Raw genomic sequence first — 1,069,754 nt, 5'->3', positions numbered from 1 at the left:
AAATAATCAAAAAACTTTTGCTTAACTTCCCTGGTGACTTAAAGTCGAAATTGCCTGGGAGGTCAGAGTAGTTCCAAGGTCAGAGTAACGTCTGCTTCTCCATGAGTAGAGGGGGGGGAGCTTTTCCATCGCCTCTGGAGTCTTGTGTCTACACAAGAGGCAAAGTGGAGAGACGGGTGGTCTTGCTGCAGGATTTCCTGGGCTGGGAATCCAGATAAATTGTCATTTTCCTGAAGTAGCTTCCTTCAGGATATAATTGAATAAAAGAGATTAACGGTTTTGATCTTTTCCAGCCTGGTCAGAGATTAGGGAGTGATCAAACCCTCTCCTCAAGAAGAGAACAGAGCCTGTTACCAGATTATCCTGATTTGGTGGGTTTCGTGCAGATTGCTTTTTGGGAATGTGTGTGTGCTGCGCTGCTTACTGACTCTTCAGAACACACGTTAAGGTTTGATGGATAAAACTCAGAAAGTAGAACTTGAGTGAAAACACATCACCGTCGATAATTGGTTCAATTTAAGAAGAATTTCTGCTTGTTCTAATTCCAGAGTTGTGTAATTACTGATCAAAGAGTTCACAAACGGGGGTGTGGGTGACTTCTGCGTAGCTGTACAACCCAGTCTTATTTTAGGGATGAAAATGCCAGGACGTTACTCTTCACACGACTATAAAGTGCAGTAAAATCAGCACAGAAATGGCTTTAAAACGCTCTTTCCGATTCTAATATTCCATATAAGAGCAAAAAGCAGATACAGCTTCTTACGGAAGAAAAATTAATAGTAACTGTCTAACTGTGCCTTGTAGTTTTTTTGCTTTTTATGACACCAATATTAACACTTCATGCCCTTGGGGCTGGGGGGTTGTCCAGGTCCTGGATACAAAACCCCTGGTAGCGCGTGTCCGGACTGTACTGTGACACTATTTAACGTGTTGTTGATTTATTTCTCAATGATGCCTCATCACTTTTTTTTTTTTTTTTTAGTGAGTAGCTACTATTACTGAAGGCAGCTGAAAAGCCTCGGGGGAAGAAAATGCCTCTCATTTTTTAATGAAGAGATGTTCTCTGTCAAAACTAAAAAGCTTTGTGTTACAACCCAAGAAGTTTCCAAAGTTTGGACTCAAATTTGGCAAAAGACTTTCTACTAATGCTTTCATCCCCTTTCTGTCAAAATTGTGGTTCTGATGGAAGCCTTTCTGTTGGCAGTAAGTGTATTTTGGTACTAAAAAGCTGGATATTTACTCCACTGTAGTGCTGGCTCAGTGGTCCTCAGAGCAGCTTCGAATGGAATGATTTTCTGGTTTTAATAGTATTTTTCAATCTGGAATACAGCAAGACCATAGCGAGGGAAGGACATTGCTGGCCTTTAACTCCAAACCCTGGTCCGGGGCAACTACTGCTCTTATTTTGTGAACAGAGGCTTAACTGGTTAACTGGTGATGGGGATGGTGGTGGTTACAGGTTAGCCAAGATTTAGGATTCCACATTTCAACACCTCCCCACCCCTCGGTATGTGCTAGCCCTCATACCCTGCATCGCACAGGGATATTCCTTAGGCTCCTAACGAAGGCCATTCCACTTTTGAGGAAATAATTGCAAATTTGGGGGCGGGAGAGGACGCGTGATGTGCTGTAGCTTAGTGTTGGGGTCATTACCTGCGATGGGAGGGGCTCAGGCTTGAGGGGCTGCCTGAAAACTGCTGCTGTGTTTGGGGAAGGAAGGAGAGACTTACGGTTTGCTCCTCTACGGGTTGCAAAAAGTCATGAAACAACAAATTTTTGGGGGTCATCTTTTTTCCTGAGAGGGAGAAATAATCCTAGACAAAACTGGGTTAAAGGTATTTGCCTCTGGGCTTGAAAATTAGTGATCTGTTCTGCTCGCCATGCTAACTGGAGCAGTCTGACGTCGCAGGAGAGGGGATGGGAAAAGACTTTTCGGGTCCCTCGTTCTGCCTCACGGCTGCTGCGGGCAAACTTGTGCCCCCCAGACCTCAGCCGGGCAGGGTGGGGGCGGGCACACTCACCCCTACACTGCCTCGCCGTTGCCAGCTGAATTTGAGTTCCTCATTAACAACTTTCATCATTCCCATTAAAAAAGTAGATTATTAATAATTTTGGCTAATGTTTTGGTCGTCTTAGTGTAGTTTAGCTTGGTACTCTTAAGAGTAAATTTGACGAACAATAGAAGCTTCAGTTGTGTAAAATCCTAAATGCACTTTTTCATCTAGAAGCAGGTGTCAAAATAAACTCTAAATGATTCGGTTCCTTTAGGAAGGAGCCATTCGTGTCTGAGGCACTGAAATCTCAGGGCTCGGACCTCCAGCCTGCACATTAACAACCAAACTCACAACCAGTTCAAAACCACTATTTGAGCACCCAAAGCACTGCTTGGATCTAAAGATTTGCTCTTCTCATCTGCAGAGCAGCTGCCTGAGCCCCGGGCTCAGCAGCTCCTTGATTTGTGGCGGGGTGGGAAAAGGAAATTATTGTTTCCGTCGCTGTCACCTACTGCTTGGCCACGCTCTCTGGTGAAGCTGCCACAACCCCCTGGTATTAAGAGGGACAAAATGTCATCTTGGAGCATTAAGGCAGCTCCAGGAGCATGTTGTACCAGGCAGAGCACGTCTCTTGGGTGCCACCAGCAATTTGGAAATCCTGTTGCACAAGTTGCAATTCCCTTCGCATCTTGTAAGAATTAAAGATTTATCTTGTTCTTCGTCTTTCGTCAAGTTCTTCGTCTTGTTCTTCGTCTTTCGTCAAGTTCTTCGTGTTAACATTTAGTCAATTTCTCCTTTGTCTTTCATCTTGTTCATCTTGCTCTTCGTCTTTTGTCAAGTTCTTCATGTTAATAATATTCAATTTCTTCTTAATCTTTCATCAAGTTCTTCATCTTGTTCTTTGTCTTTCATCAAGTTCTTCATGTTAATATTATTTAGTCAATTTCTCCTTCATCTCTCGTCAAGTTCTTCGTCTTGTTCTTTGTCCTTCATCAAGTTCTTCGTCTTGTTCTTTGTCCTTCATCAAGTTCTTCGTCTTGTTCTTCGTCTTTCGTCAAGTTCTTTGTGTTAATATTATTTAGTCCATTTCTCCATTGTCTTTTGTTAATGTCATTGTCTTTCATTAATGTCGTGGAATTTGCTTCGTGGAAGTTTTCTGTCCCTACTCTGAGGTCTCAGTGCAGAGCTCTCTACCCCTCCGCCACCAAATACACCCAGAAAAAAGGGTGTGATTAGGGTGCCCCCAACCTTCTGCCACCGATCGGCACAGGAGTGAGGGCATCTCCCCCTGCAAGCAGAGTTTTCCTCCCAGAGCATTAAACCTGCCTGCTGTATGCACGCTACAACGCTCAGTTCTGATTTTCTCCCATTCATGTGCTGGTTTAGGTTGAACTTTTTTGGTAATAAATACAATTTGCAACTCGTGCATGTTATTTAGTTGCTACAGGTCCTTAAAAGGTGAGTCGGTTCCCTTCATCATTCACAGGGATTCCTCCTCCTCTCTCTTCCCCAGTCCTCATCGAGGATTGCTTTGTGAAGTAAGCCCTTATGAAATACTTATATTTAATGTGAGATCAGCAGTTTAGGTCAGGAGCCTTAAATGAAGGAGGATCTAAACAGTTTCCTCCATCTTCTGTTCGTAATTCCTCCCTGGAGACACTGGCAGTTGCTGACCGGGGAACTGTTTGCAACCACGACTCGCCCAGATCTCCCCTCTGTGGTTATCTGGATTTTATTTACATCACATTTAGTCCTTGGAGGAACTCAAATATGGTCTAAATGGGGCAATCACTGTCATCTTGTACGTGTTAAGTACAATATTTAGAGTGTATTTTGTGCTTGGAAGTGGTGTGGGTTTCATATATAGCTGCAGACTCCCTGCGGGTGCACACACTCTGTTTGCAGGAGCAGACCACAGAGATCCACCGGGGACATTTAAAGAGAAATTAAGATAATCTTTAAATCTGAAGCAGCTTCTGTAATACAAACTGAAGCAAAATCAGAGACTCTATATATGGAATTATTTCTCAAAATGCTCAACTCTCCCTTCTTCTTCCTTCGTGATCTGGCTGGAGCTGGAGTCTGAAGGCCAGCTCGAGGAAGGCTGCAGTGCAGAACACATCAGCACCTTCTAGGAAAAAGCATACGCTGGGCAGTGGAGCAGATGCCACCGGGGCTGCATGTCCCTCCGGGGACCCCTCAGGACAGAGCAGGGATCCCTCCAAAGAGATGAGTGTCAGGGATGGGTGTCAGGGCTGCAGGAGACCTTTTGGTGCGTGAGTAGGCATCGTCTTTCACATCGCGTATCTTTTGAGGCAGATGCGACTTCGTCACCACCTGGACTGGGAGCCCAGAGAGTCACAAGGGTTCTGTGATCCCCTCGGGTTAAATGAAGGTGAAATGACACCAAACAACTCGTTAAAATGTTTTAGTTGCAGTAGAAAACAATTTAAACTTGGAAAAGGATAATAAGCAATAGGGCCTCTTATGAATCGGTAAGAAAGAAAAAAAAGGAAGGGAAAGAAAAAGAAAGGAGAGAAAGAGTCAAAGCAATCTGGCTCACCACCCCTGGATCCAGCGTTGTCTCAGGTCCAGAAATCCTGGGTGGTGGGTGCACACCCAGCAAAGTTTCTGTCACCTTTTAAGTTCGTTTTATCAGCTGATTTGCATATTAGATGAGGAGGGGCAGGTATTCCACCCACTCATTTCCATGAGAGACAAGGAAAAAGGTGGAGCAGGGGTTCTGTGTGTGCATTGAGGGCGAAATGGGGTGCTCCACCCCTTGTCCAATTGAGTCAGTGGTTATGCTCACCCTGCCCACCTTTGGTTTTTCTTCATTTCCAACAGATTTTTGCTGCCTTCCTGCTTCTTGAGCAATCATCTGGCTTCTGGGGCAGAAATGCTCACCTCTTATCAGTTCTTGTCATGGAAGTCATTAGCAAGGCCTGCATGGTGTCTGGCTTACACAATAGAGCCACGAAGTATCAGGCTGACACAGCAGAGCCTGAGATTAAGGCTCCTTGTGCTTGATGGCAAGCTTTGGTTTCACTCAGTCCAGTGTAACCCCTTTGAGGTTTATCTCAGGAGTTTGATGATACAACCGCAAGGGAGTGGGGGGTGCATCCTTCCATACACTCCCACTTCCTTGGGTGCCATTCCTTAGACTCATCACAAAGGTCACAGCTTGTCCTTGAGGTTTTCTGTGTCAATGAATGTTTGAGGCATCAATTCCTTCAGTTCCTTACTTAAAAAGTAACGCAGCAGTCTTTTGGGGGTGCTAAATTTCTCTGCTAAAATGCACCTCCGTGAAATGAGCAGCTGCTTTTTCATTGACTTTAGAAGAACCTAGGTACGCGCTTTCGGTTTTAGATCTACGCCGGAAAGATTGGCTTTTGCCCTAGCTTTTATATCAAAAGTTTAACGACTTCGTTAAAGCCGAGCTCGCTTCACTGATGCATCCCTGGTTGAACTTCCAGCGTTAGCAGCTTTGTTCAGGTACTTCATGCAGCGTTGGGTGAGAGATCCAGCTTCACTGTTCCGATCCGCAGCCATTCATTGCCCCTGAAATCGATTAAACGCTAACGACCGAGTCCTCTAAACTGGAGATCTACTTAAAAAAGAGATGTGTAGCAGCACGTTCTCGGGGCTGGGTGGGGATGGTACCTATTTTTTCAACAGAATACCAATAATTTGGCCAGACAAGGCGTCCTGGCGTTTGAAGCATCACGGGCACATGACGGTCCCTGGGTTTCCCTTGGGGAATCTTCCACTTTTCCCGATTTTTGCACCAAAACTCGCTGACTGCCGTCCCTGCTCCCGAAGCCTCTGCGGGGGGAGGGGCCGGACAGCGAAAGCAGACGATGGAATTGGGAATTTTCCCCCCCTCCAGCTCTAATGAATTTCCTTTTCCTTCACCAGGGGAAAATGGAGGCAATTGGGGCCAAAGCCTCTAGAGGTCGGTGCAGCTCAACCAATGTGCCCGGCTGCTGCCCACACCCCAGGCAGCGCAGGCAGCGCTGAGCTGCCCGCACCCCTGCTGCAGGCAGAGCTGGCAGCAATCCCCCCCCGCTCTCACCCCCGGCCTGGGACCATCTCGGGACTGGCCCAGGCATCGGAAAGAAGAAAATGGGAAGAAAAAGGAGTTTCTCCTGCTCAGAGAGCACCTGGAGAACCGTGGCGGGGATAACTGCTCCCAGGGGTGGCCCGTGGAGAAGGACCGGGTGCACCAACTGAAGGCAAAAGTCCTGAACACTTCTCTTTTCCAGTATTTTTCAGAATTATGACTGTCTGATTTTTGTGACCTGCATATCGACTCCTCCAGGACACGCCGTGTAAATCCAGCTCTGGAAATGAAGCTGTAATCCCCCTTTAGCATCGCTCTGTGGTACTTGAGGACGAGGTGGGAAAAGCCATCAACCAGTTCCCTACGGAGGAGGGAGGATGGTAGGTAGGTGGTCAGACATGCCAAAGGCTTCAGCTCTGGGTTTAAATGTCCCCATTCTGCTGAAATTCCACGAAGAACCCTTGGCTCTTTGGTGAATTTGATGCAAAATATGTTGAGAAATGTTTGGAGAAATAGAAGGCTTTATTGTTTCACAGAATCACAGACTGGTTTGGGTTGGAAGGGGCCTTAAAGACCATTCAAGTCCCAACCCCCCTGCCATGGGCAGGGACACCTTCCACTAGCCCAGGTTGCCCAAAGCCCCGTCCAACCTGGCCTTGAACCCTTCCAGGTTTCAATTATATTCACATTGACAGACAGAGAATCTGATTTACAGCCCTTTGAAACCGAGGGAAATAAAATCTGTTAACTCTAACAGGCTTTAGCATAGATTATTTTTAAAGTCATTAGAAAACGAGGCAGTTCTTGATTTAAATCGAGCCACAGCAGGGCTCTGAAGAGCCACGTCCTGCACCCTCCTGCCTCCCCTTTCCCTGCCACCCCTCTCCCTGCTGGCAAAGGGCACAGGCAGAACCACATTTGCACATGAAATCCTAACGATAATACTAATAAAATGTAACAATTAACATTCAAAACCTGCTCGTGCAACTGCCCGGTGACTTACACCATGAATATGGAACAGATTGGCCAGGTTTGAGGCAGATTTTGATCGTTTTGTTGGCATGTCCAGTTGGAAGGAGCCCCTACCACACATCTGTGCTTCTGCGGGAGTTATTTGCCGTTTGGCTTTTTAGTTAACGAGGAGCCACAGAAATCGGAGTGTCCTGACAATCAGGATTGAGTTATCTACTGAGTTTTTCAGGAATTTAGCTGCACCTGAGCCAACACCACAAAAGTAACCGATGCAGTCAGTGTCTTACACTCGTGCTTCATCTTTTCCGATGCCCAAAGTCTTCGCTGAGCTTCTGCAGATTTAACTGCTCAGTGAGTAAACTGAAGTGTTAAGGGAAAATCATATGAAATGAAAGCGTATTTTTCTCGCTTGAAAAATAGACGTTCTACTTGAAAACGTTTTGGTTCCGGGTGGCTTTGCTCTTTACAAAGTTTAACCAAGCTAAATGAAAAGATGAAATCTCTTCTGCATGAAGATTTTGAATATTCAGTTAAAAACAGCAACATGAATCGTGCAGTATCTCCAAATTTCTCCTCTCTTTTACCCAGCGATATTTAGCCAATTCTAACCAAATTCACAGACTCAGTGACTTTAAACCTCTACATGAAAGACTTTTTGGGTTTGTTTGGGGGTTTTTTTCTGTACACATATGGCTTTCTGTGCTTCTGCTTCTAGATTGTCATAAACAAAATACTTGTAAAGATTTTTTTATAGATGCTGGGGGCTTTTTTTCCTGTTTAAAAGTACTTTTTTTTTTTTTTTTTCAATTATTCTGTAATTTTACCCTACTCTTACCTTACCTAAGACTTTCAGCAATTTCTTCCCAGAAATGTTATGAGCTAAAGACTTACCTGTAGGTGTTTCGCTCCGCTCAGCCTGCTGCGAGTTCCCCGCCGGTCGGCGCGCATCGTATCTGTCTGTCCTGCCTCTGCCTGCACGTGTTCCACTCCCCTCCAGCCCGGCGCCGCAAACGCTGCCCAACAAAGGGCTTTGCCAGCCCCCTGATTTTCTTTCTGCTCTAGTAAAATGCTCTTTTTAAAAAATATGACCCCACCAAGCAGAGATAACACCAGCAAACTCTTCAAGTGTAGACAAGGCAGTTGGAAAAAGGCAAACTCAGAATCACAGAATCATCTGGGTTGGAAAAGACCTTGAAGATCATCCAGTCCAACCATGAACCTCACCCTGACTGTTAAACTCAATCAGTTTGGGATTAGGCAGCAATACGTATTTGCTTGGATGACTGATTATTAGATTATTTGAGGTAGAAAACCTCTCTTAGTTCCAAGGCAATATCCACCTGCGTTAAACGGCGAGATCCTGACCTAAACTCAGAGGTTTCGGTGCCTCTGAGAAGGTAGGAGTACTGAAAAGAATTTAAAAGGGCATTTGCCAAGCCCAACTTAGCCAGAAATGCTGTGCACCTTCTTACAACGACCTGAGGACTGAGGAATTGTGATTTACAAATAGTAGTGGAAATAAGCCATTGGGAAAGCAAGCCCACCCAAGAGCCACACCTCTGGGCTGCCGTGAGTCTGAACTCCGGGGTTTTCAGCCTTTTTCAGGACTTGGAGGGTGGGCTCGTACCCATGGAGCTAAAAAGTTTCTCTCCACCTGCCCCCACCAGCCATCCCTGTTTTCAACTTCAGCTGGAGCCCTTTGGCTTTCTTCTAAGGCACTGAGCAGTGAAATGGATAAGCCGCCCCTTAAATGCTTTTTTTGATACTTTTGACTCGTTAATATTTGCTCATGCAGCTGAATTTGAACTTGGGAAGTAACCAAAAAGGGAATTGCATTAGCATGGGGCCGAACACGGCGTGATTCCCATGTGTTCATGCAAATCTTTGTATCCAAGCAGTGCTTTGGGTGCTCTTGTGCCAGCGAAGCCTGAGAAAATAAGAGAAAAATAGTGGTTTTGAACTGGTTGTGAGTTTGGTTGTTAATGTGCAGGCTGGGGGTCCGAGCCCTGAGATTTCAGTCCCTCAGACACAAACGGCTCCTTCCAAAAGGAACCGAATCATTTATAGTTTATTTTGACATCTGCTTCTAGATGAAAAAGTGCATTTAGGATTTTACTGCCCTGCCAGTGTACCAAAACGCACGGAAAAATTTCACATCGAGGACTGAAGGACAAATTCAATTCAACGCACGCTGTATCCTACAGATGGAATAACGTTTACTGCAGTGTAAAATGATATAAACCAAATTTCTGAGTGCATGTGCAGCTCAGCAAATAACCTTTATCATTCCTCAGGTTTTCTTCATCTGTTTTGTAAATTAAAAAAAAAAAAAAGAAGTCTTCTTATACCTATAGAATGAACAACGATCTTATATTCATCTTTGTATGGGGTGTGAGAGAAATATTTCTGACATGTTTTGCTGACAGATGATAAACTGCCAACGCCCAATCCGTTATGGACTATTTTAGCATGTACTCATTTGCTGTGAGCGAGGCTTAAACCACAAGTATTGATTCCTGTCTCAGGACAGATTTTAGTCTCTGAATGATTATATTGACATTTGTCTCAGGGGAAAATTTGTAGTAAAAAAAAAGCACTTGCCTCCCCCTGTCAGCGATGTCATCTTCTCAGAGGTTTCCAGAGAAGGCAGTGGGCAGGAAAGCTCCTCAGATTTGCATCCTTGAATCCAGAGATCAGCAGTTTGGGGGATAATTTAGCATCACTCTGTTTTCACAGAATCATTCCGGTTGGAAAAGCCCTTGAAGATCCTCCAGTCCAACCATGAACCTCACACTGACTGTTCTCAACTCCACCAGATCCCTCAGCGCGGGGTCAACCCGACTCTTCAACCCCTCCAGGGATGGGGACTCCCCCCCTGCCCTGGGCAGCCCATTCCAACGCCCAACAACCCCTTCTGCAAAGAAATCCTTCCTAAGAGCCAGTCTGACCCTGCCCTGGCGCAGCTTGAGGCCATTCCCTCTTGTCCTGGCGCTGGTTCCTTGGCTCAAGAGACTCATCCCCCCTCTCTGCACCCTCCTTTCAGGGAGTTGGAGAGGGCCATGAGGTCTCCCCTCAGCCTCCTCTTCTCCACACTAAACCCCCCCAGTTCCCTCAGCCGCTCCCCATCACACCTGTGCTCCAGACCCTGCACCAGCTCCGTTGCCCTTCTCTGGACACGCTCGAGTCATTCAATGGCCTTTTTGGAGTGAGGGGCCCAAAACTGAACCCACTCATTGAGGGGCGGCCTCACCAGTGCCAAGTCCAGGGGTAAGATCCCTTCCGTGTCCCTGCTGGCCACGATATTGCTGATACAAGCCAGGATACAATCCTTCATGAAGGATTCCAAATCTCTGGCACTTTTATGGCCCCCAGTCCCACGTCTTTCAACCCAGAGACTCCAGCAGCTTCTGCTAAATGCTTAGCAAGAACTAGTCTTAGGGTGCCTTCTTGCTTCTGAGCTTCTCGTAACCAGTCTCACATCACCACAGTGGCCTGTAACTGTCTTTACTGGTAATTTAATTGCTTTGTAGAGAGAAGCCAGGCCACCTTGTTGGCCTTGAGCAGGACCACCTTGCCAGAGGCTGCAGAAGGTGAGTGTGGCGGGCTGGTGCGTGCCTGGGGAGTTCGGGGTTACCTGCCCCCCTGGTACCAGGTGAGTGATGAGGTGAAGTGCCACATTATATCCCTCTGTACCACCAGCTCTGAGCAACCAGCATGAGTGAAGAGGTGCCTCTTATTTTTCAAAATTCTCTCATAAGAAGTGGCCTTCCTTTCCCTGTCTGACCTGCTGAGGTGTTGTACAGCTGCGCTGGTTTTTATTTCAGTGAAATACATATAAGATATTCTTTAAGTACTAAATAGAGGCATTATGATGGTGGAAGTCTTAAAGTAGCAGCATGTGGCTTTTAGGATTAAAATCCCTGGTGACACTTTGCATTCTTAAAGCATCTCCCAAAGGACGATTGGGAGTCCAGCAATCCGAGAGGACACGATGCTGCCATCACCGGTGCTGGGCTCATCCCAGTGGTGATTTCCCTCCAGCTCCCTCTGCAGCCACTGCAGAAAATCAAGCACTTATGGGTGATGCATAAGGGCAGGAACCAAATAAAAACACTCTGACTATCTTCTAACGGGGGCTGTTGCTTTGCAGGGACTTTAGGGGTGCCCCCGGGCAGGCTCTGCCGTGCCATCTGGGCAAACCTAACAGCCCCTTCGGGTGTCACCAGCCTGCGGTCGTGTTGTGCCCCTGGCTGGCATGGTGCTTGATAAATAAATTAAATAACACTCTATAAAGGCTTGTCTGCGCTTGGAAGTTTGCCAGCAGACCAGTGATGGACTAATTATTCCTGAAAAGTTATTCCAACGGAGGCCCGCTGTGGAAATTTATTCCAGATTGTAATGATTATTTTTTCATATTTAGCTCTATCCACCTCCAGATGGGGAAAAATTAATGATTTCAGATTGTGAGAGTTCATGCCGGGGTATACCGAAATAACTCTTAGGGAACAATTATTCCAGCAATTATTCCAGCACATCTATTTTGGGAAATTTCCCAGTGCATGAGCACACTCAAACCTTGCTGCCTTCACAGGGATCGTTAAAGAAACCAGCTCTGCTTTTCCAAGGGTTGGGTCATAAGGGACAAAACAAATGCAACTGAAATTTTTTTGCTTTAAATAGAAGAATGGCATTAAAATTAAAATATTAAAATCAGAAGGTGAAAAAGATAAGGGGAAAGAAAATGAGAAGGAAGCAGGACAGGTTTCTGGGGACAGAATAATTTTTATCACCACACTTAAAATGAATCAATATTGTCAATGTTTCACAACTCCAAGGAAAAGAACTTTTTCCAATATCTCTCATTCTGTGAGTTTCAAGCAAGATGTAATTAATATAATAAATTATCTTTGGTATGAACCTGATGTTTGTTCAGACAGTGCTCACAGTTCTGCTCATGCCATTAGAAACTCTTTGTTCCCAGCACAGAGTAATGTGAAACATTTATTTGCATGGGAGAATCCTATGGAGTTTTTATAATCTATTGTTGGTTTTATAGTTGGTTAATCAATAAGCGTAACTGCAATTTTTGTAATACCATGATGTAAAATATAAATTTTAAAATGACACTTTTATGCGTGTGCAAAAACATTTTTTCAGTTGACCCCCTGGGAAGCTTTCAGAGATGTCTTTCACGGGCACTTGTTTAAAAGTGAAAGTCAAAATTTAGTAGAGGACTTAAACCTTTCTGCTTTATTCTAGGCTGTGGCTTATGGAATTTCAAAAGTAGGTCTTGGATGTTACAGAGCATCTGTTCTGGAGCCTCGTTTTATTAATGAGAATAGAATGGAATTAGAATGGAATTAGAATGGAATTAGAAAGGAATAGAATAGAATGGAAATAGAATGGAAATAGAATGGAATAGAATAGAATAGAATAGAATAGAATAGAATAGAATAGAATAGAATAGAATAGAATAGAATAGAATAGAATAGAATAGAATAGAATAGAATAGAATAGAATAGAATGGAATGGAATGGAATGGAATGGAATGGAATGGAACAGAACGGAACAGAATAGAATAGAATAGGTCAGACCAGAGGTGCGGATGCAGGTGCCGTTGCACTGCAGATGCCTCACCACGGACCGTGCCTGGGGTGGGTGTAAGGAACTGAAGGAATTGATGCCTCAAACATTTATCAACACAGAAGACCTCAAGGACAAGCTGAGACGTTTGTGATGAGTCTAAGGAATGGCCCCCAAGGAAGCGGGAGTGTATGGAAGGATGCACCCCCCACTCCCTTGCGGTTGTATCGTCAGACTCCTGAGATAAACCTCAAAGGGGTTACACTGGACTGAGTGAAACCAAATGTTTCTCAGCAAGCACAAGGATCGTGAATCACTGGCTCCATCGTGTAAGCCCAAAGAGGTGACAAGAACTGACAAGAGGTGAGCATTTCTGCCCCAGAAGCCAGATGATTGCTCAAGAAGCAGGAAGTCAGCAAAAATCTGTGGGAACAGAAGAAAAACCAAAGGTGGGCAGAGTGAGAATAACCATTGACTCAGTTGGACGAGGGGTGGAGCACCCCATTTCGCCCTCAATGCACACACAGAACCCCTGCTCCACCTTTTTCCTTGTCTCTCATGGAAATGGGTGGGTGGAATACCTGCCCCTCCTCATCTAATATGCAAATCAGCTGATAAAACGAACTTAAAAGGTGACAGAAACTTTGCTGGGTGTGCACCCACCACCCGGGATTACTGGACCTGAGACAACGCTGGATCCAGGCGTGGTGAGCCAGATTGCTTTGACTCTTTCTCTCCTTTCTTTTTCTTTCCCTTCCTTTCTTTTCTTTCTTACCGATTCATAAGAGACCCTATTGCTTATTATCCTTTTCCAAGTTTAAATTGTTTTCTACCGCAACTAAAACATTTTAACGGGTCGTTTGGTGTCGTTTCACCTTAATTTACCCAAGGGGATCACAGAACCGTTGCAACTCTCTGGGCTCCCAGTCCAGGTCATGACAGTGAGCAAGAAGAGAGGAGCTGTTCCGTGCCCACTCACACAACCAGTGCCCGAGTCCCACTCAGGACACGATGCCAGTGGGGTGGCTTTGCATCCCCTGGGATGTCTCTGTCCTGGGATATAAACCCGTCAGATGGTGAAAGGCCCTACCGTAGCCCTTGCTACTGGTCGCACTGCGAGGTTTGGCAAAGGCTGCTCTTCTGCCAAGCTCTTTGAACACCAGCACTGAATCACAAACTTCTCTCTGTATTTAACCTACACAAAGCGCTCTTTTTTTTTTTTTTTTCTTTCCCTGACCATGGCAATATCTTATTCCTCCAGCATTCACAGCCTGATTTTACCCTTTGATGCATTTTCACGAGCGGACCTGTGTGCGCATGTGATGCGTCTGCAATCCTACATCCTCTGAAAAGTCACAGTAGAGAGAGATCGCTTCCCCGCAGCGATGTTTCTCCTTGAGATTTCTGAGGTCAAATCCAGCGGTGAGGTCCCCAGTGCCATTCACTGACAGGATCTGTTCACATCCATCCAAAGGGTGAATCTGTCTCTAAGTTAGGGAGTGTGAAGAAATTGTGTGAGAGTATTTTATTAACGAGTCTTCAGATTTCTTGTTCTTTTCAATTTTATGCCTGGAGTTCATGACCAGGAAAGTTATGGGGCAATAACTACAGAATTATTAAAAATGAAACGAGCTTGTGCAGTGGACTTATTTTACAGGGTAGCTTAGGGACAGGAGAACCTTATAACATATAAGGTTATGGGCTTTAAAGTGCTTTAGAACTTTTCTGAAAGTTTTACTGATTCATAAAGGAGAGAAGGGAATGGAAAAAGTTTCTTCACAGAAGCACGAATATCTGACTGAAGAGCTGGGCATGTCCCAACTGTTTAAAGAGAAAAGAAAGAAAAGAAGAAAAACAAAGAATGAAGGTGCTGTCTGGGAGGGGAACACAATTAGTCCCTTTCTCATCTCATTTGACTATGGAGGTTCTGCTGCTCCGACAGCGGGATCTTGGACATTATCCAGCTGGATTTTAAACTCTTTTGTAATGAAAAGCCCTTAGAGATGGCAGGTTGTCAGGTCATCCGTTGCATATTATAGGGCTGAGTCCTCTGTTACGTTTTAGAGCTACATCCAGCCTTGTTAGAAGACCCCACCCCACCACTCCGTTAGCTCTACTACTATTCAAAACCATGTAGATCCATGAGAAACTTCACTCTCTAATTATAGCCCAAATGTCTGTTTTCTTACCTCCCCCTCATTTATAACATCTAAATCACAGAATCACAGAATCATTCAGGTTGGAAAAGACCCTTGGGATCATCGAGTCCAACCCTCAGCCCGACTCTACAAAGTTCTCCCCTACACCACATCCCCCAACAGCTCATCCAAACGACCCTTAAACACATCCAGGGATGGGGACTCCACCAATGCTTTAGACTTTATCATCATGACCTTCACTCCCAATTCCTGTATCCCCCTTGAGTCCCCTCTTTCGTGTACCATCAGACCACGTTACCTAATTTGTCGTGTTTCATTTCCATACTAGTATTTGCCAACTTTCTTGGTTTTGCTGGCAGCCTTTCCTCTTGATTCATCTCTGGAACAGATCCCCCTTCACCATGGGGGAAGGACTCATTCCGTTTCTATTGGTGCTAAAAGAGACTTTGGGCAACGTGTTTTGGTGCCCAACGCTGCTCCAATTTTGGCTTCAAAGGGGATAATGCTGGTGTTGGTGGGAATGGGGTTTCCCTCTGCTCACTGGTGGCACTCAAATTCTACAGTGAAAATATAAAGGCTTGAATTATGGAGTTCTTTGAAAAAATATCAATGTTTTGTGTTTTTTTTCTTATTGCTTGGGTTTGTTCTTTCAGCACCCACCACTAGGAGGGAGATCAGGGCTGTTCATTCCTCAGTGGAAAGGGAACAGGGATCCAGAGGTTTAACAACTACTTTTTTTTTTTTTTTTCCCAAGTACAAGCTTTAATTTTTGCTGCTAAAATTCTGCATACCTTTTTCTAAGATGCCGAGTAATTTGTTGAGAGTGGGCATGCATGAGGCTCAACGAGTCTGAACGCGGTGGCTGAAATATCATTCATTACACGCTCAAAATTGCCAGTTGTTCTGGAAAATTGTGACCCAGTTTAGCTGCCCCAGCTCACCTCAGAAGGCTGCAGATCTGGAAATGCTGATTTCTTGCACATCTGTTCTTCTTTTCAGTAGCTAAAATCTATTCCTTTCTCTATCTGTTAACATTCAGTACTATCAGCAATGGAAGAAAGCCTTGCTTTGAATGATTTATTTATATACATTTGTTCTTGTTATTTGTGTGACTGGCTTTGAAATATTCCTCCTACCAGCAAGAGCAGTTTATGCTGCAGCTTCCAGACTTAGATGATATTTTGATGGACAGCCAAGCAGTTATTGTTCAAAAGACAGTCTGAATCAGGAGTTATAAAATGATGAGCATCACAATTTGCAGTTAGAGGAAGAGAGATGCTTTTTCTTCCCCAGAAAACAAGCTTTTGGAAAAGGAAGATTTGAGTGAAACTAGGATAAGGGATTTTTTTTTTTTTCCCCCAAATGAGAAGCCTTGTCCAAAAAAAAAAAAAAAAAAAAGAAAAAAATGCCCAGAAAAATACAGAAGTTCAGGAAAAAAAAAAAGCAGAGGTGTATAAGTAAGGATTAGAGGAAATACCTGGAAGCACAAAGCAATTTTCATGTAGAAAAGGAGGAGTTATAGGCAGAGTCGTGCAAAGATCCCTGATGGTGACTGGCTGGCTTTAAAGTGACAATGATCAGTTTGGGCAAAGGCTCTTGAAAAGAGGCTGTAAAATTGAAAAAAAAGAGACGCAGACAGTTACTCGAGGCAGGTCTCAGAGCTCCTGGTCTTCTGCAAATGTGTTCCCATCAGGAGCGGTTCAGCAGGCACGTTTGCTGTATAAGTAGGTGGTATTGCCTGATAAGATAGCAGGCAAGAAGCTATTTTCTGATTTAAAGATTGTTTATCTCCCCTGACAGTTTTTGTGGCCGTTTTAAAAGTTTTAACAAGGTGTTTGGCATAACCAGTAGAATTTGGATTGTCAAGGGACAGATAAAGGATGTCGAACACTACAAATCTGAAATAACTGCTTGTGTTTGTGCGCTTTTGGCTAGTACCCATTGTCAGGTATCTATTCTGAATAAATGAATTTATTCTGGAAAAGCTGTGAGAATGAGTGAGGAATGTATGGTGAGGGGCAGACCTACCCAAACAACATCAATGTGTCCTCCTCCGGATTGCTGTGTTGCTTTGTGCTGGTTTGGAAATGACAACGGGGATTTGACTCTGTGTTGGTTCAAAAGTGGCGATGGTCAAGGTATGGAGCGCACAAGAAATTAAAAAAAGTCAATAATGTCAGTGGTGGAGCACTGGGGGCTCAGTGGGGGAACAGGTTAATACTCCACAGGTCTGCTCTGGAAGAGCAAGTTCACTTTGGGAATTAGCAACCGTCGCTTTTGTAGTAAATCAAATTGTTTGCAAACAGAGTTGGGATAAATCCTGCAGAAAATAATAAAGACTCTGCACCAGCACTCGCCAGGGCAAGAATCCTGCTCTGGTGTGTATGTGGGGTTGTAGCAGCAGGACTCTGTCTCGCCCCTATTTTCTATCCAGATCCCTTAAACCATGGTGGCCCTTTCCATTATTTTCTATATTGGGAAGGACATTGGTTATCTCCTTTGGCAGAAACGCCTCTTTCTCTGTCACGCACTTTATTATGCTGAAAATCCCATCTCAGGGGTGATTTTTATTGGAGTGATGGTTGGGGGATGCCGTGTATCCCAGTCGTGGAACAGGAGCGCGTGGTGGGAAGCCGGCCTGGGGACCTCAGGCTGCTGCATTAACTTATTATGGATGCTTTGTGCCAAGAGCTATTAGTAGCACTTTCCTATTTATGTAATACGTTTGCATTTTCATAATTAGGATGCTGTCTACCCAAACTAATCAATCCATTAGCAGTGTTTATAGGACAGCCAGTATCACGGTGTGACTGCTGTGTCTCACCTCTCGTATCTTTGCGATGCTGTTGAACATCTCACCGCTCCGTGACTGATACAGGTTCAGCCCCGCCAGAGCATCCACTCCTTACCTGAGGTTATTTTTCAGGGTTTTTCATCCTTCCTCATTGCTCATTCATTCTGATTATAACATGTTTTTTAAAATAAAAATTGGTTTTCTCTCAGCTTTCAAGTTGGAAAGGATAACGACTGGCTTCTTACCTCGCCTTTGCATTTACGCACGCAACCGCCCTCAATGGTGTTACATGAGTGTGAGGGGAGAAATTCTGCTCTCAAATCAAGGGCCAGACCATAATTTAGCTCTCACTGACACAAACTCCTGCTGGGGGAAGCTAACGTGGTTTTGATTTGTTGGTTGTTACTCTACTGAGACAGAAGGAGGTGTTCCTTGGGAATTTCCTTCTCCTGTGCTTAGCTGTGGTGTTTAGGTACAGCAGAAATGGGAATGCAAGGGAATGATTAATTGCATGGCTTTCCTCTTCAGCTGAATGATATATATATATATATATTTAAAATATCTGTAATTTGCTTCCATTGCAGTAGGACCAGGATTCACCCAGACACAAATTCTTGATATCGTTATTTCACTTTAATTCACCAGAGATAAGGACATCTTGACTGAAAGATGTAGATAGGCAGAAGATAGTACACCTGAAGGCAAAATGAATTTGTTTTTGTGTTAATGTTCCACAGAACGACTTGGAAACCCCTTAACAGCAGCCTTGAATTGGCTTCATATATGGTGCATCTGATTTTATCCTTCCTAAGCGAACACAGTTTTTCTGAGAAGGATTATGTACAGGCCTGGTGAAAGAAGATTCAATAACGATCACAGGGGAGCATCTGAGGGGCAAGGGGCGTGATATGGAATATTCAGTTTAATTACACTTGTTCAATCCCACAAAGGCAGTGGCAGCTACGTACATCTGTTAAACACTTCAGAAACTTTCCTTCATTAAGGCTTGGAAGTTTGTGAGGATGCTCTGGGATTACAGAACTACAGTGCAAGTAAGAACTGGGGCTAGGATCATTAGTAGAAGATATTTCAGTAAGTTTTACTTAAAGACAACCCTAAACAATAAATGAAAGGCATGAAACATAGTCACAGTAATTCACTTCATATCCCATGTGTTTTGTGGCTTCCTCAAGGTTTCTTAATTGTTCTGGTATTGAATAGCAATGATTAGCCTCCTCAGCACAGAGGAGTGTAGTATTTCACAATGAGCGAGCTCTGCAAATTAGTGCTTTTAGTCCATGTCAGGAGTCTAACCACCACGGTCTGACTGCAGGAGGGAATGAGCAAAGAGCAGCAGTAAAATTGGCATAAAGACTTTCACTATAATCAAGTTGACGTGAATTATTGATGGGGAATAATAATGTCAGCATTAGCTGTGTTACAGCAAGAGATTTTGCTGTGGAGAGGAATGAAGATGTGGATTTTCTTTAATGCACCAGAAAGTATACATTATTAAGAAATGTACAAATGTATAAAAATCTGTTGCTAATGACAGTAACAGAGTTCTGTCGTGGTCCAGTAAATATCTGCGAATTTACTGATAATACACTCTGTCCTTAATCAAGATCATCAATAAAGATGTTGAGTAAAGATCATCCTGAAACACCATCCCGGGCCGGTGGGGCGAACCGCTCACCGACCCTGCAGGTGACACGAGCATCGTGTTGCTGTCTCAGGATTATTGTCTGTGGCCTAACAACAGGGCTGGATCATTTAGTCATGGATACACATCAGGAAGATGGATAAATTTCTGTTTGGGTGCATCAACGTTGTTTAATATAGGAGAATAGGAAGGAAAGCATGAGGCAGAGCTGGTTCTTCTCGGTGTGACTGCAGAGCCGTTCACGGACCGGGGTGGGATGAGAGCAGGATGCACAAGTCAGACAACCAAAAAATGTACACAGGGTGGCTCCGGGGTTCTTTGTTATTTGCTAACGAGTTTCTTCTGTTTCTAGCTTTTACAGGACAAGCTGCTCACTGGTTGGGTAGGTAGCATTTGCGAAACCCTCTCATCTGAGGTGAGAAGTCACCGAGCTCCTCTTCTCCATGGCTGCCACCGAGCCTCAGGATCCTCCAGTGGCACCTCGTTAGCGAGGGGTTTGCTCTGTGTTTCATGCTCACTGGACTTTAGCTCCACTCTGTTTTAGTCACCCACTCGCTGAATTTATATTACTGCATTGCACTTTAAATCCTTGCTTGGCACATCATGAGTTATTTGTGGTCCTCTCCCGGTGGATTTCCCCACACACTGCCATGGTCTGACATTTTCAGTCAGGATTAGAAATAGTGGAACTTGGGATGGTTAAACTACTGTTTCTGAAATAAGCATCAATCTATTCTTATTCTACCCCTTACAGGACACTTTCCATAACTGGAAACTCTGAGGTAATGCTGTTTAAAATTGCATGCCCACATCACCTGCCAGGGCCTGCCGATCGCAGAATGATTGAGGCTGGAAGGAACCTCTGGAGATCATCTGGTCCAACCCCTCTGCTCAAGCAGGGCCCCCTAGAGCCAGTTGCCCAGGACCACATCCAGGCTTTTGAATATCTCCAAGGATGGAGACTCCACAACATCCCTGAGCAACCTGTGCCAGTGCTCGATCACCCTCACGACCTAACGTGTTCCAGTTTGTGCCTGCTGCCTCTGGTCCTGTCACTGGGCACCACTGAGAAGACCCTGGCTCCATCTTCTTTGCACCCTCCCTTCACGTATTTATCTACATTGATAAGGTCCCCCCAAACCTTCTCTTCTCCAGGCTGAGCACTCCGAGCTCACTCAGCCTCTCCTCCTAGGAGAGATGCTCCAGCCCCATCATCACCTTTGTGGCCCTTCTTGGGCTCTCTCCAGTATGTCCATGTCTCTCTTGTACTGGGGAGCCCAGAACTGGGTCAAAGCAGGGCCTTGTGGCTTGTATCTTAATTGTCCTAATCAGAGCTAATAACAGGTTTTCTAATCTGTGACCTCCTTGGGTGAACCTTGCTTTAATTACAAGCAAAATGAGCTGAGCCAGATAAAAAACCCAGTAATTTTATAGTCTTAATTTCCTGTATTTTGGGGGATTAGGTGAAATCTATAATTTTGCTTGAGTGTAGATTTTATGGCTTAATTTCTTGTTGCTTTTGTACTAGGAAGGGAAACAAAAAGCTTGCGTATATGAAAATCAACATAATAAACCGTTATTGCTGGCACAAGAGACATTATGGTCTCCCTTGGAATAGCAGAAATACATTAAAAATGTATTTAGATGCATTTAAACATGCATATTATTTCACAGATGAGTGTAATGGTTTCTTAGGAGCTATTAGGTTTTTAGTATGCAAGAAACATGTTTATTTGTATGACTTTGAAGAAAATTATTTAACAAAAATGACAGTAACAGGCCCCTTAACGTTTCATTATATAAATCTTAATTCAGGCATTTGGATTATTAATCCAAGAAAGTTCCATGGACCTAAATGACTCATTACACATGCACTTTGCATCAGTTTATTAATAAACTCATAAATAGCCCATTATTCTTAATTGGATTTTTCCAAAGTGCCCAGATTTGCAACATAAACAATGCAAGGTGTGTGCCTCCAAGGGCTTTTATCTTCACGTCCACGTTGCAGTGAAATTCAGGAGAGCAGGGAAAAAGATGCAGAAATAATCGGTCAGCAAGGTCTCTGTTAGTACCACCTGCTTTTCCAAGGCATTTTTAGTTATGGTTAGCATAATTTTAAGTTCAGATGTGAAAAAGATCTTTCAAAACGATGTTTTGTAAAATGAAGATGCTTGAATTAATGTTTGTAAGACATCGAGGTGTGACTGGCTTCTAAACAACTGGCTTGTGGGCGAGGCAAAGGAGGGATTGGGTGACCTCTGTTATCCTGGGGGAGGAGGGAGAGGTGGGAGGCTGTTGGAAGGGACACTGGGGATACCAGAGAAGCTTCCTCATCTGGAGTTTATCTCTCGTGGTAGCAAAACTGTGGCTAAACTCAAAATGCAAAGGGAGCCAATGGGTTGAATGTTTGGACAAAGAAAAGGAGGTAGGAAAAATCCCAGAGAAAGAAAATGCCACCTTCTTCATGGTTGAGGCATGGAATTGGGAGGTAAGATGGAGCAGAACCTCAGAGATAAGTGACCAGCAGAAAATTTTATAGTGCCCGATACTCTACTGCTTTTGTTTAAGATCTGTACTTGGTGACATCTTTGCTTATGTTTCTTTTCTCTTTGCACTGTAACTGTTGAGGCACCTAAATAAAATTTAATAAAAAAGAAATGGGAACAAAATCCTGCCTGGAATTTTTATGACTGAGTATAAACTTTTCAAAACAGAAGTGTATCATGCAGCGTTCTTCCCATAAAACCAACCGGCCTGGCTCTTCTGCCAAGGGCAGAAGAAAAAGGGAAGGTTTGAGGATTGACTATCGGAACAAGGCACAGAGCAAAAAGATGTGTCTTGTTTATCTGCATCCTCACACCAACGGAGGAAGGAGAGATCATGAGCCTTTTTGCTAGTCGGAAGGAACAAAAGTGGCTGCTTTTATCGGAAAAGAAAGAGGAAATTAAAATGAAAGTTTCACAACTTGGGAAAACTGGATTTCTCTTTAAATTGCTGCCTGTTGACAGCTCTCACCTCACTGTCCGCAGACACAGAAAATGCCAGTGGTAGGAGTTTGTCACATAACAACAGTGTTTAAATAAACAGTGAGGCTGAGGCTGCCTGTGGCGTGCCCAGAGATGGTTTGGGATTTGGCTACTTATTCTCCAAAAAACCTGCCCTGTCAGGGTTATCCTTAACATGTATGATGGGAAAGAACTGTTAATGAAGGTCATTTATTTGCAGTTTTACTCAGTCAGACCTTTCTCTGCAGGAACATAAGTGAAAATGAAGGAACAGGGACCCCAGCTGTGCTGTGTGGTGGAAGGGGCAGTAATCAGTAGCAATAATGACAGCTTATCGCCCCATTTTAGACTGCCTGGGAACTCTGAAAATTCAGGTGGTCTACATTAAATTAAAAAAAATAATTATGAGTCCTTTGGCCAGGAAATGTGATAACTAGAGGGTTAAAATTATACTTAATTTTATTACTTGCGCATGAATCAAAGCATCTAAAACCTACAGAAGCCAAATCTCAAGGGCAAAAACATTTCTATTTTGCTTAATTTTAGCCATTTGCCTCAGGTGGCAAACACTTCCTTTGGTGTTTGTTTGGGGTTTTTTTGTTTTTTTTTTTTTTTTTTGTTTTGTTTTGTTTTGATGGGGCTAAGAGTAGAGCTTTAGAGGGGTATAGGTGTGAGGTCAACACCAGAAGTGCTGTAGACACGTTACCATGGCACTGCATAACTAATTAACCATCCTGATAAAGGTTTCCCAGGGTGTTTCCTTGTAAGCTGCGTTTTGAGTTGCTTGAGAGCAGCAGCTTCAGCCCAGATTAGATTTTATTTCAGCTGCGTGAGGGGCTCGGTGAGGTGGGGAAGTGCTGCTCGTGGTGGCTGGACCAAAGAGACAGCAGTTCTGCCACATCGACATCCTCACGTGATGTTAGCTTGGGTGGTGAAAGGCTTGTGCTTTTGCTGCTGCAATTTTCTTATTTAAAATTGCCTAAAAATTGTGTCTTCAAGCTCGTAAGTACTTTTGAGCCCTCTTGTGTTGTTCCAATCCCAATGCTGGGTAGACAGCATGAAAACAGAGAATTATAAAATAATTTAGGTTGGAAAGGACCTCTGGAAGTCATCTTGTCCACTCATGTTCTAAGAGGGTTCCAAGTAGATCAAGTTGCTCAAGCCCTTGCTCAGCCAGTTTTTAAATCTCTCCAAAGAAGGAGAATCTACAGCCATGTTTCAATATTTGGCCATCTTCACGATGAAAATTTTTCTCATTACACGTAATTGGAATTTTCTGTTCTGTAGCTTGGGTCCATTGCCTCATCTCAGAGAAGAACTTGGTTCTGCATCCTCTGCCAGCTCCCATAAGGTAACTGAAGACCACAAGGTCTCCCCATAACCTCCATTTCTAGGGCTGAATAAACAACCTCTCTCAGCTTCTTCTTGTTTTCTAGACTGTAGATTCTCCCAGCCCTGGATAATTGAGGAGTTCAGTTTTTAGGCCTATTGGGTTAGCATCCTTCACCAGCACTAAAAAATAATTCACTTTTCACTTTTCTTCCATAAAGCCTTTATTGCTCAGCTCTCAAAAGGGAAAGTTTTTAAAAAAAATTTTATTCCCCTGACGTGCCACCTTTTCAGTGTCAATTAAATAGCATCCAGCATCCAGGCAATAGTATATTGTCTGCAGTAAAAACCAGTAGCAATGAAAAACTAAATACAGAACTGCTAGCAGAATAGTGAATTAGCCTGGAGTGAGCTGCATTTGAGTGCAGTCACTGATATTTATGTGCCAACAGTAGGTGCTCTCAGACTCATTCCTTACAGCCCGACAGAGCGCATTAATTGCAATTCTTTAAAACAAAAGCAACTTATTTGAGTAGAAGAAAATGCCGCCTACAGGACCTTGTATAGATGGAGGCATTGAGAGATTTCTTTTCCCAGCTCAGTTGTTTTCTGGCTTAATCAAGTCAAAGTTGCTGAGCACCTCTATCCTCTGTCTTTTGTCAGGTTTTGGGGTTAGGTGTAAGCAATGTGCTCAGACACGTTGAAACTGAAACTCTGTGATTCTCGTCCCCACTTTCTCCCCAGTGCCTACATCATAATTCATACTGGGGCTCTTTTCAGGGCTGAACCAAGCAATTCCTTTTTTTTTTTTTTTATTTTTTTGCAGAAGGGGAGGATAATATGCGCCAGGGTTCAGCCTTGCATGGATACAAGGTTTGACTTAGGTTGCCTCCACGGGGATCTGCGCTGACCTTGCGTCTCCCGGAAGACTTAGGAATGGAGCCAACGGAGCAGATATCCTGCCTGGATGCAACGGGCTTATGGGAGTGCTGCACTGGACACGATCCACATGCAATTTTGTTATTTCAGAGGATCCTAGGACTTGGACAACATAGATATGAGGTAATCCAGCCTGGTTAGTCTGGGGGCCCTAAGTCTCTCTGCTATCTGGGGTTTAGCACAGGCAGAATAGATGAAGCCAGCTGCCGACGCTGGGTGATGGTGTCTTACAGAGCTGGAAATTTTGGATCCCATCCGGAGACACCTAACTCTCCTCACGTGGAGAGAGCCCTAGTCCTATTTGTCTTTAGCCTTTTTAAGACTTTATCATAAATCCTGTTCAAAAACAACCACCCCAAAAGTAATTCCCCTACCCCCACTAACCCATGAAATAAAAGTACTTCAAGGTGCTTCTTTCATGAAAGGGGTTGACTGCAGTGTTGCCCTCATATTGCATATTCTATTCCTGCCACACTTTAATCCTCGTGCTTTGAAAACAAAACATGTTGCTCACTCAAAATACTCATCCGGTTTGCATGGTTTATTACACAATATATTGTTCCGATCGTTTATATTTTGACTCCAATATTTACTTTAGATTAATAACCCCAGAGCAGTCTATTGTTTTAAAAAATGATACAGTTCCAAGCTTCTCTGGAGCAGAAAAGCTTACAATTGTCTAGTCTAAATTCAGCGCTAAGGCTAGCGTTGTAAAAAAAGCACCTTATCCATTTCAGTTTGGGTTTCCTAAGCCAGACGTGACTTTACAAATCATGTTCAGACCCGACCAAAAAGCATTACTTGTAAACTTGTCAGTACATCATGTTCTTCACTTGCACTTCTTTTTTTATCTTTCTCTGTGCTACGCTGGATACTGTGCTCTGATCTGTAAAAATTGATGCCCCAGTCAACAAATCAATATGTTGATTTCCATGTTTCCTCGTGCACCTTCAGCAATGTCTTCTGCAAATTAAAGCTCTCCCCAGCCTTTCGTTTGGGTGCCTGGTGGTTTCTGCCTGACTGACACCTGTCCTTGTGACGCCTGCTCGTGCTTGTGCAATTTTCAATTCCTTTTCTCCACAGCGTGTGCAGCAACAGGCGAGGAAGATGTTACAAAGGGCACGGCTGCCAAAGGGAGAACAAAAATTCCAAAGCTTTTTATCTTGTTTAGTTTTTTTAGAGCTCTCTTCAATACTCTCTTTGCTGTGTATCAATGTAGTTCAATTCTTCCTATCATTTTCTGTTGCAGGGGAAATGAAAATTACTGCTCTCACTCCTAAATCGAATGCTCTTTTCCACACATTTCCTTTAATTCAGAATTTCCATCACCTGAGTTTACTCTAGCCCATTTTCCCTTGTGAGGCTGGGTCGTGCTGCGTCTCACTGGGGCTTAGTTTATTTGTTTCATAGTGAATTTTGAGAGCTCTGGTGCTAGCTGGGTGAATGCTTTCAAGGAGCTATTCCAAATCCCATTGCTTTTTTGTCCTAAGAAAGTCCACTATTGCAAAATCTTTGCCTCTGTGCCTCTTCTTTTCCCATATGCCTCGTTCTGCGTTTCTCTGAGATATGTTTTCCATCCCAGTCTGCTGCACTCCATAAAAAGGGAAGCTATGAAATCACCCACCATGCCTAATGCTCCTTTTCCCTAATGCATTGTCTCCCATGGCTCGTTTTGACCTTCTCTATCGAGTTTAACTTTCTTCCATTTTAATAAGGGTTGGGAAAAGGAACTCTTCCCCCTTCCATTTCTCCCCCGTGGCAGGAACTTCTTTGCTACAATTCAAATCTGCCTGTCAGACATATCCATCCATGTGGCAAAGCCACGGGTAAAAAGAAAAAGGGGAGAGTTTGGGAAGAATTTACCAGAATTTTCTGGCACATCTACCTTGAAGGCCAAATAGAAATGGCTAAAGAGGAGCCGGGAGGGCACATGTTGCTGCACAAAGTTCTTTTCCATGCTGGTTTCCATCATCTCTACAAATCAAGGTCACACGCTTGATGTGGGTCATCCTGTACCGCAGCTGAGTGTCTTGCCTGCCCACTTCTTGGATATTTGTTGAAAGAGGGGTTTTTTCATGTTGTAAAAGCAGTGGCCTCTACGCTGGCACTTAGGGAAAGGGTTTGCTACACCAATTTCTCTTGTGGATCAGGGGAAGTTTTGAAAAAATAGTTCAGATGAAGGTGGCTGCTGTTACGGTCTAATTTTATTTTATGTTATATTTTTATTATTACCTGTTGCTAGTTTTGGTTTGGGAACAGCTGTGGAACATCGAAATGGAGCAAAGCAGCCATTTGCAGATACCTGAACCATCTCTGAGTGATTTCATCCAGAGCCACAAACGGTAAAGCTGCAGTAAGGATTTGTGACTCAGTTTATTAGGCTGGATTAAATGCTGCACTAACGTCACTATATTGTTCCTTGTTCCAAGCCAGTGGCTTTGCATGGCACCGAACAGCGATGCGTGGATGTGCCAGCACAGCCAGATCAGGACTATTTGGGCTTCTCTACCAAGAGCCAGATACCACTTTAGAGATGAAAATTGTATTTTTAAATCCTATTTTACCATCTGAAACAAAGGCCCTTTAATTTGCTCTGTAGACATGGTGATTTCGGAGGGAAATGGGAAGAGCATCTATGTTGCTGCCCTTGTGTTATTACTTGCTTTCACCTGTGGGCCAGCCCAGACTTGTTTCTCTAGACAGGTTTTTCCAGTTGTCTAAAGTGTTTGATATATTTGCTCCTCCGTTTTCAAAGAGTATTTCTTTCCATCTGTGGATGCAAAAAGTGGCTTCTTAATTTTAGATAGAGATGCCACTGCTCATATTCAAATAGATAAGGGTGAACCAAGGGAAGGAGGTATATTAAAGTGCATTTCTCTTTTGACACCTGTAAAACATACAGGCTAAAATCCCGACCCACTGAATTAAATGGGGAATTTTCCCTTTCGTTTCAGCTGAGGTGAGGTTTTGACTCTGGAATTCAGAGTGTAGGTGTTTGGCAGCTGAATGGCACATTAATCCACGAGCTTTGACATCCTGAAATGGGAGTGAACACCACGGCAGGCACTGGAGCCAGTACCTCGCCCACGGTACCTCTCGTCTCCTCCTAAGCCCGAGTGGGCAACTCAAACCGTAGCGTTGTGTCGCACCTTTATTTATGTGTTCTTGGTTTAAAGAAGCTTGGCAAGGAACTTGCATTTTGATATCTATATAATTGGAGACATTTTAAATGTAATAACCATTTATTATTTTGTAAGAAGGACTGAGCAAATAATTCTAAATGAGCATGCAGTTGATAAATACAGTTCCCTTTGCCATATATGGAGAATTTGCCAAATGGAGAATTTCCTGAGTTATTTGTTAACACTTTTTTTTTTTTTTTTTACCTTGCACATTTTTAAATATTCCTTTTCCTTCCCTTTCCCAGGGATTTGTTGCAAGCAGGCCACCACATCTATTCAATGTTTATATTTGAGCTGGATCCGTTGGTTGTCTTCACAGTAATTTTTCAGCAACAAAAGGGAAAAGTGCCAAAGGAGCACATGAGATTAAAATTCTTTATTGTGGGTGTTTATGAGAGTAAAATTTAATTGGTTGTGTGTCATGAAGCACACACAGCACCAGCCCAGCTGAACTCCACTTTCAGGTGCAAGAAAAAGGAAAAATTTCTACGTCTTTTTTAATCCATCTGTAAATTTAAGTATGTAAATACATCAAATAAAACCTGAGTCAGAAGTAACAATCAACCCTAAATTTTACTTGTAAACCAGTGAGAGATTTGATGTCGTGTCTTTAGCTATCAGTGGGCTGGTAACTGGACTTCAGCAAATCAAACGGAGTAAATGAAATTGTTCACATTCTCTAAATGTCTGTTTTCATTTTCCTTATTTTTATTCATGGATCTCACATAGGCAAAAAATGAAATGCAAAAAGCAATGCAAAATTCAGCAAAGACACTTCTAGCCCATAAGCTTTCCTTAGGGCATATGAACTATATGATTTATAAATAGCTCATGTAGACACAAGATAAAAATAACTCAGGAAAAAATAAAACAGGGGGAAAAAAAAAAAAGTGCCCACCAAACTCCTGTTAGATGAAGTTATGATTTGAGCACATTCCATCCCTAGAAACTCCCAACTCTTATGTCCAGAATTGTTTTAAAACTTCCCTTTTTGTGAGATAGGGGCTCAATAACTTTCTCATTCTCCCAGCTCCCTTTTACCTGCATAAAATTTTTAATTTTCTGACTACTGTTATCTTCAGTTGACATCCCTCCTCTGATAACTTACTTGGGGTGCATTCATGGGTTGTTGTCCCAGCCCTGGAGGGTGGCTTTCCTCTGTGTATATATTTCAATCTCTGATTTGAGAGCCCTTCCCCATCCCCACACTTCCCATAGTGATGGAGGGGACAACCCGCCCTGGCAGCTCCCCCATCCCGGCACGGGGCAAGGCTCAGCCAGGTTACACGTTGGCATTTAAAATTGTCCTTGGTCCTAAAAAACCTGAACTGTGAAAGCTTGAGGAAGATGGTTTCCATCGAGCAAGGCCATATGAAGACTTTTCTGTTTTCACCAAAACATTAATGTCAGACTGAGACCCTGGAAGAAGAGTATAAAACTCTCCCTGTTAATGTTTTATACTGTCCTCATTCCCATTGATCTGTCAGAAGTCACTGTTATTCACCATTTACATATAAAACCTTATTTCTAATTTGAAATAATGTAACTTTCAAGTCCATTTATTTTGTATGATTTATTAAGAAAGTACATCAGTATCACCAAACTAATTATCATAGGCAAATGACTTGTCATAAAATTAATGTACCTAGTGAAAAAGTTAATAGTTATTATTTAAATTCTTGATTCCTCTTCTTTGCATGTAATTAATTCCAGATATGTGAATGACTACGATTAATATGGAAAAGTGAAAATGAAATGAATTTGTTTCAGACTTTTTCCTCCACAACAACCCTTTATCCTGCAACCTTTATTCCAAGAGAAAGGACTGCAGGAGATCCAATTTTTGTAATTAAATATTTCTTTTTCTTGTTTAGCTCGACATTTAGAAACCTAATCTAAAACCCCACCAAAAATTTGCATCTTTTAATAACTAATAAATTTCCTTGGAAAGAAGTCCTCCAAAGAAAGAATTTTATTGGGGGGGATATTTAAAATATTGCAGTGAGTAAGTATGTTGAAAATTTTGGGTTCTATTTGTTCTCTGACAAGTTATTTTTGTAACCATAGTTAAAGAAAATTATTGTTCTTGCCACGTTCATAAAATAAACTAGATAAATAGCTAACAATATATTTTTCCACCTAAGTTATTATCATTTTTGCTTTACTCTGCATTTCCTCTTAGCCCATCTTTCTCTCCTTTATAACCCAGATTCATTATTCCTCTTTCATCAACTTTAAGTCTCCATCTCCTTTTTTCCTGATCATTTACCAGCTCCATTTTTGGAGCCACTTGATTCAGGCTTTTCCTTGTGAAGCGAGATAACGGAACAAAGCTTTGTGACCTGCAGTGTCCCATCAAAGCAGCTTTGGCCATTTTTTTTACAGACCCCTTATAAACTGATATTATGGCACCTTGACCTCAAGAATCATTCCCACAAGGCTGAATGTAACTTATTCCCAACACGCATGATACTTAATTTTCCATCAAATCGTGCATGTGAATAATCCTCCACAGCAAGTACTTTAGAGAAAATTGCCACATCCTTGCATACAATGTGTAAACAGAAAAAAAACCCCACCCTGTTCTCCTTAAAAGAACTTCTTTGTTACAAATGATTTACTCAGCTGCACGGTGCAGAAGCCAGACTGTCAGTAGGATGACAAACTAGTTTCTACCAGGTAAAGACATGAACCATGATGGTATATTTGGACCCTCAATGTACATAAAATATTAATACTCTGGCAGTTCTGAATGCGTAGGTGGTACTTCTGAAGAATTGTCCAAACACAGGTCAAATACCAGATACCTTCCTAAATAAATCTCACTGGGGGAATCCGACTCCATCCATTAACTCATATACAACAAACCTGGAAATATGCTTCAGCATCTGGGCACAAAATTCTCAGCAAAGACAGTAATAAACTATGTCTTGTTTATATAGATGACTGGATCGTCCTGAGTTACTGTCCTCTACACATTACAATATTTACAGCATTATCGTTATCTGTATCCTGTAACTAGGAAATAAATCACTTTAAAATATTGTTCCATTAAAAAAAAAAAACCACCACCCAACAGCCCAGCACAACATTACTGCAAGGTTGTGCTCAGGAATTGAAGTGCACAAAAGCCAGGGTGTTTACTCAAGTGGACAGGGTGAAATATGTGATCTATAGTGTTAGACCTACTCATGAAATAAATGTATTATCGCTAAAATGGATTGGTGGCCAGTTATGTCATCTGGTGAATTTGAGTTTGATGTGAATAATCATTGGCATAAGCTGAATTCTGACATTCCCAAGCATTGGGAACAAGGCCTTTGAGCTGTCAGTTTATCATACCCTGCAGATACTACAAGAGATTTTTTTTACGAAGAGTCAAAGTTTTCAAATTCTCAGCATCGGGGACCAAAGACACAGCATAGGGAGTGTCCTGATATGCTCCGTACTAATCTCAAATGCATTATAATGCCAGAGAGGTGGCTATAGAAGGGTTTTATTCTCTATAATCATTTATCTTTGTAAGTGACTCATAAATTGGCACTCAACAGAATCAGTAACATTTTCTTCTGGTTTTGTCAAGCAAGGAATTCTGGTTCCAGCACATAATGACAACAAATGAACAAAGCTGTTAATGGTTTCCATGTGTTAGAGATGAAGACATTGATTATTAAAATGAATGACTAAGAGAGGTAGAATGGCTTAATTAGCTATCATGCTGCTTTGCTTTGAAAACCCGTGTTGTCTTTGATTAAACTCAGGAGTTCTGTCAGTAAGAATCACTTCCACTAGCAAATAAAAAGCAAGCAAGAGGGAAAAGTGGCTGTTATCTCTGTCCAGTTATGGTGCTGTTGGGGTGGGCTGCAGTGATACACAATAGCTGGTGTAGTCTTCACCAGCAACATCTGCTGTGTCTTTTGACCAGCTTGAATGTTCACACAGCTGATTCCGGTGGGCTCTGTGGGCTCTTCCTCCGTGTAAGTATGGTTCAAAGTTTAAGGGCTAGGAGCTTTTCCTACGATCTCCCTTTGCCTGGGGAAAGCCAGGTGGAATCAACAGTGCTGAAGTTAATGGTACAGTTAATAGCAGGCTATCCCAAAGGATGCAGCCAGAATCTTTCCAGCATTAACAGTTCATCATAGCTGGAAAAAGAAACATGTTTTTTTGTGCAGATGGAGAATATGCTTAACTGTAGGTATGTAAGATGCCTAATTAGCATGCTGCTAGCAATGCTGTGGTTTGCTGTTTGTTTTCTGTTCTTGGATGGGTAAATGTGTTATAGGAAAGCTGATAATAATCAGGCACTGCCAAGGTACATCGTGGAGAGTGATGGGATTGTTCTTGTCAATAATCATCCTGATATGCCTTTTATCCAGGTTTCTGGCTTTACCTGGAACCCGGGGATTTCTTCTCTCAGTTACCCAGAAGGTGGGCAGGACTCCTCTCCTTGTTTGCATAGCTACATGAGTGGAGCAGGTAAGGAGGAATTCCTCTCTAAATCTGAAATTATAGACATGAAGGTCTTGTAAACCCTTGTTTGTATTCATTTGCTTGGTGTAATATGTTGTGAAGGTTACTTCTCACCTGTATTTCTTGCTAACATCACTACAAGTAAATCTCCAATAATAATCCAGAGCTGATTTCAGGTTGTGCATGGTGATACCTATACATATGTGTACATACGTGGCAGTTAAGTATCTAAACTTCAGTCCTCCTTGGTGGAGATGTAATTGATGGACGCAGTGGAGCTTGGGGAGCTACTTCAGCTCTGGTTAGTGCAAGTTCCTGTCTGCTGGAGAGCTCTCAACCTCCTGCTGATGGACTTTGCTCGATTCAGCTGCTCCTAAGCAGGTAACTGGTGCTGGTTGGCATGTGGTGGGGTAGTGGAGACCTCCACAGCAGTGGTATGTACGAGACAAGGCCTGTGTGAGAACTGTAGCTCTCTGGGGTAGCAGTCAGAAGGCAGACAAGATGCTCAGAAATATCTGAGAAGGCACTGAGTGGTCTTATCTGCATTCCCCACATATCCAGATTACTTTGGGCTAGAAGATGTGCCTGCTTGAAGTCAACAGAAGGACACATGCTGAGGAGGCAGGACTTGGGCAACTATTATATTGGTTAAAATATATTAATGAAGAATAGGTCTGAAAAACTCCTGTGTGGATGGCAGCTGATTCTGTGTGGTGTATTTGAACTCATAACGAATATGTGTATCTGCTGTAAGGCTATTGGTGTATTATTTTGCTGCAGATTGAACTCTGAGGTTGTCTTTGCTGTCTGAAAGGACCTGACATTTTTATTTTGCAGGCTGAGTTCCTTTTTCCCCTTGCATTTGTGCTTCTTCACTTTCTATTAGATTATTCCATATAATTGAGATGAAAAAAAGTGGTGACATGGAATAATAAGGTGTTCACCATAAAGAAATTGTATCGATTCAGATGGGTTCTCCTGTCCCAAGTTCTTGTGAAGTGGTGTCTACGGCTCTTCCTATTATAATATTTAGCTTTCAACCATTACATCTGTGTAATGCACTGGATATTCTTCTGAATACCTCTTCTTTTAAACTTTTTCAGCATTTTTTTGACCGCTGAACTCAATCACAACAATAAATGTAATATCTACCTTAAAGGCCTCTTTATCTGAACAAGGTTGTGTAGAAGGAGGGGGCCCTATAGAGAGTCTGGGCTCTGAATTCATTGTTCCACTTCTTGGGTTAAGTGCTTGAAGCTCCTTGTGCTTCCTTACCTAATACTAGACTAGAAGATGAAAAAACCTACTGAAAATAGTGTGTTTAAAAATAAATATAGCGCATAGCATTTTCTGGGTTTGGTGTAACAATTGAGAATCTAATCTGCATAATATATCAATTAGTTTTCTCAAACTACCAAATGTCTGTTATTTCAGAGGCTTTTAGCTGTAAACATTATGTTCAAATACAGATGGTGTTATTCAGGTTTTTTTTGCACAATTTGATCAGATGAAATACACTGCATTTTGGGTTTAGCATCAGTATTTGAAGGCTGTTAGTAGGAACTAATGAATATAGATGGTATTGCTGGATGTGCATAACGTGTTCCTACAGCATGGAGCGAGGAGCTCAGGTGTCATTTCAGAATTCATTGGCTATCAAAGGAAGCTGGCTGTCTCCTCCACTTTAGCCTGTGTGAAGAAATATTATGGTTCATCATTAAAAAATAATAAGGCTTTGAAAGTGACCATAAATGAGGCTACCTTTACAAGGAACTCATGACTAACCAAGCAGAAAGACAAAGTCAAATCGTTTACTAATGGCAAACCTGCTTCTGCTTCCTCTGGAAGTCAAAGGCAATACTGTTGCTGTTGTCAGAGAAAGTGGGGCTGGGCCAATCAATTAACAATGTGCCGTCAGTAATGATGAAGAATTAATGTTGAAATGGAGAAGTCGGCATATAAGGGGCTAAATCACTGTGGGCTAAGTGAGTAATGAGACTTTTAGATTGAAAATGTACTTCTGATGCTCTGTACAGGTATTTTTGGGATGGCAGCAGCTGGATGCACCATCGATAGGTCTTGGGCACTGCCTTTGGGATGTGCAGAAGGTGGGTCCTGTAGATAAAGGATCTGTGCAGCTCCAGCTCAGACTGGTACAGGTGAGGCTCATGTCACATATAAAAGTGCTGATGGGGGTTCAGATGGAGTAGATGGAGATAATGCTTATCTAAAGTTGCATTTACAAAAAAATCAACCCCTAAACTTCTGACCGTGACTCCCAACCCATGCCAGATGGGTTAGGGTCCTGTATGGCTTGTGGAGCCGTTGCTATGATGGCTCTGGGGTATGGCTTCTTTAGAGATATTCCCTGCTGATGACTTTTCCCACTGGAAAATCTCTGCCTTACAGACCCTCAAGGTGAAATTAGTTGTGTTGTTCTTGCTGACTGTACAGGCATTAGGTTTGGGAATTAGATGAGTAGGGTTCTTTACCTTTGTTTTGCTTTCATTAGTTTCTAAAAATCCTCTTTCCTCCTGTACTGTGGCTTGAAAAACATGTTTTATCCAGTGCTGTACCTGGTATCAGATGGTCTTTCTTCATCAAAAGGCAATCAAAGCTGGGAAGAGGCATTTCATGTTTGGAAAAAAAATCCCTGTGATCTATGTACACAAACAACATTGCAAGACGTTGTACCAGCCTATTCAGGCTTTGACTTCCCCCTCAGGCTCCCTCAGCTTTTCCAAAAACACACACTTCAGATCATAGCTTCGTGTTCCAGTTCCTTGCTTTTCTCATTGTGTTCTCCAGGCTCTAAAACTTTACCTCGTTTTCTCTGTACTTTCCTTCACGTCTCTCTCACACACATGGGAGTGTTGTGTGTGAGTTAAAGGACCTGGACCGGTGATGAAATTGATGTTTAAGCTCCATAATTTCTGAAAATATTAGTGCACCTTCCTTGTGTGTGGTTAGATATACAATGAATTAAAAAGCCAAGTTCTATGTATTTCTTGAGAAATCCTAGCATAGCATCCTTTCTACCTCTGGCATTGAATCTGTGTATTTTTGTCCAACCAAATGCATTTGCACTTTAAGTGGATATTTCTGTAGAAGCTTGGTTCTTTTTGCTGGTCCATCACACGCACTCCCCGTGTCTATTCACTGTGAGCATCCTCAGAAGCTTTTTGTTGACGCGGTTGTGCTTACAAGATGACTACAGATTTTAAAAAAAGATTTTGGAGCAACGTATCAAGTCAGAAAAAAAGACATTGGAAAAAAGACACAGGATAAAATACCTTGAAAACAGGAATATTTCCCTACACTCTATACCTGCATGTGGTGCAAAGCAGCCCCAAGGTTGGGGAATGAGGGAAGTCGAGGTTCAAATATATTTTCTCTGCACTGAACCCAGATCTCCTACTTCACAGGGCATCCTGTGAATAAAAACCTGATATTCAGGCATGGGTCGTCCAGCTGGCGTTGCTCATCTTGGCATGATTTAACAGCCCAAAGAGAGGAGTTAACACCCTGGCAGTCAGGGCTCCCTCACCCTACAGCTGGAGATCTGCTGGGCCTGGACCTGGAGGAACTCAACAGCCAAGTTACTGATCACAAAATGGGTGGGTTGGTGCAGGAAAGCTTGGAGGGGGTAAGACACTGTCAGGCTTAACTGTGACCATATTCTGGATATTCAGTTATTTTCTATCATTGCCGCTAATTAGTGAACCTGACCACAGCTATTCATGTGTAAAATAGCTGTTGATACTTTTTTATTTACTTTCTCTCTTCCCTTTTGTAAGGAGCTGCAGAAGAACACAGTGATTACACATACTAAATATGGAGTAGCATATGCCATATGCTGGGATTTAGCTTCTTGAATAAATCTCAGTTAAATATAACCAAACTAACTATTCTTTTATTCTGAAATTGGTAGCAAATTGAATGTGACTGATGTACAGTCCTCCATGCTAACAGGAATAAAGAGCTCTTTAGCAACATGCTTATAATTGCTTCTATTATTAGCAAGGTGCTTTAATCCAGTGATAATGAAGGTAATGATTTTCTTGGTTGCAGTGTAATTCTTCTCAGTATCTCTCCCCGTGTCTCACGGCAGAACACATACTTGGAAGGAGTTCAACACCGCAGATAGTTTCTGCTGCAGAGAAACCACTTCTGTCCTTTCCAAAGGCAGAAGCAGGGGCTGCTGGAGCAGTGACACGGTCACAGTTTTACTTCCAGTTACTCAGCATCCATCTGTCTAGGCCTGTATCTGCTGTTGTTCCCTCTATGCTGGAATAATGAAGTTAAAAACCCAAAAAGCATAAACAACAAAGACAGAAACGTGGCTGGGAGAAAAGCCCTGGCAAGAGTTTAAGGCTGTGTCACTGTAGGCAACAACAGTGTGTGTAACTCCTTCATAAACCAACCAAATGCCACTTTGCTGGTGGCTGAGGTTTCCTGATCAATTCTGCTTGTGCTTTTACCCCAGTTAAATTGGCTGTGGCTTCTATATTTAATACTTAAGCAATAATAGCAATATACTCCTGTTTTAGCCATACTTAAAGCATTTTAGGGTGATCGAAAGGCTGTTAGTGAGATGGTGAGAAACAAACACCAGGTTGTGACTTATGATTTTGTACTCTGCCAAAATTCCCTTGAGATTTTTAGAAGTGCACATCTGGAAAACCACTTCTGGGGTGCAGTGGTGGAGCAGGGCAGCAGAGTGACTGTGTCTGTTTAAAGTTTCCAGTCTTCATCCACAGCCTCTCTGGCTGCGCAGTTACTAACGAAACCCAGCAAACGCTATAGTCTGTGTGATCAGGACTTGATAAGAAATGGAATTATTTTTTTTTTCTGTGGAAAGAAATAACTCAAGAACAGAGTCTGGCTGAGTTCCTGCCCTTTTGTTCCGAAGTGGAATGAGGAAATATCAAATGTGATACTCTGCTCAAAGAAAAATGCTAGTACGCAGGAAAGCTAAAGAACCTGGGGAAGGATAAGGCAGGGAAGGACATGCTTATACCAGTACTTCATACTCCTCAAACACTAAATAAAATATGAATGGCTATATAAGCAAAACATGGGCCTTGAGATGCTCAGCGTTTGCATTTAAAAGAACAAGCATGTGTTTTGATGAAAATAATAAAGGAGGTATGTGGCAGAGGAGATGGCTGCACCACTCTCCAAGTCCTGGGATAGTGGCTGAGCAGCTAAACCAACTTTCCCATCAGCGCAAGGCAGACAATGTTGGGTTCTCACGATGCTGGGGATGTTATTAGTGTATGTTTCTGGTGCCATTGAAGGCAAATATAATTTGCTCATTAGTATAAATATGGTTATGGCAGAATAGATTAGTGGATAATGCATTTGTTTAAAATACAGGAAGCACTTAGAACATTTTTCTGGTGAAAATGATACCATTTTCAGGCTTGAAGTGAAATGCAAATGAGTGAGATGTTTTACTTCCAAAGAGGGTGCGACAGCCTAAGAATCATTTGGGTTTTATTTGAATTAGAAGTTCCAATAAATCTAAAGCTGAAAGGGGAAAAAATAACTGATATTGCCACCTAGCTTAGAGCAGAGGCATGAAATACTTTTGATGTAGGACATCTGAGTCCAGTACCTTACCAGAAGGTGATTAGATTCCCCGTGACAGCCAAGGCAGTGTAAGGTAATAAGTCAATGCTTTGGTCTAAGACCCTTCAAAGCTTTCTAATTCTGGCCTGGACTGATTCTTGGTTTTGAGCTGATTTCTGTTAAAAGTTGCATGGCAGTTGGTCACTTCTTTGCTTTGTTCATTTTAACTTCTTTAGATATATTCACTATGAACATAGTCGTGTACTCACACCCATACATATAGTAAGCATACCAAACTAATCCTGTTTCCAAACCTCCCTCCTTCTGCTAGCTCTTAACATACCCTTAGACTGTCTTCCGTGTCAGAAAGTGCTGTGGAGATGAGAGAGGTATGAAGAAAGGCATTTATTGGAAGCAATGTGGCTATTCATCTGTGAAGTCTATAGCAACAAAACAATAAAACTCGAACTCTGAATCTAAGGGAGGCAATGGCATGGAACCAAGGGTGTTTTTGCTAAAGCTTCCCAGTGTTTTGTTAGGTGACATGTCAGACTCATTATATTTGATTCATTGGTTTCAGTGCCTAGAGCCGAGCACCAGCTTTAGCAACCAATTGTAAAAGAAAAATAGACAGTTCAGGAGCTGGGATAAGCATTAGTGATTCTTGCTGCTTTAAATTTGGTCTTATGATGAATGTTATTAGCAGAAATGTCCAGAATTCCTAACACCTGAGCACACCTGTTAAGGATTTGGACTACATTAGCTGCACTATTTAAGAGTCCATTGCATGCCAAGCGTAGATCCACTCTTCCTTTTGGATAAGGACAGGCCACGCCCAGTGTTGCATCGTGTAACCATATGGTAAAACCTGCTGGTTCATTGCCTTGGAAGAGTGAAGATCAGTCCAGTTGCGTTTACTCAATCTGTCCCTTTGCTGTTCTTGTGTAGCTAGAGCCTGTGTTTTCAGGCAGAATTATTGCACGCACCCACTGGTGATGCAGAAAGACCGTTGGCTGACTTCTGCCAGTGCTTTACCCCACCAGCTCCCCCTCAGGAATCCCTTAGGGAAGTCGCTTACTCTTGTCATGTATCTCCTCCCACAGATGGGAAGGATGATGCTGACTTCCCAGGGAGACCCAGAGATACTTCACTGATGACCATGCTAAATATCAAGGAACTCGAGTGGTCCTTGGGTCACTCCCTTTAACCTTACACCTCGCTTCTCACTCCTGTTAGGGGGGCATGTGACTTGTTACTGCTTCAACTGGTGATTGCAAGTATTTGACAAATTCACTTCCCTCAGAAATATTTTAAATATGCATTTTAAGTGAAGAAGGGGAACGTGCAATGTAACTTTGCATAGGTTTGCCAGCAATTGGGTACAAGCTGCTCAAAAAAAAATGTTCCCCCTCTTACCGTTTTCAGCCACAGTAGACTGTGCTTTCTAGGAAGTTCAGAGTATGTTCAAACGAAGATTTCTAAGAAAACAAGGACTTTGAAGGGTCACACTAAGGCTAGGCTGCCATGTACAAGCTTTTCTGCCACACTGTCTAACAACAACTCCAGGAGACAATTCCTTCTCTTTTAATGTAAATAAGTTCCCTGGGCCTATTTCTACCCTCCTCTCCGCAACCTTCATTCCCGTGGAAGGAATATATCCTGAATGTCTCATCTGAGGGGTGTGGAGATGCAGTTTTTTAAAGCTACTCCAAATAATTTGCCCTAAACCGGGGTTGTCACATGATGTTATTGTGGTAGCCCCAATGAAACTTTTTAGTACTCTGATGACAATATTGGTCTGAGATAGCTGCTTGTGCTTTCTGGTTAGTTAATCATCTAGAATGTGTCTGGTCAGGTCTAAGATATATTTGTTTTTATGTTTGGGGATGTTCATGTGCATTTATGACTTTATGGAAATATTTATTAGTAAATATGTTACAAATGTGGCTAAAGCGGCTGCTTTAGCTCCTTAGAAAACCAGTCCCTGAGGTCCCAGGTCAGAGGAGTGATGTGCATCTCAGAGGAATGGATCCAAATGCCAACTTCCTAGGTTGATTCTCACAACATCAGTCCAGGTGCAGGTCCACCACTGTTTGAGCCACTTCAAACAAAGCTGAAAGGGTTAATTAGTGTCTTAAGTGGTTGCCCTCCCAGCAGAGATGATCAGATTCTGCATCCATTTTTAAGAGATGTATTGATTTCTCTGGGCATTCCAACTAGATCTCTACATGAAGTTGAGCACTTTATATCTCTCCCACGTCAATCAACTTTGAATTTCATTCTAAAACAGAACTCGAGAGCCCATAATTAGATTGTTATTAGGATTAATTTTCAAGTACTCCATGATTTCTCTTCTCGTGATTAAAATTGAAAAAACCCCGTCTCCTCTGGCTCCCCAATCACACAGAAGGAAAAATGGTTGGAAGAGATAGAAAGGAGAGATGGGCAGATGTTATATTTAGATTGAAGAAAGGAGATTTCTCATTCCAGACAGGTAGTGGGTTATTAATTCCCTCAAGTGGTTCTGCATATGTCATAAACCATGAGAGCAGCTGAGCTCAAGAGGTTCACAAATGTCAGCTGAACCCCAAGAATTACTGCTGTCTCTGGGTATCTTCCATATTGGTTGTTAAATCTTGTATATTATCCCTCCCCAAGAAGGAAAGCCAGCAACGCGATGTTAAAAATACCCGAATACATTTTTCAACATTAAACATAAAATATGTTGAGATATCCATGAAACACACACGATATATCTTCTTGTAGCAAAAATATATGCAGGGAGAAAGCTGGCACTTAAACTCAACGTTTCTGTAAGTCCTTATGCTAATGTTGTCACTTCTAGTGGTGCCAGCAGCCTCTGAAGTTATATGGGCTCAACTTTGTCAAGTACTTCTGCTTTAAGGTTTTGCTCAGCTGATGCTTACAGATGTGTCTCTCTGATGTCCTAAGGTTGGAAATAAAAATGAGGAAAAGTGGCTCTTCTGTGTCTAAGGAATAAGCTGTATGCTCTGGGTTTCATTTTGAGCTCATGGGGAAATGTTCAGTAGAGGAAGTCATGCAGACTTTCAGTGTGGAAGTCGCCAAGTGATCTCTGATGTGCTGAAGATACTCAGAAATCTATCTATTCCCTGAAGTCTCTCCCTGATTTCAGTCATCCTATAAACCCTTCTAGTTACACTCCCTGACCCACCCATACATGCTCCAGCTGCAGGGCTCTGCTGATTCTCTAAAGTGGAAAGTTCCACAGTTGGACTTAAAATGTCTCTGCAGTTGTGTTTCCACCTTTTGAGATGGGACAAATAAAGAAAAACTGCTTGATACATTGCATCTCAGGAGCAGGGATAGGCTGTGTTTTATATCCTAACTGCTGTAATTCTTCTTATGGTTGTAAACATAAGGCATCTATCAAAAGTAGGAATGAAAGTCTTGGGTAGATTTGGTCCTTAAATCCTGCTTATGTTCTTAAATGGTAGCCAAAATGCATAGTCTCAGTGGCCAGAAGAGTTTTTGTTGGTTTTTTAATTAAATACAGCTCCTAATTAGTAGAAAACGCTTTCTTTGCAGAATACAAAAACTTTGTAACAAATTAATTTTCAAGGTCTTTGAGATACTGATTAATTTGTCTGCATAGTAAATAGGTCAAGCTCAAGTCTGGGCAACTTCCTTCCATTCAAGGGAATTCTTGAACGCAGTAGTGACAGGTTAATTTTATGTCAGGAGCAACGATGTGGTGGTTTGTTAGTGCTCTGTTAAGCCAGCCAAACCATATTCTTGTGCATAACAAAGGAGTCTCCTCAGTGTCAGAAAATATACTTATAAAAATCATATTGTTGCTGTATATTTCTCAAACTACTGAAGAGAAAGTTCTAGTAGAAAATGAAGCATTAGTGTAAATAATTGGAGCTTTGGATTCAGGGCCAATATGAATCAATTCATCAGGTATAGCTGGTTTTCCTTATTCCCACTTCATTTGAATATCCAATTATGTTCATATTCTTTTTGATAAAGAGGGTTGGTAACGAACCCTATATTATTTATCCTTACACCTCGTGATTTCCTTTGCACGCGCCGAACTGTGTTTTCACGTAGACTGGATTGGAGTTGGGGGAAGATAAGTAATGGGGTAGAACAATAGACTAAAAATGGACGAGAATATGGTTTTTTTTCCCCAAGAAAACCTCTCCTTACAAGCTTAACTCCATGCCTTACTCCGTTGCTTTCCTAGGTGTACTCGTGTTATTGTAATATAATAAATTAGAGGCAATTTATTTTATTGTTATTAATTATTCAGTAGCTGAATACTGAGCAGATGGCACATTGGCTGTTGCTGTGCAATATTTGTGGAATAGGGACTAGAGCCTTACAAGAAAAGAGACAAAAAAAAGGAGGCTATTGAGAAGACTCACGTAGAAAGAATCATACCCTCGTTAATTATAATTTTTAATGGCATACCAAAGCAGGTCACAGCATGTCATATACAATGAGGAACGCTTCATCAGAAAGACATCCGGGGGCATAGGTAGAGCAAAAACATCACAGAAATGACCAAGGGGAAAAATACTACCCACAGCAGCATAGCTGTGATGGCTCGGGTTGGGTTAAAAATAGGACAGCTACGATCTTTAACGGTTGCGCTTGATCTTTTGGGCTGCACAAATTAAGGTCAGGGTTGGCTGTGCAGAGTGCTTAGGATTTCCATCTCGAGAGCTGGTGCTTGGAGTCTGGCTAGCAGCGTTCAGCTGCCAAACCAATGTATTTGTTCACTGTGATACTATGGGATGACTTTTTTCCTTCTCCTTTAATTTGGTTTGTCTATAGAAGGGTATTCTCTCTTCTGTATGCCTCTAGTAAGATTGTTTGTTCTGTGTGATTTTTTTTTTTAATGGAAGAATAGATTTCAGTAAAAGTACATCATGAGGGACTTGCTTTCTCAGTTTTTAATCAGAGAATGAAAGTCCTGATATTCCTATACATAAATATTTTACTGTTCTTTGTTATAATATTTAATGGTCTGAATTTTCAAACACCTGTTATTAATAGAAAATAAGTGTTATCCCTCATAACTGCAGGCTCCTGATTTTTTTTTTTTAATTATACCAGCTTGAACTTCTTCCTGAAATTTAGGAAACTTAATTTATACAGCACTGGGATGTCAGCAAGCTCTGTCCAGGGAGGAGGTTCCTCAAGGAACCTTTCCCAGTTCAACCTTGGCCTCTAACTGCCAGTGCCTGCAGCGAGTGCTTTCCTCTGTGGGGATCCTGATTACAGTGCTTACGAAGGGGGGAAAAAAAAATTTCAAAATTCCCCTCTCAGTGGAAAAAGCTTCTTGGTTTCCATTCTGTGTTCTTGACTGTGCATTTTTGAAGTGGTTCGCTATAGAGTAGGTCTCTGCATCGCACTGAGTACTCTTCCCTTTTGGCTGCAAACGTACACTCCAGTAAAGAAATTCTTCTATGCCATTTATAATTTCACAGCTTCAGCCTGCTGCTATGCACTCTGCAGCAAGTAAACAATGCTATTTTGATAAAGAAAATAATTAGCTACCATTGCTAATTATGCTAATCCTCTTCTGGTGTTGTCACATTATAATAAAGGGTTTTGACAGATCTGTGCTTTGCATTTGGTTTGTGCAAAGCTATTATAATTTACCTTTCTGCACTAAAGACAAAGTTCTTAAATATAAGGAGGAGTATACAAAAACACTGCATTATTGAGAAGAGTTTGGGGTTTTTGTGGCTATATGGCCTTATTCTGCTGCATCGCTGTGGTGCTAGATGGAAATACAGAATCAAAACCCATCTCCAACGTAATAAAAACTTCAAGACTGATGTGTTGCAACCAGGGAACGCAGACACGGACAGAGAGGTGTACAGAACATTTCCTCCACCTCTTTTTTCTTATTTGTCTTTCTGAACAGGGTCGCCATTACAAGACACTGCTGCAATATCCACGTAGGAGCCAGGCACGTACATCACGAATGCTGGTGCTGCAGGTCTGTCTAACAAATTGCCAGCAATCTATACGCTCAGTTGTAAATATCAATACTATAGGCAGGCTTGAACCTTTGTGTTTTAGCTGCTATCCCTATTAGTGCACAGGGAAGCACCCTGCTAATTATTTTATTTATTGTATTGTATCTCATTTTATTTTTATTAATTTTTTGTGGAGACTTTGCAGGCAGTTAGAGATATCCTGGGTGTCACAGGATAAACAGGAATACATTGTCCACCTTACTGCATTTTTTTCTTATTTCACAAAGGTCTTCTAAAGCTCATATTCTTTGCTTTTTAGGTTTTTTATTTGGTTTACAGAAGACTGAGAAATTAACCCTTTGTCTATGGCTTTTAAAATGGCTTAGTTGAAATAACCCAGGAAGAGAAATATGTTCGTATCTGAGATAGAAGTAGATCAGCACTTTGGAGAGTCCAAACTCCAAGATGTTCTTTTCTCTCCTGGCTCTAACAAGAATTGATATGATGTTCCTGGAATAGTGGAAGGACTAATTGATATGACAACATATGAGACTATAGACACAAGGAAAGATTGGCCCAAAGGAATCCAGTGGTGTCTACTCATCTGAACTGGAAGATTCACGGTTTCATTGAATCACAGAAGGGTTTTGGGTTGGAAGGGACCTTTGAAGATCATCTAGTCCGACCCTCCTGCCATGGGCACGGGCATCTTTCACTAGGTCAGGTTGCTCAAGAATATCTAAAAACTTTCTGTGTTAGCACTGTTTGAGAGTCTGCTTTCTATTTTGAGTTTCATGAGTTAAGTCAAGTCAGAACCAACTGAATTTGGCATGGTGCTCATCCTCCACAGCACAAAATGCTACTGTTTTCTATGCTCACTTTGACATCAGAACTATTGCTATTAGTAATGGATTTTATGTAGGTTTCAAGCAGTGAGGGCATTTTTGTACTCACTTGCCTTCTAAATGACCGTACGAAGAGCCTTGCTCTTTGGCTCTATTCTCGGATGTAAATCTCTACATCATACTTGGAGATATTACCTGTGTCTTTTATACACTCAAGTTAGAAAAGTAATACAGTAAATGAGATGCATCTTATTCTAACGGATGCTTCATTTTGGGGCAGATGGGAATGAACAGTAAAGCATCATGATCAATTATAGTCACAGAGCTGAATAACTAAGACAATTTGAAGACATGTCTACCTAATTTATAAGAGTAAACTTACTACTGAAATTCTTTTTCTCCCTATGTGGATTGATTTGTCTAGGTAGAGAGCTCCATTTGCCAACATAATGGACATGGGCTCTGCTGGAGTGATGAAGCAGAATATGAGATTCTGTTCACATTTAGTTGATGGCAATAAGCTTTAGTGGTTGTTTTTCTCTAAGCATCTGTGAATTGGACTATATTCACGCAGAGGAGACAGTCTGTCATTTTCTTATACCAACTCCGTGCTAAGACTTACTCCTTTTTTTTTATAATTTGTGCATTATACTTTCCCTACGGCATTTCTTGCTCCCACTGAGTCTGTGTTGTACATGCTGGATGTTTACAGCTCAGAGAGCATCACCATGCAAAAATAATCGTCTTTTTAAGACAACTGTGGTTTATAGGATGCTGGAAGAAACATCAAAGTATGAATATATCTAATAAATAATCATTTAGCTCTTGTACTTTTTAACCATAGAGCTCAATGTACTTTCCAGCAGAGAGTGATTGTCTTTATTCCCGCTATACAGAGACAACACCTGGACAAAAAGTTATTTGAGTGTCATCTGGCAGCTGAGAACAGAATCTGGGGCTATCTATTGGCCTACAGGAACTAGTTATGAGATGGACTCTGTGTATGTGTTTTTCCAGTTGGAAAACCAGTTACAATTGAAATTATGGACTCTGGGAAGAAATGCGTATTCAGATTGGTTTCTCTGATTGCACGTGGTCTGAGCTAGCTACATGCATACCTAGCAAGAAGCACCCAGCAGCTCTGGGGAAAAGCCTGGATTAAGAGGGAAATGCCTGGGGTGGAATGAAGCACCATAGTGCTGTGGTTGGCAGCAGTGCAGCTGTGCCTTAGAGCTGGTGGGAGCAGGGGGCTGGGGGAGTTATTTTGAAGCCATGTGAACTAAGATGACATAAATCTGAGCCTTCATTTTGGCAACAACAACATGTCAGGCTCCCACCCTTGCAGAGCCACCACTGGGACTTTTCTCTGCTCAGCCCAATCTGCTACATTTGCAGAATGAAAAATGTTTGATTTGAAAACGAGCACTCACATACCACTAGGAGTTCATTTTAAATCTCAGCCTCCTCACTGCTGGGAGAAAAGAACCAACTGGCAGGCCTTTCTGCAAATATCACAAAATCTTCTTCCACATTTGCTTTGCAGATGTGTGCATCCCCTGTTAACTTCAGAGCTGGGTGTAACATAGACATAAGGGTCTGATTATCTGGGAATAACAAGGGGAATTGTAAGATAGTTACTTTGGAAATGCTGTTAATTACTAAGAGTGACAATCGCCCTTTCTAAAATGTTTCCAATTTATTTAATGCAATCCACAGATGTAGAGGAAATGCACTGATTCCTAATTGCTTAAATTCAGAGACAAGTTTTAAGTAATTTAGATGTAGAAACAAAAGCTACACAATTTTCCATTTGTTAGAAGGGATAAAAGTGCTTCTAAATAATTACTTAGCTCTGTAACTGCTGTTTTTCCTCAGAGAAATAGAGGTACTTATGTTTTCAAAAATAGATACCCTTTTCCAAATAGTTATGGTAAACTGAGATTTTTTTTTTTAGAAAAGGATATCTTTAAATCAGAACATTTGCATGTTTGGAGGAAGGTTAATGAACCATCTGACAGAAAGCTAGTGACAATTAGACTGCTGAAATCCCTTCCTCTTACTGGAGGTGGCTTAATAGGAGTAGCAGTGCCTTGGGAAAGCACTTGGCACTGGGATTTTGCCATTTCTGGGCATCTGCTGCTGAGGGATGCCGTGTACTTTCTCAGAAGCTCCACTGAAGCTCCCTATGAGTCCAAACTTCAAGTTGGACTTCAGTTCACTTTGGGAGATACTCATCGTGTAGCTCATAACCACTCATGACATTGCGATAACAACTCATAACGTTGCTACTCTGGGATACAAGAGCGGTTGAGAAGAGCTGTCAGTGCATTTCAGGGCGTGAATGGACCCGAGCTGTGCTATATCAGCATATATAGCTGGGCTATATTCCACCCTGCTACTCAAAAGGCTGGTGGGGTTTTTAAGATCTCGTTTGTGTTTGGTTTTTTAAGATATCTCTGCCAAAGTGATGCTCATCTCCCAATACATTTTCTTTTATGACTGAATTTCAACCCTTGAATAATATTGACAAAGCAGCAGTGTAAAATAGTTCTCCAAAACTGAACAGATTTTTGTAAATAGTTGTAAGAGTCTAGTGGGAATCTGAGCAGGGTTCACCTTGGCTTCTAGATGTGGAAAGTTCAAATGCTGGCTGAGATGACTTGGGCTGGATTGCCTGGTTGACTACGACGAGTGACTCCTGAAATACTGGTGTGTTTTGAGGAATATGACCCAACTTGGACAATGTCTGAGTGCTCAGCAGATCTCAGTCACACACTGGGAGTAGACAGGAGGGCCTGAGCAGAGGCAGCGGGGCTCAGCCAGTGATTCAAAGGACTTGCCAGAGACCACGCTCATGGCCTGCCCTGCAATCCTTTCTCTGGGGTGCTTGACTGATGCAGTTAGTCTGTGTGGACTCTGGGTTATGAACCTTAACGTGGCCAAGTAGTGACCTTCTGGATGGTTTTCTGTAGTCATCCAGAATCCTTGTCTCCTACAGCACCTCCTGAGAGAGGATTTGGAAGAACACTGGTGAACAGTTTTGGAAGAACACTGACTCATCTGTCTTCCATGTTGATCCCTGTCCTGTCCAGCTGCGGAAGCAGCACTTGAGTTCTTGCCATCTGGATCCTACCCACTTGCCAAAGAATGTCCTGCATCTTGTTTCGAGTCCCACGAGTACTCTAGCAGACCTATGCAGAGCTCATGGTTTATTTTCAAGTATACTTACCCTCTGTGGCAGGAAGAGGACAGACAGAACATGTGTGTTATTTAAATGGTCTGATCCTTTGAATTACATTGTATAAAGAGAAGAGAGAACATTATTCTGCCTCTCCTGATTGCATCTTGGTTTCTCAGGTGTATTGCATTGTCCCTAAATGGTATTTATTATCTGGGAAGAATTAAATTTTGAGTTATAATGATTCATCTGCTTTGCAATTCTAGTGTTTTAACTAGATGGAGAGAGAGAAATGACAGAAACACTCAGCAGTCTGAGTTCAAAACGCAAGGTGACTCAGAATCTAAGCTTAGAACTGGTCTAGACATACCCTAGATTAAAAACCAGGATCAGCAAACCCCTGAGCTTTAAAGAGTAAGTTCAAGCTCATATTCCTAAGGCTATACCTGCACTGCATAGAATCAAGGCAAGAAATATAATGGGGCATAAACTCTCTTTGAATGGAGGCCCTTCCACTAACCTGACTTTCTTTGGGGACTATTTGTGGATTAAAATACTTTTTTCAAGCCTTCAGAAAATAAAGCAGTTACCTATGTTTAGCATTTTTATATGGACAAATGCAATCCACCTCACATGGGTGAGTTACCAAAATTTTCAGAAATCCCTGGCGAGGAGGGGTTTGGGGTTTGGCTGCCTCCCTGATTAAGCTTTGCAATTTCAGTTGAAGGTGACTTTACTGTTTTTTCCAAAATGTGAAGTAAAAGTTCCTTCCTGTTTGCTAGTTTTCATGGTAAACAGAGAAAAATGGAGGACCTTCTTATTACAGGTAATTTTTGAAAATATGGGTACTGACTTGTATTTGTACCGGTTTCTCTGTAATAGAGGAGTGTAATCAATAGTTTTTTCACCATGTTTTGAAAAGATAATTTTAGGTCATTTAAAGAGCCTTGATTTTCAGCTAAGGATAAATGCAAATTGATTGTTGGAGATATTGAAGGGAATAAACTAAAACTGGAGACTTTTAGTGTATCTTTTTACAAGACTAGAATAAAAATAGAAGTCCTAGTAGAACATATCTATGAGCACAACATCTGCAAAGTGTCAGTTCCAAAACATTACCCACATTATTTTCAGAGGGATTCCTCCTTCCCATCGGCAGAGGAACATTATCATTACAATGAAGATAGCCATTTAGTTCAAGGAACATAGTTTAAATTAATAATATGAATTTGAGTTCACTTTTTGGAGAGGTCAAAGATTTGTCAACATTTTTTCGGGGGAAAAATAGACAAGAGGTTGTTCCAGGTAAGCAAGTCATCAGTTAGTCTATGTGTTATGCTAGTAAGGACTATATCTTTGACACTTTAATGAATTTTGGACCACCCTGACTTTATTGCTTCAGAAACAACACTATTTTACTCTGACCTCAATTAGATTCTGCTGTCTTCATTCTTTCCTTGGTCTGCTGCTTCTCCATGGGTCTGCCTCCTTTCCCTGCAGACCAAGGAGATGTTTATGCCACAAACCTAAACTGCCAGTCCAAATTTCTGTAGGGGATCCACTTTTAATAGCCTCGGACAACTAACAAAGCCTGGAGGAGCCATCTCGCCCCAACCTGCACAACTGGATTATAGAGCTAATTTGTCAGAAGTCCATGTTATGTCTACACCAGCAAACTAAAAGTGCTTGAAACCGCTCTGTGGTCTTTGGCCAAGCGGTGTGGAACAGCGTGCAGCCATGCTGTGAAACTCTCTGGCCTGCAAAATGAGACAGCTTCATGCAAGCTGTGCATCGGGAATGGTCCTTGGTCCTTGGCTGGTGCAAACTCCCTGATTATGTCTGGAAATTTTTTGGAAAAGTGGTAGTTGGCCTGGGATGGAGCTGAGCCAGGGACTGTGCCAACGGCTAACCATATGGGCAATTAAGTTCCCATGCCTGGAGACATTTAATTTCCTGGAATAGACACAGACACAGGGAGTTCAACAGTTCCAGATTCCAGTAACCCTCTGTTAGCATGCACCGTAGTGAGAAGATCTGGGAAATATTGATTATCCAGAAGTGCAGATGCTTGTTTGTACAGGTCTTTTTTTGCAGAGACACTGTGATAATAGAAATCAAATTTTATTTTATTGTATGAGTTATTATGGGTTCCTGCTCGGTGTGTGCATGTGTGTATATATGAAGCTACTAAGAAAGATGGTAACATGAGTTGTGTGTGGAATACGGCACACTTCTCTACTTAATTCACTTTCTAGTAAAATATCATTTTTTTTTTCCTGGATGGCTTATGGGCTGAGCTAGAATCAGGGTGTCCCAGTCTAGATGAGACTGCCCAATTTGCTTAAAATGGTCCATCATCCATTGCTTGCTGGTAGTGGTGGAGCATTCCTATGACTTTTGTCTATTTCTGAAATGGAAGAAGATCAGGTTTTTACCCAAATGTGCTTTCTGGGGAATCATTGCATTTTCCCTTGTGGGATAAACATATGAGGTGCAGTTCATGGCCAGTTTCTCTTCTGTAGCTCATGCTCTAGTAACGAGTACATGCTACGTTATGACTTGTTCTTCTGTGATTCTTACTCAAGTCACTGGAAAACTGCAAGCAATGCAACTTCTGGTGGATGATGCTTAGTAAAGTCTACATCAGAGGCCTGAAAGCTTTCTTGATTTGTGAACACCTAGAAATTTTCCAGGCGTAAACACCTCCATAAATAGCATAAATCTAGACTGGAGTCTGGCAACTGTGATTTTGCCCCTCCAAGATGGTTAAGAAAAGCAATAATTAAATGATTCACAAGTTCTTGGTATCGACAAGCCTTAGGATGAAAGGCTAGGAAGCCCTGAGCAACCTGCTGTGGTTGACCCTGCTTTGAACTGGGGATCCAAGGAGGTTGAACCAGATGATTTCCACAGGTCTCTTCCAACCTCAGCAATTCTGTGATTCTGTTTTTACCTGTAGTATTTAATGTTTTCTTTGTACAGAAGGGTTCAACCACAGTAAGAAGTTTTCTCGGGTAACATATGTTTAGGCAAAAATGTAAAAAGATTGGGATGGTTTTGGATTTTCCTTTAATGAGAACAAAAAGGTATTTTAAAGCGGGGACTGCGTTCACTGCTTGTCACTGCTGAGCCTCTCGATGGGGGAGTGGAGGGTAGAAGATGTCTATGTGCAGATGGAAATTTAGAAAAGCTGCTGAATTTGATATGTATCCACCTACCTTATGCAGAAAAAATTAATATACTTATTGGAAGTAACCAGAAGGTACTACGTTTTAGTTTTGTGTACATATGGCTTTGGACTAGCCATAACTCTCTCTTGCAACAGAATTACATACATTTAGACATGGAGTGCCTGGAAAATATTGTAAAAACCTTCTTCAGTGAGAATTTATACATGTTAGTGAGCCTTTGTAATTGTTATGTCCATCTGCTGTTATCTATACTGAATTGCAAGGGAATGCCCACAGAATTATAAGCAGTCTGTGACTCTCTTTATCGTTGCTCTCCTTTTTACACTGTTTTGAGCTCCAGATAATTAGGGGGAAGGTGTAAATAGTGAGGGAACAGAACTTTTTATTTCTGATCCTGACTTGCCAAAGTCCTAAACTTGGCTTTCTAGACTGTATTACAATCACAACCTACATTGCATGCTGTTAACAGGTTAGCTTTGCTGGAGAGACAGCATAAAAAAATGGACATTTCTCTGCAGTCTTGGCACGCTGATTATTAAGAAATTTTAGTATTGTCAGGTTAAGTGCCAACAGTAATGTTTTAAAAGCAAGACACTCTGTACTGCAGAATAATGGGATAACATGCTGAATAACTTTTTAAGATTTCAGATGGATCTCACTTAATGTGACTCTGGGCATATTAGGTGTTTGTCTTATCACACGGCTCATCTCCTGGTCAGTGTGTGAGGAGGGTGAGTCATCTACAGATGTCCACCCCACTTGCCCTCTGGCAGTACCAATTTCTTCCCATTGATTGTAAAAGAAGCATAACTTACACTTAGTTCTGACTTCTAGCCTGATGTTCAATCAGTGCTGACCTCTTTTTTTCTTTTCCTTTTTCCACTAGAGACATAAAAATATACAATTCTGTAAGGAGGAAGAAAAAATATTTTCAGTGAGAAGTAATTAAATGTTTGCTTTTTGACTTTTATGCTTTTTTAAGGGCAGAAATGAGGTGTTCAGATTCATCACTGATTTTTAAATTCCCTTTTTATTTGTGTATGGGATAGTGACCATTTAAATTCTTAAAGATGGCTTGGAAATCCTGCCAGCCCCTGACAACTAAACGTATAGGTAGGGATGCTTCCTGCTAAAGGGGGGAAAAAATGCCACAATCCTTCAATACAATTGCAACTGGTCTGCAGAAAATCTACATGGAACTTCTTTGTAAATAATGGCAAACCATCCAGACGTGCCTGCTAAGAAAACTCCTGGGTTCTTAGTTGGGTGTAAATATGCTTTGCACAGATTTTTTCTCCTTTTGTACCAAACGGGCATTTTCAGCCCTTGGAGGCAGCAATAGTCCAGGTAATGCCCATAACCAAGTAACTGGGATCTTGGAATCGCATGCCCCAGCTCAGGAAGCTTATTTTGAGTTTTATTCCACTTTCTTCAAGGGTTGTGGTTGGTTTTGGGGACTTTTTTTTTGGTTGGTTTGTTTATTAGAAATTCCCCTTTAAGAAATTAAATCAGGTTTTAAGTAGGAGTGACCTAACGGCCTTTTAAGCTTCTAACATCTCTGGTTGTGTCACTCCCATGCAGCTATTGCAGTTGAAATCTCCACAGATGAAAAATAGTGACTAGGAACAGGTTGTGCTGACCTATTTAAAAGCAAATGGTTTCATTACCCCATCGCTCTTTTACAGGGGCTCTCAGGAATGTCTACCTTTGTTCTGGGTTTTTAACATTACTCAAAGAGCTTTAAAATCATGTTGCACTATAAATCTCTACCAACTAAATCTTTATTAACCTATAACGACCATTCAAAAAGGAGAATATTTGAGAAATTTTTGTAGTTGAAGAGCTCCAGGAAACTCTTTTGACCCATTTCCTGGTTTTCAATATGATACTTGGCTGTAATTCCAGATTACCCAAAAAACCCAACCACCCCTCAGTGTGTGGGGGGAAACCCCCCCCAACCCAGACTGAAAAGCCCAGTTAGTGCCTTATTTATTAGAAATGTTTTTTTTTAATTTAACTTCATCTTACTTGTCTTATTTAATTTCATTCAGTGAAATCTATTTTCTTGATGAGGAGCAGAAACAGTATTAAAACTTTGATTTTGAAAGATATAGTCCAGACTAATATGCCCCTTAAAGCTGCCCATCATACATGAACCTGTCAGTGGCAACGTATCCTCAGCTCTGATGCTGCCCAACACGGAGTCTGGGTAGCACCAATCTGGTTTGTACCTCATTAATCTCTTCAGCAAAGTTAAAACCTGCACATGTAAGGAATGGATCAAGAATTTGGGTCCGCTTTCACTATTTTAAATATCTTTAAATTTTTTTTTGTGAATAAATTGTGGCCACTTGAAAATTTATTTCTAACACAAGTTAGAAGTATTATCTATTTTTAATGAAAATTATTTCTAACCCAAGTGGAAGCTGTGAATACGAGGGAAGCCTTCCTTTTGTGATGTGTGGCTTTAACGGGGCGGGGGTGGGCCTAAGAAAAATTATTTGCTGTAAAACCTGCTCATGGATTTTGCCCCTCTGCAAAGCATTTAAGAAGAATCCATACCAGTCTTCAGTTGAGTGTGTGTTACAGACCTTCTAACGCTGCATTTTCTGCCTGGGGAGGTTTGCAGAGCTATTCATTAGTTATGTTTTATGAGGTGTCGCCACTTCAGTTTTTTTCTTTCTCTCTGAATAAATAAGGAAAACATTTTTAAACAAGAAGATAAATGATGGATAGCGATTGATGAATAGTAATGAAAACTCTTTGAACACCTAGGCTCGCTTGGGAATTAGTGCTGATGTGTTCCAGTGGAGAGCAGCCATTTTCAAAGATCTCTGCAAAACAACTTCCATTCATATGCACATATTCACAAAATAGCAAAAAAAAAAGAGAACAGAATATGATTTAAAAGAATAGCCAATAGAAATATGAAACAGTAGGCCTGAATCCCATGTTTTTCAGTATACATTTCAGTTGGCTCTAATGTTTAAGTCTCTTAAACACGTGTTCACAATTCTGCTCCACCTTCAAAACCTTTCAAAACCTGTCAACAACATGGTTCCTGCTGCTTCTCCTGGGAAGCCAAGGAAGTGCCCGAGGAAATGTTTTGGTATCAGACAATTCCTTACGGACCCACCTTCCCAGAGCTGATGGAAAGAGCTGCAGAAAAGAAGCTCTTGTCATACATGACAACACTATTGGGCCTGTAGAATTCAGCAGCTGCCCTATGTATTTTTAAGCGCTGTTTATGCCTTTCCCTTAACCATTTGCACATAAATTGCAACATTTCTGATTTGTATGCCACTCTTCTACCATTTTCTATAAGCTCTCAATGAACCAGGTCACTGAGCAAGATATGTAAGGAAAAAAATACTTGTATTCTTTTATGGCTCAACCCAGTCAGAAATTTTGTTCATTTTGTACTTTTTTAAAGTCAGAAATTCGGAGTATTTAATTTGAAGGAGAAATAGATGATGGCATGAGGGGTCCGATGGAGTTCCAATTACAAAAATATACCAAGTCTCATCATGCATACACAGTTTCAGTTCATGCTTCCCTGCACAGTAGCTAGCAACCACACTACAAAACTCATTTCCCTGGTTTTCTCTTTGGAAAAGATAAAATGTCTTATTTGAGTTGTGTTTTATAATTCCCCATTTCTGTCTACTGTCCTGTTTCTTTTCTCCTTTGTGTGCACTGCTGATAGAAAGACCCAAGTTTGATGGCAAAATCCAGTCTCCTAAGGTACCTTTGATAATCCTGATCTGGAAATCCAGTCCAGCTGAACTTCAAAAGGCAACGGCCCAGTCTACTGATCTTGAGTCTCCTCTTAATGTAAACTCAAGCCTGAGTCGTACAGTTTTAGAGGTGCTGCCAAAAAGAGAAGGGTTCCTTTTATCCTTCCTGTAGTTCTTGATTTTTAGTTTGCTAAGATTAAACCCAGAAAGGATTTAGTCTGGATTTAGAAAAGACAGGGTAAGGAAAACTGACTTTTGACCCTCGGGAGACCTGCTCTTGTCAGTCACGTTACTAGTCACTTCATTTTACTCTTCTAAACACCAAGATACTTCTTTTCTGTGTCTTTCAAGAAGCTTCCACCTCTTATTTTGTGGTTTTTTTTTTTTCCATTTAGTAATGATTCTTGATTTTTTTTTTTTTTTGGTCTGTTACTTTTGCTTTTATTTTAACTCTTTTGACCTCTTGATCTCTGTAAAGAGCTTCATCACTGCTTCTACCTCCTTTCATCAATGATCCAAATTAAGTTTCCCTCTCTGGATTCCAGTCCCTGTTAAATAACACTTTCAATAGTGTTGTTTTTTTTCTTTACATGAATGATTAGCCAAAATCCAAAAAATCAAACGAAGATATCCAACTTCTTTGATTTCTGTTTATTTAAATGTGTGAAGACCTACTCTGCTGAGAACATTGCAAGCAAGTTAACCAGCCTCAACTTCTGAGGTGGAGGTGTTGGGCAAGAGATCTTGACTTTCTTTCCAAATTTTTGTGTATTTCCTAGTCATTCACATAAAAACGTACCTCCTGCATTATTTTCGTTTTATCCAGGCTTTTAAGAAAAACAAAAATAATTGCTGGCCAAATTATTTTATGCATTGAGAAGTGTCTGAAGGCTTGTCTGCTCTTCAAATGTAATTAATGCACTAGCAGCCCCTGTGTCCCTTTGTCTCCCTGTGAACCAGCTTTTCACGTCGTGTTGCTGCAAAGAAGGTTGTGTTATTCCAACAAAGGGTCAAGTGCCAAAGTGTGCTTACAGATCACCCCTTGCCAATTCTACAAATCTTGACAATCAGCAGTTTGCATTTGCTTTTTTTATTTTTTGGTAGTTAGTATTTGAATCCTTATTTTTATAGATTTAGTGACAAAAGAAATTAATAATTCTGATGTATTTTTTTATCTTCCAGCAAGACAATACAAGAACTGTTTTTCTTTTGCACAGCCAGCTATGTTTTATGAACGACTTGACTATTGCTCCTTACATGTCTGCAGGAGTTCCGTGTATAACTGTGATGGTTTTCATAGGCTTGGAAAGCTCTTACTGTCCAAGGTCACATGTTGCACTGATCACTCATGGCTTGTTGTTCTATAATCTGGTGCATTTTACAATCCCAACTTACTTCTGCCTTGGCTGGAATCTGGCCAGTGCAGGCAACGCTAACGGTGCTGATACAGGAGTCTGATAATAGCATGATGCTGGCTTTATACTGATACCTAACTGTGAAAACCAATAGGCTGAAACGTCTGCTGAAAAATCAGTGGTTTATCAGTCCTCTGTCTCGTCCCCAGTTGCAGGGCAGATCGTCATCAGCAAAATCCTGTACTCAGCAACATCCATTCACATGGGTCTGCAAAAGCTCGCTGGCTGCTGTTCCTTGACAGTTCTGCTTTTGAGTGATGAAAAACCATTGCCCAATTCATGAACTCTAAACCCCCCTGCATTTATATGATGTATATTTATTGTGACTGTTGCAGTCACACTTGATATTAATAAATTCCAAGGCAAATGATCCTTAGGATCATTGATCTCTTTTTTCTTTTTTTTTTTGTTGAGCACCACATTTGCATGAGGTACAATACATGATGAAGCTTTTGTGTTCTAAGGCTGTGGCAGTGGCTTGTTTTCCTGATTATTGTTCAGATAAGAGCATGGACATGAATAATTGTCTTTCATCATTCGCTTGCTGTCATAAAAATGTACCTGGGTCAGGGGAGATTAGTATCTAAAGATGTATGGCCTTCAAAATAATACCGGTGGGGATATGGGTTAGCTAAGTGGTTCTCACTAGTGTTGGTGTGAGCTGTGAGAACCCTCGGCTGTTTTCTGTAATTGTGGGAAATGGAGAAACACAGAAGTAAATGAATGAGTTTTCCATCGGTAAAGAGGTAAGAAGAGATTTTGGCTAACCTCAAATGAGTGCAGAAAGCATCTTCTTGAACAGTTTGCCTTAGTAAGCTGAACCATGTGGCTTTTGGTCCTGATCTGGTGCCCATCAAAATCAAGGGGGGGGCCATTCAGATCTTCATAATAGGACAAAATACTCAGATCCTCTCTCAGTCTATAGAAGTGTATGTGCATGAATTTGACTTAACTAATGCAGAAAGATACAAAACCAATCAGATGTCCTACCCATCCCCCTTGTGAGCAGTTTTCACTCCTGAGAGCTGCAGCAGCTCCTGTTGGCATGCTGGGTCTCTGTGCCCACTAGGAAGTTGTTAGCTCATTACACAGCACTGAAATTTAATTAAGGCCAGAATTAAGTGTGTAAAGATATTTTACTTTTTTGTACAGCAAAAGTCAAATAAATTAACACAACAATAAGCGAGCAGAATGGCCTTAAACAATTCATATAATTGTATAAACTATTTTATAGCATTTTTTTCAGAGTGTAATATTAAGATGCAGATTCTGTGTGTTGCAAAGGAACTTGATAGCGTGTGAAATTAAAACTACAGGCAGTTAAATTATTGATAGAAAATCAAATAATACATTTTTTTGTAGTTGTAAACCACTTCATTTAGATGTCTTTTTTTTTCTAGAAGAAATTCATTATGAGAAGCCTGAATACATTTAGTGGAAACAACTGAGACAACTTAGATTTCCCATCTAAGGAAAATGGATCCTGCATATCTGTAAAATAATCTGAGAAAACCCCACCGGTATTTTTCATCAAAAGTACAACTGGATGGAAAAAAAGTGAGTGGACTATCACCCTGTGACATCTGTGTTCAGTGTTGTAGCTCCCTTTCATTGGATGCTGCACGGGCTCTAAATCCAGGTGGCTCCTCCACTTATTGCAAGTGAAAGAATGAAATCTTGTCCAGCTGTTGACAGGCAAAACATTTCTTCCTGGATCTTTGGGAGGTCAAGAGCTGATGCTGTTTATAGCACAATTTCCAATATAATAAAGTTTTCAGCCCCCAGATAACTGACATTCTATGTAGGCAAAGTAGAGCAAGCCCGGAAGAAATGGGGAACTTCTGTCTTGTTTTAGAGAGTGGTCTACTGCAGGATTTGCAAAAATAACCCACAACCGTGTCAAAAAGGTTGAGATGGAATTTCAATCTTTGTCTTTTAAAAGACTTCGTAGCAGTGGTGGTGTAATACCAATAACAAGTAGGCAAAGATAAAGACATTTTGAAGGGATTTAGTTATAATTTCTCTGATGTATGAATAAGATTGAACACGTATAAAATCAAGGAGTTCTGAAAATAACTCTATTAGCTCTCATTGAAACTAAAACAAGAAGCTGAGATTTTTTTTTTTTCCCCGGAATTCCCTGCCCTTCCCAGATACAAATCCTCTCTTTCCTCCTTCGGTACAAAGTCAGAATCCTGATGTGGAAGGTGCTGCACGCACGCGCCGTGCAGGAACCGGGGTGGGCTGGCACGGCTGGCTGCGCCGCGAGTACAACAGCGATACTCGCTCGTGCAAACCAGCTGCACGGTTGTGTACATATGGTCTGGGAAATGTAGCTTCAAAAGTTTTAGAAGACAGAATACTAAATATGCTGGGGGCTTAACAAGAAAAGCTAAATAATTAGTGTAGCTCATGTGCTGATGTAAATTTACATGAGGGAGATGGAGATAAGTCTGCGAGCTACTCTCCCATTCCTCAGAAGCAGCCTAACACTGATACATTTTAAAAGGTTTGGCTGAATTCCTGCATCCTTGTGCCAGCATAGCTTCTTCCAATAAAACCAGAAATTTCATGTTTTTTTAAAAGGTCAGTGAGCCTTCCGAACGCTGTTATGTCCCGTAGTCGCATCTAAATACATGTGTTATTTCTAAATGATTCCTTATTTTTAATTATGATTTAGTTATGACTTTCCCTGGTGCAGAAGAATATTGAGCAAACTTAAGATAGTGCGTGGTGCAATATATCACAGAAAAGATGTGCTCTGATGGTGTGTATTTCCAAGTACTGTCACTCCAGTGATGCATTTTAGTGTAAGAATATAAGAATCGAGTTGAAAAATGGAGGTTATATATTATGTATTTGCGCAGGATCCTGATGAAATTCTAGGTGGAATCATTAGTTAAACTCAGCATCTGTCACATTCGCAGGAGGCGTGAGCTGCTTCTGTGGATGCTCCTGCAGCTATTTCTGAAAGTCAAGGAGGTTGCAAAGGGGATTGTTTTTCCTGGTCATGCTCAGCTCTAAGGGTCAGAGAGCCTTGTGTTCTCAGATAGTTTACAAATGTCATTTTGAAAACAGTTCTAGGCAAATCTGTATAACCTTTAGAACACATGAATTGTCACCATGTCAAATGAGAAGTCTATATAACCACTAAATAAGAGTATCAACATCCCACAGTAAACACACTAAAAAGATCCAAAGCCTTCTTAAAAATCAGCACAAAACAATTCAGTAAGTCTTCCACTGGGATACCTGCACATTGCCACTTTAAAATATCCCCGATGTGTCAGAAATAAGGTAGTTCTGTCAATCTGTGTTGAAGCTGGAAGCCAAAACCACGCTGCAAGTATCCCAATGTTTTTACTTGTGCCCAGTATTTTGGAAACAAATAGAATTTTTTAGGGGAGTCTTTCTGAGTCTGTGTTTAAAAGCTACAACAATCTTATCACAACAGGAGCGTGCGGAGTAGGAAAACTTGTATCAGTAATAGCGTGGCCAGCAGGGACAGGGAAGGGATCTTACCCCTGGACTTGGCACTGGTGAGGCCGCCCCTCGATGAGTGGGTTCAGTTTTGGGCCCCTCACTCCAAAAAGGCCATTGAATGACTCGAGCGTGTCCAGAGAAGGGCAACGGAGCTGGTGCAGGGTCTGGAGCACAGGTGTGATGGGGAGCGGCTGAGGGAACTGGGGGGGTTTAGTGTGGAGAAGAGGAGGCTGAGGGGAGACCTCATGGCCCTCTCCAACTCCCTGAAAGGAGGGTGCAGAGAGGGGGGATGAGTCTCTTGAGCCAAGGAACCAGCGCCAGGACAAGAGGGAATGGCCTCAAGCTGCGCCAGGGCAGGGTCAGACTGGCTCTTAGGAAGGATTTCTTTGCAGAAGGGATTGTTGGGCGTTGGAATGGGCTGCCCAGGGCAGGGGGGGAGTCCCCATCCCTGGAGGGGTTGAAGAGTCGGGTTGACCCAGCGCTGAGGGATGTGGTGGAGTTGAGAACAGTCAGCGTGAGGTTCATGGTTGGACTGGAAGATCTTCAAGGTCTTTTCCAACCCAGATGATTCTGTGAACTAGCTAGATATTTAGTTAGGTCTTAGATTCAAGGACTTGAGAGAGGGGGGGAAAAAAAAGGAAAACCCCTTGCTTCAGCAAGCTGGTTTTGGAAAACTCATGTTTCTGGAAAGGGGAACATCATCAGCTACAAAACCACCAAAAGCCCAAGGCGACGGGTGTATTTAACCAGTCCTGAAAACTGAGCCCTGTGTGTGGTTTCTTAGTTTGGAAACTGTGCCCATGTAAAGCTCAGCCCTCCTTTTCTCCCATTAAATTTATCTTGTCAGAACCTGAAGCTTGAATGGTGGTATAAGACGTTGTGTTACTAGGATGACAAATGAGGAGGTACTGATTTAAGAAATATATGTACTGATTCTGCATCATGGTATATCTCATATAGGATTTGGTATTAGCCTCTTGCTGTTATTATTCTTTAAACACTTTCTAGAGGTGAGATAATAACTTTTCTTTTATGTATGCCTGAGGAATCTGAAGCGCTGAGATAGTGATAGCCAGTATAACTTAATTTCAAAAGTAATTAATGAGGCTGCATTTTAATGAGCCTTTTTATACAGTGTTGTGAACTGGGCTGTTTCATGATGCTGTTGTTCTGAGACTGCTGGAGGGGAAAAAAAGCAAGCAGAACCTGGGAAAATTAATTTTAAAATAGCAGCAGCCCAAATAAGAAACAATCTATACATCACTTTGCATTTATTTTATCCTCACAGGTATTTTTGAAGCAAAAAGACAATTCCTTCAAAGTTCTAGTACAGAAAGGATTCACACGGTTGTAAATTCCTGCCATAGTCTTGTAAGTCATCAGCCTCCTTTCATTCTTTTGTGCTTTAGTATTCTGTTTCTCACTTTCTTGCAGGAATGCAAAACAGGGTCTATAATAAGTAAGCAAGGTTTTATTTATTTATTTATTTTGGTGGGATAATTTGGTTTCTACATCCTATCATTTCAGAATATTAATGGCCTTTTGTACCTCTCAGATAATATCAGAATAGGGAAGAATGCGTGGGAGAATATTTTATGCGTCCTAAGGTTGAAATTTAATGAATACCGCTATGAGCTTTGTCTGTTTAATGACTTACAAGTAGGTGTAAAAATAGCATAAATATATATGCAATATTTTTATCACAGTGAAAATCCAGGCATTGTATTCCTAACATAGATGATGGTATTGGCCAAAATGTAGAAAAATCTAGATTTTGTCCCCTAAATGAGTATGGGTTTTAAGAGATCTTATGTAAATCCTTTTCTGACTTTTCATGACTTGTAACTGATAAAACTTAATGCAGAAGGCACTCATGTTCTGGTTTGTGTTTGGATGAAGTCAGAGTCTCTTGGTAAAGACTAACCTTTTGTTATCCAGACTGGTCAACATGTCATGACAGCACCGACTCGTCGTTTGTGAGACTGAAAATGTGGAAGAACAGACAACCCAAGCGGCTGAGACAGCGTTGAACCTTACTCACAGCTCAAACGCTAGAACTGAACCACTTCTGTCACTGAAGAATTATGTATTTCCAACTTAAAACTTCCAGGTTTGGGAAGAAATCAAAACTCATAGATTTGATCACAGGAGTCCTGTGGAGTTTGAGGAGCCATAGCAACAATCTGGATCCCTGTTTATAATTTAATTTAACTTCTAATGACCGTAGACGTGTGTTCATTTGTAAAGCTTCAATCATTTGACCAGGGTCCTGAGATGTAAGCTCACCTAATTCTGAAATGGCTGAACGGCTTTCTCTTTATTGTAGTAACTAATTGATGATATTTTGTTACATGGAGAAGGTTTAATTAAGTGGAATCTAACAGCTGTTGATTTAACAGGGAGAAAGAGTAGCTGTACTTTCTCCTCCTCTTCCTCCTCCTCCCTAGAGGGGATGCCCACTGCAACACATGCTCTTGTAGTCATAATTTTACATATCACTGGACAGGCAAAATCTCCAGCAGCTCAGTGCATTCTAGCAAAAAGCTTTGTACAGTTAACACTTAGTTTAAAACTATATTGATTAGAGCTTCGCAGTACTGTTAATTTTGCAGTTTGCCGTCTATGCTGTGATTTCCACAGACAGAGCTAAATGGTGTGCTGTCAAATTTGCCATTTTAGCAACATGTTATTGTGTTTTAATGGCTGGAAAGGTGTCTAAACAGAGTCCTGAATAGAAAACACAGCTTTGCAAGAGAAGATATTTCAATGAAATGGCTTGAAAAGCAGCTTTTGCGGAGTAATCCAAAATGTTTTACAAATCAGACCATGCAGAAGAGCCACTTATTATCAGTTACAATTTGCTGAACCGCTGGCACTGTCTAAGGAGTAACCTCTAACCTTGCAACTCCCACTTGCACATCTCTCCTGCAAATCTGACATTTGAGAGCTGGGCACCTTTCACTTCTGCAAATGCAGCCTTTGTGCATGTTTTGGACCTTTTTCTTCTAACTGTGTGTTTCTTACAGCTCTCAGACTATGGAGGATTAACTCAGAAAGACCTTTCAGTCAAAATGAGTTTCTGAAGGAAACTGCTCCATGTAATAGCCTCCAGCAGCCTGTGAGAAAGGAACAAACAATCACCACCACAACAAATTGTATTTATTTAGCACCCATCACAACAAAGCTATCCCTGGGCACTCGACAAAACTTTCTTGTTTATAGTACAGAGAAGCCGAGGGATCTGAATATGAATTTATGTAAATCGCCATCTACGTTTTGAAACAGCTGTTTGCAACAACTGTTCTGTTAAATTGGTCCCTCTTTTGAATTTTTTGAGTTTAAAAGAGGAAGCAGATCAGAGTTCTCTTTACCAGCTTTCCAACATGTTTGGAGTTTGGTGATATAAAGAGAATGATTTTGAAGGATCTAGCCTTGGGAAAGTATAACACAAGCTATTCTTCCTCCCTTGCTTTTAGCTATAATTCTTAAAAATATGAGCATCATATTGCTCACAAAGTGCATGTTTTTCCCATCTGTGAGCCAGCCAGCCAAAATCTGTCAACATGATATTTGGAAACGCTCAGAAAAGCAACAATGACATTAAAAGCAGTTGAAGCAAGGAGTAAGGGAAAGAGTGGGTGTAGCTGGATGGCAAACATCCTTTCCTGCTAAAGCACAGAGGGGTTGTTATTGTGTGAATGAGAATGGGTAGGGACTGTTTGTGAGGAGTCTGTTGTGATTAAGCCATGTGTGTATTGTCATGAACAAAAGGCATTAACCTGCCTCTTTTACATCCCTACTGCAGCCATGCATTTCCCTTGAGCAATCTTTCTCCTTACTGTGCAAAAATCTTACATCATCCTCGCTCCGGACTTTGAACTGATGATGGACTTTGGGCTCCTTCTGGTCAGAGGAACCAGGAGTCCTCTGTTTCCTTCTCTGCTACATGCCCTTCAGTTACATGATGGGACCGTTTGGTCCACTGCTTCTCATCTGGACCTACCCTTCCTCCTCCAGCCTGTTTTCCTGTAGGAGAAGCTTGCTGGTGCTGCATTACTTCATCTTCACACAATCACAGAATCATCTTGGTTGGAAAAGCCCTTGAAGCTCCTCCAGTCCAACCATGAACCTCACACTGACCGTTCCCAACTCCACCAGATCCCTCAGCGCTGGGTCAACCCGACTCTTCAACCCCTCCAGGAATGGGGACTCCCCCCCTGCCCTGGGCAGCCCATTCCAACGCCCAACAACCCCTTCTGCAAAGAAATCCTTCCTAAGAGCCAGTCTGACCCTGCCCTGGTGCAGCTTGAGGCCATTCCCTCTTGTCCTGGCGCTGGTTCCTTGGCTCAAGAGACTCATCCCCCCTCTCTGCACCCTCCTTTCAGGGAGTTGGAGAGGGCCATGAGGTCTCCCCTCAGCCTCCTCTTCTCCACACTAAACCCCCTCAGTTCCCTCAGCCGCTCCCCATCACACCTGTGCTCCAGACCCTGCACCAGCTCCGTTGCCCTTCTCTGGACACGCTCAAGTCATTCAATGGCCTTTTTGGAGTGAGGGGCCCAAAACTGAACACAGTCATCGAGGTCTTATCAGACCTGGAAGCACGAGACATTGGAGAATCCTCCTTCTCGATTACGTGCACGTATCCGTGCTCTGCTTATCTACTCAATTTAGGGCTGTTTCATGAAGGCAGGGGAGGCAGACTTTGCAGCAGGGTGCTTCTGAAATGTCTCTGGTGCCTTTCCATTTCCTGAGTGAAACGATTTGTCAGTGTTGTCATTAAGCATGAAATATAATTGGTGAGTTCATCACAACCTGAATCTTGTGATAGAGAGGAGCCACTCTGGTAAGGTCCTTCAGGGTAAGATGGGGAGGAGGAGGGACGCGTGTCCCTGAGGCAACGTCAGGGAAGGGTGACAGAGAGCTCTGCCATCACAGGAAGACGGTGTTTCAAGTGAGATGGATTTATAACGCTTTTGTTATACATATTTAATAGATTCCTCATGCCTAAGGAATTGAGACAAACGAAGACATGCAGACGTGTGCTTACGGATGTGGATATCAGCTTAGATTTTCTTCTATAGGCGTGCAGTTTGACTGTTATGGCAGCACACGATGTGCAATACATCAGGTAAAGGGAAGAATAGCGAAAAGACATTTCACAAGCAATTTTTCCTTTGTTCTGTAGTTTAGTCTAACCTTATCTATCAGGAGTGGTTTCTGGTGAGGGCTGCACGTTGTTCTGCAATGCCTGTGAAGCTCGAAGGACTGCACAGATAGATTTTTTTTTTCACAGACCAGGCTCAGACACGTGTATATCAATAAGCAAATAGGAGTCAATTAACGCACTTCAAAGATGAAAATAGATAAATGTTTGAATACCCCAGTAAAGTTGCTACTCCTGTGAGTATCAACAGTAGATGAACCAAGTAAGTAGAAGTTGCTCTATTTAAGTGCCTTCTACGCTGGAAAAATAAGGAAAAAATCAAGGGCTAAAAAAAAAATCACCAGAATACCGTTCTTTTTGTCATTCATATAAATGGCAAGGAATGCCATTCTGCATATGGGGACAAATTACAAGGTTATTGAATCGAAGTATAATATTATTTGTAAACAGTGCCATTCTGAGCTCTGGAGAATTATAGGGAGGAATTTTTTTCAATATTCAATGGCTTAAAAAATATGTGATTACTAGCTCAGGCTACTGGACAGGATAAATAAGAGAATAGCCTTTCTGCTAAATGACAGTGATGTTAAGATACTACGTGCTCAGCATTGATTAGCTTCTAATATCAACCGCATTTAAAGCGCTGGAGAGGAAATACAAATAAAATTGCGTTTTTCTTCTGTTTTGGAAAGATTTTAGCTTTGTGTTGTTACAACAGATGGCTATTTTAATTCACCAGAGACCGCTCAGACATGTAAAAATTGTTTACGCTTTGATTTGCTATAACGCACTTGCTATTAATATTACAACAGTATCTCAGAGTATTGGTCATGGATCAGGACTAAAAGATCCAAGCACTCTAAACATCCAAACAAATGTTTACAATCTAAATATAGGAGTTAGCAGATGGATAGATGCAGTTAGCAAATCATAGAAAAGCACGAGACAACACAAACACTAATGATCTCAATACACCAGTAGCAGAACCGCCACCATATTTTTAGTCTAGTGTTTCGAAAAAGTGAGTTTTCTTTTAATTTAAATATTTGTTTTTCAGCCTAACTGTAAATCTTTTGTATTCTGAACTCGATTTGTCTTTCTGGTGCTGCAGCAAGAGGGGTAAACAGATGCACGCATCTGTGCGGGTACAGTGTTATTCTATAAAAAGCTTCATAAACAAAGCAGACTGAATACTACATCGGCTTATTCTGTAACGGTGACTGCACCAAAAATTGATAAATTTTGTTGTTATGCAGTCATAAATCTCAACGAATCAGGCCCAGAAACATTCCGAGCACAGTGCTGTGTGTTCCCTCTTTCTCTCACCTCTTCTAGTGTCCTCAGGTAGCAATGGGAAACCCAAGAGAGCTCTGGCTAAACCATCTCTTCCACTTTTCATGAGGCTTGAGGTCTTCCCCTTATTCTTTTTTTAAATCCTGTTGTCTGGCAAACTCCCCTGAAGCAACAGTTTAGTGAGGACTTTACCAAACCATCCCTGAAGCCCTTTTGGGCTGGAGAAATAGTGTGCAGGCACTGCAGTGAGGGCTGAGGTCCCTGACCCTTCTACCTATCAAGAAAACAAGAGTAAAATGTCTTTGTTAATAAGAGAAATGGGGTTGACAGTGTTAACATTGGGTGACTAAAGGGTAAAATCCTGCTCTTGTGCTGTGTCCAAGGTGGGAAGCATCAGGTGAAGGACTTTGGGGCTGGGGGTCCTTCTGCCCAGGGTGAAAGTCTTCCCTCCCAAATCCTGACGGAGACGTGGGAGAAGGGCACAGTCCGGTGGAAATGCCAACGGCAGTCAGCTAATATCTAATCATCCTCTTTTCCCCCCTTTTTTTCCCCTTCTGGGTGGTTCTTTCTGATTTTAGATTTTCATTGTGATTATTGACCTGTTTATATATAGCCATAATTCCTTTGTGGTGGGACTTACTATTTTGAGTTTAATAAGCTTTTTATTAAAATTTCATAAAAGAGGGATTTTCTGTATGTCTGTCTGGCACAGATTCAGAGTCAATTTTAGTGTCCTTCCCCTTTGCTAACTTCATATTCTGAATTTAAAGTAGCCATGCGTGTCATTTCTTGGATTTATTCAGTTAACCTCTAGCTTAATAAATCTTTATTATTACTCTTGTTGTCCTGTTTTTCAGTATTAAATGGGTTTATATGTCCCCCTGAGATTTTCTGAGAAAAGCTGTATATCTTTATAACTTCATGTTGCATATTAAGTCTGTAAAAATCCGAGTCCTTTAATTTCCAGTTTTTGCCAAATGCTGTTATTTACTTAACTAAACCACTCTAGTGTTTTATGATGGTGAATCCTCTTGAACTTTTTATTTACGCATAGGAATAAACACAATCCTCTTTCTGTAATGATAGTAGTGACTTCGTAGCTTAATTTTTGTGGTTTTTTCTTTCCCTTCTAGAACAGACCTAGGTAGGATGGAAAAACCACCAACCAAACATTACCCATAGGAACTTTGTGCCACCCAGCATTATTTAACACAAACAATATCCCCTGTAATAAGGTTCTATAGATCTGCTCAGAAAAATTGCTCCTTAGCAAGCAGGGGGTTGTGTTTAATGCTATGGGCTGGATTCTCGGTGGACGTACACGGGGTAGTCACTGATGTTGGTGGACGTAGACTGGAGAACAGCGGCTAGGGATTTATTCTATAGACCTGAAGGTTTGAAGAAGCATTCTTGAGCATCCCATTGTATTATTTCCTACTAACCTGTCTATTTTTTCAGCTTCCAAAACATACACAACCTCATCGGGAAGTGTTTCGTGTTTTCGCTTCCTAAAGCTGCTCTGTAAGTGCTGCCCTGTAAAGCCAAGGGAGGACAGTGGCTGGAGGCAATTAGCTGTGGTTCGTCACCTCGCCAAAGAGATCAAATCCTGCTTTCTGGCAAGCTGACTCACTCTTTGTTATGAGACTGCATCTGAGAAGTAGTAGTCTTCCAGGGTACAAAGGGGGAGGATATAAATAGAGCGTTTAAGGTAAAAATCGAAACTGCCTGGCTACAGCTACAATTTTCTGTTCTTTTAAGAAATAGAAAAAAGCCTGAAAACACATTGTATTCTGCCTCAGATTGTTCCCTTTTTTAGAAGTCTGGCTTTAGCCATATTTTACTTTCAACAGTTCATTTTATGAAGATGTCTGTGCTGTTCTCTGGATCTTAGTTATTTTTCCCAACTGATTCTTAGACCTCCCTTTCTCCCCACCTATCTACCAGCTGACATTTAGATGCACACAGATTTTATTCATATGTTTCCTTATCACTCATTAATCAGCAGTTTAGACTGAACAGCTTGTTTCTCTTGCGCTGAGCCCTCCTGTAAGTGCCATTAGCAGTGATTCATATCTTCAGTGGAGGAACTATTTCCATAGGAATAAACAAGAATTTTGCCACAGCTGGGATCACAGAGATGGTCTTTCAGTTTCTAAACTTATGGCAGAGGTATTTATTTAAATATCATGAATGATTTAGCTTTCTCTGTTTGTGGCACTGTATTTCTTGAAAAGCCTGTTTCTCCTAGTACAGAATTACATTTTCCTCTCTCATTTTACCCTAAGCAATTATTCATAATATGCACATTACCATTGCTTTCTTGGTTCTTCTTTTGCTTTTATGAAACTCTCCCTAAGGAATTTTGCTGTAACATAAAACTTCTTACTTTTTTTTTTTTAAATTAACAAAGTATTATTTAAACGTGGCTTGCAGTGAGACACTTGATGTAGAGATCAATGTAGTAGATTTTAAAGGCTGCCATTGAATTTTAATTCAATGATATAATAAATCCATCATCGCATACACAAAGAGTTGCAATATAAGTGCAGTAGAATTTGATTAATCTGGTCAGATGAATCTCAGAGGCTTTCAAACTTTGTGAATTCTCTTGACTTAATTCAGTAAAACTGCTGAAGTGCTTGGGGCTGAGTAAGTTTGTACCAAATGAGATCTTACCCTTTTTTATTTTCCAAAAAACCTATTGTTTTAAATGAAACTGGGTATGAATTTTTTTTCTGTAGCAAAGGACAGAACCATGCTCTGTAAGTCTGTTATTACTTATTACATGTCTGTGGCATCACTGGTGTGTTCAGTGCCCTTAACAGCTTTCAATCTAAGGCCCTAAGACAGGAGATCACCAAACCATCAGGGAACTTTCCCCATGGATTTGATTGCAAGTTCAGAAAAGAAATAGAGATCACGATAGCAGGAGAAACGCAAGATATGAAAGGATTGTAAAAGCAGGAGGCGGCTCAAGGGATCCATCAAGGTAAAATGGAAATGGGGCATGGAAGAACCTTTTCCACCCACAGATGCAATTTGCAGGCTAGCCAACAAGCTCGTTACAAAATTGACTAGTAATTTCAGGCTGCATTCTCTTCTCGGCCCTCAATGACTGAAAGTCAAGAGAAAAATTCCACACAGCCTTTGAAAAACAAGTCTCAGGTAAGCTATTTCAAGCCAAAAGCACTAACATCTCGTGGCAAATTCGTGTTTCCTGTTTAGCTTTTCATTATCCTTTACCCCTTTTCTCATCTCTCTTTTTCCGCTTTGTTTTATTCCTCATTTTCTACTCCAATATCTTTGCTCAGCGTTCAGCCTTTCCCTAGCAGAATGGGCACCTAGCTGATTGCAGTGGGGACTTAATTCTTCAAACTCTTTTGTGCTTCTAAGAATTTGAAATTAGGCCTCAAACATTTTTTTTTTCCTACCCTTGCTGGTATGTATCACTGCTAGTAGATATTTGATGTTACCCTGATGCACAGTAGTCACCGTTAAAAAATCATTTACACTGGCATCTAAAACTTCTCAGCACTTCTTCGATCAAGAGGAAGAAATAATTGCAGCATCTTGCATTCTATGGTGGTGTAACTCGTGGTGGATGTTGACGTTTTAATGGCAGGCATCATAATTTCAGACAGAACAAAAACGAATATAGGAAAGGTCTGTGGCTCTCAGTTAATGAGGTCATGAATTTTCTTTCTCCAGAATGTTTGGGTAGTAATTTCACTAAAGAAAAATAAAGGAGCTTTGGACTTTGACTAATACCTAACAACAAGAGGGGAAAAAACCCAGAATTCATTAGTGGGAAGCACTAATTACTACTTATTAATAATTTGTGCCTCCCCAAACAAATATATAATGTTTCCTGCCTGAAGATCTTGTACACTCAAAGTCTGATCTAATTTATACTTTCAGTTTAAAGCTAGCCACAAGGAAGGAAAGAATAGACATGATGTGAAAACAATAGTTACACAAAGTAACCCAGATGGTGCTGCAGTCAGTTTGTATACATTCCCTGGGCCATAATGTAATCAAATAACCCCTCTTTTCAGTAAAAAAAAAAGATAAAACCCTTCCCACTTTAATCAGTTCAAGCTGTGTTTAAAAAAAAAAACCCACCACATTATTTTTTTGAGGGATCTGAAATATAAAAATTTGGTTGTTGGTTTTTTTTTTTTCCATGGATGGTCTAACTGTAAGAGAGATAACACCAGAATGAAGGAAATGGAGACTGGGAGAGGGACCAGACAGACAGTGGGCTGTTTGTCTTTGGAGACCATTAAAATTCTCCTGGATGACACCCTGAGCAATCAGAACTAATTGGCCTTGCTTTGAATATGACTCTGATTCTAATCTTAGAATAACTTCGGTTGGAAGAGACCCCGGATGTCATCTGGTCCAACACCCGGCTCAGAGCAGAGCCAGCTTCAAAATTAATCATATTGCTCTGGAGTTTGTCCAGCTGAGTTTTCAACGTTTCCGAGGATGGAAATCCCATCCTCGCAAACAGATAGTGATTAACAGAAACTCCATCCAAGGGGGCCATATGAGGTATCTGCTTCCACCCGGTAGACAGAAATCATGCCTACGGGCACACAAAGGCAATCAGTCATCACCAGCTACTCTTTGTTTCCTTCAAAGGCTCCCATCACACGCTGTACCCTCTTGCAACCAGCATTACATAAGTTCACTTATTATTTGCCAAGAAATAGCAACAACCGAGGTACTTAGCTAATTAGACATTTCTGTCTTTTGCTTTTGACATTTACATCAACTTGAAATTTTGCAGACTAGATTACTGAAAGAATTTTAAATGAATACTGTAGTGATTAAGCATTGAAGATGAATACTAATGCATTTCAAACTGGGTTAGTGCTGTAATGAATTTAACATATCTAGTTTTAAAGTGGACTAATTAACAATTAAGATTCTCAAGTGAAACTTATTTATATCTATGTAAAAAAAAAAAAATATATATATATATATACCCCACCCCTCTGCCTCCCCGGTTTTGGACAGGCAAAGTGCTCAGCCGTGTCCTTGACAGGGTGTAGCTTCTGCAGTTTTCCACCTTCCCTACAGTCAGACATTTTCTCCTTCTCAAGTATCCACTGGGATGTCCAGATCCTTCCACACTCCCTTTTCCCAATAGATGGGTATCCTAAATCATGGGTAGTAAGAACATTTAACCAGTTTCTTGCAGTGTGTGGATTCTGGCCACATGCAGAAAATCACCTGGGTACCAGATGAATATTCATCCCCCAAATTTGGATCCTCCTGGCTGTCACGTAACCACGTAAACACCTATGGTCACCTTCCCTGGGTCCTTTAGAGGCAAGCTTACAGTGTTCCTTTGCATTTTCAGGATAATGATAACTTTTCTTTTTCTTCCCCCCGCCACCTCCTTCAGTTCAAATAGAGCAGAAAGGGATAAGAGTGTTATTCCCTTTGGACTACAACATCTCTGACAGGTGAAAATTGCTGTCTCCCAAAGGGGATTAGCACAGCATTAACTTCCTTGTCAAATATAAATGTCAGGTTAATTTTGTCCCCACCTTGATATTCAGAAAATACAAGCTTTTATTCTAAGATGACTAAAAAAGTTCCCGTGTGCGTATTTTAATTACAGTGGAAATGGATTTATCTATCTGTAGATCCTGGAGTGCATGCGTGTGTATGAGAGACTTTCAAATAAATATCTTCTATTCATCATTTTTGTTTACAGGCTTTAAGGCTTGAAAGGACCACGGGGATCAGTTCCTAGACTAACTGCTTGGAAAACATAGGCCAAAAAAACTTCACCAAATAATTTTCTCATCAAGCCTGTAAGTAGATAGAATGATCCAAACGTTGCAGCATTTTGTTAGCACATGAAGTACAGCTGCCTGGAAGCTAATGATAAGGGACAAGGTAACATATCTCTGTTGTCCAAGTGAAGGAAAATACTAATGGATAAGAAACCAGCATAAATGCTGAGTTAAAAGTAAGCAGAGTAAACACGTTGTAAAGTTTTTTTCAGTACGAAGAGGTTAACATATGATTTGTGACATGGGTAAAGAAATTTAGCTCAAATAAAAAGCATTATGTTTTCTAAACCTATTGTTGCTGCCTATGGTAGGAAAGAGCTGAAAGTGTGTATATCACAAAAAAAACCCAACTTAGTTCCACTTGGGCTCTAGTTCTCTGATTCACCCTCATCCCCTTTAACTTACCTGAGATCTCTACGACTTGTCTTTGACTCACCTACCAAGAATTAGGTTGCAATTTGATTTTGACTTGTAAAGTTACAATTAAATTAGATATCTACTGGTGCAGCTCCAAAAAGGTCTTTAGAAAGGTTGAAAATAGTAACAGCAAGAAATTTCAGGAAGTTTTATACCTCAGTAGTGGATTAGTCTACTGAATTATTTACTCTCAAAGAAGAGTGTTGTTCAGCAAAATTTGCTGAGGGACATTCATTTCAATTAATCATTTATAATCAAAACAGTTTGTCTTCAAGGGGAAGGAATCGATATTGTCGATATTGTTAGCCACCACTGTTTGGTGTTCAGGCTTGATGCTTTCTGGTATGGTCTAGCGTCCCAACAGAATGTGCTCAGCAATTCCTGGGAGCACTGAGCATCGTATAGGATTGGACCCACCTTCCCCCTGACAGCACAGATTGCTTCTTGATAAATGGGGTCAGAAGCAAAATAATCTGAAAGGGTTTTGAAAATTGAATGTATTTTTTCCCCTTGTTTCCTGAATAGTCTTAAAAAACTGCTCCTTAAGGTTGGCAAGGATGATGCTCACAAGGATAAATTCCCCAGGTCGGACTTCAGAGGGTGTAAATCAGTTGTGAAGGAGCTGCACTCTGGTGTGAGGCTCTTGTACGCACTTAGCCAAACACACACGAGATTGATATTATTTGTTGGAGTCAACCAAACCCAAAAGAGACACAATGAAAACTAGAACAGGGGCAACAAATTTCCTATGACCTGGACAGGCCCCAGCTCTACTCATGTTTTTCTTCTTGGTGTTATCATCCTCTCCGGCATCCCAGGATGTCAATGCGGGGCTCAGCGATCGTTTAGGGTAGAGTCTTTTGGACTGACAAGGTTTGGGCACATGTTGAGGGGTATTCAAGGGCACGTCAACACACAGCAGTGTGAGAGCTGCTGCTTCTCTTGAGCTGGTGGCAGGATGGAGCAGGGCTGGTGGCTCCCTCAGGTGGGTGGAGGTCAGGATCAGGCCCGAGGGGAAGCAGCAACAAACCCAGCCTGTGGTAGTCAGGAAGGGCCATGAGTTCCTCAGTGAGTGACAGGTCATGAAATGCATGAATGACAGTATCCAGGGGAGAAATGCTGCAGAGATACACGCTCAGGGCATTGGAGAGGATGTGAAACAGCAGAATAGAGGCTTGAGCTTCCTGGGAAAGGAAAGCACAGCCCTGCACAGCTGTAATGCCCCATCCTCCACCACACTCTTTATTTACATGAATACCACCAAAGTCTGAAAACATTTACTAGTGCGAGTCCACATCATATTATATTTTCTCAAAATTCACTTACGAATGGCTTTTGTATAATTTAGTTTTCTGTAACTGATTTTTGTTATAATTTTTTATACTGAAATATTTTTTCCAAATCGTAGCTTTTAATGTTTTGATTATTTATGTGCATGCATATAAACCCCTTACAAATACTATATATGTATAATATATATAAAAAAATCTCTATATAATGTTTATAATCTAAAACATTAATGGTGGTAAACAACATTTATTTTACTACCTTAATAGACAGTTATTTTGGGAACGAAAACCAAAGTTTTCAAAATACCAGGAGAAAAGAAAGGTAAATGGGGAGAAAATGTGATCTTGGATAAACTCTGAATATTTTCTCCTGTATCCTGTGTTTCGTTCCAAGTAAAGCAAAGGGCTTGTGAGCCTTCTGCAGATGGAGGGGCTGCTGCTGGCTGGCGTACGTGCAGCTGGGGATGTGCAACAAGCAGGTGCAGCGTTTGTAGTTGTTAATAAGCAGAGAAGTGCCAGAAGTTCTGCATATGCACTCGTTGGCTTTGTAAAGCAGTGCTCGGAGGGCAGGAGGGGAAGGGGAAGAACTCCCCAAGAGCCTGCTGGAAGTGCCTTGGTTTTACTAGATCATGTAGAGGGAACGGGTTGGACATGGTCATCAACGGAGGGTTGATGGTTCAGGTTCAGGAGGCAACTTGCGGCATTTACAGTTGGTAAATCATTTCTGTTTCACAGAAGTTGTCCTGGTTTTGGCTGAGATAGAGTGAATTTTCCTTCTTAGTAGCTCGAACAGTGCTGTGTTTCGGGTTCAGTGTGGGATCTGGGATGAGCAGAATGCTGATAACACGCTGATGTTTACGGTTGTTGTGGAGAGATCAAGGTCTCCAACTCCCCCCGTCCTGCCCGTGCGCGGGTGCACAAGAAGCTGGGAGGGGGCACGGCCAGAGCCCCGGACCCAAATTAACCCGTGAAATATTCCCTATCGTGTAAGGTCATGCTCAGGGTAGAGAGGAGGGGCGGCCGGGAAGGGGGGGTTCTCTCTCGCTTCCGGGATTGCGATGGCGGGATCTTGGTGTTTGGGGATCGCTGGCGGGGAGCGGGCTGGGTGTCAGTCAGCGGGTGGTGAGCGATCGCGTTGTGCGTTACCCATTTGTACTTCCTATTACTGTCAGTGTTTTGTTTTATTACAATTACTAAACTTGTTTTTATCTCAACCTACAAGTCTCCCTTTACCTGTCCAACTTACATCGCCCCCCAGCATCCCCCGGGTAGGGGGAGGGTGAGCGAGCAGCCGTGTGCCAGATTCAAACCACGACAGAGGTCAAGAAGAGAGCAGGGTCCTAGGATAAATTTTGACTTCTTTATAAAAATTCCTCCAAAATCTTTACAAAGAATTGAACGTTTCTCTTGGGGAAAATAGAAATGAAAATGTCTAGTCATCGGCTGATGTGAAAGGCGGAATTTTCCACAGTCATTCTAAAGTCGTTTGATGCCGATTTGGGTTGGATTTATATAACATTCACCTTCTGTCCTTCATGGACTTTATCTCTCAGTGTCCCCTTCAGGTCTCTTCTGCAGCTGGATTTCCATGTCCGGTCTCTTGGCAGCAGAGCCTTTTCTGTGCTCGACCCCCTCTAGCACATCAGGATTGATCTGCAGCTCACACATTTGCTCAGAGACAGGCTGAGACCCAGTGGGAATATCACGCTCCTGAGCTCTCCCGAGGGACCAGAGCAAGGCAGGAGGCCGTGCCATAATGTTCAGAGTGAAAAAATGATGATTATTCAGGACTGTAATAGCATTTTTATCAGTTGAGAACACTTAAAGAAAATGTCTAGAGGTTTCCAAATTTACAGTTTTGGGGTTTCAGCCTAAAACAACAATAACAAGGCAGTGTTTGAGTTTCTTGAAAAAAATATACATTCCCTATCAAAAGGAAAGGCTTTTCCTGACAAATTAATTTAGTTACTAAATCAGTCCAGTTTCAAGAAAGTGATTCTACCAATCCAAGCAATTGCTTTAATTATACAAACACACAGCTTACTATGAGAATCGTGCTTTCCTCCCTTATCTAGCAACATCTGTCTTTGGGGATGGTCAAGAGATTTGTCAGTTACTTTTTCCATTAAATTAATTCTATATGTCAATTAATGTATTTTAGCTTTGTTCTATCTTTTTTGTATCTAAGAACAGGAGCTATATCAAGTTAGAAAGTAAATAAAGCAGAGAATGCTTCCTCTTGCACTCTGCAGATCTACATTATTTGTCGAAGTTAAATATATCTGGGACATTCAAAATGGATTAATTGTGTCTCACAAGGTAACCAGAATAGCTTTTCCCCCCCAAATGAGGTCACATTCTAATAAAATAATTTACAGTTTTTAGTCATACGTTGTAATAAGTCATTTGAAATCAACTGTAGGCCACTCAACTTGTCAGATCCTTGTAAATGAAGATAAATGATGAGAAGAAAAACTGAAAAAATGTCCTGACTGTTATCTGAAACATTATTAAAATATTACAGAATTACTTAATGGAGGTACATCAATTAATGAAATCAATCTGGTTATCCAACTGCTCCAATAAGCAAAATAGAATGAATCTATCTGGAGCTCTGACTGACCAGTATGTGCATAGTTGTCTAAGGTGGAAGGAATGAAGAAACATGAGGCTAGGCTATGGAGAACATCCTCAGAAGGTTGGGAATGTCCCACCAAAGTGCCACTTGACCTAAGCCCCAAAGCTTGGGTCATTGTCTTGGGAAGGGGAGTGGACACCGTGTGGGACTCCACTCCTTCCAGCATGGCTCCAGCTCCTGGGGAAGGTGCTCGGGTGGCTCAGGACACCAGACGTGTTTGCACTGCTAGGGAAAGAGAGTACTTTGTATCTATTTAATTTTAGTTCTCCTAGCACCTTTTGGCTCAAGATAGTTTTATCTTTCGGTTTGCTTTAGCAACACAAGTTAAAAACAATCATTTTCATGATATTGCTTGTTTTTTGAATCCCTGACTAAAGAATGCATCAGAGTTTAACGTTTGTCAGAGCGCATAAATAGTCTTAAATGGTGACTGCAGGTGTGGACTTTTAGAATAATAATCAGTTCATTATGCATTGTTACCAAAGCTGGTACTATTACCATTATTAATACCATTATCCTTTTTCAATCATTGTGTGCAGCCCAATATTATTGCCTGTCACTCAGGCCGGTAACCTGGCACCATCTTTGTGATCTGCAGCTCCTCACATCCAGGATGTGTCGAAACCCTGCCAATTCTTTCTGCATAACAGCTCGCAGATCCTTGTTCAAGCGATCTTCATCCTGTATCTTGATTACTGAAGCACCCTGCCTTTATTCAGACCCATTCTGAACAATGTTGCAGAGAATATTTTTCCTCTCCATCATCTGAACTGTGTCATAACTCTTGTTTTATCCCTCTGGAGCACAGGGGAGGGGGGACTACACATGTATTTCCATGTCCATTGGTGGCCAGCCCAAACTTATCAATCACTGAGGATATAAATATCAAAGGAGGAGGAAATGATTTAAACTGGAAGCTAATTCTGGCATAAAATCAAATGGATGTAAATTAGTTATGAAAGACTGGAAATGAGATGGTTTCTAACTACACGAGGTGTAAAGTTCTGGAACAAGCTTTCAAACACATTAGTGGGGAAAAAATATTTTGTGCTGGAGGTTATTATGTTTATCAAGGCAATTCTGTGAGAGCTTTCCTAGCGCCAGAAAATTAAGCTTGTGATCTGCATCATTTGGCAGCAGATTCGCTGGCATCTTTATTTAAAGATCCAGTTGTTGTTTGTTTGTACATCATTTCAGTTCTATTAATCATATGCTGCAGGGGTTGGTCTGGTCTCCTGCAGAAGCTGGATGGGATGTTTTTCCGTATTCATACTTTCTTTGACCTGTGTAATGGGGAGAATGAAGAGGGAAGGGAGTTGTCTGTGAGTTTTAGTGGAGAGTAGTCATAGCTAGAGAGAGAAGTCAGGGTGCACCACAGCTCCTCATGGTATTAATATCCCTGGTATTAGTACAGTTGGGGTGATTTACTTCCTTGCTTAAGGGTGATACCGATTGCTTGATTTGAGACCAGGAAGGGACAGTTTGGAGATCATAGTGTAGGTTTTTCTGTCATCCGCTGAAGCATGGGGTGCATGATCCATACTCAAGTCTCATTCTGAGTGTTTTATTTCATAAGTTTCCTGCTATGCAAGGAAATAATTTCCATTGATTTACCAATCATTTCCATTAATCTTTCTTCCTGTGGCAAGTTGCAACTGTGCCTGTTTGTGGAGTTTGGTTTTTTGTTTGTTTTGGGTTTTGTTGTTGTTTTCGTTTTCTTTCATGGTTCATTTGTTATATATTATTGAGAAAAATATTAGGGAAAAAGTTTTCACAGTGAGGGTTGTCAAACAGTGGAATAGGGGCCCAGAGAGGTTATGAAATCTCCATCCTTGGACATATTCAAAACTGTTTTTCCTAAGCAACGTGATTTAACTTTCAAGTTGGCCCTGCTTGGAGCAGAGAATCCAATACCAGATGATCCTCAGAGGTCTTTCCAACCTAAAACACTCTGTGACTCTGTAGAACTGCAGAATATGTAAACAGTGGTGGATGGGAATGTGTGACACGGACATCTGTTTAATACCCATGAACTACTTGACTTTTGCTGGTAGCTGTGAAGTCCAGAACTTGCAAACCCAGTGTTCCCTTCATCCTATATTCCTGTATGCCTCTCATTCATCGATGAGATCTCACTTTCTCTGTGTCATGGCCACCACCCTACAGAGTATCCTTTCTGTTCGTTAAATGCATGAGTAAAACTTTTCAGATGAGAGCTTTAAAAGGAGAGCAACAAGTATCAGATGGTAAATAACATGCTTAGAATATGCATTTGACCTAAGATTCTCAACAAGAAGAAAATTGTTCATGAATAACAAATAAGGGTATACTATTCATCAAAGAGATAGAGTTCCACACTTCTGTTTAGTAAAATATTTGGACATCAAATTTAAACTGTAATGCCTCAGGGTATATTTTTTTTTGAAATTTTTTATCAGTTTTACCCCTTAACAGACAATATTTTATAGGTCTTGACCAGGCACTGGGGCTTGTCAGTGGATTTCTGCACGATGAAAAGTGGTGCATGTGATCAAAAACAGAATACATTTTTCTGTTTCATTCTGTACATTCAAATTCAGGTTTTCCCCTAAGGCTCCTGGATGCATTTCTTGGTTGCTATGACTGAAGTGAGGGAATTAAGTTGCACTCTTATAACTGAACAAGATTGATGCTGACAATGTAATGTGGGTTTGATTTCAACTTCATTCCAGCTTTGCCATTTTAGACAAAGATTTTCAAGAGATCGAAAAATTAGGATCCTAAAACCCTCCAGAATTTCATCAGAATTTATATCTGTAATATTTTGAAAATCTCAGCTTAAAACATTTTTTTATAAACCTGCCTTAAAACAGAGCCTATGAAGTTCTTTAAATAATTAAAGAGCAAAAATGTTCCTAGTTTCAGAACCATGGATTTAATTTGGATTTATAAAAGAGGGGACTTGGCAAAATTGCTTTTCCAACTTTCTGCCTCTGTCTTTAGCACATGAGAATATTGTGCTTCTTAATGATGCATGTTATCTGTTTTACTGTCCTAGACTTTAATTCTGGGGCAGTGTTCGTATTTTCAACCTATTCAGCAGAAAAATCGTCTTACTGTAGAATCTTCTCAACCAAGTTGCCTGAAGGTCACTTTGAATAATAATAAAGCAGCTCTCTCCTCTTCTTGATAAGGTCTTTGCTGAAACAACCACAGTCCCAGTTGTCCCTTCCTTGAAAAAACAACCCTAGGGAAGATTCATTGAGACAACATTGGTGTGAGCAGTTTTTATTGTCATTCTGATGAGAGAACACTGGACTTCTAAGAAAAAGGTCATAATGTCTTATTAATAGTTATTATAAATTAAACTACACTAGTGAAACTTGGAGACATTCATATTTGGACCCTACTTCTGAAGGCTTTGAAAGAAACACAGGCAAAGGAGCTCAAACATAACTTTGCTATAGCTGGAAGTCGCTCTTGAAATATTCTTTAGGGTCCAAAAGTAAGGGTGTCAATAAAAGAGTATTAAGAATATCTGCCTTAAATTTGTTTGTTTCTTCTTAAATGCATCAGGTTGGCAAAGTGCATTTCTTCCCCTCTAGGTTCTTACATGATGGACACCAACCAGAACCTTCTCTGACTCCCACCAGGAACCGTACGGTGTGTCTTCATAAAATATTTTCAGGGAAACAAGATACACTTCTCTATTCCTTCACTCACCAAAGCCAAAGCTCAGTCTATATTCAGAAAGTGTGATGAACAGGTACCTAGTCAGGTGGAAGAGCTTCCTCCAGCCAGCTTGGAATTCCTGACTTGTACACGTACAGCTATTTATATGAAAATTTTTTCCTTGCTGTCAACAGCCATAAATATGAATGAGGTCAGTTAGACCAGGACACTCTAAATAACACTGAATTCCCTTATTGGTGGCAGCAGTGTCTTGCTGATTCACAGATCTCTTTATGGTTCTTCACTTTGGGTGTCCTATTTGTGCTAAATATCAAGTGGAATATCAAGTGGAAACAGGTTCTTGCAGGATCTGGGGGAGGTGTGAAGGATACAGATCTGTTAAGGTGCAAAGCATATAAGCATCATTTATTTTTGAATGTGTCTGGTAGGAAAAAGCTGCAATATCACCGTTAGGAAACGACGTCTGATTCTTCTGATCTCACACCTGTATGGAACATGGTAGTAGAAAACCATATCCAGCAAGGACGCTGCAGGACGCAGCAGTATGGGGCAAGCTCAAACATTAGTATATGAGGTGACAGAAAATCTCGTATATAACGAAATTTTTCTTAATGTATAGCAAAAAATGTTTGGGAGAAAGATTGAAATATTTTTCAACATTCTTATGTAGTAAACAATTAGAGGCAGATTAACCAACTACTGTCTTGCAGTGTTGTTCCTTGCCACTGAATGAAGGATCCAAGATGAAATTGCCCGTATGGGTTCCACACGTGCATTTTCCATTGTGTCTGTGCTCAGGAACGGCAGAGAGGAAACACAGATGACAGACCATCCTTTCACAATCAGGTAATGGACATGAGTAATGTATACACATCAAAAACCTGTCTTGTATATGCCTGGGATACCATGGAGATAAGTTTAGGGAGGCAGAACTTCTGGGGTCTCAGTTCAGCAAGCACTGTGAAGAGCTTCTTAGCCAAATCACCATTTCTGGAAATTCTGTAGGGACAGAATTTGCTGTGAATCTTTAAGCCTTCCCCAAATTTCTGTATTTAGATTAAGTATTTTATTATTTTTCTATCATTATTTTGCTTTTTTAAAGAAAAGTGTGCAGATGGAAGTGGATGCAAGCTGAAAATCAAGGACTTTAATTGAGAAGACAGTCTCTAACTCAACAGAATTTTTTCGTGCACGGCTAATTACACGCACAGTTATGCACATAGCAATCAATATTTAAGAACTTCATTGCCAGGACAATCAGACCACTGGAAGGTTTTGCTGCGTAAACATGGAGAGGTGAAGCAGATTGGCTAAATTTGTGAAATTTATGCACATAAATTAAGGATATGTAGGAAAAGGGATCCCTTTCATGAGGCCAACTCGTGTCGTATGTTAGTCAAACACAAACCATACACGCACACTATGCACAGACACTCTATGAATGTAATATGCCTGAACCATATACAGCAAACATCAGTTATGGGTATGAGCCTCAGGCTTTACTGCCAAGATCTGCCCTCAAGCCTCCCAAATCCCTTAGAGACAGTCCAGGAAAGCGATGCATTTTGTACAGAAAAGGGAGATTGAGTTAGAGACCACCTAAGCAAGTTGTATGGAGTCCATTGGACCAGCTGGGATGCACTTGAAGGTGCCAAAGGAGTTGGCTGATATGGCTGTTAAGGTCTGTCTATCATTTTTGAAACCACGTTGTGGCTGGGAGACATTTCTGGCTGGAAAAGAGCAAAAATCAAACCCATCTTCAAGAAGGGCAGACAAGAAGAGGATCTGGGGAGACACAGGTCTTGCCAGCTTATCCTCAGTCCCTGGGGAGGCTGTGGAGAAAATCCTCCTGGGTGCTTTTCAAGACATCTGAAGGACAGGAAGAGGGTTGGGAAGAGGTTTTTTTTCTCACCAAGCTGACTGCTTTTTGCGATGAGCTGACTGCCCCTGCGGATAAGGGAAGAGCAGCTTATTATGTATAGCTTGACGTCAGCAAAGTGTTCAGCACAGCTTGCCACCGTAGCCTTCTAGCCAAGTTGTTGAGATATGGACAGAAATATTTATGGACAGTGGATTAACTGAATTAAGTCATCAATCCTTAGTTGATTTCCCTTAGCTTTACTGTGAGTTCCTTTGTGACTTCATTTATATTAGCAAATACCAGCTGTCACCAACCTCTGTTGGGATGCAAATCCTGGGTGCTAAGGCAAAGTTTTGCTTTTTAAATTGACCAAACATTAACTTTTCTCTTTCTGTATCAATGATGGTTTCACAGCAGAATGTGCGTAGAGATTCATATTTCATTCTTACTTTGTCCAAGTCAATTTAGAGTCTCTAGACCTGACTGGCATGCCAAGCAATCCTGCTGCCCCTCCACAGCAATCCCTGGCAAAAGAATTCCCCAAAGTGAGGCTACTGCCTTTTTTCTTGACCTATATTCGTTCAGTCCTCCTCAATATGTCACCCAAGAAGGTCATGGCTTGTATTGTCATAGGACATATTGTATATATTCAAAAGAAGGCTGGGGTCACAGAAAAACAGCAGAGATTACAGAGTCTTTCATGGCTCCTGAATAAAAATTAAGCAGTGGAGTTGCAGGTTAGTACCTCTGCAGTCATGGGACTGTAGCAGAATGCAGAACCGCTGTTTTTAAATATTACTACTGGAATGGAACCAAATCAGATGTTTGACTTTCAACAAGAAAAAAAAAAATAGCCTAGTTTAACGTCTCTTCAATATTTAATTTATGTTCCTGCCACCTTTTCCTGTATGGCTTGCTAGTTTCAGTCCTTACATTTTTATTTAAAATATCTTTATTTGTTTTATTGTTGTTTTTTTGTTTTTCTGGGACAAATTCTCTTCATCTTGTATCACCGTGACTTCAGAGTAAGTCAGGAAGACTCATTCTAGACTTACGCTAATTTAAAACTAACTGTTAGCCTAAGGGAGATACCAGATTCAGACGAGTGCCACTGCATGCTTTCCCCTACTCCAGTCAGCTGTAGAAATTATGTGATCTCCATTTCTCAGTGGTGAATACAGCTGATTTTAGATATAAAGCTGACTTGTACAGTAACCACACATGGAGGCTGGAAGCACATGAGTGGGCTCAGCAACTCTTCGTCTGACAGTAGTTGCCCAAAGCCGTCACCGTGGAGGTGGCCAGGGAGGACATGTCCCTGTGGATAACGTGAATGGAGATGCTGTTACATCCATCTGCATGTAGTTTATTCCCTGTAACACGTAAGTTAACTTTGATCTCAGGATATTTATAGAATGTTTTTCACTTGCATGCTGTGCTAATATCTTTTTTCATTCTTGGCTGCTCTTGGGTTTTGTGGCTGATTCAGCTGTTGTATGTGTTCTCATCTTTTCAGTCTATAAGAGACTCTCAGTCTTCACCTTTTTCTGTGATTTTAGTCTGCATTTTACTGTGCAGATTCTCAAATCGCTTTCTCTCTATTATAGTGCCTAAACAATATAATATAAACTAATAAATATACTCGGAGATGTTTAAGGCTTTTTCAGGTAAGCCATGACAGTTAGTTTAGTTACATTAAGAAGGAAAAGAAAAATATACAATATACTGTGAAAACACAGCACAATTACTTTTATTTTTTTCTTACAGTTCTACCCACCACCACTACCAGAGCTCTGATACACATGTCTGGTAGTTACAGCATCCCAGGTAACTCCAGTTCATAGAGAGAAGAGGATGGAGAGGGAAGACAAACAAGCGCAGGAGGGAAATTAAATCATTCATCACAGCGTCTTGAAACTAATCCAAGAAGTGAGGATGCACACAAGTGGTTGAAGGGCATGTCTTCCTGTTAACCAGGCTCCGACTCATCAAAAATTCCTACAGGTTAAAAAAAAAAAGAATTAATTAGCTATATTAAAATAAGATGTGGATGCATTGATTCACTGTAGTGGGTACTTGGGCATCCACTCACAGGAATTCTGCTGAAGCCTGCAGAGGAACTAATCCACCTTCCAGCTCAACATCTGTTTTTAGAGGAGGGCAATAAGTAATACATGAGATACCTCTGAAGATAAACTAACAAATCAGTATAGACAGCAAAATGTTCTTTGAGATGAAGATAATATTTAGTAGCCTCAAGGCAAGGAATGTATTTCAGCGCTGAGAGAAATAAAGACTACTTACAGAAAGCAATTCATGCAACTACAAAGGCCATAAAGAGAATTGTGGCAGCAAGGAAGAATGTGTACTTCAAAGGTGAGCACCAAAATATACAAACTGAATTCAGGGACATAATTAGATGAAAGACAGGAGCTGCCAATGTGATAAGTGTCTTTAAATACAGCAAGCAATGAACTGTTATTCTGGAAAAATATGAAAAAAACCATCTGAAGCAAGTAGATGAACATGTCAGACTGTTCCCTCACTCGAGGTGAATGGAGTAAAACAGCTGAGCTGACAGAGAGGAGCACTGGGCTGAAGGGACTAGTAAGTTTGCCATTGACAAATTTACTCTGAATCTTCCTCATCAATAATTAACCAGTTGTCGGATAATTACAGTGTTCATACCAGGCTGGTTTCACACAACACGGATGGGACAACACTTGGGTGCAATCGACTGCCAAAGGACCTGTCTGTATCGCTTCGGTAAGTGTTTGTATGAACAGTGCCAATGAGCATGGGATTTTACTCAAGGAGAAGATCAGGACGTTTAGAAATCAATATACTCGAGTGGTGTATGTCAAAAACATACTGATAAAATGCAGTGTTGAATTCCTAGAATTAGTCACTTATTTTTATAGACTCACTTTGGCAATTGAGGGGAACCTGAAACAAACCAATCAAAACTGGTTTCACTCTTTCTGCCTCTGAAAGATCCTTCCAAGGGTGAGATGAGCACACGGGTATCCTGCCCCGGCAGTCAGGCACTGACCGTGTCCAGAGCAGTTTATTGGGATTTACCAAGGGAAAGGTCTCGCCATGATGCTGCAATGGAATAGAAACCTTGGTAACAAGGAAATGTCAAAAAAAATATTGAGGTTTCTCCACATGCAAACTTATTTGATCTAGAAAAGTTTAGATATTTTTATTGTGATATTATCCTAACTGACTCTTCCATCCCTAAGTATTAAACTTAAATGTATTTATATAGCTGTTACTCAAGAAAGAGTATTTCATCTGAAACTCTTTAGCAGTAGAGAGAGCAATTCTTTGCTGTGCTCTATCTTTGTGCTTAATCAACTCCTTTCAACACAGAATCTTATTAGCAAATCCCTTGAGGAGCAATTCTTGTTTGTGTCGGAAAGCAGAATAAAGTTCTTGTACATTCAGTGATAATGGGTTGGTTACATGCCACGTTTTATGAAAGGCATTATCTCTAATATGTGTAATTTCAAAAAGACTGGAATATACATTTATTTTGATAGTGAAAAATGAGTTTTAGAAAGTGACAAAGATTTGTGATTACTCTGTTGGTTGGACCCTATTCCAAATTCTCTGAGCTAAGGAGAAGAAAAAAAATAAAATCTGTGTAGTTTGATGAAGAAATGAAAAGGTCATAACCTGATGAATACCTGAATGAGCTAAAATGAACCTAGCTGAACCAAACCAGCTCAAAATTCATGTAGTTTAGACAAGAAGCCATATAGAATGGACAATATTTTGGTTTTGATCTTTGTTAAAATACAAGATTCAGAGACTAAATAGGATAAAATGTGGTTTTGTTACACCTATGTAGTTCCTGACTAATATTTGATCTGTTCTTAAAGCTTCTTTTAGTGCTGGATAATCTACCATTTCTCTAGGAAATCTCTCAGAGTGCTTAACAGGTACGTACGCATCATCTCATGCTCTATCCATTTTGCAGACCTCTGAAAATTTGGAGGAAAATGAATTGTCTCACTCTCAGTCAAGAAGCAACCACACAGTTTTCTCAGCGCCTCCCATCACTCAACCAGAATTGATGGGGGCACAGTCTACTAACTGTGGGTGAAGGGGAAATCCATGGAATTTGCATTTCACCCCTTAGTACAAAGGGAAAAACCTAGTACACAAACTACTTTGCCTCCCTACCCTACCCCACGTTTATCAGAGAGCTATGAATTACTGTTCTGCTTTGGGCTTTTTATTACAGTAATGCAATTACTTTTGTCAAGAAATATACCACTTAACCTGATTCTTAAAAAGAATGGTTAAGGATTCTTAATAATTAATAAAATGACATTTCTTTAAAAAATGTCACCAACTTTATTATACTGAAGTTGGCATTCACAATCACTTAAGTACCTACAGAATGAGAATTTCTTTAGCTGTTACTGGAATCTGCAGAGAGGCAGGACATGAGCTGATTGGATGACAAATGCTAAAAGTCTGGTGAAAGACTAAGCAGGGTCTTTGCAAAAGCTGAGGTTTTATCCATCCAATTAGAGTGAGATAGCAGAAGCTAAGTCCACCTAATGAAAGCTTTGGGTTCTTGTGTATTTAGGAACTCGGTTGCCAACGATTTATGCTAAATTCAGGAGCCTAAACCCCCTTGTGTTCCTGACTACAGTGTGTGTCTAAACCAAGGTCTGTATTCCTTGCACACATGCAGGTAAAATTCTTGTTGGTATTGACTAAAATTTTGTAGATGAATATAAAGTTTGATGGGCATATAGCAGATAAACATTAGCTACAGGGGGTGCTCTGTCACATCTTGCATCGATTTTTTTTTTTTTTTTTCCGCCTGATCTCTTCAGGCAATCCACCCGTGAATGAAGATTTGAGAGTTGAAAAACATGTTCAGCTGTCAGCTTTGAGTTTGGCTCGGTGTACATGTTGCTCCAACTCTCAATTATTCCCTAATCTACCAGACCTATGAAGCAGGTAGATATGACCTTTGAAAATAATCCTTTTAGAGAGGCTTGTGAAGATGGAATATGGACTTGAGTAGCTTGACCTGATTTAATCAGCAAATCCCAATTCATTGAAACGAAATCATTTTGCAGAAAATACAACAGTTCTGATGGAACTTTCATTAATTCACAGGCAGGAGCCTGTGGGAACTGGCTGCTTGTAGACCAGCTCACCTGACTGCTTGGAGGTAATCCACTCTCTTACTCCAAGGCATCCCTACCCATGGCTTGCAGGCAAATTCTTCCTCCTAGTTGCAACCAAGGCTCCCAGATCCCTCCCTGCGTTGAATGGGTCTTTGCCGTGGAGGTAAGAACTCCAATTACAGCCAGAAAAACTACTCACTTGTGCAAACTTTCTGCAGCGTTGAGGTCTAGCTCCACCTCACCTAGCTTCCACCATGTCGGTGAAGATCAGAGCTAGGACTGCGGCCGTCTTCATCTGTATGCAGGAATTTGTTAGGGGCAGGCACTTTCAAGGAGCGATCCAAGCCATCTAAGGTCCGAATCTGATTATTTTAACACTTTCTATGTAGACTCTCATCCTAAATTCTTGTAATAAATGACTTGTAACTTGTGTGACCTTTCATACCAATATATTACCAGTGACAATATTAATGATACTTTACAGGCAAGGAAAGATTTACCATATCAGGCTGTCTGTAGAATTAAGTGCAATGTGCTTCAGTCCAAGTAAATGGCAAGACTGGACCCAAATTATACCCACATACATATATAATATATGAGAAATCCTGAATTCATTTGGATACCTTCAAGGAAGCTGAACCCTACAGTGATTAAATTGCAATAAACCAGCAATTACTGTGCATGCCACTCCTTGGAGAGGGGAAAAAGTCTTGGCTGTAAGACCCATTTAAAAGCAAAATAGATCAGTCGCTAAGTAGTTGCCAAGATGTGAGCCTGAAATCAAACCCTTTTAAATGCTAAGTATGAGAAATAAAGCATTGTAATTATTTACACAATACTTCTTGTGTTGGGCTTGCCCTTGCCACTTTGTTACTGAAAATGGGGATGGAATGAAAATCTGTGTCCTGACTGGAATGCTTTGTAGCAGCATGAAGTCCTTGAAAACTGGGCTGTCACTGCGTACCCCACAGGTGAATCGTTGGCTGGGGAGCTCCACAAAGCTTGTAACGGTTGTGTCTACCAGGCAGGCATCTTAAACCCAGTGGTGTGACTCTCCCTGACTTTTCCATGCGTGTTTAATGAGCTGCCCGGGCTGCGATTTCCTCCCTCTCCCCTTCTTCTCTCCAAGAGGATATCAAGGTTGTGAAAGAGCAGAACATGAATAGTCAGCTAATCAAATCAGCGAACGCTGAAAAGGTCAAAGCCGTTGACTTTCACAAGCTGTCACGAAAGGGAACCGCGGCGTTTGAGCACTGTGCAGAGAATTCAACCCAAATTTGAAAGGGAAATACAAATTGCCTCTCTACCCTGGGTGCTGAACTAGCAGGAGCAGCAAGAGAGAGCCTCACCGATCACACCTTCACCGCTCTTTATTCCATCTTTCGAAAGCCCAGGGCCTGGATCCCCTGTTGCCGACAGATTGCTGCACACCAGCAGACTTCCAGTAACTTACTGGGGCGATCGTTGCTGGCACCAGCCAAGGCACAGCCTGCTGTTCTGCCTCTAGACCCCAGTCCCATTACCCAGCTACTCACTGAAATAATTCAGGGAGTGCCATCTGGAATTTACTTATTGATGCCATTTAGTTTCCCCAACACAGACATAACTCTCAGAAACTACTTCGTGAGGAGCTGGGGAGTAAGTGCCACAGCAGACAGAAGATGAGAGTGAGGGCTTGTGTATTTTTAGCTAACACATTATTCCTGGCATTCCTTTGGAGTAGACGCAGTTGTTAGAGCCTCTGTTCATCTGTCCAGCTTCCCTGTTTAAATACACTCTGCCACTTCTCATCTGCTCCTATTGGGTCTGGTGGTTAGTCACTTAATCACTTGATTATCAAGGAATAAATGGGAAAAAGAAACAGACTGACAAAAATCAACTTCTCCAGTAGCTGGAGATCAAAGGCTGGAAAAGTTGACGTATCTTGAAATCCCCTGGCAAGAGTGTTAAATGAAAGCCACCAGGAAGCCATCACTGGGTACTTGCTGTTTTAATAAAAGACTAGATGATTGACTTCTCTGTGTAAATGAAGCAATATCTTACACTGGAAGGTTCTACCACCACGCAGCTAATTGCACCTAACGCAAGTTAGCCTAAACTAAGCTGGAATGAAATAATTTAGTCTGAGCAGCTTCGGAATTAGGTTGCTCATGACATTGTGTGTCTTGTTGGAAAGCAAGGGAAAGCTTTATTTCTACTGGGCAAAATGAGTGAGCTCCTCTTTGTCTGAACAGTTACTGGATAATGACTAATAGATGTGTGTTTCTCTTAATAAATCTCCCTTAATAACCAGTTGTTGTGGTTTAACCCCAAACAGCAACTGAGCACCACGCAGCCGCTCGCTCACTCCTCCACTCTCCCAGTGGCATGGGGAGGAGAATCAAAAGAAAAAGGAAAACTCGTAGGTTGAGATAAGAACAGTTTAATAAATAAAACCTAATAATAGTAATGAAAAGGAATATATCATCCTTCCCTCCAGCGTGTCAGCCACACCACACAGCTCGGTATCGGTGGGAAATTTTCTGAGGAGGTCTCGATCCCGCTGTCCATGTCCCCAACAAAGATGTTCAACAGTGCCAGTCCCAACCTTGATCCCTCAGGAACGTCACTCGTCACCGCTCTCCACTTGGACATCGAGCCGTTGACCACAACTCTTGGAGACACACCCGTTTGAGACATACCAGCCTCCTCGCAGCCAGCCCAGCTCAACAATGTTCCCTCACGAGTCCACCTGCGTGCTGCTGGGGAAAAAGAGAGAAGCACTGGCCATGGTGCAGAACGGATAAATTCTGCAACGTTAAAACCTGTTGCCCTGTAGCTGTGAGCTGGAAAATTCTCAACATTTTAACATGCACAATGCTCAATTATTAAAAAAATCTTGAGCTTTTTCTCTCAGCAAAGATAACCATATTAAAACACATTTCATACCGTGAGATACTCCGGTCCTCAGGCTAGTTTCATTTATACTGCTGTAAAGCGGTAGTGATGCTATTGAAATCAGTGTATCAGCTTCAGGCCTAAGTAGTGAGGCAGAGGAAAAGTAATGCATTATTCTAAGATAAACAGCAAATTAGGAGTAAGCAATATCCTTGGCAACCCGCTAAATTCTGAGTCTTGGTTTAGATTCATCACACTTCTAGCAGGATCCCTTCCGATGTCATCCAAGTTCATTATTGTCTCTGTCCAGACGATAAAATCGTGTAAATCTGAGTGTAAAATGCTTTGCTTTCCCATTTATTGTTTTTTTTCCCCCTGATTATTATTTTGTGCACTCGGGGAGAAAACAGCTGCTTTTCCTTTGCTTTCTATGCTTAAAGGGATGCAGTTAAACAGAGAACGGAATAAATATATAAATATTTGATGAATTTTATCAGACAAACAATTCCCTTCAAGGGCATAAAAGATTTCCTCCTGTAGATGGCACGATCTCCTCCACACCTTCAGGAGGTGTGGAAGAAGGGATGACAAACTTGCTAAACCCTCCTCACCCCTGATAAGTTAGTGCTTGCAAACACGGGAGCTCCTTAGGGGAAACTGGTGGTGGGAGCTGTAGGCACCTGAGTTTACTTTAAATAAATGGGCTGGGGCAGAGCTGCTGTGGTTGGGCACTCAGGCTATTTATCTTGGAGAAAACACCACCACGGGTAGTTTTTGAGCCTGGAAGAGCTTTCTAGGGCTCCTCTGCTGCAAGCTAGAGCTCAGGGGTTGAGGTAATCCCAAAGCCCTGAGGTTTCCCACTGGGTCCCCCCAAATCCAGCTGCGCTGCTCCAGTCCCTGCTGTAGACCAGGAGCGTGTTCCCGAGGAGGGCTGGCAGCAGGTTGGAGACTCCATGCTTGCTTTCCAACAAAAGATGTGTGTGTGCCTTCTGTAAGAACACATGAATTTTGTTAAATTGGTACCTTTGAAGAGAGAAAACACTCTGCTGAAAGGCTGTGGGCTTCTGGAGCAGGCTATTGCTCTTCTTGATCACTCCCACAGCCTTCTCCTTGTGCTGCTATAATATGTACTTTGCTGCAGGTGATAAAGCTCTCCAGTTAAAAGGGAAGAAAATAAAAAAATTGTGTAGCATATTCTGTTCTGTAAGGCAGAAGATGTGTAATATGTGAGTGTGAGAAAATAGCAGGGTTTGCTCTTTAATTTGCATATGCTAAAACGGTGGAAGATTTTTGTTGGTTTTTGTGTTTTTTTTTTTTTTTTTTTAATTACTATATTTCAGCCTTATTAAAAAAACTAGTTGTAAATAAAGCCTGCATGCCATTTTCCCCAAGCTGGTGTGATCACAAAATGTCTGTCCCAGGCTACCCTGTCTTCCACTTTTTTGAAGTGGGAGTTGTGATCCGACAGCATGTGAATAATGCTGAGGAATGGAGTGGCTCATCACAGCCCGTTAGCTCGCACTAAAATTTTTCTCCATCAACAGCTTTTTGACTAAGCTGTGGCTTGAATTTAAAACAGTCCAGTGACTGTGCTGTTTGCTTTGCTGAGATGGTTTTATTAGTGCTGCAGGATAAGGGGTAGGATCTTTACAGGAGTTTTTGCCATCGATTCAGTGTGAGCAGAGTTGGTGGAGGGAAAAGCACTTCTGAAATCCCTCGTCTGCTATTCAGGCTCTGAAGGTTCAGGTGCATCACTCACAGGCAGCAAGCTCAGATTACTAAAGCTTTTGGTTTCTATCTTTTCTGAGATGTAAGTTCCATCAAAATGGACAATGTTTCATCGTAATGAAGGATGCTTGCAAAGAGTCTCAGACCTCTGCGTTTTGGCATCATTTATTTCAAAAAAGAAAAACAAACACTGATATCCTTCTGACTGCTAAAAAAACCAAAACCCAAATAACACTGAACCAGAAAATTCCCCACCAAAACCCAAGGAAAACAACAATGCAGTCATTCCACCAACGTGACCTAGAAGTAGAATTTTTTACACACACACACACACAAGAATCTACTGATTGATTTGGCTAATTAGCAAAAATATCTTGTCTACTCATCTTGTGCTGTAGCAGTTCCGAGCAGCTCCATCTTTCCTGGGCCTTTTCTTACCCTGAAGAGCCCTCGGAGGCCAGATGCCATCGCTCAGCCCCTCATCTGGGGTGTCTCCTGGATCACCAGCCCAGCTCTTGACATCAGTCTCCATTATCCTTTTGCCTCTGTGATAATGGTCAATGGTTGGACTGGATGATCTTCAAGGTCTTTTCCAACCTAGATGATTCTGTGATTCTGTGATAAGATGACTAGTGGGACTGGAAAGCAATCTAGCCAGTAGCAGGACACAGTTGAGCTTTTTTTTTTCTCAGAAGAAGGCTTGATCACTGATGGTCCCACAAACCCTCCCTTTTTCCAAGGCTTTATTATCCCAGCAGGCTGGGCAGATGTGTTCCTTCCTGTGAAATCCTTCCAGCACAAAGCATTTTGTGACATGAAAAGCAAAAACGCTTGAACCAAAGTATTATAGTCGTGTTTGCAATATTTTCTTGTTACAAAAACCTTCTCTGGAACATTATTGGGAAGGAAGGGACATGGCTCTAGACATAACGGAGGGGATGAAGGGTTTCTACTGCAAGATGAGTGGAGCCGTGCCTTTCTCTTTGAGCTCAGCCCAGGGGTGAGGCTCTTCTCAAGACCCTTCTTTGCAAAGGGGGTTGAAGATGATTCCTGCCTCCATTTAATAATAATAATTTTAAAAAAGCTTTAAACTAGGTGTGTAAATTGCCCAAGTTAGCATTCTAGTGCCTCACTCTGCGCTAGGGTACCAGTATCGCAGGCTTAAGTACCCACAGTAGTAGAAAATGATGTGTATAAAAGCCATGCATCTAACTGTAGTAATTCCTACTCCATGGTAGCCAGAGAGATGAGATTTGTGGAGAAAGCTTACAAAGTCAAAATGATATTGCTATGCTAATTAATTTTAATTGAGCCCAAATAAATCTCTCCCTTCTTTTTCCAACAAAAAGAGATTTTATGTTTCTCTTCCCTCAATATCTCCTCCAGAACCTCAATGGAAATATTCCTTTGTGTGCAGAGGATTTATGAAAGGAGGAAGGTTCCTCAAAGTGTCATGCAGAGGAAAATTTCTTCACCCTTTCCTGGGCACCATCCTGTTCTCCTGAGAGCTGCAATAATTCAAATGCTAAAGTGTCAGCTTGCATTTCTGAAGCGACATGCCTTTTCCTCCTGCTAAATTAGCATTTTCTCCCATTACTGCATCCCTCAAGAAGAACATTTATAATTGGCTCTTCCAGGTCTGCTCATCCAACAGCAATAGAGGAAGTTGTACAACAGCTGGTGCTGGATGATTATTCATGTGTCTGGAAAGGTGACTGTCACACAGGCATCCTCGCCAGCATTTTTAAAGAACTCCTTTCTGTTCTGCAGAGGTTTGAACTCAGACAGGACGCTCTGTCATGGAGGAGAACGAGCATGCACGTTTTTCCCATTCGGAAAATCACACCAGTGCCTAATGCCACCACGCAGGGAGAGGCCTGGTCTCTTTTTATTTCTGCTTTGCATAATGTAATCAATTGGGTCAAACTAGAGCTTTTTGAAGTCAGTGGGGTTATTACTTCTGTGTTTTTAATGGGATCACAATTAAATAAACTCCAGCTCAAACTTTCCAGGATCCCCTTTTTAATTTTGCCCTGTTACACTTGTATAGAATTACAAAAATGACCAGATGCTGGAGAATTAAGGAAAAATAACTTTATTTTTTAGATGTGGACCTGTGTAAAGTGTTGTCTTGATAAGGACTGTCAAAGCAGAGCCATCTCAGTAACCTGCAGATTTATGTCCTTCCACCACTTAGTACTCTGTAACTCTTTCTTGCTAATTAACCTACGTAAGAGGCTACAGGATACAGTTTCACAAACACTTATTTAGGTAATAAAACTGGTTTGAGGAGATGAAGACCACCTGCTCTCTGTTGTTCCCTCTCTTGCAGTGCTCAGTAGCAACATTATCATCAGATAAATAAGACCGGGGAACTATCAACACAAGATCAGTTTGACGTAAGAAAAGTGGTTATTGGTATTCCAGAGCCGATTAGTAGTCCAGGTCAGCCCATGACTGCACAAATATTTGAGCTCCCAAATGGTTAGCCCTCTGCTAGTCAGTACCCTCTTCTGATAACTCTCTTTCACTTGGTTGCTCATTCAGCCACCAGATTTCCCAAGCAGCGCTGTCCTGGCCGTAGCCATGTCCAGAGAGCTCCTGCAGAGCTGGGACTGCACCCAGCGTCTGGCAGTAAGGGAGAGCAACGGGTTTCCCTGTAGAGATCATAGAATCACAGACTGGTTTGGGTTGGAAGAGACCTTAAAGATCATCCAGTCCCACCCCCTGCCCCGGGCAGGGACACCTTCCACTAGCCCAGGTTGCCCAAAGCCCCGTCCAACCTGGCCTTGAACCCTTCCAGGGAGGGGGCAGCCACAGCTTCTCTGGGCAACCTGTGCCAGGGCCTCACCACCCTCACAGGGAACAATTTCTTCCTTACATCTCATCTAAATCTCCCCTCTTTCTGTTTAAACCCATTCCCCCTCGTCCTATCCCTACCCCCCTGATCAAGAGTCCCTCCCCCCTTTCCTGTAGCCCCTTTCAGTCCTGGGAGGCTGCTCTAAGGTCTCCCCGGAGCCTTCTCTTCTCCAGCTGAACCCCCCCAACTCTCTCAGCCTGTCCTCACAGGGGGGTGCTCCAGCCCCCCGAGCATCTTCGTGGCCTCCTCTGGCCCCGCTCGAGCAGGTCTGTGTCCTTCTGCTGTTGGGGGTCCCAGAGCTGAACACAGTACTCATGATGGACGTGAAAATGCCACTACATCTTCAGGTAATTTTAAAAGTGTTATTCAGTGAAGAGGAACATCAAAGCTGTATAATACAGCCATGATTTGGGTTAGCAAATGATCATCTTTGTTTAGGAGGGATGATATGCGGAAATAAGCACTTTATCTGTTGTATTTCAGGATGCAATCAGTCTGGTTCACAGAGATCCTTATTGCAACCTGGGACTGCCACAGACCACTGCAGTCCAAATAATAATCACCAGTAGTAGGGGCCTGGGGAATCAGTCTGTTCATGGAAAAACAAGCTCCTCTGAGATTGAAGATGGAGAAAAAGCAATGCACCGTTTAGCTGGAAAAAGCAAAGCACAGTTTATTGGAAGAACTGTAAAACAGGGGTGTTTTGATTTAGGAGGAAAGCATTAAGGTACGTGTAGGCAAGAGCCCAGAGCGAGGACCAGCTGAGCTCTGTGCTCCAAGTCCAGGCACAGACACTTTGCATCGCATGAAAATCCATGTGTGGTGCCTCTGCACCTCTCACCCTTCTGTCTGCAGACACAGGACTGCACCCCCAGTCGCTGGGTTCCTGACCATCTGGTACTGGTCAGAATATTGGGGACCTCTAATGTCAGATAGTCCTTGTTCTCAGGGGGTGGGAGGAATGGCAGCCTCACTCCCCAGGGGTATAGGGCATAAGAGGTGTCTTTGATCTATTGTTGTGTCTGTGCAGGATACAGAAAGAAAGGGGGGGGAAAAGCAATTTGATACACATGCCCAGGCTTTGAAAAAAACCCCACCAAACACCATTGCATTTTGGATTTATTCAAATAAACCAAAACATCTGAAATAAATGTAAGGTTCCAAAATTCACTTTGCATGATTAATGCTTTGGAATATTTACATTTAACTTTCCAAGAAATGAGAATCTTTAGTTTCCTGTTAGATAGCTGTTGCTCGATAAAAGATTCAGAAATTGGATGTTACAGGTCATGGAATTGTATTTATATACCCATTTCATGCTTCAGAAAATCGTCTTCTTAAAATGTAATACTTGATTACAGAAAAATGCTGCCTATCAAAATAAATAAATAAAATGGCTGCTGTTCCTTCTCCTGTCAGAGGGAGGACGTGGTGGCTGAGGTGAGCTATGAGAAGTATCATCAAAATGCCAGCTGCTCTAATGAAGTTGTTATGCTTACCCTTTTTAAAAACAAGTAGCAAGTTCTGTTTATCAGAAAATGAGTTCCCTGGTGTATAATAAAACAGGCGCCCAGGAATGGCTGTGAACCAGCGAGAGGATTTCAAAGTGTGTCTTTGCTGGATGGGATGATGCTAATGGGTGATTTTGAGTTTGCTCTCGCTTCCACAGCTGCAATAAACTTTTACGGCGGTTCCTCTCGGGATGGTGCTACGGATCATGCAGTGCTTGTGAAACCGCTGTGCCAAAGGGATGGTGAGAAACTCTCGTTAAAGAAAATAGCCTGGGCTCAGCTCTTCTCCCCCCACAGTCCTTCCTTGCCTCTTTCTTTGGGAAAATCCCCCGAAGAGGTCCCTGCCTGGCCATGGTGAGGCGGTGGGGTCTTGTCCACCCAGCAGACATGAAGAATTACAGTTCAGAAGATACATTATGTGTTACGTTATTTTAGAAGATAACATTACATATTGCTAATTTAACCTGAGCTAGAAAAAAGCTTTCTTAGTTGTTTCTTTTTTTTGTTTTGTTTTGTTTTGTTTTTTAACTAAACATCTACTAATTACAGTCATCTAGCTTGGTAGTCAGCTTTCTTAGGGCTTGAGGTACAGAGATGATTATAGATTAGTGTAATATTTCTCCACTTAATCAGGCTTTATATGGATTCTTTCCCAATTTTGTGATTTCATAATCCTGAAACTTCATTTTAAGCAAAAAATATCAGGCTATATGGCTATTTCTAGATGAAAAGACATTTAGGGCCAAAGTATGCTTCTTTAAAGAAAAAAGTATTTTCTTTCCTTTAGGAATTATCTTTGCCTTAGTAGACACCTTTGGAAATGATACAGAGGGTGGTAAAATTGGTAAATTTTAGGTTGATTTTGTATTTTAACACAAATATTTAATCATTTACTCCTCAGCATACGGATGAGGAAGAATGATGTGTGAAGGACATGGCTCATCTGCTTTTAAGGAGAGGATGAACCCAGAAAGGTGCTTCTTCACCGTACACAATTACTAGTGCAATTAGTGTCTCACCTTTCAGCCCAGTTCTGGAGGTGCAATAAACTCAGAAAGTAAGATTTTTGTCTTTTTTTTTTTTTTTTTTTCCCTCTGGCAGAAGTTTGAAATTATTCTTCAGAGGGATCCCAGCACTATTTAGCATTGGTAAATTAAGTTTTCCTGGCCGGCGTGTCCCTGCGCTCTGCTGTGTTGGGATTTTGCTTGGCCAGGAGGTGCCGGTGCTGCCTTTTACCAAAGGCAATCTTGCTCCGTTGTCAAGTCCCTGTGTTTGGAGCATAATTCTGAACGTGGCCATGGAGGATGATGCTACTTTTTGTAGCAAAACAGGTAGAAATAGTGGAGGCTACCACCCAAAGCCCTTGTAAAGTCTTGCACGGAGGTGAACTGCTCAATTTCCAGGTATTTCTCTCCTGAACAAAAAGCCTGGTGCTACAAGCACAACAAAAATGACCAGGAGGCAAAAGCTACCAACGGCTATGTGTAGGCAATTATTTATAAAGTTCCAGTAGCAATGTGAGACCTCAGCTTTTACATCAAAAAGGGGATGTGATTTCAGGCTGCCCATACTGTCAGCTTATTCAGCTTTTGATTTGCAGAACTTGCATGATGGCTGAATTTTTAATACGAGAAGTTTCTTTTAATGTTCTTTTCTCTTCTGAAAATGTTAAAGGCTCCAAAGAAAAATGGTGCCATGCAGTGTTGGAACAGGAAAAATAAATGACTTCCATATCAACTTGGATTATATATACAATCATATTTTTCTATCTCGTCATGTAACTTCATCATCATCTCATTTTTCCTAAAAATGGTGATCTACCACCTCCATGTAATTAATTTCCCTCTCTCATACTGATGAATTGAAAATTGGTTAAAATAAAAAAAAAAAAAAGGAAAAAACAGAAAGGGATATACCAAGAGCATTCAGAATATGAAACTAAGTGCTGTAATGCTTTGCAAGAATCTCTCCTGTAAGGTTAGGATCTTGAACTTATGAGAATATCTCTCCATTTATGTAACAGGAACGGTTTGGTTAATTTTCCTTCCCTGAACCTTTTTCCCAGTGTAGGTTAAGGCTGTAACCTAAATTTGACGGGGAGAGTTATTTAAGTTATGGCAGCAAAGCCCTTCCAATCCATAATGGATGTTTCTGTGCATATGGCTCAAGTTCCCACCTGCTGTGCAAATTGCTGTAGTGAGAGAAAGCACCCAGAAAGTGGAAGGAGGTCAGGGATTAAAGATATTTTTCTGAAAATAGAATTAGTGCCATTACAGAGCTTAGAGCACGTGAACAACAACAAAAAATAATCTTAGTTTTAAATTGCGGGTCAATATTTCGGAGCTGCAGCAGCGTCCCGTCGCTGCTGTGGCAATGGACGTGGTTTGAAACCTCGAGGAACTGCAAAATTTGAAGTCTCCAGGAAAGAGACTTAGTTTTGTTTAAGGATCTTTGTCTAACACTTATATTTGAGGGGCAAAGATGTGATGAGTAAAAGAGGAAAGGACACCTCTTGTCTCTTACTGTGCCGGTCCTCGTGACTCAGCAGGACACTGTGATGGCTGGAGATGAAGTCCTCAACTGCAGTCTTTGGCTTCTCTTCCCCACCTGACAGTGGTCACTTATACCAAATTCTAGGCAGAAAACAGAAATCCCAACTAAGTCCATTTTATCTCTGTTTTGTGTGGACTAGTCCCCTGGTAGTTTCATTCTCCAAGACTTTTCAAAGCACTTGGCAGAGGCACTTAACCATTGGCTTAGCATGGATTAACAGTTTAGGTCACTGAATTATATATCTGTCCTTGGTTTTTCTTTGGTCTGCTCAAGAACTGTTGAAGACCACAAGCATCTCCCTTCCAAACTATTAGAAAAAGTTATTACAGGAGATGGGATTGTTTGCTATGCTTGAGCCGTGTGGATATCGACTATATTAGTGGGAACTGCTTGAATAATCAAAGTTTTTACTAAGTCACTCTTTTAAGGGTTTGCCCTGCTTTGCCTTAATTCCTTTTCAGTGCTAAAATAAAACAAAGGAGAAAACTGGTTTAAAAAAATATAAGGAAAACTTTGTGGGGGAATTTTGAAGGGGAAGAAAAAGGGAAGGGAGAAGGTAAGGAACAAGCCCCTCCATCCCTGAAGTGACAAAGTTTGGGTGTTTTTATGAACTGAAAGCATTTTTTTTTAGGATATTTTTCCCCAGAAAGCTTCAGTTGGGAAAATGACAATATCTGGACAGGATTAATTCAGTGAAGATGTCTGATATTAAATTTATTAATGAACACGGGGTTCTCAATTCAGCTATATCTGCATAGACATCAAAGAAAGCTTTGGGGTTTCCTGTGTTGAAAGATTTATCTGCTGTTCTTTTCTGCCTTGCTGTATTAAAATTAACTGTAACTAATTTCTTTTTTGTTATCCCAGTCTTTGTCAGACTCCAATCTCTTAAAAGGAAGAAAAAAAAAAGCGATTACCAGCATCATTATTGCTGCTACATGAGATGTCTATTTTTAAGCTAGTTCTATGAAGGCTTTATAATTAAGTTTTATCAAGAAATGCAAACAAATATGTAAGTTGTTATTAAAGTTAAACTTCCCTTCCAGGAGATTTTTTTTTTTTTTTTTAATCTTCAATCTTTTTTCTTTGGTAGTTCTACAGGAAAAAGAAAACAAAAGTTAATACCCTGAAAAGACTATGGTCATTCATTTAAAAACAAAGAATGACAAACATTACTGCAGTGAAAGAGGTAATAGTCTTGTGTCCCAGCCTGGACAATAATTCTATCCCTTATCTTTAACAAATAATGTAAGAATAATACATTTGCCAGTATAAATAGTTCCAAAGAGGGAAAATTATGAGTACACGAGGACATAGAAATAGGACCGTGTTGGTGAGGGATGGGGTGAAATGAAGTAGGAAGCACCACAGAAATCCCAGGGGTTGGCACTCAAGTCAAATCTGCACATTTCTGGTCTGAGGTTGAACCCAGTTTTAGGTGTCCCTGAGTATTTCTGGGCTCCATCACATCCGTGGAGATGCTTCATAGCTGAAGTGAGAGTGCTGGGAGGAGGACAGACACTGATGATGCTCTCTGTAACGAGATAAGAGCAGTCAAGTCACGGAAATCCTTCCCAGTATGCAATGTCTGCCTCTGTAATGGGAGCTCTGGCTCTCACCGAGCAGGGCTGGGCAGAATACACCGAGTACTCTTATACCTGACTTTGCATCTCATGCACGTTTGCAAAGACAGTCTGGTCTGCAAAGATCGTGGACATGGGACCTGTGGGTGGATTTGGAGGGGAAACAGGTTGTACTTCTTAAGAGAAAGGAATGAGATGGCCAGTTAAAGAAGAGTTAATTTTCTAACACAAGATGGGAGCTGAGGTGGGGTTGTTCAAAGCCTTGAGACTGAAGAAGTTTAGAGGTGATAATAGGAGAGTTTAGAGGGAAGTTGAAACACGGAGATAATGGAAGACTCCCAAGATGCCCTGCATTTGTTCTGCATGTGAGCGGGTTATCAGGTGTTACGGTGCAGAAATGTAGAATTGCTCAACCTTTACAGTCCACCTGAAAATTACCTTTAATATCTCTTTCTGTATAATAGAGGAATTTTTCCTTTTTTTTTTTTTTTTTTCCAGTTGCAGTATCCTTGCAGAAAGGATCACTAATCCTTAGGGTCACTTTCTTAGCATTTTTTTAATGGCTGCAAGTTCGTTATGATAAATGCAAAAAATCTGAGCAAAAGATAATAGTGGAATTTAGCAAAAACTAGAGGTGAAATTTATGCTCACACGGACAACAATAAAATATCTCACACATGCACTGTTGAAACCCTTTTTAGGTGATACCATACACCTTTTGCACTGAAAGACAAGGGCATTGTACAGAGTCTGGTTAATGGGGCCCTGAGCTGCTCCTGTAACACAACCAGGAGATAACCATGTTGTTGAAGTTCTGTGCAAACCCTCCTCTGCAATGAATTTCCCCTTAGATGCATTTGCAGGAGCAACACGAACAAGAGCTATATTGATCAAGAGTCTGAAGCAAAGCCAGAGCTGTAGCTCTACAACTGTTACTCCTAGATTAAAACCCTGGCAAGAGTTCAACGTGCTGATGGGGGTAAAGCACGTCCCAGGAAAAGAGACTGAATATGGGACTGACATCTCCATCTCCTTGCTGCCAATCCTGGCCTGGAAGCAGAGTCCTGCAGGAAAGGCAGGACAGGGTGACTCTTGGGAGAGGCATCTGAGTGTTGTAACCTTTAATGTCACGCTTTAGTCATACCCTCTTGTCACCCCCGATAGCGAAGGGAAGCTGTGTGATCTACAGCATGCTGCTACAAGCAAGATGGCACATAAATAAATTGTCTATCTGATAATACAGTCCACTGCTGGGGATAAGTGGAAGGGTGATGTGTCTGTAACAAGGAACATCCCATCAAAAGCAGCTAGATTTCTCACAAGCTGTGCCTATCAATAAGTCACTTTTTCTACAGTTTTGAAAAATATCAGGCTGTAGTAAAGAAGATGGAAAAGGAGTGAATGTCATGGAAAACCTGCAGGGTGACATTGCCAAGTGCTCCTAGTGAGCAATGTTTGTCAGGATGACTGAGAGCCTTCACAAATAACAAAGACTCCAAGGGGTGAAGTGGGCTTTTAGCAGCTTCCTAGGGAGAAAATCACTTTCAAAGAGAAGAAAAGAAGCTACTTTGGGCAGTAGCAGAAGATGGTCTTGTGTTTAAACTTTCTAATTCTGTATTGTAGAAGATTAGGAAGAAATGATTAAGATTTTTTTCACTGTTAATTAGCAACAAAAAGATGAAAAGGAGAAATATGTTGATGGTTCCATTACTTTCTTCACAGACCTCGTCAGACCCAGGGCATTGGACTTTTTTTGGAGGGACTATAGGGAGCATGATTTTCAAGGATTCAAATAGGAGGTTAGGAGTGTTGGAGCACTGATTTCCCCTGGCTTTGGCAAGTCCCTTTGACCCCAGCCCAGAAATGCAGAATATGTGGACTATTTACTAATTGGACATTGGACATTGGGATCCAACCCTCCTACCCTCAGTTTTACACTGGGGATGTCTTTGGACGCCTGCAGAGCATCTGAACTTCTCTACTGGTTTGACAGGTAATTTAGGCGCTTACATTAGTAGAACATTTACATGAAGCACCTTAATTTATACTTATGAATGATTAGGCAGGGAAAAGGTAGGGACTTTTCTTGGAAGGAAATCTTTCTGTTCTTCTGTACTTCCTATCTTTGTTTTGCAGCAGCCTACAGAAGTGACATTAACTCCAATTTAAGTACTCGGTTAATGACAAACCCTGTACTTTGGCTGTCTTGCATCTCAGACACTGTTTTTTCATCCTAATATGCTTTCAGTGACCTTTGACTAGTACAAGTGGCCAGAGGACGGGTTCATTGCTGAGAGTCACACTTCTGTAAGAGCAAATGAACACCGTTTGCCTCTGTGAGAAAGTGTGGGCAGCATATTGAAGAGACAAATGAAAATGTTTATGACACTGGAAGAAGCACAAGAATGTTGTAAGAAAAAGGAGAGCTTCTCCTGAGAGTGTAAAGGTGGTAGGATTCAGAAGTCACCATAATAGCCTTAAATTTTGACTTGAGTTAAGCAAAGCCTGATTTGCTTTTTGTGCATGAGCGCTTGTCACCGAGAGGTAGATGTGCATGATTTTACTGCTTTTGTGTGCTGAGTGTACTCTGAAAAGCCATCAGCATTTTTCAAAATAAGGGCATTGCACAGGTGGTGATCCCCTTGAAAAAACATACTGCCCTGAGTGGCTGCATGTAGATTATCACACACTGTTCCCACCAGAGCTCTGGGGCTTACTGATTTCCTCTGAATAATTAGTTTCCCAAGATATCCTGCTTGAATTCTTGCATAGGAATCAATTTCCCACAGAGCAGTGTAAGTTGTGTTTTATTCGGGAATGGTCTAATCTTCCGCATCATTGACTATTCTTTGTTTTACCCATCACCTTGATCTATTGATATTTCTAGTTCCTACCCAAAAGTGGCAAAAGTAGCAACATCATTACTTGGAAAATTAATTAACCGCTTATTCTTATTGCATTCGTAAGACTAGGAGCTTGGAGGAGTAATGGAATAATTCTCCATCACATTAAAAAAAGACATAGGAAAAAGATGGTGCTGTCATGAATTGTTTATAGTTTTGATAATCCAAGTATGTGTTGTACCATATACCAATTTTTCATTTTCTTTCTTCATTACTGGTCAATAAGAGGCATTTAAGAGCCATAACACTCCATAGCCAACACTGAAGTCAATAGGATCAGTGAATGATCTTATAATTTCCTCTTCTGATTTCTGAATTTATGATGTAAAAGCAAATCTTCAGCGAAGAATGTCAATAAAAATGACATGTTTTTCTTCCCAAATATGACCTATGGCTATTCCTTACCTTTCAGAGCTGTAGACATCTAAACATGCAGCTGGGTAAGACCACTTGGCTACTGTGTGTAATTGTAGAGCTGCCCTTCTTGGGGAAGTCCGTTATAGTAAATTCATAGGATAGCAACAAAAATGATGAATGGATGAGGTAGTTATTTATGATTCAAGCGTACAAGAAGATAAATATCTGCGTAGCACCTTGATTAAATGGTGTCTAAAGAGTGTAGGTGCAGGATGATATATTTCTAAAAGGAGGAGTTGCATGAAAATGAATAGGTGATATTGCCTCCTGTGTAGCATTTGTAAAGACAATAAATAGGTCCAGTTCTGGGCTCTGTGTTATAAGGGAAGTGATGAAGAAGTGAAAGGAGTACAGAGACAAACCCCTGGAATTATCTGAGGCCAAAAATTGTGCCCTATGTGAAAAACTCTCCATTTTACCAGAAGCGATCGTAAAGTATGAGAATTCTATTCAGCAAAAAGTGTAAAATCTCTAAAATGCACAGCTAGATAAATTCTAGTCAGAAATGAGGTGCCAGTTTTTAACTGTGAAATTGAGTAACCATTGAACCAAACTTCCAACAATTCCAACAGCATGATCGTCTCTTCAGCTCAAGCCTAGGTACTTGCGTTGACATTTTATCTTAGTGTTGACTTGGTGAAGGGTGAACTAGATGAAATTACAGAGCCTGGGTGATTCAGAAAGCCCAGATGAACTGATCTGAGTCTTATTGTGAAGTAGTTGGTTTGCGATTTGTACTATTTGTTATGGTCCAAGAGGTGCTGGAGTAGTAGGGTGAAATGTTAGGTTTCCAGGCTCCCTCTGGAAGTGGTGAGGACACAAGGTCTTCCAAAGGGCACGTTACTCCATCCCAGGACAGAATAAGTGGTTGGCATTGCTGCCTGGGGCTTGTCACTCTACAGTGATTACGGAAGAAGATGTGAAGACAGTTAACTTTAAAAGGCTAAGAATAAATTAAAGCTTTGACTAAACAAAAAAATATTTTGTAGCATTGTCTCTCCAGAATAAGCCACGGATAATTTGTCTTTCTAAATAGTGAAAAAAGGGCTGACCAAAGAACTGTGGTTTATACCATATAAAATACATACTTTGAATAACCAGTCACGGTGTCATTCTTCTGGTATATAAGATCAGATATAGAGATAAAGAAGTTAAAATGTGATTGGTATGATGAAGAGGATGAAGGACATGACTTATGGAAGTGGGGGGAAGAATAAAAAAAGGGACTCCTCAGTTTGGAGAGGAGCAAGATTGGTGTATGAGCAGTTAAAGAACTACTTTACACAGAGGATCCCCCAGGCAGGAGAAGCAGAACAGTGCCTGCTTCCTCGATCCAGGCTGCTCAGCCTTGAGATAGGTACAAAGGCCCTTCCAGGGTTCATACATTAATGTGAAAGATTGTGAAAGATGTGAACGCTTCTATAGAGTTCAGGTGCATCCATTAGCTGTCAAAAAAGTGTATTTGGGGTGGTATTCTGGAGTTGTTAAGGTATCTAGTTTCTTTCAGAGACTTGGAGCCAAGGCCAGTAAAGGAGCCCTTCCATTTCTCCATTTTGAGAGGGTGACCAGAACCCGATGTGTTCTGAGAGAAGCTGTGAGTAGCAGCAATGGGGACATTACGTGTCAAAATATCATTTCCTCCTGGGCTGCAATCTGAAAGGGCAGAAACCTCCATCTTTTGTGTAGCTGTTTTCTTATTGCAAAGGCAAGCTCTTTTTTCCATCTAGTGTCACCCATCACTGTGAAACCAACAAAGCTCCAACATTATTATCTATTTCTCGTAAGACAATGCCTACAGAATAAGAAAATTAATTTCTGAATTTGTTCTCTTTTTTTTTTTTTTTTTTTTTTTTTTTTTATTATCATTGCCTTCTATGAATACCTGCTGGGTTTGACTTAAAAACACTTTTCCTGAGCCTTCAGGTTTTCACAGAATCAGAGAATCATCTCAGTTGGAAAAGAGCTTGAAGCTCCTCCAGTCCAACCATGAACCTCACACTGACCGTTCTCAACTCCACCAGATCCCTCAGCGCTGGGTCAACCCGACTCTTCAACACCTCCAGGTGTTTTCTACAGTGCTGTAAAAATAATGTGCAAAATTTGCACCTTCTGCTAAACTCTCCCTTAGTCCCAGCTGTACTCAGTGCTGCAGGGCACTGAATACATCAGTTCACCTCCCAGGACTGTCCCTGCCCCAGTCCTGCAGCTCTGCTGCTGCCGTACACATCTCGGACTCACGTAAGGAAAGGTGGAGATGATGTTTTTCCAGCCCAATCTGGAAAAACAAGGAAGGAGGTATCAGAAACACTCCGACAGCCTTCACTTTGTCTGCACTCCTGTCAATGTTTTGGTGGAATTTTAAAATAAAGAAAATGTCAGCTTGCTCTTCATATCTCCTTGTCATATCTGTCGTCAACAGAGATGTTTAAGTCAGGTTCTAGTTGTTAGGTCTCTGGGATTGTCTTCCCATCTCTGGTTCAAAATAGCCTGAAATTTATGACTTCTGGACACTTTGCAGAAGACAATTTTTGATAGATTTTTGCAGGTAAGTAGGAGGAATGGAAAAGATTTGAGTCGGAGGTTGTTTGGCAGTGTGCACTTGTGTTTCACTGGTCCCAGCATATGTTGTGATACAAAATTCTGGTCCCACTAAAGATTATAGCAATTTTGTCATTGAATTCTAAGGAGGACTGGTTTTAAATCAATTTTAAATCAAAATTTAAACAGCTACATTTATTTTTCTCAACATACTGTGTGAGTAATTCCACTTTATTCTCTTTAGTTTAAGTTCAGCTACCCGAGCGGTGTGTTGATTACATGTGGGAGTATTAACTTCACTGGGAGGAGGAATTATGAACAACAAAAACTTCTTGAACTGTAGAGATATTTAAGCTGGAGGGCAATTTAGAGAAACACGCAGCGACAACATTAGTCGTGAGCAAATCTAGTGTGGAAATTAGGAGAAGATTGCTAGCTGTCGATGGGGTAAACTTTGGAAATGGCTTTCTGGAAGCAGAATAAAGGCAGGAAACACAAGCTGGACTTTGATGTTTTATTAATGTTGTTTTATGATGTGGATCCTCATGACAGTGCGGAGCCGGGCTCTACTGCCCGACAGTCCCTTGGAGCCAGGCAGATGGACAGAGGTTTGCTTCATTCAGGAGCAGTTTGGCATTTGGCATGGAGCAGGGTGAGCCGTTGCCTGAGAGGGTGACACGATCCAGCTGGTTTCTGAAGGTCCCTGAAAGACACAGTGAAAATCTCCATATGGCCTATTCAGGCTGGATGACAAGGATGGTTCCTTCTGGTTTGTGTTATTCGACTGACCTTGTCTCCTAGGTAAACATTTCTTTTCTCCTTTCCCTGAGCTAATATTTTCCCCTTCCTAAACTGCCGTTCTTGTCTCTAGAGACTTGTCTTCCTGTGCGATGTTAGTGACAGTGAAAGGATCTGATCTCATTGGAGGATTTTGCGGTAACTCAGAAGGCAATTAATAAATTGTGATTAAATGATAGCTGTAAATTGAGTTACAAAATACATGTCATTTCAGGTCTGTCTTGTTACACTTGCTGGACCATCCTCAGTTAAATGATTTAGAATAAGAGTTGGGTCCCTATTAGTTTAAGTCCAGTATTTACAAACACTAGTCTCTGTCATGACATAAATTCTTAAGAAAACATTTTTGTCATGTTTTCCTCATTTGTATCTACTACAAAAAAACCCCACCAAGCAAACTTGGAACAAAATGACAGGAATGTGTTTATTGTCAGGAGGAACGTAATTCAACAGAGGCTTTTGCAAAAGATGCTGGCACAAACTTTAGCGGTGAATAGGATGGTCCTGATCATGAGATTGATAATGAAAAAACCGTGGCGGCTTGAAACTTCATTTAGTGAACAATGCGCTCTCAGATGACAGCGAGCTAGCTCACAGGTCGGGGGATTGAAAATGAGTGTGAAAGCTTTGAAAGAAAACCTTGAATTCTTCTGACTTGGGTTTGTTGGAGTTGTTACAGCCTATTTCCTACACAATAGCCCAATGGCCTGTTTACGCCATCTGCCAAGGTGCTGGGAGGTGAAGAGGAAAACGGAAACTTTGGTTTCCTTTCTGTCTTCCGAAACAAAACTCGCACTTGTCAGACAACAGCCAACGTTATTGAACAAGGGCTCGACAGCTATGGGAGAAAGCAGATTGCTTCTCCATTACCCTGCTTTACACACGTTTGCTTGTCGTGGGGAAACTTAAAGCATTTTCAATCCAGGCCAAATACTCTAATTCACCTTTCTTGTTGCATAACTTTGACTATTAACCACCTTTTATTAACTTGGGAAACTCACACACTAGTTATTTAATGCCCTTTTCTGACTCCAGAGCCATCTAGACCCTTGAGACATGTGTCCCTTGCCAGGAAAGCAGCTCTTGCAGCAGGAAATTGTCCTCTTCGAGATGGGACACTGGAGTTTACACCTGAATTTGGGGTAAAAAAAGCTGAGGACCAAGACATACTTATTCTCACTCCCAAAGGAATAAAAATATAAAATAAAAAAGCACTAAAATATAGTACAGCCCATCCATTGATGAGAGTGTGCCCTGGTTTCATAATAGCTGTTCTGCTGGCAGAGGAGGGGAAGATACTGCTCGGCCATATCCAACCTGTCAAAACCAATGAGGGATGTCTTTGTCCCTTTTAATCACAGATTCCAATACACTTTTCACTTAAGAAACTAATAGACAGATAACACATTTATATGGGCATATTTTATGGCTGGAGAGAAGCACACATTAATTTTTTTTTAAAAGCAAAGCAGTATAAAGTCTACCAAAAAAACCCACGTGAAGTTCTGCTGAAAAACTCTCCAATTCTGATCAAATGAAGCTTGCACAGCTGTTCAGCTGGGTGCTCGGGAATTAACTTTGTCTCTGTTCTTTGAATTATTCCACGCAGCTATGATGCCTCATAACAGATAGACCATCGAGGGGAGCAACTGGTTTTAATATTTTTTCCCCCCAAAAGTCTATGATAAAAGAGTACAGAGCTTGGGCCATGCGTAGTGGGGAGATTCATATGCAGAGAGATGAAGGTGGTGACGCTATGTGTGATGACAGCTCTTCACCGAAGGCTCTTGAATGTTCTAGGTAGAGTTATGTATACCTGGGTTGGGTTTTTTTTCTTTCTTTCTTCTTTTCTTTTTAGAGAGTCTTTATTCACATTTGCACAGAGCTGAGCACTATTCTCACTCCAGGCCCTCTTGAAGAAAGCACAATAAGTAGAACTGCTGTAAGGTGGATGCCTTCTGTGCAGCTCCATTGGGCTCAAGCTGTGCAGCTACACTGCACGTGGCTTAGTAAAAGGATGTAAAATAGTGTACCTGATTGGGAATTTTCCCAGGGCATCGCCAGCATAATCACAAAATAGGACCATGTAAATGCTGATGAGCGTGAAATAGCTGGGACTGTTCTCCTGCTCAAGTATCCTAAAATATCGAAATCAGGTTTAGAGACATGAGGAATTGTGGCCTGAAGAATACTTCGCAGAAAGTTGTAACTGCCAGACAAAAGGTGCTTAGAAGGAAATTGCCTGTCTCAGCCCGTGCTTGATGGCAACAACTTAGTGACAGGGAAGGGATGTTACATACGAGGCTGCTCCATAGGAACGACATATTGTTTTTGGAAGAAGAACAGCAGAATGTGTTATTCTGAAATCTCACCTTGTTAGAATGGAGTTCTTTTTAGAGATGATTTATAGGGGAAAAAAACCCAACCAATTTTATTGCAAGAGGTGATTTAGGAAAAAGTAATAAAATTTGTGTGGTAAATGTCACATTTCTTACAGCCAACATGAACTTTTAGCAAACAGACGGATTATTGACACAATATAGAGCTTGAGTGATTGATATTCTCTTTCCATCACAGATGCATTTTCTGTCTAAAATTAAATTTTGATTCACCTGCAATTGATTTGATTTTTAAACCAGCTTAGGAAAAATAAACTTTTACTTTGTAAATGGAAGACAAAAGAAAAAAAATCACAGTCCAGTTGGCTTAGGCTTATCTGCTGCTGCCGCCTTGGTAACAATATAACCAGTGCCAAGATGTTTTTAGCCATTTCTTACTGTCTGTTCCCAAATCTTTGCGCTCAGGTGCGGTACTATTGACCGCCATAATGAGGATAAAATCACCCACTGGCTTCTCTGGGTCTCTGGAAGCCAGTGGGAGGTCAGTATTTTTGGATGAGGCCAGAGAGTGAAGGATGGAGCAACTGTGAGTCCGTGCAGTAAGGAAGGGCAAACTGGGTTGTCTTAGCCAGCCCCTCGAGGCAAGAAATGCTTCCTCTCTGGTGGATACTTAAGAAACTGCATCTGGAGGGATGTCTCTTCCCATCAAAAGAAAGGCATTGACATCCAGGAGTGAGCCCAGTGGAGGCCATCAAGATGGTTGTGGGGCTGGAGAACGTGACCTAAGAGAAGAGGCTGAGATGACTATGTTCTCTCAGCTTGGAGGACAGAAAGCTTGGGGAGATGTTACGGCTGTCTATAACCACCTGATCAGAGGACACAGCGACGACGGAGCCGAATTCCTCTCAGAGGTGAGTGGCTATAGGGAGAGATGCAATGGACACAAGCTGGCACATGGTGAATTCTAATTAGATGTTTGGAATAAATGTTTTACCATGAGGGTGGCCATATGCTGGAAAGGATGGTCCAGGGACACCCTGGAATCTCCACCTTTGGAGGTGTTTAAGACTGGATGGGGCAGCCCTGAGCAGGACTGCATGACCTCCAGGTGTTCTTTCCAGCCCAAAGTGCTCTGTGATTCTGTTTTAGAAACCCTCATGATGAAAGTTCTCCTCTACTGGAAGATGAAGTAAAGGAAGATGTTTGGAACTTCATTCTTCAGAAGGAAGATGAGTTTTATTTGACCTCAAGGCTGGAAATTATCCATATTCTTGGATTTAAAAAGAAATAATATCAGCTGGAGAGTGAAGCTGTCAGGTATTAAGCACAGTGGGGTATGGAAAGGAGCTTTCATTTTGGAAATAAAATGTTTCTACATTTCCCATCTTGAATTTCTTGTTGGAAGGATTGTAGATAAACTTTGTTTGATAGGCAGACTTGGACTTGGTCTGAAATTTGGACTGGTACCTTGCTGAAAAACAAAAAAGACATTTCTTGTGAAGAGAAAATTTGGACTTTCAGTCAGTTAACCCAGCATCTGACAACTGGTTCAGAATTTTGTGTTATTGTGATGGGAGAAGACACAGCCTGTGACCCCAAACCATTGCACTCGATGTGAACTGGGCTGCTTACAGGCAGCATGGCAGCCGTCCAAAAAATGAATCGTTACTCACAACATCTGCTTAACTGTTCATGCCACAGTTCTCTTTTTAATTCAGAATCGGTGAACCAGTCCACCGCCTTTTATACTCCGACTAGTCTGATGCTGCAGAACAACGGCTGCACCGCCGCTGCTTTCTACCACTTCTGGCTTCATTGATGTTAAATATAACAAAACAGATTGGCATATAATTCATCATTGCCTTGGCCAGCGTACACCTGACTGGATGCTGCTTTGACTGATGCTCAAGCTTCCATCTACAAGGAAGCCTGCTAGCAGTGCATCCTTCATCACAGACAAGTTGCTGAGCAACAAAAAAAAAAGGCTTTAAATAATAGTTGCTGTGTTTAAAAACAGTGGTTTAGAGTTCAATGAAGAGCAAAACTTCGTGTTGTTGTGGGCTCTGGCAGCGCCTTAGCTTTCAAAGGCCCTGCCAGATGAAAGAACGGCCTCAAGGCAGATCTCCATACAAAATGAAAGTCAGGATAAATCTGATAAAGGACTCAGGCAGCATTTTAGGCGTACGCTATCCTAAACAATGCTAGAAAATTTACTTCCACTCCCTGTAAGTGATAAACACCAGCACCGCCTTACCTTTTTCTCTTCTGGTTTTCTTCCTGTTTCTGTGCGTTCCCAAAGCTGCAAACACGTTCAGCTTGCACCTACACACTGAAAAATAACTGGGCTTTATCCTACGTCCCCAAGGAGGGTGCAGTATGTTCAGCTTCTCAGATTCTTCCCAGGAAGAGCCAAAAGGTTGTAACCCCCACTAAAAGGATGTAGACCCTCTTTTCATAAAGACTTAGACTACCACCACAGGAGGTGTGGGAAGACAGATGTTCAAATCCCAATTCACCTTTTTTTACAGATAGCCATAAGCCACTCCTGGGAGGAGTTCAGAACATCAAAGCTATTGAGGAAGGTGTGTGGTGGGTGGGAGTGTGCCTTGAGACCCTTCTCTCATGCTGAAGCAAAGCATTACATAGCAGGAGGCCACTCCAGCAAGGGGTAATGAAGGAACTACAACTTGTTGCCTGAAAGTTAAAACACCTCGAAAAAGGATCCCTGGCATCTGGCCTCTTCCTTCAGGCTTATGTTTGCCAAGAGTCAGTCCCTGGAGAGAGGTGTAGACTCACCTCAGCCAAATCTGAGCTGCAAACCAGGTGTATTTTCCTTTGTGCTCTCTGCCAGGCTCAGGACTCTTTAATTTTTTCCTGTATAAGGCGCTGGCTTTTGAGATGAGATAAAGGCGATGGGCCCCTGGAGCAGCCTAGTCCTGGTTAATATTTCTGTTTGGGGGCTCCCAGCTTTCCTTGCATATTGTGTAAGAAGCTTAGTTGCCTACCACAGGATTTGGTTTCTACTCGAGGGGCCAAGCATTTCCAAATTATTAAAAAGATCTTTTATTGTTTCTGGCCCTAATGGTTTTGCAGCTGAAGGTCTGTGGGGATACAAGGTGAAGGAATGTTCTCTGAGTAAACCTCTCGCTTCCCTTCACATCCCGCTGCGCACACATATAGTAAACAACTGTGACAACAAGGACAGTTAACAGGGGAAGTTATCCTTGCAGGGCATTTAATATTGCATGAAAACTCTCACTTCTCCGCTGTATTTTGCAGTAGGGGATATTATGGACTGTTATGCATTAACTTGTATTACTCTGATTATTATTCTTGACTATTATGCCTAGTTTAAGTTTAAGATTTAGCTGAGAAGCCTTAATATTATTTAGGCAGATTACACAATTTCATCTTTACAAAAAAAAAAAAAACCAACCAAATGCAGAGCAAAAATCCCAGAACTGAGACTAAATTCATAGAATTGCAAAGAAGCAGCTAAAAATCCATTTTTTTGGTGTTTGTACTCATGTATGACTTTGGGACAAAAGAAGACTTCCTTAAAAAGTAAGGAGACTTTTTAAAAAAGCTTACGCAGTACTAAATTTTCAATATTTAACCTTGACATTAACTAGAATTCCAGTGGCCATGAATCCACATATTCTTCAAGTCAAGGAATCAATGCTCTTTTACACTATCTAAGGAGAGAAGCCAATATGCTTAACGGGAATTAACTCAAGTGTTAAAACACTTTCCTTGCTCATGACTGAACGCAGTGACGGTGGAGTCGGAATTTTTGATTCTGTGCAGACTTCAGACTCTCTCCCAGATCAGACAAGCACCATTGCCAGGTGGGCAAGGCCCTGTAAAAATGAATGCAGCAAGTCTACGTCTAACTCCATGTTCTTTCCTGCAGCTACGTCCTCCTGGCAGGCCTGGAGAAAGTGGTAGAGGTAGAATTTGCCTTCACACAGGAAGAAATGTAAGGGAATGAGGGTTTTATGGGAGCAGGGTTTTATCGTGCACATGTAACACTTGATCCAAAGCCAGATAAATGCAAAGAAAAGCCACTGAACTTTGAATTACAACCCTGTGAAGGCAGTTCTTATGAAGAACTACATTTTTCCTGATTTCTTAATGAAATTAAGTGTACACAACAGTGTGGTTTGGTAGACCCTCTGCCTGCCCAACACTCTTGATGCCCTGACCAGTGTCAACCAAACATGCCAGAAAGATGGAAGCTTCAAAAAAAAGTTTTGTGAAAACTCATGTTTTAGCAGAAAAGAGTTAGTACTTCTGCTTAAGAAAAAAGTGCGTTGGTTGAGAAACTCTCTCCCCCCTGGTCTGCAAACCAGGCAAGGGAGCATCGCCCAGGTATGGCTCAATGCCAGCCCAGGGGGACTGATCCTTCCCCCCAGGGCTGAGGGTACCTGGAGTCAAAAGAACCCATCGCAGGAACCTTCAGCTTGAGTTTTCAGTTGGGTGAGGAACAAGATACGGATTAAAACCAGTGCTGCACCTCCGTGAACGCCGGAGCTGAGCACCTTGGCTTACTAGTCTATTCTGAAATGTAAAAGAAAAACATCTCTGTGTCATTTACAGCGAGTTTAAGCATAAATTGGTAAAGAAGCAAATAAAAAATTAATGACATTTCTTGCAGAAGGTGTAAACATTATGAGCTAAAAACTTTTACTAAACTGACTAGAACTTATCCAGTATAATTACCAGATTAACGTCACAAGTGATTCAATAATTTAAGGAATTTGCAGCAAAATCAGGTTGCCAGTTAACTGGGTAATCACATTCTTAAAGACACAGATCAACCGATGAGATTGCTACAGGAAAAGTGTGACTAGCTCCTAACAGCTGACCGTAGTAAACTCAGAAATTAGTAGTTTTATCAGCGACCTCGTAATCAATATATAAACTCTTCTGGGTTCCTGTGGTTAGCAGGTATAGGGTTGGCTTCCTTCCCAGGTGAAGCAGTGCTTTCAGGACACCTGGGTTTGATTTCTGATCCTATCGCTGGTTTGCCAAGAGTTATCGGCTAAGTAATTCCACCTCTCTGACCCTCATTTTTCCATGTGAAAACTGGAATAACAATAATACAATACTGATCTCTGTTATTAAGCGTTTGGATCCCAACATAAAAAAAAGTTATAAAAAGATCTATCATTACCCCATAAATAACATAAACTACTTTAGCTAATTAACAGAAAAACATTGTTGTCTAAGACGTGCTACAATTGACACATACGGGTGTGGAATACACCCGTGGTCCCTACAATCACTACTGTAAATTTGGTGCTAATAATCCCAGACAGAGAGCTGCAGTTTTATACTGAGTTTATACTTTATACTGAGTTTATAAGTTTATACTTTATAAGTTTCGCTGGAGGATGCTCCTTTTCAGCAAGTTGTGTGCTGCAGGTTTGGGGTTATGAATGGAAGAAACGAGCAGGTATGAATTTAGTAAAGGTTAAAACAAAAAAAATCTCAAAAAACACACCGTTCTCACAAAACACGGACAAAAAAATTCTCAAAAAGCACATGATGTGCTTTTGCAATACTTCTTGCTACCCATACTTGGTGTTCTGTCCTTGGCAAATTTTCCGACACTTGCTGGAAGCTCAATATTGGTCTTTCGGAAACTGTCTCCCTCTGATTTAAATAGAGCCGCACCTCATTGTTCATCACTGTTGCAAATTCACTTGTTCAAGTTCACAAGATAGCTGCCATTTGTCAGGCGCTTTGCTCTTCATCATGATCCTGATTGTGCCCATTAGGCTTATGATAGAAAGAAAAAAACTTAAATTACCTAAATTACAGGACCCAGGGCCAGGAAATTATTAAGCAAGCTGTTCTGTTGATTAATGGGAAACAAAAGGGTACTTGTCACAATCGGATAGGTCAGCTGATGGGCAGAAAAGATATGGGGATGGTTCAGCAATCTGTGTTATCAAAGACTCGATATACACTTTATCAGGGTTAATTGGACAGTCGGCAGGTAAATGAGAGATGTCCTTTGTGAGATTCTTACTACACTGAAACTAAAAAAAAAGCCTTTTTAGTATTTCTTAACATAGTTTCTATGTACAACAGTGATCACAAGAGATGTTTGGAAGCTACTATAGTAGGTTTAAAATCCTGAAGTGTTTCCGGTGTAGGTGTGGGCTGCCAAGCTAAGAGAAATGGTCTACGCTGAAGCAATTCAAGGCAGGTTTGTAATTTCCCAGCATCTGCAAATTTGTCTCTCCAAAACCAATGTCAACTGATATGACTTGCTTATATTCACCTTTCTAACAGCTACATATATTGCACCAACCATGCATGTTTTCTTATTTATTTAATGCCACATCTAGTTTTGAAAACATCATCAATGTTTGTTGAAGAGAATTATGCTTTTATTTTTCACACTAAGTGTGCTTCTGTGGATTTTCCACATCTGCAGAGAAGTAGTGGAAGACAGGTGAAGGTGAGAAGAGCAAAAGTAAGTTAGAGCATCACCTTCTTTGAGCTCTGGCTTTCCCATTTTTCTATTTTTTTCCACCAGAGTGGAGAAATCGGAGGTGGAATTTTCAAATCTATTAACTGTAGCCCTGCTTCTTCCAGTGAAATGAAATACTTTCGAGGCAGTAAAAACAAACTGCCAAACATGGCCAGTTAAAAGAAGAATTAAATTGACCATTAAGACTTCAATTAGAGTTTTTACAACAGCATACACTTTCAGTAGCGTAACTTGGGCTGCACCCTTGGTTGGAGGAAAGCTGCTGTAGATTAATGCTGAGCAAGGCACTCTCTACATTACCACCTCCTGGAGGAAAAAGAAATTAAAATCTCCACAAATTTTGCTAAGCTGGAAGCCAAGACAGTAAGGGAAAATGATGAAAAAGTTCACAGTTTAGGCAGCAAAATCTAATTAACTGAAAAACTCATCTATCAAGTACTCATGCAGCTTCAAGATGATTCAAGGGCACTACTGCTGTTGAGTGTCAACGGGAACACTTGTGACAAAAAAAATAGATCCAAGAGGTGGCAATACCAAGTGTCTCTCCCAGGGTAAGAGGATTTAGGCTGGTGTTCTGCTAAGGAAGTACGTATGCCACAAGTTCTCTGTAGGGATAAAACAGATGAGCTTGTGAAAAGCCTCCAGTAAGGAAATCTCCAGTTCTGAAGAATATGTAGCTATCATAGCTTTGATCAGAGCAATCAGGGCAGACGTTTGCTTCTTGAATGCTCTTGAACAAAATGGTGGTTTGGTCCTTTTGATTTTATTTTTCGGAGGGGCTGCAGCAGTACCTCAGGCTTTGAGATAACTTGAGAGGAAAAGACAACTTTGTAGCTAATGAAAAAGAAAGTTCTTTATCTTAGAAAAGCTCAATTTCTTTCACTTGGAAATGATGCACATTCAGAGATCCAACATACCCTACAGCACCCAAGGCTCTGAATTTCCACCCCACAATAATGCTGTGAAAGGCAAGAGATCTTGGTGATGAGAGAGTGTACCAAACCTCTACACAGACCAGAATCCTACCAGCTTTAGAATACAGCAGAAAATCCCACTTTTTTTTTTTTTGTAATCTCAACCTTCCTCTGACTGGAGAATGGGGGATCAATGTCAGAGGAGGCAGAATTCTGCAGGAAGAGAAGACTCCTTGCCATCGTAAGGAAAATGAGCCCAGATTTTGAACTTAAGGCTGGAGAATGTACTGTAGAGAGGGCATTGCAGAGCCTGTAAGAGCTGGAAGTGCTTTGTAAGTACATGGAGTAAGTACATACTAAGTACATGGAGTTTTAGGAAAGACTGGGAAATAAGGGCTCTGTCAGGCAATTAGGATTCTTGTCACACTCCCATCAGCATGAGGTTCTGCTAAAAAAGCTGTTGGAAAAGTCCTTGGTTTGGAACAAATCTTGGATAAATCCTGGTTTCTTGTAGCATCTAAGAGTAAAGAATAGATTCTTAGTATAGAATACTTTACCCAGGAGTGTAATCCCCATTAAACAGAAGATAACTAACCACAGCTGAAACATGACATTGTGAATAAAACTTCTCACCTCATATGGCTGATCTATATTCTCATTTTTTTCCTTACTCCAGAGGACTTGGTCTAGGCATTAACAAAGCACTCTGTCATGCTATTTATCTTTGCTAGGTATATTTCTTATTGATCTGCATATTAGTTCTACGTCTACCTTGACCTAAGAGGCCACAGAAGACACTTCTGAAAAAGTAGGTATATAATGATTTATTAGTTGTTAAAAATACTGGTTGTTTTAAATGTTATACAATAATTTACTTATTTTATCATGCTGAACTCTTGGAATTTCACACGAAATGAGCAATCAAGCTGTTGTGACTAAGGAGAAGAAAATGAATATTCCTACAAGAATGACCCCACGAAAGCACTTCTGATTCCTACTTGGTCACACCCTCCCCACTCTCTGCTTGATATTGGGAAGCATAAAAAGATAAGGATATAATGGGGTTTAATTTCTGCATATAACTTTCATATTTCTATACCTTGATGCTATAGGCTTTTCCGTTATTGAATTTCTCATCAATAAGAACAGAAGCTGAGGACAGTGTTGATGTGTATGTACCAGTACTCTGGGGCCACTGTGAGATTCATTAGTTTCCTGTAAAACAACCTGCAAATCTTTGGAATCAAAGGTGGGGTTGTTAAATCAAAGCTTTATTTCCAGGTATCTACTGGGATGGGGATGGTTTGCTGTGAGTTCTATCAACAATTTGAGCACATCTTCTACCAACAATTTGAGCACATCTTCTGGGAGTAGTTCTGAAATGGCCGATTTGATTCTCAAATATCCAGCACAATCTAGACCAGCACATGAGAGTATCTGAGCAATTTCTGGCTCTGCTTTTTGGAGATTAGGTTTGCTCGTATATTCAGCTCTTCTGCGGCAAGTCTCGGTCGTCTTGTGGCACTGGTGCTAAAGGGTGATTCTGGGCAGCAGCACAAGCACTGAACAGAACAATTTCTGTAACTGCAGTGGTGGTGGTTCTCAATACACTGAAGAATGACAGTAACACAGTAGTCTGAAAAGGTGACTTACTGAAGATGGAATAATACGAGATTTTTGGCTCAAACACACACACAACTCTTTCACTTGAGCTGCTGTTTGTTCTACCTCCTGGTGAGAAAATATCACCAAGAGGTAATAATTCTCTGGAAAGAAGGCAGGTAGAGAGTCAATAGAATTGAAATAAAATCTATACTGTTGTATCTGCACATACTAATGCTGCTGACTTTGATCAGATGACGAGTAAAATTGAAAAATAGATGCTTAATAAAAGATACGTTTTTTAGATTACCCTTTGCAAATACAGAAATTCTCCTGGACTGAAGAGGTGGGTATATTTACATAGATAGGTCTTCCCTAAGGAAACAATGATACAGGAAAAGCTTATTGAGTAATTAAGAAAAAGCAAATCAGAATTTAAATCCTCTAAGTCAGTCAAGTTCACTGCTGCGGTTAAAAAAAGAAGGAATAGGAATCTAAGTGCTTCTCATCAGTGAGAAGTGCTCGAGAAAAATATGTGAAGAGGTGGTAAAGAGATCATGTTGGGTTGGAATGGAGTAAACAAATAAGTGTCACAAGTAAGAATGATGACTTAACTTCTGGGACTTCTGGGACTTTTAAATGTCACAAAGAGGTGATTTAAGCATTACAACTCACTGAACAAAATTCTGGTCTTTGGTAGGAAGGTGGCACAGCATCAAACAGCAGGTAAACTCTTACATAAAATTAAAAGGTCTTTTTTAAAAATTATTTTATTTGAAGGTCTGCACCCATTACTGAATGTGCCTATATGCTTCCTGACTGGTGACATCAGTCCCTTGCTGCTCTGAAGTTAAATAGGTGTCAGCTAATGAGTTATCGATCAGTTGATTGAAAGTGAGGGGTTGAATAGACTGATATCATGGAAGGATAATCCTCTAACTGCCAAATTCACATTGATAATCTATGAGTGATGACTAAGTTAGACATTCAAAAAATCCTACTAGGTTGCCTAATCTGCCTGCCAATATTTCCTGTAAGTAGGGCTGGTCAAGAAAAAGGATAAAAACCACTGTTCATTAAATTGAAATATTCCATATGGATACACATATTTGGAGGGGGAAAAAAAAAAAAAAAAAGAAGTTTGTTTTGAAAATATGCAAAACCAAAATGGTTTTATTAGACTTTATCATTCTGTTTTTCATTCTGACTTTTGTTACTAAACTGACCTTGTAAAAATGAATGTGTTGATTTTGCAGAGGAATCTAATTTTCATTCTTTGGTTGCCAGTGCTCTGTATCCTGATATTTTGCAATTTACATGATGACAATCCTATTTCAATTTTGGAAAAAAATCAAATGTAGAAATACAGGACATTTCTGCGGAAACCGAAGTACTATTTTCTAGTCAGCTCCATTTAAAAACAGTTTGACTAATCTCTTTTTAAACACCCTTTAAGTGTGCAAGACTAGGCTTTTAACCATCGAAAATTCCTCTCCAGCCTTGAGCAAGAAGCTCGTGTCTGTTAGAAGCTACCAATTTAGACATTTCTTATTGAATAGTTTATGTGATTCTCTATTCATTTTGCTGTTTAGTATGTAGCTCCTAAGCTGATCTGTAATTCATATAGAAAGCCTGAGTACCTAGTTCTATGTTTTTGATTCTTTTCTGTGTCTAGCTGTCTAAAGACTGGGTGAAAAATGCAGTGTTGCAAATCTAGAGGTTCTTGTAGAGCGAGGTGTAAGTTTTTGTGTCCTACATGCAGTTGATGAGTTACTAAGCATTGGGATGGGGGGATTATTTCTAAAACTTCCATTTCCTAGAGTCTTGTCTGCGCTGTGGACACCAGGCAGAGCTGGAAACGGGTCTTACTGTTTCCTTCAAGACTTGAAAATTTTTGGGATGATTTAGGCTTGGACTGATTTGGGAGGGAGGAAGGTGGAGAATCGCAAAAGTAGGGTATGTCCTGATATGAACTAGCTGGCTAGACTCCTCTTCCAGTGAAGAAGAATAGGCACTTCTAGCACAGGATTTCTACTGCCATTGCAGAACATCAGAAAACCAATGCAGATACCAACATGGTAGACAATTAAAATTAATATTCAGGAGGGCTGAGTATAAACAACATAATTCATTAAATCTCCTTTGTTTTGGTTGAAAAGCACAGTGGAAAAAATACACAAATAAATCCTCAACGTTGTATTAGTATTGGATAATGAGTAAAGGAGGGTGCAGGAAGGAAAATAAATCAATATATTTACAGCTTGATATAGGATATGTTGCGTTTCACTCTGTGAAGCTGGATGAAGAGCGTGGTGGGGAAAGCAGCAGTAGCAGAAGGATGCACCGGGGCTTTGAGACTTGCAGATTTGATTGTCATGTCCAATTATTCTCTTGCCCAAAGCAGAGCGTTATCCCACAACACAGTTACCAGCCCTTGTCCCAGCACCAAGGGAACTTACACTTCACTTGATTTTCTGGGGCTTTGTTGTTTTCCCTGACTGGAAACAACCTGACTTTTGATTTATGATATTACTCCAGAGGGACCTTTATGCCCACTCACCCTATTAGACACAGCCCCTTTTGTTTGCTGTTTTTCTGACAGCAAGTCAGATGCCATCCCTTTTAAAACAATTCCCCGGTGGTTGCAGCTATCAGTTGTAAAAAACGATCTGGAGAGAAAGTCCTTCTGCTCTGGATCAGAGCCCAGAGAAGCACATCGGTGCAGAGAGGTTCTGGAAGAGGGATTTGAGAGGAGCGGCAAACACGGGGAACCCTCCACCCCAACCGTCTCATGAGATGGACATCAATAAGTTTTCAATGCTGTAGTTGCCTATGACAACTGGCTCCGGCCTCAGCGATGCAGAAAGTCTCTTCCCCTGTTTTTTGTTACGCTAACTGCAGCAGTCTCTGCAAACCCAAGTCAGCTGCTGTGTGTCTCCATGTATTTGATTTGTTTCCTTTGCCCAGCAAATGTCTTTTTGTAGTGGTTAGTCCAGGAACCTGTGGTGCAGGTAAAAATTGATAGTATTCCTTGATTCAACTGAAGAGGCTAGAGATTGCCATTATATATAATGCAAGCTTTTTAACATCATGGGTCTCCAGCAACAGAAAAGGGACTGAATTTTTCCCTCAACAAATAAAACATGTTCTATCCATTCCCTTCTGCAAAATTATGTATACTCCATTTCAGATAACAGACAATTTACATGAATCTGCTTTGCCTAATTCATGCATGTAACGTGCCGGCTCTGTCTAGGAGTGGAGCAGGGTTTAAAAATCTTTGAGGAAGAAGAAACCCAATGTGTTTGTTCAGCTGCTTGGAACAAAATATGAGCTGCTCTAGGCTGATGAAAATGTTGTTTTTAAGCTTTTTAAAAGGATTTATCTACAATGTCCAATTAAAGTATACAGTCATAAAATGGCAGTTTAAGGGAACTGATGCCTAATTCTCATGCACATTTAATTTTCATTTTGTTTGAAAGGGGCGACTGATAGAAAACAGTTCTGTGAACTTGTTTCAAACCAGAATTACCTCTAGGTATTTTTTTAATCAAGCTTTGAAATATAAGCCCCTTACATAATGACTATGTGCACAGATTTTTAAGAAGAGTGGAGAGTTTGGGAAAGGAGGAAGAATGGTCTCAAATTAGCCTACTGAACAACTAAGTCAAAAGATAAAAAATAAATAAGTTAAAAATCAGTTCATTTGAGCTTGCCTGCAGGCAGCTTTCTCTGGCGTGTGTTATTCCCAGAGCCAATTCAGAAAGAAACATGAGCTGCTCTTGAACAGTTTCTCTGATATAGGATATGAGATAAACATGTATTTGCCTGGGACTATCAGCATGAATTTTCTTTTTTTTTTCCCTTAGAAAAATTGTTTTACTCTAGCAAGCCTACAACCCCCCTTTTACTCACAAAGCAGCCCCTTGTTGTCTGTGAACTCACCCCCGTTGATTATGAAACGTTGCTGAGTTCCAGCAGTACCTCATTCAGGACCAGGGAGACAGCGCGTCAAGCAAGTACTGTGGGGCAAGATTGACCAGTGGAGAAGAGATATAAGAAATATAAATAACTGAAATGATTCTCAGCCAATATAAATATTTTTTAGTCTGTATAGACAATGCCACTAGGCTATATTGAACAAAAGCTTTGGCTTGACCCATCTAACTTCCACTGCAGCCAATGAAGTGACCTTCATGGGGTTACTTAGTCACTGCTGATTCTGACTTATGGCCAGGAGAGAAAAATATCTGTCTCAGTTAACTGAACGGGCAAAATTGTAGAACAATTAGACTTCTAGCTCTGTTATATGCCTATTTAGCTCGCTAGAGGAAATAAATCTAGATTTAGGTTTCACTGTGATGCACAGTTGAAGAATTATTTTTGTTCATGCTAAGTGGTGAAGCCACATGTCTACTGTTACTCAGAATAAGACGTTTTTGTTAGGGACAAGAGCATAAATAAAGCAATTTTTTTTCTGCACTTAGGATACCCTGTTTAAACAAAAGGAAGGTGTTTAGTTATTAAATCCAGTTAGGAAAGATCAAAAAGCTTTTTCTACCTTGTTTATTAAGCCAAGTGGGAAATAATAATCTTTGAGCATTCATTTTTGAGCCAGAGCTTGGAAGTGTACTTACTGTTATTTGTATTGTTTTTATCAGGTTAATAACCTGATTGCATTTGCCTAGCTGAAGCTTTGAGTACTATCAATATTGAAGCCTACAAAGGCTTGTTGTGCCAAGGGTATCTCAGAATGGCTGACAAATATTTCATCAAGAAAGAGTGTTTCTTTATGCTGTACACACTTCATTTGCAAGAAGGGTAGTTGTTTATATCTGTGGCGGGTGGGTTAATTTGTATATCTGAGGCTAGATTTAATATTAGTGTTACAAGAAGAGTCTGCAGTAGCTGTTTGAAATCAATGGCACTAGGCTAGATTTACATCTATGCAATTTAGCTCAAAACCTGTGTCTAAATCCCGACTGTTCTTTCATTGTCCGGAGTCAGTCTGGTAGTAGATGAGGAATAGTCCTGGTGCACAGGAGCTGGGCTCTCTCTAGGTAGAACCAATGCCCCGGAGGACAGCTCATGCTCTCCCACTGCGAGTAGCAACCAGCCTGTGGGACTGGAGCAACGTGACGCTGAACCAAAACCCCTTGGAAATGCATCGGGGTGTCAGGTCCTCAGCACCAGTCCTTGTGCTCTGCGGATCTTCTCCAACTGGACAGCACAACTGGCCAGTGTAGATGCATCCACAGGTGATTTCTAAGAGTTTGACAAGAAAGATTGCCCATGATAAGAGAACTAGCCAATGTCTTGGGAGATTTGGTTGTCTAGCCATCGATTGTTTAAGAAAAAGTATCCACCCAAATTTAAGACATTCTGTAAGTGCGTTATGGTTTGACTGTATCTTATCCTTGTGCATTTAAGACAACTAAAAGGTTCTGGAAGAAGAGACTACAATCCAAAGTTATGCACCTTCAGGTAGGCTACAAAGTCTTTCCATTGTCTTCCTTTTTCCTTCCAATTTTACTTCTTTTCTATTTCTCTCTCTCTCGTCAAAAATTTACGATGGTCAAAAGCTGCAGTAACAAAAGCCACATAGATAAATACATTGCTATGAGGTTCTCTAAGCTAATTGAATTTAAATCTAAGTCAAATATTTTAAAGGAAATTCAAGCATGTTTTTTTCTGGTTCTTCAGTACTGAAAGCATACACTGATTTATCTAATCTGTTTATTCAAGTGTAACCTTGGACCTGAACATGAAAAAATCCAAGCACTTTTTAAAGGTGGATTGAGAAAATTACATTCACCTTGCTGAAGGCCTATGTCTGGCTAGTAAACAACTCCATTAAATATTTGAAACTTTGGTAAAAAAAGTCGTCATTACATAGGAAGATCATCTTTCCATATCATTAACTTTTTCTGTCTTTTTTTTTTTTTTTTTTGTAAAAGAGGGACAAAAATATAATGCATTAGCTGGTTCAGAGCACAAAACATTTTATAAAAGAATACATAAAACCCCATGAACTGTATATGTCACCATCCCAGGAAATAAAACAAACTTTATAGCCACAGAAAAAATAATGTCATTTCCAAGTAGGTAACCACTTGGAAAAAACATTGAGGAGCTGTGTCCTCACAGTCATGGAGAAAATTTCACTATTTAACAGAGGACTCGCTGCTTGGAATATTAGATGTCATGTTTTGACCAAATCCTGGAGGGTGCAAGTGATACATATATCACGTCAAGATCAGGATGGGAACTCTTCATGACGGGGCGTTTCATGGTGAGAGCAGGAGCCGGAATTGGGGAGCCCAGAAGACCAGCTCTAACCTGATTTGCATTACCTTGAGTGAGTCGTTTTAACTTCCCGATGCCTCTGTGCCATCTGTAAAAAGGCAGGATGATTATAATACCTGGTATTTTACTCAAGTATTAACTATGCAGAAGAGTACAATTAAGGACAGGAGTGCCCTACTCAAGGTTAAGCTTCACTGTCTTGAGAGCACACTAGAAGAGGAACCATTTCTGCTACTATAACACGGTAGAGCCAGGACTACAAGTGTAGCCTCTGAGGCCCAGCTTACACTAAGCTTTTCCTTGTTACAAGAAAGCTTCTTTACTCTACAGCACACCTGGAGCCGCGGCAGCACGGATGGCAAAACTGTGCTTGCTACCAGTGTCATAATCTTTTCCAGCTGAAATGGCAAACGCTGCAATGTAAGTGTAAACCAGGGAATAGCTGTGCTACGCACCAGAAAGGCAACACCTGCAGTCTGAGTTCTCTCAAGCATATGTATTTTAGATAAAAGTGCACAGAAATAAAATATTTTCACTCTTTTTCCCGAATTCCTCTCAGGCTCAAGCAGACACAAAGCAGAGCCCAGCAAGACTGTTCTTCTTCTAAGGATGGCAGGTGATACAGTGCTAAAAGCCTTTCTAAGTGTTTTTGTAGTCATCTCCTGCTTCTTCCTCATCTCCAAGGCCATGACCCTGTCATGGAAGGAAATTAGATTTGTTTGACATGATTTGTTCCTAAAAACCCCCAGTGATGGCTGTTTCCTTGTTTTTCTCCTAAGTGTTTGGCAAAATGCTATAACCCTGATCGTGCCCGCAGCATCTTATCAAACAGCCAGGGTTTCTGAGGTCAGAAAGCATCAAAAAAGCCCTGGACAACCCAGAGGATTCTTGACCCAATACATGTGATTAATACCCAGCTTTTCCCAGATGATGTAAAGAGTCACAAGCAGCTGCTGTCATTCCTGACTAGAAAATGCAACGGCTTATTTTAAAAAATGAACTTTTCCTTCCTCTTCATTCAAATGGCAGCATGGCCAGTACTGATGGAATTAACTTGGGTACGACAGCTCTTCCCTACGGTTGCTCCAGACCCACTCCTGACATTCTTGTGTAAAATCTGTGCAGAATCTGTCAAAAGATTAAATACAAATTCATCTCACTGAACCTAATATCTAGTACTTGGCACATTCTGGATTCCAGCTGGAATTCGGACTTGAACAGCTCTAGTGGCAATGATGGATGATTTCCTCTTGTTAGTAAACATTTTCATTATTTTAGACCTCCCTGCAGCCCTTCACATTGTCAGCCGTGAGATATTACCTCCCACTTGAGAGAGTGCCAGAAAAGCTGTAGGAATAGCTGCTGTTCCTCCACAAGGGACACCCTCAAATAACAAGGATAGAAAAATACATCTTCAGCATTACGTCTCACATCTCTGAAGCCCGTGAAGGTCATTTTCTCTCTGAACAGGGGTTCAACACTTATCTGCATGAAGAGAGCTTGGATCAAAAGAGCCGATTAAAAGTGAAACTCTTTAATGAGGCAAACACTCAGAACGGATGATGTTTTGATGTTGTGTAGCTTGGGTGAAGGTACAGACTGACAGCTGGTCAGTTCAGTCCAAAAACCATCCTTTGCTTTCTATCTGGTTACAAGCTCTCATCTAAAAATCTGAAATGACTTCTGTCCCCTCCATTCGCCAAGGAAATACCACCTCATGTCTTACATACCTTTTTCACCTCTTCCCTGAACTTCAGCAATGGGATGTTCAAGCTATGAGTCATTCAGAAACTTGCTTCCATGCAAGACATCAGTAAATAAAATATGTCAGCCTGCCCTCCGCTGGGTACTTCAACACATACCTGGAGTGAACTGAATCAAGTGCAAGATCTCAGTTTTTATCTTCAACTTCCATAATGGTCTGGGTCCAAGGTACTAAAATGTCTACTGAAGTTCCTGCATGAAGGCTGAGAATGATTATTGATTTCTCAGATCAGTACAGCTTTCTGCAACAAGGGTAAAGGTCCTCTCTGCAGGAGACCTTCCTTTCTGAGGGCTGATGCTCAGGATGATACTCAGCAGGAATGAATGACCACAGCAAACCTTCACTGATTGGTGCTCCAAGCATAAAGTGCACTTCTTCGACCTGCCTGTTGTAATACCAATATCAGCTAGAGCTTACAGTTTAGAATCAAACCTCACCAGCACTTCATATTCCATTAAATAAAGTTTCTTACCCTTTATTCCCTCTTGAGGAGAAGATGAGGCAATGACACAGGCATCAGCGGCAAGAGATGATCAGGTGCTCCCATGAGGATGAAAGTGTATAATTGCTACTTCCTTGACAGAAAATTCATTTTAAAAGTGTATTGAAAATTGGACTCAGCGTTTGACTGCAGCTGGCTTTTACATCACTCAGCTGCCTCTTTGCAAAACCATCCCCTCATCTACCAAATGTCAGATATTGCAGCAGATGGTGAGACCAAAAGTTGGGCCATGGAATTGCTCATGAAACCTTTTACTGCTTGTTTCCACCAATGGGTCTTCAGTGAACCCCACAGGAGATAAGGACATTGCCAGGTCATGAAACTTCAAGAGATTCTTACTCAAAATGACCCTCACTTCGAAAGCGTGTGCTCGTGAGGATCCACAATGGAAGGGAAATATATTGTAAAATAAAAGTTTCACAAGTTTCAAGAAAAATAAAATATTTGACAATATAATAAATTGCCACAGTTTAGTTACCATGGTATACTGGAACCTTTATCTAGTCATTATAATTTCAGTGCAATAGCTCTTGCCTTATCAAAATGTTTCAGTGAATCAGGTGTTCTGGCTGCTTCTGATACGGGATAAGAGCCCTGGCCTCTTGGTCAATACATTTGTTTCAGCTAATCATTTCCAAGTTGCCAAAGGGATAAATATTTAAAACAATCATGCATTCAAAACAATCTCAATTTAAAGGCTTAAACCACATCATCGGTTTTCCGGCAACACAAATTTGAAGTTTCTGAGCAAATATTATAGAGCCAAGCTGAGAAGCAAGACGAAGCCTCTACATTTGTTCCAGATTGCCTCTGATCTGTTATTGGAATGGAAAAGAGAGGGGAGATTCAGGGATCCACATCCAGTGACAGATTTGGCCTCCAAAGTACGGTGCCAAAGTCTGTGAAGAACACAAAAATCTAACGCTGCTCAGCCAGATCCCTCCACAGGGGACCCCGTAGGGTTCAACAGCTCAGGACAGAGGTCCTTCAAGATTGGGCAGTAGCTGTGTTTGGGGTGGGGAATGCTGGATTGATTTGCTATTAGCTGTATGGACCTGCGTTGAGCCAAAGGGGGCCATGAGTTCCCAGCTGCTATGTGAAGTTGAGATGTGGGGAGGGATGAGATGTCCGTAGCAGCTTCATATGACACGTTTCCAAGGAAAAAAGGAAGCCAAGAGTCCTGAATATGCCCAGGGTGCTGAGCAGTGAAGAAATACAACTGTATCTCTGGGTATTTTGACACTGGGAAGTGTTGCAGCAACCTGCCTGGAGCATCTACTGGAAGGGACCAAGACTTCCAGAGGCCACCCAGTACCAGAGCTCTGGGCACAGCGTGGTGGGCGTACATCTGCTGCTGCCTCTGCAGTGCCACAGTCTGTCCTCGCAGTGTCACAGGGGGCATGGAGTGGGCAGTGTGGGGCTGAAGTAAATTAGTGATATAGAGGTGACAGCAGGTGGCAGCTTCTTACATGCTACAGGCCTTCACGGGTCAATCTCACAATTTCCTCAGCAACTTTTTTAAAGACTATTGCCATCTTCCAGATGGGTAAGATGAGGCATAGACAGGGAGAGTGAGGATAAGTGGCTTGCCCAAGGTCACAGATGAAGTGACTGACAGAGCTGCAAACAGTACCCAGGAGTCCTAATTACCAGCTCTCTTTTCCAACGACTAAATAGCAATCAAGAATGATTATGCAGCAAAGGCTCTTGCACAAGGGAACTGTCTTACCAGAGGGTTAATTCCACTGTCGCTTCTTACTGTGAGCTGACACATGGTGGTGCAATGAGAACATTAGCCTTTCACCCTTCAGGATGTTGTTTGATGAGGTGCTAGTCTGGAAAACAAAAGCAAGAAGGAGAGAGGAAGCCGCCAGCAGCTGTAATCGGCACCTCAAGAGGAAAGAGTCAGGTGCAGGGCGACCACTTTTGGTGGGCACAGCCTGGTAGGGCTGGGGGATGAGGTTCCTGGACTGTCTGCTCCACAGCACTGCATAGGGTCTTCTCTAGCTTAAGGGATGGGACCCTTTACTAAACTTTTATTTCTGGAATCCCCTCGCTCAATCATATTTTTAGCAAAAGGCCTCAAGGGCAGGTTATTCCACTGCAGTCAGATCTTCTCTGACACAAGTGTCAAAATGAGGATGCAGCATCACATTTGGCTCTGCTCTGATTCTGCATGACGATTCCTTTGCTCTCATTTTCCTAAATGCAAACAGTTGAGTGATTTCCTCTGCACATGCCTTGAACATCTGCATTTAAATGTGAGGTCTGTGTGCTGGCCTCTCAGCACTGCCCCCCCCCATTTCGATATTTTTTGCAACAGCCATTAGAAAAGTATATTAGCTGATTCCCAATTCTCATTTTTAGACAGGATTTCTAGAATTATAAGCTATTTCTTACGCTATAATTCCAACTCTCAATTCAACAGATAGTATTAGTTAGTGAATTATTTCAAGTCATACGAGCAATACAATCAATACTCGTGAAGTAATGGGTTGGGTAACCATGCCAACACAACTTTCATGCAAGACTGGAGGGCAGGTTAGTTTTTAAAACATTGAAAGGAAAGGTAATTAAGTCTGATCCTGACAAGACATACAGACAAATGAGAAAGCACTGCAAGTCATGTGGAAATCTTCCCAATGAAGAAATAAAGCTAATGCTGCAAATAAAATTAATTCAATGGATAATGCTGTAAAAAATGTTCCCTTGCTCAAGCAGCCATTAGGAAAGTTTTCTTCATCTTCTTGCATATTTGGGTGAACACTGATCTTCCTTTTGTTGCCTGGACATCTAGATTTTCTAAGGATTTTTTTTCCTACCAAATGGATTTTATGTGTGGATATGCAACCAAAGCCTCTGTCAGAACATGAATAGCCAGGTCAAAGACTGGGTGATGTGCCTGGTTTTAAAATCTCTTGGAAAGAAGGTGTTCCAAAGCCTGATCTAGTGTGTAGAAGACCTATAATTTCTTAACAGAACTTCTCTATTTTGTCCTTAGAGACTTTTGGTGATGGTGATTCCCCTAGCAATCTATTCCTGAGCTAAACTCTACTGTTGTAAAGATTTCTACCTTTGTCTATGATGTGGACCCTAAAGTCCCTTTGCTATAATTGATGGTGATACTGCAGAGGCTGGCTGGCAGTAAGGAAAGGATCTGTTGGAAGGAGATGTTCAGATGAATAAGGGTAAGTTCCTACATGGGGCAGGAGAAGCAGGCAGTAGTTTCACATCAAGGTGGAGCATGTGGGAGAAGGTACAAAGGTAGGGGTGGAAGAAGAACACAGAATGCCAACAGAAAGGCCTTGTGGTACTCAGACACCAGACTGTGATGGAATAACAAAATACTAACAATTAGTGATGCTTTCTGCTCTACTCCACAATGCTGCATCTTCCTGTGCTTCTCCCCAGACTTTTCAACACATTCCTCCTGTGCGTTGCTCTGTGCTGACCCTCTGACCTGCTCCAGACTCTCTGAAGACGTCGATGTCATTTCCCCCTCCAGACTCTGGTTTGCCATTCTGCTTGTGGGGAAATCCGTGTGTTGACTTTATCTGCGTCTAGTTAATAGATATTAGAGCATCGTGAAATAGAGACCATCTGCTTTTGAATGCCTTGGCAACACCTAGCGTAATATCAGAACTGCAATAAAGCCGTGAGAGACGATCTGCAAATAGCAATGTAGCTCTTGAATATGAAGATAAAAGTGTCTGGGGAACAGAGAGGTGCAGGCAGACCATGAGCGATGGGAAAGGCCAGTGTGAGCTGATAAATAGTTGGAGACTGGGTCTCATTTCTTGCCCAAGGCCTGGACCAGCTGCACCATGAGCTCTGGCAATGTAGGATCAAACCTGGCTTCTGTGGACAAGCATCAGGACTCTGACCTTTCTTTCCAAAGTCCCCTCCTCATGCTTTGGACGAAAGAAGAACTCCAGTGGTTGATACCTGCAGAAGTGTCCTCAACCTCTCCATGGATGGTCATGCCAGGGATTACTACATAGGCATTAAAAGCAATGCCAGCCAAGGAGTGACAGACATATAGGGATGAAAAGGAGGGATGTTGTCTTGGTGGAAAAAACATTAAACACCTACTTTTCAGTTACATTTATAAATTATGTTGTGCAATGCTTTTGGCCCCATATTCACACTATGAACATGATAATAACAGCTGGCAAACCCGTTGTGCCTCGCTTCTGCATTGCAGCTTTTAATTTTATTTAAGAATAACATCAGCTGGAAGCTGGCAGAGTGAGCGAGAGTTATCATGTTATGTCTAGTAGGTCCATAAAACCACAACCTGGATTTGATAGCTGGAGCTGTGAGTGTTGGCTAATGAACTCGTGTTCTTTACAAGGGCCATATGGGCGTAGTTAAAAATACAGTTCCGTGTTAAGGAGGCAGAGAGGTAAAATATTAAATAGAGTACAGACCCAAGAAGAGGATCCATCTTCCACAAGTTATAGTTCAAACAAATTGCAATGAAAATCAGCCAATTTTTCCCCAAATAAAGACATTATAGTCAAGTTTGAAGGCTTCTTACCTACGTTATAGTATCTTTTCTCGTCTATGAAACCTGTGCTTCATTTCACAGTAAATATCCTGTGAATATCAAAGATATACCACTTGGGGATGTACCAATTAAAAAGCGCTCTCTTTTTTCTGCCGACTAAGCACCAGCTAATACATTGCATTAGTTTGCACAGCTCTGGCAGCTAATTGTTTCTAATGCTGGGGATGCTCCGCCACTGGCCTGGGACGTACCACGGGCCACGCAGGGCACTGCGCATGCATTAGAGATGGGCTTTTTGTGTAATACCAGTGCCTGATCCTGCCTTTAGTTGTATAAGAGCAAACACCTGGACTTACTTAAAACCTCAGTGATAGTTTTGACAGACCAGATTTTTGTTCCTTTTTTATTTTGTAATCACATCACAGATCTCCTGAGGAAGGACAATTTAGCTGCATATACCACATTGCAGGATTGGGGCCTGACACCCCTCTGCTCAACTTCCAGTGTTTCTTGTTCTTTCTATGTTATCTTTACCCTTCTCTATGGCCTTCTTTATCAATTATAATTAATTCACTGAACTCATTTTCCTGGGATTTATTTTCTTCCCTCTGGGTTTCAGGAGGCTGTTGTCCTCCAAGCCCTTTGTTCTACACGCCTCACGTGCCTTCTTCTAATTTATATCATTTCTCATGCTTGGTGTTGTAATTGCCTGGTCATGTACACTATCTTCTCTGAGCAAGCTCACAGGAAAATTTAAATAGGTGTTTTTAAAATCTAATTTAATTTACTAAATGAACACAGATACACATAACACTGCTCTTCTAACTCTTAGTTGTTCCAAGAACAGTTTTGATTTTGTCTTTCTCTTGGCTGGTAGCCTTTCCACCTACTCACACGTACCAATCACCTCTCAGATGGTTTAACTGATTAAGATACAGAGTTGAGTTCAGAGCTATTGTTCTTCGCTTTGAAGCTTACTGCTCCAATTTCAGACCAGCATGCTTGTCTGTTCCTTACAAATACATCGGTTGGTCTAATGGAGAGATATTATCCCTCCTCGCTACCTGGCATCATTCACCTCCTTAGACCATGACAGCTGTAAGAGCATTGCTGCTACCAGCCACAGCGAATGCGGTTCAGGTCTAAGCCGAGGCTGCAGCTGGCAAAGGTATATCCATCCATTCTTTTATTTATTGATTCAGATTAGGACTCAGGCAGTTTGGTATTTGCTTTCGTCTGTGGTCAGTGCAAGGGAAGCCGTGGAAGGTGGGAGAACCCACATAAAGGCAGTATCTGTATCACTGAGAAGCTTTGTCCTGAAATGTGAGAGTTTGTGTCCGTTCTAAAAAGCCACCCGGCCTTGAATAAATATAGACTGAAATTAAACTTTTTTTACTTTTGTAAGCAATGAAATCTTCAAACAGCTTTCCCATAAAGGTAACAGAAAGGAGAAAGCTCAGCTTCTTTCAAGATGAAGCTTGAGTAACACATGAAAGATGATCTGATTCAGTTTCCTGAAATAAGAAGAAGCTGAGGGGTGAGATTACTATTACAACTTTGCAATTCTCTGTTCTCATCTATCTATATGACTTTCTAGTTTAACAGTTTAGCTGGATTAGTGCATGAAAAGAGGGGAGGTTTTCGAATTGCTCGTAGATGTATACTCAAACGGCACTTAGAGTTGTCATTTCCACTTGTTAAAGCATAATAAAGTTCCCAGGTGGTTGGGGAAAGTGGGACAAGAAACTGGTGTAGAGCTGTGCCAGCTGGCTGTTTCAATGGGGGTTCTATTTTGTTAGCACCACTTACGAGAGCTGATTTTCATCTCCTCTCCCCTTTTTTCTAGTCAGTGTTAAGGCAGCTGCTGTGTGGGACGATCGCTGGATCGATAGTTTATGGTTCCTCTCTCCCTGTCTCCCAAAGCTCGGCGGGATCCTGATGGTATTTATTTTCATTTTGATTTGTTTTTTAATCGCATTTCCTTTGCCGGTGTTCGCTGCAATTAATCACCAGGATTTTGCTGCTGTGGTGCCCCTATTGAGTTTTGAAGTCCTTCGTGTTGCTGCTCTCCCCCGTGAGATACTTAACGGAGGCTTTAAATGTCTCTTGCTGACCTCTGGCTTGAGCATCTTTGTTTTCCATACCTTTGGCTCACTTACTGGGTCAAATGATGCTTCTTGCGAGATTTATTGCCATCAAAATGCAAAAAGTACAAAGGACACTGAAGGATAAATCTCTAACTAAATTTGGTGGGAGGCAAGCCAGCTTGTACACTGGGGATTGCTTTCTATTCTGAGGCAGTGAAAGCTAATAGTTCTGGACTGTTAATATTAATGGTTACGTCTTTATCTGCTTCCCTGATTGACTTTCTTCCTGCGTTTTAGCACTGGAAATTAGTCTGTATTAAACTTACTTTCAGGAACAATAGAAAATGGAAGAGGCTAAAAGAAATCATATCGTCCATGGTTTTTTATCATATTTTATAGTCCCCGATTTATTACTTCCCATTTATAACCAAACCCCCTATTTCTTCGCAAAACAATTTATATTAGCAACACTGGCTGTAGGCTGCCTTGTCTTTTTAAGTCTGAGTTGATATTTCAAGATGAAAGAAGGGAGGGAAAGAAGGTGAGAAGAAGAAGTTGAGAAGTTGTGTAGCCACAGAAACAGGCTGTGTGGGAAAGGCTGGGAAAGAGGTTTTCATTGCTGCAGCCAGGGTTTCAGGAGGGATTTGAGGTTTTCCCTCCCAGTCCACAAAAAACGATCGTCAATAGATCAAAAAAAAGAGGTGGTGGGATTTTTCCATATGTTTTGGTCTTTCTACCTCCTATTCAAATTGGAGTCACTGGTGACATCCTGACCTATCCAGCCAGGACACTCTGCCCACGCAACAAGTCCTGGGCAGGGTAAAGGTTTCTTCTTGAGTAGGTGAATTTAACCCTAATTAGCTGTTTGGTTTTTGGTTTTATTTTTTTCTTTTGTAAACAATGGATGAGAGAGGTGGGATTAAAATAAGTCCTATTTCCTCTTGCAGGAAATGCAAGGATATACATTTCACGCTGCTAGGAGAAATCATTGCTCATTACCTGCTCTCTGAGCAGAACTGGCTGTCACTATATTGAAAACAGTGAGCGGACTTGGGAAAGCTTCAGTATAAAGTGAATTCAAAGCTGTCAGAGGAGACACAGTTAAACAGAGCAAAGACTAGAAAGAAGTGCACCAGGACACGTGCCTGGGGACCCAGGCTCTGTTCACGGATCCAGAGATGACCCAGCAGGTCATCCCATCGACATGTTTTACTGTTGTTTTTTTTTTCCTGTCGTTGCACTGTTGGTCTAGGTTGGAATCCGAGTACAGATGCTCTCTTATTAAGTGCTTCTTTATGTGTCCATCCCACAGGACCCATTGTGACATCAGAGACTTCTAGGTGCTACTGTAAATGCTAATGCTGGGAGATAATGGAAAAATAAGCCACCATGTAGTGCAAGAGTGGAATGATTTCTGACACGGTTAACACGTGTCTGCTGAGAATCAGCTGAAGTAGGCTCTTAAGCAAGTTGTCTGAAAACATTCACTTTGCAGGAATTCACAGCCAGAGTCCCATGAAATATTCAAGCCAAAGTTACTAGTTAATTAAATCGCTGACGTTTTTTTTTTTTCCACAAGGCAGCAATAAATAGATTCCTTTTTATGAAACTGAAATATCCAAGTAATAATGTCATTGAAAATAAATGTTGTAACTGGTAATGACCTCCTACTGCAAGATAAGTTTCAAGTCATTTATGGAAAATAAACACAGAGAGGAGGCAGAGAAATGGGTTACTAAGCTTTGGAAGTAACCTTCATCTGGTTCTAAACTCCAGTCCAGGAATGTTATTGCCAATCTACCAAATGAACAAGTAAGGAAAATACAGAAGAATAAATGTAAAATGGGAAAAGGAAAAAGGAGGCACTAACAGGGACGATATAGTACGTTGAAGATGTGGTCTGAAATCTCTCAACTCATTCAAGAGAATAATGTTGACTTCTACAGATGTTTTCTTATAAGAAAACTTTATTCCGATAGGCTCAGGAGAATCTGCACTGGGACAAATAGGCAGTGATGCCCAAGCATATTTATTTTTTCATAAAATCTAACGTGCGGACCATGCCATCATTATCTCTTAGCCTCACATGAACTGTGTAACTGGGGCTGCCCTCCTTGTCCTGTCAGTTGGCACCACTCTATATTTGAGGAAATAAAGAGAACAGCTTGTCATGAAAGTGCCCATTACCGTGCCGCTGTCTGGCTGTGCTCGCCTGCTCGCACAGTCCTGGCAGCCTTTCCAAAACCATTCCTGTGGCGAGACAGTTGCAAAGGCTGAAGCCCTTTGGACTGTTACTGCCAGCAAAAATTGCTCTGGGAGTTGCAAAGAGGAAAGCTGAGCCAGTACCGCCTGGTGCTTATGAACACCGTAGAGGAGACTTATTTTATATTGTCTCATGATCTTTGCGACTACAAAGACAAGGAAGTAGATAAAGCTGCTCCTCGGTCATCCTGTGTAACCCCTTGAAGTCAACTTGAAGGGCTTAAGTTTTGTTTTGTCTTTTTTTTTCACTTGGGAACTGCAAGTCCTGCAGACCTTCCACAACTTAACTTACTACAACCTCAAGAAAGAAGCGTGTCAAACTGCTGTGAGATCCTGATTTAACTGGTATTTTCAATCCTAAGGTATCACCCCTCCAGTGCTAATATATACTAAGAACCATGCCAAAGATTAATCATGATGGACGATTCTTAAAAAGCTTTCAAATTTGGTTTATTAATATTTACAAAGCTGGCCAGAAAACACTCCTATAATTTGTCTTAATCACCTCTTTGGGCTAGAAGCAAAATTTGTTCAATCTAAGTCCCTTCAGAGACCTGACCTACAGTTCCACCCTGGTTTAACATCAAAGCAAATAAGAGCTGTAAAACAGCAGGAACAAAAAAATAAATTCCATGGGAAAGGAATGAACAATTAATTTATTTAACAATAAATATTTTTTATGAGTTCTTAACAGTAGAAACACAACCCTTCTCTCTCCTGCTGATTTTTTTTTTTTCTTCTTTTTTTTCCATTTGCAACAACAGCAAGTAAAGGCATGAGGTTTATAAACCTCTCCACTGGCTTTCACGCTTCCTTAACTGAAGCTACCACCTGGTAGAACAAACTACTGATGGAAGAAGTGGGTTGCACATCTCTGGAAGTCCATGAGCTGCAAACCCGGGCAGCCGGGTCTGTGTTTCGAGGAGGTGCCAGCACACCCCTGCTCACCCACAAAGCTCTGCTCCTGAGACAGGACCCCACTGACCACGTAGAACACCGATTGTTCTAGTTCTGATGGTCAAAGATTTCACACCAAGATTTGAATTTCTACCAAAAGGTAGAATTCAACCACATACCATCAAGTATGAAGGTATTTGGATGAAATTACATTGTCTCTGCTAGGAAGGTCAAACCCAATATTCCAGCATGCAGGAACCTAAGAAGAGCTAAACTAGCCCAGTGCCTCATTTTGCTCTGGCTTTAAAATATATGTTCTATATATGACATGATTTCATGCAAATTTGAAATATTTCACATAATTCTTTCTCACCACCAGCCCCTTGTTCCATCCCTAAACACAGCTGCTGTGGATTTTCATGATGAATTATGGGGTCGTTGCGAAGATGCTGGTTTTACCCCCCAAATGACGTAGTTAAATGTCAAACCTTGGCCTTGCAGACCTGCAGTGCACCTAGCAGATCCCGAGACCCCAAGGAAGAGGAGCCGAAGCAGAACCTCCTTCTTGCCAACGTGTTTGTTCTGGCTAGAACTGCCAGCAAAGGTAGTTCCTAGTGCCAAAAATATAACTGTATTCCCTTGGGAGCTGCATGTTTCATACACATAGCCCTCAGGAATGAATGGTTTTGAAGCCTTGCCATTGGGGGTTTTTTGCTTCTGGGGTGAACAACCAGTTTTAATGGCTCTTAGGCATTTACGCAACTGGCTGTGGGTTTCAATCCTCATCTTCAATCCTGAAACTCGAGTTTAATTCACTAGAAGCTCATTCCTGTCAGCATAGCCTTGCTGAATTCAGGTTATCTGCCTGTGCCAGGAATACTCTGGTGACTGTTTTCCAAAGGTATAATTGTATCTCTCTACCCTTGGTAAAACAGGATATTGATATTAGTTTGTGGATGATGATGATGACAATGGTGCACCATCAGCACCCTGATTGTCTCCACCAGGAGTGGTGGATCGCATGCAGGTTCTGTGGAACACCCCAGAACCAAGCAAGGAAGTGGAAGACACAGTTATGAGGAAGCTTTAACTAAAGCCATCACTGATCAGTCTTGAATATAACTCTTGGAAGCGTTTTATGCAAATCTGGGTCCTGTCATCTTTAAAATAAAGCTTCTGCTTCTTGCCCAAATTGTTTGGTCAGAGGACCAGGACAGCAGGTGAGGCTCTTGCACCGTTGAGCTCTGCAGCGTGTTTCTGATGGGAGAGATGGGCAAAGCTCTGCAAGCAGAAAGCAGAGCCAGCCACAGCTCCTTCCATCCTCATCTCTCTTTGCTTTTGCAAGCTGGCAGTAGCTGCAGGCTGGAACAATATAAATGAAGGCTGTTAGGATTATGAGAAAAAGAAACAGACACCTAAAGCTATTATTATCATTATTATTAACCTTTTTAATAGAACAGACAGCTACTTTCTGTGTTTTTTAAAGCACATCTTCAGTTTCTGGTCAAACTGTTTCTTTTTTGTCCAGATCAGATGCCTGCTCATGGAACCTTTGCTGTGCGTGCTGCACTCTGCTACCTGGAGAGCTGGAAATCATCTGGCTACCATGTACCGTACAGGAATGCACGGCTCTGTGTTTTCCAGAGAACTGGAAACTGAAAGTTACCAACAGAATACCTCATTTGAGATGCACATTTAATGGAATAATCATTTTTTAGTAATTCCTGTGAATGACATGGATAGTTTTTTCTGCCTGACACTGATCAAGCCACTCACTGGCTCCCCCTCATCTTTGCAGGGGAATGAAGATGCTCGTATGGGACTTCCAACCTCAGGCCCATCCTTTTCCCTGCTGTTGCCTCCCCAGGCCCTTGCCCTGCTGCTTTTACATCCCCAGAGGTGCTCTCTGCAGCACTAAACAGCTTTGTGGGTGCTTCGACACCCAAGTGCTGGGGCTGAAGGCAGGGGCTAAGGCAGGGTGCAGGATGCTCCACCAGTGCTCAACTTCCAGGGGTGGAGACCCCGGTAGTGCTGAAGCTATTGACTGGATGAGCAATGGAAATGTGAGCGCAGCACCAGGGAAAAGGGATAGACATTAAGAAGCATGTAGATTACAAATAAAATTGTATTATTACTCTCACTGAGACTTCCTCTGTGCAAAAATACTCTAGCTATACTAGTTTTCCTTTTTTTATAAGAATTAGAACTAAACTAACAACAATCCTTGAGTTAGAGTGTTAATATTGCAAATTATACTGACAGGAAATTATTTTCTTTATTTACAGTGCTTCCTTTTTGCCTATAAACAAGACTTCAGGTGTAACATTGTGCTAGAGCAGTGGTAGTGCTATCAGAGTGCATTCAGAGCAGGAGGACATTAGTGTGCTCAAATGCTCAAACACTAGTGACAAATTCCATGCAACTGCATTAGCAATAATAATTAAAAAAATAACGCATACAATACAGATGACTCTGGTAACTACGCATTTGGAAAAAGAATTCAGCATTTGGAACTTAGTTATGTCCAAATCCATGGTAATATATTTAGTTAACATCTCTTCCTTCTCCTCCTCGGAGAGGTTTGCTGAAAGCAACGTTTGCTGCCACCACTCTTCACTCTGCTTCTGTATCATCTCCTCACCCCACTTTTATTTGTCTTCTCTAGTTAGATTATTATTTAAAATTGTGCAAAACAGTGCAACATGCTCTTTTCTCTTAGCAGACCGTTGGTCAGTACTGTAATAACTATAATTCCGTAACTGAGAGTGCTCTGAAGAAATTGCTTGATTATTTGGAGTGCTATGCAACCACAGTTTCTGTCAGCACTAATAAAAGCTAAAGATTCACTTCTACTCAGTTTCTTAAATATCTTCGTATCGCAAAGAGATGGGTTGTCCAGGGAGAATTGTGGTGGCAGATACCCTAGCTTGCTTTGGAGCTTACCATGGAGCATAATAAATATATAAAAATCTATATATAAGCATTGCATCACTTTTTCCACCCAAATTATTCCCTCATACATTAGATTTAGTGGCCAATTAAGTATTAACTGTTAGAGAAGGAAGGTTGGAGTTGTCTCTCTTTTGCAATAAGCAGCTACTTGTGCTGTTCCCTTCTGCCAGGTCTTTCTGTAGCTCTGCCTTCATCCTACATTATACCAATTTCATTTTTCACCCTTGTGATACTTCCAGGCTTTTTTTTCTCTCCAAATTAGAATTTCAGCAACTTTTACTTGACCTTCACAAAAGCTAAACTTTTTTTGGACGCTGTGTGTCTTTGTGTTTCTCTGGCTCCGTTGCAGCTCAGTGTTGGTTGCCCTCCTCCCCTTGCTGTCTCAGCCTCTTTCTCTTGGCTAATTTAAAATATTCATTTTCTGGTGCTTGAGGGCCAGGTTCTCACACAGCTTTGATCCTAGGAGGTGACTTATGCATATATTTAATTTTACACGCTTTAGAAGCCTGTTCACTTCAAAGTTAAACACATCAACAGGCTGTTCGCTGGATCAAGGTCTAAGACAAGTTTACTTTGTCTTATTCTGTTTGGTCATTTCCACAACTGCTGCCGTTCCTCACTTACCTCTGGAAAGCATTCATAAAAGATTTTTGAACTACTGTCTCTCCCAACCAAAGTTAATGGGAAAGCTGGTCCTAACTTCAGTAGAAGCAGGGTCAAGACTTTTCACCCAAGACTTGAAACAGGAACGTCTGTTTTGGATCAATTTTATTTCCTCGTTGAACTGTGTACTTAAGCCATTAGCCAGCTAGAGTGGGAATTCATCAGGAGATGGTGTTTAGCTCACTTAAAAATTACCATTTCATTGTGTCTTTTTAGTCTAAAGTTTCTCCTTTCTTTGCTTCTACAAAACACCTGCACCCAGATCATTATTTTGGGGCTTCTCAAGCTATGAATGTTTTTTTCCTTTTTCCCAGTTCTCACCATGCACTTCCCATCAAACATGCAGTTCCTAAACTTAGGGAACATTTCAAAATGATGATTTGTTGTTAGGAGCACAGAGCTGGTTGTTAAAATTTAGAGCAAGAGTATGTGAGTTATTTCAGCTGTGGACTTCATGGGGGACCTTGACAATGAGCTGCCCCTCTCAGCTTTCTGCCATCTTCACCCCTTTGCAGTTCCAAAGTTTCTCACTGCAAAAAAACCCCACATTTTGCTGCTATTTCTGTTGGAAGGGCCTCAAAAGCTGCAGTCACATCACCTCTATGACACATGACCTTGGAGGAGATGGGCGACACATGGGATGCCCTGAGTGGGGACCTTTGTGGTGGGATGTGTGGTGGGTGTGGTGCTTCTAAACAGAGGGGCCACCTGTCAGACAGACACAAGGGCATGAAAACCTGGCTTTACACTGCCCGCAGGGAAAAGCTACAGGCTGAGTGTCTTGACCCTGGAACACAGACAAAGAAGACAGTCTCAAATCTTAAGCTTTGCAGGTGAAAAAAAAATCCAAGACAAAGTGCTGTGGTACCAGACAAGGAATAAAAGCAAGAAGCGTGGAGCTTCTCATATGCCTGACCTAAGGGGTTCTTTCTGCCCATCTTTCCCCCTGTTTTCCCAGAAAAATTAACCAAAAAAACCCGCTTAGAGAAGGTATGTTCGGTGACACCCCACCTCTACTATTTCTCTACTCACAGAAAAAAGTTTCCCCCTCAAAAAACATTTGCTTGACACTTAACTGCTCCAAAATTCTGCAGTCACCTTAATGGTGTTCTTTAAAGGTAGGTCTGTTTGCTGTGGAAGATCACAGACGGCTCCGTTGGTGCAGGCTGCGTCCCTCGAGCATCTCTGGACAATCTGTCCATGCTCAGCCCTCAGCAAGAGCCCTTCGGCACCGGCAGTTTTCCGCATCACCAGGACATACCTGGGGCTGGCCACAGCACCTTCTGCACTCCAGTTTCTCCAGGGAAAGAACCCGCAAGGGAATAGATGGAAAAGTCAGCAATTGTGTTCTTTGTAACCCAAACCACGTGCCTGCCCCATGCCTGAAATTCTGTTAAGCCCCCCAAAACAAATTGTGTTTGAAAAAGTTGATACTGGAGGAGAGAGGCTGTGTGAGTGACAGCGAGAGCTGCTACCAAGCTGCAGACGAGAGGAAGGGGATTGACAGCATGTGAAATTAGGAGAAACAAGAAGATCACTGAGGACTCAGATACAGCTTTGCAATGTAGGCTAAGAGATGCATCTACTATCCCAGAAGCAGAGCTGAGAGCTAATCACTTTTTTTTTTTCCAGTTCAGCCACTGAAAGTATTGAAAAATATTTTAGGTTTGGATCAGCATTCATGCAGATCTCACCAGAACAAAAAAAAAAGGAAATAAATTCTTTCACCTGCATCAAGTGTTAATAAGTCTGGAAAACCATCTCTTTTATATTTGAGGCAGTCCTTAAAATACCAAGAGAAATAAAGGACTCGATGCATCCGCCTGCAGGTGTTGGAGGTTCATCCCTCGTGCGCTCACGCATCTACAGAGGAGAAATTGTGGGAACCCCTCAGCTTCTGCACTGGGACATCCCTGGGGTCACAGTGTGACTGAATCAGGATTGACACGGGCGATGAGGCGACCCTGTGGGAAGGCTGGGCACCCACAGGAGGGCAATGTTAGTCTTGTTTTCCCATGATATGAAAAAAACAGGCTCGAAACTATGGCTGGGTCCCCATCGCTGTAGAGTATTCAGCAGGTGAATGTGGTTGGGGTTTTGAAGACAAGACTGGGTCTGCCTTGGCCTCTGGTCAAGAACAACTGATGTTCTACATCTTTCAAATCTGTTATTAAAGGTCTAAAAAGGAAGAAAAATAGTTAAAACATTTGAAAAATAAAGAACTAACAAAGGCATTCATATTAACAATATCTTTTTTTTTTTTTTTTTGTCTTTAAATGCTGAGGATTTAAGAAAAAAAAAAAAATCCTGTTTGACAATCTCTTGGATGGCACTACAGATGGGAAATAAAAAAGTTTCCTGAAACAAGCTGGAGTGCTTGTTACTGCAGTTGTTTTCAAAGTCCTGGCCTGCTTCCCTGCATACCAACCAAGACAAATGAATGCAAAAAAGGGGAAGAGAATAAACAGCAACATTAAGAAAATGTTCTTCTCTATTTGTGGACCAGACCCTTCAGGCACCTTCACCACTGGAGAACAAAGCCACAGGCCATGCTTCTCAGCCATCCCAAGCCCTGCAAACTTGCAGCAGCTTTGGGGTCCTTTGTGCCTGGCTGCCTTGTTTGGTTGCAGGCTTGCAGCAACTTTACGAAGGTCCTTTGTTTTACAAAAATGACCTTGGCTGGCCAAGCCAGATCCTCATTGCATGGAAAGCAAGAAGGGAGAGGTACAAAGAAAAGAAATAAAACCAGGAGGGAAAGCTCACAGCAGCAAGGATATGTTTTGTATTACAGGAGTTATATGGGACAGAGAAAGAAGAGAAAGGTCACATTGCCCCCAGTCTCTGGTTTGGTGCCATTAAAAACCAAGTAAAATCCAGATGACAAAGGCTCATTGAGGTTGTTGTCTCAGGATGTGGTTTGGCTTTCATTTCAAGGTGGTGTTGACTCCAAGGGTTGCCCTGCCCTGCCCTCCTATCTCTTCATCTCCATGATCTCCAAACCTACGTCAGTACTTCTTATCTCCTGCTGACCAGTTTCTGATTCATTGATTTTGGCTCACTGGTTTTGGGTGCTGCAATCACTCCTATTTAGAAGACCTCAATGGATTTACTGGACAGAGGGTCCTGTTGGTAACCTATTTGCTTGCAACAATCATTCTTTCTGCCTTTAGCTTTTGCTGTTCCCACCATACAAGCTCTTCTAGGCGAGGCTGAGCAGGGTGTCTGTAATCCCTGCAGCTCCAAGTGTCCCCCATGCAAGAGCAGTGAGGGAAGCCCATCCCCTTCATGTCACCAACGCATGGGCTGTGGTACCACAACAAGCCTTCCCTGAACATCGTGATGCCTATGGAGGGGGTCAAGCAGTCAGAGGGGACGCTACCCAGATTTATGCTTTTGTGGGATTGCCAAATAAGTCGTGAAGATTTCCCTGCCAGATTGTAACTTCTGTTCTTCCCCATAAATCAACTTGCCTACAGGAAAGATGTCTGCAAACAAAATTGTCTCTGATGAGTTTATTCCTGCACGTGTTTTGGTCGTGCATCCTTCCCCTTCAGCAGCACTTCCTACTCCTCATGAACAACGTTTTTATGCAGTTCGGTTTGCAGGGCTTGAGGGGCACAAAAATAAGGAGAACTTTTGCTTAGGCAATCTGTGCCTGAGCGGTGTGTTGGGATGAAGTGGAGCCAGGCACTAGTGGAAACAAAAGGACCTTCCACCACCTGAGTCCCCTCCAGCCCTAAGAGGGACACCTTTACACAAGCAAAACGACTCTTTGCACAGTGACTATAACGGGTACCGAAAACCAAGCCCAGCACGGAACTCCTGTGCTAGCTGGAAGGGTACATCCTGGGGCAAAAACTAACCCTGCGGGGTAGGTATTGAATTTTATTTGGATATATTGTGATGCACAGAGGCAGGCTCATTCTGCACTTCAATAATTATTTTCGTTTGTGCCTGAACATAAATGTTTGGGCTGGGAAACAAATGCACCAAGCCACTGACCCGTGTGTCAGGAGGGAGAGGCTGTCCAGTGCTACTCCCCTGGGGGAACACAGCAGGTCCCTTTTCTCGCTGACTCCCATCACTTCCAATTTCCACCCAACAGAAGCTTTATTAATAGGAAATTTTCTGAGCATGTGTACCATGTTATTTTCCACTCAGCTTCTCAGAAAAGAATGAAGTTGCTTAAATCCTTTAAGATTCAGTTACTACACTCAGGTGCCTTTGAAAATCCCACTTTTATTTAACAGTATTGTGAGTTTTCTAATTTTCTCAGTCTGACTCACACGTTAGCACACGTGAATCCCCGGCAGAGAGGGGGGCTCTCTGTTTATTTAGCAACCATTAGCTTTTGCCTGAAGACAAGAAGCTGTTTTACAGGGCTTATGAAATTGCTACATGCTTTGTCACGCTTGAATTTATGAAAAGTTGTGAAAACAAAACCCAAAAGACCACAAACAGTCCCATCCTTTGTTTGTGACCAAAGCTGAGCAGTGCCCTGAGTGACTTAGTCTTCAAACATGTTCCTGGACATTTGGGCTACCTGAAGTGGGGCGGCAGCTCCGAGTCCTGCTCCCCTGGTGCAATGCAAAAGCATTTGATGTGCACCAAAGCGCTGATGTTTTCGTTGGAGCTGTACCTAAAACCAGCTCTGTTTTCTGTTGCCTGTGGCTTGTAGGTGGCCACGGTTTGTAGTGAGCTTCAAACCCTGGCTGCTCTCCCGGCGGGAGGGAGCAAATGCACTTTTATCCCTCACATGCCTTTAGTCTCGCTACTTCAAAACGCATCAGCACCCCCATCCAGGTAATAAAATTGATGCATGAACCGCTGCGTAAGTCACTGATCAGTGCAATATAGAAAGTCAAACTACACGTATAAAATAATCCCTTCAGTCCTTAAAGCTGTGTGAAATCCCTCCTTGGCTAGACAGTCCTTTCTAGAACTGTGAAAGATTTTCTGGCTACTTTGCTTTAAATGGAGATGTCTTCAGAAAAGATTCCCTAAGGTTGATGGGGAAAAAAATAAGTTAGTAAAGACAGAGAATCAAAGACCCAGCAGATAATACTGCAAAGACCTGTTATCCATATGGCTCTGAGTTGCAGTCAATTTTCTTCTTTAATAGGATTATTTCTTTGTCAGATATTTATATTCCCCTGCATGGAAAGTTTATAGAACATGCAGCATTGATATATTAGTGCCAAGCAGATTTATTCATTTAGCTGCTCAAATACTCATTGTAGCCCTGCTGGGAAGGGAAGATTTTTCTCAACTTAATAGTCTTTTTCCTTATCAGATATTCATTTAAATGGTTTGCCTATAAATACAGGACATGTTGAGACATGTACGCTATAAATATTTCAGAAGATTTATGCTTGCATTAGGCATTCCTTTAGCTGGACATTAAGGTATTGCAGCTACTACAGCCAATTTAAAACAAAAACAATAACTCTCGTTATTGATGATAAAAAATTCACGTGGTTTCAGAGCAGCAAAGCACAGCCCCTCTCCCATCTGTCAAAGGAGGGTTGTTTGTGCCTCGGCACGTGCCCACCGTTCTGTTGTAGCCCATTTTGCCCTGTGAGACTTGAAGATAGCAAAGGTGTGGACACGTTCTCAGCTGATGGCAGATGTTTGCCTTGTGTCGTGCCCGTCGTGCAGTTCTTGCAACCAAAACACGAGGAGACTTGGCGAGGTCACGCCATAAAAGTGCAGGTTATCATCAAGTTTTAGCTCCTGGGCTGCAGGGCCTGGCATGTACATGAAGGGAAACTCTTGTCCTCTCTGTGATCAGCGACTGGCTGCTTCATTTTCTTGTTGGTTGATGTTTTCATCAGAGCTGCTCTGCTTACGACAGAAAGAACCATTCGAGGAGCCACAGCTCCTCTCAATCACTAAGAGAAGCAAAATGGTGTGAAGACCTCAGGCTGTGGGTCTGAAAGTTGACCTGCAAAGCTGGCAGAGCCCAGAGCTACAGGAGACGCCTCCACCTTCTTGTCTGAAGGACTGCAGGCCGCAGCGGGACCGAGAGGCAAAATGTCGGTGTGAAAATGTTGAGCCACCTCGTGACAGGGCTGGCTTGATTTTGAGGGCTCTCCAGGTACAGCCTCATCTTTGGTTTTGCTGGAACAATTGGCAGCTGCAAAAGACGTGTCCGCTGAATGACTCCGGGCTTAATCTCTAGGCACTGGCCCCTGAACGTGTCTAACTTCATCCCTCCTCTTGACAGAGCTCTGGTAACTACTGACAGTTCAAACAAGGTCTGCCTGGAACAGAGATAGCTGTTCCCTTCTTCCTTTCCTCCGTCCTTCTCCCCAGAAATGATTGCCTTCGCAAACACATGGTAGAGTGGGCTTCTCATCAAATTTAGACAATAAAATTATTGACTGGTATTACCATTATTATTTGTCTGCAGAACCTCGGGGACGGGTATGGAGTTAGGTTAGATTATGAGTTTAGGTTAGGTTATGGAGTTAGGTTAGGTGTATGGAGTTGGGTGCATTCCCCCCATCAGCAGAGACACAGGTTCCTTCAGAGGGCAATTAAAATGGGATTTTTTTCCCCCTTGAAGATGCCTACCTATATATTTACTAGAACCTGCATGACCTATTACATGAGGTGTGATAAATTTAATTCTCCGTTATCGGAATGAATAAAACAGAAAAAGAAATACAACAGAATAGACTAGACTAGACTAGACTAGACTAGACTAGACTAGAATAACTAGAGCAAGACCACAAAACAATATAATAGAATAGACTGCCCGGTATTTAAGAGCTCTGAAAATGCTCACATGTCACTCAGCACTTTTTCAATCTACATGTTTTTTTAGATTGGCCATGGAATGTACAGCTTCTTCCTAACACTGCAGAAACTGAACCGATAGAGCAGAAGCAAACATAACAAAAGACCAAAGGAAACCATTTCAAGAAGAGCTCAAGGTTAAATCTTCACTGGGGGAAGTTGACTGATAGGAACTTGAAAATGCAAGGTGAGAAGTGGCACGTTTTTGAGTAAATCAAAATCATTACCAACACCTTGCTTTAATTTTAAAGCAGTGACACATCTGATCATTTTGAATGTGGGTTTCAAAGTGGGTGTGACCACCCGTTTCTTTGGTTCAAGTTGTGCAGGTAAACGTTAGTCAGTCCTCTCAGGGGCACAGCAAAAAGGCTTTTCATCCTGACAGCCTACAGGTGTTTCATAATTTTTTTTTTAACTTCCTCATTTCACAGACACTAACCCCACATACTAGACTGGGGAAGAGGTACTAAGGCTCAGTTTGGTTGCTTAGACCAGCAAATACTGACCAGTACTCATTCTCAGTCCTGCCCCTGTGTCTACAGGACCACGCAAATCAGTGTCCAAGAGGTGCCCAGTGGTACCCCAGTGCCAAGCTGATCACTAAACCCGGGCCTAAAGTAGTACATAGAAACTGAGTTGTGTTTCCAGCATTATGGCTGAATTTAGGCATTTTATTTCACACTGTTGCTGCCCTTGGTACTTCCACTGTGACTAAAAGGAGTCACTCAGTCTTCAGGGAGCCATTCTGTTACCTTTAATTAGGAATACATTCACTTAACTCCCCCTAAGCTCTTCCCCATGGTAATGGTGTAAAATTGTACCTGACTTCCACTAAGCCTGAGTGTGCCTGCACCTGATCCCAGGCTCCGGGAAGCTATTTAGCGTGGGTTTAGCTGGACAGCTTTAGTCTTGGATCTGGTGATTTAGAGAGGTATCGACAAATGCATGCCCCCACCCCTCCAGGGGTGAATTTTCTAGGCTGAAAAACAAAATAAAAAGACATGCGCATCCCACCGTGGGCTAAACTCTCTCCATCTGTCCTGCCAACACACTCTCCTCAGAGCCAACCAGTCTTAACTGGAGGCTGTTTTGTTTGGAGGGTGCTGGGAGACTCCACCTTCTCATGAGCTTTTTGTTCTAAAAGCATAGGGATCAATTCTAATTCCTTGGGGTTTTTTTTGGCTTCATCTTCCAGCCACCCTCCCAGTACATTCTGGTTGCACACCTTGATTTGTGTAGCCTTTGTGTTGATTATGCTGAATATTAGCCCGGTCTTTGAGAATTGATTTTTTTTTTTTTTTCCCCAACTGTCAGAAAGTTTCCAATTAGATGCAATTAATTAAATCTAACTTTTAAAAGATTTTAATTATTTTTTAAACTACATTTGATTAAATTAAACTAAAATTTAATTGGGTGCAGGGAATGTCATCTAAACTATAATAATATTTGTTCTGATGGCAAAGCGGTTTAGTGTCTGAGGAAATGGGAGCAGCCGACAGGAACAACAATAACAGCCCTAGGAGCAGGGATCGAATCCTTGATTCTCCTGTGTGCAAATTAATTAATTTAGACTCTGGACCCTTCTGTGGAACACTTTTCTTTTTAACTACTGTTTCTGGAGCACCAGGAGACCGCCTGTGCTGCCAGGTAGCTAATTCGAGCGGTCTCATGTGCCTGTGGGGTTCCACTGGTGTCTGTTTTAGATGGTAAGAGAGAAGAAAGAGTTGTTTCTAGAACCAATAAATCCATTTTTCCAACTGTATCTCGTGGTTCTCAAGTACAAAGGAAAACAATTCTTACAATGCAAAAATAGTTCTCTTCACAACAAGCTTTATTTTCTTTTCAGTACTGAGGTTATGTCTCTTGCCCTCTTTTTTTAATGAATATGGCAAATATGCGGAGTTTTGAATAATGAAATTGTGAAAAAAATTGTAGATTAAATGTGTAATGATTCAACAAGACCCTATTATCTCAATCCAATTTCATTAGCAGCAATATAAAATTGTTTCTACTTACTCAGGCTTTCTTTTTTAATGAAACTTGGTGATCTGGAAAGTTAAATGCTTGTGTTTACAAACACTGATCAAAGGCATCTAATTTTGTAGATCATCTCATGACCCGATCCTGCAATCTGTTGACTTCTCGGGCTTCAGTTGAGCACGTGCTTCACTTGGAGCACCTGAGCCACGGGAAGAACTGTCCCACCAGGTCCTGGGTGCCCACCTTGATCTCACCCTTACCTGGAGGGGACATGCTCTCGGTGGCTTTGCAGTGACACTGGAGCAGGGGACAACTGCGGTGGTGACAGGAGACAACTGCAGTGGAACAGGTGTCCAGGAACAGGGATAACAACCCTAGGAGCTGGGAAGGGCAGTGGCAGAAGCCTCCTGGTTGGTGGCCAAGAGTTGGTGGCTGTAGCACATCACACCATGCTCAGAGTGTCTTATTGTACCTAACACCGATGGACACAACCATGTCCAGGCAGGAGGGAAGGCAAACACTTCTTGTTTACTTGGGAAAATCCCAGCTCCGTGCAAGCTCTGGAAAGAGATCTGGAGTTTGGGGCGGGAGGGCCACCATTGCTGTTGCATCGTCTGTAAGTTTGCAGATGACACCAAGTTAAGCGGGAGTGTCAATCTGCATGAGGATAGGGAGGCTCTACAGAGAGACTTGGATAGATTGGATCAGTGGGCCAACGTCAGCGGGATGAGCTTCAACAAGGCCAAGTGCCAGGTCCTGCACTTGGGCCACAACAACCCCCTGCATGGCTACAGGCTCGGGGAGGTGTGGCTGGAGCTGTCTGGAAGAGAAGGATCTGGGGGTTCTAATTAATTGACAGGCAGCTGAACACGAGCCAGCAGTGTGCCCAGGTGGCCAAGAAAGCCAACGGCATCCTGGCTTGGATTAGAAATAGTGTGACCAGCAGAAGCAGGGAGGTGATAGTCCCCCTGTGCTCTGCACTGGTGAGGCCACACCTGGAGGGTTGTGTCCAGTTTTGGGCACCTCAATACGAGAGAGATCTCGAGGGGCTGGAGCGAGTGCAGAGGAGGGCAACGAGGCTGGGGAAGGGCCTGGAGAATAAATCCTGTGAGGAGAGATTGAAGGAGCTGGGACTGTTTAGTGTGAGGAGGAGAAGGCTGAGGGGAGACCTCATCACTCTCTACAGCTCCCTGAAAGGACATTGTAGAGAGGTTGGTGCTGGTCTCTTCTCACAGGTGATTAGTGACAGAACAAGAGGGAACGGCTTTAAATTGCAACAGGGGAGATTCAGACTGGACATGAGGAGAAAATGTTTCCCAGAAAGAGTGGTCAGAGAGTGGAATAGGCTGCCCAGGGAGGGGGTGGAGTCCCCATCCCTGGATGTGTTTAAGGGTCGTTTGGATGAGCTGTTGGGGGATGTGGTGTAGGGGAGAACTTTGTAGAGTCGGGCTGAGGGTTGGACTCGATGATCCCAAGGGTCTTTTCCAACTTGAATGATTCTGTGATTCTGTGATCATCTCTCCATCCCTGGTCCCAGGGCAGGGTGTCCCCATGGCCCTGGAGACACCATCTTCTGGGAAGGGGCTCCAGCTGCATCCACCATCGCACCCTCCCAAGGGTCCCCTCTGTTTTTAAGTAAATCAAAACCTCGAGCCGACACTGAAAGATGTGCTTAGGCTACACCGATTATTATGCTTCCAGCTCATGCTGCTCCTTCTTGGTTACTAAAATATTCACGTCTGGCACTGGGTGCTGGGAGGCCAGGTAGCACATTGTCATAATAAAGTGATACTGAATTTTACATGCCTACTTCTTTTTTTTTTTTTTTTTGTTTTTTTTTTTTTGCATGGTCCAAACATTGTAAATTAAATTGGTATTGCCCAAATAAAGAACCAGCATTTCATTCCATATTTGAGAAAGGGTGTAATTTGTTAAATCAGATAAACCATCCCTTCTTTCAAATTATGCCCAGACACTTAAAATTAACATATACATTAACCCGCACTGTCATTACATTCAAGAAATGACTTTCTTTTTCTTACAAACATTTTCATGATTTTATAGTTGTTCCCACACTGCTTCAGAAGTTTTTCATGGAAAAGGAGGTGATGAGAGGGATAAAGCTGGCTGGAGGTAGCCGTGGGGTGATGGGCAGAGCCTGGGGGGGGCTATGGGGGCAACTCAGAGCCTTGCACACCCCATGGGGAGCCTGTAGAACTATCCACAGCCCAAGGAAGCTCAAAACAAGGCGTGAAGTCCATGTCCAACAGCAACAGTAAATGTCTGCAAAAGCAGCTCAGAACTGTTGTCTTTTTTCTCTGACTGGTTTTGTCTGAAACTCCATGTGTATGAATCCCCATTTCTCAGCAAGAAGCAGTTTTATTGGGAAGTTCCTCTGAGTCAAAAGTGAGAAGCAAATCAACCAGGGATTTAATACAACCCTGAGAACAGCACTCAGGGTCTCCACCTTCCCATGCCACCGCGTGTCTGCTGATGCGTTCGGGCCTTAAAGTAGATATTTGCCATGTGTTTCGCTGGAATACTGTGTTCAGTTTTGGTCCCCATTCTACAAAAAAGATGTGGCCAGACTGAAGAGGGTCCAGAGAAGGGCCACAAAGGTGATCAAGGGACACACAGCCATGTGAGGAAAGGCTGAGAGAACTGGGTTTGTTCAGCCCTGAGAAGGCTGAGGGAAGAGCTTATCACCATGTTCTGGTATTTAAAGGGTGGCTACAAAGAAGATGGAGACTCCCTTTGTACAAGGAGTCACGTGGAAAAGATGAGGGGAAATGGGTACAAGTTACTCCTGGAGAGATTCTAATTGGACAGTAGAGGAAAATTTTTCACAATGAGGACAATCAGCCACTGGAATAATCTCCCCAGGGAATAGGTGGATTCCCCAACATCGGACACTTTTAAGCTTCAGCTGGACAGGTGGCTGGGCCAGTTTGGCTAGACCAGGCTTTTGCCAAGAAAGGTTGAACCAGGTGATCCTTGAGGTCCTTTCCCACCTGGGATTCTATGATTCTGTGACTCAATGATTTGCACCGCGCACATCAGCAAATCCTTTCACTCATGGCACTGCCCAAGGCCACGTGACGCTGTCCCACTCCTGACCCCATCAACATCCTCCAAGCAATCATTTACAGACAATGCATCAACACTACTCAATCTGCTTGCTCTGACTGCACTTTTTGCTCAGTTTTTTGGTGAGAAAGGCACTTGCATTAATTCCCACATCACGAGAAATGTGCAATTAACTGCTGCACTGTCCTACGGCCTCAAACAAGAGGGAGCACAACAGCTGGTGGGCTCCCAGAGATGATATCCTTGCCTGCTGAAAGCATGGGCATGCAGATCTCAAGAAATGGATAAATATCGCAAGTACAGCAAAAAGATTGTTCCCACCTGGCCCACAGTAGGTTTACAGCTCGTGAGAGAAAAGCTCCAATATCTCATTGTGTTCTGAGGGACGTGAACAAATCAACCAGGTCAGCTGGATTTCCATGGAAGGGAGAGTGCAGGAGTTGTCCAAGAGTAAGGAAACTCAATCTGCTGCTCTGTTTGGAGCTTCACCCCCCGCCAGGGCACAACATCTCCTGTCCAGGTGGTGGTTAGGGTCTCGGGATGAAGCCCAGTATCTGCAGGTGTTGGTTGAACAGCAGAACGTGCCACCAAACCAAGGGTACCATGATACGCTGGGAAGGTTGTTTGCTTTTCACTTGGGTGCTGCAGATGGACTGTCTTGCCTGGGGCGGCAGCGACAGCAGACGTAGCAGAGCATATTTGCTTAAGACTGCTAGCAAATGGAATTGCAATTCCAATGGAGCCAAAACCTGGTTTCATCCCAAACCAGGGTGAAAAATGAAAAATGCATAGATGGCTTTAAAAGGAAATATTGTGAAGGTATTTGATTTACTCACATTATATTTCAGCAAAGTCAGAACGTTTTCTTCTGACTTTTACATCTGGACTTTTGCATTATGATATCAGCCAGAACATATGCAGCTTTAAAGCATGGTACATGAAAAAAAGTCAAAATATTTATGGCACAGTCAAATACTTTGCCACATTGAAACAAGACTGTAATAAAACATTGCGATAATTTCCTGAGCATATTCCGTAAAATACAACATGTTTCAGTGAAATACTTGGATAGACTCAAATCAACAGTTTCTGATGTTTGAAAGGGAAAAAAAAAAAAAAAAAACCACAACAAACTAAACAAGAAAAAAGACCCCATTTTTGTAATGCACTTTGTAAACAGCATTGTGGCTCGGGACTTCAGCAGAAAGGCAACCGGAGCCTGGCACGACCGTGAAGCTCTGCCTTCTCGGTGTGGGGAAATGAATTGCTTTTAAGATAGAGTAACTTCCTTAGAGAGGTGTAGTTATGCACCACAGCCCTGCCTGTACCTAAAGAGGCCTTTTGTAAGGCAGTGCAGAAGATCACAGAATCCTCTAGGTTGGAAAAGACCTTGAAGATCATCTAGTCCAACCATGAACCTGACACTGACCGTTCAAAATGTCTAAGTCCATTTCTTTTCTTTCTTTGTGAGATGAGACACTGCAGATCCCAGCCTCAGGAGCGCCTCCCAGAGAATCCTGCTCCTTATGTGTATGGGTTGACATACCACTTAGGGATATGGTGTAGTAGGGATCTGTCAGTGCTAGGTTAACAGTTGGACTAGATGATCTTCAAGGTCCCTTCCAACCTAGATGATTCTGTGATTCTATGGAGGCCTGCCCTCAAAGCCACCCCCAAGGAACAGAATTATATTTATTAAAAAGATTTTGCTACTCCAGTGCGCTTGAACTGGCAAAGCCAGGAGAAACCTACGGAGACATATCTCTCTTCAGTCCCAGCCCAAAATGCAGCTCAGCCACCCCCAGCTATGACCCCCAGGTGCCTGGGTTGGAAGTTGCTTATATATTCCAGGAAGGACATGGTCTACTCCTGCAAATACCTCAGCTCCCGGCGTGTCAGCCTGCTTGAAATCAGCTGGAAATAAAAGCAGAGGAAATGCTCCATGCTCAGGCATTACTCCAGTGATGGTACTGGGTTGGAGCCCAACCTTTTCCTATTTTACTGCAGTCTCTCTGGCGTGCTCCTGTGCAACTGCCGTAATAAAAAAAAAAATCACTGCAAGGTGCTTTTGCACACAGCGGATTTGCTTCCTTGCATTTCCCAGGTTTGCTTCTTTTATGGGCTGGGCTAAGGGGAAGTTTTTACACACACACAAAATGTAGAAGTGCTCTCCCGAGCTGCTTCCCATGCTGCTGCTTGTCCAAGGAGAGATTTTTGCCCACAGGCTCTGCACCTCCTTTCAAACCACCAGCTCTTTTTACTATGTTTGACTTCATTTTGTAGCCACGCACGCCAGCATCCTCCTGTGGAGTGATCATGAGATCATAGCTGGAGAAATTGTAAGGGAAAAGCCATCGGTGAGTTGCCGAGCCTCTCAGGAGATTGTTTGCAAATTACTTAATAAAGAAAACACACTGTCAGCCTGCTCAGATTTATTATTATTTTTTTGGCCTGTGGCTAACTGCCTTGCTCACAGCCGGCAAGCGGCACCCGACTCCTCCATGGTGCATCTGTCGCGAGCAGATTGCTAAAGCAACGGAGTCACCAGCCCCCAAACGCAGGGCTCAAACCCCGCCACGCACGGCTGAGGGTCATTCACGCTTGGAAAACAATGTCTCAGCCACGGCCGCTCATTCATTTATTATGATGGTTTCATATTTACAGGCTGGCTGCAGCCTCTTCTTCTAGACACCGGAAAAAGCAAGGTGACGGACACGCAAAACTTCCCCCAAAAAATCCACACTGTGACCACAAATAATGAGGGCAAAGGTCTTCAGCCCAAAACACACTGATCCGGCAGTCAGTTTGACTTAAAGTAAAACAACATTTTCTTCTAAACCATCCACTGATTCATTTCCTACGCTACCATTATTTTGTTACATGAAAAGCTCAAATAGAGTTAATTTATTGGCCCCAAGAGAGGTCAACGACTTTTTGTGCATGAAACAAAATATTCCCACCTGACCAATAAAATCCTGAACCGTGATAAATTTATTAGAATGCCACCATTTTAAATTCAAACTGAAGCCTTAACGCGTGCAGTTCATCACGGGTTGGTTTACCCTACAGTCATATTTCTCTGTGCTTAAATGTGGTGTAATAGAAAGGGTTTCCATTAATCCCCACTGACAACACCAACTAGAGTTTTTTAAGGACTCCAGCACAAAACCAAAAGCAGTGGTTTAGGGCAGCCCCCACCCCCCCCCAATTTTTTGTCCTGGATCTTCCTTTGGGACAACAACCCACGTTTGCTTTCAGCAGAATGCAGCAGCCCTGCCTTCAGCCCAAGAAACCAAACTGCAGGCAGCTCATGCCCTTCTTCTTTGGAGGAAAGTCCCGCTGTTGTGTCAACTTGAGGTCTTTTATTAAAGTATTTGAGGGGGCTTTCCCTTTGTACAGAGGAGAACCCAACATTTGCAAAGTGCCATGAAGGCAAAAGCCCCCATAGCCTGCATCTGGGGTCCTTGGAAAGTTTTCTGAGCTTTCAGTTTGACTTTGACTTTTATTTTGCATGATCTTCTAAAGTGCAGTAGTTCTTGAAAGAAAAATGAAATTAATGTCACCCTTTCCCTTGAAATATTTGGAAATATTAAAAGGCTAACCTCATAAGAATGCCCCTTCCCACCACCCGCTCCCACGCTTGGCCCCGTCACCATCCTCGTTAGCATCAAAACTGATATTTGGAAGAAAAGCTCAAGTTGCTCGTGTGAAATGCTTACATGGGCAATATGTCCCTGGCCGTTTTCTGCCGCAGTGCTGAACTGAGCACAGCCCTGGGACACGCGGCAAGAGTCCCCACCAAGCACGAAGGTCCCCATGCTCAGTTCCTGCCGGGATGGGGCTGTGCTCGGAGCACGTGGGACAAGCAGCCCACAGTCTTGCTCAGCCCCTGCCTCTGTCACTCTCGACATTGCAGATGTCCAAAACTGTCAGGTTTTGACTTGCTTCAAAAGCAGGATTAAAACCCTTATCTAACTACAGAGAGAGCTTCTTATTTCTCAGTCTTCAAACACAAAAATCCTCCCACTTGCTTGATTGCTTGATTTGGTACCTGCCACCGCCTGGCGTTTAGAAATAAAAGGAGTTTTGATATTGAAAAGAGTTGTGCCAAGAACATAAAAAGGGCTTCGGCATCCATAAAGTGACATTAATTTTTAGGGATAAACATGAAAGCTCTGGCCCCATAAACCACACTGCTTTCTTTGGACAAGACCTTGAAAGAGCAAACAGCAAGAGAAGAAAAGCAATTCCTTTCAGAGAGTCATAGTTTGTTATGCAGCCCTAAAAGTTGAGAATAATAGGGAAAAAAAGAAGACACGCCCTTCCTCAAATGTTCACTTTACCCAGGCTCCTCCACATTAGATGAGAAAGAAAATCTTCATGTGAAAGAACAAATATGGGCACATCAGGGAGTTGGCCGTGATGGTGAACATGAAGAGTGATTCTGCTGGGAAGCTGAGACACCGACTGAGGAGGACACGACACCAGGCATGGGGGCTGCAGCGGTGGGCACCAGGTCCCCAGAACTCACACGGCTCAAAAAGTTGCTCTAATTGTGTTTTATTCAGAATATGGACTTGGCCCTGTCTCTTCTGATCAGATGAGAAGCCCTCCATTCCCAGCACCCATATGGGAGAGATGGGAGGGTTTTGGGCATAACATACATAAAATGTGCCCTTCCTACCTAGTCCACAATGTAAATTGTTTGTAGTGCAGCCTCAGGAGACCTAGAAAGCATTTTGGGTCAGTCGGCTGCACCCATCGCCAGGGTGGCTTTGCAATGAAAACACCCACGACTTCAGTAGCAAAACACGAGGGAACTCTGGTAAAGGAGAAACAATTGCAACAACAGAAATGGGAGATAAGAGGAAAGAAAGTTGTACATTGTTATGAGAGACCGAAATGGCTGCCTTAGTTACCCATCAGGGTCTGGAGAAGATTTGCTGTCCTTGGGCTGTGGGGTCAATCACAGAATCAGAGAATCCCAGAATCATCTCGGTTGGAAAAGCCCCTGAAGCTCCTCCAGTCCAACCATGAACCTCACACTGACCGTTCCCAACTCCACCAGATCGCTCAGCGCTGGGTCAACCCGACTCTTCAACCCCTCCAGGGATGGGGACTCCCCCCCTGCCCTGGGCAGCCCATTCCCACGCCCAACAACCCCTTCTGCAAAGAAATACTTCCTCAGAGCCAGTCTGACCCTGCCCTGGCGCAGCTTGAGGCCATTCCCTCTTGTCCTGGTGCTTGTTCTTCTTCTTCTTCCCTTCCAAAGCCTTCCCCAAACGGACACCGCTCCCGCAGCATCCATAGCATACCCTGATATTCACCTTAAATTGACCCCCAAATTGCAAAGTGCATTTACGTGGGTCTTGGGAGGTGAGAAATGCAGCAGGGATGGAACCAGCAGATGCTGCAGGACTGGGGGGGGATGTGCCGGGGTGGGATGCAGGGACCGATACCCAGCACTTGTCGTACAATGCACCAGACAAAGAGAGAGAATTTGTATCAAAACTTTATTTATTAAACAAAAAAATGCACCATTGGAATAACATTTCTATAAAAAATGAATATGAGACTGTTCTACAGTGCATTACAAAACCCCCTTTTTCTTCATGTAGTAGTATACAAGATTGTGTGTAGAAACAGTCATTTATTTTTAAACTGTAAGCAAGTTTCCTTTGTCATAGAACAAGATTTACACTTAAATATTGCAGTCACTATTCTAATTTGGTTAACAATGCTAGAGTCTGACAATTTAAAGAAACTGTTTATAGGCTCAAAATGCCATCTTTAGGCCTTTTGTAACAACAAGATTTTTTTTTTTTTTTTTTAAACTAAGGCTAGTTAAAGCTGTAGTATAACCCATTTCTATCAGATAAACATATCACTAGTATGCTAAGAATTTTTGAATTACCTTGCAAAGCCCTTTAAATGGCATTCACCAGTGCCAGGACATTGAATTAGCAGGCTGGAGCCGGCGCTTCACAGCAGCCGTGGGGTGTGTGTGACAGTGGCGGTGACCGGTGACTCGGTGGCACGGTCCCGCTGCCCAAACTCCTCCCCCCGAATCCTCACGCTTGGGGTGCGTAACGCAGGGCTGGAGCCCAGCACAAGGGGACATGGGCACACTGCAGCTTTAACAGCCTGCTCTAGGTTTCCAGCCAGGTATCCCTTGTATCATAAATTATCCAAAAGAAAACACTCTAAATAATAAATTAAATATTACTTATAAAAAGTACACCCTCCCCCCCCGACCGCCCCATCCCAAACGTGGTGGCAATTCGCAGACGTAGGAATTGCCAGGTCTATTTTACAAGAATAAAAACAGCATTGTTCCTTCTCCTACCGCCGTTGCTTCCTCGCCCTTGGACGTCCATGTACAGCATACAGTGAAGCACGCTGGCTCGTGCCGCCTCGCGACAGCGGGGGCTGCATCGTGTTCTCCAGCCAAGCCAGATCAGAATGAGGATGCGTTCAATGCCTTTCGCTGAGAACGTTAAAAAAAAGGTCATGGAGCCTCCGAGAACCCAGTTCGACACCAGACGGGACACGGAGCAGCTAACGGGGATGCGGGGAAACAAAGCCGACAGGAAAAACAATCTCTGATCACCTATGAAGCCATGATTTTTTTTTTAAAAAGAAAACCCTTCTTCCATCCAGCTTCCAGGTATCCAGCTCAGAAATGAGGCTGAGGGGGTTGCAAATTCGGTGCCTTCTGCTTCCCGCTGGTGCTGCCCGCGGACCGCTTCCCTCACCTGCATCTACTTTGGGATTTAACGAGCGACTTGGACTCTCCCCCTGCAAAAATGTTGGCGCCTGGTTTTACAGCTAAAGGTGGTTCGTGCCTGGTCACGGCAGCATGTGCCATCACCTGAGTATGCATTTGCAGCACTCAGCGTCCCAAAAAAGGACCCTCGGTGAGCTACAGCAGGAATTATACCATCAGCTCTGACTGCAGAAGAAAACATCTGATGCTTCCCAAGGGCTGGAAGGACCCAGAGGTGGCCTCACTGTTAACTCACTCCCATCCTTCCACGTGTGAACAAGCCCTGCCATCGTTTTGCCTGGTGTTTTCTGGGTTGCACCGTGTGTTTTGGCAGAAGATGTCAGAGCCGGTGATCGTGCACTGCAAACATGCCCAGAAGCTCTGGAGAAATGTTTTCAAAAATCTTCTAGTCTTTAAAAATGTCAAGGAGGGAATCAAACTAGACATGCAGCGGTCCTACCTAAGCCAGTTTTTAAAGGAGCTGGTGCTGGGAAGGGGTTGGTGACAAAATGCTCCTGTAAAAAACTAAAGGCAAAGCTGCTAAAAGAAGAGGCTCAAGGATTGCCGACGCAAAGAGCAGCCACTTTGCAGCAGAATCTTACCACAGCATCTCACACACCACATCCCAAGCTGCACAGGAGCTTCATAGTTAAGATTTCCTTCACTACCAGTACAAATTTGCCAGAGCGTATTGGGACATGCATTGATGCTGGTGGTGGGCTGGGTGCCGTGGGAAGAGCAAGGACCAACCTTTGAAGCATTTGCAGACCTGTTGGGAGACTCTGGGGTGGGCAATTCTGCTTGGAGCTACATGACTATCTCCGTGTTGCTCCAATTTCTGGCTGCCTGTTAGTTGGAAATTACCAGTTCCTAAATTTGAGGGTGCAGAGCCAGACCAGTATAGGGGATATGATGGTCCTCACTCCCTGAGAAGTGACACCACAAACCCTACAGCAAAATTTTGGCAGTATTGATGTCCAGCCCCAACTCGTGACATAATCCAGAGCATATGTAAGAACAACAAAAATCATAAGCAAGGTCATATGCAAGAACTTCAAAAAATTCCCCTTCCAAAAATTAAATAGCTTCTCAAAGTGACAAAACCTTTTCCACAAGAGTGGACGTCTAAGCAGCCTACAAAGACGCTGAGCTAGGGAGTGCTCAGCCTTTAGAATCATCAATATTGCTCCATTTAGGTGTTGGAGCAAAGAAAAAAAAGAGGAAAAAAAAAGGAAAGAAATTGAAAATATCACTTTTTGGTCGCTTCCCCCCCCCCCCCCCCCCCCCCCGTTTATGGCAGCCCTGTTGTATTGATTAGCTAATGATCTTCCAAGGTAACATCAAGCTTCACAAGCCTGTCATGCATTGACAGATTTCTCATTACATTTTTTCTGGGAGTGTCCATGGCTGAGATAGTCACAGGCTATAAATATTCTGGCAGTTGAGGAATTTGTCAAAATCCAAAGAAATTCTCAGCCAAGCTCACTGCAAATAAATAGAGCACCAGCAAGATAGAATATGGAAGTTTTGTGCTAAAACATCTGAGTTTTACAAGTTATGTAGTTCACACATAAGGTGAAATTTTAAAAGAAATGCCAGCTTGCTAATTAGTTAGATATTGTACTAAAATCGTCCTCAAATGAAGGTTGGGAATGTCTCCAAGGCTACAGCGACACCCAAATTGAGTGACGCGTGGCTCAGGGGAGGTGAAGGGTACAGCCCTTTTATGGCTGTAGGTCTGAAGGAAAATTTAAAAAGAATAACCTGGCCCTAGACTCAGTATTTATATGGAATAATTTAATGCTGAACTTCAACTGAAGCAGAAATTTCTTGCTAATTTATTTAGAAAGGGGGTGGGAAGTGGCTGTGTCTTGCTTGGGCTGAGCCAATGGTTGTTCCTTCCCGTGGACAGAGTTACACGAGGACTTGTTTTGGTGTTGACCTTGGCCTTGGTCTGCGAGCGGTATCGATCGAAAGGGGCTGAGCCTGGAAACAGATACGCTTCAAACGGCAGAAGAAAGGCCTCGCTCACGGGAGCGCCAGATCAATCTTTCGGGGGCTTAGTGTTCAAGTCGAAGAGAGATGCCTGAACCAAACGAAGAGGCTGATCAATACCAAAGCGGTTGGACGCTACAACGCTTGTGTCCGAACCAAACAAAATCCAACTTGCAAACCCTCTTCGTGACTCCTCTTAGTTTAGGCAATTTGGGATTGTTATACATTTGGTCCTGGACTAGTTTTCTGTGATTAAAAAGGTGAAGTGCTGCTCTTTAAAGTCTTGGGGGCAGTTTCTGCTCCCAGCTGCAAATCCAGGGTAAGAGATATTTCATAAATGATAAGTGAGAGACAGATTTGACCTTATGTTCCTATTTCAACAATGTCAATCTCTGCAAATATGGACAGGGAGCTATTCAAAAGCTGCATTAAGCCTTCATTTTTTGAGTTAAAATGGAGGTAGTTGATTTTATACGGTCTAACAGCTGAGCTGGGTTTTCATCAGGAAAGATTTGTTCATTTTATTTTTAGTAGAGGTTTTTGGTTACAAATCTTTCAGAACTGGAAAGCTCAGCCTCCCATGCAAACAAGATTTCCTCACTCTTGAGAAATATTTCATTAAAATCTTAGTAAATTGAATAACAAGGCATTTTTAAAGGAGCATTTTCACAAACATGCTAGAGATCCCAATGAAGCACTTGAATTCCTCCTTGACATCTGATTTCCTTTCCAGCACAAGGCCGTAGAAAATAATCTGAATTATTACTTCTGTTGCAGTGCCATTTTACTCAAAATATTTTATTCGGAGATTCACATATAATTACCCACCTAATAAAAGGAGCTATTAGGTTGTAAAGATCCTATCCTTTCCATGCTCTTTTAAAATTATGACCCACTCAAGCTTGAAATCAAAGGCAGAGCTGAATGGAATAATTCATCTGAAACTCTCTTATTGGGTTTTGCAGCCTCCTAACTGATAAATATGCAAATTAGTTCCCTTTTGGTGATTCAGCTGCATAAACAGGGATTAACGCTGAATGCAGCTGAAAATTTAGCAATAAAATGTATGCACACAAAATTTAGTCAATTCAACCCGTTATCGTTGTCAATAAACACTGTAATGCGCAGCTAAAGCACTAGGACAAGGAGAGGGAATCCCTAAAGATGGTGCCCGCTGCCCGGCTGCTCTCCACTCTTTGCTTGCTCTTCTCATGGAGTACTGCCAACCTCAACCAGGAAGTACTACGCTTGCAGAAAAACCCTCCTCATTAATTTATCCGTTATTTATCAGCCTCTACGGTTCCTCCCCCAGGCTCGTGTCCTGCCCGCGGGAAGCACCCGCCGTCAGCCACCTCTTTGCCCTCCTCATCCTCTGCCCATCGTCATCCCGGGTGGACGGGTCCTCGGATCGGGGCCATCCCAGGGGATGCGGGGTGGATGGGAAAGGCTCGGGGAAACTTCAGCTCCGTTCTTCTCTCTGTTCCAGCTCGTGGCGGCCCCAGAAGTGCTTCCCAGTGTCACCACGGGGCGGTCCGGCGCAAAGGCCACCCATACGCAGACGTGTTTTATGACAAGCTTAAGCACGTAATGACTGCGTGCCAGAGAAGATTGCATATTATGTCCTCTTTTTGCAAGTGTACACTGGCTGGCTGGCAGCAGGCCACCAATGCAGACTTTTTTTCTTCTTCTTTTCTTTTTTTTTTTTTTTTTACATTCCTGGTTCTCTGTTTGCCATACATAAAACATTAACTACGGGAGGATTTACAAACGCTTGCTTAAAATGGCTGAATTTTACAGCAACTCCCTAATCCCCACCACTCGTGCGAGATGAGTGACGGAGACGACAAAAGAAATTTGCAATTTGTCTTTTCGTTTTGTTGTGCTGTTGGGAAAACTTCCAAATTTTTGGTGTGGTGGTGTGATTATTTGCTATGGGTGTTTTTGTAGTCAGTAATTACATATTTAAAAAAAAAAACAGAACAAACGAGTGACCTACAACACTGTCTCATTAATGGCATGGTCTATGTTTAAAAACATACTTGCATGAGGTAAGACTAGATCTATACAAAGAGCTACAAACCTCTACGGAGTAAAACATGAGTTAGTCATGACAACTTGAGCTCTACGAAGACTAGTAGATCAAAATGAGCAATCTGGTGGCATCAGCTACGACTCCACAGCAATGACATCATTCGCTTTGCCACGCTTTCATCACTTTAGATGCCAGATCTACAGTTTGGTAACATTTCCATTATTATTCTTTCCTTTTTCTTCTTTCTATCACTCCTTTTAGGACTTTGCAGGAATCTTCCTTGCACTGAATGAGTGGTACCGGGAACAAGATGACTTTATGGGGTGGTGTACGTGGGTGGTATGTGTGAAATCCTGGTATGCTGCAATGCTCCGGGATAATTATCGCTTCATCACGAGCTGTTAGAAGGCTGAGCCTGTGATAGCATTGAGTTGCTTCATTAGCCCCTCCAAACTGGCCATCTGTTCACTCAGATCATCCTGCTCATAAACCTGTGAGTGAACAAACACACACAGATAAGTGGGCAGCAGGATGGGAACCAAAACCCCTTGCACAGAGCCCAGGATGTGGCTCGTGGCAGGGACCTCCCAGGGGTCCACCCCACCGGCACATCTTCCCCACGCGATCCTTGGGGACCTGAAATGCCCAAGGATGGGCTGAGGCTTACAGGTTGGATAGCAAAGCCTCTCTGGGCTTAACACGGGAGCTGAAAACCAGGGGTGACCATGCTAAAACAATGCTAAATGTTAACAATCCCTCCAAAAAAATGAAACCTCTCCAAAAAATGAACCCCTTTCAAAAAATGAAAACTTTTTTAGTACCCAACAGAGACATCAAACGCTCATCCAAACGTGTCCTCTTAGGGCAGGCTGCAACAGCTCGTCCAGCAATTAGCTGAACTTCTAAGCCCTTGCTGGTGGGTGGGAATTCCTACCCGATGGCCTTTAGTGGGAGCAGAGGACTGGGAATAGTTTTCAGAAGCGCTTAACTGGGCTGGAGGAAAGTAGACCTTTGGGGTATGGTCAACTGAGAATCTGCAGCAAAACCTAAAATTACCAGCTTGGCATCTGTTCTTGGGAACCACTGACCTCCAAAATTACCAAGAAAAGAGTAAGAGGAGTGACTCTTCTTCCAGATGCTGAGCGGGAGCTCAAACATTAGTTATTTATGTGGGTTTTACCCAGTAAAAGATCTGTCAGTGTTGTATGAGCCCTGCAGGCCATGAGGCGTGATGGAGCCGGCAGCTTAAAAGAGCACCCGCAGAGTCAAGCTTAAAAAAAACCCCTAATCCCCAAATTTTAGCTTTTCTCCCCAAATTTTGATGACCTGATGAGCTTGTTGCTTGCACTGTCATTGCCTGTAACTGCCCTCACACTTGTGTAGCTTGAGCAGTGTCTCTCCCCTGGGCTAAATCATGTTGCTGTGATGAAATAAGGTGTTGAGAGCTGAAATTGCACTTTTTGTTACCAAACGTCTTGTGCTAAATTACTCCTTACACCCACAATTTTACCACAGAGGGCATTTTCCTTCCCATTCCCATTCCAGTAGGACGTTCTATTGTCCGGCGTCCTCCTTTCCCAGCAAAACATGAGAATCCTTCTGCGACTATATGCAGAAGTAGATTTTTATGCCGTTGAAAATGACAAGCAGGAATCAAACACTGTTGTCCTGCATTAATCAGGCAGGCCCAAACCCTCCATACCTACGTCTAAAGCAAATCTTTTGTCTTTCCCTTTAGCCAGGATGAAAATGTAAAAGGATTCACTAACAAAATGTTGGACAAATCACTGCTATAGTGCCTCGCAAAAAATTCTCCTGTGCAAGTAGATGAAAAGAGGTGATATACAACATGTATTTAATACATTTCTTTTTTTCCTTAGTCCTTTTCTTTTTCACTGTTTCATCTCCTGGGTCACGTGAGACCTTTCTCTAACGGAGCCTTAATAGGAGCGGAAAGATTATTCTAATTTCACCATCTTTTCGGTTTCACTTATCTACTTCTTCAATGCTATTTTTCTCACCATTATCTGGTATTACTACATACTCATTTTTCCTACCAAAATTATTTTCTTCCCTTATCGCACTTCTCACTCCCTCCTTCTCTTCTCCCAATATCTCAGGGCGCTCAGGAGAGGCTGTGTGAGTTGTCCCATGGATAATATTAACACAGATTTTAAGTACTCGCTTCTCCCCTGTATCACACACGCCAAAGTCCATAAAGCCAACAGCAAAGTTTTACCAGCTGCCAGAACTTTTTAGTAGCTTTCTAATAGCGATCAGCTGCAGCGTAATACCTTAGGTAAGGAGGGACAGATCGTTATCTAAAAATTAACGTGCAGATTGGGGATTAGAGACTGTAAGTCGATGGTGATGAGCCCTGCAAGAAGGTTGGCTCTGAAAGATGGTTCTTACGTTGGCGGAGTCCTCCGTCTGCTTGTGGCCTTCTTCTGCGACCTCCGGGGCCGTGGGCACCGAGACGGGCAGCAGAGGTGACCTGGCTTTTCCTGCCAAGCCAAGAGATGCTGTTTTAACCTGAGCCTTGGGGAGGTTAGGCCCTGGAAGAAGAAACAAAAGTCACATTGAGAAGCTGTAGGTAAGGAAAAGGGGGTTGGAGTGAAATTTGGAGTTTATAGGCAAAACGCAGCTGGTTTTACCATTACGGCTTGTGTTTTCAGTTGTAAACATACAGTCCCCTTCCCACTATTTCTTCCTGGAGGAGCACCAGAGCCAACACAAACACTTTCTAAAAACTCTTCAGTTCTATTTCACGGGCTCTGCTCCCCCAAGAGGACTCGTAGTCACAGCGGGTTTGCAATCTTCTGTTGACATTACTTTTTGATGAAGAATGCTCTTCTGCAGAAACAAAAGTTTTCACAAGGAAATTTACATTTTCTTGGGGAAAAACACCTACAAACCTGGCACTCCGGGAAGATAATGAAAACCTGGTCTCCGTGGCCCCTGCCTGGCAGGGAACTGTCAGCTCGATGTTGTGTTTGAGGGAGAAAGTGAGACTGAAGAGCAGCGAGCAGTGGCCAGGCTGGGGGAGTGGCAGTTATTTCCATGGTTCTCACCTATTTTTGTTCCTAACTCCCTCAAGCTGATAGCAGCCCTCCAGATGGGTCACTGCACAAGCTAAACTAAAAATTGTATTTCAACTTTCTCCAAAAAAAAAAAAAAAGTTCTTTCTGGCTTTTTATCCCAGTTTGGAAGGAGGACAAAACAAAAATCAAAATAGATTTCTTTTTTTTTGGCAGAAAGGGATTCCCCTTTTTAAGCAGCTCTGCTGAAACTCCTGCTGCTGCTCCGAGCCGCAGTGCAGCTGCTTGGCAAAAGAGTGTCAGCCTCAGCACTGTGTGAAGTTCTGCCCTTTAAAGATGCACCCACTGAGATGTCTCAGTTCTCTTCTAGAGGAAATTAAAAACTCTTTTCCTCTTTTAATGATTTAAAACATCAAACAATAAAACTTTTGTCCTGAATGATCTGCCTCCACTCAACACAAGGCTCTCTGCAAGACACTGCTGGAAACACAAGGGCTGTCAGTTGAAATAGAGGCACACAAGACATTGATTTTAAGTACACGGGGATAGTTTTCAAATCAAAATCACCATACAAAGCCAAACTGAGATCATGTCTCTGTGCATCGTAAATTCAAGGCCAAAAATGGGGACGGCAATTTCAAGCTTTCTTGCTGCCAGAGTAATCCTGCTTAACCATCCCTACGACCTGCGTAAGGCCAAACTCATTCCAGTGAGTGCCTTTGGCATTTCTTTCAGCTCCCTCGGTCGCCAAAACTTCTTCTTCCCACTTTCTTGCTATCAACATCACACCACTTTGATGTCTACTGGTGCCCTAAGGCAAGTTTCGTGTTCATATCTTTAAATATGGAATCTCCAGGCTGACACTTGCTTGACAGGCTGCATCACGTACCAGGGATGGTCAGGTTGCCCCAGCCATCCCCAGCAGGTAACAGCAGATCCCCTCTGGCACCGGGGCTCACTTTGGAGTCTTGCAGGACACCTTTCCTTCTCCCATGGGACATGGGCACAATTTTTATTCTGCTCATTTGACTCCCATTGAAATCAAGAAGACAAATAATAAATAAAGAGCTTTTTTCTATATATTTTCTCCACTACCACCTTCAGCAAGCCCTCTGCCTTTTTTCTGTTATGGACATGTGTACCATAATGATGATAATAACAACAGCCATTGCTTTAGTAGCTGATAGTGCTTATTAGAGATATTAAAAGGCATCAGCCTCAGTAAGTCAAGTAGGCTATTAGCCATTGCATCAGAATTGGACACAGAAAGAGAAAAAAAATAAGTCTTGAGACACTCCAGCCATAAAATGTGTGTTGAGGAAAGGGTGTCCCAAGGACGAGCCATGGGACAAGTTTCTACGAGGACGCCCGTGGCTCTGGAGCTGAGACACAGGGACCAGGAGCATGGGAGATGTCTCCATCCACATGGGACGCACACGGGCTCCCTCCAAAATCCACGTCTCGGATCAGAAACCCACCCAGTTTCCAGGCAAACCCAAACCATCTCTTAATGAATCTGAAATTGAACCACCCATTTTGTTTTCTTCACCGCTGGATTCCCACCTGATTACCTCTCTTTTCTTAGACACCATTACCATATCATGAAATCAATGCTCCTGGAGAGTAACTCCAGCGTAGGAAGGTGGGGAGCTGCTGCAGCCAGAGTAGCCGTGGCTCTCGCTCCCCAAATCCCACCAAATCAGTGTAGTCATGACAGCTCTCTGTATCCTTACAGCTCCAGCCAGTAGCCAGGAGACAAGAACTGCAGATCAACTTTCCTGTATTTCAAGGAACTGTGTTTACATTTTTAATTAGTTTAAGGCAGAGAAAACACAATGGAGCAGAAGAGAGGACAAAATCCCTCCCGAAACCGAGCTGCCAACAGCGTGTTCATTAAAAGTAAGTTCCAGGAAAGAGCTGCAAGAGCAGGGCAGAGAGGTAGAGACTCACCAACACCCCCTCTGTAAGGCTGAGAATCGCAGATAACTCCTGCTTAGTTGAAGCTGTGAATGTGTGAAAGCTCAATACAAGCTAAAAGAGATCACCACAAAGATACCCTCGCTCTTCCAGCTCCAGTTTAATAGCTAAAAGTCTTCTTTAATAACTGGGCCTTCAGACTTCCCTGTATCTCAGCCTAAGAGTAGAAGATACAGCTATCCCCAAAGATTCAATCTTCTAAACGCTGCACATTCAAATCAGGTTGTAAAAAAAGGAAATGTTTTTCCCTTCCATTTCTTAATAAAAACCCACTTTTTTCCAAAGAAGTGTGGGGAGGAATATTCACACACTGACACTCAAAACATGCACCCAGCACTGAGAAATGCAAGAGCCCGAATCTAAAAAATAAAGTGAAGAAGGTAGCACCACGGGCAAATTAACTCTAAGCTGCCTGGTGCACAGACTCTAGTTTCTCAACATTTTTGTTCCCTGGTGCTTTGAAAACACCTGCAGCACTCAACAAAGAAGCCAACTGCAGTTATGGCCCCTGCAGCTGGCAGCTGGGGTGGTATTTCGACTCAAGTAGTGCTCGCGTGCCCTTCAAAAGAGAGATTGATCCGATTCCTGTTACAGGGAATCCGGATTGCGTCCTGGGATATCACCATGACGTGAAGAATAACTAATAAGATACAGCCACCACAAAAAAAAAAAAAAATGCATCCATGCTGTTTATCGGTTAGATAATGGACCCAAAGTGGCTTTTTTTATACAAGTGACTTCGCATTGTGACTTGTTTGATTTTCATGGGCTGGTGGAGAAGTAAATATTTGATGTGGTGGCGAGAAGCTCATGTGAAATGCAGAGTGTGTTGCTATTGTAATCCTCTAAATCCCGTGGTAAAAATCATGTTTCTCATATGTAACTCATTAATTGTAGTAATTGGACTTAAAGACCTACTTTTCTGCACAAAGACAGATGTTCCCTCCTGGATATTGTTAATAAGAAGCCATAATGATGATTAGTAAGTTCAGTTTGTGCATCTTTTTGCCCTTTAGCTCGCAAAAGCAACAGGCAAATTGTAATGCTCACAACTAAAATGAAGCCGAGAACATTTTCCTTACGCGTAGCTGCGTATTTCAAAGTTCTTCGGCAGAGGTTTTACAGCAGCGACCGTTTTCCGAGGTAACGCCTGTAACACGGAATTAGTACAATAGTTGAGCCCTCTTCCCCCAAAGGATGTTAAAAAGACCAAGCAGGCCTCTCTCAAAGAGAATTCTGGACGCAGAAGGTTGACATGCTAAGTAAACTAATTTATGCAAATGAGTAGCTAATTAAATTAAAATCGCTTTGGTTTCTAATGTTCTCCAACTCAGCGGGAGTCCCGCAAGCAAAAAAGAGGAAACCTTGGATCTGAGGCCACAAGAGGCAGAAGGTGACAATACTGATCAGGTGTAACTCTGAGCAGCCCCAGCATGGATTTACTGTTTAAAAGTTTCATTTTCTCAGTAGGGTTATTAAACACTTCACCGGCTCATTAGTTAGATGATATATGGCTACCAGGTGCAAATCCCAGCTACTGCCGCCTCGCCGAGGCCCACGCTGAACTCGCTGCAATACCACCCCTGGTATTTCAGGAGCACTGAGCATCAGCACAATCCTGTGTCAAGCCAAAAAGAAGCAGTTTTCTAACTCTATACCCATTTGTGCCATATGTTATCACAATGGACACCAAGTAAGACTGATATAGCATCCATCCTCTTGAGAGCAATGCTTTGGGAGAGCTACTTGGCATTATTTGATTTCAAGATATGTTAAATGGGACGTGAGATAACGGACCCTGCCAGGTGAGAACAACTTATTTCGGTGAGAGGGCTCAGGGTTCCTGCTGTTGGCATTGCAGGGCTTCCAAAGGCCAGATGAGGCCAGATGTTCTCCAGGGAGGACAGTGAGCTGCAAACTCAGTGTCAAAAAATGCTGTGCTCACACTCAATGGATCTGGGGTCTGTATCCAACCTGAAGACCAAAAGCTCTCGTGCGGTTCACGTGTCACAAGCATTCTGGGTAATGATGCAAAACAGCAACATGGAAAAAAAGAGTTAAAGTGGAGAAAATGAATGCAAAAATTGAAAGGAACTAGTTTAAGGAGAGACAAGAAATCATGTTCAGTGGAGACTACTGGAGTAGAAGGCGGCTACCAGTGAAGTTCCTCAAGATCTGGATCTAGGACCAATTCTTAATATTTTGATACATACAATAGGTATATGATTATGAAATCTATTACCAGCAAGAGCTTGGAAATACAGCTGGGGCTGAAGTAACACAAAGAGAACTGCAGGGACCTTTCTGCCTTTCTGCTGCTTATGCAAACTTTCAGTCTTTCACAGCAAGGAGGCTAGGCCGTGTATCACACCCCTTCAGCTGAATTTCACATCGCTTCGGCTGTTTAAAAGTGAGGGACGAGTCTCTGCGGTTCTTTCATCTCCCTCTATCATCTATGGAAAGAAGCGTCTTCCAAAGTCAGCAGAGAGGTTGGATGAATTGTCTTTCACAGAATCACAGAATCATCTTGGTTGGAAAGGACCTTGAAGATCATCTGGTCCAACCGTTAACCTAGCACTGACAGTTGCCAACTACATCATATCCGTAAGTGCTATGTCAACCCATCTCTTGAACACCTCCAAGGATGGGGACTCCACCACCTCCCTGGGCAGCCCATTCCAACACCTAACAACCCGTTCTGTAAAGAAATACTTCCTAATATCTAGTCTAAACCTTCCCTGGCGCAACTTGAGGCCATTCCCTCTTGTCCTATCGCTTATTACTCGGTTAAAGAGACTCATCCCCAGCTCTCTGATCTCTCTCTGCTTTGGCTGCACAGTGAGCTTATGTGACTGGGACAGAGCAGAAACCTATTCATCAGAAGTCTAAAATTAACTAGGAATGAGTCATATCTCTGAGAAGAAGGAACAGGAAGTTTTACCATAAATTCTCCTGGGTCTAACAGCAGGAAATGAGGGAAGAGAAAAGCCTGCACGCTTCTGATTTCAAGCCTACAAGTGGGTATGTGCCTCAGAGAAGTCAACTACGAACTTTGGATGTATGAGGGAAGCAATTTTTGGCAGGAGCAAGGCAAATAGCAATGGTGTTTTAGAAAGCATTGGGAAGATCCTATCTGGAAAGCCTGAGGCCTTGCACAAAGGAAAAAATGAGCTGTACAAAATGTTGAGAGGGATTTCCCCCAGTGACAAAGAGGAGGAGTCTATATGATAATCTGTATAAAAGGAAGAGAAAATGTGATAGAATCTGCTTTGCCTGTGAATCCTGCACTTGTCAGAAAGATTGTGGCAATTTGTTTTCACTAGGTGGTAATGCCAGACTCAAAGGCAAGGCGAGTCTTTCCATTCACCTCAGCGAGATGTGGATCAAGCTCACAAGGCCAACAAGATCACTAACAGCTGGGCTCAGGAAGGACATATCTAGGCTAAAAGAGCAGATAGCGACCGCAGTTATAGGAAGAAAATCTAGCATTTTAGAAATGCTTATCTTCCTAATACTCTGCTCTCGGTCAACACGTACAACCATCATCAAACACGATGTGTGACAGCAGGCAGGACACTGGAGAAGCTCTGAAAAGAGGATTTTGCAGTAAGATGCATTGTGTTGTATATGGGCTACTGGTTCCAGTTTTAAACATGCAGCCATTTTAGTCTATTGATTCCAGAGTTGGACAAAATGTTTTGTTCAATATTTGATTAATCTAAAGCTAATTTTTGTGTTGTCGGTTTAGGATTTTCAAGAAAGCAAAAAAATATTTTGGATCAGGCAAACTATTTACAGAATCACAGAATCCTTCAGGTTGGAAAAGACCCTTGGGATCATCGAGTCCAACCCTCAGCCCGACTCTACAAAGTTCTCCCCTACACCATATCCCCCAACGTATCATCTAAATGACCCTTAAAGACATCCAGGGATGGGGACTCCACCCCCTCCCTGGGCAGCCTATTCCACTGTCTGACCACTCTTTCTGGGAAAAATTTTTTCCTAATGTCCAGTCTGAACCTCCCCTGTTGCAGTTTAAAGCCGTTCCCTCTTGTTCTGTCACAAATTACCTGTGAAAATAGGCATGTCTCATAAAACCGATTTGGAAACTTAAATAGAAAATTTCCAAACAGGGGATACAGATATATTTTTCTATCCAATAGCCCAACAGACAGGGCATACATCAAAGACGTGAAGGGGATCTGCAGTTGAAGATCATCTGAAGAGGCAGATGAAAATTGATCTATCTACTGGGGTGCAAACAAGCCTTTGTTTTCATAAGAACTGAGAGGATTCTTGGAGGATGAAGTGTACCGAGATGAATCCTGTATAATGAGCCCATAAAAGTCAAAATAAACTGGAGAAATTAGAAGGTAATGTCAGACTTGTAACTAAATGAGGCTAATCTTTTCTGGCCCTGCATCTCACACTTTTTCCACAGCTTTTTCTAACCAACAATAGACAAAAACTTTCTGTGTCATTAACTAGAGCTGCTTCTAGCAATGAAGATCTGTGGGCACGGAGGAATCTGCCAGGATGCTCCCACAGAGAGATGTCACAGCTCGCAAAACTGAAAGCGATCAGTCTGGAAAATTAAAATTCTTCAACAATTTTGTCTGTCCCAGATGCTTCTGACAGTAAGGAGATTGGCAGGATGAATTTCAAGGGTGGGGAAGGAAGGCTGAATAGCAATGCAAAGCCAGATGTTTTCCTTGTTAAGTGAGGTATATCGTAGTATGAAGACGTAATTCTCTCACAAAAGCACAACAGAAAATCACAAAAGGATCAAATGCCACTTACAGGTTATGTGATATTTCCACCAGTAAAACCAGCATCAATTTAAGTGACTTAAAAGTTGAAACATGAAGTAGAAGTGAGCTCACTTGTAGCTCCATGGCAGGATGTTCCTGTTCAAGACGGTGCTTCTCAGGGGAACAGAATATGTAACTGTATGAAAAATATTATTTGAAGACTCAGCTGTTTTAAATTACAGGTGGGAAAAAATATTTTCCATCAAGAAATTGAGTTTCTAAAAATGATTTCTGAGGTGATAATCAGTGGAGGCTTGGCTCATTCTGCGAGGGAAATTGTTTTAGAAAGAGGCAAAGTTTAATTCAGAAATATTTGATAGTAGGAGAAATAAAGTAAAAAGAAAAATAAAACACAAAAGAGAAAGAGGTCATTTAATCACTCTCCTGAATATGGTACCAAGCAAGTACTGGCACTGCCTATTGGGGAGGATTTTGAAATAGCACTGATGAACTTCACACATTTTTACGTGCTACAACTTCAAAATAAGTATAGAAACAGGGAGTTTGGAAAGGACACTTGCAGACAAAAACACAGACTGCTCAAATATGTGGAAATATCAGAGAGATTTAGTCTCTGTCTTCTCAGCTGCTCTTCATGTTTTTAATCTATTTGCTGGAAATACTACGTGGAATAAATAAGTGTTGGGGCAAAAGTGACTCGTTGGCTGCAACTGCTCAGTGATAACACACACAGTCCCAAATTAATATGGAGAAATTGTACATGCAATGGAAAAAGTTTTATTTCTCTGCTTATAAACCACAGGAAGATGGAATGGCCCATCATTAAATCTTTCTATGGATTTACAGTATAATTATCCAGATAAATATTTTTTTAATGCTTTGACTGCTGCCTTGTATTGAAAGAGATCATTTATATCAAAGGGGAATCAGTTCATGTATCCAGACAAGCACCTAAATCCACACTTCACTTTACACCTTCCAGTAGTCCCGTTGATTTTAATGAGAAAACTCAGGTGCCTCAAGTTATCTGCATGCTAATTAAACTTCACTGGACTGGGGATGGATTTCTCTAATAGACAGGACTGACCCTTTCATGACACTTCTGTGTCACTGTATCGCCCGACTGAATGGAGAAAGCTTATTTTCATAAAAAGAAACGTTGAAGAAAAAAACACTTCAAAATTAAGGGAGGAGACAGGTAAAGGCTTATGAAATAAAAGAATAATTTTCCTTTGAATCTGGGAGTTACTAGTGCAGAAAACTAGGATTTCAGAATAAAAGCTTCAAGAATGAATCATTCCCATATTTTCAGTGAATTTATAGACTTTGCTTACTGTAGACTATGATAAAGAGAAGTCCATAATCTCATTTACACTCATCATTAAAATCAGAAAAAAACCAAACCACCCTATGCCAGATTTTTATGGTGTAGATTTTTATACCCTATTAACAAAAGAGTTCTCAGTTGCCTTTAAATTCAATGACTGAATTCAAATTAGAAGCAACAGTTTTAGGTTTTCATTTGTATTTTATATTGGCACTGGGATTTTTTTATTGTGAACAGTAAACTTCCCCCCCCCCCCCCCCCCCAAAAAAAAAAAAAAAAGAAGGAGCCAGAATTTGGTTGTATAGCTAATTAATTAGTGAACTGATTTTTCAGAATAAATGCACTCACACCACTCACAAATTAACCCCCCACGTTGCATGAGAAGGGAATAAACACTCTATAAAATGGATAGCAATTAAATCCCTAAGTCTGGCACCAGAGAGTTCTAAGTTCATGTCTCCAAAATTTGCCTAATTTGCACCCAGAAGTTTTATTCTTGGAATTTCCATCTCTAAACACTCCACCTGAGATCTGCACTTCAAACCCTTGTGTAACAGGGATTTTACCAACACTCCTTTGAGGAGCAGTCTACGATCAGCACGCCTGAAAATTCTTTCTATATTCTTTCTATATTCATTCTTCAGGATCACTGTAATTTCAGCATCTACTGAGGCCTCAAACTGTTGTTATTTGAGATAATTATGGCCCAGGAGTCACTGCTTAATACCAATATACCCTTTTTTCCTCTTGATTTCATCCCTTATTTATTTGACTGTTAACTCATGGTTTTAACACTGGCTTTGCAAACCTTCAGTCTTATCTTGTTTTTCTGGTTCTTTTCTTACAATAGCTATAGGGAAAAAAAAAAAAAAAAGCCACACAAAAAACACCTCACAGAGCTCATTTTCTTATCAGGCTTTCTTATCCCCTTTGGTAATGAAAACAGTGTGGGGGTCAGCCTGGATATGGGAGGATTTGTATTAATGTCCAGGCAATATCCAGCTTGCTGCTTTTTACACAGGGATGTTGGCTGCCAGATTTCTTCACCTCACTCTCTGCTTTTACTCCCCAAACCTTGAAAATACAAGATTTTTTTCCAAAAAAGAGGTAAAGAAATCAATCCGGAGCAGTTCATCTGCAGTGCAACCCTTCCCCTGCGCTCCCAGCCCAGCCACTTTGGGGCATGACAGCTTGGCAGGAGGAAGGAAAATCAAGCTCAATTTTGCTGTATAATAAAGCGTTTTTTAGCTCTGGGGTGTCACTTGGTGGAATACCAAGAAGACGACAATTTGGGGTTTTTTTGAGGAGCAGCGACAGAAAAAATGCAGCGTTTTTACAGCCTCACAAAAGATACAGGAGCCTGAAAAGGCTGAAGTTTTAGAACTGTGTCACAATATAAAAACCACCGCTTCACAGGCGATGTTTTCTATCACCTCACACTTGCTTCTGCAGAAGAAAAATGACCTCCTAATTCAGGTTCATTTAAAGTGCAGCTGATCATCAAGACCTAAAAGGAATTTTCATTTGTGAGGGTAAAAAAAAAGATCTTTCCTGTCCATTTGTGGAATTTATGTCAGATCTATAATGCAATAACCTCAATACTCCATCAAACATTTTCTATTTAACCTGAAAGGGGACTAAGTCAAATCACTTATATGCCTATGTGTATGATTTGCAAAGAGGAGCCTCAGTGGGGATTGGAAATACCATGGAGTGATTTTCATGCCTTCAGAATAAGTATTAGGAACCTCGAGTGCTCGATCACAAAGCAGTGATGAAAAGGTGAGATCTCCTATAAAATATCAACGGGAAGGGCTTAATGTAAAGAGTCCAGATTTACTGGGCTCAGGCAAAAAAACGAAAGGGAAAAAAAGAAGAAAAATGGCAGATTTAGCTCTGGATTAGGCTGATGTCATGACCCAAAACCAGGAGCACAGCCTTTTAAATATTTATTCATATCCTCATGGCACAATCCCCCACAACTGAATAATGGTCTCTGTATGTCTTTTTTATGAACCATATGATAGAGTTTAACAGCTAATTATAATGCCACTACAGAGATATACTGAATAGATAAAATATTAGAGGAGATACCTCCTTTTAGCATCAGGTCAATCAAAGCCAAGAAAAAGCCCTGTGCTCATCTATTCTCTGGGCAAGAGCCAAAAATTAATTTTGAAACTAATACTGCATGAGGGCCAGTGTTAGACACCAACTCCAGGACTATCATCTAAATATACAAATATACAAATACATCTGGAGCTTCAGCATGAGGTTGGTGGTGGAGCTGGTTGAGGACCGGAGGACAGCGCTGCAGGGCATTTCCATAGGGGCTAGTCTTTAAAAGGAGATATAATGGCATCCTGGCTTGTACCAGCACTAGCGTGGCCAGCAGGGACAAGGAAGGGATCTTACCCCTGGACTCAGCACTGGTGAGGCCGCCCCTCGATGAGTGGGTTCAGTTTTGGGCCCCTCACTCCAAAAAGGCCATTGAATGACTCGAGCGTGTCCAGAGAAGGGCAACGGAGCTGGTGCAGGGTCTGGAGCACAGGTGTGATGGGGAGCGGCTGAGGGAACTGGGGGGGTTTAGTGTGGAGAAGAGGAGGCTGAGGGGAGACCTCATGGCCCTCTCCAACTCCCTGAAAGGAGGGTGCAGAGAGGGGGGATGAGTCTCTTGAGTCAAGGAACAAGCGCCAGGACAAGAGGGAATGGCCTCAAGCTGCACCAGGGCAGGGTCAGACTGGCTCTTAGGAAGGATTTCTTTGCAAAAGGGGTTGTCGGGCATTGGAATGGGCTGCCCAGGGCAGGGGGGGAGTCCCCATCCCTGGAGGGGTTGAAGAGTCAGGTTGACCCAGCGCTGAGGGATCTGGTGGAGTTGAGAACGGTCAGTGTGAGGTTCATGGTTGGACTGGATGATCTTCAAGGGCTTTTCCAACCGAGATGATTCTGTGATTCTGTGATAAAACTCATAGGGCTGAAGGGAGGGGAGTCTGCAAACCAGAAATGAAGAGATTCCAAGGGAAATCGCCAGTGAACTTCAGGTTTCTGCTTTTTAAAGTCTTTGCTGGAAACCTCTGGATCAACCTCTACAGTTCTCTGCTGCTTTCTCCCCTTCTGAGTTCTGCAGGATTGGTCCGTTAGTTATGTATGGTGTGAAGGGGTGAGACACCTGATTGGCATGGATTTAAAAAACAGGACAGCAAAGCAAATAGTATTTAATTGGTTTAAATTGGTTTTAATTGGTTAAGTGACGATGAGTCCATTACTTATTGCCCTATTACTCTACAGCTACCTGAAAGGAGGGTTCAGAGAGCTGGCGATGAGACTCTTTAACCAAGTAACAAGTCATAGGACAAGAGGTAATGGCCTCAAATTGCGCCAGGGAAGGTTTAGACTGGATATTAGGAAGCATTTCTTTCCAGAAGGGGTTGTTGGGCGTTGGAATCGGCTGCCCAGGGAGGTGGTGGAGTCCCCATCCCTGGAGGTGTTTAAGAGTAAGGTTGACTTAGCGCTTGGGAATATGGTGTAGTTAGGAACTGTCAGTGTTAGGTCAATGGTTGGACTGGATGATCTTCAAGGTCTTTTCCAACCTAGATGATTCTGTGATTCTGTGAAATACTGGTGAAATGAAACGCTCTTCCTTGACATCTCTTTTTCAACGTTTTCTCTCTCCACCCCCATTTTAAGCGAAAAGAAGCAAGATCTGGCTTCCAGAGGAGAGGGATTCAGGAGTGGGTACTGAAAGAGCAACCTCGTTTTGAGGGATCATGTGCAGGACCAGGATCAGTTCTGCACAGCCCACTGCCCGGAGGCACAAAGAGAAGTTCACATTTACAAAGGAAACCTTTCTACGAGAAATTGGTAAAGGAGACAACATCAGTCTGGCTAATGACTCTTGAGGACAAGTACATTGAGAAATGCAAGAGAAACTATACGTAGAGACAAATAAATAGCCCCCAACACCACAAAATAGCCAGAGGCAGATCAGCAATGAAGTTATACACAATTCTAAAAAGTAAAAATCATGGTTTCAGTATAACAGTGAATATAATATTTTGAATGCCATACATAACCCAGCAACACGCTTTCATCTGTGTGACAGTCTGGAAAAACAGATTTTTTCATCGCTTTAGCATTTGTTTTATTTATTCCCATTGCTTTATGGTAGATTATCGCCATAAACTTTCAGTTCTTAATTTTACCTAATAACAGAGTTCTACACATCATTTGTAGGAAACATTGCATCTGCTTACGTGAGATTACTTACTCTAAAAAAAGGCAATTTTATTTTTCAGGAGGACGGGATTCTTTATGAAGATAAGTAACATGCCCCGACTTCATCTCTCTTTACCGCGCCTCCCAATTATAACGGTTAAAATGCAAATTCTGATTGACTTGGAGAACAAATAGTCCTTTTGAGGTAACCAGGCTTACTCACTGCAGTAAGACAAGTGGAATTGGATCTTCATAAAGTAAAATACAGTCCTACATAAAGATGAATGGACTCTGTTATATATAAAAAATAATTCAGCAGCACTATTTGGCAAAAGCAGTTCTCCAATAAATAAGGATTTATCTACTTCTGTCTGCTGTCAGAAACTGGATTACTTGCTGATGGATAGCAGGTGCTTCCAGTAAAAATGCAGAGATGTTTTGGTAGCTTGTTTGTTGCAAACATCGACCTAACATATGCTGTATGGTAAGAAAGCTACGCTCGGAAAGCGGTATTAGAATGGAAAAGAGTAAAGCTGAAATCTCAAAGGTTGTCTGAGCCAAACTGGAGATTATCCAAGCTAAAGGAGTAGAGCAAACAGTTAAAATGAGATACCAGTCTGCAACCACCCCCTTTTTTTTTTTTTAATTCTCTTTAATAGCACTAGTATTTAGGGTTACCAAGGCAAATAGTGTTACTCAAATTACACCACCTCACGTGAAGAACAATTCTAGCGCCGGGCCCACTTTATGAACAGAGCAGATATCAGATATATCACACATATGTTCTCATTTAATCCAAGGGTGGATTTTTAAACCAGCTCTCTAGAAATGGTGCTGCTCTGGAAACAAACCCAGAAATGAGCCGGAAAGGCAGCGTTCCCTCTTGCTCTGCCGTGCCCCCCACCCGTGACCGAATGTTTCGCTACAGCCATCCGCAGCCGTTTAACCTTGAAACCAGCCCACAGCTTCATTCAACAGTAGCACTGTTCTAAAGCCTTTTTTTTTTTAGAAAAAAAATATAATAATTTTCTTTCTCTTGCTTGCACGCTCGCTATTTAATTTTTAAGTAGTTTGCACACTGGAGTGGATTGCAGTCAGTCCTTTTCCAGCATACATAAATAGTCCTTTCATTATCAAAAAGCCAAGCCTTGAAAGAAGAGTCAAGCATTTGGCACTGGTTCAAGTTACTGTAGCATAACAGGAGACTGGAAACAAGACCAAGTGATTAATTTGGCATCTCATTTAATTCATTTTTATCACTTACTTGTTAACTCTGATTTTAAGATATTGCCTTGTCCTGAATTTTTATTCCAGATTGTCAGAATGAAATACTGGATTATTATCATAAAAGTGTATATACCCAGTTTCCATTCTGTGTGCACTTACAGATATTTCTTCAAGGTATGGGACAGCCTTGTGCTCTCTATTTTCTCACGAATTGCAAGTCAGTGCTTCGGATGGGTTTTACTGGAGACGGTTCCCCCGTCACTCTTACCTGTTTGAGACAGAAGTGGTGTATAAGGGACTTTCGGTTCTATTGCACTCATGGGCGGAGGTAGCAAGGGGTTGGCAAAGCTGCGGAGAGGGTGAGTAGGGCGGACGCAGGCGGTGGGGATGGTTCTGCTCGGGGCATCCTCGCTGTTGGAGTGCTCAGGCTGCGTCTGCGGCAGCAAGGACGGCTGCTGTGGTGCTGGTCCTTCGTTAACAGCTGCAGGAGAACAGTCCAAAAAAAAAAAAGAAAAAAAGGAAACCAACGGACTATTATTGATGTATTTTTTATGTTCCATTTCCTACTTTTATGGTCATTTTCAACAGAAGGGACAGCGTTAGACTCCACCCTCCAAGAAGGTGCAGGAAATGTGTGAACAGTTCCATCACAAGTTATTGGCAGATGAATTAAAAAGCAGATGTTGCTCAGAGTGGCCGTGTGCCATTTGAAGCTCAAAACATCTTCCTTTAAAAAAAAAAAAACCAAACCAACAAACCCCAAGCATGATATTTTTATCTCCTTCTCTCTATCTTTCCTCTCTATGTGCTTTTAAATATTAAAAATCAATAAATACATTAATACATCATACGGAGATTGAAACAAGGTATGACTATGGAAACTCGTTATGTTCAGCATGACGGTACTCTTCCAGTCATAGTGGAGAAAAGCTGGAGACAAAGAAAGAAATTAATTTCCCCATAACCAATCACCAATATTGTTTTTCTTGAGACAGCTGTAACATTTAGTGTGCCAAAGCAGTAGGCTGCTGCTTTATTAGCCTATATACAAAGTCAATTCTTCAGAGATTTAAATGTTCCATGGCAACCTTCTAATATAAAAGACAGCTTCCCTACGTTTGGCTGTGTTTCTTAAAAGAAGTTTTCAGTATCAACCTCTGTCATGGACTTTCCATGCTAGAAAACAGATGCAAAGAGCTGAAGTATTAATGAAAACAAAGGCTGAGACAAACAGAAAAACCCTTTATTTCCACAGCCCTCTAGAAACTCATGTTGTACGCAAGCTATAAATTAAAGCATGATTTATGGTTGTATAGGAGTTCTCAGGATGTATACGGTCTCCAGTTTTGTCTAACATCACCGTGAATGCAGAAAAAGGTGATTTGTGAACTGAGTTCTCTTAAAACAGATTACATGCAAAATTTTCTACTGGCGTAGTCTAAAATCAGAGTATCTTCTACGGAGCGTGTACAGTGAAGATGTTGCGTAGGAGGAGGGATGGAAGAAGACAGCAAGAGAGCTGGGGATGAGTCTCTTTAACCAAGTAGTAAGCAATAGGACAAGAGGTAATGGCCTCAAATTGCGCCAGGGAAGGTTTAGACTAGATATTAGGAAGTATTTCTTTACAGAACGGGTTGTTAGGTGTTGGAATGGGCTGCCCAGGGCAGGGGGGGAGTCCCCATCCCTGGAGGGGTTGAAGAGTCGGGTTGACCCAGCGCTGAGGGATCTGGTGGAGTTGGGAACTGTCAATGTTAGGTTAATGGTTGGACTGGATGATCTTCAAGGTCTTCTCCAATCTAGACGATTCTGTGATGCACGCTCGCACATCCCAATGGCGTTGCCCAGATTTACGGCGCTGCTCTTCACCTAACACGGACTCTTGAAGAGAAACTCACTGCTGCTGTTTACACCGGGAAACGCTACTGTACCACATTATTCAGGCTTTAAGAAGTTTAAGAAAATAAACAAAGAGAGAAAAAAGAACTGCAAAGAAACCAGATTATTTTGTTCTTGTAAGGGAGCTGTATTTGGAATAAACTAAAATCTCTTCCTGACCACTATGCTTACCACAACAAGCCGAACTAATTAAGAATTAATTACAAGGAGGACTCAGAAGTGTAAGTCCGCTGCGGTGCTTTATGGACGGCAGCAAGAAGTTCATTTCCCCACGCCACCGGAAAGAGCCCGCCGCTGCTGTTTTGTTCCTACCGCAGGAGAAGAATAAGTGAATTGAACTGGCAACACCATCTTTTATCTTCTTTTCCAAATCCTGCATTGCGAGCGCTGTTGAGCTTCCTCAGAGCTCAGGTCCGTGGCCTCTCCCCGCTCCTGCCCCATCGCTCCAAGGAGCAGCCCTGGAGCAAGTTCTCCTCTTGGGGAGAGTGCCCGCAAAGCCTGACATTATTTGCAAGCAGAACAGTGGAAGGAAGGAAACTGGTTAGTGAAGAGCCTGATCACAACAGGAACTTACTTAATTTGAGCACGTTAGTGTTGTCCAGTGTCTCCACGGTATCTATGCCAGCCAAGATGGCTCACAGCACAACACTTAATCAAGCAGGAAACAGAAATCTAGGAAAAGCTCAACCTTTTACTGAAGAAAACAACCTTTCTGACACATAGATATCAGACTTAGTTATTATACTGGGACCCAAAACGCTCCAGAGGATCTGGTTTCTTTCAAAGCCTGCTGCAACAACCAGAACTCATTGTGCAAATAACATGCAATTACACAGCCAAGTCAAATCTCAAGGCATTTTATAATAATTAATGTCAAAGTATATAAGTAATTACAACCTACTAAGTGGCAAAACAATTTTGAAAAATGGAAATGAGGATTTCTCCTCATTTCCACAGCCCCATTGCTTGTTCCTATGGCAATACCGCAGACATCCCTGGCAAAATTGCACACTGCGGATAGGAAACCAACTACAGGATCAGACCAAGGTCATAATCATCTACGGTTTGTAAAGTTTGCTCTTCTGTGGCTCATTTTCCTTGTTTTCACCTTCAAGGCTCTTTGCGTTATCATGCCATTGCCCTAGCTCTGCTTTTCCATTTCCTTCCTTGCCCAGCAGACCCCTCTCTTTTCTTCTCCAAGGACTAAAATTCTCCTTAAGGAGGCCAGAGATACTGAGGTTATTTGTAACAGGGTAGAGCAGGAATGATAATTTATAGCTTTTCCCACTCTTACTCACTGCCTACACATTCAATAAAGTGTCACAGCATGTTGCTGCTCTAGGCTACCATGGGCATTGGACTCTTCTCTCCCTTCACCCTGTCCTAGTCATAGTATGTGAGTCTCACAGAGGTATGCAACTGAGGTTACAATGGAGCAAATCCTTGGTGGGGTCTGGCTTAAAGTAAAAATAAAGCCTTTTGTCTATGCTCTCAGCCTCAAAACATCTTTCAACATGTTGGTCAAAGTCTTAACTTCCTATGGAGCCCACACTTTTCATTGTGGCCTTAAGGACAGTTCTTTTGAGAGGCTCTTGACCTCTTTGGAGAAATAAGGAAACCGGACACTTACTGCTCCTCGCCATCAAATACCTTCTTGGTATTTTCTGCAGCAGGGCTCTCAGATAACAAAGCTTTATCAGCTTTATCAGCTAGCATCAGCATAACGGTCTTTGCATTAAAAGTCTATTAAATTACTGCTTTACTGTATGGGTACGTTTTATCTTAAAGATTTAGTTGTAAAATCCGGAGACCTACATAGCCATTATTCCATAAAAGAGTTCGGGTTATCCTCTAGCTATTACTGAAGAGAAAGGTGTGATGACTCTATTAAAATTAGAAGCTAGAGTTGAGATTCAAATACTGAAGGTAGGTAGTCTAATGAAGGTGCTCCATGCTTGAGAAGACTTTTTTTCTAAAATAAGATGTGCATGCTTGCAAACATAATGAGAACCATCAATTTGCAATTCATGCAAGTCCCTGCAGGAGGAGAGGATGGATTGTTTATTTGAAGGATGGATGAAGATGAGCATATCACTACTGCTGCCTCCATCACCTACATCAATCCCCTGCCTAGCAGCCAGATATTTGCCTTCATACGCCTCAACAGAAGTGCCCAAGAATTCTGATTATTTCCACCGATCCAATTATCACCTTATTTTTTTTTACAGAAAGTAGACTCCCAACTGACCTTTAAGATGAAGCAGATAATACCAAGCTGCATTCCAGTTGTGATCTTTTGCTCTTGAATTTAGGAAAATATTTTGCTATACATGAAGATCTGTTCTAAAGCCCAGTAAAACCAATTAGGGTCTCATTGCTTTGGAGAAACCTTGGATAAAGCCCTCCTTGCATTCATTTCACATGTGAGGAACACTGAGAATAAGCTTGCTTTGAATTCCAGTGGCCATGGACACCGAGCAGAAGAATAAATATCGTGTACAGAGTCCTTTGGTCTTCCCTTTGTTTTTGCATAGTTGTTGGTTGGTACAATGCTGTTAAGCAGTTTAATGAATTTAGGTCTCTGAACATATTTTTACATTGTGTATCTTCTACCTAAGAAGTAACACTGGAAATGTTCCCACTTGGGTTTGTAGCTATTGGCTCTGCCACAGTCTGAGGTACTGAAAAAGTCAATGCGGATTGAAAACAAAAGGTCATAACAATTCAAAGTACGTGGTGGTGGATGGGGACTTAAAATGACTGAACTTTATTCCTTATCTACTAATGACTTTATAGTTTGGAACTTATACAGGTTGTAAATATCATGTGACCAAGACTATATACCCATATGATGCTGACAAGGCCTCTATTGCTGTTGGGATCTTTGGATGATATTATAGCACAACCACTAATAATTTTTTAGCATTTTATTGTCAGGTTACTACTCTCACGCAATTTTACGTACATCCCAAAGAATATTTTTGAGGAATACTTTAAAAAAATTACTAATCTAAAGCTGAATCATGGGAAAGTGGCAGAACCATTTTTAAACCATATGGGGTTAAATCCAAAGAATTACGTACTGAAAAAAACAAAACAAATTGCTTTGCTGATGATTCCATTTCTAGAGGAGAACAGAGGAAGTGAGGGGCTAAGCAGGACCCTACCCACAAGTCCAGTACAGCTCTCATCCCACTTCTGTGAGATGTTGCAACCCCTGCTGAACCCAAACCGGACTGTTGAATAAAAATTAGAATTTACACGAAGTCCAGAACGCAGCTTCTATGGTAGAAGGGATTTAAGGTTCCCAGCTGGATGAGCTCACTGCAGAGCCAGCTCCAAGAGGAAATGTGCTCAGGAAATATTTCCTTTAGTGCCTCTCACTTTAACAGATTAGTGTACGTAAAGTTATCTCCATTCCATAATACTTTTCTATGATAATCTCAAGCTATCAATATAATTGTTGTTTGATTGTTCTGGTTTACACAATTTTCCATCTTTCTTTTTAATACTAGAAAATAATATCTCTTTATTTTTAAAAATACATACTTTCTAAACGTGCCCAAGTTTTCATCGTGTGGAGTGTTGGGGCAATACACCGATGCCTCTAAAAACGGTGCTGTTAGATCAGCCGTAGTGTTTAGGGTGAGCCTGATGAAAAGTGCTCTGCCTCCTGTAAAAGTGTGATCAGGATGGGACCACAACCTAGATCTGTTCATGCTGACCTGTGTGTGGATGGGGATGGGGCAGGATGGGGCTGGGACCACCTCAGTACCTTCCAAGTGGGAGATGGTTTCCTCCAGCTCTCGTCTTTCCCTACTGGAGTCTCTGATAGCTCGGCATCTCCAGTAGTTGTGGTAGAGGAAAAAACAAGAGCATCTTCTCTCTTCATAGAAATACAGACTGGTTTGGGTTGGAAGGGACCTTAAAGCCCACCCAGTGCCACCCCACTCCCCCGGGCAGGGACACCTTCCACTAGCCCAGGTTGCCCAAAGCCCCGTCCAACCTGGCCTTGAACCCTTCTAGGGAGGGGGCAGCCACAGCTTCTCTGGGCAACCTGTGCCAGGGCCTCACCACCCTCACAGGGAAGAATTTCTTCCTTAGGTCTCATCTAAATCTCCCCTCTTTCCGTTTAAAGCCATTGCCCCTCGTGTTATCCCTACATGCCCTTCCTTCTGTAACACACGGCAAACTAGGCACGTCACCATCTTCTCCTAGCTGCCTTGATAAAATTCTAAGCAGCGGGTGCGACAGAGCTCTGGAGAAGCCTGGAGGAGAAGGCAAGCCACGGGAAGGATTGCTGACCAGACAACAGGCATTTTATTATAGCTCAGAGAAGTTTTTTGTCTGGAAAAAAATTATATTTAACCATCGGATTTTATGGCTGGTAGTCAAACAGGCAAGATGGCTTATTATTCAAGCTCTAGCTGGGGCCTGACTCTCCTTTCCATTTTTTTCCATTTCCTCTTCAGCAGAACATTTGTCCTAAAGACAAGTTGCAGCACTCCAATTTTTGGGTCAATGAAAAAGGCCTTCAGAACCAGAAGAAAGTGTTCAAGCACTGCCTGTATGACAGGATGCCAAGCAACACCCTCGCTAATGGCACGGTGTATGATTTATTCAGGGATTGCTACATCTTGATCAATAGGGTGCTCGGTCATGCAGTACTGCAGGTAGGCTCTGTCTCAGAGGAATTATTGCTGGGTATTTTTTTTTTTCAGACACAGCTGCAATTGGTCAAGTATCAAGTGAATTTTTCATCACTGAGGGGTAAAACACACACAAAAAAGCTTTACGTATTGTCTCTGCAGTCTCTTTAACTGCGAGTTGCTCTCAACCGCATGATCATGGAAACAGCCCCCAAAACAAACAAACAAACTCAAAGCGTTAAGAGTAATTTCGTTGATCTATCCCCATTCTCTGCTGCAGCGGGGTGGTCGGTGAGGCAGTGGGGGGTGAGCCACGAATGAAGCAGCTGCTTTTCGGTCGGATGCGCTGGAGATTGACCGCTCTTCCAGATGGGCTGACATCGCCAGCGCTGGCATCAACAGCACCGGTGCTGAGAAAAGCTTCAGGCATCATATTAGAAATGTACTTTTATATCCCTTCATCCCTCCTCGGACTGAAAAGTAATGAACACTGCCATTATATAAACCCAGTGAACTGCTTGGCTGGTTCTGACAGTGTCAAGTGCCACTAGAAAACAAACACTATTTCCACGTCCTTGTCTGTGCCTTCGCTTCGTTGCCGTGGTGGTGAAAATGTAAGGCACAGCGAAGGAAGAGAATATTTCATTTGGAGGCATTTTCTATGATCTGGGAGCTTTGGGAGTCAATAGCCTTCACCAGAGAGCACAAGGTTGCAACAGGTTGTCATTGCACGTTGTAACGGGCTTAGATAATTTTCAAAATACCATGCAGCCTTGATTACCCAGACCTCAATAATCTGAAATAGCCGTTAGGCAAACAAGGCTACATCCACTGCTTTTGAATTATTTAATGGGAAATTTCCCAAATTATCTGAAATCTTCACTGCTTGAGCTTTTTCAAGGCCCATCAGGTCTTCTGAATAATTAAAGCTGGTTCATACTCAAGCTTCTTGCAGAAAACTTTTGTGTATTAGCAATCTTCTGTGCAAGTCTCAAGCGTGCCACACTTGAAAGGCTTGGGCAAACCCGTACCTTTCTATACAGACCTACCCCCAGAACTGCCTTTGGATCCAACAGGATTTCAAAGACATTCCTCTGTTTGAAAATCTCATCTCCAGACTACTACAGGTGTAAAGTGAGTGGCTGCTTCAGGCAGAAGCTGAATGCACCAGGGATGTGTGATTTTGGGGGGGGTCCCAGCCACTGCTCTGTACAGTATTTACCAGCTGAGCTGCCTGCACCCTCGAGGCATCAGCAGAACTTGGGAAACCTCCCCCACTTTCACAGCTGGACTTTGGATCTGAGGACTGAAGATGCTCAGGTCCTTTATCAGCAGGTCAGGATGATGACGACTGAGCAAAAAATTCAATCTTGTTTTTTTGCTTCTATCTCCGTGATGAGGCACACGATAGATAATTTTATTTTTATTCCCCAACATCTAACGTATGGCAGGCAAGAAACTGAATCTACTTTGTTTCCGTGCGTTGCATCTGTGGTGGGTTTGGTATTAATTTAAGCAGCAGATCAAAACCTGATTATGCAAGCGAGGCCCTCCGGAGAAAATTGCCATCTAGCTTTGAAAAGAACTCAGCAACCACACTGAAGAGAGGGGAAATGGCATTAGGGGGATGACTAGAACACCTGAACCCACCTTTTACCTACAATCCCACCACTGGATTTCAATCACCGGTCCCCGAGGACCTGTCTGAACTGACTGAAAGCAACAATCAAATAGGAGGAAAAATCAGTCATTTCAAGATGAGCTCCCCGTGGACCAGCAGCACAGACTCTCCGCGATGTGAAAAAAATAGGTGTACCAGATTGACATTAATCTGTCAATAATTCAGACTTGATATGCAGTAGAGTTAAGGGAGAATGATAGGAAAATATGAGCCCTCCAACTATAATTAATATGCCAGAGCACGCTCGTTAGGCTCAAACAAAGAACAGATGGCTGCCGGTGCGGCTGAGGCTTACAAGGAAGTCGTGAAGGTGAGGCTGGGGGCTCGCGCTGCGTGCGTGTGCTTCCCCCCGATCGTGGTGAGGTGAGGAATAGTTATGGGAGCACACAAAACACCAATCTATTACTGCAGAGGAGCAAATGGGAATTAGAGAGCTCGCTCCAGAGAACAGACGAGGGGTGCGAGACGGGATAATGCTATTCACATGTGTAAAAGGATCTCGGAGAGGAACAAAAATCTCTTTTTCTACGTTCTCTATGCCCGCTACAATCGAATCAAGAAACAATTGGCTTAAATTTTAGCAAGTTAGATATTGAAGAAAATGTTTCTAGCAGCGAGGGCAGCTAAGCCTGGGAAGACACTGTGTGGAGAGGTCGTGTAAGTGCTATCACGGATGATTTTCGTGAGTGATGATACTAGATTCTGCCTGAAGAAGAGCCCTTGAAGCCTGCATTTTTCTGGGAAGATCCTTATGAATAAAGCAAAGGAAATTAAAGTACAGTGAAATGCTTGACTAGACCTGCAGAAAAGACAGGATTGGATTAGAGATGCGGTGACTTTTAACTTTTAAGGCGTTCAGTACAGATTGGAAATTGCAACTGGAGCTGCTGTTGGAGAAGAGGCAGCCCACAGCCAGTTGCTGTTACCAGACCAAACTTCCCCTGGCGCCCAAAAACCATGGCAGCATCGTTTTTGTTGGGTAGAATTTATACGTCCCAGTGCCAGAAAGCAACTAATTTCCAAGCACTTTAACAGCAAAGAGGAGAAGAAAAGCACTGTACTGACTTCTTCCTGCTCCAAAGGTCCTGTCCACGGAGAGGGTCGGGAACGGCACCGGCCGAAGGGTGAACTGCGGGTGTGGGTATCCGCAGGTCGGGGACGGCAGGATCCCGGGGTACTGGGCGCTTTCTAGTGTTGGCACTGGAATGGCACTGACCACAGCTGAAAGGAAAGAAGAAGAGAGAGATTAAATGAGTGGTTTTGGAAAATTAAAAAAAAAAAAAAAGTCCTTAGAAGGTCATTAGGGAACCAGAAACGACGACATTTCCACAGCAAAGTACCCGAACGCTCGGTGTAAATCATGCTTCTGCCCGCAGAATCCACATCTGTATACAGAAATATGCCTCTTTGGATAATTGCAGGTGCACTCTGCAATTACTTATCTGTAAAATTAAACAGCTTTTTGTCTGTGTTCCAGCTACTCAGCCACATTTTGAGCGGTGCCTTATATCCCCTGGCAAATAAATGAGAAGGAATGGCTCGGGCAATTTCAGGGCTTGTTTCAGTTGTCTAAACCCAGGTCCCTGGTGCCATTTCTGATGCCTTAGGAGAGCCTGATGCCCTCAGGTGCTGTGCTGGGGGCATGTGGGCTCTTAAAACTCTTCCATCACCTCTGCCAGCTTCACCCCAACGTCCCTGACACCCTCGGATGTCCTCAACGTCACAGGACCCCCGTGTTTACCCATCAGCTGAGGCTGGCTGGGTGTCATTCCTCGCTCAGGAATGCCCAAGCCTGTAAGGAACGGGGGTGAGATGTGCCGGCAAAGCACTAGTCTGAAGTTGAAGTTGAGTTCTTAAGTTGAATTTAAGCTTTGATTTGAAAACCAGGATCACAGCGTGATGAATTCGGGCTTTCCTGTGAGTTATTGCCTTTATTTTCAACAATCAGTGCTTAAAGAGTGGGTGGTAATAACACTATACAAATCATAAATGTCTTTGTAGCTTTCAGGAAAAATTTAGAAACTCTCATTAAAGTTTTGCCCAGCTAAACAGTAAGCATTGAGGATAAGGTTTGGCTTACCGAGCACCTTTCACACATGAATTATAAACAACGTTGTAAACTTTAAGACAGTCATTACCACTACTTCTAGCTCCTACTACATCCATTACACAGTGGTGAAATGGGCTACCTGCCCAAGGTCACACAAGAAGTCACGGCAGTGCCAAGGCTTTACGAGGGTATTTTCAAGCGCGCGGCTTTCCGCGAGCCAACGCTGCGCTTCCAGAGGTAACGGGCAAGTGTGGAGGTGAAGAAAACTCATGAAGAAATGCTAACCTGGGTGATTTGAGCTTCAGAGTTGTCTGGGTTCAATTCACCCACTCTTAGAAGAGAATTTCTACTATTCAGGCATTTCATTTTGTCTGTGTAAGACATTTTTATTGACAATATTTATAACATTGCTGTTACAGTGAAAAATATCACTCTTTATTGAATCCTGTTAAAAACAACTTGTTTTTCAAAGTCCATTTCTCCATTTCTTTTTTTGGGTGTAGATACCAAGCGCTCTCATTTTTAAAATAAGACAGGATTACTATTCATTGCAGTACTCTATTGTAGAGAAGCCAGAGAAAAGGTAACATCAAACATTTTCAGCAAATCTTTGCAATTTCAAGCAGATATGACAACAAATCTGGTCTGTCATAGCCTGTCAGCAATTGAATTTGCACTTAATATTGATATACTAAGACACTGAACGCAGAAATTCCCTGACCAAATCATGGAGCTCCCTAAACACTGGTCTACATTTAAAATGTACTGTATCATGGAAAAAAAAAAAAAAAGCAGCACCCAAGAACAGCTTACAGAAATGACAAAGTAGGACAGTTTGAATTGTATTCAAGCACTCCAGAGGCTGCCAAAGCAACTGAGTTGATATGTTCATATTTCCCTGAAAAAAAGAAAGAATTGTGATTTTCTGCCATTTTAGGGAGGGGGATAAAGAGAAAAAATCTCCCCACAAAACGTAGCAGAAATCGGATTTATTCTGTGAGCATTTTATTTTTGTCTTCCATAAGTAAAGATTACAAAACAGAAAACAGGGGAAATACAGCTACAATACCTGAATGTGATACCCTGCAAAGACTTTCTCAATCATTTCTCTCTGTAAATACTCCTCTCCATACAACAGCCTTGGTGTTTGTGACTGCCTGTATTCCAGTAGCATTAGAGCCATCAAAGATATCACTAAAATCTTATCAAATTTCTCTGGTTTATGCTCCTTCCACTTCAGTAAGCAAAGGCGCATTATGGAGTATATTTGTTCTCAAAGACTGCAAATACTGATTGTTGAGAAGAGCGTGAATCCTTCCAGATTTGGTATTTTACAATTAATTGTATGTGTTTTTCACTTCAGAATTACAATGTTCCTTCTTCAATCTATTTAATCGCTCACTGCTGATGATTTCTTTCAGTATCAGGCAAACGGAGAGAAATTAATTAAAGTATCTAATCTGACAAAGCCTCAATTTTATCTTCCAGGGGAAAAAAAACATAGTCAACATAACTCAGCCTGCACAAATAAGGCTTCTATAAAGCTGAGTTTAATTATTTGCAAACAATCATAATATGCTGTTGTTGTAGATTAGATTGATACTGTTGAAAATACAAATAGAAAAGAGGACATCATTCCTCAAAGTGCAGCATATGGCTGAAAAAAATGGATAGGTTTAAGAGCGCTTTTATCTATAAGGTGTAGAACAATGTTGACTTGACTTTTACTTAACTAACGCTGCTACTGACCCATCCTAATTACAATTGATTTGGGTCTGATTTTGCTTACACCACTCCAAGTCTATTTATTTTCTTGGACTGTTGCTCTCCTTTGACCCAGGCCAAGCTAGGAGGAATCCCACTGAAAAAAAGGGCAAATTGCCCAATTGTGAGATTACTGTGGTTACAAGATGGGAATATTTCCCAGGACACGGCCAGCTGGTGTAAGAGCTTCCTCTGCCTCAACCCAGAGTCCTTTCTTCCAGGTCAAAAAGAGGGTGGAGACTGAAATGTGGTGCTATGTCCAGCCTAACATGTGAAGAACTGGAATTCAGTCTCTCCCGGGGCACCCTTGCAAGGGCTGGGTGCTGAGGCTGAGCAGCATGACCTGAATTGCACCCATAACGAACACAAATTACAGGAACCAATACTGCTCCTCCTAAGTAATTTACTGAACAAAGCCATGGTAGGTTATTCCCTCTCCTCTCCTTCATTCTGTTCCTTCTATTTTTTTTTTTTTTTTTAATATATCATTTGTGACGTGCCCTTCCACAAACCTACAAATAGGCACTTATATTTAACCCATCAGAGCTAAACAGAAATTTTGTGATGAAATGGATTTCTGTCAGTATATGCTCAATTTTCTTACCTCAGACTATTTACACAGCTATACCAATTCCTACAGATTTTTGATCAGATCTATTCTATGAGGTCAAAGGTAGAACTTCTAGCTAAAAGCTGAGAGCCACCAAAAGACTGATCAGAGGAAAGGTGGAGACCCAAAGCCTCATCCTCCACCGGGAACTTGATCAGTGCCAAACCCTCTCTCCGGTGCCTGCAGGCTCTCAATTATCCCTTTCTTTTGCTCAGATGTGAAACAAGGTCACTTCAGAAATTCTGAGAAGTTCTGCAGGATGGGAGAACCTATCTAATGCTCTCCAGCCTTTCTGTGTACTTTGTTGCTTTGAAAAAGATGCACTTCATCTATGAAATTTGTTCAATGATAAATGCACTGTGGTCACTAAAATGTAACACCTATTAAAAATATCTTTTCTCCTCATTTATGTGGCTTTATAAGAGAGCTGCACCATATGAAAAAAACATAGGTTTTTAATGTGTGTGGCCAACTACACTAGACAAAAGAAAATATAGCATAAAACTGCAATAACGTCCAGCTGATTGTAATTATTAATAATAGTAATAACATCACAATTTACATCTGTGTATTGCAAAGCCTTGTGCTCTGGCAGCTTGAACCCTTACCCCTGTTTTTAAAGTTTTATAGCAGGGAGAGAGAGGAAATTATCCATCACTATCCACCTGGTAAAAATAGAAACGATGGCTCTTAGGCTTAGCCTGGGCTGAGTCTAGCAGAAGTATGATTACTGAACTCTCTCCGTGGTTTTTCCACTGATGCGTTGTGAAGCCCTGGCAAGTTTCCAGGCCTTATTTTTTTTTTTTTTTTTTAGACAACGAAAACATTGCTGATGTTATTTAACTTCATGAGGCATAACTAGATCATATTTGAAAGATCGTGTGAGATCTTCAGCTGAGTGAGTATGGCTTGGGGGGTGCAGAAAGGGGCTGGGAGAAGGTCCCAGTACTCACGAGGGTTGTTTGGTTGTGAATCCATGGGGATCATGAGCTTGGCACGGGTGGCTCTGCGGGCAGCAAGTGAGCGCTCTAACGTGGACATGCTGCTTCCAACATCTTCTGTCTCAGGACCTAGAGAAAAACAACGCAGTGGCTTAGTTGAAAATGCTGTAAATGAATCATAGAATCACAGAATGGTTGGGGTTGGAAGGGACCTTAAAGATCATCTAGTTCCAACCCCCCTGCCACGGGCAGACACACCTTCCACTAGCCCAGGTTGCCCAAAGCCCCGTCCAACCTGGCCTTGAACCCTTCCAGGGAGGGGGCAGCCACAGCTTCTCTGGGCAACCTGTGCCAGGGCCTCACCACCCTCACAGGGAAGAATTTCTTCCTTACATCTCATCTAAATCTCCCCTCTTTCTGTTTAAACCCATTCCCCCTCATCCTATCCCTACACCCCCCAATCAAGAGTCCCTCCCCCCTTTCCTGTAGCCCCTTTCAGTCCTGGGAGGCCGCTCTAAGGTCTCCCCAGAACCTTCTCTTCTCCAGCTGAACCCCCCCAAATCTCTCAGCCTGTCCTCACAGGGGAGCTGCTCCAGCCCCCTGATCTCTTCACCTTATATCTCACAAAAAGATCAATAGGCTTTTTAGGATTCAGTTATTTTAACCGATCATTAAATGTCACCCCTGCAAAGAGCTGCACAGACTTTTGGCTGCCTTTTCTGAATAAAATTATTGTTTGCATTTTTCTGTAAGAGAATTAAGATATCATGTCCCCTTTTTCTTTGTCTCTGAAATTATCCTGAAAACACCACTCACTTCATAAAAATATGACATTTTCCTTGTAACTACCCTGTTATAAACTTATTTTAAGAATCAAGCATCAAGACCAGAAAAATGCTGCATAAGTGCAGGTATCTACAACTCCTGTCAGCCAAAAACTGGCCTTTGAAATACATCTGAAGGGTGAAAACGACCGTCCTTGTCAGATGCCACCAAGTTCTAAGTCTTGATTGTCCAGACTATAGACCCAGTAATTCACAGTGGCTCCTCCAGCCTGTGCATCTTGGTTTTTTTTCTACAGAAACCATGGCAAGTTAAAGATTTGCCTGGATCTTCCCCTTATTTGGTCCACACCTTGCACATCTGCCTCGATCAGAGAGCTGAGATACGCTGCCTAATGTCCAGTCCAATTTAAAACTGTCCCAGCAGCTACATATATTAGACTCTCTGTTTAGGTATTGAAATATGGATGCTTGAATTTAGTCACGTTAGTATAGAATATTTGAAGTATTTAAAGATTCTAGAGGTTACACTGGTCAGAAGAAAAGTGTGCTTGGAAGTGGATGTTTGGTGGCATGAATTGCAATGGAAAAAAAGCTGTATTTCTCTCTTCATACTTTGTCTCACATGAACCTTATATTTATGTTAGTTTTGCTATTTTAATAAACCATGGATGAAATCAGTTTGATACTGTCATACAGGTAAGCTTAAGACCCACTCAGACTATTCATCTCTGATGTATCCAAGTAAACGCATATTCCTTAAAAAAAAAAAAGATTTGCATGAAAAGACTATTTTTTTTTTTTTTCCCCCAAATCACTCTTCTCTGAATTGCAGGACTGAAATGCCAAGTCTTCTATCGATGGCCATTCAAAGAGCTAATTGCTAGTGAAAAGCCACGGGCAGTATTACTGAACTGTGGATTACAGAATGGAGAGAACATAAAGGCATTTATTTACGGTCCAAGATGTTTACACATAAAACATCCAGCCCAGCCTTTGTCATTAACTTGCTCATATGCTGTGATGACTTCCTACCACGCACTCGATTGCAAGCCTACTGCAATCAATGGAGCTCTCACATTGATCTTTCTAGGCCCTGGATCAGCTCTCCTGATCACCAGCAATATCTGTTTAGGCAGAGGGAATCTTCTGGTAGTGTTTTCCCAATGTCTGATATAACGAGGACCTTTGCGTTAAAACCAACAGAAATCATTGTCGTAATTTTCTTCTACATAGTAAACTCTCAGCCCAAACCACAATGTCAGAAAAAGAAAATTAGATTCATTTAGAAATTTGAAAACTGCTCCTTTTAAACTTTTCTTCCCCTGCAAAAACAGGAGCTACAGAACAGGGATAAAACCAGCAGTGGCATCTGAAAAAGTCACCTTCATTACTTACAGCCCCAACCGATATTCTGGAGTTATTTCACTCCGTCACCCACAAGCAATGTGTTCCTGATGAACTCAAGACAAATTCATCCCCCTCTGTACACGCCACCTGCCTCTCCCAAGACTTTCTATCATTATGGTGGAAAAAATGTTATCAGCTCAAGTGAAACCTGTGATGTGCTGTGTGCACTAAGGTTAAAAAAAGGAGGAGGAAACTTCACCGAAACCATATTTTTCTTACAGAATGTCTACCTTCATATCTGTAAGTTTTCTCAGTCTCCCTGGCCCAAATTCTGCTCCTGGTGATGCTGCTGACCTTCTTCCTAATCACGTTTTCCCTCGGCTCCATTTTTCATTTCTTTTTTTCCCCCCTTACTTCTCCATGCCTCCTCTCTTTCCTCTCCTTTTCTCTTTGCATGGTATGCAAATTCGATAACATTTGACTTCCAGTTGAATTCCTGAACTTCAAAAATTAGAATGGTGTAAAAATCAAAACTGATGGGGTTTCCCCTACTTTGAAACCACTGCAAAAATCATCTAGGAACATCTCTCCCAGCACCCATAGCAGAGCTACAAATTCTTCCAGTTTCCTCCTGGATCTTGCCAGGTTTTGCCCTCTGTTAGAGACTCCCCATGCTGGACTGAAGTCACTAACCACCAATATTGAATTAATTTAAGTAAAATTTACATGTTGGTGATGGAGAAAAAAAAAAATGAGTATATGGAATGGGGTTGGACTAGATGACCTTTAAAGGTCCCTTCCAACCCAAACCATTCTATGATGCTGATTTCCCCACATCTAGAAGGGAAACCCAGCCAATTTCTGTCTCCTGCCCTCAGAGCCCCTCACCAGGTTGCGGGGTGCTCTTGCTCCCCAGCTGCGTTTCCGACTGGCTGTGGCTGACAGGGGTGATGTCCTGGCAGCTCTGCATCGGTGAGTCCCTTCCTGCAGGGTCCGAGCCCGTTGGCTTCTCGATGTTCTTCATCTCCATCTCCTCGTGATGTATCCACAAATCAGGGGGTCTCAGGTCCTTCTGGCTGCCCTTTCTTTTACCAGCGCTGTGGGTTGCACGTTTCCTGCAGCAAAGAAAGATCAAAAGTGACACGTAAGAATGTTTTTCCCCTTCACAAGACTACAAGAGTGATGTCTCCTCATTGGAGTCTTTCTAAGGAACCCCTCTGGTTGTGTCCTTCAAAGACACCAATTATCTTGGTGTGGTCCTATGTTTCTTGGAGTTTTCTCCAGGGGATGGGCCTAGGGCTCGGCAAGGTGGGTCTTTTTTTGCACCAACTGGTGTAGAAACTGGGGAAAACCACTCTTCCTGGAACAGAAGGGAAGTGTCCAGTTTCATCTCAGGAAGAGCAGCACTCGTGGAGGGTCTGCATCTAAAAACAGCGACTGAAAACTGCTGAGCGCGCTTCTACTGAGTTATGTGCATCTTAAACCTTCCATAACTGTGTGCAGCATATGTCGTATTTATTTAAATATACACTAAAGTAGTTTTTTTATTACAGAAAAGCTCAGAAATCCAGAGTAACATTTCCCAGAGCAACATTAAGTCTCTTCTCTTTATGCACAGGTATTACACGTTGGTGGGCCACCTCCCCTGGGGACGACACCGTGCCACGAGGGGATGGCCCTGCTCTGCTGCTCTCAGACTTTCACCTCCCCTCGACTACACAGGCTATTTATAACAAAATACACGTTTTTCTATTCTGAAGAAAAAATACGCTCCTTAAATATGGAGTAAAATGTCTAATTTACAGCTGTAGAGAAAGTCTTTCCAGAAATCTATCAATTTAAATTACTCTGAAAGAACAGTTTTCTGGCTTATTGTTAGTGTTTTTGCTCAATAATCCAAAAGAATTCTTACCCCTGGTTTTTAACTTTGTACATCTCAATGTACTTTGTGAAAGGAAAGTAATAATACTGTCCGCCAAGGAAAAGTAGAAATACTTGTGTATACAAAAAGCTGCTGGCAAATATTTTCAAATTCACGTGCACTTTCAGGTAACAAAAAAAGTAAACCTTGATTTCCAGGGGCACTGAGTGCCCTCAGCTACTTGTTACACCCGTCATATGCTCACCCCAAAAGACAGCTGTGCATCTCCTGAAGGGAAGGCTTTTTCCCAAATCCATGGAAAGCAATGCAAAACCTCTCCTAGTGTCCTGAGGACTTGTGCTTTACACATAATTTCACAGAATCACAGAATCATCTCGGTTGGAAAAGCCCTTGAAGATCATCCAGTCCAACCAGGAACCTCACACTGACCGTTCTCAACTCCACCAGATCCCTCAGCGCTGGGTCAACCCGACTCTTCAACCCCTCCAGGGATGGGGACTCCCCCCCTGCCCTGGGCAGCCCATTCCAACGCCCGACAACCCCTTCTGCAAAGAAATCCTTCCTAAGAGCCAGTCTGACCCTGCCCTGGCGCAGCTTGAGGCCATTCCCTCTTGTCCTGGCGCTGGTTCCTTGGCTCAAGAGACTCATCCCTCCTCTCTGCACCCTCCTGTCAGGGAGTTGTAGAGGGCCATGAGGTCTCCCCTCAGCCTCCTCTTCTCCACACTAAACCCCCCCAGTTCCCTCAGCCGCTCCCCATCACACCTGTGCTCCAGACCCTGCACCAGCTCCGTTGCCCTTCTCTGGACACGCTCGAGTCATTCAATGGCCTTTTTGGAGTGAGGGGCCCAAAACTGAACCCAGACATCGAGGGGTGGCCTCACCAGTGCCGAGCACAGGGGTAAGATCCCTTCCCTGTATTTGTGTAGGTGTGCTCACATAACTGCCCTTCCTATCACACGCCGCACGCAGGATTGTGGAAGGTGGCATGGGATTATTTTACCAAAAAAAGAGCTCGAGGAAATTTTAAACTTTAAGAAATTCCAATTGGTAGAATCAATTTCTGGTCTTTGCTAAATTTTCTCAGCCTGATCTAGAAAGCAGGAGATGCGTGTTACAACTACGTGCACCACCAAACATTTTGCTTTCGAGAGAAGGAACAAACACACCCAATAACTTAAAATGTCACCGAGGGAACAGCCCTGCCTCATCCCCAGAAGCTGATGGCAATGAGAGTTTAATTTAGCAGAACTATCGCAGTCCTCAAACTGCGAAAAACCCTTAAAGGCAGAAATTGTTTTAGGTCCTTTGAGTGGTTGGTACCCCAAAAGCTCTAAAGATTAATTTTCAAATGTGATCTGGAAAATTAGCGGTGGAGGCGAGGCTGGGGTTGTTCAGAGATTTTGGTTTACAGCCCACAAGAAATAAGCGTGTTGGCTTCTGGTCATAATTATTTCCTATGTTTAGTCTGTTACTTGCTAATTGCCAAAACTTAATAATTTAAAATGATAGTATTTCAAAGAACAGGAAAAAAAAACCAACCATGGAATAAAGTCAGTTCTTTAATGCCTTCTTGCACAGACCCAGTACCATCCTGATTAGCACCTACAAGAATAATTATGAGCACTTTCATTCAGACCTTAAGGTATAACCTGCCTGAAGTTAAAAATTCTTTCTGTCTCATTCAAAAAAAAAGACCATAATTTTGGTTCTAAACAAGGAATTACTTTCTTCACTTTGGGATACAGCAGCTTTTTTGTCACTTTCAATTGAAAATAATTCACTTCTCCAGGCTTGAGCTAGGCAAGAGAAATTTCAGCCCCAAAGTAATTTTATACACAACTCAAAACAGGGGGTTATAACGAATGTGTCATTCCAACCATAACTACAAACCCGCTACAGGAATGATATCATTTAAAAATATATGCAATGATCTAGCCCAGTTTGCATTGTTTTTTCTCACAAATTATTGATGTTCTGACAGCCCGTGAGTAGCAAATTGAATCAGAGCCAGGAATGCATACGAAAAGGTCATCAATAACAAATGAAAATAAATCCTCCCCTGGAACGTGTTGTTTAGAAAATACAGAAGTTGAGGCTCGGCCTCTGAAAACGCATCCACCCTCAATTTCAGAGGGAGGCAAGCTCTTTGCTGCACCAGACAAGCACATGACATCTATAGAAGACAAGTCATAAACGCTTCACCATCGGCTTCAAACCTCCGCTGCAGCGATGGAAAGCGATGCTTTGGAAGTTCATGTGGAGATTTACAGTGGGATTCAAATTTAGTCCATTACCCGTTTTATAACTGGAGCAGGGATGGGGAAGACAATGAGTTTGGAATTGAAAAACTGATCTCAGATGGCAGCGTTTTGTTGTTCAATTATTTTACAACATCCAACGCATCCAGCTTGCATACCACAATGATTTTTTTTTTTTTTTCTAAGGATGGATATAAAACCAGAGTTCAGCTCTGCCCTTAAAATATATATTATGGTCATGCAGTCTTGAAAAATGATAGAACTTACGCTGTACTTTCAAAATATATAAACTCTCTGGAGACAAAACTCTTTCTTGTTGTCTATAGTTTCCAGCACAACGCTCCCTGGGTCTTCAGCCATTATACAACACACCCATATAACTCCCAACAATATACACATGCTACACAGGATAATTTTTCAAATACTCCAGAGTGAGATTACTCTTCATTGCCTTCATTTTACAGTTACATTACCCCAGAGAAAACACTTAAGGTCGGTTTATTTTAGCCTAGTTTAGTTTTTTAACAACAGTTGAAGATGTCTCTATCTGAAGATCTCAGAAATAAACTGTTCTGGGCAAAACAAGTTTTTGCTTATAAAAAAACCAGGGGTAACCATCCAGTCCTGGCCTGATTGGATGGTCTTTACTGATGGAGCAGGGATGTTTTGGAGGCAGGACGCAGAAACAACGGTCCCATAAGCCGTAACCACGTCCTGCACGAACCCTGAGCCTCCTGCACTGCTGTTTGAAAAGCACTTTGAAGATACTCAACAATAAATGTGAACTTTACTTCACCTTAATTATCCTTCCGATACCTGAGTTAATATTTTATATTTTCCACTCTTTACTCTTAACCTGGCAAAAATGTGCACTTTGCCTTTTGGGCTGCATTAAAGGAAATTTAACTGGTATAGAGATCCTGTACAAAAAAAAAAATAACCACCCAACCAACCAAAACCCAAAAGATTCTTTCTCTTGAAAATCTCCCCCAGTGTTTACAGATGAAAAATGATTTCATTTTGGCCTCTCTACTTCCTGCCAGCCATTCTGAAAAGCTGAAACTAGTACCTGTCTCTCCTATCATCTGGCTTCAAGGGCCTCTCCCCCGTGGTATGATCCAGCCCCACGCCACGGTGCGGGAGATGGGGCAGTGGCCACAGCTAATGAGCCACCCCAGCTAATGAGCCACCCCAGCACAGAGGACATGCCAGAACCCAGGAGCATCTCCAGCGAACTCAGCAGTGAAATATGGAGGCTCTTTAGTAGCTGCCAACTCATTCCCCGCTAGTTTGAGTTTGATTACGCTTTGGCTAATGCCTCCCCAAGCCTTCCCAAATGTATAGACACATCCCTATTAAGTAAATTAGTCTTAGTTTATTTTTTGCAGCCTCTTGTTACGCCACTCCCCCACTCAACATACTCATTGCTTGGGCACTTGTTCAAGACACTTCATTTTTTAATGGCTTAAATATGCACTATTTACCTACCAGGCTCAGACTAGATGTCCACCTTCACCTTTTCTCCTGTGGTGGCCATAACCTCATGTTACTGGTCCATAGGCTAAATCTTCTGTAATTTTTGTTATACCTTGAAGCCTGGAAAAAATTCCTGGAAGAGCGAGTCCTGCAGTTCGGGTGTATCCTACACAAAGTGCTATTTTCCCTTATTTTAAGATTCAACGGGGATTCATCTTCTCTAAACTTAAGCTCTGAACTGACCTGCCTGGACCAGGACCTGAAGGACGGAGCTGATGGGTGGCCCCATCGTCCATCCTCCCTGGCACCACATCAGCAGATGCTGCCAGCGCAGGGCAGCGAGCACCTCGTGCTGCGGAAGATGTAATTACGGTGAGGGCATGAATCTCAATTACTGCAGGAGCCATACACTCCTCTTATGCCCAACTGGGTGAGTTATTGCACCTGAATCTTTACTCACATTTTTGTCCCCTATTTTTTACTGGTGTCAAGTTGTCACAGGGTTTGTATGGCTGATATTTCATTCTTCCCTAGATGGCAGAGACAGAAAATACCTACTAAGCCACCTAGGTCAGTATCAGGTTGTTCTGTGTAATATGCTTTATTGTGCTTTGTTCAGCCAAGTTTTAATTAACTTAAGAAATATGACTTTCCTCCACTGAAGGCTTACAGGAGATTATTCCATCACCTGCGAGTTTTTGTTCTGGGGAAGGACACATGCATTATCCAACAAGGCTTGGCCTTTGCCCTTACTGCAGTCCTTTTGTTCAGTAGTTCATCAGTGATTTTAAACTACGAACCAGCTGCCAATAAAAGCCTGAATCTAAACTCTTTATGGCACAGTGTGCATCTCTCCAGGCAGGTCAGAAACAAAGTCATTTCCACCAACAACCTCTGTTTTGAGGAAATTCAGGATTTTTCCCCTTGTGCTAAATTTAAGATCCATTGTTTAATTTTTATCACCCTATTTTTTCCCCACTTTCAGTGCAGAAACTGTCTGGGGCAACTTGGGTGCCATAGTATAGACATTTAGAACTTAAAAAGCAAATCCAGATCTACCAGCTTCACATTTTTTAATCAACGGACAGCAATAAGCACCTTCAAATGGCAAGTCTTCCGATGTCTTAGAATAAGATGAATGATTCTTTGAACGTTCCTGTTTCTCCCCAGGGGCTACAGAGGAGGTCAAGGTTGATTAACTCAAACTTGAATAGTTAATTTTTGACACCCAATTCTGGATAGATGAATCTCTGTTTCTTTCTTTCTCTTGTAATTCCCTTTTCGCTGTTAGAAACTCAAGAGAGCTTTAGCCTTGATTCACCAAACTCTACTCAACACCAAACTCAGCTCAAAAGAACTTCCATGGCCTTCAGGTGATGGCCTGATTTTCTCACTATGAAGCAGATTTTCAAACCAGTTCATCATTCAACTACCCCAGCACTCGGCCCTTACTTTTTTTCCTAAATGAGAGCATTCTCATTTAAAAAATCTACCTTCAAATATCCATCTTTAGCCAAAGCACTTGGCCTGGTGACTGTAGAACACTACAAGCTGCCGTCTGCTCATGCTTCACCAGCCCCAAGCTGATTTCAGCAAATGTGGGAGCTCTGGTTCCCTGACCATCCCTTCTGTCATGGTGCCACTCTTTTCTAAGCATCAGTGTAGACTAATGTAATAATGTCTGGCCTGTGCAAATATTTACCATTCTGGTGGGCAAACTATGATTAAACTTCACCTTCTTATGTCCAGTCTCTCCTAATAGTGTAATAATACAATGCATTAATCATAAAAAAATAGTATAATAATTTTCAATGCATTAAATGCATCAAACCCAGCTCTGTTTCAAACTCATTGACTCCACTTCTAATTTCTCACAAAAACTGAAAAAAGCTTTGTGCTTTACACTGCTGCCCTTCTATAGCCTTTCAGAGGAATCCTAAAGATTTTTTCCCCGTAATTTTCTATAGACTGTTTTCTTTTTTTTTTTTCAAATATGTGAGAATTATCTGAAGAAACAGTTCTGGATGCTTTCTACGGGAAGACTTTTGGAGACAGACTGTCTGGAGAGGATGACATCCTCCCAAAGGTAAGCAAGTGAGCAGGACTCTCCGTGTTTCTCAGCTGTGCGGGTGCAGGGCTGCAGAGTCAGAAAGTCTGACAGCATCACCAGGCACAGACAAATACTTTTTTTTTTTCCCTTTAAATCAATGGAATTGATTCTTTCCTGTGTCTGAATGATACTTGGCAATATAAACAACAGAGAGCTGTGCATGGCAGAGTTATTTTTCAAGCCTCGCCATGTCAGGGGTACTTATTCTCCATGGTTTACTCTGCAGCCTGGAGGACAGGGGATATTCTCCACTCACCAGCAATGAGTGACACCTCCAAAATCAAAAGATCGAGCCCCAAAATGCAGCTCAGTCCCAGAACTCACGTCTCCACAGTATGAATCACAGAATCACAGAATCCTTCAGGTTGGAAAAGACCCTTGGGATCATCGAGTCCAACCCTCAGCCCTACTCTACAAAGTTCTCCCCTACACCACATCCCCCAACAGCTCATCCAAACGACCCTTAAACACATCCAGGGGTGGGGACTCCACCCCCTCCCTGGGCAGCCTATTCCAATGTTATCGCCCAGATCTATTTTGAAGCTGAGCCTTTTCCTTTCATCCCGTGATTCGAGAACCTACTTCCTCTGCTGCGCTGAGGAGCGCCTGGTGCAGATGACGGCCACCACCGCCACCACCACCACGGTGATGACGCCGACGGTGACGACGATGATGACGAGGAGGTTGCTGTTCTTCTGGGGCGTGACGCTGCCGTGGGGAGGGTGCATCTGCCCAATGGGGGGCTCTGGAAGAAGACAAGACAACGAGGGGATGGTTAGTGCTGGGTTTGCTCCTCTCCTTCTTTAGTAGACACCCATAAAATAAAACACATAAAGCCTGTCAGGTGGAATGAATTCCTCTGAAAAAGCAGATGGAGGGTGCAGAAGGGTGCCATAAAGAGCTGAAATTTATGTCTCGCTGCATTTCAGTGGTATAGCAAACAGGAAAATATTTAAGCAGTAACGACTTTGCATCTTCTGGGTGTTAATAACCTGATGTTGGGAGTCAATAACTCTCAGCTCATTTTTGCTTTTATCAGCTGAAAATGGAAACACGGGGACTATGGATTTTTTCTTTATAGCCCATAGAGTCTTTCTCGGTATTTACAGGCAGATACACATCTTGTGTATCAGCCAACCTGGATGCCCGATTCATTTGTCAGGACTGCATTCACCCCACAGTCAGTCTCACATCACAATAATATTTTGTTTATTGCTGTGCTGACCAGATCCCCGTGCAACACTTGAGCAGGTTAAGGGCTCAATCTCCTGAAGCGATGAGCTGCTTCGTTTCAATGCAGCAGCAAGACCGGGACTGAAAATACCATCATTTCTGGTGTCAAGTCCCAGTCAACCTGACTTCAAGTACTGGTCCCTTGCTTTCAGCAATATTTCCCCCATTGCACTGGGAATAGCACGGTTTATATTTTTCTAATCTTGTTGGATAACACCTCTATTTGCATGGCGTTGGGCCGTATGTTATGGACACCTGCACAAAAGAGCGACTAATCCTTTTGCTCTGTCTGCTAAGGCAATATTACAAGCATCCTATAAGATTACAAACTCACAAACCCCAAAATATCTTTCCACTTGAGCTTGCAGAAAAACTAAATATTTGGTGCAAGGGGATACAAAAGGAAGAGCTGTGCTATAGCACGTCGAAGATTTCACAAGAAACGTTACGCAAGAGTTTTCATACGGCATCATCCCCCCAACCTCCCACGGACAAACAAAACAATACTTGACTGGGATTTCATTTTGCCTTTAGTACAACTGGATGTGAAAGGCAAAAAAAAGGACAAATCTTTCCAAATAACTGTTTTAGTTGGTGATGTAATTTAATTGTAATATTCTGCCTTGATTTTCTGACCTAGTATCCTTTCTTTATTTAACTAATTATACTATTCAAATAATTTGCCCTTTTCTCATAGCTTTTTTAGGCAACTGAAGAAGACAAGAGGCTGGCAGTGCCATCCTTTCAGCATTACACGGTCCAGTACAGAAATCCCAAAGATTTGGAGGTTTGATTTCTTTTTCATTTCCATGCTGAGTAAAAGGCATTGAAGGAATATACCATATAAAATACAGCGACTAGCAAGAAAAACAAAATTTTTTCTCTCCCTACCCTTTATTGCAGGCCCTGGAAGCTCTCTTTACTTCTCAAAAGTCAGTTTTCCTATATTTATGATGAATTACTACGAAGAGCAGGACAAAAGCGTTAAACAGCGATGTGTTGGCTGTAGCAAAGTAAGACAAAAAGGTAACAAAATTTTGCATTCCCTCCTTGTCTTGGCTGAGGAAAATAATCAGTGCGAGTTAATCAGCTATGTGCCTTGTAATTATTTTGTACTTTCAAACCTCTCTTGATACTACGTTTGAGGGAATCTTGTCTATTGTTTCATTCAACAACGTGAGATGACAATGGTTCATTAGGTAACGGAGATGGGGTCAGGAATAAGAAGTTATTGATAGCTTATCTACACCCCAGCTGGCACTGATTAGGTTCCGTTATTTTCGGAAAATCCACGGGGTTTCCTCTCATTTCTTCCTATTTTAGGGCAGGATGAATTAATTAAAAAAAAATGGTATCTTCTGCAGAAAGCTTAAATTGAAATAGAATAACATCAAACGTGTTTTACAATTCTTTTTAAGCTGTTATTTTTTTAGAGGCATTCCTATGGCCTGAGATATATCTAAAGAATCTCTTGCGATGGGATGGTCATACCTTTGGGAGTATTGAATCAGCTGGAAATCTGATGGGTGATTTGGGGATCAGTTTTAAGAAAGCCAAGGCAGAAAACATGGTGACCTGACCCTACTTTTTGTCAACATTTCTGTTTGTTTTGCAGCAGATATTTTGCACAACGGAGAGGATTTTCAATGGCCGATAGAACTCTTCCGTACAAACCAACAATTGTGCAACCCATGGGCACATTGAGTGGTCTCCAAACCATGAGAGAGAGGAAAGAGAGAGCAATAAAGAGACAAAAAGTAGGGGGTTATCACTAAAACTGCAATTAATTGTTGGACGGAGCCTGTATTTACCGTTCAGACTGCTCCTGTCAATGAGGTTGGTGTCCACTGGCCAGTAAGAGCCATCCCCGTGACGACCTGTTGGCAGAAATATGCATCAGATATGGCGTGACAGGTAAACCAGCAAAGTCAAGTTTGTTGCTCGAGACGGCGCCTGTCTGACAATGTCTAAACCATTAAACAGTGCAGGAAAAGTCATCCCGTATGTGCTGGGGAAAATCTGCCATCAAAGGAGGTTTTTGAAAGCAAGTTGAATTTCAGCCCTTTGAGCAGCTTGCCTTGTTCTGTTGGGTTTTTTTTTTCCCCACCTCCAGATGTGCTCGTTAGAGTGACAAACTAAGGTGTGATGGCAGCATCCGTCTGTGCCCCCTCCACGGGTGACGGGAATAATTCAGACAGCTGCTTTTGTACACAAGCGGCTGGAACGGCGGCAGAGGGACGGGGTGCTGCAGAGAAAATCATGGGCACGTTCTCCACCTGCCAGGTGGCTTTCCACCACTATTAAGCAAGCTTTCTTTAATTTAGTTTCCTGCCTGTGGAAACACTGTTGTGGAAATACAACTCCACAACTGCTTGGTTTTTAGAAAAATATTGCTTCTTTCCTAACCCTGATGTAAAAAAAAAAAAAAAAAAAAGGAAAGAAAAACAGAAAGGATATAATTATTATTCCAAAAACATTTTGGCTGTTGAGGCACATTTGTACTCCAAATTAATATAATAAAATTTGAGGTGTTCATCTCTTCCCCTGCTTTATTTTCTCCTATTTATCAGCTGTGGGCTAAACAGCCATGATGGTATGTCCACATTTCTGCCAAGACCAGCGTATCTGCTTCCTCATGTCTGACAGAGGAGAGTTGCAAAGGTTGGTAAAGGCCTACCAAGCTCTTCGTCATCTCTACTGGTATGGGATTGGGCAGTCAAAGTCCATGGCAGAAGAGGTTTGGGGTAAAAGCTGCTCTTCTGGCCAAGACCAAGCTTATGCCAACAGCCTGTTCTTGGTACGGGTGTACTGCACCATAGCAAAGCCCAAAATGTGGCCATTTCATTCCTCCAAAGCTAATTCTTTTTTCATTTATGTCAAACGAACCTTCCCAGGGGGCACAAGCTCAGCTGATGCCAGTAGTGCTCTGCTGGGACAGTGGTTCAGGGAGAAGACATTTTTCGCCAAGACAGACATCAACACCAACTCTGTAAGACACTGTCTTTTTGGCTCTACCATGCCTTAGGTCAGACAAATAGTACCTGAGGGTGGGGTTTGGTTGGTGAAGGAGTTACGTAAAAATTCTGAAAATTTAGCGCAGGGCAGGGAATTATCAGGGATTATTTCAGGTGACTTCTACATCAAACAACAGCTATGTCTTGGCAGATTAACAAAAACCCCCAGTTTCTCACTCTCCTGAAGTTATTTGTTGCTGCTGTGCACTGTTAAACAACTGCCACATTCCTCTCCAGAGGTACTTGTATCTCTGTGGATTGTGAAGAAATTCACGTGCATAACTTTGTCTACCAATTTGGAAAGTATTTTGTGATGAATGGCCCTAAATAAATGGAAGATGATTATCATCAGAAGAGACTTCAATGTAATCATCTTTTCAATCAGCGTAATTGCACAGCTATGACAACTTGATCCCAAGAAAGCAAGGTTGCAAAATGTTTAGCTGTAAAAGCAGACAAAATAGAGATAAATGTAAGGTATATAGTAATTCTGTTTACCAAGATGACACTCTAAAGCAGCCCTATTCATAGTATTACACCGCAGCGTGCGAGTATGTTGTGACCCTGGGGTTATACTGTGCTTAGGAAACCAGCTATCTCCATGGGAGATTGCTAAATGTTACTATTTTTTTTTATGTTTAGCCCACACTGAAACATGTTAGCGGGAGCCTAACACATCGGAAAATTTAGTCAGGATGTTGGAGACTTCAAAAAAAAAAACAACCCTGCATGCCTGACTCTGAAGCTGAGTATTTCTTTAATTAACATAAGTGCACTTTTCAAGGCATTATACATGACATTTTCATTGTACAAGTATTTGTGTAAACAGCTGCCCATTTCATTTCTGGCTCTAGTACGGTGACTGGCACCTGGAGATGCCATTTATTTGGGATGGCTGCAACACGGAGGCAACCAGGGAAAGGTTTGGCCTACGCCATCCATCTCGGGGGGTTCTTGGCCTGGAAATGTTTCTGAAACACTTTAAGTTTTAAAACCATCCCAAGGCAGCAGAGTCTTCCAGTTTTACCCACCGAGGGCAACTCTTTCAAAAGGCCCAACTGCTAATCAGAGGCAATTTCACTGATAAGAGACAGGAAGGCAAATAACTCTTAACAAACAGTATTTCAACAACACTTTGTCAGGGATCACCAAGACCGAATTTATGGTAATTCAGCTCTGTTCTGCTATTAAGACATCCAAATATTATTCAATATTTGGAAAAACACAGAAATCTAAGCACTTAGGAGATGGGAGGTAGATCTCTGATGCGTTCTACTGTTTCTATGCTAAAGGGTAGGTAGGGCTTAAACCCCTAAGGATTACCCATGCTCTGTTCCAAGCCAACACACCTCCACGAATCATTTCTATCTCTAGCTTTCACTCAGCAACAGCTTAGGTTGTATTTCCCTTTAAAAAACCTCAAACGATGTGCGAGAACGTTGCTGCTTCAAGGTCATTGCTTCACTTGGTTTTAAGGTGTCAGGTTTTGACTACCTTTAAAATAAATTTAATTTTAAAAGTTAAGCTAACCTGTGTGCTTCCACTCAATCTTCATCTTCGATATCTTTACTGCACTCTGTTCGCACTGGACTCGCTATTGCTGTCACTCTCCAGCTCCTTCCCAAATCCACCGGTGGGTTTTTTGTCTTACAGAAGCCAAATACAAAACTGTGCCACCGAGTTTAGCTGGAAACCCTCAGTGTCAGCCAGAAAGTCATGTACAAGGCGGGCATAACTCAACAGCTACGTCCAGATCTCATTTGGGGTTTTTTTGGGGGGCCAGACAATGGACTCTCTCTTCAACTTCCACCAGTTTCCAGTGAAGCTGGGGTTTTTTTTTGGTATTATTCCATCTTTTGCAACAAACCATTACGAAATCTTGACTCAGCAGCTGTTTCTTTGAGAACTGCCTTTCTAAATGGAGGTTAAACACTCTTTAACCTTGATTTTCCTACTTTTTTAATGAGTTGGATTAAAGGCATCTGTATCAGAGGTACCAAAACCTGCATCCATACGAACCTACATATGATTTCTCACCTCTCACTTCTCTGTTTAACTTCTATTTTCCCCCAGATCTGTCCTTCAAATGTTTTAGCAACTCAAGCCTTTATCTGAAAAAACATATCCTTTTCCCACAACTGTATCTCAGGTGCCATTATATAAAATAAACATTTCAGCTTGGTCCTGTCAAGGCAAAAAAAAATCAAGTTGTCAGTGACAACAGTTCTTCATCCTCTCAGGTCTCCAGCACCTGGAAATTGGCCAAAAATTCTGTTGTCGTTTTGCTGTAAATCTCTTTCCTTTTTGTAAACTTCAGATATCCCTGCACGGCCCGGGCAGATTTGTAGACGTTGAGGGAACGCTCTCTCCTTGTAAAACGCTCACTGCAAGCCAACTACCTGAGCTGGAGGGGGAATGATGCTGCTGTTACATCGTCTGGCTCCTCTGAACCAGACACGGTCCCGCACTACCACTGTTGCTGTATTTTGCCCCAAACAGTCCAAAATACGGAGAAAATAAGTCGAGCAATATTGTCATATGAGACAGCGCAGACTGTAAGTGATATTTCCTGCCCCATGAGTGTCCCCAGGGAGGTTCAAGCATGCAAACTAAGTCACTGGGAGGTTCCAGCACACAAACTAAGTCATTGGCTCTCACAGCCAATGCAACTGTCAGGTGTATGGTGCCATCGGAAAAGCTGCTGTTGTTTCCACTCCTTAAATTAGTTACGGTGCTGAGCACTTGGAAGCCTGCTCCAGGATAGAGCAGAAGATAGCAAGTTGCCTTCGGGGGGTCAGCTCCAGCTCGCTGCTGAGCTGCAGCCCTCCTAGAAACCTGGTGGAATAAGGATGCTCCAACACAGCAGAGTAAGAGCAGAGGAAGGAGAATGGCTGAAAAGAAAGGGGCAATGGGAGCTTCTGCCCAGAGCAGACACACAGACATCTGAGAGAAATGAAAGCATCCCCCTAGAACCTTGTTCAAATTCATCTGGGAAGGTAGAAATACAAGTCAGAAGAGAGAAAGGTTGAATAAAACACGTTACACAGTTCAGTATTGCTCCAGAGGCTGCTCTTCAGCCTGAGATGGGCAATGCTGTGCAGCCTCATCGCGTACTCGCACGCCCAGATGGGAGCACAGCGGTGGGTCACACGTTGACTTCAAAGAACACCGAGGTGAGGATCCATCTCCCTGTGCATGGCCATGCACAAGTTTCCTCTTTGGTCAGCAATGAGAGGAGGAAACCTCACAACCATGACCGAACCTGCTCATCTGGGATGGGAAAAGCTGCTTTTTGAAGGTACCCACCTCTGTCCGACACCGAGATGTACAATATTAGCTCTCATCGCTGAGGTTCTGCATCCGTCAGCATTTAAACAAGTCAGAGCATGAGGACTTGTGTCTTCTTCCCAACTATGGTCAGCACCTGATAACGAAGCAGACGCCCGCGTTGGCCTGGTGACAGCTGAAGAGCTCAGCGAAGGCAGAGGTGTTTGCAAATTTGCTTAGGAGCAAGTATAAACTGGCAGACTTCTTGGAAAGGTGCTGGGGCTTGGGGCAGAAATACAAGATTAGGTGAACAGATACCCCAATACCTGTTGCCTTTCTAGTCCTTCCGTTTCAAGTACATCCAGAGACAGCTGTCTCAACCATGGCTCAGCGTAGCAGGAAACACAACCAATATGCAGGAATAACCCTTCTTTAAATTTCAAGCATGCCTTGCCTTCTGAGATGCTTTCCATTTTTTGGACCTTAGGAAAGAGTTCCTACACCTGCTTGGTAAACACAGCCAGATGACAGAGTTTGAAAGTTTTTTTTTTTTTTCCCCCAGAAGGAGTTATTCTGATAAATGGGCTACTTCTTATTTCTTTTCTCTAGCAAAGAGCGTTACAGACCACTGCATTATTTGTTTAGGAGGCAGGTCTTTGAAAAAGATCTGAACTGCTCATCCTTTCACTGCTGCTACGCTCAGAGTTTGCAAAATAGCTTCAGAACTGAAAGCCTGGAGCCATCAAAAGCTTTAGCAGAAAAATAAAAGAGACAAACTTGATGCCTTCTGCAGTCACAGTATGAGACGATGCGACTGTTTTGGGCCTGATATCAGGCTGGAGATGTACTGGCAGCTGCTTTCATGCAGGAAGGCATATGCAGAAAAATGAGCACAGGAAGGTTTCAAATGGGCAAAGAGCAACACGCCTGCAATAATCCAACACGGAAAATATTGAACTGCAGAAAGTCAAATTCCAGGCGTGACCAGACTGTGCTTCAAACCTTCTTACCCCGAAAGCTGAAGCAAGTGGTGCGCTGTTAACTCACGAGATGCAGAGAGCTGCGGTGCAAAATAGTAGGTGCGCCTCAAGTACCCAGTGTTCATCCCCTGTTCAGGAGAGGCAAAGTCCCCCAAGTGTCACGTGGAAACCCTTCCACGTGTCTCCAGACTGGATGCAAAACTATGCAGACCACCGTTTTCCTCAGGATTTGGAAAGAAAAGCTGTGGATGTCTGTCATGGATGGTCTTCTCCATGGGCCTTTTGTTGTCCTGGGTATGGTCACTGGTCTTGCTCCAGGCATGGGAACAGGAGACTTCCCACTGGCCTCACCATGGCAGTAAACATTAAATCTCAACTTGTAAATATCCAGTTTACGGTTTGAGAAGAGTAATGTCATATATATAAAAAAGAAAATCATACCTGTATTCCATATGTAACAGTATTCCATAGCAATATATGAATTTATCTAGGTAGATTTATATGACCCATTTCACGGGAGGTATGTTTTCAGAAAACAATTGAACAATCAAAATGTGTTGAAATTCCCTAAGATAAGGAGAAGCATTTGTTCAAAATTGTGTACGCTTCCTTTTATCAAAGTTTACAGGGGATGTTATAAAACATTTGTAGTCCAAGGGCAGAAATTGGCTTTTTTGCTCTCGCAGAGATCTAATTCCGATGGCAACACAAAACTGTTGACAAATATTGACAAAATACGGACTAAAGAATTTAATATCGTTTTATCATATGGAAACAGGGGTAAGACAAAACACAAGGAATTAATCTCTTCTTTGCCCAGTTTGCCTCTATATTAAAATCATAAATAGGGTTTTTTAGACTCCATGAAGCCTCTACAACAGCTCATCCGAAAGCATCTGGCCTTGTCCCACACACATAAAGTTTGTGACAAAAATTCTCTCTTGAGCATCTGAAAATGTAATTTTAGTCTTACTTTTATATTACCATTTTTACTACCTTTGCATATGTCCTGCTCTACCGGTTGCACACATGCAAAATAAAAATCTGCGGAGAAGCTGACACATTTACGGGCTTGGCACCCACATCAGATTTAAGGGCTCTCTTGGGAAGTGTGTGATTTGATTCTCTAGATGCCGATGCTCCTCTCTTTGCCCTTTGGATAACGGTGTTTGCACCTTGGGAGCATTATTTGCATTTCATCAGCAGGATTTCTCATTCTCTGTCAGACAGCTGCGGACCAAAGATTCCACAGGACGGGACACGACGGGCTCAACGCTGTTGTGGGCAAAACTCATGGGCAAAATGAAGTAGCGGAGGTGGGGTATCTCTTGCCTCCTTCCTCTTCCCGGTGGTAGCCCCTTCTTGCAGCGGCTGGTATCTTCTCTCTCAGCGAGTTGCAGCAACAGGGAGCATATTTGCCCTGACCAAGAAACCTCTGAAATTCTCCCTAAACTCTACTCTCCTCCTTCCTAAACTCTACTCTCCGCCTTACCTCCTTTTTTGCACCTAAGGATGGCAGCAGATGTACTATCCCTTCTTAGCAGATCCCACACCTGGGGTCATCAAAGCTCCACCTCCTCATGCCCTGAAACCTCGGTGTCTCTGCCCAAACCCCTCGCATGTCGCACACCCTCCACCAGTGCTTTGCTGCCACGGAAGTTAATTTTGCTTCCTGAACTCGGGAGCCACGAGCTGTCCATTAGAGACAGATGACCTACCAGAGTTAATTCATGTCACTCAATAAGAATTGCATTCGTGGCAGAGATGGCCCTCAGGGCCTTGTCCAAAGCACAGAGTAATTTAAAAGGCTCCCACTGACTTCAGTTGGCATTGGTTCAGGCTGATTAAAGAATTAGATTTGATGACTTCTAAGGCAAATGAGCTTTTAGAAACTTTGTTTGTCTTAATGCTTGTGTTTAGAGTACAGTTACAGTGAGACCTGGCACCAGCCACTTATTTTTAATAGAGATGCCTAAAGATCAAGTAAATGCAAGTGAAAAACTCAGATATTCTCTTATTGGAATCCATCACTGAGATCATGTAAAAATGGAAACTGAATTCAAGATATCAACAAGACTATGGAAGATACAACAAAAGGCTGAGAATTTCTCCTTATATACTACACTCCTAAAAAATGAAAATGCAGTGTATTTCAACTACCCAGGCAAAAAACAGTATTTACGTACTGGTGACTGGCTGTGTTTTAACTCATGCCGTGCATACCTGCTGTCTGCTAAAGACACGCTAACCTCATTTCAGTTTTGTAAGTTATTTGACTCAAATCAAATGAAAAAAAGCCCTCACCATACCTGAAGCAAACGGGAATTCACAGGCTACAGCTGTAAGCCCGACACAGTCACCAGCCTGGGGACCTGCTTTAGCCAGACATCACGCTGCAAGGACTTACAAGAGACTGGTTGAAATCTTCCCTGTTTTAAACTCTATATGGAGTATCATTCACTAAATAGGTTGCAAACACTGTTCAGGCTCTTCAAGGATAATTAATTATTCTGGTGACGGTTCTTCTGTAGCAAGGAAAACCTTAGCGAGGGGCACAGCCCAGGAGAACACGATGCACAAAAGGAAAACGACCCAGAACTCTTTTTTTCTGTGGTACTTTGAGGAATATGTATTCACCTACCATATACAGAGCAGCTGCACTTAACCTGTCATGCTTATTTATATCTCCTCGTTAACGAACTACAGCACAAGGTGGGATAGGCAGGTCTTTGCAGAGGATCTGGTTCTTTATACCTTGTGATGGGCCTAAGCTCCCCACTCAATGGAACTTAAATGAATGTGAAGACCTAAAAATGCTTTTCTACATTTCCTTTTTTTTTTTTTTCTTCTCCCATAAAGTGTTGCAAAAATTGTATGTAGAGCAGCCAACAAAATTTTCTGCGGCGTTACATGAAAAGAAGCAAGTAGAAACTGCTTTCACAGACAACCTGCTTCATGGGCAGAAGATGTGGAACAAATATTGAGAAAGAAGGGACCAGGTCTATAGGAGGGGTTGCCCTCCAGCGGGTTATGCCTCAGGGAGGGCTTTGCCACTGGAAAACCACGAGCAGCAAAGAAGGCAGATGCTCCACGTGCTGTGCCATGAGATCCATTAAACAGCAACACGCTCAGTGAAGAACTAAAACACAAACTACTTTCCATCTAGCTTTACTTTTTTCCTTATTTTTCAAAAATCCTGAACTTGACACTTTTTCAGTCCTGCTTACCAGGGGATACCTTGTGCTGAAACCTCTCCTAGGTTTCCCAAACCTGCCTGAAAACATCTTAAATGTAAATTTAAAAAAAAAAATATACTGACTATTTACTTGCAGGATTCTTTGTAACCTAACCCCTTCACCCTTTAAAAGTAGTTTTTGACTATTCAAACCTGACATTTTCAATTTGAGTGTGCTGTGGTGCAAAAAAATCGTACTGAGCAAACTAGCTTTTAATTTTATGATTTGTATACTTCTACTTCTTTCAGCAAATCACAGGCTGAAATCAGAGGGTGAATTTCCAAAATTGGCTGAGAGCAGGTCTCTCCAACATGCTACCTTGCTGTGAGACTGTACGTGGTACCTGGTACAATCCTAGGGAAGAAATACGCTCTGGGTTACCTCCAGGGATGCTCCAGGCTGAAGTAAAACCTATGAAAAGGCCTAGAGTTGACTTTGATCTTCTAAATAACACTTCCTTGTCTTCCCTAGGAATTATCTATTGCAAGTTAACTCCCTAAATTGGGGTATGACGGTACCTGTTAAGTCAAGCTGAGGATTTGAGGTTTACACCTCAATTTGCCTTTTAAACTAGTGGTAAGTCAGAGCTCAAATCCAAATAAACCTTGCAAGCTCAGGCCTGAGTTTTCCAAACGTCACCGTGACTGTTTCCTCGGGCAGATGTCACATAAATGAACAATGCTCTCGCCGCAATTGAAAGAAATACTTAGGAATAAATAGGTCTAAAGTCAAAAAAGGAAAAAAAAATATCCTAGCAACAGACTTCACGAGTATTCGAAAGGAGATAGGAGCGGAGGAACTGTAACGAATCAGACATATATTCATATTTGGAAAATGTAATGATAATGCCTTGAAAAGTTGACTAAACTTTGCTATTATTAAACAGAAGCTGCTGGTTTGAGAGAAAAGACGATTTATGACTTCTCGCTGCGAGGCTTTTGAACTTTAATCTATAACCCACGAAAGGGTGCAAGAGGAGCCTGGAAATTATGCTGAGCTTAATTATACTTAATGTGAATTATTCAGAAGTGCAGCAGAGAGACTAAAAATTTATTTCATACAAAGAAGCTTGACATATTAATTGGTCCTTCAGAAAAGAGACAAAACAATTTCCTCTCCCGAAAATTTACATCTTCCCCATCAAAGCAGCAGCCTCAGCCGAGCAGAACTTCATTAACAAGATTAATTATCCCGCCAGCGTCTGCCTCATCAGGTGTGCAGCCCAGGTGAAAAGCACGGCCCCCTCCCCGAGGCTCCGGCAGAAAAGGCGACAGATTGAGGGCACCGTACCTTGGTCATTAGCCATTTTGTCAGGGTGCTCGACTGCAAGAAAGAGACAATGTCATTAGAGGCTGACAGCTCCGCGCAGGCAAGCCGACGCATCCTGGAGAACTGCGAGGACAAACACAGAATCATAGAAACACAGAATATCTCCGGGTGGAAGGGACCCAGAATGATCATGGAGGCCAGCTCCTTGCTCCTCGCAGACCTACCTAAAACTCAACCATACGGCTAAGACCAGACGCTCCCTGAATTCTGAACGCAGGTTGAACCATTCCTTAGAGCAGATATTTCCACCAAGTTCTTCCAAGTGTGATACCTTTACCGCAGCATTTTTTCATTCTCTTGTTCTTTTTGGATATAATCGGGGAAGTTTAATTAAGCCAGAAAGGAAAGAGACACACTACTTCTTTAAATAATTACAGTCAAATCACCTACAAGTTGAAAGCTCAGTCTGACTTATATTATCATTGTTTCACATTTTTACAAAGGATTTAAAACTATTTACATCTTTTTGCATAATAACCATAAAAGAGTGATCTGAAGTGCACCAGATAAGACTTCAAAATTCAATAGATATATTAAAAGCCTTCCTGCACAGTTACAACTTCTGACTATTTATGATATGGCTGAGGGAATTAAACTTTCCTCGGATTCATAACCATCATAGAGCATTAACCAGTCCTCTGCTTAATAAATTATGCAAGAATCTTAAGTACAGGAAATTGGGGGAAAGAGAAGTGATTTGGCACATGAATCTGGAAGTCAAATAACCACTGCCTCTGGGCGCAGAGCGTGCTGCTCCCCTCGCTGCTAAAATCCCTACAAAACCTCCCCTAGATCATGGCATCATGCTAGGAACAGAGGTACTGAACTAGCAGAAATTTCCATTTACATCGATGAGTTCCAAGCCTGTGGCAGAGGGGGAATAGCTCCTTCGATGACCCCCAAACCCTCAGCTCATTTTTTTTTCCCCCCCCTTTCAGAGTTTTTCACACAGATGCAAAGAAGAGGGGTATATGGAGCACATTGCCTCCAACTTTCTAGAAATCTGTCAGCCTGTGCCTCCCCACCGAGCCCTACCTTGGCCGTCGCCTTTCCCTTAGGACAAATATATTCATGAAAACGTGAAAACTTGCTCGTGACTGCAGTTACCTCCATCGATTAGATGCTGCCCTAGCACCGCTCGGCGTTGGCTGCCTTCTCCGGGCAACGGAGCCGCGCAACGTTGAAGCCCGGGTGGGCAATGTCGGGCAAGGTCATGGAGAGGGGTTCACGTTTGGCGCCGGTTATGGACCGGGATGTGTTTTTGAACCACAACGATGAGGCAGCATTAGAGGGCACTGCAGGGCTAGAAATGCTGCCCCACACCATCCTTGCCAAGAGGAGGGGTCAAGGGGGGACTGGGGGACTGTGATTTCAGGGCTCTTTTAGAAACGGCACAGCGGCAACTTTTAATCTGGGGTCCTATCGAAAGCCCGTGAATAGTTTTCCTTGCTGATCTTAACACGATGGGAATATCTGAGAGTGCTATGAAGCAGCCCATGACGTCTTCCTCCCTCTCTCCTTTTCCACTCTTCCCTTTAAAACCACATCTGATCCGGGGTTTTATTCATTATGTCTGTAGGTGCATTAACAGGCAACTTTTTCCAGTTTATACATATTGATGTAATGTTTTGTGTGATTCTGATAAGCAGAATACTACTCTTTCATTTTCTTTAATTAAAGGAGCTCAGCACTCAGGGAAGGGCTTTGTAAATGCTGGCTAAAATCCAAAATAAGTATGGCTGAGCAGAAGGAAGCATAAGCACATTTAGTAGGTGCAGTCGTGAGATTTGCTCCTTTCTGTAACAGCTGAAAAAAACAAATCACCGACCAATTATTTCAAAGACTGAGGAAATCCCCCTTCTTGTCTCTCTGTCATCGGTTCATTCATTCCCTCTTTAGCTGTCACATCTCATTGGGCAACTTCAAATTTCAGACTATTTATTTAATTCTGCAACTTCCCGAATTTCTGAAAAGGATTCATTTATATGCCATAAAAGTCATATAACATCGAGACTTGGACTTTCACTTCAGGGGCAATCTGTGATAATACACTGTGAAAGGCTGCAAAATGCACATACTATTTGGGCACTCTCTGCTTCTCTTCCAGAAACACATATACATGTGTATGTATATATAATATTACTGAAGTAGTCAGTAAGGAGTAAGAAAAATCCTAGTAACAACCTCAAATTTTGGTGTAAATTATATACCAAAAATAAAAAGCGGGATGATCGATCCCATTTTATCCTTCTACTCCACGTCCTTAAGAATGTGTGTATCAGATTCTTCACGCTTTAAGTGATAAATTTAACCAGTCAGAGCATAAAAAAAGCAGATCCTCAACTGATGGAAACTGTCGCAGATTGATTGAAGTTCACAGTGTAACGACAATTTACATAAGCTAAGGATTTCCCCATTTGCCTGTTTATTATCATCAGTGGAGCTGAGGTGGAAGAATATAAACTCACTGCTCCGTGGTAGTGTTATTTACTACTAAACATATCTCTTTCTCACAGATCACTACATTTTCATTAGGAAAGGAAAGTCACTACAAATACTCACATTGCAATTACAACACAAGTAATGGCTCGGTTTCCTTGGAGTAGCTTTATGTGCTATAATATATGAAACGAGACAGTGGGTGACTTAGTGGATCTTTGATGCTTGTTTCGTTCCTCGTGATTTAAAACTCCCTCTGATCAGGACATAGATTTGCCATCCGAGCGCGCATTACCATATGGCATATACGCATCTTCTGTTAATAATCATTAAGGGCAGGAAACCAACATTTTTGCATAATTCAGAACGCGCTCAAGACTTCAGAAAGTCTTTTCACCTCAAGTGCGGGGATAGATTTGTCAAAAAAACAGTTGAATAGTATTGAACATGACATATTTAGGGTGGATATCATTAAGTATTCATGGCAGGGTATTAGACATACTCCTCGTAGGCTATTACAAGATGTAACAAATGTATAAATTCATCTTTTTGGTATCTGTTGATGCTGTCTGATCTACAATTCATTTCCCAAATGAGTTTTATGGTACTTTGTGTAAACATTACAAAGTAGCTGATATCAAGTGCATTCATCTTTTGGTTTGGTTAGATATCTGGGTCTCTATATCTTTTCATATCTCATTAGTCTGCCGTTATTATATTTTGATGCCTTGACTCATTTTAAACTCAGCCTAATAGAGTACTTCTGCTTGGCACAAATTGTGAGCATGAAATTAAGTTGGCACCATCCGCTTGATAGAGATGAAGCACCCGCAAAGTGCTATCTCTTCACATTTCATGGCGGTGGAGAATGAATAATCAGGATCTTACCAATAATTCATTCAAAGTGAAACATGACTTGGACAAGTAAGTCCTGCAAACCTGGGCAGGTGGTGATAAGCTCAGAACAAATTGATACAATTTTTCATCTTTTTTTCCTTGCGAATTCACAAAAAACTGTTGTATGAGGCTTTTCACTCCCCGCTTGAACGGTCGATAGCGTGCTTTAGGGACACCGGTATCGGGGAAGGAAAAAGGACAAGCTCTCCGCCAGCGCCGCTGAGGACACGGGCTCATTCATCGACAGCTTTCCTTAATGGCTGAAAATGGAGTTTCCCCTCCTGCCCTCAGAGGCAGCCAAAAAATCTCCTATTTGCATGAAGGTTTGCTAAAAGACGAACTCAAATACGAGCTCTCGCCAAACAAACAAACAAATCCCCCAACGGGAATGATGGTGTGTCACCCCTTCCCTGCAGTCGTTGCGCTTGGCTTTCGTGCAGCTCCCGTTAAATGAAGTCACTTATAACTGATTAAAAAGAGGCTTGAGCGTGAACGCTAATTCCAAGCCTCTCAGGCGCAGGTTTGAGGCTGAATTTCCCTCCAGTCGTGACTTCTCAGGCCCAGCCTGCATCCAGTTTCAATTACCTTCTGCCAAGATGTTATTTTTATATACAAATCCCTGGATTTTCTCTAGAGAAGACAGCGATAACGTGCCCTCTCATATGCCATGCTTCTTCCCTGGAATAGGTTCGCTGTTTATGTCATTTGAGTTTTTCATTAATTACACGTCTTTTTTAAAAGTAATTTCATATCTTTGTGCAAATGAATGAGTGACAGTTAAAATATAAGGAGCAGAGGTGCAGCAAGCACCCTGCTTCCCACTCACGGTCGTATTGCTTATAACTTCATAACTAATAATTTCTGGGTAGATTGTGTCAGGGCTTCACACAGACAGGCAGCAGGGAAGAGAGAAGAGGAATATCTCTCCACATTAATTTGGAATTGAGTCTGATACAAGGGCAATCCTTCGCTCACGTAAACACATCGGTGCTGAAATACCAGCCAAAAAATAATGGGTGCCCCTGTTTTGCCTGCTCCTTCTCCCTTGGTCACTGAGGGAGAGGGATCAGGTATTAATGAGTCTGTTAATAAGAGGTACTGAAAAATACCTGGAACAACTTTCCCCACGCAAAGTCAAGTTGCATCTCAGCCTGCTGAGGTTTTTAATTGTAATTTTGCATGCCTACTCTGTTGATAGGAGTGAGTCACTACAGGTTCCTATAGTCACCAGAGGATCCAAAATGAAAAGGGACCTCCCTAGAGAAATCCAGTCAGATCCAATTAGCTTTATTATTGATAGCAGAAAGTTAGGTGGTGTCAGAGCGCTTTCCCCCAGCTGATTGAATTTTAAAATACGGTTACTGCCTCATTATGTGCTTTACTTTTGTCAACTACTCTACGTAGCATTTTGCTTTTATCTCTCAATAATAGTTTCAAGTAGTAGGATCTCTTCTGGCTGACACGGAATTAATTGCAAAGCTCCCACAGAGGCATAAGAAAATTCTATGTATCATCAGTATCCAGAGCACACAAATCCAAACCTTTCAGTGTCCGGAAGAAAATAGGATCGGAGAGGGGCCCCACTCCCTTGGCGTTGCGAGCTTGGATTCTGAAGTAGTAGACGGTGTCCAGGTTGAGGTCCATGATCTGGTGGGTGAGCCGGTCACCGCTGATGGACTCCATGACCCAGTCATCAATGGGAGCGTTCTTGTCCAAAGTATAGAAGAGGATGTAAGCTGAATAAACACAGTCTCTCAGTTAGTACTTCAACCAAATTTTAACATGCTTCTGTTACGAAATACAGGTAAAATTCTGGTGTCTTAAAAATTAGGATTTTCTTTTTAAAAGCAGGGACGGCGGGTCTCCAATCAAAATCGTGTTGAGGAATGTTATGACAAACATTTTTGTCTATTTTCAGGACGAACCCACAATTACAGTCTTCACTGTAAGAAATACAGATTTAACAAATATAAAAATAGGTAGCAGGCATTAAAAGGCTGCTACAAGTGTGTTTCTCAAATTCAGGTGTGCGCCATTCAGTCTGATAGCTGCCATAAACCATACGATGTAAGTCCTTAGTGTTTCAGGGCTGAAATAAAACTAAATGGTATTAATGACACACATCTGGCTGCTTATGGGAAGCCATGCAATATTGCTTGGCATCTACAGGGGAAAGTATTTTGGGGAAAAGAATGAAGAATTAAAAATTTTGGTAACGCAGAGTACTACGGTAACTACTTACCACTGAATAAAACTTAAAAGTTTTAGAACTTAGAGACTAGAGGTACCTGTGTTAGGAAGCGATAACAGTTTGTAGGAAGTATTTTGCCAGCAAATGAAATTTTGGGAAGAAGGAAAAAAGTCTGTGAGCAAGGCTGAGAGGTATAGCACACCCTGCAACAGGAGTCTCTGCCTAACCTTGAAAATATCTAATTTTTTCCCTGAAAACCTGACTCTAAGTCTGGTCTTCAGTGTTGTGCTGTAGGAGGGAGCTAGTGGCACAGGGAGAGCCCGAGTGGGTCTTCTGGGTTTCATCTTTGTGCCTGGATCCAAAATTACTCCAAAGCTGGTGTAAGGCTTATTATTGCTCTTTCTCTATTCTTTTCTGCAATAAAGATGCTTTTCAAAACTCATTCTGCACGTGAATGCTCACACTGGTCATAGATAGGCAGTGTTAGGATGGAAGCGATACATTTTTGTGGGGATTATTTTTTTTTTTTGCTTGTTTTATATTACAGAATTTTATTTAGAGGCTTGTAGTTTGGTGTTATTAAAACAGTTTCTCTGACCTTGACATTTGAATTAATATATATAAAGTAATGAAAATATATATAGTTTCTCAAATGAACAGAAATACACCCGCTCAAGCATTTGTAGGGATGAAGATTCGGTTGTTAGGGACATTTCTACTCCCCACAATCCTCTGCTTGATACCTCTAAGAAACATTTGACCACATATGCAGTAAAAAAATCCCTATGAGAGTATTTCTTCAACCAAGTGCTACGAGAAAGAAGTTTGTGCATGGATGGCAGGGGACCTAGTCTGCTCTCAGGTCTGAATGCTGCTGTCGATGGAAAAACTCCATAAAAGTTGCTACCACGGAGTCATTTCGTGTCTTGGAAGTCAGGAAAACTTTTATTTTATTTTCTCTTTTAGTCGCTGGGGCATCAGGACCATTAGCACTCATTTCAGTGTGCTGTCCATCAGAATGATCGTTTCTTCTCTTTAATGGCTAAATTAGGTTAGTGTAAACAGAGCCATTTCATCAAAACATCCTCCTTTCGGCCACGGTCACGGATTGTAAAGTCCTGATGATAATGTAGAGGGAAATTATACACAGTTACGCAAGTCTAGCCTAGGAATCGTTATTGCTGGGTGATGTCCACACGGAAATATATCCTTATTTTATTGGTAACATAAAGCGGGATACTTGCCTGGTGTAACTCACACCAGCTCATCCGATGCCAGTGAAGCCCTGCTGAGTTACAACTGCTAAAATCTGACCTGGTGCTCTTCAGTGCTAACGGCTCACACGGGACGTCATTCTGAAGCGTTCTTCCTCTTACATTGATATTTTGCAGTGCTTCAGCAGCGTGGTGCTGGGATTACCAGCAGTAATAGTGACGTACGCACACTTTCTCCCACCCAAAAATATGTTGTAGAACTGGTCTAACCCAACTGTTTGTAGCAATGTGACCGTAATGAGCACGTTTTTGAAGATAAGGAATACTTCTCCTAATAATTATATGCCTCTGAGATGTCTGTTAGCAGCCTAAGATGATAATTTAAATGCAAAATCTCAGATAGAACTCTACTATATTTTTCAAACTCAATTAACATTGAAGGTTTGTAACAGAATTCTTAACTAGGCACTAAGGTTATATACAGTATTTTGGAAAAAAAAAAAATCTGGTATTGTGAAGCATTCATTAAGATCAGTTCTTGTCAGTCAATATTAGGGGTTTGCCCTGATCATCGCCTTAAATTGTTATTGTAAAATTAACCATCTACCAATAAATTCTCCCATGATGTGCTCCACTGAGCAACGTATCATTATGTATATTATGTATTGCATTATTGCCAAACAAAGTACTTATTATAGTCATTTCTAATTATCACTGAGCAGCACGTACTACAAAACATTCACTTCAAGTGCGGCATTTTTTAAGTTATATTACTGCTCTTAGCGTTTAAAAGTAAAGGATTTACACCCCCTGTAAGAGTTCTAGCTCTTGCAGGATTCCTAACATTGCCTTGAATCCTAGACCAAGTTGGCTGGTGAAAGTAAGCGAAAGTAAAGTAACGTTAGATCAAATAGCACCCAAGAAAAAAAAAAAAACAAACAAGAGATAGAGGGTGAAAGCAGCAAATGATCAGTAAATAAATGGAGAATGCAGGATAATGTCAATGTTTACCAGTAATTTTTCCATTGGCTTCCAACGGCGGCTGCCAGCTGACAATGACGGCCCGGGGCTTCCCTTCCCGTGTAATGACCGTCAAATCCTTGGGAGCAGAGGTTGGAGCTGAAAATAATGAAAATAATGGAAAACAGAAGTTATCCACCTTCTTTTAAATTCCTTATACTCCGTAGCAGGCATAAACTACTCTGTAGGCGTTCACCGCTTTCTTACACCCCTTCGAACGCGAGCGTCCTTAGCTGTATTTCAAACACGTAACAGATGATTTGTCTAGAAGTGATATTTTAACAGTGAAATTGTAGAACACACTGCGTGTGGATACGTTAGGATTTGGTAGACAGTTCTTATCCTCCTACTGTACAGCTGAACAACCGCCGAGGCATCCAAGAACATCCAATATATTCCGGGCGCCCTATACATTTCATAACAGCAATAATACTGGGGCTTCTCTATTAGGAACGTTTGTAGGCATGTACCAGTATAAAAGAAATATAATTGTGTATATTCATTAAATATATGCTCAGCTTGGGATGTATTATGATAGAAAATTCTCAGCTTTTCTACTCCCACTGCCTTAAGGATGGAAGGTTGGATCTCTGAGCCTGCTTTGCGCCCTGCTTTACTAATGCTGGCCACGAGGCCTTGCACAGTGTCTCAGCTATTTTTAAATCGTACCATAAGACTCCAGAGGAGGAGGGAAAAACAGGCAATTATTAAAAAATAGTTAAGAGAGAGGAGTAATACATTGGCGCTGAGCTCATTGTTCATTTACTTCGTTTTGGTACAGGCTGTAGATGACTTGGAGCGTATCGATAGCATAACAGCATGGAGAACAGAGCGTACGGGCATCCCATCATCCATGTCCTACCCATATGGCCACTAAATAACTTTCTTGAAGGTTCAAAGAAGTGCTCCAAAGTCTCACTTTACGAGGTAAAGCTTTAAAAATCTGTTGGATTGTGCTGAGCTAAACCAGCCCGATCTAAAGCACAGACACAAATCTTCAGGGTGAGGAACATTCAACATGATCTTAAACAACAAGAAGAAAGGGAAGAGCCAGCTGCCATACAGGTTCTGCTCACAAGGAATTGATCCCTTTGTGTGGGGATTCGGAAGGAGTCCCTGCACCTTTGAAATAACACCGAGCAGATGGTCTCATGGTATTCGCATCAGTTGAACTTTTCAAAAGCGGGATCCAGAAAGCAACCACGAAATCTGCACACAGACAACAAAAGTTTCTGTTACCGTTGTTACATTCCTAAGTAGGTGACCACTCGCCAGCTCGTGCTCTTTGTGGTAGATTTATGGTGGATTATTTCTTTGCTACATTTGCAGGAACAACACGTTCAGTCTGATATGTCCAGAGCCAGCACCACCAGGACTCACAGTGTTTCACTTCAGTCTTCTTTAGTCTTTAGTTCACATTAGCTGCTCCTGCTGGAAGCATCTTTCTTAGCCTAGAGTAGGCAAGCCACCACACAAGCTCCCAGATCTTTGAGAAGTCTCTTAATCTTCAGCAATGCCCAGCACGACGTGAGCCCCCACGTTGACGTTGTTATTGTCATTATTGCTTATTCTTATTATTTCTCAAGAGTCTTGTGTGGCATTTAGAAGCTACTCAGCTTGTAGCCAACTTGGGACACTGGCCCATCAGTTTAAAAAACAGTCTACTAGAACAAACATCTTGGGCTGCCTTGCTGTTTCAGGGAACTGCAAGTGATAACCCTTTTTGTAAACGAATCACACTTGATTTTAAAAGTAGAATTTCCCCTCTCTTTACTTTGGCTGAGCCTATCTTGTAATTATTCTCCAACTTCACATAAACGACTGTATTTCCACCAAAGTGCGCCCACCTCTCTGTCTGCAAACAGCATCTTTATCTTCAACGCTATTTTCTGTTCTCTGATATTAACCCTTTTGCCATGTTTTCATGACCTAACCCTTTCCCTTCTGAGACTTTCTATCTTTTGTGAGGTTAAACTAGTAAGGCTGGTAAGCCCCCTCATGTAACATAGGCTTTCCACGCTGGTGACTGCCACATGAGTCCCGCTGAGCGGCTGAAGTTGAGCTCCGCTTTCAGCAGATTGTGAACAGAAGATACCATGCGAAAAAGCAAAGCTTTAGATGTTTCCCTTAGCGCTCATTAACACCCCTCATATCAGCAAGACTTGTGTAGGCAGATCTGGGGATGGAACTTGGCTCTGAAAGTTGCTTTTGAATTATGGGCATAACAACTCTCCCTAGCCATGGTAGTAATCTCCAGTGAATTCTGTATCGATGCTGATATGTACGTTCTTTAATATCATTACGGGAAATTCAACATGCGGAATGGGTACAAAATAGGCAATAAAGATCAGCAGTGCACGATGCCCTTAATTAACAGAGCTGCTCCATCAAGCTCAGATAATTGCATTGCAATCACATGGGAAAATCTAAGGACACATATATTCCCTCTTATTTTCCCTTTGTTAATTAACTGGCATGTACTGTGGTTTTCATTTAAAAAAACACAACAAATCAATATTTACCAGCAGACTACATGTGGTATCTGCTGGTAGAAACCAATTTGGAATGGCACCTAGAGTGTTTTCAAGGCCACCAGTCACCCTTGGGAAAATATAGCGCCTGCACTACATTGGTGTCCAAATGTACATATTGCTGTCGACAACAGACGAAGAAGAAAAATATCTTAAGCAAAACCACAGACGTTCTTATCTACGGACAAGGGACTGTAGCAAGAAATATAGGCAATTGTAAAGAAGGGGGAAAATCTAGTGGTTCTGCAGTATACAGCCTCATGCAGTTCAGTGGAGCTATTTAAAAGGAAATCTCCTTGGGAGTTTCAAGAGAGGGACTCAATACTTTATTCTAAAAGAAATACAGATTTAGTGGAAGACCCTGCCCTTGTTTAAAGACAGCCTAGGGATCAGGATTCGTGCTGCCATTAACGCCTACCTGATAACTAGAAGTAAAGCCTGGGCGTACTATTTCCCTACTGTGGTTAACGGAAGGCACACAAAAGAGAACTAAACAATTACATTTTAGAGAGGACGTTCTTATCTATAGAGATCGCTACGTCTCCATCCCTTCTCCAATGTTTTTATCCCACTGAACTAGGGTTGTATCTGGTGTCTGTTATCAAAACTGCATTTAGTCTCCTTCAGAATCTGAAGTATCTTTCAGGTCATAGCTTCCTGCTTGGAAAAGACCGCTCAAATTCTTGAGAAGAGCAGCTAAATTAAGTCTTCAGAGTGTATCTCAGAATCCTAGAATCACAGACTGGTTTGGGTTGGAAGGGATCTTAAAGGTCATCTAGTTCCAACCCCCCTCCCACGGGCAGGGACACCTTCCACTAGCCCAGGTTGCTCCAAGCCCTGGCCAACCTGGCCTTGAACCCTTCCAGGGAGGGGGCAGACACAACAATTTATTATAAGCATATTGTTAATATTAATGGCTGCTTGCTGGAAATGAAATACAGGTGTATAAGAACACTGAGCATAGAAGAGCTGCCTTACCAAACTGTCAGCAGGGAATTTATATAAGTCAACATTTCACACAGGGTAGATAATTGTGTCTTTACAATAAATAATGCACAAGCTGAAAAGACTGCTCACTTGACTATTACTTTTTTTCCCTGTCTCTAATTTTGCACGCACGGTTTCAGTCGCTGTAACTGTGACTGTAGGTCTTGGCTTGGACTGAGGCATTGGTCACTAGCACAGTGCACAGCAAACAGCTAAAATACGTCCACAGAATATTATGAAGAGACCTGTGAGTCAAGCCCTTGAGTTAAGAAGGACGTGCATTAGTTAGAAGCATCACTGAGTCCTTTTTACTAAGTGGATAAGATGGGAAGTCATGAACTTGAGACAAAACCACATGGAACTTTGTAAGCCAAAATTTTAGAGAAGCAAAATCGTTATCTACTAATGAGAGAATAATTGTTCTCACCTGATCTTGGGTTTCTTTGAAAAGTGAAAACTATTTTAAATCAGCATTAAAAGTCACAGATATTATATTATGGGGCAAAGGATTACACACACGTACTATCATCACCTAACTTCTTGCAGCGACACCAGAGGTCAGTAGAACGGCTGCTTCGCTTTGCTACCCGTGAAAAAAAGTGAAGAAATAGTTAATTTTGTACATAAACTGACGGTTTATGCAGTTAGGATGAGCCTGAACAAGGCTTTTGATGACAAAAACCCAAAGAAAGCCTTTCCAGCAGCTCTTGCCGTACCTGCTTCGTAGGTGGTGGCGTGCGCGGTCATGCTCCAGGTGCTGGACCGCCGACCTTTGGTGACCATGACGGAGAACTCGTACATGGTGTTGGGCTTCAGACCGATCACGGTGTGACTCAGAGCGGTCGTATCTGCCGACTGCAAAGAGACCGAGGGGAGGATGTCTTTAAAGCCACTCTTTGCTGGTAGCCAAGCAAAACACAGTCACAATAGATTCCTTTTTCAAGCAAAATAGCTCTACTGCTACTGAGCACCTTAACAGGAGTATTTTTAGTACCGTAGGCAGTTAGATAAATTATTGCGATGCTTTCTCTTTCTCTTTTCCCAGACAAAGCAATTTGCCATGCATTTTTTTTTTTCAAATGTAAATTGGAAGCTAACCCTATGGCCTTCATCAATGCCCATAGAAGGACAAAAAAAAAAAAATAGAAACATTTCCATAATTTAAACACTCATTTCCAGCCTCTTTGATGGGTTCCTTCAAATAAAAAAGTTTTTAATATCTACTGATTTTTAGTGGAGTCTCAGAAAGCTTTTCTACCCCTAGAATGGTCCTGACTAAGACTTCCCAGTTCCTGGGGTTAACATGTATTTATGATAGAGATTGAAATATGAGCCAGAACACCTGCATAAAGATGCATTTTTGTGTCCATAAAACACACTTTTGCTTGGTTAAATACAATATGTTATAACATATTATCGATCTGCCTCACTGTGATATGTTTAAACAACTAAACATATTGATATTGATGTGAATATTAAATTGTTCATTTATTTTTAGCTGATTTAGCTTTTTACCCTGGCCTGCAGTAAGGAACAATTCGAGCTAAACGGCGCTTGTATCAACGGAGACAAGTGAGAAGAAAATTATCGGACAAATTGGTGACAAGTGAATAAAATCAATTCCCACGCTTTTCAAACTACAGAGCCTGGTGTGCAATCCTCCGGCGTCAACAACTTACAGGCCAGTGCGTAAACCTGGTGCACACGTTTATGTGTTTATACACCTACGGACTAAAGTTTACTGAGTAAAGACAACGGGTATGACTTTGCATCAGAAGACTCCCCTGAGGTTCACATTTGGGAAGTGGTTCACCCAAGACATCTTGCTGGCATCCATCAGTAACGCCACTGAGATGCTAACGGTCAGATGATTCAAAAATAAATCAACCTTTACTAAAAATGGGACATCAGGTTTCCAGCATGTCGCAGAATAAAGCAGTAATATTCAAGGGGGAGTGGGAGAAATTTACTTCGCAGAGACATTAATGAATGGGCTACGTATGCCTACATGGTACGCTGCTTTATCACAAGTGCTCTGACAGATGTTTTGCATGCTACTTAATAGGAAGACTTAAGGCAATACCACATTTTATCATTTTCATACTCAATTAAAACTCCTAGTTCTTGGAAATTAGCACTTTCGCAACTTCTCTGTACTAGGGGTTTACTCCAGCAGAGACTCCCCCTCTATAAAAAATCTTCTTGAAGCAAAGACATCACTTATAACCTATGTGTTCATAAACTACCTGGCCACTTGCCAGAGAGGGCAAAATCTACCTGCTAGAGTTTATACAAATTATTCTTTGACTGAAGGCTGGATTTCAATATAGGGAATAATAATTTTCTCCCTCAGAAAAGATTTTGGAAGAAATGAAATTATTTACGGCACAAAATACTCCTCAGCATGACTGAGGGTAACTAAATCTGATAAATATCACTATGGAAGTCCTCGGATATTAGACATGATCAGGAAAAATTCACATGGAAAAACCAATAGGCTTTGAACCTATTCCTGGACAAAATAGTTTTTAGCAGAACATAAAGACATGGGGTTCTTTTTTGTAAAAAGAAAGTTATTTGTCTCCAGACGAGTGGTTTTCTCTCACTGTTTTTCTCAGTGCTAAATATTAGCATTTTAAAAGTTGAAACACCCTTGAGGTCAGTATCGCATTGGGATGAAGGGGGTGTAACTGCAGCAAGTACCTTTAGTAACATCATGCCATGTCTGTTTGGGACAGTTTGTACAAAGTCAAGTTGGCAGGGCAAAGTTAAATTTATAAACTCCCAACATCAACGGGAAAGGTTAAACCCTTCATTATATTAGATATGATACACTGTTTTGAAGCAATGGGAGACTTCAATGGGAAAATCTCAAAAGACTTGGAAATTCAACGCCAATGCACAGGCAAGTGCTTTGGGAACTTATTTGTGAGCCTGATCCAACACCTTCTGTAGAAAAAGGAAGTTTTCCCCACTGTTTTCAAAGAGTAACATAATAGGTTTTATCTTGCTTCCTTGAAAAAATATGGTTATTTCAAGAAAACAGACCCCCTTGAAAGCATTTTGGATTGTTTCTGCTTCTGGGTGATTGAACTGGAATAAATGAATCAGACCGGCTCCTCACATTACCCACAGACTGGCCAAACTAGAGATGGTGGCAAAAAAAAGGAATTTCACTCTTGCTCCTTTCCTTTTCAGTCTCCCGCTCCTCCACGGCTCCCGGAGCCCTGCGTGGTGGCTCTCGGAGAGACATCCACCAGCAGAAAGCCAGTGAGCTCAACATCTCCGAGCAGGACGTGCTTCTCCCGCACGGCGCATTAATAAGGCTATTTTGGATGATTTTTGCTTGTCACCCACCGTTTTCCACCACATGCAGCTCAGTACATGCATTGGGAAACTAGAGAAAATATTATGATTGATTGCGAGCGGAGAAACAAACACTGTGTTTTCTGGAGCTTTGCTCTCATCACTAAGGCTGCAGACTGGGACTTCCCTCTCCTATACTCATTTTGTTGGGCATGGAAATCCATCTCTAAACAGAAATCAGATCAAGGCAGGGCATTCAAACGTTACAACGCATCGTTTTGACACCCTTAATTACCTAAGAGCTTGGTACAACTGCATGAGCATAAAAAAATTGTGTCTAATTTTGCAGATCATCATGTCAGCATCCGAGGTTGCCAGAAGTACGGCAGTAGATGTAAAAACAAGGTATGGCCTTTTATACCTTGTAAAGTTGTGTTATTATTTAAAAGCTTTACAGTGGGTCAGCACCTGCAGCAAAAAGGCAGCTGACCCGAGCCTCCTCTCAGCTGGTGTGAACATAAATCAGGAGTAATGCAACTGAAACGGATAGTTTGCAGCGGCACGTGGACTCAGCCGAGAGCCAGCGGGCCAAATTCTGATGGACTTGTGTCAGGGGGAGAGCTGAAAAATCCCACTCAGCAAAGGGACCGAAGGCAAGAGCTTCTCCACCGTCATTCCCACCTCTTCCAAAAATTACCTGGGAAAGATCTCGAGATTAAGAGTCTGTAGGATATGTGTACCCCAACCCTGAAAGAGGTGGAGAGACATTGTCTGGGGTTTAGAAAGGCCAACTTGTATTTAGACACATCACTCAGGCTCTAATCAGAGGAGCCTCGGTGGTGGATAGAGCACGGCCTGCTCCACAGTCCTTGTAAAAATGACTTGTACGAGGCTGCTTTTGTTAGGACAGAGAACAGTAAAAAAATGAGGCATCCACTCGCAGTATAAAAATACATCCATAGCAAACAATTCACTATGGATCAATATGATCCTTTAGGCAAGCGAAAACAACTATTATGGTAGGGCACGGGAGGAAGGACATGCTCGTCATGGGGAAGGTGGATGTTATATGAGATGCAATATATAAGCTGACAATAGTGGGGAAAGAGAGCTTATTGTTCAAAAACAAGCAAACAAAAAAGCCTAAAGGCTGTGCTTGTTCCTTCCCATTCCCTGTCCCACCGTATCTCTTTGCTGTACCACACGGATTTTGGTACTGCTTTCGTTAGGGCTTGAAAAAGAAGTTCTCAGACAGAAAGTAGAATGCTGCTGTCATATCCATTCAAGTTGAGTTTTCTCATAAACTAACCTTCAGTTTTTGCTATTTGAGAATACGTAATATGGATGGGTGGAATTGCCATACGGTGTGGGTGGGTTTGCAATTGGTATTTCTTCCTATTCACGCTACACTACCGTGCTACCAAATCTGTGACTCATTTATATCTGATCGGTAACGATTAAAGATCAAAACTGTCAACAGTTGGCACGTGGAATTAAAATATGGCATTGTCATCCAACTAAACACACAGGTTTCTAAGAAGCAGTAGTTACCGAGGCAAGTTTCCTTTTGATTGAAATGGGAATTTTGGTTGAGGGAAGTTGATAAAAGCCAATTCGGAGTCTTTGCAAATGAAATATGAACAGATGGAATAGCTCATAAATTCATAACGTGTTAAAATTTCACCTTGTACTTAGCACTTGTTGAATAGCTCGTTCTCCATCGGACCGTGTAGAAGCGAACCTCCGTAGTCTTTTGGTTCTTTGGGACAGAGTTGTCTGCCCAGATGACCCTCACTGCATCATGCGTAAGTGCAACAGCCTGGACACCTACTGGTGGGAGCATGGGGGTGGAGATATCTGGGACTGAGGTAGGGAAATCATCAAGCAAAGGATAAAAATCAACTTCTAATGGATCAATGGGGTCTGGGTCCATACATCACCAAATGAGCATTCCAAAATAAAGGAGTAGGTAAGTTAAACAGAAAAACAAAACAAAACAAACCAAAACACAAACAGCCACCAAGGGGCACACAGCACAATGGGTTAAATGCATGGCATTAATGAGGAGGAGGAACATGAGGAGAACAGAAAGAAAGGCATTAATGCAAAATGAGAACGCATCGGCAACATTTCAGTTACATCACTACAACAAAACTAACCAGCACTAAGCGCGACTTTTCACGACTTAAGTACTTCCAGGTATGCTGTGTTTTCTTCACGCGAGATGAAGTCAACGCACAGTGCCTCTCCTTAAAATGACTTACATTTTCTTAAAAAATTGAAGCACTTCAACGACACATTATTGGAAACACCTACAAAGTGGAGAGTGTGTCATCCTCCAACCTGATTTATAGACACGACATACTCTCACGTGTAGGAGCTACCTATGCTTTTCTCTCTTGGCAGCCTCTTTGAGGCCCTTTTGTTGTTTTAGGCTCTTGAAAGGAGCTGCTTAAACATTTATTAGGCAAAACAGAATATAACAATTTCACCGTTGAAGTGAAGATCTTGCAATTGTTGGTTTAATACTGTCAGCGTGTTAAACGTGCATATCCAGGCATGGAGATGTGGATTATCTTCAAGTGGGCTTCTTCCTCCAGGAACAAGTTCCTCTCCCGTGTGTCTGTGATCGGGTGGTCTTTGGGGAGCAAGACGCTGAGCACCATGCACACGCCAGAGGAAAATTCTGGAAAATTCTGGAATTTCTCTCCTGACCAGCATTCAGTTTGGCACCAATGACATTCACCCTCTCTTGGCTTCTCTGGGGGTGCAGGGTGATGGCACCCACGTGGGAACCAGAGACCGTTCACACTCGGTTTAAATACCTCTGCCCTTGTTGAAGTACCCAGTCAACTTCTGGCCTATCTTTTAAAGCTCTACTTACTGACTCGTTATTTACCAGTTGCGATTTTTCTAAGCACAATTTCAAAATGCAGTGGGTAAAGTGCAGCAAAAGCACACCAAGAGCTGCTGTTTGTTTTTTTTTTTTTTTTCCCCTAAAAGAATGTGCTAATTAATTAATCAAAGCATAAATGACTGTAATATTTCATCACTGACAGTTGCTACAGTTTGTCTGCTCCATGTGCAATTCCAGCTCCTGACATTCTTTGATCACTCCCGTTTTATGGTTTTGTAATTCTTATTCAGAACCTCGGGAAGTCGCAGCCTTCCGAAGGAAAAACAGAGGAGACAAGGATGTTCAAAATGGATGATAAGCCATTAGGTTCAACCTGCTTCTTGTGTCGCTTCTTTCATCAAAAGGTGCTTTCTAAGAAGCTTGAATATGAGTGTTGAAGGAAATGAAACAACCTGGTTGTTTTTTTAGTGACCCAAAACTCAAGCACACAATCCACACGGGGAGGAACAGGCAGCTGAATCTCTTTTTCGCCCCAACCTGGTGAATAAAACTTCTGCAAATTGAAAGTCAACAGTTTCTTTTCCTGAAGTTTTCCAAAAGAATTGGCTGTAAACTTTGGAAGGTGAGCAATATGTGTTTCTGCTGGGTTTTTTTACAAATTTATGATGGATGTTGACGTGACTGGAGATGAGTTGATATTTTAGCAAACACTGCACTTCCTTTCTCTTTTTCTTTCCCATACTGAAAACTGAAGTCCTGCTGTAGAGGAGATTATGAAGAGAGGCTGGGTTTAGCAAAATAAACGGTCAGAGTTGATCAATCAAGAAAATTCAGTTTCTGAAACACGTCCCCACTGACCTGAGGAAGAGGGAAATGTCTATAATCCACCGGTGGCTGAAAGTAGGTGCCTAAATACTGCACCATTTCCCACCAAAGTTTCAGTTGCTATTATTTATGTGTGGACATCTGTCATTTGGAAATTGTAATCTCTTGCCAGAAAATAGTTTCTTGCTCTCTTTGGAGTTGTTTTGCATGTTCTATAACTTTAGTTTCCACACCATATGCACACCAAAGTATGTCTACGTATATGCTAAATGTGTACACAAAGACACAGTTTTCTTTGGTGTCCAGGGTGCGTCAGCTCATCCGTTGCTTGGGGAACACAGCTCCTGTGCTTTCCTGCTTTGCTAAAAGCTTTTTTTTTGAGATGTTCCTCCAGGAACGATCCAGGCCACAGGCTCCTTTCAGCGGCTGCATCCCATGGGTGGGAGGTGGTGGGAAGCTCCGGGTACGGACGTCTCTCAGCAATAAGAGAGAAGCTCCGAGGTGGACTCGCAGATGATCATTGGGTCAGAGCCCAAGCCTGAATTACCTTTTTTTATACCTGGATATAGTTTCGTTTATGAGAGGTTATATACAGACATAAAATCAAATCCCACAGGCCAGCCGGGTGATTTTTAAATAGAATCAACAGGGAACAAAAAACTTGAAAATAAAAGTATATATGGATCCTGAGGCAAACTCACTGAAAAAGATTTTACAAGACACACACTCAGCAAGAATGACCTCTGTAGACTCCAGACAAGAAGAAAGATTAATAATTTTGAGCCAGAAGTTCCCTGACACTTAGTATACCTAATGTAGCTTGTTACGGTTGCCCTTGATTGTGTAATTAATCTCTTTTTTTTTTTTTCTCCTTCCGACTTTCCAAGATTTCTTATGGGAATACTTCACAAAACCATATGGATAAAAGCTGTTTTTCCTTGTAGAGCCACAGAAGTGCCATTTGGTTGGTTTATTCCTCGTGGTCCACCCAGGCCAGCGTCAGTGATCGGGTTTGCTCTCAGTGACGCAGCTCCCCTTCCAGGCAGCTCTCAATACCATGGGTGAAACGCGAGTGAAAACTTCACCAAATGATGGTGTCGCTCCAGAGGAAAAACATTTTTCTTTTTGTCTTTTTTCTCCATTCTGCTCTTTTAACCCCTCAGCAGTCCCACCCACACACCAGTGATTGCAGAAAAACCACGAGGCAGTCTGGACGGCAGTGCTACACAAGAATAATTCTGAGCTTATAACTTTGCCAGCATCCCAACAACGCATCGGTGAAAAATAGCTGCCTAAAAGCACCCTGCTCCATTACCACTGGGTAATCCCTTTTGTGAGCCTTATCCTGCCAGGAAAATCTCATCAGTACGTTCCTTCACCTTTCACAACCCCTCTACACGCTTTTGTAGAAGGGCATGATGACAGTGTGTTTTTAACTAATTCATTTTAATTTAAACTGCTTTAAAAATGAAGGAAACAAAAATAATTTCATCTGGGCTTAATTCAGCTAAGCTATTCACCACTATTCTGCCCTGATCTTTAAATATTTAAATTGTTTGGGAGTCATGCTTCTCCCAAGCCAACCCGCACCGAAGAGCAAGCACTTGTGAACATCCCATTGAATTTATACAGCCAATTTCTGGAAAAGCGTAAATAAATCATTCTATCTGTGTAGTTAAAATAAAGCGGAAAATGAAGCTGATTTATTCTAGCAGGGACCTGGAGGTTGAAGAGCTCTTTTCTTCCATTGCCTTGACCAAACCATTTTGCCTAGTGTGCACCTTTGTAAGGCGAATGTTCACTGATGGGAAGCACGTTACGAGCTGGGATTTGCAACTCACCTGTCATCGACCTGGTGGTCGCGCTTTCGTACAGAGGCACCCCCTCGCCTGCGTTGTTAAAGGCCTTTAAGGAAATCACGTAATGGGAACTTGGCTCTGCAGGAGGAAACAAAGAAGGCAAAACAAAGCACAGACTGTTAAAGTCAGATCTGGGATGCAGAACGGACAAGCGCTTTCCTGAAATATAAAGAAAAAAGAAAATAGTTAAGCAAGTAAGCGATGAGCACAATGTCTGCCCATCATTTTTGTTTCTCTTCCAAAGGCTTTATTTATCTCAATCTCCTGGTCCTACCTCCATCAAGTTCTCCTTTAAATCACCTGCAGCTTTGCCTGCAAAAGAAAGCTGGAACCAACTTTATGCATCACCCAAGCAGAGGGAGCCTCGGACGCGGTGCGACGTGCGGTGCTACCTGGAGGCGAGGGATGCCGTGGGGGGCCGGTTCCCGGGAGGGGAGGATGCGTTGCCATCCCGGGGATGAGATGGTTGAGGGTCACCAGCAACGTGTTGCCTTGGGATCCTGAGATTCCTACCAGCGAACCGACGGCGTCCAGCTCTCCCAGCGCTGCTGGGGGGCAACTGGTGCTCCTGGACCCAGCCCAGAGCAGTTCATGCCACCCTGTGACCTGCTTTCTGGATGCTGAGCAAAAAGCCTCCCTCCCTAATTTCTTGATGTCAGAATTATCTCGGTAACCGCCATTTTACCACTTTTTATCTCGCTGAGAACACCTCACGCTATGATGTAAATACGAAGGAGGTGGCAGACCACAAATAACACATGGGAATTAACTTCGGGGTGCACGGATGTGCTGCCCTGGTTTGTGTATTCTAGTTTACCACAGGGTTACTCTAAATATATCCCTAAATGAAAACAAAGTGAAATGACCCTGTCAAGTTCCATGTCGTTTTTTTGCGACTGTTTTCCGAGAAAAACAAGACAATGCATTTTCCTGATTTTTCCATGTGAATTGCTTCATCCCCCACCTCCCCTTATTATTTTTTTTTCAGCTGTTAATTCTATTTGTACAGAAAAAAATTGCAGCTGAATACACTGGGTGCTCATACACCTGCTAAAGATGGGAACTGCCTCCTCAAAGATCTTTACCAAAAAATAACAAATGTTTCTATGTGAGGAGACATTTATTAATGAGACATTGCAAAAGACCGGCTGCAGAATTACATATTTCATCTACATTAACACCAAATCAGCTCAGCATGATTAATACTATTACAGTGAATCTGAAATGAGTAAATAATCTTTAAGTACTTATTGCATATTGTTACTAATATCTTTTCCACACACATATTTCGTACTTAATTTTATGTCCAGAAGAAACAGTGACACATTTGTTTAATATTCAGGTGACTTCTGTGCTTCTATTGCAAAAGAACTAAACTTTAAAAATTGCCAAATGAATGACTGGTGCATTAATAACTCCCTGCACTAAGTATCGTACGGTTATTAATTCAGTTGGTACTCACCGTAATATCATTAGTCACAAGGAAATTATTTTGTGTTCACAGAGATATAGTATATATTTTCATATGATTTCCACTCTATATTAGCATACTACGTTTAATTTCTAATTTAACTAAGTGTTGTAACTCTCCAGATTCCACACAAAGATTTATTTATTGAGACACGAAGTCATTATTTAGCTGAGAGTTGAATAATGTCACATTCAGTATTTTCTGCAGAAGAAAGAAATTCAGATGCAGAGTCTAGTCCGACTCCACCTCTTCTTTTTACCCATGTCCCAGCTGTTGTGCCTTTTTAAGAGTTTTGAAAGATGCCTGGCAGAGTGCTGCAAGGGGTTAATACAGACCATTCACTAGCGCAGACTTTGGGAAACACTGGGAAGAATAACAAAAATTGAAGTTTTAGGACTTTGAGACGTACCAGGTATTTGTTATTCCCAGCTCGGTGGCTATATTGAAGTGGACATATAGAGACAAATAGTGCATTAATCTCATTTCTTTCTGTAAATTAGTCACGTGGTTTGGTTTTAAGGGCTGTCCCTATAGTGACTGAAGAGTCAAGCACCTCTGTCGAATAATTCATCCCATGCTGAGACAGGTATTTAAGAAAGATAAGATGAATCAGCCTCTAAGGTTCAGTACGTATCTCCACTGATTATGTCCAGAGCACAGATGTCCGGACTTCACTTGGCTTAATTTTAAATAACGAGACATTAATGAGAAAAAAATGTCACCCCGAACACTGATTTTTGAAATGTGAAACATTACTTGAGAAACCTGATTCTAGAAATTACTGTCAAACCCCCCCAAACCCCATAGAGCTGTCACGTCTAATCAAAATAAATTGTGAATTCCCAATGATGAATAAGCAAAATGAGTGATTTATTATTAATTTGATCATGAAAAATATACTCACAGAAATTGATAAAGTAGGTAGAAAAATGTGATAAGCTCATGGAAAATTTAAAAATGGAGACTCTATAGCGCATACTTCATTACAACTGCCCATATAGCACAATATATAGTCCATCAAATTTTATAAATTGAACAGACTGACATATGATTTATGTTTATAACTAGGCTGAGTAAAGTTACATTTGCAAAAATGAGCTAAGATTGCGATGAGGATGCGATCTGTAGCTTTCTGTTAAAAACATGAAAAATTCAGGTGGTTAATTTGAGCTGCTGCTAACTGGAGCAATAAATAATTGCTTGAGTCTCCTCTTAGATAAGAGGGAGGAAGGTAATTTGCCACGGTACAGTGTTTGAACACAGTATCAGAGTTCAGTTTAGTCCAACACAATGAAAAAGTGAAAAAGTATTAATATTGCCATGTGGCAGGCAGTTGCTTTTTGAACTGCATTGTATATTAATAATACTTACAGGGTCGTTCTGGTGCTCTTTTTGGTAAAATGCCATCGACGAGTGGGGAGTTCAAATGAGGAAAGCTGTTTAGTGTAAACCTACTAATATGTGCAGCAGCTAATGGAACAGAAGGGTCGTTAGTGCTCCTGGCAGAAACAACGCAAAGAAAGAGAGAAACGGGGGCTTTAGAGATGACAATTGCAGTGTAGTTGCAAGAATTCAGAGGTAAATTCTAATTTTTTTCTCTACCAACTCCCATTCATCACTCTGTAACAATGAAGTTACCATTTGGATTTGGTATTCTGGAGCAGGAAAGAATTATATGCTTTTTTTTTTTTTTTTTTTTTTTTTTTCACCCTGGCAAAAGAAATCTCTTCTTGCCTTTGAAGAAGCTGAGCAAAGAATTCAGCTTTAATTAGAGCATCAACCAAGAATCCCCATGTCAGTGTTGGTGTGGAACACGCTCTGGAAATAAAGTTGTGCTCTGCAGTTCAACTTAAAACAACAACAACAACAACAAAAAGACAAGAAGCTCAAACTAAGCATGGACAAAATCAATTCCTTCTACTGACAGATGACGGTACTGAAAAGAAAATAATCAACAAATACCAACTCATTCAAGATACCACAGTTATTTTCTTCTTTAAGAGGGTAAAATTGTGACATCTCTACAGCCATTACACGGGGTCTTTTGACAAATGCGGCGTTTTCATGTATAATTTAATTTTCTCTTTAAACTATGAATGTAAAATAAACACTTGACAACTAGATGTGAACTCCAATCCAAGGAAAGCTCCTTGCCTTAAACTACAGTGTTGGAAAGAGGATAGTGCACTCACAGATTTTCCAGATCAGCACCTTTCTCTCCTGAATAAAAATTCATTCGCAAGTCCTCTTCTCGCTTCCCATTTTAACAATTACCTGACATGAGGGACCTGCAGATCGCTACCCTGGGAGAGCCGAAGCGAAGATGGGGTCTGCTGATCACCATGAAAACGTTGCTCAATCCCATCATACTACTCAGAGCCTCTGTCTCGCACTTAAAAACATCTGAATTTCTTCTAATGCAATGCAACCAATAAAATAGCAATTAAGTTCTATGTTCAATAATCTCCCAACATCTTTGTCGATGCCTTTCCTGATCCTAACCAAAGCATCTTTTGTGCCCTTTTTTTTTTTTTTTTCCCCCCCATTACTAAGCTGTTTTTAACTGTAGGCTACAGAAGTCTACCCTTGGGATGGCAGAGACAGTAGTAAGGTATCCATCATGAGGAGCTACGGCCTCCCTGTAGATGAAGTGGAAACAAAGACATCTTGTCAAAGCAGATGGCGTCTGGCGATATCCTGCAGTAAAAAGACAGGGTGGTAATTGCAGCTGGAGAAATTCCTTTTAGTTATTAGGAAAAAAATAAATATGAGGATTGTCAAGCACCAAGGCAGAGGCTGGTGGAACACCCACCCTTGAAGGTGCTCAGAAGTCAGCTGGAGATGATGCTGGTGTGACCCAGAGCTACCTTCAAAGCTGGCCCTGCTTGAACCAAGACCTGGACCATATGACTTGAAGGATCCCTTCCAACCTAAGTCATTCTGCGATAATTAATACCTGCTCACGCAAACATGGTGAGAGCAGGAACTTGACTTTGATGCCGAGCTGAGGAGGAGGTTCTAAGCCAGCTGGTGACGTAGGACCCTTCTGTCTTCTCTGTTACTCTCACAATTTGCTACACCAAAAGCACAGTGCCTCCCCTTTATTAGCAATGGAAGGGGTGGAAACACAAATACTAGATTTTGGTGTAAGCAGAGTAACTCCTGTAGGAAATGCCCTCCAAAGAGAAAAGGTCTTCAAGAAAACGATGTCTATGGTGTGTGCTGCCATTGTCACCGATGCTGAAAGACCCTCTAAAGGGCAGAGAAACCATCATTCACAATTATCTCAAAAAAGCAACCAGAGAATGGCCTCGTTTACTCCTGTCTGCATGTGTGAAAACATTACACTGTTGCACCAGTATCAGTTCCTAGACCTAGTAACATTACTTTATTGCCAGGAAAAGGTAATCTATCTATAGGCCAAATGTCAAATTGAAGTATAAAATCTGCAGATGAAGGTTATTGAATTCTGAGAAATCAAGAAAGCAAAGCACTTCCAATATCACGGTCAGTTGTAGTGTACTGGACTTGAAAAGGAGGGTTGCAGCCAGGGCTGTGGTTTTCCAGACTGTCAGGGCTGGGCAATGTTCCCAGAAAGATGGAAGCCACCCTATGTGCCTTAAGAAGCCCAAAAACCAGTTTACAATCAAGTTTTCATCTCGTGGCGCCACACCAAAGAAGCCCAAAGCAGGTGGAGTTGCTGCTGGAGATCCTGCTGTGTGACACAGCTCAAGAGGGAATCTGAGGGGTTTTGCTGCCGATTCACAGGAATCTCTTCACGAGGGAGGGTGCCTGGAGAAAACATTCTGCATTTAGCAGACTACTAAATAAATTTGTGCTTTGAGAGCTGCACGTTAGAGCATCAGCTGATGTTAGAGCATCAGCAATGTCTTGCCTGAGGGTCGGAAGCCCAGGGGGGGATTTGGCCTCCTCTGTGTAGAAACTACCCTCAAGGAACAGACTGTACCCCAGCACCCAAAAAGAAAGGTGCCTGGGCGTTGATTTTACAAATATCCACGAGCACCTAATGGCTAGCAGATTAAATTCCATTAAAAGAAACAGTAAGTGATGCATTCCACCTCTTGGACAACATACACTTGCCCTGGAGAGCAAAGCTTAGAAGCAGATTTTAGCACAATCTAGGGAAATTATATCCACATTTAAAAAAAAAAAAATCTTTTAATCAAATTAGTAAATTTAACCATAAATATTCCACTAGCATAGGCTATCATGGTGAAATTCTCCAAACAAGTTTCTCCTATGCTGTCAGCTGGAGAAAACCAGTTTTATTTTATTCCTTCTAGGCACTTGGTACACCAGCAATAGCTGCATTTCAGTGGTGGATGAGGGGATGATTTCTGTGATGTCATTTCATCGAATGCATCAGGCAATTTGGAAACGAGTCACTATCAGAAAGGCTACAGTGGGTGATAGAGAGCTTTCAGTAAAATAAGAGACCTACCAGCGAATTATCTTTGCTCTAACACAACAGAATTAGCATATATTGACATCTTCTGGTAAACTAACAATCCATAATAACAAAGAGCTTCATTCAGTTAAGTTAAATTCACCAAAAGCTGTAAAATCCAAGAAAGCATCTTCTAAGGTTACAAAGGACGGGCCTAGTATCATCTTTGTGAATGAAGAGCACAAAATGTAAGTTTTTAAAATTTGGCACATTTTTTTTTCCATGTCAAAAGGTTTTATCCAAAGTTTTAACAAAGACAGCAAACAAACATGGTTTTGGAGCATCAGGAGTACGAGAATCTCCTGAAAATCAATTGCTCCTGTTTAGGATCCGAAAAAGCAACGTACGTGGCTGATCGAGGCATCAAAATCTGAAAATTTTGGCTCAGGAAAAATCCCTCTTGTTAAAGCTCTCTTTAAAGAAAAACATCTGTTTTGAGAGCAAATCTAGAGAAGAGCAGAAACTTGAATTTACATCTGCAGTATGTCACAAACTTCTCAAGAAATGATGGACAAGTCACTGGGTTTTTTTGTGTCTTCAGCCCTAAGGTATTAACTTTTTTTTTTTTTTTCCTATTTCCTTTATTTTTTTGTCTATAAGCTCTTTCAAGTAGAGTCTTACAATATGTTTCTACGTTAAGCAGACAATGAAACCCCAATCTCATCTCAAACCTCCGGGCACTCCTGTAGCACAAATAATAAAGGTATGTTAATACATAGACACACTTAAAATATTTCCTATATTTAATTGAAAATTGTCCCTCAGGAGCACAGCTCTGCCCAGCTGCTTCACAGAGATGTGAGGGACGAGGGACAGAGTGGGGTCCTACACATCTACATTTCAAATAAATACAACCTAACCTGTAATTTTTAATCCAGTCTCACCATTGAATCCATTACAAGTGGTGAGGGCATGTCCCAACTCTTCAGATGAGAAACTAGGACTCCAAAAAGTTCGGTTAGGTAGCAACACCGGGGGCTTTGCCTTACTCCATTGCCGTGTGAGCTCCAGCACCATCCTTCAGCAACTGGACCTCCTTGTCTTCTCACAGTCTATGTCCTCGGCAAGAACATCTCTCAGCGAATCATCCCCAGAAGTCAACTCAGACCTACCCTGGAGCCACGGTGCCTTTGGGTGATGGGACCGTGAAGCGGTGAAGGTCACGGCATCAAAACATGGTGCTGCATCTGGGTGACAACGATGTGCCTCACTATTCTGGGGGTGCCTGTATATTTATAGGTACTCAGGCTGATTCTGGAAACATTTAACTTCTAAACCACTAGGGTTTAACGGAGCAAAGAGAATTTATAATGAGAAACTGTTAAGTGCTTTTATTTTAATGTAGTTCAGGAGACGAACAGCAAATCCATATTTACAGTTGTTTTTAAGATGTCATCTCATCATATATTATGCCTGCTTGCTGATTTCTCTTGTGAGCTATGTCCTGTGTGCATTAATACAGAGTGTGCAGGGCTTTTTTTTTAAGCAAAGACTGCAATTTAAACATGCTTAGAAATAGGTCTTGTCTCCTGTGGAGATGTGAACCTTTACAACTCCCGTGGTGCATTGCAAGCTCAGTGCACTCCATGTCGGTAGGGATGCAAAACAACAAAAAAAATCCCTATGTGTATCACATACATTTGTTATTGATGTTACAAATGCAGCCAAACTCAGGAAAAGTAAAGTAGTGTAGCAGAAGATGAAGTGTAAGACATATGGACAAATGAATAAAAAATGAACAGCCGTGACTCGAGATGCTTCCCGACATCAGAGGAAACGCCATTAATGCACCGGGAGGGTTAACTGGTGTGTGGGGGCAAGGGTTCTTCAGGCACTCATGCACAAAAAATAACATTGAAAGTTGCACCGTGAGGAGAGGTTGTGTTTCCCTCTGCAAAAAAATAAGTCTTTCATCCAAGGAAACGTGCATTTGTAAGGCTGGGTCACTTAGTTGTTTTGATCTCCTTGGCGTCCGCGACTGAGAGATCAGTGACACCCCAGAAGGCAAAGCATAGTGTTGTATCCATCCCTTTTCCCTGAAAACTAAGCTTTGCAACAAAGCTTCCTTTTTTTTTTTTTTGAGTCGATGAATGTATATAAAGAAAAAAATATTCTTGGCTATCTGTATTATTTATATTATAATTTGGGATTAAGAGTTATTCTTAGGCATTCTGCTCTTCACTAACAAAGAAGGGAAACAGTCAGCTTTTCTGTTCCATCTGTTGTCAATAGATCCTAAACATTTTGTCAAGGAAGCCTGTTTAGCTATTTTTTACAGCTGGGGAACTGACGTGTAAACAAACTAAAATGCCTTACAGAAAGTCAGCCGGAGTGAAGTGTATGAGTGGATTCTTCCGCGTAGGTATACGGGCAGGCTAAAATTCACTTTAACACGAGGACACTCTTAAAATCCACACAATATCTGATTTGGGGGAGTTATGCAAGATCTGTTCGTGATGTAAATAATGTGTGGATCACAAACTGACCCTTCGTTTGAGAGCAATTTGTCCATACTCTGTAAGAAAGCAAAGTCAGGGAGAAATGAAAGCAAATTGCTGCGTGAAGTATTTGCAGAAATGGCAGCATTCTTTAAATGACAGTCAGTTTTCAAAGGCAAGAAAGAAAATGAACAGTCCCTGGAGTCTCGAAGTGCCTTTACTTGTTAGTGTTGTGCTTTAATGTGATCTATGAGGGAAACAGTGAGATGCATAAAATTTAACATATTTTTGTTTGATTTTCACTGCTCCATTTTGTATTAAAAATGCAAAGGGAAGAAAACAACCCAAAACTACATTAAAAAGCTTTTTGTTCCCTTTCATGTCTTTGTTATAATCCACAACTGTCATCTGTAAAGATTAGAGAAAATGAAGAACCTTCTTTCTCTCCTGATCCGCAGTTAAGATGAAGGTGAATTTGATGGAACCCTTTGTATTCCTACTGGTATGTTTGTTAAAATATAAATTCAGATCTAAAAGCTTTATCTTTGTTTCTTGTCACTTGTAATTGTCGATTTCTTTCAAAATTTTATTCCTTGAATAACGCAGGGATCTGTAAAAGTTTAACTTCTGTGCCACCCGGAACGCTGGTGCAGCTCCTGAATGGTCACACTTGCATCAAGGCACGCAAAGACGAGACCACCCCGGCTGCCAATCTCTCCCCGTGCCGTATAGAGCCTCTCACACCGGTCCGTATAGACCAGGGGAGACCGTGCAGCCCCCTCCAGCAGTATAAAACACCTTACCGGTGTGAGTTGTTAACTCGTTCTTATTATTCATGTGGTAGCTCTAATTCTCCAAACTACTAATTAAGCAGAAATGGCTCACATCCATTAGATTTTCTCTTCGGAGCTTAAAATTTTCAGATGTGTGTAGCTCCAGGCTTTATGGGAGGAGAGGGAGTAACTTTGAAAAGTCTTTGCTAGGTTTTGCTGCATATTATGCACTTTGCTTTCATTGCTGGGCCAGCATGATCAAAGGTTGAAGTTAAAAAGAGACATGAAAATAATATTTCAAGATGTGCACTCCAGCTTCCCAATCAAACTCTTTCAAGAGGGTGCATACGAATTCGTGCACGCTCGGGGAGATGAATGCAGCTTTTTCTTAGGTCGCATAAAGGCAACTGTACTTAAAAACTCTTTCTAAAATTACGCCTTGTTCTTCTGTTCTCACATACGTAAGGGGGGGGGAGGAAGGGAGGTGCTCTGAAGAAGAAAGTCCACGTTTCTGTAAGACTCTGGAATTTGGTACAGCTTTCCCATCATATTTAGCTTTTTAATGCTTTGAATATCTGTACAATAATCATTTTTATACACATTTTCTCATGGAAAGACTTAGGGCACTCTACAAATGGAAGTATTATTATGGATGCCAGAGGAATGGCCTTTTCTGACCAGCTTAAAACCGAGTCTCAACTTTTCACATCTGCATCTCTCTGCTTCCTCTCACACGGTGCAAACACCCTGTCATCAGCTGCAGAATTACTCTGTTGTTGCTCTTCAAATGCTTTTTTAAGGCAGTTTTGCTCTTGGGATGGCACTTACATAGAGCAAAGGCAGAGGCCACCCCGTCAGCGTTGGGAGGCTAACGGTCATCCTCTGGGTCTCCTCACGCCCAGCCTACCACCCTTCTCATGTCAGCCTCCTACCTATTTCCCTTATTCCAGTAACTTATTAAAATATCCCAGAATGAGTTATCAAAATATCCCAGAATGACATAACAACGTCGTTAACGTATCGGAATACGCTCGGATAAAGTTAACGGTTAATGGTTGGACTAGATGATCTCCAAGGTCCCTTCCAACCTAGATCATTCTGTGATTCTGTGAAAGTTACTGTGTTCCACTTCTCCAATACACGAATTTAAACCACAGCTTTATGATCTACTGGAAGTTTTATGCAAATTATTACAGCTAGTGTGGTGGTTCAGATATTTGGGGGTTTACATTTGCACAATTGGTAAATGGAAATCTCCTTGGCATACTTCTTCCCCTTTCTTTTAAACATTTATTTCATGAGTAAGCTTTAATCCAAAGCTCCACAGACATGAGCCCAGTCAGTTCATTACTATGCTTAATGCCTTCTGAGTTGGATCAGTTCAGAAATCGTTACTTCCTAGGCGTAAAAGATCAGAATTAGCATCTGTGAATTTTCCAATATTGTTAAAACCACCATTTATCAGCCAATAACCTTGCCATTTATAACCACAAGCAAAGAATTTAAACATAGTTTTTTTTTTAAAAAAAAAAAAAAGGAAATGAAGTGGCTCACTACAAGTGGGTCTCCTTGTTAGAATTATTAATTTGAGAGTCAGTCAAGCACTGATTTCTCTGTCACAGAAAAGGCTGAATGAGAGCAGGGGATGCTTGCTCCTGAAATTTATGAGACTGACATCAAGTATCTTTCATACACTGCGGAGAGAAAATACAACAAATCCTTCACTGACAAAACTTAAGTCTCTGGATATTCTTATACTCTTCTGTACCTGTGGAGAGTGTCTCCAAGGCAATATGACCACTCAGTCATGAGAAAATCACTCTATTTAATTCAGTCTAGAGTACAAGTGTTACCTCTATATAGTTGTATTCAAGACGATCATCACACAGAATAAAGTTCTCAATCACTATTATGAAAGACTGAGTACTTTTCTTCATGTTTTTGAAGTGATTTATTCAGTAGCTGAAGTGTACTACTCAGACAAGTGCTGTAACAGCTCGGGTACAGGCTGATTCAGGCATTAAAAAAGTTTTGCTTGAAGGAAGTAATTAATTAAGTACCTGAAAAGTGATGTAAAGCTGCCAGATGACTTGTGCATATTGGTGTTACACTTGTATGATCAGGGGGGAAGGAATTAAAAAGCAGGCCACTCCGTGAACGTGTAGGTCTCCACCCTTCCCTATGGGTGATCTACTTAAGGAGATCGCCCATCGCTTCCAAGCCTCATAGTTTCAAGCAGTTTTAATAGTATTTTTTTTAAAAGGATTACAAAGGTGAAGTGTCTAGTAGGATTTCTAAAGAGACTTGGATACCTGATTCCGCTCCAAAACCAGCAAGTACTAAACAGAAAGCATTTTTAGTCCATCATTAGCAGCAGATCGAAGGTGCAAAGATCTTTGGACTTTCATCATCAGCTCTAAACCACCGAATCCTGATGTGTAACTGCACACCGTGGCTAAGTTACCGTTACAAACACCCACCGTGGTCAACAGGGAGGAAAGGTCAGATGATGGAGCTGTTGGATGGCCTGAACGACCCTTGCTGTTGTCTTTTCCTCCTTGATGGACTACAGAAGTAACAAGGGCTGATGGGGTTCAAACTCAGGTGACTCAGTTAAACATCTGAAGTTGGGTAAAATAAAGAGTCTAGAGAGCAGGTCAGAGAGTTTATCATGAGTTCAGTCTTATCACAAAGGTTTCACCACCGAACACTGACCGCAAGCGAAGCTACCATCTTCTCTACAACCTGGCCACAGAGAAGATAAGCGGTCCCGAGCTTAAAGCTAAAAGCTACATGTTTTGTTTCTGACTCTGCCTCAACTCCAGTTTATGATAGTAGGAAGCAAACTAGGATTAGATTTTGGAATTGTAGAATTTTGCATAAAAATACAAATGACAACAAATCACTGTATTTCCAGCCATTTCTACCAATGGTACCCAACCATCCGTATTCATAGGGCCTGCGTGCAGGTGGCCAACGACGACCCGTGACCGCACAAGTTAGGGAAGGAGGAACAAAATCCCCACAAATATCAGCAGGAGGTCCTGCAGCCTTACATATCCAACAAGCAGGAATTACCACAGCAACCCTATCGCACATCTACGGCAGGAACCGTCAGACAAAGGGAGATCACGAAGGCAGGAATTTCCAGGGCAACCGATGCTGGGAAGGGAATAAAGCCAATGAACCAGCCTGGGGGCTGTTAGCTCCAACTTTCAATACCTACGTGCATCCCTCTTCTCCATGTCTCAACTGTAAGGTCTTTGGAAAGACGTCCGGGAGGTGCTTTTGTGCAGGTCTGAAGACGGAGAGAAGAAAATTGCTTCCAGGAAGAAGACCAGGCACACGTTAGGGTGTTTTGCATCCCTGTTGAACCCGGCACGGCACTAGTTTTAACAGAGTTTTTCACCATCATTTCTCTCAGGACTACAGCACAAGCTTGTAGAGGTAAAATAATGGCACACGTGGACCTGGATTATTGGGTTTGGGCATCGGTGTGCAAAAACAGCCACTGTACATGAGAGTCAGGCAGGATTTCTGAAAGGCAGCTGATGTCAAACAAATCTGATTGCTCTCTAATGAAAGTATCTACCGCTCCAGAATCTAAATCATACACAGGCTTGCAGTGTGCTTCAAAATAGCCTACAAAGGAACAATAAAAAGTAGAACTGCAGTGAACCTCGGGAAGCTGCAAAAACTCAATTTTTCAGCTAGATACATCACAGACAGGATTGAGGCGAAGTGGGGTGACCTCTCCACAGGCTCTGTCTAACGAGACAAAGGAGAGCTGGGGAGCCAAGAGGAAGCAATCGCTGAAAGCCACGAGGATCAAAAGGGAAGAGATCTTTGGAGGCGAGAGAAAAACTCACTGAAGTTCATCATTTATTTAGGTATCAGACTTCACTGTCGCTTTTCCATATTACGTTTAAGATAATGTATACCCCTCGTGCACAGGTGTCATAGGAAATTTTACAACAGGTAGGATGAGTCCACATAATATCTATTTTTTCCCCTTATTCCTGCCAGCAGCACATTCTGATTCATAACCTTATTGAAAACAGTATTTTTATTAGGAAAAGAATTCTGTCTCATCATTTTGTGTAATTTTCTTGTAATGGTTTCTAATATAGTGGGTGAATAATGTAGGAAGTATTGGCAACTGTTCTAATTTTTTAAAAGCTTTCTCTGCGCCCTTGGTCACATCCCTCTGGGGTTCATTTTCTGTGGATATTTAAATGATGGAATTTAATAAGTGCAATTATTCATGGAATTGATTTTCAAAATTGTACACGTGAATGCTCAGAGAAGTCGAATTTAAAATGTGCACGTCAGGATTTCTGACCAAAGTGCTTGTATCCTTATCCAGTTAGAGACCAAATGCAGGCGGCTTATCTGGACAATGACAATTAAGTTACACCGCTCACTTTTTGAATATTTGCAATCAAAGCAAAAAATGTGCAATTAAAAGATACTTTCCATTTGAAAAATTAAGAACTTTCAGGAAACCTCGTTCTGTTGGAGGATGTGCAGCAAAAAAATGCCAACCCTGATTTCAGTGACTGAATTATTTGTAATTAAATATTTAATATGCTCAAAACAGTTTCTTGAAATTTTCTAGATGCCTGAGTGCTACTTCTGTGATTAAAGTATATTAGTGAAACATCCTCCCTGACTTGCTGGACTTCACATGCACTTCTGCCTGCACACAGAGCCAAGAATATAGAAGGACCCTTTTAATCCACAGAAACAGTTCTAATAGCTGAAGCACACCATCAGCTTTCCACAAATACCAAGTGTAGTTACCCTGTGAGAAGGCTTTTGTAGCTGCAAGTTGTTCCTAGCATATCTTCCACCCGATGGTAGTGGCTATCAGAGGTCCTATGAGCAAATATATCCACTGGTCATTTAATACAGGAAGGAAAACAAACACTAAAGCTTCACCAAATCCAGGTTATTTCTCCACTTTTAGTGAGAGCTGACCATTTGGAACTTTATAAAATTGAGCTGTGTAGGCATCTCCTCCTTAGCTCTTGCCAAAGCCAAAGCACAGTGGCCTAGATAGTCCCTGTCCATATAAATTTTCTTTTCTACTACTTCTGGGTTAACAGTGGTGAAGGACTCAACTGAAAACTCATTAAAGATACGAAAAAACTTAAAATAGGCTTGGGAGAAACTGAATCCCTTTTGGAATTAAAAAAAATACTTTGCATTTAGTCCCGACCATTCGTTATTAGACACAAACATTCCCCAGTAATAGCTTTTATCTTTATATTCCACAAAATTTCTTCAATAGTCCAGTCAGATATCTTTCCATTTTGCATAATAACTTTGCACTTGCCCAAAACGTTATCAAATCTGCCTTTTTCTGCAGAACCCACCGAATATTTGGGAGCGTTTAGGCTTTTTGCAAATACCTCCATCATGACGTACACATCTGGACAGAGAGAAGCTGTTTGATAAAGCACCAGTAGAAACAGTTTATTCCACTCTCCAGGTTTCCCCAAGGCAACAGCAAAAAGGTTGGACAATGCGGTTTCATAGTGCTGTAAAACACCGATTCCAAAGAAAAATGTCCCCAGATATCACAGTTTTGGTTGGTTCTATAGAATTGAGATAACTAGTTTAGCTGTGCACCCCCAATGCACCAAGTTAATGAATCTCCCTGTAGTATCTGATCGTTCCCAGGTTGTCAAGCAGAACTTACCATTTTTACGTGGAATAAAAGTGCTAAAGAAGAAATGATGAGGAAACCATTAAACTTTTTGACTTCCTTTAAACTTTGAACTGTTTTCCCAGTGCTAGGAGAACGGTCCGTCACCACTGGAAGGATCCAGGTCCCTGCATACCATGCTGAGAATTTAGATGAACTGTCACAGAGGCTGTGCCATGAATAATGAATAACCACCACTCTCTCGGCACCATTTTGACAGACACGAAATTGGAGTTTTGCGATTGCCATTAAATTCAAACATGGGAGGCCAGCCCAGGGAATAAGATTTTTAGGTCCAGTTTTCTGCACAAGTGGGAGTCAGTATTAGAAGCGCATGATTTAATAAGATCTACTGAATAAAATGAGCATTTGAGCAATGAAATTTGACATATTTGAGAGCGTCCAGAGTTTTGAAGGCAAGACCAAACATAAAATGGAATGCAGAAACAGCTTAAGCAAGCAGCGTATAAACGAAGCACCGGCGAAAGCCTAAAAATAAAGCCGCAAAAATAGCATAACCTCAGAGGAACCTCTTTTTGTGAAATGAAATGAATGAAAACAATTACTTACCCAAATTTTCAATGGAATAATAACGCTGTTTACTGTCCACTCGCACGGTCTCAGCATACGGACTGCCTACGCCGTAGCCGATGATGTACCCGCGGACGACAATGTTTGGGTTCAGTGGCGGAGTCCAACTCATGACGATACTTGTTGTCAAGGGCCTGACATGAAGAGAGCTTGGCTGGTCAGGAACCTGAGATTCTGGGATTCAAAGAAAAAAAAAAAAAAAAAAGAAAGATAAAAGTATAAATTAATGTTCTACTCAAGGTTTGAGTTTAGATTAAAAATATGTGCACAAAAAAACCCAACCAGGTGCCCCAGAGTTACATGCAGAGCTTACATGCAATTTCATTTCTGAGCTACATCCTTCCCTTCCAAGCGCACCGATATGCCTCATCCTGGTTTTAAATCAAATATCTCCTAGTGCTTTCCACCTTTAGCATAAGGCTACAGGAGAGCTTTAAAATGATGCAGGAAAATGAAAGATGACCCGCAAAGGAATTTCCAGGAGGACAACTTTTCTCTTCCCTGGTCTATTTGCAAGTTCAGCAGGGTCCTGACAGCTGATTGCATGAGTTGTGTGCACTCACAGATTATTTAGCAAAAAGGTTTCCTTTGTTAGTGATATACTTGTACATTCTGACAATAATCTGTCTCTTTCCCATGAAAACAAGACGTGAATTTCACTCTTGGACATATATCTCTTGCTTTGAAGCTGCTTTAAATAACACACCAACGTTTCAAAAATGAAATAATAGAATGAGAGATTTTCTGTACAGGTATTCCCAGGTAAAATTCATTAAGTAGTAATTAATCACTTGGAGTCTGTTTGCCTTCTACAAGCCTAATTTTACTGTAAAGGTTAGAGGAGTAAATGCCTTTTGTTTGAGTTTACCAGGTAACTACCATATCACAAGTCTCTTCAGAGGAGCTGCACAGTAGCTTGTCTTTTTGAGAGCAGAAAGAGACAAGTTACTATTTTTCCCCAATAAAAAGGCTTGCAATATAATAGACGAAAGCCTATACGGAAGGCAACAAGGACAGGGTAGAAAAACCAATAATAATATAAAATGATGTAAACTCCAACAAAAGACACTTCACAGTTGTGAAGCATTCCCACTGTAAACCTTGGAAAAGGTGATAAAAAGCAGAATTAACTCTTTTCAGTAACCAGCGTGACACGTGTCCTCAGCATTTTACGTGCTTTCCGATGAATTCTTATGACCACATTAGAGCACTCTGAAAACCGGTTGCACCTTCAGGGAAGGCTGATCAGTACGTTACCAGTCTGAACCACCCAGCAACTTTAGAAGTCCTTTGCATTCAACTCCTTAAAATTGCAAAGCACGAGGTCTTGTTTAAAGGTTGAAGAAAATTCACCGAAAAGTCGCTACTCACAAAAAGAAGAAACAGATTGCACCAGTAGTGCCACTGTAAGTCAGGTTAACTTGGCATTTACCCCCAACTCCACTCCCAAACTCTGTTTTAATGCAGAAGCAAAAGTTACTGGAGCAGCTGTTCCTCAACAGTGCTGTTTGAAAAACAAATGACAGAAGCATTTCTCACAAGCCCCAGCGATAAAATAACAATTTAATGCCTTGAAATGAGAAGCTGGATAACGTAGCAAGACTGCAATTCCTCGAACTTCCTAAAGTAGCAATTCTCAGGCAGCAAAGGAGATCAGAGCATTCAAAGAACCGATTGCCTTCAAATGATAATTTTTACATCTGACACAACACAGGGATTTCAATTGCACCACAGATACCTCTAGGCAGCCGTTTAGGTGAAAACTACTTTATTCAAACATTTCATATTCTTTATTTCAAACAATTCAAATATGCGACTCATGCATTTCAGAGCTAAATCATGACTTGTTGTTTCAAAAAGCAAAAGGCAGTTTAACTTCTTGTACCCTTCTTGTGAATTAAGTGTCGAAAATGAAGCTGGGGTGAACGATATTTTTGAATTATTGTTTGAACATTAAAGTTGCATAAACACAGAGTTGGTTTTTGAAATTTTCTTTTTTTTTTTGGTTTTAGCTTTCTGTATAAAGCAATTTTAATTACATTTTGATCAGCTTTACTTTCAAACATTTTCTGGAAAAAACATTTTTCTTATTCTGAAACAGCTCCAGATTTTATAATTTGTGTTATGTGGTTCACAACCCAAAGTACAAAGTTAAATGTCAGAATCAACTATTTTTTTCCCCTCAAACAAAATCTTTTTTGCTTCTCTTTACAACGAAGCACATTTTCCACAGTAAGGGCTTCTGCCAAACATAACACAGAGCCAAACATCTAAACCCATCAGTTCTTCAGGCAACTGGACCATCCAGCCTTTGCATGGCTCTGCTGATTCTCAGTGTCCCAGCACTCAGATATCCAGGAGTAAAATTCTTATTGACACATATATCTCATATTTCTGCTTTTTTTTTTTTTTTGTCAGGCCATTTCCTTGCATGTCTTCTAGATCAACACATTTACTTTTGTATCTCCTGGGCTTGAACATGATGTCAGCAGTACATCTGAGAAGCAACCTTGAGATCCCGTTCTCCTACATGAAGTGTCAACTGAGTTCTTCATCCTAAACCCCAGATGAACCAAATTTACAATCCTGCTTCTGACTGCACCAAGAGTTTATCGCTTTCCTCTCGGGTGTTGAAATTTTTGGGTAGTTGTAAGCAGACACACGAGCTGTGGATGTCAGCCAAGCTCCCAAGACAGCATCTGGCAGGCAGGAGGAGAGTTCCTCAGGAGATGTCCCCATGAAATCAGATTTCTGGGTGCTGCATTTCTTGCTCTCTTCCCTTACGGGCAATTAGGCTCCCAGGAAATGGAAGCTGAAGTTCTGTGTCACTGCCTGGTGTGACATCTCCTCCTCGGATGTCACATTTGCTCACACGTGCCTCCGAGTCCTTCGCTGGGTTTCTACGTGATGGCTTGAGTACCCACGTCTTCCATCCAGGAACTACTGCACTTAGCGCTACTTAAAGGTCCCTAATTCCACTGTCAAGCTTGAAAAATGCTTTACATTTCGGTCACTTTAGCAATTTTCTTAGAGGTTCAAAGATGTATGGTTTACGAAGTCAGGGTACTTTTTATTCATCCTATTTTGTTCACATATTTCCCCAATCACTTTTCAGTATAAATTACAATATGATAGCAGTCTAGCTTGTCATGCTCTTAAAGCACTAATTTAGAGCTGAAGCTAAACTATATCGCTGTCTAATATGTATAACAGCTTCCATCTGTTCAATGCAGTAATCAGAAACCAAGCATCCTAAACCCATTTTCCTGGAGGATACCTTTGCTAAGTTGATCAGAGATTCTCTTGCATCTTCACTCAAGCTATTTAAAACAGACCCTTTGGGGAAAACACTGCTTTCCATTTCTTTTTTTTTTTTTCTTTTTAAAGCACAAAATTTGAGGCTGAAAATAAATATTTAAAACCTTCCCAGCTGTCAGTAAAGGCATGCGAGCTTTCTAGGGAACCTTGAAGAAGCAGCTATGTTTGGATTTCTAATCGCTTTAAAAAAAACGTCACTAATTAAAATGAATTTCCATTGGGAGTCGATGCCGTTCTCCGGGATACTGTTTGTCTTCGCGTTGCTGATGCCAACCAGGCTTCCAGTGAAAGCAGGAGAAACCGCATTAGCCATGGGAGCAGAGGGAACTGCAGTTACCAGCCTTGCTCCAGCCCACCCCTGGTTAGTCAACACTTGCAGGACTTTGCATAACTACAGTAATAAGATTTCTCCCCAGGTTTTCTCAGAGCATTTCTATCTCGCGTGCCACAGAGCGCATTCCCCGCATCAGGCTGCTCCAGCTTCGTGAGGAGAACCCATCACTTCTGCAAATGCAAATGCATGGAAATACAATACATGAACAAAACGACTTGGCTTGAATTTATTTGCACGCACCCACTTCCATCGCGCGTCTCCTGTGATGACTCGATTCATGCCTTTGCGTGCACGCGTGTATTTGGGCATAAAGACTTCAAAGGAACGTAGCGTCTACTAAATACAAATCAAACTGAATGTGCTCAGATGTGTTACTTTCTTTTTGCACACTGTGGTGCGTTCAGAATTTCTTTTTCCCTCTCGCCAGCGAGAAGTCAGCCGCTTACGCCTTAACAACATCACTTCTAGCTGAAGCATAATTAGAAAGATATCATCACGCACGGCGGCGTGGCGTGATCCGTTGGTATGGTTACACCACGTCTAGAAGCATCACCTCTTCTTTAAAACCCTGATGAGACACCCCAGGTTCCCCCATTTTGCGTGCCGAGCACTGCGGTCACTTCCAGTCCACCGGAAAATTGCATTTGGACATAGGAAAAGGCAGAAATTCTTCAATTTCCAAGGGTTGATTTTTGAGCTCGTAAGGAAATCCGGCCAGTCAAAAGAAAGGCAACATCAAGTACTACAGTGTATTTAATCTGATTATTTATTTATTCTTTCATCCAGTTGGCTTTTGATCCTTTTTAGGTGACTTATTTTGTTTTAGCAATTTTCATCAGTTTCCTTGTATTTTCTATTCATCTCCTTTCTGCTGCGTATTTGCTTCTTACGGATTGTCTGTAGTTTTACTGTGACTTCCATCTGTCAGATTCTTTGTTCCATTCGATTTGCACTCTGTTTAATTTTTTTAGGTAGACTTTTTCATTACTCTCCTTTCATTCCTGTACTACTTCAAATATTCCAGTCATTTTATCTAACCCTTTCATTTCAGTGTTTTTATCCCCTTTTGTGTCAGCATCTGCACTGATTTATATAGCCCACATTTTTCAGGTATCCGCATCCCATCATCTTTCACTAATTATTCAGCTTTGTTGCCAACCTGCATTTCTAACATCCGCAAATAAAGGCTGGGAAACAGGATTTGACCTATTTGAATATTTGCTTAGTGAATTGTTAGGATTGTTGGCATCGTTTTCATCGTTTCTTTGATTGATTATGTTTATCATTTATGAAGTTACAGATTCGCTTTGCCGTATTATTGCAAACAGCCCTGATGCCCAGGAGCTAAATTCTGGCACAAAATTATTTTAACAATGGGTTCTGACTCCTTGGTCCTGGGTGACAACAGAGAAACACAACCCAAAGCATGTGGGACCCAGGAATATACGAAAACATCTGCTGGTGGGTGTTTAGACCCCGGGTGTGTCACCCTAATCTCAGCCTGGGTGACAACTGCTGTGACACCCCTCAGCTAGAAGCCTTTAGGAGCCAACAGCTTTTAAAAAAAGATGCATTTACCATCGAGATCGTTCTCGGGTGTTTCTGCTGTGTACCAGTCCGAGGGGGGCCCTGTCCCGTTCACTGTCATGGCAGCCACCTGGAAACTGTATTGGCTTCCCTTCTCAAGTCCTGTTAAAAAAAAAAAAAAAAAAAGAAGCAAATAAAATTTGTACAGAAAGAAGAAGATGAAGAAAACAAATTAATGACAATACCAGAATTTGCAACAGACTTGGTGTAAAATGAAATCTCTAGTAATAGCCCGTTGGATTTGCCATATGTAAGGAAATAGATAGAAATGCAAATATATAAAAATATATATGCAAATATATAGAAAGGGGTTCCCCCAGCACACCACAGCCCACACAGTGTCTCAGAATCACAGAATCATTCAGGTTGGAAAAGACCCTTGGGATCATCGAGTCCAACCCTCAGCTCTACTCTACAAAGTTCTCCCCTACACCACATCCCCCAACAGCTCATCCAAACGACCCTTAAACACACCCAGGGATGGGGACTCCACCCCCTCCCTGGGCAGCCTATTCCACTCTCTGACCACTCTTTCTGGGAAAATTTTTTTCCTCATGTCCAGTCTGAACCTCCCCTGTTGCAGTTTAAAGCCGTTCCCTCTTGTTCTGTCACTAATCACCTGTGAGAAGAGACCAGCACCAACCTCTCTACAATGTCCTTTCAGGGAGCTGTAGAGAGTGATGAGGTCTCCCCTCATCCTTCTCCTCCTCACACTAAACAGTCCCAGCTCCTTCCATCGCTCCTCACAGGATTTATTCTCCAGGCCCTTCCCCAGCCTCGTTGCCCTCCTCTGCACTCGCTCCAGCACCTCGAGATCTCTCTCGTATCGAGGTGCCCAAAACTGGACACAACACTCCAGGTGTGGCCTCACCAGTGCAGAGCACAGGGGGACTATCACCTCCCTGCTTCTGCTGGTCACACTATTTCTAATCCAAGCCAGGATGTCTCGCTGCCCGGTTTGCACGAGCGATGCCTGGGCAGGGCTGTAGCACAACGGTGCTGGGGGGAGGTCGTTATTCATGTAGGAAAAGACATTTTTGACCAAAAGAAAAGGCTTTAAAAACTGAATGAGGGCTGCACCGGCCCAGGATTAGTTTAGGTCGTAATTTCCATCGGTTGTGCTCGTACATATAAAATTAATGGAAGTCCAATTAGTAGAAAAATGAAGAATTGTTTTACATAACTAAGCCATTAATTGCACACTTAACAAAACCAGCTCACTGCTTTTAACACGCAGGGAACTGCAGGAACACTCTCCTTATGCATAAAATTTGCAGGCTAGGAACTGGATTAGCAACTGAAGAGCGTTTTGCTTTCTGGTGCTCCTGATTAACTTCAGAGCACTCAGTTCAGACAAAAACCGTAAAGTCTTACCAATATTATGAAATAAGCACGAATTCGGAAATAGACATTTTCCTCTGTGGCTAAAGCCATCAGAAAACAATTACTGCCGCGTTCCTGAATGTGCCACAAGACTTCCAAGTCCCTGAGGTGGGGATACAGGTTTATCTTTTTGCTCAGTCTATACTGACCACAAAGCACAGGGAAAAATGTTTCATTTAATTGCAAACATTCTCTGGAGAACAAGGCTCATAATTAAAAAGAGCAGTTAACATTTAGCTGACATGGAAGCCTACTCTAAAATTGATAGTGGCTATTTAAAAACCTGCACTGTAACTCTGAACTCCTTTGCTATTGCAGATGTTCTTATTATCCCATAAAGCACCTGCCTACCAAATAGGATTGCAGCAAAGATGCGAAGTGCCGAGACGTTAATATTTAAAATGTCCATTTAGAAGAGCCACATGGCTCGGTCTCCAGCAATCACAATATATGCATGCAGAAAGTAATAACAAGACCTGGATATTTTTCCTAATTGCTTTGTAAAACACGTATTCCCAAGCTTTGTGAAACAAAGCCCTTCACTTCGGGCTGTACGGAGGCACCAGGACTCCCGCAGCTCTTCAAGCCCAGAATAATTCATGTGAAAGAAAAGAGTTTGCTCAAGACGTGGGGATGTACAGCCATAGAGATTAATCTGCTCTGCTCCCAGGTGGCACACAGCGGCTTTCACTTCCCACAGCCTTTCCCCCTCACCGAGGGTGCGATCCACAGGGATGGGATCGGCAGGGATGGTGGGAGCGGAGCTCCGGAGGTCCGTGCCTTCGCTCTGGGACTTAACGGCATCGCTACGTTTTCTTGTCTAAGCCATCAGAGCAGCAGCAACTCAAACATCTGAGCAGTTTTCATCGTTATTTCTACTTCGTCTGCCAGCAAATAGATCCTTTCCAACTCGTTCAACAAGCTTAACACGCTCTCTTTCCCCCAAGAAAGAAGTGGTTGTGCAGCCGTTAGTTATGTTGCCTTCACAAGGGGTGCCGTTGGGAATTTGGTCAAGAGCAAGGTTAGATGACCAAGTTGAGATTTCATTATTTAAGGTCTTCCTCATAGAAACGTTCTACTTTTGCTTTTATTTATTTTTGAAACAAAATACTGCTTTTCCTTCCAAACCAGAAAATGATACGGTTTATTCTGAAATATGCAATTCAGAATTCTAATTCTCACAGATTACACTTCACACGTGAAAGTAAACATAATGCAGGTCTTCTGAGGTGAAATCATGGCTATACTGGATTCAGGGGCAAAACTTTGACAAAGTCTAATTTTTGCCCTTGACACTTTGCTGCTTTCTCGGTTATGTCTTGGGCATAATACAAGAACCCCGGTGAAATTCATTTTCCCCCCCCAGAATTCGCTGTTACCCTTACGATACTCATCTGGCTACTTTCTTTCATCACAATTATAGTTTTGCTATGATCTACTGTTGCACTTTTTATTCTGTGAGGAGATATTTTCCATCGAAATTCTTGGCAAAGAAACCAGCGAAATCGATACTTTTGCACCCATGAGAAAAATATGAGATGTTGATTGAATGCTCTAAAAAAAAAAACCAGCTGAGGCTTAAGATATCGGACACAAGAAATTCAGCTTCAAATTCATTAATGATAAAATCCAGGAGACAAACATATGATAAAAGCATTAAGGAAAAAATTGGTTTAGAAAAAGCACCATAAAGACTGTCTTTGTACAACACAATAAATGCTACCTGCCAGCAAAGAAATCAATGTTCCCTTGAAGTGAAAGTATATTTTATTCCCAAAGCATTTAATTCATCAAAACCTTGCAAGGCTGTACCATGTGAACACTGACCTGTGAACAAGTACCAGAGGTTGTTTGGCTCCAGTGTTTCAATCTCACCCCTGCGGGTAGTCTTTCTATGTCGGATTTTATAGCCCGTAATAAATCCATTTTGAGTACCTGGTGGTGGAGGCAACCAGCTAACTTTGATGCTCTGTAAAAGAAGAGATATTATTGCTGATTTTTTTTTTTTTTCCCCGGCAAGGAAATGACAGAAATAAAGCACATAAAATGAATTAAAAAAAAAAAAAAAAAAGGAAAAAGAAAAAGGCTATGTTTTCTAGTAACAACATGTATTCAACTAAGTTATCGTTTTGAGAAGAAAACCAAATCAAATCTAAAAAGTTTCACACTGGCATAAAGAAAACTGTACATTCTCTAGCTATATAAACAATGGATTTAGATAGCAAATTTTCTCCATTTTCAGGAATTTTTAACTTCAGCAGGCCACTAGAATACCTAAGATACCAGAAATGTCAGCTCTGGGGTTGAGTAGACACTGCAACTCATTCTTGCTTTGCAGCCCAAAGTGCCAAAGTCGCCTCTTTTTGACCGTAAGATACAAGTATCAACCTGAGCAGTTCTAACCATTTTGTGCCATTTTAACTCCACAGACGTTCACAGAGATGTTACTGCACCCTCGTTATATCAATGTAAGTGAAACCTCTTGGGAATAAAGTTACTGCCGATCCGAACACGTAAGATAATTTTTGCTGAGTTATTTGACAGAGTCAGCAGCAACGGAATTAACCAAGACCAATCGCTTCTTTTTGTCTAAATATTGGTGTCTAGCTTCAATTGTACGAGGGATCTTATCTCAGTCTAACAGCCCAAACTGAAACCGTCCCTTCCTGACGGCTCCTGAGACAGCCCTACATGGCCAGACACCCGTCTCTGCCACCTCTCTCCTTGGAGAAAGGTCTGATGGAATTTTGTCGCTGTGATACAGACACCAGCCCATCGATTTGGCCCTTCCTGTCCCCTTGTCTTGCAACTTTTCGTCCTTCCCATGCTTAGCGGAGGTTTGTGCGGCACTGCAGGGCTCATTTTCTTTTCAACCCCATTCATTTCCCAATAAACCCCAACACTCAGCGGTGCTTTTACCGCCGCAGTCACAGAATCATCTGGGTTGGAAAAGCCCTTGAAGCTCCTCCAGTCCAACCATGAACCTCACACTGACCGTTCTCAACTCCACCAGATCCCTCAGCGCTGGGTCAACCCGACTCTTCAACCCCTCCAGGGATGGGGACTCCCCTCCTGCCCTGGGCAGCCCATTCCAACGCCCAACAACCCCTTCTGCAAAGAAATACTTCCTAAGAGCCAGTCTGACCCTGACCTGGCGCAGCTTGAGGCCATTCCCTCTTGTCCTGGCGCTGGTTCCTTGGCTCAAGAGACTCATCCCCCCTCTCTGCACCCTCCTTTCAGGGAGTTGGAGAGGGCCAGGAGGTCTCCCCTCAGCCTCCTCTTCTCCAGACTAAACCCCCCCAGTTCCCTCAGCCGCTCCCCATCACACCTGTGCTCCAGACCCTGCACCAGCTCCGTTGCCCTTCTCTGGACACGCTCGAGTCATTCAATGGCCTTTTTGGAGGGAGGGGCCCAAAACTGAACCCAGCCATCAAGGGGCGGCCTCACCAGTGCCGAGTCCAGGGGTAAGATCCCTTCCCTGTCCCTGCTGGCCATGCTATTTTTGATGCAAGTCCACTGTGCTTCCAGACTTTGAACAGCAAGACCTCCTTCCTGAGCAGCAGCAGCCAGTTGGTCGCACAGCTGCGGGGACGTGTGTTTTCCCTGCATCGCTTTAATCACACAGAATTTCATTTACTCTGTTATCTCCCAGGCACTCAGCATTGTAAGGGTTTTTAGCAATCAGCTTTCGCGTTTGCTACACTAAATTGCTAACCTGTGTTTCCTCGCTCTCCATCCCGTGCACTAGCCACTGTGGATGCATCGCTGGGCGACTCCGCTGCCGGTGCTCCTCGGCCGAGAGAAGCCAACACCTCTCTCCATCTTTTGTTCTAAATCGCATCGGTTGCTTATCACAAAGGGATCTTTTTCCTTACACTGCAGCAGCTGCTTTCCTTCAGGAGCCTTTTGTGAGGGATCTTATCAAAAAGCTGGAGGAAACCCAAGCCAACGATATCAACTGGATCTCCTCGCCCATGTGCTCAAGGATTCCTTCAAAGGACTTTAATAGGCGTGTGAAGCAGGACTTTCCTCCACAAAAGCTGTATTGATCCCTCCTCATCATATCATGTTCATCCATATGTCTATTCATTGTGTTCTTTATTATAGCTTCTATCAGTTTGTCCAGAAAAAACCACCAGATTTATTGGGCTGGACTGATAAGAGAGCTGATATTGTACATCAACAGTTCTCTGCTAAAACAATCTGGGTACCAGCTGTTCCTTGCAAGTCTCCAATCCCTCAAATGTTTTTACTCAGCACGATATAAGGTATTCAGGGCATTAAGGGTTTCTTGTGGAACAAGACCTCACAATTGTACAGTTGCATCTATATGATCTTTTACAGCACTGCATTACAAATTTTTAGACAAAGAGGAAGGTCAACCACATCACAGTGGATAGTTTTTGACCAAATACATTTTATTACCATTATTGAGTTGCTTAGTCCCTGCATAAATACGTTACAGCACATATCAAATTAATTATTGCAATAGAAAAATCAATTTTGCACATATACTGCCCAGTGATTTATTGTTACAATCAATTATACATTTCAAAATCAATACTTCAGGTTTTCATTGCTGAGTGAAATAATGCAGAGTTGTTTTGCATTAGGGCAGAACAAACTCCATTTTTCAAAAACAGAGTGATTGTTTTAAAAACAGATTTGGTCACTTTGCATATTGAAATTGCCTACATATAAAATGTTTATGGGAGAATGCAAACACCCAGAGAGTGGCTTTAAAACACATTTCCCAGGTAGAGAAGAAAGCAGAGCATTTGGATATTTTCTCAGAGGAGGGGAAGAAAGAACAACTCCATCTTTCTCCTGTCCTTTCCAAGAGCAACAAAGCTCTTCTGAAATCCCAGCTGCCACCATACGGGGAAAAAAAAAAAAAATATATGGAGAAGAAACAATAAAGAAGTGGAGGGACAGGAATGCTTTCAGGGACCTGTTGCACAGCTCATGCAGGTAGATGGTTACAGGAACGATTTGTGCATTGAAAAATCCCACCACATGGGGCGAAACACATTGGTCTCTCAGTTTGGAAAGTGCAGCAACACCAACTTTTCCCCAAAGGTGCCACTTACAGGATATTTAGAACTGAACCAGCTGATAGAAACCACAAGTGCATTTTGAAAAACATCCCATCATTTGGAAGACCTTCCAATGACCCAGACTTTTGAGTGGATCTTTGGGTGGTCCACCATCATTTCCAAACCACAGGCTCCATTTTGTCAATTTATTTAAAACAGAAAAGATTGCTGAGCTGAGTGTGAGCTAACACAGCTGGGAGGCCCCAAGACAATTTGTTGCCCTCTAGGAGAGGTGTTGGTTATGGGTGTGGAGAGGAAGGGGTCTTCAGGCCAATGTCCACCCAAAGAAAAAGAGTTTCTTGCAAATGGAACAATACTCAAGCAACAGATCTGCCATTGGGGTGGTTTAACCCCTCGATGGGGCCACTCAGTAAACATTTCACAGATCTATAGATGGTACAATCATTTTGGAACTGGAGCAGGAGTGGCTCCAGTCTTACTCAAGCCATTTCATTGTAAGGTTGCAGAGGAGGCTGGGGTGCTCATGCAAGACCGTGACCAGGCAGCATTGATCCTATCTTTCTGTGCAGAAAAAGCTCTGAAGGCTCCCAAAGGAAGGGCACACCAGCATAAGGGTCACTATGTCCAAGCACGTTCTCCAAGCACGTCCAAGAATGTGCCCAAACACTGCAGAGGACAAAACCTGTTGCACACAGGCCTAGTACTACATGCGTACAATTACTCGTGAGATTTAGACACGCGTAGTTTTTAGGGATATAAGGAACTATTACAACCATGCTATTTCTAGCCTGAACTTGACACTAATTCGGTTTAAAAAAGACAACAAGAGTTCCAGCAGAAGCATCCAAGCACTTGGAGCTGCGACACCTGCAAGCACTGAGCCGTTTTTACCAGACCCCAAATATCTCCTCCTCTGCCTTGAAGTCAACAGTGACTTCACATCTCCCTGCACAGCAGGTCTCACAGAAGCAATGGGTTTGATCTAACACTCAAGGTAGAATAAATAAGATATTCCTTATGATTAGAGGAAAAAGCAGGTTCTTTACAGATCCACCTAAAGCTGTCACTGTAACGGTAACAGTTCACTTTCACCTCAACCTGGTCTCCATGGACACTGCAACGATGCTTTTTATCAATAGTACTTAACATGTGACCCTTTGCTCCAGGAAAATCAATGACTAAGGTTCTGACGGGCTTCTTGTCCTTTCTTCTGCTTAAGAGAGAGCAGTAATGACTAGTGCTCTAATCCTTCACACTTTATCCGCGAGGTAACCAACAAAAAGAAAATATTTCCTTTCTGTTATACCAGGTCTGGTGAAGTTCCCGCTGACTGAAAAAGGGGAAACATAACCCCCATTTTTAAAAAGGGAAATAAAGAAGACCCGGGGAACTACAGGCCAGTCACTCTCACCTCTGTGCCCGGCAAGATCTTGGAATGGATCCTCCTGGAAACTCTGCTGGGGCACATGGAAAATAAGGAGGTGATTGGTGACATCCAACATGGCTTCACTAAGGGCAAATCATGACTGACAAATTTGGTGGCCTTCTATGATGGGATTACAGCGTTGGTGGACAAGGGACGAACAACTGATGTCACCTACCTGGTCTTGTGCAAAGCTTTTGACACTGTCCAACCTGACATCCGTGTCTCTAAATTGGAAAGATGTTGATTTGATGGATGGACCCCTCGGGGGATAAGGAATTGACTGGACGGTCGCACTCCAAGAGTTGTGGTCAATGGCTCGATGTGCAAGGGGAAAGCGGTGACAAGTGGTGTCCTCAGGGGTCGGGGTTGGAACCAGCACTATTGAATGTCTTTGCTGGGGTCATGGACAGCGGGATCGAGGCCCCCTCAGCAAGTTCCCGCCGACACCGAGCTGTGTGGTGTGGCCGACACGCTGGACGGAATGTCCTGGACATTGCAAAATGGCCCTTTACAGATTGCAAACGATATGGCGTGATCTCTTCTAGTTCAACTGTATTTGATAAACCTTTTCAGGGAGAACAGACATTGGCCCAACAGTTCTAATTAAACCTGAGCTGAACCTTTAAACATCCTTCCTGTAGTTTCCAGAACCATAGGATATTTTCATTTTTCCATTTTCATGATTATTTAGCAGAATAAGAAAAAGCTGAGATACTATCTCTACATTGATTAGAAATGTGGAGCATCAGAAATCTCATGAATCTTATCAAATCAAAGTTTCTGGATGTGCAAAGACCATGTGTCAGTTTATTTTAGTCAATAGTCCTCTGGACATAAATATTTATTAACAGATATTTGCAAACATTTGTTCAGTTATGGTAACAGAGGACTAGTACTTGCGTTATGAAATCTCTCTGTTGCACTTTGTCTCTACACATATGCTTTTCTTCTGATTTTTTCTTTACTAAATCCATTCTGTAGATATTATTTTCCAATGGAAATCAAATTTTCTACAATCAAACAGCCAGATACACAAATCAAGTCTTTGATACAACAGAGCCTTGAAGTGATATGCTGGAGGAAGACTCCAAAAACTCACTAAGATTTAAAGTAGAGGCAATCATGTGCCTTAAAGGTGTGGGCTATTCTGCCTGAAAAGCGGAGCCAAACTAAACCAAAGTGGGAATAACACCTGTGGAAAAACAGCCAGGACACACTCTGAGCTGTCAAAGAGGGATGGGATGGGATGGGATGGGATGGGATGGGATGGGATGGCATGGCATGGCATGGCATGGCATGGCATGGCATGGCATGGCATGGCATGGCATGGCATGGCATGGGAGGGGAGGGGGCTCACAGACCTCCTAGGACCTTTAAAGGGTATGACAGGTGCTACCCAGGATCAAAGTCCATTAGAGATTTCACATTTTTGGAAGAAATTTTGTGGGTTAAAATTTCCCATCTACCAGCTGATGGTGAACTATATACTGGATGGTTGAGTTAATGTAAGTTAACTCAGGTTAAAAGGCAAAGCCTGAACAATTGCAAGGGAAGGGAAGGGAAATAAATCGAGAATAAGAGAGTCTGTTGCAAATTTATGTAGATTAAACATCTGGACCACACCTCGTTTGGAAAAAGCTGGAAAAAGTTCAAAAAACGAATAACTTGATGATTGCATGCCACAGCAAAATGGGCTATTGCTCTCCAGTACGGCCAGCAGCAAGAAACGGCACATTTCTCGTTCCAAATATGACCCATCCGTGAGCCGGGATTTGAAACTCATATCCTGAGTCAGCATATTTGGGAGTCAGGTGAGGGCCTCGGGCAATGATCTCACAGAAACACTGAACACTCCTTCTATATGGAAAGTAGGAATAACCTTTAGGTACTTTCATAAAGCGTTCTGAGATTTTGCAGAGCTATTTTAAATCTTACGTACTCCTACTGCCTTTGCTTAGCTTTTATTAGCAATAGCAACAGGCACTGAAGATACCCAAGGCGTGTCAAATGTTGCAGTGACACACATTAAATATTCTTAAGAACAGCACTTAAAACAAACAAACAAACAAAAATACCCCACAGCCCTTCCAAAGTATTAGTGGTTTCAATAGACTCAGAGGGCAAGTTCCCCTCCTAAAGCTGCGAGCTGGAATAGGACTATAGGCTTGAAGAGATTTAATTTAAATACTAGCATAAATAAGCCGGACTTGGCAGAAGTAAGGCTTACAGCCAAAACCACAATACACTGCCCGAGACGCAGTTGCAAATAATTACAAGCCCCCAGGATACTGAACAGAAAGTTTCACAACCAGTTTGACTCATCTTTCATCCTGAAAAGAACCTTTGGGAGCTGGGTACGTACGTCAGACTGGTCACCACCGAACGCAGAGATGCATCCCACAGAAAGGCTCCTAATGACCTGCGAAGAGCATTCAGAAGTTGTCCTGGGCCTCTGAGAACGAGCTTTTCTCTGCTTGCCAAAATTCATGGAAATGTCTAACTGTGGCTTTTTTAACCGCTATTAATCTTGGCCTCAATAATCTCCTCCGGGTGAAACGCGCAGAGGCGTTCAGGCTCCGTTTCTTCTGATAATTAAATCAAAACTACCTGAACAGCTCACAGAAAACATGCATTATCTCCCAAATCAGGTCTGTTTTGAAAAACAGGCAGGACTCAAGAAGGGACTCTAAAAAAGACAGTATTTAAAAAATGTGTCTAATCCTCAGGTGTACTTTAAAGCAGACTAGTGCTTGAGAAAAAGTGGAGATCAACGTGTCACTTGTGCAATACGATGTGCTAAGCCTGGCATAACTACAAAATAATAGATTTTACCATGAAATTAAGCACCCTGAGGTAAAGTAAAGGGTGCTTAATGTACTGGCTTTTTGCTACGTGTCAGTTCTGAAAGAGAAGACAAATTCCCAGGAAACACTTGCTCTCTACTATGCATGTGGCACAGAAGCTCGGTACCGTAATCACAGAATCACAGAATCGTCTAGGTTGGAAAAGACCTTGAAGATCATCCAGTCCAACCATTGACCTAACACTGACAGTTCCCAACTACACCATATCCCTAAGCGCTGTCAACTTTACTCTTAAACACCTCCAGGGATGGGGACTCCACCACCTCCCTGGGCAGCCCATTTCCCTACAGTAATGTAGGGAAAGTCAAAACGATTCAAAAATGAGACCTAGGGAGCCTACAGAGATCCAGGATGGTGGGTTTTGGGTTTTTTTTATGAAAGGAGGGTGTCTTATTTTGAAAGGCTCTTAGTCAACATTTTCAATGCTCTGGGAGAACAAACTAACGGCACCTTTATCATCATCAGTTTAACACGCACTTGGGCGCAACGTGGTTCAGGCTGCCGGCTGTGGACGTGTTCGTTTAGACCCGTGTGGGACACAGAAGTGCCTTGCAAAAATACAGGAGGGCAAGGAAAGAAAAAGGAGAGCATTTCTTCTCACAGTATGTGCTGTCAATGCTCAAAGTCCTGCTAGAAACCTCTGGAAGCATCGCTGGTCAAAGACAACAGGAGTTTTCACGTGCTGATTTGCAAGTTAATTGCAAAATTAATGGTTGGACTAGATGATCTTCAAGGTCCCTTCCAACCTAGATGATTCTGTGATTCCGTGAAGTTGAGGAGCAGAAGGGATGAGGTTTGGACTCGTTTTTTTTCCAACCATTTCTGCTCTTTTATGACCCTTCCTGAATTACTTTCCAGCAACGTGATTCCTGGGCTTGGATCCAACGCCTCTGGGCACAGCCCTGGACTCCACCCGGGCTCGGAAATGTGGCTGCTGTAATATGCTGCTTTATTTGCTGGGCTTGCAGTAAGACTACAGCCGTACTCGCCAGAAAGTCTGTTTTCTCCAGCATCCAAACCTGTTACAGTACATGCACGAGTGATGAAGGAAGGTGCTTAATGCAAAAGCTCTATTTCCCCCGCCGCCCTCGGACCCGCTCCCCTCCACTCCCACCGCCCCGCGGGCAAGGGGCTCTCCTTCTACAACCAATGTGTAAGCTGCAAATTAATTTACAAATACATGTTGAGGCTGTTGGCAGTTGCCTTGGATACGAGCAATTTTAAAGTCCCCAACCATGGTGTGTTTCATAAAACCACTTCTTTTCACCCCAAGAGGTGATAAGAAGAAGAAAAAAAATTGGGAGGATTGTTAAGGTATGAAGACCTTTTCAGCCAGTATTATCTCCTTGGGGTATTTCTCTTCTGAACTACATCTCCAAACAGCTCTTATATTAAAACTGCATGATCAAATACTTAAACCATTTGATCGCCACAGTCTTAAAACCAAAAAAAAAAAAAAAAAAAGTGATAGCAATGGGGAAAAAAACTTAAGGATAAAAACGCCTCTAGGTATCTTCATTAACTTGAAAAGAAGAACGGATGAAACATAACCAAATACAAGGCTTAGAAGAGTCAGGAACCTCCGACAAATACTTGGTTATGGTGGCAAAGGAACAAAACAAACAGAAAATGGTGAGGTTGGAAAACAAATAATGGAAAAAGCAGTGATTCTCTCTCTCTCTGCAAATGTAGCAACTTCTAAGACACAACTGCTTCCAAAATTTTGTTCTATATATTTAAAAAAGACTTGGGAATTAATCACGTACAGTGCAACTGAGTGCTTTTTAGCTGGGTGATGCATGGACCTTTCAAAATAGTATGCTCAGACCAACACTTAAAACCATTTTCATGTTTCAAAATTGGTGAGATTCCCCTGAGCTAAGTTTAGACACTTAAAATTAACACGTCAGGCTCTTCGTATAGTTGATGGTGAGAAAAAGGCATGTCCAAAGAAATTCACCTCTGGTGCCCGCCCCTGCAATTGCCCATTTTCCCCCGACTCCACGGGTCAGCTGGCCCAGCCACAGATATTTGACTTTTAGAAGTCAAAGTTAGGGCAGGTGAATCTTGCTATCAGTTTCCCGTTCTATTAAGCAGAAAAGAGTCATTTCTTACTGGGGTTTTTTGGCACTTCTAGATATTTTAGGGCATTTTTAAACATTTCATTATATAATTACAGAATCACAGAATCATCTAGGTTGGAAAGGACCTTGAAAATCATCTAGTCCAACCCTTAACCTAGCACTGACAGATCTCAACTACACCATATCCCTAAGTGCTAGGTCGACCCTACTCAATTAAGACAAACTTGGATTAATTTTCTAAGTATATTTGAAAAGAAAACCTTGTGAAGTAACTAAGAGATACTGTTACCATGAAATGCTTCTTATTTTTAAAGAACATCATATTCAGGAAAATTTTCAGAGCTTTGACTTCTCAAAGCTGGGCTAGAAAGTTTTCATTAAGAAAAAAACTCCTTGTAATAGGAAAGCCCATCTATAATATATTTCCGTAGTTGAAGTCTATTTTTTTTTTCATTTTGTTCCTTTTTCATTTTATTCATCCATTTTCATTTTAACTCATTTTTGTGTCAAAGACACAATTACTCACAATGAACATTTGCTCTGAGCCGTTCTGCCCTCCACTGTGGATGCTCTTGTTTTGAGTGACCTGGGCTCATGGTCAAGAATCCTGGAATAACGACCAGAAAATGGACACGGATGCTGCCAGCATCGATGTGCCGGCCCCGCTCACCGGCTGCTGCCTTGCCTTGGCCACCAGCAACGTTGCCTGTACGGCATTTGCCAACGTCAGATGTATCAAGGCAGCAGAACCACCCACAGAGAGCTGCCTGTCAACGTGCAAACAAACTCCTCAAAGTCACTCAACAGCGGGCAAAACCACTTCTGATCCACAGGAGAAGTTTTATTCATATCAGGCGGGCAAGGAAAGGTTGAATTTCACCTTCTTGCTTCGCAACACCTGCTAAATGCTGCAAACTTGTAAAGGGCTTCAGTCAACCATAAGAAAACGAACTGGAACTTTACAGGTCCAGGGATCAAAGCAACTATCAATACTTCAATCAAGTTTTCAATTACAAATGCATTTAATTGATTAGCACTTAGCAGCACCTGTAGTTGGCTATCACTTTAATTACTGATTATACTGATACTGATTACTCAAATGATATCTGCCTGAGAGCCTCGTGATTAAGAGTTTATAAAGCAAAGGGCACAATAATTTCAAAATAATGAGGCTATTAAGATTCAGATTAGAATCAAAATCTCAAGAATATTTTAAAAAAAAATAATTCTAGTTTAAATAATGTTAACGCATGAGCCTTTCTTATGCTGTGCTGGGACCAGAAGCTGCCCCAGAGATCCCTCAAAGGCCTCCAACTCCCTCTTTCTCTGGAGGAAGGTGTTAGTTGCCCATCAGCACAAACGGCTGAATGTCATCATCCGCAAGCAACGAAACGAGGAAATCAAAAAAATGTAAGGAAATAATGCACCCCTAAACCTGTTTATTGAATATTTCTGCTCCTGCAGCAGTAAAGGAGGTTCCTCCTGTTATACCACATGCCATAGCGCGGTGCGTTTTGCTGCATTTGCTTCTCACGATAACCTGTTAACCCAGAGAACGTCTCTTTGGGCCTCTTACGTAAAAAGCATCAAGGTAGCTCGCCAGCAGAAACGCTCAGATTTAAAGGCCTAATTTGGTAGTAGAAAAGATGCTATTTTGGGTATAGAGGTTACTCAGTGAGCTTCTGAAGAGAAAGGAACCATCTGGTGCTATTCAGCGGGTATCGTGCGCTGGAACGGCTCCCTGAGCCCAATCGTGGGCATTGAGGGCTGGGAAAGGATTTGGACAGGATCGTGAGCTAAAAAGAGGTAAAGTATACATAAAGCTTTTGTTGAATTGCTCCAAGATGGAAGACAATGATGAATAATCCCATTAAAAAGGCCACAGGACAAAAGGTATTGAAACATCTGCGGAAGGGAAAAACTGCCAGAAGTTGCCAGGGTTGGCAATTTTTATGCCCAAAGAGGAATATTCTGGATTGCACATTTTACAGTCAGGGTCCAAACTGATTTATTCCTAACTAGGGTTGCTTTAAGACTTCCCAAGTGGCTTGAACACAGCGTACACACACAGGTCATGCATGCTGCAGCCTCATGAATGTCTGAGAGCTACAGTTTGGAGCTACTGCCGCATGCCTGGACATCCAAGTGAACCTACAACGTCTGTGCAGAGGAAGAGGAGATGTGAGATTTGGGGAAATCCTCCTTATAGAAAGCAAACCAACCAACCCGCCATCCACCAAACTTTGCTCACTTTCACGGCCATCATCTTCCTTCTCATACCACAGTGTTTCTAGGAAACATAAGAGATCTTCTCAGTGTTCTGGATCCCTGAGTAGGGTCTGCCAAGCCCCGGCCATGCCCTGACGTGCCATAAACCCTGAGCAACTCCACTTCAGCATCACCTACCTGGCTCCCACCTACTGCCAGCTGACCTTGGCTAGGATTTAAGGGCAAAAATCTCCCGTGCTCCGCATGCCCTGGCCCTCCGGCAAATCAGAAACAATACCCTGTGTCGGTACAAACGTCCCTCTAGAGATAGAGCACGTGCCCATCAGTGCCAGAACCAGTTCTCCTTCCCCGTTAGAGCTTTTTGGGTGCACTGGCCCCATTCTTTAGGGAGCAAGTGACGATGCTGCTTGGGTGCTCGCTGGGTGCTGGAGGAGACCTCTCCCTCACCCTCCCGTGCTTTGCCGGTGAGCACCACGCGTGCTTTCCGCGGTCACTTCCAAAACCAGGCAAGCAAAGCTGCGGAGACATCTGTGAGAGACAGAGCTTACAAGGCTGGGGGGCAGTTCTGGTGTTTTGCAATCTAAACCAGCTACTGCCTTCAGCTTGATAAATCCTCCTCAGTCCCTCCAAGTTACTCATTCTCCATGACCAGCTCCTTGGCTTAATTAAATCATAAACAGTTTCACATTTTCCATTTCTTGAGAAACAAGATGAAAAGCAGAAGAATGAAAGATGCTGAAATGGAAAGATCTGAAAGGATGAGCTTGTTTTGCTGGTACCGAGCACGGGGAGAGCTCTGCTCCTTGTTTCAAACGTGCTGCAGGATTACAAACACCTCTTCCTTCTTGGTAACTTGCTCCGTGCCACTCACCAACACTCTCCTTGAAAAACATTACTACTTCCAATTCATTTTCAGAATTACGGTTGTACTATGGGGGAACAGGTCAGGGAAGACAGGATTCAAGTAGTATGCTGCTTCTACTTAATATTACTCAAAACCAATATTCACTTTATTTTAAAGTTTGAGTATGCTACTTCTATGCAATTTTAGTCAAAACCAATATCTATTTTATTTTAAAACTTGAGATCTGGAATGTGAGATGATGCCTTTCCCTGACGCCGATGCTGCAGGGGATTTTTAACCTCCCAGTGCAGAATTTCAAGTGCATTTATAGTGCTTTCTCTGCTTGGGAGACAGAGGGAAGAGCCAGTGCACCCAGCAGCCCTCCCAACACACACAAGCCATCAGAAGATGCAGGGACAGTTAACCAGGCTGTGGATTTTAAATTCACAGAATCACAGAACCATTTAGGTTGGAAAGGACCTTGAAGATCATCTAGTCCAACCTTTAACCTAGCACTGGCAGTTTCCAACTACACCATACCCCTCAGCGCTATGTCGACCCTACTCTTAAAACACCTCCAGGGATGGGGACTCCCCCCCTGCCCTGGGCAGCCCATTCCAACGCCCAACAACCCGTTCTGTAAAGAAATACTTCCTAGTACCCAGTCTAAACCTTCCCTGGCGCAACTTGAGGCCATTACCTCTTGTCCTATCACTCATTACTTGGTTAAAGAGGCTCATCCCCAGCTCTCTGCATTAAATTAAAACACTTCTGCCTCTGTATATTTTCGGGTTAGGCTAGGACCTGTCCCATCCTGCTTCCCAGGATGGCAGAGTGGTATCCAGGGGGAAGGGAAGCCCCCTCTCAAGAAATGCAGATACCAGATATGGGGAGGGACATCACTACACACCTAACGTTGAGTTATTTCTGTTTCTTTTCTTTCTGTAACAAAAAGCATACCCTGTGAAATACCTTCTTCAGTTTTGCTGACAAAACTAACTTTATTAAATTTCTTTGACAACATCCCTGAATTGCATGCATTTTCTGTGCCCTATTGAAAATCGGCACTTTGAAGTACTTCTAAGCTTTGTCACAACCATTTATACACAGGAGCGTGTTACTTTTCCTTTTGATTAGACAAATAGATCTCCTATCACTAAGTTTGGGGCTGAATGCTAATAAAATGCAGTTTTGTAAAACTGTGTTTTAATGATCACGTAGCGGTGAAGTTTATGACTATGAGAAGACCTGAAATATGAATGTATACTGACCTTGTCTCCAATTAAGTCCCTGGGAGAAGTTTAAATGAAACAAGAAGGGAAGGTTGTGGCCCTGTTCTTAAGTTAGTTATCAAACAAGTGGCTGGGTCCTGATGATTGTGAAACTTAATTGAAAACAAAAATGGAGCGTGAAGACCCACAGGTAGACTTTCAAATTCAAATAAATACTCATCAAAACTCATTTGTGATTCTCTACTCTCACCTCTTGCGTGCCACGACTACATTCTGCCGTCGGACTGTGTACACATACTCCTGTGGCATCTACAAAACAACTTTATTTCCTTGTTTATTCAGTATAATGCATCCAGAACTTGTGTTTTACAGGATGGCGACTCCTCCGGTGTCCCAGGCAGGTACTGGTGGAAGGCTCAAATGCAGCCTCAAAATAAGGGGCTTCTCACACATACGACTCGTTTATCTAAACAGACACAGAGCATCATGGCTCACATTTCCAAGGAAAAATTAAGATTTGGCATGTCATGAGAAATGAAGGCGCTTTGCCGTTTTCCCTGAGGTAAATCAGAATACTTAATCCGTCCCAGAAACCAAGGACAAGCCCACTCCAGGGCCCCATTCCTCAGCCTACGTTTATTATCTTAGCATTTTAAAAACCTGTCCACTGCTTAATTCCTCCCCGTTTCATACCCCAGGGCTGATCTTACTCGTTAATTCTCACTGAATATTATCTGCGCTTCTGCTTTCGGCTTTCCAAGTCTCTAAAACACTGGCTGAAATACAAGGGTAGTCCAGGTATTGTGCATTGCCTTAACTCTAGCTCCAGTCAGCTGTGAAAATACATAATTTTCAGTAATTATGCTTGGTTTTACCTCTACGGGTTTTTTTTGTTAAATTATGTTTTTCTTTAAAATTTGAAGCGCAGGAGGTCCCTGTAATTATCATGGGACCCAGATGCCAAATTCATCTGGGAAAGGTAAATGACTGGAAGTCACCAGACGACTAAACACATTATATTGATTTTGAGGATTAATCACAAGGGTCATTCAGGATAGACCTTTAAATTTTGCACCCATTGGCATCTGTTTGATTAAAGACTTTTCATTCCCTATGGACATTCAGTAACATTAAGCAGGGCTCCAGAGAATGTCAACTCAGACATACAAAAGCATTGTTGATTTTCTAGTTCCTCAAATAGGCTTTAGGAACCTGCAGCTAGACATTTTGAATCAGCATCAGAGCTGACGTTGGGACACTTTGGTACAATTTTTCTCCCCCCAAAAATCAGCCTGAATTTGTAGAACTCAATGGGATTTGCCTAATTCTCTTCACACCCAGAAACAATACCAGTCAATGATAAGCTTAAGGCAAATCTCTGAGGCTTGGAAGTTTTGTCCTGAAGACCTCCTGTTAGATGTATTTATAATTGGTACCTCAGTTGATATACACACCTGCAGAAGGATATTCTTCTACAGTGAAGGACACTGGATCTAGTTCAGCCTAAAGTGGTGTTTACCACTAGAGCTGAAAAGTTCATCTTTGTTATAAATCTGCTGCTGGATATTCAAGGTTGGGTGTATCCCAATTAATTTATGTACATAGCCAAAGCATCCCAGTACCTGGTCGGAGAAGGACATATCTTCTATCCAAACCACCTTTCAGGAGCTGCCTGCAGATTAGCACTAAAACAAGCAGCACTTAGGGTGCTGCATTTCAGATGACCACATAAAGTGCCTAAGTTTTGGGTGGAATGCTCAGAGTCAGGCACTCCACGAATCTGGATCGCAGCTGAGCCATGCTGGAAGAGAAGTTAGTATCAAAATGACAATGGAAAGCAACAGAAACATAACTGAAGTACAGAATGGTGTAGGTTGGAAGGAACCTCTGGGGATCACCTACTCCAACCCCCAAGTGTTTAACACTTGGCCAGAGACGACCCATCATGGTCAACACTTCCAAAGGCAACCTGCACCACTGACGTTTCCCCCGTGTTCGGTGGGGACCTGGCTGACTTGGTGTCCCACCACGGATGGCTAGGGTATGCTTCCTAAAATGAGAGACCACACAGCCCACACCGTGCTTTAGAGAGTGTCAGTGCTCATTAGCAGCCTCGTTACCTTCAATTAAGAGCATAAACACAATTATTTAGTTCAGTTTTTCTGGGGGCATCGCAGCCCTCCCATCCAGCAGCTCCTGTCCTTAGGCTCAGCGCTGTGCGTGCCGGACATCGCTGCACCCTCTAGCCCTTCCAATAGGAGAGACCGAGCCTTTTAGCCATTATTGTAGCCATTATTTCAGCCATTATTTCCTTGCAAGCAGGGCCCAGATTCATAGCTTCACAGGCCAGATAGGATCTCTGCGACCGTCCCCTCCGCCGTGTAAGAGAGTCTGTAAGACTCCTCTGGATTAATTCTTGTCTGAACGGCATAAAGGAGAAATCTGGTTTTGCCTGACCTTGGGAAAGGGGACAGTTCTGTTCAGTTAAACACACAAAAATGGCTTATTTTGGAAGTTTTATGGTATTTTCAAGGAAGAGATAGACTTGCACAACGTCACCAGAATGAGTGACTGGCCAAACTTTGATTACAGTCCTGCTGCCCAGTGCCACTACATTAAAAAAGTTATTTTCCTTTCAGAAGATTTAATGTCGTAATGTTACCAATAAAGGAAGGCACAATAGACTTGTCAAGAAAAATGAGAAATAATCCCAGCTACAGCCCTGAACAAAGCCCTCCGAAGTACAGCGTGCAGTGACCTAAATAGCCTAGCACCCGGTTGTTATTCTTTGACTGCGTAGCAAATACAGCAACCTTTAAAAATAGATTTTAGAAAATAACCTGTTACATTAACAGCGGGGTGGATTCCCACCTCATGATCACAATTAACCACCCCTGTCGTGAAGATAAAAAGAAATGTCTCAGAATAGCAGAGGCAGCATTTCTGGCAGTTTTGACCCTTAGGGCTATATCCCTTTCAAAGAAAAAGTTGCAGTGTAAGAATTATAGACAGTGATGTGTTTGAGTTCCGCCTGCTCTCATTATCATGAGCACAATATTTAAGCCCTCGAGGGAGAAGAACTGTCAAAATCCTAAAAAAATTCAAAGTTTTCAGAAGTCACCGAGTAACTTTATGGTGCTGTGCACAACGTACTTGTTCAATAAGTAAATTAAGTAGCTGGTTTCAAAGCAAGTACGTTTTATTACATCAGACTGCCGTAACGTCCTCTCTTCACAGAAGAAGCTGCTCCATATCTTTACTCGTGCCATTTAAGAGCTGGGATTTGTCTAAATGGAGCGAAAGATCAAGCAGATTCCAGCAAAATATCTATAAATACAGAGAAATGCTGCGAGTGATATTCAGCTGCTTTCGTTTCTACTCAGCAAAGCGTTGCTCCATCATATATCATCCTACACAATTTTCCTCTTAGGACAGACACAGGACCAGTGCCTACATATTTTAAACTCTGATAATTTTACTAAAAGGCAAAACAAAGAAGCAGATATTGCAGTCAGGATAAATAAAGATCGCATTTGATGTTCTTTACCATATCATTTTATTTGCAAGCGGCACACGGTTACTTGGGTACCATCCAGTAGATAAAGAGGAGAATCTTCACTTTGCAATACCCTGTCATGTTGCTAATTTGTCTTAACTTTACAGGAAGAAGAAAGCAACCATTAAAAAATTAGAAACCTTTGTCGCACGCTGCTTGTGGAAAAATAATTTCAGACGTTTTCCAGTTTAAGTAAATTACACCAGATGTCAACTCTTAGAAATTCCAAGCTGTCGTCACTATGTCATAAATAAGTATTTTGGGCCTGTTTTTATCTGATGGCAAAAACAAGCTATACAGCGAAGATAATCAGTCAAAATAAAATATTATTCCAAAAATCCTGCAAATTTCACTCAAGAGCACAGCTCAGTCTCGCCGTGCAGGTGAAGCCATTCATACCCTACAGATGAACCAACTGAGACGCAACAAGAGCAGTCGAGCTTAATATAGGACTTTACAAACACAAATTTCAACAGACTTAGTAGCCTCATCAACCGGCAAAACCATCTCAAGTGCAGAGAGGCCCAAATTGTAAAATCTGTAGCTGTATTTCATCTCCTGGGTGTTCATAAATGCCTGGGCCAGGAGCAAACCTTAACTTCACGCACGTGAAGGCACAGCGTAACGCCGAGTATGCACTGGAACGATAAAGCTTTGCCAAAGGTTGGCAATTCTGGTTAAATGGCTTTATCTCGTATTCATAGCTACTGGACAGCACAGAGAGCAAATATTACTAATCCAACTATATATTACACCAGCAAGCATTTATTTCCTGATGAAAAAAGAGTTGTGAAAATAGCAGGTATTGAATATAATTAATACACATGCACCCGGAAAAACACTGCTGAAAACTAAAGCAAGTAAATACCAAGGCCCTAATAAAATCTACCAAGGAGTAATCTTTGTGCAGAGTGAACACTTTTCCTGATATGGCATGAATTTTTATTTTAAAATACTCATGTGACTTCATCCAAAACCCACACGCCTTATCTTGGTGCCTCTGGCATGCCCAAAATGCCAACGCTTATTGTGGAAACAAAAAATTGGATTTACATGAGGATATGCACTACATGCCCTGCTCCCCAAAAAACGTTATTTCTCTCAGTGAATGCTCTGTGAACTCTTATTTCAATAAATAATTTAAGACAAAAGGAGCAAGGTGAAGAGTATTGCTGCGTGTAAATGAAATCCTTATTGAGGAGAAAATATAAAAAGGCAGCAGAGAAAGAACACAGGAGACTAAGCATTCGCAGAAAAGATCAGAAGTAAATATATTAGAGTGTACACAGAAATATAGGAAACAGTTTAATAAATCAATACAAAGGATGTGAGCAGATTTGGAGATATTTAGTTAGCCAAACAGCATTTAATACACAGTTCAGAAGGGACTTACTCAATCGAAGCGCTTCAACAGTTGCTGCAGATGATGATGGAGTCTCCTTCCTCCGGGTGAGGTAGGAGATTCCCAGCATCATTTGCTTTCACTACTCAAACAATAACATCGTATTGATCTCTGTATTTACCACATTTTATGATTCCTGTAGACTACTACAGCTTCAAAAAAGTGATTCTATAAAAAAAAAAAAATATCAGGTTTTACATACCACATTTGTCTTCACCATCTAAAGAAAAACCACGGTTAAGAAACACTACACAGCACTCTGCTTCGCATCTCCTGAACCAAAGTTCCCTAAAGCCAAGATTTTTCCCTCTTTTAGTTTCAACGGATGCTGGATTGGGCCCACAAACAGTATAATTAGGCACGCAATCAGCATGGTTTATCCTTCTATCAAATCCTGTATTACGCATAAAGCAATCGTCAGCATCTCAAAGATCACTTGGAAGGCAAGTGATAAATCTGTTCCTTACGAGTTTTCGTAGATAATCTACTCAGTGAAGACTACTCAGAGGAATGCTCTCAAATAATTCAGATACTGTCACGACAACTTCAGCCCCAATGAATGGAAAAAAAAAATTTCTCTCCTATTCCCACCTAGTTTAAAAAAAACCCCAAAACACCCCACCAAAATAATCTGAAGAGCACTGAAGAACACTACCAGAGCATAAATCCAGATTTTCATCACACACCTTTTGAATTCTCTGTGAAAGATAACATTAAGCTCATGAAAAGAGTTAATTCTGCATTAACAGGGCGCTCTGGGAGTTAAGGCTACTTCAGCAATTCTGAAGCAAAGCTAATTCTGGCATGAATCATTCCATAAATATCATGTAATTTAAGCCCAGAAACAGGCTGTTTTATAATTGTTTTATTCTCTAGTGACTGTTCTGTGGATTTTAAAGATGGGAGCACATATCCTTTTGGCTTTAGCAGAGCTACGGGATCCAAACTTGGGTTTTCAGGAGCCAATTTTGGTCTTAGGTTTTTGTTTCCAACTCCCCCCTCCCACCCCTCACACACCAACCCCATTAGGCAAGGCTATTTTTGGAACATACAAAAATCTTTTATGGCTTCCCTTTTCATTGGTTCTGCAACATAAATTAACAAGAAACATTACTCCCACTGCTATATACACATTATCAACAAGGAATAAGAAAAACACCAACAGAAAAGCAAAAAAAAAAAAACCCTTCGGTTATATATAATTAAGCCAAAAAGTCGTAAAAGTCATTAAATGGAAAAAGAAAGAAACCTCAGGTCCTGATTTTCATTTAGACTGAGAAATCTTCCAAGCATTCTGGCTGTGCAAAAAGACCTCAAGGAGGCAAGAGTAAATTTACAACTCTTTGCAGGTACCTTCATCCTCCCAGAATGACATAAGCAGCAGTTGCATAAATAGAAATCGGATAATAAATCTACCGGAAACTGTTTTATTTTATTTTCCAAATTTTTGACAGTCTTATAGGACCCTCCAGCAAGCCAGGCAGAGTCAACGCTGTGAGGGAAGGCTCCATGATAGAGGAGGTGCTGGGATGCCTTCGCTCCCACCCTGTGGGTGCCGGGTGCGGGACCCCCACACTGCTGGGCACCCCGCAGCAGGGACAGGGACCCTCTCCCACCCTTGTGCCAACAGCGAGGGGCTTTTTTTTATTAGCACTTTGTAAGGTTTAGAACTTTACGAGACACCCGCGCTGGTTTTGGGGGCCGCAAGAAGGAAATTCGGTGTATTCAGATTTACAGACCCACTGAAAAAAACAACCAACCCAAAAACCATATTCTGTGTTTGTCAAGATGGCCAAAAACATCAACAAATCTGCCCTGGGGCTCTTGACTATGCTCAAGATCCAGGCCAAATTTTGGAAGAATTCAGTAAAAGTGGGATGCCTTTCCTTCAATTCATTAAATGTCATTCCTCTGCTGAACCAAACGAAGCATGATGACCCCAGAAGCTCCCACCGCTGGCTGCACGGGGCAAGGGGACAACCCAGGGCCCTGGTCTGCACCCCACATGGGCACCCACACGAGCAGATCAGAGAGAAGGGGGTTGCTGGAGGGATGGAGCTGTGAAAGAATGAGAAGATGGGTCTCATCTCGCTTTGACTGGTCATCACAGACAGTGAAACTCCAACGCTTGAGTCAAAACATGTGAAGGGAAGGTTAAGGTGGTATCAACAGTCACACTAGCACCGAATACTTTCTCCATCTGGGAGATAATTATCACAGAATCCCAGAATCATCTGGGTTGGAAAAGACCTTGAAGATCATCCAGTCCAACCATGAACCTCACGCTGACCGTTGTCAACTCCACCATATCTTAACATTGCGACCACAGAGACAAAGCCATAAATCTTTTAGGTGCCTAAAATGGAATTTCAGACAAACTAAGTGAAAATGTCAGTGGACTCCGAGGTTGGGCTTGGGAACCCCAGCACCAGTCACATCCCATCACCTCCTCGCCAACGTCCAGCTGAACCCCAAAGTTCCACAGCAACCTCTCCTCTGCTCACGTCCCAGTCCCCTGGGCTGTGGGTACTGGTGTACGAGGAGGCATCGCTGCACCCCAGGAACTGGCCGAGGGGGATGGATCCCAGCTCCATCTCGTGTGTGTCCAACGAAATGTTCTGGTTCTGCTTCACCGACTGTTTTCATCCCATTTCTGGAGCTCGCTCTGCTTCCTACTGGATCTGACCTCAAAATATCAATAAAAGAAGCAGTAATATTTTTTTCTGTCCAACTTCCCATCCTGGCTGAAGCCTGTCCTGCAGATGACATTTCTGCTGAGACCAACTCTTCATTAATGGAGTCTATTCTTTTATATTTTGTCTCAAAAAAAAAAAAAAATGCATTTCTAGTGGAAATTACTTGAAGAACAGTCCATAAAGGGTAATTGCCCTTTTTTTTTTTTTTTTTTCCAAAGGTGATCCACACAGCCAGCTCATTCATCCTCATTTCACTGGGATCCTAAGACCAGAGAAATATTTGGCTTTATTTTCGCTGCTACACGATGTCAGCTAATGCTGCTCTTCGCAGTCCTGCGAATGTCATTTTAAAGTCTCGGCGATAACGCAGGAAAAACGGCGCATCTTAAATTAAAGTGACTGCCCAGGTTTCCTTGGCAGCGACGCTTCTTTCTGCTATTCAGGTGACAGAAGCAATGCCCAGACATGAACGTTGCTGCATTTTACAGCAAACAAAGAGGAAGTTTTGTAAGGGAAAATCCTGAAGGACAGATGAAGAGGATGAATGTGATCAAGTTTGAATAGAAGCAAAAAAAATAAACAGCTGATCCCCATAACTGGAGGCACGTAGGGTATTATTATGCCCACGATTATATTTCTATTTATACAGAAGAGATGTAAGCTGATTTTTTTTTTATTAAAAAATCAAAGAAATGCTGCTAGTGAAACATTAAATCTACACAGATAAGATCTCGTAGAATAAGGAAAGGCAAAAATTAAGTTTCTGAGAGTAATCACAAAGCCTTTCTACTCTGCATCGCAAAGGCTTCTTTCCCGGCTAATTTATTTATGCCTCCAATGCCTCTTTTAAAGCATACATTATATGCAGTTTAACCAAGCTAACACTTTATTGAAGTCTTAAACACACTTCTCTTCCCCCTCTGTGACTCTGACTGCACATGTTTAACAATGCAATCACACAGGTTTTGGCACCTAACGTTTTTACTTTTAATAAAAAAGTTTTGTGTTGGTTTTGTTCTTGTTTTAAGGACTGCTTTAGAATGTGTGTATAATGAGATAGTGACAAATACGGGGAAAACTTAAATAATTACTAGTATTTACCCTGGCTCCTTTAAAAACTTTATGTTCTGTAACATATGGGGAAACAGATACCTCATCCTTATGATCCAACTGGCTGCTAGAAGGGATGTGATGGGGAAGAAGGAAAAGATCTCAGTGTTTACAGCTGCAGAGCAACCATACCCAACTATGCCATAATTACTGAATATGGCTCGATCTCTCTCCAAATCATCCTTGAACAGAAGGAGGAAACTGAAAGAAATCAGGGACAAGCCCTATTCTTCCTGAGACGTGCAGGGACTTGATAAAAAAATTTTAAAAATTAAAATATTTGGAGTGGAGTGTTGTCCAAACTACATGTGGACGGGCCTCCAGACTACATGACATCTTTGACAGGACAGCAAAACTAACAGTCCCTAACATCATGGGATAATAGATTTTTTTCCCCACACCTGCAATTTGATTTCTCTTCCTGGCACTCTGGAGCTTCTTCAGAAGACACCAGGGCCAGTTGCACTACCCTGTAAAATCTAAAAGCTAAGCGTTTTCACTGGTTAACTCTTTCAACAAATTCCATTATATTACTTTTTCTAGAGATGAGCTTTCTCCATCCCTTACAACCCTCCATACCCAGCATTTAGTCTCTTAAATATTAGGCTGAATGAAAAACTAAAAGGTTTTAGAAATTTCACCCCATGCAGAAAATGAGAGTCCCAAGGAAGAATTTGAGACTATCCCACAAGCTCTCAAACAAAACCAGCTTCCTACTAATAAAAAAAAATAATAAATTCAGGTGTCAATAAATAAGTGCATAAAATTCAGTTGGTGGCAGTGTGGTGTTGACTGTTCTCTGTACCATTTTATATTGTGTCTAAGTGAAATTAAGGCCTGACCGTGGTGAACATAGAGCCGGGGCCACAGGTGCTGCCCCAGAGGGCTTTCTGTCTCAACAGACAGCACAAACATCTTGGGGCCAGAAGGCCCCAGGAGACACGAAGTGCAATATTAGAGGGGAGCAGGGTGCTCCGGCAGCCTCACAGCTCCCAATTTTAGTATCATGCTCTGCCCCGCATAGACAAGTCCCACCATGGCTCCATCCATCCATCCATCCATCCATCCATCCATCCATCCATCCATCCATCCATCCCTCATCTGTAGTATAAACCTCATTTTCCTTTTCAAAATGAACTCTGGGAATCTGGCCCATATGTTCCAAAACTTAAACGAGTAGGAAATAAAGTTTCATTTTTCATTTTCCCCCAATAATCATCTTGAAGACAGCTACAGACAGTTCTTAATATAAATCTTGTTCCTGGGTAAATTCACCTTAGAGACCTTTCAGGTACTTATTTTAGTTGCTTGTGTTCGAGAAGAAATCAGTTTTTATGATACAGCAGGATCTCTCAGCCGTGTCAAAACAACGAGCCTGCTGTAGCACTTCTCACAGGGGAACCTGAGCTCCAGCTACTTAATTTTCGTAACTTCGAAACAATTATTTCTGTGGCTGAAACACAGAGTTTTCTCCAAATGAAACAAATCTCCTCAAGGTTCAAGTACCTCTATCAGAGGCGCCTTTAGAGCATCGTCTGCTGAAATATTGCCAAGTAACTATGGAAATATCTCAATTTGCATGTCATTGGAGTTGACAAGCCAAGAGACATACGACTATGTCACCTCCATATGTGTTTTCAGGGGTTCCCTCCCCATAACTGGAGGATTTGGTCTAAGCCAGAAGTCAAGGTTAAAATCAGATTTTGGAGACTAGAAATTCAAATGATGATACTTATTTTAGACCAGATGGGTAGTATCTCGAGATGGGTCACAGAATCACAGAATCATCTAGGTTGGAAAAGACCTTGAAGATCCCCTAGTCCAACCAGTCATGTAGCACAAACAGCGACAGCACATGCCAGTGACCTTTGCAGCCCATCTCCTCATCGCAGCAGCGGTGGGTTGTCCTGCTTTGAGTGGAGAGCAGAGAAGCTCTTCAATGCCTCATCCGAGGCACACGCCGTCAGCGTCGATACAGAGAAAGCCGCGGTCCCCCCTCAGAATGCCGTGCAAGCGCATCAGCTGCAGGATCATTAATCACGGCTTCTGCACTCAGCTCCACGTTCGAGCTGTTGGCTCACAGACCCCACCGGCATCATCAGAAAACCACGGTGGGTTTTGTTGTGTCTAAAACCTTGGGCAGAACCTCTGACGAGTGCTCCAGAGGGCACTTAGGAGGAGGTTTGGCTTCGACAACTTGGCCTCAATTCCGGGTCCCTGGGAGGCACAGCTGCCCCTCTGATCCACCTCCTCTGGCACCAAAATCGTAGTTTCTTTCACCAGAATTCTGCACAGGCCCCACTGTGTTTCCTCTTCCCTGCTCCCTTCCACCAACCTGTTGAACCCGAGCTGGACTTTCCTGCCCGTGTCACTCAGACAGCGCGACACGCTCCGCGAGATCATGAGTAAAATCACCTCCCCGGCCAACTTGCTGGAGACTCTATGTAAAGTTCTAGCACTGGTGATGCAATTTACTGAGCTATGCAACAGAAGAAAGCGTATAATATTGTGTATTATTCAAGATATGGAAAGGCTGGGAAATAGTAAATTTGACAGAGGACGGAGAATGACTATGGCAGGAATTATTAGTGAACTAAAATGTGTGCTTATTTGCAAATATCTTAATAGCAGCCATGCAGAAAGGTATTCTGAACTACCAGAAATCTCTCTGACTCTAATTTTGGGGCAAAGGCTGTTATTTTACTGTTTTGGCACGTCGTCTAGCACAGCGAGGTCTTGAGCCTGTATTAGTACATGCCTAGAGTGCATATATACCACATTAATACCGGTAATAATAACAGCAACTATAGTAATTGCGTGCAGTAATGTAACCTTTTTTTTTTTTTTCCTTGCCCATTTAATGAAAATCTGTCCCTCAGGGAACTCAGCACACGAGTACTGGGGGGAAGAGAAGAGCATAAAGTGTATACAAACTATAAATGTCAACGGCGAGGCATTGCTCACAACGGTACCCAGGGGCATAACTGGAAGCAGCAGAATAACATTAAGAAAGGGAAAATTTAGGGTGTTTCAGGAAAGACAAATAGCAATATCCAGTGAAACGTCTGACAGTGACACTTGAACAAGCCCCCTGCAAACGTGGTGGGAAAACACCAGCACTTAAATGCTTTACCAGTACATGGGGCAGGTGGGGGAAGAGAGGGAGAGGAGAGGAAAATAATAAACTCAAACCCATAAAACTGACTGCTGGGACTAGCCGTGCATTAGCAGCGGTACCAGAGGATACAACAACTCCTTCCAACTCTCATTTCAGTCATTTTGCAGGGGAAACCTTGACCCAGAAATTATCTGCTGATTCACTACGACCAAGAAAACAACCCTACTGCATGCAGGCAGTTAACCCCAGATACAAGTTCCCTTACCCTCTGTTACAGCCAGGTTCAGATGAGCATATAACTTCATCCCTAAAATGACAAATAAAAATCTCCCCGCCAAGCTTATTCCTAATTTTTTTTTGTATCACTGCAGATTACTATTTTCTTCTTTTAAAGGGCAATATAAATGGAAAAAAATATCGTTAATACTAGCAATTAAAATGCTACACTGAAAATACATGAGGACAATAAACCAATAAGGCCATATTTTTACTGACACTGCCCAATCTTTCGCCATCGTTTGAGTATGAGAAATGTTCCTATTTCGTTAACTGTCCTGGGCATGCATTGCACTGCAAGATGCGGTCGTTTCATTTCTGGCCTTCTGCTCCGTGCTGAAAAACTAATAAAATTATTGAACTTATAGGCAGAGCCACACGACAATTAGTTTATTACCAAGGGGGCGGCAGAGGGGATTGCGATTCCTTCACCCCAGCCCAAGACAGTGGCTATCACCGTCTCTCTTAAATTAATAACAGCAGCTGAGTCAGGTCACCACTGACCCCAGCTACGAGCTGGGAACACGCACCATTCGTTACAGTTACACGTGCAGCCAAGGGTGAATGAGAGAATATTTTTACTCGGTGTTTTCTACTGTACCAGCAGAACAAAGCTATAACTTTTAATCACGGGCACAAAACCTGACAGAGGAACTGGGCTGGAATAGAGACATAAAACATGCAAAATGCAGCTTATGCCAGTGGACAGAAGAACCTGTATAGTATCTCGCCGTAATTACAGCTCTCTTCTTAAATGCAAAATCAATATGGAGTTAATGGTGTTGCGATACTACTCGCAGAGGAGAGGGCAGGCAGAGCCGCAGCCGTGCCTGGAGAAGTGCTGGAGGTACCTCCCTGTGACACCGAGGAGCCCCGGCCACCCCATTCTCCCATTTTGCCCACCCAAGACAAAGCCAAGGCAGGCGGGACACAAAGTGGGCAACCGAGGCCATCGCTTGAGTCGCCCCTGCTGCAGGACCAGCCCTCTTCTGGGTATAGAAGATTGTCTTGCACTAATCTACGATTTTTCCATCTTTGCACCAATTTCTGCCTCACTTCTTGCTTTTTTACTTTAACTTATCAGATATCTGGAAGTCTTCGTACAGACCCTACTGACCTCTCTCATTAAAGATAAGACACATAATCATCACAGGCTGATTGTGTCTGACTGAAGGTACAAATACACCTAGAAGACAAACAATATTTAAACTACCAAGCCCAATATTACCCAAAAAATTCTATAGGAATATCCCAAAATTAGTCTGGATGGCAGCATCAGCAAATAGAAGAGCTAGGAAGGAACTCAGCTCACCTCGCAACACGCTGCATTTAGGCATCTCTTCATTCTTTGTGTGTGACATATCAAAATTGTGCCAAATATTAAGCACTCCTAAACTTGTTTAGCTTATAAATTAAAGAAAAACAACGCATAAACCAGCAAAGAACACGTCTCTGCAAACACAGATCTATTTTTCACTGGTGGTAAAACCACCCAGTAAGATGGTTGTGCATGTGGAACCATGTGCTGTGGCTACACTGCAACCCCCCGCCCAGGCTCAGAGCTCAGCTGAAAATGTGATGGAAAGCGTTCAAATTTAATTGTAAAAAAAGGAGCATAGTTAAAACAGGGTATTTATAAGCGTCAGAGTTCTAATTTCAATTTCACCACAGCCTGTCAGCTTGTACGTTGCTATAAGCTAAGAGCCAGTTATTTAATGCAACGCTCGTTACTGCGTCAATATTTCAACCATCTTTATAACATCTTTAGAAATGCTCTCCCGAGGAGCTCAGGCAGAGAGCTGGAGCTATGGGAGAAGTCAACGCAACCAGCAAATTGGAAGTTCTCCTGTTTTTTCTTTTTTATTCAAGTATTGCATTTTTTAGTTTTATTTTGTATCCGTCATTTCTATTGCCGAGCGCTGAGAAAGCACTGGGGTGCGCAGAAGGCCGCCTCCAACCTTGGAGTAGCAATCTGTCTCCTAGGACTGGACCTTTTTTTATTCCCTTAATTAAGTTTCTAGAAAACAACGGCAATTTTAACGGGCTTTTTGCAACATGACTTCCAGGGCTCTTTCCTTTAAGATGGAAGGAACATCTGAAAAAGCAAAACTAACAACTAAAGGGGACAACTCCCACTTGTAGCTCATTTCTCTGAGGAAATCAGAGCACCCAGGCAGTTCGCACCAGCCTGGATGCTGCAGCCCAACGAAGTTTCCTCCTGGTTGCCTAATGATTCGTTGCACGTCTTGCCCTGCCTTTCAGTCCCTGCTTCCTTGTCTGCGATTAACTTGAATCCGTGAACTTTCTGAACCCAACGTGAGCCTTCTGAACCCAGCGTGAGCTTTCTGAACCCAACATGAGCTTTCTGAACCCAACATAATTTTGCTCGTTCTGCAACTCAAGCAGATACAACCACTACTCTACAGTCACGTAACTAGGTACGAGACGCCTGCCAAAACCCACAGCTTCCCGGATCATTCTCTTTCCCGAGATGTGCCAAATATTTTGGATAAAGGGGACACTAACAACTTCCATTAAATGTTATGAAGTACACAGCCGTCTTCTATCATTTAGGGACACTGATAAATTCACCTGCGACCAGTGAAAAGGCAGCGAGAGCCCTGCCTGCAGCAGTGGGTGCTTCTGGTGGTACTTGGATTTCAACGGCGGAGATTTGCTGTGTACATCCACTATCTTTAGGGAAAACAAGTAGTAAGAGACACATTTCAACTGTCTTACCCATTCAGAGTTGTCGACATTAATGACACACCACATCTCTGCATCCACCCGTCCCTCCCCAACTGCTTTTATCACTAAAATAATTTTGTCTGCTTCTACGAGCACCCCAAGACTTTGAGAAATGGAAACTCAGAGCAACAAATAGGCCTGTCCATCCCTGGAAAGGTGCATGTTCAATGTCCCGCTTAACCCCCGTTCAACAGCCTGGTGCCTTCTGTTCAACAGTTTGTTGTCTGGGGCATCTCAAGAGTGTTCAGCATTCACCAGAGATGAGGACTGACAGCATTCAAGGCATTTCAAAAATAAGTTTCTCTTATATTACCATACCATTTGCTTTTAATTGCTGATGATACGGGCAAAAAAAACCCCTGTTTGGCATTATCTCATGACCTTGTACCATATGTACTTTTTAGCAAATAAATTACACATAAGGAATGGGGGACAAAAGAGAACACGGAGGGTAAACGGTATCAAACGCTCTTAAAGGTCTCTACCATGATATTCCCATCCTGAAGGACATTCACCGCTATGGATCAGCTTTTAGGTATTTTTAAATTTTGCATGCATGCTTCTTTACAGTAATAAAAAAAATAATTACGGAAAATGTCAAAAATCATATAAATCTGTACGCTCTACTGTCAAACTGCAGACGAGAAATTTTCTTTTATAAATGGCACCAGGCCAATATATTTGAGGATGATAAAAGAACATATTGCCAGTGTGTATCTCTGCATAAAAGGCAATTAAAATATGATGTTAAGAAATGCTAAAGAAAATGAGGGAAGCACAGGCACTTGCTGTCTCTTTTTTTTTTATATATACTAAATAATACAATAAAAATAAAATCCAATTTAAAAAGTCTGCCAATGCTGCAGAAATCTTATGACTCATTACAAGCCATCAGAAATCAAAGGAAGATAGACACCCAAATTATCTCCCATCTTGAACCACGAGTGCTCAGACTGAGCCCCAGAATGAATTACTTCTGTGTTTATTCGATCATACAGCAGGATCCTGACTCGGTAAACTTTTATGACAAGCCATTCCCAATTTTCTGATGGCTCATTTTATTGTGTTTCAGTGGAACAAAAGATCCTTGTCCTAACGAGCGAAGAAATAGCTGCTCACAATAAACACTCAGGCGGCAGGACGCGGCCAGTTCTTTGAAAGGACGCATCATTTAGGCTGAGCTTGTTCCATATGTTTCATCCTCTGATACAAATGGGAAAAAAAGCAGGAATTTGTAAGTGCTATCACACAAGAGATAGTGCCAGGGGATACGTATTTGTGCTGAGCCACCCTCTCCCTGCCGCATGCCGGCTCTTCGCAGATCCTCCCGCCTAACCCTTGCAAACTGGGAACATTTGCCCCAAGATCTCAAGAGGTTCAGGGAGAATGGAGATATGCAAAATTCAGTTTTGAATGGAACTTCCCCCAGCTGAAAAACAATTATCTGCTTCTATTTCTGCACCATTTTTATTCCTTATCTCAAATAGTTTTTAACTGGAAGTCAATCAAACCATCCCAACTTCCACAGTTTGGATACAAAAATCATAAAATATTGAGCTCAGTCAAAAGAAATTAATGAACATTTCTTCAAAGGTATTCTCCCCTGAATAACAGCAGCTAACCAACCCTGCACTGGGCAAATTGCTTGCTGGCATGATTAAATCACAGTTCCTCAGAAGCAACACGCCTGTCAGTCTTCATTGAACTTGGCTGTATTAATAGAGTTTTACTTTTTAAACATAATTAGCAATAAATTCAATAAGAAGCTTAGATAACATCTTTCAAAATAAATAGGAAATGAGAAAACGCTGGCAGGAATAATGCAGCATTGCTTTCCCAAACCCTGCTGGGTGCTCCCCGTGCGCCGGGGTGGCGTTGCAGAGCATCCGCAGAGCCAAACACCACGAGTTACAGATCTGGGGGTGAAGTGCAGGAGGAGATCGCGACCATCCAACAGCCTGCGTTAGGCTTTTCTTTTGTAAAAAAAATAATAATTATGATGATGTTTATAATTCCAAGGAAGAGCCTTCTAAAAAGTCCTTTCTTTTACCCCTTTCAGGCCCAGCAGTGCACGAGCTCTGGTTGTCTTGCGGGTGTATAAATCCAGGCTGTCACCAGTCACTCCAAGCTGCTGGAGACAGCCTTCCCCCCTCAGCCCTTGCAAACACAAACCTATAAATAAAACCTGTAACTGCCCTTTTGCTTGGAGGCATCCTGGTTTAAACCAACAGCTGGCTACCTTTAAGCATGCAAAAGTAAGGGATTTCCATTAAAGTACGCTTCACCAAAGTGATATTTCTGGAAGACACCTTTCTAGAAACAATAGTCTTTCCATCAGCAAGACCGACATCCTTCAACAGCGAAAATGTTACAATTCCTAAAACTTCCCAAATTTTTAAGTCCGCGTGAGCATCGTTCTACCTTGGTGGCCACCAAAGAGCACTTCCAAACAGTGAAATAATGCTGAAACCAGCAGCACTGTGATCTACGGCGGGTGAGCGGTGCTTGCTGAAGCCAAGGAAGCTCTCCCCATGTCCTGGGAGGACTCTGGAGAAGACCTTCAGGAAGGAAATACCAAACTTCTTCATCAGCTTCTAAGCAGTCTTGGGGTTACAGGTCCCCAAGAAGCTGACTGAATCAACTTGTAGAGAGTTGGGGATGAGTCTCTTTAACCAAGGAACAAGCAATAGGACAAGAGATAATGGCCTCAAGTTGCGCTAAGGAAGGGTTTGACTGGCTCTTAGGAAGGATTTCTTTGCAGAAGGGGTTGTTGGGCGTTGGAATGGGCTGCCCAGGGCAGGGGGGGAGTCCCCATCCCTGGAGGAGTTGAAGAGTCGGGTTGACCCAGCGCTGAGGGATCTGGTGGAGTTGAGAACGGTCAGCGTGAGGTTCATGGTTGGACTGGAGGATCTTCAAGGGCTTTTCCAACTGAGATGATTCTGTGATTCTGTGAACTTAATTCTCTCGTGCCGGAAAGAAAATATTCCCCCGGCAAAAGAGATTTGTTTCCTACAATTAATCCTGATTCTCAATTAATTCTAAAAACTTCCTAAGCTCAAAAGATGAGTAGGGTGAAAGCTGCCTGGCACCATCAGCTGCTGTGATGGGTCCCTCCATGCCCGTGAGGTATTCCTAGCTGCTGCCTTAGCACAGCGCAGAGCGGCATGGGGTGGAACACAAAGTATCCCTTTACTATCCCTGTACTGCCTCCAGCAAACCCATCTCAAAAAATAAACGGGAACAAAAGACGTAGCATGCCTATTCATTTTCAGACAGCGTTAATCTTTACCTGGGAAGTACAGATAGCCCCGACCAATAACTTAGAAAATAACATTTTTCTAATATATTTTTCAGCACAGCAGCTGCTCTGGCAAACTCCTTTTTTTTGCTGTGCTCTCACTCCAGTTTGGGTTCTGTTCCTCGTTATGGCAAATAACAAACAGGAAACGTTATGTTGGTACTTCAGCCCAATGATGTTTTGACTCTTTTTTACAACACTTTTTTACAACACTGAAAGCATATTTAGGCTCGGCATTCAACTGTGGCACACAGTGGCTCTGACAAGGTTTTTAAACAGCTGGAAACTTCTGAGAACTTCTAGTGAGATGCTGAATATAATTAACACGTAAGAGGAGCTGCAGAACATCCGTGCTGAAAATAAACTTATGAATATGCATGAGACTTACTGAAGTTTGTTCCAGGATATTGGAGGGGAGCAGTAATGTTCAAATGGAAGGTAAAGAAACAGACAGCAAGCAGAAAAATGGGACTTTTTAGATTAAAAGAAATCTGTTTGAGGATGGAATAATTGGAGGAGCAGTGACTCCCTTAGACAAGGCAGCGAAACCTCTGCAACAGCAAATTTTGAAGTGGGTGAAACCTGTAGGACTGAATTACCTTCATTACCGGTGAAGATAACTGCCTCAGGCTGAACTGCTCCAGAAAATTACAATTAAAAATTTCAACTGCTTCTAAGACCCAAGCATGGAAAATGTTACTTTGTTCTAGTTAAAAATATACATATATTCTGGTATGAGGGTTTTTTCTCCCCACCCACCTGTGAGCAGCACCTAGAAACACTGCAGGAGGTTGTGTTTATACTGGGGATGTGCCTTTGCTGTTCTCACTCAACTTCATCCACGCTGGATGGAAAGCCATCCAGCATTTTTGCCAACCTAGAAATCTTCAAAAACAACCCAACCCATTTATAAGTCTGGTGGCAATTACAACCACATATATATATATATATTTTTTTTTTTCCCCCATGAGATTTCAGCCACACTGAATGTGCTCATGTCTGATCTCTGCTCTGGACCACCGTGAGAAAGGACTCCAGGCACTCACCACTGAGCAGGTTGGATGCGGACTGTACCACAGTCAACTTCTGCTCTAAGCAACGTGGTTATTATTAATTGAAATGGCAGAGATCTGCAGAATGGGGCTGAAAACTTCCATTCTGTTTACAGAATTTTGTCAGATTTTGTCATGCGATACCCACATGGAGTTATTTTTCCCCCCATTTATTTTCTCAATAAGCAAGGAAACCTTTGTAAAAACCATACTGAAATGTCATCATCCTGTGAAGTCGAGATGCAGCAGTTAGGAAATGCTGAGCAGTCTTTCCCATGCCCGACTCATTGCACAGAATCCAGTTTCTTTAACTAAAAGATACTCATTAGTTTGCTTTCACTCTGCTCGCTCAACTTACTTTTCAGTCCTGGTCAGGACATAGAGTTACTAAGTTCCTCTTGGGATTTCTATAGTATAAGTACTTTGCAAACACTAATGAATTTAACCTATATATTCATTTATGAGTTTATTATTACAGCACTCCTGTGGAAAGGATGACATTATCCCCTTCTTCCATTTGTCTGGGAAAGATTAAGTTCCGCTACTTTAGGGTGCTTTATGATGCTTACTACGCAATTCTTCTAACAATTTTGCTCCAGTTTTAGCTGTATTGGAGTCCCTTATTTACTCAACCCCCCACTTCTACTGACTTTGCAATTGTGTCTGCTCAGTACTTCAAAAATGAGAGCTCCCAGCCCAAGCTGGTCACCAGAAAATGAAGAAGGCAACTACTGTGGTCACATCTGAAAGACTGACCAGCCCAGTACAAAACCAAGGGCAGGAATAAAACCAGCTCGTAACCACAGGGTCAAACTCTGCAACGGTCCCTGCTGTTCACGTACAGGGAAACTCTAAGTGATCAACCACCTCCACTCAAGTTGACTTGCCTTGCAACATGGGGAGGCAACTAGTAACCCACCCTTATATTAATATATCTCAAAGAGAGGGGGCAGCAAGTCTAAGCCATAGCTTCAGGGATGGAGGATTTGACTTTTTAAGGTATTATCACATTGTTCTGGCTCCATTTATTTATGCATGTTTGTGCATGACTGAGCAAAGGATGATATTTGATGACCACTGGCAAAGATGAGTACGGAGGTTTCCGAACCCCGATGGCACGCTCTGCACCAAGCACGGGGCAGGTGTCCATGGGGAAACGTGTGAAGGGGCATAGGCTGAACCTCTGTGCCCTAAGACATGTGCAGAGGGAATCAATTAAGGTTTCTCTGTGGAGTCATGTCCCACACTTTGATTATTCAAACTCACGTTGACTTCCCCTGCAGCAGAGCTGTATGTACATCTAATTTTATATAGGTTGCTATACAGACAGCGTATACAGTGCCTTGAAGGGGTGTTCAGTAGCGCAGACAGCTCAGGTTAGGGAAGTAAATCAAAAAGTTTTTCAAGCTCTCCCTTAAAATTAGCCCTCTGAGAGCGGCAGCGCAACAGCAGCCATCAGCCGCTGCCTCGTTAGGCCTCAATTGGTGTCTGCAGAAGCAGATAGCATCGTCTTCCTAAAAGGTTTCAATGTTGAGGCAGCATTTTTCCAAAGCTAATTGTTACCCATGCATGAAACCATGCTAACATCCCATGAGGGAACTGGGGGGGGATTAATTAGTTCATATTTGTTAAGCGCTTTGAAGATGAAAACCACTTTATGAAAGTTAATTGTTACTACTCGGTTATTTTTCCCCACCAAGCCAGTGTGTTCTTCTGGCAGAACTCTCTCTCCTTTGCACTTCAACCACCACGCTGCTGCAATATATACGTAGATACGTCCAAAGAGGAAACTTGCTTTATACTGTGAAAAATCTCAACTGTTGTTCACATTTTTGCAGATAGTCATCCGCCAGAAAGTCATACTGTAGCCTCCAGAAACTGCTTTGACAGCATCTCTACCCTCGCTTCCCATAGAGGATCACCATTCTGGTTTTTCTCTTTTTATATTCCAGTCATCCCTTCAGAAATAAAGTGGCAAATTGTGCCAATTTGTTTCACCGCCTTTGCTATCTGCTTAGAGAAACCGTGCGCGCGCCCGTGACGGCGGCAGACAGCTGAAACGGTACCCGCAGCACAGGGCTGGAAAACTGCCTTCGTTCCAGATTTTCCACAGTTATCAGCCCAATGTCGCGTGGCCCGTCAGCACGCTGCTTGGCCCAATTTTCTTCAGGCTGGTCTCCTGGTTGTGGCACGTTGCATCGTGAAAGGCAAGCGCAGTCCTTGCCCTTCAAAGAATCACAAAATCACAGAATGGTTTGGCTTGGGAGGGACCTTAAAGTCCATCCAGTCCCACCCCCCTGCCCCGGGCAGGGACACCTTCCACTAGCCCAGGTTGCCCAAAGCCCCGTCCAACCTGGCCTTGAACCCTTCCAGGGAGGGGGCATCTACCACCTCTCTCGGCAACCTGTTCCAGTGCCTCACCACCATCATCATAAACAATTTCTTCCTTATACCTTTCTAAATTTACCCTCTTTTAGCTTAAAACCATTACCCCTCATCCTACCACTACTAAAATGTCTGTCCCCATCTTTTTTCTAAGCCCCCTTTAAGTATTGAAAGGTCGTAGTAAGACCCAGTGCGTCTCCTGAGGTCCCGAACGCCGCCAAACCTGACCCTCCCAATCATAAACTCTCCTGCCCTGGCCATACAGCATTCCTTCACAGGCTAAAAAGCAGGCTAAATAGGTAAAAAAAAGAAAATATTACTTATCCATTATATTTATTAAATCTTTAAAACCGGCGTTGCTGTCAAGGCAGAAATCTTGCGGACTGCAAGATTTCTTGCATTCTAATTGCATTGTAAATGAAGATTTCCTTTTTTCCCCTCATCGCTTCTCTTTCTCCACTAAACCCCGCACTCGCAGCTCAAAGAGCATCTCCTCACCCCGACCCACCTGCCCTCACCGCCGCAGAAGAGGGAACAGGGTCTCTGCAGGGACCAGCCCGACCCCGAGCTGCCCCTCGGCAGCGACGTCCCACCTTCTGCGCATCTCCTCGAAGGGAGGTGCCGAGCTTCAGATGGGAAACCTGGCCCTTTGATGGGAGTTCATCAAAGGTCAGCTGCTAGATTACATAATCAAATTGAAATAATTCAACGGTCCTTCCTACAAATAACAATTTTAAAAGATGATAGTAATTTCTCCCCCAAACCAGTCACGTTGAATAAGAAACCGAATTATTTTTTTTTTTATATAAGGTCATTCAAGGCTGCCGATTTTACTCACTGGACTTTAGCCAAAGTAATCTACATAAATATATGTGATTATAAAAAAATTACATTAGTTTGCATGTTATGTGTTCCCCCTTTTAAAAAAACCCAGAGGGCCAAATATAAAAGTGGCATGTGAAGGGAGGGCAAGTTAGCCCTGGCTGGCTGCTAAAAGGAAATGTGTAGAAGAAGGATTTAAGAACATGGGGATGAAAGGGAAGCCTTGCACTCTAAGCCAGCTTAAGAAGATCTAGATTACATCTGAAATATGATCAGTAAGTTCTTGCTATGTTTGTTTGTTCATAGCAATTGACTGAACTAGCGTATGACCGAGCAGAGAATAATATCCGCGGTGCTTGGAAAGCATCAGGCTCTCAAGCTCTGCTGATGTTCAACTCTAAAAAGCTGCGTGGAGGCTGCCTTCGGGGTGGTGGTGGCTGTGGGGTGAGATGCTGAGGACAAACAGGAGCGCTCAGGGACCCTCTGACGTGGAAATAATAATAAAAACGACAACGGACAGAGACGTCTGCAAATTGTTATTGCCGTTGGCTGGTTGGGCATGGGAAGAGTGTGGAGCTGAGGGGGCGACTTCGGTCCTGCTTGTAAAAATGTCATTCCCCCATTCTAGTGTCTGGAAAAGGAAAACCTTTCCAAGAAAGGGGAGACTGCTTCAGCAACCACAAGCTGCTTTTTTATGGTTAGACAACAGAAGAAAGGAAAAGGAATTATTTTAAAGAGTGAAGTTAACACTCATAAATTAAAGAGCATCGAACTCTGGGGTGGATGCCCTCCTTCAGAAATAAATTTGCCTTCGTTTGCTGCTGTTTCAAGGAGGCTCACGCTTCACTGAAACCACAACTTTACATCCGACTGAGCATCACTATGGGGTTTTAATGCCCTCTAATTTATGCCCATTAACCTTACAGCTTTCCTTAATGTCTCTTTGTTCCCTAAGTGGGCAATACCCTTGATTCATTTAAAAAAGGAGCCCATCAAGTTGCAACACTGACAAGCAGGACCAGCCCCAGGTCAGTGAGCATGTTGCTGGCCCCAGGTACCTCGTGGGGCTACCAGGGCTCTGGGATTAGGCTGATTTGCTCCTAATTTTATATCTCAAAGTCTCCAGCACAGCCCACTGGACCTTCAAATCCACACCCCCACAATGCCCTTTGTTTGCTCTCAGCAAGTTGGAGCAGCACTGGATGCTAAAAGCAAGTCTGACCCCCATCGTGACTGTGTTCTGGTATGTTGTTTCCATTTGGCCTTGCCTGGGTTAGGATGTTTGCTCTTATTTGTCTCTTCCACTGTAATAGTAGCATTACTGTCTTTTACAACCCTGTTCTTTTTTTGCTTTTAATAGCAAGATGTTCCCTAGTCAAAACAATTACAGAAAAGGCATTAGAGCACAAAGGACTAAATAACAAAGAAAACCAAAGAAAGCAATGTGGAATAAAATCTGGCAGCATTGCAAAATTAAAACAGAGCAAACCAGAATTAGAGATGAGTGAATTATTTACAGTGAGTAGAACCACAGAATCCTCTTGGTTGGAAAAGCCCTTGAAGATCATCCAGTCCAACCAGGAACCTCACACTGACCGTTCCCAACTCCACCAGATCCCTCGGCGCTGGGTCAACCCGACTCTTCAACCCCTCCAGGGATGAGGACTCCCCCCCTGCCCTGGGCAGCCCATTCCAACGCCCAACAACCCCTTCTGCAAAGAAATCCTTCCTAAGAGCCAGTCTGACCCTGCCCTGGTGCAGCTTGAGGCCATTCCCTCTTGTCCCGGCGCTGGTTCCTTGGCTCAAGAGACTCATCCCCCCTCTCTGCACCCTCCTTTCAGGGAGTTGGAGAGGGCCATGAGGTCTCCCCTCAGCCTCCTCTTCTCCACACTAAACCCCCCCAGTTCCCTCAGCCGCTCCCCATCACACCTGTGCTCCAGACCCTGCATCAGCTCCGTTGCCCTTCTCTGGACACGCTCGAGTCATTCAATGGCCTTTTTGGAGTGAGGGGCCCAAAACTGAACCCAGTCATCGAGGGACGCCCTCATCATCTTCATGTCTGCTTGCAAACAAGGAAAAGTTTGTTGTTTCCTCCAACTCATTCAAGAAATGTGAACAAAACACGATTCCTCGTGATGCCCTTAAATGCAATACATAGGCTGATGGACTTTCTCTCTGTAATTCACCGGCATTATATCTGCTTCTTACAGAGCAAGCGTGGAAGCATTTCGATGATGACAACTTGGATGACTACATTTAGAGTCTGATTTGTACCAGATAACGTCTGTGCTCAAATGCTGCGGCCGTGAATTGGCGTGAAAGCACGATGCGCACCGTATGGCTGTACCGGACAGAGCAAACCACTCCCGAGATCACGGTGAATAATAGAAATAACGTCGTGCTCCGAGACAGAACGAGTATTTTAAAAGACCGATGCAATTCTGGAATGTGCTTAAATCCCCAATTCAAGGCCAAAATGTAAGGGGGGGGTCAGAAAGCTAACACCGACAAAAATATTTTGAAGATGCTTACATAAGTTCTAAATGCAAGAGGACTTTATCAAGCTCCAAATTTTGGAAAGAGAAAGTAGGGCACTGCCATAGACAGATGGAACCAACCCACTGAATTAAACCTTTTCTCCTAAACCAGCTGGGATTAAAACACAAACCTACCAGCATCACTTCATTTATATACAAACAGATAAATAGGTAGGTAGATAAATAGATATAAATATATAAATTTTGCTGGGAAGAGAAACAACTCTGCTAAGTTCAGTCGCTTTGTCTGATATTAAAAACAATGTTGTGCTTATCGGGACTAACGTTATGCTGGTAATTTTCATGAAACATATTTATAAATGAATAAGCTGTTTACCACAACACATTAAATTAAGGAGAAATATATTTAGGAACAGATTCGCACTGCTTTGGTTGTTATGATTATAAATTATTTTGTCAGTCTAACTGCCTAATTGCAAAAGGATAAGGATCTCTTAAGGGAGTAAATGTAAATATTAGAACAACTGAACGATGTGCAGCATCCAAACGCGTCTCCTGGCAGGGACGGAGGTATTTGTGCCAACCTCCTTATGGGTTTTGAGGATCTTCTGACCACATAAAGACCTTCTAGAAGTCAAGGTCATGAAGACTGGGAGGATCTGAATCCTTCTACGTCTGTGTGAAGCAGAGAGCAGAGCCGGAGCTGACAAAAGCACGCTCTTGGAAGAGCGCGAGATAGACAGATCACCATGGGACACACTGAAAGGTGGCCGGGACACCGGAAAAAAACTCTTTCTTGCCTCAGTATTTCTCTAAGGCATCGTTTTTTCTGCTCCTTCTTTCCGGTCCAAGCAGTAACCGGCCGAGTGAACTTGGAGCTTTTCACAATGACAAGGAATGGGAGAGCCCTGCTCAAGGCTGGAGTTCCGCTGACCGTGTAAATATTAGATTTTAAAGAAAAAACATCATTTGGTTGCTCAGAGGAAATATTGTAGGTCAAAAATATTTTTTCTGGGTAGAAACACAAAGTAGACAGCTTTCCCAGTTCAATAAGCATTAAACACCCTCTCTCTTTTCACTTTGGATGGAGCCCATGATGGCCAAGCACATGGTCATGGTACTTCAGTGCCCGCGGGTGAAAATGACTGTTTGGCATCATCCTAAACCAAAGATAAATTTTTAACGTCTCATTCGTATTAGAAGTCTCATAATCCACATACGCTGCTGTACACATCTCAAGCGAAAACCCAAATCTCCTCTGACTGAAACCATTGCCCTGTGTACGTCATGTGCCAAAGGGAGAGTTTTCAACCAGAAAAGCTGCGCTAACATTAGGTACAACGGCACGGAGCACTGGAAATATGTCTTCAGTCCCTTACCGTGCCGTGCAAAATTAAAAAAAAAAAAATCAAATTAATTTAGAAAAATCATGGAATTTTTTTTTTTTTTAATACCCTGAAACTTATTTTTTACTCACAATCTAGAAGTGATGACTATTCTTTGGCGTTTATTTGTTTGTTGGGGTTTTTTTTTCTAATATTTAGCGCCTTCTTGATACCATGACACTTAGCTACATCTAATCCATAGATATAAAATTAAAATATAAAAACATAAAATACAATATAAAGATAGTGTGCTCTTTTAGTATACGTGGACTGTTTCAAAACAGTCTCCACTCAGATTACAGGAAAAAATTCAAAAGTCGCACTTGAGAAGTGCAAAGAATTACCAAAATCATACTGGAATACTCAAAATGCTGGTTCAGCATCACCCAGCTGCCTCCGGCTGCCCGTGGTACAGCCCACCACTGCGGCCAGGGACAAGCACCTAGAGCCATCCTAGATGAAAATTTTAGCTTTTTTCTTTCTTTTTTTTTTTTTTTTCCCTGATATCAAGTTCTAGGTTGAGCAGTTACAATCATTTCCCAGTGGGCTGAATATTTTTGCTACCATGAAAATCCCGTCGCGATCAGTGAAGTTTGACTCGGAAGCTTTCCGTGTTGCTCACATTGGAAGGGATATTGGTACTTTAACCTGGTATATTTGTTGATTTCCAAAGACACGCAAAAATCACGTTGTCTTGAGCGCGGAAAATAAAATCCCAGCGTTTAACCCAGCATCTCCTTCCTGTTGGCTTTGGGTCAGAGGCACCAGGGAGAGGGGCAGAGCAGCACGCGCTATCTGCTCCCCTGCCCACTTCTCCTGACCTTGTCTTTCTCCTTCCCTGGTCTTTTTATTGTTTCTCTCAGAGACACCCAGGAACATATAAGCTCTACTAATCAGTGTCATAGCTCATTAATTTGCTTTATTGGTCTCTGGGTAAACGTCTCGTGCTACACTGTTCAGAAGCTACCGAGTCTTTATCATTAAGAAATAACTGCCCAGAGCTCCTACTCTGTGTGTTGCCTGGGTGCATGAAGTGGCTTAATAGTATCTCTAAATTTATCTTAAATGGAAAGGTGGCCAGAACATTCATCACCTTGAACAAGGTTTAATCAAATCCCATAACATAATGAATCTGTCCAGTTTTGACACCATAACCTTTGAGACTTTATACGTACTCAGCAGCGAGGTGTCGGACGTGGACGATACGCTTAAAGCGTAACAAAAAATTATGGTGCTATTCAAGATAATATGCAACATAAATAGCTTTTCGCACTTGTGTGATGCACTTCGAAGCGCACAATGATGCTGCTTTCTTCATTACAACACATCTTCCAGCAGGACTAATTCAAGGGATATTCTCTAAGTGAATGACCCACAAGTTTGCTCTCAGAAATGTATATAATTAAAAGTGAGAATCAGAAGGTATTGATCTCCAAGTTTCAGCAAATTTTCTCCTTTTAAAGGTTAAGCTCAATGCTTGTTACTATCCTCTCCTATACGTAATAGATTTAAAGGTTAAAGAGCTCTTTCTCTATGGTCTTCTCCATAAGTAATATATTTAAAGGTTATGTACACTGTTTCTAGAGGACACATCTCTAAATAGCGGTGACAGTCATTTTGATTTTACTTTTCGGTTCTTCTAAACTACTTATTTGATATCGATTCCTTTATGAGGAATCCAATCTCAATTTCCAGCTCACAGCTCATCTTTTCCTACAGCCACGACATTTATGTATCTCTGAGAGCTTCAGCTTCCACGCTGCTTCAGAAACATTAGCTACTCAAATAAATTACTACCTTTTTCACACGTTGCAAATACCACGTTAAAATCCAGCTTAACTAGCCTGTTTTTCCCTCATCTTCGCTATGAAATGCAGACAGAAATATCACAGGGCAGCCTTGTACGCAGGGTTAGCCTGAGGAAGCACTTAAACTTATTACTCAGCTGTCGTTACTGCTGAGCTCTCGCGGCTTTTTCGTACTTACTGATTCACCCTCCCTGCTGGAAGGTGATTTTTGGTGAATGGTACTTGGTTTGTTTGATAGTATAACTCGCTAGCTATATTACCTCAGTTTTGCCCAAAATAAACCGCACCGCCAGAAGAACTGTTATATTACATGTAAGTGTCTCATCACTTAGTAAATTTGTTAGTATTTCACGCTTTGAAAAAGGGGTTTGGGTCTCAGTCTTTCTGTCTGTGAAATGGGACAACTGCTACATTTCGCGTCCAGAGCAGGCTCTGCCCCCAGCCCATCTGGAGCTGCGGAACTCAGCACCCGTCACGACCGGAGCTGCAGGACGGATCGGTGCTTCGTGAACCCTCACCCATGGGGCCTGGGGGAGAGCACGGAGGAGTTCCCATCGGCCTGATGGGAGACAGCTCCTCTATCCCGGGCCAGATCATTGCTGCTTTCTCAGGCAGTTTTAAACTTCATGGCAAGAAAAAGGGATAATTATAGAATAGAATTAGAGTGGAATAAGAATTAGAATAGACTAAGAATTAGAATAGACTAAGAATTAGAGTAAAATTAGAATTAGAGTAAAATTAGAATTAGAGTAAAATTAGAATTAGATCAAAATTAGATTAAAATTAGAATTAGAATACAATTAGAACTAGAATTAAAATAGAAATAAAATTAGAGTAGGAATAGAATTAGAGTAGAAATAGAATATTTTCAGCTGGAAGGGACCTACAATGATCATCAAGTCCAACTCCTGACCCCTCCAGGGCTGCCCAAAAGTTAAAGCCTGTTGTTAAGGGCGTTGCCCAAACGCCTCTTAAGCACTGACAGGCCCCGGAGCAGTGGCCACCTCTCCAGGAAGCCTGTTCCAGGGTTTGACCACCCTCTCAGTAAAGAAATGCTTCCTGCAGTCAAGTCTGAGCATTATAAATAATGCTCATTCGGGGGAAAAATACTTCTCACGCCAACCAAATATTTCACAAGTGATAAAAGACACTAAACAGAATATATTGCCCCTATTTTAAGCAGTCTGTCCAGCCTTAAAAGGAACATTCTCTCTTGATATTGCTTTATCATAAAGGGCCCAATCCATCCTCATCCTCCAGTGAGCCAGTGGCACTACACGGGGATGATGTACAGCTCAGCAACAATTCCTCTGAAGGTTTTGGATGCATTTATAGCACATTTTAATGTACATTTAGTAGCAGAGCAATTTTAAGCAGCTGAGCTAAATGCAAGCTGACAGAATGGTTGATCTCGTTGGCTGCGCTGGAGTGTATCGCTCACCGTCAGTGCAAAGCAGCCTCCAGACCCAGCTGCCAAGCAATGAAAAATAAAATATTTTTTGCAGTGGCAACATCTGGCTCCTGTGTGCCTCACGTCTGTCACGGAGCATCCCAGGGCCCATCTCCTCGTGCCTGCATCCTTCCCAACAGCAGAAATCAATCCGGGGTGGGGGGGGGGGGGACACATCAAAATCAGAGGGGAAGGAAGAGAAACTTCATCACGTTTTATTTTGACAGCCTAAAAATCATGAAGGCTTTGTTCCACAGACTGTCAAAGAGCTGATAGCTTGGTGATGACTTTAATTTGGAGACCGCTAAATGTTTTCCAGCTGAGTGGCAGACCTATGTGTAGATGATGTAAAACTCCTGTTTCCTTCAGGTCCCATCAGCAGATCCTCAAACTGGCCACAAACTGGCAAATATGGGTTAATGTAAAATGTCCCGTTGGTGAGCGCCTACGAGAGCAGGCAGCCAGATGCCTACAAGTGCCTAAACGCTTCGGATAAAATAATTTAGAAAAAGGACAGATAAACAACATTAAAAAAAAAAAAAAATCAACGCGATTTAAAAAAGTATAGCTAGCTCCAAAGTACCTGTGTACCCTAAGATATTCTGCAGCACTCATCACCTTAGGCACTGTTCTCCATTAAAAAAACGTTAAGATGTTTGGACATAATTAAAACTGGAGTTAGCTGACACGCCGCTGACCACAATCTGCCCTTATCTGGGCTGATCCCAAAGTCAAGCTCAGCCTTACGCCAGCCAGCTGCGATTAAACCTCCAGGCTTGATTAGCTGCTCTGCCACTGGCAGCCAGCCTTGCTTTAACCCCCCCCCCCCACACCTCAAAGTCACAGCCTCATGTTTAACTCAGTCAACTCGCCAACATTTTTGGTCCGACGGCAGGAACACCTCGCAGCCCTGAGCGGGTTGAAGTTGCCATGAATATGGAGCTTCTCCAGATGGCACATATCTGTGTGTTTAATTAGTGTGAAATTAAGTGATTCGTTAGGGGTGGAGGTCCTGCTACCCACTAACCTACCTCTTTTGCCAGTAAAATACGCTCTCCATCGCCGCAGAGTTTTTGCTTGGAATAATTGACCACACGAGGCAAAAAGAAGGGGAGAGTTTTGCTCAGCGAATGTTAAACAATATAATTATTCCCACTGGAAAGAGCTACGGATCGTCCTCAGCAAAGTGTTGCAAAGGTGGAATTTCAAGTCCACGATCCACAGCTATTGCTAGCTTAAGCCACCTTTCTCCTTCGTTAAAATTGATACAACCCCCCGTATTTTATTAATGTGAACTAATAATTAAGATAACTCTTCCTGTAGTTTATTTATAGGTCTTTTTAAAACCGCATAAACAGCACAAATTTTGATTTGCGGGATGATTCCGCAAACCTTATGGGGCAATAACGAGCGAGAAGTTTTTTTTTTTTAGGTATAGATACAAAACACACACACACACACAAAAGAAATGACAAAAAAGCCCAGATTCATGACATATCTTTTAACTTTCCCCAGGAGAGCATCACCGATCACGTTCTCAGAGCCCTAACTACTCTATGAAAAATCTCACCCCAGAAGCAATCCCTATTCATCTAAGTGGAACGACATCCCGGGATTAAATCGCTACTAAATATGACTAAAGGAAATCTGCTTCTACAGTTAGCTCCAATTATTTCTTCACTTCGCTCCCTATTTGAAAATGGAAAGAAGAAATAAAGTTACATGCAATTTTAATTGGATAAAACGATAGCTATTTATGCACTTCAGATTTGCTAATTAACAACTATTTTATATATAAGATAATATATATTGATAAATATTAGTATATATTAATATACACATATGAATATACTACATATATTCATATACATATATTAATATATATTAATAACTATTAGTAAAATCCTGTAATATAAAAAAATTACAGAAAGTAAAACCACCCCAAAATTTAAACAAGAAAGAAAAGAAGCAAACAAATACATAAATAGCCACAACCAGTTGCCTTCACGCTGCCTCTTGAAAAGGGTGGAAGAAACAAGCTCAAAGGAAGAAGAAAACCTCAAAGAAAAGACAAAAGGAGCAAACTCTCGGCTTTCCAGCTCGCAGCCCCCAGCTAAAGCAACAGCTGGGCTGTCGCAGAAATTGTACGTCAGCTCCAAAGAGTTCAGCTCTCCCCCAAAATACCTGGTTTTGTTGTGTTCCCGCCGCTACAGCAAAGTGCAGACCTTGCTCCACAGCTTAAAGTTTAAAATTAATCTTCTCTTTTAAAAAGACAAAACTCCCGATAATTAGCTTAGCTTAGAATTGCACGTCGTAGACTTTTTTTGTTTTCTAGAAGCCTGCTATAACAATATTTCCCCTTTTTCAACCACCTCTGCTGATGAAAATTTGGCAATTGCCACGTTGTTTCTGCCAGAAGGAGAAGCTGTTGATGCAGATATTCCTTGGACAAAACTCTAGTCGCCTCTTAAGCCTCGTACACATCCTTTTCCTTTAGCAAAGCGGGGTATTTGCAAACAAAAGAAGTCAGAAATACATCTCTTCTTTCTTATTAGATCCCTATCTCTAATTAAAAGTCCGTGCAGGCACCCTATGCACTTTGCCAGCTTCTGATATTGGATTCGCCCTTACTTGTCTCAGCCACTTCTCTGTTGCGTTTTACAGTGAAATCTCTTTTCGGCAGGGAACTGTATTTCTGTCACAGTCCTCACCATTATCAATTCCGATCTGACCGAGGTCCCCAGTCACAGAACACCATCAATATTAAGCAATAATCATGATAATAGTAATTCATATCAAGCATCTTCCATTTGCTTGGCCATCTCCGTTATGTTATTAAATTAATAGATCTGCCACCGCCAAAGAAAAATAGCATAAAGAGAGAAATCTTATTAAACTAGAGATAAAATTTTAAACAATTCTGGGAACTGCCAAGGCCAGCCTTTGGGCTCTTCCGTGCACCACTCAAATCCAGTTAGCAAACTATGAGCGTTATTTAGTTATTTGTTTTGATGTAATCAGCTTGTGAATTATAAGTGTTTAATCAAATTAATTCTGCCTGCTGCCAAGAGAGAAGAAAAGCAAGAACATGATAAAAAACAGGCTGCAGAAATACAATATTCTGGGTTATTGCAGCCTTTTACAAAAGCAGGAGACTGCATACAGCTCTCTACAACATCAACGGTTTAGTTGTGCCGCAACCACAAACGCCGCAGGAGTTGCACCGCGGAAGATTGGGCAAAGGGTGTTTGGGGCGTGGTCTTCGAAGCTGATTCTTCTACTTGCAAAAACCTTTTTATTCCTTAAGATTCAGCAAGTTTAGTTCATTTCTGTATTTCTTTCCAGATGATCTAGGTGTAAATATTTAAATTCTATTCAAGCTTTATCAAGCTTTGCTGGAATACTGTTCTTTCCTATGGCCACATTACCTGTAGGGTACAGCCCAAAAGAGTCCCGACAGGTTCCACGTATCTTTTTCTCTTCGATAAAGATCCCTGTTCATACGTACAACCTTAAAATACCTTTTTACACAGTTATTACGCCACACACGGCACCAGCTTGAGAGTTTAGAAACCGACACCCCGCATGGCAAGGGGGATGCTTGGGAAGGTCTCTCCCATCTGCGTGGGAGATGCGTTTTGGAGTGGAGGTCAAGGCAGACTTGGCTGCTCACGGCCACCCTCGCCGCAATCTACGGGGGATGGAGAAGTCCTCTCACCACCACTGGCACCGTTTGCCACTACTTGGTCACAAAGAGAAGGACTGAGACCTGTTTCTTTTGCTTATCGTGGAACAGCAGCCCTGAACGATACTGTTCAAACACTCAGATTAACATTTAAATCTGTCTCCATACAGCACTTACATCTGCAAATTAATCAAGACTTCCATTGGGAACGTAGTGACGACCTCTAAAATGGTGGGTAGGCTCAAGATTTAGGCCCTTTTCTTCCCCATCTGCACAAACCATCTCCATCTGTAAGCACCAATACTGCAATAGCACATCTTAGGGTAGGAGCATCCACACACCATCCCGTGCAGCACCGTACCCTGCAGCTTGTTTTCTATTTTTGTTCTAAGTACTTTAAATGGAAATGATCACCACAAAAGGTCACAAAATGTGATCAATTGCTCTGTGGCATTTTACCTTGAGAACAAGCAAGAAAAAGTAAACACAAAGGTTTGGAACAAGATGAGCCAAGACATCGATGCCCTTTGGGCACTATGTGTAAAGGGAATTTAAAAGTAACTGGAGCTGGGTGCATTAAAAAAAAAAAAAAAAAAGAAATAAATCAGAATATACATTTGATGTCGTGAAAATAAGCAGGAGAAGAGAAAGATCAAACTGACAGGTACTGAGTGTTCCCAGCAAAACAGAGATTATATAAAATCTCCCTCAACTGCAGTATATCCTTGTCTGTGAGCTTGGGGCTCCCACTCCTTGGTAGCTGGGCAAACAGAAATCTCCAAAGATCACGTCCAAGGGGACATCCTGACAAGACACGAGGGGTGGGGTTTTCGTTCCTGCCTTTCACGCTCTGAAGTGGGAGCTTTTCCATGTCCAAATAGGCCTCTCATTGAAATCAGCTACAGAATAAAAGCTCAGGTAGTTCCCATAAATGGAAGGAATAAATAAAAAGGGAATAATCTCAAACATTTTTCAAAATACATCCAGAAATAGCACTCAACAAGGAGAAAACATAATTAACACCTATTATGTACAATATCATATTATAGAACAATATCAACCCACTTCATCAGTGATATGGAAATATTAGACTTTTTTATGGAGGAAAGTATTGGATTTAAGAGAAAAAAAACGCACCTTTCAGAAGACAAATATATTTGTTGGAACAAGCAAGCTGACAACAGACCTACCTGCGCGTGGTGCGTATAACCTCCCAATAAAATAATTCTGTCCCACACCACCTCTTCCCCAGGCGCAGCTCTGCTGCTCGTTATTCCCTGAGATTGTTCCGTTTAATCAACGCGCAGTTACGTTTATTGCAGATGTTAATCTGCAATCAGGGAACAGGTTCTGCTTGTTCACCTAAGTTGAAGTGCTGTAAAAACGGAAAAATCACTGCTTCCCTCAAACATTTTTTGGGTGTTTCGGTTCTTATTTTAACACAATCTCCTGGACAAGCAAAGGGAACCTTCTGCAAGGGGTAGATTGGGTCCCTTTGTGTATGAAAAAGCTACACAAAGTAGGAATAGCTACGTAAAATAAGAATAGCTACACAAAGTAGGAACAGCTACACAAATACCCGGCACTGGCGGCCGTGAGGTGCTGAGCACGTGGCAGACTTACCCTGGAGTTAACCACTTCCAAGGAGACGTTCTGAGGCATCGCACTGGGCACTGAAAAGGGAAAAAAAGCACAAAGAAATGGGAAATATTGCCATTAGTGTCTAAGACAGAATAGCTTACATCGACTATTTCTCTTGTCGGAAAGAAAAGAGCGCAGCTTTTACACCTAGTTTATAATCTGATCACAACCGTGCAGCTAAACCAGGTGGCACTTCAGAAGTCCCCTAGGGAGAGGAAAAACAAATGCATCTGTTCATTTCTTCCCATTTTTGATAGACCTATTAGTAAGCCCTTTAAGCAGCCAGTCAGCAGGCTCCCTGCAGTGAGACCGACGACTTGAATTCAGTTATTTGTTATAAACTTGGTCAGGAATAAACAAGAACATGCCACAATGTCTCTGTATTACTTTTTTCTGTATTAAAGTGCATTTCAGAATATATATTATATACAGGCAGAGCAGGGTATTCCTCTCTCGGTGATACCAGTGACCCTCTTCTAGAAAGATGCTTAAGGAGAAAAGAGACAAAACCCTTTGTCTTTAGATATTATTTTTTAAAAAGTGTTTCACATTAAGGCTCTGCTTGTCATACATAACATAATCCATACCTGGTTTTATACAGCTAAACATTCTTATATTTATTCTGAGAAATCTACTATAATTCTTAAATGGGTTAAACATCTTACAACGATGCCTCATGACGCATTCGTGAGAGGGTCCAGCGCCCATAGCTTGAAATCAAACAAATGGTTCTATCACAGGGGATTTTTTCCATCTTAAAAGTTTCTTTAATCTTTAATTTTCTCTACTTATAGTCATAGAAAAAACCCGTTCGGTGCAGATTTATTATCCCACCCATGCTGCCAGCTCCCTGCCCGTGAAGGATCGGGCTCACACCACCGAGACACGGTGTGGATCCCCGTGAACACTCAGCACCCGCACGGTTGGACAGGCCATTACCAACTATTTACTGACCGATTTCTGCCCATTTTCCACTCCATATCTGTATATTTATTTCCAATACGCTTGTCCAACAACGGTTCAAATGTATATTCTTCCAGCCGATGGCAAATATTAATTCAACCCCTGAGGAGCCAAAGCTTTAAAAACAAGTTCGTGGTTGGTGATGCAGCAACTGCCTGATGAGAACCTGAAGCTTTGTTTTCCTTTCAGAAAAATGTTGCCTGTCTGCTAACCTGGGTTACTGAAGAGTTGAAAAGCAGAGGTGTAGTTTATGTTTAGAGGAAGGTGGCCCTGAATTTGGGAAAATAAGAGCGAAAAAGGATCACAGTGAATGCCCAATTTAAGAAGAGTTTGCAATGCGATGTATTAGGGACAATGAGAGAAAATGGGTTTTCAGTGTACACCTATGAATATATCAAGTCAAAGAAGAGTTAACCCATTTTTATACTATATTAACAACACCACTAGGACAAAAATCATTCTTGTTGCAGTCGTCCACACATTTGAACTGATTCAGCAAAGACCTACAAGAATAAGCCGAGACCTGAAGCATCTTAAGAGATCAAATAAATTAATTTTCTTTAAACAAGCGCGGTGTTAAGAAGTGTGTGGATTATTATCTATTGTTGTCTGAAGGGGCAAGGCTGCAGAGAATAATTTAATAGGCAAAGAGCTACGAGCTGGAATCCATCTCCACTGGAAATCAGGCATACTTTTCCCTTCAACTGCTCAAATCTTCACTGAAAATTGCTGTCTAGGAGCATGGGACATCCATCGCCAAGCAAAACGTGTACATAAATATTTCTGTAAATCACTTTTTCCGGCCAAAACTTCCACCAGAAGGAAGTGGTGAAATTCTATGTGCTGTCTAGAGGTGGACGTAACGGGGGCTGTGTCTATATTGTCCCTGCGATTGTCTCTATGTATTATTTTTATATATATTCTATATATAGTCCCTCTAAGGTGCCAGCTGTGGCAGATGCAAACGATCAGTGCAGCCTGGCTCAACGTCAGCGCTCTGGAAGCATCAAGCTGCATCTAGAGCGAGGAGTCACCTCTGACCTGAACATCTACGAATCTCTACAGCATGTTATAGGAACTAATATGACAAGATACACCCCCACGCAGTCATTAAGGGCAAGGATGGCAGCAAGTCGTATAAACGCTGGTTTTCCTGGGTTATTTTAAGCAGTGCTGGTCAGACAGCTCCTCCGCTGGACTCTGTCTAGTCACGTCTACGTTCAATAAACAATTCCCCAAGTGCAGCACTTTGTAGCATCCTCAGTGCTTGCTGCTATTTAAGGATTTAAGTCAGTCAAAGCGAAGTCATTTGTCAGTGCTAATAAGAAAATAATGTTTTAAACACAGGCTACAAAAGAGCAAAAGTAACAACAGTTAACCAGGAGGGACCTGCTGGCAGCAAAGTCCCACATTAACACCATTGTCCTTCATGAAGGCGGATCATAAAAAAGAAAAAATAAAAAGGGAAGAAAAGTTGGATTTGAAGCACAATTATCTGAAAACTCAGATTGCTTGGTGATAGCTGTACAGCAAAGCGAGCGGCAAGGAATACAGAAACTCTTCCTCAGGTTGGGGATCCCAAATTGCAGAGATTCACTGTTGGAAACGGGCCGGGGAAGCGACAGCCTGAGTCAGCTGGGAGCTCCTGAAGCTCCCCAGAGTAGCAGCTTTAGAAACGAGTTGGTTTCTCCAGCCTAGGGACTCCTCTTTATTTGTTTCTGTACTGCCCATGACAGCGTCAAGTTGATCCAAGGCATTGCTGCTGCAACAGTACCGGTACGTGACACATTTCATCTCCCTTAATGCAGAGATGTCGCCGCTCACACTCCCCTTGTTTTGAAAAATATCAGAGAGAGAACTGTCTTGGTACTGCAAAGAATAAGAAAAGGGAGATATTTTTGGACATCTCTGAAGGAGCCGGATCTGGCGAGCACCGCTATCTCCTGGAAAAGCCTGTTCTCCCTGGAGAATATTTGCCCTTGTTCATGAGCAAGGCAGGACTGCTCAGAGCCCCAGTTTCTCCAAGACAATTCCTCTTCTCCCACCCTTCTCTCATGGGCAGTGAAGGCTCCTCACAACGTTTAGTCATCACCACCTTAAACCCCTCCTTCTCATTACTGACTTATTTTATTGCTACTACATATTATTCCCCTACCAAACAAACTTCTCTTCATCCTTTTTGGTTTTTTTCACTATTTGCTTGTCTTTCCATTATTTTGATTATTCCTCTTCAGTGGATGCTTGTCGTATTTCCCAATTTTGTTGCATGCATGAACATAACCGATGCCCTCCTCTTTTATTCCAGAACTTCAATCAAAACAAGAAATAAATCTAGACCTGACCCAGCATCGAACTCAATCATTTCCACAGTGATACTGGGCGTCTTTATTCCTTGCTCACTGTTCAGCCAAGGAGATGCTTTGCATTACCAAATCAGAGACCCTGATTTAATATCTCGGGTTGCATAACAATCAGAGAACTCCTCTGGCAAACCCAGCGCCTGTGAGATTACAATTACTTCCTCCGGTTTTATATCTTGATCAAATAAAGAAATTGGATGCACCTGGTAAAATTTGTTTTTTGTTTATTATTCACAGCTTAATTACACCATTAGAAATTAGAGTAGAACTCATTTTACCTAGCGTTAGCCTCGCAATAAGCAATGAACAGAGACAGATGAATCCAGGCGTAACTCGGCCCCTTTGTCTTGGCACGGGGTGACTCAGCGCTGGAAGAAGACTCAAATAATCTGGAGGAGCCCTGCTGCCTGCCTTGAGCCAGGTGTCTAAAGGTAGGTGAGATGAGCCTCACTGCTGGAAGTGAGGAAGAAAGAATGGAAAGAAGAATGATGGGAAAAAGGTTCATACGGCAAGGCACTCAGAATTGTTGGTATTTTTTTTCTTTTCATAGAATCACAGACTGGTTTGGGCTGGAAGGGAGCTTAAAGCCCATCCAGTCCCACCCCCCTGCCATGGGCAGGGACACCTTCCACTAGCCCAGGTTGCCCAAAGCCCTGTCCAACCTGGCCTTGAACCCTTCCAGGGAGGGGGCAGACACAGCTTCTCTGGGCAACCTGTGCCAGGGCCTCACCCCCCTCACAGGGAACAATTTCTTCCTTACATCTCATCTAAATCTGCCCTCTGTCAGTTTAAAACCACTCCCCCTCATCCTATCCTGATCAAGAGTCCCTCCCCCCTTTCCTGGAGCCCCTTTCAGTCCTGGGAGGTCGCTCTAAGGTCTCCCCGGAGCCTTCTCTTCTCCAGCTGAACCCCCCCAACTCTCTCAGCCTGTCCTCACAGGGGGGTGCTCCAGCCCCCCCAGCATCTTCGTGGCCTCCTCTGGCCCTGCTCCAGCAGCTCTGTGTCCTTCTGCTGTTGGTGCCCCCAGAGCTGGATCCTCACCAGAGCGGAGCAGAGGGGGAGAATCCCCCCATCGCCCTCTGGGTGCAGCCCAGCACACGGGTGGCTTTCTGGGCTGCCAGCGCATGTTGCTGGCTCACAGGCAGTTTTCCACCCCCCAACCCCCCAAGTCCTTCTCCTTGGGGCTGCTCTCAGTTTCTAACTGTTGAAATTAAAACAGTATCTTTTCAGTTGCCCATCAGATGAACCCATGTCCTTTGTGCTTTTGCTGGTTGTTTGTTATTCTTTAATTGTAGAGCAGAATAGTCCAGAAGGAACGAGATGGCTGAGGAAGCCCCCCCTGAGTATTTCACTGCAGCGCAGAGAGCACCCGCATCCCTGGGATGCTCTTTTGGGAGAGACAGAGGCACCAAGCAGGGAGAGTGAGCCAGGAGGTAAAAGGACCAGATCCAGGTCTCCAGCTCAATAAAGTGTGGAACAAATACATCAGCTAACCAAGTCTTGCTGGTGCTGGCACTAACTTCAGCCACAAAACCTTCCCATGGACGTTCCGTTAGAGCCTGCGCCTTCCCCCAAAAAGGTTTCGGGGCTGATGCTCACATCAAAAAATGTTTTGCATCAGGAAATTCCCGAGTGATTCTTGCAGGGGAAAGAGGAGAAGGAGGAAAACGGCCCAGTACTTCTTCCAGATAAAGACGGATTGGATAATTTGGGGGGAAGTCACCATAGCAAGAGGTTCGGCTACTGGGGTGCTACAAGAAGCCCGCGGCTCCTCACCTTGCTCACGGCTCTCGTGCGAACACAGGAACGGCTACCGACATCGGAAAAACTTCATAGACTGTCTCCTCTGTCAATCTGAACTTCAATCTTCGATTTTTACTTAAAAAACAAGCATTCATACTATAATTATGGATATAAATTACACTTAAATCAACTACTCAGGAAGCATGAAATTCTACTGTCTGCCAATTGCTGGGATTAAATGCATTTTGTTAAATTCATGAGCGCGATAGCTCAAAGCATTTCTGAAATGGCACGCAGCTTGGCCAAATATTATCTGAGCTGTATTTTAAACTGAAAATTAAGCATTAAAGATACAGCATGTTCCCTGATCTGCCGAATGCTGTCTGGGGGCTGTAGCTCCTGCAGCTGGAGATGCCACAGTAAATCCCTTTGATTGGGGTGCGTTTCTCAGGCTACAGATTACATCCCAGAGTTTCGTGGACAATTTCTGCCTACAGACCTGCAGGAACTAATAGTACAGGCTTTTTTTTTTTTTTTTTTTTAAATGCAACTACATACACCTTATTGTATGGTACACAGCAAAGGATCGGCGTGGAAAAAATAACCTGCTCAAGCACGGACATTTTCAAGAGGAAAGAAGACTTAAAAATGATCCTGTCAATTTTTACAAGAGGAAAGGAAAGGCAGATCAATCTCCAGGACTTTTCTCCCATTTTTGACGTTGACTTCTGTTTCAAACCAGCTTTTGGAAAAGCATCACGGGAGTCGCTGCCCTTTGAGAGTGTCCCAGTTCCTTGCCTGGGGGCTGCCCTCCAGATTTGGCTACCGATGTGAAAATAAACGGCCAGAGACTACATGGACTGAGATGCAAAGACAACACAAATAAAGACCAAAGGGAGCCGGTTGTGACGAGTCAAATGCTCTTCGTTACAGTTTTGTCCGGTGGCAAAAGCACCGGGCAGGAGCAGCGAAAGGTGGCCAGTCCCTGTCTCTTCGGCAGGGGTAGTTCCTGACTGATGAGGCTGCTAAATCTAAATTTAAGCTGGACGATGGGTTGCAATCTAAAAATCATAGTGGGGCAGCCTGCTCCCCGCCATGGGGAGAGTGGTGGCAGGAACAAAACCAGCCCAAAACCAGATGTGTATACGGGCAACTACAGGCTTTCTCCTTCCTTTATCTCTCACCTATAAACCAGGAGAGATTAAATGTCTTTGTCCCTCCTCTACGTAGGCTGTTAGCTCGCCCATGCAGAAGTTATTTCTTGCTGTTTTATTGCATGGCCTTCTAGCAGAAGGGACCTTAACCCTGGGAAAGGTCTCTGCGTGGTACCATAAAAGAAGAAATTGCAGAAAGTTTTGGTGCTGCAGACTTGCTCTCTCCATTCCTTCCTTTGCTTCTCGGGACAGATAGGACCGCTATCAGCTTTGCCAGGCTTGGCCAAAGCCCAGCTCTCTCTGCGGCCCTTTGACTGCTCTTTTTCATACGAGAGACCAAAGTGGTTTCAGGCAGACTCAGAGTAAGGAGGATGGAAAGATATCCTAAAGGGATTCTCTTCTTTTACACCTGCTCCAAAAAAACAGAGGAAGGCCAGAAAGGTTGCAGCCAACTGACTTCTTTGCAGAACAGACTTTTGCTTAAATAAAGAGAAAAATAAATACTGTCTTCTTCCAGATTCCAGGAACAAGGACACCTAGGCACACTCCTGTTTTCTGGAGCAGTCTCATGCAAACCTTCTCGTTAGCAATGCTTTTTCTTCATAGACAGGTGAAGCGTTTGAAACACTTGCAGAGGATAATTTTCAGACTCATGAATAACAATCTTTCCCTTTCTCACTTATGGTGACATTTAAAACCAAAGTGGAGTACAGGGCCGCAGTTCTACACTTCACAGTGTGAATTAAATCTACATACATTATGCAAAATATTCATTTTCACTTGTTTTCCTTTTGTTTTTATAATTATAAGTGTGAAGTAATTTATTCTACCAAGATCCAGCCTGTATTACAAGGGAAAACTGAATTTGCTGGGTAGACATAAGTAGCACTAGAAAAAATATTGCAGAGGTGTCAAACGTACAATAACGGTGCCAAGCGAGCCGGGGTCTCGCGGATGAATCCCACTGAAGGTACAGCCCAGAATAAGACAGATTAAAACAGGGCTGGGGTTCACCAGCTCCCTCGCTTGGGGTTCCCCACAGCCCCGGCCTCCTCCACGTCACTCTTCAAGAGGTTTATTTTAGAGGCTCCCAATAGCTCTCTTCCAGTGTCCTTCATCGAGGTGCCTATTTATTACTAAATTAAACTTAGAATCACAGACTGGTTTGGGTTGGAAGGGACCTTAAAGACCACCCAGTGCCACCCCCCTGCCCCGGTCAGGGACACCTTCCACTAGCCCAGGTTGCCCAAAGCCCCGTCCAACCTGGCCTTGAACCCTTCCAGGGAGGGGGCAGCCACAGCTTCTCTGGGCAACCTGTGCCAGGGCCTCCCCACCCTCACAGGGAAGAATTTCTTCCTTGCATCTCATCTAAATCTGCCCTCTGTCAGTTTAAAACCATTCCCCCTCATCCTATCCCTACCCCCCTGATCAAGAGTCCCTCCCACCTTTTCTGGAGCCCCTTTCAGTCCTGGGAGGCTGCTCTAAGGTCTCCCCGGAGCCTTCTCTTCTCCAGCTGAACCCCCCCAACTCTCTCAGTCTGTCCTCACAGGGGAGCTGCTCCAGCCCCCCCAGCACCTTTGCGGCCTCCTCTGGCCCCGCTGGAGCAGGTCCATGTCCTTCTGCTGTTGGTGCCCCCAGAGCTGGACCCAGCACTGCAGGGGGGTCTCACCAGAGCGGAGCAGAGGGGAAGAATCCCCCCCCTCGCCCTGCTGCCCACACTGCTCTGGGTGCAGCCCAGCACACGGGTGGCTTTCTGGGCTGCCAGCGCACGTTGCTGGCTCACAGGCAGTTTTCCACCCCCCAACCCGCCCAAGTCCTTCTCCTTGGGGCTGCTCTCCAGCCACTCCTTGCCCAGCCTGGATTTGTGCTTGGGATCGCCCCGACCCATGGGCAGGACCTTGCCCTTGGCCTTGTTGAACTCCATGAGGTTTGCCCGTCCCCCCTCTCCAGCCTGTCCGTGTCCCTCAGGATGGATCCCTTCCCTCAGCATGTCACTGCCCCACACAGCTCGGTGTCAGTGGGAACTTGCTGAATGTGCCTCGATCCCACTGTCCGTGGCCCCAACAAAGACGTTCAACAGCTCCGGTCCCAACCCCGACCCCTGAAGACACCTCTCAGCCTTTTTAAAATGAAAGCACTGCTCCCTTTCAGACTGTGCTCCTCCACCTTCCCAGAGGTCAAGGAGACCTGGGGGGGACCTGCAGACCACAAGGTAATTTAGGGTGGCACCAACCCCACCGGGAGTGGGCGGATGTGACACAGGAGCATCTCTGCCATGGGAGATGTCACCAACCCACTCGTGACCTCGGAGACACCGCAAAAGTGCTTTAGGCTGTAGATACATTAAACAAATACAAGAGCTTCTCCAGTCCATGATACCTCCCTCCCCCCCCTGCTAATCTTCTCCACGATTTATAAAGCTTCTACTAATGCTGCCCAGAAATTGATATTTTTAGTTGATCAGATTGTAGCATTCAACTGGGTTTCCAGACAGAAAATTGCCATTCTCAACCTCATACAAATTTTCAGCTGTTTTGGATGGAATAATAAGGGAGAGTTATCAACTTTGTAATATAATTAGATAAATATTGGTACATATAAAGGGATAAATCTCAGTCACCCTCGTTCTCCATTTTTTTTTCCCTCTAGCATCAATCTACAGCAGGGAAAGGAACAACTGTGAAATTTTTATGTGACTGAGGTGTGTGCCAGGCACTGTTTCCAAACGTGCTCATTAGCACAGGTTATCTGCTACACTTCTGAGGGCAGAACAGCCCAGCAAGTTTAACACACTTATAGCTGAAGCCCACGGTAACCTATTTCTTGCCTACTCCCTGATTTTATACTCTCATGTAAAAGTAAACATTTTTTTTTCCCATGAAAATGACCTTTAATTAACAATGCAAACTCAGGCCAGGGCAAACTCCCACACGTTGCTTTATTAGCATGAATGAAAAAGCAGTTGTCTGCATTTTTATCAGAAGGAAAATTAACTGCTTATAAATCTCATTTTTTAAGGCTTAGTTGACACCTCTTATGTCATCTTTAAGCAATATGTTGGTACCAAAAAAGCCCCTCTGGTTGTGGGACTCAGTCACTAGCAGGCACATCCCTGAAGCCTGTCCCTGGTCTGCCTTCTGCTTTATGAACCCTCGTCAGCCCTACTGAAAGATTTTTTTCCTTCGTTTTTTTATGCTTTTACACTTCTGTAGGCCAAATGACTCCAATGAAGTTATTCCTGTTTTAGCCAGGTGTGGGGATCAGGCTCAGTGATTTCAAGAGGACTCAGGCGCGTGGAAGGTTTGTGATATCAGACACAACTAAGTGCTTCTGAATGCAAAATAAAATTCAATTTATTTCCCGGAGCTTGTGAGCCACAGGAGCACGGCATGAGCTCGGGGAAGGATGCCGGTGCAGCCGCTGTGCCGAGAAGAGATTGAAGCCCTGGCGCATTTGCTACCCCTGCGTCTAAAGCACAAGGAAAACCCAGGTAGTTGGCTCTTCAAATGAAGCTGTAATGAAATAGTGTCTGTTGAAAAGATGAAAGGATACACCTGTGCCCAAGTTAAAGAGAAAATAAAGAGAGAATAGGCTATCCTTATCACTAGACACAGGGATAATGAACCAAACCAATTATCCTTAGAGATGAACACCAACTCAGAGGGTTCCACTGCAGGCAGGTACTGAATCTCTGATTTCTGTCCTGCACATTCAATAATTCCCTCGCTTCGTTGCCACCTCTTCCAAAATATGGTGGGAGAAGACAAAAAAAATCTGATGATGGCGACTGACAGACTCAACCTGCCCACCCCCAGGGCCCCTCCGTTCCTACTCACCATCCGACAGCGTGGTGACTGTCACGTCCTCGGTGGAGACGCCGGGGCCGTAGCGGTTGTAGGCGAGGAAGCGCAGGGTGTACTCGGTGAACTTCTTCAGCCCCTCCAAGCGGTAGGAAAGCCCATCCACCTCCACGTTCTAGCACACAGGGACGATAAACCAAGGGGAAACGTGACCACCGGCGCCACGGCCACACTGAGGGATGAGCGGATTAGCGGTGAGCTTTTCACTCTTTGAGAAGTAGAGTTAAATCCTTATTTAAGTTCATATAAAATACCATTTGTAACAGAGGGGCTTGTTATAGCTCAGTTCTCGGGGCTCGTCGGCAGTCCTGACCACGACTTTGGGATAGAGGGGATTTCAGTGCCTCAGAGGTTGGTTTAGTTACTCAGGGCGCAAGAGAAAAGGGGGGTTTACTGGTGAAGCCAGTTGCTGCCACTTCATAGGTACATGATAGGGAAAGGAAAAAATAAAGGCAGAGCCAAAGGGGAATTCTGGAGAAAAGAAGGAAGTAAAATAAAGCAAGAAGAGTAAAAATGGGGATAGTAAAAAAGTTCCTGTAAGCCTACTGAAGCATCTGCCACAAGACTGCTGATACCTGTGATTATCACATGCTATCAGGTCAGAAAAAAGACATCTCCGCTTTCCTCCCTGCCCTATTCTTTGCTAAAAACCTGTCCACTCCACCCGCAGAGCTCGTCTCTGCTGCTACTGCCACACTCCTATCAAATACTGGTTATTAAATGGCCCGTGGGAAGCAGTTTGCAACCCGTAGAAAGCTGCTTGTTTGCCACTCGAAAGCGTGCGCTCATGGCAGACTTAGGAGCGCAATTACGTGCACAGCATCAACGCCAATTTTTGCTACGAGCACCCATCAGTCTGGAGAGGAACTGCACCGCTTCTAGCTTGGATTCATATTATTTCACCCTCCCACTTGAACGAGGTTACAAGGAGCAACTAAAAAGATAGATGTTCTACAAAGATCACGTCTAACAATCTGCCATTAAAGTGTTGATGGTTTTGCACGATATAGAGGGGGAGTCTAAAGGGTCTTTAAGTGCTCTTTGGCGTTATTCTGAAATTTCAGCGTAAAGCTGAGGAATGCTTAATATAGGACAGGCTGCTGCCTTCACTTTCTACCTCCTGGACCCATTTTGCTCTGGTGTAAATTTATTTTGCTTCAGTTGCTCTTTTATCGTTGGTCTGTGCAACATTTACAGAATCACAGAATCATCTCGGTTGGAAAAGCCCTTGAAGCTCCTCCAGTCCAACCATGAACCTCACACTGACCGTTCTCAACTCCACCAGATCCCTCAGCGCTGGGTCAACCCGACTCTTCAACCCCTCCAGGGATGGGGACTCCCCCCCTGCCCTGGGCAGCCCATTCCAACGCCCAACAACCCCTTCTGCAAAGAAATACTTCCTAAGAGCCAGTCTGACCCTGCCCTGGCGCAGCTTGAGGCCATTCCCTCTTGTCCTGGCGCTGGTTCCTTGGCTCAAGAGACTCATCCCCCCTCTCTGCACCCTCCTTTCAGGGAGTTGGAGAGGGCCATGAGGTCTCCCCTCAGCCTCCTCTTCTCCACACTAAACCCCCCCAATTCCCTCAGCCGCTCCCCATCACACCTGTGCTCCAGACCCTGCACCGGCTTCGTTGCCCTTCTCTGGACACGCTCGAGTCATTCAATGGCCTTTTTGGAGTGAGGGGCCCAAAACTGAACCCAGTCAACTAGGTGCAGCCTCACCGGTGCTGAGACCAGGAGTAAGATCCCTTCCCTGTCCCAACATTTACGTAACCTGGAGGATTAATCTGTAAAATCCCTCACTCTGAGCCTTTACGGTGCTCTAAAGACCTGCACATGCCCCCACCAAAGAGCTCCTTGTCACAGGGAGAGCAGAGCCGCTCCAGTCACCGCTCACCTGCTCTCTCCCAGTCACCGTCTCTGTACAGAAGAGCCTGTAGCCTTGAACGGGGCCGTTCGCGTAGGCAGGAGGATCCCAGGAGAGGAGAATCGAGGTAGGTGAGGTAGACACAGCCCGCAGGTTTTCCACTGGCCCGGGGACTTGCACTGCACAGAAAGAAGAGGACGGCGTAAAAATCCCGTTCCCGCATCGCCCACGTCCCCAACACATGGCACGACGCAAGCCAGCATACCCCCCCCGAGGGATGCACTAAACGCCTCAGAAAGTCCAGACAAAATACAAAAGGGCTGATAAACCCGTGAAAAACACATTGTAGAAAGACTATTTAGTGAAGGTTTACCGCCATGAATACATGAAATACTAAAATGGATTGTTCCATCTAGGCTACATTTGCGCCTTCGGCTCAGAGGATGGACTTCATCTTAAAATGGAATTTCTGGGAAATAATTAGCACAAATATCTAATGCTCGCCATAGATGCATTTACCTTGAGGTAGCAGGAAATCGGAGGCATGCAAATCTGATCATCCAAGACCAGTTCATGCAGAAGACTGCCATGAGAGGAGCAATTAGTAAAACCTGCAGGCAGACACCAACACGCCACCTGACACGGGCAAAGTCACCTCACGAACACCCTGTAACTGCCAGCTTAAAGCTGCCTTCCAGTGAGGCACCGCTTAGTTGTGCGTGTTTCTGTCCCAGCTCTGTACATACCAGCTTAATGCTATTAAATTATAAACTGATTTGGTGCACCGCAGCAGGCTTTGGTTTCTTTTCGCAAGCAATTAGCCTCTGTTAGCTTCTACTTACACTATTTGCACATATTGTGCACTTGTACCCGTTATTGCTATCTATTTAAACTCCTTTATGCATTACTCACTCTATTTTAGCTCTCTGAGGGATTGCAGATGATGGCTGAGAGCATTAAGGACACGCTCTCATGAAGGAGGGAGCCCACAAAGGCTGGGCTCTAGGCTGGTATCCCTCCGTTTAGCAGTGGCACGAGACTGCTTCTGCGAAGCCACCGAAATCTGGGAGCACGGAGCGAGGCGATGGATTTCATACAATCACAGACTGGTTGGGGTTGGAAGGGAGCTTAAAGACGATCTAGATCCAACCCCTGTGCACCAGGCAGGGACACCTTCCACTAGCCCAGGTTGCCCAAAGCCCCATCCAACCTGGCCTTGAACCCTTCCAGGGAGGGGGCAGCCACAGCTTCTCTGGGCAACCTGTGCCAGGGCCTCCCCACCCTCACAGGGAACAATTTCTTCCTCATATCTAATCTAAATCTCCCCTCTGTCAGTTTAAAACCGTTATCCCTGATCAAGAGTCCTTCCCCCGCTTTCCTGTAGCCCCTTTCAGTCCTGGGAGGCCACTCTAACATCTCCCCGGAGCCTTCTCTTCTCCCGATTAACACCCCCAACTCTCCCATCCTGTCCTCATGATTCAGTCAAAGACATCACACAGCTCCTCACATCAAGCCCCGGGTGACTGGGCTGGTCTCAGAGCTGACCTGCTTTGAGCAGGGGCCGGCCCAGAGACCTCTCATCATCTGCGAGCCCTGATTTGCACTTAAAAGTTAGGCCTCGCTCATATAAGCTCCAATATTTATATGTAGCCCCAGTTCTGCTCTGAAATAATATTCCTGTGTTTGCGCGGTGCCCAGCACTTATAGAAATTGCAGGGCTGTAACAAGCTCATCTTATAAATCAAATAAAGACAACAAAAGTGTTAAAATACCCCATCCTTGAAACTGTTATCTGGTTTGATTATTTCTGAAAGTAGAGCGGTTTGCAATAGGTCTAGCTTTAAGTAGAGATCATTTGAAATGCAAAATTTAGATTGCCTTGACACCAGATCACACTGGTGGGTGAAGAAGCACAGAACTCCTCCTCAAATGACAACGCAAAACAATCCCTTTTAATTGTTAAGGAAGCCATACTAAGCCACCTTTTGTTATAGCGACTGTATCTTCAAGTGCTCCAATTTCACCCTGAATGCAAATTATCACACATCAGCTCCATCACGCTTTTGGATGTCAGCTTAAATCACTTATTAAAACAAGAGAGCTAAAAAAGCTTCATAAACTCCTATCGCTACCGGCAGTACCAGAAAAATCACTCCCCGCACGTCTCCGCTGGACCTGACCCCAGCGACGACTGATGTTGGGAGATGAGGCTATGTGGAGTTTATCTCTACCTTCATCTCAAACTCAAGCAAAATTGGCAGAAAAAAACCCCCGAATGATAATTGTGACAAAAACGTAAAGGTCAAGCAGAAGGTTATTTCTGAAAATCTTCAACACCAAATAGCACCTTTTTATTTTCAATAGGGAGTGTGCTGTGGCATAAAACAAACTCACCAGCTATTGTGCAGCTGGCAGATAACAGAATTACAGCTCTGAGAACAGGCTTTCTGCAAAGTTACATCCCCATTACGAGGCAGTTTCACACTAAGAGCTCTCTTTTGTAAATCTGGACGTGTGCGGTGCGCGGCGATAGCCGAGGAACGCCTGACCCCGCGCTCCCTGGATCCGTCCCTCTCCCAAAGAACGGGGATGGCAGAGCCGGGCGTTGGAGAAAGGCGCCCAGGATGTCACCGACAAAACACTGATAGCCTTTCATCACAATTAATTTCAGGTTTACATGCAGCGTAGATGCATTTAAAATATTTTTATTTCCTTCGCCCAGCTTTCCTTTTCACGCTATTTCAATATTTCTGACAGGCACTCTAATGTGCCTAAGGTCTCTGTATTTGCAGCACACACAAAGCATTTAATAATCTCTCCTGATCCCTTCTGTCAAATAATAATCTTGTGAAAATTGGCATTAAGTTTTAAATCTTTCCCTAAATTCTTCTTTTTCTAAATAGCAGAGCGGCCCGCAAACTGCTTTACATTCCATTAAAACAAGACATTAAATCATGTTTCTTCTAAAGTCAGTCTTTCACAACTAACAGCATCCTTTCTCTAAGAAAAAAGGATAAAGGAAAGAGGGCAGGCAGATGACTGATGCATTTTCCTTTACCATGGGCTCCAGATAATGCTTCAAATTATTAAAAAAATCGCCGTTCCTCTGAGAATGTCCTTCCGTTCCCACAAAAGATTAGTTCGGTGCCTCAGACTGTTTCATAAATACAAGATACAACAACTGCTTGCAAAGAGTTTGATGTTGCTCTCACAACTGCCAGTTTGGGGGTTATTTGGTGGAATTACTCCCATTCAGTGGCAGTAAAATCAATCAGGTCCAAAGCCAGAAATGGTCGAATGCTTTGCTTTTTTCCTTCTGATGCTGATTTTAGAAATACACATTAACTGCCTTTTTGTTGTTGCTAACGGTAGCTGCCAGCGTGGCTGATCTTGCATTACCGGGAAAAATAGCTGTATCCACACCGTGCTGTAAGAACGTGCCTCGCACTGCCCCAAAACCCCACATTCCCAGGGCTGAAGGATGATACTCACCATCAGCACCTGACATAGACCTTGATTTTAGGTATATATTCTTGCAGAATTAAGTACCTGAGTTCCTAACTTATTCCCTGCAGAGCAGTACTGTCGCATTTCCAATCTGAGCTGGGCCCAAAGAGGCCTGTCACAGAACTTCAGAGAATCATCTCGGTTGGAAAAGAGCTTGAAGATCATCCAGTCCAACCATGAACCTCACACTGACCGTTCTCAACTCCACCAGATCCCTCAGCGCTGGGTCAACCCGACTCTTGAACACCTCCAGGGATGGGGACTTCCCCCCTGCCTTGGGCAGCCCATTCCAACACCTAACAACCTGTTCTGTAAAGAAATACTTCCTAATATCTAGTCTAAACCTTCCCTGGTGCAACTTGAGGCCATTACCTCTTGTCCTATCGCTTGTTACTTGGTTAAAGAGGCTCATCCCCAGCTCTCTGCAACCTCCTTTCAGGTAGTTGTAGAGGGCGATGAGGTCTCCCCTCAGCCTCCTCTTCTCCAGACTAAACAACCCCAGTTCCCTCAGAACTGTTCTCCACGTAAAAGGGTATGTTTTGCTTTTAATCTTCAAGCAGCTCTCAAATTTTATGGAATGTAGGCTATTTTTGGAGCTAACCTCCTGCCATCAGTCCATATGAACCCAGAGATGTCACCTATGGCAGTTGGCCACAGATGAAGTGCCTCCAGAGACCATCCATAACGGTCAGTGTGAGGTTAATGGTTGGACTGGATGATTTTCAAGGTGTTTTCCAACCCAGATGATTCTGTGATTCTGTAACTCATTCCCTACTTCCATCTTACAGAGCAGAGGTACAAATCCACGTCCTGTCCCAGCTGCTGATGCACCACCCACATGAGACAAGCCGGGAGCCTCCGGCAGGAGAAACAACCCTCAGATTCATACCCCCAGAGCACAAGTTGAGTCAATGCAGCTTGATTTTGGGGTCAGCAGACCCAGAGGAGCTCAGCAGGAGAGATTCACATCTTGAAGCAGGCCATAGCTGCTGAGAAGACCTGGTCGCTTGTAGGGTACGAGGGCTTTAAGACCTCTAGTAACCCTGCAAGTCTGATTTGGTGTAGGAGAAGGAAGAGCAGGCATCTCTGCATTTCCTTATCGAGACTATTGACCCCGCTCGCGTTCACCTGCATTAAACCAGATGTCCATGTAGCCAACTTTTTGTCAAAACCTGCAGGAACACAATTTCTACTCTCATGAGCCTTCACTGTTCTTGCACAGAGATTTCCTCTTTGCTACCGTTCAGTTAAACTTCTGATAATAATAGTTAATAAGATACAAGAAAGATACAAGTACCTAAAATAGGAATGTAGGCAACTACATCAGAAATTGCTTGGCAACTGCCTAAACATGTGAAATCTCTCTCTCAAATCTGACATTTTCATAAGTTCCTGAAGCTCTGCCTTCTGCACCTCAGGCCACCCCGCCTGTGCCAGTGGGAACTTGGCTCGTAGTGAAGCCCCACTGGAGACCAGGAGGAGGAGTGCCTGAACTTGAGCACAGCTGTGGCACGTAACGAGTTAGTTAACCCAAGACCATTGCCTTAAGTTCTATCACAAGACACTGACTTTCTTTCAGGGGTCCTGCTGGGCTTCAGCCTTGGGCTCTAAGGTGTAGCGACGCACAATTCTGCACGGCAGCCTTGAGACAAGGAAGCAGAACCCTAAACACCACCTGGAAGTTGAATGCCCAGACACGAGGTGAAAGGATCACGGTCTTACTTCGTTTCTCTCTCCTTCTGCTCCCAGAGATCTTGACTTTTGCTGCCTGTAGCCCAAACCAACCTCCTGCCTAACGGCCACAATGCTCATGCCCCGAGAGCATGACATTCAAGGCATTCATACTCTGAATCTTTTCAGGTAGAAGAGAGGATTAAACCTTTGCATTAAACCTTCCCAGGAGAGAGCACGTACCGTCGAGCACATACCACCACCATGCCTTCATAAAGAAAGCAAAACCACTTATCCCAACTCAATTTTTTTTAAAAGAAATATGCCTGTTAATTCTGAGTTAGGCCTCCGTGGTCTCCAGCTCTGTGTCAGGGTAGCCATCTCCATCAGGAAAGCTTCTTTTTTAAAACATTTTTCCTAGTGATTCATTCTTCTCTATAATGAGATGCAATGATTAAAATGTTCTTGTTATTACATTTCACTTCTCATTTAAACAGCTGGTTCTGTGCCGATCTGCACTGAAAACATTTCAAACATAAAACATTTATGAAGCCACTTGCAGTTATTGATAATAGAGTGCATGCTTTGATTGCGCCTTTGATTTTTTTTTTCCCCCCTTCTTTCTCTGTAGTTAACAGCTTTAACGCTATTTCATTAAAATCTGGTTCCATGTTGCACGGAAAGATGCAACTTCAGAGAGCCTGCAGGCAGTGTAATTATTAACACAGCAAAACCTGTTTCCCCGCGCTGGACACGCTCTGAAGACGTGACAGTTGTTTGGCAGGACTGCCCCGGATGCCTCCAGTGCTAGCCACGAGAGCTGGCGTCGGAGTTGGCTTTTGGAAGGAGCTGTCATTTCTATTTTCACAGACTCTTCTGGTTTTCATGAGTTTGCCCTTGAACTCTTCACGTGGTGCCCAGCTGCACGCCACAGATGGATGCGTGAAACTAATATTCTTTGATTTGATAAGGAACGTGGGGCCAGGGATGATACCAGCCAGTGATGGGATGGAGGGGGCTCAGCACCGAACTCTGCAGCGAAGGGAAAGGGCCTCCTCGGAGCTGCCTTTTCCGGAGGAGGTTTGGAAATCCCTCCTCCTCCACCCTCCTGCTGCGGAGGGGCAGAGGCTCCAGGGCTCAGATGGGAAGCTCGGGGGGCCTGTTCATCGCCAGAGACCCCAAATGTGCCAGCGGGGCACAATCCCACAACACAAATTCTAGAAAGTCTGGACCAAGAAGCAGGTGGGGGTACGGTGTTGTCTTCTCATCCTGCGATCCAGGGACAGGGTGCGTAGGAATGGCTCAGAGCTGTCCCAGGGAGGTTCAGGCTGGACATTAGGAAGAATTTCTTCACCAAGAGGGTGGTCAAACCCTGGAAAAAGCTTTTTCAAGAGGGGGTCGATGCTCCAGACCTGTCAGATGCATTTGGACAATGCCCTTAAGAACACGCTTTAAATTTCGGGCAGTCCTGGGGGGGTCAGAAGTTGAACCAGATGATCGTTGTAGGTCGCTTCCAACTGGAAGAGCCTAGTCTATTCCGTTCTTGCCAAATAAATCTTTGACCAGAAATGGGTAAAACAGTGGCAGCAGAAGCAGCTCAACACCTATACTGGTACTTCTTCAATAAAGAAACTTGAAAAAGTATCTTCAATACCCAGCATTTTCACTGTCATGTTTATTTTGCCTGACCTTCAGACATTTCAGCACGTACCACAGGGCACAGTTCTAGGAATTGAACTGCTGTAACCAACCTGTTAGCCCTGCTACTAAACTCGGAAAGAGCACAACGTTTTAAATGGTTTCCTACTATTATTTTTACACTGTACTGATGGGCTGTATTTGTGGCAGGAAAGCCACGAGACTGAGGACGGAGGAAGAAGTAGTCTTGCAACAATTTGCACTAGGGAGAAAATCTCTCTGAATCAAAATTTATTAAGATTTCACTAATGTCAATAAGCTATTTGAAAGCAACTATGGGGTGCAAACACGACCACTAAAATAACGCCATCAACGAAGAAATAGTCTGCAGTTAGTGAGATAAAATCATTTAGAAAACAGGCTTTTGTTACAAAATCCATCTGCTTCTGGGTGTCCAAACATGCCCTGCATTTGTTTGAGGGCTGAAAAATGGAAAGAAAAACCTTTCTGAATGGAAGAGCATTTACAACGGCTGGAGGCCCCGCTATGCACTTATGGGAAATGATAGCATCCGCAGAACTAAAAAGCAACTCTTACTGGCTTCAACAGGGACAGAAATTCAACCTTTTATTTGGAGAAACTGCACAGAAAGACGGGTTACAGCAATCCTGGCTCTGGCTCAGACTTCCAGAGGGAGCTTGGATAAATAATTTAATGCTTTTATGCTTCAATTTCCTTCCCATAAAATGGCATAATAATATATCTCCTACCCATTCTTTATCTTACCTATTTATATTGCAAGATTTCTGGGGTAGAAAGAAAGGTCCAGATAAAACAAAGATGAATGCATGTCAAAGGGAACCGAGAGAGAATTTCAATTCCTACATCCAAAGCTGTTTTAGAAATGCTTGGCAGCAGCCTGTCTTATAGAACATCTTCTCTATGACCTTCCCCTTCTCACGGAGCTCCTCAGTGGTTACCAACCCCCGGTGAGGCAGGATGATGGCAGCACCCGCGTTTCCGGTGGGAGCTGAGCGGGATGGTTAATCAAACACCTCTGTGACAAAGCGATGGGCTCCAATGTCCCCCAGAGACCACCGATAAGGAAGAGGCCAATGGACCGACCTCAATTGTTTAAATGATTTGGCACTTCCAAGGCACAGTAGGCTGGAGTGCACCCTTTGCTCAACTGCAGAGGTCCAAGAGTCTTTCTTCCATCTCAGGTCTAGTCCCTCCATTAAATTTGTAGAAATCATAGCACAAATGGCCTCGATCATAATTAAAGTCTCTAGACATGGCTGTCCTACAAATAAAACCTATAGAGATAACCTCCATTAAATTTGTAGAAATCAAAGCACAAATGGCCTCAATTGTAATTTAAGTCTCTAGACACGACTGTCCTACAAATAAACCCTATTGAGATAGACCAAAAGGTTTGAGAAGAGCGTTGTACCACACCATTCAGTAAAATGTGGTGGCATTGGATCAGCTGGAGGCACCGAGCAGGTCTCTTCCCAGTGCCCAAATCAGGCACACAGAAATTTATTTCATTTCCAGCTCATTACCAGTGCCCCAAATCACCATTGTTTTAGGAAAGCTGGAAGGAGACAAACACATCCCTGGTGGTCTGCGGCTCGGCAGAGATTTTTGGATGAATCTAAGCAAAGGAATGTTCTTGCCCAGTGAAAGATCAGAGAGTGCCAAAGCTAACTGCCAGACCTGGCTGGTGAAACACCACTCCGAGTCTCACCACCAGTGAGAGGAAAGGACAGTGACATCAAAACATTCCCCTGAGGGATGAAAGGATGAAGGAAATGGACCCTGGTGCAGAAGAGCTTCCAACTGCAACGTATTTCACACTGGTAAGGTGCCATCTTCATCCCTGTCAAAGGCCTCCCGCGCTTACCCGTACCCTTGGCCTGCACGTGGGGTAAATTCTGCCCCAACGAGGGGTGCTGAGCTCCGTCTGTCTGTCCTACACCGCTCCTGGCTGTGGGGGACCCAGGCAGGGCCACCGTGCCTCTGCATTGCCGCTTGCATCAGGGACCTCTAAATATGGAGATTTCATGCAAATGGTGCAATGCCTTGATTTGCATAGTTGATTAAGATATGCTCATCTGTTCTGCATTTTTCTTTTTTTTTTCAGATAAAAGTGGCTTTAATTTTCCACTCCTTCGTGGCAAGTCAGTCAAAGCAAAGTATTCTCCCTGGCATAATGGTGCCTTTGCATCTCAGCAAACCTGGAGCAGAATTACAACATCCTTCTAAGCCAGTGAAGCTTATTATTTATAAAGAGCAATGATTAGGTTGACAAGCACCGAATTCTTCATATCAACCACCTCGATGAAGCACTAAAAGGCAAGAGCGTGTGGCGCAGACAAACCTCAGAAATGGAAAATCCCTCTTCTCATTTAGAGCATTTGGAATATTTTCACTGCAGCAGATGATTTCTGGTAAACATGGTCTTCACAGACATCAAAACATTTGGAAAAAATAACGACTATTTTTGCTTTGCAAGGAAAATGAAGCAAAGTAATTCCACAATGCTGAAACATCCAGTAATGACATTTTCAAACCAAAAGCAATGACATTTTGAAACCAAAATATTTATTTCCTGAATAATTTTGAAATCACTTGCACCAATTCTGGTGTAAGTTCTTCACAAGTTTTACATACTGGATGACAAAATGTAATATATTGTTTACTTAAAGCAAAAAAAGGAAAGAAATCAAGAATTGTTTCCACGGTACTTCAAAATACAACAGAAAATATGAGCCTCCAGCATCATGACTTCCTGTGAACCCCAAACCTCTGGTCCTTGCCCTACTCTCACTATCCTTAATCTATATTTAAAGAGTCTGATGAATAACACAAAATAGTTTTAAAAAAGAAGCACAAAGAGAAATGTTTTTAATAAAAAATACTGTCACTATTCTTTCTCAAGTAAATTTTAAGGGCATGAAAAATGGGCAGAGACTATTGTGAGGAGGGGAGATCTGTTAAGAACAATAGGAAAAAATATTTAATTTAACAGTATTTAAAATCCCTGGGAAATATCTGTAAGACCCCAGAGAGAGAAATAGTGGCTCTCCGCGGCGGGATGTGCAAAGGGATGTCTGTCAGACCAAGGCTTAGCAGATGGGAGGAGGAGGAGGAGGAGGAAGAGGAGGAAGATGGTTTCCCCTGCAGGTCATAGGGCAGCTGCGGGATGGAGGCAGCAAGACACGTGCTGAGAGCGAGGGCTATGACTAAGCAGGGAGTTTGTAGTGGGAAACGGGACTAGATCTTCCTCAGCATCTCACTCACCCAACTCCTCTGGAGCCCCAGGAAATAAAACACAACTTCTTTCACTGCTTTTGTTGTGACTCTCACCGGGACTTCCAGAGACCTCTGAAAGAACATCTCAAAACCTCCCAGGAACGATGAAGGTCAGAGCTATTTTCAAACCTACCCAAGCCAAAGGATTTTTAAAAAATTTTCTTTTCCAGAAGGTATAAAATGATGAGTATGGGTCTCAGAAGAGGAAGTCTTTCTGGTAAGTGAGAACCTCAATAATGAGAAGGAAAACAACGCTTGAGCCCGGCGCTGATCCGCCACATGTTGGATGTACTGGCAATTCTGCCTGAAGCATGAAGCCACAGAGATACCTACTGTAGGAAGGATTCAACGTGTACACCTGATCCAGCACATATTCCTCATCTGCTGGGTTTCCTCCTCTGTACAACAGAGAACACCAAGACTTAAGAAGATCCCATAAAGAGGATGAAAAGGCTTTGAATTCAGTTTTAATTACAGTATATCATACAGCAATGCAACTTTCTAATGAGACTGACACTTTTCAAAGGAGGCAGAAGAGCTGGTCAGAAGAAGAAAAAAAAAAAAAATCAAGCAACAAAACCCCCAAAAGTAAAGATTTTGACTGCATTATTTCAGTTAATTAAGATGAGTGATGAACAGCAAGCAATTTGCGGTGCTTTATACTGAACCCAAGACAATTTGAAAATTAACAATTTAACTTTCTGGGTTTGATTTGTTTTTTGCTTTAACTCTTAGTCTACCAAATGGGTAAGAAATTCTCCCACTATTAATTAGCCAAATCTGCCCTCCTAACTCACAGAAAAGAAGGGCTTGGATGACGTCTTCAAAGGATTAAGATTCCATCACGTCTTCCCCATTGAGCCCATTTTAGAAACGAAGAGATGATGATGTTCAGGAATGAAACGCCTTGCTCAGTGTCACTGCGTGAGCCAGCTAGAAACGTCACCTTCAGAGAACTTCTGGAGTTAGCACCATCGATTAGTAAGAATTAAAGAAGTATTTCATCAATCTTACAGCTTCAGAGGCACACGGCTGAAGAGCGATGCCGGGTGGAAACGCACTCAGTGACCGAGACTGTTTGGAAAGATGGAATTTTTTCAACTGAGTAAATATCTTTAAGAATTTGATCGTGGTGGGTTTTACAGAAGTACTGGAAGACACAGGCTTAGCTGGTCACTTATTCTGGTGAGAGGTGAGAATCAATTTAAGCCTCAAGAAAGACGTGCAGAATATTCTCCTCTCCTCTGCAACTTTTTTCCAAAGTCTCTAGGAAGCAGTGCAACATAAACTTTCATTTTTCTCTTACTTAATCCCTCCTTGTTGTAAATGTTTTTTACAAAAGTCTTAATCAGCCTCCCCATGATGCACCACATATTCATCAGGTGAGTGCAGATGGAGTCACTGAATCTGGCTTAAGGTACTGTATTTTGTTCTGCAAGAGAAACTAGAAACTCAATGGGAAATCGAATTTTTTTTTTTTTAAAAAAAGGCCATGGCACTAAAGCTAGCCAGAGTCTGAAGAATAAAACAGCATGAGGTGATCTTTAATCTCAATTATCAATGCTAACAGCCTCTATTAACCAGCCCTGACTCCCATTTAAACGTATCTAAAAAGCCAAATCTGGCCTGGTCACCCCCGCAGCACGTACAGACCCAGCCCCGACGTGGCTGCGGAGCGCGGGAGCCGCGAACAAGAAATTAAACACGCTGTAAAAACCAAACCACGGGAAACAAAAGGCAAAATTTATACTATGTATGTGTCCAGGACATCTGAATCCATATTTTCCATTGCCCAAGAGAGCGCTAAGGATACCAGGGCGAAGGCCTACGTGTTACCCGTGTTGGGGACAACCAGTGTCCTAACGACCAGGCTCAAGCAAGACCTCACCCTGTTCCTGCAGCAACCTCCTACATAGTGAAGCACCTTCCAACAGCTGAGACTGAAGCAACTCTTCTCTCTCAAGACAAAAAAACTCTTAAAAGTCCGTGAAAAAACATGGTTGGGAAGCCAAAAGCAGGAATCAGACACAGAAAAACAGACATCGCCATCTTTTCCTTTAGGTCTGCCCAACTTGTAGAAAGGAAGATACGTTTCATTAAAATTTGAAGCAATTGAAACCCCCCCCGCCAATGCTCCACATAAATTACTCATAAAATTAAAGAACCATGCAACAATGGCATAAAGTTACCCCAGGGTGTAGTTTACTGAGCCATTATGGAAGAATACACACAAATGAGGAGGATATTAATGACTCCACAGAACACATTTTTCAGTACTGCTTCACCCTTTCCTCAAATGACAAGAAAAATTCACTACCAAGGCACTGCACTGGAGATACCTACGTTTCTGCCTGTCCCAGCTCTTTCATATAATGATAAATATATGAAATATATAAAAATATAAATATATAAATACGCCTGCACCTCGCAAAACAGACATTGCCCAAAACCAAAGCAGCCAATTCATTATTCAGGGTATTTTTTTTTTGCACACACAAAATTTGGCAGCGTGAGGATGCAGACTCAGACCGAGGCTTTTTTTTTATACTTTAAAACAATATAAGGAATGTTGTTGTAAATGGATGGATGGAAAGCAGGAGCGCCATGTCCCCCGTTCCTCACTGTGACAGCTGATACAGGATGGGCTGCAGCAGAGAAGGTCCCCAACAGAGCCCATGGCCTCTGCAGGTCTGTTAAAAAATATTGTTGTTACCTCAGTATATGATAGAAAGGGAAAGCCCTGCCACGAAGGATCTTGTTTAAGCAGCACAGACAGACCTGTGTACCTGGGCATCAGGAAGGAGAGAGGAAAAGTCAGACACTCAACAAATAGCCCAGGGTGGAGGGACCTCGGAAGATCATCTGGTCCAACCTTTCATCGACATCGTTTATTTATATTCTGGGGATGGAGGACCCAAGAGGTTTCAACGACAGACACTTGGATCCAGGTCTTAAACACAAGCTCAGGTTTTTCTCCGCCCACATCCGTGGCCGTTTTGTGCTGGAGAAAGGGGCTTCTCATCTCTCTGGTTCCAAAAACCGGCTCAAACCCATCTTGGTGGGAGGTTTTATACATCACCTGCAGTGCCTGCCCAAACTCATTGCAGGGCTCTCACTTCAGCACGACCCTGACTATCGTCAGATCATTTAACATCGTTTCGAGCGACGACATTATCATCGTTGTGACTGAAACTGGTACCCAAAAGAGCTCAGTGGGGAGCAAAGGCGGCTCTCTAGTGCCCTCTGAACTACTCAGCACCCGCCAGCGGCAGGGTCTGGCCCTGCCCGAGGACCCTCACCAGCCCCAAGAGGTGACAATGTGACACCACCTCTGCATTGGTGGCTAAACTGGATGAGTTTGATACGAGTCTTCAGAAAATTCAATTACTCCAACACATGTTTATTCTGCACACTTAATTTGTGCAGATCAACATATATGGAACTGATTATTGCTTGACAAAATTGTCATCTCTGTGGGCTTTAAAGACATCCCTGCCTTCCCCTGCTTTTTCATGTGAAATTTCATTGCATTCATTTTAATGGCCTTTTAATTTTCTATGCGGTTTTGACAGTTGTATAAGAAATGTATGTTTAAAGAGATGGCAGCTGAAATTTTGCCTATGTATTTTTAACATTTCCTATGCAATAACGTCAAAGAATATTGTCTCCACTGAAAAACTTGTAGCAGAAAAACCCCATTACCAAACCCCAAAACTTTAATAGTTTCTGGTGCAATTGCTTTAATGCAATATTGATGGTCGTTTGTGCTGCTGATTGTCTTAGCAAGAAAATTCAGGTGCAGCCAGTCGGTGATAAAATAAAAATAAAATTACAAAGGGACTGCTTTCTGAGGTTAGATGCACCAGCCTTTAATGAGAATGGAAAGTAATTAGAAAAGTATCTAAGGTAGGTGTGCATCTCAGGGACCAAGAGGTCTCCTATGTCTCCTTAGTCTCCTACGCAAGCAAGATCACCATCTAGCTGCGGCAAAATGCCCCCCTCACTACATAAATCCACGAAAAATCTCTATGTATCTGTTCCAGAATTTCCATTTTCAGGACCCTGAGTGAACAGCCCAGGTCCTCCCGGCTGCTCCCCACCTTGGGGGGCAACCACAGAGCGTCAGAGATTTGCTCCTCGCAGCCCAGCCCAGGAGGGGGGAGACATATGGGGACATTCTTAACTAGGTATAATAATACTTTCCTACCTCCGAAGGATACAGTAATTAATTATTCCTTATAAAGCCCTTAAAGATGCTCAGGTAGAAGTTGAGATGTCAGCCCAAACTAAATTGATTTCACTGGAAGGGAGATGATAAGAGGCGACTTTATGAGCCTGGAGCAATGCCGTCAAGTTTCCTTGGGGCGCACCAACATGCCTTCCTATTCACCTTCTCTTTCACCAACTAATACACACATCAGGCAGACGCAGATTTATTAGGAAACTGGGTTTAATTCATAAGGGCTGTGAAAAGAAGTGAGCTGGTCCCACAGCAGGGAAGTGCTTTCAAAGCTCGGACGGACAATTTCAATCCCCCTTGCGAGAATAGATGCGTTTCTTTATTCTCTACTACCAAGCTGCTTTAACAGCATCTTGAGGAGCCAAAATAATAACTCACAAAGTCTCCACATGTGGTATGAAAAGATTAGACATGGCTTAAGCAAGCAGGGATTTAAATCCGGACTGATAATACTGTAGTGAAATTATATACCATAAAGGCAGAGAAAAATGCGTTGTAGTTTACTAAGAAAAAAAAAAAAAAAGAAGGGGGGTGTTAATCTGGGGACAAAAACCTTCATATAAATCCAGCCCATGTATTCTGGATGATTATTTCAAAAAGCTGGAACTTGTTCTGTTGATCTTTTAAACTGATTACTGAGCAAACGAATGCACTTTTAGAAACAGGCACTGACAGACATGAATTTCAGCTGTCCTTTTTCATCAGCTTTTTCTTCTTTAACAATGCCAGATTGCATAATACTTCTGATATTTTCAAATAATGTGGAAATTCAATTTATGTGCAGCCATGTAATTTATTGTACAATAGTTACAGCATGTTCTAAAAGACAGCCACACAGAGCCTGACTGCCTCCCAGGACCAGAGAGACTTGTTTCAAAATGGGAAGATAATTTGGTCAACAGTAAAAAGAAAAAAGAAAAATGGAAAGCAATATTTTCTCCATTCTCAAACTCGACACTTCAGAGAAATCTTCAAGTTATTAAATCGGAAAGATATTCCAAATGTCTACGCTGTGCATTTAACAGAGCTGGTAACTCTGCGCCGTGGCAGCTTCAGATGGTGACAGCAGGGGGTAGCGGTGCCTGTTTTTCACGAGGGCCCTCCTGGGGGCAAGGCATTTTCCTGATTGAAATGTTATTTTACTTCTGTAAATATAACTATATAAAATATATATAAAATACAAACACAACCAGAAACATGTATATGTGCATTTGTGTGCGTGTGTCCAAGTGGAGATCAATTACTAATAGATAAATGACGCTGCTGGTTAGTTACTTAACACTTCCAAAAGGCTTAGATTCAACTAACTTTCAATATTTTTTCCCCCAAATTCAAGGGCTACAACCTTGCTTATGTTTGCACCTGGCAGTTGCATAACGGCAAATAAGCCACCTCAGGGCAGGAACTGAAGATGTATCTAAAATGAAAGGCCACCCAGAAAAACAGAAAGCGACGTATCTTGGGTGATATTTCACTAAGATCACTTCTCTTGGGGGCTTGGGAAGTGACGACAGGGAGTAAAACTCATGTTTTGTGATAAACAAAGCTATAGACACCAAATCCCAGAATAATGGAAGTTGAAAGGACCCTTTTCCCCTTGTTCACAGCATCCCCTGCCTGGTCAGGGGACATCGCACATGCTCTCACCGGTCCTAACAGACCTTTTCCTGGGGCTCAGCTTAGCTGTAAAAGGAACCTAATGGGTCCAAAGCTGCCTAAAGCCACCTCCGGAGGCTCGCCTTAGCGCAGGATTTACTTCCAAGCTCTTCTTCTCCTCCACCCGCCCCGTGAAGAGCCATTCCCACCTCCTCTACCTGCTCCCAGCGCGCGGCAATGAATCAAGAAAACGCCTCTCAGGGTTTAACCAGCACAGCTGTTATCTTCACACAACGAGGGGTTTTCAGGAAAATATTGCCTTTCAGTTAAATTTCTGTACGTGGCAATGTGTGACGATGTAAAACAGTTTCCGGGCTTCTGTTAAACGTCAGATTTCCCACCTCATTACAGGGCGAGAGCATATTCTGGCAGGGGCTTAGTGATGGAGCATAAAAGCAGCTCAGTCTCCCACCATCACCCTATGATCCACCAAAACAGTCCAGTGCCCACCAGTATCAGACCCAGCACCCATCTCTGTGCTAAGAACTACCTACCAATCCCATTTTACAGCCAATTCTTCTGAATAACTGGTTTTGCCATGGAAGGGCTCAAATAATGTTTCAATCCTCTCTCTGCTACAGCCCTTCTTGGACCTTCCAAGCAAGAAAAACTGCAATAAGACAAACTCAACCAGAGGAAATTTATCTTCTTTCTGGAGACCAGATGCGTGCAGGAACTTACAATAAAATGAGACACACAGAAAAAGTGTCTACTGAAAGATTCCACCTGCTCCAAAGTATATAAAACACGCTTACTGTTAAACATTAACTAATAGAAAATATTTGCTTTTAAACACCAACAAGCCAAACTGTTTACTCCAGTGGCAAATTTTTGTATCTTTCAGAAATTTTACCATGTTTCCTTGGAAAAAAGCAACACCTTATGTACCATAGCACAGCTTCTGATATCACTTATGCTGTCACACAATCGAAGGCGGAATGTGCGATCGTCAAAGTCACAGAATCACAGAATCGTCTAGGTTGGGAAAGACCTTGAAGATCCTCCAGTCCAACCATCAACTCAACATTAACAGTTCCCAACTCCACCAGATCCCTCAGCGCTGGGTCAACCCGACTCTTCAACCCCTCCGGGGATGGGTACTCCCCCACTGCCCTGGGCAGCCCATTCAAAGTCATGACACGAACTAGCCATATGCTACCGTCGAGCAGCAAAACACGCTGCAAGAACTGTAACAAAGTGATGAAAGCTTTTCTTTATGGAGCATAAGGACTGGGCCATATTTTCTAAGAGGATCTACGTAAAAACCATCGAGCAACGCGCTATGAGAACCGCAGCGCTGCAGTTCACGGCGGCCCCGCTCCGGCGCACACTCACACTCCGGCTGCGTGGCGACCTTGACGGGCTGCGAGCTCTCTCCTGGTCCCCACTCGTTGTACGCCACCACTCGGAAGGTGTAAGTCTCCTCCGGTTTCAGGTTGCCCACGGTAAGTTGAAGTGTCCCAGATTGAGATGTGTTGACTGCCCGTTCCCTAGAAAAAAAAAACAAACCACCAAAAAACCACTTCAAAATTCATTTGGATCTTCAAGCATTACTTATTTATGCAGTTGGTAGCCTGTAAGGTATGATTACTTATCAAACTTCAGTTTGAGGCTTGTTTGTCTATAGGGGTTTTTTTTTGATTTTTACTTGAAAAAGCCTAATTCAAGTAATGGGGCCCATTGGGAACGCTGCAAGTGTTATGAAAAACACTTGTATTTTAACACTTCATAAGGTATATAGCATATTGGTTCTTTGCCTTCCTTAATAGAACAAAAAAGGAAAATTGATGGAAAGAAATAGCTATTCAGCACAGCAACACAGCTCTGACAAAGGAAGTGAGGTGCATACTGGACTGTAAACATCCAGCTAATGAAAACTGGGTTTGGATGTCTCTGCAAATCGAGCCCTGGTCTGAGCTCCCGCTATGGCTGTCCCTGAAAAACCACCCCCACCCCACTCTGTTCCACAGGCAACGTAGAGTTTTTTCCCAAGATGGGGCCACCGCTCACCATCTCAGAGGTCTAAAATGAAAACCCATTTGTGGAGTTTGCGCTACGCTGGGAGGCATGACTTGTAACTCCGTGACACAGGGCCTGAGAGAAAAAACAGCCTGAGAGAGATAAGGGATGAGGGGGAGAGGAGGCCCAACGAGCCAAGGAACGTCTCAAACTCTCGCAAGTAACAAAACTCCAGTCACGGTGTGATAGTGTGGAGTTTGGAGCTGATAAGGTGGCCAGGATGGCACGACATGACCTGGGGGAGGGACCCCTGTGGAGACAGGATGGTTCTGTTCTGAGGCATCGTGTGAAGTTTCAAGGCCCATCTGTCTGATGAACGACCTTTGCTTCATTATCCACGAAATGCTTATTAAAGTTGACACCCGTGAATATGCTAATAAAGATTAACAAGATCGTGCTGATTACATCGTCCCACAAAGCACCTTATGACAACCTTACCCCTCCCCATATCTGGGGTACGTAGGTACGTGGGTCAACCTAGTGAACAGGCCCAAAAAATGTGTCTATAAATTGAGGAGGGGCAAGGAGTGAAATACGGAAAGAAAAAAGAAGATGTGAAGAAGACGGATGCATCCCCGACGAACTCGGATGGGATCAATGCAGGAACCTGGACTGGTGGTCTCTAATTGTCTATTCTCTTGCTCTATCTCTCTTTTTTTTCTTTTTTTCCCCTTTTTCCTTACTATTATTAGGTAACACTAGACATACTATATCCCTTGCCATAACTTGTTATATACTTAATCAATTATTGTATATCCGATTACTACATTGTGGGAAGTTAATAAATGTCTATGTCAGCCTTTGAGACTTGTCTCACCCTTGTTTTCTCCGTTGGGGATTCATGAACACAAGTCACTCGTCTCCCTCGTCACAAAATCATCAAGGTTGGTAAAGGCCTTGAAGCTCCTCCAGTCCAGCCATGAACCTCACACTGACCGTTCCCAACTCCACCACATCCCTCAGCACTGGGTCAACCCAACTCTTCAACCCCTCCAGGGATGGGGACTCCCCCCCTGCCCCGGGCAACCCATTCCAGCGCCCAACAACCCCTTCTGGAAAGAAATACTTCCTAAGAGCCAGTCTAATCCTAATATCATCGGAGTGGAACGTGACATATGCTCCCCCCTTGGCAAAACAAGCACCCAGGCAGCTCAGGGCCAGCTCACTCCTGATGCAGACAGATGGTTGGACACCACCCCACATATACAAACTCAGCCATCGGCTCCTGGAAAACTGGTGTGTGGGGCAACAGGTACTTCTCCTCCTGAGCAGTGACCGAGGGGGATCTGCATCCCGGCACCAGCATCCCTGCCCTGGGTCAAGCAAAGCTCTGCTGAGCCGTGGTTTTGTGCTGCTCGGTGAGAAAAACCATCGGTGGGAAAGGTACAGACCTAGAGTTTTTAACATGGGATTAGCCGGGAAAAACACAATCCCTAAACAGTAAAGCTGGGTTTGAAATTGGATGAAACCACAGTCATTTCATGGCCAATCAGCGAAGAGAAGTAGGTAAAATTGCTTTAGTAACTGATTTATTATGGGTGGAGTGCCTCGCTCCTCTCCTTTGCTAGAAGACCTCTGAAAAACTAACAACAAAAAGGTAGATACTATGCTGCAGAAAAAAAATCATTTAAGACTGAATCAACTAATTGTCAAACTTCACGTAGCGCTGCCGTGGTTCTCTGGGCTGCAATAGGCATCGCAGCAATTCTGAGAAGGGAGGTTATTGTACCTTTGGGGAATGTTTTCTCAGAATGAAATTTTTCAGACCAAGGGATGGTCCTGCCCTCCGAGCATCAGGCTCCACCGTCGCTCTGGCCCTCCGAGGGTTTACTGACCAAAGCTTGGGTGAATGTTCCCTGGGGAAAATGGTCGGATCATCCCTTAGCAGAGACAATGGAGTTTAACGCCTCTATTCCAGCAGGAAGTTTTTCTGTTGCACTTCATAAAGCGAAGCAGAGCTGTGGGTGGCTGCTGCTCCCCGACAAGGGCACTGGCAGGCAGAGCCTTTGCTCTTTCTAACTGGGCAAACTGAGCTGTGCTTGAGCAACTCAGCTAATTTTATTCTCTTGCCTCTTATCTCTGGTTTCTATTTGCAAGCTGTAGAAGTAGGAACCCAGTTGTTGCATTGAAAATGGCTCCAATGGGTTTGTAACCAACTGAGCAGGTCTGAAAGCAGCTCTCTTGTCTTGTGTCCTTTGGGGCACAGGTGTGAAGCGCTATGACGAGGAGTGAAATTCCAACACAGCCCGTTTTGTATCTCATGCTGAGGTTGGAGAGCAAAGGAAAATATCCAGCCCCACCACAGAGGCACAAGGAGACCCAGGGCTGCCGTTTCTCTTCTCAGATCTGCACTTGCTGCATCACATGCCAGCAAGTGCTTTGATTAGACTCTAATGCAATCTTGGCAGCATCAGTGTTCATCTTCCATTGGATTGCTGTGTCATACTCAAGCCCATCTCCCAGGACATGTCTCTGTGCAAACCAGGAGCTGTATAAGTACATGAGCGCTCTCCAGTTGATGAACCCAACGAGCTCATCACCTGCAATGATGGGCCAGTCCATTCCTAGATCAGTTCAAGTCCAGGTAAAACTCTGCTGCTGCCACTGGGAAGAGCACCCAGGCTGGCAGTGGTTGGAGGTGTCTGCAGCACATTCCATCTCACAATATCCACCTATTTTCAAGGCTAATAAGCTCGAGTCCAACTCTGTGCTCTGGCAATGTGATGGTTTCCAGTCTGGGAGCACCGTTGAACAGCAGAAGCTCTGGGCTGTCCCCAGCCCACGCTGAAAAGACACAGAGGGAAGTTTCCCTGTTCTTGGCGAGTCACAATATTCCCTCCATGAACCTCATGAAAGTGCTGACCAAATTAAACCTTTTTATGTTTTACTTCCTACAGCTTGGGTTTTCTAGCTATCACATCTAGAGTATCTTCCAAATGCAACACTAAAAGCCCATAGGGCAATGCAAGAGCTTGTAACTTAAAAAAAGAAAAATGGGCCGTATAAAAAAAAGTTCCAGGTTTTCCTAAGTAATGACTGAATAATAATCAAGCCAACACCCCAGGACTGAGACCAAGAGCAATAAAGCAAAAGAAAAGGCTGAGGTTTCCCTCCAGGCAGACTGAGGTGCAAGAACAGCCAGCAGCCCACCCCATCTCACAGCCTGGCAGCAGCTGGATAATCGACATTTAGAGGAATAAGTGAACCAGGATAGAAATATGGGGTTATTCTTCTGGCACGGGACAGAAATATCTGGTTATTCTCCTGGCACAGAGCTCCTGTTCACAGGTTTCTGGAATTGCAGCACCCAGGTGATCACAGACACCCAAATGGGTTCGTCTCCCTCAAACTGTCAAACCTCTGACCCCACTGGTTTTGGTTTCTGTGGCAATGTAATTATGAGCTGCGAGGAAAAATTATCCCTTTTGTTTAAATGGGCCACTCGCCAATGTCACACCGGGCAGTGATGTCTTCCATGACACCTTAACCGCTTCAGCTAGCAACGAGAAAAAACTCCTTATGAATATAACAACCCTACACTCATCTTTGTAAAATAGGTATCTAAAACACATCAGATGAGCGCTGTAAAACATGTGTCTGTCCGTCTCTCTAGAGCTCCAGGAACCTGTGAAGTTAGAGAGGTGAGCGTCAGCTACGTCCAAAAGTCCATCGTCTGCTCCTGCTTACCAGCGAGGGGTTAATGCGCCACAGATGCTACAGCAAAGCAAGAATAATCTAAAAAAGCACCAAACATCCTTGAATCAGGCACCTTTACATGTGGGGTTTTCCTTTTCAAACCCATCTCGGCCATAAATTACGGTCTAAAAATAAAAGACCTTGACTAAAGTCATCCACTTTCTTGTAAAATAGAGGCTTCGACATGTAATTTCCAGTGACTGAAGATCATGTTACATTACGGTATCAGCATGTAAAAAAAGATAATTACAGTTCCCATATAACTCTTAGGTGTGTAACAAATGCTTTTATAATGTTTCAAACACCTAATTAGTTACTTCAAGTAAGACAAGTCATGTTAATGCTTCTTGCTGTGAAATGAATACTATTAATTTTAAAATGGATGGACTTTTGCTACTTTGAATTCCTTTTTTTGTTTTATCTCCCGTTATGTTGTTTTGTGGGAGAACGATAAAGTCCTTGATGATAATAAGCAAACCTCAAAACTAATGTAAATAGATCATCTGGGAATGATATTTTAGAACTTCAGCTGAATTCTGAAGATAGGCTTTAATCAAAGATAAGTTTTCATATTCAATTAAGTGGTCCCTTGATTCATTTCTTCAGTCTGCAACATGCAGGAAGCTAAACTGGGAGATCTATTAGCTTGTTGTGACTATCTACGCATTTATTCATTTGTTACCGAAAACAAGTTCTAGTGAACGTTCAACTAAAAATAACGCTCGTCCCTACCTTGCAAAAGAATCCTTCGTCAAAGGGGTTTACGTTCAGCTGTAATACTGCTGATTTTCAGGGTCACTTTCTTCTTTTTCTCTTAAGATCAGAGCATTTAATTGCATATATTGTGAAAAATGGTTGCTAACAGTCAGTTAAAAAAGGATAGCTACAAATCAGGACCCGTTATTTAAGCCAACCTGACGTTTCAAAAGTTGTAATCAAAACCTGAACGGTATTTTTGGGCTTTGTGTCTCATCTCAAATGCTAAACAGAAATATATTGCCATGTAAATACTTCTCATTATTTATAAATAAATATAGCCAATCTTTTCTTGTAAATTAAATTTTAAATTTTATATCTAGTGACGTAAATTCTCACCGGGAAGGCAGAATTCATTTCAAACTATGCACAAGTAATTAAATATGTCTTGAGATTACATTTGAGGAGGTTTTTTTTTTTTGGTTTAGAGATAGATCAAGAGCAAATCAACAAAAATAAACCGTGTCTCTTTCTTTGTGGTGACTAATACACTACCGCCTAAATATCAAATGCCTGCGTGAATCAACGCTCGCTCATTGAGAAGCCAACCGGCATAGACGGGGGAGAAAAGGCAACAAACACTGAGGCCGAGAGCAAAACTGAACATCAAATTCACAACAAAATTCGAACCTGCCTGTGAATTGAAATATCAAATCTGGCCCGTTTTGCAAACAAAACATTGCTAGTCAAAAGCAGATCACAATTAAACGTGGGCAACAGCCAGACACAAATGCTGTTGGGTTGGATGGGGTTTAAGGATAGGGATGGATCCAATGCTTCCCACATGAAGACCACCTTTAGCTAAAAAAATTAATAAATAATTAACATTAAAGTTTCAACAGCATGTGGATGTGGGAGATACCAGAGATGAAGCAGCACCTCTGCCCTCGCAGCGCTCAAGGACGGCTCCGTTCCTAAGAGCTCGCCATTGGGGCAGCACCCCAGCGGTAAAACGGGAAATAAAAAGGCAGAGATTTACCCCTTACATGGGTAATCTCTGCATTTTTAATATTGTGGGCGATCTTATTATTTGGGTATGAAAAAGGGGTTTTTTACAGTGAGCTTATAACATCAAATTAAACCTCAAGTAGCTCCTTTCTCTTGCAGAGCAGTCCTCCCGTATGGCAGGATAGATTTTTACGGTCTCTGTGTGCACATGTGTATACCTTGAAGAGTGATATCCATCAGAAGTCATGCATTATACCCGACTGCTATATTCCACTATATTTTAACAGAAAATAAGCGCAACCAAATGTATAAAAAGAGGGCCGTATCTACTGACAGATCCCATTCACGAGAGCCTCTATATCTGCTCATTTTTTCATCACCACTCTGCTATTATCAGCAAATGTTATAGAATATCTCACTTCCAAATCTAAACTTTTATCTGAACCAGAAACTTCCCTGAGTGCAGGTGTATTGGTTGCCTGTTTATTTACTTTCTAATAGATTTGAGGTTTGTTTTATCCTTTTCTGAGAAACTTGCCTTTTACCTTTAAGTGCTCTTTCCAATCATCCTTATCAGCAAGCAAACCCATTTGATCCCACGCGGGATGCCTAGCTGAGGAGGAAGATGAAAGAGCATCCCATCAGAAGAGCTCCGGTGATTACGTTACAGCAATAAGTGCAATCACTTCCAAACGAGGTTTCTTTGAAAGGGTTGAGCTGAAAAACCCTTCTGAGAGAGTTCAAAACACGGGAGACTCTTTTTCTGGACAGTCCCCGACATGGCCGTGTGTTGTGTCAGCCTCAGTGATGTTCCCAGCCATCAAGAAAATCCTCTCTGCTCTCAAACCCAAGAAGATCCTTCCTCCAGACTTGCAGTAATCTCTCTGACAATTCCTTTGCATCCCTGAGGTTAATGTCAAATCCAATATTTATTTTTGTAAACAGAAAAATAGCTCTTTTGAAAAAATAACACATAAAGAATAAGCAACTCTCAAACTCCATGGAAGTTTTTTCCTTTTAGGAAAACTACCTTAATTTTATCTCGCGGTTTGTCTGAAAGTTTGCAAGACTACAGGTGCATATTCCAGAGTTTTAAACTGCAGGTGGTATTCTGAGTCTCTCGCTGCAAGGAGCTTAGTGGAATTTTTATTTTATCTATTTATTAGTTTATTTATTTTAACAGACAGCCCACAGTCTTCCACAGAAGAGTATTTAAGAAGGTGTGCACCTAGTTGGGAATGGGGCTAAGGCATCCTTCTGGTACTCAGCACCATGGAAATTCTGGAAGAAAAATTATTTTGAAGCGTAAGGGAATGCAGGGTGAGCTCTTTTTACTTTTTTTTAATCTCAGAAACATCACGATTTAAAAGCTTCATGTAAGACTAGTAGTATTTTCTCCTCACTGCTAAGTTAAAAGGCTGAGTTACAATATGCCTTGATCCAGCTTCATGTTTTTAAGACGATTAAAATAAATGAGATGCGATTCCAACAGTGCCCTCCAGCATTGCCACGTCACAGGCACTTCAGGTCCTTCACCAAATCTCAAACCACTTAATAAACGCAAGGAGAAGAGAATCCCCACGCATAGCCCCGGACCCTGTTCTGGTTGGGCTGGTGGCAATGGCTGCAGACAAACGTTAGGATAAGTGACACCCCGCTGTCGAAGACGCTTGCCCCCAACACCATCCACGGAAATGGAGATTTGAATTTCAGAGCTTTCTTTTACAGAGGGAGAGAGTGTTTCACACTCTCATCCCGAGTGCTTTGGGTGTTGTGTCCTTCCAGGCTACTCAGCCAGACCAGAAGGATACACGTTTCTGTTTAGGAGCGTCTACCTCTTGCAGCAGGTAGCGCCGCTGTAGCTGTCAATGTCTACAAGCATTGGAATAAATTAACAAAACTTATACATATAGAATCATGGAATCATTTAGATTGGAAAAGACCTTTAAGACCATCGAGTCCAACCGTTAACCCAACACTGCCAACTCCACCACTAAACCACGTCCCTAAGCACCACGTCTACATGTCTACCTCCAGGGATGGTGACTCCACGACTTCCCTGGGCAGCCCGTTCCAATGCTTGACAACCCTTTCTGTGAAGAAATGGCTGTATGGCTGTTAAATTAAGCTGGACCTTGTTGCGGATTACGATGAGAAGCTTGAGAATGTCCAGGCAGGGGCAAGAAATCTTGCCTGCAAGACTGAGCCCCTTTGGATGAAGAATAAGGCCATGCTGTGGCAGAGGGGAGCTCACTGATAACTGTGGGGTTGCACTTCTTTAGCTCTCATGAATCCACTTGTTTTTCAATTAAATATAGATTCTTACTCAAGTCCCCTCAGCAGCTGAGCTGCCATCAGCACACCAGTCACCAGCCGGTAGCTGAAGTCTATCGTAAGAGCAGTGAAATACAGCCCAGACTACTTCAAGTGAGTTCTTCATAATGATGCACAGGAAGAGAAAAACACGAGATTTTTCACAGGCATAAAGCCATTTATGATGTTAGGAAAATAAAACAAACCCCAAGTAAATAGGCAGTACCTTTTTGAGTGTGAAATGAGCATACACGATGAGAAATCATGCAAACACCAAACAATCTATAGTGCCATCATCACAAAAGAGCTATCGGCTGTGCAGCTATAACCCACATGGCGAGCATGGCTCAGGCAGGTTGACTATATTTGCAATTGTGTAAAATCTTCACACCCCACTCCCCTGGCTGTTTTTGAGGTCTTACACCAGTTGTAGTGCTCTAAAAGCAGCCCTCCTCTCCGGTTGATTAGGGCTCAACAAATTCACCTCTGCCAGCGACGCAAAGAACGTCTGAATCTGTGTCATCAGAGGAAGATGAAAGGGAAAATATGGAGCTGACAATACTTTATGGTGGATGGTCAAGGAATAGCTGGGAGGAGGTAAGATCCATAAACACCCAACGCAAATGGTCCTTCATACCAAGACAAGAAGCGCTGTCATATAAATGTTGATATGATGTCTATAAAAAAATAAAAAATAGGTAATAAAAATACATGGCAACAAAAGGCATGTTCATGCTTCTTTTATCACGGGGAGAAGAACACAAGGTTGAGAACCATTTGCAAGACGCTTGTAAAGACCTCCGGCACTCTTAGGACTATCCCCCCACCCAGAGGAGACCCGTGGCATGTTGAGGCCTACCTGTTGACGCCATCCCTGGAGAAGAAGACCGTGTACGTCTGGATGCTGCCTCGGGCCTCTGCGGGTGGGCGCCAGCTGAGACGGACAAATCGGCTGGAGACCAAAACAGGGACCACATCTCGGGGGGCAGAGGGGAGGACACTGGAACTTGGGACAGCTGGAGGGGAAGGAGAGGAGTCAGTCAGAGAGGCCGGTGGCACGGGGGTGTCGGGGCGGGTGGGAGGTGTCGTGGTGGCCACAGCTGAGGTGGTACGGAACAAAGGGCCGAGGTGGCATGGAATAAACGTGAATAAAATGACAGGGGATGAAAGAGAGAGAAAAAAAACTAATGGTAAAATCACACCTTAAAATATACCGTCCTGAACCATCCTCTAAAGCAAACAGCAAGACGTAAATCTTGTGTTTTACCTTGCGATACCCTGAAATTATATCTTGTATGAGTGATCAGTATGATACGTTCCTTCATTTGCCTCTATTTCACTGGGTTTGTCTCTTGTGCCCCAAGAAGCAGAAGCATTTAACCTCCTAAACAAGCAATAACTGACCACTCAAAGCCTGAAGCCTATGGGTTTGGGAAGAGCAGAAATTAAGTCGGGTGCTTCAGCATGTGACTTATTAGATAATTGCATCAAAGTGCGATAAAACGAAAAGAAAAAAGACAGTGAAACTTAATATTAACACCGTTCCCCAGGGAAAAGTGTTCAGTCTATGTGCAAAACCCAGAAACGCCTAAACTGCAGTTTCAAGCGGTAAATTTCATTTTAGAACAGTACCTATTTATTATAAAGTTTAAGGGTTTGGTTGTTGGCCACGAAATCCATGTGAAAGCTGGCCTGCCAACATAAATAAATAAATAATAATATTTAATTTTTAACAATAGTTTATGTGATCAGCTGCCTCCTGATTTAGCACACGCACCTTATGGGGCATCCACAGTTGCCTGATCTTCTCCGCGGGCAAACATGATGTATATGAGGTTCAATTTCACGGGCCACGCCGGCCCTGAAGAGCGGGTTTTTACCATTGGTATTGAACCAACAAGCAATTTATTTTTTTCATTATCACAAATCTTTTTTGGTCAGTCCCTGTGCATACACTGCGAACTATATTAAGTAGCATTAATTTACCGTGAGATACGAAGAGCGTTGTATTAGCTAAACAGCTTGTGAAGAATAGCTTTACGTAAAAACATGATGTTCGCCGAATACTGGCTGAGCATTTTCTTATCCCTAAATTATTATTAAAAGCCATTAATATTGCTATCATTAATAACAAATATTGCCTCTTACTTATTGTGATCAATCTAAAACCAGAGGGAATTAAGGAATTTCCCAGTGGCATTTCCAGAGTAATGATGTGTTGAAAGAAAATATTAAGCCATAGTCTCAGCTCTTTTGGCTGCAAAGTTGTGATCCATTATTTGCACTGAGATCGTGTTTCGCGTCCTTAGTCACAGGCCGCTGATCTAAATAATGTGCAAACACGAGGCTAAAGTATAATTCTGTGTACATTTATATTACAACGATGCAACTATTTTGCTTCACGGTCAGAATGAGCAGATTTAGGCTTCTGGTCTATTCTATATGTTGAGTCACGTCTTATAAGCGTTAAATGCATTGTCTTCTAACTGCTGCGGTAGATAAACATCTCTAGAGAAGTACCAAGGGCACGATTGGAAAAAAAACATGCAGACAAACCTACGAGGCTTTTTCAGCTGAGTTTTGGTATTTGAATCAAATACAGCAATTCAGAAAAAACCCCGTTATTAACCGTGTTGGCACCTGAGGGCCTGTAGAAACTCTGTTTCCCCACAACACACCTCAGTCCGTGGTTCCTCCACCAAATATCCATCCTCCTGGTCAGGACCTCTCTTCTGTCAAAACCCATTTATAATTCAGAAACTTGCGCTAGGATCAGCCCCAAGTCCAGACACGTACGTTTAGGCGACTACGCGTACACGACTACTATACACGAGTGTCCAAGCTCCCCCCGCAGAAAATGAGGGCTTCTACCTAACATGGATGATGGAGCTCAACGAGCTACTCAAACTACCCAACAGGGGTATCTACCTTTAAACACGCTGAATTAATATCTAAAATCTGGAGGAGAATCGATACCCTTCGTGACCTCACGCCCTTGGATGCGGCGGCGGCTGACCTGCTAGGTGTCAACTTAGGAAAAGAACAGCGAAAAACTGAGGTGAAAAGCAGCAAGATTGGGACTGAAGCTCCAGTCCACTAAGTACGTGTTTTACTCTGGCTTTCAGTAAACTCTGTAGAGCTATCACTGACAAAAGCAATTTCACTTTTATTGTTGCTAGCAGTGAATAGCAAACATATAGAGTACAATAGTACAATATAGAGAGACATATAACCTGAAATTATCTCAGCAAGTAATGTCTGAAATCCTTCAATCTTTCATATGACTACACAAGATCAATCCACCACTGGTTAAACCATCTTCATCAGAGTCTGACAGGCTCTGATTTTAGCCTGATGTGGTTTATATTAACTCCTTGCAAAGTGCATCTTTCTCTGCTCTTGTGGCAGTCTGAATAATCATCTAGCTCTGTACAAAGCGAGCAAAAAACGGGACTGTTTGATTCATTTTCCCCATGTCTAAATGACTATACAATCAACAGAGAAGGCCTGAATACAGGCCTGATAGGAACCAATCTTCGTGTTTCCATTTAGGAAGCCAAATGAAGCACCTCAAATCCAGACCCAAATCCCCCATTATTTTTCATCCAGAATCAACTGTGAGTTTTGTGCCCTTATAATCCTGCCAGTAGGACCCATCCTCGCACCCCTAAAGCAAACGTCCTTCAAAAATGTAGAAATATGCTTGATATAGGTGTTCAGGAACTACTTTTTTTTACAGCCTTTGTTGGCAAAATACACACCAGCTACAAAATACGTTGAAAACAACTAAGGACAAAACATCACGCGTAACATCCCATTTCACCACTGCTTCTCATACACAGCAGTCATGGGCTCTTTGTAATTAAAAATAATAGGAATATGAGACCTAGCTTGAAGAGGAAGGTTGGGGTTTTTTTAAGACTTTTCAAAGGTCTGATTGAATTTTATGGGGGTTTTTTTGTTTTATTTTTTTTTTGTTTGTTTGTTTGGTTTTTTTTAACATATATGTATGTGTCTGCAGGCAGGTAGGGATGAGATCTAATTAGCAGCAGTTGTCTCCTCCTTAAATGGTGTTTATAGAGACCAGCAAAAGCTTATGTGAGATATACAAGAAGAGATGATGAATGAATGAAAGAAAAAAACCCACTTGTCATTATATCCCACAAGGGATTTGGCAGGAAGAAGATAAAACATTATTATTGCTAAGCAGAGGTGGCAATAGATGGCATGGGTTTATTCATGAGCCTCTCCCAGTAAAAGACATGGGTGAAAATCCTCTAAATCCAAGTTATAAAACATCTCATGTTCTCACTTGAGTGCTTACAGGGACTATATATACACAATACACACCCAGACCTCAGTACAGTTTTTGTGCCTCTGTACAAAACATATTCATTTGCCTTTTTTTTTTTTTTACATATTTACCAAGTTGACAGGAAAAGGAAAGAAGTTTAAGGAAAGTTTAAGCAAAGAAGTTGTAAGTTTGAGATGAAAAATAAATTGAGAACTTACTGTGCATAGAGAAAATGTTGCTCTTGGATGTCAGTAATATTGACCTAAAAGCTATCCTGGTAATCTGCATCGAGGACCAAGTCCTGACCTGATAAAGATGACTTTGACTTTTCTGCTTTTAAAGCAATTAAAATTTCCATGATTTTTAGTTACTCGCATTTAATTCACATAGAATATTTAAGCCTGTTATACACAGACCATATTGCCACACACCTGAATTAAAAATTATACTCATTTTTCAGGGGGATAAATTAATACAGAAAGAGATTGGGCTGTATACAGGAACTGTCTATATCTCACAGAAAGTGGTTAATGTTCACGACATTACCCATTTAGGTGTTTTTTTTTTTTAAATTATAACCTAAGCGAAGACTATTCAAGCAATTGCCACTGGTTTAGGGTCTGTTAAAATAAGACTACCTACTACAGGCTATTCAAACTTTCAAAATACTGCCAATTAGAGCTTGCTGATAAGATTTGAAACTCGATACTTTTTCAGCAAAAATGAGAAAACTATCACACTTACAATCTTCAACCTCCTGCTGCAAATCACACTTTCCCTAAATATCCCACATTCCCTGGTGCCAAAATGACATTTCAAGACATCAGATGAAAATTTTCAGCCAAGACGCTACCTCAAAATATTTTTTTATGCCTTCTAACAACTATTTCAATTCCTTGATTTAAATTTTTTTTTTTTTAATATAGAAATGAATTTTTTATCTATTTCTGTTTTAAAAGACTTTTGGAAATTTCACTGAATGTATTTAAACATAAAAGGAACATCCAAGGCTTTAAGTTAAGGATTTCGTTTCAGAAAAAAAAAAAAAAAAAAAAAAAGTTGTTTTATTCAAATTAAGATATAAAACTTTTGGATTAAATTCAAGTCTCTTCCCCGCTCTTCCCCACAATATTTTCCTTGGGTTTAGCACTTTAAATTGGTTATTTGTACAGCATGAATTTCAAGTATGACATAAGAACGTGAATCTGTTCTCATCTCCAAATCCTCCGCGTTAAAAGGAAAAGCAATTTACATGGAATTTAACTCCAGAAATAACATCAAATAAGTGCTTATTGTCTGGTGTTGCTCAGTACAGCCACAGCCTGGTCAATCCAGTCTTTTGTTATGCTCCTACATTCAAAGAATTTAGTCTTTTTAATTTTTTTTTTTTATTCAGAACCTTTTTGACCCATCTTACACCTGCCACAGAGCAAACTGTGAAAGTTCTAAGTGAGAAAAAAGCTCGCTGCAGGAATATCTGTAATTCCAGAGGTGCTACATATGTAACACCTAACACCTGAAAAAGTGAGGCCCTCTTCCAGTGAAATATCCTTAAATAAGATCTGTAATAGATACCAATTTTGAGAGATTTGCTTTTTTTTAGAATGCAGCCACTTTTCATTTCCCAACAGCAGAACTGTGGACAGCTCAGGAAGCTGAGGGGTCGACAATCATTCCTGGGGGGAGAACCTCAGAGATACTTTACAGACCCACAGCTGGCACCCGCATGGACTAAAAAATTTAATTGACATTTTTGTTAAATGTTAAAAAGGGGATTTAAAAAATTCTTAAATTATGTTCATTAAAAAAATAACATTCATGCACATTAGGGAAAGAAATAGAACAACTCTAAACAAAAGAAAACGTTGAGGTGTAGAGCACGAGTTACCTGATTTTACTTTGCAGTGGCCATCATACAAATACCAATTTGTAATTATATTAAATTCGTAACGCATCACTAACCATTTCTAATTTAACAGACCTCATCAAGATCTGCAGACGAGAGGAGTTCTATTTTTACTCAGTGTTACTTCAACACAGGGAGATTCATTTTTGATGAACTCAAAAGCAATCCAGGAATTACGCATTCCAGATACCGTCCCAACCTGCTCGTGGGTGTAAACCGGGAGCTGTTTTCCTCCAGATCAAGGGAAACAACTAAGGATGGAGGTAAGGAACCTGATTTCTGTACAAAGTTTATCCTCTGGCGCAGGGATCCTGGGGCCTTGGAGCCCATCTGTCTCAAGGCATGTTAAGCCACCAAGCACATGCCTTGAGAGGGGAACGCAAGGAAAAATTCTGCATTTCACACGGGCAGTGAAAAATTCCATCTGAAATTTCATGACAAAATGATGGATTTCATCACCCATCCTCCATGCTGCTTCTAAAACCCAACGTTAACCTGCAGCTGGAAGATGTTTCGCCGGGAAGGTCCTGGGACATGAATCCAGGAGCTCTCATCGTCCCACATTAAGTGATTAAATAGGTGAGAATCGGTGAAAAAAGACCCAAATGGATTGCAGTGTTTTAGTCTGATCATCAAATCTTTAAATTTTGGTCTGCTTTCCAACAGGCAGGAAAAAAGCAGACGTTCTATCAGATGACCTTCACGGAGATATGAAATAGGTGTCATTTACTGTCCCAAATAAGTATCAGATTGGACAAGTTACTGGTAGCTCACTACTTACAGTCAAATAAAATGTTCTTTCCTGCACAAGCAACTCCTATTACCTTTCCTCAGGACCATTTACAAAATTTGGCCTTTCCATTTTTCATCCAGCCGATGAATCACACAACGCAGCTTCGAAGCGTCACATTCAAAAAACATTTCTTCAGGCCTTGGGTGCTCAAATCCATCCTCCAACCGCCAGCAGAGATCACGTTGGCACCGCTCGGGTGCGAGCGCGCCCATCCGCATTCGACGTGTTCGCACACGCCAGGTTTTACCGACGACACGGAGCACATGCCAGGACGTCAGGGTACATCAGCATATGTTTCGAGATTTTCAGCCCATATGCAGCGATACTAATTTACCAAATAAAAGATCTGTCCTCGTTGCCATACATACTTCCTCCCTTCTGGCTTCTTGCACAGTAATTCGTTATTACTTGGTGCCATAATGATGTTCTTAGAAACAAGTCATGCAGTACTAATTTTTATTATGCCTCTTTTATGACATGACGAACCACGCTATAAATCACTGAAGTTCATGTGTGTCAACAATGCCTGATGTTCCTGTATGAGGAATTCACTCCCAGCTTAGCACCTCGCAGGATTAGGCCAACAGCGCTTTGGAAACAGCACGGATGTAGCTGAAACGCACAATAACCTTACAGAGAGCAGGGAGATTTTGGTAGTTCCGCCCTACGCAATAACAACCACATCAGAACCTAAATAGTCAGTAGCGCTTCTCTTTTCTCTCCAGCCTCATTTTCTCAAACACAGGCAAGAGAGACGTATGGAAGGATAACGGCTTAATTGCTGAGTTGTGATGGAGGGAGGAAGGAGGTTAACTCATCTGCTAAACATCATGCTCTGAAACTAGTAAACAGGGACACCTCCACAAAAAGCATCTCCTCCTACACGCTCCTCTTGACAGGGAGGTGCTACTCCTGCTCGCAGACGAGCAGGCAGGACACGTCCCCAGGATGGAGCGTGAAACTCTGCAGTTAGTGAAGGAAAAATGCCCAGAGGGCCACGCCACAAACCCCAGCACTATGAATGATCCCCATCGCCGTGAAACTCGGGACATGCGAACCGCCCTCGAGCCTACACCTACAAGCCAGCCGTACTATTCTAGGGTTTTATTCTCTGCTCATCACCGCAACATCTGACCGCCTTTCAGTAGCAGGTGGAAAAACAAGACAAAAATCCATCAAACATTTACTCTTTCAACCTCCAGCCCTATTTTGTGCAGGGACAGACACTGGAGGGAAGACAGAGGGAGAAGACAACCACATGGCACCTTCACTTCTCCCACAGAAAAGTCAACAACTTTCTTTTTTATCTCCTCTTCAATGGGAGGGAGCCCCTGAAGGGGCGACAACAGCATATAGAAGACAAGAGAAGGGTAAATGGCTGGGAAACGGGATGCCCACTGAAAGATCGGAAAGCTGAGGCGTGCTGGGGTGGGAAGCAAAAAGAGCGACCAGTAGCAAAGTCCGAGAAAGAGCACACGTTGGGTGGTCAGAGAGGCAAAAGAGATGGTCAGGCTGAAGAAGGCTCCAGTAATTAATGATGGAATAGCACAGGTTAAAATATAATTTGCCTGCATCCCCTATAAAAGTCAAAAGATGGGCTTACTTTGAAATTCAGCAGTGCAATATAGAACTATAAGACACCATAATTGCAATTAATCCAGGGAAATTGGGTCCAATGTTTATAGTGAAAGGTATTATGGGGAAAGCTATTTATGAGGACGAGTCTCTTTAACAAAGTAACAAGCAATAGGACGAGAGGGAATGGCCTCAAGCTGCACCAGGGCAGGGTCAGACTGGCTCTTAGGAAGGATTTCTTTGCAGAAGGGGTTGTTGGGCGTTGGAATGGGCTGCCCAGGGCAGGGGGGGAGTCCCCATCCCTGGAGGGGTTGAAGAGTCGGGTTGACCCAGCGCCGAGGGATCTGGTGGAGTTGAGAACGGTCAGTGTGAGGTTCATGGTTGGACTGGAGGATCTTCAAGGGCTTTTCCAACCGAGATGATTCTGTGATTCTATTTTAAGGAAGATGTAACCCAGACGCTTACCTGCTGTTAAATGTGCAGAGCAATACCTTATACAAGTGTGGCCTCTCTGGGGAGTTAAAAATTCTTATTTGAACCTGTAAGCAGGATGTGGGCAGGAAAGGCAAGGCACAGAGCTTTGTGCAGAGGCTGAAACGAGAGCATCTGTGGGGGTGATAGTGTTTGCATTGTGGCAGTGAAGCTGCTCAGTCAGAGTTAGGAGAAAGTGATTTTATTTTTCTCAGCTCATTAACTGTTGTCACCTAAGAGCTACTCTAGGCAAAAACCCAAGCTGGGTCAAGGCAATGAAGATGAAGTCCTGCTGACCGAGATCTAAGGGTGCTGGGTGTGAAGAGCTGCCTGGCACCGCTATTCCAGCAAAGTTCCAGGTGTGACTGCAGCTCTGCCAAAAAAAGGAGACATTTTAGTGGTTTCACTTATTTTTGGAGAGCTGGTGTTAGCCAGGCTGGCAGCTGCAGCCCTCTGTGGACATCCACCTCATCCACACACCCATCACTGCTGAGCCAGCACAGCAACGCCACTCTTAGCACAGGCATGGCTGCTACCCGCTATTTTATTTTAAAAAGTCAACTATAAATGATACAAACTTTCATATCATTTCTTTAACTGTAGTAGATCTGAGATATTTCGCTTTTTGTACCTGAGCTTGTTTTGACCAGAGGTTCTCCAAGGGAAGCCTCAGACAGGCTGGTACGTGCACGTACTTCTCTCTTCCCGTGCCTGTGAAAGACTGGCACGCCTGTACGCACATCTGTCTGCATATTATATTCTATTTCTTTCCTTTTACAGCTGAGAAAATTGCTATTCACATTTGCAAGAAAAAAAAAAAATCAGTAGCAGATATGGCCTTAATGACTGCTTACGTTCACGCAGTGAAGAGTTCTTATTAATTAACGCTACTATAAGAAAAAAAATAAAAAAAACAATGGGCAAACCCATCGCGGATCAGCTCCCCTGTTCAGAAAAGACCTGCTGCTCTCCCCTTGGAGCTGCAAAGGCAGGGCTGGCGTCACTGCGCAGGTGACATCTGTCATCATCAATTAGTCACCGAGAAAAATGGGGGGAGGGGGGCGAGGGGCAATGGGCTGTTGATTGCGAGAAATTCAATCACCCGCAAATGCTCCCTGAGGAAAAACCGGTCAGTTAATCTAGTCAGCCATCTCCGACCCACCGAACAATAGCTGCTGCCCACGGAAAAAGCAGAAATAAAGATTTTTAAAGCAGCTGAGGGACTTGGAAGGCATTTCACGGTCAAATACCAAACAGCGGCCATAAACGTCATCATCTGCGGTGTTGAAAATGCAGCAGGAGCGCGTGAGCACGTTCATTATTTTTGCAACTCAGCGCTGTAGCAGCTGTTTCTAGGAACGACAGGGAGAAGCGGCCGGAAGGTCAGATATTTCCCACTGTTCGTGATCAACTACTGGTCTTCCTTTTCCTCCCTGTGACCATCAGCAATCCTGCAACAGCAGCGCGTGGCTTATTTTCTTTTAGCAAAAGTTACGCTTGGTTTAAAACTGAGCCCTGAGGGATTTCAAGCTATTCATGAATGTAACAAAGTTGAATAATAGTTTTTGCTAAGGGAAAAAAAAATAATAAGGGGAAAATTTCGAAAGCACGACAAACTGAGATGTTCTTATTCAGAGAAAAAAATATTTCTTTCACAAAATATTACAGTATGTCTTAGCTTGGTCTCAGTGAAACTTTCTGGCTTTTGATTATGAAGTATCTTCTCATTTTTAATACTGGGATTATATCTGAATCAAAACTGCATGGCCTTGTCTTTGGTCCTTAGAGTACCCCGAAGCAGTGTAAGCTTGAAGCACCTACCCAGGGGACCACAACTTGCTGCCACATTTGAGATGTGGGCTCTCTGATGGCGGGTGGACTTTTCAGGAAGGCAGGATACGTACTTAAAACGTTTGCTCACGCTTAGAGATATCAATCAAGACCCATCTCAATCTCTTTTTTACTTCAAGTTATATTCACAGCAGCACGTGGCCATAGGAGTCCAACATTTAGAACCGATGAGACCTTCAAAGGTCTTCGGTCAACTGCTATTTAAATGTATAAGAAAGTAAAATCTCTGAATTATACTGAACACATCTCATTGCTGCTACCCAACTCCCAAAAGGTTTTGCTGATGGACACACACCAGCCTCCAAGTCTTGACACAGTCAAGTCATGTGAAGCTTCAGCTCACCTTGGCAGCTCTTCCTGGGATGGAGCCTCTTCACCAAACCTGGCCCAGGCTGACAGCAGGGTTTAAATTTTTAAATCTATTATTATTAACGCTGCCTTTAATATTTGGGCCAAACCCTTTGCTTTCCGAAAGGGTGGGACAAAACAGGTACCTCTGCTTGTGTCAATAAGGTATTGTACGGCTGATTTAAAAATAAGGTCAAGCAAAGAATCCCAAGTAAAGCAAAGCAACAAAATGCTTCAACATCCCTCTTTTCTCAACTGCGCTTCCCCTAATGTGGCTAAATAAGGTGGGTATTTGCTCGGTATTTTAGTTCTTGTGGTTCCTATTCCCTAGGCACCTAATTCTTCTCAAAAACTATGCAAAAAAATTAGTCCTTTTCTGCAGCTCAGGCTTCCACCAGGCACATTAGTCCTTTTTTCTTAATTTGGTTTTAGTTCTCAATGTTACTCAAAGTTTTGGCAGAAGGTGGCACATGTTACCTGATTTGTTCAACAGATTATTTATCAAAATCAATGACAGGAGCGTGAATTTGCAGGGCAGCCACGCATGGCTAATGAGGATGCTTGAGGTGAATCTTTCTGCACCTTTCCTCCTCATCTGAAAAATGGAGAATGGTGAATCCAAGGGTGTTCATGGTAGCGCAGAGGTTCATACACTCTGGTAACAAGCGCCGGAGAAGAGACCAGGGAAAAAAATTAATAACACCATCTTCAAAGCAGCATGAAGGAAATAAGGAAGACAATGACAAAGCTAAACCTGGAGAATAATTCTAAACATGGAGCGTTTCCACTCCTGAAGCCTTATCTTGTACTCAGTGAGAAGCTTTAGGGCCTTACAACTGCAAGGGCTGCCATGAAGTGTCAGGAAGGCCAACGCCAAGGTGTGCTTTATGAGAGCAAAAATTTATCATAGTTCATTAAAATACCTGTGGATAACCCGGCAAACTGACCTCTCTCCATCAGGAGCAAAACCCTGCCATCGTGAGGTAGCAGCCTGCAAGCTTGATTTTTTTTTTACTCCCCAAAATCCAATCAAGCTTTCTTGCAGCAGCTCTTCCTAAATACTCAAGGATTTGAAAGCTGGTACACGATAGGAATGGCTTTGAAGGCAAAAAATGGAAAGATCCTGGATTTCCCAGTCTTTTAAACCACCTGCATTTGGTAGGAAATCCCTGAATCAGCCTCCGCACGGGTGACCACACCGAGGCTCCAACACCACGTAGGCTCGGAATGTCTCCTCCAGCCATCCCTCCCCTCCAGTGTGTATCTCCACGGCTTAGCACCTCAATCAATTGGCTGGTTTTTATTATTCTTTCCCTAAAAATCTTTGCTCAGTCCGCCTCAGCCTCCCACTCACCTCTGTCTGGCAGAGAGGAGACGTATCTCCGCGACTTGCCTTGGGAGCAATGACCTGATCTTACCCAACCCCTACAGCCCCCACGTCTGTGGCTGCACTCCGGAATGAACCGATAAATAAATTAATGAAGCTTTTTAGAGTAATTTGCCTAAGAAGGTATTCTGAGTTCCTCAACAGAACCATGGCCCGCACGCTTCTTAGGTCTCAATAAATTGCAAAAACCTGCCAATTGGTTTTGCTTTACTGAGCATCTGCTGTGTCTTGGCCACATGAAAACTAAGGCAAGAGCAAAGATGAACTCATGAGCTGCTTTACTGCAAACAATATTTATCTGTAAAGGCCCAGTTTTGACCTGTGTGAAAAACCATCTACATTTTGACCACATGGATCAAACCAGAGATGGAAAAAGAAGAAAGATGGTGCTTTAATAAAGGCATTTTGCCTGGATTATGTGTGTCCCGGGTTCAACCGCCAGCTCTGCAAGATTTTCAGCATAACGTAGAGCATCTCTCTGACGCTGCTCCTACCTTTTCCCATCTGCTCAATGAAATAATCATGCTTATTCTTCATTGCTTTTTTATGACATGAATTACAACATGGAGCGTTCTTCAGGCAGGCAATAAAAAAAAGCTCCCAAATCACTTAGCTTGAGACAAGAGTCACCGTGTAAGTAAATTCCGTAATGTGCAATGCTCAGATCTTACAGAAATAAAAGTATCAAAAGAGACTGATGAGGATCTAAGAGGTCTTTTTCCATCAGCAATTGCCCAGGTGCCATGACTACTTTGCTCTCACCCCTACGTTTTTTTCCTGACATAGGAATTACATCAATTCAGTCACTTTGAATTTCCTATTCAGCCCATCATTTTACTGTATGCTCTGTGTAAAATTGCATGAAATAAATGCTACCATCCAGCTTGAAAATAAACACAGAGGAGAGAAACATCTGAGGCCAAATTTCCTGGAAAGCGCAAAGTGAGATTTTAAATAATCCAGACAGCTCTTGACCGCTTTCATTTTTTGTGAGGCGTGTGCCATCACTTTCAGCGAGACGCCAGGAGAGAAAAGCAGAGGAACAGGGTCAACCGTGAAATCAGACAACAAACTTGTAGATAAGCAGCTCCAAAAGCTCCGCGTCCCCCAGATGTTTCCAGTGTTTGACAGCAAAGTTATACGGAGGGGTCCTGGAGGGACCTCCCCCCCTCTTCCTCACGGCTCCCCACCACCTCAGGACGTGGGAACAGCTCAGCTCTCCCTCCTGCACCTCCAGGACTGACTCTGATGGTTTTTCTCTGCCCACCCGGCAGTTTAAAAGGGATCCCAAATCGCTGATCTTCACCCTTTCTGTAAGCATTTTAAATTGCCCAACTGATAATAAATAACTAAAAAGGCGACGAAGGAAGGTGAGAGGCAGACAGATGGATGCCCAGATGGTACACTCAACATAACCCTTCTTTCTTCAGCAAACTAAACCAGCCTACAAGCCAGCACTGAAAACCAATTTTGAGGTCCAGCGCAGCCGCGATGCGACGTGACGGCGCAGAGAGCCGGGTGGCAATCGTGGCATGACAGTGCATCAGCCAGCCTGTGGTGTGTCAGCACACCCGGTGCCACCCCACAGCTCAACTGGGATTTACGGTGTTGCTCACCAAAGCACCAAGAGCTCAAACGGGGTCTTCTAAGAGGAAAAAGAGCGGCAAAAGAAAGGCAGCTTTAACGTAAAGGAAAGGCAATGCCTGCTCAGGATAAGATGTGGGTTTTTTCCTCTCCCTGTATCATAGAAATGATTGGTTTAATAAAGCCTGTGAATCTTCAGCAGACTAAGCAACATCATCCAGGAGCTGGAAAACTTCCAGGTGCCCTGTGTGTGATGCATGCTGCGCATCAAGGGATCTCAAGGATAGCACTTTTAAGAGAGAAAGATTTGAAGTTCCTTTGACCTTCCACACCCTTAAAAATAAACCATATGCCTGTGCGCAGCGTATGAATAATTTGTGCAGATGTAATTTTTTAACAGCAAAAGGTTCTGGCGATCAGCAGATGACCCAGCCGGTATCTCCAAGGCCAGCAGGCGGGCGCAGCGTCCCACCGTGCACGGACTTTCGCGGGCTCATGAGTGGCACCATCTATTACTGCTGAGACAGATCTGGGGCTCTGTTCATCTAGAACTCCACAAAAGTCCATATAAACTCACTAGACTTGTCCTGGGGCGGGTGCTAGTTTTAGGAAGACAAGTACGCAGGGGGCCTCCCCTCCCACATTGGGTTGAAGGAGCTAAACGTGTAGTTCACAACCCCAAAGGGTTGGGACTACATGGCACTAATTGCTGTTTTTTCTTCCATAGAAATTTCCTGAGCTATGAGCAGGGCAGAGGTGAGATGGGAAGGATGTTTTCTGCTGTGCTGAGAGGAAGAAGGAGTCATAGAAAATTATACCCTTTCCATATAATATATGTAGCGAAACAACGGTCTTACTAAAACAGTGAGAAAAAATGGCATCACTCCCTGGTCTTGGCTAACGCTGGAGAGAGTCTGCTCCCAGAGCATCCTATTTATTACGTCTACAGCACCAGATCCACAATATCCAGCATTTCTCTCCCCAGAAGTGCACAATGATGCAAAGTCACAGAATCCTTCAGGTTGGAAAAGACCCTTGGGATCATCGAGTCCAACCCTCAGCTCTAGTCTACAAAGTTCTCCCCTACACCACATCCCCCAACAGCTCATCCAAATGACCCTTAAACACACCCAGGGATGGGGACTCCACCCCCTCCCTGGGCAGCCTATTCCACTCTCTGACCGCTCTTTCTGGGAAAATTTTTTTCCTCATGTCCAGTCTGAACCTCCCCTGTTGCAGTTTAAAGCCGTTCCCTCTTGTTCTGTCACTAATCACCTGTGAGAAGAGACCAGCACCAACCTCTCTACAACGTCCTTTCAGGGAGCTGTAGAGAGTGATGAGGTCTCCCCTCATCCTTCTCCTCCTCACACTAAACAGTCCCAGCTCCTTCCATCGCTCCTCACAGGATTTATTCTCCAGGCCCTTCCCCAGCCTCGTTGCCCTCCTCTGCACTCGCTCCAGCACCTCGAGAGCTCTCTCGTATCGAGGTGCCCAAAACTGGACACAAACTCCAGGTGTGGCCTCACCAGTGCAGAGCACAGGGGGACTATCACCTCCCTGCTTCTGCTGGTCACACTATTTCTAATCCAAGCCAGGATGCCGTTGGCTTTCTTGGCCACCTGGGCACACTGCTGGCTCGTGTTCAGCTGCTTGTCACTTAGAACCCCCAGATCCTTCTCTTCCAGACAGCTCCAGCCACACCTCCCCGAGCCTGTAGCCATGCAGGGGGTTGCTGTGGCCCAAGTGCAGGACCTGGCCCTTGGCCTTGTTGAAGCTTATCCCGTTGACGTTGGCCCACCAATCCAATCTATCCACGTCTCTCTGTAGAGCCTCCCTATCTTCATGCAGATCGACCCTCCCGCTTAACTTGGTGTCATCTGTGAACTTACTGATGATACACTCTATGTCCTTATCAAGATCATCAATAAAGATGTTAAAAATACACACCAAGGCTGGGGCAAGCAGGGGGAGAGGACGAGGGACGGTGCTGGAAAAGTCTCAGCTCTGTTATTATACAATATATAACACAATCTTATGTCCCGGCAAGGTGATGGGCTGCCCATCCAGAAGGTCCAGGACTAAAAAGACCAATAGACACCAGAGAAGCAAAACACCAAAGGGCTGCTTCTTGTAATCTGCTCTCCCGGGGTCCATCATCTTTAAGAGGTGAAATTACAGCTACACTGCAGGAGACTGAAGCACAGACCCTACCAAGTTCTGAAGAGAGTCTAAATATTTCGTTGACTATCGGAACGGCCGGACACAAAAATGGTAAAAGTCCTTACCCCAAAACTAAAAATTTAAGCCCTAGATTCAAACCTCTATATGAAATCATCTTTCATGGCACTTTTTGCCATTTTATATTTTTAACTTTGATTTTTAAGGAAAGACAGCTTAGTGATCGTCCCATCTGCCCATCTTTTAAACCCTCTATGGCAGCTGTTGCATTTTGGCCAACTCTGACCACATTTCTCAAGAGATTAGGGATCTCAAATAAAAGAAATCATCGTGAGTTTAATGAATATCAGTTTTTGGGCTCGGGGTCCCCACTGATCAAAAAGTTTCAACAGGAACTCAATGACTCTTCAGCCTGATGTGTGGGTCTGGTACCAAAAATGCGCTCCCCTATCAGCTGCCTCTTGGTAGGGGGTACTCAAGGACATTACAAGTGGGGGGATGATTGCATTTATACCTGCTGGGACCCCGGGATGTGCTCCAAGGGTGGGAGAAGGGGTTGAAAAAAGGACCCCAGAGAAGATGACTGTAGTTTTGAGGCACAAACTCGTAGGATGTAAGTCTACAGGAAAGAAGGCTTCATCGCTTACGCTACTCCCAGAGAAATTGTTCCACCATACAAGTAACAAAATTAGTAATTAAGAGGATTCCCAACCTGAGAGAATTAGTGCCTCCGATCTATAATAAACCTATTAGATAGCTCAACGGCAGATCGCGCTGCCACGGGGAAAAAAAAGAGTCAGCAGAGATTTTAGTGCCCTGTCCTTTCTGAAAATTATCTCCCTGCCTAAGTCAGTTTAAAAAAGCGCAATCAGATGGGTTGAATACTAATTCTGTGCCCATTATTCATGGTACAAAGCACTGAAAAAATATAGTAATATGGTACATATTTCCTAAGGTAAGTTTTTTTCCAGGATATTGAATTTACAGATAAAAAGCAAGAAACCAGCAGAACTAATCTATACATTAATGAAACTCACTGTGCCCCATTAGAAAAGCAGTTACTCTGAGACAACAGGAATGATATTTATAGCGGTGCGTAGTGATACTAATAGTTTTGTTAACATTATCTACTTTGCCATAGACTTAAAAAGAATTATACATAATAGTGGTAGTTACGGTAGCATCTTAAAAATTGCTGGCTTTCTGCCACTTTAAGTCTCTCTTCAATCACCTGTAATTTTCAACCTTCTTCTCACCTATTAGGTTGCAATTTTTCAGTGGAGAACCGCCCACTAGTATTTCACGAGGAGAAGGCTAATGGGAGAAATATTTTACTCAGTACAGGGGGGAAAAATATAAATTTTGAAACTATTTTACCTTATGTAGGAGCTACTGAGCCAAAATTTGATCTGGAAATAATTTCACTGAACGATCCCGTGGGGTGGCTGGAAAAAATTATTTTGGTTATTATTGAAGAAAAAACCCATTTCACCAGGAAAATGGGCACGGTAAGGGCGTGAGATGCACCGGTGAGGAAGACCTCCATGTTTCCCCTGTGCACAAGGCTGACCCCTCGCCGAGGATCACTGGGTGCCACCCAAAACAAGGCGGGCAGGGAGAGGACCCTCCAGGGGAGGTCCCATGTGAGACGGGCACCATCGAGGAGAAAAGCAAGGGGTGATGATGGTCAACCATGACAGCATCTTCTGGGGAAGGATGCCCCAATTTTACACTTCTCCCCACGCATCCTGGTCAGGGCTGTCAGGACGGGCTTCGGTCTACCCAAGTACGTCTGGTTCTTGCATACTGCAAGTTGCATAAATAATCCATGAAAGATCTTAAAAAGATCAGAGCTAAAGAGAGATGAAGTTTGGGAGCACAGGCTCAGGGGATTTTGGAGGGATCGGGAGGTGAGGCTGAGACATAGAACAGATGGCAAAGAGAACCAAATAAAATCTATATAACCTGTACATAAAGTTTCCTGATTTTTTTAAAACTCCAAGACAGACCTTTCAGCGCTACAGTGAACGTTTTCTGAACAATGAAAGCTGTTGCATTCCTAGTTCTCCCCCAAAAATTGGGGAGAGCTGTTGAGATACCTGCGATGCCTGGCCAGGGCTGACTAGTGCTGGACCACTGAGCAGCAACGACACGTGATAATTTGAATTTGCTCTATAAGCTGTATCAACAGAGTTCTTACCAACTTTGACAAATATTAATACATAATTCAGATTTTTAGTACAGTTCTTTCTATTTTTTAAGAAGCTGACAACACAATCCTCTTCCCCCAGCTCTGTTCCTTGCAGAACATAATCACAGCGCTTTGGTTTGAAACGTTGCTTGCTTGCTTTTTGCCCTGGATAATGCTTTGAAATAAAATAGCATTTCTTAGCAGAAAAACTGGAGGACTAAAGAAAGAATCCTTCCTTTTGAAATATTAAATGCAATTTTATTTTGAACTGCAGTGCTAAAAAAAAAGAAAAGAAAGCTGCTGTGGCTGGGGTTACGGTTCCTCATCATATAAAAAGACAGACTTAAAGTGAGTTTATAATTGTCAGGGAGCTTTAAATAATTGAACAGTAAGACACAGCATGGGAGGGTGTGTTTTTATTGTGTAATAATATCTCAGGATTCATTATTCATAATAATTATGATTATTAGTCTTGCAAGTTTTATACTGTTTCCTTTGAAAATTACAAGACTGATTGTACGAGGAGAGAGAATTTAGAATAACACAGTTAATTTGCTTTTAGTTTATTATATTCCCCTGCATTAAGTTTGTTACCAGAGGGAATAGTTTTCTAATGTGCAAAAGCAGAGAAAACAAACTCCTTAATAAAAAAAAAAAAAAAGCCCTCTCCAGCTCAGTTTAAAATAGTCTGTTTAGGTATGATTCAGCACCTCTTTGGCCTGAAGTCAAGGGCAAACTCCTTGTTGTTTTCAAAGGTACAAAGCAGACCCATAAAAATCTATAAAGAATTAAAAATTACAGTAAAACATTTGATGTTGGAGGGATGAATTATGATATCCTTATTAATACTGAACTGTGCTTACACTCGAACTCTTTGATATCAACGGGGCTCTCCACGCTCTACGTTATTATTCAGAGCCAGACAGAAGTGGTTTTCCTGTCTTGAGAAGAAATTTGAGATAAAAGAGAGAGAGAGATGTTTCTGCATTCGGATGAGCCCAAGACCTTTAGAAGTTTTTTTCAAGGAGAAAGGGAGAGGGAGCTGCTGCCCGAGCTGTGGGAGAATCCCTCATCAGAACAAGCCTCCAGCTCCATCATCCCCACCGAAACGAGCATCCTACCTTCGCCTCCCCTCAGAAAAGGGACAACTCTCATCAGCTCTGCCATCGTTAGGGGCCCCAGATGGAGCATTAACAGTGAGGCTGGAACTGGAGAGTCATCAGTGGAGAAGGAAAACAGCTGAATACATCCCTCTTATTAATAGCGTGCATTATAATGGGAAAAGTTGAAACAAAGCAACGGAACAAAACATGATTAAGTTGCTTCAAGAACAAGAAAGTTTTTCAATTGAGGTATTTCAAGCTGCAGTTAAGATGACAGAAAAATAAATAATTTTTTCCCCACAGTACTTATGAAAGATGATTCACCAAAGATTGCAGTCAGATGTAAACAATCACCAAGCCCATCAGTGGAGTTATTTTCCAGCCATTCGCTGATGGGAAAATGGAACTAAATATTTCACTGCCAGCGCTCCTCAGCAGAGGCTGAAAGGGCTCAAACCCAAAGCAGCACGGCTTGTGCCATTGAAATCTTTCACCCCTCAGAAAGTAACTCACTCCCACAGCCCAAGCTGGTGTGCAAAACAAGTGGTCCAAAATGTCTAGACATTTATGGAGGTTTAATCTTGGCTTGAAATTTTGAAGTCGGTCTGAAACTTTGCTCTGCAGTGTGGGAAAGGATGCCCAGCAAAATATTCATTAAACCTGCAGTTTTCTTCTTTCCCGTGTCTTTCTGTAAACTTCATGATTTAAAACGGAAATTCCCCGGCTGCATGACTGGAGAAATAATGGAATTTTCTTCACCTAAAGATTTCATAGTTCTGACAACAGATTTTTTGCTTCTAAAATGTAAATAAAACATGTAAAGTTTAGTATCAAAGAGAGAAAAATTACTCTGACTTTAAAGTGGGATGAGTATATTTTGGAAGGAGAAAGCAGTAAACACTGTTCTGAAAGGATTCAAGGACTTGGAGAACTTAAAATCTTTTTATGAATCTTGCAAAAAAAAACCAAAAAAAATTGCATGACTCTATACAATAAGAGGGATAGAATAGAAATCAGGAATTTATATTTTTAAAAATTACGACCGATACTGAATTCTGGAAAGTCAAGTGGTACCATTAGCATAGCAAGCTAAGCTAATGAAAATGCAGGGCAGCCAGAAAAGAAATGGAAACGCAACAGATTTTTATTTTTTTTATGTAAAAGAAAAAAGAAAAATGTTTTATGCAGATAAAGGAGGCATTTTTAAAAGAAAGGAAAGAAAACCTTCTTAAAAACTCATTGACCCCTTGCGGATTGTGATAACAAAGATCATTACAGTATGGGTGATATATTCTCCACAAAAAGTATGGATGTGGAAGCATGAAAGGAAAGAAAGATTTGAAGAACTGTCTGTACAAACCCTGGAGTTGAGAGAATACATGAGGAAAAATAAAAATTAAAAAAATATTATTTTGCTTGGGTCTTTGTACAAAGACCCAGTAATTGGTTGCTATGCCAAGTCCTGAGGAGCTGAAAAAGCGCAAGATGTATCTTGGAGATATTCAAGATCCATAAATAAGCTTTTATCATGTGTCTAACGTAAAAACGTCACGCCACCTCATGTGCTCAGAAATGTCAGGCTAGCAGCCAGCAACCTTAGGGAAGAGCTAATTTGTCTCACTGAGCTGGAAGTCCGCGAGAACAAAGGCAAGGAGCACGCACTGGTGATCACCTGCTCCATCGAAGGCACTCCTGTGCTGGAGACACGTCTGTTTTCTTCAGACAGCCTTAGAAAACTGCGTTTTCTTTGAAAATGAGACAACTCGGAAGAGAGGAATATATCTTAGCATAGTGAGAAAGACACGAGCCCTCAAGCTTCCTTGAGACAGGGAAGGAATAGAAAAAATGTCTAATAATGAGGATAAATACCATCCTGATTGCTCTTAAAATCATGGGAGAACATCTTCCCGGAGTGTGAGGAGGTTCCTACTGCTTGAGAAGTGGAAGCATGGGGTGGGAAATGCAAAGCGGTGTTATGAGTGGGAGCTCAGGCCCTCCCTGGGAGCTGTCACCAGTCAGAGCCTTCCTAAGAAATTCCAGCCTAAGGTTCTCCTTGTAGGAAGAAATAAGAATGACAACAGGCATCCAGAAAAAGTCTTGGAGATATTTACAAAAGCTGCCTTCATGTTGGAATAACGACTAAGAAAAACAATACGGCGCATGAGATGTTCATGGGGCATCAAGCTTGGTCAGGGCTTGGTCCAGCACTTGGGGAGTGGACATGAGACGTGGCTCCTGGAGGTGGCTTAGCAACAACAGGGCTTCTGCGTATGTCCTGCAGCTCACACTACTTTTTCATAACCCCTCATGTTGCTCTTGTTGACTAAATACAACTATTTTGATAAAGGGAAAAAAAAAGCAAAACCACAGAAACGATATTTAAGAATGCTTCTGCATAATGATAGAGAAAAATGAGCCAAAAATCAACATTTCCTGTAAACAGAAACAAAACAGAAAAAAAAAAAAAAAAAACCAACAAGAAAAAAGGAACGAATTCCCATCCATATGATTGGAAACGGCAAGGCTGCACGTTTGTGTAGCTCTACTGTGCTGGTTTCTAAGCAAGAAATTATCTGTGGCTGATCATGAGAATACTAAATCCAAATCTAAGTACAGAAACCACTTCACGCGCTCGTCCTTAAGGAAGCCTTCAAAAGTACGCGCCCAAGCTTGCAAAAATAAAGCCGGCAAAAATAACTATGGGGTTAACGAACGGCACAGCTTCGTGTGGTGGCCAAGGCCAGTGTGGGGTTTTGACTGCAGCGGGTCTAAGCTCTCAAAATTCAAGGTAATCATTACATTTGAACACTTTTTTTTTTTTTTTATCAGACACACAGAATTCCTTCATGTCGATTCCATTTGGCCCACAAAGAAATGCACTGGCTTATTTTTATAAATTTGTGAATCCAACCAGAAATGTAATCAAGCAGAGAGGCCTGCAGAAATCTATAGCTCCAGCCCAAGCTATTCAAAGTGATTTGAAGGCCTCAGTTATTCTATACAGGAGCAATTCAGCACAGCACGCCGGTGCTGATCTGCATGTAAATAATCCCCCACGAACGCCTGAAACAATGACAGGCTGCTGCTCTTTTTGCAGCCCTGAAGAGCCATTAGCTTCATCTCTATCACGGTGCTGCCACACAACTCCCCTTTTTACCTCCTTTTCAAAGGAGCTTCTGAGTTTTGCACCTCCTCAGCTGACAACGTATAGACCTGCCCTCTACCCGCTCCAGGTTGTCCTGTATAAGAACCAGAGAGCAAAATAATTTCGGTCTGCTCACTATATGGAATTACCTTTCCATGAGAAGACTGCTAACTTATGCAGGAGCTGGTTCTCTGGGGAACACATTATGTTGCTGGCAAACATTTGCTATTCTCCTGCATGCTAACCGTCTTCTACAAAGCAGAAAACAGCCATTTAAATCTCATTCCATTTCTGTTGGCATCGCTCATACGCAGCAATAAGGGAAGGGGGAAGTTTTCATTAAAAGCGGGTATCGTTTTCAAACAGGGCATTGCCAAGGTTTGAAACAAATCCTACCAACTGGTGCTGTTAATGCATATTTGGCTGAAACTCATCAAATCTACACGAAAATGAATATATTATGTTTTGTTACTATCACAGAGGGACACAGGACAACACTAACTATATATTCACATTGTGTTTTCTTATTGCAGTGCTGAAATATAGCCTGGTTCACAGGAAACGTAACACCACGTTGCAAAGGGCCTAATCCCACAACCCCTTAAGGATGTTTACCCTTCGCAGCGTTGTGTAGAAACTCTCAACGTCCTCAAAGCCATATAACCACATTACTACAGTATCTACTTCTACTCATTCAACTCTTGAGAAGGTTGCGTTAACCGGGGCAAAGACCCGGGTCCACGCAGCAGCGCTGCTGTTCGTGCTGGCTCTCCCAGCCGGTATCTCGGGCAGATACCGTAACACAGCTACATCATGCACCCAGAAACATCTGTGACATCAGAAGAGGATTTACAACTGTAGTTAGAGCCTGTTGTACGCACCCCACTGCCCATGAGTCTTCTGGCACGGCGCACCTTTTGCAACGATGAAAAGCCAGCTGAAAAAGCAGTGAAACACTCTCCGCGATGGCAGAGGAGGACTGCATCCCACCCCAGCTTAAGGAAGTGGCCATCAGAGACCTTCCCAACACAACATTAAGCCGTGTTCCTTCAATAATTTATTAGGAAGACTCTAAAGAGATAAGGCTTCTCGTAATTGCATTATGTTGGATTAATATGCCTTCATTTAATTGCCTACCGTTAATTAATTCTCGGTAGGGAATGAAGAAACCAGTACAGGTAAAGGGAGTTCCACATGTTGTTGTCACTTCTGGCAAATTAACAGATCGAAAGTGGAGAAGCAAAGCATCAATTTGCTGAACAACCAACCGGACCCATGGCTGTACCGATCACACCCTCGTATGCCTACGTATGGCTTTGACCGCCATCTTAGCCAATACGTGGGCGTAGCAACAAAAATAAATCTGCAGGCAGTAAAAAACCGTTAGGAGCATAAAGAACATTAAAAAAAAAAAACCAAAACAAACAAAAAGAACATTAAAAAGAACAGTAAAGAACCATTATGAGCAAAAAGCAAAAGCCACAAGATGGATCCTCTGTTGCAGCCACTTCGGGTTATTTACAGAATTGTCTAGGTTGGAAAAGACCTTGAAGATCATCCAAGTCCAACCATTGACCTAACACTGACAGTTCCCAACTACAGCATATCCCTAAGCGCTAAGCCAACCTTACTCTTAAACACCTCCAGGGATGGGCAGGTGTTTAAGATGAGCACAAGGAAAAGTAAGAACCCCTGAGGCTCACTCACCCCAACACCAGCTTCACGTGAGCTGCAGCACAGAGAAAACCTGGGCTTTGTTCCTGTATTCCCTTTCGGACAGGTGTAAAATGCACCAAATTTATTTTGGGTACAACGCCTTACTCCAGGTAAGTCACGGTGAACTCCACTTGGTTCTCTTGAGGAAAAAACATAATGTAAAATGTTTGTTCCTCATTCCTTACGAATGGAAATACCTTAGCAGGAGAAAATAACAAACGCCTCAGCATGGCTACAACCACCTGGATTTACGTGACGTTCCCTAAATGAAAAGTGAGTGGTTTGATATAGTTTCAAATTCATATATTCAAATAATGTTGGAAAAAAACCCAAAAAGATAAGACTTGCTTAATGCAAAACACTCCTTTAAACAGTATACCATTTTCTGCTTTACAGATTGTGCTTTCTTTCTCGGGTCATCGGGGTAATGTAAGAAATGGCAGGCAGACAAACTGCCTCCGGCAAAACTCGGGAGTAGACCAAAGAGTACATTCAAACAGTGGTCACACTAGAATAATTCTCCCAAGTCTGGTACGATGGCAAAAAAACGAAGTGTTAGAACAGAAATCGGCGGAGACTGATAAGAAAATAATCTATCTACAGCAAAAAGGCATTACGTTTTCCAACCTCAAGGAATTCACACTAAATTGAAAAGACAAAACAAAAAACCTCACCACTCCAGGGCTGGCAATGGAAACGTATAACTTACTGAAGGTGGAAGGGAATAGTTTTGCTACTCAAGATGTAGATCAGATTAAGAGGAGGTGGGGAGGGGGGTGGGTTATGAACAGCTTTTTAAGGGCCAGCTTGCAATCCATTTGCTTTATGTCACGTGCCAAAAATTCCACCTCATCAAGATAATTTACAAGATTACAAGAAAAAAAATCCGAAGCGCTACTTTTTTCTTGACTTTGCAAACTCCATGCCCTGTGTGACGAAGCCAACACATCACCCATGTGTTTTGGGTATGACCAAGGAGTCTTGACATGGGAGGGGATTTTTATCCCTTACGAAGGAGCAGTTGAGTGCAGGTTTTATGCCAACGAAGTCTTCAGTGAGAGGAAAATACATACTTCTGGTCTATCCAACGGAGGTTAGAAACTGGGTAGTATCGTGGGAGAACTGCCTCAGTCTAGTGCCCGCTGATGTCCTAAAGCTGCCATGTCTAATGCATTAAAAGCTGTTTCCTTCACAACCTCCACTCTTCGGATAATTGCGTACGCTCAAGCGGCAGGTCAGGGGGGACACTGTTGTCCTATACGTGCCAAGTTGAAGAAAATTAATTTCATTCCCAAAAGAAAGGAAGAGCTGGCAAGACTGACATTAAACAATATTGATTCTGGGGCACAAGGGTCTTGAAAGCAGAGCCAAAACAAACAAGCGTGCTTTTGGATCCAGCATCCATAATATATCACCGGCCCAGACGGAGCTGAAACGGCTCAGCAGAGGACACGGCTCTTTTCCCTTTCCTTGCTACAACGAGAAGATGCACAAAGCTCCTGGTTAAAAAAATCAAACCGAGTCATGTGTAGCGCACAAAACAGCCCAATAGTTTTAACAAAAGAGAAAATGCTGGGAAAATACTCATGCATATCTGATGCTGAAGGAAAGCCAGGGTGTGACTAACATACTGGAAAAGTGCTTTCCTCTTCATACAGAGATTGCCCCAGCAAATTCTGTCAAGGTTACAAAGACCTTGCACTACAGCTTCTGTAAAGGAACAGCTGTCTACAAACAGACTTGCAAATGTACTTGGGCATCTCCTTTATTTTTTTTTCCCCTTTAATTTAAACCTTTAGTAGGACTTATTTATTTCAATAGTTCCCTGCTGTTAGCATCAACTATAGCTCCTTCCCCTCTGCCACTTCAGAGATTTCCATAATAGAAGAGTTTTCTATAATGGCACCTTCAGCACCCTGTTTAAAAAAATAATAATCATATAGATGAGAGTATACTACACTTGATTAAACGTGACAATCACATTCCTCCACACAACAGTTGGTCTCTCAAAATGCGTTCTGTCTAATCCAGCTACCTATGCTCTGTTTAATCTATCAACACAAACAGTGAATTTTGTTGTAGCACAGGAAGAGCAAAATATGGCTTTTGGTCATCCCACTAAGGCTCCTGGAAAAAAAAGCCAAACCACCTTTTCCTCCACCAGTAACGCCCCTCCTCTCCAAAAGCTTAGCTGAATGAATTTGAATGTTGGAAAGCAGTTCCAACTCCAATGTCTACAAATCTTCAATTTAGGGTTTTTTTTCAAATTTTTTCAGTTTTATTCAGTAAAACAATTCAAATTTTATTAATTTCATTTCAACTTAATTTCATTTTTACCAATTAAATGACAGTATTTTTGCTTAAATCAACTCAATAAAACATTTTTTGGTACTTTCTCTCACCAAACAAACATTTATTCTCTCTGCTGGGCTGAACTCACTTTCCAAACGCAGTTGAGATTTCCCCCAGGCACCTCTCAGGGTTGCATCTCTGCAGTAATACAACACTGGACCCACCACAGATTCTGTGCCCCGCATCGTGCTTAAACAACTTGTGTTTAACTGAAAGGTATCTCGGAGAAAAAAAAATACCCCGTCCTGACTGCAGAGGTGGTCTCCAGAGTGCTGGGGGGAGGCATCGCAGGAGCTCCGTCCTCCTACTCACTAATCCTCCGCTTAGATACCCAAATTAATGCATTATCCCTCTTCTTCATAGCACTCATGGGGATTCCTGTTTGAACGCATTGCTTCTCCTGAATCCTTTCCAGGGCGATTGCGTTCCTCTATTTCTCTAGGTGTTACCCACTTTCTTATTCCTATAAATATTATTTTGTAATTAGCTATTATGAGGAGCAGCTGAGGGAACTGGGGGGGTTTAGTCTGGAGAAGAGAAGGCTGAGAGGAGACCTCATGGCCCTCTACAACTCCCTGAAAGGAGGGTGCAGAGAGGGGGGATGAGTCTCTTGAACCAAGGAACAAGCGCCAGGACAAGAGGGAATGGCCTCAAGCTGCGCCAGGGCAGGGTCAGACTGGCTCTTAGGAAGGATTTCTTTGCAGAAGGGGTTGTTGGGCGTTGGAATGAGCTGCCCAGGGCAGGGGGGGAGTCCCCATCCCTGGAGGGGTTGAAGAGTCGGGTTTACCCAGCACTGAGGGATCTGGTGGAGTTGAGAACGGTCAGTGTGAGGTTCATGGTTGGACTGGAGGATCTTCAAGGGTTTTTCCAACTGAGATGATTCTGTGATTCTGTGATAAATCACATCATTTGAATAGGCTTAGTTTGCTCAACTGCCCAAGTCATTCTGTGTGCCTGTCTCTAAACCATTTAACTCCAGTAATAACTTCATACTTATGTTCAGGAAGTTCTCTTAGGCGTTGAACAGTATCAGGCCCAGTGACACTCTGCTCAATGCCACACCCCCACCCCCATCCAGCGATGATTCCCAAATCAGCAATTTCACAAGCTAGCCAATTTTTAAAGCCATTAAACATACACGGTACTGACAGGGAACGGTGTTTACGTTTCGAACAAGAACATCGGGCAGCTGCAGCCAAGCACCTTCCATGCCCCAGAGCCCACGTGGTGCTCTCCACCAATCAAACATGTAACCACATCAAGGAAGAGGATCAGGTTGATTTCTGAAGACATCGTTTTCCATAGAGCCCTCTCGGCAGCTATTATATCTCTTAATTCTTTTAATTCATTATGAACTGATACCTATGTCAGATTGCCTCCCTCATCCCTCTTGCCAGTATAAGCCAAGTTGGTTGATACTTTCAGAAGTTGCTCGCTTGCCATTTTTTAACATCAGCAGAGCAATATATATATTCACAGCTTTCATCTCCAGACACCTTCCATTTTCTCACTCAAGATTTAGGCTGAAAATAAGCATCGAATATCTGAATTCCCCAATACATGAATTCTGCAGTTTGCACAGTCCACCTGTAGCTTCCCTCCAGACATCCCACATTGAAGATAAAAGCTTAAAAGCCTCGCACAATATTGTGTTGTTTTACTTACATGCAGTCAAATACAGATATTTAAATCTCTTCCCTCCTACTATTTTCATGCTAGCGATACTTGAGATCTTTTTTTTTTTAAGAAAAACTCCTTCATGTTCTCTTTCCCTTCCCAGCACATTCTCCTTCTCTTCCGCAGCCAATCACGTCAATGTTAGCAGAATCTGCTTCTCTGCAAACTTACATATACTTTTTCTCTTACTCTGCTTTAAACGATTCGTCTTCACCTTTCTAAATTCTGTCAAGCCAGCCACTCATCTTAGATATTTCCTACCCAATTATATACATAGAATCTATTTAATCACAACCATCATCTTGCAGTGAAGTCTACAATCGCGTTTTCCTTCTTTTCCCCAACATTTTAATTCTCCCTTTCTTCTACTCTTTTGCAGTTTTTCTCAGCCATATTTTAATTACTTTTACCATTTTATAGCATTTCTTTGATAATGAAACCACCAGAAATAAGACACTGTATGACAGAGTGACTAGGATAGTTTTTGATTCCTAACTGCAATATCAGAATCCTGAGCAAACATTGCAATGCAGGATAAGCACGGCACATTTTTTAACATTACTAAAAATTGGTTCAACAATTTTCCCCAGTACCACACATGTTGCTAGAGGACTTTAACACCCTCCGCTATTTACCACGCCGTCACTCCGTCCTCTCTTACACTCAGTGAACGTTAAACATAAAATTTCCAAATCTCTTCCTTTCGCATCCATGACCGTAACAAGGATGGAGCAGACTACAGGAATAATAAAATACATGTGGGTATTTCATAGGACTGTGCTGTGCTGCTTTAGAAACCCATTTCAAAGCCAATGTGAAGAGCTTCCATCGTCGGCTCTATCAGCCAGGACAGATGTTGCTCTGCCAGTGACTGCTGGGGGGGACATAACCATGGGCCCATGCTCCCTCGTTGTCCCAAAAACCCCCTAATGACCCAAATAAGCCATGGGTACTCCGTTACGGCACGTGGACTGTTTGGTTACGTGAGATGGAAATCACTTTGGACAACTGCACAAATTCATATGGCCTTAGTCAAGATAAAACACGTCGACTCAAACACCGGACTGAACTATCCAATTTGTGATCAAATTGCGTGTGTTTGTGTATCTGAACTATTCAATTTGTGATGAAATTGTGTATGTTCGTGTATCTGAACTATTCAATTTGTGACAAAACTGCGTGTGTTTGCATATATGCATATATTTGTATATGATATATACATTTTCCAGATTGACAGATGTAACTGGTGGAGATTCCTGACCTCAGTGCAGTGCGGAACCACCTGCAGCAAATACAGAACATGCAATAAAGCCAATCCGGTGGAACCAACCCACACCTACCGCCTATTACCCAGGATTCTTCAGGACAGGAAATCCAGTGCAAGAGTTGAGCTGAAAACACGGGGCTCAACGCTGGAGACAGACAGCACCGTCGCTAAGTTCACACCAACCTCTGTGGATGTCTAGCAGGGTATTTTTAATGTACATAGACATACACTGCCTGCACACGTTAATGACTGCAGACAACTTTTTTTCTGACCTGGAAAACCATTAAAATCCATTAAAATCAGTGAGTGGTTCAGTGCTACGCTACCCAAAGTCCTACAAGGGGAGAAGAGCGGGGCGGGGAGGCGATGGGCACGCAGGGATTTCATCCGTGCCTCCTCGTGTCACACTGAAACCCAAACCACAAGTTTTAGCGCTCAAACACTCTGCGCCACGTGGAAACTAAAAGCCAAAACGTATCGTTGCGCAGCAGGAGGGCGTTGGTGTTTCAGGCCATTTATCAGCCTGTTTCACTATAGGCTAACACGAGCATATTCCTCACGTTTGGTTGCCGTTCAAGCCCTCCTCCTGACAGCCCCTCGCCTGTCGGCTTGCGGCGAGCGCCTTTTTTCCCAGCGCGTTTTTATTCTTCCACCAGAGATATTTTCTTATTAGTTATTCTCTCAGGCTGCATCGCTTCGTCCCCGTTTCCAAGGCGACAGACAGGAAGCAGGAGTTAAGCAGAATCTTTCATCTGGGAGGGGATGATGGGAATGGATGAGGGAGTTTGAGCAAGGTCAGGCATTTACCGCTGAATACAAATCTGTCACGCCTAATAGATGAAGCTCTTTAGTTTCCGAGCTACTCAGGCTGCTCCCAGCATCCAAGGAGAAAATAAAAAGACACTCAAGCATGAATGCCAATCAGCTTGTGCTGGCAACAATGATGTATATACATGTGCCATAGCAGCTGTACCAGGCTTGGCCATGGATGAAAGGAGAAATTAAATAGGTGTCAATAATTATAGAAGGTCAGGATCTAAATCCCTGAATACTAAATATATTTTAATAATATCGCATGGCGACGCAGAGGAGTTATTAAGCCAGGAGGCTCAAGAGGCCTCGACCCAGAGTACAATGAGATGCTGGGGATGCGGCGGCAGAAAAGTGGCAGCACACAGAAGGATCCTGAAAAGCGCCGGGGACACTGCACGCATATTTAGCAAATATGGGTCTTTTGGCTGGCCTGGCCAAACAGCCCCAGCTACAGTGGCCATGCAAACAAGGGGAACAAAGTGATGGCTGGAGGCGGAAGATTTGCTGAAGCCAGGGAGGATTCTGCTGAAGAAAAAACAGGAGGGTGAGAAAACACATCCCAGGGTGTTCACAGCCAGTTTGCTGTTTGACACAGCTGCTGGAGGGTTGCAGATATTAGAGCATGGAGGGGACAGATATGCCAAGTGATACCCTCCTCCTCCACCCAGAACTGGAAAGCCAGCAACGATACTCGGCATTTTGCCATCTCTTCCCTATGCTTCAGACCCAGAGATGGACTCGGCATCATTTATGGATAAAAAGGGTTGGTTTCACAGAATCATCTAGGTTGGAAAAAACCTTGAAGATCATCCAGTCCAACCATTAACCTAACATTGACAGTTCCCAACTACACCAGATCCCAATGTTGACTCTACTCTTCAACCCCTCCAGGGATGGGGACTCCACCACCTCCCTGGGTAGCCCATTCCAATGCCTAACAACCTATTCTGTAAAGAAATGCTTCCTAATATCTAGTCTAAACCTTCCCTGGTGCAATTTGAGGCCATTAGCTCTTGTCCTATTGCTTGTTCCTTGGCTCAAGAGACTCATCCCCACCTCTGTGCACCCTCCTTTCAGGGAGTTGTAGAGGGCGATGAGGTCTCTCCTCAGCCTCCTCTTCTCCAGACTAAACCCCCCCAGTTCCCTCAGCCGTTCCTCGTACGACATGTGGGGCACAGTATCCCACCTGGCACCACTCAACACCTTGCAAGCTTTACTGAGAGCAAGAAGATTGCTTTAGGAATAAGCCATAAAACCAAAAATTAGAAACTCCTTAGTGGAAAAGAAGCAGCAGGCAGGCATCCCCCCATTAGACATTTCCTCCAAGGATGACTTTCAGCCCAAAGCCTCACACCCAAGGGAGTGAAGAGATCATTCCCTGCTCATGCACGAGGGGACGTCGTAATAAATTGCGTCTGCTCCACCCCTGGCCATAGCCACATGCAAACTCAGACTTTCCCTGCTAAAACCGTCTCCTCCAAAGCGACGTGCTCACGTCAGGGTCGCACAGCTCCGCTCCTAAAGCCAGCGGCTGAATAGCACCGTTTGCTCCTCCGCTCTTCCGGAGAAGCCAATGGCCAAGAGCAACTCCTTGCTTTGGGAAAGCACCCATTGCAGCACAAAGCAATTTGTTTATCTCCATCCTGCACTAATTATAAACAAAACCCAGATGAAGCGACTAAACCGCTGGCTAAACTGAACCCTCTTTAGAGCATAACACTTAGGCTGTATTCTTCTTATGTACAGATTTCAACATAAAGCTGCCCCTTGCATGTTGAAGGCAAGGCTTAATGGGATTTCAGTACTAAAAGCACAGAGTAAGTACAGTAGTGTTGATATACAGTATTACATATGCAACATTAATTTCGATAGGGCTTTATATTTCTGTGAAAAAGCTTGGTTTAAAGTTGGCATTATTAAGCATGCCTTCAACACGCTAGAAAAATATCTTAATTTTGGAATATCAGCAGGTCGATCTCACTTTTTACTAGAGTTAGGCAATTACACAAGAAGATAAATGTCACAAAGCTAGCTCAATAATACAGTCTTGCAAAAATACCAACAGCAGTAAAATACAAGAAGCCAGATTCTAATATAATAAGCAACATCGTAGCTGAAATCCAAAAGATCTGTTTTAATTTTGAGCAACTTCACATCAGAATAAGTCAAGCCAGAAATGAGAATAATTCCTCCTGGTACATTTTGTCATTGATTTTTAAGAAACACGTACAGCAAAGCGTTCTGGGCTGGGATGAAAGACAGACTTAACAGTATCTTTTTTGTTCCCTGTTACTATTTTCGGTTTCTCCTCTCGCTTCTTTGGTGGATTTACTTCAGTCCATCCACCTGCCCTCAGGCAGGCAATTATACCAGCGGACCCCTGGCAGATGTTTGTCCAAAATCTGCTCTTAATGACATTTATTGACGGAGATGCCATAACCCCACAGACACAGTGTCCTGAAGCAGCATTAACACACTGACATTTCATCGGCCTCACCATCAAACATGTTGGGGTGGCGTGGTGGGTACCCTGAATCCCACTTTCTGCAGTGGGGTTGGGAGAGCAAATGATGTTCATGACTTTGCCTTTATTGCTTGTAAATTTGCAAACTGGAATCCCGTGTCTTCTCAGGCTTCTGTTTCTAAATTAAAGTCTCCCGGTTCTTTTGGTGTTTTGGTCTTTCTCCTCTTTATGACCCTCTGATAATTCCCACGGCTTTTCCTTCCGGTGTCTCTCTGCTCCCTTCGGCAAAGGGCTCAAAACTGAAGACTTGACTTCATCCCAAGGCTTGGCCAACGCTGACTAGAGCAAACAATTTCATTCATCTAGTCAACCATGCCGCTTTTCGTGCTACGATTTGGCTTTTTCACGGAGAATTCATTTTAATTTATGATTTGAAATACATACTTTTATCTGGTCACGGATGACAGAAATTAACTTAGTTTTTATTGTTTTCTAATCTGGCTTGAAAAATGATCGGATTTGATAGTCACAGCGCAGCAAAGACTGCTTCATGCTACGCATCTGGGCTCCAGGTCTGTGGGGAAGAGGATTTCCCGCCGCCACTGGTGTGTGGGGAGGTCTCCCAAACACAGCACTGCTGAGGGCAAATCACAGCCACTGAAGGGAATCTATAGAATTAAACATCATCCTCATTAAGCCGTTAAATTCAGCAGGTTCCATCTGCCTTTACCTCCATGCGACACATAATGTTTTGGCCCACAGTGATTATTTCCCATTAAAGAGAAAATGGAGTCTCACATCACCGGCACAGGGGATGCAGGGTCAGGCTCTCTGTGCCCTACCCATGCAAGCCACGTCGTTAATTGTCCTATTTCTTGTAATAATTACAAAAAAAGACACCCATACTCACCTGATTCTCAGGCTCTTTACCCAATTCCTGTTTCTTGCTAGCGATAACGGCTGTGACAGATGCTTCAAAATTCTTCCACACCACTAGAGTAGCAAAATATTGCTTTATTCACCTGAAACCACTGCTGTAGATGTTTTAACTGACAGCAGCTGTGAACAGCTGTTGCTACCTGAAGGACAGAGACTAACTTTTGGCAGGGAAAATCCCACCGACTGTTTCTGTAATGAAATTGTTAATATCCCTGAACCGCTCGCAAATCTGACGTATGCTAACTTCGAAATAACGGGGAAAGACCCACCAAGAACACCAAAGCAAAAACAAAGAGGTAAACAAAGGAGAGCTAAGATTCCCTTAATCCTCATTTAAAAAAAAAAAAAAAAAAAAAAAGATAAAAGCAAGGATATTCAAAATCTGAATTCCTCTGAAGCAGACTCTTAACCATGGCTCTGGTTCTGCAAGGAGGCGGATTCATTCCCATTGTAAATCAGGAATACAACCACCTAAGGTCAGCGTGGGCAAGCCAAAACCTATATATGTGGGATTTTAATTTAACGTCCAAAATCACAGACAGTACAATAGTTTATCCAGCATTCTTCAGCCATCGGTTCTTCAGCTCAGGGTTGGTGGGGAGCAAAGACTCCTTCTCTGTTCCCAAAGATGGGAGGAACATAACGGGGGGCTCCAGGATAGCAGAGGAGCCCTCGGGGTGGCCCGAGCAGGCAAGGGACCTGCGTAAAGCTGGGACAAGATTGTGGCAGATGACGGAGACGCTCGTCACCCATCAGCAATGACACCGTGTCCCATGTCCATTCTGCGAGCCACGTCCCCAAATCTGGTTCTCCCTTTATTTTCCGTGTCCATTCTGCGAGCCACGTCCCCAAATCTGGTTCTCCCTTTATTTTCCGTGTCCATTCTGCAAGCCATGTCCCCAAATCTGGTTCTCCCTTTATTTTCCGTGTCCATTCTGTGAGCCACGTCCCCAAATCTGGTTCTCCGTTCTCCCTTTATTTGCCGTGTCCATTCTGCAAGCCACATCCTCAAATCTGGTTCTCCCTTTATTTTCTGTGTCCATTCTGTGAGCCACATCCCCAAATCTGGTTCTCCCTTTATTTGCCGCGTCCATTCTGTGAGCTACGTCCCCAAATCTGGTTCTCCCTTTATTTTCTGTGTCCATTCTGTGAGCTACATCCCCAAATCTGGTTTTCCCTTTATTTTATGTGTCCATTCTGCGAGCTACGTCCCCAAATCCAGTTCTCCCTTTATTTTATGCGTCCATTCTGCAAGCTACGTCCCCAAATCCAGTTCTCCCTTTATTTCCCAGCATACATGTAAACAGCTAGCATGCCTCTGAATGATCCCTTGGCTGTTAGAGACTCCTTCGTGCCAAAGGTAACCGCAGAGAAGTCATACTCTAAATACAATATTTTGGACATTTTTAAAAGATTCTGCCCACAGAGATGTCACAAGCTCGAGAGATGCAGAAAGCGTTACGGAAAGCCCAAGTATATGCCCTCCTCCCTCCCTACTTTCTCAACAGATGATGCTACAGAAGGACGCAGAGGACAGAAATGCATCTATCTTTAGTTTGGGATCAAAGGAGAGAGGGAAATAATTATTTTCCACAGTTTCTCTTTGCAAAATATTCTTTTCTTCTTCATGTCAACAAATTTGATTTTCTTGTATGTGCTTTAAAAGCTTCTCGAGCCATCATTGCTCGCATCCCCCCGTTCTTTTTTTTTTTTTTTTTAAGACATTTTTTAAATGAATTAAAGAGATTCACAGATGAAATTCTGGAACTTCAGCAGTGTCAGTTCACACCCTTACCACGGGTTAAGCAGATCTGCGCTGCTGGGAGGGGCGAGGACTCTTCCATCCTCACACTGAAGCTGTCCCACGCATGAAGTAGTATAAAAGAGTTACCAAACTAAAGAACAGGGGTGAAGGAATAACTCTTTAGCAGGGTTTTAGGGAATTCAGTGGAGAAATATGTGATTTTTGTGAACGTTTGCTCTAATGTATATTTCTTTCTGCAGACGGAGCCACGTGAATATGAAAGGAAACGAACTAGAAACACCTTTCACTCCAAAATCCGCAGCAGGATTAGGACACCTCTCGTGGGATTACAGGTTCAAATCCCATTAGGTAGAAGACAGCGTTGCCGTATACGGCCTGCGACGGCTGAACGTGTGATTCTGGGGAAAATAGAATTACGTTAAAGAATTTGCAGAAAGTAGGCCCATAGGAAAGAGAAATCCTTCAAAGTGAATAAATATAATGAGCTGAGATTGGGAGAAGAAAAATATTAATCAGGCTGAAGGGGTAATATCCCAAATATGAAAATTAAGCGTTTGCTAGCAAAGTGGTTGCCTGAAATGCTGCACAAACCAGCTCTGTCCTGGCCAGAAACACATCGTCAGCTCCACAGCCGCAGCTTGACAAGGCCACCAGGACTCTTCCAACCTAATCAAACGCTCGGACCTTTTCAAAATTAACTCCTACCACTGCAAGGAAAATTACAGTAGATATGGAAATTGATTCTGATCTCTGCTCCGGTGGTACCCAGTTGTTGACTTCTGCAAATCTTTTATTTGTGGTACTGCAACTGCAGCTGAAAGCAGATACATTGGAGGAAAACAGGACCATTAAATAATCGTCTTTATGAGGCCATCGTAAAAGAAATCCTCCGCCCAGCAGCCTGACCGGGGCACCGCGCTGGCTCGCAGCACGGATAACGCCGTTCCAGCTACCCAAGCAAGGAAAATTCTGCTTTTTTTCCTGCTGGAGGGGCCAGTCCATTTAATTTTGACAGGACCAATTTCAGAGTACGTGCTCCAGGACAGTAAATGGTAACTTTTGATGGCTGCTCACCTTGGCCCTCTATTCCTCCGAGAATCAGGGTGTTTTCTGAACAAATAATGGCTCTCACTGCTTTCAAGCCATCCCCTCCCCGGCCCAATCTTCCACTCCCGGGGAAAGGAACAGCAAGGCAAGAACGCTGCTGAATATAAATAGGAGTAAAGCACATTATAATTACAAATCTGGCTATCCAATGTACAGCTCTAAACCCTGAAATGATAGGCTGACAGTGTCATCCCAACCCAGACACCAATTACAATTACATCTAACCAAGGCCACTGAGCCAGACAGGGGAAGGGGTGGATGAAAGATGCACCCATCTCAGGGATTCAGCTCCTAAACTTCCCAGAAATATCATTCCGCAAATTATTAGCAAATCGCTCGAGCTAAGTAATTAATGTTTAAACAAGGGGCATGAAATTATTCCTAAATGGTGGTGGGGAGGAATGGGAGAGAAGGAAGAAATGGAGGAGAGGAAGGGGGAGAATATGAGAAGCCTGCTTTTTTTTTTTTCCCCTCCTGTCGCTCAGATAAGACATTTGCATTCCTAGAAGAAATGTGCCTGCTTCCTCCCCTAGGAGCTTGCACAATACTTTATTCTGCCATTGTTTTTAATTTTTATCTTATTTTTTCCTCCTTTCTTACTCTCTGATCCCACAGATGCAAATAAACATACAGCGAAAGACCTAACAGATCTGAATCAATATCAGAACCAAAAGAAAGAAAGAAAAAAAATCAGTTTCTTTGCCCCCAAGCCCGTGCACAGCAGTGTCAGAAGGCAGGAGCACTGCTTTGATCTTAACAAGAGCCTGTCTGCTCCTAAACTCTAAACCGGGCTTGCGCTGCAAAATCAATTTGTGAGCTCATTACATAAATCCATATTAAACTATTTAGTCTATATTTAACACTATAACAAGGATAGTCAGGGTGAATTAAATGGATTTTATTCCAGGTGGCAAAGAGCCAAAGTTTACCCCTCCTCTTTAAATTGTTTCCCAGACCCATCTTTTGCAACACTGAAAAATCACTTTTTGCCCACAGGACACGCAAACACGTGTACAGAGGGATGGACAAAGCTCACGATCTTTTATTGTTTGAGCTGTGGCTGCTAACGAAATCGATATATTTTAGTCTTCAGATTGATATCGGCAGCACATTTTTGTATCTCTCGCAACGTGCTCCGTGTGTCGCCCTGTACCACTGGTCCTAAATATGAATAAAAGTAAAACTAATAAAATATCTAGCAGTTTCCTAAATAGGACCATGTGCAAGTCTACACGTTTGGGGGTTATTTTCCCTAAATCTTTTCCCTCAGGAAGCAAAGACAGAAAGTTAGTCTCACCGACAAATATGCCCAAAGATTAATTTGCTGTTTCCCCATAAAGCAAACGCATTCAGCTATTTCTTACCCCTTCTTATCGTTGATCAAATGGCAGCTCAGCAAATCGGTTTCTGCTGGGAAGGTGACAGGGTAGTGCACTACATATAAAAAAACCCATCGGCGCTCAGGATTGCAGACAATGCATCTCCTAACCTTATTACTCCTGAACTCTGCAGTGGAACTTCATCTACGCTTCTAGAGGAAACCGTTACGTTTAGGGAAAAATGAGCACCTGAAAAAGGGGGAAAACAGATGACAAAGAGAGGAGTTAACTAATTTAAACTCCGGCTCGGGAAGTGGCAGGTGAAGTCAGAAAACCCGGGATGAAACACCCAGCTGTCCATGGCCAAATGAACAAGTCTGGAAGGACATGAGCCATAGAATCACAGAATCATCTCGGTTGGAGAAGACCTTGAAGCTCCTCCAGTCCAACCATGAACCTCACACTGACCGTTCCCAACTCCGCCAGATCCCTCAGCGCTGGGTCAACCCGACTCTTCAACCCCTCCAGGGATGGGGACTCCCCCCCTGCCCTGGGCAGCCCATTCCAACGCCCAACAACCCCTTCTGCAAAGAAATATTTCCTAAGAGCCAGTCTAAACCTGGAAGGTTGAAATTTTAGAAGTAATTTTTCAAGTTATCTTAGTCATCTAAGGGGTCAGTTAGACATCTAAGAACATTTGTACTTCCTGAGTTTTACCATTCAGGTAAAATAGAGGTGAACAACTCTTAAGCAACTTAAATTCCTAGCCAGCGCCCAGCTACAGAACATATGAACACCTCATGCTTTCTAACGTAGCTATTTTTAGGCAACCTTTGATAAAAAGGCAAATACTACTGAGATCATTCAATCCGTAGGCATCCCAGTGACTTACTGAGAGGTCTGTGGCAAAACCGTTGTCACACCAGGGTCAGACTAGCAGTTTAGGCACTGGTCTGTCTCTCCTAAGGCTTTTCTCCATGCTTTTCCCCCATTTCATTTTTCAGAGGTGGTTTAAAGGGAGAAAAATCTATGCCCACACAGGCTGCAAAGGCCAGTGGAGCCCCCTAATAACTTACTGTTAAAGTACCGAAACTCAGGCCACAGATATTTCCTTGGAAAAAAGGGCAGGAGGATCTCAGCCTATGGCCAACCCTCAGAGCCTACACATACACTCAAGGATGACCATGGCTTCTCTGAAACTTGTGCTGTCACCTCTCCTGACAGTAAATCCACCTCCACCAGTGTCGGTGGAGTCACAGTGGGCCTCCTCACAGGAGCTGCAGGTTGTCACATCCCTCAGTTTTCAACTGGTTTCTAATTTTTCCCCACATTTGCAAGATCAGCTGCCACCGATGGTCTCTTTATTACTTAAATTGAGTGCATCAATATATCTAACGTCTCTTTAAAACTCTTAATTGTCTGATGCCTTCAAAATAAAGAAAGGAAAAGGCTGTCACACCTTCACAGTCTACTCAATTACACTCTACGTCAAAAAAACCCAACCCAAACCACTTCCACGTGTAGACTACATGCGCAGGGTGTCTTCCCTTTGTGCGTATGAAAGGTAATTACAGAGATATATGACAATATATAGACACTTAGAGCATCTTTCAAGCCACAAGGAGTCGGACGTTCACAAATGAGGGAAGAAAACAAACCCACTGGCCTTTGGAGAGCAGAACACGGGAGCTGCTCCACGCAGAGCTGAGGGGAAGCACATGCACAACCACTAGACCCAGGTTGCTGCAGACACCCCCAGCCCAAACTCAGGCTTGGCTGACCTCACCTCAGGTTTTCTTCAGAATTTGACTTGGCACCTCTTACGGATTTTTCTACAGCGTTACTTCACTGTGTAAACATGCTGCATTGCTCTCGTGGAAACATAAAATGATGAGGTTACGCCCAACCTGAATGAGCAACTCTTCAATGAGCTGCTCGTGAAAACCTTTCTTCCTTGCCCTCAAATGCCTGCATGAAAAAAGAAGCTTTCTGGTATGCAAGCCTAGTCATTCACACAATACCGGTGGGGAGAAAAAAAAAAATCTCCTTTTCAAGGTTTAAAAAACAAAAAAAACCCACAAAATACTCACAGTAAGAGTTCCTATATGAAATCTTTATATCCAGTTATCTGCACCAAACTCATATAGGACTAAAAAATACATCTCTTTCCATATTTATAACATAAGTCATTTCAGTTCTGCTCTTCTGACAAATTTAATTCTAACACATCTCAGAATCTTTGAACTAATTGTGCAGTTATTCATTCCATCTTGTGATTATTCTGACATTACCATGTAAAGTCAATATACAGTAAGTGATATTTTAATTAACACCACTTAAACCCTAATCGTATTCCAGATTCCTGAGATTATTATTTACCAACATATATCCTTTATTAAAGAAAAAAATCAGCATAAGGCTGGATTTTAAATGGTTAATAGCTTTATAGGAGATTATTACCCTTCCGTGTCTTTTTTTCGTATTATCCTAAATCTATTTTAATAGATAGTTGTGTTCCTGTTGAAGTGCAGACAACAGCACTTTCTCCCTTACCACGCTCACACTATTTTGTGTAAAATTCTATTTATGCTTGGATCACTCTTTAATTGTATGTTTTGGTTTTTGAAAGCACAAACATGACTCAGGAAGTACAAATGTTCTTAGATGTCTGACCCCTTAGATGACTAAGATAACTTGAAAAATGGCTTCTAAAATTTCAATCTTCCACTCCTGCACTCATCAGCTGAAGGCACAAGAGCTCCCCAAACACTTAAATTTCTCCCATGAGTTCCTGGCTCACCTGAACTTCTCTCCCTGGTCCTACAAACCCACACCCAAACCCCCGAGAGCTCCCTGCCTGCCCCAGGCACTGGTGCGTTCACCCATCTCATCGAGGGTACGTTACTGGTGCCAAGACAGACACACAACCCAAACCCCAAAGGTCTCCCAAGGTGTCCCAGGCCACAGAGCAGCCACCCACCAGCAACGCTTCACAGGGACAGGGAACATCCAGGTCCAACTGCTTCCCATCTGAGACTCATAAAAGCTACAAAAACACTCCTCCTACTTATGACAGGACCATTAATTTTGGGCTGCTCTTCTCTCTCTTCAGTTGAAGCTGCTTATAAAAATATCATCCTGTTCAGCTTACCCAGGTCTTTTACATGCAGGAAGGCAGCTCCAGCACAGCTAAGAATCATCTCACCCCAGAATACGTGACATTTCACAGAAATACATCCATCGATGAGAAGAGACACATCCTACTTCAGTCCAGGAGACATCTCCTGGTCTCACCACACTCTCACACGATCCTTCTCCCCAGACCAAGGCCTCCCTCTTGCTGAATTTCTCTCCAACTGTCCAAATAGTCAAAATTTTTCCTGCGCTGCAATTTCGCTCAGTTTGGAGAAAGTAGAGTGACTCCAGCACAGAAGCTCATCTCCTGAGCTTCACAGGAGACTGCGGAGGTGTAGAAACCCAGCTGCCAGGTTTTTAAACCATTATAGCTCTTAGAGAACAAAGCCACCAAGTTTTATATCGGTATTTTGAGACAAGATCAAGCACCTCTAACAGCATCTTTCCAGATTTTGTTACAGTCCACGGATTCCACCAATGTTCACTAGATCAATGGAAAGCACAACCAAAAATGATCTCGTGAACCCAACTAATCCTTTCCTACACCCCATGGCCAGATTAAAAATATCCCTAGCAGACGTTTACCTAACTTGTTCTTAAAGACCTACAAAGATGGAAGCTCAAAAAAATGTTCCAAGACAATCCCTTGCAGCTGTCTAGAGGTGCCTTCTAAGCGCCTCTGCTGGTTTTAGGGTGGTCTTTATCTACCAACTTTGTTTTCTAACTAGAAAAATATTCTGCTGATTTTGCATTTTTGCATACATCCATCATAAATCCCCAGTAAGGTGTCATAATATTATGGCAAAGACCACCATAAAAGCAAATAAACAAAATTTATTCTTACTATTATCCTGATTATTACTGCTTACGCGGTGCAATAAATGCGAACAGCTTACCAGTTGTGCATACCAAAATAAGGACGTTAAATCTCTTGTTTCAACACAAAAAAATCCTGACACTATGGTTCAGGGGCTTATTCTTCTCCCTATCCCTGGGAATCGGGTGCTTTTAGAGCTTTTTGCTGCCAGCAGTTTCCCCTCAAGCACCATTTTGGCCATCACCAGTGGTGGGGCTCCAGACAGGATGATGATACAGCACATTAAATTCTTTCAGGGTCCAGAGCCACCAGGCACAGCACCCCATGGGCCCCCCACTGCCTGGGGCTGCCACCTCACCTTTGGGGAGAAATGATCATGTCTGGGCTACATCATGTTTCATCCTTGGAGCTGCATCCCATGGAAGGTTACACCTCATCGCCCCAAGGTATATTTATATTTTATTTTTTTTCATTTTGAAGTGTCTTAAATACTCAGGGCTGTTTTCCCCCCTTGGGAACAGCACTCTAGCGCCATGCACAAGTTTGCTAGCCAAGAGCAGCCTGGCAATGGCCAAGCCAGAGGAAGCAAGACTCGGTGGGGTGCGGGGTCCCCACTCCAGTGCACGAATTTGCCCCCACACTCTTTTATTTAGGAGAAGTCCATATGGTCAGTATAACTTGCACAGTACGACTAAATCAGCCTTCAGAAAATAAATGCATTTCCACATCCTAGTAGAACTACCAGTGTCTGTGTTAGAGGGGAAAATAAATATATATGTATTATATATATCTGAAATAAATATTTTTATATCTATCTATCTATCTCTGAAATTCATGAGTGGGATCTTGAAATAGTCTCTCAGTCCTTTCTTCTGCTCTGTCTCTGCCTGCACAACACGAAGTAGCTGTGAAATTTCCTATTTCTAACTCAGGTCTTAAGGAGCAGCCTCAAGAGTCGACACATTCCAGCTTCCCCTGCAAAGGCAGGATCAGGATTATTAGCACAAAGATACATCTGCCCGAGCTCTTAAAATTTCAAATAAACATTATTTCTCGTCACTACTTTTTCACTGTTTTACCAATTCTTAAGAAAAAAAACCCTGGCTTTCCTGATATTCGAAATCATGGGGTTTATTTCAGATTAATTTTAAGGCTAAATATAAACAAGATTAACATACGTGGTTTGGCTTTCCAACAGGCTGGCAAGGACTAAAAATCTGAAGTTTTAATGCCAATATTAGCTCAGTTTCTTAGCACTGAGATGGAATTTATTTTGTGGGGTTTTTTATTGGGAAAGCAACTACAAATAATACTATAATTATAAATAATAGAATAAATAATTATAAATAATACTTATGATACTAAAGGGAGGGGAAATGGTGCCTCAGAGAATGTTTTTGTAATAGGAATTCAGGGAGAGAGGAAGGTTTTTGAAAATTATGTGAGTCAACCCCTGTTTCTTTATCAAGGAAAAGTAATTCACAGGTTTCCCAAGCTAAGTCTTATTATACAGAAATGCAAAGTCTTTGCAAAGATCTCACGCATGCAAAAATGTTAAATCTGCTAGCTGCTACGCTGGAAATCTGACGTGAGAAGGAGCTATGCAAGTTGTGGGTAGAGGTATTAAAAAAAAAAAGAAAAAGCACGTGACAAAAAAATAACAAAGATAACGACACAACGGGGTCGGAGTTAAACACCCACGCGATGGGGGCCGGCCACTGAGGACCAGGCCCCCGTCCCAAGCTTCAGCTCTCCGTACCCTTCCCCGTCTCCCTGCAACGTCCACCTCTGGCCATCCTCAAACATCTGGAGATCATCCTTGGATGGACATGCAATCCCTTCTGCAAATAATTCTGGCGCTGTGCCCTCTCCTCGGGCGGCAGCACGACCAGTCCGGGTCCTGGTTAGTTATAACGCCCAAGAGATCGTTTTCTTTCTTGCAAAATTAGCTACTTCTAATAATGCCAGGAGTAAAGACTGATTTACAACACCAGACTCTGCGAGAGGATGTCTTCCGAAGCTGAAGATTTTTCTAGCAAGGAATTTATTGCCAGAACATAGCTAATAATTATCCTACCGCATACACGAGTTGATTATTTCAGGGCTGTCTTCATCTGATCTTTCACCTGCTAGAATAAAACAACCCCTCCACGCATCTCATGACTATGTGAAGGATGGATCCGTGAGAAGCCACTGGCATAAAGCAAATAACTGTCTGGAAGTTCTTTATAGGAAGATTTTCCTCTGGGACATTCTCCTCATCTGAAGTTATGCATGTCCATCACTCACCACCACGCTGTTCTCTAGTCATTTCCTAGGTGTGCAAATAACAGGTTTTATACAGCTATAAAAATAAGACAGTCAGCTGAGATCTCTTTCAGCTGCTTTTTCTTGCAGAGAATTTGTTTTCCAGCACATGTAACCAGAAGTGTATATTGTAGGCTTTATTCCTGCTACCTGCTCAATACGATCACACATTCCCATAGACCGTGTGAAGTCCATCGCCCGGAGCTAGGAATTAAAAAGAGAAGCAGGCAAACAGCAGAGTGGCCTGAGAAACCCCAAACTTGGGTGTTGGAGATGATGAGAGAACTGAAATCCTTAAATCTGGCTCATTTATTGCGTTGGTTTTTACAGAAATAGGAAGCATTTGAAATCACACTTTTTTGTTGTTGTTATCAACTGGTGAGCAACCTCCTCCTAAGAAGGTTGTTAATGGGAAAGAAAGGAAAAAGGAGGAGAAACAATCCCAAGTGCCTTTTCCCCAAGTGTGCTGGAATCTACAAATGTTTGTTCATTTATTGACTAATGGGTGTATTGCAGACCATCTACTATTGCTTATTTTACCCTAGTTCATAATGTTAAGTACAATGTCTCTCCAGTCATAATCTCAGTTTAAAAGGACAGAAATTTTATATTTCTCAGGGAGCTCGTTGGATTTTTATAGTCTAAGCAACACTGAAACAGGTTTGAACATCCCATAGCCACATCTGGAATATTAACAGTGGAAGCTATTACCTGCGTGAGCTCACAGCCCGGTTGGCTTTCACTTCTCATTTCAGCATCGTCTAATTCCAATTTAGCATCCCAGCCTTTACAAGGGGTGTATATCTGGTCTCATTTTATACTTGTTTTAATGCCAACTTCTGTGCAGCTACTTCAGGTTCTGCAGCTACTGGTGGTCAGCAGCGGATGTGAATCTACGCGTCCATGTAGCAACAACAGTAGTAGGAGCGATCAGACTGATTATATATTTTTATCTGATTAAAACTTTCAAAATTCCCCAACAGAATGTACATAATATATTTAACCCACCGAATGTTCCAAATTATTTGCAAAAATTAAAGCAGAAACTATTTGTAGTCTTACAAATCACACCAAAAAAAAAGTTAAAAAGTGGCTATTTTAAGTTTGGGGTTGAAATCACTGGTTGGGTAAAATCATTATTAGTTCAAGAAAGGGTTTATCTGACCCTGGTTTTCAGAAAAAGGAAGCTCAGATAAGCCATCAACATGTCTCCGTTTACGCCCCTTCCTCATCAACAGCTCCAGAAGATGATGAGAGCTATTAATGAGTATATTGAAACTTCACTGTGCTCTCATAAAAACACACCAACAATAGCAAGCGTGAGGTCTCCTGGGCCGTTGCCTACCCCAGGAAGGGGGGAGCCCCCACCCGAGCCCCCCGCCCAGACCCCAGCAACTCGGCAGTGTCACACAGAGCTCAAGCTGAAGAACCAGACTTGTGCTAAGCCTGGCCCAACAAAACCAAAGCTGAGGGGGCTACGTTCTTCCCACCACAGCCAGCCCCACCGCTTCATTTGTATTTATAGATGGCTTCTCCACCATCTGTGCATGCCAGCCCTCCCTTCATCTCAGAGGAATTGGAGTGGCATTGTTTGAAGAGCTGATTAACTAGCCAGAAAAAAGTAATCCATCACTTAAAAAGGGAAACGGATACAGTTTACAATGGTGTCCCGTAGCTCTTTAGGATTTTCTTTCCATTTTCCTCAATTTTGATTTTAATCCAATGCCAAACATAATAAACACCAACACAGAGCATAAAATTTACTGACAGCATTTCACTTGCAATCACTAGCTAGGAGCAGCAACGAGTTATCCAGTTTCCCCTAGGATGTTCCTAGCGCCAGATTAAACCCCACTACAGTAGGAAATGGCTGGTTTCCTTCAAATTTTCACACACGTAAATATAATCCGAGCGCACGAACTGAATGGGAGATGCAGCTTAAAAGAAAGCAGAAAAAACCAACAAAAAACAACTGCGCATCTCCCCACGACGAGATGTGATGTGGAGCAGGTTGGTTCTGACGGGGATGATGATCCTAGCCAGCCTTCTGCAATATCACATCGACATTGTTTTTTTTCTGCCAGTGAAATGTTCAGTTTTGGGCCCCTCACTCCAAAAAGGCCACTGAATGACTCGAGCGTGTCCAGAGAAGGGCAACGGAACTGGTGAAGGGTCTGGAGCACAGGTGTGATGGGGAGCGGCTGAGGGAACTAGGGGGGTTTAGTTTGGAGAAGAGGAGGCTGAGGGGAGACCTCATGGCCCTCTACAACTCCCTGAAAGGAGGGTGCAGAGAGCTAGGCATGAGCCTCTTGAGCCAAGTAATGAGTGATAAGACAAGAGGGAATGGCCTTAAGTTGCACCAGGGAAGGTTTAGACTGGCTCTTAGGAAGTATTTCTTTACAGAAGGGGTTGTTCGGTGTTGGAATGGGCTGCCCAGGGAGGTGGTGGAGTCCCCATCCCAGAAGGTGTTTAAGAGTCAGGCCGACATAGCGCTGAGGGATATGGTATAGTTGGAAACTGCCAATGCTAGGTTAAAGGCTGGACTAGATGATCTTCAAGGTCCTTTCCAACCTAGATGATTCTATGATTCTATTCTGTGATTCTATGATTCTACTTGGCAAATGCCTTCTCATTTTCACATTTTTCCCTCAGGGAAGAGTTATCAAACAGAGGGAACGCCCACCTGCTGAGATCCTGGCAGAGGGCACGTACAGAAGTGGGAACCCAAATAAATATCTGCCTCTTGATCCCGATACCCAACCACCAAGCTCAGTTGGCCAATTAGCCCTGGGGAACAGGAAGAGGATGGAGCCCGAGCTGGAGGGTCATGCTAGCAGGAGGAGGATAATAATGACTCTATAGACATTAAGTTTTTTCTCCATTTACCCCCTCCCAGGTCTCCCACTAAGCTGCCCATTTTTCATGGTTCCAAAGCATCTGCAGCAGAAATGTCATGGGGAGAGGGGGACTAAGAGGTCTCTGACAATTCCCCAGTTGCTTCTGCAGTTTCTTTCAGGCAGTGGAGAGAAAAGAAAGAGACCATCTCCCTTATAAAGGAGATGCTTCACGAGGAGAAGGCGGACAAGGGAGGTGAGCTTCAAAAAAACGTGGAGCAAAATCCACGTTCAGCCACTCATCGGGGACCAAGACAGAAAACAGAGGGAGAAACCTTATCCCTGTTCCCATTTTCATTTGCTTTAAGTATTTTCATGGAGAGGACTTGGCAAACGGGGGATCTGTGGCTTCCAGTGACGCTTAATCCTCACTTTGGTCTACGAGATGATGGCAGCTACGGCCACGTGGTACTGCCACCTCCCTCTGCACTGCCTGGAACTGCTCTAGATAATAGTGCTCGTAACACAACAGGACTGAACTTGGATGGATCTCAGCAAACATCCCTGCTCAGTGTTCAGACGGGACTCCTTAAGAGTCAGACTACTGCAGCTAACGAGAAGGTGTACCGAGGTCATACTCATTTCTCTCTTTCCAAAAGGTCAGATTTTTGGCAAAGCTTTAAAACTTCACACTGATGCTGTGTGGAAGCTTCTCAAAGGATTTCCCAAGGCAGTTCTATGGTACGAGCTATCGGGCTGGTTAATTGATCTCAGAGGGCTGTGTCGACTGAGTATTTGTGGGCTACCAAGATTCTGCTCTTCCCAGTCCAAATCGGAGAACGAACAACGCTTCAGCATGTTCTCTTGTTCTCGGCTTACTGCCATAATCCATGAGAAGTACCAAGTGTAGCCTGCAGCCCAGTGCAGATCATTAATCATTTATAACCCAGAAACTTTGAGAGGCTTTTATCTATGTTTTACCTATCATCTAGCTTAAGATGAAGACATCTTTCTGTTACTTAAAAACCCATAAAGCAGTAAACACGCTGCTGCACAGTACAGTCCATAAAACCAAACACCTCTTAATTTCAGGGCAACAACAAAAAAAATTAAAAATTCACCCTTCCAGCACCTAGACACAAACCTTTTGATCTCAATGGCTGGCTGCACTTCATATCCCACTGCCAAATGGTTCTTTTTCTTCCCCTCTTTTCTTCTCTTCCCTTTCCCCACGATAAGTGTTCTACAACAGCTTAATGCAGAGTTATGTACAATGTAATTCTCTACTGCTTATGGACTACTTTATTCCATCACCTCACCCATTTGTGATCACCTTCTCATACTTCAGCAGGATAAAACCCACCCATAGATAGTAAGACATTGCCAACGGCTTTTCATGTAGGTTTAGTTGGCCTCCGGAGTCATCTTCTAGGACAAGGCTGGTATTTGTAATTGCCCCAGTGAACAAAACGCCTCAAAGTATCCGATAGCCTGGACACGCTTTTAACTACAGCCAGCCAGCTGAATAAGTAAGAGGGAGTAAAGAATGGTAGCTGCCCACTTGGGATTTTTATGTTAATAGCATTAATTACGTCTACAATTCTGAATGTCCTTTGCATCTTACCAGGCTCTGGGATGATTAGCTGTGCACCGGCCTGTGCGTTTCCAGCTTCATTTTCAGCTATACACTGATAAAAACCTTCATCTGACTTTACCAAGCCCAGAATCCGTAAGTTGCTGCCACCCTAGAGAGACAGCAAAAAGAAAAAGAAAGGAAGTGGAGAGAATTAATTAGAAAAACACCATCCAAAGTGAATGCGGATTAAAAAACCTTTCCAGAGCAGCTATTCTGTGAAACAAGGCACTGTGTATGTAATCTCAGCCCCAGCTCACTTAGCCCTGTTCCTTAGAGGGCCGTAACCATAAGCCCTTTCATCAGGCATCTCTTGGCACTTTGTGGTCTTTGCATTTTGTTTGATGGTGCCTACGGCCCAAGGGTCAATTCACTTTCCTGCACAGAGTCCATCCAAAACCCTGCTCAAGACTTAAGCTCCAAATTACAGCCATCACTCGAGTAGCGCTCTGGATTTTGGCTTGGCCCTTTGCTGCAGGGAAGATGTAAGAGAACTTTTAACTCTGCATCTTTGAACAAATACTGTTCTGAAGGTCAAACCCTCCTTACGGCTCGAGGTCTGGAGATCCTCAAGAAAAGGTCACTCTACGCCTACATCATTTGAAACTGAGTTAACTTTTAACTTCTGTTAGCACAAGCAGAAACCAATTATGTTGGGTAAAATATCTCAAGTGAGGGGTATGCTCTGCCTGAAATATACCTTCTGTTAACTATTAAGGGAAATTATTTTTCACCACCTCCACCACAGAACCAGAACAGCAATAGAGCTGTCTTTTTATTGGACAGCTTCTGGCTGCTTTCTAATAAGCAATGTTGTATAAAAAACAGGTTGAATTTGCTAATGTATATGGCAAAATAAGTCTATCCTGTAGGAGAACCACTTTTTTTTTTTTGTGTGAGAGGCAATTAAAAGACATGATCGTAATCAATATTATTTGTTGCAAGATCAAAAATTAGAAAGTGCTGAACCAAGCCACGTCCCTGAAGAAACCACACCTCGTGGCCTATGGATATCTTCACAGTGGCTGAAGTTTTCAGGGGTGGTCTCCAACATCTCCGCTCACTTACAAGTGAGACCACTTTCAGGAGAGGCCAGTAGACCAAGCCGTTCAGAAAACCCAACATTCACTCTTAGCCTGGATAATAGTGACATTTAAACCACAAGAGATGGGGATGTTACTTCAGGTAGGGGGCACAACAATTCTCTTTGAAAAGTTGTAATTATGTCAAATTATTACCATTTTTAACACCCTATGCCTAACTACTACTTCCTTGGAGAAAAGATCTATTCTTTTTGTTCACAAAAGGCAACGGTGAGTAAGGGTAACAATATTGTGCAAGGTAAACAATATTATTAATAGCAACTCAGGGTATGACCTGATACTGTTGCTTCTCCACGAACAGACCTCGTTCAAATATTACTAAAACTGGGAAACAACGTCAACGGTCTTGACCTGACACATCTCAGTACAAGGTGCCTTATTTACCTTAGGAAAAAAAAAATTATTTATATCAGAAAACAAAACTTCTTCCACATCCTTCCGGAAAACCAATATGTTTATGAAAGCAATGATTGAATCAAATACCAGAACGCATTTCACAACTTAGTTTAAAAAAAAAAAAAAAAAAAAGATTAATTCTAATAAGTAAAAACCAGATAATTACCACTATCTGGAAATAGTCGCTAGGAATGACCACTTCTCCATTCTTGATCCACTCCACCGTAGGAACAGGCTTACCAGACACGGCACATTCAAACTCAATGTCCATACTCTCGTAGGCATAAAGATTTGAAGGGCGAATTAAAAACCACGGTGGAACTGCAAACAAGATGGGGAAACAATGAAAGTGGCGGTAAGTAGATATAAATTAAGGTTTAGCAAGTAAATCATTTCTGTGAGCCAGAAGAATATTAGACATAAATAGAAAACCTATCTGTAATTCAAATTATTCTCTTTAACCCTAAGCCTATTAAAAATTAAATACTAGGGAAAGCATTTACTCTAGAAAATACACTTAAACAGTTGATGTTAACTTTTTCTCCCCAAATTAAAGAATTAAAACCTCAATTTAGAAGATGTACAAAGTTTATGTTTAACAAAATATTATATATAATTCTCACTAAGCAAGTATGGGGGTAATAAAATCTCATTCATTTCAAAGGATGAGATGCCAACGGCATACGTGACAAGGTTCTACGACTCAACATATGGCCGGGCACATATAGGTGCAAGTCAGAAATATTCAGAGTAGAAACATTTTCCTGTAACCAAGAAGGACTTTTGAGTGGGTTTATAGAAGATGAAGAGATAATCAATAACTAGGAAATCTGTCCCTGGTGATTGGAAGAAGAACAAGGTTGAATTATCTTTGCTGAAAATGAATTCTTATTAAGCTAGGAATTATCTGTTGCCTTGTATTACTATAATGTATTCATAGCTTTTCAGTACACTATATGATATGCTAATTTAATATCATCATTATTGTAATACTAGGATGATGGAAATTTGCAATTTGAGGAAAACTGTTAATATATTTCTAACAAGCCCCACCCCGCATCGTACTGAAAAACAGACGCAAGAACTCAGCAGCCCGTGTACATTTTGTCAGTTTTTGTAGAGGAATGACCGTCTCTGTTTTGAATATCCACAGTTGCCAGGAAGCCACAACAGATTAATTTCCAAATACCATTCGTGACTTATCATTTCAGACACAAAATCCAATTGTATTTCTTGAGCCATCACTCCCGATGTCTGATTATAATATTTATAAAGCCGTAATATTAAAAAACCCTCTAAATTAAAAGATGAAGATTATTAAAATAAATTGCACAGAAGCTAAGAAATGTTAGAACCGAGGCCATCCTCATATCCCTCCCTCAGGCCCCGGGTTTCCAAGGATTCCACCGTGCTCTTCAATTACCCGATCAAATGCCGTTTCTTCGCAGCCTCCCTCGGTGCTCCAGAAGGACCCCGCTCCCCAAAAGAGCAATTCAGGATTTAATTTCAAACTTCCTACCTAGTACATGGCTTCATGCTTTCTAGTTTTCAAACTTTTCTCTACCAACAAAATGATTCATTTCCCAGAGGGTTTTCTTCCTCTCGTTCCTATTTCTACAATACCTGTGCAATCCACAAATATTTTTAAACTCAAAGTAGTCAGACACTAAGAGGTGCTACTAACCAAGCTACCAGGAAAAGGGCAAAAGTACCTCCCATGTTTTTCTTGTCCTGTTCGGTATGATTTAGAGCAGTTTCTGTTATACACTAAATATACTAATGTGGTTTTTTTTACACACCACACCAAAAAGTCTTACTGGGAATGAAGAAAATAAGGAAAACATCTGCGACGTACGAACGCGTGGTCTAAGCGCCCTACCCTGTCTGGTAGGAATACTATGGCAGACATAGGGATAAAATTGTGCTCTTCGGGGTCTGCATTTCATCACCTTAACTACAAAATTCTTTTTTTTTTTTTTTGCCTTATTGATAATAAAGTTTCCAGCTCAGTAATAAACGGAGGCAAAATCCTAGACATCATCACTTCTTCAATCATACGCTCCCGATTAATCCTGAGCGCTCTTCAAACTTGTGTGCACAACGAGGTAGAGATACTGTTACGAAAATGAGATTATTTTATTTAAAAACTGTGTGGAATGCATAAAACCAACCAGATCAAGCAAGACTGCCAAGTTTTTATGTCAGTGCTTTCTTGATTTTTAGCAATTGTTCCTGCTTTTGAGCTAAGTTACCTACAATAAGCATCTGCCCCTGGCCATCTTCTCTATTCCTTGTTCAGATTGGTCTCGTTTACCACATATTTAATAATTTTGGATATCTCGAAGCTCCTGATCCACTTCAGATTAAATCCAGTGTGTGCAAATTAAAACTGATGAGGTGTCCTGATTAACTTAGCTGCCTGATTTCCTATAGGAAAGGCTCAGATGGTTTGGACCCGAAACGCTCCAGGCTGGGCCCTTCTTGCTCTGCAGCCAGAGAGACATTAAATCAGGGTCTCCAGACCAAACAGCCCCAAATACAGGAAATTCTGTAGATGATTTTTCAAAGAAAGCAGCACTCATAAGGAAATACTGGTAACTAGGATGCTGATCAAGAGGGTTTTAAAAATAATAACATTGCTTAAACTAGAGATACAAAAAAAAGAGACAATTCAGTGGCCAAGCTCTGAAGAATCAGCATTGATAGTGTGGCTCAAGGAAAAAGAAACAAGCTCTTCGGGTAAGAAAAACGCGAAGAAAAAACAAAAATTAAGACAGAATCACATTCATATGTTAATTTTTAACACTTTTTCTTTTTTTACACTACAGTCCTAGTATAATTTATTCACCAAACTCACATAAAACCACCACTATCTCCGTAGTTTATAAACCACATAATTTTTCAGAGCTCTGACAAAATCATAAACTACTCAATCTTCATTAGCGTGCTTTATTGCGATGTCACCAGAAGCCTGCAATTAATTTATAGACTTGTAATTCACAGATTCCCGCCAGTTATTCTTTACGACACACACGCTCCGGGGCCCCGACCCTGCTCGCCTGCAGCTTTTCATTCCCTCCACCAGAACTGTTGCTCCTCTCCCCTCATTTCTCTTCCTTTTCTTTGGTTTTTTTTGGTTGTTTTTTTTTTTTTTTTTTAATTACGGGCATTTGTCTAGACCTCTAGAAAGCTTGATGATTTCCTTTTTTCATGGTTTATGTTCAGTATATGCATATCTGGGTGTTGAGTTTCGTACAAAATGGACGTATTTAACAATCATAAAACACTCCACCAACACCTTTCCTACAGCGGGGTAGGTGTGCCTTATATTTTTCTTAAAGACACCATTAAAACCATTAATTTGCATCATTAATTTGGAGGAAATTACGCAGTATTAAACACAGGTAAGACATCACAAATAACACCCTAAAGCAGACACACGCAGCACATTTAGACTTGAAATATATATGTGTATCTATATATAAAATGTGAAGCGCTATAAATATACATTCTATAAATATTTTATATATCAATAAATGTCAAGCACTGCCATATTTGCTCTCCATGTGTTTTTTCTCAGGACTGAATTATTTTCAATGTGAAGAAGGCTGGTGAGGTGGTTTGCAAGGGAAATAAAAGTGTATCCTGTGTTCATGTTCCTTCTCATTATATTGTGGCAATATAAACAAAAACCCCAAAAAACCTTGAACTGCAGACTTTTTTCCCCAAGAAACTTAAGTCTTTCACAAAAATATTTTTTTTTTTATCAGAAAATATCTGTGAATTGGTGGAAAAAGGGAGTTTAGTGAGATTTTTCCACGACAGCCTCGTGCTGTAGGATGCTCATATTGTACTTTGCCCTGGCTCTGGGTGAAAGCCTTAAATTTCTATTTTCAGACAAAAATAATTTAAAATAACGTCTCAGAAGGTTACGCTTATTCCCCATCAGGATGAAAACACTTTTCTAAGCATTCATTTTCATTATTTCATGCCAAACCCACCCTATCAAAATGCCCTGGTTGCAGACTGAGGATAGTTTATGCTAGATACTGAACCAAAAAACGGGAGGAAAAACCCTAAATGGTTAACGGAGATTTATAAAAGTAGATGTCCACGAGATTTTGGGTTTAACAAAATTCATACCAGCAAGTAGTACCAAAGTCTTCTCAAAACATCTTTGGATAAAGGATTAGGACAGACCTCAGTGTGCAACCCTATTGACTCGGAAAGAGTTAAACAGTGTAACCTACTTCACTTTGGAGCTTCATTTTTAGGGTATAAACTCCCATTTTTTAGGGCCCAAAGCCTAATTTTCAGTATCCAGTGCTTTGAATCTAGGAACAAATTATTCATTTGTACACTACAAACCTTCATTTTTTGAGTAAAAATCTCATATTAAGGTCCCAAAACCTCATTTCTAGAATCCAAAGCCTTGATTCTAGGATTAAAAACTTCATTTTTATATCACAAACCCTCATTTTTAGGGTAATAACTCTCATCCTTAATGCCCAACACCTAAATTTTAGTATTCAAAGCTGTGATTCTCGGGTCAAATTCCTCATTATTATAATACAAATACTCATTTTTAGGTCAGAAAAACTCATTTTTAGGACCCAAATGTTCATTTTCAGAATCCAAATCTTTGATTCTAGGACTGAATGCTTCATTTTTATAGCACAAACACTCATTTTTTGGGTACAAACCCTGATTTTTCTGTCCCAAATGTTAGTTTTTAGAGGCAAAAGCTTTGATTCTAGGGTCAAATGCCTCATTTTTACACTACACACCCTCATTTTTAGGGTACAAAACCTCATTTTTAGGGCCTAAAGCCTCATTGTTAGAGTTCAAAACTTTGATTCTGGTTTCAGATGCGTCATATTTATACTACAAAGCCTTACTTTTAGGGTACAAACCCTCATTTTTCTGTCCCAAATGTTCATTTTTTAGAGTTGAAAGCTTTGATTCTAGGGTCAAATGCCTCATTTTTACCCAACACACCCTCACTTTTAGGGTACAAAACCTCCTTTTTAGGGCCCAGAGCCTCATTGTTAGAATTCAAAACTTTGACTCTAGATTCAAATGCATCATATTTATACAGAAGTCCCTCATTCTTCTGTCCCAAATGTTCATTCTTAGAGTCGAAAGCTTTGAGTCTATGATCAAATGCGTTGTTTTTATACTCCCTAAATGAAATACAAGCTAGAAGCCATTTTGCAGCTAAGTAGTTTTGTATAAAAGTGTACCGAAAAGTTTCAAGTTCTCTATACTACACAGATGCACTTGGTGGGTGCTCAGTTACCGAGGTTGTCCCCCAGCAGACAGCACATTCATCTGTGCTATCGCAGGCTCCCAGATTCAAAATGCAATAACTTATCCATGTGCCAGCAGATCCTGACACCTCTGGGAAGAGTGCTTCGTTTTCCACAGCGAAAAAAAAAAAAGCAAATTTGAAAATTAAATTTGATGCGGATACTCCTGTAAAGATCATGCTACGCCCCTGGCCTTCACGTGCCCGAAGGTCCCTCAGATGAAGAACGCGGTCTAAAGTCTGAACTGTTTGCAGGTCATTAACGAAGCAGATCATCATTCCACGTGGTCTTCTAAATAATTTATAATAATAAGGCTGCGTGGCAATTCTGCGATGCCACGGAAAGCAGGTGTGGGTCTCAAATACCAGCTTCAATCAAATGTTTTTTTCCCTTTAAGGATCACAGCGGGCTGCATTTATTACCAAAAATGTCAAAGATTGGTTGTAATGAGACTCAGGGACTAATCGAACACTTGCCAGCAGAAACAGCTAGTTTAGAGAGCTGTGTGTTGGGATGACCTCCCTATTTCTAAAATACCTTTTGTGAGATGACAGCTGATCTTGCGACAAGAGGAAACAATTTTAACTCTGAGAAATGTCAGCATTTCCTAATGCAAAGTGTCTCCTCTTTGCATGTTTGAATAAGGAATGTGTTTCTACTGACCTAAGAAAGATAACTGCTGTCAGCATGTGCCCAACCCTGTCAGCCTTCGGAATGGGAAGACTTTCAATTGCATGTACTTAAAGGGTGGCTTTGTCATCTCATAGATTCAAATCCTTTTTAAAAAAAAAAAAAAATCCCTTGTACTTTTCACTGCTAAACTTGCACAAACCGTGAATTTAAAATAAAGTTACGTCAAGCGAATGTGCCGGGTTGTGGCTGTCTTAAGGGGAGTCAGCACAATCTAACTCCAAGCCAACAGAGTTCCTCCAGATCTAAAAATGATAGGAGAATTGTATTTTTATATGAACATATTTTTTAATATATTTACTACTCTTCCCTGTTGGTAACTCAAGAACTGAGTTGTTATTGCAAGAAGTTAAAGAAAAAACTATGAATGCTGTTACAATGCATGACTCTTTGGAAAGAGTATGAGACATAAAAAACTAAAACTCCACTAATGTGTCTTCAAAATATAGTAGATTAAAATTACTTTTTACCGCTTACCACAGCTCTGTATCCTTGCCTTACTCTAAGCTCTACGCCCGACAGGCAGAAAGACAATATGAACTCAATAGATCTTCCCTCAACCCAGCCTTGAAGAACTAAAAGAAAAACGAAGCTGTTATTCTATATAAAACTTCATTCTTCACCTAAATAAAGGTATTACTTGTCTTATTTAATGATTCAGATTATTTTCATGCTTCTTTAGTTCTCAACATGAAGGTCAGCTTATACCCATTACTGCACAACAGCGGAAGTTCGTGGTTCCCAAGAGAAAAAGGACTGAGCCACCAAAAATTCAAATGATACATCATCGCAATCCCATGGGCATGAAAGAGGAGGAGATGCAGAAACAACTCCCACAGTGAGAGCTGGGCTTTGGTAGTCAAAGCGTTCCCACCCGAGACACGCATCCCGCTTTGTACTGAACGGATCACAAATGTAGTTTTGATTCGTCCAAATCTCCAGTTCTGTACCTCACCAAAATGTATCCTTGGCCCTCAGCGTAACTTGAAGCAGCCTTTAAAATTCCCAAGTTCCCCACAGTTTCAAATGCATCTGTGCAGTAAAATACTGGAGCTGAGCAGAGACTGGGGAGAAAAATCCAATAAAGCTGAAAATCCACCAGAGGGGAGAGGGTAGAAAACATCATCACTTGTTTCCCACTTTGCATTTTCTAAGGCAAGTTTTATTAGCCAACTGCTAATCCTTCCACTCTAGCACTATATAAATGAAAAATAATCAAAATAAGAGGTTTTATTTTCATTGCTACGTTACTAAATGTACTTCTATTAATGAGTGCACTGACGACACGCTTAAGGAAAACCACAATTTCAATTTTATAAATAACGATGAAGATTCTTCATCATTACATCCAGAAAATGCAGCAAAAAGCAAAGCTTAACATTGCTCCCACTTCTGTTTCCAAAGTTAGAAATCCTTCTGAAAGGCTGTGATGTCCTGGGCTTTCCTTGAAAAGCTAAAAGTCTTGATCTTATCTAAACAAACAGGTACTTTTTCTCATGGATTTGTAGGAGTCAGCCCCTCACCCTTATGCAAAGGAAAAGATGACACTGTTTTTACGTAAGGAAAACTCGTTATTGTCTCTGCGTTGGTTCAAATTGCAGCCCTCCTGTGGAAACTCAAAAGGGATAAGATCCCTCGTAAAATTTTCAGATGGGGTCAGAGCAGTAGTAAAAGACAAGTTTGCTGCAGGACCGTACCTCAACGATGAGTGATTATAAAAAGGCCGTTCAGAAAAAAAGACTTTTTTAGTAATTCACGTCAACAACTATTCCATTCACACATCAGAAATCACGTCAAAAATTCCTGTTGCAAAGGATTACTTCCTCCCAGAAGTTGTGGCTTTGTGTTCACAGAATCATCTAGGTTGGAAGGGACCGTGAAGATCATCCAGTCCAACCGTCAACCCAGCACTGACAGATCCCAACTACACCATATCCCTGTTGTTTGCCTTTTTCCTAAAAAAGTTTTAACAACTTGCCAAGTGCATAATCTCTGTCTCATAATAAAAATAACCCTCTTGGGGTCTTTTGGGGGAGCTTGCGTGGTCATCAGGTGGCCAGTAGCAGCTCCCACTTTATTGCCCTCCTGGTAGCCAGGCCTTAATGAGTTCAGCAAGGTTGCTAACGACCCCATGAAATCACTGGGAGCTCCATCTGGCTGCTGCTGGGCTACTGCAACGTCAGCGGGGAGGAGCAGATGTTCTGTCCTCACAAAAAAACCAAACCAAAACAAAACAAAAACAAACAACAAAGCAGATACGGTTAAAAAGCATCAAAACCCGATCAACTGAGGCCAAGATTCAAGGTATGGGCAGGGAACGCACGCACACACTCATCTACAGGCTTCTGTAGAGGACTCTGCATGATACTTTTCTGTAGACCACCTCGTAGACCACTATATTCTACCACAGCGTAAAATATTTCAGCATTCATGTAAATGGATGGAAATTTCTGAGTTTATAAACAAATGGGGAACATAAGTCTTTCAAATGGGTCACAATACTAAAATGTTCTTTTAACAACAATATTCTGGATGACTTGTGAAATACAAGGACCTCCCCACCCCCCAGTAGAGAAGTTAGGCATGGAGAGAGGATTTTTTCCCAATTAAAATGCTGTTTCACGTATGACCACCAAGTTAAAACCAACACAAAGATGAAATAAAGCATCTCTTCCCCTTGGAATAGGTTAAAACGTTGGTCCAGGCTCCTGAATAAGTTTGCCTGGCTGGAGACCACAGAATCAGGATGCTAATAAATGTTCCTTTTATGTAATACCCCAATAATGGACAGCCTGGGAAGAGAAAACTAAGGTCACCAGTATCTGTCAATTTATAACTACCTAAAGATTTTATTTTATTGCTGCCTTTATGACTTATAGTACAGACAACAGTTATTGACCACATACCATCTGCCCTGGGAACAAATGAGCATTTCATAATTGTGTATTGGGTCAAACTTTATCTTTAGATGCATTAACGTTATTTCTGTCAACCCGTGTATAATAGGAACACATGCATCACAGAAAAGCCTTTCCAGAGGCTAATGGGACACTGACAATCAGCTACATTTTGAGGAAATAACATCAAAGAGAAAATTAGGTTGTTAAAAAGTTGCAGATTGAGCTGAATTATCTCTTTTTTTTCTTTTTTTTTTTTTTCTTCTTCCCCTGTGTGCCAAAGGATGGCCTAAATGGGCATTAAGTTAATGGAAACACAAAATTCTGAAATGTAACGTAAAGCCACGAGGACTTTCCACCACACTTGGTGTTTTTGCTTTCTTTTCCTTCATAAAAACATCAAGACACTCTGAGTATCCTCAAGCTAAGTCCTTATAGACACCGACCTTCATCTCACCAAGAAAAAACAAAAAGGCAAGAATTCTCTACCACTTTTCCTCCTACGCATCTGTGCAAGAGGCAGCATTTGTGGTTAGAAAGAAAAAAAACCTGTTGACCCTGGTTGCTACACGATCTCTCTCCTGCTCCCCACGGTACGTTAAGGACCGGCGAAGGATCTTTTCCGGAGCTCTTTGGTGAGATTCGGGCTGTCGCCAGCCTGCACCGCGCTATCAGACTTGATAATTGCAACTATAATGCATTTCATTTTGGGATCTCAAAGCAATTTGTAGACATTAAATAATTCACAAGCATTTCACAGATAGATACACACACATAGAGTAAATGACTTGCTCAAGGTCATGTAACATATCAGTGACAGATAATTAAAAGCCAGTGTAATTAATAGATGTCCCTATGAGATTTCTGTATATCTAAGACTCCCTTCCCTCTCTAGCTGGGGCAGAAAGCTGCCTCTTCGCAGCATGGATTTTCCCAGGTTTATTTTTGGGTTTTTGCTCTGAAAATCACTTTCTGGATCTGCACCTCTGCTGGAGATCACAGCCACGGGAGCAGGAGCCGGTTCTCTACGCCGGCCCCGCGTTGGGCAACGGGCACCAGCCCTCGTTTGCGAGCGGGTCGGTTAATGAGCCAGCACCACCTCGCTCCATGCAGCCCTCCTCCTCCCCCAGCACTCCTCATTAAGGTTAAAGCAACTGCTATAACCTCATCAAAAAGAAAATTGGAGAGGCTGAAAACAGATAAAAATACAGTCGAAGCAAGGGGAGCACTGTATGAGTTTATTGCCCTCTCTGGAGCAGTCCTGATCTCTCATAAAGGCTTTTTTTGGTTGCTGTTATTTACAATTTAATTCCTTTTTCACTTTTTCAATGCAGTGTTGGTGTGGAGGGAAATTCTGTGGTTTTCCCTGGGGGGAAGGAGCAGGGTCAGAGAGAACGTGGTGGTGCAGCCAGGGACAAGGCACCGCCAGAGCTCCCTTGCCATTAACCTCCACTTCTTGTCATTATTTCCTTTTTTTTTTTTTTTCTCCATGATATCTGAGGTCTACAAAGCCCACAGCAACAGGCTGGGGAAATGAGACTCCAGGGAGATAAAAAGCATATGTGAGGTGGGGGAAAAAAAAAAACCCAACACAACACCCAAAAGAACAATTAATTGGGAGTTGCTCACAGAAGGTGCCTTTAGAAACTTATCCTGGCTGATGCTACATTTTTAATTCAGTAGCAAAACTTCCAAATAACAAAAAAAATCAATAGCAAACCTTTCAAATCAAACAAATGAAACTAGAATTGATGGTGTACAGACAGCAGCTCACTGGATTCACTCAGTGGCTTGGCCAGGTCCACACATGGGCAGAGCATGGATCCTGCTTGCTCAGACTCATCATCATGACTCAAAAGAACAAAGAAGCCAGTCTTTTAGCTTGAGACCCTCTGCCACATTGGGAAATATAAAAAGAAAAATACTTTTTAGGAAAAAAAAAAAAAAAAGAGTATGGCAGCCCCTCTGTATTTTCCTTTCTTTAATTTCATTCTACTAGTCATCCAACAGCTGTCTCATAAGGAAACAAATCACCAATTGATTGCATTTCAATAACCTTTACAAAAGTATGCAAGCTGGTTTTTGGAACAACCCAAAATGTACATTAAACTGCTAATCCACTTGAATCACCCCGTGTGTGCAGTTTGCCTGGCAGACTGAGATTCTGCCCGGAGGAGTTTGGCTGGAGGAAGTCCAATACTAAAGACTGGCAACAGTTTGTCACTCTGCAAGGGGAAAAATATTGAGGAAATGTGCTGAAAAGGTAGTTATTTTTGAGCTATTTATTTGTACGGCCTCAATCTTCATTTTAGCACACTGTCTTAAAAGAAAGGGAAATGAGGAACTGATGAGCAAATAGATAAGACAGAAAATATAATACAGCCGTATATATAATATTGGATGTTTTACTGCAGTCTGTTATGATGCTTACTGTACTTTTAGACCCCTTGATATACCTGGCAAGTTAATGGGTGGATTCTCATGTCATTTATTCAGGCTAGTACATTAACTTTTAAATTATCCCATTCAAACAAAATCATTAACACAAACTGAGGACAGATGCTCAGAGCAAGGACCTTGGAAAAGAAAGATCTGAGCCGTGCAGGAAAGGCTTTCCAAACTACGCTGTGCAGAACACAGAGAACGAAGAAGTCATTGCCAAAATGTAATAAAAACTGCCATTAAAAAAAAAAAAATAACAACAAAACCAAATATTCAGGAGGAATTGCTGGCTTCTGAGCTACCACAGCCCCCCAGGTAAAGCACCAGGTAGTGGCAGTCTGCAGGGTGCGATGCCAGAGCTCTCCTGGTCCTCGTTTACCCATCTCCTAACTCCAGTGCTCATCTCCTTTGAGCAGGAACTGCTCCTCATCCCAGCCAGATGAATAGGGTCCTTTTTCAACTAATAATATGAATTTTATCCCCCTCAAAGGAAGGAAGGAGGAGTCAGGGAACTGCAGGGCGAGAGGTGATGGTGGTCACCGCCAGGTTATCATGCTCAGAAGGCAAACAAAAACATACTCCACGTCAGACTAACACCAGCTCTCATTTGAAGATGTCAGGCCTGTTAGTGGCTATGCAGCTGTCTGCCCATACTAGCCTTTAAAGAAATAATAAGTAATTTCATCTTCCTTGTAGAGGTATGGCCAACAGCTGGCAAGTGCTAGGTCTCAATGAAAGCACATCTAAAAAGCTCCATTTTGTTTAAAAATCAAGAGCACGTGCGAGGCAGATTTATTTGGGGTTATTTGGTTAACAATCCCACCTGCCAACTCTGTACACAAACGTGAGCAAAAGCAAAGTATGAATTATGGAGAAGACCGAGGAGGCTTTCGATGCAGCTGGCCCAAACCTCCCCCTCCACCATCGGCTCCGGCACGGGATGACCTTTGTTCTCAGCACTAAAAGTGAAGTGCAGGTAGATGAAAGAGACTCGAAACAGCCCTCGCAGCTACAGGCACTTCATTACACGACCTCCCCCTCTTCTGCTCTGGGGGAAGCGGTTGCATTTTGATCAAAGAGAAAGGAATCAACGAGCTCTAATTCGATTAGCAAGCAAAAATGTCAAATGATTTTTAAGTAATTCAAGGTCACCGAGAAGAAAAGTGACTGAGGTAGACATACGCCGTTCACCAAAATGTAAATCAGACAGCTATTCTCTTGATAGCAGCTAAGTCACCTGCTCCAGGAACCAAAAAGATAAGTCTTTGTTTTCCATTAATTCACCCAAAAAGCAGGACTTAAGCAGCTGACAGCTCTCGTACCACACACCGAGACGAACTGGGGTGAAGAACCACCTGTCTCGCAGGCATTGCCACACAGACCTTGCTACAACCCCACATTCCCTGGGGGCAACCACCAAAATAGAGGGGGAAAAAAAAAGAAAAAATGCAGATTGCTTCAGGAAAGGGGGGAGAAAGGCAGGGTGAAGCCAACGAGCCTCCCGCGTCCCACATTGCGGGGAAACCGTGGGCGAGCGCCAAGTCAACGGAGGATGTTCCCTCCTGAAAGATGTTTACCCAGCTCAGGGCAGCAAGGAAAGGGGCAATAAATGAAAACTAAGAGCTCGGTTTTAGAAAACGCCACGCTTCATTCAATTCCTCCCCAGGATAAGACAGGTTAATTTTTAAAAACTAATATAAATTCAACAGACTAAAGGATTGCGTATTGCACGCCTGCGGAACGTCCGTCATTGCGCCGCTGAGGAATCTCGGCGTTAATATACCACAAACTGCACAAAACGTAGCTTGAACGGAGCGAGTTGAATTACTGTCAGCCAGTGTCACAGGCAGTTCAGTTCCTCCAACCGCCTTAACCTTTGATGCAAAAGTAATAATAGTTTAATTGCTATGACACATTTTCCCTGTAGATATTAATGGGTTTGCAATACCCAAGCGTAGGAGATTGACACCTCACTGTCATGTTACCGGTGGGAAAATGAGAATATGTGGATCAGACTCAGAAGATCAGGAGGGTATGTTATGATGATCTAGTCTGACCTAACGCATAAATCACAATAGGACTTCATGAATTAATCACTTTTTGAATTACTGTGTATATTTTAGGGAACTCATTCATTTTTCCCTAGTGATACAAAACACACCATGGCTCGTGGTACGTTGTTCTACTGATTAATTATTCTCATTTAAGGAAAAAGTATTATCTTACTTCTAGTCTACGCTTGTCCTTTTTCAACAGTGGATGTTCTTCATATCTTTGTCAGGTAGCCTGTAAGGCTCCATTATTATATTTCTGTTCTTTGCACAGATAGCTACAGACCATGATCAAACTGCTTGGTAACCTGCTCTGACAAATTAAATAAATAAATGGGGCTCTTTCATCTTAAGTATCTTTTCCAATTCTTTAACCGATGTCATGGTTCACCCTGGATGCCTTTATCACTTCTTTAATTTTCTTCTTGAACCACAGATGCAATTCTTCAGCGGGGTTTTCCCCAGCTCCAGGTACAGAGGTGCTAGGCTTACTCAAGGCTTGCATTTTCGTAAATCCCCAAAACCACATCAACAGTTTTGGCTTCTGTCTTGTGCTGGATCTATCTTCAGCTGCTCGGTGGCCTTGTCCCTCACAAAGACTTTCCTAGTCTGTATTTCCCAGCAGAGCCTGCCATCTCTACAGCTGGTTGCTAATCCAGAGTACACAGTCACATGAACAGCATTTACATGTGCTGAGCTCCCCTAACCACTGATGATTAGACCAATCAGTGACATGTTTTCTTCATTAATTCCTGCTCTCACAAAATAACATATCTTGGCTCGTGTTATCCATGAACTCTGTCAATGGTTTGTTTTCTTTCAGATCACAGGTCAAAATATTAGAAAAATATTTTATCCGACGTGGAGCCCACAGCCACCGAGGCATCCCCTCGGCCTTTTCAAACCTCGACACGCAAGCAGCTCCCCTCCACCCTTTGAGTGAATTAAAAGTCTTCCTCAATTTCCCACTATTTCAAGAATTACTAAAAGAGGAACATTTATAATTTAGACACTTCAACCAGTTCTTTGAAAGTTCTTGAATACAATATATTTAGACAGGCTAATTTGAAATCAGACATTTGAAGATGTCTATTTTAGGTACTTCTTTTTGAATTTCCCGATCTAGTGTTTAACTCTTAGTGAAGCTCTCAATGTTATGCTCTGGAGACATCACCCATCTTCTCTGGTCACACAAAATATTGGCATATCCAGAGCTTTAAGGAAAATGCTACCGTAGATAACCGTACAGCCCAGCAAAATGCAGATCTACACCAAATACTGGAGCCGCCGGGCCGTAACCCACCTGGGTCCAGGCTAATTAGTCCTGCTGCGAGCCCCAGTTTAGGCGGGAGACTGAACCAATAACAGCGTACTGGCCCCACGGTCACTGCCAGACACGGGAGCTCGCTCGGGTCTGGTACCTCTAAATGATGCTTCAGTACCACTCAGCCCCGCAGTTCAAGGCATTCTCCAGCTTGTGAAACAAATCTGCTTCTCCCGTTGTTAAATCGTGGCTTTTTGAAAAGAAGCACAGCTTTATACAAATCCCTAATTATCATTTGTGTTTTCCTTCTGGTTGGCCTCCGAACAGTCTTTAATTTCATGAACTTGAAGCATTTTAATCATCAAGTTTGCATTCTGTATCTATGGGATTTACTGTCCACACAGAGCATTCAGAGGTAACGTATTTTTAAGTTTGGGAAGGGAGCAGCTCTTCACTGGCCTTGGATGGGTGCAGGGTCAAGAACTTCGCCGTGACCACTCCTAAGTGCCTCAGAAAAAGTAGCAGAAGTAGTGATATCCTCCAGTTTCTTTTTGTGAACTACCAAAACCATAGTGCAGGGCCAGAGAGGGGCTTCCTAAATCACTTCTGCCTCCCCCACGGGGCTGAGCTCACACTGGAAGCGATAAGGGGGAGGATCGCCGTTCCCTTACTCCCTGATCTTGGAAGTTATGACCATCTGGCACAGGGCTGGCACAGCCTGGAGGGAACAAGACAGAGCGGAGGACCAAAGAGTTCCTCGAAGGATGTCCAGTTTCCTCCCCATCCTTCTTTTGGAGCACTTTACAGAATTACAAACATTGCCCCACCGTCAGGTTACAAGTTAACGAACGGCACTTGGCGTGAAGCACCCAAGCACTGGTGTGCTCTCCAACGACATTTTTCCTCCCAAAATAAGCCGGTATCAAAATGCGTAGCTGCAGGAGGTATTCAAAAACCACAGAAGAAAGCTCAGGTGAATACAAGGCTACTGTACTCGGCACTGGTGAGACCACACCTTGATGACTGGGTTCAGTTCTGGGCCCCTCACTACAAAAAGGCCATTGAATGACTCGAGCGTGTCCAGAGAAGGGCAACGGAGCTGGTGCAGGGTCTGGAGCACAGGTGTGATGGGGAGCGGCTGAGGGAACTGGGGGGGTTTAGTGTGGAGAAGAGGAGGCTGAGGGGAGACCTCATGGCCCTCTACAACTCCCTGAAAGGAGGGTGCAGAGAGGGGGGATGAGTCTCTTGAACCAAGGAACAAGCACCAGGACAAGAGGGAATGGCCTCAAGCTGCGCCAGGGCAGGGTCAGACTGGCTCTTAGGAAGGATTTCTTTGCAGAAGGGGTTGTTGGGCGTTGGAATGGGCTGCCCAGGGCAGGGGGGGAGTCCCCATCCCTGGAGGGGTTGAAGAGTTGGGTTGACTCAGCGCTGAGGGATCTGGTGGAGTTGAGAACGGTCAGTGTGAGGTTCACAGTTAGACTGGAGGTTCTTCAAGGTCTTTTCCAACCAGGATGATTCTGTGATACTGCATAAGTAAAGCATCTTATTTATAGTCTACATATTATTTGTGTGAAACCAAAAGTGACTCTTCAAAAATACAGCTGCTCATTTCATTATCACGACTGCCCAATATTTTCCTGACAGTTATGTGAGTTATCAATATTTTCCCGTGTGACCCACCTCAATAGACTGTAGGACAGACATAGCAACAACACACAATATTATGTTATGTCACACAGCTTTTGCATCTAAAACAGTCTAGCATCTCTAAAATGTTTTCAAATTTTATCTCACTGCCCTTGGCTATTTTGACCCCTTATTTTCTCCTAATATACTCTCTGCAATTTTCAGCATATGATTGCACCAGGAAATAATACTAGTTAATTACGGCTTATCGCATTTGCAACTTGGCCTTTTATCGCAGCTCTAAAAGCTCTCGGTGCACCAAGGAGCTACGGGAAGTCCTTGCATTTACCAGATAAGCTAAGCTTTGTATCCACATGGAAAACCAGCTTGCAGCTGAGCCTGCTTCTACAAGTGAGGTGCCAGAAGAGGAGTTAACTTGAATTCGAGCAGAGCTGGACATCCTGAAACCTTGAGTTGTCCTCAGAGAAGGTGCTGGTTCTCCAACAGGGGTGGAGCTTCACGGAGATCGGCCATTACACCACAGAAAAGGAAAACAGAGCGTGAAGGCACGTGAGCACAAGCATCCTACACGCCCATGGGTTCCACCTCTGCCAGGTGCGTGACAACCCGCTCCTAGTGCTCGGTTTCTGTTAAAGGCATTGAAGTAACTCATCTGATTAAAGTTAAGCAAGTGTTTTGCTGAAGTCGGGTCACATTGCTGAATTTCAGTCTCTATCAGCAACTCTCCCCTGAATTACTAAATCAATGCTCTATTACGCTAGTGGGGACACTGGAGTGCTAGGAGTGCTGTCTATTTTTAATTAAAAATTAAAACTGAAGCCTTCACCATTACTGGTGACGATTAAAATACCTGCAGCACCTTTTTTTTCACAAGGGCAGCATTAACTTTAAAATCCTGAATGAACAACAGCAGGAGGAATTAAACTTGGCCCCGTATCTACCTCATTCCCTCAGATACAACATTTACAAGCATTGGTGCACGTTGCAATACCAATTTTACAGCTCTGGTATTCTCAGCAGTTTGCAGAAGAAATAAAAGCTATAATCTATAACCTTAAGGTCTTACCAGTATGATCCCAACCTGCAGGCTCTGATTGTATTACTGGGATTAGTGTTTACTACTTTAAGTAATGCTCTTGACCCGTTTAATAATAGATATTCCATCTCCTCTGTTCAAACAGCCCACTAATTCATGGGACTGTGGGTAAAATCCACCTTCGCACACAAAGCACGACTATTTCCCTGAGGGCTTGTACAGAATTTAAGGAGGACACACAGGCTCTCTACTAAGCAACAAATTCCATCCAAAGAGCATTCTTTTTGAAGAAACTGTTAATTATTTTCACGGGAACCAGCAACCTTTCAAATCAGACTGGAAAGAGGCCTTGGGTTGCTTCTCCCATCCACCATGTGATTGCTCATACCTTAATTGATGCACAAGACCAAATTTTCATCACTTTAAGTACTCAGCTGCTGAGATGCGATACTAATCGCTCTGACAGCTGTCACTCCTCCCATCACCACTTAACATATTTAGCTGTTGAAGGGAAAACCAGGCTAGCACACAAATAAAAAGGCTTATTCCGCAACAAAGAGTTTAAAGATTTGCCCCTGGAAAGTCTCAAGAAAATTACAGTTTTAAAAGTGTAGATAAAAAAAAAGAAAAGAAAAGCTGAAAAAGCTGATGGAAATATTAGTAAAAAACAGCTTGAGTTTTAGAGAATTATGTGCAATCACAATTGACTGCACTTCAGGGATGTAAGGAACACAATTTACCAATTTATGAAATACGTTTTGATTCTTACTCAATGTTTCATTTATTGAGGCAGAAAAACACACTCACACAACTAATTCAGAACATGGATGCAGCTCTCCCACCATTCAAACTCCTTGCTGAAGTCCAATTACTCCCTGAATTACTACGCTGAGTCCCATCGTGATGAGCCACTTGGCACAGAGCAAACACAACAAACCCATTGCCTCTGCCAGGTAGGAGCAACGCAACCTCAACGGCAACCTAATTTTCACCTACAACTCTTGGTTTCAAGACATGCTTTCCAAAATCGGGTCACGAAGCAGGCACTGGTCAGTAGGAAGAGAGAGAAAAGGAAAAAACCTATTCGTGCAATGAAAACAAATCATTAGGAACAGCAAAAGACTGTTTCCTATAATTAACACAAAAATTGCACAATTCCGCCCGTGCATCCAGAGCGGACTCGCCAGGGCAAACCCACGAAAGAGCCACTGTGGGTTTATTAGCATTTTTCCTTTTTATATTCCCTTTTTCCCCCCCTTTAATAATTACTTCTATCAGAACTTGTTGCATTATTGGGAGATATTGAATATATACTTGGCAGCGATCCAAGGCTTCACTCCTGTGTGTTCGCTTTCTGCCTAGTAAGAAAATGAACCTCTACTGAAAAGTCACCCCTCAGCATCACTTTTCTGGAATAGGTATTGAAAATGAAGTAAAAGCTTTGAAGTCGAGATAAACTGATTTTAATACTACTCCTGAAAGCATGACTCAGCTCCCCATTTAAGCCACAGCTCCGTTTCCTCTGGTAGAGAACGTTATTGCACCTAGAATGAGGAAATTTTCACCACGGTTTTATGAAATAATATATAGCTAATTATTTTTTCTGATGTACTTTGCCATTTAATAGGTGTTCAGTACCCAAGAAAACCACTATTCGTTTTCCTAGAGGTGACAGAGCCTCTGGGAAAATTAAATATCATCTCTGGAGAAAACACATGTACACACACACACAAAATATGACTCCTGCATTTTCTCCTCTCCAAACTTAATAAAAAATCTCCAGCATTTGCTAACAAATACATTTTAAGGCCTCAATGCAGAGCTGAAACCAGGTTGGAAACAATTTTACTTCACTAAAAGAACCCCTTTTTCTCTTTTCCCTGTCACTTTTTAAGTCTTCATTTTCTTTTTTACTTTTTTCTTTTTTTTTTTTAAGCTACAGACACCTTTTAAAAGAAGGTAGAGAGCAACACAAAATATGTTGAAGGCCAAAAACCTTGACAAAAAAAAATTCCTGAGAAGCTGTTTCATGGAAAATTAAAAGCCGAGATGAAGGAAAAAGGAAAACATCTGACGTTACACACAAAGCTTTGCAGGTATCACAGGCAACGTGCTGATTGTCTGGAAAATTCTGACGCCCAACATCCACTTGGGAAAAATCAATAGATTGGGTTAGAAGACAAGTAGATATGAGCTCGTGTCCAAAACTCAGGCTGCTCTTCTCTCGAGGCTTTAATAAAGTTTGGAAAATATTTCATTGTTGATAGGCAGCCATGAAAACTTGCTGTATGATGGCAGCATATCTTCCGAATGACTTACTGCATTTGGAATTCGGAACGCTTCTTAAAAAGAAAAAAAAAAAAAAAAAAAACACACCCCCAAAACCATAATAAAACCCCAATAATCATCGTACTAGAACCCCAGACCAAAGCAACATCAGCACAGCACTTCTTCCAAACACACCGGTTGCTCTCGCCTCAGCAAAGCCTCCAGCAGCGCCGCGCGGCTCCCGGCGCCGGGTGCCCCCGAGCTCATACAAAACACCAGCTCCACTCTCCCGTGTCTTTAATGATTTATATTCCCTTCTGCTGATGGATCTCAATAACATCTTTGCCATTTTACTCTATCAAAAAGCTAAAATGATGGCCTCAAGGATTTTCCTATTATAGTCACATGTACTCTGTAGCTTGGTTCATTGCCTCCAGGCTTATTTCACATTTGTCTATATTACACTGTATGTTTTCATGTAATTTTCCCAATAACCATGAAGCCTAAAACCTTCTAAATGCAGTTGCATTATTTCTCATTAAACACAAAATTGAAATTGATGACAAAGCAGGTTTCAAACTGGTGTGGAGATCATTATAAGCCACAAAAATCTTCTGTATCTATGTAAGACCCTAATTTTGTCTCATTACTCCAAATTTTATATAATCAGATGTTTAATTACTTCTCTTTCCATCCATTTTATTGAGTATATGCAATTATCTCTATATATTAAATTTACACATACACATTTCCAAGTAAATTACTTACTTTCATGATCTTTTCATGTAGAATTACCAGTTTCCAACACGCTAGCTCTGTTTTATACAGCACGTCCAATTTTACCCTGTCTTAGTATCACAACTCTAAACCTAATCTCAAAAATTTAGTCCTTCGGTTACATGAGGAACTTAAGTCAACGGGTTTGAAAGACTTACAACATCCTTGCTCTGCTCTACCAAAACGGAATATAATGAGAAACCAACAGGTTACTACTACACGTTACCAGAGTTAACTTCTCATATTAACTGATTCTAGTCAATTTATGTTCTGTCACTATAACTTACACCCTTTTGTAATTAAAACGTTAGCAGCACATATTTATAAATCAAAACCTTTTGCTTTTATATATGGAAATTATTATTCAGAATCCTAGCTGATGATATCAAAGACATTCTGTAGCCTCGGCAGTACTTTAACAACCCACTTCCAACCCCTTGGACCTAATTTAATACTCTCTAAAAATTCAGATGGCACGTAACCACGCAGAGCAGCTGAACCAAGCCTTCCAGGGAGCACTTACGGTGACACATGCCCTTGCCGACAGTGCTCTATTAGTTCTGCTCAGGGGATAAAACTGATCTGCTTTAAATTAATAGTGTCGTCCCCCTGAGTTTTTTATGTTGTATTTTCAAATACGCATCCCCTTCTAGATTTTTTTTCCTTAAGACGACACAAAAAACGCTCCTGGAAATGCCATGAGATGTTCCTCCCCTCCTAGTGCACTTAAGCATTTTCCCTCATCGTTAGACAAGAACAGTAAGGCCCCTAATTTTCACTTCAACCCGTTTCTACCCACTCCAAGTAGGAACCATGAGATGTTAGGTAAGACTGCCTGTCCTAATGAAACTACTTCTTTTCAATTCAACAGGAAAAATACTGGGAATATTTCACTCGTGCTACTCCTTCAGGCAGAAAAGGAGAAAGACACGGAAAAAAGCCCTTAAGTCTCCTTTGCCTTCTTTTTGCCCAGGGAATGTTATATAAAATATTAATACTTACTGGATTTTAATTGTATTTGCATAGATTTGGGAAATAAGGTAGAGAAAAAAAAAAAAAAAGGCAACACCTACTTGATTAAATATTTGCCCAGGAAAACGTGGTTTAGGCAATCATTAAGAGACATCTACCATCTGATCCTCACCCATAGGATCACTATATATTCTGCGCTCACGCTGCTTGAAAGAAATTTCTTTCGATGTTGGTAGACCGCAACAACTAATAGCCACAATACTAAAGAGAATACTGCTTATACTTCTGTATTTCTGGAAAATTAATATTTTAATCATCACTTGTACATTTTCCCTAACATTAAACTTACTCCTCACCCTGCAAGTTCCATCACCAAAGAACGCAATTTCTCTTGGGCTGTGTGGAATAACCTCTAGGCACGCAGGCTGCGGCACGTTTGACCATGAGCAGGTCAGCGTCCCTTGAGTCAGAGAGAATATCTGTCCTTTAATATAATTTGCCTTTGAAGATCTCATCAGAGGACCACGTGCATTTTTAGAGTGCAAACGTTCAAATGTGGTTATTTTTCAGAAAAAGAAATGCTGAGTCTTTAATACCCACAGTCAACGTTGAGGCAACCTCTTGCCTCTTCCAGCTCTAGCTTAACACATTGACTTTGGGTGATCCTCAGCTGGTGTATCCTCAAGCAGATGGCAACGCTCCGCCTGACCCACTCTACGATTGGCTTCTAGGAATGACAGTTTTACAAAACGACTTCATTAACATAGAATTCTCAAATTTCTCAAATGATACTAAGCATGAAAGTCAAGAATTATATCTCCATCCTCGGTTATGACCTAAAAGGGAAGGACAACACGCACGCTTCCACAGGGATGGTCCTTCAGGAGCAGGAAACTACAGTAGAAAAGGAAGGTGCGCGAGTTGTAGGATAGGAACCTGTTCTTGTAGAGGAGAATGGGAGCAAAGATCCCTAAATTTTTACCACCTGTGGGAAACACTTCGATATTGAACTGCTGTCACCTCTTTCAGTCCATTTCATAAGTAAGAATCATTAGACTGAAGATGGAAAACCTAGAACAAACTTCAGGCGAACAAGCAGACTCAAAATCTTTTCAGTGTTTGTGACAACTGCAAAATAGAATGTCAGCCAGGAATTTGTAGGCAATTTTTCTTCCTGGTTGACATCCATTGGCAAGCATGCTCACCCCTAGGTTACAAAATATACAGATTAAGTTTAAGAATCCACCTTTTATACTCACGGGTATGTACTTGGATATTTCGACATATTTAGCAACTTACACTCTGCCCTTCGTCGTGGAGCATCTTTTATAACCGCAGTTACTGCGATGAATTTTGCAGGGGGTGTCCAGCTGAGTATGTTTTTGCTCTTTCAAATGAATTCTACAGATCCATTCAACGTCACGTCCAACAGATAAGTAAACAAAAAGCTTTGGGGAACCTTGCGAGTCCCACAGATCAGTTGTCTTTGAGATTTTCAAGACACAAGAAAGGAAGAAACCATTTATACCTTTCTGCTAGCAAGCAAAAGGTTAGGGCTTGACCTTTTCCAAGTCATTGTTTTCATCAAACAAAAACTGTATTTACAGTGGCTGGAAGACCACCGAGAACCACGACTCAGATTTACTAATGGTTTGGAAGCTGCAAGGAGACAGAAGACGCAACCTGCTGGACTGAAAACCCCTGACGTGACATTTAACTGGGAGCTGTGGGAGAGGCAGCATCCCCCTCGGGGCAGGCACTGGTGCCTCTCACGGAAACCCCACATTTATTCGGGAGCGCGAACACGGCGCAGGATGCAAGAGGAGACTGCGGGGCCTCAGGTTAATTAGCTCCTCCATGGTTCCTCTGTTTGTTTTAGGAAAAGTATTACACAGTTTCTGTTCTTAGCAGATCTGTAACCCTGAAAGAGGCGCTTCAACGCTTTACCCCTCGTGTTAAAATCAGAGGCCCGAACCTCAGCTAGCACGGCTCCTCCTGGGCTGAGCTGAGGGAAGTTGGCTGCTTGCCGGTGGCCAAGCCCGCGGTAGCTAATGTTCCATCCCAAACCTGCCATCCATCACCCAGCACACGCCGCCTTTCGCCGTGCCCTCGGGGTTTCTCAGCCTTCAGTCACCACAGTCTCACAGCAGAACTCACTGAGAAAATTTAACCAAAGGTTCAGAATCCAAATTACAGTCTAAATCTTGGCCATCCCGATGCATGTTCCAATGCTCTTGCTGCAATTGCTGGGGAATCCATAGCTTTGCTCTTCTGAACTCCACTTTATTGGGCATTTGTTGCTTCAGTTTGTACATATTGATTATTTTTTTCTAGAAAACGATTTCAAAATACATGTGGTGAAAGCGCTGTAGAATCAAAGCACAATATTATCCTTGTTAACGCCTGCAGTCCAAGAAAATACGCAGAACCTTAATATTTTCTACTTCAATACCTTGACAGTCTTAAATACAGTACGGATCAAAAAGCCACGAGTACTGCAGAATTAACTCTTTCCAGCCCCAACCTAACAGAGTGCACTCTGAAAAATAAATCTAGTGGGCTCTAAATCTGGAAGACTGAAGCTTTCAGTTACGACATCACTGTGTGGGAAAATAATTTCAGATGCCTGAAACAAGCAGGACTGTTACTAGAATAATCAAAAGCACGACTGCCCTGATCTCAAAAGTGTCATAGATCTTTTGTTCCTACTGCTGTAGATCGACCAGCCTTCGCAATAACTCTAGTTTTAAATTCTTAGCACCCCTAAGGCCAGTTCAGCAATATTATTCCTTCCTTCTTAATTTTGCCCACATATCCTGCCTTCATAGCTTGTCTTGTTCAGCAGAGCTACTCACACAGCATTAGGACACTTTTCAGTGGGAGTATATAGCTCACAATCTGGCTATTAATTTGAAAGGAGTTCACACGTTAATTTATTATATTAATACTTTGAGCTTTTATGGCATTTTCCCATTTAAGAAACACAAAGTACTTTACAAAAAACTAATAAATTAAATCTCACTATGCTCCTCTGAGATAGCTATTATTAACCACATTGCACACAAGGGGGAAAAAAACCTTACAGAAACGCTAAATGAATTACCCAAGGTCGGATAAGAAGTCTGTAACAGAGCTCAAACTGAAAAACTAAATTTTAGACCATGCTTTTGACAATTCCTCTCTAAATCAACGAGTACACCCCAGAGAAACCGAAACATATGGGAGTGAATCCTGCAACTCTTAATGAATCAGCTGGGATTCTCCCTACCTACAACTGGGACGTACAAGATCAGATAAAGCTTTACTAAGGTTAAGATTAGTATTTCATTAAGGACAGTGCACAGTCCGAAAAAGAAATGAGCGGGTTTTGAGTTATCATCAAAAGAAGGGATCCATGGTAGCAGGGGGCTGTACTGCATAGCTAAAATCAACAGTTCTGGGGTAAAAACCCAATGGCAGTAACGCTGATCCAAACACTACTGTCTTCTCAGAGTCAAGGTTCTACTCTAACAGAAGTTTTTCTTAATTAAATATGCTGGCATGTGTCCCATGGACACGTAACGAGGATGTGAAAATCCACCTAACTCTCATGCGGTACCTTCAGATTTTAATATCTTCAAGATCTTTTGTGTGTGTATATACTTTCTATATGCATATAAAATAAATGCACACACACGTCTCCCAAATACACCCACAATTAAGCATTTTTCTAACCATGTGCTTTGCCCGAGCTTAATAGTTCTAGCAAGTAGACTCTGGGACTAAATGCAGAAAGGCTGTTCCATCTTTTTTTGTTTATTTTGTTTTGTTTTTTCCATTTTTTAAATTAAAACCAAGCAAAAATAAACACAAAGCCAGCTTTCTGTGATTAAAATGTCATTCATATTTTTACAAGAGCAGTTACCTCTTCCTGCCCATCTTTCATGATTTGAGAGGGCCAGAGCAGCACTCAAAGTTTTAATGAGGTGATATTCCCCTAACTCACTGGAAATACATAAGTTGTTAATAGAAAACAATTTTTAAATGTTGATAGAGAAGAGGATCACTAATAAAACTGGCAAGTAAAATCCAAGATGGATTTCTCCTCTGATTTAAATGTCTGCTAAACAACTAAACTAAAATAATAAGAATATAATTTGGTCTACCATACTTTAAATATAATGGAGAGAGAACGAAAAAAAATTTCCATAATCCAAATATTTTGATGGCCAGTCACACTCGAAAGAAAAAATACAACACATTATGCAAATAATACCTCTAAGAGTAAGATGAAGCCTGTAATTTGGGACACAACAGAAGAAAATTAAGAGTTGGTTACCTGGAATTTGCAATTCTTCGGACAGATTTACCTCATACGGTTTTTCATTAGGCTAAATATTATAATCCACTGTAGGATTCACAGAAAGCTACTACTAAAGCTAGAAATTGCTAAAAACATATGGTGCAAGCAGTAAACAGACTGCTTTTCACAGTGAAGAAGTGGCTAACCTCTGCTCTTTACTCCAAAATGCCCCATTCAGTCAGTCAAATGTTTAATAAAAACAGACTTTCATCCAATTTTTCTCAAAGTTGGATAATCCCGCTTGGAAAGAAATCAGCCAAAGGTGTTTTCTCAGTTAACCAGAAACGCCGATGAAATTTCAGAGTGACACCGTTCATTTAATTCCCTTTACAACTGCCACTGAGGTCCCCAAGCTCTGCTGGTGGCATCGCTCAGCAGCGCCTGGGAAGCCGCCGGGCATGACTCGCCAGCTCTTCACACCAACAAAACCACGCTGGGCTGCTCTGGATTAAGCTCCCATTTACCTCCCACAGGACACAGCATCAGAACAGCAATAAACCCCAAGCCACGGTGCACTTCTGTTTTTCCCATCTGATAAGCAGGAAGACAAATTTTTCTATTTATTAGTGTTTGCGTGCAAATATTTTGAAAATACCCCAGTGGTATTTATTAAGCAAATTCTCCTCTGAGAAGGAGGACACACACAGACAATACATCCCAAAGCTTGCAGCAAGAGAGATGTTTGTAGATCCTGAGCCCAAATTTTATTCCTGCTGCTTTCAAACCAAAGCCACGCCAATCAGTGCAGATTTAGCTCATGCCTTGCTGCGTGCGTTGAAATGCAGCATTTATCTAGACCTCACTGAGCGCTCCCTACAACCTACAGTAAAGCGTGAAAGGGTGCACAAGTTGCTATGAGGAGACCGTATCTACACACTGGCCAGGCAACTGAGACAGGATGAGAGCTGGAGGAGAAGCAATAAGGAATACACTGCTGGAGGTGGAGGAGGAAAGACTAAGCCCTTGGCTTGGTCTAAAGATCTACTCCAGTACATCCGGAGCACATGTCTCATGAGGAGAGGCTGAGGGAACTGGGAGGGTTTAGTCTGGAGAAGAGGAGGCTGAGGGGAGACCTCATGGCCCTCTCCAACTCCCTGAAAGGAGGGTGCAGAGAGGGGGGATGAGTCTCTTGACCCAAGGAACAAGCGCCAGGACAAGAGGGAATGGCCTCAAGCTGCACCAGGGCAGGGTCAGACTGGCTCTTGGGAAGTATTTCTTTGCAGAAGGGGTTGTTGGGCATTGGAATGGGCTGCCCATGGCAGGGGGGGGAGTCCCCATCCCTGGAGGGGTTGAAGAGTCGGGTTGACCCAGCGCTGAGGGATCTGTCAGTGTGAGGTTCATGGTTGGACTGGATGATCTTCAAGGTCTTTTCCAACCGAGATGATTTTGTGATCCTGTGAAATGGCCTAGAAAGGATGGAGTGGCCCATCCCTCCCATAATGTGTTGCCTATTTCTCATTTTCATCAGCGTCAGGATGTGGCTGATCACCAAGAATCCACACCTCAATTACCATTAAAATGCAGCAAATGGTTCAAAAAAAATCACCCTCCTCTAAATTAAACTAACCAAACACTTTGCAGAAAAGATAAGGCTGCTCCCTCTGGGGAAACACGAGCTTATGTAGAACTTGGGAGTGCTGTAACCCCCAGGAAACGTCACCTTTGAGGAGCTGCAATGCAAAGCGTTTGCACCCATAGCCCAGTTGTCCCCTCCCTGCCTCGCCTTCAACCCTCCAAATTAATGGCACCCCTCTGAAAATAGGGTTTGTTTCTAAAAGGTATTTCCTACCTGTGGTAGTTGATTCCACTCTAAGAAAAAGAAATCATTAAGCTATACGTAGCCACTGCTTTTAAAGCAATCACATTTTCATGAGCCAAGAATTATAACTTCAGGTGTGAGATAAGCAGCACAGGCAAATAAATGTGGAAAACATCAGGTTTCAATCAGATTTGTAAAGTATAAAAAAATAAGGAAGAAAAAAAAATAAGAAGAAAATGTAGAACATAAAATGCGAATTGTTTCTAAACAGAATGTTTATTGAAGATTTTTCAGAGGAATGAGTAGTTCCTTAAGTGGCAAGTTATTGGTTTCCTGCAGATTATGTGTTATACAATCAAATTGAATTATTGAAATGCCTTCCATCCACCAATCTATTTACATCAAATATACTGTGTTATTTTTCATACTGTGATCTCGGCCTTCACAGGAAGTCTTTCCAAAATGTTTTTTAGTGCATTTTATGCATAAGAGTGACATTTTTACAATCATTTAATACATGAAATCCAGCCTATTAATGTATTTATCCTCTTTCACTGCAGTTATTAAATCTTTAAAGCCACACGTGGGTTTTTTTTTTTTTTTTTCATTTTAGGGGGTTTTTCGGTTGCGGTTTTTTTTGTTTTTTTAAGATAGTGAAACAAAAGCACCAGACAAGGAAAAACAAAATATGACATACTAGCATGAATTTTTTAAAAGGGTATTCTGAAAGGCAGCAGGGTGTTCTGCTGGTGTGACCAAAGACTTGCCAAGAGCCTCGATATCCCACGTGACTACAGCAGCTTGCTCGTTCCGTGACCTCAGGCGACGCACTCACCTTCAGAGGTCTCAGACAGCCTCAACGTGAGCTCTTAGTACACCATGGTGTCTAAAAAAGCTCCTGTAAGCCTTGGATGTTTAAAAAGAAGAATGTCAAGGAGAAGAAAGGGTCTGATCTTGCCTGACTACGTAGCCTGAGACCGCTACTACAGCGGTGTGCCTAGTTCTGGTACCAGCTCCAAGGGAGATATGGAGATACCAGCCTGAGGGAGCACAAAGAAAGGCCATAAAAAAAAATCCAGGAGCTGAGAACTATGAGGATTCACGTGTTTAATGCCTTCAGCTGACTGAAAATGCCAACAGGGGACGACTGTATTGAAAAGACTTGTGACTTACCCAGACGACTGATAAAACTTCCCGTCTTAAGCAACTGGCTGACATTTTTGACGCTGTTTTGAAAACGGTTCGTACTGGAAGGATTGCAGAGATGCTGTTTTATTTGGGTGCTGCTGAAGAAGGCAGGCGACCAGTCTTGCCTCACGTGCAGCTATAGTATGTGATGCCACGCAATCGCCAAAACAAGCTCAAACCTGAATTAAGGGCATTAAACACCAGACTCGATTGTCTCTTCATGGAGCCCTTTTGGACTGGAAGTTTGGAAAAACCTTTGTAGTCTGGTATCAACAGAGAACAGGGCTCAGCCATGAGGAAGAGAGAGAAGGAGTTCAATGGCAGTGGGCTGGGAAGGATTGAAATGGTGTTTAGGATTTGATTTTTGTGACCGATCAGCAGCAGATCGGTGGCCAACCAACACCAGACTCGACGGCCTCTTCATGGAGCCCTTTTGGACTGGAAGTTTGGAAAAACCTTTGTAGGCTGGTATCAACAGAAAACAGGGCTCAGCCATGAGAAAGGGAGAAGGAGCTCGATGGCAGCAGGCTGGGAAGGATTAAAATGGTATTTAGGATTTGATTTTTGTGACCAATCAGCAGCAGATCAGTGGCCAACAAACCCGGTGATCTGCCAACGCTTGGGAAAGGACAAGTCTAACACATAATTGTTACTTACTGCCTCGGGTTCATTTTAAACTCCAGGAGCTCGTTCCTGCTGCTAAATAAATGCTAAGCACTCTTATTTCACCTAAAACATAGCAAGTGTAAAAGAATTTATTCATGCACCAGCAATAATTAGATGTCAGGGTTGCATTTATTGTACTAGTTCATTCAAGAGAGTTATTTGCTCTTTTTGTCAAAGTTGAAGATAATATTCATTAAAGCCCATATCCATTGCCCAGGTGCTTACAGCAGAGCAGTGACAAGTGCTGTGAAGTGCCTGTTATTCCATATTCCCCAAAATAAGACCGAAAAAAAAGTAACAAAGGACTGTAACTGCCTTAGTACTTATTCTTCAAACCAATAATTAGATTAATTATCCTAAACTCGTGAAGACATAATTTTATTACTCTAACCAAACTCCATAAACCTGCTGTTACTCTAAATCAAGATAACGTATGTGATTAGACAGGGGGGTTGTTGCATTAGATTTCGACAAACTGATCGTGGCATGAAAGCAGCCCAGGGATGAATTAGATTTTTGCTAAGATTAATTGCAACATTAACAAAACCAAACCACTATGAGGCAATATCACACAACTAGGCCTAATCACTTTCTAAGCAAATTTTAAATGGTAATACTTGGTATATTTGATTAAGAAAACATCTGTCACACATACTTTAAGGAGACATTCCTCCGGCCTCGCTGCATCTTCCCACTAGAGAAAAAAAAACCAAAACACTGTGGGGAAGCTCAAATAACGCCAACACCAACAGCACTGACATTTTAAGATATTCATCTGCTCAACAGTGATATAAGGACACACGTTGGTTGCCATCAGGTTTTTTGGAGAACTAGGAGTATTTCATTCTCTTCATTAAAATAAGCCCAACACAAGCCAACATCATTTCTCTCGCCCTTAGAGTACGTGTATAAATCATAGTGGTTTAAGACTAGATTGCTGTCATCAAATTGCAATACTTATGCCACTGTAAAGGACTACCTTCATGATGATTTTGATTTTCTTTCACTTTAATATCTCCTTGAAGCTCTATAGAGCCCACGGTATCAAAAGGTGATAAAAGAATAAAATGAAACTGTTAAAGCAATGTCTGTAAATGTCTCTTTCCATCCATACAGGAGGAAAAAAAAAGCGTTATCACGACAATGCCATCTCTGTTTTTATTATACTCTGGATAATTTCAGGAATTTCACGTATAAGGTGAAAGAAATCATTTTACCACATTAGTTGCCAGTTCCGAGATATTTTACTAACAGGAAAAGAGCAGCAATAAATTTATGATTACCCCACATCTCCATTATTTTCTACCGTGGCCTTTAAATCAAAGCCTTTCTGTCAGGCAGGAGGTAGGTGCTCCGGGGGAGAGGGAGGGAAGACCAAGGCAGGGCCAACCTCGGGAACACGCTTCCTCACTGGATGGTGCCGTGCCAAGGACCAGCATGGTTTAACCCCAGGGACTCACAGAAGCTTCCAGAAAAGCACCATTTTAAGGCCCAAATCAAATTTTTCAGGATGATGGATGAATAAACACAAAGAAAAACCAAATGGCAGCTTGCCAATATTGACAAGAAAAGGGAAGACTCCTTCCAGCCTAACCTCCAGCTTGGAAAATCAAGCCTATCAGTACAAGAAACATCCCACTGGGGCTGAAACTGGAAAGCCGCGCAGCAAATCACAGCAGATTTTCTTTTTTACTCAGCGACTTGCGGCTAAAAGCACTCCGGCAGTGGCCATCGGGCTAATCCCTCCCCCCCCCGCCCCCTTCCTACACACAACGTCCTCCAAACTTCATGCACTGCTGAGGAGCAAGGGCAGGGGCTGCAGATGACACATGCTGTGTCCTGTCCCTTTCTACACTGTTGCCTTCATCTGAGAAAGGCAGTGAGATGCTCCTCTTCCTCCTCCTGAGGATCCCTGCTGCCTCCCATCCAGCAAAGAGCAACAGCGCCTCTTGCCAGGAGCATCTCCTGGATGTAAAATTTCCACTTGGCAGTGCTGCATGTTATAAACCTCATTTAAATTTCTTGCAAATCTGATCTCTTCTGTCTCATACAGCAGCAGAGACAGCTTTACTGCAGCTGATTTGTTGTCATTGCTCCACTGTACCAAAATGCTTTAAAAAAAGGTAAAAATTCACAAGTGATGTCACATTTGGAGCCTTTCAGCTTTCCCTTTCTTTCAGTGTCTTCCCCTTTGAAGACTATCAGCTAGGGCAGACTCCCAAATTTATTCTGTCAACTTGAATTCCATTTCACAAATTCCGCCCATCGCCCTTTCCTAACCAACTCTCTGTGCCTTGATGGATTCTTTCATTAACTTCCCAGCTCTTACCAAGGGATGGAACATGCTCTTGATGCAACTGGCAGTTCACAGCAAACAAACCGATGGCCTCCAGTGGGAACGTGCCTTCTGCATATTCAGCTGACGACATCCCCATCTGACATTATCAATAGAATCACAGAATCATCTCGGTTGGAAAAGCCCTTGAAGATCCTCCAGTCCAACCATGAACCTCACACTGACCGTTCCCAACTCCACCAGATCCCTCAGCGCTGGGTCAACCCGACTCTTCAATCCCTCCAGGGATGGGGACTCCCCCCCTGCCCTGGGCAGCCCATTCCAACGCCCAACAACCCCTTCTGCAAAGAAATCCTTCCTAAGAGCCAGTCTGACCCTGCCCTGGCGCAGCCTGAGGCCATTCCCTCTTGTCCTGGCGCTTGTTCCTTGGGTCAAGAGACTCATCCCCCCTCTCTGCACCCTCCTGTCAGGGAGTTGTAGAGGGCCATGAGGTCTCCCCTCAGCCTCCTCTTCTCCACACTAAACCCCCCCAGTTCCCTCAGCCGCTCCCCATCACACCTGTGCTCCAGACCCTGCACCAGCTCCGTTGCCCTTCTCTGGACACGCTCGAGTCATTCAATGGCCTTTTTGTAGTGAGGGGCCCAAAACTGAACCCAGTCATCAAGGTGTGGTCTCACCAGTGCCGACTACAGGGCTCTCTTATTTTTCAGTGTCGTTTTTTCCACCTACCCCAGCAACCTGACAGCTTTAAACTATTGTATCCATGTCTAAATCTTCTCCAGTACCTGAAGATGAACATGCAGTTCAATCCTGATGCTTCTTTGCGGACAGCTGAGGTACAACATGCTCTTTTCCTGAATACCAGGATTTTTTTGGACATCCACATGTAAAGCAGACACCCCACCTTTACCCCTGTTCATTTCTGTAGTCCTTCTGTAATAATCCTACATTTCCACCAAAGTATATCCAGTAATTAAGGTGGCACTGCTGGTATTCATCCAGCCTGATAGCGTGGTGATCTGATAAATAATTCCTCCAGCTCTCCGGGGTCATTATCATTTGTTAGAGCACAGCACAAACCTACCGAGACCTTGTCATGCCCCAACTGAACCAAACCAGTCACCAGATATTTATTGACAGGGCCCAGAACTTAAACCTTTCCTCACCAGTCAGAGCAGCTCGTGGATGCTAAACTATTTGGCCAGATGAGCTGCTACATGAGACAGCTTTGCTAATGGTCTTTGCTGATATAGCTCCTCTGAAACAGAAAACATCTTTTACACATGAATTGCTCTAGTTTCAGGCAACTTGTAGCAAACAGGCTCTGGATACCAAACTCATTAGGGAAGTATGACATCTACTAAAGGGATCTGCGTGTAGTACAAAGACTGGTTCCTTTATTTTGCATCTTCTGGTGAAGTTTAGTCCTCTTTCCCTGGGGCTCAAAAATACTTTTTATTTCAAAAAACTCTCTTAAGCTTGGTTAGGACTTTCTTTTCTTATGAGAGGAGAGTAATGTCATTCTCTCGGGGTAAGGGTTTCCAGGGTGTAAATGATATCATTAAGGAAACTTTCAAGCCACCTCTCCTTTGCTCTGATCTGGGAAATTGGAGGGGCTGCAGTACACTCCAGGATAGCTTGCAAGTCTACAGTTATTTAGCAAAAGCCCGTTTGTCAACTTTAATCAAAATCTGCAAATGTCATCTTTCAGATTTTAATTTAAAGCACCTCAGAGCCTGATGATCAGTTTTAGCAGAGCCAGCGTGGATGTCCCTTGCGTTGCTTGTGTCATCAAAAGGTCTCGGGTGTTCAAAAAAGTAGCTAAGAGATAACAGGGCTAAGAAAAGCAGAAAAAGCCATTCCTCTACCTTGGCAGAAGGAAAAAGCAAGCAGGATGTGTTAAAGCCCTAGCAAGAGCCCCAGAGATAAGCTCGCCTCGCCGTGCTCCCATTGACTTCGCCATTGGCTCCCCCAAAGCCAGGCTTCCCCGTACCGAGCCGTGGCCTCAGTGGGAGATGCCATGGGAATGGCATTGATTTCCACTCCTTGCTGACATTTAAGTTACGCTGGGCTTTGTTCGTGGGGGCAGGCGAAGTGGAACAATAACCCCTGCAAGCCACACATGATTAGGGACCTCAACAGAAAAGAAAATTATAAGCTACATTTCGGCAGGGAACACAGGAAGAAACTCAAATCTAAACCCTTCTGAATGACCAAATATGATTTTTTTTCCCAGGCCATTTCATTTTATATGAAACATCAAAGACTGCGTAGGTTGGTAATTAAGAACATAAACCAACGAGGAGATGGTGCCCCAGTAACAATGTGGGAATTGCAGGTATCTGACACCGCTCCCTAGTTTGGAAATAACACCTATTGAAAACAAGAAAGATATAAATGAGGATTTCAGTATGAAGCTTTAGACACATTAATATCTAAACGCTTATTTCAAACTGTGTTTTTCTTTCAAACACGCACACGTCCACCTCTCTCAAATCCTTTCTTAAATAATAAAATGCATTTAGATCCACCAGTAGGAAACACTTTGCTTTGTTACTCTGGAAATTTCTCTCAAAGAAACAAGAGGCCACCACCACCGCAGTCGTCCAGACCCCCGGCAGCAGTAATGGGGAGATGCAGCTCCTCGCAGCCCACCCCAGGACCATGGCAGGAGCTCACACCACCACGTTCCGAAGTCAATACAAGTCTATTCTCCAAGCAGCACTCTTGGCATTTATTATGAAAAGCTGGAGAACAACGACCACGTTGCTCCAACAAGAAGCACAGAGCTCTCCACGGAGAAATAACGACAGCAGCGTGAACATCAGCGGCCGTACTGCACTGTGGAATCTCTGCAGTCAACTTGTGTGATGGGGTTAACGGACAGCTAAAAGCTAGACCTGCGGCGTCAACCATAATAACCCTCATTTTAAAAGAAAAAAAGACCCCAAACATACCAAAAAATCCTACCCGACAAACTACAGAGAGATCAAAACACCTAGTTTTTTGCCCCCAAAAAGCACAGAAGCAAGCTGTCACTGAAGGCAGCAGTCACCCTGGGTGAAGGACAGCTTTTGGCCTTTCGCTGGGCTGCCAGCCACAACTTGCAAGGTTTTGGGAGTGTTTTTTTTAGTCAGAGCAACCTCAACACAGGAGAAGAGAGAGTGTAACGGTGCCCCACGTCACCCAATGCATCCCCCATCCTCACCCGGCAGGTCCACCTCATAGCTGAAGAGCAGGACAACACCCATGTAGCTTCGCTTCCTTTATTGCCACAGGGAAAGTTCACGCCTAACTGCAGCAGTGATCACCTTCCAAGTCACTAAACCCACTTTACAGAGAAATAACAACCAGCCACAGAGGGTTTTAAAGCTCTTTTCTGCTTTGAGCAGGACTTAAGACGTACACTAAGTGCCAGGGAGCCATGGGACAAAAAGCTTCCGTTGCTCTGTTGCAAGCTTCCTTCTGGCCTTTTCCATCCAAACACATCACCTTCCTAAGTAACAGGTGTAAACAGAGATAGGTATATAATAGCATAAAAGGCATTTTTCTCCTCATTCCTGGATGTTTACTGAATTCTAACAGCAGTGAGATTGTCGTGTCCGATGCTCCAGTCTTTTTATCTTCAGGCACTAACATCTTGGCCACACTCTCTGTTTTGCCTCCTGCTGACCAACATTCATCTGTGATGTTCATTGTGATGCCGTTGGGAACAGGCATCACAGGTAAATTTGTCTTTCTAAGAGCATCATCTATGAGAGATTTTTCCTTTGGTTTTTATCTGCATGACACCACAATCCGTAATTAAGCATCTTCCCACAAACAAGATTATTATTCATAAGCATCATTTCTTTCCCCCAGAAGTGTGCAAAAGTTAATTAACCCTAGCAAAAAACAGCGCAAAATTTATTAGAAACGTAAAGTAAAGAATCATGCCTACCCCTCAGCCAAAAAACATTCCTCTCAACCCCTTTTCTCCTGCTTTTTTTCCTCAATTCTCCTGTATTTCGATTACCACAGACCAGATTCAGAAGAAAACCACCAGTGAAGTACGTGTCTCTCTTGCTCTTTGCTGGGGCTGAGCCCATCTTCTTCCAGCAGAACCATCTCCTGATGGTCCCTACTGGCAGCAGGGACATCTTGAAAATCCTCTAAGGAATCCTAGCTTTTTTTTTCTTTTCTAAATAAACCCTCAATGAACAACAACAAAGCAGCCCTCAGCACAAAAGCAGTGAGTGCCCTCTTCACCAAATCAGTTTTTGCTTATATCTCTACACGAAACAGCCTCTTCGATTCAACAAGCTTTGGATGACCACCAGAATGACGAGCAGAAACAGATCCTGCATTTCTTTAACATTTATCTTCTGAAGACGACTGCAATGGATTGTGGATTGCGAAGCTCCTCGCTCTACTAGACATTTGCAAAAGGCACGTCAAGGTTAAAACGGATAATCCTTTGTTAAACCTTGAAAATACTCAATAAATTAACACAAAGAGGCAAAATGGATGTAGAATGAAAGTGGAATTAGAATGAAAGGTGGAACTAGAATGAAAACCAATACAAGTGGGATTCTGTGGGTTTCATAACTCCATCCTAACCTGTTTTACAAAACAGTAACACAGCTCTGTTAGTCCTTTTCTTTTAAGCAAAAAAACCGAAGGAGGACAAGGTTATTTTTTTTTTTTCGTAGAATTGGAAACCATGGTCAATGAAGAATAAATATTCAAGTGCTAATGGCTGATGTGGACCATAAAGCATAGGTCTTATTTTTAAGTGCAGGTTATCAGCTTTCATACAGAGGGGACGGGATTCTCGTGACATGGCTTATTCAAGCCACGTTGTATTTCTAACAAGTTTATTCTAACCCCTGCAGAAGTTGTACATTTGACATAGAATCACTTAATGGAAGTACCATGCTCTGAGCTATGCAGAAAGCCAGATGATTAAATGCTTCTCCTGACCTTAAATTTCCATGTGTTTATGAGATATGTCCTTGATAAAGATAATGGAGCCTGCCACTGACAATCCATTCTGCAAGTATTCTCAGTACTCATCCAAAGAGAAAGGCATTAATTTACAAATAAATAACGCAAGAAATTATGGTTTAATACCAAGCGTCTCCTTCATCTTGAAAAAACATCTAGTAGGTTTACAGTATGGTAAAATGGCCCAAACAGTTGCAGTGACTCTGCTTACCGCAATTAACCGCGTAAAAGAAAATTGGGATTTCAGCGGTTTCACCTCCCGCGTCACAAGTGGGAGCCCCAGACCCAGCTCCTGCAAAACAGACCCCCCTGCCTCGGCCCGTTCTGTTTAACAACCTTTCCAATCATTTATTGATGGCTTCCTTTCAATAACCAAATATTAAATTAATGATTATTTGGAGCATTTCTAGTGTCTGTCACGGGGTTCTCACGATGCCAAGGAAAACCCTTGGGGAAGCTGATTTACTATAGCGCAGGTTTGGACTAGACTTGCCAAGAACATCAATTTAATGTATTTTTAGATAAATATCAAGTCCAACACCATACATATTCATCTTGCGTCTTAGTTTCTCCATCCAAGTTTCAAATATAAGCTCCAAAGGCCGGCATCTCGGCTTTTCACCAGCTCACTGCCTCCTGGCAACCATTTCAGATCTGTAACCACCTCAAATGAACCCTGGATTATGGGGTGGTTTCCAAGTCACACCCCCTCACACGCGTGCATCTGTTATACAAATCATAAACCACCCATGGCGATGCAATTATTTTTTTTTTTTGCGACAATAAATGTCATTTTTTCTTTGCTGAGTCTAAGGAGTCTTTTCTTGGGCTCTCAGCTGGAATGAATAGATAATAGTAGCTTTGACACATCAAACCACGTGCCTCGTGCGAGGGGGGAACAAGAGTGCATCGGCACACCGTCGGTATGGACCCGAGTTTAATTTCTGCACTCAAATTCTTCACGGCAATGAGCTGTAGCCCCTCTGTTATTATGTAATGCCGCAGATTAAGGCACGATCTAAATTAGAATTAGCTGCTTGGGTAGAGCCGAGCTTATTCTCATGGCTATGGCTGTCCCCTACGTCAGCGTTACCGACTATATGGATCTATAGGACACATTTAGGTTCAATCCTGAAAGGAATCATGTGCCTGTCTTTCAAACTAGAGGTAAAATGTCACGACAAACAAGAAAAATCACACTGTTCAGGCACGGGGTGATTGTACGCAGGCTTCCTCTATGTGAGTGTATTAGGAATTAAATCCATCAATGATAGGCATAAATAAAAAGGAAATTACTATCAGAAAAGAATAAATATGGGGGGAAATGGAGATAAATGCATACTGGCAGCTTTAGACTGATGGCAGTCATTAAGACAAGTCACTCAGTCTGCAAATTGGTCTTTTTTCCCCCCAAAGAGCAATTCTATTAATAATAATAATAATACTACTACTAAGAATAAAAAACTCACTGAGAATTATAAATGCAACAGGGCTATAATTATTACAGCTACAACTATCACAATATATAAAAATACATCTATTTATGCATACAGCATGGACAACTTTATAGCATCTTTACAAAACCAGAACACCAATTAAAGAACTCTAATCTGTAGATACATAAAATTAAACCATCCTCTTACTATTCTATAGCATCCCGCCTTGCTTATTTTTCTAGGACAAAAATTTCACACTTGCCATTAACAGCTGTGGGTCACTGGGGGAAAAGTCTGTATGTTTTAAGAAGAATTAAATACACTGAGGAGGAGAAATACTGCCTATATGAAGGTTAAGGAAACGCTTCTATTTTTCCTAGGAGAACCACGCACAAGGATAAAGTTTTTTTCAGAAGGCAATACTTACCTCCTCTCTTCACGTACCTCCATAAGAACTCCAAATTCCAGACAATTTTGCTACTCAGAGTCTTGCCCTTTCGTAAAAGAGCCTAAACTTATGCTGGGAATCTTTGGCCACACACTCGTATCACGACACTAAATTCTTCATCAAAACTACCAAAGACGAAAGGTTAATGGGTCGCAGCTTCTCATTGCTGGAAAACTTTAATTACCATACACATTGTAAACTCAAAGCTTTCCTCTGCCTGATATTTTCTTCCCTTTGAGTTGTATGCTGGGGATATCGCTGGTAAAAAGGAGATGAATATATTTACAGCCATCCTTCAATTCCATATCCTGTATCTGTTTCGCTTGGTTGTACGTCAGAGTCAAAGATAGCTGAATATTTGCACGGTAAAATGCCTCGCAGCCCAGGGCATAGCAGGAATCCCTAGCTCAGGCAGTCTGATCTCCAAGTTGAGAACCCGACTGACTGTGGCCCTAAATTTGGAAGCTGATATAGAGAAGATACGTCGTCTTTTCTTCAAACGTGACAAAGCATGATCCAAGACTTTTCTCGGTGTGTTGCAGAGCTGTCGATCACTTGACTGAACACCCTACATTTTCATGACAATGGCAAAATACACTAGAGCACCAATTTCTCAACTATGAAACAGCAGAACAAGAGATAATTAATTTACATTTACTCGAGGGTAAAACTTTTGCTAATAAAATTAAGGCTTACACTCTTGAACACAACGTATGCTTCTTTCAAGCCTCTGCTTTCAACCGGGAAGGAACCAGTTATCTCCAAAAAAGCACTGGTCAAAGCCTGAGCTCTGTCAAACTAGCAAAAATCATGGCTATAGTTAAAAGAAAATATTTAACACCACTAAGATTCAGCTACGAGCCCTAAAAACTGGTTTTCAGCAGGACAGCATCTAAGTCTGTTACTGGATTAGACTCAAATTTAAGATTCAGAGTAGTTCCTATTCAAAGTAACGGGGAATTCTCAAGGCATGCAGACCCAAAATTTTAATTCATCTATAAAGTCCAAGACCTCTTTATTTTTAAGAGACCATGATTATTTACTCTAAAGGGAAAAATAAATATTGAGACTGACTTGAATTCTAACCGATAGCTGTTTTCCATCTATCCAGATCACTGTGACATCCAAAAGAACCTTTTATTCTTTCTCTGTAGAACTTCAATTTAAATTAAAAAAAGAAAACTAAACAGAGTATTACAAAATATCCAGAAGAGTTTCAATGCATATTTTTCTTATCTAAAACAGAGCCTACTGAAAAATATATCATAGTAGAAGCTGTAGGAAGCACACATCATGAGTAAGAATAAGCTAAATCCAGCTTAAAACACAGCACTTGCTTGACACAGTCTGGTGCTGAGCGTTAGTCTTCACTATTTTTTAGCCTTAAAACATACTTCCCCCCATAGTCTTTACATACTAAGCATCCTCTGATAAAAATGTGGGGGAAAAAATACTAAAAATAAAGAAAATCAGCAGCAGCTTTGATCTTCAATATGATCGTTTCTTTAATAAATCCCTGATACGGACCTAAAGGAAAAGCCAACAAATGATGCAAAAGAAAAAATAAGGCATGGGCTTAGATTGTTCTGTTGGCAGGCAGGTTTTTGGGTGGGCTTTTTGAGACATTTTTTCCACCTTTCACGTGTTGGAACAAGAGAATTATACCTGACTGGAAAGGCTTGGAAACCTAAAAGCATTGTCTGCAGGCCAATTTTTGGAAAAAAATGGTTAAAATAAATTACAAGTATGGGGTTTTTTTGCAGGTCATAGATGAATGGAGATTATTTTTGCATATCTGCAAGACCAAAATACTCCAGGCATGCAGAGGAATACGAAGAGGAGAAATCTGAACTTCAGTTTTTGATAGGACAGAGGATCAACTGCAGTGCTAAGAAAGAAGCTCACCACATCCAGACACACACGCAACAAGAAAATATTTTATAATGGAGTTGTTTTCGCTTTCAGTAACTGCACGGACTGTTGCACGTTGTTCCCTTTTCTCTTCCTGGGCTCCAGGTGGCTGAAACAGAAACAAGGCGAGAGCAGAGCCGAAGCAACCTCCTCCTCCTCCACAGGGAAGCGTCAGGAAACTGCTCACCCCCAGTTCCAAAACAACCTCCTGTACAACACGGTCTCTGCTGATGCTGACAGCCCAGGCTGAGTCAAAGCTCATTCCTGGCCCTGTTATCAAACAGGAGCTCCCTACAAATTATCCACGAGATCAAACCCCAAGCAGAGGAGAAGCTATCGAGTCCTCGGGCGCACGCGGGGCCTATGTCAGCACCCACGACTTCTGGTTTTGAGGGAAATGTGTTCGGGGTTTTTTTTTTTTTGCAAAGACTAAAGGCACTGCAGGAAGAGCAGAGTAGCTGGTACTTGCTGTCATTTACCACACGGCTCTGCAGCACTCTGAAAACAGAAGTTACTGATCCATCTGAATTCCTGAATGATTTAGGCTCTGCCTTCTAAGAGGATGTCTACAGTTTTAACTAGAAAATGGCATAAACCGAGTAACTTCCAATACATCGGAATAAATAAAGGATACTAAACTGACCCTGAGCCGTAGGGTATCTTGCAATATCCTGATGAATTTAATTCCATAAGAAAGCATAGTAAAATATGTTGCTAGAGAAAGTTTAAGGTAAGCCGTGTGGTACAGACCAAATGTTTTATTCCTCAGTAATTCCAGCAAGCGTGAGCTTGCAGAAAAGACATACTGATTGAAAGAAAACAACTACATTCTCTTTTCCTCCAGAGGTATACTACAGCTATTCCTTAAAAGAAAAATAAAACAAAAAGCCCAATAACATCAACTCAAAACCAAAAGCTCAAATCCAACACCCAAGACGTGCTTTTAAAAACAAAACATATGCCCTTCTTTTTAGCTTTCTCTAAAATTTGAGCATGTTTGCAGAGAGCATTAGTCTTCTGGAAGCAGAGAAAAAAAATAAGCAAACAAAATGCTAGGAACACCGGAGAAACATTACTCTGAACATTCAGGAATAACTCCAGCTTGAGTCAGACCCAAAACCTCATCTTGCAATATCAAAGAGCTCGCAAAGACAAATACCCTTCCCTTGGGTGCATTATCCAACATAATACCTAAAATCAGAAGAATCCTTTTGTCAGTATTAGGTCTCAACAGGAAGGGACATAACGTCCCCTCAGCTGGAACATCCCGATTACCGTTCATAAATTCATACAGCATAACAGTCATTTTGAAAGGAGTAGTTGTCGTGCGAGTAAAATCACCCACAGACCCTGAAAAACATCTTTTCATGATACTTTGCTCTTCTGTAGTGTTTTGTGAGACTCTACGTGCATATTTAGAAAATGATCAGGCAGTACAGCTCGGAAAGTCCCATCGATTTTCCTGTGAGTTCCTAGAATGAGGCAGCAATAGATCTTCATCTCATACGTTAAAATCTAGATAAGCCCTGACAACATATCATAGGCAGAATTTCAATTTGAAGCCCTGTCATACATAAGCAATATGCTGATTGCTCCAACCAACAATTTCTATGCCTTCATTGATCAAGATGCTGAACTAGACCATAATTTGTCAGTTGAAGCTATGCAAACTAGACTGTAAACACTAATTTTCTTCACTGTCCCACAAAGATATATCAAGTGTAGCTCCAACATCCCTACCTACAGAGTACAAGGACTGCTCTCTTCCTAAAAATGGGCTCTCAGATTTGTTTTCCATCACACCCATCATCAGAAATTGATTTATGCCCAGCGAAGATGGGTGTTGTGTCCCAAGGGCCACGGCAACTCTCCAGGTCCCAACAGCAAACCACCACAACGAGACGCAACCCAACTGGAGGGCCCACGTCTACCACAGAAGCGAGCAAACCTCCGGTTTCCACCGGCTCTGGCAACACCATCCCTCAGGCCGACCATTGGGTTGTAAACTGTCAGCTACTGTCCAAACATCCTCATCGTGCTGTTTCTCTCATTTTAACCCTCAGACTGAAGCTACTTCAGAAGTTTTCAAAAACTTTTCCAACACCTTTGTTCAAGTAATTCCCCATTTTTCAGACCCAATGTGCAATCTCTCAAAGGAAGGAAAAGAATCACTTAAAAGATGAAAAACTAGACCACAGACACGGTATCTTTATCTGCTCCATCCAGTTTTACGCTATTTCTTTGTGTTAACTTCCGTGCTCCCTAGTACATATCACAAAACAATTACGTTTAGCTCTAGAAACATTTATTTTTAATCATTCCTTATCAAGCCAGATGAGAGAAAACACATATCCTTGGGGACACATAATAATTTAATTCAACGTATTAACAAATCTTTCCCTTATATACTGTCATCTTAGGACAAATCTTTCACAGTAAAGGAAAATAACAAATAGAAGATTTAAAGCCACAAAGTCAGAGTTGGTATCTTTTAAAGGAGCATTCATCCCCAGAGAAGATCCTGGGATTACTTACAGCAGACCCTGCATCGTAAACTAGATTATCTGGCCACTTCTTTAGGATTCCAAGTACTCAGTAGATAAAAGTAACCACACTGCGTAAATGCAAAGAAGCCAAAAGAAGAATAGATGTTTTGCAAGAAATATGAGACTAAAGGGGAACGACCAGATCACTTAAAATTTATAAAAAAAAAAAAAAAAAACCACACAAAAAACCACAAAACACTGAAAATCCACGCCCTGAAATTTTCTTGCTTTGTTTGATTCCAATGGGAAAAGAACATATACTACACTGATAGCAGCGACTGAATAATAAATACCAATACAGCTTAAAACAAAATTCAAACCCAAATTCAGTCTGATTGACCTCTTTGTTAGCATGGTTTCATACCCGGGTTGTCCTAACCCAAAAAACTACTAATTTCTAAAGCAGAGAAAGATGATGTGAGAATAAAAGGACATGTAAAAGAATTTATGACAGTCAAAAGATCCAGCATATAAAGCTTGCCGGAGGGGCTCAGAACATACGTCCTCGCCCTCTGTGTCCTCATCCTCTGTCTTAACAGCCTGGCCGCTTTCCTTAGCTTGTCTTTTTATTATCTCAAAAAGAGTTCTCCATGTCAGTAAGAATTCTGCCACAACCTGATTCCCTCATGTTACACAGTCCCATAACCTTACTCCTGCTTTATCACATGTCAGAACAGTGAATATAGTAACCACAACTGCTACCCACTTCAGAATTCTCTTCAAGGCATGCGAGTTAATATGCAACTTGTATTTTTCCTCCGAGGGTATTAACCTACCCATCGCTTCCCCACAGCTCACCTTGCTCACACTGCAACGGTGATTGATGCTGCCTCCTACTTCCTTCCAGCAGCTCTTAAGTTCTGTGGGGTTTGCCACCGGAGCGATCCAAGCTGATCACACTTATCACCGCCTCACACGGGGCACCATTTGTGGCAACTGAGGCACGGACTCTCCATTGAAGTGCCGAAGGAAAATCCTTTCTTATTAAAATGGTACATACTTCTGCTCTCGCTACCTTAGCTCTTCCTTCATGACAAGCAAATCAGCAGCTAGACGGTCATCAACACTCTTATCCCACAAACAGTTCCGCATCACACAGGCAGTCTCGGTGCTGCCATTTTCTTCGCCACACTAGCACAGCTCGGTATCTCTCTTCCAAGGCCTGTTTCTCCTCCAAACCTTGCTGCTTCTCCGGGCCGGCGCTTCTCCAAGCCAGCACAGGACAGAGCTCCTGCCTGGCTCTCCAAGCAGAGTTCTTCTGGGCAGAGCTCTCCACATTCGATGAGCTCCCTAAACAGAGCTCTCTGGCTGAGCTGACCAGCTGATGTCCATTTGGCTCTTAAGTACTGAATCTCTCACAGCTGTGCAGGACAGACAGGCCAATGCCGACTTGCCTCTTAACCATTTACCAGTAACACATGATTCAACTCTTAACATATTGAATCTCCCACAGCTGCGCAGAGCTGACACTCCCACAACTCCCCCCCAAAATAGTCCCCCCCCAAATACTCCCCAAACACCCCTCCTTGCTTAAAACACCCCAGTACTTGCATTAAAAATTACTCTGCCTTTACTTACCCCTCCTTACTCACCACCCTTTACTTGCACCCCCTTTACTCACACCCTTTATTCACCCCACCTTACTCACCACTGTTTACTTGCAATGCCTTTACTTGGCCCCCTTTGCTCAGCCCTGCTTACTCTCACTGTTTACTCACAATCCCTTTACTCACCCAAAGGGTCCAAGAGAGAGTGAGGTGAACAGGGGGGAGGACGGCGAGAGGGAGATACAGGGGCGGGGGGGGGCATGAGTGAGATTACGGGATAGAGGCAGGAAAAGAAGGAGGGAGGGAAATAGGAAGGCAGGGATACGGAGTGGCACGTGCACGCACGGAGAGGAAAAGAACGCCAGAAAACAGGCCAGAGAAATTGTGGGCAAAAAGAGACTGATGCCATTCAGCACAAAGAACTGGAAAAGGAAAAAAACCAGTGCTAGGTTACAGGAGAGAGACAGAGGATGAAAAAAAGGAAGGAGAGGGAACAGGACAAAAGCATTTAGGAAAAAAAAAAAAAGGGAGAGCTAGAAGACAGACCCTTCTTTCTCCTTCTCTCCTCCCTTCCTCTTCTGCAGCTCCAGTCGCTTAGCTGTCCTCCCCCTAAAAGAATACACGGGTGTCTCTCAGCTCTTACAAGACCAGGCTTCCTATATACATGGCCTCACTTGCTGGTGCACCGTGCAGCCGTACCACACTTGGGGTGATGCACACAGACCCTGGGTGCACGTTGGCCGTCTGGCCTGCTACGGACTGTGAAGAGGGCTCCTTCCTCACCCAGAGAGGCAGGCTCACTCTTCCTGCAGTAGGAGGCAGTTGCTGCGCAAATGGCCTTGATTTTCTTCTTCTTTCCCTTTCTCGGGCCTCTCCAGCTTCAGCCGTGGTGGCTCCTCTCCAGACATTTCACCCTGGTTACCACTGAACCCTTGGCTTTTGATGCCAGGAGTCCCAAAGGGACACAGAGGGCAGAAAAGAGTGGAGAACGAAAAGGGGGGTGAGGCCAGAGGGCAAGTAAAGGGCAGCTACTTGTGGAGTGGCGGAAACTGGTGGAGTGCCAAAAGGGGTGGGAGACAGAAAAAGGCTGGGTGGGCGACAAAGGCTCAGAAGTTCAAAGAGCACGTAAAGGCCTGGATAAAGGGGGGGCCAAAAAGGGAGGCTGGAAGGGAAATAGAGACCAGAAAAGAGTGGAGGCTGAAAGGGGGTGGGAGGCCGGAGAGAAGTAGAGGCCAGAAAAAAGTGGAGGCTGAAAAGGGGTGGGAGACCAAAACGGGGAGGGAGGCCAGAGGGAAGTAGAGGCCAGAAAAAAGTGGAGGCTGAAAAGGGGTGGGAGGCCAAAATGGGGTGGGAGGCCGGAGGGAAGTAGAGGCCAGAAAAAAGTGGAGGCCAAAACGGGGTGGGAGGCCGGAGGGAAGTAGAGGCCAGAAAAAAGTGGAGGCTGAAAAGGGGTGGGAGGCCAAAACGGGGTGGGAGGCCGGAGGGAAGTAGAGGCCAGAATAAAGTGGAGGCCGAAAAGGGGTGGGAGGCCAAAACGGGGTGGGAGGCCGGAGGGAAGTAGAGGCCAGGAAAAAGTGGAGGCCAAAAAGGGGTGGGAGGCCGGAGGCAAGTAGAGGCTAGAATAAAGTGGAGGCTGAAAAGGGGTGGGAGGCCGGAGGGAAGTAGAGGCCAGAAAAAAGTGGAGACCAAAACGGGGTGGGAGGCCGGAGGGAAGTAGAGGCCAGAAAAAAGTGGAGGCTGAAAAGGGGTGGGAGGCCAAAACAGGGTGGGAGGCTGGAGGGAAGTAGAGGCCAGAAAAAAGTGGAGGCTGAAAGGGGGTGGGAGGCCGGAGAGAAGTAGAGACCAGAAAAAAGTGGAGGCTGAAAAGGGGTGGGAGGCCAAAACGGGGTGGGAGGCCAGAGGCAAGTAGAGGCCAGGAAAAAGTGGAGGCCAAAAAGGGGTGGGAGGCCGGAGGCAAGTAGAGGCTAGAATAAAGTGGAGGCTGAAAAGGGGTGGGAGGCCAAAACAGGGTGGGAGGCCGGAGGGAAGTAGAGGCCAGAAAAAAGTGGAGGCCGAAAAGGGGTGGGAGGCCAAAACGGGGTGGGAGGCCGGAGGGAAGTAGAGGCCAGAAAAAAGTGGAGGCTGAAAAGGGGTGGGAGGCCAAAACGGGGTGGGAGGCCGGAGGGAAGTAGAGGCCAGAAAAAAGTGGAGGCCGAAAAGGGGTGGGAGGCCAAAACGGGGTGGGAGGCCGGAGGGAAGTAGAGGCCAGGAAAAAGTGGAGGCCAAAAAGGGGTGGGAGGCCAGAGGCAAGTAGAGGCTAGAATAAAGTGGAGGCTGAAAAGGGGTGGGAGGCCGGAGGGAAGTAGAGGCCAGAAAAAAGTGGAGACCAAAACGGGGTGGGAGGCCGGAGGGAAGTAGAGGCCAGAAAAAAGTGGAGGCCGAAAAGGGGTGGGAGGCCAAAACAGGGTGGGAGGCTGGAGGGAAGTAGAGGCCAGAAAAAAGTGGAGGCTGAAAGGGGGTGGGAGGCCGGAGGGAAGTAGAGACCAGAAAAAAGTGGAGGCTGAAAAGGGGTGGGAGGCCAAAACGGGGTGGGAGGCCAGAGGGAAGTAGAGGCCAGAAAAAAGTGGAGGCCGAAAAGGGGTGGGAGGCCAAAACAGGGTGGGAGGCCGGAGGGAAGTAGAGGCCAGAAAAAAGTGGAGGCTGAAAGGGGGTGGGAGGCCGGAGGGAAGTAGAGGCCAGAAAAAAGTGGAGGCTGAAAAGGGGTGGGAGGCCGAAACGGGGTGGGAGGCCGGAGGGAAGTAGAGGCCAGAAAAAAGTGGAGGCTGAAAAGGGGTGGGAGGCCAAAACGGGGTGGGAGGCCGGAGGGAAGTAGAGGCCAGAATAAAGTGGAGGCCGAAAAGGGGTGGGAGGCCAAAACGGGGTGGGAGGCCGGAGGGAAGTAGAGGCCAGAAAAAAGTGGAGGCCGAAAAGGGGTGGGAGGCCAAAACGGGGTGGGAGGCCGGAGGGAAGTAGAGGCCAGAATAAAGTGGAGGCCGAAAAGGGGTGGGAGGCCAAAACGGGGTGGGAGGCCGGAGGGAAGTAGAGCCCAGGAAAAAGTGGAGGCCAAAAAGGGGTGGGAGGCCGGAGGCAAGTAGAGGCTAGAATAAAGTGGAGGCTGAAAAGGGGTGGGAGGCCGGAGGGAAGTAGAGGCCAGAAAAAAGTGGAGACCAAAACGGGGTGGGAGGCCGTAGGGAAGTAGAGGCCAGAAAAAAGTGGAGGCCGAAAAGGGGTGGGAGGCCAAAACAGGGTGGGAGGCTGGAGGGAAGTAGAGGCCAGAAAAAAGTGGAGGCTGAAAGGGGGTGGGAGGCCAGAGGGAAGTAGAGGCCAGAAAAAAGTGGAGGCTGAAAAGGGGTGGGAGGCCAAAACGGGGTGGGAGGCCGGAGGGAAGTAGAGGCCAGGAAAAAGTGGAGGCCAAAAAGGGGTGGGAGGCCGGAGGCAAGTAGAGGCTAGAATAAAGTGGAGGCTGAAAAGGGGTGGGAGGCCAAAACAGGGTGGGAGGCTGGAGGGAAGTAGAGGCCAGAAAAAAGTGGAGGCTGAAAGGGGGTGGGAGGCCGGACGGAAGTAGAGGCCAGAAAAAAGTGGAGGCTGAAAAGGGGTGGGAGGCCAAAACGGGGTGGGAGGCCAGAGGGAAGTAGAGGCCAGAAAAAAGTGGAGGCCGAAAAGGGGTGGGAGGCCGGAAGGAAGTAGAGGCCAGAAAAAAATGGAGGCCGAAAAGGGGTGGGAGGCCGGAGGGAAGTAGAGGCCAGAAAAAAGTGGAGGCTGAAAAGGGGTGGGAGGCCAAAACGGGGTGGGAGGCCGGAGGGAAGTAGAGGCCAGAAAAAAGTGGAGGCCGAAAAGGGGTGGGAGGCCAAAACGGGGTGGGAGGCCGGAGGGAAGTAGAGGCCAGGAAAAAGTGGAGGCCAAAAAGGGGTGGGAGGCCAGAGGCAAGTAGAGGCTAGAATAAAGTGGAGGCTGAAAAGGGGTGGGAGGCCAAAACGGGGTGGGAGGCCGGAGGGAAGTAGAGGCCAGAAAAAAGTGGAGGCTGAAAAGGGGTGGGAGGCCAAAACGGGGTGGGAGGCCGGAGGGAAGTAGAGGCCAGAAAAAAGTGGAGGCCGAAAAGGGGTGGGAGGCCAAAACGGGGTGGGAGGCCGGAGGGAAGTAGAGGCCAGGAAAAAGTGGAGGCCAAAAAGGGGTGGGAGGCCAGAGGCAAGTAGAGGCTAGAATAAAGTGGAGGCTGAAAAGGGGTGGGAGGCCGGAGGGAAGTAGAGGCCAGAAAAAAGTGGAGACCAAAACGGGGTGGGAGGCCGTAGGGAAGTAGAGGCCAGAAAAAAGTGGAGGCCGAAAAGGGGTGGGAGGCCAAAACAGGGTGGGAGGCTGGAGGGAAGTAGAGGCCAGAAAAAAGTGGAGGCTGAAAGGGGGTGGGAGGCCGGAGAGAAGTAGAGACCAGAAAAAAGTGGAGACTGAAAAGGGGTGGGAGGCCAAAACGGGGTGGGAGGCCAGAGGGAAGTAGAGGCCAGAAAAAAGTGGAGGCCGAAAAGGGGTGGGAGGCCAAAACAGGGTGGGAGGCTGGAGGGAAGTAGAGGCCAGAAAAAAGTGGAGGCTGAAAGGGGGTGGGAGGCCGGAGGGAAGTAGAGGCCAGAAAAAAGTGGAGGCTGAAAAGGGGTGGGAGGCCAAAACGGGGTGGGAGGCCGGAGGGAAGTAGAGGCCAGGAAAAAGTGGAGGCCAAAAAGGGGTGGGAGGCCAGAGGCAAGTAGAGGCTAGAATAAAGTGGAGGCTGAAAAGGGGTGGGAGGCCAAAACGGGGTGGGAGGCCGGAGGGAAGTAGAGGCCAGAAAAAAGTGGAGGCCGAAAAGGGGTGGGAGGCCAAAACGGGGTGGGAGGCCGGAGGGAAGTAGAGGCCAGGAAAAAGTGGAGGCCGAAAAGGGGTGGGAGGCCAAAACGGGGTGGGAGGCCGGAGGGAAGTAGAGGCCAGAAAAAAGTGGAGGCCGAAAAGGGGTGGGAGGCCGGAAGGAAGTAGAGGCCAGAAAAAAATGGAGGCCGAAAAGGGGTGGGAGGCCGGAGGGAAGTAGAGGCCAGAAAAAAGTGGAGGCCGAAAAGGGGTGGGAGGCCAAAACGGGGTGGGAGGCCGGAGGGAAGTAGAGGCCAGAAAAAAGTGGAGGCTGAAAAGGGGTGGGAGGCCAAAACGGGGTGGGAGGCCGGAGGGAAGTAGAGGCCAGAAAAAAGTGGAGGCCGAAAAGGGGTGGGAGGCCAAAACGGGGTGGGAGGCCGGAGGGAAGTAGAGGTCAGGAAAAAGTGGAGGCCAAAAAGGGGTGGGAGGCCAGAGGCAAGTAGAGGCTAGAATAAAGTGGAGGCTGAAAAGGGGTGGGAGGCCGGAGGGAAGTAGAGGCCAGAAAAAAGTGGAGACCAAAACGGGGTGGGAGGCCGGAGGGAAGTAGAGGCCAGAAAAAAGTGGAGGCCGAAAAGGGGTGGGAGGCCAAAACAGGGTGGGAGGCTGGAGGGAAGTAGAGGCCAGAAAAAAGTGGAGGCTGAAAGGGGGTGGGAGGCCGGAGGGAAGTAGAGACCAGAAAAAAGTGGAGGCTGAAAAGGGGTGGGAGGCCAAAACGGGGTGGGAGGCCAGAGGGAAGTAGAGGCCAGAAAAAAGTGGAGGCCGAAAAGGGGTGGGAGGCCAAAACAGGGTGGGAGGCCGGAGGGAAGTAGAGGCCAGAAAAAAGTGGAGGCTGAAAGGGGGTGGGAGGCCGGAGGGAAGTAGAGGCCAGAAAAAAGTGGAGGCTGAAAAGGGGTGGGAGGCCAAAACGGGGTGGGAGGCCGGAGGGAAGTAGAGGCCAGAAAAAAGTGGAGGCTGAAAAGGGGTGGGAGGCCAAAACGGGGTGGGAGGCCGGAGGGAAGTAGAGGCCAGAATAAAGTGGAGGCTGAAAAGGGGTGGGAGGCCAAAACGGGGTGGGAGGCCGGAGGGAAGTAGAGGCCAGAATAAAGTGGAGGCCGAAAAGGGGTGGGAGGCCAAAACGGGGTGGGAGGCCGGAGGGAAGTAGAGGCCAGAAAAAAGTGGAGGCCGAAAAGGGGTGGGAGGCCAAAACGGGGTGGGAGGCCGGAGGGAAGTAGAGGCCAGAATAAAGTGGAGGCCGAAAAGGGGTGGGAGGCCAAAACGGGGTGGGAGGCCGGAGGGAAGTAGAGCCCAGGAAAAAGTGGAGGCCAAAAAGGGGTGGGAGGCCGGAGGCAAGTAGAGGCTAGAATAAAGTGGAGGCTGAAAAGGGGTGGGAGGCCGGAGGGAAGTAGAGGCCAGAAAAAAGTGGAGACCAAAACGGGGTGGGAGGCCGGAGGGAAGTAGAGGCCAGAAAAAAGTGGAGGCCGAAAAGGGGTGGGAGGCCAAAACAGGGTGGGAGGCTGGAGGGAAGTAGAGGCCAGAAAAAAGTGGAGGCTGAAAGGGGGTGGGAGGCCAGAGGGAAGTAGAGGCCAGAAAAAAGTGGAGGCTGAAAAGGGGTGGGAGGCCAAAACGGGGTGGGAGGCCGGAGGGAAGTAGAGGCCAGGAAAAAGTGGAGGCCAAAAAGGGGTGGGAGGCCGGAGGCAAGTAGAGGCTAGAATAAAGTGGAGGCTGAAAAGGGGTGGGAGGCCAAAACAGGGTGGGAGGCTGGAGGGAAGTAGAGGCCAGAAAAAAGTGGAGGCTGAAAGGGGGTGGGAGGCCGGACGGAAGTAGAGGCCAGAAAAAAGTGGAGGCTGAAAAGGGGTGGGAGGCCAAAACGGGGTGGGAGGCCAGAGGGAAGTAGAGGCCAGAAAAAAGTGGAGGCCGAAAAGGGGTGGGAGGCCGGAAGGAAGTAGAGGCCAGAAAAAAATGGAGGCCGAAAAGGGGTGGGAGGCCGGAGGGAAGTAGAGGCCAGAAAAAAGTGGAGGCTGAAAAGGGGTGGGAGGCCAAAACGGGGTGGGAGGCCGGAGGGAAGTAGAGGCCAGAAAAAAGTGGAGGCCGAAAAGGGGTGGGAGGCCAAAACGGGGTGGGAGGCCGGAGGGAAGTAGAGGCCAGGAAAAAGTGGAGGCCAAAAAGGGGTGGGAGGCCAGAGGCAAGTAGAGGCTAGAATAAAGTGGAGGCTGAAAAGGGGTGGGAGGCCAAAACGGGGTGGGAGGCCGGAGGGAAGTAGAGGCCAGAAAAAAGTGGAGGCTGAAAAGGGGTGGGAGGCCAAAACGGGGTGGGAGGCCGGAGGGAAGTAGAGGCCAGAAAAAAGTGGAGGCCGAAAAGGGGTGGGAGGCCAAAACGGGGTGGGAGGCCGGAGGGAAGTAGAGGCCAGGAAAAAGTGGAGGCCAAAAAGGGGTGGGAGGCCAGAGGCAAGTAGAGGCTAGAATAAAGTGGAGGCTGAAAAGGGGTGGGAGGCCGGAGGGAAGTAGAGGCCAGAAAAAAGTGGAGACCAAAACGGGGTGGGAGGCCGTAGGGAAGTAGAGGCCAGAAAAAAGTGGAGGCCGAAAAGGGGTGGGAGGCCAAAACAGGGTGGGAGGCTGGAGGGAAGTAGAGGCCAGAAAAAAGTGGAGGCTGAAAGGGGGTGGGAGGCCGGAGAGAAGTAGAGACCAGAAAAAAGTGGAGACTGAAAAGGGGTGGGAGGCCAAAACGGGGTGGGAGGCCAGAGGGAAGTAGAGGCCAGAAAAAAGTGGAGGCCGAAAAGGGGTGGGAGGCCAAAACAGGGTGGGAGGCTGGAGGGAAGTAGAGGCCAGAAAAAAGTGGAGGCTGAAAGGGGGTGGGAGGCCGGAGGGAAGTAGAGGCCAGAAAAAAGTGGAGGCTGAAAAGGGGTGGGAGGCCAAAACGGGGTGGGAGGCCGGAGGGAAGTAGAGGCCAGAAAAAAGTGGAGGCTGAAAAGGGGTGGGAGGCCAAAACGGGGTGGGAGGCCGGAGGGAAGTAGAGGCCAGAATAAAGTGGAGGCTGAAAAGGGGTGGGAGGCCAAAACGGGGTGGGAGGCCGGAGGGAAGTAGAGGCCAGAATAAAGTGGAGGCCGAAAAGGGGTGGGAGGCCAAAACGGGGTGGGAGGCCGGAGGGAAGTAGAGGCCAGAAAAAAGTGGAGGCCGAAAAGGGGTGGGAGGCCAAAACGGGGTGGGAGGCCGGAGGGAAGTAGAGGCCAGAATAAAGTGGAGGCCGAAAAGGGGTGGGAGGCCAAAACGGGGTGGGAGGCCGGAGGGAAGTAGAGGCCAGGAAAAAGTGGAGGCCAAAAAGGAGTGGGAGGCCGGAGGCAAGTAGAGGCTAGAATAAAGTGGAGGCTGAAAAGGGGTGGGAGGCCGGAGGGAAGTAGAGGCCAGAAAAAAGTGGAGACCAAAACGGGGTGGGAGGCCGGAGGGAAGTAGAGGCCAGAAAAAAGTGGAGGCCGAAAAGGGGTGGGAGGCCAAAACAGGGTGGGAGGCTGGAGGGAAGTAGAGGCCAGAAAAAAGTGGAGGCTGAAAGGGGGTGGGAGGCCAGAGGGAAGTAGAGGCCAGAAAAAAGTGGAGGCTGAAAAGGGGTGGGAGGCCAAAACGGGGTGGGAGGCCGGAGGGAAGTAGAGGCCAGGAAAAAGTGGAGGCCAAAAAGGGGTGGGAGGCCGGAGGCAAGTAGAGGCTAGAATAAAGTGGAGGCTGAAAAGGGGTGGGAGGCCAAAACAGGGTGGGAGGCTGGAGGGAAGTAGAGGCCAGAAAAAAGTGGAGGCTGAAAGGGGGTGGGAGGCCGGACAGAAGTAGAGGCCAGAAAAAAGTGGAGGCTGAAAAGGGGTGGGAGGCCAAAACGGGGTGGGAGGCCAGAGGGAAGTAGAGGCCAGAAAAAAGTGGAGGCCGAAAAGGGGTGGGAGGCCGGAAGGAAGTAGAGGCCAGAAAAAAATGGAGGCCGAAAAGGGGTGGGAGGCCGGAGGGAAGTAGAGGCCAGAAAAAAGTGGAGGCTGAAAAGGGGTGGGAGGCCGGAGGGAAGTAGAGGCCAGAAGAAAGTGGAGGCCGAAAAGGGGTGGGAGGCCAAAACGGGGTGGGAGGCCGGAGGGAAGTAGAGGCCAGGAAAAAGTGGAGGCCGAAAAGGGGTGGGAGGCCAAAACGGGGTGGGAGGCCGGAGGGAAGTAGAGGCCAGAAAAAAGTGGAGGCCGAAAAGGGGTGGGAGGCCGGAAGGAAGTAGAGACCAGAAAAAAATGGAGGCCGAAAAGGGGTGGGAGGCCGGAGGGAAGTAGAGGCCAGAAAAAAGTGGAGGCCGAAAAGGGGTGGGAGGCCAAAACGGGGTGGGAGGCCGGAGGGAAGTAGAGGCCAGAAAAAAGTGGAGGCTGAAAAGGGGTGGGAGGCCAAAACGGGGTGGGAGGCCGGAGGGAAGTAGAGGCCAGAAAAAAGTGGAGGCCGAAAAGGGGTGGGAGGCCAAAACGGGGTGGGAGGCCGGAGGGAAGTAGAGGCCAGGAAAAAGTGGAGGCCGAAAAGGGGTGGGAGGCCGGAGGGAAGTAGAGGCCAGAAAAAAGTGGAGGCCGGAAGGAAGTAGAGGCCAGAAAAAAATGGAGGCCGAAAAGGGGTGGGAGGCCGGAGGGAAGTAGAGGCCAGAAAAAAGTGGAGGCCGAAAAGGGGTGGGAGGCCAAAACGGGGTGGGAGGCCGGAGGGAAGTAGAGGCCAGAAAAAAGTGGAGGCTGAAAAGGGGTGGGAGGCCAAAACGGGGTGGGAGGCCGGAGGGAAGTAGAGGCCAGAAAAAAGTGGAGGCCGAAAAGGGGTGGGAGGCCAAAACGGGGTGGGAGGCCGGAGGGAAGTAGAGGCCAGGAAAAAGTGGAGGCCAAAAAGGGGTGGGAGGCCAGAGGCAAGTAGAGGCTAGAATAAAGTGGAGGCTGAAAAGGGGTGGGAGGCCGGAGGGAAGTAGAGGCCAGAAAAAAGTGGAGACCAAAACGGGGTGGGAGGCCGTAGGGAAGTAGAGGCCAGAAAAAAGTGGAGGCCGAAAAGGGGTGGGAGGCCAAAACAGGGTGGGAGGCTGGAGGGAAGTAGAGGCCAGAAAAAAGTGGAGGCTGAAAGGGGGTGGGAGGCCGGAGAGAAGTAGAGACCAGAAAAAAGTGGAGGCTGAAAAGGGGTGGGAGGCCAAAACGGGGTGGGAGGCCAGAGGGAAGTAGAGGCCAGAAAAAAGTGGAGGCTGAAAAGGGGTGGGAGGCCAAAACGGGGTGGGAGGCCGGAGGGAAGTAGAGGCCAGAATAAAGTGGAGGCCGAAAAGGGGTGGGAGGCCAAAACGGGGTGGGAGGCCGGAGGGAAGTAGAGGCCAGAAAAAAGTGGAGGCTGAAAAGGGGTGGGAGGCCAAAACGGAGTGGGAGGCCGGAGGGAAGTAGAGGCCAGAATAAAGTGGAGGCTGAAAAGGGGTGGGAGGCCGGAGAGAAGTAGAGGCCAGAAAAAAGTGGAGGCTGAAAAGGGGTGGGAGGCCAAAACGGGGTGGGAGGCCGGAGGGAAGTAGAGGCCAGAAAAAAGTGGAGGCCGAAAAGGGGTGGGAGGCCAAAACGGGGTGGGAGGCCGGAGGGAAGTAGAGGCCAGAAAAAAGTGGAGACCGAAAAGGGGTGGGAGGCCAAAACGGGGTGGGATGCCGGAGGGAAATAGAGGCCAGAAAAAAGTGGAGGCCGAAAAGGGGTGGGAGGCCGGAAGGAAGTAGAGGCCAGAAAAAAATGGAGGCCGAAAAGGGGTGGGAGGCCGGAGGGAAGTAGAGGCCAGAAAAAAGTGGAGGCCGAAAAGGGGTGGGAGGCCGGAGGGAAGTAGAGGCCAGAAAAAAGTGGAGGCCGAAAAGGGGTGGGAGGCCAAAACGGGGTGGGAGGCCGGAGGGAAGTAGAGGCCAGGAAAAAGTGGAGGCTGAAAAGGGGTGGGAGGCCAGAGGGAAGTAGAGGCCAGAAAAAAGTGGAGACCAAAACGGGGTGGGAGGCCGGAGGGAAGTAGAGGCCAGAAAAAAGTGGAGGCCGAAAAGGGGTGGGAGGCCAAAACAGGGTGGGAGGCTGGAGGGAAGTAGAGGCCAGAAAAAAGTGGAGGCTGAAAGGGGGTGGGAGGCCGGAGAGAAGTAGAGACCAGAAAAAAGTGGAGGCTGAAAAGGGGTGGGAGGCCGGAGGGAAGTAGAGGCCAGAAAAAAGTGGAGGCCGAAAAGGGGTGGGAGGCCAAAACAGGGTGGGAGGCTGGAGGGAAGTAGAGGCCAGAAAAAAGTGGAGGCTGAAAGTGGGTGGGAGGTCGGAGGGAAGTAGAGGCCAGAAAAAAGTGGAGGCTGAAAAGGGGTGGGAGGCCAAAACGGGGTGGGAGGCCGGAGGGAAGTAGAGGCCAGAAAAAAGTGGAGGCTGAAAAGGGGTGGGAGGCCAAAACGGGGTGGGAGGCCGGAGGGAAGTAGAGGCCAGAATAAAGTGGAGGCCGAAAAGGGGTGGGAGGCCAAAACGGGGTGGGAGGCCGGAGGGAAGTAGAGGCCAGAAAAAAGTGGAGGCTGAAAAGGGGTGGGAGGCCAAAACGGAGTGGGAGGCCGGAGGGAAGTAGAGGCCAGAAAAAAGTGGAGGCTGAAAAGGGGTGGGAGGCCGGAGAGAAGTAGAGGCCAGAAAAAAGTGGAGGCTGAAAAGGGGTGGGAGGCCAAAACGGGGTGGGAGGCCGGAGGGAAGTAGAGGCCAGAAAAAAGTGGAGGCCGAAAAGGGGTGGGAGGCCAAAACGGGGTGGGAGGCCGGAAGGAAGTAGAGGCCAGAAAAAAATGGAGGCCGAAAAGGGGTGGGAGGCCGGAGGGAAGTAGAGGGCAGAAAAAAGTGGAGGCCGAAAAGGGGTGGGAGGCCAAAACGGGGTGGGAGGCCGGAGGGAAGTAGAGGCCAGAAAAAAGTGGAGGCCGAAAAGGGGTGGGAGGCCAAAACGGGGTGGGAGGCCGGAGGGAAGTAGAGGCCAGAATAAAGTGGAGGCCGAAAAGGGGTGGGAGGCCAAAACGGGGTGGGAGGCCGGAGGGAAGTAGAGGCCAGGAAAAAGTGGAGGCCAAAAAGGGGTGGGAGGCCGGAGGCAAGTAGAGGCTAGAATAAAGTGGAGGCTGAAAAGGGGTGGGAGGCCAAAACGGGGTGGGAGGCCGGAGGGAAGTAGAGGCCAGAAAAAAGTGGAGGCCGAAAAGGGGTGGGAGGCCAAAACAGGGTGGGAGGCTGGAGGGAAGTAGAGGCCAGAAAAAAGTGGAGGCCGAAAAGGGGTGGGAGGCCAAAACGGGGTGGGAGGCCGGAGGGAAGTAGAGGCCAGAAAAAAGTGGAGGCCGAAAAGGGGTGGGAGGCCGAAACGGGGTGGGAGGCCGGAGGGAAGTAGAGGCCAGAAAAAAGTGGAGGCCGAAGAGGGGTGGGAGGCCAAAACGGGGTGAGAGGCCGGAGGGAAGTAGAGGGCAGAAAAAAGTGGAGGCCGAAAAGGGGTGGGAGGCCAAAACGGGGTGGGAGGCCGGAGGGAAGTAGAGGCCAGAATAAAGTGGAGGCCGAAAAGGGGTGGGAGGCCAAAACGGGGTGGGAGGCCGGAAGGAAGTAGAGGCCAGAAAAAAATGGAGGCCGAAAAGGGGTGGGAGGCCGGAGGGAAGTAGAGGCCAGAAAAAAGTGGAGGCCGAAAAGGGGTGGGAGGCCAAAACGGGGTGGGAGGCCGGAGGGAAGTAGAGGCCAGAAAAAAGTGGAGGCCGAAAAGGGGTGGGAGGCCAAAACGGGGTGGGAGGCCGGAGGGAAGTAGAGGCCAGAATAAAGTGGAGGCCGAAAAGGGGTGGGAGGCCAAAACGGGGTGGGAGGCCGGAGGGAAGTAGAGGCCAGAATAAAGTGGAGGCCAAAAAGGGGTGGGAGGCCGGAGGCAAGTAGAGGCTAGAATAAAGTGGAGGCTGAAAAGGGGTGGGAGGCCGGAGGGAAGTAGAGGCCAGAATAAAGTGGAGGCTGAAAAGGGGTGGGAGGCCGGAGGGAAGTAGAGGCCAGAAAAAAGTGGAGGCCGAAAAGGGGTGGGAGGCCAAAACAGGGTGGGAGGCTGGAGGGAAGTAGAGGCCAGAAAAAAGTGGAGGCTGAAAGGGGGTGGGAGGCCGGAGAGAAGTAGAGACCAGAAAAAAGTGGAGGCTGAAAAGGGGTGGGAGGCCAAAACGGGGTGGGAGGCCGGAGGGAAGTAGAGGCCAGAAAAAAGTGGAGGCCGAAAAGGGGTGGGAGGCCAAAACAGGGTGGGAGGCTGGAGGGAAGTAGAGGCCAGAAAAAAGTGGAGGCTGAAAGGGGGTGGGAGGCCGGAGGGAAGTAGAGGCCAGAAAAAAGTGGAGGCTGAAAAGGGGTCGGAGGCCGGAGGGAAGTAGAGGCCAGAATAAAGTGGAGGCCGAAAAGGGGTGGGAGGCCAAAACGGGGTGGGAGGCCGGAGGGAAGTAGAGGCCAGAAAAAAGTGGAGGCTGAAAAGGGGTGGGAGGCCAAAACGGAGTGGGAGGCCGGAGGGAAGTAGAGGCCAGAATAAAGTGGAGGCTGAAAAGGGGTGGGAGGCCAAAACGGGGTGGGAGGCCGGAAGGAAGTAGAGGCCAGAAAAAAATGGAGGCCGAAAAGGGGTGGGAGGCCGGAGGGAAGTAGAGGCCAGAAAAAAGTGGAGGCCGAAAAGGGGTGGGAGGCCAAAACGGGGTGGGAGGCCGGAGGGAAGTAGAGGCCAGAAAAAAGTGGAGGCCGAAAAGGGGTGGGAGGCCAAAACGGGGTGGGAGGCCGGAGGGAAGTAGAGGCCAGGAAAAAGTGGAGGCCAAAAAGGGGTGGGAGGCCGGAAGCAAGTAGAGGCTAGAATAAAGTGGAGGCTGAAAAGGGGTGGGAGGCCGGAGGGAAGTAGAGGCCAGAAAAAAGTGGAGGCTGAAACAGGGTGGGAGTCCAGAGGGAAGTAGAGGCCAAAAAAAGCTGGGAGGCCAGAGGAAGTAGAGGCCCAAAAAAATAGAGACCAAAACAGGGTGGAAGGCCAAAAAGGGGTGGGAGGCAGCAGGGAAGTAGAGGTTAGAAGAAAGTGGAGTACCTCGGAGGGGGGGAGTGTTTCAGGGGGGAACTATTTTGGGGGGGACTGTTTCAAGGGGAGTATTTCAGGGAGACGAATTTGGGGGGAATATTTCATAGGGACTATTTCGTGGGGAAGGATTTCGGAGGGAGTATTCGGGTTAAAGTATTTCTGGAGGAAGCGTTTCCGGGGAGACTATTTTGGGGGGACTATTTCAGGGGGACGATTTGGGGGGGGGAGTATGTTTCAGGGGGAAGTCTTTCGTGGGAGATTATTTCACAGGGAATATTTTGGAGGGATTATTTCAAAGGGAGTCTCTCGGGGCGCACCATTTCGGGTGGGGAGTGTTACAGGACAGACTATTTCTGTGGGGACTATTTCTGTGGGGACTCTGAAATGGGGTGGGAGGCTGGAGGGAAGTAGAGGCCAAAACATGGTGGGAGGCCGGAGGGAAGTAGAGGCCAGAAAAAAGTGGAGGCTGACACAGGGTGGGAGTCCAGAGGGAAGCAGAGGCCAAAAAAAGGTGGGAGGCCAGCAGAAGTAGAGGCCAAAAAAAGTGGAGACCAAAACAGGGTGGAAGGCAGCAGAGAAGTAGAGGTTAGAATAAAGTGGAGTACTTTGGGGGGGGGGGGAGTGTTTCAGGGGGGAACTATTTCAGGGGGGACTATTTCAGGGAGACCAATTTGGGGGGACTATTTCATGGGGACTATTTCATGGGGACTATTTCATGGGGACGGATTTTGGAGGGAGTATTCGAGTGGAAGCATTTCTGGAGGAAGCGTTTCCGGGGAGACTATTTTGGGGGGACTATTTGAGGAGGTGGAGTGTTATGGGAAGGCCTATTTTGGGGAGACTATTTCAGGGGGACTATTTTGGGGTGGGAGTATTTCAGGGGGGGAATGTTTCAGGGGGAAGCCTTTTGTGGGAGATTATTTCACGGGGAATATTTTGGAAGGATTATTTCAAAGGGAGTCCCATTTCAGGGCGCCCCATTTCAGAGCGCCCCATTTCGGGTGGGGAGTGTTACAGGAGAGACTATTTCTAGGGGACTATTTCTGTGGGGACTCTGAAACGGGGTGGGAGGCTGGAAGGAAGTAGAGGCCAAAACATGGTGGGAGGCTGGAGGGAAGTAGAGGCCAGAAAAAAGTGGAGGCCAAAATGTGGTTGGAGGCCAGGGGGAAGTAGAGGTTAGAAAAAAAGGGAAACCTAAAAAAGGTGGGAGGACCATGTGAAGTAGAGGCCAGAAAAAAGAGGAGGCCAAAACAGGGTGGGAGGCCAAAGTAACGGGGTGGGAAGCCAGAGGGCCAATATGGGCCAGAAAAAAGTAGGTGCCGAAAAGGGATGTGCCGTCTGGCGAGCATTAGACTTGGAAAAGGGATGGGAAGCCAAAAAGGGGTGGGAGAACGTGGTGGAAGTAGAGATGGAGGAATCACTAACAAAGAATGAAGAGTCCTGCAGACACATTTTGGAAGAAAAAAAAAAGGTCAGGGATCAAGATGGAGGAGGAGAGATAATGGTGAGTGGAGAATAGAAAAAACAGAGAGAGAGAGAGGAATCAAATGTGGGGGGAAAGGAAGGTGGGAAGGAGGGAGAGCAAGAGATGGTCAAGGTGGCAGAGGGATTGAGGGGATGAGAGAGCGAGAGAGGGAGAAAGGGAGAGGGATCAGGACAAAGAGCAGGACAAAGGAAAGACCAGGATGGGCTACAAGGTGAAGGGGAAAAGGCCACGGAGCAGGACACATTGTCTAATCCTAGCAATGGCACACGGAACTGGGCACGGGGTTATACTGGGAAACAATGTCATAGAGCGTGGTATGGAGCTCTACAGGCAAAATGTTCAGGAGAGGATGGAGGACAGAGAGAAAAAGAGAAAAGGGACAGGGAGTGAGGCAGGGACGGAGAAAGAAAAAGCAGCAACCGAGAGATGAGGAGAGGGACAGGACTGAGGCAGAGAGGTGGAGAAAAAACGTCAAGCCGGTGATGGGTAGCAGGCCAGAGGCATCAGGAAAGAGAGGAGGCAGGACAAAGGCATCTAGAAGAGAGGCGAGGGACAGGGAGCCAGAGAGCAGGAGACGACTGCGGAAGGGAGAGGGACACAGAGCAGGACGCTGGCCTGGAACCAACAAGAGCAACAGCGAGAAGGACAGAGAGGTGGAGTGTGGGAAAAGACAGGAACAGAGAACAAGACAGATGGAGCAATCAACAGTCGAGACAGGGAGCAACACAAAGGATCCGAGAGAGGGCAAGGTGAGCAGGGGGGAGGACGGGGACAGGGAGATATAGAAGCGGTGGGGGGGCATGAGCGAGATTACGGGATAGAGACAGGAAGGAGGGAAATAGCAAGGCAGGGATACGGAGCGGCACAGGCAGGCACGGAGAGGAAAAGAACGCCAGGGAACAGGCCAGAGAAATTGTGGGCAAGAAGAGACCGATGCCAATCAGGACAAAGACTCTTTTCTCTGGCCTCTACTTCCCTCCAGCCTCCCACCCCGTTTTGGCCTCCCACCCCATTTCAGGCTTCTTGCCTCACTTTTACCCACGGATCGTCCCCAGCTAAGGGAGGACACAGGCCAGATTCTCTTTCAGCATTTACAGTATCAGGGTCTAAACGATTATGATGGCCAAAAGATCCAGCATATAAAGCTTGCCGCAGGGGCTCAGAACATACGTCCTCGCCCTCTGTGTCCTCATCCTCTGTCTTAACAGACTGGTTGCGTTCCTTATCTTGTCTTTTTATTATCTCAAAAAGAGTTCTCCATATCAGTAAGAGTTCTGCTGCAACCTGATTCCCTCGCGTTACACAGTCCCATAATCTTACTCCTGCTTTATCACATGTCAGAACAGTGAATATAGTAACCACAACTGCTACCCACTTCAGAATTCTCTTCAAGGCATGCGAGTTAATATGCAACTTATATTTTTCCTCCGAGGGTATTAACCTACCCATCGCTTCCCCACAGCTCACCTTGCTCACACTGCAACGGTGATTGATGCCGCCTCCTGCTTCCTTCCAGCAGCTCTTAAGTTCTGTGGGGTTTGCCACCGGAGTGATCCAAGCTGATCACACTTATCACCGCCTCACACGGGGCACCATTTGTGGCAACTGAGGCACGGACTCTCCATTGAAGTGCGGAAGGAATGATTCAAGTTACCTGAACAATTAAATTTGCAGTGACACCCTAAACTTGCTTTTCAACTTCCCCAAATGAAATACGTTTGCAAGAAGGAGCTGAAGCCACAGAGACTGGAAGTGGTTTGAAAAGTCTGAAAGAAGCCAGGAGAACAACTACAGAAAGTAACCGAGTGCCCCGGTGCCTTATTGCAACAAAGGGACAAAGTAGGATATTTTGGGGCTGAACAATGCAGATGGAAACATCACCGTGCAGAACGCTGGACGCAATTTAATTTGAGAGATGGAGACAACCTATTGTAATTAAACAAAGATGAGAATAACACAGCCCAAGCAATGACCTAGGTAGGTGGTTTGGACAATTGCCTTTGGATTTGGCTCCTGCCTTTGGGCTTAACTAGAGGAAAAAGCATGTTCAGATGATGTTAATTAGCACCATATTGCTGGAGATTTGGTCATGTTTCACACTAACCACTTAAAAAGCAGCAGGAAGCCAAATTCTGAAACCACATCAAAATTAAATTCCCACTGGATTAGCTGTTTAGATCAAAGACAACAAAGGTCAGAACTCAAGGGTTTTGAAGGTAGGAAAACTATTATTTTTTTAATCACAAAGAAATAATCCTTTCAAGAAAATATGTAGGACATGATTTTATTTTCTTTTCATAGGCTGTTTTTGGAAGAGGGAAAAATAATCTACATGGTGGATTAGAAGAAAAATCTTTAGGATTGCCAATTTTTTTTTTTTTTTTTTTTTAATATAGCACTCCCGCTGATCCGAAAGAGTAAGATCTAGTCATTTCTAGGGCAGCCATAAGGAATACACACATGGTGGAAGTTATTTGCCAGCTTCCCGAGCTTTCGTCTGTTCATTTCCTTCTCAAGAGCAGCCCAGAAAATGCACATGGTGCCATGTATCCATGTGGCAGGGGACCGATATTCAACACGTTCGCAATTTCATCCATAGTGACAACATCGTCCCGTTTGCATGATTCCCTCCTCCTCTGGGGAAAGAGGAGTTGATCCATGCCATACACTGCTGACGCTCGTGTCAGTTCCTCCCGGGCATCTAGATAATTCTCTGGTTCAGCCTGAGAAGCTTTCTGCAATTTAGAAACTCAGGAATGTGTTAACGGCAGCCCCTGCTCATGCCTTCCATCCTCCTGCATGGCCCACTCTAAAGCTTGAAGGCTCTCCAGTCTCACAAGTTTATCTTTATTCCCACATTGGTGGACTGGAGTGGACCTCCAACTGGTTTTGGAGGAAAGAGAAAGTAGTCATCCAACCAAAAAACAACACGACTCACTTTGGAATCCTCATTTTCCTCGTAGCGATACAATGAAATTACAACCAACTGCACCTCCTGCAGTTCCAGCTTTGCCAATCAAGAATGAAGAGCGTTGCAGCCAAAACCACTGGGGACCCTAGATGGGTTGTTCATCCACAATTTATACCAATTTGCCCCATGGCTTGCCCTGCGCTGCTAAGGAGGCCTGCAGAGACATTTCCACAGGGCCACAAGGCAACACATGGGTAGAAATTGCTTGTTTGTTTGGAGAAGGGGAGAACTTGGAGGGCTTTTTGGAAGCATTTTCCCACCTTTTATTCTTCTTCAGACAGCAGAAAATGAAACACTGGGCATTACCTGTTAGACTAATACATTTTCTGCTTCTCTGCAGAGGTTACTACTACGAGAGTTACGTAAGGGGGCCACCAAATGGAGGACACTTTGCATGGGTTGTACAAAACCCACAGTAGATCCACTAAATTTATGCTTTAATGTTAAAATCCAAGAATCTGACGTGACTTACTATCTGGCCAGCTGAAACAAATAAAAAGACTGTCTTCAGATATTTTTAAAAAGAACGTCCAAGCAATAACGCTTTGTCAATTGGTTCAAAATAATAGTGCAAGTCGAGGGAAAACTTTCCTGCTCGAGGAAGAGCTGGGTTCTGGCACCACTACCCAAAGCTCATGGTTTTTCCCCTAGATTTTACCGACTCTGTCTGAACAGCAAACCGTTGAGATTGCATCTGGTTATTTTTCATATATATCATAGAGAATATAAATAGGCCATTATACTCTCAGGTAATATTTCTAGGCCCTACTATGACTCTACGAGTAACGTGAAACATAACGAATCTTCAGCGGAGTTTTTAAAAAGTCACCGGTGGAAACAGCATGGTTTCTTCTCTAGCTACTGCAAAAAACATCCTCAGGATCCAAAACAAGTCCAACATAAATCCAGCCATCCTTACCCAGGCACCAGCTCCCATGAGCATCGGAGCAGCTTTTTGTAGAAGGAACACTTTAGAAACCAACCTTCAAAAATTACGCTCAACTGCCCAGATGGCAGAAACCATACAAGAAGCTACTCTTGGCCTCCTGCTTTCAAATGAATCAGCCGACAGATCACATACACATCCCTTTACCTCTTGTTGGATCCCTGGTGCTGGTTTTTTTGAGACAATACTTATAGTCTTACAATGTGTTTTAAATAAACAACTTGCTCAATAGGGGTAGCTTTAGCTGCTGCAATTTGATACAGAGCAAACAAGCCCAGTATTGCTCATCGCACTGTTAGAAAATATAGCACAGGAGGCAGTGAAAAACGACCAGTCACTTCTTTTCTCCCAGCTGATACATATCTTATTTATTCTTTCTCGTAATGTGTGAATGCTGTGCCGTGCCCTATTTTGTCTTCTGCCTCAATTAAAATGTAAATTTCTGCAGCCCATCTCTGTAATTCCAAACTGCTCCAGGCAGGGGAATTTAAACTGCTTTTAATAAAACCAACTACAGATGCTGCAATAAGATTCCTTTCAGAATGTTTGAAATCTATATTTTTAATAGTATTCTGTGTATTACACGGTTATGTCATCGCTCTGAACTTTCCCATTAAAGCAGGATCCGGAAAGACTACGCTTGACCCAATAAATAACAGGCAGAATCCCCGCTCGCTCCATGCACACACCCCCACGTCTCCAAACACAGATAACGTGCCTCCCGCCCCAACAATTAATTCTATTAATTCCTGTTTCTTCTACTTTCAGAAGCTGCAATATAATACCCTTTGGTTTGTGCGCTTGAGCTTGGCCTTAGAAATTCTCAAAGCCTTCTCACCAGCCAAGATCTACAACTAATCTTCGGCAAGTTAAGTTTTGAGTTAAGAAGCCACAAACCCGCGTTGACAAGAAGTTGTGTTGGGTATTCCCTAATTTTCTTCTTCCCTCTTCCAAAAATTCTCTAATGTTTGGAAGTTCAGATGTGTCCTGCAGAGTTAGCATACTCAAAAGGTAAGAGACGTGCTCAAATTTATAATAATAATAATATGTAAATGCTCTCAAAGGGCTTATTTCTGACAGCACAGCCTTAACTACCCACCCACCACTAACGAACTCAACAATGACAACTGAGAATAAACCCCCACCCATCCTAGAGCTGGAAAAGACCCTTCCACCAACAAACCTGCCCGCCTCCCTCTGTGACGTGGAGATGATGTCACATTGGTAGAAACAGCCTTGAACAGAGAGGCTGTAAAAATCCCACACACCAAAAAATTTAAAAAGTATTTACTGCCAAACTGAGAAAGAAATGTCAAAAGACACCCATAGGTATTGATTATACTTTTCCCAGGCAAAATCCTCCAAAGAAAACCCCAAAATACTAAATTTAACCAACAGGCAGACCTACAGTGTGTAACAATGTGTTGCACACATTGGCAGCACCACGCTTTAAAGTGCACAAAAGCTGGTAGAAATATTCCCAGTGCTGTTTATCATTCCCCAAGTATTGAAAAAATAAGAGTTTCATGCTAAAACCCTTCCTAAAGCATATTTGCACGGAGAACGAGAGATGGTTCAGATCCTGGCGTGTCGTGTTTGCTCGATATCTACATTAACGCTTGCAGATGTCGTTCTGAATTCTGTTTCACCTCTACACTTTTGGAGGATAGTTCCATTTTTCACCAAGTTTTCCCAGGACAAATATCAAAAAAGGGTAAAAAGCCCAAAACCAAACCCCAAAGAACTCACAGTGCCAGCAGCTAATGAGAGCTTCCAATTTAGAAACCCGATTTCCAGCTGGGATGCTCCGAAATGACAAACCAGGGTCCTTTCACTCGCCACCTGCCCCCCACCAGGGCACCCACAGTTCTCCTGGCATCTCCCCCCACCCAGCCTGCAAAAAATTTCTTCTTTCAAATCCAGAAACAATATCCGCTTGTATTTTTTTAGTCAAGAGAATAACAAACCAATAACTGCCAGTATTGAGATGTAAAAATTAAAAGATTCAACAAAGCAACACTCAAGAACTTGAAATCTTTCCTTCCTCAGTCTCAGACTCAAATGGGAATCTGACCAGCAAGAATTCACATCATTTTGAGATGTTTCTTCATTAGCATGAAATCTTGATAGTCAAGATGAACATTGAACCTGAGCGCTTAAAAATCCTAGGCACTTGGTTCAGAGGTGCACTTAAGTATTTATATTAACAAGCTGCCTATTACTGCATTTTTTTTTTTTTTCCTCCTTAGGTCACCATTTGACATTTCTGTTACAAAACATGACCGATCCTGTTGCTTTTCCACTGATTTTGAATATTTGATTCAGTAACAGTTTAGACAGTGCTACATCCAAACAAATTTGGCAGGTGTAAAACAGAATTACTCAAATTAATAAAAAATGTTACTATATGATATTTAAAAAGCACGTGCATTGCTGCAGATTAGTCTGTTGACATGCACATCCACCTGCGTTTTGCTGATATTTTAGGATTCTCATAAACCTGGCCACATACGACCAATGCGTTAAATACTTGAAACCATGATTCTGTACCTAAACCAGATGTAAATGAAAGTAAAGTGCAAGTCCCTCTATTACTCTGAACACTTCCACACGCAGCAAACTACCACATTCTTCATCCTTCGAAATGTTTTGCACTTTATAGGACGTTATCTGAAATCAAAGCCTCGTGAAGCAAAACCTCAAAACTCTAGGCAGGCCAAAAACAAACAAAAAAAAGAAAAATAGTAAAAAAGAGAAAAAAAGAAAATATAGTCCTTGCTCGCCTCTCAGGAATTGAACTTTGGTCTTTTTTGTGTGACCCCAATTCAAGTATTTGAAAGACAGCGTAAAACTACCATCTCAAAGACACCTGGATTCCAAGAACTTTAGTAATTTGAATTCCCCATCACTAGTTCAGCCAACATATGGAACTGGAAACTCTTGTTCTTCCAACATAAGAGAAAACCTTTATCTTCTTCAAAAAAGATTTTAGAGCTTTTTCACGGGGGCACAGAGGGAAACTCCTTCTCTCAGATTCACGTCACGCCACCACGTTCCACGGGACACCCCTAATGCAGGTGCCAACCCCAAGCATCCCCCCCCGCTGCCTGGACAGGCTGCCTCGGGAGCAAGAGGCATTTTTGGTGCTTCTCTAAGAAGGCGGCTGCAATATTTAGACTTCTCTATATAAAAAATAAGCAAAGCAGAGATATTCAAAGCTTAGATAATACCACTTGGGATTTTTTGCCAAGAAAGGTTGAACCAGATGATACCTGAATTCCCTTCCAACCCAGTATTCTACGATTTATTACATATTTTAAATTGCCCTCTACCTGAATTGTTAACTTCCAGCAGAAGTTTTTTTCAGCTATAATCCACTTCCATTTGGATGGAATACACAGGTCATACGGCAGCTTAACAACATGACACACCATTAGATGAATATAAACTATATAACTAATAACCCTACTTGAGTAGGAGCTGTGTTCAGTCTGCTTATATTAGACGCTCATTTTGACACTGTCCCACACGACATCCTTGTCACCAAATTGGAGACATGGATTTGACAGATAGACCCCTTGGGGGATAAGGAATTGGCTGGACGGTCGCACTCCAAGAGTTGTGGTCAACGGCTCGATGTGCAAGGGGAGAGCTGTGACAAGTGGCATCCTCAGGGGTCGGGACCGGCGCTGTTGAACATCTTTGTTGGGGCCATGGACAGTGGATCGAGGCCCCCTCAGCAAGTTCCCACCGACACCGAGCTGTGTGGTGCGGTGACACGCTGAGGGAAGGGATCCATCCTGAGGGACACGGACAGGCTGGAGTGGGGGGACGGGCAAACCTTATGAAGCTCAACAGGACCAAGGGCAAGGTCCTGCCCATGGGTTGGGGCGATCCCAAGCACAAATCCAGGCTGGGAGAGGAGTGGCTGGAGAACAGCTCTGAGGAGAAGGACTTGGGGGGGTTGGGGGGTGGAAAACTGCCTGTGAGCCAGCAACGTGCGCTGGCAGCCCAGAAAGCCACCCGTGTGCTGGGCTGCACCCAGAGCAGTGTGGGCAGCAGGGCGAGGGGGGGGATTCTCCCCCTCTGCTCCGCTCGGCGAGACCCCCCTGCAGTGCTGGGTCCAGCTCTGGGGGCACCAACAGCAGAAGGACACGGACCTGCTCAAGTGGGGCCAGAGGAGGCCACGAAGATGCTCATGGGGCTGGAGCAGCTCCCCTGTGAGGACAGGCTGAGAGAGTTGGGGGGGTTCAGCTGGAGAAGTCAAGGCTCCAGGGAGACCTTAGAGAGGCCTCCCAGGACTTAAAAGGGGCTACAGGAAAGGGGGGAGGGACTCTTGATGAGGGGGGAGGGATAGGACAAGGTGGAATGGTTTTAAACTGAAAGAGGAGAGATTTAGATGAGACCTAAGGAAGAAATTCTTCCCTGTGAGGGTGGTGAGGCCCTGGCACAGGTTGCCCAGAGAAGCTGTGGCTGCCCCCTCCCTGGAAGGGTTCAAGGCCAGGTCGGACAGGGCTTTGGGCAACCTGGGCTAGTGGAAGGTGTCCCTGCCTGGGGCAGGGTGGTGGGACTGGATGATCTTTAAGCTCCCTTCCAATCCAACCCAGTCTATGATTCTATGGAGCTAGGATATTGTAAAAATTAACGCTGTCCTTCTGGATGGGACAGGGGGTGCTGGATATAGATATTCCTTTTAACAGAGCTCAACCCCTGCATGCCAGCGCCCGTACCCTGGCTGTGGCCATGATGCAGTGCCAGGCTGCCTCTCTCTCCTATTTGTAAATCAAGGGGGAAGAGCTGAGCAGGTGAATCTGGGGCTATATGTCTACTTCCCTTGAAACTAGCTTTAATTTGCAATTTTCCAGGCTGAAATGTAAAATTCTAAGTGCAACCCCAGGCAGGGGTTGACTCACACGTGTAGGGCACAGATTTGTGTAAGCAGCTGAATGAGTCAACGCAACAAGCATCAATTTGGGAGAAAATTCTACTTATGAATAAGGGTGGGAATCACATATTTAAACACGGGTATCAAGCACCATCTGTAACATGCAGAATTATTTGAGATGCGGGCAAATAACGCACGGGATCTTTGGGAAACCTGCACCAACCTGGAGCAAAAGCTGGCAGCCAGGTAAAGCGATGTCTCCGCTTGCCCTTACTGCGACGCAGCACAAGGGGCCACTTCCGACCTGAATCCAATTTTTGTTAATATTATTTTTGTTAATAAAACCAAAGGGCTGATGTTTCCATGCGCTCATTTCGATACCGCCACACGCTGCGGAGTTCCAGCACGCTATTCAAAAAAGATCACCTGCAACTTACAAAGAATTGCAAAATATTGGCTGATGAACATGGTATATATGAATTTTTTTCTGGTCAACTGGCTAATTGAAATTATGTTTTCAGCAGCTGCTTGTTGAAGAAGAATTTACAACATCAGAAAGCTTCCTGATTTTTTTTTTTTCTCTCTGTGGGGTACACTGATTTTTTCTCTTTTTTTTTATTACACGCAGCAGCTGCCACAAATAAAAACCAAGTCACCACAACAGTAGCAACAGCACAAAACTAACAAAAGCAGGACATTCACACCGGCGTGTCAAGAAGCGTGCGGTTACACATGCGTGCATCTCCACTGCTAAAGCAGTGATATATTTTCTATGACAAAACCTAAAAATAAGGGCCCTTTCCAAGGTGTGAAACGCTCTGAAGAAAAAGCTCTGCAAAGCACTCGGCAACGTTAGGCTCAACTCCAAAAAAAAAAGTGAGAAAAGTCTCAGGAAAATAATTATTCTGCGTCTTTGTTACTGCAGAGGTATTTTTTTTTCAGGTCTAATAAATCCACACAATATTAATATGACCTTACAATTATGATTTTTCAAAAAGTCAACATTTTTGTAAAGGTTAAGGACTTGACAATTAGGTTTAATTTTGTTATAAAAGGCTGACATCCTTGAACCAAAGATGAAGCATTAAGAATAAAGGGTTTCTAATATGACCTTCTAAAGTATTGGTTTTGACATCCAGATACTACAATGTTTTGTATTTATATGCCCAGATATCACAGCAATCACTTGTATTAAAACTAAAAAGAAAAAATGCTGTTTTATGAGGGAAAATTTGTAGTACTCCTCCCATTTTCTATATCTAATATGCTAAAGATAGGAATATTAAATCTAAATCAGAAGTTCAAAATATCCATTCACCTACCCATTTTGTATTTTTGCTCCTCCAGGCACGACCCCAGGAGCAACCCTTGCTCCTCCAGGCACGACCCCAGGAGCAACCCTTGCTCCTCCAGGCACGACCCCAGGAGCAACCCTTGCTCCTCCAGACACGACCCCAGGAGCAACCCTTGCTCCTCCAGACACGACCCCAGGAGCAACCCTTGCTCCTCCAGGCACGACCCCAGGAGCAACCCCTGCTCCTCCAGGCACGACCCCAGGAGCAACCCCTGCTCCTCCAGGCACGACCCCAGGAGCAACCCCTGCTCCTCCAGGCACGACCCCAGGAGCAACCCTTGCTCCTCCAGGCACGACCCCAGGAGCAACCCTTGCTCCTCCAGGCACGACCCCAGGAGCAACCCTTGCTCCTCCAGGCACGACCCCAGGAGCAACCCTTGCTCCTCCAGGCACGACCCCAGGAGCAACCCTTGCTCCTCCAGGCACGACCCCAGGAGCAACCCTTGCTCCTCCAGGCACGACCCCAGGAGCAACCCTTGCTCCTCCAGGCACGACCCCAGGAGCAACCCTTGCTCCTCCAGGCACGACCCCAGGAGCAACCCCTGCTCCTCCAGGCACGACCCCAGGAGCAACCCCTGCTCCTCCAGGCACGACCCCAGGAGCAACCCCTGCTCCTCCAGGCACGACCCCAGGAGCAACCCCTGCTCCTCCAGGCACGACCCCAGGAGCAACCCTTGCTCCTCCAGGCACGACCCCAGGAGCAACCCTTGCTCCTCCAGGCACGACCCCAGGAGCAACCCTTGCTCCTCCAGGCACGACCCCAGGAGCAACTCCTGCTCCTCCAGGCACGACCCCAGGAGCAACCCCTGCTCCTCCAGGCACGACCCCAGGAGCAACCCCTGCTCCTCCAGGCACGACCCCAGGAGGAACCCTTGCTCCTCCAGGCACGACCCCAGGAGCAACCCTTGCTCCTCCAGGCACGACCCCAGGAGCAACCCTTGCTCCTCCAGGCACGACCCCAGGAGCAACCCTTGCTCCTCCAGACACGACCCCAGGAGCAACCCTTGCTCCTCCAGACATGACCCCAGGAGGAACCCTTGCTCCTCCAGACACGACCCCAGGAGCAACCCTTGCTCCTCCAGACACCATCCATTTATTTAATACCTCCCTCCCACCAGCCACAGCAAGCAGTGCTCAGGTGAGGTCCATATGCAGCCTGAAATTCCCTTTTTCTCTCCCTGATGTGAAAGGCAACAAGAAGAAAAGCAAATCCTTCCTTTCCCTATCAGCACCCTGAAGACAAGGAAGACCTTAAACCCTGAGGGAACGAGGTGGGGACATCTCTTCTCCCCGCAACCAGTACATTTAGGACCTGTTTTTTCTGATTTACTAGTCGATTAACTCTGTGGACTCGAGAGAAGCTCCTGTGAAATATTGTTCGAGTTGCAGGACTGATGTGCAGGGGTGAGTGAAGTACGAGCCTCAGCATTTAGCACTGCCCTCCTTGGTAATCCTTCTCTCCTCGGCTGAACTGTTGCTTCTTCCTCCTCTGTTTCATTTTGTTTTGAATGCAGATGAAGCAAAGTTAACAGCCTGCCGCCCCACATAAAAAAAGATATACAGCCAAAGAAGACATTCAACATTGGATTCAATGATGCATTTGAAGATAATGTGGCACAACAAAGACACAAAGCAGACTTAACTACAAACGCTGAATAAATATCATTTCTCCTTTTAAGAACTTACCAGGGCTAAAGGCAAATGCAAAGAGGATGCTGTGTGAAGGGGGACGGGAAAGCAGAAAAGGAGGAAAAACGGAAAAGAGACTACACTAGATAGTGGTTCCCTCTGAAAAAGAGCTTTTTATCCAAGAGCCCCTCACAAAGATGCTCTTATCGCACACATATATAAGCTGCTCAGAGGTTTTATCCCTCTCTTTTGAAGATAAAGATTCAAACCTTGCAGGTCTGATACAAACAAGGCTCCCGCTGATCTCAGTGGCTATTTTGGTTGTGTAAAACCACGGGGATGCGGTGTGAGCTCTTTCAGATGACTTCCTTGGAATATTTTCTGGTTTTAGGAGTTAGCCAAACCATGTTTCTCTTGGGTTTCCACTGGGAATGGCCAGGATCTCACTGGGAGGGAGGAACCTGGACACCCCCTGTCCTCACCCGAACGTGGTTCCAGTACCCGTGGGGTTTCAGGACACGGTTAGTAACTCCCAAGGGATACAGCTGGGGAGCAGCCAAACTGCAACACCTTGTAAAGCCACTAAGCAATCAGGACATGAAAGTTCTTAAATAGAAAAAACTCGGAATAAATGCAACAGTAGATACAAAAAAGATCTGAACTGGCTCTGCTGTAAGTCAAGTCTAACACAGAAAATTGTTTTTCTCAGTAGAAGATATTAATGGAATGGCTCTGGGAGAAAAAACACTAAACATCCCTCCGTTCCCTGACCCAAAAAAGAGAAAAAAGTGATTTATCCTTGTCTACATTTAGCGGTAGTAACTTATTAGTATACCAGTCCTATATGGTTTGCACAAACATACTCACAAGATGATTTTACGTTACAGATATGACTCGTGCCTGCATATGGTCCTAAATAAAGCCTTTCATGGACACCAAGGCAGCTTCCCACGCTTCCCACCGCCGTCCCACGGCCGAGAGACAACCGACTCCCACAAAGCAGGGACAGCCCCGAGTCCTTCAGGGGATCTTCTGATCCCACGTGAGGAAAGGCCACTGGGGCAGAGCAGCTCCCACCTCCTACCCACCGCAAAATTATAGTGTTTGGATGCAAGATCCTAGCCATGTCCCATCACTACCGACCTGCCTCGAATTTTAATTATTATGTTATAGACGAAGCTGAAGGATGAGGAGAATGGCTAGTTCTAATCTTCCTCCCATACATTCTCCACACCTCCCATGTTAAAACCACTGATTTTTTTGCTTTAGAAGATGGCTTTTATGGCTTCAGTTGCAAGTTTAAGACATAACACAAAATCCAAAACCTCCCTGGGAAAATGCTCAATCTCTTCATATTTGTCAGTCGATACAAAGAGCTCTTCCCTTGGAAACACCAGAGCAAGGTGCTAGGAAATCAATTTATACATCTAGGAAAGCATTTCATGAGTTCAAAATAGCATAGAGTCTGATATGAAACACGTTTCATTTCCTAAATAATTCGATACATTAATTACATTTGCAAAAATCTCCGCTTTAAAATATGCATTTCTAAGCAAACTACTTCATTTTGCCTTTTTTTTTTCCCCCCCAGGAAAAAAAAGTCCAAATTGTCCTTTTTTTAAATAAAAGTACCATTATTTAATAGATGCAATCATCTCAGCTATCTCTGACAACATCGCATGAAAACAGACCGCAGGCTGTTCCAGCTCCACCTGCCAAATTCATTTAATAAATACAGATTATAACATCAACCAAAACTGTAATAACTGAGAGGTCATGGCCATTTTACACGATTGTACAAACTGAAATCCTAAATGGAACAAAGGTATTTACTTGAAAATATTACGACTCCTACCCAAGATGGTGTGTTTACCACAGCTTGTGCTCTCTTCAAGATGTGAAGCTCTCCCGTCCCCAGCACGGACGTACCCACCACTCTGCAACACCTGCCCCTGGCATTGATTTTTATGCAACAGAACCATACAAAATACTCAGAGAAATATTTATTTTTTTTCTGTGGCACCTACAGTACCAAAGAGAAACTCCCAGCTTGTTCTGCAAACAGAACTCAACAAACAATTCACGCACCTCATGCTATTAGAAAATCCTTCTGTTTATCCACAAAAATATTAAAAAAGGACATAAGTAAGGACAAGTTGTCCCCATTGAGCATTAACTGATGGCCTCCAGGACAGGGACTGCTTAAAGCTGTGAATTATCTCAGCGTGCTGTGGTTTTTGAAGACAATAAGCCCAAAAGCACGGGGTGTGGCACAGCATCTGCAGAAGGAACCGTTACTCCATGGGCCAATACAAGGGAAGGTTGGTGAGGAGGACTGGAAACACGCTCAAATGACTTGCAGCTGGGGTGTCAAAACCCACATATATCTCACTAATTGTTGTTTAGTTTTGTGTGCTTGATGGGTAGAATGTCTGCGTTTAGGTAACACAGGCCTGGGAGAGGCTCAGGGGCATCTTCTCCAACATCCTTGAGATTCCTGCTCTGCTGTGGGAAAGATCAAAGCACAGTGGAAAAGTACATGTGTGAAAAACCCTGATATCTACAGGTGAAAGGAGCAGGTTCAAGATCTTGTCTTCTCCTTTTTCTGGCTGACAAGGACCGAGCTCCGCGATGCCACTGTCCCCACTTGCGTGCCTCTGCCCAGAAGCTGCTGCGGACATCCCCCGGGTTGAGGGGTAAGAAGAATAAATTTGCTCTTGGAATTTCATCCATGGTTTTGGGGTCGTTCTTGCGCCTTGCCTGTGGCGGCTCACGCATTTCAGAAAACAGAAATTGGTGCGGAAAAGTTCAGCTTTAACCCTTTATCCAACAGGGTTGTTCTTTTTTTTCACTCCTTTTCTACTGACACTATTAATGGGAAATCAGAAGGCAAAAAAGAAAAAGAAAAATGGTTTGTGATCAACAAACTACTTGTATAGCAGAGGAGGAGGAAAGACAGTGGGGAAATCATTAAAATCTTTAGTGTTTACTGAAAAGTGAATGTGGAAGCTATTTCTAGCCCACAGATCTTGTCAATGATTTCCAGCACTGTTGGCCGTGCTCCTCCTCTTGAAATTTCATCCTTCGGTGGTTTCCATGACTCGGCTCTCATCCAATTCCCACTGCCTTTAGAATTATTCCCTAAATGAATCTTTTAGATGCTTCTCCTAACCTTCCTGTGACACACAAGCTTGGCCTCAACAGTGGCCCAGTGGCATTTACGTAACGCTTCACATCCGGGCAGCCTCCAGCTCCAGCCTAGGGCCCAAAGATCACAAATTACTGCCCCTCAGACAGCTCCTGTCTCCAAAAGGAAATAACCCAACTCCTTTTATCATTTTTATCAGTGGAGAAGAGTTATTACAGCATCCATAGTCACAAAATAAGTAGCATCTTCCACTTCGCAAAGGACATCAGTTTTTTACACGGGGAAACGCCAGGGAGCAGTGGCGTGCCCAAGGTCTCCCAAAAAATGATCTGGTTACGTGAGCATCAAAAAAAGGGATTTTCTGAGTTGTAGTTTCCCTAGTTATAAGGTTTGGATAGAACTGGCTACATACAACTGTTGGCTTGGCACTCCTCCGCATTTGCACGCGATAAATATGGAGTTTTCTTCTGAAGGGCTTTGCCTCTCCTGCCATCCTTGGAGTTCAGAAAGTCCTTTCAGAGCAGACGACACATGAGGTGTCCAGAGGGAGCCTGCTCAGTCTGGCAGGTACCTCCACACCCTCTCTTACCCCACAGGATGACCTTCTTGTTCTTAACAACCTGATTTAAGCAAAAAAAAAAGATTACTTCCATTTTTCTTTCAAGGGAATCATTTTCTGTCATCTTCAAAAAGTAAACTTTTTGCACTTTAATAGCCAAGTCTTCTTCAGTTAATCCACACAAGTCGGTGGGAAGAGGAAGAAAAATGGAAGTTAAATAACTAAAGATTTTGAAGAGGTCACAGAAGAAATAACTTCACATTAAAGAGCTTATTTACTAGATAGAAGTCCCTGTGCTGGTAGAGATGACCACAGAAATCTTCCATGCTACAAATTAGTGTGAATTAGAGACTGATGATTTAGGCAAATGATACAGGGGTAGGAACGTAAAAATAAAAAGAGGAAAAAGATTAAAAAAAATGGCTAGGGTGAACCAACTGGGCAAAAGCCTGTTGAAAAAAAAAATATTCAAAATACTGTTTTAGAACAGACATACTGCTCAACAGCTTTTCACAATTTCATATAACTGATTGCTAAAACTTTCCTTGCTTTAAGTATCAAAAGCATCTGCACCATGAATAAACAAACTTTTCCAATATTTGGAGATAGGGAAAAATAAATACACTTGCCACAGACCCCATGCTAACACAATCAACTTGCAGCCTCTGAGCCTTCTCCATTTGGAACAAAAAAAAAAGTATTAGCTGAAATTAAGACAGTTTTTTTACACAACTATTAATAAATGATTAATTTGCAGACTTCAAACAGACCCTGTTTTGTGGAGAGCTATATTTCCAGCAGCAAAATGCAGTAAAAGTCCAACTTATTTTTCGTACAACAAGCAATTTATAAGAGGCAGGTTCAAAAGTTCAACATAAAGAAATCAAAATTAACCTAAAAAAAAAAAGAGCCCAGCTCAGGGCACTGTGAAACTGTGCTAATTGCTTTCTGGTAAACAGGACTGCAGACGTACAATTTACTAAGTCAAATTTGGTGGGAAAAGTTATAGAAAAGCAGATTATTGGACTGCTCTATTTTGAAGACGTTATTTTGCAACAAAGATCGGATTCACGATGAAAATGCCGGCATGCTAACCTTCCCCACGGCCTCCGGCTCCAGAATGATGCCAACGAGGTGGGAGCCTGAGAAATACCCTGAATATTGAGAGAACACAGAGTTCCAGCTCTGACACCACCCAGAAACCACATCTTGTGTCCCTGGAAGTGCTTGGGGGGGTCCTTCCTCACCTCTGTGGGTTTGCTCTTTTCCATCCTCAAACCTTCTCCTCCTCCTCTCTTCCAAAGTCCAACTTGGCCAAAGAGCCAATCTTCTCTAATGGTCTTTTCTGCTTTGAAAGAGGCAGCTAAAATAAATATTTTTTAAAATAACCTGACACTTGGACAAGGGTCTCACTGATGGATAGAGCAGTACAGTCCTACCCAGAGAGGGTATGAGCACAGGTCAGAACCCGAAATGAAAAGCTGCATTTCCTGGTTTTGCTGTTCTTATCCTTTCTGAACATGGTTGTCTACCAAGATCAGAGAGAAACAGTTTTAAAATTGCAACGAGAGCTCCTCCCCATCCCAATTGTCTTCTTTCTTCCCCCAAATTACATGCAAAGACAGACAATGGCTTGAAATAAATATTTCTATTCTTTTTCCTCTTCTCTTGTTCTGGCTATTTACAAGAGGTCCTAGGAAAAAAAAAAATTATGTCGATGGACTATCATCACAGCAATGAGGTCCAAGTCCTTCACCCCAAACCTGAAACCTGTGAGAATCTCAGCACTACACATCTCAGCCTGTGCTATTCCATTCACAATTTTGCAAAACTCACGGAGGACCAAAAATGCAAGCTTATTTCCTCATTTATTTTTTTCGAGGCTTGCCTCTCAGTCCTATTTTACTTCACTAGAAGTCAAGTTTTACAAACACTAGAAGAAGTTTTACTTCAAGTTCATTCTGAGCCAGAGCTCAGGTTCAAACTGCCCCAAAAAGGAGCTTCTGTACAGATTTACCTTCAACTCTTGGGTATCATCTGTGACAAGATATTGAACACGGCTGCTCCCAAAACATAACGAGCTCCAGTATTTTTAAATATCATTTCAACTCCATTTTACAAACCTTGGAGCTAATTTGGAAGATATTATGTTCTCCATGAAACCAAATTCGAGTTCATGATGTCTTCTCTTATGTATAAATAGGTGGTTAAGAACACTCATGGCTGTGTCTAATTGGCCTACAGCTATGCTTTAATTAGATAAGTTGTGACAAAATGTTGCTCACAAACCCCATGCTGTGCATATCTAACACACCTCCGAGGTTTAAAGGAGAGTAAAAAAAAAAAATAAAATAGATGTCAGCCATACAAGTCCTTCAAAACTAAATTCAAAGTTATTTCATGTTCCAAATGCTGCATATTTGAAAATCTGGCTTTGACTAAATGTGTTTTTTACCATTTCCAGCCCTTCCCACCTGATGGGCAGGGGTTTTTTTAAATACCTGTAGCTGCTGTGCAGCTGAGAATAAAGCAAGTTTTGCTCGGGTCATGTGCTCCATATTCTCATTATCGCTGCTGCTGGGGCTAGTAGTGAGTGAAGTTGATATTTCACAGAAATTTTAAGTGGCTGCGTGTATATAATAAATATTATCACCACGCTCTGTCTGGCTGCATTCATTCTCCATGGGAGAACTTTGCCACTTCAGCAGCTTTTCTAGAGTCCACGACCGTCTTACAGTCAGACTTTGCAACGAGATACGGAATTATAAGAACAACAGAAGTAATTTTCTGTTAACTGTGTAACTATACATCTAAATATACTTATGAAAAAGAACTTGTGCTTGTGTTGAACATCTCCCTTGGGCAGGAGGAAAAAAAAAAAAAAGAAATCCTATTATTTCAAAAGCTGCAATTATTGAGCAGTCATAGCTAATTCAGTGCCAGCTTGTTTATGCAGTTCCTATGAAGGATGATGCAGCCGGTGTCTAAATTGAGTTCGCTCTTTCCCCCGGCATAGCAAACTGTTTGTCTAAGCTAATAAATGTACATATTAACCCAGCCACCTCGTAGGAAGCCTGTTCTACGCTCTGTTCAATATTTTCGAGTTAAACTAATCAGAACCATTTGCTCAAAAGACTTTCGAAAGCCTCTCCCGTGCAACTGGAATATACATACTTCACATGTGGAATCTGAGTAGTCTCAAAGTCTCAAATCGCTACTACTACGAGCTGTAAATACTTTCCCAGCAAGCCACAAGCGTACCACTGAAGCCAACGTAAAACACTGAAGAACAGCAAAATCTGGGCAAATTCACAGGAATAGTGCTAGATACATTCGTTACGAGTAACAGATATTTTTAAGTCTTGGATACTCTCCTGCCTTCTTTTTTAATAATTGAATTTTGGCAGCTGCATTAATTCATGTTAACTACGTAGTTTAATGGGAACTACTCCATAACTGAGTGGAGTTCACCATTCGTTTCATTTAGGACCTTTTATAACCATTCATCAAACCGACAGCCAATCGCTCTTGTCATGCCGAATCAAACCAGAGCCAGAAGGCAAAGGGAACAAAAAAAAAAAGTCTAATGAGCACTGCCATTCATCTCGTGTTATAAATAGAGTGCGCAGGGAATCGCAATGGCGGGTAAGCACGGCGATGTCAACTTTCCTCCTACCTGTGGAACTCTGCTCTAACTCTGAGTTTAAAGACGTGATGTTTCAGGAAAAAAAAAAATAATTTTGCCCTCCAACAATTACTCGAGTGTGTCCAGAGAACGGCAACAAAGCTGGTGAAGGGTCTGGACCACATGTTGTATGAGGAGCGGCTGAGGGAACTGGGGTTGTTTAGTTTGGAGAAGAGGAGGCTGAGGGGAGACCTCATTGCCCTCTACAACTCCCTGAAAGGAGGGTGCAGAGAGGGGGGATGAGTCTCTTGAGCCAAGGAACCAGCACCAGGCCAAGAGGGAATGGCCTCAAGTTGCACCAGGGAAGGTTTAGACTAGATATTAGAAAGTATTTCTTCACAGAACGGGTAGTCGGGCATTGGAATGGGCTGCCCAGGGAGGTGGTGGAGTCCCCATCCCTGGAGGTGTTTAAGAGTAGGGTCAACATAGCGCTGAGGGATCTGGTGTAGTTGGGATCTGTCAGTGCTAGGTTAACAGTTGGACTAAATGATCTTCAAGGTCCTTTCCAACCTAGATGACTCTGTGATTCTGTGATACTTTGCTAAAGATAAAAGGGATGATGAAAATCAGGCTGGAAGGGACCCTGAGAGATCACAGCCCACCCCACTGCCCCATAGCAGCATATCTTTCATTTACACGGGCCTGATAACTGCCCATGCAACCTGTTCCTAAAAGCTACACACCTTTGTAAATTAAAAGAAGTTGGAACAGGCAGACAAAAAAAGTAGTTTATTTTTAAATGACACAAGTGTGCTTTGCAATGAGATCTACATATTTTGACTGCCTTATGCAAGTACCAGGGTGACTTACTCTCAAGCACTTCCCTGCAGAAAATACTCTGGAGAGCTGGGGAATAGTGAGCAAACCACTCCAAGGGCAAAAGAAACCACTTCTTTTCTTACAGTATATATTCATGCAGTTCTCAGTTTATAGCACAAGAGATAAAAGATTGTCCTCAGAAGTAACCCAGCTGTAGGCTCTTCTCTCCACTGAGACAAAGAAACCAAGTAGAAAGTCAGAGCCAAAGAGCCAAGGGTCAGGTTAGGTATTGGAAAACACTCCTCTCCGAGGAAGCTTTCCGCTTACAACATTTAGTTTTACAAAAAAGAAAACTTTTTTATTTTTTAAAACAAGACATTGAAAATACACGTAGACATCTGTTGGTTTTATGTCTCAAATCAGGCCAGCAACAAGGGGTAACTCATTTCACTTGCATCTTCTTTACTTGTTCTTTTCAATTTTTGAGGGGAAGTATATAACACGCTCTCCTTATTGGAAGTAGCATAGTGCCAAATTATGCTAATATATTAATTATAACACCATACCATGAGAGTCCTCGAGTTATTTATTCTTATTCAGAGAAGCAGCTGAATGCTACAAGCAGATGAGGAGGTACACAGCGACAGAAAATATACCTCCTTCCCCAGATTTCGTTATGTTTCATCTTATCCTGTTTAATGCTCAGAAGAAACTTAATTTATACTTAAATGTAAATATCAAAATGTAGTTACTAGTGTTATACAACAATTACACAGTTATAAAGTAGTAAGGCTAGTGCTTTTGAAAACCAGGGAAATTTTTAAAGACTATATGTAATTTTTGTAATACCAATACACATGAAAAGTTGGTGAACAGCAGCTATAGGTTGTCTGACATCACATATGGCTCAGTCCCATCACTAAGGCTCAGCTTTTCCCACTCCTCTAAATGCAAAAACCCACATCATCCACTTTGAGCTTTCTGTATCAACACTGCTCAAAAACCTTCTGTACAAAGAGCTTTAAGGGTAATATTCAATGGTAAAATTTCAAAAAATGCAAGGAGATTCTCAACAGGCACTTCAGCTCCCAAACCTCACCAAAGGTCAAGCTGACCTACAGCAGCTAACCCACATTTTTTACCCCAAACACCTTCCATAGAGTCCAGATTAACGGTAACTTTTGCGCAAACGATTCACAGCTCCCCTGCATGTTACTCGACTCAAGGTCATATTTAAAACACAAACCAAGAAGCAAGTAAACAGAAAAAAAAATAAAAAGATTTGTCTCCAAAGGGTAAGTAGCTTCTTTACTGCTCAGGGTCAGAATTGGCTCCCAGAGTTATTTAGGCACTTCTCCAAATCTCATTTAACACCTACGCCCGTAAGCAAAAATCAATCCTAAGAAATGTGCACAAAGCCCTGCAGAGCCTAGAGCCAAAATAAAAACCTTAAATGAGAGATGGCTGAAGTAGGCAGCTGGGGCAGCAAACTGTGCCATCACCGGTTGGGACGGAGAACATCTCCGTCGGTCCACGTGATCCTCATGAGTTCCACTTGAATACACAGCTATACAAACCAGATGTGGCCAGGCTGAAGAGGGTCCAGAGAAGGGCCACAAAGGTGATCAAGGGACTGGGCAGCCATGCGAGGAAAGGCTGAGAGAGTTGGGTTTGTTCAGCCTTGAGAAAAGAAAGCTGAGGGGAGACCTCATCACTATGTTCTGCTATTTAAAGGGTGGCTACAGAGAAGATGGAGACTCCCTTTGTATAAGGAGTCATGTGGAAAAGATGAGGGGAAATAGGTACAAGTTACTCCTGGGGAGATTCCGATTGGACACAAGAGAAAAATTTTTCACAATTACAACAATCAGCCACTGGAATAATCTCCCCAGAGCAGTGGTGGATTCCTCAGCACTGGACACCTTGAAGATTCAGCTGGACAAGGAGCTGGGCCATGTTATCTAGACCAGGGTTTTGCCAAGAAAAGTTGGACCAGGTGATCCTTGAGGTCCGACCAGGTGATCCTTGAGGTCCGACCAGGTGATCCTTGAGGTCCGACCAGGTGATCCTTGAGGTCCCTTCCAATCTGATCCCATCCATAATTCCCTGATACACTGGCAGGACCATGGCAGGGGACAACACCCTCCCTGGCCCTGGGTGGGATTAGCCCGCGGTCACGGCGGTGGATCCGCACATGAACACGCCACCGCGCGGGAGGTTTTCAGCAGCAGCAAAGCTCCCTTGTCTGAGAGAAAATATTGCAGAATATCTCTGCGACTATTGCAGGCTGATCCATAAAATTAAAAGTTTAAAAATTAGACTGTGTATAGACCTTGTATAGTTAACTTCCCAACATTCATTCTCCCGTGGATTCAAAGGGATTTCCACGTGAATATTTTTCCCTTAAACATAAACCTGGAGATCATACCCAGACACAGCAATTTTCCTATGATCAGCCAAGTGAGCATCGGTATCGCAGAGCTTGTTAGGTGTATTTATTTTTAATAGGATTGAATTTAAACACCATTATCAGAAAATGGCAACATTGGAGTTTCACTCAAGTGCTTTTTACAAGTGTCAGGTGCTGAATAAGGATTTGATACTCACGATGCATTGACAAGAATTACATTTCCACAATGGTCTCAATTAGGCACTCAACTCCCATTCCATCCATGGCAATAAAAATTAGCTAACTGTCCTTCAACCACACACCATTACCAGGATGAGCTTCCCTTTACCTGCAAGTAGGCATTCACCTCATTATTCACAGACCCCATTAAAGGAAAATCACTCAGAACAAATTCTTCAAACTGCTCTAAAAGCAAAACACGGTATCAAGCAGAACAGGAAAAAAAAAATATGGAAATTCTCAAAGATCAGACTGTTGGTCATTCCATTCCAGCCTTACTGACAGTATTAGGCAGTATCAACAGCTGAGTAAACTGGGAGAAACTTTGTGGTAAATACATACAGAATAATATATGCTTATAATATAATAATTATGTTATATAGAAGTGGATGCCTCTTCCCATAATAGACCAAGTCAGCACTGAAGATCACACAAATATATATACACACTTCTATATACATATCTTCTATTTATATAAAAACACACAGAAGAGTCTGTTGAAATCCTATTTTTTTGGTGTCCAATATGCCCATATCCAATAAGACAATGCCAAATCTTGACTCAATCTAAACATCAGTTGGGTCTTAAAACTATACTCTTATATCAAAGCTCCACAGATTAAAATAACACTGTTTAAAAGGGAAAACCAAATAATTTCATCAGCTTTACATTTGCAGAAGTGATGTTAGCACTCTCGCCTACTCAAATATTTTGTCTGTCTCAAGGACGTTCAGTCATGACACGAGTTTCTTGACTCGTTGAGGGTGCAGGATAAGCCAGCCATTCTGCTTGGACTGCTTGGCTGAACTGCTTTATGTAGTTTAAGATTTTATATTTTTTTTTTTTTTTTAAAAAAAGCATCAAAATGTCGAGCATGTTCACACATAAAAGAAAAACTGCAAAAATTTCTGCCAAACTCTGCTGATTCCAATACTTGCCCTGACTCAGCGTGCCTGTGGAAGTGCCAGGCATTCAGCCATGCATATGCTATCTTGTACCCCATCTTCAAGTGTCTTATTAATAAAATATTCTTCACACATCAGCCTCAGCAAGGACAGTCCCCTTCCCCCCACCATCCTTTGTAACTCTTGCCACCCTTATGTTTTCCCTCTCTTCAACTGCGCCCCTCCAGAAGGCAAAACAAATCTGAGTTCAAGAGGAACTTTGAGTAAAAACCCGTCGGGTCTCAGAAACAGACTCAGAAAACCTGTGGCACTACGAGGTGCTTCCCAGTTTACTGTTTATGTCAGCCCAGACCGTCGTTAGCGCCAAGAATTCATCATTTCTGTCACAGAGTTACACAGCTCTGCTCGTACTGTCATTTCTAATTTAAGTATTAAAAAAAAAAAATCCTTGAAGGGAGTAGCTAACATTTCAAGATCAGCTAGAGTGTCCCCAGAACGTTATTTTATTGTCACTACTTGTATTTAGCACCGTGCTCTCCGTTAGCCACGCAACGGTAGGTAACTGATTTCAAGGGGAAATGTTTCAGCTTCAGTTGCATAAAATTCATTTTAAACACTCTCCAAATGTATTTTTCCTGGATGGAGAATATAACTGGCTTCTGTAAAGCCATCAAACGCTATAGATTAGGTAATACATTTTTTTCAATTCTCTAAATAAAGGGGAGTGAACACAGAAAGAGTCATTGATCCGGCTGATCTAGTCCAGCACCTTCATCTTCAAAAGCCTGGTTACATTTCAGCACGTAAACCCAGTATTTCCAACACAGTTGGGGCTGCCTGTCCCACGTCAACACCCTAAAAAAAGAAATCTCTTCCCAAAGCCTAATGTAAATATTTGACTTCCATGTTTTCAGGTGACAGCGCCATTAGTTTTCCCTTATCTCAGTGAGAATGAGATATCTCAGCCCCATCAACCTTCTGGGAAAGGGCATAAAACCCCCACGTCGGGCACTTCTGTCTGACTTGACAGAGGAGCTGTAGGGATGGAAAACTGACGTTGCCATGTCACAGACTCAAAGTTACACCTGCAAAACAGACTGGATGGTTTCAATGCTTCCATTCACATGGAAATTATCAGTGTTGAAACTTATCTGGAAAATGAATGGGAGAGAAGCAGTCTTTGCTTTGGGGAGAGGTTGGGTTTGACATTCATTTGTCTCTTTTTTGCCTAAACCATCACGAGATCTATCGTATTACTGTGCTGCCATATAGATGTCCTGTTCCTTAAGGAGCTAGAAACTCAGAACAGAGAATAAATTCAAGAGTCTCTTCCGTGCTTGGTTTCTTCAACAAGATAGTAGGAGCAAAATTAACTCACCGCACCGTGTGGGATCAATGAAAAACAGATCCTCAGGTTACTCAAACTTCGTTAGGTTCACCAGCTTCTGCAGAGCTGCTGGAACGTCCACCCACTGCTTATCTACTGGTTTATAATAGTGGATAATCTGTATTTTGGATATTATTTTCAATGAGTATATACCAAGAGGGTGCGTCACTGGGTTTGACTTTCAACATTAGACTCTAACTGCTTTTGTCAATGTTTCGGGACCGGGGAGTTTGTGCAAGACCAGCTTAAGCAGCGCTCACAAAGGCAAAGTTTCTCATTTTTCACGCTTTCATTGCTGTGACAAGACACTGTATGTGATGCAGGCTTCCTTCTTAATACTACTCTCTACCGAAGCGATTCACACACAACAGCGTGATCCACGCCTGCTTTATTCAGTACTTCCTATGACCTTGATCTCTGAATAACCATTTTGCTACAGGAATTTATGCAGCAGAGTCAGAAGTAAAACTGATTTGACCAAGACGCACGGTGCTTACAATCTTTCATTCTTGTCAAAGAGACCCAGGTGATTTTATAAGCCACTTGTCTCACGTGGCCTTACCTTTGATGTAGCTTTTCTTCCGCAGTGGCAAAACCAGTGCTAAAAACGCTTCATATTAAAAACTCCCTAGTAAAAGGCATTTGCATTGAAAAAAAATGCTTCCAAACTGCAGACAAGTTGCTTGTAGCTTATACATATGGATGCTTGTTATAAGTTAGCAACGGTGTTTTTCTGCAAATGCTGTCTTTCAGATCCAGTGGTGGGGTTTTTTTTTTGCTTTTTGCTGCTACATTCTCTTACTTTAGGTAGTGACCTAAAAGCATCTCAAGCCAGCATTCCTCAGCCAACACTACTGGAAAACTGTTCCCTTCTCTGTTCCTCCTTAGGGAACATTTTAGGAAAACTGAGTTAAAAAAATGTATTTAGAGTTAAATAAATGTATTACCTCAATCTCGATCCATTTAAGAACAGCTGCCTGATTCAAAGGCACTGCTAGTGTCATTCTGAATAGATGCATTAATATGCAAAGGGTAGTTGACAAAACTCAACTTTCAGAGGATGCGACGCTCTTCCCCTACTCTACCACTTCAATTACGGTTTGGTCTTTGACACAATTAAGGGACAATCCAAATACAAAACAGGAAGAAAAAGATATTATGCAAAATAGCATATCAGGAAATCTGTCGATTCAGTTATGACCCCCAACAGAAAATGGGATTTATAGATTTAGATCCTGAAAGGAGGCTGCAGAGAGCTGGGAACGAGTCTCTTCAACCAAGTAACAAGTGATAGGACAAGAGGGAATGGCCTCAAATTGCGCCAGGCCAGGTTTAGACTGGATATTAGGAAGCATTTCTTTACAGAACGGGTAGTTGGGCGTTGGAATGGGCTGCCCAGGGAGGTGGTGGAGTCCCCATCCCTGGAGGTGTTCAAGAGTAAAGTTGACTTAGCGCTTAGGGATATGGTGTAGTTGGGAACTGTCAGTGTTAGGTCAATGGTTGGACTGGATGATCTTCAAGGTCTTTTCCAACCTAGACAATTCAGTGTGATCTCTCCCAGGACTGTAAATCCCAGACATTTACCCCACCGACAAACCAGGCTGCAAACAGACTGAGATCCCACAGGTAGCTACACGGTATGGAAGACTTTTTTCTGGATTTATGTCATTTTCAGAACATTTAGGGAGTTGGGGTAGGGGGTTTCTATGCTACAACAGCCGAGCAGACTTCCAGTCTCGCTTAACAAAACACGAAACAGAAAAGTCATATTAAAAATAAAACCCCTCAGAGGCCAAAAGGCAACAAGCCCAAAATACACTTCTGAAAGCTAAAAAATGTTCAGAATATAATTGTCGTTGACACTGGTTAACACATATAATCATCTTCAAACATTTGTTTAAACACTAAAGCTCTCTAAAGCTACCGAGCACGCAGATGATTCATACAGTATCTAGGTAATCCGCACCAGACCTTTTCATTTTCATTACACAGGGAGATGTGGTGAAAATACTGCTAAAAGGCCGACATGCAAAATTAAAATTGAGCAAAATATATCATCTCTTCTTGTAAGTTCATTCACCTCTTGCAATTTTAGGCCTATATCCAACATCGAAGGGGTTATTTTTAGCTCTTTAACAGAACTAATAGGAACTCCATTGTGAAACGCTCCATTTCTTGCAAATAGCCTCATTATTTAAAAGATCAAAAGCATCTTGCTACCATGTGATGTAACTAACTTTGATCTGATGTTGTCTACTCAGACTTCAGAGGAGATAATTATTGGACCGTTAACTTTTTTTGCACTCTGACTGCAAATATCTCGTTTATCCCTCTTCCCACTACAGATACATTAACAATTAAAGGATTACATCAATATTAAAAAAAGTCTTGCAAGAAAATACTGATGGGCAATTTACAGTTTGTTCAATAAAGAAGCATAGTCACTCTAAGGAAACGCGCACAAATATCTGCATTTGTATCTAGCCAAAGAAGAAAATAAAACTAACAATTAATTATCCTGTTTATGAGATATAACGATTACATGAGAAACTTCAGCGCGTTTGAGAGTTTCCTACTGGTAAGGATGGATTCAACAAATTAACAGATTCTGAGCAAATCTGCAGCCCGGGTGCATTGCTCTGGAACGAGGTATCAGGGGATTGCTGTCAACATCTCTCCAGTTTAGTCATGTAATTTCCTTTGAACCCTTTGAATATTTTCTGTTATTAACGCAAACATACGTGAACACGATGTTGCATTTTCAGTTCAGGCTGTCACAAATGAGTGACCTACTCATGAAACTAAGAAACGTACATCAATATCGTGCCAAATGTACAGCTCTTTTTTTTTTAATTTGTTCTGTATTTGTGAATTCCACATGCGAACAGAAACTTTACCACAGAAATCTTTGACCTACCAACAGGGTGAACACAATTGCGTCGTGCTATGGCAACGCAGTTTTGGTTTCCCCTTGCGTCAGCAATTGAGGCATCTTTCATCTTTGCGTCGGTCTCGTTTTACGCTTAGCGCTACCTTGGCATTCCGTCTTCTTCTCGGGGAGATTTTCATCCTCTCGTATCCATCCTTACAGTCATGTCATATTGCCGACACATACCTCTCAACGTGCATGAAAATTTATGTACCTTTAATTTCTACATGACACACTTACAGCGGAAGGCATAATGAAGCCAGAACTAGATCCATCACAGACTGAACGCAGACAAGAATAAATTCTTTAAAAGGTAACGTAAATGCAAAACTCCTATTAATTTTCACAGGAACCGCATGGTCAGAAATAATCTACGCAATGATCCTCAAGCCACAGTTGCTGTTACCAACAGATATTGCAATCTATTGTTGGGCGGAAATATCAGTGTCATTTATTTCTCCTTCTCAAACAACAATTAGTCACCTGCTACACACTAGAGTTGAAATCAACACATTTCAGTAAGGCAGATAAAATACACTTTAACCCAACAACTTACCTGCCTTTTCAACAGTTGATTCCTTACAATGAAAATAATTCCATAATAAATGAACCTCCGCAATTATAAAGCCACACTTTTATTTTTATCCAGTAAAACAATGTATTCCATTAATGTACCTAAAGAAATAGAACTGAACCCTCCATCACCACTAATTATTATATTCTATTATGGCTTGACAAAGCATATTGTTATATAAGCACTGACTATCCCATAATCCAAATTAAGGCTCTATTCACTAATAAAAGTATTTTTCACCCGTAAGCTTTAAAGTCAGAATGCAAAGTGAACAGCACATTGAAATCTGTTATTGTTTGACTAAGTATTAACTATGGCGTTCCTTAGATCCGACTGAATAACACTAATGTACTCTGTTATTGTTCAACGGTTTAAATAAAGAAAAAAGAAAAAAGGCAGCTGTTAGATTTAAACCTATTTCAGATTCCATTAATATTTGCCACGAGGAAGGAGCGTGGGGGAAAGCAGGTTCTGTCAGGAGGGCGCTTTCGTAAGATTTAACAGTGGGAACCCTCCGAGCATCACGGCTGAGTGAGAACTTCCACAAATTTACCTGGACTTCTGTTAATTTGGTGAGAAGATGCTAAATACGTGGATTTTTCTGATCTTACTATATTGACTGTTCACAACATTTAAAAAAAAATAAGCCACTACAAACCTGATTTACGACTCACACTGTGCATGACATCATGCACAACGGGGACATCCCTCGCAATGCCAAAAAAAAAAAAAAGGCTTCAGGAAGGAGAAATAAAGGGAAAGGACCACATAGAGAAGGCAGTAGCAATTAGCATCTGATACCACAAGATGTTTGGGAACAGCAAAGCTACCAGGCACGGTGGGAGATACTCAAAGATTTATAGCACTTGGTTTCCATGGGTGCCAATACCGGATCAAAGCAGGGAAGGGACTTGGACAGGCTGCAGTTATTTGGAGTTCTGAAAATTCAGTGTGACAAAGGGAATAATAAAAAAAAAAAAAAAAAACATTCTTGGAAAAGCAAAGTGGACGTAGTTCATGTACTCACCCATCACCGACAGCTCTGCAGAGCCACTGCTGTTCTCGTTTTTGTAGGTGACTACACACGTGTACGTCCCAGAGTCGTCGTCGGTCACGTTCGAGATGAGTAGGTTGCTGCCAGCCAGTAACGAATACTTTTTGGACCTGAAACATTGATAAAACACGTCCACAGCACGTTAAGGTGCTATCTCTCTCTAGAAAGATACACGCAATAAATTATGCTCTAAGTAGTTCTCAGCTGCGATTTGTGCCGTTAATAGCTTTACGCTTCCATTTTAAATACCAGCCAGGTGACATTTATATCAAATTCCACCCTCGGATTTGGTGCAGAGAATAATCAGAGCAGCAGGTGAAGGGACACATCCAGTCTCATTATTATTCAGGAGGAAAATCTCACGGCCTCCAAATCCACCCCATGGAATTTAAAGCATTACTCAGTGGTTTGCCCGTACTTTGCTCAAGGAAACGTAGCGTTAGATACGCGATCCCCGAAGGACTGAGCTACCTGACGGGGAGCGCTTCATCGCCTCGCAGCCACGTGAAGGTGGGAGGGGGGTACCCAGAAACGCAGCATTCCAGGACGGCATCCTTCCCTTCCATGGCCACCACGTTCGACGGTCGCTGGAGGAAAAACTGCTGCCTGTGCAAACCTGGACCTACGAGAGCAAAAAAGACCATTATCATCCATTAAAAAAAAAACAAAACAACAACACAACGCCACAACATTCTTTTTGTTGGGAATGGGGAATATAAAATGCCTGATCAATAACAGACCCAAGAGACTCCAGCTTTCACAGATTCTTACTGATGGAAAAAAAAAAAAAAAAAGAAAAATCATGGTACAGACATACAAAAAGTTGTATCAAATGGCAATCTTAGAGCTGCTTACAGGTTGAACCCAAGGGAACAATTTGAAGGCAGAAAAATACCAGCTTTTGGGAAAGTGAGAAAGGACTGTTTATAGCCTGGTATTGAAGTCAGGTCTTGGAAAGCCACAGGACAGTCGTGGCAAGAAAAGACAGAGACATACATAAGGTTAAGAGTAGTACTGGATTAATGACGCTATTGTAGAGTTGCAAGAGGGAAGTTCATAAATACGGCAGGTTAGAAGACAAGGAAAGCTTCGAGTTAGGAGAACACCGAAGATGAAGAATGAAATAAACTGAAAAAACTAAATGGAGAAGGAATAAGTAGAAGGGTTATTGCCCCAAATTCTCCTCTTCCTGAGCGAAGGTGTCCACAGGGACACCCGGCATGTCGGAGGCTGTCTCAGCCCTGGAGACCTACCTGTGGGCAACTGAGCTGAGCTCAGGGCACCTGCTTTAGGATGAACTAAACCCCTGCCTCTGACTGCCACGGATGGATCACAGGTGACCAGGGGGCAACCTAGACCCACATCTCACCCACTGGGCCTGAAACACCAGCAAACGGAACCACACGCCAAGGAAATCAGTTGGGTTTGTTTGCTTTCTAAATGAGTCTGTGCCTTCTCAAGAAAATGAAGTCATTTTCTTATCACAGATGTTGAAACAAATGTGCTGGACTACAGCCATTAAACATTACTCCTTGTTTCCTGACACAAACATAAGAAAATTACGCAATATAAATGAATATTCCCAGCAAATTAACAACTACAAGATCTTCCAGGATCATCTCCAAGTAATTAGCTGGTTCTCCCATACAAGTAGAAAGAAACCGTAACAAGCTGCGTGCATTTGTTATGGATTTACAACAGCATATTTTAACTTCTTGCTGTAACCAGATGGACATACAACTTCCAGCCTTCAGTAGTTCAACTGCTGCAGAAATTATCACACAAAACTCAAAAGCTTCAGTCTCTGGAGACATCTTAGGTGGTCACACTGATGCCTTTGCCCCGTGAATCGCACGGTATCTCTTGTAATAACCATAAATACACATATTACCTTAACATATGCGATTAAAGACGTGGTAGCTAACTAGCAGAACAACAGAGCTTTTCTCGTTAGTTTTATTTTAATTTTTTTTTTTTTAAATCAATTGTCCAAAGATGAAAACAGATGTGCAAAAACCGAAAGGAAAAGAAAAAAAACCTGTAAACAGCATCCCAATCTTAATACAGGGATGTCTCCTTCCCTTCCAAAGCACTTAATTCTGAAATCATAAAGAAGTCGTCTGATTAAAATAACGATCCTAGTTAGGATGGAAGATGTGAGCGGCAGTAAGAAGCACAGCAATAAAAATATAGGAAAGTGACATCAATGAAGATTAAATTTGAAGCTAGAAAAAGGAGATGATTGATAATTGAAACCATCGGCTTTAATAGAATACATTTGGCTGAGAACCTTCTTCAGATACACCTGGAATAAACGGAAGTCCAGGCTGGATATGAGACAAAGCTGAAAAATCCTAAACCACACAAGTAGCAGCTCGATACATATTGCCGTTCTGTACTTGGAAAAAAGCAGATTAGCACATTCCCATCTTAGTAATGTGAAATACATCGTTCCTAGTCTCCAATACAACAAAAATGTTAATGAGACATCAGTATTGTCTTAACTCCTCCAGTGAAAATAATGTTTTCATTAGAACTCTGTCAGCACTCTGAAGATCAGTTAATAACTCGTATAGATTCAAGCCCCACCGTACTGCAACCAAAATGAAACACAACAGTATTTGATTTGGGATTTTTCCTCTCTCCTGTCATCTACCTGGCAAAATTTCGGATGGTCCCAAGGGACATAATTGAATGAACAGCCCACTGAAAGCAAACCTGCTGGAGTTAAAGGATGCAGGCAGAGCGCTACACCAAGCTCAAGGTTAAACTAAGAGGGTACAAACATGAGAAATTGCTGAACACTGGAAGGGGAAGGTCATCGTCCAACATCAAATTGGGACTCAAATCATTAGACAATAATGGTAGATGACAGAGGATAGACTCAAAGGTAGGCAAGTATTATTTATTTTGTGATCTTCTAACCTAGAATTGTCAAAATGTTTTAGTCTAAAATTTATTCAAATTAGGTCTGTATTTAATGGGTAGCTACATATAATTTCAGCATGAGAAAACACCACCACTACCCATCCCTGTAACATATCTCTGCTTTCATTCCCAGCTAAAGCTTGTGTTTAATCACCATCGTCTTTCCTCTTGCTTAGCTCATTTTTTTCAGCATTTATTCTCATTTAGGATGGCTCCTTTTCCCTCCAGCACCCAACTGTGCCTTGGGCTGGCTCCTGCTCGCCTGCCCTGCGGGGAAACACCCTGGTGCCTGGAGGAGGGAGGGGGTCCCACGCTCCACCACGGCACGGCTATCGCCTGCTCTTCATCACTTCCATCTCTTGTGCCATTCAAGACTCACAAACAGAAGTCTAAGCTTGTATTTGAACTTTTCTGAACTCCCTAATGACTTAGCTGCTAGCTGAAAAGGTGGCATCTTCTTTACATCCCTCTTTCATCCGGAAACGCAGCTCAAAAGCAGACGGAAACCAAATGTGTCACTTGTGAAGCAACATTTTTCTGCTTGACTTCCAGTTGAATAGAGAGTGCAGCTTAAAGCCATGTAGAGAGCTGAAGAAGATATCGGTTACAGGAAGGGAAAAAAGAAAATATTCTTTTCAGAAAAGAAGCGGAGGGAAGAGAGTTGTGGTTTCAAATCCGTGAAGATCAGAACTTGCACATTATTCAGGGAAGTCCCAGGAGGTGGCAGCTACGGCCTCGGGTGTCATGGGTGGAACTCAGCACCGACTGTACCGAGTACAGCCCACGGAAATCACAACTGCAGTCAGTCCTTGTGTCCGTGGGGTGACTACTACCAGAGGAGTCCGGACAGAACAACTAACACATTTTGTTTAATCATCAAAAAGCAAAACCATAGCTTCTATGCTACGAAATGCTCGTTAGGACAACTGACATGCTATCACAGGCTATGGAAGTTGGCATATCACCACCTTGGGGTTTGTGCCACCTTCCAAAGAACAGAGGTGGTCTAAAACCAGAGCTCAGTACCTAGGACACAAAAGGCAGTGGTATTTGAAGCTACAATTCCTTAACCGTAACCTTAACAAGGAACCAAAGAGCCTCCAAGGACACCCTTTCCTTAGGGTTAGCATCCACAATTACCTTTCAGAGATCTGCCTTGAATAAGGGGGTGGTGTTGGTCGTCAAGAGAATTCATTAACCAAAAAGCTTGTGGGACAAGAGACTGCAGATCTCTGCAGTAGAGTGTTATACTGAAGGTGGTGCAGTATCCCCCTACATATGCTTGGCAGGGGAAAAAATAAAATAATTTAAGATTTTTTTTTTTTTTTAAAAATAATAAATCGCTAAACATGTTCTGAGTAAACCCTACAAAAATATGCATCAGTGACACAACAGACCATGTGAGGAACTTGGATCTTCCTGCGAGCTTACAAAAGCCCAGGCAGCAATTTCAGTCTCTGATTCAGACTTGTCTGATAAAACTTCTCACTGTTACACCAGTGCAACCAATTATTTCCTGCTGATAAATAAGAAAAAAAGATCAGTCCAGCAAAGTAGGTTTTTGCATAGAGAGAAAGGAAAAATGCGTGAGGAGATTTTAAGACTAAAGGGCCATTAAATCCCGTTTCTTGTATGGACAGGCCACGGAATCACACTCATCCTGAACTCAAAATCACGTTTGAATCAAGTGTGTTCTTCAGGAAGGCATCCAGTCTTGATTATAAAGATATCCAAGGTCTTGTAGAGCCCTTCTCCACTTGATTAAAGAGCACTCGGTGTGTTCTCCCTGACAAGGTACTTGTACACCATAATCAAGCCCACATAACCAACCAACTCTGGACTAGGCTTTAGCAGATGCAAAATTCTTTGCATGAAGCCCTGGCTCCGCTGGAGTCATCACCTTCATTTCAGCCCCGAGACATCATTTGTGGCCTAAGCTCACAGCTGTGATGCCCCCATCCATGGGGAAGTGACAGGACACCTCTTGGTCTTTTTCAACATTAACTTTTTAAGCCAACTGCTTGGAAAAAAATAAATCAATGGCCATAGACCCCATCATTGGGGTGCTCAACGTGCACGCTCGGAGCCTGTGGTGGCCCAGCTGGAAGCCAGGGCTACGCTGACTTCCCAGCCTACAGAGCACCTACCACGTTGCTGGCATTTGTTGATTTTATTTTAACTAATTTCTATATATTAATGCTTAAGAATGAACAGATATGCCTAAAACCAATTATAAAGCGGTGAGCTGTAAGAACTTATTTTCCCCGAACAAAGCAAAAGCTCTCGTTTCATATTTACCATTTTTCTTGAGCACACAATGTGCAGTAATGAGGTACAGCCATACACGTATTTTCCATGCTCGTTAAATCAATGACACATAGTTGAAATTCAAAAGCACAAATAGGATCTGTGAATGCATATATGATTGCGATAGCCCCATTACGCTGATATCTGAGAATACCACGCTATCTGCAAAAAATATATATATACCTTCACAAAGCCTTATTAGTGTAAGTCATTTTATTTCCTTTTTATAGATGGTTAATGGAATAATTGAGGTATTTTGTAACTAAGGGCATTCTGTAGAAGGGAAAGGCCTCGAATTAATTTTTTTCACACTTATTGAAGGCAGTTTCTGCCACATTTTACCAGAATACTTTCTAGTCAATCACTGTTCATTCTCTCAAACCCTCAGATCTCTGTCGATATACATTGATATAAGTTGAAGACGTCTTTAACTCCCACCCCAAATTGGTCTTCAGCAAGCGCAACTCAAGACAGCGCAATTTATTTCTGTCTTCCAAGGAAAATGAAGTTGCAAGCAGTTCATCCGGATTCAGCAATACACATACACGTCTTCAGCACTCAAAGAGAAAAATAACACTGCAGTATTTTAGCTACATTATATATTGGGGGAAAAAAAAAAAAAGGAAACGCTTTCATAAAAATGCGTTGCATCCTGTTGTACGGCACCTCACTGTGCTAAGCTACGTTGCACGACTGCATTTGTAAGTGTTGTTCGGTTGACCGAAGGCTCCCATCACATCATACCCATGGAAATTTTTCTGAACGTATTTAGATGATATTGTACTTTGCCAGTACAATTTTAGTTTTTTTATTGCAGCGGTTTTTATATTGCAAATTACAGGACTGAGACGCCTTTAATGTGACACTGATGTGACGGACTCTCTCTTAAGTGTTCGTAGTTGCATTTCTAAATTCGATTAAGAGAGATAAAGATTTATACCAAATAAAACCCAATTTTGCTCTCTGCTGCCAGTGAAGAAAGGCCAGCAAAATTCCCCAACCTGATCTCACCATCGTGCCTGGAGGCTGAACACTTAATCCCAATGAGAAAGCGAGGGTTGTGCGTGAACAGCGTTAGAGCAATCTGTCATTACGATGATACCGATCTCTCAATATACAGAATGCATTAAAATGTATAACCAGAACGCAGTCGCTACTTCAGGATTTCCTTTTTTTGCTTCCACCTCCCAATCCCCTTGCTAGCATTTCTCTCCTTCAGCCCTCCCGCCCTCCCCTCCCAAAAAACACAAGCCTGGCTTAGCAGAGCTCAGGGATGCGACATGACCAAGAGCATCGAAGTAATACGGACACACAAGGATTGTAACATTAGCACCGACACGCATCAGGGCGTGATGACATTTTTCTTACTGTAGTAACTTCCAAATACATTAACTAAAGTGCACGGAAAACTGTGCCAAGTCGCTGCTGGAACATGAGACTATACATCAGGGGTCCTATTTCCAGCTTTAATGATGATTTCTTGAGAGACACTCTGTTTCCTCATCCATAATGAAGACAAAAATATTTACAAGGCCTTTGACTGGTTCTCTGGGATCCTTCGGTAAAAGAATAATATAAAATTTATTACTGCGGGGGTAGAGAAGGGACATCGCTGGTTTGTATTTACAAGAGAAAAGGAGGAAGCTTTTTCTCTAGCATTAAAGTTTTAGAGGCAAAATTGAAACCAAATGAGGAACTGCTCCACAACCACATTATCTTCTATCCCAAAAACAGAGACTACAGCTGAGGTGAGAAAGTAGCAACACATTTACACCCTTATTTCCAGCTGAGCCACAGAGCTTTGGCAGACATTTAGACCTACATCATCCTTGAGATGCAGACACACAAGCAAAGCCGTTTGATTCAGGTAGTAACTGAATCCAGAGAAAAATCTAATGGAAGATTTTCAATGCAGCCCTCTGAATATAACCGGAGAGGAAAGAGATTTTAGTCCCAGTCCTGGTCTGTTGAGTTGAAAGAATGAAAATAATTTAAAAAAAAATTTGAAGACTAACTTAGTGAACTTTTAGAGACTAGTAGCACCCTCAAACTGATTCGTAGCTTTTAAATGGTAAATACGACAGTCTTTTAAATCATTTTTATGGCCCTTCTCTAAGCCTCCTCCAAACTTCCTGCAACATTTCCAAAAACATGGTGGCCAGTCAGATACCCTACGTCACGCTGACCTCAGCATGGAAGTCCCAAATCTCCCGTGTCACGAGCCGGCCGTCACCAGTGTTACCCTTACCAGGATTTCATTACCCTCTCATAGCACTGTCTCACCCTTCTTCTGCTGATTATTCAAATTTTTATCATAGGAAAGTGGTTGCTCTGGCCCCTAGGCTCTCCTATGATACGACCAATAGGACCAATCCCATTAAAATATTTTTTTTTTAAATTCTGCCCCATTTATAAAGTTCTGTCTAGTGATCCACATTGTTCAGTATTTACCACCTCTGTGATACGTGCATACACTTTCAATTGCAGTTTTATTATTATATGGTATATTAGAGAGTATAGGATCAAGAATATATCCCTGGCTCTAGAGTGAGAAGTCCCAGTAAAAAAATTAAAAATCTGCTCAGTCACCATTTCTATTTAGACACTTTATGGCTACAAATTTGATTTAGCATATAGATACCATATTTATTTCCAATTCTCTAATTTCTTGGGCAAAAAAATCCTCCCAGAAATCTACTATAACAATACAAATTATCACCAAAAATTTATGCCAACATCTTCCATTTTCATACACCGATACTGACTGGTTTTAATTGCACGGACCTTTCTATTATCTTATGTCTCAAAGATGCCAACCTGAGAGACCATCAGGTAACTCAAGGGTTGGTCGGTTTGTTCCAGACCACTGGAAACTTCAATATTCCAAAGTTATGGTCAAGAATTGAAGGTCCTGAGAATTTCTCAGCTCTTCCACGAGCTACGTTTTAATCTGGATATAATGACCTGAAAAGATCTGCGTTCGGACAAGCTTTTTAAAACCACTTCTTTCAAGATAGTACTAATTTTTTTAATATTTTTTTTTTATATGTAAAAATACACTTGCAATTCCCCAACAGCCATTTGATTCACTCCACTTATGTTCTCTCTGGCTGATAATTTGACTCCTGCACAGGGCAATTCTCTTCTGATTTAAGAGATAACCTCACCAAAGGTAGTGGTGATGAGACAGTCATGTATGTTTTACTAATTAAGTGGGTTAATAGCCAGAAAGGAAAGCAATGTGTTCCATGCAATTAAAAAAAAACAACAAAGCATAAAAAAACACACCAAAAAACCCCCAGAAATCTAAATACTATAGGTTCATAAAAAGCCCAACCTGAACATCTCTGATGTTTAGGATCTATAATAATCATTAATAGTCACCAGTAGTTTATGAGTATGTTGTTATTAGTTGTAATTATTTATAATTATTAGTAATTTTCATATAATATCATTCCATATAATTCCAATAAAAATTATGCAGTATTTAAAATAATATTCCATTTTAAAGCTCTACTGCCACTATAATATAAAACCAAGCTCAAAGCTGGAATGCAAAGACTGTTCCAACACTACAGGATTCCCTTCTCTTTGGGATTCCTTCTCGACTGCGTTTCGAGAGCAAAATCGGCGATAAATCTCAAACAAACTACCTTGTTGTTCTCCATATAACCCAAATGTGCCAGCCAGCCTGTGCTCCTCTAGTTGACAGTATCAGCATCCTCAATTTCATGAGGTTAATCACATACCAGAAACCTTTCAATAATGACTTACGCTTCCGAATATATTCGGAAATAAATTCCATCGTATTCTTAAGGCCCTTTGTTCCGAACTCAATCTGTGCTTCAGATACAAGTACTACAACCCAATCCTGTTTGGAGCAATCCCTGAAACCTCCACACGTATCTCCCAAATAATCCCCCCCTCATCTGGCAGCCAGCCAGGGAGCTGTTGAGCAAACAGCTCTTTAGCTGATATTAGTTATTTTTCTTGTGATGGAGTTGAACTCAAGACCAGCCCCATGCTACGAGGACACACCGACCATACGTACGTCTGCCTGCTCATTTTGATTTCCAACCAAGCAAGCTGCTGTAACCTGGGAAATTGATATTTATATGTATTATGTGAGAGATTACTGGAGCACTAATCAGATTTATCTAGGGGAGAGAGGCAAAACAACTCATTTCCCAGGATTATTAAATAAGAATTTTAAATTTAACCTTTTTTTTGTTAAAGGTCAGAATATAGCTAGCTTATAAAGTGACCTCAGCACTGCTATTCACTTGGGCAACTGGAAGTAGCGATAACCCCAATACTGGGATTATTACATGGGTATTTTCTAACTAGGAATTTACCTTATAAGAAAACAGATGGAAAGATGAGAGCACTGCTGCATGTGTGAATATTCTCACACTGCTGCCTTGTTTTCAAACTCGACTTCACAGATGACACCTTAGGAGGATATATTTACCACACAAGGAAACATTCTTCCTTGATCTAAATACTACCAATAATTAAAAAAAAAAAAAAAATCAGAGTAATTACACTCTTGCTTAGTAACACAGCACGTTCTGTGACAGGGCATACCCCATCCAAATGGTTCTCTCCTAATGAGGTAAAAGTAAAATCTTTCACAAAAATTATCCCAACTCAGCAGCACAAGCGTTGCCTGTGCCGGGTGCGCTGCTCAGGATGAGGCTTTTCATCCATTTGTTGCTCAGTTTACAAGGCAGGAGGAGCAGCGACTAAAAATCAACTAATCCAACTGAACTGATGGAAAATTCAGTACAAAAATCAACAGTTCCAATAGCTATTACTTGGGTTTAAGCGTTTAACTTTTTTCTCCTTGCAAGAAAATACCTTCAGGTTTCTAGTCATTAGTTTTTCATGTAGTTTATAAAAAATTGCACATTAAAGAGCCTTTTACCCCAAATAACTGCTTACGGAGCACACTAACAGCAAGTCTATAAAGATCTCCTAAAGTACAAAATTTCCCATGTGTTTACCAAAAGGCAGGCTATGTACAGTAAACACTATAATTCTTTTCTGAACTATTATTAATTTATCAACATTCACTCCCTCAGCTACTGCCTCAACCTGGAAGCTCGTATTTAGTCTGTGTTCACTGGCAGCTGAACAGGAGCCAGCAGTGTGCCCAGGTGGCCAAGAAGGCCAGTGACATCCTGGCTTGTATCAGCACTAGCGTGGCCAGCAGGGACAGGGAAGGGATCTTACCCCTGGACTCGGCACTGGGGAGGCCACACCTCGATGAGTGGGTTCAGTTCTGGGCCCCTCACTCCAAAAAGGCCATTGAATGACTCGAGCGTGTCCAGAGAAGGGCAACGGAGCTGGTGCAGGGTCTGGAGCACAGGTGTGATGGGGAGCGGCTGAGGGAACTGGGGGGGTTTAGTCTGGAGAAGAGGAGGCTGAGGGGAGACCTCATGGCCCTCTCCAACTCCCTGAAAGGAGGGTGCAGAGAACTGGGGATGAGTCTCTTGAGCCAAGGAACAAGCGCCAGGCCAAGAGGGAATGGCCTCAAGCTGCACCAGGGCAGGGTCAGACTGGCTCTTAGGAAGGATTTCTTTGCAGAAGGGGTTGTTGGGCGTTGGAATGGGCTGCCCAGGGCAGGGGGGGAATCCCCATCCCTGGAGGGGTTGAAGAGTCGGGTTGACCCAGCGCTGAGGGATCTGGTGGAGTTGGGAACAGTCAGTGTGAGGTTCATGGTTGGACTGGAGGATCTTCAAGGGCTTTTCCAACCCAGATGATTCTGTGATTCACGTAACAGAAATCCTTTCTGAAGCATCCTTGGCTCTAAGCAGAGCCTTCACACGCTTGCGTGGATCACCTCGCTAATAAATCAAGATACACGTGGTGAAATGAGTTCCCATGATCTGGATCCATCTTTGGAGGGGACCCGCTCCTGGTATCACCCCCACATCCATAAATGACACTGGTCTTGCTGGGTTTTTGTTTGGGTTGGAGTTGGGGGGGTTTTTTTTGGTTTTGTTTTTTTGGTTTTTTTGTTTGTTTGGTTGGGTTTTTTTATGTATTAAATGGAATAAGGGCAAGGCACCCCCTGCAGGAAATAGGCGCTGGAGAACAAACATGAAATTGGTTATGTTTAAAAATATAAATTCACAAGTTGAGTGTTTATTTTAAGTGGTTCACATCTGTTGGAAATCTGTTTTCATCTAAAAATAAACACTGTTAAGCACTAGCTGTTGAGGTTAAGAATAAGGTAAAGACCTGACTGTGACAATTAGTGGCTCTTAGGGAATGTACATCAACACAGGGATCCTCCCAGGGTATAAAAAGATGAGAAGAAATCTTTAAATTATCTCTGCAGCTGATACAAGCTCAGCGTGTTGCTTGAAGAACTGATGGCTGAGCTTCAAAGAGATGACGTGCTATCGCTTCGCCAGACCTTCCTCAAGACTAAGTTTAACCATAACTCATAGAAAACCAACAAAATCATATCAAATCACATAATTCAGCATATTCCAGCCCTTTCATTTCCCATACAGGCATTTACCAAGTCAAACGTCCTCAGACAAGACCTTCCTGTCTTAACAAGACTATTCAAAATCAAGCTAAGACAGCGCTAACTGCACAACTCTGTCAGCGCCGCGACGTTACGTTGTATTGAAATAAATCCAACATTGCAATTGCTCTTCTTCTAAGTGGAGGCATTTAAGCATCAAAGCAAGCCTGAGCTCGTGAGGCAACTTCTGTCGCACGCAATGACTTAAACGTGCCCATCAACCTCTTCTTCCTAGTTCCTTCTCGCCGGATCCGTTTCTATCCGGCCCTTTTTGCCTCTGTTATCCTTCTCCCCTCAGAAATGCAACGGCGAGGAAGGAGCTGAATCACACAGCAGCAACCAAACTCTATTCCCATTAAATAGGAAGGAATTACATGAAATTGTTGCCGTTATCTTGCACTGCAGCTCAGCAGACCAGCTCAGGGACAGTGAAGGAACCTCCATAATAGACAATAGTACAGCGGCAGACTACTTGAACAGCTAATGATAAATGCAGGATTATTATTTATAAATAGAGAATTAATAGCTTTCAGGCCTCGAACTACTCAACTTTTGCTTTTAAAACATCCTCTGAAGCGTACAGACCTCCCAAAGAAACTTGCTCAACTTACAGAAGCAACAAACTCAGCTAAGAATTAATTCCTTAATACAGGTTTGTATTAAATCTTTTCCCTTCATTTCTTTTTTTTTTGCACAATAGCATTATTCCCTCTAAATTAATTAGGTGAGCGCGTGTAGTTATCTGAATATGAATTTCCTCATGTTTTCAGTATTTGCTGAAACTTTCCACCTGGGATTAAAGTTTCTGGACCCCAGAGAAAAGAGCAGCCCTTCAATTAGAAAGGTGAGAAAACGTGCATTTAAAATGAGCTTTCTGCAAAAAGCTGCAACGGCTACTCTTAAAATTAAGAGCAACAGATAAAACCTGACACGTTAAAAACTCCTCAAGAGGTTTGCTCAGGTTTGTTGGGCTTTTATAAAAAAGCTCTTCAAAATCTGTTCTCCTAGGGCCTGTATTTCTACAGACACATGGTTTCTGATGGAGGATATAGCGAGGTTGGAGCTGTTTGTGAAACACTGATGCGCTGGGCGGGGGGGGGGGATCAGCCCCTTCCAGAGCCTCCCCGGGCAGAATCAAACTGCACATCACAAAAACACTTGCAAATGGTCACTTGTAAAATGTCTCTGAGTTATCAAAATCAAACTTTGATGCTCAGTGCCTTGCCCCACCTTTGAGGCACATCAAGCACCTACAAACCACTTCTCTTTGATAACGGAGGTTGAAGGCTCAACTACTTCATTTACACGGCGAGTTAAACTACAGGCTTGGATCTCCTAGGATGAATTTTACTTTTCTGTCCAGGAAATTAGCAATTCCTCCATCCAAATATTTTGTTTTTCTAACCTGTATTCACGCTGGATGATGAATTTTTCTATCAAGAGGGCATACAGTTATCTCCAGACCACCCATAATGTCGAATCAAATATTTAAGCCACAGGCACTTTGACTAAAAAAACCTAAATGACAACAGATATTTATCCCGCGTTCTTTTTTCTTGCATTCTTTGGAAGCTGTAGAGAAGATTAGAAATTATTTGCCAGGATTGCGGTCAGTTTTGCCACAAATCCCAACAGATATGCTGCGTGTTCAAACAAATCACAACCACAGTCTGTGGAAGAAGCAGCATTTAAAAAAAATTAAGAAAAAAACAGAATTATGGTATACTACCTACACTTTTTTGTTGTTTTGTTGCCTATTCCTTTGAATATGATTTAAAACTTTTTCTTTTCTCCTCACTAACCAGGGGGAGAAGACTAACAAGAATATTCCACCGTCACTAATTATGGAAGAGAAGAGCTGCAACTGAAGACAGATTTCTACCAACAAGCAAAAACAGGAGAGGCAGAATTAGCAGCAAAGTATCGGATAGTTCTGAACCATCAAAGCGTGCACATGAGAACAAAATTCCCAAGGGGCTCAATAAGATCTGAATTTTTGTTTCAGGAGCACCACTCATTTCTTACAAGAGCTGCTGTCTGCTCACATTATCCCAAAATGAGACCTTGTGCTGCCTGCCCTAAGCTGAAGTCTGACGGACTCCGCTACTCCCTTGTTATGTTTTTCCCTCATTATTTGCTCCAGTGTTTCCCTGGTATAAAATTTTAGCATGCTAGAAAGAGATAAATTAATTCCCATCTCTCCTACAGACAGCCTGAGAGAGGCCATTTAGCCAGGATGTTAACGACCAAATCTGTGAAAAGGAAGAACCATCAATCCATCCACAAATAATCAGAAACGTAGACGCGCGGCAAATTAAGAGTAGTCTGAAAAGCCTGAAAGAAATCTTCCAGTTCTGTCTAAAATACAAAGTTCTGTAGGTTTTTTTAAGTCTAATCAAAACAACTAAAAAACTATTTTTTTTTTTCTCCCCCATGGATCTCATCGCCATCAATAACAGCCGAGGCAGCAAGACCTCGCTGAGGCCCAACGCACAGGGAAAGGCACAGGGGTCATGGTGAGCCTGGGAGCCCCAAAGCCACCACCCTGGAGAACAGGTCCATGCTCCAGAGGTTGGGGGAAGCTCTGTTCCGCAAAAAGACCAGGAAAAACCTGCAGGGAACTCCAGGTGCTGTGGCCTACCCCTGGGGCCAGCCGTTCTGGTTGTTGCTTTGCTTTACAGCTCCAAAAAAAGATCGATACCTACTACTATCCTTGTTTTCTGCTACGTAGGCTTTAGTTTGTAATCTTAGATTTAGAGGGGGAGGTTGGTTCCTTTTTTTGGTGTCAAACCCCCAAAGAAGAAACTATAATCCCCTAAATTCCACTGCGATAAATCCCAGAGCCACAGACCAGACCCAGAAGCAAGGATGAACGCATCAAGCTTCACCCGTGTTAGCACAGACACTTCTCTGAGACTGATCCTGCCTTTCCTGATTTCTATCTTGTTCAGACCATCTCAGAAATCTGAAAATCCTTCCCCGTCACCTCTCACTTAGTGAGAAGCCACGCAGGCCACCAACGTTTGTCTACAAAATGCATATGTTGAAAAAATTCTAAAAATACATCCCTGTCTCATTTAATTCGTGGTTATTTCTTAATGCAAAAACCAGACAGGAAGGAGATTTTACAGCAATACCTTTTTCAAGCCACTCTTCTGGTGCTGGGTTTTTGATCCTATGCTGCGGTGGTAGCCATCTATTTAGCTGATGAGTTTATTAACAGAGAAAACAAGATGCTCACTCAGCCATGAATTTAGGGACGTTACCTGTCACAGTGAAACCATACCAGATGCTAAATGGCACTCTGGGCAACTTGGCCTACCACAGAATCATCTTGGTTGGAAAAGCCCTTGAAGATCCTCCAGCTCAATCATGAACCTCACACTGACCGTTCCCAACTCCACCAGATCCCTCAGCGCTGGGTCAACCCGACTCTTCAACCCCTCCAGGGATGGGGACTCCCCCCCTGCCCTGGGCAGCCCATTCCAACGCCCAACAACCCCTTCTGCAAAGAAATACTTCCTAAGAGCCAGTCTGACCCTGCCCTGGCGCAGCTTGAGGCCATTCCCTCTTGTCCTGGTGCTTGTTCCTTGGGTCAAGAGACTCATCCCCCCTCTCTGCACCCTCCTTTCAGGGAGTTGTAGAGGGCCATGAGGTCTCCCCTCAGCCTCCTCTTCTCCACACTAAACCCCCCCAGTTCCCTCAGCCGCTCCCCATCACACCTGTGCTCCAGACCCTGCACCAGCTTTGTTGCCCTTCTCTGGACACGCTCGAGTCATTCAATGGCCTTTTTGGAGTGAGGGGTCCAAAACTGAACCCACTCATCGAGCGGTGGCCTCCCCAGTGCCGAGTCCAGGGGTCAGATCCCTTCCCTGTCCCTGCTGGCCACGCTATTGCTGATACAAGCCAGGATGCCATTGGCCTTCTTGGCCACCTGGGCACACTGCTGGCTCCTGTTCAGCCGGCTGGCAACCAACCCCCCCAGGTCTCTCTCTGACTGGCAGCTCTCCAGCCACTCCTCCCCAAGCCTGTAGCACTGCTGGGGGTTGTTGTGGCCCAAGTGCAGAATCCGGCATTTGGCCTTATCGCATCAGGCGCTAAAGCATCCAAGCAACCTCACGTTGAGCAGGTAAATTCAGGAGCTTAGTCCCAATGGATCGCTTTTCCAGTCAATGGAGCGAGAGAAGCTATTCCTGAGCGCCCTCTGGGACAATATGTACAGCACTCTGAGATGGGAACTACTTCTCTCTCTGCATTCATATATATCTAAATTTGGTACTTCCAGTTAGGCAGCGTGAATGCTTTGCTAAGGTGTCAACTCCTCACCTTTGCATCCAACTGCTTCTAAAGGTCTCCAGGCTCTTCCATGTGAAGAACTTGGAAGCTTGTAGAAGTAACTGGAAAGAAAGTGGGATAAATCAGCCTAGCTGCCCCAAGAGGAGTGACTGCTCTTTCAGAGAACTAAAGGACATGACCAGACAAGAGGAAAAGGCCATCTAGAAGGGTCTAGTTCTTACCTGCCAAAACTCTGACTTCGGCATCATTTCCCGTTCTCGAACTGGCCGGGTTTTTTGCCAGGCATCTGTAGATCCCGCTGTCCCCGTGCTGAACCCTGCTGATCTGTAACGCTCCGGAGGGCAGGACGGCCACCCGCGTGTCAGATGGGCTCAGCAACAAGTCCTCCTGGTTTCGTTGCCAGTGCACCACGGGCATGGGTTCCCCAACAACTTCACACTTCAGCAGAATTGTGTCTCCTGCAAAAGCCGTGACAGATTCTGTCTCGGAAAGAAACCTCAGTGGTCCTGTGAACACAAAAAAAAAAAAAGCACAATTATAGAGCTGCTGAAAGTAGCAGTCACGCGCTGTTTCCATGCTGATTTGGATTTTGTTAATAATCCAGACTAAAAATAAATAAATAAATCATTTATGCGATGTTCTGAAAACTACTTCGAGGTTGCTATAATGGCAGGGTGACTAACACTTTCCTTGGTAAATTACACTCATTAACAGCCAAGACAAGATGTGTTATCAACATCAAGAGTAACAAATTGCACCTTCCTTACAAACCCACGCAGGAACAACTTTAACAAAGTACAGATGCACCAGCGTGCAAGGCAAGCTGCTCAGAACGGGGTGGCATTCAAAGGCAAGAACAACTAAACCTACGTAAGGCTAGGAAAATGTTACAGTCGCATCTTGCTGTATTTCTCCTTCCCTGCAAATCAAAGAAAAAATACTCTAAAAAGCCACTCCTAAGTTACTTGGGTCACTTAATCAAAATACTTTGAACAGGGAATGGCCTGTGTCTGCTTTTCCATGAAACATTTTTGACTCGCAAGGGCAGAGCTTGGGGCTTTAATTGCACAAGCTCCAGACATCCCAGTCTCACTCGCTGCAAAAACACGAGAACTGTGTCCTTCAAACGCTACAGAAGAAAAACCCAGCAAGAACAGGAGAAGGTCTGCAAGATTCAGAATGCAAATGGAAGATGATGTCAGGAACAGGAACTTTATTACCTGGAAGCATCACTACTTTACAAATAGCATAGAAAAATGAATAATCAGCCCTCTTTCCAGTCAACTATAAGAAGGATAAATCACGAAGATACACTGAAGCAACTGCATGGATGAGGGATGTGCTAGAGATGGTGTGGACCTATTTTGGGGACCTGCTCTGGCTCCAGTCCTGACCAGTCCCCAGCCCTCTGCGCACGCTCGCCTGGCCGCAGTGACTATTTGGAGCCGTACTAGGAAATACGGTCACTCAAAAGTGTGCTCCAACGTGCACCAAGTGTTTGAGGGAGTAAAAAAACCCGAAAGACAACCCTAAAAGCCATGAAAAAGTATATAGGAAACAAGCATGTTTTAAATTATGTCAGCCAGTATTCAGTGAAGGCTTTTAAAAAGGAGCTGAGGAAGCAAAGAATAAAGACCCCAACTTGCTCGGCATTAAAACGCCACCTAATTATTGAGCAAATAAGTGCTGGGGAATGATCGTGTACTGGAAAAGGCATTTGAGGGGGGCCCCCATGTTCATTCCTGTATGTGAAGAGCGTACGTGAATCTACCATCACGTGGGCCGTGGTATTTCCCAACTGCCATGGTTACAAGTTAGTCCTACGAACAACGTGAGTGAAGCAGCAGCTCGGTCCCAGACCCATCCCCACAAGCCTCCCTGTCCCAGTGAGGATGCTTCTTTTCTCCTGTGGACAGAGACACAAGTAACAGCTTCTTACCCCCAGCAAAGCTGGTGCAAGATAGAAAAATAGAAGCGTTCAACACTTTAATTAAAAAAAAAAATTTAAACAAGAAAAATGTAGTGTGAACAGTGATGGAAAATTGTTGAAAATTTCAGATTTTTCCAGGCAGAAAGACAGCTAAATCTAACAATTTACTGTAAAAATTACAAGTAAAATAATTGCCACTGAAGGATTTTTTTTTTTTTGATGGCAGCACCATACCTGCCATGCCCCCAACACAAGCCAGCTCACACTTTGTCCTGTCTCTGCACCGTCTCCCTTTCTGCAGGCATCCCAACTGTTTTTCTTTTAAAGTTTCATAAAAATCATAAAATCTACACGTAATAGATTGGGATGTTGCGAAAAACCTTTTGCTGTGTCCCAGTGAAAAGCCGCCAGCCACCTTTTCCCATGGTTACGTTCAAAACCCATTTATCTCTCTTCAGGAGCGTAATATATGAGATCTCAAAACCATCATTGGGTCTTTACAGCTCTCTTGGCTGATGTTGATTTATTTTAAAGACAGTTTTTAAAGCTACACAGATGTTTGGGCTGTTGTGAGATGGCTCAAGGGAACCAAGCGGCAAAATCAGGCTGAGAAAGTCACTTTTTGAGACAGACTCTGGAATTAGACTTTGAAGGTCCTTGATGATGCTTCGCCCTGTAGCTAAAGGGTCGCAGATGCACCTCCTTGCATTACACCCAAACCTACTTAAACTTAAATGAAAGCAGTCCTCAACTCCGATTTACCACGCAGGTTGGTTGGCAGCCTATCAGGCTCCCCATCTTTCCTTACAGAAGGCCCAATTATTAAGCAATTAAAGTTCACTTAATAAAAAGGCTTATCATTTGGGGGACAGACCTCAGGGTCTGGAACATGTTTAGCTATTAAATATTCAGCAATTTAGTAGCACTCAGCACAATCCCCAAGAGAAGAACTGCTTTAAATGCTTTGTTTGTTTCAAATTAAAGTCTGCAAGGTTACTTAACATCAAGACAAGACCTTTTTTTCACTTTCAATTCACATAATAGCTGAAGGGCAAGAAACCAAGGTAATGAAAAAGAGTGATTTCCGTCTGCTTGCCTCAGAAAATAGGAAAGAGTAGAAAGCATGGGTGAGTGAAGCTGGAAATGTAAATATTTTAGAAACTACTAAATTGCTCTTCCACAGGCTAGTTTCCAAAAAGGTGCGATACTTTAGTTACTTTATGTTCTTTTTCCTTTGCTAACTCCACTTTACAATTCTGAAAAGATTTGCGCCGAATAACGTACAGCAGAATATCAGACCGAGACGCGCAGACTTCACCAAACAATCCAAGCACAGATGTGGCGTTTGACTTCGTTCCCAGAAACAGAACCACAGAATCATCTCGGTTGGAAAAGCCCTTGAAGATCATCCAAGTCCAACCATGAACCTCACACTGACCCTTCTCAACTCCACCAGATCCCTCAGCGCTGGGTCAACCCGACTCTTCAACCCCTCCAGGGATAGGGACTCCCCCCCTGCCCTGGGCAGCCCATTCCAACGCCCAACAGCCCCTTCTGCAAAGAAATACTTCCTAAGAGCCAGTCTGACCCTGCCCTGGCGCAGCTTGAGGCCATTCCCTCTTGTCCTGGCGCTTGTTCCTTGGCTCAAGAGACTCATCCCCCCCTCTCTGCACCCTCCTTTCAGAGAGTTGTAGAGGACCATGAGAAAACAGGAGCTAAACTGTTCCCACTCTTGTTGCAAACCCCACCTGAGGGGACTGGAAGCTGTAGATCTCAGAGAAAATAAAACTGATTAGAAGTCGGACGCTCAAATTTCTGATTTAGAAGAAACTAATCTGGGGGGAAGGAAGGAAAAAAAAAAAATCAAGTTATCAATATGCTTTCAGCAATATTGCCAGCTGGGGAATTCCTGCAGTACAGTATCAGGCAGCCACCCCGAATACCAACTGTCAGCCTAATGAGGAGGACTCGAAGGGAAGGATTTTAATCTTACAAGAAAATGAATATTAATAAGATATTTTATGTCTTTGCATTTTTTATATATGAAATTTGGGCAGCTAATAGATAGAAGTTAAACCAATTTGCCACAAAGGGCACCTCAGTACAAAGTGAAGGAAAGGAAGGCGCTTTACTGTCTGAAAAGCTGAGGATGGAAACCTGCCTGGTGTTTCCGAAGCAGATGAGGCCAAAAGACGACGCATCAAGTAATCGTAGGCCTACTCACTAGTACCTGTTTTAACAAGAAAAAAGTTCAACCACTCCTCAAACCTTTGCCCAATATCAGAAATACTTCATCCTGCCAGGAGCTGAATGACCCAAATAACACTTATCCACGACAAGGTAAGACTCTACTCCAAGAATGCTGAAGGAAACACAAAATCTTCACAAGGAGACGGTAATTTACTCTACAGTCCCGGTTTCCACCTGCTCGTTTCAGCTGTTGGCATGGTAGACACGTGACCATGGATGATTTTTTCTTATTAACACTCAATTTTCATCAAATTCACACACCTAAGCTAAAAATAGATCAACACTGTTAATGTGGGAGCATTTGTCCTTTATGCCTAAATTAGGCCACCCATCTCCCAAGGTTCCTACGTACTCAGTGCAGAGTGGGGCAGAGAGGAATCCTCTTGCCTTCACCTGGCTGGGGAACCCATGGGGGTTACCTAAATTAGATGACTACACGTTAATTGTATTAATACCCAGATAGGATTAATCAAGAGCTCGTGACCACTACAAATAAGGCAGGACCTCTTCTTTCTTTTTTTTCTTTTCAACACAATCCACACTCAGTATTCTGACTATGCAGAGTACGTTTAAATCTCAATAAACTTCACCCTTGAACACAAATTCTGATGGGGATGCACAGACACGGTCCCCCCACGATCATATCACAAATACCCCGTGAAACAGGCAATAGAGACGTGTCTGCTGCTTGTGATTTATGATGCGAACGTACGATTGTCTTGATTTCTCCTTAATTTGAACATAAGCAAGCTTAACTAGAAGTTAACATGGCTGGTTGAGAGCAAATAAATTCTTGGAAATGACAATATAGTCAAAAGGTTCAACACCACGTATCATCTCTGCCTGAAACTCCTCCATCAAAAAGGTATTTTAAAAGTGTGCCCACCGAAGCGATAAAAAGTGTTTCAGAGAAAGAGCAACACAGCATCCTTAGAAATAAACTTATACAACTCTTAATTTGTTATGTTTTGGTTTCCCCAGGCCCCAGGTGTTATTTCCGCAGCAACCCAGTTGTAACCCACCATCGCAGCTCCCTGGGGATACCAAAACGCGGCTGGGCGTGCCGCTGAGCATCCAGCAGCGGCAACCAAAGGGAGAACAGACACAACTGAAGGTCTGCAAGGTTGATTTAAGAAGTCGGGCTTCAACAAGGATGACTCTGGTCTACGGCCTTGACTGCACAAGGTAAGGATCAACGTGGGCTTGGCTTCAAAATTGTGTACTGAGATGCAAATAGTTATGAAGCACAGTGGCAGGTAGGTCCAAATAGCTCCAGATTAACTGAAGCACAGCTAGTTACATATATTTTTTTTTATATATACACACACTTATGTATAAAATTATCTCAATTATTATATAACTGAGTGCACCACAGTCTTTAATTTGTCTGACGTAAGCAAAAGGCAATACAATTTCAATTTCATAGATGAGAAACCGACTCTCCAAAATACAGCTTAAAATACCGCAAGACAACAAAGCAAAGCTTATAAAATGTGACAACTTCTAATTGAGAAGAGTTCCTCAGGCTTTTTAGGCACTTTTGAAGATGCTACAGTGACTGACTCGCTTGCTCAAAGCCACAGGAGAAACCTAAGGTCAGCAGAGGTTTGAAGCAGGTTTTCCCAAGCTCTTCTATAAATATATCAGCGTTTCCTTCCCTTCCATAAAACCGAGTGGGAGTTTCTTTTGGGGAAAATACAGTCCAGGGACCGCCCAGGAGGGAGAGGAAGGTTGGGTGTATGTTGAGTTCTCAGTTCTTCAGCAGAAAAGAGAAAAATCCTCATAAGGGAATGAGCTTAACACACAATTCAAGTTTGTGGGCTTCTATTGAAGAGTGGTTGAAAGTCTACTTCCTGCAAAGAAAACTTAGGGACCACCGTCACCAGATACCCTAAAAATAAAACAATAAATGAAGAGCTTCAGACAACACTATTATGTTTAATATTTTTTTTTTTATACTTGTTCAATGAATATCTACTTAATATTCTTTTCTGCTGTCCTCTTCGCGCATGTCTCGTTGCTTTTGGATCGAGGAGTGAGTCGTCCCGCTTCGTGCCAGGGGAGGGAAAGCAGCTTCAATGTTTTCTAGCCAGATCCAGCCCAAACTCCAAGCCAAACAAAGCATTTGGCCTCATTTCAGGAGAATCAAACCACGACAGCTTTTTTAGCCTACACATTTAAGCGCGAGAGAATTATTTCTGCAACTTGTATTTAGCATTCAATTAGCATACTGGAAAATGCATCTTGACATTCTTGAAGTCTTCTAGTCTTTAGACACCCCTCAGAGATCTCCTGTGAAGACTGAAAGAGGCAGTCCCCGCAATTCTCTCTCCACAGCTCTTTTGGGAGGAGGGTAATTTTGTTGACCTCAAACAGCAGCACAACTCTGGAGCGAAGCTCTGGACTGGGTCAACTTGTAACAAAGTCAAAGAAACGAGGCACAGAGATTTTATAGTTGACTTGAAAAACAATAATATATATAAATAGATATATAAGAGAGGATTTAGGGGAGAGTTTAAGCTCAAACACTTAAGCTGTGTTGCAACCCTGATGTTACTTCACCATGGAAGTGCCCCGGTTGCCCAGGCATCCTCATCTTATGAGGAGGTTTTAATCCTGGTAGTTTACTGTTAGATCAGGTTCCTCCTAACAGCAGGAGAGCCACCATGTTTCCTCTTAAACCACATGGAGAAAAAGGTCGGAAGCCACCGAATTCCTCCATCAGCCCTACCCTCATGCAGACGTGTTCACACAAGTGCTGCTGAACTCACTGTAGGCGAGATAGAAACCGTAACTCATGAACAGACAATTCAGAATATCCCACGTAGGAAGGAAGTTTCCTCTTGTCTAGTATGGGGACACATCGAGGTCTCCTCCAGCGCAGCAATTTTCTCTCCCAGCATGTACAGTCCATTACAAATATTATAGCACCAATTCTTGGCAGCAATCTAATTCCACCACGAAAGGCTAGCTGAAGGAAGATGAAGCCAGGATCTGCCCTTTGAAGCCTCTTACCTCTCACAAGAAATAAATGAACTTATTATTGTGAAAAAGACTTTTCCCTAACCTATGTTACTGATGTCAGCTCAGATTATCAAACCCGCAAGAATTTTAAAATCTAATTTACTTGTCACCTTTTATGCGGCTCGCTTGCTGGCTGCGCTCAGCATAACGCACGGAAACAATCTATTTTTTCCATCCACATATTTATGCTGTAGGGGGATTTTCATCAAGGATTCAATGCCTTCGTGGTCAGTTCTACTTAGTCTTTACAGATCTTTCTTTCTGATAGAAGGCACTAGCACAAAGCTGTCCTGCCTGAATGTTCCACGCATGCACGATACGCTCAGAACAACAAAAATTTCAATTTTAACCAACGCATTCAAGTACAACCCTCAAGATTACTTTTCTATTGGTTCTACTGATTTGTCAGCATTTCAGAGTTCACGGGAGCCAAATCTGACATTCTTCAAGACCACGGCTTGAAACTATGACCTTCTTATAGCCACGGGCAAAGACAAAGCTCCAGAGCTCCCCACCTATAACCCACTATGGCTGTTGACTCAGTAGGTTGGATCTAGTTCCTCTGTCTCATGATCCCTACAAGATACAGCCACAGCTTTCAGCTTAAGACTATTTGCTATTTTCTCAAAGAGGGGAAAAATCATAAAATCACAAATAGTTGATTTGGGAGGGACCTTTAAAGGTCATCTAGTCCAACCCTCCTTCAATAAGCAGGGCCATCATCAACTAGATGAGGTTGCTCAGGGCCCCGTCCAACCCAGTCTGGAATGTTTCTAGGGATAGGGCATCCACAACTTCCTCTGGGCAACCTAGTCCAGTGTTTCACCACCCTCGCAGTAAAGAATTTTTTCCTTGTATCTGGTCTGAAAAGACAGTAGATATTCAAAGCAACAACTGCGCTAATATTTATTAACAAGCCTACACAATATACTGAATCTCTGGGAGTGTCACTCCCTGTCATTCACAGTAACACAATAGACCTGCACCAGGAAAAGAAATACTACCCTAAATTTTTATCATCCACCGACAAGCCCACCTACTGCTTTGTCCCTGTTAATACACAAATCAGAGGGTGTAAATCTCTTCATCTTCCTGTCAGAGGCTCTTGCCAGCACTCGTGGCTTGCAGCCAGCGAGCAGAACAAGCTACCCATCAGTCGCCAATGAAATCATCAAATCTGCTCCTCCAACAGGAAATAAGCAAGAAAATAAGCCTTTTTTATTGCTGAAGGATCTAAAAAGGGCCGTATTTCAAAATCTCTAATTAAAACAATAAAAAACACAGGCTCTCTCATTTGTGCGCCATGCCCTGGGAGCTCGCTGGTGCTAGCATCGTTTGGTCCATTATATTTAAAGACTCACACTTGGAGAGGTGACTTTGCTCTCATAAAGCACCGTAGAAGTAGCATAAAGATGCCCTGAGTGGACCAGCAATCTCTTGATTTTTTTTGTCCTGTTTTTGTGACTTGCCTCATCTGAGGTACTTCAGAACCACCTCGAAAAGACCTTCAGAGGAATTAGGTGTAACTCCAGCCATACCTTCCAATAAACTAAGAGTCTTCAAGCAGGACAGAGGCATCCCCAGCTCTGGAGGACAACCAAGCAATGCTACACGGTACGACAAGACAACAGCAGCCAGAGCCAAAACCCTGTTGAATCGGAGTTGAACGCACAGGAAGGCAAGAGCCAAGTGAAGCTTGCACAGCATGACAGTCCCCAGCAGCCATAGTAAGGGTTAGCGTGGTCTATAAGACTCCCACAAGCCCCTCTGCCATGCAAACCCCATCCTCTGTGGCTTCTAAATCTGGCTTTGAGCCTCATCTTTCAGAAATCTGAAATGCCTCACATGACGTGACCGTGGTTTGTTCTCCAACGACAGCAGTAGATGCTCCTGAGGTGACAGACCAGTTTTGTTGTATGAAAGGTCAAGCTGTTCAGAGAAAGGAGGGGTAGGACTCCACTACTGTGAATAACAGATTCTGCCTAGACAGCAGAGAAAGTTTTTATGAATATTCCCTTCCCCTGCCCTAATCCAGTTCATGGACAATCCTACAGAGCTTTGAAGATCCAGAACATATCTAAATCATTACTAACACAACTCACAGCAAAAGGCTCCTTCTCCACTCCCTCCTCCACTGACTACCCATAGAAGATCAAATCAAGTTCAAGGCCTCAGTCCTCTAGTTTAAGGCACTTAACATGGGCTCATGATATCTATTTGAAGTAAAGATCAGTGCAAAACTTTCAATTGTCAAACACTCATCTTCAGCAGCCATTTATCTCACTTCTGCTGAAGACCAGACTTTCTCAAGTACTGGGACAGGCCATGGAGCAAACTCTGGCAAGACAAAAGATCCATCAGAGATTTCAAATGCAAGCACAAGGGGAATTTTTTTTTTAACTCATCAAGGGCAAGCATAGGGCATCTCACACACACAGGGTGCAAAATGTAAGTGTGCAAGATCTATGTGGTTCGCTCTTAAATGCCTGAATGCAGAGCACTTGAACTTTACACTCCCCACCAGCCACTCCTCGTTGGTGAGAACAAGCTCCAGCACAGCACCTCTCCTCGCTGGCTCCTCTCTACTTGGAGAGGGAAGTTATCATCAAAGGATTCCAGTAAGATAGGGAAGACTGAAGGAGAAGATGCAAATGACAAGTTCTGACTGCTCTCTATTTTACTTTCAGCTATTTTATACTTTTAGGCTTTGTTTCAGTGGGTATCCATTTTCACAGCTCTTGCCTGGTGAAATCACCTTTGCGAGCCACTTATTCTGCTCAAGATAACTGCAGTTCCTCAGGGGCAGGAGATGCCACTAGGGATTAAAGGGACACAACAGGTCAGGGAATTTTGTTTGGACAAACTTCCAGGAGTATGAACATCAAGCCTTTGACTCCACAAGAATGGGCTAGGAACATCGTACATCATTAATAAAGATGAGACCAACAGGATGTTGGGTTGTTGTATTCAAACCCAGAGGATGTGAAGCAGCTCAAGCCTTGATAGGTTTAACCATGCCAGAGGCAGCATTCATTCTCTCAAGTGCTGCAACACAGTTCAAAAGACAAGGAGGAAAAAGAAAAAACACCAAGCTGAAAGTTTATCTTTTCTCTAGACCATTATTTGACACGTTGCATGAAAACACACTTTAGCTCCGTCTCATCTCATTCCAGACACTGAGACCGTTTCAAAGCACATCCACCAACTTATTTATCACACCAGCTTCCCAGCGGGTTTGGCACGGTGCCATCTGAGCACCGCAAGCGTGACCGTGTTCACCCCTGGAAGGTGGGAATTCCCCCCAGCCCAATCGGGCACGGTCCTGAGGGGACCGACAACGCATCTGGAGATGGCCCGCTCCAGCCACGCACCCACGGGGCGGCTCTTAGCCTCAAACACCTCACTTCTCTTCTTACATCCTACTCACAGGAGGATATAAGCCCTGCAATATTTTACCTGACAGCAAAAAAACTAGAAGTATAAAGAGAACAAATTAATTGGAAAAGCAATTCTGACAGGTTACGTGCCCACCCAAAAAACTCCAAGTCATGCAGCAAACCACACGTCAGAAGCAATGTAAGACTTAAATGAGACATTAAATGGGAGGTTAAATTAGTTTTCTCAGTTGGTCAACACTTTTGAACCTAGTTTTGTATTTTTAAGATCTTTCTTGTATTTTTAAGATCTTTCATTTTGGCTATATTCTTTCCTTTATAGTGTAAAGCCCGTGTTTTCTGCTAATCATAAGGATCACAAAGCTAAGGGTTAAGGACAACCAGACCATAGTCTTAGTTATTAGAATTGTGCCCCAAATACAAGAATTGGCTGAATTTAACAATTAATAAAGAAACAGGCTTGAATTTATTTTTTTTTTAAATGTGTCTTCAAAGACAAATTGCAACAGCATAAAATCCATATTAGGGAAGACATCACACGCTACACAGCTGAACACAAGAATCACATTATAATTGTTGCACTATTATAGGTAGCAATATATTTCTGAAATAATCAATGCCTCATAAGCCCTTAGTATTTATTTATTTATAGGAGATCTATTTAAATGTGCTTTTCCACACGTCAGGATTCAGCCTCCACTCTCTTCTCCTAATCGTTAAAACTAGCAAAATTAATATTACCCCTACCCCCACGATATCAGTGGCTTCCTCAGGAAAACAACTAAACCGGGGTAGTAATTTGGGTCTGACAGATTTACAAATACATCTGTAGGCCAGTAAAGCATTGGAATCATGTGACATATCTTTTTATGAGACAAATTTGGTAAAAGCATGTCAAAGTCCAATCCTGAAATACAACGCAATAAATGAATTAACTGAGCAGAGCGTACTCTCTACGGCCATTAAACGGGAAGAAATGCAGGCAGAGGCAAATACCAACTTGAGAAATGCAGACCCAATTGGCATTTTATTGAACATTAGCAGGCAACCCTAAATCACCAGCTATCGTTGAGCAGAAGTAACCGTTTAGCAGCGGCGGTATTCGTGTTACAGCCATTCCCAGGGGCCCCGGCGCCGCCGTTCCCGTTATCGCACGCGCACGGGACCGGTTCAACCCCGGAGGCACGGGGGGCTGTAGGTATAAGTGAAAAGAGTAAAGTGAAAGGAAAAGGAGGTAAGAACTGCTGGCTAGGGTAGTGCCACGCCATCAAAATACTCCTGACCAAACACCAGAGCCAGGCTCGGGGAGAGAAAATAGCCAAAATCTGTACACCCTTCAATATGGACATTATTTGCTCGTATTTTCCCCATTTTATCTGACAGTTTATACGTCAAGCATATGCCACGTTGCCAGTTCAGGCCGTATTTAAGCTCAGCTTTGTGTCATAATTTGCTTAACATCAGCAACTAGGTCTGGACAATAGTAGCTTCTGGCTCAACCTTCAGCTCCTTGGGAAGCCTGGGCAGAGGAGAGCTCATCCTCTGCAGCGACCCATCAGCTACGGGTTGGTACAAACCAGCCTCTTCTACCTTCTCCATCTTTCCAGGGCTGCAAGAGCTCTTCTTGCCCCTACCTGAGGGAAAAAAACCTCATCCACTTACAGCACAATTACTTAAGTTGGCTCCTTTGATCATGGCAGAAGGGAAAATGGTTCACACAACCAGCTGCAGCTACAACACCGCACAGAAACCCGTCGTTGCTGTTTTCCAGCTCAGAGTTGTTGTTACTGGTCTGTCTAGTAGGGACTAAACAGAAGCAGCGAGTGAGAACCCTGCAGGTTCAGAGTCTTGAAGACAAGCAACAAATGTTTTAACAATAGCCTGGCAAAAAACTGGAAAACTGAGTAGGAGAAAAGTAATAAAATTATACCAGGAGAAACTATCTAACACCAGTTCACAAACTGCAGAATAATCTAGTCCCCAAGACTTTCCCTGGCTTTCGTGCGTGCTTTACCTTCCATTGGCGCGTGTAAAGACTAACACGGTTACCTCGGGCTTTACTACAAAGACCATTTTAGTTCACAAAACCATTTAGCAAACAGGAGTGACCCACATCCACGTCTCCAACTGCAACGTGCTGCCGCAGAGCCAGCGAGACACAGGAAGAGGGGGGTGGGATCCAGCTGGAAAACTGTACACACCGCATACCACAATCATCAAGGTTGGAAAATACCCTTGAAGATCCTCCAGTCCAACCATGAACCTCACACTGACCGTTCTCAACTCCACCAGATCCCTCAGCGCTGGGTCAACACGATTCTTCAACCCCTCCAGGGATGGGGACTCCCCCCCTGCCCTGGGCAGCCCATTCCAACGCCCAACAACCCCTTCTGCAAAGAAATCCTTCCTAAGAGCCAGTCTGACCCTGCCCTGGCGCAGCTTGAGGCCATTCCCTCTCGTCCTGGCGCTGGTTCCTTGGCTCAAGAGACTCATCCCCCCTCTCTACACTCTCCTTTCAGGGAGTTGGAGAGGGCCATGAGGTCTCCCCTCAGCCTCTTCGTCTCCAGACTAAACCGCCCCAGTTCCCTCAGCCGCTCCCCATCACACCTGTGCTCCAGACCCTGCACCAGCTCCGTTGCCCTTCTCTGGACACGCTCGAGTCATTCAATGGCCTTTTTGGAGTGAGGGGCCCAAAACTGAACCCACTCATCAAGTGCCAAGTCCAGGGGTAAGATCCCTTCCCGGTCCCTGCTGGCCACGCTATTGCTGATACAAGCCAGGATGTCACTGGCCTTCTTGGCCACCTGGGCACACCGCTGGCTCATGTTCAACCAGCTAACAATCAACACCCCCCCCTTGCTCTAGCAATCTCCATCTCAAGAGACCAAACACTGACCTGGCACCCATGAAAAGCCACTGGCTACACTCAAAACTCTTGTATGCAAGTAGTCAAAGCCTGCTTTATTTATGTAAGCCTTCTCAATGACTTCAGTGCTACTGACTTTAATGGGACACTCTTTTCGACCACAGACCATTTTCTTGCCCACAGCACCAACAGATAAAATGGTCTGTTCTGACAGGGCTTAGCTCTTCTCCAAAAGCAAAAAATAACCACGGTAACAGTAATATCATCACTGGAAACCAAAGGCCATTAAAATGCAGCAACCTGCTAGCTCTGCTCGGGTGGAATTCTCCAGCATTGTCATGCTTTACCACAAATCTAAGATATATCAGCAGTAGCCTTCAGCAGCAATAAATAACTTGAATATTTTATAGTGTAGCATCTCCGACTTCAAGTCTGTTTTTTATCAGTAGTACAGGATTGGTTACATCAACCCAAACTGCCCCGGTGAATGCTGCAGTGTTACATTTTCTGCAGAGTCATCCTCATTTCCCCTCTTTTATGACTATATAGAGACTATTACATGCTTCATGTTTGCATTTCTCTACACCATATGTCAGGGTTAGACGAGGATATATTGTGGTGGTACTAGAGGTACTTAGTGCAAAATAGAAAGTTGCACCCAAGGTGCAACTCAGGTGGCCTTGTCAGTTCAGAGGAAAAAAATCATAACATATGTGAAAAAGAGTCATCTCCCTTCTTTCCCCAAGTGGGAATTTCAGCATTTGGGAAGGAGCTGTTCAAAAATCAGCCTTCTAACATCAAAAAGGATGTTAAGTGCAAATAAATTAAATCAGAGAGAGAAAACAGGGTGAGAGTAGTTAAAAGGCATGGTGGCATCTTTTTAGCTTTTGCAGGTAATATACAGTGCGTTTACACAAGGCTATTTATCCACTGATCTCAAAATACTTTATAAAGTGTTAATTGACTCCTCAAGCTTCACAATTTTCCCCCGGGAGAAAAAGCAAAAACATTTATATTACATCATTTATAAAACATCATTTTATATTTGTACGAGCGCTGCTTGGAACTTTTTCAGCACGATGGTTTTTCATCATGATTTTTCCCTTGGTCAGTGGTGATTCTGCAGACCGCAGAGCCGGCCAGCATTGATCTCCCCTCAGTTTTCCTTCCCCACAACTCCCAGGCAGCTCCAGAGCTGTGAGGTTGATGATACCCGAGCTGTGTCATGCAATTTATTCCAAGGCAGAGCCCCGATGTGTCCCCGGGACCCCTAAATCACATTACAAGTCTACAAGCACCTACTCCAGCAACCTCTTCACATACGTGGTTAAAAGGGAGAAGGACTCCCAGTGCGGTGTCTCCAGCACATATCGCGCTGTTTTGTGGGCTGATTTTTTGCAGCACTTACAATATTTCAGCTTCTCTTTTTAGTTTGGGAGGTGACTTCAGGGAAATCCCTCTGCACTTCATTCTCTCCCTGTGCCCAACTGGGAGAAAGGGCAGAAACCTTGCTGATAAATCATTGTACCACCTCGTGATGAAAGGCACTACCTTAAGGTTCAGGGGATCCTATATCTATCCTGAAACCAAAGAATAAAAAAAAAATTTCCATTTAAGACGCTTAACTCACAGGGTAGCTACCTCTCAGTCACCGCTGAACAAAGGCACCTACTGTGCAACAATTGACTCGCAATTAAAAGCCAGAAACACGCTTATACAGTCGTGCTGTTTCCTGGCACCTGCCAGAACACAGAAATCTCCGCATCCCAGAAAACGCGTAGCGATGGGCACAGCGAAGAGGGAAGTTCGCTTCTGATTTGTATCAGCAATAGTGTGGCCAGCAGGATCAGGAAAGGGATCTTACCCCTGGGCTCAGCACCGGTGAGGCCACCGCTCGATGACTGGGTTCAGTTTTGGGCCCCTCACTCCAAAAAGGCCATTGAATGACTCGAGCGTGTCCAGAGAAGGGCAACGGAGCTGGTGCAGGGTCTGGAGCACAGGTGTGATGGGGAGCGGCTGAGGGACCTGGGGGGGTTTAGTGTGGAGAAGAGGAGGCTGAGGGGAGACCTCATGGCCCTCTCCAACTCCCTGAAAGGAGGGTGCAGAGAGGGGGGATGAGTCTCTTGAGCCAAGGAACAAGCGCCAGGACAAGAGGGAATGGCCTCAAGCTGCGCCAGGGCAGGGTCAGACTGGCTCTTAGGAAGGATTTCTTTGCAGAAGGGGTTGTTGGGCGTTGGAATGGGCTGCCCAGGGCAGGGGGGGAGTCCCCATCCCCGGAGGGGTTGAAGAGTCGGGTTGACCCAGCGCTGAGGGATCTGGTGCAGTTGAGAACGGTCAGTGCGAGGTTCATGGTTGGACTGGAGGATCTTCAAGGGTTTTTTCCAACCGAGATGATCCTGTGACTTGCTCTTAGCAGGAATCTCACCCCAGCCAGCAGCGAGAGCCGACTCGCCTGTCCCGAGCTAACAGTGCGCTCGCTGAAGCCCCCGTATCCAGCCTGCGCAAAGGAGCCAGCTCTCAGACTCAGTAAATCTGGTTTTGTCAATGGAAAAAGTTCAGAATATTGCCCCCAATTCAACGACTGTACCTTCCCTGCCTCTAATAATCAGCCTCAGATCCACATCTGCCCTCTCCATGTTTTTAATTCTTGGTTGAAAGGACTGAAGCAGAACCAAACACTTCATAAAACTTGTTTTAAAAGCCTCCCCTGCTCCAGAATAGAGAGCGCCGTTAGAAATAACAGCTTCTTCTCTCCCATCCAAAACAAGATTTTGACATTTTCCAATTTCACCTAGAGTCATTGCAAAACCAAAGACTTTACAGGACATTACTAACTTCTGTTGGCCCACTCTCGTGGAGTGACTTTCACCCTCTTTGAACAACTTAAAAAAAATCATCATACAAAATTTCTTACTTTTTACTGACAAATAGTACAATTTTCCAGCATGCATGACCACATTATCAAGAGACAAAAAAAATTATTTTTTGGTAGTACCAGGGAAATCCAAAGCAAACGCACACACCTATACCCCTCCATTTGAGTTTACCTTTATCATCTGCAGGAAACTGATTTTGTTTGACATTTTCAATCACATTTTGCAGCAGACTGCCACAACCTTCATCTTAAAAACCCTGACAGGATATGGAAAAGCAGCAATCTGGACTATATGATGGATAAACACAATTGCATACTCCAACTTCCAAAATATCTTTAAGTTGGAAATGCTCTTTTGCTATGAATATGCAATAGAGCCACAGGTTGGTGTTAAGAAAGAAAAGAAGTGTGATTATGCTCTTCTAATGTCAGTTCAAATATAGGCGTTATTGCCAGGTCTGGCAGATACAGGTTCGTAGTTCAGAAAGTATCTGGTTATAACTACTGAAAAAAAGAGCTGCAAGACCTTCCTCCACAACTTCAGCTCCCCATAACCCAGATGAAAGGTCTGTTACCCACCCACCTTTCCCTTTCCAGCTGGCTTGCCTTCCCAATTCCTTCACCACCAATAACCCCAAAGTCATGCGCATACACCCACTTGCCTTCACAGAATCATCTGGGTTGGAAAAGACCTTGAAGATCCTCCAGTCCAACCATGAACCTCACACTGACCGTTCCCAACTCCACCAGATCCCTCAGCGCTGGGTCAGCCTGACTCTTCAACCCCTCCAGGGATGGGGACTCCCCCCCTGCCCTGGGCAGCCCATTCCAACGCCCAACAACCCCTTCTGCAAAGAAATCCTTCCTAAGAGCCAGTCTGACCCTGCCCTGGCGCAGCTTGAGGCCATTCCCTCTTGGCCTGGCGCTTGGTCCTTGGCTCAAGAGACTCATCCCCCCTCTCTGCACCCTCCATTCAGGGAGTTGTAGAGGGCCATGAGGTCTCTCCTCAGCCTCCTCACCACAGCAGAGATCCTTCTTGCAGCTCCTTTTCCTGTCAAAACATCCTCCTGACTGCTTCCTCCTGGCATTCTCAAATTTGTGCTTTTGAACCCGTTCTTCTACCTGGAAAAATGCTGGAACTAAATATCCAGTTTTTATTTTTAAATCGTTACATCGGGCGAGGGGACACGACAGCAGGCCAAGGAAGAAAAATTAAGAGTATTCGTAAAACCGCTGACTCCACTGAGCAATTTATTAATACACCCACACTAGTGTTGTGCTACACAAATGATCCTTTGGTAGCCCACGGTGCAAGCTCTCTACGACAAGTCCTTACAAAGCGCTCTCACACCATCAAGAAACACTAAAAGGAAAAGAACTGAAAGCTCATGAAGTTATTCTTGTAGTTAACAGAAAAAGAAAAGCAAGGTGCAAAACCAGGAACATAAAATACCTCCGCCTCCTTGATGTGAAGGGCCAGAAATCCCTAGCGGATGATAAAAAAAGGAAATTAAGATGGTGGCGCTGACAAGGCCTCTCACATTAACGCCTTAATGAAGAGTTGCATTCCCTCCTCCGTGAACTGCAGCCCTCAGCTCACAAAGTTGAAGACTGATTGACTTTAATGTCTTTTTTTAAACTTTACCTTTGGAAATTACGATGTGACACACAGGTAAGGGCGAGACTGCCATAACCTCAACAAAATTACAACAATATACCTCCTCCTTCATGTATCGTTGCCCTTCCAACTTCGCTCGCCAAGCAACAGTGCTCCTGTTGGTTTCCCCTCGGTCTAATCTTCACAAAGCAGAAATCTCGACTTGTGCATCACCATTTTTCTCTATAGCCAAATAAAAAGTCCTAAGAGTTTCGTGATCTTTACTACCGTGCTCTCAAATTAAGTTCAAATCAGCCAGAACATTCAAAAGCCACCAGGAGGAAGGAAAAACAAGCCTTCCAAGGAAGGAAAGAAAAAAATACATGCTCTTCAGCATCTGCCAAAATAGCACATCTTCACCTTAGAAATCACTTCTTAATACCTTTTTGAATTTCAAACTTAACAGATCACAACACTTTACAACTGTGTCAAACCTCAGAAGGCTCAGCTAATTCTTCCCTGAAAAAGCTAAAATATTACAGTTTTCTTTACTTTTTTCCAATATATTTAATATCTCTCGCAATATATTAAATTATGCACTCCTTCAACCAAGTATTTAGTTATTTACAGTCAATGTTTAGTTCCTTAACTACAAGACAACTATTATTTTCTTATCAATACTTGTTTGAGTCATTAGGGCTCTAATCACTTGATCTCCAAGAGAGCTGGTAACCTTTCTGATGACTTTATCTAGTACAGTTTTTACTCTGTTTCTAAGACAAGACTTGCCTACCCCCAAAAGCTGTACACACAGCACCTTCAACACCCACAAAGGGCCACAGAACTCAGCGTCCCCTACAGCAGGTGTTTCATAGAATGGTTTAGAGATTGGAAAAGAACTTGAAGACCGAGTCCAACCATGAACCAAACATGGCCAAGCCCATCACTAAACCATGTCCCTAAGCGCCATGTCTACACATCCTTTAAATACTTTCGGGGATGGTAACTCAACCACTGCCCTGGGCAGCCTGTTCCAATGCTTGACAACCCTTTTGGTGAAGAAATTTTTCCTAATATCCAACCAAAGCCTCCCTTGGCACAACGTAAGGCCATTTCCTCTCGTCCTATCACTTGGTACTTCGCTAGAGACCTACTCCCACCTCGCTACAACCTCCTTTCAGGTAGTTGTAGGGAGCGATAAGGTCGTCCCTGAGCCTCCTTTTCTCCAGGCTAAACACCCCCAGTTCCCTCAGCTGCTCCTCACAGGACTTGTGCTCCAGACCCTTCACCGGCTTCGTTGTCCTTCTCTGGGCACGCGGTAGGGAACCAGGGCATCATGAGGCAGACAGGCCACGAAATTACCAGACAGCGGGTTACAGAAGGAGCTTGCAAACAAATTGCCTCTCATCATGCCTAGTGATTGCTCAGGACATCAACCACGCTTCATATTTGTGGCTCCTTAGGACTACAATGTTTGATTTTAATTATATAATATATCACAGAACTGTCTAGCAAGAACAGTCTTAACTCCATCTAGCTTATATCTTCTTAATGCGCTTATATCTTCTTAATGCCTCCAACCATATCATTGCCAGGATGTTCACAGAATTCTGCCTTATGGGTTTAAATATTTTAAGAGGCAGCAAATCATGTACCAAAATCTTTGCAGGAGTGTATGTTAAGATTACGGTGTCTATTATTTCAAAAACAAATACAGAAAACTTCAGAGTAATTTTGTTAGCATAGTTATCATTCCAATATTTTGTAAGAAAAGTCACTAAAACCAGTTTTACAACTCCATCTGTACCAATAACACATCTGTACATCACACAGCTTCATATTATCACCAGAACTTAACAGTGACGTTTGGTTTATTTGTTTTGCCCAAGCAATGTTTATGACCCTATAGCTATTTACAGCAAAACACGGATTTTTTTTTTTTTCCTCCCCCTTTCTCGCAAGACTTTTTATTTAAATTAGCAGTCCTTAGGAAGAAAACGCAGGGAATATATTATTCAAATTCTGAAGCAGTTCATAGTCTGAGTTTTTAACAAGAGAACAATGCTGCAACTACTCCCAGGGAATAGTTTCCAATGTCCTTACACACACTGCACATAATTTAATCCCTTATGTAGTCTCACTGAAGTTTATACAGCAAGGATTAATACTTTACAGAAATAAAAGTGGCAGAATATCTAGAGAAACATAGTAAATGCTAACTTTATTCTTCTGGAGACAATTTATTTCCCGTAAGCCAATAAAAAGTACCCTCAGCAGTGGAAGTTCAGTAGAAGGTGTTCGAACAGACGAGATCTATACGTTTGTTACAAAGTAGTACAAGTTATTTTGCTCCTCGTTGAGTACTTCTCAAATGAGGATGCATTTACCTTACGCCTCAGGGGCATTTTTAGCAACTGTTGATCAACGAAGGATCTGGGGCCAGCTGTGAAGACACGAGACACATGTTTTCACTAACTTGCCTCCACCCCTGACAACCCCAGGAAGCCTCAGAGACATTTTCCTTGGGCTTCACACCGCTACCAGAATTACTGAAAACTAGTGCCGAGACTAGTCTTACATAATCACTTTCTTTTCCCTTGGCATTATATTTAACTCGCCTTTTTCTTCCCCCCAAAAAGAAAAAAGAAAAATGAAAGAAACCAAACAGCTTATTCATTAACATTAATGACTCTTCCAAGCTAATTAAGATGAAACTCCCCCCTTGTCATCCCCCAAGTGATCAAACCATCAGTTTGTTTTCAAACAAATCTGCACTGAAGGCAAAAATAAAAGCCAACTCAAGTTAAATAAAAAAAAGGAGGGTCCAAGGTAGCAATTTGAAGCACCTGAAGTGGTTCAAATATTTAACACATAGATAATTATGAACAGACAACCTGAGCAGGGACTTAAAAGTCAGGGGAAGAGGCAAGTGAATGAAAATTTGAGTCAAAAGAGTCCTCATCATCCGCGTAGGAAAAAAAAATTGAAATATTAGTAGGTGTCATTAGGATGATGTCTGTGCATCCTGGTGTTAGGGGCCACCCAGCATCCATGGCTGGATTCTCCACCACAAACCAACAAGGGATTTTGCTATGTGTCGTGTCCATAATTCACAAAAAAAAATGTTATTTTTTTAATAAAAAAAAAAAATAGATCTGCGTTTTTTGAAGTAAAAAATAAAAAGATCAAGATTGATTGGGTGGAAAAGGCTTTTCAGAGTCGGGAATTTCAGCTGGATTAGAATTACTAAACACAAGCAGAGCACCGTGGATGCCAGCGAAGGCGCCAGCACCACGAGCCCGCGGGTGGACAAGCACCTCTGGGGCCACCAAGCACAACGTCTGTCCCACTGCCCAAGGGGACACTGGGGACAGCGATGTCACATCTCAAATCTTAATGGCACCCCTCAGGTCTCAGCCTCTGCTGTCCCAGCAGGTTTTGGTCAGTACTGTTCCTCTGTCAACCCCAAAAATCACAGAAAGAGACTTTGCCCTGGTTTTTGCTTCATGCAGTCCCCTCCCACCCGCAGCTGTGCTCCTTGGAGGACATGATTTACTGTTTCTACTTCACCATCTCAAACAATACCAACAAATTACTTATTTCCCAACCTTAATACAGGTACCCTGTTAGAAAGCCAGTATGTGAACAAAGTTCTTGTGGAAACAGAGATATTAATCACCACAAGCAGTTTAGAAATAGAGCACTAAGTGGGTCATTCTCATCAATATTATTTTACCTAGACTACCAAAAAAGCAGTAGTCATGCTTTCTGACAATTTTATATGCATCTACTTTTTAATTTTTTTTTTTTTTTTAATTTTTACACTGGAAACTCATTTTTTACTAAAACACCACCCTACCAGCCCTCTCCATTGCCAAAAAATTTTATGGAACATCTCCTACATTTATTAAATTCATATTTTCAGGCCTGTTAGAGAAAACATCCGAGCTTCTGATGCTACAAGCACCAAGTTTCTCTCTGCTAGAAAATAATTCTGGAGCTCCTGGATACTGTAGAAACAACTGAAGAAGTCACCAGAAACCTTTTCACAAGCTGAGGGATGAGAGAAATGGGAAGAATTTAATTTGGAAAGATACGACTATGAAGTAGAAGTTAAATTGGATCTTCTAAGGAAAGACATTAGATAACAAAGTCTAAGATTGAATATGTATCTGGCTAAGGGCCCAGTGCTTACTCTGCCTCATAATTTTAATAAGATGTATCAAGTCCTAATTTTATGAAGACGTGAACTTGTGCTGAACTTCAGTTATCGAATTTCGAAAGCTCATGGTACTCCAGGGATGAGAGTCGTTTCAACATGAGGATCCTTGGGTTTTTTCCTGGCACAGTCATGTACGCTCGTATCCGTACCCTGCCTGCTCAGTATCAAAATCATCTGTTAACTCTCAGTAAGTGATAATTTATTGCCCATGCGTTTCACAAAATAAAATAGCGTATTTCTGAAGTCATCCTAATGAAGCGACTCCTCTTTGAAGACCTTTACTAAAAAAAGGTTTCTGAACAGCCACCGATACAGTCTCAAAATCATCATTTGACTGTGAATAACCAGTTGAAAAATTACTAGGAATAGAATTTCAAACCAGATTTTCAAGTTAAAAGACTACTTACGGTTAGGAATTATACAAGTGATAAGTACCTAGATTAATTAACTTTCCCCCCTAAGAACTGGGAGTACCTCCAGATTTTGAAAAAGAAACATGACTGCGCTTTTATAGGAAATACAACCTAAAGTCCTTCCCCGATGAACACATCTCTGAGAAGCCTTCTCATCATTTAAGTTGAAACACAAAAATAAATCCCAGGCACAGCTGTCTCACATTACAACTCAGTAACTCAAACTTTTAACACAAACAGCTAAATTAAACTTCAAGTGTAGAAAGAGCATCCCAAACCAGACCCAGCAGAGCCCCATGGGATCCAGTAATGATGATGGTGGATATCCCACACAGGCAAGTGGTTGCGACCAGGAGTACCAAGAATTGGAAACCACAGAGTAATTAGGCATAGCTCAATATATAGATCTAACAAGCACCAAACTGCCAGCAGTTTACAATCCACGCCATCACTACGGGGCATCGGGTACATCAGTTGGTTGACTTCAAGCCAGCCTGTGTCAGCTGGGTCACAGCACAGTTTATATACATCAAAAGCAACTTCCATGAACTCTTTAGTAAATGATAGTCCTTCAGCCCTCAAACGAACCTTGAATTTGATTTCATTTCACTGTAATACTGGTGTTCCCAAAGGTCTCCTCTATACTGGTATCACCATAAGGGCAGCAGGGACCACGTGCCCACTCCGTGCGGGGTCGTGTATCACGCTGAACCCACTTGCCCGCTTCTGGCAATAAATGTGGGGGTCCCCATGCCCATCTGCAGTATTATAACACAAATATTGAGCTTTAGAAAAAGGAAGGAAGGAAGGAAGGAAAGGAACGGAGCAAAAAGGAACGTGAAGGAGCAGAGAGGCCTCTCACTGCTTAATCAAGGTATAACAGCACCATTTATGAGCCAACACACAAAAAGCAATATACTATATTGCCTGTAATGCTTTGGGTGATTTAAATGTCAGTCACAGTATTCAACTCATTTATATTTAAGTGTATTATTTTGTTCAATCATTAGGAAAATGTTTGCATGAGCTGCTTTATGCTTGTGGTTACCAGATTTAATAACTGTATCTCCGACAGCATCAGCGAATGGCTGCGCAATTTCTCTCGGGGTAAGGAGAAGAAAGGCAGCGTCAGGCTACTTAGTAAAGCACACGTAAAAAACAAGACGGGTAAAACCTGTAGTTATATTTTTAAGTTTGAACAGGAGGTGCACGTGCATATTTAGCCCCAAGTATCCCAGCGTGGGTACAAAAGGCAATTGCCCAGTAAGGCTGCACACTGAAGGACAAAGAAAAACTCTAAGTCAGGACCACTGAAAGGCTCAAGCTCAAGCGAATAAAACTCAAGAAAGAGACACTAAAGAAAACACCAACTATCTCATTGCCATTTGGAAGGTGTGGTAAGGTACTTGAGCCCCTCAAGCTACTAAGTCAATATTTCTCCCTTGCCTAAAATATTTAGAAAAGCAGCTTACAACCCAAAGCACAAATGCTGTCAGGACTATGCAGTTATTTGATTAGTTAAGCTGGAACCAGCAGATTAATCAAACAACTAGAGTCCGCAATTATTTGTTCATTTCTTTTTCCCCACAATTTTACTTTCTGAATTCAGATAAGCCAAGAGAACTTACATTTTTTCCGTATTCTCTTTGCATTTTCATTTCTGGATAAAATTTGAATCAAATACCTTAACACCCCATGGGTCTTCAGAGCATATTTTCTGGCCCCAGTAAACTTGAGTCACTATGAAAAGCAATAATGAGAAAAAGCCATAGGTAATGATATTTTTAATTTGCTTTTTCAAGCTCATTATTTTAGGATATAATATTTGCATTATTTAAATTATAGACAGAACTACAAATGCACGTAAATGCACACACAGACTCTCTAACTGTTTAGGGCCAGTGTAACCAATATCAAGCTGAGCATTTCTGTGGCATGACTGCTGTCACACCTCATGAAAGAATCCCCTCAACACAGCCAAAATTGGGAATTTTTGAAGGATTCAGCAGCTCTTGATAGGAGCCAGCCCATCATTTTGGTTGTATTTGTGCTTCATCCCAAATGATGCATTTGTGCGTCAACACACTGGTGTATTTATGGAAATGCTCACTTTTCCCTATTTTCAGAATTAGTGAAAAATCCACTAGAAAAATCAGTCTGTGTGCTCCAAGTATGAATTTTCTTGGTGATCAGGTCCCAAGATGACCAAACCTTTGTTTTTTGTTCAGAGAGCCTGAAACCAGAGCAGCAGCAGCATCCTTCCCACCTTCCACTCTACTACACGCACGGCGTCACCAAGTGACAAACCTCATAAATTATAAGACACATCTAAGGCACAGATTCAAAATTCTAACATTTATATTGACTCAGACACAAACGCCTTTATTGGGAATAACGCTGTGCTGGAAACCACACAGGCAGAAATGAAGAGACAGACTCCGCTGCTACGCTAGGCGCGCGTCTGAGAATCACATTAGTCAAATAAAAAAACCCGAAAATTAATGCAGAATCAAGCTTCCAAGTAACAAGCAGCATCCAAAAGTGACTGGGTATAAAAAAATACATGTATGCACCTGTATGTTTCCTTCAGTTTAATGAGTGTGATATATATTGTCAGCTATCTAGAGCTGCTCCCCATCACAGCTTCATAAATAAATTGATTTCTTATAGCTCCAATGAATCTTCAATGAGAGAGTACGGGTTCATAAAATTATTCTTTTAATGAAGTGTTGTGTAAAAATGTAGTACAGATATTAAAAGTATCTAATGAAAAAACAAGGACAACCAAGGGGGGAACCTGAGAAGATGAAGGGAAGGTTTCCTGACCTGTAGACTGGAAAAAAAAAAAAAGGCTGTTGAGTCTAGAGGACTAAAAGCAAAAGTGGCCAGAAATTAAGTCAGGAGAGGAGGGGAACTTGGGTAGAGATAGCAGGTCCGAGGAGATTACGAGCTAAATGGAATGGGGAAAAACTTTGGAGGGAAAAGCAACAGAATCTGGATATATGGAGCAGTAGGTGGAAAATAATGACCCTTTGGTGCCATTTACAGCACCAGAACAGATGACAGTAGCTGGGAGACGTCAGGTCATGGGCCAACACATCCAACACCACCACCATCTCGGTCTCTTCGGAATAATTCAACATTCATTTAGCAGGTAACGCAGATTTTTTCCTAGTCACCACGGTCTCTCATAGGTTTCTATCTATGCAAGACATTACCATGTACGAAACTATTTGTTAACTATTTTATTTGGCCACCTGGCCCCACCCCCTGACCTCTAACCAACGCTATCACTTAATTTCTACGTTATCACCAGCGTGGGCAGCGCAAGGGGACAGAGGAGCACAAGGCTCCATCCTCTGCTGCTGGTGACAGCACCCAGACGGGGGGTACAGATTAAACACTTGTGTTTTTCCAGTTTCACTTTATGAATAAGCTTCAAATTAAAAGTAATTCAAGCTCGGAAGACTTCCTGCTTAAAAAAAAAAACTTTTCCAGACGTGTTACTTACAACAAGTACATTCTAAAACACGGAGTGTTGATAACATCTTCCCGTCACCTACTCAAATATGACCAACATGTAGCAGACGATTGTAAAATTCATCAGCGAGAGGTATTACAGATGGTTCTAAGCATCTGGTGAATCTGCAAGACTCCAATAGTCTAAGAGCTTGTTAATTATTAATTAAAGAGGTGTTAACCATTCATTAACCCTTTGTGAAATATGTACGCACAGAAACTTTGTATTATGCATCACCAGCTTCGCAGGGAGGATTTTTCTAACGTGGAAAAGTCACCAGTTCTGACTTTCAGTGATACCACTGAGCAATGACACTAAGCTTCACTTGCTGCACTTGGGCCACAACAACCCCCAGCAGCGCTACAGGCTTGAGGAGGAGTGGCTGGAGAGCTGCCAGTCAGAGAGGGACCTGGGGGGGTTGGTTGCCAGCTGGCTGAACAGGAGCCAGCAGTGTGCCCAGGTGGCCAAGAAGGCCAATGGCATCCTGGCTTGCATCAGCAATAGCGTGGCCAGCAGGGACAGGGAAGGGATCTGACCCCTGGACTCGGCACTGGTGAGGCCGCCCCTTGATGAGTGGGTTGAGTTTTGGGCCCCTCACTCCAAAAAGGCCATTGAATGACTCGAGCGTGTCCAGAGAAGGGCAACGGAGCTGGTGCAGGATCTGGAGCACAGGTGTGACGGGAAGCGGCTGAGGGAACTGGGGGGGTTTAGAGTGGAGAAGAGGAGGCTGAGGGGAGACCTCATGGCCCTCTACAACTCCCTGAAAGGAGATTGTAGAGAGCTGGGGATAAGCCTCTTTAACCAGCTAACAAGCGATAGGACAAGAGGTAATGGCCTCAAATTGCACCAGGGAAGGTTTAGACTAGATATTAGGAAGCATTTTTTTACAGAATGGGTCATTAGGTGTTGGAATGGGCTACCCAGGGAGGTGGCGGAGTCCCCATCCCTGGAGATATTTAAGAGTCGGGTTGACATAGTGCTTAGGTATATGGTGTAGTTGAGAACTGTCAATGTTAGGTTAATGGTTGGACTGGATGATCTTCAAGGTCTTTTCCAACCTAGACGATTCTGTTCTGCCACGGCACTTTCAAAGTATCCGTGTTTTATCCAATTTGATGTGCAAAGATGACGACTTGGACACTTATTTCATGTCTTCTGTCAGCTGACAATATTTTGGATTTTTTTTTTTTCAGCTCTTCAACAAGATTAGTGGCAACACAGTGCTAGTTCCCAGCTAACAAGGATCTCGTGTCCCTTGTAATTCTGTGTGCATCCTGGGAATCAAGTCATGAAGAGGTGCCCAAAGAGAAATAGAAAGAAAAAGAGTAAGAGATTAGAACACCCCAATGGACAATTCACAATTTGGGGGTTCTCTCACCAGCTTACTGGGAATTTACTTGGCCTCTTCCATTGAATGTTACCATCAAGATCCCACCCTCTGGCTCCACACGTTTGCCCCCAGGAGTTTAAAGCTGGTCTCACCAGCACTTACACTGCATTACAACAGGTCTCTCCAACCCCAGAAACATTACGAAGTTCATACAGGCCAATAGTTTCTTCCAACATATTAAACACCAAAAAAAAAAACAAAACCCTTTTTTCCAGCACCCTGCCTGCTTGCCTTTGCATCAAAGCCTTTCCTCAAAATTATGTTTATTGTCAGCAATATCAAGCAAACTTGACTAATGCTTAAGCTCCACTTTTTCCATTTTGTGTTGGGGAGAACATGATCAAATGAGCTTGTGTGTGTGTCCACACGGCAGCGCTTTCCCCAGGTATTCGCCTCGTTAGGCTGAAATGGAGGGCAGTGGATTAACCTTACCTCAGAGAAAGGACTAAATTCAGCTCCCAAAAAGATCCTCATTAAGCCCAGAGTTTAGGTTTATCTCTGGGGCTGCCATGTCAGCAGGTAATTCTAAATTTGCCTACATCACAAGGTAGCAAAATTGATCAGCCACCAAGTTGTTTGGCTTATATGAAAACAATAAAAAAAAGCCCTGCACTTCATACAGTGATGTTTAAACTCAAGTTAATGCTAAAAATAGCACCAGCTCCAACCATTCCTGTTGACAGATTTAGCTATCCAGCCGGTCAGAGATCAGCAGTCCCAAGGGCTATGGACAACATTTTGTTGCAATAGATTGTTTTATCAGAGAAGATATGTTTTGGAAAGATGCTTCTATTCTGGCAAAGATTTTGTGGGAAGAGGCCGTCCTCACCTCCCCTGAGAGGGGCACTGACCTGGGACATCAGGCAGAGGTCCAAGCGATGCTCTTCGGGTACAAATCCTGGTCTTACAAAAGCGTATTTAAATCTGCATTTGGTTGGCCTTGAATGAAACGGGAGTCTAAAAACTTATCAAGCTGTGACAAAACAGAAAAAGCACCGTGGTCTTCCTGCTGCTGGAGAGGGCTCTGAACATCCCATGGCCGGTGATCGCAGCATGCACGCACCCATCTCCTGCGACATCCTGGGGATGTGCAAGATTTGAATGAGGGGCAAAAAAAATATGTTGGTTCCCCCCATTAGTAAGGATTGGTAAAGAAAAACGTTCAGGGAAAGTGGGACTGATGGCTGATAAACAATAGCATCTTTAGGAAAGCAGAGATATCACTGATTTTTTTTCCCCCAAATAAATTATTCAGTGTCGTTTGCGACAGCAAAAAGACTTTTGTGTTCTCACAAATGGGCTTTAAAATCCCCGCTGAGTTCCCCTGCAGGTGAATGGAGGGTCTGTTGTCATACAGGGCTGATATCCCACTTGCTAAAAATCACATACAGCTCCATAAAATCTCCTCCTGGGGTAGTGAAAAGCTGAAAGCCAAGAGGAGCTAAAAAGGGAGCCTTAGAGACTGGTTCATTTTCCTGATGTTTTTTAATGAGATTTCCCTGACTCTGACAGGATCCTGTTAGCACGTGCAGCCTTGGGGGCATCAAACCACTCGCTTAACATCTGGTTTCTACTGAACCCAACTTCCCTCTCCCACTCTATAAAGTATAAAGCTCAACCTAAGCCTATCGCAGCCAAGCGACCTTACGATACCAACACAGCACATGCAACGCTGAAAAAAACATTTATAGCAAGGAATTTCCACGTTTTGTTTCCAAATAATTAAAGAGTAACTGAAGAAAAAGGGGAAAGTGGATTTTAAAGGTGTTTTCTTAATATCATCTGTTTCCACTGTGGAATTAATCCTCAAGCAATCAGTCTCAATGAAGTGACTCCGCCTAAACTACCCAAAATACATATTTGATAAGACTCTCCAACGTCCAAGGCAGCAGCGGGGTGAGTTGAGCCCAAGTCCTCCAGCAAATATTAATCAGCTAATCACTGTGCCTGGCCACAGAACCGCTGACGAGGGGTTTGCAGTTGTCACTGGTGATGGCTTTAAACGTCATGGCTAATTAGCACTGGTGAGAAAAGGCTCCACAACCCAAAGCTCATGTTGCCCTGTTGCCCAGAAAAAGCCTTTTTTGCAGGTTTTAGCTGATGGGAGGCTGTTTCCTTTGCTGTTTATTGCCGGTAAAGCCTAGCATACAAACACAAACACTCTAAACCACCCCTAATTAGAGAATTACTTCTGCCTCAGTAAAGCGTCTCCAAAATGTGCTTCATCTTCCAAACGTGCAGAGACACCACATATGTGTTTTCATAAGCTGAGCGCTGCACTTGATAATACACTCTAAAGATTTTTCTATATCTGCTTTCTGTTCTTCAATATTTTAATCTGGAAAACTTCAAACAGAGATAAGAAAAAAGCACAACTATTCTCTCACAAACCGAAAGACAATCTGGTTCGGAATCACAAAATACAGGTTAATCCTCTGTTGTGATACAACTGGTAGCAAAATAGCAGATGTTTTCAGGTAAACACCACGTGGATTTTTGATATTGATTCATAGGATAAATAAGACATTGCTTTCAAAGAGAAAACATTGGCTAGAAATCCATCCTAGCACACAAATTTCAAACATCCCACTTTTAACCAATAGCTGATTCATTCCTCTTCTCAAAAGCCTTTGAACTCGTTGGCCACATTCAACAAGTCACAGTTGTAGGGCTCAACGAAGAAAGATCCTACAAGCTTCAAGGAGAAGCAGCACTTCCTAGACCAAAAGGAGTGCTGCCTCTGCTGGAAAATCTGCAGTTGGACGTCATCCCACGCACAAACACGCGGGGCAGTTCCCATCCACCTTTCTGGGAGCGCTCGTAGGAGATGCCCAACAGGGAAGCGACCTTGGTGGGGAGGGACAGGGGACATATGCTCTGGAGAGGAGACCTTCTTGCTCCTCTTCCCACTGAATCCAAGGGCATGGTAAGAACCATGGTCAAAAAAATCAAGAAAAAAAGGAATATATGCTACAAAGGAGCACCGAACAGGGAGGTTGGACACAGCCAAGGAAGGAGGTGGATGACTTGTCTGGTTCTTGATTAAAATTGAAGAGAATCTACACCAGCTAATAGTGTTGAAGAAGATGGAACCATCAGGCACACTGAAGTACTTATATACGCTATAAGTAGATATTATAGGTGACAGAATAGCAATTTACAGATTCTCATGGGGAGAGGGGTAAAAAAAACAGCCTAGGCCAGTCAGAAGTCCTGGGGGTAAACGAAGCACTGAGGGAATGCTTTCAGGGCAGAGAGCAGCCTAACTGCCAGATCATAACGTGGATTTCCAGTATCTAAATCCTACTTGGAGCACCACGTACATACACACATACGCATACATGTATACGCCATCATCAAGAAGGAAAATTCAGAATCTAGTTCAACAGTGGGGCTTTGAGTCAGATTTGCTGCGGCACACCCAGGCCATTTCGGTCTTATTCAGGAGCCGAGTAGATTTTCTGACAGCGGAAGAGGAGACGACAAAGCTCTGAGAGCAAAACTAACAGCTCCAGGAGCAGCAGCCCCAGGAGAAGAGGCAGAGAGGAGGAGGATCTTTGGGACCAAAACAACAGGCTGTAAAATAATTCTTTGTGCAACTCTACTGTGATGTGGCGAGTCAAGCAAGGCCACATTTGTAAAGGTCACTGAAAAGAGAGAGGAGCCACGATCAGGATTTAGATGATGCTGCAGGGAAAAAGAGACTTTGAAGAATAACATAACTAAGAAAAGGAAACGATTCGGACCTTTACACTAAAGTTGAAGAGATACGGTCAATCATTTCACTTAGATGACAACCTTAAAATTGGAAAATAATTTCACAGAAGTCCAAATAGTCATAAATCCTGCAAGAAGAGGCATGTGGGGTATGGACCATGAAGTGAGCTGCTGAGAGTTCAGCTGATGAGTAAAGGGCAAAAGGAGTCAGGGAGGGAGGGGTGAGCATCACATCAATGAAGCCAAACTAGCAAAGGGCAGAGGAAGAGGGAAAGAGATGAGCCATCGACTACCCACGTGTGAATCATCCCATTCACACACAGAAAAAGCTAAAAAAGGGCGTCTTGTAGAATTAAAAAAAGTGTATAATTTAAAAAAAAGCAATATTAGCTTATTAATATACGACAAGTAACTCTTCTGAACAGACCAGTAGCCAAGTTACTCATTTGCAGTCTTCTCAGCCATCACAGGTAAGAAGAAAAAAACAAAACAGACTGACAAGCAGATTTTGTGCCTCTGCTGGTAAACGCTTGTGACTGCTTCGCAGCCTTGTATTATACAGATTTCATCGTGCTATCAATTTTCCATCATATTGTCATCATCTGCAGCTTAATGAGAGCACGTCAAGTCACACATCTATATTCCTTCTGCAGGGCAATTCCCAGGGCCTCAAGCCTGTGACATTAATATGAGGGAATAGAAAGACACCAGAAGTTTCTTCTTGGATTTGTATATCAAAGCCACTGATGCTTATTATTTTGTTCTCAGTAATGAGTACAGAAATAGGAGGAGCAGCTTCCCTCCACACAAACGTATACATAAGTCAGATTCATGCAGCTAGAGCACAAGGACAATATTCTCGGCGTATTTGTGCCCGCTGGCATCGCTTTCCTACTCAGGGTGTACGTTACTCACAACCCTACTGTCAAATGCGCTTTCTTTTTAAATAATAATCATTGGGGATTTTAATTAACATGCACAGCACTGACAAACATGGACAAAGAGCAGCAAGATCTATTAACCCAAGGGATGAATGATGATTAAGGACAACAGAGCGCAGTTTTTGTTTGTTTTTAACCTCAGAAACCAATAAACTTGAAGCTCACTGAAATATGAAATTGTGTGAATAACCGTAATTATTCTGAGGTCGTTAGAAAAATCCTACAAACTCCCCATTTCTCCAGCGGGTTTTGCCAGAAACGTAATGAGTGCTTAAATTCAGTTGTTACTTCTTACTCTATATGCTCAGAGAAAAAAAATAAGTTTAAAAGCTATTCTTCAATATCTAAGACGAATTTGTTCGGGTGGAAAATGTCACCGGATCCATCCCAGAGCACAGATGTGGCTTCGGCCGCCAACGCCACCGTCACGCCGTGTGCCGAAACGTCAGGACTTGCTCTCTGGCTGTTCTGGCACTACAGAGCCCAACTGGTACGATTTTGTCTTATCAAATTTATATCAAATCGGTGCAACATCGTCTCATTATATCAAGTTCCTCTGAAGTTCTGGAGAGTTTCACAGACCGATCAGAACCGCTGGAGTATTTACTAATAACCAGGGAAAGTTGAGAGGAGCTTAGCTCTACTAATTAAAAAACCACAGAATTAAAATTCAAGCTTCTTATTTTCTTCTAATGCAGGCAATTACATACCTAAATAGGATATTTTTCTTATTTCTTACGTTAATTTTCAGTTCCATCTATAGAAGAAACATTTGGCTTAGCCTGCAGTGGTAGTGTGTTAGGCTGAACTAGAGTTACTCTCTTCCAAGCACGGCTAGAATATTTGCAAGGTTTGCTTTTTGTTTTGAAACATTTGGGGATTTATGCAAGAAATTGATTAAAATTACAGGAAACTGAATAAGCTAAACATCCATATGACCGAAATATACATTTTAGGTGTTAGGTATCGTAAAATTTAAGAACTACTGTGTTTAAAAATTCAAATTAACTTCATTTTAAGACTTGCAAATAATGAATGAGCTTCACACTGGAAACATCATATAGCACTGCATCGAAAATAAATCATTTCTTAATGATATGACAATCAGAAAAGCTTGACCGTTTTATTCAATTAACACATCTCAAAAAGCCATGATTACGCCAATTAACGTAAGAGGAAACGGGCAGAAAGGAAATACACTAATTCTGATAAAACGGGTGTTTCTACACGCCATTGCTTGACAACAGCCATGTGACACAGAACATGTAAAAGTATTTTTAGTTGAGTCTTGGCATTCTAAATTAACCTTTTTTTCCCTTCAAAGGTGGAAAACGCGTTACCCGCTTGCTCTAGAATTACGTGTTCTCATCTACGACAGACCAGCTCGGACAATCTTAAACACTATTGCCTCCCTATAAAGAAACTATATTCAAGCAAAAAAGTCTCAAGTATTTAACTACTGGACATTTTTCTGAGGGTGGTGTGGGGTTTTTTTCTAAATATTACGCTTATTTCAATTTACAACATCAAAAACCACGCAGTCTCAAACCGTGATACATTTCACCTGCTCAGAGATCAGATGGCAACATTTCTTTACCATTTCTTTTTGACAGTAAATTAAAACGCAATGCAGCTTTTACCTTTTAAATTAGTCTTTCACTCAGGCAAACCAGCATAGCTTTGGGTGTATTATTTCTTCACATAATGAATATGCAGCTGATTGCAACATTTTTCCTTTCTTGAATGATACATTGGGAAGAAAAAAAAAAAAAAGATTCTCTACAAAGCAAAGAGGAGACTAAATTTTCAGATCAAAAAATATTACAGAAAAAAATTAGGTCCTCAGTTTCCAGACAAAGCAATTAAAGCAACAAACCTGCCACAGAACTTGCAATAAAATTAATGTTTGCTGGCAGTTTTAATGTTTTCTCTTTTACATCATCATGAGCATTGTCAAACCCCGATGATCCAGACAGCTCCATAGAAACAATGAGAATAACCAGGGTTGGACAAAAACCTTCCCACCAAAACATTTTCTCTTTAGAAAACTGAATTCCTGACTAAATATATTTCTTCTGCAAATAAGGAACGTTTTTGATGAGAAATTATATTGAAATGTTTCAAAAGATTCAAAGAAACTAGACGACTAAAGTAAAAAGTTCCGTCAAGCATTTAGTCGAAGTAAAAAGAATTTTAACGCTCTACTACACTGATTTAACACCCTACTAAGCTCCTCTCACATGTACCAGCTGCATCTCCCATCACACACCCTCACCAAAAATCTTGGAAACTCAATTACTGGGATATTGTCCCTCAAAACACAGCCAGTAAGTTTGGCTTATAGACCAGTAGCATGAATCAGCTGTAAAAGGGCGTTAAATTAATACTAATAAAAGCATTTCTGTATTTCAGGATGAGGTTTTTATTCCATTTTCCTAAGCTTTCTTGAAGAAAAACAGCTCCCCCCCAATATATTCTACTAGGAAAAATTTTCTACATTTACTAGCTCTAAAAATATCCATTTATTTCATCGAAAAAATAAAGCTAGATATTGGGGGGTGGAGGGGTATACGTGTGCAACCACAACAGCAGGTCAAGTTGGGACACCAAGGACAGCAGGTAGGACAGGGCAAGGAGCAAAGACCCAACTGGATTCTTCACCAACACATCTCCTGGCTTTCAGGTTCTTCTGTTGCTTTGTTTGGTTCAAATTAAAAGTCAATCGCACCCTCTTCCATGAACAACTAAATGGCGTTACAGCCTTCTACTTGGCATAATTAATATCAACTTGTACCTTTTCTCACCAAATGAGTGCTGTGCATCTTGCTCGTGCTACGCACTTTTCATTAATTTTGAAAATTAGTTATTTTAGCTCCATTATAAAGCTTATTTTTTAAACTAGAATGCTAAGGGGTTTTCTCCCCCTCCTCATACACAGTATATTTAAGTTTATCTTTAATCAGCTGCTCATTAAAGATTTGACAATAAAACCCAGCAACTGTATTTGACATCTTGCATTTGTTCCTGGAAGACATGTTCAAGAATTCATCAGAACACCAATTCTTCAAATGCCCTTGATCCAAACGGGATGAAATGGCATTAAGTAATGCTTAACGAGCACGGTGTGAGTACCCACCCTGCTCAGCACACACTCACTTGGCCAACGCCCAACAAAGAGCCACGCTCCCATCCGTTAAAGACTGAGGAAATCAGGTGTTTTTTCTAGCTCAGCCCCTCTTTGAGCACCAACTTCAAGCTCTTCCTCCTCACACCGCAGCATTTCTGGTTGCAAAATACAACCTTCCCAGCCCCTCATCGCACACACAACACGTTGACCTTCTTCTGCGCCCCAGAACAAGACACAGGCTCTAGCAACAAGGCTGCTGCGTCACTGTCTGCCTCTCTCCTCCTCCTCCTCCCTCCAGGCCTCCTCTTCTCCAAACCGTCTGCCAAACCTACCCAATTCTCTCAGTTTTCATGGAAGAAATAGCAGCGGGAACGGCGAGGCACAAGGCGACGGCGAGACGCCCACCCGACTCTACTTCCACAGATGCGCAAAATTCATCACGACAGTCCTTCACAAACCACCCAGAGAGCTTTTCATGGCTAAGCCCCATTTCTTTCAGCACTAAATATTGTGTTTCTATCCCAAATTTTACAACTTTCAAAAATGGGACTATGGAACGTAGGATTGCAGTAGCAGCATCCACAATTCAGTGGTCAGCTGTACGGTCGCTTCTCTGCTCCTGACCCGTTCCTGCTTCTGTTTCCCTCCGAGTAACCCTCTGCAAAACCCTGACGGGCAATAAAAACACCGAGATTCAATTTCTACAAGTCATATGTCATCTGTTTTCCTCCCCACCCCTCAATGAAATTGCTTCAGTGTTTCATGCTGCCCCTGGAAATTTCCTTTTATAAAACATCATCTTTTTCTTACCCAAAGCAACAAGTTCACCACTGGGGTCTTCCAAAGAGATGATTTTCTTAAAGCAGCTCTTTTTAGTTGTTTTCTAATTGTTCTTCCCACAATTTTTTTATTCCAATACAATATATGGGTGTGTATATATATACATACAGAAAAAAAAAAATTCCTCAACCTTCTAAGCCTGACAGACCCCATTAGAGGGCAGGAGGACACGGTCGCAGCCCGGTCCCCGCTGGGGTCGGCGGCACCGTCTCTCCTGAGCCCTGTTTATGGACTTCTCGTTCACCAAATAACAAGGGGCCACAAGTCACTTCCCAACCACAAAGTGCAGGGGAGAGTTTTAGAAATACAAAGCATTAGTGGCCATGGCAACCGTAATGCAATGACCTTTTGGCTATTTTATTACAACATCAAAATCAATATTTCTGCCTTGGGAGAAAAACTGGGGCAGTCCCACATTGGCCTAGAAGATGCATCTAAGAGGGGAATATTATTTTTTTCGTGTGAAGATTAGAAATAGTTGTTATATAACAGGATGAGCCTTTAGCTACTAATGGGAAAAAAAATATAATAACCCCCCCCCCACATTAAACTCTTCAGCTGGCACCTATGTTAAAACCCAGAGCCTACCAAAGGTTGGGATAAGCACTTGTTTGTGTCAGAGTTTGTAAAATTACACAGTGCTCCGGGATTATTACGGATCTTGTCAAAACTACTCCAGAGGCAGAGGGGAGGATTATGGCGGGGAATTGACTTTCTCTGACCGATTTTAATGAAAAGTCAGATTTCCGAGACAACGTTATAATAACGCTTCCACTTCTCCCCGCAGACTGGAGCTTCTCTGCCTTCCTCCCCCCTCGCTTGTCTGTTCCGAAGCTGATATCAGCACTTTGATGTGCCTTTTGCTGCTGGAGCTGGTCCCCTCCCTCGCCAGCCCTCGCCGCGATACGTATGATTGCCAGCCCATAAATACGACTGCGCTGTGTCAGGCTGATCAAAGTGTCAGACTGTCACATCTCGCTGAAAAAAAGCAGCAGTTTGCACTTGATCCATAACATATGTAGGACATAGAAATGCTTAACTATAAAATTACTCATCTTAAACACTGTAATAATCAGGCATGGCTGCTACAGATAGCCTGTTATTATACATGTGTTTAAAATTCAGATAAGGAATGTCTTGTTATTACTTTTACAAACCCACACAGCATCATGGTTTCCCCAAGCAACATTAACCAACCTACCACTGAAACAACTGTTCCACAAAGAGCCTCTGCTCCTCCTCCTAAGGAGATATTTATACTGGGTTATACTGGCATTTAACCCCGGAGAGAAACACCTCAACAGAAATACGTGTAGTGTACTCCCGCTCTCCCCGCTCCCTTTTATTCTTTAAATTTTATTTTTTCTATCATATATATGTCTATATATAGATTTGCGCTTATCCCCAAAGCTTTATGATGAGTTGTTGTGGTTTTCTTGGGTGGTTGCTTCTTTATTTTTTCGTTTGGGTGTTTTCTTGGCAGGTTTGGTGGTTTTTTTTTTTTTTTTTTTCCTCCCCGAGATCCCAGCGAAGCATCCCACTGGCAGTTTCATAATTACACAGATTTTGGGATGGCAGCGTCAGGTTGCTAACGAAGCCTCAGGCCTTCACAGAATCATCAAGGTGGGTAAAGCCCTTGAAGATCCTCCAGTCCAACCATGAACCTCACACTGACCGTTCTCAACTCCACCAGATCCCTCAGTGCTGGGTCAACCAGACTCTTCAACCCCTCCAGGGATGGGAACTCCCCCCCTGCCCTGGGCAGCCCATTCCAACGCCCAACAACCCCTTCTGCAAAGAAATCCTTCCTAAGAGCCAGTCTGACCCTGCCCTGGTGCAGCTTGAGGCCATTCCCTCTTGTCCTCTTCAGAGGATGAATCAGGAAATCATCTGCCAACACTGGCACAAAAGTTTTTATTCAGATTCACATGTACATTATTCACAGAGAGCACACCAAAAGAAAGGTTACCTCACTCTAAGGATACCTACTCTCATTTTTTGGTTATTTTTTCCTTGAAGTAAATGCATTGTCAAATCTGTTTGGGGCACAGACTGCAAGGACACATTCTTCAGGCTTTATTTTGTTGCCGACAGGATTTGCCAGCGCCACAGTGGCAAACCAGGGCGCTCTCTTCCCTCCCCATTGCTGCTTCTCCTCTCTCCGAACACATTCACTTTGCCTTCTCGTTACCAGGTGCATAACGAGCCATTTCTTTCCACAAGAAACCTTGGAGCATGCTGCAAGGAGCCAGCACCCCCTTGCACATCAGGGAGTTTCACCTCCGCTCTGTCTGTCCTCCCCGGCGTCCTCCAGGAAGGACACCATGGAGAGCACAAGCTCACTCCATGACTGAAACACAGGAAGAAAATAAGTTTCAAATGCTCCTATGTTCCCTGCGCACAGCGAAATGAGTCAAATTTAATTAAAATATTTTAGGTTTTGCACAGAACGCAAAGGAAAAGCTTCCATTTTTTCTTCATCGGGGTCTGGAAAGGACAAGAAACCTCGTTGTGTGCTGCTCAGTGCCACCGTGGGATGGGAAACCCAACAGGTCACCCCAAAAATGATGAGTTTAACAAGGCCCTCCCCTACCCCCTTCGAAACCTGTAGTGTTTTGACCAGACTATAGTTATTTTATAACTGATTTAACGATATCTTTACCAAAAAAAAAAAAAAATCAGCATTACTGCAGGTAAAAGGTATTTCAATAATATCTATTTCAATAATACTTTTTTCTAAAATCACTATCAAAAATGCAAAGCATCACATTCCAAAACAACTTTGAGACACAGGTTCAAAATCTCTAATGAAATGATTTCTAAAATATTCCCTCTCCAGAAGTATATCATGCAGCCCTGCTGAAATAGGGCGACCAGATTTCACCACTACTAGCCTCAGTTTCTTGAGTTCAGCAAACAAAAAACCCCAAGCACAACTCCTACTGTTTCATCTCCTTTTTGTTGGACTTCACGTGGAAAATGCTGCTGCCTTACACCGTGCTCTGTCTGCTTGGAAATTGGGTGTGAACTCAAAAAGTAGTCAGGATTTGTATGACACAGCATACTAAAAATTTCTGGCTTGTTCATAAGGTACCACAAGAAGATTGGATGAGCTTCCCCGTACCCAAAGCCTCTGGACAATCCACATTTGTGTTGTGCTGGCAGAGAAGACACGGCAAAGAAACCTCAATACCCTCCGAGGAGCAGACTTCATAAAATTAATTTTACATCTCATTGCCTACTCCACCAATACACTTTGGACTCATTTATCTCAGCAGTAGCGAACTACTCAGCACTTAGTAAAAATAAAAAATAAAAACTTTAAGAAAAAAAACCCAAACACTAAACATATCGAAGAGGACTTTTACACTCAAAGCCATGACCGAAGACCTTAAACGGTGAAGGTCTGCACTGGATTTCCCACTTTCAAGTAGCCTCCTTTTAAAACATCCTCTTATTTGCACTTCATAGTGACTCAAAACTTTAACCATGAATCAGGAATATTGCTGCTAAGCACTGTGCAGAGGGGAAAAAAATTTATCCTGAAGACAAGCAGTGTTGGTGACAGGTAGGAAAACGCTGCTTCTCTGGTGTGCAAAGGGACCTAAGAGGAGACTAAGCATTTATTTCAGGTTTACCACCTGAAAAAGTTATTTGCTTTCCCAACATGGCTACGGGCTTCTTTTCAACCAGCTGTCAGGGTAATTCATGAGCTTTCGCATCTCCTGGGTCAGCCAGAAGCTACGGGAAGTCAACTTGTATTCTCTCCTCTTTCTACATGGCCCGTTTCATCCACAATACACAGCGTTTGGAGGGGCAAGGGCTGTACCAAGATGTTTTACCAGCCACAACATCAGAGCAAAATTACGTGGTCAAGTCTGTGCAGGTCCCAGGAAACTTCAGGTCTCTCGTCCCTTCATGATGACAAAGTCAAGTAGCACATTAAATCCTCCTCTTGGGACTTCAATTGTTCCACCATCTCCACCCGAGTCCCGAGCGATACACATCACCACTACGACCGGTTTACACGTGTGTAAGAGTTCTCCCTCTTACCTTCAAGCCCATAGAAAGGCCTGAACATTTATTTTTGTCACTGAAGAGAAAACTCCCAACTTTTATAAAGAACGCAGTGGTTTAGTCAGAAAGCATCATTTTTACACAACCACTTAATCATGAAGAAAGATGCACTTTAAAAACACTGCTCACAAGAAGCATCGATATAAACACCTCGTTTGTTGACCAAGTACTTCTTGGTTTGCAGCACAGAAAATACAGTCAAGTAAACAAATTTCTACCTTTGGCAGCTGTGTTCTAACTTTCTATTTTCTTTTTAAATACTGAAGACATTGTCTTTTTGCCAGGTCTCTGCCATCGTCAGGTATTCATGCAAAAGGACATCATGCTATAGCATGACATAGTTTCTGGTTATCTTAAGCAAAGATTTCTAAAATTCCTATTCCAAAAAGGTTGAATTTTTAATCAGGATTTTTTTCTGAGTAGCCTGAAAGGAAGGAAACATTCCTTTTAAGTCTCCTTTTCCTACTCCGAGACTTCCAAAGAATGAACCTGAAGAAACTCGCTGGGGCAAAGCAAGCCTATACCCCGAGGATTTTTCTTGCACCGATCACCAGAGGCTGTTGAAGCATTTCCTATTCAACTGGTACAGGCAAGAATTTACCCCCAAGACAAGGAAATGAGAAAACCTTTGCTCCATCATTTGAGAAAAGCTTGAACAAGCAACGCACAGACTGCAGCATCAGTTCCCATGCAGTCCCTCCTCTGCAGTGCACACTCTGAACTCGGCACTGGTGAGGCCGCCCCTCGACGACTGGGTTCGGTTTTGGGCCCCTCACTCCAAAAAGGCCATTGAATGACTCGAGCGTGTCCAGAGAAGGGCAACGGAGCTGGTGCAGGGTCTGGAGCACAGGTGTGATGGGGAGCGGCTGAGGGAACTGGGGGGGTTTAGTGTGGAGAAGAGGAGGCTGAGGGGAGACCTCATGGCCCTCTCCAACTCCCTGAAAGGAGGGTGCAGAGAGGGGGGATGAGTCTCTTGAGCCAAGGAACAAGCGCCAGGCCAAGAGGGAATGGCCTCAAGCTGCGCTAGGGCAGGGTCAGACTGGCTCTTAGGAAGGATTTCTTTGCAGAAGGGGTTGTTGGGCGTTGGAATGGGCTGCCCAGGGCAGGGGGGGAGTCCCCATCCCTGGAGGGGTTGAAGAGTCGGGTTGACCCAGCGCTGAGGGATCTGGTGGAGTTGAGAACGGTCAGTGTGAGGTTCATGGTTGGACTGGAGGAGCTTCAAGGGCTTTTCCAACCTAAATGGTTCTGTGATTCTGACTCCCCACGCCAACACAAAAATTTGGACATGGCAGCTGGGATACCAGCTGCATCCCTGCAGCGAAGTGCAGAGTAACCTGTGAGGAACTGAAGGAGTTCATGCCTCAAACTTTCAGCGACAGGGAAAGCCTAAAGGACCAACTGTGGCCTTTGGTTAGTCTAAGGAATGAATTATCTGCCCAGGGAAGCACAGAGGGTATCGAAGGGTGCACAGCTCTGCTTCCTCGCAGTTGTATTGCCAAATTCCCCAGATAAGCCTCGAAGGGGCCAGATGTAGACTTAGTAAAACCAAATGATCGGGTTAAGGGGTCTACACTTTAGTTTATGACTACAGCCTGGAAGAAGACCTAAAAGATTAATGTGAGACAAATCAACCAGCACAAGATGGACCAAAGGCTGGATAATTGCTCAAGAGTCAAAACCTGAGGAAAAGGTAAAGGTGGTGAGGGGAGATCACGACCACTGACTCAACTGGGCAAAAGGGTTAATACACCCCATTCCCCCTCAACACACACGCAGAATCCCTGCTCCACCTTTTTCCTCATTTCTCACACAAATGAGTTGGTGGTATACCTGCCTCTCTTTGTCTAGCATGCAAAACAGCTGATAAAATGAACTTAAAAAGGCAACAAAAAAACTTTGCTGGGTGTGCACCCACCACCCAAGATTATCGGACCTGAGACAACGCTGGATCCAGGGGTGGTGAGCCAGATCCTTTGACTCTTTTTCTCTCCCTTCTTTTTCTTTTCTTTCTTATAGATTTATCAATAAGAGACCACACTGCTTACTATCCTCTTCTAAGTTGAAGTTGTTTCTACCACACGAGTAAAACATTTTAACCAGTCGTTTGGTGTCGTTTCACCTTAATTTAACCTGAGGGGATCATGAAACCTTTATGACTCCCTGGGCTCCCAGTCCGGCTCTTAACACAAGCGCTGCTGTGAGTCGCATTCCTCCAGCACCGAGGTGGGCAAGGTTCCGCCTGCCCTTGCCATTCAAGCACCCCAACTCAGGACTTTCGTTGGATTTGGAGCACACGCACCATCGACTCGGCCTGGAGAGTCATCCTTGGATCCACACTCCAGAACACAAATTTCAGGCTCTAGGACCATTAAACTGCAACAGCAATCGCTGTGTCATTTCTGCCATAAAGTTAAGCAATCCACAGAAATAGCTTTAACTGGGTCCTCTTAGAATAAATTCTCACCATGTACCTCTTATGGTCTCTTGTTATTGTCCTCCTGATATTCATGGTTTACTGGCTGGTTTTAATCATAATAAAATGAAACCCTGCTGAAAGGATAGCTATGAACATGGCACTGCCAGGCTGCAAAGTGCTCAGTCCTGCCTGACATCATTTTTATTTGCCTAGAAGTTCTTTGCTGTAATGTCTTCCTCAATAAGTAGAGCCCATCCCACAGCGTAGAACGGAAACTCAGTGATTGAAAAGTACAAAACGAACAAGCTCGCAGGCGAATCTGGTTCCAGAAGCTGCATCCATAAATCATAAAGGCTGGAGACGCATAAAAGTGTTAAAGTTCAGGCTACAAATTCAAAAGATTAGAGGAAACATTTCAAACAGAGATGGAAAGGTGATGAAAATAGTTTTTAGGAGATTTAAGAGAATTTGGTCAAATTGCTGGTTGCTTCCAGTAGCATCGAAACATTTCCTCTGAATCTCAGAAATTATCAAGAGAAAAAACAGAATGCAATGGAAATCAAGTCATTTCAGTCCACTGTGGATGCTGCTGCTGCTGTTCTCCATAAAATAAAAAAAACCACACAGGTTTGATCATGGTATAACATGCCAATGAAAAAAAAAATCTACACTCACCAAGCAAAACACCTACTCATTTGTTCTGATCCAAACTTAAAGAAACAACTTCTAGAAACAACAACTCAAAGAAGCAGCTTCACTTTCTTCTCTAATCTCTCAAAATCAATTCTCTCTCGTCTTCCCAACTGTGGAAAATCTGAAACCAAACCCAAAGCCAGACAACACATAAAAAGCCTTCAACCAGGTTTCATATTTGAAAGCCAATTTCATAGCTTTTTGCTGTCCAGGCAACGATTGCTCAACGGAGAGATACCACCACTGGAGGAGGCGCGTGCTACTCGCAACCAGGTAAACCTACATTTTGTGGTCAGATCCACGAGAGTTGAAAATTTTCGTGTCTGATTGAATGTTTCTTGAAATATCTTGTAAGTTTTAAACATTTCAAATACTTTCTACGTATCTAAAAATGTGATAGAGGACACACCTTCTATTTGGTATTTTAAGGACTCTGGATATGCGTTTTACGTGGATAAAGGGAGGCAAAAGGAAGACTTAAGCGAATAATTTATGGCCCTGTTCTGCCTCCCAAGAATAGCTAAAATAATCTGTTTTCCACAATGCAGTTCAGAAATCCAGATCAAATCCGTTAGGCTGATCTTGCTAGAGCGCAGACTAGAAGTTATGACGATTCTCCTTTACTCAAGTCCACGTCCTTAGTACCTTCAAGAACACAACAGGCCTTACCCTCCGCAGACTTGATTTCACCTGGCCTGGCCTCCCAAGTCACTGCTCCCCACCCCAAGCTACTGAACATTTTTGGGCAGAATCCTCTTTAATCTTATCACTTAATTTTTCTCTGCTTGAGCAGAGCATCAGAGCGGAGTCTAAACTTCAATGACTCCTGTCCAGCCCCAAAGCTGCAATCGTTCCCTTCATTCCCCTCGCTAAGTACAGCCGCGTCACGAAGCGCGGGGTGATATAAAAGTGTCTGAGTTGGCTTTAAATGAGCTAAAGAGGGAAATAAAGTGAGAAAAACAACCCAGGCTGGAAACTGAAATATCCCTGCTGAACTTCTGATTCCATTACTTTATAACCTGAGGCATGATTCTCTCCCTTGATTTTTCTTCTGTAAGATCCGAGTAGCAACCGCAGCCACTAACCACAAAAAAAGCGACTCAAAAATGATGTGTTCAAAGTTTTAGGCACTGTCCATTTTACAATCCCTAGTTAATTTAGCTCGAGCCAAACACGTTATTTTCCAAATGTGTGAAATATTAATTTCTGACTGAAGAGCTTGGATGCCAGACACCAGCCCAGGTGAGCTTTTAGGACTGAATTATAAACCCATGAAAATAGAGTTTATAATGGAAATGCTGACAGACTCTCCGCTACAGCTACACTAGTGGGAACCACTGTAATAAAATGAACGCAATCACTCACCTCGTTTTACCAGATTTTATTGCTGTAGAGAAAATTAAGAAACTTAACATCTTGTCTCCCCTAAATTGCTTTTTCTTCCCCAGACTTTTTCGTGTGCCCTTTGTGATACCGCTTACTTGTAAACATCCTCATTTTTGTCTGTGTATTAAGACACATGCGTTTCACAGCCTAAATTAGGATTTTTCTCTCTATAGTGTTTAACCTCCTATCTGGCCACTTTATTCTGAATCTTATTCAAATTAAAGCAGGGCTATTATGCAAGGCACAAAAGTTCAATTTGACTAAGATCTGGGCAGGATTTTCTTTTTTGCATGAAAACAACAGCATAATAAACGCTAATCATTATAATCGTTTATAAGTGAAAGCTTTTCAGGAGTATTTTTGCATTTACGAATGTAAAACACGCTTCCAATTTACATTCTAAAGGTTTGCACAGAATCCGAGATTAGAGATGGAAAAGACCTTTATGTCATCCCTTCAATCCCCTGTCAGTGCAGGATTGCATCATCTGCTGGTAAATATGGAGTAAGAAGGTTTAAGAATTACACCTTTTTGCTTGTAAACCCCCAATCATCCTGCATCAATCACGGCACGCGGAGAAATTTGGAAACCTGCATTTCTGTACCGCTGCACGTCAATCAAGAGCCAAACTAGCCCATACATTAACTACTTCTCTTGGTCAGATATGGGCACCAACGAGAGTAGAAAAACCTGACCCTTCTTAATTAAATTGCTTGGATGAGGTGTTTTATGGAACTTGAAGATTGACTCAGCTAATTTAAATCTCTCCCCCCTCCCCGTAGTGACACGGCGGCATCGCAAGTGACCTATTTCTCGTTTGCCCAACAGAGGTCATGAAGGACAAACAAAAGGGTTGTAAACAGTTTCTCTCATCTTATTAAACATCACTTTGGAAACGTGTATAGATTTCGAGTAAGCGAGGTCAAGAAACCATTAGAAAGGTTAAATTGGAAACAAGAGAGCATGCGAGGTGGTCACAAGATTGTTCCAAGCCTGAAAATTAAATTAACCTAAAGAAATCCCTGAAGGTGACTACGTCTTCATTACTTTTATTAGGGACAAAAGTGAAAAATCAAGAAATAGGAGAAGACTTATTGAAAAAGAAGATGGAAAGCACCAGCTACCCAGAAATCTTCACCCCTTCTGAATCCCTTCCCAACCCCCATCTGATCACATTTGTTCAACATTTCACATTCACTTTTCATGAGCAATTGCTGCAGTTTTACCAGAACAAATGGCAACGTAAAGCAAACAAATCACATACAGACACATTTTCACGTCTGCCGCATTTGTATTCATCCTCAAATCTACTGCATACTCATCCAAAAGAAGGATCAGAAAAATCCTGCAGGCAAAATAGCGCTTCGCCATCGAAAGAATACGCTTACTCAGAACTTGGTCAGCTAAACTAGAACACCAGCAAGCCAAGAACACTTTGCAGGACCCACTTAAGCAGATGAAGCGCTACAGATGACTAAGTTGTCACTAGAAAAATGTATTTTAGTACCTGAAATGATACTGCTGAGTATATCCTGAAGATTTTCTGCTCTGGCTGACCCAGCTCTTTGAACACTTCGGTGTTTACGCTCTTTGAAATAACCAAAATTGACAGAACCACCCAGTTTTCCAGGCACACAAGGCCACATCTGACCGACTCCAACGTGCTCTACGCTCACTTTCATTAAAAACACAGAAAAACAGGCCCCGTCTTAACCTCTTGAAAACTACTATTTTGGGCTGGACTGTGTTGCAGTTTCACAGGAAGGATAATGGAAATATTCTCCTGGAAAATGAGCGCAATGGGTTTACACTCCTCCACCAAAATGGGTTTAGAACTCCAATCTCCCATTTCATTTGCAAGGGCTTCGGCAAAATAAACACGGCTACTTCTTCCCCTAACGATGCCATAACAAGAACCACCCTTCCGCCTATGCCCAAGCATGAGTTATTTTAAGTACAGAAAATAGTTTCGAGCTCTGGAGCCCAGCAAACGAACGAGATGAAACTACAGACACGTTCCTCCTCTGCAGACATTGGCATTCAGCACGCCGGCTCCTACAAATCTCACTCTTTGGCATTTAATTCTCCCCATTCACCGTAAATGACACTTAGGATCCAATTCATCATTATAAATGCTATTCCGAGAGCCAGGTCCCTAATGTTCAGGATACGTAGGGTGAACAATTTAAGTCTAGGTTCACTCTGAACTCCAGGCATTATATCCAACTACTCCAAACTACATGACACCAAGTTTGAAATGTAAGTATCAAATTACACTGAACTGCTCATAGTTAAAAAAAATAACACATTTCAGCAAATGTAGCCAAAGCTTTTCCAAAGAAATAGCTCTCGATTCTTCTATAATCTCGTAAGATAAAAACAGGTAATAAAATTAACCATTTTTACTGGCTTTAAACTCCAGGCTTTTCTCAAGAAGGAGTCCTGATTGTTTATCCTGTAGTAGGCATACATACAAAATGTCTATATTTTAACCCTTTTAAGGAGTATTACACTACACATCACCTGGAAAAACAATTTCAAGAACGTCCCCCCATAACATCTATCAACAACGTATATACAAATATCTCTCACATCTTCCCTGCCTCCTTGGGTCATAAAACACTCTGCTACTGCTGGATAAGTGGGTATAATCCAGACATGTAACTATGTCACAAAAACAGTAAAATATTTGGGAGGATGCAGGATGTGTCTGTTGAATCGGGTTTATTTAGTCCAGAAGTAAGAGTAAGGATGAGGGTAAGCAAGACGTTCAACAGATTTTTAATGTGCTAGATAGTAATTATGATCCCTCAGTTGTTCTTGTTCATAAATAGAAGGATTCTTAAATATTTGAGAAAATGGCAGTTAGACATCAGAAAATCTGTTAGTGTATTGAAACACAACCAGGCTGGATAAGGCTGTGGACTGCTCTGCTGTCATTCCGAGTACACAATCATCTCGGTTGGAAGAGACCTTGAAGATCCTCCAGTCCAACCATGAACCTCACACTGACCGCTCCCAACTCCACCAGATCCCTCAGCGCTGGGTCAACCCGACTCTTCAACCCCTCCAGGGATGGGGACTCCCCCCCTGCCCTGGGCAGCCCATTCCAACGCCCAACAACCCCTTCTGCAAAGAAATACTTCCTAAGAGCCAGTCTGACCCTGCCCTGATGCAGCTTGAGGCCATTCCCTCTTGGCCTGGCGCTTGTTCCTTGGCCCAAGAGATTCATCCCCCCTCTCTGCACCCTCCTTTCAGGGAGTTGTAGAGGGCCATGAGGTCTCCTCTCAGCCTCCTCTTCTCCAAACAACCCTAAATACCCTCAGCCACTCCTACCTGGAGCACTGTACAGAAAAGGCAGCTCCTCCAGCTTTTGCCCACCACTTCTCCTCAGAGGGCCTGATCCTGCCTGCACGGACGCTGGGACTACCCACCACACAAGAATTATCAAAGGAAGAAAGGCAGATGAACGTCTCCTTTCCCACAGAGCTAAGAAAGGCAAGGAGCACCTGGCTCCTGCACCCTGTCAGGGCTGAGCAGACACACACGGGATGGAGCAAGCACACACCGAGGAAATACAGAGGTCAAAACTGCCTCCATGGTCAGACAGCAGCTGAGTCGGAATTTCAGGGCAGCAAATTTAAATGTCAGCATCTAAACAGAGAAGCTTCCCTTTATTTCCTATTTTTTTGTTAATCTATTCTTTGTTTTCCCCAGTTGTAAAACTAGGGTAGTATTGTTTCTGAGAGCATTAGTTCTGTTTCTGCAAAATATTCTGTAGCAATAGGTTGACAAATACATCCGAAGCACTTATATATCACACGGGGAAAGGCTCGTAGGAAACGCAGGAGGACTTTGACCTCTGAAAATTCAGGTATGAGCACTGCTACTTCTGGAGAACAAACAAAGATCCTAAAGATAAATTTTAAACCATATTTTTTAACATTAAAAAAACCTGTTTTGCCATAAAAAATAGCAAGTCCCGAGTCCCTGAAAACATAGATTATATAATTGGAAGCAAAGAAAACCAGAGGCAGGAACAGAGCAGTAAGTTTGAGCCCTGCTCAGCTCGCCCTGCCAAGAGCAGGAGACTGGGCGTGTTTGTTCACAGGAGCAAGAAAAAAAGGAAAAGAAATGCTCCTAAATGAAAACTACCTCCAAAAAACCAAACTTGAAGCTGACAGCACCGGGAACTAGATGCTGGTAGGTCCTTCTTTGCTCAAGTGACTGTAACTAGGAGATGGGACCAAGGGAGGAGAAGAGACACTAAGAAGAAGGAGCAAAAAGGTTTTCAGCAAGCCTCAAGACAAGGAACAGGGCCTGGGAAGGTGAGAATCACAAAGGTTTTTTTTTTCTCTCACTAAAATTACTGCATCAGTTATCACCTGTTCTGTCACAGCAGCCCCAGGAACACAAGCAATTTAAAGGTCCTCTTACATCAGGAAGAAAACCCCAAAAAGCTAGTTTATACCCTAAAAGAAGTTCTAAGGCAAGCATTTCTTTTCAGACTTAGCACACGATACCTCAACAGCTCCTTTGTTCTGCACAATAAAGTGATAACACCATGAAAACTGAGGATTTACTTCTAGAAAAAAACATCCTGACAGATCTATTGGGCAGTAGGACACAGTCCCAAGGGAGGCTACAGGAATCTTATTGCTTCGGGCCTGCAAAACCAGAGCAGAGAGATGATCAGCAAACACGATGTGGGAACCACCCTGTCGTGGAAGGCAAACAGGCCAGATGATCTACAGGCTAATGGCCACCTCCAGTGCCTGTGATCTATTACACCCCATTATTTTAATTCACTGAAACTGCACGCCCTCGCTAAGCAAGGCTGCTCCTTTTTCAATCCAATCTCCTCAAGTTCAGCCTAAGTAAATCTCTGCCAGGCACTAAAAACGAAAGCAAAACCTTTCTCCTAAATGAAATTTGTTAATTAAAGTCATGTTGCTATGCAGCACAAGGGTAGGAAGAGCAGGAATTGCTGTGGCATGCATTCCCATTGAGCATTTCTCAACAGTCCGACAGCAGAAAGGAATGCAGTGCAGAAAATAGTGTTTCTGTTGTCACCTCACACCCAAATGAAAAGTTTAACTGTGTTACTGCACACCACATTTTTTATTTTTTTTTTTTTTTTTTTACACACACTCTGGAATGTCACTCTCCTACAGGCTGATGAATTGGAAATCACAAAAGAATCAGTGTGTTGACACAAGTTTTGTAATTTTAGCTACTGGTTTTCAAACTTCCATTTTTATGAGCAAATTAACATCTGGCTCGTTGATGTCCATTGAAAAAATTTTATCCTAGCTATTTAGGTGTCATAAGTACCAGCAATCCTGCCATTAAAAATATGAAAACACAGGATGGCAAGGTGGCAGGCAATGCCCTCGCAGGGCTGATGTCATCTGCACCTCCCTGCCTGAACTGCAGAAGCCTACAAAGGAGCAGCCAACAAGAATAAAGGCAGATCCACGCCATCGAGAGCCACCAAGCACAATGAAGAGTACTGAACAGCCTCAGCCTTGAAAAAAAGCCATAAAAAAATTAAAAACTGGCTTCTGTGCAAAGATCTCTTCAATTTCTATTAAAAAAGTCAAGACACAGACGGGCAAGTAAGAGAACAAGGTGAAGCAACGAGACAATACCATGCAGTAGGAGTGTCACTTCTGTTGCGACCAGGACTGGGAGCCGTAAAGGTTCTGTGTTCCCATCAGGTTAAATTAAGGTGAAACGACACCAAATGACCAGCTCAAATGTTTTATTTGCTGGAAAAATGGCTTAAACTTGGAAAGGATAAGCAGCAAATGTGGTCCGAAGAGAACGAAGAGAACGAAGAGAACGAAGAGAACGAAGAGAACGAAGAGAACGAAGAGAACGAAGAGAACGAAGAGAACGAAGAGAACGAAGAGAACGAAGAGAACGAAGAGAACGAAGAGAACGAAGAGAACGAAGAGAACGAAGAGAACGAAGAGAACGAAAAGAACGAAAAGAACGAAAAGAACGAAAAGAACGAAAAGAACGAAAAGAACGAAAAGAACGAAAAGAACGAAAAGAACGAAAAGAACGAAAAGAACGAAAAGAACAAGAGAGAAACAGAGTCGAAGCAATCTGGTCACCACCCCTGGATCCAGCGTTGTCTCAGGTTGGGTAATCTTGGGTGGTGGGTTCATGCACAGCAAATAAGTTCATTTTATCAGCTGATTTGCATACTAAGTGAGGACAGGCGGGTATTCCACCAACTTATTTCCATTAGAGACAAGGAAAAAGGTGGAGCAAAGGTTCCGTGCATGTGTTGAGAGGGAAGGGGGTGCCCTAACCGCCTTGTCCAATTGAGTCAGTGCTCATGCTCGCCCTGCTGCCTTTACTTCTCGCCCAGTTCCCACAGATTTTTGCTGACTTCATGCTTCTTGGGCAACCATCCAGCTTCTGGTGCCTACTGGGGCAGGGGGCTCTTCTCTTATCTGTCCTTGTCACCTCTTCAATGGTGAAGTTGTTACCAAGGTCTGGATTGTATCAGGCTTACACAATGGAGCCAATGATTCACCGTCCTTGTTCTTGACAAGAAACCTTTAGTTTCACTCAGTCCATCTTTCCCCATTTTGAGGTTTATCTAAAGAGTTTGACAACACAACTGCAAGGGAGTGGGAACGTGCACCCTTCGATACACTCCCGGTTCCTTGGGTGACATTCCTTAGACTCATCACAAAGGCCACAGCTTGTCCTTGAGGTTTTCTGTGTCGAGGAATGTTTGAGGCCTTAATCCCATCAGTTCCTTAGAGCTTCGGAGTGCTCCCTTCAGCACAGCTTCATAAGTCCCACATCATGCTGCCAAGGAAGGTGTTCAAGGGGGACTCTAGCATACAAGCAACCGCCTCGGGGGTCCCAGGGGACTGGCAGTATTCGTGCAGATGAACAGCTAGCTTCTTATTTTGGTGTGAAATATAAAGGTAATTATTCCTTCTCCTGACAGAAAGCGCACCCAAGAGCACCGCGCATGGATACACATCAAAAGATGTGTGACTGGAGCGGTCCTCAGGAGTCTGCTACTCCCAAGTCACTCCCTCCAGTAATCTTCAAGTCAACAACAAAAGCAAAATTAAAGGCTGACGAAAGCGTTTCTGCTAATTATTGTGTTGGTGTTCAGGTACTTAAACATAAGGTGGAAAATTCACAAAGACATGTATCTTCAGACGTGGCCTACTTCTTCACTTGCTATTTTAAAACCAGTGGAACACTGTGGTGGAGCTATTCCCAGTTCACGCTTGTCAGTCTGTGTAATGGAAAGGTACAGTGTTTAAAAGGTTGATTTTCTGTGGAAATAAAAACTGAAAAAAACCAAGAACATAAATAAAGATTAGAGAGGATGTACAGAGTTGGAATAGAGAAATGAGTACAAGGGAGAACTGGGTGTAAAACACAGCAGGGGATGGTGCAAATGTGCTTCTCTGCCCTCATCTCCAATGGATCCCCAAGTCGCTGGATTCTAAATGCATTTGAAGAGACTTCTAATGATTTTTTTTTTTTTAAATAGAAAAATAAAATGATAGTAAATAATAATAAAATACTGTTTAAGTAACTGTAGTATTTTTGTTACCTTTAAATATATTAAGTAGCACGTTTAACACAAAGGTTAAGCAAAACATCTGATATCTAGACTATATTATATCTAAATAATAAGCAATATAATGCTCAGCTTTCTCTACTTCTGGCTCTTTGGGCCCACTTCCTATCCAATTCTTCACCAGACAGGCCTTGATGACTGGCTCCAAATACTCCAAAGCTTCTTCATTCCTTCTACCCGTTCCGAATGAAGAATTTGATCTTTTCAATGACGGGGCAAGAAGTCGGCTGCCACATTTTTCACACACTAGAAGTCAGTAGACACGTATCACAGAATCATCTAGGTTGGAAAGGACCTTGAAGATCATCTAGTCCAACCGTTAACCTAGCACTGACAGTTCCCAACTACACCATATCCCTAAGAGCTATGTCGACCCTACTCTTAAACACCTCCAGGGATGGGGACTCCACCACCGTATCATGAAAAGCTGCTAATTCTCTTCAAAACCACTTGGTGTTTAGTGGCAGCTGTGATGCCAAATAACAGTCACCAAAAAGAGCCAGTTACTTACTCCTGAATTTTCACTGGAGTGGATACTCAGGATGTAAGCGTTCTGATACTCAACGGTCAATTAAGTATTGACGTAACACAAGCAGGAGTATCTTGCCCTCTCTACGTTCAAGTTACTCCCAAGGAAGTAAAACCATCGTCTACAGGTCTTGTGTCCTGCAGGGAGAGATCCCATCACAGCGTACCAGAGGAAAGGAGAGTGGCCTGTGGCAACGCTCAATAACGAGGCGCCTCGGGAAGACGCTTAAGTGCCACAAGACTAAAATTGGGACAAACATGTGGAGGAATTAAGGAGGTAACTCCAAGCATGTTGCACAAGGGTGGTCATACAGAACAGAAACCTTTCTCCTGGCTTTTTCACCTTGTTGTGTCAAAGCAATAGCCATCAACGTTGAAAATGACTATTTAAAGGACAAAAATATATCAGTGATCACCATCAAAAGGACTTAGGAGATACGCTGGGCATTTTGTTCAGATTTTTTTTTTTTGGTTGCTTATCTCCCCGCACTCCCATTTACATCAGAGGAAGATAGGTGCATCTTACCCACAAGACAGTAGCAAAATGGGACCAAAACAGAGTGCGGCATGCAAAGAGTCAAATATTTACCTGATTTCCTGATGTTTCCTTTCACACTTCAAATCTGTTTTTAAATACCAATGTGCTAATGAGCCCTAATGGCATGACAGAGTATACATTTGTGCATGAGTGGTGCACTCGGATCTTCCAGAGACAACAAAGGAACATTAAGCAGCGATAAGCACAGAGCGAGCACTCGGGAATCCTCCGTTCCATTAAGCAAAAAAACTATTAAGCACTACAGGTCATCAAGGGATGTAAAAAGCGGTCCCATGGGCATATATTATTACGACACGGAGCAAAAAAGAAAAGAAAAAGAAAACCTAAATCAGCGAGCTAGTTCTTAAACACTGGGCTTAACCAATTTATCCTAAGTGCTGCTCTACACACTCGTGCACGCTACGCGTGCCGTATAATTTTATATAAAATATAACTACAAAAAGGTATATTAGAGAAAAACCTGCTGGCCAAAAGTTCCTAAACATGCATTTATTTTGCTGAGTTCACAGTCAAGGGGTGACACCTGTAATTGAAGTTTTCCACCTATAATATCTCTTCTATGGAGTTAAGACTTGTCTTTATTTTGCCATTTATCACCAAAATCAAGTTGTGGAGCTCCAAAATGAGTTTGGGATGGAAGTGGAGCTTCTCTTAGTTTTGTTCACTACTTTTATTATGGTTTATGAATTCACATTAAATAGCCTAAAATCGCCCGTGATTAGGAATCAAAAAGAAGTAGGAATAAAAAAAAGCCAAGTCAGCATTGGCTAATTTTAATTGTGAGGCACAACTTGATTTATAACAAATGATTAATTTCTGAAAGGAATTTTCTTCCTTTTTTTAGGAAAAGCAACTATGATAGATGCAGGGAATGAGAAATATGCAACACTTGAACCACCTTTTGTTTGCTCTGACCAATATAGTATTTCCCATTTTTTGTTATAGCAGGTTTCCTGTGTTTATCCCATAGTTTCCTAAAAGTGATACCTCCTCGTGCCACTAAATGATTAATTTTCATCCTTAGTTCATTAAAATCCAAAACCAGTGATAGACAACAGTATCTAATATGAATCTAATTTCTTAGCCATTCTATGTACACTTCAATAGACCTTTTAGAATTATCAGTGGATTTCTAATAGTTGAAAAACAATTTAGTGTTACAGCTTCGTTGTTTTCCCAAGCTGGGATTAAAATTTCTTCACATCTGCAAGATTTTAACCTTGGGTTCAACAGCTGTCCTGGCAACTGATTATCACAATAAATACAGGCCTGTAATTTTTAAGCCCAGTTACCTTGTCTTTTTAGAATCTGCTGGTATTCCGTTTAGCTACAAACACAAAGTTTTGATTCCCACCAGCACAATTATAAAACACTCCCTGGATTTTTATTTTTTTGATTTATTTTTTCGAATACTGATGAAGCAACCTGATAAAACATGGTGGCACGAGCAGCAGTCTCACATTCAAAGCTGAGGAACACCCCGATGGTGTCAAACACCGTTTTAAGATATTTTCAAGTTATTTAAAGCTCTTGAAAATATAAGTTGTTGCTTGGCTGAATGTTCTCTGGGAGCATAAGGGCCAACATTCAGCTAAAGGAGATATATGACAAACATTTTTTTGTTTATTCAGCGGTACTTGCTCAACACATACAGTTTAGTTCCAAAATAAACGTGGTTGCAGCAACAATTTGAGAACTCCCCTCTTTTAATTCCCTGGATATTAACCTTCAGAACAACCAGAAATTTCCTTCCACAAGAGAAGTCTGGTGAGACAGCACATAAGGTGCCACCCTGCGACATCTGCCATTACACCGCATTAAAACTTGTTAACAAAATTAAGTCACTGAGGAGCTCCAAGGGCAACACTGGCCAGCTGTGCTTTTCCACTGACTTCAGAAACGAGATATTTCCAACTTCTTTGAGAAAACATGTTTTAACTATTCTTCTAGGTGGTTGATTGTTGCAGGTTGGGTTGGATTTTTTTTTTCCCCTCTCCATCCTCCAAAATAACCTGATTTCAGCCAGGACTGAATCAGTGGCAATATACCCATGCAAGGAATGGAGTGCTGAAATTATATATGGGTTAAGGAAGACAAATTTACTGAAGAAAAAGATAATTAGAAGGCACAAAGGTTCAAATGCTACACTCCCAACTCAAAAATATACTGATGCACAGCCCACAGTGACGGCTGATATTCAGGTGAACTATATGGATATACTCTGCTCCGATAGCCTCTAGACAGCTGCTACTGGTGATTACCAAAGCCAGGACACTGGTCTAAATGGATTTATGGCTGTGACGTAGCTTATCTGTTGCTTGCTTTGGGTTTTTTTAGAAGAAAAAAGTTATCATTTTCAGCATAAGTCATTTTCTACTTAAATCACCATGACCACACAGAAAAAAATTCCTCTCTCATCACATCAAGAGAGCTGGTCTTCACCAAAGTGCTGGATGCTGAAATGTGGGAATTTCCCTAGAAATGTACCTTGAATTCCACTTTTATCAACCTCTGAAGACCAACAGTAAAGCCAGAACCTCTGAAGGACTGATCCTGCAACAGCCCATAAATACAGACACAAACCAAGAGAGGGTGGTTTCTACCTACAATCCTCCCAACTACTACAAATATCAATAATCTCTTAAATTGGGAGGTTTAGTAAGATGCTGGAGAAGGAAGGAGCTCTCCGTTTCTCTCCAGCGCTCTCACTTCTGTTTTTCAGCTAGGAGCACGTCAGGGCCGTAAGGACCCTTGAGAAGCTCTTCGAAACGGTCTATTTTCCCCACACAGGCTTCACGCATAAAATTCTGGACTGATTAAAACCAGTTTTCATTTGCTACATTTTCTTTATTGAAAGCACTTTAAGCCACGAAGGTGTAAGGGGAAGGGTTTTAAAAGGGCAATATACTTTCAGTACCCCTGAGCAGTCTGTTCCAGGTGGAGTTGACTTACCTTTTAGCAGTAACTGCTTTATTGACTGTTAATGCTTTAAAAAGCGTGGTGAAATCACGTTGAGAATCTTTACGGCAAGGAAGATATATACCCCTTATGCATACCAGTGGTTTGGCAATTTTAACCTCCAAAGACATAAATGTTGATGTATTCTATGTTGCCAAACAGCACGGTAAGTACTTAAAATGCTGTGAACAGACCTATAGTTTAAAAGTGACACTACCCAAGATTAGATTGTAATTCAGTGAATGAATCTCTTCCTAAAACCTGCCTGAAATATTAAACCTCGTGATCCTTCCTTTAAAATCCTGAAACGGGTGACTAAGAAAACGAAGCTAGGTACTGTTGACGTGAACACAATCTTCCACTCATCACAACAGGGCAATCACATGTACCATCATCATCATCTTCCTTGGATGAGAGCATCGGGCTGTCCAGAAAAAGTCTGTTTAGCAGCGACACCTTGTACATCATCCAACAGATCAGAAAGATTCAGTTTTCAAGTGTTATAATACTAAACATTGCTCTATCCTTTCGCAGCCTTCATCTCTAAAAGGAGGCTTTTCTGAACATAGGAAGTTTATTTGCTTTGCCAAGCAATGATTAACACAACATACTGGAGTGTGAGACCTTCATTTCTCCTCTTGCCCTCTCTCCCGTACTCCATCGTGTTTCCATCTGCCAGTGCCTTAAGTCAATGATGTTCTGCCAACATTGCACAGTGACTCCCTCAAAAACACAACCAACCACACCATAAAAAAAACACCACAAAAATTCTGCTCATTCAGCAATACGTGTCCTTCAGCACACAAAATACCACTTTCTGCTTGAAGAACTCGGTGCCAATTTTAAATGCCGTTCACCTCGTATTCTACTTTATAATTCAAACTGGTTTTACACACTCAGAAAAGAAGCAGTATGACCAAGGTCAGAGAGACCGTCTAAGTCCAGCGCCCTGCAGAAAGCAGGGGCAGCTACCAGGTTGCGCTGGGTCGTGTCCAACTGGGGCTGGAGTATCTCCAAGGTGGGGACTCCACAGCCATTTCACTGGGTGAGCGACCCTAGCAGGAAAAATTATGTTTAAACAAACACCCAATATTTCCATTTGTGCACGTTGCCTCTCGTGCTTTTCACTGTCTTGACGATTAGGAAATCCTTATTAGTTCATCCAGTTTCAGCCAAGCTGTTCTTGAAAACAATAAGTCCCCCCTCCAAACTTCCCAGCGTCACCACAGGGATACGAGATCAGGACCTACCATGCAAACCACAGTTCTGCCTCTGAAAAGCTCAAAAATTAGAGCTGGGCACAGCACAACAGGCAGCACTCGCGTATGCGCATTCACTTAAAAAGAATAATTGCAGTAATTTTATTATTTAGGAGTTGCCAACAACCAAGATCAAGGCCAAATAACAACTTGAACTGGCAAAAAGCTCTATTTGGGAAAACGTGGCTTTGCAGGGTCCCTCCGAGAGTGACATGATAAGAGTGACCAATTTCTTTGTTTCTGTGGGGCTCTGCATCCCTTTGGGTAGGAACCACAGCACAGGAGTACACACACTGCTGAGGATGTGAGGTTAAATAACCAGAGATTCAGACAGAAAAATGATTCGGAGGACGTAGATTAGGAAAGAGCCAAGACTCTTACTACTTGTTTTAATCAGAAACCATATGAAAATATACATTTTCTAGCTGATAGAGAAGAGTTTGGAGGAGGTAAAGTCCTCTTCAGTTTAAAGGACCTTCAGAATGGAAAAGGCACCAAGTTCATGAGGGATACTGGAGAGACCAAACTGAGAAGAGAGCTGCCTGGATTCCCTCCCAACACAACTTGGGAGAGTTTAGGAAAACAGAATCAGAGACTCATCAAGGTTGGAAAAGACCTTGAAGCTCCTCCAGTCCAACCATGAACCTCACACTGACCGTTCCCAACTCCACCAGATCCCTCAGCGCTGGGTCAACCTGACTCTTCAACCCCTCCAGGGATGGGGACTCCCCCCCTGCCCTGGGCAGCCCATTCCAATGCCCAACAACCCCTTCTGCAAAGAAATCCTTCCTAAGAGCCAGTCTGACCCTGCCCTGGCGCAGCTTGAGGCCATTCCCTCTTGTCCTGGCGCTGGTTCCTTGGGTCAAGAGACTCATCCCCCTCTCTGCACCCTCCTTTCAGGAGGCAGTTGTAGAGGGCCATGAGGTCTCCCCTCAGCCTCCTCTTCTCCAGACTAAACCCCCCCAGTTCCCTCAGCCGCTCCCCATCAGACCTGTGCTCCAGACCCTGCACCAGCTCCGTTGCCCTTCTCTGGACACGCTCGAGTCATTCAATGGCCTTTTTGGGGTGAGGGGCCCAAAACCGAACCCAGTCGTCGAGGGGCGGCCTCACCAGAGCCGAGTCCAGGGGTAAGATCCCTTCCCTGTCCCTGCCAGCCACGCTATTGTTGATAAACGGAGGATGGCAAAAAGTTGTAGAGCTTCTGGACTGAACCACCTTGAACTTCAGTTTTATTTTACATCCCTATGTTGTTCAAAATGCAGCAGGACAGCAGGACTAGGTAGTGCCTAGACTGGAAGGCCGGAGTCCTGAGAAAAAAGGCATCACCCCCGACAAGCTGTGCAAGCACAGCCAGGTAAGACCAAAAGCTTCACCGCAACCTAACTTTTAACTTTTCCTCACATAAGCACAAGCTGCTCCTTCACGTCACCAACGCACCCGAACAGACTCAGAGTTCACCTGGGCACTAAAGACCATGAGTGTCAATCCTGTCCCCGGCGTAAAAGAATATTTTATCCTCTTTTCCCCAGGTTACTAAGTTAGCAGAGGTGGATGGCAGCTCCACCCTTGTCAAGACAAGGCATCCAGCACATTCTTTAAGAGGCCCAAGTCAGAGCAATCATCAATACACAGTAGCTTCATCCATACAAAGAGCAGAAAAAAAACCATCCCCTTAGAACTGGCAAAATTCTTAAGTAATGATCATAAAGAATTTTTTTCTGAACTCTAGCACATTTGAGTTGGTATCAGTTACTAAGTAATTTTGGGTTCCTTTGCAGCTTTTAGTTGAAGGATTTCCAAACTTTTTTTTTCCCCCCCAATAAAGAGATGATTAAGGACTGGCTACACCCTCCTACAGACTGGTGAAGAGGCAAAAGACCCCTTTAAAACTTCAAACACCTTGCACAAAGGTATTTAAGTCAGCGAGAAGCCATAAGTGTTCTCAGATGCCTGGTAACAGACTTCTTTCTGTTCCTTCTGCCCTTTACCTACACAAGTGCTTTAAAGGAAATACAAAGAGGCTGCCAATTCCAGGAAGCTGCATAATGAGTTCTTGTCTATAAAAAAGTTCCTAAACCATAAAAATTTGTACATTCTGTGCCCTACAGGAGTTTGGTTTGGGGTTTTTTTTGGGTGATTTTCAATTCATCAGAAGTTAATTTCCAGCTTCAGAGGTTTCATCTATTTTGAAGACAATAAATATGCAGCAGATAACTCAAAGCAACAAAGAGGTGATTAGACATATTTAAACAAGAATAATACCTTGTCAGAAATAAATTACTGTCGCAGAAGTGTCATATCTAACTCTGCTTCTTTTGAAGAAGGGAAAAAGAAAACCCACAGCACTTGAAGTGCTTTTACGTATGTTTTTTGCTCTTATTTTTTAACAGAGCAGCTTCTTACAAAGAGTATTTCCAACCATCCAAAAGGTAGGAATGTTTCTTCCTACCTGCTACCATGACCTTAGCTGTCCGACTGAGGATAGCTCCAATGCCTTCTAGCGACGCTTCACACTGGTAGAGACCTTCATCTGGCTTGTGGTGCCTGGAGTGGACAATATTTTGTATCAAGAGGGATCCGTTGGCCAGCTGCTGCCTCCTCTCATCGACTGCCAGGTTTAAGAAGACCGCGTCTTTCTTCCATTTAATAACTGGGGCTCCTTGATCCGATTCTGCTAGGCAGTTCAACAGCACGTTGCTTCCACGCATGGTGACAGCATCTGAAGGCTCAGTCAGGAACCTCAGGGATGTAAAAGTCTTGATCTGTGAACCTGAAAGAGCAAAACCGTTAAGACAAGGAGTAAATATTGGTTGTACATTTCCATGGAGGAAGAAACAACATTACATAGAGAAACTCAATAGAAGGAGCTACCGTGCAACCCCCAGGGGCACTATAGATATGGCTGGCAAACACTGAAAGAAATTAAGCTATGTTTCTCTGCAAATTAACACACACCAAAAAAGCTAAGCATAAATTATATTTTTGTCCTATTGCTACAAAAATCAATATTTGTAGATAAATAGATCTTTCATATGTAAAACACAAAGATAAAGCAAAGCTAAAAATCTGTACAACTATATACACACGAGGTGAAGATTAGCATAAAGCTACCATACTTTTGGGGGTTTATTTGGAGAATTTATTTGCTGATAGGACCTAGTAAGCCTGACCACACGTGCCGAGATGCATTTCAGCGTGACGAGAACAAAAATGTTAGCAAATAAATGAAAGCACACCCAACTGCTGTCAGACCAATGATCAGAAACGGGGACGGAACTTGAAGTCTGGTGGATCGTCTTCCCACCGTTACCAACCTTCCACTCGCTACCAACCAGCCTGGCCACCACTCTCCAGTAAACAGCAAGAGAAAAACCATGTGAGAATGTCCTTTCTACAGGGAAGAGGCAGGGGAGGTGTTGAAGGTGCCCAACCCTACCCCAGCGCTGAAGACCCACGATCTCCACCCGCTGCAAGAACACAGTGGCCGAATTCTTATGCAGCACTTGGGTAACAGGACACCACTCAACTTTGTGTAGTTTGGAGATAAATCAGATTGTAAAGACAGAGGGAGATCTTTCAGTCTACCAAAGAGTAGAAAAATCATTAAAATGCTTGAGTGCGGGTGGATGAAGTTGCACCAGAAGTCACAACTCAAAAGAACATAAAATGGTCCTTTACTGCATCAAGCCTTTTCTAATAATTTGTAAAGGGGGAAAGCACATACAACTTGTATTTTTAGACAGAGTCCTCTCAAATCTCAGCATCTACAATTGAATGAGAAAGTATCAGAGTCGTTTCCACTCCAGTGCATGGGGAACTGAGTTTTCCAACAGCTGCGTACGAATTCAAAAATGGCTTTTTTTTCCCCCCCTTCATCTTCAGATGAATCCTTTTACCTCATTAGAGCAAATGAAAACAAAACCTTATGTGACAAAAAGATTCAAAAAGCCTTTTAGTGCTACGAAAAAGATTAATTATTTCTATTTTAGATCTCAACCCAAAGCTTTCTATGAATGTATGTATAACAATGCATAAACAGCCACTTGGCATTTTCTTTATAGGAGTTAATTTTCTTATCAAGTACTTAGTTCCACCCGTACATGAACTGAAGTAGTTAGGTACCAGATTTTCCTTCAAAGCATACAAAAAAAAAAAAGTCGTGGCTTCAAATAACGGATAAAATTTAGCAAAGGCAAAAGCAAGAGTTGGAAACCTCAACTTGTGGAGTATTTCAGGCGCATTAACGATAGCGCCGTGAGAACTCAGAAGAAAACGTGTTGGTTAATAACATCAAGAAAAGGAGTCAAACCTTGATTTGGTTTTTATGTGTCTTAATGTTCTGGTTTCAGTTACTGGAGGAGGAAGCTCATCAAGAATTTGGCCCGAAAGCTGCCTGTTGGCGCAGGGCACTTTTACCACAGAACACGATGAAAATGATATTCACAACGCGTGAAAAAGCGGTTATTTTCAAAACATGTGTTCCTTCCTCTTCTCCCAAAGGCAACTGAGTTCCCTTTGTGAATCACAGCTTCTTGTTGGACATTTTATTTATGTCACCAGCACTTTGAACACAGTTTAACACAGCTGTTTATGACAGCATGTTAATGATTTTATGTGGCTATTATCACAAGTAAATAATCTGCTTCTGCAGGAGAAATGGGGTTATGACAGCTTCCAGTGCAGCAAATGCAGAAGTTACTGGTGTTAAACAAAGATTAACTTTCTTTTCATGCTATTACCCTTGCAGTTCAGTTGCAATTTCAGCTATTCACATCCTTTGCAAAAGGCAAATTTAACCTCAATTGCTTTACTACAAGGAACCTAACAGCTTGAATAACCTGGAAAGCTTTCTGAATGTGAGGAAAATTCAAATCTTCTTGGAAATATTATTCCTGGAGATAGATGTAATGGTGACATCTTCAAAAAGGAAGAAAATGACCATGTATTTTCAGAAGGGATTACTCGGAAGGATAAGTATCTAACAGCCACATTTTTGTACAATGTCGGTGCTGAAGGAGAAAGGTAAGAAAGTATTTGAATATCCCACTAGTACCCATTTGCATATTTAAATTATTAGCTCAGTTTTGAAAGCCCAGCTGCAACGTTACACCTAAAGTCAGGGCAAGTCAGGAGAGCTTTCCTAATTACATGTGATCTTATCACACCCCTGACTTCCACAACACTGCATCTCTAATTTCTACCTCAAGCAACCAACATTAAACATGATTTCTCTAGACTAGGTTATAAGAACACACTACATGCAATACAGAAACCTATTTCAGCACCTAAAAAAAAAAAAATCACAATATAACCCAGGATAAACAAACTCAGCTTTTGTTGAATTAAGAGACACACAAATCCCAGGCTTGATCAGACCAGACCACAACACACCTCCACGCCTTCCTTCTGTATGCATAAAACTAAGTAACATCACCTGAAAAACCAAGAGATCCACACATCAAATTAAGTTTTAACCTTTACTTGCAATGAAAAACCAAGCTCTGCCAGCACAGTTTATGAAATCCGCACTGAACGTGCTCTAACCAGGCTGATAAAAGTTTCAGCTTCTACAGAAGCCAAGTAGCCATAAGATAGAGCCCGATTTCTACAAGACTACCTCACAGTTGGCCTCAAAAAATGCTTACTTACAGTTTCTTATTATCGGGGGGGTTCTTCTCAGGGAGAACGCAATTTCTCCATGAAAATATCTATATATTTACTGAGGACAGTGCATACTTAGATGTGTACATATACACACACACCCCCAACCAAAACTGAGCCTATGAACCAATTCCTAAGACAATGCAGAAAACATAAATGAGTGATATTTCTCCAGCAACTTTTCTTAACAGTACACTGAGGCTTAAGCCAGACTTAAAAAGCATTTCCCCACTTTTTCTACTATATAGTATCTATCCTGCTTAAAACCATCAGAATTTTAGTCCATGCTCAGGCCTAAGCCAAACACCAGCCATGCTACTGCTACCCCAGGGTAAGTCAAGCTGAGGAAGCGTGGCAGAACAGCCCGTACTTAGGCTGCTCCTATAGATCCTTTGGGTTCCTACTGCCTAAAATCCCCTTGATTTGAAAACAAGGCCAAAACTGAACTCTAGCTTATGGAGGTCTTTCCCCCCCAAGGCACTCACTTCAGCGTGCTTTCTCTTTCCGTATCCTGCAAAAGCAAGATTTCTATCCCCAAAACACTCAGTGCCTCTCTGTTGAAGGTTAAACTTTTAGAACAACGTAGCAATATTAGGCTTAGGTCAAGAAAGACGTTCTTTGGATATGTTGAAGCTAGAGGTATCCCTCATCCGCAGAAGAAGTTGATAGCCACCTTTGAGCGAGGACATGCCAGAGTCATCAGCCCTTGAAGAGGATACGGTGCCAACTTGGCAAACTCAAGGCCCGTGGATCCTTCGCTGAACTACCCTCATTTAATACTAAAAATCACGTCTACAGGTCAAGAAGAGCCTTGGCCAGGTGAAGACCCTTCCCCTGAGCATGCGTAGTAGTAGAAGTATTGCGTGTTATAATTGTATGCAAATTACTAGCCAGTCATCCTAGAGAGGATGGACTTGGCAAATTACTAACTCTGCAAGTTTTGTGTATAAATACAGCGTGAAAAGTTCCGTTGGGGTGCTTGATTTGTGGGAAACCACCAGGCACCCAGGCTTGAGCAACCCTAAAATAAATAAGCTATGTCTCTCCCGAGGGTGTGATTACTGACCTATCAGACACCCGGCAATGGATCCGCTTTCCAGCCAACACCACCACCCTGCGCCGAGGCAATCCAAGGCGAAACCCCCAGTCGCAACCAAGGAGGCAAGAGCAGCCTTTCAGTCTCCAGTCTGAGTATCAGCCTTGCAAAGCAGAGCCCAGCCAGCTGCGTACCCCATTGCACAGCGTTTTAATAGCTGGAAACGGGAAGATGATGATGAAGTTCTAGAATATCTCTCCTAGTCCTTGGGCCACTTCTTTGCCACTGCACATTATAGTAAGTATCTCTTATCTGAAACAGCTGCAGCTACTTGGCTGTTCTCATAAGCAGAGCAAGGGACTAATTTTTAAAACAGAGATGCTAAACACACAATTTAATCCTTATTGCAACAGCTCAACTGAAACGTAAAGGAAGGCGGGGAACAAAGCAGGCAGCCAGGCAGGAGAAATAAGAGATGAAGAGCTCTTCTACAACTCGTTGTAAAACATGTTCGCGTTTTCCGTTTCCAAGTTTTGCTCTCGCTGGCAGCGGGTCTCTCCCTTTGTCTGGCATTTTCACTAATGCCCTTAATTTTTCATCTGTACTTGCAACCCCTCAGAGCTCCAAGACATCCAACAGCTCCGAAAAGGCCACGGTCATTAATAGTCACCAAAGTTGTGGAGAACGTACTTGTTCACATTTACGCCGAGCCCTGGTTTGACGTTCCTCGGTATGGTTTGCAAAACCCAACCTCCACCCATCGTGGTTAACTCTTTCTTGTAACATCTACATCTTGGTGGGGATGTCCTTGCAGCTGCCCAGGACTTGTTTCTAGGCCTCTCAAAGGTTTTAAAAGTCAATGTAAGAGAGGGAAGTGCTGTTATAGCTGCTTCATCTGTTGCAGCGAACACATTCAGCTTTCACGTAACCTCCAGAACTCCCATATTTAAAGAAAATAGACTTAAAGGAAATTAAAGAATCCTGCAAAGCAGAGGCTGCTGAAACCAATGGCTCCAGGGCACCTCAAGCGCTTCCTTTTCCCTCCGACTACAACGTACGCGGAACAACTACGAACACAGATTTCAGAGATCTACGGCTTAACTACAAACCTGAATGGAAACGGCGTGAAGATTAAACACCTCCTACGCAAAGCTACCGTGTCAGCTATGCCGAGCACATCCCTGTCATCAAACAAGCCTGGAGCACCGCTTGGAGATCTGAAGCTCTGAGGTCAAGGAGAGCGCCCTTGGCAATAACCCACGCATCCTTTAGCCAAATAAAGGAGAAGAAAACCCGAAGCTGAAAGACCCCATCCTTGGTCCCTTGCTGTTTTAGCAACCAAGACATTACCCTACGTGATGACCTGTTTTGTGATACAGGAATAAAACTAATGGGCTTCTCACCCTGACAGGTAACATCAGAGTAACTTCAAGGTTATCATTCTCCAGGCCACAGACAAAATTAACATTTAAAAGATGATCTCTGATGTGCTTCTTAATCAGTCCCTTGCTTTGAAATGTAATCTTCCAGGGTGGGTTGGTTTCCCCCCCCCCCCCCCCCTTCATGTTCTGCATCAGTTGCTTCTATTATAGAGAGGGAAGAGATGTCACAGTTGCAAAAGCATTTGACCGGGCCACCCCTGGAGCTTTCTTCTTTTTCGAATAAGCATTAAGAAATAAGGCTTTTGCACACAGACCATTTGAAATCTGTGAATACAGAAATAACCCCCAGCCTAACTGGAATTTGGTAGCGGAGCATCGTAGCTGAACTAAGTCTATTACAATGAAGTGTATTTATGGACACTCAGTATACATTTTCTCAGAGGATTTTTTTCTCCCCCCTTCACCTACAGAGCCTACATAAATTATTTTAACAGCCAGGCTAACAAGCATTTATTACATGCTTAGGTAATGCAGAATATACAGCAAAACTTAATACAGTTTTATCTGTTTGCACAAAATACACCCATACGAAGCTTAATATATATTAAAAGGAGAACTCTTGCTTTAATGTTCTTATCATAACTTATGAAGTGCCTTCTGGGGTGCTGAATATTTCATTTCAGCTCTATAAAATTTTGAAAATCTAGCCTCACGCCTGCATTTGATGTTGAGATGTGGAAAGAAAATGCTTCAAGACATGTACAGCGCAACACAAACCTGTGGCACGTGCAAGTGTTGCTCAATTTTTATATGATAATGAACAAACACTTCTTATCAGGATGTTTCTTGTGATGTTTCAAATCACTGAATTTTTAGATGGTGCTATCCCAGGATAGTCCAAAATCCTGGGATAGCACCATCTAAAAATTTGTAACAATTTCATTGTAACTCCTTTATAATTCCATTATAACAATTCCAGTATTTGTAACAATTCCATTATAACTCCTCCACGTTCAAGGAATCATTAGAACACACATCAACTGACTGATTTTTAATTTAGAGCTTCAGTTTGATAAAAATAAGGGTTTTAGGAGTTTAGTCACTAAGGGTAGTGCCTCCACAGCACAGCACCCCACTGTTTGTATCCACTCAAAACACCAGTTGCAAAGAACTTCTGCTGGGTGCAACTGGTGAGCAACACCTTGAAAAAGGGCTTTATCTGAGACAACTCTGAGAAGATCCATCACCCTCTCCGTCCCATCCTCAAGCCAACCTTCTAACGTAAAATCACAGTCGTATAAAAAGAGTAAATTCAGTATTTATCAAACTAAAGGGCCAAGTTTCATGCGTAGTTCTGCTTGTCAAAGAATGAACAAATAACCCCACGCAACGGATGGGTTTGTCGCACCACCTCACGCTCTCGGTGCTCAGGTTTAGTCAGGCTGCAGATTCTAAACAAACTCTGATGGGATAAGAGGGACGAGAGCACACGCAGATGCTCCTTTCCGCTACCCTTCTGACTACTGAGGTCTCTAAAAGCACTATTTATTATTGGAACCATTTGACTCCCTTCCCAGCAAATTTATTTGGGATAGCCCGCTAATTCAGGGAACAGCTCTAGGGCTGCCCCAAGCTGATCTCTGACCAGAGAAAGGAGCTCTCCATCCCTTCCCTCCAGCCCCAGCTCCTGGGGCTTCCCTCGCTTGGGCTCTAGCAAACAGGGAAACAAAAGAGCCAGCTTGACCTACTGACCCCCAAAAGAAAACTGCTATTTTCAGTCAGATCAGATTCCTTGTAACGGAACCATAAGACACAAGGCAGAGGGCAAGAGCTCAGCTATTCGGAGGACAAGGGTTGAGGAAATAGAAAGAGATAAACAAGTTTTCCAGCAGTGGCCTGATGTTCATCAGGTTTGGGCAGAGACAACGCGTGGGCTCGGCAATATAAAATCATTTAAACAATTACCTATGCACCCCACCCCCCAATTTGCTTGCTTTGCCCACACACTCCAGCTCAGTCTAAGGCAGAGACAGAGCTCAGGTCCTCTGAGCAGAGCTCATTGACATCAGGTGTAGGTAGGCTTGCCTCAAAGCAGGACGACGAGTTCTCATTGCCTAGTTTTAACCAAATCAGTTTGATGAACAAAAATCTAGTCTTCCCAACCAACAAGCTCTGCAGTGCACACTGCTGCTTCTTCAAGCCTATAAATCAATTTAAATTACAAGTTCACAGGAACAAATTCAGAAGATCCAGTTATCCCTGGAACAACATGAGAGAATCATTTTGCTTCTTGCACAGCACAGAGGATGTACGGCAAAGAGTATTTGGCTACGTTAAAAAAATACACGCGGTATCGGAGGACAACTGAGACTTGCTCATAGAACGTCTTGTCTGGTCCAAAACTTTCCAGAAGTTCAGGGAGCAACTGCTAGGACCTCAGTGTTTGGGGGAAACCCAAACAGAGCCTGGTGTTTTCCTGCAGAGGTGGCCATGAACTGGATTTACATTTTAAGCCCCCAAAGGAAACTGCTGAAGGGTTAATTGCACTGACTCGGCAGTGTTTTTTCCTACATGCTTTTGTTTCAAGGGCTTTAATTACATTATCAGAAAAATCACAGAATCACAGAACCGTCTAGGTTAGAAAAGACCTTGAAGATCATCCAGTCCAACCGTTGACCTAACACTGACAGTTCCCAACTCCACCAGATCCCTAAGCGCTAAGTCAACTTTACTCTTAAACACCTCCAGGGGTGGGGACTCCACCACCTCCCTGGGTAGCCCATTCCAACGCCCAACAACCCGTTCTGTAAAGAAATACTTCCTAATATCCAGTCCAAACCTTCCCTGGTGCAATTTGAGGCCATTACCTCTTGCCCTATCACTTGTTACTTGGTTAAAGAGACTCATCCCCAGCTCTCTGCAGCCTCCTTTCAGGTAGCTGTAGAGGGCCATGAGGTCTCCCCTCAGCCTCCTCTTCTCTACACTAAACAACCCCAGTTCCCTCAGCCACTCCTCGTATGACATGTGCTCCAGACCCTTCACCAGCTTCGTTGCCCTTCTTTGGACACGCTCGAGCAATTAAATGTCCTTTTTGTAGTGAGCGATCTTATTTGCTGGGTTTGCTCAGTTTTCCTTAAAATAACCGGTATCTGCACCTGTTAATTTGCACATAGGAACACCACAAAGAAAAAAAGAGATATAACTCTACAGATAGAGGCATGGAATTGTTGGTACTTCCCCTATTTCCCATTTATTAGATTTAATATAATTCTCAAGATTAAGGAAATATAACAGCATAGCCAACATGCAAATTCCTGAAGAATAACAATGTTTTGAGGCATCTCAAAGCAGTTTTACCGTCTAGGATCTTATCATAATTGGGAATAATCCCATTAAGGTTTCAAACAGCTCTCAGCAGAAGACTCCAGCAGGGAAGAAACCATGTGAAGTTCATTTCCCCAAGGTACGTCGCAACACCAACGTGTTGCTGCTTTCAATGTTCTCCCCAGCAGATCCCTTCTGTCAAGACAACAGACTCTTAAATCTATTAAATATACGTTCAAGATACACCAGATTTCATGTTTGCCTGATGGAAATGGTCTTTTTACCCAAATAGTGCACATTTGAGGACCCAGCTAAGTATGGTCCTAGAGAACAGGGCTGACAAGTCAACTCCATCCTGGCAGCTACAATATGTCCAAAGCTGTCTACCAACACCCTCTCCCACATCTGAGATCTACGGGCAACCTCCTCATTTAGTAAGTTACGAATGAGATACTCCTACGCAGAATCTTCAAGGCTCCAGCCTTCTTCTGACAACGTTTCAGTCTGCTGCATCCCACAGATGCATTTCAGAGTCCAAAGAAGCAGAAGAATATGCAAAGGAGACACCCAAGAGGTGCCTGGCTACAGCTATGGGGCTAAATAAAGCAAAGAACAGTGATTTTGGGGTATAGAACTGTAGAGGCAGAAAACGAAACGAAGTAAAACATAATCTAATAATTTCAGTGATTATTAGATTAAATCGTCCAGGTTAAAAAAAAATGCACGGGGAGGGGGATGAGGGATCAGGGCAGAGGACTAAGCAACACAAAGCATGAGAAGCAGAGGAAATCCCCCAGGGCAGTGGTGAAGGAACACTCAAGAAGCAGAGAGAAGGAAAAAAGGGAAAGAAAAAAAAAAAATCAATCCAGCACTGAATCCAAGCCAAGCAGAAAAAGGCTAAAAGGGGAGAGTTGAGTGGAATATAAACACGAAAAGGCCCACAGATCTGGCCAGATGCAGGATTTTAGCCGTCATTGTGGAGAAAGTCAGCCTGAAGAAGGAGACATGAGCCAACAAGAATAGACAACCATGGTGAGATGGAAAGGGCAAAGGAGGGCAATAGCTGGAGAGGACAAGGACATGGAAACGTATGTAAAAGAGAAAGAAAGAAGTCAGGTGAGAAAGAATAAAGAGGAGGATGAAAAGATAATGAAGAGTGAGAGCTATTGAGTTAAAACATCAAAAGAATACATCAGTTGCTGAAAAAGGAAATCCCTTGGAAGAGCTTTAAGCTGAAGAGACAGGCAGAAGGAGCAAAAACAAAGCCAGTATTTCCACAGTTTGGATTTATTTTTTTTTTTTGAGATGGTAATACATTTAGGGAAGAGAGTGGAAGAAGAACCAAGAGTGAGAGGGATGGAAAAAAAAAAAAGACAAACCCACCAGACTCCATGAATGAGAAGTCTGTGATGAATTTAAGAGCTTTATAGTTCAGAACAGCCTACAGCCCAAACAGTGCTGCTCAAAACACACATGGCAGCGCTCAGAATAAACCCACTTCTGGGGAAGACAAAACATTTAGACAGGGGGTTTTTTGTTTTCCTATTTGTTCATTTCTTAAATGCATTCCTCCTTCCTTGCGGGCCATTTAGTAACGCAATAAATTAATTTGTACTTGAGAGTGAACTCTTTAATCCTTTTTTATTCTCTCCCCTCCCCATCAAATGCATACTACTGAATTTGCATGCATTAGCATAATGAAACATTAATTACAGAGCATTTTGGATAGGACAAGCATAGAGCTTCCATCAATCTCAATAACTCGCATCAAGAAGGTGAAAACCACTGCCCAAGCTTATCAGGACAACATAATAGACACAAACACATCAACAGCGCCTGTTGCGGGTGTGATTTAAACCCCACATCCAAACCCAAAAACCGCTCCGAAAATTACAAAGAAAGTAATAAATACCAATTATGTTAATGATACAGACAAATTGGTTTCTCTTGGTTTTGTTCGCAACTAGAGCTGCGTTCGCGCTGAAGGATGAGCGGGGCTGATCTGGCACATCCAACCCAGGGAAGGGGGGTTATCTCCTTCAACATATTGGGCGATAAAGCTGCCAAAAATAACGTACACGGACCCTCCAGCAGCCAACTCTGATGACTTTACAAAGACTCCTTCTAGTTTTAAGTTAAGTTCTCTCATCTGTAAACTTCTCAACCCCTTGAACGTATCGGACGCTATCGCCGTGGCTTGCGTTGGCAGGTGCCATGGGACAGAGGGAGCACCCAGGGCCCCCCAACTCAAAGTACCTCGCAAATGTGCCTTCAAATCCTTAGGCACCTCCTTATGCTCAAGACTAGCATGTACGTAAAGCAAACCAGCACCCAAAGTAAGGTCAAAGGAGCTCGATTGTGTCTTCCTCCCATCGCTGCGCAAACTATATCTTAATTACAACCTTCTCTCTACTTCCGTTTATGAAAGAGAAAGACAGTTTTTTGTTCAATCCTTGAAATTAAAGTTCTCCCACTTCTATTTAGCAAAAGGCTTCTGGGAACACCAGAATGGCGTTCATTAAGGAAACAAACTGCAGTGCTACAATAATGTATGTGAACATTAAAGAAACAAATGGGGACTTCACTGCAGATGTAGAGCCCTTCCCTCTTTGCACAATGAAAGCACACAGCAAAGCCCATGGACTGTGTGCCCTGAATGCATCATTTCAGCTTTTGAAAAACCCAAAAGAATCAAGATAAAAAAAAAGTCTAATCTGAGCATAATCTGAGTCATAAAACATCCAACAGCAATCGAGACTGCTGTTGTGAGGGATAACCAATGAATATCAAACTGCTCCCATCACACTCCCTTAATGCATCAGCCTTTCCAACAGAAAAAAAAAGAACAAAAAACATTTCATTTCATAATAAATCACAGTTTCCTTGTTTTACTTTCTTTTAACTCCATGTCTCTCAACTACAGTAATAGAAAAATTGAGCGGCTAGACTACAAGATCTACAAAGATCCCTTCCAACCTAAATTAATTTATGAGCCCAACAAAAAAAGAAAAGACAAAAAAGCCAGCACCCCCAACCCAGAGAAAAATCCAGACCTTGAAAAAAAGTTCAAAAACCAATAAAAGTAAAAATCACTAGCTAGAAAATGAACCTCTCCTTTGGGAGTTTGTCACATATAACAAGCCTCAGGACAATGCATTTTCTCTCCAATTGAGCACCTTAAAGTTTAAGCATATCCCTACACCCCTTCACTTGTAATTTTTTCATCAGCAGCAGAGGCATGATTTTTGTTTCACAGGATACATGTAAATAAAATTTAGATTGGGCTGCCCAGGGCAGGGGGGAGTCCCCATCCCTGGAGGGGTTGAAGAGTCGGGTTGACCCAGCGCTGAGGGATCTGGTGGAGTTGGGAACGGTCAGGGTGAGGTTAATGGTTGGACTGGAGAAGCTTCAAGGGCTTTTCCAACTGAGATGATTCTGTGAAAATTTGAGTTCCACATATTTTCAAAATCAAGCACGACACGTGATGGGTCAGATTTGGATTTGGACAGCGATGTTAAATTAATTTACATCCACAAAGTACCTGGACCTATATTTTCAAGTCTGCATCACGACATGGAGAACTTCTCCCAGAAGTCACAAAATAAGGGGACCAACTTTTGCAGGAGATGAACATCCAGCAGTTATTCATAAAGATCAATGAAAAAGTATTAAATACCATTGCGTTTCAAAAATGCCACAGAGCCTAGAAAAGACATTGTCCAAGTAACACCCAAAACTGTCAAATACAAGTTGGCTTGGAGAATGGACAATTTTTAGTTAACAATTGGCTTTCTGCAACCCCCATGTAGTAAGCAGTATTTCTGCCTTTGGGCAGAAATGTCTTCAAAGCCCCTATTCTCTGCCAGCTACCAAACAACAATTAACTGAGTATTTCCCAACAAAGAGGAAAAAAAAAAAGGAATCCACTCAGCAAGTTTTCTTCACTGAGCACAGGAAACAGCAGAAGTCATCTGCCTTGGCTTTGGTGGCTGTGCAATGTGGGCTTCCAGCAAAGGCTGAGAAGTGATTCTCACCTGGGACTGGGAAGGGGACAAGGAATCCCAAATGATTCTTCTGCGATCAAGCAGCCACCTCTCTCCTGTCAGGAGTGAGGTTTCAAGGAAAATAAGCTTCTATGGGGAAAAAGAAACCATTTCTGTCCAGGAACTGAAGCACCTTCAATGAGGCCTCCAACATTCTCACTTCAAGACATGCTAAAATACTGGATTTTCTTGTACTGGGCTGGCTACAACATTTATTTTAACACAGTTTCTCAACAAATTTTAAGAAAGGATATTACTTTTGTTAAATAATTTCTTCCTGTTCACTCCCTAAACATTTGCTGTATTTCAATGGTAGCAAATAGCACGAAGGAGACCCCCAGGTAAGATTTACCACTCCCTCTCCTCCTTGGTGTACGTGTCTCCCGATGAACAATAACTTTACTTAAAGGCCATCTTCTCCTTATTTCACTGAGCTACTCGTCCTCCAACTGACACAAAGTCTCAGGCTCTCTCCAACAAAAAGTTTTTCCACTGTGCTTTACTCATCTCTTTTCCTCTTCCCATCTCTCTTTGTGAAGGTGAAGATGCTCCCTCCAAGCGCTCGCAACAGCTCAAGAACATTCTCCTCAAACCCCTCAAAAGCCACATTATTTTTCTGTCCCTTATCTAGCCACAGCCAACAAAGGAATATGACTGTACTCCCTCAGGTCCCCCTACCGTCAAAGCCCAGAGTAAGCACAGAAGAACCCAGATATAGTTAAAAAGCAAAGTCAAGGCACCACCAAGTATCCACCTCAGCACCTGCCACCACACTTGGTGTAGGAACAAGGACACGAGGAGCCCCTTCAGCCCCTCTCTTGCCCTCTCGGGCTGGGCCTGGTGGTCGCTTGACCACGAAAGCAGTAGGGCTTCTCACACAAAGGTGCTTGAGGGGAGCCCAAACGGTTCCGTACAAATTGCACTGATTTATGCCCAATTCCTACTGCAGGTCTGTGGAAGAAAGCCTCTCGCTGTCAAATCACCGCAGAGTCACTCTGGCCAAGACAAAGCCTCCTGTTGTCTTCGGGCAAGCTGGCCCAGGAACCGGTGTGCACTGAGGCTCAAAATACCTGGAATCAGACGCCGAGTTTGCTGGGCAACTTTGATTTAACCACGGGTATCATTTTGTCTCACTAACCTGTTCCTATAATGTCAAAACGGCGATAAAGCCGTATCACGCTTCGAGACGCTCGGACACAAAGTTCTTCAAGGTATTGCCCAAGTTCACTTCAAATTCCCCTGAACGTGTGCTTTAAGAACAATCAGGTTAAGAGGAGCAGCACAGCACCCATAGGAGGAGAGGTCCTTCAACCATAAAACCATAACACAATTACTACGTGAAAAATTCAGTTCTTTAATACTTCTTTTGCAACTAGGAAAAGCTTGGAAGTCAGAGCACAAAATTCAGTCACTCTTATTAAAACGTTGTGCAATAATAGTAACTTCCACTCCATGTTAAACGTGGTGCAAATAAATCCCAAACACCCTGATGTCGTATTCCCAACCTGAGAAGTTTCCTCATAATAAAGTTATTTTTCAAGTTTACCAGCTCCAAGGAAGAACAGTAGGAGCAGTCCGACATTATATTATTCACTTGAACGAGTTTCCAAATTGAAATCACTAAGATTGCAAACACAGAGTTGTAACTACATGGGAATCCATTCGAAATAATTTCAGATCTAAATATTGCCATACGGTTCTGTTGATTTCGATGAAGAAAACCTACTCATGTGGATAATACTATGCAGACAGGGCACTGGCTTTGGGGCCTTTTGCCAAGGCTGTGCCTGCTCTTGGCCATCCCTGCAGCTAAGTGCCTTTTGATTGCAAGTATTTCTGGGTTTAAAAAGAAAAACCTATATGAAGTATTTACATCCCTTACCTAGGAACTCACACTTCTGTCGTAGCCATGTGTCTGACCTGTTTCTCTATTTGAAGTTCTGGAAAACTATCAAAAAAAAAAATCAAGGCTGTGGTTGGGAGATGTTGGATTTTTAGTTTTCCTCAGGTCTCCATTCCTGCCTCTGATGACTCTTTCCTTTACACGAGGAAGTTGACTTTTGCAGAAAGCATCACTAACCCTACGCGAGAGGATTTCCTCCAACTCTACTACAGATTGGAAAAGCTCTCTACTTACTTCACTGCTGTTAGAAACTGTACTGTGCTTTAATAAGCTGTAAGAGGTGTTTAAGGACATAACAACTATATGTACCAATTGTTTTACGGACAACAGCCAGTCTCTGTCTCCCCTCACCCAAGCCCTTCCTGACCTGCTTTCTCTTTACACTACCATTTCTACACATTTCTTTTGCCATTAAGGATGTGTAATTGGTTTCTGCACCCTGTTTGCTTGTTCAGACAAATCCTGGCCGAGCTACAGACAGCCACACTGGCACATCCAACAGCAAACTCCCACAACCAGCCGGGACAAGACAGGTTTTATTAAACATTTCTCTTTGGTGCCTTCCAGCTCTCCACCTGATTCAAGCTGGGCAAAGGTTCAATTCACACAATTTCAGGGAAAAAAAAAAAAGAAAAAAAAAGGGGGAAGAAATCCAAACCCTGAGCTATATGAGACGAGGAGAATGAAATGTTTGTCGTGATTTTCAGCGAGGTTGTGAAAAATGCAATTACAAACTTCGAAAGACAGTTGGGAGGGAGCCCCAGATGTTGTTTCAGAACCTTTGCCATCGGTAGCAGCTTCTTTTAAATGCAAATCCCCAAATCGGCGCACGCTGCGGTACCCCGAGACCCCAGCAGCCATCGAACAGTGCCCCATTGTAGCAGACGCCGGGCAGAGGCACAATACTGACCTTATTCCCTCAACCTCCTACAGAAAACGGGCTGCAGCGTTCTGCAGCTGAGCAAAAGCCTCAAGCGCTCCCGGGGCTGCCCTGAATATCAATAAACCTCGGGGCGTCACCCCACCCCGCGTCTCCTCTGGCTGCAAAGTTTCCAAAGTTTGACGAAACAATCTCTGAAAGGCAGTTTTGTTCGCTGGGAATTGCTGCGACTCCACCTCGCAGCCCAGCCTCCACAAACCATCCCACTGGTACAACTGGGGACGGCAGCTTTTGAGGCTAAAAATGGCCAAAATGATGACGCTGAGCTGAGAAACAGCTGAGCAAATCTGCAGCTTCTTAAAACGTCTACTTCAGTTTACACTAACCGTGGTAATTAATGAAATTAAAGCCCATTAGTCTGCTTGCTATAGCTGCACACTTAACCCATTCTGCACATTGCTTTTGTGTGTCTAATGGCAAAACTCAGTCATTAAAAACTTCTTTTTAAAAACAAGACACATCACCCTCCCACTAGACAGTTGTCTTCCCCCCGTAAGAAAACAGAAATCCATCTGATGGATGAATATTGAGGTAACACCACACTGCAGGTTTATTAAAACCCTTAAGTGCTGAATAAGCCAATTAACACATGACATCTAAAAGTCAACATAACCTTCATAATCTTTAAGCAGAAAAATATTTCACACTTATCAGAACAAAAAAAAAATCAGTTTAAAAAGAAACTAGGTGAACCCCAGAGCCTTTAGCTCCCTGTGATCAGTAGATGAGGATGGTTTTTACTGCATGGTGCTTCCTTCACCAGGGCAGCATAATTAATCATATAAAAGTTGTTTTGAACTTGATTTACAAATTAAATGCAGAACAACAAAAGAGGTTTAGATTTGTATGTTTTTCAAATCACAGCACTACCATGATTTCAGACACTTCAAGACCAAGGGCAAGGTCCTGCCCATGGGTTGGGGCGATCCCAAGCACAAATCCAGGCTGGGCAAGGAGTGGCTGGAGAGCAGCCCCAAGGAGAAGGACTTGGGGGGGTTGGGGGGGGGAAAACTGCCTGTGAGCCAGCAATGTGCACTCTCAGCCCAGAAAGCCACCCGTGTGCTGGGCTGCACCCAGAGCAGTGTGGGCAGCAGGGCGAGGGGGGGGATTCTCCCCCTCTGCTCCGCTCTGTGAGACCCCCCTGCAGTGCTGGGTCCAGCTCTGGGGGCACCAACAGCAGAAGGACACGGACCTGCTTGAGCGGGGACAGAGGAGGCCACGAAGATGCTCAGGGGGCTGGAGCAGCTCCCCTGTGAGGACAGGCTGAGAGAGTTGGGGGGGTTCAGCTGGAGAAGAGAAGGCTCCGGGGAGACCTTAGAGCGGCCTCCCAGGACTGAAAGGGGCTCCAGGAAAGGGGGGAGGGACTCTTGATCAGGGGGGTAGGGATAGGACGAGGGGGAACAATTTTAAACTGACAGAGGGGAGATTTAGATGAGATGCAAGGAAGAAATTCTGCCCTGTGAGGGTGGTGAGGCCCTGGCACAAGTTGCCCAGAGAAGCTGTGGCTGCCCCCTCCCTGGAAGGGTTCAAGGCCAGGTTGGACGGGGCTTTGGGCAACCTGGGCTAGTGGAAGGTGTCCCTGCCCGGGGCAGGGGGGTGGCACTGGGTGATCTTTAAGGTCCCTTCCAACCCAAACCAGTCTGTGATTCACTCTATGATCATCATTTACTTCACTAAATTTTAATCCATAAGTATTAATTTTCCTTTCAGACCTCGAAAAATACATCAAAAGAACCACCGCCAAGCAGTGGAAGGAGAAGAAATCAGAGTCCACACCACCACAGCTCCATCACGTTTTAGATTTTGTTTGATTTTCTTCTCCCACTGATTAAGAGAAAGAAAGCAAATATCAAACACCCCATGCCCCTGTTCTTGAAGAACATCATCACTTCAAAAGCCCCATCTTTAATATATTTAGATGTTGTAATTTTTCCTTTTTTTTTTTTTTGAATTCCACAACAGCTTTTTCAAAGCCCAGTATGTTGTGGGCAAAGCCCTTGGAGACTCGGTTGCCCATATTCCTTTACTGTTATATGTAAATACTGATGGTCTCTGGCTTCCTAGATTTAAGGAAGAAGTGGGAGCCATGAAATACAAGAACTTGAGGATACTCTAACAGAAAGAACACATGAATAAATCATTTGCTCGGGAAAGAATAAAGGTTAGGACCAACTATTTTAATTTAAATTACTGGCACTTGTATAGATAAACAGTATTTAGTAATTTCACTTAGGTACTAAAAGGGGTTTTCACTCCCAAATGGCCCATTTCTACCAATTATGCCAATTAATTAGGAAAAAAAAAAAAAGATGGAATAGAGAGGTGCTTTGGTTTCTCTCCGAGCAAAGACAGGAAGAATGAAAAGCCATTTACATTAATAAGTATCCATCAAAATACTCCGACTGACAGCCAGCGTAATGGAGCAGTTACAGCACATATGGTTCCTCACCGGTGCCTCGGCGTGTCTTTGCACAGAAACCTGTGCACAGGGCTCCTCGCCGATGGGGGACTATTGCCTTTTTCGTGTTAAATAAGGATGCAGCAACATTTAAAAAAAAAAGAGTACAAAGGATATATTTTTTATTTTTTTCCCCCCGCAATGTGACCATCTATAATGATTTCCAATTACTCTTGTGCCCTCGCTGTCAGAAGGGTACTCGCTTCAAAGCCCAATATTGTGCCTCGTATTTTAATTTATTTGATGATTGGATCAGGAAGCAGCACTTATTAAGAACAGATGTTTCTCTACAATTAAGTCAAAGTACCCCCTAAAATTCCCAGTTCTGTAAGCAAATTTCAGATAAAACTTTTTTAGAAACACCAACACTATCACTGTAATAATCAACAAAATTTTATTCCACTAATCCAAAATTAAATTCCACTAATTCCCCTGTATCTTTCCCCAAAATGCTGTATTTTAAGTTACACGCAATCATTAGCCAAGTGGAGCGAGTGTCACAGGGACAAGTGTCTCCTGGCCAGATTTTCAAGGTGGCCAAGTGTTTGCCACGGTACACGCTGGCCATTGAGTGGTGTCAGGCACCCAGCTGAGACAGGACTCAGCCTTCACAGCACATTTGTTCCTCAGCCAGATGCTATTTTATTTTTTTTTTAAGCTTTATCACGCAGACTGGATCCCTGAGCCCGCAGAGATTGGCTTCACCGCACCTACCCTAAAGGTCTCCGAAGACAAGACTTGAGATACTTCGATATTTGAGCCATGGCAGTGTGGGAAGATCAAAACACAAAAAAACCTGCAAAACACACATTTCCTTAACACGTGGTGCCCAGAACAAACACAGAACGGGATGAAGATCCAGTGATTTGTGTTGCCGTGGCACCAAGGAGGAAGGCGAAGCGAGGTGGAGGCCGCGCGGTCCCGTTCTTCCCCTTTTCTCAAGGAACATTTGACACAACTACGCAGATTTATCTCCTGCTCTTCCCCTTCTCTCAAGAACTGTTTTGCACAACTCTGCAGACCTTATCTCTCTTCCTCTTTTCCCACAAAACCAGCACACACCTTGCCCCCAGCAATGTGCTGTGTCATTACTCAAGAAACAATGGCTTGACCACAGTCCCACCCTCTCACACATAAACACTTAAATACTACCCCAAGTTTGTATTTCAATTGGAGGGATGAAAATCCGATAGCAAATTAGAGGGACAGATCAACAGGTTTGTGCTCCTCTCCCCCCAGAAGGGATGCCTTTTGGTTAAATTTGGGCCCTCAGCTACGCCGAGCGATTACCTGAGAATTAAGTGTGTGTGACAGCAATTGTTTTTGCTTAGAGCTATAGAGCCAACCTGCAGTTTGTGCATTTATCGCAGGCAATCTCAAAGGATTTGTAGATGTTGCATAAGAATAAACTGTATTATTCATGACCCTGATTGCTTCTCTTGAATGCAACCAGATCTACAGCACATGGACTGTTTGTGCATCTGGTGTCAGGCCTATAGTCACAGCCATAACCGGCATAACTCTTAAAAGATAAATCCAACCACCCTCAGCCCCTCTAATATCTGAGGAGCAGCTAGAATGCAAGGGGCTTCACCTCATACCAAATTAATTCATTACCTGAAATGCAACACTGAAATATTTCATATACCAACAGACATTGCGTTGACACACACATCTGGGTTCAACCCAACTGGGACAATGTAACCTGTTGCTGTGCGGTGCCACGTCAGGTCACGAGGGCTGTGCACGGCCTCCACAGAGGCTTCAAGAGCCTTTGGGAGCACCCATGGGCTGCCACCTCAGAATCCCAGAATCATCTCAATTGGAAAAGCCCTTGAAGATCCTCCAGTCCAACCATGAACCTCACACTGACCGTTCCCAACTCCACCAGATCCCTCAGCGCTGGGTCAACCCGACTCTTCAACCCCTCCAGGGATGGGGACTCCCCCCCTGCCCTGGGCAGCCCATTGCAACATCCAACAACAACTTCTGGAAAGAAATACTTCCTAATATCTAGTCTAAACCTTCCCTGGCACAACTTGAGGCCATTACTTTTGTCCTATTGCTTGTTAAAGCTCAAGCTGGTTAATGGCACTGGAGAAGCCTCCAAGTTTCATTTGCCACAGGCAACCGAAAGAAGTTACCCAGCCTCGTTTCCTTCCAAGAAGAGACTGCTCAGAAGAGATGGCATGGATAGCAAACACTGTGGTGTACTTTCATGTCACATATTCCTGAACCCACCGTACCACGGGCACAGCATGGCCACAGCCCATCTAAGACAACACCTTCAATCAAAAGTTGGTTCTGGCTTCCTAAAGCAGAGCTCCTGGCAATGGAGTTATTCCCCACTCAGGAAAAATGCCATGAAAATGGCAAATAATGTTTTAAAATAATTTTGGTTTTAAAAAAAATCAAGCTTATACAATTATATAGCTTATCTATTTTTAATAATTACAACAATTTGTGTGCAAAGCTTTGTTGCATGCAACAAAGCAAGTGTCTACATTGTCCTGTTTAATTGCTTTGTTAAAAAAAAAAAATCGGACCTCACTTCTCATGCAGGAATATTGTTTCCCAGGTTTCCTTTCCAAACACCCACATGAAACAAACTTATTACATCTCCACTTACGGAGACAAAAAGAGAGCACAACCAGCTTGCAGGAGTCCAGGGTGCTATTCTGCAGTGCCTAATGGGATTTAGTTTCTCATTTTTACATTCAGTACAAAAATATTTTTCAGAATATTTTATGGCAGAGTTTCCATCAGTTTCAAGCAAAATTCGAAACAGTCATCACGTAGAACTGATATTTTTGCCTCAACTTCACTTTTTAATGACTGAATCTAGTGTGGTCATGTGGGTGCACAATCCAGTTAATCAAATGATAATTTAATCTACTCAGCCTTTTTGTTTCTTCCTCCAAATACAGGTTTTAGTCCTTCTATTTGTTCAAAAATCTGACTTAGGCAAAATCTTGACTGACACCTAAATTGATTGAATGCCTTTTCTTTTGTCAAGTCAGCTGCCTTGAAGAGCTACCCATATCTTATTCAATTTGGATACATCTTCTGGTTTTCCTCCCTACTTTAGACTTTTCTGTGTCATATTCTACAAAATGCTATAATAACAATACTAGCTGAAGTACTTAAGTATTGATATATCCCACAGGTTTTTCAACTTTTTTCAAAAAGCAAGCAGAAGCAACCAGAAGTAGGATAGGCAACTACAAGTAGAATACTGAATAAGAACAAAATACTCTATTTCGACGTGTCCGTTTGTGTATTGATGGTTCCATCTGTATCCTGCAGGCTCCAGATCTCCAGGAGCTACCGCCCAGACCTAGCTTTTCAGGACAGGTGATTACAACAGGCTGAAGTCGGAGCCCATCTGGACATCAACCTTGGAGGAGCTGATCAGGTAGAGCGTAAGGAACTAAAGGAATTGATGCCTCAAACATTCATCGACACAGAAAACCTCAAGGACCAGCTGTGGCCTTTGGATTAGTCTACAGAACATCACCCAAGGAAGCAGGAGCATATGGAAGGATGGACCCCCACTCCCTTGCAGTTGCATTGACAAACTCCTGAGATAAACCTCAAAGGGGAAGACATGGACTGAGTGAAACCAAACGTTTCCCCTCAAGCACAAGGACCACTAAGCCCAATACTTTGTGGCTCTATTGTGCAAGCCAGACACCCTGCAGGCCTTGCTAATGACTAATGGGCCTTCGCCATTGAAGGGGTAACAAGAACTGATAAGAGATGAGTATTTCTGGGGTGACTGAGATGATCTCTGGCAACAGAGGAAACAAAGCTGGGCAACAACAACCGACCACTGACTCAACTGGAACCCCTGCTCCACCTTTTTCCTTGTCTCTCATGGACATGAGTTTGTGGAATCCCTGCCCCTCCTCGTTTAATATGCAAATCAGCTGATAAAATGAACCTAAAAGGGCAACAGAAACTTTGCTGGGTGTGCACCCACCACCCAGGATTACCAGACCTGAGACAATGCTGGATCCAGGGGTGGTGATGCAGATTGCTTTGAATCTTTTTCTTTCTTTTTCTTTCCTGTATTTTCTCTTATAGATTTGTAAGACACCCCATTGCTTATTGTCCTTTTCCAAGTTTAAATTGTTTTCTACCACAAGCAAAACTTTTTAACCGGTCGTTTGGTGTCATTTCACCTTATTTTAACCCGAGGGGATCACAGAACCGTTGAGATTCTCTGGGCTTCCAGTCCGGGTCATGACAGAGGACTTGAACAGTGCTCCAGAGGATGGATCATCCATCTGTTCCTGCTCCAGCTCTAGGGAAGCCTTGGATGACACAACCCAACTTCATTACCCATTCCTCACACCTACCATCTGCTGAGCAGGGTGGCCATTTGGGGCATGCAGGTGATGGAGGGGCTGCTTGAAACAACCAACTAACTCAGGCTAGCTTTTGGGACCCTTCGCAATGAAACAAGGAACATTTTGTTCCTTTTTAATAGTGTGGCTGAAGAAAATGCATCTAGATGCTATTTTTTCTTTCCCTTCCTTCCTCAGCTACCACAAATGATAAATCTCTATTTTCTAAGCAAAACACACAGCGTCACCGCTATTGTAGTGCAATTGCATTCGTCGCACAGAAATATGTTTTAAGTAGTAAAATATATCTAGTGACAATGAAATCTGCAGTTATATAATATTTGAACGCAACAGTAAAAGCAGTTTGAAGTTAAACTTTAAAGCAACACAATAATCTATCACATCAGAAAATTCAGTTAGAAATGCCTGTAGTTATCAAGGAAAAAACTCAGAAAATTCAAGGCAAGTCATTCAGAGGAGTAGCTGTTGATCATATCACATAACATTTACACCGCAACAATGTTTATCATTGTGCTTGTTTTATGATTTAGCTTCAACTGGATATAAATATGCAGATGCATATGTTCAATACAGCGCAGAGGCATGTTTTTACCACTCGAACAGCTGCCGTTTTAAACCTTCCCCGGCGCCATCACCGTTATCGAGCTAAATCCCAGGGGGAAGGAGACGTTGAGTTTGCGGTCTCATATGATTTGGGATGAGGAAAATCCATGTTTTACCAACATTAGGGTCTGAAATACTCATTTTCTACCATAGAAATGAAGATTCATACAGGTAGCACCTTGGTGTTTGCTATTTTTTTTTCCAATTTAAGGCTATTGAGATTTTACAGCAACATCCCTGGGTAGTCCCAGGGCTTCCAAGGGGCAGGTGGCTATGGCCAAGAGACCAGCCCCATGCAGATGTAGGCTAAGCTGGAGCTCAGCAATAAATTTCTGGTACAATTGCTGCTTTTCCATACCTCAGCCAAGTCCCTGGCAGGCACAGCGGGGGGTTTGAGCATCCTTAAACATTTTTTTCACCGAGCTACAAAAGCCAACTTCGGCTCAAATCTCAATTTGGCTCAAATCTTAAGCCCCAAGACACTTCTTTCCAAAACTTTGGATCTATTTCTTGTTTATTCTCTGCATCGCTATTGTTAATTTCCACCCCCCTAGAGCATCTAAGGTACCTCAGAGCACATAAGGCATCAACATCATTCATTCACAGCTCTGCTAGAGCCCGTTTTGTCAATATTACGATGTACACGCGCTGAAGGAAGATGTTAAGTAACACAGCAGTCTTGTCATCGCCAGGAACTTTCATGAGTCAGTGCTTACGTGGTTTTTTTTTAAAAGGACAGACTAGATCAGAAGGAAAGGCCGGAGTCTGGGTTTAGTATTTTCACCGCTGGGTCCTTCAAATAGTCAAACACTGAATTAAAAGCAAGAACCACGCAGTTATAAGACTTTCTCTACCCAAACCCACTATCTGTCTTTGTGCTAAATCCCATTTCAAAAGCATTTAGAGCTGAGAAGGTAAAATATATTGCAATTATACAGCAGCTATTAGTAATGCACGTTATACAGTTTTATGAAGTGTTAATAAACTCAATAATAAAAATATATTAATATGCAGCGTATTTTTAATTATGAAATGCAATTATAGGTCATTTGTTTGCTTTGAATCATGCTGAGTAATTGGCTCCACCGCTTCCCACTGCTGCATTTGTCATTCTTTAGAGAAGTAGTTTCCACGTAATATACGGCCGGTAATGTTTTATACCTGCTTCCCACTCATGTGGACAACTGCAAAAGATATAGAGCAAGAGTGATTTGGGCTCAGGGAGAAGAAAACCACAGCATCTGGCAGTGCTTGACACCCACTTTACACAGGTAGAATTGACTACGCAGGGCAGGACTGGAGAACCCGGCTCACAGCATCTGGTATTATTTAGTGAAGCAAACTGTAGGACAGCGGGAAGGGAGAATTTATGGCAGGATTTGAAACCCATCCAGCAAAAAAAAAAAGCAGAGATACTGATGGGCTGAAGCTCTCCATAAAGCCACGCTACAATTTATAAGGTCACCCACGCATTATGTCCTGGAATACGCTGATATTTCTACTCCAGACCCTGCGCTCAAATAAGGAGATTGGATTTCACCGCTCGCTCCAGCAACGTTACAGGTTTCTGCTTCCCCAGCGAGGCGAGAAACAAAGCCGGACAACAAAACATCCTGCCAAACACATTGACCGTTGAACCTCTGGATCTCTATCACGTTGCTTAAAGAAGAGAGATGTGAGAAATTCTCAACCCATGGGCCCTAGGACAGACAGAAAATGATGGATGGGAGAAATCTCTAGGGCAGGAACAGCAAATGAAGTGCCCGAAGTGGTCACTTAACAAATGAGAAGTTGTCAAGTGAAAATTCTTCAGATCTTTTAAGCAAAATGTTTTTAAATTACAGCTAGAACATGTCAGGGGCTCAACAGGGCAAGTGTTCCGCGAACTTGAAGAGTCAGCTGACTGCAGTCAACACCACAACAGGGTTTAGACAGGACTAATTAAGAGGTCCACTTAAGTAGATAGGTAGATAAATGAAGAAGTCAATCCTTACTCTGGGCTTCTGAAAAGCCAGCCCAGATCTAGAATGAGACAGTAGCTGTACCCACACAATATATCTGTCTCTTCTGTAGGTGCAAATCACAGACTTTCCGAGCTCAGAGGCACCACCAATGCCTGCCAGAAAAGTCCCAGACAACTCGCTCATCCCAGACTGGAAAGGCACCACCTCCTGCTAGCTAAATTGCAAGACCTTTCTTTCCTCTCTAAATAATTTAACACTAAATGAAGCGAGGAGTGGAACATCGCCAGGATACTCTGAAGAGCAGGGTTTGCCCATTAACTGAAAAAGGAAGGAAATCTGGGAATATATGCTTGTGATTCAAATGCTTTTATTGACCAAACTTCTACCAGCTTTTAGAAGAAGCTGGTCAAGTTTAAAAAAAACTTGGAAAAAAAAAATCACAACGTGAACACCAAAGATGGTTTGAACGAAAACTCAAAGCAGGATCCTAAATTTTTTTCTGGACATGAACAGCACAGCAAGTGTTTGAGGTCTGGACCTCCACAATCCCAGTACCAGAAGTGCCACTCCAAAGCCTCTATTGCTGGAAAAAATATAACAGCAAATGGGCATAATGATCTTTTCAATATGTGTAGTATAGGGTAATTCACACATAACCCTTCTTTGGAAAGCTGCACGCTCAGCATTTCTGCAAAATGCAGCTTTAGTACCTCAAAGGCAGACAAAAAGCAAGTTGCTTTGAAACAACATCATTTCAAAGTATCTTTTAGTTTAAAAAAAAGGGAGAAGTCCTTTATTACAGGGCTACAGCCGTAACATTAATCCCCTGTTACCAGCACCTGAAGGGATTTTTGCTCTATTACAGAAAAATGACTGAATAAATATATAGTTCTGAAATGGCCATTAGCTCTCTTAATTAAGAACAGCGAAAATACATGGTTTGCTAAGGCAACAAGTGTCATAAGCCCAAATAATACTGCATTAAGGATATATAGAATACAGTAAACGCTACACATCCTAGAGGACGAGTATTACATAAAGCTGGTTTTGCTAGGAGGAGAGTCTCTCTTCATAATTAGAGATGTTGAATCCTGCAGCCTGCTGAGTGACAAGCCCATTTCTTACTAACCAGGTTATTATTCAGCAGTCAAATCCAGTAGTAAAATGCCAGTCAACGAGATTCATCTGTCCTCAGAATAATTTATCTCTGCACTGTAACTTCCCCCGGAATATCAAACTTTACACTCATCTGGAAGGAACTGAAGGAATTGATGCCTCAAGCATTCATCGACACAGAAAACCTCAAGGACCAGCTGTGGCCTTTGGATTAGTCTACAGAACATCACCCAAGGAAGCAGGAGCATATGGAAGGATGGACCCCCACTCCCTTGCAGTTGCATCGACAAACTCCTGAGATAAACCTCAAAGGGGAAGACATGGACTGAGTGAAACCAAATGTTTCCCCTCAAGCACAAGGACCACTAAGCCCAATACTTTGTGGCTCTATTGTGCAAGCCAGACACCCTGCAGGCCTTGCTAATGACTTGCTAATGACTAATGGGCCTTCGCCATTGTAGGGGTAACAAGAACTGATAAGAGATGAGCATTTCTGGGGTGACTGAGATGATCTCTGGCAACAGAGGAAACACCAAAGCTGGGCAACAACAACCGACCACCGACTCAACTGGAACCCCTGCTCCACCTTTTTCCCTGTCTCTCATGGACATGAATTTGTGGAATCCCTGCCCCTCCTCGTTTAATATGCAAATCAGCTGATAAAATGAACCTAAAAGGGCAACAGAAACTTTGCTGGGTGTGCACCCACCACCCAGGATTACCAGACCTGAGACAACGCTGGATCCAGGGGTGGTGATCCAGATACTTTGAGTCTTTCTCTCCTTTTTCTTTCCTGCATTTTCTTTTTTATAGTTTTGTAAGAAACCCCATTGCTTATTGTCCTTTTCCAAGTTTCAATTGTTTTCTACCACAAGCAAAACTTTTTAACCGGTCGTTTGGTGTCGTTTCACCTTCATTTAACCCAAAGGGATCACAGAACTGTTGCAGTTCTCTGGGTTTCCAGTCTGGGTCACGACAGCATCATCACACCAGGCCCAACAAGGTGAGGAGTTTGGTAGGTGCCAGGTTAGAGCTAAGATTTAAGTGGAAGCAATACTTACAGGGTGGGGGGGTGGATTTTTGTAAGCACTACTTAGAGCAACAAAGCTAGTCAACAAGAACAGCAACACAACAAAAAAGGTGACACAGAAGGAATAAGCTCTTGCCACCTTAGGCTTGATACTGAAAAACTTCACCCCAGAGGAGCAGGGTTGAACCAACACCCCCTTTCTCAGCAGCAAGCATGAAAGTTTCAGTGGTGGGGACATGCACCTCCTGGCTGTCATCTGCTGTAATCCACCTCCACAGCCTCTGGAAGAGGAGCCATCCTTCCTCTCCTGATTGTCAACAGTGAAACTACTGAAAAATGCATAGAAAAGGTAAACCACGCAGAAACTAGCAGGTAGTACAAGTGCAGCCCATCCCACCAACCGGCTCTTGAGGAGGAAGAGGGGAGAAGGATGCAGGAGCCCCCCTCTCAGGAAAAAGACCAAAACCAACCCCAAAAAAAGCAGAATATTAATGCACCAGGAGAAGAAATCACACGAGATGTGTAACATCACGGTAACAGACACAGAAACAAGTATGAAAAGCCAGTGTCTAAATAGACAACTGTTTTGTCATTAAATGGAGGTAGATACACCTAACCCATATGAAAGACTGAAAACAAGGTCTTTAAAAGAAAAGATAACCTCAAAACTTGTCCTACTGAGGTTAATCTTCTCTGTTCAATGCTTAAAATACTTTATATGGAATGTCATCATATCTTTAATATAAAACTGAATTTTGTTTCAAGTTCTTAAATCTTTATTAATTGGTAGAAAGTAAGTAGGCTTCCAAGACCACCCTATCTGAGCCAAGTATTCATGATAAATACTCCAAAAGAAAGCACAAGCTCATCACAATTTATTGTTTGGCCACTAATTTCCAAGAATAAGGATGTTATTGTCTCTTCTATAATTAGCAGTAAAACCTGCAGCTTTTCTGAATGCCAAAGGAGGTCCCCCACCCTTGCCCCAGCTGCGGGCGCAGCATTACCTGGGGCAGGCGGAAACCACAATAATTACCAAAATTTTATTTAAAGTAGCAAGTTTCTTCTAAGAGACCAACCCTGTTAACACCACACTTGCTCATGAGGGAGATGTAGCCAGTGACCACCAAGAGCAAGATGAAGCAGATGCAACTCCCGAGGAGACCACACAGGCAAGGGTGGATGTACCCCAATTACTGGCTGATGAACACAGTTGAAAGGTACCTACCAAACAACTCCAAAACTGGGGGTTCATCACCTACAGAGGGGGGCTGCGAGTGGAGTTCGGCAGAAGTCTAAAAAGCTGGAACCAACCTGTATATCAATGCTTCACTTCAACGCACCAGCTCCTTACAGACTGTTTCTTCTGTCCTTGAAACACCAAATTTGCTTATTGTGCCAGTTTACCACATAGAATTTAATAGAAAGCAAACACCTTGCTATAGGCTGGGAAGGCTGCTGTTACTTACTTTGGAGAAAGGTATTGAATTCTGTAAAATGGTCCCGTGTGTGTATATATATCTGTATATCCCTTATTCCTGGGGAACCACTGCAGAGCTTTTACCATCGCAAAAAACAGCAATAAAAAAGCCAGACCCAACTATCAGCAGGCAACCCAGCACCTTATTAGGCAAGTAGAACTGGTCCTAACTAACAGCTAATTGTCTAAGCCTGCCTTAACTGCTTGGTGCATGGTACATTTTGGGATTACAAATTCTTCCTCTGCACCACCCCTCCCAAGGCACTCCCGTGCATCCCCGCTTAAGCCATGATTTATTGTACCTGGCAGGACAAAGCAGCATTGAACAGCCACCTCTGGGAAAATATTTTTGAACAAATTTTTTAGAAAACAGAGGTCTAACCACCTCTGAAGGGACTGAAACCAGAGCTACCCAGCCTGTGGGCTGAGGTGGGTGGCGGATAATTCAGCTTCTGCACATCCGTAGCGTACGAGGGACTCCACTGAAGTATCTAACAGCGTCGTATCAAAGGTAGCTTTAAAAGGGGCCAACCTTAGAGAGGAATACACTGAAATTCAATGATCAAAGACATCAGACAACATGGAAAAAAGAGAGGGAGATGGATTTTTACGGTTTCCTTCGTTCCCGTAGCGCAAGGAATCATTATCGCCTTGTCTGCCAGCCAGCGCCCGAGACTCCCCAGCGCTCCCACGCCGCCGCTTTAGAGACTTCTTCAAACACCTGGAGATTCCCGATTCACATTCCTTAAAGAGCTCACGGCAGTCCCGAGTTTATTAATTCCCATTTAGCAACACCCTGAGCTCACTGCCAGTCCCCCAGCATCACCTGTGCACCACTGGAATCCACACAGGACCCACATCTCCTCTGCCGGGGCCGAGTTTTTGATCCAGTTTGCACGGGCATGTCTGCAATGAGGTCAGGTGCGTTCTCTTGGGGAAAAAGGCCAAGATTCTGGGGCTCAACAGCATGCCTTATGACTAGTAACATTAGTAAAGATCCATATCCAATAAAATATAAGCGATTTCCTCATTTTGAGCAACAGTGGCAAAATCTGGCTTGGATAAATAAGATGAGCAGCCAGTCCTGCAGTCCTCATGCATGCACTAAGGCCGGCAGACAGACTACTTTTTTTTTAAAAAAAAGTAGAGAAAATATAGAAAAAAAATAGAAACAAGTTTGATTTATCCAATCAATATTCATTTTCTATTTTCCGAAATCATAGCTCAAGGGAATGAATATAAAATTTTTGGTCATTAGCACTTGAAACAGATATATTGCCTGCATCTCCAAGAGATTTCTTTCTAGATGAGGTCTTATTTATCTCAGATTAATACTCCAGCCACTACTTTATAGGGGAAATATCATCTTTTAGCTGGCTCATCCCTTTCTCCTGAGCATCAAATCGAGGCCTACAAAACAAGGAAGTTGGCAGAACCACTGCCAAGGAACCTTGCTTTACTAGTCTTGACTTATGTCAGACAAAATGTCAGAGACTCCAGAACTGCTCTTGGCAACGCACAAGATGGAAAGCGTCCAAATTCAAGCAGCTGAAAAGGCTGCACAAAGGAACTGATGTATTGCATATTGAATTGTGTCAATGATTACATATAATTGTATCATTACCTAGAGTGAAATTAATGGAAGTTACCATTTGGGAAAATAAGAAAGGAATTAGGTTTGAAGTAGCGTAATGAAAGATTTAAGTTAAGGAAGAAATCAGTCACTTTTTTTTAAAAAAATTACTGGTTGTAATGCCACCCAAACCCTGTTTGTCACGGACACAAAGATTTGCTCTCTCCTTCAAACCACAGTGTTATTCTACAAGAGTCAAGCACGAAAAACTGTTTTCACCCCAATTCTCAAATATACAGGCACGCACAAACGCATCTGCAGGTGAATGAAAAACTAGGTGAGGATCCATGAGAAAAGACAGCCTTTAGAGGATCTTTTAGAGGAGAAATTCTATTCAAATGCTAGTCAAGCATCACATAGCAAAGGGAATTGCATCACTGAGCATGCAACTGCACGGCTTTCACAGCTCAAAGCCATTCGGTAGTTGGTCAACAGTTGTTTGCAACGTGCATTAAAGGAAAACTCTGTTCCCGTTACGGAAAAAAAATAAGGTTTACAATTTGCAACTTGACATCATCATCTTCCAATAGGGTTCCAAACCTCCTTTCTGGAATGATGCGACCTATTTATCCTTCTTTGAAATACCTTTGAACAAGTCGCAAAAATCTTATTTCAGCTAAATTTGTGCTATTACACTGCTTCTTGTAAGTTCAGGTTCAAGACATTCCAACGCCAAAACCCATGTAACAGGCAGACAGCTCTACTTATGAACTTACTCATTGCACGTTAGTACTATTACGAAGCTCAACGCATCCATCTGAAAGCCAGTTACAACTTTCAACTAGGAAAAACTAGTTGAACACACAGGTAAACCTGAACAGAAAGATAAAATAAACCACAACAAAACCCAAGAAATCACTACGTATAGTTCATTTACTGTTATTTTTGTGGGTTTCACGAGAAAGCCAAGAGCAGCTCTGCGAGCCCCGTCGCCCCGTGCTGTGGCTAATCCCATTCCAGAACAATCCGACACCGCAGGCTCCGACTCGCCTCCAGCTCTGCCAATCGAGGCCACTAGCCTTCGGCCTCCCCGCACCACCCGAGCCGGATCACTGGAACCGCCACAACTCTTCCTCTCAGACTTAAAAGTAACCCAACAACGCGAACTCATCCGAAGGCCTTCCAAGGCACTTCACCCCGAGCCAGCTGGAGCTTGCCCTAAGAGCTGCAGCTCAGACATCAAACTGCATCTGATTTATTTCTAGAAATAAGGCAAGCCCGACACACCACTGCTTTACTCAAGGACAGCTCCTAGATGAGCAGTAAAGTTTAAGGATCTTATATACCACCAACAGTATCCTACCCACTACTGCAAATAGCCAAAAAATATCTTCTCCAATTTCGATGCAACACTTAAACACTGCAAGCTTTTTACATCTGACATTACTTTTGTCTCAATTGTCATAATTTGCAAGTTTTGATTGCAGTAAAACCTGCACCATCTGTCACCAGATTTTGATATGAATCCTTAAGTCAGCTCATGTCTGAAGCTTTTACTAAGGCTGCAAAGAAATCAGATGAACTAACCCGGGTTCACAGCGTAATTGAGTTTGTGATATGCTTGGTCACCGTTTGCAGAACTAGGCAGATTCTTGTATTTGATATTAGTGCAAATATGTGCAAACTCATACCTTTTTAAACTTCTAGAGTAAAAAAAAAGGACCAACAATTTATTGCTTCTAAGAACTGCACCGAAGTGAGATGTATCTAGCTTGGAAACATTGTTTTTCTTGGGCGAGTTTCCATTTGAAAAGACAAGTTTTAAGAACCAAAATCCTAACATATAAAATATTGTATCAAAACACTGTTCATCTCCTGCAGAAGTTAGGAAATACACAAGTCAGCTGGATTTCCCTCAGAATTATGGTACTTCAGGTGGAAAACACCATTTTAGGCTTGGATGTCGGTAGCACTTCTCAGATCTCCTTCTATCTCCCACCTACTGTGTTCAGTGCACATGGTGGAGCCATCTTTGAGCACAGAAATGAATCCCTTTAAGCTGAAGCTAAACCCAAAGCTGTTGCTGCACGCACCCCTGGGATTAGACAACAAACATCCCAAACCTCCCAACCACATGTAGCATGGACACCAGACCCTCTCCACCAGCCGTCTTGCTTGGGTGCTGCTCAACCTGCTAATGCTAACACAGATATTCGCAGAATCATCTCCATTGGAAGACACCTTGAAGCTCCTCCAGTCCAACCATGAACCTCACACTGACCGTTCCCAACTCCACCAGATCCCTCAGCGCTGGGTCAACCCGACTCTTCAACCCCTCCAGGGATGGGGACTCCCCCCCTGCCCTGGGCAGCCCATTCCAACGCCCAACAACCCCTTCTGCAAAGAAATACTTCCTAAGAGCCAGTGTAACCCTGCCCTGGCGCAGCTTGAGGCCATTCCCTCTTGTCCTGGTGCTGGTTCCTTGGCTCAAGAGACTCATCCCCCCTCTCTGCACCCTCCTTTCAGGGAGTTGTCGAGGGCCATGAGGTCTCCCCCCAGCCTCCTCTTGTCTAGACTAATATTGCTGTGCTCTTTGATTACTACCCAGTTTTCCAAGCTTCCAGCATCATTTAAGAGAGCAGGGTTAATACAGAAAGCAATCTAAATAGTGTTTGGCTCTCCCAAAGTGCTTCATTTGGATCCAAGCTTGATTTCTGGAGAAGCATTTGGCTGAACACTGATGGTGCAGCTCATCAGGCAGCTCGTATAAACAGGCACAGAAGAAACTGCAGAAGTGGACTCAATCCACTGTTAACTCTCTCCGAATGTAAGCTATTTTTACATGGAGGAGCAAATACAAATGCTATAAATAATTCTGATTATCCTTCAAAAGCAGGACTCTAATTGCTAGAACGCACCTTCTCTCCATCTCCGCTCCCGTAAATAATATTCTTTCAAGGGAAATTGTGCAGCCCTGAGGTAAAACTAATATTTTAAAGTTTTATCCCTGGTAGGTTACAAAACTCTGCTGAGCCTATATTCTTGGGTCTTTATTGATTTTCCAATTAAAAATTTATCAGGACTAGAGGAAGTAATAAAGCAGCCAAAGTCACTATGGGAGACCCAGAGATGAAAAAAATAAGGTTGTTCCAGAGACCGAGACGGGCTAGAGCTAGCAAAAGCAGTTGAGGCATGCAATTTCTAAACACAAGCAACAAAATTGGTCTACCAGAAAAAGAACAAGAACGAAAGGAAAGGGAGGAGGAAGCAGAAGACAATCAATGCAGTTAGATTTATAGTGAAAAGGTTAATTAAATCTTTTGCTGACTTTTACTTTGGAAGTCACTTTTCCTAATGTAAATATATAAAGTGCCCTTTTCTGAGGCTCCAGCCTCAAAAATACTTGGTGCATACAAAAACACCCCACAATAAATCACCACTTCACTTTCTGAAAGGTAAAGTGGTGCAAGAGTGTAGCAGTTGACCTGCAAATAAATCTTACTAGCTAGACATGTCCCTTTCTGTCTGGCACTGTAACTACTGGAGGCATTTCTTTCCTTTCAACAACAACAGAAATCTCATAATGTAGGATTATGGCTATCAGAAAGGATCTGTGCAGACCTGCACGCATAAATCTGTTCAAATAGAGCAGCCGAGTTACTTCTCCCAAGCTTACAGAACACAAATTTATAAACCGCAGAAATAGTGAACTTGCACGGTATCGTCTTCAAAGGTCAAGAGCAACATCTCAAGAGCTGCATTTTCTCTAGTGCCCCTTTCAGCTGAGCCTCACCACCCTTACTACACCCTGTAAACGATGAAAAACAAAAGATTTAAGTTGCCCCAGAACAATATTCAAGGAAAACACCATGGTAGAGCAATTGTGGGATGGAAAACTGTACAGGTAACATCAGTAGAAGCCTCCAATATGAATAGAAGCAGGTCATTGAATTTCAGTGAAAATGGGACCATTTAAGAATCAAAAACCCTGAATCCAGCTTCTACTTTGTTTCAACTGTATCTTCAGTAACAGATCAATTTTTAACACTACTCTTGATTTATGTATTTTGAAAATTATAGAGTCCTCCTGCTACTAAAACAATTGTATAGGATGGAGCTGGAAGAGGTGCGGGGCAGGAGGAGGGAAAGAAAAAGGGGAAAATTACTGTACTACTTTCCCTAAACATGCCAACATTTATAGATTCTCACATGCTTGAATAAGAACCTCTCATGTGTAAAATCAAAACTGAGGGCTGCAGCTTCTTTAAAGAGCTCATCTTTCCTTCTCCTCTCACCAGACACACAAAGCTAGCCAAACTTTCTTTGGCCTCAAAATGCATCGTAATAGCTTCATCTTCTCAAGAGGCAGCAATCACACCCTTCCAGCTATGGAGAAGGTGTTTAATCATCACTGAAAAAAAATGAAGTTAACAGGGAAGAAATGGCTGAGCTGGGTTCAGAGCTCCCTCCGAGTGCTGGTTTTTGTCCTGGAAGGGTGGAGGGCAGACAAATGAAGCAAGGGCCACGATTCTACTGTGCCGATAAACTATACGTCTCTATAATTTAAGCCCTGTCAACACTCAGAAGAGGGCCAAAGAAAGTCATCTCTACGCCCTGCTCCAAGTATTATGAAGTGTTGGGCCCAAAAACCAGAAAAATATCATAAGCAAAGCCTGGATGCTACAACCCCCTCGTGACACCAGCTCCCCTGCCAAGCGCAGGCTCAAGCATCCCCTCCATCTCACCTGCCCGGCACGCACCGATGCGAGCTTCCCAAAGGGACAACCCAGTGACAGCCGTGAAATCCACGATCACACAGGATCAGTGTCCAGCATCTGTCGCCTTCACATTATCCCCCGCCCATGCAAACAAAGAGCCAAAGCTTCCCAAAAGTCTACAGATACAAAAATATTGGTTTAAGAAGCAAAAATGCCACATTTGTAGCTGGTGTGTCTCCATCTACGGGGCTCATACCCCCAGGGTGAGGCGAAGGAAAAGCTGTATTTTGGGTCAGTTTTGAAGCAGAATACAAATCTACAGATAACAAAGCAACCCTTTCTGACCTCAGGTCCTGAAAAGCACTCAGAAAAGGTTGAGTTTCTCTCACGCTACTTATTGATAATTATTACCTGCAGACAGAAGCGAGAAGTGCCCAAGTGCTGCCCAAATCTTCTGCGCGCAGAGCGAGCACGGACCAGGGTCATGGGGCAGCTCGTGCCTGGTCTGTCAGCACTTCCACAGGCTGTGCTACCTGCTCACACCTACACTTGCACAGGAAATTGTTGGAGATATGGTTTGAGAGGAGAGCTCAATCCTCAAAATTATATTTTTTCATATGTTTCTTTGGATGCGCCTGTAAAGCAGAGGAGGGAAACAGGTGGTTTCCCCATAATATTGTAAGAAAACCACTTAATATTACATATAGCAATTGTTAAATTATTCTATTGGATTTATAGGGTAAGAAAATAAAATCAACTTGATGTTTCCACTCATTCCTTTCTCTCCATTAAGAATTTTTTCCTCTTTAAATACCCTGCTTACAGAAATAAACTGGCACATACACCTAAATGATGCTGTTGCAAGGACAAGTAGCATTCAGAAGAAACACCAGCTTATAGACCTTTTAATGGTTTTTTTTTTAAAAGAAACAATACAGTAAAAGATCAGAAATGATCCTTCAAATATTCCATGGAACAGAGACAATCAGCTCAGAATGAACCGGTCAGAAATCTCATATTTCACTATCTGTGTCCTATTGTAATTGGTCACAGACACAAATTATTCCATCCGTGTGACTGACAAGACAGTCATTTCCCCAAAGATTACTAATCAATGACCCAGGATCAAAAAGACACCATGAAAATGGTGGATAGCTTGGCTTTTTAACCTTGTTTTACAAAAACTCATTCATACGGCCCCAAACACGCTATTTTTCATGAAAAAAAACCAGGATACCTGACTCTGTTTATCTAAGTCCTCCCCAGCAGGGGTCACTGAATTAATAACAAATACAAAATAAAAATAAAACCAGGGGTATTCTTCCAAAAAGTTCTCGCTGCCTTTTAATCTTATGTTTGCATGGATGCCCTTTAAAACCCAAAATTCTTTGCGCAAGTCGTTAAAAAATTCCGAGTTAAACGTGACTAATTCAGCTTTCTAGGCAAAGTAATAAACACCTCATTAACACCGAACTTCTACAAATTCCCCATCTGCAGGTGCCCGTCAGATACAGCATATGAAATTCAATTTAACCTTGTCTCTTCTGCTCCCTATTTCTTATTATCTGGTTTTGTTGATTTGGGTTTTCTTTTCTCCAGGATCACAACAAGCAGAAGAGGCTCAGCTGGTGTAAATTAGCATAGTTGAAGTCTTAGGCCTAAGACTTCAGAATTATGCAAATACTTACCATCTGTAGAGCTGGACCCAATCTCTCAGAAAAAAAGAAATCAAGGCAAAATTGTCTAATTATGTCTGCTATCTAAATATAAAGCTTCATGTCAAAGAGCAGAGAAAGTTTACAGGGATTTGGGGTGTTTTTCAAAGATCCTTTAACTTTTACTATCATCTCTTCAACTAGCATCATCATCTTTGCCACTTTTTCCATCTACGCAGCACATTCTCCTTCCAAACACCTCACTTTGTCGGCCAGAATTTGAATAATTTATTTGCTGATCTTTCCAAACCAAGACCCAGAAAAGAAGAGCTGGGAAAGTTGCTGCTCAGTAAATTTTATTTGAGCTTTTAGGAGGGGGAAATAAGGCGTTTTGCCATGAAAACGCTTAGAGCCAACGTTTCTTTTCCCTTTTCTAATCAAAGGCACGCTTCTCTGAGTCGCATTGTTGGAGCTGAAGTGGTTCCCATTGTTTCCTCCCCACTCGGTGGAGGGCTCCTGACAGATGACCCATGCAGGGTTGGCTTCTTTGTCTTCCAACCTCCTTATCACCCTTAATTTCTACTCAAAAGGGGCAATCTGCTTGGCCTACAGCCTCTTCCTGGGAGGAGCAGTTGGTGAAGCGGGGCTCTCCTCCTACCCCTTGGCTTTTATGCAGAGCATGTCCGCATCCCAATTATCCCAGGAGAAGTTCTGCATAAATTAGTTGATATTGTTACTAAAGCTGTCAGGAATAAATTGTTCTTATTTGCCACAACTGTCAAACGGAGGGAGGGGGCTCCGAGATGAGCTTTGACACGCCAGTGCTGCTCAAAGGCAGAGATGCAAATGCTACCTCCTGCCAGGGGGTTGTCCTGACGACTCCTCACCACGCTTGCAGATGATAATAATAAAACACACATACCCACAGCTGCCTTAGAAACTGCAGATATCGAACACAATCAGCCTCTGGAATAGGAAGTACAAAATTATAGTAAAAAAAAAAATCTGGCATCAGGACAGAGCTCTAAATAACCACTTTTATTCTCAAAACTTGCAGATATATAGTGTTGAGCCATATGCCCATGGCTTTCAACACAGGTGTTGCATTTTCCAGGGGCAGGTGTAGGGTTCAATCCTGACACTGATTTAAAAAAATATATATAGTTTTGAGCCATATGCCCATGGCTTTCAACACAGATTTTGCATTTTCCATGGGCATGTGTAGGGTTCAGTCTGGACACTAGTTCAAAAAAACCAACCCAAACTTTTAAAAAGAAATAAAATGCAGCATTGCTCTGACTTTAATTAACACATTTACTTAAAGATTTTTTACTTAATTTGCTAAGCTGTTACACTTGCATAGCAAACCCTAGCAAAAGTAGGTGTAAAGTAGATGCAAAATGGTAGCCAAAATACATCATTTAGTCTTGTGGGGGGCAATTTCCAGGGGAACAGGATAAAAAATTCAGACCATCACTGGGTGACACTCATAGCTCAGATGAGCATCCTTCAACTTGGTTACTCCACCTGTGTAAACTGGAGTAAAATTCTGTTTAACCAAAACCGTTAAAATATAAGAATGGAAGAAAAAAAACCCATCTGCTTTATACTATAAACTAAAGAAAGCTTTCAAAGCATAAAAACACTGCACTCCCAGCTTGTTGAATACAGTCATTTCCGATTCATAGAAAGAAAGCCTGACCCAAGAGTTGCATCTTGCTGCCACTTCACAGCTAGATAGCCTGGCTAAAAATAGAGCTACTAGAGGAGGAAATTACTACCAATCTACAACCACGGACATTAGTATGCAGAAGGAAGAGAAGCAAAAAGGTTAAAGAGAGAAAAGCAATTTGGTTCTCCTAAGAAATCTGGGGCCAAAGCAAAATACCGTGTCCTTGAAATGCTTTTCTAAAAGTAAAAATCTTTCCCACTTGCCAGAAGTAAATCTCACCACCACCTCCCAAACCCCACATTTCAGTTGCCCTTCCCACTAAAATACCAAAGAAAAAGTTGACGATAAATCCAGACGACTTTCCAAAGTGAATTTTCAAATAACTCAAAAATGTGAATTAAGCATGATTAAATAACATCCTGAGATTACTTTTCAACTTCCCACTCATCGTACATCCCACGGATGACCCAAACACAGGAAAACTAAATACGTTATATGGAGGAAAACGCCGAAAAACCCACAAAAAATATCCCAGAAGACTGTAACTTTGCTTGTTTATACTCACACAAAATTGCCCATTTTCTACTGGCTCTCCTAGCTGCCCAGAGCACCCCAGTACATGATGTCTTCAACACTGGGGCTTCTCCAACTTGAAAACACAGAGCAAAGTCTTCAGCAGTTTACACCTGATCGCTAATTCCTGCATAATAATTTCAATACAGATCATACCCTGAATCTGACCATTTTTGATGCTATTAAATAATACTTTATTAGGAGCTGATAGGCACAGAGGAATAATTGCAGTGAATTGCACAGGTTAACCTGTTCCCCACAGGACACCATATGGGTACGGGACACACTGGCTACGCAATGTCTTATATTGAAAAACAGCCAGGAAGAGTTGGCTGGGGTTTTTTTAATTATATATATTTCATCAGTATTATAGCCCCATCCAAACCACAACATCTTTCAGAATTCCCAATGGAATTTCAGAAGACAGAAAAACCCAAGAAAGTCTACCAGGATCAAAAGATGCCCTAACAGTTTGGAATCAATATTTTCATTTTTCATTTTCAAGGGTTTTTTTGCTCCTCACATCAGGAGAGCTACGCTGTACGTTATTACAATATGAACACAATGCTTTGCACATACCAGAACTCTAGAAACTTAATTTCCTGATAAATTACAGCCCATTTTCTTACACTGCCACCTCATTAATTCTTCCTCTCCCCATTGAGTCACCTCCCATATCCCAGCTCGCCGCCTTTACCCAGCACCACGGCTGCCTACCAAAGCCTCGGCACATTTTCCTCAGGAGACCAACCGTGGTCTCCACTCTGACCCACGGCAAGAGCACATTCAGCTACTGTCCCCCAGCATCGCTGAAACCCTTCTTCCCACCTTTTCTTCAGGCACAGCACTTATGGGGATCTCCCCTCTACTCAGCTATTGATCTTCATTACAGAGTCACAGAATCACCTTGGCTGGAAAAGACCTTGAAGATCCTCCAGTCCAACCATGAACCTTCACTCTGACCGTTCTCAATTCCACCAGATCCCTCAGCGCTGGGTCAACCCGACTCTTCAACCCCTCCAGGGATGGGGACTCCCCCCCTGCCCTGGGCAGCCCATTCCAACGCCCAACAACCCCTTCTGCAAAGAAATACTTCCTAAGAGCCAGTCTGACCCTGCCCTGGCGCAGCTTGAGGCCATTCCCTCTTGTCCTGGTGCTGGTTCCTTGGCTCAAGAGACTCATCCCCCCTCTCTGCACCCTCCTTTCAGGGAGTTGTAGAGGGCCATGAGGTCTCCCCTCAGCCTCCTCTTCTCCACACTAAACCCCCCCAGTTCCCTCAGCCGCTCCCCATCACACCTGTGCTCCAGACCCTGCACCAGCTCCGTTGCCCTTCTCTGGACACGCTCGAGTCATTCAATGGCCTTTTTGGAGTGAGAGGCCCAAAACTGAACCCACTCATCGAGGGGCGGCCTCACCAGTGCCGAGTCCAGGGGTAAGATCCCTTCCCTGTCCCTGCTGGCCACACTATTGCTGGTACAAGCCAGGATCCCATTGGCCTTTTTGGCCACCTGGGCACACTGCTGGCTCATTATCAATCAACTCCCCCCCCCCCCCCCCCCAGTCCCTCTCTGACTGGCAGCTCTCCAGCCACTCCTCCCCAAGCCTGTAGCACTGCTGGGGGTTGTTGTGGCCCAAGTGCAGAAAAATTCTGTAGGAATTTAATGTTTCTTAAACACCTGCTCCTCTGTCAAGCCCAGCTGAAATTGGACAACATCTTGAAAAGTTACCAGCAGGAAGATAGGCCCAAGAGTAAAATTAATTTTGTGGTTTAGGAAGCATGCAAAAATAGTCAAGAGTTAGGACAAAGCAGTTTTACACAAGGTATTTTTTTAAAAAAATCATCCCAAAGGTTTTTAACATTTCCATATGTGGGGAAATGTGATTATGTTAGCTTTTAATATTTTAAAATTAAGCCAGATTTTGAACACTAGTCCTTTGTGAAAACTCCACCTGCTGCACAGCTTTGTCCAACAGCCCAACCACATGTCCACTGCCTTAATGGGAACATCACACCTTATTCAAAGGAACCTATACTAAATTCTCTTTTACGAATATAAAAAAAATATCTCAGAAAAAAACACAGTATCAGAAGTTCGCCTAAATCTACCCTTTCTGAAATGAAGAGATGAATGCATTCATTTCAGTGGGGTAACTGCTCAAAATGCATCTCAAAAATCCATAAATCGATTTTCAAATAATATCTTCCAACACAACTTAAGAGAAAAAGTTTGAAATTGGACTTTCAATGATACAGTTAACGCAATCTGCTCCTATATAGGCAGAAAATGGAAACTCTAGGCTCCATTTCTTGTACTAATGTGTTTGGGACTTTTTTTTGCCTGGTTCTGTAGTGGGTTCTTTTTACCTCCCCCCCCCCCAACTAATCATTGATTTTTCCACTATTTTCTGTGAATACAATGAATGATTCTGTACTGAAAGATCTGAGCCCAGAGCATCTGTTTATAGACATTAGGGACTAACATCACTATCATCTTGTTTCTTTATAGTAATAATATAGATCCAAAACCACATTGCCCTAGCGATAATACATTGTTGACTTACTAAATATTGCTATAAGGCCTACAAATCTAAACGTTATCAGGGTGTTTGACACTAAAATTGTGCAGGAAATTAATTTGTCTTGTTAAAAGGAAGATAAGCTTTGATCTGGGCGAAATCGTTGAAGACGTGCGATGAAGACACTCCTGTCCTTCCTAGATTTTGTGAGAACATTAATTATGACTCACATTCATCGTGTCTTTCAGAACAAATACATCCATTACGTGCTCGAACCCACCTCCTCCACAGGACATATTACAAAGGTGTAAGTTGTTTATTTTGAGCTAATTCTATAGTATTTCCACTAATTATAGTTTCTTATAAGTTTTCTTGGGCAAATGAGTCACTAATGCCTATGTCCATGTCCTATAACCAATATACTTCATTTTCCAGAATGGCCTTGAAATCAGAGAGACTTTATCAGTCCCTCTTTATTACTAATTCGCTTACCCACAACAGTTTCACATTTTCTCGTCCTATTCACCCAACTTACTCTACCACAGCAAGCTGCCTCATTCACATTTCTGTTTGCATACTATTTTGAAACAGACCCTTTCCCTCATGAATATTCAAGGAAAAGGGATTTTCTCTGCTTAACTGCCAGCTCTGAAGCACACAAGTGCCATGGGGACAGGGCTGCTGTTGGCAGCTGAGCCGTAGGCCTCGCCTTGTCTTGCCCATTGTGGTGTGGGGACCAGCCAAAGGTCTTCAAGAAGTGTCCAACACCACATCAGCGCTCTGATTCAGTTTTCAGGACTGAGAACTGCAAAGGGCTGAGAAAGGAAGAGTTCACCCAAATGAGATCTTGCTCGGGACAGGCAAAGGCTAATGATAAGGCCAAATGGCAGCTTTATGGATCTGCTGGAATCACCCTGCAAACCGCGTTGACTGGAGAGTCTATCAGTAGGGAACACTGAAATCACCTTGATGCCGAAGCCAGACAAGATAGAGCTCTAAAGGATGTTTTAATTTAATTTCTCCAAATCCACCTTTAAATACATTACCCAACTTCCTTAGCTTCCCAATCCAACAGAACCAAGCAAAAGGCTTGAAGCTGGCACAGCATCAAAAGTGCTTTCCAAGGGGCTGGTGAACCCCCAGATTCAGTAGGGTCCCACCACCACAATGAGGACAAGGGCTTTTGGGGGACACGGCAAGAAAAACATCCCCAAGAAACTCCTCAGTGTTCCACTGTGGAAGAACCACCAGTACAGCGGGCAGGGATGGGAGCATCCCTCTGGAAAGCTTTAACCAGAACCTCGCCAGCATGCCACACCACGAGGGAGGCCGACAGAGAAAACAAGGGTCCCCACTTTGCATGCAAGACCTGCAGAGCAGAGCAAAGGTCTTAGCAATTTTTCTTTCACTAGACAAGGACACAACCCTCTGCAGATACCTCTTCTGCTCACAGCTGATCGAGGGGCACATGGCTGCTCTGTAACAGGAAGATCACTGCTCTGGACCCGCGCTGGAGCGTGAACGTGAGCTCTACACCCTCACACCCAGCCTTCAGCGCCACCGAGACACAGATACGTGCTGCTGGAAGAGCAAGAGAGGACTGCACCTGCCATAACCCAAGTCAGGGAGCCAGTAGCTTTCCCAGGCACACAGTCACTGCTCTGCCCATCCATCCCAAGGGTCAATACTAGATTTATATTATGAGACTAAGACTAAGCAGGCTTTTTTTTTTTCTCCCCTGTTTAAAAGGAAGAACAAAGCCATTTTTTTCATGCTCCTCACAACATCCTTGAGAGGAAAAAAAAAAAAGAGAGAGAGAAGATGACAGCGAGAGTACATTAAATACTAAAGAGCAGAACAGAGGGCAATGAATACTGTGGGCAGCCATGGCTGCTTTCCAGGCAGCCAGCTGCAGGGGAGTAAGTGCAAGAGCTGAAGAAGGAAAAGCTGCTGCTCCTCAGGCCACATGGGGACAAGAGGCTGTCAGGCTCAGCGGCCCCTGTTGCTTTCTCAAGTGGAGAGATGCAAGACTCATAACTGAATTGCAGCAGAAACCGAGTAACAGGGTTCTAAAACTACAGCTTGAACTTGGTCCTTCATCGCAAGGTGGAGAACAGGAGCCCTCTCTTCACTCCTCTCCCGTCCCCCATCACCTGCAACAGTCATTATGGTTAAATATTTTGCCATTTGGCTGCATTTGACAACCCAAATTCACTGCATAAACAAGGGCATATTTGATTTATATGGACCTTTAGTTAGGTTCACAGGAGATGGGGTTCAGGTCCTGGCTTAATCCAAGTGTCCAATTAAACACCACAGAAGTCACCTGAATTCTCGGCACCTTCCAACAGGATTAATACTCTATCACTGGGTATTATTTTGCAGATATAGTCATGTAATCCCATGCTATAAAAATCTCATTAGACAGATTCAAAATTAACTATGCCAAGCACTGGCAAACAGGAAAAAAAAAGGGATCAGCACTTGGGAACGTGGACTCACGCTCGTGTTAATTACCACCTAACAATTAAAGTTGTTACATGGAATTCTATCCTCTCTACCTGTACTGTCTAAATCTACTCGCTCGTCGTACATACATCGGCGTTTCTGTAGGTATGTAAAACCAGTGTTAGAATAAATCAATATCAGATTACCCAGTTAATAATTGCCAACTTCTGGATGACTTCCAGACTCTTTCATGCACATCTGTTCCACACATTAACAAAACGTACAGCAACCAATGCTGCACAATTCAACGCAACAATTTAAATATTTTGTAGAATTAATGATATGTAATTAAACTTAATATCATTACATTTGTGTTCTCGGAGGCAAGTATTTTATAATTGCTGTAATGTCAACAAATTACTTTTTTCCCCCTAGATCAAAAAACAGCTTGGTGAATGGTATCACCATCCATACTTAACAGTATTTGTTAAATAACCGTACTACAGAACAGCAAAGAAACATCCCAATTCATCAGTTCTCTCTCTACACGCCCTTCCCTCGCCAACGAGCACGTCGCCACCGATATTAATGATTTTCCGTGCAGGCTGCTCAGCGCTCACAAACGAGAACATCGCCTCCTCCGCTCTCCCGGAGCTGGGCAGAGCTCCCAGGTAATGCCATCACTCAGCACAGCCGGAGCCGCGGCCGCGTACCTGCCAACCTGCCAACCTCCCCGGGTCAGGAATTTAATTAGCATGCGGTGCTGAGAGAGCAGCTGCTCCGTGGCTGCTGCCTCCTTTATTTATAGCTGCACCTTCGCGTCCTGAGCGGGGTTGTTTTTTTAAACCCGCATTTGCATGATGAAGATGCATGCTGCGCAACTTCACCAGCACCATCTCCCAAGACCTTCTGCACTTAAACTAATGGCCCATGTCATATATCACCGAGAATAGCAATGAAGAGGTGTCAGGAAGATTTCAGTTTTGAGGCCTTTGTTCTATTGGACTGATTTACGAGGTAGTTATCTAATAAAAAGCTCTTACCGGCTTCCGTATGACCGCAGAAGTGTTGTATATTATGACCCAACCTCCTTTCTTTAATGGATAACTTGGATTCAGTAGCCGTCAGCTCCTTACCACCACTGATTCTCCAGCACCATTAACTTGCTTCTACATTTCCCAATCTACAGAGTTGTAGGAAAAATAATTTTCGTCTCGCAGATACCTTCTGTATTTCAAGTTTAATTCTTGCTCTAGTTGGGGTAACTTCAACAGTCAAATCCCTAAACGTAACAAGTTTCTATGTCAACAGAGGGCAGCTGCCTGTATATATAAGTTTATAGCAAATACAAGGTTATATAAATAGTCCTGAGCCTACTTCATTTCAAGCTCAACTACCCTGTTCCTCCTCCCATTTGCCAGGCTTTAGCACTAAGTAGATTCGCCACTACTCATTAACTACAGAGCTCATCTCCTCTTCTTCCATTTCAGCAATCAGCGAAACCCTTCCCACCTCTTGGAGTCTTTTAAACAAAGCTGAGGGGCAAGTCTAAAGTAAGCCTGGCATTTAGACAGGGCCTCTGGGAACCTGGTCACCAATACCACCACCCCGTTTCTCTGGACCTCTAGGTAGGGGCATAGCCCAGAGTTGCACTTGTCTCTGTCACATGAGGCTGAAGATCCTGCCCCGTACTTTATAGGAATGTTGTTACTGTTATAGCACATCTAGAAAGCTAAGCAAATCTGATTTCAGTTAGGGAAAAACAACTTTATAACAAAAATATTTAGCTGATTTTGTTTGCTTATAAACAAGCACAGTAGCCCACATCCCAACATGTTCTGCACTGCTTTGCTAACTAGTATTTTCATATCCTCTAACAACTGTCAAAACCACCTAAGTTTCCAGACACTCATTTGACTTCTACTTCATGTTTCCAACCCACCGAGGCCACTCTCCACACGCTCGTAGCACAGCACATGCCACATCCTCTCAGCTAGTCCCACCAGCCAGCTGCCGCGGACCTGCCCAACGTGCGCTTGCCACGCGGGGCTCGGGAGGCAACAAGCAAATGGCCAAGGGTGCAAACTCGAGGCGGGAGGAGAAGGCTGCTAGGTGCTTCTGCGAACAGGCTTACCCATTCCACAGCTCTAGGAAGAGCTATTCTGTTTTCTCCCCAAGTGCTCCCTGCAGAAACAACTCATTTACGTATTCCTTACTCTCTGTTTTAGGGATCGCGCAGTGGTGAATGACAACTACGATGGTGTGATTGCACAGTGTTGAATTACCTTAGACATAAGCTGCATGATGACATACGAATGCCTTATCTCACTAAACCCAAGTTTTAAGCCCATGAAAGTACTCCAATTTCGGTAGTGAAGCTGCAGCATAAGCCTGAAACATGGGACCTGGTCAATCTACTGAGACAACCAAAAGTTTTGTGGTCTATCCCATATCACCATGGACTACACCCGTCAAACTTCTCAGCTACAGATTGTTGGTATCACTAACTTCATTCCATTCCAAAGAGAACCTAAAATTGGCAGCGGGAGCAAATAAAATATTAAATTATTAGTCTCCTCAATCAAAAAAGGTGACCTTCCTTCTTGGAGAGTTACAGTTATACAGTTAATCAGTATAACAGGCATAATAGCTAACAGTCTGATCCCATCTGTACTGTTAAGTCTATAATAAATCTATTCACTTTCTTTGACTTAAGTCAATGATTTGCACCTATATCACCTTACTTGAAGATAACCCAACTACCGTATTTGTTAGCTCAGTAAGATTAACTACTAACCCTCCAAAACAAACATTTTTCAGAAGAACTTCATACAATATGAAAAAATAAAGAATTCACATCCCCAGAGGCCAAAAAAAGGCCCCCTACTTTAAATAGAGCCATATAAACCATTTAGACTAGATATTAGGAAGTATTTCTTTGCAGAAGGGGTCGTTGGGCGTTGGAATGGGCTGCCCAGGGCAGGGGGGGAGTCCCCATCCCTGGAGGGGTTGAAGAGTCGGGTTGACCCAGCGCTGAGGGATCTGGTGGAGTTGGGAACGGTCAGTGTGAGGTTCATGGTTGGACTGGAGGAGCTTCAAGGGCTTTTCCAATCAAGATGATTCTGGGATTCTGTGTGATTCTATATACACTGTTCATGACAGCAGCTGCAGCACCGAAACCCCAGAGCTCATTCAGAATTGGGACATTACATGTCAAAAATATAATCTGATTATAGTCTCATACATGTATTTCAGAGAAATTACTCTTGGGTTTGCATCACTTTCTATCAGGCCCGAATCAGACCTTTCTATAGATTCCTACACAAGTTGATGACAGACATCATGTGACAGGAAAATTTAAACAAGCCAAAGTTAAAAAAATAAAACCAGACCAAAACAGAATCACACAATCGTCTAGGTTGGAAAAGACCTCGAAGATCATCCAGTCCAACCATTAGCCTAACATTGACAGTTCTCAACTACACCATATCCCCAAGCGCTATGTCAACTCGATTCTTAAATACCTCCAGGGATGGGGACTCCACCACCTCCCTGGGCAGCCCATTCCAACGCCTGACTACCCGTTCTGTAAAGAAATACTTCCTAATATCCAGTCTAAACCTTCCCTGGCGCAACTTGAGGCCATTCCCTCTTGTGCTATCACTCATTACTTGGTTGAAGACACTCATCCCCAGATGGTATGAGAAGAGTTTAACAGACTAATACAAAACACCGTATCCTGCAACAGAAAGCTTTGAATACCCTTAATCAAAGGCAGTGCACCTACACTAGTAACACAGTCCCAGCTGCTGTAAGCAGAATTTGTTTCTATAATCAACAGAAAATGAGCTTTGGTTAGTACGAACCTTCAAATTCCCAAAACGTTTATGAAGTGAGCAGCTTTCTCTGGAAACTGTCTTACACAGAAGTAATGGCTTAATATTGATAACATTGGCTTATCCTGACAAGAGTCTGAGCAAATAACACAGCCTTTCCTGGGAAATCAAATGTAAATCAAACCTTTTTCAGTACAAGTTTCAGGAACTGCAACAGGAATTAAGGTTATTTAAAGCATCTTGGATACCAACCTTCTGAAATGGCAAGGGTCATTTAATTGGAAACTCTGCTGCTAGGAGACCATAATGATAAAGAATTAATATCAAGACCATTGATTATTTTCCCTTTAAAAAAAGAAATCAGAAGCGTACGACAAGGAACATACTTATCTAACAAGGCCTGAAGTTATTACCATCATATCAGGTTTACATTCCTAGCAGAGGTAGAAGCCTAGAGCTATAATAATCAGCAACATTCATGTACTCCATATCTCCTCCTACATCCATTCAACACCCAGTCAACAAACTATGAGGAAACCCAACAGTCAAATGAGGGGTTTAAGCTTTGAGCTCACTCAGCCGATGCCCGAATCCTCAGTCCCAGAGGTCTAAGGTTCACCCAGCAGCAACACTCTTAATTCTGGCCTCCCTTTACAACAGCTTTTCAGATGACAATACTTACACTTTAAGTATTTTTCTTTACTAACTACATGACACTTATAGTAGAGACCCCTTTTCACTGAATACCCATGTCCTGTGCTCGCATAAACTATTTAAATGAGAGAGGGGCTGGGGGAGCAGAAGAGCACGATGATTTTTCTGCTGCATACCTTAACAATTCTAAATAAGTTTTTCCTGCACTGTACCACCTGAAGTGTAAAACCTTCTGGTTTAGAGAAGAAAAATGAGAGGTCTTATTGCTTCATCACCTACAACTCTGCTGAATGAGCTTTAATTTATAGTGCTGAATGCATCAACCTTAAAAAACTCAAGGTAATTGTTTGAAAGGCAAAGGAGGTACATGGGTTAACGGAAAAAAGCAAGGGTTCAACTGCTCAGCATGGTGCATTCACCCTTCATGAGCACTTCAATTCCACTACACGGCACAGAAAATTTATTCCTGCAGTCATGCATGGAGGATTTAAGGCTGGCAGATTTGTATTTATGGCATGTTGCAAAATAAACAACATAAGCAGTTTCATCGCACAGGTGGTAAGGGTGCTTTGCTTGAGAAAATACTTCCAGAGAACTGAAATTTCCATCTGATTTTTTTAAAAAAAAAAAAAACAGGAAGGAAAATAAGAGTTGAAACTTCATATGAAATGAGACATCTCAAAGTTCTAAATGTGGTCACTAAGGCATTTCAAGTTCAATTTTCTGTAAATAATTTTAGATTCTTGTTTATGATTCAAGGATTTCACAGTGAATGTCAAGTGACTCAAAATTTAGTAAGCTAGTTTTGGAAGGAAAATTTCAACCTTTGGAATTCTCTTTTACAATTTATGGAATTCTTTCAGATGACATTGCCTTTGTCCTGAAGAACCAGTTCTGTAGAACAACATGTAAGCCAGGGATGAAAATCCAGCTAATGGCTAAGGACAACTAGGTGAGAACAACTCTATGATGTTACAACCGCTCATGTGTTGAAAGAGGAATAGAAAACTGTTGCTCAGTTGGAGAAACTGCACAAAATTCAAATTAACGTTTACAATGAGATTTTTGCTGTTGATATCTATAAGTTGTTTCACTCCTATAAATGGTCATCAGGGGGGTTTTTTAGCCTACATATATTCCTGGTGCATCTGTAAATCCCAGGAAAAATACCCCAGCTATATATAATATAGAAGTTTGCACTATTTTCCATTAACAAGTGCATTTAATACCTGTGATAGCACTCAGACCGTAAGGCTGGATTAGAGAGTTCCATCTTATCTGTTCAACTATTTACCAAAGATCATTCAATTAGCAATTTATTTATTCCAAAAACTTGTCTTTGAACTAAGTATATTGTACAAGAAGGCAGGCAGGTGTTAAGAGAGCTTGGCAGTTGTTGCCACGGCTAGCCCAACCCCACTCGCTGTGTCCCTTTTGCTTATTTTATTTTCTCTCATTCTAACTTCCAGCTGTTGGTTCCCAACATCCTCTTCAGCATTAGGTTTAGGAACTCGCTAGTTTCTGGTGCTTTCTCCTTTTTGTCAGCATTTTGCCTCTCAAGTCACCAAGAACTGGGAGAAGTCCATTGAAGAGCTTTTGGCCAACCCACGAGTCAGGCTTGTAGCTATTGTGTTTACCACAGTAAGAACAATAACCCCCCTGAAGTACACAATAATCTGAATATGCCCGAGCTAGGCGTTGCAAAAGGCTTCCCAAATTGATCCAAACTCCTTGGCAGGTTTGGCAACAGGCTCTCGGATCTCCCAAAACGCTTCTCACGTCGTTCGCTCCCGCTGCGATATCGGCAGCCGCCTCGCTTTGTCTCCAGCTTGGAAACAACATGAGTTTGTGATGCTGAAAGGGTGAATAAGCTCAGGTGACCCAGCACTACATCACCTGCAGCATCAGGCCCGTATCTGTTGGATCAATCATTGGAAGATTACTTCTCTCAGACTCAGAAATGATACCTTGTTCTGCTTAACGAGGTACAAACACCTTCCCCTCCGTCCGTCAAAGTTGCCAGAGGGAAAAGATTTTTCCTCCAGAACCGATGCCTTCCAAGAAGCACCACAGATAATAAAGTACGCCCAAATAAATAAAACTAAGGCACTCCTCAATATCCACCCTTCTCAACATCCTCAGAGACGAGGCAGTGTTCAGGTGGAAGCCCTCCAACGTTATATTCCCTGGTGCTCCCGTCTTCCTCCTTTGCACCAAACCAGGTTACAGATGCTGGGGATTATTTCCAAGATTCTGTCTTCGATGGAACAATTCTTTGAGCATCTGTGACAGATCTTACCTTCCCATCAAGATTTAACAGCCAGGAGCATGATCACATGCAGAACAATGACTGAAAATCCTATTAGGCCTCTAGTTTGCCCTAATATTATAAAGGGGGAAAAAAAAAGGCTTCCTGGGGTTTCTCTTTTGTGCAAGACAAACTCAATCTGCCTCCTTGAAAGAGAAGCATTTTAGCCATTACCTTTAGTAAAAATCCCCACTATAATTTTTCCCTCAATTACAGGAAGGTTGATTGCATTTAAGAGGCAGAGGAAATGCAAAGCTAGAGCCAGTCAGTAATGGGCAACTGGTTTGAGGAGAGCGTTTAACATATCCCTGGGTACGTGTCCATCATCTTACCGTAGCACGAGCTATAAGGAAGCAAATTGTGCAGGAACGCACGCACTTCCCATGAAAACGAGGAGAGGGTTTTTGGTTTTTTTTTTCCCCAGTGAAAGATCTGTCAACTCGCAAATACGGGATGAAAGACCCAGAATTGCATATGCATAACTATACATCACAGCTTGATTGGTTTTAGTGTGGGCCTCACGGGAATCGCTTGACATACCGACTGAAGAGCGTGCTCAACTAATGCGTCTCAAACTGTACGTGGGGTTTTCTTTATCGCTTGCATTTAATTTCTTCCCCGTTCCTTCCCTCGCACCCTCATTTTCTTTCATTCTGTAGTAATTGCCCCAAAACACAGAAGGAAACAAGATGGTGCCATCTCAGAAAAATCACTAGGATGGAACCGTATACATAATTTATGTTGTGTGATGTTCCAGAAAACCTTATGCACAGAATTGCATTTTGATACTAAATGGACCTGATTAGTTCAGTATTTTATCAAACTCCAGTCAGCAATAATCTTCTAATAAAAGTTTAATGACGTATGGCCCCAAAGTTGCAACAAAGTGATTTTATTCATAGTTACATCAATAAAGATAACACATAAGGGATTCTTTCCAACATACCCCGAGGAAAAATTAGCTACAGCGCTAACCCAACGGTAGCACGATGCACAGTTTTTGTTAAAAGTTAATAGCGAATAGTAATAAACAAAAAAACCAAAAGCAACGTTATAGTTACGTTCCAAATTTTCACTTTAAACTAATTTATTGATTTAAAGGATTAAGGGAAAAATCAAGAGTTTAAAGCTAAATTAACTCTAGAAACTTCCCGTTTGTAAAATTTCACTAAGATGCTCAGTGCTTTTTGCTTTTGTCTGGGATTTGTGGGGGGGTGATGGTGATTTGTTTTTTTTCAAATAAGGCACACATGTTTCCCCCCAAGTCCTTAAAGACTGATGCCACATTTAGAGGCAATGTTAAAAAAATATCTTACCTAACAAGAGCTCTAAAGAGAACACCTTTATTGAAAATTATTTCAGCACAAAAGGAAATATATTTCAAAAAATCTGCCCTGTATCCCAGAAGGGGTTTAAAAACATCTCCCTTGGCTGATATTAGAATTCCATGGTTATCAATAGACACGGTCATTTAACCACTCGAGTGCCTTTGGATGTGTAACAGAAACCCTGGGAATTGCCATTTATTCAGCCTAAGAAAACACAATTTGGGTTTTTCTACTCTTACTGCTTCAGAGATCACAGCAGGGATCCCTTTAAAACAGGTTGCCACTGGCACTTGCCAAACTGTACTTAGAGAAGGATTTGGCATTTAGATAGACAATTTAGTTGCCTGGTAATTTGCATAATACCACATGCACCCTAGTTTCCATGTCAAAATAGAAGAGATTGCTAACCCTTCCAGCGTGTCCAAAAGCACCACAAGAACGGAATAAAATGTGGCAACTAAGCTGAAATAAAATAATAAATAAATAAAATAAAAATAATCGCCTTTTAACTAGCTCCATCTACAGTTTCACCCCACAGATTAAGACTAAAACAGTCTACATTTGTCAGGACACCAATACTGACTGGATACATTGATTTTTCTCCTTGTTTGAGTGATATTTCTATGGCTTTGAACAAAAGAAAACATAAAAATCCCTTATTGCTCAGAAGCTGGCAGATTTCTTATGTGTCTTTCTAGACTGTTTGAGAGGTTTGAAGGGATCTGCTGTCTGTTGCTCTCAACTGCACATGCTAAAAGACACTTTTTTCTCCTCTTTTTGAAAAGCTCTAGACAAACCTACCAGCACGGGCTGTGACTGAAGTACTATTACCGTTTTAGAATGCTTTAAACTGCAAAGGAACAGGATTTCTAGGTGATTAAAATGCTTTGTCAAAGGCCTAAAGAGGAAATATCCATAAACGTGCTACGCTATTATGCAAGCGCGTGATTAGGAAAAAAAAAAATCTATTGGAATGTTTTTGCAATATGTTTTCAAAAAACTATTATAAAGTTTATTTTGCTCTAAGTTTTAACCTACACCAACACCCTAGTAATTTTTAAAATATATTTCCCTGAGGTATCATCCACCTGTGCAAGAAAACCGACATATCGTGCAATTTTTAAGGTGCAACTTTAATTTCCAACAGATACCAGGGATGACTGGCATTATTCAAGGTCCAACAACTTCACTGGGACATATTTTATTTTTCCTAAACGCTGTTAAAAAGGAAAACTTTACTTGACATGAAGTCTAAAACATATCCGGAGTTTTGTATCAGATGATGAACTGGGATGAACCAAACGTGATCACCTTGGTTTAGTAAAGCCCACTAGAATCTACACCTTGCTTAAACAAGACAGACTATGTTGTATATGGCACTAAACGGCCATCAGCATTATAAGGGAAGGCAAACAACATCTCCAAGTCTAACTTGCTGGCCAGGCAGCAAAATAGTAATTTGAGTCCTGGAGATAATCAAAGCTTCAATTTTTTAAGTGTGCCATTGTACCTCTGCGAGCAGGGATGTTGTGGCTCAATTCGGTTCCACATTGCCACGTTGAATTCTAGTGGTTCCCTTGTTGCTCTCAAGCACTGCACAACAGAAGACCATGGATTTCAAGTTTTAGTTATTACTATTTCTACTTTAATTCAGTGCTACTGGAGAGGGCGGAAGCCATGCTATTTAACTCCTCTGTCATCCAATTAACTCTATAATGATTGTCCCAAGCAAAAGAGAAAAAAATCAGCAGTAGCACAGAGAAATTTTAAAACCTTCTGGTAGTCACATTTCAGCTTTGCCTCTAGCAGTGCAAAAGCAGAATTAAGAAATATGTAGATTATCTTCTTCTAGGGACCTCAAACTTAAGCTAGTCTTAACAGATAACCCCAAACTGAGTTCTGCAGCATGTGTCTAAACAAGGTTTTATTTATTGTTTACTTTCCTGCTGTTTAGAACAATCACATTTGCAAAATAAAAGGCAGAACAAATGAGGAAAAAGGACAGTATGTCTTGCTCTGAAGACGTCAGAAAAACTGTCTGAATTCCTCTACGCTGCTCAACAGCTCCAATGAGTTCAAGATGTGGAAACAGAATCATCTCGGTTGGAAAAGCCCTTGAAGCTCCTCCAGTCCAACCATGAACCTCACACTGACCGTTCCCAACTCCACCAGATCCCTCAGCGCTGGGTCAACCCGACTCTTCAACCCCTCCAGAGATGGGGACTCCACCACAAGACAACTAGAAGTTATTTAAGGAAAATATTCAAGGAAACAAAATATTACCTGTGTGAGCCAGCACAGGCAGGACACAGAAACAACCCCAAAACCACAGATGAAATGCAAAGAGCAAATTTTATCTTGTTACCTCACGACCCAGGGGATCTCTGCAACAGCACCCGGGCAGAAGGACACAGGCGGGGTGAAAAGGACAAAAAGGAGAAGAAAGAAAAGATCTCGAGCCTGCTCCTTTCGCCTGTAGATATCAGGGTTTTTCACACACGTACTCTTCCACTGTGCTTTGATCTTTCCCACAGCAGAGCAGGAATCTCAAGGATGCTCGATAAGGTGCCCCTGAGCCTCTCCCAGGCCTGTGTTACCTAAACACAGACATTCTACCCATCAAGCACACAAAACTAAACAATAATAGTATGATATGTGGTTTTTGACACTCCAGCTGCAAGTCACTTGAGCACATTTACAATCCTCCTCACCAGTCATCATTCCCAACACAAATTCTGTACAAAAGAACCTACGAAATAGAAGTTTTGCTTAGCTCTAAGAAATTATGAAGACTTCTTCACAAGTTCTAATAGTTGTTTTCAACACAACGCTGTATCTATCCAAGTTCTTCTATGAAAAAAAAAAAACCATGCTAAGCTGAAAAACCCAAAGAAATGTCAAGACTGAACCAAGCAGAAAAAAAAGATTGTCTGCTGAATCCATACGATGTAGCAGATTGATCACTGGGCTGTAATAAAGTTGCACCTTTGCCGCTGACCAGCCTTAATTTTCCTCACCTACAGGCCAGTTTACAAACATTATTTAGTTAAGCCTTGCAACACCTCCATGAAGCAGGTAAATATTATTGGCCCCAGGGAGAATAATGGGGAAATTGAGGCTTTATGAAATGTCTTTCCTAAAAATCACACAACAAATCAATACAAGGTCTTTTGGACTCCGAGCACCATCCTCCTCTTCAGCTGAACAGCAGGACCTCGTGCATCTCAAATTCACACATCGGGTCATTTCACCTCTCTGTGTCCCATTTTCTCCTTATTTAGGAGGAGCATATTAACACCCAATTTGCCACACAGCAATGCTGATGGTGGGCTGCTCACAGCCCCCTCTGTCAGGACACTAAAAATGTTTCCTCTCACAAATGTTCTGGCCCAGCAGAGTATCAGAGAGCTCTATGTCCAAGAACCTCCATCACCTTCTGCCAAGGAAGGGAGGCCGCAAGTATTCCTCCAGCTTAAGTGGAGTCTAAATCTCCAGTCTTTCCAGACAGCACTAGAGAAGAGATAGGTGAGGATGGTTCTGCACAGACTTAGATTGACTTCTGCATTGACCTCACTTCACTGGGATTGTTCCACCACCAACTACCGCTTCGTTCTGACAAGAGACAACTAAATTGTCTGCTCAGCATCACACAGACTTCCTTGAAAACCAGAAATGTAATTATTAAAGAAATGACCTAGCAACACATCATTTGCCCTGGCTGACTCAAGAACAGAGCATTTCAGTGTTCAGTAACCAGCCAGAAGCTTGATCCAGTTTACCAGGGCTGGAAGTCTGGCCATAGCCCCAGCTACAAAAGCAAGACAGACTCTGGTTGGGGCTTTCTTGGTTGTGTGTCCTTTGAGGTCAGATAGAAGGGATTAAAACTCCACACCTTCCAACAGCGTAAGCATTTCGTTAATGGTGGAGGCAATCAAGCAAAGCTGTTTATGATCAATAGCATGGACTAGCAGCCACGGCGCAAGGCTACGAAGTGCTTTCAAAGGAGCCCTTCATTAATAAACACACACAAGCTCAAACATTAAGCTCCCCCACATATCTTCTCAAGTCACTTGTCCTTTTACATGTAAATTATGGGTTAGGACCACATAAATTACATGAGGGGTGACAACTAAAGTCGATGCAGAAATATCCTTTCGCTAGGGGAGGAGAGTCACACTGCTGACCTAAGTATGAGGCTACGTTAGAGATAATGAAGTTACACAAAATTAGTGGTGTAACTGAAAGAACAGGAGCGCCTGCCTGCCCGTGAAATTTGAATCTAACACTCTTAAAAGCATTTGGAGATTGGAGAGAGAAAGCAGAGCGTTTCAAAGAGGTTCACTGGCCTACAGCGATGACCTGTCCTCAGGTTCTGAGCTCAATCATTGAACTAAATTTCCAAAACACCAGCTAAAAAACCTTCGGTATCTGAACTGTTACGTAGTCTACTACCATCTTCCCCACCACATATATGAAATATTTAACGCTCATGTTTGTATTTCTCTCCCCGTATATACAATGCTAAGTTCCTTACTAGATTCATTAATATATTTGACTGTGTATTTGCAAAATTCCAGACAGGTATTTGCTGGGCTATTACCATAAAACCACCGTGCAAACGATATACATTATTCATGAGGCTTGTGACAATATCCTGCCAAAAGGAACAACTCACAAACAGTCATAAATTTGAAAAGTAGCCATCAAATAAAATTTATAGGCAGTGATAGCACTCCCTGGGAACACTGCAAAATCTAGACTGTTCATCCACTGGCATCCACACCAGTTACCGGATCATTCAGATGCCTTTGATAGGTCTGGAAAAAAACCTTAATTAATGAAAACATTTAAAAGTTACTTCCCATGAAAACATCTGAAGGGCTAAAGTTAAGTTATCCAGAAAGATCCCAAAAGGAAAGCTTTTCTCCTAGCACAAGTGTCTGCCAACAACAGAAGTTTCAATAGAGAAAACAAACTATGGATTAACTGGAAGGGTAGAGCATCCCAAAGTGATAGATACATATGGAACAGGCAGTATTTACTTTAATTGCTGGTTTGGCCACTCTGTTCTGGTCATGCTAAGTGCTGGATGCAGCTGTAAAAAAAAACAACATGTATCTGCCTCACAGAAATTAGTAGAAATTAAGTATTGTCCTAATTTTCAAGGCAGACGGCTTGCTAAAATAACCAGTTGCAAAGTCCAACTGAAGTAAACTGATGTCACCATTTAATTCCTTAGCTATTCCAATAATCCTGTCTAAAACAGAGGAGGAATACCTGAAGAAAAGCATTATGATCACACACTTTCAAACTATTTGCAGAATCAGCATTTTATGCGAGATATATTAATTATACCAGAAAAAAAAAAAAAAGGCAGGAATATTGACACAACAGAACTAAATACAGGCTCTAAAAATAAAAACCAACCCTGTTTCCAGCTTTGGGTATAGCCTGACATAGACACAGCGCAGAGACACAACCACATTTTTACGTGTTAAGTGTTCCTAGACCTGTTACACACGCTCATAAACTTTCTCTAAAGCATAACTATGGGAATCCAGAGCAGCGAAGTGAATTAAGGTCAAACAAGGTTTGACTAAGAATCCACTTTCTGGGTGTTTGTAAGACAGAGACTCCAAAATCACAACTCTTGACATGTGTGTTGTGTTGTGTTGTATTGTATGAGGGGGAGGGGGAAATAAAACTGAGAGGCTGGAAAATTCTGTATTTAAGATGACATTTGGCATGAGTTCAATTGAAATTCATTAGAGTTATGCTTTGGAAATGAAAAGGGCAACAAAGACCGGCATGGTTAAGTCGGGATCTAGAGATTAGCATAATCAATCATAAAGCTTTACGGAAAATATGAGCAACTTCTGCAAAGGGTATTGAGGATCTGTGGAGTAAGATGAACCGTGTTTTGAGGATCTTCCCCAGAAAAGGCAGAAACGCTGAAAGCAGAGTCACCGTTCCCAGACATTTATTTCAGCAGATGTGTTAAACCACGCACGTGCTTGTTTCAGGAATCACAAAAACTAAGGAAGGTACGCTCAGAAGTTATCGCTTCATCCAACAGTCCTTCCACTAGTATTTTTTAATGATTTTGAAGCTCTCTGCAGAAAATATTACCCCTCGCTCAGGAAGATATGCCTGCCAATAGCTCCTCTAGCAGTCATGGAGAAGCCTGATGAAAACCAAATAGGACGACATAATTGGTTTTGCAACATGTACATTTTATTATCAGTTTGACTTGATTACTGAGATTTTTTTCTTAAAATGCTCTCATTTGCCAGGTAGTTTCGCATTGTCCTTATGCCAGCAGAACTAAGATGAGAGATGGAGCCTCCTAGACAACACAAGTATGATACAAAGAAAAAACAGTATTAATATTTGATCAATTAACCAGTGTGCCTAAATCACTGAATGAGCAGTTTTACTCTAATCTTAGACAAATAAGTCAAAAACAGGTATGCTTTAATGATACAAGGTAACCCCAAAAAATATTTGAAGATAAAAGTAGGAACTGTCATATTCTTCATTTTTGGGAATCCTGTTCCTTTAGCATAAAAACATTAATAAAACGAAAGCTATTAAGGTTTATTTTACAATCTATCAACGTTAGAGATCACCCTCCAAAGAAGAAGTAGCAAAGATTTTTCTAAAAAGACTTACAAAAATTTAATCCAAAGCATTGTAAAATACTATGGTTTCAGCAGGGATTTTCTCTGATTTATTTCATTAGGGCCCTTCAGACATAAAGGAAAGGGTTTAAGGTGTCAATTCTCTCAAAATAAGCTTCTGGAGCTCCATGAATGCAATACAATTGATATTGTAAAGCTTAGACCTTCTAGAGCTCTCGGACTGAAACTAAAACCATAAAGGACCTATTTTCAGTCTATTTTCTTCTATTTCTTCATAAGGCGTACAGAGAAATCATCAATCTACATATCTAGGTAACTGTAATGGGCAGTACAATTCAGTTTAAGATCATTTTCATTGTAATTCAGAACACATCCTTTAATGAAATACAGAAATCAGAGACTACATCTGGGAAAACAGATCTTTTAAAAACAAAACACTGCGTGGAACAGGTTTTTAATGCGTTTCAAGATTATTGTCAATAAAACTACTTAATACCATCTATCATAGTAGATGAACTGTAGCCAAATAAAAGCCAAATAACGATGTGACAAAATTACTGTGGTCCAACTCGGTTTCTCTAAATGAACCTCCAGACTAACTTGGCTGGTTTTAACTTTCCCAAGATCTCTCCAGCCTTCAGGAAGGTGCGAGGAAGGACAAAGTTTTGAAGAGTTCAGGGTTATTATTTCATTGTTTCCACTATTAGACGTGGAAAACAAGAGTTGGGCATGTTCTCCTCTTAAAACAGGTTTGCTGCTTTGGGGAGATTAGGAGAATAAATAAGGTTACAACACTTAACTGTTTTTAAGACGGACTTAGTTCCAGTTGAAAAATCTGAATGGCACCTTGAACTTCCTCCCATTGCTCAGAAGCCTGAGCAGAAAACGAGATGCACAGCGCTACAGAGAAGGATAAGGGGTTTCAGTCATGACTGATGGAGTTTTAATCAGCCACTAAACCAGGTTTATCAGGGCAGGTTATATGGTAAACATTTATGCCCGGCGAGGTAACTAATTCCAGCTTTTGCAAATTAAAGAGGAGGGTGGGGGTGGGTGTTCCCCAGCTGTAATTAGACTTTCAACAGATCTACTGGAAAGGTAAAAGACCTTAAGATGGAATGATTTTGAAGAGGGGAAGGGGAATTAAGAAGCGACGGTGGCTTGTCTTACCCACCCGTGCTGCAAGCAAAGAGAAGTTGCTGCAGAAGTCAAATGGCAAAGTTAAAACCTACCAGCAAAACCCAGTTCTCTCGTGGGCAGACTGGGAAGGGGAGCGAAGGACGCCGAGTATACGCAACCGAGATATCCTCTGACCCCACGTGTGGCATCTGGGTCAGGAAGGAAACTCATCATTAGCCCGTCAGCATGCGGACGGCTGATAAGAAAAGAGATTATTTCCAATCTCCATGGTTATTAATCCCATCACAAAACCGAGGGGTCAAGCTCGTTACACACCAACGGCATTTCTGGAGCTTTGGAACAAAGATGCTCCAGCACTTCCAGGGGCTGCTTATCCAGGAGCACAAAAAGCAATTTCTGCCCTCCAAGCCCCTCGCAGCGAGCCGTATTCCTTTAAGATCCCAGTCTAAAGACCACTTATATCCCTGGGCTTTCAAACAGCGCCATACTAATATCTTCTTTCTCCTTCTAAAGACCTGAGGCCCCGCTACCCTTAGAGATTTTCACTTTCACACCTCCTTTGTTACAAAAATATTTTTATCTCGAGTCATTGCTATTAGGATTGCAATAAAGACCTTTCGTCCTCATTTTGAGAAACGCTTCTTAGTGAGGAGAGATATTTCCCACTACCCCAGCCCCATACACACAGGCGTCTTTCATCTCTGAAAATATGGGCACATAAAAAAAGGAAATAGAAGTGTCAATTTATATTTAGGTCTAGAGGAACCTTCACAGTTTTAATTACAGGATGCAAGTCTCAACTGAGTCATTTAATTCTTGCTAGGATTTATGAGAGCGCACTCATGTAACAGTTTGCACTGGAGCACTTAAAAAAATCCTTTATTGGGAGAATTTCCAATTCATAATTTACTACATGGATTTAGGCTTCAGGGTGGTATTCCGTTCCCCTAATGCCAGAGCAGACTCGTTGCTGTCGAAGCAAAATTTCTGTTCGGGGATCATGGTGGGATGCAAAACATTTGCTGCTGGTCTGAGCAAAACCAGCAAATTCAAGCGCAACAACAAAAAAAGGAAAACCAGCGTTACACGAGCAGCCTCTGCTTTTATTGTGGTGGGGAGGGGGATATCTTCCTCATGTACCTAATGAATCCTTCTGCAGCACTGATTAATTCCACTGTCCTCCCCGACTTTATGATAAGCCTTAAAGAAGTCTTGCAATGAAGAGATGATACATTGTGCTGCCAAACTCGAGAAAATTATTTTTTTGGACAACAAGAAAAAGGTGATGGAAACAACAGACAGAAACTTGAAAACATGAAAATGAAAGGTTGACTCTAAGGAAAATAAACACATTGCTTGAAAAAAAAATTCTACCCCAATACAGTATCCTTGAATAACCTTGTTAGAAAATTGCATGAAATAAGCCAATGTATGTAATCCCGTTACAAACTGTTAGCTTACAGGCTTTATGCAGAGGAACTGTGTAATGAGATTAAACCACATAAACAAACATGCCCAGCTGTAGCTTGCCAAATGAGACAGTTAAAAAGAAATCTAAAACAAAAAGCCCTAAATGGACAAATACCATGTTATCTAGTTTTAAGTCAAGAGCAATTAAGTAGGAAGATTGTGTGGCTATACAAACGCATCCTCACTTTTCTGCACGTTCTTGGATCATTCTCCCAGCCTCACTTATTTCTTAATGGTATTTTTATTACGTGTAAGTTATTTAGTTCTCAAAGGTACACAAAGTAGCTAATTGCTCTTAATGAGTATTTCCTCTGCTCTCAAAAAGTGGTTCCTAGAAACCCATTCCCCCCCCCCCCACACTTCGTTTTTGTCCCGTAAATGCTCATGGCAGCAGGTTGTGAGGCTCAGATCTCTCTCCTCGATCGAGATCCCCATCCACCACGGCAGGCAGCAACCACTGCCCTTCATCTCCTCACACATTTTCAAGCACTCAAAAATAATTATGAAACCGAAGAGTTTGTTTTTTCCCCAAAATACGGCGATTTATGGTATTTTAGTACTCCTGCAGACACTATTCTCTCAGCCTCTCGCTATGGGTCTTTATCAAACACATCCTCCTTTTCAGACTTGCTACATACAAAAGTGTGCTGTGAAGGGGAAAAGTTTGAATTTGATACCCAAACAAGCAAAATATCAAGGAGACACTTGAAGTAGCAGGAAAAATGACTTAGCACAACATCAGTAGAATAACAAAGACTTTGGCAGCTTGAATCTTTTACATGGGGTAAGCAACTCTGGGATGTAGCTTAAGCATCTACATGCAAACCAAGTGCCTAAATTCCAATTACAGCCAGCTAAAAAAACCCCAAGATCTAGACACCAGTTTAATTGAACAACTTCTAGGCAGAGTTTGGCTGCCTATGTGTGGGCTTAACTTCTACTGCAGATGCCTTATGACATCCTAGATCCAGCCTAAAATCTAATGACCATGAGAAAGTCCTCTAAATTCATCAGGATGCTGATCACACACACCTGAATGTCTAAAGGTCACAATTGGGTGATTTTTTTTTTTGCACTTAAATGGCCAGCAGCTATTACAACTCTCACTTCAGCCTGTAGTCTTGGTTATAAGAAAGGCCTTCCAATTTACACATTAAATAAAATTTATAAAACAGTACATTTCACAACTTCATAAGTTATTCAAACTAAATCTCAGATCTCATGTAAGGCTCATTGAAGTCATCCAAAACCAAATTAACATCTTGACCTACTAGAACAAAGATTTTTAAACTGCGTGACCTTCTTGAAAGCTATAATGGTGTTATAAACCTCACCGCATTCTCATGCGGATCCCTACCCTGTCCTGCTGTCACACTAGGGAACAAAACCAAAAAAACAACCAACAAAAAAACCCCAAATAGCCCAAAACAAGCAGAATAAAAACCCAAAAAGTAACCACATGCCAAGTGCCTACAACAGAACAGATATGGGCTGACTGATGCAGAGAAATCAGCGTTCGGAGACAAATGCTTAGGTAAATCAGTCCCGCTTACCTCAACTCCTTTCATGCGTCTACAGCAGAAAACAGACTTTCAAAATACCCAAACTGGTCCAGAAGACAGCAAGTGCCTTTTCCTGCCAAGCTCCCACACCAATACACATGTACTGCTCCTAAAGTCTTGGTATTTTTAAACTAAGAACTGACGTTTCAGTGGTGTTTAGGCTACATTATATTTTCACAAAAGCTGTTGTCAGGCAGGTGGAAATCTGACATTTAAGTGACATTTTCTACTGAACAAGACAGAGCTCATCCCTTTATTTAGCTATTTTAATTTGAGCCTGGGTTGGAGAAAAGGTATTTCAGTAGCATCCTCCTCATGGATGCTGCTGCAACCGTTTTGTTCCATCACTGTGTAGACCCTAAGTCCAACTCTTAGTAGAGTTCTTACTACAGCTACATTTTCTCAGAGGAGCAACTGAGTTTCACATTATCTTTTTGTCCTTCTACAGTCACCACATCAATTTTGTTAGGCAGGGGTAGACTTTTTTTTCCTGCAAAAGGTAAGAACTTTGTTTTTGAAGCAGCTCCTCAAGCTCCACGTAGAAACTTTATATTTCTAAGAAGTGGTTCATAGATATGATACTAACCTTTTTTCCAGCACTTACTGTTCTGCTGTCAGAACAATACAGCTTTGTAAGCCAAGCTTAAGGGAAGAAGGAGGAATGTCAAGGGTACAGGAGGAAAGGAACAAGGGAGAGCTGAAGACTTTAGTACAAGCAGCAATCTACTGTGAATACTACTGGTGAAATAAAAAAAGGAAGTGTCAAGAGAGTAAAAGAAAAAAAAAAAATCACAAAATACCTTACCTGGAAATTATTCACCCATCCAACCATCTCTGAAAGGAATAAATGGTATTAAGGGAACCTTAAGATTAGACCACATACCTCTTTCGCTTATCAAATGCCACAATAACAACTTTTGAGCCACCAGTTTGCCGCTGGCTTCCGAGTGCCCACGGGGTGAGTGCCCGCGGGCAAGCGAAGGGCCCGCTCTCGCCCTGTGGCGCTCTGCAACGATGCCAGGACAAGCTGGGAGAATGGAGGGAAACGCTGGGGTTTCCCAGCCTTGGAAAACTCAGTAGCTTGCCAAAAAAAAAAAAAAAAATGGGCATTCCCAGGTTCAGGCTGTAGTCCCAGCAAAGCAGCGTTGCCGGCAGCACTGGGAACACCACACACCACCACAGCGGCACGTCCCGCTCCTTCCACACCCAAGATCTGCTCTGAAATTGCTCGTTAACAGCAATTATGGCATAACTCAACTTGCTGCTTGTTTAACTAATCAACAAGTAATCTTTCAGCAGACACCACAGTGCCAGTATTAATAGCATACCTGTCACACACACAGAACCCAGACTCCCATCCGTTGGATTTTTTTTTTAAACACAAATTGCTTTCATCTTTCAAATCTCTCACCCTTCTGACATATATTTCTGAAATATTCTGTTCCTTGTATGAACTACTCTACTCCAATCGCTTCATCTGAATTTATACATCTTCAACTCTTTGTATCTCAGTGCTGACTGCTTTCAAAAACAACATTTCAAGCCAAGTATTATTTATTTTAACAGTAAAATGAAGCATTTAGAAACCAAAGGTGAATCTGCACATCTATATTTTCCTCTAACACTTACTATACCGTGAAAATAACCAGAGTAGACCCACAATTTTGGCATCTCCCCAGTTGGGCACCTACCTGCGAACATCAAACTTTCAGAGAAACACTTGGACCCTTCTCAACAAAAATCAGTTCTGAGTCTGACAGGGACCAAAGAGGGGGGGGGAAATTATCAAATCTTACAAATCTAGTACTAATTTACTAGCACTTCAGTGCTTACCAAAGAACAGTTTATTTTAAGCTGTTCTTCTTTTCTGCTACTTGTTTTATCCTGACACCCAGCTCAAATTAAATCAATATATTTGTATAGTAAATATTCCCCACAGCCCAGTGGAAATATAGTTTTCATAGATCATCACAGAGCTGCTCCAATCTAATTTTTATTTTAGTCTAACTGTTTGGGAGGAATGTAAAAGCAATTAGCTAGGAATGTCCACGGCCTCTCCTCAGCTGCAACTCACACCAGGCAGGGCCATTAGAGATCTCTGGTTGAAGTTTCCCAGTAGTTGCTTCCTCTTCATTTATTACAATCAGTCTGTGCTTCTACTGAACATATTTAAGGGCAGAATTTATTCTCTATATAAAACTGACTCATGGAACACCCTCAATATTGTTGGGTAATAATATTATAATGCATGCTTGCAGTCTCGTAAAACAGCTCTGAGGCAGTATTACTACTACGTTACACCAAGTTTAGATACCTCTTAGTGACTTGATTCTGTGAAGGGACGTAAAGGAGCATGCAACAGAAGTAAATACATTGGTTTTCGTCTATGTGAAACAGCTTGAGTTTCATCAGATTTCGCTATTTGCCTGATAAATTAATTTTGGTCCTTCTACCATTATAGCTGAGCTGTGAGTAGGCGAGTAAATATGAGAGGCACTGGGAAAACATTAAATAGAATTTACAGATTAAAAAAGAACCATCACTATCTTCCTTGGTGGGCTGTAGAAAGTCTGCTGTACTCCAACTTAATACGCAATAAAAATTGCTTCAAAAGCCACCTTCAGACTCCAGCTGCAGATAGGCAGTTGCGATAGCAAACCCCTCTTCTTGCGTGTAATCAAGGCAGTGGAAGTCACTGCGGCAGCAGGTAATGAATTTTGTTAGCCTTTGGGACTCAAGTTCTGCAAAGACCATCAACATCAACAGCTCAAGCTCCCCCGGTTTGTCTGCCCAGCACCATTACTCATGAGCGCACCATCGTTTTTGGTGCGAAGCGACAGCCCCGTGCCGCATCGGGCTGTAATTCAGCGCCCCGGGAAGAGCTGCTCACCCATGAGCAATGCCCTGCAAGCATCTTTACTGCTTTTTTCAAAGCCAAGTGACCTGAAACTTTGGCATTTAAGGACTCTCACCCCCCCTTGCATGAGCGAGCCACGTGGGTATTTCCGTTTCCTAACAGTTGCCTGTTCATTTGCCTTATTCCCCGCTATCACCTCTTGGCCACTGCCATTAAAAACCAAATATGACCCCACGAAACTTTAAAACCCTCAACATTCAATTTTGATCCACAAATTTCAAACTCCCGTTTCCCATCAGACCCTCAGCTACACACGAGAGAACTTCTAAATCAATGGTATTAAATCTGACACGAACTCCCACGCAAGTCAGGGCTACCAGAAACCCCACTAAATTAAACAGGATGCCGAGCCAAATGTGGCCCAGAAACGTGGCCCAGAAATGCAACAGGTGAAAATCCACCACGATTCCACCACGGAGATGGTGCACGAACAGCTTTAAGCCTTATTTGAAGCACGGAAGCATCCTGCAGATCAACTTGCCCGTGCTGCAGCCCAGATAATCCTTCATTTGAGCTGTTTATCTGTGATCCACCCCGCTGTTTGGCTAGGAGGATTTAGCTCTTAAGGGACTATTCTTCAAGATACTGAGCTGCTCCTGACAGATACTCAGCCTCCTCAGCTCTTAATGAAAGCAGAGGGACCGCTCCGAGCCGTGCACAGGCAAGGCAGGACCGCACAGGATGAGGCACCCCAGTTGCCTGGGGCTCACGGTAGCTTAAAAGAGGCACTTAACTGAGCTACACAGCTCTGCTAAAGGAGAAACGTGTTTATTTTTAAGTTATAGATTTATTATGACCTTTTAAGAAAGAAATAAAAGTCTTCTCCCATCATTACATAAAATGATTTGCTTTTTGGGGGGGGGGGGGGGGGGGGACAACGCTGCTTAAAGCTGTATTAAAATAAAGAAAATCCAAGTCTGAATCTATATCTTTCCATAAGGTAAGGAGGTGAAAGCTCAGCATTATGAATTAATCCCCCCCCTTTTTCTTTTTGAAGCTTTTTCTGTCTACTGATGCGTTCTAATTAATATTCTTTAAAAATTTAAGGAATTTCCTCCTCACAGTTGCCACCCAGTATCTTCCATTCTGAATTTTACTTGCTCCGAAGGGAATTAAGAAATCAACTCCCAATTTTCCTTACAACCACCAATATTTAAGAACTGCCACATAATGTTGCTTTTAAGCAATAAGAGGGCTGTGTCTTTGTGTATTTTATGTAATTACCTATACCAGTAAAATATTTAAGTGAAGCAATGTACAGCCATGAATTTAACATAGATAATTCACATGCTGTTACTAAATGTTGAATTCCACATAATTCATTGGATGTTGCCAAGCAAGCAAGCATCCAAAACAAAAAAGGATCATTTAGAAGATTGGTTCCAATTATGAAAATGCCCTCAAAGTTCAATTCTCAGGACTGGGTACTTCATCTTTGTTTCAAGATAAACTCAGCAAAGTAATTTGCAGTACCAGCTCCCAGCGGAGTAGAGGTTAACAAGTCAGTCCTGGAATACAAGACGGATCCCAGAGCCCTGGATGACCCCCGTGGAAGTTACAGATGCTTAGCAAATCTCTCATCCACACACATACTCTATTGTTGCATCTCGGTGTAAGTATTTATGACAACACTTCATCACAGGCTACCAAAGCCTCACCACCGCAGGCGCCATTACTAAGTTCCCCGTGTTTCAGCGCTCTACTCGTCTTGTGGATGGATGCCACTCGTAGCTGCAACTTTCCCAAGGGAAGTCCCAGTTGGGCGGTGGGACGGGTCACCCAGCAAGCCTAGGCAGCCTAGAAGTCATTTGACATTCCAATCTCTCACAACATCTTTGGAAGTTTTGAAGACTCAGGTTAATCCTTGAACTTTAAGCAGAAGATGGGGTAGTTGACCTCCCACTCCCTCCCAGCCTGAACTAGCTGGAACAGTCACTGGTGGATGACCACAGTTGTCTTCTTCAGCTGTTTGCCTACAATATGTTGAAGTACCAGCCATGCACAAGCCCGTAGAAACAACCTGGCTACCGAGGCCAATTCCTGATGCCTCACAACCTCCAAGAACATCCTTGGGTTTTGTCTCTGTAAAGAATTGGAATAGGTTGCCCAGGGAGGGGGTGGAGTCCCCATCCCTGGATGGGTTTAAGGGTCATTTAGATGAGATGTTGGGGGATGTGGTGTAGGGGAGAACTTTGCAGAGTAGGGCTGATGGTTGGACTCGATGATCCCAAGGGTCTTTTCCAACCTGAATGATTCTGTGAATTGCTGGGCGACCGGGAGCATTTCACTTCAAATCTCTGTAGGAGTCTGTTTCTTCATCTTTAAAATAGAGATTAACGATACTGGACCTCCAAAGTAGCCAAAGATTTACTCTAAAAGTCCAGTAATAAAACTATCTGTTACTAACACCTGCTTGGTACTTAGTGAACCGTAAGCACCCTAAATAACCAAGCTCTAGAGACAGATTGTTGTACAGCATTGCCTCCACAATGACCTAGCTTTCCAAGTGAAACAATTATGACTAGACAATTTTGAAGCACACTCAATATTTCTGCATGTCATTAAAAGCCAAATTAGCTTTTAATTGTTACCTTAGTTACATATTTCAAGTCTGTGTTACCTCTTCTGGAAACAAGGGCTACCGATAAGCTAAAGTGAACTTATGACAACCACCTTAACATCACTGAAATTACAAATAAACAAGACAATGAATTCCCCAGCAGAGGAAACAAGTGAAGAGACACAGCAGGAGTTGAATTAGGACCCTGTCAAGGGACTGTCATACATCCTGTAATATTTTGGCAAGGAGTGAGCAAAGTGTGGCTGACGTGACAGCAGAAAAACACGTTCCGATTTTAACAGAGATAAACTATTGACACTAACTCTCTGCCTCTGCTCTCAGACAGGCATTTTTGTTCTGGATTTCTGATCACCAGGCAGCTATACAGGTATGTTCAGTAGATTTAAACCATTTGGGGCTTTAAACACTGTGCCTGAGCACCATATAACGCTGATAAACAGCACAGAAGCCCCCTCCTAATCAGTAGTAAAGGCAGTTTAAAGGGTATTTCGTTAGCGTACCTGAAGCATAATTCCAGTTCTATTTTTTCAATATAAGGCACATTGCAACATATTTGTGTATTTTGTATAAAACAGTCATCACAAGCGCTATGATAAACTGCCACAGGAGTTCTGGGCAGCTTTTCTATAATTGCTAGAGGACAGGAGCCCTGACCTCAGCCAGCAACCTATATCATTACCGCCTAGAAGACCTAAGCAACTATATTGATTGGGTTTCTGAAAGATACCGCAGCAGGATGGAGTGCTGGATTAAAATTTAACTACTCCCATTATCCCTAATCAATTATGTCTTTAATCATGTAACATTCACTGTATGACATCCCAAATCAAGTCAAGCCGCAGCAACGAAAGATTTGGAGGGAGGAAGCAAACTCGGAGCTGACAGATCAGAGCTAGACAGCAGTCAGTTAAAAAAAGAGAAAATTATGAATAAAGTGTGTATTATAGAAATGCCAATACACATCACTTCAGGCTGGTGGCTCGGGACAGTTCTGAACCTGCTTGATGGCGTTTCATCCATCTGCTATCGAGCTGGGCTTATGATTACTTGCATCCTACATTTTTTATGTACTTTCATTGTCCTAAGCTACTCACCATTTCATAATACCTGAACAACTAAAAAACAAAAATGAACTTTTTCATATCACAACTTACGATTACAGTTTCTAGTCAAAAACTATCTCCACTTACACACTGCCATGAGTTATTAGAGGAAAGTTATGCTGTACAATCTAATGACAAGTTAATTTAAAGCAGCCTCTGCCAATGACAATTTGAGATATTGCACTACAAAGCTTGCATTGTGAAAAGCAGGTTTTTCCTAAACAAACTCATTCTTTTGAATGGCACGGTATTTCCCTTAGTCTAACGAGCTATATTTGATCATACAACAGAAAAACCTAAACATTGCTATCTGCCTCTTGAACAGTGACAGCTTAAGCTGCGGTTTAAGCTTGGTTGCAAATAGGATCCGAATTAAAAATTCAAAAGAAAACAAGCTTTGCTTTCCTAAGAAGATATTCATAACCTGATGGGTAAACAGAGAATGAGACAACCAGGTTGGTAAACTTGCAAGTAAGAGATTATACTGCTTCATGCATGTCCTCTGAAGAAAGTTTTACTTTATTTCGCATGGAATTTATTCTACCACTTCAAGGGCAATATTTGTTCGCTCCTGCCTTTTTTCTTTTCCATTTCAAGATGAAGGATTTCCTTTCTGAAGCAATCTCTTTCATTTGTTTCTCTGTTTTGTTCTTTTGGGTTTTGGGGGGTTTTTTTGCTGTTGGGTTTGGCTTTAAGTTTTTTGAAACGGGCAATTAAGCATACACTATGCATTGCTTGCACACACAAAAAGCAGTTTCCCTATCCACCAGATCTACACGTACCTTTAATTCAAATAATTACATGTCATCACAGTTTCACACAGAGGAAATAAAACCAGTTTACAGACCACGTGCCTTGTCCCACCAGCCGGGCAGCACGTACTTCAGCACAGCAGCCAACACGAGCTGCAGCAAGAGAATAAATTGCTGGAAAAAAAAAGTCACCAAGTCACTTCCTGGGAATTCTCTCACTTTTCTTCCTCTCCTCAAACATCCCCTCAGTATAACAAAACTAATTCTGTTGTAAGAGACTCTGGAAGAGCTTCATTTTGTTTCAAAGAGCTAAAGGCCACCCCGCAGAGGTCAGAAGAGATCCTGATCTAAGACCCTTCACAAAGGTCTTCGCGGATGCCGCTGTGGAGAAAGTTGGCATCAGCATCTGAGTGTTTTTAAGTAATATTGCACAGCTGATGAGCCCAGCCTCGCCAACGCATTCCATCATAGCAACTGGTGCCCTCAAAACTGAGTTGGAGACACACAAGGGAGCTCTGGCAAGAGATCAGCCTCTCAATTCTCAGCTTCGGTAAGGTGGGTGGACTCCAAGGTTGACATTGGAGGCATCACGCTTATTTTCCAAGAATAAAAAGTTGTGTTGATTGCTTCTAAAATCCATCGGTTAGATTTTTACCCCCCAGCTCCTGCCACAAGTCATCCACTTCCTCCGTATACACATAAATGTGCTATTTGAAATCTCGCTGAAAATATCTACGACACATAGTGCAACACTCAGTGATCTTCTTCTCAAGTTATGCAATTCTACCCTACAGCCATTACGGGGAAGAGGAGGAAGAGAGAAGATTAAATCCAAATCATAACACCACCAATGGCAATCCACAGCACATCTCCCTACCTCTTACATGAATCCTTCCCCACAACGGGAAAGAAAACTCATACATGTTTTACATTTATACATTTGTTTCATTGTATCTTAAACTGAAGTGAAAGGACATGAGCTCTGGGTCAAATTCACTTCACCACAATCTGGGATCCAAAGCTCAAGAACCTCAGAACACTTCACGGAACCTACTTCAGCTCCATCATTTGAACTGCACTGCGTTGTGCCGCGAGGACACGCTGAATCAGAATATTTAATTAAATAAGGTGTAAGATAATGAAGCAGGGAGATGGAATAGCATTCTTGCTTGTTATGGTCAACAAATTAAATTCTACTACCAGTCATGCCATTGTAATTTGTCTTAATTTCCAGTCAACGAGGCAAATATCTACCCTTACCCCATGAGAAGAGATGATGTTTAGCATAGACCAGTGCAAAATGTAACCCAGAGGGTTTATTACAGACCTACAGAGCTGCAAGAGCAGAATTTGATCATCACGTTGTTTGTCACTCCGCAGAAGCTGGTAACGCTGCAGCCATGCCAGTTATTTCAGAAACTCCAGCCAGTAGGTTTTTTAACATGCTTTTCCCGTTTTAAAACCATGTTTGCCAGCAAGAAGGAGCGCAGAGAAAAGATTGAGTAAACATCCTAATTGGTGTGATAGCATATTTTCTGCATTGTGAGAAGCGACAGCAGTAATATTGACCGATCACTGCCAGCTGACAGCAAAATGTCAAGACAGGGTTGGAACAATACACTTCATAATGAACCAACTCTGAATACAAAGTCAAGCAGGGAAAGCGGAAATCAAGTGAGAATGAAAAAATATAAACACTTCTGATTAACAGCCAATAGCACCAGCTGGAACAGGCAATATAACAGTCCTGTTGGAGCAGAGGGGTCAGCTCCACCGGTGACAGCCTTGGCAACACAACCTTGTTAGCGGCGAGATGAAACCTCATTTGCTCACAAATTTCAGAGGATGTTTCTCAGGCATCCGCAGCAAATTGATGTTAGTATATGAAATTGCATTTAGCCCTGAATTCCTGGCACCCATCCCCAAAATGTCCAAACAAGCCGTAGCCACTTTCAGCAAGATCTCAACTGGCCGGCAAAACACGTGGGAGATGGAGGTGCTCAAAGGCACCCGCAGCAAAACCAGCCCGAGGTCTGTACAGCTTCCCTAAGATACCCTCTGGAGTGGATCACAAAAGCCCACCGCCAAGAAAAGTTATTTTTCAGCAAGAAAAACCACAAAGGAACTGAATGCTGCTAAACTTCACCGCTCCATTCAGAAGCTGTATTGTCAGTCAGCTGCCTCCAAAGTCCTCTATAAGCAGGTCTTAACTACAGTTAAAAAATTAACCTCATAATTAATATAATATCTGAATTGTATCCTTCTACACAAAGTGCCTCATCAAGATCTCATTTTAAAAATAAACACTAATTTCTGGTCTCCAAAGGTCCCTTTTTAGCATCACAGCTGTAACTCTGCTACGCATTTATACTTCAGAGCTGAAATCCATGCAGGATTTTAACAAGGACACCAGAATTAAAGGAATGTTTTCCAGTGAAATGACTGTGAACTAACAGCCGCCTAGTTCTTCATCTTACTGCAACGGCAAATGAGGCAAAATTGGACTCCGCAGTCTCTGTGGAGACTTTCATCAACTTTCATCAACTTCAATTTGGAACGTGAACCACAGTCAATGGGCAGATCTTCAAGCGAGATAAACAGGGATAGCTCTGTTGCGTATCAATTATTAAAAAGCACTTGGAGATCTACAAATAAAATAACAGTTAGAGACTAGGGTTATGATTCCACAGCACCCTGAGCGTTACAGGGCTGGAGGAGAACCTGCCCGATTCAAGGTCCAAGCCCGGCGGCAGGACAAGCAGCCCCGTCCCTGGCAGGGGCTCAGGCTGCATAAGAATGATTTTTTTTTCCAGATGTTATGGAACAACCTAAAATTAGATGAGTCTGGTTCTGGCATTTGATTGTCTCTTATCTTTAAGAGACTGGAAACAGCCTGTAAGAACATCTTTAAGCCACACAACGCCAGAAATCCCGTGGCCACAACAAAACCATTTCTGTTTCCTTCCCTTTTTCCTTCCTGCTTCCCCCTTCCCTCCCTCAAAACTTCGAAAGGCCTGAAAATAATATGTGACATGTTCCTTGTGAGAAAGTTTCCATGTCCCATTTCCAGAACCTGATTATTTTGTATAACCATCTACAATCCCTAAGACTTTTTTTCAAGTAATAAAACAAGTCCCTCACGTTGCAAAGATAGGGAAAGCAATTTTTACTTTCTTTTCTAAAATCAGATCTCCTATAAATAGAAAACAAGTTCTACCAGCACGTAAAACTACTTGTCTAATGCATATTCTTTTTATTGAAAGAATAATTGTCTGGGAGTGACTGACTCCTGATCAAGAACAATTCATAATTCTCAGAGCTTTTGTTTCATTTACTGAAAAGTCCATTAATGACTGAGGACTCAGATCAGCTGTGTATTACATAATTAAGAAAACAATTAAGTAGCCCCAGCAATATTAAATGTAATCAAGGTGGATACTATTATTTTCTATGTTTGCTTATCGATACAACTGTTCTTGTAGTCTCCAGGAAGAGATTTATTCTAGTGTTAATTTGTACATATCTAGAACTCCTAGGAAAAAGAAAAAAGTGAGTCTTGCAGCTGCACACAAACCCTTCAATAATAAGGCCTGCAGCTTTGTAAAGACAGACATCCTCTGGGGTACAAAATCCTAAGATTTCTAAGCTAGTATTTGCATCCTCTGACTGAAAACACTAGAACTGGAGGCTTGTTTGCTCTTATGAGCCTGGCAGAGCATCTAAGTGTAGCAACTTATTCATCTTCTTCTGAAAGCGGTTTAAAAAGTTAGATCAGAAGCCTTTTTTTTGTAAACATTTTTAATATAAAAATGTACCTTCGTGTTGCAAATCTTCATCCAAAAGAACTTGGCTGTGCAAACTCTGTGAGTTACAACAGAGCTGGGTAGATCAGGAAAATTGCACTGAAGATAAAAATAGAAATTTCTAGAATTCAGATCTCTAAATCAGAGCACACCAGGTGTACCAGAGGTCAGGTGAAACACCACTAAAGCACTGCTAAAACTCTTACAAATTACCTAATCTAGTTGATAGGAAAGAAAAAAAAACCACACCACCCCCAGAAGAGCAACTTCCCAGTGACTGCAGCCAAGCAAGAACTGAGATTCCACCTGCCTGGATGAAAACCCAGGGGACACTCCAAGTAGACTGGGATAAATGAACTGAGCTGTGTTTAATCAGGATGCTGGGATTAATTAATTGGAGCCAGGATTAAGAAAAAATGAATGTGTAATTTATTAGAGAAATGAAGGCTTGGTAGCTTAGTCTCTAGACAGGGAATTAAATGTCTTTCTACTTACTCCAGTGAGAATCTTAAATAACTCTGAATTAGTCAATAAATACCCATTTAAAAAAAAATAAATGGTGTTGCACAAGTAAACCGTGCCCTCTGGCTAAGAGGATTTAAGTTCAGATACAAGCTTTTCCACAGTAGCACTGAGCAACTCCGTCATCTCCTGGTTTTCACTCACTATAATTAAAGCAAAAGAAATAATCAGTTATCTTCCTAACCTCTTTCCCTTCAGTCAATTTAGAGATCAAACTCTTCAAGGCAGGGACTTTATCCTATGGATCACACATAAAGAATTATATTCTGTAGGACGACAGACCCTTGGCTTCAGTTTGGCACCTAGATGCAAGCACAAACCCCCTCCATAAACTCACTAGAAAACCAGTGGATTTGGGTTTATACTCTGAAAAGCTATGAAAACCACATGATTTTCAAGAAAAAAAAACAATAAATCAACTCCAGCTGGTCTGAAGCACAACCTGATTGTCTGAAAGGTCAGGGAGGTTTAGAGAATCTTTTGTAGTAAAAGGCAGAGCTTAGGCATAAACCAAAAAATAATAATCAAAAGACACCAGAGATAAATCTCCCTGAACTTCTACATTTGATACTTGTGCCCACACCCAAACAAGCCACAAAATGCGAGCGGGTGATTTTTTTTGCATGTGGTTTTAACCTCTCTCTTTCTAAAAGAATGCTCTGGATCTGAACACCCCCTCACCATCAGATGGATTAAAGTTTTGATTCCATCTGCAACTTTAGCAGGTAGCAGAATATATTATCAGCTGATGTACACCCTTGCAGAGCTCCACAGGCAAGCCTTGATGCCAAGAGCTAATTTCTATGTAACATTTAAACGGATTAAGCAGCATGAAAGGCTTCCACTTTGGTAACAGATTTGTTCTGTCTGGTCACCGGCACTTTAATTTCATTGCTAAAAGGTTCAAGAAATTTTTATTTGCTCTTCCAGTTCTGGCACTGTGCAAATATTATGAAATGGTTTAGTGCCACACACAAGCTCCTAATGCTTCTTCTGTCTTCTCCGAGATAGTCTTTAATTAGTCAATAATTGCTTGCAGACACCAATTGATTGGCATTACAAACCCAGGCAAATGAAAATGGTCCTTTTATTTCAGAGCTGTATTTAAGGTTTTAGTAGGATGTTAGCAGCGTATCATTAAGTAGAACAGAGCAAAGTAGTCTACAAAGCAGGCTTAAGAAGCATGACTAAACACCCCGCTATCCTGCTTTACTTTTCAGATTAGAATAGTGACAAGTAGTAAATGAGGATTATGCATGTGCAGTTCTACCAAACATCAAAATACTGTATCCTATATTGTCTCACTCAGAAATACCCCCACAACTCACCAGAGCCTGACAAGCAGCTGCAAACACTCAGCAGGTTTTTGGTGTCATTTCTGGAGAGATTTATGCTCTCTTTAGCTCTAGAATGCTATATGTTCATTTTAGAAAAGCAGAAATAGGTTTCATCTGTGGGTCTTCTCCTGGGAATTCATTTATCTCTTGTCAGGGCCTAATGAAAAACATTTTAAGCTGCTATTTCTAGAGGTATCAGACCACATTTATTTTCCAAACCTACACTTTTCCACTCTTCCTTTCTTCCCTTTTTTCTTCCCTCCCCCCCTTATGGAAAGCACAGCAGCCAAAGATCTTACACTAATCACTGACAACAGACACACCACCTGACACTTTTAACCACCAAGATCTTGCTGATCAATAGTATATATAATATTTTCATGAGGCAGGTGACCAACTCTAAGCAGAAGGCAAGATTTACACAATTATTTCTCCTGCCTGTAAATAAAACACTTCATACTTCATTCTGGTTTAGACCTGTACCTATGATACCAAAAGACATCTTTACATCGGTGTAACTTAGTTCAAAGTCAACTGAAATCTGTCCAGGCTTCAAGACCTTGATTAGGCAGATGCAATTTCAACAAAAAGCCTACACACCCCACTTGGGAGGTTTCTGCAGATGTAAACCTGGAGCAAAAAAACCAGCACGGGGAGGAGTAATGTCAATTTTTATCCTCTCTCCTAGACTAGATTCAATCAGCAGCAGGAAACTATTGCCCAGCAGTAGGGAAAAAAAAAAAAATGTATACAAGTTTTACCTGTAAGCTATTCAGCTCCAAAGCAAGTCAATACCAATAAGAGGATTTGTTTAACTCCACACCAGCTCAGAAGCCAATGTGAAAGCACAACCACCACCACCTCCGAGCACGGTCCTGCTAAGAGTGACACCAAGATGTGAACAAGCGTCCCAGACTGACTGGCCAGCCTCCGGGGGCTGTAGTGGCCACCAACCTGCAAGTACCAACTCTACATCACCTCTTTATTTATTTTTAAGGAAAGAAAAAACGTCACATATTAGACTATAACATCATTCACTGAGCCCCTTTGGCATGCATTAACATCCCCCCCCCAACAAAAACAATCAGCAATACAGACAGACTGGGCAGAACATTTCTTTTTTCATAAACAGCCAAAAACACAAGGAGGACAGACACCAACTCATGGCAGGCTCAAGTGAGTTACCCCCCCCCAAACACCATCCTATCACCAGACTGAGGGGAGTGCTCTGCAGCGAGAGATCTCCAGCAAACCAACCCAAGCCTTTCCCTAATTTTTAACTAACAGCTTTTCTCTCCCCAGCTCCTTTCACCTCCCTCTCAGGAGCGCTCCTATAGCTATAACCTGGGTGTTTAATCCCCCACCCCTACAGCACCACCAAAACACACACATGGGGTTTATTTTTAAGCCATCCATCTCACTTTTCCTCTCCAAATAGTCTTTCCACACAATATTTGAGCACCTTCGCCTTGTTCAAAGGCTGACTTTGTAATAATTTAACTTGCCAGCCCACCTCTCACTCACACTTACCTACAGCTAAAGAAAACCACCACAATGATGCCTCACTGCTTCTCAGCTATCACAATAGACTAAAATAAAAGTACCTGTGATATATAAAAGCAGCTTTTCTTTCTTTACCTTGTGTGTTCTCACAAGCAGCACCAGGACTCAGCCAACAACCTCTCCTCTGCCCATGTTATGGAGCAGCCATGACACACTCCCTCTTCCTTCTCCCAAATCCCCTCAACTGTGGCTGAGGGCTCACTAATGAGCTCTGGCTCGTTAATGGCTGACAGCTGAGAGACTGGGGGTTTCAGATGGTACTAGGTGAGGGCCCTCACAGCACTAATGGCATTAATTGCCCCAAGCAGCCTCACCTGGGCCTCACTCCTCCCAGCCCCGTTTCAGCTGGGCCCAGCCATGGATCCTAGGTAGGCCCCATGGGCCTAGGCCAGCTCAGCTCAGCTCAGCTCAGCTCAGCTCGGCTCAGCTCCCAGCTGCTCCCAGCCTGGCTCTCTGGGAGAAGATGGTTCCCCTGCCCTGTGTGGGGCTGCAGAGCTCGGGACATGCCAGCTCTGGCCTCATGGCTCCCTACAACCAGGCACCATGGTGGCACTGGTACCCTTCTGAAGCATCCACCTGCAGACACGTTTTGGATGCCCCGCATCAAGGGTGGTGTTAAATGGCCACACTGAAGCACACTACCTGCTTTCAGACACCTGGCTGGCCAGGTTTTAGCAATTTTGAGGCATTTTGGTATGTGCCAGCAGAGCATCCACCTCCGTGTTTAGACGTGCTTTTTCTAGACCCCATTTGTAAAGGCTGCGCTCTCAGAAAACCCAGGGAGCTCTGGCCTGTGCTGCTGCCCTCAAAACAGGCCCTGGGCACACAAGGGGCATGGTAATTTCATCAGAAGAAAGCCCATCTTTCTTATTTATTCCCCATTTCTTAAATTTTTAAATACATCCTCTAGTTATCTATAGAAAAATCCCTACTGCAGAGAGCTCAAGCGTTAGCATGTGCTGTAGGGGATAGATGAACGCCACCACCAAAAATAAAAGCCTGCTTTTGGTCATCATCTCCCCGGCTGACACGAGGGCTGGGTGAAATATTCTCCACTTAAAACATGCAAAGTAGCATGGCAAAGGAGATAATATTAAATAAGGACGTGCCATGCTCCTGCGGGCCGACTCCTGCCAGGCACCGAGGTGACATCCCCCGATACACAATACACACGCCGCCTTCACCCCTCAGTGCCTTTTTAAAATTTTTTTTTAAAAAGAAATGAATCAGCAGGCTGTAAAATTCAGCTGGCTACTTGGTGGCGTACCAGCTTGTGAAGTGACAGCAGAAACGGTGGCCAGAGAGCGATCGGTGAGCGCTGCTGAACGCAACCAGCTGCCACTCACCGCCGCGTCCCCGCAGAGCCACAGTCCGGCCTCCCGCTGAAAGCCAAGCCTGTATTATAAGCAAGCCCTGGAGAGCCATTTTTCAGCATATTTCTCTTCATTAAACTCTTTTTTTTTTGGTAGTTTTTAATCATATGAAAACACAAACAGTATTAGTTGGATAGCATTAAAAAACATTATTCATTAACCATCCATCTTTGGAGGCTTTTCTTTGTCAAGCTCCTGCAAGGCATTAGGGAAATTAGGCAGCAGCGCTTCAATTAAATTTAAAATGTTTCCATTTTGGGAAAGAATCAATGGTTTATTTTACGATAAATTAATAAAACAAGCTCAAGTTTTTAAATGGCTATCCTGTTCCTTGTCAGATGATTTCAGATGGGGTTTCCCTGATACGGCTGGAATGGCATTATGCTGTGCTAATCCTACAGGGTAGCTTAGATGTCCTAAACACGATTTCATCATTTTTTCCCACCTACTATATCCCATTTTCACCATTTGACAGACACAGTAGAATAAAAACTTAGAGCCTGTATTCTCTGTAATGAAACTATCTCCTAGACAACTGTAATGAAAATCAGAAACAGAAAAATGTAAAGCCAATCTAATAAATAGAGAAGGATGAAAGCATTTTATTTTCATCTATCGCCGCAACGGTTCTCACGATCACATACTAAGAAGCTTCATAATGAAATATTCCTCCTGGTTACAGTACCAGGGTTTGGCCTTGGAAGTGTAGGTTCTCTTTTCAGCTTTCCTGAATGACCCTGGGTCAGCCTGAGTGACCTTCCCGTGCTTCAATTTTTGAAATCTCTCAAATGAAAACAATTCTCAATATTCATCTCGCAGCAGGATTCTGCTGTTTAATCAGAGCCACTGCGCAGAATTTTAACACGAGCCTGAATTTCCCCATGGTTTGTCACTCAGTAGGACTTCAAGGCTGCGTTTGCAGTGGGTGCCACTGACTACATATATTTTTTAATTGAAAATAATTGTTACCATTCTGCCTCTGCCATGCTGGTTTTGAGGACCAAAGCACCCCAACCAAAGGGCTACGGCACAAACGACGATTATTTCAGTATCTTCAGGGACTGCAGCTGTTCCTGGATGTTGAAAGGATATTCAAAGGACCTCTCCTATCTTAGGAAAACAGCTTTTGTGTACAAATAATTTCAATTTCTGTCTTTCAACTATGCATCTCAAAAGGGTTCATCAGTTCCTCAGAACCACTCAAAATGTGTTGTTAAGGCACAGGTATCTTCTTTTCTATTTCAATTTATGCTGTTATTTATACTTGACATGCCAGTATAACCCCATGATAAGTGAAATATTATTATACTTATTTTGCAGAAAAGAACAGCAGCACGAACCTAAATTGCAGACCCTCAAAGGAATCAACGACAATTGTACCTAAGCAGCTTTTCAAAGCTGAAGTTACACAAAAAATCTGTAACAAAACTCAAGATTGAAACTTCTCCCAAGATAACAACTCTTGAATGTCTGCTCCCAGTAAGAATATTTGCAGTAAATCCTGATCAAATATGTTCCATTTGTTTTTTTCTGATTTCCACGAATCATCAAACTTTCTCTGGTCCCATAAACACATGTTTAACTCTTCCTTTTCAAGAGCTGACCCCCCATCACTGATGAGTGGGGATGGAAGAGGAGGACCCCCCATCACTGATGAGTGGGGATGGAAGAGGAGTCTTGAGGTCTTCATTGTTTTATCTTGTATGACCGTCGCCGGAGCTCCTGTTCATGTATCCAAAGAACACAAGACACCATTTTTCCTGTACTGTGAACTCTGATGTATGGCCAATAAATTTGAGGTCTATGAAAGAGCAGAGAGTCTTCTTCGGTGTCAGTTGGAGCTACACCGAGAAGAAAATGGTCACTGGGCTTAGTGCACAAGGCAATTTTTAACTATAAAACTGTGGTGAGCGGAATCGCTGCTTCAGAGCGTGAGACGTGCGTAAACGCTGCACCAAGGGCAAAAAGGCCTGTCCAAAAGTTGTACGTTTAGTCTAAGCGAGCTATGTGCATTCCCTTGATCTTTAACAGATAAGCACTGCCATATGGCAAGTTTCCCATCTCTTTCGGGGTAGGATTAATCACCCTTTTGTGGTACGGAGGAAGCTTAGACTATCAGCCATCTAGTCAAAGGCAAAGTTCGATGAGACTGATCCCACCATAACTGATTCATCCCAAGTCTCACAAAATACACCCGCCAGAATCAGAAACAAAATGCCTGAATTTGCCATCACTCAGGCCCATTATTATGCTACAGTTTTTCTTTAAACTGAGTCTCAGGATTTATATATCTCACATTATCCTACTGACTCACCGGAACTGGAAGGATGTCAAGGATTCAAACCATTAAGCTGATTCCCTACCTACCTCTCTGTGGGTTTTTTTCCCCAATGTTACATTTAGTTTATTTATAAAAGTTTATTTCTGACCATCTCCTGGCTTAAAACGGTAGCAACCTGGCTTTTTTTGCATGATATACACTTTCTGGGGATGTAAAGTTACACCTGAGAGGACAGTGAAACTGGGAATTCTCGAGCGCCGCAGGGACGAGACATAAACTTAAGCCAGCACTTACGCAGCAATTATTTTCTAACCACCTTGTTGGTCTTTATAAGGTTGACTGCTTTGCTGAACAGCAGTTACACCTCTGAAGAGGTTCACGTTCAATCCTTGTGACGGAAGTTTCTAAAGTAACGCTCAGCGATAATTTTCCTACACCCAGCAGAACTACTCGCTAGAGCAGTAGCAAGAAACATCCTTATTATTCCCCCTCCCCTCGGAAAAACCCCACTCCCTTCTGTGCCGAGCCAGGGCTCTTGTTCCCTGTTCAGCAGTCTTGTTTCATTGTTCCATCCGCAAATTAATTCTGAACTATAATTACTGCCTTATTGGTGCATCAATAATTACTTGAGTAAGTTGTAATTGATTGCACCAACCTTGAAAAGCACAGAGCCTGTGCTCCAAAAGACGAGTAACCGATGCTTTTCTGCTTTCCTCTCTGAACTGCAGGTTATGGGCAGTGTTAAAGGGGTTCGTAAGGGTTTAGTTTTGACAGTAAATACTAAATAAAGTCTTTGTAATGACAACGCATGTTACGTAGCAAAGCAGAAAGTACGGCCATCCTTGGAAGACACAAAGGTGTAAAACCCAATCTTTCATGCTACCCTGTTAAAGAACTACCCATGCTGCTTCACAGGCTGTAGTTTTTCTCTTCCTTTGTTTTCTTGCACTTTTAATAACACCAAGTATAGTCTAATAAGAACAGAGTGAAAGGGATCATCTTTTAACTCAGGCTGGGCTCTGCGTATCAAGACTTACACACTATTTCAGATTCTGCTACAAATTTCCTGCCCTGTGTCGGACAAGCCATTTAACGTTTGTCATGGATCACCTTCACCAATAATGAAAGACAGCTCGTGATGCTTTCGCATCGCGGGGCTTTTAAGCGATGTTCACGGGTTCATTCATCCATGTTAACAACATCTCTCCGTGAGGGATGAAAAGGGTTGATACTGGTTTGGACTTGGGAGTGGATGCAGAGGTGTAACTGAGTAAACATTGAGTAAAATGAACACCCTGGCTTTATTTGGCACAAATTTCACTTTGTGAACACAGAAACTAAACTGGCTTTTGTAAACAACATTTTTTCAGCAGAGCTGTCTCCAAAGTCTCCACCTAAGGACAGTTTAAAGTTCTGATTCAAAACTCTTTACTGAATGTAATAACTATGTTGAGACATGCACTCTTTTTTTTTTTTTTTTTTTTTTTAATTCACTGTATGCTACATATAAAGCTTCTGGAAAAAAAATGATCGCTAAGACAAAACTGACAGGAAATCTTCAACACTAAATATCACTTTTCTTTCACTGCAGAAGATGACACTTGCACAAAGGCCCTTATCTTTAGTTCAACAAAGCCAACATAGCAGTGGGGTCAAGACAAGTCACTTTGAAATGCTTATCTGAATTCAAAACACAAGAGATTATTAAAACAGAAGGAGGGAGGGAGTCCAAGATGTTTTAAGGTGACTAATGTCACCTCAAAAGCAACCACTGATACAGAAGCAACCAGGCCTTTTATAAAATTAGAGGACAGGAAGGATATGAGATACAATGTGGTTTCCATTCCCAGGAGGGACTCAACGGGTTGGGACTCCTTGGAAGACACACAGTGGTGTGGAAGGATCTACTGAAGACTTACAAAACTATCAGTGATTCAAGGAAGTTAAATATGGCATGATTATTCACCATGTGATGAACACAAGAACTGAGAGGTCCCAGTGAAATCAGTGATGAATTTTTTTTTAAGGAAAGAAACGGAATAACTTGCATGTGCAATGCATAATTAAATTCTGGAACTCTGAGCTGCAGGATGTTACGGTGCCAAATGGTTCAGAAAGAGATGAGAAATAAAGAGGGATGATCCGATGATGCTATTGAACATGACAGCTTGAAAGCAGCATTTAGCTCTGTCAGTTCCTGCGTGCCAGTGGCCAAAGGAGGGAGCACACGCCAAGGCAAGACCACTCTGAACTTGTCTCTTGTCTCTTCTTTAATTGCTGGTTGCTTCCCGTTCCAGAAGACAGGCTACTGACCTAGACGGGTTTTTTAATCTGATCAAATTTCTGGCCGTCTTAGAGCCATCATGAATATATGGCTGAGCGCAAAACTAGAAATGACTTAATTCTCCCTTTTCGCTTTTATTAGGAGCGCTCACGAGGCAGAGGCAAGTATCCAGGTCACAGGATGTAAGCTTTTGGAAATTACAGTAACCAGAAAGGACCACGTTGACTACGCTGCTTCTCAACCCTCACATTCTGTTTGGCGTAACAGAACCACAGAATCACAGAATCATCTCGGTTGGAAAAGACCTTGAAGATCATCCAGTCCAACCATGAACCTCACACTGACCGTTCTCAATTCCACCAGGTCCCTCAGCGCTGGGTCAACCCAACTCTTCAACCCCTCCAGGGATGGGGACTCCCCCCCTGCCCTGGGCAGCCCATTCCAACGCCCAACAACCCCTTCTGCAAAGAAATACTTCCTAAGAGCCAGTCTGACCCTGCCCTGGCGCAGCTTGAGGCCATTCCCTCTTGTCCTGGTGCTGGTTCCTTGGCTCAAGAGACTCATCCCCCCTCTCTGCACCCTCCTTTCAGGGAGTTGGAGAGGGCCAGGAGGTCTCCCCTCAGCCTCCTCTTCTCCACACTAAACCCCCCAGTTCCTTCAGCCGCTCCCCATCACACCTGTGCTCCAGACCCTGCACCAGCTCCGTTGCCCTTCTCTGGACACGCTCGAGTCATTCAATGGCCTTTTTGGAGTGAGGGGCCCAAAACTGAACCCACTCATCGAGGGGCGGCCTCACCAGTGCTGAGTCCAGGGGTAAGATCCCTTCCCTGTCCCTGCTCACCACACTATTGCTGATAGAAGCCAGGATGCCATTGGCCTTCTTGGCCACCTGGGCACACTGCTGGCTCATTATCAATCAACCCCCCCAGGTCCCTCTCTGACTGGCAGCTCTCCAGCCACTCCTCCCCAAGCCTGTAGCGCTGCTGGGGGTTGTTGTGGCCCAAGTGCAGCACCTGGCATTTGGCCTTAGTGAAACTCCTCCAGTTGCCCTCAGCCCATCACTCCAGCCTGTCCAGGTCTCTCTGTAGAGAGATCTCTGCACTTCAGCGCAGGGCGAGCAGCTGCAGCAATACCGTCCCCCAAAATTTCTATGACATCTACAACAGCTTCGACGCTTCCCACGTTGGTCGCTACCGAGGATAACTCGCCCGTGTCTTCCCAAAGGCTCCTGGCAACTTCTGAAGTAGCCGTAGCTCCCAGCCATGGCGGTTTTGCAGGCATTGTACAGCCAAAATTTTTTGCTAGTATTTGCTTGGATTATTGGTTGGTTGAGTAATCTCAACCGCAGACTATTCTGGGATACCTTCATGTGAAACTGGACAACTGCACAGCGATCAAAGCAGCACCCTTCTGCGTCGAGGCAAAGCAGAAGAAGTTTTACTCTGTATACTGGTGTGAGTAGGGGAGACCTGAGTTCCCCTTCCAGTACCAGCCATGGATTTTATTCTAGTTACTGCCTAAAAAGAGAAAAAAATATCTATGATGAAGGAAGATGAGGTCCAGGAATAGCAAGGAAGTTAAGAGGGATTTTGCGAGCCTACAGACCTAACTCTCACTGTCGGAACAAATCCAATACACCAACCTCAGTCCTTATTACTCCAGAAAAAAACATATGGAGAACTGCAATTTCCTAATTTTTAATAGAGGTGTCTTTCTTCTCCCCCGAAAACCATGTCTTAGTACTGATTAAAGACATCTGGAACAAACAGGAAGAGGAAAGCAAAGAGAAAAGCTCATCATTATATGGAATCAATGCAAATATCCCCAGCTTACGGCGTGATCGCATCGCTAACAAATTCCGAGGGTGACTAACGCAAATAATGCATAAAAGAAGCTGAGACGGTGTAGTGCATGAGCACAAATATCTACTATTATTACCAAAGGAAGCCCATTACTAGCGTGGAGAGCTTCACCTTGATTTACTCATTGAAAAGGTGGCATATTTGCCAGTAAAACTGTTCAAATAGGGGAGGGTACACTGTCAGTGAATTGTGGCTCTTCAGTGATGTATTGTCTACTCTATTACAACCTGCATCACAAAAGAAAAAAAAACTTTAGCCTGCCTCTTGACAGCAAAGGACAAGATGACTGACTATCAGTTTGTATCTTTAAACACAGTGAACCATGACAGAAAAAAAAAGCAACAGAGTTGTTGCAGTGAATTCATCCCCTATTCCCAGGGCTCTGGAGTTCTGAAAGTTTTATAGTGTTGAAATATTCTAAATCCAGGAAAGCACTGACTTGGTGGACTAGATTTATTTCCATGAGATTTCTTGTTAAACCTAAATCTGTCCGGTTTTATAATTCACTCCCTGAGATTCTTCAACTCTTCCGCATTTCGGATTTTAGAAACTATTGCTGTGCCTAACAATTTATGAAGAAGCTTGTGTATGAGTTGAAACGGTGCTAAGGGGAGGAAAAAAAAAAAAAAAAAAAAAAAAAAAAGATGTTGGAAAGAATTACTGCTAAAAAACTAAATTGACTTGGAAACCATACAGATGTTGTGAATTCTGCTGCAGCCAATATGATTTTAGTGGAGGAACTTGATTTTCACACAGCCCTCTATACAGCTTCTATTGGCTTTAAAGGTTTCTTTTTTTCTCTGTAAAATACCACTGCTACCTTTCTGTGCCTGTAATTAATTTCAGATACAGGCTATAATAGTTACTTTGCAGGTGCAAGCTGATACGACCATTATTGATACTCCCCTGAAGCCTTGGGGAAAGTGGGTAAGAAAAGATTTTATTATCTCAGAAACAGTTTTCAATTTCAAAAATAAAAAATCCACTTTGCTTCAGGAAAAAAAAAATAATCAAAATAAAACATAATCTGTCAAAGATATGCTCTAAAGGAAAAAGCCTCTATGAAATCTCAAAGTAACCACCGTAGTCAAGGTGCTTTGCTGGGACTGGGGAAACCCAGGTCCAAGAACTTCCTTTGAATCAGGAGGAAAGTGGCTAAAAAAATTCACGCCCTAGATCAAGCCAAGGACAGATTTAATGACACGTCCCCTCTCTGCTTCGGAGCAGAAATACAAGAGGGAAAATAAGAAACATTTCCCAACCAAAGATTCAACAAAAAATCAACGGCACTTCTACAACTTTACTCAGCAAATTTCAAAAAAAGCAGAAAGGTGGCCACGAGCACACACAGAGATCATGACCATGAGCACGTGCAGAACAAAAATAACAAAAATAAACCCTTCATAAGGAGGGATGTTCCTAAATTTCAATATATGCTGTTTTACTGAAAATATTACATGTACGTGTTCTCACTGCATTCCAACCAGCAGTGTTATAATAAGAACAGAAAAGTTCCAGTTCCAAGGATTTTAATTAGAAACGTGTTTACGTGTTTCTTGTGTACGGAAGAAGAAGAAAATGCGTGAATTCAAAACATACAGTTGCTAAGTGGATCAGTGACATACATTATTTATTTATACTCTAGGGCAAAGGGATTAATACTAGATTACAGCGTGCAGGGTTCTCCCCGTGTGAGCGTGACCCTTCCCATGCGTCCCTAGAAAAGATCATGCTCCTTCAATTGATCTTTCCTAACTAGTCACTAATTGATAATGCATACTGTATCTAATTAGCCTTCATGTCATAACCTATTACGCAGAATTGCAGTCATTCCTCTTGAAAAATCCCAACCTGTGAACGCCGCGTTAACCCGTGCTTAGACCACGTGTATAAAATGATCGTTCCTACAAGACTCGGTGATTTCTGCAGAATACCAGTGAAGCCGTAAGCTGTGTAGCCATTTTTTAGGATTTTGTTTTAAATCAGTGCTGTTCGGAAAATATTAGTACTGCGTTATGTTTGGGACACCGAAGTGCCAACAGTTTAAATCAACAGCGCAACAAAGAAGAGGAAAATTATTTCCATGACGTCCATCCCAATATTCACCTCAATTTTATCCAGTCAGCTCATAATAATCACTAAATCCAAATGTTTAGAAACCAGATAATTATGGTTTTGAACTCTTTTCCACGTTGGAATGGGCTGCCCAGGGCAGGGGGGGAGTCCCCATCCCTGGAGGGGTTGAAGAGTCGGGTTGACCCAGCGCTGAGGGATCTGGTGGAGTTGAGAACGGTCAGTGTGAGGTTCATGGTTGGACTGGAGGATCTTCAAGGTCTTTTCCAACCAAGATGATTCTGTGATTCTATGTAACATGATAAATACATTTTTGAACGCTTCCAAATTTGGAAATACAGTTTTCAGATCCCTAAAATGCCAACTGAAGTCAAGCAATGCTGCGGGCCACCTTACCTCTCCTTTAGCCTCCCAATTATTGCTGACGTCTCTTAGAAGAGATATTTGCTTTCCAGCAGAAAGCTGCCTGCAGAAGAAACTTCTGCTAAATTGGAGTAGGTGCTTTACAATGTGAAATGCAAAAGGAAAGAGAAAATGAGAATAAGAGCTACGTTTCACTCGCGTTGTTGCTCCGTGGAATTCAACACAGCTATGCCACCTGCGTATGTGGAATGAAAGACATTTTACTTCTTCAGTAGAAATTTTTTAAGTGTTTAATGATCTATTTAAACTCAATTTCTCCCTGGAAAAAAGCCTTAAAAAAATGAAAAACTTTTTAAAATGTAAGATTATGTATGAATTCGTAATGTTTCCAGAGTAAGATGGTCATTATAACTGAGGAGGAATTAATGGATCATTGTTATTAATTATTTTTATGCACTATTCTACTACAAAGAATCAATAAACTCAGACATTTTCCTCAGAAATACCAAGGGACAGAATTGTTTACAGCTTGTTTACCATAAAGATTTCATGCAGAAGCAACAAACTACGGTACCATATAAAATCAATTTGATGCTTGGAATTACACTTCTCTTCATTTCTAGTATGGGAACACTCCTATTGTACGTGTAACCGCCGCTCCGTGTCACCAGGCAAAACTAGAGGGATTTCAGTGGAAGGACCATTTCACGTGTCATCAGGACAAGACTATCCAAAAAGCACAACCAACAATCTACTGAAAAGGAGGTGCAACTACCGGTCTCTTCAACTAGCCAACACGCAATTGGAAGTTCATCATTAGCCCGTAATATTTTATGAACTGAACTGTTTAAATAAATACGTTTGATAAATAGTGATTAAAGTAGCTGGCGTGCCAGGCTAAGCTTAGCTAAAACCAGTGGGAAAAATGGTTTAATTGGTAAAGTTCACTGACAAATATGGAACGTTTGTTGAGCCACGCTCAACACTCTCACGCTCAACACGCTCAACACTGCTCATTCTTTCTACAGCTCAGTATTTCTCTGAGACAAAATGAATCCAGCCTGTTAAACATTAATGTTCAGGAAGGAGACACACGGCAAGAAGAAGATGAAAAATATCTCGGGTACGCAATTAGAGAGGGGAACTGAATCCAGAACTACTTTTTCTAATTTCAAATTTCTATGCAACCATCAAACCACACCATTTCAAAATTCAAAACACATTATAATTAGATTCAAGCCGCTCTGGACAGAACTCCAGTCAATATTGTTTTGTAAGAAAAGATGTAGAATGCTGTCCTTCTAATCAATGCTATAAAATATTTGATTTACAGCACAGCTTGTACTGAGCTCCAAAATTACTTGCTCAATGCACGGAACCAAACTGTTCCTGCAGAAAGAACCGTCCTGCTCGCCTGTCAGGGAGGACCTTCACGAGACCTCATTCTTCTGCCCATCTTTGAGGAATCATCTTGTATGACAAGATGATTGCATGACAGGAGCTTTCAATCACCGAGTTTCACATCATTTTGCATAATAGAATCATAAAAGGAAGGAACAGCTTCTACATTTAAGACTCTCCGACTCTAAAAGAGACAAAGAAAAGGATTTTGGTGACAGAGAAAGCACCAGCTTCAGCCTCCATGGTTCGGAAGTGGTTTGGAGGGGACTGAATTACCAGTGGGCTGAGCAGGTTTTGCACCATTTGCTCCAAATTCTCCTTTGGCCTCTTGACAATGTAGACTCCTTTGGGCAACGGCAAACAGCCACAGAATGGAAAGTCAACTTTAGAGGGTAAAATCAGATGCATTTATAACTTTTAATAACCCTGACCAAGGCATTCTGCCTAACAAACATAAATATATTGCTTGAACCTGTTGGACAGTGAGCCTTTTTCATTGTACCTAGCTGTAAATTATATGGTAAAGCTCCAAATAATTTCATGGAAGACACCTAAGATCAATCGCTAGGTTTTTGCATTTTAGTGATCAAAATGAATGAAGTTTTTCTTCTTCACTTATATAACACCAGCAAAGGTAAAACACATTCAAAGGTTTTTATAAGAATTCTACAAATTCCAGCCTACTGTGCCTTGAAAACTAAATGAGACATTAGCAGAGAATACCAAAGCTTCGTTTCTATTGTCATCAAATTTTTACAGATTAAAGTTGTCAGAAAACTTTCAACTTCAAGCAGTAGGCCACTTGCCTTCTGATTTCAGTATTCAAATAGAGAGAAAAGCCTGACCAGCACAGCTACAGCACTCACCAATATTTAACATTCACGAGAAACTGGAAAATAGACCCAGCAAAAGAAAAAGTACACAAGCACGCACGTCTATCAGCTCTTCTTGTGCCCTCTATTGCTGTGGATCTGACTGCTTCAGGCTGTCTGTTCAGGGAGAGAACAGTTCAAGCAGTACGGAAATTTTCAATTCATGATAGCGCAGCACTGAAATCCCATTTTCTTCTAGTTCTTTTGTCTTTACAGGGATGTTTCTTATATTCTTCTTACGAATCCATTATCTTTGCATTCCTAGATATTGTCATGCAGGATTCTGGCTCTTAAATCTATAGGAAACAAACTCCAATTTCAGCCAATCATCTTATATAATATGATAAGCTAAACACAGAGAACAAATATTTCCTGAAGGGGCAAAAGAATTCTCAGGGAAACAATAATCTTGCTCACTGAATTTAATTGAGGACTTTATCTTCCCTACAGATCATCCATTGGAATCCTAAGTATTTATTTTCCTCCAGCACCCCCCATTACTAAAACCCCCAGGAACATTTTGTTTAATTTCAGTCTCAAATAAGGTTTGAAAACCATTAGACTCTCCCACCATTATCTGGTTTAGTGCTGAATTAAAAATAGAGCCAGACACGTTGCTTGTTTCCATATCTTTCTGAAGCAAGACGTGCAAATAGGGAGATGATGCGAGCAGGACCATTTTCATGATATCTGGAAGCAACGTGAGAAAGATATCAGCCCAAAATGTAATTTTGCAAGATTTTCTGTCCAGTCTGCATACTTTCAAGAATTTCAGACGTGTAGGCAGAAGGATTTTTATGCTGACTTATAACCAACTTGAAATCCACATTTTTGGAGAATCGCTTTTAAAAGTTGCTAGAAAAAAAACCATGCAAAAAGAAACCTACAGTGAGATGTGTGCATTTTATCTTGTTACCAGCAACCAAATTTTTCAACCCCTGGGTTTTCTTTCCAATTACTCCCACCTCGCATCTTCTGAAACGGTTGCTCGCCGCTACCGCGCTCTGAGCTGTAGATTTCTGATGAACCCCAAAACGGAGGTGAGTTTTGTAGAGTTCTAAACTTGGTATCAATACTGCAAATTTGTGATAATTATCTCTGGGAAAAAAAAAAAAAAATCTATAAAATTGCAGCTACCACAAAACTACTTATTTAGCCCTACAAAGGGTAAGAGCCGGTGAAGAGATGCTCTGGACCACTTATTCCTTTAACAGAAATACTTCTGTAATAAAAATTTAATTTTAAAATAAAGAAATTTTAAAAAATTCCCCCCACCCCTTAAATGACAAGAAGAAAGCAGAAGGAAAAGCAGCGTCGAGGCTTATGGCACCGACTGGCCTGGAGATACACGTTACCCATATGACAACCTGAGCTTATCACAGTGGGGGGACTTCAGCAGGAGACCCACATCTTGAAATGAGGGGGTGAAGAGAAAAGAGGAAGGAAGTGCTGAAGAAAATGATCTGAAAATGGGAGAAAATGACCTATTATCGCTTCTTTTTTATATCCTACCATTGAGTAGGACTCAGACTAGCTGTCAGAAAGCTTTCTTTGCTGAAAGAAACTAACGGGGGGTCCTTAGAGTCTCATGGGACAGTAAGTGACAGACGAAAGAAAAGGATACTATAAAATGAGAAGGAGAAAAAGCAAAGAAAAGAAAGGTCTGAAATGGTTAAGGGTGTCAGGCAGCAAGCAGACACAGACATCTCCAGGGAAAAATGGGGAAAAAAACCCCAACGCAACCACAAAACACTAAAAAAGAGCGGCAGAAAAAACACCGCGTACCTAGAAACTGCAGTGTCTGGCCCCATAGAAAACATTTTTCCTGCCCTACATCCCCTCCAGCCTCCTGTCAATGTGCACCAAAAGTCTGGCTTCTCTTTCCTGCGTGGCCCCAAGGAGATCCCAAGGAGTTACGTTTGCGTCGGGGAAAGGGACGGATTCCCCTTCCCGCAGGTCCTCGCATCGGAATCATCGTCGGGCTGCGGCAGCCTCGTCGTACGCACGGAGTCGTGTTTCCAACGCAAAAATACGGGCGCGTTGTTATTTACAGCACTTCTCTTTGCAAAAGACTCGCGCGTTCAAGGAAAAGCTCTTTCCGAGCCAACACACATTGGGTTTTCTCCTCTACAGAAGAGTCATTATCCTTCTACAGATGAGGAAACAAAATACCAGGGGAAAATCAGCCCTCTTGATTATACACACATCAAGAATTTAATTAAGAAATTGATAATACAGGTCAGGTCACTTGTTCTTTTCTGGCCATTACGTAAAAGAGGCTGTTCCCCTGTATTCTCTAAAGTTGTTATTCAAGATGGGTGCATTAACGTAGCCAACGCTGCGCGGCCCTGAAGAACACTGAATGCGCTTGCATCTCCAGAATGACAAGACCTCAATTTTATGAGGAGACTTCTGAATGGTTTCTGAGGAAAACCTATACTTTTACCCCAGGAGGAACTGAGTCCATCAGCAGACACGTGCCTCCTGCCCTCGATCACCCTGTGCTGCAACACAAGTGTAGCATTTTTCATGAAGAAACTGAGGCTTGGTTACAGAATCACAGAATCATCTGGGTTGGAAAAGCCCTTGAAGCTCCTCCAGTCCAAGCATGAACCTCACACTGACTGTTCTCAACTCTACCTGATCCCTCAGCGCTGGGTCAACCCGACTCTTCAACCCCTCCAGGGATGGGGACTCCACAACTTCCCGGGGAAATTAGGGTGGATCCTAAGCGTGAACCTGTGCTCTGAGCTGGGTTTGGGGTGTCCTGGTGTCTGCAGGGTTCAGAAATATGATTAATGAACTGATGCTGGGATGATCGGAGCCATACGGATCTCTCCAGTGCATGGAAGGTAGAAGAGGACTTTGGTATGAGCATGTAGGCTCTTGACATCCATCCTCTTCTGCGGGGAAAGCTGGAGGAGAAAACACGCAAAATATCGCCCTGTAGGTATCAGAGGGTCTGCAGGGGAGGACTGACCTCCTGAGAACCACGCCAGCCTCAGGGCTGGGCAGGTATTGCATCACTGGGGCCAGAATCACAGAATCATCTAGTTGGGAAAAGACCTTGAAGATCATCCAGTCCAACCACTAACCTCACACTGACCGTTCTCAACTCCACCAGATACCTCAGCGCTATGTCAGGCCAGACCTGCTGCCAGCGGCCAGCAGGGCTGTTCCTCTCCACTGCTCTGCCTGTTCCTCCAGAGAAGAAAAAAGCTCCCGAGGGTCCTCCAACAGCCAGAGGAAAAGCCAACTGGTAGCCCGGCGGCAGAGCTGAAAGCGAGGAGGTGGGAGTGGAGAAAGAGGCACTCTGCATCTATGCTAACACCGTGGGGACACGTCCTTATGTATTTTTATTGTTTGGGGGGGAAGCAGGTTGTAACACAGGATCCAGAGATAAATGGAGGAAGGCTCCAGCCCAACAGCCTCTCGCTGATCATGCTGCTGTTCTCCCTCGGCTGGAAACACTCTGACCCTATGACCTATGTCACTGAATTACTTGAGCGTGTCCAGAGAAGGGCAACGGAGCTGGTGCAGGGTCTGGAGCACAGGTGTGATGGGGAGCGGCTGAGGGAACTGGGGGGGTTTAGTGTGGAGAAGAGGAGGCTGAGGGGAGACCTCCTGGCCCTCTCCAACTCCCTGAAAGGAGGGTGCAGAGAGGGGGGATGAGTCTCTTGAGCCAAGGAACCAGCGCCAGGCCAAGAGGGAATGGCCTCAGGCTGCGCCAGGGCAGGGTCAGACTGGCTCTTAGGAAGGATTTCTTTGCAAAAGGGGTTGTTGGGCGTTGGAATGGGCTGCCCAGGGCAGGGGGGGAGTCCCCATCCCTGGAGGGGTTGAAGAGTCGGGTTGACCCAGCGCTGAGGGATCTGGTGGAGTTGAGAACGGTCAGTGTGAGGTTCATGGTTGGACTGGAGGATCTTCAAGGTCTCTTCCAATCTTGATGATTCTGTGACCCACAGCACAGAGCCAGCCATCATCCTGGGAGCCGTCTCTCTGCGCTCAGCTGGAAGCGTCCATCTCGGCAAACTCTCAGGCGCTGCTCAGCAGGGACCAAATTGCTCAGCATCGCTGCCATCTCTGCAAATACACTCCCAGCTGCAAAATGGAGCTCTCCGCCCCAGTGTCCCATCTGCTGCTTTGTCATTAGAGACTTTGTTCACCCCACATTACGCTCATTATCCAAAACACCATTGAAGTCATCACTGGGGGCCTTAATTTTCCCTACCAGAGCTGTACAAGGGTCACAGTTTAAATGCGAGAACTGCTCTGAATTACAACCAATGCTGTGAGAAACTTTTTAGTAGGAATAGACTGGTTGAAAAGACTGTGTTTTGTACGGAAAAAAAATATAGTCTAGAAAAAATGAGACTAGTCAGTAGGATCCCAGGCATCTCCTCTTACTGTGGCCACTAAGCAAAAACTTGTATATCCTCCATTTCTGATTCCTGGCTTTCACAATAAAATCAAGACTATTTCTGTTAGGGACCAAGATCTCTTTCTATGGCAAGGGGAGAGCAAGGTGCCGGAAAATGCAATCCCAGAAATGAAATGTATGGGGAGAGAACTGAGCGGGGAGCTGCCCTGAACCGGCCAGCGAGGCAACGTTGATGTGAGCGTGAAATAAATCCACTCTCAGGATCCTAGGGATCCCGCCAGCAGCCCACTGCAGCCCGCTACTCTCTTCTGAATGCAAGATCCCAAGGTCTTCACTTTAAAAACTGATTTTTTCGTTAAGATCTAAGCGGAGAAGTTTCTGGTTTATACAGCAGCTCTGAAAACATCTCGTGTTATGAAGCACCCAGGCTCAGCTCTACCAGGATGCCCCGTCCCGGGGTGCCCCGCGAGGGCTGGGTGATTCCCTCTCTCACAGCATCCCAATTCTTCAGCTTCACTGGAAATAATCCAGGTTTAGAGAGCAGAGAGGGGGAAGAAAAGCATTTGAGGTCAGAGCACTTATTCGGACAGGGAAGATCTGAGTTTCAACACCTGACTCTAAACCCAGTATAAAAGTTACTGGATGAAACACAACAAACCAGGAGGACTGAAGATAGACCTTCACACCTCCCAAAGCAGTATGAACAGTTGTTTTTCCTCTCACCCCAAGCTTGTAACTTAAAAAAAAAAAAAAACACAAATATTTTTCTGGAAAGATATTCAGCTTTGTCAGTGTAGGGGAGAGCATGTCTGGCCTCACCAAGCTCCAGGCAAATCACACCAAACTCTTGAGACATGCTGCAAGGTGACCAGGCTGTGGGTGTAATTTTTTTTAGCCATCAATGAAAAAATTTGAACATTTGTTCATCCCCCATAAGGGCTGCTCTGTGCCAGAGCTTTTCTGTATGAAGGAAAATGAAATTCCACTTTTGGTGCCCAAATCTTTTTGGGTTCCTGCTTGAATACATCAGAGTACAAATTTAAAGTACCGTATATTCATTCCAGTATAATGTCTTATAGATATTTTCAGTGCCTTATGGAATCAGAAAATCTGTATCAGGAGTTGAATATACATACATATATATATCTATCTATCTCAGTCCTTCTGGCTAGTCAAAACCCCACTTCTCTGTGTCCCATAAAAACCATGGGAGACCAGTCTTCCCCTTTACCTCTCCTCCCTCCTGGGCTGAATATATTTAAGCTTTTAAAGTATTTGGAAGTCCTTGGCTGGAAATTGCTACCTAAATGCAAAATATTATCTCTTGAAAAAAACCCAAAAAACCCACAAAAAACAAAAAAACCAAACCAGCCCTACTCATATTTAGGTGATGCGTTAAAAAAAAATACGTTATTGCCACATGCAAGGCAGAAGATCAATGCTTTTTATAAAAACAAGCACCAATGGAAGGCTCTTTTCCAACAAGATGGGAAGTGGGGGAGAGAGGCCAGCAAAAAATCCCATGGAGACTCGTGATTGATTGCAGAATTGCAATACTGATTTGATTTCCTTTAAATAGTGATATTACAGCTTTAATCAAGATCGAATCAAATGACAAATAATAAATCACCGAGCAGAGTTCACACCTGAATAAATAAGTAACTTGGGGGTGGGTGGAAAAAATGTTTAAGATACTAAGAAGCTTTCGAAGTTGTAACGCTCTCATAATTTTCTGACAAGGTTTTAGGAGAAATAGTGAATGGATCACGATGGAATATCTGCCTGTTTGCTGGATGAGTCCAAGGGTGCTTCAGGCCAGCTCAGAACGGCTGCCAGTGGCCCAAGAGAACCCAAGAAGATCAACTTTCTAAGCTGAGGTTTTCACTTTTTCTCACTGGATCTCAAGCTGGAGGATAAGGAGGCATTTTGGGGGCAACCTGGGGGGCTAAGAAGTTTGTGGGTGCGGAGCAGAAGTGGCGGCAGGAGGAAGAGGTGGAGGGACTCCCTGAGGTGGTGACACCCCACCGCCTCTCAGCACTGCGCCATCACCGATTCCCTCCTCGCCTCACCTCTCTTTTTCTTTTCCAAATACCTCCCTCGTGCAGCCACTCTGAGACGGCTCCTGTTCTCCTGCTGTGATTAGGAAACTGGTGGGAAAGGGCTTGTTCCTCTCAGGGATTAGTTCTGGTGATTCCTCAGCTCGCTGAGCACGGAAACTGGTGCGTTTGGGACGCCGTCACCGCTGCGATATCCAATCGTGAAAATGAAGATTGTTTTTCAAGTTCTGTTCCCAAGAATCTTTTCCAATGCAACTCAAAAAGCAAGGGCAGACAATAGCAAATAACATTTAATTACAGCAGTACCTTTTACTCAAGGATCTCAACAGCTAGTTAATTAAAATCACACCCTTGCTCCTGCGGCACACATGTTGGTAAGCCGAATCACAAATGAGCAAGCACAGCTGTGAAGAGAATAATGACAAAGAACCACTTTTTCTTTAAAATCACTTTTTAAAATACAAGTCAATGGGTAATTGCTTCCTTAAAGTCTCAGTTGAGGACTGAGACCTGAAAAACAAGGCGCACACAGGGGCACCAGCAACCTGAACAGACTTTTTTTTTTCTCCCCTAATCTCACATATAACTTAAAATTATTAACCATTATTCACTTCTTTTCCCCCTTGCTATTCCTGGTTCTGTTCTCTCACACAACTGACTTGTAGCACTTTGGAAGTCTAACTACATCTATAATTTTCAAAGCGCACAGTCCTCCAAAACCACAGATGATCAGATTAGCCCACACGGCAAGCGGCCGCCAAAGCAAACAACAAATGAAATCTGAACGCAGGCGAGCCCTGGAGAAGAGCCCGAGAGCCTCGGCCATGACTCAGTTGTCATTTCTGTCAGTCACGAGGAGGAAAAATCCTCATTTTCAGTCACTGGCTAAAATCAGGGCATCTGTCTCCCTGGCTTTGGCTGTACAGCACAAAACTGCATCTCACTCACTGAAGGCACACACGTGTAAGAACTTTAAAATACCAAAATGAGAAAAGGTTAAAAGTCTACAAAGGGTTTAAAATCGATGACTTTGTACCTCAGTGCAGCTGCTTTTCTCAGTGCAGATTTTAAGACAGAATCCCAGAATCATCTGGGTTGGAAAAGCCCTTGAAGATCCTCCAGTCCAACCATGAACCTCACACTGACCGTTCCCAACTCCACCAGATCCCTCAGCGCTGGGTCAACCCGACTCTTCAACCCCTCCAGGGATGGGGACTCCCCCCCTGCCCTGGGCAGCCCATTCCAACGCCCAACAACCCCTTCTGCAAAGAAATCCTTCCTAAGAGCCAGTCTGACCCTGCCCTGGAGCAGCTTGAGGCCATTCCCTCTTGGCCTGGCGCTGGTTCCTTGGCTCAAGAGACTCATCCCCCCTCTCTGCACCCTCCTTTCAGGGAGTCGGAGAGGGCCATGAGGTCTCCCCTCAGCCTCCTCTTCTCCACACTAAACCCCCCCAGTTCCCTCAGCCGCTCCCCATCACACCTGTGCTCCAGACCCTGCACCAGCTCCGTTGCCCTTCTCTGGACACGCTCGAGTCATTCAATGGCCTTTTTGGAGTGAGAGGCCCAAAACTGAACCCACTCATCGAGGGGCGGCCTCAAGACAAAGGCGATCAAGCGCAACCTCTCCTTCAGCAGGACCACCGCCTCCCCTCCTTTCTCCCTCTTGCTTTCCCAAACCAAACAGCACAGAAACAGGAGTTTTTAAACTTCTCTAAGCTAAACGCTGTGAGTGTGTTAAGTCCTGTCTGTCTTGAACAGCCCCCTAGGAAGCCTCGGAGGTGCAAGTCCCAGCAGACCTACAGATGGGAGAAGGTTTCTGCCAGCTGCGTCATTGCCTGCAGGCGATACAGCCGCCACGGAGAGCTCAGTTGTAGCACAAAAGGGAGCTTTATTTTGGAGGGTTTAATTGCAATACACACAAATCTATTGGAGCATCAAGGATGGGAAAGCTAATATGTACATACAGGGTAAATGGACGTATATATAATGTGTAAGAGGAGGATTCTCAAGAGTAAAAGAAGCTTCTTGCGATCAGTAAGAGATCGTTCAAAAGCAGCTCTGGTTACTATTACCATAATATTTTTCTTACTATCTGAGTATATCTAGTTTACCATAAAACTTCTCTAGGCAATGAAGACAAAGACCAGTTTCATGATATGAAAAGAAAAAGCTAGAAAGATGGGCTGGGTAATAATATCTGAGTTTCTGGTATCTTGGCTAGCCAAGAGCAGAACAAAAAATAAGAAAATCTCCACATGTTCATAAATGGCTCCTGAAGAATTCAGTTGTTGAAGCAGAACAAATTTTAATTGGGTTTATTTTTTTATGAGCTCGCATATTCAAAACGTCCACAAAAATTAGGGATGGGAGTTTCCCAGTTTGCAGAATTCCCATTAATTCCTATTAATTCCTCAAGCATCTTTGAAAAATCCTTCTTAATCCATTCTTGTGATGGAACAGGGGTCAGCTGAACACATTTCACAGAGGGGAAACCACAACAGAGAGGTGAGGTGACACTGAGTTACCTTATGACCTTTTTTGTATAAATTCATCTTCCAGGGATTTTTCATGTCTCCATTTCGTACATGACGGCGCATGCAGATCTCTAAGGCACTCTGGGACTCCTCAGGGGAAGGTTTTCATTTGTATGTAAAGTGTGGTGGTGAATGAATAAATAAAAAATAGAAGTAATTAATAATAAATGCCAGGTTTATATTTTCAACAGCGTCCATTTTCATCTGCAAACTTTTAAACAGGTTGTGAGCTTCGGATGTTTTTTATTTTATTCCAAAGGAGAAAAATGTTTTCCCCACTTTTTAACTGCGACCACGTCACGGGTCTTAGAAGACCGGATGGATTTGCCTTGAAATTTTCCAGCATAATCAAGTCTGAATAAACATCACCCAATGGAATTTCAAATCCAGAGAGGATCTACTCGGGAAGTGAAGCGCATGGGAACCCAAGAGACCAGATCAGAATGGAGCTTTCTAACATGAGCTACAGCCACTTGGTTTTTTCCCAGCGATGGTTCGGAGTATAAATCCCAGTGGTAAACGTACGTTATCAAATTCCGGCGATGAAAATGAAATGGCTGCCCTCATACTTATAACTCTTATTAAATAAGGGTTATCATTGCACAAAGGACTTTGCGTGCTCCGCCGCAGTGGGATGGCGGTCAGGTACAGAATCACAGAATCACAGAATCATCTAGGTTGGAAGGGACCTTGAAGATCCTCCAGTCCAACCGTTAACCTAGCACTGACAGATCCCAACTACACCAGCTCCCCAAGCGTTGGGTCAACCTGCCTCTTGAACATCTCCAGGGATGGGGACTCCACCACCTCCCTGGGCAGCCCATTCCAACGCCCAACAACCCCTTCTGCAAAGAAATACTTCCTAAGAGCCAGTCTGACCCTGCCCTGGCGCAACCTGAGGCCATTCCCTCTTGTCCTATCACTTATTACTTGATTAAAGAGGCTCATTCCCAGCTCTCTACAACCTCCTTTCAGGTAGTTGTAGAGGGCGATGAGGTACCTCTGGCCCAGCACCAAGGGGTCACCCCACATCCAAAAAAACCTGCGTGACCCAGCGCAATCCTGTCCTGTGCACAGAGATTAAAATAATTGCGAGCCTCGCGTGCGCTCAAGAGACGCAAAACTGTTGAAACTGTAGCCAAACACTCCTATCACCGTAAAAGGTATAATGAAAAACAACAATACTCCAGTCTGCTCATCTTTTTTTTTTTTTTTTTAAAGGAAGACACAAACATGTTTACTATCCAGTCTCATTACTAGCAGACCAAAGGAGAGCTACAAAAACCCCAGCGCCGCTTTCTTCCTACGGCTGGAGCGACAACACAGAGAAGACAAGACGCCGCATTTTGCGGGCTCACCGTGATGGGCGGCGTGCTCTTCCCCAAACTCAAAGACGAACGCCAGCACCAAGAAGACCCCGGAGACTTTCCGTCGCACCGTTTTAATCGTGTCCCCCCCCATGACCCCACTCGGGCTAAAGCTGTGAGTAATGGTGTGTGGTGACACGCAGGGAGCATTTGTAGGAGGGCACCAAAGGGCTACCACGCCGAGGTCGCCTTCGACATGGAGGATAAATGCCTTCAAAGGAAGAGCAAGCCCAGCCCCAACGCTCCATATTCAACAACATTTCTTTGTTGTTACTCCCCTAATTGCCTCTCTCAAATGCCGACAACATCACCTAAAAGTTTCGGACTGCTGGCATTTTCCAGAAGACAAAAGAAAATCACAGGGAAGTAAATCTGCTTAAAGAGAAGCATCTATAATTTCAAACAGCAGCACGGAGTAAGCATAGTGAAAAGTGATATATGATTACTGTCACAAGTGGTTTGATTGATTATTGATCGCAACCATTGCCTCGCTTCCATGACAAAATTAGCTCCCACTCCTTCATGCAGCCCCTGAGAAGACAATGTGCCTCCCACGCCGGTGCTGTGGGTGGGTGATACCCCCTACTACAAGGCACCGGTGGGGCTTTGCGGGGTGCGTGGTGATGCTGCAAGGCACAGAGAGGGGGGAAAAAAACCCTTCTCAGAGCCCTAATTTCGGGCAGCAGGGCCCATCCCTGGGCTCACGCCATGTGGCACCTTCAGGCACTGCTCCTGGGGCACCTTCCAGGTTGAAATCCCATGGGAGACCATGCAAAGACCCACCAAGAGTCGTCCAGTCTGACCGTCCCCTCCGGCAGCCCCAACTGCATGGGGCTGAGCTTTGCGGGAAAGCCAGGACCCACCATCCTCCTGGGGACCCTTCACCACCCCACTTTGGGGACAGCAAGGATTTAATCACAGAATCATCTAGGTTGGAAAGGACCTTGAAGATCATCTAGTCCAACTGTAAATCATCTAGTCCAACCGTAATCTGGGAGGAAACCCCGGCATGCCCACCACCTTTGGGGTTTTACACCTTTCCACATTGGGAATGCTTATTCAGGGATGAAAGTAGAGAAATTCTGGTCTTTTTTTGACTGGGACAGCTGCCTTCCTACTGAGTCAGCTGTTCACTCGCTGAAATATCAAGTGATACAGAGTCAGTATTTTGTCATGCCGTGATAATGCACGGAAATAACCACTAATTAATCTGGCATAACAAGGAGAAAGATAAAACCCTTTCTCCCCGAAATGTCAAACGACTGCTGAGTGCTCTTCCTTCTTTTTCTTCTATTCTGTGTTAATAATTTACACAGAAAACTTCTTCCCATACTAATTGTCGCTAAAAGCCAGCAGAGCAACCCAAATCACTGCTTGAGCATGTAATGGAAGAGCATTTTAGCAGGAATGAGGAAACAAAACAGGGCAAATGGATCTGATACTTGCCCTCTAACACCCCAAACACCTACCCTTCAAATATTTTTCTTGGAGGAATTTGTTAGGTTCTAGGGATTTTTTTCCAACGTTTAGATTAAAGGGACACTTCCAGCAGCATTTTCTTGTTTGCTGGAAATAATTTGTCCTTCTGTTATGTGGCAAACAAATTGTTTTCTTCCTTTTTGATTGCAGCCTGAATTAACATAGTTCTTTGACTGAATTCCAACTTTTCAAAAGTAACTCGCTTATAAACAAACATCTTTATTTGTCTGTCACCCTTCTGGGATGATGACAAGTACAGAACTGAGGATGTGCATTACTTGACAGCTGCTGAAGAGCCTACGAAGCAAGCACAAAGCACTGCATTTTACAGTGACTTCAAACCACGTGCATAACACCAGGAGCATTCTAAGTAACAGAATCCAAGCTCATACCGGTCTCAACGCAAACCTTTACGCTAATAAAGCAAAAGAAAACTTTGTATCACTTCCCGTTGGCTATTCATCATGTCTCACCTAAGTTTTCAGGTAAGTTTAGGCTCTGTTGGATGGATCATAGGGAGGAACATTGGCCTTGTCAATGCTCAGGGAGATCAAGACAACTACAATGTGCTCCATTTATTTAAGATATGTCCTTCAGACCACCCAGGAGATGACACTGTCATGCGTGGTTAAACACTATGCAATCAGGAGGGATATATAATTTCATATTTCAATAAGGAAAGGTGGCATCAGTACGGGCCAGTCACTTTTTTTACAGATGTATCACAGAACCACAGAATCATCTGGGTTGGAAAAGCCTTTGAAGCTCCTCCAGTCCAACCATGAACCTCACACTGACCGTTCCCAACTCCACCAGATCCCTCAGCGCCGGGTCAACCCGACTCTTCAACCCCTCCAGGGATGGGGACTCCCCCCCTGCCCTGGGCAGCCCATTCCAACGCCCAACAACCCCTTCTGCAAAGAAATCCTTCCTAAGAGCCAGCCTGACCCTGCCCTGGCGCAGCTTGAGGCCATTCCCTCTTGTCCTGGTGCTTGTTCCTTGGCTCAAGAGACTCATCCCCGCTCTCTGCACCCTCCTTTCAGGCAGTTGTAGAGGGCCATGAGGTCTCCCCTCAGCCTCCTCTTCTCCACACTAAACCCCCCCAGTTCCCTCAGCCACTCCTCATAAGACCTGTGCTCCAGTATATATATATACACACACATATATCTCCATAGAGACGCACATATATATAAAATACATACACCACACATCCAATATATAGTTTGATTTCCTTCTCAAAATCAAAATGATTTCTCTTTCTCTTAAATCTTTTCCCCGTCGCTGCCCAAACGTGGTACAGGAGGTGCAGTCTCGGTGCCCCTTCAGCCGTGTGCTCGGTGCACAGTAGAACAATTCATTAGTTACACGTGTAAGAATTAATACACCCATTTAACAACTACTGAACTCCCGGTTTTCCTACCACATTTATTTTCATTCACATCGCTAACAAACGCTGCGATAAACAATGGAATAATACCCCATCGATTAAGTATAATTAAGCTTAATAATTGCTTAAACTTGTCATCCATAAATCATGACCAGTAAACCATTATGAACCAATTAATCATTAGTGGCATCATTAAGTATGTTTATTTATAGAGTATTTATACAAAACCTAATCATGTGGTAGAAAAGATTAATAAGTACAAGCTGGCAAAGGCAGGGATGAGGGAGAGGTGTTGTACAAGAGCAGGGAAGCCTTGAACGAGATCACATCAGATGAATAACCGGAACACCTCTACTGCACCCTTTAGATATTTAATCTACGAGACAGAAACAGGCGTGAGAATCCAATCAAGGCGTCGAGGAAAAATCGCAGCTACTAAAAACTTTGCACCAAACTTTGCACCAAACAAAGAAAAGCCTTAAATTTAAATCTGAGCCTGGGATGTATTCATTTGTACTGCGGCAAGTGTCTATAAACCCAAGAGAAATGGTCCAATAATTCGTCGTGCCGAAGACTGCAACAGCACTAAAGGACGGTGGTTTTCCCCCAAAAGCGCAAGGTCACGGTTTAAAGTCAATAATTGACATTTCCAAAGGGAAATTAGGCTCTAAAATACCACTGAAAGGGAATGGGAAGAGGTGCCTACGCTGCTCTTTGGTTCCTTGGATCATCCTAGCATGGATTTTTCCATCTTAAATGCCTGCTTATGTTTTACTCTTCTTTTTTTTTTTTTATTGTAAGGTCAAGATTTCTTTCTTTAGCCCCTAAACTTGTTCCTATCTACTGGTATTTATTTGAACGTCCTAAGTGGTTTAGAGCACGAGAGTTTAAGTGGAGACAGATTAGGGAGCCAAAGAAATGTATGAATGTTAATGTAATTGACTTTTTTTAATAGACTTTTGAGTTTAAAAAATTAAACTCCTGCTTGGGAACTGGGCTCTATGAAGAAAACAATCTATCCATTGATCCAGCAGTTCACAAGGCTACTCATCATCAAATTAAAACAGCTGCAGAACGGATTGCAATAATGCCTACCTGATACTGGCGTTCCTTTCAGTGTACTTCTGGTCTCCAATCTGCATATTTCCTACCATATTTATGACCTGCCATCTTATTACTTACAGACATTTCACTACAGCAGGAGCCCCTTATTTGATTAAACTAGAAATTTCTCCATCATATATACTCTACACAATGTAAAATAACTTATGTTCAGCCTTTAGCCCTGGACCCAGCATGTCTCAGGCCAGTGAAACTTCATCAGGAGAAAAAACTGTAAAAGCAGGCTTTAAAAAAAAAAAATAAAATCCACTCTTTTCTAAGCTTTCTAGCTCTTCTCCCATTAGAAGGACATAAATGCTTGCTTTTAATTTCCATTTTCTACCACCCTATTATTTCCAAGTGCATCCTTCTATTTAGCATGAGAGTAAACAAGAGTATATTTTTCAAAAAGACCGACATTTCCAATTCTCCCAACCCACCAGCCGAGTCCGTTTTTTGCCATTAGCTTACAGCGTGCTGAAAAACAAGCAGTTCTGTGTCCTTTTCCTAAAATTACAGAAAACTGCAATTAGCCCTGTGGCAAAGGGCAGAAAACCCCAGTAGAGTTCAAGGCACAAGCCATGTGGCATCCAGGGGTGTGGTGCCAGCGCTGCGACAAAGCACCAAAACTCTCCTTATATGGACAAGCATTTTACTTTCTTTAGGTAAAAAAAAAAAACCTACCAACATTCTGAAGTTAAATAGGTCAAACTGCCAATTGGTACCGGATTTAGAAATCAGGCATCTGACATCTGTTAAAGCCGTGGTTTGCACTGTGAACCCACAAACGCATCCGTGATTCTGTTCATTACTCATTGCTTTGCCCTAAAAACCCAACAGCAATCAAAAAAAAAAAAAAAAAAAAAAAAGGTGCCTTATCTCTTATTGAATGGTAGTCCCAATTTCCTTGATATTATCAATAAATAAACTTTCGAAATATAAATGCTACTCACTGATCCAGTGCCAAAAAGCTGTCAGCGTTGTATAAATTAGCATGAACATATGTTAATGCATAATTCACCATTTGCAACAGGGCTTTGTTGAAAAATTGATGAAAATTCATGAAAGAACCTTTCCAGATTAAGTTGCACAATAAACATGTAGCCAGCAGCATTCATAATGTAAAGGTAACAGTTTAGATTTACCCTCTGAACATTTTGTAGATTCGGAGGCCGTACGTGAACATTTTAACCATCATCAAACCCAAACACTGAATTACAGCGCAGCAGTACGTGTGTTTAAGTAAGTGGGTGTTTGCGCGTGCGCTGCAGGTACACACGTTTTGCAAAATAATTCTGTTTTTTCCCAGATGTTTTCTCTCTTTGCTGTACGATAACGGTCTTCAGAAATACACAATTCTTGTAGAAGAGTAGAAAACGTTCAGGATTTCACTGAGCATGGTATGGAAATAGAAACGGGAGAAGATGTTCCATCTAGTTTTATTTACTGAATATTGATTACTGAATTACATTTTTAAGAGAGAAAAGTAGCTTGTTGCCCCAGAGCATCCAAAACCATCTCGAGTTCAAATTATGCCACAAGCAACAGGCGATATTAGAAATCCTGAATACAGCATCAAAATTTTTCTTCCCTTCGAAATAAATTCAGTGCTTGTACCGAAAGTTTGGGGTTGATTTGCAATGACCGAATTAATTAAATTAATGAAAGAGAATTTGGATCTTTTTCAAAGTAAAGTTTTATAAGATTTCTACTCCAAACAGCTTGTTCATCTTGAAGAGCCTCGATTTCCCCTGGCAGACTTACGTGCGTTTGGAAAAAAAACCTAATTTCTCTCGCAAATTCAATGACAGGACACGTATTTCGCCACATTCAACCAACTTCTTGCAAAACTAGGTGCCCAAAATAACTATCTTTAGTCACGGGTGGTTTTGAAATCCCTTTACAATTTCTTTGCAGAGAGTTGTAAATGGAACTCGTACTTTTAAAGATACATATTTCTGCCAATGCGTACAGTTCAAAATGAAAGATTATTCATACTAATGGCATAGTCGTGCTCCAGAGGCCAAATGCCTACAGAGACATTATGTCTACCTAGAAGAGCTTCAAATCGAAGAGAACAATAGAGGACAGGAGGGGAAGGCACTCATGCAAACCACAGTCATCATTTGTAAGTGTGTAGTGAATTTATAAAATCATAGTTGTCTTTTTTTGGGGGGGCCTGAAAGCATGTTAGAAAGGGGAAAAACTAATTTCTTAGAGCGATAAAAAGATGAGGTGGGGCTTTCTTGAATTTTCCCATTCCTAATTGCAATCTTTGGTAGGAAAATGAGCAGAAAACACGTGACGTGTCTCGACTTGATGCTGAAACTCAGTTGCAACAATTGCAAGCCAGTATATTACAACTGTTAAACAGTGCCCACACCTTCCCATCCTCAAAGCTGTTATCTTTGATAGGTTGAAGCTGCGTGACACCAGAGGTGATGGTATTACCGCTGAGACCCATTTAGAGAGGAAAAAAACCATGTATTTTCTTTCTCTGTCTGCCTGTCTCTGATGGCTTCTCTCCATCACGGTTCACTAGAAGTTCTTCATCCCCAAATCATGCCTCCCTCAGCTGCCAGGCAGCCCCCAGCCGGTATGGCAATTAGCCAGATGTCAGCAGTCCTATTATCTCCATTCCTTACTTCTACATTATTTAGGCACTGCACGATAAGAGAGAATTACAGCAGAGGATCCCACCAGGACTCCACTTTAGAAACCTGCATGGAGCCTGAAGAAGGGCCAGAAGAGAGACCAAAATGATGCAAAAGTAGCTAAACACTGTCTCCTTTCCTGTTGGCACCTGAGCGCTTCTTCTTTAACTTCTCCTTGGGAATGAGAGCGGGTTGGGGAGATTATAAAAGCAGAGAGAAGAGTTATTTTTCCTTGTCACACTTCTCTGCAGCTCTGCATACAGCTCTCCGCTTTTTTCCTGCGATACGGGCGTAGGAGATTAACATCTGATAATGGGAGGGCAACAGGCTGCACGGAGTCACGGAGTCATACATCAAAAGGAAAACACACTAAGGAATTATTAATTTTTTTTTTGCGTAAAATAAAATATCATATGCAGATTTTAACGGTTGGACTAGATGATTTTCAAGGTCCTTTCCAACCTGGATGATTCTGTGATTTGGAGTTTAAAACCCAAAGGGTTATGATTTTCCATGTCTGGTTGGTTGTTTTATAAAAATTCTGCCTTACCCATCCAGGGAGGGAGCAAAATCCCATCCTAAAGACAAAGGAAAACTTTCCCGTTTTGCCTACAAAATACACCTGGTGAGCGTTTTCTTTTGCATATAAAGAAGCGTTTAAGCGTGGGGGCATGCTAGTTAGTATTTCTGGGTCATCGTTTGGGTCATCAATTGATCAGGACTTCCAATGTCCAGACAGGCAATTAATCAGTGGCACGAGCAAAAGATAGACTGTGGATGGAAAGTAAATATGACAGCGACACTCTGTAAATTCTTAGCCTATGATTAATACCTGGAAAGTGACTCTAAAAGTGCCTTTCTTCTCATTTTCTTTCTCATATGGAGCCTTTTACAGAGACAAAGAGTCTTCTTTCTTGCCACTGACATCCTACACGCCACCAACGGCTTAAAATAAAGACGCCTCATTTCCCCTCTTGCTTCGTTCCATCTCGCACGTCCCGCTGGAGGACCCAAAGTGCTTTATCAACATTAATGAGCTGAACCTCGGGACAGTCCCGTGAGAAATGTAGCTTTTATGATTATTAATCCTCTTGGGCAGATAGGGAAATGGAGGAAGGGAGAAATGAAGTGGTTGGTTTGCAGGCGCGGGCCACGATCCCCCACGGTGTGGGCAGTCAAGCAGAGCTACATCCCAAGGGCCACGGGGGGACAGGGACATGGAGTTGGGGACAGGGACACAGACAAGGAGCTGCCAGGTGCATGTAATGCCTTTCCAGGTCTTCATTTTAAGCTGAGTCTAAGACAGCCTGAGCACCTCAGAGGAGCGTGTAGTATTTTGTTAGACAAGGCCTAAAACTGCGTGTTCTGTTGGGAGCCTCCTATCAGGTATTCTTCTCAACTTTGTCATGATGGCTGTTTGAAGAAGTTTTAAGGTTTCCATGAGACTCTGGCATTTCACAGAGATTTAAATCTAGAGCCTGGTCAATCCCATTAGAGCTCCCAAACCTAAGCTGGACAGAGCAACATCTTCGCTGAGCCCCTGGCACGGATAACCTCTGCTGACCACCATCTGACCTGCAGAAGACCCCAGCAACATGAAGCCTTTTATGGTGGGCCATGATAGTGGCTCTTGGAAGAGGAGAGAAGAGGTGGAAACAAAGGAAAAGGTAGAGAAGAGAGGATTTTGTTCCAACTGGAGGGGGGAAATCAGTCCTGGAGCGATGGGATGTGTCTAATGGAGGGTGTGTTTCTCTTGTCCAGGCTCACAGCCTAGTTAGGACTTGGGCTGGGGCTAATATCAGTACAAAGCTCAGCAAATAAACCCCCAGCACTGTGAGAGCTGCCCCGGAGCACCCTCTTGCACCACTGCCCCAGCCCATGTCTCTCCCATGGGGAAGCCCCACGGGCACGAACCCGTTGCCCCACATGGCATCAGACTTCTGAACTCCTTTTCAGCCCAGCAAACCCCTCATCACCCTCCAGGACTGCAGATGGGAGCCCCACAGATCTGTGTCAGGACATTATTTTTTTTTCTTGCCCATATTTCCACGCTATACTACTTGATTTTAGCCTGTCTTGTAGCTCATAAGCCCAAATAATGCTTCTTGATAACACGAAACATGGGGAAATAAATGCAGCATCTCCTGTGCCAGCTTGCTTTATTGTGTCCCTAACTTCATCTATCATTTACTGTATTAATTAATTAATAAATAAACGTACAGACCAGCCACGCATTCCACGTTCCCGCCTGCTGCCCGCTCTCCTGACAGTTTGCAAACACTCAACTAACATGCTTCGCTGTGTTTGGAAAATTAAAAAAAAAAAAAAAAACAAGGCGACGAGGAAATAACATCCCATTTTTGGGATTTTGATTGATTTTGACACGTTTGACGTGAGTAATTAGTTAAACCTGGTTGGTTTGCATTAAAAAGGAAGACAGCTGAACTGCAATCAAAGACGTTATGAAACAAGTTGGTTGTTTCTCAATGTACCTGAGTTATGGGTATTTTTTATTTTTATTGGCTACGACAGCGCGGTGCAGGGGTTGGAAAGGGACAGACACGGGGACTGTGAGACAGTCCTGAGCTTGTTATAATCTCAGTCATGGGCAAATGTTATAAAGTCTTGACAAAATTTCTACATCTCTTGATCGCATCACCTTCCATTACGCTGATGGAGAAACCTGAGATTGTGGAGTTACAGACCACTGAATAAAAACAAACCAATCCTCCAGTCCAGGGCGTTTAACCATTAGATTTATCATTTTCAGTTAAACAAACCCGTTTCAGATCCACACTGCGTTAGGTGTATTGGTTCATGACAGCCCTTAAAGGCTCGAGTGACACTCACAGCGGGTGACAACCCAAAACCATCCTGTTGACCACGTTCGCCCACCAGCAAATTCATTTCCCGTGCTGCGGCCGTAGAGCCAGCTGCCTCCAGAAAGCTGAAAATAATGGGATGTTTGACAAAATGCCCTGCAGATCCTTGAATTTTTGCTCAGCGGGACAGGTCTTGCTCAGATCTACGGAGGCAGCAAATGGAGGAGCTGTGGCTGAGTCTCCCCGGCCGCCAGCCAGCCCTGGGGTGGGGGGATGTTTTCAAGACTCCCAGATGGAAAAGCTCTCGTGCTATCTGAAATCCAGCTGCCAGGGCAGCTCCACGGTACATCTGGCTACCTACCCTCGATCAATAGGAACCATTATGAGACTGGATTTTAAACGCAATTATCTAAAATATCAATGATTCACATACAACAACTGTCACTTCAGATTACCTATACATTTTATCGTCGGTGAATGTTCCTGAATATTTCATTGAAATGCAGGGAGGGGGGCGGTAGGGACAAGAAGTTACAGCGGTGGCTAGAGAGAGAGCGAGAAGAGATGACAAATTAGCAGAGCCATTAATTGTGGCAGCATCAACAAGCTGCACCAAGGTTTCTTCCCGATGACACATTTTTAAAGCGGAAAGATCACCGTGGTTTAATTTGCCGATTCCCTCATGAAAATACTTGCTGAAAAGCATCTATCACAGAGACAAACACAATTAATCCTGGCCTGTGCAGCCACTCAAGTGGCTGACAAAATTGTTGTTAAATAGAAATTGCCCCGAGCGCTGGAGGTGGTGTGGGGAGAAACGTGGATATGGGGGGGCAGAAAGCACCTCAGCAGGGTATTGGGGAGAAGCAGCAGAGCTGAAGCATCCCCAACTAATCCTCCTATCCTTAAGAACCAGCAGAAAAAAAATATTTCCATATTTATTTTTAAATTTAGAACACTTTTTCCTAATATCCATCTTTAATTTTTGCTGGCTATTAAGCCGGCCTCTACCAGCAACATCCCCAGTAGACATGGAAAGTAACTGATAACATCCTCTCCGCAACAAGATTTTCTTTATTGGAAGATCTTCTCATGCTTCAATCTTCTCTTTCTAGCTCAACCAGCCCAGAGTTTAAACCTTTCCCTCAAAGGTCAGCATTTCCCAAACCTCTAAAGGCTCCCTGGACTGCCGCAGATTGTCTGCAGAGTTTTAGAGTGCAGAGCCCAAAACTGAGCTTTGTTTTCCAGCTGCGGCCCCGTCAGTGCCAAGTGGAGAGGAATAACTCTTTCCACGTGCTGCTACACGTGATGCTTCAATTCTCACAGCAATATTTAGCTTTTTCACAACAGCATCACACTTCTGGTGATGGGATCCACCATCTTTTCCAGATCTTCTTTGGGCAACAGCGTTGTCAAGCCCAAACCCTCCTCAACCTGTACCCATGCTCTTGGGAGCCTCTTGCGTGCATCTTCTTCCCTTTATTTCACTTTACTTTGTCAATTTGGGGTCATTTCTCCAAGCTATCATTCCAGGACCAAGTCTGGCTCTTTTCTTCACAGGTTGGTGACACCTCCAGATTTTATTTCCCACCCTGAGAGCTCCTGACCTGGCAGAAACTCAGTGGAGAACCCAAAGTCCTCTCCTGGGAGCCTCCTGCCTGCATCTTCTTCCCTTTATTTCACTTTACTTTGTCAATTTGGGGTCATTTCTCCAAACTATCATTCCAGGACCAAGTCTGGCTCTTTTCTTCCCAGGTTGGTGACACCTCCAGATTTTATTTCCCACCCTGAGAGCTCCTGACCTGGCAGAAACTCAGTGGAGAACCCAAAGTCCTCTCTTGGGAGCCTCCTGCCTGCATCTTCTTCCCTTTATTTCACTTTACTTTGTCAATTTGGGGTCATTTCTCCAAGCTATCATTCCAGGACCAAGTCTGGCTCTTTTCTTCCCAGGTTGGTGACACCTCCAGATTTTATTTCCCACCCTGAGAGCTCCTGACCTGGGAGAAACTCAGTGAAGAACCCAAAGTCCTCTCCTTGCAGCATCTCCCACCTGCCCCCTCATTTCTGTGGGCTTTATTCTCCATTGATTGGGCTGCAGCAACACATTTATTCTGATATCAATGACAAGCACGAGTATATTTAACACCTTGGCATAAATCTTTAAAGCATTAGCCAGCATAGTCAGACTAGCTATGTGTACTTATTCCACAGAGTATTTCTGTCAAGGCTTTATTTAGGGCAATTCTTTTATTAATATTATTCTTCCACCAGAAAGTTCTTATTTGTCACAAGAATGAAGGTTCCTAAGATCAGCTGAAAACCTAATGAGCACACACTGTGACATTAATTGGGACGCTATTACCTGTTTTGCTATAAACACTGCTAATATAATAATACACCTCCAAATCTTTCACTTCCAGAGAACGTTATTCACATTAATCATTTCATAATTATTGCGCAGACGTTAGGATCTTCTCACAGGATCAAATCGTGAAGCTTCTATGCAGCCTGTACTTATTCAAGTGGAGATTTTTCAGTGCAATAGGTGAAAATGCCTTTAGTGAACTCAAACCACACCCACGGGAAGGGATTGGTATAGGTGTTATACGCCAAGAAACTGAGAAACGTTAAGCTGAAGCATTGGAAGCTGCACCCTGTGCTTTCAAAATCAATGTTATTTCTCCAATCTCAATTCCATAAAATAAAAGCAGACACGTTATTAACAGAGCAAGATGATGACTATTGGCTTAGCGCTCATCCCTTGGGAGCTCTGGACTGCAAGACCAGAAGAAAAATCAGACAAGGTGCTACAAGCACATGTAATTTTTGCAGTAACTCCAAGCTGTAGATGTGAACATCATCACTGAGGGTGGGGAGGGGGGAGCACCTATGCCTCAGCCCACCCTACCTGCCAGCAAAATTTGCAGGTTTTTTTGTAAATAGCCTCTTTAACAGACTGTATATGCATTAGCAAGTCATCTAAAGAAGTATCGCAGCTGTTTCACAGCTTCTTTCTTTCTGTTGATTTTTTTTTTTGCCGCCTCTTCAAAATGAGGAACAGTTGGACATCACTGCTGATGCTCAGGCCAATTTGCAGAAGCAACACAGCTCTTTAGATCCTTAAAACAATAGCTCGCAGGTCCATCCCCCTCTCTCCCCTCCCTTACATCTCACTGTATTATAAAGATCCTTTTTTACAGCATAGGAAGCTCCAACATCCTGCGTGCAGGGAACCCACCAGGGGCAAAGAGGGACTTAGGGACAGAACGCAAGGCCCCAGTTCACAGGACAGTGGTGAGGAGCAAAAAGCAGCATCTCCCCGAGGCTCAGGCTGTCCCAAATACCCTGAGAAACTTAACTGCCGTAGGGATACGCAACCCACAACTGGCACTGCTGAACGTCTTTGTTGGGGCCATGGACAGTGGGATCGAGGCCCCCTCAGCAAGTTCCCACTGACACCGAGCTGTGTGGGGCGGTGACACGCTGAGGGAAGGGATCCATCCCGAGGGACATGGACAGGCTGGAGAGGTGGGACCCTGTGAACCTCCTGGAGTTCAACAAGGCCAAGGGCAAGGTCCTGCCCATGGCTCAGGGCAATCCCAAGCACAAATCCAGGCTGGGAGAGGAGTGGCTGGAGAGCAGCCCCAAGGAGAAGGACTTGGGGGGGTTGGGGGGTGGAAAACTGCCTGTGAGCCAGCAACGTGTGCTGGCAGCCCAGAAAGCCACCCGTGTGCTGGGCTGCACCCAGAGCAGTGTGGGCAGCAGGGCGAGGGGGGGGATTCTCCCCCTCTGCTCCGCTCTGGTGAGACCCCCCTGCAGTGCTGGGTCCAGCTCTGGGGGCACCAACAGCAGAAGGACACGGAGCTGCTCGAGCGGGGCCAGAGGAGGCCACGAAGATGCTCGGGGGGCTGGAGCACCCCCCCTGTGAGGACAGGCTGAGAGAGTTGGGGGGGTTCAGCTGGAGAAGAGAAGGCTCCAGGGAGACCTTAGAGCGGCCTCCCAGGACTGAAAGGGGCTCCAGGAAAGGGGGGAGGGACTCTTGATCAGGGGGGTAGGGATAGGATGAGGGGGAACGGGTTTAAACTGAAAGAGGGGAGATTTAGATGAGACCTAAGGAAGAAATTCTTCCCTGTGAGGGTGGTGAGGCCCTGGCACAGGTTGCCCAGAGAAGCTGTGGCTGCTCCCTCCCTGGAAGGGTTCAAGGCCAGGTTGGACGGGGCTTTGGGCAACCTGGGCTAGTGGAAGGTGTCCCTGACCGGGGCAGGGGGGTGGGACTGGGTGATCTTTAAGGTCCCTTCAAACCCAAACCAGTCTGTAATTTTATGAAAAGCACATCTTAAGGCTTCTTGCAAATATCCCCTTTTGGTTAACGTTGAAACTTGTCCCCGTTCCTGGTGGTGGCAATACTCCCATCGCCTTCACTGTGGCACAGTCTCACCCGGGACGAGGCAGTGCTAAGGCACTGAGGGCCAGGGACAGTTTGGGTCAACAACCCCCACAGGCTAAAACCAGCAATTATCGTGCTGACAAAGAAGGAACAAGTCAAAACTCCTACAGCAGCAGAATTGCCCATAATTGCCTACAATTACCTACATGTGCACATATGGTACGTTGAAGTCTGATGCAGCCCACTCAAAAGCAGCCCTGGTGCTCATCCAAGTTAGTGAATCTTTTTCCTCCAGGTCAGTGAGCAAAACAGAAATGACTAATATAGGATTGCGAAAACCTAATGTCGTGTCTTGCGTGTATAATGTAGCTTCACTAATGGAACGGGGCTGGAGAGGAACAGCTCTGTGCTTTCTGTAATGTGTCAAACATATTTGCTAAGGAACATCTGATTAGTATTTTTTGGCACCTCTGTGTTCGAGCTGTGGGGCTCCCAAGCAGGATGGGATGGGGCAGCTCAGCAGAGGGCGAGCTCGGGAGCCAGACTGCAGGTCTACAAGCGATTCACATGCACCCAAACCTCCCCGCCCCGCCCCAATCCCTTCTGCAGCGAAGGATCATAGAATGACAGAATCATCTCAGTTGGAAAAGACCTTGAAGCTCCTCCAGTTCAACCACTGACCTCACACTGACCGTTCCCAACTCCACCACATCCCTCAGCGCTGGGTCAACCCGACTCTTCAATCCCTCCAGGGATGGGGACTCCCCCCCTGCCCTGGGCAGCCCATTCCAACGCCCAACAACCTCTTCTGGAAAGAAATATCCAGTCTAAGATCACCCTTAGCTTTACGCAACTGAAGCCCCTGCCCAGTCTCTACATCAACCAAATTCCCTCCACGCTATTTCTGACAAAATAACAATCTTCCTGGGATACCTTTTCCCGGCCACAGCGCTGCGTACATCCTATGCCACCCAGCTATTTTTTTTCCCCTCGCCGTAGCTGAAAGAAGAAGAAATGGTTGACGTATCTCCCGTTGGCACGTTGAGAAATTTGCTAGTCTACGTGTAACGGCAGGTGGGAGAGGGAACCGGGGAGACGCTGGCGAAGTGTCAGAGAGGGACATCGCGAGTGCGCGCGAGCGGAGGCGGCGTTCAAATCCAGATAGATGGATGCAGTCGGTGTTGCATAGAGAACGGACTGGGATCTTGCAACTCTAATTTAACTTGGTATCCTTCAAGGCCTAGAAGTTGCCAGCTTGTCAGCCAAGCAAGTATTTGACAGCAGTACGTAGCTATAAAGCAGTACGGAGTCTCCTGGACCTACAGGAATCAGCCCTGGAGAAATTCAGCTGCAAAAAGCAGATAAAGGTGGAAGAATTCCCACCTGTCTCGGGTGCTTTCATACCTGGATCATCTTTAGTCGCTGGATACCCGCTCCAGGCGCCGGGAATCCTCCCTCCGCACTTAGAAATGTTAATGTGGGAAAGGATTTGCATAAATGACAGATTCTCAATAATAAAGAGCTGCCGTCCCACAGAAAGGCACCGCACCACAGGCACGTTACCTGTCGGCATCAGAAGGAAATTTGAATTTAAGCACGAAGCTCACCAGAGCCCGATAACCGACAAAGAGCAGACCACAAAAACCTATTTTCTTCTCGCCATTTCAAGGGAAACGACAATAACGTAATTATTCACTTAATTATCTGACACCTAATGACAAAACGAATCCTTGGTGTGAAACGGTGAAGGCCAAAGGTCTTCCTGGAGGGATGAACTTGGCTGCTGGAGACAGAAGTCTGCCATTAAAGCGGGGAGGATGAAACAACAAGGTTGTATGTCTCCGTGAGGAAGATGGAGAAAGAAAGATACATTCAGGAGCTCAGAAGTCTCCCCAAGGCCTGCTTAATAGCAACACAGAAATCAGAATAGGTAGGAATTTATGCCTCCGGGGCCCCAACGTACCTCCCCAAAAGCATATGATGTTCCGAGCCGTGCTGTGCATATAAAACTTCAGGCAATATCACGCCAGTGCAGCCAGGCAGCAGGAAGGAGCCTGCAAGCATGCTGCAAAAATATTACGCCATTACACGTAGCCAGCAGTATTTTCTGTCCTCTGCTCTGCATAATGAGCTCGGATTAAATAATCTTCTTTACTGGTGAATAAACTATCATTGGGCTGAGCTTTCCGAATAGTTTATGTTTGGTCACTGAAGTTTGAAGTAGATTAACTCGACATGACCTTGGCCCCATCATCCTTTCCAGCAGCCCAAAGGCTCTGGCAGCTGCCCAAGACATCGGGTACTGCCCGTTTAGCTCGCTGGGGCCATGGAGTGTTCATACCCACATCACCCAAAAATGTACCTCACTGGTCTCGAGAATGGGGATATCTTTAGTCTTTCCTACGGACACTATTAGCTTTACATAAAACACACTATTTCATGAAAAAAAAGGACCATGAGGTCTAATAAAGAGGCAGGAGGGTTGTCACCAACCCCTACTCCACTGACAGCTCAAGGGGTTTAAGCAAGAAGGAACCACCATCTACGCAAAGATGAATGAAGTCCCACCTTGAAAATACACCTTAATATGATGACCCAGATATGTTGTGATTAGATTTTGTTTCTGTTTAGTAGCCACCACTGGTCAGAGACCCTATGCTAGGGGTGTTGATTGCCAGCTGGCTGAACAGGAGCAAGCAGTGTGCCCAGGTGACCAAGAAGGCCAATCGCATCCTGGCTTCTATCAGCACTAGCGTGGCCAGCAGGGACAGGGAAGGGATCTTACCCCTGGACTCGGCACTGGTGAGGCCGCCCCTCGATGAGTGGGTTCAGTTTTGGGCCCCTCCCTCCAAAAAGGCCATTGAATGACTCGAGCGTGTCCAGAGAAGGGCAACGGAGCTGGTGCAGGGTCTGGAGCACAGGTGTGATGGGGAGCGGCTGAGGGAACTGGGGGGGTTTAGTGTGGAGAAGAGGAGGCTGAGGGGAGACCTCCTGGCCCTCTCCAACTCCCTGAAAGGAGGGTGCAGAGAGGGGGGATGAGTCTCTTGAGCCAAGGAACCAGCGCCAGGCCAAGAGGGAATGGCCTCAAGCTGCGCCAGGGCAGGGTCAGACTGGCTCTTAGGAAGGATTTCTTTGCAGAAGGGGTTGTTGGGCATTGGAATGGGCTGCCCAGGGCAGGGGGGGAGTCCCCATCCCTGGAGGGGTTGAAGAGTCGGGTTGACCTGGCGCTGAGGGGTCTGGTGGAGTTGAGAACGGTCAGTGTGAGGTTCATGGTTGGACTGGAGGATCTTCAAGGTCTTTTCCAGCCCAGATGAATCTGTGATTCTGTGAAACGGTGTGCAAATACAGTCTCTAAAATGGAGCCCTGAATGCTTTTTCTGTGGTTTTCAAGGGCAATATCGTGCTCCCACAAGAGCACTGAGCATTTAATGATTTTAAGTGCTGACAACACTTCTGAGAAGAGGATCTGGCAAGCAGAGGTTAAATTGCTTGCGAGACAGCTTCAGAGACGGCCAAGTGGGACGAGGCCTGATGCCGGCACTACCCTCCTGCTCTAGTGCTGGGGCTCTCACGGCGCACCGGCGAAACCCCGAAACGAGTGCCATTGCAAGTGCTGGCTAATTCTCTGGAGGACTTGAGCTTCACTTGAACCGTTGCCAGCAATTTAATGGTATCAAACACAAATTAGACATTTTCTCATGCGAGCGGCTCGTTTTTTCTTCCTCCATTCCCATTTGAAAGGCAATAGGCCATCACTACAAGGCAAAAACAAGTCTTCAGAATCCAGAGTAAATGAAATAAGTTCTTTTAGGATGACCATGTAAAAGCTGGGAAGGATTTCTGGTAGTCCAGAAATGTTCATCTCCAGGTCTGAGGGCAACCAGAGACACAGACCACAGGCTGCAGCACCCAGTCGGTGGAGGAGGAGGCAGGAAGGCACCTCTCCAAACTGGAGAGATGAACTGAAGACTTCACTGCAACCAAAGGACATCCTAAACCCTGCCGTGGGAGACGTGATGACTGCAAAGGGAAAGGGCCAGATCCAGACGCAGACAGAAAGCAGTTCCAGCTAGGATGAGGGAAGAAATCCTCTCCAGGACTGGGAGAGACCCCACACCTTGTACTTTCTGCTGCTTGTCACCCAAAACTAGTGGCACCTCGCACCCCTTACAGCACCCAGAGCCCACCAGGAGACGTGGCTCCAACTCTCCCATTGTCTCGCACAGAAAATACACTCACAAATGTTCAAAACCCCTTCTTGCGAGTGCTACTCAGTGGGATCCCTGCAAATTGGTTTCCAGTGGAGTTAGGGTTGTTTCTTCTGACAGCCTTTTATATTTTAGATTTCTCTAGCATGACATTCAAAAAAAGAGACCTCAGAAGATGCTGGTCTGCACATCCCCGTCGCTCAGTTGTCGCTTGCTCAGGCATAAAACTGTAGCAATTCCATCTGGGAGTGCAATTACTTTCTGTCCCTGAGCTTATACACAACTTCAAGAGTCTGAAGATGCTTTAGTTTCATAGTATGAAGAATATTTAAATGATTTTTTTTTCCCTGGCAAAAATCCATTATTGTATCATGCATGACATCTGTAAAACCATTTTCTTTATTTTACTTTACATTAGGCCTTAAGGGCCAGCGCCTCGTTCACAAAATGATAAATCCTATAAATTAAATAAGAAGAAGCAAATTTCTATGTAACAAATCACATCCTAATTTGCTAATCCATTACTACCTAGTCAGAGATTCTCTGTTCCGAGTCTTCATTTGTAATTCATGAATATTTCACATGCACCCATGCATTACCGCAGGAACGCTGCGCGGCGGCATTGTTTGCCGACGTTTTACAGGCATTGACTGTGCATGTAGGATGGAGAAAATAAAAGGTGTGTTGTCATTCTGCTGAGTCGGTGAAAGGAAACCAGAACACTTGCTCTCTGTCACCTGCAATGATACTCCTCAGCACGGAGAGACAGGAAAACTAATGACAATTATGTTAATATTATACTGTCACTATACACGGGGCACATATTACAGGTGGAAAATCTCCTGCTGAAGCATACTAATCACCGGTAACATGAGCAGGTGTTTGTAGGGATCTTCCATCAACAAAACCATTCCCTTGTCAAAGAACTAGTGTTCCCAGTAATACGTTCCCCAGTTCTTGGCTTTACCCACTTTCCAGTATCACAAGCAACAAGGCCGCCTACCGCTTCCCCAGGCGAGCTGACACAAAAACATCAGGGTCTGGCTACCAGCCTGCAGCGTTATCGTAATGTTGGACAGGCTGGAGAGATGGGCTGAGGCCAACTGGAGGAGTTTTACTAAGGGCAAATGCCGGGTGCTGCACTTGGGGCACAACAACCCCCAGCAGAGCTACAGGCTTGGGGAGGAGTGGCTGGAGAGCTGCCAGTCAGAGAGGGACCTGGGGGGGGTGATTGACAGCCGGCTGAACAGGAGCCAGCAGTGTGCCCAGGTGGCCAAGAAGGCCAATGGCATCCTGGCTTGTATCAGCAATAACGTGACCAGCAGGGACAGGGAAGGGATCTTACCCCTGGACTCGGCACTGGTGAGGCCGCCCCTCGATGAGTGGGTTCAGTTTTGGGCCCCTCACTCCAAAAAGGCCATTGAATGACTCGAGCGTGTCCAGAGAAGGGCAACGGAGCTGGTGCAGGGTCTGGAGCACAGGTGTGATGGGGAGCGGCTGAGGGAACTGGGGGGGTTTAGTGTGGAGAAGAGGAGGCTGAGGGGAGACCTCATGGCCCTCTCCAACTCCCTGAAAGGAGGGTGCAGAGAGAGGGGATGAGTCTCTTGAGCCAAGGAACCAGCGCCAGGACAAGAGGGAATGGCCTCAAGCTGCGCCAGGGCAGGGTCAGACTGGCTCTTAGGAAGGATTTCTTTGCAGAAGGGGTTGTTGGGCGTTGGAATGGGCTGCCCAGGGCAGGGGGGGAGTCCCCATCCCTGGAGGGGTTGAAGAGTTGGGTTGACCCAGCGCTGAGGGATCTGGTGGAGTTGGGAACGGTCAGTGTGAGGTTCCTGGTTGGACTGGAGGAGCTTCAAGGTCTTTTCCAACCGAGATGATTCTGTGATTCTGTTTTTCACTTTTAGTGAAAATACAATATAGGAATTTAATATCACCTGTGCGGGTCTGGTAAAACCCACCCTGTGCCGCAGTCTGCCTCCTACGGCTGATGGTGTTTGACAGTTCGGAAGAAACAAGGGAAAAGAAACCCCACAGCGAGGAAATTACAGCGTAACCCGCTGGTGAGAGTCCCAGGGAGACGGGTAGAGCCTTCACATACATCACTACCCCCCCGCAGAGCAAAATGCCTCTTCACCGTAAGGATCCCCGAGTTACAGTCCCAGCAACAGGCGCTGGGCTCAGCTGCGGCAATTCCGGGCTCCTCTTGGAAATCTCCGTGCACCTTTCGGTTTGCTGCACCCTTCAAGATTGTCTCGCTGCTCTTTTTGGTGTGGGAAACCAATGTGAGCAGCCCTGTGCTTGGGAATGACCCTGCAACACCGAGCCAGATTGCATCGGGGCAACTGAGAAAACACCACGCAGACGCTGAACAGATTTTGTGTTCCCAGGCAGTTGCCACCAAACATGAGTTAGGACAGGGATGCAAGTGCTATCTCTGAAAATACTTCAGCAACAAGGCAGACCAAACAACACAACTCAGCTCGGAGTCCAACGTGCTCTTTTTTTTTGTTTTTTTTGCAAGATGGGGCTTATTCTGGGTGCAGCTACATCCCGAATCCTGAACGTACGCGTTGCCTCCTCAGCATCTCTGTACCCTGAGCACCTCCACCCCCCCAGCTCTTGTCTCTCCTGACACGAAGCATGAACCTTTGCACCTTGAATAACCTCCTCCTGAAGTGTACTGCTTTTAGTTATTTATTTCCAAAAAGCTGTTTAACACAGTGGGCTTTGATCAGGATTTCAAAAATACACCGAGCACCTGACACCTATTACCACTGCTGAGGCTAGTCTTTATTCTTCTTGAAGTTTGTGGGCCCTTTATTATTGTCTTCAGAGGCAGCAAAGAGCATAATTATGTCCACGCCAGCTCTCAGCATCAGCTTCTGTCCTCCAGCTCCTCTCTGCTACTCCCTCGTTGATATATCTAAATGTCCAAACAATTGCAGACCGCGTTTGGAAAGCACACATTTTCATCATGAAGCTGACATGTACGACCTTAAGGAAAGTCTTTATAGGGAACCAATTGTAAGTAAATATTGGAATTTAAACTGATGAGAAACAGATTGGGTGTTGCCTGTCAAGAGCCCCAAAGGCCACATAATAAATGGCTAGGTAACAACAGCTCTGCCTCATTGAAATGCAGACGTTAGTCGCTGAAATTTCATATGCACGGCTTCCTCTCCGCTGCCTCCTTAACAGATGTCAATGAATCAGCTATAGATGTTCAGTGAAATGAAGTGCAAATACCACTGCAAAAATCAGGGGAGGGGTGGGAAGGGCCCTGCACATCCCTCCACGTCTCTCAGCTCCAGAGGTCCCGCCCTGGCCCTGCAACCCCATCCCGTGTTGCCCAAAAGCTTCTCTGGTTTTAAGTTTCATATAAACTCATCAAGAGAGATTCTGCAATCAGGCTGCCACGTGGATGAAAACGGAGAACATTTTATACCTACGCCTTTCCGAGACTCAAAGCCCCCAGGATTATTTCTGCCATGAAATCTTTAAAATATCAGGATACGCTTTTTCACCGAGGGACAGTGGAAGTTGAATTATTCAGTGTTGTGACTAAAAAATCAGTGCAGGGCTCCAGGCAAGACTATGTGCCACCAGCAAGAGGATGCTGAGCACAGGAGAATATTCCCTGTACCCAGCACTGTCTGAAAAAGGTATAAACCAGCTGATTTCCTTCTTGCTCCATCGTTCCCTCTGGTTTTTCATGGCTTACTGGTCTGTATCCCAGGCTTACAGCCCTGCACCCAGTACATGCCAGGCTTCTTCTGGTCCTGTTATTACAGCCAATGCATATCCACTAATTCCCACCACCACGGAACGTGGCAATATATTTAATTTCCACTACGTGACTCGACCCCTTCTTGTGTTCAAACATCAAGAAGTTCCTTCCTGAAGCTGCTATGAAATCTCTTAACTTCACGCAGCTCTTAGAAGGAATATCCTCAACTTAAAGATCACCTATATGTTGGTCTAAATTTCTTTAGCTTAATAAAACAAATAACACCTGGTTTTGCTGTAATTGAAGGCAAATAGAGGGGAAAACACCTCCCTCTGTGTTTGCTTTTCTGCATTTGAACAGATTTCCCACGTGCTCAGCTTCATGGTTTTTCAAGCATCACTCAGTAACTTTCTCTCCCATACTCCTCACTGCATCAAAGGGCTTCAAATCCCTTAAACCGGTAAGAAAACAGAACTGTAGTAATTACTAATAAAAGCCAAAGGTTGCTAAAGACTTCACAGGTTGTAAACGCTTACGGAGTTTAACGTCAGAAGTGAATTTGACTGTAAATCAGGACGAGTCCCTCCAGCGTAGAAGCTGGCAGCAAAGCAGCACCAAAAGAGGTGCCCCTGGGGCAGGTTCCTCCCTGAAACACTCACTTAGTGATGGAGGATGAGTCTCACCTGGCGCCAACCAGCTCTGCAGGTGACCCCAAGTTAGAGGAGGTGGCTTCTGGCTCTACCAAAGCTGCTGCTGAAGAGCGACAGGGCACAACCAGGACACGGCTGCCAAACCACCTTCATCAGCCAACCCCATCCCGGTGCTGCCCCGTGCTCCTGCTGACCGAAACAACACTCCCAACCACAGAAATCATCTCCAGGTCTCCCAAACTTTCTTTTTTTTTTTGGCTGGGCTACTTTCATTTACCCCAAAACCCAAGCAGAAAATCCCGCTGTTCCTTAATAAAATAAAACCTCGTTGAGTTTGCAATCCTTGCCTTGAAACTACAGAGCGTTTCTTAATGAGCTTTTACAGGACTGATGGCCTGAGTCAGAGATTCACCATTCACTTCAGTCACTTCACTCCCACTGCTTTTAAGTTATAAAATTGCTCTTATTGGTACACAGACTAAGAGCACCACCCAGGGAGGCATCTATGAAAGTTTACAACTCTCCGTAGTCGCTCTTACAGCCCCGGATTTACTACTACCTCGCGCAACGCTGGTGTTTTACCACCTTTGTTGTCGTAAAATATTTTCACGGTGATTAAGGAATCTGACAATGCACCATAAAACCCATCATTTAAGCTAGAGAAACTTGTAAAAAATCGAAGTCATCAAGGAGTATTGCTTGGAGCAGGGAGGTCACCCGAGTTAGGTGGGTGAAGCCGGGGTGCCAGGAGCATCCCCAGGTCTCAGGCCGCTGCTCGGAGCGAGATGTAGAAGAAGAGTGAGTGCCCCTCACCAACTGTGTTTTGAAGTCGTTCAGTTTTGCACAGAAAAATGTCAAGACGTGACAGTCCAGAGGGAATGAGAGCTGGAGTATAACTAGTCCTCTTTCATGGAAGTGAAGAAAAGGGAATCCCAAGGCTGCTCCAGGAACTGTTAATAGATTTTTATAACACGCCGGTACGCTGTAAAAGCAATTTGTAGCTGTGATGCCAGTGACAATCTGCCCAGCCCTTAGAAATCTGCAGAGATTTGGGGAACAGAGGCTCATAGTACCCTGGGTCTTTGGGGATTTAATACTTATTTTGGATACTGGCTCCTAAGCCTCATTTGAGACACGTACACCCCGGTGTGAGGCACCCCGCAAACCTCCACCCGGCTCCGGGGGTGCTCCGGGGCTCCCTGCATGGCACATGGCCACCCCTGTGCTGCCCAGAGCTCCAGAGCAGTGCTGGGAATCATTCAGATTCCCAAACTTTTGGAGGTTTTTTGGTTCCCGGGGAGGGTTTGGAGCTCTCCTACCTAAAGCACGGTCTTAAACCCCCCCCGCCCTACTGATGGACACAGAGCGCGAAGAGCAATCGGCCGAGGGTCTGCTGGCCTCAGATGAAAGGGGTGTGATTTGGATATGTGCTCTTCTCCTGGGTTTCCCCGCTCATTTTGAGATAAAATTGGGCTGAATTTGGGAGCAGACCCCTATAAGTCTGGAGGGGAGCAGACACCAGCCCCCTGCTCTCCTCCTTCACCGCTCCTGAGGGAAGAGACTCACATCTTGGTGCTGGTCGAAACTTTCCTGATAGGGACATAAATGATCTTAAATCCCCAGGCAGATGACAAAGGCTTACATTTTCTAATCCTATAAGGAGATATCCAGAATAATTCTGATGTCATTCAGAAGGTCCTAGTTCAATGTCTTCAATGCATCTATTAGAGAATATCTGAGACTTACACATGGGTATATTGAGAAAAATCCACACGCGCAGCTTTATCGGTTCCCTTCTGATGTTCCCCACAAGTACCAAAACTCCAGATACCCACCCCGTTGTGGCAAAGCAGAACTACTCTTCGTTGTCTTTTCTGCCTCCAGTACAATATGAGCAATAGCATTTTTCAACCTTGTTAAAAGCTGCTGTTATATAAATTGCTGGATCTATTAGTATATCTTAATTACAGCATCTTGAGCTGCTCTTAGTCTCTTGTGGGACAAAATTGTCATGATTTATTCTATACTAACAATGATATTTTTACATTAGTAAGCAATTAAAGGACTAAACAGCACCCACGGGAAGTCTAGAAAATCTTGGAAGGACCACCATCATCCTGAGTTATATCTAGTCTAATTGTATTTACAGAAACCTTATGAAAGAATAAAACCTTGTCAAAATATTTGCAGTGTTCAGACTAAATGTATGTATAAAAAGCAGCATTAATGGCTTGAATTTATGATAAAAGGAAATCATAAAGGGGAAAAAAACGGCCCCTGATAAGGTCACAGAGAGGAGATGATCACAGGGCTTTAGATTTGTCAGCCCGGATTGTTAGAAAATGTGGGTCATCATCAGGTGTCATCATTACAGTTTATATTTTTAATGTTGTTACAGCAATGACAGCTGTATTAGCTGCAGCGATGCTCCGTACAGTCGTTGCGACAGGCTGGAATCAAAGCTGGGAATATTTTCCCAGAAAGGCTCAGGGCAGATGCTCCTTCCTCCTGGCTGGGCTTCTGCACCTCCCAGCAAGGAGATGTAGAAAGTTCATGAATGGTTTTCAAGGGTTTCATAGAGGATCAATTAAAAAAAAAAAAAAAAAGGAGTCGTAGCCAGATTTGGGCATAGAAATGAATCACAGAATCCCAGAATCATTCAGGTTGGAAAAGCCCCTTGGGATCATCGAGTCCAACCCTCAGCCCGACTCTACAAAGTTCTCCCCTACACCACATCCCCCAACAGCTCATCCAAATGACCCTTAAACACATCCAGGGATGGGGACTCCACCCCCTCCCTGGGCAGCCTATTCCACTCTCTGACCACTCTTGCTGGGAAACATTTTTTCCTCATGTCCAGTCTGAACCTCCCCTGTTGCAGTTTAAAGCCGTTCCCTCTTGTTCTGTCACTAATCACCTGGGAGAAGAGACCAGCACCAACCTCTCTACAATGTCCTTTCAGGGAGCTGTAGAGAGTGATGAGGTCTCCCCTCAGCCTTCTCCTCCTCACACTAAACAGTCCCAGCTCCTTCAATCTCTCCTCACAGGATTTATTCTCCAGGCCCTTCCCCAGCCTCGTTGCCCTCCTCTGCACTCGCTCCAGCACCTCGAGATCTCTCTCGTATTGAGGTGCCCAAAACTGGACACAACACTCCAGGTGTGGCCTCACCAGTGCAGGGACATGGCTGGTTACACAACAAAAGGATTTTTTCTGCTATTGAAACCCCTGGGGGTAAAGGGACAACCAGCAGAATTGCCAGGCAGAGGGGTTTTGTGGTTAATAAACAGCCCAAAGACACACCAAATGAACACAGATTTGGGTCTGCGCTTATATAATCCGCCTCCCAACAAATGCAATAGAAATAAGCTGCAACTTGTTACCCAAAGAAAGTGTAAAACCCAAAGCGCCCGGAAATATTTGAAGGTCATCGCCAAAAAGGGAATTTTGGTAATCTACGAAACAACCATCTCGCTGCCTTGGGATCCTCTGTGGGGCTGGTGTGCTCCTGCCACAGGGACACCAATTTGGCCCTGACAGATCAAATTCACTGAGTTCTTAGAAAAAAAAAAACTCGCTGAGGGTACACAAGGTGACCTGCTGCCTTGGCTCCACTCATCTTCCCATCACATCCTCCAACCAGCAAATGCCTGGAAAAGAGATTGTCTTTTTCTTTCCCTGGGATTTCTGCAGCTTTCCCAAGGATCAAGGATAACATTTTATTATTATTCTGAAATAGAAATGTGCTCCTACATGAGAGGTTAACAAGGTTTTAAAACCACTCTGCTCATCTTCTTCTGGTACAAATGTAAAACAAGCCATTTCGAGTGATGGTGAAAATGTCACCTCTTGCATGAATTATGAGGCTCACACCTTCCCAGCAAGAACAAAACTGTTACTCCATTGCCTGCCTTTCCAGATAAATGAAATTTCTCCAGTCTCCTTTAACGTTATATATCCTTAAGCAGAAAGACTGAAGTAAGAGTAAAGACGTGGATCGGTGTTTAAGCTTTCCAATTAAATATCACAACCTTAATTTTATCACTCTAATGGCAATTCAAGGAAAACTTGCAAGGCCAGTTCACAGAATCACAGAATCCTCTAGGTTGGAAAAGACCTTGAAGATCATCCAGTCCAACCATTGGCCTAACATTGACAGTTCTCAACTACACCATATCCCCAAGCGTTGTGTCAACTTGACTCTTAAATACCTTCAGGGATGGGGACTCCACCACCTCCCTGGGCAGCCCATTCCAACACCCAACTACCCGTTCTGTAAAGAAATGCTTCCTAAGAGCCAGTCTAAACCTTCCCTGGTGCAACTTGAGGCCATTATCTCTTGTCCTATCACTTATTACTTGGTTAAGAGGCTCATCCCCAGTTCTCTGCAAGAAGAATAAGTTCAACTTATTAAGTACATAAAATCCAAATAAGCTCCCAGTTCTCTGCTCCTCGTAACCAATCCAGTGAAATATTCACCATCTTGTGTTCCTCAAAATGCTCCGTTTGTTTGGGTTAGCTCATATATAAATGTCAGTGCAGTCGGAATAGCTGTCCTTTCCTTTTTAGCCTTCACTTTATCCTTTCATCCCTATCTCTGGCAGCACAGAGCCGGGTGCGAGGGTTGAGCTCGCTCGCATCGCCGGAACTCCGCTAATCAGTGGTCTAATGGTGTGCAAGAGTTCAGTGAATCAGAATTCTTCTTAATGAGTTTTTTTGCTCCCTCCGCGACGGAGGTGCAGCTCCAATGAAAAATAGGTTTTAATTACTGAAAGTTTCCTATTGAATTTAATTAGAGTCATGCGGTCGGAACCCCGTACCTCACTCTAAAAAATTAGAGCTATTGGTTTCCTAAATGAATTGCAGTAAATATCGCTGCTAAAAGGAAATGCTTTCATGGAAGAAGCGATGACCCTCATAATTCAGTATGCAAATCACAGAAAAAAAAAGCAATACCCACTTTCCTCATCAATCTTACATATTCTAAAAGGCAGAACAATATTCTATCTAACTACCAATGCGTACGGAAAAAATAATGGACTGAAACAGGTGATGTTATAGCAACGGTATCAAGAGTCTCATTAACAAAAAGAAAAAAAGAAGAGAATGACAGAAGTCAAACTTAATACCTCTGCTGTAGAAATGGGAAATAGGGCATCAATAAATGATCTGATCACTGATTATTTGGGCTGGAAGGGATTTCTGGCAGATCAGTAAATTTACACCCAGGTTCTGCGGGACAATAGCCCAAACTCTCTATGGGTAATGGGGTTTTGAGCCTTTCATACCCGTGATGATATACAGAATCACAGAATCAGACACTGGTTTGGGTGGAAGGGACCTTAAAGATCACCCAGTCCCACCCCTGCCACAGGCAGACACACCTTCCACTAGCCCAGGTTGCCCAAAGCCCCGTCCAACCTGGCCTTGAACCCTTCCAGGGAGGGGGCAGCCACAGCTTCTCTGGGCAACCTGTGCCAGGGCCTCACCACCCTCACAGGGAACAATTTCTTCCTTGCATCTCATCTAAATCTCCTCTCTTTCAGTTTAAAACCCTTGTCCTATCCCTACCCCCCTGATCAAGAGTCCCTCCCCCCTTTCCTGGAGCCCCTTTCAGTCCTGGGAGGCCGCTCTAAGGTCTCCCCGGAGCCTTCTCTTCTCCAGCTGAACCCCCCCAACTCTCTCAGCCTGTCCTCACAGGGGGGTGCTCCAGCCCCCCGAGCATCTTCATGACCTTTATATTTCTTCCGTATTTTGGTATTTTAATTCCTGACTCGCATAATTTCCCAGCAGGTAGAGAAACTTCAAAAGATGCTGTTGAAACAGCTTTTCACCAAACAATGTTTGCAACCAGACTGAATTTGTTTCTAAAAAAACCTTCCCTTTAATTTTTGTCTGGATGCATGTTTAGTAGACAACTAAATGACTGAACTGCATGAATGAATAATGTCTCCGTATAAAAGACTGAGTTTTCAAAGTACAAACCCATGAATCTGAAAACTTGTGCACGCAAAAAGATGAACGGGGAATGCAATTATTATTTTTACAGTTGGTCTATCTATTCAATTTGAGGTTGCTTTGAGATATTTGAAAGAGGAGGGAAGAATGAACGCATTCAAGCCGTTTTAAAATGGTACTGGAAGTGCTGCAATACATAAATATACATTTACATGCACAGGGCATATGTGCATAAGATTTCCCAGCTAAATGGGACACCTAACTGTTGGCTGCTTCTAAATATATATGTGAGTAGCATATGCAATCACAACAAATGCACGTACAGAAGAAGTAGGCAAGTAGCATATATTTCTCAACGGAGCCTTGCAAAATTGCCCGTTCTTCTGAAAATCCGCCGCAGATCCCCCAAAGCTGTAGGACTGAGTGTATTTTTACTGCATCTATATCTTTTGGGAGCCAAAATATACGGAGAGAAAAGAGGACTGTGTGAGTTCTGTGATTCTGTGATGGGTCTGGAGCACATGTCGTACGAGGAGCGGCTGAGGGAACTGGGGGGGTTTAGTGTGGAGAAGAGGAGGCTGAGGGGAGACCTCATGGCCCTCTCCAACTCCCTGAAAGGGGGGTGCATAGAGGGGGGATGAGTCTCTTGAGCCAAGGAACCAGCACCAGGCCAAGAGGGAATGGCCTCAAGTTGCACCAGGGAAGGTTTAGACTAGATATTAGAAAGTATTTCTTCACAGAACGGGTAGTCGGGCGTTGGAATGGGCTGCCCAGGGAGGTGGTGGAGTCCCCATCCCTGGAGGTGTTTAAGAGTAGGGTCAACATAGCGCTGAGAGATCTGGTGTAGTTGGGATCTGTCAGTGCTGGGTTAACGGTTGGACTAGATGATCTTCAAGGTCCTTTCCAACCTAGATGATTCTGTGATTCTGGGAGTTGTACCCTGTTATCGAGGGAGGGTGCACAGCCGGTGTTTCTTGGGAGCAGAGCAAATATTCCGTGGCCCCCATGGAGAGATGACAGATATCGATGGACTCCTCCAGCAGCTTTATTTATTTAAACAGATTGAACATCCCGAGTGGAAACAAATTTCCTACGAAGTCTATCTTCTTTTGGGCCTTTGCCAGGCAATAAAAATCATATAAATAGTACAAATATAATCGTGTTGATGTCCTTGACTACAAGACAATTCTCACCAGGCATGGCACTAAATTATTAAAATTTAAAGCACCGACTGGGCCCACAGATCCCATCTAAACCTTGGTCCCTCTGCACTTACAGAAGATTTTGTTCAGGCTACAAAACCTGGCCGTGCCACCACTGCAGCCACTGGTATTAAAGCATGGCTGGTCACAAGGGTCCTGAACAGTGTCAGCTTTTTTTTTTTTTTCCATTAGAAAATGCTTTTTATATGATAGTGTGAATGTATCAATATCAGAAACGCTCACTAGAAAGTAGGATTTGTTAATGAAACTCCTATGATAGAAGATTTCAAGTCCAAGCATGCATGGTCAACGTTGGAAAGAAAGAAAGAACTAAAAAAAGAATTTAATTCATAAAACCCGGTGATTTAGAATCTCATCTAGGAAAATGCCAGATTATTTGAATCTTATTCTTTGCTTTTGGATATATACATACATGCATTTGGTGTTGGATGGAGGTTACTCCATAATATCTCAAGCTCTGAAATCGTTGTTTGGATTTTGGGGAGTGATTTTTTTTTTTTTTTTTTTTTGGACGTTTGAGGATGATTCTAGACTCATTTCTAACAGTATATATCGGAGTAATTCCTAAGACAAGATGGCTAGATTTAGCTCCTTTCCAATGAAAGATCTTTTCTTCTGAAGAAATGTTGTCCTCAAGAAAAAAAAGTCTCTCCAGTGCTCTGAGAGAATAGAAGAGTTACCCAAATCATTACCACTACCAGAATCCGCAGCTGCTTAATATTTTCACTAAATAGCACCTGTACATCAACCACAGCCACCACTACCCCCAAAAGCATCTTCTCAACCCACAGAAGGCCGTTGCAGAGCAGCAACCCCCAGAACCAACCTGGCTTTCAACACCTCTTCATTGTTTAGCCCGGCCTACCGACACGGGATGGTGCGTCAGGAGGTAAAACCACCCGCGCTGCACCATGATTAAAGAGAAAAATATTATTTTTTTAATCCGTGACCTAACAAAGAAAGGTCCAAAAGCCCTGGGATTTGGCCCCACTGGTATGCACCTTGTCTGTTCAGACGTCGGGGAAAAGCCACCTTCTTGCCTATCGGTCCTGCACTGCTGAACGCAACAGAGGTTATAGCACAACCCCTTTTGAAATTCCTGTGGAATGTGAAATATGAATAATCAGGGAATAGTTTAATATCTGGTATGTTGGGGTCAGAGTCTTGAAGAATCACACAGCACAAAGTTTTCCTAAACTGACTATTAGTTTTCCTTGCTGCCTTACGTTTATAATCTGTATTTAACATTGCCCACACCTTCCAGTGCTGAAGACACCGTATCACTGGTGTAACTGGTCCAGTCAGTAGAGAGTAAAATAGATTTTTCCCCACATTTTCTACCAAGTGTTACTTTACAGCTCGGGCTAGTTTGCTGCAGCCAGACTGCAGCTAGAACTTGGTTGGTTTTAGCACACCTTCCTCCTCCATATGAGGGGGATTTTTATGCCGTTAAATACGCAGCTCCTGGGTTTATTCCCTGGCCCTGGTCAGCCACATTGCGGAGACGCTGCTTCGCTTGTGGGGGGACACTTTGGGAGTAAAACCACACCCTCTGTCCAAGATGAAGTCTGGTTGTGGATCCGCAGATAAATTCTTGAAGGATCACTGCTGGTAAGCACTAGGCTAAAAAAAAAAAAAAAAAAATCCTTTTTTACACTATCCCGACGTGCTTTGGATGCTCATTCCCGCACGTGCCTTTCTCCTGCATCTCAGGTCACGCAACACGAGGCCATGGCTCCAGTGCCCTTCACCTGGTGTCTCCTTTTGCAGGGCTTTGAATTAAAAAAAAAAAATAAAAATAAGTACTATCATTTCTTAAGCTCTCAGGATCCGACAAGTAGCACAGGAGACGTACGTTAAATGGATGGAGACGCCCAAACTGGAGGGGGTTATCTAAGTGAAAGCCAGGCTGCACCGCCAGACGCAGGGTCAACCATCAGCAGATGCTGTTTATTTTTTTCAATTTACACTGTTTCTGATATCCTTAGACAACCTCCTGATTTTTACAGCCAATATTTCTTTTTCCCTGGCCAATACACATCGACGCACTGAAACCTTGCCCGTGTTGAGCGCTGTGCCCATATACAGGTCCATAAAGAGGGATGGCTATCTCCATTTCTTGTGAAGAAGTCCAGTACAGAGAGTGAAAATTAGGCTCCAAAATCACCAACAGAGCTGAGGTACCACAAACTTGGGGACTTTTTTATATTCAGCATCAACAGCCTTGGATCTCCATCTCCTAAACACAGAAATCTTTTTGAAATTTATCTGCTCCCTACCCATCCTGCAGCATGCACCTATACAGCCCAGCCAAAATTCTTATAAACAAGGTTATCAAGAGACTTTCTCGATTCTGGCAAGTCTACAAATAATACAAAACAAAATTGTTGTACTTGTCAGAGCTTCTGGACAGAAGCTCAAGGTGAAGAGATTAATACAGTGAAAGAGAATATAAAGTAAAAGAGAATATAAAAAGTAATTGGAAAAGCCCAAAGGCTGATAGTCATTTATTTCTGTTTAAACGTTAATTTTTTTTTTCTAGATGTTGCTAGAAATTTGGGAGAAATTAAAAGCCAGTGTTTAAGCCTGTTGAGCATAATTTGAAACCTCTCACATCTCCCCGGCAGCACTGAACCAAAAAGACCTGTGAGAGGCGACTGCTCAATTTTTTGGCATCCAGAAACTCAAAAGGATTTTTTTTTTTTTTTTTAATGAGAGGATACGCTGCTGTCTCTTCAGATGCAGAGCTGTGTCTCCAAAGACTGATCCCTGCTGCAGGGTTGCACAGGGGGAGCTGGTCCATGGTCAGGCTGAAAACTTTGATGCTCCTGCAGATGATTACACCAACACGGCTCCTCCTGCGCCGCATCCCCTTGCAAAGTGGGGGGCGCTGGCAAAGAAAACATCTCTGCCCCCAACAGATAAAGGTTAGAGAAAGGACTTTTCTTAAGACAGACTCTGGGGACTTATCTCTTGAAATGATACTCTGTGATGCTTACAGCCTACTGGAAATTAATTTCCAGCCTGGAAAATTAAACGGCGCTACGCACAGCAACTGCAGATTCTGGATCTCCTCCGGATTGGGGGCACCACCCGCGACGGGGCTCGTTAGAGTAGGACTGAAGAAACTCCATCGTATTTGACTGACTGGATACGTTTGATAACACTATAAATAATTCTCATGTATATGTATCTAGTGATATAAATCTACAGAGGGGCCTGGGAGAAATGGAAATCAGCGTAAGGCGGGATGAGGTGGAAGGAGCAGGATGATGTTACGTCCTTCCCTCCCTCTCTGCGTGCTCCCCAAGAGCTATCTGTGCCTTTAGCCACGCTGAGCCTCTCCTTTGTCTACATAGAGTTGTGTGCATTTTTACCACTGGGAAAAAAAAAAAAAAAACAACAATCCAAAGGCAGGTCAAGAGAGACATATAACCTGGAGACAAATAAGGAGGCGGAGAAAGACAGAGAAAAAAATCCCAGTGAGGGGCAAAGAGGAAATATATTCCACCATCAGGGAAAAATCACAGAATCACAGAATTGTCTAGGTTGGAAAAGACCTTGAAGATCATCCAGTCCAACCATCAACCCAACATTAACAGTTCCCAACTACATCATATCCCTCTGCGCTAGTCAGAAGATTTTCTCTTCTAACTCCTCTTGCCTTCTTGGTAGGGATTCCTTGCCTAAAAACCTTCCTAACAGCCCTTTTCCTCCTAATTTTTTGATTTCCACAGAGGGAGATGAATGGGCAGTGTCCTAATTGTACTAAAGTGCTCCCCACTCGGTGTCCTCAGTGATTGCCCTCCCCAACAGTGAACCACGAGGCCCCATCACCCCCACGGATACCTAATGTGCACCTGTAGTGCTTGGATGTCACAGGAATAACGAGGCTGGAGTTGGGATGACAGCGATGGGCATTTCAAAATACTGAGGGCTCAGTCACCGTGGTGCTGAATCAGGGGTAAAACCTACCAATAAAACCATCTGGGGGGGAAAACGCTACAGCAAGTTGATGGGGCTGATGGCAGTGTCTGCAGAGAATGATTAAGTTCGTACAGAAATTTGACTTTCTGCAAACACTGAGAATTTAATTAATATATACTACTAAATTGTGAAGTAGAGTGTTCTGTGCAGGGGTATAATTTAACAGTAAATGCAACAAAAATGAAGAAGTTCTTTTCCGTTGCGTTGTAAAGGGTTTTCGCACAGAAGCCTACACAATAGCAAAGGAGAAGTTCACGTGTTGAGCTGTTGAACCAGTCCTACTCTGTAATTAATTAACAGCACGCGATGAAAAGACCATCATTCTTTTGTTTCTTCCATTCAAAATATGTACCCAAGAACACGAATGCTGACTAACAGCAATTACAATATTCTAGAAACATGACACAGAGTTTATGGATGGTTGGAATAATACAAGACAGTGAAGACACAGGCACGCCCCACCGCACTGGGGGGTCTCTCTTGCTCCTATTTCTTCTACTGATTTCCCACTACAGGCACGTTAGGACAGAAAAGCTCAAATTCAAGCTAAGAGGGCACGTTGTCGGTATTTATCCTTCAACTCTGGCTTAATGGATTAATTACGGGAGGTCAAAAAACCTTTGCAAACGTAATTTTGGAATTAGCAGGAGAAGACGATGAAGTTGGGTCTAACGAAGACGTTTGGCGTGCCACGGTGTGGAGATGGCCAGGGAACAGACAACCTCAGGTTTTGCTGGGAAAAATGTTAAAATTACAGGGAAAAAAAGTCATTCTGGTGAAATTGAAATGGAAAGCTTGGAAATATTTTGCAGAATGAGCTCCTCCCACTGCTGTCTTTCAAACATTTATTTTGCATGGAGGTAAAAAGCTCTGTTTCACCTAAAATTGCATATCTCATTACACGTTGAATTGATTTAACGTTGAAGTTTGACATTTTTTCCCATTCAACATAAAGCGTTGCTCAGAATGAAAGTCTTAAAAGTTTCATTGAGAGATGTGAAAATTAAACTTTTAAAGCTATTAAAATAATGCCGATGTTTGGGTATTTTCTACATCCTATGTTCCATATCTAAACGCATTTCTTAGCCAAACTATAAGCTGTAGTTGACCTGAATTCTTGAAAAGTTGTTGTTCTGGAAGGCAGGAGGTACAAAATAAACTGAGCTGCTTTTAGGTTGGCATTATTAATTTATCCTATAGGTTTTTTTATGGGTTTTTGTAGAAGATGGAAAACCAAGCTGTGTTGTGAGCATCACATCTTCCAACACTTGGAAAGCATTGCTGAAAATAAGGTTATTTTTCAGCATTTCCTGAAGACAGATTGGATCCAACCATGCACTTCTGGAAAATAATTTTGCAACCTCAGTGATTTCAGATGCCTCATTCTCAGCACTGACACGCTGCAGCCGGTGCTCTCCTGCACAGCACCATCCTGCTGCACAGGTACTAACTAGGCACCATCCTGCCCTCATCCCACGAGCCCAAAGGAACCTTTTCCTGATTTTAACGGGCTCTGGGTAAACACTGACCGTGGCCAGGCCTTCCAGTAATTATATTTATTATATTAAGACTTCCCCAAAGTGAGGATTGCTGAGATTCAGCCCAGGGAACGAGCAGAACGATCCACCAGGAAAGAAGATACAAGAGCCAAAATTAATGAAGTTCATTGTGCAGCATCTTCACCACCACCAACAGTGTTTAAGCTGCAAAAAATCTGCTCTGAGCTCTCAGGATGGATGGGATGAGTGAGTCTGAGCTTGTAAACAGCCCGTGTGACAGAGGAGCTATGTCAATCATCAAAACTGGCCTTCCAAAGTGCCACAAAGTTGCTTTTCACAGGTAAGGTACTCTAAAACTAAGAAAGCAAGTAAAAAATGGAACCGATTGATACGTTTTAAGTGCCAGAGTTACCACAGGATCCTTTTATCTCAATGGCATGTGAAAAGTGACCTTGAACCTCTGGAGCTGTAGAAGGTCCCATTTCAGTGCTGTCATTTGTTCTTCCCTTCCGTCGGGGTGTATAAAGCATCGTGAGGACTGTTCAAAGGATGCTCGTGCCTTTGACAGTTTTCCTGAATTACCAGCAAATGCACGTGTGGATTTCACAAGGGAAAACTCTAAAATCAGTGAAATTTAGATTTCTGTCAAGAGAACAAGCGGGATGAGACTTCTTCTGTGCTAAAGGAGTAACGTAGCTCCCATCAGCCTGCAATTTCAGCAGCATCTCTACATAAACACAACCAGATCCAGTCACAACCATCACTCCCTATAATTCAGCCAGCTGAGAGGGCAAACACCTTGCAGGTTGATCGTGCAGTGATCCCAGATGTTCCACACCCCGGTGCAAAGCCCTGATGCCAAGGGTACAAGTCGCCACTGTTGCTTCCGAAGGCACGCGGTCGGATGTGCTTCAGAGGATGAAAATACAACTGCCCTGACCACAGCGTGCTGCTCAACGACCAAATAACAGAGTGAAACAGCTTGTATACGTTTGCCATGTCAGCAAAACCCCCTTCCGGGGGCTGGAAGCACACCAGGATTAGCAGGACAGGGCACAGCAGAATCACAGAATCATCTCGGTTGGAAAAGACCTTGAAGATTCTCCAGTCCAACCACGAACCTCACACTGACCGTTCCCAACTCCACCACATCCCTCAGCGCTGGGTCAACCCGACTCTTCAACCCCTCCAGGGATGGGGACTCCCCCCCTGCCCTGGGCAGCCCATTCCAACGCCCAACAACCCCTTCTGCAAAGAAATCCTTCCTAAGAGCCAGTCTGACCCTGCCCTGCCGCAGCTTGAGGCCATTCCCTCTTGGCCTGGCGCTTGTTCCTTGGCTCAAGAGACTCATCCCCCCTCTCTGCACCCTCCTTTCAGGGAGTTGGAGAGGGCCATGAGGTCTCCCCTCAGCCTCCTCTTCTCCACACTAAACCCCCCCAGTTCCCTCAGCCGCTCCCCATCAGACCTGTGCTCCAGACCCTGCACCAGCTCCGTTGCCCTTCTCTGGACACGCTCGAGTCATTCAATGGCCTTTTTGGAGTGAGGGGCCCAAAACTCAACCCAGACATCGAGGTGCTGCCTCACCAGTGCTGAGTCCAGGGGTAAGATCCCTTCCCTGTTCCTGCTGGCCACGCTAGTGCTGATACAAGCCAGGATCCCATTGGCCTTCTTGGCCACCTGGGCACACTGCTGGCTCATTATCAATCAACTCCTCCCCCCCTCCAGTCCCTCTCTGACTGGCAGCTCTCCAGCCACTCCTCCCCAAGCCTGTAGCGCTGCTGGGCGTTGTTGTGGCCCAAGTGCAGAACCACAACATCCCAGTAGCTCTGGGAAAGAAAAAAATTCTCCAGTATCTACTCAACGCAAGTAGAAGTAACACTCACTGCTAGTTTGGGGGCAAACAACCAAGGAGCCTTAGTGCTTGGAGGTCAGGAAACCTGTGAATTTAAAACTTCACAGAGCCTTCTACCACCAGTTCAACAATAACTCAGGGCGGAGCGTGCCTTCTGCCACGCTAATGACTGATTGCTGGGTATTTGAGGAAAGTTTTTATGCAAGTAGTGATACAAGTCTCTCAGTTCGAGAGACAAAATCTCTTAGGACCCCCAAGTGCTGTTGCTTCAGGAGATGCATATAAAGATCATTAATTACTGTCTCGCAACTTGGCTGCGGACCCAGCAGTTTTTCATCTTCTTTGGAGTAGTTGGTTTCTAGTTGAAGCACTGTGGAATTGAGGATAACGACTGTCGATTATAACGGGTGGAAGCAGCAACATTGCTTTATTACAACACGGCACGCGAAATGGTTATGAACTAGAAAGGAAAGAATCAGTCCCCCTGTGAAAAAATCTGTGCGTGTTAATTGCTTGCTGACCGCAAGTATTTTTTTTTTCAGGATTTTCTTTGGAAATTCACATCGTGCTTTGGCATTTTCACAGCAGCACTGGAACTGGAAGGCCCAAGCAAGGAAAACAAGCAGGTATTTTGGAAGGTTTTTTTGAATTTTAGTATCCTACTGCCCAGCAGGAGGCTGTACTCAAGCAATGCTAAATATACATAGTCCTTCCTTCCAAAGCAAGGAAGATACAAATTTAGTAGTTAAGTGGCATCTTTCTTCATTACGGTGTGAGAGAAGAGAAGGAATGAATGAGTTTTAAAATACGTGCCATAGAAAAAAGCCTTACTGTCGCTGAGGTTAATGGCAAAAAAGAAGCCATTAACTTCAAAGGACAAATATTTCATTTTAAGTCTTGCTATTACCAGAAAAGCAGAATTTCGTAACTATCTGACTCTGCTATTACTTACGTGTAGTGGTCTCAAGGAAAGAAGGCAAACCCCCAGACATGCTGTGCCCCCGCCCCTCCCAGCCCCAAAGCTGGTCAATGGTTGGACTGGATGATCTTCAAGGTCATTTCCAACCTAGATGACTCTGTGATTCTGCGGTCTCAGTGATTTCCCATTCCAGATGAGCGGGGCAAAAATTGTGCCATTGCACCTGCAGAAGGTGAGGCTCTCTCTAGAGTTTATGGCTTTCCACCGAATTTGCAGCATTTCTGCAAGAAAACTTCACGGGAATTAGAATATGCTTCAAAAGTTAAGTTTGCATTCGTGATTCTTAGCGGAAAAAGGGGAAGTATTTATTAACAGACACAGTAATAATAACTGTTGATCAATGACAACCACTATTTACTGTCACGCCTTTTGTTTTCTGCTCTAATTAAAACCTCCAGTAGTTTTCTATCAAAACACCTAACCTCACTGCTAATAATTTGTTTTTATTTTGCTTGCAATCACCATAAAGCAAAACCGCCATCCCACTGCACCTATTTATTTCAAATAACAAACAAAACCAGAATGAAAAACCCACATCATCTCTTGGCAACAAATACAACCTTGACCGTGAACTCAGATTTACCCGCTCTGTGCAGGGCTATCTCTCGCAGCTTAATTAAGGGGAGCAACATTATTATTTTGCATAGCAATTTTTGTCACAAAGACAAATTAAGGGAGCCGGGTCAGGTTATAACGACGGAAGCTGAAGCCAATCAAGAAAAGCCATCAGAGATTTACACTTGACAAGCGTGGCAGCAAGCCGTCCTCCCCCCCGTCACCCCAGACAAGTTGAATTTTCCGCTCGTTTTCATTGTTTGAAATTTAATTTGGCCTCTCCCACGCCAGCGCGGGGCAATGGGGGGGGCGCCGTGGCTCCTCTTCCCCCCCAAGTGTTGGCCAAGCCCCATCGGCGAGGAGTCCCGGCTGATACCCCGTGTCGAGAGGCCACGTGGACTGCCATGAAAATTCATTGCCGTCACAAGATTGAAGGCCCAAACTGATGCTTTTGACAGGCCTGAAATCAGCAAATGAGGACGGTGAGGAGAAAAAGGCTTGAAACGTTGGCTAATTTTAAAGGCTGGATCTCTTTTTCTCTGTCCCCACTTGTTTCTTTTTCATTTAAACGAGTGTAACATTAAGTGAAATACTTTTATTTTCTCCTACTAAGCCTATTAGGATTTAACTATGGGAAGTTGAAGCAATTTTTTTCCTGCTTAAGCTCCCTCCCCTGCACAAGGCCGGGCTCCAGCTGTCAGCCCTCCCGAAGATTCAATGAGATTAGTCCTAAATGTTCTTAGCATCATTTCAAAGGTTGTAACCGCGTTACTTCCTCCGATAAAATTGTTTTATCTCTTCCCTAAGTCGAGTAAAAGGTCAGAGATGAATATAAGTGGTTTTGAGATGAGTGAAGTTTTCAAGATTGGGAAGCTCTCGTTGGCTCCCAAAACCACGTGAGATAGGGAGTGGTGCCAAAACTGCTTGTGCACACTCTGCACCAGCCTTCTCAGAGTACACCGTGTCAAGGACCCCTTAGTTACTCCTGGTTTACAATGGTGTTAAGGGAGAGAAGATGCACATCCATAGGGTGTAAGTGAGAACAAGGCCCAACTCAACAAAAATCAAGAGACTTGGGAGTGAGGGCTGAAGGGACAAGCCTAAATCAAGGCCACCACTCCAGGCCCACCAGGTGTGGTCTCGGTCTTTACCTGTTGCAGCAGAGAGACCTGCTCTAACGAGCTACAACAAGTTATTCAGACTAAATATGATAAAAATTTGTGCTGTTGGGAGAATTCTTGGGCTAAGGCAAGGCAAAACGTTATCCCAAGACGCATGAAACTCCCTGACATCCTTCTGGATAAGAGCGGCTCATTTCCGAGGGCTAAAAATATGTTTTGTATTTTCAGGGGTAAACAGCCAGGCTTTATGCAGTATTGGCAATAACTACCCTGCCTCCTATAAATAAAACCATGAAGCGATGAAGCTTTTCACAGGCATGGATTAACTCCTGAATCTGTGAACTCGAGCAAATTGTTGTGGGTTTGTGAGTGCCCACCACGCATGTGCCGACACCAAGCAGGTTTTGGCCATGTTACTGCACGAGAACCACGATAAAAACATCGTGGGAAGTTCACAGGGACAACATAATTTTGTTAACTCCTAAATCTGCTAAACTCAAGCAGACAATTGTTGTGGATTTATGAGTACCCACCACACATGTGCCAACACCAAGCAGGTTTTGGCCATGTGACTCCATGAGAACCATGATAAAAACATCACAGGAAGTTCACAGGGACAACATCATTTTCTTAACTCCCAAATCTGCTAAACTCAAGCACAAGATCGTTGTGATTGCCCACCACGCACGTGCCAACACCGAGCAGGTTTTGGCCATGTTATTGCATGAGGACCATGATAAAAACATCGTGGGAAGTTCACAGGGACAACATATTTTTGTTAACTCCCAAATCTGCTAAACTCAAGCAGACAATTGTTGTGGATTTATGAGTACCCACCACACATGTGCCAACACCAAGCAGGTTTTGGCCATGTGACTCCATGAGAACCATGATAAAAACATTGTGGGAAGTTCACAGGGACAATATAATTTTGTTAACTCCCAAATCTGCTAAACTCAAGCACAAGATCGTTGTGATTGCCCACCACGCACGTGCCAACACCGAGCAGGTTTTGGCCATGTTATTGCATGAGGACCATGATAAAAACATCGTGGGAAGTTCACAGGGACAACATATTTTTGTTAACTCCCAAATCTGCTGAACTCGAGCAGAAGATCATCTGTGAGTGCCCACCACGCACATACCAACACCGAGCAGGTTTTGGCCATGTTACTGCACGAGAACCATGGTAAAAACATTGCTGAAAGTTCACAGGAACATCATAATTTTGTTAACTCCCAAATCTGCTAAACTCAAGCAGACAATTGTTGTGGGTTTGTGACTGTCCACCACGCACGTGCCAACACCGAGCAGGTTTTGGCCATGTTACTGCATGAGGACCATGATAAAAACATCGTGGGAAGTTCACAGGGACAATATAATTTTGTTAACTCCCAAATCTGCTGAACTCAAGCAGACATTGTTGTGGATTTGTGAGTACCCACCACACATGTGCCAACACCGAGCAGGTCTTGGCCATGTTACTGCATGAGGACCATGATAAAAACATCGCGGGAAGTTCACAGGGACAACATATTTTTGTTTTCACTCTGAACTGATGCCTTTGAAGTTTAGGCAATGAATTTTTTATACTCTTCATTAGGACTCACATCTGATCTCCAGTCCACCTCCAAAGAGTGCTCTGAGGTTACTAATTTGGGCAGCGAGATTAGCCCTGCTTAATTCAGCTCTTTCTTGTTTGTTGGAACGAGGCTGTTGGCCATAGAGGAAACCTCAATTTGCATGTTAATGAGACAGTAAGCGGATTGAGGCCATTAATGCCAGTGTCCAGCTCCAATTAGCTGAAGAATTTCCATTCCCAGTTTAAAGAGTTAAACAGTCCCATCAAGGAAACAGCAAGGAGTCAAAAGGACAGACAGCCTCTTCAGGAAGTGTATGCATGACTTCCTAATCACTCCTCATTTAATAATAACTGCTAAACCATTTGGTCAGTACTTAGGGCTAACAAAAAAAAAAAAAAAAAACACAAAAAACCCCAAAAAAAACCCCAAAAAAACCCACCACCTTGCAGATCCTCAGAGCTCACTTTGAGGAAGGATGATGTACCAACTGACTTGAAAAGGACCCAAATGGCCAAAAAAACCCCAAGCTCCTGTTGTAAAAAGACAAACCTGAACACAAAGTGTGTGCTTAGCTCCTTGTTTTGCTTCATCAGTGATAATGTCTTCGCCACACGCTCAGCATGCTTTAAAGCGCGATGAAATTCTTGTCAAGCAACCCCTTTGTAGGGATTTTTTTAAATTATTATTAAGCTTGGAACAAAAATGCGAATTAAATATTTAAAACAGCATTCTGCAGCATCCACTAGAGAAGAAATTCTTATCTCCTAGCGAACTGAAAGGGACTTTTTTTTTATATTCTATTTAACCACAGTGGTGTGGGAAACAATAAAGTGACACAGCTTTCTTGCAAAGAGCTCTGAGCACGTGTAGTATTTCACAGGAGGTACAGACCAGAAATTAAATGCTTTAGGAATATGCTGATCATGGTGAGAAGCCAGTGTCCGTAGGAGAAATGCAGCGTACCGAAGGGGAGACACTAGAAAAAGATAAGTCCTGAGTTTGGTTCTAAAGTTGGTCTGTTATGTGACCCAGGAAAACTTCCCTCAATTTTGCTTATTTAGTGGGACAACAATGGTGATGGGAAATGCTGTTTTGGGGAAGGCAAACCCACACGGCTGCACATTGGCCACGAGCACACCCTGATGGTTTACAATTTTGTGTGCAATTGGATAAGTCTTTAGAGCTGTTGGTCAGCCCCGATTGTGGAGCTCTACTGATACAACGGAAATGGAATAAATATTCATTTAACGTCAATAAAGGCAAGGTGCACCCTTCCATAGACCTCTGAAGGGTTTTCAAGCCCCTGAACACGAGGGAATTCAGAGGCAGGAAGTGACGGTGAGGATGGGGTGGGAGAAATCACAGAACCACAGACTGGCTTGGGTTGGAAGGGAACTTAAAGATCACAGAATGACAGAATCATCTCGGCTGGAAAAGACCTTGAAGATCCTCCAGTCCAACCATGAACCTCACACTGACCGTTCTCAACTCCACCAGATCCCTCAGCGCTGGGTCAACCCAACTCTTCAACCCCTCCAGGGATGGGGACTCCCCCCCTGCCCTGGGCAGCCCATTCCAATGCCCAACAACCCCTTCTGCAAAGAAATCCTTCCTAAGAGCCAGTCTGACCCTGCCCTGGCGCAGCTTGAGGCCATTCCCTCTTGGCCTGGCGCTTGTTCCTTGGCTCAAGAGACTCATCCCCCCTCTCTGAACCCTCCTTTCAGGGAGTTGGAGAGGGCCATGAGGTCTCCCCTCAGCCTCCTCTTCTCCACACTAAACCTCCCCAGTTCCCTCAGCCGCTCCCCATCACACCTGTGCTCCAGACCCTGCACCAGCTCCCTTGCCCTTCTCTGAACACGCTCGAGTCATTCAATGGCCTTTTTGGAGTGAGGGGCCCAAAACTCAACCCACTCATCGAGGGGCGGCCTCACCAGTGCCGAGCACAGGGGTAAGATCCCTTCCCTGTCCCTGCTGGCCACGCTAGTGCTGATACAAGCCAGGCTACCATTGGCCTTCTTGGCCACCTGGGCACACTGTTAGCTCATATTCAGCCGGCTGGCAATCACCCCCCCAGGTCCCTCTCTGACTGGCAATCTAGTTCCAACCCCCTTAGACACCTCTGAGTAGCCCAGGTTGCTCAAAGCCCCATCCAACCCGGACTTGAAAGCCCCTGTCACGCCCGCCAGGTCCAGGAGATCTCCAGCACTCACCCCCCCTCAGTACCAGGCAGCGGGGAGATGCTTTGTCTCGCTCCACCGGCCACCCTAGGAACCAGAGGGGAGCTTTACAGAGAGGAGCTACTTGGAGTAGGGTGGTCCCAGGGTGCCACCTTGCTCATCCTAAACCTCCTTGGGAAGCACTAGTGCTTTGGTGTAACGGCTCAGGATCAGTTACTCGCCTTGTACACATGGGTGTATGTCCTGAGTGAGATGCTGATTTAGGGTTGCCAAAGAAATACCACAGGGAGAGGGTGGGAAGAAAAATAAGTTGTACTTGAGTGCAGCAGGGGAGAAGATTAGGAAAAAATACAGGTCCCTGCTTAGGCACCACCTGGACTCCTGCTCCTCCTGCGACGTGGTAGGAGCAGTGCAGGGCTCCGTCCCCCCAGCCCCGACCTCACTACATTGGGCACTGATTAAACAGCAACCAGAGCTCCAAGACTCAGCGGGCATTTTACTATTTACCTGACAAATATATAAAAAACCAGCTCTCCCACTGATCGCTGTTGCAATCCCAAACGTGTTGGGTCTGATCCTGACCTGGCTGGCTGGGGTCTCCAGCATCCCCAGAAAATAACTGATCAATATAATGAGGAGAAAAGAGTTACCAGGGGTTCAGTCTGTATTTATGCTGGTGCAACCAAGGACAGGGCCAGCCACACGGTTCAGAGACAGCCAAGAAAGAAATGCAATTGTTCCGGACATTCCACAGCGTCCCTCCTGTTAGCTCGGTATTAGGCAGCGGTCGGACACCGCAGCAGGCACTGAAGGAGCAGAAAATTCTTGGAAGAAGCTCAGCAAAAGCCACATCCACACCAAAAAATGAACAAAAACCAATCAACTTTCCTTACTTTTCCCTTTCAGAAAGGGTTACATTCCTGCTAAACAGCGTGAGGGGCAATTAAAAAGAACAAGCCCAACTCCAGCTGGTTGAATAGAGCCACTTCAAGGACGAGACCTTAAACAGATGCTTCTTTTTCTCATATAAAGCCCCTACGGCTTCTTTAGGTAGCCATTGTCTAGGCCGGCGCCCCCGGGGACCGCTTAAAAACCCACCTCCTCCCATCGACAAGATGCCTCTATTGTGTGTGTCCAACTGCGCAGCGTGGCCCCGTACTGGCCCCGCACCGACGGGCAGCTGCCGGTAGCCCCGGGGGCTGGCCACTTGGCCCAGCAGATGCGGGGTCCTGCGCTGGGACACCCCCCCCAAGAGCCCTCGCAGTGGCCGAAGCCAAGACCACCAATGTCCTCCCCGTTTCTTTTGCCTTCGGTTGTGGCTCGGGGGCTCTCCTGCCCATGGGGTATGGACTACAAAGGAGTAGGGGGAGGTCTGCTGGGATTCACATCCTGGTGTTGCTGAATTTAAGGAAAATAGGACTATTTCTTAGAATATAAAACTATATTTCATTATGTAACAGAATGTGCCCCGAGTCACCTATCTATATAAATGTATATACATCACTTGAATGAGCAAAGACCTAAATCCATTCCTTTTACACCACCAAAAGTTAAACATCGCTCTACTACTTATAAAATTTAATTACGTGAATACTAAAATGCCGGTAGTTATGAGTCAGCTAACAAAAGACAACGGCGTAAGTAATTCCATATACATAATGCTGGGGAGCTAATATCCCACTGCTCACATTTAAAAATACCCACTAATGTTTAGAGTTTTAAAGTAAATGCTGACATATGTCTTAGCAAGCTGCATCTGCATTTTTTTCCCTTTTCTGTGTTATGTTTTAAGAGAAAAATTGGAAATATCTTCCCCAGCTTTCCACTCGGGCAACAAAGGAGCCAGAGAAGCCGATGTCGTTTCCTTCTGCTGTTTGAAGTAGTGTTTTATTTAACGACAAGGGACTCGTTTTCTTTAGGAGGACCAAAACCCACCGGCGTTAGGGAAGCAACGGGGAAAAAAAATATGAATTTGGTGCAGCGATGCAGCGCAACGTCCGGCCTTCTGCAGCCCAGGTGGGCTCGTGGGCAACTCCCAGACCTGTGTTGGGCTACAAGCGGTGCCTTGAGGAAAAGCTTCCTCGTAGGACCCCAGCTGGGTCACCTTTGCTTTTGGGTAAATAAACGCCGACACGCAACTCTCTATCCTATGAGCTGCACAGTGGTTGGGCTGCAGGGAACTCCTCTTTTTAATCATCTTTTTGAGGGATGGTGAGAGCGAGGGACTCAGGAGCTGAGGGTGTTGGGCATGAAGAGGAGGTGCCACCATGGCCTGGGGCCAGCTGTGGCCTCCCGCTCCCCCTCCAGCAGAGGCAAGCGGCCGGGTGGTAACCCCGGGGCTGAGCAATTACGGCATCGACCGGGATGCAGACCTGAAGTAGCAGCCTGCCAGATGCCCAAAATGCGTGGGGTGTCCCATTAATCAAAAGACATCTGCCCTCCTGCTTTCTCAGTAGCTCCACAAGCCCTCGCTCCCCCGGGGACAGCGTGTCCATCTCTAATTGACTCTGCTCCTGGATCTACCTTCTTACTATTATGTAGGAGAAGAGTATTTCACCCGGGGACAAAGATAACACCACAAATTCCTTCCCCCATCTGAACAGATTGGTTTAATGAGACTATGTGTGTGTTTAAACGCTCTGCTGGAGTTTTCCCAAGATTTCAGACCTTTCCAAATCAAATCCCATCCTTCAGACAGCGCTAAGGTCAGACAGGACGCGTTGAGCGAGGCACAACCGTCCTAGCAAAAATTAATCCTCGGATTTGCTCCACGCACGCAACATTTTGCCCAGCTATAATTTAATAAAACAATTATCAGATCCCCTACCTGGCTATACACTGCTAAATTAAATATGCACACGGAGAACTGCAATCAGCTGGCTCTTTATACCTGCACGACAGAAGGGCTGAATTTGGGATGTAGCAGCAAACTAAATATTTTGGAGACACCTCACGCCCTCGTAGAGCACGGAGGTGAGATACATCTCACTTAGCCCCTACCACCACGATATAAATCCCTATAGAAACCCCATTATTATTTTTAATCGCCAATAGTCCGCACAGTCAATTCTTAACCTTCAGGATTCATCAACTCTTAACAGAAAATTTCTGTAGCTGTTTGAAGGGACTGAAAACCTGCTGAATCAAAGGGTTTTCACATGGCGCAGCCACTCAATTGTCTTAAAGGTTACGAATGACACAAACAGGGATCCTGACAACTGTACAATTCTGCCAAAAGATAAACTGTTTGTAATTGTATCTAAGTAGTAGCGCTTTACAAAACCAGTCTGCATTATCTGGGCTACACTGCTGGGATTATTCACTCCAATACGAGCCTTTCTTTCATGGTAAGGAAGAGGATGCTTTTTTCAAAGCCATTTTTCCCACCCTCTCCTATTCTGTTATGCTCAGAAGTTGGGAACTAACTTCTTTTTAGGGAAATGATATTGCATTTTCTGAATGCAAATGGAAATCCAACAACAACAACAAAATCAGGAAGGCTTGGTTTTGTACAACAGATTTTCTTTCCTCTGAAAATAACGCCGGTATAGCCTGTATTTATATGTTTCTAATTAAAAAAAGATAGAGAGTCAAGAAAAAATATTGGGCGTACAGATTGAAACAGGACATTCAGGAAAAAAAAAAAAATGAAGCAAACAAAAGTTTTCTTATTTTAGAGCCTTTCTGGTTTAGTTTTGTTCTTCAACCACCGTGCCAACTAGATGGACTAAAAATAGGTATTATTCATAAGTATTTCCAAAGCAGTATTACTCAATTAAAACTCCCTGCTTAATGGATCACAATTCAATTTAACACCACCAAAGAGGCTTGAATTTCCCCAGGCTGATTCCTCCCCTCTCTTGTAGCGCTTCCTGCAGTTCCTGACTTTCCCTAAAGGTTCACAAACTGCTCTCCGGGAGCTCAGCACCCATTTGGTAGCCCAAGGACAAGGCTCAGAGGCACCCACGGTGCTTTTCCGGAACGCAGCAGCCCGGTGGGAAAACTTTTTGCCCCCGGTTGCTGGCGCTGGGATTGCGGCGGCGATTTATCAGCTGCCAGACGAAGCAGGCAACGCAGCTTATCCCCTTCATGTCTGCTCCACGCACCGCACCACAGGAGTCCAATTCTTCCATTCTCTCTGCTCTGATGGCGTCTTTTTTTTTTTTTTTTAATTAAAGATTTCACTGACATTTATTATAAATCTGCATTCATGACTCCAAACAGCTCCTCTGGGCTGTAGCTCTGTGGAAAAGGAATCGATGGCAAAGAGCGAGCTCGCCTTCCTCCTCCTGCACAGGTGGGAAACCTCTCCCTTGCTGGCAGCAAAGAGATGTTTCAAAGAACTGGGAGACAGCGCAGGTTAACATACACCTTCCTGCTACCCAAAATGCTGTTAAAAAAATATAGAAAAAGTCACGCGGCCGTGAGCCACGCAAAATGAATGTGCAAGTTTTATTCAGCCTGTAGACCAGAAATTTCTTATCCTGCCCTTAATATAGCTGATTCCCTAACTACAGTGGGAACAAAATGAATTGTGTTCACTTTCACACATGTCAAGGATAAAAAAAAAAAAAGGAGGAGAAAATCTGGGAAAGGCAGAAATATCCAAGTGATACCCACCATCTCTTGCTTACTCTCCAGCACTGGGTCTCCATCACTCACAATTCATAGAATCATAGAATCCTCCAGGTTGGAAAAGACCCTTGGGATCATCAAGTCCAACCCTCAGCCCGACTCTACAAAGTTCTCCCCTACACCACATCCCCCAACAGCTCATCCAAACGAGTCCTTTTCCACAGAGCAGGGTGGCCAGCCTGCACGTGCTGATACCATCAGACAGGCACAAAATATTAAATAATGAGTGAATATTAATTGTATGAAGAAATCTTACAGTAGCAGACGCAATTATATGGACTGAACTAGAAAAGTTCTCCATAGGTTCAGCTCAAGACAACAAGGGACCGTTACAGTGTCCGGTCTGTAGTCACACGCCGTTAAGTTTCACATGACTTACACCCATATTAAGCCCCAAAATTTTTGCCATATTCAAGTATCACAAACCACACGTGACTGAACGTGGTGCCAGAAGTGAAGAACAGGAAAATCCACCATTGTTTGAGGCCCCACAATCATTTCCACACCAATCACTAATCCCCAGGGCCCTCAGGATGACCTGATCTCCCCTGTCATTTTTCACAGGGGTTTTAATCACACCATTTGCCATCATCATTCTAAACACCAAAAAGAAACCTGACTTCATCAGATTAATTATGAAAAAGCCAAACAGCCCCATTTTCTCCACCCCAAAGCCACTGAGGCAGGATGAACACACACATACAATGCAGAGCTCCAAGACGGACTTGGACATTCAGGGGCTGATTTGCAGGTTTCTCTCTTGTTTGAACAGTTTGGCTCACGCTTCCCACGTAAAAACAAGCCAAAAATGCTTCTGCCATTTTTCAGTGCTGCTGGTTAGTTTTGCTGGTATTAAACTACATTATTCGACTCATTTCATTTCCAAACACACTGGTTTAAGGTGATGCTGTGCTAGCTATTGCAGGCAGAATTTAAAATGAATCTAATTCAGTTAACTTACAAACATACAATGGTTTGGGTTGGAAGGGACCTTAAAGCCCATCCAGTCCCATCCCCCTTGCCACGGGCAGGGACACCTTCCACTAGCCCAGGTTGCCCAAAGCCCCGTCCAACCTGGCCTTGAACCCTTCCAGGGAGGGGGCAGCCACAGCTTCTCTGGGCAACCTGTGCCAGGGCCTCACCACCCTCACAGGGAAGAATTTCTTCCTTACATCTCATCTAAATCTCCCCTCTTTCAGTTTAAACCCATTCGCCCTCATCCTATCCCTACCCCCCTGATCAAGAGTCCCTCCCACCTTTCCTGGAGCCCCTTTCAGTCCTGGGAGGCCGCTCTAAGGTCTCCCCGGAGCCTTCTCTTCTCCAGCTGAACCCCCCCAACTCTCTCAGCCTGTCCTCACAGGGGGGTGCTCCAGCCCCCCGAGCATCTTCGTGGCCTCCTCTGGCCCTGCTCGAGCAGCTCCGTGTCCTTCTGCTGTTGGTGCCCCCAGAGCTGGACCCAGCACTGCAGGGGGGTCTCACAGAGCGGAGCAGAGGGGGAGAATCCCCCCCCTCGCCCTGCTGCCCACACTGCTCTGGGTGCAGCCCAGCACACAGGTGGCTTTCTGGGCTGCCAGTGCACGTTGCTGACTCACAGGCAGTTTTCCACCTCCCAACCCCCCCCAAGTCCTTCTCCTTGGGGCTGCTCTCCAGCCACTCCTCGCCCAGCCTGGATTTGTGCTTGGGATTGCCCTGACCCATGGGCAGGACCTTGCCCTTGGCCTTGTTGAACTCCATGAGGTTTGCCCGTCCCCCCTCTCCAGCCTGTCCATGTCCCTCAGGATGGATCCCTTCCCTCAGCGTGTCACCGCACCACACAGCTCGGTGTCGGTGGGAACTTGCTGAGGGGGCCTCGATCCCACTGTCCATGGCCCCAACAAAGATGTTCAACAGCGCCGGTCCCGACCCCTGAGGACACCACTTGTCACCGCTCTCCCCTTGCACATCGAGCCATTGACCACAACTCTTGGAGTGCGACTGTCCAGCCAATTCCTTATCCCCCGAGGGGTTCATCCATCAAATCCACATCTCCAATCTAGAGACAAGGATGTCGGGCGGGACAGTGTCAAGTGCTTTGCACAACTCCAGCTAGGTGATGGATAAAGACAGCAGAAAGACAATGCAATGGTGAGAAGCTGACTCCATCCCTTTGTTCATTTAATGTCACCAGTGACTTCTGATTTCTACCTATTATGAAAATGAAGTGCTAAAGGTATAATTGCACGCAGCCCCCAAAAATTTATTTCCAAATAACACATTTGAAGACCTTTAAAGCTTTTCAGATGAAAATTGGGATAGAAATCGGCTGGTTTGCAGTAGATCTGGATTGCCTTGCAGGCTGGGACTGAGACTTGTTGAGCCCTAGACTTATTGAGCCCTAGACTTACTGAGCCCTAGACTTGTTGAGCCCTTCATGCCTCCACATCACAGGAACTGAAATCCTCGTGTTAACATGTGTGCACCGTTCCACCACATCCAAAGAGAGCAAGGAAATGGTGTTATGCTATAAGCTCCCCTGTAGCTGACAATATTTCTGGAATTTGACACAGGTAAGACAAGCAAAATTACCATTAACATTGCATAAAAATCAGGAAACATGTTGTGTCTCTTATTTAACCTTCCTCCTCTCACATTTCTTTTTATTCAACTCCTATCTTGATGCACTTACTGTTCATTCATTTTTCATGGATTTGGTTTCCATACTCTCATGCAGATTTAACTGCTCTCAGTCTGTCATTTTTTAAATCTCCCTTCTTTTAACTTTCCTTGCAGCATATTTACCCTTTCGAGCCTTGTTTTTCTGCCAGTACTTTTCTCCCGTAGTCTCTCTATCACCCTGCTGAGCCTCCACACCCAGCCCAGCTGTGTGTACAATCCTCTCAGCCACCCCAGGTTGGCAGAGCTGTACCTCAAGGGGCAAAGAAGAATATACATATATTTAAATATAGTTAAATACACCAATTCATGGCCCTGAAAAACACGAGTGGGAATTTCTTGGTGTCATTACAACAGATGTCCCCACTGAGACCAGTTGGACGTGTTCGAGCTGCCCCATCCCATAAAAGTGATTTTGCTGGAGAAGCGAGAGAGGAGAGGACAGAGAGTGAAGTGACTCGACAGGGTCAGAAATACCCAGGAATTTAACTCATTTCTTCTAAGTTTCGCTGTTTTTCTGACCTTGAGTGGTTTTTATCTCCCTGAAGGCATGGAATTACCTTCATGCCTGCAGCTATGCCACGACTGGGCTTTGTAAAATTAGGTCCAGCTCTTAAAGCCAGAATTATGCTGCAGAACTAAAGCAAGAAATCAGCTCATGAGCAACAGATTTGATTGGTTTAAAATGGAAATACATCTTTTTTGTTAAATCTTATTATTTTAATGTAATAAATGTAGATATAAATACACACCTTCTAGGTATTCATTTGCAATCTCACCTGGAATTGCCACTTAATAGCTTTTCAAGTACTGGGATTGTATGTTGACAGCTATTTGTAGGATGGCCATCAAGGACAAAACATCAGTGACTAAACTGAGGATTTACAGAGGTAAAAGCAGTTCTCTGTTACAATCTGAGCTGAAGATTTAAGTCTTTTTGAGTTGGAGCTGGAACACCCCTGTATCCTCTCTGATGTGAGGACCAACGTATAACACACATCGCTGACAGTGGATTAAGACCCTTAGTGAGGTCTCTGGGCTGTGCCATGTGGTTTTAGTCGTATGTCTAAATACCAGCACTAACTTCAGCTCACAGTGGAGTAAAGAAGTACAATTTATAGTAAGCACACGTACGAGACCTGCCCAGACATATCTGAGACTCCATCAAACGTCCACGCCGTGGACGTGAGCTGGAAAATGCCTACTCAGCTGTTTGTGGAGGCTTAAGGTTTCGGCGTAGATTCAAATATAAATTTGGCTTGCAAAGAGCATCTGGTCTCATGCAACACTTGTTTTATGGATCGATCACAACTGCAGAATTTCACATGGCTCCTTGGAAGTCATTCACAAGCTCTGCTCAGACAATGCAAACTCCTTCCCGTACTGTGGAATATATTTCTTATATGTCAGCGCCGTGGAATTAAGGTTAGATAAAGAGATCATTAATAAACCTTGGAGAAGTGTAACTCATCTGTGGAAATTGTAATGACAACTCCAAATGATAAAATACAAAACAACTCCTTGTCACTCCATCACCACGCAGGTTTTCACCAGCAGGGATGATGGGTTCAGTTAAAAAGGTAAAGTCTTCACTAATAGTTTCATGTAAAACCTTTCCGTTGCAAGATAAGATTATTATGGACTTGCTTATTAATTAGGCAGGCACTTTCGCAGCCCTGAATAAACTTCACAGAAAGGAAAGGAGCTTTTTATGCTGTTCTGTTAATCCTGCAGGAAAATTATCCCACCTGTCCCTATCCCAGATGCATGCCCCAGCCATTACACTGAAATAGCAACTAATTACATCAAAAATCAACCGCTAATTACGCCAAAAGATAACATTTCACCTAAAGAAGTCTGCAGCTCCCTTGGAAAAAAAATTAAAAATGGCTCTTTTGCTCCCATCAGTGGCATCTTGCAGCGAAGGCTGCTGAATTCTTACTCCCAAGATCACCACGGAATCTTAATCTGCATGCTAACGGGGCAGGTGGCCGGCAATGGCTATGGAAATGAGATGAAGTGCTGCACCTTCAGAGGAACCTCTGGCTAAAAGCGAGGGCACACGGTATCATCCGCCGCCTTCTAATTTAGCAGCGCTCTAAACGATCTTGTAGATGCCAGCTCCTTCTCCAGCCTCTCTCGCCTTTGTCAGCCAGAGAGGGGCTTGCACGGAGAGGTCTGCTTAATGGGTCCCTTTCCATTGATTAGGAGCAGCGTCGGTGGAAAATGGAGCAGATGTCATTAGACTTCATTACAGAGTGCAGCTCATCTTCTGGCTGGCCATGATGAGGCTGTCAGCGGCGTATTTATTCGTTAATAATGGGGAAGCTTTCCAGGGCTGCTGCTTCTTTCATAGGAGGAGAGATGGCTTTTTTCACTGAAAACATAGCACTAAATGTCAGAGGACCAGTGCTGTGCTTCCCGTTCCCTCAGGATTATGCCACGTAACAGGGGGAAGTTGGATGCGCTAGGGGTTGGGTTCCTTAGTGTCAACAAGAAACCTTCTGCAGCTCTCTGGGATGGGGACAGCACGAGCACCCTGTCACAAACTGTTCATAAACAACAAACCGTTGGTAAAGAGGAGACTCAAACAACTCCAGTGGGATGCCCTGTGGGGGAGAAGCAGAGCGAGCTCTGTGGTGTAGGGGCAGTGGGCCAGTTCTCTCCCCCTCCCTCCTGTTATTGCCCAGAGACAGAACTTGATTAATTATACAGGTACAAGCCAGAGAAAATGAGAACCTTCTGGAACGACCTACTGCGCCTGCGTAAGAACTATATAAAGGCAACACCCCACGTGTGTCTTTGTTGACCCACCACCTACACACCAAGCTGGCTGCTCTGCGACAACACAGAATCACAGAATCATTGAGGTTGGAAAAGACCCTTGGGATCATCGAGTCCAACCATCAGCCCGACTCTGCAAAGTTCTCCCCTACACCACATCCCCCAACATCTCATCTAAACGACCCTTAAACACATCCAGGGATGGGGACTCCACCCCCTCCCTGGGCAGCCTATTCCACTCTCTGACCACTCTTTCTGGGAAACATTTTTTCCTCATGTCCAGTCTGAACCTCCCCTGTTGCAGTTTAAAGCCGTTCCCTCTTGTTCTGTCACTAATCACCTGGGAGAAGAGACCAGCACCAACCTCTCTACAATGTCCTTTCAGGGAGCTGTAGAGAGTGATGAGGTCTCCCCTCAGCCTTCTCCTCCTCACACTAAACAGTCCCAGCTCCTTCAATGGCTCCTCACAGGATTTATTCTCCAGGCCCTTCCCCAGCCTCGTTGCCCTCCTCTGCACTCGCTCCAGCCCCTCGAGATCTCTCTCATATTGAGGTGCCCAGAACTGGACACAGTACTAAAGGTACACGGGACCCAAGGGTGGTGATTCCCCTTTTCCTATCCCCTCCTCCTCTCTTTTCTCTTTCCTCTTTCTGCTCGCTCTCTTTCTTACATATATATCCATGTGTATAAGTTTTGTAAGAGTTGAATTGCGATCGGTTGATTGTTGGCAGGTTATTAGGAAAACAGTCTCATGGCCAAAGTGCCTTCATCCCTTCTCCAGATGGTTATCAGTTGATTGTTGCCAAATTGTCTCCATTCACTCACTAAAGTGGTCAGTTAATAAAGTCACCAGCACAATTGTTTGTCGGAGTCATTGTGGTGACTTGGCCCAGCAGAGACTGACTCTTCCACCAGGGAATTCAAAAGATTCACCCACCTCATAACCCACCGTGTGGAACAAGACACACTCGTGCTTCAAAGGCCCTTGGGCACGCTGCACCCATCAAAGCTCATCTTTATTATCCCTCCAGTATTTTGAAGAGATTGCGCTGCATTTTTTCACTGCATTTCACTCATCTTTTTATCCCTCCCCCCAATAGTTTGAAAGGATCTCATTGCAACCCGTTGATTAAAAGGCAGCCTGGTGAGGTGGGCTCCCAGAAAAGCTGAGCAGTCAAGTGTCCAAGCTCTTCTGTTGCTTTTTTAACCACAAAACAGCTCTGAAATGGACATCATGAACCTACATCTAATGCTAGCAAGTGCTTTGATGCTCTTAATCTCTCCTACTTTTCTCCTGCAGCTAATGATAGCTGGGTGGTTTTGGTCTTCCCTGATAGATATAAAGTTTATTAGATATTTCAGGGCCTGCCCTGTGTCCCAAAGTGTCTGAAGGATGTGGAGAGGAGCTCTGTGGGCTCCTCTGCACCAAAAAACTTGCATTTCCAAAGACCTGGCCTGCCTGACACACTGGTTTTTCCAAGCCTGCATCATTATTTTTGGCTAGAAAGCAATATTGTTACCACACACAGTGATTATCATCAGGTATTCACAAAATGTCACACACGTTCCTACAGCACGGTGGAAAAAAAAAAAAAAAGTTTGGGCTTAAGTCAGCGTGTTAACGAAATGAAATAAACACCATATTAGGGCCAGTAAAAGATTGCAAGTCAAATCAAACTATTTTAATTTAAATATTTCACTACCCCAATCGTGTATTTCCTAAATTTCATTTCAGTTCTACTACAGCGTTATTTCTTTTTCGTTAGGCAAACAAACAAACTTCATCGGTCCCTTGGCACTGCGAAGACAAACCTGTGTCAAAACAGATTTGATGTTCTGAAACTTGGTTCATATTGCTCCAAAGTGGGGCAACATCTCCAAAACCCTCTCTCTGCTTCTTCTACGGGATTAAAAGATTAATTTCACAAACTCTGAGTGATGGAGGTAAAGAGAGAGGAACCTTCACTCCACCCCTTCTTTCACCCAACACAGCACAGATTAATACTGTAGTGATCAGATACTGATAATTAACGACGTATCATGGTTTCATCTTTCTAGAGCTTCTCTACGCATTTTTATTATATACATTCCTCATCTAAATTTTTACTTTGATTTCTTTTCCAATTTTTAAACCGCTCTTTTCTACTTTCTTTGTCTCAGATGCAACATGCTGCAAGATACATAAAACCTCAATATCTGGGCAAAAAATGCGTAATAACCCACCAATCCATCATAAAATATCTTATCAGTGGCAACAAAGCTGGAACAACAAAAAAATGACAAACTTTTTTACCGACATCCTTCTAGAAGTTTTTTTAGGGCAAAGGAGACTACAGGGAAGGACAAAATGGTTGGAAAGCTGACTCCAATTGAGTTTTCTATCTGCTTCATGTTGTTTCAGATATGAGCAGAAATGAAAGAAATATTGCCAAGAATCCCCCTGTTATTACATATTCTTCCCTCTAAGACTGCTGTAGCTCTGTTATCCCAAGACTTTCTGTGCAGATCCAGTGCTCAGAGGCCTCTCCCCACCCTTGGGTTAAAATCCTGACTCTAAACTTCCACTGACCAGAAGAAGAACAGAAACAAAAACTCCATTTAAACAGAAACTCCAATTCTTTGGTCCATCACTACACTTACACCACATGTTACAAGTTTAACCTTAATCTGCAGAAGTCTAAGGAGAGGGCTCGTGTTTTACGCAACTGAAAAATGAACAGCAAACTTCAAAAAAAACGAAGGGTTCTATTTCATTCTGTCTTAACATTCCATGAGTTACCCAAGTTGGGCGTAATTTGGAATTTATTTCTGATATTATTGAAGAGAAAGGATACGTGCTTATCACATAAACATGATTCTGCCTCTTCATATGCATATGACTCTACCTTTTATGTCACATAATTACTCTTAGTACTGTAACAACTAACCACACCCCAAGCAAAACTTTAATATAACTAAGCAATTTTTCTTACTCAGACAAAGTGGATGCTTTAAGAATGCAGCTCCCACCCTCTACGTGTTAATCCCATCACGATGATTAAGGAACGATGACCGTAGGTTACACCACTACCTTTACCAAAACCACTGACCTGAAAGCTCTGGTGGCGCGACTCTACATCCCAATTTCCATCCCTGCCTCTGCGACTGCAGCCCGCTGCAGGGCCGGGTTGCCCCACCACAGAGAGGACAACAAGGTACTTGAGCCACTGGTGACCCACCACAGTTTTGTGGGAAACTGCTCAGGTCTTTCCCTGCACTCCAGAGCCGGGATCACTCTTCTGGATGCATTAGCACAAGACCCCTTTTTCTTCAGCTCTACTTCATCCCGATTCACTTTCCTAGCAGCAATTGCATGAAAATTGGTGGCAGATAATGGCAAAGGCTGGTAACTACCTGACAATATCTATCCATAGATTTTTAAGAAAAAGCATTGAGGACAGATAAGATGTTATCCTGAAGTTAAGACACTTGTTAGTATTTTATTTATGTTTTTCTTCCCTAAGTCTATCCACTTCTCTTATCCATTCAAGTCATAGAATCCCAGAATCATCTCGGTTGGAAAAGACCTTGGAGATCCTCCAATCCAACCATGAACCTCACACTGACCGTTCTCAACTCCACCAGATCCCTCAGCTCTGGGTCAACCCGACTCTTCAACCCCTCCAGGGATGGGGACTCCCCCCCTGCCCTGAGCAGCCCATTCCAACGCCCAACAACCCCTTCTGCAAAGAAATCCTTCCTAAGAGCCAGTCTGACCCTGCCCTGGAGCAGCTTGACGCCATTCCCTCTTGGCCTGGCGCTTGTTCCTTGGCTCACGAGACTCATTCCCCCTCTCTGCACCCTCCTTTCAGGGAGTTGGAGAGGGCCATGAGGTCTCCCCTCAGCCTCCTCTTCTCCAGACTAAACCCCCCCAGTTCCCTCAGCCGCTCCCCATCACACCTGTGCTCCAGACCCTGCACCAGCTCCGTTGCCCTTCTCTGGACACGCTCGAGTCATTCAATGGCCTTTTTGGAGTGAGGGGCCCAAAACTGAACCCACTCACGGAGGTGCTGCCTCACCAGTGCCACTCTGTAGTCATCACCAGTCTGTAACATCTCCAATAACTCACAGCGAGCACGCTCTTGAAGGACAGTGGCACCGGTGCAGATCCCAGGTCCATCCAGCCCCCACCTTGTCTCTGATCATCAACAACATGGGGAAATACAGGGCGATCCCATAGAAATACCTCCCCTGAATATTGTCCCAGCTCCCATCAAACTGCAAGTTTCAAGATACATGAGGGTCTCTTCATAGAAAGAAAATTTGAAATATATTTGTAACTACTTTTTTCCCTCCACCTTTTCCCTCTTGGGTTTCTATTGGCATTTTTTAAAAAAATTAACTGAAAAAATGGGAGTATTTTCATAAATCAGAACATGTCACAGGGGTGGCTTGTGGAGTCTCATTGATTTCAGTATGAATACAAGTTTCTCACCACTTTGCAGTGTCAGGCCTCGGGGGAACAAGAGAAAGAATGAATTTGTATTTATTGTGGGTTTTAAGGCCTGTTAGGTTTTATTCCTGACAGCCACAACGGTCTCTTTTTAACTAAGATGAATTATAAACATATGAAAAAAAAATACTGATTGCAGCAGAGAAAGCGAGTAGACACATCACAAACAGCTTCATCTCCAGAGCAGACATGTGGCATGTGTGTTATTCTGTCAAAATGCCATCTGAAGCACAAGAAAGATGTTTATGGTTGGGCTGCAAAAAAAGTATGTTTAAACCATGCAATAATAGGAAGTGAAGCCTATAAAGGATATTGTCATTATCAAGGCAAGCTACACTTTTCTTGCCTTGCATCCTTGGCAATACTTTATTAAGGGCAATAACAACGACTCCACCTCATCTCTTCCAGAATACAGTTTTTTCAAACCAATGAAGAGAGTTTTATGTCTCCATAAAATCAAAAAATAATGTTTTTTTTTACAAATCTCATCATCGCAGCCTCAAGGCATGAGTGCAGTTTATCACGTTCTTCCAAATTTCTAAACAAAATATAGACAACGGGGAGAAGAAAAGTTAAAATAATCCCAAGTTTTCCTGAGCCTGTCCTTGGTAGGAGCATCCACAGCCACTGCGGAACACTCCCTCCTTCCAAAATTCTTGTTGATTTTAACTGACGGTTGTTAATGTTGATGAATCAGGAGCCAGGGAGGCCTCCAGGATGCTTTTCCGTGTCTCCTCTGGACGGTTTTAAACACTGAGCATGCAAAATTACCATTGGGGAAACCTATTTTTCTAAAATTGTTCAATATTACAGTGATCTGAGCAACAAATCTCTCAGTCGCTGGAGCTGGCGTTTCCCTTGAAGGTTGTTTAAAGGAGTTCCTCCGAGATTTCTGTGATAATGTTAATTTAGGTCATTTGTTTCCACGCATTGGCATATGTTCTCCTTCCGTTACTTGACTGCAGTCAGCTTCACCTAATGAGCCACAATCTAGCAGAGACTGCACATTTGTTTAACATCCCAGGATTCATTCGGAAAATGATAATGACTGTGCCAAAATGTTTGCAACCAGTTCTACCAAAGCTTGAACTAAAGCATTATTTTACTACCGACCAGAATATACGACTTAGCTTGGGCTAAATTATTGCATTTACTCAACGTGGGTGAAGAAGGAATTTGTAATTCCATATTTTATTGTCATCCAGGTGCTTCTGAAGGAGTTACTCAACTTTCACGTCATTAATGGTCTTCGGCCCAATCTTGGCCACCGTCTCCACATATTTCAACCAATTATTTCCCTTTTCCAGAGTGCATTAGCTGTAGCGGTGGCACTTTGACTGTTCACCCGCAGAACTGCTGAGGGGAAAAACACTTTTTGACCTAATTTTGTCTTTGGAAGCAGGCCTTAAAAGTGACGCTAAATAGTCTGTAAAGGTCCTCATCATCGCTCGGCGCAGACTCCGGTCAAGCGCGGAGGCGGTGGGGAGTCGTGCAGGCCCACTTGCGTCAGGCAGGGGATGGCAGCGGGTTGAAGGATTTCCCAGGGCATGAAACCAAAAATCAATCAGCTGAATTCAAATGCTCGCCATCATGCTAAGCTCACTTCCAACTGAACTACGAGGGAGACAAACGACCTCGGATTTCTGCCTGTGGCAGCACCATCAATACTGGCTGGGTCTAACACCTTTGTTTATGAGTTGGGCCTTTCAATGGTGGCAAAGAAAATCAGGGCAGCACGCTGCCAGCCCCCTCCTACTCTCGGGTTGATTTTCTTGGCCTGATTTGACCAAATTACTTGTATGAGGGGCTCTGATATTCACATACTTTCCTTTGCCAGTCAGAGAGGGACCGGGGGGGGGGTTGACTGACAGGCAGCTGAACAGGAGCCAGCAGTGTGCCCAGGTGGCCAAGAAGGCCAATGGCATCCTGGCTTGTATCAGCAATAACATGGCCAGCAGGGACAGGGAAGGGATCTTACCCCTGGACTCGGCACTGGTGAGGCCGCCTCTTGATGGCTGGGTTCAGTTTTGGGCCCCCGAGCGTGTCCAGAGAAGGGCAACAAAGCTGGTGAAGGGTCTGGAGCACAGGTGTGATGGGGAGCGACTGAGGGAACTGGGGGCGTTTAGTGTGGAGAAGAGGAGGCTGAGGGGAGACCTCATGGCCCTCTACAACTCCCTGAAAGGAGGGTGCAGAGAGCGGGGATGAGTCTCTTGAGCCAAGGAACCAGCGCCAGGACAAGAGGGAATGGCCTCAAGCTGCACCAGGGCAGGGTCAGACTGGCTCTTAGGAAGGATTTCTTTGCAGAAGGGGTTGTTGGGTGTTGGAATGGGCTGCCCAGGGCAGGGGGGGAGTCCCCATCCCTGGAGGGGTTGAAGAGTCGGGTTGACCCAGCGCTGAGGGATCTGGTGGAGTTGAGAACAGTCAGTGTGAGGTTCGTGGTTGGACTGGATGATCTTCAAGGGCTTTTCCAATGATGATTCTGTGATTCTGTGATTCTGGAGGGGTTGAAGAGTTGGGTTGACCCAGCGCTGAGGGGGTCTGGTGGAGTTGAGAACAGTCAGTGTGAGGTTCATGGTTGGACTGGATGATCTTCAAGGTCTTTTCCAATGGAGATGATTCTGTGATTCTGTGACCCTTCCCTTTGCCCTACCCTGCAAACAGTAGGGCATTACTCTACCATCCCTCTGTACCCCACCACTTTTTGGGACAGTTGGAACCCCGAGGTCCTGCCAGACCCCAGCCCCATGGCCCAGCCCAGAGGGCTTTCATTCCCAGTGTCCCCGGAGCTTGGCAATCCCAGCTACCTCACTCCATATCTGATGGCTTGACAGAAATTCCTGAGTTCAGGATTTCACATTTACTCCATGATGGGACGCTCTTGCCCCGTTTCCGCAGGTTTCGATGCGTTGCTGCACGCAGACAAGCTCCACATGTGCCTGCCCAGGTGGAAGACAGCTCTGAGTACAGGCTTGGTAGACAAAATCGGCACAGTGCTGGAAACACACATTTCCAGTGCTAAAACCTGATTATTTTTTTTTTTTAACTGGACTCAGCAGAAAGTAATGTAAATAATTGCCTGTGTTAGTACAAAGTAAGGACTCACGCTCTCGTAATGTGCTGACTCTGATGTGCAGTAACGCGGGGGGTTGCTGGGCTACTGAAGGCACAGCCTGTTTTAATAATGTTACCCAAAATCCGAGGATTTTGCATAGAAACTCACTGTCCTGAGTAGTTTAGGGAGTGTTTGGGGGGGGGTTGTTAGGATAAAACACATATTGCTTTTAGCTGATTGTAATTTGTCTTTCAGTTTGGCTCACAGCTCAAAGACAACCATCAAATATTTTTAGTACGATCATAAAGACTGGTCAGGAGTTCAAATTCAAAAGCATGAAGAATTTTTTGATAGATATACAAGGCGCCACATAAATATACAATCCCAGGTTCAGGAACAAATAAATCACAGGAAAAAAAATAATTTAATGTTACCTATTATTTTAGCGGAAAAAACAATTTTTTTTTAACTTTACTCTCGGTGGGTTAACAAACATAATTCAACATAGTATCAAACATAAAGAAAAATGCATAAAACATAAGATTAGAAGGCTCTGAGAAAAGCTGGATGTTTCATTTAGTTCTTTTATCTCATCACTCAGTAATTTGAAGTGAAGAAACGCTGTTGGCACTGTTTAGCAACAATTCATCAATCTTTTCTCAATGAAAGTCAAGTGCTCCTTACTCCAAGCTGAGATTTTTGGAGAGCCTCCTTTCTTGCTTTTGACTTTCAACTTTGGCTCCTCGCGACATTTTTTTGTTTGTGGAGCAGCGTGGCAGGTCGGGGTGGCAGCAGAGGCGACAGATTAACCAGTCCCACTAGGCAAAGAAACTGCTATTGCCAATCCTTGGCGAGAGAATTAATAAATGCCCTCATTAAAGCAACTTTAGGAGGTGGATAATGTTTCATATATTTCAGAAAGAGCCATTTCACACTGGAAACCAACAGTAATCCCTTAACGCACGTGAAGAGAGAAGGTTCAGCTAGCAGTGGAAATGTGGAATTGCATTAGGAAATTTGGGATTTTCTGTTCCGACAGAGTTTAACCTGGCGAATGGGGGACTGAGGCCATTTAATTCTCCAGCACAGAGACGCTCAAGCCTAACAGGAACATCTCGCCGGGGTGGCTTACGCCGTGCCACGCTGCGGGGCTACGGGGAAGCACGTGCTGTGCCCAGAGGGTTTTTCTAAACACTGGCTTAATGTATCATTAATAGCAAACAGACCATGAACTTTGATTTTAATATAACACTACTTAGTTGTAGCATTTGCCATTTAATGAATGCTGAAAGCACTAATAGGCTAAAATCTGGATAAGGGCTTTTTTATAGCAAAGGCTACTGCCACGGTGTCTGATGGGTCCATCTCTGCATTATGGCTCAGCTTTCAGAAAGGGCAACGGCACAAATAAATGTCTCACGCCGCGGCTGGGTTCCCTCTTGCCCTCACCCCAAGCAAAGGAGCTCGAAGAACGCACCTTTCACCAACTCTGCCCAACCAACTACTTCATCGTGATGGATGGCCACGGTTTACGGTGCCCATCTCATCCGCAGGCAGAATTTGGAAGCTCTCCTTCACTAGCAGCATCCTGATGAAGGGCCTCCGTATCATTCCAGCATGCTGGACTCATTAGAGGGAGAAGAAAGAGAGGGCGAGCTGGGATTTATGAACCACCTCCTACTCTTGTTGTGTCAAAAAATAAATTCAGTTTTTCTTTGCGGGCCTGACACATCCTGAACTTTTGTTCCTTATTAAACATGAACTCACCTCAAAGGTTGAAAACTCAGGCAGGCTTCTTTTTATGTTTTTAAGGTCATGGAAGGAGAAGGAGAACAAAACCAAGACAAAAATACCCTCTTAGAAGGAAACTTAACTTCATTGATTATGTCAATGAAAAGCAGATGCAAAAAAGATGCTGAGAGCAGAAGACACTGTGTCAAGGAAAAATAAGATGGAAAGGGGGATAACTGGTTTAGGAGGTCTCCAACTATTAGTGAGGCACAAGCAGTTTTAAAACAATGAAAAATAAACTGTTTCTAATATAAAAAAAAAAAAGAAAAAAAGGAGTAAGGAACAGCAGTTCATCCAGCCAAGAAGGAAGGATGCAACTAGGCAAAAACCAGTGCAGCAATGGGCTCCATATGGGCGGATCAACAGCCACACCCCCCATCCCCAACGGGTCCGTGGCATTTCCACAGGACCAACCTTTCTGACACTGCAGCATTTTGGCAAACACCTCTGATCTTTCAAAGAAACGTCTTTGCACAAATTATCCTCCTGCGGTCACAGTCCTTGCTTCAAAACTCCCAGGACAAGGCACCGCCACCCCACGATTCGTTGGGAAATCCCCAAGAAATAAATCAGCAGTCAGGCTGTTTCCTAAGCCAACAATCAAAGCAAAGCTAAACACGATAATGGACTCCTCAACTGTCGTTTATAAATGAACAGCAGATTAGGCAGTAATTTCTTCCTATAAGTACCTCTCGGTGGTTTCTATCAACAAGCATCTATTTTAAAACACTTTGAAGGTGCTCTCTGGGCTTCACACGTAGATGGAATGAAGAGCCCGCTTCTTTCAGAATAATTCATCTGGGCTCTTTTTGGTGTTGTGAGAAAAACTAAATTTGTAAATCAAAATTAACCACACCCAGAGCATCCTCCACCAGCCCCCCCGGAGGATGTTAAAGCCCCGAGGGCATCAGCATGTCCCTCCCCGAGCCGTCACAGCACTGCAACGCTCACCCAAAAGGCACGAAAATGTCCTACCCAAATGTCATCTGCTCTGTAATATTCTTGGTGAGTTCAGCTTTGGGATTTTCAATGCAAGTCCCGTAATAAATCTCGCCACGCTTCCGCGGTCTCCTTATGACAGTATCACACACAGATCTGCTTCATGTATTACCACTGTTTCATGCAACCCAAATATACTCTTAGCGCAGCAGTGCTACTATAAACACAGGTATCAGCAAATTCAGTCTGTATTATGACTGCCATAAATCTATCAGGACTTGTCAGCGGCAGAAGGGCCTGAATTGTCCATAAAGCAACAGTGCTTAAAGCTCAGAAATCTCAGTAACATGAAAGCAAAATCAAACGCACGTTGCTAAATGTTGCAGGTCAGAAACTGCCCCATTTTTTTTAAGGGAAAAAAAAAAAAAAAAAAAACCACGACAGAACCAAAACCAACATAATTCCCTTTCTCTTCAGAGAGAGGCAGCTGACAGATGGACTACGCCGTTAAATGTCAGCATGATAACTCAAACCCCGAGCGCAAGCAAACAGCCCCACTCATGGTCTGCTCACCGCAGCCCATTAACTGCCCATGAATCTCACCACCACTTCGGCCTCACCCACCTCAAAGAGCTCCTCCACCATCCCAGGGGCTCACAACCTCTGACCATACTCACTAATTCACCATTAATTCATCACGTCTGGTAGTTTCGGCTTCTGCTTCTTCAGGATTTAAGGATGTGAGGCAAGAAAGCAGAAAAATATAGACTGAAAGTGGGATGCCAAAAGCTCTACCCCTAAATCAGGAGCACAAGCCCTGTTAGTGACTGGCTCCAACATCTTCTGAGCGTTGGCAGGAGGCATAACCCTTGGTTTCAGACACTCCACCCAAGGCCACACATCGTATTAATTATTGATATAAAACAGAATCCCAGAATCATCTCGGTTGGAAAAGCCCTTGAAGATCATCCAGTCCAACCATGAACCTCACACTGACCGTTCCCAACTCCACCAGATCCCTCAGCGCTGGGTCAACCCGACTCTTCAACCCCTCCAGAATCACAGAATCACAGAATCATCACTGGAAGACCTTGAAGATCCTCCAGTCCAACCACGAACCTCACACTGACCGTTCTCAACTCCACCAGATCCCTCAGCGCTGGGTCAACCCAACTCTTCAACCCCTCCAGAATCACAGAATCACAGAATCATCATTGCAAAAGCCCTTGAAGCTCCTCCAGTCCAACCATGAACCTCACACTGACTATTCTCAACTCCACCAGATCCCTCAGCGCTGGGTCAACCCAACACTTCAACCCCTCCAGAATCACAGAATCATCATTGGAAAAGCCCTTGAAGATCCTCCAGTCCAGCCATGAACCTCACACTGACCGTTCTCAACTCCACCACATCCCTCAGCGCTGGGTCAACACGACTCTTCAACCCCTCCAGGGATGGGGACTCCCCCCCTGCCCTCGGCAGCCCATTCCAACGCCCAACAACCCCTTCTGCAAAGAAATCCTTCCTAAGAGCCAGTCTGACCCTGTCCTGGCGCAGCTTGAGGCCATTCCCTCTTGGCCTGGTGCTGGTTCCTTGGCTCAAGAGACTCATCCCCCCTCTCTGCACCCTCCTTTCAGGGAGTTGGAGAGGGCCATGAGGTCTCCCCTCAGCCTCCTCTTCTCCACACTAAACCCCCCCAGTTCCCTCAGCCACTTCTCATAACACATAAACGATCTCTTAGCCTTCGCTTCCCGCAAACCTGCTTGAGCAAGGGTTATGATTTCTGAAATGATCTCATGTCTGTGTTTTATATTCAAAACGTTTGGTTCGAGGGGTTTATGTATTGCAGTCTGCGCTCGATTGCAGTCGATTACTGCGTATTGCAGACCGGTCCTGTGCAAAGAGATCCAGTGAGCAACGCAGGGGTGCAATAAAGCACAAAATTAATGAAGTTGCGCTTCGGAGGTGCTGAAGGATCACTTTACAGCCCTCCGTGCAACCCAAACCAACATCTGCTTCAGCTCCATCCGCAGGAGGAATTCGTCAGGATTCTGCTGATTAAAGCCAGGAGCTGAAATGGAGGATGGGCGTTTCGGGATGGCTGCATTCATTTTGCATGAAGCAAAGGTGTGATTGCATCTCATTTGACTGCACCGCCAGCACAATGGAACAGGAGGCAAAGAAAAAAAAAAAAAAAAGCTGCAAGTGTAAGGAATAGAAGAGCCCTGGATTAATTTCCTTTAACAAGGTAATCCTGATGGAAAAAGCAGCGCGCTTTAATCATCTACGCCGCGCGCTACATCTTCTACCTAAAAGAAATGATTTCTTGTCAGACACAAACGGTCATGTTTCACTGAAGAAGTTGAGTCTCACTGGGGTACGTATCGAGGCAAGAAGGAAGAACATTATTGCCTGGGACAGCTGAAGCTGAATTGGATATCACACCACAAAGGCACCTGAAAAACACACAATGGGGAAAAAAATCCGCGCTGACAGGTAGGGAGGAGTAGATTAGATGACCAGAATACCCTCTCTATCTCGACTCTTTATTATTCTATGAACCTGTTTGAGTCTGCGGAACAGTTCAAATTCCTACCCCAACAAAGGCTGGGTTTAGCTTGGCAAAGAAAAAGGCAAGCCTCTGGTTTTTATTATCCCTGTATCTCCTTTTGACAGAGCTCCTTAGGTGGTGATGCCAATAGTGTAGTGAAAGCTGTAAGAGAAAGGGTGGGCTGGGGCCAGGATGGTAATCAGAGGTGGGGAAATGGAGTAGCTCTTCTATCTCACACCAAGATGGTAACGTTCATTTTAGATAATGTGCCTCCAGTAACCCAAATAATCTGGATCACAGGGAATGGCAAGTATCTATCTCAGCCAGAGCTAGAAAGCGAGCGTCGCCCAAGAGGAGGCAGCCAGCAAAGTGGATTGCTGTCATTAGGGTGATGAATGGGAAATTCTCCTCAACGCTACAGGTGTAGGACAGGGAACAACTCACTCCATATCACAATGGAGCATTACCTGAGTGAAAGCCTTGTCAGGTTCCACACAGTAACTGCCAGTTTTCAATAACTACATAATTATGAATAATTTAAAATAGATATATGGAAGCACAGCCAATTTTTAACTCTATAAGTGGGGCAGTCCAGACAAATCCAGAACCTGTTTCTCATCCCTCCACTCTTTGTCCCTCTCCCAGAGCATCTCTCTGTAATTCCGGAGCTGAGAGCAGCTCTAGACAACACGACCCTATTCCAAGGCTTTCACAGAATCACCTGGGTTGGAAAAGCCCTTGAAGCTCCTCCAGTCCAACCATGAACCTCACACTGACCGTTCCCAACTCCACCAGATCCCTCAGCGCTGGGTCAACCCGACTCTCTCCCTGTGGGGAGCTCTTCAGCCAGTTCTGTCCTGCATTTCAGTATTTAGCAAGTTTTCCAGAAAAGCTTTCCAGAAAAGATTCTGCAGAATCGCAAGCGAAGAGCTTCAAAGTCATCTCGGCGCGCCGTAAAGCTGCTACAGCCTCTTCCCTGACCCTACACAAGGGGGCTGGGAGGCAGGGAGAGAATAGAGATTCCCTGGTTTAGTGCTTTTATCTTCTGTGCCACCTGTTAAAAAAAACAGCAGAGAAACAAAACAAATCTTGCCACTGCTGGGAGCAACGGATGCTCTTGGTGGAGTACAACCCCATGGAGCAGAGATGGTTTTTTCCTGCTCAGACACAGGTGGGCATCCGCTGAGGCAGCTTGGAGAGGGAGGTTGGGAAGAAGCCGGTATAAAAAAGCCATCAGTCATCCGGCAGGGACAATTTTTGGAGCAGCAACTTTCTAAGTGGGAAGGGTAAGCAGGTTAGCAGATGACAGAAAAGACTTAAAAAGCATCAACGTCGCTACTTGACGCCAAGACGACAACAGCAAGGGGTGGAAAAAATCAGCGTGTCCTGAGCTCAGCTAGGAGAGGAGTGGGTGGGATCAGCTGGATCTGTCTTCCAAACATCAGGAAAACTAATAACAAAGGCAAAGTTAAACAGGGGAGGGAACGGGTGACACAACAGCTTTGCAAAGCCTAGAAAAGTGTGGAGGACAAAGTTCAACGCTGGCCAGTCACTATTAATAATAAATAGGGGTGGTTGTAGATTTGCAACTATACAGATACATACGATCTGTGGGTCTGCTTGTACCACCTCTCCGAGTGCTCACATCAACGACCCCCATCCTATCAGACCTGGTAAAATATTCCATGAAGCTTAGAGCTGGGGAGAACTGGTTCAGGATGTGCTGCAGGCTGGGTCTTGAAGAAATGAGGCATTTGATTTTATTTATCTCCCTCCTTTAATAAGTGGAGAATAAAACCAGATTGGAATAAAAAGGGCATGAGAAGACTTTATGGGGAATTGAGGAACCCCCCAAGATCCCATTTCTATCGCTCTGTATGTGCTCCAGAAAGGCACAATTTAAGCTGATGTCACAACAGATGACAAGCAACATCACTGCAGCCCCATGCGTTCGCCTCGGCCAAATCCTGCCATATAGCAAAGAATAAGAAAGACCAATTTTATAAATGCTACTATTAGATAACAGAAAATAGATGAAAGCTAAAAAAAACCCCTACTTTTTGGTTTTATTTTGTTAGGATTTCAACTTCAAAGGAAAACACGTGCGTTAGACCAAGGTACAGAAGCACCTGGAGGCTGTGGCTGAATGGAAAATGTGCTCATCCCTAAAGAAAACAGTCTATAGGGTACAGTGCCATCTCACTTTAGCACCCATGGGCATCTCCAGGCTGGATTGGGGGAGTGAATTAATTCCTAAAGAATTAATTCCTAAAGAATTAAGAGCAAGCGTGCAAGATGTCGAAGATAAGCAGCAGTCAATGGAAATTTCAAGGGAGGTACAAGGATCAGCTAACGGGAGATGTGATGTTTTCAGAGCCTGGCCAGCAGTGGAAAAAGCATCCTGTCAGGGAGAGAAAGATAAAAGTGGTAAACGGGGCAGCAAAAGTGAACCACAGATAAAATAGGGACGAGGGGAAATCAAGAAAAGCAGATCTGACATTTCTGATGCTCTGCTGAAATGCGCTTCGGTTTCGGGGATGTCGAGGGCTGGGGGTATATTTTCTGCTGCGAAGCTTAAAAGGACCACCCCAGAGTTTGGAAACCAAAGTTTCTGTCACCTTCACTTTGCCAAGTAAAAGATTCATCGAGTGATTTGAGATATTCAGATATATGCCTCTCTCCAGCAAAACGCATCAGCTGGAGAGCAAATCTGCCCGGTTTGGGGAGCCCAAGGCTCTCCTTTCTCCTTTGTACGCTCACATTTCATATGAAAATGCTTTCCCTGCAGTTAAATAGGACACTGATGCCACAGGCACTCCAGAAAATCCTCTCAGTGCCTGGAAGTAAAAGGATCATAAATATTACTCCCCAAAAAAATGCTAGACAAGGATAACACAAAGTGCTACAACAGCTGCTAAATGCCACAACGATCAAATCAGATGTGCCACGCCAAGAGGAGCCCCTTTGTTCCGGAGCTCTCCTGCAGCACCCAGCCCTTCCCCGGCTGCACTATTTACATGAGGTGGCACTAAGGCAGGACTTAAACCCTTAAACCTGGCTCATCTCCCTCAGACAAGTGGATTCCCACCAGCTTTAATCCCGCTGCTCCAGCTGGGTGGGAAAGGCAGGAGCAACCTTTTGGATTGCTGCTGTTTCCAAACGAGACCTCTCGAAGATGACTCGGGGTGCTGGCTAGCCATGTGGTAGCCACAGGAGGAGATTAGCCCAACTGGCTAGTGGCAAGGTCCCCACAGCCCCGGGACGAGCAACACAGCACCAGGATCTGGAGCGCATGTCTTATGAGGAGCAACTGAGGGAACTGGGAGGGTTTAGTCTGGAGGAGGCTGAGGGGAGACCTCATGGCCCTCTACAACTCCCTGAAAGGAGGGTGCAGAGAGGGGGGATGAGTCTCTTGAGCCAAGGAACCAGCGCCAGGACAAGAGGGAATGGCCTCAAGCTGCACCAGGGCAGGGTCAGACTGGCTCTTAGGAAGTATTTCTTTGCAGAAGGGGTTGTTGGGCGTTGGAATGGGCTGCCCAGGGCAGGGGGGGAGTCCCCATCCCTGGAGGGGTTGAAGAGTCGGGTTGACCCAGCGCTGAGGGATGTGGTGGAGTTGAGAACGGTCAGTGTGAGGTTCATGGCTGGACTGGAGGATCTTCAAGGGCTTTTCCAACCGAGCTGATTCTGTGATTCTGTGGGATAAGCTCAGCAGGCTCCTTTCTGGGATTTAGCAATACCAGGACTAGCTGGTTCAAAGCTCTGGCACCAGGAGCTGGCCTCACACGCCGATCTCTGCATCAACACAAACCGCCACGGCGGGGTACGACCCTCCTGGTGTAATACACTCTCCTTTCCCTCTTGTGTGCCAGTCCTGCTTTGGACAGGCGCTGTCACTGTCACACTCTTACTGCCCTCGCTGTAGGCCCATGACTCTGAATGACAGGATCTGGCAAAGAGGAACATAAAGGAAGCACACGCACACACCCAGCAATTCCCCTCAAGCAATACTAGCTGTGAATACAGTATTTTTGGCCATCCCAACCAGCCCGAGCTATTACTTGCTATGCTTTGAACAGATTTGAGCCTTTCTGAGCCTAAAATCCATCGCGCAACCATCGCTGCAGTAACCAATTGAGACTATAATGACTGCAGCTAGCTGGCACAGCAGGTTCTGTTTGGAGACCACTGATTCAGACCTGAAAGGCTGAGAAATAGAGAGACAAAATAAAAATCATCCATGAAATGGAAAGATCAGAAAGGCTGTGGAGCAGAAGAGGGTCTGAGACTCACTGATGATAAATATTGGGGGAAGAAGCTTTGGCATCGGGAGTGAATTGAGATTTGTAATCCAAACTCAGAAGGGATCACTGTCTGTGTGCTCTCCTGGTTCTAATTAGATGATGCGCTTGCAAAAAAAATAAATAAATCAGAAGCAAGCACTGAGGTTGTGCGCTGCTCCACGGACCTGGAGCTCTAAGATCCAACAAGGTTGCAGCTGAAAAGCATCTTTATAATCCACTGTGCAGCCAAGTGAGTCAGGAGCAGTTTGGTGCAAAAGAAGGGCCCTCGCAGCACTTTGTAGCTGAATTTTTTAGTGATTGCTGTCATCATCCAAGACACACCAGAAGTGATTAAAGCAGAGACATCTCCTAGAAAGAGTCTGCATAGAGGGACAACAATTAGCAATTTTCCTCTAATCAGCTCACGGGATAAATTAGTGCCAGCGGTTTCACGTAGCAATTCAAGTATCACCGAGGACAGAAAAGTGGCAGCAGCTCCTCAGACGTATCTTTATCAGGAAGTAAAATATGTCCTAGAGGAAGCGGATTATCTAGAGATGCCAGTTCTCTCCTGGAGAAACACGCCATTAGAAAATGAGAATTTTTGAATATAAAGTGTAAGATTCACTCAGCGGCTTCTGAAACTCTTGTCTCCTGATTTTGCAGCCGTGCTTTGCTGAGGTCTGAGCACAGCCTTGCTGGGGAGGGAGGGGAACAAGAGAAGCAGGAGAAAATTTCTTCTCAAGTGGGACAGGGGGAGAGAGGAGCAAAGGGGGGTTAGGAGAGAGTCATTACCTCCATGTTTCCTTTTTTCCTGTTTTTCAAGATGTTACAAAAACTTTCCTCAGCTACCCCAGGGGTCCTGCTGGGAAGCTCTGCACCCCAGACCTTGAAATATGTCACGAAAAGATGTTGGAGATGGTACTGTGGGTATCACTCTTACGTAGAATTGGGACTTAACAGACTTCTCTTTGCCTATGCAACAATAACAGATGAAATTGGATTGATTATTTTTTTTTTAAATTAAATTCAAAATCCCCATGTGCGAATCCTTTGCTCTTCTGAATATACTCAATGACCCTGAGGAAGAACCAATCCACTGACCTTTTTATGATGGACAAAGGTTTCATCTGGCCTATTTTATCTTTCCTTTATTTTCTAAACTGGATCTGTTTCAGTGCTTTCATCACATCAGACTAGATCTGATTACCCAGCTTAGGAGAGCTCCGCTCTACAATACTGAGAGACTACATCCCTCCTCTGCTTTAAAGTGGCACTGGAGATGAGGCAAAGAAAATAAATAACTTTCAGCAAAGCAAGCAGCATTTACCCACCTGGGAGCAAAAGGGCTCCTGGTGAGCAAAGCAAGCACAGGTTGAAAGGACAAATACTGTCATGGGAAAGAAACTCCACACCTGAGTCGGTGTAACAGCCCTAGAAGTGCTGGTTGGGCTGGAAAGAATCACAAGCTTGATCTGAGAGACATCACTGCTACAAACTGCAGCTAGGACGACACTGAGATAGTTTATCATTTTGTAAGGAGGGTTTCAGCCCCTATTTGTGGCACTAATCAGGTGCTAAGGCATCAGCTTTTAAAAGCTGCCAGAGGCATTAACAGCAAAAACCTTTCCATATATCTACATTATTTTGTGCTTCCTATAACACACAATTCAGATAAAAATCTCCCCTTTCCTCCCAGAGAATAAAAACTCTTTTAGCAAGGAGGCTTGATATTTGGATACACTGTCAGCAGGATCCTGCATTAATTTGTATGCAAGTCAAAAATTGGAAGGTAACATACACAGAGACTCTCTCATCCTCCCTAATATTGAGAGGGAAGAGGGAAGGGAGAAAACCAAACCGTAGAGGAAAAGCCCAAAAGCAGAACTTGAAGGTCTGGACCTCGACCAGTCCAGCCCAGTGTTTCTCCAGGCACAGGGAAGGAGAAAAGGCTCATATAACCCACATCCCCTTCCAGCCCCAGGGACAGGAGAACATGAACCAACTTGAGGAGTTGCTGGGGAAAAAAAAAAAAAAAAACATAAATTAAGAAATAATATGGCAAAGCACTGCAGTGTGGTTATTCCTGGGAAGAATGATGGATCATACCTGGAGCCCAGCAACACAGCTTGCACAAAAATTATTTTGAAGGGTCTCTTCCCAGACTCTCGTTTGGCCATGACAACTTCAGTCAGTGGTACAACCTCTTTGCTACAGTGCTGGGATTTTCCCCTCCTTACTGCCTGGCTGACCACCCCAGCCTGACAGCACCATGCCCAAGGAAGAATAATCCTGATTTGTGGTCAGCCTCTGCCAAGCTCTGGGTCCCTGTGGCTGCAGGTGTCTGTGCTCACCGTCAGAAACCAGCTTGGGAACATCTCCATTTCTCTGAGGTGACTGGAAGTCCCACAGAGCTCTCAGAAGAGGAGGGGAGCACTGAAGAGCACGGGTGATGAAAAAAAAAAAATACTTGACAATTAGAGCTCTTTCTGATGACCTTAATAGGGTATAAAGATGCCTCAGCAAAGGAAAAAAAAAAAAAAAAAGAGAAAAGCCAAAGAAAGACAAAGCCTCTGATGACCCAACAAGAGCATTTTTTTCCAACACAAATGCACAAGTCTGATCATGAAAAGCAGAGGGAAGAAAAAAAGAACATTTTCAGCATCTTAGACAACACGGACTCCCAGGACCCTGCCAAATCCACCTTCTTTAGTAGCCTTCAACAACACCTTGATAACTTTATCTCCTCCGGTCGCAGCTGTACTGGAAATATCTTCAGAAGAAAGCTCCTTCCTTCAGAGAAAACACTACAGAAAACATGATAAAGACAGACTTTCTTCTGTCTGTCACGTCTAAATGCCCTTAAAGATCTTGTGAACTTCAGTGTAGGCAGGGCTTGAATTTAAATGCCAAGTGCAAATGCTGTCTGGAATGTACATCCCCAGCAAGCAAAGGAGAAAATACTTTTGGCAAGGGTGTCCAGAGCTGTCTAGTTAAATAAGCACCTCAGGAAAAGAATTAATAAGATGGAATAATTTTGAGATGGACCGGCAAAGAAAGTACCCTTACAGAGGTCAAAAAGTGGAGGGCTAATACTGGAACAGCTGAAAACCAAGCGAGTGAGATGTCTAAGAGGAAACCAGAAGTATTTTTAGACATATAGATAGCCTGCCAGGTTAGACACTTCTTTTTATTGCTATTTAACAGTTTATATAGCTGGAACATCATCAAAGGAGACGGTGAGATCTCAGCCACAGCCTACTCCTCGGGTTAGCAATTAGGGCATTCTCACAGCAGGAGAGAGATGTGTCTTCACACCCACAGCAGCAGAAGGAATTTGAACCTTGATTCCAAGCATCCAAAGCAAGTAGGCTACTGAGATATTGGGTAAAGAGGCAACTATCTTCCTCCAGCAGTTCTGCTCCCTTTTAATTGCTTTGTTGGGTTTTTTCGTTGAGTATTTGATGTGGAGCCCAATGGAACATTGCACATGGAGTGAAAGAAAATGTTGGACATTTCCCGTTACAACCCTTCAGTCCTTCACCCTTATGCAACACCAAGTGGGATGAAAAAACAGTTACTTACAAAACTGTTTACGTGAAGAAAAAGGGACCGTATTTTCCACATCTAACAGAATCACAGAAATGTCTTGGTTGGAAAAGCCCTTGAAGATCCTCCAGTCCAACCATGAACCTCACACTGACCGTTCTCAACTCCACCAGATCCCTCAGCGCTGGGTCAACCCGACTCTTCAACCCCTCCAGGGATGGGGACTCCCCCCCTGCCCTGGGCAGCCCATTCCAACGCCCAACAACCCCTTCTGCAAAGAAATCCTTCCTAAGAGCCAGTCTGACCCTGCCCTGGAGCAGCTTGAGGCCATTCCTTCTTGGCCTGGAGCTGGTTCCTTGGCTCAAGAGACTCATCCCCCCTCTCTGCACCCTCCTTTCAGGGAGTTGGAGAGGGCCATGAGGTCTCCCCTCAGCCTCCTCTTCTCCACACTAAGCCCCCCCAGTTCCCTCAGCCGCTCCCCATCAGACCTGTGCTCCAGACCCTGCACCAACTCCGTTGCCCTTCTCTGGACACGCTCGAGTCATTCAATGGCCTTTTTGGAGTGAGGGGCCCAAAACTCAACCCACTCATCGAGGGGCGGCCTCACCAGTGCCAAGTACAGGGGTGAGATCCCTTCCCTGTTCCTGCTGGCCACGCTAGTGCTGATACAAGCCAGGATGCCATTGGCCTTCTTGGCCACCTGGGCACACTGCTGGCTCGTTATCAATCACCCCCCCCAGGTCCCTCTCTGACTGGCAGCTCTCCAGCCACTCCTCCCCAAGCCTGTAGCGCTGCTGGGGGTTGTTGTGGTCCAAATGCAGAAGCCGGCATTTGGCCTTATTGAAAGGCCAAACCAACCTCCTTCGGTCACCCACTCAATCCCTTGAGCTCTTCACCCATTTACGTGTAAGGTCAGGGGGGAGAGGGAGCGAGGGTGGTGCTGGGTGAGTCCTGTAACCGTTGCGCTCAAGGGAGCAAGATGCAGCCATCAAGACCTCTTCCCATAACAACACCAGGGATACGATTCTGCACACTCCAACAATCTGGGAAATCTATTTGACTACAGTACCACCTACTGTCATACAGTCGGTGTGCTGATTAGAAGAAAAAAGGTGAATTTACCAATACCTGTGGGAAGATGGTTTGCTTCTCTACCTCATCAGTGAGTACAGAATCCCAGTCTAAAACTGACTTTCCGAGGAGTAGTTCAGTCAAATATGATTTCCAATTGGCATGTCTATTTACTTTATTATCTGGGGTATTTTTAAAGCTCTTTTACTCTTAAAAAACAGTCAAATAAATCAAAGTAAGGAAGCAGAGCTTGTCTTTAGACAAGTTGAGATTTATTTTCCTCGTGAATTTTACTAAATAAAAGAGGAACCTGAAGCCAAAACAACAGCAGACAGCTATTTAATTAAAGTAATTCCTGCCTAGATGAGGCTCGCACAATGACTCCACTAAATAAGGTTTTGGGTGTTACCGAGCAGAAAAATTAGATGGCTAATAACTATGCAGGGAGGCACACTCGGTTGTAGTAAGACTCGTGGAAGGATGATGGTTTGTGGATAGAGGACAAAAGATAAGTGAATGTGGATAAAAAAAGAGATAAGGAAGGTAGCGTTCAAAATGCAAGGCCAAGGAAGAAGTGAAGATGTGTGCCAAGACGCGAGGAGAGACAATTGAGCCGCAGGGACGTGACAGGAATGAGCAGCGGGGAGATTTGTAGAGGGTTTTTCTCCCGGTTCCAGATCAGCAGTGTGAAAGATTACTCTGTTTGTCTCATAACATGTTAAGGAAATCCTTCAGCCAACTTCTCTTGAAAAGAATATTCACGGCGAGAGAAACAAGAAGTGGGAGCCTGGATGCTGGATGTAGGTCAGGGATTAAAGCAAAGCAAGGATGTGCCAGCCTGGGGGATGGGAGAAGCGGGGAGAGGGGATCCTCCAGATGGAGACTTACTCATTTCTCTGCAAATAGGAGGAATTATTCTTCTTTTACAAGAGAAATTATCAACTCCCAGCAGGGATTTATGTAGAATTTGATCTACGTCTTTTCTCGACGCATCGGCCTGTGTACCTGTAGCTACACTGGCACAGTGACACCCATACGGATTTTCATCTGCGTCTTAGGTGAATATAATTCTTGAACTTTCCTCCAAAGAAAGCAAGTGATCAAAGGAAAAGCAAGCAAGCAAGATGTTCTGGCCCTGAGGACACTCGCTGGCCCTAATGTCCCTGCCCAGCCTCCCAGAGCCCTGCCTATGGGGGACCCCACTTCAGCCCAGCCCAGGGCATCAGTCCCTGCTCCAGAAACGTCCAGATGTGACAAAATAAATATATTATGCCAAATGCAGAGTAACAAGAGGGCAACACACACACATACACAACCTGTTTCCAAGTGCCAGCTGAGAACTGAAACAAAATACTTGGGGAGCGAGAGGCGACGCCGGGTCACAGCATCTGAGGCTGCAGGTCTATCCCTTGCTGAGACAATCAGGTTTTCAGGGGAAAGTCATAAAAAAGGATAAATTATGAATTCAGGTCTAGATCAGCTTGTGCACTTTGGCATTGACGATGCATATAAAATAAAAACCTTGAGGTCCAATTCCTTCCTGCTGTGAAAAATAGAAGAAAGGGGTGAAAAAGCTTGGAGAGATATGATGGAGCTCGGCTCTCTCCTTGCACAGCTGGGCTTGTCACAGATTTTCCTCTCTCTAAGCCACATAAGCTGGACAAACACTGATCAACTAGAAGACGTGAGTAATAGGAATGAATAATAAAATGTTCGGGCTAACTACACACAACCACCAGCTTCTGATTTGTACAGTAAAACCGTTGCAGGAGTAGAGACGTGGTGCAAGTTTTAGCCCTTTCCCTCTCACCCAAGTCCCTGGGTACTCGCAGCAGGGCTGTAGCAACAGTTATTCACGTGGCTCCCTTCGAAATGCTGCCAGTATGATCCAGGTTTGTTATGCTAACACAGTATTTCCAGTCTCCTGCAACTGTCCCTGTCACGGGAAAAGGCAGAATCCCAGAGGAATTACACCACCAGATCAGACGTAGCCCAGGGTCTCGTCCGAAGCAGGCAACAGGAGCAGATTCATTTGAAGAAGATCAAAGAAGCCTCGCTCCATCCCTGCCTCATCCCCAGGTACAATATTAGAAACCAAAGAAAGAGATTTCCCAGCCCTTCTGACATTTTTGTTAGCATTACCTGTATCAGCTCAGGATGCTCGGGCAATCCACGGGCAGCCCAGCGCTGCAAACCCTTACGCAGCGCTGGGTTTTTAAACACAATGCCACTGCAATTACAATAATTACTGCAAACAGCAGCAAGAGGTTTGTATAAAAGTAAAGGACGAGTGGGCAAGGGGTTAATTTGCTGCTGCACAGAGCTTTGGGGGTGTTCTTGCTCTGGCTGCCTGTGAGGAGTTGAGGAGGGCACCTCCAGCAGCGATACCCGTCTCAGACACCTCTGACACCGAGTGCAATGAATCTGTCTGCATCAGGCAAAAAAAAAAAAAAAAAAAAAAGCGAGGAGCAAGGTTTCTATTTCAAATAAATTCCCACGTTCCTACTAGAAAAGCAAACTCTCCTCCCAGCTGCTGTGCCACAACACCTCTGTGAGCAAGGCAGGCTGCACGTAGCTTATCCAAGGTTCTTCCCGACAGCGAAGCGTGTTCTGATTAAAACAAGACCAAATTTTGCTGGTATGTTGGATTAGCCACCAAGTCCTTTTACTCCTGTAACAGATTTAACCTAAAGGAAATGTCCAAAGCCCATTTCAAGCACGCTGTCATCCTCCGCTGCCAATTTCAGAGCTGAAAACCAGACAGAACTGAGATCAAAATGAGATTCATTCCTTAATTTTTAATGTAAGAAAATCAATGAGCTTTGACCAAAGAAAGTCTTGAAAAGAATTCAGTCAGAAGCACTCGTTTGGATGAAGGCACCAATAAACAATATCAGAATCAAGCGAACCAGAATGAGAGGAAATGGTACAATTTTGGTGTCTATAGCAGTTATAAAACTAAAAAGCTGTGAACTCAGCATACAGAAATTACCATAAAAACGATTAAAAAAATAAAAGTAGATATTTACACCACTGTTTGGATTCCTTCCTACTGAAGAATCGCTGTGACAGTGACAAAAGATCCCAGAAGTTGATATGAACCCAAAACACATTCCAGGTTTTGGTGGAGCCTAGAGGGGAAGAAGCACAAGGGAGCCCATGCAACATGGGAAAAGAGCATGTTTTCTGCTTAAAAACACCCCTGTACCCCCTCAGGGAGCAGATCCTTAATGCCTGAGATTGGAGTCCTTATAAAATCATTCTGAGAAGCAGTTGGGGAATGGAGAAAACTGACACTCCATAAACTGCTCGGAGAATATTTATAATACTCAGGGTCCTTCATGTACTCTTTCTGTTTTATTGATCATAAAAAAAAAAAAAAAAAAAAATCAATCCATAAACTACATATGTATACAAATATAATACACTGACGTTCCTTAAGGGAATTACGCTACAAACTCAAACCAAAACGCACTAAAAGGGAGCCCAAAATCCAGCTGAAGGTGGGTGGGGGGTCCCCCGCAGAGGCGGACGGCGCAGAGCCCTCAGCACCTGGAGACACCGGCACCGGCCCCGCCGAGGGCCAAAAGTAGGTTAATGCTGTGAGTGAATCAATTTTCTTAATAGATACACGGCGAAGTTCATTGGCAGGGCAATGAGGGGAAGCTCACGGCGTAGCTCTCTGCAATACGACGGGGCGACGGAGAAAAACGCCGCAGTCCGCGACGCTGCCAGCTATTTAAATTTGATTGCATAAACAGTCAATTGTGGCTTCTTAAAAAAAAAAAAAAAAAAACCAGCCCAATCCCATCGCTCGGACAGGTTTCGTTGATTGCTCTTCTGAGAGAGTTCAGAAAAACGAAACATGTTAGCTCAATCCTTTTAACAACCCTAATTTTGCACATTACTACTGGTATGTATTTATATATCAAAGCCTCAAGTCCTGAAGATTTTTGCTCGATTCCTGAGAAATTTCAATATTTGATCCTGAACGAAGGATAGAAAATTCACTTGCAACCGAAACTGTAATAATTTAAACTGAAAGTAATACAAAGTGGACGGAAGAGCTGCAATTTAAGGAAGATGCACCCGGGGAGCCCGTGGCCAAGCAGGATTCTGTGAGTGGAGGATGGTCACAGCCTCTTCCCCTCTGGGCAGCTCCAGCCAAGCCTGCGCCAGGCACGCGGCAAACTCACTGCGTGTGACAATAACTACACCACCAAGGGGAAAGGAGGAATTTATCAGAGAATCCCAGACTGCTTTGGGTTGCAAGGGACCTTAAAGCCCAGCCAGTGCCATCCCCCTTGCCACGGGCAGGGACACCTTCCACTAGCCCAGGTTGCCCAAAGCCCCGTCCAACCTGGCCTTGAACCCTTCCAGGGAGGGGGCAGCCACAGCTTCTCTGGGCAACCTGTGCCAGGGCCTCACCACCCTCACAGGGAAGAATTTCTTCCTTGCATCTCATCTAAATCTCCCCTCTTTCAGTTTAAACCCATTCCCCCTCATCCTATCCCTACCCCCCTGATCAAGAGTCCCTCCTCCCTTTCCTGGAGCCCCTTTCAGTCCTGGGAGGCCGCTCTAAGGTCTCCCCAGAGCCTTCTCTTCTCCAGCTGAACCCCCCCAACTCTCTCAGCCTGTCCTCACAGGGGAGCTGCTCCAGCCCCCTGAACATCTTTGTGGCCTCCTCTGGCCCCGCTCCAGCAGGTCCGTGTCCTTCTGCTGTTGGTTCCCCCAGAGCTGGACCCAGCACTGCAGGGGGGTCTCACAGAGCAGAGCAGAGGGGGACAATCCCCCCCACCTCGCCCTGCTGCCCACACTGCTCTGGGTGCAGCCCAGCACACGGGTGGCTTTCTGGGCTGCCAGTGCCCATTGCTGGCTCACAGGCAGTTTTCCACCCCCCAACCCGCCCAAGTCCTTCTCCTTGGGGCTGCTCTCCAGCCACTCCTCACCCAGCCTGGATTTGTGCTTGGGATCGCCCCGACCCATGGGCAGGACCTTGCCCTTGGCCTTGTTGAACTCCAGGAGGTTCACAGGGTCCCACCTCTCCAGCCTGTCCGTGTCCCTCGGGATGGATCCCTTCCCTCAGAGTGTCACCGCCCCACACAACTCGGTGTCAGCGGGAACTTGCTGAGGGGGCCTCAATCCATGTCCCCAGCAAAGATGTTCAACAGCGCCGGTCCCGACCCCTGAGGACACCACTTGTCACCGCTCTCCCCTTGCACATCGAGCCGTTGACCACAACTCTTGGAGTGCGACCGTCCAACCAATTCCTTATCCCCCGAGGGCTCCATCCATCAAATCCACATCTCTCCAATCCAGAGACAAGGATGTCGGGCGGGACAGCGTCAAGTGCTTTGCACAACTCCAGGTAGATGATGTCAGTTTGTAAATTAGACCCACCAAACCTTACCAAACAGACTCTCAGGGTGCTGTAACTCAGTGGCCGGCTCCAGCAACCGCCCTACGTAACCCAAGCCCAAACCCGCTGCTCTTGGGGGCAGCTCCCTCGCACGGACCAGCCACAGCCAGGCACGTCCCTCACCCTGGTTAGATGAGCATCAGCCTTCCCTTTTTTTTTTTTTCTCTTCCCCCTTTTTTTTCTTTCTTCCCTGGCTATCTGTGCCAGCACGCGGTTCAGATCGAAATGCTACCGTAACCCACGGGAGCGGGAAATTTATGACACAGAAAACAGTGCCGTTTCAATAACCATTCCATTTTTTTCCCTCATTTCACATCACAGGGCTAATATGACTTATTTATTTATTTATTTACACGGATCCACTCTGTATATATATTCTCCTGGTCTCAACAGTACTGCAGAGCAACAATTTTCTTCTCCTCTGAAGTCTTAAGATAAAAATATGACCTGACTAAAAACGTCGCGTTTAGTACACTTCAGCTCCGAAGATTCAGAAAACGCAAAGGGAATAAATTTACATTATGGTAGGATTAACAGCTAATTCATTAGATCAATTACAGAGTTTGCTGTTTATCTGGGAATAGTCTTCTACTCAGTAAAAAGCTCCACAGTCTCATATCCATGCTGATGATTTTGATTTGTGCGTAAGAGACGGATTGAGTAGCAGCTTTGTTGTCCCTCTTATTTTTGTTTATCTGTCTCTCTAGGCTTAATCTGCATACTTTAAATAGAATAATATTAATATTTCTGGATATCTCTCCCTGCATCTTCATGATCTTCAAGATACACCTTCTCTTTTGTCCTTTGTACTTACTGAGCTGGGGGGTTGAATGTCTCATTAACATAACAATGTGGAAAAATATTTTTGTGTTATAAACACCTAAGTGATTATCTTTGGGGGTTGCCACTCAAACCTATTCTATAGTTAATTTTAAACATTTTTTTTTCACACAAATAGGTTGAATTGGGCGATTTTGCGAAGAAACCAGCCTGCTAGGCATGTAGCTCTATTCTTTTAGAATCACAGATGTTGGAAAAGACCCTGAAGATCACAGAGTCCAACCATTAACCCAAGGCTGCCCAAGTCCAGCACTAAAGCAAGTCCCTAAGCTCCATGTCCACACGTCAAGAGACGATGCTCCCTCCCACCCCACCAGCCCCCTGGTCCCCGCGATCAGGAGGCGGCGGCGACATTTGACGTTTTTCTTTCCTTCCAGATCGACTTTCCATTTCAAAGCGCGGCGGGCACGCCGTCGGGTCTCCTGCTCTCTGCATTGTTCTGTCTTTCCAAATCACCGTCAGGTTAGTTTGTTTTGCATATTATTACCCATCTTGGAGATCCCGAGACATCCTCCCAGGTAATGGATGCAGTCCAAAGCGCCTGACTGCCGCTGGGATCGGGGAACGGCTGCCACGTTGAGCTCAGAGATTATCCAGCCATCAGACATTATAATTGGTAATATTCAGATGCTCTATGCCTTTTTTTTTACAGCAGATGAGATGACATTTGGAAAAAAAATAAAAAAATAAAGACAGCTCTGAGTCCAGATGGCTTGAAACCTACAACAAGGATGAAAAAACTGACAGATCTGTGGGGAAAGAAAGGAAGGAAAGGATGAAAGTGAAAAAAAAAAAAAATAATAATACAGACCTGGATGGGTAGGTAGAACACAGAGCAAAGGAAGCCTGTTGTATTTAGCAAGCTATAAACCCAAGAACACCCTCTTAAAACACGCGCATTTACACCCGAATTTGTAAGCTGATGAGAGAAGCAGCAAAAATACTAATTTCATGGTGTGATCGTAGCCTCCGATCTCTAAAACAAGCCAACTGGTATCCTCGTCGCTATTGTGAGTACAAGATTGCGTTAGAGGGAAACACAAACCACTGAAATGTCAAGAGCAATTAACTGCTGCATTTTTCATGCAACACAAAATGGGAAAATTTTATAGGGCTCCTATAATTAAAGTTAATAAAAATGAATATACCATTCCCTGAAGGGCCGTAGGTGATACACGTTGCTCTAGCCTCAACATAGCCGTGCCCTCCCCGGGTACTCAGTGCTCCATTAAAACACCAGAAAATGTTCTTTTACCTCATTTCTTACAGTTCTGGAGCTGAGTTTCTGAGCCACCCAGGAAACTCTCAGCAGATTTCTCTTTGTGAAATCCACTTTCAAGCACCTTGCTCCTTAGCACCGAGCGGCCCTTTATTAACTCAGCAATTGTGGCAGCAAGCTGAGCAGGCAGAGGAGTGACACAGAGCGGGGACGGATGAAACACTGAGCGGTGTGATAAGGTGCAAGACGAGGTTTTGGTCCTGGTTCCTGAGGATGGGCTGTTTGAAGGCAAACGATGCTTTGTTTGTCACCAAGGACTGACAGGAGCCCTCCGCTCCCGCCTGACCCCAGGCAGCTCATGTATTACTGCATCCTTCCATTTAATGACTTTAAAACGCCCATAGAAAGCTAAAGAAGAGGAACTGTTGGCAAGTAGTGCCAGTGTGGGCAGTCGGGAAACAATTTGTGTTTCTTATTCCATTTGAAGGAGAAAATGCAAAGAAAGAAAGAACGTGAAAAGAAAGAAGGTGGTGTCAAGGCTTCGTGGTCCCATTACAGTGCTGGATTCCTTCCTCTGCCTATGGGAGCACAAGCCCTCCTCTCCTCCTCCTCAGGGAAATGTCACACAGAATCACAGAATCCTCCAGGTTGTAAAAGACCCTTGGGATCATCGAGTCCAACCCTCAGCCCTACTCTACAACTTCTCCCCTACACCACATCCCCCAACAGCTCATCCAAATGACCCTTAAACACATCCAGGGATGGGGACTCCACCCCATCCCTGGGCAGCCTATTCCACTCTCTGACCACTCTTGCTGGGAAACATTTTTTCCTCATGTCCAGTCTGAACCTCCCCTGTTGCAGTTTAAAGCCGTTCCCTCTTGTTCTGTCACTAATCACCTGGGAGAAGAGACCAGCACCAACCTCACTGCAATGTCCTTTCAGGGAGCTGTAGAGAGTGATGAGGTCTCCCCTCAGCCTTCTCCTCCTCACACTAAACACTCCCAGTTCCTTCAATCGCTCCTCATAGGATTTATGTCAGCAACATTTTTAGACTCTGACATATTTTGGGTGCAGCTGCCACTGATCCTAAGGCCAAGACTCTAACTTCCCACCACACAGGCAAGTAGAGGGAGAGGGAGTTACCCCCCCTCTTCTAAATACTCAAACAACTGGAAGTAGAAAAGCTCTGTGGGAAGAGCCATGAAGGCCCCTCCACTCCCAGAGGATTTGGGGTGCTTCCAGATGGAGTGGGGGACCAGCCCCATGCCCTTGGTATGTCCCACCACCACGCAGCCCCCGGCGCAGGCTGTCAGACAAAAAAGACCAGCTCTCTCCCCATCTCCTCAGTGAGTCATTGCTGCAGTCATTCATTTCTCAGAAAGGCTGAGAAACAATACGCTGGTGTGGGTTAAGAAGAATTATTCAGATGTTAACTTTTATCAGGAAAGAAAAAAACATACATTTTAAATCTGGTTTGATCCAACCCCTTTTTTCTTTCCATTTCAGCTGCTGAAGCAGGACAGTTGTGATGCAAACTCTTCCCCACCGGCAAAGGCCCAGTGGATGCCGCTGGGAGCGAGATCCCCGTATGGCAGAACAGAGGACGGTGCCTATTAATGCAGGATATCTTTCCAATTTTCATCTCTTCTAGTATTTTTAGAAAGCGCTTAAATGTGTGTGAATTTTTGATCTGGGCTGTGATGAAATACCTCCTCCAGCTGTGCTGGCTCCTTCGGAATACCTACAAGAGGGAAAGCCAGAACCTGAGCCGTGCCCAAACCCGGGCAGAGACGGGATCTCACAGAATGACAGAAATGTCTTGGTTGGAAAAGCCCTTGAAGCTCCTCCAGTCCAACCATGAACCTCACACTGACCGTTCTCAACTCCACCAGATCCCTCAGCGCTGGGTCAACACGACTCTTCAACCCCTCCAGGGATGGGGACTCCCCCCCTGCCCTGGGCAGCCCATTCCAACGCCCAACACCCCTTCTGCAAAGAAATCCTTCCTAAGAGCCAGTCTGACCCTGCCCTGGCGCAGCTTGAGGCCATTCCCTCTTGTCCTGGCGCTGGTTCCTTGGCTCAAGAGACTCCTCCCCCCTCTCTGCACCCTCCTTTCAGGGAGTTGGAGAGGGCCATGAGGTCTCCCCTCAGCCTCCTCTTCTCCACACTAAACCCCCCCAGTTCCCTCAGCCGCTCCCCATCACACCTGTGCTCCAGACCCTGCACCAGCTCCGTTGCCCTTCTCTGGACACACTCGAGTCATTCAATGGCCTTTTTGGAGTGAGGGGCCCAAAACTCAACCCACTCATCGAGGGGCGGCCTCACCAGTGCTGAGTCCAGGGGTAAGATCCCTTCCCTGTCCCTGCTGGCCACGCTAGTGCTGATACAAGCCAGGATCCCATGGGCCTTCTTGGCCACCTGGGCACACTGCTGGCTCCTGTTCAGCTGGCTGGCAATCAACCCCCCCAGGTCCCTCTCTGACTGGCAGCTCTCCAGCCACTCCTCCCCAAGCCTGTAGCGCTGCTGGGGGTTGTTGTGGCCCAAGTGCAGAACCCAACATTTGGCTATAATGAAACTCCCCCAGTTGGCCTCAGCCCATCGCTCCACCCTGGCCAGGTCTCTCTGCAGAGCCTCCCTACCCTTGAGCAAATCAACACTCCCACCCAACTTGGTGTCATCTGCAAACTGACTGAGGGTGCACTCAATCCCCTTGTCTAGATCACCAATAAAGATGTTAAACAGGAGTGGCCCCAAAACCGAGCCCTGGGAGACACCACTCATGACCGGCTGCCAACAGGATTTAACTCCATTCACCACAACTCTTTGGGCCTATCCATCCAACCAGTTTTCTACCCATCTTGCCGTGGGCTTGCCCACCACGCACCCCCTGGAAGAGCCACCTATGTGATGAGAGGCCTGGGCACTCAATACCACGTATGCCGTTGTTTTGTGCACAAAGCCATAGTTTTACCTCTATATGGACAGAGAAACCCCCAAATTTCAGTACACTTCCACCTCCAGAATAACCTCACAGGCTTGGCTGGAAGAAGCTCCCCTCCCAGGAGGGCTGTGGGAGTTCATTCCTGACACAATTCCCCTTTCTTGATTGTTCTTCATGACTGAAACCCACTGCCACGCCAGCACAGAGCTCCCACGACCTCCCTGTTTGCCCAGGCAGCCAAGAGCTGGCCAACCTAAAAACCAAAGCCACGCTGGCTACCTACTGATGAGTCTTCACCCACTACCTCCTTGGATCAGCAGGTGAGAAATGCTCCTGAGGAGACACTCCTCTAGCTAAGAATTCTTTAAAAAAGATGGAGAGAGACACAAACCAATCTTTTTCTTGGTGAAACTTCATTACTCCTTCCTACAATGCAGCCCACATGAGCGGCCACGTGGAGGACATCATCGAACGGCATCTGTCCCAGAATCGTTCTGAAGTGGAGTCTGGAAGGCAACATGGTGCCCTCAGCCTGCTCGGGCATATTTTAGCAATAAAATAGGGTAAGCTAGAGTGTACTGCAATGTTTCTTATCAATTCCTTTTTTCTTTTTTTTTTTGTCTTTTTCTTTTTTTTCTTTGATGTTGTTTAAAAAAAGCCAAACGGCAGTATCAAACAGAACAGACCTTTCAAAAGGTTTTGATAACAGCAGCCTGCTGAGTCCTTTTTAAATGCAATTATTTTACGTGGGACTAATTCAGAGATAAAAGTTAACTCTGTCAATAGAGCTTAAATCCATTCCTTGTAAAACAGGTCCTTGAATTACTCCCGTTCCGAATAAACCCGCTGATACGACGCGCTCACTGGGTAGCAGCAGTGGAATGACCCATCATGAAGCCCACAGAGCCCACATCGCCCCAGTGGCTTCACGGGGGTTGTGAGTGGTAAAACAGAGGGAAACGAGAGGGGCTGCTTGCTAGGAGCAGCTCCTGCTTTTTGGGGGTCTGGGCAGTGCCAGGGTCATTTGGATTTAGGGCGTAAATTTAGCTTGCGAGGACAGAGCGCGGCCGTTTCTCATGTTTTGTTGGGAAAGACAATATTAATGGGCCACTTATGAGAGCGTTTGTTATGTACGAGTGCTCATACATTTGAGGATGTAGCAGCCCTTCTTAATTTACTCCTCAGCTACAGTTGAAATCCTCTTCTGTCAGACAGGTTTTCTGTGTAAAACCTAGTTTGTCCCGACTTCTGGGCACCCTGCCACCAAAGCTAGATTATAGACAAACAAGCATGTGCGCACACAGGGGCCCACAATCACATATTTAATCAGGAATGGATTAGGCAACCTTTACAAAGTTCAAGCTGTGGGTTGAAATAAAGAACCACCATGCCAAAAAAAAATTAAAAAGGTGTTATAAATGCTTTAATAGACTTGGCATTACAGATGCAAACTTGTGTCCTTACCCAAACGGTACTTTTAAACCTTATATTTTCAGCCGTTTCTTTTAGAAGCGATCGATCCTGGTTTACACCAACTTGCATTTCAGTGCTAATAATATCAGGCTACAGAGTTTTAATTAAAGGAAGATCCTCCCGTAAAGAAATCACATGACTATTTTAACAGCACGTTCGCTAGAGGTTTTTGCCGGCTGAGAGAGAGTCAATGGGATTTTGCGTTGCCCGTGAACAGTAACGCCTCCCAGGTCAGGCATTACAGAATCCCAGAATCATCTCGGTTGGAAAAGCTCTTGAAGATCCTCCAGTCCAACCATGAACCTCACACTGACCGTTCTCAACACCACCAGATCCCTCAGCGCTGGGTCAGCCCGACTCTTCAACCCCTCCAGGGATGGGGACTCCCCCCCTGCCCTGGGCAGCCCATTCCAATGCCCAACAACCCCTTCTGCAAAGAAATACTTCCTAAGAGCCAGTCTAAATTTACTACTCAAACGACCCGCCAATGTCTGAGCACGCACATGTCCATGCAACGACCAGTTTTTGTAGAAAGAAGCCATAATAAAGAAGGAAAAAGCCAACACAAAGGAACCAAATTGCCACTGTCTGTGAAACACTTCGGCAGAGCATTTTAATTAAACAATTTAATTATAGCTAAATTAAAACAATAAAAAATTAGTTTCTTGTAGTTTTGGCAAAAGTTACTTAAGAGTTTTGCTCTGTTTTCCTTTCTTAGGTAAACATCTTAATCCCTCACTGGTGTAAATATAAAATATGCTTTTCTACTTTGATCCTCAACTGCAAAGAAACATCATTCACGCTTTGGTATTTTTGTTCATCCCAATTCTGGTTGCTGTAGCAAAGCTTTCCTCTCCCCCCAGGAGCAGGGGAGCTCTCCTGGAGCTGGGACATCTGCCCACCACAGCGGTCACCAGTGGGAAGGCTCCATCATCCAGGGAGGCCCACACTAACAGAAGTCTCCCTCTGACTCACGCAACATGCCCCAAGATCTAGATGATGCCGACCAAGCCAAGCCAAACTTTGTACCCCCCAGCACGCACAACTGTTGTACGAGTGAGGGTAGAGGTTACAACTCACCTAGTCCCCTACACTTATGCACCTGCCACCACCCATGAATTGCTTTAAACCCTTTTTTTTCCCCAAACACCACCTGCCTCCGCAACAACCCCGGCAGCAATGACCAGAAAATCCCTCCTTGCCGCACAAAGAAGCATTTTTTTATGTCTATTTTTAACTCACGCCTTTAATTTCTTCTCCCAGCCCTACAAACCAGCGAGGCCCCAAAGATCACACACAGAATCACACAGAATCATTCAGGTTGGAAAAGACCCTTGGGATCATCGAGTCCAACCCTCAGCCCGACTCTACAAAGTTCTCCCCTACACCACATCCCCCAACAGCTCATCCAAACGACCCTTAAACACATCCAGGGATGGGGACTCCACCCCCTCCCTGGGCAGCCTATTCCACTCTCTGACCACTCTTGCTGGGAAACATTTTTTCCTCATGTCCAGTCTGAACCTCCCCTGTTGCAGTTTAAAGCCGTTCCCTCTTGTTCTGTCACTAATCACCTGGGAGAAGAGACCAGCACCAACCTCTCTACAACGTCCTTTCAGGGAGCTGTAGAGAGTGATGAGGTCTCCCCTCACCTTCTCCTCCTCACACTAAACAGTCCCAGCTCCTTCAATGGCTCCTCACAGGATTTATTCTCCAGGCCCTTCCCCAGCCTCGTTGCCCTCCTCTGCACTCGCTCCAGCACCTCGAGATCTCTCTCGTATTGAGGTGCCCAAAACTGGACACAACACTCCAGGTGTGGCCTCACCAGTGCAGAGCACAGGGGGACTATCACCTCCCTGCTTCTGCTGGTCACACTATTTCTAATCCAAGCCAGGATGCCGTTGGCTTTCTTGGCCACCTGGGCACACTGCTGGCTCGTGTTCAGCTGCTTGTCACTTAGAACCCCCAGATCCTTCTCTTCCAGACAACTCCAGCCACACCTCCCCGAGCCTGTAGCCATGCAGGGGGTTGTTGTGGCCCAAGTGCAAGACCTGGCACTTGGCCTTGTTGAAGCTCATCCCGTTGACGTTGGCCCACCGATCCAATCTATCCAAGCCTCTCTGTAGAGCCTCCCTATCCTCATGAAGATCGACACTCCCGCTTCACTTGGTTTCATCTGCAAATTTACTGATGATACACTCTATGTCCTTATCAAGATCATCAATAAAGATGTTAAACAGAAATGGTCCCAAAACCGAGCCCTGTGGGACACCACTTGTGACCGGCCACCACCTGGATTTAACTCCATTAACCACCACTCTCTGGGACCGTCCAGCCAGACAGTGCTTGATCCAGCAGACCGTTTGCTCATCCAGGCCATGAGCAGCCAGATGAGGAACCACAGGTAACACCAACTCCAAAACTAAATGAGACACAATTTACCAAGCCCACCTGGGTGAGCTGACCCTGTGGTGTCTCCCTGGGGCTCACATCAGCCACGTTGGACTCTCCTCCTGTATTAGGGGACGTCACCTCCCACCCTTCACCCACTCAAAACTCACCACTGCCTGCGGTGGGAACGGTGAAAACACGAGGAGTGAGGAAACGTGCCCTGCCTGCAATATTTAATCCCACGCTTTAGTCACAACCTGAAGAAAACACAGATTTGCCGTTTACAGTGAAATCACTGAAAAGCGGTAGTATTTCTGTTGTCTCATCAAATAAGATTTAAACTTGAGAAAAGCGTAAGTTGGTGCATTTTGTTAACAAAAATAGGCTAGGTTTTCTTCAGCTGTTTTCCAGCTCTGCAGGCTTTCCAGGCACTGACTGCTGATGGATTCCAGCAAGTCCTTCCCGTTGAGTGATTATTATTCACACGCTACGGTGAGGGAAGTCGTCAAGGCTAAACTCTTCCATCTCTAGTGTCAAAAAAGTTGGATAAACTCGGGAGTGCTGAGGGCTGGCAGCTCCTCTTTAGAGGAGCTTTTTATGCAGCTGAAATGGGAACCACAATGCCCTTCTCAGCCTGAGATTTCTGTGTGAGTTGGGCAAAACCATGATTTGGAGCTTTGGATCATTTGGGTTGGACCAAAAACCAGCCTGGAATAGTTCTTAAATGCCCAGAGCAGAATGAATCCAAATGATGTCACAAGCTCCCAGTAAAATTATAGGGCATTGCTCATTTTTGGGCTGCAGCTGTTCCTACCTGTCCAGGCACGGAGCAGGACAGCGCTGCCGACACTGCCCCACCGCTGACAAAAGACCAGAATAAAGTGCTACACGCATGTGCTACCCGTATGCCTCCATTTTTCTTTCCAGCCTTCAGATATATTTGGGTATCCATAGTGGTTACTGTAAGAATGGGGTCATAATTTTTAAGACAGTCTCATTTATGAAAAGCTGGAAAAGAGACAAGTCAAAATAGAGAACATAAAATACCCAATAGCTAATTTACAATCTTTTATTTCTGGATCTTAGATGCATTTGCTTCATAACAAGAATATATTCTCTGCTCCTCTCTTTCCCCCATTTTCAATTTCCTGGGTTACTAAAGTTGAAAAATTCATTAATGAAAGCTCTTTGCATCCATAACTCAGGACATAGAGCTTCTTTTCAAACCTGGCAATAAAGCGTCATTTATAGCAGCAAAAGAGTTAGGGCTGGTTAGATCAAATACCGACCTAATCCCGCTGAAAGAAACAATGTTGCAAAAGTAATTGCTTGTTAGTAACCACCCCCCAGCTGCAGCTCTGCATACTGCTGCCTTTGAGGAGCGCGATGCGATGTCAAAGGAGACGCACTGATAGAAAGAAAACACTCATGAAAATCAGATGAATCAATTTGTGCTTCAAATGTATAATCCAGCAAAGGAACCAGCAGGAAGAAAACTTGCCCACGGTATGATGTTGGAGGAACCCAACACGCTCTGGACTTGGGTGAATCAAGAACACGAAAAGACACGGCGATTTTTTTTCTTCAGTTTTAAAGATTAGGTTCAACCTAGACAGGGAAACTTATCACTCACATGTAAACCAGAACCAAGATTTACTCCAGAATCACAGAATCACGGAATCATCTCGGTTGGAAAAGACCTTGGAGATCCTCCAGTCCAACCATGAACCTCACACTGACCGTTCCCAACTCCACCAGATCCCTCAGCGCTGGGTCAACCCGACTCTTCAACCCCTCCAGGGATGGGGACTCCCCCCCTGCCCTGGGCAGCCCATTCCAATGCCCAACAACCCCTTCTGCAAAGAAATCCTTCCTAAGAGCCAGTCTGACCCTGCCCTGGCGCAGCTTGAGGCCATTCCCTCTTGGCCTAGCGCTTGTTCCTTGGCTCAAGAGACTCATCCCCCCTCTCTGCACCCTCCTTTCAGGGAGTTGGAGAGGGCCATGAGGTCTCCCCTCAGCCTCCTCTTCTCCACACTAAACCCCCCCAGTTCCCTCAGCCGCTCCCCATCACACCTGTGCTCCAGACCCTGCACCAGCTCCGTTGCCCTTCTCTGGACACGCTCGAGTCATTCAATGGCCTTTTTGGAGTGAGGGGCCCAAAACTGAACCCACTCATCGAGGTGTGATTACTCCAGCTCTAGTTCAAAGGAATATGTTTATAGCCAAAGGTATAAGGATACATATATACATACAGATATATATATACACAGATATTACAGATATATATATAACAGGTATCTTCACCTACTTCCCCTGCATGCAAACCTTGTCTACGCCACTTCTCACTGGTGGCCATGGGCAAGACCACGCAGCATTTCCAAACTGATTTTGTATCTACTCTTGTGCCAAATGCAAAAAAAGAAACAAAATTTCATCTCTTTTTTTTTTTTCTATGTGATTTTCTGTGCGTACATCGATAGATAGCACAAGGCATCGAGTGTAAATACTGTCCCTACATCTGTTTTTGCAGTTAGGATAATACAACCACAGCATTTTGTTAGGCTATGTCACCACTCAGAGTGGTTTTGCTTATTGACTGTCTTATTGAGTGATGGCAAGAGAAACAATCTCATTAATAGAAGTGACATCACACCTTGATTTTCTCCCCTGAAGTATCGAGATTAGAATAAATCCACCTCCCTGCTGATTTCAGTGGGACAGACAGAAAAAAAGAGTAGCACAATGGTGCAATAATTACCATTTTGGTTTGTTTACACACATAGATGTCTTTGCACGCTTCCTTTTTTTCCCCCCAGAAGTCTTCTGAAACAACCAACCAGCTTGGTCTACGTCTGGAAGGGCAGTTGCTTAATGATGCATGTTTAATTGCAATTCATTGGATCTCAGCACTATGTAAATTGTTCCTCTCCTGCTTTAAATAGGCTAAAAGGTTTTACTAATCCTCTGCGTTTAAGCAAACAAAGTTGAGTTTTGCTATCTGGGGCTGCAGCTCAGATCTGCGTCTCCGTTCCTGAAGGACTCGAGGAACAACCGTGTTTTCACCCCAATTCAGCCGCTCTCGCTCGGCTCGAGCATCGCGCCAGCCCTGCCCTTCCTCAGATAGGCAGGACTTTTGTTCTCCAGGAAAATGACTATTTTTAGCTCACAAAATATGGTATAAATCACCGTGTGGGTCAATGCTTGCTAATTACCCATGACTAAGTCCCAATTTAATGTGTACTGACATAGAGATTTCCAAATAATAATGCCTTCCCCCTTGCTGCACTCCAGTCATAAAATATACATTAAAGAGGCCTTCTTTTAGGAGAGCAGGTGCTGAGACTAAGCGCTGACAAAAAGGCACTTCTGGGGTGTGAAATACGTTATTGAATAAGCAGCGAATGCATTAGTTAGGTCTGAGTTATGCTTTGGACATCTAAGACGCACACAACCATGCCAACTCCCTCCTCACTCTTTCAGCCCATCTTTGGGGTGAAAATTTCCCTTGTCGCCTGCTGAATACAATATGGGCGTAGAAAGGAGCATGGAGAAAGTAGCGTGAAGAAGGATTAAGAGTCATGGGATGTTGGGAGGTTTGAAGGAAATGGACTGTGAGGGGAAAATGAAGGTTGTGTTGTCTGTACAGAGAAGGTGAAACTCTCAGACCGCTGTTGGCGTGCGAGGGGAGACTGGTCCCCACCGCCCTTGTTGAATCACAGAATTGTCTAGGATGGAAAAGACCTTGAAGATCGTCCAGTCCAACCATCAACCCGACATTAACAGTTCCCAACTCCACCAGATCCCTCAGCACTAAGTCAACCCTACTCTTAAACACCTCCAGAGATGGGGACTCCACCGTTGCAGCAAGTTGGAGAGACAGGATCTGTTCCCAACTCAACGGGTGACCTCAGGCAAGTTTATTCTCCCCTCAGTGTAGTAAATTATCCTCTCATAAAATCCGATGGTCCTAAAAGGCCATTTAAAAAAGAAAACCCAACTTTTAAGGCTGCTAAGTGAAAGCGGCGCAATCGTCTATCACATCATCTAGAAACCCCAAGCAGTTAAAGCCAGGGAAATGAATAGTTAATGATACCATAAATCTTACGCTGCCACATAAACATAAACACATTTTTTCTTGTCATGTATGAAGGAATAAATGTTTTATCACACCTTAACTCTGCCACATTGAATTATTTCCCTATTATTATTACTATTTTAAGGCAAGTATGTATTTCCTCCAAAGAGGCTCTCTTGGGAACGAGTTACCCGGTTATTTATTTGTGAATGGACAGTGCATCTTCGGTGAAGTCCTTCTGTGGAGATTTAGGCATGTCCAAAATAAGACTAATCAGAAATTTGTCTGACAACAGTTGACTGGAAGTTGTAAGAGGGACTCCCTGGCCATTTAGGAGGTGAGACAGGAGAGAATAACACAGGTCCGTGGATGGGCACTTCTTCCCCGTGCCACAGAAGAAGAGAAGATGAGAACTTGTGTGGAAGGAAAGAGGTCTGGAGTTTCTCTGTTGTAATACCCCACGGCGCTCAGCAGCAAGAAATACCTACAGACAGGTGTTTTGCCTTTGAGATTGAGGAAAAAATAAATCTATGTATTTCTTTTGAGTTTAAAGTGACTGGTTTTTGGAGCCCTCGTGAGCAGGTGCGCTCCTTTGCTGCACGTGTCCCGGGGGCTGAGCAGCACCCAAAGGACTGTGCATTGAGAAAGGATGTGTGTAAACTACTGACAGTCGGAATTAAGACTGTTGGATCCTATTTCCATGACGGTGTAAAAGAAAGGGAAGAAGGGGAAAAAATAGTTGTGAAATGGCAGCTCCGTTTCTGCGTGGAAAGGGCACGCTCCCGTCCTGGGGGAGCGGCGAGTTCATAACTCACCTCCGCGTTCCAGGCGTGTCACGTGCAACTTTCTGAGGTTGCACAGAGCAGATTTTAGCACCTTTGTAAAACACTTTGAATTCTGAGTGAAAACTATTATTTAAGTGCAAAATGTAATTACAGTGAAGATCGGCATGTAGAATGCTGCTGGGGAAAGGGGTGTGACATACTTTTAATAATTAGGCAGAAAAACACAGAGGAAATGGATTGTAAATAAAAAAAAAAGAAAGGAAGAAAGAAAGAAAAGGATAAATTAAGCTTAACTAGCAGAAAAACCCTTTCAGAGACGGCTTGGTATTGTGTCTAAACCAGCAAAGTAGAGCTGATCTTAGCTCCTAATTCAGTGTCCAACATCTGGACCCTTTTTTCAATGTCTTTATCTGCAAAATACAGGCTAATAATTGTTATGAATTTTTGATCAGCACAAGTAGCAACACGACAGCTAGCTTTGATTTACTGTCATGTATACTTTGAGTATTTCCCTAAAGTACTTTCAGTTCTTTGTGTGAAAGAGCTGCTGCAGAGGTGCAAAGTACCAGTATTATTATTATTATTGTGCAGAACATTTCAACCCTGGTACAATCAAACTTGTGGCTTGTAAACCAGTTCCCAGAAAAGCAAGCCTTTAGAGCAAAATTGCACCAACTAATGAACTCTCCATAAAAAAGAAATAATTGGATTGAGAGACGACTTCGTATGAAGGGGTGGACCACCAGAGTCAGATGAAGTCCACGCTCTCTCAAGGATATAATAATAATGCCACTTTTCATAGTGCATAAAGACAGTTAACTATTAATATTAAATATATTGAGAACTTTTCAATACAAAGAGGCTCTGTATAACCTTTTTATAAGGTAATCAAGACATATAGCTAAAATTATACAAGGCAAGTCCCTCCAAGCTCCTTTTGAAGCATCGTCAGGTATCTCTTAGGTACCATCAGGATTTTTCCCCCTCCAAGCTCCTTCTGAAGCACCGTCAGGTATTGCTTCGGTACCATCATGATTCTTCCCACGTATCGGGTGCCAAAGAGGAACCAGAGGACCAGGGCAAGCACCTGTAGGATTAAGGGTAACAACCTGAGCCTTGTAGGCCCAGATTGCCAAGTTCTGCAGGCTAATATTTTCCAGCATCTGGAAGGTTTGCACGATCATCATCACGTTGGGAACGGTCCCTCCTGCACTGCCACAATTAATCCTCTCCAAGCTTTTCCCTGCCTATAATCAGGTCGATTCCAGCTATATTGAGACAGATAATTACTATTTAAGGGTCTTTTCTCCACAGCTCCCTACAGGTTTGGAACAAGCAGACTCCCTCCAACCCCCGGAATATCTTGGAGGCTGTGCAGACCACGTGCACGCTCAGGGAAACGCAGTCATCTGGCATGTTTTCCTCCTCAGCAACGTTTCCCAGGAAAGCTGCGTTTCTCGTAGCCCCTCAGATCACACAATCCCAGAATCATCTCGGTTGGAAAAGCCCTTGAAGCTCCTCCAGTCCAACCATGAACCTCACACTGATAGTTCTCAACTCCACCAGATCCCTCAGCGCTGGGTCTAGACCCTCTTAACAGCACCTCATCCACTCGGTCACTTGAGAGACAACGTGGGGCAGGTGGGCTGTAAGAAACACTCCCCAGGGCCTCTCACGTCACGAATTTTTTTTCCAAAGAAAGATTTCCTCCCTTTTCCGGAGCTTTTGCGCTTTTCCAAGGACCGCGCGGAGCCACGCGAGGCAATAACTCACATGCTGAAATCCAACCCAGTTAGCTTATGTGATATGAGGTTCCTTGACTACGCTGGCCTATTGATTAGTTTGTCCGAAAATGCTGCCTCATTTATTACGGTTTGATTTAAGCAGATAGAGCGCACCAGAAAGGTCACTCATTTTTATCCATTCCTAGCAAACAACACCCCCAATCCCATTACTACTATTTCCAAATCAATGCTGCTTTACTCTTCCCTTCTGAGCCTCTGGAGCATAGCTAGGATCGATGGTGCTTGTTCTGCCGTCAGTGTGTGAAACATTGCTCAGCCACTGTTGCAGGGAAAGGCTCCGCCACCTCCCATTTGCTCGTGCAAACACGGGCAGCTCGCTAATGAATGCCATATCCAAATGCATTTGTTAGGGCTTTGATCCTCAGAGCAGACTGAAATATTTCTGCTAGAAAGGTTTCAGAAGTGTTTTTTTTTCCTCCTTAATAAACACCAAAACCAAACCCTTCTCCATCCTAAAATGGACACTGCCAGGATCTGTTTTTTTCAAACCATATTAAATAACTACATTGGTGAAACTCTCTGTTCACAAAAGACACAACTCGCGGTTTGAGCAAAAAGAGAAGTTTGAAAATGCGTCACAAATCCAAAGCAACGTATCGGAAGGAAATTTTCAAACTTTCTGGCCCAATTATCTTCCATCTCTACCTTTTTCATATTTAAACCCAACCCAATGTTCAGCTCTCGGCAATAAAAGCAGATTCAGGTCGCCCTCAGCTCTTGCGGGTGAGGAGGAAGAAGGAGGATTATCTGCATCGCTGGTCTGTGCTGTTTGCTTGGATTACAGTCTATTTGGATACACTATCTTCAATGTCATTTTGAAGCTGGTAAAAAAACCTCTCTGGGTTGTTCTTTAGTCCCCAAGTGGTATTTCAGAACGTTTTTTACCCCATCGCTACGTTACACATCAGATAACGCAGCATTGGCTCCGCGGTCACAAGGGACTTGTTTTTTAACCAGACTGTCGCGCAAATCTCGGGCTGGGGATGTTGTTTCCCTGCATTTTCACCCAAACCCAATGACACGTTAGCAGCTGTCCATCCCTTCCCAGCTCTCTCCTGGGTAGAGCTGCTGCCTCCAAGCAAAGCTTCACTGGGCAGACCTGGTGCGACCACCGGAGGGGAAGAGACGTGCAAACCCCTCTCTCCCTTCCTCGGCCATTTATTAATTAATCTCTCATTATAAAAAAGGCTAATGACGGTTACCTATGCTGAGTTAGAGGGCTCTGTAAGCACCAGCCATGAACTCTAAGTCTCTTCTTCTGAGTGCTACATGCAGTCACTACCACATCTCAAATTCCCATCCCAGTTCACCTCTTGCAATCCATTAAATGATTAAATGTCGCGGCTTTGCCGCTGGCCAGTGCCAAAATCCAGATTCCCTTCCCATTGGGGTGGGGGGCTCCATCCATCTCCCTTTCCCTGAGATCCTCCTGGCACCTTTTAGCTCCACATCAGTTTTTACAGGCCCCATTTTTCCTTTCAGCCCCTTTTCATCCCAAACGTGAACCCGTCGTTCAGAAAAAGGTTGTTTTATTTCATATGTATATTCCCCCGCTGTTATACAAGTTACATCAAAGTTTGGGGGACCTGGACTTATTATACATTCAAGCCAATGTATGGGGGGAAGACAGCAATCCAGGTGTGCAAAATACACGTAGCTTCATGTATATGTGCCTTCTAGGGGTATTTTCTGGAAAATTTGGAATTTTCTATGAAAGGAGCTAAATTGGGGCTTCTCTGTGAGCTGAGGAGGAAGAAGAGGAGGCACATGGGGCTGAGCCACAGGTAGCAGGATCAGTCCATGGCCGTGAAAAGCAACGAGAGAGCAAAGCTCCCTTCACCATTTTTCAAATAAATACCATAAAAAACCATGAGGCGACGTGGTTTTGCTCCTTCTGCTGCCGTGCCCTCTCATTGCCTCCACAAAATACCTGGCAGGGCATAACGGAGTAACTGGAGAGTGAAAAGCAAGAGAAATGTTGGAGTTTTGCTGCTGCTGTGATGGTGGGAGGGAAGGAAGGAACCAGGGGGCTGTTGTCACCAGCAGAAAGTTGGGGATGATGTTCACTCAGCCGACCAGCTGAGTCGCTCTCTGCTCCCCTCCTGTGCCGAGGGGAAGCCGGCAGTGCCCAGCACACCCCCAATTTCTGCATCTTCATCGGGTGTCCCAGAGGTCCCCAGATCGGTTATATATCCTCTGGTAGCACACTCAATCCTGCCAAAAAGTTATGGATCCATAAAGGATACGGTGCCTAAACGGGGCCTAGAAGAAAGCTGGAGAGGGACTTTTTACAGGGGCGTGTAGCGACAGGACATGGGGTAACGGCTTAAATAGAAAGAGGGGAGATTTCAATGAGATCTAAGGAAGAAATTCTTCCCTGTGAGGGTGGGGAGGCCCTGGCACAGGTTGCCCAGAGAAGCTGTGGCTGCCCCCTCCCTGGAAGGGTTCAAGGCCAAGTTGGACGGGGCTTTGGGCAACCTGGGCTAGTGGAAGGTGTCCCTGCCCGGGGCAGGGGGTGGGACTGGATGGGCTTTAAGGTCCCTTCCAAGCCAAACCAGTCTGTGATTTTATGAAATCTGTGGATCCTTTCCTTCTACAGATCTCTACTTCTTCATGTCACACCTGCTTTCCCAAAACAGCTCTCTAACACCATCCAAAATCACTCTAAAAGAATGGGTGCATCTGAAGGAAGAGGGAGATCAAATAACTGAAATGGGAAGGGCACGGCAATGAAAAATGTTGTTCTGGTAGAATTAAGGATGTTTATTCCCCGCTCTGTCACCACAGCAGTGTGTGATACACCGGGCACGGCGATGGCCTGCTTGGAACAAAACCAGTGTAACAAGTTCCCAGCTTCTGTCAAGAGTTCATCAACTCCTCTCCTAAAAACACAAATACCAGACACAATTTTTCTTTGGTTTATGTTCTTGAGGCTCAGGGGAGCCATAGTGTACTTTGGATGCTGAGAACTGTCTCTTAAACATGAGTTGAAGAATTAATATTTAAAATGAGTGATGGAACTGAACAGACCAAACACTTTCCTCCACTGCCTCCCAGTTCTCTAACTTGCACCTTGCCGAGGCAGAAATAAACTGGTGTTTAATATATAATAAAGACACAGAATCACAGAATCATCTAGGTTGGAAAGGACCTTGAAGATCATCTAGTCCAACTTTTAACCTAGCATTGGCAGTTTCCAACTACACCATATCCCTCAGTGCTATGTCGACCCTACTCTTAAACACCTCCAGGGATGGGGACTCCACCACCTCCCTGGGCAGCCCATTCCAACGCCCAACAACCCCTTCTGCAAAGAAATGCTTCCTAAGAGCCAGTCTAAACCTTTCCTGGTGCAACTTGAGGCCATTCCCTCTTGGCCTGGTGCTGGTTCCTTGTCTCAAGAGACTCATCCCCCCTCTCTGCACCCTCCTTTCAGGGAGTTGGAGAGGGCCATGAGGTCTCCCCTCAGCCTCCTCTTCTCCACACTAAACCCCCCCAGTTCCCTCAGCCGCTCCCCATCACACCTGTGCTCCAGACCCTGCACCAGCTCCGTTGCCCTTCTCTGGACACGCTCGAGTCATTCAATGGCCTTTTTGGAGGGAGGGGCCCAAAACTCAACCCACTCATCGAGGGGCGGCCTCACCAGTGCCGAGTCCAGGGGTAAGATCCCTTCCCTGTCCCTGCTGGCCACGCTAGTGCTGATACAGGCCAGGATGCCATTGGCACAAGCCACACAGAGCAGGACCATGGCCACAAACATCACTGCAGGGTCAGGCTTAAACCTGCAAGGTCTTAGGGATGATTTCCCATATAGTTAGACCGTTCCAGCAGCTAAATAATAATCAGGTCACATTTAAATTTGCTATTTTGATGTGCTTTGGCACGTTACATGCAATTTTAGCAGCACTACGACATCAAAGTGGGAAAAGAAGAGAAATATTTCCAGCATCTGGGTACCACTCAAAAGTTTTCAGCTCAAAAACCCTCTACCACATCACACAAAGACACATCTTCGCTACTGCAGCCATCTGTATTTTGCTTTTCTTTAATTTCAAGTCCCATCACTTGTCTTATCTTCGCCTCTCATCATTTGTTTCCTTCCAGGTTTGCTTTTCCTTTTGCTGGTTGCTCTCTCTGTGCTGATACAGCACCTATTGTTATAAATCATTAAAGTTTGACTACGCTGTTAATATCGGTATTCACGCGGTGTTGACACTTTAATAGCATCCACACGCAGAGATGCGGCATAGAGATTTCCTAATGGTTTGTGTTACCTTTGTTAACATGATTGCTCCTCATTTAACTACAAACCTTAAGACATTTGCCAGTGTGGAGCTCTTGTCATTAGGTGGAGCAATATCAATATTTCAGCGCAGTGACTTACATGCCCAAAGTTCTGCAAAATTAGCTAATATCTACCCAAAGTCTGCCATCCGTCATGACATGCACGTGGTTACCCGGGACGTCCGCTTCTGCCGCTTTACTGAATCATTCCTAAAAAGTTATTTTTGACTTAGTGACCAAAAAATGCTTCACACCGGGGGGGTTATTGGATATTGCTCGCTGTTCAGCTATTGCCTGTCTAATGGATTATTTTTTTGTCCACTTGTGACACAGTTTATTCACCTCCCAACCACTGCCGTGCTTGCCTCCAGGCATCCCAACACTACAACCCAACGCTAGCCAGCAACCGTGTGCCTGCTCAATTCAATACAAGCCTGGCCCTCGCTTTGGGTGAACAAATCTGAAGAAGAAACGCCCAGATTTGGCCATTTCTTGGCGCACACGGGGCCTCGCTCGAGCTTTGTTCAGGCTACGCAGCCCCGGGCTGAATAACCACCCTGGGATGGGGGTCCCTTTTATTACTAGTGGTACAGGACAGACGCAGAAGGGAAAAAGCTCCTTAAAATCTTGGCAATTCATTATTCTCATCTTCTAGCAATCCCTCTAATGCCCAAGGGCGGATGCCAGGTTGGATGTGCAGCACCAGGTCGCAGACCTCCACACATGAGATCCCGTGTCCAAGCAAGGCCAACTGCAGCAGGGTTACCTTACCTAGCAAAACGAGCCAACCCGGAACATTTCTTGAAAAACAGCCATTATCCAGCTCAGTTTTAAACCATCAAGGCAACAGATCGACAATTTTGCATTAGGAAATGATTCTACAACCCCATTTATCTCATCCCATGGGAAACTCTCTGGGTACCAGCCTGAAATCACCTGCATCTTAGTTCTTACCTGTAGCATTCCCAGCATTTCTTTTCTTTCTTTACTGATTTTGAAACTCTTTCTGTATTTTGCCCCCTTTATAGGTTGGGAAGCAACACAAGGGCAAGCTGCACTGGCTTCAGAAGATCTTCACCGCAGCCAGACAGTCCCCTCAAAGCACATTTCTACAGGACACCCAAAACACCCAAAAAGCCACAGCTTTCCCGGACAATGCCGTTGCAGTGAATCATCACGATAAGCTCCATAAACCCCAAATGGCATGTTTTCTCCCTAAAACGATCCTTTTTTTTTTTTGCACAAGCCCAGCGGTAACCTCATTGCATTATGGCTAAAGGGCAGATATCTATCTGTCGCACGAACACAGCTTACCAGTGCATGAGCTCAAGATTGATTCTTCCGCTGAGGGAATCACTTCCTTAATTTTTAATTTATTTATTTAGCCTTCACAGTTTTAGTAAAGAAGCTTCATCACTGGGCTCGGAGGGTAGGGAGAGGGAGCGCAGTAGCTGCTTGCTATTCCTCTCGTGTCTCAGCAAATGTCTTTGGGAAGGTGGGTTTTGCTGACGGGACTCAGAACTGCCTCTACACAGCAAGGTGAGGTGGAGAGAGGGGGGAGAATTATTACCAGGATAAATGAAGGCGGTAGAGCTAAGTGACCTGCTTTCGGTGCAGGACGCTGTCAGCATCACGGTCGTGCTCAGAAGGGAGAGGTTCCTCCGCTCCCGTTGCGCGTTCGCAGAGCACAGATGGGGCCGTGCCGATTTCCCACGGGCTCCGCTGCACACACACGTGAGCAGTCGGATTTGCAAAGAGCCCACTGGGTCCTGTCCTGCTCTTTGGGGAAAATCTGGAGAAGAAAAGGAGCTGATGGGTGTCGATCACCCTTCAAAATCTGTCCCCATGCAGGGCATTCTTTTTAACCTGGTCCAAAATAGTAACAGCAGACAGCAGAGAGTATGTGAGCAGGTTTTGAATGTGTCTTTTTCCTTTCTTTCCCTTGTTTAATGTTTATTGCCTTCAGAATTCAACAACCAAAAGAAAACTGCATTCATCTTAGCCAGAAAAGAGAAATATATTCTCCTCATAACAGTTTGTTCTCAGAAGAAAATGAACTATATCTTGATTGTCAGGTAGCAGTGAAGCTCAGAAACAAAGATACAGACTTAGCCAAAAAGGAGAAGGTTTTGCAGTTATCAGGAGCATCAGCCAGTGTCAGAGGGAATTTGATTTAAAAAAGAAAGTAATATTCAGCTTTGGTTTACAGAATCTGAACACAGCCACAGCCACTGAAACATCAAAACCAGCCCCATAGCTAATCCTGCCGTTGCTCAGGGTTTCTTCTAGAGCCTCCCATCCCAGCTGATGATATTTGGTTGTCAGACACAATTTTTCAAGGTGCCTCCAGAAGCTACGTGGGGAATTTGAGGCTCTTAAACTTCCCTCCAGACAGCCCAGCCTCACCGCATTGCTCCCAGCTCAACCTCTGAGGTTTGGGCTTGGGCAGAGCGTGTCCAGAGAAGGGCAACGGAGCTGGTGCAGGGTCTGGAGCACAGGTATGATGGGGAGCGGCTGAGGGAACTGGGGGGGTTTAGTGTGGAGAAGAGGAGGCTGAGGGGAGACCTCATGGCCCTCTCCAACTCCCTGAAAGGAGGGTGCAGAGAGGGGGGATGAGTCTCTTGAGCCAAGGAACAAGCGCCAGGACAAGAGGGAATGGCCTCAAGCTGCGCCAGGGCAGGGTCAGACTGGCTCTTAGGAAGTATTTCTTTGCAGAAGGGGTTGTTGGGCGTTGGAATGGGCTGCCCAGGGCAGGGGGGGAGTCCCCATCCCTGGAGGAGTTGAAGAGTCGGGTTGACCCAGCGCTGAGGGATCTGGTGGAGTTGAGAACGGTCAGTGTGAGGTTCATGGTTGGACTGGAGGATCTTCAAGGTCTTTTCCAACCGAGATGATTCTGGGATTCTGTGATAAACGCTCCGTATCCTTTTAATCCAAGGTGAACATACAGAAGGACTTAGGCTGGGAAGGGCCTATAGAGATCCTTTGGTCAACCCCAGCTCAGGCCATGGGTCATGCCAGGCAGAGTGACGTGGTCGGTTTGCTGAGCACAACATGATGTGGGCAAGCGCAGTCTTCTGCCTGTTCTATTTGGAAGGACAGTGGGGAAAATGAAATCAGTGTGAAGAGGCTGGATGGAGGAGGAAGAGCCAAAGCCTTAAAAAACCACCTCAACAACCCTTCCAAAAGTGCCCCTGCTGTCACATCCACGCTGATATGCTGTCACAGCAAATGCTCGTGTTGGCACAGGTGAGCCAGCTGAGCCCCATGAATCCCTCTGATGCTGTTTTTAACACTGCAAAGCCAACTTCTCCACATGAAAAAGTCTAACAGGGACGTTCCTCAACTCTATTATGGGTAAATTTGGCTTTTGGACTCATTATCTGGGGTTTTTTCCACAGGCAAAGATATTTTCATCACAGAATCATCTCGGTTGGAAAAGCCCTTGAAGCTCCTCCAGTCCAACCATGAACCTCACACTGACCGTTCTCAACTCCACCAGATCCCTAAGTTCAACTTCAGTTTGTAGCAGGGCTGTACGTTACAATTACTTCAACATCTGTTATTTAAATATATCCATTAATGTTATCTGTGCAAACTAATCCTACCTTTTATTATGTTCGGAGGAGATATTTTATACACTCATGTTTTTCAAATTCCAATTAAAAAAACAGAACAGAAGATGGTAAAGCTCAATATAATCTGCATTTGTATGTAATTTTATTGTGAATTTAAATTTATTTTTCTCCAAGTCTTAGTGCACTCTGTCGTGATGCCATAAAGCAGCAAAGTCAAAATATGTGAAAAATTTAGATTTGGGGCCTTAATATAGTACAGACATATCTCCCTGAGTTGGCAAATATCTTTCTGACCTTCATTAATGCCCATAAATATTTTTTTTACTGCAGTTATTTAATCTCTTGGTACTCTGCAGAATTGTTAATGGATGGAGGCTGTGGGAGGGAACAACTTCCACCGAAACGTTCTACTATCTCAGGCATCTCTCGAGGTATTTGAAATACTTCAGGACACACACTGATACTATAAGCTGCCCTGATGCATGATATTATGTTCCCTGGCAGGAAAAAGAAAGAATGAGAATCCAACGACGCTGCTCTCGAATTTGGCAACGTGTTTAACAACGATCTCTACAGCTCTTGGCTTATTTTGTTTCTTCTCCAAGCACATGCTCGCAGACCATGAAGAGAGAACGGCCTAACAGAGCCAGTGAGATGGTTCGTTTGCAGCACGGGGTTGCTCCTCTGCGTCGTAAGGATTTATTACTTCCATTGTGTTACCCGCAAGTGACCCTGGTCCACACAGGTCCTCACCCCATTGCACACAACCTCTGCATGGGTCTTCGATATGGGTTTCGTTAGGGAGTCGTAATGGTTCTGTGATCCCCTTGGGTTAAATTAGGGTGAAATGACACCAAATGACCAGTTAAAATGTTTTACTTGAGGTAGAAACGGCTTAAACTTGGCAAAATATAAGCAATGGGGTCTCTTATGAATCTATAAGAAAGAAAAGAAAGAAAAGGAAGGAAAAAGAAAGGAGAGAAAGAGAGTCAAAGACATCTGGATCACCACCCCTGGATCCAGCGTTGTCCCAGGTCCAGTAATCTTGGGTGGTGGGTTTCTGTCACCTTTTAAGTTCATTTTATCAGCTGATTTGCATACTAGATGAGGAGAGGCAGATATTCCATGAACTCATTTCCATGAGAGATGAGGAAAAGGTGGAGCAGGGGTTCTGCACGTGCGTTGAGGGGGAAGAGGGTGCACCAACCCCTTGTCCAATTGAGTTGGTGGTCATGCTTGCCTTGCCCACCTTTCTTTTTTCCTCTGTTCCCACAGATTTTTGCTGACTTCCTGCTTCTTCAGAAATCATCTGGCTTCTAGGGCAGAAATGCTCACCTCTTATCAGTTCTTGTCACCTCCTTGGGCTTACATGATGGAGCCAGTGATTCACGGACCTTGTGCTTGATGAGAAACATTTGGTTTCAGTCAGTCCATTTTCCCCCCTTTGAGGTTTATCCAAGGAGTTTGAGGGTACAACTACAAGGGAATTGGGACGTCCATCCTTCCATACACTCCCACTTCACAGAATCACAGAATCACAGAATCGTCTAGGTTGGAAAAGACCTTGAAGATCATCCAGTCCAACCATGAACCTCACACTGACAGTTCCCAACTACACCATATCCCTAAGCGCTAAGTCAACTTTACTCTTCAAGCCCTCCAGGGATGGGGACTCCACCACCTCCCTGGGCAGCCCATTCCAACGCCCAACAACCCCTTCTGTAAAGAAATGCTTCCTAAGAGCCAGTCTAAACCTTCCCTGGCACAGCTTGAGGCCATTCCCTCTTGTCCTATCACTTGTTACTTGGTTAAAGAGACTCATCCCCCCTCTCTGCACCCTCCTTTCAGGGAGTTGGAGAGGGCCACGAGGTCTCCCCTCAGCCTCCTCTTCTCCACACTAAACCCCCCCAGTTCCCTCAGCCGCTCCCCATCACACCTGTGCTCCAGACCCTGCACCAGCTCCGTTGCCCTTCTCTGGACACGCTCGAGTCATTCAATGGCCTTTTTGGAGTGAGGGGCCCAAAACTGAACACAGTAATCAAGGGGCGGCCTCAACAGTGCCGAGTCCAGGGGCAGGATCACTTCCTTGTCCCTGCTGGCCACACTACTGCTGATACAAGCCAGGATCCCATGGGCCTTCTTGGCCACCTGGCCACACTGCTGGCTCCTGTTCAGCCAGCTGGGAATCAACCCCCCCAGGTCCCTCTCTGACTGGCAGCTCTCCAGCCACTCCTCCCCAAGCCTGTAGCTCTGCTGGGGGTTGTTGTGGCCCAAGTGCAGCACCTGGCATTTGACCTTAGTGAAACTTCTCCAGTTGGCCTCAGCCCATCGCTCCAGCCTGGCCAGGTCTCTCTGCAGAGCCTCCCCACCCTCGAGCAGATCAACACTCCCACCCAACATGGTGTCATCTGCAAACTGACTGAGGGTGCACTCAATCCCCTCGTCTAGATCATCAATAAAAATGTTAAACAAGAGTGGCCCCAAAACCGAGCCCTGGGGGACACCACTCGTGACCGGCCACCAACCGGATTTAACTCCGTTCACCAGAACTCTTTGGGCCCGGCCATCCAGCCAGTTTTTTACCCAGCGAAGCTTCCTTGGGTGACCTTCCTTAGACTAATCACAAAGGCCACAGCTTGCTGTTGAGGTTTTCTGTGTCAAAGAATGTTTGAGGTATCCATTCCTTCAATTCCTTACACTTTGAGGGATCAGTCCAGCAAATTTAGCAGGGAAGCGAGTGGTCTCCTCTAATATTTGGCCACAAATACTCAATCTCTTCTCAAGTTTCCAGCCGTTCTCCCCAGCATTGTGGATCAGAGAGGCTTCCATGCCCATCAGCGGGCTGGTGAGCCACCAGGCTGGTGTCCAGGAGGTGGGTTGGTGGCAGAACACCACGGAGGTTTGGAGGTCCATCCCCAACCGTAGCTCCGTGTCCCACTGCCACCGGGACCTGACGCCTTTGACGATGGCTTCGGCTGCCCTGAGAGGTCTTCAGCCAGGGATGAGATGACATCTACCGACACGGACATCCATCCCTCACAACAGCCATGAGTCCCACTAATCACGATGCTATTCCAGGGCGTAAGAGATGTGGCTTCGCCATGGCCACAGCTCTCCGCAACAGCTTCCCCATCCCACACCTCAGCACTGTTTGAGGTTTGAAGAAACAGTGCTAAAAAGTCCAGCTAAGGACTCCACATACTAAAATACTCTTTAAAAATAATTAGGGAGTCTTTCTTGCTTTTCAAATTAGTACTTTGGTTCCAGGAACCTGACAAAGGTTAGAATGGCAAGCTTTTGTGATTTTTTTTTATCGATCTCAGTATGTTCCCTAACGGGAGGTTTATCATCAATTCTCTTCATTTAAGTCTGAGCACACAAAGCCTGTTCAGTTCTCAGGAGAAAAAAAGGGGGTTCGAGAAAAGCCTTTAATTTCTCCTGTGTCCTGAAGAGAGTTTCAGCAGTACAGAGAGAGACTTTTTAGGAACACCGACTCGCAGACCTGTTGGGCAGAGGAATCAAACCGTGTCTCATTTACTTCCAACAAATAAGTTGGCTAAAGCAATGAAAGTAGAATAAATAGCGCAAATGCATCACTAGTAACCTGCAGCAGGCGATATATGAACATGACAGAGTATAACTCATTTATCATGCTCTTTAGTTAGTGGCGACCATGTACATTTCCATTTATCCGCTGATTAATTATGCACAGCAGCTCCTTTCCCATATATAGACATACCAAACGCAGCCATTCATCATTTCTATAGTTTATGTCTTATTCCATTTCAGTCCTCTCTTGTCTTTACTAGAGTTTAAATAGGAGCTTTTGTCCATACATCCAACCCTCTCTGTTGGCTTTTTTTTTTCCTTACAAAAAGGAGCTACGTGCCCCCACACCCCCCGCAGCACACACGTATCCTCTCCTCCATCCCTTCATCCCTACGTGTCCATCCCATATCTGGCTGTCCCCCATTTGGCTGCTCCCGAAACCAAGGGGGAATTTTGTCACGTGCTTTACGGAGCAACAGGATGGGGATTGGAGTCTCGGAAGGAAAAGAGGCGAGGGAGGGAGATGTCCCAAGGATTTTACCCTTGGGGAAGAGTCCTCAGTCATCTGCCGTCGTCTTACGTCCCCGAGGAAGAAAAGGGGGAAGCCAAGGGCACGTCCCTGCGCATCCTTACGGTAAGCAAGGCAGGTCACCTCTCCTCCCCGGGCATGTACCTACGCCCCCAACATTTTCTTTGTGCTCCCTCTCATTCCTCCTCCCCCACCATCTCATTTGCTGTCTCTCCCTGTCCCACACCTCCCCCATGTTCCTCTGGGTCTATTCTCCTCCCAGTGTATAACTCACATTAATGTCAACTGGAGTTATGCACGCGTACGGAGGGGAGAATGGACCTCTTGGAGCGGAGCTAATTAAGCTCTTCTAAAGAAGTCAGAGCCTGTAATCTCACAGACATCAGTAGCCTGCTGTCAATCAAGGTGCATCCTAGGCTGCCAGCGATTCGTGCCTACCTGTCCGCTTCTGGGTTTCCAACAATTGCTGATCGGCTGCGATGGGGGCGGGGAGGGCGGCAGCCGCACTGGATTCAGCCTCGGCTTTAGCAAAGCCTTAAATGGACTCTGAGTTTTGAAAATGCCTTGAATATGCATAATACCAACTAAATTCTGACTCAGGTCAAACCTGTGTAACTCCCCCAGTGCCAGTGAACTGCGTATGTTGAAGGGAGCAATTTGCATTTAACTCTCTAGAAACTTTACCTCCTGCTAGCAGGCATGAGAAGATGACCTCACCTTTGAAAAGCCATCTCAGATTAAGCAGAAAAGGCACTACCAAAGTATTTGCTACTCAATTCAAGTTAAGTTTACTCCTCCTCCATTCACCAACAGCCTGCAAACTTCCCCACTAGCAAGCTGCCATTGCCTCTGCCCGCGCTGGGCTGGGACACGCAACCTGAGAGTCCTGGCACAAAACGTCCCTTTCAGACACCCGGTAAAAATGTCAGAGATGTTCAAAAGAAACCCCCTGCCCAGGCAGCCCCTCTCCCAGCTGCACGCCAGGTCGCTCGCCAAGAGATGGCCCTGCTTTCTCCACGTCCTCCTCCAATCCCAGCTTACACAAGAGTCTTCCAGAAAGTCTGAATAACTATGGAAATAAAGGATTTGCCATTTCTTTCCATGTCAGCACTTAATGACACAACTTGAATCCAGGGAAATCCCTGGGAAATGTCTTGATTCACCTTCAGTTCATCTCTGCAAGGTGATCTATCAACATGGCGCAGCAGACACCGTCACCACTCTCCTTTATCTCATCTTCTCTCCACCAGCTGCAAGGCCCGTACAGTTGTGCCTCCAATTTTACAACATTTCTGTCTCAAATTCTTTCTCGGTTACACCATAAAACCAAAGCACCATCAGAGGCAGGAACCACCCTGTGCCACACACCTGGCAATCACCAGAACCCTGCAAAACCTCTCTGCAGCTCCAAGCACCACCAACAAGCTTCCAATCAGGAATCCCAGGGAGAACGCAGCGGCTGATGCACCACGAGAGACTGGACTGAACAACCACAAGCCTTATATTCAGTAAAAACTAAATAAATTAATGGTCTGCAAACACAAAAATTCAGCTGTAAAATCATTTAGTAACGAGCTGACAAGGAGATCACACTGAATACCAAGTATTTTAGAAGTTATAAAATATCCCTTTGGTCATTACCCCTGGGTAATCCAGAATGAAATGCACGGTGGTTCGCAATGATCTGTAAATATTCTGTTTTCTTTTGCACTTTTTCTGGAGATGAAAACTTCAGTATTTAAATCTCAGCTCTGAAGTGAAAGGCATAAATATTATATCAGATACACACTCTATTTAATACAACTTAAGGAAAGGTGAAGGCCCAAGTGAAGTCCCTGTGGCTTAGAATAGAAATAGGAGAATTTGAAACATGTGACTACCTCTTATAGCAAAAAGCCCACTCTAAATGTGAAAACACCGGTGCCCTCTTCCCCAAGGCTTTTACTGTGTTTAATTCTTCTCCTTACACAGAACAGCACCGCTGTCTAGCTTAGTGTGGTATTTTGCCGGAGATTTAGAATGGAAAATAACCTAATAGTCTAAACTCGCCCAAGTGAAATTAGAGGAAAATCCACTGAGTTCAATTAGTTGGTTCATTTTCACTGGCTCCAGATTTGTCACTTTGATTAAACCACATGTTCAGTAGGCAGGTGGCTTGTGGGAACATGACTATCAGGTAATACGAGTTATTTCCCTTAGTGTCAAACAAAGAAATCCAAAATACAAACAGAAAATCCAACCCAGGCGCACACTGTCGCAGCATCAGTTGATTAAAAGTCATATGAACTCTCGGTGACAGCCTCTACCAGCCCAGAGTCCCCAAAATAGGTTCCAGCTCTTCTAGGAAGCAACAACGGGCTCTAGCGAGGAGGTAGCATGGGGACCTGGTGTCTGCAGAAGCGGGAGAGGTCTCCTGAAACATCCTGGAGAATTTAATTCAAGGGCTGCATTCCCATCGGCCAGAAATTCCCCTTCCCTTGGAGAAATCTCACCCTTTGGGCAAAAAGACTTAATTTTTCAGTTGTCCCAACTCATGGGGTATGGGACTCTGCCCATGGGGTGGGAATGAGGATGCAAGAAACCTCCCTATCCTATATCAGTTACCATCCATTCTACTTTTAGGCCCAATTTACTACCAAAATTCCATTTTCTATGTCGTTTTCCACTTGACCCAAGTTCTACATGAGACGGATGCTGGGGAGCCCCAGCACTCAGTTCCGCAGATGCTCAGCTCAAGGCACAGGGGAAGAGACAGGGAACGGGAGCTTCTCCCCCAAGGGATTGCTGGAAAAGTCCCCTTTTCCCCCAGACTTGCAGGAGTGGCTGGTAAACCAGAGCGCCAGCCAAGCTCGTCTCCGAGGGCTTCATCCACTTGTCAAGTTCTCAGCTAAAACTCTCCAGCCTCATCTCAAAATCTTACCCGTGTAGCCCCAAGCTACAGTCTTGAAAACAGCAAGAGTGATTGTGCTTTGTCATTTACAGTGATGCTGTGAAATTAATTTAATTATGAAGTGCTTTGTTATCCCTAGACTCAAGACAATGTGGAAGTGCTTGGCAAATAAATACAATTTCTTGACAACTGCCAGGATTTCATCTGCAGTTATTAACCAAAGAGACTTGATTTCAGTGTTACTCACTGACATTTGGTTTGGGGGGGGGCGGGGGGGGGGTGTTAATTCACTGCCTGCTACTTTGCAGAAGACATCTGGTGTAGGATCCTGTAATGGTCTCAAACAGCACAGAAAACGCTCAACAGCTAATTAAGGTCTCCTTTTCAGAATCACAGAATCACAGAATCATTCAGGTTAGAAAAGACCCTTGGGATCATCGAGTCCAACCCTCAGCCCGACTCTACAAAGTTCTCCCCTGCACCACATCCCCCCACAGCTCATCCAAATGACCCTTAAACACACCCAGGGATGGGGACTCCACCCCCTCCCTGGGCAGCCTATTCCACTCTCTGACCACTCTTTCTGGGAAACATTTTTTCCTCATGTCCAGTCTGAACCTCCCCCGTTGCAGTTTAAAGCCGTTCCCTCTTGTTCTGTCACTAATCACCTGTGAGAAGAGACCAGCACCAACCTCTCTACAATGTCCTTTCAGGGAGCTGTAGAGAGTGATGAGGTCTCCCCTCAGCCTTCTCCTCCTCACACTAAACAGTCCCAGCTCCTTCAATGGCTCCTCACAGGATTTATTCTCCAGGCCCTTCCCCAGCCTCGTTGCCCTCCTCTGCACTCGCTCCAGCCCCTCGAGATCTCTCTGGTATTGAGGTGCCCAAAACTGGACACAACACTCCAGGTGTGGCCTCACCAGTGCAGAGCACAGGGGGACTATCACCTCCCTGCTTCTGCTGGTCACACTATTTCTAATCCAAGCCAGGATGCCGTTGGCTTTCTTGGCCACCTGGGCACACTGCTGGCTCCTGTTCAGCTGCTTGTCAGTTAGAACCCCCAGATCCTTCTCTTCCAGACAGCTCCAGCCACACCTCCCGGAGCCTGTAGCCATGCAGGGGGTTGTTGTGGCCCAAGTGCAGGACCTGGCACTTGGCACTTTTATATCAATCAAAACTCCTGCTCTCCAGTACAAGTTCGTAGACATGTTCCTGCACAGCCCAAGCACCACCAGGGACCAAAGCCAGGGAGAGGCTGAACTTCTGTTCGTCTCTGCTGAGCAGTGGGAGTGAGGATGCTCTTCCACTTCATTTATCAACATCAGTTACACCCCCAGGATTTAACACAGACGTAACTGAGGTGTACACAATAGCTTTTACCCAATATTAACACCTGCTGTTAGTATCTGTTGTGTAACGTCTGTGATTGAATTTGTATCTCTGTACGAGCCTTCCCCTTCCTGTTCTTCAACGGGAGCCAGACCCACCGAAATTACAACAGTAGCTTAAAATTCATAAATGTGAAAGCTAAGTTGTTAGGGGTTTGGGGGTTTTCTGCTGAATTTAAAGCCATATTGTCCCAAAGACGCAGGTCAGGAAATTAATTCCTGTGAGAGAATAACACTGTCAGATACAAGAGCCTTGTATCCAGGAAGAGTAATACTGAATATGTGAAATTATTTTGTTAATAATAAAAAAAGTCTTTACTATAGCATTGGATATAATGTTAGAGGGCTGGCAGTAAAATCCTTCTACAGTTAATTCTACTCAGGAAAAATTGCATTAAAACTTTATTTAATTTTTTTAAGCCCAAGATCATCACTGAAGACTTGTTCAGTTAATACAATGCTTGAAGATGAAATGACAGAAGTGCTATAACTAATTAAACTCTAAAATTTTGTAATGTGAGCCAAATTCAAGTCCTCCATCATTTGCCTTACTCATTACGTCTTGGACAAAAAAAAAAAAAAATACTCCAGGTTTCTGGAAACACTTTTAATATTCTTAGAGCCTCTCGTTTTATTATGACCCTTCTGCAGTAAGTGACTGGGTTACACATTTATTCACACAAATCAGACTTTGGTACCCATGTCCCTCTGACCCCAGTATCCAAAAAACCTCCCCAGGGTGCCTTATCTACCTATAGATAACCGTAATTGTGTGTGTATACGTGGTTTGATCTACACCTATTTCTGTACCAAAACATCTCTGAGGCAAATTTAAAGTTCCAAAAAGATACTTTTAACCAAGCTGCTCATAAACACAATCACTTAAGTGCCACATGGGGTCTGGCAGGCACTGACAAATACCAGAGTGCTAATTCTGAACGTCTCGGTCGCAAACAGAGGCCGGTGACCTTAGCTCAGGAGAAAATCAAAATACAAGGGGAAAACCAGCCCTTTCTGCCTACCAGTCCCTTGGCGAAATTAGCTTTTTTTAAGTAAGGGGACGTTTTGTGGCCTAATCCTTCCAATCAGATGCAATTTCAGCAACCTCCAGGGTGCAGAAACGCAGCAGCTGTCGGTCGGAGCAGTTTGTTAAGGTGCTCCAAGGACCAGGGTGGGGGCAAGGGGTTCCCCCAAACGGGCTGTCTGCTCTCCCCGTTACAGACCTGATGATTCATCTCTACCTCTCAGCAAAATAATTTACCGTTTTCCTGCGGTGCAGGAATAGTTCCTGAGGTCACTTCACCAAACGAGTGACCACACACAGGTCCCGAGCGGGACTCGCCAACAACTTCTCCGCTGCTGGTTTTACTGTGGGGAGTGGAGTCGTGTGATTTTTCCAGAGCAAATCTCCATCTGTGCTGTCCCCACGTGAATCTTTTTATCTAAGACAAAGCATCTCCTCAGCAAAAGGGCTTGGATATACAGAGAAGGACAGAGGTACCCGAGAGAACCAAAAGCTTTGGTTAATGACAAAAATCAGCGCATCTCAGCTGTGCAGTAAATAGGCTTTCCTGCCCCAAAACTACACGGTAGAAGGAGAAATGTTCAGCCGTAATAAGATGATGTACTCTACAATTACTACTAATAAAATTGGACCCAAAGCTTATTCATAAATCCTCTGGAAAGTACTTATGAAAATTGTAAGGGCCAAACCCTGCTGTTCTTGTCAGAAAATATGTCCCCTCGAAGCCACGTGAGCTCTGAGTGACTGACCCGTGCAGATCTTGGTCTCCATTGCCTGCAAACTAATGATTCCTGTCTGAATCTATCCCAGCTATCGATTTCCAGTCTCCACACCCGCTTGTCCATCACTGCAATCAAGGTCCTGCGGAGGGGAGAGCAATTTATCGCTAAACTCTCATAAGACAAGTGACACAAATTTAGGATCCTCATATACTTTGCTCATCACTCACTGAATAATATTGAATCGATTCGGATAGGTTTTCTTTTATCATTCTTAGCTTACTGTCATTTTGTCCTCTGTGATTTCCACGCTGCCCCATGACATAAAGCTCAAAGTCAAAAGATATGCAGTGCTTGTTGCTAAAGCTAACGCTGTCACCGGTGTCATACAAGTTGCATATGCCTCTGATTTTTCACTCCTAGGGAAGGCTGATTTATAAATCCAGACACTCAGCAGCAAGATTCAATCACCTATAAAGGGCCACAGGTACGCATGACATTCTCAGGGTCTATTAGGGTGTAGATGTTGCCTAATCCTTATCCATATGTATGTCAGTAATTCATATCGAGAACTGCGTATCCTGGGCCTTGGTAATTTCTCTCTGTCGGGTTCAGTTAAACAGCTTGTGAGACGTTTCACCATGACCTTACGGTTCACCTAATACTGGGCACCAGCGGAGGAGCCTGCTCACCAGCCCTACCCCTATAAATACCTATAAATATCTATAAATACCTATAAATACCCACTCGTCTGCTGCTAACGCAGAGCAAAGGGCCCCTTCAAGGGGCCATCAGATCCTCAGCAAGTCCTGGTGGGGTCCCTCTTCCTTCATCGACCACTTAGGAGGCAGAAGAGGGTCTGTCAGGGAAATCCGGTCTCTAATTTGGTCTCCAGCTGTGAGGAACTGAAGGAATCGATGCCTCAAACATTCATCAACACAGAAAAACTCAAGGACAAGCTGTGGACTTTGTGATGAGTCTAAGGAAGGTCACCCAAGGAAGTGGGAGTGTATGGAAGGATGCACCCCCCACTCCTTTGTGGTTGTAGCGTCAGACTCCTGAGATAAACCTCAAAGGGGGGAAACGTGGACTGAGTGAAGCCAAATGTTTCCCCTCAAGCACAAGGATTGCGAATCACTGGCTCCATCATGAAAGCCAGACACCATGCAGGCCTTGCTAAGGACTTTGCCATTGAAGAGGTGATAAGGCTTGATAAGAGGGGAGTGTTTCTGCCCTAGAAGCCAGATGATTGTTCAAGAAGCAGGAAGTCAGCAAAAAGCTGTGGGAACCAGGGGAGATTGTGACCACCAACTCAACTGGACAAGGGGTGGTGCACCCCCTTCCCCCTCAACACATGCACAGAACCCCTGCTCCACCTTTTCCTCATCTCTCATGGAAATGAGTTCATGGAATATCTGCCTCTCCTCATCTAGTATGCAAATCAGCTGATAAAATGAACTTAAAAGGCAACAGAAACCTTGCTGGGTGTGCACCCACCACCCAAGATTACCGGACCTGAGACAACGCTGGATCCAGGGGTGGTGATCCAGATGTCTTTGACTCTCTTTCTCTTCTTTCTTTTTCCTTCCTTTTCTTCCTTTTCTTTCTTATAGATTCATAAGAGACCCCGTTGCTTATTATCCTTTCCCAAGTTTAAGCCATTTCTACCACAAGTAAAACATTTTAACCGGTCGTTTGGTGTCGTTTCACCCTAATTTAACCCAAGGGGATCACAGAACCTTTACGACTCCCTGGGCTCCCAGTCCGGTCGTGACACAAGCACGCAGGTGGATATTGGTGCCTCCTGAAGCAGTCAGCAGCCTGAAGGCTTTTCCTTGGGAGGTCTTTCAAGTAACTTCATATTCTCCAGTGACTAAAGAAGGAGCTTAGGCCCTGCTTTAGAAGGACTGGTTCTTTAGGCACCTAGTATTTAGGGGTAGGTTGCATACCCAAGTGAGGCAGATGGGCTCCGTGTTCCCACAGCGGGTAGACACCACAACCAAGGCTGGATGACTCCAGGCCATCATCACCTCTGTAGAAGGATGGTGTACACTGGAAGAAATGACTCTCCCAAGAAAACCGAGGCCATTCCCAGACATGCACAGAGCTGTCCTAATCCCTCCGCATCCCCATGGGGGGAATGCAGAAGACAGCACAATTCTGAACCGGAGCTGAGCACTGGGGAGGGGGGAACACCCAGTACCCGTGTCCTTAAATAGTTCAGTGTTTCGTTCACATGATTTAGCTAAGGAATAATTTTGCAGGAGACAGCAGCAAATATTAGTGAGAAAAGTAGAGTGGGAATAATTACATGCGCTTCTTTATTATGCACTTGTTTTACTGAAATATATTACTTCTGTGTTCTGGCTTCAAGGACAATCCTTTTTTAAAACAATAACAAAAATGAAAAAAAAAAGCCAAAGCATTTTCCAGTAAACCGAGGGACAATGTTCAAAAACCTCCTTAATCTTTCCACGAGCATAAAAATCTCCCACAGACGAGCCCCACGGATGCAGCCTTCCCTTCCCAAAACAGCCCTCGGACCGACAGAGAACAAGCACCTGCATCAAGAAATCTGCACAAGCAAAGAAGCGATTGGTATCTGTCCAGCTCAGATATGAGAAGCCAAATACTCATTTTCCTTCCAAAACCTGACCCTTTCCTATCCTTGGAAGCAAACCCTAAGGAATTTCTCCTTGAAAAATTATTAGATCTGTTTTACCACGCAAGCCCCTCAGAGGTGCACCGTTCCTTTCCCCAGCATCTAAGGACTTTTTGCTTCTAACCATCAATAAACAGGGAACTTTTGGGAAAACATTCCTGTCGGTGGGAAAATACTTTCCACGTTTCAAAAGAGCGCAGGTAAATCAGGGTAATAACAGGATTTATGCCGCAGTAAAGCACTGAAAAGCTTCACAGCTCCCTGCAAAAGCACAAATAATTCAGCCTCTGGGCTGGCCCGGCGTTGGCGTGAGGAATACGATGCTCATGGTCCTCAAGAAAAGGCACATCTGCAAGGCTTGATAAACGCCCAGAGGCTTGACTCTGTATTTATTTTAAACATTTTGGGCTGGATTCAGCTCTTGGATAAACCACACTAGCCAACATAGCCTCCCAAAACCAGGGGAGGACAGGAAGACGCGCAGCCAGCTCTCTGGTGAGATAAATGCCCTTCAGCAACATCAACCCAAGAAGAATTTTCTGCTTCTGGTATCGTGGCCGGTACCACACCCAACATCCACCATCTGCCCTCTGCTCCAGAGGCGCATCCTTGCACGCATCCCTGCTGCACATCCTTCCCTACCTCTAATCACCAGCGACAGCACCGCTAGAAAAGGAGTCTTGCTTTTCATTTTCATTTTCATTTTCATTTTTTCATTTTCATTTCCTTCTCTACAAACTTTTCCCTGGATGGAGGACAAGGAGGACATAAATGTCGGTCAGTCCTGGCTTTTCACTGACTTAAACAACACAAGGGATCATTAATTCACATCCCCCCCATCCCCACTCTCCCCTGGGATTGGACATTCCTGGAAGTCCCACTTGAAACTTTTTGCTGTTTAGTTTGTTACTGAGGCATCAGACATTTGTATAAGCATCCATCAAACATTTGATCTCTGAGCTCGGAGTCACAACACAGCCCTGAGCTCATCTATCACGGCAGCCCAACATGCAAACAGTTGAAGACTCAAAACGGGTCTCTTAAAAAACATCATGTTTTGTCTTCTTGCAGAGGGTGATTAATTTTTAGAACAAAACTTGCATAAAATCTTTTCAATCTATTTGCAATTACCAGAAACTGAAACAAGTGGCAAACAGCTTTGAGCACTTGTTTTCAGAAAAAAACCTCCCACTAATTGAAAGCCAAAGCTTCAAAAAATTTGAAATATGACTTCAAAGTACTATTTTAAGGATCCAACTTATTCTACAGAAAATAAATACACAGGGGTTATATATATTTGGAAATCCCGTGCTATATGGTGTGCACATACGCACACGTTATGTGTGGGGTGGTGGAGAGAAAGGTTCCATCCTTGAAATCTCTTAGTGCTTTGCAATCTCTCCTGCTTTGCAATTTGCCTTGTTTCTCACCATTTCGTCTCACTTCTCACTTCACTAGCTTCCTAGAAATTGGTTCTTTCATGTTAAAAATTACTGCTGTTGCATTTAATTTGGACATCCAGCTCTCTTCTCCAGTCTCCCTCTGACTTCTTTACGCAATTCTTTTCCTTTCTTCTGAGCATCTCATGCAACAACTCACTTAGAAATAACTACCCCGGTGAGTTTTTCTGGACAAGCTTTCACCGTTACCTGCCACCGCAATCAGATTATACAGGATCCGCCCAATTAACGCCACCTCAGATAAATGCTACAGGATGGACCCAATTTCAGAGCTGGAGGAAGATGAATGAAGGAAAAGCAAAACATGGACTGAACCTCCTGCCCAGTTCCACAGGGTGGAAAATACTGCTGGCAAATCCCACCAGGGCATATAAAGGTCAACTAAATCCCCCTTTCTTCCTTCTTCCATGGACTTTTCTGTTTGAGTGCTTTTGGCCTTAAAAGAAATGAAGGGTATATGCAGGATGAGGTGTTTTACAGGAAATAGAGATTATGTCTATTATTCAGTCTTTGCTGTTCTTACTGTTATTTTTTTCCCTGGAGAAAAGGAACATAAATACCATGAAAAGTCATCCTGGAGCAGAACCAGCGTGAACAACCGTGCTCCGTCCTTCAGAGCCCCGACACTCTCCTGCCTTTCCCACAACACAAAAGCCATCAAAGCGCCCAAGTCACTGAATGCAGAAGGGGCTTTGACACCAAAACACCCGCAGCCTTCCTGCTTTATTCAGTACCAGAGCAGGGAAGACTCTGCTCTGTTTCCATCCAGCCCAGTTCATCTAAACTGGTGTAAACCTCGTGTTTCTTCAGCCCCACGAGTCCGGTCCTGCACCGGGCGCATCCTCACCGCGACTGCTGCACGGGGCTTCTGGTCACTCAGGCACAAGGCTGAGCAAAACGGGGATTAACCAGGGCTGATGGCATTTAATTTCTCATCCAAACAGCCCAGTGGGAGCTGCAGTAAATCCTCCGTGTGAGGGGGAAGGAAGACATCATCGCTCTCAATTAGAGACAAGAGCTGGCAGAATCTTTTGACTGTGCTGACAGGATCATGTTGTCCTGGTTTTTAAAAGAGTTAAAAATGGCTTGTTTTAGAGATATTGGATATTGCTGTTACCACCATTAACTTTGTAAAGTTGCACAACAAAAGTCTCGTTACCAAATAAACCACTAGTGGTGTTGCTGGGCCAGAAACACCAGGAACCAAACCCAGATCTTCTGCAAAGCAGAGGACAAGTAGGAGCTGGAAGCCCAGCTCTGTTCTGAGGCTGGTTGTACATTAAAACAGCCCCTCCAGTGGGACAGAGGAGCACTGCACTGACTGATGCTGCTCCCACTCTTCTCCAGTACAGACACATCTGGCAGCAGCCAAAGTTTTGGAGCCCGGCTCAGTGTCCCAACTTTGTGTCTCCTCCTGTTTCCCAGGAAGCATTCAGACAGTGCTGCCCTTCCTTGAGTGGCTCTTCACAACCATCTATGGGTATGAACCACCCCACAGAATCCCAGAATCATCTCAGTTGGAAAAGCCCTTGAAGATCCTCCAGTCCAACCATGAACCTCACACTGACCGTTCTCAACTCCACCACATCCCTCAGCGCTGGGTCAACCCGACTCTTCAACCCCTCCAGGGATGGGGACTCCCCCCCTGCCCTGGGTAGCCCATTCCAACGCCCAACAACCCCTTCTGCAAAGAAATACTTCCTAAGAGCCAGTCTGACCCTGCCCTGGCGCAGCTTGAGGCCATTCCCTCTTGTCCTATGGCTTGTTAAACCCTGGCAGTTTAACCCCTCGGTCAAATTTGATCAAAAAAGAGCCTCTGAGCTCAACTGAAGATGAAACCAATCTGGACAATGTGGTCTCCACTTAACTTGAGTCCTTTCAAGAAAGTTTCCTGAAGGACTTTTTGCCATTCTTGGAAAGATCCCAGCATGTGGAAGGGGCTTCACGCCAAGAGAGGATGTTTTCTAGAGGTTTGGTCACAGCAGACATTTGACTGCAGTTTTCCTGTCCTTTGACTTCACAAAAGGACAAAATAAAGGAAGAGAAATCCGCAGTTACAAAAGGTGATGTCATGTACCTTCACTCTGATATTGATTGCCCATCTACAGTACTTCACTTTAAAATAATGAACAACCCAGAAATAGAAACATAACCAATCAATTATTCTGTCCTAATTACTCAAAGCCAAATCTGGTGGAAATGCAGGCTTGTACACCAGCTTCTATGGCATAAGAAAGCCCCTTTAGATCCTTGTGAAGAGGTGGGAAGACAAGTGCAAACTGGATGGTAAGTGCTTGAAAACGCAGCCCTGCTCTCAGCTGTGTTGTCACCCTCATGGTTACAGGACAGTAAAATGGGAAAAGATTTTCATTTTACAGCGATTCCACTGTCAGGTTGAATATTAACCACCATGTTCATATAACCCACTCATCACCAATTTCCATTTGGAAAATACTGGATGTCTACAACCAAACGTTCTTGCAAGACAGGCATTTCCACCACAAAATATATACAGACAAATTATCTATGTAAAGCTCAGGCTTAGTGCATTACAAATCAATATTCCTCCTTCCCCTCTCCACATCTATTTTCTTCGCTCATATAAAGCCAATCATCTCCTGAAACACAGGTGTGAGGAAATTATTCTCATTTCTATCAAAAAAAGTCCGTTGGAATTAAATTCTATAAAACAGAATAAATCCATGTTAGACAAAAGCTGAAACCTCCGCAAGCGTCTATCAAGCCTAAAGCCCTCATCCTAATCCCAAATTCAACCTCGGCTGTGATCATTGGCGTGACAAGGATTTATCACGGTGCAGAATTTATGCCTCGTGCACCTGATTCCCGTCCCAGGATTTCTACGGGTGCAACTGCTTCGGGTTGAGGTCACTACCAATTTGCAGGAACAGGAGGGAACAACAGATAATGTTTTTCCAAGGTAATTTTTTTTCCAGCCTGTGGCCAAAGTCTGCTCCAACGGGGGAAACCTCAAAACATCGCCAGCTTCTTTCACAGCACTCAAAAAGCAGCTTTTACAGAGGTCCAGACTTAGAGGTGCAAAGAAAAACATTGAAAGAGATTGCAAAGACAATAAAACTTGTACAGAAAAAGTTTGGCACGTGTATAAACCCAGAGGGCAGTTTTTCCTCTAAAAGTCAAAGTTTACCTCACAGTCGTTTCATCCCACAGCAATTTTCTAATTGTTCATTAAAAACACATTAATTGTATGTAAAATGCATAATTTATCGCTGTTTGGAAGTGAAAATAGAAAACTCCAGGGGGCAAAAAATTGGCATGAAGTCATACTTCTGATTTATCCCTATAAAATCTGTCCCTGGGTACTGTTAATTATTATAACTTACAGGAGAAGATATTAAATTTCTACTTAAAAAAAATTAGTTTTAATGAATCCATGCATTGATCATGAATATACAGTATTTTCATAAATTGCCACATCTTTCAGTGAAAACACGTGTATGCTTCTGTTGATTATACTTAGCTCGTAAAGTCATATTTTTATACGAGTGCAAAACCAATATTCAGTAGTCATAATTCAAAAAAAAAAAAAAAAAACCAAACCCACCCAGCAACAAAAGAACCACAGCAAACCCCGCACCATCACGCTCCATGGTCTCGTGATTACTGTCTCCTCTTTTAATGAAGACGTAGCACCCCACTTTCTGGGCCTAATTTACACTATAGATCAAAACTATGTGAAATTTTCTAATTCTCCAAGAGAGGAGGGAGCTTGCCACCTTTATGGCTTTTAACCCACACTGTTATTTCAGTTTACAGAATTAGCATCCGTGTAGAGCAGCAAAAGATGGCTGGGAGGTGTTTAAGCTGGCATTGAACTGCTGATTCTCAGAAGTCCAAATAATGAGTGTTTTACCCCTACTAATGATAACTGAAACCTTCAGTTCGAGTCACGTCCTTCTAGCTTGTTTTTTTTAAATCACAATCTCAAGGAATAAAAGTCATTACCACAGCAGCACACACTTGCAGTTTTTCTTTCAGCTCTTCCAGCACGTCGGTTTGCTCTTCAAACTATAGTCTACTAAGAACTTGCACTTTTGCTGTTACTGTAGATATATATATGTGTGTATATATATTTTATATATGGGCACACCTGTCCACATGTATAGGTGTATCTATACACCTACACCCGGGTATATCCAAGCTAAAAAAAAATCACTCAAGTACAGCAATGCACACACAAACATACCTACTTACACAGATACACACGTATATATTCACCTCCCCATCTAGAGTATATATAAATATAAAAATAAATATATATATATTATATATAAAGCATCTCATTCATAGAACTGCATTTTCTCCCTGTCCACAGAAGTCACCAGACAGCAAAATGCTGCCCACACACTCCGAAGTGAGTGTGGGGCCCTTAACGAAGGGCAGGAATTAAGGCAGGATTTTATCTAATCAGGGGCATCGCTCCATGAATCTCACTCCTGGATAATTCTGGGGGAGCTGATCTGCCCTTGGTTTGTGTGTGTGACTGAGGTTTTTGCTAGCAGGGGAGGGGGTTACAGTGGTGGTCTGTGTGAGAAGCTTCTGGAAGCTCCCCTGGCTCCAAGTCGGACCCACCTCTGGCCAAGGCCAGTTAGTGATGGTGGCTGTGCCTCTGTGATAATGTATTTAAGAAGGGGAATTTGGGAGGAGTTGTGAGGAGGATTTAGGAGAAGGACGCCTCTGTGAACACCGAGGTCAGTGGGAGGAAGGAGGAGGAAGAGGGGGAGATGCACCGGAGCATGGAACCCCCCTGTACCCTGTGGTGAGAGGGCAGGGCCCCCCCCATCACCCATGGGGGTCACTGGAGGAGCAGAGATTTGCCTGTGGGGGACCCCCGGGACTCTGTGGGGAGAAGCAGCCCCACAGAAGCAGTAGAGAAGCAGTAGTTCAGCGCTGGGAGGTGCAACACGTGGGGGTGACCCACGGCGGAGCATCTCGGGAAGAATCACCCCGTGGGGAGGATTCACGGTGGAGAGAGTTTGTGGGGGACTGTCTGCTGTGAGAGGGACGTGACGTGGAGCATGGGGAGGAATGCAGAAGAGTGCTTCCCCCCAGCCTTGGAGGAAGGAACAGCAGCACTGACTGCACCCCCCATCCCCTGTGCTGCTGGGGGAGGAGGTAGAGATATTGGGAACAAAACTGAGCCTGGGAAGAAGGGAGGGGTGGGGGGAGGTGGTTTTAAGATGCTGTAACGTTTCTCACTGTCCCATTCTGTCTGTGAAGTGTCATTATCTTTAATGTTTTGAAGCAGTGATATTCTTTTTCTGCCCCTAATGAGCCTGCCCTTTGCCCATGACCATAATGGGTGAGTGACACCCCCCCGCTCCCCTCCTTATCTCCACTCCTGAGCCTTTGGATTCATTTTTTTCCTTTTCAGCGCTGCGGGGAAGGGAGGACTGGACGGCTGCGTGGTGCTCAGCTGCCCTCTGGGCTCAAACCACGACAGGCCAACAATTCTGCACCTATCTATGCAGTAGGCTAAGGAGGTGATTTAAAAAAAAAATAAAAACACCTCCTTAGCCTACTGCATAGATAGCGCAGAGTCATCCAAACATCCATTTATTCCATCAGGTCATGAAGCGACTGGTTTCCTGACACACCAAATACCAGCGTGCTGCATGCTAGGAGCATGAGAAACAGCCTGCAACGTTCTCTTTGCAGGGTGAGGCCACCTCCCAGGGTTGGGAGCTGCCAAAGACCCTGAGTATCTCCTCTGGCTTTGCTCTACCCCCGGCCATCCCCCAATTCCCCACCTCAAACGAGGTGGGGTGTCCTCGAAGCAAATGGGTCGCTCGCAGCAGTGTTGCAGAAATGGTTTGAAAACACCGACAGAGGAAATTACCTTTTGCTCTTTTCTAACCTACAGGAGAGTTTGTCGACTTGCAGCTCCTTTGTTTTAGCCATGATCTAGTAGACAACAAAGTTTCAAGAGGATCTGCCCTAACTCTCTGATAATAAGCATCTCCTTGCCTCTGCTTCCACTTACAGATTCTTGCTCGAGGCATCGGATGCTCCAAGGCAAGTTTTGATAAAAGAGCCTTGCTGTCTGCAGTGCCCCTAATTACAGCGGCTCCGTTTTCTCCTTTGCCGGTGCTCCATCCTCTAGGTTAATGCCACAAAGGTCACTTTGTTAATTCAATACCAAGCCCACATTAGAAATCATCTGCACAGGGCTGGAAAAGTCAGTGGCTTTTTTAATACCGATGTTAAGGTTTTCTTACTACTATACAGTCATAGAAATGAATTACGGCGGAATAAAGTAGGTACCTTGTGAAGGTTAGCATTACCCCGAGATAGACATCAAGGCAGGTCAGATGATTCACCACCAGCAGGTGATTATTTTTCTCCCGAGATTAACATATGCCTTAAACAAGCTTCCAGGAACGTGAAGTTAGAAGAGAGAATTTCCCATCGGGTAAATTGGAGCAGGCAGGGCTCCAGTTTGACCAAACATGTAGAAGAAATGATCCCGCGTGGGGCTTTGGATGGAAAGGGACAACCAGGGTCGTCAAGCCTACGTCAGAGAAGAGCTACACAACGGACACCTACTGCAGAAAGGTCCACAGAGCTTCACCACATGCCACGAACCCCCAAAATACTCACAGGCACCCTTCTTAAGACCTCATAAAGACCAGAAACTGTAACTACCAGAGGAGACGTGGGGATACCGATGTCCCTGAATGTTGCACAAGATGCTAGGAAGCCCAGCAGACCCCACTGTACAGGAAAGGGGGGAAAAACAGTCCCTGGTAATCTGGCCATGAGGAGAAAATTCCCTTCTGACCCCAAATCTGGGTGTATGAGCAGAAGACAGCAGCAAGGGCTGATGCTAACAGGACTGCAACGGCCCCTTCCTCCACTGTTCCTCCAACCTGCCTCTTTTGGGATCATTTAAGGAGTTTTTTCCCCTACATATTGGATGTGGATTTGTTATGTATTTAAGGATATGCACCAAACTGAAGCCCAAAGCTACAAGACACAAAAAAAGCTGTTCCATCATTTAGAGCTGCTGGGCTGGATCCTAAGTCCAGCCTTCACCAGGCTTTGCAGCACACTGTCGTGTGCCGTGTGGTCCTACTCCCCTCTCCTCCGCTTAAATCGACTGTCAGGATGAACAGAACTACCACAGGACCAAAAAAAAAGTACAAAGCAGGATTTCCAAGAAGGTAGAAGCAGAGGACGGGTTGTGTTCATTAGCTGTAGCCCTTCTAGTCCCGACAGTTGACAATTAAGTCCCAGGCTTAAAACATAATGGTTATTCCTGAAGGACAAACCCTGAAGCAACAGTTGGTACTTGCCCCCAGTTTTGTTCTTTGCCTGTTGAATTGCCATTTTTATTTTGTGCGAGGTTACCAAGGAACACAGAGGGGTATTTTTCATCCCCTCTTCGGCTTCTTCAGGCTGTGAACACCAGGAATGTATTTAATGTAGTAACAGAGGGGTGAGGGAAGGCCTTCAGCACTCACCAACGCTTACCATTTTAAGACTAATGACCACAAAGAAGAACAATGGGTTTTTTCAGTCCTGGTTTTGAGAGGCATCTGCCCAAGATTTTGGGGGAAATGTTTATTGATTATCATTTTAAAAGACCAGCTTCCTCCCAGGAGCCAAATAGGCTATTCCTAGGGGTGGATTTTGGAAACTGTTAGCTGCTCACTTTTTTATATTACAGAGTAATGTATATGCCATCAAGAAATGTTCTACAAAAAATGAGAAACAAATTCAGATAAGTTGCTGACAGATCGTATACTAAGAGGCCAAATTTTCATCATACATTCACTGAATTACCTTTTAAAATCTAATTTATTGTCAGGCTAACTCTAGTCTCATTTGGAGCTTACTAGCGTTAGGATGATCAGCATTTTATGGCAGCCATACATTACAGTTGTGTCGTACCCTTTTACTATAGGAATCTCAAAGCATTTTACCATCCCTCATAGGTGTTTGCAGTTGTTTAGCTTTAACTGGGATAAGCACCTCCCCATCCTCATTTAACGTTGTGGTGAAGCGGCAACGGGACGCTTAAAAGGCTGTGGCAGCATCACGGAGCAGTTTGGGAAAATGAGATTTTAGAAGGGGTATGATTGAAAACCTAATAGAAAATTAGAGAGAAAAAAAAAAAAAAACAAAAACACCTGTAGCTCAAAGGGGACCTGTCTTAGCATCAGGTTTACTCATGGGGAGGATCACAGGACCTTTAGCTCTACAGCTCAGCCCTGGAAAAGGACTTGGGATGGAAACCTGAGCATCAGCATTCATGTCCGAGAAAACAGGGAAAGTTAAGCCCAGCTCTAGGAGTGTCTGGCTGCATTTTTGGATGGTTTTTAGTCATGCAGTGACCCAGACTGACCTTGTATAAAGGTTTACTTCTTTCTGACACAACCCATTTACCTACCATACGGGAACAGAGTATTTGGTGGCAAAGCCTGGAGCCCAGCAAAGGGTGATGCAGAAAAACTCCTGACGACGTAGGAGATGTCAGGAACAATCAGAACTAATGAAATAGTTATTGCTATCAGGTATTTGGCATATTAATGCACGGAGACAGATCTCATTTAATGAGACAGAGTCTGGCAATATAAATTATCGGACACTCAAACACTACCACGCTCCACATTTAAGGGCCATTTGAATTGTACTCAGGTAGTTTCACTCATCTGCAATCTGAGGAATGTGTTAATAAATACAGGACTGAATCACACCATTGATTTGTAAGTGGAATTTCCCATTAAAACCTGTCAAGAGTATTACTTTAAAAAAAATTAATGGTATATTATAGCCCAGGGTTCTGCTATAACATACTCCTGACAGTATAGCTCTGCGTGTCTCATGGGTGATGGATAATCTTGTTTGTTCTGTTTCGTCGCTGTAGTATCTTTCTTTTGCACTTCTGCTGCAGCCACGAGCAGGACTTGGGGTCCATCTCCAGTGGGCAGCAAATTAAACAACCGAGCAAGAGTCTACAGCTTCCTTCTTGCTTCCTTGAGGAGCAATGTTTCATTTCTACGGCCAGTATCTCCAATTCTGCAAAAAAACCTGGAAATCCACCTCTCTCATTCTGCCACTTTGGATTCTGCTCCGACTTCTCTGTGGATTTATTCTCCCAAGTCTCATAGATTTGGTGTTTTTTGGAAAGCTAGCTAGTTTTGTAGTTATGGACAGACACACTTGTCATTCCTGGGATGTTCCGTGAGTTCTGATATGAAAAGGAGGAGTAACATGAGTGACAACACAACGCCGACAGCCCGGACTTGGCACGCACAAGGATGGCCCCTGTGATTCTTTATCGGTGGCCTCACTCCACACTACTTCAAGAATTTGTGATAAAAACAGATTAAGGTTATGTAAGAAGCATGGGTGGGGGGAAAAAAAGACAAAAAAAAAAAAAAAAAGCCGAAGCATTATTTTATCGCATGTTTGAGATTAAAACCATTTCATAGTCGATTCACAAAAACCAATTTGCAACGAAGCGACGGTGCCAAGGGATTTGGGTGGCTCCAAACCAGTATCCCTAGTTAAGTAGGAAACCTCCCCTTGGTCAGGATTGGAAAATTTGCTCCTGAAGAGTCACGGTGCTGCCCCATTTGTGACTGGTTGGTTGAGCACAAAGCATTACTCACACCCTCGAGTGGCCACCGTCCTTGCGGTGATATCATTTTCCATTGATTGTAATTGAGTTCTATTAATGATGTAATTCAATTAGACACAAATCAAGAGATAACTAATACTTTTAATAACGTAACACCAGCTTCTGACAAAATCCCTACACAGATGGAAAAGCTTGACAGAGTTTCTGGTAACAGAATATCCCCCTCTGGAGAGATGTTAACAACCCTTTTAATATCAATACACCTGCTATAGCAAAGCTATTTGGTTGCAGAGAATCAGCATCTGCGTGAGCATAGAAGGAATGCAAATGATCAACAACAAATTGTGTTAGGAGGATGTTGTTGATGTGAAGGTGTCTCCACGGAAGTCAGTGAAGATTTATTCAGGTTGTGAATGTGGCCTAATGCGTTGAAACAACCTTTCTCTCTCTTTTTATAATTGTTTAAATCATTAAAATGTGATGGATTAAAAAAAAAAAATCTGATTTATTCTCCATTACTGTGGGCTTAGAGAATTGTGTGGGCAGTATGGAAATACAGCTGTTTACCCAGTTTTCTCTGGAATCTTTCATCCAGATGACCTTTATTTCAGATTAATGAAAACAAAGAATAACGTTTGCGTGAGAGGGAGATCAGAGCAAACTGCCACGGGTAACAGACTCCGCCAGAACAGAATATATTTCTTATAACACGCACCTGCTATTCCAAAGCACACAGTTGTTTTAATTTCCACAAACTGAGTATGCCCTTACTTTTAATGTCAAAACCAATTACCGCCAGAAATCTAAAAACATTAAACCGCATGATTTTTGCAAAAAGCGCTGCACGTACAACACCCTCTATCCTACAGCACTTTAAAACCTTGTGCATAAATACCTTTTTCTAAGCGTCCTTCTACTGCTGGTTTGCTAAATGTCCTATCAACACTTGGACCATGGGAGCTATCAGCCTCCATTGGCACAGAAAATTTCTACATTTCTAAATCTCTGGAAAAGGCCATTCTGACACGATCCAACGGTATGAAACCGTCTCTGTTTCGCATCCTCCTAATCATGAATGGTTAAAACAAGAGCTGTCAGATTCAAGTTAATTTTTTCACAGAATCCCAGAATCATCTCAGTTGGAAAAGCCCTTGAAGCTCCTCCAGTCCAACCATGAACCTCACACTGACCGTTCCCAACTCCACCACATCCCTCAGCGCTGGGTCAAAACTCGCTTCACGCTGTTTCTCACACAGGAGGACACAGTGTCCAGGGAAAATAAAAAGGTCCTGAGCCCCTGTAAATAAATACACAAAAATCCCAATGTCCTTTTTAACAGCAAAGTCTAAATCTAAGACCATTAACTACTTTCATATGTATGACAGACTCCTCTTCAATAATTCATCTAAACCTTTTCAATCTTCTGAGCAGAAAACCATGTAGGAAGCTGCCTTTCAAAGCAGAATGGGGGATTGTGGGCCTTTTTGCCAAATTTATAAATAACATGTAGGAAATTAGGATAACCTAATCCGCCCCCCCCCCCCCCCCCCTCAAGGCAACGACAATCCGTGCAAGAAAAGGCATTGCTTCGTCAACAGTCAACAGGGTGGTGCATTTGGGTCTCACCACGACTGCAGTCTGTTGTGTGTCTTCAGCACCAGGGAAGAACAGAAGGAAAGTTTTAAGGGATTTTTTTTTCTTCTTTTTCTGAGCATCAGAAGGCAAAGAAAAAAAAAAAATGGAAGGGTATACGGATGAAGGCCCCTCAGAGACTTTTTAAATGTCTGTCTTCTTCCCCTGATGCTTCTAAGAGGAAAAACAGAATGAATATTGTGGATAGACACTCAAAAGAATGCTTTTAAAAGGCTTTTTTTGCTTCGGCTAGTGAGGAGAAGACTGTTGGCAAGACACTCAGGAGGAAGGAGGTTCTTGAGTAAACTCTGCGCTGAACAAGCCCTTTGGGGAAGCTGTGGGCTAAGGATGAAACACCCAACTGTGCTCAGTACCTGCTGCCAGCCCCAGGACAGCCCCCTCCTTGCTGGTAAGTCAACTCCACTCCTAGGGAAGCAACCTTCAGCTTTTAATTGCAACACTTTGTTAGAAAGAAACACTTCACGCAATTGTATCAATTGACCTTGTCCAGAGCCGTCATGTTTTGTCTAATTACTGCTCTCAGAGCTCGACAGCCAGACAGAAATGCCCACTGGTTTAGCTACAGGTCACACCGTTCAGACAGCCACCAGCCTTCAGGCACTTTCTGAACGGAGATTTCTCAGATTTGTTGCACCAGATTTGGCTACTGGGCATTTTTTTGTTCCTCCTCAAAATACACTCCAAGAAAATGGGACAAGGAACATGGAATAAGGCTCTAAAATAATATATATATATGAGGTCAGTGTTCAGTTACGCCAACAGCAACCGCCTCCAGCTCACGACCTTCACTGTATTTCATACCTTCTTGGGGAGAATCCAGTGTTAGTTTAGTGGGGAATGGCACTGCAAGAACCAGTGGCACGCAACTGAAGTCAAGCAAATTAAAAAGAGAAACAAAGCAGGCAGAAAAAAAAAAATAAACAAAAAGCAACCCAGTGAATGCAATTAGCTACACCAAGGGAGAATGTCCTGCAGCCCATCACAGCGCAAGGTAAATAGGTGAAGTTCTGTGGATTGTCCACACACAGAACAGACTAAACGAGCAAAGGATTCCTGTTTGAGTGGAAACATTATCTGTTCCCATCACAGAATCACAGAATCATTCAGGTTGGAAAAGACCCTTGAGATCATCGAGTCCAACCCTCAGCCCTACTCTACAAAGTTCTCCCCTACACCACATCCCCCAACAGCTCATCCAAACGACCCTTAAACACATCCAGGGGTGGGGACTCCACCCCCTCCCTGGGCAGCCTATTCCACTCTCTGACCACTCTTTCTGGGGAACATTTTTCCCTCATGTCCAGTCTGAACCTCCCCTGTTGCAGTTTAAAGCCGTTCCCTCTTGTTCTGTCACTAATCACCTGTGAGAAGAGACCAGCACCAACCTCTCTACAATGTCCTTTCAGGGAGCTGTAGAGAGTGATGAGGTCTCCCCTCAGCCTTCTCCTCCTCACACTGAACAGTCCCAGCTCCTTCAATGGCTCCTCACAGGATTTATTCTCCAGGCCCTTCCCCAGCCTCGTTGCCCTCCTCTGCACTCGCTCCAGCCCCTCGAGATCTCTCTCGTATTGAGGTGCCCAAAACTGGACACAACACTCCAGGTGTGGCCTCACCAGTGCAGAGCACAGGGGGACTATCACCTCCCTGCTTCTGCTGGTCACACTATTTCTAATCCAAGCCAGGATGCCATTGGCTCTCTTGGCCACCTGGGCACACTGCTGGCTCGTGTTCAGCTGCTTGTCAATTAGAACCCCCAGATCCTTCTCTTCCAGACAGCTCCAGCCACCCCTCCCCGAGCCTGTAGCCATGCAGGGGGTTGTTGTGGCCCAAGTGCAGGACCTGGCAGAAGTGTATGGTGGACAGGACTTCAGTGAGAACTTCTCCTTAGACTCACACCTGTGACCAGCCAGGCAGAGGATACAAACTTTACGTCACTATTTTTTACGACAATCTCTCTCCGTGCACCCAAAAGCAAGCAGTGAACTGCAAAATAATAGTTCGCTTTAGTCCCGTTTATAACACTATAATCTCTCTTAATCTTTCACTGGAGAAACTACCCATATCCAAGAGTCACTTTGCTGCTCCTTTTACCAAAACAGCCTGTTCTGGCAGCGCTGCACTGAGATTTGATAGAGCATCGGGCAGCTGTGGAGACGGCGGAAGGTATGCAGTGCGAGTAAAGAAATAGGAGGCAAGAACAGAGCTGTGATATTGAGGGCAGAAAAAAAAAAAAAAAAAAAAAAAAAAGAAAGCAATAAGCAAAGGCAAATTGGAAATATAGAAATGTCGCTCCTCACCTGTGCAGGACAAACACAGTCCCTGTCAGCACAACATCTGAAGCTCCCATTGACTGACAGGGTATAGAGAATGCGGCCACCAGGCTGCGAAACTGTTATTATATATAAATGATAAAAATATGAACTAGGAGACTGTCATTCATTGCTGAGCTCTTCTGGTGATTGAAGAGCTGACCTTAGCTCAGCTAATCTACAGAGCCTCTCAAAAGAGTCGTAACCCTGCAATTTATAAAGCTCTCCATCCACCCCCCAACGAGCACAGCCTCACCTCCCACAGTACATCCTCGTCCCACGCTACGTCCACGTCGTGCAAGCACCACCTCCACGATTTGGATAAATTCTGTGTTTCGTAACACAGTGGCACAGAAAGCATCCAACCACCCTAACCTCTCCACCTAAAACAAATGTTTTCATAAACACCTGCATTGGTGGATGGGGTTATTTCACTGTCCAGGAAACTCTGTGCACAGAACAGGAGCTTTCCAGTATCTTTATTTATTTTTGTCACCCTTTGTTCTCACTGTAAGACCCCAGAAGAGAAAGACAATAAGTATTTCTTCCAATGAGTCAAACTTCTCAGCTGGCCAGGATGTTGCTTCCCAAAACGGATGGAAATTGGTATCAAAGCTTTGGAAATTACAAAGCTGCTGGTTGTTCACCTTCTGCTTCCAGGCTGGGAGAGAGGAGGCAGCTTGTGAGTCCTCCAGCCCAGGGAAGTGTGACCATGGGCTGGGTGCATGTGATCACTCCAGCGAATCTGATTATTCATAAAGCACCATAAAAATAAAGTAAATCATCAAAACATCAGTAGACTCCTTGTTTTAAACTCTGCTTCGCAGGGTGAGAAGATAGCCAGTTCTCAGCCAGTAATGCAACTTCCAAGATACTATTCCTTCAGCTTCTCTGTTTGACAACTAATATTTTGCTGAAACTTCGGGCAGCAATTTAGAGTAGTTTTCAATGTATTTTGAATACTTCAGAGCATTTATAAAATTACAGCACATACTGGCATTAGCATCGACAAATGACTGCCATCAACCGAGACAGAAATTGAGACATTTAACTGCGCGTTTATTGTGCCTCTCTGAGAATTCCGTTTCCTTTATAGTGCAGACGTCTCCAAACTCTCGAGCGAGATGTTCTGTCATTAGCCCAATTTAGATGTAGCCCTTCACATCAAAGCTGAAATTGAGAAACGTTGGCAGAAAGAAACAATTCTGCTAGGTTTACAATTATCTGATGCGTTATCTTTCAGGAATAATATACTCTATTTTACCAGAGAATTTACTGTCAGAAATCAGGAGATACACTTCACTTTCAGTTGTTGCTTTCCATAGTTGGAGAGTTTTCCTTACAGAGGGCTGTGCAGAAGACCCAAAGGAGCAAATCTCAAATGCCCGAGGCTCTCCACCCGTATTAAAAAAAAAAATTCCTAAGCATCAAGCATCCGTTATCTTGCAGAGGAAACCGCTGTTGCTTTTCAACAGCAGAAGTGGTCAAACAGACCGTGAAGTTTATAGAAGGGGATGGGGAGGAGGAGACAGGTAATGGACACATGAAGGAGATTTATCTCTCAAGGACCAGAACCGGTAACAATTTAAGCCACCCCCGCAACAAACATTGGAGAAGAAATTCTTGTAAGTGAGCGTTAGAAACATTCAGCAGGGAGACAGATAAAAAATGGTGCAAACACCGGGTGTGAACCCTGCAAACCGCCTGAGCTCACGGATGCGGTACGTTGTGGCACCTGTTTATTGGCAGATGATTTTTCAGGCCAGCGTGGAGAAAGGAATTCACTTGGGCAAATTAAAAGTAAAGGCGGTCAGAGACTCAGGGAATAGCAAAGAGGACGTGGCAGTGGGTGCCTTCTGGAGGAGTGGGGACCCCTCTGCACCCTGCAGATTTGGGTGCTGTGTCCCGAGCTGATGCTGGGCAGGAGCAGCTCCATCCAGCCCCGAGCACTGTGGCTGCAGTAAGGGGAGGGGGGGGGCAAGTGAAACGAGGACAGGGCCAGTCTCTTTAGTTTGGATTCCAATGGAAATAAAAAAAATGTAGGTCACTGTTTCACCCAAGGGATAATTTTAACAGAGCAAGTGAATTTTTTTGCCTTTAGTTAATTAATCATGAAAGCCTCGGTGGAATTTGTTAGTATACTTTTTATTCAGGCAAGGCCAACATTTTAAGAAATTTCCATCTATTTGTATTACAACAAAGAGACTGGCTGCACTGACTCACCCTGTTACAGATCTGCATTTCAGCAGAAGGGAAAATTAGGCATGAGAAAACACGATCCCCGCTTTGAGCCGCAGCTTCTTTCACAAGCGCTTCGTTCCCTACACCAAGGGAGAACTTCTGTAAACTGCATCCACCAAGGGATTTGCAGCAGCAAACCTGAAGGGAGAACCTACCTGTTGGCCTTCGAGTCTGACTGTCCCTACACCTGCACGGCGGCGGCACAGCTAAACCTTCTCCTACGCCAGCACAGCGGGGAACCGGCGAGCTTTAGCCTGGCCAGATGTTAAACTATCAGGAAAAGGCAAACTTCTTTCACAGCTTACTCACATTAGCACATTCGCTGAAGTCTTTACAAGTTTTTCACCAAGAATGGAGGTGCAAACACACCGCAGAGTTTTATCCTCTGCAGCTGGATCCGCCGCACAAGCGGGCACATGGGAAACACTCGGTTTTGCGGCGTTATTTTATCTCGTAAAACTAAAGCTTAAAAAATCAGTACTGGCCCTCTAAAGGACAGCTGGTGGAACATCCATGTGCTGTACATCTGATGAATGACTCTGAAAGAGTTATTTTAGCTGTCATGTCACTGGATTGACAGCAGTCTCCCGCTAGAAGGGGCCAAGCCAGGCGTCACATACAACACACGCTTCAGGGACCGAGCTCAGGCAAAACCCAGATTATTGCAGGATGGTGTTAAACAACAGGCTACTGGGAAATACCAGCCCACGTACAGCATCAGCCTTTTGCCAGTTAAAATGTGAGACAGGACAGGGATGCAAAACAAGGCTCTCCGCTTCCCTGGCAGTGGAGTGAAAGTCCGGGTGGGTTGGGAGAAGGCAGCACTTGCTCCTCCATCTCCAGCCAGGCTGCTCCAGGGAGATGCAAACAGCAAGGTCAGGGCACTAGCTCTGAACTTAAGCTCAGTCTGATGATGGGAAGAACTCGCCTGGACTGCAGTCCCCGGTTTTCTTCCCTAAATTTGAGAAGCACAGATGTATTTATCAATCATTTGGATCCTGGAAGCCCTCGCTGCGGACCACGATCCCGCTGTGAATCTGCAGAGCAAAGCCCTGACAGCCCTGCCCGAAAATCCTACCGTCCCAGCATAAAACAGGCAAGCAAAGATGGGTTCAGCCAAACAGAGAAATATCTCGATGGCGCTTCCACGTCTTGGGCCCTGGAACAGATCTTTCAGGCTAAGTTTTGTATTGGGAAGGACAACAGAGTAGCAGTCAAGGATAAATGAACCAAGTGTGAAATCTGGACATGATTGCACTTGGCATAATCTGATTGAAAACAAACGTTCCTGCCTGTGTGTCTGAAGTCAGCATTGGTCCTGGATCCATATGGACGTGGAGAAGTGGGGAGTGAGGACAAAAAGGCATAAAACAAGAAGAGCTGAATACAAAAACATTCAACAAACTCTAGAAAGAAGACTTAACTCAAATATAAATTGCTCGTCCTCAACTAAGCTCATTTCCATTTTTAAAAACACTCTGGCGAACGCGCGGAGGTTACCCCAGTCCTGTGGTACCCCGGGGTGGCTCACACGCCTCGTAACACAGAGGGCAACTGCAGCGCATGTGAAATGGATGCTGTGACAGGTCACTGGTGATTTATACTGCACCACTCACAGGAGTGATTGCCATAGTACCCAGACATCGCCGGGCTCTGACATGCTGCACTAACGCTAAATTTCTCGCCAGGATCTAGTGGGAGGCAAAGACACCAAACGCAGAAGCCATTCACACACAAAAAAAAAAAAAAATCTTTGAGATGGAGTTAAATTCTACAGACAAGAAAGAAAGGTAAGTATTTAGTGGTTACTTTAATACCTACACAGAACAAACCATACAGCACCAGCATGATCAAGCGCTACATAATTTACATCCCCCTTTATCAGGAACACGTTTTCCACGGCCTCTTTCCAAAATGGCAAACGTTGCCCATCATCTGTTCTTCCACCCACATATATTTAACCAGGAAAAGTCCAATGTTGCGCTTTACTTTCTGTCTCATCCCCCAAACCATTTCGCCCCTCGTGCCCAACGGCAAAGGACGGACGCGGGACTTGACTCGGGCGCAGAAACGGCGCGTCCCTGCCCGCACATGGATGCGCCGCTGCCCTTTGGGACCAAAGTTTTGAACAATCCCCCCCCGCCCTGCACACCCACAGCAGCTCCGGGCTTTGGGCAGGGGGGCAAGAGAGGAGCCCACCTCATTGTGCAGCATCTCTGGGAGCCCTTTGTTAGCAGGACTCGCTGCCTGCTCATGCCCTGCTGTGCGGGGACGGTGCCAAGCACAGAGCGCTACCCGCACCTCCTGCCTGCACCTCCTGCCCATGGCACACCAGCTCGCCGGTGGTGTGGAGGCCGCTGCCTTGCCCAAAAAGGGGTAAGATCTGCTTGATTTGGGTTAGTCGACTGACTTGGGATGGCGATAAAGACGCTCAGGAAAGCACAAACTCACGACAGCCCCCGGGGCTGCGACGCTGGGAAAACTTTGCCCGTTTGCAGCTTTGTGAAGCGCAGCGCAAGGAATTGGCTGCGCCGCAAAGATGCCACCTTCAAAATCGGGGCAAAAAAAAAAAAAAAACCCACCCGTGTCTCGGAGATGGGGTGTGAAACACACAGCCGATACGTGCAGTTGGAAAACAGCCTGTTTCCTCCACAAACCACAAAACAATACGGACGCTGTGGGAGCGACGGGTTTGCGGCACGTTTGGCCCCTGACACAGCACACGGTTTCCTTCCCTCCTCAGGCACACAGAGGCTCTCGCTCCATCCCCTCCTTTGGCAGCAAAGCAACCTGCAAGTCAATCATCTTTCAGGAAGGAGGATCACTGCCACGTCTCCCAGCTTTTAAGCTGGAAAGGCAAAAGAGACACCAATTTGTTATCCTGCTCCCACTGCCCTGGTCCCCCCCCTCCTCCCACGCAAGTCATTGCAGAGGACGATGCTGGGGACACGCGTACAAAAAATAAAACCTCCTGGTTTGACAGAGGAGCATCTTCCAGTTTACGCACTAACTGCCCAAAATCAGGACAATCAAAAGATACAGCGGTTTGTGTAGAGGAAGCACCACCTCCACGGGCAATCTGCATACAGCTGACACCCTGAGCTTTGCCAGAAGACACCGAGGACCTTCTCGCCCAACGCTTCGTGGTGCAGCGCTCTCCCCATCACAAAAACCTGCTTTAGCGGTGGTGTGTGCGGTGTGGGGAGTTGGTTCCCATTGTTCCTCCGTCGCTGCAGCGAAAAGCAGTCTGCTCGGATGCTTTTTTTTTTTTTGTGTGTGTATTTTCCAGACTCCCCCTTCCCAAGGTTTCTCCTACCAAAGTGTGCCTCGTTTTCTTTTGGAGACAATTAGATGAGCGCTGGGGAATAATATTTCCTCGCACGCATCTCCCTCCACCACGCACTCACACCCTGAGCCTCCTGCAAATCAAAGCTGCACTTTCTTAGTTCCTAACACTTCTTGGCTCGCACTCCCACCTCTTTTCCCTTTCTTTTCGAAGAAGAGATTGCGTAGTGCCGAACCCTTCTCTACCTCCCGCACAAGTAGCCCCAGAGCATCGCCGTGTCAGTCCTCTCCCTTCCTCCCCGACCCCGCTTCCACACACACCACCGGCTTTGCCATTTTTAATTAGAAAATGTGCCTGCCAAGTGCAGCGAGAGAGGTGCAGCCCCGAAGACTCGCAGCCTCATAGAGTTGGAAGATGCTTTGCAGAGAAGCGCCTTTTCTGCCTCGCTAACTCCTCTGCTGCTTTTTATTCCTTTCCCCAGTAAAAGCAGCCCCTTCCCTTGGTTTCAACACACAAACCCAAAAAGCTACAGGCGAATTTATCCAACCGCAAGCGGGATCAGGTGCAGAACTGGGAACTAACCCTACCACCTATTATGCCACCTCCTGCCACATTTCTCCTTTATTTTCCATAGATTTCCTTCTTTCCAGTGCTCCCCTTTCTCCCCAAGGCTGCGCAAGGCGCTTCTAAACGCGGTTCCCCCCTTCCCATCTGTAGCAAGTGATGCAAAACAGCAACAGCAACAACAAAACGCTCGGAAAAAAATAAAAAAACACCATATCATGCTTGCAGAAGGTGAGAAAAGTCCATCAGCACAAGAGAAACGGGCACGTTGCTTTGGGATGCAGAGGAAAAAAAAAAAAAAAACAAAAAAACAAAAAACAAAAACACCAAAAACAAAAACAAATCCCCCTCACCCCGGAGAGAAAAAGGAAATAAAGCAGAACTGACTTACCAGAGACTCGAGGATGGAGGTTCGCCAGCGTAAACCCGAAGAGGAGAAAAGCCAGTTTTGGTACCCAAAGACATCCAAGACTATTCTCCATATTTCAACACACACCTACAGAGTCGGGTCCTGAGCACCAGCAGCAGCCACACATGCACGCTCAGCCCCTTCTGCCTCCTCCTCGCCGGGGCTTTTGGGGGGTTTGGTTGGGTTTTGGGGTTTTTTCGGTCCCTGCTGACAGGGATCAGCAAAAGGGGAAGGGGTGCGGAGGGAGGAAAAAAAGTTGCATTCAGTCCAGGAGGCTCCGTGCGGGGAACTAACTCAAGGAGACGGGGAAGGATGGGGAAGGGTCCTCCCACCGCTGGAAAACCATACAGAGGGAAATCCTGCCCCCCCCAAAAAAAAGAAAAAAAAAAAAAAAGCCAAAAAGCCGGCCGGCGGGCATCAAAAGAGTCGCGGCGGCTCCATGTCCAACGCGAAGTAGAAAAAATGAAAATAATAAAATAAAAAATGGGTAAAAAAAATGGGGGGGGGGGGGGGGGAGAAGAGCTGCAAGGCGGGGAGCGCGCGGCCGGCGGGCGCGGGGCAGCGCCGCGAGCAGCCGCCGGCGGAAGGGGCTGAGGCGCCTCACGCGTTCCCGCCGCTGCCGCCCGCAGCCTGGCCAGCCCGGGCCATGGGGGCGGGGGCCGGAGGAGGAGGCGGCGGAGGAGGAGGAGAGGCCGGGCCGGGCGGGAGGAGGAGGAGGAGGGAGGAGGAGGAGAGGACGGGCCGGGCCGCGCTCGGCAGCAGCCGCCGCCTCAGCGCCCCGCCGGGGAGCGAGGGCGCCCTCTGGGGGCCGCTCGGGGAACGGCCGCGGCCCTGCCCGCACACCCTCACCCCTCACCTCTGCCCTCACCCCTTCACCCCTGCCCTCACCCCCCGCCCGTGGCCCTTCTCTGAGTTAGGTGCTCTGAAATCACAGAATCACACAAAATCCCAGAATCATCTGGGTTGGAAAAGACCTTGAAGATTCTCCAGCTCAATCATGAACCTCACACTTGACCGTTCCCAACTCCACCAGATCCCTCAGCGCTGGGTCAACGCGACTCTTCAACCCCTCCAGGGATGGGGACTCCCCCCCTGCCCTGGGCAGCCCATTCCAACGCCCAACAACCCCTTCTGCAAAGAAATTCTTCCTAAGAGCCAGTCTGACCCTGCCCTGGCGCAGCTTGAGGCCATTCCCTCTTGGCCTGGCGCTTGTTCCTTGGCTCAAGAGACTCATCCCCCCTCTCTGCACCCTCCTTTCAGGGAGTTGGAGAGGGCCAGGAGGTCTCCCCTCAGCCTCCTCTTCTCCACACTAAACCCCCCCAGTTCCCTCAGCTGCTCCCCATCACACCTGTGCTCCAGACCCTGCACCAGCTCCGTTGCCCTTCTCTGGACACGCTCGAGTCATTCAATGGCCTTTTTGGAGGGAGGGGCCCAAAACTGAACCCACTCATCGAGGGGCGGCCTCAACAGTGCCGAGTCCAGGGGTAAGATCCCTTCCCTGTCCCTGCTGGCCACGCTAGTGCTGATACAAGCCAGGATGCCATTGGCCTTCTTGGCTACCTGGGCACACTGCCGGCTCATTATCAATCACCCCCCCAGGTCCCTCTCTGACTGGCAGCTCTCCAGCCACTCCTCCCCAAGCCTGTAGCCCTGCTGGGGGTTGTTGTGGCCCAAGGGCAGCACCCGGCATTTGGCCTTAGTGAAACTCCCCCAGTTGGCCTCAGCCCATCGCTCCAGCCTGGCCAGGTCTCTCTGTAGGGAAAGATCATTCAGGGCCGTGGCTCTGCAGCCTTCTCCTGCAGGGAAAGAGCACAGGGCTACAGTGGGGGCACTGGCTGTGTCTTCTGAGCGTGTATTTGGGATGAGTGAGAGCCAACAGCTCTGATATTTACACAAAGTGCACCTCAGGGGAATAGAGGATTCAAATCCCAGGCAGAACTCTACAGCTTGGATGTTTTCCTTCAGGAATTCTGATTTTTCAGCATGACTTTACGGAAGAATCATTTAAAATAACCATTAAACCAATATGCTCTGCCTGCAATCATTGCTTTGGCTTAATTAGAGCATGTCATGCCTTAGGTCCAGCTGTGGGCTCCACAGCAGCAAAAGCATCACCAGCAGCCGAGGAACCTCAACTTTGTGCAGCTTGTTTGGTCGCTCTCCACCCATTTTCCCTGCAAGCAGACCATGCTACACGTTATTTCAGTAACTTTTTGGCTGCTGGAAAAAACACACGTTGGGTAGGAAATGAAAGCCGAGGAGCTCAAACAACTAATTGCTGGAGTTACGTTCCCCTGGGCAGGCACAAGACTCCTGGAAATGCCTTCTGCAAGTGGGGAGATTCTCTCTAGAAATTACCCAGGCCAGACGTCGGGGTAAGGGCCCTGAGGAAGGCACCCTGCCACCCTGTTCCTCACATTGGACCTGGCTCCACCACCCTCACCGTTCCCTGCTCCCAAGGGCTCTCCCGTTGCCGTCCCCAGGAGCTTTCACGCACCAAACCCTCTGCTCCTGATTTACGAAACATCCCTTTCTGCAAAGACTCTATTTCTGCCACTTGTCGCTGTTTGCCTGCAACTTGCCTCTGCTGTTCTCTGATTTTGCTCCTATTTTGGTCTTTTCTTTTTCCTCGCTTTTTCCGTGACCTGCTTAATCTCCATTTTCAGTAGCACCCTCACTACTTCTGCAAGCGCCCCAAAATCACAGCCTGAGTGTTCAACGCAGCTCTCGCAACAACCACTTTCTCACTGGTGGTCAGACACCTCCATGGTCTGGACTCCCGCACACGCACAAAGGGCTTTTCTCTGAACAACCTTCCTCCGTCTTCTATTCTCCGTGAGTATTCTGCAAGGTGAGATAATTGCACGGCAAGTAGCATCTGGGCCATTATCATGAAAGTTCAAAGAGAGCAGCCCTTATTGAAAGGGAAAAGACTACGTGTAGGAGAGATTTGTAGTTGGGGATGATGGGTTCTCTCCCTTCCCCTTTCCCGGCACGCTCCGACATGCAATTCCATAATTCTGCAGTGCTGTTCTCAGCGTGAGCTCCAAGTGGCTCTTCCCAACCTGTTTCTAAAAACTGCCCTTCCGAAATCAGCCTTTCCTCGAGTGTCTGCTCGTGTAGCAGAAACACTTTCCATCCTGCAAAGCCTATTTTTACAAATACAAAAAAGCCTTAAATCTAAATACGGATTTGGCTCCAAGGAAATAACAAGCTGAGCAAACGCAGGCTTCTGCTTTAAACAGAACCAAGACTTCTGCCAGTATGTGGCCAAGACCCGTTCTATTTGAACACACAGAGCAACATATGGTGATAATCTTACAACTTGTAGCTGCACTGAGATGGGAGTTTCTCTCTGAGATTCTACCAGCCCTTTGGGGAGCGGATCCTTCCCAAAGAAACAGCACAATTGACTTCAAAGCACAGGGACCATCTGCGGGTGCAAGTCTTTGTGACCAAGAATACCACAAGCTGGAGGGGAATCTACCACCCAGCACATGACTTTGTGTGCTACGTGAAACCTGAAGAGCAAAATACGGTCAGGGCACAGCAGGCAAGTTTTCTAATTTGTAAAAAAGACATCTAAAAATTCACAGAATCACAGAATCATCTCGGTTGGAAAAGCCCTTGAAGATCCTCCAGTCCAACCATGAACCTCACACTGACCGTTCTCAACTCCACCACATCCCTCAGTGCTGGGTCAGCCCGACTCTTCAACCCCTCCAGGGATGGGGACTCCCCCCCTGCCCTGGGCAGCCCATTCCAACGCCCAACAACCCCTTCTGCAAAGAAATCCTTCCTAAGAGCCAGTCTGACCCTGCCCTGGTGCAGCTTGAGGCCATTCCCTCTTGTCCTGGTGCTGATTCCTTGGCTCAAGAGACTCATCCCCCCTCTCTGCACCCTCCTTTCAGGGAGTTGGAGAGGGCCATGAGGTCTCCCCTCAGCCTCCTCTTCTCCACACTAAACCCCCCCAGTTCCCTCAGCCGCTCCCCATCACACCTGTGCTCCAGACCCTGCACCAGCTCCGTTGCCCTTCTCTGGACACGCTCGAGTCATTCAATGGCCTTTTTGGAGTGAGGGGCCCAAAACTGAACCCACTCATCGAGGGGCGGCCTCACCAGTGCCGAGCACAGGGGTAAGATCCCTTCCCTGTCCCTGCTGGCCACGCTATTGCTGATGCAAGCCAGGATGCCATTGGCCTTCTTGGTCACCTGGGCACACTGCTGGCTCATGTTCAGCTGGCTGGCAATCAACACCCCCAGGTCCCTCTCTGACTGGCAGCTCTCCAGCCACTCCTCCCCAAGCCTGTAGCGCTGCTGGGGGTTGTTGTGGCCCAAGTGCAGCACCCGGCATTTGGCCTTAGTGAAACTTCTCCAGTTGGCCTCAGCCCATCGCTCCAGCCTGTCCAGGTCTCTCTGCAGAGCCTCCCTACCCTCGAGCAGATCAACACTCCCACCCAACTTGGTGTCATCTGCAAACTGACTGAGGGTGCACTCGATCCCCTCGTCCAGATCATCAATAAAGATGTTAAACAGGAGTGGCCCCAAAACCCAGCCCTGGGAGACACCACTCGTGACTGCCTGCTAACTGGATTTAACTCCGTTCACCACAACTCTTTGGGCCTGGCCATCCAGCCAGTTTTTTACCCAGCGAAGCATGTGCCCATCCAAGCCACAAGCAGCCAGTTTTGCCAGGACTGGTTAAGGCTAAAGAGGAAACAGGACTGTTGGTACAACCATGCCATTGCAGATCTGTGTTTCAAGGCATCACTGAGAGTTTTGGCATTGCAGTTTGCAAGTGTCTTGGTTTTCTATTTAACTTTTGCATGTATTCTAGTAGTGAAAACACAATGTCTTGCTGAATTGCGTATGAAAGTAAACAATGAGTAAAGCGAGAGTATTAGAAACAGCCGTTCTCTCTCAAACTGTCTGGCAGAGTTATGTAGCAATTGTGTACTTTTTCCAACTTCTGAGGGAATGTTCGTGGAGGACAACCAGAACTGATGGGAACTGAGCAGAAAATAGGCAAGCGCTGTGCTTTCTTCTGACATGTGATGTCTCTTATTTTTGCCTTGAGCTTCTTCAGGAACAGACGGCCAATTGTACTGCGCTGTGCACTGGGGGTTTATGAGTTTCACAAATGGGTGAGCAGGTTTTCACCACTAAACTCATTTCTTCGCTTTCAATCTGAATGCAGATCCTGAGGGATAAAAGGCTGGTGTGTGCCTTAAAACAAACAGGCTCCACAGCAGTGAAAGTGAGCATTGCTGGTCTTTTGGGAAGTAAGAGGATACAGAGAGCTGTAAGGCCAAATCTGGGGTTTAGGACTAAAAACTGCCCAGTCAGTCACTGCATCCTGCTGTGGCAAAATGAGCAACAACTGCCTGAGTTGCTCAGCTGCCCTCTTCCACCAGGTTATGGGAAAGTCTTGCTGTGTCACCTCCAGCCCCACAGACAAGCCCTGGGAAAGGTCCTTCAGTCAGATCCAGATCCTAAAAACTGCAGTAGACCCTGCAGTGGAGATTAAAAATCAGCCCTGGGTTTACTTTCAGGCTTATTGCCAACAGGTTTTTTCGCACATACGTTTTCTCCAGTAAAACCTGCTACTTCCTCAGCCCAAAACCATCCTTTCTACTGTGCCAGAAAAAACCTGGCGATTCACAGGCTGAGAACTTACAAGAGCAAGCGTGACCCTGAAGATGAGAGGTTAAAAGCACTCGCTAAGCTGGAGGAGATTTCCGTTCCTGGCCACGAAATTAAAATCTCATCCCCACCAGCCACTGGCTACAGCCCATACTCTGATCTGGAGTCTGCCCCAGGGCCATGGGAGTTCAGCTCCGCAGTGACGCTCTCCATCGCGTAGGATTTCCTTTGGACGTCTCGCCCGCTATGAACAAGTTTTTCCTTCTCTAATCCCCGTGATGTGCAGTGCTCAACGGACTATTCAAAGCAGAAGACTACAGAGTTTACACTGTAAGACGTTACCACTTTCCTTAGGATCTGGTTCCTTCTACCTCAAGAGACCTGTTCAAAAACACGAACATTTCTTTTACCGACTTTTACATCCCAATAACCATGTTTAAGGTACTATTATCCACTGTAAGATTATGTGCAATTACCTCCTTCTCATGCAATTTTGTTCTCCAGAATTACCACTCCCCTTTCATTTGTTACAAGGAATATTTTATACATCTTTATGAATTCATCCAACTATGCACTAGATCAGAACACATAATTTCATCACACTTACTTAAGTGCCTTTTAAACATAATTAGAAAATTGGTGCGAGTCAAACTAAGCTGCAGTGAAGTTTTCTCCTTTCCTACCTGTTCTTCTTCCCACCAACCCTCAACATGCTGCTCGTTCTGATGCGGGCTCCCACCAAGCCAGGACCCCGTTCCTGGCCACGTCTGTTGCATCTTTCCACTATGAAGTGCCACCTAATGCATCTTAGAGAGTTTTTATTTTGTTGTTAAAATTAATATATTTCTTTGTTCTTTAGCTCGCGGTTTTATTAACAACAAGCGTTAAGTAGCCACAGTAACAACCACGTTGATGTTACTCCAGAAGTAGAGCAGCATACCTCAGAGCAGAATTTAGTCCCTCTTACAAAGAACCTTGAATTAGTTAAATGGCTTACAATTAATGAGCTTATTAGACAGATGAGATAAAGTGAGTGTCTTTAGTTTTCATGCAAAAGAGAGAACGCTTTTTACTTTGGCAAGACAAGCAACTGCTTCAGTTGCCTCGGCATGTTTTTTGAAGGAAGCGGTGTGTCTGTGGCTTCACCCACCTCTACAGTAGAGTATTAGATTTGCTGCCTTCAGAACTCTACCCCTAACGCTGTAAGTTCTTCTTTTCCCGTGATTAGAGTTTAATCACCGTTCCTGTTTTGCCACTTGTGAGTCAAGCTAATAAATCTAAATGTTTGTCCTCGTTTCTCTTCTGCAGAGCCCCTGCAGTGGTTCACATTCTCCTGTGCACCGAGCAGCTTCTAAAGACGTGTCCGCACAGCGCTTAAGCTGAAATAACTCCATCCTGAGCAATAAAACTGTTCCACCGCCGCAGGTAAAGGTGGCCATCCACCCACGGCCCTCCCACAAGCACACATCCTCCGTGCTTTTAAATTCCCTATGGCTGAGCACAGTCAGTCAGGTTCCATCCCTGGTTCTCACCGCTGTGAGAAGGTGACCGCTTGCCTGGATCATACCTCCACGCTGGTCCGGAGAGCCCTTCACAGATCACACGCACCCTCAGCCCACGCTCCGACTTCCCAGGCAGCCTCACCGAGCAAGGGGTAATTAATTGTTGATCTATCACACCGGTTTTGCAAGCACTGCGCTGCCAGGAACGACAGGGAGGATGCCACAGTGTGCGGATACCAGCCATACCTCTCCTGGAGTTCACTTCTCAGGTTATAGGGATGCAGCTGTACCCTGGACCTTCCTGTTATCTCCCTTATTTCCTCAAAATAAACGAGTTCTTCCCCTCTCCTCCCACAACAACTTTATAACTTGAACAAAGGACGGTCAATCTGCTGTAACAAATAGGATTAAATGGTTTGTCTGCTGCAGTATCCAAGCTTTTAAAGATGCCAGTCATTCCTCCTTTGATGATCCCGGACTTCAGCAGCTCAGATCCTCTCAAAGTTATCGAGCACAAGCAGTGAGAGATGTCTCGGCAAAGTTCACTCACATGCTGCTCTTCCCAAGGTCAGCTCTTCTCCCTTTTCACTGATCCTCGTTTTAATTCCAGATGGGCATTTTTATAGGAAAAGTTTCCTTTCTGGAAATTACAGGAAGGTACAACTGGCATTTCTCTAGAAGACCACAAGTGAAAAAATTACCGACTTTTCTGTTTCTACACAAGTGGGTGGTGGTCCTGTCCCAGCTGGATGAACTGTGGACTTTTCTGGACATCAAGCCATGTGGGAGTCAGCTCAGACTTACAAATTTATGAAAGTGACCTTCTTTCAGAGTAAAATGTAGCTGTGAAATTCTCAGTGACTTACCATCAGATGTTCAGGTGCCCCTGGTGCATTATGTTCTCTGATGGATTGCCAAGATGTTTCTTCTCCTAAAGCAGTTTTGAAGTCTCCTGGAAAGATTTGTTTTCCCTAAAGAGAGGGAGGGCAAAGTCCAGAGTACTTTGTGCCAGCACATGCTACAAAAAAAAATCAGCAATTCATGCCTCCCTCTGCAAAAAGCACAGCTTCTCTCTCTGCATTTCCCTGAAGGTTATCTCGAAGCGTCCCCGTGCCCAACACACTGTGTCGTGCCCCCACGGTTTACCGAAATCAGAGCACGCCCTTTGAGGAATCCTCATGCGTACACGGGGAAGTTGCCTGTAAGAGTTAGGTTGAAGAGTGCATTTGCTTCATTTTTAATGATTTTGGAAAGTACACTCATTTTATGACAGCTTTCAGGAACCAGTTCAGTGTGTTTTCTGGGCTCCAAATGCCCTTTCCATACGCTGCTCTCCGGGGAGCAAAGTCTTCTGAGCCACGGTGTCTCCTCCTACCAGTCCTCTCCCCCAGACAGACTCCTGTAGCCCTAGCTAGCCCTAGCCACCACAGCAAGCACTGGTTTCCCTTCAGGAACCTGTGCATCCCCTCCACGGATTCCAAGTTCTGAGTTTTTTAGAGTTCAGCAAACCCTGATCCCTGTATCTTCATCCTCAGCAAATGCTGCTGCTCCCCAGAGAAGGTGCTGGAGGAACTTTGGCATCACTAACCCATTGTCCTAAACTGCCCTGGGAGAGAAGCGACAGCACTGACAGCGAGAGCTGGATTCCCCACGTACTGGCAAAGTCTTGGCAGTGTTCTTTGGCCTTAAATTTTGGGCATGTACAATGCAGATGTCTCCACCTGATCTAATCATCTCAGGTTCTTCATTACCAACAATAGAGTGAAAAAACACAGTTTCAGTGCATCACTTTTTGACATTTACATTAAAATCAGGTAATCCAAACTCTGGAATAGCCTAATCCTTTCTGTTGACCCTCACGCTCAGCCAGATGTTTGGAAACAAAGCTATTTTTATACAACTAGCAGGGCACAAAAGTTCCTCCTAGACAGATTGCCACGACTCTCAGGGACATGTCTGATTTTAAGTGCATGAACAATCAGACAAGCCCCACTGATGTCAACAGATGAGTCACAAGAATGAAAGGAAGCAAGAGCTGAAAAGCTTTGCTAAATCAGACTCTCAGTCAATAATAGCAGGTCTCAGAGGATTACAGCTAATGTTACACTAATATATTAAAATATGGGTATTTTATAGCTAATATTAAATGATAAGAAAATCATTTATGACCTCTAAATCTAAGTGCCAGAAATTTGGTAAGGAAGTGCCCACAACTCTTATAAATCAGCGATGGAAGAAATTTCCATTAGATCCAGCTGAATTCACAACTGGAAACACCTTACTGCTAAATTGTGACAGACCCAATTCTCTTGTCTACGTGGCCCTCAAATACCTTCACTTGGGGCAGCACCTCAGGGCACGTTTGTCCATCTGACAGCATGAACGAGGCTGGACAGTCATGCTGTCCTCTGGCACCCGACCTGTAGAAGAGACTAAACCTTTACCATAGCTACGACTTCAAATCCTGCATCCCAAGATGTTGTTAGTAGTGGACGTGAAGCCACGTGCCCGCTTTTACTCTTGGCTGTGTATCTTTGGCCTTGAACCCAACCCTGTGGAAGTCGGCAGGAAAAGTGACAGCAGTCATCGTAATTATGGGATCAAAAAGGATATCAGCTGCCTGCAGGCAGAGGTGGTCCCTGGCGTGAGTCCCCAGAGCCACATCTCTGTCTTGGGCAGGGGAGCCCGGGGTCACAGCGTGCACTTATGGCTCCCTTTGGGAAAACTCCTCGCCACTGACCCGAGATCCTCTCGCATATCTCGCACAAATGTTGCCTGACTGGGCTGGGGCAGGCACAATGTTCAGCATGGGTTAACCCAGAGCACATTTCCCTCCACCAGCTTCCTGAGCTAAGCCCCTCTTCTGCCTTCCTCTGGATTTTCTCTTGTCACGGTTCAGAAGACACCTACCCCAACACCCAGTGAACTCAGAGCAGTCACGTTGACAACAAATGACACTAGTGAACAAATTTTGTTTTCATCTCCTGTCACCCCCCTTTGGAAACTGTTTTGCCCGGGCTAATTCTTTACACCATCCAGTCCTCAGCCAAAATATCAGGTCTGCATTATCTACCTCTGAATGACTGCCAGGGCTTGAACTGCTGATTAGGTATGTCAGACCTGACGGTTAGACCACTGCGCTCTTCCCTCTGGGAAAAAGACAAGCATCTGGTCATTTTTTTCTTTTCTCTGTTGGACTGTTCAGGCTGAGAAGCAATTTGTTCAAATGTGAAGTCCTTTACTAGGAGGACTGCGTCCAAGATGAGACAAAATTACAATGAAAGGAAAAATAGCCCACAGCGGCTCAGCTCGCCAGCCGAGCTGTGGCTCCCAGTGAGAAACAGAATACGCTGCCTAATGCTAGTCCAAACGTTAGCCAGTAGTTATTTGCCACTTCAAAACCTTTTTTCTCCAGACCTCTTGTTGTTTGAAAATCCATGTTTCAGCTTGAAAAGCTACCATATTTTTTAATGGAAAGTAAACCGATACTTGCAGACAAAGTATCATTCCATCTGTTTAATCTCATTGTACTATTGTTGGGCTGCCAAAGCATCGGTCATTAACAATCCGCTTACTCCAAGTTACACTTTCCCATTGTTGGAATAAATTCAGCACCTGCAGCTAACTCAGCAGAGGCTGCCACGGGTTTAATGCCATGTTGGTCACTCCACGCTGGCAGGAGACACCCCCACTTTTCCCCCAGATACAACAGCTGACCGTCCGCAAGGCAGCTGTGGCAACTGAAATCTGCCACACGCTCCTGAGAGCATGCTAAATAACATTTCTCATCCTAAAATTGATGGGTTTTTTCTGTATTTTAGTTCAATCTTGTCTTATTAAGACGTTCCTGTGCCTTACACTTGCACTGGGAGTTAGGGCACAGGGGTATTTCTGCTTCTAAAACTTCTTTTCTTTGACTTTTGGGAAGTTACCTGGAAGAAGTTTTTTGAGACTTGAAACAGATCTTGGAACCCCAAAAAAACCAAAAAAAAACCCTAATGGTGGCCTAACTTTAGCAGATAATTGCCCTTTTCTACAGGATATGTTTCTTCCAGGAGCATTTTGACATTCTGAATCAGACACATCCCCAAAGGTACCTAATTTTTCTCCACTGGCTCCGTAAGGAAATCAGTTTCTGACTTTGTTCAAACACAACTCAATTAGTTGCCTAATGCTGCCTAAAATAGAGGTGTGAATCTTCACTCTCACTCTCCATCCCCAGGGGCCATTCCTGGGAAATACTGAGTGTTCTCATCATAATTTAATGACAGGAGTTGCGCAACATCTCTCAGAATCAGCACTCCAGACATTGCATTGCTGCTGAATGAAGCACGTGATATGTCCTTCGCTGGGACGGACACTCTCACGCTCGATAAGGCCAGAACCTTTGAACCAAAGCGGGTTCTCTGTGCTACCAACTGTGTTACCATCCGAGCATCGGAGCACCCCTTGCAGTCTCGGTGCTACAAAATGTTACAAAATGTTATAAAATGCTACAAAAAAACCACAAACAGTGCTACTGTTAATGTCAGGTTGATGGTTGGACTGGATGATCTTCAAGGTCCTTTCCAACCTAGACAATTCTGTGATTCTGTAAAAATGGATGCTGGAATACTCCAATTAGATAAGCACATGAAACTCATTAACTAATATCCAAGCGCTTATGCATCTTCCATCAAAATCCACTGTTTTCTAATTTGTTAAATTATTCTATTTATTTCCATAAATCATTCATCCAAAACCCGACTCAACAAGTAGCAAGAGAAGACCAGGAATGCAAAAGAGCCTTTCAAATTTCAGGAGTGATATGGGAAGTAAAAGGCAAAGACAATAAGATAACCTATTTGAAGTTATACATATTGTTAGCTCCCTTCTCTTTGTATTTAGATTATATTTCTCAATGAATATAAATCAAAATAGCTCCTAGATGTCAATTCACATCAAGTTCTATTCCAGGTTTTCTCATCCCTCTCCGCTTCTTTTAATGTTAATTCAAATTATCAGATGAATATAACGGAAATACCATAATAGTTTGAGAAATATAACCAGCAAGGGGACAAGAGGAGTACAGCACAGGGGAATGTTCTGCTTTAGAAAAGAAAATCATCCTCCCTGCCTCACAGTTACAGCTCCGGCTGTGAAAACTGGCTAGGGAAAGGTCTCACTGTACTGTCATTCATGCTAAATAGCCACAGTTTCTGTAATCCCCACTTGAGAACTGTGTTTTTTAATTAGCTTTCACTTATTTCCAGCATGAAGGCTGATTTCAGGGAATCACTCAACAAAAAAAGTCTTATCGTTTCATGATGTCAGGATTAACTCACTTGTAATGCTCTGCAGATGCTGGGAAGTGCTTTATTAGGTTTATCAAACGCCCAGTAATCAAGTCAATACAATAACCAGTCCTGCATGCCAGGGGCAACAAGAAATGTCCCGGTGTGATATATGTCAAATAAAAGTATTTTGTAAATCTTCCAGATCACAAAACAGTAACACTTCCAAGGAATTTGTAGCATACAATAAAAAGCTCACCACCGAATATCTGAGCGTAACAACTGAGTAAGCAACTGAAATCTACAGAACGTAAAATCCATCTCTTACACTGATGCTAAAGATGAGCTTTAGTTTTTTATGTATCTCCAAAAGGGTGCGTGCAACAAATGTTGACATTCAGGAGCAGTGAAACAGTGGGTTAAGAGAGATTTGAGCTTCCAGAAATCTGGATAAATACCGGTAGCTGTGTGTGTACAGGATTTCCATTTGTGCCAGACCTGTGTACTGAAACAGAATATACAACGTCCAAAAGTGGAAATATAGACTATAGCATAACACACATTGCCTCCTTCAGGCGTGCTCTATATCAAAACACCCAATGTATGATTTTTTTCACAGAGTTTGCATTGAAAATGAATTCAACAAACTCCTACGTGTTGGTTGGTTGGGTTTTTTTTTTTGCCAATACTGCTTTTTGATCATATCTAGTTACAGAGTTCATGCAAAAAAAAAAAAGTAATGGGAAAATCTGAAGCGTAGGCAGGAATTTTGGGTAAGATGCTTAAGATGGTGCAGAAGTACAGCAGAAGTATTCAAGAAAATACACAAGAGAGCCCTTTTCAGTCTGACATCTGGATTAGATAGGTCCTATCTCTGAGAGTCTCCTGCTTCTCAGCAGTGAATGAAGAGCTAATCCAAATCCTGCCTGACTGATGAGGTGGAAAGGAGCAGGAGGACCATAAACCACTGTGATCCTGTCGGGTTCATAGCAGGCACAACTTGTGACCCAGCTGGCTCTGAAGACTCAGGTATGACTTCCCAAGTCTCCTCCACCAAAACAGGTTTTAATGGAGACCCAGCAGACAGATGACTGCACTGGCTCTGGAAACACCATCCTTAGAGCAATGGTGCGCAGGAGCGAGGAGAGGCTATCAGAAACACAGAATCATCTTGGTTGGAAAAGACCTTGAAGATCCTCCAGTCCAACCATGAACCTCACACTGACCGTTCTCAACTCCACCACATCCCTCAGCGCTGGGTCAACCCGACTCTTCAACCCCTCCAGGGATGGGGACTCCCCCCGTGCCCTGGGCAGCCCATTCCAACGCCCAACAACCCCTTCTGCAAAGAAATCCTTCCTAAGAGCCAGTCTGACCCTGCCCTGGCGCAGCTTGAGGCCATTCCCTCTTGTCCTGGTGCTTGTTCCTTGGCTCAAGAGACTCATCCCCCCTCTCTGCACCCTCCTTTCACCTACAGGAAGTTGTAGAGGGCCATGAGGTCTCCCCTCAGCCTCCTCTTCTCCACACTAAACCCCCCAGTTCCCTCAGCCACTCCCCATCACACCTGTGCTCCAGACCCTGCACCAGCTCCGTTGCCCTTCTCTGGACACGCTCGAGTCATTCAATGGCCTTTTTGGAGTGAGGGGCCCAAAACTCAACCCACTCATCAAGGGGCGGCCTCACCAGTGCCACGTCCAGGGGTCAGATCCCTTCCCTGTCCCTGCTGGCCATGCTATTTCTGATGCAAGCCAGGATGCCATTGGCCTTTTTGGCCACCTGGGCACACTGCTGGCTCATGTTCAGCCAAGAAACAGGTCAGAAAGATGTGGCGGACTTGCAGTCTTGATACGCAAGGGAAAATCAGAGAAACAGGAAGAAGCGGCTGTGAGAAGAGGAAGAGAGTGAACATGACGACAGCCTAGGTTGAGATGAAGTCTGAAACCTGACAGAGAAAGCTGACGGTGAGGACCTGAGGTCCATCACAGGTTGGTCCCTTCCCTACGGGTGGAGCATCTGCTTCTGCAGAACAAGTAGCAAAGCTCATCTGGCCAGTGTAGGCAGAAATAGGTCTCTGCTCTCACCAGGAACAATAGCAGAGCAGTTTGGCCTTTTCTTATAAAGGTACTTCAGCTGCATGCATGAGTTTACACCAACCTCCTACTAGTACGAACTCTATCACGGCATTTCATTATGCCTTTGAAGACCTTACCAGAGAATGTATGAGTAAGTACATATTTATTAATACACTGTTAAGCAAATTCTGTATTTCTGCTATATACTCTAGGAGTTTGCCTTAAAATATCATATACGCTGGTTGCAGCTGCCGGTAGATCTCCCGTTTCCTATACATGAAAACAATAAAATAAAAATAAGTATCAGCCTCAGGGGGAAATAATCTATACACAGTTCAAATGAGATATTTCCCTTATTAAAATGTCAGGCTTTGAGCTCACTTGGCACACTTCCTTCTCTGAAAGGGTTTGTACCTATACACAATGGGGCACAATACTTTTCATCACGGAACAGTCCTTGTGGTCTGCATTCGTCGCGTGGCTTTTTAAGGGAGCGTGTTATCAAGGCTGGTTTTTTGATTTCCTTCTGTCCTGCTGTAGATGAACATTTAATGTTGTCTCGACCCACGTGGTGGGTTACGAGGGGGGTGAATCTTTTGAATTCCCCGGTGGAAGAGCCAGTCTCTGCTCAGCAGAGCCTCAGGAACAATTGTGCCGGTGACTTTATTAACTGACCACTTTAGTGAGTGAATGGAGACAATTTGGCAACAATCAACTGGTCACCTTCAGCAGAAGGAATAAAGGCACTTTGGCCATGAGACTGTTTTCCTAATAACCCACCAACGATCAACCCATTGCAATTCAACTCCTACAAAACTTACACACATGAATATATGTAAGAAAGAGAGCGAGCAGAAAGAGGAAAGAGAAAAGAGAGGAGGAAGGGATAGAAAAAGGGGAACCACCACCCTTGGATCCCGTGTTGTTGCAGGTGGTGGGTCAACAAAGACACACGTGGGGTGTTGCCTTTATATAGTTCTTACGCAGGCGCAGTAGGTCGTTCCAGAAGGTTCTCATTTTCTCTGGCTTGTACCTGTATAATTAATCAAGTTCTGTCTCTGGGCAATAACAGGAGGGAGGGGGAGAGAACTGGCCCACTGCCCCTACACCACAGAGCTCGCTCTGCTTCTCCCCCACAGGGCATCCCACTGGAGTTGTTTGAGTTTCCTCTTTACCAACAGTTTCTTTTTATGAACAGTTTGTGACAAATGTCACATCATGAAATGTTCCCCCTTAGTCAGACCAGAGTTTAGTTGAATGCAGACACGAAGAGAGTTTACAAGACACAGCAACAGTATATGTGTGTGTGTGTGTGTATATATATATAGTGTAAGATGTAGAACAGCTGTGGAATAGAGCTCCTGAAAAACACACACAAGCAGAGGCAATTTGCTTTGTTAACATTTCTCATACTTACACAAAATTTCATGCATCTGTGTTACATGCCAGATGCCAGTAAAAGTTGTTAGCATAATAAACTTGAAGGCCCACTAAACATTTAACCCCAAGATGGCATTCACTTATCACTGCAAGATGGCGACTTTTGTCTCCTGGGGTCAACCTGACACATGGTACGGGGCTCGTATTTCCACGGGCAAGTCCTTTCCCTGCACCTGGAGCTGCACTCAGAGACCCTCCAGCTCCAACCTTCCCTGAGAACCAAGTCATTGGGCTTTTCAAGTGAAATTTGTCTACAATGACCTAGAAAGCACGGCTGGTAGATCAATAAAATATTGTGTGTGTGTGTGTGACAGTAAAAGCTCTCAGGGTTTGGCTGAAACTCAGGCTGGACAATACACAATACGTGCAGTGCAGCTCCTGTTAATGCTACCGGGAGTTGTTCAGGGTTACGGAGCTACCACGATGCTCGTGTACAGGAATGAATGTGGTGTTCAGGAATGCAGAAACAACAAAAAGCCACCTACCCTTTTCCAGCTCTCAACCTTTGCCACCTAAATCTCCGGGGATAACTCCGTTTGCCCTGGCATTCAATGAAAAGTCAGGGCATGGCACGACTGACCCTCTCAGAAGCTGGAGGAGCACAGAGGAGTTAGATAGGTGATGTGGGAATTAGAATCAGCTTTTTCAGAAGCTTTCTGTATTGGCCTCTACGGGAATCTTTGCCAGCTGGAGGAAAGTTAGACCAAAACTCACTCTGTTTGACCCATTTAACACTACAGCAATTGCAGGTCTCACGGTCAGCATGTGCTTCCTGGGATTCCTCCAGGCTTCCCTGAGGCTTCATAGCTCCCGTCCCATTATGCTACATGCTGGTATGTGAAAGGTACAGTCCCACATCATGCAACGTGCAAAGTGCAAGAATTACATGTGGTCCAAGAACAAAACTGGAAAAAAATAAGCCGGAAAGAGCCATTTCATCTTCAGGCACAGGGATAAAAAGGCATAGAGAGGTTTTGTGCAGCACAAGGTACAGGTTTTAATTCAAAGAATCCCAGAATCACCTTGGTTGGAAAAGACCTTGAAGATCCTCCAGTCCAACCATGAACCTCACACTGACCCTTCTCAACTCCACCACATCCCTCAGCGCTGGGTCAACCCGACTCTTCAACCCCTCCAGGGATGGGGACTCCCCCCCTGACCTCGGCAGCCCATTCCAATGCCCAACAACCCCTTCTGCAAAGAAATCCTTCCTAAGAGCCAGTCTGACCCTGCCCTGGCGCAGCTTGAGGCCATTCCCTCTTGTCCTGGCGCTTGTTCCTTGGCTCAAGAGACTCATCCCCCCTCTCTGCACCCTCCTTTCAGGGAGTTGGAGAGGGCCATGAGGTCTCCCCTCAGCCTCCTCTTCTCCAGACTAAACCCCCCCAGTTCCCTCAGCCGCTCCCCATCAGACCTGTGCTCCAGACCCTGCACCAGCTCCGTTGCCCTTCTCTGGACACGCTCGAGTCATTCAATGGCCTTTTTGGAGTGAGGGGCCCAAAACTCAACCCACTCATCGAGGGGCGGCCTCACCAGTGCCGAGTCCAGGGATAAGATCCCTTCCCTGTCCCTGTTGGCCACGCTATTGCTGATACCAATTCCCAGGAGCCTACAATTCTTACGACATCAAGCAGGTTTTATGTTATTTATTTAACAGGATTGTTATTACTATGCTGTTCATTATTTATCTCTAACTGTACCCACTGTGTTACTAATCCCAGCATGCGGAGCGGTACGTTCCTGGCGTGGGGGTTTATAGACCCACGGCAGGCAGAGGGCAGGGGATCAGCCAGGCACCTGCCAATTTACATACGGGAGGTCCCATAACCCATGGGACACTAATATCCCCACATCGCGCTTCCCTCGAGGTGACCTCTCTGCCCACGGGCCTGGACTCACGTCCCCAAATAACTCTCACCCTCCTCCCTGCTTCCCAAATCGCTCCTTTGAACACGCTCCCCGTTACGCTTCCAAGGGCATCATAACGGTGTATTATAATTCTTTTCCCACAAGGTCTCCCCTTGCCAGACACATGTAATAATACATATTTTTCATTGCTCCAACTGCTTGGGAAAAATGGAATTTTATTCGTGTCTTCTAGCAGTTTTGGAAATTAGCATGTTATCTATGTTGTTGCTTCTTTGTAGGTGTTTTTCTATTGTAATAATTCATTTAATTATGATTCTTTTGTCCACACCGATTTTATTGTACATTTTCTCCTATTTTCTGCTTCCCTTCTCTTCTTTCTGGTGCATAAATAAGTTCTTTTGCTACCTTCATGCCACCATGCAGTTAATTCTCACTTTTGGTTATTTGGTTATCGTTGAGGGAAACCAACTGTCTCCAATTTGAACGATCCCCTACCCCTACATGGCACGTTCTCAATAAAATGGGTTTTCTAGGCATGAAGGCAAAAGAGCAAATTTCGCCCATTTTTGTTTACATATAAACTCAAAATAAATTTACTTAGAAGCAAGGATATTTAAGTGTGATGAGTATATAGCGGTATTTTGTTTAAATATTCATTTTATAGAGTAACGTTGCAATTATAATGTGTATTTGTAGGCACAGCAAACGTTACTGCTTCCTGTCTCTAAATCTCCCAGCACTTCCCAAATAACACGTCTCAAATTTTCTGACATTTATGAAAGGGGAAAGTAAGGGACGGGGGACATTAAGCGACCTGACGAGTCACACAGCAGGTAAGTGGCCTGAATCCCGCTTCCACATTCAGGCTGCTGGGACCTGAATCCTTTCTAAAAATTTGAACTTGATTAATTTTTGTTTTCAGAAGGAGCTAAGTTAGTTTTCCTGTATAACCAGAGCAGCACAAATCTCTCAGCTTCTTCCCACTGCAGCATGCAAATCCCACTTTTTCGTGCAGCCCAAGGCTCCGGCGAGGGCCGGAGTAACGAAACCACGTGTCCATTCAGAGATCTGCACAGAAACTTGTGGATTTACATAGTGCTGACAGCCAGAAATCAAAGTCTTGTGGACTGTAACAGCTTACTGAATTATGAAAATGGAGGAGCACGAACTCGTGGCTTGGAAATGATGAATCTGCAGATGGCTCTGAGGAAACAGCAGGCTTTCGTTAGCTGAAACGAGCACTAGCAATTAAGGGCTGGCTCCTCTGACACACTTTTACCTTCGGTTTAAGCAGAAGAAATTTAACCTTCAGCTCTTCAATTAGTTGTGTAAAAAGTTATAACTGACAGGAGCGATTATAACAGGCATATATAAATCGATGGCAAGCAACAGGTCTGCTTCCAAAAAGCTTGAAATAAAAGATTCCAGCGTAGTGCAAAGGATCTGGGAGGAGAGAGTCATCTTGCAATTCATGTCTTCTCATGAGAACTGAACGCTCACCATTTTGGGCAACCTGCCAAGCCAAACTACTGGTCATTTTGCACCAGAGGCAGCGCATGGAGCTCTTGGCCAGGGCTCAGCAACAGGGGCATATAATCACCTCTGCTCTGCGTCCTTGCAGCAATAGCTCATTTCATCTCTGCTGTGCTTTACCCCACGGGGACTTGTCCTAGTTTTGGCTGGGATAGAGTTAATTTTTTGTGGTAGCTTGAATAGTGCTGTGTTTTGGATTCAGTGTGGGATTTGGGATGAGAAGAAGCTGATAACACGCTGATGTTTACGGTTGGTGCTGAGAGATCAAGGTCTCTCCAACTCCCCCTGTCCTGCCCGTGTGCGGGTGCACAAGAAGCTGGGAGGGGGCATGGCCAGAGCCCCAGACCCAAATTAACCCGTGAAATATTCCATATCGTGTAACATCATGCTCAGGATAGAAAGGAGGGGTGCTCAGGAAGGAGGGGGTTCTCTCTCACTTCCAGAATTGTGGTTTTGGGATCTTGGTATTTTGGGATCGCTGGCCAGGAGTAGGCTGGGTATCAGTCAGCGGATGGTGAGCATTTCTGTACTTTCTATCATCGTTATTGTTTTATTTTATTACAATTCTTAAACTGGTTTTTATCTCAATCTACAGGTCTCCTTAACTTTACCCCTCCAATTCCTCCCCGCATCCCCTGGGCAGAGGGAGGGAGAGCGAGTGGCTGTGCGACGTTTGGCTGCAGGCCGGGTTTAAACCACGACAGAACTGTAAATTGTCAAATTGCAATTACAATTGCAAATTGTAAAATGAGGTCACGATGCTGACTTCCAAGGTGAGGCCCTGGGAAATTTTTAAACCAAAAGAACTATGTAAGAGTGTAATTTATTATAAATTTCCATGGTTGTCATTTTTGAATTGGTAGTTCCTGGAAAGTTAAACCTTGACTTTAGCTTCGTGTTTCCTCGCAGGACAGCAGCAATTGAAGCTTTCCCATCCTCTCTCTCTGGTGTTGTCTGATCCCCAGCAGCCTCCAGAGCTTGTGGGATAAAGCTGGAAGCTCATTTTCTGTTTTCATGTCTGTTCAGGCTCTTGGGCTGCGGGCTGAGTTTGCCGCAAAGGTGAAAATTAGGACCAAGAGTAATAATGTGCTTTGCGAAGGGCATCATTCCACTAGAATACAGGCTGGACTGATCCTCCTAATTCATTTCACATCAAGGATTTGAATCTGCCACGGAGATGAAAAGCTCTGCCTGCTACGTACAAACCATCCCTCCCAGACACGCGTTATCACACGCTGCACCAGCGACCACGTCACGCCCAGTGTACTCCGCTCGGTATCAATTACTTCACCATAATGAAATCAGAACGAAGGAAAACATTCAGCTCCACACAAATAAATACGTACTTGAGATAGAAAATGAAATTAGAGGCTGTATTTTGACCACGAGCTCTGCGCTGGTTGTGGCTTAGGGAAGATAAGTGAGCCCAGACCGATTCCCCCGCAGTGCGAGTGGTGAGATACGACAGCTAATCTGGTTTTCTATTTCGGCAGCGTCATTAACTGAACCTTTCAGGGCTCATATTAGGTGACAAAAAGTGATCATGAGCCCCGTTCGTGCTGTCTCAGCAGAATGGTATTTGAAAAAGTTATTCAAGCCATTAATCCTTCAGTGCCAGGAATCTGTATCTGCCAGGGAGCAGCGTTCGCCGGCCGGCAGTTATTTATTTGCCAGTTCCCGATGTATGAAACAGCAACGTGGCAATAACTTACACTGGCCGTGCTTCAGAAACAAACAGAGGGAACCCACACACCTACTCATCACAGCACCACATCTAATACACCAGAGATAAACTCCCTCATTTCACGTCCTGCCCTCTCTATATGTGCCCAAAAGGGAAGGCTGGATTTCCCCCACCACTGCGATGGAAATCACCATCCCAACACCACTGAGATGGAAATAAGTTTTCTGCAGAGATCTCACACAGACAGCACAGAGAAACTCCTGAAAGGAGCATTTTCACAGAATCCCAGAATCATTCAGGTTGGAAAAGACCCTTGGGATCATCGAGTCCAACCATCAGCCCTACTCTACAAAGTTTTCCCCTACACCACATCCCCCCACAGCTCATCCAAACGACCCTTAAACACACCCAGGGATGGGGACTCCACCCCCTCCCTGGGCAGCCTATTCCACTCTCTGACCACTCTTTCTGGGGAACATTTTTTCCTCATGTCCAGTCTGAACCTCCCCTGTTGCAGTTTAAAGCCATTCCCTCTTGTTCTGTCACTAATCACCTGTGAGAAGAGACCAGCACCAACCTCTCTACAATGTCCTTTCAGGGAGCTGTAGAGAGTGATGAGGTCTCCCCTCAGCCTTCTCCTCCTCACACTAAACAGTCCCAGCTCCTTCAATCACTTCAAATCGTTTTACTGGACATGGCTTTGTCCCCAGCCTTTGATGTAAATAGTCTCAGGGGTACAAGAATTTTTGAGTCCGTAACCGGGTCCGGACTGATTTCCTCACCATTTTTGTGCCGGGTGTTGAACCAGCATGAGGAGGCATGCTGCAGAAATTTAAAAATGGATTTAACTATCCTAAATCTGGCATATGAAAATTCATTTTCTTAGCCCAAGCTTAGCACCATAGTGCTCTGTAACTCTAATGTGCCGATACGGGTCCTTCTAAGGTCAATTCACCTGACCAAGCCTAAAACTTGTCCATGGGCAAGATGAATTGCCCATCACAGGACTACACAAAGTCTCATTTGGACTTTCACAGCACTCCTGTAAAATAGCTGGGTCTAACGTATTTTTATAGCCAGGACTCTTTACTGAAAGTCATTTTTTTTCTCCCCTTGCAGCACAGTGGTTTTGAAAAAAAAAAAAAAAAAGAAAAAAAAGGAATGCTTTTAACAACAGCAACAAAAATATCTCATGAGACAAACCAGAAAATTTTGTATTGGAAAAAATCCCCACCTATGTTCTGAAATTATACAAGTGTAAATAATGTGTTTTAAAATTGCCTTACATCTTCTGATGTCACGGTATAGGATTAAAACGAAATAGTTAAAATATTGTATTCTGAACAATTAAGGGCAGCTGCATCTCAGTGCTCACTGAAGTGTGCTGCTTTATTTGCTGGATTAAAACAGCTCTGAGAAAATTTAGAGAACTTTAAGGCTGTTGTCATTAGAGCAAAAATAAAGTAGAGGTAGTAGAGCCACGTGTGAAGCGACACTGAGGCAGAAATACTAGTCTGTTAGTTTGTCACTCAGTGCACGTTGCAGAATAAGAGAGATGGGAGCATAAGCCATATAATACCTTCTCAAACAAAATTTCACAAAAAAATTGACACGAGAGTTTTCACGGAAATCGCGATGGACTTAAATTTGCCTCAGCCATAGTTTGAATGCTGTGGGCTCTCCGACACGTTTTCTAATTACCCAGCTACACCTAAACATTAGGAAAATTAAAAAGAAAAACCAACATTGAGGTCACTACAAAGCTGCAAGTGGTAAAAATTCAACAATACCAGGGGCAGAAATGAGCGTCTGAAACCCATCCGTCTACCCAAACACAGCTTGCTTCTCTCCTGTCGCACAGCACTTCTGTTCCTAGCAAAGTTTGCTTGATTTTACTTGCCCACGGCAGACTCTCCAAGGGAAGCCGGAGCAATTCTGACAGCTTGGCTCAGCAGTTTGCCAGCTCCAGACAAAAACAAGAATTGACCTTTTATTTCAGTCAACACCAGCCCCTCCAGAACATCCAGGTTCCCTCAACGCTGTCTTTTAAACCATATTTCTTTGTCTCTTTCTCCTCTCATCACAGGAATTTGGTTTTGTTGCAAAATGCCGTATCAGTGTGAATCCTTCGTATGGATTTCATATAATTACTATTATGCTTTCATTATACTTTTCATGTGCTTCAGCAAGAAGTATTTTATAAATCATGTAGATTTTCCAATCAGTCTCCTTTGAATGTTATCACCCAAGTCTTTTTTTGCATTGGGAATCTATTATAATACCTGTTGTAATGAGCAGAATGATACAGTCTAAGATTTTCCTTGAGGTCTAAAACGTCTTGAGATAACGATTTGTGCTTTATTTATACATAAGAACGGATTCACTTTCACCAGCAAAACTAGCAAGAGACCTATAGGCTTTCAAATGCTAATTATATTCTGTCCCAGGGACTAAATCCTGCCAGAATGCAGCAGGACTGCGACTACACACCATGGTACATTAAAAAAGAAAGCTGGGCTAATCCAAACCTCAGCTAGTAATCCTGCCTGACAAGCAGTTCTGTGTTTAATGGGTAATTTAATCACTCACCAGCTACACATTTAGAAACCATCCCAGTTCAGGGGAGAACCCACCACCTCCAGCACGCACTTACATCCCGCGCCCACAATGGCCTTTCCGAGAGCTATGGCAGCACCCAGACGTGTTGGGGAGCTTAAAACACATCACTAAATCTGGGAAAACAGGAGAAAGTACCATTTGGAGAAGGCAGAAAAAAAAAAATAACCCCCTCCCAGACCCAACAGGTTAACGTTTAAAACAGAAGTGCCTCACAGTCCATATTTAAAACAGATGGTCCTCGCAGATCATTCGTGAGGATGAATTTGGTAAAAATGAGGAACACATTCCCTCTGCTCCAGGGATCCCCATCCTGCCTCAGTGTTTCTATCTGGACCCCAAACAGGCAATACTGAAGGAGTATTTCTTCAGTATTTCTCCAAATATTTCAGCTGCTGCCTGGCCTCGCCGGCAGCACCGGGTGGTGCACAAAGGGAGGTAGGAGAGATCCAAATCCTCTGTAAAATCACACTCCAGAGGAGCATCATTCAGGCAGAAGAGCTAAGAGGACAGATGGACACCCGGGCTAAGCACAGCCATTTTAAACACTTGATTGTGCCCTACTGAACTTTATCCAACACACCGATCACTTTTCAGTGTTTTAATGAAGAATACATGAAGTTATTTGTTTTTTTTTTTCCCAAGTTTCAAGAAGGCCATTTGAACAGTATTTAGAAGAATTTCCAAGTTATCCCACCTCTCCAGAAGGACTACAGACAAATCCAAGGAAGTTTCAACAGCAGTGCTTCACAGAATCCCAGAATCATCTGGGTTGGATAAGACCTTGAAGCTCCTCCAGTCCAACCATGAACCTCACACTGACCGTTCCCAACTCCACCAGATCCCTCAGCGCTGGGTCAACCCGACTCTTCAACCCCTCCAGGGATGGGGACTCCCCCCCTGCCCTGGGCAGCCCATTCCAACGCCCAACAACCCCTTCTGCAAAGAAATCCTTCCTAAGAGCCAGTCTGACCCTGCCCTGGCGCAGCTTGAGGCCATTCCCTCTTGTCCTGGCGCTGGTTCCTTGGCTCAAGAGACTCATCCCCCCTCTCTGCACCCTCCTTTCAGGGAGTTGGAGAGGGCCATGAGGTCTCCCCTCAGCCTCCTCTTCTCCACACTAAACCCCCCAGTTCCCTCAGCCGCTCCCCATCACACCTGTGCTCCAGACCCTGCACCAGCTCCGTTGCCCTTCTCTGGACACACTCGAGTCATTCAATGGCCTTTTTGGGGTGAGGGGCCCAAAACTGAACCCAGTCATCGAGGTGCTTTGCAAAAATGCAACATTTTCACAACTGATTCACTAAAGACTCCTCTCAGGCAATCATCCCCCACTCCTCACAGGTAACCACCCCCCTGCACACTTGTTAAAGTGAATAAAATCTGCATGGGCACTGGTTGTACTTGAAACCCTTCACTAAACCTAAGCAGTTCCTGGTTATGGGCTCACACATCTCACTATTCCTTGGGAGTATGATGGTAGCAACCTGTTAGCCCTCAGGCATCGCTTCACCTTTACATAAAATATTCCAATTAACACCTTAAAAAATGTAATTACAGTATTTTTTTAGAAAAATATATTAGCAACAAAGATTTTAAAGGATGTGCACGGGATGAGGCACCACAAAAGACACACGGCCAGCCCAAGTAGATCTGAGGAGAAACTTCAAACAGCAACTTTCAGACATTTGTTTTTTTTCAGACAAACAAATCCTTGGCGTTGGCTTTGTGATACCAAACAGCTAAAAAGGCTGGTTGGTAGCACAGTCCCTCTCTCATCCCTCTGTATCTATTTCCAAGGAAGGTGCCCACCTCACAGCCTCCAAAAATTCATTCACAGGCTCTGCCAGGTCCCATGACTGTCTCAAGAGGGACCATTTACTCCCATTTATAGGAAGTAACTGCTTACACAGTCTGTTTACTGAAGTTGGAACTGATTTTTTTTTTTTATGTGGGAAACCTTTACCACGACTGACAAATTTCCCTGCAACAACTTTACTCCTCCTACCAACCAGCCTCTCTGTAGGTGACAGTCACAGCTACTTCTGACCTACTTCAAGCTCTGTGTCAAATCCAATAACATTTATAAACCCATTTGAAAGACAAAATGTGGTTTTCAGGGTAGGGATTTTCTTGAGATTCATGGAGACATGGGGGCACCATCTACATGCACCTCTTGAGCGAGTGCAAAGAAAACTTACAATATGCACAAAGCCAGACTCTTCTCGAGGCCCATTTATCTCGCAGCAGAGCTGTGAGGGAAGCCAGCCCTCGTGTGCATCTGAAGCTGCTCAGTGGTTTCACAGTGGGCTTCATAAATTTGGTGTCCAGCAGTGAACCTTTGCAAACCAAGGGGCCTGGAGCAGAGTAACACCGCCAAGAAACCCCAACCAGACAGGGGAGATAGTGCCTCTGGGCATCACCTGGACAGATTCCACCTGAGAACCAGATCATCAGTTTCTGGAACAGAAAATATATCCAGTTACATTTTTGATTTCACCTCTGGTTTTAGGGTCCATTCTACATTTTGTACAATCTTTGAGAAATTCCTGCTAAGTGGTTGGCTTGTGAATTATCTACACTCCGCTCCCACCTGCAGTTCTGGCAGTCTGGAACTGGTGAAATAGCTGGTTATAAAAAACCTGGAGAATGCAATTTTCTAGTTATTGAAAGAACAACCACCTTCTCCTCTGGGACTATGGAAATCAGCAGGAAATAAGTATCCATGCCCTTTGAGCTGACCTTCTGCTTCAAAGTACCCAGAGAAACTGGTCCTCCCCGTGCAGGATGTCTTTCAGCGGGGAGGTGTCGTGACTCCCATAATTACTCCCAATGAGACAACCTTTTCTACCAACAGCCCTGGATAAAACGCTGCTGTGATTACTCCAGAGGCATTACAGATGTCCCAGCTGAACCTCACAACAGCATGGGAGGGTTCAGAATAAATTAAAACCAGAGCTGTCCAAAGGCCAGCGGAGCAAAGGGTTACTTAACAACATGTTCCCAAAGGCACAGCCAGAGGTAATTTAAATTTTTTACTACCCCAAAGTTGCGTAGATCTAAATAAAGCTTTTTAAAAATGTTTGGTGAAGCCAGTCCAGCTCCTGGCAAACCAGCATCGGCACCCCAGTGACTGGCACATTGCAGTACTGGTTGGGAAACCTAAAAAAAGCCAAGGGGGATGAGTCAGCTGAGCAACAACTGGGCAGAAAAGGGCAATGCAAGGAACACGTGGGTGATTTTGCTGCCATTTTTACCCATTTTGACTTCCTGGGACAGCTGGGCAGAACTAGCAGCTGACCGGGAACTGCTGGAGAAGCAGCGTGTGAGGCTGCAGAAGTGGTTTCCCAAGTCACAGATCCACAGCTGACGTCACGCCTGTCGTGGGGTACCTGTGCATACCAAGGAAAAGATAACCTTGTGCTGTCCTTACAAATTTTCTCCAAGACTTGCTCCTTCTACAGACAACCAAAGAACTTTCCAAGATTTCCACAAATTCATGTGAGATATTCAGGGTTAACTAAGCTTAGGAAATCAATTCACACATACTCAGATGAAGCCGTGGGAAACCTCAGGAAGGTGCAGCAATCACATACCGAAGTGCTGTGCAAAAACCTGGACAGCTGGCAATGGTCTTCACTTTCAAATGTTGTCAGTATAATAGTAAATTGATAGAAAAGGTTCAGTTGATGATTATTTCATCCTTTTGTATGTTTTTAATGTGGTTTCTTAAAGAAGCAAGGACTATTGGAACACGAGACATCTATTGGTCTTTCTGTCCTTTCTCTTTTTAAGATGTTGGTTCCCTGGAACTGAATTTGACAGAATAGAAAAATACTATAAATAGCCCATGTTAAAGCAAGAAAAGCCTTAGTCAGAGGTTAATAGTAGAGAATCCTATCCAGGAGAGACTATTGAAAAAACAGAAACCTCTCCTATGCACACATCTGCTTAGAAATGATTATATTACTGATCCTACTCAGTAGAAAAGCAAGTCCCTACGGCACAGACAATCCCTGACACATAATGACCAGAAGCTAAATAGACATGACCAAGGGTAAGAAAAAGTATCAGCAGGAACAGTCAGGTCACATAATACCGACTACAGACCTTCCTTAAATCCAGGATTGCTGCTGGGGAGCACAGAGCCCCTAGTCATCTGCTTTCTCTTTTCAGACCCTTTCAGAAAGAAGAAGAAATTGTACTTACATGTGGTGCAACTCTTAATTGCTACCAGCTGCTACCTGACAACTTGGATTTAGTTCAGGCTGGGTCCAGATTGTTCTAAATCAGCCCTTTCCTACAGCCACATTTGTCTCCATTCTCTTCTTCCAAACCCCGCTATACCTTGCCTCAGCCACAGCTCTGCTAAAGTAGATCTACCCAAAAATTCACATTCAAAACTATCACGTCCTCCTTATCTAAAACTTTGAATGCATATGTCAAATCTGCCAGGATACTTGTTGCAATATAGTGCTTTTAAAATAGAAAAATGTAAGCTTATGCTTTGACCTGAAACATTTCCCTTCCTCCACAGATTTTAAAAAAAAAAAACCAATCTAGGAAAATCCAAATCCTTTTCCTTGGCCTGAGCACTTTAATCCACGTTGGTGAGAGATACCTCTTCTACCTATGTAAAAAGCTCAGGCATTTCTTGGGAGTCCGTTCAAAATAGTACGATTAGGGAGAAACAAGCTCAGTAATTTATATTAAAGTATGTAAGTGCCACGCTTGCCCTTTGCAGTCACGTTTTCAGAACAGCATCCACTTCTGCCTCTCTGAATTTCCTGATGCCAAAGTTGGTGACTTAGTAGATGACGCTACGACACAAAAAACATCCAAAAATCAACATCCAAAGCACAACATCCCAAACCCTTGTGTAGGACAGCACTTCCAGCTTGCTGCTCCAGTTTCCAAAAGAGCCTCATTTCCCAAAATCCCACCACTAGCAGAGTTTTATTTGCAAAGCCCACGTGTTCTCGGGTTTCCCACTAAGAGCACCAAAGGTGTGCCCAACACGACAGCTACTCCTGCTTCAGCTCTTGGTTTCATTTGCACTCTCAGCTTGATTATTGCTTGAAAACCATAAATTTACTCATTCAGTGGAGATGACTTGCTGCCTTCTCTGAAAGTAGGGGGAAGCTCTTCCCGAGGTCTCGCACGCGGCCGTGCACCGCTCAGCTCCCTGAACACACATTCAGGCTGAGACCAGGCCTTGACACAGGATTTTGGGATTAGCCAGCGTGCTGAGGACATCCCACTGTGAGATCCCACCTGTTGCGAATCGATTCTTGCTCCTTCTTGCAGTAGTGACAGTGGGTTTGCCCCAAGGTCTTCAGCCACCATTTTCTTTCCTCGTGCCGCAGGCCAGCCCGCTGTGCACTATTAACACATCGGCATCGCAAAGGCATCTGGCAGCTTTTCAGTGGTACCATACGTAGAGCTCGTAGATCCAACTTCTGCCCGCAGATGTGTGCGTCCAGCTCCCGTTGGCTTTGTTTGGAATTTCACGGTTTAATCCAACAGCAAATTTTGGCCGTCAGACAGAGGCACTTCGGGACGCTGACGGATGATAGGTGGTAAAAAATGTAAACTGGTTTAGTCATTATATTTTCAATCATCTTTTTACTGCCTGTTGAATTTAATCCAGGAAGAAAGGACATACATACAAACATCCCCTACCTACGTACACCATTATTCAGCAGTAGAAACACGGGGATTTTGGATCCAAGCCTTGAAGGCTTGAATGCTTCAAACTGTACTTCCAAGCTTGTGGATAAGTACTCTGTAGAGCAGGCTGATATTTAGAGGCTCAGAGTACCCCAAACTTCACTGTGTTTCATTACAAGGCAACCATTTAGCTCATCCAAACGTTCATATTGTGCTTCACTGCCCTGTGCATCGTGTGGCACTGTGCTTCAGTCTGCTCTTTTCCAAAGTGCACTGATATAAAAGCCTGAAAAAATGTCATTTATACAAGGCCCCTGAGAGTTTTAAACGTTACTGACTGTGACTATTATATCTAAGATACCTGTCTCACTTCTTAACTTTATCCTAAAAGTTAAGATTTTTCTTTAACTATTAACTTAAACAGCCATTGAAATATAGACTGAGAGGTCTGAAGGTATAAGCTTCTAATTTTAGAAATGTTGTCCACGGCCCTTTATGACATGACGCTAATTATCACAAATATAAAAATGAGAAGAATTTATGGAGCTGTTAGCAGAAGCTTTCTGTGTGCCAGCAGAGTGATGGAATTAACTATTAAGACTGTGGTGATGGTAACTCACTTACAAACACTGATTATCCCTTTACAGCCTGGAATTTAGCCAAGGTAAACCCAATTTAAAGGTAAGCTGTACAGCCATACTTTTCTTCATTCTAATTCATGCCACTTTTAAAACACACATAGGACTCTTAGTCACTGTATTTCACCTCTTTGTTATATAATTAGACAAAAGAAAGCAGAATGGAGAAAAAAAAATACCAGTGCATGCAACATAACTATAATTTTCAGTCCAAAGAAGGAAAGCACAAAGGAGAAGTGTACATACACACAGAGAAATAGATCTTTTTTTTTATGGAAAGCTCATTAGAGAACTTATAGCAGCTAAAATAACACATGTAAAAACTGTCAGATGGAATTTGCTGACTGCCATCTCACGTTATTCTCAGGGCATGAGCTCCTCTGAGCCACAGAGGCCGCAGAGTCCTGGTGTTCCCAGGGCATTACAAACCGCCCTGCGAGACGATGCTGCTTGCAGGAAAATGAGCAGAGCGAGAGCCTTAGTACAAAGCCAAAAATTTCACCCCTAAAATGAGACAATCAAGAGTCAAGGCACGCACCAACCCCCCCAAACTGTGTCTGGTTTTGGCCCCCAGGGGTAGCACCGAGCAGAAGATCATCTTTGGGGCTAGACAGCAAGGCTGGTGCAAGAACAACCGTGGCCCAGGCAAGCACGTGAGCTTCTTGGAACAGCCTAACGTTATGGAGAGGAGGGTGAGCCAGTCCAGGGGAAGGTGAGGGACTATACGACGTGATTGCTTGAGATTAACAGAGCTGGACTTCAGGAAATCCTTCCCCCTGAGCTGCTGAGTTACAGGAAAGTGATGCATGCAAAGCACATCTGACGCTGCTCTCCTGTGGCAATGAGAAAAGGGTCGTAACGCAAGGGAACCTGCAAGTATTTTCTCAATCAGGTACCTTCATATTTCTCAAGAGGGAATACTGATTTTGCTGATTAACATGAATATATAATCGGCTCCCATTTACAAAGCAAAACATTACCTCCCTGAGAGGAGGAAGCTATTAGAATGCACTTATAAACCATAGCAAGTGATAAAGCGGTTTACAGTCCACTATGCTAATGAGATGCTCAGCTGGCAAAGTGCACCATCATGCTTACAAATCATTTGTTTCAGTGACACTTCAGATAGCAATTTACAAAGAAGCAAGCATTAAAACCATAACCATCACCACTTCATCATTTTTAACTCCGGAGTTTCAGGAGCTGTGCAAGTCACAGCAACAATAAACGTTAGCGGCATAGTAATGGTGGATTATTCTTTTCACCATGCAAAGTCATTTGGGTGTCAGGAGCTTGTAGATTTTTTGACACTAGAGTGTCAAGAGTTCAGTAACCTTCTTTCCATAAAAAGAACATACCAATTAAACTAAATAGCATCATAGCAGATCTGTAATTTGTAATTTCAGGATCTGTTCAGAGGAAAGACAGTGTAGGGCAATGAACAATTGAAGGTCCACGGCTCAGTCACCTCTAGTTCATTTGTTACCTCCATAATGAGCAGTACAGAGCAGGAGGAGGTAGGGAAGGAGAAGAAAAGCTGCTTTAGAAGGCACAACTTTTAAAATTGCTAATGAGGAAGGAGCAGCAGAGTTCCAAATCTGAGCTATCACAGCAGACCTCCTTGCAAGGAAAGACCTCGGAGAGACACAGGCCCTGGCTCGAGGAGGAAAAAGGCAAAACATGTGGCCAGGACACAAGGGGTAGCAAAGAGTCCCGTTGATGTGCATCACTTCAGGTTTCCCCCTGCACTTTTACCCCTCCTTCTAATCTATTAATTCTCACCCCTGCACTTCCATGACTTCCGTGACGACTGGGCTTTGTCTGCCTCTCACACTGCTAATAGACCTCGATATCATAACCAAGTCGCAACTTCTGTGACTTCAGGTCACAGACCCAAAAGTGAAACTATCTGAGATCCATTTGAATATTACTTTAATAATCTAATGTCTGCTGCCCTTAAGATTAGTCACGCTCTAAGCTGCTGGCCTCTTCACCCTCTCTTCCCAAGAGATGAAAAGATGGTTTATTTTCCTCCAGGTTTCACAGGGCTCAGCAACACGTCGCACTTTAATTTTTCAAGCCGTGTCTGGAGCGGCACTTTTGCAGTTCACCCACCAGCAAAACATTTCACCAGAGCAGCTACCTCACTGGACTACTGATAAAACTTCAGTAGTTATTATCTCGTGAAATACTTTGTGACATTCAAAGGCAAGGTACTAAGAGAAGCACAAAGAAGGTACCACCAGCCAAGCAATCACCTGCAGCCACGCAGCTGCCTGGCCCCCGGTGCTGAGCCGGAGAGTCCCCGGTTCACATGGATGCTGGGCAGAGGAGGCTCACCCCTACTCACAGTACACCCACAAACATGAGAATTAGGACAATAATAAATATTTTCTAGAAAAAACAACCCCGCTTAAAAAAAAAAAAACGATTTGCAGTGAGACCGCTTCAGCAGATGAGACAGTTCTAACAGCAAGTCATGGGTTGTTCAAGAGGATCCAGGAGGAAGGTGAGTCCAGATTTCTGGATCAGGCCCCCAAATAACTGCATATTGTGCCTCCCTCTCCAAAGCTGCGTGGGGAACACAGCAGCATTACTGTACAGCAGGGACTAATCACTGCTGGAAACTGCCAGGGGTACTCACCTGGCTCTGCTCTCCCCTGCTCAAAGCAAGGTGGGATTTACATTACCCTAAATACACCACGGACCACGGTTTGGGATCCAGTATCGCAGAGATGAGGCATAATCATGAGCCTCTATTAATCACCCTGCAGTTTTTCACTCTGCTCATACAAGCATCGGAGCAAGTTTATTTCCTCGGTCAACAAAGGAAGAAAATTTAATGGTAAATTAATAATCTTTATCTGCTCACTATCAATAGGCACACACTGCAGCTTTAGTCAGAACCCTGCCAGGCTCTGGAGAGGGATCTCTGGCACTGTACAGTGCTACACAAGCTGCCCTGTCACTGTAGTTATTTTATGTCTGAAAGGATTACCTGTCATCCAAGTGTGGACTACAGCCCTCACTCCTGGTCTCGCCTGACGAGTCAGCAGAGAAGGTGTTGGGTTGGGATCCTTTTTTCCTCCTGTTGCCTTCGATGCTGTAACTGAAAAGGTCTTTTTTTTTTCTTTCATCTCTGTGAAATTGCTGTCTGAAAAAATAAGGCAACTCCGGTGACAGGTGACACATGTCTCCCCATGGTCTCAGAGTGAAATCCAGCCACGCTGGCTTCTATGTTCACAGGCAGGTGAAGCATCAACAGCTTCCAGAGGCCATCAGCAGCGGCAAAAGACAACAAAGCACAAGACTAATCCTTCAAAAACCTTTTCTTCTTGATGGCCTTTCGAGCAGGCTGGGGCTCCCCGAGGAAACAGTGCACGGGAGCAGGTGAGGGCTTCAGGCTTCAGGTTTCCATGAGCCCCCTCGCCATGCTGGGACAAGCGGAGACACCAGCCCGGGGCCAACCTGCCACGGCGGTACCTGCAGGAGATTACAACAGTGGTTTAGTTTGGGTGGTCTCTGGCCATAGCCACAGCCAAGCTTTGGTTTTCAGAGTCCACTCTGGGCATGCAAACTAGATACCTTTTGGTTAAAATGAAGCAGAAAACGACCTCTGATTGTTCATGGGACCACAGACTTCAGAGAGTCTGAAATAAGCTCTCCCTCCAATGTGCGGAGTAGAGAACAAGTCCTCAGCACCAGCTATCTCACTCCGCAGACCAGTCCCTCTGCCCGTGGAGCTCCTCTGCCACAGACTTAAGCCCATTGTCCAAGGACTAGACTGGGGGCCCCCCAGGCCATGTCAGCCACAATGTGGTACTTTTCACTCAAAACCAGTATCAGGGTACAAAGTGATGCCGCGAGATCACTGGGATACCTCTCGTTAGAGCAAATAAGCACATGAGAAATATAAATGGCCACCACTTGGAGGAACTTCTCGCCATACCCTTTAGCAGCAGCCAGAATTTATCCCTTGAATAGTCCTGGGAAGAGCTGAGCTAGCAAAGCATGCAAACACCTCTACCTGCTCCATCTTTGCCTTGTAAGCTGCTGTTTGTTCATATTTGAATTATTACTGTGCACTCTCAAATTGCTCTGGGTCTCGTGCTCTTTATGTTTACCCAATAAGCCAATTCTTTCAGGAACAAGACTGAAACTCTGTATTGCAATAAAAGCCATGTACAGCCCATGTACAGCCCACTTGCGTGTGCAGAGCCTTAGGACCTTGCTCATACATAATTCCTAGGTTCAAAAGACCTGCCGTGTAAAATGCACGTTGAGAAAATTGTGCAATTGCATAATTCAAGAGCAAAAAAACCTGGTAGAGTTGAACAAGTTGTGTTTCCGTATCAGTTCCCAGCTCTGTGGTGTTTTTTTACATAGCTGGGCAGAGAGGAGAGCAAAAAGGTCTTCATCCCTCAGAGCTTCTTTTCCCCAAAAGCTCTTTGCTAAAGCCTCAGGTGGAGAAGAGAAAATATTTGGGCTCTTCCAAGGATGCTCACTCTCCCACTCACATAATAAACTTGTCAGTGCAGCCAGAAATAACATGCTGAAACTCAGAAGAGAAATAGAGGGAAGTCGTGTAAAAACAGTTCTCTGTTCAACCAAGTCCTTTTATATTAAAAGGCTCTTTTCAGAGGAATGATACAAAAACCAAACGGGTAGAAAGCCTTCTGTCATCATGCCTATTATTGATCCACAACAGGCAGAACAGGCAACGGCACAGTGTTGGTACAAGGTACGGCTTTCCCCAGGACGCCCTGATCTGTGTAACGCCTCGGGAGCGCAGCAGAGCAGAGAGAAGCGTCTGCACGCGTCCACCCCACGTACCCGCCGTGCCCAAAGGGCCCTTCGTCCTAGAATGAGTAATGATGACTTCTGCACGCTGCTGGCCACCTACATAATTTCGGCCACAACAACCCCCAGCAGCATAGAGGCTAGGAGAGAAATGGCTGGAGAGCTGCCAGTCAGAGAGGGACCTGGGGGGGTTGATTGCCAGCCAGCTGAACAGGAGCCAGCAGTGTGCCCAGGTGGCCAAGAAGGCCAATGGCATCCTGGCTTGTATCAGCACTAGCGTGGCCAGCAGGGACAGGGAAGGGATCTTACCCCTGGACTCGGCACTGCTGAGGCCGCCCCTCAATGAGTGGGTTCAGTTTTGGGCCCCTCACTCCAAAAAGGCCATTGAATGACTTGAGCGAAGCAGCGTAAACAGGGGTTGCCTGGTGGCTTGAGCAGGGATCTGGACAGACGAGGCTACACAGGCAGCAGCAGGACCATCTTGGTCAGTCAAGGATATGCTGGGTTAGATCTGCTGCCCACCCAGGCCAGGACCCTTCTTCCACAGTGTTCAGTGCCGGATGTCGCAGAGGTATTAAAAAAACCTTTGAGAGTTATTTTCCTTATCAAACAGGTTATACCCTGAAATTCCAACCAGCTGGGCTCTTCCCAGCTCTTCACATATCCTGTTCCTCCTGTTATGCTGTTTTAAATTTCTCTCTACCATGAAACATCTCCTGTTCTCTATACAGCATTAATTTGTGGAGCAATTTTCTTTCTAATTTATCTTGATTGATAAAATAAAATATTTATAACCACCTGTAACTTGTTAATAATACAATGTTTTAAATGAAATTGAAAAATTGAGGTCTTGATTGTTTCAGGTGGCAGCATGGGTCTGGATAGTGGTGTTACTCTGATGTCCAGCCTTAGATAATCACATTCCCCACGCCTGCTTTTCCTCTTCCTTTTGCATTCGATTGGGAAATCTTCGCTGACCTATGCAAACTTGTGGATTAATGAGATGTTTGCAGCAGTGAAAGGTTTATGAATAAACATTTTTGTCTTCTTTTGCTACGGCTGACAGTATTCAGGGGTTATTTGAATAGAAACATAAGTTATTTTTATAGCTGGTTTGCTCCTGCGCATGTGACAACAGCATATCACAGTCCAGTAGTCTGCGGGACACAGAGATCAGCTGGGCTCGGCGCTTTGGTTTTCAACATCCCTGCTGTGTTATGGGTTTTATGATGCAAAGCCACTTTTCCTACTTAGCTGGTTTATAATTGGAGGGAACCATTTTCTTGGCATAGGAAGAATTCACAGAATCATCTCGGTTGGAAAAGACCTTGAAGCTCCTCCAGTCCAACCATGAACCTCACACTGACCGTTCTCAACTCCACCACATCCCTCAGCGCTGGGTCAACCCGACTCTTCAACCCCTCCAGGGATGGGGACTCCCCCCCTGCCCTGGACAGCCCATTCCAACGCCCAACAACCCCTTCTGCAAAGAAATCCTTCCTAAGAGCCAGTCTGACCCTGCCCTGGCGCAGCTTGAGGCCATTCCCTCTTGTCCTGGCGCTGGGTCCTTGGCTCAAGAGACTCATCCCCCCTCTCTGTACCCTCCTTTCAGGGAGTTGCAGAGGGCCATGAGGTCTCCCCTCAGCCTCCTCTTCTCCACACTAAACCTCCCCAGTTCCCTCAGCCGCTCCCCATCACACCTGTGCTCCAGACCCTGCACCAGCTCCGTTGCCCTTCTCTGGACACGCTCGAGTCATTCAATGGCCTTTTTGGAGTGAGGGGCCCAAAACTGAACCCACTCATCGAGGGGCGGCCTCAGCAGTGCCGAGTCCAGGGGTAAGATCCCTTCCTTGTCCCTGCTGGCCACGCTAGTGCTGATACAAGCCAGGATGCCATTGGCCTTCTTGGCCACCTGGGCACACTGCTGGCTCCTGTTCAGCTGGCTAGCAATCAACCCCCCCAGGTCCCTCTCTGACTGGTGTTTTCGGCATGTAACTGTTCATTGGAAAGGTAGGTACTTTACATAAATACAGTGAGGACATTTGGCCTACAAATATTAAAAAAAAACCACAACTAAATGGTGGGCAGTGAGGACCAGCTGCACAGCCAGGGGCACAGAATTAGTTTCTAAGCTGCTGACCTAAATAGATCATTTAAGTTTAAAAGAGAAGATCTGTTTCAAATGTAATTGATCTGACTTGTACTGACAACACGGACAGCCTCTGCCGCAACACATGGCTCGTTCAAACTGCTTGGCAGGCACCTCATTTTATTCATGTTATCCAGCTCCGACCATGAAGGATTGGGCTGTCAAAGCCTTCAGTATCCCAACCTCAGTGTGTGCCAACGGTGGCAATGTAAATGTATATTTATGTGGTGACATTATTAAAGGAGGGCGGGTGAAGAAGAGGAAGAAAAACTCTCGAGTGAAGCATTTCACAGCCTCCCAAAATCAGAGACAGTTGCATGAAACAAACCCTCACAGTCAGTGGAAAGCTTAGGCTGAAATAACCATCCTATCTTGTCTGTACTTGTGTAAGGAGATCCTTAATCTTGGAGAGGACCGCAATATTTTTACTACTCCCTAGTGCTGAAGGCCATCAACCAAGGATCAGAAAAAATCAAGCTTTAGGACGATGTTGAAATTGCAGCATCAGCAGTACCTCGTGTTTCTTGAGCAAATGCCTAACGCGCTGGAGCGAAGCTGCCACCCCGGCTCCCCCGAAGGGGACCAAAGACCTCGTCGCTCATTTGGCAGCCCAGCACCCCCACCCCTCAGTCTGTACTTTCCCCTTGCACCTCTTGAAGCAAATTTGGATGATGGCCAGAAAGCTAAGCGAGTATCAGACGTGAGCAGGCCCTGTGAAGTCAATCGATCGAGGTATCAAGAGGAACATGTCGGGGAAGCTCTTGCAGCTGAGGGATCGTGGTGAAGCTGTTGCGGAAGAGCTCCTCATCTGCGGTGCGGCTCGGCGTAAGCGCTGTGCACGGATCCCCCAGCAGCACCGAATACCTGGGCAGCTAGACAGGTGGTGAATTTAATCGAACCTGACCTATGCCTGTCGTTAAAATATGAGCAAAGTTTTCAGGAAAAATTAAGATTTTCCTTTCCAGCAAGAAATAGTTCGTCCCGTTTCATCACACAGCAGCGCAGATTAATTTGTTCTTCCCATTAAAACTGTGCATTTTAGCAATATTTATTAAATGTTTGTAGCAGATAAAATGACTTTTTTTTTACAGTGAGAGCCTTGAAAATTTAAAACCACTTTTTGAGACCGGAGATTCTTTACTGTGGGCAAATCTGCTGGACTGCAGATCATGGATTGAGCTGTTCTCTAACAGCTTTCTATGGGGAAACACTAATCTGCAATGAAAGCATATACGCCTGGGAGAGGGTAGGATGTGAATTTTATGCTAATATTATATAATTCTGGAACTACAAGCAGAGAAGGCTTATGTTCTCCCAACGTGGAGATGTGCTCAATGCATTTTACCTTTTAGGGGTATTAAATTTATATATGTGTGCATGTGTCTCTATATATACATACACATATGTAGAGGACATTTAAGGACAAATAATAGCTCCCTACTCTATCAAAATTCAACTGTTCCATCAACATAATTTAATTCTGAGCTACACAACATCATTTAGACAACCGTTCAAGCCATGATTTAAAGACTTCGAGTGATGGAGAAGCCATCATACCCCGAGGTAAATTATCCCAATGGTTAATTGCATTCTTTGTTAAAATTGTGCACTTTTTTTTTTCTCAATTCATCTTGCTTTGGCTTCCAATCTGTGACTCTTGACCCTTTAACCCTGAGAACCTGTCTGAGACGACAAAGACTGACGTCTGCCTTCCAGCACAGATGAGCACCAAATTCAAGCAGGAAGACAAAATTGTCAGAATACGGCAAAAGCTTCTTTTTGCCAAAATAATCTTCAATGGGTTTTGTAAAATGTGTGAATAAATATCATCAAAATGTTTGGTTGGGTTTGAGGGCTTTCTTTCCTCTTTTTATATGGAGTTTAGGAATCATTTTGTCTTTCTGCATGATTCAATGTCATCTTGTTACTGGAACTGAAATTTCCTCCAGTGTTTTCACTAAAACCCCACCACCAAATTGGAAGGAAGGTTGGGCTGATTTCCCTGCCTCTGGTAATGCTAATCCCTGTCTGGATATATTGCTAATTTATCAGTGCCAGCAATGATTTAGCCCGGAGGGTCACAGAACTACATCTAAAGAGCATATTTTTTCTCTTGCCCTGGGTGCAGAACAGATTGCACCAAACAGCAACACTTCCCAAAGATTTCCCAGGATGGGAATTTACCGGTTCCCTCAGAGATACATTTAACTTTCCCTTGGATCCTCAACATACCATATTTTCTTGGAACAAAATGGGAAGGTTTCCAACAAGTCTGTAAAACATATGTTTGTTTGCCCAGTAGTATTACCCTGCCCACTTGGATCCTGGATCTGAGAAAGAGCTTTTGTCTAAAACGGGGAAAGAAATAAATTCCCTTCTGTCAGTGCGAGGAGGTTTCTCGTGGGTGGCTGATTAACAGTTTTCTTTGAAGCCCCTAGTTAAAAATATTGGTAATATCACCTTTGTGCTGTGTGGTTCCTGGTAAAGAGATATTTTAGAAATAAGGAGAAAGGAAAGATTTGCTATGAAAAATTATAGGTAGCAAAACTGCAAGGACTTTTATCAGCTGTCGTAAAGCAAATAGGCGTAGGTTCAATTTTGGAGCACCTCCAAATTTACTGTTTGGCCCTTCAAGCTTACTCTTGCTTTTTTAGGGCACTCTTTTGTACTGTCTGTAAGGCAAATGTGAAGAACCACGTGATAGTGTACGGCGCATAGGAGAGAACAAATGACTGTATAATGTTTCCTGGTGAGGTTTCTGTACTAATTACAACTTTTGGGTTTTTTTTCCTTTGTTTTCTCCAACTACATTGTTCCAAGATAATGAAATTTTCTCTTGCAAAAGTTTTCCGTGACAGTTTCTTTTTAAACAATGCGGGAAAATAGGTATTTTAAAGCTATAATTATCCAGAATTGATGCATGCAACAAAAAGTTCTGTTTCACTTCTCTGCAGTTCAGCTTTCAGCACCCTAGGTGCAAAGTGTTATTATATAATTTACTATTTAAAATAATTGGAAAAAGAAGGTAAAGAAGAGTCCCCAGTAACAAAATTACCTTCAAGAATTACAGCTAAAAAAAGTTTCTGATACTGTCTGCCAGATGTCACTGCAATCGGACTGGAAGGGTTCTGGGATTGTATCTGAAAAGGGGAGAAATGGTCAGGAGAGCTGAAAAAAAAGCTGTGAACACCTTCTTCAAGGCCACCACTGGCTCACCAATATTTCAACAATACTATGACTTCTTGACATAATAACACGCTCTCAGCTGGTAGCTTTTACATGAGCTGCTGGGGTTGGATATTATTTTCTTCTCTGCTTAAAGAAATTATTTTAAATCAGCAAATAAAGCAAAAGTTGATTGGTATTTGGGTATTTCCAGGTTAATGTGGCTCCAAATTCCAACAGCTTTGGAGCAGCGCTATTTTTTTTCATACGTATCTGGAGCACAGATACATATTCCCACTGACAGGAGGGTCTCCACACTTTCATTGCCTGTGACTGTCATACTCTGGCACATTTTTCTTTTAATTCTTTTAATAGCAAATGATAACTGTTGCCTCAGTTCCCTGATAGTGAATGCAGCATAAAAACAACTGCTTTTAGCAGGAAGTTAAACTCAACTATTCGAGCAACAGGAAAGATGAATATTTTAGTTTATTAGCTAACTCCACCCACTCAAAGTTTGTTCCAAGACATTTGCAAATAGATTTACGCTCTCTGCAAATGCCACATAATTTCAGGCAGATCTCTTATTTGCTGTCTGTTCTGTTCTTCCAGCACATGCTAAAGAAGGAAAGGTTAATATAGGAGGTTACTGCAAACTAAACAGAAAATAGATTGAGTAACACTTTAATATATTGAATCCAATAGAAGACAGTGCAGTGACACGAATGCATTAACTACTCTTGGGATAACATCCTCAGCTACCAAACTAGACGATGATTTCTCTGTGCTGCAGCCTTATTCCAGTCCCTGATGCTGCAGGCTGGGCAGTCACTGTCCTTGGACTTGCAGACAGGGTTTTGCTCTATTTGCCCTACCAATCTTGTCAAAGAAGTGAAGAAATGTGGCTAGGCAAGTCATAAATTTACTTTCCTCTTCACCAGCATCAGCAGGATATATAAATTATCGTGTTACTCGTATTGACTGGAGCGCTCCACTGTCACATCCCCCTTGCTGGGGCTGAGAAGATGGGAATCCAGTGGAAGACAGATGATAATTGATGCTGGTGAGGAGGGAAAACCAAAAGGTCAACACTAGCTGGTGTCTGAAGAGCATCCCAGCTCTACCACAGGAAGAACCAGCACTTCACCCTACATTTGCACAGCTAATTCCCTTAAAGACAGTGAATTCCTCAGACCTTAGAGTAGCTGGGACTGTGTAAGCAGCTTTGGAGGAAAGAGGTTTGTTTGACACTGCACAGCACCCACCTCTGCAACAAACACACAGAAAAACCAATTTCCAGTTTTGGCCCCCCTAAAGTCCAACACCGAGATCCCCAGTGCAACATCTGAAAGAGCCGGGACATGGAGCATCCCCAGCTGACTACGGCCTCTCTCTCCACACATTCCCCCCTCTCCTCCCTCCACTCAGCTTTGAGGATGCCACACTGGGAAGCTCAGTGGAGGATTTGATGGCTCCTGCTATCAAAACCAGCAGCCGAGGGGTCGAGACAATACACCCAATGCCAAACCAAAGGAGGATGTCTTGCTGCACAGCCTGCACACAGCAAAGGATATATTCTGGCTGAGACAGGTCTCAGAGGCAGGGGATCACCACTACAGAGGTAAGCCAACAGAGCTGGTGTTCATGTTTCAAGGCGCAAAAACAAAAAGTGTCTTTAAAGAATTACAGAATCAGAATCACAGAATCATGTTGGCTGGAAAAGCCCTTGAAGCTCCTCCAGTCCAACCATGAACCTCACACTGACCATTCTCAACTCCACCAGATCCCTCAGCGCTGGGTCAACACGACTCTTCAACCCCTCCAGGGATGGGGACTCCCCCCCTGCCCTGGGCAGCCCATTCCCACGCCCAACAACCCCTTCTGCAAAGAAATCCTTCCTAAGAGCCAGTCTGACCCTGCCCTGGCGCAGCTTGAGGCCATTCCCTCTTGTCCTGGCGCTGGTTCCTTGGCTCAAGAGACTCATCCCCCCTCTCTGCACCCTCCTTTCAGGAAGTTGTAGAGGGCCATGAGGTCTCCCCTCAGCCTCCTCTTCTCCACACTAAACCCCCCCAGTTCCCTCAGCTGCTCCCCATCACACCTGTGCTCCAGACCCTGCACCAGCTCCGTTGCCCTTCTCTGGACACGCTCGAGTCATTCAATGGCCTTTTTGGAGTGAGGGGCCCAAAACTGAACCCACTCATCGAGGGGCAGCCTCACCAGTGCCGAATCCAGGGGTAAGATCCCTTCCCTGTCCCTGCTGGGGACATTCATACTGCTGTATAGGAGCAGTCAGTATGGTGCACTGTTGCAAGCAATTCAAGAGAAAAAGCAAGAGCCATTGCTCCAAATACTGCTCCAGCAGTGGACAGGCCCTGCGAAAGGATCTGCCAGTCCACCCTACGCTTTGTTGCCTGGTGCATCACCCACCTAAAAACATACGGATAAAGAGCTCTAATGCATGGTCTGGAGATGAATGTGCAAAACCCCTTTTGTTTCAGGATGAATATCATCCCAGGCTGATCTTCTTCTGTGATGTATTCATAGACATAACGCCCCCAAAAAAGCCCTTTAGAATCCCTTCATTTCAGAAAAAGATTTTTTTTTTCTTAGACCTTGTTTCATTTTGCTTTATTTTATTTTGCTGATTTTTGTATTCATGAGTATGCATTTTTATATGCACACCTCTATATGGCAGTGGAGAAGCAGAGATTCCTAGCAAAAATAAAACTTTTTGCTCTCTTGTACTGGAGACTTTTTCATGAGCAACTCCAAGAGATAGGAGAGGGAATTAAAGCAGCCGACAATGGGAGCTGTAAATACTTCTATAATAGCCAAATGACACTGCTTTTGCTGAAAGCTTCCCGCTGTGTGAAGGCCTGTGATCTCGCTGCAAGTGACTTCAGCATTTGTGAAGATGCACTCAGCAAGAGGTGCCAGTTTGGCAGTGACAGGCTGCTCTGCAGCCACCGGCGCCTACAAGGGGCATTTATGGTTTCCTGCTCTCGGGTCTTTGCCACGAGCTGCTGAACAGGAGATGTGTTTGCTGAATACAAACGCTGGGGCTCCCGTTCAGAGGTACCAAGTTAGGAGAAAAATTTGGGAGGGCAGAGGCCAAGGTGCTGAGGCACCTCTCTAAAACACACTGAATTCCTCTGGCTTCTTTTGAAAATCCCATTTGATGAGTCTGGTTGTGTGTCCCCATCCCCACTTGGGAGATTTTCCCCTCCTCATTGCTGGATGAGGCCATTCTGCAGATTTCACAGAATCATTCAGGTTGGAAAAGACCCTTGGGATCATCGAGTCCAACCCTCAGCCCTACTCTACAAAGTTCTCCCTTACACCACATCCCCCAACAGCTCATCCAAACGACCCTTAAACACACCCAGGGATGGGGACTCCACCCCCTCCCTGGGCAGCCTATTCCACTCTCTGACCACTCTTTCTGGGAAACATTTTTTCCTCATGTCCAGTCTGAACCTCCCCTGTTGCAGTTTAAAGCCGTTCCCTCTTGTTCTGTCACTAATCACCTGGGAGAAGAGACCAGCACCAACCTCTCTACAACGTCCTTTCAGGGAGCTGTAGAGAGTGATGAGGTCCCCCCTCAGCCTTCTCCTCCTCAAACTAAACATCCTGACATCCCAGTGTCCCAGGAAGCCACAGCCTGGCATTTCTATATTCAGACAATGCTGCTCAGCTGGGAAATGTCTCTCCTTCAGCCTGCACAGAGCCGAGGAGCTGCAGCCCTCACGCAGTGCCAGGCCCTGCCGTCAGACAAGCATCCAGGCATCATTCCCCAGCGGCAAATTCCAAGGAGACCCAAGAGGAAGAAGGAATGAGGTCCCACACTCCTCCCTGGGCTTGGGGCAGGTGCCCCAACTCTGATGATTTCAAGTCCTGGCTTAGTCTGAACCAGCCCTGCCTGGATTTCTGGTTTCTCCCCCAGAATTTTGCTGCTCTATATAGTTATTTCTTAAAATACCTCAATTCAGAGCTCTCTGAAGTCTGTGGTTTAACAAGCAGACACCATCTTACAGACTATTCAACAATGCTTTCATCAATCTGAGTATTTACCTTTGCATGTATTTTTGTGTACCTAGCATAAAAAAACCCAATAACTTTAAAAAATGGCGGACATTACTCACAGACATCTCCCGACTTCTCTAATGGGCCAGACTTTCCTTTGCTTTTGTCCCCTATGGGATTCAAAGATGAGGCTTAGTTATTTTTTTTGAAGAAGGATGAAAAATTGCACGGGTTTATGCCCTGTGGACCACTGGAGCATTGTTTCTTCTACGCATGCACACGCATGATTCTATAATACCACGAGCACGTAAGCTAATGCAAATTATTAATTGCCCATTCTCAGTTTTACATGGCCACATCTGGCAGACTATAGGTCACAGTAAAAGCATAAAGCAAAAAAGATGACAGGTGAGTGTTGATTACCACTCAGAATTAAACAGGGCGCTGATTGGTGGGACCGTCACCCCTCATAAAGATGATAATGATTCTTCCCCCTCCTTTTCCATCCTCATAAACAAGTTCAATTCCATCAGGTTGCATGAAGGGCTCGAAGAACAATGAACAAACATAATCAAAATTCCAATATGTTTGCATTAAGACTGAAGTGAGCAGTGACATACCAGCACTGTTTAATGTCTATGCCTTCTGCCCTGGAGTAAAGGAAAAATATCTATCTTTCTCCTCAAAAAATGAAGAGGAAGAGCAATTAATTATAGGAGGCTGCTTCTTACTAGTGACCAGACTTGATGACCATTCCAACAAACTGGAGCTGGATATCTCCTACGTGTCGCTGTCACCAGGTCACCATGGCCCAACTTCCTGACTTATGAATTTCCATGGAGAAACCAACGCAGTATTTTGCAAAGTAGACATTAGCTGCAATTTCTGCTTGATGACCTGTTCTAACCACAAGCTGAATTAAGCACTGATGGCCCTCTCACAGCATTTCTTCTGTGAAATCCCACAGCCACAGCCCCGCGTGCTGGGAATCCTTCCTCGGGCTCGCGGGTCTCTTTGAACGCTGACAAAACACAATCGAGTCCTCTCTTCCCTCTTTTGTCAAGGTGGCTCCTGGAGCCTCTCTTCCCGAGCTCACCCTCCTAATGCCTTGATAAGCCTCATAACGCTGCCTTTAAACTCTGGTGATATTGTGAATATCCTTCTTTAAACCCACTGCCCACTGCTGGACATGACATTTCAAATGAGGTTTTACAAAGGCTTTGTATAATGAAACCATTCTCTCTCCTGATTTTAACTAATCCTCTTGCTTATTCGCCATAAGACCTGATTAGCTTCTCTTGCATCTGCCACACACTTGGATCTTTACCTTCTAATTATCACATGCTTTTATCCCTAAGTCTCCTTCCTTTGCTGGTTTTGCACATCTGTTATTCAAAGCCCATTTTCCTCTCCTTCAAGCTGCCTCACCTTACCCGCACATGCATTGCAATTTCTAGGACTGTCTCCCAGATCTAAGGGTCTTCTTAAAAATGGGTTCACTTGACAGAATAAAAGCGTTTTAAACATTAACTCATCAACACTGCGTTGTCTTCCTGAGTCTGCAGACAGCCTACAACAATAATTCATTCCCTTCAGCACCACCTCACTTATCCCGATCATTTGTTGACTTCAAAGCTTAAATATGGTGATTTAAAGGTCAACATTCTTAGCTAGTCACTTAACCATAATTTTAGCAGAATTTATTCTGTTAACGTACTTCTTTTCCATCTCAAATTGCCTCCCCAGAGGTCAGAAACCCCATCTGTCTCTAACCTTGCAAAACCTCCAGCTGTGATTTCACAGTGATAAATTGTCAATACAAACATTTTTGGCGTATTGAGAAAGCTGAAGTGTTGGGCACAGTAAAGCAAATATGATTGAAGGGTCTGATTATGTTATCCAGCCATCTATTTGGTTCATTAAAAAAATATCATGCTCGTTCCTAAATAAAACCACTCCACAATTTCCATTTGCTGCACTCGCAAGCGGCGGAGCTCAGGCTCCTAACACAACCCTCTTTAGGTTTCCATTATCATTGCCTGAAGGGGCTGTTGCCATCACCCAGGGCAACCTCCTCCATGCTATGGGCCACAGAGCTTCACTTGGTGACCCAGACTGCAAGCCCGGTAACCACTAACTAAACTATAGTCTGTGTTTCAGAAAAGTACAAGATATTCAAGTAAAGACTTTGGAAACGGATACTCTGAAAGGTGGCAAGTTACTGCAGTGGTTAATTACCCTCACTGATAGAAATATACGCTTTATTTCCAGTTTTCATGTCATCTACAATCCACCTTTGTATCCCCTGTACAAAACAGAAGTCTTTTTTGGTTGAATATGCACATAAATCCACACATACGCATGTACAACCCTTAAAAAGAGGAGACAGGCTCGCAGGCACTATGGATATAAAAAACTGCGTAGCTGACAAGTCTCAGGCTCTGGATGTTGCCCATCCCTACGGAAAGTGGTCCCAGCGGAGGGAGCTCTGAAGGCAGGACTCTGCTGAGTCCCACTGCCAAGGTCGTCTGTAAAACCATCGGGCCAACAACCACCTACACAGTGCGGATCCGTTAAAGTGCAGCATAATTTAACTCAACCTCAATTTCTCCTATAGAAAAGTGCAGATAAATGATGATTATGTGACAGTCTGAGACAGCAAGGGAGAGTACTCAGCAGGAGAGCCCTCACAGCCTCACATTCCTAAAATGTGCCCCAAAAATGGAAAGCAAAATCCTCACCAGGAGGATTTACATCAATTTCAGCAATGCAGCTGATCAATTATTAGTTGTTCATCCTTCATCTGCTAACTCATTTATTCCCTCAAACAGCTGCATCAGATGAGTCAGACAAGACTTATTTTTAGGGACTTCATGGCAGGATGGGGTTGTCACCACCCGCTTCCTGCTCGGCAAAATATTTCCTCTTCTCCAGGATCTGATCCTGTACTTGAATGGAGTCAAACCAGGTGTCGGTGGCTTTTTATGGGCTTTAAAAAGTGAACATTGGCTTTCAGTGGCTGCTGTCAGACCTGGATGTTAGCTGATGCCATGCAGAAGCCAGCTCAGGTCACACCGTTCACCTGGGAGCATCAAAGTAGGTGGCACTTGGCTGCATTGCGGTTATTTGCTGGTTTGCTGCTGGCTACAGCCTTGGGCTGACTGCCTCCTCCTCCCGAAATTGCACAGATAAAACATAAAATAGAAAATGCAAATCACTGGATGGAGACAAAGGGCACCAGGCAACTAATGATGAGGATTTCAACTGCCATCAGGAATGACCAACATGTGAACTCATGTGCCCACGTAGCTCCAGGTCACCTCTGGAAACCAATTCAAGACAAACCCATCGAGAGTTCTCCAGCGCAGCTGTAGACGGGGCATTGCTCAGCCCATCAACCTCAGTTTTTAAGAAGGTTTCATAACTAGCTCTCAGCTAAACTGCACTTTGACATTTATTATCTCCAACCAAGCACGCCCATTAGTCTCTGACAAAGTCTGCCTTTGACAAAACATTTAAGGACTTGGTCAATGGCAACAGAAGCAAGTCACCAGGGCAGAAAGACCTGGTGACTTGGGCACAGATGCTTTAACACGACCCATAGCTGAGCACAAAGCCCTTTTCTGCAAATCCAACCCAATACTGCAGGGTACAGTTGCACAGCAGGGTTGTCTCCCCTGCAAACCACCTCTTCTAGAAGGACCTAGGGAGGGATCGTGGTGGATAATCTGTTAAATGAGAGTTCTCTGTACGACACTGGAGTGAGCGACAAAAGAAAATAATGATTAAGAATGAAAAAACTAAATAATCCTGGAGTAGGAGATGTGAAATTACCTTTGGGAATGGCTCTGGGGGTAACACCACTGTGTCCTATCCTGTGCTACCAGTCAGGAAGGGTACAAGAAAACTCTTGAAGATGCAGACAAAAGCCCCAAGGCTAATTAGAGAATAAAAAAAGCTGTAATATTGTAGCTCATCAGAAAGAAGATTAAGGGGTAAATAAGGATAACTACAGAGGACTTAAAATTAATAGAGGACTTCCTAGTTTAGCGTGCAATATGTTGTGACAAGAATCAGCAGCTGGAAGTTCTAGCCACAAAAGGAAATTCAACCTAAACTATGTACAAGTTTTCAAGAGTGACAGTAACGTAACCATGGGACCAGGCTGGCAAGGACTGGGATGGGTTTCTCTATCAACAACATTCATTTTGTTAGCATGGGTGCTTTTTTTTTTTTTTGGTAACATCATCTTTCATCTCAGGACACCTATTGAACTGGAAGAGAAAAATAATACCGCAGCCATTTCGCACTCGGTCCTGCGCAAGGAGTCAGACTAAATGGTCCCAGCGATGCTGCAACGTCAGCACCCATCAGCTCACGCCCAGGAAAATTTTATCCTTAACCCAAGCGCTTAGAAGTTAACTTACAAAAAAAAGTGTTTACAGTTCTTTTTTTTTTTCAAAAGAAACAAGGAAAAGGTTATTCCAGTTTTGAGTTTCACACAAAGGAAACACTTCTGAAGCAGGAAGCGAGTTCATCAGTCCACCCTCAGCAATGCAGCACAGAGCAGAGCTGATCCTCTACGGATCCTCCCGTGCCCAAGACACCGCTAACTGGACCTCAGTCCATTTGGAAGAATGATTTCATTTATACAACTAACTCTTTAGAGAAAATAAATCACAGTAAGGTTTAATTTCTCTTCCCCCTCATTTCCTAAGTGTACATCATATCACTGTATCATCTTTACCCATTAAGGAGCAGTTTGAGATCCCAAACTGATTTTATTATAGGATTTATGTCTTTAATTACAATCCAAGCAGAATAAATGCCTCTGAAGAAACTTTTTGACCTTATGAGGACATGCTATTACAGTAAAAGATTGGAACTGGCCCCACCAAGTGTGCACTAAGTCCACTTGTCTCAATGCGGTGGGTTAACTGACTCGCAGCAAGTGGGATACGGTAAGGAACTGAAGGAATTGATGCCTCAAACATTCATCGACACAGAAAACCTCAAGGACAAGCTGTGGCCTTTGGATTAGTCTAAGGAATGGCCCCCAAGGAAGCGGGAGTGTATGGAAGGATGCACCCCCCACTCCCTTGCGGTTGTATCATCAAACTCCTGAGATAAACCTCAAAGGGGGGGAAACGCAGACTGAGTGAAGCCAAATGTTTCTCATCAAGCAAAAGGACCGCGAATCACTGGCTCCATCCTGTAAGCCCAAAGAGGTGACAAGAACTGATAAGAGGTGAGCATTTCTGCCCCGGAAGCCAGATGATTCTCAAGAAGCAGGAAGTCACCAAAAATCTGTTCGAACAGACGAAAAACCAAAGGTGGGCAGGTGAGTACGACCACCGACTCAATTGGACAAGGGGTGGAGCACCCCATTTTCCCCTCAATGCACGTGCAGAACTCCTGCTCCACCTTCTTCCTCATCTCTCATGGAAATGAGTTGGTGGAATACCTCCTTCTCCTCGTCTAATATGCAAATCAGCTGATAAAATGAACTTAAAAGGCAACAGAAACTTTGCTGCGTGTGCACCCACCACCCAAGATTACCGGACCTGAGACAACGCTGGATCCAGGGGTGGTGATCCAGATTTCTTTGACTGTTTCTCTCCTTTCTTTTTCTTTCCTTTTCTTTCTTACAGATTTTTTAAGAGACCACATCGCTTATTATCCTTTTCCAAGTTTAAATTGTTTTCTACTGCAAGTAAAACATTTTAATGGGTCGTTTGGTGTCGTTTCACCTTAATTTAACCTGAGGGGATCACAGAACCCTTGTGACTCTCTGGGATTCCAATCCGGGTTGTGACAGATACCAACACAGAACAAGAAAACCTGAAAATTCAAAAAAAAAAAAAAAAAAACAAAACGAAAAGCCCCCACGCTGGTGGGCACATCTCCAGCCTGCCATGCCATGCAGTCTTGCTACCCTGCTGCTCCTGCGGCGTGGCACCTAGCTGGGATCAATTCAGCTAAAGGTCAGCTTAGTCTCTCTGCTTTAGTCTGAGCAAGCAGATGGGTTTATAACGTTCCTGCCGAGGTGATGCTGAACAAGCTGTCCTCCCCCTGGCACCTCCAGCCCTGCCCCTTCGACAGCCCAGCTTTTGTACCTCGCAAAGCATAAGTAGAGATACAGCTGCCCAACAAAGAGCACCTCACCCCCGTTCTTCCTCCCTTGCATCCCTCCCCAGTTACTAAAATACACTGCAAACTGGTTTTGCGTTGGCACCTTTAACAAAGCAGATTTTATTTCCTGTCCACACTGCATCCAAGGGGGATCTTTGCTTGCAAAAAGTCCCACTAGCTTTTTATTCCCTAGCCTTGCTGTGCTAGGTAATAGTCCTAGCTTTTTTTAAAAACCCTACAAATTAGGAAATGCTTTCAGGTAAAGCAAGATTTTTTTGGTTTGTTTCTTTCTCCCCGTTTGCATCAAATTCCTGAATCCTGGTACTCATCAAATAGCCAAATGAGGCTTTTTTTTTCCCTAAGGCAATTTTTAAAAAAGCACAGCTCTAAAAAAACCTCAAGACCTGCAGTAATACATTATGAGGGAAAAAGAGATCACTGTTAGCCTGAACTAGCCTTAGACTGTGATTTTTGCTGGTTTGCCCTTTCTCCCTCTCAAAGTCGCTTCTCCCTGCTCTAATTTAATGGAGTTTTCAAAAAACCCACATTATTTTAAAGCGTCTATCACCTGGATGCTGTGGTGTGGTGGGAGGGCTGCTTTGCATTATGATGCAGCAGGCTAGCACACACAAAGCAGGGCACAAGCAATTGTTTTCTATAGGAAGAGAAACAAAAATAGAGGGAGTTTGAGAGGAGCCATCACGAGCTTTAGCATCTGCCACCAAATATCCAGTTTCATCTCAGATATGCTGAGAAAAGCGATGGGAGTGCTGCTCTGAAAAGGGCACCCCACCACTCATCACCGTCGTTAAGGTGTTGATTCGGTCATTCGGCATGTGCTGAACTTGAACATGAGAGCCATGAGTAAAGCTACACATATGTTGTAAGTACTTTGTGTCTGTGCCAAATCTCTTCAGGGAACTCTCACCAGCCTCCTCCTGGCTCCCCCACAGCTCCCATTCAAACATCGTTGCTGTTTATTTTGGATAATGACGCTAGACCCAAAGATTTAGACCTACGATTAGACCTCGACAGCATCTCTGTTCCATTTTTGAAACACACTTTCCAACTTCATCCAAGAGCTGGGGAGGCCAGACGCATGCGGAGTAAGGAAAGGCATCCCTGTTTCGCTACAGGGCCCCTCACACAATGAGCATGGCTGAGCACCCCGTCTCCCCAGATCTCTGGGGATCTCGGCCCTGAGCGTGCAACAGCCACGCGCTGGCTGCTGCATGGTACCTGTTTCTATGTGTATTTATTCATAAAAGAGAACAAATAATGGAATGGCTTAAGGTGAAAATAGAGTTAAGTATCACAACAGGAGAGGGAAGAAGTAAATCTCAAAATACCAGGTTAGTTTTAGTGGACAATTTTATTTATACACTGCAATGATGACTTACACTGAACTGGAAACTCAGCTGCTGCTGAAAGATTGAGATTGCAGCATTCCTCTGACAAAGTGTGAGTTAAGGATGAATTTTATTTTTCCTAAGGAAAGCTGATATTTCTCAGTGTTTTCATTTTCCCCCACCCTCGAGTTAAATAATTTGGTTTATTTCCAATGTTCTTAACGGTTGGTTTTCTCAAATGACAGCACTCTGAGAACATAGGGTCTCTGTATCTTACGTGATGGACTTATAAGAGTTTCTGTCTCAAAAATCTCATCTTAACCAGGCAAGGTAGACTGAGGCAGGCATGGAGATGCCTCCTCGCCATCACCACATGAGCTGGATCAAGCTGGTGCAGGGTCTGGAGCATATGTCATACAAGGAGTGGCTGAGGGAACTGGGAGGGTTTAGTCTGGAGAAGAGGAGGCTGAGGGGAGACCTCATGGCCCTCTCCAACTCCCTGAAAGGAGGGTGCAGAGAGGGGGGATGAGTCTCTTGACTCAAGGAACAAGCGCCAGGACAAGAGGGAATGGCCTCAAGCTGCACCAGGGCAGGGTCAGACTGGCTCTTAGGAAGGATTTCTTTGCAGAAGGGGTTGTTGGGCGTTGGAATGGGCTGCCCAGGGCAGGGGGGGGAGTCCCCATCCCTGGAGGGGTTGAAGAGTCGGGTTGACCCAGCGCTGAGGGATCTGGTGGAGTTGAGAATGGTCAGGGTGAGGTTCGTGGTTGGACTGGAGGATCTTCAAGGGCTTTTCCAACCCAGTTGATTCTGGGATTCTGTGAAGTCGGAGCAGAGCCGGAACCCTTCAGACCCCCACAGTGGAGGGTTACAGCTGGGGTGGGAGCAGGAGGAGAAAGGAGACCACAGAGAGTCAGAACTTTCTGCTGTGGCCAAACAGTGTCCAGATGTGGTGGGCTGACCGGAGTGTGAGAAGTTAAAGCCACCATTGGGCTCTCCTAGACCAAAGCCTAACTGGGACTCATCTCAGCATGAATTAGAACAATCAGAAAGTTAATCAGATTTATAGCTGGATACTGTAGCCCCAAGAAGGTGTTCTGGCAAGAGGACTGCTGCCAAGTCCTGTTTTCCCCCTCTACTAGAAAGCTGCTTTGGCAATATTATGCTTCCAAGATCCTCTTTGCACAAAGGTAATTTTCAAGAGCCATTTAAACATATTTTTGGCTGCTCTGTGCTGTCAGATCAGTGCTAAGCAGCCAGAGCACACCCAGAATCAGCATGTGTCAAATGAAGAAGTTGGCTGGTGCTCAATGCCGAGACATTGTGGGGCAGGACACGATCCAGCAGATACAACAGCAGGTTAACACGCAGGACTACAGCTCTAGTACAGCAACCAGGGGCACAGCGGGGACTCGGACACCGACCCGCAGCCATCCAGACGGTTCAGCTGTTCGCCTGATTCCTAGAAGTGCTCTGGCCCAGGAAAACCGAGCGGTGCCACGGCAGGATCCAAGGGACAAAGGAAACCAAGGGCTCTTCCCGCTAAGTTGCACGTGACATTTGCCCCCCGGATGAGAGAAACGGGCTCTGCCTACACTAGAGCTATAGCCTAGGCTATGAAGGCTACATTTCCAGTTTTGCTACTGGTTTTGTTGCTCATCTTTAGACTTCAGTCTCTCTCTCATTCTTTTGCTTTGTTTTTCATTTTGGACTGTACGATACAGGTCAATTGTGGAGAGCTGGAAAAAGTGTCCTCACTCTCCCTAGCACACTTCTGGATGGACACCCAATAATTTTGCAGATTAAGAGTAATAAATGACACCATTACCAGATTGGCATTTGCTCAAATTTAAATTTGAGCAGTGGGTGGCTAGTGTTTACATGCACACACACAAACACTACCGATTTCCTCAGAGCTACTTTACAGGAATCTGATCTGAAGAGTACGTTAAAGAACGAGGTTTATCTCTTTGTACTTGCACCGATTGCTAAGCCATGGACACATGTACTTGGAGCTGGTGTTTTTACAGTAGTTTAGAGACTCCTTGCCACAGCAAACTCCTTGGCTCCCTTACTGACTGGTGAAGGAGCTGCAACAGAGGCACAAAATGACCGAACTATACAGCAGGATGAAGAATTTAGGGCAAATCAAAGACAACAGTGCCCGAGGAACGTGAGCTGGAGGAACAGCGTACACAGATGCAGTGGGTCCTCACTTACAGTAGCTTAAGTGACTTACTCAAGGGCAGCAAAAACTGAGGTCTGGGCCCCAGACTACCCTAGTAATTGCTGAGCCAACTTCTCTTTCTGCTTGTCCTTTCCATTTTTATTTGCAGGCTGTATCTTTCCAGCTGGAAAATATCAACCCAGTGGGATATGGATTGCCTGTGAGGCAATTTGGATGGCTGTTAAATTAACTGGAGGAGAAAAGTCTGCAATGTATCTTCCCTCCAGTGGTAGATCAGCTCATGCCTAGAGGAGATTTTGCTTTCAAAAGAGATACAGAACACATGCAGGACTCAGATAAATCACAGCTGTCTCAAAGTGGTCCACAGCTCACACATGAGAAACCCCATAACTGCAGGTGCTGCCCAGATAAAAGGAACCAGCCATCCCCTACCTTTCCAGGATAAAACGAGAAAAGAAGACAAACAACCTCTGCACACTGAAAACTGCACAGGCATACAGCACCCTGCCTGAGCATCACTCAACAAAACATCCCGAGTCAGTCTAGCAAGGCTGGCAGTTGGGTCTCCTCCCCTTTTTAACCAACTCAATCCAAAGCACCGAGAGGTGTAAACGCCTTATTCGAAACTGTACCACGAGTGAGTAGCAGAAACGGACTCCTGAAATCCCAGATCCCTCTTCTCATCTCTGCACTTGAACCCTGACAAGTCTGCTACCAGACCTGGTAGGGCAGAGCAATAGAAAAGGAGAGTTAAAGGTGTATCATAAAAATCATTCTCTCTATTATAAACTCCAGGACTGTCGATACTACTTTATGAATTTCAGTTCCCTGGCTCCCCTTCTCCAGCCTATTTTTGCAGTGCTCTGTCAAGAAACAGAGCATGGCAGTCAGTGGGGGAATGGCTGTTGCGTGAGAAACATTCCCCTGCTGATAAACCCACACTCTATCACTTTGCTTTCACCTTCAGCCTAAATTTTCCCTTTGATTTCCTGCCATTTCTGTTGCAGAGGCTGCAGGTACCTACATCCAGAGCTCATCATCCCTCCCCACATAAAGCTCCTTCCCAACAGCTCCATCCCGTTTTAGTTCACCATGTGACTGCAACCACAAAAGCTCAAGAAAGAAATCCCTCTTCCATCTCACATAAGAGAATTAAGAATGTCCCCACTTGTAAGAAGTCCACAAAACCACTACAAGATGAATCGAAGGCGTCTATTGAATCTCTGGGTTGTCTCAGCATGAATCAAACATGCAAATATGCTCAATCCAGCACTGGGGAAGATATTTTTTTGTGAAAGCAACAATAGACAACTTTCCACCCTTCTATTAAAAGCATATGGAGTCACATCAGCTGGATCACAGGACTTGTCATAATAATCCTTTGCATATCTTGCATCTAACCATGTCAAATCCCAGACTTTTTGCAAATAGAAGCAAATCCCCTAAAGTTTGCCAAAATTATGGCATGGAGTCCACCTAAGGGAGAACATCTCTGAGTCTGGCAATGAATCTTAAGCCTCAAAGCATAAGGATGGAGCCTCACAAATTTTATCCTCCCTAAGCTGTCAGTATTATTCATGCGAAAAATTTCTCTGTTGCCATCCAGTCTATTTTCAATTCAGATGCTGTTTGTTATCTGATTACCTTAAAAAGAGAGCAAACAAAACGTGTTGAGGGCAGGATTTACTGATGGCGAAACTGTGGCACTGGGAGACTCCAAAATAGTGAGTTCTCCGTGCTCTGGAAGCAGAGACGGTCCAGGAGATATCCGTGTGTAACAGGGCGGGAGGCCAGCTGCCATCATTTGAGTTATGTCAGGGATGAATTAGTAGCATCGATTTCAGATGCTACCATGACCATAGGGAGTGTCTAAGAAAGGGAGCAGGGACCTTTGTGTGCTTTCAGGATAATACAGTTACTATCCTTCAAAATCAAAGTCACCAGTTTTTCTCTCTCTCTCTCTATTCAGGGAACAGATAATATCATCAAAGCCTAAAATATTGTCAAAAGTATTGCTCTGGGGCTAGTTCATAAGCAATGCACCACAATAACAAATGAAATATGTGTATAAATATAAAAAAGAACATCTCCAGAAGATCAAGACTCTGGGAATGAAAAGAATATATACTCTCAGCAGAGGGTAGCTCCAATGACAGCTAAAGGACAGCAGGAGCTTGAATTATCAGGACCAAAGTTTGGGAGGAATTTTATTACTCTTCTAACTTCTGATCAGTGTCAGGAGAGAATTTGCTTCCACACAGGCAGTGGTAAGACAGGAGGAGGATGCATACTTGCAGATCAAGACGCTGGCACGGGAAACTGTTTTTTTCCTCCTGAGTCTGTGCGCGACAGACGTGACCAACCTCTACAAGCAAAAGGCCGTGTCATATCGAGCAATACCCCGAGTGACTCAATGACTCCCAAAAGTTCCTTTGGGCCTCAGCAACCACACTGGGAGAAAAAAAAAAAAACAAAACAAACCAAACTCTTTTTCACCAGCATGTTAATTTTTTTCGCAGATTTTTAATGACAGGTACAATCTCTTACCATGGCTGTATTTCATACGTAGCATGCTGAGGCTTTGACTTCCCTTTGAGATCACTTCGTTTCTCCAGACAGAAATTAATAAAACAGCTGCCTTGTGAATATTATTCTGCTTTAATCAGCATTAGATCTCAAGAGATAAGAATGTATCATAATTGTTTTGGAAGAAAAAAACCCATTTTGCAACATACAGACCCATTTTGGCAGAACACTTACACCCATTTCTTGCATTTTCTCCCACCTTTTTTGCTTTCTGCAAGTGAGAACCTTGCCACCTTGTTTGTGTAGAGTCCATCTGCTCCTGTACCTGAAAGTGCCATAATCCTCTTTCTGTGACATCACTATAATTTCTTCCCCGCTACTGTCATATCAAAAGCAGGATTATGACTTCAGGTGGGGGAAAAAAGCAGCAAGAGCAGATGGGCCCTTAAGAACAAAGATCACAAAGATCCTCTTCTCATGCAAATGTACCGACATACTAAAGAACAACTGGGGAGAAATGAAGAGAATTATATGATTCCAGCCCAGTATAATCTGGATGACAGCATAACATTTCTCAACCCATCTGCAGGAGTAAAACAGAATCTGATGGGAACAAAGTCAGAGGGGGAAAAAAAAAAAATCATCAGGAAAAAAACTAGAGAGCAGGGGGGAAAAAGTCAGAAGTAGCAATGAATTTAAAATGGGTGGCAGAGCCAACTCTATGGCACATGTAGACCAGTATAGGTCAAATGGTTTTAATTTCTACCAGGCAAGAATATGTTGGGCTATGATAAATGTTAACAATCACCAACTGAAGTATTACTTGGATATTATTTATCCCTAAGAGCCGAAGCTGACCAAGGAATGAAGACCCTTTCCAGCAGCCATGGGCATTGTAGTTCACTTGGAGATAAAGTCTGGATTCCACCACTTGCTTTATGGTATGAGTCCCATCAGTCCTTGGTCATGCAGTGACAGTTTGTCACCTTTACAAGTTTGATAATCTGCCTACCCAGTTCTTCCAAGTCAGCTAATGCAAGTCCACTTCAGTGTCTTCTCTGCAGCCCAAAGAACAGTTATACCTTCATTCACTAATGTTCTCATTCAAGATGGGGGAAAAAAAAATAAAACCCTTTAGGTAGCTTTGCGTTTTGCCTGAAGCAGTGACTCATCCAAGCTCACTCAGGTTTCAACTTTCCCCTAGTTCTGTTTCTCACGCTCCTAAAGAAGCTCTTTTCTACAGTCCTGCCTGCCTGCTGCTCCACTTTGAGCTGGTCTTGTGTTCTATAAAAAGCTCTAATCAGACTTCCAGACGCAGTCACTCAGCCAATTACCCAGGCTCTGGCTTGGTTTTGGCCAGTTTGGAAGGCTAATGGGAGATCAATGGTTTCCAGCAGCCGCTGGAAGGTAGCTCTTCCCCTCCATCCTTCAACAATTTGTGCAGCATATTTCTCTGGAGAAGAGTCAGCCCTTGCGGAGGTCTCGTTCTGTAGAATTTGGAAGATTCAGGGTGCAGCACCCACTGCTCTCGCGGCCATCTTTCTGCTTCCAGTACATGGCACTTTGGGATGCTTCAGACTTCTTGGCTCATCTCCGCCAAACTGTCATGTATTTTCAGAATTCTGATCTGCCGCAGTACTGACAAGGTGTTCACATTGCTTTTTATACATAAATAAATGTGTGCTCGTTTATTTTTCCGTCTGTGAAGAATTGCGGCCCATGTGCTGTCAATCTAAATTAGATCAGTTAAGAACATTTTGTCATGTAAAATAAAGCTATAAAGTGGAGTTGCATGGGGAGATGGTAATTGTGGATTCTGTTGAGCAACTGTTTTGTATTAGTGGGTGACTTTTACAGTGATCCTTTAACGCCTGTCTGCGCTACAGGTGCCTAACATGACTGAAGCAAGAGGGTTATCTCCGAAGGAAGAAGGAGGGCATTAGGGCAAAGGGAACCCAAACTGGCACTGATGGCTGCTGGTCTAATCCCTGGTAAACTCTAGAAGGAGAAAGGAGCTCACAGAAATGAGCTAGAGGGGCAGAGTTCACATAATTCTTTCAACACCGGACTCTGAAGGTCATCGTCTCAAGACATTGCACGGTGCCGGCTCTTTCTGTTGTTTTTAGGGTAATTCCTTAGGGTGTAGATGTCACAAATAAAGCTAACTCCAGGTTTAGAGGGTCTGCAGTCACTTCCTAAAGCCTGGAGTGAAGTTTGTTACTGGCTTCTGGATAATTGGAAAGCTGGTCGCGGTGGCTTATTGCTGAAACCTACTGGGTAGAAGAGGTGGATGGAGCAGAAAACCAGCGTGCATATACCCCCACGCAAGGGGCCCTGGCCAATTCACACCATGCTCACAAGTTTTTTTTAGGGCATTCTGAGATTGGACAAACAAACCTGAAGCTTCAAATCTGTCACAGAACAGAGCTGTCATACCCCAGACAAGTTTTACAGTGAACAAGACAGGAGAGAGGAAAAAAATAATAATAATTTAAAAAAAAAAAAATCACTTCTTTTACAAAAACATTGTTCTCAGAACAGAAAAGTTGAAGAATTCATTGCCCTTTTAGAGCTTACCAAAAATACAATAAGGCTCCTCTCCGTCAGCAAAAGCAAAATTTTAAAATACATTTTATCTCAATGAATTTTCAGTTAGGAGGAGGCAAGATCAAACTGATTTCTATGCAGGCAAAACTAATTTCCTTTCCTGATCATACTACACCTCAATTACTGACATATTTTCTCCTAGAGTAGGTGGATATATAAGGAGCTGTTTATAGAGTAAGTCGTTTCTCTAAAGCTGGACTGTCTTTGTTATGCTGCAGATCACTTGCACAAAATATCACCGATTCTTCCAGCGGTAGGAAAAGGGATTAGTGCTTCACCCAAGCAGTCTTCAAAGGGGATCTATACACGTTGGTTAGACTCACAGATTTTCCTGAAAGGACTGCTAAATCGTTTAGTATGACCTCTGTATAACACATGCCATAGGATTTCAGGCTACCACTGTAATAAGCTCTGTAATTCCTCTTTGAAGCACATGTTCTGAGAAGGCATCATGACCTCACAGTCCAAAACAGCACAGTCTCAGTGAATCAGTATCATTATGAAGCTTTTGCCATTTTTTTTTTTTTCCTTGATCAGTACAATGAGATAAAGGACTTTTCAATAATGTTTTTCATATACTCTGAGAATTCATATGAGACACTTTTGTATTATGAGCTCTTCAATATTTATGAGATGAAATACATAAACACAGTTAAGCAATAGCAGAGACAAAAAATCCAAATGATGCCAAGGTTTTGCTTTACTATAAAGCACTGCCTTTTGGCGGTGAAAGAGGGAGAGAGACAAAGGAGCTGGCACCGTAGGACACGAAGTCAACCTTGCAGCAGTAGTTAACCCGTGGTGTCAGACTGTAAATGTGGGCTTCTTTGTAGACTTCGTGCCGTTCTCCCGCTTCGTTTGTGCGGCTGACCTGAAAAACAGCCATACCCTTTCGACACCTTGTTTCCACCATGCAGCTTTTCCAATAGTTGCGTGTCACAAATACACATTTATTCAAGATGCGCAGCGATCAAGGAAGAGAGCTGGTTTCTGTAAAGTGCGTGTGGGAGTATCATTAGAGTGTGTATTTTTCCTTTTAACTTCTCTACTTCTGACAATAAGTGATTTTGACACAGAATATCTGCAATATGTATGTTAGAGAAACTGAAAAAAAAGTGACTTCTGGGTGAATTGAGAGTTTGTGGTGGGGTTTTTTTTTTTTTTCCAGCTATTAAACTCTTCCATGCTGTGCTTTCGAGTCAGTTTTTTAACAGCTGGTTTGGGTTCAGCCCCACACTGGGAAGCTGAAGGTCCCACCACGGATCAGGAGCGTGGTCCACGTGTCGCGGCACCAGTTTCCGTGTGGACGTCGCCAGCTGGATCTGCCAGCAGTCCAGTGGGCAACAGTCGTCGGTCCTTTTCCTTCTCAGCGGGATGGAAAAGGGTGGAAGCAGCTCTGGTGACTACACTCTGGATCTCAGCTGGGCTCCTGGTGTTCAGCACGTCACCCTTTCTGCAGGAAACAAAAAGAATCACCCCGGTTGCAGCCGCAGGAGAGAAGATGGGGGCGGTCGCTGCGCCCACCCAGCGCCTTGCGCTCTGCTTTGTGGAGGTTAAACAGCTCCAGCACTCAGCGTGGGCCCTTCCAGTCTGGATGTCGCTACCACACAGGGATTGTTATTTAATACAAAGAGCCTTTGTGTTTGGGGAAGGACAACTTGTGCTGCTTCTCTCCTGTCCACATGACAAAGAAGCTGTTAGAGCTTTACAAAAAGCCCAGCCAGGTCAGAAACATAGAGGGCCTTGAATATATTTTAATCACCTTTATTCCATGTTGGAGGAACATAAAATTAAAATGTAAAAATTAGGAAGAATGTGGTCCAGCACTTTGGTGTCTGTCTGCAGCTTGGGCTGTATTTCAGCAGAACAGAAGAGGTCTGTGCAGAAGAAAACTGCCACACGGGAGATGCTCATACCAGCATCTCCCCTCCCTGCACAGCCCTGGTTTACCCAGGATCTTGCTGCTCCGGGTACCCAAGGAGAGCTGACAGCCTGAAGGATTGCTGACAGGTCCGCTTTTCACAGAGATTAAACTTGACTAAGAATCCGTGAAACAGAGATTCTTTACATTTATTTGAAAATAACGATTTGCTTAAGTGTCTGCCTTCTATAGGTCATCAGTGGAGATTAACATACCAAAGTGCAGTTCTGAATGGGCCAAAGTCTTCAAAATTTGCATGCGAATACAACTTCGTGGCTGGGGTTTTTTTCATAGTAAATTAAGTTGCAGAACCAAAGACACAAAGAGAAAGCCTGTTGCTGAGGAGTGCACCTATCCTGACACAGCCAGTGACTATTCAAAGAAGTACTGGAGTAAATGAGCAATCACAAAGTTAACAAATATAAAAAGCAGAATAACTTCTCCACAACCCCTTCTAGGGAACTAGGCAATATTTAGAAGGCACAGAGCAAGACAAACCACACAAATTATTTAGGAAAAGAAATAACTGTCAGTTATTCATCAACGTTAATTGAATTCCCTGATGTTTCTCCTACACTGTCCTTAATCCAGCAAGCAGAAAGGTCCCTGAGGCTGAAGGCCATCTCTTGACACGTGAAAAAAATCTATTACGTTGTGGTTTTCTTCTTCTAAGCAAACTACCATAAGTCTGAGTCACCTCTGAATGATTATTTAATTCTTCTAAAGATTTACTAGTCAGCAGGCACTAGTGTGCCCTATTTTTATAGATGATCTACAAAAGCAACGAGGAGACACAGAAGAGGAATGATGAGCATCAGGAAGCAGCGAGCAATCTTGTCGGCAGTGGCACTAAAGCTCCTTCCAGTTGAGGTGGTGGGCGTGGTTGGATTGTGGAAAGACACAGCCAAAAACCAGCTCGGTTTCTGCATCCCCCAGGACAAGGACTCTTAGCACGGACCATAATCACAGAATCCTTCAGGTTGGAAAAGACCCTTGGGATCATCGAGTCCAACCATCAGCCCGACTCTACAAAGTTCTCCCCTACACCACATCCCCCAACAGCTCATCCAAACGACCCTTAAACACATCCAGGGGTGGGGACTCCACCCCCTCCCTGGGCAGCCTATTCCACTCTCTGACCACTCTTTCTGGGGAACATTTTTTCCTCATGTCCAGTCTGAACCTCCCCTGTTGCAGTTTAAAGCCGTTCCCTCTTGTTCTATCACTAATTACCTGTGAGAAGAGACCAGCCTCATCACTACAGCTGTAACCCCACCCACATCCCAATTTTCCACCTTCCCAGAATCAGATACTCTTGCCCAAGAGCTGGGAAAATCTGTGGGCAGTGAGGTGTGCCCCCCGACATGGCCTGTTACTGGCCTGGCAGATTGCTCTGATTTGCTCATATTAAAATGTTTTAGAAATAGCTAGATTCTGGGAGAGACCAATAGCACCGAGAAGCCCTGACGCCGCTCGGGGTAACGCAGAAGGACATTTCTGAAGCAGAGAATATTGTAAGTCCCTATCTGTGTTGAGGAAGAAAATAAGTTGCAAAAATAATGCGACTAATAGCAACAGCCTATAATCCCATTTAACTGCCATTGTGGAGTTTTTAACACACCATTTCTATAACACATTCCTCTGAGCGAGAGACAAAATTGCCACAAGAACCAAAGATACTTAACTTGGATGCAAGCTGCTGGGCTAGTGCTGCATTTCTACAGTGGAACGACTGTATTTTGAGCTCCAAACATTAAAGAAAGGTAGACAGACAGACTCTGATCTCAATTACTGTAGCTAATTTGGCTCCATTGACATCAGCAAAAAGATTTTTTTTTGCTCTGAAAAGTCAATTTAACCAGCCCAGAATAGCACCAACACCAAAATTTACTTTCCACCTAAAACATCATGTTTGAGCTTCGGTATCCAAAACACACTTTGCTGCCTGAAAACCTCAGGAAAAGAAATCCCAACACTGAAGAAGAAACTAACTTTATCAAAACAGAGAGTTTGCAACCTAGAGGAAGTCATGGCAATGAGGGAGACGACTAAAAGGAGGAGCTGACACAGCCGAATCCCCCACATACTCTTTCTATTTAGATATCGGAGAACTGCGCTCTTAAAATCTGCACTGTTATTTGCATTCCTCCTACTTTTGTCTGCGCGGCTCAGTTGCTGTATGTATCCAAATTTAAAGTGATAGCTTGTTTTCTATTCACTCTCCAACTTTTCCTTCCTGTGTTGTTTTTTTTTTTTCTTAGTGCTTGTCCTCACACGTTTCGCTCCAGCTCTTAATTCTCTCGCCTGTCTTTGCCAGTGGGCCTCCTCCCTCCCTGCTCACCCACATCTTTTCACTTCTTTTACAGCCTGACAGCTTCCTACCAGGCGAGGGATGCTCATCCTCTGTTAAGCTTTCATCCCAAGTCCGGAGCGAGAGCGGCAACAGTCAAAGGCCCATGTGTTGGGCCTTCCCTAATCATCTTTCTTTGTTACGGCTCCTCTGCCACATGCAGTTTATCTGACAAAAGGGACCATCATACATGCAAATGGATTTTGCACACTCTGGCTTGCTGGTAGCATCATTGTTTGCAGTGGCTGCCCAGCCCCTGAGCCGACCAGAGGCCATTCTTGCCCTTTTGTGTCTTCCGTTCCATATTCCTCTTGCTTTTTGAGGATCAGCAAACTGCCCTTCCCTTGCTAGATTTAGACAGTGCAGTAGGAGAAGCTACAGCCACTGACTGAGGCCACACTCCTTGGGTTTGCAGTTAACCATGGCCAGATTTCTCTTTAGAGCAAAAACTTCTTTTTTCCCCCCCCAACACGGTATAAATGTCCCCAATCACGTTTATTCCTCTCCTGGTACCGCACCTTTCAGATAAACCTTTTGGTCTCACACATGCTATCACTCACATTTCTCTTAAATGTCTCAAACACCAGAAGGTTCCCTTAGAGGATCAACACTCAGATCTTTAGGTCCAATAATAAAAAGCAGGTCCTTACTACCCCAGAAAGAAAGAAAAAAAAAGAGAAACCTCCTCACATAAGATATCTCAAAACGCTGGACAAAGCACTGATAAACATAATACAGGAAAAAATGACAGCATCAATGCATCAAAAAGGGACTTCCATACTTTCTGTATCTGTATTACAGCATTACAGAAGAATATGAAGCCTAATTGTCACAGTTTGAAAAGTCTCTTCCCTTTCAGAAGGCAGAGTAACACCCAATTAGAGACCATGTTACACCACAAAGAATACAAAGTGAAGGTATTTTAGTATATCCATGCACTGTTAAAAGTCCATCTTTCTGACACTGAATTTTGATGAAGAATGAAAGTAACACCCAATAAATTTGTACAGAGAAGAGCCTAGGCTAATGGTTAGTGGGGCAGGTTTTTCTAGAATCCCCTTTTCCAAAGTTTCTCTTAACAATCCATGCTAATTTAGATGGAGTTGATAATGTTTGAAGAGTATCAGGCAGTGTACGTGGCCTTGGGCAGCACGGTTGCCACAAATAAGGTTCAGCACTCTACCTCACACAGCTCTCCCACTGCCACTGTTAAGCACAGCAGATAAAAAAAAAAACAACCACCACACCACAAACCACAATTCTGAGATGCAGAAAATGATCTGATGAATTCTTTGGGAAAAGATTAACTTGGAAGGGAGTTGTTGCTTTAATATAAATATACTTTCACATTTGTAGTGGGTTGACGTGATAAATTTTCATGTGAACCACTGGTTGGAAAAGCGTTGGACCTCAACACAAAGCCCCAGCAGGCCTGTGTGCCCCACGGTGCTGTGTTGTGTCCTTTGTGGAAGGGAAAATAGTTACTACCACTACAGCCATGCCCCTTCGCTCGCCCCACAGCCTGGTGCACTGGTTTTACTGTGCTTGTGTCCCAGAAGTCCATCCTTCCCTGCTCTTGACTCACTCTTAGGGAAGAGGGCAGCCAAGGACCCAGGATCCTACTGTGGTCAGTTTAAATGGACATGCTTTGTTGGAGATGATCAATTTAATACCAAATCTTTTGGAATCAGACACTCTCTTTAAACGCTTTTCTCCAAACAGTGGCAGCTCATGGGTGCCGTAGGTTGGGACTGGCTTGCCATATGCTCAAGTTTGGCTGGAGTTCAATTTCTTAATCTCTTCAGTGATTAGCACCGAACAATACATCTTCATGGTGACCTGTTTCATCATGGTTACTGAAGGGAAGAGTGAATATATTTTGATCCCGTTGATGAGACAAGTAGAGTCCCAATTTGTATCTCCAGCACAAAGCCTGGCTTAGCTCCCTGCTTTCAGCTGAGTCTCCAGACTTACAGTTGTGCAAGCGGTATAAACCAGAACAGAACCGTACGCGGGTTTTGGCAAACGCAGCAAATCCTGCTGGCCCGAGCCTGCCGGTTACACGTGTGCTGGATGTGTGGGGGTAGAACAGACCCCTCATAAAACTTGTATAAGAGCTGGCTGGAGCCCAACCCAGCGCTGCAGGGACCAGCAGACCCACGGCAACAACAAAGGACTCCTCTCATCTCTCAGCCCTACACGACAGAGCCAGCACGTTGTATTTTCTTGGGCAGAGCTGCGTGTCTTGCACCTCCGGAGGATGTTGCCTGGGCTCCCTTCTCACCGGGAAGCTCCCCGGGGATGTTTGCCTCCCTTTTCCTCAGTGCTAGGTTTTTTGAGTGCTCTACGTGTGCAGCTGAGGCCAGATGTTGTGAAGATTTCTGGTCCCAGTTAGATGCCTAAATAAAAGCTGGATATTCAGAGGCGCCGGTGGTTCCCTCTGTGACACTTTAAACACCAGTTGGTGTCGACGCTGCAGTAAGGCTGACTTTGAGCAATTAACACAGTGTAGTCCTGTAGTTTTAAATCTATGTAGTTAATATTCTCTCCCTATTTTAAGCCATTTCAACATTGCTTTCAAGCTGTTCCAAGTGCACTTAGCGCTTTTGTTCATGTGTCTGTACTATCAGCTGTGAGAAGTACTATTAAGTTGAAAATAACTTTTATAACAGGTAGGAATCTCTTCAGCAAAATCTATTTTGCTTTAATCCTCCTTTATTTCCTTTTCTCACCAACATCACCACCTGTTGTTTCTCCCATGTTTTGCCAAAGAACTGGTGAGATTTAGCTTAGCTATGGGAAAAGGACTGACAGGTTGTCAGAAGTATTAGGCTTAGCATGTTTGTTAAGGATGCTCTTTTGTCTGAATAGTTAGAATCCATATTTATCTAGCAGAAAAATACCTTCTGGAAGTTTGAGACAGAAAGTAAATGTTTTATTTAACCAGCTACTTCATTGCCACGTTTCTCAAAGCATCTGTTTCCCAGTGGCCACTCAAGAGAAGACACCAATTCCCTGGCCTGGTCCAGTGCCGTTATTTTTAGGTTTTTCAACTGCAGTATGAGCTAACGATGCACTAAATTCTAAAGCCATAACATAGCATTAATGCATACGATTATATAGAAATCCAAGACATGACTAGAAAAAAAAGATTGGTTGAGTCAATCGCCCACCAGCTTCTGCCATGTTAAATTGCACCCACCATCATGACACTCACATTTGTGCCTTGCCTTCAAAGTGAAAGAAGCGCAAGAGTCCCTCCTACACATGCTAGCAACCATTATATATTCCCACACTTGTAAAGAAATAACAGGTCCTTTCATTGTTAATTAACATTACTACATAAATAAAAACAATGGATAAGAGAAACAGGCTTCCTTCCCCCACAGAAGCAGAAAGTGAGACAATATTTAACATGTTCAGCACGTTACTTGCTCTCAGAAGTGCCCTGCCAGGTTTAGCCTCTTCCCTTTGTTAATTTATTTATCAAATGACTTTGTAAAATTACGTTAATTCACTTTATTACAGAACCCATCAGAGTGCATTCTTATCTGAGCATGTTAGATCTATACCCAACTCCCACGGCAAGGAGATGAGAGGGAAGTGATGTGTCCTTGTACTTCTATTAAAAGGAAAAGTAAATCTCCAAAGTTTCTAGGTATACACAGAGAAATGATCCTGTCAGGAGAGCGAGAAGGAAATGCATTCCCATTTTTTCTTCATGCATAAATGCAGCAAATAACACCCTGACACGCAGGAGCACCCAGTACTCCAAGTACTCCCCCAGAATAAGCTGGATGGTCCACGTGAGAGAAGATTTGCAGAAGTCTCCAGGGCCCCTCCTCTTAATCAAAGATTAAGAGAATGGAGCGCTCGGCAAAGTCATTGTATTTTGCAAAACCATCTTATTTAGAGTTATTGCTCGTACTGTACCAGTTAAATGACATTTGGGGACAATGTGGGAGAGTTTGAGCAAACACAGTACTCACAGTCAAGGTCCATGTGTTGCAGTGAACGTCCTCACCAGGGCATGAACACAGCCCACAGGCTTCTGACAAAAACACAGCCAGCCTTTGTCAAGTGGAAACTCAATCCCCACATGTACGTGAGAGAAAAGATGAAGAGTAAGAGGGACAGGAGGACGACCTCTGCCAGAAGACCTCCACGTCACCAACTCCAAGCCCACACGCCTCTGCTGAGGTGTTTCCTCCTGCTTTGCGATGCCCTGGAGAAGCAGGGCAGGATGCAAAGCACCTCCAACGTAGTCCAGTATGGCAGCTACAAGGAGGGTAGAAAGACTAAGTACAAAGGGAAATGGAAAATAGCCTGAAATAAGTCAGGACAAATCCAGAATTATGTACAAAATCCAGATAACATGGTCTCAGACGCTGTTTCTTGTGATTGATCCCACCATGAGCAGTTTCTCCCATTCTCACCAGGATCACAAGCCTTAGATATCCACCTAGTTGTGCATTTAAAATCATCTTTTCCTGCAAGCTTTACATCTTCCACAGCCTGCCCTACAGCAGCCTACCCCAGACTTCTTTCAGGTTTCCTTGGGGCTCCATTTAAATTCAAAATCTTCCCCTCAGGTTATTTTGTTCCTTGACTTAATTAGAAGGCACTTTCAGTCCTCCTCCTCCTCCTTCTCTACTACTGACTGGCAGCACTTCAGCGAGCTACTCGTGAGGCATTTACCTTTCCCAAGGTCAAAAACCCTCCTGCCCAGCAGGGCCACATGCAAGGCCTGGGCGATGCCCTCGTGCACAACACATTTTATATTTTGTACCGACCAGCAGCAGCCACGCCACAGACCATCGTGTAACAGGGGCATGGGGCTCGTTACCATTGCCTCACAGTCGGTAATCAGTCACTCTGGGAGCAATTATGGGCAGGGGAGTGATGGACACCTCACTCCATCTTTGAGAGATGCCACGGCAGGTACTAGAGCTGAAGTCGGGATGAGAAGTTTTCCTACGTGTTACACAGCTGGTTGTTGAGTCACATCCCTATCCCCATACACAATAACCCTTAAACATCTGCTTCAGTCACACCAACCATCCATTTCAGGTGGATTTAGCCACCAGGGACCAGATTTAAGCATGGCCTAAGTATGCTACAGGTGGGCAATATATGCAGGACTTCCCTGCCTAGTTCAGCTTAGACTAAACGCACCAATCATTTGACATAAGAAACTCTGATGTCTATTTAAAAAAAACAAAAGTCTTCTGTAAACTCTTCACCTTCCTCTCATTAGTATTATGGCAGCTAATTGAGCCACTGTCTAATTGCCGTGTCCCTTATTTGCTTGTCACAGCTAAAGATGGTTACTAATCCATGACCTGATATAGGCAGTTCAACCTGGAAGTCTTCAGAGCTTGCCCACAACCTACAGCACAGCCTGGGCAGGGAAGAACCAGGAAAGGGGGAAAAGTTCATGGTTTTGCCCATTGTTTGATAAGCTAAACTACTGGGAAGAAGGAAGATTAACCTTTCTGTCACTATGCAGAAGTGTTAAAACAGTTCCCCTGTAGCCACAGCTGTATGGCTCAACATCTGTTATTTCTATATTCCAGGTACCAAATTCACATATGTTATTTCCAACACGCAGCACCTGCCTCATTTAAAAGATAAAACAGACAACATAATTAAAAGTGTGCATTCATTTTAAAGGCAACTCAACCGAAACAAAAATCATTTGGAGAAAATAAATAACAAGCAAATAATAGCCTCACCTGGAAGCAAAGTCACAGATGAATTAAACAGAAGTTGATGAGTACCATGATAATCTTTAAAGCTCTAATCAGAAGCTAACTTGAAACAGATGCACCTCCATGAAGGCTTTTTCCAGGAAGTACCTACTGCAAAACTCTATCAAGTTGAAAGTAAAATGCTCTCAAAGCATCTAAGGAAGCTGACAACGGTGCTGACAACAGCTGGTAACGAACACGTTTTTCTGATTCTCAGCCATTCCTGCCTCTATTGAGCTGCAGAGAAATTTCTCCCACTCCAAAGCCATCACCTCAGGTTCAGTTGCTGGTTTGTGGCAGATGTAGCAACATAATGACACAGAAAATTGAAACCAACTCTGCAAACAATGATGCTGCTCGCAAAGGCAGCCCCAACGCCAACTAGAACTTACAAGATAAATATCACTGAATGGTTTGGGTTCAAAGGGACCTTTAAAGGCCATCTAGTCCAACCCCCCCTGCCATGAGCAGGGACATCTTCCACTAGATCAGGGTGCTCAGAGCCCCGTCCAACCTGGCCTGGAAAGTTTCCAGGGATGGGGCATCTACCACCTCTCTAGGAACCTGGTCCAGTGCTTCACCACCCTCACAGTGAAGAAAGCAAGCAATATTCATCAAAGTTAAAAGCTGATAGTGGGGTCTACTACCATCCCCAAGAAACGTAATTTAACGCTTAAGCTGTCACATCACAAAAAGGCCATTGAATGACTCGAGAGTGGCCAGAGAAGGGCAACAGAGCTGGTGCAGGGTCTAGAGCACAGGTGTGATGGGGAGCAGCTGAGGGAACTGGGGGGGTTTAGTGTGGAGAAGAGGAGGCTGAGGGGGGATGAGTCTCTTGAGCGACAAGAGGGAATGGCCTCAAGCTGCGCCAGGGCAGGGTCAGACTGGCTCTTAGGAAGGATTTCTTTGCAGAAGGGGTTGTTGGGCGTTGGAATGGGCTGCCCAGGGCAGGGGGGGAGTCCCCATCCCTGGAGGGGTTGAAGAGTCAGGTTGACCCAGCGCCGAGGGATCTGGTGGAGTTGAGAATGGTCAGGGTGAGGTTTGTGGTTGGACTGGATGATCTTCAAGGGCTTTTCCAACCGAGATGATTCTGTGATCATCTTAGTTTGTTACAGGGCTATATTGCTGCCTGGCAGCTAAATCAAACTTCATTTCGCTTTGCAGTCAATACTATTGTTGTCTGAATTTGAACACTCACTGCTAGTTTCCGATAACATTTTTCACAACCTTGGACAACACTAAAGGTTTGTTTCATAAAACCAGAGAAACCCACAGTTCTGAAGGTAAAACCTCCACAGGAGCCGCTTCTGCTTAGCAGATGCCTCCTGCTTCAGGCTGGACACACACCAGGGCAGCAGCAAGGAAACAGGGCATCACTGTCACTAAATGCCACACAAGTATACAACGAGGAGGCTTTACCTGACAGTTAGGTTCAGCAGCAAGTGACGAATACATGGGGAATATAAAGAAACTACTCAATGATGCTGGCTGGTCATAGCACTCTCACTGCCAAAACCTGAGCCTCGCTTGGTGTTCCCATTGCCCCAGGGTGGGTATTTGCACCACAGAATCATTCTGGTTGGAAAAGACCCTTGGGATCATCGAGTCCAACCCTCAGCCCTACTCTGCAAAGTTCTCCCCTACACCACATCCCCCAACAGCTCATCCAAACGACCCTTAAACACTCCCAGGGATGGCGACTCCACCCCCTCCCTGGGCAGCCTATTCCACCACTTCAAAGCAAGCATAAAATGCTCCGGAATAGAAGTTACTTTGCAGTCGATGCAAGCAGTCCAAGACAAAAGGCAGGGAAGAAACTGCCTCCCTGTACAGAAGTAGGAACCCTGCGTGGTTTTGACGGCATGGGAAGCAGCCGAGGAAGAGGAAAGAAGCGGCCACCGATTCCTTTTTCCCAGATAATACAGGCTTTCACTGTAGGGATGCCATACTCTCTAAGATCACAAGGCCAATTGCTTTCCAACACCACTTCCAGCTGGAAAGCATTCCCTCTCCTACCCAGCGATGCCCACCAGTCCCACGGCTCACCGGGGCCCGGCACACGCGGCAGTCACTGAACCTGGCACGGGCTGAGCATCAACACGCAGCTTGCTCCCCTCCACCCCACGACGAACAGGGCTAAATGGCAGAAAAAAAAAGGTAGTAAATGGTTGTATTTTCTGGTCACCGCAGCAGAGATGCTTCCGAGTGCACCAAGGCAGGGAACCTGCTGAGTAAAAAGGCTATTTCCATGTAGTCGCTTTACAGGTGTGAGTCCAACTCGGACGGAGCTCTAATAACAGTAATCACCTTACTGAGCCTGGACTAGCTTGAGCCTTTAGATCAGCCCTCCCGTTCCCCCTGACTCTAATAGCATTTTAGTCCCTCTTGCCACAACAATAATGTTGAAGAAATGTGTTTCTATCCACACCAGCTTCCTGGTGTACTAGAATTAGGTAGATTTTTGGTAGGGTATCAAACCGACAGCTACTACAGGCACCATGGATATCCTTAAACTACTTTTAAGGATGTTTTCCTCTGTGGGCAAAAGAAAAAACAAAATCTGCCCATATCTTCAGAGAGAGATGTCAAAATGCTTTCAGTGAATTTCTGCCTTGCCTTGTATATTTGACAGAACCTGACTCTGACACTTATCACAGAATCCTTCAGGTTGTAAAAGACCCTTGGGATCATCGAGTCCAACGCTCAGCCCTACTCTACGAAGTTCTCCCCTACACCACATCCCCCAACAGCTCATCCAAACCACCCTTAAACACATCCAGGGATGGGGACTCCACCCCCTCCCTGGGCAGCCTATTCCACTCTCTGACCACTCTTTCTGGGAAAAATTTGTTCCTAATGTCCAGTCTGAACCTCCCCTGTTGCAGTTTAAAGCCGTTCCCTCTTGTTCTGTCACTAATCACCTGTGGGAAGAGACCAGCACCAACCTCTCTACAATGTCCTTTCAGGGAGCTGTAGAGAGTGATGAGGTCTCCCCTCAGCCTTCTCCTCCTCACACTAAACAGTCCCAGCTCCTTCAATCACTCTTCGTAGGATTTATTCTATTTATGTTCTAATATATTTTAATACAGTGTTTACGACTTCCCAGCTACTGCAAAGTCAGCATCCTTCTCTAGCAGCAGCTTCCCACTTCTCTGGCTTGCTACCTGGGGCATCAGCTGGGCTTTGCTTAGAGGTAAGCTCCATTCCTTTGGTCCAAAATACTGACTTTTCCTCTTGCTTTCACCCATATTTTAAGTGCCACTGATCCACAACGCTCCCCTGATGCCCCCCCAGCTTCACAAGAACTCCAGTGACAGCCACTGTGACTACACCGAGCCCCCGGCAGCCTCGCATTTAAGACATTTAGTGTTCTCTACAACTTGGAAGAAGAAATCACGGGCTGTATTCAATGACCACCTTTATCTTCAACCCCTCCAACCTGTGCTGAGTCTGCTGCAGAGAAGGAAGGAGCCCAAAGGGCCGCTTGCCCAGGAAGGGCTGTAAACTCTGCGCCACGCCAGAAAACAGCAACGCACAACAGGGAGGCCTCAACATAGCTCCTCTAATAACTCTTTCCCTTAAGTGATTTTGCAACTCTATGCTTATCAGCTAAATTAAGCATTAATGAAAAATAGAACAATTTGTTTTCAGATTCTACAGGTTTCCAGTAATAAAGATTACTAATGCTTCATTTTGGGGCACTGGTTAGCTAATTTAAACTTTTTTGTCATTACGCAGACAATTCATTTAATTTGAAGAGGCCAGGTTCTTTCTAATTTTATTAGCGTTTGGCCCTTTTCCAGCTTGTCTTAATCAAAATGCTCATTATTTTTGCCTGGCTGTTGAGGCTAATCTAGCTATTATAGGGATACTAAATTGGCAGTAGAAGGGGGAATTTTGTTCCTACCAAACAGCTGCATTGCTGCGTGTGTACGAGCCCCATTCAGCCCCGTCCCTCACGGCAGCATCCCTGAGCGCGACCGGCTGTGCTAACGCAGGGTAAACTGCAGATCTTTGCTTTCCACGGGGGGAAAAACTGCCTTCGCTCTCCCCCTTGTCTTTTTGGGAGGCAGAAAGGTCTAACACATAGCAAGTTAAAATGGTAAATGGCAAGGAGCAGAGATGCAGCTTGCAAGTTCTGATAGCAATAAATTCCATGTCAGAGCAAGCCACGTTATCCCTCCTCACCTGCTAACCCCCGCTACCCTCTGCTCCAAGCAGCATCTCTTTCCTGTCCCACAGCCCAAATGATTATCGTATCTGGTTAAAAGCAGAGCAATAGTCTTCAAATTGTATCTAGCTTTGAACATTGCTCCTTGTGAGCCTCGGGCTTTCCTGTTTTTCTGAACTGTATCAATTGGTCTAATAAAAGATATTACCTCCTTCACAAACCTGCCAGCTTCTGCCGTGAGGGAGTTTTTTCACTCAGATTGCTTTCTAGTCGTTTATTTGGATGCAAGGAACTTGTTCATGGCCAAGACGTGTGTATTTCTGCTGTCCTGCTTCACTAAGCAGCCTCGCAAAGGCTGCTCTGTGCCACTGCTCTGTAAGTCGGTGTGTGCGTGTACACAGGCAATCCACAGAGAACAGCAAAAGGCAGTGCTATCCCAGCCAGATGGCGGGGAAAAAATAATATCAGCAGTCTATTTCCTCCTCTCTGCTGGACTGGTGTGCAATAAAACAGCTCCCTGCTCTGACAGGGGAGGGTTGGTTGGGAATCTAAAAGACAGAAAGGTAATTTGAGCCGAAGCGATGGCGAGACGATAGAGTTTGCTCTGAAGGAAGAACGGTGTGAGAGCGGGCGAGGAAGGAAAATGAAGTGCAGAAAAGCAGGTCTCGGGTCACTCGGCAATCTGGTAGTGAAATCTCTGGGGAAAATAGTGTGGAAAGAGGCAGCAGAGCAGGCAGGGAGAGGCCACAGAAACACGTGCTGGCAAGCCAGCCCCATGCCACAGAGCACAGGAAGGGGCAGCCAGGGCTGCTTCAGGGGCTTCTTCAGTGGCCATCACATCTGGAACAAAAAGAAAGTGAAAAGGGGCTGGGGGGGGGGGCAAGTCCTGCAAGGAATCAAGGACCCAAACCACCTCAGGACAGAGGAACAGCAGATGCATGGGAAGCAAAAGGGAAAAAGATAATCAACGTTTCAGTGAGTAAGGGACAGAAAAGGCAAAAAGAAGAAAAATTATAAACTCAGAGGAAAGAAGAGGAAGGTTGGGTTACACCCAGGTATTTACCAGCAGCTTTTGGATCAAGGGGATAGATCCTGCCAACAAATCCATGGTAGAGATTAGAGAATATCTATTCAGCTAGGTAACATGAAATTCAATTCGGACCTTTGGTACTTGAAACTCAGTGATTTATTCCTGCGACAGGAAACCCTGCAATCAGGGAAAAGCTCCAGGTTTTGCCTCACACTTTGTTTTAAAGTAACCTAGAAAACTCTTTAGCTGTAGTTTCTACACGTGGGTACAAATCTGATTCCTAACGACAGAATAGTTGCTAGTGGTTCACTGCCAAGTCAGAACTGTATCAAGCAGGGATTCCCCTCCTATGAAGCTATCTCATATTTTCATTAATGCCTGCAACAATTAAATCGTGAGTATTCTTATTAAACTGTGAAGAATAAACCAAGCTGCAAGTCGTTTGCAGGCTACTATCAGAATTCAGAATTACTTTTTCAAATTGCATTAGCAGTGCAGAAAAAGAAACAGGCTGCAATTCAAAATGGCAGTGGAAGTAGAGCATATAGGTAAAAACTATCGGTTGTGCAAACACAGGGGGAGGAATGAAAGACCAAACAGCATCTCTGCAGAAAAGAAGCTAAGGATTAGAGCGGCCAGACGGGAGTTGGTTTCTGCTGTTAGGAAAAGGGTGGCTAACACAGTAAAAATAGATGAAATTGGAGCATGCTGACTAAGATAACAGAAAAAAAAAAAAAATCAGCAGTGAACAGAGATCTAGAAAACACAGCCTATAAACAAAGCACATGAGAATAGAGGTAGTTTAATCCAAAAAAGGGAAATCTATGGAGAAACATAACAACTTTCCAAATAGGGAAAATGCTGATGCAAAGAAAACGGCGATAAGTCTCTTTTTCCCTGTCCTCTGCAGATAGTATGTGAAGGTAACAGGCTTAGGTTAGAGACCTAGAGATGCAAGATTTAGATTACATGTCAGGAAAAACTTTCTAACAGTAAGGATAGTTAAAAATAAGCATACATTGCTTTTCCCCAGTCCTCTGGGATTTCCCTCTTCACTTACAGTTTTTGAAGATAGCTGCTTATCAGGGATCGCAGCAAACAGAGCCAGTCCTTAAATGCATTTCCATTTCCTCAGCTAAAGCAAAATCATATTCAGCACGTGTTTGTCTAACCCATCCTTAAAAACCTCTACCAGCTGATTCTACCACCTCATGAAGTAAACACTGTTTTCATTTAGAAAAGCGAGAGATTATTTCAGCCACTTTTTCATTCCAACTATTTAAAGATTCTGGAAGAAGCTATGGGAGTGCTCAGTTTGCAACAGCAGAAAGAAAATAAGGTTCATAGTAAAAAGTAAACACAAACCAAGAAGAATACATCACACTGAACACACCTATATGCCTCTGAATCTGCTCTAGCATCCTTCACAATAATGATGCTGTAAAAAAAGACAACTACAATAGGATGCAGGACAAAAAGTGCTGTATGTGACATCCATGTCTCAGCCTCCTCTTCCATTTGGGAGAGTTGGGATTCTCCAAGGAAGCCCCAGGCAACAGGGACTGACCCTCAGACATTCCAGAAGAGGCAGGAACTCTGCAGGATTGAAATCCACCACTGTCAGTATTTCCAGACAAACGGTTTGGGAGAAAGAGGATGTAATTAAGAGGAACATTTAAAGCATTATATGGCAAGACATATATTATATGTGTATGTGTGTATAAGTATGAATAACTAAGACTAATTACAGAGCAGGAAATAAGTGAATAGACATGATTCTGGGGGGAAAAAAAAAAAAAAAAAAAAAAAAGGTCTCCGAAAGCTTTGCTGTGGCATGGAAGAGGGGGAATCACTTTAAGCACCTATTTGCATCTTTAAGGGTCTGCATATTTTTGCATGACAAGCACCAAGCTGTGGCACAAGCTTCTCAGAAATCCTTTTCATCAGGCTGCCAGCACTGCCTTCACTTGTACAGATGCCATTTCTACAAATAGACACGTATGACTTTCCGTGTGTAGCTGCACGCCTGCTGGCCCCACACCCCAGTTGGCAGTGACCCCCTGCACAGCTGGTTTTCCATGGGAAAATCCTTCTTCTGCTACAGATCAATAGGCACAATACAAGGCAGATCCGGCCCCAGCCACGGCTCTCGGCGCTTGCGTACTTTTGGAGAGGTTTTGGGGCCAGAAAGAGAGATAACCTTCAGGCAGGTCCAGTTAGATGGGCAGTTGAATAGAAACGTCCTGTGCTTTGCCTTGCAGGGCACAGATAAATCTCACATTCATTCTACATTTACAGTTTGAATTTATAGCCCTCTTTAGGCGGTGTTTATTTTTGCCACATCCTTGAACGCTAGCAGAAGTCGGGGCACAGGACTGGACTGCCAAACCACGTTCCCCCATCTCAGTCCCACCTGCAGTCAGGTGTAAGATTTGGGGTGCAGTACAATGATTTGGGGGAGGAATGGAGAGCAGTGACCGGATGGATAGAGGCCCAGAGTTGCCACAGCTTTTACCATGGCTCCAATAACCACCCAGGGACACCCACGCTCCGCAGAGACCGATAAACCGCGCTCTCCAATTGCCCTAGGCTGACATACCCAAGTATTGGTGGAGAGCAGACATGAGCTATGGAGAGAAAGGGGAAATGAAGCAGCACAAACGTTCGTGAAACTGCCAGGACAGGCCAAGGGTCAAGTTCCCACCAGCCCAGAGAGGGTTGGGGTGGGAAGAAAGGACATCACACACCTCTTCCATCACCGAGCAGCACCGCGTTGCTCAGCGAAGGGCTCTCTGTACCTCCCAGCATCTGAGCTACACGGGTCCTTTTCCTCCAAGAGAGACCAAGCTCTGCTCACCCTCCCACAGCAGCCTGTGTGAAAACTGATTTCCTTAAAAACTCCTGCTGTGTCCTAGCTGGAGGTGGGGAATCCTCCTCCATTTCTCCAGGGGTTCATACTGAAAAATGCTTGATGCTGGCTGGCACTGAAATCACCTCCCTGGAGCAGTTTTTTGGGTAGAACCTCTCAAAGAGGAGGTCAGTTTGCTCATAGACCAGGTCAGATCTCTGCCTTGATTTGTCTTTAACGTCCAAAGCCTCCCAGAGAGCTTCTGCCCCCCATTCTTGGGCCACTGATTTGGGGGAGAGAAGGACACAACTCCTTTTTGCCTGACTTCTAGAAGCATCTCATATTTAAGTAGGCAGTTGCTTGCTAATGTGTAGAGAAAAGGAGAGGGATGAATTCAAATTAGTCATAATTTACTGACAAACATTCCAAATAAAATATACAACAAACCCAAGGGAACGGTGATTGTAATTCTTTTTTTTTTTTTTTTTAATGAATCAGGCTTTGAAGTCATTAGCTTGTTGCTATAAAGCTCTGTTCTGGTAATTCACTGCTACCATTTTAAAAATAGTTCTATAAAAGTAAATGAATTGCTGGAATAAAGTGAGCTGTATTTTTTCCCCACTTCTCTGAAAGGCTCACGTCTCAGCCAGTTTTTCTGAGGGGCTGAGCATTACCTGGGTGCTTCAGCTCTGACTACAGGGCTTTTCTTTCCTTGCACTATTTCTTGTTATGGTCTCAATTAAATGAAAGTTTCTTGCTTCATAGCTTGGCTTGACAGATGTTCGTTCCAGAGACAAGTCCTGGTACAGACACGCAGAGCTCTGAAGTATTTCACCCATGCGTCCCATAGCATCAATTCATACGAGCAGTCAAAACTCCCCATCACTGGTTACCCACCTCAGAGGGGAATGTGGGGAAGGACTTCTGACAAGGACCACCTAAATATCATCTTTACAGGAATTGCACTGAATTTCAGTTTTTTGGAGGAAAGCAAGGTACCTGAGTAGTATTTTGACTGGGTGCCATAACAGCTAAAGAAGAAAAAGAAGGAGGAAAAAAAACAAAAAAAGGAGCAGAGAACAGTGTGCCTGAAGTGTTGGCTATCACCCAGCTCGGTTACAAACCTCTGTCAGACAGATTCAGTATCCAACCGCCCCACTGGACCCGATGTCCCTGGTGCGGGTGAGTGGGTCATTTTCCTTCCCTGCCCTCCATAAAATTCAGCAGCTGCGGACACCTCTGTACGTCAGGGTACGCTGGGGGCTCGATCTAGCCCGCTTGGGTTCAAGCTTTCACAGAATCATCTCGGTTGGAAAAGGACCTTGAAGCTCCTCCAGTCCAACCACGAACCTCACACTGACCGTTCTCAACTCCACCAGATCCCTCAGCGCTGGGTCAACCCGACTCTTCAACCCCTCCAGGGATGGGGACTCCCCCCCTGCCCTGGGCAGCCCATTCCAACGCCCAACAACCCCTTCTGCAAAGAAATACTTCCTAAGAGCCAGTCTGACCCTGCCCTGGCGCAGCTTGAGGCCATTCCCTCTTGTCCTGGCGCTGGTTCCTTGGCTCAAGAGACTCATCCCCCCTCTCTGCACCCTCCTTTCAGGGAGTTGGAGAGGGCCAGGAGGTCTCCCCTCAGCCTTCTCTTCTCCACACTAAACCCCCCCAGTTCCCTCAGCCGCTCCCCATCACACCTGTGCTCCAGACCCTGCATCAGCTCCGTTGCCCTTCTCTGGACACGCTCGAGTCATTCAATGGCCTTTTTGGAGTGAGGGGCCCAAAACTGAACCCACTCATCGAGGGGCGGCCTCACCAGTGCCGAATCCAGGGGTAAGATCCCTTCCCTGTCCCTGCTGGCCACGCTAGTGCTGATACAAGCCAGGATGCCATTGGCCTTTCACATCCAAAGAAACGAAGTGCCCTTGTTCCCAACAGGCAGCAGAGCCATTTTGCAAAGCCAGGTCACTGCAGGGCCACCAGCAGAAAAGGCAGCACGAAGAGACATGGGAAAAGGGAGCACAGAAATCAGCCCCCCTCCCTCCGTCACACTGCCCATATGGCTCTCCTGCCTCTCCCCAGCTTTGTCAGCACCCACCTGTGACAGTTATTTGCAACCTAAGCTTATACGTACAATACCAGGTTTGAGTACGTTCGCCAACTTTCAAAGCCTTTCCCCTACCCCGTGGCTCTCATCTTCCCTGCATTTAAACAAGTCTTTGTACTACCTGTTTTTTACCTCCATCTCTTTTTGAGCAGGCTGTTAACCTTTCCCCCCACCCCCAAGGGTTTGTTAACCCTTCAAAAATAATCAACCCACATTGTTTTTTGTTATAAACAACTGAACCATTAACCTCCCTGGTCATTTAACCTGCCGAGAAGCTTCATAACACCGAGCATCTCACCATCGCGTCCTCCCCGTTGTCTGGTATCACTAATATTTTTGGTTTATTATGAAGCTTTATGAATTCTGTATGGTGTGTCGGACTGAATAAATGTTTGATAATGCTACACCGAGAGGCACAACGGGTCTCGCACGCCTGACTTTGTTAAAGTCAAGGGGCGTGCGGCACGCTGTTTCGTAGCTCCCTGGAAGGAGCAATCAAGGCTTTTGTGGCGCTGCAGACAATGGGGACAGGCCACATGTTGTGCTAAAGCTCAGCCTGAAGCTCAAACAGGGGGATGGAGGGAAGACCCCGCTGGCGGGCTCTGCAGGCGCAAGGCCAGCCACGCCACCTCCCTTTTGGCTTTCTCTTAACAAAGAGCCTCCTCTCCAAAATAAAAAGCATGGAGCTGTTCCCTCACAGTACTGAGGGAAGATGTTATTCCTTGGCTCTCGTGACCAGCAACTAAAAAGTTGGAGAAATAACAGGCAGAAAAGCTAATAAATTTCTCTGGTTTAGTTTAGCGCCAGCTCTAAATGACTCCCTGAAGAATTTTATCCAGCACAGCTTCAAGCCACAGGATTCGAAGCAAAAAAAAAAAACAACCACCACATCCTAAGGGGAGGTTATTCAGCTGTTTCAAGGCTAGTAAACATGGGAAATACTTAAATGCTCTTAGTATGCACCAGGAGTAGCTCTTTGCAGCAGTGCGTTTGCTTCGCTTTTGAAGTGGAGTAAGCAGAACCACACAGAAAGATTCAGGATAAGCTGGTTGACGTGGGACGCGGGCATACAGCGACCTGTGCTCCAACGCTCACCCATCGCTCTAACCCCTGCAGAAATGCAGGCAACGTTTGGGAGGGATTTGGCTTTTTTTTCTTTTTTTTTTAAATCAGCCTATTTTGGCCCTTCGCAACGCAGCCGTTACCAAGGTATCCGAGCACTGTCCCGTTCTCCGTGTTCCTTGCTCTAGGGTACAGCGTCCCGGCAGGGTTCGGGTTTTTTCCATCGTTACAAATCATTATCGCTGCACCTACGGAGCGCTGCTGATGTGCACCTGCCGACAGCCTGACCTCAGCGAGGCGCTTGCAGTTCATTAACGTTCCCAACATCCAGGCTAATCTTTTAAAGCAAAAAACCCACACCCATTTTTATTTTTTTTTTTTTTTTCTACTCATGGCTGTCATACTTTTGAGACCTCTAACCCGAGCCACACACAGGCTGAGTTTGCACCCACAATATTTTTGCAGGTTATTACACTCTCGAGTCCAACTACCCATGTTTTTGTGTTCAGGTTTACATTTAGCCAGCGTTGCCTAAGCCCAGGAGCCAGTTCTTTGGTGCTACATGTTACACCATTCCCTTCCAAGTCCCCACATACAGCACGCTTGTTTGTGCGTAGCACATAAATAAAAATAAATAAATAAAAATAAGTAAAAAACGCAGCTATTCTGAATGAATAACCTCCAGCTCCAGCATTGAAACCCAGCTGGCCGGACTCGCCGTCCCTGCCCTGCCTTTGGAGGAGCAGCGTGCCTTTGGCTCTATTATTAGTGAGCCTTTTCCATATTAACTAGATGATTTGAGCTCTAAGTGCATATCATTTTAACCGGACTAATAACACCCATTAGTTGTATTTTGATAAGATTAAGACTTTTATTAGACTAACGTATTCAAGGCACTGTATTTAGGGTGTGTTCCTTTTTGCCTATTAACATTTTGAGCGTAACACAAAGCTCCTCTATTTCCAAAGCTTATGCCAATCTTAGCCCAACGCAATTCAATTGGTAACTTGGACTTAATTCTGATTAACTCTCACATTAAAAGCAGCACTATCAGATCCCATTTTTCCCTAGAATCTATGCAAGCAACGAGGAAACAGCAACACAGTTAAAACGTTCCAGTGATGAGCACCATAACAAGACCCTAAGCAAAACAACATAAACAGTTTAACTTGACAATTAATCCTCGTGGTTGCTGCTTGTTTCCATTTTCCCATCCCCACCTCAGTCAGAGAAAACAAATACTGCAGCCGCTGTTAATTAAAGATTTCTTTAACAACAAACGTGCCAAATAAGCCACTTCGCACATAGCGGGGCATGAACTCTATTCTTCACATGCAGCAAATTGTGCCACCCAATAAGTAGCATTAAAATGGTAATGTTAGCTAGCTGAGCCCTTAATTGGCTGAATCAGAGAGCCAGGAGCATGCTTGTGCAATCAAGAGACCCCTGTCTGGCCTAAATGCTGAGTTTTAAACAGATGTCTTAAAAAGAAAAGGGGAGGGAGAAGCCGAGGGAAGGGAATATAAAAGGATTTTGCAAATAGGCTAATCTCAGCCTCTGTATGCATAGATGCAAAAAGAAGATAATTCCCCCCCCAACGCTGCTTTGAAGTCTTTTGACCTGGACAGCATGGATCACAGGTGGCAGCTTAAGCAGGCACCCTTATGCTACAGAAAAAGAAATTCATAGACAAATCTTTAGCGTAAATATTTTCTGGCTATAGGGTTGATAACACTTGTTAAGTCTTGTGCCAGGACTCTCTAATGCTGCTTTTGTAAGTGAAAGGAAATTTTTGCCATATGACTTCCATGAGAAAAACAAAACTTTTCTTATCTATACACACTGTAAGTTACAAAGACCTGGCAATTTAGCTTGTGATGAGTCTCGCGTTTCTTCCTCGTATCCCCAAAATAAATTTTTTTTTTTTTTTTTACACGTATTTTCAGACTTTGTGGAAGAAAACCAGATTGCAGCGTCGGATGTGGGAGATAGATTTCTGCTCATCTGAATGGCTACCGCCTTCCTTGTGTAGCATAAAACCTTTCACTGAATACAAGCTTCAGAGAATTGCCAAGTGTGATACTGTCCACAAGCGCAGAGCAAGCTCCATCCTTCCTGCCCTCTGTTATCCAGCAGTTCCCACCTCAGAAAATGCATCACGGATTTTCTTCCTCTTGAGGGTGGGAGGGAAAAGCCACCCACATGCCAAGGGACCCGATCCAGGGACCCCCTGCTCCCGGAATGAAGCCAAACTCACCAGGATCCTCCTTCCCAAAGGGTAGGCAAGTCCTGGCCCTTTATCCTTGAGTTTTGCTTCCTTCCTTTTATACGACAACCATCTCTTAAATAAGGATAGAAAGAGTAGTGGGGAAGAGACATCTTCCAAGGGCCAGATCCAGCGATGGGGCTAGGAAGAAGCCCCTGCATCAGTCAGGGATGAGGCTCAGACCAACCCTTTAGGGGGCAAAAAGGGAATTTGGGGGACACCAAGAGCTCTGCAAAGGGCTCCTGGACTCTCTCACACCAGAAGCAAAGCAGGAATCAGGGCAGGAATATCCCAGCTGGATTTCTCAAAAGCCAGGGAATAGAAGAAGAGTGGAGATGCACAAGTGGAAGGGCCGAGTCCCTTCTGAGCAAAGAAGGCATTGAAGCTTAACTTTTAGAACAACACAACAATATCAGGCTTAGGTCATTAAAGATGTTCTTTGGATATGTTAAAGTCAAAGGTATCCCTCATCAGCAGAACAAGTCGATAGTCACCTTTGAGCAAGGACATCCTAGAGTCATCAGCCCTTGAAGAGGACACAACGCCAACTTGGCAAGCAAACTCAAGGCCTATGGATCCTTCGTTGAACTACCCTCATTCTAATACTAAAAATCACGTCTATGGGTCAAGAAAAGCCTTGACCAGGGGAAGACCCTTCCCCTGAGCATGTGTAGTAGTAGAAGTATTACATCAGCAGTGTTATAATTGTATGTAAATTACTAACCAGACACCATAGAGAGGATGGACTTAGCAAATTACTAACTCTGCAAGTTTTGTGTATAAATACAGCACAAAAAGTCCCGTTGTTGTGCTCGATTTGTAGGAAACCCAGGCTTGTACAACCCTAAAATAAATAAGCAACATCTCTCCCAAGTGTGTGATTACTGAGCTATCACACACCCGGTGATGGATCCGCTTTTCAGCCAACAAAGGGAGGTACAGGTCGTACAGCGTGCAAACAGCAAAGGTGTTTTGAGGAAACCAGTGAACCCATGCAAAAGTCATCTGCAGAGCACAAGACAAATGTTAATTAATGAAGCACATGACACGCAGAAACCCCATGCCCGAGTCGTCTGTGCGCAGCACGAGGGCAGGTGAGCGGCACAGGAGCGGAGCCAGGTTTGTACCGAGGACGCCACGGGCGAGATCTCCACGGGTGCAGAGGCCTAGTTACTGCTTACAGCTATTTAAGAAATTGTCTGGCAGCAAAGGTGAGTGACACTCCTAAATGATATTGCTGGTTCAAGTTCTTTGTGAGACAGCAGAAATTGTTCTGAGTTGCGATGTGGCGTCCTAACTAATGCCTGTGCAACTAACGCTGGAGTCTTCAGTTAGCAAAAAAAAAAAAAAATCAAGTACATGTAACGGTATTAAAGGAGCCTTAATAGACATAAAAGTTATAGATTTGCATTTCTTAACCCAATATCACAGCCATGATGGATGTATGGAAAGAGGAGAGAGTCACATGTTGGTCACCTTCGTAGTAAATAAGAAGGAATTGACCACAAAATTGGAAATCAGCTGTTTCATGAGTGCAAGCGATCGTGACTTGATTGCATTTATTATGTGAAAGGAAAGGATAGTCTATACCGTAATCACACACACAGAGCTTTGAAAGGGCCAATTTCACAAGGCTCAAAATGATTATAAGTCAAATCAGTGAGGATAAAAAACCCAGCTATATATAAACAGAAATTATTCTCTATCAGATGCTTTAAAAAAAAAATGCAACAAAACCCAACAACTAGACACCCAAACCACAGTTTCACAGAAGGAAAAAACACCACACTTATAAAGCAAAAATAGAGATGTCAGTCTTCCTTAAAGGCAAAGCAACTACAATAAATATTTTTAATTATCATTTAAAAACTCAAGAGGAAGCTAATGGTAATCAATATGTGACAGAATCTGGGAACTGTAGGGTACAGATAAGGGAAGTAAAAGGACAATAAAAAGAAGTCTGTGACCAACGTAATTGAAACAATCAGGGATGTTATTCTTTTCAAAGACACCACCTACATCTTACTAGCAAATGAATCCATTTAGTGGATTTATCCATATTAGTATAGCCCATTAGTAAACACAAGTGGTAGAATTGATAATAGAAAAAGGCAATACTGTTCAACAAATACTCATATCCCACATCTGGGAAAGAGCCAGCCAACATACAGCTATCAGAGGATGAAACACACAACATCAACACAATTACTTTTGGAATGTAAAAATATCACCTATGAAAGATTAGCCCGTATTACCTGAACTTCACTTTTTATTAATGCCTATCAACAGAAGCTTAGGGAAATTAGTGTTTAGTTTCCAGAGTATCTTGCCAGCGTTAAGGTCTGTTTATTGGCAAAGCCATCCTTCTTCAACATTTCACTTTGTAGTGCGTGATGCCTGATTAAGTAAGGAGGACAACACAAAAAAAGAAAATCAGCTTAGGCCTTGCTAAATGGATTAAAGACATACCTGAGAAAGGGAAACCTCTCTGACAGCCCAGCAGGCGCAGCTCCACACCAGCCATTCCTGGGAACATACTGTGCAGCAGTTTGGGGGTCTAAGCGAAAGAAAACAAACAAAAAATTGTCAGGAACTCTAGTTTCCAGCTACCACCAGAAATAAGAGAGCAATAACGAGAGATCAGCAAAAAAAAAAAAAAAACCACACCATCTAGATCATTTGGCAAGCTGTGCAGCACGAGGGGCTGCAGGAGGAGCGTGGTCTGTCCGACGGCGCAGGAAACGTCAGCTTGAGTAAAGAACTGACACTGCAACCTGGCGCCCCACCAAGCTAAAGTTTTTCAGTGTGAGTGGGAAAAAAAACCCTGAAAAGGAGCCAGCTGGAGCACTACTTCAACATTGTAGGTGGCTCCAGTAGCAATAACTCAGAAGGGAAAGTTTGGAAAAAGAATAGAGCTGAACAAAAATAATTATGAAGGAATTAATAACCACATTTGATAATCCCAGAATCCTTCAGGTTGGAAAAGACCCTTGGGATCATCGAGTCCAACCCTCAGCCCAACTCTACAAAGTTCTCCCCTACACCACATCCCCCAACAGCTCATCCAAACCACCCTTAAACACATCCAGGGATGGGGACTCCACCCCCTCCCTGGGCAGCCTATTCCACTCTCTGACCACTCTTTCTGGGAAAAATTTTTTCCTCATGTCCAGTCTGAACCTCCCCTGTTGCAGTTTAAAGCCGTTCCCTCTTGTTCTGTCACTAATTCCCCGGGAGAAGAGACCAGCACCAACCTCTCTACAATGTCCTTTCAGGGAGCTGTAGAGAGTGATGAGGTCTCCCCTCAGCCTTCTCCTCCTCACACTAAACAGTCCCAGCTCCTTCAATCTCTCCTCACAGGATTTATTCTCCAGGCCCTTCCCCAGCCTCGTTGCCCTCCTCTGCACTCGCTCCAGCACCTCGAGATCTCTCTCGTATTGAGGTGCCCAAAACTGGACACAACACTCCAGGTGTGGCCTCACCAGTGCAGAGCACAGGGGGACTATCACCTCCCTGCTTCTGCTGGTCACACTATTTCTAATCCAAGCCAGGATGCCGTTGGCTTTCTTGGCCACCTGGGCACACTGCTGGCTCGTGTTCAGCTGCTTGTCACTTAGAACCCCCAGATCCTTCTCTTCCAGACAGCTCCAGCCACCCCTCCCCGAGCCTGTAGCCATGCAGGGGGTTGTTGTGGCCCAAGTGCAGGACCTGGCACTTGGCCTTGTTGAAGCTCATCCCATTGACGTTGGCCCACTGATCCAATCTATCCAAGTCTCTCTGTAGACCCTCCCTATCCTCATGCAGATCGACACTCCCGCTTAATAATAAGACACCAAAGTAGTTTCTCTCCTTACATTTCATAGAGGAAGGTTCAACAAAAGGTAACAAACTGAAGTCACCAAATGAATAAGTTGGCCAGTCAGGGACTCCTCACTCTCATGGCGTGTGTTGTCCAGTGGCCATCACTGCCAGCTCACAGACATGGAAACAACACAACCACTTCTATGACCAAAGCAATTGCCACCGAACAGCCACAGCAGCTGTAACAGCTGACAGCTTAGCGGGTTGAGCATTCACACAGCACGCCAGAGATCTGGATTCACTCCTTGCACCACTTCAGAGCGGGAGATTCATGTGGACTTCCCACATGAGTCCAACCTGAGTGCTGTACAAGCAACAGCAGCATTTCTTTTTCTGACCAGGAATTCGATCCTGAAGACATATACATCCCTCTGGAAGGAGTGGAGATTTCAGCTAAAATCTTCCATTTCTTCCAATTTCAAAAGAAAGCCCTGAGAATTTGCCATAACAACCCCACAGTCCCATCCTTCCTCTCTATAACAAGGTTGCAGATGACCTGTGGCTTCAGCATTGCCTCCACAATTAATTATTCCAAAGAGGAATGGTGGAACACATCTGTGTGAGCCAGCACAGGTAGGACACAGGAGCAACCCCAAAACCACAGATGAAATGCAAAGAGCAAATTTATCCTCGTTACCTCACAACCTGGGGGATCTCCGCAGCAGCGCCCGGGCAGAGGGACGCAAGCGGGGACGGTGGCACCGCAGAGCTCGGTCCTTGCCAGGAAACAGAGAAGAAAGAAAAAGATCTTGAACCTGCTGCTTTCGCCTGTAGATATCAGGGATTTTCACACACGTACTTTTCCACTGTGCTTTGATCTTTCCCACAGCAGAGCAGGAATCTCAAGGATGCTCGATAAGGTGCCCCTGAGCCTCTCCCAGGCCTGTGTTACCTAAAGGCAGACATTCTACCCATCAAGCACACAAAACTAAACACCAATTAGTATGATACATGTGGGTTTTGACACCCTGGCTGCAAATCACTTAAGCCTGCTTACAATCCTCCTCGCCAACCTTCCCTTGTATTCCCACAACCTCCAGACACAGAAACGGCCATTTCCTCACAAGAACAAATCAAAGAAGAAGCTTCGACGTGAGCAAAAACTGCAGCCAAACTGCAACCGTGGGCAGGAAGCCAACGCCAGCGACGGCAGCCCACCTCTCGCAGGCGGGTTACCGATGGCTGCCTCCCCCGGTGCAGACAGAGGCTCCGATACCCCTTAACCCAGTATGTCGTTATCAGCCACACGCTCAAGTGAAGAAGAACGAGGTGCCAGGGCTGGCAAACAAATGGGCTGTGACAGAGTTACAGACATGACACAGAATGCAGAGTGCGAAATCCGATTTCCCCCGACCGCGGCAGAGCAACGCGGAGATTCGCTCGCTGGTGATTTATACCTTAATTTTGCCCGATAATGTCTGCATTTGTCTCTATACTAGTTATTAGCTTCCCCAAGGAAAGCAAAAATCGGAAAGCTTTTGAAAACTGAGAGAAACGCTGCTCTCCCTTCCTCACCTAGCAGACGTATTTATGGCATAATCCAAAGGAATAATTACTCCAAATGGTAGACCATCTCTCCACACGCTCAGCATGAGTGTGTAAAGTTACAATCAATGTTGAAAATATGTGTCGCGGTATTTATCACAGGACAGTCCCTCTAACTTTGAGAAACCTGTTTTTCCCCCCTCTCCCCACCTCATTTCAAAGTTGGAGCTGGTTTTGCATTGGAAATCAGGAGGCATAGCCACACACGCAGGGCCCTCTCCCACAAAAAAAAATACTTTTTAAAATTATTACCAGCTGAAGCACTACGCTACAATCAAACGCAGCCTATGAGAAATACAAAGAAAGGTAAGACAGTGTTTACTGTCAGAGAAAAATCTTTGGAAATCTGTAATTGGTCTACTTGTTTCTCTGCACGTACACAGAAGATACGGTGCGTAGGAAGCTTAGTTGCAAGTTTCTCCCTTTATTTGCAAATCATTAGCATTCCTCAGCATCGGGGGTTCCCAGTGAAATAGGTTTGTCTGCCCCAATTACAGGAATCCCCAAAGAATTCTCACTTTCAAAACAGTTGCATAAAATATTAATTACTCGTATTTGAAGTAAATGAACATAAGCTAATAAATTTACAAATTCAATTACCACGAGCTATCAGATGACTTTTTATTTAATTGCTATGGATTGCCCTTTAGACATCATAATGAAATTAATAGAACATGCTGGTAATCAATAGTTACTGATTAATTGATTCGGAGCAGCTCTTACGAAGACTCTTTAACCCCCAGACGTCATTATTTATTATCTGATAATGCAAGTGTAGGCATACGTGGGGCAAATAGATACAGGACATATTTAGGAGTGCAGAGGTATCTGGCTGTTATACAAAGTTCAAGGTGTGGCAATATGGGATTTTGCATATATATAGGGTATCTCACCCTTGAAGGTTAAGTATTATACTCCTCATTAATATATGAGCAAGGTCTTCTCATGAGTGGAATAAACAGTCATCCTTCATGGGTGATCTACTTTATTTATTCAGTGAGGAATATTTAAAACATTAAACTTCATCAACGTGTAGCTGCTCAGTGAATCTCTGCGCTTATGGAAAAATATACGTTATTTTCACATGTGCACAGGCTTTTTCGGAAGTTGCACAATGAAGTACAAAATTCAGAAACCAGTGGGAGTAGCACACTTGATGCCAATAGTATATAGAATTTTTGTGGTAACGGTAGCTTCCCTAAAACGCTCGTGGCCCGTCATTAGAACACGAACTTGTCTCGCCTCACGCCGTAGAAATGAAACATCTTCCAATGAAAGAGTCACACCCTGATCTTAGGTAGCTATATTCACAGATCGTAAAAGCAAAAAAACCTTTCAAAAGAGACAAACCTTTCCAAAGAAGGCAAGTGATGCCCTACAGCCCTGATTCCAACCCCCAAGGACCTTTGCTTTCGCCAAGCTCGCTCAGCACAGCGTTGCCTCTCCCATCCCGGGGGGAGCCCACCAGGTTAGCACAGACCTTCAGTAATAACAGACCGGGCTCACCCTTTCTTCTCTCGCTGAGAGAAGCAGCGGTGCAGCCGGCCTCGGGCAGGTCCTCCTCCTTTTAATGCACAGAGCAGTTTGGCAGATACGTTCTGAGAGGAAAGTTAAAAAAGGCCAGTCTTGGCCCAAAATCTCAGACCTTTGCTTACAGACAGCTTGGGCAGTAAAGACCTCTTCTATCAGCCGTGGCTTCTGCCCAATTTCCTAGCCAGCCATACTGCCAGCATCTTCGCTTGGCAGGCTACTGCGTTTGGCAAGCAGAGAGCCCAATTTTTCAGCACCTGCATCTCAGGGCAGGCCTCCAGGCAGACAGCTCTCGCAGCAGGACTCCAAGGCTGCTCTAAGTAACTTATTATGAGTTAATATGAAACTAGATCTAAAGTAGTGAGGTTTTTTAAAGTATTAGTGCCTTTTCTGAACAGGAACAGTCTCTCTCCCTGTCCCCCACACCTCTAGCAAGACCATCAGGGTGGTGGGAGAAGCAGCGAGACCTGCACCCACAGAAGCAGCTGTTCCCACATCCACAAATCCCGAGCAAAGACCACTGTGGCAGAAGGATGCGCAGACATTGGCCTTTAACATTTCTTGGTACAGAGGAAGCCACAAGCAAGAATGAGACACCAGTTTCCAGCCCTGCGGAGGTAGGACTGAACAATAAATTCTGTGGTTTTGAATTAGGCAAGAACCTGTGGTTTTGATGTCTCTCAACAACCGAGCAGGTGCTGGGTCGTTGACTTTGAGGAAGGGTCTTGTATGATGCGACCACCTGGAACACACTGAGCTTGCACCAAACCAGAACACGCCTGCCATCGCATAATGCCATGCACATGTATGAAGTTTCTTGGAACCAGGTGGAGACTTTGGGACTCAGACTGTATAAAAATGGTACTATCAAGAGGTAGAAAAGGAACTGCCGCCACCATCAAGGGAGACCCCTAAGGGACTCAGCATCACAGAATCATCTCGGTTGGAAAAGCCCTTGAAGATCATCCAGTCCAACCATGAACCTCACACTGACCGTTCTCAACTCCACCAGGTCCATCAGCGCTGGGTCAACCTGACTCTTCAACTCCTCCAGGGATGGGGACTCCCCCCCTGCCCTGGGCAGCCCATTCCAACACCCAACAACCCCTTCTGCAAAGAAATACTTCCTAAGAGCCAGTCTGACCCTGCCCTGGCGCAGCTTGAGGCCATTCCCTCTTGGCCTGGTGCTTGTTCCTTGGCTCAAGAGACTCATCCCCCCTCTCTGCACCCTCCTTTCAGGGAGTTGCAGAGGGCCACGAGGTCTCCCCTCAGCCTCCTCTTCTCCACACTAAACCCCCCCAGTTCCCTCAGCCGCTCGCCATCACACCTGTGCTCCAGACCCTGCACCAGCTCTGTTGCCCTTCTCTGGACACGCTCGAGTCATTCAATGGCCTTTTTGGAGTGAGGGGCCCAAAACTCAACCCAGTCATTGAGGGGCGGCCTCACCAGTGCCGAGTCCAGGGGTAAGGTCCCTTCCCTGTCCCTGCTGGCCACGCTATTGCTGATACAAGCCAGGATGCCATTGGCCTTCTTGGCCACCTGGGCACACTGCTGGCTCATGTTCAGCCGGCTGGCAATCAATGCCCCCAGGTCCCTCTCTGACTGGCAGCTCTCCAGCCACTTCTCCCCAAGCCTGTAGCGCTGCTGGGGGTTGTTGCGGCCCAAGTGCAGCACCCGGCATTTGGCCTTAGTGAAACTCCTCCAGTTGGCCTCAGCCCATCGCTCCAGACTGGCCAGATCTCTCTGCAGAACCTCCCCACCCTCAAGCAGATCAACACTCCCACCAACATCAAGGGAGACTCCCACCACCAAGACACTGAGAATCAAGAGGACCAACAGGACACCGCTGGATCCACAGGTGGTGATATTTTTCTCTGCCTGTCTCTGTCTCTCTCTCTCCTTCTTTATCTTTAATGAATTCTAAGTAGATTCCAGTTAAAAACCTGTAGCACGGGGCTTGCTTATCCAAGTAAGTTATCCAGTTAAGAAGCTGCCATTGAGTTATTGTAGTTAACCACTTGTCTTGAGTTTTGTATTAATTGTTAAACTGGTTGGCTGGTGTTGTTTCACCTTAATTCACTCCAAGGGTATCTCAAAACTTGGTCATAAGTCCTAAGGTGAGGGAGGTTGTCCTAAATAGCTCCTATCGGGCTGTGACAGCCACCTACCAAAATTACGGATGGGAAGGCTCCCCTGCACAGGGGAGATGAAATTAAGGCCCAGCCTGTGGTTTCCTGCTGTCCCACCGGCAGCCTGCACGTTCCATACCTCCCCTTCCAGAGATCTTAGCCCAGATGCTCTCCAGCAGAGAGTTTTCATGCCTCTGCCCAAATGATGAAGAACCAGAGCGCACTAAAGCTCGCCCCCATCCAGCAGGTTGGGTAGCTATGTCCTGTGAATGGCCACGGTGCATGGCTGCGGATTTTTTTAGGCTCTCCGAGAGGATCTGAAAAGCATTTAACTATCACAGGGTCTCTCCACTGCCCCAGTCTGCCAGTCCTGGCCCTGCCCGTGCAGGACAGCAGTGCACCAGAGATGCCTGCAAGCAGTTGATACCTGCAAGTTGAGGCCTGTGACAATTAATGATAAGAGAAGCATGCCATTATGCCTTATATGGTCATGTTGTACCCAGCTGTGTATATCTGGAAGTCTCCAAGGGGAGAATTGTTAAGAAATTCTTTTACTAAACAATGTTTAACTTTGTATTTAACAAAGCCTGAGTGATTAAAGCCTACAGAGAAGATATCTTAACCTTGAGAACAGACACATCTTGGCAGAATTGCACAAACAAGGAAGATAAGGAAGAACATCTTGGCCAGACAACAGAGCTGGGAAACATCCAAGGAGGAGAAATTGTCCTCAAAAGACTCGTGACCATAAAAGGGAAAAAGGAGTAGGGGGCTAACTCCACAAACAACCACCAACGACTACCCGAGACCCGGCACATGCATCGTGTAGTTTTGCAACGCCAGCATTATGTAAATGTAGTAGACGGGCAGAAAGGTGGAGACTTCTTGGAAAATGTATGAATATTCGTGTCTTTAAGGTATAGAAAGGATGAACTTTTGTTTTAGGGTGTGCACGTTAGGTGGAGTGATCCCCTGTGCATCCTGCCCTGCAATAAAGAATGCCTGCCTCTAAAACTTCAAGCTAAGTCTTAGAGGGTTCTTTTGAGACCAGATTTGTGGTAACACCAGAAACCTGCAGTTCACAGAAAACTTCCCCAAATCCCACAGAAAACTTCCCAGGCAGGATGGCACATTGGCCAGGGTGAGCCAGGCTGGCAGGAAGGTCACATTAACCTACAGACAGTGTTTGCAAAGTTACCACAGAAGTAAAGCACAAAGCTGGGTCTGGGAAACGATGTAGATTGAGTTTGTCTGTGCTGACAATAGCTCTTGATTAGAGGCTTCCAGAGCTCCTGAGGAGCTCGCAAATTCTTTTTTCTCCCCCTCAGTCACAGCCCACAGCAGGCTGAGGATCAGGAAAGGTCCACACACACACACAAAGGGTGGAAAGGGGACATTAATGCACCTCTCTGAGCCTGCCAGGTTGGGCTGCGGGCCCCAACTCCACTTTCACAGGGGTTGCACAAGGACAGAAGAGAGGAGCAAACCTTCCAGCATCTCCCAAGCTGCAAGACAAGGTCATCAGATGAATTCAAAGAGCTTGTCAAGGTTTAGTGTTTTCTCCTCATAAAGAGGTCAAGACAAGAGAGGAGGGGGAAAAAAAAAAAAAAGGCATTTCAGTATTTTAAATGTTGTCAAATTTGCAAGCAAATGCTTTGAAATACAAAGGCTTTTTTTATGGAAAACATTTTCTGGTGTTTAAACAAAGCAAGTACCTGGCAACAAAACCCTGAGCCAAATTACTGTTAACAGTGAAACAATAATTGCAGCAATAAATAGGATATGTTGAAAATTATAGCAGCCTGAAAACATTTACCCCATCTGACAATATACGGGACAATTTAGCTCCTGGTGAGAAACATAATTTCTGTTTTTACTGTTATATAGAGATTCCTGCAAAGTAAAGTTGTCATACACATCCATAAAAATATATATACGGAGCGAAGTTACTTCAGGGAGATGCACTTTTATCTTCACTAAATAAACTTTTTGCTGGATGCTGGTGGCCTCATTACCTGGTCATGTAACAACTTCCTAAGCCCTCCTCGTTTCTGGAGCAGGCTTTGGTTCACTCCAGGTGAAGCCAAGATGTTATCAATTAAGTACGTCAACTAAAATTACAGACTGTTCACAGTTGCTTATATTTCCATTATTATCACGGGGTATTACAGCATACTGCCATGTGGCACTCTGCAATATGTCACATCTCTTCAAACGGTGGTCGCGATCCTGCTAAATGCTATTTATAACGCTGCATATGTGCAGAACTTATGGCACCCAGCTAGGAGAGATAACTTCCCACGGGTGCAAAGCCGCGGTCGAGCCCTTGACCTCCTGCAGCTTATTGCTGCCTCAAGCCAGGGGTTTCTCCAAGGCTCCTTCTACACTCGGGAACCCTCAGTTCTTCGGTGCCTTTGAAAAATAACCTTCCTGTTTCGTGGCAAAACGTAGCAGCGTGTTTCTGCATGCAGCCACCGGGCATATCGCTTGCCTGTTTCTCACCCTCCGTGCAGATCTTTCCAGGTATCCTCCACACAACACAACAGAAAGGTCACGTGTAAAGAGAAAACAACAGATTTCGTTTGGGTTTTCTGTTAGGAAAAAAGTCCTGCCCCCACGAAACACGTGCTTTTTGCTGCCATGGGCTGTAACCACTGTTCTGGGCACATGGTGCTCAACCTTGTGTGCTTCGTGGGGGCAGAGGAGCCCAGAGCTTTATATGAGCACGTAGCAACTGCTAAATACCAACACTCCGACTTTACGTGACCATAAGAAGCTCCCCCAATGCCGAATAAGGAGCCCCTGTTCCCACAGACACTTTTAAATCCCAGCAGTTCCCATGGTTGGGTGCACAAGCCCCGGGCACTGCAGCACCCACCTTTTACATACACCAATCCTTGTTGGATCTAATCCTAAATCCTTGACAAAAGTGTTTCTCATTTTCATTAACGATGAAAGAAATTCTGGAGCACGTAAGGATCCAGCGTGTTACCTTTATCTCAGCCCTATCACCAGAAAACTACAGTCCCCTATCTTCCTCCTAATAGTATCACGAATCAGTAAATATTTGTACAGCATTTTAAAAGATATAAAAACACCACTTTAATGCTAACTATCATCATATCCAAAGATAAGCATTTTAACTGCCACATTATTCCTGAAAATTGTTGGGGTTTTTTTTTTACTGTTTTGATTATTGCAGGTATTAGAAACTCTTGTTCCTTCAGCAGTTTAAGGTATCTTCTTTTACGTTTGTATCATAATGTAGCGCTCGCCTATTTTTCCAACTTGATATCATTCTTCATCTCAGCTGGCTTTATTACAGTAATACAGAATGAGATAGGATTGCAATATGAAGTAATTCACCCCAAAACGAGTATATTAACAATGAGAAACAAGTACTGTCTTCACCTCCCAAGCAAAAAAAAAAAAAAAAAGTATACACGCAAAGGGAGAGAAAGAAAAGTTAAATTTAGGACAGATGACCTTGCAGCAAACATCTCCTGCCCAGGACGTTTTAAAAGGGAAGGCATATACACTCTTTGAAGCATTTACGACGAGTATAGTCCATGGCACTAGACATAAATGCCTAAAAATAGCATTACAGGTATGACTTCCATCACAAGGTGAATGTAAGTCTAAAATGAATCCAGACAGGAAATATCAGAAGTAAATATTCTGAGACAAAAATGCTAATATCGAATATACTGCAGTAATCTGGCAGTCCCAGGCACAGAGTCTCTATATTAACACACATTCATTTGTGGGCACCTACATGGAAAATAGCACAAATCCTGGGCACATTAGCTTCTCTAGGGTGGTTCTTGTTTAAATCAGTCCAAAATCTACACAGCAAAGATTTAATGTTTTAGACAGGTGTGTTAGAAACGATGGTATCCAAACAACGCATCGTTAAAAAAAAAAAAAAATTCTCTTTACAGCAAACCGAGGAAAGCAACATAGATTTTTTTTCAGAGCGCTGTCTGTTCAAATAGTACATTCTGACACCTCCTTGCTGACACCAGCCCATCAAGCCTGCTCGTGTCAGCATCATTTTGAGCTCTAACTCCTAAGGCAGCATTACACGGGAGCTTTAGGCCCGCCACACAGGATCACATCACTGCTCCAGCCCACCCAACGTCCTCTCTGCAACGGCCAATAGCTGAGCCTGATATGGAAAATAATCCTTTTCGTGCCATTTCCATGTATAGTTGGTATGGTCTATCATGCCTGGGAGGAAGTACGAACTTTTTTTTTTTATCCCCAGGGGCAGAATTACACCTCTAAAGGTAAGACTTTGATTCACCAATTGCACTCTTAACTAGAATAGCTACTCCTGTTAGTAGTGATCATTAACTGATTAATCAGTTCAAACTATGCGGTAATTGTAATTCCTGCTAATGAGCAAGTACCTCGAGAATAGTCCTAATGTACAAAGCACACTGAGCCACTTCAAACTCACAGGGACAGATGAGACAGAGACCTGTGGCTAAGGAACTCATTAATGATCCCCTGTGCCGCAAGGGCAGATCTTCGGGCTCCACGCGACACGTGCGCACCCCAAAGCCTGCAACGCCGCTTTGTCCTGATCCAGTGTCAGAGGAGGCTTCGATATGATCCCAAGAGCAAGATTAAGACACGAACAAGGTCAAATACCGTACACCCAGAACTGGTTTTATTATTTGAAGTGAAGAGGGGGAGTGATAGGACAGAAAGGAAGGAAAAGACAGAAATCAAGTAAGCATCCGGAATAGAGTCGCAAGAATAGAAGGAACGGAGCCGAAGCTGGTGAAGGGTCTGGAGGACTTGTCTTATGAGGAGCGGCTGGGGGAACTGGAGGGGTTTAGTCTGGAGAAGAGGAGGCTGAGGGGAGACCTCATGGCCCTCTACAACTCCCTGAAAGGAGGGTGCAGAGAGGGGGGATGAGTCTCTTGAGCCAAGGAACCAGCACCAGGACAAGAGGGAATGGCCTCAAGCTGCGCCAGGGCAGGGTCAGACTGGCTCTTAGGAAGGATTTCTTTGCAGAAGGGGTTGTTGGGCGTTGGAATGGGCTGCCCAGGGCAGGGGGGGAGTCCCCATCCCTGGAGGGGTTGAAGAGTCAGGTTGACCCAGCGCTGAGGGATCTGGTGGAGTTGAGAACGGTCAGTGTGAGGTTCATGGTTGGACTGGAGGATCTTCAAGGGCTTTTCCAGCCGAGACGATTCTGTGATTCTGTAACAGTCACCACCATGGATCCAGCAGCGCCCCATTGGTCCTCAGTCTTCAGTTCTTCAGCAGTGGGTGCACACCCAGCAAAGTTCTCTGTCACCCTTTAAACTCATCAGCTGATTTGCATACTAGACAAAAAGAGGCAGGTATTCCACCAACTCATTTCCATGAGCAATTGAGTCAGTGGTCATGCTCGCCCTGCCCACCTTTGTTTTTGCCTCAGTTCCCACAGATCTGCTGACTTCATGCTTCTTGAGCAATCATCCGGCTTCTGGGGCAAAAATTGATCACCTCTTATCAGTTCTTATCACCTCCTCACTGGTGAAGTCATTCGCAAGGCCTGCATGGCATCTGGAGCACAAAAAGTATCAGGCTTACACAATGGAGCCAGTGATTAACGGTCCTTGTGCTTGATGAGGAAAACCTGGTTTCACTCAGTCCACCTCTTTGAGGTTTATCTCAGGAGTTTGTCAATACAATCGCAAGCAAATGGGAGGGTGCATCCTTCAATACACTCCTGCTTCCCTGGGTGACATTCCTTCGACTAATTACAAAGGCCACAGCTGGTCCTTGATGAACATTTGAGGTATTACTTACACTGCCACATGACTCAAAGCGCACAAGCAAGCTCTGAGACAATCATTTGACATTTCAGTCTCTCACACACTCTACATAGCAATAACTTGCTTCTGCCCAAGACCTCCTGCAGCCCCTTTGCAAAAATTCTTGCTTTTCCAGCAGCTTTGGTTAAGACAGCAACCCATCGGGGAGGTCTCCCTACCTAGCAAAGCACCCGCTCCTCACTCCATGTCCCATTTGCAGGGCTAGATAACCGCCAGCGCTATCCGAGGTTGGACGTGCTGAGCTTGTGGCAGATGGAAGACACGACCCACCTTGGGCTTTGATGTCTCAGGAGATGCTAAATCACCTGAAAGTTGTCCTCAGGAGGAAAGGCTGCTGAGCCCAGACTAAGGGATCTCCGGGGCATCCAGCCGTACGTCTCACCAGACCTCACCTCTCCCCAGGAGCGATGGCTCTCCGCACCCAGGGCTGCCTGCTGAGCTGAGCTCAGGGCACTGCAGAGCTTGGCCACGTGCAGATTTCTCAAAACCACGCACAGGGTCAGGAAGGGCAGCCAGCCTCTGCTAGCTCAACCTAACCTTTACTTTCTCGCTCGCCTGAGAGCTCTCAACCACTTTTGTTGATGCTTTCTTCTTCAGTTTCCTTTACAAGGTGGTTTTTTTTAAAAAAAAAAGAACCCTTTTAACTCACACGTTCGAGAATATTTCCATTATTTGTAGATTTAAAAGAGGTGGGGAAAAAAATGAACTACCCAGTCACTATTTATCCCAGACCATCGTAAATTTAATAGAGCCGTATCATATAAAAACACTCAGATTCTAAGTGATTGTGGCTAAAAGAGGAGGCTATAGCTCCAGGTCGCTTAGAAATAGGAAACAGCCCCGTCACTGCAGCTTTGCAGCAGGGTAACATCAGTATTGATGGACCTCCCCCTGATTCATGGTGTAGTAATTAAGTTTGAAAGTAAAGCTGAAAATTGGTCCGATATGGGTGAAGTAAAACATAATATCGTAATAGCGTTTGCTTTCACTGCCAAACTTTTGTTGACCCATAAAATTACTTTCAAGATACTGCATTTAATTAGTGTTTTATAGCACCTATGAAAAAACATGCTCTAAACACATCTAACATTGAGTTTTGCATTTCCCTCCCCTTAGTTCCTCCTCTCTGTTGCTTCATGGCTCCCTTTTTCCTCCACCTCCTTGTCGTCGAAAGACTGAAATAATCATTCCTGAATTCGACAAAAACGCTGTGATGCGTAAGAAAGGGAACTCAAAACCATCTCTGTCGAGAGAGACCAAAAGCTCTATTCTCTAGTTTATTTTCTAGATGTTATGAGACAATATCACAGTCAGCGTAATAGGCTGGACAACTGCCACAACGTTTTCTGTGTCTTTGACGTACTTTGAAAGCTTTGCAAGGTTATTTTACAAAGGAAGAGCATGGAAGAGGCTTGAGGAATCAGAACTGACAACAGAGGGCTTGTGTATGGTCATAAAGGTTAAACCTCCTCTTGTTGACTTAGAAAAGCGCCGGCCGGGTGAGGATCGGCCGGGATTCCTTGCGTGACCGTGGCAAGAGGGCACTCCGGCTGCAGCAGGGAGAGCAAAGAACCAGGAGATTGGGGTGTACACATGCAAGAAGTTTTAAGCTAAATAGAAAATGGGGAGACAATAAAACTTCCAGACTGTGGTACCTCAACAGCAGCCTCACTAAATTGTTACAGAAATGACATACGTAGCCCACCCCACAGCCTCGGACACAGCGAGGAAGAGGAGCCAAGGCCTGTCTTTGACAAAAAAGAGCAAAAGGTTCAGCCCAAGTCCCTCAGCGGGGACAACCCCAAGCCAGGCCAGCACAATGGCAAGCGGGGACTCCCTGCTGAAGGGCCACAAGGCACCCCAAAGGCAACTGGGGGTGTGACACGGAGGTAGCTAACCTCTGCGCTGGCTCTTCTTACCCTCTATCACCAATTCAAAGAACCGTGGACTGAAATAAGTATGATTTGGGGTTTCTTCCTTCTTTGACCCTAGGAAAGCAATTTGGTTACAGAACAAGAGTTTGCAGAGTAAAGGAAGGATTTACAAATCTCCGAGGATTATATGTGTGTGTGTGTATACATACATATATATCACCTTACAAAGCACCATACAGGCTTCTGTGAAGAAAATTAACTCCATCCCAGCCAGATTCAGTTCATGCTTATATGTTTTATGTGCATATATATACACATATGTGTATACACATATATACAGAGTGTGTATATAAATAAATATATTTACACAGAGCCCATACACAGACCAGGGAGAAAGTCAGGCTCTCTGGAAGACGATCCAGAAGACTATCTTCTCTGACAACCAAAGTACAAGCTAAGGCTTCTCATTTAGAAGAGTCACATATCTAAACTATAGGAATATTTAATAAATATTCCCTTAAACGTAACCGCCCTCTTGGGATGCAGCACACGGAGCATCGGCGTGAGCTTGGGCAACGTGGGTTTTCACCCCACAGACCCAGAGGTGACCCCTCAGAAAGGTGCTTCACCCCGCTGCTGACCTGGAGCCCGGAGGGGAGATGCCCAAGCTCAGTGCCATGGCGGGTGGCCGCAGGGTGCTGTGTCACTGCCTGGGCCCAAATGCCACCAAGCAGCTCATTCTCCATCCCAAGGCACACAGGGAGAGGAAAACCTCTGCGGGAAAATGGTGCAGGGACAGAGAAGCCTCCCAGAACAATAGGCAAGGGAGCATCTCTGCCGCCTTCAGGGAAACAGAGCCTGGGGTGCATCTTCCTGTAATTAAACAGGCTCCAAGAAGTGGATTTGATTATAATGAGTCAAATACTTAATATCTTAAGTTGGGTCTTAATAAACCCACTGTGGCTAGCCACTCAAACCAGTGGGGGAATCTGCTCAAGCTGGTGCAATCTCTCACACTTCAGTTTTCTGTCAGCTTCCTTCACACATCCTCCCACCCCTCTGCCATGCCACTGCCCGGTTCGAAATTATTCTGTCTGCAGAAAACCACCACAAATTCCTTCCTTTGCCTTCAGCCCTTCTCTCTTTACACACAAACACCTTAGTCCCCAGGAGTAACCCCCTTCCAACGTGCGCTGGGAGCAGACTCTAAGCACTGAGATATTCGCATCAGAAAAGCTTACAGCATACATCAGAAATGTCATTTTCGAGCGGAAAAGGTAATGAGAACCACTGACAGGCAACACATCTCTTCTCGTGAGGTGCCGTGCCTGACTCATGACTGCTCACATCTACCTGTAAAGATGATATGGAGTGACTGCAAATGCTCCTCTACCGCTGCCTCGCTGCGTTTCCTTTGCTACGTCAGTCAACAGCTGAAGCATCACTACAAACACCAGACACGGTGGTCTGAGCTGCAATTTCATACTTCTCCTGGCAGTTTTACCCTTAGTCACTTAGATTATCAAATTCCATCTGTAAATACCTGCTCTTAAAGGTATATAAATATCACTTAGCTCAAAGGATCCACAAACACAGACAGGAACAAGCGATATGTCAAGCTGCATTGGAACTGCTGGGAAATCGGGCCATTTCTGAGGTAATTGCATCAGCTGCCTTGTGGCAGCGCACGAGGGTTTTGGGAGAAGCGGAGGAGTGAACATTCCCGGCTCCTCACTAAGGAGCAGCATCAGGCACCAAACGGTGTGAAATATTTTCAGCGGGCAGCGAGGGTAAATAAGGCACCAAAATATCTGAGATAATACCAATGTAGTTTTTAACAGAAAAAAGGTTGTTTTCAGTCAACACGCATGAGTTCAAAAAGAGGCCAGCACGGTGCTCACGAGTCAGGGGGGTTATCGTGGGGCAAGATCCCCCTTTGTCTCCACTGCCTGCCAAGGAGATGTCAGCAAGTCTCTTACTCCCACAGCAGCATCCAAATGGTCAGGAGCACTCCCCATCACACCTTCCAGATTTACTGGGAAAGCTCACCAGCTTGGTGCCAGGACCTCTCCACACAAATCAAGGGCTCATTTAGTAGTCACAGATTTCCCATCCGGTTTTCTGAACCTAGGCGAGCGACTGAAAGCCACCTCCGCTTCTGCGATAACCACTTGGCATTACGTTTGGTGAGGGATGCCAACCCTCCTCCAGATAACGAAGGAATCGGGATGGCAGGTCAGCTGTTTAACGACTACGATACCCACAAGAGTATTTTAATGGGCAGGGAAAGATGGGGAGCGTTTTCCCAGGAAATTCATGCCCCTCAGTCCACACGGCCTTCACACAGTCCAGTCCCAGTGGGTTCTCTCCCATGGGATACTCCCAACGCCCACCCTCCCCTGTCCTGTTGCCAGACAGGTCCGACACCTCTTGAAACCATAACACGGGCTGTGGGCAAAATCCTGAGAGCTCATTAGATCTGATTTTTCAGGAGCTGCGATTCTCAAACCAATTGAGGTAAAGAACAGATAACACTTAACTCTCCTACTTACACGTATACCTTTGTGGATTGGGCTTTTTTTTGTCTTCTCTTTCCAAAAAGCAAAAAAACCCACCCCAAAACAGTCTGAGCAAAACATGTAGTGATAACCACAACTCAAGTTGTCCACATCTCACGCAGTTATAAAGTAATACAAAAAGAGAGAAATGTTTCTAGGATGAAGCACCGTTTATCGCTGTTTGTTACATGAGTTTGAGCTGCAGTGCTCCTGTTTATAGCATTTTCTCCATTTTTTATTAAATACCCTAAAGACAGGATTATTAGTTTCCTCACAGCTTTTATACCATGCTCATGACTACACTAAGTTCTCCACAAATATTATTTAGTTTTATAACAACCAAGGAGGCTAGAGGCTGTTAGCATCTTTGCTTCACTGAGACAGAGAGATGAAGCTGAAAAATTGACTTTATTTTGGGATGTTGCCTGAGCTGCCCAAGACATAATTTTTCAAAATACTCCAGTATCACAGACTGCCTTGGGTGTCTAAATCATGGCTCCTGCGAAGTTTAGTTAAAGCTCCTGGAACATGGCACTTCAAATAGATCCTTAAAGCAGGACACACGCCCCAAAAAAGGAGAAAATACCCATGAAAGGCAAGTTTTAAACAGTTTTCCCATCATCCCATTAAATACAGCAGCACTAAGATGCCAGAGTCCTGCTAACAGACATCCCCACACATTGCTCCGGGCCCTTCATCCCGCTCACCCACCGTGAGAAAGGACAAGGATGAGGTGGCCCCACAAATCCTGCGGGGAGCCAGCCCCAGCACAATTCAGCTTTCTACTTAGGACACGTTTCTACATTAACTCCTTAGTCGGTGGAGAGAACCAGGCACTTCGAGGGAGCGACTCATGTGACCCTTTCTAGCTGTTATATTAACAAGCTCTCTGATGACTATAAAGGGACCCTAGAGAACCCTATAGATTTCTGCTGCTAGTCCACACCCTAGGTATCCTGTGTAATGAGCTGCCTAGGCAATTTATAATCCATTAAAAAAAAAAATGTTCTAGGGATGCTACTTTTCTCCATTATAGTGGGAGACTCAACAGCTAAATTTTAAGGGGCTGGTAGAGTTAGAGGAGACAAAACCCACCTTGTATCCCAGCACATGCTGGCCAGAAGGCAACTTTGTCTTCCAGAAAATATTCACTCTGGCGATTTTTAGTTTTTGAGCACCTCTTTGTAACTTCAGGTCTTAAAAATATATTTGGGATGCAATCTCCTAGGATTTGGGGGTCTGTCACAACCCAGACTGGAAGACCAGAGAGTCATAATGGTTCTGTGATGTCCTCGGGTTAAATTAAGGTGAAACAACACCAGGCAACTGGTTAAAATGTTTTACTTGAGGTAGAAACAGCTTAAACTTGGGAAAGGATAATAAGTGATGTGGCTTCTTGTAAATCTGTAAGAACAGAAAGAAAGGAAAGAAAAGAAAAAGAAAGGAGAGAGAGTCAAAGAATCTGGATCACGAACCCAGGATCCAGCGTTGTCTCAGGTCTGGTAATCTTGGGTGGTGGGTGCACACGCAGCAAAGTTTTCTGTCGCCTTTTAAGCTCGTCTTATCATCTGATTTGCATACTAGATGAGGAAGAGCAGGTATTTCACCAACTCATTTCTACGAGAGACTGGGAAAAGGACAGTGAGCATGGGTTCTGTGTGTGTGTTGAGGGAGAAGGGGATGCACCAACCCCCTCATCCAGTTGACTTCATGGTCAAGCTCACCCTGCCACCTTTACTTCTCCCCCACTTCCCACAGATTTTTGCTGACTTCCTGCTTCTTGAGCAATCATTGAGCTTTCTGGGGCAGAACACTCACCTCTCCAGTCCTTATCACCTCTTCAATGGTGAGGTCATTAGCAAGGCCTGCATGGTGTTGGGCTTACACTTTGGAGCCAGCAATTAACAGTACAATTCCCCCCTTTAAGGTTTATCTAAGCAGTTTGTCAATACAACCACAAGGAAGTGGGGGCGTCCATCCTTCGGTACCCTCCCGCTTCCTTGGGTGACCGACCTTAGACTGATCACAAAGGCCACAGCTTGCCCTTGAGGTTTTCTATGTCAATGAATGTTTGAGGCACCAATTCCTTCAGTTCTTTACAGGGCCTCACTTGATTCCCCACACCAGAACACCAATACTTCCCCAAAACAGGCTCTAAAACACTGAGTTACCAGTTGAGGTGAACGAGAGGGAAGGCTAAGATGTACCCAAGGGGTTTCACAGGTAGTTATTGACACGAGTTACTAATTCCACATTGGGCAAGAGGAGGTAGGTAGCCTGGCCCTGCACTCACTAAAGGTGATATCTTCAACTCTGGCCCACCTTGATTTACGGCAACCTGCAGCTCCTCATCGTGGAGGTCTCCACTTTCCTCAGCCTCGTGCCTCTTCCTTGCTGACTCCCCCAGATTGCCCACTCTGCTCCACTATCACACCCATGCCCCTGTTCCCACTCTGCTGTCCTTACCGGCCCCAGTGTCATTGCCCACGTTCTTGGGCAGCTCACAAAATGGGTGGTGAGCAGCCTGGCTAATCCCTTCCCATGCTGTTTGGGTGGGACAACAGCAGCCTCAGGCCCCTGCTTCTTGCATGTGAAACCTTCAGAGGCTCCAGCTACTCAAGCCTTGTACGTTAACATGGAGACTAATTCCCTGGGAGAGCTTCATACTTATGTCCAGAGTAGGTATTGCCACAGAAACAACAAAATCCTATCTGCAGATTATTATTAAATGGAAGAAGGTATTTTACCCCCCTCCCCCAATGATGCTCAAATGCCTAAATCATTGAAATAGTCAATAAAAATCCAGTCTGCAGCACGCATTAGGCTGAAAAGTTTTAGCAATCAGTTGAAGACTGATGAAATTGCACACAGTTGCAGTAAGATTTTGTAAAATGAATGAGTTCAGCTCATGAGTGATCTTAAGCATATGCTGCACAAATAATCCTTTTTTCCTGAACTTGCTACCCTAGCATTAAAAAAAGGCAGACAAAACAGCGAAACTTTCCTGTGCTGATGATGGTTAAGCATTTTGTTGTCTTTTAACTTCTCCGGGCAAGATATCATCTGGCAGGGGGAAATCTCTCCTTTTGCTGCAAGAAAGGTTCATCACCTCTTGCTCTCAGTTCCCCTGTTCTGTGCTGGCCAGCTGGACTCACAGGGATCCTCTGCTGACTGCACGTTTACTTTGAGCAGTTCAACTAAAACAAGAGATGTGATAAAAAACTGCAGGCCTCGCCTAACATTTGCCATCGTTAACACGACGTACAGACTGAATACTGTGACATATTTGTTCCGTGTCCGTCGTTGTGTCTATTAGACTTGGGTCTTCCAAGCCTGCGTGGCACAAACTGCTACTCCAGATTAACGCAGCGATGGGGACAGGAGGGACTTTCACAGATGGTCTAAAGGCTCTGCTAACAAACGTGGGAGGTAACAGGGTAACTTTGTGATACAAGAAAACAGAAAACCCGAAGCCATTTCGGTGTGTTGCAACATATAAAATGAAATTCCCTCAACAGGGAAATTCTCAGAGCAAAGCTGCTCTCCAAAATTATTAATAATTCGCTATAGAGAGTTCCAGCATACGCGAGTGAGATCAGGGAGTTCAGCATTAGATAAACATGTTTTGACTGCAGAATGACTATTGTGAACCTACAGGTCAGCCACAACTAGAGCTGGGGGAATAGTGCAATGAAATTCCATGAGTGCTTGTTTAGATTTGCAAACAAAATCACCTCGGTTATGTTTACACTCCTCTTTGTGAATGTTTCTAGCTAATATTTCCCCACAATTTTTTAGGTTTTTAAACAAAACCAGGCTATTTTCTCTTTTTTTTTTTTCTTCCTCCTTCCCACCAAAAAGTTGTATTTTTAATTCCTGAATATTCCAGGTTGACACTTCAGGTGTGGAACCACCAGCTGGAGGACAGCACTGCCACAACGGGGACGGCGGCTGGGTTTCACTGGTGTGCACTGGGACTCCTGTCTCTAGCTGCTCTGCCCACACCTCCCCTCCCAGCTCCCGGGAAGGAGGCAGAGGAGATAATTCTCTCAGTCTTGAGGTCTTGTCAGGTGAAAAAGAAATCACTCACCGTAGCTCTGGTAGTGACAAGCTGTAGTAACAATGGAGGAACGTAAGAGGTGTTTGACAGGCTGGTGTCTTACCCCAAAATCCACTTGATATTCAACACCTTATGGGCAGGATGAGACCTCTTGGAAATTAGGGACCATCAGCTGCCCTTCCCTCAAGTTAAGTATGAGAAACAAAGGTGTGTCAGGAAAAATAGGAAATAAAATAAAAGCCTGCCAGCACTGTTAGTTCAGGAGGGATTTGCTGAGATTGCTTTGGTTAGTACAAGGGGCAGGGCGGGGGGGGGGGGGGGAAGAGATGCCACTCAAACAGTAGCAAAGGAGCAGGTTCAGCTTTTCAGCTGTAGCTGGCATCAGAAGAAGGACAAATGCTAAAAGTCCTTTGAAGCATTTTTGCACCTTCCTCAGGCTTGTGCTAGTGGGTTATTAACTAATGGTGAGAATATACACAGCTGATACCAACCACCCACTGCTCAAAAGTCACTGATGTACAGGGACATCCCAGTAAAACCTTCTCCCATTTTATTCCATCTGATTTAGAGCGTGCTATACCCCAACGCCATCTTATTATTATCACTTCCATATAAAACACGGATATTCCCATGTCCACAAAGAGTAAAGGATTTGTTTGGACACAGGGAGATGAAATCAGCAGGAAGATGCACTTTTATGCTGGAGCAAGTATCCCACAAGTGAAACTCCCACCCCGGAACGACCATACTTCCAGTAACTGCTTATGGATGCAAAACTTGTTATTCACTCAATTCCTCAAGATCCCCTTTTTTACAGTATGCCTTTCTCATCTTTTTTAGCCCTCACCCTTTTGCTCCTTCACTACACCTTTTCTCCCCCCCCACCCCTTTTCAGGATTTAGGGGTTTTTTTAGCAGATACAGCCTCTCAAATTTCAATTACGTGACTCTGGCCTACTTCAAGCAATAATCAAAGCTTGGTACTGAGAATGGAAATTATACAACTGAGCTAAAAAGCATATCCTGCAGTTGTTAGATGTAGCTAGGGACAGTTATGAGCCATCTGTATTCTTCAGAGTTACATGAAACGTGCTTACACTGTATTTGTTCACCAATTCCAGCGCCTTCAACTTAAATTGTGTCATCGCTTAGTTTTTGGATGCTTGTGTTCCCCAGCGCCATTGCTCCCAGCAAATTACAAAGGAGGTGCCCTGCCGTGAGCATTCGACTTGCTACAATTATTTCAACGCTGTTAAGAGGTTATTTCAGACAAGTTTACCGCTCACGTTGTCTCCACCTCATTCATCGTAAGAGCCCTTTCTGTTTCGAATGGAAGCCACAACTTTGTTCCGAGGTCTCATGTCAATGAGGCTGCAGGTGAAAGCCAGCCAGGGACAAATTAGGTGCTGTTTTATTACTAGCACGGGGAAAAAAAAAAAAGCAGCATGGCCCCAAGCCATATGGATGTGCCACTTGGGTTCCAGTAGGAGCAGCAATAGCTTTTTCTACACCTCATACCCCATTTCTGGCAAAGCAGCTCACCACAGCTTTGCATCCACCAAATGAGAACGCTGTAGCTTTAACTAGTCCCCTTTAAAATGAGATTAAACAGTCCAAGATAAAGTAACGCTATTATTAGGGAGTGGTTTGAGTGAGCCAAGCTGCAAGGCCGGGACAGTGACTGTAGTTTAGTTGTCATTATTTTCAGTTCCCTGGGGACGTGCGTACGCGTGCACCCGGCTGCACGGACACGTTGGCCTCTATTAACGGCAGCAGCAGCTGGTCCTGGGCTAGAGATGTTTGCTTATGGTGAATTATAGTAAACCGCTGTTTTCAACTTGTAAATTTGAGAAAAGTCAACCTTGCGTCAAATATGACAGCAAGAAGCATCTGCCACAGGGTCAATCAATTGCATACACTTACTCCACATTAAAACAAACCCTACAGAGGCTCACCCTTCCGTAGGGAAGGAAATCCTTACAAGCTAAAACTAGGTAGTGACTTTGATGTAGTACCCAGAGCCGATCAGATGGCTTGGTTAAAAATTACTTCTCTGTGTTTCTTCGTGGTGAGTCTAACCTCTCCGGCTCACAGGCATGCAATACTATGTGAGGAAGCATTAAAGAATGAACATCTAATATCACCACAGTTTTTTGTAAAACCCTTTTCCCGGGAGACTTCAGATCAGATGTGCTAGCTGAGTTTCACCAAGGCTTCTGCTTTCTTTCCCTAATTTTCCAGCTGGGTTAACTAGGCAGGAGGAGGTCAAGTACTTTACAGGAAAAAAAAAAAAAAATAAAAAAAATCACACAAAGTGTCAGAGCCACAATCAAGAGCCAGGATCCTCCAAACACCTGCTCTTTCCCTGTCACCGCGCTATGCATTTCCCAGGTTTTAGGTTTTATTTGCCTCTTATTAATCATAAGGCTGATTATATTTCTGTTTATTAGTACTCAGTAATGGTTTTCTCACTTTTCCACCAGCACTGAAGTGGCATTTAGCATTCAATTCCCATGATTCTTGCTGCTGTTCTGCGCTGTCTTTACCCAACTAGGAAAAAATAAAAACAAAAAAAGAGCAGAAGTCTTCCACATCAACCTTGCAGAGTAGTGAGCAACTGCATGCCCTGCACAGCTGCAGAGACTCACATCTTACAAGATTTCTCCTTCCAGATCAGGCTGAAATATGAAAGCAGAGAAAGAAGTGCCCTTCAGACACGTTCTCATAGCGAAGAAAATAGTAAAAAAATCACCAGCGACGCTACTCAATTGATTCATTCTTTAAACAACAACAGCACTGTGCTGCACCCAGGGAAGTAATGAACTGAAAGCGTATCTAGAGGCAGAGTGTTCTCCTGGTTAGTGTCAACTGTTCACATTTAAGTAAAGACAAATAAAACACTAACCACTGCCCAGTTCCGCAGCGTTGCCATCTACCTGCAAGCGCCGTTCATCACTTGCACGCTGTCTCACGGCTCATTTTAACAATAATTGCTTATCAGGCTGAATGCAATCAGCAGAAGGCCCAGTAATAAGGAGCAACCACAATAACAGGACAATGAATTGGGTTTAAATAGGGCCTTTCGTTTCAAAGGAACCCCCTCATTTCTCCCCAGGCACTTGAGCGCCAAGCCAGACCGCAGCTCGCACCGCACTGATGAGCCCACAAAATAGTCCCCGTCGCCGGCTTTGCACTTTGCAAAGAAATTTGTCATCGGGAACCCTGCTAATTTGCAACGGCAGCTCTGCCTTCCCTGGGTTTCCCCATACGGGGGTGGCAGCTGAAGGCCAGCTGGGCACAGAGCAGAAGCGGGGGGCACGACGCTAGCACAGATGAGGCGCACGCAGCCTGGCCTGGGGCCTGCAGGGAGGAGGCCCTGGGGATTCACCGGCACCAAACACAGTTTATCATCCACACAAAGCTTTTTTCTTTTTTTCCCCCCCTTTTTCTTCTTCCCATAGAATTCGCATCGTGCCAATCCACTACTGCTGAAGGCAGTGGACGGCTGGCACCCAAAGAGGGGCCATCACCACCCCGAGCATGAAGCACCAAAGCTAAAAGACCCCTCGTGCGCACGATATGTCACGCCAAGGCTCAAAAAGCTCCAAGGGGCCTCCATGAGGCTGAGCCCTGGTGCTTCGGGACTTGCCCCAAAGCAGCAGCCCCTACTCCAGCACCCCTCTGCCCCTCCAGGGGCACCCCTCTGCCCCTCCAGGGGCTCCCCACAGAGAACACCCCCGGGTCCCAGCTGCCACGGCTCATCCTGCCCCGTCAGCTGTGCGCATCTGGAAGGGCCGATTCCCCATTTCTGTGCACGGGCTGTTGCTACCCAGCGAGCCCCTAACAGGATCACAGCCCCCCACAGTGCCACACTCCAGTTCATCGCTTCTTACTGCGTTTTTCTTTCTTTTTCTAATGAAACAGCTTCGCTTTTTAACGTATGACTTTATCTGGCAACTACTACAACATCTCAAGGTCTAAGAAGAACGTTATAAGAACAGCACACGCTATGCTGAACACAAAAGAGTGCAGGAAAAGAGCATCTGCCACCCTAACAACAGCTTGAAATCCTCCTGCCTTTATTCCTCTAGGTGCCCATATGTGACACAGCAGCAAAGAAATACCACGGTGAAGAATTTGGCTTCAAAGCCCAGCCTCTGTCCTGATGCACTCCACAAGAACCCACCCGACATAGCTTCCCACTGGCTTCTCTCAGCTCACATCACGCTCTAGTCCTGCTTGTTTCAGAGGCCCCCATTTTAATAAAATGCACATAGCCAATAATTCAGAGGAAAACAATAGAGAGGGAGAAAAAACATAAGCTAATATTTCTCTTGACAGGTCTCCAAACCATGAGATACACAAATATAGAAGTTGCTTCTGCCTGCAAAGCTTGGCACCCAGGGACACCCACTTGCTCTCCTTCGCAACCTTCCTGAAAACCCAACCCAGGAATATTCACAAAAGCTTAGCCCAGGTAGGCTTGGTCAAGGGCCATCTGGGAACTTCAGCGTTATTTTTAGTACCAAGGACTGTGGAGGTCCCAGTTACAACTTGGAGCGTGCAAAAACCCCACACTTAAAGCTACGTTCAACACTGCTGAAACACTGCCTCTACCCAGAGATTCAGGTATCTCCTTCACTTCCTAAACAGCAGCCACCCTTCCCTGAAAGCTGACATTAGTGCTGTCTGAGAAGTTACAAAAGAGGTGGCTGTAAATGCTTAAAGGCTACTCAGGGCATGCGAGTATATAATAAACACTTACATTTACCAGTACTAATCTTATCGCACTGTGAATATACTTGTGTTAGTGCATAAAAACGACAACGGTTCTTACTACTTCATTATATCACAGCAGCAAGGTAATGAATCCATTATGGTATTATTATTTGGAAGACAAGTAATTGGCCACGTCAGCCTACACTTTGCTATTTGAAGCTATCAAGTATGAACTTTTTTATAGTACGTTGACATTTAACAATATGCAATGTTTTCATTTATTTTTTAAAAGGCTATAAAAATACAAAGCGTAAGAAATTGTGGCCTCAACTGTTGATTTGAATAATCTATCCTGAACCTGATATCGAATTCCTCCCTCAAAAGATACATTAGATACATTATAGATTGTGCTAGTAAATTCAGTTGTTAACCTTGGGGAAAGACATGACCTCACATCAATTCTGTAGTGTTACTCTGAAAGACAGTAAAAAGATGAAACATAAAATGGGTTTAACTTACAACACAATCTAGGAGTACACGTGCATGGTCATGGGTTCTTCCCAACAGCTATGGGTCCAGTATTCTGATAAAGTTATCTTATAGAAAAAATAATGTAATATACCACATAACTTTTTTAGACTTTAAAGCACATACCAATTCCCAGTATCCTTTATTTTTCCATGCATCTGAAAGCTCTAGCCAAGACAGACAGTACATGTACACAGTAAAGACATCCTCCAAGATGGAGGAAATCCCCCTTGCTGCGCTGCCCCAGTTTATGCCAACCAGCAAGCTTTCAGCCCTCAAGCATTCATGTTTATTCCTTACACATGCTGAAACCAAACCTAAAAAACAACGACCCTCTGGTAACAGAAGCCCAACCACCAGCTTTAAGAAATTCAGATTCAAATCCTTGTGACACCAGAGAATTTTGGTCAGACATTGAGTAATGCACGGTTTTGCTGGCCAAGGTTGCCCCAAGAGACAACATACACGCTCCCCTCCCTGGAAGGGTTCAAGGCCAGGGTGGATGGGACTTTAGGCAACCTGGGCTAGTGGAATGTGTCCCTGCCCATGGCAGGGGGGGTGGAACAGGATGATTTTTAAGGTGCCCCCCAACCCAAACCAGCCTGTGATTCTATGCTTTTTCCCAGAAGTATTTTTAAGAGGCTGCATTTTTTTTCAGGCAGCACTCATTAGGGTTGCAACAAACAGAAAGCTTACCCGGCAATTAGCCAAAATTAATTTGGTTTTTACTTGCTAAAATATTTTAAAAGTCAGCATAAGTTATTAATCTTAAAGCTTTTCTTTAAATAATTTCAAAACACACTTCTAAAAAGCTTGTTTAAAGTTTTTTCTTTGGGAAGATGCTCAGTTTTGACAAAATCAACATTGCCACCCCTATTCAATGAAATAGATACAAGCTCCTAAAACATTTTGGTTCAGTGATATTTGAATTCTTGCAAAATACATTTTGTCCAGGACCTATCACAAGATGTTGCACCAAGTTCCCTCCCAGGAAGCACCAGGGCCCCCCAACGCGGGCAGGGGCTGAGCTGTGCGCTCACAGGGGTCACTTCACCAAGTTTTAGCCTCTCCTGCCAAGTTCCTCACCTGTAGAACGGAGTTACAAGCTTCCCAGCCTCACACATCCTCACATCACAATGTCAGAACACAACAAAATATTTAAGTTTTACAGTATCCAAAATAGATACTTCAAATCCTGTTTCAGGGTTCAGAAGCAGCCTTTCAAACCTGAAGCACAGAACAACTCAGTAAAAGCAATCACAAGCCTAGCCAGTACATTTCCATAAAAATATTTCCATACACACACATAAATATACAGACAAGCATTTTCCTCACCGAGAAACCATGTTATTTCCCTGTGTCAGGCTCCTTATTTTGTTCATAATAAGCTTGCTTATTTTCTAGTCTCAAAACATTTTAGTTGTATATGCTTATCTTGCACTCATCAGTACATTCACTGAAGGCAAAAAAAAAAAAAATAAACACTGAAGCTTTCACAAGGCAAAGTTACATCTGCCTAAATAAAAGGTCACGAGTTGTTTTAGCAGAGTTTTACACACGTGTTATTCACCAAGCCCCCAAAAGCAATTCCAGCAGATATCCCTGGTATTAAAGACCAAAACACTGAATTAGAACTATTTTTTTTTTTACAATAACAGCACAGAACTGGGGCCTCCCCAGGGGCCTCCCCCCCCCCCGTCCCCCAAGCTCACAGGCCCAGCACACCCCCAAAGCACCAGGTTGCAACACCTTTTCCCAGAAAAACGCAAGGAGAAGAGGGCATAAACCAAAAAAACAGACACTTCACCAGAAAGCAGCAAACGCCTCCGCTGAGGCACAGTTACCTGCAGCAAAGCCCCACGGTAGCAGCAGGCCTGCAGCCGCCATTTGTGATTGAAATGAGGGCCGGGGCCTCCCGCCGGGCCTCCCCCCTCCCGAGCCGGCCTTGATGAGGAGCACACGGCCCCGCTTTTATGAACACCTGTGTCTAAAGCCCACAAATAATTAGCTTAGCCTCCCTGTTTCCCTCCAATAATGGTGTAATTTGCCATGCCTTTCAGCCCCGGGACAGCTGGTGCTATTGAAAATCACCTCAGGATTAGGCCGCAACTCCCGGCTTCCCTCTTCGGGGGCTTCTCACATCTCCATGGCAACACACTTAGGCTGCAAATTATCACCTCTAATAATAACGGGGAAAGTCTATCTTATTTTATTCCGGTTATATCCATAATAAAAGACAAAGCGTGAAAATTGAATGGAGGTCTCGAAGCTGGGAAAGATCCTTGCCTGGCCCGGGAAGGAGCAGCACGAGCAGATGGAAGGGCCTCTGGGGTGCCGCTTGGAGCTGGGGTTTCGTTTGTACCTGGGTCCAGCTGCGTTTGATGTCAGAAAACAGCCCTACAACCCCGTGCTGGGGCCTGCAGAGGCCATCGCCCCCCACGGTGCCGTGACACGGGGGGGGTAATCGCTCAGGCCTCCGCTCTGGAGAGCCGTGCAGGCATGCTCCCCCCATGAACCCCTCAAACATGGCCCCAGGGCTCCCCAGCACGTCATGGGGCGTTTGGGGCCACGCTGACAAAAGTCGCTGTGTGACAAAACCTCGGCTGTAACGCACAGGGGACATCCTCCTCAAAGGACTAAGATGCTCCTCTCCCCCTGTCCCTCCTAGCCGTCAGGAATGAAGAAAATGGAGGTGGCCCAAATCCCACCGCGGTGTGTGGGAAGGTTAAGTTTTGCCTGAAAATGCCATCTTTCACCCCTTGGCGTGACGCTGCAAGCAAGGAGATGGGAAAGATCCATACCAAGGCCTCCCCAGTAGAGGGTCCCCCCATCCCCTGTTACCCCAGCAGCTCCCTGCACACACCATCACTTGCTAGCACTCACACACCTCTTCTTTTAATTATTTTTTTTTCAATAGACTCTGGTTAGTCACAAATATTGATATGAGCATTGATTTCATGGCCATGCTTGAAACAAGACACCTACAGACAGGAGAAAACCCTAATTTTTTCACCTTCTCTTCTAAGAGAAAGCTCCACATCCCCTAAACATCAATTATACACTTGGCCACTGACCTGTGTACAAGCAGAGGGCTGCCTCTTCCAGCTGAAGGGAATTTGCTCCCAAGTATCAACCTGGGGGAAATTCAACACTCTCTGCTTCCTACATTAGTGCAATTGGCAGCACCTGACAGTGTAGTCCTTACATATTTGTGGAAGGGCACAGAGTAATAACAAAAACCTGGGAAATAAATATATATTTAGTGTTACATTAAAATATTTCCTGAGCAGAATTTCCTCTGCACTTGAAGTTTGTTGATAAAGCCAAGAAATTAGAGGGGATAGAAATGTGGCTTTTACCTTCCTTTGAGCTAATAAACTGGGCAGGACTCTGAGGCAATATTAATGCAATCTGAGATTGCTCTGAATTACATCAGGTTCTTGCAATTTAGGAAATGAAGGGTGGTCAGAGCTCATGCATTGGAATAGCCTCCATGCGATGGGGAGGGTGTTCCTGGGATGCAAGAGCCCTTGGACCTGGGAAGATGGGGTTTCAGCATGCCTGTGCATCGATAAGCTGCCCTGGTTTGATCAGCCACCTTTGACTATCACATGCTGGAAGGAAGAAGCCTCGTTGAAAAATCCTCTATAAGATATCTGAGGATACATAAATGCCTTTTGCTTTGCTGCTGAGTAACCCCAGGGCAGGTCAACCACAACATTGAGCAGCTCCTTGCACCTTGGTGAGGATCCATGTAGATGTTTGACCACACTGAGAGGAACAGGGCCACCAGAAGCTTTGGCAAGAGGTGAATCCTGCCTAACAGCAAGAACCCCTTCAAAATTCACACCATGTTTTATTAATGGCCACAAAAAGACTTGGGGTTGCAGGGGAGGAGGTAAGGGTGAGCACCTCTGCGTTTGGGTGAGGGACAAGCAAAGATGAGTGACCAAAACAAATCCCTTGGTCAGATGCTGCGCTCAGGACAGTACCCAGGATGGTCAAACAGCATTGCAGAAAGAGGTGGTGGTGACAGGAGGGCCCCTGTTCTGCTGCCTGGGACAATTGCTCGTGCTGTCCTTTGTACGACACCTCAGATCTGCTCAGCTCTAAGCTGCTTGCTGAAAGGGGAAATCCTACTCTGCCCTGGGAAATCTCCCTTCTTCCTTCAACTCCCTGCATCAGCAGAAAACATCATTTTTCCTCTCCCAGACTCTCCCTTACTGCTGGGTTAATGGGCTGAACTGGCTCACTGAGGATGGCAAATGAGCATTCAGGCTGGCAGAAGGCAAGACTCAAAATGCCTGGGAGGGAGTTGGATACAGTGTGAAGCCTCACCCTTCCAGACTGTGAGAATCACAGGGTCCAGGCCCAGGAAAGCCAGGCATGCACAGGAGTGTCGCTGTCACATCCGAACAAAATGACAGCAAAGGCACAGCGAGAGCTGAAGCATCAGAGAGACAGCTCCTACAAAGCCAAATCTGAGCCCAGTTTTGATAAATCCCCACATGCCTTCATAGCCAGATCATTTGTTTTTATCCTCAAAGAGTCCCAGAGCTCCTTCCTATGTTTAACAGCCTCTGCCGCTGGGTTTTGCCTGTACGGTCTGTGTACAAGCGAGGACAACGCGCAGTTCTGAACAGCAATGGGGAGGTGGAGAGGAGGCAGTGCAAAGGGCAAGACACGCTCAGGGATGAAGGCAAAATGTAGAGATCATCAGAAAAGTCAGGTGCTTAAATTCCCATCATCCCCCCTGGCCAGAGCTGACATGACAGTTAATTCATGCAAGCCGGTGACTTGGGCTGCACTAGGGGGGTAATGTTTTCTCAAGGATGAAATGTCCCTGTGTGCATTCAGGGGGGAGATGGCAAACTTCAGACAATGTTTCTTGTTTCTTTCCTCTCTTTGTAAACATCATTAATGTGACCGGCAAAACTATTTTCAGTCAAAAGCTTTATCGAATTTAGAAATCTCCATCCCCTAGGACCTGTCTCGCCTCAGGAAGCAGCTGCTCTTTTTGCAAAGTTGTCCTTGTGCTGGCACAGGGAATGACCTCCTCCCACCCTGGAGAGCTTCCTCCAGTGCAGCCAGGCAGCAGCTATACAGCAGGGAGGCATTTACCACAGCCTCCCAAAACCTTAAGGACTCCCAATACCAAAATGACCTCAGGTGGGCTGACTGAGGGCAACACATAGGGTGGTGTGAGCCGTGCTTTGGAATGACACCACTGCGCATCTCCTCACCCTGGTGTCCTGAGGACCCTGGTCTTCCTCCTCCTCCTCCTCCTCGCTTGGCTCAGCCAGATCAATATCTTCCCACTTTGCAGTTGCACTCGGGCCCTGAGCCCTTCAGGTTACTATTAGGCCAGCCCACATCCCATAATGGCCACAGGAATCATATTTGCGAAGAGCCAAAAGCAACTCTTCGTCGACTTTTAGGAATTCAACACCTAGGATACGCGGCTAAGCAGCTCTAGGTCTGCTCAGTGGAGAGCAGAATGGTGAACTGACCAGTTTAAACAGGGTTTTTAAAGTAGATAGTCTTCTCTTCCACGGCAAGACGTGTAACCATCAATATCTGAAAAAATAACTTCCAAACACAATTTGTTTAAAAGCAGATTTATAGAAACACCTAAAATCAGCTACAATCAAGAGCTACAGGGCTGTTACTCATTTCCGTTACTTCAGTGCTGGGGTGGTGAATCACAGGCAGCGCTTGGCACTTATCTTCAGAATTAGATGGGGTTTCTTTATCTGCTTTTACGAAACTTGATAAAACATCCTTAGAACATTTAATTTGATTTTCCTTCTTATCAGATTGGCCTGGGAGTGTGTGAGCTTTCCCCTTTCAGAAGCTGAATGACCTCTCGGCAGGGCGTCCTGCAGCATCTTATGGCTGCATCTTTGTGCCTCTTCTTCCACCTCATCAAGTTGGGGCAGATTTGATCTTTGGGGAAACCAAGCCCAGCAAGAGCAGGACTAATTCACCAGCCCATCAGAAAAATTCATACCTAAACAGCAGCGTTAGTGCTGGTTCTAGAAGCAAACCTGAGAGGGAAATCCCCTCCTGCACCCCATGCGCGTGGCCTCATGGGTGCCACCACAGACCAAGGGAGACCCTTGTCAAGAACCGGCTTCCACGTGGCATTTCCTGAGCTACAGAGGTTCCTGGCACTTTGTGGGAGTCAGATTTACTGGTACCGCTAAAGCCAAAAAGAAAGATGCCAAAAGCAAGAGGAGATGGTGTCAGCAACTGAAGGTAGAGAGGGGAAGGCTGGAGGGAAATCATGAATCCAAAGTTGGCTGAGATGAAGAAGAATTGAAAAGGAGAAGGACCACTCTGTCTCAGTGAGATCTGGGGCTCTTCTAGTTTTCATAAGTGACCCACAGCTCCAAAACTGTGAAAAGCCATTTCTATACAAATCAAGGTCCAACTCCAGATGAGCTTTCAGTTTAAAAAGGAAAACCAGAAAAATGCTGGCTGCTGGGAAAATACGATTGAGAGAAATTGTGCAATGTCCAAACTCCATTTAGCTGTTAGAAGGCTATATCTAAAAAATCTAGAATTAACAGGCTTGAGCATCTGGGAAGACCAAATGGCTTTAAAATATACCATATTGTTGCTGCACTCATATCAAAAGCACTTTGAAAGAAAATAGACCTTCAACAAGTCAACCTTCGAGCCAAAGCATCCTCCCTAGTGTGGGAATCATAATGTCAATGCTTTGGTGCAACCCATGAGAGAACGGCCGTGCGGTTGAGACAGTTTGCAACTTTGAAAATAAAATGCATCGAGAAAATAAACCAGCTTTGCAGAAATAAAAGCAAATTTCTCAGGGTTTAACACGACTTGACAGCTAAAAGAAAAAAAAGAGCAAAGCAAAACCCAGTGACTTGCTTTTACAGCTTTGCCATATTTAAAGAATCACTTCTCTTTAATCCTCCCCAAAAAATGCATGTGGGGAAAACATACCAGTAAGATCCCGATGTGATAGTGTTGAGTGAACACTATCACGTAGTGAAGTTGAGGGGAAAAAAAACATTGCCCAGCAGTGAAAGCAACCCAGCTTTAGTTTGTTCTTCTCTTTCCACAACCACCTTCATCCTGGCCTGGGGGCAGTCACACACTCTTTTACCAGGTAAGGAGCTCGCAGCTCCTTGCCACCCCCCAGAGGTGCACAGACAGCACTGGCTTTTCGGTGTCTCCAGTCCAACTCTGGGCACCCCCTTTCCCTTCTGGCAGGGGGTTTTGGCATTTGCCAGTGACCCTTCTCCTCTGAACCCCTCCATCAGTGAGCTGAGCTGCAGGACAATACAATATTTTAAACAGTGAATTTCTATTAGACCCTGATTAATTTTATATTTATGTGCAACTTTAATCTGAAAAATATCTGAAAATGAATCCCTGCCCTGAGAGCAGAGCCCAGATGCTTTCTTGGGCTCTTTGACAGCATGAGTGGACCAGACCCACCAACACAAACACGCAGGAACTTCACACCTGGTTGGGACAAATGCTGTTCCGCTCATGTTTGCTACTCCAGGACCGCGGCGTCTGAGGAAAGGCAGAGAAGAAGGATGTCTGGCTACAGCCCCGTCACTGACTTTCTGCAAAGCTTGGCTCCAGACCTAGGTAGCAAACAAAAATGAACAAAAATTTACACATGTCAAGAAAGGTGGAGGAGGTGATGAGCTGAATTTGTGGTTCCCTCCCACGCCCAGACTGAGCAGCCTGTCACACAGGGAGAGGGGAGGCAGATGGAGAGAAATACAAACTTGAACAGGAAAAATATATGTAACAACCAAAAATACTGTTAGAAAGACGGATCCGTCCCTTCTCCTTCAATCCCAATCATCTGGAGAGGAAGGATGGGTCTGGGCCATCTGTACTTACGTTCCCTGTGGCTTATGTTGTGTCTGGGCTTCAGCTGGAAGGAGAAATCCCCAGGTCCTGTACTCTGCCACATTTGGGAGCTCCCTTAATGTGCTTAACACAGAGAAGAGTCACGCGAAATTCCTCTTGCCTACTCACTAGAGCCAAGCAAGTTTCTGTGAATACATATTTGTCTGGAAAACAGTTTTCCAACTGTCCCCAAACTGTGGGGGTTCTAGTTGCATTTCCAAACACCCTGAACTTGAAAGACAAGGAGAAAAAAAGAAGAAAGTGTTTTAAAAACTGCTCCAGTCTGCGTGGATTACCTTAAGGACACACTGAGCAAAAATAAATCACTTTTGTGCGAATGGCTGGCAGGGAATCAGACCCAAATGCAAGTCCCTGGCCAGCTGGCGACACAGCTCCAAACCAAGGTGTCTTGCAGTTCTGCTAGGGACTTAAACCCTGCTGTAACCCCTGCATTACAGTCACAGAATCCCAGAATCATCTTGGTTGGAAAAGCCCTTGAATTTCCTGCAGTCCAACCATTAACCTCACACTGATCGTTCTCAACTCCACCAGGTCCCTCAGCGCTGGGTCAACCCGACTCTTCAACCCCTCCAGGGATGGGGACTCCCCCCCTGCCCTGGGCAGCCCATTCCAACGCCCAACAACCCCTTCTGCAAAGAAATCCTTCCTAAGAGCCAGTCTGACCCTGCCCTGGCGCAGCTTGAGGCCATTCCCTCTTGTTCTATCGCTTATGACTTGGTTCAAGAGACTCATCCCCCCTCTCTGCACCCTCCTTTCAGGGAGTTGTAGAGGACCATGAGGTCTCCCCTCAGCCTCCTCTTCTCCACACTAAACAACCCCAGTTTCTTCCCTTCCATCCATCCTATGTCCTGGTGCACCAGTGGTTTGTCCTAAAACCAGCTCCCACTGCTTTCCTGAGGGTAAACAATTTGGACAGCTGGAAAATGTGGTCTTGAGACTCTATCTGTGTTGTTTCAGAGCAGTCTCATGTCTGGACCAGGGAATACTCCATTGCTCCTAAAATCTGAAATAATATCACTGGGCCAGAAGGAGGGAAACTTAATAAAAAATGACCTGGCATTTGAGGCACTCTCCTGGGAAATAAGAGGAGGTTAAAATTCATCTTCCAAACCAGACAGAAACCGGCATTTACCTTAGTGCCAGGAAGCGCTCTGGTCATGGGACTATTTAAGACCATCACTACCAGTCCTTGCTTTTTGGAAAGAACCAGTACCAGTCCTCACAGGGCAGAAACCTGGCTGTACATTGAGTCCTCACTAAGTCAGACTTGGCAGGACAAGGCAAGCCAAAAAGGTTAAAAAACGGTCCCTCTTCTTTCCCAAGAGAAGCATGGAGGCACAATAAACAGAACAACGTGGAAGCTGCCTCGTGTTTGCTTTTCTGCTCTTCTCCAACGGGCCTCCCAGGACAGCAGACCGAGTGTGAAGCGCAGAGCTCCAGCATCTCTCCGTGCCCTTCTCTCACTCTGTTCAAGGGAGAAAAAGGGCTTTAAACAAATCAAAGGAAGTGGATCTATTTGGACTCATGTATTTCTGCCAGGATAAGGAGATGTTTGTATAGCGTGGTAGTCTAAAGATACATTTTAATCTTGCATTCCTTTCAAAATGTTTTTTTTTCAAAACATTTAATGAGTTTTAATTGATTTTCACACCACCTCTGCATTACAGCACAGTCATCTCACACTGCAGCGCAGCCACCCCCGCAGACCCTCAACAACCTCGAGGACTGAAGGCATTGCCTGTACCGCTCTCTGGTGCGTGACCTTCTGGAGCTCATGCTTTGAAGCCATTTCCACTTTTCTTTATGACTGGAAACATTTTTTACTGGTTAACAACAAGTCTTGTGTAATCGCTCGACTCCAAAAGCTCAGAATTTAAAAAATAAACCATGTGCATGACAGTTAATGGTTTTTGTGATTGTTGACATGTTTTACAGAAAGGTCTTGCATTCCCCACAGCTTAAAAACATCAAAAGATGGGCAAATAATGTGTTCAGCCACGAATTTTGTGAGTCTGGTGTACTAGTGGCCAGGCTATCTTCTCTTTTCAGCTTGTCCTGCAGCTTCCCACCTCTGTCTGGGGAGGTTCCTCCAGCCCAACCTGATGTGTCGACCCGCACGCAAAGAACATACGCACATGGAAAGTTAACTAGAGTGACCCAGTCGGTTTGTTGCTAGTTGGATATTGGTCCCATAAGTAACTAATCAGAGATCAACGCTCGTTCCTGGGAACTGGGTATTTCATTTGGTCTTTGCTGTGCACCTGAGCCCTTCTCCATCGCCTCCATCTTTGCACAGCGCTGCCGGTTTCTGCAGCGAGTCCCCAGTAGCGCCTCACCTCCTCCGCCACAGTTCCCTTTGCCTCCCCTGCTCCTCACGGCACTTTCTGTCTCCGTATAAAAAAATACACAGAGAACTCACAGACCGTTAAACTCCTGCTAATCTGACTCTAATGATATACTTACCTGCAGGTCCCTTATTGATGGCAGATTTATTTTCAGGAAGCCGGTTCCAAAGCAGCTTGGAGATTGCTGATTCAGAAACTAATGAGCCTGCTTATTTATCACACATCCTGTTCTCCTTTTTACCTGCATTTGCTTGGTTTGGGTCACTCATGTTTCTTCAGGGAAAGTGGTATCTAATGCCACGAGCAGCTGAGGAGGAGTCAGGCCCCAGGTTTCCTTCCCTGGTTCTCTGAAACCAACCTGCTGTTTGCCTTTGAACAACTAATTTATCCTTTCTGCCTGCCTTCTTTTTTTTTTTTTTTTTTTTCCTCAGCTATCTTTCTGTAAACAGGACAGATGGTTTACATGGACTTTCAGGAAACCTTTGACAACTCCCTCATGAGATGCTATTAAGGAAGTTAAGTAGACATGGGGCAAAAGGTAAAGTATTGTCATAGAAACTAGCTAAAAGACAGAAACCAAGGAGTATGAATATATGTTCAATTGTTTAATCTTACCAAAAGCTGCCAGCAGAACTGGCTCAATATTTTTTAAAGGGGAAAAAAAAAAAAAAACAACCTATTGGAAAAGCCAGATTCCAAAAAATTGAACGTTTGTATTGAGAAATATTATTTTGCAGAAAGAGTTCTTGCTTATACACGTATGTGTGTAGACATTTTGTGTGTGTGTGTTCATTTATATTTGCATCATGAAAATCAGAATGGCTATTTCCTTTCAGTTCAACATATGAAGCTGAATAAGAACAGGATAAATAGTTACCTGGAAATAGACCCCAAGAAAATGAAGAGAATATAATCATTAATTTCCAGAAAGATTAAGGCGTGTGAAGTCGTCATAATGAGATCATCATTGATTCCCAAAAAATAAATTAGAAAGCTTCACAAACCATCAGGGAATGACCTGGAGCATCCTCCTGTGCCAAGGCAGCAGCAGCTCTGCTGTGGCACTCCTGGAAGGCTGCTGCTCTAGATTTTGGTCCTCAAGACCTGCCAGTGGCAGAGAACCATCTCGGTTCCCCAAGAACGCTCATCCAGGACTGCCGAGACACCTCTGTCACCCCAATCTCCAGTTTCACCCAGACAATGTCATACCCCAGCCACCTTTTTTTACCATTCCACCAACTCTGGCAGAAGCTGCACACTTTATGCCTGGCGACGTTTGTATTTTCCTGCGGTTTATCGATGACGATTATTCAGGAGTACGTTATCAAGAATGCATTTCTACACAACTCCAGGAGAAACATTTTCTTTAGAAGAAAATTTCCTTATCACAGCTATTTTCATCTACTCAATAAATAAATTGTAATCTAATACTGACTAAACTGATGCTGTGTATTGCTGGGTTTGATTGAAATAGCCTGTGGAATTGCAATGTTATGAAAATTTAAGTAAATTCTCTCAGTGTGGTTGCTTGTGCATTGTTGTAAGGTTTCTTGGGTTTCTTTTATTTTTTATTCTACATTATTTGGGATGAGAAATAAACAAGAAGATGGCAAGAACTGCAGCTGACCCAAAGTATTTCAGTTACCTGAAAGAAAGCAAAAGAATTAAAGAGGAACCTATGTGAAAGAACCACATAAATGCAGATGAAGATTTGGGAATTTCTGGCAAATACACTGTGCGTTGGAAGACCTGACCCATATCATCCACACACCTTGCTGAATGCTGAGCATGCTATAGCCCTTATTCCACCAAAAACAAACCCCCAAAAAACCACAGTTCAGTAAAAGTCTGTGTAGTGTACAGGCAGGTAAAATGCTATGGCAAAAAGTAGGGCAGAAAATAGCACTAGAAGTGCTGAAGGACTGTCCAGAAAAATAGTGGCTTGCCCTCAACGGGAAAGCTGTTGTATTATTTTTTTTTTTTTTAACCGAACCAATTCAGAAGAGGAAAGAGGGACTTCTTGAGAGACAGGAAGTGAAAAAATTAGAACCGGGGACCCAAATGAACAGATATAAGATAGAAATAAGGACATAATTAATAGCAAGTACAAGAGGACAGGCAACAATCTGCAGAGAGGTAGAATACAACTTTTCTCACCTTACACATCTAACCCACATGCATTCGAGCGTGTAATTCAAGCTCCTACGCAATCAGCAGAGCCGCGTAGCTCTAGGCAGGGGGATCCCAAGAGCCAAAGTTCGATGGTATAAATACACTGCTAAAAATATTCTCCTCTTTGCACCAACCTTCTCCTGGTCCCCGGGACCCTGACACCGCAGCGACTGCTGTATCTGCTTCGTTTTATGCGCTGCCCGTAGCTGCAACGAGGACAGTTTGGGGTTTAATCTGAACAACCCCGACTTTTTTTTTTTTTTAATTTTTACTGTGAAGAGCACTGTCCATCTAGACACTGATTAGGAGCTGGACATTGATTCTCTAAATTTATTCTTGAATTCTATAGACCAAAATATATCTCCCATATAACCCTACTGAACACAAACTTAGAGTAGGAATGCGCTGAGCCTGTAGAAAAGCCCGTGGTCCTGAGTGGAGACTTCCCATCAGATTAAAATTGGACAAAAATAAATGGTAACATTTTCCTATTTTCATCCAAAAAAAGACCAACTTTTCAAATTTTTGCAAACATCCCAATTATACTTTCATCAAAAGCATCTTGCCACAAATGACCTAGAAAGAACTACTTGTAAAAATAAGCGTCAAAAAAAGAAAAAAAAAAAAAAAGTAGGTCTTTCACAATTTTTTTTTTTCTAGTCTTTTCAGAGTTAAAAAAGCTTGTTAAACATTTTGAGAAAGGCAAGGAGCGCTTCACAGTAGACAAAATTTTTTTCAGTGTATTGATTATGGTAAGGGGAGGTGGGGATTTTTTCCCCCGGAAAACAGACCCTTTTTCAGACAGAAAGGAAAGATGGGTATAAAGTGCTACCAAGGTCTGTGCTGGAGTCAATAAGAGCGTACTGGTACATTTGACAAAGAGCCTTATTTCTACGTTGCCTCTTTTCTCCGCTTTTAGTCAAGTGTTCATTAAAGTTGGCTGAAAAACCAAGAATTCTGTTCAGGCAGACGAAAAAGAAGTTTGAAAGCACGTAATTCTGTGAGCCGTGAAACACATGAAGCCTGTTTTCCCAGAGCTTTTCATTCTGAGCAGCTTTCTTCTTCATGCTCTCTCTGGTTCCTGATAAGGGCTGAAGGCTGATGGCCATCGTCTTCCTCCTACAGACACACTTGGGCTCTTCTCCCCCATCCGAGCGTTCCCACCAAACCGGAGCAAAAGCTATTAGGGGTGGACGGATGAACAGACACAGAGAGTGGGATTTTCTAAATTATCATAGAATCATAGACATAATTATGACAATTATCATCAAATTATGTTGATTTCCATAGGAAATCAATGTATCTTTTTCAGCAAAAAAGCTAAAGCTTTGAGTTTGGGGGCTGATTTTGTTTGTTTATGGACAGATTCACCCCAGAAGAATGATGGGACACAGCTGTGAAGATGAATCTCTGTTACACCTTTATCCAGGTCAAGATCTTACCGTGAGGTCTCTTACATCTAAGAGAATTGCCCCAGTCATCTGGTTAATGACTACACTGAGACAGCTTTTCTATATTGACACAAAGAAAATTCTCTGCTGGAAAGCTCAGATATTTATATATATGTATAAAAATATATAAGGCAACATATCAAGGGAATGCCTTTTAAAATTACCTCCCTCAGTGTTCATATTAACTCCCCCTTTTCTTTTTACAGCCTCCACAAAGCCCAATATACTTACTCTTGGTACCATTATTTGCCCAAATACTCTAATTTGTATAACTCAGATTCCCATTCTGTACAACACACATCAGCACCACACACATCCTTTTCCTCCTGAACTGATAAGCCTGCCTGCTGTGATAGATGCAGCCACATAACTAAAAGGAGATGTCATTTTGCCTGATGGATATCGCAATTTTAAATATAACCAACTGTCCCTGCCCTGTTAATCTTGTAGCTACAGTTCATTTCAGATTCACAAGCTGAAAACGTTCATTTTTGTGATCTTTTTCCTGGAGAATGTTGCCACGGTTGTGATTGTTGTTTCCCTTTAATCTAAAATTAGTTGCCTGAATTGAGAAATACATGCTTTGCTCTTTGTTTATGAAAAACATACCGTTCATGTTTATATCCTCTTTATACTTCCCAAAATCAAAAAGTGTTTCAAAAACTAGTCAAGGTTGCTAAGTAACAATGACATTTACAAAACCTGTGCTGCACTTAAAGGTAAGGACATAATGAGAATATTTAAGACTATCATCAATTTTATTATAAGCAAACAAACCCATTATTCTCATCAAATGAAATGAAATAACTTCAAGTCTGTTCCAGGGATTTAAAAGTATTTTTTCTGGTATTTGGTGCTGGTCTGTGAATATTTCTTGTGAAGCGATGCAATTAGATGCGAAATCATTGCTCTGATTAAAACGTAGCTGTTCTAATTCAACAGTTGTGGTTGGTTTGGTTTTGTTTTAATTGAAGGGCTTACGATTAAATTGAATGCTGAGAACAGGCTGTTAATGTAGGAGAGCAGTTTCACTCAGCGAGCCTTTGACCATGGAGAAAACAGCCGCTCGGAAGACGTGATGGGCGGCACCCGCGGAGGATGCTGGGGGTACCCAGTGCCCGCATCCAGGTAGTGCTCAGCAGGACCAAGGAAGCAGGTGCCTGGAATTAGTGTGTGCATGGCCCCATGCAGAAAGCCAAGAAGAAAACCCTGAAGAACCAGTGCTTCAAAACCCAACAGCCGACCACAACATACATGAATATACACATGAGAAATCCCCTTTTTTACTCCACATTTTGCCTCTTCCCTCTGACAGTGGGAGGCGAGATGGGAGGCAGGTCCTATGGCAGGAGACATGGAGCTTCATTCTGCTTTTTCTCCTCAAAACTCAGACAAGAGCCGTCAAACGCATCCACAGCTTCCCCAGCTGCACACGAGATCAGCTAGAGAGGGGCACGGGGCAGAGCTCCCAAGGCATCCTGGAGCACAATTACAGCGAGGAGCTGCAAACAAACAGCAGCAGTTTGCTGCCGTCTTGCTCCAGGAAGGTTTCCACGCAGAGGCAGCACGACTCGTGGCATCGGAGGCAATGCGCAGCTCCAGCACTCGCTGCGTGTTTTATTCATCACCAGGTAGGAGCATCCCCGGTGGGGCTGCACCTGCAGCACCTGCGATGCCATAGGACTGAAACCCCTTGGGAAACGGTATGTTCCAGAATCCTGGCCCCAGGATGGGTCATCACAGCTTCCAAAACAGAAAAATGGGAAATGGTTATACTTGAATTTGCTTGTGAATTTGAATTATGCTAGAATTCTGCATCTTGTTCTGAACGCTTTTTTTATTTTTACTGCAGTGCTCTGACATCCCGATCATCATCCTTTCCCTGCCACGAGCCAAGAATTTCTTCTTAGCCACACTTCCCTGAGCTGGAGACTGCTGGAGACAGCACATCACTGCAACAGGGGAGGTTCAGACTGGACATGAGGAAAAAATGTTTCCCAGAAAGAGTGGTCAGAGAGTGGAATAGGCTGCCCAGGGAGGGGGTGGAGTCACCACCCCTTGGTGTGTTTAAGGGTCATTTGGATGAGCTGTTGGGGGATGTGGTGTAGGGGAGAACTTTGTAGAGTCGGGCTGATGGTTGGACTCGATGATCCCAAGGGTCTTTTCCAACCTGAAGGATTCTGTGATCACAGCAGCACACAAATCCAACAAATTTCTGTCAAAAGGGAACTCTGGAGGTCCCTGGTCCCAGCTCCTGCTCTATGCAGGGCTCTCGGCAGCAGAGAGGCCATCAGCTGCAGCTTTGCCTAGCCAAACCCTGGAAACCTTCAAGGACAGAGATGCCACCTCTTCAGATCTATGTCACCCTCTTCATCAGTAAACATTTTCCAATATTTGAGCTGAAGTTCCCAAGTCACAACTTGTGGCCCCTGCCCTTTGTTTGATATCTGACTCTACCAAGAAGAGTTGGTCTCCATCAGTTTTGTAACTGTCCTTCAAGTGCTGGTGGGCTGCCGTGGGATTACCCTCCTCACAGCTGTTAACTCCTGACCATCCTCACCACCTCCTCTGGGGCCTCCATGCTTCCCCCATCCTCTGGAAATCAAGAATAATGGAAACACAGCGAAGGTGACCCCTTCTTGCCTCTGTAATCATCTCCATACAGGTTCCCAAGCAGAAGAGAAGTCAAAATGAGCTTCATTTTGTCCAAACAGTAAATACCCCTCTCCCCAGTTATAAAAACTCTCAAGATTTCAAACTAAACCTTTGAATTTTCCAACAGTAGATACTCCAGAGAACAACTCCTTCCTTTTTTTTCCTGCATCACTTTATCATCTACATATTCATTTGAAATAATTTTCATGCATAGCTACATAGACACGTTTTTCATTACCGAGTAAAACCCAGCACATTCACACTAGTTTTCCTCAGCCCAGTCATGTTACACGACCAGAACAGGACCTTATAAAGAAAGTTAACACCTTTATTTTGGAAATACCAAGCAAAAGCAGAAACTTCATTTCCCTATGGCTCTTAATAGTATTTTAGTGCAAAATTCAAATCTGTATTCAAGCAAAGGAAGGTAGTAAATTATTGCTGTGAGCCTAATATTTTCTCCCAGAGGAAAGCTATTTCTGCTTGTCACCTTTATTATTTCCACACGCTTCATAATTCAGGTATTGCTGTTGCTCATTATGCATAACCTTGATTGATCATTTATACTAATTTTAGAAACAATAATGAAGGCAGCATGTCGGATACTAATTGATGTTTTCTTGCAGTAATGAATGGTTTGACATCAGTTCTGCACGCTGGCTGTTCCTGGGTCAAGCAAGAGGTAAAAACCCAAGCGGGGTCTTATTTTGTGATGCCAGGCAGCATCGGGGTCCCGGAAAAACACGCAGTTATGGTTAATGACACCCATGAGCCACCGCTAAGATCTTGCTTAGAAGGTTTTCATTAATATAGCGTGCTCCTCATGGGGCTGGGGAGCAAATCTATTGTTTCAGTGAGGCCATGAGGTGGTTACTCCCACCCCCAAGCTGCACACAAGGGCTCAGCTGTGCTGCGGCAGCTGTCCTGAGCCTGGCAGTCCAACAAGCAGCAGCAATCCAACCCTCCGGGGATGCCTCGATTAGTGTCCCAGGTGTTTTTATGACCTTGAAAGCACTCAAGGGCTTGTCTCCCACTTTCCCTAGAAAGTGGCTCCCATCAGGCAGCAGAAGCTGGTATCAGGAGAGGTGTGTGTGCTGGGTTTGTGTGGTGGGTTTTTGGTAGCAGGGGAGGGGGCTACAGCGGTGGCCCCTGTGAGAAGCTACTTGAAGCTCCCCCCGCTCCAAGCCGGACCCACCTCTGGCCAAGGCCAAGCCAATTAATGACAGTGGTTGCACCTCCGTGATAACATATTTAAGAAGGGAAACCTCAGAGAGGGTTGCAACTTTGAGGAGGTGTTACTAGAAGGACACCTCTGCGAACACCAAGGTCAGTGGGAGGAAGGAGGAGGAAGAGGGGGAGATGCACCAAAGCATGGAACCGCCTGTAGCCCATGGTGAGAGGGCAGGGCCCTGCCATCACCCATGGGGGTCACTGGCAGAGCAGAGATTCGCCTGCGGCCTGTGGGGGACCCCCGGGACTCTGTGGGGAGAAGCAGCCCCCGCTGTTGTAGTTCAGCGCTGGGAGGTGCAACACATGGGGGTGACCCACGGTGGAGCATCTCGGGAAGAATCATCCCATGGGGAGGACTCACAGCGGAGAGAGTTTGTGGGGGACTGTCTGCTGTGAGAGGGACGTGACATGGAGCAGGGGGAGGAATGCAGAAGAGCCTTCCTCCAAGGCTGGGGGGAAGCAAACAGCAGGACTGACTGCACCCCCCATCCCCCGTGCTGCTGAGGGAGGAGGTAGAGATATTGGGGAGCCTGGGAAGAAGGGAGGGGTGGGGGGAGGTGGTTTTAAGCTGTTGGTAAAGCTTCTTACTGTTTCATTCTGTCTGTTAAGTGTTATCATTAGTGTTTTGAATTAGTCATGTTCTTTTTCTTCCCCTAACGAGCCTGCCTTTTGTCCATGACCATAATGGGTGAGTGACACCCCCCCCCCCATCCTTATCTCCATTCCTGAGCCTTTGGATTCATTTTTCTCCTTCCCAACGCTGGTGGGGAAAGGGGCCAGTGAACGGCCGCGTGGTGCTCTGATGCCAGCTGGGCCTAAACCACAACAGCACGATGGTGCAGAGCTCAGTTTTCGAAGGGATGGAGCTGCAGAAGGCCACTCGCGGTGCAGGGCTCCTAGCCCAGAAGGCTGCTTTGCCCACATCCAGAGGCCGTATCACAGCATTTCCATCCTCAACAGCGGTGCAATTATACAGCTGTAGGATGCCTGTGGTTTCAGCCCCTTGGATAACCTCAAGTTATAATTAGGTCCAAAAGTCAAAACGAGTGACTATGAGCCAAGCCAGTCATCGACAGAGCAAGTTGAAGTCAATGCTCCGATGTGCTAGAGTTGTATTTACTTCTGTCGTGAGAAAATAGCCTCCAAAACTGCAGTATTCTATCAAAAAAAAAAAATGTACAGGATGCAGGGACAAACTTAGATGGTGGGAACCTTCACAAACTGAATTTTTCTGGATGTGCAAGCGCCATTAATATTAATTGGAAAGCGTTGCGTGGAATAAACAGCGCAACATCCGTATTTATCTAACAGATTTGCGACATATCAGCAGATTACGTGAGCAACAGGTTAATAAATGAGCACGGTGCAAGTTCAGGTGAGGAACTTGTCCTCCCCACACCTGGGATGCAGCAGCTACACGCAGTAAAAGCGTGGGAATAGATGAGGACCTTGAGTTCCTCCAAATAACAAGCCAACCTGACCCCGGGTCTGAGCAAACAGCAGCCAGGGTGAGGGATTATACCAGCCACACAAAAGATCTCTTGTTTTGCACAGTCTCAGCCATTTCAGACAGAATATTTCTTTCTGATGTTAAAACTACAACTCGGCCCCAGCAGGTTGTATCCAAAATTAAAACTGATGAAAAAAAAGGTAGATATGGAGAGGATTTTCTTTGTGTTGGAAAGACTTCTTATTTCTTCATGTTTTAAATTTCGGTGATTTTCTGTGTTGAAGTGAAAAAGATGACAATTAGTTCCATATTTGCCCAAAACTGGGGAAAACATTCACTAAATTTATAGAAATATTTCTTAATGATACAGGTTTCATGAACGGGAGCCAGAGAATAGTTGCAGTAAGATTAAATTATTGTGAACAAAGCTCATTTTGGGGACTATCCACTATCAGACTCTGGACTTCACCCCTCACCCTTCACGACAAGGTCCACAGCCCAAAATGTCAAAACTCCTGCTCTCTGGGGAAATGCAAATCTATGACCCAGCCTTGCAGCTCCGAGGTTCCTCCCGTCAAAGGGAGCTTGATTTAAAACTTGTGTTCGGTGTAGCAGCATGATCTATCTGGAACTCAGAAGAAAAGGATTTGAGCATTTCTCAGCGGTGGATGGGTACGTGCCGACAGATACCCCTGCGAGGCAGAACTGCTGCTCTCCGCTACCTGCCAGGAACCTGCCCTCAACCTGTTCCCAGCAGCCAAGGAAGTTTGGGGCATCCCAGCCCACCTCTTCCATCTGCAATACCTTTTTTTTTTTTTTTTTTTAACGTCAAGTCAACGCGTTTTTACTGTTTGCAATGAAATGAGACATTCGCAGGAGTGGAGACATTTCTGCCAGCACTTTCCCGATTGCTGTACAACAACATATGTGCTGTGAGCAGGGAGAGATGCTGAGCCTTATCCCCTCTGGAGAGGGCAGTGTAAGAGCCAGAATCTTTTTTTTTTTTCCTCCCCAGCTACATCCCTTGCTGTCACTCTCTAATAATTTGCCCTCCAATTATTGGGTTAGAAGAATTGATTATGAACTGGAGTTGCACTGCTTTGGGGAATTAAGTTACTTAAAAGGTTTGATGGGATTGATTATAACCTGTCAAGCAGCACAGCTGCCTGGTGCAGGAACACCACGGTCTGCCCACAGAAATGGTGTGTGCGTTCACCCCCACAGCAGGGAGGAGTCGTTGCTTTTGCCACCATTATAATTCATAAGTGCCCATGAAAACCCTCCGTTCCTGCCCGTGGGACGCTGCCAGCAACGTCTGGATTCTTCCAGCACAGGCAGGACTGAGCCAGGGGCTTCTGGTTTCACAGCACCCATGCCAAAGAGCAGCAATACAGAATCACAGAATCATCTGGGTTGGAAGGGACCTTGAAGATCATCCAGTCCAACCATGAACCTCACACTGACTGTTCCCAATTCCACCACATCCCTCAGCGCTGGGTCAACACGACTCTTCAACCCCTCCAGGGATGGGGACTCCCCCCCTGCCCTGGGCAGCCCATTCCAACGCCCAACAACCCCTTCTGCAAAGAAATCCTTCCTAAGAGCCAGTCTGACCCTGCCCTGGCGCAGCTTGAGGCCATTCCCTCTTGTCCTGGTGCTTGTTCCTTGGCTCAAGAGACTCATCCCCCCTCTCTGCACCCTCCTTTCAGGGAGTTGGAGAGGGCCATGAGGTCTCCCCTCAGCCTCCTCTTCTCCACACTAAACCCCCCCAGTTCCCTCAGCCGCTCCCCATCACACCTGTGCTCCAGACCCTGCACCAGCTCCGTTGCCCTTCTCTGGACACGCTTGAGTCATTCAATGGCCTTTTTGGAGTGAGGGGCCCAAAACTGAACCCAGTAATTGAGGTGCAAATTAATACATTAATTTCTCAGCTATTCCAGATCCCTGGAGCGGGTCTATGATCCCAGCTCTGACTGCTCCGCTCCTCGCCCTCTGTAGCGCCCACAGCTGACCACGCTCCTGCAGTTCGTAGCCATTCACCCCGCTAACGGGGTGCAACCACAGCTCCTGGAAGCTGCAACAGCTTCTGAGGTGGCAATGTCAGTCCTCAGCCACTGCACTCAAAGTAGAGATCAGAAAATTAATCCGCTAATGCAGACGGATGAGCGCGGTTTGTAAATAAGGTCCCATTTTCTGCACCAGCTTGATTCATTTCACAGTTTTGGGTTTTTTTCTTTGCCATATTACAGTCCCAATTAATCCAGAGGCCTTCAAAAAGGCCGATGCAATTCAGGGATTCATCACCTGCTTCCCCCAGAGACAGGAAGGTGTTAATGCCTTTCACTGAGCAAGGCAGAAGGAAACCTCCTCTGGAATAGCACACACAGTTCAAGTCCCCCTCGACCATGAGAGGTTAATTCAGACCTGTGCAGGTGCGGAGAAGGCTACTTTATCATGCAAAAGAAAACTCTAAAAGCATCACTTGTGGAGCCTAGCAATGGCAAAAGCTGAAAGGGTTTGGCATGCTGTCTAAACACCTGGGATGAGAAGAGCTCGATCAGGTAAAAAAAGTGCTGGTGCAGGAGCCTGTGGATATAAATTAGAAAGGAATTCATGTAGTGTCAAAATAAGGGAGAGCTTTCTTGCCATCAAAGCCAAGAAGGCTCAGGAAGAGGCTCCTAACAGCAGCCACGTAGCCAAGAAAGTAACCTCAGAATGGAGTTCGCAGCACCAGTAATTTGACTTATTTATCCAGCCGTTAAGACCTACCCAGCCCTAACTCACACATCCCAGTGTCTTCTGCTGCAGCAGGTTCAAAAGTGCATTTTATTTGCAGTGTTGAATTTCAGAAGGCAGAAATCATCCTCTTATTGCGTAAAGCCCTGATGAGGGTATTCATATCATTTTAGATATCTCATTTATGAGCATGAAATAGGCACCTCGCTGCCCTACCAGTGTGGTCCCATAAAACGTTTCAAACCACTTTAGTTCCATTAATCATACAGGGAGCACAGCAGTTCTCTGAACTGCTCTCCATGTAACCACTTAATTAACTGAAATGACAGATATGTGCCAGAAACTGAATCTGGCTCTAAATCCAAGTTTTGGATTAAAGTCCATTTTCCAAAGGAAGACTTTTCTCTAATGCCAACGTGCAGGAGCTGATAAAAAACTGCAGGAGAGAGGACGTACACAACCCAGCCTCGGTCAGGCTGCGCAAAGCCACTACCAGGTTATTTGCACCGAGCTGCTGATTTATTATCTACACAGAAAATTTGGGTTTCAGTATCCCAGCATCACCTCTAATAAGTAGGTATCAGATTGAAGAAAGGTGCCACCACCGAGCGCTGCCAGAAGGCTCCTCTGTGACAGTGATTTTTCTTACCCTAGCTCTATATAAAACGAAGCTACAGGCACCGTGAGAGAAGTTAGATCAACTTCTGTAACGGCGGAGGGAAGCCCCACTGCGTTTCTGTGGCACACAGGAAGCAGAAGATGGGCAAAGTCTTTGAAAGAATTCAGCAGGTTGAGCTTTCAACCAGGATATGTCATATAAAAAGCTGAACTGGAAAAATAAAAAAATTTTTAAAAAATGAGCCCAGGGAGAGCCAGACCAAGTGCTGTTCCTTTGGTTAGAAAGGACAAGCATTGCCCAGGGCTTATCTCAAGTGTCACCTTATCTCCAAAGCGGTGTAAAAAAACAAAGGATGGCTTATAGAGGAATCTGCATTTCTTTGGCCAGGTATTTGGATTTAATGTACTAAGGCATCCAAACCTGCTCAAATGAACAGCAGGCTGCCTACAAATCCTTTGGACATCATTTATCTCCACGTTTAATTTAAACTGCTACCATCAGCCCATCATAAAAAGACCCGAGGGACACTGGCCCACAAACTGAATGTGGTCCTAATCCCTCCGAACCAGATGGCGTGCAGTTACACACCATATAATCCTTCTAGTTTACCTGGGGGTCTGTGCCAAACGAGAGATAGAAAACTTCATCTCTGCCTGTTTTCCCAAGGCTTTGAACAATGCCAGTTGTAGATAAATTTAGTTCCTAATATTCCACAATATCGTGTTATCAGATAAAGGATTTTCATGTCTACTGCAAACAGCACAGGCAAGACTGCTCTTCCCCCCCCCCCATCATGAGATTTGATAAAACAGTTGGGTCACATCCACCGTCCAACAGAGATGGCGATAAGAGCTACAGCTTCGAGCGAGTCACCTTGAAGCTGATAACAGCACTTGCAAGGTTCCTTTGAGTATCAGTTCAGTGCTAACGAGTTGGAACTAACAAACACATGGGGAGGCATGTGGATGGACAAGCATGGGATATAGCTCTTCTCCCCCTAACCTTGGGGTGGGCAACGTGGGGACGAAGCGGGAAGGATCAAGGGTGTTGCATCACCCTGGTCCTCCTTTTCAGCACAAGCCATGTAGTCCCTGGCAGGGAGAGCAGCCCCAGTCAGTGCGTGTATCATTGCCATTGTGTGGCAGAAATATTTCTGACCTGACTGAGGAGGAAGGGAATAAGAAAAAAAAAAAAAAAGCCACATTTCAGAGTGCAGCATATGTCTCAAAACACCAGCCCCAAGAAGACCTATCAAGATGACAAAGCAAAGCTTGGCACACTTCACACCCAGCTTCTTGGCTATCCCACTGTGTGTGAATCATGGAAAAAATGAGAGTGCCTTGCCTACGAGATAACCCCAGGGATGGTGGTTATTGTCAGAGGCAGCAGCCCTCCAGTGTTTCACTCCGCTTATCAGACCCAGCGAACATCAGCCATCAGGTGCCACCGTGAATCATTTCCTCCAGCCGTGCCCATTTAGGTGAGCCACCTACAGATGACTCACGGGGTCCGCTCCAAATCTGGTAAACAGAAAATATCCTCTAAAAAAAAGGTTCTTTCACCATTATCAGAGATGTGAGGGCCACCTTTCCACTCCTCGTGCTGAGCGCTGCCAGCCGCCGGAGCTGGCCATCCTTATTTGCATCCTCTGTCTGGGACACACAATTGCAAGGAGAGATACTGCTGCTAATGAGTCAGAGGCTGGATAAAATTAAAGCTCTCTGAAAGTCTCCTTTAGCAAAGAACCTCAATTTAAGCCACATAAAGTATAGCCAGACCCCTGGCAGCACAATGAACTTATTCAATAAAATAATTGCTTTTGGCAAAACTACGGTAATAACATCACTCCGGCGAAAATGTGTTTATAGAGTCATCTTCATAGATTACTCCCTTTCTGTCACAGAATAATCAGCTGGGAGAGATCAAGATGCTCACAGCTTCTGCTCCCTTGGCAGCACAGCCCACACAGCCAGGGGAGACCAGGCAGAGGACAGGAATAAATGACTTGGGACCAGTCTTACGGGGGAGAAAAATAGTCCCTGCGCCTTGTCCCAGGACTGAATTTCCCCACAGAAGAAGATTAACTCATGGACTGACATGAGAAAAGCTATAAAGTTTCAAGGCATCTTGAAAGGAGCTGAGCAACAGCCACAAGCATGCAAGAACCAAATCATCTGGGGCAGCTGTTATTTTGTCATTTTTTCATGGACAAACTTCTCTTCAGCTCTTGAGCAGGACCCCAAAAAAGCATCCTCTGCCCGGCCCTGCCCTTTCTTTACACCTCTCCTCACAGGACTCATGCTGCCTCCACTGCCTGTACCTCTGCCTTCGCACAGCGTCATGCCCTTACCGGCTGCTCCAGCCTTGTCCTCCCCTCCTCACATCCCTTTGAAGGTTTCTTCCAGCCATCCACATCAAATTCAACGTCTCGTTTGCTCTGCTCCTGCCAGTACTTCTTCTTTTACATTCTGGTGCTTTCCTCCTTATTCCTTTTATTCCTATTACAGCTCACTTTATCCCATCTCCCACATCTGAACACTTCCTTCTACCCCACAGCCTTTTTGTAGGCTTCCCGAATTTTTCTAGCTTGCGCACCCCCATCCTCTCTTTGTCATTCCCTAGGTGAAATAATTCTTCTGAAACCATTAAGACATAAATGAAATTAAAAGATTTTTGGAACTCATACTGCAAACAAAGCTGTCTGAATAATCACTGTTATAGCTCTGCCAAGACAAAAAGATATGTCAGAATAGATATAGTTTAGGATTAACCTGAAATGAGAATACTGCTGCTCGCTCCAAAATAACAATAGAAAATCCTTTAAAACCTTCCCTTTTCTTTTTTGTGGTTGAACAAAATGTTACTTCAAAGGAAAACAAGAGGTCTAGGTCTTTCTATAAGGGGATTATCCTTTTTTTTAACCTTATTTAATATAAATGGATCAGAACTGGAAGCATTTTTGGAAACAAAAAGCCTGAAGTAAACCTGAAATGCTTCAGTTTTAAGATGTTGTAATTAAACAACCTGGTTATTTGGTTTGTTTCTAGTCCCTGGTTGTTATGTGTCAGCTGATTAAACCCAAATGGTTTCAGTTCCCTGAGAGGACAAGAGCTTTCTGCTTTGCTGTCAGCCTTGCACATCCCCGACAGCTCCAATATTTGGGCATTTCTGCCACGGAGCTCTTCAGCAGCGGGAAGAGCGTAGGGGTGGAACAAGTAGGGAAAGATAACGACGAGATGTCTCCAAGGGGTCTTGTTCATCTCACTGAGATGACAGCACGCAACACCTGAAATTAGTGGATTGTGAGACTCTTTGAACAGTCTCTCCAACATTTTAGACATTCATCTGACCACCTTCAGACAGACTCAGATCCCCATTAGCACAAAGGAGCATGGCATTTACCAGAAAAAGCTTTCTGCTGCATAATCAGCAAACACAAGACTTGGAAAAAAAGTGCAATTCTGCTCCAAAACCTGGTCACAGAAAGAAAAATTACAGAAAGATGTAAGAAACCTTATAGCTTCGTTCATCTCCATTATGTTGTGAGCAGAGAGCAGAGTGTAGAAGCTAGCACCAAATAGGCTAAGTAGTTTTACCAGCAAGATTTTTTTTTTTCCTCTGCAAATGTAGACTTGTAGCAGCATTGAAATATTTTAAGCTGCTAAGCCATTTACACCTTCCATGTTGTGCAAGGAAAGTTTGAGGGCCCCTCAAACACCCTCAGTGAATAACTATTTTGTATTAATATTCCTATGGTTGACTCATTTAAACTGAGTAAGTTGAACTGCTCAGGAAGGAACTCTTACAGAAGTTTTATGGTATGCAAAGATGGTGACAGTACTGTATTAAATATGTTTGTGAATCACTATCGCTGAAAGCTTGGTGGTTACCCAAGTTATTTTTCTAGTGGTTGCACTAATGAGCCAAAATTACAGAGAACACGCACTGACACAACAGGTGAGAGCGTTACCAGGGCTTTGCACAGTGCCTTACTTGGCATCACTATGGGAGTAACCCCTCAAATTTTTATAAAACAATGGCCTTTTTCATGCTTTGAGCAACTTCCTCCCCAAGGGAGCTCTGCATATTTCCCACACCCCGCTGACCCCAAGCTCCTTGCGCCAAAGAAGCTCCTGCACCTTCGAGATGCAGGAGCATCAGCCCAGGATCCGCAGGCGGGTGGGGAACGGGAACGCATTCGAACTCATTGGTGGGCTGTGGTGGAGCCTGGCAGGGCTTCAAGGCACAAGAGCTGCAAACTAGATGGAAACAGGTCTCTGTCCAGAAACTTCTACAAGCTTAAGCACAAAATAACCAGACTTGGCATTGGTATGGTAGTCAAAATTCCTACTAAGACTTACTGAAAATTAGGTAAAGTCTGGAAATTATTGGCCCATAATATGTAAGCATCACATTCTCCTTCACCACAAAACTCATCCATAGTACCAAAATGAGCACGACACAGGCTAATATGATCCTGAACTAGACACTTTATACTATTTCAAAAGAAATGTTTCTTACGCCTCTCCCAGAGTAGCTGCTCACAGACTAGATGTGCATGCAAAGGAAGATCATTAGTCACTCACAATAATAGAAGTAAATAAGAAGGATAATGAAGGTTTTCATATTTCATCTAACAGACACATAAGAAAGCCCTGATTACATTGAATAAGTCTCTTATCCCACTATCTAAATATTTATTCTGCATTAATTGAAGGAGCAGGGGATGCCCACAGAGCAGGAGGCCAAAGGCAGGTACCTGCCGAGCACTGCGGTTAATAAACAACGTGCACGCAGGCACCAGCAACCCGGGGGAGGAAAAATATGGGCACCCTTCATCAGGCAGCGGTGAGGGGAAGATGAAGAGCCTTGTAGGAAAAGTATCGATCAGTCAGGACTGAGCGCTGCGTGCTGCCTTCACCGTGTTTGCAAAGGGCTGGCTGGGTATTTCCCCAAACAGGCAACGGGCATAAGGGTGTAAGTTAGGGCATAATGTCTTATGAGGAGCAGCTGAGGGAACTGGGGGGGTTTAGTGTGGAGAAGAGGAGGCTGAGGGGAGACCTCATGGCCCTCTACAACTCCCTGAAAGGAGGGTGCAGAGAGGGGGGATGAGTCTCTTGAACCAAGGAACAAGCACCAGGACAAGAGGGAATGGCCTCAAGCTGCGCCAGGGCAGGGTCAGACTGGCTCTTAGGAAGGATTTCTTTGCAGAAGGGGTTGTTGGGCGTTGGAATGGGCTGCCCAGGGCAGGGGGGGAGTCCCCATCCCTGGAGGGGTTGAAGAGTCGGGTTGACCCAGCGCTGAGGGGTCTGGTGGAGTTGAGAATGGTCAATGTGAGGTTCATGGTTGGACTGGAGGATCTTCAAGGTCTTTTCCAACTGAGATGATTCTGTGAAAGGGGAAGCAGTACACAGTCACCATCGCAGGTGCCGGGACGGGGAGACCTGCCCAGGGCTGACTTACTGCTTGGACACGGGAATTGGAAGATGCAACCCTGAGCTGGCAGGGCTGGAGTGGCAGAGAGGGTGCTGCACACCCACTTCTGGCCCCACAAATCCTTCCTGTCATATCCCAAACTGCATGGGTTACTCTGGGTGCCTTAACTTTAGTGAATACATCCAGGAAATGTGTCTAAAAAATACACTTTGGTGGCCTTCCCAGCCTAGATGGTGTCCATGCCCCACTGAATGGGCAGCACATGGGAGTGATAGCAGGAGGCTTTGTCCTTGTTCCCAGAAATGCCTGACAATTCCAATTTTATAAAGGGTCATGCAAGGGGATCAATCCTAAGCAGCTCTGGGGTGGGCACAGGGCTGCTGCTCCTCTTCTCCTACCAAGGTGCAGGGGCAACTGGGGCTTTTGAAGCTCTGCATGAGCAGCAGCTTCATTTTTCCAAACTTGGTGTGCAAGCTTGAGTGCATTTTTATCAGGAAACTCAGTTCGTCCACTGAGAAATTGCTTTCTCTGCTTGGACATTAATTTTTCCTTCACTCCCAGCAAAGAAGGAATATTTATTTATTGGCCTCTTGAGCAATTTTTACATTACACTTGCCATTGTTCAACAAAAATAAATCTCGTATTTGACTACCAGTAGCCAAAGACTGCAATTGTCCGATTGCAGCAAAGCATGTGAAGGTATTTACTACAACTTGCCTAAGCCTGAATTTCCAGAGCCTTGAAATCAGATGGAAGGAGATTAGTTGCAGTTGTGTAAAAGCCCTGTAGCTCTAATGTGTTCTGTAATGGAGTAATACTGGGGTATAAGTGTGTAGTATTTGCCTTCTACCATTTTTGGAGAGCACAACTGAGAGCAAGCCTTTTCTGCAGTAATATAGATATTGAAAAATCTGTTTGGCTTCACCGCTGACCCTTTCAAAGGTCTGTTAGCACTCTCCTAAAATAAACAGATCCTGCATTAAATCGGTCCTTTTGAGATCAATTGTGGGTAGGAGCTGGTACAAATCATACTCTGTCTGAAAAGCCTCTTTCACTAAAGCTGTAAACAGAAGACCATATATTGACACTCTTCATTCAGTACTTGCACGGCCTGGCTCAAGACCATAAATCTTTTTGGCATTTCTTTGACAAAGGGTTCTTTAGAGCAAGTGCTATTAATTTCCCAAACAGAGCTATCTCTCAATTGCTCCCAAAACAAAGATTCATTTGAGACCATCAGAAAGAGAAAGGATATTTGAGTTAGTCATTTCCTCTTGTTTGGCTTCTCCCACACATTTAGATAACAGAATCATCTCGTTTGGAAAAGACCTTGAAGCTCCTCCAGTCCAACCATGAACCTCACACTGACCGTTCCCAACTCCACCAGATCCCTCAGCGCTGGGTCAACCCGACTCTTCAACCCCTCCAGGGATGGGGACTCCACCACTGCCCTGGGCAGCCCATTCCAACGCCCAACAACCCCTTCTGCAAAGAAATCCTTCCTAAGAGCCAGTCTGACCCTGCCCTGGTGCAGCTTGAGGCCATTCCCTCTTGTCCCGGCGCTGGTTCCTTGGCTCAAGAGACTCATCCCCCCTCTCTGCACCCTCCTTTCAGGGAGTTGTAGAGGGCCAGGAGGTCTCCCCTCAGCCTTCTCTTCTCCACACTAAACCCCCCCAGTTCCCTCAGCCGCTCCCCATCACACCTGTGCTCCAGACCCTGCACCAGCTCCGTTGCCCTTCTCTGGACACGCTCGAGTCATTCAATGGCCTTTTTGGAGTGAGGGGCCCAAAACTGAACCCACTCATTGAGGGGCGGCCTCACCAGTGCCGAGTCCAGGGGTAAGATCCCTTCCCTGTCCCTGCTGGCCACGCTATTGCTGATACAAGCCAGGATGCCATGGGCCTTCTTGGCCACCTGGGCACACTGCTGGCTCATGTTCAGCCGGCTGGCAATCAACCCCCCCAGGTCCCTCTCTGACTGGCAGCTCTCCAGTCACTCCTCCCCAAGCCTGTAGCGCTGCTGGGGGTTGTTGTGGCCCAAGTGCAGCACCCGGCATTTGGCCTTAGTGAAACTCCTCCAGTTGGCCTCAGCCTCCAGCCTGGCCAGATCAAAAGATCCCTCCAAACTCTCTCTTTTCTCTCCACCTGAAGCACCAGAGAGATCCAGACCCACTCCACATCCCTGCATAACAGAAATAAGCACCGATTGGCATGCAGGAGCTAGAGGGGTAAATAACACAGCGGTCCGAGGACCAAGATGAACAATAACCTGCAACCAGCAAGCATTAAGTCTGACGTAAAAGATATTTCTTACAGCACAGCGTGATATATACACTTCAATAGAAAGCATTGTCCCGCTTAATATTTGTATCAGAGATACCTGCTTGTCCAACAGCTTTACTCCATCTTGAGTTAAATTCTCCATCCTGGGGTGCGCCAGAGGCCAACGTGACCAGGAGTTTCTTGACCAGGGTACTACAAACCCAGAAAAACTCAACAATGAATCTCAGCAGAAAGCAAAGTGCTTCAAAGCATAAGCTGGAGGGCAGGGAAAACTTATATATGTAGCTGGGAACAGGAAAGAGATTTCAGCTGGAGGGAGAATCACTCTGGCTTGATTTCCCTACAGCTGCTGCAGTTTGTGGCCTTGCCCTGGTAAACCAGCTGTGGGGGGAACTTAATTTGCTGCCAGTTTTACATCTCCTCTGACAGGTCTGTTGGTATTAAGACCGGACCACTGAATGCCTCCATAGCATTATTAATTTTTTGGAGCCTCTGTTAAATTTGGCCTTGCCTGGGAAAAGGGTAAGAAGCAATCAGAAGTTCGTCGGTGCTAACCTTAATGCCTGAGCCGGTTTCCTTCCATGTGAATTGTTTATCAGAATCGTTTATCAGAGTGCGGAGGAGGGGAGAATGAGAGGAACAAAAAAAAAAAAAATCCCAATTCCTGTCAAAACAACAACCAAAAGCATGAAAAGAACCCCAAATAAAACAGCCAGAGCTGCAAAATCTGTGTCCTTTGCCCATAAAGTGAGCTACGCTCTGTGTTAGCAACAAAGGCTTGAGAAAAAGATTGAACAGCCACTGCGACCATGGCTGGAGCAGAGCAGCAGACACCTTCCCAGTGGGGCCATGGGCTCCGGTGCTGGACACGGGGCTCCCTGTAAGCCCTTGGTCCCTCTTTCTCCCCTCCGTCACCCCAACTGCTGGGTCAGATGGGCTTCTGCTGGCAAACGGTGCGGGGAACCACCCCGGCTTCTCCAGGAGTGATCCTCTTGTCTAGGCACACATTTGAAAACTCAGAAATAAAATTGGAGTCTGCAGAGAGCAGCTGCAAGGGTGTGTATAATGCATATATATATATTTATATGTAGATAGTATCTGGGTTTCATTTCCTGCGTGGTCCTTGCTGCCCACACGTGTGTCCTGTCGCAGTGCCAGCCCCCGGCAAGGGTGACCATCTGCCCGGGCCACCTGAGGTACCTCACCAGACCTTTAAAGGTCTCCTCGATGAGCAAGGTTGACCTGACAGCACAGGGCAGAATAGCTGAAAACTTGGATCTGCTGGGAGACTGGGAAATTTAGGACAAATGGTCTATACAATAACAGTTTGTCTACCTTTCTTGGGTGATGTTTAATAGCACGATGGTTTCTGGCTCTCTGACAGGCTTTCTACCCCAGTCAGTGCCATGACAGCCCTGCTTTAGGCATGGTTAGGGTTAGGCAGGTCCTCGCAGAATCACAGAATCATCTGGGTTGGAAAAGCCCTTGAAGATCCTCCAGTCCAACCATTAACCTCACACTGACCGTTCTCAACTCCACCAGATCCCTCAGCGCTGGATCAACCCAACTCTTCAACCCCTCCAGGGATGGGGACTTCACCCCTGCCCTGGGCAGTATCTTCCAAAGTCCCTCTCTGTGGAAGGAGGCGAAGAACCTCCCGCTCCATCATGGCACCTTGCAGGTAAGTAACACCAGAGAAGAGCTTGACTGGGATGAGTTTTGGAGTAAAGCCCAAGGGGAAAATAATAATTCTGCCCCCAGGGTCACCTTCACGGTGTCACGCTGTGATTTTGGGGTCCTTGGCTTCAAAACCTTCAGTGTTGTGTTGGCAGAGACATCACGGTCTTGGTTTGGGACTGATTTTTGCTGCTTCGGAGTCCCAACTCCCAAATTGTTTATTATGTGAAGTGACAGGTGTAATCTCCAGTGCTCAGCCCTGCAAACGAAGGTCCCCAGCACCACTAAGTCCACAGACTCAGACAAAAGCTAAAAATGTGGTGTCTTGCTATACCCAGCCTCCACGGTCCACCCACCCATGCTATAAAAATCCATGCTGAAGGCTTTCCTGGTTTTCTCAATCCCTTCTTCACAGTCTGAGGGACATTATTTATCACAGCTCAAAGAACAATGCCAACTTTTAAGGCTCTTACTGACTGTTTTGCTCTATTACAAGCAGGCTTTTCACTTTTTCTTCCTAGCACCTTCCCCTCCGCAAGCAAATTGAATCCCGAAGCCTGGGGAAGTGACCTTACTCTTCTTCCATAAATAGCAAAGAGACAATTCACAGAGTCTTTCAGCAATATCAATTTCCTCGCTCACAACTGCCTATGTCTTCAATGCCACACGGAGGCTTCTCCTCTTGTGTCCCCTCAAAATGTTGTTGTTTCCCCTGGGCAACTCGAGGCAAGCTTGAGCTGGGTTATAAAACTACCCCAAAGACTACAGTTTGTGAAGCCCAGTAAATATGCTGAACAGAGCAATTCCCCTAATGACACTCTGCTTGCTTTGCAGCCTTTCATCTGCTGCTGTGTATGAAGTTAAGTGGAGCCCGAGTGCTGCTGAGTGCCAGCGTTATCCTCAGCAGGCAAGCAAGCAAGATTTTACCCCCAGCACCCTACGGATTTTAAGGTGAAGATGCCTCGGTGCAGCACACCAGAGCCCCTCTCCATCCTCTGTCCCCCACATCTGTTTTGCTGATTAAGGATACCAATTAAACTCGGACACCAGCGTGACAAGAGTGGGTGTGTTTCACTGGTGATAATAACAGAGTAATACAGGAAACATGCAGTAAGAAAAGACAGAATAATGCACTTAAAGCAAACAAATAGGAAAATCCAGGGTAATGCATCAACTCATTACTACATGAGAGAGAGAACAGCAATTAAGAAGGATCCATCACCCCTTGCATACGTTACCAACATCCAGACCCGCAGGCGCTGGGCAGCCCCGGCTGCAGCGAGGATTTGTTGAGCCTTTCCCAGCAAGTGGGAAATCCTACGCGGTGCGTCCACCCGTAGGTGAGGCACCCAAAGTCGCTGTGAGCAGGTCCAGCTTTATGTACCAAAAATCAGCAAGTCAGAATAGCTGGCACCTTCGTTTCGAGCAGAAAATTTCTGGTTTCATCCTCCTGTTGGATTCCACCCAAAGCCTGGCCAGGGCTTGTGTGGAGAACCAAGGGAGTGTCTAACAAGGCCAATACTTGGGTTCTCGACCTTGAACAAGGCTGAACAAGGGAGGTTGGATACATTCTCTCAGCATTTCATCCTCACTACTGACTATATTCTGTCCAAGCTGCATCTTTCACTAGCGAGCGTACACACTTCATTAATGATCACATACTAAGTTAGCAGCTGCGGCTCGGGGCCTGTTGTTCAGGCTTCAACACTTCAACACTTCAGCACTTTTTACATCAGCATAGGTGGTTTGTTATAACCCAGCACAATGCCTACTAGCACAGTGGTTATCAGTTACAAAATATACAGGATTAATCTATAGGTCAGCTCTGGCTTGGGCCTGTTGTCCAAGCCCTAGCACTTCAACGTCGCAGCGTCCGGGGCTGCTCCGCCATCACCACTCTCCTGTGCAACGTCTGTGTCCTCTCCCCTGGCTCACCAAGGCTCTGATGGTCACTTCTTGCCTTTTTATGTCACCATTCCCCATAACGTACTCATTAATATTCTTTTCTTCATTACACTTTGATTCACATTAGGAAATTACTTAACATCAAGCCACCCCACCGCAGCAGCGGCTGGGCCCGGCTTGGGTGAGCGCTGTTCTTCATGCGGTTACCTCAGAGCCCCGTTACTCCTGCACCCCTTGTCCCTTTTGATTTTGGATGGTTTAAGAGGACAGTGTAAGTTCAGGTGCTCGCGGGTGCAAAGGAGCTCGGCAGCGTCGAGCGATCAGTGCCAGCTGCAGATCTGGCCCACAAGGTTTTTATTCTCTCTGGAGCTCAGGCTGCACTCCAGCACAGTGAAACAGTGAAGAGGCTTTTAAGCATCCTTGTGTACTTTGATGCCCTTCAGTTTGCTCACCAAGCAAAATAACCTTACTGCTAATGAGATCCAGGGCTCCTTCTTTCCTCAAATATCATAAAGAGTTCTTAACCATCTCTTAAGCTCCTGAAAACATCCACCCTCAGCCTGGAGACCGTTTCCAGCCCTTCTTAAAAGCATGGAATCATTTCAGTTGGAAAAGACCTTTAAGATCATCAAGGCCAACCGTTAACCCAGCACTGCCAAGTCCACCTCTAAACCATGTCTCTAAGCGCCACATCTACACATGTTTTAAATACCTCCAGGGAGGGTGACTCAACCCCTGCCCTGGGTAGCCTGTTCCAATTCTTGACAACCACAGAATCCCAGAATCATCAAGGTTGGGAAAGACCTTGAAAATCACCCAGTCCAACCATGAACCTCACACTGACCGTTCTCAACTCCACCACATCCCTCAGCGCTGGGTCAACCCGACTCTTCAACCCCTCCAGGGATGGGGACTCCCCCCCTGCCCTGGGCAGCCCATTCCAACACCCAACAACCCCTTCTGCAAAGAAATACTTCCTAAGAGCCAGTCTAAACCCTTTCAGGGAAGAAATTTTTCCTGATATTCAATCTAAACCTCTTGTCTCACTACAGGGACAAGCATGGAGCCGAGCACCCACAAGCCCCTCAGTAAATGCCACAAGCTCTACATTTCCATGTGGCCATCTGTTTTATTTATTTGAAGACGCTTGCACTTCCCAGTTTATGAGTTTAAATCCTTTCATTTACACACTCGTTCATCAGAGAAATTAGCTGCTCTCTAACTTTGCTTCAGTATTGCTGATTCCCCTCTCCTTTGCTTCCTTCGCGTTGCCGGTGCATCTTGCTTCTCCCTGTGCACCCCTCGGGCACCGCTTTCCCCAGGAGCATTGCCTACATATTTCCCAGATGAATCTCTACTGCCTTTGCGCAGATTGAATTTGTCACGCAATCCATTTGCAATACGGCAGAGATGTGAAACCCTTCCTTTAATAGCGCTTTGATAGAGCGATTGTTGCAAGGGGTGAGGGTTTGATGGAGCCAGCACCGTGCAGCGCACACAAAGACAAGAATAAGGAAGCGCATCCAGAGCATTGAAGACACCGGGAGGTTTAGCAACATCCCGCAAGATGTAGTGCCTCTATTCTCTTTATTTTTTCATTCCTACAAACCCATATTTACTCACTAAAAGCTTTCCTTTATCCCAGCTCTCTAAGTCTGATTATATCTTGCTGGCACGAAACACGAGTGTCACCCAGGTCCTACACAGGGAGGTGTAGCAGCTGGAGAAGAAGTGGTTTTTCTTAACAATCATCCCTATATCACAAAAGTTTTGTCAAGATTGGGACTGGAAATTGCCAGATTGTAGTCAATAAACTGCAAAGGGAAATGAGAACAATTTTAAGGTGCATTTTTTTAAAGGAATGAAAACTTGGCAAATACAGATCTGAAAAGTGTCACTTGGGAGAGAAGTCAAACCACATCACGAGGTGAAGGAGTGACAGGAACAGCTTCAGGTAATTTTAGATTCATGTAGCAGATCAATGAGAGTAAGGAAACCTCGTTTTCAACCAGAGGTGATCTGTGTGTAAGAAAAGAAAGTGATGATAACAGAAATAGTAGAGAGGTAGAAAAGGAAAGCTGTCATGTAAAATCCCACTCAAAAGTTACTATTTGGGGAAAAAAAGGCAATTCCCCCTCCCCACAGAGCCGGCTCTCTGCAGACCCACCTGTTGAGGTCAGCCCAAGTCAGTTTAACAGAGATGTAGATATGCTCAGAGATAATAATGAGTGTATCTTGCTCCGTTCAATGCTTTTATATAGTGTTTCAACCAGCTATTTTCCATTAAAACTCATAATTTAATAGGTGTACAAATCTCTTTTATGAAGTAACTTTGTGTCTTCCCAGTACCATTCAAGTTTGACCATTTTAGGTGACTCTGGAGAAGATAAACTGCGCATGGACTTAGTGGTAGTTGGTTTTGATTAAATTATTAATTAACCCTTCTAATTTTGCTATTTTCAGGTTACTTTTCATACACATTTGATACCGGATAATATTCTGACAAACATTTGGATGGTTGTTAGGAAAACTCATCCTCTTGGGCAGGCAGAGGTTTTGGGGATGCTTGGGGGTGGCGTTGCTGTGGGGAGCGGGGACGGAGGAGATGGAGGTTTGGAAATTACTGAGGATTTCAACGAACATTTTTCCAATGTGCCCATGAACAATTCTGCCCATAACCCTGGGGCTGTCTGAAGGCAGGCATCATTGCCCCAATTTTTCCTGACATTTCATCACAGAGATCCCAAGGTTGGTACATGTGATTTTACCCAAGATACCTTCACCTCGTTTGTAATTTCAATCAAATATATATATATATAAATCTGTCCTCTGAAAATGTGTCCCAAAAGATGCAGTCCCCAAGGCACGGCAAGGGGGTGAATCCTCCCACAGCACAACACCTCTGTGCAGAATTTCCCAGCTCACTTCACATTGGGTGTTCCGGTGCTTCACTTTTCCACCTGCACGTTGAAACAGGCAAAATAAAAATGCATTTTCCTTCTGTGTCCTTGGCAAAAGGCCAGTGACTCCAGCCCTCGAAACTCCCGAAGACCCACATCGTAAATCTTGTGGGCTTAATTGATTTGATTTCGTTGGCTGGTAAACTTTTCAATGTTCAGTCTGAATGCATGCTGGGCCAGTATATAAACTTAATAAAAAGATGATTCAGGGTTTTCTAATTCCTAAATGGTTTGCTAGGGAAAAGTCACGAGGTACTTCCAAAGTAATATTCTGAATAGCACCTGGTGAGCAGACCTGTAGTCTCTAAAGGTAAAAAAAATTTACCACTGCAGTAACAGCGCTGGTACTCATCAAAAATGACACTAAATATTTTGTTTTCCAACGATAACACTTTGCCACACACCTCACGCAGCCTTGTAACCGCATTGCAGTGAAGTTGCTGGTAAGTCCACAGGAGGGGACGGTACCTCAGTTTTAACACTGCTGGGTGTTACAAGGGCAAAGATCAAAAATTATTTGGAATCTCATAAGAGTTTCCAAACCATCCAGCTGGATTTCACTGAATGGGTTGGGTTGGAAGGGACCTTTAAAGGCCATCTAGTCCAACCCCCCTGCCATGATCAGGGACATCTTCCAGTAGATCAGGTTGCTCAGAGCTCCGTCGAACCTGACCTGGAATGTTTCCAGGGATGGGGCATTGACCACCTCTCTGGGCAACCTGTGCCAGGGCCTCACCACCCTCATCGTAAACAAATTTCTGATCTAAATCCACCCTCTTTCAGTTTAAAACCGTTATCCCTTATCTTTTCACAACAGGCAAAAAAGTCTGTCCCCAAATCTCATGTTTGATGATCCCCAGTACCTGCTTTGCAAAAGGAAACTGGGATGGGCCAGAGGCAACTCGTTCCTGTGCTGTGGCCGCCTGCAGCGGTCACCCCCTCCCCTGCATTGCCCAGGTGCAAAAGGGTCCAAGGCAAAGGCATCACTTCTTGTCAGGCTGTTACTCACACACAAAACCAAAATAAAACACAAACGCCACTTCCAGCTGTTACAGCTGTGCTGTGAGGGTACCTGCACCATCAGTTACTTGAATTAAAATGATCCAAAAAGCAGAGCAAACCATCAGGAGCACCTGTGTTATCTCAAATCAATTTGTCCAATTGACAACCTGGAGAAACGTGTTAAAGCTTCCTTGCTATTTTTTCCAAGCCGTTAAGAGTCAAAATTCAGCCAGAAAAAGACTTGCACCAAGGTCACCCTGGATAGAAGTTCTCCCTGCAAAAATCAAGGGCTTTCCTACTTGGTTCAGAGCAGAGGAAACAGGTGTTATGATGTTTAATCTCTCCTGTAAGATTCATTTGAATTACTAGACAACCCAATGCCACAACAGCTAATTACCTCACAGACTTCAGTATATTCATCTTCATATCCTAGTGAGGTAAGAGTGATTAAGGTCATTGTTGGACGGGGCTCTGAGCAACCTGATCTAGTGGAAGATGTCCCTGCTCATGGCAGGGGGGGTTGGACTAGATGGCCTTTAAAGGTCCTTTCCAACCCCAACTATTCCATAATTCTATGATCTTTATTTTACTGATGAGAAAATGAGGTACTAGGATGTGTGCCTGAGGTCACACATGGGAAACAGAAAAAGATTCCACCTGAAATTTGAAGGGTTTTGGGGTGTCAGTCTGCTCTGCCACCTCAGCCATCCTTCCCCAGGCAGCAGCGGCACCCCCAGCCTCCCACCTGGCCCTCACCTCATCACCAGGGGATGCAGAAATGGGAAGATTGTCCTAAATTACGACCATGTGAGTGGGTCAGGTTGAGATGTAGGAAGCTGTAGACAGTTTTTTTCCCCAATTTAAATAAGGAGGTGTCTGCTGCCACCTTGGGAGACTGCTGGCGTAGGTTGCTCCATGGAGACATCGCTTTCTCACTTGTTTTTCCTTCAGGGTGTTTGTCCCCGTCGCATATAAAACACTCTGGCTGAAACTGTATAGTCATGCTTTGCAAATGAAGGAAAAATATAGCAAAAGCCATGCACTGTTAAAGGCATAACTATTTATCCTGATGTTATTACTTCAAGTAGAGAGAGAGGGAGGGAAAGATAGGGGGAGGGAGCTGAGAAAATGAATTCACATCTTTATTCCAAAGGAACATGTTCGTGTTTTACATGAGAAAACAAGAATCAGGCCCTGAAGGCACGTGGATGATAAATGATGACAGTGGGTATGAAATCCAAGTGTAGGTGGCCAGATGTAGCCCTCTGGGCTTGTGGCTTCTGCCTCTGCCCCAGGGAGGGTGGGTGCCTGTGACCACCCTAAGGCAAGGAGGGTTTGCAGCTCCTGCTGGGGCTCCACACTTCTCCATCACCAGCGGATGGGGTGGCCTTCACCTCCCACAGCTCTACCACAGAATCATAGAATCATCTTGGTTGGAAAAGCCCTTGAAGATCATCCAGTCCAACCATTAACCTCACACTGACCGTTCTCAACTCCACCAGATCCCTCAGCGCTGGGTCATCCCGACTCTTCAACCCCTCCAGGGATGGGGACTCCCCCCCTGCCCTGGGCAGCCCATTCCAACGCCCAACAACCCCTTCTGCAAAGAAATCCTTCCTAAGAGCCAGTCTGACCCTGCCCTGGTGCAGCTTGAGGCCATTCCCTCTTGTCCTGGTGCTGGTTCCTTGGCTCAAGAGACTCATCCCCCCTCTCTGCACCCTCCTTTCAGGGAGTTGGAGAGGGCCATGAGGTCTCCCCTCAGCCTCCTCTTCTCCACACTAAACCCCCCCAGTTCCCTCAGCCGCTCCCCATCACACCTGTGCTCCAGACCCTGCACCAGCTCCGTTGCCCTTCTCTGGACACGCTCGAGTCATTCAATGGCCTTTTTGGAGTGAGGGGCCCAAAACTGAACCCACTCATCGAGGGGCGGCCTCACCAGTGCCGAGTCCAGGGGTAAGATCCCTTCCCTGTCCCTGCTGGCCACGCTAGTGCTGATACAAGCCAGGATGCCATTGGCCTTCTTGGCCACCTGGGCACACTACTGTCTCCTGTTCAGCTGGCTGGCAATCAACACCCCCAGACACAGGGCTGATCCATACCCAGCACCAGCAAGAGCATCCTCCGCAAGCACTTGGTTGCTGCAAAGGACAAGACCCTACAAAAGTTTTAGCTGATTGTCTTTTTTTTTTTCACCTCAGGGACAAAAAAGGGATTCAAATGTGGACCATCTGACCGAGTCCCGTATTTTAGTTGCCCTTCACACGGTTTCTTGTTCACAGATTTGTAGAATATGAAGCATGGTTCTCCCACAAACGCCAGCTCGGTGCTCACGCCATCGCTTATTCACATACCTTTTCAAACCTAACAAACAGAACTCGTGGTGCTATCATCAAGACAAATACTAACTGGCTAAATAAACCCCCTGGAGAGATGTACATATGGCTTAGCGAGATATTGATCTCAATTTCCAAAATATGCGTTAGCAGACTTTACCTTTAGTCGTTCTTGTAACTCTGCCAATTAGAGAGGGGAAGGAGGAACAGCGGTAACGCGGAGCAGATTTTGTCAGCGCTTAGCAGGATTTTCGTTTCAAGTGACAGAAGCGTGCCTATTCCTCTGACAAAATAGCAATTAAAAAAACAAAAGCAAAAACCTACATTATTGTTTCCGGCACCAACAGATGTCCTTCAAGTGTTCATCTAAACAAATATTGCCAGGGTTATTGCAAAATGTTATGAACTCATATAAGGCAGTGGAAATGTTATGCTCAGTACATTCATCTGTGCTCACAATTAAGAAACACGGAGAAATATGGTCAATAAACCTTCTCCATGTATAAACAATTAAAAAACTAAGACTTGATTGGGATGAACCTAAAAAAAGAAATAAAAAAATCTTCTCTTATATATGCAGTGATCTCTTTCTATGCATAATAAACTGATGTTTACGCAGGATAGATAAAACCTTTTGCATAACGTTTGACTTTGGTTTGTAGTGGAGGACTATGGAGCAATCCCCAGTGCCAGGCTGGGTGCAAAGCTGAGCCCTTCTCCCAGACCCAGCTCACCAGCTGCCAAGAGACATGAGACAAGGTGGTTCTGGTGCCAGGACGTGGCAGGAATAGAGCTGGACGGCATTTTTACAGCAACATTCATCTTGTCTAAGGACTCTTGTTCATCAAAACCAAAATTAGTCATTGCAAAGAGGCGTTTTCAGCAAGTTCCTGGTTAAAAAAAAAGCTTTGAAATGGTGAAAATCTTACACTATCCTTAAAAACAAATACTGCTTTTCAATTTAAGCTGATTATGTTGTTTTAAAAATGTTTTTCAAACGGACTGAAGGGAGACAGCCCAAATAACACAGACAAATATCATCTTTGGTTTAAATTGCCAGTTCACACAAAACTCAATTTCTTTCTGTACTTACCTAGGAAAACATTCAAAACTTGAACATTTGGAGGAATGGAAAGATTGTGCTTTAATTCTACTAACTGCTGCACTTATAACACTTTTCCTCTCAAACTCATTCCCCACCTCAAAGCCCACCCAAGGTAACAGCCTCGCACAGATGTAGCATCTCCTGTTGTAGACAGATCTTAAGCCTCACAAATTAAAAACTAATTTTTGGCCGGGGTAGGGGAGCTACACTGGCCGTAAATGCTGTATCCACGGACTCTGCTGCGGCTTTCAACCCCACAGAAATCTCTCTAGTCCCCGTCTCCAAGAGTTAAATTTTTAATGTTTTATTCTCATGCCAGTTTTGGCAGGTAAACTAGTACTGATGCTTCACCTTGCACATGGGAACTGGGACGCAGAGGCCACCTCTATCCTAGAAAATTGAGATATTTAGTTAAAAATATTAATCACCTTGCTCCAGTGCAAGAATCTGAAATAAACCCCAGATACAACATTACCAGATCATTTTCCTTTCCTCTTCTGTGCGGTGCCATTCCCCCAAAGTGATGATTCTCTCAGGCTGGCACTAATCAGCTTCGTTAGCTTTGGCCTAGTTTACATGTTTGCCTGAAGTAGCTGCATTTTATTCCTCACTCCATAACCTCGCACAGTTTTCTGGAGAATAAAAGTCCCGATACTCAGCCGAGCATCACCTGGGCTTCGTCTTGATGCGGGGTCAGGGCGTGCTTGAAACCTTCAGGTCCCTCCAGAAGGATGTTGGAAGAGATGCCACCAAAACCAGGCCCTTCTCCTGGGTGGTGGCAGCACACGCTGTACCCTCTTTGAAAAAAAAAAAAAAAAGCAAAAAACAAAAAACACACCAAACTTTTAAATAGTTTTGCAAGCTTGAAGGGTCTTTGGTGACATTTAGCATCCTTTGAAAATCTCTTGCATGGGAAGAGGAGTAAAGGGATTAAGGAAGAAAATGTCACCATCTGAGCTTGTCTTGGGCCTCAGTGCAAGGAGGCAGTCGAGGTGCTGCTGAATATTTAGCGACTATTTAGAGCGTGCTGGGCTGAATACATCATCAAGACATTAAATTCAGCACCGTCACTGGGCAGCCACGGCAAGGCAGAAGGCTCAAAAAAGCCTTTCATGGATTTAGAGCTTTAAAACATGATGTCTGTGAAAAACTGTAGATTAACTTGAATCTGAATGAGGACACGCTCACTTAAACCTCTCAGGGAAACTTAATCAAGGGAGTTTAAACCTTTAGTGCAATTCCTGCTCTCAAGGCTTCGGCCTCCCAGGAAATGCACGTTCGTTTTATTTGTTGTTTGTTAAAATGATAGAAATTAGAGCTAAAGTCATTTTACCTTGAACAGAGGCAAAAATATATACAGAAGTTAGAGGAGAAATATAACCTTCTAAAGAGGAATTTAATAAGGAGGGGGGGGGAAAGCAGATATAAAAATCCAGTGAACGTGGAGTTTTTCAGTTCACAGAATATTTTGAGCTGAGCGTGTTCCCCACAGTGTATATTTATCCCGTACAAACAACCTGGTGGTTTTAGGTAAATACAACTAAACCTGGGGATGACTTACACTGATTTACTTCTCCAGGGTCAATGCTGATGGGGCGTCTCTACCCACATACATAATTATCCTGACACCCACCAAAAATTAGGAATAAAAGCATCTTCCAAAGGGGAATGCAGACCCTTTGCTACACCCGTTCAACCACTCGATTTACCTGCATCCTCGGGGTGATGAGGGCACTCCAAGGTGCCTATCGTTCATTATTATTGTTATGAATGATCTCTGTCGTAATACTAAAATAATTATCGGTATTATTAATAATCTTAATAATAATAGAGCCTTGCTCATGCTGTTCATTAACTGTTATTAATTATTAACAGTCGCAAAGTGCCAGGTTTGCTCAGCTCCCATTTTCTCTACAGCCCATAGCAAAACCAAAATTGTCATGATTTATATAGGTGAATTTAGCAGCTTTTTCAGACTTGATTTGACTGCGATATAAATCAACACCCGAGCTTTCTGTTCAGGAATGAATTACTTGTTAACAGAATAAATATGCATTAGCAGAGCAGACGTGGATAAGTTGTTTGCCGCGTTGCTCGCAGGGTATGATTCATATTGCTGTGCACGGGTTGGGCTGGCTGCGTTTTTCCTCTCCGCGTGCCGGTCACAGTGAGCAGGAGGGGTTGGAGCTTGTTGCAGCTCCCACAGCCCCTGTGTGACCTGAGCTGAGCCTGCACAGATCACATTCACCTCCCGAATTTCTTGGGGGACTTCAGGGGAGAGGGAGCGAAGCTGGTGGCAAGGGACAGGGATGGCATGCAGGACATGAGGACAGAGCAGACCCAGCTCTCACCATCTGCAAAACCCCTTTTTCTCCATACTGGGAGATGACAGAAGAGTTGATAGGTGGATCCTGCAGATCCACCTCCAAGCTGATGTCTGCAACAGCCAGAATTGTGGTACAGGACATTTCTAATTCTTCTTACTTCATTATATTATTACAAAATTATACAGAGATGGTTTTAGCTTCTGCTTTTTCATTTCTAGCCCTCTAGATTACTTTTTTAAAAACACTTTTTTTTCTTCTTTAGGCTACCGGAGATGGGCAGGCTGGAAGCAGCCATGGAGACACAGATGGTCAAAGGTCTGCCAGTGCCCTGCCGGACAAGCTATGGGCACAGCCAGGCTCCCACACCTCCCAGAGCAGCTTTATCTTCTCAGCTGGGTGGCCCAAGACACTTCCCCTGGGATGACAAAGCTGCTATAAAGTCAAAAATGTCTCAGAGGAGGTGCAGCCATCGCGGATGGGAACATTTCTGAACAGAATTGGTCAAAAGCTGCCATTTTCCTCCAAGGAGAAACTCTGCCTTCACGACTGGCTTTTGCTTCCTTCAAGCTTTTTTGCTTCTCTTTTGCTTTCTTCAAGCATTGGGGAATCCTCCCATCTCCATGAAAAACGTGCCCGAGATTTTCTTTCAAATCCCAGCGCGTTGGCCGCTGCACCTGGAAAGCGATAACAGATATTTGACGCCCAACGTGCTGAAAGCAGAGACAGCGTTTCAGCAGATGACACTCTAACAGGAACCCCGGTGTGAATCAGCAAGAACACATGTTTTCAATGATAACAGCTTAAATGAGTCTTTAATCTTTCACACACACAGGGGAAAAAAAAAAAAAAAAAAAAAAACAAACAAAACACCACAGGAAAAACCACCTCAACCCTATTCTTGCCAAGGAACAGCATTGGAAGTGCCAGCCTAAAATAATAATCCAGAGAAATCCAATGCATATTTTAAAATGTAATAATGAGTTGAGTTTTCTCATTTAATCTTCTCCAAATAATGGGGAAAATTGTACATGGCAACTATGAAATGAATTATTGACTATTCACTTTCTATAAAATGGTAATTTCTTCTATTTGCCACAAAAGATCTAGGGACCGTGTCCCCATCCAGGGATGTCTGTTAAATTATAGGAAAAGTCTATACCTGACCATTTTTATAAAATAAACAGCTGTTATCTGGTTTAGGGAATAAAGAGGAAACTGCATCTGCGCAAAAACAAGGTCTCAATGAAGCTCACCGTGAACATGCCGCTTGTGAGAGGTTTTACTTGAGCACAGCATAAAAACAAAGATAAAAATTAATAGCACCAATCGTCTTTCCCAAAGACACTGAATGATCAATGTCAAGAGCAAGTCTGGGTAAATGGAGCTTTTTCTAAACAGGTACTGCCCAAAAGTCCCCGATTTCATGGATACTCATGTATGGATGGGAGTTGGTGGTTTTGTGGTGAGCATTTGCTGGCATCTCAGGTGACCTCCCATCACCCAAGACACCCCCAGGTGTTGGCAGAGATGGGACTTAGAGGGGACGTCCCTGGGGTGGGAACTGGCAGCTAAGGAGGATATCCCAGCGTACCTAAACTAGGACAAAACACCTGTATTTAGACAGTTGACTCAGATTTGAAGAGCCTTTAATTTTAGGCAAAGTGTCTGAGGGATGAAGCAGCAGCATGACGCAGATATCCGACCTGGAGGACGTGCAGAAGCCAAAGAGCAAAGCACAAAGCGTTGAGCAGGTCAGCATCTGTCTCCACCCTCCCTTCTCCATAAAGGCTGTGAGAGAAATCAGTGAATCCCCATGGATTCCTCTAAAACAGCCCAACATCTCCACAGCTTTTAAAGAAAGTTGGGTTTACCCAACTTGTGCGCGATGCATTCTGCATTCAGTGTTTCAAACCCCAGAGAAGAGACACGTTAATTAATTTGCAGCTCAGGAATAATTCAAAGCAATTATTTAATTTGAGCTGGTTAAAATATTCAGATCAAACAAGGAGGGGGAGAACAGGAGAAAAGAAGGATGGAAGCATCCGATCCAGAGCAGCCACTGCGCCGGGGTGAGGCACCTCCGATAGAAAGGGCTTCCCCTCTCAAAAAAAAAAAAAAACAAAAACAAAAAACTTTGAAAAAAAGTGAGAAGACCTGGGTCTTTACTTTTTTATTTTTGGTGGGGTGCAGGCTGCCGGAGATTTGCCAGAGCAGCTTCTGCTGGACGCCTTCACCTTTTCCTCCCCGTCGTAACGACTGTTCATTGGCGTCTGCTTTTTTTGAGGCTTTTGGCACAGGGAGAAAAGGGGTCAGCAAGTTAACAAATTAGACATGTTCCACCTGGACAAGCCATCAAAAAGCTAATTTTACTTGGCCACCTTGTAACCTACCCTCTATAACTTCATATGTACCTAAGTGATGGAAAGCACCACTCAGATTCATAAAATATTTTACTGAGAGTAAAACAGATCTAATAGACCTATTTCTCATTAAAAAGGTCAATGCAGTGAACATCTGATGCTGTATAACTGTCCGATTCAATTTAGCAGGTCAAGCTTCACTAATCCAATGCCCTGATTGGTCTGAATTCATTTCTGCTAGGGCAAAAAAAAAAAAAAAAAAAAGGCAAAAAGAAAAAGCAATTTTCCAACAAACTGTTGGGATTATGTACTCTGGCCCTATATTTTTACAAGGCATCACCAGCACGTTGATCAAAGCAAATCTGCCCATTCTGCAAGACCGAGTAAAAGTTTCACGTTCGGAATTAACACCCAGAATCAATAAACAAGGAGATGTAAATCCCATCAGGAAGCAGAATATCTATTTACCTCAGCCGGGAGCAGAGGCAGCAAAAGCTTTGAGAAGCAGCTGATCCAAGTGTTGGGATTTGAAGCAGCGGATGATGTTTTGAAACACGTTGTCAGGTGTTACAGCAGCGTCTCCCATCCAGCACAAGGAATTTTAAGCGCTCTTGGGTTTTTTTTCTTATCTAAAACATGGGAGCATTTGGTGGTTTGTGGGAGTTGCTTTTACTTCATGGTTTCTGGAGCTTTTTTTGATGGGTTTGGATCGTTTTTCATTTAGTCTTCAGCAAGGAGCTGACAGCATATGCTCATGTGTTTCCCATTACAAGGAACTGGAATTCCCTGTTGTAGTGTAATTTCTCACCATTACAAGGCAGCTCTCGCTGTTGGAGGAGGATCAGGATATTCCCTTTCTTACAAAGCCTGGAGTGAGAAAAGGAGGTGACCTTTGGGGGACCCCGCAAGCCGGGATGTCCCCAGGGCTCCAGGCAGGGGAAGACCCCAGGAGCAGGAGATACTTTGGGCTCTTCTCTACGTTTATGGCACAAATGCTCATTTTCAACAAGGATAAAACCACTTAGCATAGGAACTCCATCAACGCAGCTTGGCCCAATCCAGAATTTACAACATATTAATTATTATTCCAATACAGCAAATTTTGGGGGCGGGGGGGGGGGGGGAAGCCAATTGCTGCTGTAGCGTATTGTAGTAAAACTTCATCAGCTGGTTGTCCGTGCCCAGGGATCTGAGCACAGCACAAACTGCTCTCAGTCAATTAAAAGCACTTGCAAACTTCCCTGGGAGACTGCACAGGGTGAAAGAGTTGCCGAGAGGGAAAGGGGGAGCAAGACATTTTTAAACAGCAGTAGAGAATATGTCGATAGGTATTGCACCAGATTAGAAAGACTCTAAAGGAGTCAAAGGTGCATATCTGGAGAGTTTAGAAGTAATTGCGTTGTCCCCAAGCAAGGTCTGCCCAAATTCCTGCTGGGGAAACTGAGGCAGGTTTAAATTAAAGGCTTGAAAATGAACCAGAATTCTTTGCCTCAAAATGAACTTCAATTCTCTGCTCCATCAACACTAGAGCAAAAAAGTTATATATTTACAAATCACTGATCAGATCTGCTGCATGCAGTTCAGCATCAAAACTTGTCTTGCAATGCCCACATTGCCCTGAAGGGCAGCCTACCCCCGTAGGGTAGTTTATGGCCAGTTCACACCCTGCAGGTACCTCCACACCACAGCTTTTCTCCACTGAATGCAGATGACCTGCTACATTATTCCCGATGACCAGGAACGCATTTTACAATTTTTTTTTTTTGCACTGCCCTCCAAACCAACATCCCTTATTGGGTTACTTTATCTACAGAGGCCACAAAGGAGAAGTCACCATTTATAATCGATGCCATCGCACCTTGAACACCAGACTGGGAAGACCATGACCACCACCATGCCTCACTAGGGCTTTGGTAACAGACTGGAATAAATCTATGGCAGAGCTGGATGATGGCGTGGCTCAGAAAACCACCAGTACAAATGTATCATTCCTGCAGTCATGCTGAGAGCAATGAAGAATCACAGAATTGTCTCGGTTGGAAAGGCCCTTGAAGCTCCTCCAAGTCCAACCATTAACCTCACACTGACCGTTCTCAACTCCACCAGATCCCTCAGCGCTGGGTCAACCCGACTCTTCAACCCCTCCAGGGATGGGGACTCCCCCCCTGCCCTGGGCAGCCCATTCCAACGCCCAACAACCCCTTCTGCAAAGAAATCCTTCCTAAGAGCCAGTCTGACCCTGCCCTGGCGCAGCTTGAGGCCATTCCCTCTTGTCCTGGTGTTTGTTCCTTGGTTCAAGAGACTCATCCCCCCTCTCTGCACCCTCCTTTCAGGGAGTTGGAGAGGGCCATGAGGTCTCCCCTCAGCCTCCTCTTCTCCAGACTAAACCCCCCAAGTTCCCTCAGCCGCTCCCCATCAGACCTGTGCTCCAGACCCTTCACCAGCTTCGACTCCATTCCTTCTATTCTTGCGACTCTATTCCGGATGCTTGCTTGATTTCTGTCTTTTCCTTCCTTTCTGTCCTATCGCTCCCCCTCTTCACTTCTAATAATAAAACCAGTTCTGGGTGTACAGCATTTGACCTTGTTTGTGTCTTAGTCTTGCTCTTGGGATCATATCGAAGCCTCCTCTGACACTGGATCAGGACAAAGCGGCGTTGCAGGCTTTGGGGTGCGCACGTGTCGCGTGGAGCCCGAAGATCTGCCCTTGCGGCACAGGGGATCATTAATGAGTTCCTTAGCCACAGGTCTCTGTCTCGTCTGTCCCTGTGAGTTTGAAGTGGCTCAGTGTGCTTTGTACATTAGGACTATTCTCGAGGTACTTGCTCATTAGCAGGAATTACAATTACCGCATAGTTACCTCACAGTTACCTCATACCACACTGCTGGCTCATGTTCAGCCAGCTGTCAATCACCCCCCCCCAGGTCCCTCTCTGACTGGCAGCTCTCCAGCCACTCCTCCCCAAGCCTGTAGCGCTGCTGGGGGTTGTTGTGGCCCAAGTGCAGCACCCGGCATTTGGCCTTAGTGAAACTCCTCCAGTTGGCCTCAGCCCATCGCTCCAGCCTGTCCAGGTCTCTCTGTAGAGCCTCCCTGTCCTCGAGCCGATCAACACTCCCACCCAACTGGGTGTCATCCGCAAATTTATTGAGGGTGCACTCAATTGCCCCATCTAGATTATCAATAAAGATGTTAAAAGACATACGGGCACCTCATGTCCAAGTAATTTGTTTTTCTGGGCACCCTCAACAACTACATGAAGCTGTGAAGGTGGAAAAACTACAAGCATAGAAGTCCTAAAAGTTAGTGAAAGCTAACAACTCTAAGTACCGAGTGTGTTATTTAGTGTGGCAGTCCCTTCCTCAAAGCGATTCTATGCCCAAGCAACTAGGTGCGGAGCAGCTACCCTGAAGGGAAACAAAATTGCATGTAAAACTTGTTTGGGAGTGACCGACAGCCCATCAGCATGACATATTGCAGGGACAAGCCATTATGTACCTCCTTCCAAGCCTGGAGCCACAGCAAACTACACAGGCGCCATCAGCAAGCAAGCAAACAAACAAACAGGGCTTTGCTTTTCCATCCGCAGAGAGCAATGGGGCTGCTTCCCAATTCACTGCTTTTCCCACCCAGGGCTCTCTTTTTAAGGTGCAAACTCTACTACTATATGAGGTCATCCCAAGAGTTTGGAGTGCGGGGCAGGAGCAGGGATCATAGCCAGGCTGAAATGTTTCTATGCTGAAAGATCTAGATTTTCTTTGAAAAAATGGCAATAAAAGTCACAGTGTTGTGTTCACATGTGCATAGGGGGATGGAGGTAGGACCCCAACCAGAGAGCACTCAGCTCCATGAAGCCCCAAATACTGATTTTCTCTAACTCAGGACATCTAATAGTGCTGATAAAAGCAGCTGTTGGCACCTCACTCCCCACTGGCCCCGATCTCTCAATTCTATGCTGGGATCTAACCCACCACACACACACCAAAAAAAAAAAAAAAAAAAAGACTGCATTTTACCAACCCCAGCAAAGTGCTTCACTGTTTTTGGTGAGGCTGGCAAGGATATCGAGGTGGCTGGAAAACCCTCCGTAAATCCAAGTTATTATTATGTATTAGTAGTATTACTAGGATTATTTATTAGATATTATTATGTATTATTAGCGTTATTTATGGTTTTCTTTCTCATTTCCATTGCAAACTCACTGTGGCTCAGCCAGCATGCATCCCAGCCAGAGCACTTCATCTTTAACATCCCCAAACTGGTGATGTGCACCATGACTTTGGTATTTGACCCCTGCAGCCCCTCACCCAGCAGGTACCTCCCAGAGGCTTTTATGTCTGGCAGCTTTTTTCCAAAAAAGGATGGATTTTCTCCCTCCAGCACACCACGAGCCACTGGCTCAGAGGCCAGTAAGCAATCCCAAGCGCCAGGCATTTTGACAAACCTCTATTTCCAGGTCAGGTTTCTGTTTTTCACCCAGGCAGAACAGACCAGGAGAAAGCAATATTCCTAACACAGTCCAAACTGCAGACATACGCTAAATAAGCAGAGCAAAGGATTTCAAACCCTCTTCCCAATTACTGTTTGCCTGGTGAGTTTTTCAGGCCAAATATAAAATTTTTACAGTTCTTCCATGGCTGAACGGGGTTCACTGCTGCAAGTTAAAGTATATAGGTATATATTTATATAGGTATACGCACACACATACCTAAATATTGATGTGCATAGCCCAGCTGTGGGCAGGGGCTTTGGGGAAAGGGACCTCTGGCAGTGCCAACCCGCAACAGGTCATCGTGCCCACAGCCTCACTGGGACAGCAGTGTGAGGGAGCAGCCTCCTCCTACGCTTTCACCATAAAAGATGTTGCCCTTTCATGTTAAGCTGGGGTTTAGTATAATTATTTTCTAGTACGCATTGCAGAATAACATTTCTGAAAGGTCAACGTGGAAATGAAACGGTTCAGTTTTATCCAAGACAACTTAATCTAAGGAGTAGCTGGAGACCTGCAAGTCAGAGAGGGACCTGGGGGCATTGATTGCCAGCTGGCTGAACAGGAGCCAGCAGTGTGCCCAGGTGGCCAAGAAGGCCAATGGCATCCTGGCTTGTATCAGCAATAGCATGGCCAGCAGGGACTGGGAAGGGATCTTACCCCTGTGCTCGGCACTGGTGAGGCCACCCCTCAATGAGTGGGTTCAGTTTTGGGCCCCTCACTCCAAAAAGGCCATTGAATGACTCGAGCGTGTCCAGAGAAGGGCAACGGAGCTGGTGCAGGGTCTGGAGCACAGGTGTGATGGGGAGCGGCTGAGGGAACTGGGGGGGTTTAGTGTGGAGAAGAGGAGGCTGAGGGGAGACCTCATGGCCCTCTACAACTTCCTGTAGGTGAAAGGAGGGTGCAGAGAGGGGGGATGAGTCTCTTGAGCCAAGGAACAAGCGCCAGGCCAAGAGGGAATGGCCTCAAGCTGCGCCAGGGCAGGGTCAGACTGGCTCTTAGGAAGGATTTCTTTGCAGAAGGGGTTGTTGGGCGTTGGAATGGGCTGCCCAGGGCAGGGGGGGAGTCCCCATCCCTGGAGGGGTTGAAGAGTTGAGTTGACCCAGCGCTGAGGGATCTGGTGGAGTTGAGAACGGTCAGTGTGAGGTTCATGGTTGGACTGGAGGATCTTCAAGGTCTTTTCCAACCAAGATGATTCTGTGATTCTGTTAGTGAACCAAAACATCCCTTTTAGGGGGAATTTTCTGCGTTTTCTTTTCTCGCATGGCACAAAGCTGGTTTTCCAACCCCAGCTGGACTGGGGAACCCTGCCATGGGAAGGAGGCCTCCCTGTTATCTTCCAGCTCTTTACCTGAACCTAGTAATTTAACCATCAAACTCACCTTTCCACTCACTTCCTCATTAGGAATTTAAAATATAAATTAGGAAATTACAGAAATTATAGGCTATGGACACCCTTAAGGGCCTGCAGTATAGCACCTATATGTATGTGTGCACATATGCACAGGAGCATACACAGCCCCGCAGTGCAGCGTACGCTCACAAGTACATACTGTCCTTCCCCAGTGTTTGGGGGTTCACCACCCCCTCAGCTGGTTGGGTGGGAGCACCAGGTCCTGTCTCCTGGGCACTCAGAATGCCGCCCTCTGCCAGGCCATGGATCCTCTATCTCTCCTACTCCCACACCAGGTCTCCATGGCAGGACTGTCCTTTCCCTATTTTGCTGTAAAATGGTGGCATTAGAGCCTTCTCAGACCTCCCAAGGCTCATAAAAGCTCCTGGGCGAGATGCCGCTATGTGTAAGGGGTCAAAGACACAAGAACTTGAAGGGGTTTTGACAGAGCTGAAAGAATACATTTTAAAGTCATATTTAAAGCTGCCAGCAGGACCATCCAGTCCCCCCCCCAGTTTCAGGTGGTGGGACACAGGCTGATCTGTGCTGTCCCTTAGGCACTTGTAGAACATAAGTCAGCAACACAGCTGGATGCCGAGCAAACAGGCTCACAACGAAGCAGCCAAGATGTTTCCCGTTAAGAGAACAAAGAATAAATGTCCTTGCCCACGGCCTGGGTGAGAGAAACCTCATCTGAGCAAATCTGTGTGGTTACTGCCATCCGTCTGCAAGAAACTTCAATCTCAGCTGGAGAAGGATTCCCAAGTGGTGATGGGGACTGAGCCCATCCTGCCAGAGGAGTCACAGTGACCCTGGTGCGTTGCTGGTCCCGATCCATGCCAGCAAGCAGGGACCAGCAGCCTCACACCGACGTGAAGACGTTCACGTGCTCATCAACATCCTAATGCTTACTGATAAATCCACGTCTTTAACCCAGCAGTAATGAAAACTAAGTTAATAAACGCTAAAAGGAACCCGGGAATTTTATGGTGACGAGCACCCAAAGAGGAACTGAGATTGCTCCTGCAAACTATCACATGATATCGTACAGTAGAGTTACCATTTTTTTCTGGCACCCCAAAGCCATCTCATTACGTTGCTGAGCTCTGTCTCAGTGAACAACAGACTAAGTTAATAACATCAAGACCAGCAACAGCTGAGACAGAGGGATGCAGGGACCACAAGGATGCAATATTTACATTGACAGATGAGAAACAAGAGTTCAGCCCCAAATCCCTCTGTCACAACAGCAGTGATGCCCACAGCATGAACTGGGACCACTCACTGGTCCATGCCACCGCCGGGATCCCAACACCCCCAGCAGTGACCTGCCTTCACCAGAAACACAAAATATTTTTATTAGTGCCGTTGTTGCTGCAGTCACTGCATTGCACCCACACTCCCCGGCCCCGTTTCTCGGCACAAGCCGAGCAAAAGCTATTATCTTGCTAACAATCAATAAATGGATCAAGGGTTATAGCTAGAGGAGGGAAAACCAACACAACCTTTATAGCAGGATTTTGTAAAAAGCAGAATTCCAGGTTGCAACCACCAGGATTGCTGAGTGGGATGCATTCAGGTTCCCGACTTCCAAAGATATTTAAGCAGTGCCTTTTGCTGAGGAGTCCATGAATGCTGCTGGAAGGACCCTCTTGTCTTTCCCATTCTGGTCCCACCTCTGAAAAGCACAGCTGGTGCCCACAGAGCCCCCATCAGCAGAGACGTTCACCCCACAAACGTGCAATGTCTGCACATGGTTCCGCAAGCCCCCAGGCAGCAGCGAAGCTGGGCTGGGATCAGTGGCAGCAAAAAAATACACATGCCCACAGAGGGACCAAACAAAGAAGGGCCAATTTCCAGAGCCTGGCAGGGAAACAGCTTCCTTTGTGGTGATGGTGGCTAAAAAGTCCAACTTCATGCAAATTGCACAACGCAGACACAGCAAGGAAAGAAAAGGATATTCCATTTATCCTTACCCATCTATTATTTATGTAGTACTCACAATCTGCTAGGCAATTAATAATCAGCTCCAGAAAACCCAGCAAACCTGTATCCTCACCCCAAGCAGCTCAACCGGGAGCTTTGCAACGACCACTTCACTGCAGATAGGGAGATCCTGATGTGCCTTTTCTTCTAATTTGCATTGAAAACAAAAAAAAAGTTAAAACTTCCCTTGAAATACAGTTCCAGAGAGAGAAAAAGCACTGTATGAAAGGGTATTTTTTCTTTCTGAACTTTCCAGAGCTGTGCCTGGGATGCAGAGGCCAAGGATTGCGGCTGCTGCTCCACAATCATTAATATCGGATGCTCTGGCAAGCGGCTCACAGCAAACAGCAGAGAGCTGGGGCTAGCTTGAAGCATTTTGTGCTAGCTGGAGAAGAGAAGAGAAGAAATTAAACCTGATCCAGGATAAGAACTAGAGAAAAACAATACTTGAGCTAGTACAATGCTTTCTGGTACAAAATCAGCCCCGCAAAAACAGTTTCCACCATCAAACTGAGTTTGTGGTACATCGAGGTGGCACCAGCAAGAACCTCCTTGTGGGAAAGTCTCTGAGGAAAGGCTCAGTGCAGACAAATCCCCATCTTCACGAGAAATTCTCATCTTCTCTGCTTAAAACACAGGGTCATGTAACAGTGAGTCTTCAGCGCTGCAAAACGCTTTTGACATTTTGACAGCTCCACCCTTCAGGGACTGGTGCCTATTTTTGCTCTCCCTCAGTTTATGGTCTCAGATGTTTGCCTTAAAGAACCTCCTGAAGGGCTTCAAGGGGTCAAGACAGAATTGCAGACGCTTGCCCGTGATGAATGCCACATGATGTTACACAGCTGACTCTGTGGGCTGGCTCTGCCCGGCCTTGGCAATGATCACAGAATCATTCAGGTTGGAAAAGACCCTTGGGATCATCGAGTCCAACCATCAGCCCGACTCTACAAAGTTCTCCCCTACACCACATCCCCCAACAGCTCATCCAAACGACCCTTAAACACACCCAGGGATAGGAACTCCACCCCCTCCCTGGGCAGCCTATTCCACTCTCTGACCACTCTTTCTGGGAAACATTTTTTCCTCATGTCCAGTCTGAACCTCCCCTGTTGCAGATTAAAGCAGTTCCCTCTTGTTCTGTCACTAATCACCTGTGAGAAGAGACCAGCACCAACCTCTCTACAACGTCCTTTCAGGGAGCTGTAGAGAGTGATGAGGTCTCCCCTCAGCCTTCTCCTCCTCACACTAAACAGTCCCAGCTGCTTCAATGGCTCCTCACAGGATTTATTCTCCAGGCCCTTCCCCAGCCTCGTTGCCCTCCTCTGCACTCGCTCAGTACCTCAAGATCTCTCATATTGAGGTGCCCAAAACTGGACAGAACACTCCAGGTGTGGCCTCACCAGTGCAGAGCACAGGGGGACTATCACCTCCCTGCTTCTGCTGGTCACACTATTTCTAATCCAAGCCAGGATGCCATTGGCTTTCTTGGTCACCAATGATGCTAACACTGACATCAGGCACCTTATCTGCCCCAAAGAAATCCATGTGCATCATACCCAACAAGCTTCCTCCACTGCATCTCCTTTGTTCTCACCCCACCAAGGGCTCTGCCACCCTCCCTGCAGAAATATCCCACCCCAAACAAAACTGGAACAATGATTTTGCTAAAAACACCAAAAAGATACATGGATGACAAGGGGTTTTGACCCAAAACTTGTCTAGGATTGATCCTTCTGAGATGGAATTAAAAAATTTAAATTATTTGGATGAAGCCCAAATTACAAGTATTAATAAATACACAAAAACTTCTGCTGCAGATTTTTTTGTACTGATTTTTCACCTTTTTGAAATAACTAAGCTCACACGTCTCAGCAATGAGAATCACTTTGAATCTGTGAGTGGAGCTTCTTTGAAATGCCTTTCGCAATAGGACATTTCTCTTCCCAAAATGCTTTAGTAATTGGAAAATTCAACAAATCTTACCCGCAACACATAAGCTCCAGCATTTTCTATTACAAAAGCGTTAGTTGAAAATGTATCGACCTGCTTGGGATAAATCCTGCTGCAGTACAAGGGTCTTCAGCAAGATGGGAGGTGCAGTCCACACCAGCCACGATCATTAAGGAGGGAGCTATTGCTAAATTAAACATTGGTGATGCACCGATTTATGCCAATTTAAGGGATGAATGCAGATCAAGGCAATTATATGATTTATCCAAATTCACTGAGTTTGCTGCTAAAACCAGACAGACCTCGAAGCTCGACCCTGCTTCTGATCATTTGACATCTCCCTGCTACCAGGCAGTGATGTGTACGGAGTTTTTGCCTTTAACTATTTAGGTTTCCATTTCACATTCTTATTTCAGCACGACATCAAAGCTGACGGACGGTCTTTAACAATAACCCAAAAGCAAAAATGCAAAGGCATCTTGAACAGCAGCAGCTGGAACACGAACCAGGAGTCCTCTACGCTTGATACAAGAGGTTGCACTCACACTTACTAAAGGTTTAGAAGGAGCTTCAAAGTTAAACACCATTTTCAGCAAAGCTGAGATGAAGCCAAATGTGATTAATCCCACTTTATTGGGGCCTCTGGAAGAAAATTGCTTTGCTATTTACTATAGATTTTGATACAGAAGCAAGCTCAAGGTTTCAGTGTGGTTTTTTTTAGAAGAAAAAACAACCAGCTGTGTTGCATCTTAAGCTCAAATAGCCATCAGGAGCAACAATTAAAATTCCTGCAGCCAGAGTCAAGCTCCACTTGCAGCCCAGGGTTCTTAGCCCACAGGGGTATTGATTGCAAGAATCAATTTTGCATATAAATTAAAAGGCTTAATCATTAAAGCATATAAGATTTAGTTATAAGGGCAGAACTACTGTGTCATGTAAAGAGACTGCGACAGGCTGAGGTTCGGGAATAGGCTGAGATTTAAGGTGGGGGAGAGCTTCGCAACACCCGCTGGCTCTCAGTAGGGCTCAGGAGACCAATTCCAATAAATGCCTTGATAAAACAAGCCAGGACCTCTGTGGCAAAGCACTGGCATCTTAAAGGACTTAGAAAATATGGAGTATTTAAAGCCTGACCTCTCCAAGTACAGGTTTCAGTGGTCACAGCCACAATTTAAAAATGTATGTCAACACTCTAGGCAGAACTGTTATACATCTGGAAGCTTTTTCTGTAACAAAAGTGGCATCAAGCTGCCTTCTGTAAACAGGAATCTTCACAGTGCTTCCACCTCCCCTTCCCAGTCTCCTTCCATGATGCCCCAGCAGCGAGAATCCCCATCAGCTCCTACAGGTCTCCTCCTCTTCCTTTTGGAAGGTCTTCACTCCCAGACCCTCCCTACAAGAAGCCTTCAAACCTCTCACTAAAGAATGAAAACAAAATATAGGGGAGAACAGGAAAGGGAGAGGTGCCAGGCACTACTTCATCCTGCTAATTTTTGCACACTTCATTACTATCTGCATCCTGTCCAGCAGCCACCGTTGGCACGTCTGAGAGCTGCATCCTCACCCTGACCAGCCTGGAAGGTTTAGAGGTTTAATACATTTCTTGGAGGATGGGTAAGCTACAGCTGGGCATACGACAGTGTCTCAGGTCATTGGGAGGCTCCAGGATCACGTTTCCACTTTGTTCCCCTTGGAGAACTAGGAATTAGGAGGTTTTGGCCAGAAATAAGGGTGGTCTAGCTTTTTCTGACCACGCTGTTGCAGCAGATAACAAAAAATTCAAACCCAAACCCTTCATAGAAATGTTTGTGGCAACGAGGATGTTTCTGAGGTCCACTTGTGACAGCCCAGGGCCGGCACCCCAGATGGTCCAGCAGCGCGGTGGCAGTCGGAGAGGAAAGCCACAAAGCTTGCCGCAGCCTCTGCACAAGCACTAATTGCCAAGCATGGGAGATATCTGCAGCAAAGCAGCACTGCTGTCAGCACGGCTGGATGAGTTAGAGAATTAAAATACAATGGTCACAGCTTCGATGTTTTTAAATAAAACCTCTCCAGCAGACAGCGTAATGAAGAGAGCTACCTTATTAAAAATTAAATAGAAACAGCAAATTATCTCTAAGCCATTTTACAAACATGCATTAAACACTCCGACAAATAGTATATTAATAAAATCCACCAGCAGTCTGCAAAGTGAAAATAACGTTAACAGCAAAAGTAAATAAGACTTTTTCCCTTTTATGTAGAACAAAAAACTGATTAAATGATGGGCAAATGAGTTAAAAGCAGAGATGAGAAGCAAGACTTCAAATTATTAGATCTATAGGGCAGACATAGGCTTGGTTATTTTGGCTAGGAGGGAAGGGAGCGCTTGTGGCAAAAGCGGTGGTGGAGCCCCGGAGCTGCTATTCAGGGGACCCTGGGCAGGCTGGAGAAATGGGTCAGGAGGAACCTCGTGATGTTCAACAAGGGGAAACACCAGATCCTACCCCTGGGGAGGAACAGCCCCATACACCAGTACATGGTGGGGCTAAACTCAGTGGAGAAAGACCTAGGGTGCTGGTGGACAAGCTGAACACAAGCATCTGGGCTCCCCAGTATGAGAGAGGCAAGGACATACCAGGCACGTGCTGGATGTAGTTGATCACCCAGAGGGGTTATGGAGTCTTCATCCTTTAAGATATTAAAAAAATCCAACTGGACACAATGCTGGGCAACTGGCTGTAGCTGGTTCTGCTTGAGCAGAGGTGAGACCAGACAATCCCCAGAGGTGCCTCCAAGCTCAGCCATTCTGCAATTCCCTTAGGCCATCCTCAGAGGTCAGCTTTGGCTTCAGCAGGAAGGATGGAGAACTGTCGCTTCGCTTGATGAACCGTTTCAGGCTTTCCAGATTAAATTGTGAGATACACTGGAATGAAGAAAAAATATTTTACAGGACCCTGCACAAGGCTGGGAAAAGCCATATTTTTATTACTATGGTCAGGCTGTCAGAGAATAGATCTTTTTGGCCATGTCTATAATTATATCATTAAGGAGATCCCAGCTATGATGGATGACTGTGGAAGGGCTGGGAAAGCCTGGGGGTCACCTATTTACTCAGATCAGGGAACTACCCCCAGATCTCTAGAAAAAAAAAAAAAGTTACACAGAGACTGGATTCATATAATCCAACTCAGGCTGTTAACTGGCACTATCTTCTCATACCACAGAGAAAATAAACTCTAAATCTAGTTTCCAGTGGTGCTACAGTCACAATCCCTTCCCCATTTCCCGACACAGACTCCTGCAGTATGGTAAGTGACAATTTCCGAGGCGGATATTAAAGCAGCCTCTCTCAGAAGCTCGCCAGCAGAAGCCGAGGAAGATTTCTTGTGCCAAATCATTTTTCCTAACAGAAGGTAATTATTAGCTAAATCTTGCCCAAACGCTGTAGTGGCAAGAAGGTCTCTGACAGAGGGAGGCTTAAAAAAGAATTAACTGGTTGAGGGAAAGGCAACTGTGATCTTCAGGGTCTGCAGAAAGGGCTGGAGCCAACAGGAACCAGCAGAGATATTCCATAACATGCATAAAATATACATGCATGTAAGATATGGGAATAAAAGACAATTTATGTGTATCAGATGTATTTTCCCCAAAGCAAAAGCACTGCCCTTGCTGTGTGGTGCACACACACACACCCCCCAGCTCACCCTTCACATCAGCTTTGGGGATCACAACCCCCACAGAAAGGATCCCACCCCAGCAGCATCCCCCCACACTTAGCTCTGTTCAACTGAAAAATCATATTAAGGAAACAAAAAAGACCCCCCACAACATTATTTCACAAGGTTTTCTGCCAGCTTCAGCAGCACCTCATCCTGCTGGAGCACAGCAGCAGGGGCTGTTCCGAAGTTCTAAGTGAATATAATAACTGTAATAAGTTAATGAAATAACTATGAACTCTGAAAATCCCTCTTTTGTTCCCAACTCGCTTGGTTATGTCAGCACTGATCAAAAACTGAGTGATTGGCAGGCAGCTAATTTTGCTGTCAGCTCACATGTGCAGCTTTCAGGGAGCCAGCCCCCTTGCCACCAGTGCCTGGGCTACCACAAACTCGTGTAGATCATTCCTGGTCACCTGCTTACCACCATCCTGAAATGGTATTTGTTCAGCTGGTTTTTGAAAAAAATAATTGGGATATCAGTAATTTTCATTTCCGGACATGCTCTCGCACACACCAGCAGTAACACACAAAAAGAGCTGCCCGTGATGGAAGGGCAAAGGAGAAACAAGGGAAGTCCAGCAGGTCCTTGAGCTCAGAGGCAATTCAACATGCCACAGATTAGATCTCATGGGCTGCGAGTGTTCTGTCAACGGGAATAATCAGTAAATCAATAGCTGCCTTTTTAATTGCGTTGACACTTGGTCCTTGCTCATCCTGGCAGGGGAGCACCAGTCCCCAGGTGGTAGAAGACACCCGGGGGGACACAGCGTTCCCCTCTTTTGCTGACACAGTCAGTTGGGTTTGTTTTGTTGTTTTTTTTTTAAACAGATTTATCTTTAATTTTTAGTCTCCACTGCTTCTGTTACCACTTTCCAGGAAGGTTTGCCACTGTAAATCCCACATGCAAAAGGCAGAAGATACTACCACTGCGTAGACAGTTAAACACTTTCTTATACCTAAGTTTACACGTAGAGTTTTATCTAGCTTTTTTTTTCCCCCCCAAAAAAAAAATCTTTTTCCTGCTATTTCCTTTTTTCAGCATCAAAACACCACCAGTAAAACCATCCCTGTTCCTATTGGGTTTCCATTTGACTTGGGCAGCGTGGGTTACATAGCAACATTGACAAAGGGAGAGCATAAAAGCATCGCAGACTTTATTCTGATAATAGCTCGGAATTTGCACGGGTACCGAAAGGCTCGCCGGAGCAAACTGGCTGAATAGAAATGGTTTAAAATACTTGTCCTTTGTAACAGGTAATTGATCTGCTAATATTTGCAGTTTTCCAGGACCGTTGCAGTAGATAGCCCATCTGAATATTTCTAAAAGCTAAATCCTCCCATCAGATCTGCTGGGAAAGCCCTGGATCTGCAGGTTAAATGAGACATTATCCCAAGGTGAGATGCAAAAGAAGATGCCGAGGTGTCACTCAGGCTTTAAGGGGCTCAGTGACCACAACCACAGCCTGGGCTGGAGATAACGAGCATGACATTGGTCTCGGTTGAACCCTGGGAGATGAAGCACCACAGCCAGAACTTATTTTCCAGAGGATGGGATGAAAAAACCACCTTCCCCAGCCCACGTCTGGTTGCATTTGACAATATGAAATAGGAACAATTCTTTTGGGCAGGTCCTTTTTACCTCCCAAAGAGCAGGACAAAGCAACAAACCTGTGACCAGCCAGGGTGGCATCCTACCAGTGACCTTCGGGTTTTTCCCTCCTCGTACAGATATTGCAGCTGAGTTCACGTATCATTTTCCACTTGGAGCCTAAAACTCAGTGTCTAAGCCCAAACCAGGCAGGATGGCGCGTGATGCCACACAAACCTTATTTATTACCAATGCAGTTTGCAGTTTTGCTGTTGACATTATCAAATGCCCAACTGTGCCAGAAGCCACATATCCCAAATTCCTGTAATCATGAGGAAGAAAACCCCCAAACTTCTCCCCCGTCTCTTTTTTTCTTGAGCTACCCAAAAGACTCTGATAATACATCCCCAATGCCCCGTTTGCAGGCTCCCCAGTGAAATTTCTCTTTCAGACACATTGCAACCAGCCAAAGTGTGAAATATTGCCAGCAAACCAAATAAACCCAGCTCACTGTTCTCAAATCATGGTATGAGAGAGCAGCGAGCGCTGGGGTGGACCACTCTTGTGTCAGGTTAGCTCGGCCCTGCCAGCCTCGCTGAGAAACTCAGCAATTCGGCAGCACCAGTGACAAGCTACGGACTCAAACCAGTTTTGGCATGCCGAAGCATCCCTCTAGGTCAGAAAAAATAACAATGCTTTCCTAGGGGGAAGGAAAAATCTGTTCAGATCATACACGCAGTGAGACAGGAGCTGCTCAAGCACCACAGTCTTCATCGTGGCACATCCACGGGGCACAGGAAGCTGAGCCCGTCTCCCTCCACCACCACTCCTGGAGCAACCAGGTTCAGAGCCTTTCACCCCACGCAGGAAAGCAATGCCTACGGATACACAAGCCATCCTGCTCCATCCATATCCATGTATTAAAAGCTGTGACAAGCAATATTTCCAGCTGACACCATTGCTGAGTTATTAATCCAGCCCCTGGCACGGCTTCGTCCCAGCCCGTGGGCAATTTTCCCCAGGGATCCCAGGCTGCAGCTGCTCATGGCCTGAGGGACTAACACGTACCCCCAGGGTGGTCCACAGGGATCAGATTCAGCTCTCCCCTCCTCCTTCAGTCCTGTGTCCAGAAGCATCAGCACCATCCCCCAGGACAGGGGAAGGAGGAACCATCCTTCCAGGCCATGCATCCCATCACATCATCTGTACAACAGGGTTTGAGAAAAGAGGTAGCCTGAGATTGTCCCAAATGATGGACTTTTGGGCTTAATATTGTATTAGAGCCTTCTGTCTCCTCAGAGACCAGAAGGAACTGGGGAAAAAAAAAAAAACAAAAAACCCCTCCCCAGGCTGGGCAGGTATTTCATCTCAGTCCAAGATCCACAAAGGATCAAAACTCTTGCTGTAATAAGCTCTCCTGGGAGGAGTTTTGAGCAGGGCTGGGTGGGCAGAGACAGCTGCAATTACAGCTGGCAGTAATGTAAATCCAGTCCCTAAAGAGCCAGGGAATGGGCGAAAACAATCTCAGGGCAGTTGGCAGCCACCGGTGAAGACAGCAAAGCAATGATTTCAAAGGATGCAAGATGTTCTTGGGGTTGATAGAACTAAAAATCTTCCTTTCTCAGTCACCCCAAAATCTCTGGCTAAGCATAGCAAACCAGCGAGAGCACTTGCTTCAGCTGCCTGCAAGGACACTTCACTTTAACATAGTGGGTAGAAATAATCAAAGAACATACAAAAATCTGTTTCCTTGACTTAAAACATACCCCTTCAAAGGGGAGACCTGAGCCAGCTGGGACAGTGGAGGAGCTGCCCCTGGAGGTGCAGCACATGGTGGCTGCCATCTCCGTAAGTCTCGCTGAAGTCTTTGCCATGTCAGTAGAAGCTTGTAGGCTTGTCTGGCCGCTAACAGACCTACCATCAAGGACTTGAATTTCTCTCTCTGCTCAGGAGAGATTTTACCCAGGAAATCAGCCCCTTGATTGTAGCTGAAGAACTTCAGCAGAATATAGGGGCTCCCGTATCTGCCATGCAAAGCCATGAGCTTGCAGAAGAGGTGCTTCCCTGCCCAGGGAGATCCAACTTTTTTGCTCCTTTTCTTCAAGAACATGGTTTTAAAGACTCTTATCCTGTCTTCTAAGCCTCTGCTACAACTACAGCTCTTGATGAGAAAAAAAAAATACATTAAAACTCTACCTAAGGGACTTAATACCTCCTTTGAACCCCTTCCATGGTTAGTATTAGCAAAGCTGGAGCTGGGCTTTGCTTTAAGACCTGCCCTAAGATGCCCTCCTTCAGGCATAAAGGGAGTCTCTCAGAGCAGTGTGTAAGATTTGGAGGTTGGGGCATGAAACCTTGGTCTTGGAGCCTTTGAAATGAGAAACAAACCAAACAGCTCTGTAGCATGATGGGAACTGAAACATTGAGTGAGGATCCCGCAGCTGTACTGGGCATCACCACACAACCCAGAGGTGACAGGGAAATTATTTGAGGGGCTAGAGACAAGTAAAGATACTTGACCAGCCTTTTTGATACATCATTTCCTAATGATATGGCTCCATAAAACGCCCTAAATACAACAACCTTCACCTCCAAGCCACACTGACACTGCATTAAAAATTCAGCTAACTCTTCTTTAGTGAACAATTATCTCATTCAATGGTTTGATTCACTGATATCTTAATGACAGCCTCCCCTGTTGTTGTTTTTTTAATGTTTAAAATATGAAATAAATGAGCCTTGTCAGGCTGAAAATTCTGGGCAGGCTATAGTAGCTGTTTTCAATAAATAATGATGAGAAGTTTCAATTTACCCATCATCTGGCATATCGCGTGACGAGGTTGTCATCTCCTTTCAAGCTTAAAAATCCATTTCTAGCCATCTTGATAATGTCATTAAATATTGTGGTAGAGGCACTGAAGTTGCTTTTTAAAACTAAGTCTCACTCCATCAGTAAATAGCAGTGCTGAGAGAGAAGCACAACCATGAGAGGACGAGGCATGATGTTGGTGAAGAGCCCCTCATCCCAGAGGCAGGGGCTCCCTACCCCTTGTCCAAGGATTTGACAACCTCCCTGCGCATCCTTGCTTTGACATGAAGATGCAATTATTTATTCCTCACACCCTGTTCCAGCAGGGACTGTACAAGCTATAGAAAAGGAATATCCTGCAAAAAGGAAACTAGTCTGATGCCATGAATTGAATCACAGAATCATCTCAGTTGGAAAAGACCTTGAAGATCCTCTAGTCCAACCATGAACCTCACACTGACCGTTCTCAACTCCACCAGGTCCCTCAGCGCTGGGTCACCCTGACTCTTCAACCCCTCCAGGGATGGGGACTCCCCCCCTGCCCTGGGCAGCCCATTCCAACGCCCAACAACCCCTTCTGCAAAGAAATCCTTCCTAAGAGCCAGTCTGACCCTGCCCTGGCACAGCTTGAGGCCATTCCCTCTTGTCCTGGCGCTGGTTCCTTGGCTCAAGAGACTCATCCCCCCTCTCTGCACCCTCCTTTCAGGGAGTTGGAGAGGGCCATGAGGTCTCCCCTCAGCCTCCTCTTCTCCACACTAAACCCCCCCAGTTCCCTCAGCCGCTCCCCATCACACCTGTGCTCCAGACCCTGCACCAGCTCCGTTGCCCTTCTCTGGACACGCTCGAGTCATTCAATGGCCTTTTTGGAGTGAGGGGCCCAAAACTGAACCCACTCATCGAGGGGCGGCCTCACCAGTGCCGAGTCCAGGGGTAAGATCCCTTCCCTGTCCCTGCTGGCCACACTATTGCTGATACAAGCCAGGATACCATTGGCCTTCTTGGCTACCTGGGCACACTGCTGGCTCCTGTTCAGCCGGCTGGCAATCAACACCCCCAGGTCCCTCTCTGATGAGCAGTTGGCAATCTGACCCTGAATTGGCCTGGACCACGGCAGCAGTATAGAAGCTTGTGGGCAAATAGCTCTGCAAATGGGTGCTCCCGAGCCTGAGCATTAGTTGCTCCTTTGCAACAAAGTTTCTGCTTGTTATATGCAAAGAAAAAAAAAATATTCTTCTTCTGGTCCAATAAATAAGATCCTTTTGCTTTTCACAGAGAGTTTTTCTTCAAAGAAATTTGTCCACACGGCAAGTTTACCCCATCCCACTTCCAGAAAAGAGAGTTCCTGCAGGGATGGCAGTGTGCAAACCCACTGAGGACACGAGGATGAACAAGCAACCTAAAAAAAAAGTCCTGGACATCAGGGATATGGGACATCAGCAAACCCAAGGAGGCAAACCACCCTCATCCACTTCATCTCCCATGGCAATGGGGCTCTTCCCACCACTCCCGGCATCCCTTAATATGTCCCACGCCAGCCTCTGGGAAGGCAACGAGTCATCCCGAGCTCTGATCCATATGCTCCCCTACTGTTATATTACATTTCCCCCCCCTTAAAGCCATTCCCTTCCATTCACAGTACATCCCATGGCAGCAGGTTGCACGCACAGCGTTGCGCAGGCAGCTTGCAGGCATCATCTCGTGCAAATCTCTTTAGCTCTGTTTCATCCAGGCAGCTTTAAAAAAAAAATCTCAGCAGATTATATCAAAGGCTTCATCAGATTCCTATTGTCCCGGGTGCACCACGTAATCCAAATGGTTTCAAAAGAAAACTGCTACCTGCTGATAGCCGGAGTGGCTGCCAGTTACCAGATGTCTGGCTTTTGTTGTCTATAACTGGTATAATTTTTGCACAAAAATGAAAATGGTTTTGAACCTGCAGAACAAGATGCACCGTGGACCAATTCATTGCAAAAGGCCTTTTTTTAAGGATGTCTGCGTGGACGGAAATTGTTTTAGTGGGATGATTGGCTCTATTTAATTTAAACCTGTATTTATACTGAAAATTCAAATAATGCAACCTACTTTGCATTTCAAAAAGAAACTCAGTGTTTATGAAATCACTTTTGAGTTGCAATTACAGTTATTTGTCTCTGGGACACACAACATGTAATTGGGTCAACATTGTTAATGAGCTAGTAGCATTATTGTTAATGAGCTACTAGTGTTAGTTTCTGTGTTTCATCCCCAGCAGGCAGCAAATACAGTATGTTAAGATAGATAATTATGTTAATGTTACAAATATCCACAGACCAAAGAAGTCATTAAAAATATTAAACAAAGAGGTTAAGTGAGACAATTGTGTGGAGCGAGCTCTCCGCAGCAGCAGGGAGGGATGGGCACCGCTTGGACACAGAGGTGTTTTCTCCCGCCACCCTCGACCATGGGGAAGAAACCCTTTGCTCCATAGATCACGGGCTGGAGTTGCCCCGTTTCAGACAGCATGACAGGAATTTTGTGAAAATAAGACCTTTGTTGCAGGCACCCCCACAAAAGCACATAAAGAGGGGAAATACCTCCTGATCATCATCTCGTACACAGATGTACAAGCCCCACGAGGGCTCCTGAGCATCATCTTGTACTCAACGACAGCTTGATGGCAATGGTAATGTTTTAAGATGGACCCCACCAAGAACGAGACCCACTTTCATTCACATTAAGCATATCACTCATTTCATCTGCTGTCCCCTAACCCTCATGTCAAAACAGCTGGTGAGGAGCTGTTCCCCACGGATTTCAACAAACCACTTGTCATTTGGCAGGTTTTGAGCCACAGAGTCGCCACAGAGTCGCCACAGAGTCGCCTCGGTTGGAAAAGCCCTTGAAGATCCTCCAGTCCAACCATGAACCTCACACTGACCGTTCCCAACTCCACCAGATCCCTCAGCGCTGGGTCAACCCGACTCTTCAACCCCTCCAGGGATGGGGACTCCCCCCCTGCCCTGGGCAGCCCATTCCAACGCCCAACAACCCCTTCTGCAAAGAAATCCTTCCTAAGAGCCAGTCTGACCCTGCCCTGGCGCAGCTTGAGACCATTCCCTCTTGGCCTGGCGCTGGTTCCTTGGCTCAAGAGACTCATCCCCCCTCTCTGCACCCTCCTTTCAGGGAGTTGGAGAGGGCCATGAGGTCTCCCCTCAGCCTCCTCTTCTCCACACTAAACCCCCCCAGTTCCCTCAGCCGCTCCCCATCACACCTGTACTCCAGACCCTGCACCAGCTCCGTTGCCCTTCTCTGGACACGCTCGAGTCATTCAATGGCCTTTTTGGAGTGAGGGGCCCAAAACTCAACCCAGTCATGGAGGTGCAATTTCAGGAGTCATTTTTGCCTTTAAAAAAAAAGACCCAAACACTTCCGATGAAGCTCCAATACTTGCAGCTGCTGAGAAAAAAAAAAAAATAAGAAAAGATCTGTGGCTCATTTCTCATGTCAGAAGAGGGCACCAGTGGTGGTGTAGGGAAGCAAGAGTTTTCTATGAGCAGTCTCTACAGAGTTTGAAAATGCAAAAGCTTTCCTGACAGAGTCAGGCAGGTCTCTGAGGATTTTCTAAGCCAGACCATGCAAAGGGAAACAGGAGTTAATTTGTTATCTTGGATAAAATGCATATTTGGAGGACCTTGGAATAAAGTACTGCACTGTAGTACTCCAGTTTCATTCAGTACTATAAGTGACAGTGAATGACTGAAGGAAACATGATCAGTCATGAAGAATAACTGAATTATGAAAAATGAGAAGTTATTAAGGAATTAATGAGAAATAATGAAAGTGATTGTATTTTGAAATAATTAAAAATATTAACAGAAAATAACTGGAGTGTGCAGATGGTTAGAGCAGAGAGCATCTGTGGGGAAATGCTATTTATTTGGCAATGGCTAAATACCAAGGAATTTGAACTAAACTGTTCTTCCCCTACACTTTTTAGACAAAGCTTTCAACTAGGCCCCATTGGCACTAACAGAATTGTGCAGTTTTTGAGAGCCACTGCAAGGGATAGAGGTGAGCTAACACTCCCCCCCGCCCCCCCCAAATAACTCAAAATTAAAGAAATTAAAACATGTGATCTCTAAAGGAGATGCCAAAAAGGTCCCCAAAACTTTTAATTGCTGCAGAATTAAACCCTCCAGGACAACGTGGGCTCCACTGTGTTCAGATACACAGTACAGCCTCCAAGTGCTTTTTTCAAGAAAAAAAAAGCTAAATATGAAGGAGGAGAAAGGCTCCACATCACTGAGGAGGTACAAACAAGGTGCAAACTCAATGTCTTTCTAGCTAGATCAGTCATTAGTAAAAATATCTGAACCTGCTTAAAACTCACCTGCAAGGGGAAGCAATGTTGCAAGCACAAGGATGTGCTGGTTTTACACAATTACTCACAAATTCAGCACGTTCAATCCCAACAACCACCATTCACCAGCCTCGTCTAAGGGGTTATCCTGGTGGGTATCACTTTGCTCACAAGACCTCTTCTCGTTAAACATGAGATTTAGTCCTGGAATAAGACACCAAAAGGCAGGATCCACCTGCCTTACTGTTTTGCAAACAGGGGTCCTTCTTTATTCTCTTTCTAGTGCCGTAAGCACATTCCCTCTTCCCAGGGCAGCAGATCCCAGATATAAACATAGCCTTTCATTTTGCTTTTCAGGAAATTCCTTGGAGCTCACATAGCAGCTTCAGTTTCCCACAGCCACATCATTAGTGCCTTCAAAAAAAGGCATTTCCTTTTTAGTTTTTTTTCCCCAAAAAAAAACCCAACAGAATAAACCTGGAGAAACAGGATCCAAGAGACCAGCTGGAGCAACAAGTCAGTTTGGGATGAAAATGCCACAGGGGGAAGGAGCCAGTCATGCTGCATCCATCGCCATGCACAGACCCCTGCTTCAGAGCCCCCCAACCCACCCGGAGGTGACTGCACTTAGCATCCCCTGAATTTCTCATCTGGAGCAAAGACACATGTGTGAGGGCCTCCTAGCAAAGAGACTTTAATTTCTCATCTGATTTAATCAACCCAGATTGAAAATTTCATTATTTGAAAGAGCAATACAGAAGACAGGCTGGTTTCAAGGTCAGAGTCAAGGTTTTCTCTCCTGAAACCTACAGTCCTACTGCTTTCACCTCAGATAGCCCCTTAGCTTCCATTTTTTACTTTTCTAGGAGACCCAAGAGCTCAAGCCCTGAGGACTCCAGGAAGCAGCAGTGACCAAACACCAGCCTCAGCTGCAGTAAAACTGCATTTCAACAGGTCCCATCCCACCTCCATCACCCCAGCATTGCCCTCAGGCCTTTCCCATCCCAGCTGGACCCCAGAGCCAGGAGCACAGGCTGACCTGAAGGGTCCTGCTCCTGCTCAGATCATCAAAAAATAAGAACCAGAAGAGATGCAAAACCCAGGGCAGGAGGAGGGTGTGGAAGAGATGCTACAGCAGGTGAAGAGGAAAAGCCTTGAACTCACAAGTTTCCCATGCTGTAGTAGAAACTACATTCCTGGAGGAAGGAAAATTCAATGTATAGGACTTCCCAAATCAAGCTTTTGGAAGAAAAGGATAATCCCCACCTTCAAAAACCAAAATAGTTGTATGATACTCAGCTCTAGCAACACGCATCAGCTCTTGGGTGACATTGCTGGACTGTAAAATGGGTAATATCAGGCATATAAGTAAGGAGGAAAGTGTGATCTAGATACCCACAAATCTGATCTCTCACCAGAGCATAAGGAACAGTTAAAATCATGAAAGTATCCGGAACACAGGAGAAAATATAGTGTGGGTTTTCCCAAAGATGATCATGCCAGTCCAGCCTCATACTGTTCTTTGCTAGAATAAACCATTTCCAAGACAAAAGGAACATGGCAGATACTACCGCTCAAGGCTTAAAAAAAAAATAAAGCATCTCATATGCAGTCACAGGGAAAACCATTAGTAAGACAGCAAAAACAGTGATTAAGACAGACTTTGAGAGGGACTAAACTGGACGTTTATCATGATGGGCTGTGCTGGAAGAGGGGATGGAGGCTAGAGTTAAACCTGGAGGAAAGCCAGCCTGTGACTGCTCTATTTAATGTTTGTTTTAATGAACTTAATGGAAAAAATAGAAACACGGGGATGAGTCTTAACGATTCGTTGGGAAGCATCAACAATACAGAGAAGGTTCAGAATATTAGACTCAGAATTGGAAAAAAAAAGGCACAAATTAATAGCATCATGTGCAAAACTGATGTTAACTACAGGGATTCCAGCTGTAACAGAAGAATTGAAATTAATACCTTGCCCAGCATATTTTAGGATCTCACTTGGCCTCCAGTTTTCTTGGAGACAACCCAATGGGTGCATTCCTCTGGGAAAACTGTAGACCACCAGCGTGGTGTACCTGTGAAAAGTGTCACTGTGATGCTAAGGCATACCAGAGGTAATCCACACAGGATTTCTAACCTGGGGGAAGCATCCCTGCTATGGTAGGAGACAGTGGTGGGACCCTGGTGGAAGGTTACTGGCCAAACTGGCCCTCCTGGTACAGAGGAGGTAGATCCAGGCTGGAGCAAGCCCACAAAAGATTCAGAAAAACACAGAAGACACATTGACCAGTGGATGCTGAAAAACTCAGCTTGGTCATCAACACAGAATGACATATCAGGACATACTTGCCTGATTTTTCCAATTATACTTTGAAAGAAGGTAACTGGATGGGAAAAAAAATGAGCACTTTTGGCTCAGAATTGTTGATAAGTAAAAAAGATGCAAGTTTGCTACAAATTCACTAAGGCTTCTGAGTTTAAAATAAATTTAAGTATCAAAGGACCTGGGTTCTGATTCAGTCTTCCAGTAAGATTAGTGGAGAAAAGAAACCTAATTAGCTTTAAGGAATAGCTCAATCCATTTACAAAGCAGTTTGTGCACCAGTGTTGGCCAATATAGGAGTGGACACAAACGGTATTTTCCAATCCTATGTCTTAGGTCCCTACAACCCAATGTAAAAACATTTAATTTGGAATTGGAAGAGTAGTTCAATTGAGAGAAAAAAAGAGGGAAAGGAGTTGTCCAGTTCATAAAGATAACCCTACAACTGTGGGCTTTTCTCCCCTGTTAAGGAGAGCAGGTCTACATGGGAGCCATGTAGCAATATATGGACTTGCCTGGCTTCACTGGAGCTCATCAGAAAATGCATGTATCCACTGAAAAATGGGAGAGGGAAAAAACCACTCATCCCTTACAGAAGGGACAGCCTCGGTGCTGGGGTGATCCTCCCCCAGAACACTGCCAGCAGGGCTCAGGCACCACCTTTACTGCTGGTGGTGAGGTTGGCCCCCAGGACAACAGCCTCCCTCACATACCTTTTAGTGGGAGACAGAAAACCTACACAGAACACGAGCAGAACAGGAAAAAAATCCCAGGATTATCCCAAGGGAGACACACAGCACAGAGACAAATCCTTGATGAGCTACAATACACTGCAATTTTATTTATAATTTGAATTTGGGGGGAAAAAAAATCAAAAATCCCAAAGCATAAGTGATATGACCCATTCCTCACACGGCTAAAAATAGATTCTACTGAATAATTTAGTGACTCATCTTTGCCAAGTCCCAGAGCACTTTGGGGAAGAAGTCAGAAACATTCTCCCCATTAACCTCCTGCAAATGCAGGTTTACGGTTCATAATCAGACCTAAATATGTACAATTAATCAGCAAGAGATTTTAAAAGTAGTCCCCACCGCAAACATTTGTTCAGTGGCAAAAGTAGCCAGGCTATCAGGCACTAAAAAACTTTTTTTTGACCATAAGACATCCCCAGATCTGTGTCCTTCAGCATCCCCACAGCTACATGGATGAGGAGGGATGAAACGGGGGGATTTAGGGCAAAACGAGTCCTTGGTGTAAGTCACCAGTTTTATGGTGACATTTTCAGCCTCCAACCCCACTCTGCAAGATCATGCAGCTCTGCAATTAGTGATGCCCACGGCACACCTCTCATCTCCACAGCCTCAGAGAGGTTCTTAATGGACAAAGTTTCAGCTTCACAAAATCCTCTCCTATTAAATCTAATTTAAATGCATAAGTTAAGATTCCTAAATAGACGTATTACAGAGATTTTAAAAGACTGTTAATGCATGTTAAATATAATCAATTCCGGGGGATGAATAGTAATATGTTTTAGGAATCACAGCATAACAGATTAAGATACATAGCCTATTACTGATCTAATAATTAAAAGACAATTACTGCCTGTTTAAACCTCAGTAAAACGTGTCAGAAAACAAGGCTTTCACTTTAAAATTAGATATAAAGGTATCCAGCAATTTAAGTGCTATCATTTTTGGTGCAATTCAAAGGAGTCTCATTTTCAGGAACTGCAAAGTATTCCCTTTGAGGCACCCAAGCTTTCTCAAGCAAGCAACAAGGGTACCCACGTGACCCCAAATCACTGCGAGCTCTTCAAACTTATTTAGGCTGTGAGAATAAGCTCGGTTTAAGTGTGCACCTCATCACTTCAATGCTAAAAGAAATTAATATACCCAGTATAAGCTGCTAATCAAGATTTGTTATAACGTAAAATAGCTGAATAATTGCAAGAGTTTGGCTTCAGAATGATCAAATTTACATGGTAAGGTCTCACTCGAGCCAAAGCTCCAGCAATGAAGACTGTCCGAAGTCATTTATCTTCTTGGCTGCATATCTTTCCAATTTCTTTGCAATGTTTTGGTTTACCAACAGCACATAACACATTTTTCTCATCCACTGAAACTCAACCGGATTTAAGTCGGACATCTACAAATGAAGATGTTGCAATATTTGGAACAATAAATATCAGATGGAAGGGCAGAAGATGAATAGAATCAAGTTGACCACATGGGACAGTTTGTCAAGCACTTGCGCCCAAGTCAGGTGTTGACCACACGTGTTCAGATTTGGAGCAAGGATGAACCTTCAGCTGCGCCACCAAAACAGAGGCACAAATCCACAGATGTTGCTGTTACGAGCAGGGGAGGAGCTCCCAGCAAGAACTGGGGAACAGCCAGTTAAAATAATTTTTTGGGGAGTATTGCCGTGGTTGCATCTTAAGGCAGCAACCACAGGACTTCAAAATCTTTCATTTACATCTTCAAATGGAGGGTTGTATGCTGTCTTCTATTTCAGAATTTGACAAATCTTCTGCTTTCTGCAAGTTTTGCTATTCTATAAACAAATGGCTTGTTTTAGCTTGGAGAAAATGTATTACAAGTAACAGCCTTAATAATTAAAGTTTTCTTTGCTGTCCAACGCTCACATGGGAGAGGCCAACGAGGAAGCCAAGGGAGTGCTAAATAGAGAGTCTTTAGTCAAGATTTGCCACGTATGAGAACGAGTGACTCATGTAACATTGATTACAACATCAGCCACAAGCTTGTAGAAGACAGCCGGCAGCAGCACAGCTCTGCTCCTGGTGGGTTTGGAGGGTGCGCACATCCCTGCAATTAGGCTGAGACATGTGCCACGCAAAGAGAAAGGAAGAAAACAAGCAAGCGCAAACATACAATTTCACCCGAGAGGGAACACATCATGCATCTCATTCCGTCTTCCACTCCTGTCTCAAAGTTCACAGGCTGCAAGAGAGGACCTCAACAGCCAGCCCAACCTCTCAGGGCTCCACGTGGCCCTGCCAGCTGTGCCAGAATCACCAGGTTCACAAGAAAAGGGACCCACTTTCAACAAACTCAAGTCATTGGTCAAGTAGAGAAAGACTGTGGGACCTGACCACATCCTGGTGGGTTATCCATGTCCACAGAGGGAATTTCTGCCCACTGCAGGGTTCCTCCCATCTTATTTGTCTCCACAGCCCTGCGACACAGCAGTGGAGAAAACCCTACAATTTTTCTGCTTTTTTTTCACCCCCCTCCCTGGAAATAGCCATGAACTGACACAACCTGGAGACTCCTTGGGAGAAGAACCCAAGGGGCAGCGCCCACTCCAGAGCCATCATTGCAGCATCTCAACTCAAAACATTGATACCACACACCCCAGGTAAAATTTCACAATCTAAACATTCGGCTTTAACAAAAAACCAGCAGCAGGCAACTAAAAAACCCATTTACTTCCCACATCAGGACAAGTGCCACAGTGCAGCCCCAAGTGACCAGCTCTCCCCTGCTGCCCAGTCCTCATCTTTCTCAGCACATAGCTCCTCACAAAAGGGAAAAAAAGCTGTGAAACTGCAATTTTGGATCTTGGAGAAAGAGGGTTTTTTGCAAATGAGCCATCCTGTTGAGAACATTCACCCCAAATTTGTCAAAAGCTTTCTGCTGTTAATTGAAGGAAGCAGAAATCTGTTTGCTGAAGCTCCATGAGCAGAAAAATATGTCAGATAAATTATTCATCGTGAATTACTCACTTGGCTCTTGTTAAGAAATTACTTGTTTTCACAAAGTTTGCATGAGATTAATTCCATATTTATTTCATTTATTTAGATGTCTTAAGCTGGCAAACAGATATGGATACTAAAGATGTAAAATGAAGAAGGTTTTTAAAGAGCTTCTACATCTAATCTGCGGGTGACCACTACTTGAGCAAATTAGCAAAACCACTCAGTTCCAAGGCAGTGCAGAAGGGAGCGTTTCCAGAAAGAACGATCTTGAGCAACTTTATTATCATTGCAATTACCTGCAAGTGGATTAAAAAGTGAATCTGAGTCCATTCCATTAGTTTGATATTAAATAAGTAAGAAGTTTCAATTTAAAAGGCATACGAATTTGTCAAAATTATAGGAATCGTGGAGCACAATATCAGAACTACCAGTGCACAGTTAATAAACCATGCTTAAAACTACCTACTACCGAGGAGGCTGCGATTCCTCTACCAGCCTGACATCCTGTTCACTGTCTCTGTTTTGGTCCAATTTATCTTAAAACAGGAAATAAATACATTTTCACACCCCCGCCCCAGGCACGGTTCCTGAACTTCACGTGATTGTCTGGGAAATACATGGCATCCCATCGCCTGCTCTACCACATGCTTGCTCAGGGCTTGCCTTCAAGACGACTTTCAATTCAACATAATAGACTTGTTGCTTCCAAAGAAGCACATGTTGAAATAGTTATTCTGAAAATTAAGATAGCAGGGTTTGCTTTCAAGGTGCAACTGCTTTCAGAGATTAGTTATGGCACCAGAAACCCACTATTTTTTCAAGATTCTCTCAATCTATCAAACTCAGACACTTCTGTCCAAAGCTTTTTTTTAAAAAAAATGATTACTAAGCCATTTTACCCACAAAGCTAGGACTTGAGTGTTGTTACAATATTCACTTGAGATTCAGAGACTGCTTTTAAGTGGCTGCCCTCCCCGGCAGTAACTCCTCTCTCTCCTCTCACCATTGCAGCTACTCTTGTGAAGAGATTTGCAGCCTGCTGCTCCCATTCCTTTCAGGCATGTGGAGGAGAGAAATTAGCTGTAATTCACTGTCAGGAGAAACCCGAGGTGCTGTAACATCACCGTTAGATAAGGAAATCTGATACAAAGACACTATAGTCTGCAGCTAAGCCTGCTATAAATATACCTGTTCAGCTGAACATTGCAGACATCTCAGTTGCACGGTGGCTGGGGACCAGTGTCATTCCCCAAGTGCCAAGGAAAGTTGGCTCTTGAGGGAACAACAGCTCCTCTTCTGCAAACAACCAGATCCTCCATGCATCTCCCCTCCATGCAAGTTTATAGCCTGCAGAAACGCTTAAGATATCCTATTTTTATAGTCAAATTTCTCCTCACTGTTATCTCATAAGTCCAATGTGACTGGGAAGAACGTGGCACGCTGATGAGGTTGGGTGCAGAAAGTTGGTTCGAGCTTCCAGTTCCTCCGTGGAAACTTTGTGTGGCTGTAGGCACTCCCCTAGAGCCCCTTATCCTGCCAAGCAGGAGGGCAGCAGGCACCCAGGATTAGTGGCCATGGTGTTGTAAAGAACTGAAGGAGTTCAGGCCTCAAACATTCATCGACAAGCCTCAAGGACAAGTTGTGGCCTTTGGTCAGTCTAAGGGATATGAATTATCTGCCCAGGGAAGCGCAGGGTGTATCGAAGGGTGCACGGCTCCGCTCCCCTGCAGTTGTACAACCAAATTCCTTAGATAAGCCTCAAAGTGGGGAGACATAGACTGAGTAAAACCATATGTTTGGATAAGGCCTACACTTTAATTTACAACTATAGCCCTGAAGAAGAGCTAAAAGATTGGTAAGAGAGAAAATCACCCAGCACCAGTTGAAGCTAGAGGCTGGATAATTGTTCAAGAAACAAAAAATGAGGAAAAGGTAAAGGTGGTAGGGGGAGATTGTGACCACTGACTCAATTAGACAAAAGGGTTAATGCACCCCATTCCCCCTCAATCCTCATGCAGAACCCCTGCTCCACCTCTTCTTCATCTCTCATGCAAATGATTTAATAGAATCCCTGCCCCTCCTCATCTAGTATGCAAATCAGCTGATAAGATGAACTTAAAAGGCAACAGAAACTTTGCTGGATGTGCACCCACCACCCAAGATTACTGGACCTGAGACAACGCTGGATCCAGGGGTGGTGATCCAGATTCTTTGACTCTCTTTCTCTCCCTTCCTTTTCCTTCTTATAGATTTATAAGAGACACCATTGCTTATTATCCTTTTCCAAGTTTAAGTTGTTTCTATCACAAGTAAAGCATTTTAACCAGTCATTTGGTGTCGTTTCACCTTAATTTAACCTGAGGGGATCATAAAACCTTTACAACTCCTTGGGTTCCCAGTCCAGGTCATAACAAGTGCCACCCAAATTAGGTGCATGCAGCCACCTTGGCTCAGGCCCAAAGGTCTTTCAAGGCTCACCAAGGCACATTTTGGGCCACCTCTAAGACAACATTGCTCCCCAGCTCTGACCTTCCTGCCACTTTGAATGGAGAACTCAAGGAACTAGTTCCCTGGTTAACTTGGTTTTTCATCGTGGGCAGTTCTGCCTCCTGTACAGCCAGAGGTCACCTCAAGCTCAGGCACTGCCTGTAACCCAGCACTGCCCAAAGTGCTCTGACCTGGACCCCTCAGCCACCACATGGCAGAGCTGCTCTGCTTTGTGTGGTAATTAAATATTTATCAGGCCAGCAAGCAGCATTACAGCTCCACAGGCAGGACAGTCAGCTGGGATGTGGGAGAGCTGGGTTCAACACTGCAGCAATTAATATTTAATGAGCTGGGTGAGGTAGAAGGGCTTCACTAGGAGAGACAAAAGGTCACATCTATCCACCCCTCCCACCCTCTGTTCAGAACCTCCCAGTGCCAGCAGGTCTCAACCCTGCAAAGCTGGAACCTGAATCACAACAGGAGCAAAAATTGGAGGACATACCCAGGCACCCCACCTTGCTCCTAGACAAGCACCAAGCCCAGCACCAGGATGGGATTTAGTTAATCCTGACTGAGCAGCAGTCCCGCTGGGAACATGCATGGGAACAAGGCGCACATGTGGGAAATGCTGGAGTTTACCAAGATAGCATTTAAATTTGACACAGAGGGGGGTAAAAACACCATTTCTGTGCCCCATAAATGCAAGAAATCTGCCTGACTCTGGCCTTCATGGTAGCTGTATTAAGAGAAAAATTCTTCAATTAGGTCCAGTTTGGGTTCAGCCACAACATGCTCATCTGCAGCAGACCCTGGGGGGCTGAGCAAACAGCAGCAACAGAAACATGGGTGATTCTGCCACTTACAGGCTGAATACTGGGCTCAGATGTCCAAAAGTTGGTTTTATGGATGTTTAGTAGCTCTAGTCCTAATATTGTCTCAGCTCTTTGTCAGTCCTAAAGATCTCAACATTTTTGTCAAATGTTTACCTCAGTCCCCCAAGCAGATTTCGCTGCCACTTTAATTGCCAAGAAGCATATTAGTTATTAATCTTTCCTGCCCAAGTGATGAGTACCTTTCCCCAGCACTGCACGCATAACTCAAGTAGTATTTGGGGATATTCCTCAAAGAAAACATTCACATGAATATTAAGCATCATAGAGTGCAGTGAAGTTCCTTCAGATTTGCAGAGAAATAGCTCAGGGCTGACTTCTACCTGATAAAATTTAAAAGCCGTTTTCCCTCTGATCTCCCAGCTTACGGTGGAAATCAAGCTAAAATAACACTTTAATGGCTGTACAATGTTGGTTGCTGTTTGTCCTAATCTCCTGACATTCCCGGAGAGTTCGCTTTTCCTTGTTCCTTTAATACCAGGAGATTAAGGATTCTGTTTGTACAGCAGCACGAGTTGCTCGAACCACACGAGACCATACACTCGCATCGGTAAAGCTGCCCAGTCCAGCAGCAGATTCAGGAGATTTGGCCCATCTCAGAGCACTGTTTTGGCCGGTGAGGAGGGCAATTTGGCAGCAGATGTGCTCCGAGCAGCTCTCTGCATTTTCAAGAGTGCAGCATATATTTCCACAGGCTCTGGCTGATACAGTGGACATTAATGGAATAAGCATTAATTCTCTTCCGAGGACCATCTGCTGAGGACCAGCCTGCAAGCTCCTCTCAGAAACCAGGGCAACAGCACCATCTAGCAGAGCAGCCCAAAAAGTGCTGGAGGGACTTGCTGTCCATGAAGAAGAGGGGGTACCAGGGATGGGTGACAGCAAAGAAATAATTTTTGAGTCCAGTCAGCGATGGCCTCGTACACCAGAATCCCCATTCCCATCTTCAGACACCTGACAACCCCAGCATCTGCTGTTTCTTTCTTAACTCTTCCAAACCTCTTACCGTGCTTCTATGCCAGACCATAATTTTTCAGCATCACTCCTGGAGAGGGAAACAGCCTCTGCCTTGTACAACTTGTCACATCTGGGATGTCATTGCTGCAGAACCACAGTAAGCACTTGTCTGTGGAGTAACCTTGGCTTCAAAAGACTTTCTACAGGTAGAATGTTATTTAGAAACTAAACGAGTTCTGGTCTCTCAGATCAGTGAAGCCATGAGCATGGGTGGAAATAGCCCAGGGAGCCGCAGACAAGCTAGAAGGAAAAGAAACCTTCTCACCAGTATCTTCTGCATGGCAGGGTAAAAAGGGTGTTTGCAGCCAGGCTGGAATTTCAGAGGGAATCCTTTGAAAAACCCTGTTTTCTGAACTTTTTATCCCCTCCTTAGTTTTTTCAGAAGGGAACTCCCTCTCCTTCCCCTTCAACCTCATATAAGACCCCAATCTAACATTTATTACATAATACAATAATTAGGAGCACAGAATCATCTCAGTTGGAAGAGACCTTGAAGATCATCCAGTCCAACCACGAACCTCACACTGACCGTTCCCAACTCCACCAGATCCCTCAGCGCTGGGTCAACCCGACTCTTCAACCCCTCCAGGGATGGGGACTCCCCCCCTGCCCTGGGCAGCCCATTCCAACGCCCAACAACCCCTTCTGCAAAGAAATCCTTCCTAAGAGCCAGTCTGACCCTGCCCTGGCGCAGCTTGAGGCCATTCCCTCTTGTCCTGGCGCTGGTTCCTTGGCTCAAGAGACTCATCCCCCCTCTCTGCACCCTCCTTTCAGGGAGTTGGAGAGGGCCATGAGGTCTCCCCTCAGCCTCCTCTTCTCCACACTAAACCCCCCCAGTTCCCTCAGCTGCTCCCCATCACACCTGGGCTCCAGACCCTGCATGTTAATTCTAACAGTTTTTAGACATTTTGCTCTCCTGCAAAGTAACTTGAATCTGGCTTCCTCACATCATGTGGTTTTGGGGTATTGCCCAACATGACAAATTGGAAGAACAACCCTGCTGACGGATAACCCACACCATGTAATGGAGATGTGAGGAAGGCTGCTGGATCATACAATCAAAAATAGCTTTTGCATCTCTTCTTGACAGCACAACACAACCCCAAGGATGGGAGAGGGGGTTATAAAAGAGTTATCCAAATTTATTAAGAGGAATGTACTTCAATCAGCAAATTTCTTCTTTGATCCAGTCTATGCGTTCGCATTGTTTGTGCTCATGGACAGCTACAAACTTTAATGTTCATTTTCCTGTAGTATCGCCCTGAATGGAAAATTGATTCTAACATCTAAAGCTCTGCACAGGACAAATTGTATCTCAGTACTGTAATGAATGGAAATTTATACTTGCCAATCTATTTTATCGGTTTGGTTTTTACTCCCCACGCAGGGAAAATAATGGCATTCTCACATCAGGCAAACATCAGGTTCTCTTCAGTCCTTTGTAATTCCTTTTCTGATATTGCTCATGCTCCTAAGATGAAATCTTTGTTGATTTTATGCTGATAGAAACCAGTAATCACTTAAACTGACTTCCACATTTTATAGGGCTGGGCAATTCCTCTACAGCACCACAGTCTGGGATGCAGTTAGAGAATTTAAAGAAAATATTAAGATCCAGTTTTGATCAAATCCTATCACAGCCCTAGAAGAACATTTGCTGTGTTAATTACCCTCACAGCATGATACGTGCCTCCTCTGCCAAGTCTGAAATTACTGGCTTCAAGCTTTGCTTTAGTGATACTTCTGATTTTTATGATGCATTCTCCCCCTTAGAAGTTATGCCTTCCTGGGAAGATTGTAACCAGTTCATCCATCATTTTCTTTCAGGAAAACTGAACAGACTTGTTTCTGATGGAGCACAAACCACTTTTCCAGGGCTCTTTTAGGCCTTTCCCAGCTTGCTGGCACCTTTGGGAGGCACAGACACAAGAGGAGGGTGTAGTATTACTGTAATCACCTTGGCTGATCTGGTTGAATACCATAATCTGGTCAAATCTTGTTCTAACAGTGGCACCACTGAATGGGGCACCCACTCAGATCAACAAGTCTGGTCAGAACATTATTATCCTTCTACCAAAGCATCCTGAGATTCATGATGTGGAAAGATAAGCTAAGTTCTAAAGACGCAATTCGAACACAACTCAAAATATTTTGGAGAAATACATTGAAGCCTTTTTTTTTTTTTAAATCTTTCATGCCAAATAAAACATCTCAGAAGTCCTCAAACTGAAATGTTTTGTCCTGGTTTGCTAGAGTGAGACAAATACAATTTGTTCCAAGTCATCTCAACACAAAATTGCTTTTCCTTAACCTTAAATGCCTTTACTCCAGGAGCCGTAGCTGCGGTTCCTCATCTGAAAGGCTCAACAGTCAAGCTCTCCCATTAGGTACCACAGGCACAGGACACTCAGGAAACCACGAACCCTGCCCTTTTGATGCTTTATGGAGGTTGTAGTCCTAGTCTTATTCTCTTCTGAACTATGCATCCCAGAATTAATATATCCCATGCTTTACAGAAAGCCTAGTTGGTCTGCCTGCCTTCACACGAGTCATATGGTTTTATTACACCATGGGAAGTACAGCCCCATCAGGAAAACCCTGTCCTCCAAGAAGAATTGTCATGGTTTGGACTGGGATAGAATTAATTTTTCTTCTTAGTAGCTCAAATAGTGCTGTGTTTCAGATTCAGTGTGGGATTTGGGATGAGAAGAAGCTGATAACACGCTGATGTTTACAGTTGTTGCAGAGAGATCAAGGACTCTCCAACTCCCCCTGTCCTGCCCGTGCACAGGTGCACAAGAAGCTGGGAGGGGGCACAGCCAGAGCCCCGGACCCAAATTAATCAGGGAAATATTCCATATCATGTAATGTCATGCTCAGGATAGAAAGAGGGGCAGCTGGGAAGGGGGTGTTCTTTCTCGCTTCCAGGATTGCAATGGCAGGATGTTGGTATTTCAGGATCACTGGCCAGGAACAGGCTGGGTATCAGTCAGCGGGTGGTGAGCGATGGCATTGTGCATTACCCATGAGTACTTTGTGTTATTGTTTTATTTTATTTCAATTATTAAACTGTTTCTATGTCAACCTACAAGTCTCCCTTTACCCTTCCAATTCCCACCCCCATCCCCAGGCTGGGAAAGGGTGTGTGAGCAGTTGTGTGGGGTTTGGCTGCTGGATGGGTTTAAACCACAAGAATGGAAGCTAGAACCATCTTCTTCATTTAGCAAGTCCCACGTGCTAAAGAAACACACCTTACCAGTGAAGGGAGTCAGGTCCCAACAGAGCTTTTCAGCAAAATAGCTGAGAACTGCATCAGAGCAGATGGAAAAAATCAAACATTTAAGTTCTCATTAATAAAGATTTTGGAATAAGTAGGGCAAACAATTGATAAAACTGTCAAAGTTTCAGGGAAAATCCCAACAGTAAAAGGGGCCAGCACCCACCATGCAGCAACAGCTTTGGCCACCTGAATGCAGGTGGTTCCAAATCCTGCAAGGAGGGAATGCAGCGCTCAAGTGGATTTATCAGCTTGGTGATCTCTACCCACCCTCAGTCCATCTCAAAATCAGGGGAAAAGACTAGTAGGGTGCTCTGGGGATCCACAGCTAAACCCCATGCAGTTGATCTCATGAAGGACCCTACTGTCCCATCAGCCATCCTGGTTTGTGGGCCAGATTCTCCATCTGTCAGCAGCAAAATCACCTATGAAGGCAACTCAGACATCCTTTTCTTCTCCACACCGCCTTTTCCATGTCTTACATTAGCATGGTACCACCACACAAAAGCCACAGGTCTGTAGCAGCTGAGCTGGTGTTTGTTCATTTATCTCCCCTCTTTGCATTTTCCTCCAGTCTTTTGGAGGAAAATAATTTCATCTGAGGCTGGTTTTACTGAATATTGAAACTCCCTATTTGTGGAGGAGCTGTTCCCATGACAGGAGTCCCCCCTCTTAGGGAAATGAGATATTTTCCAATAATCAGTCTGGGACCAAAAAAAATCAGGATAAAGTGATTTCAACAAGAATCTAATTGAGTCTTAATGACTTTAAATGTCAGGTCTATAAAATCCCTGTCTTGGGGCTCCCCTTGTTCCTCGGGGCTGGAAAAGCAGCACAATGCAAGATGTCAAGGCAAAGTGTGCCTTTCCCATGCTGCCCATTACAAAGCCTACCTTTCCCACAACCCTGCTGCAATAAGGAGCTTCCCTTCTGCCTGCTGTTCAAGACCACCACACTAAGAAATGCTGCTGTTTTGGACAAATTATGGCTGGATTTTTAAAGCAGAGTCACCGAGTTCTATGGCCACATTCTTCACCACCAGTTAATAAAGATCATGTGAACTCATAGTTTAAGGTGCAAGAAGGAAAATAATCCTATCTCTACACAACTACTACATGTGTAGCAGTGTACACCAGGGTAGTAACTGTTATAAATCAGAGATTTCCTGTTGCTGGAGGATAGAAGGGCTCATGCTCCAGCCTAGAAGAGCTCGGTTAAGAAGAGGACAACCAAAGCCATGCACACCGCAGTACGGGACTCAACAAGGACTCAACACAGCAACTGCATTGATTTGGCAAGAGCCACGGACACAAGATTTGCAATTCTCACACCCCTTCTCCATTTCAAGACCCCTCTCAGGACCAAACTGCACATCTTTCATCCCAGCTGCCACCTTCCCTGGCCAGAACTGCTGTCTTGATACATCTCTGCTCACGACTATTTCAGGAATTTTTATTTCAGCTCAAGAATGAATTTATTCTTTCACAGCACAAATAGTACAGCTATTTCCAGTCTGTCTACATCATTTTCAAGAGACCATTTTAATAGCTGAGCAGATTGCATCTGCTCTGGTGGAGGCACTAGGTTACTAGAAATAGGAGACAAAACTAGTGTTCACACACAGATTTCCACCAATTTGCCACAAAGAGCATATGGCAGGTAAGTACTGGCAGCTCCTGGAACAACAACAGAAGAGCCTAAATACAAGAAGCTTTGCAGAGATTACCCCAAAATAATTTTTCAGCTGTAGATCTGTTGCCCCATGTAGTCATCCTTGACCTGCCCTGGGGCATCACACTCTTTCTACATGCAGATGCTCTTCTCCTGTAGAAAGTTAATGCCATAAAGCTTCACCCCTTTAGGCACCTTTCCCTTTCCAAGTACATTGGGGCCTAAAGAAGAATTAAAAGATGACCTTAAGGTTTGGCCTGCAGTCCTATTTTTCTCCTTTCCCAAGGACAAAAGCCACCATTTGAGCTGCCTGGCCGCAGAAACCACTTGAAGATCACCTGACAACATGCTCCAAGCATTAACATTCTCTGTTTTGTCAAAACCAACTCAGGCTGAGATCAATTAGCTTCTAAACCCCAGCCATGCTTGGTACAAGCAAGATCAGGGCCAGAGCAAGAAGTTTTAAGGCTGCCCAAGGTGCAGATGGTCTGCATGACAGATGCTCACACAAAAAACCTTGTCATCCTGCCACAAGACCACACATTTCTTCAGGATAAGCTCTTCTGGAGTCTTATTCCCAGACAGTACAGGCATACCCAACTTATCCAGGACAGCCCAGCTGTCTTCACAGCATATAGAAAAACCAACAAGATCCCAACAGGGGATGATGGAAGATGGCTACAAGGAGCTGTCAAGTGCCAAGCAGAAGTCTCTCGCACAGAAAACATTGGTTAAAGATCATCCTTTTCCTTTCTTATGTCAGAAACCACTCGCGCATTACACCAACATGTATTGACATTTCACTCTGCTTGTATCTCATGTTAGAGCAGCACATTTAAGCTTCTGTAGGTAAGGTTGGGTTAACACTGCCATTAAAAGTTCCCTCTGCCCCTTCCCCTGAGGCAAAAGGCTTTTAGCCTTGCTCTACATACTTGCTCAAGGATGAAAGTTGACAGAAGTTGGGGGAGTTTGTTTACAAGTATTTTCCTCGATATAAATTTGACCATTTCCTCTGGTAAAAACCTAAAGAATCTTCTCAGATGTTTCATGAGTTTTATTGTGGTCTATGCAGTTCAGATCCAGTTCCAGTGAGCTGAGCCATTAGCTCTGGATTTTGTGTTATTATGGAAGCAATTCAGAGGAATTCAACTGCTGAGATAACAAGATGTAAACAGGAGAAAAAGGTGGAGGTTAGTTCATTAAGCTGAAGTCTCTCCAGTGACAGCTGTCTCTCTTTAAATGAGCAAGACCAGCCAAGTGGACCAGTATCAAACACCTGCATGTAGGGGAAGCTCTCCCTAACCAGAATGCAACTGGTGATCAATTTATGACCTCTGGCAAAAGGGTTTATCTTTTTGTAAACTACATATTTCATGTTACTGATGCTGTAAAATAACTCAGGGAAACTCTCCTTTGCTACACAAATATCTGACTTCATCTGAATCCTCCTCACCATTTTCCATGCTTCCCATTACAATCCAGACACAGAATCATCTCAGTTGGAAAAGACCTTGAAGATCCTCCAGTCCAACCATGAACCTCACATTGACCATTCTCAACTCCACCAGACCCCTCAGCGCTGGGTCAACCCGACTCTTCAACCCCTCCAGGGATGGGGACTCCCCCCCTGCCCTGGGCAGCCCATTCCAACGCCCAACAACCCCTTCTGCAAAGAAATCCTTCCTAAGACCAGTCTGACCCTGCCCTGGCACAGCTTGAGGCCGTTCCCTCTTGTCCTGGTGCTTGTTCCTTGGCTCAAGAGACTCATCCCCCCTCTCTGCACCCTCCTTTCAGGGAGTTGGAGAGGGCCATGAGGTCTCCCCTCAGCCTCCTCTTCTCCACACTAAACCCCCCCCCAGTTCCCTCAGCCGCTCCCCATCACACCTGTGCTCCAGACCCTGCACCAGCTCCGTTGCCCTTCTCTGGACATGTTCGAGTCATTCAACGGCCTTGTTGGAGTGAGAGGACACAAACCAGGAGCATCCATAACTCCCATCACTTCTCAGTCCCCAGTCACTCTATACTGTCCACATGGAGCCATAGGCTTAGACCCCACAGTTATTTGTTTCATGGAGATCATACTCTATTTGCCACATCAATGCCCTTTACCTTCTCTTACATGTCAAAGATCTGAACCTATTCCCACACTTATCATCATTTATCCCACTTTCCCCTCTTTTGTTCACTTCCATAGCAGTGTTTCCATAGGTTTGCCATTAAGCTGAAGGTTTTAGGGGCACTCAGTACCATTCTCTTCCTCAGTTCAGTTTTTTCCCCAGTACGTCTCATCTAATTTCCATTCACTTACATCCACAGTGATTTAAAGCTTTGGGTAACTCAACCTTTCACAGTCCCAAAATTATGCATCCGTGGTCAATGCCATTTTCTTTCCTGCACAAAGGAAGCATTGATATAACCTGACCAGTTGAGCTGATAGATTTCCAACCAGTCATCACCTCTTTGTCTATTGAAATGAGGTCAATATTCAATTATCCAGAGTTCAGTACACAGTTTCCGCATTTGGAGAGCATCATATTTCAAGATTTCTAAGGAAGCTTTGTAACTGAGGGCCTGAGAGGTCCAGAAAGTGTTCCCAGGTTTAAGTGGCATGAAAAAACTCAGATTAAGTTCCTCTATTTTAGACAGAGACTAAGAGAGTCCACCCAGTCAGCTTGCCCCACAGCTGATCCACAGTTCTGTATCAATTACCCCATCCTGGGGTTATTAAAATCAACCATGATTCCAGGGTTACTAAAACCAATCAGGATTTTCTGCTCAAAAAAAAATTTTGACATGCACAATTTTTGAACAGCCTATAGCTGATGCCCACGTCTGAAAGAAATCCTTATACCCCATACAGTCCCCAAGAACAAGTTGCAGTCAGTGCATTGACTATTCCCCACCACATAAGCCACCTCACCAACCACAGTTTTTTTTCTTGGATGTGAACATGCCCAGTCCCTCTTACTGGTCACACATGACTTTCATGTTGTTCTGGTTTTTAGGGTCGACATAGCGCTGAGAGATATGGTGTAGATGGGAACTGGCAGTGCTAGGTTAATGGTTGGACTAGATGATCTTCAAGGTCCTTTCCAACCTAGTTGATTCCGTGACTCAGTTTTGTGCTCAGGATCTTGAGTTTGCCATCTCCAGTCAGACCACACCATTTTCAGGTTGCTAGTTGGGAAGCTACAACCCTGCCTCACCATAAACCCCAAGTATTTTTATTTCCACACACACCACTCACCGCTTGAGTTTTTCACCACCTCCATAGTCACCTCCCTCACTCTCTCTCCTACAAAGGGCTGGAGCTGAGCTGAAATAAGCTCCTGGGCCATCACTGTCCCCCTTTCAGCCTTGCTGTTTTCTGCAGTTCTTTTCCTCCAAGTTCTTCTTGCAATTATGTTCTACCAAACAATTACTCAGCAGCTATTTATCTTCTCCAAACTTCTACCCAAGGATGGAAAACTTTCCAAGATACTCTGCAGTTTTGTGCTTCTCAGGAAAAAGATAGACTTTCCATGCACTAGGCAGAAAGAGTAGGTTGAAAGATACTCACAGAATCATCTCAGTTGGAAAAGATCTTGAAGATCCTCCAGTCCAACTATTAACCTCACCCTGACCGTTCCCAACTCCACCACATCCCTCAGCGCTGGGTCAACCCGACTCTTCAACCCCTCCAGGGATGGGGACTCCCCCCCTGCCCTGGGCAGCCCATTCCAACGCCCAACAACCCCTTCTGCAAAGAAATACTTCCTAAGAGCCAGTCTGACCCTGCCCTGGCGCAGCTTGAGGCCATTCCCTCTTGGCCTGGTGCTGGTTCCTTGGTTCAAGAGACTCATCCCCCCTCTCTGCACCCTCCTTTCAGGGAGTTGGAGAGGGCCATGAGGTCTCCCCTCAGCCCCCTCTTCTCCACACTAAACCCCCCCCCAGTTCCCTCAGCCGCTCCCCATCACACCTGTGCTCCAGACCCTGCACCAGCTCCGTTGCCCTTCTCTGGACACGCTCGAGTCATTCAATGGCCTTTTTGGAGTGAGGGGCCCAAAACTGAACCCACTCATCGAGGGGCGGCCTCACCAGTGCCGAGTCCAGGGGTAAGATCCCTTCCCTGTCCCTGCTGGCCACGCTAGTTCTGATACAAGCCAGGATGCCATTGGCTTTCTTGGGAATACTGATTGCTTGTGCTAACTTGTGTGGGCCAGATCCTCAGCTCCTACACAGAGCTACACCAGACAGCAACTGCTGAGGCCCTTGCTCCTGCTCAGCAGTTTCTCCAAGCGAATAGTCTTATTTTGGACAGGTCATTTAAAATAACTTTAGATGGTATATCACTACTTTCATTATCAATCATCTTTAGAAGAAGGGTGAACAAATGGATTTTCTGCCTGGCCCACTAAGATTCAAGGAAGAGCCTATAATGGCTCAGTAACCAGGACCATGGTCTGACTCCCCCTCACACATCCAACTCCAGAACAAACCCACAGAGCTCAGGATAAACACCAGGGTACAAAACTAGCACATGAGGAAATTCAAGCCTGAAGATAATACATTACAAGGGGAAAAAAGGTCAAGTAAGCATCTGTTATAATCACCTTTGCACCCACAGGTGCACAACTCCACTAAAGCCAAGTGCTCTCTGCCTAAAACACAAACATTAATTTAGACTCATACAACCCAGACTCAGGTTGTTAATCCTTTTCCTGCAGTGGGAATATAACATAAGAGAAAAAGCAGGAGAAAGGTGCAAAGCACCTGCAGCCTCTGCAAAGCTCTTTGCTCTCACCTTGCAAACAAAAAGCAGCTTCTCCCACCAACCTGGGAAAGAAATCAAACCACCACAACCTCCAGAACACAAGAAGCTCAGGCTACCGCCTTACTCTTGTTAAATAAACTGACTTAATTAAGCCCATGTGTGCTGAGTTTGGCCCTGCCCTCATTTCCCCAGCGCAGAGCAGATCAGCTTGTTAGAAGTGTTGAGGTTAAACTGGTGGCCAAGCAGGAGCCCAGTTCCGAAGTGGGATGTCAGGTCACCCTTGTTAAGCATCACTTCCCCAAAACTGCCCATATTCTTTGCTCCCAGTGCACGCTTTGCTCAGAGAATTTTTGCTATGAGAATTTTGATGCACAAAAGAAAAAAAAAGTAGTATATTTTTTACTTTTTTAACTGTGCATTTTGAGTTGTTCTTCTGCTCTCTATTTCAGAGCTGGTAGAACACATGCTGACCCTTTTACTCCATCTTTAACTCCAAAAAACAAGTGGACAGATTTCTGAGGATCCAGATGCTGGAACTCAAGGGACACGTGGAGTTATTGCTGCAGCAACGTGATGGGGCTCCTTTCCCACCAGCTTTTAGGGTAGAAAAAGCAGTTAATGGCTTCTCCTGCCTGGTGTCCAGGGGCTGCTGGGTAAGGAGGGACAGGGGACAAGCTGCACCTCTAAAACCACCATGTCTTATAGGAAGGCAGACACCTCCCCATATGGTAAACAAGGGTTTGGGTTACACTGAGGCTGATGGAAACAACATGACCCAAAGGATGAAAAGCACTCGGGAGCTGGAGAAAAGACAAATGGAACGCCATGAAAATTAGACAGGAAAGCGCTGTTGCACTTAATTATCCGCTAAAAAGCAATGATCACATATTTGTATTACACTTATTAATGGCTTCCTCACCTCTAAAAAATTGCACCCTGTCCAAAGAGTATTAACAGTGCAATACACATTTTTGTTGCTAAGTATGATTACTTTTAATTTAGCTTCTTTATTTTACTGAGCGCCGTCTAAATCACTCTACCAAGTGCTCGCCCAGGCTGTTTTGTTACATGTGCTGTGTATTTAAGCTAGTGGTTATGGGTGGGGAAAAAAAAAAAACCAAACAGCTTTTCCAGTTCCTTTCAAGTAATTCAATCCTCAGCCCCAAGTTAAATCAATTAGAGTCACGGTGCTGGGATTTGTCACACACACTCACGGAACTCCAAATGGTTTCGTTTCCCTTACGTTTGCTGGGGAAATGGGAATTGTCTTCGGAGCAGGCGTCGAAAGGAGCTTTACCTTGTCAGGAGCCTTGTGGCTGTGAAATACAAGTCAAGCCACTGTCAAATTTTAACGTTTTTTCCTCTGGCTGGTCTCTGTCGCAGCAGGTCCCATCAGACCAGGGGCTTTTTGCCCTTTATACTTTCCAGATTTCTCCCCCAGCTGCCCAAGCTGAAATTTGGTGCCGCATTGGGGCAAATGGAAAAACAACAAAAGCCAAGTGACGTTTCACCCTTGTAAAAATCGACTTTTCGCTCATTTCGGCTCGCAGGGTGAACGTTGGCCTTCCGAGTGGTCACTGATAAAATAGTTTGGGGATGTGACTCCAACCAGCCCCACAAAGATCCCTGCAGAAAAAGGGCTATTAAATGTTGGTCGTCACTTAGGATTTGGGGGAAAAACATGAAAACATTACCTCTTATAATAACTTTCCAGCACATTTCCATTAACAATCGCTGCTCTATGGAAGGAGATATTTAAGTGAAACGGTAAATGAATTCCGTGTAAAATATATATTTCCATTAAATATTTCTGCATCACACAAGCAGTTTTAAGCAAAAGAGTAAGTAAACATTCCCTGTGCGTACAACACATTTCCATTAAGTACATCTGTAAGGTAGAGATTTTTATGATGATTATAGTGATTTTTCCTTCATAAAAGCTCCATAAGCATTTTTAATCCATTACGGCTTGTGAAAGTGCGTATTTACATTTATGGTAATCCTGAATTTTACTTTGCAAGGGGTTCTGCCATTTGGGGAGAAATGGGGCCAAAGAACCCCTTCCTGTAAAAATATTGCTGAACTCCACGCTCGGATCCAGGCTTGCCCCAGCTGACAGTAGCAGTTTATTTTATATCAGCCACGTTTATCCACCTTCGAGTTAATGTTCGTGCAAAGCAGCAGCATCTGCTGATGGGTTTTTAGGAAGATATCCGTGGGAATCAGGAATTTGGCCCATTATATATATTTTTGGCTGTTTTCCCACGGCGATGAGTTGTGCAGTTTGTCTGGCAGATCCCTCCTCCACCTCCCTGGTGCTTCTTCCCCTCCCTTCCTGCAGAGCTGGGTGGTTTGGGTGGGCTCAGGCGAGCACCCAGCCTACGGTGCTAAATTTAATGGTAGTATTTACTCCAAATGCCTTTTTTTATTCATTTATATGAACATGGATCAAATTACAACACCTCAGTGCCTTCTGTGCAAGGGTAATTTAACTATTCTGTGGATCCTGAAGTTAACAGGGACCTTGTGCCATCAGAATAAATAAAATATGACAAATGCTATTACTGTTATGTATGAAAATATAAGTTGTGAAATGCACAGTGGGGTCCCAGCCTGCAGTTACCTCTGTTTTCTTTGCCTTTTAGTGATATCATGTAGAGCCACTGCAGGACCTCTTTTTTTAATGGGAATTATAATTTTTTTACTGACTCTGGGAATACCCTAAAGCATTAAAAATAGGTACTTCATTATTTTGAGCCTCTGAATAATTTGTAAATGTTTTATGCTGTGGAGTTTGTCCATCTGGACGCCAGCCTGCAGCCCCGAGGAGAGCTGGGAGGGAGGGCAGAGCCAGCCCCAGCCCTGAGGACCAGAAAAGAGAGAGATGCTGGCGGTTAAATAAGCGTGCAGCTATTAATGGATGTTATATTGCCGTGTAAGTTGGGATGTTTTTCAGGAATGAACAGATATCCTAGTTACAGGCTATGAAAAATCTGCACTGTTTCGGATTCCTTTCAAAATATTTGTGTATCTGTAGCCTGGAGAGAGACCAAGCTTTGCTATGCCTCCAAAAGGATTTTTGTTTCTGATGCCCTGTAGCATGCCCAGCACACAGCTCACGGCGATTATTAAGCTCTAACTACCCCAGCAAGCTGAGCTGAGCAATATTCCATGTTTCTGCTTATCAGGGCCTCCAGCATAAATCCTCCAGGGTGCCTTAGCCGTGCTTTTCCCACAGCCCAACCTTCGCTTCCCGACGTGGGCTTGGAGAGAACCCAGCAGCTCAAACAAAAACAGAGCAAAACCCTGAGAGCCTTCACCTTTTGCCATGCCAAAACTTCTCAGAGTCATGAATTTCTCATCAACAGGGGAAAATACAAAGCTTTTGCTTGAAAACCAGATCCAGGTTGGTGGCAAATTTGATCTAATATGAGCTTCTCTTAGAAAAGCAAGAATTAGCTGATCTTAGCACCAGCTTTGGGGTTTCAGCCTGAGCATTGTCCCAAGGTGGTTGCAGAAATCAGGGGTTTTTCCAGAAAACATGTGCCGGGCAGGGAGGGCAATCAGGCCGAGCTCATTAAAGAACAGCCGGATGGTCGTGAGGATCGTTGAGATGTAATTACCAATCCTGTGAATCCAATCGCCCATCAGCTTTAATCCATCAGCACACCGCGCCGGGTTACACGCCGCGTTACGGCCTCGCTCCACTGCCAAGCCTTGGGATTCGCTATCGGCATAACTTTGTTGAATGTAAAAATACTTTGAGTGCCATCTCCACCCAATACTTTAATAACAATTCATTTCTCCTGTAGATTCCTTGGTGAGGGGCTAATACACGGGTGCTACGCGCAACATGTTGTCCTCCAGCTGCCACTCGGTGCAGAAGAACGAGCAAGAAGAAATTAGGCCAAAGCAAAAATCATTGTTCTCTGGGTTTTTTTTGAAAAGCCTAACCTGTGGAAATCTTCTCGCTACTTTCCTAATCAGTCAGGGTATTTATGAAGTAAGAAAACACTCAAAACATACCTGCTCAAGGGTGTATATGTAGAAATATCCTTTTATAATATAACAAATGCTTGGTGCCACCAGGAAAGGATTTCACCACCGACTGCTTTTCTCTCCTTCATTATTATGGGAAGCGTAACCTCAGCCCTCTCCAAACCCACTACAGACAGTAATTATTTCAAAAGGAGAAGTGACTGTTAGGTACCAACAGCTGGTGGGGTGGAGGATGGGGAGGAGAGGGCGCGCACGTGTCCGTGCCCTCGCATTCGTTTGGGAAGATGGAGAGGAAAAGCTGTGGCTCAGAGGAAGTGCACCGGGGATGTCTCTGTGTGTTTGCACTCATTCTTCACATTTGTTAAAACAATAGAGAAATGTTTCCATTTGGAAAAAGTTTGTACCTCCCATTGTCTTTATTTTTTTGCAAATTCGCTTTTGTTCCTGGAAGAGGAGCAAATGATGGAGTGCTCTGTCAAAACGCAATGAATTGCTGCTTCCCTTTCTTTTCATTTCAAAACTTAAACTACCTTTTTCCTTTTTTTTAACCTCCCTCTTCTCCTTCCCCAAATCAAATAAAACAAAGAATTGCACGCATCTATAACCTTTGGTTCTGCTGTCACCGACAGCCAATGACAGATTTCTGTGCAGCAAAAGAAAAAGCTCCCACTTACCGCAAGAACACAAAAAAATCTTTGCTGTCTCAAAAAGTCTCAGCATCATCCCTGAGCAACAGGGGCTAAAACCAAGAGCACATTCAAATGGGTTAAAATTGAATAAAAGTGTGGATTTAAGAGCCTGTTAAGGGTTGAGTAGGCAATGAAATGCTGCTGGTTTATCAAATTCTCATCCTAACACTAAAAATTTCACCAGCTGGTTGCATCGCGTGGCACATCAGGGTGCAGGGGAGTAACCCTACGAGAAGGCAGAGGTGAAGAAACCCCAAATCTGCCCGAGTAGGTTAGAGGGGGGAGTGCAGAGGCTGGGGACATCCTTTTGCTCAGCAATTCGGCCCCAAAGGGGCATCTCGGAGGGAAAAGGGGCATGGCACCTCCCTGCATGAGCAATGGGCGATGCCACACAACCCTGCAGCTTCCTCCTCCGCCCCCGTTTCCCCCCATTCTTCCCTCAAAATTGCCGTTCAGCACAGACGCATGCACACTGCGCCGGGGCTCGGAGGGAGCAGCTGCTGCTGATGAGCTCACCTATATTTATGCAAATCGCAATAATTACCATTTGATAGCACTTGCCAATGAGTCTGATTACATGGCACGTTGGGTGATGAGTCCCAGCTCTCACGGCGGTAGCCGGGAGCAGAGCAGTGACCTGCTGCTGCCCGCTCAAGGCCGTCTGAGACCACGGGCTGCCTTAGGAAGAGCACGAAAAGCCAGGGTACGGCTGCATATCAACTCCCACCCAGCCTCCAGTAAATGCAAACAGCTCTTGCTGTGTTAAAACACAGTTACATGTGTTATTTGGGACTGATTTGCCCATTCTGGGAGCACAGGAGTCAGGCCAGGCTTTGTGGGACTTCAGGTTGTAGGTTCAGGAGCTGCTCAGGGTGGTCATTCCAGCCCGTTGCTGGCTAATAGCACTTGGATTGCTTTGAAAAGAGAGAACAGGCTTGTGATTCTGGACTGCAAAGGGCTGTGTGTTGTATCAGCTCCAGACCAGGGTGTAACTATCCTGGCAGGGTCCCACCAGAGGGGCTTCCTCATTTCCTACGGGTTTCCGAGCTGATCTTCATCACCCTTCCATGTCTGCAGTAGCTGTGAGACGCACAGCTCAGTGAGCTCCTACTTCCACCTCACTTCACCATCAGAGAAGATATTTCATGGAATTCCTGTTGAGGACATCGAGGACCAGAGCTGTGGGAAGTAGTTCCCACTGCAGGGACTTGGAGAAACTGTGGGGCCAGTCCAGAGAAGGGCCTCATCTCCCGAAGGCACCTCACCTGGGCTTGAGCACTGAGAGATGGAGGGAGAATCACCACGTTGGAGGACAACGCTTCAGTCTGGGCTACTCATTCCTCAGTGAGATTCACTGGGGTTTGTTCAGTTCTTCTAGTATTGTAGATAATAAGGCCCTGGGTGCTGTGGAAGGGAATAAAAACTCCTGTGCTTACAGTTACAGCCAAGGAAACTAATATTTTGTGTAATCTTTTAGGTAAAATATGGCTTGGGGAAGAAAATGGAAGTTTTCATAGCATCACCTTAGAAATTTCCAAGGCCTCAAGTTTAAAAAAAGATCAAAAATATGAAACATTTCAGCTGGAGAATGCTCTTTTCAGTAACGTGTGATTCCTCAGTGCTAATCTTTTCTGCTGAAACCTGAAAAAAAGCTTTAAGGTTGGTCTTTCTAAACCAGATTTGCTGTGGGTGGGAGTGTCCAAAGAGAGAATTTCAATGGGAAACTCCTCAAAGCAGTTTTCCTTTTCCATGTAAAAGAGATGACTTTACCAGGTTTAATTCTGTGTCCTGCTGGATTGCACAGGCACATGTACAAAGGTTCACGAGACGACGTGGGCTTTGCTTTCTGCCTTTCCCCAGCAATGCACCTGAATAAAGGCTCTTAGCCAACAGCTGCCTAAATAACACGGCAGGTTCAAACCTCCTTTCAGCTACCAGCAGCCTCACGGTGCCCATTCCCAACACCTTGCACACAACTGTAACACTTGCCCAGTTTACAGCCGGGATTTCCAGACCTAAGGTTTAGGTGTTATCTTCTCATCTCGGCAAGATTAGAAGAAGTAAACCACCACAGAATTGCTAAGTATCCATTTAATTGCCAAAGATTGCATATTTTTGCAGTCTGTCTCCTTAAAGCTTGTCTCTTCTGGCCCAAGGTGGGCTCATGGAAGCTGAATATGGTTTGCACCGTGTTACATATAGATGTCCTCAACTTCACAGAATCATCTAGGTTGGAAAAGCCCTTGAAGCTCCTCCAGTCCAACCATGAACCTCACACTGACCGTTCTCAACTCCACCAGATCCCTCAGCCCTGGGTCAACCCGACTCTTCAACCCCTCCAGGGATGGGGACTCCCCCCCTGCCCTGGGCAGCCCATTCCAACACCCAACAACCCCTTCTGCAAAGAAATCCTTCCTAAGAGCCAGTCTGACCCTGCCCTGGCGCAGCTTGAGGCCATTCCCTCTTGTCCTGGTGCTGATTCCTTGGCTCAAGAGACTCATCCCCCCTCTCTGCACCCTCCTTTCAGGGAGTTGGAGAGGGCCATGAGGTCTCCCCTCAGCCTCCTCTTCTCCACACTAAACCCCCCCAGTTCCCTCAGCCGCTCCCCATCAGACCTGTGCTCCAGACCCTGCACCACCTCTGTTGCCGTTCTCTGGACACACTCAAGTAATTCCATGTCCTTTTTGTAGGACTTCAACACACCCAACGGTGCAAGAGGTGGAGATTTGTTCTCTTAGTTCTCTCCAATGAAGTCAAATTAATTCCCCTGTGCAGTGAAACGTGACTGCCACCCGGAAACTAACAGCACGGGTGCATTTAGCACCATTTAATTATATCATGTGCAGATAATTAGGAGGCTCACTCACACCGCCGTCTGTCTGGTCCACAGAGCAGGGATGCGCTGGTGCAAGGCACACTGCCAGTCTGCGGTACCCACCACAGCGGGGATACACAACTATTTGTAAGCAGTTTGTGTCACACGTTTTGCCACATCTGACCTCTTTGAGACCGGAGAAATACGCTGAAATGGCTTTTTAAAGGAATCTGTGAACAAATGTATGTGAGATCTACCATGCGGGAGTCCCTCAGCGGCCAATTGCCCAAGTCCTAGTTCCCACCAGCGAATTTCTAGGATGCAAAATCAGTCCAGAGGAAGTATTTTTAGACCCCCATCACATCATAGCCAGCAGACAGCGACAGGCTATTTATAGTAGTATCCAGACATGACTTGCAATAAGCTACATCATATTTCTATACCTGTCTCATGCTATCTAAAAGGGAGCTACTACTCCGCAGCAGCAGTGGGAACCATCACCCACTGCTATTTACATAAGCTTTAGGAGATCCACAGATAGAAGCTGCCGTTGAAGTGAAAAATTCAAACCTCCACAGAACGTAAAGTAGCACTGAGCCTTTATAAATAGTCTGTCATGCAGAGAAACTTGGGAAAAGTCTCTGCAACTTGAAAGTGCATTTATTTTTGTAAGCATGCAAGAAGATGATAAATTATTTCTTTTGATCCTTTTCACTTCTGTGCTTACAGCTGTAAAAAATATGCTAAAGGCTGCTTCTTTTTTTCCCCCTCTGAATCTATTGGTGAGTGAAAAATCCTACAGCACAAAGCAAAGCGTTTTGGATAAAAGCAGGCATCAGAGCACTGCTCAGCCCTTAGCAGGACTGCTAGGATTTATTTCACTGCTTCCTCGCGTTAACAAATTACCCTGAACATCTCATCACATTCTCACCAACTCTTTTACAGCCCTTTGTAGTTAGACAGGAGAAATTCCTTCCCTTATTCAACTGGGGCAAAATTTGACTGTTGTTCCCAGCCCTTCCCAGTTGCACTTCCCAGGTCTTAGTGCTGGCACAGGAATAGGGCATTAGATGCTTTTACCTCTTCACTAGGTAGGAAAGATTTGCCTTTTTCCCTCAAATATTTTATTATTATTACATCCTGTTGTGAATTGAGCACAGCAACAAGAGAAAAATCCAACTTCTGGGGGTTTAAGGGTTTGCTTTGATACTTTTGCAGGGATTCACAGGGGGAAATGCTCATAACTTCACACATATGTAATAAAATCAGTGTATTAATGGAGGGAGGACCTGGAGCAGCTATATTGTGGCCAATTCTGCTGAGTGAGCAAGGAGACGATGCTTAACGTGCACAATTACACCCATTCTCACTGCAATAACCAGCGTCTGCAATTTGGCAGCAGAGGCAATCAATGTATTTTTGCATAAGATTTATTGGATCTAAGAGTAAAGAGAGTGTTGTGCCCCTGTCCCCATGTGCATGTTAATCACAGCAAACTCATTTAACAAATAAATAATGCTAAAGCAAAAATGCACAAGCCCTTTTTAATTAAAAAGCGGCTGCTGTCTTGACGTTGTTCCAATAAACTTGAAGCGGGTAGAATTAAGGTCCCAATCCTGCAACTTTGGCTCAGGAGAAATGGGAAAAGTCATAGAAGCAATTTTTTAAATCATTTTGTTACGGTTCCTCCTGCCTCCTCCCGAAACCGCTGCCTTCTCCTGCCTGCCTCTAAGCCTAAGTGCAAGTCAGGAAAAGGCTTTAAAAGGTTCCGTGGCTGGGAGCAGGAGGTTTTCCCTGATTTTCTTCAAATGTTCACGTTCACACCTGAAAAAACAAAAAGCATTTATACTCCTACCCCATTTCTCACAATAAAAAGAGCTTTTGCCCTTAACGTGGCTTCCCAGGTGCGAACCTCTAAACCTCTCCAATGTTCGCTGTGCGTCGGGGTCAGGTAGTGGAAAGGTGATTGGAAAAGTTTTACAAATAAGAAATTTATCCCATGTGTCTCCCACATTAAAAAAAAATCAAGGAAAACAAAAAAAAGCTGGGGGGGGGGGTGTTCAGACACCACCCCAAATAATTCACTCTCAGGTGGGCACCAACCATCTTATCGTTTTGCATCAGCAAGCTTCAGCCTGAAGTGTATTTCATTATAAGTAAGATATAAGCCTCCAAAAATCTAAGAAGGAAAGGGAAATTTTATTAGAAATCCTGAAAATCCTTAACTCCAAGGGGGCTCGCCGGCTCGGCTATAATTAAACACCTCACTGAATAGCTGTATAGGCTTTAATCAGGTTTGTGAGGAACTCAGGGTGAGTTTGCCTCAGTAAAAGGTTATGTTTGCTTCATTAAAATCTGGATTCTGGCTTTGTCCTTGATATGCTCTTGCTCCAGTTTCTTTCATCAGTTCAGTCTTCAGGAGAGTTACAGAACATCGCCCATGAAGGATGCCAGGAAGTAGGTGCTTAAAAAAAGTTACCAATTAAATATCCCTTCCGAGCTTTGCTCTCATTTTTGCACCTTAAGCGCAAAACCTGAATAAAATCCCCTCGCCGGTGATCTTCCAGGTGTCGAAGAAGCCAGAAAAATTGGGATGCTCTCCCTCCTTTCCTGGTAATCACGTTACATGAATAATATAAAGCTACAGAAAGTGGCGTTTGCAGGGCAGCGATGGGGATACGGTTAAAAAACCGTCGTGCTGTCCTTTACACCATCCACGGTTGCTACAGCACCGCTTCTGGCGGAGGAATCTCACTGGAAATATCACCATTTGCTGCTGATTTCCTCCTGACAGTCCCTCGCAGAGACCTGTCAGTTAGCCAGCCCTCCATCCATTTAATGTGCTCGTTATTGATAGCTTACCACGATAAATGTTAATCAGAGTGTCAGCCCGCGCTGCACTAACTGCTTTAGAGGAGTCTATTACCTCAACACAGTCACTTTTATCAACCAAATGTGTTATCTCATCAAAGAATGAAATCACATTTCTTTGACAAGATCTATTTTCCATAAAACCATTTTGACTGGCATTAATTACACTCCTGTGCTTTATTTCTTTATCTATCACATCTGATGTCACCTTTTCCATTCTTTCACCTAGAAATTGTCAGGCAGCCCAACCGATGCTCACCCGGACCCTCCCTGCCTTCACCTGCCGCTCTGGTACCCCAACGCTCCCCATCTCCTGGGATGTTCATATAGAATCCCAGAATCATCTCGGTTGGAAAAGACCTTGAAAATGATCCTCCAGTCCAACCATGAACCTCACACTGACCGTTCTCAACTCCACCAGATCCCTCAGCGCTGGGTCAACCCGACTCTTCAACCCCTCCAGGGATGGGGACTCCACCACTGCCCTGGGCAGCCCATTCCAACACCCAACAACCCCTTCTGCAAAGAAATCCTTCCTAAGAGCCAGTCTGACCCTGCCCTGGTGCAGCTTGAGGACATTCCCTCTTGTCCTGCCGCTGGTTCCTTGGTTCAAGAGACTCATCCCCCCTCTCTGCACCCTCCTTTCAGGGAGTTGGAGAGGGCCATGAGGTCTCCCCTCAGCCTCCTCTACAAGGGGCACCAGCAGGTAGTCACCAAACTAGCTCTTCTGACCAGGTCAAATACCCCAGCCTTTCAGATTTAGACACATTCATCCCCACTCAATGGTGTTTAATATCCTCCACAACTGTTAACGAGTTGGAAATTTCCCTGCCATCCTCATCCAAGGCAAGAAATCACGCCGGTTCTCTCAAAATGCAGCACGTTAAAGCAATTACTGGAAGGTCCTCATGTTCATCATCACATTAATAACCCCCTGGTCACCTTTGCTGGGTCTGGGATATCTTCCCAGGACACTTGCTTGAAATTCCTTAGTGTCTTTTGCCATCCCAGTGGGGTTTTTTCACACTGATGAAAACTTTCCTTATCCATCTCTACAACTAATATCTTCTCATTATTTCCAATTCCTTTTCATGTTTTGAATGGCACTTTTTTATTTCTAACTAAGACCTTTGCTTCACTAGCGTGTCCTTCCATGATTCTAGAGGCACAATTTGTCGATTCTGTAGATTCCTCTTAAAGAACAGCCAGGATTTATTTACTCTTTTTGTTTATGTTTTCTTCCCAGGGAAAGTCATTCATCACTTTCCCCTGCTTTGGGAAATCAGAATCTTTGAAGCATGGGGTGTATCCCTCACAGCGCTGCATGCCAGGATCCATATCATGACCAGCAGTGGCTGGAGAATTTCCAGAATCAAACCACCTATTGCAAAATAAACGATCTAAAATCATTAATCGCAGGGCAAGCTGAAATCACTACAAGATTATCTCTCACAGCTCTTTAAGCCTGATTCTGAATGGTTACAAAAATCCATTCTTGTATAGATCTAAATTTCAAATACAGCTTCAATCCTCCTCATTTTATCACAGTTTTCGCATTCACAGTGACTGGTGCTGGGGGATGTGCAAGGCCAACTACCGTGCATCGGATATGAGCTATCGAACGACGTTTCTGGGAATGGCATGTTCCCTCTAAAGCTTTACTTTATTTCTAGTGATTGTAATTAGGTCGTGACAACTTCCAGACCTGGGAAACAAATCCCAAAGAAGTGTCGCTTCACCTTCCTCCATCACAGTCCACAAAGCAGGACAGCTGGGAGGAGCGGGGCCTTTCACTGTTAGGGATGGTCATCTATCACGATCAGAAAATCTCACGGTGTTTTATTTAGTGGCTTCAGGAGTCCACGACTGTCCTGTATTTTAAAAACCTGGTGCTGCTCTTTCCTTGACTCCACATCGCCTTCATGAACCCCCAAGTGATGCAGCCCAAGGGGCACCTACTTCTGGATCTGCTCAGACCCAAATAAGCTCTACAGCTGAGTTGTCTGAGTAAGACCTACAGCTGTTTCTTGCTCTGTGTACAAAGACTGACATAGTTTTCACATATATTGAAGTCTTTAAGGCTTCAACTACTAAAAACTGGAGTCAGCAAGACACTTCCACGGGCATATTACTGTATTTTTTTCAGCAGGGGTACATTTACACTTTCAGTTCTGAACCTTTTTGTCCTGAGCACAGATTTAGGAAAAGAAAACCCTGGGCAGGCAAATGGATTTGTTGTACCATAACTGCTGCAGGGCAACAAGTTCTCGTGTCCCTAAATGACATTATCAGTGGGCATGCGGCACACAAAAGTGCTGGAGCACTGGTAATGATGGGAAAAGATGAACCGTACACATGAAAAGGAAGATGCCTTTTGATGTGTGCTATTCACTCACCAGATCGCTGGCAGCTTGCACGAGCGGTTCACAGAGCGTGGCAAGGTGTTAGAGGAAAAGATCATTCAAATCCCCATGTGGAAATTTAGTGTTTTCATCTGGTTTTAAAATACATATTTGCTTGTCTTCAAGAGACTTGGCCCTGATAGTACCTATGTACTAATTTTACTCCACTGAGTCCTGCCCAGGGCATCCTGTGAGAATACTTTGGAAAAACAAGTTATCTGCTTGTGTCCATGCCTCAAAGTTAGACCCTTCATGAAGCACCCACATGCACCATCCATTGGTGTATTGAGCAGAGCCCTTTAAAATTTGCTTAAACCTTACTGACCACCCATGGCATTCAAGTACTGCTCTGAGACAGATATTTTAAAAACATTTAGACACCCAAAATGCATCTAGATGGATTTCTTATTGAGTTTATTGAAAATGCCTCCTTTGTGCCTATTGTTACTACTAAAAGCAATCACCTGGCTACAGGAATGCTGATAAACAGGGACAGAATTAAGCCCCAGCTTAAACACTTTGCTAGAATGAATTCAGCATATAACGAGTAGCTTACGCATGCAGGAATTTTTCAGTGCCACGTATCCACACCAGTTAAAGCAAGAGGATTTAAGGACCACGCTAAGACATGAGCTGGGAGCCCTATGTTAGCTCTAGAGACAGGACATTTTTAACTACAGGCAGGAAAGGTGTCAACCCTTAAAAAATATTTTGCAAGATCTGCAATCTGACCATCCCTAATAGAGCTCATCTACCCTCTCCACGCTAAAAGAAAAGGCAATTGGCTGTGGACAGTTTAATACAACCATAATAAAGTGTTTGAAGGAGACCTCTCACGGAGAGAGTTACTTTATTAAAAAGAGCATCTTCGTCACTGTCATTGGTTCAAGGGCAGCCCGATGTATGCCACGTCAGGGACAAGGTACAAGCACTGCAGCTTGCACAATTTATAGCCCGTGCTACAAATTAAAATCCAATAAAGCTTTTATAAAGGCTGCTTGAGGAGTATCAAGTTCTTTCCACAGTGCTCATATTTTAGGTGATAGATTTGTATAATGACTTTACAGTCGATAAAAAAATGTGTAATTCTCTAAACTTCTGTCCATATTGGTTGTATAATAGTTACATAAATCTATTGTCTGAAGGTGTAGGCAGTATGGAAGGAATACGGGGTATATCAAATGTATGTGCAGGTGCAGGCCAGCTGATGTAGCTGAAGTTCAGCCTCTTGGTTCACTTCACTTTGCTCTTTTGAGCGGCAAAACGAGCTCACAGCTTCAGGGCTGTCCCTGCCACGGCAGCAACGTGACTTCACGCACAACGAATGCTCTCTGCAAAGCCTACATTGCAACTCGGGGCAGTCTCCGGGGGACGAATCCTGCTGCTCACCCATAAGTGACCGGCTTATTTTTCTCAGAATCACAGAATCATCTCAGTTGGAAAAGACCTTGAAGATCCTCCAGTCCAACCATGAACCTCACACTGACCATTCTCAAGTCCACCAGATCCCTCAGCGCTGGGTCAACCCGACTCTTCAACCCCTCCAGGGATGGGGACTCCCCCCCTGCCCTGGGCAGCCCATTCCAACACCCAACAACCCCTTCTGCAAAGAAATACTTCCTAAGAGCCAGTCTGACCCTGCCCTGGTGCAGCTTGAGGACATTCCCTCTTGTCCTGGCGCTTGTTCCTTGGTTCAAGAGACTCATCCCCCCTCTCTGCACCCTCCTTTCAGGGAGTTGTAGAGGGCCATGAGGTCTCCCCTCAGCCTCCTCTTCTCCACACTAAACCCCCCCAGTTCCCTCAGCCGCTCCTCGTACGACCTGTGCTCCAGACCCTGCACCAGCTCCGTTGCCCTTCTCTGGACACGCTTGAGTCATTCAATGGCCTTTTTGGAGTGAGGGGCCCAAAACTGAACCCACTCATCGAGGGGCGGCCTCACCAGTGCCGAGTCCAGGGGCAAGATCCCTTCCCTGTCCCTGCTGGCCACGCTATTGCTGATATAAGCCAGGATGCCATTGGCCTTCTTGGCCACCTGGGCACACTGCTGGCTCATGTTCAGCTGGCTGTCAATCAACACCCCCAGGTCCCTCTCTGACTGGCAGCTCTCCAGCCACTCCTCCCCAAGCCTGTAGCGCTGCTGGGGGTTGTTGTGGCCCAAGGGCAGCACCCGGCATTTGGCCTTAGTGAAACTCCTCCAGTTGCCCTCAGCCCATCACTCCAGCCTGTCCAGATCTCTCTGCAGAGCCTCCCTACCCTCGAGCAGATCAACACTCCCACCCAACTTGGTGTCATCTGCAAACTGACTGAGAGTGCACTCGATCCCCTCGTCTAGATCATCAATAAAGATGTTAAACAGGAGTGGCTCCAAAACCGAGCCCTGGGGGACACCACTCGTGACCGGCCACCGACTGGATTTAACTCCAACCACCACAACTCTTTGGGCCCAGCCATCCAGCCAGGTTTTTTTTGGATCACAGATTAGCAGTGTCTGCTTTCCAGCACTATCCTGCTCAATTCCAGTTCTTTAAAGGCATTTATAACCCCCAGGAGGACCATATTTCTAACATCTGCAGGTAAAGTAAAGTGAAGTCCCAGTTTCCTTAGAGTTCTCCAGAACGATGTCTCACCAAAAATTGTTGGGAGTCATTTATTCAACTGGACTGTCATATCGGGTTGGGGAGGTAAATCCTAGACCTGGACCTATTTAATCCCATCCCAAGCCCTCCCTGACAGCAGAAGTGGACCTCCTCCCAGGAGAGAAGAGGGACTCACAAGGTCCACACACACCTGAATCTCTTACTCCAGACTTACCCTTTTTTCGCTGCGTTGGTGAAACAAAGAGAAGCCACAGAGTGAGGTAGAAATATTAAAGCAAGAAGGATTATGTGCTTAAGTGTAAACTGAGATGGAAGATTAAGTCTGAAGAAAGAATTACTTATGTGGGGGCCTGTTGGGACCTGCTCCTCACAGCTCACTTCGCACCAGCTAAGCGATTTTAACCCTCTGCCTTCCCCAATTGCTTCACTCTTACCCCCATCACGGCTGAAGGAATTTACTTTAATAAAGAACATCATTAAAAGCTGAGCTGCATTTCTGTTGACCCGAGAGGGAAGATTCAGGCTTCTCACCTTTTCTTTCATAATTTAAATAATATGTGCACTCCCCATTGCAGGGACTTGAGAAGGGCCGATGTGAGCACGGGGGTGGGTCTGGGGTGAGAGCGGCTCGGCAGGACCCCAAATATCAGGAGTCACAGTCAAAGCTCTGCTGCACACCAGGCTCATCCCCATGCTGTCCCCAGCCATTCCCAGCTGTCCCCCTCTCCTGGGGACCCAAAGCACGTGGATACAGTGCCCAGGACATCACGGTCATCAATCTTTTGTTGAGTTGCAGTTCCCTCACTGATTTTTCTAATATTGTCCAGTATCCCCAGACTCCAGGAGGTGAAGCTACAGAAAAGAGCCAGATCACAGCAGATTCATAACAAAATCATAAGAATCAGGAACTCTACAACAAGTACAAGTTTTTACACTTTTGTGACTCAAAGGGAAAACCAGAAAATGTGACACAAAAACTCCCAAACCAGAAATAACACACAAATACTTAATGAAAAATGTCAAGTTATTCTGGAATATGACTCATGAATTTTGATGCTGATTTTGAATGCTGAATGTGTACATTGTGACCTTTCTTTGATTATTAAAGTTATTCTAGTACACCTTGAAAAGCTGCACTAATTCAAGGCAGTCCATCAGGGTTTACCTGGGCTGTCCTGGACAGCATGGTGAACCCACAACCGCAGGAAAAGGAAGGAGAGCAGTTATTTCAGAGAGGCCTAGTTCTTGGGAACTGATGTATCTTTGTATATTTGCAGCTGGCATATCTTTGCTCCAAGAAATCCCAGTTTTGGGGTCAGACCAAGCAAGTGAGGACTGTCTGGCTCCAGCTCATCAACCCTACAAGCTGCACATCAGCACAGATCTCCATTTTAAGATGACTCCCAATGGATGGTTGAAGATAACTCCCAGCGGATGTCCCAGGGGATATCTGTCATAAATTGTTCATAAACGAGAAACTGTTTGTCAAGAGGATGTCTCAATTCAGAATCACAGAATCACAGAATCATCTAGGTTGGAAAAGACCTTGAAGATCATCCAGTCCAACCATTAACCTAACACTGACAGTTCCCAACTACACCATATTCCTAAGCGCTATGTTGACCCTACTCTTAAACACCTCCAGGGATGGGGACTCCACCACCTCCCTGGGCAGCCCATTCTAATGCCCATTCCAACCCCCATTCCAACTCGAGTGGGGGAGAAGCGGAGCGAGCTCTGCAGAGGTGGAGCGGTGAGCCATTTCTCTCCCTCTCCCTCCTGTTGCTGCCCAGAGACAGAACTTGACTAATTGTGCGGGTACAAGCCAGAGAAAATGAGAACCTTCTGGGACAAGCTACTGCGCATGAGTAAGAAAGACTATATAAAGGCAACGCCCCACGTGTGTCTTTGTCAAACCACCACCTACGGACCAAGCTGGCTGCTCTGCGACAACACGGGATCCAAGGGTGGTGATTCCCCTTTTCCTATACCCTCCTTCTCTCTTTTCTCTTCCCTCTTTCTGCTTGCTCTCTTTCTTACATATATTCATGTGTATAACTTTTGTAGGAACTGAATTGCTACCGGTTGATTGTTGACGGGTTATTAGGAAAACAGTCCCATCGCCAAAGTGCCTTTATTGGTTCCCTGGACAGTTATCAGTTGATTGTTACCAAATTGTCTCCATTCACTCACTGAAGTGGTCAGTTAATAAAGTCACCAGCACAATTGTTCCTCAGAGTCATTGTGGTGACCCAGCCGCCCCGCGGCTCTGCCGAGCAGAAACCGGCTCTTCCAATGGGGAATTCAAAAGATTCACCCACCTCGTGTGGGACAAGACAATATCCCAGATAACTCCCTAACCAAAAATGGACCATAAAGAAGAAGCATGGGTCCACAGAGAGAAACCCGTGAGATGGGGCCACCTTGGGTCTTTTACACCACAGGAAAGCACCAGCAAAGACTCAGAAGATCCTACAGAATTTGCTTCAGCCACATTTTCATCCCTCCTTTGTTTGCTTTCTATGAGCACTTTTTAGGAAGTGGATTTGTTGTTGAGCATATTTACAACAGGTAATTTTAAGAGGCAATTATAAGACACAAGTCGCTGAGAATTATATGTTCAGACTAGGATCCACAACTACTTGCTGTGAAGAGCTGACTCCAAACTCCAGGTGAACCCATTCAGAAACCAGATGTGATATTGTGCAACATGGCTGCCTGCTAAGGTTAATTAACATGTCTTAAGTGCCCATAACATAGAATAGCTATAAAATAGCTATATGGGGAAGGTTTTTCATTGAAGTTATTTGGTGCTTAAAATTTCAGGTAAATAATAATTATAATTAGTTGGCTCAAAGGTTTGCAAGGCAAGAAAAATGAAGCCAAATTAACTGACTCGGTTATTCACTGTAAAATATTTGCTCCATGCTGCTATGCTATCATACTAGCAAATGCATTTAATAAAACTGTGGCACCTTGAAATACCTTTTTGCATGCGCACCTTTTTTTTTAAAAAAAAAGTGGAAATCTTTGCAGAGTGAAAGAGAATACTTGATTTCCCCTGCAGAGGACTAACAGAAATGAGCTCGTCAGGCACATTGCACAGCAAAGCTCCAGAGCAGCGAGAGGCACCGGAGTTACAAAACCTGAAACTGGGAAAAGCTTTTCAAAAGGTTGTTTGAGGGCAAAGCCACCCGCGTAGGTACCTGTGCTGGCGCCGTAGGCTGTATTGCTATTTGTATTAATTAACTAAATTAAACACATCTCCCTGTCCCTCGCAGTAAATAGACATTACTGCTATCGTGCTGAGGCTCCGAGCGGTTGAGGGAGCTGCAGGTTTGGTCTGGCAGCAGGTGGGTATTGACAAATATTGTACCTCCAGTCAGTAAAACGTCTCGGGGATTATTTGGCAGCATTTATTGTAAAGGGAAAATCCCATCCCACACGGGGGAGCCCAAGCCATGAGCTCCCGCCGAGTCTGCAGCGATGGGCAAAACACAGCACACCACGATGTTTTACCTTCTCCTCTGCACGCCAAGTAACCCTCCTGCAGCATCGCAGGCAGAAGGATCAAGGTAAACCCTGTCCTTAAACGGGGCACGTGGGATTTTCAGGGGGAAAAAGAGGTAAGCAGATTTGTCGGGTGTATTTAGGGTGACCCTGAGCACCGCTGAGCCCTACTGCCCCAGGGTAAAAGTGGTGTCAGAGCAGATCCATAAAAGATAATTACTGCCACGTACCCAAAAATGTCTATTCCCAAATGTGGTGGTAGCACGAGCTCAGCTTCATGCCTGTAGCCACGCTCAAGCTGACACATGACTGAAGCTCTATACACATACTATATGTATTTTACCTGTGTCGGTGGTCTCACCAACTAGGCAAGCAGCCTAATCCCTTTTTCTGATTAAAGAAAGAAGAAAGAAGCAGTGAATTTATCTTTTTGATGATTTTTACCCTAAACTGAGCGTTGCTAGCTACAGCTAAAAAGGACTTGGTGCACCACAGATGTTTTCACTTCAGTCCTGAAATGTCCTGTTTTGTTTTAGGTAATGAGAGAGCAGGGTTGGAAGAGAGAGACATTAACTCTGAATAAGTCTAAAGTATCTCCTCCCTCCCATCTCTTGGCCCATTCTCCTTGCATTTGTGATTTTTTAAACACCTCAGCATCCCTTGGATATTTTCTCTTACAAAACAAGGAGTGGGTTTCGCATCCGTGGGTAGGGAGAGCCTTAAACAGCCCTTTGCAGAGCTCTTTCAGCCAGTCTAGAGGAGGAAAAGCTCCTCCCTGCAAATGCTCTTTGCATTTCTTTCGCCACCAGAAATACCTCCTCTCTGCCTGGGATGTGCTGAAGTGTGATATTGTGCAAGTTCCTTTCTGAGAAAGACAAAAACAAACACAGACAGAGGATGAAAGCCATAAGAGGTAGTTTGGAAATACGATAAAGGACAGCATTTTCTTTTTCTTCATTGACAGCCCCAAGTATTTTCAGTTTTGCTTTCATTTTCTACCTGCAGACGGTACTCTGGGATGGAGATCAGCATCCCACCACCCACACCGCTCTAAACAAAAGCTTAAATAACCTTAAAAGGGGAAATGGAGTCAGATGGGTAATAACACTTGGTTACTGAGGAGTTCCCTGGCACACAGCTTGCTTTCCTGGAGACCTGAGGAGTCTGTCCTGTGATATATGGTCCCACGTTAGGATATAACAACCAGAGGTTGATGGGAGACCTATCACTGGTGAACCACAAGATGGTTCACTGTGTGACGGGCCTCTGCGTGGTGGGGCTGAGCTGGCTCTCCCCAAAGCAGAGCTGCTGCATCCACCCATTAACCTCAAGACTGAGACTAAACTCGAAAAAATCCCCTCCTCCCTTGGACTCAGGTAGCAAAACCCCTGAATTATGTAGTTTCAACCTGTTTGTACCCCCCGGCCAGGGTTCGTGGCCACAGAAAGTTATGCTAGAAACGTGAAATGAAAATGAAACTTTCACCTAACATTTTCTCTTCCCCTTCCCACCCTACACACTCAGGGAGGGTTAATCTGCCAGTAGAAGGTGTCCGTGAGTGTAAGAAAACATTCCTCACCCAGTGGTTTTATCAGAGGAGTGATGCCCATACAATAGCCGCTTGGATGTTTCCTGCTTTTTTTCAATACCATCAGGGAGAAAAATGAAATAACACAGAGATCCTTTGTGTGCAGGTCCGAGCACTGAGCCCACTCCACCTCCCCCCAGGAAAACCAGCCTCCAGGTGCTCTACAGCTCAAAAAAGCCTTTATCTTCTTATACCTTATCTTCTGCTCTGCAATACGGGCTCATGCTGGAAACTATTTGGCCCACTTGAACTGCAGCAGGACTTTTTGTCCCTAAGAACATATTATTCAGAAGACATCCACTGGTTTTCTTTACTTTTAGCATGATAAAGATGAACTTCTTGAAAGTACATCTCCTGAAAAAAAAAAAAATTATATGGGAAGACTACTTAATTATTACATATATCTTTGGCATACTTGATGAGAAGCACTTTAGTGTGTAGGTGTAGCTTTAGCAGAGAAAACAGGATTAAATTTATACAGAGTGGTAAAGTTATTCTATGCAATTACAGCCTGCCTTTGAGACCCTTCCCCAGAGAGAGCTTGGAGCAGAACTGAGTACGGCCTTACCCATGACACCAGTGCTCTCTCTTCTTCCAAAAATAGTGTTCTCCATGTGTAATGCCTTTTTCAAGCTTTAAAAGGGTTATTATCAGTGGTAACTCCAAGTCCGTATGTCAGCAATAATGCCCAGACCATCCCGTAGCTGTTGATAGGCATTGGGCTGAGTTGGGTTCGAGCAACGCCCAGCTGGAAATTTGGGGTTACTATGGGGTTACTATGACCTTTTCTTCAGCTACATGTCGTGATTCATCTCAAAATACTCCAGAGCACTGGAGCTATTCATTACTCATCTTTGCTTGGAGGGTATCTGAGCACTGCAGAAATGCTGCAGTGCCCAAGCCTTGATTCCCAAAGCTCAGCCAACTGAAACAGTTCTCTGCTTGGCTTGGGCACGTTCACCCACCCAGCAAAACCCTTCCAAAGGGGACACAAAGCATTGCTATAACCTTTTCCCAGGAGGTGGGACTGTGTTTGCGTACCCAAGAGACAAGCCCATTGCTCAAAGAACTGGAGCACCTCGGTTGTGAGGACAGGCTGAGAGAGTTGGGGGTGTTCAGCTGGAGAAGAGAAGGCTCCAGGGAGACCTTAGAGTGGCCTTTCAATAAAGGGGGCTTAGAAGAAAGATGGGGACAGACTTTTTAGTAGGGCCTGTAGCCATAGAACAAGGGGTAATGGCTTTAAACTAAAAGAGGGGAGATTCAGACTAGATAGAATGAAGAAATTCTTTACTGTGAGTGTGGTGAGGCCCTGGCACAGGTTGCCCAGAGAGGTGGTAGATGCCCCATCCCTGGAAACATTTCAGGCCAGGTTGGACGGGGCTCTGAGCAACCTGATCTAGTGGAAGATGTCCCTGCTCATGGCAGGGGGGGTGGACTAGATGGCCTTTAAAGGTCCCTTCCAAGCCAAACCAGTCTGTGATGCTGTGATTCCATGATATTCCGTTAGCCGAGAGCAATGAAGCTGGTGCAGGGTCTGGAGCACAGGTCTGATGGGGAGCGGCTGAAGGAACTGGGGGGGTTTAGTGTGGAGAAGAGGAGGCTGAGGGGAGACCTCATGGCCCTCTACAACTCCCTGAAAGGAGGGTGCAGAGAGGGGGGATGAGTCTCTTGAACCAAGGAACAAGCACCAGGACAAGAGGGAATGGCCTCAAGCTGTGCCAGGGCAGGGTCAGACTGGCTCTTAGGAAGGATTTCTTTGCAGAAGGCGTTGTTGGGCGTTGGAATGGGCTGCCCAGGGCAGGGGGGGAGTCCCCATCCCTGGAGGGGTTGAAGAGTCGGGTTGACCCAGTGCTGAGGGATCTGGTGGAGTTGAGAACGGTCAGATGAGGTTAATGTTGGACAGGAGGATCTTCAAGGGCTTTTCCCACCTCGATGATTCTGTGATTATGTGAAATCACCACCCCATGTGAAAACCCTTCCAGGAGCAGACAAGCCCTCCAGTGACAAAAGGGCAGCATTTGCCCCTGTGTTTTTTGCAGAAAACAGGAGCAGATCTGAGCAGCAGATGGGGAGGCACAAGGCAACAGATGCCTGCGAGGAGCATCACAAGCAGCACGCAGCGGCCGCCCGATTATTGTTGAGCTGTCGCAGGCGGCGCAGGGGACGAGGGGACAAAGCTGGCGTCTGTGCCAGGGAATGAAGCTGTGCCAGGGGACACAAGGCACCGCAACGGGACGCTCTGTGCTGTTAAACTCCTCCAGAGGAGTCTGCTCTGAGCGCTTGGGGGACCGACACCACCCCGCTGTGGGCACCAGACCTGCCCCATGCCTCCACCCGCACCAGGAGATGCTGCAGGGATCGGTTCAACCTACAGACAGACTCTCCAAAGCAAACGGCTCGCATCAAAACCCTGTGAGATTTTTAAAACAGCCACTTAGACCTTGAAAACTGCAGAAAATGATCAAATCCACAAATTAGCACCCAGCCTCTCAGGATCCCTGAGATGAAACACAGCGTGCACCTAGTTTTTGTTGGCTTGAATATTTTTTGCTAGCATGTGTTTGTGACAACTGTATGACAGGCAAGGTGTTTCCCACCACATCAGGAACAGAAATCCTGCGGGAAACGGCTGCTTTGTGCGCATCGTACACTTGAATCCTGAAAGCCATTGTCAGAACTGTTTCAAAAAATCATGTGAAATGGTTGCATGAAAGCTTCTCAGTCTCTTCAAAATGAGGACTTTTCATCACCAAGTCACCCCTGTTTCCCAAAGCAGAGAAGCATCTTCCCAGGATGCATCAGCAGGACTCTCCACCCTTCGGATCTTTGAGCACCTTTGGGGAAGGATGGCAAGACCAGGACATCACTTTGGGGAGGGCAGCTGAAAGGCTGATTTTCCAGGCACTGGGATTTCAGTAAAAGCACTGAGATAGATTTAATAATAACGAGAAGGGCGGCTAAAGGGGAGATGCTCTGACTGGGGCTGCAGGAACTTGCAGGTTAGTTTGGCTGGAAGAGCACCCAGCACAACAGCGCAGCTCAGGGATGGCTAAAACCAGGCTTAATCCTAAATCAAACTGAACTGAGAGCTGCAGCCATGGGGAAAAAAAAAAAAAAAAAAGGATATATTTTTACAAATAATTTCATGTTTAGTTTTTATCTGAAGATGATACTTGAATTCTGAAGGACATGCACTTTATTGCAAATAAGGTTTCTAAAAGGCTCAGCTATGCAAAGAAGAAACACACTGAGGGTGCATACAAAGTGCAGTACGAAGAAGTATTGCACTTAGGGTTGAATGAAATGTTTCAGTTAACCAAAACAGAATTTTAAAAAATATTTTTGATCAAGATGCTGAGTCAAAAGAAGATCCACAATTATGGCAAATGCCAAATGTGTAAAAAGAAAAGGCAGTGGGAGACACTCCACCTCCTTCCTCCCATTAGCATCTTACCAAATCTGCCCACCGAGAAACCCGACAACACAGCACGTATGAGGCTGCAAAACCCACTCACTTCAGCAGGTCAAGAGGGAAGAGAAATGAAGAAGCGAATAACCTAGGTCATGTTTTTCAGAGCAATGGGGAAACAAAACTGAAGGGAGAGGCAAAACTACGAGGCGCAAGAAGGAAGGGAGAGAGAAATTCCTTCATTACAACTGGCTACTTGGACAAAGTGACAGGTCCTCAAAAGGGAATTTGCAGACTCAGAAGGCAAGTTTTTCCGTACACAAAGGAAAATACTTGGAAAAAGACTAATAAGGCGGGCCTTATATATTATAAAAGAGAAGGTATTGCATGAAAAGCATTTGGGGGATCCTGTTTCACTTATTTTACAGCAACTGAGTGGTCTCCATTGAGTCCAGCAGCCCAAAAGGAGGCCAACGTTGAGTCAAAAGGTTGAGTTGAGGTTTTTCCTTCCAGGGGACATCGGAGGGGATGCCGGGAGGAGCCTGGGCTAAGTCAGACCCCGCAGCCTCAGGTAGGGACAGGATGCTCCTCTTTGGGGACCATCACAGGGACCCCAGCCCTGAGCCATCTGCCCGGACCTCCTGGTTCCTCCTTGGTGGTAATTATCTTTTTTAGCAATTGAAATCTCCCAGCGTGGCAGAGTAACGATGTGCTCGTCGGTCACGGAGCAGTCATTGTGTCGGCTTGCCAGACCAGCACATTTCAAAGTCATACATCTTTCCCCAAAATAGGTGAATAAATTGTCAAGCCATTAAAAACACAGCAGTCAAAAGCTCAGCCAGGCCCATGTGTTGTCAAGCACCGGGGTCAACAATGCTGCGCTAACGCTAGGGAAAAAATGCCCTCATTAGAAAGAAAAATACATCTCGCCATCACCCCGAGGACAGCAAAATGGAGGAAAAAAAAAAACCCAAACAACCTGCAGAGGTAAACACAGAAAGTTAAAAGGAGAAATAGAAGTGATGGGATACAGCCTGCGGTGCAGGGAAGGGAGCACAGAGCAGGACTTGGGAGCTGAGCTGTAATCCCCGCTCAGCCACCGAGGTGCCTTAGGAAATCAGTTAACCCCTGTGATCCTGTTCTCTGAAAATGGGGATAATCGTTCTTACCCACCTACATCCCTTGCAGGGGTGTGGTGGGATTAGTTAGCAGCAGATATAGAAAATGCAAATTGCTAAACCAGCTAACGAACCGCACGCATTTCCACTCCGGCGCTGGCTCCTGGGTGGGATGAAACAAGCTCTGCTTTTGCCACTGGTGTTTTATCTTTCTTTCGTGGATGCCCGGAGGAGCCCGGCTGCTCGTGGCCATCAGAAAGCAAAGCCTCAACCCCTGCCCGGCTCATGAGGGTCAGCCCTTATCCAGGCAGCAATTCCCAACACAGCTGAGAAACCACATCCTGCTCTGATGCTCACATTACTCAGAGGTCCCAGTCACAGAAAAACCAGAAAAAAACTTATTCCATTCCTCCAGAATCACAGAATCATCTAGATTGGAAAAGAAGGGTCTGGAGCACATGTCTTATGAGGAGCAGCTGAGGGAACTGGGGGGGTTTAGTCTGGAGAAGAGGAGACTGAGGGGAGACCTCATCGCGCTCTACAACTCCCCGGAAGGAGGGTGCAGAGAGGGGGTGATGAGACTCTTGACCCAAGGAACAAGCTCCAGGATGAGAGGGAATGGCCTCAAGCTGTGCCAGGGAAGGGTTCAAGGTCTCAGAATCACAGAATTACAGAATCATCTCGGTTGGAAAAGCCCTTGAAGATCATCTAGCAACCATTAACCTCACACTGACCGTTCTCAACTCCACCAGATCCCTCAGTGCTGGGTCAACCCGACTCTTCAACCCCTCCAGGGATGGGGACTCCCCCCCTGCCCTGGGCAGCCCATTCCAACACCCAACAACCCCTTCTGCAAAGAAATACTTCCTAAGAGCCAGTCTACATCACATTGTCCATTGCAAAACCACCACCGCGTCTCTCTTCCACCTCCTCCAGAGTTACACAGGACACATACCCCCCAAGATGCTCCCTGGAGGACCCCATTTCTCTGCTCCTCCTCACTGTTCTCTTCTGGACCAGTGCTCAGCTCAGCTGGGGCTTTGCCAGCACTGAGACGAGCAGGATTGTCCCTGAGTTGTTACGGATATTTGCAATATCCCTGTTTCAGCAGCCCAGGGTGATGGTCACCTCCAGCACAAAGGTTTGGCTGGGGACTACGACACCCCCAAGCTTTCACCACTCCTGTTATGTCCCATCTCACACTGGATCGCTGATCCATGTGCGTTGCATTTACCTTCATGAATAGCATCACATCATTTTTGAGAGCATTTCTCCGATTTACCAAGAGCCTTTCAAATTCTAGCCCTGTCCTCCAAAGCCCTTTTGGGCTTTTCCCAGTCTGGGATGATCTTCAAATTTGATAAGCACATTCCTGCACCACCAATATCACCTCCAAAAGCCAGAGATGAGTGCCCACCCCAGGACAGCCCTCGGTAACCCCCAAAAATACTCAAGGCTGTTTCCATTTCAATGGGGAGCCACTGGTGACTACTGTCCAATAGCAATTTCCTACCCAGCCCTTCCCTACCTTAAAAGACTTTCTTCTGGACCACGCTGCCTTATTTACCTCACCAAACTGCTGGCTGACACATTATTAAATGCCTTATTACAGTTGCAGGAGACAAAAGCCAGATGCACACTCAACCACAGCAGCCTCCACCATTGCGTTAACACTTGCCAGTGGAGTAGAGACCTTAGAAATAAATCAGTTATCGCAAATGAACTATCGTTTCCCAGAGGTTTGCTTACTTGGAGCTCAGGCAAGTCGCTGAGCCAAAAGGTCAGTGGGGACCCAGGGGAAAATAAAGAGTTTATCATCAGCCAGAGCAGGATTCAGTTCCCTTGACTCAAAGGTATTTGCAGCGTAGATGTCTCCATCAGAGCTAATCACCCCTCAATTCCTTTAGTCAGCGAAGAGAAACAGGCGCTTTTAGGGAGTGATTCATTGAATCTATTTTAAATGTCTTCTGCGGGATGAGATAAATCGCACCTAGAAATCTCAGTTTCTCTCATTCGGTCAGACGGATCCTACCACTAGTGTCAAGACGACCCATTTCATGGGCTTTAAATTAATAAGGAAAGCACCTTGGAAGGGGTAACAGCTATAGTTGTTTACTTTGAAGTCAAATCCAGCCCTTCATTTCTATAATTAAATGAGAAAACAAAAAAAAATAGTAATAATATAAAATATAAATAATGTATACACATATGCCCTGTGAGCATCCCACTCACTTCCCGGAGCTCGGGCGCCGTCACCGCCCTCTCTGTTTTCCTTCACTCCATTCCTCTTTGTCTGCAACTAGAAAAATTATTATTTTCTGTCCCAGATGTGAGATTTAACATTTGTTACCAGCACTTAGTACATGCTTGAATTATTGTGCTGGCTGCTAACAGAAAAAGATTTAGTAGGATAAATATGGTGAAGAAATGAAAAAAATTGCTGAAGGTGATGAGGGGACGGCAAGAAAACTGCCAGAGAGTGGCTCTCCTTTCCATCCCGATGATTTATCTTTTTCATTTTAGCACTCAGTGAGAATTTTGGTATTAGCACTGGAAACAACCTCTTAACAAAAACTGGAAAGGAAAGAAGCATTTCATACCCCAAATGTCCCTATTATTGGGATGTGGAGAAAAGAATCATTAATATTGCCGGGGGCATTGCGTTGGGGTTGTTAATCGGGCTCGTGGGGTAAGACCAGGGCAGCTCCCATGGGACCACGGGGCCCTATTATGTCTCCCCACATCCAAAGAGAAGCTCTGAGAAAGGCATCAAGCAGGGACCCAGAGTCCTTCAGACAGGCACATCCCAACATGACACCTTGATTTTAGAGGTAGCATCTAGTCTGGGGGAATTTCTCTTTTCTCTTTCATTTTAAGCATCAGATAAGGATAAAGCAAGAGCTTCAACAAGCTCTAGTTGCCCCATGAGCACGCCTTGCAACGCGGATGCTGCCAGATGACAGTGCAACCACCAACCCTGTGCCTGCAAACATCAAATCCCAAATATTTCAAAGGCCAGAAAATACTTTCTTTGCAAAGCTCCAAGTTTCAGAAGGGGAAAAACAAAAACAAAAAGCAAAAAGTTGATGAAAGTGGTTGTGAAATCACTGACATTTGCCATCATCCTAGGACACTTTCCACAGACTGGCACCGAGATGATTTAAACCACACAAAGCCAAGGATGTTGCTGCTGGAGAACTGGTTTAAGAACTTCCCCAGAGATCTAAAATCCAACTGTAAGTCCACAGTCACACTCCGTTATTTTCAGGAGGGGTGTCTGGCAGCCAGCACGCCCCGGCAGAGGCTGGGGTTCATGTTGTTAACCCTGTGTGGGGGCAACGCTCTTGGGAAAATCTCCTTCGTGGGTGCCACGGCCAATCCTCAGCGCTGTTGTCCCCTCAACGGAGGTTAAACCTGTCTTAAGTTGAGGTAACCAATACAGGGAGGCAAACTCCCCCTTCCCCACGCTTCCTTTGAAGATGGGGAAGAAAAAGGAGGGAGGCAGAGATGTAGGGGAGCTGGCTCAATTGCAGGCACTGACCCAGCAACTGATCTGAGACACAAACCAAAGCCTCTACGCCATTAACCTGAGGAAGTACCAGAATGACCGTGGATGGACATAACGCTGTGAGTGAGGGCTGTGATGGTGGTCGTGCATGGCTGTGCAAGGTTTGCATGGGACCCGCAGGTTTCTTCTCATCCCAGGGACGCCAGCGTGGCACCAGGGCAGCCTCTGAACCATAAGGAGAGCAGCGAAGAATAAAAAGCCATTTTTAACACAGCTAAGCAGCTCCTGAGTGTGACAGAGGAACAGCTACACAGAGCCAGCTCGCCCTCGAAGGGAAGGCTGCAATCAGTAACACTGTTAAAAATAAAAACCTCTCTTGCTGACGCTGCAGTTACAGCTCGAAACAATCAAATCCTACACAAAGGCTTCATCTACTGAAGAATCACAAAATAGCACACAGTCCTGCCTCCGGTTTCCTCAAATAACAAGCAGCTCAATAGCCAGGGATGCAGGAAGGAGTTTATCCAGAGAGACCCTTCCCAATTAATTTTTGGAAGATCAGTGATGCTTCATGGCTAAATCAAGCCCTGGCACAGGGTCAGCAGGAGCTGAGGGGGGGCAGCCCCTTCCCCGTGAGCATCACTCATTTCTCCTTGAAGCATCACCAACCCTCCCTTCCCCTGGAGAACCTCCCAACCTGCTTTTATATTTTTAATTAAATTGGGATGATGGTCTGGTAGGGCCACCACCACCTTCAGTGTCACCCCATCACCAGCCTCAAAGCCATGTCCAGCAGCTGAATGCCACCAGCAAATGCAGCTCCAGAGACGGTGCAACAGATTTGATAAATGAAACCCTGCTGTGAAAAAAATGTCAGGTTTATTAATTCAGCTCCAGCACAAGGCAAGGCTGCTTGCAACAGCAGCGGGAGCAGTCAGGTCATCCCTGCCTACTGTACTGGCATCTACATTCAAACTGGGCACCTCAACTTGCTCCACTGCCAGTGAGAAAAAAACAGGCACTTCTAGGAAATGAGTTTTTAGGTTTTCTCATCCCAGTGTAGACACCTGGGATCAGTCAGACAAGTCACCTGCTGTAAGCCAGAGCAGCTCCGGGGCAAACATCCAACAGCTGCCAAGGGCTGAGGAAGAGAAACCTGGCACTTTGAGGTCTTGGAAGGACTGAAAAACCAGGGAACTGCCAGATTGGTGAGATTAAAGTCAGCAATTACCATCCAGGGAAATAAACCATCAGCCTCCTCAGCTGATCTGAATGCTGTCTGGGATGAGAGGCTGTCCCATAAGTCCTCAGCTAGCAGGTAAAACTGGGGAAGGGAGCAGAACTACTGTGAAAATCAGGGGGAAGGGTAATGGTGACACATGCCTTTGCAGTCTCACACTTGCATTTTATTTATATACACTCATCTAGCTAAGCAAATGCCTGTGAAAACCCACTAAATCCATTTTAAAACACTTTCTGAAAGCAAACTGTGCTGCGAGGCTCAGCAGAGAGTTTGTCCCCTCTCTCCAGGGGACTCCCTGCTCACCGGAGGTTGCACACCTTCTTCTGATGACCATCATGGCCTACGTAAACGACCTAAGACTGGCTTTAAAGTGTTGTCCCAGCACTAAAGGGGCAGATCCAAGACCCCACAAGGTTGGTGTTCAAACCCAGATTTCTAAACCTCTGTTTTGGAAGAGCCCAGACCAAGCTTGGGCTCGGTCCACCACAGAAATGGGACTTTGTTGTTTCTCCTACTGATGTAAGAGAAGCCAGAGCAGGTAATACCTTGATATTAACTTTGGTAGTGAAAATGAGAAAAAGAAAAAAGAAGAAAAACAGGCCTAGAAATTTCAGGGAGGTTTCTTGAGCCAAAATTCATACTGAGCATCATAGATTGAACTGTTCCTACACACAACCGTCTGCAGGAGAGTTAAAAACAGTTTCAAAGAAGGTGAAGACCCTCAGCGCAGACATCACATTTACAATCTTCTACATTATACCTCTTTTTTACAGCCGTAATTTGGAAAGGGTGAAGACACGATCTCTGTTTTCAAGCGGACAGATGACAGGGTGCCTACCCAAAACTTAAAGCCTGCTAATTGGTAGTAGGTTGTTTTGGGAGGATGAAGCCTCGCTCCTGTCCTGAGGATGTAATTACAAAAGGAAGATTGATGTTTCATACTCGGATCCGCAGAGGCCACTCCAGAGGGACGTTTATAGATCACAACACAACCACAGAAAACATGCGGGGACGTTAATGACACCCAACTGAGTTCTGCAAATACGCTTCAGAGAGGTGTCCAAATACAAGGGGGAGGAATTAATCTTCCAGAAGAATTATTTAAGACTTATAATCTGTTGAGAAAGGAATTACCGGCTGAGTGTTATGCAAAGCTGTGGTAATGATGCTAACAAATTAGAAATACATTTATCTGCTTTCAAAGATGTTCATCAACATTGTATGCTTGGCTTTCCCCATACACAGTTATGGGCAGAAATCATTTTTCTTTGCAGGTTTCCACGTACCAGCCCCACATCATAACAGACTTTAGGTAATCAGCCAACATAAAATCCCACTTTTGGGTCACATAATCTCCAAGACTCACCTCAAGTGCAACCTACAGCGATCTGACTTATGATCCCTGTAACGTAAGGATGTCACTGTCACAACCTGTCCTGATGCTGAGGTCTGGCAGCAAAAAATCTCCCTGAAATGTAAGAAGTTTGATCCAGTAAAAGAGAGAATAATAAATAAATGTTTGTACAAAGTGCTCTGGATAAACATGCATGTCTGATTATAAATGGTAAAGGTCAAAGTCGTATTTTTCTTCTTCACCTTTTTCCGGAAAATTGACATATTGTTAGTCAAAGTAGGGGTTTTAAGAAAGGCAACTATATTCTCTTCCGCTCCTACGCAAAGTCCATTCTTATAGTGTTTTTAGATCGATAAAATAGTTCATTTAAGCCATCATTCCCGTGCAGCGGCGTGGGGAGGATTTCTGGTCAAACCTCATCCTGGCTGAGAACACCGTGGTGAGTCACCGGTTTAGGGCCCACGAGGAAGGTTTGAAAACATTTATTTTCCACTTGCCAAAGTATCTGTAGTTAAAGCACAACATGGGACCATACTGGCTTGGTTGAAATTCTGCCAGAAAGCCTGGCAGGTTTCTTACAGAATTTTATCTACCAAGTGGGCAGATTTGAAAAAAAAAAAAAAAAAAATCTGACTTATTTTGGGGGCTGCAGAGCATCCTGCAAAGCCTGCCGCCTCATCCTTCGAGCCCACAAGCTCCGGGCAGCCTGTCTCGTGCAGCCCCCGAGCAACCGGCTCCAGCGCTCAAGCGTCCCGCAAAGCAAATTTTGAAAAGAGCAATTATCTGTCAAATGTCAAATGTCAGATGTGGGGCTTGTCCCTCTGCAGGTGTCTCAGCCGGGAGGTGCTACCTTGCCCTTAGTTGTGCATCAGTATTGCTGCCGTCAGAGGTGCAGCAGCAGCTCAGGACCTGGTGCAAGCTGCTCGTTGGCCCTCAGAGCCTCCCAAGGGCAGATTTTGATGGCACCCAAGGACCCTTTCCCACCACAAGACACCACCCGATAAGCTCAACGGGATGTCGCTCCCAACGTCCTTCACCTCCCAGGGACAGCACCAGGAGCAGAACTGCTGCTCCTCAAAAGCATCCTGGAGGTTGTTAGCTTCTAAATGAGCTAAACTACTAAAAAAAGCTTTTAACGCACCAGAAGAGTGGAGTTCATCTCCATGGTGCTTCCCAGAGAGCACTACAGCCCATGGAGCACGTAGGCAGCAAGAGTGAAACCTCCAGTACGCTGCAGCATGACCTTCTCCCAGCACCACCAGAGAAACACAGGCTCAGCCCCCCAACACCCTGCTCCAGAGGAGGTCCCAGCTGTGCTTTCCCAAGCAATACGAGGTCTTATCTCCTGGGAATTCACCAGGGATAAAGATCCTGGCCTGGCACACGCCATAGCTGGACTCTGCCCAAGGGTCCATCCATGCTATGACAAGGAGGAGTCTCAAAAACACCAAGAAGCCTGGTTCGGACGGCGGGTTGCCAAGCAGAGGAGCTGGAGAACTGTTGGGAAGGGATGCAGAGGGGTGCACAAGACTGGGGACTTGCCTCTCCCCTCCCTTTTTCCTGTCAAAGTTCAGAAACAGGATCACTTAGAAACTTGGAGTGAGCATGTATATATTGACATCAGTGTATTGCAGAGGGAATGGCTATTTCCCCCAGAAGGCTGCCACCATTAACCGTGCATATTCATACTGGTGCCTCCCAAGGCTGCAAGGTAGGAGGTAAATGCATTTACACTTAGTAAAAACAAATCGGTTATGTGCAATGAGAAAACATGTGCACGCAATTAATCATTCCAGGAAAAGCTGGTTAAGTCTCAGCAAGTTGCTTTCGAAACACCATCTCCTCCTAAATCAGGGATGTAGGAGGCAGGAGAGGTCCCAGCTCCTGGTGAGGGCAGAATCACAGAATCATCTCGGTTGGAAAAGACCTTGAAGCTCCTCCAGTCTAACCATGAACCTCACACTGACCGTTCTCAACTCCACCAGATCCCTCAGCGCTGGGTCAACCCGACTCTTCAACCCCTCCAGGGATGGGGACTCCCCCCCTGCCCTGGGCAGCCCATTCCAACGCCCAACAACCCCTTCTGCAAAGAAATACTTCCTAAGAGCCAGTGTAAAATATCCGGACACAGCAGTCCAGCACTAACCAGCACTGCACAAGCTGGAGAGCCAACAGGGCGCAGACCAGCCAGGGTGGACCTGATGTTACTTAAACTATTGCTAAATCCAGTCTTTGCCTTCATCGCTGCCGGTTTGGTGCCATGAGCATGCCCCAAGGGCCGTGCTGGTGGGCTGACCGAAGCCCCTTTGATCTCTCCCCACACACCCAGGTTGTAATTTCCTGAGGACTGGAGCTTGCAGCAGTTTCTTTGTAGGCTTTGCCGACGAGCCTGATGTCCAAGGGGAAAGCTGGCTGCTGGATAGCGTGCAAGGACATGTTGTGACACGAAGCTTCGCTCCAGGACGGGATTATCATCCTCTTGTCAGAACTCAAACTACTTAATTACTTTGTACACAGACAGCTGCGCTGCAGCGATGGAGGAGACGAGTTGTCCCTGCAGCAAGGGAGGACGCGGGTCTGCTCACACAGTGGCCAGAATCTTGAGGGCAGGTGGAAACCCTCGGGCATGGTCCTGGGGGTGGGACAACCACCCTCTGGGCTCTCCCTGCCCACCATCGTGCTGCCTTTGATGATGCCAACTAGCAAAAGTAAGAGGAGAGGGCAAATTTACTCCTGCTTTTCACTCAGCATGCCGTTTTGCTCACAAGAGTGTCCTCGCCCACTTCTTAAAGCTAAATTCATAGGGGAGGTGCTTCTGTTTAATTACGAAATAAGTAGTGTTGGTTTTTAATTGCCTCGCTGTTTTCCAGAGCCAACCAAGTGTTTCCTTCAACAGGCAGTGGAAAGACGTTGGGTATTTTACAAGATACCAATTTGCATGTTGCATGGTAAATATAAGCACATCATGAACACAAGCCGCAAGATGATTATAGTGCGGCGGAACAACGGAGACAGAAAATAAAATAAATTGAGGGCAAGGCCACTACCCACAATGGGTATTCTGTATTTTGGATCTAAAAATACTGTGCTCAAATAAGGAGGCTTTAACTTACCCCTGACCAAAGCAAATAAAATCAGGTTGAGGCTACATTCAAGCAGGAATAGAATATGCACAGCTTTTTTTTTAGGTTATTTATGTTTTATTTTAAATCCATCCTTTATTCACGCAGTTATCTGCAGCTGTTATGGTGTATCTTTTTTTCCCCTGTATACAGAGCAAGGATATGCAGAGGCAATTGTCTGAGGAGAGAAAGCCCGGTTTGTTGCTCAGACTTTTTAGAACTCAGATGAAGTGGTAGAAGGCACAGTTATTTCATCGTGCCAGCAAAAAAAGCGTGACTGCGTGATAAGGTATAGGAACAGAGCCCAGCCTCCAAACTACAGCCTCCCACATCCCAGATTACAGCCCCAAACCCCACTTTTTAAGACATGAGGCCTTCAGATTTTTCCAGAAAAAAAAAATCTTTTATGGAAAATCAATGTGGCCAGTGAAAAAATCTGACCAAAACCCCACTTTTCCATCAAAAAAAGTTTCTAAGAGAAAGCGACCTCCCCAGCTTATTACAACACCTCTTAATTCTTTTCTGCTTCCTTGCAATCAATCCATTTTTAGTGAAGCGCTTCAGTTGTCACCATAAAGAAGCAGAAGGGCTTTCTATTTCAATTAATTTTATTTATTTATGCATGTCAACCACACTTTTATACCAGCTGTCTCTGTTTGGGACCATCTTTATTGGCTGCTGTCAAAGGACTCCAAATAAGTAAAAGCCTAATAAGTGAAATAAGTAAGATTTATATTGCTGTATCTGCAGCCTGGCTTCACCTGGGGGGAAGCACTACGGTACCAAGGTTGCTTTTATTTTCCTGCCCGTTCTGACACTGCAGTGTGCAGTCAAGAAGCCAGAGATGGAAAAGATGTACTGGAAAAAAAAAGTTGAAGTCAAAGATAAAAATTCCATGTTAGCACGTCAAGCGCGTAGGGAGCGTATAGAGCATCTCGCCAGTGGCTCCATCCTCGGGGTGCAGCGTGGAGAAGAGCACGCTCCGTACGCCGTCCCCCGTCCCCAGCCAGAGAGGAGCAACGGAAAATTATTATTCATTTCTGGAGCTGGAGAATTGCTTTTCACTCTTCAAACAGCTGCTTTTAAGACGGCGGCGGCCAGCCTGCTCCTCCTCCTCACTGTTATATCCGCTACCCAAAATCAGTCACCGCGCACGGCTGAATCTTCCCGTACGTGGGAGATGTTTTTACATATCTATTTTTCAGTGTTCATCCTCTGCCCTGGGAAATTCAGCGACTGAAGAAATGACATTCGCGTTGGCCAAAATATTTATGAAGAGGCTGCACATGGCAATAAAGAAAATAAATATCTCCCACTGAGGACTGGAAGACACTTAGTGACAAATGTTTGGTGTTGGTTATTAAATTTCACAGTTTACTGAAATACTGATGTCCATAAGGGTCCTGAGGGTCTTTTCCAACCTAAATGATTCTGTGATTAACGTGTGTCCTGCTAAAGGCTACTCTACCTCCGCAATGTTGGCCGCTGCTTGAGTGTAAGCTTTGTTGGATGAGAGAGGACAGTGCCCAAATGCATGATTCCTATCTCAAAACTTATTTTTCTCATGATTATCTCCCAAAAATGAGATATCTGACCCAAACACCACGGGGTTCATGGGAACGAGTCCGATCACTTCAGTGGGTTATGCACCAAACCTCTCAGGGATGTGCAGGTCCCACTGAAGTCAAGGGGAATCTCTACACCTCCCACCACAGACCTGGCATCAGCCCCTACGAGGAGGTAAGCAGCTACCAAACTGTCCCAAAAAGCTGTCAAAGCCACAGAAATAGTTTCAGCGATGTGGGTTAATTATTTAGGGCTACAGGCTTGCTGGAAAAGAGAGTCCAGCCCCATCTCCCTGGTGGTTCTTTCCCAGGGACATCTGTTCACATCGGTTGCCACTTGATTTCTTAAAATAATTTTACACGGACAGGTCCGGGCAACAGTGTGGGGAGGAGACGTGAGCAATGAACAGGCCATCTCAGATCACAGATATCGGAGCGGTCGCCACCCCGAGGGAGCTCTCCCGCAGGAACCAGCATCTCCCACGTATGGGAAATGTCCTGATCCTCTTTCTCCTATTTTTAAAACAGGATTTCAAGTGAGGTTTCCTATTCCCCGGCCTCTGACATCTCTGCTGAGCGACGCAAAACATGTAGACAGCAACACTGGACCTATGTCTGCATTAAAAATGAAATTATTTGTATAAATCCAGCATCACAAATCGCTGCTTTTACATGCATGATGATGTTATTAGTTTGCATATTCATAAGGCAGCGTAAGTTTATGCATCTTCAAAAATATTAAGAGAAGTACAAATTTTCTATTCTAAGGAGAAAAAATAAATACAGATTTGGGTAAGTGCCTTCTTAAATGAGGCTGTGAAGAAGTGCTCCCTCTTCCAGTGCTGTGCAGAGGGGGTTTGGCTCAGAAATTCTTTGAATTTCTTCATCTGGAGATGTGCTTGACTCCTCTCACAGCTACTCAAAGTGTGTCTCGGGGAGTTTCAAGCTCTCAACCCAAATAACAAGTGAACAAGTGCCAGGTCAGCTGGGACATCCCGACACCTCATGTAACAGCACAGAGGGGAGAGTTTTAGCCAGTTCCTGGGATTTTGGTGCTAATGGCAAAATCATCCTTACCTGCAACCTAGGAAAAACTGAGCAATTAGGCAAATACCAGCAATATCTCAAAAGTATATAATTACATTTGTGTTTAATTCTCAGGATTTAGCTCGGAACCCTCATTCACCCCTGCACCACAGCGTAAATCCTCCTTAGCAGGAACGAGCCACTCAACATGGGTCCCTTAAACATACTAATGAACAGCACTTGGCTCAAAACAATTCATTTATCAAAGATTTCCAATGAGGCTAAGCAAGGCAGTATTTTCTTCACAGTGCCATGGATGGAGGTTGTAAGCTTTAGTTATTGAAAAATGGGTTGATTGGCATGTCCTGTATATGCAGTTTCCTCAATTTACAGCGGGATCCCATTAATCTTATATCTGTGTTTCCATTTACCCGCACCAGGATAAAATGTGATGCAGAAAGACGACACTGGGAAACAATATGAACGCCAGGGAGACAAGGAGGTGACTCTCCCCACGCACGATGTCACAGGATGGGTGGCAGAGTCAGAGAATCACAGAATCATCTCGGTTGGAAAAGACCTTGAAGATCCTCCAGTCCAACCATGAACCTCACACTGACCGTTCTCAACTCCACCAGATCCCTCAGCGCTGGGTCAACCCGACTCTTCAACCCCTCCAGGGATGGGGACTCCCCCTCTGCCCTGGGCAGCCCATTCCAACGCCCAACAACCCCTTCTGCAAAGAAATCCTTCCTAAGAGCCAGTCTGACCCTGCCCTGGCGCAGCTTGAGGCCATTCCCTCTTGTCCTGGCGCTTGTTCCTTGGCTCAAGAGACTCATCCCCCCTCTCTGCACCCTCCTTTCAGGGAGTTGGAGAGGGCCATGAGGTCTCCCCTCAGCCTCCTCTTCTCCACACTAAACCCCCCCAGTTCCCTCAGCCGCTCCCCATCACACCTGTGCTCCAGACCCTGCACCAGCTCCGTTGCCCTTCTCTGGACACGCTCGAGTCATTCAATGGCCTTTTTGGAGTGAGGGGCCCAAAACTGAACCCACTCATCGAGGGGCGGCCTCACCAATGCCGAGCCCACGGGTAAGATCCCTTCCCTGTCCCTGCTGGCCACGCTATTGCTGATATAAGCCAGGATACCATTGGCCTTCTTGGCCACCTGGGCACACTGCTGGCTCATGTTCAGCCGGCTGTCAATCAACACCCCCAGGTCCCTCTCTGACTGGCAGCTCTCCAGCCACTCCTCCCCAAGCCTGTAGCGCTGCTGGGGGTTGTTGTGGCCCAAGTGCAGCACCCGGCATTTGGCCTTAGTGAAACTCCTCCAGTTGGCCTCAGCCCATCGCTCCAGCCTGTCCAGATCTCTCTGCAGAGCCTCCCTACCCTCGAGCAGATCAACACTCCCACCCAACTTGGTGTTGTCTGAGTCCTCCCGCTGCCACCTCGGGCACTGCCATTGCAGGTCTGTGTCTGCTGGGAGAAGAGACCCGATGTCACCTCCCTCTGCCATGGCATCTCCAGGTGCTGAAGATGAGGGCAGGGATCAAGAGGGACTTTGGGGAGGAGAAACAGAAATGATATATATAACAAGTCCCTGACTGCCTTTCGCTCAGACATTACCATCTATTTATCACAGACTGCACAGCCACTTCACTCCCTTGTATATATGCTCCCTTAAATAGCCCATTTAAGTTCATTTTTATCCTGTTTCTAAGAGCAGACTGGAACCTCTGTTTCAAAGGTGCCAATTAAATATCAGCGCAATCAACCCCCAGCAGCCCGCTTCAGTGGAGCGCTTGATTAGCTGTGCTCTAATTAACCTCTTCACCTCCCCACGCGTTAACGGGTAAATGTGTTTACACTCACGCGTAAGTACAAATCCACGTATTGCCAGACTGAATTCCTTGATTTTAGGTTTCTCTCCCTCGATGTGGAGGCCAAGATGTGGAATCTATACACACGTAGCTTTTACCAGACCGGATACCAGAGATTCAAATCTCCCTCAGCCACCACTTGGAAATCAAAAGCTAAGCCTGAGCGTGGTTTTTTGGAGGCGAGGACTCTTCTCTGCCTAGCAGTGATGGCAGCCTAATTAAAACGGGTCGAGAAGACATCTCCATCCACATACGAGACCGGAGTTGAACTAGGGTGGTTGAAATGGCGTTGAAAAAATAAAACTAATATAGAATAATAAATAATACAGAATAATACAGAAATAATAAGAGATAATATAGTAATATAGAATAAGAAATAGAAGCAGTGAAGTAATATTTGCTCTTAAAAAGAAGGATTTGGGGTCATTTTTCATTCGGAAGCCATTGAGTTCAACATGGACCACAGCAAGGGTGGGATGAGACCTGGATCACCGATGGTTTCTGCTGGTTGCTGGTTCAACAGGTAATGGATTGTGTCTGCCCACCAGCCCAGCTCCAAGCCAGATTTGGGAAAAAAAAACTCCAAACCTCCACATTTAGGACTTTGACTGATGAAGATACACAAGCAGATATTTTTTCAGATGTTGAAACCTGTTATATGGCTTGACACCAGCATCCCGTGCTGGCTGGCGATAACCAGCCGTCACCACCCAAACGGCTGATGGATTGTAATGGGCTGCGCTGACACGCACGAGTGGGAGGGAAGGAAAAATTCTGTGCCATGGTTGTGTCAAGTTGATTTAACTTTTCGAGCCATCTGTAACTATAAAAACAAGACGCCGCATCCACAAACGAAGCTGGCAGATGGTGGATTTGGGATGGCAACTATCCTGCAGGGATGCGGCAGCGTGTGTGACGGCTTCCCTTGGAATCGGCCGTCCAAGAGTGGATCAAATGCCTTCAAAAAGCGTAACTCGCTGACACCTGTGCATATCCACTCTTATATTAGCAGGATAAGCCAAAAATCCTGACTTCCTTGGCATGAAGGGCTTGTCTGGAAGCCTCTCAGCCTGAATTTCTGGCCATGACTGCACTCCCTAGAAGACAGGACAACCCATGGTCCCTTTGTCCACCTCCCGTCCCCGCTGCAGCTTCCATACAGCCTGGGGTTTTCTAACCAGCGCCAGAGCTCGTCCTAGGCTGACAGGAAATACACCAAAATAAATCAATAAAACACATTCACCGCCATCACCAATGCCACGTGGTGGTGACCCTCTAAATTAAACCTCCCATGGAAATCCCCACGCTGCGGCAGAGGCTCCATCGCCAGCAGGCACAGACCCGGCTGGCGGGGGTGGGTGGCTGCGTTCCCTCCTCCTGCTTACTCCAACTTACAAAAACATCCTTCTTCATTGCAGAAGAAGCTGGACACCTACCTAGCTGACAGAGAAAGATTAGATTATTCAGGGTCACTGCTAAATAACAAGAGGAGATGAAATAGGAAAATCTACCCTAAACTAGGAGGGCAGATCTGACAGGTCAGCAGAAAGTTGAAAGGAACGAGGCAGACAGAGAATATCCCTGAAACGGAGAGGAAAAAGGCAGTCAGAGAGCTTAGCAGGTTTCAGAGACCAAGGAGAAATCCCACCTGATCAGCTTAAAAACTCCCAAGGCACTAAATATCATAAATGCAAGCCCTGGGTCTAGAAACTTTCTTTTTGAAGATAAAAGAAAACAGCTGCAATCCAGCCGTCTTCGCAGGAGCTGGGACATCACTAAAAACATCAAGTTTCACGAGCTTTGCAAAAAAAAAAAAAAAAATCCTGGGGCTTGGCGAGGTTGAGGATGCCCGGAGGGGAGGAGGCCCAGACAGCGCTGCCGAGGCCACGCGGGAGAGAGGGACCATATGGCACAGAGGGATGTTCAGGGAAGCAGGAGAGGAGAGGAGACGAGCAGATGGGAGGGGGAGCTGAAACACAAACCAAAGGAGACGGCGTGTTTGGGTTTGGGCTGCGAGAAAGGAGATGGCGACGCAGGGGAGGCGGTTTGGGAGACGGCACTTCCATCCCCGCTCGGGCCGGAATAAAACCACAGCAAACACAACCGGGCAGGGAAAATACCAGGCGTGTCTGGAGGGTGGCCATACAAGTTACCATTAAAATCACTCCCAAATTTCCTTTTGCTATAGAGAACCTCTCCTCTGCCCTAGCTTTACCCACGCCATGTCCACGAAGGACCGTGGCAGCTTCTGGACCACATGTGGGAAGAAAAACAAGCTGATCCCTTTGGCATGACGGAGCGATGGGATGCACGGCCCCGGGGAGGATGCTCTGGTGGCGTAAGGAGCGAGCAAGTTCTCACCCAGCGCGGGGCACCTCCGACACGTGGCGTTTCGCACCCTGGCTGGCCAGAGGCCATGCCTGCAATCCACAGCAAAAAACGAATTACATAAACTTAAATTCCTGGCATGACTAGGCTGCCTTGCAAACCCCGCTGCCCTGAGAGCTGAAACAATTAGTATACTGTTTATTCATAAGATTAAACCCAGTGAGGTGTAAAACAGCAGCTGGAGTGTCAAGCACAAGGCATTATTTTGCTGCCACAAAACAGACACGAGCCCGGGCTCCTGGCTGGGTCTCCAGCAATGCTTTTTCACTCACCTGGAAGGAAGGAGCTCACTGTCTTTTTTTGTTGTTTTCAGACATGCAGGGATAAATCCTTGGCTTTAGGAAGGGAGTGGGGCGGTCCATCCTCCACAAAGCCTTCCACTGGCAATGGATTTGAAGAAATATTTCCCTTTTATAACCCCATTAAAACTCCCTCCTTATGCAACCAGATCATTATGGGACTGGTGTAAGAGAAAGGATTATAATAAAAATTACATATGTAGAGTCTGTAGCTGGCACAGCCCTGGTACACAGCTGACAAAACTGTTGATTCTGGGCTGATCTGGTTATTTATAGTCACAGTACACACGGCGAACTCCCACTCCCCGGCGAGCCGGGTGGTACAGAGCTTGCCTCGTCTTCCCAGGTCACTGCTGGCAGGCCACCCCACAGCTCTGTTTTACTCTAATGATAAGAATTATGTTTCCAGAATGCCCGAGAATAAATCAAAAGGTCAGATAATACAGCCAGAATCAGTCATTTCTCAGCCTTCAGGTTAATGAAGCCAATTAGATCAACCAACCTCATCTCCCATTCCCCGTAATCCAGCCAGTTCCTCCCTGATTACATTGCAGTGACTGATTCTTGCCTGGCTGAGTTGGTTTTATTCTCCAGGAACTGAGCTTTTTCAGCCCAAAGAAGATGGGCTGAAGGGCCAGCAGTGCCTGAGCACGGCACCGGCAAGGACGTTGCTGCACGAGCTACGCCTGGGGGACCGGATCCGGCCCCCGGTGCCACATCTTGCAGGAGGCAGCAAAAAGCCCCTTCTGATCTGATTTGGGAAAAAATGTTGTTCTGATCCCACATCTTATATGGGATTGACCCAGGTCACACGTCAATATAGCAACTGGGGGGTCAGAAATGATACCCAAAAGCTTCTCTGCTTTGCCAGCACATCAGCAGCTCCCGGAGATGTCACCACCCCAGGGGAACCAGCTTCTATGTACGCGACCGCGGGGCCTTGCCGGGCCCCATCTCCAGCCGCAACCAGCCTCGGATGCCTCCAGAAAAAACAAAACAGGAAAACAAACTCATAAACCAAACGCAGCAAATACCCACTGATTGTGCACTGGGGGGGAAAAGTCCTCCCTGACCCTCGCCGGCTGCTGGCTGCAGCCCAAAATACCACAATTGATCGTAGCAACTGTCAAGCCAGATGATCGTAACGGTCTCTTCTGACCTCAGAAATCTATTAAATATATTAGATAACAGCTGTTTCCATGCCAGGTGATGTCAAGACAACATCACTGCCCCAGGTCATTTGGATGACGAAGAAAACTGCCTGAGGTCACCGTCTCTGCTCGGACGCTCGGCCACCTGAAGGCAGAAAAAAACATTTTATCTTCCTCATTTGGCACTGATGTTGTCTCACAGCCCCAAGAAGTCTCCAAAATTGGTGTTTTCATCAGTGGTGTGGGCTTAAATATATAGTCACCCCCCATGTTCTGTATCAGGATATTTTTTACATCATTTACATGGTAGACTAACACAAAGCTCGGGATAAATTAGACTACCTGAGAAATATTCTTACTGTTGGGATACTAAAACGAAGCTCAGGATACATTAGACTACCTGAAAAATATTCCTACTGGTGGGATATATTAGTCTGTTCAGGCTACACAGAAGGTGGGGGCAGCGTGGTTAATCAAGCGCTTAAAATAGGCTCAGCACTGTACAAATGCACAGGGCTGAGCTAAAACTCCATCTGAGCCTTATTTTTACCAAAACAGGGTTTAGCTCAGCTCAGCCTGCGAGGAAGAGTCTCTGCAAAGTGGCTTCAAGAAAACCTGGTGGATTTTAGCTAAAAAATCAAAAGATGTTTTTTTTAACAGGCCTCTTCCTCCCTGCCCTGCCATTTTTAAGCTAGGATTGTTCTGGAGGTTGGCTGAAACGTCATGGAAAAAGAAATCTGCCTGTCCTTCTGACCCCCTGTGCCCAGGCAGGCGACGTTAAGGGATGTGACTATGGTTCTTTCACTTAAAAATCAAGCAGACAAATGCCCAGCCTGTGCATCCCCAAGACGTCAGCGACCCAGCGACAAAAAATCTGCTTCTTCTATCAGAAGGAGGAGGAGGAAAGGAGAGAGGGGCATCGGGGCCCACTGTCCCTGCAGAGAGTCTCGGGGAGACAGGCGATCGTCACCCCGCGCTGCAGCAGCCTCCCATGGTCACCACAGGGTTTCTGCTTTCCTTTCTGGGCAACAGTTCACTTCAAATCATTCCTTTTATTCCTCTTTTTATGATGCATGTGTGTTTGCACGGCTATCTGGAAAAGAGCTTTTTTTTTTTTTCACAGAAATACCTGCATTTGCAAGCATTCAAACATGCTTATTGCTTGCTACACCTTAATAAACCCTATAAAACCTTTAGCTGTCCGATAGCGGAAAGGAAGCAATCGCGGGTGACAGAAATCACACCTACGATGAGTAATCAACCTTAATAATCCATACGCTTCATCAACGGATATTAATTTGTATATAAATAGATCTTCAGGCAAAAAAAAAAAAAAAAAACCACCGAAAGGCCTGCTGTTTATAAAAAAAAATCCACCCTCCTCTGCGGAGACACACGCACACACAAAAACCAGGCGCAATTTTTCAACAGGTCCAAATGAGATGATGAGCTGAAACGGTGCCAGCTGACTTACACAATATAAACATTTTAGCCCTGTTTTTCCACTGAAATCAATTGCAGGCTCCGATGTTACACAATTTCTTCCCTTTTTATTTCTTTTCTTGCTTGGCTCTTTTAATACAGTTTTGGTGCTGCAGCCTTGCAGGAGGAAATCTGCAGGCTGAAGAATATGAAGCTATTTCAGCTTGCTCTTTGCTACAAGAAACCATCTGCCTCCCAGGCATAATCCCAGTCTACACTTGGTAGGAAACCAGTTTGGTTGCTGGCCGTGTAACTGGATCCACACAGAGAGGTGTTTGGCCAAATGGTTTTCATGTTGCCACCAACAGCCAGCCAGAATTATGCTTCTCTTTCCAGCGGAGCGGGTCTGGCTTTCGAGCAGGGTAATTTTAATCAGGTCACTCATTAGCATTTCCTCAGGTACCTGCTACCTGCAGTGTTGGTCTCAAAAATGGAGAAGCCATGCTGAGTTTAAAGTCTTTCCCAAATGTTCCAAAGAGCTCACCCTTCCTCATACCCACACAAGATCTCTGAGAAGGCAAAACCTCCCTGAAATTCTGCCTCTTTTCTGAAAGGAGTGAGTAGGAACAGTTTTCTCACCCTACAGGCTTCACAGCTCCTTTAAGTTCACGCAGTCCCTGAACCTTCACTGCCAAAAAGATGCTGGAAAAGTCTGTAACCCGCACCCCTCCTCTGCTTTGCCTGTAGGTACTGGGTAGCATCATTCAAACCCCCAGACATTCTCCTTTCTGTTCCCTCTAATATTGACTCCAAACAACTTCCCGGCTCCTCTGCACCCCTCTTCTGGGACAGAATCACAGAATCATCTCAGTTGGAAAAGCCCTTGAAGCTCCTCCAGCCCAACCATGAACCTCACACTGACCGTTCCCAACTCCACCAGATCCCTCAGCGCTGGGTCAACCCGACTCTTCAACCCCTCCAGGGATGGGGACTCCCCCCCTGCCCTGGGCAGCCCATTCCAACGCCCAACAACCCCTTCTGCAAAGAAATCCTTCCTCAGAGCCAGTCTGACCCTGCCCTGGTGCAGCTTGAGGCCATTCCCTCTTGTCCTGGCGCTGGTTCCTTGGCTCAAGAGACTCATCCCCCCTCTCTGCACCCTCCTTTCAGGGAGTTGGAGAGGGCCATGAGGTCTCCCCTCAGCCTCCTCTTCTCCACACTAAACCCCCCCAGTTCCCTCAGCCGCTCCCCATCAGACCTGTGCTCCAGACCCTGCACCAGCTCCGTTGCCCTTCTCTGGACACGCTCGAGTCATTCAATGGCCTTTTTGAAGTGAGGGGCCCAAAACTGAACCCACTCATCGAGGGGCGGCCTCACCAGTGCCGAGTCCAGGGGTAAGATCCCTTCCCTGTCCCTGCTGGCCACGCTATTGCTGATACAAGCCAGGATACCATTGGCCTTCTTGGCCACCCTGAAAGGGGATGATGCTCAGAGCATCACGTGCTGGGGGCATTGCCTCTCACGCCAGAGCTCCACTGCCGTCCTGCGTATCCACACCCAGAGAAACACCACACAAACACAACACAGCGCCCACGGCTTCATCCCGTTCCCCTCTCTGAGCAGGATAATGGCTCATTAGTGGGAAATATATGGATATAGAAATATGTACAATACAGGTGTATCTTCACCAGCTAGGCTGCTCGCGGTTCCACACTCATGCCCCTGACCCGTGGTCCCACTGCAGTCCTGGCACTCAGACTCCCGTCTGCACAGAAGACAGTCCCTCACCCAGGAGATAATTAGTTATGGATTTTAACGAGCGCACAGGACAGACCACACAGCTCACACGCAGGACACAGCCAAGGGTACCGACCAGCAACCTGCTTACACACAACCAGCCCTTTTCATCCTATTTTCCCACCCTTTTTCCCCCCAAAACACCTTGATCCCGCCTTTGTTTCCTCCTCTAAACATAGAATCACAGAACCACAGACTGGTTTGGGTTGGAAGGGACCTTAAAGACCATCTAGTTCCAACCCCCCTGCCACGGGCAGGCACACCTTCCACTAGCCCAGGTTGCCCAAAGCCCCGTCCAACCTGGCCTTGAACCCTTCCAGGGAGGGGGCAGCCACAGCTTCTCTGGGCAACCTGTGCCAGGGCCTCACCACCCTCACAGGGAAGAATTTCTTCCTTACATCTCATCTAAATCTCCCCTCTTTCAGTTTAAAACCATTCCCCCTCATCCTATCCCTACCCCCCTGATCAAGAGTCCCTCCCCCCTTTCCTGGAGCCCCTTTCAGTCTTGGGAGGCCGCTCTAAGGTCTCCCCGGAGCCTTCTCTTCTCCAGCTGAACCCCCCCAACTCTCTCAGCCTGTCCTCACAGGGGGGTGCTCCAGCCCCCCCAGCATCTTCGTGGCCTCCTCTGGCCCCGCTCAAGCAGGTCTGTGTCCTTCTGCTGTTGGTGCCCCCAGAGCTGGACCCAGCACTGCAGGGGGGTCTCACAGAGCGGAGCAGAGGCGGAGGATCCCCCCCCTCGCCCTGCTGCCCACACTGCTCTGGGTGCAGCCCAGCACACGGGTGGCTTTCTGGGCTGCCAGCGCACGTTGTTGGCTCACAGACAGTTTTCCACCCCCCAACCCCCCCAAGTCCTTCTCCTTGGGGCTGCTCTCCAGCCACCCCTCGCCCAGCCTGGATTTGTGCTTGGGATTGCCCCGAGCCATGGGCAGGACCTTGCCCTTGGCCTTGTTGAACTCCGTGAGGTTTGCACGTGCCCCCTCTCCAGCCTGTCCATGTCCCTCGGGATGGATCCCTTCCCTCAGCGTGTCACCGCACCACACAGCTCAGTGTCAGCGGGAACTTGCTGAGGGCACCTCGATCCCACTGTCCATTGGCCCCAACAAAGATGTTCAACAGCGCCGGTCCCAACCCCGACCCCTGAGGACATCTCTCTCGTCACCACTCTCCCCTTGCACATCCCCATAATAAGTCTTGTGCAATCCTAAAATGCATTTTCAACCTGGATGTCCACGCAATGACAGCAGGAACAGAACAAGGTGACACCGACTTTGTAGCCTTTTCCAAGCCTTTGATGAGGATGCCATTAGGCTGCTCGAAGCACACCTGGCAGCCCGGAGCTGTGAGCTTCCCCTCCCTTTCCTACACCGCAAAAATATTTGTAGCCTCTGGCCATCTCCTCCTCCTGCTAGTGAGATCTTGCCCTTGGCAGCCAGTGGGACAGGGGTTTTCTAACCCGAGCATCCTCCCACCGCTGCCCGCCCTACGTGTGTGCTGCGGCGCTACCAAGAAAACGATCACCGGACTAGAGGAACGAAGGGGAAAAAATGGAGAAATCTGAAAAAAACATCGAGAATTCATGAGAAGAGAGCAGGGAATAGTTTGTGAAGAGCTGCCAGAGACGGCACGTCGGGGCAGGAGGTAAGAAAGTTCATAAATCCAGTCAAAAAGCAAAGTTCAGCTACACAGCCATGGGGTGGATTTTGATGCTCCACAGTAATTGGAGAAGAAACCTCTTTTCCTCGGGAGTCTCGTGGCTAGGAGCCCTTGGGCACCCTGAGCACTGGTTTCAGGGAGGCAGGTACAAGGTTAATGCTGAAAAGCGCAAAATTGTTAGCGGGGCAAATAACCTACCTCAGTAAGGAGATAAACAAATCTGGGCAGATGTCACCGAGGTTAACCTTCATCTTTGGGAAAGCAACATCCTGACTTAGGGGCTGGCACCAGCGGATTTAGATCCATGAGATTTTTTTAAGTAAAAGCTTCTGGATGAGAATTAGTTTGATGCTTGAAAAATAGGTAGGTCTTGAGAGTGGAGGTGGAGGAAATGTTGCAGTGAGACATCAAAGGGTACTTTGATTCCACTTCTACTTGGTGACCTAAGATGGACAGAAAGAAAATTATTATTTAATAAGGGGAAAGCAAACCATTGTGAAACAGCCCGAGAGCCAGCTCTAACATCTGGTATATGCAATCTGGAAACAACGCAAGAAAAATACGATCAGTCCCTATCCAGAGATATTTCCAGAAAATTGGAAATACGGTCACCCCAAAGCCTTCAGCCAGTCCAAAAAACAACACTAGTGCCACAATTTGGCCAAAATCCAGGATGGGCAGAGCGCAGAGGAGGAAAGGAGAGCAAGGAAATGGTCTGGAGAGCATCCACTGCTGCACAGCCACGCTCAGCCTAACTGTAGTCTTCGCTTATTCTTCATGTGCTCCTCACTTGTTTCCCAACCAACAGCGATGGGCAGAACTGGATGAAATCATGGAAAATTTGACAGAGTTCATGGGAAAAAAGGAGCTTTCAGGCCCTCGAATCTAATCGCAGAATTTCACCTAGTTACCACGGCTGTAACCTAGTAAGTCATGTATAAATATCTTCTAGAGATCCATTATTCTTCATTTCAGGTCATCAAAAGCTGAAGACTCTACTGCTCCCCTTCAGACTCCTATTCAATCCTCAATGCTTTTGCAAATGCTGCCAGAATAAATTTTCATTTATTTATCAGCTTTAGAGGGCTTCAAAAGCTATGACCAAATAGCAGAGCTTGTCTGCAGAAGACAACGTGACTGCTATTTACTCCCCTTAAGAACAAGTCTTTAAAGAAATACTCTATATAATGTACAGTTATGGTCCAGTTTCACTTTTTCCAACACAAAACAGGAGTTTCCTGCCATGGAGGGGACACACCGATGGATCAGGAGGAGGGTGGGGACAGAAGGGAGGCAGGGGGAGCAGCTGAACAGGTTCCTCTGGGTACCACCAAACCAAGGCACCTCTCCAGCTCCTCAGCTTGGGCGAACGCCCCGGCTGCCTTGTGATGGTATTTCAGAGCAAGACCTACGAATGCATCAACTTTTTCCCCACAGAGCTCCCCTTCCCACAGGAAGAAAACCTGGGGGAAGAGGCCAAAGGGAGCCACCGTGCACCACGGCGCGTCTGGACAACGCCGAAATCAGCACTGTTGGGCCTATCACGGGAAAAACCCACCATGTAGAGGGAGCCTCTGGTTTCTCTTTCTTCCACCCTCGTAAGAAAGTTGTCCCGTCTTGCCCTGCTTGTCCCCCCGCACTGTCGGACACCTCCCAGGCACCTGCAGGGAGTGTTTGAAAATACAACGTGGAAACCCCAGAACCCCCCCAAAAAGGTCCCTGCAGGTGTCGTTGCTATCAGCATGTTAATGAACGGGGCCGAAGGAAGAGGCATCACTTTGATGCCGCAAGATCTGCAGCTCAAGGCAAGCTGAAGCTGCTGAGTTCTTCTGCTCACGTGTACCTGAAACCCCTGCCCTTCTCACCCAGAGAAACATCAAAAATACAGATTTATTTCACCATTCCCTTCCTTTCACATCACCTCCCTGCTTCACAAATAGTTTTGGGGTTTTTTTTTAATTAGATCTGAAGTCACCTCGAGCAGACAACGCCAGGAATGGAGGATTTGACGTGGCACGGAAGAGGAGTTCCAGCCACAAGGTCACCCCGGGACAACAGGTCAACCAAGGCTGGGTGCACCCCCGAACCCCACAACTCTACACCTGTAAATACTTGTCCAAGTGGGAGAGTTCCCACCGAGCCTGATTTTTGATTTTAAAATGAATGCTATCGAACACCAGATTTAACCTATAATGAAATAGAAGAGGGAAGCATTTGAATTTGAGTGGGATTTGTTAAGAAAAGCGTAAGTGGTGGCATTGCACAACATGTTCCACAGAGTATAAAGGTCCAACTGAGCCTTTCTCTACATGTGATTTTATCAAGAAAGAGGGAAAAAAAAAAAGCAGCAAGAACATAAAAGCCTGTGTGAGCCTTATCAACAGCCTGGGGAGGATTCATCCCCACAGCAATCTCTCTGTGCTCTCTCTTCCTCAGCCCTACTTTCACCTCCCTCATAGCACAAGAACCCCTTCTTATCATAATTAACAATTTTAATGTATGGATTGTTTCAAGCCAATTACATCAGCCCGTTATAGGCGGTTTCACAAAGTTGCATTTATAATTCCAGTAATTTACACTTGGAAACAAAGACTTACAAAGGGAAAAGGTTACTGGAGGTTTTCAAAATAATCAGGAGCTTTGGTTATTAGTGACGCTTTCGAATACAACCTGAAGTCTAACGGTGGTGTCGGGAAAGTCTCTACCGAGTATTTGCGTAGACTAACGGAGGAAACGTGAGAAGGGGGAGTAAAAGCCTCTCTCACTGCATCCAGGGTTTTCGGCTGTCACCTCTGACCTGAGGTAGGAATGATGTTTTCAGCCCCCGTTGCTTGAAAAATATTTCCGAGAAGACTTTTTGTCTTGCCTATGGGCTCCAGCAGGCCATTATCTAATCCTCGTTTTTACGAGTATTTTCCACAGGTAGATATAGGGGCTGTTGTGTTGATTTTTCTATTTGCTAGTCCGGAGCCCAGTGTGGGTGATGTGCCCCCGGCACGGTGACCTAGAAAGCATCTCCAGGAGCTCAGCTCAGACCTGGAAGGAAGGAACTCTGAGGACAAGCGTCAGCTCCCACCGACGGAGCGGTGGCAGCAAGGCAATTTGGACTTCGGTCTCGCTGCGAGCAGCACCCACCCGGGTGCTAATTAACACCCCCGGTGATTGCAATGACGTGGACATCTGGCTGCTGAGAACAACATGCGCCGAGTCCAACTGCTGCTGTCTGGAGAGCTCTTCCTCTGGTTCAGACCTCATTTCTTTTCCAAAGTCTTCCACCCTGGCACCCTACGGGCTTTGCCATGCTTGCCAGACCCATCCGCCTTCTCCCGGACCCATCAGCCACCTGTGGCACAGTAAATCATGCTCCTCTCTTGGCAATCTCCCCTTCCCTTGCCGACGGTGCACAGACTGATCCTTGTGCTCCAGCCCTCTGCCTTTCTACCCCAGCTAAAGATCTGCTCTCCCTCTCGCATCTTGTGGCTGGCAGCCAGCTCACAGCTACACAGCGAATATAGAACTTTTCATCTCTGCCAGCCCATGCTCCCACCCCGACACCTCCCTCTGCCAGCACCGGGGACGACACTGGCATCTCTAACCTAGACTTGGACTTTTCCCCAGAACCTTTTCTCAGCAGAACATCCTCAGGGAGCTGCTACGCAACCCCAGTTCTTGCTTTGATATTCGTCTTTCAACCACTTTCACGTGGCTTTACCTGATTATATCAAGAACAACCCTGCTCCACTCACACCGACCCCGAGGGCCGCTGTTGAAGCCCATTTTCCAACCTGGTTTTGTGGAGGACCGTGTCACCCTCTGCTTTGCGTTCCTCCCTGGGCTCTCTCCCCTGGCACATCAAACAGGAGCTAGCGGTCTTCTCTCCCTGCTCCTCATTTCACTTTGAGTTGAGAAGTCCTTTCTCATTTCTGACTCGCCACGACAGCGTAACCGCATTTTTAAACATGTTTCTTCACATTTTGCCTGAGCGCTTTCACCTGTGAGGTGAACACACGTACACTAAGGGGGTGGTGTGAAAAACTGCAGAGCTCTAACCCACCCGAGTTCCTGCATCCTTGAGGGAACGGCCTCAAGCAGCGCCAGGGCAGGGTTACACTGGTTCTTAGGAAGGATTTCTTTGCAGAAGGGGTTGTTGGGCGTTGGAATGGGCTGCCCGGGGCAGGGGGGGAGTCCCCATCCCTGGAGGGGTTGAAGAGTCGGGTTGACCCAGCGCTGAGGGATCTGGTGGAGTTGGGAACGGTCAGTGTGAGGTTCATGGTTGGACTGGAGGATCTTCAAGGTCTTTTCCAACCGAGATGATTCTGGGATTCTGATTCTGTGATCCTGCCTTCACCTCAGAGCTGAAGCACCTGACAAAGTCTGAGGGGAAAGAAGGCAGCAATCAAAGGCTTCTGATTTTTTATTTTTTTTTTTTATCGGGGCTCACCCCGTTTCACCGGTGTGGGGGGAGATGTGTGAATTTAAACCCAGGACGACCAGCCCGGCCTTGCCCAGGGCGGCCTGAGGGCGCACTCCCCGCCGCCCGCCTTCCCGCCCAGCACGCCCCTGCCCCTCAGCCCCACAGGCCCCGCCCCCTCCCGGGGCCCCGCCCAGGAACCGGCTCCGCCGCCCAATAGCGCGGCGGCGAGCGGGGGGCGTGGCCGCGCCGCCTCCTCCTCCGCGCCTCCCCCCCGCCTCCTTCCCCGCCGCCGCCGCCCCCCCCCGCCCCTCCGCCGCCGCCGCCGCCCGCGGCCGCCGCCGAGGGGAGCTGCCATGGGACAAAAGGCGCGCTGAGGAGCGCGGCCCCAGCGCCCAGGCCGCGCCCGCCACGCTCGGTGCCCGCCGCGGCATGGCGGCCCCGCGCCGCTAGGCCCGGTTCGGCCCGGCCCGGCCCGCAGCGCCTCCCCCCCTCCCCTTACCCCCCCCCGCCATGCCGAGCGGCAGCACCGCCGCGGCCTCCCCCGCCGCCGCCGAGCCCGCCGAGCCGCCGCGCCTCCCCCCCCCTCCCCACCCGCCGCCGCTGCTGCTGCTCCAGCAGCGCCTCGCCGGCCTCGGCCTCCGCCACCGCGGAGGGGCGGCCCGGCGGCAAAGCCGGCGGCGGCAGGCGGGCTTGGCGCCGCCGCCCGACCCCCCCGGAGAGCCGGGGCCTGGCGGGGCGGAGGAGGAGGAGGAGGAGGCGGCGGCGGCGGGGGACGAGGGAGACCTGGAGGAGGAGGAGGAGGAGCTGGTGGCGGGGGAGGACGAGGAGGAGGAGGAGGACCCGGCCGCGCTGCTGCTGCTCTCCTCGTCCTCCTCGCCCTCCCAGCCGCTCCCGCTGCTGCCGGCGCTGGGCTCTGTCCTGCTCTCGCCCTCCTTCGATGCGCAGGAGGCGGCGGCGGCGGCGGCCGGGGCGCTCTGCGGGGCGGACGATCCTCAGGGCATGATGGCGGCGATGCTGTCCCACGCCTACGGCGGCGGCCTGGGCGGCGGCGGCGGCGGCGGAGGGGGGGGGGCGGCGGCGGGCCTGAACGGCGAGCAGGCGGCACTGCTCCGCCGAAAGAGCGTCAACACCACCGAGTGCGTGCCCGTGCCCAGCTCCGAGCATGTGGCCGAGATCGTGGGTCGCCAGGGTGAGTGGGGGACCGGCGCGGGGGGACACCCCCAGTCCCCGGGTGTGGAGGAGGGAGGCGGCGGCGGCGGAGGGGGGGGGGGAGCGGTGGCCTTAGGCCTGGGCCTGCTGCTCGTTCCCCGGGGGTTTCGTGGCAGGGTTTACCCGTGGGGTGCCGGCTGGAGGAGCCCCTCGCCCCGGTAGTAGCTTTGTGCCCCGTAGGGCCTACCTCACCTCTCCCACCCCCCGGCCTCCCCACGGGGGAACGGCAGCAGGCCGGCCCCGCTTGAGAAGGCGAGAGCCAGCGCTGGGCTCGCTCAGACCTTGGCTTAGTTTGAGCTGTAAAACACAGGATATAGCCTGGCCCTGTACAGGTAAGTGTTGGCACAGGCTTCGGGCTTCAGTGACACTCGGCTTGTGGTTTTCAGTAAGAAGCTGCCTTTCGCCGTAAGAACTTTGGACCGTGTTTTCCAAAGACTTTCGGGTTAACTTGCTTGCCTTGCAGAGCAGGGTATGGGCTGACACCCTTCCTCCAGCTTTCCACGGCGCTCGCCGAGACAAAGTGGGACCTCAGGAGTCAGCGAGATGGAGAAAGGAGCCACGTGCAGCCTTCTTCTGTGTGAAAGCCCTTGTCTTTCTGCTCGGGTTGTGGCTTCCTGTTGATCGCTATTGCTACACTCCGTGGGTCTCTGTTACGCCGTTAGGATAAGGTCATATCAGTGATGTCACGTTCGTTGCTGGCCTTTCATGTGGTCTCATGGGAGCGGTGCTTGGAGGAGGCAGAAAGATGATGCTTCACGCCAGCTTTCTGGCGGTGAACCTAATTTTAAAAGCACTTTTTATATCGCAAGAGAAGCGCTGTCAAGTGTGTGGGTCTGGAAATGCAGACAATGAAGTTGCCGCTCTCTTCCTGTTCCCTTTCAGTGTTATTCTTTATTGGTCTGGGGGTGGTGTGTCTTGTTTGCTGATCGACTCCGATAACGAGCGGTTATGCTGTCTGGTCTCTCTACATCAATGTGGCTTTTGTTTCTTTTTCTCCTTGAGTATGGAAGAAATGGTAAAATTATTTTAAACCAGTGTGGTGCGATAAGAAATACCCGCTGAGCACCGATGCTTAGGCAGACTTTGGTTTTATCTTCCTACATTTATTTTAGGCAGCAGTCAAGGGTGGGTTTTTGTGCTGGGTGTGTCAAAGGAGAACGAAAGGCTGTGCTGCAAAAATTGGCAGGTAGCTTCCTCTGATGCAGACAAGTCCGTTCTGTTCAAGCAGAAAATATCTTTTAAGATGTTCAAACGCTATTTCTTGGAAGACTTTGCTCATGTGTCATTGGGGATGACAGGCGGCTGGGGGGGGGGAGAATGGAAAACAGAACTGAAAATGGTTATTGCTACAGTCCTCTGAAAGAGAAATACAAACTAGTGGGCTTCAAGGACCAATTAGGCTGCCGTGTTTATTCTCCACCAGATCAGGATTGTTCTCTGTAGTACATTTTTCAGTACTTTGGGTCACTTAAAAACAAGATAATGGAGTTTGCATAGAAATAGGATCGTTGTTCCTGAAGAGCTCATTTGCTGCTTTTGCTTTTATTTCTTATCTGATGTCACGCTGTTTGGCTTGTGATAAAATATTTAGCCTCAATGGGGAGGGATTGTATCATAAAAAGAATTAGGGCTATGAAAGAGGAAGGAGCAGAAGGAGAGCTAAAAAAACTGTTACCAAATATACTTGCATGAAAGCTTTGCGTAAGGAGGTCCTTCAAAATTCTCATTCAGGGGAGACTTATGCTTAGAGACTGACTTATGTAAGTTGTATTAGTTCCACTAAATATTTGTCAAATTTCTTAGAAATACTAGTCCTTGCGTCTCCTTTTATGGCCCAGATTGCATGGGCTAGAGGCTCCTGCTCTCCCATCCACCTGCCCTGCATGTGTCTGTGCTCTAGCCCAGCAGCTTGGTCTGCCTCGAGCAAGCCTGGCCAGAGCTGCATCCTTCACCCATCCTTCTGCTCTCTCTAAAAATGAAGATGCTGCACATTCTCTTCCTAGCACACATCGTAACCAGCTGGGTGCGTTATCTTGAACGAATTCAGCTGAAGTTTGATGCCAGACTCCTCTGTGCTGTGATACTTTAGCATCTAATTATGTAAGGGCGATGCAATTGGAATGTTACTGCTGATGGATTTTCACGAAGATTAAGTTGATATTCTTTCTTTTGCTGTCTTTGTGAGGTATAAAAAGAACTTGAAATGTCTGCAGCCTGAAAACATCAGCTCTGAAATACCAGGAATGCTGAGTTTGATTTAGGCTTTGCTGGAGGCCTCACTGCTGTGTCTGAAAGCATGTTTATTGTAAGTCCTAACCCCCTAACTGAAAGAGTAATGATAACCGGAATTCCACGGTATTTTTTTATCTAAATTTAATTTTTTGCACAGAGGAGGAGAATATCCAGTCACTGTTTAGCAGACCAAAGGACCCCACGATTCCTAAGAGAGCTGTAAACAAACAAAAACCTTACCGTGCTTGCATTTACTTTATTTTTTTTTCAATTACGTGCAAATTTCAGAAATAAATATAGCCCTTCAGGCAGTGAAGTGGCGCTCCCACAGCCCTGCTCTGGGTCGCTGTGTTGCAGGTTCCCACGTGGGTAGCTGCGCTTGCTGAATCTCTGCTGGGAGCTGGGCACAGATGTGGGATGTCACAGCTATAGGAGGTGTTGGAGGGCCTGAAATGTACCTTGTGGTTGATGGTTTTCTTGTGAAGTACGTTGGAGGCGGCAGGGTTACTGTGACAGGAGTTTAATGTGTTGCTGCTAGAAGCATTTACATCAGCGGAAAAGGCTTAAGTAAGATTTTCTTTTAATGAATAGTAGGTGTTACTTTAAAAAAAAACTCTGTAGTATTTCTGAAACCTGACAGGTTTTGTGCTTTTTTTTGTTGTTGTTGCTTTTTTTAAATCTTAAATGTTCTCAACCTTTTCTTACTCCCCTTGTACCCCCCTGAAAATGAAGCTGACAGATACTGGTTAGAGTAGTGTAATGTAATTCTTTGTAGTCTTTGAAGTGGAAGAATCTCAAAGGTGAACAACAAAGGAAAAGATATTTGTATCCTTTTATTCTTGTTAAGGCATGTGACTAGGAGCCAGGAAAACTAGATTCCATTCATGGCATTGTACAGGCTTCCTGTATGAATTTGAACTAGCTGTTGAATCCAACCTTCGGTAAGTTGGCTGGTCGTCACGCTGATCAGAGAAGTGACTTCCTTTGCTGTCAGCAGCTAAAAATCCTGCATGTGCAAAGTTGCGTTGGTTTAAAAAAAAAAAAGTTGGAGAAAGTGCTCTTCAGAAGTGGTAGCAAGAAAGCTGCATTGCTGAGGCGGTGGCCTTGTTTGCCTGAGAAGAGCTGGCATAGGGCGTATACCCAAAATTATATAAGCATGTATCCAGACTTAAAAAAAAAACACAAACTTCTGGAGAGTTAACTTGGGAGGTTCTGGTTTAATCTCTAAATCATGTGAAGGACTTGTCAAAGTCTGCTGTGGATCACCTGAAAACTGTTTCTTCTAAGTAAAGCTGGTGGTGGTAACTCTGTGGCAGTTCTGCCCTGGTCTGGAGGGTCTTGAGAAGGATTTGCTAAGTGTAAGGGGAGTTTTCAGTGCCTGCTGCTACTTTCTTTACACTAAAAACCACAAAAGACATGTTTGAACACTAAAAGCTCTTTTGAATAGGGGGGAAAAAAAAAAAGGGATGGTGTCTGAAGACATGAACAGAAAGCCTGAAAGATGCTGGAAGGGACAAAAGTGTCCTGTAGAGAGATGCTTCATCCTTGAATGTATTAACCATCTTCTGATAATGATTGTTGGAATGTATTTGCTAATGCATTCCAGTGTTGTGGCTGTCCAAGTAACGTGATTTTTCCAGGTGTTTATATCCTCGATAAATCTGACAATAGTGGTTTTCTTCCCTGAGACATCACTGGAGTTGGAGCTACTTAAGAGAAGCATCAGGCTTTAGAGTTTCTTCAGTAAGGATAGTTTGGATGGTGGCTGCAGAGCTTGAAACGGGCAGGGCAGCCTCCAAACCCCAGATGAGTAAGAGGAGGAGGAATGATATCATCCCATTTCACTGATTAAATCGATAATGACAAATCTTTGCATGAGACGGCCTTGCAACTAAAATAACATTTTTATGCATATTTAATGATCTTGGGCTCCGTCTTTGCTCTTTGATTTTTGAATGTGGGCTCTTGAGCAAAATATTACTTTGCTTAAAATAGTCCTGTAACTTGAAACAAAAAAATAATTCTGATAAGTTGGTAGCTGATAACTATCTAGCCAAATAAAAACAATAGCTATCACTCTTGGGGAGTGGGAACAGTGCTAAAACAATCCTGGAGCAAATACTTGTGTTAGCGAGTACAGTAGATAGATGTCCTCTAGTAGAATAATTATAGTCTTTTCAAGAACTATATGTCTGGTTTTATGTCTCGATATGTTGTGATGATAATGTTACCGAGTTGCTGACAATACTTTACATAGCCTCGACTTAATTGTTAACCTGTAAGAAGTAGTCAGAAAAAGCATAGCTAACTAGTATGAATTCCTTTTTTTTTAAACTGAGTGCTTAAGATTTCCACTCAAGAATAAGTTTAATTTGCATGACTGAAGTCATCACATATCTCTCTGTCAGTTGATTGCCACAGACAACAAAGACCACAGGTTCAGCTAAATTATTTTCAGTGAAAGCTGAAAAGGCAGTTACACCTCAGATTTTTTTTTTTTGCATCTTCTATAACAAGCAGGTTATTAAATGCTATATTAAATGGCTTGTTCTAAAGACTGAAAGAAAACTTGAGCTTTAAAATCCAATATAAAAGCTCTTTTTCTGACAAGTTGAAGGCTCATCACTTTTAGAGCCTGGATCTCCAGGAACTGAAACACGTGAGCGTGCTGTGGCCTGGCAGAGTCTGAAATCGCTGCTGAAGTTTCTGCGGCCTTTTGCTCCGGTGCTGTGTAACAAACATCATTTGAGTTCTGCCGTTTGTCACTTGTGCTATGCAAAGATCCAACTCAAGTTGCAAAGTGTGTCAGAAGGGTGCAAGTTCTCCAGCTGGGATCATCAATCCTCAAGTCATAAATGCTGCTCTTGTCTGGCTTGTTGGGTGGGAAGCACACCAAATACAGTGCACACTCAGGAGATTTTTCTCTTTGTGTAGTCTGCCAGAAATTCTGTAGATTTTCATTTCTGGTATTCATACGTTAATACCTGCATCAGTAAGATTTTTGGATGAAGCTGAAATTAAAATAATCAAAATCTTGTGATGTAAAATGCCAATTCCTACTCCTCTGGTCCTTTTGTTTTTCTTGTAGAATTGCCGTGTTCTAAAAGAGCATGTGTTTTTAAGTTTATAACATACACATACAAAAGAAATCCTGATTAATGTGCTCCTGAACTGCACTGGATTAACCTTTCTGTGGCATGAGAAAAGGGTGATGATTTTTTTTTAAGCTGTTGGTAAAGTCAGCAGATGTTGTGTGTTTCCCTGTCTTAGCCCCTGTTACCCTCTCTTCTAGTACACTGTGGTCTGAATTTCTGGAAGAGAAACTTTGTTCTAAACAAAGTGTTGGATCTCAAAGATCTTAAATTTGTTTTTGATGCAATACCTCCACCCCACAGGGCCAATTCCCTATTGCAGGCAAAAAATGTAACAGGGATAGGGTTGCAAACTTGCTGTAACAAAAAAAAAAAAAAGGCTGCTGAGAACTAGAACATTTTTGTTTAATCAAAAGAAAAGGCCGAAAAGCCCTACATCAAGCATTTGTTTCCAATTTCAGTTGCTCTTTAAGAATGTCTTCTTTTTCTCTCTCTTTCAGGTATTCCTTTAAGTTCATGAGATCTTGCCAGCATCCGAGATCTCAGTTTCCTTCACTGGTGTGAGTCAGTAATTCTGCGGTCTGCACCAAGTTCTCTGCTGCTCCTTTGAACAAAGACACAGTATCTCTTTTTACCCTCTAGTTCGTTTTACATTTGACAATATACTGCGGAATTTTGTGTATAAAACCACCGCTCTAGCAGCATTTTTGAATCGGGGCTTTGGTGTCGGTGAAGATTTGCACATTTTTTTGCAATCTTCCTTTTTTTGGCCCTCTTGGCATGCTGCGTGGCATGCTGAATGGTGATCCCTTTTAATATCCTCCTTGTGCAGGTCGGGTTTCCCCCCGCTGTTGCTCACACCGATCTGCTTCATTCACTAGATCAACGTTCTTCATGAAAACAACTTTTTTCCTGTAGCAGTTTTATTTATTGGACGTACTCCCTCTCTTATTTTCTACTACCGTATCTGTCTAATTTTGCTCAGCAGCTGCTACCTTAGTCCTGGTGCTGCAGTAGTGCAAGTAATTAATAATACAAGTTGCTGCCCTCTGGCTCTTTTGCTGCGTGTAACTTGTTTACTGAGTTGCCATCTGTCTTGGGAATTGGAGTATTCCTCTGCCTCTGAGATTGCTGATGTGATAGATTGTCCCAGCCTGACATATAGAAGGAAACAGTGTGCAGGCTGACTGCTTCATAAATTGATTGATAAATTGATACATACTTAAGAAATCTCTAATAAAGAGTTTGTACACAGTTCTTGAACAAGGGCTTTTGGTTTCCAAAAGAGGGAAACATCCCTGAGAGCTTCTGAGCAGCCTTCCTTTGGGAAAATTTCTCAGCATTGTCAGACTCTTAAAGCTCCCCTCTTTTCCCATCTGTTAGCTTGGCAGCCAAACGAAGTCCTGCTCCCTGTGGTCTGGCACCACTGAGGGGCTGACTGATTCCTTGGCTTTTGGTTAAAGTGCTTGGGATCTCCAGGTTGTCCTTCTGGTGCCTCAAGCTTCAAGTGCTGGTCTGGAAAGTACCACGTCTAAAACTCCTTCTGCAGTCCTAGCTGAATACTGACAGGTAGGAAAGTTGTGTATCATCTTAGCATTCATACACGTAAAAAATACAAAGCAAAAGAAGTGGTCAGTTGCTCCTCAGAAATGGGTAAGTGTGATGGAATTATAATGGGAGCAGTCTCAGTCGCTATATATAGCGTGAGTCATATTGAAATGTTCCACAGGCAGGCACAGGGGTTTGGGAACTGCCGTGTAACTAAAAGCCTTTGATTGCAGCGGTAAGTTAATGAGGGGGTCAGGAGGCAGGGAAAAATGTCTTTGGTAGAAAATGCTCTAATTTTTATTTTTCTTGACTTGTATGCCATCATTCCTTCTCTTGGAGTAACTTTATCAGAGTGGCTGTCAGTTGAGTTTTTCTTTCTCCTCTACGCTACTCACTAGTTAACCTACTTGTAGCATTGCTTATTGTAGTGTTGTATGAGTTATTACCCGTGTACAGCACTTCTGAGGTACAGTTGTTTAAAACCATTAATACAGCCACACTCCAGAGCAGAGAGCCAGAACTTTGTTCCCAGGTTTTAGATCATAATGATATCAGTATCGTGTTTGGATCATAAATTTGAGAAGAAGCTCTGGTGGGTTCCCACGAAGCATCCCTACTGTGATAAGTGGAAAAATTCTTGTCGAAAATACAACCTGCTGAAGGGCAGGAGCACAACTAGCCTGTGGGGAAAAGCCTTTGCCCAGGGGACATTAATCTCACAACTCTGTGTGTGTGTGTTTCAGGTGGCCACCTCCAAGGAAACCGCAGCTTGGGTAGCACCCGGGAGGAGATTGCTTTGGTTTGCTAGGTGAACAAAATGGCTGTTGCTTAAAATCTGTGTGCATCCATGTCCCCATTTAAGCAGTTAGCTGCTCTCCTTTGGGGACTGCCTTCTGTTCCCAAACCTGCCAGCGACCTGCCCCGCGAGCTTGAGCAAATCCCAGCTGCAAGCTGCGCCTGTCTCTTGGTGTATCCATATTTGTTAGCTCTCTGGCATGTATCATGTCTAGTTGTCACACGGGAGCCCTAATCTTACCACCTAATTAACCCAAATAGTGATCAGACTATTATCTGTACTATATAATGCTAATGGAGAGCTGTTAAAGCTGTTGGTGGTTGGTCTAGTCCTGTATTTGGAAGGGATGCTGCGCTCTGCGATGAGGTATCTCTCAGCTTACCTCTGGCTGGAGAGAAAGCTGCATAAAAATAAATGGAAACTTGCTTTCAGAAAAATCGGTTTGATAATTATTATCCAAGTTTAGGCTCTTAAAATTGTTTTAAAAAAAATTAAAAGCTTTATTTTTACAGCCTTCCTTGCTAAAATCAAAATGCCACAGGGGCCATAGCTGCCTGAGTAAAGGGTTTTGTGCAAATTGGTATCTTTTGCAAGTGCAGAGAAATTACTTTATCTTCCTTGAACCAACTAACTATATTCAACAGTCAGTTGAAAAAAAAAAAAAATTGTCAGGAGTTGAAATTTCTCCAGTCCATGAATTAAAACAAAGTGTGAGATGAATTAATTGATCTTAGGTGAAAGCAGATGGTAACCTGAGTCAGTCCCTCAACTGGCCAGACAACAGGTAGTATTTTGTATGACTTTAATAACCCAGAGAAGTACCAAAAATGTTCTGGTCTTGTGTAGCCAGCCTGCTTGAGGAGTATTAACCATTAAACAGTGTAGAATAGGATTTTTGTTTTCTGTCTCAGTGCAGCTTCATCTCTGCTTAATAAATGGGGCATAAATCAGTTTTCTACTGTATAATCACAAACTGGATAGATGTTTTTAGCCATGTCACAACTGAAGGGATGCACCGTGTTTAAGCAAAAGAATGCAGCTTATACCACCAGCTCTTCTGAAAAATAGGTAGAGCAGTCATTCTTAATGAAGTAGATTAATTTTGGGTTGTTAATCAGGTGGGCAGTGTTATGCTCTGCAGCCCCAGCAGCTGTTGGCCTTCTGGTACATCCAGTGCTTCAGTCTCTGCAAATCCTTCCTTACCTTAGCTGCAGGAGTTCCCACTTCCCAATTAAAAGCTTGTGGCAACCTAGCAATGAAATAAGGGCTGTGCCAGCTTGACAGACTCCACTTTTAAAGCTGTGTCTGCACCCAACAGTCGCAGGTTCATCAAAAACAAAGAGCCCTGTGCAGTCCCCTTGCTCCTTGGCATGCCCGGTGGTGCTGTGCCAGCCCCTGCGGATCTGCAGGGACTTCCCAGACTCTGCCTTTACTTTCTAGGTAAGGAATTAGCCACAGCTTTACTCGCAGCTCATGGTTCCAGGTTGACATGACTAATTACTCTGTCGCCACCTCCTTACTGGGTGTCAGCGTATTACCAAAGCTGTGGCCCGAGTGCTAAAGACTGTATTCAGAGTGGAGGCTGTAATACAGTATTGCCTTTCATCAGATAACGGCAAACCTACTGAAAAATATATTCCTGTGAACTACAGCTTTCTCTTTGGTGCTAACAAGCTGCGGAGGCCAATCTGTGAGATCTGCCCTTTGCCCGCGGTTGCTCTGGGGCTGATTTGGAGGACGCTGGGTTTGTCTTGCGTCCTGTGGAAGAGAGGAGTTGGTGCTAATGCAGCTTCACCTGGCTCGCTGCTCTCGCAGCCCGGGTGTCTTCCCACAGGATTTGTGTGTCTCAAGAGCTGGAGGAGGTTCTCTGGTTTGATCCCCTTAGCTCAGTACTCCTCAGGAGCAGGGAAGGAGAACAAGCTGCTATTGTCACTTGATGGAGGTTCACAGGGGCTGCTCACTGAATTTTTACCCACTGTGACTTCCAGGTTTCTACTGAAATAAACTTTCACCTTTTTTTTTCCTAACAACTGGGGAGGCAAGGTTAAACAGCCATGATGCTAAGAAAGTTTGGGTTCCCCTGCATGCCTGAACCCCAATTTCACAGCACTTGGCAGGAGGACTGTGGTGGGTACGAGGCATGTGTCCCTGCGTTGCCAAGCTGCATTTTACTTTTTTGGGTGGTTCTTGGCTGCCAGCCCCAGGCTGACTGGTGTGGTGTGAGGCAGGCGTGCACAGGGTTGCCGCTGCGGTCGCTTGGCTCTGCTGGCTCCCTTGGGGAGTTTCCCTCGTCGAGTAAATGGCCTGAGATTGGGTTTGACCTCTCTCGAACTGCTTGCGATGATGAAAGGTGAAAGTTGGAGTGATGGGTGAGGACTGTGGGTGCTGTGGCTGCTGTGGCTGTGATGCTTAACCCTCGCTTCAAGGGGGAAAAAAAAAAAAATAATCTGTCTTCCTATCACCTTTTTTTAATAAGGAAGTATTTGATCATTTTAAATTGGTAGTGTATGAGGTAAACAATTCCTTCAGAGCTACCCTTAAGTTTCTTGGGGACTATAATGTTCATAGTGTGTTTAAAACGTTCAGTCAAATAATCCTCTTGAGGGAAAATGGGGAGGAGGCTTGAGAATGATACAAGTCAGCCGGCACAGGATGAGCGCTGCCTGCAGGGCTTGGTGTGGGCTCAGCTCCTCGTCGGGTGCCTGGGCAGGCAAGTACTAAATCTTTGCCTAAATAAAAGCAAAACTAAAGGATTTTTGCTTTAACCATGTCAGTTGTGGCTGAGTGTGCTGCGTAGGAATGCCTATAGTGCTGGACCAAGTGTGGTAACCTTGTATTGTATTGACTTCCTTTATCATAACAAAACTAAAATTAGTTTGAAAGGCTTGATTAAACTGAATTTTCAGTCTAGAAGTCCCCTCTTCAGGCTTTTTTTCAATCTCTGGACTTCAAAATCTTCGCTGCAATGATCTGATGATTTACAGCAAAAATGTGGGGCGGTGTTATTTTTATTTTTCCTTTGTCTTTCTGTGTCTAAGCTCGGGAGATTGGGAAACTTCTTGATTCATCCTTCGGCCACATGACTTCATAGCTGGCCGACCTTGTGTCATCGTGGCCACAGCTGCCTCTGGATGCCCTGAATTGTCGGAGAGGGGATGGGATCAGCCATACTTCGTATCATCGCCTCGGTAGTGACTAAGGGAGGAGGGTGGGAAGCCAGAGCAGCTGAGTAAAAGCAAATAGAAAAATCATCCTGCTGGAGTGGTAATAATGGGCTACTGACCTTGTGTTTTGCCTTGACTTTGTCTGTTGAGGGGTTTTCCAGCACTCCTTGCAGACAAAACCCAGCGGGTATTGACTGACTCATTCAGAAATGTTGGGTTTCATATGTGGTGACTTTCTTCAGTTCTTTCTGACTTTTCAGATAAAGTTTTGAGGTTGACCTTGACGATCTGTGGAGTCAGCTTTCCATTGAAGCCAGCTTTCTGATGTTTAAAAGTCTTGTTCTGTCGCTGCAGGGAGTTGAGGCAGCGTTTGGCCTCTGCTTTCTAGGTATGTGATTTGTACCTTAAAAGAAATTTCTGCCCACCTTGGCCTGTGCCATTCTGCAGCCTGAGGAAGAAAGGCAAGAAGGCTTTTTTTTTCACACCAGTGTGGTTTGGAAATGTGGCTTTGGCAAAGCAATCTTGGAGTTTGCAGCTGAAATGGCAAACGGAGCTGAAGGTGCAAACTTCTAATTTGATTTGAGCTTCTAAAACACCAAGAAAAGCTTTTTTTAAAATATAAACTGTAAGAATCGGTAAGGCGCTTTGGGATCTAGGATTAAGCAGGCTCTGAACTGTGGTATATAATAAAGAATTATATAGCTATTTATATATGTGTATGTCTTGTATTAGATGCTCCTAGTGTTCTTTAAATGCTGCCTCTAATTTTTGGGAAATAAGGTTATATGCTTGGGTGGAATGGAGTGAATGAAAGTAATCTGTAAATTGGAGAATAATTGCTACCCATCTGACTTTAGTTTTAGGTGTTCCAGTAAAAAGGGCTTGACTGGTGTGAAAACTTCAGCAGCACCATTTTAGGGATTCTCATGGGTTTAAGGTGTGAGCCCACCATCTTTTCTGAGTAACTGTGAAGGAATGGGAAGCGGAGCGGGCGAGCAGATTTACTTCCAGGGAGAAAGGCAAACAAAGAGATGGGGGGAGTAAAGGCAAATTGCCAAAGTGGGCTGCTGCTGTCTGTTACGAGCTGGGAAATGGCATGGCTTCAAAGGATGTGTGTTCTGCTTCCTTAGGCCACCTCACGCCTGTGTTTTCCTTTTTTTTTTTTTTTTTTAATCTGGTAGCGCGCTCATGCCCTTCTCGGTGGGCTGTGGTGGGAGGTTGAGGCTTCTGGGTTTGTTCTCTCCTACAGACACTTGCTGCTCTTGCAGAACTTCTAGTTTGGCTCTCGAGATCTCCATCCCCCTCCTTTGCACAGCTCTGCCTGTGCCTCCCTCCTTCCCTTGCTGGGAGCCCTCCCGTGTGCTTTCGGGTGGAGGTAGGGCCTCCCAGAGCCCTCCAGACGAGCTGTTGAAGATAATGAACTTCCTCTCCAGCTGTGTCCTGGAAACAAAGGCCTGTTGTGTTCAGCCTTTGTCCTTGCTGTGAGCAGGGGCCCTGCAAGAAGCAGCTTTTCCTTCCCTCTATTCCCAACCAGCATCTGCATATTTGCTTTTTTTTTTTTCCATTAGCAGATAGTCCTGAATAAGTGTGTCTTTGAGTGGCTTTCGAACTGTATGGTACCTTGGGTGCAAGGGACTGACAAAACACTCTTTCAAGAGACTAACCAGACAGTTAGGAGATACTTAACGAGGAAAATGGGAACAAATTTCACTCTGCAAGTGGAGTGATGCTTAAAACACTTGGTCTGCAAATGTTGCTTGTAGTTGTTTCAAGATGAAGTTTGCTATAAAACGGCATTTAGTGTGCCATGCTTTTGAATTTGTGTTAAAATAGGTTAAATTCAGTTAAGACTGAATCCAGTAGACTGTCATGGACCTACTCGTGTCTCTTAATTTTGGCTTGTGTCTTTTGGTTTTGCCCTGCCTGCTTTTCTGGTCCTGCGAAGGTGCTTCTGCGTGCACCGTGCCAAAATGCCTTTAGCATCTTAGGAAAGAGCCTGCTGCCACTGTGTCCTAGCAAACTTTATAATTCAGTCCCCCAAAATCAAAGACAAACGTTCCATTAGCTTTTTGCTTCTCTTTCAGACTATTTTTACCCAGTTAACGAGAGAAATTCCACGTAGGCACATAATATTACGTAGTAAGCCTTATTTGCATGCAACAAACTGCTTGAAGTCCTACTTGACAGTTCAAGGAGTGGCTCCTTCACCCCCCAGGGAAGAGTAAGGTTTAAATAACACTTATCGATAACAGGAGGCAAATGAAGAGTTCTCAGTAAATCAATAATTTTATCTATATCCTACACAGGTTGTGATACAGACCCTTCTCTCACTTGTAAATGTTTAATTTGCTTTTAGGGCACGCTTGTCGTGAAGGGCTGGTGTGTCAGCACGCAAGTATGAGTAAAACTCCTTTTGCTGGAGCTTAGAAATAACTGCAGGGTACCCAATCAATAGGAAAAACTTAAACCCGCCGCTATTCCTGCGATAATCATGAACGTGGCTGTTGGTAGGAAAAAGCCATCCACGTTTATTCACGGTCTAATAGCAGTTGAGGAGATAGCAGGCTAAACCAGCCCAAGAAACGCTGCTAAAATAGTTTGTGGCCGTGTCAGAGGTCTGTTTGGAAATAATAGGTAGAAGTTGGGACTGCTTTCTCTAATGTGGCTTGCAGAGATAAAAATGGCAGCTTCTGGTTTCACCCTAGGGTTTCTTGAAACTCTCAAACAGCTTAAAATAGATGGCTTTCTTGTGGCTTTCTAAACTTAGATTCAACTTGCATGTGTTTCCTTTAAACAGGTTGCAAAATCAAAGCACTAAGGGCCAAGACAAATACTTACATTAAGACCCCCGTTCGTGGAGAAGAACCCATCTTCGTTGTCACGGGACGAAAAGAGGACGTAGCCATGGCCAAAAGGGAAATTCTCTCAGCTGCTGAACACTTCTCCATGATCAGAGCGTCACGCAACAAGAACGGTCCTGCCCTGGGAGGTTTGCCCTGTACCCCCAACCTGCCGGGCCAGACGACGGTCCAAGTCAGGGTGCCTTACCGTGTAGTTGGGCTGGTGGTGGGACCGAAAGGAGCAACAATCAAAAGAATTCAACAGCAGACCCACACCTACATAGTCACACCCAGCAGAGACAAGGAGCCCGTCTTCGAAGTCACGGGAATGCCCGAAAACGTCGACCGTGCGCGCGAGGAGATCGAGATGCACATAGCCATGAGGACCGGGAACTACATCGAGCTGAACGAAGAGAACGATTTCCACTACAACGGTACGGATGTCAGCTTTGAAGGAGGCATTCTCGGCTCCGCCTGGCTCGCTTCTAATCCTGTCCCTCCGAGCCGCACCAGAATGATTTCTAATTATAGAAATGACAGCTCCAGCTCCTTGGGAAGTGGCTCCACCGATTCCTATTTTGGAAGCAATAGATTGGCTGACTTCAGCCCGACGAGTCCGTTCAGCACAGGCAACTTCTGGTTTGGAGAAACGCTGCCTTCGGTGGGCACGGAAGACCTCGCGGTCGACTCTCCGGCGTATGACTCCTTACCGACTCCTTCCCAAACCATTTGGACCCCTTTTGAACCTGTAAACCCTCTCTCTGGCTTCGGTAACGACCCGACTACTAACGCCAAGCCTCAGCGCCGAGGGAGCCAACCATCTACTCCTCGCCTGTCACCCACTTTTCCAGAAAGTCTGGATCACCCGTTGGCTAGGAGAGTGAGGAGCGACCCACCGAGCGCCGGCCACCAAACCGGCCTTCCCATCTACATCCCTGCTTTCTCCAACGGTACCAACAGCTATTCCTCTTCCAACGGTGGCTCCACGTCCAGCTCGCCCCCCGAGTCGAGACGGAAGCACGACTGCGTCATCTGCTTCGAGAGCGAAGTCATTGCGGCCCTGGTCCCCTGCGGCCACAATCTCTTCTGCATGGAGTGTGCCAACAAAATCTGTGAAAAGGAAACGCCATCGTGTCCCGTTTGCCAGACAGCTGTTACTCAGGCAATCCAAATTCACTCTTAAATATATATAGATAGTATTATATGTGGACTTTTAAAACTCTTAAAGGCATGGGTGTAATGGTACCCTCTAGTAAACTTCCTAATGAATTCTGACTGTTGGGCTTTCTTGGGATTAGGCTGAAGTTGTTAATAAAATTTCTACTTTCTCAAAAGGCTGCTACGGTAACACTAAACCTAGGTGGTCTCTGTCTGGTTCAGTGTAAGCAGATGGCACGTTTAGCAGAGATACATCTGGTGTGATGCTATGGCACAGCGAGGGGAAGTTTTCATCAATTACACAACTTTTAAAAAAAACAAATTTGACAGGTTTTTCTAAAGGATCTCTGTGAAGCGTTGGGACTTCTGTGCGCTGGCAGCAATGAACCTCGTCGCCTAAACGCAGAAGTACTCGTCCGCCGTGGAGGGTTTGTGGCATTATCAATATATCAAACAACACTTCCAATGCTGCCTTCTTTACACTGCCAGTTTTGAAAAAAAAAAAAAAACCAAACAAAAAAAAAAACCAACAACAACAAAAAACAGGTTTGGGGAAATTATTTTTGCTTTGTGCAACAACTTATGCCTAATTCTTCAGCATTGCAAATACCTTTATTTTAAAGCATAGTTTGATTTATTGAAATGGGTGATGTTATTGGCAGGTTCAGCAAATAAATTATGGTGAGGCGGGGCTGGCGGGGGGGAGAGAAGCTGCCCGACACACCTCTCTTTCACCCGACGTGTGAGGGGCAGCGTGTTCAGAGGATCAGGAAGGTCTCAAGTTGTGAATTCCTACCCACTGCTTTTTCTTAATGTAATGTGGAAAAGTCTGGCTGGCTTCATCCCATTTCAGTAAGGGCTTTGGGATGCACATACTTCGACTAATAGTGAGGATGCTGACATTCCGTTCATTAGTCCGATCAAGCTGTTCTTAAATTACATTTTTAGAGAGTATCTAGTTCAAAATGTGAAGCATTTTTATGTTCAATCCATATTTGTCTTGCACATATATAAATATATATTTTATTTTTAGTAAGGAAAAGGAAAAAGGGGGAGTTGCGTACGTGCCCGTGTATTATTCATGACAGCAGCTGTGACAGTGGCCCTGCAATCAGTTTACTTCATTTCAAAACTGTCTTTCCAATCATAAAGAGGAGGAAAAAAAAAAAAAATGTCTTTTGAATGCGCTTGTTACATTTCAACCTGTGGATGTTTCTAGCTCTTTCATCCTCAGTACGTTCCCAAATCTGTGCTGGCATATATTAAAACAACAAAAAAAAAAAAAAAAAAGACACAAAGTGGAGTTCTGGTGGATTTTTCTATTTTTTTTTGAAGCATTATTTTCCCAAGACAAGACAAAGCTTTTTTCTCAGTATAACGAAAAGAAATTATATGTGTATTGAACTAGTAAATATACAGAAAATTTTATTTTTTATTTCCACTTGAAGAGTTACATTTCGTATAAAAGTTTACAAATAACGGTTTTTATTTTATGATTTTCAGTATAAGAGTTGCCTTGACGGCATATTACGTACTGCATAACTTTAATGCTATAATTGCTTGTAGAATAGTTCCATGTCAGTATTGAAACCTAATCTCTAGCTGCAGTCTTGTAGATATGAACAAATGTTCACTGAGCATGTATTTTGTATTTTATTGCATCGTACACCGCAACTAATAAGCCAAGGAATCGACAGACATTAGGTGCGTGTACCATTTCTATAAACCACAAACTAAGAATGATAAACTATCAATATAGTTTAGTATTTGCTAATTTTACTACACTTTTTGTTATGTATATGTAGGGAGGTCATAGG

General features: G+C 44.1%; 2 protein-coding genes across 2 annotated transcripts in view; one reads left to right on the top strand and one right to left on the bottom strand.

The window, feature by feature from the left end:
- Positions 1-160,336: 160,336 nt before the first annotated feature.
- Positions 160,337-801,610, bottom strand: DCC (DCC netrin 1 receptor). Its single transcript, XM_074856359.1, has 29 exons — positions 800,703-801,610; positions 562,085-562,405; positions 502,247-502,531; positions 486,425-486,575; positions 485,927-486,063; positions 396,859-397,013; positions 395,185-395,305; positions 347,082-347,238; positions 337,826-337,980; positions 320,491-320,639; positions 318,573-318,711; positions 308,499-308,548; positions 259,678-259,819; positions 256,459-256,569; positions 251,208-251,402; positions 235,760-235,855; positions 231,921-232,159; positions 227,647-227,785; positions 223,404-223,511; positions 220,529-220,723; positions 215,613-215,645; positions 205,637-205,702; positions 203,175-203,337; positions 195,755-195,981; positions 192,747-192,863; positions 188,426-188,590; positions 179,412-179,624; positions 165,000-165,142; positions 160,337-163,078 (listed from the first exon to the last, which is right to left on the bottom strand). Exons 1-29 carry the CDS (start codon positions 800,791-800,793, stop codon positions 162,989-162,991), a joined length of 4,353 nt encoding a protein of 1,450 aa, XP_074712460.1. The 5' UTR covers positions 800,794-801,610; the 3' UTR covers positions 160,337-162,988.
- Positions 801,611-1,052,393: 250,783 nt separating this feature from the next.
- Positions 1,052,394-1,069,754, top strand: part of MEX3C (mex-3 RNA binding family member C) — a 17,530-nt gene continuing 169 nt past the window's right edge. The window contains exons 1-2 of the mRNA XM_074855144.1: positions 1,052,394-1,053,087; positions 1,066,737-1,069,754. The exon at positions 1,066,737-1,069,754 is cut by the window's right edge and continues 169 nt beyond it. Of these exons, the coding sequence (XP_074711245.1) occupies positions 1,052,409-1,053,087; positions 1,066,737-1,067,962 (1,905 nt within the window). The 5' untranslated portion in view covers positions 1,052,394-1,052,408 and the 3' untranslated portion in view covers positions 1,067,963-1,069,754. The remainder of the gene's footprint in view (positions 1,053,088-1,066,736) is intronic.

The sequence above is a fragment of the Strix uralensis genome, chromosome Z (assembly GCF_047716275.1).
Source record: "Strix uralensis isolate ZFMK-TIS-50842 chromosome Z, bStrUra1, whole genome shotgun sequence".
In the NCBI taxonomy this organism is placed as follows: domain Eukaryota; kingdom Metazoa; phylum Chordata; class Aves; order Strigiformes; family Strigidae; genus Strix; species Strix uralensis.
Note: the sequence above shows the minus strand (reverse complement) of the source record. Positions and strands in the feature narration are given on the sequence as shown.

What these genes read in the sequence shown, in the direction of transcription:
- DCC (XM_074856359.1), bottom strand. Translation starts at nt 800,793, where the DNA reads ATGGAGAATAGTCTTGGATGTCTTTGGGTACCAAAACTGGCTTTTCTC. An exon ending in TCCAGGGATGGCGTCAACAG is followed by an intron (nt 337,981 to 347,081) that starts GTAGGCCTCAAC and finishes TTTTTTTTCTAG; the next exon opens with GGAACGGGCAGTCAACACAT. An exon ending in CAAAATGGCTAATGACCAAG is followed by an intron (nt 205,703 to 215,612) that starts GTACGGTGCCCT and finishes TTCTGCCAACAG; the next exon opens with GTCGTCACGGGGATGGCTCT.